At 40.0% G+C, this 1091198-nt stretch overlaps 4 protein-coding genes and 3 long non-coding RNA genes across 15 annotated transcripts in view; 2 read left to right on the top strand and 5 right to left on the bottom strand.

Annotated features, from left to right (window-relative positions):
* Positions 1-38084, bottom strand: part of LOC134533244 (ATPase family AAA domain-containing protein 2-like) — a 161634-nt gene extending 123550 nt beyond the window's left edge. Inside the window, exons 1-7 of one of the 4 annotated variants that reach the window (XM_063370653.1) lie at positions 37666-38084; positions 37366-37516; positions 19413-19593; positions 18805-19040; positions 17694-17956; positions 11321-11423; positions 7505-7642 (exon numbers count right to left, since the gene is read on the bottom strand). In XM_063370653.1, coding sequence (XP_063226723.1) covers positions 7505-7642; positions 11321-11423; positions 17694-17956; positions 18805-19040; positions 19413-19593; positions 37366-37516; positions 37666-37758 — 1165 coding nt within the window. In that variant the 5' untranslated portion in view covers positions 37759-38084. Of the gene's footprint in view, positions 1-7504; positions 7643-11320; positions 11424-17693; positions 17957-18804; positions 19041-19412; positions 19594-37365; positions 37530-37665 lie in introns of all 4 variants that reach the window. The other 3 variants (XM_063370656.1, XM_063370654.1, XM_063370657.1) reach the window with 3 other exon arrangements.
* Positions 38085-53128: 15044 nt separating this feature from the next.
* On the top strand, positions 53129-108878 carry LOC134533242 (DGAT1/2-independent enzyme synthesizing storage lipids). 3 transcript variants are annotated; one of them, XM_063370650.1, is made up of 7 exons: positions 53129-53943; positions 54111-54249; positions 59417-59511; positions 61011-61178; positions 73549-73742; positions 80878-81081; positions 81899-82488. In XM_063370650.1, exons 1-7 carry the CDS (start codon positions 53895-53897, stop codon positions 82025-82027), a joined length of 978 nt encoding a protein of 325 aa, XP_063226720.1. In that variant the 5' UTR covers positions 53129-53894; the 3' UTR covers positions 82028-82488. The 3 variants fall into 3 exon arrangements, with proteins under 3 accessions (XP_063226720.1, XP_063226722.1, XP_063226721.1); XM_063370651.1 differs by lacking the exon at positions 81899-82488 and adding an exon at positions 93705-108878 and having other exon boundaries at positions 53133-53943; XM_063370652.1 differs by lacking the exon at positions 54111-54249 and having other exon boundaries at positions 53130-53943; positions 81899-82489.
* Positions 108879-121625: 12747 nt separating this feature from the next.
* On the bottom strand, positions 121626-146817 carry LOC134533241 (BSD domain-containing protein 1-like). 2 transcript variants are annotated; one of them, XM_063370648.1, is made up of 8 exons: positions 146565-146817; positions 146227-146278; positions 141045-141161; positions 139065-139220; positions 137676-137861; positions 129126-129351; positions 125914-126129; positions 121626-122553 (listed from the first exon to the last, which is right to left on the bottom strand). In XM_063370648.1, exons 1-8 carry the CDS (start codon positions 146582-146584, stop codon positions 122465-122467), a joined length of 1062 nt encoding a protein of 353 aa, XP_063226718.1. In that variant the 5' UTR covers positions 146585-146817; the 3' UTR covers positions 121626-122464. The 2 variants fall into 2 exon arrangements, with proteins under 2 accessions (XP_063226718.1, XP_063226719.1); XM_063370649.1 differs by having other exon boundaries at positions 129216-129351; positions 146565-146808.
* Positions 146818-158494: 11677 nt separating this feature from the next.
* On the bottom strand, positions 158495-665909 carry LOC134533239 (SOX domain-containing protein dichaete-like). 3 transcript variants are annotated; one of them, XM_063370647.1, is made up of 7 exons: positions 665700-665909; positions 583294-583471; positions 573259-573550; positions 297352-298101; positions 295234-295371; positions 281049-281227; positions 158495-158702 (listed from the first exon to the last, which is right to left on the bottom strand). In XM_063370647.1, the coding sequence occupies exons 2-7, from the start codon at positions 583465-583467 to the stop codon at positions 158586-158588; spliced, it is 1650 nt and encodes a 549-aa protein (XP_063226717.1). In that variant the 5' UTR covers positions 583468-583471; positions 665700-665909; the 3' UTR covers positions 158495-158585. The 3 variants fall into 3 exon arrangements, with proteins under 3 accessions (XP_063226717.1, XP_063226715.1, XP_063226716.1); XM_063370645.1 differs by lacking the exon at positions 158495-158702 and adding an exon at positions 268426-271093; XM_063370646.1 differs by lacking the exon at positions 158495-158702 and adding an exon at positions 268426-271093 and having other exon boundaries at positions 583294-583468.
* Positions 254224-259313, top strand: LOC134533238 (uncharacterized). The gene is made up of 2 exons (XR_010075274.1): positions 254224-256155; positions 258399-259313. It is a non-coding gene; the product is annotated as an uncharacterized LOC134533238 (long non-coding RNA).
* On the bottom strand, positions 454063-471557 carry LOC134533240 (uncharacterized). The gene is made up of 2 exons (XR_010075275.1): positions 471444-471557; positions 454063-454433 (listed from the first exon to the last, which is right to left on the bottom strand). It is a non-coding gene; the product is annotated as an uncharacterized LOC134533240 (long non-coding RNA).
* A 130931-nt stretch (positions 665910-796840) lies between the features above and the next one.
* On the bottom strand, positions 796841-800218 carry LOC134533556 (uncharacterized). The gene is made up of 2 exons (XR_010075331.1): positions 799999-800218; positions 796841-797754 (listed from the first exon to the last, which is right to left on the bottom strand). It is a non-coding gene; the product is annotated as an uncharacterized LOC134533556 (long non-coding RNA).
* Between the last annotated feature and the right edge of the window lie 290980 nt (positions 800219-1091198).

Here is a 1091198-nt window from a genome sequence, read left to right as displayed (position 1 = left end):
TATAGGATATATCTATTTTTTTGAAACAAGTACATGCACAAACTCTGTCTTATTCTTTCATTCATCTCTCTAGTTTCTATTTTTTTGGGCAGGGGACGAATCATCACACAAAGAAGAGAGCGAAAACAAACCCAGCAACATATATCGCATAGTGCTCTTCTTTATATCTCTTTGGTCAAGTACCTATTCCCTGTCCTTTTTGCATGAGAAACTTTCAGAACAATGTTTCAGGAAAACATTGCATTAAAATTTGACCTTCAAATTTTACTCCCATCACACCCAAATGAGTAGTGGTGTGAAAAAATGGTGTAACCATTATTACGCGAAAAAAACGTGATAATTGGACTTAAAAACAACATAAAACGAAAATCCGTTTTTTTAACTACTAAATCTGAAAAAACAATATACATCGTAAATCAGCTATATCGGTGAACATGTTTTGACGTTGTAAAATACTATACATATATACATTCTTTTATTTTTATGAATGCACTAATTTCTTAGCATTTTTAACATTGATAAATGGTTAAATATCACGTTCACTGAGGTAACAACATAAATATTATTCCGTTCGTTCGCTTTGTTTTAGCAGAATCGCCAACATACGAGAACACACAACTCTATGAACGCGACTTAAAACTAATTTTAAAAATTTGAATATTAAGTCGATTTCCAACTAATTTTGCACGAGTTAATATACGTTTACTTTCTTCAAAAGGTAACACAATTTCATTGTAATTTTATTTTACCAGCACTTATAGATACTGGTATTTTTATTACAATTTTGGCTTGGTAACGTTGGCTACGCGTAAATACTGGCAGTCCTTTGTCACGTACACACGTTACGTTGCTGCTTCAAAACAATGCCGAAATTAAAGCCTACTGCCGAGTCCCGAGCAAAAGAATTTAAATGTGAGGGTTTATATGCTTCTAACAAGATTTTATTTTGCAAGTGGTGCAATTGTAGAGTTGACCACGAAAGGCGCGACACTGTTGTAAAACATGTCAACAGTAAACACCACGTTAAAGTTAGGTTAGGAAGTGCAGCTGGTGTCAGCAGCAAACGTTTAGCCATGATGGAAGAAGTGACTACTGTTGCCAAAAAAATGAGAGAAGACAGAAAAGTTCATCGTGAAAACTACACAGGCGTTTATCTCTGCAAATATACCACTTGAGAAATTGTTTTTAACAGAGATTTAAATGCGGATAGTGGTGAAACTATGTAAATTTATTGACTAGTCATAAAGTTAATAGTCCATTTAAAACAGTTTAAAGTGTTTCCGATAGCATTACAGTGTACATGGTTACAAATTAAAAAAGAAACATGCTTTTAAAGATTATCAAACTAAAAAGTTAAAAATAATTTTAAAATTTAATTTATGACAATAGTATATAAGCAATACTAGTATAAATGAGAAAAAAGCATGGGGCGCTTAATATACAAAAAATATGGCACAAAGCGCCTCAAGCTTTTTTCTCATTTAAGGTAGGTGTACCAAAGGTGGCCATAGTTAAGCTTTGATAATTTTTTTAAAAATGTCTTGTGCAAGATAGAATATCATCATTAAAACCATGGGGCGCTTAATCAGGGTGGCCACGGAAATGTAGAAATGAAATTCCCTGACTTTTCCAGGTTTTCCCTGACTGTGCGAAAAAAATTCCCTGACAATTTTTTTTAATTTACACAACCGTGATTGCGATTTTATAAATATATTTTAAAACGAGAAATATAGGATCTCTGTTGTTAGCAGTTTTGTTAAGATTCTTTGCATAAAAATTTCAACAGTAATAAAAACAATAAAAAAATTAATAAGACCGTGTAGTATCTAAAAGTATTAAACATTTTAAAAGTAAAAATTGTTACAACCAAGCAATGCAAATATTTAGGCCTGACAAATAAGCACAAAGATCACGGTGAAACTTCAGGTTGACACTGGGACCATCCATAGAGATTTGCAGAATTTTGCACAAATCTATTTCTGACAGTGTCTCAGTGAATGCTTTCAGAAGATCGTCAGCTGTGGCATGATTCAAAAATGCTGAGTTGAAGTACCTAGTTGAAACCTGGCAGCTTTGTTCTCTCCAAAATCTCACCACTATATCCATTTGTCCAAGTTCGGAAGTCTTATTTAGTGATTCATCAAACCCCACAACTATTTCAGTACACTGGAATATGTCTTTTCACTAATTCATTATGGAAATAAGGAGCTATGCCATGTAATATAATGTACCCAATTTTTGTTCTTTGCAGTTGCAGTTTTTTGGCAACTGATGAGTCTGGGAACATCATTTGTATCACAGTCACATCACTTGCTGCACAACGCAAAGACTTATATGATAAAACTGTTTGCATGGACCACAAAACTTCAGCCCTAGTCACCTCCTCATTAAAAACAAACGTGTTTATCCCAGACAGTGGCATTTTGCAAAGAGCTGTAGATTCCACAATTGACTGTTCACAATTTTTTTCAGGTTGCATTTTACTGATAACCCCCGACTGGTCACAAGTACAGTACCATCAGAAACAATAGTAGTAGTATACAACATGGAGGATGACTGTGAATCAGAATTACCACTGGCACTAGTAGAAGGCTTTGGCTTACAAGAAAAGTACATACCCAAGTTACAACTGCTACGTTTGGAATATTCTTCTGCTTGTCTGTGTTTTTCACCATTCATGTGACTTGTGAGTGCACGTTTTCCCATGTTACTGAGGGAGAATGTTTTCTGACACAGCGAACAACGAGCATGATTACTTCCGGTTTTAGGTCGTTCCAACCACAAACAAAATCTCTCATCTTGAAGCCAATCATCTTTGAAATTTGAAGTCTTTCTTGGAAATACCATGTTTCAGGGTCTCAAATTATTCGCAACTTACCATGAAACTGTTAACAAACTTTCCTTAAATTGTCATTCTAAACTATGAAAATTTCGTCACACTTTAAATACTGAAACACGTAATTTTACGCAATATTTTCACGTGTAAACAAACAAATCGAACGTCTGTCACGTCTGTATAAAAATATGTTAGCTAACTCTCTGAACAGCTAGCCAGCCATGTTAGACGTTTCATAATCCCCATTTACGATTCCTAAGAAGTAGCTCACTGCAGTAATAATCACTTCAAACACTACGTCTAACAAACACTACCCCTACAACTCCGTCGTAATAATTTCTGCAACACCAGCAATAGGTACTTTACGAGTGTACACAAAGGCAAATAAGCCAATATGGTGATCCCAGCCGAAACCGAAAGAAATGTTTAAATTAACCCAAACACGGCTTTTCATTTCCTTTTGATTTTCATTGCAATGTTTTAACACGTCAGTTATTAAACCTTTTTGTTTAGAAAAATCCCTACGAAATAATATGCATGATATAAGCGAAAATATGAACTGAAAATATGCTGCCAAACAAAGTAGCCATTTGATTTTGTAGATTTCTTAGAACGTGCTCAAAAACAAGTACATTTGTTGGCAAAACCGAAAGCAGAAAAAACATACACACCAAATTATTATGGTACTGGCACAGAATAAAACTGTTTATTATGTGGTACTGGTGTGCAATATTTAGCATGTAAAAAGAGATCTACGATAGTTATTCATGTTGCACGCAAGCCATTGTTTTCGTACTGTTGAGCGAGAACAGCACGTAAGAACTGGTTTACCGGTACGCATTACATTTGTTGGCAACATCGAGAGCATAAAAACCATACACACCAAATTATTATGGTACTGGTGTGCGACATTTAGCATGTAAAAAGAGATCTACGATAGTTATTCATGTTGCACGCAAGCCATTGTTTTCGTACTGTCGAACGAGAATAGCATGTAAGAACTGGTTTACGGTACACATTCTAACATAACATGGCATATTCAAAGTTAATAATGCACGGTAGAAGAGAAAATTTTCCCTGACCTCTCAGGCGATTCCCTGACTTTTCCCGATTTTCCCTGACCATTTCTAAAATCCCTGACTTTTCCCGGTTTTCCCGGTCTGTGGCCACCCTGTTAATATACAAAAAATATGGCACAAAGCGCCCCATGCTTTTAATGATGATATTCTATCTTGCACAAGACATTTTTAAAAAAATTATCAAAGCTTAACTATGGCCACCTTTGGTACACCTACCTTAAATGAGAAAAAAGCTTGAGGCGCTTTGTGCCATATTTTTTGTATATTAAGCGCCCCATGCTTTTTTCTCATTTATACTAGTATTGCTTATATACTATTGTCATAAATTTAATTTTAAAATTATTTTTAACTTTTTAGTTTGATAATCTTTAAAAGCATGTTTCTTTAGTTTTTTAAACTATATTTATTTTTAACTTTTTAGTTTGATATTCTTTAAAAGCATGTTTTTTTTAGTTTTTTAAACTATATTTATGTATAATTATCATAGGGAAATGAGTTACCGACACTACCTATTACCATCTGAGATAACTATTTGGAGTTGCAACGTCACAAAGAAATGGCAAAGTCTCTCCGAATCATTTACAGTTAGATGTATGGATATAATCTTAGAATTTACCGGGAAAAAAAAGAAGAAAAAAAAAACATTTTTTTTTTTTGACGTGGCCGGGAGTAGAACCCACGATCACTGAATCCGAAAGCTGACGTCACAGAAGTCGCGCGCCTTAGACCGCTCGGCTAACGAACGTAATGAAATTGGTGGGACATTTTACAGTGATGAGCCACTCACTCTTTAGTCGAAAGAGTTACAGACGGACAGACAAACAAACATACAGGTGAAGCTAATATAAAGCATGTAAAAATACGTATATTTTTATCCTTATTTTCTGCTGCAAATTCCTATAAAAACACAAAACACAAAACACCGAAATTGTTGATTTTGGAAACGAAAGTGGCTAAATTATAAAACCATAATTTCACACCCCTACAAATGAGTTTCACTTCAATAAGTAAATAAAATAAATATTAAAGTAAATATTAAAATCATGCAATGAGACAACATAAGTTTAAATTAATGTGGTACTTGAATACAGAGCACATATACTTTAACATTCCTTTTATGTGGTAAATAAAAGAAATGTTATTACCTTTTTACAATAGTGATCCTGCACGGTAAGCAGACTTACAAGAAGTATTAAATATTAGAGCTGTGCCAATGTGAATTAGCAAAAGCCAATTTTTCCGATAATTAGTTCAATCGGTGTTTCTGCAGATTCACAATAAGCTTGTTAATAAAATCCACCAGCACCCTACTCACTTTTCGTACTACTACATACTTTGAACTACCATAATTTCTTAGCTACTTGTGCCAGCCGTACATATAAAACTTATACATTCTATGTTTTTATAACGTTCTTGAATATAATACATCGTAAATAAGTATATCACCAGCACGGTAAAGTTAGCACAAAAACTTGCTTTATTTAGACCATGGCTACCATAAAAACAATGGAAAATACCAACTGCTTGAACTGCAAAAGAAATGTTCGTAATTTCATGACTGAGAAATTTTTTAATTAACTTATTTAAAGCTTTAAAAATTTAATAAAAAATAATTTAGGACTTTACATAATGCAAATTACTTTTACTGTTTCACGCAAAGCGACCACATGAAACGTATTTCCGTATAAATATTTGGTTCCATAAATTTTTGCAGCCGCACACATTAATATGGTATGTATTGGAATTCCCGTTCTTGAATTGTTAACATGTACAAAGTCTCACAATTTTGCACATTTTAAAATCATTTTTTTAAACTTCATTTTTTATGAGTCAGTATATTTCATAGTTACCTAATATTAAATAATCTTATTTTATGCAATTATGTATTAAATAATTAAATTTTCCGGCCTCCATTAGTAAATTCATTTTTCAATGAGCAACTAATGGGTCATCAACAAACAAATGAAAACAAGCTAAAAATAAGATTTCAAAAAAGAGAGGTTATGTTCCATTTATAAACTAAAATACATGTACATTTACATTGCATGCTTTTCTTAGAATGAGTTATTTAGGGTAATTAAGTAAAATTATAAATTTTTTAAAATCAAAATGTGTTTTTTATTCTGTATCTGTTCGGAATCTGTGAATCGGCAACAGTTATATTGGCATATCGGCAACATTTTGTGAATCAGTACAGTTCTATTGAATATTACTTGTAAGAAACTACTAAACCCCTCAGACCTTCTCACTACCGACAGGCTGTGGAAGGTGGCCCAGTTCTGTCGTCACCTGACTCCATCGCTGGAGCCATTTGCGAGCAAGGATGGAGGTCACATCATCGGGGACGTCCAACTAGACTGCATACCTGCCAACTTTGACCAGTCCAAAAGCGGGAGGTTTTATAGTGAGGGGGGGGGGGGGGGGGGGGGGAGGGAATTTTGTTTTTTTTTTTGTAAATTTTGAATTTTTTTTTTGAAGAGTAAACCAGCATAATTAGCACAAGCAATGGGCAAATTGTGTTCTAAAATAAAATACTTTAACAAACACACTGCTTTTGTCACACTATCTTCTTTCCGACTTGTCACGAAAAACGTCTAATTTCTGATTTGATGCCATAGCATTGACTGCAGATTTCTTCGTATTTATATGCTTCACAATGTCGCCCTTCCCGGCATGCGAGACAGAAAAATCACGACACAAAGAACAAAATGCAGCATGTTCACCTTTCCTCGATTACAAAATACACGGAAATACACGGAAATTCGTCACTAAATGTCTTCTTGTACACAGCAAGATACTTCACTGTAGGCTTACTTAGCGCCATTTCTATTAAATCCCTATTGCGGAGTAGGCCTACAACTAAACAACGCATACAAAATACTCATCACGCAACTGCTTCCACAAAATAATATGTTTATGAATACACCGTTGAATAAATTCGAAGACTGTACTATAATGCTACCTCTACACTTCGTCTGTGAGCACAGACGCGAACAAAGACGAATTTGTTCGGGGCCGAACAAACAATTCTCACATAGCCGGCTGACAAACCGAAGCGAATTTGGGCAGGAATGTAAACAGTGGTATCATAAACTCATTATTAATCCACTCCGTCTTTATTTCAAACCAACACCACTGAAAATACAGTTTACAATGTTGACAAAACACACCATCTTGGAAAACAAATGAAACCTTTTTATCTGGTTGGCTAATAAACACCAATTGACGAACGTGTACCAAAACATCTCCCATAATTATCGTAAAAAACTACGTTTCATTCTTAGATGTACGCTTAACCAAGCGTTTTAGCCGACAATTGTGGGCATTTAGGTTATTAAAATAACTACACGTTATGGTACGAACCGTAGTTACTATACAATTGTACGGAATAATGGTACAAACATATTAATTCTATAAATTTATTGCATTAGAAACAGAAACTTCAAGAGAAACAGAACCAAAAATCGGGAGATTTGAATGACAAATCGGGAGGGCGGGAGAAACGGTACAAAATCGGGAGTCTCCCGCCTAAAGCGGGAGGGTTGGCAGGTCTGAGACTGGCAGGCACACGTACTCGGCATGTACTCACCGACATTGGCCTGGAACCTGTCCACGATGGGTTTCGTCTTGCGCAGGTGGTACTTCTGCCTGCGCACGGACCCACCCCTGCAGGCGTCCCTCCCAAAAGTAGAGTCACTGCTGGTATCCGAGGCATCGTCATCTGTATCTACAAGAGATTGCCACATATGTTGTAACTAGGGGTGTGCGGGATCCCGACGCTTCGGTAAAAAAGTCGGGAAAATAGGCTTCCCGTAATGCCGGGCGGGAATTTTAATTTTATTACTCCCAAATTTTTCGGGAAATTTTTTAAAAATTTACAAATGTTTACTAATCATGTGAAAATGTTTTCTATCAATTCAAACTGTTTTTACAACAATATTTGTTATGGATTAGTACATTTTTGAAGGGTTTCCGTACTATTTAAACACAAAACATCTTTTAAACGTATGCCGATCGTAGCGACAGATGTGGTGTGCAGTGAATTATGATAATCGTTTACACATATCTAATTGGAATATAAAAAACGTACATGGAGTACCTTAAATATTGTATGCGTTCATAAATATATTTCTTCAATGGTACAAATTTGCAAGATACGTGAATAGTCAGTTATATAACGTTATTGCCGTCACCATCTAATACTTAACCTAAAACCACTGTGTGTCCTTAGACACAAACAGAACACATGCGCAATCCAACCTTTTCGCCAAAGATATAAGAAATACTAGACTTGCGTTACATAAAGAAGCGTAACCGTTCTCATTACTTGATAGCAGTGGCGATGTAGAGAACTGTATTGGCACTTTGAAAAATATGAAATCATGTAGTTTTACACCACTGCTCACGAGTATCTAAACATCTATGATTTTGCTTTGGGAGAAAAAAATAGTTGTTTAACTGTTTAGTTTGGCGGGCTTTGTCGGCTGACGTTACGTTATTAAGGCTTGTGCAAAGTATATGTTCCTATATTAAAACAATCAGCCTACTAATAATGGATGTAACAACCGATCAGCTTGTTACTTGTAAACCTAAAAGTGTTTGGAAATATTTTGAACGTCTGACAGACAGTAAATCCCTGGCAAAGTGTGTCTCGTGTGAAAATATTTTTGAGATGCGAGCATGGTAGCACGTCTGGCTATAAAAAAAGAATTTGAGGATGCTAAGAAATATGAAGTCGCCGCTGAAAAAAGGACAAGTGAAGCAAACAAAAGAAATAGCAGCAAAAAAAAGAAACAACTAACTTTGCAAGAAACATTTAAATGGCCATCTTCTCATATTATAATTAAAAATTTGCTTTTTTTTTTAATTTTCCCGATCCCGTCCCGTTTCCCGCGGGAATAATTTATTTTCCCGATAATTTGCTGCAGTACAAAAACCTATTCCCGCACACCCCTAGTTGTAACACATTTATTATGTAGTTTACAAGCAATACCTGAACAAGATGAGAAACCATTTTTAGCAAGTGAATAATTTTACTAAAGAAATCTTAACATAAAATACCTCTCTATTTTTTACATCCTCCAAGAGACAGGGCAAAAATATTTGAAAAGTGGAAGAACGTAGAAACAGGGAAGTGTCAATTTATTTAAGTAAAAACAATAAGCAAATATAAACCACATTAAATAAAATGCTGAGATGAGCTGCTTCGGGTTTTATACAATAACTAGACCATTATCTCACACATGAAAACAATAAATCCATCCAGTCTTGTGGTTCTTCACACTTGTGTTGACAGTTGAACATGAAATCTCCAGTTCTTGGGCAAGAGATATGCATATTGATGCATATTAAAGCATCTCAAAACGTCCACTTTTTTATGGTGAGATTTTCTTACAATATTCTTTTTTGGAATTAATATCAAGTTAACATTCAATTAATATCAGATTTTTGTTAGAATCAATTCTAGGAAAAAAACACACAGACTTTCAAACACAGTTTAAGAAACAGAAAAAGTTAAACGTGTCCATTGCAATGTTTCAGAATTCAGTGCTGCCAACTGCCTTTCCAAAACATTTCTATTGTAGTAAAACAAGTGTCTGCAAATATGCACAAAGACACAATATTTACAGGAAAATGTTATATTGTTTTATAAACTTAATTTTTTTAACAAGGGCCTAGGAATCAGCTGTTTATTTAGGTATGTCACAACCACATTTATGACTAATTTTATGCATACATTAAAGTTTTAAGGCGAGTTATGTAAAACCAAAAGATGCCATCTTTTTACAACATAATTTTTGTGCTTGCGTCACATAAGTTTTGGTTTATGGCCATATGGTTTACCGTGGCACATGGCAAAAAAAAATAGAAAATTAATGTTGTTTACAATAAGCAAACCAAGCTGCCGTAGCCACACACAATAACGAATAATAATTTAACTTCACCAAATTCACTTTTTTTTTGTGATCTTTCTAAACTTTTTTCTGAAGGTTTGATATAAAATGCAAAATGCAGGAAAAGCATTCTCATAAAGCTGGAATTACAGAAGCCCGGTGCTTCCAACCAACATTCGTCCCTTGGTCACTTTTTTTCCGTCAACGCCACGCAACTAGCCAAGCAATATACAACTTGTCTTCATCCGTCTGTGAGAACATTTTCCCCAATTAAGTATTGCCAACAATCCATGTTTTTCTCTTAGAGATTTATATAAATTTTTTTTAGCTATTTTTTTTGTCTTCCTGTACGTATTGTGTTAGCATATCCTCGGTCAAAAGATAGAGCTTGCCAAGCTTTTAATGGACAGACGGATAGAATTATTCGAGCCATCTGACTGGCTGCAGATCACTTATTCGGAGGATGGATGATAGATGGACAGAGGTGACAGACTATTGTAATTCCGGCTTAAAGTGAGAAAGTAATACCTTAATACTATACAGAAAATGACAGTGCAAATAAAAAAATTTGTTAAATGCAGGGCTTTGTAAATCCCAGGTACGCAAAAATGAGATTCTACTGCAAATATATCTAGAGAACTGAATATCAGTGAACTACTCGAATTTTTCAATATTTAAATTAGGCTAGAGTCCAGTACTTAAAAGTATACTCTACTCAAAATTGAGTTCTTGTACACCCTTAATAAAAAATAAAAAAATCTTTTTCCTCCAGTCATGTTTATGACTTTCCACGACAACATTTTGTAAAGCAGCACAATTTCCCATTTCCCGATAATTTTAAATAATTTAAGGTTTTTTTAGTAACCATAGATGCAACCATATACAGCAACCGCAATCATAAATTATTACAATGTATATCACATTAATGCAAAAAAGCCATGTGCAAAATGTCGTCATCCATTCAGCAATAGCAGGCTAACCAACTTTATAGAGTTTGACGGAACTTATGCTGTGAAGTGTTACCATGCTGCATTGTCAAAATTAGAAATATTGTGCACGGGTTATTTGGGTAAATAAAGGTTTTCTGCCACTAGGTGATAATGTGGGCATTCTGCTGTTCCAATTGACTAATTAAATTGGGAGTTTGCTATGCCTATGTATATAACATTTTGGATTTACATGACACTATTTTACTAAGGATGTAAAATAATTTATTATTTACAAAAAAACTTATTTTAAATAAAAGAATACATATTTATGTCAATCATCTCAATATAACAGCAAAAAAAAACTTGTTAAGAGTTTCTGAAATACGTTTTTAGACAAATTTCTCAGCAAATGGAAAAAACTTGGAAGCTAATTCTTATCAGACTTTGAATTTTTTGAAGCTTTAAACACCCATATTGTGAATGGAGCAAAAAATATCAGACAACATATATGTGTGTGTGTGTGTGTGTGTGTGTGTGTGTGTGTGTGTGTGTGTGCGCGCGTGCGTGCGCTATAACACTTACCCAACAACTTTCCAGAACGAGTTTTAGGCCGTTGGCTGTTGAACAACAATCTCTGAACTGGTTGTCTTGGTCGCTTGACACGTGAATACATGTCTTCATACGTCTGAGGAACACAAATTAAAAGGTGTTAATGATGTATCAAAATATTAATGGTCAAATTATGAACTACAATATGCAATACAAGTGGAAGTTTAGTTGATTCTTTTTCAATTTACATTTTAAATGGATTGGGTTTCTGTCAGCTGAGTGATGTTGGTTACAATTTAATATAGCTTAAAATAGTTTAATATAGTTTAATTTGACATGAAGAAAATCATAGATGATCAGCCTTTCTCGAATGTGACAATACAGTAAATTCCCTTTATAAAGTACTTTAGGGGACCAAAAATATGATACTACTTTATAGAGGAGTACTTTATAGAGGAGTTACCCTAAACCAAAAAAATGTCGCTTCCCGCACATGTTTACAGTTTTTTTTTTTTTTTTCATTTTCTAATTAAAACGTATGTATGTGGTCTTACACACCTTGTTTTTATCAATGATGTGATTTACTTACTTAAAAAAATAAAGTAATGCAAAATATTAGTAAAACATAGTTAATATAATTTAAATACATAGGTAACCTTAAATATACCGTATATACTCGTGTATAGCGCGCCCTTTTTTCCCCTCAAGTAAAGGAAAAAAATAAGGATGCGCGCTATACACGGGGAAAAAAATTTGGGGGGGGGGGGGGGGGGAGGCGGGGAGGAGTGGAAGTCGTTAAGTGACGGGTGACGTTTCTGGCCAGCACGCACGCACGCACGCACGCACGCACGCACGCACGCACGCACGCACGCACGCACGCACGCACGCACGCACGCACGCACGCACGCACGCACGCACGCACGCACGCACGCACGCACGCACGCACGCACGCACGCACGCACGCACGCACGCACGCACGCACGCACGCACGCACGCACGCACGCACGCACGCACGCACGCACGCACGCACGCACGCACGCACGCACGCACGCACGCACGCACGCACGCACGCACGCACGCACGCACGCACGCACGCACGCACGCACGCACGCACGCACGCACGCACGCACGCACGCACGCACGCACGCACGCACGCACGCACGCACGCACGCACGCACGCACGCACGCACGCACGCACGCACGCACGCACGCACGCACGCACGCACGCACGCACGCACGCACGCACGCACGCACGCACGCACGCACGCACGCACGCACGCACGCACGCACGCACGCACGCACGCACGCACGCACGCACGCACGCACGCACGCACGCACGCACGCACGCACGCACGCACGCACGCACGCACGCACGCACGCACGCACGCACGCACGCACGCACGCACGCACGCACGCACGCACGCACGCACGCACGCACGCACGCACGCACGCACGCACGCACGCACGCACGCACGCACGCACGCACGCACGCACGCACGCACGCACGCACGCACGCACGCACGCACGCACGCACGCACGCACGCACGCACGCACGCACGCACGCACGCACGCACGCACGCACGCACGCACGCACACACACACACACACACACACACACACACACACACACACACACACACACACACACACACACACACACACACACACACACACACACACAGAGAGAGAGAGAGAGACAGCAGAGTTTATGTATTTTCCTGACGCATCACCACACATCAATTTAAATAATCAGGTACCACTAAATGTTAGTAAAATTTATTTATGGGGAAAAAAAAAATTTCAATTTTTTTTCTTTGGAATTAGTTGCAAAAATCGTGGTGCGCGCTATACACGAGGGCGCGCTATACACGAGTAAATACGGTACATACATAGTAGGCTTACCTCTTTTTGCAGTGGAAGTAATAGCCATTCATACAGTGCATCAGAGATGTTTTTAAATGTTCATTTCATAGGCCCTACAATACAGTATTATTTCCATATCTTCCATATTTCCATATTTTCTCCACTTTGAAAACATTAATTACAAAAATTTGGGCACTGACATAAGTTACCGGTAAATAAAACTAACAAAATAATTATGTACTAATAATAAAAACTATGTTCAACTTTACAATGTACACTTAGTTAGACCTACAATGTTTGCATGAAATTCAGAATGGTAGATTGGACTTTTCGCTGTGAAATATCTTTCATTACCACACACTCAACTTTCCTGAAAAGTTCCATGTTTGCTTCTGGCACTTCAGATGTCCAAAATCCAGAGCATTGGTTGCCTCTTCCTTTGTAGGACGTTTTATCTCCTGTTCCGCATCATCCTCCAGCAGGTCTTCAGTACTACCAGCAGGAGCAGAAATGTCGTCGTTGTGTTCTTGGCAAGTCTCCAGAGCTGTGTCTACTTCAACATAGTCAGCAAATGTTGCTTCTTGCACCTGCAGATTTACTGTGACTTTAGACCATTCAAGTATATCTTCTTCTTGGCACTGGATATCAGCTTCCAGAGATGCATCTGTAGAGTTGTCAGTGCTGAAACCTGCCCTCTTGAAGCATTTTGCAATTGAAACAGGAGGGATTTTGTCCCACACCAAACAAAGTCTTTCCATGGAATTTAAAATGTTCCACTTCAATTTTGAAACATCTTTCTGGTGTTCCATCTGCCAACATAGAAACTGCACTAGTTGCCTCCTGTACAAGCGTTTTACTTGAGAAATTACACCCTGGTCTAAAGGCTGTAATTTGCTTGTGCAGTTAGGTGGAAAAAAAAACTATTGTTACATTCTGTAACTCGACACCAACTTTGTGTGCACTGCAAGAGTCCAGAAACAACAAAATCTTCCTGTTGTATGCTCCCATTCTGGCATCCAACATTTGTAACCACTCCTTAAACAACACAGCAGTCATCCATGAATTTTTATTGTTTTTATAGGTGCAAGGTGTTTTTTTAATGTTCTTAAAACATCTTGGTTTTGCATATTTACCAATAACTAAAAGCTTCAATTTTTCAGAGCCATCAGAGTTAGTGCAGAAAAGTACAGTGTATCTTTCCTTACTGCGTTTCCCTCCATGGCAGGTTTCACCTTTGTGGCTTAAAGTACTGTCTGGCAAGAGATTATAAAAAAAGCCAGCTTCGTCGGCATTGAAAATGTCCTTATCAGCATAACCTGCTGTGAGAGAATGTAAATTCTGTTTCCAATTTTCTGTCACTGTGGTATCAACTGTTGCTTCTTCGCCACATATTTTAAGTGTACTTAGATTCCACCTTGCTTTAAATCGAGTAAGCCACCCACTTGCTTGGAAATTATCCATTCCAAGCCTTAACGCCTCCATGCGTGCTTTCTCTTGCAGTACTGTGCCAGAAATTGGTATATTATTGGATCGTGCCTGAACAACCCAATCAAAAAGTTTTTGTCGAGGTCACTATCCACACATTTACTGTACCGTTGCCTCTTGTGGTGCAATTTTGCTGCATTCTCTTCTATCTTAGCTCTGTCTTTGATTATTGTAGACAGAGTTGTGGGCGCGATATTAAAGTGTTTTGCCACATCACACTTCTTCTTGCAGTTGTCAACCGCTTTTAGAATCTCGAGTTTTGTTGCAATACTAATACCGACACGTTTTTTAGTATCGGTACTCATAGTGTGACCTACAAATCTTTAGTTGCGGCGGAAAGTTTCACTTGCCATTTTATCTAGTATACATTTAACAAAACTAACAATCTATAATAGAAAGCGCGAGTTCTTTCAATGTGCAAGTGGAATTTAATTACAATTTCAAGGTATATTCCGTTTATACGTTATTGCCGTTTAGGTTACGTTACGTCGCGAACAAAACACTGTTTAGATTAGCTACAAGATGCAGCGTAGCCAACCTCGAGACGCTCGGTCACAGGCTGCAGTGTAGCCAGTAGGTACGAGTAATAAAACACGTCATCGCTGCCGTCACCATTTGCTTATTCAACAACGATAATATGCATAATATAGTACATTCAACAATATTTAAAATTTGGCCCTGTGTCTTCGTTTGATGTTGATAAATTTGATTTGGCAGTCAGTTAACACGTAAATACGTAAGTTGAGTAATGTTTCGCGTTAAAATGAAATTTAGCCGCGCGGTTTCCTGTACTGACGCTTTTTTTTTTTTTTTTTTTAGCCATGTTCATCAATAAACACACTTGTAAAGCAACGTAAGCAACGTAATATGGCGTATAGCGAAGTAAAACGAGTGAATGCAATTATTCTACGTAGAAATACTACATAGAGAAATATTACATAAACTTTTTTTGTTCACACGAATAAAAATTGTACGTATTACCGAGTAATAATGATTCGCACCAAGGAAAATTGTACGTTATATGATAATAATCCCTATGAATTATCATTGCCTTTCAAGGGACCGACGTGTTAATACTTTATACAGAATAGTACGTAAAGGAGGGGTACGTACTAAAGAGAATTTACTGTATTTTTAAAATTATCATCTCTAACCATGCAGGAATTGCAGATGATTTTATGCTAAAACAAAAAATACAGTAATCTAGGAGGTCCTTCCATAAGTGTTTATTAAATGAATTCGATAGAAAATGAGAAACCTGTTATTTGAATTGTCACAATGAAAGTTTTCTTACATCCAAATCAATGAAAAACATTTAGTGAAATAACAATGTCTGGTAAAAGAATATCATGCAATTTAAGTTTTAAAATATGTTTTAGTCAAGATTGACACCGTAACTGAACACACGTCACACAGCAGGCACATCGTAGATGAAGACTTGATGAATAAACTAAAAATGAATAAATTTCCAGTATATCCAATTGTACAGGAAAATGAAAAAAAAACTTCCATCTTGTGAAACAAAAGTATTGTTTATCCAACATTTGCTTATTCAGGTACCAAAAACTCTGTGTTATTAGACGTTCCAACACCAAAAATACTTTAGAGGTGGACAGGATCCCAAAACTCTGAATAAAAGTCTGGAAAGAGACCATTTCCAAACTTCAGGAAAGTAATTTTTCTCCTCAGGATAATATCTCAGGAAAACCAAATTTTTAACAGTAAAACCCACCGGCAAACTAATTTTTATATTATAAACACACTAGCGACCCCCCCCCCCCCCCGGCTTCGCACGGGTGCAATGCTGATACTAAATATAAATACTACAGAATGTCTTTATATACAATGTCAACAGCATAGGCACGCGCCGCCGCCCCCAGTTGCCTGTCCGCGTGGCGAAGGACTGGCGAGAGGGGCACCGCGCATTCCATGTTCACACGCTGCGGCCGGAGGCTACTTTTAACGTTGCATTAATAGTGTTAATATTTAATGGTATTTTATTTATTATGACCAAATTCACACGAATAATACTAGATATATTTGGTGCAAAAAGAAAAACAATATTTTTCTTCAGGTTGGGTTGAGGGGATTCAAAATGGGCAACCCCTGATTTTTCGAAGGCAGCGACTTTACGAATGCAATCCGTGGAACCTTGAGCGTACGTATGATTGGGGTATGGTTTATATTAGCAGTCTAAAATACATTAAAATGTTCTTTAATGTAAAGTTCAAGTATCTGCTGAAGGAATACATATACCGTATTTGCTCGCGTAAAGGCCCCGCCCGCATATACGCCCCCCCTCCTTTTTTTGTAAACATTTTTGAGAAGAAATTTAAAAACCTGTTTTTCTGTGTTTATCTGAGGGCAGGTCAGCTTGGCATGCATCAAACAGCAAGCCATGTATTGTGAGCGGTGGGAGGTGATTTTGTAAGCGGCAGTGATACAGAGACTGGTATTATAGTTTGTCCGTTCAGTAGGACCGTTGTGAGGCATGACAGAGGTAAGCAGTTAGTCCTATCTCAAACGACATAAAGATAAAGAAATCTGGACTCTCGGGCTTGTGTTGATGTGCAGTGTTGACGGAGTAGAAGAGGATATGGTGAGGGAAAGTGAAGGGGAAGGGAAGTGGGTGGAGCAGGTACCTACACTCCTTTGTCTGGTTGGCTGGCTAGCTGGCAGGAGGGAGGTTAAACCACGCCTCTGCCTCTCCCCCCTGCCGCAGCGCTGCCTCTCCTCCCTCCGGACTAGCTGCCTCTCTCTCCCTCCTGCCGGGTCGCTGCCTACCCCAACCAACCTCATTAGAACAAAGACACACGACTTGCCAGTCGTTCCGCTGTTACATAATCAAAATTTAATTGGCGTTTAAATAAGTTGTGGCGGTATTTCATTTTGCTTTTATTAAATGTTAGTTTTTCATATCTTAAAAAAAGAAAAATCTATTTTTTCCCTCCAAATTCGCGTATAGGCCCCCTCCCCTTTTTTGGAGTCGAAAATTTGGAAAAAAAGGGGGGGCCTTTACGCAAGTAAATACGGTATGCTGTACATAGACTGGACTCACATTGTCGACCACGGGCGGGGGCTCCAGCTGCTCGATGCGACGACGCTTCTTGAGGGCGGAGTCCTTGCCATCGTCCCCCTCCTCGTCCACCACCCGCACGTCGTCGCAGGGGACGGGGCAGTCCCCCTCGCCGCCCTTGTGCGGGGACGTCTCCTTGCCGGCCAGGTACATGGGGTAGCCTCGCAGCGTCTGCGTGCCCAGGATCCAGCTGGTGTTGAAGTTGTCGTACAGGAGCTTCCGCTGCCGCGTGCTGCGTCGCACCCCTGCACGTGACACACAGACTCTTATCACTTCTGCTTGCATGTACACATGCAATTTTAACCTCTTAGAATACCAACTTCCACGCTATCGATAGTGGTGCTATTGAAAATTGTGCTGCAACACTAATGCTGTCTACCTAAACTGTTTCTAACAAATTCACTCACCACCATATTCTGAAAGTTGTTTTTTTTTATGCCTACATTTTACCTTGGATCTCTTTTTTCTCATGGGTCAGTTACGAACATATGGCATGATGAGTACATGTTTAAGCAATCACGTTTATGATTGCTGGGAAACTAATGATTATTATTCAGGTGGATTAAGTGGGGAAATAGGGCTGAGTGTAGACATTTTGATGTGCCTAATCATGTATACGAGATGGCCAGAAGAAAATATAAATGTTGTTTATTTTCCTACCTGAAAGTGCTTAGTGTGATAAGGGTGCAAAATATCCAGAATCAGATGAACAAATTGTCAAATTTGGATGAAAACAGAAAATTTGGACATGCAGCCTCAATAAAATGCACATTCTAAAATGCTAGGTTAAATCTCATTCTTCTAGTGAACAAAGATTTTTCCTCGCAGTGGCTACTAAAAATATGGTTCTCTCTCACACACAAAAATGTGAGATTCTCGCAAAACCTCTAAAACCACCACGACACTACATTAAATTTATTTTAAATGGTTTCATTGTAGACATCCTTTAATTTTTTCTTTCCGTCTCCAGTCTTTCAGCGGTGTCTCAACACAATACTCGGAAAAAGTTTGTAACGTTTCCTTGTCGAAAACAACTTCTATTGCATTTCTTTGTGCTGATGTCACTAATACATCTCCGATGATGCACACTCACCTTCAGACTCGTGGTTGTTGGCGACCAGCTTCTCGATGCTGCTGTCGTGGCCGTTCATCTGCCGCACCAGCTCCTCGCCGTAGTCCCCGTCCCGGCAGCCCAGGTCTTCGTCCTGCTCCCCCATCATCCTGGTGCGCGAGCGAGTCTCGTGGCCTCGGCCGGCGGCTCGCGACGGCCCCGGCTTGTGCTCCAAGGTCAGAGAGGACCTCAGCCGACGGTTCGAGCGTCGCTGCCCTCTGCACCACACACCACCCCGTTCACGCTCACCTCCATCCAACAACTTGCACGAAGATACAAGCCCATCAGTTTACGTCAGTGTAACGGTACCGGGCACACAAACATTTACCTTCGCGAAGATGGCCACTCCTATACTATTTTATTCTAAACCTGAACTACACTACTGCACTCTTCGTAACTCAAATGCAATACAAGCCCACAGTAGTTTATAAACGATACCCTCAAGTTTACTCAAGATTCTATATAGAAGTTATTTCTTCTTTAGTTCCACTCTCCACAAAAAAAAAGTGTGCTTCAGGAACGCACACACACCATAAAACTGCATGATTTTTTTTTTTCAAGATGTACTCAATTTTTTTGTAGTTTCATACCTTTCCCTCTGTTTGACTGGTGTAAAAATATCATCATTATCGTCATCTCCATCATCGAACATGCCAATATCATCAGAGTCTTCCATCATCTCATCCTCTTCATAAACTCGACCCCGCTCGTCCAAGGACACCGACACTCGACAGCTCCGAATGTGGCGGCGACGTGGCGGGATGGCGCTCTCTGCAGGAAGTATGTTTTGTTTTCAAAACAGAGCATATCACGTACTAACTCTACTAGGCCATCGAGTTCCCTGGTTAACTGCTCTGCTCCACAATGTAATTAGACTAGAAATGCTTCTGTTACATCCCCACAATTCAATTAATAAATTGCCTTTTTTTATAAAGAAACACATCTCATCTGTATATGACAGTAAAAACCTCTAGAATATGGACTGTATATTTTTCAAGGCAAGTTAATTTAAAAGCTACTTACTAATTTTTAAGAGTATTTTTACAGTTATTAAACTTTGTAATGACTACAAAAAAAAGAACACTGAAATTAAAATGTATATCATTTATTATAAGTTGTAAAACTTAACCAATAAGTACTAAGTTCAAAGGCCTTTATTTGAAATTAAAATGACTAAAAATTAACACTGTATAACAATTCAATACAATGTTATGTTATCATATTGACAAAAATACAACTGTATTACTACAATTAACATAATAATGAGCAATTGTCAATCTGTGCAGAGCAAAGCAGTTGTGATGATAAAAACTATTTTACTATTTTAATAGCTTAACAGATTTAGTACGAATAAAAACACTTAGTTGATTAGAAATCATGCTGAATGCACATACATTATTGGGTGAACAAGTCTGCATGCACTACACACATCATGCGAAGAAAATGTGAAAATGTGCTTCAAAAGATAAGCAATACATGACGCAAGCTTTATAGGTTTAGCTGTAAAACATATTTGGAAAAAGAATAAACATTTCAGCCACATGAAAAACTGCAGTGCTACTGAACAACGCTCCTTTGAGGTGCCTCCAAGAACTTGCAAAGCAGGTGCAAACCAGTTGACATATAAGTGCGCTTTCCGCTGCAGCTTATGGGAACTTTCTCTTTAAAAGGAACAAAAAATTCTACAGGTTTAGCTAATACCTACTGCTTTTCAAACATGCCACTATATTGTTCCTCACAAGACTTTTAATTTACACACATTAGACTAAAACTAGCAATTAATAATTATCTTGGTATCTAGTAGGAATAAAATGTTTAAACATATGAGCTATATATTATGTATGCAATTACATTACACTAAAAAGTGCATAGTAAAGAGTTTAAGAGATACAAGCAGTACTTTTTAACTGTGTAATTCAATTCAGAAGCCAAACTAATAAAACAGAATAAATATGAACTACACTGAGTACTGTAATGTAACTTTTTGTTTAAATACTTTCCTTTCTAAAATAAAACTATGAATATGTAACACTAAAAGGCAACACATTATTCTGTGTGTATGTAAAGCATGCCAAGCCACAATGGGGAAATACAGTTAGCCTCTGACATTAGATCCTAGTGTTCAATGCTGATGGCAAATATGTATGCTAGATGGCAAATTAACACAAAAGGATGTCTCTATACATTGAGTCATCATCCAATGGTAAAGGAAGATGCACTAATACTGTAGCTTGAGTAATTCTTAAAGCAAGTTCTTTTGTTGAATTTGGTATTATTTGTGGCCACTTACTATACCGAAGGTAAACACGATAGTGTGCATTTGCTACATGGATACTGTTTGGAAATTATATGAAAATCTGCATTGTTTCATTGAGCCGTACTTTCAGACAAACTAAAGATATTGTTTTAAATATTATATTAATCAAATTTCATACCTAAATGTTTTACTGTAGTGGTTTTGGTTTCACTTGTGTTTTATAGTCAATATTACAACGTAGGGTACGTGGAAAACATAAAAACTGATGAACTACAAATCAACTGCATTATATTCCACCAAAAAGGGCCTTAATGATCGGGAGCAATTAAAGCTTGAGGCGACAGTAAGGAGTTGATTCCTGGGAGAGCTGCATATACAGTGCACCAAGACTGTACAAATGTACAGCAAAGTATTTTATTTTTATCTGTGACATGTACACTGACAAAGACTACTTCAAATAAAATGAACAGCGACTTCCAAGCTATAAAACCATACTATAGAGAAAATAAGCACACTTGAAAATTCTCAAAACAAAGTGATCAGCAATTAATATTATAAATATTACAATGCAATTTGTGTTTTTGGTAGACACCTTCCTGGAAATGCTTTTATTTTTAAATAAGTGTACAGGGCTACTTGGATTTCCCTTACGAGGTTGACTTATGTGCAACAACGAAAATGTACACATTAACATGCTGGCACGACACTTATTAAGACATTTTACCCCTATCTTACAATGAAATTTATCACCATAATAGATATGAGATACCCATACATACTAACTACTACATGGTGACCATACAAATTATATTACACATGGCCTGAATGATGAGAAACTTGTACCAATAACTTCACCAAAGAAAAATATTTTACCTTAAATTTTATTTCAACTTCATACAAAACTTAGACAGAATGCTCCAAACTCTAGCAACCCAAAAAAAACATCAAAAATTATTTCTTACTAACCATGAGATACTCAAAAATTAGCTTAACCTTGGGCTAGGACACGCAGATTCATTAAATGTAGCTAGCGCACAGCTCAGAAAATTGCAAACTAGTTATTTATTGCTCAATCTCATCCAGCCAAAATATTAACCATTACACTGTGACAACTCTTGTCGCAGCAGTTTGGAGAAGCTGCTAGTGCACTAATTGTTTTCAAAACACGTGAAACTAACTCTTGTGGCATGAGCCAAAATAACTAACCATGCTGAAATGACTGAAAATCACCGGCAGAATGCATATAAATTCAGAAACTTGCAATTTTTAGGGGAAAAAAGAAAGAAATTTAAGCAAAAAACTTAACATGGTATTTTGCAAAAACAAATTCAAATATAATCTAATTCAAAGTGATAAAATTAAGATCCATTTCTAGATAGCACAATAAGTAAAAAAAAAAAAAAAACACCTTCACCTCTTTTTTTTAATTTATAAGATTTATAGCTATGCAATACAATTCACTTCAGAGACTCACACAACTGTAAATATTTTCCACAGTCATTTATTGAAACAAACAGTAGTGTCACAGCATTAAGTTTTTATGTTAATTTTAGTATTACCTAAAACTTTATATATAGTTTTAGATGAAGACATAGACTGGTAGATGAAATAAAGGAAAAAATTAAGAATTCCGATAGAATAAACTGTAGCACATAGGATGGCAGACCTGTGAAAAGCGGTGTTTTTCAACTGGTGTTAGCTACACTTCCCAAATAGAAAAATTCAAACATGCCATTGCATGCACACTGAAAGGAATTGTTAAAAATTAATTTGGTTACATAAACAGGTACAAATTCAGTTAGCATGTTAGGATTATATAGTTTTTAATTGTATACCTTTTAACAATATTACAGCTTGGTAATACAGTGGACCCCCAACAATCTATCACAGAGATTACGTAACCAACTTGTCACGAACGTTATTACACCTAACATGACCTACCGCTAGTCTGAACACTATCGCATTGCGAAAATCTGGAATAGTGTTATGGTAGTAGATCAGCAATTTCAATTAAGTTACACCTAATAAATTCAAAATTTTTCTCATACACCAACTCCTATGCTATAAAAGTGACTTTTGATTAACCAGCCATGACTACCAACAGTACAGTTTAACTGCTGCAAGTAGCAACAATCTTTAAACCACTGTGTACTCTTAAATATTTTTACATTGCTTATGTTGTAAAATTATATAATTCCTCAAGTTTGTAGACATACAAATATTTTGAGCAAAATCATGCTTTTTTTTCTGTCACAAGTATGAATTTTTTAAAACTGAAGATTTCATAGAAAATTATTTTCTGCACAGAATTATTTTTAAGATACCAAAAAACTGAAACAATGAAAGAAAAATCACAGCTATGAACAGTATAAATGAATGGCACAGTCATATGAATAAAATGTTCACTATTATTTTGTGTTTACTATTAAATTTAAATTACATAATTAAGATATGATTTCAACCCTTTTCGCTCTCACAAATCTGAAATATAAAACAATAGATTAGGAGCAGATAAATGGGGTTCCACTGCAGGCCAATCCAACAAGACAGTGACATGTATGCAGTACACTCCTCTGCTAGGTACACAATAATCCAGGCTGTGGTTAAAACAGTGCATAGCTATATGTGCACAATCAGAACAACACATAAGTGCAAGATGTTTTAAAGTAAAACAGTTAACAAACATGTACAGAATCCAAAGATGAAAACTACAAAATATCTTTCCATGTTACTCAAGTAAAAATTGGTAGGTCAAATAGGAACTTAATTTTTTTTTTTTTTTTTTTAAGCACTATACATTTAACTGGTAGCCCCTTATAAAGTTTTAAAACTATTTTTTGCTAAACACTTTTTGTTACCAATAAACAAGATTCCCATTAACTCTGGAAACCATGGTGCATGAAATCTAAAACAAAATTCATGGTGAAACAAATCTTAATTAAAATAATCAAGATTAGCAAAGAATAATAAATAGGAAAGCCTTTCTAACTCTATGCATTTTCAGTTTATATTAAACGCATTAGAAATGGCAAAAGAAATACTTGAGATTGAAAATTCAGAACTGAGCATAAATAAGTACCTACATAGTTCTAAAATTTACAGACTGAAAAATAACTTTATCATGTATACAACCTTGTGGTACATATTTTCATTAAGTAAACAAGAACAACCAGTTTGGTCAGAACAGTTTTTGTAAGAACTTGCTTGAGCACTAATTACATTACGAGAATGAGTTTACTTACTACTGGTTATGAATCCACTTACTAAAAAAAGATAAATTTACTCAATGTAATCACATCTCTCTAATTACATAATCACTTTGGCTGAAAGAGTAAAGTTGAAGACTGATCGATTTTTCTTGAACGAAGTTGTTAAAAAATAGACCTGGGAATTGTTAAATGTCATTTTTAACTTAATTAAAACAACTAAAAAAAATTGAAATACACATTTATCAAGAGATAAAATATACCCTCGAAGCCTATCTCTTGTGAGCGAGCCAAAGAATTTCACTCGCCCGTGCAACTAAGACCAGCTGAGCCGTAACTTCACAACCCCACAAGTTTCTCCACACATACGTGGTTAGTAAACTCACTTAACTGCTACGACAAAAACCTACTCCTGTTAATCACTGTATCAAATCAACTTTTAAGCAGTTCTCGTAAGAGACTGATAAAAAAAGTTGGAAAAAATGTGTATCAAGGCATAGAACCTACAGTATCATTTAGTGCCAATAGGTGGGCTTTAATTGTACTATCTTGATATATGTAGTTTTTAATCTAATGGTACTCATCTTAGCCACATAATGCAGTTTTCCTATTGGGCCAAGTGGTTCTTAAAAGAGATTGCAATAGAAGAGTGGAGATGTATGTCTGACCTTATCACAGCTTAAAGCAGTTAGAAATTTTTTACAAAAAGAAATAACAAAAAAATAATTTTATAAATCAACATTAATATTTAAACACTTCTGAATATTTGATTTAAGTAGTTCGACTAATTGTCAATAGGTGCACATTTTCAATGGGATTGTGGAGTTTACTGTATTTCTGAAGAAAAAAATATATATTTTTTTTCCAATCTAACCAAATATTAGTTTCCTCTCTCAACAATCAATCTCGCAAGATAACATAAAAATATAAGAACTACAAATACCAAACTAAACCAAACTTAACATGTCAAATTTACCAAAAAATCTTTTCCTTCACAGCACACAATTTGCAGTAATCATTTCCATCAATGCTATGTGACCAACACTGTCAGCCTGTAATATAAAACCATTATATTTGATCAAACTTTGAAACATTAAAATTACTGACTGTTGATCGTGGTTAAAATCATTAAATCAATACAGTTTATTCACCTATTGTTCCTCATATGTTAGATTCAAGTTGAAAACAGATGGGTCTTTAACTTCACATGCATTTGGGATTTAAATGCAGACTAATTTTACAGGGTGATCAGACCCCACGATCTTGAATTTTTCCATAATTCTAATTTTGAACTATTCACTACAATTTTTGGCATGTCAAGGCATAAATCCATCTCCCAGATCTCATATTTTGCAACCGCATATTTACTAACAGACTCTAGTCTGCAAGTGCTGGGAGGAAATATTATTTCACGTGGGTGACTAACCTGGCATGATAATCATATAATTCACAAGTGCTCACTTCAACCAAGTAGCCAAAGCTACGTCCTATGCCATGTCAAACCAAAAGGTTTAGCACTGAAACTTTATTGCAAGTGGTATAAAAATATTTTAAACTGCAAGATGGAGAGGCCTAATCCTCCTTACAACATTACAAGAACACAGAAGTATTAGAAATTACTAATCCAGTTTAGTAACTAATATTTTGTCAATTTCCCAGTGTTCCAGATTTTCCCTGCGTGTGGGAACCCTAGTACTAACACTGCTCAATTATAAAGCAAGGAGCATTTTTCAATTCCAATTGGATTCTAAGAAACTTAATTCAAAATATTTATCTTAAATCACAGCTAGCAGGATATTGGGGAAATGTCAACCTAGTACTCATCCTAAGATTTCAGCATGCAATGTAATGGACATTTACTTTCTCTAACACAGTTTCTGCAGTTAGTGCTGTCCCTGTTTTAATGTGCACTGTTAAAAGATAGCTATATTTTTAGTACATAAAATTTTCTACTTTTATTTCATCAAAAGCTGCATCTTTTGATAGTCAATCTATAGCTCATGACAAATTTAATGATAAAAAAAAATTTTAAAATCCTGTGTACCTGTTTAGTAAATTCATAATTATCTCCCTTCATATCTGTACAATGAATGAGCAAAAAGCAATGGGAATGTTTTGATGAGAGAGTATATATTTTAGGATGGCTCTGAGAAGAGCACATCTGATATACTGTTTATTAAATAAAATTTTGTGCTTAATGCATGTTAGCAAAACTTACACTTAAAAGAGAATTAATGGCCAATTATATGGTTTTTTGGAATTAGAAAAGGAATCAATGAAAACGAGACATCATTTAGAATGAGTTAAAAATGTGTTGTTTTAAATAACCACAAATTTAATCACTCAAGGGATTTTCCTACCTGGACACACATACGGTATGCAGAGCTTCACAAGAAACCACATGATTTGAAAACTGCCCAAGATATCATATCAGTGTGGTGTCTGTTCATGAAAAGCAATTAGGAATATGCTGACTATTTCTGTTTCCATATTTTCTTTTTAAAATTTTTATTTAGGAGTGTAAATGGCTAACAAGTGTGTTTTAAGAATAATTTTTAGATATTAAACACCCAGTGAAGATTCTTTAAAGCACCTTTATCCTTATTTCTCCGCCTTCTAATGTTATGGTTACCTCTCACATTTCATAGTTATCCTACGCATGATGAGAAGACTGCACACCAGCTTACAGCCTTGCGCACTTGAAGGAGATTCCACGCTAGAAACTTATCATCCCACCTCACTAACACAGATGCATCCCTGACTAGAAGGGCCCCTTAATTGGTTGTGTCTGTGGCAAAAAAAAATTGCAATTTCGCTGCGTACTGTCAAAAGATTATCCGGAAAGATTTTAATTTTTAAATCATACTATACCGAACACATGTGCTAAACCTTTATCATTGTTAAATTCTCAAGAACTATAAATCATACAATAGTATTATTTAATATTTTAAGATTACCCCACAAACAATATATTTACATGCACAATAGCACAACAAATACCCAAATGTGTTCCTGAAAGCTGCCATGCAAAGTGGCAGCAGCATAAACTTAATTTACCCTGTGCTGCACGTGTAGCTTGTTAGTAGTCACGTGATCACGACATGGATGAAAATTGTCTCTCAATAACATACGGACATAAATATAAAGTTTTTGAATCACAACATTACCTCACAATATAAAAACATTCGCTGATAAAAAAAACCACCAAGAATACCGTAACGTGCTCCAGGGAATCAAAAAAAAAACAATCTCACTTCCTTCCCTAAACCATACCTCCCACCAGTCAACTTTAACAGTTTTGTAACAATTGATATAATTCAATTGTATTATTCAAAACATTACCCATCAATGATGGGATAACACAGCCCAAATATGAAATGCCAAGTCTTGAATGACACCTAATCTTCAAAATTATTTGAAGCTCATTCAAAGAAAAAGTAATGAAAAGAAAATATTTTTTTAATGACTAAAAAACTATTTTAGGCTTCACTAAATTTCATCAACTGGATAACTTATGTATTTTTCTAGGTATCTTCAATATTTTTTTAAACTACCAACCCCACTTAATTTTTAACACATCATAATACAAAATTTATTATGATATGAAAATGTATTTAGATTATTCTAACACCTTTAAAAAAAAAGTGTGCATAACATGTGTTCATCCATGCTGTTGTGCTGTCCAGAATATGTTAAGGTTAGTCATTGAGTTCATCTGTGCGTCGCTGTCTCGTCGAGTTGTCCAGATTGTTAAGTTCTGTGATTGGGCACAGGCCATCCTGTGTTGTGCAAGGTGGTTGTTGTCTGTATTTACTGTTCTTGTTGCAAATGTCTCATCAGCCCACTGTTTGTCTGTGCTGTATGTTTTTCTGACAAAATTCCTTCACACAAAATCCTCTGTACTGTCTAGGCCTTTGAAATCAGCTGATTTAAACTTGTTCTTAGTATTTATATATTCATCTTTGTCCATTCTTGTGGATATTCTGACAACCAGTGTAAACTATAAATGGTATATGTCAAATAAATAATTTAAACAATTCAAAGAAGATATTTTTAATGTATTAAAACACAATTTCCCTCTTCTATATAGATTTTCACAGCTACAGGTAGTAGGTTTTTCAGAATCCAGTAGGGATGTGAAAATGTATTATAAGGCTTTGAAACATTCAATTACACTTTAAAGATCTTCAATAAAGCCAACCTAACCACACCAACCATACATTACCTTTTGTTAAACTGGGAACTGTGTAACAGTTGCCTAAGATTGCCTAAACTTCGAAGAAACACAGCACACAAAGCAATGCAAAAGAAAAAGATACGACATTTAAAAAACAAAACAAAAAAGACAATTTAAAAAAAATTAGAATTGGAAAAAAAAATACCATTCAGCGAGCTTAAATTAATTAAGAAGCCGCATTTATCAAAGATTCTTTGACAAAACATCAATTTTATTTTATGTTTTGTAATGAATATAAAATATTTCTCTTTGGTTTCCTTATTAACAGTTGCTATAAATAATTTTTTTATCAGTTAAAATATAGTGATAAATATAGATTGTTGTAATTAATGTGCCATTTGATTACATTTAATGTAATACTTTAATTTTCCTTTGGCATTTAAGAAAACCAGAAATTCCTATTTTTCCTAAGAAAGGAATGACTTTTTATCAAAACCTCTAAGAGATCCTTTTTTGTCCCAAAGAGCAAAGAAAACTAAGCCTAGATCAAAGTGATTTCCAACAAAAAAATTACTTTTTTAACCTAATTCACAGGATAATATGTATTACATATTATACATATTATGTAGTAAAAATATTTATTTTTTTAAATGGTTAAAAACCAATTATTTAAAATTTTGTATATTGCATACCAGGGAATAAGAAGTATAAATATTAATTGCATTTTGCAGCGTAGCATTCCCTTACCATCCCGATAAAAACACAGTTATGTAAATATAATTACACTTTTAAGGGTAAATGTGGTAAGGTTTCCTAATATAATGCAAATAAATGCTTTTTATCCATTTCAAATGTATTTGTGTTTTAGCAATGTATTTTTATGATCATGTTTTACTTTAGTTCACGTTTTCAAGTAGTTCTAACAATTTTTTTAATTTGTAAAAAGTGCTGCGGTAAATATGTATTGTACGGATTAGCGCCAAAAAAAATCGTACAAATATGAAATAACTTTCATTATATGCTATATTACGTCCTCTTTTCAGAACCGCCTGCAGAGATAAAAATTTCCAATTACTTTTGGAGATATCGAATTTTTTAATATTCATTTTTTGGCAATTTTTTTAAAAAAAAATTTTAAAAATCCGAAAATACCTTTATTCTGTGCTCTTTAACGTCCTCTTTTCATTAAACCCGGCGAAGATCAGAAATTTCAAATACTTTAGGAGATATGGAATTTTTTAATTTTCATGTTGTGCACTGATGCGTCGTTTCAGCGGGAAGCCTACGATTCACACATCCTTCTGGACATACCCGAATACTCACGTTGGCAAGCCTTCTTTTCTTAAAATTAGCAAGAAGTAATTAAAAATACTTTAAAACATTGTAGATGGTTGGTTATATTAGGTAAGTATAGCTACATTAAAAAAACTGTAAAATCATTTTATGGTTGCTCAGCAAATAACATTTTAATATGTAGCTATCCAGCGCTAGGAAACAGTTTACATGATTTCACAGTATTTTTAATGTAGCTATCCTAACCAAACCAACCATCCACAATGTTTTGAAGTATTTATAATGTAGCTAACATAACCTAATTGACCATTAGTTTTCATGAGTTGCATATTTATTTACAAAAAAAAAAAAAAAACCGAAGATGCACGATTGGGCGTTTGCCTCTCGTCTGTTGAAAGAAGGCTCGCCAACCTGAGTATTCGGGTATGTCCAGAAGGATGAGTGAATCGTAGGCTTCCCGCGTTCACCATTGTTGCTTGTTTACAAGTATTATTATTTACTTTTTTGCGACGTAGTTGAACGACTACATCACGTAAAAAGAAACTTACGTGAGTTCCTACTGTTCATCCTTTTTCCCGGTTTGTTAGGTCAGGTCAGCTACATTATAAATACTTTAAAACTAAACAACCATTAAAATTAATTTTTATTATTTTTAATGTCCGTTCAGTTTCAAAGTATTTATACTGTAGCTGACCTGACCTAATCTACCTTTGTCCCGTTTTGTTAGGTCAGGTAAGTTACATTATAAATACTTAAAACTATACAAGTAAAATTAATTGATATTATTTTTAATTTCCGTTTATTACGAAGTATTTTTCATGTAACTAACCTTACCTAATGGAAAATTTCTGTTATTTAGGCATTCACGCACACACGGCAAAATATAAAATGGCGTCTGTTTAATGATTACATAGGGATTGTATTGCAAAATAAGAACTGCAATATCTCCAAAAGTAATTGGAATTTTTAATCTCCGCAGGCGGTTCTGAAAAGAGGACGTAAAAGAGCATATAATGAAAGTTATTTCATATTTGTACGATTTTTTTTGGCGCTAATCCGTACAATACATATTTACCGTTGCTGCTGTTTACTTTTAAAGCTTGGATGTATTACATTTTTTCCATATTTTATATCATATTTTCTATATTTCCTTTATTTACCATTGCTTGGGTACCGAGATAGTTCTAGAACATTAGGATGGTGAAACAATAGCAATAGTGTTAGAACAGTGAATTAGAGACATCCCTACAGATGATACCAATGTGTTGGAGAGTTTGAGAAGGCCCAGTTTTGTGTGTGCAGAAATCTTTCATATGTTGTAACTTGAGTTATATATTTTGTGATTGGCCTATGACTTTGCAAAGTGAAACTCAAGATTGAGAAGATTGGTGACACAAATTTCTGGTAAGAAAAGAAAGTTTTTTTGGATCACCAGTAATTATCTCAACTCTCCAAACTCTAATCTGAACTCTCTAACCCAACTTTTTGGACATTAACTGGACATCCAACTACGAGGTACATTCCAAAAGTAAGTCTGTGTCTTTTTTTTTTTTGAAAGAGCAGATGGTTCACCAGATGAAACAAACAATCGCCACAACGACGGAAGTAGCGTCAGCGGAGAAGGAATGGTGCATGTGCAGAGCGCCGGAGAAGAGAGAGTAGCAGCAGACCGGCGTGCCAGAGGTTATTCGAGTACAAATCACGATGGCTGACAGACTTGTACTGACGTGATTGCCAACGGAAGTGTAAGCTGTAATCCCTGCATTGAAAGCTGCACTCTCGGGACATCACTTCCAAAACAATGCTGAGGTGGAGCAGGCTGTGCGACAATTCCTTGCATCGCAGGGCACAGAAGTTTTACCACGGTGGTTTATTCAAACTGATTGCACGCTACGACAAATGTCTCAATGTCAGTGGCGACTATGTTGAAAAATAGTGCAAGGTGTATAATTCATGATGCCATGGTGATTTTCTTTTTGGCAATAAAGTTTCCATGTGAAAAAACATTACAAAACTGACTTCCGGAACGTCCCTCGTATGATATAACTAAGTCACTGTTTAGTCATTGCTTGGAAGTCAGCAGGAACTGACACATTTTGAGTGGTGGCTCACCAATAATATTTTAATGCGAGTTGCTGAGAATGTCATGCCTGTGATCTCGGCCATAATGTTGAACATTTTTACTGAGATTTTTTCAACTATAATATTTTACCACAGGCAGTAGTCTAAGTGGCCACACCAAGAACAATGGTTCTATCTGCCTTTGTACCGTGAGTTGCCAGTGATTGCGGGAGTTGTAATTAAGTCATTAGAACAATAACACTGAATAATCAGTAAATATTTTCGAGAAATTAACTATTTTCTTTGAAAAAGCAAAACATTTTGTGCTGAAAGTTTAGTTTTCCTCATGTAAAATTTTTGGGTGGAAAATGGCCATTATTGTGTTGTGAATTTTCATTCAGGAAATAAAATCAGTCAAACCCAGTAAGCATTTTCGAGAGAGTTTATTTTCTTCTACAACAGTCAAAAATAACATTTTATAAAACTCATCCAATATTTTGGAGTCCAGTAATATTATTTAAAGGTTTGCATGTACGAATGAGTCGGACCATTAAGCTAGCTGGAATGTCTGGACTATTACAATGTTATCACAAATCTGCTCCATTCTGCTTCTCGAGCATGGGCAGAGCAAGTACAAAGTGTAAACACCAGTTACCTGCAGTAATTTGGCTTGTTTCTTTGGTCAAACAAAATATTTAATGAAAAAATTGAAAGGTTGGGTAAATTTCTACAGTAAGTGCCTATAAAAAAAATTAAAATTCTGAGGATTGTGATATTGAGTGATTATTGTACAGAAAAATTCAAGTATTTTAAATGATATCAGCCAAACCTAACCAACTGTTCATGCAAATGTACAGAATTATAACAAACTTAACCAAACCTAATTGATTGTTCAAAACAATGAACTTATTTAAATACGTATTGCCATGCAGTTTTACGGATTCATTAAATATGAGAGGAACTCAACAATACTTTTTTCAGAATTTTATTTTAATAATTTGAAACTAAGCACCTACTCTATAAAACTACCAAAGGCTGTGCAAGCAGACTCATGTGGTCTCTGGGCTCACTGTGCTAGCGTTCCCAGCTGCAGTCGCATGGACTTCAGCTAGTCCTACAAATATTAATTTATTTTACATTCAAAACAATTTTCAATATTCATTACGTGGAAACATTTTGTTCAAACAATTTTTTAGCACTTTTTATGTATGTATATTTTCCCCTTTTTAAAGCTTTTCACATCCACAATTTCCTTTTCAATGCTCTCTCTGTCAATTTTAATAGTCAGTACTAAAAAAATACAACCTTGCAGGATACTTAAATGTCAGTAGTTATGCAACATACTTATCAGGAACAGTATATTTTATTTGAAAAGCCTCTAAACTCTACATCTAGCTAATATTAAAGTCAAAAAAGTATAAACAACAATGACAATACTGAAAATAGCAGAGAGAGTTATCATTAAATACTGCTTGTTCACTTTATCTGACATTCTATATTATCAGACTTCCCCCACAAAACAGAACACAGAGAAAGGCGCAGTTTGGGTCTGCGCCATATATTTTTCGTGAAAACGATGGAATATTTCATTTCTTTTTCGACGCTGCCATAGCTCTCGCATTCCCTCAGCACTGGACTATTTAGACGTTTTGGATTCCTTTTGGCGTAACCTTTCCTCCGACTTGCATTTTCTATGATTCTGAGCATATGAGATTAAAATTTTTATTTAAAGTTTGTAATTTTCAATTTAATACCGTTTTTCACTTATATTAGGTCGAATATTTTTTTTCTCACGTTGGTTCTTAGTATTGCTCCACAAGCTCTTCAAAAGGACGCCCGAATCAATATCCTAGCTAAATGTGTTTCCATGTGCTTATAACTTTACACAAAGCTAATTCATAACAATCACGCACATATGATGCCACAGACAAAACATTTACTGTGCGACAAACACATAAAGCTATGATGTATCCGTTGTGGGCTCAAACCACTGTAGATGCAGTATTAGTCTCTTAGTTATCAACGGTTCAAATTTGACAGTATTTCGTCAGATAAGAAAGTTCGACCGAGAATCACTATAATGAGCAAATGGACATTTTCACATAAAAAAACACATTATTCTGCAACAAGAACTCCGATTTATGAACATTAAGTTTATTTTTAATCACACCTCCACCAAAACTAATTACTTACCCTGTGTTTATAAATAATTTTTTCTTGCTGGTATGTTGTGAAACATGATTTTTGGATTCGTAATATAAAAAATTATAAAAGTTTTGCATTTTATAGGCTATTATCACACATTTAGGCTTATCTGATATTCTAACATCCATGATTAAGAGACTATTGTAATACCAAGTTACTTTCCCACAAGTGAATGTGAGACTCAAGTTTTTCTATCATGTGAAAGATGAAATTTTACTTCTTTTTTTATGGTAGAATCTATCTTGGTATATTATGGTACAATTATGGTGCATTTATGGTACAAAATGTAACAGTTATGTTATATTACAGAACACATTTGAAATAATTGCGTAAGCTGTTGAATATTTTTTAACAATGTTTTTACCATATTTTAAATGTAGCGGACCTAACATAACTAAAAAAATATTAATTCTTTTATGATTTCCTAGATCTGTGAAATTCTTAGTTTCTTCTGCTGCATATAGATTTTCGTACATAAAGACAAACATAACTTAAGTATGGTAAATATCTTACATCAATGTTTTTCTGCAAAGTAAAAATATAATTACGATAATAACATTTTGCAACATTAGAGATGTTTCTGTACTTGCCTTGAAAACAGCATTAATAAATTCCTACTAGTTTTATAGATATCACAGTTTTTATCTCACATTTCAAAACCTGTGGATTCCTGCTGCATGCAGCCGCCCTTGTTTAGCCGTGTTGGTTTGTGTGTTTGTTTTGATAATCTTTATTCAAATGCTGTGAATGGTAGATTAGGTAAGACTAACTACATTAAAAATACTTTCCAACATTGTGGGTGTTTGGTCGAGTTAGTATAGTACTACATGATTGAAAACGATACTTAAAATTAAATGTCAAAAAAATCTTTCTTAATTCAATGACATTTGGACAAACAACCAACAAACCAAATCAATAAACATTAATTTCCCTACAACTGCAATATGTCATCACATTAACTACTTCTATTATAGAACAATACCTCTGTTACAAAAGTTCTCCCAAAAAAAAAAAAAAACAGAAACCTGTATGGGTAAACAATAAACGGTGAGAGCACCATACATGCACAGGTATCGTCATATGAGTTGAAAGTGTGATTTCTCATGAATTTTTACGTATTTACTAACACTGTTTTCAGGGTAGATAGTAGTGTTAGAAATTGTATTTTCGTAATTTTATTTTAACTTTGCGGAAAAGCAGTGATGCAAGATATTTACCCTAAAGCAAAAGATTAGGTTAAGTTAAGTAAGTCAAATAAAAAATAATGTGAAATCATTGTAAAAATACACACAATTTTTTAAAATATCAGTTTAGATTTACAATCACGTATTAGACATACAAAATCTACAATATTTATAATATTTACGGTCTCAATTGTTGGCCAAGATGAGATGTGCCCTTTTTTACATTTAACAACATAAATAATTTCTCTACATTAACATTGTAAATTAAAAACAAAAATAAATAAAAAAAGCATAATGAAAATAAATTTGCTAAAAAAAAAGATAGTAAACAAACTTGAATGTTAACTAAATGTTCAAAGATATATTTGCTATGGAAAATGGTAAACAAAGCCACTAAAATTAAATAATCCTTCACAGATTAAAACAAATGTATTAAATCCACTTGCTGATATAGTTTATTCAGATACCTTACTTAGTTCAAATCAACAGCTACTTTCAACTTTTACCGAGGTACCGGTACCAATTAGCAGATGTCTGACAGAAAAAACCACCCCTTAGTCCAGTAAAATATAATTTTAAAAAAAAATTGAAACATCTAATTCTTTAATGAAAAAATGGGTAAATATGTAGTTAAGCGATATGTATTAAAAATTTTTTTTAAATTCCGAAAATACTTTTATTCTATGCTCTTTAACTTCCTCTTTTCAATAAACCCGGCGGAGATAAGAAATTCAAAATACTTTAGGAGATATCGCCGTTCTTATTTTGCAATACATGACCTGTGCAATCATTTGACCACCGCCATGCCTAATTAATTAAAATGGTCGATTAGGTCAGGTCAGTTACATTATAAATACTTTCAACTAAGTGGACATTAAAAATAATATGAATTAATTTTAATGATTGTTTAGTTTTAAAGTATTTATAATGTAACTGACCTAACCTAACAAACCGGGACAAAGGATGAACAGTAGGAACTCTTTTTTTTTTACTCATTATTTGCGCAACAATATCCAAATAACAAATAAAACATTAAAATTTGAAACGTTAAAAAATCATACTCGTAAACAAGAAACAATGGTCAACACCGCAAGAAAAAAAAATTAATACTCATAAACAAGAAACAATGTTAAACACTGCATGAATGCACAGGTATTGTGATGAAAATTAAAAAATTCCATATCTCCTAAAGTATTTGGAATTTCTTATCTCCACCAGGTTTAATGAAAAGAGAAAGTTAAAGAGCGAAGAATAAAAGTATTTTCGGAATTTTTAAATTTTTTTTTTAACAAATATTGCCCAACTACATATTTACCAAAGAATGATTGTTAGATAAGCTACATTAACAATGCCTATTTTCTTTGTTAGAATATTATTTATATTCTTAAAAAATTGTGCTTTTATTCCCACTTAAATTTTACTGTATAATTCTAGATTAGAGGCTTCTGCCAAAAAAACCTCCCAAACTTTTTGTTCTACTTACCGTTGTAGTAGGGTTTTTTTTTTTTTTTTTTTTTTTTTTTTTTTTTTTTTTTTTTTTAAAGACGAGAGACTAAGTTTGTTGCATTCCAATGATTTGCAAAATGTTTATAGGTTAAGTGGTGTATTCACTTCAGTATTTTATTAGTACTATGACTTGTGTGTATGTTTCGGTACCAAGAGTGATATTTAATTAAAGATGAAAATATTTTAGTATGTGAACAGGTGTTTTCGTGATTGAAACTATAAAAACAGGTAAATTTAGGTAACCTGTGCAGTAACATGAGTACCACCACACACATTGCATAGCAGCAAAACAAGTATCAAATATTTGCTGCAGTTATGAAGAAAAAATCAATAACTAGAAAACTATTAATCTTGAAAATTGCTATTGACAATGTAAGCCAGGCATACGTTGCTTTATGGCAGCTACCTTCTATACAATAAGAAATCTAACCTAATACTGTAAATGTTGCTGCTGCCAATGCCAGTTAGATATTAGCAATGTGTCTAACACTATCTAGGCTACAGAAATACTAATATCATGATAATATTTTTCAACTAAATTGATTTTATTAATTGAATTAATCATCTTGAATTCTGTACAAGTAGTGAAGCAAAGCAAGCCAAAACCATGAAGGGTTAAGATTTCTAAGCAGCTAGTTCATTTATGTATGCTACCTTGCTCCGAATATCTGGAGCGCATTGTGCTGTCTCCAGTATTTCGGCTATGGTCATTACTGCTAAAGACAAAACGGTTGCGCAACTCTCGACCCCAACCACTCTGCCTTGAGTAACCATCTTTTCCGGGTCTCCGTTGGTTTTCTTCAACCTGTAACCACACCCTTCAAACAGAACTCAACAACACATATTAACTTACCACGTTTGGCTACACAAAAAAGACTTTCTGCTATCACTCCAAAATTATAACTGAGCTCACGAACTTTAACGTAGTTAACAATGGGTAGGAACACAACTTACATCTATTATTTCCTGCTTAACTGACACAGAGTCTTTAACAGGCATACTTGATTGCAGATTTTGACGGAAGTCACTATTTCTTTTTTTCACCATTTTCAAAGCCTTATATTAACAAACGAACTGCAACAAATGCAATTTGTATTTCGTAACATCAATAACATTCTTGATTTCGTTCTGCAGTTCAATGGCCGTTGTGAACATACGAGACAAAGCGTAAAATCAGTCTTATATTGGCATATGAATGCTCACATCGCTTAAATTTTAAAAAATAAAATTGCAACTAATTAAAGTTCACGCTATCACAATACTCCCAGTGCGACGACGGCACATACTTCAAAAACCACAAAATTAAAAACCATCCTACCAGGATAACGACAGAAAGCCAGAATGGCGTTATGAAGTGTATTATTTTGAAAAGCTACCAACAACTGAAGCAAAAAAATAATAATTATATAAATTATTATTGTTATATATTTTACGACGCAAAACAAGGATTATATAGTAATTTCAATCTTTGCTGAAATAAAACGTAAAGAATGTCTTTCGAAACAACAAAAAAGTTAAAATTTAATAAAGAATATTATCTTCATGAAAAGTATTTAAGAATAAAGATAATGTAACGATTTACAGAACAGTACCGTCAGTAATTATTAAAGACATTAATACTAAAGTTAGATACCAATTGTAATACAAAATGAAACATATCAGAGTGGTTTCTTTATTTTTGACAAGTCTTAAATTACAATTAATTAAACATAAAATTAAAGAAAAAAAAATTACTAGTCGTATAAAACAAAATTAGACAACATAGAGATACAATTATATGTGCGTGTGTATCTTTATTACTGTTATTCAAGCTTGAGATTTAAACAGCAAAACAGAAGAAATAGAAAGGCATAAAAAAATTAAATGGCCTCTAGCGATATGCGAACAAGCTACTAGCAAAACACTCTCCCGGCATGAGCTAGCTATCTGTCAAATACTGACAAAAAACCACTTTTATTAATATAAGGATCATCCAACTATTCACTTGGCAAATGGGAGCTGTAATTATCTCAGCATCTGGCTCTAATTTAAAGTTTAGTAAATCTGAGGTTGTGAATTCAAAAAAGTAACAAAAAGGTTGCGAAGTAAATGGAAGTTTAACACTGACATCGTACCAACCATGGCCTTTAAGCCCGTGCTCCGCACCGCCAGTACCGTATCCCGTTTTCGGAGCGCGCCCCTTGCCCAGCCGGATTGAGTCAGGCGAGCGCCTCGGGCGTGACCCCAATAGACAACAAACCTCATTAACTGTCACCGCGGCCACTGGTCTTAATTAAAATGCCAGTGACTATGATCAAGTCAGAATAGGAGAAATCCCTCTAAAACAATTCACAGTGGGACAATATGTTAGTAAATTTACAGTCGCCAACTTTATGTCACAATTTAAATAATTAAATACATTAAATCATTGTTAAGCCTTAAGCACCCAATTACCAGGTGCTACATTTTAATTGGGCACCTGGAACATGTTTTAACTGGTCATAGAGTAAATTCAATTAATATAAGTTTTTTGACACCTACTCACAAAGAAGAGAAAGTTTCTCTTCCTTGCGAGGCGGCCATGTCCGGCAGTCTCAAACCACTCCGCGCCGGGAACAGACGTGTGTCCGTGGGCAGCATCCAAGTTTTCTTTCTTTGATTATTTTATTCTGTACTAAATCTTTAAATTTAAACCTCTTATTAATTCATAGCTGCCCACGTCGACTCGGCGCATATTTTACGGAACCGGGCCTATCCCGACCGTCTTCATCGTGATACCACGCTGCAGATCGTATCACTCACGTAAGTGTTTCACCGAACTTAGGAGACCGCTCATCGACACCCCCCCCCCCCTCCCCAACAACCGTTAAATGCACCCGTTAACTTTCGGCGCTGGCCGTCTCCAGCGAGCATCGACCCGCGTCCCGCGAGACTGCCGCGGTAACCATTAGTGTCGCGTAGTGTTATGTTTTCTGTGTTAATTGTGTAACGGCTAGACGTCGCCAAGTGTTGGTGAGAGTGTTTTGTAGCGGGACTAGATTAAAGGTAATTCTCACCAACTCGTGTACACTAATTTTCCGGAGTCTCCCGTCCTCCACACGGCCGAGCGGCCTTCACAGTCAAGGGAGAGCCATTCAGGGTTGATTCAAGCAGTGTACCTGGCGGGGCACGCGGGGGCAGAGTACCCACGACCCAACACCAACGGCCTAGCAGCCCACTAGCCTGGCGCCCCTCCGGACAACAAGAGCACCGCGACGCCCGTAGCGCCCGTCAGGTACCCCCCGGGCCTTTCACAGAGGTCGGGTGACGGCAACACATATAACCTTATGGTTCAGGTAAATTTTTAATATTGTCTCGGGCGCCAAGCCGATCCCCTCCTAGCACATGATGCATGCTTCCTTTCCTGCATGGTTCATTACCTGCATGCTTAGAGCGTATAGGCTTCGGCCTGAGACGCACTTAGTCTTCCCTACCCAGAACCTCCCAAATACACTTAGTAATTAGATAGGTTAGGGGGAAAAAATTAGAAAAGCAATTTTTGTGTGTACAGTTGTAAACTGTTTGTGTTGGCCTTGGTGGGTTTTAAGTCAATGGCCTATTGTTGCCCTATTACTTTTGCATCTCGTCGCTCTAAAGGCACACGCACGATGGGTAATGCTAAGGCTTCAACCTGTCTTTTAATTATATGGGAACAACAAGGTACTAATTAAAAATGATACTGCTGATGGCGATTGATTCACTTATCGAGATGCGCAACTTCATTGTCCTCATTGTCCTTCGAGACCATTATGGAATGTTACAACCTAACTTGTGTTTCATGCAAACAAATCAGCAAAAAGGAGTGACGCCGCCGTCGGTGCTCCCTCTGAGAGCACAGGCCGCTATGTGTCCTCAACACCTGAGCCAGTGCTAGTGCTACGAACACGCCCGCGCATGTGTCTAAGTGCAGCGCCTCGAATGGCGTGACGTCAGTCACGGCCAGCTAAATGTCAAAGCGCCCGGCCGGGTGTGGCAATGCGCATCAGGTATCTAGTGCACATGTAAATCAATTATCAAACAGAAACTAAAACTTTTAATAAGTATAAAAATTGTCTTTAATTAATGAATGGTTGTGTCAAATATTTCCGCTCACAAAACAGCCGGCATCGCCATCCCGCGCTCCGTCGTTTTCCCGCGGGTATTCCTACCCTCACTGGCCCGGTTACCAGGGAGAGTCATCAGTCGCCATCCAGCACTCGCCAGGGCCGGCAGCCCCGCGCACGGGGAGCATCCAACTTTCGCGCCAATATCCACGTTTAGCATCAATAGGTAATTATCTCCGAATCATCTTTCTACAGCTCCCCGGTCGGCCCTAACTGGCCGTACGAATTGTCGTGCGGTCCTTAGTTAAAGTGTGCGACCCGACTACGGGTCTTTTAACATACTACGTAATTATTGTGTTTCAAGGCAGCCCGCCGTGGTGCCTGCGCCTCACACCTTAAGATCTCCCCACGGGGAGTTGGAACTTTGCCCTTGCAGGGCGGCATTGCGCCAAACACGTAACTCAATTTACGATCGCCTCAATCCCTGTGACGTGCAACGGACTTGAACGAGAGACCATGCTGGGTCCCGTCGCGCCCGTTCCCAGTTTAAACGTGGCACACGCCACTACGAGAACCAGTCTCGCGTCACGTGACCATCAAAAGTCCAGGAGCCGAATCCATTCCGAGCCCGGGATGCGCTCATAATTATTTAGTGTTAATTGCTGTGTTAAGATTAGTGTGTGCCGTCATCATTACGTATATGCATAATTCAGTGTTATTTGTAAACTCGCGCAAACATTAGCGGATTCACATATCAAGTGTATTATGGACTATCACGTGCCAGGCACCAGTCTTGCTGCGTCATGTACCGCCGTCAACGTAACTCAGGTTAGCCTGCACCCCTCGCTGGGACATCCGTAGTGGGACACTTTTTCGTGCGTGCAGCCGGCGTTCATCGATTTATTATATGTTGTCACGTCAAAAACTTGTGACCACCTGTGAAATTATTACATCGAAAGAATATCTGTTGATGAAAGAAAATGAAAACATAGCTGTGGAACATCACACCACTCTCGTGTACCTCCCCAGGACCAACCTTGCTGAATGCTGCAACCAAGAGTTAAGAATCCAGCTAAATTTGTAAATTGAGGAAGATCACATCAAGCAGCACCTCCACAAGCCAAAAATATAGTAGTGGACTCGCCCCAGGGCCAATGATGTCACTGAAATACCTTGGCGAAGTTTGTCCATGGCTGAAACTTGCCATATATGAGACCGCTTAGAGAAGGCAAGGGTGGGCAGGTGGAGCCACACCATGATGGTACACTCCTGATATACCCTCAATACATATGTGACATGTGCGAACAGAAACCACGAGGCAAGAACCCTTTTCCACCTCTTTATGCAAAACACAGGGTGTGTGTGCTGCAGCATCCTTAATCCACAAGTGAACATAATTTTTGTGTTTGTCTGGCCCAGAAATAGGATGGGTAAAAGTGTCGTAGCCCTGAATATCACCCATGTGATGCGGGTTGCGTAGTATTTTCAGGGAGGGTTCAGGCCTCGTGGCGGGGGAAATTAACACTATCCGAGCTACAATGATTTTTCGACAGTTTGACCACAAATATTTATTGAGCCCTTCGTGTAAATTAGGTACATGGGCAATTCGTGGCACAACACCCGTCCCTCCGCGGAGTGAGGCTCGGCTGCACGTGTTTGGGGATGGGCAGGCGCCAAGTGCGGACTGCACCCCCTGATTCTTTATGCGACTGATGAACTGTCTCTGCCCCTTCTCTATGATAGTGAAAAAACCAAATAAGTTGGAACGCCATCGCCGGCGACGTGAAGTCCGTCCCGTTGCGGCACGCACGTGTCCGCCGATGCGCGAAATGTCCCATCTCAACCAAACCAAGAAAATACTTATTTACAATTAAATTAATTACAATGATGACCGATAGCGTAACGCCCGTGAACGTGAAAGTCCCGATTGCCTTGATCCAGTCTCACCAGTTCTGGCTCACGTCTCGCTGCCGCACTCGTCACGCCATGCGACCGCATTCCTCGGCCGCCAGATGACTACTCCTCGTTGCCCGGCGACCCTCGTCCCAAGACACGTCTGTCCTCTCCGGCCGCCAGACTCCGATTACCTGTCCTCCCGCGCGGCAGCCTCTCCGCCCGACCACCCCCCACCTTTGTGACACATGCAGCGCTCGGAGAGATTCCGGGTGTTGGCCTCGGCTTCGTCGTTCGGTGACAGCAATTAAAAATAATACTTGGAAAGACATATTACAATAATAAAATTACAAAAATTACTGAAAAATAATACATAAAAACAATACATGTCTTATTAAATAAAAAGTGCGTTCTTAATATAATCAAATTAAAACATCACTCTGCACGGGCAAGGGTGGTTCAGGAGTTGGCGCAGCATAACGGACTTTATGAGTAGGGGAGACACTTGGGTCGACGTCAAAGGAATGTAGAAAGGCAGATTGTAATAAAAACCTATCTTGTGATGATACCATGGGGAGGGATAATGAAGCTTACCAACACGAAATAAGACGAGAATTACGTGCAAGTTTATCTGCCATTGACGTCTCCAGCAACAAGTGGGATCAGGATCATGTCACACTCCCAACATTATCGCCATCAGCTATTCGGCTCAGAATAGTTGTTTAAAGAAGCAGTCCTGTGCAACCATTACTAGCTGCCACAGGGCTCTCATCATAGCCTTCAGGGACCCCGAGACCGAGTACCAGATTGGAGCATCGATCTGTGGAGTCTGCTGGGATTACAAGACGATGGAATGTAGCCTCTAACATCCAGTGCTGAATTTGTTGGAGCTAAGTTTTGATGGTTTTTGTGATAAAGGATAGTATGGCTGCTACATAGCTTGTTTAATTTATTTTTGAAGCTTCAGCCATGGCATGTGCCTATATTTCGAAAGAGCGAAAGTGAGCGGGGGAAGATTATTTTAAAATTACTGGGTGTTGATTTTGATTGTGAATTTTATTGAATGACTTTAAATTGTATGTCTTATGATTATTTAATTAGTGGCATTGATCCTTAGTTATCTGTGAGGGAGGTAGCTGTGCAGTGTGCAGATTTTTAATTATTTTGTGGCATTTATTTGACGTCCCAAGCTCAGTCCTTTATGCCACCTTGTTTCCACGAACAGGGATAGTGCAATGCGAGTGTAGCCGATTGCAATGCAACGAATGTCGGCCGCCGCCAAGTATCGTTTGTCGTCCGAGTGGCAATCGACCAGGATATAAATGTAACTATTATGTATTAATTTTTGAAATTATCAACTAGTAGACATTGTCTTCATTACTTTAGCACTATAATAAAATATTGATAACTCCCTGGATAATTGCAACAAGGCGGAAAGCTTGGCTTGGGGTATCCTTTGCACATGGCACGTTTCCGCGGGAATTACACTGGTAGTCACACATGGAGACCACAGCCTCCAGTTAGTTCGTCATCACCCCTCGACAGGGGTAGCTGCATTTCGTGCCACAGAGTTCTCGGCATGAATACTTATTTAGGGCCATGTGCCATTATGATAGTCATGCATATAACATAATCACTGTCTATACTTAATTGGCTTTTGTGTTAGTGTTTCAGCTTATGTTAGTTAGGGTCTTTGTGTTGTATACAGTCCAGAGAGGCTGTTATTGTATTAGTCCTATTCGTAGCATAATGTGTGACTGAAAACTGTACGTAGATACATCTTTGCATAACGATGTAGAGACATACACTCTTCCCAGCAAACAGTCGGGATGAAGAGTCAACATTGCAGTCATTCGCTGGTGGTAGCTTATGTAAGCGTAACCCTAGCCACATGCCGTGTCAAGCCCTGGTATTAGGCATAGAATTAGCCATCCATACTTTTCTCCATATACAGTCTGTAGTTGTCAATGTCAATAAAATTCACCATACCAGAAATGGCCTTATAGTGATTTTAAATGTCTTGTGTCCAACATTAAATCAGCAGGTGCACAAATTGTGTGGCATCCAAAATCCAATTATATTTTTTAATTTCATCGAAATTAACTTTAGCAGAAAACTGAAAGAATTTCGCTCAGGGATAAATGGCCAACATATCAAGCATGAGACAGGCAGACGCCGGGTAATGTTACCCACATTTCAGACAGGCATGTCATGCCAACCCCCACTCCGGCAGCTCGCAAGCCATCCGCGAGTTCTGAAAGCAATCCCCCCCCCCCAAAACACCCATGCGCCGAGCATGTTTGAGTGTGCACGAAGACAGCTTCGGCTAGCCAGCAATGGAGCCGGGGCGAGTGGCAACAAAGACAACAGAAACTGCACACTCGATCACCACGCGGCACATAAGTGGATAAGGGCCGCTCAGCCTGGAGCAAGGGGGCGCAATCTCTCCTAACTGTCTGCGCTCCCCCCACCTTGTGAAGCAGAAGATCGCGGGCATATCTATCAACACGGAGGGGCTTCGCGACAGTTGTCTCAAGCCCCTTTCTGAGGAAATTGCAACCAGTGAAAAAACCCAGTTTGTGCTGCGCATACTACTGCGTACGTGCAAGAACGAAGCAACCTGGAAGCACTGTGAGTTGTACAATAAACACGCAGTGCGCATCAATGCGCTGTTTTATGCAACAGGAGATACAGCTAACTGTTAACAGTGAAGAGTCATCAACAAACACCGTGCATGCGCTAAGGCACACAAATTTCTATATTTTCACGATGGGCTATTCCTCTGCACAATTTGCAAATACAATATAATAAGTTTGTACCACTCTCAGCTGACCTCTGGACCATGAGCCTGACGTGTCCTGGCAACAGCGTCCAGTGCTGGAGTGGCTTGAAGTGGGGTGAACACCTTCCTGGAGTGTGATGTCCTCAGTCGTCACTGTCGAACAGCTTCTGAAGGCGGGCAGTCTGCCAGGCAGAGCAGGGCTGCAGTTTTCCCTCTTGGGTGGAGCGAGGGACAAGTCCTAGAGCGTAATCCTCGAAAGGCCGCTCCAGGGGGAGGGTCTTAGAGAGTAATCCTCAAGAGGCCACTCCAGGGGAAGAAGGATGCTAGACCGTAATCTCAAGGGCTGTGCCAGCAAACGATACCAGAGCGTAATCCCAAAGGCCGCTCCGGGGAGAGAGAGAGATACATAGAGAGATATATACATAGAGATATATATATATAGAGATATATAGATATAGATATATTTAAACCAAATTACAAATTCCTGTTTGTTTTTTTGTTTTGGTTTGCCTTCATTAGTCCGAGGCGTGTTATGTCTAATACTAAAGGTTGATAGGATTGTCAGTCATTCCCACCAGGTATGGTTCTACTGACTGTAAAAAGTGTTGGGGAAATCCTTTATTAATTCATTGGGGCCATTTTTCATTGGTTCCAGTGTTCACACTTTTTTAGGTGGCGTGGGTGAACACTACATTCCTGTGTGTCAGGTGTCTTGATGAGTGGGAAAAACCGGAGGTTTCGGTGTAAATAACCCACTGATGTCATGCCGAGTTCTTGGAGGCTTGTTGAGCACCAATATTCTAGTCGTGGAGTTAAACCTGGTAATCATCTTCTAGGTGGTGCGCTGTAAACGGAGCAATGACACTGCCGGGTAAAGGTAGGGCTAAAGCCCGGATGAGGGGATTCTGGTGGGCAGGAAGTCGGAGCGCGAAGCGGCCAACTTGACGACGAAGGTACTAGTAGGGGAGGCACTGGATGTTCGCCTCTTCTAACAAAATACGCCGAGGAGTTCGCCGGGGCAGTCCGAGGAGAAGCCGAAGTGCCAGGTAGAAAGCAACGTAGAGAGGGCGAAAGGCAGTTCGCCTGGCGGTAGTCCAAATGAGGGCAGCTTAAGTGAGAAGCGGTACAAAGTAAAGCAGAAGAAGGTTCACACGTAGTGACAACGGTAGTGGTGTGTCAGGCTCGAGTACCGTGGCGAGGGCGTGGAGGGTGCCCTTCGCCTTACCACTTGCGATCTTGATGTGGGTGTGGTAGAGTAGGTGGGAGTCCAGCGTGACTCCTAAGTATTTGGCAGTAGACTGCCAAAGAATGTCAGCACCACCGAGTGAAATCTGTTGCATGTGGTCATCCTGTAGGTGACAGAAATACACAGCTTGTGTCTTGCTGGTGTTGAGCGCGATGCCAATGGATGTAAAGAAGCGACTGACGGTCCCGAAGGCGGTGCGTAGGCGATGACTGAGTTACTTATCCGTGTAGCTGCGCAGTTTGGCATTAAGTGTTTATCTTGTACCATGGTGGAAAGACGATTGTAGAGAATCTGTTCGGCAATCTTCGAGAGACATTAGAGAAGAGATATCGGTGTGTAAGAGTCCGGTAGTTCCGGGCGTTTGCCCGGTTTGGGGATTGGCACAACGCGGCAGTCTTCCACGCAGCGGGGTACACTGCGAGCACTATCATGCTGTTCAAGAGTTTCGTGAGGTACACAATCCGAGCCCGCGGAAAATGCACCAGAACAGCATTGGGAATACCATCCCGACTTGGGGCCGTCGAAGTGCGTAGGCCCGAAATGACCATCTGAACTTCGTGTGGGGTGACAAGCTTAATGTCGGGTGTAGGGGCCAATGGCGGAAGTGCAAGTGAGAGCCCGGGTTCAGCAGCATGCAGTGTATCATCCGATGATGATGAGGAGGATGATAAAAGCGGCATGGGTACAGCACGAAAGGTGGTTGCAAGGTGCTCTGCAATAGCGTCTGCCCTCTCTTCTGCAGTGATTGCAGTGTGCCCGCTTGAGGCGGCGAATGAAGGCCCAAACTGTATACACCTGCGAGCGATAGCACGAAGTCGGCGTTCTTCGAGAGCGCACCACCGCTTATACAGAGTTCAACAACGTGACCGCAAAATCTTGTAGCCAAGCTGGTGGAGCGGGTCCCGTGTGTGTTGCCAGAGTCTGCGAATGCGGTTACAAACGCCCAGTAGTGTTCGCAAATATGGCGGGAGGGGGTTGTCGTGCACTGCAGAGTCCTTCAGGGGGATGGAGGCTGCTGCTGCAGGTTTGATCACTGACACTAACTGTTCGACCCGAAGGTCCAGATCTCGGGGAGTACGGATGGAGAAGTCCAGGATTATATCGCGCGTTATGAGCTGCTGGAATTGGCGCCAGTTAGCTTGCTGGAAGTTGAACCTGGGGGGCGTAGGACGAAAAAGAAGTGGAAGGTGGATATGGCCGATAACCGGATAGTGATCCGAAGGACCAACACGCACAACGGTAACATCAGTGATCGTGAGGTTGCTGGTGGTAATGAAAAAGTCAAGAATATTCGGTAGGCGGTTGGCAGCCGCTGGATAGTATGTGGGCTCTTGCGGGGGAAATATGCACAGCGGCGTGAGACGGAGGTAGGAGTAGAAATGGGCGCCTCTCCGGTTTGTTGTGGGACAGCCCCAGTGGGGGTGTGTGGCATTAAAATCCCTCATCCAAAGAACATGCTGATCCAGGTGCCGGATGGATTCCATGTCCTCGATGGGAAACTGATGCCCAGGTGGTATGTAGGCTGCGACGATGGTGGTCGGAGTGTACACATCCTGCAGGCAGATGGCAAAAGCCTCGACGGTGTCCAGAGGAGGCAGCCGAGTGGCATGGCACCGGAGAGAGGAACGCATGAGAAGTGCGACCCCACCCCCTCGGTCAATACGGTCCTTGCGATAGATGGTGTAGCCGGGAAGTGACAGTCGATGTTGTGGGGTGAGCCATGTCTCGTTGATGTCGGGGTGACGAGTTTGTAGCAGTTCGAGAAGATCCCCCATCTTACAAGCGAGAGAGCGCATGTTCCAGGTGGCGACCATAAGCCGTGTTGCCATCAAAGAACGAATACAGCACTTCGAACAAGAACTGGAATTTTCGCCGGTGGTACAAGCACTCACAATGGGTAAAAACACAAGGAAAGTGTCTAGTAGTTGACGCAGTTCCTGCATGAAGGTAAACATGTCGGAGATCGGAGCAGTAGTCAATTGAGTAGTGTCAAGAGTAGGTATGTTGCTGGTCTGTCGAAGGTTGGCGGAAAATGTCTGCGGAGCCTCTAGACCGGAAGTCGCCGGAGGTCGTTGCACCGCAGGAGACTCAGGTGGTGGAGGTCCCTTGACCGTGGTTCGAGAATGTGATGAAGTGCGAGGGGGCAGAGGTGCCTTGCCAGGGAATGAAGCTGATGGTATGGCCAGAAAATCTGAGGTCTTAAAGATAGGAGCTTGGGAGCTCGACGCAAGTGGCGGTGCCTTAATGCTTGCCTGTTTCCAAGTTTGTCTTCGAGGGCACAACTGTGAACCACCCACATGAGGGCCCTCGCAGTTAGGACACTTAGGGGTGCAGTCCGGTGGATGAGGACAGTCCTTGCTAAGGTGGGATTCGGTACACTTCATACATTGAGGCGTCCTGTAGCAGGCCCGGGATGAGTGACCATACCGCTGACAGTTGAAGCATTGAGTAGGGCCGTTTAGGGTGTATCGCTCTGCTTTCACCAGAAAGGGGCTGATGTGGCGAATGGCGTGTAGTTCCCGTTCCTGTGTGCGGCCCTCAAGGGTTATTAAGTAGAGTGGCATGTATCCCAGTCATCGGGTGATTTTGGGGTCACCCAGTTTCCGGATCTTGGCATCGCGGAAGCCCTGGGAGGCCAGACTATCCACAATGTCTTGAGTGTCGAGTTCTTGGGGCAGCCGAGATAATGCCTTCGAATTTCGGGCCGACATCATTGGATAGGTAATGGGTTCCATCCCCTTATCAATAAGGAGCTGAAGAAGTTTTGTGTGAACTGCAGGTGTAGAGGAGTCAAATCGAATCTTGTGCCCTGCTTGGTGCACCTGAAAAGTTCCCGACTGTTGCTCCAAAGAGCGAAGGAAAACCATGGGCTTGTCGCCCAGTGACCTGCGACAGTAGATCGAGGGAATTTTCGGTGGCCGAAAAGGATGGTGCTCGGTGCGAATAGGGCCAGGATGAGAAGGGTGCTCGGTGCGAGTAGGGCCAATACGAGTAGGGTTCTCGGTGCGAATAGGGCCAAGACTACTCTGGCTTTGGTTTGGTGGTTGAGTGGTGATGTTCCTCCGGAGCTTGAGTGGGCGGGATGTGCCCTGAGAGGTGTCAGTTCTTGTAGCTGTCTGTGCGGCAGAAGCCCTGGTGTAAGAGTCATCGGAGGATGACTATCGGGGGGACGGTTTGCGCTTGGGGTTCTTGACGCGCTGAGAGCCAGTGTTGAGATCGTCACGACTGGAAGCCCAGTCGGCTGCGGAAGCTACGGTGGACATATCGCCACCATCATCAAAATCTGTGAGGATGCTGAACCGACTGCCGAACACTCGTGATGAGGGGGCACCATGTCGGGAGGAGTCATCCATCTGTTCCTCTAGGTGAGACTCAGTGACAGGGTGAAGCTGAGAGGATGCGAGCCCGCAAGAAATTGTTTCATCTAGCAGTGGACGATCACAATGGTGGGAGCGACATCTATCACTTGAGTAGGTGGCGTCTCAGGGATGAGCCGCACAGCAGATATGCCTGGGGGGCATCCCATAGAGCCTGGGGCTTTGGATGAGCAGATGCTATGTCATTGGTCAGCTCTGGAGAGCTGGTGTGTCCACTAGGGGAGAGTCCGGTCACGCGTTGCTTCCGAACATTAAGTGAAACAAGGTTCGAGTCTAGTCGGATTTATGAGTGGAGGCTTTTCTCTACTGCTAGTGCGCACTTGCGGGGGTCAAAGGTTCCGGTATTATGACTACGCCTATCAGAACCGTTGGACGATCTGCCCGACCTATCCGATTCTCTGGCCTCGGTCCTCCCCCAGCTTGGGTCCTTTCCAAACCTCAAGCAGTCCGCCCCCTTACCCGAAGAGGGTTCGGCGCTAGAAATGGTCACTAGTATACTTAAATTAATTACAAGAGCACTGTACAAACAACAGCTAAGCATAAGTCCGCAGTTGCACTGCACACTGAATCAAAAGACAATTGTCAGTAAACTGCACTGAAACAGAAAAGTAAATATTAATTTCACAACCAATAGAATTCTAAATCCCCAGATTTTTCTGGGGTAAGGATCTCTGACTGGTACAGTACAAGCCAAGCTTATATACAAGTCGGTTACATTATCATTATAGTCAATATTTACAGATTTAGCCTTTGCAGCTTGTTCTATAATATGTCACTGATTGTCCTGATCATATGCTAATTTCTGACTCTCGGGATGCTCCCAACGTGAGCGGAAGCCCGCTCCTTCCCTGAGTAATGCCACAATGAATCCCACTTATTTACATTCTGCAGCAGTCGCCATCTATTGGCGCCGGGTGCATCACCATCTTACAGGATAACTAGCTTAGGCATAGAGATTAGGTAAAAAAATACCCTGCGGTGTCGGGGCAGCCGTGTTTGTTTCAGGTATGAGCATGTAGCACTCGCACAAGGGGGCCGAGGCCAATTGCAGGACACGACAAGCCATAAGTGGGCTGGTCATACTGTCCGAGTTTTTGGGACAAGCCCATGAGGATCAGCCACGTTCGTGCAGGCATAAGTTGACTAGTTAACCCGTCACAACATTGTATTGGAGGAATAGACTGAATGCATTAGCAGTCAGTTGCACGACGATGCCCAAGACTAGTGGGCCCAGACAGGCGATTACAACACTGCTTGGACCGTCTTCACGTTCAGCCTAGAGACATACTTTAATGATGCGCATGCCCATGTCTGGTCTGTGAGCGAGCTGTTCTGCCGGACCCAGACAAGGAAGATCTGGCTTTACCATTGCCTAACACCCCATGGTCATATACAGGAAGTGTGGCAGAACATTATAGAACTATTGACAACCGAAATACGACCATTCGTGCGCAGTACAGTGGCTAAAGGGCTGGATGCCTTCCTCGCACTCGCCAGGGACGTCGAGCAGGACCTCAAGGAGTCAAGCGAAGGATGGAGGGTCGCGATGCCCTGTCAAGTCACACTGGCGATCCCGACAGTATGGCCTGAAGATGCCCTTACTGATGTGCCATACACACACCCACAACAAACCAGGAAGGCCAACCCCCCTCCCCGAACAATCTACCTCGAGAGGAGGGAGCATCGCACTTAAACCAGGGTGGCAAGGCGGTGCTGTAAGCACACTCAAGTGACCATTATAATGGCCTAGCCAACAGGCAGGATGAACACCCACTTCGCTGCCAGTACTATCCGATGTCAGAGCACCACTGGCATAGTGTATGCCCGACCAGGGAAGTTCGGAAGATGTCGAGTGGAGGCCATGCAGCACTGGGAAACTGCATCTATGGGGTGGTAATGGATCCCCCGACCTCATTCGTTTCTCCCACAGATGCACTACCCCACCCACCACCAACAAATGGTGCTAGCTCATCAAGCCCGATGATGGACAGCCATAGCACAGCCAGCGAGCGACACGGACTACCAGCTATCCCTCCCACAGCTGTGCCAGAATTTAGACCATCATAGGTGGTTTGTGGTCCGCAGCAAGCTGGATGAGATTCGTCATGGTGCTCGCATCACGCATGTAGACTTTTGTGATTGAGGAACCTTTCTTGAAAGGCACCAAGACTTAGCCCTGTAAGCAGGTGCTAGTTGACAGCTGCTGGCACAGTTCAGCTCTGATGCACTTCGTCTTGTACATCTCTGTGGCAAACGCATTGTCGCGCAGAGTGGTGCTGCAGGCTCGAGTCCTCTCTTGTACACCGCCTCGTTAGTGCTGTCATATTGTGGGGCAGTCGTCCTCCACACAGAGGGGGATGCATCTCTGACGCGAAATGCTGGGTCCAGCTCAAAGCTGGAATTAAGTGAAGCGAAAGTTTCATCAATCAGTTTATTTACCTGATTCTTCTTGTGTTCGGTCAGCATAGTGCAGGAGCGAAGGCAAAACATGTTAACCCCCATCTGGAATGAGGGCTTGACTGATGAATAATTAGGAAATGTAATGACCATAAAATGAGTAATGTTAGGAGTGATGTGATGGCTTAACCTTCATTTGATTTTTATCAGTTCCTCAGAAACTGCATGAGTTCCATCTCCTCTTCTAAAGTTGACCACGACAGCGACAGTGGGCAGTAATCGGGTTTCAGTAACAACCCTCAAATAACATTCTCTGAAGTCAGCGTCTTAACTCGAGACCCTTGGCCCTTTAATATATCACTGACAGACAGCATTTCCTACAAGTGTGGATGAGCTACCAGTTTGGTTAGTTGATAAGGGATCTGTGGCACATGATGGGTGATGATATTCCATAATGGTCTTAAATGCCAACAAAGGGCAATAAATTTGCATGTCAAACCAATATTCGGTGTTTCTATGGTTAAATGGGTAGACAGTAGTGTGCCACAAGGAAAATAAGTCTAATAGGCAAAAAAATAATTTATTTTTTAAGTCAATATCCAGGAATTGGGTGAGAACACTAAAGGTGGGTCTACACTATATAACAAAAACAAGTTATATTTGTAACATGTTATACAACAAGTTATACAACTTGTTTCATAACATGTTACATAACAAGTTAAATAATAAGTTCTATAACAAGTAATACAACTTGTTTCATAACATGTTACATGTTTTTAAATGTGTATACCAGTGTGGACAAACGGCCAACATGTTATACAACAAGTTATTTAACTTCCTTTGATCTTTACCGACACTGCATGGGAAACATATAACTTGTTTTATAACACTTATTTTGTTATAAAACATGGTGTTATATAACATTTTTCTTCACGTTTTCATAACAAGTTATATAACTTTGTTGTATAACTTGTAATATAATTTTCATTATTTTCATTTTGTAACATGTTGTATAACTTTGTAATATAACATTTTATAACTTGTTTTGTTATACAGTGTAGACCCACCTTAATAAAATCCTGTAACCATGTTACAAGCTGTAGCCTGTTCACTTATGCCATGCGATTAAAGTCCTAAACACCATTATCAAAATTTGATGCCTAGAATGGTATTTTAAAATGCAAATATAATAAATATTTTTAAAATCATGATGATGGGGTGATACGTATTTTCGTGTTTTATCGTTGTTTGTCAACCTGTGATGTTCGGACTTCAAGAGTAAAAGCGCAAACTAATGAAATTTATGTCTCATGTTTTAAAAAGTTATTTATGTAATTTTTTAATCTCAGTGTTATTTTGATTTATTTTTCCCTTTTTGTAACGGACTGTTTTTTTTTTTTAATTTTTAGTTTAAATGTGAATGAAAGATGCTAGAGGTTATGGGCCTTGTATTTACATGTATCAAAAATATTTTTGGTAAGCAAGTATGTTTGTAATTTTGTCTGAGATGATTTGACTATAATGTTAAGTATGTATAGTCAGTTCCTTTGTAAGGTTTACCTTTGTACTGGCCAGCAGTGTGTTGGTCTCTTTGTGCATGTTAATTCTTTCCATTTGATTGACACATGCTGTACTGTTTATAGTTGGCCTGTCTGAAGTGAATTGCTCCCAATGGCTGGTGTGGCTGCTGGCTCCATTGCTGATAACATTTTTGCTGCCTCTCGTTATTGCGTTCCTGTTATACCTGACAGCAGTCATTCTTTACATTTACAAGCTGCACAGGTCAGTTTTTACATTACACTAAAGCCTGGGGCACATATGTTATAGCATGCCCACAATAGTGGTGGCTTGGAAATGTTCCAAAGTTGTTTTCATACACACTTTGTTAAAAAATTATATTTCAAAAGTGGGAGTTGGTAATTACTGATGAGAGAAACACATCCAAAATGAAAAGGAAAAGAAAACCCTAAAAATAACAGGCTCAGGTATTTTTTGTTCATTGAAAACAGTCTTGGCTACCTATCAGTAACAACATGAAGTCGGCTACGTCACTGGACCTATTAAAACCTATACACGGTAAGTTTCCCATAATATAATGTGAATTTTGAAATACTCTTTTTAGGTATATAGAGGTAGGTGTGCAGTGTTGAAAAACACTCCTTTCATAATTTTATAATTTTATTTGCAGAAAATAAATCTACCACATTGTAATAATTTTGAAATTGTTTGAGTGATTTGTTAGATTTGGTCACCTGTAATTATGTATCATTAATTTCATAATGTATTAAATACCTACATTTTATTAATGTAGCTGATCTAGCCCAATAAAATTTTTATTTGCAAGTATCAGCATACGTAAAATGTAAATGTAACCTCTAAAACTAATAGGTAGTATTAAAGACCATAAAGAAATCAAACATAAAATACAAAGAAATATTAAATAACTCACTCTTTCACAACTTTCAATTGCTCGCATCATTCAAATTTCAAACAACATGCAACTGTCGTGTTTCAAATGTTCAGCATGGCGAAAATCATATCCTTCCGTGAACTTGCTAGGCCTACTGGTAAATAATTTTGCAATGACATAATACAATTATTGCTTTGCACTTTTAAGGAATGATTATAAAATATTCAGGAAGTAAACAAATGTGTTATTGAATTATTTTTCCTTTTTTCGGATGCATTGCTGTCGTCAATAATTACCTTTCAATTTTGCCAGATATTATTGTACAAGGTACTTGGAAAACTAAATACAAGAATTTTATTGAGCATTTTGATTTTTAAGGATAAAGGATCTTTAATGTAATGCATTTCTAATTACTGAAATAATACTATGTAAAAATATTTTCGTCTTTAACTTTAAATTGCACTTATTTGAAAATTTCATATTGCATAGTCCCTTAATGATACTTTTTTTTATGTCATTGAACTTACCGTGGTGTTTGCTGATTGGCTGCTCATAAATTGGTGCACAGTACACAGAACTGTTAAAAATAAATGAACTTTCCGTGTGGCATGTGCTTGTTTCTGTGTGCTGTGTTTCTGTGTGTGTTATTTGCTTTGCAGCGGCTGCTATTGTAGGTTACACTTAACTTCCGTGCGTGTGGCTGTGTGTTTGCTGTTGTGAATGTAAACCAGGCTTGATTTCAATCATGTTCTACCATTATGCAGTTGCCTTAAAAGCATGAATATTTATAAATAGGCCAGTGCATCCAATTGTACACCAGGAATATGTTTTTGGGTTCTGTCAGCATTTTGACAGTATCATTAACAATAAAATGTTAACTTATTTTCTCTTCTCCACTCCCATACTTTACCTTGGACTGACCCAGCATTTAGCTGTGTCATGTCCAAAGTGTTTCACTCATGGGTTTTACCTTAGTTACTTCATATTTAATTTATCCTTGATCAATGGAATTGCCATTTTCATCTCCACTTGAGCAGCTCTCTCTCTCTTGCTTAGTCTGTCAGTGCTTTTATCTCTCCCTTTCATTACATTCATACTGGTTTTTACTGTCTATCTTTTATCACTTATCTACAGTCGGCCTCTTTGTTTTTTTAAACATAGCGGGGGTTCATTAAACTTTAAATGAACTTTTCGAGAGCTCTGCTGGGTGTCGTATTTTCTTTATCCTTCCACCTTGCCTGAAAGCAAAGGAGAAACTGTTACATTGCTGGAAGCATAAAAATGTTGCTATCACGCTAAATTTTATGGTCATGTTTTAAACTCAAATCAGTTTTAGCAGCCTAGAACTTTTTGTAAAGTGAAACTTAAAAAAAAAAGGCTGATACTCACGCATAACGTGAGGCTTGAAGTTTTCGCTGCTTTCTAGCTGAGTTATAAAAAAAGAAAAGAAAAAACTTTTTGTGTCACAAGTGCACTAAAGACACATATACAGAACTGTCAGAGAAACCACTCTCTTAATTTTTGGGTGATGCCACTTGGCAGTCTGACTCAAGAGAGGTCCTATAACAGCTCCCTAGCGGTGAAAACTGGTGCTACAAGTACATACATGATGTGAAACATTACCCCCTTGTATCGAAGGATATTGAGTTGGGTGAATTGACACGAGATTACACATCTGCAACACTTTTGGACGTATACTAATATTGTCATCTAACTATTTTGAATGCATGTCAACATCTAGACAGAAGTAGGCCTAGGTACCATCTGTCTTTTCAATGCTAGCTTCCTAGTCTTGTTTTACACTTGTTGATACAAGATCAGATGTGGATAACCATGATCAACACAGATCCATCAATCTAAGTTATCTCAGATGAAGCAACTTGTTTCATTGACTTAGAAAGGAGAAAGCAAGTTAGGGGGAGGTGTCTAATAAAGAAATGGAAAACGTAGTCCAATTCATCTGTTCATTGAAACCTATGTAAAGCAAGTCGTAATTGATGAATAATATTCTCCATTCCCATTTATATAATTATTTATATGAGTAGCAAGTACCCGTAAACTCACTGTAAACATGCAATGCAAAAACCTCAATGGCATGATGTGTGCAATGCAAAGGATGCGATGTGGCAGAAAATTTCTGTGGGATTGTGAACAGTAAATTTTGATAATGTGGCATACAGTATTAAACTAATAAATTTAAAGGTTTCATGCCATTTCACACACAAGTAGGACAGTGATTGTTTACAACTGCAGTTTTAAAATTCTTTTTGAACGAGGAAGACATTTTAAACGTGCCTCAAATAAAAATCATTCTCTGAAATTTTTGGAATGATTACAATTTATAGTTTCCACGCATAAATTTTGTAAACAACACATGAAAAAATAACTTTAGTAACAGTGCTCTTACCAATGCACATCTTTAAAAAAAAATTGACACATTATAAATCTGTTCAGCTAGCAATGTGATTTCTAATCCAAAACTCAGTCAAATGGGCAAATTGGAAAACTAGAAATACTAAGGGAAGTCCAGAAAGCCATTTAAAACTATAATGTTTTTATTGGTACTTCAAGGTGTTATTTTGTATTCAAACGGTATGTTTTGTTGGTTTTGTTGTTTTACATCTGTTGATACATTTAGGCAGTTAGGTCTTATATTCCATTGGTCACAGTATAAAAAAATACACTTTATGAATGACTATTGTTGAATTCATACACATCCACAATATTGTGTCGTATTGTTGTTTTGTGTATGCAGGATATTGCCATGGAAATCTTACATAAATCTCCTCACTTTATTGACCTGGAATCCGCCGCACTGCCATGTTTGTGCACTGTTGCCAACTGAACAAAATTAGGCAGCTAGGATAAATTAGTGCAGCTATTATGAACAAATACATGAATGCAGACAATACGCCTAATGATACACATAAAAATTAAATGAATTTGTAGAGCTTACCTGGGAAAAACTTCTAGCAGTGGCATTTGTATTTGTTATACTTACATCATTTGTTTCATTCCGGGTGATCTACCAGTTGAAAAATTTAAATAAGTCATTACTTCCTCAAACATGACTGACATTTGTTCTGAATACTTAGTCTACTTACATGGTAAAAACCTTCAAAAGCACATAAGAGTTAAATATTTATAAAATCGCTTCTTATTAAAATTCATAGTCAAATATGATTCACTAGATCTTTGCATTTAATCTCCATAAAGGTTTATTCAAGAAACATTTCAATCTGATGAATATCCAATAATCTTGAGTAATGTATAATAAATGTTAGACTTTATAACACAAAAAAATCTGATCCAATAAACTAAACAAAAAAAAAATTACATTAACAGTTTCTTTTTAACTATACATTTTCTGAAAAATTTAAATTAATTACAAGAAAGAAACGTCAAAGTTTTCGAAATCAGCCTACCTCAGAAAATGCATTGTCTTCAATACTCTCAACTGCAAAGTATTTTACTGCGGTTTTGAAAGACACATTGTGTGTTGGTAGCCTATGTATGTGTGTGAAGTTGGCTGAATGGGAGAAAAGCTACAGAAGTATACCATTTCTTATCAGTTGCTTTCTTTGCATTGTGTTTGTCATTGTGCAACAGTTATTGGCTTTCATAAACTCACAGTAAGTTACTAGTATTGTAAGGCAGGTCATTTGTGGTGTGGTTAAAATAATAACTCACTCAGATACACATTAACAATAAAAAAAAGTAAGGTGTGTTAGTGGAGTTTTTCTAAAAGAATCCAAATATTAAATTTGTGACTATATCTACTTTTAAAGAATTTATTTTTATTAGGATATGATGCTGTGTTGTTCTGAAAAACATGAAGATGAACTCTCTTTTAAATTTATGACACAATTTGTAAAGACTTTAATACAGCATGCAAAGTACAGTAGCTTTGCATTGAAACAGATTTGTATGTTCAATACCATTATTGTGTATCTTTTAAGGAAAACAACCTCATTTTGACCCCCTTCCTTCTCCACATGCTGTGTGGATTGTCTGCTGTTGTTCTTTATCGTCACAGCACAGACACTACTCTCAAGTGCACATATCCTGTTTTTCCCACAATCCATCCCTTAATTAAAAACTTGTGTTTTACTATTAAATATTTTAATATTAGGTTTATAACTGGGCATTTCAAAGAGATGATCACTTTTGACTGTCAATGTTTTTTTTACATATGTTTTACAAACATTTGTGATAAAATGTAGATTTGATTAAAAAATGTATGGGGTTGTAGCCAATATATGAATATAACAAGGTATTAAAGCTCGATAAGACATTATTGAAGCCCTGCAAATATTTTATATATGTACATAGAAAAAAAATTGGAAGATAGCAAAGAAAAATTGAAAATATCTAAGCTAAACATACCAAAATCTTGCTGATAACTAAGTGACTAGTAACAACTGTGACTTAATTTTTATTAATTTTTCTTCATTGACATAAACATGATCATGGGGTATGAAAGGTGTATGAAAGTCATGACGGAACTAATCACTCAGACCTGTGTGCGGTGACGTGCAGGGATTGTCTGCGCCAAGCGTATGAGCACGACTTCTGGGACGGTGCGCGGAAGACAGTGGCGGCAGTCTGGGATGCTCACGGCTGGATCTGGCACGGTCAGTGGAACATGCTGTGGGGAAACTCTAGTGTATTATAGGCCTTCAAATAAATCTGTGCAGAAATTCTTCCTACTTGTTTTTTGAAGGAAATGGCACCACTTGGGTAGCCAATTAGTTATGTGCGGCTTCTTCTCACATACACATCCTATATACACTTGTGTGAATGGCCTCACCTCTATGGAGATAAACATACATAACAAGTTGGGCTGTGTTAGACTGTGTAGAAAAAAATGGATATTATTTATGTGGCTCTCCAATGGTATGTGATGATGTTCTGTAGGCCACAGTTAGGTATTAATTGAATAGGGGTACAAATATACATGGACATACACTAGGGCAAATGAAATTATAAATGACAGAACACAACACTCATAAATAAAATATATAATTATTTATTGCAAATGAAAAATGGATTCAAATTTTATTCTTATTAATTATATTTATTTAATTACTTAGTATATTCAAAACCTAACTGGTACTTGGCATCATAGATCACACATGAATTCCAATCATCAGGAGTTATGGTGCGCACATTTAAATCTTAACAAAAATCTTTATTTGGGTTCGTCGAAATTACACAGTTTTACTATATGTTTTTAGGGATCTTAGTTAAATTTTCCTCGGCTAGTAAGGTACGAAATATCGTCGGAAGAGCTCAGAGTCTCTCTATCTGTAGGACCTCTGAGTTGATGTAATAGTGTGTAAAACAGTTAAATTCGTATCAAAATATCGTTTATATCGTAGATAATGTCAAATTACTGCAAAATATCAATGTTTACATTTGTTTTTGGCGGCGATGTGACGGAAAACGGGAGTTACGTGACGATGTGCATAAGTGGAGGAAACAAATTTTTGGCACTTTTAATTACTCACGTTTTACACTCCTAGGTCATTTATCTTTTTAGATAAATCCTAAATTATGTTCTAGACTCCCTAGAATACATAATTAATCATCCTCGGTTCGGGCCATTATAGAACTCTCTCTAGCTTCTTCTTAAATTAAGCCAGTTAACTTAACTTCAAATGGCGGCCCGTGATTGGCCGAAAACCAAAATCAGTTACATTAAATACTTAATAAAACGTGAAATCCGCATGCAACAATAGCGCGGATTACAAAATTTCACGTAAAATTTAAATAAAAAAATATTAAAATAATAATTTACATTACAAAATAACGGCGTTAACTTTACCGATTACCGTCTTAAAGTTCATTTAGTCCTTAGAGGGATCCCAACAATACATAATTCAAATAGTCCAGAAAAGTCCATAGAGTCACTTTGTCATAGATACACATAAAAATAAATTACCGTTTCTGAAAATAAATAACATATTAGACATAGAGCAAACAAAATAAATAAATTATAAATAATAATTAATCTGTCAAAACAAATAACATGTTGCAGTACAATGCTGAGTCACACGCGAGCACGCTCTTGTTTTGGACATCTCGGTGCCGTTGCAGAATGACACTGTTGTGCATCCTGCCTGTGTTCTAGGATATGAAGTGAAGGGCATGGAAAATATTCCTGATGAGACACCGGCGCTGCTAGTCTACTACCACGGTGCGCTGCCCATAGACTTGTACTACTTCATAGCGAAAACTGTGATGCTCAAGAATCGCCTGATCCACACTGTTGCAGATAGATTTTTATTCAAAGTCCCAGGTTGGTTATAGCATACACATGTTGTTTTATTGCGATTGAAGCAGCACTCAGGAAATTTTTTGTTCACTCATTCATATGTTTTAAATATTTAGAGCACAAATTTCACTCTTGTTTAGAGCTTTGTACTCAACAGTAGAGCAGACCTTTATTGTTGTACTAACTATTTTTGTCCACCTGTCCAGATGTCATAGACTTAGCGTATAGGTGAGATAAAATTGAAAATGATTATTTTCACATGAGGTGTGTCCCAACACTAATTTGGTGTGTAAAATGTAAATTGTTTTACATATTTAAAAGAAAAGTTACAATTTTATTTTGCATACCATAATTACCCATGTATGGGACACATATTTTATGCAGATTTTTAGTGTAAAAAAATGTACTGCGATTCATATGCAAATTTAAGGTTTAAAAAAAATGTATTGTATTGTGTGGTGGAATATGTGCGTAAATAACTAACCAATATTGGTTTTTAATAATATAACTCCATGAGTAAGAGTAAATTTTTTAACCAAAATATCTCAGCAGTTGTGTGTGCATGTGAGTGCATGAGGCCATATTGCAGTGATGTTAGTTTTCCCTCACACTCTTCTTTGTAAATATTCCGTGAACTGGCACCCACACAATTGACGTGTCTGATCTTGACAGGTGTTCATGATGCAACTGTGCCCAATCATTATTGTTTTTAAGTGAGACTTCTCACCCTTTCAACTGAACATACCATGTCAAAACTGCAACCATCGCTGGTGTTCACAAGAGCACCTTTCATATTCCTCCAGCCTCACAGTAAACTTATGTGCTGGTTTTTATAGACGGAACTGACAAAGAGTAGCTTGCCCTCTTCCTCTTCTCTCCCTGCAGCAAAGGGATGGGTAAAAAAATAAAACACTGGTGGAAAGGGAAATAAGGTTATAAAAAATAGCAGTCTTCTCCTTTGTCTTGTTAGGAAGTGCAGAAATTGGTTGGTCATGAATAGGAGGGGTGGGTTTCACACCCTCCCACGAGGGTCAACACCAGTGTGTCAGTGTCATATTTCTTACGCACCAATAAGCTGAGAAAAGGAATACATACTTCACTTGTATCCATGGAACTCTAGTGAAGACAGATAGATATATGGTGCTAGATTTTTTGCCCAAACTTAAGGGTGGGGCCCGTAGAAAAGAGCGATACTTCTGCTGTAAATAGTTGGCTATTTGTAAGATTATTAAGTGTCATAACAAAGAAACTGTCACTAATTTTCCCTGTACCATACATTTTAATTTAGTTATTATCTGGTATCAATTCCTATTAGGAGGTTTTAACTTAAAAAAAATATTTGATACATTCTATCTTTTGAAGCACTGTATTTTCTCTATAAAGTTTTCTGGAACAGGTTTTTTCTTGCAAATTTGCCATATGAGATTGTAAAAAACATTCCACAATAGTACTTGTATTTAAAGTGAAAAATTGCAAAAAAACATGACTTAATGCATGACAGTTTAACAAATCCAAATGATTACAAAATATTTGCACCAAATGTACAGAACTGTATGTTGGTAATGCTCCATCTGTACAGTCCCAACGTACAGTTAGATCTGTACCCTTACTGCTAGGCAAGCTCACTCAGAATTTTCTCTCTTCTAAATATTTAGTGCAAATATATTTGTGATACTTTGTTTTAGTTAACTTCTGATGAGACTCAATTCTATTTTTAAATCATGCATTAAGTCCATATTTTTTCATCACTTCCATCAATATCCAGTCAAAATAAAGCGTGTAATACTGGTATGATAGCAGATGTACACTTCGTTTTTTTTAATCTAAATTCATAGATGGTGTTTAATTTGGTACTTAAATTTTAGGTTCTATATTAAGAGATAGTTTATTTTTGCTGCATAATTTATTTTTATGTGTATTCGTCAAGTGTCATCACCTGATAAATCAGTTTTTTCTGTGAATATCTTAGTGTTGCATAGTGAGGATTTTGACATAAAACTAAGTCCTCATAATTTGGTTCTATTGTACTGGAGGGCTTGCAGCTGTTTGCTTGTTTTAATTACTGAAGCAATGTCCATTGCATTACCAACACTTGCATATATTGGCCACCTGAGCTTTAATCAGCCATGATTTTTTTTTGCAGTAGAAAACTTGGCAGAAACTCGTGAATTTTTGAACGCCATAAGGAATTATCTTTCTGTGTAGCAAGATGGAAGTACGTACTTAAAAAAATACATACTCTGCCTACGAAACTGTGTCATTTTTGTCACTCTTGACTGTGGTGATTGTATTTTTTGTTCCTTCAGTTTTCAATCATGGCAAATGACCGCAATTGGAACGCTGATTTAAATATATTATAATAAATGGTTTACCACTTTAAAACCAGTAGCACCTTTGTTAGAGAGAGCCATAGTACACACATCATTGACTAATTAGTCTTCCCCATCAGCAGTAGGCATACAGTCTAGAACATTAACCCAACTTTTAGTATAAAAGCAGAAGCAAAATTTTTAATTTTAATTTTAATTTTAATTTTTATTTTAATTTTAAAGAACATATGGCAGAAGTTTTGGTGGGAGACTGCTTACAAACTAATTTTACTAACTACATGTGTGTTCTAGATGGTATTAGAACCAATGCCCACAGTGTTAGAAGTCAAGAACACTGACTTCTCTGCCACTCTACTGGCTTTAGTCAGTCAGTAGTTCTAAGTTATATTCTTTACTATTATTAACCTGTAATTATGTTTGGCATTATTTTTATTTGTTATTTTTTTTAGGTTTTCATGTTTAATTATGTTCAAGATAAACATGTTGTCATAAATTTACAGTAGTATAATTTATATGAATTTAATGTTTGATTGACAGTGTTTTATTAATTCTTAACATTCAGTGAGACAACTTAAAATAACCTGGCAACCCTGGAATTTGTTATTGCCAGGAGAGTAGCCAACCTGTTGCATGATTTAATAGACCTGATTGCCTTTAAATTGTCCTACAACCCAGGGGCGCAACAACAGGGGGGGGGGCAAGGGTATTTTGCCCCCCCTCTGAAACCTTGAAGTGGGGGCAAACGGGGCCAAAGAAAGTGCTGTGTAATCAATTTTTAGATAATAAAACTGCTTAAATAGCACCATTTTCCACCTTGAAATACAAATTTTCCCGGGGGAGAACCCCCGGACCCCCCGCTTCAATAGGGGGGATCGATGATTCTTTATAAAAAGGTATATTGCCCCCCCCCCCCCCTTTTAGAAATTTAATTGTTGCGCCCCCACTACAACCATGATACTTATGAGTAGGGTTGCCGTATTTTTTCACGGACCAAACGGGACAGTTCTGTCTTTTTTACTTTAGGTTTTAGGGATGTCGGTTTCGGGGGGGGGGGGGGGGTTATGAAAACAGTAATGTAAAAAACACTTAAAATATAGAATAGATAATCTTTGTTATTTTATTCATAATGGTACACAAACATGATATTTTTACAAAACAAAACAGTTTTCTACTTGTTGTACCACTCGTATTTTTCACTTGAGTGAACCTTTCTCAATAAGTCCTTCTTCTCTTTAATTTTTTCATAAAATTTATTGCAGCTAAGTCCGAAGTTAACTTTGCACACCATCAAACCGCGGACTGTGGACTCATGCATCAAACCCCGTTCATCACTCCAGGCACTGTTCATCATCGAAAAAACCCGCTCAACTGAGGCGGACGTTCCAGGAAGACAGAACACATACTCAACAACCATTCCAAGATTAGACATTGCGATGTTTTGTTGCTTAAAGGAAGAGAGTAGCTCCATCCATTTTTCTTTGCTTGATTTTTTACGATCATTTTCCTTTTCTTCTCTTTCCCAATCACCTACTTTAGAAGCCCAAAATTTCTTGGCAAGAACAACCTCATCAAAAAGCTCGTCAGTGTTAACCTTAGGTTTTCCGAGATTCTTGTTTATCAACTCTGCTGTTCTTTCAACGTTTTCCCATGAAATGATGTTTTCATTGATCCAGACAAAGTCTCGTGCTTCACCGAAACTGTCTTCCCACAGGTCAAGATAAGAGATACAACGACTGTAAAATTCTTTGAAGTCACTGGCAATGCGGTTGCAGTCTACATTGTCTTTCCCTTGAAATGATTTTAAGAGACATTTAGCCCCCTGGGGAACGAAGTTTGACTCTTTTCTTTCTTTTAAATTCTCCTTCAACAACTGTAATAAATGAGCAACATCAGTAGCACTGGACGTACTTTTTTCCAAGGCTGAAATTGTTTTATTAAACAATGTTAGCTGGCCATGCACAAACCAAAGAAACATTTCACCACATTCATCATCAAAAAAGTTTTTTATCAGAGCTGGACACATTTCTTGAGATAAGAAGTACTCCTTCAAACCAGGAAATATTTGTAAAATTCGTTCAATTGCAGGCATGAGGGAGAGGAATCTTGTATTACGGTGTTTTAATAATTTACGATATTCAACATCTGCAAACTCGCAGAACTCTTTGAGCTGAGTGACCCTTACTGTATAGATGTGAAAATACTTGTAAATCTTTACTACAAGGGCTTCGACTTCAATGGGAAGCACATCTACTGCAGTCTGGACTGCGTTGTGGACAATGTGAGCTCCACAACTGATACCATTTATTGTTATTGTTCATTCTTTACAAGAGTAAAAACATTGTTTTTCCCTGCCCTCTTGACTCCACCAAAGTTTGTGTTGCAATTGTTACCACAAAATCCCACTACTTTATCTTCCAGTTTATTTTCCTTGATGACTGTCATAAGATGACTTATTAATATGTCTGCAGTTTCACCAGGTACAGATTTAAATTCTAGTAGTTTGACTTGCACTCCAGATTCCTGTTTAAAATAACGCACAACTATGGGGACAAGTTTAACCTCTTTTCTGTTGGAAGCATCCATACTTAGCGCAACAAAATTTGCATTTATTAAATCATTCTTTAATTCTTCCAGCGCTAAAGGTGCTATTACATTTAATATTATAGCCTCACATTTGGTTTTTCCCAATGAAAATTTTGGTTCAAAAAATTTGGAAATCAATCTAGAGGAACATGTGTTGGAATTGAAGCTTATGTTGTGATTTGATGTATGATAGGCGAATTTCGCTTCTTTAGCAGCTATTTCATATTCAGAATCAAGAGGATTTGTATTTTTGAAAAAAGTTGATATTTTTGACAATTCAGCAAGGCTTAGTAAGCTATTTTTGTGTTTCTTTGAGTTTAAATGGTCGTTAATATCAGATTGTCCTCCATGAGCAACGGAAAAGTCAGAGCCACATTGTTCACATTTAACTCTATCATCATGTGTACATACCTTTTTTAAAAATGGAAATTTACTCTGAAGGCTTTCACTAAATTTGCAGACTCTTTTCGGCATGGTTTTGAGGTTAGATTACTCGATGAAAAACACAAAGTCACACTGTCACACAAACTGTTACATTGTTTTGCCTACTTGATGCAAGGAAAACTGTACAAATAGTTATTAAATCGATTAAGGCTATATATTTAACTCCTGTAAAACACACTGAAATGACGATGAATAGTTAATACTTAATATTAATAATAAATTAATAACTGAAATGATGATGAATAGTTAATACTTAATATTAATAATAAATTAATAACTAATACTGCACACGTGTACACGCTATTGTAGTACGTGACTGATGGACTGTTGGAGATGGCGACTACCGCGAGATTCCGTTAGTGCTCGGTACAAGTCGGGCAGTTTCGTAAGTGGTAGGTATATTTTGGCGCTGCTAGAGTGGGGAAACATATTGACAATGACAATCACGCGGGGACGGGATGCGTATTGGTTGATTCAAGGTTACGTCGACTGCAGGCTTCGCCTCCAACGGACTTCTCTGCTGCCGACTTCTGTAAATTTGTATTACTGTGTTACTTACCAAAATGTTACTGATCACACAAGAGCAGATTAATCATTCTCTGATCTAATAATTTTGCTCAATTATTTCCAAGAAACTGTGCCCTGAATCTAAACCGGGACAATTTCAACAACCGGGCGGGACACCGGGACAACCCAGTATATCCGGGACTGTCCCGGTGAAATCGGGACGTATGGCAAGTCTACTTATGAGCACAAATATTATTGTTTTATGGTGTAAAAAGATTGATATGTCTGGGTTAGTATTTGTATGAATGTATTATGTGTTTTTACTGTTGAATTAACTTTGCTCCACTACCATGAACCCAGATATTTGCCTGATAACCAAATAAATTTTCAAGTTATGTGTTCCTGAGAAGATATGTAGTGCCTAGGTTGCTGATTAGGCTTACAAGAGTTTGTCAATTGTTTTATGTATTCAGGAAACAAATTCTAAATACTTCCACCTTGAAAGCAGTCACCTATCACTTATCCAAGGTTATCCCTTCATCCTAATGGCATGATTCTGTATATATTGATCCTGTGGTACATATGCTTAAGTTTTATTCCTGAACGTAACAAAAACTTGTTATATAACATTGAAATATGTTTGTGAGTTGAATACAAACTAAAAAATTTCCACAAGACCTGACATAATTTGTTTGTATTGTGATTTTTTTTAGTTTTTGTTATATTCATGATCTTTTGACGTACTAAAATAAAACAGCAAGCTTCATGTACCATAGGATCATGCCATCAGAATTAAGGGATAAACGCAGTACTTGACACATAACAATTACCACGGTAAATAAAAGTAGAGGGAGAGTGTGTGTGCTCATTGCTTTAGTTTCGTTGGGTCTATTAAGATTCTTAATGGACAACACTCTTCCCATTTAAAAAAAAAAGTACATTCTCATCATAAAGCACATGAAATACTTGAACACTGGGGGGGGGGGGGGGGGGGGAAGGTAAAACATTTATTCTGTGCACATTATATATTTTTTTGATTGGCTCTTCATTGCATTTTCCAGAATGTACAGAGGGAGTTTAGATGAATCACTATCATTCCAGATGTCTGATAAACTGCTGATGTCAGTTTGAAGTTGCATGGGACCACCGAGTGTGATTTCCTTCCCCAGCTAATCAGCCTCAACAAGCGTGACTGTGTCATTCATGGCTGTCCAGCCCCGGCGTTACTTGATTGGTGGTTGGCCAGTTTTCATCTCGTCAGCATGGGCCTGGCTGGTCAGGGACTCTTTGATTTGCACGTTGTCAGGTTTCTGCACCGTCCACGGTGAACTAGAACATCTAGTTTGCACAGAGGAAGGTGGCCTCACATTCCAGAGGGGCTGGGTTCGAGTCCTGGTGTGACAATCCTGATTTCGGTCTCCGTGGTTTCCCGAAATCGCTGCAGACAAATGCTGGTCTGGCGTGGTTCCTCTCAGTAGACCAGTAGTAGCGAACTAGTGGCTCACACCCCGCAACATCACTTCGTACGGCCTGTTTAAAGAATCTTTCAACAAAGAAATATTATCAGATATACAGTCGTGTGCTAGCCGTCTTTATTTGCATATATCGTCGCTTAGCAAATAATGCAGCCTGACATTTTTAACGAAATTACTTCTGGGTTCTAATGCATTCTAGTGGACGTTTTGCATCCACAGATATGATTTTTACAGCAAACATCCCAGAGATACTGCCATCATACAAAAATGGAACTGCCTAAATACTCAAAGCAGACACTGCAGTAGGCTCCATGCTGAGGTAATACGAGGAGTGTAGTTGGTTACCCTTGCTTTATATAGTAAATAAAAAAGGATTCAAAATGTTGTACTTGAAAGTAAGCTGCTTTTTTGACCCTCCTGTAAAGTTTAAATGTTAATTAAGTGGTATTGATAGCTAAGCAACGATATGTAGCATAGAGTTGGCAGCAGGCAGTGTCCAAAAACCATAGTATACAAAGATATACTGGAAAATAAAAATTTCTATTTATGTAGTCTATATAACATTCAGTAATATATGTGTATATATATATATTTTTTTTTTTTGAAATACCAATTTAAAGAATTATTTTTTGTTGCTTTATCACATGCCAGAAATTTAATTTATTAGTTGCTGTACAGAACATATAAGACGAAGAATTACTGTAAAAAAGGAATATTAATTATTATGTGTCTGGCCCTCTGGTTGGATTCATAAATTAAATCTGGCCCTCGAAAAGAGCAAAGTTGGCCGTTACTGCATTAGACCACGGCTGGTTACTTTGTGGAATCCCAGAAGAGCATCACTTGTGTTTCCATGTGTTTCCTTGTTACTGGCGAGACGTTAAAATTAATAATAAAAAAAATGACACTGGTGCATGCCAGCTCAGTACCATGATAGTCATTGGTCTTGTAGGGTCTGTGCATTTGTAAATATGAGATCTTGGTTTGATAACTCCGGTCCTTATGAATCAATTAACACCTTTGCGTCATTTATTCATATGATTGATAAGCGCAATTACTCTAGCGCCGGGCAGGGTAAACCTGGCAACGTGTACTAAGAGTGAGATGCTCTATAGTTACAGAACTGTCTCAAATTCGTAATGACACTGTGCTTTTGACATCCTCATAAAAAAATTGCATCATAATGTATTTCTAAGGCTGTGCAATAAGATATCTATACCCCTCCTCTCCTCAGTCTGTACAGCACTTACAGCTTTTTTTTAAAGTAGAGCTGGGTCCAATGCTTCCACTGATTAGAGTGTGTGGCACTCAAGAGAAACTTCAGCTTGCATGAAAAATACTGAGCATCGTACTGTTGCTCGAAGACTGAAATCTAGAAGCTCATGGTTTTAAGGTTTTATTTCCCTCAACAACCTTGGCCATGCTGTTTACACATTTACAATTATATTCTTTTGTTTTAATGTATGGCTTTTTACATACGTTTGACATTCAGGTCATTAGAGATGGAGTCCTGTAGCACAAATCAAAAGTCTTGGAGACATAATTGACTTTGCCGTTTATTAAGTTACAACAGTTCAGACCCTCACCTAGCTCTACTTGTTCCAACTCTTATGTACATAAATAACACCTGAAGAATTTTTCTTGGTTTGAAAATAGTATTTGAATTTCGTAATAATGTTTCTCTAAATGATTTATGATGAAAATAAAGTTTCACAGACACCTTATTGATTTTAACTGCTTTTACTAACCTTGACTGAAAATCCACTTTAACGTCTGCTGACTACAAAAGGCATGTACATGACGAAAATACAAACTTTGCTGCATTTTTTGGTACTGAAAGTTGAAAAGTATATGTTGTCCGTAAGGAAATCCAGTGGTTGCTCGCAACTCGTGGTAAATACCAAAGGATCCCGTCCTTGGAACATTGACAAAATTATCTTATAATAGTTGTGGCCTAAATTTCTGGTTAAAAGTTCTGAACAACAAAAAATGAAGTTTAAATTATACTCGGCATAGCCCAGACTACAGCCGTAAATTGTCTCAACAACACATTACTACTTAACTTTGAGCCATTGTCCGTCTGCGACTCTCCGCACCTAGACCAGATGCTGACCAGCAATAGTCGCCCTTCTTCAAGGAGAACAAGGGTGCCTATGTGATGTCATTTATAACCAATCACAAAAATGCATAGAAAAATACCAGCCAAATCTGGCAGATGGCAAGTCATGAGTCCCTTTTCTCATGCTCAAGTTCATCTCTCTCTCTCTCTCTCTCTCTCTCTCTCTCTCTCTCTCTCTCTCTCTCTCTCTCTCTCTCTCTCTCTCTCTCTCTCTCTCCCCCCCCCCCCTCCAACACTTATATAATTGATAAAACGAACACATGAGCCAGATTGTACTAGAACCTTCTAAAAAACTCCACATAATCAAACATTAGCAAAAAGAAAAAAAATTCAAGCAAACAATACCTAAAAAATATGTGGAAGCACATATAATTTAAAACAGTAAGTAAAAATTTGTAAAAATAACTTCAAGTGACTAAACTATAGTAAATATTAAAAAAAAAAAATCATTAAATTAAGTAAATTATAAACATGAAACACATGGTCAGTACAAAAATACTTTTCAAAAGAGTAAAGAGCTGTTATTTATATCCAACCAGAAAACCTAACCAAGTACAGATAAACTACCTACTTTATCTGGACAAACTGGGACCAAAGGCAGTTCGGACAATCAAAAATGTGAATAATCTGGGTAATATGGGTAATAAGCAAAACAAAATCCTTAAGTAAGCAGACTTAATGTATATTTCGATAAAAAACTATTGTTTACAAGACATTAAAAAAAAAATATTTAAAAAAACTTTTTACACCTTTTCAAGATTCAAACCTGGATGTTCCAGAATGCAAATCCAGTGTTCTACTACGGTGCCACCTTGCTTCTTAACCTCATTTTAATTTCTTTACATGTTGACAACTTTTGCATTGAAAATGTTCTATTGTAACTTAAATTAGCTATTTGTTAAAATTTGTAAACTTTCATTTTTATCTTCCACATTTTTTTTCTTTATAAAATTAACTTTTTAAAGATATTAGGTTGTTGAAACAGCAAACCATTGCTACTTAATTTATTGTTCTAAACCCTAAAAATAAGAATTGTTTACTGTTTCATTTAAAATATTAAAAACTATTGATTTGAGTTAAAATTGGCTAGAAAAATATATACATTAAAATTTGTTATAACTATCTGCTCTAACAGAGTTAAATACATTCATAAAGTAAAAAAGTGATGTAAATCATGTTTTCCTTTCAACCATTCAGCTTTTAAATTTTCTGATGTGCCTCTTCATATACATCCGTCATTTTGTGCTGTTTTTGATATGGGTATGTTTGAATGTTCTTATATTTCCGTTAACAAGGTTTCTTTTTGTTGGTAAAACCTAGAAATCGTACTGGCATAATTTTTTTTTTTTGAAAAACTTGTATTATATACATATTCACAAATTTTTCTACTTTTTTTGGTGTGGCAAAAATTTATTTTGGAATAAAATAAACCATAGTCATAATCACTACTAGCCTCCAAATATTAAATTTTACATAATAGCTGTTAGCTCTGGTGGTTGATTAGTTAATTTGTGCTCTTGTTTCATACAGTAAAGCATAAGTGCTAGATTCCTTTGTGCTATCTCAAATTATGTGCAAACCCAAACTGCTGGAAGTTGTCAAACCGCTGTAACTTAGTCTTTTGAGCCAGGGAAATTTTTGAAGTGAAATTTCTTTGGGTGCGATGAGAGAAAAATTTCAAGGCCAAATTTTAACGCAACGTTTTCGTGAAATGTTGTTGTGAAGTGTGTTTCTGACATGAAAAGGACAGAGAATAAGTATTTGGCCAAAGAGATATAAAGAGAACACTATGCTGTGTACATTGCTGGGCTCGTTTTCATTCTTCTCTTTGTGCGATGATTCGTTCCCTGCAAAAAAATAATAGAACAGAGATAGAGATGAATGAAAGAATAAGAGAGAGTGTGTGTGCATGTGATTGTTTCAGAAATTTAGATATAGGTATCCTATACAGTTAGTGTGGATCCCTTGAATTTTATATTTGGTACCAGCGTGCTCACGTTCGTCCGTGGTCAACCAGCAGCGTAGAGAGCACTGCTGAGACAGTCTCTGCATTTACCACATAGATAGCGCTCCCTGTTATGGATTGCATGTTTCATTCAGAGATTTGGCGTGTTCCAAATAGCATAATTGTTAGAAGAAACAATAACATGCACAGTTTATCTTTATGGTGTATTTGAACAATGAGTAATATTTATTTAGAAAATGTTCTTTTTCTCTCTCTCTGCCGTTTTACCCCTATGATACAGTTAAGAGTGGAGGTTTGAAATGCCAAAGAATTATCACTTCTATCATGTGTACTGAGCTACTCAGGTTCCTTTGTTTTGTATTGCGCTAGGTAAGTCAGGGGATGAATCAAGACTTTTTTGTCTCTGTGAGTGGCCACATTAAGTCTTGCAGCATTATAAAAACGGAAGCATTTCGCAGTTCTGACTGGTGAAACACAAAATGAACAATAAGTTGTGGCAAGCTTTTACCAGGTATCTCGTGCACGTAGAGCAATACACTGAAGTAGGGATCGTTGAAACTTTTGCGAGCCTGTGTGGTCGACCTGTGACCAGCAGAGAGCAGACCGCAGGCCCGTAGACCAGAAATGGCTCTGGCCTGCGACTCTTGTTGTCCACTATGGCTCGAGTCTGACTCTGTAGCAACCATTGATAGTTTTCCCAAGATGCTCCGTTGTTTTAAGCTTTTCGATAAGCTTACAGCCCTCCCTCTTTCCCCTAGCTCCTTGTCATTGTGCAGTGTAGTTAATGTGTTTCATTTTTTCTGAGTTACTTCATCATTTGAGCCTTTTTCTGCAGATGTCTTGATTTAAATTTCCACTGAAAATTCTTTTAACCTTGTCATTCTCTTTTTAAGTATTGTGTCTTCTAGACATTTCCTGTTTTAGCTTTTGTGAGTCAACAACTCCCTGAAGTGCTTGAACGTTCTTTCAGGGTTCTCGATAATCTCAGAGGCGCTAAATGTCATACCCGGCACTATTCAAATCTGTGCAAACATACTGAAAAGCAACAACCTCTTGGCCATCGCACCGGGCGGTGTTTATGAGGCGCAGTTCGGGAACTCTTACTACCGGCTCATGTGGAAGAAAAGATTAGGATTCGCTAAAGTCGCACTTGAAGCAAAAGTGGTGAGTTAAATGCTATGAAAGAACATATCTCACTAAGTAAAGTCTGTATTTGTGCATGTATTCAGAAATACAAATTATATAATTGAGGCAGTGGTCATTACAGCTCTTCCATACTATACTTAAATAACTTTTATTCAAACACTTCTAAAAAATATTTTTTCAAGTTACAAATGGTGATGGCTGTTTTGTTTACGTACTGTGTTGAAAACTGTGTCCTAGGTATTATCCTAATATGAAATTATTTTAAATGTTACATGGATTTTTTTAATCATTTTCATAATCGTGGTTTGGGCATCTAAATGTTTCGGACTTAAAGCTGTATAGAAGTGTGTGCAATAGGGATGAACTGAAGTTAGAAAATTTTTTATTTTTTATTAAACTCTCTAATTAATATGATCTGTTCTAATACTTTTTTAACTATCTCAAAGAATACTAACATAGAATACTAACAATAATACATAGAATTTTATTATTTTTGCTAAACAATGCTGTATGCATGCTGTATTTCACTTAGAATTTGTTGTTCTCTTCTTACGAATACAATTTGGCACATTATATTAAATATTAAGTTGTATTCTTCACCTATTTAAAAAAAAAAAGGTGTATTCATTGCACGAGGAATAAGTGAATGAAGCATGACTGAATGAAATTAGGGGAAGGGAACGGGAGTACCTCGAGAAAATGCTCTGTCCCCCAGATACATTTCCCACTTGCGAAAAATCGTCTGGAATTGAACTCTGATTGCCTGATTGTGGAGTAATGCTTATTAAGTACCTAATTGGTATTTACTGAAATTTTGAAAAAAATGTAGTGATTTTGCGAATTGTAGAAATTTGCTGAGCTTGACTCTGCTGTCACTTGTGAACTATTTGTCTGACTAAAAACTGTTTTCTACAAAAGTTTCAGATAATATCAATTTATATAATTTTTGTTTAAGCTATTTTTGTCCTTGGTGGTGCTGAAGAGAAGATATTCTTGTAAAACTGAATTTTGGTGCCATTTTTTCAATATGACAACGCGAGTGGCGGTAGCTCAAGGTCGCAAACTCAGAATATTAATTAGGACATGGTTAGAATAAAATTTGTCTGTGACTTGTTTGTGAACTTACAAGAATGTAAAAATAACTTTAAACTCACCAACCACTGCACAGGTGTTTTGTCTGTAGTTGAATGTGAAAGTGTGTTTAAAGGATCAGATAATATTGAAATCCAAGTTGCGACCATAGACTGAGCTACATTTAAAAAGCATTCAAATGAAACTAGTATCCTACAAAAATAACACCTATCATTGATTAAGAAATAGATTGTAAACTTAGGTTAATATAACATTTTAGCTCATTTTTATTAAATAGTAGAGTAGCACAACCTTAACTCTAAGTTAAATTTTATAATATAACATTCCCTCACATAGCAAGACTGATGTGTTCCTAAAAATGTTTGTGTTATTGAAAATCACGTTTTCTGAAGCATTAGTCTGCATAAATAGCAAAATGTGTAGTGAATTATTCTTTACGTAATAAAAATGCTTAGAATAACACTAAACGATCAATACGTCACACCATTTATCTTTATAAGCCTTCCATTGAATACTTTGTATGACAAATACGACATCGCGTAATGGTAGATAGGTGGTTATGTACTTCAAAATTAAAATGCTTATACGCGTATCACCGCTTTGTTCATACCAATCCTGTAAGGTCATGATTTTTTTTAATTGCACCATTCATTTAACTACTTTTTCCATGTCAATCATCTGTTAATTTCTGTTCCAGTATTTAATGTCAAATATATTCCTGTTAGTACAACCAACAGTATCAGACTTACACAAACGTTTGTAGGGTCCTTAATTACGATACATATGATTGTGCATACAGTTAACTTGCTTAAAACTAAAGTGCAACCAATATAACTGTGGCCTTCATGACTTTCTGCATGCCGTAATACTTCTAGTTTTGTCACTTATATATGTCAATAAGATGCATTACGCTCTCGAGTTCCCTGCTACTGGCTAGACTGAAGTTTATCACGGCCTGGTCTGTGGCCGGGCGACAACGGTACAACCCGGCAGCATATGTAAAAACATTTGGTCCTGTACACCCAATATCCACAACTGAATTTGCCTTAGCTGATGTTTGTACAACAGCTGATAGGATAGTCAGACCTGTGCGTGCATCTCTTCCCCCCTCGTATAGCTAACTGTATGTCACGGTACTTCTGTTGTTTACCGAGTTGAAGCAGACTTCATGGCGTCATGCCCGGCTTTTTTTTTTGCCTGTGGTGATTTCATGCTAACTAAAATTTACAGAATAATGTGCTATTCAAAACTGAGGCAGTAAAATTAACATCATGCTAAATGAATTGATGCGATCTGAAGACATGCTAAGTGAGGGTTGGTGTAGAATAAAACTTTTTACAGTATTATTTATTGCTAGGTTTATATAAGCTATCTTATTTGAGGGTATAATCAATCTTTGACTTTGTGTGTATTTTTTTTTAAATTAATTTTATTTTTTATGGTTTGATGCCAAAAAATGAAGCATAACCAGTTATGTGCTAACGTATCATAACATACATGCCAAAATAGCATTTGTTTCGACTAGTAGGAGTAACTAGTAGACAGTTCCAGCAGGGATCCAGTTTTATAAACATAAGGTGACATTACAATCACAAGCCTTACATTAAAGTGGCATTCTGGTTTGACACAGTTTAGGTGGTGTGTAGACAGAAAAGTCACTTCCTTTGAAGGGCAGTGTAGAGAACTGGGAAAGTCTCAATGGGGAGTTAATGGTTGTAATGTTGCAAGTCTTCTTTTCAGGGCTTTTCGTGTGTGTTCTGCTGGATTCAGGCCCGGAAACTTGCTGGCCTTCAGTATGCTGGATAGCTTTCCATGGGAGAAAGTCATCCTCCAAAGGTGCTCTATGTGGGAGTGCTTTGTCTCCTTGAATGTGTTCTGGATCTTGTGAACCTTAAATGATTAAAATGTGCAGTTCTCATACTTTGTTTTGCATCTCTAAGCAGTAATGGTGCATCCGGTAAAGTCGTGCTGCTCATTCAACGGAATGCTTTCCCATGCCAATACCTGCCGCAGTACTGTCTAACTGGTTCTTTTCCTCATTGTTTATAGGGGTGTGTGGTGTTCCTTGTTTCGTCGTACTGTTGTGCAACAGGAATCAGTCTTGAAACTGAAAGTGGACTTGTGTGAAAATGTTTGCTCAATACTGATTTAAGATCTGGGGAAATTTTCTAACACCCCTGTGGAGGGGCCCTGCTGTTTTCAATTTTGACAGGAAATCATGCTGTGGCACTTCTGACTAAGCGGCCTCTCTGAGTCTGCACTGGAAACTAAACTCTGGCACTTAAGGCAGCTGCCAACTCGGGTGGTGCCTTAACAATTTTACTTTGCAGTGAACACCAGATATTGGTCCTGTTGACGATTTTCGACTTGGCTGACATGCTGTCTTCCACTAATGATTCTCGTTTCTGAGAACTGTCTCAAGTCCTTTAAGAACACTTTATGGCATAGTGAATGCTGTATATACTGTGAGCTCAGATACAACACTTAATTCTTACTTGTGTCTATCAGACACTTTATAAATATTTTGTTGGGTCGTTTATAGTGACCATCAATATCATGCTGGCTGCATACCTTGATAAGTTATCCAGCAGATTGCTTTACATTAACCCTTTCAGTTTTCTGATTGACTAGTTATGCCAGGTCTGTGTTTACCTGTGTTAACATTGCTGTTTCATAATAAGCAATTATGATTAGTGTTGGGTCAGTCCCAGGCCTCACATCTCGGCAAATTAACCGACACTGAAAATAGTACCACAGAAAGCTTAGCAGCCAAATCATTCCTGGTGAAATGTCAATAGACTGGGATGTAAAAAAAAAGTTTGAAAATCTTAAAAAATTGCAGTGTGCCTTCTCTTCTTTCACCTCCTTGCACTAGCCCGCCCAGATGGAAAGATTTGGCAAGTAGGATGCGTCATATGTAAACAAAAGAGTTATTTGTTCAGATGTAAGTCTGTCTTTTCACTTGGAGTCAGGGGTGATCATTTCAACTAAAATTATATGTCTCTAAATTACATATGGAGTCGGCCAAAAAAGTTAATACCTCATATGTATTACTAGATTTTGCTGGAACACAGGATGTAGCCACCTAGTGAGACCTGTGCTACTTGCTAGTTTGTTGACTTATTTGTAGTGGTAAAATGAGACATAGATAAGTAATATTGAGTAAATAAATATGCCATCTACCAGGATATACTGTATCTTTGGTGCGACTGTAAATTGTGCGATGGTTAACTCAGAACCAAGAACAACAGGAACTGAATCAAGAAATGGGAAAGAAGTTGAAGCAACACATCACTAGTTACAATCATCAATTTTATTATTTTAAAATTACAAAATATATTTCAAAGCAAAGTATTTATGAAAAATTGTCTGTTTTTTTATTTATTAAATTTTTGGCGTGCCCACTAACAGTTTTGCAACTTTTGAGGTGGGCACGAACATAGACAAACACAAATACACAAAGAAAGCTTTCCTTGCCCGTGTCAAGGCACCGCAAGCATGTCTGCACTACGCAAGGTGGGCTCCGCCCGCAAGGATAACAATCCGTGCGGGTAGCCACCACTTGTAAGTAGATGCGACATAACCCACCAGCACCGCACACATGAAGGCGCCACAACACAACGAAAGACAGAAGAGTACAAACACTTAAACAAGGATGTTACAAACAGATAAGCAAAACATTGCTCTGCTCAAAATTAATTTTTCTTGGTGTTGTGTCTATTATAGTTTGTAACGAGTCTATAAATAAGATCATTCTTGTTATAAATAGTACATAAACTAGAAAAGAGGCGAGAATTGAATTGGGAGATTCTCAATTAGGTGTTCTCAAGAATATAGCTACATTTAATTTTATAGCTATAAATATTATGAACAAAAAGATAGTCCAAATAGGCTCTACGGTCTGCTATAGGAATAAGATTGGGATGCGGAAAACCTCTTTGAATTATTAGTTGAGACAATTTGTTTTGTAAATTTTCTAGTTTCTCAATATCAGTCGACCCAAAGTCATTCCAGATAGTTGAGAACAGTATTCTAATTTAGATCAAATTAATGCCAAGTAAAGAGAAAGAATTGAATCGGAATTGGTAGCATAATGAGTGATATATTTTATAATAGCAAATGTTCTTCTTGAGATGGAATTTAAGCAGTTGAAAATTTTGAATCTAGAGACACCAAGGTCTTTTATAATGAAAGTTTTTGAGATTGTGTTATTATTCAGAATGTAATTATATTATAAACTATAGGGTTATATTTCCTAGTAAAGGATATTACCTTAGTTTTATTATCGTTGAGATTGACCAAGTTTAGAAGACACCAATTATTGATTTCATTAATGTCCCTTTGTAGAAGAGCGCAATCATTGACTGTAGATATTATTTTAGAGATTTTCAGATCGTCTGCAAAGAGTACACCACCATGGTAATGTCATTTATAAATATATTTAAGAGGAGAGGTGAGAGAGTGGCACCTTGTGGTACTCCAGAAATAGCTTGGTGTAAAGAGGATTTATGGTTATTGACAGATACGAAAAAATATCTATTATTGAGATAGCTAGAAAACCAGTTCAAGTATTTAGTACAAAAACCAAAGTCTGATAGTTTTTTTAAAGTAGCAAATGGTTTACTGTATCAAATGCTTTGGCTAGATCAAAATAACAGGCATCTGCCTGACCTCTGTTAGTAACTACATTATGGATTGGGTTAAGAAAAGTAATTAGGTTAGTAGTGGTGGACATTCCAGATCTGAAACCGTGCTGACTGGCTGATAATTTATTTTGAAGTCAAAAATTTAAAACTTTGTGTATAATTTTTTAAAATATTTTTGCTAAGCCATTAAGTAAAGATGTTGGCCTATAGTTTGACACAATCAATTTAGAGCCATTTTTGTGTATCGGAATGACCTTTGCTATTTTCCATTTGTCAGGGAAAACTTGAGAATGCAAACTGGTATTAAAGATATGATAAAGAAGAGACTAATAAGTAGGAACAGCCTTTTAAGATAAAATTAGGGATGCCATCTGGGCCGGTGGATTTGGAAGATTTGAGAGCCTTGATGCCCCATAGAATAAGGGATTTAGAAATGTAGGACATAGGAATAGAATCCGAGAACATATTTGAAGACGTAGGACATGTTTGAAGACATAGGACATGTTTACCAACAATAATTTTCATTTTATTGCATTGTGAAGCATATAACATAATTGCAAACTTTATTGGAATGTTTGTATGTATATATAATTGTTATTTTAAGTTCTTTAATTTAGCGTATTGGCTATTGATTAGGTGAAAGAGAGCTTTTTAAACATGGACATAAACAATTTTTGTCATAGATATTAGTACAGTTAAAAAAACATAACTTCTAAACATAAAATCCATACCAGCAATACTAAATGCATTTCTGTATCATGTGTTGACCTTTTTAGGTTTATCCTGACATTTCAAAGCTAAGACCCATTAGTACTACCATTAGTTCTTGGAAAAGTTTGCTAAAGCATCCAATGCATATCCAGGAATAATTGTTGTGGTTTCTTGAAATTGAGAGCTTAGGATTTCTAGTAGAAGTGTGTAAGTTGATTGTGTAGATGATGCTAGTGTTAAATTATTTTGCAAATATCTTCTTTAAAATTCAGGAATAATTATTTTGCAAATATATTCTTTAAAAATCAGGAAGCATTAAATGCAAGCAGAGAGAAAATCTAGACAAGCTACTTTTCACCTGAGGGCTTGCAAAATATTTTTAGTAAATTCTATTTCTAATGTTTGTATTTTTAGAAATTCATGTAAGGTTTTAATATTTGGGCCCTTTAAGTCTAAGCTTTAGGTACACCTTTTTCATTGGTTCTACTGCATAAGTTCTGTGTTCTTAGCATTTCTTTCTGAGGGTTTCTTATTTGGTTGGTATTGTGTTCTAACTGTATGTGATAAATTAATCTTTCAACATACCATAATTATCATTTTTTTTTCTTGTGCCTGTTTTAATGTGTGAACTTGGTAAGTTTAAACCAGCTATGATGTGTTGTCTTTAGTGTTTCTCAAGATGCTGACGATTTCGTGGATTTCAGCCAATCATCCCGGTGTTCACGCAAAACCTGCGAGAGGCATTCCGTAGCGTGTCGCTGGGCCGTCGCCTGTGGCTGAAGATCTACGCGCTCACGAAGCTGCCCATAGTGCCGATATACGGTGGCTTCCCCGTGAAGCTGTGCACGCACGTGGGGGAACCAATCCCGTACGACGGGAGCCTCACTCCAGAGCAGCTTCAGCAGAAGGTGAGCTCCCACGACTTCATCACTTACCTGCTGTTGTTCTGTACTTCACTTACCTGCTGTTGTTCTGTACTTCACTTCAAACAGTAGCATACGTGTACTTTAAATTTTTCTAGTGACAATGTGAGCTTAAAAGTCGTTACTAATATTTTAAAGAGGTAGCATGGGATAGTTTGTTTGTAAGAGTTTTACTCAAAAATTACTTCACCAATTTCAAAACTTCTTTAAATTTTCTAAAGCTACATTGTACCAGATGAACATAGGCAATGTTTTATTTTTTGAAATAATGTTTCTGTTAGATGAAGTATTTTTAACTAAAACCATAGAAAAAGACTAAATAAATAAGATAATAAATCTTCACTGCAACATCTATTGTATTTCCAATTCTGGTGTGTTAAATACCATTCGGTATCTAGACTGTTCAATGACAGTGGGCCAAGAGAATATCACGAAGAACAGCGAAATGTACTCTTTTAATCTGCAAGCCATTTAATGGAGTATCAATGAGTTGTACACTTGATGTTAATTTAGATATCTGTTTTTATAATAATTTTTTAAAAAACTTGTGTTAAAATTTTTTGTTTACTGTGTGAAGTAAGGTACTACAGCTAGTGCAAAATAATTCAATATTTAGCTTTGTCGTACTCTTCATTGGAAGACATAAAATTATATTTATTTACTTGTTAGTTATTTTCTTATCACAGGTTTAGTTACCATGTGTCAGGCATTTAAATTTCATACCAGTCTCCTCTTGTGCCTCCCAAATTACAAAATGTTGAAGTGTTTTTAGAATTTTCCCTTTTCTTCTGTTATTTTTCAGACAGCTCCAAGGATGAGCGACCAAAATTTCAAAAGGGTGTGCCACCGTTGGGTGATCAAAAATTCTATAAGTATTTTCAGAATTACTCTATGGAGTATATTTCCTAAAATGCCAATATCTATAATGTAAAATGTGGTCTAGTTGGGCGCCGTTAAAACTCTATAAAGTACTAGTGCTGTGATTGTGTATGTAGCACAACTACTAACCTATACAGAATATTAACTAAAATATGTCTTGTTATGTTGATAGTGAAAATAAATTATTCTCAAGTTGTATGTACTGGTGTAGTTTGACTCAGTGTGAATACCAAACAATAAAATGTCGTATAATTCCTTAGCAGTATGTCTCCTTCTCTTTGGTGTAAGTATTCTGACCTTAAAATCAACAAATATAAGTAAGGTGTTTAAAAGAATTAACTTCTCTATGACTGCTGATCTCAGTGTAATAAAAACTAATTATTCTTTCAAGACAATCCAAGCTAAATATTTCTGTCTATCTGGTTTACCATACACATGATATGTAAGTATGGTTATCAATCGGAAAAATAAAATATAATGAAAATTTAACTTTTTACTAGGGTCAAAATCATGGTTGTATGGGTGACAATACTCTTTTGCAACATATCCAACTGTAACATGAAAAGTGACAGAGTCAATGATTAGCAAGCAACATACAAATACCTTTGAGACAATTATTCATGTTTAAATAGGTTTTTCATTAAACAAAATTTCAATATCCGTTATACTTAAATGTCTTTCAGAACTAATTACGTTTTACGTAATTGTATCACTGAATAATAGTTTGGTTATCAGTCAATATTTTAAATATTATTGAAACACATTTTAACTGGCAAATTAGTCTTTTCTTTGTTTTTACTAGCTCAGTCTCTTTCGGTAGATCAAACTGTCTCAAGACTTCTGGACCTGGGGCTATTCTTTAAACATTCAAGACAATTAATGACTTTAACAGATTTTAACTTTGATATCGTACATATTACTGATCAATGTCAGTTAACCAGGTCCAGTATGTACAAGCTACAAGTCTTTACGTAGTTAAGTAGTATTAAGTTGTTTTTGCGAGTTTCAAATTAGGTCTTGATTGTAAACATCATAGTTTAAGATATCTTGCCATTAAAATAGGACAGGTAACTTCTCGCTGTTCTTGTTAATTCGGGGATGGGGCAAACAAACCTCGTCGCGTCGTTACAATACCAAGAGGCTGTGGAAAACCTCTCCGAACCCCTGTCTCTCCTCCGATGTTGCTGGTTAGATCTCACTCTCCTCCGATGTCGCTGGTTGGGTCTCCGTCTCGATGCACCTCCTCTCGTGCTGCTGGTACTCCAGCAGGACTGGCGTCGGTCACCTGGAGTCGTCTAGAAGGATGATGTCCTCCGGTACACCGTCTACGATGCCGTCTACCGCTGTCGAACTCCTTCCATCTCGAAGATTGATAGTCCTTTTCTTCTTTTCTTCTTAATTCGTCGTTGATCCAGTTCTATTTATGCTGTTAGTCAAAACTTATCGTCGTCGTCGATTCTTTAGTAGAGCTTCGAACATCGGTAACTACCTCTTCTTCATTGTGTAGTTCCGGTATTTATTATAAAATCATCAATTTCACGTAGATTCTAGCTATTCAGTCGTCGTACCAATGTTTTACGTGATATTCTTACATTCATTTATGACTAAATCACGGAGCTCTTTCTCTCTAATCCTTCTCCCATGATAGTAGAACAGAAACTCAAGTTCCAATTTGTTTCAAACAGTCAAAGCTTTCTCTATTGAACACTCTCCGAAATCACACTGGAAATACTAAATTCTTTAAATAAAATATATGCGCAGTCGAGCGTCCAATCACATATACTCTTTCCTCAGTAATGACCCAAAAACAATATTAAAAGGTGTAAGCTCATTTCCTATTCGTCGCCGTTTAACAAATGTTTGCAAAGACATTTCATAAAATTATTACTTAGATAAAACATGAAAATACTTAAAGAGTAACACCAAATTGACCTGACCATAGAGATACAATACTGGTAAATATAATTCATAACAGGACTAAGACAAAGTCATAGAGGTAAGAAGTAAAATAATAAACATAAAATTCATTTCTATTGAGGGCTTCTCAAATACCTCTATAGAATAGTCCCCTTCAGAAATGTGACTAACGAACTATACTCTGATATAGGTCTTAGGACCATTTCTCATCATACAAACATCTCATCTATATTCTAATTATTTGCAGAAAATTTACATTTCATATTATTGACCTTATTTACATACTTACTTGCAAACATAGAGTATTGTCACCGATATATGTCTTCAAACGGACATATGTGTAACAGTGTATACTATTCTACAGGAGTGTAATATTTCCTCAACTGCGTTATATTATAGTGTCCTATTACTTGTTTCGTTTTAATGTCAGACAGTTCGTAACAGTTACTTCTAATAATCTTCGTGATCATATATGGTCCATCGAAGAGTAGAAATAGCTTCTTAGTAACGTACTTCCAAAATTGGCTTACTGGATTCGTTCTCTTGAGTACTAAATCTCCACAATTAAAACTCATCTTGCTGGAATCTTTCTGGTATTTTCTCCGAAGATCCGCCGTGGATGTCAACTTGGCTGCGACCAACTCTTCAGTTTCCTTCTGTATCTCGACTAATTCTTTATCTTCTGCGGCCAGAGCTTCATCGTGATGTCTCGGTAGTAACGATGACGGTATTATCAATGATCTTTTTCCTGTTAACGCTTCATATGGAGTAACACTGGTAGAACTGTGTATAGTATTATTCAAAATGCATTCAATGAACGTTAATTTACTCATCCAGTTCTGCTGTGTATCGTGGCAGAATGTCCGCAACATATTACCAAGTGTGCGCATTTGTCTCTCCACAGGATTACTCTGCGGGTGTCTCACCGAAGACGTGGTGGGTACGATTTGCAGTTTTCTGAGTCCTTCTTGCCAAACTTGACTCATGAATTGTGTGGCATGATCTGAAATAATTTTCACCGGTCGACCCACTTCCGCGATAAACTGTTTAACTTTCTGGAATACTATCTTGCTGGTGGCATTGACTATGGGATACAACTTGGTGTATTTTGTAAATAAATCTACCATCACGAACACATATTTCACCCCGGCTGTTGATCTAGGTAATGGTCCCAATACATCCACTGATACCAACTGCAGTGGTCTCTCCGGAAGGATAGGTTTAAACTCACCTTCGAGATTTTGTTGGGCATGTTTCGCTTTCTGACACAAGTCGCACGATCGAGTAATGGCGGCGACTGACTTGTGCAGATTCGGAGAGTATAGCTGCCTAATCAATGACTGTGTCAGCTTCTTTGAACCAATATGCCCGCAATTCCTATGAACCTCCCAAATAATCGAGTTGATGTTTCGCTTCGGTATTACCGGCTTCCATGGCTCTTCAAATCTGGCTTTTCCCTTGCTATGATTGAACAATACTCCCTCCGACATGCAGTATCTCTCCTCTAACCTAGTTGGAACCTCTGAACCCTTCAATTTATCTATTATGACCTTGCAGAATTCATCTTCCTGTTGCAGTTGAGCTATCTGGTCAAAAACATTCTTGATTGTTGCGTTATCTTTAAGTTGTTGTGTCACAAGATTAGCTACCAAAAATTCCTGGGAGTTCTTCCTCGGTGTCAATTCATCATTCAATACATCGGGTATTCGACTTAGGTAATCGGCGACTACATTCTCTTTCCCTTTAATGTGGCATATTTCCAAGTCAAACTCTTGCATCAGCAAGCACCATCGTGTCAGCCTGCTACAAAAATTTTTGCCTGCTTTTAGACACATCAGGGCTTGATGGTCAGTCATTAGCTTTATATGTTCTCCCAGAAGCAGGTCTCGAAACTTCTGCAGAGCCCATATTATTGCTAGTGTCTCTTTCTCCGTGACCGTGTAATTTCGCTCTGCCGAATTCAATGTTCTACTCGCCATCGCTACGGTACGTTCTACTCCCTCATCGTCCATTTGCGCGAGCTTCGCCCCTAAGGCATAATCAGATGCGTCTGTGTATAGTAGAAATTCCCGACCTAACATGGGATGATAGATGACTCGTTCTTCGAGAAAGACCTTCTTGAGTTCTTCAAAAGCTTTCCGCTGTTCTGCTTCCCATTTCCACAGCTTGTCCTTCTTGAGTAGATCAAACAATGGGACTGCGATCTTGGCTATCTTGTCGCTGTAATTTCGGTAAAACCCGATAACTCCCAGGAATGTACGTAGTTGTTTAACATTCTTTGGTGTAGGGAAGTTGGAAATACTGTTCAATTTTTCAGGATCGGTATGAATTCCGGTCGGTGTCAGAATATGCCCTAGAAATGGTAACTCTTGTCGGCAAAATACGGATTTTCGCAGTTTCACTGTCATTCCTGCGTCACGTAGTTTCGTTAGGACAATGCTGATATGCTCCAGGTGTTCTTCGAATGATGACGATGTAATCAAAATGTCGTCGACATATGCTCGCGCGAATCCTTTGCACTCAGATCCTAGCGTTTCGTCCAGACAACGAGTAAACTCAGCTACCGCATTACATAAGCCGAACGGCATGACTTGGAACACATACTGCGAGTTCTTGAATAGGAATGATGTGTACTGTCTAGATCTTTCTTCTAAGGGTATTTGCCAGTACCCTGCCGACAAATCAAGTGTGGTTAGAAACTTGACACCCTGATATAATCGCAGAATATCATTCGTTGGTCTCGGACTTTCCCGATCTCGAACAGTAATTTTGTTGATCTCCCTCGCGTCAGGACATAAACGTACTGTTCCGTCTTTCTTTCGCACACAGAGTATCGCATTCGTGAATGGGCTAGGCGCTCGCTTTATTACATTCCATTCCAACATTAAGTCTAGATATTCTTCAGCCTCTTTCAAATATTTCGCCGGGATGGGATACGACTTTTTATGGAATGGTTCACCGGGTATGACCTGAATACTAGCTGTATATAATTTGTTTAACCCAGGTTTTTCGGAAAATATATTTTGAAAATTTCTTAAGACATGAAGAAGATTATTTCTACCGGTTTCATTTACCATGGTAATTCCCTTTACAGCTTCTATTAAATCAGCTCCGGTCGCCATCAAATTTATGTCACTATTAATACACGAAGTTTCCTTATGAATGATTGCAATGCATTTTTCCGAAACTTCCCAATTTTCAGTAGTTTTCGTATTTTCTGTGTCATCCATAGCAGTTACCATCCAACCTGCAAAATTCAAAATTATTTTATGGCTAGTTAGAAAGTCTACACCGAAAATTACTGGTTTGGCCAATCCTTTTACGATTAATACATTAATGTACTTGGTGCTACCTAACCCTTCTACTTCCAATAAGGTCTGACGATTAATGATGGGACTAGCCCTTGATGTAACCCCTAGAATCTTTAAACTCGGTACTGGCATTCTCGGTAATGATATTCCGGTGCTCTCTATCATGGCTACGCAGTCTTCGCTGATGCAGGATATCTCTGCGCCGCTGTCTAATAGTACAGGCACTTTAACTCCGTTTAAAGTTAACGATATCTCCGGACATAGTGCTTGTTTCGCTTGAACTTCGGTTTCTGTGGGCTCGCTGAGTAAAAATTCACGCTCGTTTTCTTTGAACATAATGGTGTGTATGCTTCGACAATTATTCTTGTCATTTGCGTCGGGATCCAATTTTATACTAGCCCCGTCTAACTTACAATTAGGGACTGACGTGCGGAGCGGGTTTTCGCCATCCCTAATTAGTTTACCGCACTGTCCTTAAATCCTCTAATTTGCTCTTGTGACAAATTAGCAAATCCATTATTTGCATTCGGTGAAATCAAAAATGTGTTATTACCTCCTTGGTTTGTATCTGAGCTTCTGGTAGATTGCATGCGCGGCCATTCCGTGTTGCTTTGCTCGTGACTTGGCGCTATAGAATATGAATTTCTTTCTCCTTGTCGCGCGTCGTGAATGGTGGTGCTAAAGCTGTTCCCTTTTTCAGACGGTACAAACGTTTGTGCATTTATGCTGTACTGACCTCCGGAATGATTATTGTAATTTGCCGATCGTTCTTTCGTTGTTCGATTTTCGCCTGAATTCTCTCTGAAATTAACTGTCCCCTCCTGACGTTTATTCTCCCACTGTGATTCATTTCCGCGTCTGTCTTGTCGCTTCTCGTTTCTACGACGATAGTACTGTGGTTTATAAAATCCGTTACCATATCGCTGACCTCGATATCTATTGTGATACCAATTACTTCCGCAGTTTTCAACGTTCAGTGTGTGAATTTGAGGTTGTTTGTGTCCGCTGTTCTGCCCTTCATTTCGGTTGCGCCAGTTATTGTATAACGGTGTCTGTTGGTTCGTGTTCTTGCGCTCGTTAGTTTCTTTGTGCGTTACCGTTTTATCGAGCTTAACGAGTCGTTCATACGTTAACAGTTGTTCCTTGAAATCTACAATATTACTGTATTGCCGTCCACTAAGTTGTAATTGATAATTGAGTGGTAATTGCGAAATTATCATGGCAATAAACTCTTCGTCTTCCATACGGCAATCAAGATAACGAGTTCTCTCGTACATATCGCTGATATGCGCCTCTAAATTTTGAAATTTACGATTTTCGAATTTTTCAGAATGCAACTGTATTCGCAAATTGCTTTGGATACGAGTATTCCAAAATTGGGATATGAAAGCTTTCTGAAACGATTCGTATGCGTGTACCGAATCTTTAGCCAACTCCCACCAATAATATGCCGTGTTTTTCAAGCAGTGGCTAACGCATTTCAATTTTTCTGCGTCTGTTAACTTAAATGTGTGGCAATATTCTCCAAACTGATTTAAGAATCTTCGAGGGTTTTCATTACTTTTCCCTGAATATGTTGGAACGTCATCCAACCATTTCTTAGAAGGGTGGTGTAGTGTAAGTACCGGATCTGCTGACATAATTGCAGTACTAATATTCGCGGGATTTCGCTCGGCTTCTATCGTTATCGATTTGTTTACCGGCGTGTCTTCCTTGTCGGTATTACATTCGCTAGTGTGGTGAGTCGTTAGTTGGGGCGAGAATGTTGCGATGTGTCTGGATTCTCTTTCTATTTCCCCTATTTTCGCCTCTACCATATCTAACCTTCCTGTTAGACGCTCGCTTAAGTGTACTACTTTATCGTCAGTGCGTTTACTGAATATTTCTACACCTTCAATACGAGTGTGTACACTGGAAAACTTCTGTTGCATCTCGTGCTGTGTTTCAGTTAAGTCATGCCTGATTTCTGCTGTTTCATCTGCAATCCTGCCTAAAGTGTTATTTAAGACTTGCACTAAATTGTCTAGTCTTTCGGCGTTTTCTCGCTCCTTTTGTTCCCTTTCTAACTTCTCCTCCTGTTCTATACGCTCCCGTTCTTGTTTCTCTCGTTCCCGTTCTAGTTTCTCCTCCTGTTCTTTACGCTCCCGTTCTTGTTTCTCCCGTTCCCGTTCTAGTTTCTCCTCCTGTTCTTTACGCTCCCGTTCTAGTTTCTCCTCCTGTTCTTTACGCTCCCGTTCTAATTTCTCCTTATTCATGAACTGGAACAGTGCATCTAGGGTAACAGTTGGTGTCGGCGGCGAATGACCCAACTCCATTTCCTGCTGTGACTCCATACCAGTAGTCTCGATGTGCTGTTCTGGTACTACTTCTCTAGGTTCTCGTTCAGGACTAGAGTCAGAAGTGTCATTGCTACCTCTCAAAAAATATGACTTCCTACCTGTGTCTGTCATCTTGACAAAATAAAATTACTGTCTGTATTTTTCAAAGTGTCTTGAGTTGTTCAAAAAAAGATCATAAAATAGTCCCTAACGTTGGCTTACACGTTGTGCGCCAAAAATTCTGAAGTGTTTTTAGAATTTTCCCTTTTCTTCTGTTATTTTTCAGACAGCTCCAAGGATGAGCGACCAAAATTTCAAAAGGGTGTGCCACCGTTGGGTGATCAAAAATTCTATAAGTATTTTCAGAATTACTCTATGGAGTATATTTCCTAAAATGCCAATATCTATAATGTAAAATGTGGTCTAGTTGGGCGCCGTTAAAACTCTATAAAGTACTAGTGCTGTGATTGTGTATGTAGCACAACTACTAACCTATACAGAATATTAACTAAAATATGTCTTGTTATGTTGATAGTGAAAATAAATTATTCTCAAGTTGTATGTACTGGTGTAGTTTGACTCAGTGTGAATACCAAACAATAAAATGTCGTATAATTCCTTAGCAGTATGTCTCCTTCTCTTTGGTGTAAGTATTCTGACCTTAAAATCAACAAATATAAGTAAGGTGTTTAAAAGAATTAACTTCTCTATGACTGCTGATCTCAGTGTAATAAAAACTAATTATTCTTTCAAGACAATCCAAGCTAAATATTTCTGTCTATCTGGTTTACCATACACATGATATGTAAGTATGGTTATCAATCGGAAAAATAAAATATAATGAAAATTTAACTTTTTACTAGGGTCAAAATCATGGTTGTATGGGTGACAATACTCTTTTGCAACATATCCAACTGTAACATGAAAAGTGACAGAGTCAATGATTAGCAAGCAACATACAAATACCTTTGAGACAATTATTCATGTTTAAATAGGTTTTTCATTAAACAAAATTTCAATATCCGTTATACTTAAATGTCTTTCAGAACTAATTACGTTTTACGTAATTGTATCACTGAATAATAGTTTGGTTATCAGTCAATATTTTAAATATTATTGAAACACATTTTAACTGGCAAATTAGTCTTTTCTTTGTTTTTACTAGCTCAGTCTCTTTCGGTAGATCAAACTGTCTCAAGACTTCTGGACCTGGGGCTATTCTTTAAACATTCAAGACAATTAATGACTTTAACAGATTTTAACTTTGATATCGTACATATTACTGATCAATGTCAGTTAACCAGGTCCAGTATGTACAAGCTACAAGTCTTTACGTAGTTAAGTAGTATTAAGTTGTTTTTGCGAGTTTCAAATTAGGTCTTGATTGTAAACATCATAGTTTAAGATATCTTGCCATTAAAATAGGACAGGTAACTTCTCGCTGTTCTTGTTAATTCGGGGATGGGGCAAACAAACCTCGTCGCGTCGTTACAATACCAAGAGGCTGTGGAAAACCTCTCCGAACCCCTGTCTCTCCTCCGATGTTGCTGGTTAGATCTCACTCTCCTCCGATGTCGCTGGTTGGGTCTCCGTCTCGATGCACCTCCTCTCGTGCTGCTGGTACTCCAGCAGGACTGGCGTCGGTCACCTGGAGTCGTCTAGAAGGATGATGTCCTCCGGTACACCGTCTACGATGCCGTCTACCGCTGTCGAACTCCTTCCATCTCGAAGATTGATAGTCCTTTTCTTCTTTTCTTCTTAATTCGTCGTTGATCCAGTTCTATTTATGCTGTTAGTCAAAACTTATCGTCGTCGTCGATTCTTTAGTAGAGCTTCGAACATCGGTAACTACCTCTTCTTCATTGTGTAGTTCCGGTATTTATTATAAAATCATCAATTTCACGTAGATTCTAGCTATTCAGTCGTCGTACCAATGTTTTACGTGATATTCTTACATTCATTTATGACTAAATCACGGAGCTCTTTCTCTCTAATCCTTCTCCCATGATAGTAGAACAGAAACTCAAGTTCCAATTTGTTTCAAACAGTCAAAGCTTTCTCTATTGAACACTCTCCGAAATCACACTGGAAATACTAAATTCTTTAAATAAAATATATGCGCAGTCGAGCGTCCAATCACATATACTCTTTCCTCAGTAATGACCCAAAAACAATATTAAAAGGTGTAAGCTCATTTCCTATTCGTCGCCGTTTAACAAATGTTTGCAAAGACATTTCATAAAATTATTACTTAGATAAAACATGAAAATACTTAAAGAGTAACACCAAATTGACCTGACCATAGAGATACAATACTGGTAAATATAATTCATAACAGGACTAAGACAAAGTCATAGAGGTAAGAAGTAAAATAATAAACATAAAATTCATTTCTATTGAGGGCTTCTCAAATACCTCTATAATGTGCAAAAGCAAAGACAGTCGTCAGGCAAATGAATCCACCTGTTTCCTCCAAAATGTCGTCTTAACATTCTTGATTGCCCTACATTTGAGCTTGCCCATTATTACAGGTGAGGTCATCTTAAATTTAGGGCAGAATTATATTTAAAGTCTTACTATATGACATAGTAGCTTTGATGCATTTAATATTAATTAGGAATCAGTATTTAAAAATTATAATTGTATTAAAATATTTAATAAAGAATTCAGTATACATCTTACATGTAAGCCTAGACCTAATAATTTCATATAACAAACAATAAACAATCATTATGTACTCAATTACTCATTAATAAAGATTTGAGTTGATATCTTACCTGTAGGTCAATATTTAATCATTTTATACAACAAAAATAAACAGTCATTATGTACTCAATTTCTCATTTATTTCAAAAACTTTCAGTTATGTATAAATTCATTAACAGAATTTGTCATGAATATAAAAAAAAACACGTTCCAATTTATTTTATTTTGACACAGAATATTTGCACACGCTGCCGTTTTGAAGGTTTGTGTTTTGTGAATAAACAAAATACCAGGCTAGGGAATTTTTTTTTTTAACAATTTTCCAAACAATTTTTTTGTACTTTCAACAAAACATTGAAATCGGTCACTCAATAAAGACACTCTGCTTTTTTGTGGTGGCAGTGATCTTTATGGAGCACTTGTATGGTTTGTCACACTGCGAAGTTACGTGCTGCTGATGGGGACTGAATAGGTCAAGGTTCTCAGCTGTATAACCTGCACCGAGAACTGTAAATAGAATTCCAGTGACACTGAAAGCTTAACAGCCAAACCTTCCTACCCCTCCCCCTCCCTTCCTTCTTGTGTGCAAACACACTAAACGTCTGGTACCGTAGGTTGAATATTTCTAACTTCCTCATAAGCCCTGTGTGACAAGTGACGAAAGTAAAGATTCATAAATCTTTAAAAATAGCCGGAAGCTGATATTATGTAATTTACCTCCTCCCCCCTTATTCTACTTTCTCATCCCTCATCCCCTCTAGCTAGCTGTCAAATGGAAAGAACGTAAACATGCCAATTTTTTTTGCCCATCTTTTCACTAGAGCCCAGGGATCATTGTTTCAACTAACAGTAGACCTGTGAAAAATAACACAGGCTCAACATACTTTTAAAATTCTTAGCTTAAAAATAAAATATATTATGGTGTTTGCTACTACTCTTTCAGCCCTACATTACTTTTAACTTAAAACAACGAATCATTTGTGTAGATCCTCTTTTAACCGACCTATGTTAACTTGAGCGTTACATTTTACACCAATTATATAACACATACATAACTTGCAATTGATTGTCGGTAAGTTGCCAATGCCATATTGGTTTTTATTATTTATTTTTAATAATTTACTTAATATATAGAAAACAGATATTTGCATTTTTCTAAATAAATTTACTATGGGTGTTTGTAAATTATTATGTTAAATATGTTTTACTAGAATTTGCTGCACCACAGGATGTAGGTTCAAGACTGCTCCAGCCATTCAATGAGATGTGAAGAAACTGTGCTACCTAGGTGCTAGGTGACTTGTTTCTAGCCAGATTATGCTAAAGTGGGGATCTTATAAATGATATTAAACAAATAAACATTCCAACTCTCAGGGCCTACTGTAACAGTTTATGGTGATGAACAAAGCTGCGACTGAAGTAAAGCTGGAGAGGCGGTGCAGTACTCTGGGTGGAGAAGGAAGTTGCGTTTGCGCAGGTGGCAGCAGCGTTGGAAGAGCTAATGGAGAAGCACCAGAGGTTCCCGGGCAGCATCTTCAGGGCACTGGTGGAGCGTGTGTACAGCGTGCCCAAACACAAAACGGCATGATCAGGGCTCACGAAGCATCGATCATGACTTAAGTATTAGCTTCCAGAAACTAAGAATCGTCTCTCTATGTTTACCAGTAAGTTGGTTACGCCTGTAAATTTTTCAATTGTTTTTTTTTTGTTGAGTTTTTATACATGTTTGATAGCAGTTTCTGAAACCAGCAATACGTGATGTAACGACTAGCTTTGTTTGGCTAGTCATAATTGATGTACTTGTTGTAGGCCTATTTTATCGCTGCAGTTAAGACTGCTAATTTGGGGTTAGGTAATAAATTACATTCTTACATGTGCATTTTTTAGTTGCAAAATATGTAAAAAAAATTGTGATAAAGGATTTAGGTATTGATTATTATAACTCTGCTGTATAAAATATTTTTCTAGAAATGGACTAGTTGAGGTTTTGGTTTTTCTAAGTCAAACTGAGATGTTTGTTTACACGTCAAGCCAAGTTTAGTCAGGTGGTAATGTAAATGGTCGAGTTGGCTCAAGTTAATGTAATACAAAGTTTGTTTGCAGAGTATTAGAAAAAAAATTATAGTTACGACAAATTGTTGGATGTAAAAAAATTTGTCTGTTGAAATCGTATGAATCCACTGTAAATACTTTTCTTCCTATAAAATGTGTAATATCAGGGTGGCTTGGCTGGTTTAAACCACAATAGTTTAAAAACACCAAATTGTTTTTTAATAATGTATTTTTAAATAGAATATCTTAATAATTTTAATGAAATATCTAATTATACTCTAGTACCTAACAACAAAATTTTGGTCATTAATGTTTCTTGTGATTTACAGGAACGAAAACTTATATACTAATCAAGATCTAATCAATTAAATTATCTGAACAAGTTGTAAATAATACCTAGTTAAATACTCCTCTAAAATTAAAAATATTAAATAGTAGTTAATTCCTATTCTTTGGGAAATCCCTGACTACCCTGGTTAAGTCCTAGTCAGATGTGGAGATATGCTGGACTTCAGTTCTTTGATGTTATAACTTTTCTGGTTTAACATGAGTGGCAGAAAGCGAGATGTTGTATGGCTTTCATTTGAACATGGTAACAAGCAAAGGAACTAACATACTAAAAAAAACCATGGTTTAGACAATTTTTATTTATTTATTTATTTATTTTTTTAATTTTTTAATTTTTTAATTTTAGTATTTGCCAATGCTGGTTCTAATTGAGGTAAATATTTTCAAAAGTGTAAATTGCACTTCCACACTCATTGTGGTAGAACCTGAACTGTTGACATATGACTCAGCCCAAAAAGTCAGTAATTTTTTTTATTTTTTTTGCTGAACTTAAACTCTTTGCATCCTCAAAAATAATCTCTCACTTAATTTTGGATTGAAAAATTTAGTAAATTTCAAAGAAAATATTTTTGTAGAATCTCTGACTTAGAAAAAAATATTCTCACATCTGGTAGCCCTGCAAACATGATACTGTTTACATAGTTGTTCTAGTGTGGAATAGCTCTCCGTTTGCTGGTAAACATTTTAAAGTTAGTGTTTTTAAGCGTAGGTTGTGATATTCTGAAAGGAATTTCAACATGTCTCAACAAGGCTTTCTAATCATAATTTTTTTGTCTCATAATTTTTTTTCTTGAATTTTCCTTAGATACAGAAGTTAATCTTTACCTTGTTATTCATATTAAAAATACTTTTAACATTAGGAAGAAAGTGTCTAGAGGCATTTTGTTAGCAGGTTTCGTCTGTATTTTGGTAAACGAAGCATTTATCAAGAACTACAATTTTTATGAATTTTCAAATTTTAGTCATGCACTGTAACTAAAAGTATTCTCACAACTATTTTACTGTACAGTGAAACCTCATTATAAAGTACCTCACTATAAAGGATTTCTCAATTTATAATACATATTTTCAGGTTCTAGCAAGATGTTTGACCTTTAGGTATTAACAGTTCAGTTCTAAGTTCTTTCATTATTTAGTACTAAAAAGGTGGGTTTAATCAAGTACTGTATATTGAGATTTCACTCTCCTGTGTGGAAATAAAAAAAAAATCACCAAAGATACATTAATTTCATTTCACACTTTTCTTTAAATAGAAGCAAATCTTAAAAGAGGACTAATTTATTATGGTTTTGCCGTATATTAATACTTCTATTGAAACATCTCTCACTGTCGCAGCAGTAAATACTACAATTTAAAATTTATCTAACCCAGGAAAAATCACTTATTATACAAGTTTTTTGAAAAAAATTTTTGAGTGAATTGCAAACAAAACATAAAAATTACATTTCTCTTTGTTGTATCTGACAAACTTGACTTGACTGTGTCAAAGCTTGAACTGAGGTTATCTCTCTCAACCCAACTTGGCTTTACTCAATCAAGATTCATCCCATTTTTATTTCTTAAAAGTTTTTGCATTTCGCCTAAAAAGTAAGAATTTTAAGTGTGGTATAGACTTAGTGGTTGCTGTACTAGAAACTAGAGAAATTTTACTAAGTTCAGATTACAAAGCTAACCAGCAAATATTTCAGCAGAGCTTTCTTAACAGACTACTACACTTTGGACACTTGTCGTGCTTTTAAATTCTTTTGATGTGATGTTTTTCAGTAAAATATGAAAAGTAATGCATTTATTTTAAAAACAGGACCTGATCTTAATATTGCATATCAGTGTTTTTTGCAAAAATGTTTGCTTTTGTAGTTTTATGGTGATCTTTGAGACATTCTCTGTATTTGGTGATCTTCATTCTCTGTTTGGTGACCTTCCTTTGCTGTGTTGATGATTGTCTGACACTGATTACAATATTGCTATAATCATTGTGGCACCACTAATGTATTCCAGTAGCCATTATAGATGTTGCAAATCATTGCAACTCGATTAATTATCCATTGTTGGTATGCACGTGTAACAAATTTACACCTGACTTGCTCCATTTTTCTGCGTGCCTAACTTTTTTATTTTTTTTTATTTTTTGCAAATATGAATATACAGGAAAGTATTTGAGTGTGATATTTACTCTAGAGCTAAATCGTTATTTTATTCACTTATGTGCAGGAAAATGTGTAATAAATGTGGGAGCACGCTATGTACTCATAAAAGTTTTTGATACCAAAATATATCCAACTTTTTTTTTTGCATCCGATCTGATGGCTGTACTAAACACAGCGACGAATCTAGGTCATGTTTGTCGCACGAAAACAAATGAGCTGTTGAAACATGCCTTGTCACCGATCAAAATATGTTAGCTGTGACAAGTGATAAGTGTTTGTTGAAAGTAGCAGCTTTGACAAGACAGCATTTCAGTGAAACACACTAAGTGAGAACTGAGATGTGTAATAATTGTGAGCACCTTGGAATACGTGGGAAAGAAGGGCTCAGATCGTGAGGGGCAAAGGGGGAGGAAACAGAGCAATAGTAAAGGCAGTGAGCTCTCATTACTTTTAAGCATTGGAAGCAGATGCCACTTAATATAATATAATATAATATAATATAATGAGTAACTAAGACTGTCTTAAGGAATATATTTTTTCGACAGTGAGAAAAAAAAGTATAGATTTTTCCCACCCTTAAATTCAGTCCATGGTGAATACGTACGGAAGTAGGCCATTGCAAAGCTTCGACTAAGCCAATCAATCAAAGCTCTTTTTAATATTGGATTTTACTTCACCTGGAAATTTGATACGTATTCATTTTATTTGAAGCTTCAGTTGTGATGCAAGGCTTTGCATGTTATGTCAAACTTGGCATTTCTTACAAAGCTTGGAAGCTTTTGCTCGTGAAAATATTTAGTTTTTTTTTTTTTGTGTTGTAGAGGTTTTGCTTGAATGAAGTTGGTTACTTAAAATAAATCAAAAGAAGGCATTCCTTTTGCTTTTATGAATGCTTGAATGCTCACTATTAATTATAATGCATAGTTATTTTATAATTTTATTAAATGATGTTATATGTACAACCCATTTGATTAATCACTTAATCAGTTTAAACATTACAAATGTTTAACAATTTTTTTTTTTTTTTACTTCAATCCTGTATTTTATAAAATAAGTGTAATACAGCGTCGCCGAGAACACTGTTCGCAATTTGATTTGACTTTGCAAATTTTTTAAACATTCAATTTGATATTCACTTTGCATCAAAAAACTAGTATTCACTCAGGCCTATACGGAAATTGCATTCAAGAATTAGGTCCTTGGCGACAGTGGTCTCAGGCATGAGGCTTTTGTGGTAGGGATTTGTAGTTAGTGGCAGTTCATTTATATGTACATATTTGTTGTATGAGGAATTTAGGCACTAATTTGGTAGCAAGTGTGTCCAATTTCCCTGTAAGCAGATGGCTATATCTTGTAGCATTTCTGTATATAAATTTACTCTATTGTATTTGGTCACAAAATTTTTCTTCTCTCCATTTTTTATTAATTAAGAATGATGTATTACTCTTATAGTGGTCAACATAAACAACTAAGGTATTTGGTTTAGTCTTGACCTTATAATCTGATTTGCTTGAAAGAATTTTACAGTAACCACATCAGTACTGATAATATCGCAAATATAATTTCAACATAGTGTATTGGAAGTGTACTGCCCCGTTAGACCAGGAATCATGGTTGATTTATTTTTAATTTTTTTACATTCCAATCATTTTGTTTTGAGAAGGAAGGTTTTTATTTTGGACTGTTAGTTAATGTTTATACTTATGTGTTAAAATGTGCGTTACCGTATGTTTTTATTTGTATACTTAAATTGAATGCATTTTAGTTTTGTGGCTAGTTATGCAAAGTTTAAAATATCTCACGTAAGTGCAGCAGTATCTCACAAAGGTGGATATGCTAAAAGTCTAGTTGAACCATATATGTGATTTGTAGAAACCTGCAAAATTTGCATATTTACTCGGCAACAATCTGGATTGAAAAGGTTTGTACAATTGAAGGACCTGAGTCATTGGATCACTAATTATTTGACATGCCTTGAAGGACTAGAAGCTAATGACGAATGCCTAAAAATACAGAATACGCGTCATGCAGATTAATTTGGAGCCAGAAAATAACGTGAATTTTACAAGTCTTTAGTGATTAGTAATCTCACCACTGATATCGCTTTTTGAGGAGACTGATCCAGTGGCTTCCGGGTATATTTCAGTACCTTTTCACACCAATAATATTACTGAAATCTAATTTTATTTATGATAATGGAAAAAAAAAAAAGGACAACATTTTACGGTTTTGGAAAACTTCATTTTTTGCATTCCAGGGTTTTTCAAGTTAAGCTCGAGTCAAGCTCCAAAGAAATTTTCACTGTAAATTTCAAACACACTTCTTAAAAAACATATGAGTTGCGGAAGATACCAATAATTTATTTTATTTTTTTGTGGGGAAATTTTTTTTTATTTTGCAGTTAAATAATTACATATTCTTGCTGATAACAATTACATGTTTGCATAAATTCAGTATGAAATTAAAATTATGGTTAGTGAATAATTACATTTATAAGAATATTCTTATAACTATGTATTTACTCAGTATCTAGCAATTATTTTAATAAAGCCAATGAAAAAAAAGTAAGGTTAAATGATGGTTTGAGTGCATATTAAATGTAGTTTATATAAAATCTTGCTAGTTTTTCTAAGGAAACAAAATTAAACATCAGTATTTAAATTCTTATAAATGTTAAGAATACTATCCATCAATTTTTGTAGGATGACTTTGAAAAACGATGCTCTGGAGTTTGGGATGACGGAAATATAAGATGATCTCAAATGTAAGAAGATTATATAATATAATATAGAGTCTCGAAAATAATGATAGTATTGATTTTAAGACAACCTCACATACAAGGCTAGATTTGTTTACTACAACAAATATATTTTTACTCAATCTTCAGTTAATTTCAATCTTAGAATACTTGTTTTTATTTTGTTTGAGGAACTTACCATGGGTTAGTTGTGTTTTTAAATAATTTGACCAAAAAAAATCCATTGCAGTTTTTGCAACCAATGAAAATTTAAAGCATGTATGTAGATAGAAAAATTTTAGGTATATTTTCTAGATGCAGTTTTTTTATTATTAACATCGAAGTATTGTAAGATTAACAGTTTTTTGCTGTATATGTAATTGAAGTAGTATTCTGCAGTGGCATTATGCAGGTAGTGATACCACCGCTGATAAACTAATCATTGTCCTTTATTAGTGTCAGTAATTATGAGCCTGCAGTTTTTTCAATAGTCAAAACAGTTTTTTTATAAGGTTAGTTGTAGCAGGCGGTCATTCCACCTTATTGCCAAGTATATTAAAAATATTTTTAAAAATTATTCATAATAAAATTGAATGTGTCTGTGGGATGTGAAAGTGCATATTTCATATAGTTCAAGCTTGACTTTTCTAAACAGAGACTTGGCCTACTGGCATGTTCATGACTTGAGGCACAGTAAAGTATTACCACTCAATTAACCTGCTGAGTGTTTGCTTGTGCACCCTAGCAGGCTGTTATTAGCAAGGTCCAACTGTGATTTAAAGTGTGGAACAAATCCTGGTACGTAGCTACGCACTCCTGCAGGCTAGACAGTGTTGCCAATCTTCCTCCTCTCCACCGCAAACAAGCCTTGCTTCCCAGGCCCACTTGGCCGTGTCCAGTTCGACTGCCTTCAGAGTGTGTGAAGAGATGGATAATCTGATGTGACTTTGTTTTATACACATTTGTTGTTGTTGTTGTTTAAGGATTACAAGTTACCATAAACTGCTTCTTTTCAAATATTAATTTGCAAGTGAGCCCCACACGCAAAAATGTGGTATTATTGATTCAGAACGAAAAGTAGACAGGAATGTGATTACTCAAATGCACACAGGAAAAGACCTAGTATTTAGATGTCTCGCCACCCAAGGTGTTGGTTTATAACTGTGATTACTCGCCTAAATGTGTTTCTTTCTTTGTCCATCAGCCAGCAGAAGCCTGTGCATACATATTAGATTTTGACTGTAAATTGTCTACGGCTGGGTTTAGCACACCATATTTGGCTATCTTGTTTTCTTGTCAATTCAAGTATTTAGGAGCTATTCCTGTAAATTCATCATGATGGTTCTCTCACATTTTATGTTTCATCTCAAATTACTCATTTATGAAATACAAATTATCCAATAGTGGTTAAAGGTCATGCAAGAGTTCATGATTATGATAATTTGCATGACCCTTAACAGCTTAAAATAGTAAATACATATATGGTGAGAGTATTTGTAACACAACAACGAAAGCATGAGTGCTACCAGAATAAAGTGACAAGAAAATCCCATTATTAATCAGAATAACAAGAAAATGAAATAACCAACTTGGCTGTGCCTTGACTAGAGCTTGTTTTCCTTGTTTGACACTTGTGTTGCATTACAGTGTGTCAAGAAACTGCATGTCTGGTCTGGTGTGATGTGTCATTTGCATCGTGTGGACAGAGTGTTTAAGGCTCTGCCTGTCAGGAGCTATGTTTGAGTGAGGCACCAACTCGGTGGAATATCTGTGTTAAAGTTCAGTAATACACCTGTCCTACTTTATATGTACCAGGATACAATTTTTAAAAAAGAACTGTCTATAAAGGCCATGTCTGCCACCATTTTAGTGTTTTTAGTTTGTGTAAACACCCACTCCTCAAAGTAACGCCCTTAATTGTAAACAGAGTGTTAATCCAAACAGTGCTAATCAAATATGTTTTTTTTTCATAAGTGTGTGTGTTAATCAAAATAATTTGTTTTCCAATCAGGGAAGTGTGCTTGCTGACAAACATGTTAATCAAGACACTACTCCTGTTAAAATCAATTTACAGTACTAAATAATGTATGAGTACCAATGAAATTAAATATTTTATTTTCGTTAAAAATTAATTAAATATTAAAGTCTATACTTAAAAAAAACATTTAAATAAATGTGTTTAGTAACATTTTGAGATAAAATAACCTAAAATTAAATTTTAAAGTTTCAGGGACCACATTGTTTACATAATAGGGATTTGGCATGACATTCATGAGAGACTCTGACATTTCAGTGTTACAAAATAATTATGTAATTAATGTAGGAGACAAATTAAAATTTTAATAAGATTGAAAAAAAATCACAAATTTAATGTTTTCTATTATTAAAAATATAATTTAACCTTTTAAGGTGATTCCCAACTCTGTCGTTTACTAAATGTGTGTGTACCATGATTTGCACTAGCGTATCCTAGTAGGCATGAGGTAAACTAGCCCAGTGGCTTATAGCTTTACTCTCCAGATCTGCTGCCGAGATGCATAGACAATATTATATAAAGCATGGGCTGAACACTTGGGTCTTTGCCGAAGATAAATAGGCACTGAAGGAAGAGAATAGCTATTAAGGAAAGAGCAAAATATTGTTTGTTGATTTGTTATGTTATTAATTCGTTGCAATGTATTTATGCTACACAAGTGCTGTTGCCATTGTGCATGCACGGAAATAAAAATTCACGTAAAAGAAAACAATGCTACTTTGAATCTATAACCGTGCTACTTACCATGCTATAATTTATTGGCGTCGTTACTTCAAAAATCGGGCATATCAAACAAGCTTTACTTCGAGGGGTGGGTTTAGTTTTATAAGTTATAATCGCCAACCAGCTGAATGTATGTTTTTATTTATGAGAACAGTTTGCAAATAATAAGTGCATTGGTTTTACAGAAAAACTTAATGTGTGAGAGATTATGTGCAATGTCTTTTGTCGCCTATCAAAGTGTGTGCATTTTTTGTTATGCTTAGTTATGTGTATGCATAGAAGCAAATGAAAGCAAAAACAAATTGGAATATATTTGTTGTTTACATGAATGTCTTAAGGCTTTGTCTCATACACCATATTGAATATTTTGTTTCCTTGTCGTTACTAGTATTTATAAAATAGTCCTATAAATTGATGTTGATAGCTCTAATATATTTTACATTTGATTGCAAATTTTGTCTCCAGGTATTAATTACCTAAATGTTATTTGTGAGCTGTAATAGATCACGTAAGGGATCTTTATTACAAATACCTTGGGTGGCTTTTTACTGCTATAAAACATCACTTAGTAAACATCTAGTGACAAAATTTATGGTGAAACATAAATTTTTATAGAGTTATTGTATAAAATTTACAGGAATACTGTATAATTATAGTAATGGCAAGAAAACAAAATAATAGCCTTAGGTTTTTGTAATATAATTTTGTTATGGCTTTTTCATTCTACTATTTTCTGTCATACTGATAAGTTTGTGTGATATAGAGTAATTAAATTAATGTTTTTTCTCCCTTACTACACCAGGTTTCAGGGGCATATACCTAGCTTAGGGGGGGGGGGGGGGGATCTGGATTAATCGCCTAGCTTCATATTTTGTTAAACAGCTGTGTTTTGCTTTGTAGCATACTTCAAATAGGTATTTAAGTTTTTTTTTAATTCGTGTTTTTTGTCTTAGATTGTACGTAAAATAGGACTTTTTATGCAACTTAAAAACATTTGGCCTTAAATTCCACTTAGTGCTGTTCTAAATTTTTGGCAGACAGTGCCACAAAAACCCACGTGGAATAAAATTGTGGCTCTGCCTTTGTGACCAGGTAATTATTGAGTTGTAGTTGCCTTACATGCTTGCTTGATTACGTCTCACTGAAACCATCTGCTAATCAGCTAAGCAGGTTTTTGTTAAGTCACTTTGTTTTCGTTTTTAATGAACATTCCAATGCTAGTCTGTGCTCGAGAGAGCCAGCAATGTTGTGCCTAAATTTGTTTTGGCAGTTTGTTTCAATCCTTAGAGAGCAACTGACTATACTTATTATAAATAAGTGGTGTTGGCATGTATGACATACATACTTATGAATGATATTATTTTTAATAACCTTCATTATAGATTATTTGGGGTTTGTTATATATTTAATGTTGAACTGTATTTGTATGGCATAATTATAAAATGTTATTACCGTACTTGGTTCATGGTATTTGAATTATATTATTATCACTAACTTGTTTGATATTTGAACACATTTTTTTTAGCAATGTTTTAATTATGCCTTATTTTATGTTCAAATCATGTTGTCTTTGTTGTGACCACACATGAACTCTCTTTGCAATCCTGGGTGTGTATACACATTATAGTAACTTCTTATGTAAAATTCATTTTTGTGCAGTTGCCAATGATTCATCAGTAATGTGTTGAGCCTAAATACTTCCTTGTTGGTTACCATTAGTTGTGTAGACATGTTTTGTTGGCTCTCATGAACTGAATCACCAAGTTTTTATGTCAGATGTGAAAAGATATAATGTAGCGGTGAATGATGGAATAGTATTGGTAACTCACGTTCATAGCATATTTTGCGTATTGGTAACTCACATTCATAGCATTTTTTGCCTGAATAAAATTAGGTAGGTATATAGCAATAGCATCCATGTATTGGCAGTCTCAAACATAAATAGTGTTCATGATAGCAAGTCCAAAACAAACAACCAGGATGAAGTATACTTAATCCCAGCTGCCACGAATCTAGACTAACCAGATATGGTAAACCTTCAAATGAATAATAGTAATTTATTGACTTTTATAATTGTAAAAAGACTCTAGATGCTGTCAAAAGTTTAAGTGGTGGTGCTACGTCACTATGGAGTTCAACAGCCCTATTTAATAAGTGACAATAAAAAAGTCACATTTTTACTTCCTAAATATTATTGTCTTTAGTTCATATTTTAATTTGGAATTCTGTACAAATATTTAAATTTTAAAATATAATTACAAATAGTTTATTATACATATTTGATTTGACTTTGAATATTTACATTCCGAAATAATGAATATTCAATTTCAGGGTGTCGACCGACCGGGAAAAACTGGAATTGTACAGGAATTATACTGCCCGAGAAAATACGGGGATTTTGCGGGAATTTATCTCCATGTCCGGGAACTTTTGACTTTTCCCCGCCCGTCAACAACATTTATATATTAATATTAAAAAGCGAAGATTTTACTGCAACACAATCGTGAATCGTGTGATTATTGCGTCTCTACAATATACTGGTGCTTTATTGTAGAGTGCTGAATGCAGACGATGGGATCAACCAACACAAGTTGCCGCGTAATCGTGTTAACCACTTGCGTAAGGCGCGTGGACTCGCCCAGTTTGTTTTGTTACTGTGGTCATTCGTTAATGGTCGTTCCCGCTCATGCTTAAATTTTTTCATCCAGTTTATTTTTACGTGTTGTATAGTGTGGTTATTGTTAAAGTTCGTCCGGATGGTAAGTAATATTAATAATGCATCTTTGTGTGTGTGCAGAAGTATTTATGATAAATCTTTTTATTAAAAAATTGTTTTCGTTTCGTGAACATCGGAAGAAAGTAGACAACATACCTGCAAAATATATCGTATTTGCCGGTGTATAATGCAAGAATTTTATGCTGATTTCAGTGGTCATGAATCAAAAATCATATTATATGCAGTGTCGTATTATTTTTGTATACAAGCGACCATTATCACGTGTGTATAAAAATTAAGCGCGTATGACAAAGTTAATTGCGCCGGCCGGCGACAGCTGCAAGCCAGTCTTGCTCTGTGTGAGTATACATCCACCCCTTGAAGTAACGCTGCTCGATTAGTGCCCATTAATTAGGGCTCTTTTTGAAGTAGCGTTCTTTTTCGTCTACAAATATTTTTAATTTACACGCCCGCATAATGGCAACGGCACTTGTATCAAACACAATGCAACATAATAAATCTCGGCACTTGTATAATTTAAATAAAATAACGAATTTAAAAAAACATTAGTTTTCACTTTTCCGTAATAGCTATTCAAATTTTTGGTGACTGTTTTCTTATGTCTAGTTAAAAGTTTTACAAGCAATAAAGGTACGTTAATATATCCGTGGAGGGTGTTTATACAGCCATGTTTATGCTACTACTTCCATCTGGCGAGAATGGTCAGAAGCTTTCGAGGTCAGTTAATCTCATGCATGCCAGGTTGCGCTAGTTGAAGTTGACAGCGCATTACGTTTCCAGAAAGAAAAAAAAACTTTTTGACGTGACAACGTCTAACAAATAGATGAACGCCGGCTGCACGCACGTAAAAGTGTCCCGTTACGCACATTCTTCCGTTACACTGTGTCCTGTTACGCTCATTGTACGATTGCGCCGCATCTATCTCTCTTCCACTTGGCTGTTTATAAAGTGAAGTGAAAAGTTATCATTCCTTTATTATTAAAATAAAAATTATTCAATTTTAATCATAAAAGTATGCAATCATTTCATCAATGTTTTGTTATGTCGTTGTCACGTTAAACTATCGTCCGTAAACCGACTTTACAGACAACCAATTTTTAAACGGGATAAATGTGGAGTATGGTACAGTAAACATACATATTTCAAAGGCGGCAAAACCAATTATTTGATTAGCGCTGTTTTGATTAGTGCTCCATTTTTCTTTGGATGGATTACCGTGTTACGTCGAGGGGCGTGTGTACTGTACTCTGTGGGACAGGAACTTGGTTGGCAAAAATGGCATTTGGCAAGTGGCATATCGCGCGCAAGGTCATGCGAGTCACATGCTTCTTTCTAAAACAGCACTGCTGCCACAATTGTTTTGGGTGCGTGTAGTTTATTTATTTATTTATTTATTTATTTATTTATTTATTTATTTTCATCCATTTGACCATACAGACATTTGTACAAATGGTATAGGACACGTCAACAAATATAAGTTAATACACAAACAGTACAAGTTAAATATACCAAAAATACAGACACGGGAAACAAAAATAATAATAACAAAACTGGTACTGGTATATATACAGCCTCTAAAGATAAAAGTTAAAAATTTGACAGTTGCCATGTGGCAAAGTTTGGCTGCAGTGCAAAGTAACCTAGAATGAGCTAAATTTTATCAACATAAAGGTAGGCCTAACTTTTCTGTGACAAATTTGCTTGAAATCCAAGTTTTTGGTAAAAATATTATTTGTAAACATTTTTTTGTACAATTTTTTTTAACATTGCTATTATCCTAATTAGTGATAGTGTAAGCTGTAAATGTACATGAACTTTTTTATTAGTGTACTGGAATGTACGGGAATTATACAGGAATTCTGTGACCCAACATGGGTAGACACCCTGAATTTGTTACGAATATTTTTGACAGAGCATACCTAGTGAGTTAGTCGAATACCGTTTACTTTTTAAATTCATTTGTGCAATATAAATAGATAAATACCCAGTTTAGATGTTTTCACAAGACCGTATAAGCAAAATCACGAACAATACTCTGCATTTTATAAAACCAAATAAGTATTCAAAGTTATTTCGCTACTGTCTCGCGAAACAAAAGCTAAAAAAATCACGTGGACTATTTTTAAAATTTTAACGTGGAAACAAACTATTATTTGTTTTCATTTCATCACACACACACCAGTAATGGCAAATAATAAGTGAATGTCAACAACCTCTGGCTAAAACACAGTGCGATTGCTATTATAATAAGTGAATGCGATAGTTGCAATAGGATGTAAATCAATAGTCACAAACAATCTACTACCACCTTATGACACAATAGTATCTTGCTGTATGTATCTAGTATCTATAATGAAAAGTACGTTGTCACTCAAAAACAAAAACATAATTAAACATAAATAAGGATCCTGGATTCCAAAGGAAACAAGCAGAAAATTGTGTTCGTAATATTGCTAAACTAAAATACAGTTTACCTAGCTGCTGTTAACAACGAAAAAAAGTGAATTGCATGGGTTTAAACATGTAAAATTTTTTATAAAAATGGATTATGCAGTTCACAAAAATTTTCTGAATAATATGTAGAGTAGCTTGATCTACGAAATAAAGCAATTGAAAACTGAAGTTAAATGTTGGTTAGGTTAGGTAAGCTGCATAAAGACATTTTCTCATAAAATTTAAATATTTTGGGAACTATAATTTTACTGTACCTAACTACCCTTTTACTTCAGGATTATTTATTTCCTAGAAGCTACTACACTACATACGTACACTACTTTTTAATTCCATACGTATTTGTTATGTGATGTGAAATATTTTTGTTAGCAAGTTTCCAAATCTAATTTTTGTTATTCAAATGTGATGTTCGTATTCGATTTAAACTAAAAAAGTAAAAGTAATATTATATACGTTCAGTCCTTATTTCTTGTACTAATGTAGAAAACTAGTGATGTAGAAAGTATAATCAAATCGTAGATGATACGCTCTGTTCCTGAAGATGTCTGCAAACACTGGACTTCCTTTTACGGACTTGATTCTTTGTTATTCTGTGATCCAGGTTACATCAATTGGTTACAATCTTTAGCACTAGTTCATCGACTTGAAGTATTCCAGACACAATTACAGCCTTAGCAGTCTATGTATAAGTTTGTAGTTCACCATGATTTGATAATAATGGAATATTGTATCATCCAGTTGTGTGCTGTCATGCAGTTACGCGTTTCATTGATATTGTTCTAGTAAAAAAATATTTTCTTTTGAGGTGAGTTTTGTGGTGAACTGCAGGCAAATATAGTTTTGTTTTTGGATGTACAATTTAAGCTGCCAGTGACTGTTGATAGATAATTTATTTCCATTATGGCCAAGTAATTTACATAGTTTTTTCAGTCACTCCAATAAATAATGGACTGAAAAATTAATTTTATTCATTGCTGACAGTTCTTAGCATAACTACATGTGTCTTTAGTTAATTTCATTGTGCTAAAAAAAAATGGCAATTTGCTATGAATGTAGTTTTTAATCTAGTAAACAGTTATTGTAGGATCACTTACTAATTCAGTATTGTGAAAAACATTCAGGTGTTCTATTGATTGTGGGTGGTCGGTATTTTAAGAGCTACCTTGAAATTGTGTTAATGTATCATGCAAAAGTTTTGTTGTAGGTAATTAATCATGTCATTTTGCATTTATATAGAACAAGAACATGTATTGATATTTTCTTTAATTAAATTTAACTTTTGTCATTTAAAGATATCATGGTAAATGTGCAATCTCATTTACAAAATTTTAGATATTAAAAATGTTATATACAGTATTGTTTATTTTAACTGTTAATTTTCATTGTGTTGTTGGGTTGACAGTGAAATAATATTATATTTGTTGGTAATTTTTTAAATGGTACTTAAAGATATTAAAATTTATATACTTGTTACTGTTTATAAAAAAATAAAGTGTTACTTTAAAAAAAATTATTTTGTAGAATTTTTTTAATATACTCTCTCATATACTTAGTGATTTGATTTTATATGAAAATCATTGTTTTCCAGTACTTTTCACTTCATGCCATTTGTTCAAAGTTTTGATTTTCATGTTTTTACATAAATCTTACAGAACAACCAACCATTTACTGGCTTTGTACTAAGTATCTCTAAAATTTTGTATCAGCTTCAATTATTTCAACATACTTCTACCTGTTTTTCATCAAAATGGTGTAGTTTTAGATGTGCTACAAACTGTGCCCCACCAATCCGGGCACACACACAGTGTGCAGAGCTTCATACGAAACCCCCCAATTTAAAAACTGCTCAAGATATCTGAGAGGTGTCTGTTTACAAAAAGCATTAAAAAAAAACTCTGAGAGCAGATATGAGTTCTATTCCGTTTTCATTTTTAAACTGTATTTTTATAACGGTGAAAAATGGTTAAAACGTGTGTTTTCAGAATAATCCAGTAGAGATTTTTGAACGCACTCAAGGAACGTTCATTACACCATTATCATTTCTCCACCATATAAGGTTATGGTTACCACTAAAATCTCTAATTTGTCCTATGCACGAAGAGAAGACTGTGTGCCAGTCCACAGCCATTGCCTAGAGGTGATACCGCGCTAGAAGCACTAGCGATTGTCGCACTTAATATTGCAAATATTTGTTTTAAGTATATACTACTATTAGAGACAAGATTATATGGCGAATAGCGATAAAACCGAAATAGACGTCAATACACTTCCAAACACTGAAATCCAAGGCGAAACACAAAATAAAAATGAAATTCACCTGAATTACCTAATTTTGTCTACTACAAAAATTTAGTGAAACTTTTGTTCAAAATCCATTTCAGAGGCTTTTAATGGAAATTTCAATAAAATTTTTATTTAATTATAAATTTATTTTAGCAGTTAGACATCTGAATTAAGCAATACCATACTGCAAATGTGACATTTTACTGTGACCAAAATAAATTAAAATAAATAGTAACGGCACTGAACTGTTGGCAAAGTCCATTTCAATGGCTTGTTATTAAAAATTAAGATATAATATTTTTTTAGTGAAATATCCTCCGAACAAAATTCTTACCAGACAGAGAATATTTTGATTCTTGTTATAACAAATGTATCAAATTTTTGTAGGCCGGTGTGAATATTTAAATTTTTGAATATCTGTAAATATTTTATCTTTTGAATATAAAATAAATAGTTTATCAGTTTTATACAATTTGATATTGAATAGTGACACTTTGAAAAAACGAATATTCAGTTGCTAACGAATACGGCTGTGCGGGATCTTGAAAGTCAGAAAAAATTTTGGGATCGCAGAAGATTTTCCCATTGGGCTGGGCTAAATTTTCCACAGGATATATGTAATGTTTTAGGTTTATTTATGTGGAGTTTATTTGCTACATCTGGCCACGTAAATTTTGAGAAGACTAATATAGTAAAGCAGGATTTAACATGTAATCTAGCTATGTGATTTGTTTAGTTCAGAAAGGGGTAGCGAAGAGAAAAAAAACTTGTATAGATCTCGTGGAAAACAGCTGGTCACATAGTCACAGCAAAGTTCCTAAAGCCTAACAACCTACGACTACGTTTTTCTAGTTGATAGTAAACAGTGAACGACGGCCGGATACAAGCCTACATCCTCACTTCTAGCGTAGTGACAGCTCAGGCAATTATCTTGTCACTCGTGGTCCCCAAAAAAAATGTCACTCGGAAGGGGGAGAAACTGTGCCTAAAATACTGGACTGAAAAAGAGAGGAACATTCTAAGCAGTTACTGTTTGCCTACACTTTAGTTAAAACAAGCCAAAAATATATAATCCATAAATGTTAATATAATGATTTATTTTTGCATAGTGAAAAGTTCCAACAAAAAAGTTTTAAATTCTTTTTGGCCCTACATCATATTTAAATATAGATTGAAACTGCTCACTGTACATTCTTTTTAAACCCACCCTCTTGAAGTTTCTTTACACACACTGCAATTGCCTTACATATTCACTTTGCTCTGTTTATTAAAAAAATTATTTTTTTAATTTTCAGATAATATTTTGATAACCATGTACAATAATTATTTATGTTTTCCTTTCAAAATTGGAATATTTTCACAAAATGCTACCTATTCTAGCAATTGTAGTTGACCAAACTTAACCAAACTTTCAATTTAGTATTATTTATCTTATTTCCCAGAAGCCACTACACTACACTACACATCAACTTATTCTTTCAATTTGAGAATAATTTTATGTTAGTATTCAATTATAACTAAAAAACTGATATCCGCACAGGCCTACTTTATTGTAAAGCATGAGTTACGCAATGCGTGTGCAAAGTTTATTTTCTGCTTCTTTTTACAGTATATTCAGACCTGCCAACTCTCACGATTTTGGTGTGAGGCTCACGATTTTAAGGTCTATCTCACGCCCTCACGCCAAAATAGTGTTTCCTCACAATTTTTCGGGGCCCCAAGATTTTGTTTGTAAAAGATACAAAACAAGTTTTACGAAAGCTTACAGTAACGAGTTTCCATCAATACTCGAGTCACGTAAAGGAAGCAATTTTGCGTTTTGTAGCATGTGCCGTGCTGATTTTTCTATCTCGCATAGTTGAAGAGGAGACATTGTGAAACATGTCGCTACAAAAAACACAACTAACACGTGAAGTGTATTGCTTCCAATAAAAAAATTAATTTTGCTGTGAATAGTGATTTAGTGTTACATGAGCAGAATGTTATTTTACATCTTTTTTAGTTGCGGCCCTGCATGATCACTACATGACAGCGCTAAATTATGTTCAACTAAATTAAATCTGCAACCTATAATTTGTTGAAATAAATTTTGAAGCAGAGACCATGTAACATATGTACAGGTATGTCACTTAAATTTAAAGATTCTCATTTGTTGTTTTTTATATCTAACCTGTATTTATGGGCCTGAAAATTTTTATCGAGGACCTCATGATTTTTTAAATTTGAATGTTGGCAGGTCTGTATATTTAAAGAAAATTTAATGAAGATAAAATATTTAGTTTTAGGGGGACAGACAATTCAGGAATCAAATCACAGCAAAAGTGTAAAAAGAATCCTACAAATTAGTAGCTGTGCTCGACCAACTTCATATGTTCATTAATTAATTATAAGCGTGCCTCTCTGGGTTACCAGAAACTAAAGTAGCCTTATTGAGGGCATGGAGAGAGAAGTGAGTTAAGCCAGCAAGATCGTAAATGCCGGGCCATCTACACTAGCAAGGTAAAGAAAGTGGGTGACAGAACCTACCTTCTAGGCACAAGTAGTGATGCTGGAGTCATTCTAAACTACAGCGACTCCGGTTTTCGAAAGGATTAATTTTTCAATTTTATTTTTTTTATACACTTGGATGTGTTAATTAAGGGTAGCAACAATTCAATCCTTACAGTTAATCTTTGATAACTAGCAAAAATATGTTCCATCAATTTTCATGCTATTTATTACATTATTTTAAACAATGTCAGCACCAGAAATAAATTTAAATAAATTTTTTCCACTGCTAATAAAGTTGTGTATGTTAGTAGTTCAAAAAACATTAAACAATTTTGAGTATTTTTATACAGTTGTGCATAATACTATTGACGTATATACAACATTCATAAAAATTAAAAGAATGCCATCCAAATACTAAATTCTTCACAATGAAATTGATTACAATATAAATTGGCACTAACTACCAGTATTTATAGTAAAACAAGAGGTGCCTGAATTTTTATTTGAGATTTTCATTTTATATGTTTAAGTATGTCCACATTTTGGTGTTGATTTGGTTTTATCAGAATTTACCATAAAATATTATTCCCAGGAGGTATTGTATCGTATTTGTAGGTACAGCAAACTTCCAATAACCAGGCACGTTCTGGACTTTGTTGGAGCTGTATAACCAAAAATGCTAGATCAATGGATGGTATATCCCTTTATCGATAAACTAAAAGTTGCAGAGCAAGTACGTCTACAAATGGTGTTTGGCTTTGAATATTGTTAACCAGGAGCATAAGGATGAACTTTACAATTCAATCACAGGCCAAAACTAAATTTGCGTGTCAGTCTAACTTACCAGGCCGTGCAGAGTGTTTCCGACTGCCAATTATGTGTAAAAGAGTTCTTAGACTCAAGTTAAAAAATTACAGGTTTTTAGCTTAAGTTGGCTCAGTTGGCTTAAATTGCTACATTCCTAAATGTGCTAGATCTTCAAGCTTTCCAGACCGTTCGATTCTGGACTATCAGAAGTCTACTATAATACATTTTTTAATGAACTGCACCAAACCTGATTATAAAAATAATTTGTCAACCACAGAGAAAAAAAATACTGTCCAACACCCCGCACAACTTGCTGCTCCCAGTTGGACCAGTCCTGGGGGCTCCTGTCCCAGAGTTTCTTGTCCCGGGGGTTCCTATTTTGGGGGCTCCTGTCCTAGGGTGTAAAATAAAAAAGGATCCCTACCATGAAAATATATATTACTAGGTTGGATGTGTGATCAGTAAATTCATAGTTTATTTCCCTGATTTGTATTTTCCAAATTCACCACTTTAATGTGTTGAGGAAAGAATGCCAACGTTTATAATTATATTGGAACTATGTCAATTCGATAGTATCGAAATCGTTCATGGGTCCTCTGTGATTATAAAGGTAGGCCCGGGGTCTCTGGTCCCTGAGTCTCCGGTCCTGGGATCTCCGGCGGGGGCTTCGGTCCTTGGTAATAGGTCCTCAGTAATAGGTCCCTGAAAAAATCCTCAATTTTGGTAATCACTGTCGATACATATTTCATAAATGCTAAAGATATGAGAAATATTGTAGTGTTAGGTACTTTATAATGAGATTCCTGTGTATATTTGTGGTTCGTTTTTACACTAAGAAGCTTAATGAAAACTGCAGTTTAGGATGTGGGTGCGTTTTACAAATCTTGGAGGAACAAAAGAGAGATGAGCAGATGCCTTATCATCCTGTGTTGTCTTGCTACGTTTTCACACCCTTGGCCGTGTAGGGGCCACGGTGGTAGTGAGCAGGAGCTACGCAGAAAGAATTTCATTTCGAAAAAAGGGAGGAGGGAACAGAACCACTTGCCCACTGTTTGCTTTCAAATTCTTTCCTTTTTTGATGGGAATTTTTTTTTATAGAATTTGTTTTGGTTTTCTGGGAAAGGGGGGAATCCCACCTTCCCCTGCATACACCACTGTGTTGAGAGGTCGAATCACTTGCCATCCGCCAGCGTTCTATATCCAGGCAAAAAACATAACCGGTGGGTTTTATCGGGGTACTCCCTTTTCTCCCACCCATTCCGTTCCATCGACGAGATGTTAACTCAATTAATTTTGTTCCTTATCGGCGTAAAAATTGGTTGAACTTGTATCACGGACTAGTGCAAATGTATTGGCAACATCAACCATACAAAATAGTTACATTGTACACTTTAGTTACTGCTGATGGAAAAACATGAGTTATTTGCAGAAACATACTAGACAACGACCTGACACTTATGTACTACAGCTTCTCAACCTTGAACGGAAACAGAAGGCTGTAACGCTAATCACGAACACAGACAGTCATCACGGGATATAAAGTGCTCACGTGCCCTCGCTGTTTGCTGTGGCAAGCTGACTGCTCTGAGTTCTACGCTCAAGCAAAAACAAACAACAGTTTTGCAAAGTGGAATAAATAAAAAAATATAATACTTTTTTTTTGCCAGAAATTTTAGGATTACATTATACAAGTATACTAATAAAGTAAAATTGGTTACACATTATATTCCAGAGTTTTGACATACATTACAATGTCATTCCTTCACTTAGGGTGGTATAAAATCAAAATGAATGAGCAAAACCGCTCAACCTGTCACATTAACACTAACCATGTTTTACATTTCTGAAAAAGAGACTAAAACAGCTAACAATACTTTTTTTTTGGCGTGACAACGTCTAATAAATCGATGAACGCTGGCTGCACGCACAAAAAATTGTCTCACTACGGATGTCCCACTATGGATGTGTCCTGTTTACGCATGCATGACATCTCTGGTATGTTGTGGACGGTACAGAGAACTCGGCCGGCACGTGTCGGCGTACTGGTTCGAGGTTATTGTTGTGCACCGCGCCATGGGAGTATATTCGCAAGGAAATGGCGTTCTTACAAGTACGTATTATTTTAATTACTAGTGTAAATCAGTATATTTAAACAGTGTTGTATGAGTATTGTTTTAGCTGTGTAACTAAATATTTATTGCTGGTATGATACTTTTCACGCTTTAGTTTGACATTGGTAATTATTTGTCATGAGTTATTATTTGATCAACTAAATCACACACCGTATTATAGTTACGAGCCCACGAGCATGTAAATATTTCGAGTCCAACAGAGAATATGCTAGTTAAAAGAAATTCAAACAAATAACGTACGTGGAATATTATTAATTTATAATATCTGAAACAATAGTTTCCAATATGGCCTCGTGGCTGTGCGGTTAGCATCGCTGACTGCCAATCCACAGGATGATGGTTCAAATCATGGCCGAAGTGAATTTTTTTTGTACTTGTAAAAATAAATACGATGCGCCCGACACTTCAAAAGTAATAAATATATTTGAATTAATGAATGCAAATAAAAGTAAATTTATTAATTAAATTGTACATTTCATTTCACTACTTCTTTGTATCCATACAAAATAGTGATAATTCAATAAAAATGATTCAATTTTATTCATAAAAGTATGCAGAGGTAGATTTTATCATACAAAAGATAGAAAAATTAAAAAAAATTCTTCCTTAAAGAATATAATATTTTTAATGCCTAAATGGTTTGGTTGCAAAAACCTATTACGGCTCAGTCTCAGGCCGAATATGATATTTCCTTTTCTTCTGGATCAATCATTTCATCAATGTTTTGTTATGACGTCACGTTAAACTATCGTCCGTAAACCAACTTTACAGACAACCAATTTTTTTTTTTTGCTGTAACTGTAAGGATTACATTTTACAATTATTATAATAAAGTAAAAATGGTTGCACACATATTCCAGAGATTTGACACACATTGCAATATCAAGAAGTAAATGATATAATATTAAACCTTAGTTCATTTCAACTTTATTGATCAACCAATGTGTTTATAAACAAACATGACAGACATCTTAGGAAATTATATGCACAATATCTCATGCACGCGCATTGTTACAGAACATGGAAAACATTTCTATGACATCACTTTGAAAGAATAAAACCAGAACAGTAGAAAATATTTCACAGTTTACACACATTTCACACTTTACATCACACACTATACAAGTATTGCTGAAAACAATACTAGTAAAAAACAGTTATTAAAAATATATACACAAAGACCTAAAAAGAAACTGAGAATAATGTAAATAATGTGTTAAATATACAAGATATCGAAAGCCTAGTTATAACAAATAAAATTAAAATACATTAAATGTTTAAATCGGCCTGTGCCATTATTTTAAAAATTTAATCATTCTAATACAAATATCAAAATATTTTCAAATATCAAATAAAAATAGCAACATTTTTGCAACGTTCTTATGACAGTTTAAAAGCCTTTTGTTATAAATACATGTATATGGTGGTGTGCAGTGGCAATGAATATTTCACAATAATGGCCATAAATACTAAATAATAATAAAAAAACCTCTAAAAAAAGACTATTTTAAAATAATGGGAAATTTTTATTGTGGTTGTAACCAGTTTTATTTGCTACTAATATTTACATTACTAATTAAATCACCACACTTAATGTCTCATTACAAATCTTTAAGTATCTGTCGAGTCCACAGTTCACACTCCTCACTGGAGCTAGGCTCAACAGTCATATCATTTTAACACTAAAGTAGTTGAAAAAATGAGCTTTGCAAGTGATGAGTTTGCACAGAAGCGAGAGAACATGTTGTTGATTGATCATTTCTTGTGAATTTTGTGTTACCATTCATACTGAATAAATGTGGTTTACACAACACAGCTTTTCTGCTCGCTCGCTCGATCGCTTTCAGCCCCTTACTACCCCTCTTGGGGAGCAACAAATTTCTGTAATCTGTTTTTTGTTTCAATATTTGATTCAATATTCTGCTCTGATGTAACATCAAGCTGATAACTCAAATATTTTTTTTTAAAAACGGGCAAACTGCTCCCAGTGGATGTCTTAAGATTTTGTTTCTGACTCAGAAAGAAAGTAGTTTTTACAGTTTTGACACAAAAAGTTTCACACTATCCGTGCACTTTATAGTTCTGATTTTTTTTGTATAATTTTTAATTGATTTCATTTGGACAGTGTAATATTTCCCCTTTGTACGAGCAACAGATATAGCTAACACAGTTCACCAAATCAATTTACTTTCAAATGTATTGAAACATGACAAAACATTAAATTAATGAGTAGTTGGCTCAAAAATTTTTGAAGCAACAAGATGTTCACCTAAAAGAAATTTGTCATAAAAATGCTATTTTTTTTATGAAAAAGACACAGAAAATCCTAAATATTTATTAGAAAACATTTTTGGTTGTAGTAAAGCTGTTACCACAGTATCGGCCAATATTTATGGTATCAGTATCAAAAGTAACAAGAGAAAATATCATGTACTGGACACTGATACCATTTGTTTTTACCTTTTGTACTCTCATAGGAAGTAATGTGTATTTGCGACCTAATTTTTTGTGTATTAACTGTTTCTGCATCTCAGTATGAGCTAAAATGATCTAACGGCAATACAATTATTTAACTAATAGGTTAATATTACCTATATATATATATATATATTGTTTCATAATCTTTGTATTATCCTTGTAGCATAAAAATAATGTACAGATATCTGCATAGAGAATCTGCAGTACAGTAGTTTAATTGGAGGCATCAGCATGCTGGTACCTACCCAGTGCTAGTAAACCTGGCTGCCAACAAATTTCATCCTTAGCAGTGTTTCTCTACACCGTGCTGTTTTCCAGATGGGAATTATTCGAAATTTTAACATTTTTGGAAGGTTCAGGAACCTAACTTGTTATGGGGTGAAGTGCTTATAAGTGGACGCTCGCCGTATCAGCGATATGCTGCCTGGTACCTTCGAAGCCTGCGAGGTAGACCACCAGTGTTGCAGTTAATGCCCGAGATATAGGCCACCCACCGTGCGCAACCAAAAGAAGTGTTCCACTATAAAAAAAAACCTCCAGTGACAGGAAATGTCGCAGTAGGAAGTCGGCCATCTTAGCTGGCTGGTCGCGAAAACATTCCAGATTGTTTGAGGTGTGGAGAACTAGAGTATATAAGGGCGTCGCCTGAGAGGCATAGGTGCAGTCTGCCTCCCAGGAGACGCCCAGTCTCCCTCTTCGTGAGTTCATCACAACGCTGCCCTGACGCCCCGACCATGAAGACCATAACGCTGCCCGTCATCGCCACCACATGACACTTGGTATGCCAGCCAGGAACTACCTCAATTCTGGACTTAGAATTTCTTCAAGGAAGGCGACTTGATGACAGAATATTTTCAGGTGATAGTCCCGCAGCCATAGCTGTAAAATCTTCAAAGTCCTGAATGGACTTTACATCTGGACGAGAGCTGTTTGGTACTTGCAAAATTATGATTCAAAATTAGTACATGCGGAATTAGCAAATTTCGTGGATGGCACATGATGACTAGTCGTTGATGTCTGGTCGTTGAGCTTGTCGGGGGTCGGTTTGGCTGTTGGTGGTGTTCATCCTGGTTCGGACTTACTTTACACGGTGGCGACAACGGTTTACGTAGCTTACGTAACCACCCTTACGGTTGTGTTTAAAAAAAACAAAAAAAAAAACACAATGCTGATATGGCCCTAACATGAAAGGGCAACATGGAAAATGACATTTTTTTTGGTGAAATTCCAATTATATACGTAGATACATATCGTGTAACGTCCAAGGTTCTGCATTCTGTTATCACTGGCGAATCTATGTGCGTATGGTATCGACATTACACCAGGTGTTACAATTAATTTTTAAGGGGCTCAATGCAACCAGCTCCTTTACTAATAACACATCTTCAGTTAAGTCTACCAGATACCAGACAACGGGACGACCCCGGACGAGTGCAGCAGAGAGTTTCTCGGGGAACCGTCAACTTGCTGCGGCACTCGCTGTGTACGCCTCTGGAGTGAGTAGCATCGGGTGGAGCTCATCCGCCCCGAACCAGCCTGTGCAACTCGTCAGGAGAGCCGCGGATAGTTACAGCTAGCCACTGATTACGAGTGGTGCTAACCCGTTCAGCCTTTCAGTTTTACGACTTTAGCGAGTGTTGGAACCTGTCTCGTAATAACTGTAAATTAATTTTTCTTTTAATAATATGATAAGACATGACAGTACAATCTTAGGCAGTTGCCTATATAGTGCATATATATCTTGTGATTTCATAAACAATATTCACAGCTTAATTATTACTAGGACAAATTATTTAAAGAATTTGTATAATTATGTAGTGAAATAATTATAATTTTTTTATACTAACTTGTAACTAATTATTGTTGTTTGTTTTGATAGTTTCATTTGGGTTTCTTGTAAATTTTCTGGCTGGATTTTGCTCCTTAATTTTTTTAGGGTGTATGATAATTTAATTACTAAGCAGATAGCTTTGAAAATTACAAACTGTTAGCACATTGTTTTGAAGAGAATGAATGAAAGAAGTACACTTGAACCAATTGAAAGAATATGCTGGAAGAGATGTGTTATCTGTTTGGGAAAACAGTTTAAGGAGGGGGCAGTTACACGAAAGTGGGAGGCAAGGGCACGATACGTGCCAGATGCCTGGTGGCTTGCACAGTCACTGATACGTGCACATCCGTTGCCACAGCTCTCCTTCCTCGGTGCTGTCATCTATCCCTGAGTGGCCTCGGAATTCCGGGCTAACAAGAGGCCACCGCGAGGAGTGGCGTGAATAAGCACTGCATTTCTGGATGCTTCGGCCCGGGATGACGTGACATGTCACAACCACTCCCGTCCGTTCGAGAACGACGCCAGCCTCTGCGGGAGTTCCGAGAGTTCCGAAAGTGCTAGTGGAGTGAAGTGCGAGTTCGACAAGGACAAGACACACCCCCCTCCCCCGTCCACATTGTGAGCAGATGCGAGTGTGACCGAGTGGCACGAGACTGTGTGCGTGGACAGTGAAGAGTGCGAACTGTGGACTGAACAGATATTTAGTGATTAATGAAGATATTTTTAAGTGTGAGTTATTTGTGAACAGACATTTAAAGTGGTGATTTAATTAATAAAGTAAATGAAACTGTAAAAAAAAGTATACGGGTATCTTACCAGCCTGTTTTCCCCACTCGTAACAGTACTTATGTTGCACAAAGTACATACCCTATTTACCAGAAAATAATTACATCTAAAACTTGTTGATTAACCATATATGAAAAATACCTTAATGGAGTGACAATCACAAATCAAACACATATAATAAAAATTATTTTTTAAAAAATTTAATAGAGGTTTTCTGGTACAACTTAATCAGTAGATGGCCTTTTTGGAAAAAAGCTGTAATTAGAAAAAAAAATTGTTTTTATGACTACTTCAAAGGCAGCGTTTCAGAAAACAAAGGTACATATAGCGGTCTACTGGGAAAATAAAAAAAGGAGGGGTAAGGGGAGCCTTTGCTAGCAGCCACACTGAAAAGAAGCAGAAGCAAGAAGAAGAAACTCAGCGATAAACTCCATTTGAAATCCCCCTCCCCTCCTTCTCGGCATACCAGTGTCCTTTTGTCATAACTGTTACCTGCTGACCCACCTTCCCCATTCCGAATTTCAGGAAGCAGTGAATGAGAGTGGACTAAAGTGGAATAAGTTACACAAATCATGACTTTTGCAACTGAGCAGAAGTTCAGAAAACAATAATTAGAAATTCAAAAAAGTAATATCAAATGCAGGTGAGCATAAAATCTTGGAATGTAAAAACGGGATTATACTAAATAGCTTTTTGAAGTTATTATGTAATATGCTAACAAGGGAAAGAATCTGGTTTTCCTTAAGCTGAATATTGCAGAGAAAAAGTAAAAATTTAAAGAATCATATTCTAAATTTGAGAATAAAAATTGAATTGAGATATTATAGGAAATGTCTCATCTAATAAATAACTTTTACCTATCACCAAATCCTTCCTTGTATAATATGAAACACAAAAAACAGATGTAATGTGTGTTGCATCTGTTTACAAGAAGAAAATTCGATGAATAAAATTAGTCACACAATTTGGAAGCTCAATTTTTTTTTTTACAGTAAACACATTTTAGCATTAAAAAATTGATGAGGGTAAAATAATTATATGATTATATCATTTCATTAACAGTAACCAAGTCATGATAGGAGTTTCAAGTTTCCCTTCTTCACAGCCACAGTAACAATCAGTGATGTTAAAAGTGAGTTACTAAATTTAAAAAAATGGTTTCTTGATACTACATTTAAAAAATAAATGTTTAATACAACTGTTAAACTCTGCAGCTGTAAAAATACGCACATATAAAACGTTAGGCCTCAATAACCAATTGATCAACAAATAAAAAGGTAACACACACAGAATGATACTAAAATAACTTAACTGTCATTTGAAAAACCCAACAAATAAACCTGTAAATAAAAATATTGTTAACATGTCCTTTAACTTTATTCTTGATAGTCAAAAATCATAACACAAGTCACCCAATATTTTTAAATGACATAGATATAGTACGTATATTACTAAAGTAGGTAAGTTACTTGCAAAATCAAAGTTTTATCTTCAAAATAATGATGTACACAAAAATTTTCTTTATATTTGAATAAATACATGATGTCTTTCTACCATGGATAAAAATACTAACTAACTAATTACTGTCACTTATATAAACATTTGAACATAATAAAAAATTCAGGTTCCAAAGTTTTAGCTATATTTGTATATTTACAACTTCATAGCTACTGAAGTTTGAATTAAAATTGTAAGAAAATTGCTTTGTGCTATCTTTTCATTTTCAAACCAATGAAACAAGTATAGCACAAGAAATGCATTAATTAAAAATAAAAGATTTAAAATATAACAGTCCTTAAATATCCAACGCTAAATAGCAATAATAATTATGTAATACAATGACAGTGTTTTACTTTAACAAAAGTCTTATCAACATGACACACAAATTGAAACCATGCAAGAAACAAACAACTGAACTCAAACAAATGATGAGACATAATGGTTCGAAACACTATAGGAAATCAGGCTTCTTTCTTGCAGTCCCTCCAACTCCTTTTAAACACTCATGTTCCAAATAATTTAGTTACTACTCATCAAAGTTACAACCAGTCATCAAATGAAGTACTGAAATCCATATGTACACGCCCGGGCAGGCCGGAAAAAGTAAAAACAGGGGTTTCGCTATGTACACTTGAAGTGAGGACTCAGCGCAGGATACGCCCGTGGTGTGAGTGTGGACAGGCTGGCAGGCGGCCCGTCACTGGGGCCTGGCCTTGCCGGCCGCCGCGGGGTCTGCCTCGCCCTCCTCCAGGTCGAACTCTCGCTCCCAGTCGTCGTCGTTGCTCTCTGCGCGCCAGGGACAGACATCACTGCATCACTGCATGTCAACACTGCATTAAGTGCTCAATTCAACCATGCATCGAAATTAACTTTTCACTAGGCCTGTATGAATATCATACATAAATACAAAAAGGCAAATAGTGGGGAAATGTTTTTTTTTTCAAGTAATATTTTTTATGAGATTGTAACTAATATGTACACAGTTTCATAAACGGCAAATATTTTCACTAATAATTATGAATACTACAAAATAACTATAAGATAAATTTTAGTTCTAATTTTTTTTTTCCAGATTGCTGAATGTCCTGGCTGTCAGAATTTCATTCATTGTACTACTGCAAACTGTGCACACGTAGAAATAAAGTATGGACTGTATTAAGAAATATTTTTTATTGTACATCTATTACACTTAACCTCAATATCAATATATAGATACACAAGGTGACAGCACCGTTTCACTACTCTTGAAAAACAATTACCGTAGATACAAATAATAAATTATTTGTGTTAATACATAAATTTTTAATATATCACACATCTGCAAACCTTAAAAAATTATGATGATTTAAGAATGAACTTGTACATTACACACAGACATAAATTGTTAATGATATCCACAACCATTTATATACTACACTAGAATCTCGTTATAGCGAGCATGGTAATAGCGAGAACACTGCTATAACGAGGTCTTTTTGAGGAATTTACGGCGTGATCGCGTGAAGCACGCTTTGGTTGTTTGTCTGCTTTATCTCCACCCCTCTCGCTTGCCACTAGACATCTTGCAGTTGACACCTGTCACATTCTTCAGCCTCGCAGTCGCCACCTAAGTGCGTGGCTTTAAAAATAGAATCCCGTCCTTTCTTTTATCAAACTTCCGTTAGTTGTCTGTTCATTAATATTATTCTATTCCTGAGAACTCAGTATAACAAATGCTGAACGTGCTGGGGATATGTGCGTGTGTAATGCAACCGCTAGGCTACAAAGAGTGCAGTCCCTTTGTTTAGTTTCTGACTACGTCGCTACAAGATAAGCCGGCTATCATCCAAACGCCCAAACTCAGGGCGTGCGTGCAACTTCACAGTCACAGCATCACTGGCTGGCTTCAAGGCCAAGGTATGCTCGACTCGAATAAACCAAGCCTTTGAATATACATATACTTGTACGCATTTCTTATTATTTAGAAAATAGACAAATTCTATTTTTTCCCGCCATTAAACATAACAATGTGGACTTTTTTAAATATAAATGCTCTTAATTAATTTTTGGGACATTTTCATTAACGAATAACAACATTGTTTATAACTATGTTAGGCCAAAAAGTCAGAGCCGTCTTTATACTTGTTGCTAATTGATCGCGTTAATAATACACAAATATTTATAAACTTGTATGGAATTATTTCAGTCGTGACACATTTACAATCACGTCACGTTATTTATTTTACTATTAGACAAAAAGTAGGGACTACTGTATTTATTTCCGAATCACTAGGAAATTTTTCTTGTAACTTTTGTATTGGTCAGTCGTTGGGGTATCTGTCCGGGAAGGGGGGTAGTGATGGTATGAGTTTAATCCCAAATTTATTATCTAAAAAAGGTTAACAGGTTTCTTTAAATGAAAAAAGTTTAGTTTTCCAGCGACTATTTTGTTTGAGGCGTACGTGCGTTGCCACACTCCTGCTTTTTTGTAAGGAATTAAATCGTCGCGCTACACTAGCGCCACCTGTTAATACATCCCGAACCAACATGGCCGCCAGCAGACAGCCCGCGTCGACAATAGATAGCAGCACAATGCTGTGTCGGCCGCGGGCCAAGTCGAGTAATCGATTGCGGGCTGAGATGCTATACTTACGTGGCGTGGTAGGGTATTCTGGTTACCGTATTTACCCATGTACCACCCGCACATTTTTTCTGAAAAACAACATTCAAAAGTCGGGGTGCGGGTCATACACGAAATTTGAGGTTTTGGACAACAATGAAGACTGAAAAAATTGGATTTATAGTACATTACCGAATGCTGGATGCATTTATTACAATGAAAATACAGCGAAACCCCTTATTTACGTTACCGTTATTTACTTTTTCCCGATATTTGCACCATTTTATTTCGGTCCCGTTTTAACCTCATATGATGCAATGCAATAAATTGCTGTTGTTTACAACGCGCGTATAAACTGCTTCCCGCAATTTACGCGGTTTATTCTGAGATTAACGCTTTCTAATTTAAATAATCGTAATACGACGTATTCTGATGTGTTTTCAAGACTTTTCAAAAGTATTAAACTTTATCCGTAACGTGTCGGGAGTCGCTGTAATCCACCTATAAAACTTAAACAGCGCCAGTTGGCATCATTCGGTATAGAGCGCGCGCACGTAGTCGAAGATCGATAGCGATAGCTCGCAAACTTCTTGCTACGCGCGCGCTCTGTTTACAACCGAGTTAACTATAACTGGCAACCCGCGCCATTTTATGCGCATCAATACAACTCACGTTTTTGCTACGGGTTTTTTTACATTGAATAAAATGGTTTTATGGCATCACTCATTATTTTTAATTATTTGGCACTACGAGTTTTATTTTTATTTGCAGGATGTTGCAACGGACTGAACAGTTGACAATTGTGGTTATTGCATACAAACATTTTAAAATTTATTTCACCAAATTTACGTCTGTTGTTTAGCAAAATTGATCTACTATTTTGACAATGAATATTACTGGGTTTTTTTTCTTAATATTTCATGCATTTGTGTTAGTAAAATTCTGTGCTGCAGTTATAAAGAGTTTTCTTTGTTGTTACAATGACAGACTCTTTTTCCCTATTTATGCAGGCACATGTAAATAGACATTACAGTGAAAAAATTTTTTTTCCAGAGAGTATGTTGAAAATTTGGGGTGCGGGTCATACATGGGGGCGGGTGGTACATGGGTAAATACGGTATTTTGACGCAATCGGTGATCACATCCGTACTTGTGGGGTATCGTTTTAAAGAGAATTCACACATCTGCACACAGAAATTAAGATTTCATTAATTTAACCTGTTATTTTCCAATTATACGGGTTTAAACACAATTTTTATGCTATTTTCGGTTTATTTTTATTTTTTGGGGGCCAAAATCTGTCCAATTCGGTTATAGCGAGGACATGGTTATAGCGAGGATCAAACCCAGAACCGTGAAACCTCGCTATAACGGGACTCTAGTGTATATCATCAGGGGGTGGGAGTCCATATGTTTGTGGTGATAACCTCGTTTGTCTCGTATATTTGTCGTGCCCACCGCCCAAGCCTGACAACTGTTGGTGGGGCATGTCACAATTTAAATTAAACAAATAAATGAATGTGTTTGTATGTGTGACGAGAGCTGACCTTTGTCGCCGGAGGAGGAGGAGGTGTGGCAGTCGCCCACGATGACCATGTCGCGCCGCTCCCTGACGCGCAGGGGGTCGTCGCACGGCTGCCCGCCCGCCAGGGGGTCGTCGGGGTCCCCGCGCAGGCGCCGCGCCGTGCACTCCTGCTCGTACTCCGCCAGCAGCCGCGTCTGCTCCTCCTCCGACAGCTCCACCTCCTTGCCCCAGTCCACCTCTGCAAGGCATCACGGCGCCGCCGTCAAGGTCACTACGCCTGCGCGACCATCATGTCACTGGGGTGCGCGGTCCTTTAGGGTAAAACACTCAAACAGTCTTCAATTAATAAATGTACTTAAGACATATAAATAATACTGTAAATTTTTTTTAACAGAAGCCATACCTTGATTATAAATAGACACACGGAAATTTCACAAATCGCGATATAACACAGCAATTTACCTTAATTCGCGACAAAACACCGAAATCGCACAGCATCGAGAAATAAAACTGATATTAATATTTTGAGTATTTTGTGCTAAGATAATAATTAGACTCTGGCTAATGAATTAGACCACCCATGCAAGACATCGCGAAAAAACAAGTAAACATGACGTTAACGGCACATCAACATTTTTCCAAGTTCCAACATGGCCGCTTTGTAGTAATGAAAGTAAATAATGATTTACAGTATTCCCGTCACGTAATCATGACAATTTGAAACGAAAGCAGTAACTGCAATCATAAACAAATTAAAAAGAGAAAAACGTACCTGAGCTTCAACACAAAGTTAATAAAAAATACCGGCGATGTTTTCAACACAATATAGCTGCCATGATTTTCAACCCACTTATTTTCTGCAAACTGTCGCCTTACAGCTGTATTTACACATTAATCTTGTAGAGAAATATAAATTTTTAATTCTTCCTTTCATGTTGAACGGTTAACAACCTCATGCTATCAACTACTTTGACTGGTATGGCAACCTACTCGTAAACATGAACACATGGCACTACGCCGATTGATAAGCAAAATCAGTGACGTTTAACTGCCGTAACTACACTTCACAGCAAATGCAACACGGCCACAGAGCAAGTGAATACGGCGTCAACGGGACAAAGAACAGCAGCAAGAAATATTACAAGAATACTATGTTGAGACATGCCGTGCCAAGGCACCGGGCGAAGCGGCACCGGGCCGTGCCGAGGCAGCGCGCTTGGCGACACCGGGCCGTGCCGAGCTGTTTCAAGCCTACAATTTTTATTTGCCAACAGTGTTGACTTTAGAATGCAGTATACGCAGTGCCACTATTATTTAGCCAAGCAAAACTTGTAGTTCATAAAACCATTCTCAAAAGTTAAACATGAAAAACCAAAACAGCGAAATAAAACCAAAATTTGATTTTTTTAAAATGAAATTTAAGGAAAAATAAAACCACTTTTACGGGACTCTAATTATAAAAGTATATTCAACAAGCACACTTCCATGGTTAAAAAACAATTCTTATAACTAATTATACTCTCTTACGGATAAAATTTTTTTTCTTAAGCACTGTTAGTGCTGTTTTCCTGAAATGTATTAGGGCTTTACTTCACGGGATGAGTGTACTGATACATACTAATTTTTCTGAATTTGGGTTAGTTGGGAGTTAAATTTTTTTCTTAAGATTTAAATTTTATTTTGGGAAGCATTTCATTTAAAATTAGTTTGGTTTTGCCGAAGTTTGAGATTATGAGGCCAGCCCACATGGCTATTACAAGTTTTGATGGTTGACAGCTAGCTTTTTTGTGTGGGAGCTGCCTGTAACCATGGAATGTTTGTATGCAAGTCAGCATTTCAGCTGTATGTGAGAAAGAGAGAGAAGACAAGTGTATGCTGAACCACAGGACTACGTGATTAGAGTGAGGCAGAGGTGGTTATAAAACTGTGCTGATTTCGGGAGATTTGGTATACGGGAGTGGCTGCAAATGAAATGACTGAAATTTAAATTTATCGTGCCATAAATTTATTTCTAACAAAAACCACTAGGAATCTGGGTGCTCTTGAACATAAAAATTGTTGGAAATGTAAATATTTAATGCCATCAAATCCATATCTTAAGGAATTTTATGCATATAGTACTAACTGCTTTTAAGAAAACAATTGTCAGTAGAGTGAAAGGTCTTAAATAATGCAAATTTTATCATCCAGCAATAACTGAGCTCCTCCTGTTTCCGGATGGACCCTGGTTGTTGACACAGGCTACCAGATTGCATTTCTGCACTATTGACATTCTTAGTTCGCTTAGAGTTGATCATTACTGACAATTTTAATTTCAGTGTTTTCTAGCAGGGTACTATACACATTTAACATTTTTAAATCTCATTAAAAACATATTAATGTTGAATAACCCGGCAAATGGCAGTGATCCCCTTAACAGGATGTCTACAAATACCTGGTACACAAAGTTCATGACTTTTTCAGGACAATTCAGTAAAATGTTCCTGCAAGTTTCCTTTATCAATGCATGATTTTTAAATAAATATAGAACCATATTTATACACAAGCAAATGTAACGACAAAATTTTCATAAATTTACATGAACGTTCCAATTTTGAATTTAGAATGCTAAAAACTTTTAAGAGTTCAGAGATGATTTCCACATCATTTAAGCGGACATTCATGAACTGTTTGAACTAGTTGTGACTATAAACTAAAGAGAGGGAAGGGAGGTGAAAAAAAAAAAAAAAAAAAAAACACCCCTCAAACTCTTTCATTGTTGTATGAACTATAAAGTACAAAATAATCTTTAAATTTAAGTACCATTTTCAACTCTGTATAAAGTAATTTTTTAATAAGTTTGAAATAAGAATCAAGTAATAAACAAAAAAATTAATTTTAATGAAGAAAAAAAAAGTGTGGGGTATTTGAGATCAGTGGTTTTAAATTTTCTATCACTGATGTCTATTATTGGTTTTTTTGCCCATATGACACTGCCCCCCTCCCTCTTCAGGTTATAGTCATGAAATTATTGTATTGTCATCGGGATTACATATACTTGCAAAGTTTTAAAACTATATGACTATTAGAAGAAGGTTAAAATCAACTTACAAGATTTGATTACATAGTTATTTAGTTAGTTTCAAGTGAAGCTAATAAAAAAAAGAGTTCACGAAATGCTGCTGGAAATTGAATCGCCGTGACTTTCAGCACCATTTCGTGACTCTTTCGCGATCAGTCGTCCAGTTTCCTTACTTTTCGGTGACCTGCGGACGCCCTGGTACCCACCGCGCCCTCCCACGGCAGTACACGCTCCTGCTGCCGGGCCGCCGGCGACGACCGTACCTTGGTCCCAGCGGAAGTTCTCGGCGGCCTGCTTCTCCCTCTCCGCCCGCCTCTCCGCGGCCTCGCGCCTGGCCTCCTCGTCCTCCAGCAGCGCGCGCCGGAACAGGTAGCGGTGCCAGAACACCGAGTGGCTCAGCTGCCGGCCAACACACCGCCATCACACCGCCTCAAAACAATACTGTCAATCGGTGCAACACGTCTTAACCTAGACATGCTCACCAGATTACAGAATCCTTCAATGTTCGACGGGAAAGAAATAACAGCAAAGGTAAGAGTGGCCGTAAAAAATCTGAAGTACATTTTGAAAATTTAAAAATCAATGCCAAAATTTTCTACTGTTGCAGACTATTTTAAATGGTGAACATATCCATCACAACTAACAGAAAACTTAAACATTTTATGTCTAGTCAACAGTGAGGTCAATAGAGACTGTAACACTCAACTGCATTAAGAGGATATGAAAGATTCCATTGTGCACGAATGACAAGAATATAAAAACAATAATATAACCTGAACAACTAGACAAACTTTATTTATTTATTTATTTTGGCTACATATTTTAATTATGGAGACCTAAATGTAAAGAAATAGTCAATACAGAGTATAGTTATATATATATAAAATAATATATTTATATATACAGTAAGTCCTCGGTTTACGTCGGGGTTACGTTCCTGAAAACCGCGACGTAAATAGAAACGACGCAAAATGAGCCATGTTTCATGCCACCGGCCGACCACGGCCCAAGGTCGGCCGGAAGCGCTGGCATACAGACGTGACAACGGGCAATTTAATCAGCAAATGACAACCGACAGCGTGGGAAACAAGTCCAACTAGTACTTCTCAGCTTTATAGAATGGTTATTAAACCAGCTGCTTTATTACCTTTATTGATTGAAATATAAAAACAGATATATAGTCATTTGGAAGACATCTTATGAAGAAAAAATCATAAATTGCAGTTGCAGTGAGCTGATACTGTAGGCCTACTACAAACGCATTTAATCACGATAAAGTTAACAACGGCACGTTTAAAACTCCGGCCAACTCAATGATATCATAGCGACTGAAGTGTAGAGCTGTAGCAAACCGTATGTATTCGTTACTGAGTAACGGGTGCGGCATCTAGTAACGAGTAATAAAACGTTACACACGAATGCATTTCGTTACTCGCATTTTTCGTATGTTTTACGCATGCGCGCACTTATTCGTTACAAAGAACGATGTTTGTTTATTAAGAAAAGTATAATTTGGAAATTCGTCGTCCAAGTTTTTTACTGTTTATTAAAGGTATTGTGTGTGTAGACAAAGTTTGAGATTGGAACAGAAACAACATAAGAAAGTATTTTTTACAAATTATAAATATGTATGTTTTTGTTTTTTATTATCGCGTATTTTCACGTTTTTTGTTCTTATCGTAAAAGAGATATTATAATAAAGCTGCTCTAATGAGATTTTATTGTTTCTTGGTTAACAAAAGCTGTTAATTATCAAATACTTTTAATTGTTTATATTCGATTTATTATTATTTACGCGACGTCTAACTGTACGCGTACGAAATACGACTCGATTCGTTGCTGTTACATAACATAGCATGTTATGCGGTATCAGAAGTAACGAGTAACGATACGAAAGTAACGAGTACTAATTGTTATAGTAACGAATACATACGGGTACACTTTTTTTAGTTACTTTTACACCTCTACTGAAGTGCCAAGGAGTTGGATGAAAAGGGGTAGGAGAAAATGCTGTGTCGTTGCGGGAAGTAGATAACACTTCTACGTGCGAGATACGTGGGTGGCCGAGCGGGCGGGCTGGTAGTATTGCATCACCGCGCGGAGAGCAGCGGAGAGCAGGAAGCGTCCCTCATGATGTATGATAAGATAAGGCGGTGAACGTGTAGCTTACGCTACATAGCATAAATTAACTACCGAAGGAAACAAAGAATTATAAACGAATTATATACGGTGTTTTGGTTAAAATAAAGATTTACGGTCATTGTAAACGACGTTATTGTGAATCGGCGACAACTTAAATTGAAACATGAGTACTCAAACATTAGCGACGTTAATCCGAAACGACGTAAATCGGTACGACGTAAATAGAGGACTTACTGTATTGCAAAAGTTTTTGTTTATAAAAAAGGGGCTCGAAACCAAAACATTAAAATAAAAAATGTTGTTTGTCCAGATTGAGGCAATCTTGAACTCTCGCCCACTGTGCGAGATCTCATCCGATCCTAATGATCTTGATGTGTTGACTCCTACCCATTTCATGATTGGGGAAACATTGTTGGCTCCACCATCTGCAAATCTGACAGACCTTTCAATGAAGAGACTGGACCGGTATCAACTTCTTCAGCAGTCTGTTCAACATTTCTGGCTGCGGTGGTCCAAGGAGTATCTAAACACCCTCCAGCAACGAGTGAAGTGGAAAACCAGGGGCACAGTCCTCAACGTAGGAGACCTTGTAGTAGTAAAGGAAGACAATCTTCCACCGCTTCAATGGCAACTTGGTCGCGTTCTGACTCTCTATCCAGGAAAGGATGGAGTTTCTAGAGTAGCTGAAATAAAAACTGCCCGTGGTTTGTTCAAGAGGCCAGTGGTGAAGCTATGTCACCTTCCTGCTCAGTGAATTGTACCGTGTCTCTGATGGGTGTATATAATGTCATTAAGGTTGTAGGCTATAGAGTTGACTGAAAATTTGTATAATTTTGGTGGGCGGTATGTTTCGTATAAACTAGTCTATAAATGATGTTAGGAGGTAATTAAACTTTGAGTTGTTGGTGACACTGACTATGGAAGAATACCGTTACCAGGCGCCATTTTCTGTCGGTTCGGTTTGTGTTTTTAGAGAGTTCGTTATGTGCGGAACTTTGGAGTAATTTCGGTGGTTGGTTGAAGATTACCGGGAACAATGGGTGTGCTGTGCACACATTAATGTTGTGGGATGTAGGACTGGTGCGGTGACGTGTGTATGGACAATTCCGTGGACTTATATCAGTCGCAATTACTTGCGTGGTCCTCCGGTGGAAGCATGGATTCAACTTTAGAACAAGAGAGCGGTACCGTTCGATGGTAAACACAAACCAAATTTGGTCCTAAAAAATTCATAAATAGAACGTGTATCAGAATATTTAAAATTGAATTGCGATTAAAATAATAATTGTATAATGTATTAATTTTTGTCATTCATTATTTCATTGTATTACTACATGTGCGACCGTCAATGTAGCGACAATGCATCCATGTTCATGAATATAAAGTAAGTTTCTCAAATCAGTAAATGCTTCATTTTTTTTTATATATAAACGAATTAAAAGTACAATACAGTAGAACCTCGTTAATCCGTGATGCGCTAATTCGGGAATTGGATAATCTGGGACGATTTGAAAGAGAAAAAAAAAAAGAGAAGTAAAAATTGTCAGTGCTTAAAATTAACGTCACGCGGGCCAGTGGCCGGCAAACACTACAAGCCATCGCGTGGGCCGCCAAACTCTGCAACGCTGTTTGTACCGACCCTTTGTGTCGCCCTCCTTTCAGCTGTCACATTTGTCACTCTTTAAACTTGAAGGGGATGTCCTGACTTCTGCTTCCCGTCTCCCTTTGTTTGTTTCCACCCGCCAACGCACGCACGGCAGGCTCCTGGCGAGTGACGTGTCTGGCTGGCATTCGTCTGTAAGGTGGGTGGGGGAGGGGGGGAGAGGGCGTGCAAGGTCAGCATGATCTTATCTTTCTCTCTTCGGCTGTTGTAAATGACCGTGAACTAATGGCTAGGCAGTGCTGTATTTTTTTAAGCCGAGACACTAATTCGAAGACGGCCGGCCCTTACCGTGAACGGCCTTAACCCAGCTGCACGCTGGTGTCTGAGAAGCTTGACAAGACCTTCCGGGCTTTTAATCGCTAGTCCGTGATTATCTCGGTCCTGACCATCACGTATTAACGAGGTTCTACTGTACCTCAATAGGATGTGTTCCAAGGAAAACGTAAACAGGCCAAGTAAATTGTAAGCATTTAAGTTATAAAAGTACTACATTTACATCAATATTTTTCCTCGAATCCCGAATCTTTTCCCTCGAATTTCGAATCTTTCGAATACTAGAGATTCGGTAGGATTCGAGGATTTGAGGATTCGACCGGCCCATCCCTAATATATATATATATCATTGTATTGACTATTTCTGTATATTCAAATCTTCATAATGAAAATATCTAGCAGAAAAAACATACCCCACCAAATTCTGTCTAGACGTTTTTATCTTCTCGTCATTCATGCAAAATGTGACCTTTCCTATCCGCTTGATTGAACGACACTTGGGAAAGAATCAGCCGGGGCCTGGTATGGAACCATCCCAGCACTGCCGTGAGCCATTTAAGGAAAGCAAGGAAAGCAAAATCAGGACGGTCGGACCGGGATCTGAACCCTAGCAGTGGTGGATCCAGAAGCTTGGAAGGGCCACGAAAGGATGACAACAGTACTGTGCATTTAACATGGATAGCTCCAAAACTAAATAAAACACACAAAAATAATAACTGAAACGTGGATTCAGTTTGCTCTGGTCACAGAGGTCAGTGATGAACGTACTATCTTTAGTCCTGGACCACTGGATCCACACGTTTCCTATCCTTAAGTTTTAACAACTTGTTTAAAATATAAATATTTTACTTTTGAATTTCAAATATAGCTGGGATTCTCTAGTTTATAACAGTTAGTTTATTACACTCAGCCTTGCCATCTGCAAATAGTGACAGCGTCAATATGGGATAGGCATAAAAACAAAGACTTATGTGGCCATATTTCACATGTAATTTTCACTATGTGCAATTCTGTAAGGTATTGATCTGGCTATCTAGCTTAGCTGCATACTAAGGTGTCTGTTAACCATCTTTATTAAGATGGATGCTACTCTAGGTACTCTTGTATGCGATTACTGTGCAGCAAAAAGTGAGTATAAAATATATATTGATATTCTCATATAGATATATAGTTTGAATAACGAAGAAAACTGAGTATTTGTAGCAATATAACCTAAAAATTAAGAACATCATTATTTATTTTTTTAATACCTACAATTACTATGCAATGCGTATTTTCTGTAGCTCTTCCTTAGCTACGTTTCAGTATCATGGTGTCCGAAGACAAAAGGCAGTTTGCAGTTCAAACATTAAAATTTTTTAAATAGTAGACACTGATTGGTGCACTGATATAGTAGAATGATTCATTACTCCTTAGAGGGGACACTGCAGTTATTTCAGAAGCGGGAATCAAAAGAATACATTATTAATCAGAGTCAAAATACAGTAAGTCCTCGGTTTACGTCGGGGTTACGTTCCTGAAAACCGCGACGTAAATAGAAACGACGCAAAATGAGCCATGTTTCATGCCACCGGCCGACCACGGCCCAAGGTCGGCCGGAAGCGCTGGCATACAGACGTGACAACGGGCAATTTTATCAGCAAATTACAACCGACAGCGTGGGAAACAAGTCCAACTAGTACTTCTCAGCTTTATAGAATGGTTATTTAACCAGCTGCTATATAACCTTTATTGATTGAAATATAAAAACAGATATATAGTCGTTTGGAAGACATCTTATGAAGAAAAAATCATAAATTGCAGTGAGCTGAAACTGTAGGCCTACTACAAACGCATTTAATCACGATAAAGTTAACAACGGCACGTTTAAAACTCCGGCCAACTCAATGATATCATAGCGACTGAAGTCAATATTTATAATTTGTAAAAAATACTTTCTTACGTTGTTTCTGTTCCAATCTCAAACTTTGTCTACACACACAATATGTACCTTTAATAAACAGTAAAAAACTTGGACGACGAATTTCCAAATTATACTTTCCTTAATAAACAAACATCGTTCTTTGTAACGAATAAGTGCGCGCATGCGTAAAACATACGAAAAATGCGAGTAACGAAATGCATTCGTGTGTAACGTTTCGTTACTCGTTACTAGATGCCGCACCCGTTACTCAGTAACGAATACATACGGTTTGCTACAGCTCTAGAACAGAAACAACGTAAGAAAGTATTTTTTACAAATTATAAATATGTATGTTTTTGTTTTTTATTATCGCGTATTTTCACGTTTTTTGTTCTTATCTTAAAAGAGATATTATAATAAAGCTGCTCTAATGAGATTTTATTGTTTCTTGGTTAACAAAAGCTGTTAATTATCAAATACTTTTAATTGTTTATATTCGATTTATTATTATTTACGCGACGTCATAAAGTACGCGTACGAAATACGACTCGATTCGTTGCTGTTACATAACATAGCATGTTATGCGGTATCAGAATTAACGAGTAACAATACGAAAGTAACGAGTACTAATTGTTATAGTAACGAATACATACGAGTACACTTTTTTTAATTACTTTTACACCTCTACTGAAGTGCCAAGGAGTTGGGCGAAAAGGGGTAGGAGAAAATGCTGTGTCGTTGCGGGAAGTAGATAACACTTCTACGTGCGAGATACGTGGGTGGCCGAGCGGGCGGGCTGGTAGTATTGCATCACCGCGCGGAGAGCAGCGGAGAGCAGGAAGCGTCCCTCATGATGTATGATAAGATAAGGCGGTGAATGTGTAGCTTACGCTACATAGCATAAATTAACTACCGAAGGAAACAAAGAATTATAAACGAATTATATACGGTGTTTTGGTTAAAATAAAGATTTACGGTCATTGTAAACTACGTTATTGTGAATCGGCGACAACTTAAATTGAAACATGAGTACTCAAACATTAGCGACGTTAATCCGAAATGACGTAAATCGGTACGACGTAAATAGAGGACTTACTGTAAATAGGTAATGTGGAAATTGCTGAAAATTCAGAAATATATTTAAAAAAATGATTAAATAGTTTTCATAACATCTGTGCACATGTTTCTGCACAGTATACAATAGAGTTGCGAGGTTGAGATTCACACACCCTTCAGCACGGCTGGCTGACACCGTAGCTGTGCAGGTTAGTGAATTCTTCTAAAACCCTTTGCTTCTCTTTTCCTTGCTACGAACTGTGTGTACTTCCACCATGCTGCAGTTAACACTGGCCTGCACATAGTACGAACCTGCTACTATCACACCAACACTACTACACACGCAAACAAACCTTTCACCAACACGAGTCAGGAGGCCACAGAGGTCGAGCGGTCAAACAATGCAGGGTAAAATTTGGAATTTTTGCAAGTGAAAAATGAAGCAAGTATTGCCGTGATGGAGCGGTTATTATTTTTTTGATGCACTCCCGTTTTCCAAGACGATTCATCAGTCACTGCTCAAATGACCTCGGAGCAGACGGCCGGCCGGCAATATGGCAAATATACTAGGGCTGGGCGATTAATCGAAAATTACGATTTCGATTCGATTCCGTAAATAATCGAAATCGTTTCTTCTTTAAAATTAAGATTCAAAAAATTCGAACTTTGTCTAGGTCATTTGCATGGTGACAATTTCCACACATTCCGTTAAATTGCACATAAACTTTGTATGTACGTAAATCCTCAATGAATATTCCATTTAGCGACGTTCTTCATATCTACGAACTTTGGTTCTGCCAAACACTCATGATTCATAAGCAATATTTACCTCCAATCCTCTAAATAACAACACTCATTTTGTTCAAAATGGGGAAAAAAAAATCTTTATTACAAACGGCCGGGAAACACATTAATTATGCAATTGAAAAGTCCACGACCCAATCGTCCAATAAGTTTCATTTCTGGGCTGTGAATATAACCTCAATCACCGAAAGCGGTAAATAAACACTACCTTAGCTTCATAGATATGATACCGACGTGCACGCAACACTTCCACAAAATGGCTGCCGAATTGTCTGCAACTTGAGCGCTAATGGTGGCAGACTTCAGTACCACGGCTTGGACATAAAAAAGTCTGATTCTTCCATCGAAGCTGTGCAGTTGTTGCACTATATCTGTGATAACCACTTTGTTTTGATTCTGGATTCCGCTTTTATACGTTTTTTTTTAAGTGAGGAAGTTTGATAGCTACACATGTGGTAGTTGTGTTCTTTTTCTTTGTCTTAACATATATGCCTTCACTGCAGTATCACAGATGCCGACGACATTAATGGAAAATGCAAGAGCGTTAGTACTGTGGAAATGAGAAATGATCCATCATGTTTATTTTATTTTGTCACGTCCAATACCGTGTTGAGTTTCTCGTGTGAAAACAATCTGTGCTGATTGTAGAAATGAGTGAAAACGTGAAAGGTGCATTTAAAGGTTGTTTACCTTATGCATTTGCTCTAGAATTAAAGAATCGAATCGAAATCGAAATTGCAATTTTTTACAGTAATTTTAATCGGAATCGAACCGAAATTAAATCTGTGGAATCGCCCAGCCCTAAAATATAGTATTTGTTACGCATGCTGAGACGAGAAGCCACACACCCTGGCTGGTGATCGCTCTCGACGTCTCGCTCACCTGGTCGGGCACCAGCCGCGTGTACTGCCCATGCAGGTCGGGGCTGACCGCCAGCAGGCGGGACAGGCGCTCTGCCCCCATCTGGTCCTCCACTATCTCCAGCCACGCCTCGAACTGCTTGCCGTGGGTCTCCGCCGGGTCCGCGAGGAACGTGTCGGGGTTCAGCACCAGCTCGCGCTGCTTCATCTGACACACGGCGCATCACGGCCACCCACAGGGACGCAACTATGCTTCTGTACCAGAAGTTGCAGCACACGCCCGACAGACAACCATCCAGTTCAAACTATCAGTAATTATAACATTTAATTAATTATAACATTACAAATTATTGAAATTATACTGAAGTGCACTTGAAAAAAATTATAGTTTGCTACAGAAGAAATTTTCTTTTGTTGTAGTACACAGTATGGAGCACCGTTAAGAAAAAAAATGGATGTCTGTAAAGTCAGTTTACGGACGATAGTTTAACGTGACATCATAACAAAACATTGATGAAATGATTGCATACTTTTATGAATAAAATTGAATCATTTTTATTGAATTATCACTATTTTGTATGGATACAAAGAAGGAGTGAAATGAAATCTACAATTTAATTGATAAATTTACTTTTATTTGCACTCATAATTCAAATATGTTTATTACTTTAACAAACAGATTATTTTAACTATAACTTTTATACATGTTTGCTTTTTAACTTCTTCCAATCTGTGTTATTCTGTTAAGGATAGGACGATGGTAGGAAAAGTAGGAAACGAATGGGAGTATTTCAAGTTTAATGTGCCTCGAAAAAGTCAAATCAAAGTCAAACTGTTCCAATCGAGTGGAAGAGAGATAGATGTGGCACAAGCGTACAATGAGCGTAACGGGACAATGTACGTAACGGGAGACTTTTTCATGCGTGGAGCTGGCGTTCTTCGATTTATTAGACGTCACATCAAAAAATTATTTTTGGTAGTATTACAGGGCATGAGTAACCATAAAACAAAGTAATCTCTAACTACACTTTGGTTATTCAGTGAACATTAAGACAGCTGAGTATTGTAAACACAGATCCATGTACCATCAGACTAACTAATCATATATCAGTAATCATTTTATTAGTCCTATGAGAATATTCAGTTGTCAAAATTTGAAATTCTGCTGAAAAAACAGACAAAAAAATGGATAACTAGTCTGGAACAGACTAACATAGTTGTAAATACGTAACAATTAGGTATAGTGTATTTTAATCCGACTAGCTTTTTTTTAGAGGATCCTCGTCATAGACGATGTATCAATTATTTTTATCAATTGAAGGTTATAAATTAAATATCACATATGGCACCCAGTCAACAAACAAACAAGGCACCTGCAATGCTACCAACAGCTCGCTCGACTAGGACCAACCTGCAGCTTGGTGAGCGACACCGGCTGAGAGTCGAATATGACGATGGCCTCCTGGTCGTCATCGTCCGGGGACGGGTTGAGCACGTTGCTGACCGTGTCGAAGAACGAGGAAACACTTTTCTTCACCGTGTTGGCGGTTGAGGTTGGCTCGTCCAGCTGTTGAACAGATACACACATTTGATGTAGGAGTGTACGCATTCTTAGGTGATGCCTAGTATTTTAAGGGGAAAGAACGAGCAGTCTGTGGTGTCTGTAAGTAGTGTATACACAACAGGCTGTTGTCTACTGTTTAAAATAAAGATGATGTGGAGTGAAATTAATTTTGACTAATAAAAAAACAAAATACAAACGAAGAAGCATGTCTTGGCAAGACCATTAAGTGCATGCTGTAACCAATTATTACAAATTCTTAACCAAATAGAGTTATTGTTGTTTGTGTAATTTTTTGAGGTGACAAAAATTGTGTGGCAATCGAAAAATAAAACTTTTAGGAATGTTCGAAGAGACCAACCACAGATGGGAATGTGATAACTGAGGTACTTGCGGGCATGCCGTAAGTCTGGGCTGCTGCTATTGTGTCTCAACAGCAAGCTGTAACTGCTATTCATGGAGGAAACATTGCCCGAGCTCTTTGAAGACATTCCTCTTGCTATTTGACATCGGTTGTGGTTTCCACATGATGGTGCAACACCTTGATTCTCCATCAACATTGCCATTCAAGAGAATTTCAACCACAGCTTGTGTAAGCAATGGACTGACTGTGGTGCTTGTTATCCCAACCTCTTCTACAGGAGTGTATGCAGAATTTGACTTCAGAGAAGGAGAGGACGGGGGATAGAAACACTTTGCCGCTGTTTGCTTTCAAATTCAAATTAATTTGTTGGTGCGAATGATTTTTTTTTTTTAGAATTTGGGGGTGGGGGTGGTTTGAACGCCCCCCAAATTGTGTACGCCTCTGGCTGCACATTATAAAAATAAGTGTGGTCACGTGTAATGACTTTTTTTCTCATTCTTAATGATGTCCTAAAGTACTTCAACTATCACATTCTGACCTATGATTACTAATTAAAATGATTATTTTTGGTCTTTTCTAACATTCTTATTTGTTTGAATATTTCATTTTATTACAAGTGGTATAATACATACGGACCTCTATACTTTTTATACAGATGCATAATGTGTTCATGAACACATGGTAAGGGCTGCAAATTTGATCCCAACACCTCACATGACTAAGCCAAGCACACAGAATACGACACGACTAAACATTTTTTCTGGTAGCAGTTGACCTACGTGTATTTACATTTAAAAAAAGTGTACACAAAATCAGATGCGGCACAATGCCACAAAACTCGCGATCAGACACAAGGAGATGACATTGAACGACTGCCCCAACTCGTTCGCAAGCAGACTGTCTGATGGCTTCAGTGTTCTGCCCATGCGCGAGCATAAAAGATTAGTCAACAAAGGCATGCCATAGTGTGTTTATAGCTGACTAGTTAAATACTATTTTTTTCAATGTTACTTTGAGTACATATTCACTTGTAAAGTATGTTATTTTGATTGATTTTTTTTCTCATTATGGACTGTATGCAAATTAATTAGTATATTTAGTGCAGAAAACATCAATTTTATAATATCCATTTTTGGGGGGAGTATCACTAAAACAATTTGATTTCAAGAATATGGGAAGAAATAACGTAATTGAAATACATTGTTAAGCTGTCGCACAGCATCGTGTGGTGTCGCGTCTTGTTTGATTCTGTGTGAGCCAGCATTTACATTCATGTCCATTGAACCAGTACCTAAGTGGTTTGCCATAATCTTCAGTGCAAGTTATTACATTACTGGACATGGTCATACCAAAATTCTGATACTTAAAACCAATAACTGAAACCTCTCACATAGTCCATTCACAGAAAAGTAAGAAAGTATAATGGCTAATGAAGATAACTACGCTGTGCAGGCGTTGTTACGTACTCGCAACTTGTCCTTGAGCACGGTAGTGGTGGTGGAGACCACACTGCTCGCTTCACACTTCACAGCCGAGGAGAACTCATCCAGGTCTCTCTTCACAAACTGATAGACCTCGCTAGACTGAAAAAAAAAATCATACAGCCAGAGTGTACTTCACACATAGTATAGCAGTTTACGGTCAACAAAACTCCAATGCAAAATACAGTATTTGAAACTCAAAACAGTAAAAGATGACAATAAGCTTTTTCTTCCCAAGTAATGGGCTTGTGCAATGGAAACGGAAGAAGGGAGCACATGTGTGTGTGTGTGTGTGTGTGTGTGTGTGTGTGTGTGTGTGTGTGTGTAAGTATACACAAGAGAGGTGCCTGGCCCCTCAAAAGAGCCTTAAAAAAAAAAAAAACTATCATCCCCACCAACAAATGAAAAGAATTTTAAAGTGGACAACAGGAATAGTGATTCTGAACCACCCTCCCCATTTTCCTAAAATGAATTTATGCATACACGTATAGTTAATAAATTTATTCTAACTTATAAACCAATTTTCCACTTTTTAATATATAAGCTAGATTAACCATCACATAATATCTACTCACAAAAGAATAAGATTTTAATTTCATGCATCCCTGAACCACCTTCATTTAAATAATCACCTTATAAAAGTATATATAAGTACTATCCTTATTATCAAAGCTGGTATCATTGTCTGATCAAGAATAATGAAACAATATCAATTTTTTTAAATACTTCAACCTAAAATTTTAATCAGGCCACGAAGACACCTAGCTAGGAGTGCATTTTGCCAAGTGATATGATATGTGTGATGCTTGTTAGTGCATACATGGTAAAGCCTCTATGCCCTTGGCTCTTGACAGGCATGCAGTTGTTCCGTCATGTAATGAGCAAAAGGGTTATTCCATGTCAAGTATTCAAAAAGTGGCTGCTTGACCATTTTATAATCAAATGATGATTTTGTTTGTTCACACCTACATGATTAGAGAGTCCAAAAAGACTAAATTAAAATTTTTATCTTTTTCCAGCCATTTTTGTTTCACAAAACATGCTGATTTCTGCATTTGTAAAGGTTTGCATTTTAACTTGTATAACTTTGAACTGATGAATCAGAGGTTGATGAAACAAAAACCAGTTTATTCAGGAAGATTCAACCTTAATTATATCCAGTACACATTTAAGGAAAATTGCATCTCTAATAGAAAAAAAATCAACCTAAAGGTTTAACTTTAAAAATGAAAAATTTTCAATTTTCAAAGGCATATCACTCCCAAAATAAATCTTTTCTCAATATTACTTTTGTGCAGATGTGTAGCAACCTTAATGCAATGTATTAACAAAAAAATTCAACCTTTAGATTAGCTTCTTTTACGAGCTATGGGCTTTCAAAATTGGAAAATTTCCAAAAAACACAATCTTGTGCACGCTTTAAATGTTTAATGAACTTGAATAATTTGAACGTTTCATGAAAACTTTATGTTCCACAGTATACGCAGGTTCTTTTATTTATTATTTTATAACACCATTTTTACTTTGGATACCATTGATAAAACACTTAAAACCTTAAGTAAAAGAATTGATAAATTATTCACAACTTAAACATCACAAAAGTGTTGATATACATGTAATACGGTTTAATATAACACTTGGATCATGTTTATCATTCTACCTTGATTTGTATTCATTAAAAAGATTTGATATTTCTTTACTTAGTTTTGGAGAAATGTTTTGTGTCCTTCCAGTAGTTACTGTAAGTTCTAAGGCACTTTAAGTTTCCTTAAAAACATTGTTCATGGACACTCAAATTGTTCTTTCCCCTTTTTCTTCAAAGCTCTCCTAGGTCTGGCAGGATGATGAAATGTTACAAGCACATCTTTTCTTATATCACTAATGTCATTCTGCCCCTGCCAGCCACCAATTATCATCATATTCACATGTGATAGAATCTCTTATATGTGTAGTGTCATTTGTACAGCTTCCTTAAGCTCTGCACCAAATGTGTGATCAGGAAGGTGGAGCGCGTACTGTGAACTAGACGTTGCTCACACTCCCATGTATCGGCCAATCGCAAGTAGTGAAGGCAACCACCACAACCCGTGATGGGCGTCACTGCACGATGCAGCTATCACAATACAGACATGTGGCCAACAAAAGTACTTTCTCAATGGTAATAAATAAACAACAGAGGATGAGTACGTACATGGATTTTATACGAAATGTCTGTTGTTGAGTTCTGAATATTTGCGTGTTACATGATCTACACCAGAATGAAAATGCACGGAATGTGATTCTAGTGGGAGGAATGCACAACTTTAGACTAGAGACTGGCCATTGCAAGCCTCTTCCCTTTTGCAATTTTGCAGAGTATTCTTATGGCAATGTTTTCAAGTAATGCAGTACATCAGCTGATTATATAAGTCAATGGTCATGGTGCTCTAGTTCTGTATTGATACTTTATTGTCTTGAAAATTTTTGAAATAGTTTCTGATATTCAATTATTATTTTTATAAAAGCCTTTTAGCTACTTTTTTTTTGCAAGGTTGACTATGTTACTATTTATGTAAATGTGATATTCATTTTTTTATTTACTTTAAATGTTGATTTTATGCCTCTATTTTTACATGTATATTTCAAAGTGCATTTGTTACATTTCCAGAACATTAGATAATTTTTTGGTAATGTAAGGACAGATATGCAAAGTTCTGGCGCTAGCCAGCAGGCAGTTCATCAGTTACAGAGACCTTCTGGGGTTTTCAGCATGTACGTATTTATTATGATGGGAACATAGAAAGCTGTAAATGGAAAGCTGTAAATTTGTCAGGGTTTTGTGCCAGCCAATCAGAAGTGAACTTTGAAATTGTATTTCTTTTTTTTTTTTTACCGAAAGACCTCAATGTGATGGTAATGTAATTTGTGTACTGATGTGCCCTTGTAAGTAAGAGGTGTGTAGTGATTGGTTGGTGAGGTTATGTGGCTGCCTCTACCCTGTGTGGCTACAGGCAGTTGCGTAGCCTCATCAGTCTTTGTTCAACAAGTTGCGCCATTCGGCAGCTCATCAAACAAATTTTACAAGTGCTTAGAGACGGACATTTTCACGTCTAGGGTCGGGGCCATGCCGCAATTAAGATATTTTGACCTTTGTCTTTTTTTCAGTTTTCAGACGTTTTAATAATATGTTAGGCCCCAGATGTGCACTGGAGGCCCAGATGGGCAGGTGGTCCACGAAGACATAGTTGATGGGAGATCTAATCATCTTGTTTGTGTTGAGATCTGTACACTTTTCACAGCAAAATGAATCCTAAGGAGTGTCCGCAGAACTATATGACACACATTTTTCATAGGTTTTAGCACCACATTTAAACGAGAAACTGACAAACTTTTGTCGAACAAATATAGGATAACCACAAACCAAACATGAGTTGCCACTTGAGGGAAAAAAATAAGTTTTTTCACACATCAGGTTGTTAATCACATACACAGCCGCCACGATCGAAAGAGAGAGCTCAAAGCTGCCGTGACCGCACAAATTGAGCGCTTACTCCGCATTACACCTAAAATGAAAATAAGATAATAAATTTTAAAAATCTAATATCTCTTTTATTTGTTCTTATGCTATGGCAAAATAATGCTTACCTGTTTAGGATATAACTAGTAAAAGCATTTTATTAAAATATTTATAAATTATTAGTTTCAAATCTTTAAAATGTTGTATTAGAGTTAAACATATAACGTGAAGTTATAATGTGCGTAAATGTAATTATGTATATAATTAAATAATTTACATATACACAGTGGCGTAGCCAGGATTTGTGTATGGGGGGTGTTAAGAAGCATGGGGCCCCCCCCCATATTAAAGCAGGCTCCGGGGGGTCCTCCCCCGGGAAAATTTTTTGAGGTGTAAAATAGTGATATTTTAGCAGTTTTCGGTACTTAAATTTAAATATTGTAATGGTAAAAATTTTATTAACATTAATATGAAATTTGTTTGGATGATGAATAAGAAATTAATTAAAGATTTGGTGCTAAAGGGGGGGGGGGGGTTTGAACCCCTAAAACCCCCCCTGGCTATGCCCCTGCATATACAACCTTAATTTCAAAACCATATTTATTATTAAACATTTGATTTCTTTCAATTAATTAATAACATTCATGATGAGAAATAAGAATTCCTTTGTTTTTTAAATACCACAAGGCTACCTTTATCCAAAATGTACAAATGGCATAGTTATTCATGCAATATATGAATTTTACAGATTACAGTGGCCTGTTAAAAACAACACACCTTTATACTGATTTTAAAATGTCATATACCAGCTTGATTAGTATGTTTTGTGCAGTAATTACACATTAAAATTATGCTTGATTCCTTAGCAAAACTATTCATTTGCAGTTTCTAGCTTAGCTATTATTTAAACAAACATAACAGTATAAACAAAAAACAAAGGTTTCAATGTATGTGATATTGTTATTTACAAATGTAGCACACGTTTCTTTCAGTTTTTGTGTTGTTTATTTACAGCAGTCTGACATTGGTACTGAAAATTCTGAGCAATGTGGCAATCTGCAATACTGAACATGTTAGCAAGACTTCTAGCTCCGAAGAAGACGTAACGAATAAAAGTCATAGTTATGAGCCTGCAAATGAACAAACACTATAAGGAGGTACATATGATAGCATGTAACCCGACGTACAAAAAGGAAGTACCTATTACGTTTGATACAAGTGAAGACTATTTCTTTTATGCATTGCGCTTCTATACTGCTAAAGAAAATCCCTGTTAAGGGTTGACACTTCAGTTTGGATGCACAGTAGGGACTCACATTATTTTTTAAAATTTTTATTTATCATTCATTACATCACAATATCCAAATAGAAAATATAGGCCTACACATTATATATGTAAAACTACAGGATCGGCAATGCCATTAAAGCACAACATGGTGATGGCCGCTTCACTGCATAGGGCTATCTAATATGACCTATAAACAAAAATATATAAGAAACCAGTAGGAATTTAGAAACACTGTTTTCAGGGTAAATACAGGAATGTCTCTAGTTTTCGAAAAAAGGTATCTTCAAAATTTTTTGATTACTGCAATGAAAAGCCGCGCTGTAAGAATATTACTTTAATTTCCTTTGAATGTAACCCGTTTATTGTGTTTAACATAAACATACCTTATCCTTCGCTGCTTTGTACCAGGAGTCCCACCATCCAGTTCCTGTATTCCTAAAAATTAAATACAGTTTAAGTGTAAAGACGCAAATAAAAACTACGCATACAGGTACACCCTCACACAATCTTTCAAAACAAATTACAATTCACATATGCAAACATATATTATTAACTATATATACCGTTATTAAATTATCTACTTTAATAATTAACTTTCTCATATTTCTGATGAAAATTGACATAAGTCTTTAAACGAAACTTGTATAAAATACATAAGTGAACCATATTAATGTTACTCATTAAACTGGGCCACGTAACTGTAACACGGGTATATACATACCTCTCCTTTTCCTCAGCCATAATTTGGCTGTTTCACTACGCTAGGTAACTTTTATCACTATAAAACCACTAAATACATAAACGATTTGCACTTTGAACGTGTTGATAAACTCCCGAGCCGTAATTTTAACTTCGGTACAAAACCCAAAAAAATAATAATAGTAAATATTATTGTTTACAATGTGCAGCTAGTCCAGCCATGGAGGTAAGAAGTTCTTAACTCCATGAGTCCAGCTATATCATTTATCATTGCAGTAGATAATAGGAAACAAGATGAAAACCTCAAAGCTGTGTTAACTCTACATAATTACACATTTAAACACATATTTCCCTATGCTCCCAACAAAGCCGTTTTTCTGTCAAATTATAACAGCTTGAAGTGGTTTGTACTAATCATATTTTAAAATTAAAAGTAAATATTTTGAAATATGCTTAAATATGGTGTTACGTGTGGCTGAAAAAAAGAAAAAGTTATGAATTCATTAATAAATGAATTCTGTGTGAAGCCATTTTTTTTTGTTCAGCTGATAGTATACCATTATTGCAGGACAAGCAAACATTAGAGGAAAGGTAGCAGTTGCATTGTGGGAACAGTTTCAATTTTCTGTATTTTGTAGCATTGGTTGTTTTTACAACTTAAATTCTAATTACACTTTTTAACCATAATCAGTGGTAAAACACAATTTACGCAATGTTTTGTGTGTACAATATGGTGTTAGAAAGGTAGAAAGTGATTTCAAAATAGCATGCTGTCTACAGACAATTTCTCATTTCATAGCTGAAAAGTTAAATTAACATTTTTATCGTGTAACATTATTATGATTCCAGATAAATAAAGCATTTCGTTGTCAATAGTGAAATTAAATTCATGTTATAAGTGTTTCACAAAATAATATGTGTTCTCTTAGTACTTATATTGTATAAGTTGACACCAACTGCGATGCTTTTCCAATCTGCATAGGTCGCTTAACACTTTGACGCCTCACCCATGTGCAACTAGAACGCGCCCCAGTGCAGTGCAGGGCAAGCGAGTGCAACACCACGAACATTTAGCTGCTATCGGTGTATTGAATGTCTTTCGAGCGTTAATCGACCAGTGTTGTTGCCGCTATCATTAATGCTGTTATAATTTTATTTAAGCAATTACTAAACAATGTTTTGCAAAGGAACTCATTACTACAATAGCACAAGTTTCCGAATCCTTCTGCTTCAGGTCCCACGGGTAGTCTGCATGGCTGGACTGAATTCATCTGACACGTAGTTTTAATAATCCCGCACCTACGTTTGGGATGTTCTCATATTATACTTGATTTTACATTTTTAGTCTGGGCATGAGTCGCGGCCCAAACTTCATTGATTAGAATCTAGTCGCCAAGACATTCCATCCTTCGTCCGCTGATTAAGCGAAATATGTTGCCACGCCTTTTCATTTAATACGACCTGAGGACTTTCGCGGCCAGGTCTTTGTTCTGCCCATGTGGTGTAGACCTAATTTATGGTCTTGTGCCATGTTAGTAAACTAAGTTTAATATGTAATAATCGCTCATGTGTGTAAGGCTTCGTTTGTATTGTAATATTGTGTTTTAGGGTTTTGTAGTTGTTTGTATAGTGTAATCATTGGGTGATGGATGCCACTCGTAATTTGTACGGTAATCTGTATTCATTATTTTGTCATGTGTAATCACCATCGCCAAATTGTCCTAATTGAACAAGCATGTACTTTTCAATTGAATGCAGAACATCGAGGGCACCTGTCCCAGTAACATTTATCCTAGGGCCAGATGACTGGTAGATAAACAGTCATCACTGAATGCATAAACCAGTACTCATAGTCACAAGCTAGTGACCATACCTAGTGAACCACATTGAGTTGAGACTCCCACAGTAAACAGACCATGTAAATAGCGCATGTACAAGGGAAGTGTGCATATTAAAGACTGCCTTACCAGAATACCGGTGTTCTAATTCCGTTACTAACTAGTTTACCTTTAGCATATCGTCCCCGATGGCTATAATAGCCAGGGATATTCCTATGGGGTAACACATGCTGCCTGCCAACCACGTGGCAACATTGCATTCCAAAAAAATTGGTTGTCTGTAAAGTCGGTTTACGGACGATAGTTTAACGTAACGTCATAACAAAACATTGATGAAATGATTGCATACTTTTATGAATAAAATTGAATCATTTTTATTTAATAATAAAAGAATAAATACTTGAAATTATACTAGTAATCAGATTTTTAAAAAGCAGGAATAATTAACCTTTATTGCCAAAATTCTTGTTGTAATAAGCAATGAAAACCACATTAACTTTTTACTACACTTTATAAACAGTCGACGAAAAAGTTCACGTGTACAATGACTTGTAATTATTTTTAAAAACTGGCATTTTAGCTATAAAGTTTAAATATAAATATGAACAAGTTTTCATATAAATAACTGTAATCAAATATCTATCATCAGTTATATTATTCACATAATTTTTTAGTCAATCGTAACATAACCTATTATTACTGCACTCTCCGTCAGATGCTACTTGTTTTAATAATAAAAGAATGAATACTTGAAATTATACTAGTATTCAGATTTTTAAAATGCAAGAAAAATTAACCTTTATTGCCGAAATTGTTATTGTAATAACCAATCAAAACCACAGATTAAAATTCGTCGAGAATATTTTACTTTTTTATGTCTTCCAGTGCTCAAAATGATATGCAATTGTGGTCCCGGGCACGAAATTTTATTTATAATTCAATAATAATAATGCCCATAGCGATAAACAAAGGAAAATATGTATTAACAAGCGCCTGGTTCCCGCGGCAGCTAATATATTGCGCGATTCATTCGGTTCGCGTCCGTCACGGTAGATGGCAGCACCATAGGGAATAATATTATTTCGTTTTTATAATACGATTTTAAAACAAATACGCATTCCAAATACACCAAACTTATTTATAATGTGTTACAATATTTTTTAAAACATTATGCAAAGGATCCCGGGTGTAATTTGAATTATTATGTGTAAACACCATTGTTCGTTAAAAACTACCATCTGCCGGGGTTTTGGGTGCGATTCCCGCGGCGAGTCTAAGGAACTGTACGTGAAAATTGGGGGTGTTTTCCGGAAGGGCACCAGGCTAGCTCTGTCGTCTAACCGTGAGTGGGTCGATCGGCCCCAGCGTGTCCCCTAGACTCGGTGGCTTGACTTGGAATTTCGTGAAACTATATGCTAATGAGGTCGGGTGCACTCCCTAGGCAGCGTAAGGGGCTGATGCCTAACTACAAACAAATAAAACACTCATTAGACTCTCGTGAAATGTGGTTACACGTATTTATTACTGAACAGGCGCTACACGATTCTACACGCGTGCTGGCCGATTGGCGCTTGGGCGGAAATTGGTACACGCAAAAACATAACACTACACTACACTCGTGATAAAAATTGACTTGCTCTCCCTACGGCAGTCCTTCGTGGGGAAGTAATAGTGGTGGTGCTTGGAGACGGCCAAGCCCGTAAGTGAATGTTAATGGTAGGCAATTACGATTCGCGTGGCGAATCGAAGCACTAAAATTGTTGAGGGTAAACTCGGTGAGGCCAGCAGGCGTTTGCGCGGCTGCATTAACGAAAGATTGTTTGACTGGAGTCGGCCAGGTCCGTAAGCGGCTGTGCTTAAGGCGGCCTTAAGACAGTAAAAGTAGCGACGGCCGGGTTAATCCCTGCACCGTAGAAAACCGACCCGGAGTCACGCGAGGAGTTGCGTTGAAAAAGGTTTTGGTGATGACTATAATAACCAGTCGTGAAGAATCAGAGAGACAAAAATTGAAGGCTCCCCTCGGTACGCGCACATCCGCTCCGGGCCGCGAGCTGATCAGAACTGCCTGAGGGGTTGGCGTGCGGAGGGGAGAAAAATTCCGCCGCGTGCCAATCTACAAGCGACAAAGAACTTTACCATTATTCGGTTTAAACTTTAATACTTGATCTCTAAACATACATGGCCCTTTCTTAATTAATTATTCATGCGTGAATTACTTTAAGAACTATTGCTTAGCTCTTTAATTACAAACATTGAAAATTAATATTTGGGGGAAAAATGTGTCAAGTTAAAGACTGTTACTAAACGCTAAAACCCACTGATTTTACGTGTGTTTTTGGATTTGTTCCAGGTATTGTTCCAGCACTTTGTGGATTTCTTAATTTGAGGCTCTGAGCCAAGACGAAAGAAAATGCGTTCATTAAAAGCATTTTCCTTAAGGGAGTTGCACTTATGTCTTACGACGCACATTCCGAAACACAATTGATTAATTCGGTTTGACTTGATCAGTGTACTGTTTGATTAATTGGTGTACTGTCGCGCGGGTGGTAATTACACTACACAATTTATGGCCCTGGGAGTACTTGTATTATGCTACGCCGCTCGTTTGATCTGGGTGGAGACTTGGCGAGGGGTGCGTTCTGCCAGCAGGAGCCAGTACTGCGGGCTGAGGCCGGGCTAATGGCCTTCGGTCGGTACGACGTCAAAACGTATTTGAAAATTCAACATTACTTTTAAATAACCGTACCGATTGTGCTGAAAATCGGTGGACGATCGTTAAATTATATAATATTAATAATTCAAACGACGAAAACATGATTGAAAAGTCAAATCGTTGGTTGTTCCAATCGAGTGGAAGAGAGATACGGCGCATGCGTACAATGAGCGTAATGGGACACATCCATAGTGGGACAATGTGCATTACAGGACACTTTTTCGTGCGTGGAGCCGGCGTTCATCGATTTATTAGATGTTATCACGTCAAAAAATTGGTTGTGCTCTAACTGTGAACTAGCATATAGACATAACAGAGATATTTTGTGAAACATGATGAATTTCTGTATAACAAGAATATGGAGTAATTAATAAATAGTAATAAGTATCAAAAGTTTTGCATGGCTATAAATATCAGTTACTTTACTGATCATATGGAACCCACAAGTAAGGATGATAGGATAAGTAAATAGTATTTGTACCTTTCTTGCCTGAGTTAGGTATTTTACTTTCAAGACATCAATTTCTAATGCAAAATCCTATATGCTAGTGTAGTAAACATGTTTAAGAAATCACATGGTATACATGGTTATATAAATCTGATCTATGAAAACTACATTAAAATACTGATTGAAAAGCATAATTTCTTAGCCATTTTAAGATCAATGATACGTTTCATGCAAGACTGAGCTAAGCTGAGAAAAATGAATTATCAAAACTAATTTTGCTATCACATGACATTAAAAGATTACATAATTCATGAAAGAAACAATTATGGGAATGTCAACTTTTGTAAGTGAAATATTCTTCCAAATAATAAGATATTCAAATGATCTACAATCCACTCAATATTAATATCATTTTTGCTTAACTAGTGATTATAATGATTAGGGATAGAAACTCCATAATTTCACATTTATGTTTGGTGTCTGGAATATGTTTGTGCAGTATTAATTTTCGATCTGTAAAACAAGACCACAATTATATATACTATCTTGCTGTCACTAGTTGTAAATTCTTAAGATATTAGCATGATATGATATAATTACACAATGATATTCGTATTGGGAATTTACCTAACATTGTTTATTTAACTAACGTCGTCTGACCGAAGGCCACCCTAAAGCCCGACCTACAACCGCCAGTATCCGACCCCGCTAACGGAACGCGCCCCTAGAAATGACCCACCCGAGTCAGGCGTGTGCCGCGGAACATAGGTATAATCAACGCCCACGACTCAATCGGCAAGACAACCCGAGTCCCGTACACTGTAAATTCAATACACATTAAAGAATACAGCACTTTTAATTAACAACCCCGTGCAAGGGAAGTGCGACTTAGGAGTGCCCGGGTCACTCACATGTGGTTTTTTAGTAAAACAGTTGTGAGTGCTCCCCTTGCGACCTTCAGCCTGATTTCAATAACGTAGTATGTGACTTAATTAAAACCGCCCCAAATTATATTTTATCATTCGCCACTGGAGCAGTCATCAAGCGACAAACAGTCTCCAGTGTGACTCTGATTATTCAAACTTATTTCATATAAACTTGTTACATCTAATTTCTAAAACATATATATATTATATAGAGTTAATTATTAAGTTTTATTGTGTGAATTTAGAGCCACTTACATTTTGTTATTTATATAATTTTTTACGAATAACGGAACTTTAGAAACTCTGGCGCGACAGGATGCTCACCCCTCCCCTCGCACCAGGGCCAGACGCCAGTACAGCGCGCCTCGCGGACCGGGACGGACGCACGTCCCACGGGGAGCCATCATCCTTTGTCTTCACTGAACTTCCTTCTGGTAACTATAGTCAAACTTCAAAACTTTTTTTAATTACTCCCCGTGTGCGCCCGGTCCTTTTACGGTGTAGGGCCTATCCCAGCCGCGTAAACATAACACTCCCCGCACAACGCATTACGCGGGCAGTGCAATATACGGCACGGGTCAACTCCCGCCATAACAGACTTTCAGTTAACTGCCGAGTGCACATGCACTGGCCACATCTAATCGAAGACTTTAATTAATTTAATAGCGAGCCGCGGTCCACACAGGTGGGCCTGCACGTCGCCGTTCACAAATTACGGGATTGGCCGACTCCAATCAAACTCTCTCCCTTAACCTTGACTGGCGTGAGGACGTAATTTTAGTGACGGCGCGTCAGAGCGCCCAGTGTATAATGATAGTGTACTTTATGTAGGGAAATCGTGTGACTGTAACTGCAAGTGTAATTGCCAACGTTAATTAAACGTCCACTCCGCACACTCCGTGCGCGACGTGTAAACGACAGTGCAAAACCGTGTACGTTATTTGTGAACCTCCCCAATCCAGTTAAGGATCAGCGTCCTATGCTGTGTAGGGCCAGTAGTGCAGCAGGCATTAGGGACCCCTAACATCACGACCACCTCCGCTGTTCCTAGTGGGCCACACAGGGGCCTTCGTACCTCACCACCCACCTCGTGGCTAACCACCGAGTTAGCTTGGCGCCCTCCCGGACACGTTTCTCCGCAAGAAAATAGCCTTCCCGCTAGGAATCCCGCCGAGTCTCGAACACGAGAACCCGGGCGACGGCCTTACTATATTGCTTAAAACACATATTAATCTGAGATAACTTATAAATTTGAAATAGGGACAAAGATAATGAACAATTGGAAGTACAAAAACACACTAGTACTACGAATTAGTTACAGCGACGCAACAATGTGGACCGAATTTTGCGAAATGGAATTTGAATTATACTCTTGGTACATTGTGAGTAAAGGAGATAAGTTGATGCCAACCATCGGTGCTCTTCTATCACACAGGGCATTATACCACATTGATGCCTGCCCTGTTTGTGAGTGGCACAAGTATGGCCCAGGGCAGTTTGATGCAATGCAGTGCAGAAAGGATAACCACCCCGAGGTCGATGTGTCGATAGCCACCCATGTGTCCATGTGTTCCTTCACTATACCATGTGGATATCAGTCCGCTAAATGTAGTTCTCAAACTCGGTTATGATTTTCTTTAAATGTTAATTATTAATTAAAATATCTCATCACTTGTCTTTCTTAATTAATCAAAATTTATTCACTGTGCGATCAGGTCTCAAAACTCACCCTTAACCATTCCCATGCTGTGCATACTTCGTGTGGGAAACACGGCCATCTGCGGTGGCAGCTGCAGGAGGCGAGCCAGTCGTTGCTTGCCCGACTCAGAGGCCGGATGCATTCCGCGCGCGTGCCACGGGGTACTCACCGCTTTGTTTGTCTGACTTAGTTGTAATAGTGTAAGTACATCCTAATCCTCTTCCATTGACCCTGTGGCCGACCTCACCTAGGTGAAGCTTTAAAGAGCTCACTGCTTAATATAAACTTTTTCTTTCGCAACCACACATTCGCAAATTTTAGCTTCACTTCTCTTGTAGTCGACGGGATGCATGCCAGCCCATCCTCGGGCAAGAAGCTGCATTTGTGAACTGTTTGACTTTCGACAGCACTGGGCTGTCCACAGATGAAACATATAGCTGCTTTCCAAACATAATGTAATTTGTATTAATTCTTTCGTGGGACTTTTGCTGTTGGCTGCGTCACCATGTGAGGAATGTAAACATGGGAGCCTTTACCCATTCTTAAAAAATCGTTATGCTTGGTATTCTATGCAACATTGTCGCTATGAATTCATATGTAAACAAACTGAACTCTATTTCTCGCGAGGCATAGCAGACGTCGTTTTACCACACACCTTCTCTGGGACTCGGTCCATATATGCTTTTAGTGTTTTTTAACATTAAGGAATTTGTATATCGTATACTAAAGTGTTCTACAGTGTAATGGTGTTCATTGTGTATTATGCCACAAACTTTATGTGTCATTTATTCTGTAGCCACGCACCACTTCAGGCGGGCCTTTACTACACCGCTTTCTTGAACTGCTAAGTTCGCGTACCGATTATCAACCGTAACACTCATGTTCTGCAAGTATGCAGGGCCGTGATCCGGCATCGAAATACACCGGGCTGAGTGCTGCGGTAGCACCATGTAAAGGGTATTTTCAGCATTAAATTAATGTTATTCTGCATCTCTTGTTCTTAATTTCGTTTTTTCTGTCACTCGCCACATGGCCAGGAACCCTCCTTGAGAACTCACCAAGCCTAAACTTCCCTAATTTCAACTTCCGAGACTGCTATATGATGACAAATGGCGCCCAACTAGTATGGCTAAATAAAGACTTTCAAAATTCAGTGGGAATATGTGAAAATTCTCAAAAATTTGTTATGTCCGAAAAATTGCACAGGGACAGGTGCAGTGTGAAAGCAGAAGCCAGCACGCCAGAATGGTATGGTATCTATCACTTTACTGTGCGAGATAAGAGCACATATAGTTTCGAGGCATCGCACAGAGATCATTTTTCATCTCCACACTGCTGAAACAGAATCCTCCCCCCCCCCCCCCCCCCCCACCCAAGCGACGAGCACAGCCGAGGACGAATGGAGACAACATTGACCGAGCCGAACTCTGCCGAACTCTGCCGAACTTAACCGAAGAACGCCTGTCAATAAACACTATGCATTTGCGTGAGCTTCCACGGGGCAAGAGGCGAGCGAGCATGGGCCCTTCAACCGAGAGTTGGGGGAGGGGGTGGTCCTTACTACCTGTTCGCGCCTTGCCATCGATGTCCCGACCCGCCACTCTGGTCAGACAGCTGCAAGGGTAAAAATGTCAAACGTCGCTCAGGTAGCCATTTAATAGACAGTTGCGCGAAGTACTCCTTGCCATGCTGAGAGAGCAGGTCGCTTGAGAAAGGTGTGGGAGCACGCTGCAGCTGTCAGCCAGACAATGGAGCTCCGCGGTGGGAGGACAGCGCGAGGTGGTCGTCATGTGCGAGGCGGCCAACTGCTGCGCCCAGCCAGGGGAGGTAGCCGTGTGTCATGAGTGCATAAATATCAAACACTGCGAATGCATCGAAGCGAGAAAAATTCCTTCACTTTAACGACAGTTTATGTGCAACCAATGTGAACTACAGCTGACACAACCCAATCACGAGCCATCAAGGCCGGTTCACCACGTAGCAGGTGGGCCGGTCTCACTACTGGAATTTGCATGACAAACCCACGAGTACCCACGAACATTCATCCGAGTGTGCCGTGACCGCTTAGTGCAGAACAATGTGCCGGGAGATCAATTCACAGAATGAGTGAGCGGACAGTTGTGCAGTACTGCGAGGACCTGATGGGCCGAAACTGGCAGGTATTATGCCAGCTGAGATGAGTTTTCAATGCGACTGGAGGCACGTTTTGACAGACGTGCTCATGTGGCTGGTAAACATGAACTGTTTTTTCAGGTGCAGGCTGAGGGAGAGAGCATAGAAACATTCATACACCAGAAGGTCAGGCTACACTGGCACCTGGTGATAAACAGGGACGTGTGTAACATCCTCCCAATCATCGTGGAACTAATCCTGCCTGAGATATGGCTGTTCCTTCAAGGCAGAGTCGGTGGGAGCCTGGAGGATTTCGTCGATGTTACAAGAAAGATAGAACAGGACCTCTGCGAGGTCAGGTCATCACGAACACCATATACTCCACAATGTACCACTTCGACCCGTGAACCACGGAATCTGGAAGACGCCATAGCGGACGTCTCCTACTGAGTCCACCGACCCGAAAGATGGAAACCCCCTCGGCAAACCTACAGGAAGGGCACGACAGGGAATGGCGCGAACAGCCCATATGGCCTGCATGCCGCGACGAGTGCCGGGAGGGCCGGCGTAAAGCCGGAGAGGAGCGGTCACTGCGAAGCCGCTATGCCCGACGGTGGAGCACCACTGGCACGCTGTCTGCCCAACCAGGGCTGTGCTGGGGACGATTCAGAAGAAGGGGCCAACTCTGCCAGGAAACCTCCAGTAGGGCATGATAGACCTACTGGCCAATACCCCCGCTCCACTCGCCCAGCAAAAGCATGCAGTCCGCCACCTGTCAGGAAGGGCAGGCACCTCATGTACCACCATTGACATCCTGCACTAGGTCGTCGGCGAGCAACGCCGAGCATCTGGTGCCACCGATGACAATGGCAGCACCTGCGGGGCCGACCAGCGGAGCATTTAGGCTGGGACGAGTGGGTGACAATGCAGGAACATTGATACGAGTGCTAGTCCAGCTCAACGAGTGGCCGGTTCACACCCTGGTGGACACCACAGCGAGTCACACCTACGTCGCAGTCCACCTGGTGCTGGAAGCGGACCTGGAGCCCGGGGAAAAATGTGTCCAGCTGGCCACCGAGGCACTGGCGGATCCAGAGGGGGAGCCATAGCGGATGGCCCTCCCCTGAACCCGAAATATATATAATTTTCTCCTAATTCCTTACCATAGTTTCTCCAAACTTACATAAGTGTTATTTTACTGCAGTGCTATAGATAACAGGACGTTTTGGAACTACAAATAAAACCAACTAAATATTTTTAAATTCTAAATGTGCGAATATGGTATTAGAAAATTTAATTTGGCCCTCCCCTGACCTTCATTCTGGATCCGCACTTGCACCGAGGGGAGTTGCTCACCAAGGTAACCATCACCATTCGTGACCAGTTTAGTCATAACATAGCCTTGGTGATAAGGGACCTGAGGGACGACCTCATCTTGGGTCTACCCTAGCTCATCCAGGAGGACGTGACCATCAACGTTCGAGCAGGTAAGCTGCATGTGGGCCATCAGGGCAGGAGGACACTGAACAGTCTGGGCCGAGTTCCCATTTCACCACCCACACACATCATCACATTGGCTGAAGGATGTTCCACCGAGCAGTACATTTCAACAATGTTCTTGTCCAGCAGCCGAGGGTGTTCGCAGCAACGGACATGCGGTGTCGCAGGTTGCACCACAGTAACTTAACACATCATCTCCATCCGACCACACAGACCCCGATTTGTGAAACCAATAGACTTTGGGCCTAGGGAACGAGACACTATCCAGAATCGGATTGCCAAGATGCTGTGGGATGAAGTAGTGGAACCGAGCGATTTCCCGTACAACTGTGTGGTGGTAATGGCCAATGATTTAAAAAAATAATAAAACTAAGTAAAAAAGACGAAAAAATGAAAATATTATAAAAACAGCTTCAGCCAGTGTGTGAACTTCTCCTTCGTTGAACAAGGATAAAGTTCTAGCAGAAGCCAGAATTTTTGAAATTTTATATTTATTTTTATTTTTTATAGTTAATTTTTATCATTCTTTTTCAAATTATTTATTTCTCTAAATTTTTTCTGTAATTTGCTGAAAATGGTTAAGGAATACATTCGTTAGTTTTTTTCCGTATGATCCCTGTTATTCCTGTCGAGAATTATGTTGATGTTCTTCAAGTGCTTCTAGTAATTTCTGAGGAATTGTTCACGGATTTTTTTTACTTAATGAGTCACACAAATTTAGTCAGAGTTAGATTTAATTTAAGAATTTCTGCTACCAAATTACCAATAAAATTTTTTTATCAGGTGGAATTCAAACAAAAAAAACCTTTACTCAGTCAAATAATATTCTTCGAGACAGCTGAGAAGCACTATCATGCAAGACGAACTTCCTTCTCCTTGATGTCTAGCGAATCCTTCCTTCTCTTGCGACCGAGAGTGAGCATCCTGTAACCCACATCAAAAAAATAAATAAATTTTACCTTAACACAGCCACATTACGACATCTGCTGGCAAGAATCGGGACTACCTGCAACAAGTGCTTTAGCATGAGATATATTAATTCTCGCAGCTGAATGAAATCAAAGACAGTTAGAGCCATGAAGTCTCGTAGCCTCGTAGACTTTGTGCCACCAACTAGAATTTTTTTGGCACAATTCTCAATTTGAATTTTTGAAAAAATAATGTCGCCAGTCATTTTTTACTGCAAGAACTTAAACTTTTTCCACCTCCTGTACACTCCCATTTAATATTTATCAGACCTGTCTCCCCAATCTTTCCCATCATAAATCTAATTTGCCAACCATCTAATGACCCAGCAAGTGCTATCGTCTTATCCCCGCCTTGGTGCACGTACGTCGCCTGTAATTCGCCTCCAAGCTATGACAAGAATTGCTATATCCTGCAAGCTATCGGGGCAGGATGTTTCTAAGACCTCGCCTGACATGAGCACTCCATGGCATGTTCTCGAGTCATTTTCACCAACGTCCAGTCATGCCTCTGGGCTCAGTAGAGCCTCGTTCCCACTGTCATCGCAGTCTCCCCCCCCCCCCCCCTTCATAAGCTTTCCTGGGAACACTGTCCAGAGCACTGATCGGCCACTAACCCCGGCCAGGGTCGGCCTGTCTCAAGGACTCACCACTAGTCTTCGAATGTATCGCCTATGCCCTCTAGCGGCAGAGTTGCGAATTATTTCCCCTGGGTGTTTGAACACCCGCTAAACGCCTGCCCCCTGGCATCTCGCGCAACAACCAGTGCCCTGTAGTTCATTTCCAGGCCACCAGAATGCTGGACTAGTCCCCTCCATGAGCCCAATGCTTTAGCAGTCGCCTTGTGTGAGTCGATCTCTCCTTGTTTCCGACACCCCTCAGTAGGTCGCGCTGACATCGGCCCTCGGTAATCTTCGGAACCTTTCGGTCTGGAAGCCAAAACCCCCTCCCCCTTTTCTTTTGATTGACGTTGTCTTTTAATTACGAGTCGCTGCCGCCCCAAAATTACTTCGCGCCGCGACTCCAGACTGACCACACCGCATCGTCGGCATCAAGACTTCACTCCGGTCGTTGTTTAATGATGTAATCAGCTAGGCAAGGGATGTGATCCCTACAACTCTAGTAATTAGTAGTTAGTCAGTCTACGTACCTCGTAGAAGTAGTCATGCTTCGTTAATCATACTTTATTATATTGTCTATTATTTTGAAACATGGAACCGTCGTCCGCGACCACCGCGGGTTCGCGAGCTCCGCACCCTGGCTGATGCTGGAAGCCATCTCCCTGTATGGTGAGTTATTGACAACTATTATTCCCCGACCATCATCGTGGCTAGAAGGCATTTTCTTCCTATTTTGCCAACTGTCTGTGAACCAGTTCTGAATATGTTTGTTTCTGATCTGTTCACAGATAGGGTCCAAGGGTCGGATGCGGACCTAGCAACACCACCCTCGAGTCCTCCTCCAGCAATCAGGACGACTAAGGCACCCTGGCGGCTCGTTAGCAGCCAAACTTCGGCCAGTAATCGTCAAACCGCCAGCCCTTCAGTTTTTTTATATCATCAGAATAACATTAAATCACGACTTTGAGAAGATCGGAACTCTTTCGGGACTTTAATCGCTTTAAGTGTGCTGGGATTGTAAAAGTAACTTAACCTGTTTATTGTTGCTGATTGTATTTTAGTTATGTTTAATGATGAAGGGTAATTTTCTAATTAGGGCTGGCTCATTCTTTTGATAATGTATTTTTAAATCCATGATAATGTAATATAATAATATATATGTCAATCAATTTATCAAGTTATTATCTGATTGTAAAAGTAATTGAAAGTTAAATAAACATAGATGTACTTATACCAATACGAAATCATTATTTTAGACTTTTGAAACTAAAAGATCCACCAGTTACACAAGTCATCAAGAGAGAGTGAAGTGTGACAAAATGATAACAGAACTTGGGTTTACTCTGTTATTACTGAAGTGTAACAACTTGTAGCCATGTAGTCTCATAGCCTAATAGACTTGAAGCCTTTTAACTCGTAGCTCCGTAGAATTGTAACCTAGTAGCATTGTAGCCTCATAGCCAGTTGAAGCCTTGTAGTCTTGTAGTCCTGTAGTCTCGTAGCTTCGTAGTCTCGTAGAATTGTGGACTCGTAGACTTGTAGACTCGTAGACTTGTAGCCAAACACTTTTTGGAAACAACGACTGTTGGAGTCAAAGAAGTTGGAGCCAAAGACTGATGGAGCCAAAGAATGTTGGAGATAAAGACTGATGGAGCCAATGACTGTTGTAGCCAAAATACATTTTAAGTCAATTACTTTGGAACCAAGGACTGTTGGACTCAAAGTCTGTTTGAGGCAATATATACCATCGTAAATTGGAGATCGTATCCTACTGAGTTAAATGTTCGTCAAAATGTACGTCCTTTTCGTTAAATGTACGTAGTCAAGTCTGTATTATCGTCTCCTACTTATGAGATCGTATCACACCAAGTTGAATTTTCCTCCAAATATGATGCCTTTTAGTCAAATGTGTGTCCTGTTTGTGTATGCGTTCATTGTGTGTGTCCAGTGCGTGTCCAATGCATATACAGTGTGTGTACTGTGTGGCCATTGCAAGTCCTGTGTGTGAACTGTGTGTCCAGTGCGTGACCTGTGTGTGTATTGTGTGTATACTGTGTGTTCAGTGTTTGTACTGTGTGTCCATTGTATGTCCTGTATGTGTACTGTCTGTGTTCTGTGTATTCATTGTGTTTACTGTGTGTCCAATGTAGGTCCAGTGTATTTATTGTTTGTTCATTGTGTGTTCTGTGTGTCTATTGCATGACCTCTGTATGTACTGTATGTTTATGTGTGTTTATTGTGTGGACTGTGTGTCCATTGCGAGTACTGTGTGTTCATTGCGTGTCCTGTATGTACACTGTGTGTAAAATGTGTCCTGAGTGTGTACTGTGTGGTAGCCAAGGCGGCCGATAATGTAGACCAGTGGTTCCCAAACTTTTTCAGCTGGCGACCCACCTTTCCCTATAGGAATACCTCCACGGTCTATCGGTCCATGGTGGAGTAAAAACCTTATATGTATCGTATCCCTTCCTTATGTTTATATAATTTACCATCAAATATTGCATACATATATGTTTTTTTAAGATACCGATTGATTATTGATAAACAATTGATGTTCTGATTTGAAAATGGTTGACAAAATGTAAGCACTTTGTAGCAAAACAGTTATTTATTTTACAATAGATATGTGTTTGCACACAATTCGACTTTTTTCGATTTTTATTATCTTTTCTGATGGTTTATTCGATGGTTTCTGATAGTTTTAGGATCGAGTCGCAACCCACCTGTAACCCTTCCACGACCCAGTAGTGGGTCGCGACCCAACGTTTGGGAACCGCTGATGTAGACAATTTGGCAGCCAATAGGCCTCATGGTGTAGACAATAAGGAAGTAAAATGCCCGATGCTGTTGAAGATAAGGCAGAAATGACGCCCGATGTATTTGACAATGGGGCAGTAAGGATGACCGATGCTGTATACGATGGGTAGAGACCTGCAAAATTCGCGGGTTCAATGACCTCCAGGATAGACTCCACTACACTCTACACACTCGGGCAAATGCCACCTGTTCATTGGCTGCTGACTTGTAAGACGTCTCGACTGAGTGTCTGTGATTCGACACTTCTTTTAGCGAGGGTCTCTAATTGGCCCTCATTAATCCAGATTAACAGTGAACCAGTGGTAGAAGCAGCACTAAGGTATAATTATTTGAATTGTAGCATATCACGAAATGAATCCGCGAATTTTGCAGGTCTCTAACGATGGGACAAACCAGAAAACTGGTGCTGTTGACGATGAGTCATACAAGACACAAGTTGCTGTTGTAGATGAGGCAAAAAAAGCCAGGTGCTAATGACGATGGGGCCGCTAAGATGCCCGATGCAGTTGTCAGTGGGGCAGATGAGATGCCGGGTAATGTTGTCGATAGGGTAGTCCAGACCTCCGATGCTGTTGACGATGGGGCAGCCAAGAAACTAGATGGTGTTGATGATGGGGAGACCAGAAGCCCAATGATATTGATGAAGGGCAGACAAGACGCCCGATTCTGTTGATGAAGAAGCAGGTCAGATGCCCGTTGCAGTTGACGATGGGGCAGCCAAGAAGTCCTACGTTGCTGACGATGGGACAGACCAAATTCACGATGCTGTAAACGATATGGTAACTAGGCCGCCCGATTCTGTTGACCATGGGGCAGCCCAGATGTCCGATATTGTTAACGATGAGGCAGCGAAATCGCCCGGAGCTGTTGACGATGGGGCAGAACTGATGTACGATGCTGTTGACGATGGGACTGCTCTGACACACGACGTGGCTTGGAAGTTATTTTATTTTCTACTGTCCAGCCGTGGAAAAACAGAAAGAAACTCTGGTCATCCATCTTGAAGTAATTAATCGTTCGAAACTTTCCTTCTTGTCTCCTTGCGAATAATAGGTAGCGTATGGCATATGTGGAAGCAAAATGTTTTTGGGCCATATTACAAATTTTACAAGGGAATATTCACAAAGTGTTATTTCATGCTGGATTGCTATAATTATGTGCTGTTTATATGTAATATGTTAAGTACTAGCTCTATTTAAAGGAAGGAATAATCCACTTTACTTCATAAAAAAAGCTTAATAAAATTAAAAAAAGTAAATAATGGACTTTCGTTTCAAGAAAGGCACTTTCAACGTTTCATGTGGTAGCTGTAATTTTTTTTTAAGAACGAGAGAGGTAAAAGTATATTGAAATGCATGAACCGATAGCATGGTGGGCAGTGAAATGACTTGAGGAAAGCGCTGAGGTGACAAGACGTGTTAGTTAGCCTCGGGCTTGGGCGACTGAGTCGCCACGGCTCCACGCGAGCGCCGAGAAACACACTTGCCGCGAGAACTCGAGCATGACGCGCCGACCGCTGTATTAGGGACCACGGGTCGCGGAGGTAGCCAGGCAGGTATTGGTTTTTTTGAGTAGAAAAAATGGATAGGGGAAAATTAAAAAAAAAAAAAAAAAATTGCAAACATTTTAAAATTTGAACACGTGTATCTAAACAAATTACATTTCTAATGACACCAACGCAATGTGATACGGACCACAGAAGTAGCCGTAGACGATGCGGCTTCTGACACAGTAACCAACTGTCTTTAAATGGTATATATTTTTTAAATGTTTGCTAACTGAGCCGTGTCCGCCGCTGGTGAGCGGAGAGGCTATCAGCACTCGCGCAGAGACGTGGGCAGCCGTGACCGCTAACACGTGACGCAGGCACCGAGCACCGAGCACCGAGCAGAGCAGAGACGCGCCGAGCGGTGTCTTTGAGGCCGCCGCATTCCTGGCGAGCCCGAGCGAGGAGTCCCTGTCGCGCCATTCCGCGCCGTCATTAGTCTCCGTCCCCCTGGTCCGTTCCTCCCGGTCCCGTTCCATAGTTCCTCGTGTTCCTCGTCCCAGCGGTTACCCGCCACTTTCCACCGAACAACACTTTCACTCGTCAACGCAAATAGCTATACCTTTGAAAATAAATTCATAATTTATGTCCAGGAGGGGTTATCGCCCACAAAGCACCCCTCCCCCCTAACCATTTCCTGGAGCTCGCGCTTGCCCCACGGACAAGACTAGTTGTTTGTTTATGACGCAGTGCCCACAGCCTTGCGGGACCACGGCTGTGGTGCCGTCACAGTGACGCCGTCCCGACATTGTTGCGACAGTTACAACCCTGCAGCCTGTCTCCCGGGTTGACACACAACAGTAGCAATGCTTCAATTGTTAAGAAAACAAGCTGAATTGATGTAAATAAAAAATACTGACTTTTAGATTTTAAGTTGCGAGAAACTTTAATCCAGGACAGCAAATTTTGTAATGTGTTTGCTTGGACAGTGATATAGTGTGCCTCACGCTTAGTTTGCATTATAAATTTCATTTTGTACATCATCGTTAATTATAAAAAGTTTAAGTATTTTTAAATTCAAGTGACTGGTTTTCGAAGAATAAATATTGACAGTATCACTACAGTTGTCATTATGAAATTAAAAAAAAATGAATCATTATTTCACACGAGAAATAATTTCTTGCAGTCAGTCGCTATTAATAACAAGGCATTACATTAAACTACATATGTGCTATGCTCAAACAGAGCCAAAATTCGTAATATTAAATAATATTAAACATCTACTAACAAAAAGGTGATATAGGCGTTTTTCAGTTACAAAAATTGTTTGTTATCAGATGATTCTCTTGATAAAATAAAACAATAAAGAGTTTTCAAAAATTATCTTTAAAATTTTTTCTTTGCAATGTACAATGTTTTAAATATAAACATATTGTGCTTTTTGGTGTGTATCTTGCAACGGAGCATATTGAAACAATGATGGAGCTAGTTGCATTAGACACAGAGAGAGTAAATGCCCATTAAAGTGAACACTTCAAAATAGGGATGAGACATGGTAAAGCGTGAGGGCTCCGCCGCCTGATACGCACGCAACCATGCAAGCAGCAGTGTTACGCCAGTTGCCCGCACGCCGGGGGAATGAAGTACTCGAACAAACTGAACGGACAATCATTCACGGAGATGAATACGATAAGTGATGAGATAGCATAAAATTGACTTTATTATTTATTATGTGCATTGAACAAAATACTTACATAATTAGGAAAATATGTGTTTGTGTTAAAATACTTTTTTTTTTTAAATACCAGTTTTGTGGTTAACATTATGTTAAGTAAATTCCTAAATCTGTAGCTTTATTGTTACCATATAAATAAAAATATAATTCCTAAACATTTGAAACAATTTTCGGTATTTTCTTTGGAAACGTAACATACAGTCAGAAATTACTTGCTTCAAAAACGGTACGCCGTAAGCAGTATAAATTGGCCGAGTCTGGCCCCTTGTATTTCTTATGGAACTACGATTTTGGTGGTGGCTTGGTGGTGTATTGCCAACCGTTATAATTCGGCCTTGTTCGTACGTTTCCGTCGCTAGATGCCTAAAAAAAATCGGGAGTTTGTCGTAGTTCGCTTCGAGCCTTGGCCGAGGACGGACGCGTCAAGCGGAGCTGCGAGATTCCAGGAACAGCCTGTTTGCTCGCACACAGGCCAGGTGGTATTCCCAGGTTTTTTCTAAGAAGTGTAAGCGTGCAAAACAACCCGGGTTGTAGCTAACCCTACAGCCTAGCCACAACCCGGCTTAATACCGGGTGCGTGGTCAGTGGGTGTTAGTGCGTTGTAGGGTGTAACTAGCGACATGACTGACCAGTTAAGTGACGAGCAGGTGATGCAGGAGTGCATCGATGTGCCCCTGCCGAGCGACGACGAACAAGAAATGTCTAGCGACGACGGCTTTACAACAGTCGTCTCAAAAAAACAAAAAACGGGAGGAAAGGACGAAAGACTGCGCCCCCCACTGACGAACCCCGCGATCGCCAGGCAGCAGGCCGAGCGACTTCGCAAGCAGCCCGTCAGAAGGGCAAACAACTCGGCCAATCAAACGGCCGCCAACACGCCCGCAGGTTCGAGCCCTGCCCCGCCAAACCCTGCCCCTCAGGCAAAGAAAATGCAGGTGAAACCACTGTATGTATTTGTTGATTCTGGCCACAGCTACCCGGCCATTAAAACAGTGCTGGATGCAGCACTGCAGGAGCGCTGGTCGTGCGTCGGTCGCGGCCATGACCAGCTCATGATTCACACTGCCACTGTGGAGGAGTACCACAGGGCAGTGCGTGCACTGGAGCAGGCCGGAGTGCAACACTCTGTGCTGCTGCAACGGGACGAGATCCCGAACAAGTTTGTGTTTTGTCGAGTGCATAGCAGCACCGACAAACAATTCATTCAGGCCGAGTTCGCCGCAATGGGTCTTTCAGTGCAGAACTTCTGGTTTCTGTACAACAGGCAGACAAGGCAGCCTATAAATAAGTTAGTCGTAGAGCTCCCTAAGGCCGTAAATCCAGAAAGGATATACGACCTGAAGTCATTCGGAGGCCTCAGCATTCGTGTTGAGGACTATCGACACCCCAAAGGCCCCCTCCAGTGTGGCAACTGTCAGAGGTTTGGCCACCCCGCAAAAGGCTGCAGAGCCTCCCCTGTGTGCCGATGGTGCAGCCAAGGGCACAAAACCGAGGTTTGCCCCCAGGGAGGTGACAGGACGAAGGCAAAGTGCGCGCGATGTGAAGGCCCGCATTGCGCCAATTACAGAGGCTGCATGGCCTACAAGAGGGAGAACTGGCGTCACCTCCCGCAACAGGAGCGGAAAGACAGAGAGCTGCAGTCCAAACGCGCAGTGCGCGAAAACAAGCGAGCAACAGCCGCGGCTCAAGTCCGCCCGCCCCCACAACAAGCCGGCCCCTCAGGCTACTGCCCCCAGCCCCCAAGGCAGTAGTGGCGAGCCCCGAGCTACCCCACCCCCCCGCAATGGCAGAGCCCTAATCAATATTCAGTGCTGAGCGATAGGCATGAACTGGAATACCCTGTCTTGGCAAACCCACCCAGACCTAGAGGCCAGCCCCTGCCCCAGAGGCCCCCGAAGAAACACCATTCGGGGCACAAAAACGGTAAAGGCCGGGCGCAAGGTCAAGTGATGGATCAGCCAGGTACTAAGGCGCCACCCAACTCCCCCCCACCCCCAGTGATTCCAAGAAAGTCGCGCCTGGGCAACAACAAGCCAGCCCGTTGCAGACTGACTCACCAACAGTAATGCCAACTGCTTCACCGCAGCTAAATCCCGCGGAGAAGCCAGCGATGGACGCGAGCGACTTTCTGAAGCTCGTAGGCCAATCGGATGCCATTACACAGGACCCTAACCTGGCACACGTCCTGGAACCAATGTGCATTTTAATGGCTATTTGGTGTAATCCGTCCAAGTCAATAGAGGACAAAATAAAAGCCACCACGGGCTTCGTGACAGCATTAGCGGCCAGCTTTAATGCTGCACACCCTTAATTTAGGTTCTGCCATTAATACTACCCCCGTAGACAGTAGATTAAGTACCATCCTTTACTGGAATGCGCGAGGAATTAGAAATAAAATAATCGAATTTACCGATCATTTAATTAAACATAATATTAGAATCGCGGCGATAAACGAAACACACTTAATTCCAACAGATCGTCTAACTATCTTAAATTACACTATTTATAGGCGCGACCGCGATACCAGAAGTGGAGGGGTTGCCCTACTAATCCACAGAAGTATACAACATAGTGAATTTCATTTACCTGAATTTAATAAATTAGAAGCTGTGGCAATTACTTTTAAAGTCAATAAACAACAAATTGTGCTTATTTCGATGTATGCACCACCGGGCAGGTCACTAACTGAAAACGAGCTGGACATCTTATATGGCTCAGCTCCCACATTCCTAGCAGTCGGTGATATTAATGCCAAACATAAAGACTAGAACTGTCGGAGCAATACAGCCAATGGCCTACTGCTGCAAAGACACGAGTCTAACAAAAATTATCAAGTACATGCTCCCTCAGAGCCCACTCACGATAGCGGAGTACTAAGGCACAACCCCGATATTTTAGATATTGCATTAAATAAGAGAGTTCAAACGGGATTCGAACTCAGAGTCTTTCACGAAATGTCGTCTGACCACTTTCCAGTACATATACTATTCGATGACGTGGACACTGACATCAGTCCTCCGAGAAAAATTAAAGACTACAAGAAAGCCGACTGGAGAGGCTTTCAGACGTATTTAGTCGATAATTTGCCTGCAGCCGATGCTGCCAACTTCAAAACAAAAGATAACATCGAATCAGCAGTCACTGAACTTACAGTTAAAATTCAAACTGCAATTAACTCGTGCATCCCAGAAAAGGTGGTTAGATTTAAGCAAGATGAACTGCCGGTGTATATTAGGGATTTAATTTCTCAGAAAAATAGATTAAGGCGCGAATATACTCGACGTAGGCAGCGCGACATTAAAGCGAGAATTAATGAATTACAGAAAATAATTTCCGATGAAATAACTCTATGGAGGAGCAGCCAATGGGAGACGAAAGTCTCTCAGCTACAGGTGCAAGATGGTAGCACCTGGAGTATGACAAAGCGATTCCTTCATAAGATAGATAAAATACCTCCGCTACAAACACGCACTGGGTTCGCTTTTACACCGACAGACAAAGCACAAGCCTTCGCGAATACCCTTGAATTAGCCTTTCAACCTAATATCGAACCCTGTGACCCGCAATTTAATGCCAGAATATACAGAGACCTTACAATTAAACTTAATCAGCCTTTAACCTCAAAACCTTACTTAACTCAATCTCAGGAAGTTAAACAGGCTATCAGGCGTATGAAACCACGTAAGGCACCGGGAAACGATGGCATTCAGGCAGTAGTCCTTAAGAAACTGCCCGATGAAATTTTGGAATACCTAGCTCAATTAATAAATGGAATACTTAAACTACAGTATTTTCCATCGCAGTGGAAAGAAGCGAATGTGATAGTTTTTCATAAATCCGGAAAAGATAAGACACAGCCCCAAAATTATAGGCCCATTAGTCTGCTGAGTACATTGTCAAAAGTAGCTGAATGCATAATTCTACAGCGACTAAATACTCACATTAAAGAAAATGACGTACTGCCGGACGAACAATTTGGTTTTCACAGCGCGCATTCAACAACGCATCAACTGGTCCGTATGACAGAACAAATAATAACTGCGTTCAATCAGAATAGCTATAATCTCGCAGCGTTTTTGGACATAGAAAAAGCCTTTGATAGAGTACTTCATGAAGGCTTAATTTATAAAGTATATAAAACTGGCTTCCCCGATTGTTATATTAAATTACTGGCCTCGTATTTAGAAAATATATCGTTTAGAGTCACGACAGAAGGAGCACAGTCCGATTTAAAAATAATTAAAGCAGGAGTCCCACAAGGCAGCATCTTGGGGCCGGTATTATTCAATATTTATATCCACGATATGCCTAAGCCCGCACACCGATCAGTTCAGTTTGGCTGCTACGCGGACGATACGGTATTGTTTAGCAGATCTAGTATTCTAGAACTCGCAGCAGACAGATTACAAACCGCGTTAAATTCAATAGAACAGTGGTGCACAAAATGGCGAATTAAGGTAAACCCTACTAAATCAGAATCTATAGTTTTTACGCGTAAACATCTCCCGCCACTTGAAGATAGACCACGACTAACACTTTTCAATGAGCAAATTCCTCACAAAAATGTGGTTAAATATTTAGGCGTACACATGGATAGGAAACTACTATGGCGCGATCACATAGAGGCGAAAAGAAAAACAGCTTTTACTAGGCTCATGACCCTCTACCCCGTCATGAGCAGACGTTTAGGTAGCTCTGTTAAAAACGGAATAATAATTTATAACGCACTAATAAAACCAATAATCACGTATGCAGCGCCGGTGTGGGCAACAGCAGCGGAATCTCACTTAATCAAGCTACAGAGAATTCAGAATAAGAGTATTCGTATTGCGACAGATGCGCCTGTGTATTGCCCCGTAAGGGCTATGCACAGAGAGCTCAAACTCGAACTTTTAAAACATTATTATTTCCGAACTGCGCAAAAATTCTATGATAAATGTGCCATAAGCAGAAACCCATATATTTCATCACTGGGCGAACAAGATCCAGAGATGCATGGAAAATATAAAATGCCAAATTCAATCTTGGCTCACAGACCTCCGTAGTGTGCTGTGGCTGGCTGAGCGATCGGCCAATCAGTCTCCCGCGAGTTGAAACTTAAATTATAGACATTAACGAATAATTTGCTTATTCAAAATGGTCCGAAGCACGCAGGTGTAGGTTCGGCTCCCGGGATTTCACTGCCTGTTGTGTTAGGGCTAACTCCCTATGTACGATGGGCATGGCCCGCCTGGCAGGCTTCACCTCCAGTGCCGGTTGTGTTTCTGAAAGACATGGGATTTTGAATTACAAGCTTGCAACAATGCCAGAATGCGAATAGGTCTTGACTTAATTCACCTGTAACTTTATACACCGACAGTTCCTCTATATTTAACTAGTAGTATAGTAGTAGATATTAGAGATTTGTAAATTAGTAATAAGTCCTAGATACTAAGTAATAGTCATCAAAGTATATATTTGTAAAATAATAATAAAAAATCTAAAAAAAAAAAAATAAAAAAAAAATTAAAAAAAAAAATATATATATTTTTAGTTCTTATTTTAGTTTTATCTTAAGCACTGCACGTCCATCCCTGAGTTGGGTGTTTGCATATTTCGTAACGAAATGCCTAGTTTGTAAGTCATTTATCTTTTTTCTGTTTTAGTTTCTTTGTTTTTTAGGTGCTGACTGGCGGCGGAGTGAGTGGTCAGTGCAACCACTCACCACCAGGGGCGCTTGCGTCCCTGGTCACTAAATCCAGTCCTGGATAAAAAGCAAAGCGGACTACGAGTCCAAGTTCCCAACCCCCGCATGGTAGACTCTTTTCTACTCTGTCCAACACTTCATCCAGACCATCCTCTGTCTCCTGTAAACTCCTACACGTAATGCATGCCAATTTGCATCCCGCATGAATGTACCCAGGGTTTTCCCTGTGTCTATGCAGGTTTTACCTGGGCCCAACCTATCTCTAGTTATAGTCTAGATTTAAGAGTGAGGGGAGTTAGTCATGGCGCCAATCGCTGCCATGGCTGGCCAATCCCCTCCTAGCACATGATGCATGCGACCCTCTCCTTGCATGGCTAATCCCAGCATGACTAGGCGTATAGGCTTCGGCCTGAGACGCACCTAGGTCCCTCCCTAACCCGGACCCCTCCAAAATACACTTAGTTTTAGTTAGGTAAAAAAAAAAAAAAAAAAAATCGCTTCGAGCCTTGGCCGAGGACGGACGCATCAAGCGGAGCTGCGAGATTCCAGGAACAGCCTGTTTACTCGCGCACAGGCCAGGTGGTATTCCCAGGTTTTTCTAAGAAGTGTAAACATGCAAAACAACCCGGGTTGTAGCTAACCCTACAGCCTAGCCACAACCCGGCTTAATCCCGGGTGCGTGGTCAGTGGGTGTTAGTGCGTTGTAGGGTGTAACTAGCGAAATGACTGACCAGTTAAGTGACGAGCAGGCGATGCAGGAGTGCATCGATGTGCCCCTGCCGAGCGACGACGAAACTGAAATGTCAAGCGACGACGGCTTTACAACAGTCGTCTCAAAAAAACAAAAAACGGGAGGAAAGGACGAAAGACTGCGCCCCCCACTGACGAACCCCGCGATCGCCAGGCAGCAGGCCGAGCGACTTCGCAAGCAGCCCGTCAGAAGGGCAAACAACTCGGCCAGTCAAACGGCCGCCAACACATCCGCAGGTTCGAGCCCTGCCCCGCCAAACCCTGCCCCTCAGGCAAAGAAAATGCAGGTGAAACCCCTGTATGTATTCGTGGATTCTGGCCACAGCTACCCGGCCATTAAAACAGTGCTGGATGCAGCACTGCAGGAGCGCTGGTCGTGCGTCGGTCGCGGCCATGACCAGCTCATGATTCACACTGCCACTGTGGAGGAGTACCACAGGGCAGTGCGTGCACTGGAGCAGGCCGGAGTGCAACACTCTGTGCTGCTGCAACGGGACGAGATCCCGAACAAGTTTGTGTTTTGTCGAGTGCATAGCAGCACCGACAAACAATTCATTCAGGCCGAGTTCACCGCAATGGGGCTTCCAGTGCAGAACTTCTGGTTTCTGTACAACAGGCAGACCAGGCAGCCTATAAATAAGTTAGTCGTAGAGCTCCCGAAGGCCGTAAATCCAGAAAGGATATACGACCTGAAGTCATTCGGAGGCCTCAGCATTCGTGTTGAGGACTATCGACACCCCAAAGGCCCCCTCCAATGTGGCAACTGTCAGAGGTTTGGCCACCCCGCAAAAGGCTGCAGAGCCTCCCCTGTGTGCCGATGGTGCAGCCAAGGGCACAAAACCGAGGTTTGCCCCCAGGGAGGTGACAGGACGAAGGCAAAGTGCGCGCGATGTGAAGGCCCGCATTGCGCCAATTACAGAGGCTGCATGGCCTACAAGAGGGAGAACTGGCGTCACCTCCCGCAACAGGAGCGGAAAGACAGAGAGCTGCAGTCCAAACGCGCAGTGCGTGAAAACAAGCGAGCAGCTGCCGCAGCTCAAGTCCGCCCGCCCCCACAACAAGTCGGCCCCTCAGGCTACTGCCCCCAGCCCCCAAGGCAGCCGTGGCGAGCCCCGAGCTACTCCGCCCCCCCGCAATGGCAGAGCCCTAATCAATATTCAGTGTTGAGCGATAGACATGAACTGGAGTACCCTGTCTTGGCAAACCCACCCAGGTCTAGAGGCCAGCCCCTGCCCCAGAGGCCCCCGAAGAAACACCATTCGGGGCACAAAAACGGTAAAGGCCGGGCGCAAGGTCAGGTGACGGATCAGCCAGGTACTAAGGCGCCACCCAACTCCACCCCTCCCCCCAGTGATTCCAAGAAAGTCGCGCCTGGGAAACAAGCCAGCCCGGTGCAGACTGACTCACCAACAGAATTGCCAACTGCTTCACCGCAGCTAAAACCCTTGGAGAATCCAGCGATGGGCGCGAGTGAATTTCTGAAGCTCGTAGGCCAATCGGATGCCATTGCACAGGACCCTAACCTTGCACACGTCCTGGAACCAATGTGCATTTTAATGGCTATTTGGTGTAATCCGTCCAAGTCAATGTCAATAGAGGACAAAATAAAAGCCACCACGGGCTTCGTGACAGCATTAGCGGCCAGCTTTAATGCTGCACACCCTTAATTTAGGTTCTGCCATTAATACTACCCCCGTAGACAGTAGATTAAGTACCATACTTTACTGGAATGCACGAGGAATTAGAAATAAAATAATCGAATTTACCGATCATTTAATTAAACATAATATTAGAATCGCGGCGATAAACGAAACACAATTAATTCCAACAGATCGTCTAATTATCTTAAATTACACTATTTATAGGCGCGACCGCGATACCAGAAGTGGAGGGGTTGCCCTACTAATCCACAGAAGTATACAACATAGTGAATTTCATTTACCTGAATTTAATAAATTAGAAGCTGTTGCAATTACTTTTAAAGTCAATAAACAACAAATAGTGCTTATTTCGATGTATGCACCACCGGGGAGGTCACTAACTGAAAACGAGCTGGACATCTTATATGGCTCAGCTCCCACATTTCTAGTAGTCGGCGATATTAATGCCAAGCATAAAGACTGGAACTGTCGGAGCAATACAGCTAATGGCCTACTGCTGCAAAGACACGAGTCTAACAAAAATTATCAAGTACATGCTCCCTCAGAGCCCACTCATGATAGCGGAGTACTAAGGCACAACCCCGATATTTTAGATATTGCATTAAATAAGAGAGTTCAAACGGGATTCGAACTCAGAGTTTTTCACGAAATGTCGTCTGACCACTTTCCAGTACATATACTATTCGATGACGTGGACACTGACATCAGTCCTCCGAGAAAAATTAAAGACTACAAGAAAGCCGACTGGAGAGGCTTTCAGACGTATTTAGTCGATAATTTGCCTGCAGCCGATGCTGCCAACTTCGAAACGAAAGATAACATCGAATCAGCAGTCACTGAACTTACAGTTAAAATTCAAACTGCAATTAACTCGTGCATCCCAGAAAAGGTGGTTAGATTTAAGCAAGATGTACTGCCGGTGTATATTAGGGATTTAATTTCTCAGAAAAATAGATTAAGGCGCGAATATACTCGACGTAGGCAGCGCGACATTAAAGCGAGAATTAATGAATTACAGAAAATAATATCTGATGAAATAACTCTATGGAGGAGCAGCCAATGGAAGACGAAAGTCTCTCAGCTACAGGTGCAAGATGGTAGCACCTGGAGTATGACAAAGCGATTCCTTCATAAGATAGATAAAATACCTCCGCTACAAACTCGCACTGGGTTCGCTTTTACACCGACAGACAAGGCACAAGCCTTCGCGAATACCCTTGAATTAGCCTTTCAACCTAATATCGAACCCTGTGACCCGCAATTTAATGCCGGAATATACAGAGACCTTACAATTAAACTTAATCAGCCTTTAACTTCAAAACCTTACTTAACTCAATCTCAGGAAGTTAAACAGACTATCAGGCGTATGAAACCACGTAAGGCACCGGGAAACGATGGCATTCAGGCAGTAGTCCTTAAGAAACTGCCCGACGAAATTTTGGAATACCTAGCTCAATTAATAAATGGAATACTTAAACTACAGTATTTTCCATTGCAGTGGAAAGAAGCGAATGTGATAGTTTTTCATAAATCCGGAAAAGATAAGACACAGCCCCAAAATTATAGGCCCATTAGTCTGCTGAGTACATTGTCAAAAGTAGCCGAATGCATAATTCTGCAGCGACTAAATGCTCACATTAAAGAAAATGACGTACTGCCGGACGAACAATTTGGTTTCCGCAGCGCGCATTCAACAACGCATCAACTGGTCCGTTTGACAGAACAAATAATAACTGCGTTCAATCAGAATAGCTATAATCTCGCAGCGTTTTTGGACATAGAAAAAGCCTTTGATAGAGTACTTCATGAAGGCTTAATTTATAAATTATATAAAACTGGCTTCCCCGATTGTTATATTAAATTACTGGCCTCGTATTTAGAAAATCGATCGTTTAGAGTCACGACAGAAGGAGCACAGTCCGATTTAAAAATAATTAAAGCAGGAGTCCCACAAGGCAGCATTTTGGGGCCGGTTTTATTCAATATTTATATCCATGATATGCCTAAGCCCGCACACCGATCAGTTCAGTTTGGCTGCTACGCGGACGATACGGTATTGTTTAGCAGATCTAGTATTCTAGAACTCGCAGCAGACAGATTGCAAACCGCGTTAAATTCAATAGAACAGTGGTGCACAAAATGGCGAATTAAGGTAAATCCTACTAAATCAGAAGCTATAGTTTTTACGCGTAAACATCTCCCGCCACTTGAAGATAGACCACGACTAACACTTTTCAATGAGCAAATTCCTCACAAAAATGTTGTTAAATATTTAGGCGTGCACATGGATAGGAAACTACTATGGCGCGATCACATAGAGGCGAAAAGAAAAACAGCTTTCACTAGGCTCATGGCCCTCTACCCCGTCATGAGCAGACGTTTAGGTAGCTCTGTTAAAAACGGAATAATAATTTATAACGCACTAATAAAACCAATAATCACGTATGCAGCGCCGGTGTGGGCAACAGCAGCGGAATCTCACTTAATCAAGCTACAGAGAATTCAGAATAAGAGTATTCGTATTGCGACAGATGCGCCTGTGTATTGCCCCGTAAGGGCTATGCACAGAGAGTTCAAACTCGAACTTTTAAAACATTATTATTTCCGAACTGCGCAAAAATTCTATGATAAATGTGCCATAAGCAGAAACCCATATATTTCATCACTGGGCGAACAAGATCCAGAGTTGCATGGAAAATATAAAATGCCAAATTCAATCTTGGCTCACAGACCTCCGTAGTGTGCTGTGGCTGGCTGAGCGATCGGCCAATCAGTCTCCCGCGAGTTGAAACTTAAATTATAGACATTAATGAATAATTAGCTAATTCAAAATGGTCCGAAGCACGCAGGTGTAGGTTCGGCTCCCGGGAGCTCACTGCCTGTGCTGTTAGGGCTGACTCCCTATGCACGATGGGCATGGCCCGCCTGGCAGGCTTCACCTCCAGTGCCGGTTGTGTTTCTGAAATACATGGGATTTTGAATTACAAGCTTGCAACAAATGCCAGAATGCGAATAGGTCTTGACTTAATTCACCTGTAACTTTATACACCGACAGTTCCTCTATATTTTACTAGTAGTATAGTAGTAGATATTAGAGATTTGTAAATTAGTAATAAGTCCTAGATACTTAGTAATAGACATCAAAAATATATATTTCTAAAATAATAATAAAAAATCTAAAAATAAATTAAAAAAATATATATTTTTAGTTCTTATTTTAGTTTTATCTTAAGCACTGCACGTCCATCCCTGAGTTGGCTGTTTGCATATTTTGTAACGAAATGCCTAGTTTGTAAGTCATTTATCTTTTTTCTGTTTTAGTTTCTTAGTTTTTTTAGGTGCTGACTGGCGGCGGAGTGAGTGGTCAGTGCAACCACTCACCACCAGGGGCGCTTGCGTCCCTGGTCACTAAATCCAGTACTGGAAAACTGGAAAAGCGGACCACGAGTCCAAGTGCCCAACCCCCGCATGGTAGACTCTTTTCTACTCTGTCCAACACTTCATCCAGACCATCCTCTGTCTCCTGTAAATTCCTACACGTAATGCATGCCAATTTGCATCCCGCATGAATGTGCCCAGGGTTTTCCCTGTGTCTATGCAGGTTTTACCTGGGCCCAACCTATCTCTAGTTATAGTCTAGATTTAAGAGTGAGGGGAGTTAGTCATGGCGCCAATCGCTGCCATGGCTGGCCAATCCCCTCCTAGCACATGATGCATGCGACCCTCTCCTTGCATGGCTAATCCCAGCATGACTAGGCGTATAGGCTTCGGCCTGAGACGCACCTAGGTCCCTCCCTAACCCGGACCCCTCCAAAATACACTTAGTTTTAGTTAGGTTAGGAAAAAAAAAATCGGGAGTTTGTCGACCATCTTCATCCACAATCCTGCCTGATGGTTCGCTAGTTGTCTAGTGTCGCCTGCGAGACGCACTACCGTCGTGGATAGTCATATTTTTAATATTTTTTTTGGTATTAGCTACTTCTACTGTAAAAAACTTTTATGTTATTTATTATGGTGGTTCCTTAAAATATTTATATAAGTAAAAAATATTTCGAAGGTGGGCGGGTTCGAGCCCATAACTTTCAGATTATAAATTAAGTGCTTTGACCACTCGGTCGGTGCTGAGCATAAACGTCAGGTTTGTGAATGACTTAGACTTTGGCCTATCTCGTGCATGTTATAAAGTCTTGAGTTTTCAGAAGTTTTAACTAGCCGCAAACTGTTTCCTATTGAGATTATAAATGTGAATCAGCCAAGAAACTTGCAGGTGTTTGAAAACCAATAAGTTTCAGGCATTGTAAATTCCAAATTCCAGCTTTGTTTCAAAAAGTAAAGATGGCTAGGGTGAAGTTACCTGAGATTAAATGGTATATATTTTGCTCGGTTTACAAGTTGGTCAAGCACATAGTATTTTCATTTCAGGCTAATTGATTTTATAACTCCATAAGCTTGAAAAAAAATTTGTATATTAATTACGCGACAGTTAAAAATTCAAACAGTTGTACCATTGGTCCGCTTCTCTACTGCCCCAAAGTTCAAGTGAAGCACGCTGAGCCACTGTGAGACCCTAACAGAAGAAGCATCGCATATCCCACCACCCAGCTAGAAGTCTCTCACGTGAGTAGCCACTGAGCAGTAGACAATTGCCCAAGCATGTATAGGACTGTGGAGTCTATTCTGGAGGAAACTACACTTGTTGTATTTTACAGTTGCTATAATTTACACTGAGGGATGACACTTTGAAATTGTCCCAACGATACATCGCTACGACACTCGTCGGCTTCTTTTATATGTACATTTCTATTGTGTTAGAATTATTAGATAGTTTTACCTAAATTTTCATGTGATATTTGCCATATTAATTTTTTTGCAAAGCTCTATTGTAAGTGGAATATGTTGACTTAAGGCTTGGTCACTAACTAAGATGACTGTTTACTGTTTTTATTATTTTTAAGTGTTTTCCTTGCATATTTATCACCATAGAAATTTTGACGGAACATGAACTTCAAGAGAGCTATTACTAGATATATTTAAGTTTTAGCTAACATTCATGCCAATGTTCATAAATGAAACATTTGCGTGAAAGTTTGCAACCCGAAAACAGTTGACGAAATATGCCAGCAAGTAACAGATGTAAAAGACCTATTGTGATAGAGTTATAGGATTAGCCGTTCTATAATAAATAGTCTAATTAATATTTTTTATTTAATTTTGTGCCATATAACAACTAAGTACTCCCGTCAGCGATGAAAAATAGTGCGCGCGAGGTTTGACGTCACTACCTCAGCAAGCGTCTATTACACTGAGCGAACAAAAGTCGTTCACGACAGGTTTGACGTATCACTTTGCTTTAGATACCTACAACTGTTTTATATATTTTTTTAATTTTTTTAAGTTAGTATAATCAATGCTAATATTGCTTGGCTTCGAACACTTTTGTACATCATTTGTTTATTGAAACCACAACGAACCATGTAATTTGCAGTGGGGAATATTGATTTAAATCATTATTTTGGACAAACACCATTGATAGTTAACACTTGTATGTCATAGAGAAAACATGAAGAACGGACAAAGAACCACGAATACACAAACACACAGAGAAGAAGCAGAAATCAGCCGATAAGACAGTAAGAGTAATCTCATTACAACTCGCGTCGACTCCGTTAGACTAACCTCGTCACAGTTCGCAGAGTTTGACGATGTCGCATGTGTCACGTGTTTTTACCACACTAGCGAAGCCAAATCAATACTGGCAGCCCTCTCGTGCTCACCTGTATTTGTTTCAAAGCGATAGTTGTGTACACGTGGCGAAGCAGCGTGATCTGCCTATTAAATAGTATTAAAATAAGCAAAGCGTAGCACACTGAACGGAAGATACACAAACAGGAATATATATGCAGTTGTCTGCAGCCTTCCGAAATAAGATCACCAGGGCTGCTTGGTAGTTTAAAGTATAACGGGTACCCAAAGAAATCCCTCATGTTAAATGCAACGTCCACAACGTCTTCAACATCAGATCCCATCGCCAAGTGCCAAGTACTCGTACTTCTTGGACGACAAATTTTGTGGTTGGAAGGATATCTCATTCCAAGTTGATTTCTTCCCTTCCTTTCCTTCTTGAATTTTATCGTCGGCACAGTCGCGCCCGTGCGACGGAGTCCGTAACATCTGCGTCAACCTCGTTTCAAGCGCCACCGGGCCGAGAGAAGGTGCTCTTTATTCATGGGTAACGGTCCTGGATATTCCACTCGGCGCGGGGATCTGATAGGCTGGTGACTCAGGCGGGAGGAGATGGCTGATGTCTGGACCATCACCGGCGCGATGTGAGTCGTCTGCGCCATTCAGGCCCGATTGAGATCTCCTCTTCGGGGAGAACTTCACTTAACTCTCTCTCTGTCCCTCCTGCACGTCCTTTTACACGCTGGTTCCTCGCCTCCTTGTTTGATCTTTTTCCTCCTTCCTCCCTGGTCCACGCCCATGCGGCCATGCCGGGAAACCACGCCCCTAAATTAATATTTGGTCCTTCGTCCTCCCCTTATCACTGGACCGCCGGGCACCCGCCCAAGTGTCCCTGGCTCCCCTCTTGTCGTCGTCCTGTTTCCGCCCGGAGATCGCCTCGGAGAGCAAACATCGCGGCGGGGAGGGGGGCGTGCGACAGCGACAAATCTCATTTGCGCGATTAAATCTCACTGCCGGCCGCATTGTGGCGCGGGCTGTTTTAATATTTAATGACCGCGCCTGCGCCGAGTGGGGGGAGGCTGCGGGGAGGCGCCGAGACAAAAGACTGGACACGTTGCGTCACTCCCCGGGCGTGGACGCGGGCTTAAGGATCAACTTCCCTTCAAGTTAATTGGTCGCCTGGGCTTTATCGCCGCTGCCACACTCTTGCAGAGCAGGCAGAAAAAAGTAGACGTTTTAAAGTGAAACTTCTTTACACCCGGTAGCGATGACGTCATCACAGGGAATGTGAAGTGAGTAGCTAACGGAATTAAAAGTAATGAATAATTTGATGTAACGGAATTTTCTATAGGGCGTGGATAAGAAGAGGAGATGGGGGTTTCGGAGGAGAAGCGAATTACGAATAAATTAGAGAGTTGAACCGCAATAAGAACTTTAGCAGGAATTTCGTAACGATATTTGTTACAAGAGTGAACCTCCATAGTGTACTTTATTTTTTTAGTTTTCATAGTTTTATTGAGTTACTGAATATTCAAGCTGTCTTGTGGCTGCGGATACGTCAGTTTTACATTGCGCACATTATTCATAAGCCTCTTAACCCTACTAGAAACTGAACTTTATGGTGTTTATAAATTTTATATCACATAACTTACATACTGCATAGCACCTCGTATAGCATATTTATGTATAATATTTACCTGAACACAGATGGCAGCACCAGCACTGCCAGAAGTGACGTTAGTGAGCTGCCGTAGAACTACATTAAACTACATTAAATGGTCTGAAATAAACATTTTTATACATCCGTCTTAGCAGTTTTGAATCTAATTGACGTTGTGGCCATGGATTCATGTTTTTTTTTACTGACTGATAACAAACAATAATGTGTTTTAATTATGCCACCGTGTTTGGAAACATAAATGTTATTTAATGACTTGGTCCTCGAAAAATTTGCCAATTAACTGACAACAGTCACTTAAGGAAGAGTGATAGGAACTTAAACATGCGATATTGGTTTCAACCTTTTTATAGAGTAACCATTTTTTATCGTTCGATATATAAACTTGGCTTTCATTAAAGCATAGTTCACAAACTAAGAGATTTGCAAAGACTAAATATAGTTTCTAATTACAAAATATAAAACTTTTAGCGCCTGCCGGCGCTATAGCCAAACTTAGTTAAACAAAAACGCAAAGAAAGTGGTAAAATAAAATACTAAAGGTAAAATAAATTAAATTGAAATCGCTAAACAAAGATCCTTATAAAAACAAAGGATAATAAAATACATTTAAAATTAACACAACAGCATTAAACAACAAAGAAAAAAATATGACAGTATATGACGATGCCACAAATTTCTTATTCTCATTAGTAGAATATAATAGTTAACCAGCTACTGGAGTCTGAGTGATGATTGGGATTGTCGATTCACCATATTGGATTACGACATCACAGATACTAAGTTGGATAACTTTGACCTTGACATTTGACACTGACCTTCAAAGTTTGTCAAAAATGGCTAAAAATGACTCAATATTTTCCAAAAACTTCCCAAATTTCGCCAAAATTTTCGCTTTTAAAGAAAAAAATCTAAAAAAAATTTGAAAATTCATAAAATTACATTTGACGAAAAAAAAACTCATAAAAAAATTAAAAAAAATCGAAATTCGAAATGCCTCAAAAGATTTTTGCCTTTGAAAAAACCAAAATTTTTCAAAGCGGCTTAAATTCCCCGTCGAATAGCCGCCCTAAGCCACCAAGTTCATGTCAGCCATCTTGTCATTTGCTGGAGACATATATTTTGAATTGAGACGTCTTCGTTTTAATTTTCGTTACGACCGCCATCATGAAAATTCGAAATTATTATCAGAAAAAATTGGGAATAATTTTAATATATATAAAAAATATAATAAAAATTATAATAAAAAACATTTTGCCATATTGCAATTATGACGTCACGTCCGCCATCTGTTGGAACTGTTGGAGGATTTGAACAATTGGAGCAGTTGGAGCCTACAGTATATTGGCGAGTTCTTATTCCTGTGACGAGATCATATCAAACCACATCGAATTATCGTCCAAACGTGCTTCCTTTATTTTAATGCGCGCCCTGTGTGTATTGCATGTTCGTTGCGTGTCCTGTGTGTGTGTACAGTGTGTTTTTACTGGGTGTATAGTGTGTGTAGTGTGTGTACTTTGCGTGTACTGTATGTTTACTGAGTGTTCATTGAGAGTGTACTCTGTGCTCATTATGTGTCCAGTGTGTGTACTGTGTGTCCAGTGTGTGTACTGTATGTCTATTGCGTGTTCTGTGTGTGTACTGAGTGTTCATCGAGTGAGTACTGTGATACAATAATGACTTGTATTATTTGCGTGTATATAAAATCTTAATCTTAATATATATAAATCTCGTGTCACAATGTTTGTCCTCAATGGACTCCTAAACCACTTAACCGATTATAATAAAATTCGCACACCATGTGCAGTTCGATCCAACTTGAGAGATAGGATAGTTTTTATTTCGATTAATGGTCTTAATAATTTATAATAAATAATAAATAATAAATAACCGATTGCCATGGGTAAACAAAAAATCATAGATCATAAACATACAAACAGTAATTGTGTGACATTTCTCTATGTCCAACACACTGTCATATAGCGCTATCCAGTTTGCTTTAACTCGCAGACAATAAAGCTCCATGTGTTTAGCCCGAGCAACGCCGGGTACTGCAGCTATATATATAAGCGAAATACCACTCACTGACTCACTCATCACGAGATCTCTAAAACTATACACCCGCTTGACTTGAAATTTAGCATAGTTACTCATTTTGTGATGTAGACGCTCACTAAGAACGGATTCTGCTGAAATCCGATCCCAAGGGGAGTTTCGGGGGCGTAATATATCAAAATTTCCAGTTTTTGGTGGGAAATAACCATGGCAACGGCTGTTGCTTTGTTGATGCTTCATTCGTCTCTATGGCAACGACTATTTCATTGTTAGTGCACTCCTCATCACCGTTGAAATTTTGCGGGTACTTTAAATATCAAAAATTGCCCTTTTTTTCAAGTATATATATTTTACAGACTTGAAACTTCACAGTAATGTTCCTTATGTTACGCAGGATGACATTTTCCGAAAATTAGATCCCATGGGTGGTTAAAACCAGGCAACAGTGGGTACTTTGTCTGCATGAGAACAGTATTTTGCATTGTTCATGCCTTCTGCGTCTCCATGGCAACGGGCATCGCGCGGCAGTGGCGTACCCACAAGGAGGGGCATGTATACTGAGCGGCGCAAGAGTGATCTGCCTGTAGACTGCCGTAACGAAGTACGGGTACATCAGTTGTACGTTGCGTTCACGAGTCGGGAAACCATCGGTGCTATTCATTTTCTCTCCGGTACATTATACAGCATTGTAATAAATTTTCACTGAATTTTTTTTATTTACCATTACGGTAATTGGGAGATGGTTTTAATTTTTTTCCATTAGTATAGCCGTGCGAAGCCGGGTCGGGCAGCTAGTTGTATATATATTTATATTGGTTTTGAAAACCGATTATTTTATTTCTCTAAATCTGATTTCTATTTAATGCCGAGTTATCGAAATACAACTTCTAACAAAAATATGTAAAAATCATCAACATTGACTGACAAAATGGAGAGTGATAATAAAGTCATACCAGCAATAACTCTAAGTTTAATCAAAAATACAATTGAAATCAGTTGGAGCCAAATGTAGATGGAGCAGTAGCAGCCCTTAGAGCAATTGGAGCACTTGGAACAATTGGAGCAGTTAGAGTTGTTGGTCAATTGGAGCAATTGAAGCACTTGGAGCAATTGGAACTGATGGGGCACTTGGAGCAATTGTAGCAGTTAGAGCTGTTGGAGCTTTGGAGCTCTTGGATCTGTTGGTCAATTGGAGCAATTGGAGCTCTTGAAGCTTTTGAAGCAATTGAAGCAGTTGGAGCTGATGGAGCGATTGGGGCATTTGGAGCTTTTGAGAACTTGGAGCTGTTGGAACAATTGTAGCATTGAAGGGTTGGAGAAATAAGAGCAGTGGGAGCTTTGGAGCACTTCGAGATGTTGTAGCAATTGTATCATTTGAGTGTTGGAGCAATTAGAGCAGTCGGAGCTTTGGAGCACTTGGAGCTGTTGAAGCCAAAGATGGATCAAAACACTTTTGGAGGCAAAAATATTTGGAGTGAATGACTGTTGGAGCCAAAGACATTTGGAGGCAAAGACATTTGGAGTCATTGCATCCTACCGCATCTTGCGACCGATCGTTTCCTACTGTTGATTCTGGATCGTTGTGTCTGTAGTCAGGTCGACTTACCTCGTGGTTCGGAGACGTCTGGTATATAGCCTGACATTGTACATGACTTGGTCTCGTGATCTAAAGACACTTGACCTTATAAACTATAGCATTGTACATGAACTGGTTCGTATGCATTAAAGCATCGAAAAAATGGACTTCAATGGTAGCCACAGCGACAACGTATTTATTTCGTTGGGCAGGTATCTTGTATAGAGTCATTTTTTGTAAAGTGAATGATTAATAAACTCCAATAAAGGTAATGGTAAACAAATTTTAAATGTATTTCAGCTTAAGTTAATCTTATCACTGGTCGAGAATCTAACCAAGGACGGATATAGATTGAACCAATCATTGTTTTAATAAGTCATTAATTGATGAATTTTGGATTTTTTTCTGAATTTCTAAGTTAAATATTACGAATTTCCAACATGGTGGCTATAGGAACCAAAGCAGCTTTTAAGATTCTTTGTCATAATTTATTGAATGAATATTTTCTACTTAAAATTACTTTTATGGATCGATCAAGGATCGAACCAAGCATTGTAATCAATTGAATCAATCAATTGATTGCTGATTTTTAAAAATGAATTTTGGAATTTTTCCCGAATTTATAGCTTAATAAATACAGATTTACAATATGGCTGCCAAGACGGCCGACAAAAAGTGGACGCTCTGGCAATAAATAATTATTGCGCTCTATCGGGTGAAAATTAAAACAATATGGCGGCAGCGCACTCTAGCAGACGAAAACAAGATGGCTGCCTCCAGCAACCGAAAACAAGATGGTGTATCCAGCAGGTGAAAACAAGATGGCAGATGGGACATAATACTAGTCTGCGATATAGCCTATATACACCTTGGCATTAGAAGTGGGAGGTCAGTCTGTCGGTGGCTTCCGTAAAGGAAGGATCTGTTGTCATTTTTATTTTGTCCTCACCGGTTCTAACTGTATACTCCATTACATAAGTGCGTTTTTAATTATTGTTTTATAAGTTAATTGTTTATAAATATAAAACAATTCCACAATTTTTTGGATAATAATTACGGATTTTTAACATTGTGGCCGTAACGTCATAATCCAAGATGGCAGAATGTTTTTTATTTAAGTTTTTATTAATTAGTTTTCAATAATTTTTATATTTTTCCTAATTTTCTAGTATGCAAATACGGATATTTAAAATAGCGGCTGTAACTATAATTGAAACGGTTACGTCATAATTAAATATGGCGGCCATGACATCCTAATGGTCAAGGTTATGACCTCGGCGGCTTAGAGCGGCTTTTCCTTGGAAAATGTAAGCCACTTCGGGTATTTTCAAGCCATTGTCATTTATAAGACTAAAACGGGAAATTTTTCCTAAAAACGGGAATTTTTTTCCTTCTAAGTAGAGAAATTTTTATTTTTCAGATTTTTTGGAATTCTTTTTAGGATTTTTTCTTAAAAATAAGAAATGTTAACAAAATTTGAAGTTCAAGGTCAAAGGTCAAGATCAAGGTTATTTAAGATGGCCACCGTAACGTCACAATCCAATATGGCGGTTGGCACCACGCACCACAGCCTGATGCATGTGCCCGGAAATTATTTTGTATACTACTATTGTGGTTGTTTGTATTCATATGTTTATTATTGGTACAAAATATAATTTATTAGGTTTAATTTAATTAGGAGATATTAATATTATTCATTAAATGTTTTTGGTCGGATGGTTTTGTATGTTAATTATTGGTACCACATATATTTTAATTAGCTTGATTAGTTTCAGACATATAATCAATTATCTTAAATCCATATTTACCCAATTTTCACCCCGTAGGGGTGGAATTCTGTAATTATACATAGTCTAGTTCTTAAGTTAGCCAAAGACCTTTCAAAAAAAAATTCATCAATATCCGTTTGGTAGTTTTCTATTGATGCTCAAACAAGCATACAACAAACAGAAAACAGACAATACAAACAGACCAAAATTAAAAAAAAAACTATATTTTTGAGTTTTAAATAATGTAATCAGCCTTTTCCAATACTTTTTCTCCTTCATTTCATTTAATGTACAATTTTTTTTTTACCTTGAACAGTTTTATTATTAGCAGAGATAACTCGGAGGCATAAGACACAATGTCAGAAAACCCACATTTTTCATGAGAGCAGATTAAAGAATCGTAAAGTGTATCTCATTTATTTACTCAATTATTTACTATCCAAAATATGTGATTATTTGACATATCCTAGAACATAGTGTTGGAGCCACTAGAAAAAACGTCACATGGTGGTCAAGTTTATGATTGAAAGTGCATTTTGCCCAAACATGGACATAGTGTCATATACCTCCTTAATGCAGATATGTATATGATCATTTATGCTTATGGTGTCTAGCATTTAAAATTTTATGTTTAGTAAATTATTATCAAATATGAAGATTGGGGGCTTTGGATGCCATTTCCTGATAAGCTATCGTTACCGAAGTCTCGCTTTGCTTTGCAGCAAGCATATTCAGGGTTGCTAGCAGAACATACCTCTCTCAGTTTCTCGGTTGATCCTCAACCCTGAAGATGCTTGCAATCTTCATCTTCAGGGTTGCTAGCAGAACATACCACTCTCAGTTTCTCGGTTGATCCTCAACCCTGAAGATGCTTGCAATCTTCATCTTCAGGGTTGCTAGCAGAACATACCACTCTCAGTTTCTCGGTTGATCCTCAACCCTGAAGATGCTTGCAATCTTCATCTTCAGGGTTGCTAGCAGAACATACCACTCTCAGTTTCTCGGTTCATCCTCAACCCTGAAGATGCTTGCAATCTTCATCTTCAGGGTTGCTAGCAGAACATACCTCTCTCAGTTTCTCGGTTGATCCTCAACCCTGAAGATGCTTGCAATCTTCATCTTCAGGGTTGCTAGCAGAACATACCACTCTCAGTTTCTCGGTTGATCCTCAACCCTGAAGATGCTTGCAATCTTCATCTTCAGGGTTGCTAGCAGAACATACCTCTCTCAGTTTCTCGGTTGATCCTCAACCCTGAAGATGCTTGCAATCTTCATCTTCAGGGTTGCTAGCAGAACATACATCTCTCAGTTTCTCGGTTGATCCTCAACCCTGAAGATGCTTGCAATCTTCATCTTCAGGGTTGCTAGCAGAACATACCACTCTCAGTTTCTCGGTTGATCCTCAACCCTGAAGATGCTTGCAACCTTCATCTTCAGGGTTGCTAGCAGAACATACCTCTCTCAGTTTCTCGGTTGATCCTCAACCCTGAAGATGCTTGCAATCTTCATCTTCAGGGTTGCTAGCAGAACATACCACTCTCAGTTTCTCGGTTGATCCTCAACCCTGAAGATGCTTGCAATCTTCATCTTCAGGGTTGCTAGCAGAACATACCACTCTCAGTTTCTCGGTTGATCCTCAACCCTGAAGATGCTTGCAATCTTCATCTTCAGGGTTGCTAGCAGAACATACCTCAGTAGTATATAATAGGGGTTCCGAGCGCAGGTATCAGGTAGTGGATTGAAGATTGTCGGTCCGCCATCTTGGATTGTGACGTCACGGCGGCAAAAATTCCTCAAAATTCCTCAAAAATGACTCAAAATGACTCAAAATTTCCCGTTTTAAGAAAAAATTTCCTGTTTTCGAGGGAAAAATTCCCGTTTCGAGGGAAAATTTCCCGATTTAGTCCTTAAAAATCCCAACGGCTAGAAATGTCCTGATAGAGGCTTAAGCATCCTTAACTCAAGCCTCAGTTAAGCCTCTATCAGGATGTGACCTTGACCCCGACGGCCATCTTGGATCCACCATCTTGGATGACGTCATTTCGTTTTCTCGAACATTCCGGCATTGTGTTATCAGCCATTTTGAATTATGACGTCACCGTTGCAATTTCCGTTACGGCCGCCATCTTTAAATTTATTATCCGATTTTAATGAAAAAAAATTAAAAATTATAAAAAAAATTAAATAATAAAATTTTTAATAAAATATTTAAAAAACAAACATTTACGACACGGAGCTCGGAGTCCTCGGTTCAAACCCGACGAGTGCAAAAAAATTAAAAATGATGACCGATCCTTCCCCCGCGGTGGCTGCAGGCATACTGACTCCCTCCACTTTTTTTTCAAAGCATATATATATCGTCAGGTAGTATGACGTCATGTCCGCCATCTTGTCCTCGTCTGCTGGAAGCCATCATCAGTGTATCGTCGGCGAGAGTGCGCTGACGTCATGTTAGTTTAATTCTTATCCGCTAGAGTACAGTAATAATTTATTATTGCTGTGACACCCGACATATTGTCATTTGGCCGCCATCTTGAAAATCCATAATTATTTAGCTAGAAATTCGGGAAAAATTCCAAAATTCATTAAATAAATCACTCATTAATTTGCATATTGATTCGATCGATTCCCGTCCTCGGTTCGATCTTGGATGATGCAAAAAAAATTAAATATAACATCAATTTAACATAATAGTAACAGGTTCGAGGAATTAAACACTGCAAGTTCTTTTACAAACATAATATTTATTACATAATTTCTATTCTACTACAGGATCATTTGAGAAAGCCAGCAATCTTATAATCATTTAGTTCCGCAGCGGTGTAAAATGACTAATTCTTAGCTCCAATCGGTTTATACTAGACAGAGTCCAGCCAGAACCTTTACAGACATAGTCCACCTCTTCTTGACAGAGTTTCTGGATACCGTTTTTAACAGTTTGCTTCACATCGTTAGAACTGTAAATTACTGCAGCCGATGTCTTGAATGCACACTTCTTCACTTTGTCATCGAACGGATATGGCTTTCCATATATACAGTCCAACCACAAGTTATATTTCAAAGGTCCGTTTGTTGCTACATCATCAGTAAGCTGATTGATTATGTCCTCTCTGATATCATCAAGAAAATTACAAATGTCTTTCGACTCACCTAACGTATTTAAATAATAATAGTCCTTCAATGTTCCACGAAATGCAGACTGCGCCAAGTAGAAGCCATTATCGTTCACTTGTAATGCTCCGAACACAGTCTTAGGTTTATTTTCCTGTTCAGACGTCATACCAATCGGTTGCTGCACATCGGTTTTCTTGCTTGTACGCTCACGAGCCTTCAACCTAAACCGAGGAGTCGAAATTTCTGCAGGTAGTTCAGCAGTAGGCACACGGACTTCACCTTTACAGTTTTTCGCATGTCGTCGCAAATTATCAATTCGAGTAAACCATTCATGACACTCATCACATCGAAACTTCATGCGAGATGGATTCTTCGTGCATTTGCTCCGCTCATGTCTTCATGCATCATGAGCAAATGCGAACGACGTATCACAGTAGCTGCAAGGATACCGTGGTGATGAAGACGATCCTTTCAGACCCGATCCAGATACAGGCGTTACAACAGTAGTACCATTTCCAGGCATTCTCTTATGCACATCGATGCATCGTTGTTGCGACGAAACCTTTACTTTCTGCCGAACAGCAGGGCCTTTGCATGCCTTCATGTGCGTTTTCATATTATCTTTTCTGGCAAACTGCTTATGACATTTCTCACAAACAAACATTTTACGATATAGGTTCTTGACACATTCGCTCCTCTCGTGTCGCCGAGCATTGCTGCTGTTTGAGAAAATCTTGCCGCAATAACAGCACCGATGTTCGCTAGTTGTCAAATCAGCATCCATTGAAGTCTCCATCGAGGTCGTATCGTCGATCGTCGTGGTTTCCTGCACATCCAGCTCAGTAGTCATTAAGCTATCTTCTGCTGGTGGTATCACATCTGTTGAAATCTCCTCCAGTGTTGACATCGACGTTGTCAACGGAATCTGCTCCTTCTCCGTCGTAGCTGTCGTCAAGGTTCCCGTAGACGATGGTACAACCTCCATCGAGTTCGTCGTTAAAGTCGGTAAAGATGCCATCGAGTTCGCAAGAACAGGTAATTACATGATTAATGCACCAGATGAAACAAACTAGGTGATCCTTACACCGACGACGTCAGTAACAAACTGAGCGTCCTGTTGTCTAGGACTCGCTTATATACATGCACCGTATGGAATAAAACGCTAGTCAAATCAAGAACCATTTACAATAATACTAGAGTCAAAACAACATTAAAATAGAAGGACCATCAACGAAAAGGCAGCACATTTGGAAGCACCGACAACGAAACGGCAGCACATTTGGAAGCACCGACAACGAAAAGACAGCACATTTGGAAGCACCGACAACGAAAAGGCAGCACATTTGGAAGCACCGAAAACGAAACGGCAGCACATTTGGAAGCACCGACAACGAAAAGGCAGCACATTTGGAAGCACCGACAACGAAAAGGCAGCACATTTGGAAGCACCGACAACGAAAAGGCAGCACATTTGAAAGCACCGACAACGAAATGGCAGCACATTTGGAAGCACCGACAACGAAAAGGCAGCACATTTGGAAGCACCGACAACGAAACGGCAGCACATTTGGAAGCACCGACAACGAAAAGGCAGCACATTTGGAAGCACCGACAACGAAACGGCAGCACATTTGGAAGCACCGACAACGAAACGGCAGCACATTTGGAAGCACCGACAACGAAACGGCAGCACATTTGGAAGCACCGACAACGAAACGGCAGCACATTTGGAAGCACCGACAACGAAACGGCAGCACATTTGGAAGCACCGACAACGAAACGGCAGCACATTTGGAAGCACCGACAACGAAAAGGCAGCACATTTGGAAGCACCGACAACGAAAAGGCAGCACATTTGGAAGCACCGACAACGAAAAGGCAGCACATTTGGAAGCACCGACAACGAAAAGGCAGCACATTTGGAAGCACCGACAACGAAACGGCAGCACATTTGGAAGCACCGGCAACGAAAAGGCAGCACATTTGGAAGCACCGACAACGAAAAGGCAGCGCATTTGGAAGCACCGACAACGAAAAGGCAGCACCATCATCAAAAAGGCCGCACATTTGTCATTGGCTCCAATATTCATTGGCTCCAATATTCATTGGCTCCATTATTCATTGATTCCATCAGTCTATTGATTCCATCAGTCTAGTGACTCCATCTGTCATTGGCTCCTACAGTCATTGGCTCCTACAGTCATTGGCTCCAACAACTGTCTTTTGTCTCACCAACTCCAAATATATATATTTGGCTAGAATTCTACGAGTCTAAGAGACTATGAGACCACATGGCTACGAGTCTAAAATGATCTAGCTGGTTACGAGTTATACATGGCTTGCGAGGCTACAGAGCTACGAAGTTTCTAGTACACAGGTTTACATGACTGCGAGGATACAGGACTACAAGTCTGCAAGAGTACTTGACTACGAAGGTACTCGTCTACATGACTCCAGTTACCGCATCTGTCTTCGACGGAATTTTCTCTTTTGCTCCAACTGCTCCATCAGCATTATGTTATAAGATTACAAGGCCTCTTGTTTACGTAGCTTCAAGTCTACAAGCCTCCAATGCATCATGACTGCGAGACTACGATCAATGAGGTTACGAGTCTACGCGATTGCGAGTCTTCTAGGTTACATGATCGCGAGGCTATAGGACTACGAAGCTTCTAGAACGCATGGTTACGAGACTGCGAGGCTACAATTCTACGAGGTCCCAAGACATCCAGGCTACGCGACTACGAGCCATGAGGTTACGAGACTACGTGACTACGAATCTTCAAGTTTACGAGACTGCGAGGCTACAGAGCTACGAAGCCTCTAGTACACAGGTTTACGTGACTGCGAGGATACAGGACTACGCGACTTCGAGCCATAAGGTTACGAGATTACGTGACTACGAATCTTCATGTTTACGAGACTGCGAGGCTACAGAGCTACGAAGCCTCTAGAAAACGAGTTTACGTGACTGCGTGGATACAGGAATACAAGTCTGCATGAGTTCTTGACTACGAAGCTACTCGTCTACAAGGCTCCAATTGACACATCTGTCTTCGATGGAATTTTCTCTTTTGCTACATCTACACCATCAGCATTATGTTATAAGATTACAAAGCTACTTGCTTACGTAGCTTCAAGTCTACGAGGCTCCAATACATCATGACTACGAGACTACGAGCCATGAGGTTACGAGACTATGCGATTGCAAGTCTTCAAGGTTACGTCATCGCGAGGCTATAGGACTACGAAGCTTCCAGAACGCATGGTTACGAGAATGCATGACTAATTATTGGCCGCATGGCTACGAAACTTTATGTCTCTAACTGACTACAATAGCACTATTCAGTGGTGAGAGTTAATTTATTTCATGCAAAGGTACTTGCTGCAAGCAGTTCCACTTTTCAACATCAGATGACGTCACGTTTTGCTTGCAGGTAAAATAATATTTATTTATTTTATGCGGGATGCGGGTTGTTCACTATCGATCGCATAAGAAGAATGGCATCGATAGTCTTCAAGGAGAAGGAAGTTCGTCCTTCCTGCTAGTGCTTCTCAGATTTCTCACGGTCCGCCATCTTGGATTGTGGCGTCACGGCTGCCATCTTAGATGGGTGTGACTTTGACCTTTGACCGAAACCGCAGGAATGATCGCAAGCACACGGATTAACCATCAAAATATATATAAGAATTATCAGGAGCACACGGAGAAAACCATCATAATATTGGCAAGAATAATCAGGAGCACACGGAGAAAAACGACACATGTTTTCTTTGATATCATAAAATTACAGAAAAAAAATATTTAGAAATAAAAAAAATTAATAAAAAAATTTAAAATAAAAACAAAAAATACATAAAATTCTGGCTTGTACTAGAACTCTATCTTTGCTCAGCAATGATAAGTTTACAAGCTAGCAGAATCTATTTATGTATTTTTTGTTTTTATTTTAAATTTTTTTATTAATTTTTTTTTATTTCTAAATATTTTTTTTTCTGTAATTTTATGATATCAAAGAAAACATGTGTCGTTTTTCTCCGTGTGCTCCTGATTATTCTTGCCAATATTATGATGGTTTTCTCCGTGTGCTCCTGATAATTCTTATATATATTTTGATGGTTAATCCGTGTGCTTGCGATCATTCCTGCGGTTTCGGTCAAAGGTCAAAGTCACACCCATCTAAGATGGCAGCCGTGACGCCACAATCCAAGATGGCGGACCGTGAGAAATCTGAGAAGCACTAGCAGGAAGGACGAACTTCCTTCTCCTTGAAGACTATCGATGCCATTCTTCTTATGCGATCGATAGTGAACAACCCGCATCCCGCATAAAATTAATAAATATTATTTTACCTGCAAGCAAAACGTGACGTCATCTGATGTTGAAAAGTGGAACTGCTTGCAGCAAGTACCTTTGCATGAAATAAATTAACTCTCACCACTGAATAGTGCTATTGTAGTCAGTTAGAGACATAAAGTTTCGTAGCCATGCGGCCAATAATTAGTCATGCATTCTCGTAACCATGCGTTCTGGAAGCTTCGTAGTCCTATAGCCTCGCGATGACGTAACCTTGAAGACTTGCAATCGCATAGTCTCGTAACCTCATGGCTCGTAGTCTCGTAGTCATGATGTATTGGAGCCTCGTAGACTTGAAGCTACGTAAGCAAGTAGCTTTGTAATCTTATAACATAATGCTGATGGTGTAGATGTAGCAAAAGAGAAAATTCCATCGAAGACAGATGTGTCAATTGGAGCCTTGTAGACGAGTAGCTTCGTAGTCAAGAACTCATGCAGACTTGTATTCCTGTATCCACGCAGTCACGTAAACTCGTTTTCTAGAGGCTTCGTAGCTCTGTAGCCTCGCAGTCTCGTAAACATGAAGATTCGTAGTCACGTAATCTCGTAACCTTATGGCTCGAAGTCGCGTAGTCCTGTATCCTCGCAGTCACGTAAACCTGTGTACTAGAGGCTTCGTAGCTCTGTAGCCTCGCAGTCTCGTAAACTTGAAGATTCGTAGTCATGTAGTCTCGTAACCTCATGGCTCGTAGTCGCGTAGCCTGGATGTCTTGGGACCTCGTAGAATTGTAGCCTCGCAGTCTCGTAACCATGCGTTCTAGAAGCTTCGTAGTCCTATAGCCTCGCGATCATGTAACCTAGAAGACTCGCAATCGCGTAGACTCGTAACCTCATTGATCGTAGTCTCGCAGTCATGATGCATTGGAGGCTTGTAGACTTGAAGCTACGTAAGCAAGAGGCCTTGTAATCTTATAACATAAAGCTGATGGAGCAGTTGGAGCAAAAGAGAAAATTCCGTCGAAGACAGATGCGGTAACTGGAGTCATGTAGACGAGTACCTTCGTAGTCAAGTACTCTTGCAGACTTGTAGTCCTGTATCCTCGCAGTCATGTAAACCTGTGTACTAGAAACTTCGTAGCTCTGTAGCCTCGCAAGCCATGTATAACTCGTAACCAGCTAGATCATTTTAGACTCGTAGCCATGTGGTCTCATAGTCTCTTAGACTCGTAGAATTCTAGCCAAATATATATATTTGGAGTTGGTGAGACAAAAGACAGTTGTTGGAGCCAATGACTGTAGGAGCCAATGACTGTAGGAGCCAATGACAGATGGAGTCACTAGACTGATGGAATCAATAGACTGATGGAATCAATGAATAATGGAGCCAATGAATATTGGAGCCAATGAATATTGGAGCCAATGACAAATGTGTGGCCTTTTTGATGATGGTGCTGCCTTTTCGTTGTCGGTGCTTCCAAATGCGCTGCCTTTTCGTTGTCGGTGCTTCCAAATGTGCTGCCTTTTCGTTGCCGGTGCTTCCAAATGTGCTGCCGTTTCGTTGTCGGTGCTTCCAAATGTGCTGCCTTTTCGTTGTCGGTGCTTCCAAATGTGCTGCCTTTTCGTTGTCGGTGCTTCCAAATGTGCTGCCTTTTCGTTGTCGGTGCTTCCAAATGTGCTGCCTTTTCGTTGTCGGTGCTTCCAAATGTGCTGCCGTTTCGTTGTCGGTGCTTCCAAATGTGCTGCCGTTTCGTTGTCGGTGCTTCCAAATGTGCTGCCGTTTCGTTGTCGGTGCTTCCAAATGTGCTGCCGTTTCGTTGTCGGTGCTTCCAAATGTGCTGCCGTTTCGTTGTCGGTGCTTCCAAATGTGCTGCCGTTTCGTTGTCGGTGCTTCCAAATGTGCTGCCTTTTCGTTGTCGGTGCTTCCAAATGTGCTGCCGTTTCGTTGTCGGTGCTTCCAAATGTGCTGCCTTTTCGTTGTCGGTGCTTCCAAATGTGCTGCCATTTCGTTGTCGGTGCTTTCAAATGTGCTGCCTTTTCGTTGTCGGTGCTTCCAAATGTGCTGTCTTTTCGTTGTCGGTGCTTCCAAATGTGCTGCCTTTTCGTTGTCGGTGCTTCCAAATGTGCTGCCGTTTCGTTTTCGGTGCTTCCAAATGTGCTGCCTTTTCGTTGTCGGTGCTTCCAAATGTGCTGTCTTTTCGTTGTCGGTGCTTCCAAATGTGCTGCCGTTTCGTTGTCGGTGCTTCCAAATGTGCTGCCTTTTCGTTGATGGTCCTTCTATTTTAATGTTGTTTTGACTCTAGTATTATTGTAAATGGTTCTTGATTTGACTAGCGTTTTATTCCATACGGTGCATGTATATAAGCGAGTCCTAGACAACAGGACGCTCAGTTTGTTACTGACGTCGTCGGTGTAAGGATCACCTAGTTTGTTTCATCTGGTGCATTAATCATGTAATTACCTGTTCTTGCGAACTCGATGGCATCTTTACCGACTTTAACGACGAACTCGATGGAGGTTGTACCATCGTCTACGGGAACCTTGACGACAGCTACGACGGAGAAGGAGCAGATTCCGTTGACAACGTCGATGTCAACACTGGAGGAGATTTCAACAGATGTGATACCACCAGCAGAAGATAGCTTAATGACTACTGAGCTGGATGTGCAGGAAACCACGACGATCGACGATACGACCTCGATGGAGACTTCAATGGATGCTGATTTGACAACTAGCGAACATCGGTGCTGTTATTGCGGCAAGATTTTCTCAAACAGCAGCAATGCTCGGCGACACGAGAGGAGCGAATGTGTCAAGAACCTATATCGTAAAATGTTTGTTTGTGAGAAATGTCATAAGCAGTTTGCCAGAAAAGATAATATGAAAACGCACATGAAGGCATGCAAAGGCCCTGCTGTTCGGCAGAAAGTAAAGGTTTCGTCGCAACAACGATGCATCGATGTGCATAAGAGAATGCCTGGAAATGGTACTACTGTTGTAACGCCTGTATCTGGATCGGGTCTGAAAGGATCGTCTTCATCACCACGGTATCCTTGCAGCTACTGTGATACGTCGTTCGCATTTGCTCATGATGCATGAAGACATGAGCGGAGCAAATGCACGAAGAATCCATCTCGCATGAAGTTTCGATGTGATGAGTGTCATGAATGGTTTACTCGAATTGATAATTTGCGACGACATGCGAAAAACTGTAAAGGTGAAGTCCGTGTGCCTACTGCTGAACTACCTGCAGAAATTTCGACTCCTCGGTTTAGGTTGAAGGCTCGTGAGCGTACAAGCAAGAAAACCGATGTGCAGCAACCGATTGGTATGACGTCTGAACAGGAAAATAAACCTAAGACTGTGTTCGGAGCATTACAAGTGAACGATAATGGCTTCTACTTGGCGCAGTCTGCATTTCGTGGAACATTGAAGGACTATTATTATTTAAATACGTTAGGTGAGTCGAAAGACATTTGTAATTTTCTTGATGATATCAGAGAGGACATAATCAATCAGCTTACTGATGATGTAGCAACAAACGGACCTTTGAAATATAACTTGTGGTTGGACTGTATATATGGAAAGCCATATCCGTTCGATGACAAAGTGAAGAAGTGTGCATTCAAGACATCGGCTGCAGTAATTTACAGTTCTAACGATGTGAAGCAAACTGTTAAAAACGGTATCCATAAACTCTGTCAAGAAGAGGTGGACTATGTCTGTAAAGGTTCTGGCTGGACTCTGTCTAGTATAAACCGATTGGAGCTAAGAATTAGTCATTTTACACCGCTGCGGAACTAAATGATTATAAGATTGCTGGCTTTCTCAAATGATCCTGTAGTAGAATAGAAATTATGTAATAAATATTATGTTTGTAAAAGAACTTGCAGTGTTTAATTCCTCGAACCTGTTACTATTATGTTAAATTGATGTTATATTTAATTTTTTTTGCATCATCCAAGATCGAACCGAGGACGGGAATCGATCGAATCAATATGCAAATTAATGAGTGATTTATTTAATGAATTTTGGAATTTTTCCCGAATTTCTAGCTAAATAATTATGGATTTTCAAGATGGCGGCCAAATGACAATATGTCGGGTGTCACAGCAATAATAAATTATTACTGTACTCTAGCGGATAAGAATTAAACTAACATGACGTCAGCGCACTCTCGCCGACGATACACTGATGATGGCTTCCAGCAGACGAGGACAAGATGGCGGACATGACGTCATACTACCTGACGATATATATATGCTTTGGAAAAAAAAGTGGAGGGAGTCAGTATGCCTGCAGCCACCGCGGGGGAAGGATCGGTCATCATTTTTAATTTTTTTGCACTCGTCGGGTTTGAACCGAGGACTCCGAGCTCCGTGTCGTAAATCTTTGTTTTTTAAATATTTTATTAAAAATTTTATTATTTAATTTTTTTTTATAATTTTTAATTTTTTTCCATTAAAATCGGATAATAAATTTAAAGATGGCGGCCGTAACGGAAATTGCAACGGTGACGTCATAATTCAAAATGGCTGATAACACAATGCCGGAATGTTCGAGAAAACGAAATGACGTCATCCAAGATGGTGGATCCAAGATGGCCGTCGGGGTCAAGGTCAAAGGTCAAGGTCACATCCTGATAGAGGCTTAACTGAGGCTTGAGTTAAGGATGCTTAAGCCTCTATCAGGACATTTCTAGCCGTTGGGATTTTTAAGGACTAAATCGGGAAATTTTCCCTCGAAACGGGAATTTTTCCCTCGAAAACAGGAAATTTTTTCTTAAAACGGGAAATTTTGAGTCATTTTGAGTCATTTTTGAGGAATTTTGAGGAATTTTTGCCGCCGTGACGTCACAATCCAAGATGGCGGACCGACAATCTTCAATCCACTACCTGATACCTGCGCTCGGAACCCCTATTATATACTACTTACCTCTCTCAGTTTCTCGGTTGATCCTCAACCCTGAAGATGCTTGCAATCTTCATCTTCAGGGTTGCTAGCAGAACATACCTCTCTCAGTTTCTCGGTTGATCCTCAACCCTGAAGATGCTTGCAATCTTCATCTTCAGGGTTGCTAGCAGAACATACCTCTCTCAGTTTCTCGGTTGATCCTCAACCCTGAAGATGCTTGCAATCTTCATCTTCAGGGTTGCTAGCAGAACATACCACTCTCAGTTTCTCGGTTGATCCTCAACCCTGAAGATGCCTGCAAGAATGCAGGGCGGCTCAGTCCCGAGAACCAAGTTAGCACATGGGCAGAGAAGCTCAGCTGATTCGACCCATCTGGCGTTAGTCTCACTGAAGGATTGCCGTGTGGGTTAGTGACAGGTCGCGAGGTTGTAGAGGTGTAAAAGTTACGAAAAAAAAGTGTACCCGTATGTATTCGTTACTATAACAATTAGTATACTCGTTATTATCGTATCGTTACGTTACTCCTTACTTCTGATACCTCATAACATGCTATTGTTATGTTAGAGCAACGAATCGAGTCGTATTGCGTACGCGTACAGTATGACGTGTCGGCGTCGCAACATTCGTAATTTGTAGAAAACATACTTATACATTAAATACCAAACTGCGTAAGGTGAATTTTTTTCACTTTTTCGTATTTTGAATTAGACCAGTGTTTAAGTCAGTCTAAATTTAATTTGATTAATAGGTAAAGTGTAGAACTACAAGTGAACTGTTGACCCATACTACGAAAAATGCGAGTAACGAAATGCACTCGTGTGTAACGTTTTGATACTCGGTACGAGATGGCGCACCCGTTACTCAGTGCCGAAACATGGGAAGCCTACGATGTACATTCTGTATTGCACAGAGCCGGATATTACGTTGGCAAGCCTTCTTTTCACAGACGAGAGAGCCAAACCCGAAGTTCCCCGAAGTTCATGCTCGCTTTTTTGTTTACATGATTTCACAGTATCTTTAATGTAGCTATCCTAACCAAATCAACCGTCCAAAATGTTTTAAAGTATTTATAATGTAGCTAACCGAACCTAATTGACCATTAGTTATCATGATTAGTATATTTATTCATTTACAATGAACAAAAAAAAAACCCTGAAGATGCACGATCGGGCGTATGGCTCTCTCGTCTGTTGAAAGAAGGCTTGCCAACGTGAGTATTCGGGTGTGTGCAATACAGAATGTACATCGTAGGCTTCCCCCGAACACACACGGTTTGCTACAGCTCTACGAGGTTGGCAGCGCCGAGAGGTGGCGTCTCCTCTTCCTCCATGTCGCCGCCATGTCTGCGAGCTGCTGGCTTCCGGGGCGCGCGGGGTCGTGGGAGAGTTCCCAGCCGCCGGACCTTGGGCTGATGCCTGGGCAGACAGCCCCCGCTCTCTGCGCGCGACCCCGCATCGGCCCGTGTCATCCGCGACACGGCCACTTCCCGGCAAGCCTTCTGGCCACAGACGAGACAGACAAACGACCGATCGTGCATTTCGGTGTTTTTGACGTGACGTCTAATAAATCGATGAACGCCTGCTGCACGCACGAAAAAGTGTCCCGTTACGCACATTGTCCCGTTACGCTGTGTCCCGTTACGCTCATTGTACGCTTGCGCCGCATCTATCTCTCTTCCACTCGATTGGATCAACTATCGATTTGACTTTTTCGAGGCACATTAAACTTGAAAAACTCCCATTGGTTTCCTACTTTTTCTATCATCGTCCTATCCTTAACAGAATAACACAGATTGGAAGAAGTTAAATATCAAACATGTATAAAAGTTATAGTTAAAATAATCTCTTCGTTAAAGTAATAAACATATTTGAATTAATGAGTGCAAATAAAAGTAAATTTATAAATTAAATTGTAGATTTCATTTCACTCCTTCTTTGTATCCAAACAAAATAGTGATAATTCAATAAAAATGATTTAATTTTATTCATAAAAGTATGCAATCATTTCATCAATGTTTTGTTATGACGTCACGTTAAACTATCGTCCGTAAACCGACTTTACAGACAAACAATTTTTTTTGTTCATTGTAAAAGGTTTGGTTAGCTACATTATAAATACTTTAAAACATTGTGGACGGTTGATTTGGTTAGATAGCTACTTTAAAGATACTGCGAAATCATGTAAACGGTTTCCTAGCCCTGGATAGCTACATATTAAAAAGTTATTTGCTAAGCAACCATAAAATGATTTTACAGTATTTTTAATGTAGCTATACTTACCAAATATAACCAACCATCCACAATGTTTTAAAGTTTTTATAATGTAGATAACCTATCCTAATCGACCGCAAAATGTAATGCCACACCGGTTTATACAATGAGAGAGAACTAAAAAGAAAAGCGAGATTGAACTTCGGGGAACTTTGGGTGTGGCTGTCTCGTCTGTGAAATGAAGCCACGTATTAAATTCACGCTGTTTTCAATGGGAGACGAGTCTGTTTGTGATAAGAGAATTTTGTAGTAGCTGATAAACAGTCTGGCCGCCAATATGTGTGCGAGGGTCGTGTGTTTGCTCCCAACATCACAACAAAACTCAAATATATGAGCGCCATTTTGGTATCCAGTACCATTAAACCGGGCGACGTAAATTCCTATGAAATAAACAGACAATTGAGAAATTATTTTTCAGAACGACGCAAAAGATACTACAGAAGCGGTAATTTCCTCAAAACAAGTTGTAACGACCATGCAATTTTTTTTAAAAGGAAAACCTAAATAGTTTAATTGCATAGCTGCGACTGATGATTAAGTGTTATAGCGTTGGGATGATTAAGAAAGGATTTGTGCTTCGGCTCGTTTGACATCATGCGGCTGCGATTAAGTGCGAAAGTCCTGCAGCCTTCACCGGTGTCGCGGCGTGACGCAGACAAGCATGACATTGTCACGTGACAAGCATGGCGGCCATTGTGCTGCACAGACCACCCGATGGCTTCGCGACACACTCGCGAATAGAGAACCGGGAATTTTCGCGGATTCGTTTGGCGCCCGGCAGAAATTCAAAGCCTTACGTTATGCTCTACCAACGTTTGCTTTTCCACTGACTGATTCATAAGTGAGAATCTGGTTGTTCTCTTCGCTCGTCACTGCCTGATTTGCTTGCTTCTCTCCTGGTTGTGCATCGTTGGCTCACGGTCGTAGAGGGGCGCGTCCGATCAACTGCGGTCCAATCATGAACACAGTGCGAGAGTATGAAGATTTACAATTCTAGATTGCAATCAAATGAATCCGCGAAACTTCTGTACCTCTACTCGAAAGTTGTCTGTTGGCGAAGGATGGTGAATGCATTTAAACAGTCCTCTCCCTTGTCAAATAATAACAATGTAACATTACCCCTCTCATGATTTAAAATAATTCTAACATGATCTGTCTTTTTTGAAGTCATCATTTACATGTGCTTAACTCACAATTCGAATTCGGAATTTCAATCATTTGAAATGAAGAAACTATTTACGTTTCTTACTTTACAGAAAATTATATATAACCGAGCCATGCGCCATTATTTTACCTGAAACAGGTTTAAATGTTAGAACCACTAAGAGTAGTAGCGTAAAGGCTACCTATAAAACAGTGGAATTGAACTCACTTAAATGCAAATTATAACATGGTCTTTGGGTTCTTTGCTCTCGATGTTTCTGTAAATGCTTCTCAATGAAAACATCAATGTTTTAGAAATTTTAACTTTAATTATTCAAGTGTTCAAAAGCAGGTTTTTATCTTTAGTAGATTTTGTACTTTTATTGAAGGCTATTTATCTTTACAGTAAATCCTTCTATTTAAAAAATTTTAAAAGTATTTTAAAAATTATTTTTTTTACGTATTATGTTTTCACGGAGTAAATATCTTGAAATTCATGCAATCAAATAAGACAACTTTTTATAATAATACAACTGTTTTGCCTATAATTTTTATTTGACTACATGCTACTCTAACTTTGAAATATTAAAGAAAAAATCAAATCAAATTACATGTGAATAATATAATGTATAAATTAAATTGATTTATAATGATAGCATAACATTATTTGTAATTCAATAAAAAAATATGTATGAATTGCGAATTAAATTTAAATGAATTATAGCTAAATTTAATATCCTCAGGATTCAATTTAGTAAATTCAAGACCATTTAGAAAAATGTGAATGACAATCTTAAAGCAAATAGCATCTTCTTGGCACTCGAACAATATCACTTCCTGCAGCATGCATGTTCTGTTATCGAGCTAGGCGTAACAAAACTAAAAAGGTGTGACTTGCCTTTTGTTTGAATGGTTTGAATGCCGGTCTGGCCAACCTGTATTGGTATCACTGTCTCTGCTTGTACGCGAGTATAGGCACGGCCGAGAACTACCACAACATCCCTGGCTGGCAAGGCGTCAGCAGGTCTTTACTGACTGACAAGACTGAACAGGTCTGTCCCTGGCTGATAAGGCGAGAGCAGGTCTATCCCTGCTTGACTATGCGTGAGCGGCCTGTGCCTGGCTTGTTGTAAGGCGTGAGCAGGTCTGTTCTGACTGGCAAGACGAGAGAAAGTCTGTCCCTGCCTGGCTAGGCGTAAGCGGCCTGTGCCTGGCTTGTAAAGTGTAAGCAGGTCTGTTCTGACCAGCAAGGGGTGAGCATAGGGAAATTTTTATTATTTGAGTGCCTACCAACAGACACTTAATAAATATTACATAAAATAATACATAATACACACATAAGATATCACAGAGACAGTCACAAAAAAGACAACACAAACACAAAATATGATAACACAAACACATGACAAAGACAAAATTGTATTAACAAAAAAAAAAAACAGAAATTTGAACATAATAAATTTAAAATTAATTCTAAATAATGAAATAACAATAATAAAATATTTACATAAAACCGTTAGTTATATTAACTGCATAAAAATTAGGAGCTCCAATGTTTTTCATTAAGATTATTGACTATAGAAATTGATCAAAACTTGTCAAACAATCATTACAATTATATGCAAAACGTTAAAATTAACATTATCACTTTTAAATTGATTCTAGGTAACAAAGTAACATCAATAAAATATGTATTACCTAGTTATTTAACTGTATAAAATTAAAACCTCAAAATATCTTCCATTCAGATTTTTAACTTTACAAACAGGTCTAAATCTTTTAAACACTCATTGAAATTATCTGTGCAACTTATGGACAGCTCATGTTTTATGTGATGTGTTCGTAAAAAAATCTGTGATGTTCTATTTAATGCAATGTAATGACTACAACTCTAATAATACTGTCATTAGACACAATGCAATAGTCTTTGTGAATGTTTTAGTATGTGCTACACGCTTTTAACGAAGGCAAAATTTTCAATACCAAACGATCAGCACATACTGTATGAATGCTGTTGAGAGCGATGCGAAGAGATTCGGTAAGGCTTGTTGTCGGCGCTCTCAGTCACCTGCCTGACGGGTCGAGACGTGTGACTGGGGGAGGAGGGGGGAGACGCCCGCGCCGGAAGCTGTCACGGCCGGCGGCTGCTTCCGGGTCGCCAGGTCGCCGCGGCCATCTTGGACTCCCCGTGCAGGGCAGTGTTGCCAGACGTAACCCGAATCCGGGTGCACGTATCCAAGACACCATGTCTTACCTGGTACCCGAGACGATCCGCTCATGCACGCAAATGTACCCTTAATAAAAAAAGATAGTCCAGAATACTGAAAAATGTTCACTTGGAATGGAAAAAAACAATTAGGGTGGAAAATAGTCTTGGCTGGCCCATGTCATAACGTACTGACAATAAACATCCCTGCCTTTTTTTTTTTTAAACAATCTCAGAGACGCTATATTCCTTACGATATCTGGAGAACCACGGTTAGTATCAAGTAAAGAGTAGTGTGGTGACTACAGGATTAGGTATATCTCTAAATAAAAAAAACAAGTATCGACTACACTATTAAAGCAAAAAACAAATTTAAGTCACGACATTTATATTAGAAGTAGTACTTACAAAAACTTTGCACCAACATTTAACCTGAAATTATTATTTTTTTACATATGGCTGTAATAGTCGCATTCTTGTTTACATAACAACCCCCCTCCCCACAAAACCCAAAGATGCATTTTAAAATCCTATGCACGAGCAACAGTAGTAGAGCTAATGTTGCATTTAAACTATAAAATGTTATGTTAACACTTTATTATGGGATTTAACAGAACAGTTTATTTGATATTTGTATTAAAAAGACTGCAATGTTTTGTTTTCATACTTTTTTTTTGTGTGAGAACCTGAATGACACTCGATCTGAGAGATTGTTCTGCCCGACAGTAGCCGAATGTGGAGGGCGAGTGTGCCGGTATTGTGTGTGCTGTGGTTGGCAGCACTGGCGTCGTGTGCAGGGTCGTCTGGAAGGGGTCCAGTGGAGCGTCGGGACTGGTACAGTGGCCGGGCCTACCCTGATTGGACGAGAACTACAAGACTGTGTGTATTAGAACTGCACTGCAGATCGTACGTTCATATGCGCTACTCACAGACCCCGTTCACAGTTACGGCCACAGTAACGTTTACAGTCTTTTAAGAGTAGAGACTGGAAAAATTCGCGGTTTAAATGACCTCTAGGATAGACTCAATGCTACTCTATGTACTGGGACAAATTGCACCTGCTCATTGGATACTGACTCGTGACACGCGTCAACTGGGATGCTTGTGATTTGATACGTCTTTTGTTGAAGGTTTTTCATTGGCTTAGAATCCTTCAGATAAACGGTGGTCCAATCGCGTACTCAGCATAAAAGTGTACGAGTTTGGAGTCTAGCCTATCGTGAAATGAAACCGCGAATTTTTCCAGTCTCTATTCATGAGTAACATCTGAGCTCTCGGTACAACGTCATTTCGTGAATGCGACGGGAGTCAAGGAAAGGATATGTTTGAAAACCACAGTGCTGCCACTGGTGGCGGATGGCGCGAATCAAAGTTTACAAAGGCAAAGTAAAACGTTAAATTATTAACTGTTTAGTGAATTTTAACAAGATGGGCTGTATTTTAATAACACTCCTTGTCGAAAACCAGGTCCCAAGCCGGGGTTTAGTATTTTTTTAAATTATTTTGCGTTTATATCGGAACCATTTAATTATAAAGTTTAAAATGACGATCTGCAAATCAAATGATTCGAAAGTCGACGTAGCGGCGTGTGCGGAAACAAACATTCGCATTCATAAATGTAGCCGAAAATACAGCTGCGTATAACTATCGTTCTCGGCATTATTTTTAATAATTCTACGTCAAATTTCTTATCCGAGTTTCGTTTTATAAGTGTCTTTGCAACATGAGGACACGTGAATTAATTTCGTTACCAAGGTTAGATGTTACACATCTATAGCATGTACTAAAAGACACGCTCACAGTTTTTATTATTATTATTTGTGGAGTTAAAAATGTTGCACAATGGGAGGGGCCCCATCGAAATTATTTTCCCCCGGGTCCTGAGTTTTTTCTGGATGGTCTATATAATTTGTATCGAAATGTCAAATATATTACGATATTAACACAATTATCTGCCAAACTGCAAAGCCTCACAATGAAGAGCCTACTGCGTGTGGGGATGGATGAAGGATTTTGTGTTCCAAGGACTGCACGAACAAGTGTCTTGTTTACCGCTACAGTAATCACTAGAGACCTGCAAAATTCGCGGATTCATTGACCTCTAGGATATACTCCACAGTCCTTTAAATACTCGCGGAAATGACACCTGTTCATTGGCTACTGACGCGTGAGACGTCTCAACTAGGCTGTCCTTAATTCGGCACTTTCTTGGTTTAGTGTTTCCCATTGGCTCACAGTTCCCCGGATAAAATGTGAGCCAATCGCAGAAGCGGTACAAAGGTACAGTTGTTTAGATGCTAGCCTATCGCGAAATGAATCCGCGAATTTTTCATGTCTCTAGAATCACACACAACCGTGATCAGCCACGTCCATAAGCGAACTTTCTGGAGTGTGAGGGTAAAAGGAAACACTTTTGTGCGTCTATTGTAAGCTTGTTACACTCACTTGTGATGCTGAAACGTAAACAAAGCGGTCTAAGACATCACTGTATGTATTTACTTTCTGAAAGAGTCGTGATTGTATTCGTCATTTTTACGATGTTTCGAGTTTCGCCGTCAGTGATGGTAACAAGACTCACATCTACTGGTAAAAAATGACGTGAGGAATATGCCCTGTGTATGGCACAAGCTGTTCGTGAATCGTCCTCTTCTGTTTCCGTTGCTCTTGAGGCACAGAAGCTGCGCGGTAAGGGTGATGCCAGGCAGCGCATCAACTACACAGTCGTCTCTATGAACCTGGTCGCCGTGCTACGTGAAGCACCGGTACTTCAAAATATGACCCTGCAATTTCATTGCACGCAATTAACGACCTAGGTACACTTTTTCTAAATATGAATCTAACCTATCGACGACAAGATTTCGAGACCAGCTCTGTTTTAAAACAACACAGCAACGTCCGAGTTTCGTGATTTATTGGTGGAGCATCTTTGAAGCACACCAATCACAGCCATTCAGTGCCCTGAATTTCCCGGCCCAAATAACATATTGGCTTCTCTTGCAAACGGTCGCCAATTACAAAATTAAAAGGAATAAACCACTGGTTAGGTAATATCTTATTGCATTCTAATAAGCAGTCACAATTTTTCGCGAAACCTTTACACTCCTAGTAATTAGAAGCGATGAAAGTTGAGATGACACCTATGGTAAGACACCGTTAGGCTTAAATTATTCCGGAAAACAAAGAGAAATCGAAATAAGAATGGCCAACCCGGGTTCGAACAGGGACCTCTGTAATGCAAATCCAGTGTCTGGCCAATGCACAAAATAAGTTTGGCTCTTCGTACCTTTTGCATGTTTAACACTTGCAAAAATATACTTTTGTGAGCAGTAAGAAAACTTTAAGACTTCACCGAAAATAATGGCCGTATTTATAACGCTATGCACCCTTTCTTGCTGCAAGAACAATAATTATTTCTTCCACAAGTACTTGTATTAATATAATTAATGGGTAGAGACCGGAAAAATTCGCGGGTTCCATTTCGCGCTAGGCTAGACTCCAAACTCGTACACCTTTATGCTGAGTCAGCGATTGGACCACCGTTTATCTGAAGGACTCTAAGCCAATGAAAAACCTTCAACAAAAGACGTATCAAATCACAAGCATCCCAGTTGACGCGTGTCACGAGTCAGTATCCAATGAGCAGGTGCAATTTCTCCAAGTACATAGAGTAGCATTGAGTCTATCCTAGAGGTCATTGAAACCGCGAATTTTTCCAGTCTCTATTAATGGGTCATAATTAGGGACCGGAAAAGTTCGCGGATTCAATGAACTCTAGGATAACCTCCATTATCCTCTGCATTTCTCAAGTAAACAAGCGTGTTCATTGGGTACTAAATTGTGAGGCGTCTCCACTGGGTAGCTTGTGATTCGACGCTTCTTTGGTCGATAGTCTCTCATTGGGCCAGGGAGCTCCAGTCAAACTGCGAGCCAATAGCAGAACCAGCAGAATTGTACACATGTTTGAATTTCAGCATATCACGAAAAGAATCCGCGAATTTTTCGGTCTCTAGTCATAATGTGTTGTGTTTCTGCATACCGCCACCAAAATGCGTTTTAAAATATGTTCTACAAACATTAAATGACTGGGAAAAAAAAGGTCATAAAAGTTCGCTCTATGAATTTACAAGTAGAAAACTAGACGTGAAAAACAAATCTTCTTGCTAATTTTTCTTCATTAATAAAATTGCATTATCAGCGTTTAGAGAAAAAATTTTTTTTTCCTGAACTCCTGTGTCGTTGAGTCATAATGAAAGTTTTACGCGATGAGCCAGAATAGGTAGTGACGAACGCTTTGCCTCGGTCAAACAAATGTGTAGCCCTGGCAAGCAAGTCGCTTGTCATTTGTTTTCGGTAATAGGAATTTTTTTTTCAAAAATGTAATTGACCTTAAACTACTTCATGACCCTGTGTGTTCTCGGGCCAGAAAAATAATCATATCAGCTTCTATGTTTGAGGGAAGCCAGTGTTTCATTGGATGTCATTGTGGTTGAGCGAGTTTCTCCAGGGCTATTTTGGTTCAGTCCCGGGCGGGTTTAAATATAGCATTTCCGTACGGCGAGTGTTCTCGTATCCGCCAGCAGCGCAGTCCAACAATTTCCTTTGTTCCCCCTTGCTCCCGTCTCTAATGACCCGTAGTCAATTAATCCAACCTAAAGTTGGTTGTTTGTTTTATCTTTTTCAGGGTTTCACTTCTCGTTAGCAAGATCGTCAGAGACTGCAAAACTAAACGGATATCGGGAAAGAATCGACCATGAATTACGGTAAGCTACCATCCACACATTTGTACTGGAACGCGATATATATATATAGTAAATTAAATAGAAATATTCATTTAAATTACAGATATTTGTAAATTTGTACATCTACATGACAAAAAACTGTATCACTACAAAAAAGTGTTGGCAGTTATGAAGTAATTAATTAAATTAAGGAAATATTAATGATTGAAATTCAAAAAACTTAAAGATTAATTAATATTCTTAATTTTTAATAAAAGTTACAAAATTGCTCGGTAGAGTTATTCATATATTTAAATGTTAATTTTATGGATACCCTTATAACAACTTCATATTAAAATACAATACTGACCAAAAGTAAAAAAAATTATAAGTTGGATGTAATTTTTTTTATTAATTTGTAAATTTATAAGCTTGTGGTCAACGGCATTTAGTAGGAGTAATTTCGTTAACGGTACGAAAGTCCCATGGATCGGAAATGTGTAACCACGGTGCTGCCATCTGTGGCGGATGGAGTGCACCAAAAATTCATAGAGACAATGACAAACTTTATAGTATTAACTGTTTAATTCATTTTAACAACATGGCCAGCATTTTAATAAAATTACTTGTCGAAAATCAGGTCAAAAGCCGGGGTTTAGTATATTTTATTTTTTCAGTGTTTTTGGATTTATCGCAGCCGTTTCATTATTTCATTATGTAGTTTAATATTTTTTTCTGGAAATCGAATGATTTGATGGTCGACGAGTTACTGCGGCAGCAAATTCTAGCGGAAACTGCCGAAATCGATATTCTTCCGAATATATCCTATAATATTTCATGGATTCGTTCCGCTCCAGACTATACTTAACTGTGACATTTAAATATCAAAACCAATAAAGTGTGTTCGTTTGTCGCTACATTAGGCACAGTCTTAACATACTTCAGACTAGATCGCACACGATTATGCTACACTGCTTAGATGTGTTTATTTCTGGTTAAAGGTAGGAACATGCTTTTATCACGAAATAATCTGATCGCTCGTAAGACTGCAATAAGGCATTCCCGTGCTAGCGACTGTTCCCTTGTAATTAGTGGCCGTCTGCAAGGGAAGCCATTGATTTTGCCCTCTTCGTCCGCGCTTTTCAGGACGCGTTCTCTTCCGCACTGGATGGCTGTGATTGGTGCTGACAGTTGACATGTACCTGAAATAACTTAGAACTCCAAACATGCGAAGGAAATCTTCCGATAATCGTAATTTACGTTCGGAAAATTCTGTCCGAGTACCTTAGGATAAACACCCAGGCAACTTCTGGAGCGGTTCCTTACTGGGCAGATTTTTTCCGTAGTTTCTCCTACTTGCACTGTGATGTATGTTCCCTGTTATCAATCAACGAGTTTTAACATCTAATAACTAAAACAAATATCTCGTACGTTCTCCAGTACGCGTAGACGTGTTTTAATTGGTGATATTTAACGTCTTTTGTAGAAGGAATGAGCAGTTTGTTTGTATTTGTGAAGTGATAGTATAAGAAGTAAAAAAAATACATTAATATTATTTATTAATAGATTATTTTAGATAGTCAAGTGTAGTAAATTAATTTTTGTGTTAATTGAGAAATATATTAGGTATATGTATTGAGATATGTGTTTAAGGTTGTCATGACATTCTTTCATTCTCTTCACTCGATTATCTGGTTATCATTTGGGAACTGACCCCTCTTGTATGATTCAGTTCAGGAATTCAAAAGCCATTGTATATTTCCTCGCCCGTCTAAACGAACTATCCGAGTGAGTTACGTGTGAAAGAGAGGGTGAATGAGCACGTGCAATGCTAAGCCCCTTTCACTCGGCGACTACGAACCGGAGTTATCATGAACACGAAATCCGAGCGTGAACCAGCCTTCAGGTGCTCGGGATGTCTAAATCAGCGCCACAGTTTCCCGGCCAGTCAAGTAATTACCGATGTCGGAATCCGGGGCTGAAGCCGGGACCCGCGATCCTAATTACCGCCGAAAATCCTCCTGGCAAAGTGGCGTGATGGCCGCCGCCCCCCCCGCGGCGGGGAAGCCGTAATGACGTCATCAATCAGACGCCGTCACACACTCTAATTTGTCCGCGCGGGCCCCTTGTGCAGGCTTGGACGCCGCCTGCCAACATTCTGGACGAGCGCTCGCCCGCTCAGACACGTCTGCCAACTGCTGGGAGCTCAGAGCCCACTGAGGGTAGTTCTGCTACACGCTACAGTCACAGACACGTGCTGTGGCATCGCTGAAGACGTCGAGTAACACAGGTGATTAAGGCCGGTCCACACGCAACGTTTTGTACACAGTTTTGACTGCGCAGGCAAAACTGTGCAAATGAAAGGTTGCAGTTTAGCCGTGTCCACACAACACAGTTTGCAGCCAAGTTTTATCCTATCAGTTGCGAGAATTCCTTACTTTGGCCAATTCTTTCCGGTATACCGACCTCAAAGAATTAATGTTCTTTTTTGCTTGATTTCATCTCTGTTAGCAGCGATGTCAACCTCTTTGTATTTTTGCACAAGTGCTTCATACGCTTGACTTTTTTGTCCCTATCGCTATATTATTTTGATTTGACCCGCCACAAACAAGGAAAGGACTTGTACAGACCAATGAACTCTGTTAGAAATTCACGTGAACACTGTCGCAAATCGTTCATCGTTGAACAGATTACACTGTTCCGGCACAAATACCGAGGGAGAACTGAGCCCCGTGTACGGAGAAGACGGAGGAAGTGTCCACACGCCACGGCAAGTCTGTGCAGGGCGACTAAACTGCGCGGACATAAATTCTCTTGGCCACAGTTTTCCTTCTCCGTGTTCCGTCTCCGCGCAGTTCATTAAACTGCGCAGTTTTCCAGTCTACACGCTACGTCTTGTCTACAACGATGTGACCTGCGCAGGTAAATCGTTGCTGAAAACGTTGCGTGTAGACCGGCCTTTACAGTTTACAGCGACATAGGTTGAACCGGAGCTGTCGCCATTTTACAATCGGTGATTTCTTCTAGACCTGTTGTTTACATGTTCTATTTTGACCAATATACTTAGTGCATTCTTGAGAGACTTTCATTGTGCACTCTAAGAAAAAAAAAAAAACGATCGAAAGATTATTTAGACCAAAAAATCGATGCGGAAGTTTAAGCTGCAAGCAGCAGAAACAAATAGTGCGACAACAGCCATATTCGTGCTAACATGTTCGTATAGATATCAGTGTTTATGTAATGTTCATTAGCGATAGGACTTTCTGCTGTATGCGAGCCAACTTCAGGTTTTCAGTAGATAAATTTTTCATGTAGTATTTTTACAAGTATAATTTATAACATGTTTCGTGCATTGGTCCAAGGGTTGTTTTGTATCATATTTGAAGATAATTATAAATGTTAATCATCGATGATTGCGTATGTGCGCCTGTGAGAATTATCTTCACGTAAAGAAAACATAACTTTTCATTTTAGTTAAGTAGGCTGAAATTATAAATGTGTGCGAGTCTTTCAGTATTCGCCAGTGATGTGTAACATCTAACCTAAGGTAACGAGTTAATTCACGTGTTCTCATGTTGCAAATAAGTAGTATTTAAATGTATCTACTGGCGCAGGAGTCGGAGTGAGGAACAGGAGCCATTGTCCACCAGCTTGGTTTGTGAAGTCACGGCCGCCATCTTGGTATCACATTTTCTCAAAATTACTCAAAAATTACTGTAAAATTATCAAAAATCCTAGCAATGTTCCTTTTTTCGATTGAAAAAAATCCAATTTTGCCTTCTGCCATCTTGAATTATGCCATTTTTAATGACGACGCCATTGCTGCAATATTCGTTATGGCCACCGTCTTGAAAATCCGTAAGAATTAAAATAAAAAATTAGGAAAAAAATTGTAAAATATTAAAAGTTATATAAAAGTAATTTTAATATAATTTTCATTTTAAAATGGGCTTACGTCATGAAGACATTGGTTCAAAACTGGTGAGGGAAAGAAATGGCTATGGGATCCTTCCTCCACAGAAGCCACCGGCTGACTGACCTCCCAACACTTATATTGAGGCCACTTGTGGCGGCCTCAGTCGTCTTGATTTTTATTATTACTTTTATGGTGCGTAAAGTTTGTTTTAAGATGAGTAAATTGTTTTATAATATTATTTATAATATTATACTAGTTAATGGTGTATGTAAATTATTTATTTGTTGTTTTGTTGTACGCTTATTATTCTTATTCGGTAGTGGCACCCGCTAGAAATAACCAGAACGATCGAGCGGAGTGAGGGGTGGCAGTAGAGGAGGGGGGTGACGTCAGCTGACGTGAGAAGGGGAGGCGGCGGCCAGCTGTTTTTGCGAGGAGTGTGTGTTGACCGCGGGCCGCGGTGCGAGAACTGGATTTGTACTTTTTGCTCGGCTGGTATGACTTGCGGGCAACGTGTTTAAAAACAGAGTGCGGCGATGGAAATTGCTGGTAGAACTATCTAGACTGAAGGACGTCACTATTTCGTTTTTCCACCCTCCCCTCCTCCGTAATAGACTTTATGGGACTTTGGTTTATTTTAAGTATAGTGTAAGAGTGTTTGTATGCAAATGTCACCAACGTACGTTAAATTTAATTATAGCAATTTAAATGGTATCACGAATTGAATTTATAGGTTCCTTTCCTTTTTTACAGTACTTAATGTTGGTCATTTTATTTCTGGTAATTCATTATATGTATCACAACTATCACAATAAGTTTTGCAGGGCTGTCGGTCAATTTAGTACGTTAATGATTCCTTTTGCGCACTGGCCAAATTTTAAGCCAGTCCATGCGCGTCTATTTAATTTAATTTTACTACACTTTCATTATCAATATGTCAGTGGAGACGCGTATACAGGACTGGCGTGGCGAGTGCGGACGTGTTCAACTACCCCGGTATAAGGGGGGTTGGCCACAATATCAAGGAATATATTATGTCAGCCAGTATGACGTCATGGCGGCCACCTTGGATCCGCCTGTTATTTTCGTCTTCTAGAGTGCGCTGCTACCATATTATTTTAATTTTTATCCGCTAGAGTGCAGTAGTATCTAATACCCTGATATCCACAATCTTATCTGCCATATTAGCCGCCATCTTGAAAATCTATAATTATTTAGCTAGAAATTCAAAAAAATCCAAAATTAATCAAAATATTACTTATTATTATACTGATAGATTAAATCGATTTCCAACCTTGATTCGATATTTGGACGATGCAAAAAAATATATTATAGGTAAAAAAACACTTATTTAATAAAACATATTGAAAATCCTAAAAGCAGCTTAAATGTTTTTCTACCAACCTCCAGTAGTCTATGCTGAGGCCTTACTTAAGGCGCTCGAGTTTAAAGTCGGGAGCCGCAGAAGGGTGTACCAACTAAATGCAGTGAGAAGTACGGTCCCTAGGCAAAAAAGAATGACCTGGATAATAATTGAAAACATCACTGCCTGTTTACTATTTAATATTCCTGCTTGGCATCGGCTTGGTACATTAAAATACAGAACCATTTACACAAATCTACCGAAGATCTAGATCTCGCATTAAAGAAAAGGACATCTAATGTAATCACATATTATAAACACTATATTACGGGTAATTTTACAAATATTTATAAAGGATAAGTTTTTCCCTAACAGGTCCGTTGATTACACTCCTGGATGACGTAATTGTCTATAAATGTTATTTAGGCACAATTCCGAATATTCTGGTCTAACCGGACTCTCGTTTCGACGTAATTATGCGAGTCTCACATCCCGCACCACAGCAACGTGATAAGTCTGGCTTGCAGTTTACGTAAATTCTCACGTAGCGTAAAAAAGAGAAGTAGAGTTTATTTCGCCCAATTACGATTCAAGAAACTAGCAAGATAATGAATTTGAGTTTATGATCAGTCAAGTCTCTCTGCTCATAGTTTTTCCTTGAAAAACCAACCCGGTGTCCGGCTGTTAATAGCGGTTGCGTCGAGGCTTACTTGTAGTTGCGCAGCATGGTGGACGATAACCCGGGCTGGGCACTGGTCGATGCGTAGGTGAATGGAACAGCCTTTTCCATTTTAGCAGCGGCGCAACACGCCTGCACCCGACGAGCCGAAGTCGACTCCACCAGCCGCCAGCACCGTCTTCACGCTCGCCAGCCGCAGACCGTCGCAGGTTAACGCGTCACCATGACGTCATAAGGCTTCGCGCGCCGCGCGGTGTTGGCTCGCGGAAACACACACAAGCGCAGCGCCGTGAATGTCCGTAATGCTTATGTTTTAATCAATCTTCAGGACGAAAATGAACCAAGTGCCAAACATATGATATAATTAATTACCAAATTAAAAGGAGGCGTGGCAAACGCCTCAATATCCCCCCCTTAAAAAAAACTAAATTAACGCCAAAAACCAAAGAAATTTAGGTAGCTTCGAGCCACTATAAGGCGAGAAAACGGGGAAGCACTCAAAACACGCCATTCAAACAAACGACCTTAACGAAAAGCAAGAAGAAAAAAGCACACAGTGAGAAAAAACACGCGAAGAAAAACACATGAGAGAGACAAAAAAAAAACAATGATTAAGACCAAACAATGCTTTGTGCCACTTTCCCGTTTACTCGTTAACAAACAGCAACATAATTCAAAAAAAAAATCTCTATTCACATGACTAAAAAGGGCAAAAACAATCATTTACTTTGATCGGGTGTGAACCTCTTAAGATGACTAATATGCGCCTTACGTGTCTCAAAACTTTTGTCCACACGCTGCAAAAGAACGGTTACTCCCCCTAAATGCCTTATCACCTTGTAAGGCCCCTGGTAAGAAAACTCTAATTTAGCGGTTTTGTGCAGCGCTTTGTTACTGATGGGAAAACTTTTGCAGAGCACCCAGTCTCCCACCTTAAAAGGATTTTCCAAGCGCCCCTTATTATATTGTTTCGCAACCTTATTCTGAGCGTTCTGGAGATTTTTTATAGCTTCTACCCATTTACCTTCTAATAAACGTGGACTACTGATCGCCCATAATTCCTCTCCTATACCCCAAACATTTAAAAGAGGGTGTGGTATTTTCCGCCCCAGAAATAATTCGGCGGGAGTGAAATGAGTGGCGTCATGTTTAGCCATGTTAAATCCTAAACTCAGCATATCCAAATTTTCATCCCACTGGCGATGGTCTTGATGATGATAAATAGTAAGTGCAATCTTGATATTTTTATTCACTCTTTCTACCAGGTTTGGGCAAGGATAATGCGGGCTGGTGTTGATGTGGCAAATTCCCCAACGAAAACACATGTTCCCAAATATTTGACTATTGAAATAGGCCGCATTGTCAGAAACCACATTCTCAGGTGCTCCAAAAATTTGCCATATTCTTTGCGTAAGAGCCTTGACAATTCTCGCCGCTTTCATGTCAGATAAAGGTAAAAAAAAATTAAATTTAGTGAAACCATCCACAATAATCAAAAGACAATTATTTCCCTCTCGAGATCGAGGCAAAGGACCAAAAATATCTATGAAAACCTTCTCCCAGGGACGCGTGGGCAGAGAAACGGAGTATTTACCCAATTTCGAATTTACGGTTTGTTTACTTAACAGGCAACTTTCACACGTGTTAACATGATTTTGCACATCTCTTTTCATATCCGCCCAATAGACTTCATCTCTCAATTTATGATATGTCTTGTCCACTCCTCCATGACCCCCAAACGCACTATCGTGATAATATTTTAGCACCATAGGCCGTAAGAGCTTAGGAATATAAAGTCTTTTCTCTTTCCCACTTTGTTGATAATATAATCTATGCTTCACTAACACGAAATTCTTATTTTTGCCCTGCAGTAAATCCCGCATTATATTTTGCCCTTCCAAATCTTGTTCTAACACCTCCTCTACTTTGTTGAATAGTTCTGGCTCCACAGTAAAACGCCCACACCTGATTACTTCACTCTCGTCTTCCAAATCCTGTTCACCGCCTTCCTCCTCAAACATCCGCGAAAGGGCATCCGCGACCACATTGTCCTTTCCCTTTACATGAATTATTTTGAACCTAAACCTAGTGAGCCTCATTACCCACCGCCCTATTTTCCCTAGTTGTCTCGGATGCGAAAACAACCAGGTCAAAGCCTGATTATCCGTGTAAAGGTCAAATTCGTCATGCTCTAGATAAGTGTCAAAACGTTCCAAAGCATACACGCAAGCAAGGGCTTCCTTTTCATATGTGCTATAACCTTTTTCATGTCTATTAAGTGTTCTTCCAGCAAACATAATGGGTTGTAGACCCTTGCCAAAATCTTGCAAGAGAACCGCGCCTAACGCGACACTCGAAGCGTCAACCTGCACTACAAATCGCCTCTGGAAATCTGGTAACGCTAACACCGGTGGGTGGGAAATGGCTTTTTTCAAACCGAGAAAAGCGGCCTCCTCTACCTCACCCCAATTAAAAATGACCCCTTTTTTTCTTAAATTATTTAAAGGGTAGCACAAATCCGCATAGTTCTCAATAAAGCGGCTAAAATAGCCCATCATGCCCAAAAATCTCATGATGCCTTTTACATTACGAGGTCTCGCGAAATTTACAATGGCCTCAATTTTGTCAGGGTCCATTACAATTTTTCCTTCCCCAACAATGAAACCCAGGAACCGAATTTTCTTTCTGGCCCAACAAACTTTTTCAGGATTGACTGTTAACCCTGCACCTCGTAATTTTTGCAAAACCCCTTCCACATGTTCCAAGTGTTCCTCGAAAGAATTAGAAAATATACAAATGTCATCCAGAAAACTAATGACATTTTTAAATTGATATTCTTTCAGAATGTAAGATAAGATACGCGATAAGCATTGTGAGCCAAAATTTACCCCGAAAGGCACTCTTTTCCATTGGTACTGTCCCCACGGGGTAACAAAAGCCGTGAACTTCTTGCTACTCTCCTCCAACATGCATTGGTGAAAAGCAGCATTAAGGTCTAACACCGTAAAATATTTCGCTTGCCCCAAATATTGCAGCACCGTTTCCACCTTGGGCAGCGGGAAACCATCTAGTTTTATGCGATCATTCAAGATTCGGTAGTCCAAGACTAAGCGATACTTCCCCGGTGTTTTTTTTTTACTAAAAAGGCGGGTGAAGCGTACTCTGAACTCGCTTCTTCTATAACATTTTGCTTAAGTAAATCATCTATGATTTCCCGAAAAACTAGCATTTTGGGAGGAGCACATTGATAGGGCACACACCTCACCGGACGTTGATCCATTAATTCAATCCGGTACGGCATCAATTCACATTTTCCCACCTTTTCCGTAATTACATCGGGATAACGAAAACAAATATCCCTGATTTCGTCCTTCTGTTTTTCTGTTAAGTGTTCCTCCACCCCCTTTAAACCTCCGCAACAAACTTCAAATTTATTCTTAGGTGCCTCAAGACTAATTTTGACTTTTTTATCAAACGCGAAGCATAACCTCCTATTCTTACAATCCACTATAGCTCCCGTGCCCTTTAAGAAATCCCATCCTAAAATCAATTCTTCGAGCAGTCCAGGCATTACCCAAAAATCACGTGTCCAGGCAAAATTTCCTATTTTAAAGTGCAAACGTACTTTCAAGGAGATTTTCCGGCTTTTCCCGTCAGCCAAATGTACCTCAAACCCTGGCTCCGTTTTTAAATTTTTTTTTAGTTCGGGATGTCTCGTTATTAACCTACTCAAAAACGCCTGCTGTACAAATGAATTGCTAGCCCCGGTATCAATTAAACCCGAGACTATCTCCTCATAAAAACTTACCCTGACACACATATTACTTCTAGCTTTCAATACCGCCAGACGATGCTTATTTTCAAAACGAAACCAGCTAACCCTTTTTTTTTGTAAACAATTGCGAGACAAATGCCCCCACTTGCCACAAAACCCACACACTCGTCTAACGTTATTCCCCTGACCTTTACTCTGCTTCTTCTCTGCGCATTTAGCGATGAGATGGCTCTCACTGCCACATGCATAGCACTTCTTTCTAATTTTATATTTATTACTTTGATCATATGCTGAAATTTCGGACTTTACACCCACCTTATCAACTTCACTGCACCTATCCACTCTCGTGACATTCAAGTCCGCTTCCCCATTTATCCCCACGCTACTTTCACCCTCTTTTAAAATGTTTGATTTTTCCTCCTCTTCGCATAAATCGGAAACCCAACACACATTATCCACCTCCACCGCCCAATTACTAATATCGAACAAGTTGGTGGGCCTCTCCACAAAGCTACACTCCCTCCTAATGTGGGGATGCAAGTTTTCTAAGACTAACCGTATCCACTCCATTTCCCTCATTTGGACATTAAGGGCCGAACCATGGTCCAAAATGTCATGTACATAACTCAAAGTTTTTTCCCCTTTTCTTTGAAAACGACGGGTTTTCTCTATTATAAGTTCCTCTCTAACTCTACAAGGACATAAATTTTCCCATAACGCCTCCTTGCAATCAACCCAGGACATATGACTCTTATAACGCGCAATGAGTATATCGTAAGCTAAGCCTGTGCAACGCGAAGCAACAGCTAAAATTAAATCGCTCTCCTTGGAAAAATAATTTGCGTTAGCTAGCTTGTCTACGGCCATGCAAAACTCTAATATATCCTCTACATTTGCTGACTGCAGTTTCGGAACGTTTTCTAGTGATCGCAAGGCAAACTTATTTTTTAGAAAATTTGTACTAAGCGAGCCACACCCACTCGCTTCTGCCTGTTCCGTTTGCCACGAAACTCTTTCTCCTTTCAAATGCGCCACAAACTTTTGTCTTAAAACATCTATGCTTTCGTCCGCACTGTGCTCGACTGACGCAGCTTTTAAATTAGTCATTATCTCCTCTTTATGTAATTTATATATCCAAGCCAATGCCATACTGGTGATATAAAAAATCAATAAGTATCTTAAACACCGAAAACTACCGCGTCTGCGACTCTGACTAGCAGAGTTGCGCAGTTTTGAGGCCTTACTTAAGGCGCTCGAGTTTAAAGTCGGGAGCCGCAGAAGGGTGTACCAACTAAATGCAGTGAGAAGTACGGTCCCTAGGCAAAAAAGAATGACCTGGATAATAATTGAAAACATCACTGCCTGTTTACTATTTAATATTCCTGCTTGGCATCGGCTTGGTACATTAAAATACAGAACCATTTACACAAATCTACCGAAGATCTAGATCTCGCATTAAAGAAAAGGACATCTAATGTAATCACATATTATAAACACTATATTACGGGTAATTTTACAAATATTTATAAAGGATAAGTTTTTCCCTAACAGGTCCGTTGATTACACTCCTGGATGACGTAATTGTCTATAAATGTTATTTAGGCACAATTCCGAATATTCTGGTCTAACCGGACTCTCGTTTCGACGTAATTATGCGAGTCTCACATCCCGCACCACAGCAACGTGATAAGTCTGGCTTGCAGTTTACGTAAATTCTCACGTAGCGTAAAAAAGAGAAGTAGAGTTTATTTCGCCCAATTACGATTCAAGAAACTAGCAAGATAATGAATTTGAGTTTATGATCAGTCAAGTCTCTCTGCTCATAGTTTTTCCTTGAAAAACCAACCCGGTGTCCGGCTGTTAATAGCGGTTGCGTCGAGGCTTACTTGTAGTTGCGCAGCATGGTGGACGATAACCCGGGCTGGGCACTGGTCGATGCGTAGGTGAATGGAACAGCCTTTTCCATTTTAGCAGCGGCGCAACACGCCTGCACCCGACGAGCCGAAGTCGACTCCACCAGCCGCCAGCACCGTCTTCACGCTCGCCAGCCGCAGACCGTCGCAGGTTAACGCGTCACCATGACGTCATAAGGCTTCGCGCGCCGCGCGGTGTTGGCTCGCGGAAACACACACAAGCGCAGCGCCGTGAATGTCCGTAATGCTTATGTTTTAATCAATCTTCAGGACGAAAATGAACCAAGTGCCAAACATATGATATAATTAATTACCAAATTAAAAGGAGGCGTGGCAAATGATGACATATTAGCCACCGTCTTTGAAATTGTGTAATTATTAATCTAGAAATTCAGACAAATATCCAAATATCATCAAACAAATTGCCCATTAATTTACTGATTGTTTCAAACGATTTAAGTCCTTAGTTCGATATTTACTCATGCAAAAAAAATAATTAAAAAATATTTAAGTAATCGTCCTCTCTATAAAAAACGACTCTATATAGAATAACTGCCTGACTGAATTAATATGATACTTGATATCACTGAAGGTATATCACAAGGAGGTCTTTTTCGATACTCGGTGAACATTCTACCTTAATAATTGCGGATTTTCAAGATGGCGGCCATAACGGTTATTGCAACGGTGACGACATCATTCAAAATGACGGGACACAAGATTGAAAAGGTTCTAGAATCCAAGATGGCAGCTTAGGTCAAGGTCAAGTTCTTGACTTGTGATAGAGTTTTTGAGGAAAATTGTCTCTCTCTGAAGAAAATTGCCCCTCACCGAAGAACTTTGGCCACTCCAGATATTTGAGGGAGAGAAAAAATGGAATATATTCTCTAAAAATGGGAATTTTTCCCTTTAGTAGGGAAATTATAATTTTTTGAAGATTTTTGGTCATTGTTTAAGAAATTTTGAGGAAACTTGATACTAAAATTGCCGCAGAGACGTCACAAACCAAGATGGCATCACTCCGACTACTGAGCCACTAAATACATTTATAATACACGTATATATAATATACAATTATAATACGAAATTTTGGCACGAAATTTAACGGAGAATCTTTAAAATCGTCCCGAGCGTGATAAATATACGCAAATTGTGTTTTCAACTACATTTCTGGAGGCGAATCACACGTAGTTTCCACACCCGCCTCTAGAATTCGCTGCTACGTCGACTATCGAATCATTCCATTTGTAAAGCGAAATTTCAAACTTTATAATTTAACGGCTCCGATAAAAGCAAAAATGACTAGAAACAAATTACTGCTTTGGACCTGATTTTCAACAAGGAATAAATATCTATTATTAAAAAAGTATACCCGTGCAATTAATTCGCATTTTATTTTGATCATAATAATATTTAAGGGTATTGTAGATTAATTAAAAAGCTGATTCTGAACTTAACAAAACTTCTATGAAAACAGTTTTAGTAGTTATAATAAATTATTATCACCCTTCCTACTATTTGACTTTATTAATAAATTACATGTTTACTCTCGCCGGGAATCGAATAGAGGGCCGAAATCAATTAAGTAAATAAAAAGTTGAATTAAACTAATTTTTATATTTTATGGAATTTTTTTGTCTAAAATTAAAGATTTCATGTTTACGGTCAACTCAGGGTCAGGGTCAAGGTTAAAGCTACCCCAAAGGCTTATTGGAGGCTTGCAGGGAATTTAAATTTTTTCCAAGAAAAATTTTTGTGTGGTTTTACGAATTCCAAATTATTTAATTTTTGAGAAAAAATACGGGAAATTTTTCCCCTTAAAACGAATTTCTTTCTCTCTCGAAATAGGGGAATTTCTAGGAATTTATAGGAATTTTCAGGAATTTTTGAGGTAATTTGATGATAAGTTGGCCGCCGTGACGTCAAAATCCAAGATGGAGGTCGGCACCTCGGCACCTTAGTCTTGAAGCCTGCCTTCGGACTGGCCGAGCTATACTATTAATACTTTGTCTTGACTGCTTGAAATTTATGTTATATTAACAAACGGCGAAGAAGGTCTTGAGGTTCGGAAATGTCTGGTATATAAGAACGTCTGACATTGTTCATGACTTGGTCTCGTGGTCTAAATACACTTGGCCTATACGTATAGCATTTTACATGAACTGGTCGCAATGTATTTCATTCATAAAAAATATAGACTTCCGTGTTAGGCATTGTGACATATTTAATTCGCCAGCAAGGTATCTTGTCTAGTGTTGTTTTTCGTAGAGTGATTTATAATAAACCCCACGAAAGGTAATGGGCATAAATATTTAAAATTTATTTTAAGCTTTAGATACTCTTATATTGTCCGATAATAATAAAACCAAAGATAGAAATCTATCGCAACAATCATTATTTTAATATGTGATTTTTTTGATGACTTTTGGAATTTTTCCAAATTTCTAGCTCAATAAATACACATTAACAAGATGACGGTCATATAGATTTATAGGAGGCTGGTATATGAGGAACTTAAGCTGCTTTTAGTAATTTGAACATGATTTATTAAATATGTATTTTTGTCTAAAATATTATTTTTTGTATTGAGCAAGTATTGAACCAAGGACTGATATTGATCGAATAAATAATTATTTTAATAAGCGAATTTTTTGATGATTTTTGGAATCCATTCCGAATATCTAGCTAAATAAATTCAGATTTCCAAGATGGCGGCCCAATGTCAAAATGGCAGATGCCACAGTAATAAATAATTACTACACTATAGCAGGTAAATATAAAACTAATATGGTTACAGCGCACTTTGGCAAACGACGAGTGTACTACGTGACACTAGCGCTCCTGGTAGCATGTATTGAAAAAATAAATATGGTGGCTCTTTTTCGAACGGGTGATTATATTTATTATTCTTTCAAATTAAAACAAAATACAAGTTCGAATTGGCGTTTTTTATTTATAGCCTATTCCTTATTTAATTCTCAGTCTGGTAATTGTCTCGATGGCTATGCGGTTAAAGGCGTACGTTTTCCAACCCAGAGGTCCGAGCTGTGATGGTTAAAATCACAGAGCTTCCAATGTATTTTGTATAAAAAATTATATTTAATATGACAAGGACCATAACAGCTCTGATAGGTAATGGAAAATCGACCTTATGTGATGCGACAGAGCGATGCTAGCGCTCTCTACGACTAAACAGCAGAAACAAAGATGTCGGTATACAATATGGCGGCCTCCAGCAGAACAGAAAAAAAACAATATGGTGGTCTAGACATCACCCAAGATGGCAGCCTCCATAAAACGAAAACAAGATGGCGAATGTAACGAAAAATGCAACTATGGCGTCATACACCTCTAAGATGGTGTGCGTAACGGAAAGTGGAACATTAGTGAGTGAGGCGCTCGATTTCAATATGCGGATACAAGATGGCTGCCGGGTCAAGGTAAAAGGTCAAGGTCAAAGGTCAAGTTCATCCAATATAGCTGCCATGACGTCAATATCCATAGTCTGAAGCACCTCAGCCTGCAGTCTTTTGCAGGAGGAACTATTATATATTACTATCGCGTGTGTTAATAACCATTTCATTCTTCTCTACTGATATACAAATTGTCATGCTCATTTTTATACCTATGTGGATGACAGACGATATGGCAGAAATTAAACATCTTGTACGGCGGGCTTAATCGCAACCTAAAGTGTACAATTATAGTGTGTGTTTATATGTATGTGCAAGAAACATTTTCTGTAGTGCCTCAACTAACGAATATATTTTTGGGGCTGCCAAAAAACTTACTTTTCAATGTTAATTTGTAAAATTTACTACACAGAAAAATTGTTAAAAACAGCTCCGAAATGAGTTTTAAAAAGTTTTTTTCAGCCAAATGTCACTGAATCACAGCATGATTCACAGTTCCAAGTTTAAATTCCACGCCTGAGGATGTGGCAGGCATGCGACAAAGATGCGTTTAAGCGACGCAACCACCGAATGTACTAACGGCTTGCGTGCGCCGAGTGCGTGTCTTTGTACGGTTCGGTTCAGTTCAGAACTGCAGGAGCCTACAGCGGCACGTTCTGGTCGCTCACCGCCCTGCCTGCTCGCTTCTCATTGGCGCGGAGCGGACCTACTGGGATCCTTGGTTCACCCGCAGAACTCCAGAGCGAGTCGAGTGTGCGCCTGCGAGTCGCACAAGCGATATGAATACTGAGAGCTGGGAAACTCACGTTATTATCTGGAAACAGACCATACTGCGAACTGTTTTACATTTCATTGAACTTTTCAGTTGGGGCACGTGTTATTTGTAGAGACCTGTAAAATTAGCGATTTCAAATTCCTAAAGGATAGACTCCATGATCCTCTATGCACTCGTGCAAATTACATCTGCTGATTTGGTTACCGACTCGTAACACCTGTTGACTGGAATGATCGTGTTTCGCTAATTCTTCTGTTAAAGGTTTTTTCATTGGCCCAGAGTCCTTCAGATAAACTGTGGCCCAATCACCGAAGCAAAATAATGTCAAAAGTATTTGGACTCTATCCTATCGCGAAATGAATCCGCGAATTTTACAGGTCTCTAGTTATTTGACACGCCCTGCAGGACCACCAGCCAATAACACGGCAGGAAACACGTGGCCCAGTCACGTGTCACCGAAGCAGAGGGCGCAACGTGGCTTCAGCCAACCATCGAATCACATCGTTTATATATATATATATATATATATATATATATATATATATATAGACCGGAAAAATTAGCGCGTTCATTTCGCGATAGGCTAGACTCCAAACTCATACACCTTCATGCAGAGTCAGCGATTGGACCACCGTTTATCTGAAGGACTCTAAGCCAATGAAAAACCTTCAACAAAACACGTATCAAATCACAAGCATCCCAGTTGACGCGTGTCACGAGTCAGTATCCAATGAGCAGGTGCAATTTGTCCCAGTACATAGAGTATCATGGAGTCTATCCTAGAGGTCATTGAAACCGCGAATTTTTCCGGTCTCTCTCTCTCTCTCTCTCTCTCTCTATATATATATATATATATATATATATATATATATATATATATATATAAACAACGTTAATTTGTAATGTCCCTGACGACATTGAACATGGATAATTTTGCGAAATGAAAATGACTTTCTTAAACCACTTTTTGCAGCGTTAGTTTATTTATGTAAAGATCAGATATTTTAATTTTTTTAATAAAATGCTACAAATATAAACATATCATATTTTGTATGAAAACTGTTAAAAATATGCAAATGATTTTTCATAAAATAAAGAGAGTAGTAATAAATAAATGCGTACATTATTTAAATTTTTTTAAGAAACGGAAAAACGTATTCGTAAAAACAAAAAATTATTATATATACGTACGCTCATTTGACATTTTGAAAGTAAGTCTTTAAAGTTTATATTTCATCACTCGCTGAGAAAATTTGTAGAATTTTAAACTGGCAGAGTTTGTAGAAGAGCCATAAACACTGGCGAACCACGCCGCGCAGGCAAAGAGCGGGACGAGGAGAAGGAAAGCGAGAGAGAGAGAGAGAGAGAGAGAGAGAGACGATGAGAACGCAGGCTATGTTTTCCCTCGGCGAGATGGCCTAATCGCGGATATCCCCCGAGCGATAAATAATATCGCCCCACAGCCGCCGAGGTCCTGTCAGCGATTACTCTTCATTTTCACTTGCTCTTTAACGCGCTTCACAACTCATTCAGGATTGCTTTTAACTCACGTAGAAAATAAATTAATTTCACTTCATTAAATGCATTATATTTTCGGGAACATTATATTTAGTCCATTTTAATAAAAAAACACATAATGATGATAATTTGGACATATAGGGCATGTCATTATTAGAGATTAATGTTTTGACCCATCATTACTGTCTATCTTACCGGTAGTTAGGCATTAACATCCGAGTTAACATCTTAATACGCTAAAACTAAAACCTATGACCGCCATGGCCCACAATGACAAACTCACAAGAAAAGAATTACTGAATAATGGGTAACTCTGTAGAACCCCGTTTTCTAAATATACTTCTACGCGACAGGATTTCAGGTGTTTATAAAGGATCCGTCAATCAACAAATTCATGTCGCAACTTATAGACACCAATATCAAGGTCAGAGCCTTTTCATCGTTTGGACTGGGCTGTACATGATACTACTATTTGTTTATTACTGGCTAATGGTTAGACCCTCGGAAATTTCTCAGATTCGTCTGGCGTCAGCGTAGAATTCAAAGTCATAGGCGTGCTCAACCTATGTTTGCTTTACCATTGGCTGATTTATTAGTGATCTTGTTAATCGGCACTACTTGATTAGCTTACTTCTCTCCTATCAGGGCATCGTTGGTTCACGGTCGAAGATAGGCATAACCACAGAACTGCGGTTAAATCATAAATTCATAAACACAGTGCAAGAGTATGAACATTTGCATTCAAACTTGCAGCCAATTCAGGTCGTGTCAAAAAACTTTGAGTGAATCACCACATTAAGCGGGGATAAAGGAATTTTTAAGTCTACTTTGGCACACTGTAAAAATTTATACAATTGTTATTAATATGAACTAGTTTTAAAATACGAGTATTAGTTCGACATGCTTCAAGCAAAACCATCTAGGACTGGAACTTATAACATGCTGCTGTGGGGCATTAAAATATGAATTATGTTCTATTATGTTTGCCGTGATTTGGAAGATCACGATTCTTGCTTGATCTGACAAACCATTAGCAGGAACTGGTAAATTTCGCGGGTAAACTGCACTTTATGACTAGGGACCGGAAAAATTCGCGTTTTCAATGACCTCTAGGATAGACTTCATGATCCTCTATGTACTTGTACAGATTACACCTGCTGATTGGCTACTAACTCGTGACACATGTTAAATGGGAAGCTTGTGATTAGATACTTCTTTTGTGGAACGTTTTCCATTGGTCCAGAGTCCTTCAGATAAACTGTGGCCCAATCACTGAAGCAGCAAGGAAGGCAAATGTGTTTGGATTATAGCCTATCGCGAAATGAACCCGCGAATTTTTCAGGTCCCTATCTATGACTGACTCCACAGACGCCTACACGCCTCTCATTGGCCGGCCCCTTGGTCGCTCGTGACTCGATTGTTCTTGTAGCAACGGTTCCTCATTGGCTCAGAGTCTTCCACTTCAACAGTGGACCAATGGCAGAAGCAGACGAAAATGAAACCGTTGGTATTTCAATCTGCAAGGAAATAAAATCATCTCTAAATATTAATTTTACTGGGAGGTTGTTAGACGCCTAAGGCAAATGTTGAAACATTATGAACATAATGAACCCTTTAATTTAATATACACGAAATTTTAGTTAAAAATTAAATTTCCTTAAATATTGTGAAAAATAAAATAAATTATTATTTATGTATATGAATTGATAAAAATATTTGACAAAAGGATGTATGTAAAAAGGGCATCCGTGACTACAAAATGTGACTACAATAGAATAATATAACACAAAAATTCAAAAATACAAAAATTTAAATCTGCCCAGAAAACTTTCGGGAATACAAACATATATTATATACATAAAATACAAAAAAAAAACCAAGTATTTAAAAAATGATAAACTTCAAATATATAAACAAATTAAAAAAACTAAAAGAAACATTTTCGAAAGGGCATAAGCACACAAATATTCCCCATTAAAAAACTTAGATTTTATAAAAAAAATTGAAAAATTTTCACAGTGTTTCGTTTACAGTTAAACTTTCTGCGATATAAGTCTTCGTTTGGTTATTATAAGCATACTTGTAAAGCGCCAAAGGTGCCATTGAAAAGTAATGAATAAAAATAATTAAGCTATGCTATTAACCGATATTTTATAAGTAAATTATCAAAATATTTTACATCAATATAAAATTAATAAACAAAAATAAAAATCAGAAATAAAAAAAAAAATCCTGATGTGGTAAAACTCTATCCTTGCTGAACAAAGAAGAAATTCATAAGAGTAGTATAGGAATGGGCATCCGGAAACTGGCGCTGGCGCGTGGTGCCGGTGCCGGTGTCCGCCATATTGGATTGTGACGTCACAGCGGCCATCTTGGATGGTTGTGACCTTGACCTTTGACCTTGACCTTGACCCCGGCGGCCATTTTGGATCCGCCATCTTGGATCCGCCATTTTGGATGACGTCATTGTGTGTTCTCGAAAATTCCGGCGATGTGTTTTCCGCCATTTTGAATTATGACGTCACCGTTGCAATTTTCGTTACGGCCGCCATCTTTAACTTTTTTATTTATTATCCGATTTCAATGAAAAAAATTTTAAAATTTATTAAAAAATCCATTTAATAAAATTTTTAATAAAAAATATTTAAAAAATATACTTTTACGACACGGAGTTCGGAGTCCTCGTTTCGAACCTGGTGAGGGCAAAAAAAAATTAAAAATGGCGACCGATCCTTCCCCCTAGGTGACTGCAGGCAGACTGACTCCCACCACTTTTTTTCAAAGCATATAGATCGTCATCTAGTATGACGTCATGACCGCCATCTTGTCTGCGATGCTGGAAGCCATCATCATTGTATCGTCGGCTAGAGTGCACCAACGCCATGTTAGTTTAATTCTTACCCGCTAGAGTGCAGTAATCATTTATTACTAAGGTGTCCGCCATCTTGTCATTTGACCGCCATCTTGAAAATACTCAATTACTTAGCTAGAAATTCGGGAAAAGTTCCAAAATTCATTAAATAAATCACTCATTAATTTACATATTTATTAGATCGAATAAGGTCCTTGGTTCGATCCCTGGCCGATACAAAACAACTTTAATTTTAAAAAATACCACTAAAGTGAAAGGTTTGAGTAAATAAAAACACCGCAAGTTCTTTTAAAAAATACTTTTATTACATACATACTACACTACTACAAGTACAAAAAAATACACAGACAAATTACTAAAGTCTTGTGGATTTCTCGACGTCTGCATCTGCCACCCACGAATTAAAGCGAGGTGGAAAGCCCCACCACTTGACGTAGGACAGTCCATTTCTTCGTTTTATAATCTTCTCCACCAAGTACATATCGGGATACAACGTAGGCTGAATCTCTTCGGCATAGAAGCCGCCATGGATAGGTTTGTGGTCCAAATCTTCGAGGTAGTAGGTCCTAGGCTCTGATTCACGAACATGTGTCACACGGAAAAGTTCGGGACTCCAGTTCGCAGTGAAACCTTTCTCGAAGATACCTTTCTGCTTGGAGATTCGCACAATGTCGCCGACGTTAGCTTTACGCTTTCGTGGATCTTTCTTCTTCGTGTTGGAAAACACTGTTTGAAGCAGGCGATTGTCCTTTACGTCCTTTGGCTTCATTTTCGTGGTAGAATGCACAGTGGAATTATACTCGCTTATTAGTTTCGGCAAGATGTCAAGCCACTTGTAATTTCCGTTAGCCGTGAACTGTCGCCACATCTTGGAACGCAAAGTTCTGTTAAACCTTTCGACAACGGAGGCTTTGACGTTACTAAATGTAGAGTAGTGTTTGATGCCATACTTCTTCATCAAAGCCTTGAAGGTCGCATTGTAGAATTCTTTCCCGAGGTCCGTTTGCAGGTGCGACGGTACACGTCCATCACGCAAAATATTGTTCATGGCCTTGGCTACTTCAGTTGCAGTCTTTGATTTGACAGGTCTAGCCCAAGCGAACTTGCTATAAACATCGATGACTGTCAACATGTACTTGAAACCTTTATTCAATCGGGAATACGGTATCATCTCAACAAGGTCCGCCTGGAATAAATCATCAATTCCACGAACTATGACTTTGCGACGAAGGTATTTCCGTCTAGCAGGAGCATGAAGTTCGCGAGCGATTCCGGTTCGACTCATTGTATGTAGCCGGCTTCCCTCAGTTCTTCAAGTATGGAGACTATTTCGTTGATGTGCGAATAGTTTCCTACGCTAAGCGAAGCATGTAGAATTCTAAGGTGATCAACTAATTCATTAGGGTCGTCCCAATATACATAGTCAAATGTCTGACCACTTTCTAGCTTTTTTAAACCTTCGCCATGTATTGTTAGTTCACTGAAGAGATTAGCGAGAATGTCGATTTTTTCATGATCTATGTCTTTATATACACCACTATCTGGATCGTTATCGCGAAAATGTGCATTGGTTAGCTCTAGCAGTTTTTTGTACTCTTGTAAGTCGTTGTGAGAATATCCTTTAGGCTCCCTGCGAAACAGCAATTCGTACAGACCCGGAGTCCCGCGCGTTTTGAACTCTGCTACGCGCACGATATTTCCTGGTAGAAAGTCTATTTCTTTAGCACCGAGGAACCATTTATTATGTTTTCTGTACACTCCGTAGGTCGTGTCATTATTCCGGCTCGTAAACGATATCAGGTATGGTCGGACCATTGCATTAACTTGATGTCCCTTTTTCGGTATTTTTTTCTTGTGCATGGACTCTGTACTTGTTAAGTCCTCTTCTTCTCGATCTGGTTCATACTTTCTCTTCTTTACAGTCGGCATTTCATCTTCAACTTCTGTCTTCACAATGAAGGCTGGTTCTTCCTTGTTTTTAAGTTCGTCGAGGCGACTAGTGATTGGTTTAAATATCTCCTCATTTTCCATCTCACGTGCAAGTCTGGTTCGTCTAGCAAGTAAATATTTTTCGCGAACAGACTGTATAGCTCGATGAAGGTCACTGGCCAGGTCCGACATTGTACTGGCTGAAAACTTATTGCAAGACCTCCTTTTATACTTTTCTATTCGTTCGCAGAAACTTCTTTCTTGTGTTTGGCCAAATCTGAATTTGTTGACAAGTGAGATAGTGATGCTTTCAGACTACTTTGAAAAGTCCTCAGATCGTCCCGTCTTTGTGCATTCGATACTTCGATCATGTCGCGAATGCGAGAATCCGAGGCTTCCACGCGCTGGTCTATGGCTACGAGGTACTCAAGTAATTCCTTTTTCACCCCGTCTATTTTTTGAGCCAGTAGCGAAATGTATTTGCGGATAACGTCGTCATGAGACTTGAGAGCAGTACGTAAGTCTCGACTGCTACGACCGAATTTCGAAATGCTATGACTCATGTTTGGCGATAAACTGATCGAAACCTCGTCTGTACCTGCCCTTATATAGAGGCCAGTCTTTGACTATAACTAGGAATCCGTGTTCTTCTTTCCAACACAAGGAGCACATGTCTTTGAATTCCTGGAATGTCATGTCGGTGTTTACGTGATCATCATAAGCGTGGCGTAAATTAAGTTCGTCCATGCGAAACAAAACTATGACATTTGCGTTGTCTCGTAGGAGATGTTTTGGAATACGACTGTACGTCTGACACAGGTAAACGCAGTCTACCTTGGCGTGTCTGCCCATGGAAAAGTACTCTTGTATTATGCCTTGTTTCTCGCACATTACATCGTCGAAAACAAACACGGAATTGACTTTTGCTGCGCTTGGAGGTACAACATCGGTATTATCGCTAAACGGAAAATACTCCAGACCATCCACAGATCGTAGAACAGTTGCTAGGCGCTGGTACTTTGGCTGTTGCAACGACTTGGAATACAAGTAGACGTTCTCGAACCGAAGACCATTTGGTTCCTCCAGTAAACTCAGTAAAACACACGTCTTGCCACAGTTTGACGGACCCGCCATTATGCATCGTACGGCAGAAGGCAACAGTAAGCCATGTCGTGATTCACGTGCACTAAATACATCGTCTTGCGTAATGCGCACGGGCAAACACACGTCTTGCTTGACGACCTGCATTGTACTAAAGTAATTGTATAAAAGAAGCGTATTTATACTTTCTGGTCAGTTGTGCGTAATGACTCGAAGAGGTAAGAACAAAAAATACGTCGGTGCAGGACTTGTGAACTCGCTCATAAACAATCTACCATTCGAGCTACACATTCCCGGCTACAGATTTTGCGGCCCCGGGACTAAACTAGCGAAAAGGTTAGCTCGAGGTGACGTGGGCATTAATTCTCTCGACGAAAAGTGCAAGCAGCACGATATCGCATATTCATTAAGCAAGGATCTGGAATATAGGCACAGAGCAGATCAGATATTGGCACAGGAAGCCGAAGATATAAGCAAATCGCCGGACGCGGGACTAGGAGAGAAAATCGCAGCGTGGGGCGTATCTAAAATCATGAAGGCAAAGACGAAATTAGGACTGGGTGCTCGACGAACCAGCTCCATCAAGTCAAAGACTAACTCACGCAAGACCAAGAAGCGCAAGACTGGCGCAGGCGTGCAAAAAGCCAAGCAAAAATTACAGACTCTCGACAAGAAGATTATAGGAGGATTTCTTCCTTTGCTTTTGCCTGCATTGGGTGCTCTCGGCGGCCTCATCGGTGCAACGAGCGGTATAGTGCGGGCAGTCAACACTTCGAAGAATGAGCGCAAGCAGTTAAAAGAAGCACAGCGACACAATGCCAACATGGAAGCCATTGCCATCGGTAAAAAAAACGGCGCAGGACTCTACTTGCAACCTCACAAGACAGGACGAGGCATGAGGAAGAAACGAATGAAAAAATCCTAAGTTCTTTGCCGAAACGTCCGCTCACCAACGTAGATTTAATAAAGTACGCACGCAAACTGAAAATACCAAATTTCCGCGGCGTGTTTATGCGAGACACTTTGCCCAGTAAGCCAAAGACACGTGAGTGCGCCATAATTAATTTAGACACGTCAGCGGGTCGAGGCACGCACTGGGTGGCCTATGTAAAGACTGGAAACATGGCCGAGTACTACGACAGTTTCGGTAATTTGAGGCCTCCGCCAGAACTGCGACAGTACCTGGGCCGGTCCACTACGTTATTTTACAATTACGAAACGGAACAGAAGCCTAATCAAACAAACTGCGGACACTTGTGTCTTCGCTTTTTAACAAACAAAAATTAGCTGACAAATAAAAAAAATTGCTACTTAAAGGTTGTGCAGTGATGATAATTTATTAGTCATGTCGATAACACTTACCCTGACAGGTCACGCATCTGAGCTGCGGGCGGTTCATTTCCCGTCTCTGGATTTAGTCGGAGAATGGTGTATCGGACTCGTAGATTTTCAAACGTATAATGCCATACCTAATATCGACGAGGAAAACTGCAAGATCTGCTTCCTGAAAAGCGATGGGACCGCTCATGAAATACAGTTACCTGTTGGCTCTTACGAAATTGACGACATTGCAAATTACATCAGGGATATGTTACCACAGGATGTAGACTTTCAACTGCGTGGAAATCCAAACACTCAAAAAAGTATTATAACATGCAGTGAAAATGTCGACTTTACGAAACCTGGCACCATAGGTACCATGCTCGGATTCGAATCAAAGGTGTATGATACAGGAAGAACGTACGAATCTACGCGCGCAGTAAACATTTTGCCTGTGAATGTCATAAGAATAAACTGTAATTTGGCAAGTGGAACGTATCTCAACGGAAGACTAAGCAACATGCTGCACGAGTTTTCGCCGATGGTCCCGCCAGGATATAAACTGGTAGAAGTACCGCAAAGTATCATTTACGTTCCAGTCGTCGTGAAGTGCGCACACGAAGTCGTCGTCCGAATCGTTGACCAGCGAGGACGATTGGTGAATTTTCAAGACGAAGAAATTACATTACGTTTGCACTTGAAGCGATGGGCATAAAGTTCGTAACACCAAACAGTTATAAAAGAAATCGTATTGCCTTGAATAAGAACAGTTCTCTACCAGACATCGGTGCATTAACACCTGACAACATAAAGTATCTTCTCAGTATTGGACAAGTGCCGAATAAATATGGAAGACGAAATCCTCAACGTGGAAGATCCGGTCATTTTTGAAGAGAGCATTACGAAAATGGAATTGCACGAGTACCAGCCTTTCCTGCTCGGACCGTACGCACTACCATCGGAAGTACGCATTGCAGTACAACACCAAGATATTTGTACTTTACCTTCGCAGTCATTTCTACGTATAAGAGGCACGCTTACAAAAGCGGATGGTACGCACCCGACAACGACATCAATATCCTGCAATGGTATTCTACACCTAATCGAGCGCATTACATATGTACTCAATGGTGTCGAGGTAGACCAGACGAGAGATGTAGGCATAACATCTGCTATGAAAAATTACCTTTCGCTCACTCCAAATGAACTGTCTGCTGCAAAGATGGCCGGTTGGGCTCTCGAGGATGAATATAAGCTTCCGGTTTATGCCGAAGGGAAGTTCGAAGTTTGTGTTCCTCTGTCCATGCTTCTTGGATTCGCTGAGGACTACAAGCATATAATCATTAATTCGAAACAAGAGCTCGTACTGCTTCTAGCCAACACGTACATTAATGCAATTGTCACCGCTGCAGAAAACCCTCAAGATGTCTCGCTAACACTACAGTATCGAGTGGATGCTGCCCCACATCCAAGTGAGCACCGTTGAACGAGTCAAGATGTTGAAGAACATAGAAAATGGCAAGAACTTCGATGTGCCATTCCGATCCTGGAGCCTGGAAACTTATCCCGGCTTGCCTCATAGTCAGCGTATCAATTGGATAGTAAAGTCCAGCTTCGCTACGGAAAAACCAAGATACATCATCGTTGGGCTTCAGACCGGAAGGCAGCTCAATGCAGGAGTAAGTCGCTCCGTATTCGATAACTGTCAAATACGCAATGTAAAAATATTTTTAAACAGCGAAAGTTATCCGTACGTTGACATGAACATGGATTTTGAAAGTGGAAGATTTCTTCTAGCATATCAAATGTACGCCAAGTTTCAGCAAGCTTACTATGGGCGGATACAGTCACCGATACTGAGTCCAGACAGTTTCAAGAACAAGGCTCCGTTAATGGTGTTTGACGTTTCCAAACAGGATGATCGAATAAATTCAAACATCATCGACTGTAGGATCGAGATAACGACTAGCGGAAATATTCCCCCAAACACCTACGCTTTTTGTCTGATACTTCACGATCGGCTTGCTTCGTACAATTGTCGAGACAAACTTGTGAAAATTCTGACTTAAATACTGTTTCGTTTGCGATAATAATTCAGTTACGATCGAGCATTGCTAGCGACAAGATGTACTGCAACCTGCAAGGTTTTCAGAGCCAAAACGGCTTTGTTCTCAAAGAAATTGCCGTCACCTCTGGAGACAAGACTCGAACCCGCAGCTTCCGACCTCCGTATCCTTGGAAACTACTAGACGAAAAAAGTAAACGCTCGAACGAATGGCTATGTAAATACTACCATGGCCTGGAGTGGGACGAAGGAAAAATTCCGTACCACCAAGTGAAAAACACACTTCAAGATTTACTAGTTCAAAACGAAACAATCTACGTTGCCGGACCTGAACAGAAGAAATGGCTGAGCAAGTTGTGTGACGACAGAGCAGCTGAAATCGTAGATATACAGACCGACTACGGCTGTCCTTCCCTGCGCAAGCTTAGTGCAATATATGACATGCAGCCACGTGACAAGTTTGAACGTGTCTGTGCCTGTACAAACTCGCAGTTAATGCAGAAATGGCACACACAGTGTTAGTAGGAGCCTGCATATATAAATGGCGTACCTACGTACATGCCTTCAGTTGACGTTCGACCTGCAAGAAGATGTTTACGTTTCATCCTGCTAACGTGTACGTGAGCGCAAGACCTAGCTTCAGCAGTGTCGAGTACAGCTACTGGGATTCCGGGTATCTACGTACATATACAGAAACCTGTGATGGAGGCGCTCAGCATTGGCGGTTTGCGCACTTTCCTGTGTCCTACGAACCGACCCAGCAGCTGGTAGATTGTTGCGAACCTGGAAACTGTGTCGTCTATCACATGAGACCACACACAATCCTTCCTGCTAGCATCGCTGAGGTAGTCACCTCGTCTTCACGTGCAACACCAAACATGGACGTGTTGCAACCTGTTGCGACCTGTGATGCTTCTACGCAGACGTCCAAACGGTGTGTGTCTCGTCGTCGCAGTTCAGGCAGTGAATCTGTCCCAATTAGCACTGAGCCAAAGCCCAGGCGTAGACGTGGTCACAGACGTCATCGACCATGTCTTGTCGGAGTTGTCAACGTCGCAGAAGATGACCAGCTGGAAACCTGTGTTCCTGATCCTGTGGCCTGCGAACCAGTTGGAACCGGAGTCAACGAACCAGTTGGAACCGGAGTCGACGTGTCAGTTCGTGCGGCATTAAAGACTGTGCTTGTGAAAATGCTTGATTCCTTAACCTAATATGTATTTGTGTAATTTTTATAAATAAATGTGTAAAACTTGAACTCGTATGCTTTTTATTTCTACAATTTTTAGGTACCTAATAAAAAAATTATTTTAAGTACAGACAATATTTTGACTCATGAGGTATACCAGTAGACCGTGGGTATATAAGCGAGGTTCGGACGACTGGACCCGCAGTTCACCTCTGGCCGCGGTGCAGTACGGACGTGCTCTCTCCAGTAAGTTTCGTGAGATTTAGTTATGTCGACCGGAATAGAATGTTTACCGACAGCAGCGGGGACCTCGATGGCAGCAACGATGATGGAGTCTGAGATCCCGATACCATTTGCAGAGGAGACCACGGCAGCGGAGAGCTCAATGGCTGAGGTGTCGACAGCTGTGGAGATCCCGATACCTGCTGCAGAGGAGACAAAGATACGTGCTGTTTCACCATCAGCTGACATGTCATCATCTGCATTCCAGACATCAATTAATGAAGAGCGTACATCGCGTCAATGCAAATATAGTGGTGCATCAATAACCTGCAGTAGGTCTCTGACAATCTCTCGAGAGACATATAAGTGCGACAAATGCGATAAGGTTTTTTCGCATTGTAACAGTCTGGACAGTCACAAGATTATGTGTATAGGAAACGAATCAAGTGATAGTATGCTTCCATACCATCAGACATCATCATTTATTGCCTTACCTGAGGCGATAGTCAACAAAAGAGCAGTAGTCAATTGCCAAAACTTGAAGGACCAGTTTTGTTTTAAATGGAGTATTTTGGCAAGATTTGTCGAGGGAAGTCATCAAAACCGTGTTGATAAGAGGTATTATGCTTTGGAGAATAAGTACAACTTCGATGGACTGTGCTATCCGACACCATTAAATCAGATAAAAGTTTTTGAGAAAAATAACTCTGAAGTCTCAGTTAATGTGTATGCGCTAAATGAGGATAATAAGGTGTGTCCGATTCGGGTAACCAAACAAGAAAGAAAAAATCATTTCGATTTGTTGTTTGTGACAAATGAAAGCGGTTCTGCACACTACTGCTACATCAAAAACTTCTCCCGACTTGTGAGACCCCAGGTTACAAAACATCAAAAGAAGATTTATATGTGTAAGATGTGCTTTAAGTATTTCGCTAATCGACCTCGAAAATCAGGACTCACAGCTATACAGTGTCTTGAACAGCACAGGATTAAATGTGGAAATAAATCTTAACCAAAACTTTAGTAATTTGTCTGTGTATTTTTTTTGTACTTGTAGTAGTGTAGTATGTATGTAATAAAAGTATTTTTTAAAAGAACTTGCGGTGTTTTTATTTACTCAAACCTTACACTTTAGTGGTATTTTTTAAAATTAAAGTTGTTTTGTATCGGCCAGGGATCGAACCAAGGACCTTATTCGATCTAATAAATATGTAAATTAATGAGTGATTTATTTAATGAATTTTGGAACTTTTCCCGAATTTCTAGCTAAGTAATTGAGGATTTTCAAGATGGCGGTCAAATGACAAGATGGCGGACACCTTAGTAATAAATGATTACTGCACTCTAGCGGGTAAGAATTAAACTAACATGGCGTTGGTGCACTCTAGCCGACGATACAATGATGATGGCTTCCAGCATCGCAGACAAGATGGCGGTCATGACGTCATACTAGATGACGATCTATATGCTTTGAAAAAAAGTGGTGGGAGTCAGTCTGCCTGCAGTCACCTAGGGGAAAGGATCGGTCGCCATTTTTAATTTTTTTTTGCCCTCACCAGGTTCGAAACGAGGACTCCGAACTCCGTGTCGTAAAAGTATATTTTTTAAATATTTTTTATTAAAAATTTTATTAAATGGATATTTTAATAAATTTTAAAATTTTTTTCATTGAAATCGGATAATAAATAAAAAAGTTAAAGATGGCGGCCGTAACGAAAATTGCAACGGTGACGTCATAATTCAAAATGGCGGAAAACACATCGCCGGAATTTTCGAGAACACACAATGACGTCATCCAAAATGGCGGATCCAAAATGGCCGCCGGGGTCAAGGTCAAGGTCAAAGGTCAAGGTCACAACCATCCAAGATGGCCGCTGTGACGTCACAATCCAATATGGCGGACACCGGCACCGGCACCACGCGCCAGCGCCAGTTTCCGGATGCCCATTCCTATACTACTCATAAGCTAACGGTAGTTATTAGGTTATTTTTTATTTTTATAATTTTTATTAGATTTATTTACTATTTATTTTATGTGGTACACTGATCTTGATTTAAGAAAACGCCCGTTAGTTTTCTTCGTGCGCACCTGCTTATTCTAGTCATTATTTTGTTGCTGTTCTTTGCTTGCTCCTGATCATTCTTAGCGAGACTTCTGATGGTTTTCTCCTTGTGCTCTTGAATATTTGTGTCGATATTCTGTTTGATTTTTTCATGTAGTCCTAGTTATTATTTTCAATATTCTGTTGATTTTTTTCCCGTGTGCTCCTGATGGTGAGACTTCAACTGATTATATACTCCGAATGTTTCTGGTTATTCCTAAGAAGACAATCACTGCATGTAATTTTTTTGTGCTGACACATGCAATTTTATTTAGATTTTCATTTAGTTAGTGAATTTCTGTTACTAAATCAACACTTAAAATATTTTTATCAGGTGTAATTCAAACAAAAAAATCCATTACTCAGTCAGATAATATGCCTTAAGACAGCTAAGAAGCACTATCATTGTAAATGAACTTCCTTCTCCTTGATGTCTAGTTGGCAGAATCCTAAAGGTATATATATATATATTTGACAGACGCAACGGATGATTGAGAGTGCGCCTTTACAGGTGGATGTATAGATCAGCGCTGGTTTTCCACAACAGCATCTTCGCAACGGTAAGTACCTGACGGCGGGGACGAACCAAACTTTCTCCCGAGGAATCCCATCAACATGCCATCCACCACTCGACACGTATCGTTGTAACTACCTTCCGTGTTATTGCGGTCGTAACTTACACAGCCCAGCGCCTGTGTCATTACAGTCGCATGGCCGGCACTGGCGATGTATAGCTGACAAGTTGACACACTGGTCTGTACTATCACGTGGCGCGCTCGGTATTTTGGCCCCAGCATCACTCAGGCGCCGTGACTTCTGAGCCTGGTTTCATTGCAACAAGTGGGGCAGGTCTTCTCGAATCGGCTGCGCGAGTTACCCGAATATGGCACTTACCAGAGCGAAACGCCAAGCATAGTGGGTTCTCCGGGCACACCCTCTCCTCACATATTCGCGCACCTCGAGAGAACGCTAACTGGCTAATAGGCTTTTGTCGATGTATCCTTACTAGAGACCGGAAAAATTCGCGGGTTCATTTCGCGGTAGGCTAGACTCCAAACTGGTACACATTTATGCTGAGTCAGTGATTGTACTACCGTTTATCTGAAGGACTCTAAGCCAATGAAAAACCTTCAAAAAAAGACGTATCAAATCATAAGCATCCCAGTTGACGCGTGTCACGAGTCAGTATCCAATGAGCAGGTGCAATTTGTCCCAGTAGGTACATAGAGTATCATGGAGTCTATCCTAGAGGTCATCGAAACGGCGAATTTTTCAGGTATCTAATCCTTACTCATTAATGCAATACCACAAATCTTCTGCAATGGCCATCTCGGTCGTTCGGCGGGGGAAAAACTTTTTTTGCAAGTTACTAAGTGTCTTTTCAAATCATTGTCTGTTGCAAACTAGTTGCGACATTTCCCACAGCTTAACATCAGGCGAGGCGTTCCTTCCACCTACGCCGGCGGACATTACCACCGTTGGCGGGAACAGCTACGTCAACTAGCGAATCATTCGATTTGCAAAGTGAAAGATTAAACAATATTAAATTAAACAGCTCTGATAAAGGCGAATATATATTTTTTTTAATAATTATCCCCGGCTGTTGACCTGAATTTTGACCAGAAATTTTATTTCGAATTCATTAATTAGTTAAAACTACAATGTTTACATTTGGCTTTGCGAACTTAGGTTCGCGCCATGCACCACAGATGCACCGCCGTCTTCCATTCCATTCACGAAAGCACTCTTACCAAATGGCGTATACCGCGAGCTAAGATGTTACACATCAAAAAACCTGTTAACGTTGTTGGCTATCTGCAAGTGTGGTGCATGTGTGACGGTCAGGACAATTATACATGTAATAGTTTTTTTTTCTCGCCCAGGTAAAAACCACGTTTTTGAAATAACGCGATGTTTTGCTGCATTGCGCTTAATTTTTTATTAATATTTTATCGACATTTCTATTCGTAATTGGCTATTTCTGTAATTTAAACACTACAGCTTTCTTGCATTTGTTGTTTTGTCACAATTATTTTCAACGGATATTCTCTAAGTGTGTAAAATTTCGTCCAAGTGTTCGTAGATATTATTACTTGCACGACATTTTAACCAATTATATTAACCTAAGTAAATATCCGTTGAAAAAATTTGTGATAAGAAAATGCAAGAAAATTATTTTATTGTATTGAAATTAAGGTCTGCTCAACAGGGGTATACAAAGTTATATTGTTTACAGTATTTCATGTTTTATTTATGATTTTTAAGTAAATACATAATAAAACCATTTTTTTTATGTTTATAAAGTGTTTTTATAAATCCTTATTTTAAAGGTTTTATGACCTTGAAGGCAAAGTTTATTTTAATCCTGGCATGTAGGTACTGAAAACATGAAATAGTGTGATATACAGTTTTGAATTAACATTCCGTAAGTAATCTTTGTTCCAAATTATTCATTATTTATTTTATCATTCGTAAGTAAATAAAAATTATTTGTTCCCTATTTTCCTTTAAACCATGAAACTCCAATTTAGTAAATAAACGGTTTACATACATTATATTATCTAAATATAGGCAAATAATATTTTTTACCCAATACCTAAAAATGTTTAAACAAAAGTTGAATGTCATATGTAATGTTAGGCCATAAAAATAAAATAAATCTGAACTGCAAGAGATTTTTAATACTATAAATTACAAAAATTCAAGGGTGGTCCTCTTTAAGATGTTGCATCTGTATGGTAAAATATCAAAATTTCCAATGTTATTAACTCATAATTAAAACTAATTCAGTGGAATGAATGAGAACAAGTTCTAGTCGTGAAATTCAGTTGCAAATTAAAAAAAGGGGGTGAGATAGGTATACAATGAAAACCTCAAGTGTTGAGTGAAAATGCTTAAAAAAAGTAAAATTATGTGTACATTGCGTGTTCATTGCGTGTATTGTGTGTCCATTGTGTGTCCAGTGTGTGTAATTGTGCGTACATTGCGTTTCCTGTGTGTGTAATTGTGTGTACACTACGTGTCCTCCGTGTGTATTGTGTGTCCATTGCGTGTCCAGTGCGTGTCCAGTGCGTGTATTGTGTGCCCATCGAATTTGCTTCCAAATGTGCTTCCTTTTTTTGAATGTTGTTTTGATTCGTGCATTATAGTAAATTGTTCTTGTTTTGAATAGTATATTATTCGAACGGTTGCGAGTATATAAGCGAGTCCCCAGACGGTGAGACTTTCAGTTTTTTACTGGCTGCGGTGGTGTAATGATCACCTATTTTGTCTCATGAGGTGCATAAGTCGCGTAATTACCTGTTGTTGTGAACTCGACGGCATATTTAAAGTCGAGTTCGATGGAAGTTGTACCATCGTCTACGGGGACCCTGATGTCATGGTCGACGATGGTGGTGCAGATCCCGTTGGCAATGTCGGCGATAAAGCTAGAGGAGACTTCAGTCGTGGTACCACCGGCAGAAGAGAGCTTAGTGACTATAGTGCTGGCTGCAGAGGAAACCTCGATGAATGACTTTTCACCGTCGATGGGGATTTCAGTGGTTGGTGATTCGAGAACAACTATCGAGCATCGATGCAGTTACTGTGACAAGATCTTCTCAAACAACAGTAATGCTCGACGCCACGAGAAGAGAGTATGTGCTAAGAATCTACCTCGTAAAAACGTTCGGCTGTAATCAATGTCGCAAGCAATTTACAAGACATTATAAGTTGAAAAGACACTTGTAGACATGCAAAGGCCCTGCTGCTCGGCAGAAAGTAAATGTTTCTCTACAACAGCGATTGATTGATGTGCTTAATAGTTCACCGGGAATTAGTACTACATCAGTTACATCATCATCATCTGGCTCGGGTCTGAAGTTTCGTCTTTATCAACTAGACATCCTTGCAGCTACTGTGATATGTGGTTCGCATTTTCCTATAATGCGCGAAGACATGAGCAGAGCATGTGTAAAGAATATTTCTCATACGAAGTTTCGCTGCGATGAGTGCCATGTTTGGTTTACACATATTGACAGTTTGCGATGGCATCATGCGAAAAAAAAAAAATGTAAAGGTGAATTCCGTGTGCCTACTGTTGAACTACCGGCAGAAATTTTGACTCCTAGATTTAGATTGAAAACTCGTATGCGTATAAGCACAAAAACAGATGTTCAGCAACCGAATGCGATGAGGCCTCGACATGAATCTAAGCATTAGACTGTGCTTGGTACATTACACATAAATTATAACGGATTCCACTTGTCGAAATATGCATTTCGCGGAATGTTGAAAGACTACTGTCATCTAAATACATTTATTGAATCAAAAGACATCTGCGCTTTTCTTGATGATATCAAGCAGAACATAATCAGCTTACAGATGAAGTAGAAACTATGGATTTTACTGGACTGTGTATATGGCAAACCATTTACATTCGAGGTCAAAATGAAGAAGCGCGCATTAAAGAGAGTGAATACTCCCATTTACAATTCCGCCAGTGTGAAGCAGTCTGTTGAACACAGTATCAAGAAACTCTGCCAGGAAGAAAAAGACTACATAGGAAAAGGATCTGGCTGGTATCTATCTTCAGTAAACCGATTGGAGCTAAGAATTAGTCAGTTCAAGCCAATGCAGAACTAAATGTTTATAAGATTGCTAACTTTAGCAAGTAAGTATTCCTGTAGAAATCTAGGATCTATGTAATAAATTATATTTATAAAAAACTTTCTTTGAACCTGTCACATTTATGTTCGATTGATGTGATATTTAATTAAATGTATAGTTTTTTCATAAACCATGGATTTAACCAAGGAAGAATATCGATCGAATAAATTAGTACAGTAATAAGTGATTATTTAAAAAAATTTTTGGAATGTTTTCCGAATATATAGTTCAAATATTATGGATTTCCAAGATGCGGCCAACTTACCGGAGGCTGGTAGACTAGAAACGTAAGCTGCTTTTAGGACTCGCCGCCATATTTGGTTAAATAAGAGTATTTTTTTAACCTAAAATTACCCTTTTTTTTGGACCGAGCAAAGATCAAACCAAGTACAGTAATCGATCGAATGAATGAATTAATTGATGCTTATTTGATGAATTTTGAAATTTTTCCGAATTTCTAGGTAAATAAATACAAATTTCCAAGATTGCGGCCAAATGTCAATATGGTGGACGCTCTGACAATAAATAATTAATGCACTATATGGAGTGAAAATTAAACTATTAAGGCGGCAGCGCAATCTACCAGACGAAAACAAGATGGCAGCAGTGGACTCTAGCAGACGAAAACCATATGGCGGCCTCCAGCAGACGAAAACAAGATGGCGGACGTGACGTCATACTAGCCGGCGAAATATATACCTTGGCATTAGTGGTGGGAGGTCTGTCTGTCGGTGGCTTCCATGGAGGAAGGATCTGTCGTCATTTGTATTTTGTTCTCGCCAGGTATTTTTCAGTTAACACAATAGTACTTGACATAAAGATATTAACTCATAATGTTTATCTACTGTCTGTAAAGGCTTGTTTTTTTACTAAAGAAATTAATTATATCTGTATGATATGCAATTGTTTTTGTTGAGTTTATCAATGGACTGGGAAATGGATTCATTTAAAATATGTTTTTTAAAAGTATTTTATTCATATATTTTTTCGCTATTTCTTATCTCCCATTAAAAATTCTAGTTGTGATACATTAAATAGCTATATTTTATCACCTGTAAAGACACTCTAAATAAGAACGTAATACTTAATTTGTGAAGATAAGATACGCGGATAGCTGAAGAAACCTCGGTTGCAGAAGAACGGGTGAAGTGTTGTAGTTTGGCATTATCTATTTTCCTCGTTAGCAAGCTCTCCGTATATAACAATAAACCATTTATAGTAAGTTCTTTTATTAATGTGAATTTCGTAACAAAACATAGCTTCCCATTTACACATTAGCCTACTTTAAGATTAATTAGTTGCCACAACCAGTAGTTGTTTAAATATCAGAAAGGGCGCGTGTTTTCGCGAAAGTTTTTCGTGACTAACTGAGAATTAAAACACTGTAGCATCATCGGTGTTTCACGATTGTTTAAGTTTCTTTCAGGTTCATGTATACTGTTGGTTCACGAATCACAGCCAATCAGTGTGGATGAAAACGTGCCCTGAATGGCCCGATCAAATGAGGCAATTGTTTCACTTGCAGACGGTTACCAATTTCAAAGAAGGAATCGCTTGCGTTGGTATACCTTATTGCAGTCTAATGAGCGTTCAAAATTTTTTGCGAAAAATATATGGCCATAAATAGGAGCCACTGCTAACTAAAAATACACTTTCATTGTCATTAAAAAAGTTAAAAAATCTTTCGTAATTATAATTTTTCCTACTATTGCTATATAAATTTATGTTACGACCCCAAATATTTAAACGCTAAGAAATATTAAGGAGCCAAACATTTCAAAGTAAATTTCAGTAGCAATATTATAATCGTTAATTTAATGTTGGATTAATTTTTTTAAGTTTATATATCACTATTTGTCTAAGATTTTTTATTCTATTGCACAATATATAAATTGAACATCAGTAGTAGATAATAGTATGTCCTGAAACAGTTCTGGGCGAGTTGTTACGAGGTGGTGTGAGCTGCCTTCAAGCCACCATCTTGGATGACCTTGAACTTTAATTCGGGCGCCATAACGTATAATCTTGACCCCACCCGCCATCTTGGGTTCAAGAAATTTCCACCATCTTGTTTGCGTCCGATGGAAGCCTTCATTTTGTTTCGTGCTAGGACGCCATCTTGTCTTGTCAGATGTAGTTCACCATTTTTTTTGCTGGTGGCCGCCATTTTGTTTTCTTCTGCTGGATGTCACCATATTATTTCTGCTGTTTGTTCCTAGAGTGCTCCAGCGTCACTATGTCTAATACACGTAAAGTAATTTCCCATTACCTACCTACCAGTGTTATGACTCTTACAACTTATTAATTTATTTTCTAAAGAAAATAAAACATTAGAAGAAATGATATTTTAACGTGACAGGTTGGATCTCTGGTATGGAAAACGTTCGCCTTTAACCACACGGCCATCGGCACATAAACAAAATTTGAGCATTTATAGCTATTTAGAACCAAACACAACTTGAGCATTCGAAGATTGTTTGAGTCTAATGCAACTGGAGATAGTTGGATCCAAATGTAACTGGAGCGGTTGGAGCAAAAGCCAATTAAAGTATTTAAAGCTAGTTGGAGCAAAATAATTCAAATGGAGAATTTGAAGATAGTTGGAGCCTAATGCATTTGTAGCATTTGAAGCTAGTTGGAATCAAAATATTGTTGAAACCTTTCGCAGTAATTGGAGCAATTGGAGCAATTAAACAGTGGGAGCAGTTGGAGCAATTGGAGTAGTTATTGCAGTATAGAAGAAATGCGATTGGTTGAGTTGGAGCAATAACAGATAGTTGGAGCAGTTGTAGAAATTAGAAAATTTGGAGCAAATGAAAAAACGTTGTTGGAATGGGAGCAGTTCGAGCAGTTTGAGCAATTAGAGCAGTTGCTGCCAAATGCAAGTGGAGTCATTGAAACCAGTTGGAGCCAAATATAATTGGAGCAGTTGTACCAACTGAAAAAGTTGAATCCAATTTGAGCTATTGAAACCAGTTTTGGTGAAATGCAAATGAAGAATTGGAGCCATGAGTTAAAACTATGTCCGAATATGGTTGGCAAATATTTATATATTTTTCTATTGTTTTGTCCCTGTGATTCGTATATATTTTTGTCAATATGTTTGTAATATAGCTTAAAGTAATCGTTAAGCACATCGGGTTGTGCCCACACTGTAGGTCTCGTGTATGGAAACACTTGGCGTATACACTTGACATTAGTCATGACTGGTTTGAAAGGCATGGCAATTAGTTGGCTCTGTAGTTGCATTAAATCGCAGCGAATACAATCTCCATGGTAGGCGTGACAGTTTGGGGACTCTTGTTTTGTATGCTTTTAATAGGTCTTTTCGTAAGAGTAAAGCATGTTGATTAATTCCGCAAAGCAGGCGTTGTGTCTCGGAAAGGTTTTGCCTTGGTTCTAGTCATTGAATTTTACTTGTTCTTATTTGAAATTTAATATTGACAAAGAAGGCATCGTGATTCTAAACTTTTGTTCCATATACTTCACTAGGCATTTCAAGTATTGACGAATATTGTATTAAAGTCCAGGGAATCTTGGTCCTGTAGTAAGCGTAAAGAAAAATTCATGGTCCAATAGTAAGCCTAAAACTTGCTGTATTGGCCTTGTGATTCGTATAATTTGTCCTACATACTTGTAATACACCTTAAAGCATTCGCTAAGAATGCTCAATTATGTTCGTGTTAAAGGCCTGTCAATTAGTAGAACCTCGTCCTTTATGGATATAATTGGTTGAAAGACATATCTCGCATTGAATAAAAAGACCTCATATGCTTACAGTTGTAACTGTAGTAGTTTTAGATTGCAGCATACTGCTGACTTAAATTTCTAGGTATAACAACAGTAACATATTTATTCAGTCGGAAAGTTATCTTGAATACAGACTATGATCATAGCAAGTATGATTAATAATCTCGTCAAAAGATAATGTTAAATAAATTAGTAGTCATTGTGGAAAGAAAAAAATAATTGTTTTTACATCGAAAAAATATCGAACCAAGGACTGTAATCGATCTAGACAGTCAATATATATATTTTTTAATTTTTTTTTAATTTTTGGATCGTCAATTACGGTTTTTCAAGACAGGCAGTCAATTTGAAATCGTTGGCTTACTGTTGAGTGTAAATCATATTTTTGCACCGAACAATAACATAACCAAAATCGTAAATCGTTTGAATGATTCAGTATATTAATAAGTAATTTTTAAAAAGTTTTTTTTTGTAAATTTCTCCGAAAAGTTGGTTGATAATTACCTAAACAAAATATTTGTTTGTGTATGGTCAAATATAGATTGTATAACGTTGACTGAACCAAATCGTTGATTCTAGGAAAATAAATAAATAAAACCAACAAAATTTGTCTCATACATTTAGCTGTAAATTTTATTTGGTGTACACAATTTGTGTTCTTACATATAACATGTAATGAATTGAGCAATATATTATACTAGCTGAAGTACCGGAGCTTCGCTGCAGCAGTCCACAGGCAGACCCTCGTGGGTACGCCACTGCCGCGCTTCTAATGAAAAAAAAAAAAATCAAACAATGAAATGCCAGTTGCATCAACAAAAAATATAAAAAAAACCATCAAAAAGAATCAAAATTTTGCAACTATCAATTTTTTTTCCCGGGATGAATAAGACCACGTGTCCTATTGCAGGACCTAAAGCAACTATATACGAGCAGAGTGGCACGAGCATGCGCGCACACAACCTGTCGCATTCCCGATGTCAGTGGGATTGTTGCAGTAAGTAAGGACATTTGTTTCGCCGAGTGAGCGAGGCGTCTGGAGGCGCAGAGACCAGCGACAACGAGGACAGCTGCCGAGGAAGAGAGAGAGAGAGAGAGAGAGAGAGAGAGAGAGAGAGAGACAAACCAAGCGAAGCGCAGTGGGAAGGACACGCGGGAAAGCCGGCCGCGGCCGAGGGTCGTGTGCGTTGCCCTGCGAGGATCGATGCTTATCGACGGAGCGGTATCCGCGGCGGCGCGCGCTCCTCAGATGTCGGCCCGCGACTCGCCGGCCTCACGACCGCGCATGCGCCGTATAAATCACCCGAGTATCCGCGCCACGATCTCCCCGGCGGATTTCTTTCCCCGCGCCGCCCCGCGCGCGGCCAAACCTATAATTAATAAATCTATATTCCCCCCCACCCTCTCCGCCGTCTAATTAAGACAACATTGAAAACATTAAGGCAATAAATATCGCGGCTTCGTGGTCGGAGCAGTGCCTGCCCGCCGCTGGCTCGAGGGGCGCTATGGGAAATACAACTTTATTTATTGTCAGGGGTGTAAATGTTAGGTCGGGGCGGAACACTTTCTCTCCGCTCGTCCTCTCCCGTCGACCGTGTTGCCTTTCCAGAGGACCTCCTCCTGGGGAGGATTCTACCTACCACCCTGCAGCCTGCCTGTCGTCCACCCGAGGTCCAGCAATGCACAGCCTGGCTGGTCGGACGTCCGCAACCCTGCTGCAGAGGGCTGCGGGCAGAATTAAACAGTTATGCTTCTACCAAAGTCTGTGAAATACTCATAACGTCTTAACACTTTCGCAGGTAGTTCCCGGTAAAAAAAATGTTGTTTTGTCGCACCGTGCAACGGGATGAGTTCGAAGTTACTTGAGTAGGTACATGCATGTTGTAAAATTATGGCACTTCACGGTGGAACCGTATGTACCTGGGATACTGAGGCTGCTGATGAAGTAGCAACGCGTTTCAGCCTAAAGACACGCTACCTACCCCACCTGGATGGGTTGCGAGTTGCCCGTCTTGCAGGCGCATGCTGCAAGACAGCTCGTCTTTACATGAGAGATGTGCAGTCGGAGTAAGATGATTTCTGAAATAGAATATTGCCAAAAACTACAGTAATCAGGAAATTACGTAGGGTATTTATAAGCATGGATGTTTTATTTCGTTTTAAACTGAAAGGTTTTCTTATTCTGGAGATGAAATTTGAGCTATTAAGGGCTGGTTTACTTATCAAAGACACTATAAATTGTTGTCTAAATCATTGCTTTTAGGTTCGATTTAATGTTGATCTCCCAGAATTTCTAAGTTGTCAGATTTATTTCCGTATTATGGACTTGGAGAAGCTTGTTATTATAATTTGTTATTTATTGTCTTTCTATCTCTGCGGCAAGGCAACATAGCATTGATGATGGTTTAATGTTGCATAACACGACACCCGAGGTGTCAAAAACACATGATATCAAATGCAGTGATTATTTACAACAGTTTTTTTAGGCGCAGTTATGTTTGAGAACACTTTAATTTATTCACTTTCATAGCTGATAAAAAAAGGTCTTACTGAACCACCTTTGCTCCCGCAATAGGTTTTAGGTACACAAATCTGAAAAAAAAACTTATTTATAAAAGCTTGCGTAAAAAGATGATTTTAAGTATTTCTTTCTTTCTGCTAATTCTGAAAATAACCACTGCAAATAACTTACTAATTAAACACCCGCGGCTTCGCTGATGCAAAGCATACAGCTACCCTCGATAGAAAGTCCTATCTTTAACTATGTTGTCGATTAGTGAGCCAGTAAATAATATGTGTATAATGTTTTGCACCAAATCCAAGTAGTTATGGAGATTTGCATCAAAATTATAAAAAAACAGTTATTTTGTATTTTTTTGCTAATACTTAGCATAGATAAATAATTCAAAACCTTGTAAAAGTGAACATTCTATATAATCTTATGCATAATTTTTAACATACCAAACTTTGTAATTGATAATAATTATAAAATAAATAATTTTGAATTTATTTTTATATGTTTATCATTGAGTGACCATCTTTAAAAAAAAGTGTTTAGTGTAGTTTGTTGTCTCGTATAATTTTATCAAAATCTGTCATTAAATAACATATAATTAACTAGTTTACAGTGCCGAAGCTTGAAATGTGAACCACTGTTATGCATTTAAATTATCTGTAATTGATTGGAGTATCAAATATAGGTCAAAATTCAATGTCAAGGAAACCTTAGCATGAAGCCTGCGCTCGAAGCTTGAAGCCAACTTAGTTAAACCCTTTCATAACCACAACTTAGAGAGTTTTCAGTTATTTATGTGTCATTTTGCTACATATAAGAACTAAGCACAATAACTTCTGTCCATTCAACAGACCAAAAAGCTGGAAAATTTTGAATCATACTAACGTTATGAGCAGAAGTTACACAAATAAAACAAAAAAAGGATCAATTGGTTGTGTATTAAAATAAAACTATTTTTAATAAAAAAAAGCTGCCTTTTTCTCAGTTGGTCAACAACATGACCTACAGCTGAAAGCTGATGGTTTAAAACTTTTTTTAAAAATTTCCTGACCGTATGGGTAATAATAAATTTCATTGTCACTAATATGGACACTGATTCACAAGTACTGCCTACTGTACGCACACTGAGTTGTAGATTGAATGCCAATTAAATTGACTACTTATTAAAAATACATATTTTTTAAGTTATTACATAGTCAATCACATGATTGGTGCGTGGATACAGGTAGCCAAGCCCAAGATAGTAACTTTAACTTTATCAAAATGAACTATAATAAGGCCAAATTATGCTTTGCAGAGTTTTAAAGTTCATTCTAACCCCCTTAGTGCGTAGCTAATGTATATTTACATTTGTGATTATAAGTTATAAAAAGTTAAGTTAACTTTTTGTTATATTTTACAAATGAAATGAAACCAATCAGACGATGGTTTTCAAACCTCAGGAGAAGGAGAAGGCCGTGCAGCTAGAGAGCGAACACGCCCGACGAATGAACGTGAGTTGCTATGGTTCGAAGGCCGGCGGGACTGACAAATTGAAAGATTAAGTACGTGCAGGTTGAGCGGACAGCGAAGCACAACAGTTTCTTGTTTCCAGAGCCACGAGTGGATACCGGTGGGTAGCAAGACACCAGGGTTACGATAAACACAACGCTGGCTCTGTTTTCACAACAGCTTACGTGGTATTCTCTTTAGACGAAACTTTCAATCGCTTCATAAAACAAAAATGTCTCAATTATTCTAAACATTAAGAATCTTAAACCTGTTCACAATTAATAAAACCCGCATTTTTTTATCTTAGAATTATCTAACTTCATACTTTTAATTAAATTTCAGTTCATGTTTGTTTTATCTATTCTGATGGTGAGTCTGACTAATGTTCAACAGAAGTATGTTTGTCCAGCGAGTGCATGAGTGGGCGTGACAAGTGGCCAAAGTGATGGACCTTGTCAAAATAATACTTTAATGGGTCACCTGTGGACGCTCAAGTCTTTCAGGTTTATTGAGACAGATCGTATATTGTTGATCACTGACACAATACTGGGATTGTCATGTTTCGTGAAATCTCCGAAAACGTTCTGATAAATCCCGGTCCAAATATCGCATTTAAATACGGAAATAAGCTTTTTGATATTTAAAGTGACGTTTTTGGTGATTTCAAAGACATTTTTCTGGAATAACAGCATATTTGCCTTAAATTATATATTTTTTATAATGAAAATTTTGTTTCATGGTATTTTAAAAAGTAAAAAAAAATGTAATAGGCTGGTTGTGAACTTAAGGAAACTTTTTTATTTATTTTTAACTTGTTGCTCGGATGTTGCAAATGTTGCTACATCGTTCGCTTCACTTAGAGCAAGGGAGACGTGGTGACATAGGAGAGAAGTCGTTACTTGTCGGAAACCATGCTGACACAGAGTGTTGGTATCGTGTTATTAGTTTGTACCCTCCAAGTAATCTATCTTTTTTCGTCACCTGCAAAGTAACCCGATGGAACGCCAGATGGAATTCATAAGAAATCTTCTGCGCTGGGCAGTTTTAAGATTGCGCATACCAAAATCTTAAGAGTTATCAGTTTACCTTTAATCATTTTCAAGCTCACGAAACTTCGCAAGTCGATAACCACTGACTCCAAGATAAGCCGTTTCGGCGAGCGCCTATATCGTGGCGTGACAGAAAAAAATTGTCACGCGTGCTTCGGGTGCTGTGTGTCCTCCACTCAAAGCCTGTCACGTGATCGCCTCCTGCCATGCCAAACAAGCATGCGTGTGGAGATGAACCCACGTAGTTGCCACGTGGGCGATATCTGCACACGGCAAGTTTCCAGACGCGCCCAGTAGCCAGGTACTCCAACTGAAACCACTTTTGAGAGCCGAATTCACTGGAAAAAACTATTTTGTGGCTGCTAGAAAATATTTCTGCAAATACGACTCTAATAAACACTTTGTAGTATCAAAAAAAAATTGTTTAGTGTACGTGTGATAACTTGATAGTGACAGCTAATTTCTATTTTCAGTTATAAATTTTTTATGAAGACTAGATAATTACTTTATTGTCGCTACAAAATACTTGGTGGGGTCTACATCAACAAAATATGAATTGGGGGCTTTTTAAAAAAAAGTTGTTTCGATGTGTAAACATCTTAGCTCTCTGTAAAGGCATTTCATGGGCGTATTTTCGTGAAAATGGAACGGAAGTCGATGAATGGAAATGTGACACAAAGATGGCGGACCCACGTTTGGCAACATAAACCTGTATATAGACACTTTCATAAAAATTAGGGTACACACCAAACGTATTGGAGTTCAAATGAAACTTTTCGATAGTGAAACTACCCTCGCATATATATGGTTAACTAAAACAGTCACAGTAAAAAGTAATCACAAGTATTAAAACAATGTAAGAAAACTGGGATTATAATAATAATAATAATACATATTCTCCCTTTCAACTGTTATTAGTCCTGATGGCGCAGTGGTATTACACGATATTGTTAAATCAAGGAACATGGCTTAAAGCTGGTCACTGGAAATACATTTTTAATAACATTATATATATATACTAGCTAAACCCGGCCACGCTTTGCTGTGGCACAGTTTAATATTAATTCATTGTTTAATTTAATATTTTTCTGTGCATGGCTGTGGAATGTAATAGAAGAAATAAAAATGTGTTTAGCTTAAATATTTTTATTGTAAAGCTAATGGAAGGACTACATTCCTTGTTTTCCCATTTTTTGCATAAACATATAGATCAGATGGTTTACCGACTCTGGAGCACCCGACATATAACTGTCCATGAGAGAAGCATTCATTTTCTAAATTCAAACCGCACACTTGCAAAGATTGTCCTTGTGCTTTATTGATGGTCATAGCGAACGCAAGGCGTATTGGAAATTGAAGTCGTTTGAACTCGAACGCCATATCTGTCGGAATAAGTGGCATTCGTGGAAGTAATACGTCTTCACCTTTATGAAGTCCAATCAAAATTGTTGCTTCAATAAGATTATCCATTAATTTTTTAACTACTAATCGTGTACCATTACATAATTTAGGCTGACAGATATTTCGAAGCAATATAATTGGCACACCAATTTTCAAATTCAAAATATGTGGTGGTAATCCTGGAACATCGAGTGAATTGAGAAATTCCGTTGGAAAGTTCACTGCTTCATTTTGGTGCACTACTGAATCAATAGATTTGTATGTCATTGTTTCACCTTCGATTCTGTTTATAATACTGTCGCGGGTTGAAATTTTGCAGGGTTGTTGAAATCAAATTTAGGGACTTTACTGACGGGACTCTGGGCTGGCTGCTCTGTTCACTCGTCAGCGCAAGTGGCGTGACCATGTAATTGGGGCACGGGGCCGGCGCGGCGCGCTGCGGGCTTGCAGAATTTTGTTTGTTTGTTTGGCCGCGCGCTGGCGCAGCCACGGGCCGCAGTTACTGGGGCGCGCTGTCGTAACAAGCCGCGCGGTGTGGCCTGCACATTGGGGTAGAGGGGGGGTAGTCTTCCCAGATGTTCTAGTTAGTTGTTTAGTAAATTTGACTTCAATAACGAGCTTTTGTTATGGTAGGCGCGGCAGGGCGCGCGAATTTAAGCGCAAGTGAGTGGTGACTCGGGGCTCACTCAGGCGGAGGCTATGCGTCTCACCTGTGGTCACGAGTTGTTAGTTCGTTCGTGATGTAGGAATTCAGGCTTTCGGGCGGAAGCTATGGTCGACGCCAGAGGCCACGAGTCGTTTAATTTAAGTTAGGTCATAATGTAGTCGTCAAGCTTTCGGGCGGAGGCTATGGCCCTCGTCAGGGGTCACGCGTCATAGTTTTTAAAATGTAATGTTCGTTCGGGATTTCAAGGGCAGGAGAGGCCCCTACGTTATTTTTTTAAAGTAATCGATCAAGAAAGGCTTTTCGGAAAATGTGAGTATGGACTTATCTTTGTTTTAATTTTAAGTATTAATTATGATTTGAGGTATTCGGAAGGACTAGGGAAGTGTTTAGTGAAGTTCTCTCATTCTCTCTCTTGTAAGGTCGTTCAATCGTTAAGGAAGTAAAGAGATTATTGTTTTAAATTGTAATCCCGCTATTTAAATGTTCTTTAAAATGATGTTGAGTATTTGACTTTAAGAATAAAATAATTTTAATTAAGTATTATGTTATTTTGCAAAATCTCCTTAGTTCAGCTCTCACCAGACATCCTGTACGGGATGACGAACCTATGATCCTAGGTACAGTAAAGTATTTTATGAAGTTAAGACTAGTTGATGCCAAGCGAGTTGTTTCTATGTAAAGAGCTACGATTCTCGCCCCCCCCCCCCCCTCTGAAGGTGGATCGTGACAGAAATGGTAGAGTTCGCCGGATAGGTTCTATTTCTGGAGAGAGAGAGGTAGATTTTTATGTTTATTATTAAGTTAGTTTCAGCTTCTGATAGCAGGTTATTAAGAGTTTACTTGAGGAGAGGATTACGGAATTTTAGTCTATAGTGGAGGAAGTCTTTGAGATTTTTTTTTTGACGTAACAGATGTTTATTTGAGTATACTTGTAAGGATAAAGTTTATAGTGATAAGTTGTTTTAAGTCGTTGAGTTTATCAGGGATTTTTACGTGAGGAGAATACGTTATAATTTAAATGATTAATAGAGATAATGCAAGTGGTTTAATTTAATTGAAATTAATTTTAAGATTGTAGGTTAAGAGAGTTAAAATTTAAAATAAAGTTTTTTTCGTAAATAGGAATTATTTTCAAGTGAAGTTTGTTTTGCTGTCGTGCGCGTAGGAGACGAGACGTACGAATTAAATCAGTCGAGGGAAGGATAAACGTTAGAAAGGAATTAAAGAGAAAACGAGAGTTTATGTAAAAGAGAGTTATAGAATTTATAGTGATGTTTTGTTTTAATTAGAAAAATGTTGAGAGTTGTTTCAGAACGACACGTCAGTGGACGTGGCAGAATGAACACGTGACGGGGAGGTGCTGAGACCTAGCGGAGAACGGAGGAACCGCAAGCGAGGGTTGGCGCACCTGATGGAATTCGGTGACGTCACGAGCACGTACAGAGACGTGGACGGCCGTGACCTTGTTTTGATCAGCTGTACGGTAACTTAGCGATAAGAAAATAGACTATTGGTTAAATAAATTTAAATTTAAGTGTGTTTTAGAAGAAGAGGAACTTTCAGTATGTAAGTAATTTATTTTAAGAAGTGTATGATGTATAGGCTAGAAGTGTTTAGTTGTAAGTTGTTTATGTTTTTGTTAGTTAAATTCTACCTCGGTTTTAAAAATATTTTTTTGGGATTTGTAAACATTATTAAGGAGGTACACTATAAAATCGATAAGCTTTGAGAAAACTGGGAAGGCTAGATTTTGTGTGTAGAGGGAATTTACTCCAAGGGAACAGAGAGACAAAATTAATGTTTTCTTTAGGGCGAGGGACCCTAAGGTGAGGTGTTGTGTCCCTGGGAAGTAGGGATTGTAGAGCAGACCCATAGGAGATGGGCTGGCTACGTGAATTAAGGGTTAGGAGAATCCTGAGAGTTGTGAGTAGTTTGGGGCAGGAGTTCCCCATGGTAGTACCGAAGTGGCTATCCTGTATGGGATAGGGTACCATTTCAATGAAGTTTGTTGGTGGGGTTAGAGCCCCCTGTGTAGTGGGCCTATAGCAGATAGGCACTACAGTGAAATTTTTGGTTATTTTGTGAGGTAAATTCCCTGGAGGTTAAGTAAGATTGGATTCAGTTAGGAAGGAGGGAAATGAGAAACATTGCTGTAGAGAGTTAGTGTACTTGCCTAATGTGAAATTGAATTTTACTAAATTAATTTAGGAGAAAGTTTTGTTCGGTAAATAAATAATAATGGAAGATAGCTAGATAATTAATTAATTTTTTTTGAGTAAGGTGTTTTAAGTAATGAAATAAAATAAGGTGAAGTAATTTATTTGAATAATTGGGGAGGAGTTTCTTTAAGAGTTTAGATAATTGTTTTTGAATTTATTGAGATATTCAACCAGTGAAGTTTGAGTATGAGAGATACAGTGAGATTTTAAGGAAATCGGTTGTTTTTAATTAGGACAAATGAGATTTTATGATTAAGAGTCAGTAAGCATAGTTAAAATTTACGACATGATATTTGTTGACAGTTTACAGTTATTAAGGAGAAAACAGAGTAATCTATTTATTTTTATTTTAATGGTTTGAAGATAAGATTATGAATTTTTTTTGGAAGTTTCTTTGGCATGTTGGAATAATTTTTTTTGATTTTTAGAATTTACAGAGAAAATTTAATTGATTTACATTAGTTTGGAAGTATGGAGGTTTAGTGTTCGATTAGCCCTAACTTGATGGTCGGATCCCAAAAGAATGCCGTAAAACCGATAGCCAATTGAGAGGAATGCGGTAGGCGCTTGTGTAGAGAGGGGTTGTGGGAAAACTCCTTGGGACTGATGGCAGATCAGGGGCCCTAAATAGTGTGTGATGCTGTAAAACCAGTGCAGAGAAAGCCTGGTATTCTTAAATTTTTGGGCACAGGTTATGTAAACCTGGGGTTCCATGGGATTTAGTCATGTTAGCTGCTGTGAGACATTAAGATTTCCAGGCTCCATAGTAAATTCAATGTAAATTTTTGTTTTCTTAAAATAATAAATTTGTTTTTAATTTTTTTTGAGATATTTGATTTGTAACAGTGAATACAGACCCCGAGGAATAAGAGTTGTCATGCTGTGAGAGGAGAAGGTGGTAGGCCTAAAAGGGTACAGGCACCACAGAGGTTATGTGCATTGCATAATTTAAATATAAGGAAACTTGAGAATTTGAAATTTTGTTGTTGGTTTGTACACCCATAAGAAGAGTATAGGCAGAATTTTTATTGTTATGAGATGTCTAATTTAATTGAAAAGAAGAAAGTTTAAAGATGCAAGGTAACATTATTATTGTAATAATTGAAAGAGATTAAGAGGTAGAGAGAAATAGGCAGTTTTTGTTTGTAAGTACTAAAGTTTACAAATAGAAATTTAGTAACTAAGAATGAATAATAAGTTAAGTCTAGTGTAAAAGTTTTTTTTAAGTTTGTTAAGTTAAGAGTCACAAGTAAATTTTTTTTAGAGAGAATGTCTTTGATAGGAAGTATTAGAAACTTATGGGAATTTTAGGGTAACATAAATAATGTAGGTAATGAATAATAAATAGATGGTAGGTCTTAAGTTAGGATTAACATTTGAAGCAGAATTTAATTAAGAAGAAGGAAAATAAATAGGCCTAATGAAAAGAACAAAAAAGGATTTTATGGTAAAGCATTTTTTTTAAGTAATAAACAATGAATAATAATGTTGTTTCAGGGTAATGTGTACTAATAATACAATTTTTTTTTTAGGACCAAAGAACAGGAATTATGTAATTTAAATTAACATGTATTTTTGAAACTGTTACAGATTCCTTAAGATGAGCTGAGCAGCAGTCCAGTTTACAAGATGACAAGAGTTCGAGAGACAAGATACAAGATCACTGAAACAAGAGCCAAGACTGAAGATTCAAGAGAAGAGAAAGCTGGCAGCCATGGACTTACAAGTGGAGATTAATAAGGTCATGTAAAGTTTTATTTTTTTTTATGGAAGACAGTAACTGGAGTTTTTTTTTGTTATAAACATTATTTACAGAACTTTTTAGGTTATAGTAATGTAATGGAACTAGTGAGTTGTGGTAGCTGTCAAAAAGAACTAATACCTTAAGTTTAATTTTTAAAGTTAATTTTCTTAATTTACAGAGGGATTAGTAGTTTTTTTTAAAACCTTATTTAGGTTGGAATTTAAATACAATAGCTTATTATAAATGTGTACGAACAGTTCAAGTTCACAGTACTGATAGGTAGGTCAGATGATCTTATTGATTTTGATGATTTGTTGTTTTGAGTTGATTTTTAAGTGTTGTGAATTAGACAATGAAATAGTTCTGAAAACTTAAATTATTTCAAGCTAAGAAATAGTAAAGTTAATTGTAACTCAAAGGACACCAGAATTTAATTTTTTTTTGAATTAGTAATGTTTGAAAATTTTATACTTTACAAGAAAGGTTATAAACAAACAGATCGGATGGAACAAGGATGCAGTAAATCACAATTTCATTTAGAATTATTGATTAGCTTTTGAGGTTATGAAGTAAAAGTAATTATAGTTTAAAAGTTTGAATAAAAAAAAATGTTTTTTTTTATTTGTTTCAAATAGAAAGTTTAAAAGTTAATTAGTCATGATCTAGGTGGGTGATGGGGTGGGAATTGGCCACTCTTTTTCCCTATAACCTCCCTAACATGGCCTTCTATTACAACTAACAGAAATAAAGAAGAAGAAAAATGAAGAATTATTAGTTAGAATGTTTCTTTCATGAAGATACCTGATGAACTTTTACTGTTTGGAAGAATAGAAGCAAGGTTAGTCAGATATTTTTACTCAGAAGAAGAAGAAGATAAAGCAGTTTTATGACTCGACAAGCCAGAGATTGGTGTTTCCCCTCTGCGCTCCTATTGACTACGTTGTTTACTCTCATGGGATAGCTGGTTCGGCACCATGGAGAGAGATTGGTGGGCATTGTGGTTGCCCCCAGAAGAAAAGAAGAGTAGAAGAGGTTATGGGTGGGTCATGTGAACTGACCTTCAACCCAGTTACTTCGTGGGGACTATTTGCTGTATAGAGAAGATCAAGACTCAAGAGGTAGGGAAAATCATTGGAGGTCATGTTTCCCTTCCTTAAGTTTTTCCTATCAAATTATTTGCCTGATTAGATTATGCTAAGGGTGGGATAATTTATGTTAGCAGTTGAATTAATTAATTTTATTTTTTTGTGTGTTTGCATCCTTGCCCATCGATTGCAGTTTAGTAGTTAGTTTTGTATTTGTCAGGCGTGATGGTAATGCCTGTTGATGATGTTTCAGAATTGTAATCTGTTCGTGATGAGGATGGCACAACTCCGAAGCAGATGTGGGGAGAAGTTGTGAGCTGCCCTGGAAGCCAGTCCAGTAGCTGTTGGAGTTGAGTGGTGTTTGCTGATGGCCAGCCCAGGGAGCTACTCTTCTCGACAACACTGACTTCGAGGAGTTGCACCAACCTTCACGAGATAAGAGTTTAATTAATTGAAACACTGTAAGGACACTTAATTTTTTTTGAAGAACGAAAGAAGTATGGTAATAAACGGAAACCGAAAAAAAAATAATAATAATAATTATCAAGAATTTGCACATTGTTTAACGAATACTGAGAAACTAAGAACAGTAATTTAATTTGTAAAGAGAGCTTCACTAACAGAACAATTTTTTTAGAATTGAGAACTCGAGCCTCTGAAGGTTCCTGTGAGAACAAACCAGATAAAAGTTTTACATTTAATTTTATGAATACTTGTTGTTTTAAAATAAATCTTATGCAGAATCTAGATGTATGTTCAGACAGCAAGGAACTAAGAAAATTATTATTTTTGTGAAATGAGGAATTTATAGTTATGGTTTAATGGAAAAAGACAATTTGTAATTTTGAGGTAGCTCGATGGGGCTCGAGCTCTGTGAGGGGAGGGTTATGTCGCGGGTTGAAATTTTGCAGGGTTGTTGAAATCAAATTTAGGGACTTTACTGACGGGACTCTGGGCTGGCTGCTCTGTTCACTCGTCAGCGCAAGTGGCGTGACCATGTAATTGGGGCACGGGGCCGGCGCGGCGCGCTGCGGGCTTGCAGAATTTTGTTTGTTTGTTTGGCCGCGCGCTGGCGCAGCCACGGGCCGCAGTTACTGGGGCGCGCTGTCGTAACAAGCCGCGCGGTGTGGCCTGCACATTGGGGTAGAGGGGGGGGTAGTCTTCCCAGATGTTCTAGTTAGTTGTTTAGTAAATTTGACTTCAATAACGAGCTTTTGTTATGGTAGGCGCGGCAGGGCGCGCGAATTTAAGCGCAAGTGAGTGGTGACTCGGGGCTCACTCAGGCGGAGGCTATGCGTCTCACCTGTGGTCACGAGTTGTTAGTTCGTTCGTGATGTAGGAATTCAGGCTTTCGGGCGGAAGCTATGGTCGACGCCAGAGGCCACGAGTCGTTTAATTTAAGTTAGGTCATAATGTAGTCGTCAAGCTTTCGGGCGGAGGCTATGGCCCTCGTCAGGGGTCACGCGTCATAGTTTTTAAAATGTAATGTTCGTTCGGGATTTCAAGGGCAGGAGAGGCCCCTACGTTATTTTTTTAAAGTAATCGATCAAGAAAGGCTTTTCGGAAAATGTGAGTATGGACTTATCTTTGTTTTAATTTTAAGTATTAATTATGATTTGAGGTATTCGGAAGGACTAGGGAAGTGTTTAGTGAAGTTCTCTCATTCTCTCTCTTGTAAGGTCGTTCAATCGTTAAGGAAGTAAAGAGATTATTGTTTTAAATTGTAATCCCGCTATTTAAATGTTCTTTAAAATGATGTTGAGTATTTGACTTTAAGAATAAAATAATTTTAATTAAGTATTATGTTATTTTGCAAAATCTCCTTAGTTCAGCTCTCACCAGACATCCTGTACGGGATGACGAACCTATGATCCTAGGTACAGTAAAGTATTTTATGAAGTTAAGACTAGTTGATGCCAAGCGAGTTGTTTCTATGTAAAGAGCTACGATTCTCTCCCCCCTCTGAAAGTGGATTGTGACAGAAATGGTGGTGGCACCGGCTAGGTGCACGTGACAATACTATTGTTCATATCGTGTACGTCAACATTTTTAGCCGCTAGAATGGCTCTTTCGCTCAACCATGCATGATTTTTGAATTTTGTTTCGATGTTTTGGAATACCTTGTCTACTAATTCCTCTTTTGAATCTACGATGTTGCATAAATCAGATGATAAGCTGATTTTTTCCTGTTTCTGGATTTGTAAGTACAGTGCCGTTACCAACTTCAATTAATTGTCTTGAAAATATGACTGCTGTTGGATCGTTCTGAAGTTTAACTCGCATATTCGTGGTTAAATGCATTTTTTTTACTGTGCTCCAAAAATTTGAATATTTTTTAATTTAAACGTATTTTTATCAATAGAGTCGAAAGAATATACTTTCAAATTAAATAAAGTTTTTTATTCTTTCTTGAAATATATATATATATATATATATATATATATATATATATATATATATACATATTTGTGTAAATTATAGTCGTAAAGGCACAATGGTCGAGTAGCCTGATGTGCTTGAACTTCGACAATATGGTACAGCATCGTCGAGCGTGGTCACAACTAAGTTGGGTGACCATGATATTTAGTTATAGAAACTATTTTTTCCGACTTTTCCGGTGGATTTTGCCAAACTTTTATTTCATATAAACACTCTTCTGTTAAGATGCAATGTTCTGTAAAAATTTCAATCCAAACCATCGTATACTTTCCGAGTTTTGCGGCCAAATACATACGGAAGCTAAATTTATATATATATATATATATATATATATATATACTGTTGAATCAGCTCAATAAGGTTTGCTTGTAGGAAGTAATTACAGATTTGTTCCAGTCGTTAAAGCAAAAACAAATATACAAAAATATACCTACTTAGTGTTATAATATGTGTTTTAAAATGTTACCAGTTAGTATTTTAGTTATTCCTTAGATGTTTAACTTGTAACGTGTACTGAAACTTAATGGTGTTTATTGTTAAATGAACTTTCACAAGATGGACAGTATTTAAATAAATATCCTCGTCAAAAATCACGTTTTAAGTCGGAATCTAGTGGACTGCAACTTTTAGTTTGAAAAATACTTAAAAGATATCGCCACGTTCGTAAATGCTTTAGAGAACCAACAAAATGTTAAATATCTTTAATGCCATGTTCGTCCCAACACAATTATCCTATTTAAAAAATATTTCTAGATCAAGAGATACAAATTTCCAACATGGCGGCCAATATGTCATCATCAGCTTACGGGAGGCTGGTAGACTAGGAACCAAAGCTGCTTTTATTGAATAAAAAATTTACGTAAAACAATACTTTTTCCATAAATCAAGTATCAAACCAAGGACAGGAACTGATCTAATCAATCAGTATATCGATTGTAAATTTTTAAAAATGAATCTTTCTATTTTGCCCGAATTTATAGCTAAATAAATTCAGATTTCTGAGATGGCAACCAAATGTCAAGATAGCAAGCATCCTTGTAATAAATAATTACTGCACTCTAGCGGGTAAAAAATTAAACTTGTATGGCGGCAGCATCCTCTAGCAGACGAAAACAATATGTTGGATCCAAGATGGCAGCCTCCAGCACACGAGAAGAAGCTGGCAAACGTGGCACACCTTGGCATTAGTGGTGGGAGGTCAGGTTGTCGGTGGCTTCTGTAGAGGAAAGAATTGTCTTAGTTTTTATTTTATCCTCACCAGGTTCTAACTGAAGACTCCATGAAGTAAGTGCGTTTTTAATTAATTTTTTTTATTAAATTTGGATTAATTAAATTATTTATTTATTTTTAATTTTTTTCGAATTTTTTAGATAATAATTACGGATTTTCATGATCGTGGCTGTGACTTCATAATCCAAGATGGCGGAATGCTTTTAAATTGAAATTTTTATTAATACATTTTTTATCAAATTTTAAAATTTTTCCAGATTTTCTATTATAAAAAATACGGATTTTCAAGATGGCGATCATAATGACAATATCAACGGTTACCCAAAAATTCAAAAAGGGGCCGTGGCATCATGATTGTCGAGGTCATGACCTCGGCGGCTTATGGCGGCTTGTAGAAGCGGACTTAATGCCGCTTTGCTGACTTTTTAAGTCACTGGCATTTTTGAGGACTGAAAACGGGACATTTTCCCTCAAAACGGGAATTTTGCGTCAAAATAGGGAAATTTCTATACTTTTTTTTATTTTGAGTCATTTTTGAGGAATTTTGAGTCAGAGATGGCTGAATCCTTACGATTGGCAAACCACAGCCACCAAAATCGTAGTCCCATAAGTAGGAACCGGAAAAATTCGCGTTTTCAATGACCTCTAGGATAGACTCCATGATCCTCTATGTACTTGTGCAGATTACACCTGCTGATTGGCTACTAACTCGTGACACGTGTTAACTGGGAAGCTTGTGATTCGATACTTCTTTTGTCAAACGTTTTCCATTGGTCCAGAGTCCTTCAGATAAACTGTGGCCCAATCACTGAAGCAGCAAGGAAGGCAAATGTATTTTGATTCTAGCCTATCGCGAAATGAACCCGCGAATTTTTCAGGTCTCTACCCATAAGAAATGCATTGCGCCCGTAGCCCCTTTTACGTATACTGGCCAAGCTTTTTTGAACCAATAGGCCTGCTGTGCGGCATTACTCAGCATGGTTTACGCTTTGAAAAGGCCTATTACCAGCACGTATAACGCATGTCTCCGAATTGCCAGGCTTACAGTATGGTTAGAATGTGACGTGCATCAAGTGGGGTTTCACACGTCATGTTTACCTTTCATTTTGTCGTCATAACTACTAGTTAAGGGCTATTAACATTATACCTCTCTTGCATTTGTTGCTCTGTTTGAAATATTTCATAATTGTTATATAATTTGGTATAAATGGCGCGCAATTTTGTGTAATTGCTATAACAGGAAAATCTGTAAAAATAATTGTGACAGAAACAACAAATACAAACTAAAAAGTGTGATAAATTTAAAGAAAATGGCCCTTAAAGATAGTATTGACGGTTAAATGAAAGAAAATCAATATTGCCTGTGCGACACAAATATTCTATAAAGTGCTTTACAAACATATTGAGCGAATTTTACCAATTGTGGGACCAAGACAACAGGCAATAAAATTATTATTCACTAATGTTATTCGATCAAAGAGTTATATAGTGACCATACTCAACATGAAAAAATCTATTTTATAACCAAGAGACACTGATCCACTTGACGTATTTAAAAGGCGTAGGCTACTCATAAAAAATTAAACCTTCGGTACTCGTAAGTTTAAATATGCATTACTAATTAACACTCTAGCATATTTTCCATTAAACTTCATTTTTTGTTTTTGTAATTTCACAATTACTTAAATTTTACTGTTCACAATTAAAAAGAGCATTAATTTCAAATAAATATTTTATTAAAGCAGTATAAGATCAAAATAAGTCCTTAGTTTTCATTTTTATGATTTCATGAAATTAAGACTTCATATTATTTTTAAAAGTAATTTTATTTAACATAACTGTAATTAGACGTCAATTTCAGGACATACTATGTATAACATGTACAAACGTTGCTTCTTTTTTTCTATAAAATGCATGAAAGTTGTTGCTTATTCTATTATCATAACCACTTCTCACATAAAATACCTTTATTTCAAGTATTTTAAAAACTCTTTAATTAGGTTCGCTGGTTTATAATGTTTATTTTTTTTAATTCGCCAGAATTACTTTTCATGGTAAAATAGCCTTTTAAAAAATTATGTTCATGAATTAAATTATCTCGTTTTTAAATTTTAAATACCTGTATGTAGTTCTTCAGTCGAGATTGAAAATCAATCGAAACGAGGCAGCGACAGCCTTAGGTACTTAATTGTTTTACCGGAAAAAATTGCGTCAAATTATTGCAGCCAATAGAAACGCCTAACGTTTGTCACCACCATTGCCGCTTTGTTAAAGTAAATGAACTTACGTTCATACGATCTTTGGTCGAGACATTCCAGTTTATTTTGGCGCAAATATAAGGATCATTTTCGAACCAAGGTCAGCAAAACTGGGTTGGAGTGGTCACAATGACGTAACTGGTTAGAACTAGTTCTCTTTTCTTGAAGACGTTAAAAAGGTCCGAATATACGTAGATACATACGAAATGCACTTTGTTGGGTGTTATAACTGGTGACGTCTATAAACTTTGTGCATACATAATTCATCACTGCGGACATTTGATCTGTTCCTGTTGACCACTGACGCCCTAGGACCTAGGTGGTCGTGATGGTTGAGGCGTGGCTGGGACACCAAGTGGTTAGGAGACTGCCGTGATCTTGGAGGTTGTGCCGTTAATTAGTAAATTCGACACGATATATTTTAAATTTTTATTATGATTTTAAACTTTTGTGTGGAAATTTTATTTGCTCTACTATAGTGTAATTTTAATTTGTTAGTCTGGTGTACTCCTCTGAGTTAAACTTTGTCTCAGTGCTCTGAAGCCCCTTTCCCATCGGCGTATCGGATATTCTGCTGGCCTAATCCCTGACTGGCAGACCGCTTACCATTTCCCCCGCCTTCAGTCACGCCTCAAGCCTGTAATATTATTTCTCTTCGTGACCCTAACTGCATAGGCAAGCCTGTAACTTGCAGGCGACCAGTTCGCAGAGACGAGCTGAGATTCGCCTTTTTCATCACGTCTTAGTGTTATATTCGCCCCTCTGCAGCCACGACGGGGCGTAGTTTCCCATCAGCGTTGCATTTTACCCCCCCTCCCCCCCTTCTCAGTTCCAAGTAAGACCAATGACCGGTCGTAACCCCCTGGGCACCGGTGACCGTTCTCAAGGTCTACCCGCAAAAACGAAGGCGCCAGAACTGACAGCAAACACTACCTAGCGACCAAGTCGCGAACTTCTCCGCTTGCCTACCCTCTAAGGCACCAGAGAGCAGCACCGCTCTCCCTTGAGTTATATGGACGCCAGGCGCGAGTCGATTCTTTTCAACTCAGCCTCCTCCGACAGAGTTCTCTACGGTCGCCCAGTGTGGCCAACTTCAAGACTCCTGCTAGATTTTTTTTTCTCCGCCCGCAGTCGGGCAAGTTCGGTATTTTTCGGCGGCCCAGACACCCCCCCTTCCACCTGTTAGCGCCGGCGGCTACTTTTAATTACGAGACGCGTCCTGCCGCGACACAGATCAACTCGCGTCGCGTATGCAGACAGACCTCCATCGAGTATCGGCGAATCGGCTAGACTTCATCCGACCGTTAACGACTATGTAGTCGCCTTGTATAAGGGATGCATTCCCTCAAGTCATTACTAGTAGTTTAGTCTGTCTGCATAGTTTAGTTATTAGCCTTCAAAATTTTTTTTCTCTTTTAATCAATTATTATGAAGAAATCATCCGCGTCCTGCCGCGCAATTCGCGAGCTCCAGATCCTGGCTGACTCCACGACTGCAGCGTGCTGGGCAACTCCCCTGTTTTAGTGAGTGATAATTCGCGACCCTCCCCCCCTTTTTCCCTTTAAATTTTTTTCTGGGCATTTTCTGCCCCATTGACTGCCTGTATACAAGTTCTAATCAGTTTTGATTTGGACTGTTGCAGACAGGGTTCGATGACGGGGAGAGATTGATTGGTCTCATCTCGTGACCACCCCCCCCTTTTCTGTTCCGTGGGTCACATTCGAAGAAACGCTTCTACTACCCGACGTGATTGTTTGAAGACCCCGGGTGGTAATGTAAATTCAACATTTCCCCCTTACCTAGCTACGAACTATCTTAACCGGATGACCAACCCACCAGCGACCAGTGTTTTTCTCAAGAAAATGTAAAACACATCGAACTAATTATCAATGTAATCATCGGATCCATCCAACTTTGGGTGTAAAACTCATAATGCAAATGTTTATATTTCAAACTAAGAATGTAAATTGGTTTAAGTAAGCGCTGGCCAGCCCCATTTTCGTTTTTCTTTTGTTAATCTTTGAAAATTGTTAAAACCTTGTGTGTGTAAAATAATGGAAATAAGATAATTCTTCAGGGCAAATAAAACAGGGAAACTATAGATCAAGTTAATCGAGTAGTTTTTATTTATTGATTTTATCGATCCACACCAACTTCCTCCTTGCTTGTTACAGGAAGTTCCTAAATTGTGTTTGTTCCCACCAGTTGTCGCCTCTGGTAAATCAATTTATTTAACGTATTTTTTTATCCAGCTTGTTTCCAAGGCTCTTTTTAATTAATTCCAAATAATTCTATTTTGAGGCACGAGGGGTGTTACAAGGTGCAAACTTCACTCTCCACGGTTCATCCAGGCCACCTTCAAGATGCCGACTCAACGTAGCGCTGAAGAAGACGCTTCTAGATCGTCACCTTAATGCTTACAGCCAAGAAGTGTCAGGTCCTCGGAAATAGCCTTATATCATGACATGAGAGCAAAACGTGGTCTTCTAAGATTAGACTAGAGCAGTTGTGTCTTTAGGGATGAAACTAGAAACTCAAACTACTGAACGTGCTTCGCATATTTCTTGTAGCCTTTACTGCTCGTAAGGATTTACAGAAGTTTTAAGAAATATTTTATTTTAAGTTTATTACTAACGCTATGCAAGCCGTGTGATGATAATCTCTGCGTATTTATTTCGTGCTAGTGATTTGCTCTTGACAGGCATGTTCTAAGAATTCAACTTCACTATGATCGTGAAATATTTTTCACTAAAAAATCCAAACTCTTTACAACTAACTAAAATTCTTGGGTATAAAACTGATTCGTTGCGTGGGTATATTAAGACTGAATCCAAAGGCAAAGTAAATAAATACAAAGTAAGTTGTGAATACAAATTTTTATTTCAATGTGTTTGATAAAGCCCAAAATCTCTGGACGGTACAAACAACGAACAACAATACACAATGCTGATTGTATTAATGAGAAGAAAGGAACGATAAATCTCGTAAACACTACATTTTTACAACTCTCTTATAGTTCTCTATTTTTCGCCCATTCTTCTTTTATAAATACATTATACAGTAAGTACATTTAACACGAACTAAGTCGGTGGAGTGCGTAACTCCATCGAATACACTTCTAGCATCTTCATAAAGTCTTCAGGACTCGTATGAAAGTCATTTATAAAATTTTATTCAAATATTGGTATCAAACTAAAAATAAACAACAGTAATGCAAACTTTACTAATATCATTGTGGAATGTGTTCCTTCGAGAAAGAAAAATAAGTACAAATATGTAAGCTCTTTTTGTCGTAATTGTATAGCCACCATAAAAAAAAACTTGTAACATGTACTTAACACCAAAAATGACAATTTTTTTTTTGTAAAATTATAAAATTAATATACATTATATAAAATATTTTCAAGGAAACGTAAACTACCAGCAATTGCCTGATATTTTATACAAGTTTCATGAATGCAAAAATTATTTTTTCTCTTTTTATGTGCAAGAAATTATTGAACTAAATAATTTGTTATTGAAAAACGTTTGTACTGATTCATTTACTGACCAAAATAAAACCAAATGCAACAGGTTTTTGTTTTTATTTTGCTGATAAAATAATGATAGTTGTATTAATATATATATATTTTAAATTAGGAAGAAATATTGTACTCTCAAAACCTGTACACTATCATTTTGTATCTCTTTTAAGGCACTATAACTTTTTTTTACTATAATAATGACAATGCAACCATGGCAACATTAGTATTGTAAATATTTTTTATCAAGTGAACATTACAATAAATTATAATGTGTAAAAATTTAACTATATTTCATAACATTTCTTTCACCTTGTTTGGTTAAAAAAATATTCTTTTTTACTACAGGAATTTGGTCATAGCTTTACAATTTATCAAAGCCTTTATTTCAGCGGTGAAGATATAACTTATTTACAAATACGTATTAACACATTTGTACATCACAGTTCGCCCTTATATTTTAGTGGAAAAAGGACAAGCAAGATATAAGGCACTTGTTCAGTCATCACAGTATTGTTTTAATTATTTAAAATAAATTGCATCTACAAATATTTGAAATTATTAAATTTACTGACAAACAAAAATTTAAATAAAAATGTATAGTGCAGAAATGTCACTGAGTTATTAAAAGTTTAATTTCTTTTACGTAGACTATTTGCCGTGAAGAGTTTTGCAGTAATGCTTTTTTCTCAATGTGCTTGATTACACACATAGTCGATATGTAATTCTGTAGTTTCACGTAAAGAGCTATTTATTATTATATACAAACAATCAAGAGATAATTGAACGTTATTGTATTGACTGTATCCGTTAAGATCACTTTCTCGTTGTTTTAAACAGTATAACGGGGTAATTTCTGGAATGCGATTATAGGAACTCTTTATTTGCAAGAGTTTTTATGACGACAAGATTGTGAATAGCACCGATAGTTATAATCCTGCTAAAAATAAAAAGCATTTTAAAGCTCAAAGTAAAGAATCTCTCGCATTAAGTGTAAATACGTCAATTTATAAAGACTTTCTTTTCGAGTATAATACATGGATGGAATTATTTTGTGAATAATTCAAAATAGGATTTTTCGTATACAATTAATATAAACAAAACAAAAAATCTCATCAAATAATTACACCGCAAAAATCTATATACGTACACTCTCGTAAAGTATAATTTGTAGTAAATACAACTAAAAAAATTCTTCCCAGATATATTTAATTACATTTTACAACAGTTAATATTAATTAAATAGATTTTTTTTCAACACAGGCACAATGAACAGGCTAGTTCTATAAGGCCACAAGTTGAGCAAAATGGGTCCGACTTAGGAAGAATTCTTTACGTCAAGTCGACGTGTTCTCTTTCCCATCGTTACCCTTGGAAGCGACAGGTTGTCTTCCAGCGGCGTAACTTCATCGTTCACTGCAGTTTTTGGAAACGCCGATCTGGAAGGTGGAAGAGGGAGGGGAGAATACAAGAAAATATAACTCAAGAATGCTTGTTCATACAGAGTCCTGCACACTGTAAACCGTGGAAAAGATATAAACTTCTTTAAAAAAAAAACAATCAATGTCGCGATAGAAATGAAAAAAACATTTGGCGAGCGTCTGTGATCAGTTTGTTTGAAGTTGCGAGCGCAGCGCTAGGGTCGAGGAGATCAGCTGCTGTAACACGTCTTGCGCACGTCGGCCAGGATGACGCTGAAGTCGTCCTCGGCCTTGACGCCGCCGCCCGGGGGCGGCTGGTGGTGGTGGTGGTGCGCCGCCTCCGGCACGGCGTACTCGAGCGGGGACGGGGCCGTGGAGCCGCCGTCGGGGCCGTACACCAGGTGGTGGTACTGCTGGGGGTGGGCGGCGTACGGGTGCGGCGCCGCCTCCACCTTGAACACCTGGTGGCCGGTCACCAGGTCGCCGCCCCCGTGCGGGTGGCTGTAGTAGCCGTGCTGCGCCAGCACCTGCTGCTGGTAGTTGTGGTTCGAGTCCAGCGCCGAGTCCTCGCCGCCGCTGCCGCCGGCCTGTCGACACACCGCCGCGGTTACTGGGGCTGCAGGGTCGCACGAGAGGTTACTGGGGCTGCAGTATCGCACGAGGAACAACCCAACAGGTTACTGGTCTGCGGTGCGTTGCAGTCTCCGGGCTGCAGTATCGCACGAGGAACAACACAATAGGTTACTGGTCTGTAGTGCATTGCAGTCTCCGGGCTGCAGTATCGAACGAGGAACCACACAATAGGTTACTGGTCTGTAGTGCATTGCAGTCTCCGGGCTGCAGTATCGCACGAGGAACCACACAATAGGTTACTGGTCTGTAGTGCATTGCAGTCTCCGGGCTGCAGTATCGAACGAGGAACCACACAATAGGTTACTGGTCTGTAGTGCATTGCAGTCTCCGGGCTGCAGTATCGCACGAGGAACAACACAATAGGTTACTGGTCTGTAGTGCATTGCAGTCTCCGGGCTGCAGTATCGAACGAGGAACCACACAATAGGTTACTGGTCTGTAGTGCATTGCAGTCTCCGGGCTGCAGTGTCGCACGAGGAACAACACAAGAGGTTACTGGTCTGTAGTGCATTGCAGTCTCCGGGCTGCAGTATCGCACGAGGAACAACACAATAGGTTACTGGTCTGTAGTGCATTGCAGTCTCCGGGCTGCAGTATCGAACGAGGAACCACACAATAGGTTACTGGTCTGTAGTGCATTGCAGTCTCCGGGCTGCAGTATCGCACGAGGAACCACACAATAGGTTACTGGTCTGTAGTGCATTGCAGTCTCCGGGCTGCAGTGTCGCACGAGGAACAACACAAGAGGTTACTGGTCTGTAGTGCATTGCAGTCTCCGGGCTGCAGTATCGCACGAGGAACAACACAATAGGTTACTGGTCTGTAGTGCATTGCAGTCTCCGGGCTGCAGTATCGCACGAGGAACCACACAATAGGTTACTGGTCTGTAGTGCATTGCAGTCTCCGGGCTGCAGTATCGCACGAGGAACCACACAATAGGTTACTGGTCTGTAGTGCATTGCAGTCTCCGGGCTGCAGTGTCGCACGAGGAACAACACAAGAGGTTACTGGTTCTCGGGTACGTTGCAGCACTGCCCACAGCATCGCTCGAGGAACAACACAACACCAGACAGCATATTCGGGATAAAAATAATTGCAGGTGATCACATATTGCTGTACACAATACAAAAGAAAAAAAAAGAGAACACTTGATAGATAAGAATGTGAATGCAATGTTAGAAATTACATTAAATTTACGGGATTTTAAACGAAGAATCAACCTCAAATGAACGAATAGTTCTTCGCAATGTCAGATGACTGTATGTTCGTAGAAACTCCGCAGAGATCAACTTCCGAGTTCTGAGTTCCGTTGCAAACAAGGCAACCGCACGTGCGAAGTAACAAAAGAAGGATTATGATGTAAGCTCAAAGAGTTTTTTTAAATGTTTTGTTAATACAATAATAATAATAATAATATATTGTTGATTCATGTTCAAAATGAGTGAACTCAAAACCCGTAAACTTATGAAGATGACTGTAAATTTACGAAGGTCCTGGATAATTTGTAATTAGCGTTACTCGTAAATTGTAGGTGAAAATTTCTGCGTGATTTATACAGTACTCGCCAGTGATGTGTGACATCTAACCTCGATAACAAGCAAATTCATGTAGGTATATTCTCATGCCGCAAATACTCTTATAATACGAAACTCTGACACGAAATTTATAGGAGAATTCTTTAAAATAATGCCGAGCTCATAATTATACGCTATGTGCGTTTTCACCAAAATTCCTGGATGAGAATCACACGTAGTTTCCGCACCCGCCGCTAGAATTCGTTACCGGAGCAGCTACGTCGAATATTGAATCATTCAATTTGTAGAGCGAAATGTTATACTATATAATGAAACGGCTCCAATAAAAGCGAAAAATACTTGATAAAAAACTAAACCTCGGTTTTCGACCATATTTTCGACAAGAAATTTCATTAAGATACTGGCCATCTTGTTAAAATGCACCCAAACAGTTAATATTATAAAGTTTCCTTTTTGGCTTTGTTAACTTTGCTTCACGCCATCTGCCACATATGGCAGCACCGTGGTTACACATATCCGTTCCATGCGACTTCCGTTCTATTAACGAAATTACTTCTACCACATGCCGTATACCGAGAGTTAAGTTGTTGCACATTCACGATTTAGGTGCAAATGTGCAGTAGGTATATTTTCAGGTTGATCGTTTTGTGTATTCATGAGGAATTCTATTTGATGGGCCAATGGTTCCGGAATCGACACTCGACCTGAAGATTTTTCGGTTGTGTTACGTAGCCCCATCACCACCACACTGCATAACGCATTGGCAAATCACCGCAGAATCACCCTTCCATGAGTACCTCAAGTGTTACGCGGCGAACGTTAACGCAACGTTACCTGTGGTAACAGCATTCAGAACTGAGCAATTAGAACCCATCGTTCTCATCACAAGCCTCATCATACAATGATATAAAACGTGATTCGGGTGTACAGTTTAACCATGAGTCTCGTCTGATCGAATAGTAACTTCATTAACTCGTTTACAGGAATTAAGGGTGTTCTTCTTAACGCAACATACTTAATTTTTCATTTAAGAGGGGAGGGATGAGAACAGAAAAAGCTTAAAAGTTTTTTATACAATAACAATTCTTTATCAGTTAAATTATAAATATGCCTTTGTTACGATGGATACCACACAAGAGATTTTCCGAGGCTACGCAATCACAAAATAATTAATTACTAACTGCCCATGACTCCGCAGGGAAAGCTATACGCAGCCACTCATTACTGTTAAATACACACTACTTTAAATTACAGAATTTTTACGAACTTCCCAACGAAGAATTCACTTGAAATAAACGAAGATTTCTTCGAAATTTCAAATAAGCGAATCTTCTTATAAACCACGCCGTATTTCGACTTCCGAGTTTTGCATGTTTCATTCTTAACAAGGTAGACAACAGAAGAGTGTTCTTGCTGTAAACTTAACCAGTTGTTAATTTTTCTGTTATGTGCCAAGAATATTCCTTTGGATTCCTGCTCAAAGTAACTTAACTCAGTGTCCGGAAATTTACAAAGATCCCTGGATAATTCACAACCAGCAGGCATTCTTCGCAAATGGAGGTGAAAAATTTTTTACGTTGCAGGCACTCCTTGAAGTTATGCACTTCGCTCGAACTAAGCCAAATATCCAGTATGAAAGTTTAAAAACGTAACGGCTCTAAACTTTGAAAACCGAGGTAGCGCATCTCGCACTTGGACGTCGAGAGGTGCGTGTTTGGCCTGATCACCAGTCCTACGGCCGGCTAATCGGGGAGCCAGCGAGCGCGAGTGGCAGTTGCTGTCGGCGCTGATTGGGGCTGCGCGGCAGAGAGACCGCCGCGGTCTAGCAGCAGCTATAATCTCGCCCAGCGCGCGAAGCAACAGGTAGCGGACCACGCCAGTTGTTCGCATGCCGTGCACACACACAACCGAGAACCTCGTGTGTTACTCACTTACTACATGAGTTGATCGATCTTACATTAGAGTACCGTGAAATATTAATTTCGCGCATTATTAATAAATCATGTTTGTGTGGAACTCTATCCAGACGATGTCAACCTCCGCTCGTAAAGTGTGAGACCAGCAGGAGTGTAACAGATCTGCGCCACTCTGCTCGGCAGTGGTGGCATTGGTAGGGACCAGAAAAAATTCGCGTTTTCAATGACCTCTAGGATAGACTCCATGATCCTCTATGTACTTGTGCAGATTACACCTGCTGATTGGCTACTAACTCGTGATACGTGTTAAGTGGGAAGCTTGTGATTCGATACTTATTTTGTCGAACGTTTTCCATTGGTCCAGAGTCCTTCGGATAAACTGTGGCCCAATCACTGAAGCATCAAGGAAGGCAAACGTATTTGGATTCTAGCCTATCGCGAAATGAACCCGCGAATTTTCCAGGTCTTTAGGCATTGGGCAAGGATTTCGAGATCTTGGTTATTACGTTACATGGCTGCGACCTGGACATGTCACTTGGACGGATCGCAACGCAACTGGATCTTGCTGGTGTAGATGCTCTAGCCTCAAGCGTACTTGGACTGCGAGTATAATTACTTCAGGGTCACAGGTTCGAGTCAAACCTCAGTTATGAATATTTGAAGTTAGCTTGGAATAAGCCCTTCCTTAGCCTAAGCCCCGTGTATTCAGCTGGTTTGTCAACATCCTCTAAAGTAAAATATTTATTACTTAAAACTTCCTAAAATTTTTTGAGAGTGTGTACATACAATTGGAAATGTTTAGTGGTGTTATTTAACGAGTAACTTATTTTGTTATTTAGCAAATCCTCGACCGAGCAAGAATGTTGGGTTGATAATCAACGAGCTTATATGAAAACTATATAGAGTTTCTTGAGTCTTGATTAATTTAAGTAAATTAGTCAATTATATAATTTTGACTCTTTAACACTTATTAAGTTTTAATGTAAGGAAAACTTAGTCCAGAGTAAAATAAAGCGGAAGTTAAACGTTTAGGAAAATTAAGTGAGTTTCTTGATGAAGCAGATGTTGCACTAGGAGCTTGTCTACGAATTCAATAAAAAAAAAATATCAAATATTTTAATTCAAAGTAATCTTATTGCAAATACAAACTAAAAAAAAGTAGTTACATTTGTACATTTTAAATGAAAAATACTTTGTACCAACGCAGCAACAACTTAATCAGATTACAACTGTCGTACAATAAGTAATTGGAAATCCATTGTTAGAATAAAGGAAACTTGTTGGTTGGCTTGTTGGCACTGCAAGTGTAACTGGCTCGTTGCTGAAGACGTTTGAATGTTTGCGTAACCACTCACGTTTGAACATGCCTGTTCACACATTCGCAGAGATAGCGAGGGATGCAACAGCCGAAGTCGTCCAGAATCACAACTCCGATTCATTAACACTCTTGAAGATATCTCTGAATGTTTCTAGGTTACAATCACATGTCTGTAGAGGGGAAAAAAATGTGTGTTCGTGCTGCACGATGTTCGACTGGAGACGTCCATCACACCACCGCGATTGTTGTGGCTTCGTTCACGTTGGAGTGTTGTGTCCGCTTCGAACAAGTTTCGGGCTAGTTATTTTGGTAGGTCTTGGTGGCGAGTGTTCTGTTTGTTAAGAACCGAGACTTCGGCTCAAAGCAATACAACAACACACGTAGTTTCCAATAACCTTAACAGAAAGCGCAAGATGTACAACCAGCCGATATAATTTTACATAGCAATCTAAGCTCCCGAGGGGACGTCAGGATAGGAATATTCGTGCTTTTATCAAGGACTTGATATAGCACAAAACTAATAACTTATTTTGGTACATCCATGTAATAAAATAATAAATACGAGTATTGGTCCTAAGTGGCGCTCGGAATTACATAATTATTTTCAACGCTAAACTCCTTGTCCATATTCCAGCCGGAACTAACGCAGCGAGAGTTGTTAATGTGCCGAGTGCGTTGGTCCTTTCAAACGCTTTTATCTAAATAAAATTAAATTATGTATATGTAATGCTTGTCAGTGTTTCTATATAGATTCTCTTATCATTTGTACTTTTCCAATGTGTGCGAAGCAACAATTTTTTTAAATTTACTTGCTATAAAAAAGATTTAATTTTTAAATTAAAAAATCAACACCTATTTATAAATTATAATTGTGGAAATTTATAATGAAGTATGTTATAAGTTTAGGATCGTTTTTTGCAACAATGTATGTATTATATTTCTATCTTTCTAAGTAATACTTAGTATAAATAATATTTCCGTGAGTATTTAAAACCTCAGATGAAAGGTTTAACTGATTCAGCCACAAGGCGGCTTCCACTTCATCGCCGTGGATAAGAAAAGACAACCACTTCATGAGGTTGTGTTCTGAATCTATTAAAATTCAAGGATAGATAGAGAGAAAGCAAAAATATATACATATCATGAAAACAAAGTGTTCGCATTGTCGTGATATGTTTTACGGAATGAGCCGTTATGTTAAATATTACAAAAAACAACCACACAAATTTTGTAAGATTTAAAAGAAAATTAAAGCAATAACATTTTGGACTGATCTGCTTCTTGCATTTACGGGCTAAATGAATCCCAGCTTCCTTTGCGAATATCTAAAAAATCAATCACAAAATATAGGGACTATTATCAATTTTCAAATTATTTTGCTTCTGTAGCGTAAATGCAACTTTTATCACCGCATTTCATCTAAAGGTTTTTCCGTTTCGTAATTGGTTGCTGCAGTTTAAAGAAATAGCCGACGCAAATATGTTCATTGTAATTAAAGACGCAGCAGTGTCTACGACCCGTTCTACAATGACACGTAAACGTAGACGGATCTCACGGAACATAGTGTCTACAAAGGCACGAAGATGGAGACGGAACCACACGGATCAGCTCGGCAATACTGAGCTCTTCCGTTTATGTTTCTTAATGTTCTAAGTATGTTAAAAATTGTTTCAAGTACAAGAAAATCTAGCTTTCTTATTATTTTTTGTGGTTTATTTTACTATGCAAGTAAATACTGTCCGGGTTGTAATCTCGAAAGATAATAAATTTTGACGTGACAACGTCTAATAAATCGATGAACGCCGGCTGCACGCACGAGAAAGTGTCTCGTTACGTACATTGTTCCGTTACGCTGTGTCCCGTTACGCTCATTGTACGCTTGCGCCGCATATATCTCTTCCACACGACTGTTTATAAAGTGAAGTTGAAAAGTTAATGTGGTTTTTATTGGTTATTACAACAACAATTTCGGCAATAAAGGTTAATTATTCTTGCATTTTAAAAATCTGATTACTAGTATAATTTCAAGTATTTATACTATTATTATTAAAATAAAAGTGATTAAATTTTATTCATAAAGTATGCAATCATTTTATCAATGTTTTATTATGACGTTGTCACGTTAAACTATCGTCCGTAAACCGACTTTACAGACAACCAATTTTTTTTTTAAATTAAATTAATATTTCGTAGCCTGAAATAAAATCTCATCGTTACGTTTCCGTAACGCGATAGTGAAATGTTCCGGGAGGCCCATTACTGTGAAATTGGCCTGTGAGTTCGAGAGGCCTCCAAGTCCCTCGATGTGTACGTGAGCCTCGCTAAAGACACGCCACACTTTGATTTGACGCCGCGCTGGGCGGCTGCGACAGCACCTGCGCACGTAAGCTGTTTGTTCACAACAGCTGTTGCGGCTTCCTGGCCAGCGCCCAGCGCCCTGCACAAACCCTTCCGGATGATCCCAGTTGTTGAAACTCCCTCCATCGCGATAAGACCCCCACCACACCTGTCTGGCCGCGACGGAGGCAGCTGGGCAGCACGTTGTTTACTCTGCTTCCCTCCCCGCCTGACCCGTGCACCACTTGAAGGTTCTCGAGAGTGTACGAGTGTCGCTGGTCAGGCAGTACAGGTACACACTTCGCGTGGGGTTGATTACAAACAGTGTGGGCGCAACACAACTCCGACGGGAGGATGCGTGGACCATTGGTACAAAGTCCGAGAACTGTCAAATTTGAGATACGTAACATGGCGCAGACTGTACCCGCTTTATTACAAGTTGTGAAGTATCAGAATGATTTTCTTCATTACATTTATAAATAAAAACCTCTTTAAAATCTTAATACAGCAAAAAACTAAAAAAAGTGCTTAAATAACATGAAATATCCACATAATATTAAATTACCTCATCATTAAAATAAAAAATAATATTATATTTCTTTAACAAAAAAAAGTTGAGGAATAAAAGACAAACAAATAGTTGAGAGAAATCAGTGATTATAGAGGAGTCGCAAACGTACAAAGGGTAAAATAAACGTGGTGCAAGGCCTTTAAATGTTATAGGCTAATAGATGCATGAGCGAAGCGTAAAGTAGTTTGACGATTCTAACGAATCGAAAAAAAAATATTTTATGCAAAACGTAACGGAAGCCTTCTGTGTTTGTACTGTCATTGTAGAGTTGTCCAGAATATCAGTTTAATCTCATCAGTGGGTCCGTCTTTTTTTTTCTTCCCCGCTGTGTTGTCTAAGGTAGGTTTTTGTCTGTACTTTTTTGTTGCATCTGTCGCATCGTTGTTCAATGTGCTCGTCTGTGCTGTGATATTTTTCCTGACGAGTTCCTTCCACGGAATTCTCTGTTCTGTCTATGAATTTTAAATTTTGATGTCGGCTGATTTTGGTTTTTTCCTGTGTGTTTGTTTATTAGTCTTTCTGTGATTTCTTAAGAATGTTTAAAAGTATTAGAAAAAAACCCAGTAACAGTTGCCTTATTGCACCTGGCGCGGGAACACAATTGTTTGAATGACACATAATTAATTAGTACTGATGAAAAGATACCGTGCAATGCTCCGCACTGCAAGACCAGACACGTTCGCAAACACCATTATGGTTCTTAAGTAAATGGTTCACTCAGAACCCAGAGGAGAGTAACCGTTGAGGACTTCGCTCGCCCTGCAGTAGAACGAACATCCACGAAGCAACAGGTTTCGAAGGCGAGACTCGCAGTACTGTTAAAAAGATTTTCACCTTAAATTTACGATTAACTCTGGTTACCAACTATCCAGGCATCTTCGCAAATCTATTGTTATATTCGTAGATTTATGGTTACAAAGTTCACTTACTTCGAAAAAGAATCCACAAGAATAATTATGGCATACGAGAAAAATATTAAAAAAACTGATTAAGACTACTGCAAAAACACAATTACTTTTTCTACGTAGGTGTTTGCCCTGTTAATATCGAGAAATAAGACTCGGAAGTAGAAATACAAAGTTGTTTTCTAAGAAGACCAAATTAACTGAAATCAGGAAGAACTGTTTCGTTTATTTCAGTTGAAATGTCTCGGTTGGAAAGTCCGCAAATGTGGTGTTATTTCCAAGAGCGAGGGTCGTCACCCCCTGAGTCTCAGTGGAGGAACTGGGGAAGAGAAACCCGAGCACACCCCCGCGCGCCGAGCACACGAGAGAGTACACACAGCTCGAACTGAGATCGCCTCGGGTCTCACAGCATGACGAACGAATGTGGCCCCCAGCTACGATGTGAAACCAAAAATAGGTTGGCGGTGGGTGAAACAGAAGAAAAAGTATTGAACCGCTTGTACTCTCAATTATACAAAAAAATGCACGAAAGAGAAATAAGGAAAAGTTTGCGAGGAGGGAATGTTTGATAAAAACAACTTGTAAATCCGATGCTTCATCTGCAAGACAGTTGACTAACAAAGCGATTAATAATGGCTTAGGTGGTGAATGTAGAGTACTTGACTTCTACTCAGTGATTCATTCATTGGTATTTAAATTAAGGTAAGGATTCACATAGTACAAGCTTGTTTGTAACACTTTCCTTCGCTACCCTCTGAAATACGACTTTGAATTATTCTTTCAATAGGAAAGATTGATTTAAAACTTTTTTTGGACAGACGCCATTGCTAGTTTACACTGTATGTCAAGAAGAAATCTAAAGAACGGACAAAACAGATGAATACACAAACACACAGAAAACAAGCTCAGGAAGCCCGCCGAGTTTGTCTGTGCTGTAGTCAATTTGTTGACCGGAACATCAGTTTAGTCTCATCAGTGGGTTGATCTGTTTGTCTGTGTTGTTCAAGGTCTTTTTTTGTCTGTACCTACTTTTGTTTTTGTAACTGTTCAATATGTACACATGTGCTGTTATACTCATTCTAATTCCTTCCACGAAATTCTCTGATCTGTCTACGAATTAAAGTTTTTACGTCAACTGATTTTGGCTTTCTTCTGTGTGTTTGTTTATTCGTCTCTTTTTTCTTCCTTGAGGGTTCTCTAACAAAAGCTTTTGAAATCCTCTGAAATAAACAAACAATGGAAAAGGCAGGACAACTGTTGTGCAGTAAGATCCAGTAACGACCTCCCGGGTGAGTTCAACGGAAGACGGAGGGAGTTCCGTGGTTACCTCGTGGTGCTGCTGGTGATGGCCGCCCCCGGCGGAGTACTTGAAGTACTTGTCAAACTCCCGGGTGTCCATCAGGCCATTGTCCGCGACTCCGTCCTCCAGCATCAGCTCCTCCTCCTCCGACTGGTTCACGTACCCGTGGTGGCTGAAGCCCACCCTGTCGTCCATCATCACTCCGCCTGCAACACAGTGGCTCAGATTCAGCGCCCCTCTCCCTCCTTTACCAACACATCTTACCACCAACTTCTTACTACTCCGACACCAAACACACAGTACTTCACCGACCTTTCACAGGCAATGCGTGATGTCGTTACTGAAGAACATTTCCACCGTTATCCTCCTTCAACATGGGACATACTGTTCGTCATCAAACCTCCGCTGACAATTTGGGGGAGTTAATATGAAACAACGTGGTTTTATATCAGTAAGCTGCATATAATCTCGTAATTTTTAAACATCATAGGTTCCCAACAGCACTCTACTTCCAAAAAGCATCAGGTAAGTTTCCCCGAGTTAGTATAAAAACCAGCGAAGATGTCAGCAGAATATAAAGAGAAGAAAATATATTCTGATCGACCAAACTTTGAATGTATAGGTTGCAGCAGTGAGCCTCTGGCTTTTGAGGCACGAGACTTACGTCTAACGTGTCCTTAAAAACAGAGAGGAATTAATAATCTTATATCTTTGCGTCCCACATGAGTGATTACAAACTTACGTCGATCTGAAAACCACGCCCACTTTGTGCGGTCCGAAGACAAAAAGACGTACCAGAGCGTTAGCAGATGCCGGAACTTGACGCGCGCAGCTAGCTATGTGCGGCAAGATTAAGTTTGGCCTGCATTTGCCAATATCTAGAGACAAGAGGAAGCATAATGCTTTTCGCAAATTGTTTTTATTTTTATTCCAACCACGAAGTTGCATGGGCGAGAGGTGAAGTTCGGATGTATTCGGAGATTTTCGGGTGTCTGGCATTGTCTCGGCGAGTGTTACGCATCGTGTGGGCAAATAAGCCGCTTACATGTTAGCGCACAGCTTTGGTGCGCGCTTCTGCCATGGTGCTAGCTGCACGGCTTGAATCAGGCAGCATAGCCGGTTGGGGAAAGAGCTCGGTAGCAGAACAGATACTCTCGCAAGAGCGGAAGGGCGACGCGGGGCCTGAGACTCTGACGTGCTCGGTCGCTTACAGCTTCTTGGGCCCGGCTCCAGGCCAGAAGTCCCGCCCACTACGCCGTATGTGGTTCCTCGCAGTAGAACCACAGGGCTTTGGGACGCACGGCCTGAGTGCCCGGCAGATGCTGATCTCCCGGTTGGGTTTCTGCAGAGAGGACTCTTCCGCCTCGCCAGACACCACTTCTCGACAACTGAGGATGTCGAGGGACGTGGACTCCCCGGCAGAGCCTGTGTTGGTCAACAACCCCTGGTACCACGAGGTGCAGGTTGTCCTTGGAGAGGCATCCTTGCACCCGTGACGTGTTACTGGTGGTTCGTGTCTCGGATACTAAGAGTGAGCAACAGCTCCGACACCTCAAGTGTCCTCTCCCCTTCTCAGTGATTAGAGTCAGGAACACTCCCAAGGTATTGACAGTGGGAGACTACAGAGACCACAGAGTAAGCTTGGGTACAAACAACGCGCGTGCTCTCAGGTGTAATTTGAGTAAAATATTCAACCACCTAATGATTTCGTGGCTACGCGCCACAGCTCCACTTAGAGACGAGGAAGAGTAAATTTTTTACTGGTAGCCGCAACCACGCTGAGCTTGAGCACACAGACGATACTTTTTTACTATAATTTCGTGGTCTTCTTCGTGTGTCTAAGAAAACAATGGTTACATCACTCGAAGTGAAGAAACGCACAAAAGTTTGAAGAGGAGTCTAGTGGTACAAAAATTTACCATTTAATGCATGGATTTATAGCGTTTCAGTGCATTTTGTGTTTGATTTTTAATTACTAGTGCATCGAAATAAGTCCTGCAGGAAAAAAAAAATATTGTTAGAGAGTCTTTCAGTATTCGCCAGAGATTTGTAAAATCTAACCTCGGTAACGAGAAAATTCATGTGTTCTGATGTTGAAAATAAAATTATAATGCGAAACTCTGACCCGGAAATTAACGAAGAATTCTTTAAAATAATCCGGAGCGTGATCAATATAAGAAAACTGAGTTTTCATCTACATTTCTTGACGCGAATCACACTTAGTTTCCGCACCCGCCACTAGAAGTCGCTGCCGGAGCAGCTACGTAGACTATTGAATCATTTCATTATCAGAGCGAAATTTTAAACTATGTAATAAACGGCTCCGATAAAGGTGAAAAATAAAACTTACAAAAAATACTAAACTGCAGCTTTGTACATGATTTTCAACAATGAATTTTATTAATATACTGCCCATACTGTGAAAATTCGTTAAAAACAGTTATTACTAAAGAGTTTCCTTTTGGCTTTGTGAACTTCGATTCGCACCATCCGCCACAGATGGCAGCGCCATGGTTACACATTTCCGTTCCGTTCACAAAATTACTCCTACCAAATACCGTGTACCGGAAGCTAAGATGTTACACATGAAACAGACTGCAACTTTACAATGAAAGCTTTTTGAAATGCGTGTATGTTTGAGTATACTATATATTCAAACAAAGAGTGTCTGCATCAGCTGGACGTGGCGACTGCTGGCCAAGCGAGGGCCAGCGATGCAGAGGAGAGCGTGGAGCTACGCCTCTGTAGGCCCGCCGGCTCTGTGCTCAGCGCCTCTGTGCAGTCGCGAATGCGCGGGCGCAGGCGGCCGCAGATGAGGCGTGCGATTGGGGGCGCCCGACCGCGCGGTGGATGGGGCAGGCACGCAATCGGCGGAACTGGTCGGTAACTCCCGAGATTCCAAATGACAGTGTTTGGAGGCGCGGCGGGTCCGCGCGCAACAAGGGCGCAAGTCCGCCCGGCGGCGTGCGGCAGCGCTCCGGGGGCGCTAAGGGCGACAGTGGCTCGCGGGAGTCAAGCCTCGTCGCCTCTATGTGCCCTGGCCCAATTGCCCGGCGTGGAATCTGCGGTTGCGATAATCACGTAGTGTGTTGTGGGATAGACCATGCGTAACAAACACTGCTAGATAAATATTAGATTTAGAAATCCTGACATATAACAGTAAATGTGGTGGCTACGCATGTATTACTAAATAAAAACATCATAAAATTACTTTTTGTCTAGCTTAAGGTCTGCGCCATGGTTGCTGAAGGGTGTTGTTTGCACTGTGGAAATAGTTTTAAAGCACTAAATATTTATTGTAGTGACTGTGTTGAACGAAAGAAAATCTTATTCATGCTTATCACCTATCAGCTGTGGTAAATGTTTCGGATGTTGTAATACGGTGAATATGACGTAGAAAGTGACCAACTACGTTACGACATAGCATTTACTGACAATTTATAACTCCACGCTACAATACGTTAGCTAAATAGTATTTACAACTTTATAAAATAATTTTAAAGTTGTTACCAACAAATGATTCATTTTCCCGCGGTAATCTTTATAAATTTTTGAGTACGTACGTTTGTAGTTGTTCGCGTGAGAACAGGAGCCTGCAGTCACTCCAACAAAGGGCTGCGTGTCGCGGCTTTGAGGACTGTTTGCGGTGCTCTGTCGGCGTGTATCGGAACTAACAAACGATTACAGCATGGTTCGTGTTATTTCGCCTCTTTGAAGACCTCCTCGAACCAAAATATTCATACTCTAGAAACAATAGTGAAAAAGCTTGTTTTGTAACATTTTTACTTTAGAAAAGGATTTTTGAGAAGAAGTTAGTAAATTAAATCGTGTATGTCAATAAAAAAGAATCTTCAGTGCTGTTTTCTATCAGACCCCAATCAATCACCTTAGCGGTTATACAGTAACGCTATTTAAATTTTTATCCTACAGTTAGATTTTTATACAATATCAAATAGTTTCATAAAAGAAATAGTAGCTACGTAAATTATATATTTTTTTGTAAGCGTTATATTTATTGTTTAAAATTTCAACTTTCATTGCAGATTCAGAATTGAATTGTATTGAACCCAGTTTGTAATTACTGTGTGACGTACTACAAACAACACTTTTATCCAAATTTAAAAAATAGTTATTTTTAACTTTTAAGACAAACAAAACACCGGTTGTAATATTCTGACCACACAGCAGGACCTGGTTGCGCAAATTGCCAGGATTATCTGATGGCGATCAAGCGAAGCTGACCCCGCCCTACCAAAATGCACGTAAGATGCAGCCTAGTGAAGAGAAAATTTCATCAACATCCTCAAAAAGAGCAAATGAAAATATTTTAGCAGAGAAAATTTCCAGACCTTGTAAACGACCAGGAGTTAGGCTAAACACCCACAGTTATTTATAACCATTTATAACTACGAGTTTTGTATGCGCAGGCAAAATTATATTCCATGGTAACAAACGTAAATCACCTTCATTTAGCAGAGTCATTATACAACACATTTATAGAATTTTTAGTGTAAGCGTTTGGAAATAAATGAAGTTGAAACAAGATAAGTAAAGCCTGGGTGGCTCTGGCAGTTGTGTCACCAGCACTTGTGATAAACTTGAATTAATCTTTAAATCTCGGAAGGCTCTTGCCGTGTGTTCTTTCATTGCTTGCTTTACCGAAACGCGCACGTGGTACTTTCGTGACGTTGCGTAACCAGGCAGAAGTTCCTTATCATTACCTCTCCATGTAATGAGGGTTTACGTAATTTATGAATGCCATAAACGTCTTCCTGTGTGACGTCTTCTGTCACGTAGGATGCAAAACTTGGGTAACGTACGTCGCAGCTACACAAATTATTTCAAGAAATGCACACGTTATGTAAAAAAAAGTTATATAGGTAGGGACCGGAAAAAATTCGCGTTTTCATTTCAATTACCTCTAGAATAGACTCCATGATCCTCTATGTACTTGTGCTGATTACACCTGCTGATTGGCTACTGACTCGTGACACGTGTTTAACTGGGAAGCTTGTGATTCGATACTTATTTTGTCGGACGTTTTCATTGGTCCAGAGTCCTTCAGATAAACTGTGGCCCGATCACTGAAGCAGCAAAAACGGCAAATGTATTTGGATTCTAGCCTATCGCGAAATGAACCCGCGAATTTTTCATGTCTCTATATATAGGTATTAATTTCCTGTCCGGCAGTCCTTCAGTCGCTGGTGCTTGTTATATTTTACCCATGCGATGAGAGTCTCGAAGGATTACAAGCCAACACTGTGCCTGCGAATTAAGAGGCCACTCCAGTGTTTCAGGGGCACTACGCAACCCGCGTTAACCTCATAAGATTCAATGCTATTTTCATTTTGCTTATTACTTATTAACTAATATAGATTTCGAAATGACGCTTGCTTGAAATAAAAGACAACGATGCTCTTATCAAAGCCCCTTTCTTCAAAAATGTGCATAAATTATGGTTCAAACCTAGACAATACACTTATGCATATTAGTAAAGATTAGTATAAAACCATAATTTATGCACGTTTTTGAAAAAAGGGGCTTTGATAAGAGCATCGTTGTCTTACATATCAAGCAAGCATCATTTCGAAATCTATATTAGTTGATTAGTTATAAGCAGAATGAAAATAGCATTGAATCTTATGAGGTTAACGTGGGTTGCGTAGTGCCCCTGAAACACTGGAGTGGCCTCTTAAGAAGGTGCGAACCACCCGCAATGCAGTCAAGAGTAGAACTACGATCCGATGAGGCAGCAACTAAAAAATAAAACGATCCATGAAGAGCTAACCACCTCAGTTTCCGTTATTGTTGCATCAGTACTGTTCTTTGATATTTGTTGGTCTTGACTGGGAATTAAACATATCGTGGCATAGGGATCAGTTTATTTGCTGAGCCACACCTGAGTAAGAATGTTGAAGCACTTTTCTTAGGACAAAGAAAACTGCCTTTCCCATATAACAGCCATTTTTATTGCACGGACAAAGACAGTACAAAATAACTGAAACCGTAACGACTGGCTATACATGAATCATGTTTATGTGTGCAATATACTGAGTGTATTACCATTTCACTTAAAATTCTGATGGACGACAGAATGTGAAGGTGCGACACATTACTGAGTGCTGTTGCAGCTGGGCGTTTCGTCGCGGTGCTACGGTGAACCAGAGAGGGGGGAGGGAGATTCAAACTGCCGGTAATTACATCTCATCCAGTCACGTGACCGCTGAACATGCAGGCGTACCGTCGTCACGCAGTTGAACTGTGACAGCGCGCGGTATTCATCTCTGCCTGCACCTTCCCGCCACTATCGTACAACGTCCACCAACGGCCAATTTCTTTTCTCCTACAGTTCTCAAGTCACAGCCTAAGTTTGGGCGCAAATATAATAGCGTAGCAACGCGACGTGTTTATCCAAAACTAGGGACTGGAAGAATTCGCGGTTTCAATGACCACTAGGATAGACTCCACGATTCTCTACGTACTCGGGAAACTATCGCCTGGTCATTGGCTACCGACTCGGGACACCATTCTTATGATTCGATTCTTCTTTTGTTGAGTGTTTGCCATTGGCTCAGAGTCCTTCAGGTAAATTGCGGTCCAATCACTGACGCAGCATTAAGCTAAACGAGTTTGGATTCCAGCCAGTCTCGAAAGGAATCCGCGCATTTTTCCGGTCTCTATCCAAAACATGTTTTAATAATGTTGTCACCAAACATTTAATATATGTTTTTAAATATTTTAATTACTTATCCTTTTACTACCTATCCTCAAACAAAACTGCCGTTTAAACTGCAAGGCTGCAATGACCTGGCAGTTATTTCTGCTGCAGTAAGTGTTTATGCTGCGTAACTTGCGAAACTTCTCTAGCAAGTAACGTTGCTTCAGTCTCCCGCAGTAAATATTGACTCTCCGGCAGTCGCGGTTCACTATTTTTTCTTCGCTGCTGATAAGCCCCTCCCCCCCCCCCCCCGCATCAGCCCGAAAGTAACTCACACGGCACTCGGCACCGCCACTGCGCAATGAACCAGCGACTTTCTCGCTCAGCCAGCTCAGTCGGCGAGTTTGGTTCGCTCACGCCAGGAATAACTATAATTTGCATCACGCGTGTGCCAACGGCCATCACTCAACATCGACGACACACGAGCCACTATAAGAATATTAACTTTTGAGTTAGCACTGATACAGAATCAATAGGAGTTACAACTGCCCCTCCCCCCTCCTCACCGTTCGACGGAACCTTTTTTCTCCAGAACTTTGAGTAGAGATATAGGGACCGAAAACTACCATTTTGGCTTCAATAGTGTTCAGGCCAGAACAATGTTGTATCATTTAATTTTCAAAATGCGTCTTCGGTAAAGCTTAGTGTATAATTTAGAGGTCTCTATAAAGTTTCTAGAAATTTTTTTTTCCTGTGAAGTCACTGTCGTTTAGTACTGACTTAGTTTAAGGAATTACTACAGCAGTAATAATACTGTCAAAAACACAGTGTATTTATCTTTGAAAATATTTTAAAGTGTGATATGTACCTTAAGGGACATAGGCCTCGCCATCCTGCAATTTAAAATATTCTGATACAGCTAGCAATAAAGCTTCTCTGGTAAATTTTCTGGGTCTACATGCACAGAACTTAGCTTTGGCCACATGTTGAAGTCAACACTTGTGAACTGGTATGATTTTAATTACATTTGTATTCTCCCGAGTAAAATAAGTTGTTTCCTCGCGGCGCTTACAGACTAGAGCCTGTTAGTAAATATGCGGTTGCAACAAGGCATATAAGGTCTGGGAAACATTAATTATTAGAGACTGGAAAAATTCGCGGTTTCAATGACCTCTAGGATAGACTGCACGATCCTCTATGTACTGGGATAAATTGCACCTGCTCATTTGATACTGACTCGTGACACGCGTCAACTGGGATGCTTGTGATTTGATACTTCTTTTGCTGAAGGTTTTTCATTGGCTTAGAGTTCTTCAGATAAACGGTGGTCCAATCGCTGACTCAGCATAAAGGTGTATGAGTTTGGAGTCTAGCCTATCGCGAAATGAACCCGCGAAATTTTCCGGTCTCTATTAATCATGCCTTGACATGCAAACAAATTAAAAAAAAAAACAGTCAAAATTAGTAGGTATTATAACAAAAATATCGAAAAACCCCAGATGGCAAGGCCTGATCCCCCTGAACGAAGAATAATTTTCGATACTAAATGTCACAAAATTGTTATTGCATATGGCGTCTTTGTGTGTACGTATCTCGCCTCATAACAACTGCACGGGTGTGTCCAGTAACACCCTTATAAGTAGGGACCGGAAAAATTCGCATTTTCAATGACATCTAGGATAGATTCCATGATCCTCTATGTACTTGTGCAGATTACACCTGCTGATTGGCTACTAACTAGTGACACGTGTTAACTTGGGAAGCTTGTGTTTCGATACTTCTTTTGTCAAACGTTTTCCATTGGTCCAGAGTCCTTCAGATAAACTGTGGCCCAATCACTGAAGCAGCAAGGAAGGCAAATGTATTTGGATTATAGCCTATTGCGAAATGAACCCGCGAATACTAGGTCTTTACTTATTAGTATCCGTGGCCTCACACACGTGACGTGGGCAGGGGCGTAGCCAGGGGAGGGGGGTTTAGGGGTTCTAACCCCCCCACCCCCCTTAGCCAGCCATTTTTTTCCTTATCTGAAAGCAGTTTAGCTAATGGCCTGGGTGTCTTACTGCTATCGCCGGCCACTGCACTGGAGGGGAAGAGTAAGCGAGCCCTACCGATTCTCCTTCCCTTCCCCTACCCCTGTCGCGAGCAGAAGCTATAAGGTTGTGACGCCGTGACGGGTCCCAAGCTTTCAAATATCTTACACCTACTGTATTTAACTAGCGCGGTAATTATAAGCAGGTGGTGACTGGGCTTCCAAAAGTGTAAGGATCGCTGTGTGTGTATAATTGAGACTACGACATGGTGCCATGTAACTCCTCAAGCTAAAGCTAATTGTTTCCAGGAATAGGCCAGTTCTGCCAAAACCCAACCATTTTTAATCCTTTTTTTTTGTATTGTCGAGCTTCGAGCATTATTTATGATTTTGAGTGGATGTGGACAAGGCACTTGGATTGATTAAAATAGCTTTAATTAATTTCTTACTTCATCACTCAAACAATTTTTTCATTAAAAAATTAATAATATTTTTACCATTACAATATTTAAAGTTAAGTACCGAAAACTGCTCAAATAGCACTATTTTACACCTTAAAATCCAAATTTTTCCGGGGGAGGACCCCCGGACCCACCGCTTTAATAGGGGGGCGGGGGGAAACCATACTTCTCAACCCCCCCCCCCCCACCACGCATACACAAACCCTGGCTACGCCACTGGACGTGGGGAGGAAGGGCGCAGGAAGACTGCAGTGTCTACGCCCCCGTCTCGCGGTGAAGCCATCGCGGAGGTTCACGTCAGCGCAGGTAGTCCCTCTCCCGCGGTGAGTTCTAGCGAGCACTGGCATTCAACTGTTCTCACCCAGCTGCGGCTTGGCGTTCGGAACACTGCCCAGTTTCATGCTAGCGCTCACCTGGTCACTTTCGCAATTCAATCAAGCGTTAATAATCTCGCTGACGAAAAAAAAACGTGTCGAGGTAGCCTGACATTCAAAAAGGTTTGTACGTATGAACCGAATACATTTACTCTGCGCACGCATCTTCCACTCGATTGGAACAACCATCGATTTGACTTTTTCGAGGCACATTAAACTTGAAACACTCCCATTCGTTTCCTACTTTTCCTATCATCGTCCTATCCTTAACAGAATAACACAGATTGGAAGAAGTTCAATAGCAAACATGTATAAAAGTTATAATTAAAATAATCTCTTCGTTAAAGTAATAAAAATATTTGAAATAATGAGTGCAAATAAAAGTAAATTTATCAATTAAATTGTTGATTTCATTGCACTCCTTCTTTGTATCCATACAAAAGTGATAATTCAATAAAAATTATTCAATTTTATTCATAAAAGTATGCAATCATTTCATCAACGTTTTGTTATGACCTTGTCACGTTAAACTATCGTCCGTAAATCGACTTTACAGGCAACCAATTTTTTATTTTAAGTTTTTATCAGGAAACGTCATTTTACTGTGTAACTTGCTATCTGAAGGAATGAAGTTGGGGCTTCAACCCAAGGGTGTAAATCCCGTGGAAGGAAGGGAACATAAATACTCATGTACAGTTACCGATATTTGTAAATTTTTACATTTACTTGAAAAACTGCGTTACTACACAATTGTGTTTGCAAAAATATTGAGTTCGGATTCTTACCCGCGCATTTGTGTTTTGTGTTGTCCCAGTGCCTCCAATAGTAGTTGAAGTTATTTGTAAACCGTTCCCTGACTAACTTTACAGTATTAACTGCGCACATAATAAGCATGGTACAACAAAAAAAAGCCCAATTATTGAATATAAAATTATCTTTTCTGTAGTTTAAAAAATTATGCAACAAATTTCGTAAGAAACACTTGGTATTATCTCGAAAAAATAACCATATCAATTTTCTGTACAAAGTTACAATATATTTCTTGAAGTATTACAAACTATTTTTTGGAAACTGGTTTACAACGGAATTTATTGTAAAAGAAGAGAATTTTTTTATCTGTGTGGCACCCCTGGACTTGAAAATCAGCTCACTCGAAATCGTAATTGTGAAACGGTTATTATATCATAGTCCAACGGCTCCTCACACACGAAGTCCTTCAGATTCTCGCATATCATTTTTCAATAATTACCACACAATTTAATAAAACGTTGTCAATCGTGAAATAGTTATTGATTGTGATGGAATGAATATAGATTATATGTGTGGTACGCAGTAATATCGGTAGAAGTAGGTCTTGTTAGAAATGGGAGCTTGCCTTATAATGGTTTCACTTGGTTGTAAAAATTTGAAGTTTTATTGTTATATCTCCGGCTCCCGTCCTCGTAAGGAGATAAAATAAATACAAGTTTTTTAGTCTAATCATAAGCTTTTAAACACCAAATTTTTCGTCAAAATCGATCCTGTAGTTTTTGCGCGATATTCGAACAAACAAACACACAAACGGACGAATATTCAATAATAATATAGACATTCAATAAAAAAAATAAATTATAACTATTTTTATTCAACTATTTTTAGCTCAATAATACAAAAATATCTATATAATGATACAAGTTTACATTGATTAACTGCGTGGTTTTTGCTATAAAAAAGTATTTGAGTCCGTTTTGTCAAAATATATATCATTATTATAATGAGAAAAACCACGAAATTATGGGAGCAAAATAATTAAGAATACTACCCCATTAAACAAATTTTTGAGCACCAAATCGGTTATCAAAGTGGTAAGCCTTCTATTTGCAGCCGTGTTGTGCCACGCCCTTACAAACAAACCTAAACATAGAACCTAGATATTGCGTGTGATTATTTTTTTATGTAATACTAGCTCATGCTCGGCATGCGTTGAAATGCCTCAATATTTTTTTTTTTTAATTTGTCTGAAGTAGGTTCATTTATACAAAGCATCTCTCTCTCTATATATATAGGTATATATATCTTTATCTCTATTTACAGATATATTTCTACCTCTCTTTTTATCGCTCTGTCTCTCTATATTTCTCTGTATGTCACTCTATAACAATGAATATATTTAAAATTTATGTTTTTACTAATTTTTTACCTGTCACAGTTGTGCGATATATATATATATATATATATATATATATATATATATATATATATATATATAAACACGCGCGTATTCGAATGCAACGTTGTGTCATAATTTCAAAGCAATCCTTGAAGAACTTTCTGAGACGAAAGATTGTGAACGAATGGACGTTAACACTGACGGGAGCCGACGCGAGGCGGCACCAACTGGAGCAGCACTTGGGCCGGTGTTGCGCGCAGCTCGCCGGCAGCCACGCACGTTCCTGTGTGTGTCCGCGGGGTCGTGACGGGTTCCTCCCGCCCGCGGGGTCACGCAGGGCTGCCACCTCCCGCGCGCCTGCTTTCCCCGCGCGGCCACCGCAAGTAATCAGCCCGGCTACCCTCCACCCCTCCACACCCCCCCACTAGCAGCGCGCAGCCGGTCGGCCGAGCCTGGCAGGGGACTGTTCCGAACTTCTCCCAAGTTCACCGATCCCTCGAGAAAACATATTTAAATAACGCTAACCTAACCTAACCTAACCAACAATTCATTTTAAGTTACCATAACCTAACCGAACGTAACCTACCATACCTAGAGACCGGAAAAATTCGCGCTTTGATGACCTCTAGGATAGACTCCACAACCTCCTACACACTCAGGCAAATGCCACCTGCTCATTGGCTATTGACTCGTGACACCTGTCAACTGGGACGCTTGCGATTCGATACTCTTTTGGTTGAAGGTTTTCCATTGGCTCAAAGTCCTTCAGATAAACTGTAAGCCAATCACAGAAGCAATATAAAGATACATTTGTTTGGATTATAGCATATCGTGAAATGAATACGCGAATTTTTCCGGTCTCTAACCATACCCTTCCGAAGAATAAAAAATCTAAGCGAGTCATTCAGTACTCGCCAGTGAATGTGTAAATATCTGCCCGCGGTAACGAACAAGTTCATGTGCTGTCGTGTTATTCACATTGCAAATAAACTTATAATTAGGAAACTAGGACACGAAATTTAAAATATAATTTTTTTAAATAATGTCAAGCGTGATAAATATACTTAGCAATAAAATAATGTTTTTTCAAGTAAAGACCAAAATTTCTATATGCGAATCACACTCTCACTTTATGCTCCCGCAGATGGAATTCGCTGCCTGAAGCGTAAATGTTGCTTGCCACCAGCACGTGCAGATGGCAGAACGAACAAATTGAAATTTAAACTAATAGACACTAAAAAATACCCTCGGCTTTGGACCTGATATTCCACTCTTTCTAGCTGAAATTTATTAAACTGTTAATACTAGAAAGTTACCGCACATACATTAGGAGTTATACTTCTATGGCATTACTAAAATATTATCCTGACACATTTAAATACACTTATTACAACACTAAGTATAGATATTTTGATTTGTTTTTGCTTAACCAACTGAAATCAGCTTGTAAACAATTACTTCAAACAAACATTAAATTTAATGAGCTGATTCTACATTATTTTTAAAATGATATTATAATTTTATTAAAAAAATCCAGTGATGAGATTTGAGCCACGTCCCTTGAAGTCAACAAGTGCGTGCTCTACCGAGCCCATTGACATATACTGCAAGGAGAATATGTATTATACTATGTATTCCAGGGTAAGTTTCATTTGGCACACCAATGCGTAGGGGCATGCAGGTTTCGCGAAAAGATTTCGGGACTAGATGAAAGTTAAAACACTGTAACATCGTCTGTGTTTCGTGATTGGGAGAGTTTCTCCCAGGTTAATATCGATTGTAACAACACCAATCGCTAGGGACCGGAAAAATTCGCGGGTTCAATGACCTGTAGGATGAACTCCATAGTTCTACGTACACTCGGTCAAATGTCACCCACTCATTGGCTGCTGTCTTGTGAGACGTCCCAACGTAGCAGCCTGTGATTCGATACAGCTTTGGTTGGGTGTTTCTCATTGGCTCAGAGTCAGCCAGGTGAGTTGTGAGCCAATAGCAGAGGCAGCACTGAGGTTTAACTATTTGTATTTTAGCCTATCGCGAAATGAACTCGCGAATTTTTCCGGTCTCTACCAATCGCAGTGATTCAGTGCGGTAGTAAACGTGTCCTGAGTGGCTCGGCCAAATAAGGCAACGACTTCTCTCGCAGACGGCCGCCAAATCACAAGGAAGAAACCACGGGTACGGGCGTACCTTGTTGCAGTCTAATTAGTATTCAGATCTTTTCGTGAAAAATGCCTGCCCCTACCAATGCGTAGAGACCTGAAAAATTCGCGGGTTCATTTGGTGTTATGCTAAAATTCAAATAATTATACCTTAGTGCTGATTCTGCCATTGGTTCACTGTTAATATGTAGGACTCTTGGCCAATTAGAGACAATCAATCAAAGAAGTATCCAATCACAAGTTACCCACTTGAGACGCCTCAAAATTCAGTACCCAATGAACGGGCGTCGTTTACCCAAGTAGGCAGAGGATCGTGTAATCCATCCTGGAGGTCATTGAACCCGCGAATGTGCAGGAGAGCAGCGGCGGTACTCACTGGAGTAGGTGTGCAGGCCCGGACTGGCGCCCGAGTACTGGCTGCTGCTGGGACTGCAAGAGGCCGGCACTCCACCAGAGTACAGGTAGGAGGGCGAGCAGGGGGCCGCCGAGTTGCTGGACGTGTACATGTGCTGGCCTGCGGGCACACACACTCTGCCTTATACTCCACAGAGACCAACACTGAGTACTTCATGCCGTGGCCCCTTTATTCAAACACGCGTGTAAACCGTCGTTACAGTTCCTGCCGCTTGTGTGCTTGAGGCTCGTCCGGCTACATCGGTGGGAAGCCTTCATTTCACAGACGAGAGAGCCACACCCGAAGTTCCCCGAAGTTCATGCTCGCTTTTTTTCCCCGTTCCATCTCATTGTAAATTGACCTAACCTAACCTAAACTAACCTAAACTAACCTAAACTAACCTAAACTAACCTTACCACTGTCAGAAAAATCCTGAAGGGCTGCCCATCCAAGGGGCAACAATTCAGACAACCTTTCAAAAACACCACTGTCAGAAAAATCCTGATGGGCTGCCCATCCAAGGGGAAACAATTCAGACAACCTTTCAAAAACACCACTGTCAGAAAAATCCTGATGGGCTGCCCATCCAAGGGGCAACAATTCAGACAACCTTTCAAAAACACCACTGTCAGAAAAATCCTGATGGGCTGCCCATCCAAGGGGCAACAATTCAGACAACCTTTTAAAAAACACTACTGTAAGAAAAATCCTGATGGGCTGCCCTTCCAAGGGGCAAGTTTTCAGGATTATTTAAACACTTAAAGAAACATGTTTTCAGAAATTGGATGGGCTGCCCTTCCAGTCACTGTACAAACAAACCATTGCCAGAAAAATCCTGAAGGGCTGCCCATCTAACGGGCAACAATTCAGCTCCCCCGTTCGCCCCCCCCCCCCCTAATTTAGCATAACTTCTAACGCTCGTACATAAGTAGGTACATGCACACTGTTTTTTATTTTGTGTAGCCTTTTTGAAATTATACATTTTTAGGTGTTACGAAAAAATGTTGAGAGTGAATTTTTACTATGCACACGCGCCATGCAACGAAGTTTTACACGATTAAAAAAAGGGCCACATAAAACTGTTACATGCAGGATCATAGAGATGGGTCTGCCAACTTCCTATCCTTTGCCTTGGTGTGTCTCGTCGGCTTAGTGAAGCTCGCGGCGGCCTGCGAACTATCGGCGCTAGTAGTGGTTAAGCCCATCATTAACATTGTGTCAAATGGAAGTTCGGTATATAATGTAATAAAACTGCTAGTTCCATCACACTCAATGTTTTAAATATTTTTCCAGATTAGTACATTCCATTCATTTGGTTGGTTGAGAAGTACCTAATCCGTAGGTGCCAATGCCTTAAAATTATTCCGGAAAGTTGCAAGTTATTGCTATGCATTTAACCCCTAAAAAGCTTCCAAATAAATAAAGAAAATATCCTAATCTGTACCCGAATTTAAAAACGCATCAAAATAGTATGTCCACTTTTATACGAAACTCCCATTTAACACAATGTTAATAATGGGTTCAACTACAACTAGAACTGTTAGTCTGCAGGCTGCCGCGAGCTCCATTAAGCGGATGGAGAATGGTGGTAAGTTGCCAGACCTATCCAAAACCCTTTCACTCGTTATCATAGCCCGATACTAAGATACTGTTCCTTCTCAGGATCAGATTGCAAGTGAGTGGGTCAACACTTCTAAAACCATGTCCAGAGCGTGGTACAATCAACATCAGAATATATATATAATTATAAATAAAAAAATTAAGACCAATAGAATATGAAAAATGATTGTATTAAGTTCTTAAGCTCTGATATAACCATACATCTTTTAGAAACCAGTATTAAATGACTTTTGACGCCTATATATATACATATATATAAAGATGAATAAATATATTATAATTTTTTTTCTGAACTGCTATTCGTTCATGTAGGGGCCTACCATAATTTTTATTTAAATAAATACCTAAATTTTGCAAGAGATATTTTAAAATGTAGGTACAAACACACACAAAATATCCATTCTTTAAAACACCTCTAATAAATAAACCTAGCACATATCCGCTGCAACTCTACGGGGGCAGGTTAGTACGGGCACTGACCGGCGGGCGCGCCCAGCAGCTGGCCGTCCTGAGACGTGGCCACGGGCGGGTAGAAGGTGCCGGTGACCACGCCGCCCTCGTAGCCGCGCCCCGCCGCCGTGCACATCATCATCACGCCGTTGCTCAGCCCCATGGTGGCCGTGAGCTGGCCCGGCGCGTGGTGGTGGTGCGGCGGGTGGTAGGGCCGCCCGAAGGGGTAGGCGATCACGCCGCGCTGCCGCTCCTCGCCTGGACAGCCCGGCTGGAAGCCCTCCTTCTCCTGCTCCAGGGGCGACATCTCGGGCGTGGGCAGCGCCGCGTTCACCTCGTCCAGCGCCGACGAGCACGACTGGGGGCGGCCCTGCGGCGCCGAGTCGCCGAGCTCGGGCGGCGGCTGCAGCAGCGGTGAGGCGCCGGGGGCGGCGCGGCCCTGCGCCAGCCCCAGCGGCTCCGGGCTGCCCGCGGGCGAGGCCTCGGGCGTGTGCATGTAGGGGCTGGCGGCGCCCTTGCCGTACAGGTAGACCTGGTGCAGCGGCGAGTAGGCGAACTGCTGCGGGAAGTGCGGCGGCGGCTGGTGCTTGCCGGGGGAGGCGGGCAGTGCGCGGCGCGGCGCGGCGGCGGCGGGGGCGGGCCCGGCGCGCTTGGCGTGCTTGCGGCGCCGGGGGCGGTACTTGTAGTTGGGGTGCTCCTGCATGTGGATGACGCGCAGGCGCTCCGCCTCCTCCACGTAGGGGCGGCGGTCCTGCGGCGTCAGGCCTCGCCACTTCTTGCCTGCAACAACCACACCCTCACAGCACCTGGTCCCGTCTGCTCTGCGCACAACACATGCTCTTTGCCATTGGTCGCTAGCAGCATACGTCTCCGCGTAGGGCCGTAGCCACACCCTCACAGCACCTTGACCCGTCTGCTCTACACACAACACGCTCTTTGTCATTAGGCCTTAAGACATCTGCAGGTACTTTCATCATGTATGAAATCAACAATGTGTTGTAGCCAGCTTACAAACATATAAATAATTGTAATTCCTGAAGCTCAAAGAAATTTTCTTTTCTACTAAGCAGAGGATATTACAACCCCAAATACTTTGATTTAATCACCAAACAAATACACAATATATTTGTCAAGAAATTTCTACGAAGATATTTTGGTGGACTGTATGAAACATGTGGAGTTTCACCATGAAAATAATTTAATTATCGTTCAGGAATCATTTGTTTTCTTTTTTTCATTTCTTTCAAGTAAAGGTCTTTTAAGCTATGTAATATATGAAAGTAAAGGCTTAAAATAATTTAATCTCAATTGTTCAGCGTAGTTCTAACTACTTGGAAATTCACTTTGTGAACAAACGGTCTTATATACATAAGGGGAGTGCCTTAACGCACACAGCAACTGACGAGACAATAATTAAAAATGACGTATTGGGTTTTTGATAACAGTCGAAAAATTAGGACCAGAAAATGTTTCGAGTCATCGCTAGCTAAGTGATTTAGCAGGCACTGAATGTTCTGCTGAGTAGTGTAGAGGAAACGGACATTCAATAGGCTTTCAGAACTATACTTTGGTGTGATTTGGATCCAAAAAGGGTTTTAAAAACATTTTCTTGCCGAAAGAAAGTGTTTAGCTTCCAAATGCACGAGGAGTCAAGTGTGAACTACAGTGTAGCATATGGTATAGAATGGGATGGAATGTAGGAAAATATTTGTCCATAGAAACAAAATGAAAATGCCACCCTCTTAGGCAAGAATTTATAAAATATGTTGGTTTGCATAAGTAGAGTGCATGCGAATAAAACTCAGACCAGTGACCAAAGATGAGGTGGATGAAGGTAATAAAATCAAAGATTATACCAAAGATTGTAAGAAGTCAAAGAAAGAGGCGCTTGTGTGTTTGTGTGAGGTGCTGAAGGGTATTTAGTACATGATTGTAAATGTAAGCAGTGCAAAATCTTAAGGCATGTCAGATCAGCGTAACTGTAACAGAATTTGAAGCGATCATGATACAGCCGCTCAGTGGCAAGGCAGCTCGACCTGTATATCACGTATCTGTATCTTATAAGCATGTCTTCAGACAGTTTATCACCCACTAGTTTTATTTATTTTTTATCAATATTTCAGTGCTAGCTCCAGTGATGATATTGTCCCCCCAGCTGGTGTTGGCTGCGCCAGCTATACTTTCATACATCACACATTAAGATGTAAGACGAGAAGATCTCAAATATGGTAGATGAAACAGGTTTTTGTTAACAGGGAAAGGAATTGGTATTTAAGTTGAAATAAAAGTAAATAAGCTCTTGAATGGTTCATGTCACTATGGCTATCTTCATATGTAGAACAGTTTCTGTATCTTCATGATCTACGCAGATATGGGATGTGCAAAAGGGAACTACTAGGAAGGTTCTGCGGCTGCACTGGTCGCGTGGCGATGATAAACAATGATCGGGAAACACCTCGCCCACACTGTCTGTATCATCACGTATCTTCCCTTTGATGTGACCACGGAATACAGACTCCTGCCGGGATCAGGCTCGATCTGATCATTGTATAATTTTTCATACATGCGCTTGATACAGATCTCTTTTCTTCACAAACCGATCATGATACAGATACGGTGATCTAGTGCAAGTGTGGACGCGACTTTAGGAAGTCAATGGCACTTGATAATTTAGAGAATTTAGAGGTCGTGCTTTCCAGTTTCTAAAACTGGGCCATCGTGCTAGTACGTGTATTGTGTATGATGAATGGGAGCCGGGGTGTTTTAAGCGTGGGAAAGTAGGACACCGTGAGAAAGATGGTGGGGTTTCATGTGCCGGAAACATGAAGGGAAAATAGCACAGGCCTTGTGTGTGGAAATCATGCTAAAAGATGAATATTTTCTCTCTGGGGCACAGCTACGCAACCATCAGTTTTCACAACCGAAACACATCTAAAAAGTCGGTACGGAAGAACACATGCTTCAAGAAAAAGCTGGAAGTTTGTAACTGGTTTTTGAGGTTAAAGCGGAAAATTGCGGAGACATTATGGTCAAGGTTAGCTTGTAGCTGCCTTGAAAAGATTTTTTGTGGACGCCTAATTTAAAAGGTTCCTGCTTGATGACAAAGTTTGCTCTAGGCTTCGATTTAATAAGCGATACTCAAGTCATTAAATTCTGTAGAATTATATGTTTTAACTTTGCGGTTGAAGAATACAAAGAAAATATCAACAAATGTTTCAGCGCATGTCTCTCAAAGGAAAGGTTATATGTGGTGGTATATAATTGTTGAGGGGGGGGGGGAAGTATACGCCGAGACTATCAGGAAAGACGAAATCAAGTGGCTGCTGGTAATACGCCCAGATAACCGCGTGGCGTGAGAAACTTATTATCTGGGGACATTATCGCATCGACGCTTTGCGCCTCTCCAGTTTTCCTGAACTGTCGCACGAGGAGAAACACTTGCGGCCTCGGCGACGCATGGTTCCTGGTGTATCGGAAGGGACAGGAGAACTTAATAATTACAGTTCAAACTTTAAACACCTGCACGGGGTTGTGCTGCTTTTGCTAGTCACGCTTTATTTTGCAGTATCTGACGGTTTCTGAGTTAGAGACAGTTCCACTCCATGTGAAAGTAAAAATCATACACAAAGAGCAGCATGGCAAGAGTACTAATAATGCACGATGGTGTATGGACAGGGGCAGCTAGGGGTGCGCGCACCACGAGCCATCAGCAGCTCCCCGGGGGTGGTCGAGACCTCGCCGCCAGAGCCACCCCCACCTGCCGCGCGCACATCCAGGGAGGAATGCCAGTTTCGGGAGGCAAACTGCTCCCTAATGAGGAAATATATGTCCGGGGATTTATGGGCGGGGCGGGCGCCCGATGGGTCCTGACGAGCGGAAATGTGGGCGAGGGAAACAAAGAGACGGCTGGAGCAGTGTGCCACGGAGGCTGTGGAGGGGGTAGGGGAGGGCGTACAGGAGAACCCGCGGGTAAGAAGGGCACCTGGAGGTCCACGGTGGTGCCGTGATCGTTCTCGAAAGTTCGACTCGTCTGACCCATTAGGGCCCGTTCTAAAATGGCGCGGCAACAAGAGACGATCACGTAGACGGGAGACGGATCTCCCGGTACATTTCACTGTCGCGTCTGCTGCTTCCACATCGCACGGGAACGCAACAAATGGCAACCAATGAGACAGAATTTCAAGGTTACAAAATATTAATTAAACCAAGAAAACTATAATACTTCCAAATCATAGCATCGTAGGAAGATATCGCATGTAAAATAAAAAATAAATGACTAAGTAATAATAGGACCCTTGATATTTTTGTACTGGTACATTTTTCAACGTATTTAGAACATAAAAATGACTACCATCGCAGCCAAATAATCGGCGTTTATTTATCACAAGGTGGAACGTCAACAGAAGAGCTCAGCATTGCCGAGCAGAACTGTACGGGTCCGTCTCCAACTGCGTGCTGTTGTAGGAACTGGCGGGAGTGGACTTGGCCTCTCTGGCTGTGGGCTGGAGAGCGGGCACCCGGGCCTAAAAACGGGCTGTAAACTGCACGGCGAGGTTTCCCCTTTAGCCTTGTAGTCGGTGCGGTGACTCAGGCAACCCCGAGGTCACCTCTGCCTGCTCTAAGGTATCCACGGCTGATAGGAAGGCGATTGTCGTATGAGGTGTCGGAACTGTTGCCGGTTCTAGTATCCGAGACATGAACCATCAAGTTCACGGAAAGGGTGTGTGATGCGATTATATAGCCTCTCCACACCAAGTGGCAACCCTCTGCCTCCACGTTGGCACCGCTGTTGGGGGAGGATTGTGGTGGCTATGTTGGGAGGGTTCCCCAACCTCTAGTCATAGCACCTCTCTAACTAAAGAGGGCCCTGCCGGGTCTAACTCTGCCGCAGTGCATCCTCAATTGCATGTATGAGACCGGAAATGGTGAAAGGGCTGAATCTGCGGGCAACAGCAGATGCGATAGAAACCTTTCCGGGGGGTTCGACGGCCGAGCCTCGGTGCATCGGTCCCAAAGGGCCCCATAGTGAATGGATTAGGCCCCATGGTAATGGAGTTCGACTGGGTATGGTGGTTGCGGTGTCGGGTGCCCGGGCCTAAAAACGGGCTGTAAACTGCACGGCGAGGTTTCCCCTTTAGCCTTGTAGTCGGTGGAGGTACTGAGGCAACCCCCAGGTGCTTCCTGCCCGGACGCCGTGATTGCCATTTTCCAGCTGGGGTTGGCGGTGTTTGTCCCAGAAGCGTGATGATCCGGTCAAACTACCAGCGAACAGTCTGCCGACGAGACCAAAAGTTGGTCGTAGTACGGGAAGAATCCATCATGTTTGAATGGTTCCCCGCTGAGGTTTTCTTATGGCCCAGGATTCTTGGTGAGGTAGGACTCGTACTTGGGAGTGGTGCCCCGAGTGCTTTAGGGGCAGGTATCAGGGTTCCCTAGCCCATTGAAGTACTGACGTTGTGAGCGACGAGGACAGCTCCGGTAACCAGCCTGGACAGCTGGCAGAGGTTGGGTAGGCCTCCACCGGACCGCGGGTTCGCTGGGTGATTGAGGAGTCCCAGTGTGAGGCGGGAGACCGGGGTAGGCGCCAGAAGTGATACTCCAGAGGGCAAGGGAGCATCCAACTTGCTGGTTAGCTGAGTGGAGTAGGGGGCCGGAGGTGGTGCATAAACTGAGATGGGTAGCCTCAGTCCCTTTGCATAGCCAAAAGCTCTAACGCTCTTCCTGGTTGCGTATGCGGCGTGATCCGCATCCACGCCCATGGGGGCCCCAGGGCGGCAGGGCCTAACGGCTAAGAGCGCTGGGTCATCAAAGAAAAGGGGGGAAACCCTAATTTGTGACTTCTGACTTCTGTTGTAGGAACTCTGTTCAGTGTAATCCGTCTACGTTTCCGTGTCACTGTAGAACGGGACTACCCATCATAGACCTACCGAATTAGGGTTATTCTCTTTGTGCCAAGCTAGACCACATGGACTTGTGCATATTCAAGTCTATGTCATGTGTTCACGAGATGCAGTCAAACTTTATACATCTCTTAAGGTCGCGCATGGTAATTAGCACTAGACATCAAGGCATGTTTTCTTTAATTTATTTCGCGAGCTCGATAGATACGGTAACACTCAACTTGGGGCAGGTATTTTTCGCAAAAAACAAATCTGAAATTTCGTTAGACTGCAAAACGGCAGTAGCTTTTTCTTTCATTGTAATTGGCGGTCGTCTGCAAGAGAAGTCATTGCCTTATTTGCCCTGGCTAGTCGGACGCATTTGCTTCAACACTGTATGGATAAGACTGAAATAAACCCAGCTAACCATGAAACACGATGCAACAAAGGTTTAACACGCAGCTAGTCTGAAATTCTTTTGTAATATTATGCGACAATTTTCGTAATAAATACTCAGAATTATCTCGAAAAAAAAGTATTTAATATATTCATAAATAACCAAAACTATGTGTTGTACAAAGTTATATTATCTTTCTTGTAGTGTTAGAAACATTTCTTGGCAACTGGTTTCTAATAAAATCGTTTGTAAAATTACAGAACTTTTTTCCCGTTTGTAGTATAGAATCATCCCAACATTCGCCCAAAGTCCTTTCGTTTAACCACTTGAAACCATGGTAAACCATGGGAAACCTAAATGGGGATAGATGAACTGGGAGTTGACCAGAGTCCCCAGATATGTAAGTCCAGAGACTTACTGCTAGAGACAGGAAAAATTCACGGTTTCATTTCGCGATAGGCTAAAATCCAAATACTTTAAACCTTTTTGCTGCTTCAATTATCAGACCACAGTTGGTCTGAAGCACTCTGAGCGAATGAATAACCTTCATTAAAGGTGGTATCGAATCACAAGCATTACGATTAACAGGTGTCACAGGTCATTAGCCAATGAGCAGATGTAATTGTCCAGAATACATTGAGGATTGTGGAGTCTATCCTAGAGGTCATTGTAACCGCGAATGTTTCCAGTCCCTACTTACTGCGGTGCCACCTCGCTCCCTCATAGGGCATGTCAAATAACCCGTATTCGAATTACATCAAATGCCTAAACATTTCCAATCCACACTATAAAAAAATATGACGCTAATTCCGCAGTTCAGTACTCAAAGGATGTTGCAGAAAATGGAAAACCCTAAGAAATGATCAATGATGAACGCTTGCCCAATAAACCGATAAAGAAGATTAAATTCTCGGCATTGCGAAAGTTAGAATAGCTGACACGTGGGCTATCAATGAAAATGTCATACTATCACAAATGTGATTACATTACTTCAGATAACAAACTCCAGTTTTGTAAATATAATTACTGCTCACTTAAGAGCATATTTAAATACTCCCGGGTCACGAAGTGCTTAGCTCAGGTTAGCTGTTAGAACACATAGCAGAGTGAAATTCTTTATCAGATGCTTCAGAGAGATTTTAGCGCTAAATAGCATTATTATTTAGGTGTGTTCTGCTTTTACTAACAGAAAAAATTACACCATCTGAATTTACACTTGGAGCTTAACACACTTAAAAAACAAACGTATCCAAAGCTTTAAATTTTCAACTTCTAGAGGGGTCAGTTTTATCTTCATTTATCTTTGGCAGCGTTCCAAAAGATTGTAGGAACACAAACAGCCGCCAGTAAAAGGTAATATACCCGGCGCTTTGGGCAGGATACTCTATTCGCAAACGAACTTTCTGGGGAAAATGCAAAATACGTGGCTTATTTCATTCATTTTCTGGTATCTAAAAAGGGGAGGTCGCTGCGAATAGCTGTTGTTGCTGTAAAGTTGAACATATTCCAATTTACCGCTCGCACCAAGCTATCAGTTGGCTGATATCATCGGTAGCTACTCGAGTAGCGCTGTTTCTGAACGGCAGCTGATAAGGCAGAGGTTTGTGGAGCAGCTTGTGCTGCGAGCATTAGCGAGACGTCCGGCCAGATACCGTTTGTTTTATTGTACATCGGTTCTGGATTCTTCATCTCCTCCAAAACTTCAATTTCCATAGCCACACTTTTATTATTTTTTGTCGCGAATGTCAGCTAGAAGGTCCCGAGCACAAAGCGCAACAGTGGCTCATGGCACATCATCCTGTGAACTGCATGCTGTCCCCACGATACTTCTGTCCGAACGCTGGCGTCTTCTCACATTTTAGCAGCGCCGTCTGAACGACTCAGCGCCAGCGGCTCTGCTCGCCGGTGACTCGCTGTAGGAGAGCGACGGGCGTCAACACCAGCACCGTGTGAACCACCCGTCAGACGTCAGACCAGTCTCCTGAGTTGTCAGGTTTGTTAACTCTGCTGTCCGAGCCGCTGGCGGAGGAAGCGTGACTTCTTCCAAGGCTGCTTGTTGTCGTCGGCCGCGAACCAACTCCTCCGACGGAGCCGGTGTCTCTCGGTGCAGTGGACACGTCAGCATCTGCTCGATTCCCTGACAGTCATCGGTGCATCGCGTCTATGTAGGAACACAGCAGCAATGTCTCTACACAGCTATCATGCCGCGCTCACGCCGCTGTGTTCTGTAGTACAGTCAGATAGACATTAACTTTCCATTCAGGAAATTCAAATATTACATAATACGAAAGTTAAAAAGATTTAAGCAAATACAAAAAAAAAAGCAAATCTTTCTGTCTACTTTAAAACAAGTATGTCAAAAATCTTTGTAACTTTAGCATTAGATTAAAAAAAAAAAGTCCTTTTTATAATATGTCTAAAATATATTATACTTCAGGTAGCTCATGCGTATCATATATGCTATTTTTTTTGTTATTTTCATATTTGTACTGATATGTTAATACAGTTTTTATTTAAATGCATTTGTGACAATTTTTGGTATGTCTAGGCTATAGCATTTATCAGGTTTACTTTGCGTGTACCTAGTTAGTAAAAATGTCTGTGGTTAAGTGTGAGACAAGGCGGTACGCCTCAACTTCGCCACTTAAAATAAGGCAATACAATAAAATAAAAATAAATAAATATGTAGAATACTTCAAACAAATATGCAGCAGCTCGCAGCCGTCGAAGGTGGAGTGGAGGGGGGTGTCGGCCGGCCTCGGAGGGCGGAATCGAACCAGCGACCTCCCGCCGCCCGCAGCCCAGCCTCGCGTGGGACCGCCCTGCTTTGATTAATCACCGCGAGGTGGCAGCAGGGCAAGCGCCCGCGAGTGATTTATCAAGGCGCGGGGAGGGTGCGCGGGCCATTGCCATCTCATCAATTCGTTCGGGACGGTTTCCGGAGGAATGAAAAATCGAGCGCGAGCGAGGAAGGATAAGGGGGGGGGGGGGGGAGAGGGCGCAGGTAGGCCGCGGCTACAGGGTCCCGGCTCGGGCCGCTACTCGCTCGCCGAGTCGAGGGCAACTCGCGCGCGAGTAGGCTGTGCGCACCGACGCCGTCAAGTAACAAAGCAAGAGACAACAGTTATTATCTTTGAAAGATTTGTGCAAAGGGAGTGCATGACTTGATGTAAGCTTGTGGACATACGCCATTGCTAAGCACATGTATGTCTGTAGAGGAAAACTACTGTTTACAACAACAATTTTTTGCTTAATTTGTGTTTTTGTCTTTTGGTTTTTTTGTAGTTTTCTTCTACAGACATACATGTGCTTAGCAATGGCGTATGTCTAAAAGCTTACATCAAGTGAAGACAACAGTTACATATTTTATGTTTAAAATCTTAGCTCTCGGTGTAAGGCACTTGGTAGAAATTACGTGCATGGAACTGAAGTCGCATGGAATGGAAACGGATAACCACAGTGCTGCCTTCTGTGGCGGATGGCACGAACTAAAGTTTAGTGAGTTATTAACGAACTAGTGAATTAAAAAAAATAATGTCGAAAATTACGTCAAAAGCCGGGGTTTAGTAATTTTTTCAAGGTTTATTTTTGCTTTTATTGGAGCTGTTTCATTATAGTATAATTTAAAACTTCGCTCTGCAAATGGAATGATTCGATATCCGACGTAACTGTCCCAACAACGAATTATAGCGGCGGGTGCGGAAACTACATGTGATTCGCGTCCAGAAAAGTATTTTAAAATAAAAATTTACGTATATTTAACACGCTAGACATTATTTTGAAGACGTTTACGTTAAATTTCGTGTTCGAGGCTTTAGTTTCGTATTATAAGTGTATTTGAAATATGAGAACACATGATTTTGGTCGTTATCAAGATTAGATGTTACACACCTCTAGCTATTACTGTAAGACTCGCTCATAATTATTTTCAGTTCATACCTAGGTGTTGACATCAGATCAGACAGAAGCATGCGGCACGAAACAGGGATACCGGATACGGAATCAACCCTGGACTAAAGTCAGTGAACATTTCGGTAAACCGCGAGACACAGAAATAAGAGCACCTCTGGCCAGGTTTCGCACTCGAGCCTCTGGAATACGAGTTAACGACCTGACGCTGTCTCACTTTACTCTGATACAGATAAAGATAATCTACGCAAGTGACCGTGCTGAAAATAAAACGATTTTTTTTTTTTTTTTTTTTTTTTAACTGTTCAGCCAATGTAGCGCGTGTGTCAGGATATTTTTCTGCAGCTCTTCCCCCCCCCTAGATTAATATCATTGAATATATATAATATATAATATACGTTATATATGTTCAATGCTAATATCGACATGAAAATTGCAACTATACACTAGGGAACATTCATTCAGCGACAGTGACACAGAACACTTTTTAAAGTCCCGTGATTGGCACCAGTTAAGGGTTCACCGGGCCTGAGCTCCCATGAGGCATGGGGACATGGGGACATGTATGTCATCACTGGGTGACATGTTTGCCGACCCGAAGGCAAGCTCAACGTCCTCCTCCCCACCCAAGGAAGGGTGGATCTGGAGTAAACATCACAGATCAGTTGTATCCAGAGCTAAACTCGCTGGACCATCAGGCTTGGAGATCATGTCCCCTCCACCCTGCTCAGCCCGTGCGACACTTGACGCCACCACGAGCTCTACAACAGGTCTTCGCAGGAGAGCCAGTTCAACACGTCACCCAGTACTAATCAGGCAGGCTCAGCCTGTCCCCCTCCCCCCCGGATCAACACAATGAAGCATAGAAACAGGTAATCTTTCGGCCAGAACACATTCGGTACTACCCTGTGACTCCAGGCCAGTGTCTGGCCAGCTATTTACAGTCTGGATTACTGGAGTCCCCAGACAGCCATGTTATCACGCTATCTTGCCTGCACAGGGGGCGCCAATGTGTTGGATTCGCAAGTAGAGCCCGCAGAAATGCGCGCCAGAGGGAGGGGGGAGGGTGATCAGAGAGTCATGCGCCTAGGTTTTAACCTACACGAGTCATCTCTGCATGTGATGCTTGTGTGTTGTATACTGCCCAGATTTTGGTATATTTGCATACAATAAGAAGAAAACTTAAAAAAAAAATGTACAGAAAGTTTTTTCACAAAACAAAGTTTTGAAGTTTGCGTTTACTAAACCAGTTTCACGGTCACGACTTTGCAAGCGCAAGCAGACCCCTCCCCCCCCCCCTTACCACTCCCAAAGGTTCCACGCTCATGACCGCAAGTGTATATATACGTGACTGGATACCGGCATGTGTCCACGTAACAGTATCTCGAACAATCCAGATCTTGTACGGACTTAGGACCAGGATAAGATAACCAGTCAGGTACTGGAAGCGTTCCTGCCGGGGTGTACCGACATGGGAAATGGAGTCGACCTTTTGCAACCACTGCGGGTGACAACCGATCCCAAATATCCCAGCCCGCACTCGACATGTTACAGTCTACCAACGGCATTCACCAACGATCTCCGTTTACTCGAAAAGCCACGCCGGTGACAGTCGAGGTAGCTGTGATATCTCCTTCGGGCGGAGAGATTGAGCACCTCGCAAGCCACTTATGCATGAGACGGTCTAGAACGTGAGCTGGCAAAGGTGTTCCACGAATACTTACTTACCGCTGCTGGTAGGTTGCGAGGCTTGAATCAAATGCTTCATAAAATATATGAACGCAATCTAATAATTGTTCAATCTGACAGTATGAACGCTCAACAGCGAGAACACAGCGAGAAAATCACGTATAATATACGTATAGGCTAGGCAGACGTTAGCGTTGCGTGGATGTAATTAATTACTTGAGTTCTGATATTAAGGGAAATCATTTATTGATAGGCTAAGAATCAAACCCTAATAACTTAGCTTCTGCCATTGGCCCACATTTTATCCGAAGGACTCTTGGCCAACTGGAAACTGCCAACAAATGATGTATGGATTCACAAGCTACCCAGGTGAAACGTCTCACATGTGAACAGCTGGTGAACGTGACTAGTCAGTTTCCCGAGAACATGGAAGACTGTGATCCTAGAAACGTCTACAGTCCTTTTTAATTACACGCGTCCTTTACTGTAAAGATGCAACATTAGTGATGTTATGTTGTTGCAGTGGTTTCCATGTCGACGCTAACTACACTGAAATTTTTTTTTTTGTAAATGGAACATAAATATTGATGTAAAATTACAGAAATTTGTAAATTTGCACATTTATTGGAAACAACTGTGCCTATCACTACAAAATAGTGTTTGCAGTAATACTAGGTTTGGATCCTTACCCGGGCGTTTATGCTTTGTGCTGTACCAGTACCTGTGCATGTTAATAAGTATTCGATCATCTTTTCATTGTTTAAAAAAAATATATGTTTGAATGAAACATCGATTAAAATACATTATTATGCGACAATTTTCGTGAGAAATGCTCAGTTTTATCTAGAAAAACGTATCTCAAATGTGCAAAAATTAAACACAATCATGCGATGTACAGAGTTACAATGTTGTTCTTGTAGTATTACAAACTATTTCTTGGCAACTGGTTTCCGAAGGAATCTTTTGTAAAAGTACAGGAATTGTTTCATGTGTACGTGCGTTGTTTAGTTTTGAAAGTTTCCCTTTGACGACACAGGTGCGTCTGAATGTGGATCAGGACTCGTGTCAGTTCGGCGTCAGCTAAACCCACTCGCAAGGAAAGGGACAGGATGTAGAACCCGCGCGGAGCATTAGAAAGCGTGTTCGACCGCCGGCCACAGCGACCCTCGGCGGGAGAAACTGCGTGAGCCGGAGTTCTGCCCCTTATCAAGATGGCCGCGCTTCTGAGGATTACGAACCACAAGTGGCGCAGCGCTCGCCACCGAACAGCTGACTAACTGCCGGCTCGCCGGACCAGCTTTGGCGTCGAGGGTCGGACTGAAGCTGGGTTTACGGTTGATTTCCTTAAGAATTATAACTTAACATCGAGCACACGATTAAGTCAAAACTACATTTTCCAGTTTATGATTGACATAGAAGTCGTTAATTCTAACCAATCACAGCACACAGTCGAAACGGAGAAGCAGGTTTGAAATAGGTTATTGCAACGTTACTGGTATTTATTTATTAATTTTATTAATATTAATAATATTACTAGAATGATGAATGGTTTAATAAAACTAAACAATCCTTAATCGTACAACTACACATACCGTAGTAGGAATAATAGCAAGGATACTCTTTATGTAATTTCTATGATAACCTATTATTTATTACCATAACATCTATAGGTATTGAACATTCCATAAAATGATTAATTAAATTATTAATAATATTAAATTGAAATTCGTGTCATGAGGGTTGATTATTCTCTGGATCAATTGCAGGAATTAAGGTTGGCACAGAAATACAAATTCAAGAGTTTATTATTAACAATTATTAAATCCTTTTGCTTTCATTCACTGTGTAGGTTGTTAGAATTATTAAAGTTATTATCATATTTGAGGGTTCTATGAAAATTATTTATTATTACCACGGCTATTAACTCAGGGTCAGCTTCGAGAAACTATTAAATCAGACCTCTGGTTTTCGAATTATACTTTCCAAACTGCAAATGTTGATATTCTATATAATTTAACTGAATTTACTCAAACACATATAATGTTTCTAATTGGATGGAAATTCATGTTCGGCCTGGAGGATTTAACATGTATAAATGTCCAGGATGATGTTTCCAATCACGTCCCTTACGACGCGAAAAACGTATTCGCTAAATACGTAACTGAACTGTCAAAGGATGTCACAATTAATACTCACAAAAACTATGTGACGTCTGGTGAATTCTTTTACATATATATAATAACACTGAAGTTAATTCTTACATGTTCAACCACTAAAATAAGTGGCGTATTGGTTACAACCATACGATGAAGACTCCTTATTTTACATTCTCCTGCTAACAATTAGAATTTAATTAATCTCCCTGACCTGAACCGGCTGCTAATTGGCTGAAGAACATATAAAACATATGGCCTTCAGACAACAACCCGCGGCAAAGAACCAGGTAAGATATAATTAAATTTAAAAGAAAAATAATTAAGTTTAAAAACCTACTTGAACCCAAAGATATTACAAAAGTATTAAAAAGTTGTGCTGAAAACAAATACAATAACAAACAATATTATAGGTTAGTGTTCGAAAATAAATATCTTCAACTGTTATTATATCGTCATACTGGAGCAATTAGTGTTTGTAAAATTTAGTCTATAGCTGTAAACATACAAATGTGGAAAATAAACATAACATAATTCATTACTCTTAAATAAAAATAAATAATAATAAACAGAATTACTGTGTGGGAAGTCTTGTTACCGCACATTATTGACAAATGGGATATCTATTTTTCGAAATGGATGATGATTACAAATGACAAATATACGAATTCTAACCCAAAATACTGCCTCGCTCGGTCCAATAATAAGACATAAACTTCCGGTTGAAAGGTTCCGGTTTGTTGTGATTGGTCGCTTCCCTTAAGTCTTAACGAAAAATATCAAATATAACCATTTCTGTTAAGTCTTAAGTCATCATATGGTTCGCACACGACCCGTCAAAATTCACACACGACAATCATAAACCATTCCACTAGTTTACATAGAGTCATATGGTAAGTACACGACTAAGTCTTAAATCTTAATTCTTAATTTTCAATCGTAAACCCACCTTAAGTCTTCAGCTCGAGGGGAGGAAAGCCCCGTGCTCCAGCGTTGCCAGACGTACGAGAAATCTCGGATGAGAACAGTGCTTACATGAACTTCAAGTAAGTTTTCACGTCATAGCGAATTATTTCAGAAACGTTAGGATTTATTGTTCTAAGAATTTCTCACTTAGGGGTGTTGAATCATATGTTTCATCTATATTGTCACCAAACTTTAGTTCATATTGACTCCTAGAAGTATTGAAAACAGGTAATTGTTAGTTAAATGTTTAAACTCACACAAAATACGCTAAGTATGTATATTTGTAGGATTCCATGCCTTGGTAATGGAAAAAACTAACATGTTTTATCCTTAAATTCCAGAATTATTTCTCCGTGAATGTGAATAAAATATAAATACACCAAACACAGTTAAATTATTTATTACTTTTAGTTTATAAGGACAGCTGTATAATTTTTATTTTAGAAAGGTAAAAAAAATTTGAAACAATATGGATATTTAAGATTTATTGTTTTATAGCCTCACACTACATAAATGACCAAGGGGGTTCGTCCCCAAGGTCCCGAGTTTAATTTATTTAATCATCCCGCCATTTTAAGTCATAACTTGCATTTAACATGGCGTGGATTCGAGCCCTGTTACTGTACTGCCTTTTACTAAAACTGCAACACAATATTTTTTTTCAACGATCAAACCTAAACTCTGTAGATACCAATACTAGAGGTTATGGGCGGTATTGTGTCCACGACTGATACCCGGTTCCGGCAGTAGGATCTCTGGCTCTGTGATGAAAATACAGACAGTGACGTACCCTTCTTAAGTATGGGGTGATTCAGAAACGGTTCAGAGCGAGTATACACTGTAATTTTTTAAATTTTATATTCGTAAGCTTAACTGAAATTATGATGTAAAATTACAGAAATTTGTACATTTATACGTTTGCATGAATGCAACTGTATCACTACAAAAAATTTTTTTGCATTACTACAAGGTTCGGATTATTGCCCGGACCCAGCTTCGCATTGCCCCAGTTCCTACATTGGATAGAGTTGTTTGAAACACGTTCCCTGAATAACTTCCCAGTGTTAACTGCGCACTTTAATAACCATAGTAAATATATAAAGTCAAATTGTGTAAATAATAGATTAATCTCCCCGTGGTTTAGAAATATTATGATTGTATTAAACATCGATCAATATCTAAAAATTTTCGGAAGCGTTTTGTTGTTTCCAAAAACGTATTTCGAACATGCAGCGATGTGGTGCAAAAATTGACGGTAGTGTTCTCGTAGTATTACAAACTATTCCTTGGGCACAGGTTTACAAAGGAATCTTTTGTAAAAGTACAAAATAATGTTTTTTTTTTGTGTGTGTAGAACACAACTATACACAGACGTGAATTTACAATTTTTTTTAGAGGGACTACTTAAATATGTTATTACACTGTGCACAAACCACACACTAACAAGAACAGAGACGAGCGGTCGGCTAGCCGGGGGCGGCACGAGACACCGGGTCTGCGAGCCGGGGGCGGCGTGTGGCCTGCACCGCCCCCGGCGGCGGTCTTCCAGCGGTCCGCTCATCCGCCGCCCACCACAAACAAAACAACATATCTGGACTTTTACAGAAGATTCCTCTGGAAGACGGTTTGCCGACAAACAGTTTGTGCTACTACAAGAACAACATTGTAGCACATGGCTACGATTGTTTTCGCATCTGTGACATGTGTTTTCCGAGATAATACTACGTAATTCTTCCGAAAATTGACAGTTAATTTTATCTTTTAAATGATGTTTAATTCAAGCAATTTTTTTTAATATTCAAACCATGTAAATGATAGTCAAATATACAATGATTTGACGTTGTTCTTGTTTTATTATGCTCATTGGTGTGCGCAGTTAATACTGGTACTGTTTATAAATAACTTTAATTATTTGAGGTACTGGGACAGCAGATTGCATAATTTCCCGGGTAAGAACCTGAACCCAGTATTACTGCGAATACTATTTTGTAGAGATAAAGTTGGTTTCATGTTAAATGCACAAATATACAAGAATATTTCTGTTTTATTTTACAAAAAAAAAAAAAAATTGGTTGTCTGTAAAGTCGGTTTACAAACGATAGTTTAACGTGACAACGTCATAACAAAACATTGATGAAATGATTGCATACTTTTATGAATAAAATTGAATCATTTTTATTGAATTATTACTATTTTGTATGGATACAAAGAAGGAGTGAAATGAAATCTACAATTTAATTGATAAATTTACTTTTATTTGAATTTTTAATTCAAATATGTTTATTACTTTAACGAAGAGATTATTTTAACTATAACTTTTATACAGTTTGCTATTTAAGTTCTTCCAATCTGTGTTATTCTGTTAAGGATAGGACGATGATAGGAAAAGTATGAAACGAATGGGAGTGTTTCAAGTTTAATGTGCCTCGAAAAAGTCAAATCGATGGTTGTTCCAATCGAGTGGAAGAGAGATAGATGCGGCGCAAGCGTACAATAAGCGTAACGGGAGAAATCATAACGGGACAATGTGCGTAACGGGACACTTTTTCGTGCGTGCAGCCGGCGTTCATCGATTTATTAGACGTTGTCACGTCAAAGAAAAAAAGAATGCAAGGACCGTCACGGGTTCGATTCCCGGCGGGTTGTTCTCGGAGTGCTGTGCTGACCTCGATGTCACAGAGCCCTTCCTCCTCGGTGGGTGTGGCAGCTGGGAGCAGGGGGGTGGTGGGGTGGAGGCGGGTTGCAGGCGTCCCCCGCGAGACGCGCTGCATATTCATATCCCGGGGAGGGGGAGGGAGCAGGAGGGAACACAATGCGTGAGGCTCGTCCAGGAACCCATGACTCACGGGGTGTTGTCGCGACACGCAGTCCCCCTTCCCCGGCCGGCCTCCTCAGCCCCTACACAGCCGAGCGCCTCGGTGACATTAGAGAGGAATGTACTCGCAGTACCCAGCACCATGCACACGCCTTGGAATGGAAGCTGTCGATTAAAAATTTTCAACAGTAGAAATCTAAAAAAAAAAAAGTTTGTTTACATCTGCGAATTTATGCAATCGTACACTGACTGTATTTGGATGATTTGTCAGTGATTTCGAATGATTCTGCAGAGAGAACTTACATCACCGATTCCCAGTGGAGTTCACTAATTTATTCACTCCCATGCACTTGTTCTGCCAGTGTTGTTTCGAAGACTTTCCAACTGTGCGTTAGGTTACGATTCTATTTCGCAAAGGGGACAGCAAAAACCGCAATACGATGGGACATATATATAAATATATATTCCAAACAGTCATCAATACAGCACCCAAGGCGGGGCTTTGTGGACTCCCACGTCGGGGTACAGCTGACTCCCAGCCGGCCGGCCGGGAAGGGAGGCCATGGGGCTGGGACAGGTCCTCCCTTCGAGGGCACCCTTCGTCCTGTCCGCGGCGGGCGGCGGGCCGAGCGACGGCTGTCGGATTTGTGTGACAAACGACGAGGTGCGACACCCTCGCGAAAACTGCCCCCCACCTGCCCGCCTCCCCGGCGGAGTCCGGGTCGCCTCGCTGCGCCGAGTCACCCGGCCGTCATTTGTCACGCCGGCTGATACGCCCGTCCCAGAGCCCGGGTCGGGGCTGCGCGTCCCGTCGGCAGCCATGTCGGCTAGGCGCGACATTCTGTCTGGTAGCAGTTGCCCTCCAGGTGCTCGTGTACAAGCCATTAGAGGCGGCACAACCGTCGCGATCAGACATCGATGACTGTTCCATCTGACGGTATGGTGGCTGTAGTGTTCTGCGCAGGCGCAAGTATATAAACAATTTGTCAACAAAAGGCATGCTTTAGTTTGTTTGTAGCTGAATGGTTGAAGACTTTCACTTGCAAAGACGGCATATTTTAATTTATTTTCCCTTAATATTGAGCTGGGTGCTGATCGATCTATTTTGAAATCCATCTTCAAAGGAGTATCGCGGCAACAATTTTATTTCAAGAATGTGGGAAGAAATAACGAAACAAAAACTCAGCGTTAAGCTATCACGAGAAGATAGTGTTAAGATGTCGCGCAGTGTCTGATCCTGTGTGCGCCCAGCCTTATAGAAGGACGAGACGATAGAGGGAGACGGGAGTACCACGAGTAGACCAACAGGCCTCGGGCAAGGTCAGACACGATGCTCACTGGGGAATAGTCCTGGTTCGACCCCCGCTGGGAACAGTTGGAGGCGAGTGGTTCGGCGACTCCGTCGCTGTGGGACTTCCACCGGGAGGAACTGTGAGTGGTTTTCCTCCGCGATCGCCGATGGCGCACATCCTTCCAGCAAATGTTTCTGACTTTAAAAAAAATAAAAGCAGAGCTGGCGAGCGTCTCAGGCATGCAGGATATGTCCTCTCCGATTGTCCACCACCCCCCTCCCCCTGCCCGGTCCCACGCCGCGGTAATCACAGAGCGATTATGTCATTCGCGCGAGCAGGCGTGCAGGCGTGGAAGGCGAAGGCCATTTAACGACGCGTTGTTATTTTTTTCTTTCCTTGTTTTTGTTGGCGTCCTCGCTTCGCGGTATGCGGCGTTAGTCGTCGGATGGTGCGTTCAAGTCTCCAGCCTTGGCACATGGGCGTTCACCGGCGCGTTCCGCCGGGGTCCGCAGTTTCCAGCCAGTCACTCGGCATGCAAATGGCCCCCGCGAGCACGCCGATGCATAACTCACAAGTAAATAAACGCCGTCGCTGAAACAGCGAATTATGCGATACGAAACCCTCTTGACTCGAGGGAGCTGTATTATAATTAGCATGGCAGATCACGGAAGACAAGAGGGACAAGCTATTAACACGCTCGCTGAAAGGGCGAACGAGACCCCTAATGCATTCCGCAACAAGGAAGTTGTCACGAGAGTTCGAAAATGTCGTAAAAAGAAGTAGGGCCTACTTGTACGAAGGAGGCGTAATTGCCTTGAGTTCAAAAGATGCAGAAAATGACTAAACACAAGCCCGTTTGTTTCGTCTAGCAAGTACACGCAGATATAAAAGTACTTCACTTAATTGGCCCGCCCAGTCAGTGGTTTGTGTGTTGGTGTAGTGGGGTAATAAATGCGACTAAGTGCGCGCTCGCTGGTATTTCTATGTCTCTAAGCACAAGGCTCTGAACTGGTGCACTGTCTTTTCGTTGTGCATAAGACTACTATGAAATTCAAGCGGTAGCAATAACATTTAATGATGAAGAAATAAAGATAAAGGTGTTACGCGTGGCCCTTGAATGCTCTCAATAATCTGCACCAGGCGTTTCATGTCTAAAAAATATTCTGAAAACATGCGTTTTTAGCCCTTTCACTCTCCTAAAAATACAATTCGAAAAGGAAAAAACGGAAACAAAACTCTTCATCCGCCGTAGTTGCATATTTAAATAATTTTTGTAAACGGACACAAATCGTATATCTTGAGCCATTTCCAAATCGCGTGATTTCTTCTGACGCTTCGCACACCGTATGTGCGCCCAGATAGACGGGGTCCCCGAAGTGCCAGAGTTAACTTGACCCACACATGTGCTCTTACAGAGGTCTGCCATATGCGAGAAGGGATGGGTTAAGGATTAGGTTTTGCGACTCGTCGACAACGAAGACACATACGACCTAAGGGGTTGGGGAAGGAAACAGCCATTGCCTGTTTGAAGGAGGCATCCCAGAATTTTGTGCGATGGAAAACAGAAATCCGTAAGGACGGATAGAGTCGTCCTGTGATTACGACAATGTAGCGTTGCAACGCCTCGCTAGATCTAGCAAACATTAATTACCTTTTTCGACAAGGTAAAACAATCATGAATATAAAAATTCACTATATCGTTGATCTTTAGTTAACCCCCGAAAACTGCATGGGAAAGGATACAAGATTAATGAGCATTTTTTTATTTGTGGTTTTAAACACTGACATTTTGCTAGTTTATTTTTTTTGGCGGTTCAAAGCAATGCTTCCATAATTGAATGCAGTCTAGCTATTTATTTTCCATGCCTGAGACACATACTTGCCATTTTCCTCCAACCACCGTGTGCTTGCCGAATTCCGCGTTTCTCTCCAAGCTCATGAGAGTTGCAACTGCGCCTGTTTTCTCCTCGTCCAGAGTTTATAGGCCTGAGAATTATTTTCCGTGCTTGAATACTTTTACTCAACGGTACAAGACATCGCTTGAGCTGGAAACGACACTGTAGCTTCTCACGGTTGCCAAAAAAAAAATATGTGTACATAGAGTAATCTGTTCGAGAGAAGCCACTGAACTTAACTCGGATTAGGTTGGTGTTCGGTAGGAAAGTTGGGTTTGATTCCCTGCACGGAGCAAGAAGATTGAACAAACGGTTTCCGATCTATTAACTTTGAAAACCATCTTCCATTAAGCTCACAGAAGAAAAAAAAAGTGGGAGAAGTGAATAATGTGCAATATCCCCCCCCCCCCCCCCCGCTAGTGATAAAGTGCTGCCAGAGACATGAAGCAGGCGCTCTCTCTGGGAGGCGTAGCTAGAAGCCTGACCTTGGGCAACCTGCGGGAAGAGCCTGCTCTGTCCCCCCTCTCCTCCTGAGGCTGATGGGGCCGTCAGGAGTCGAACACACGCCTCTCCCCGGCACAGGTTCAAGGACAGCCGCGGCGGCGGTCACAGCTCCGCGCCCCACAGCTAAGAGAGCCCGAGTCCAGATTCCGCGATTTTACATCTACTAGCCGTGCGCCCTATGGAAATTGCAATTGAAAAATAAAATAGTTTAGAAAAGCCGCTTGTCCGCCTATGGTTTCGAACAGACATAACTGAGCGATACATGAACCTGACATTGACCAACATGCTTTTCAGAAATATATTTTTTTCTTAAATTAAAAGAGAAAACCCTTGAAATGATAAATTCCTCTAATTAAGAGCATAATATTTCTCAAGATTATTTGATGCTCATTTTTGACGAAGTACCAAAAACGCTGATACAACTGACTTTTATTTATGAACAGAAGCATAAACACCAATTTCCCTGTCTCGAAAGGAAGCCGCTAAGTTTTCCTATGATAATACTTTTACACCCAAAAATGCGATTCTTCAAAGATAAGCAAGCTATTCTTGATGGCTCTCTATTTTCTCTCATTGGCTGCTGTTCCTCTCATTGGCTGCTGTTCTCAAGACAAGGCATTTTAGTCTTTAATGACCTCTGTGCTTCGACCAGTCAATTTCTTTTGTTCTGACTACCTCACGGCGTAGTAAAACAACTGGTCTCCAATGCCGTAGACGTCGCAAAAGAAACACACGGAGTTTAACTAGCTAGATGAATCACGAATTTTTTTTTATGTTCTAAACAATAATTAAAGAAAGGTAAAACTCGCAGTTTTGTTTCACGATGGCCAAATTTCAAACAGTGTTACATCTTGGCTGCATATACGATTGGCACACAGTTGAACGACAGGACTCTGATCCACCCAGAATCCCTTAAGAAAAATCAATACGGAGCAACGTAGTCAATACATATCTCTCAAGAGACCGACCAAATCACTTGGGATCTTTTTCTAAGTTTATTCACCGAGTCATCGCTACATTGATACAATGTGATTTTGAGATGACTTCGAGGATGTAAAGATTAACTTAAGATGTGCCCTTAAAAGGTACGCAAAGTGGGCAAGGTGAGCAGGTTCTAATTTTTTTGATTTACTCTTCTCTCTCGTGACTTGAGAATGACCTTAAGGGACATAGGCCTCTCCATTTTGCCATTTCAAATATTTTGATACCACTTGCAATAAAGCTTCCATGGTATTTTCTTCTTTTTTTTCTTGGTTTAACATGGCATGGGACTTAGTTTTGGCTACATGTTGAAGTCAATCGCCCGCTGGAAGTAATAAGCTGTTTCCTCGCAGTGCTTACAGAGCAGAGCCTTTTACAAAAAAAAAAAATATGGCCGTAACAAGTTACAGGAGGTCTGGGAGATATTGGTTTATGCAATGACATACCAAATATTGGATTAATAGTACGAAATTATAATTATAGCAAAAATATGAAAAAACATCCGATATGTTGGGGCTTAAATCTTCGCAGTGCAAACATCGCATATACTAAAAAAAATATCCAATTTTTATCTTAAATAAAATGATTTATTGAAGTAGGTAGCTTAATGAAATAATTCCATTAAAGTTGAAAGATTGTCGATCGGTTGAGGCGAGGAAAACTGTAAGTAGTGGAGGATACTGAACGAGTGCCGTGTCTGCTCTGCGCGGGAAGAGAGGAGCGTGTGGGGGGAGGGGGAAGGTGATGCATGGGCGACCACGCCTCCGCGCGAGCGGGCGCCCCGACAGCCGCAGACAGCGCCGTTGGGCGTCGACCCACTCCAGGGGTCACGCGCCACGCGCGTCGCCGTGACGTCACTGCCGCCCCCTCGCCTCCCCTGTTGCTGGCCTCGCTCGGGTCGTCCGGATCACATCACTCATTCGCAATCAGCTGTAACTATGTTGTTAGTCACACATCCTGGCATCTTCAAATGTACTCGGTAAAACTTATACATGTAATAGCTTACTTTAAAAATTACCTGTGACTAGGTACTTCTTTAAGATTTTTTTTGATTTAGTCCATAAATAATTTTCTGTTTCAAATATAAGTCAACTGATACATAAGTACAATAAAAATTTAGTTAGATGGTTTATTTGTTTGGAAACATTTATATACATCTTCTTTACTTCGATGGTTGACTAGATCTCTTAGCTGGCCTTGGATCATCCTGAGCCTGTTAACGCAGGGAGAAACAGTGCGAACCAATCATGAGCAACCTAGGCCAACGAATGAAAAGCATCTGACCTTGGTATTGGTAAATGAACACGTTGTTGGGGGTTTGTGTATAGGGAAAGTTAAGACTACCTGTAGTTTGTAAACAAAAACAAAAAAAAGCCCGTGGCTACGAAGGTTCCAGCTATTAAAACGTAGTTTTGTAGTTAGCTAAATGCTACGGGTGAAACAGTGACCTCACTGCTTATTCATGATTGGTCGTTCTGAGCTCAGTATACCCCCAACTGAGTGTTGGCAGGTCATACCAGGAGCGTGCAGAAGATGTGCGTGGAAGAAAGTGAACATCAACACGCATTGAAACATTTCACCAACCGGGACTGCTAAGAAAACATTTTTTCAAAAAGTGAAGATACGAAATAAAACATTAACCATTCTTGAAGGAGCATGTTGTCAGCACACCCAAATACTAATCTGGGAGTCATGAGTTCGAGTAAGATCTAGTTAGTTTGCAAACTTAGTTTTAAAATAGCCTCATAGAGAAGTTAGTACCCTATAAAAAAATAATTAAATGTACAAAATCCAAATCATGCGGATTATCTCCAATAAAAAAGACGTGTGCTGGGGAATGTTACAGCTAGTTATGTTGTACTGCGGCATTCGTTGGCGAGGTACCCTGGTAGTGTTGGCTGTGCGTATAGACAGCATAACGCACAACTGGCTCGTGATAAACGCCGCAGATAGCAGGGCGGTATAGCGATACAAGCGTAAACACTAATGTCTACCGAACACCGCTTGGTTAGTCGTTCATCAAGCGTTGAAGTCTCCAGCCAGCAAGCCTCTCCCTGGTTCAGTGACCGACTGCTCTCGCCTTCAAGCCACCAGTGCTTCATTCTCACGGGCAACGAGAACCACTCCGGCATGTTTATAGGCTATCAATTATTAATAAACAGTTTGAAACTAATGTTGAATAAATATGAGGAACAAAGGGGAAGTTGCTGAATCCAAAGACGTTTTATCTTTACGAGCTACATAAACAAAAAATGGCATAAAACAAATAATGTACGAGGCAATCATAAAAGTAATTCCGGTATGAAAAAAAAATGGCTGTGAGATGAAACGAGTGGTCCTCATTTTATTTGTGTTGTAACGTCTAACAAATTTGATAAGTAGGTAATTCACAAACATTGTGCACACAATATGACTTGCATAGTTCTCAGCTGCAAGTTTAAGTTCTGAAAATTAATACTTTTACAAAAAATTAAAACCTTTGGATACAGTGGCCAGGTGTTGTTTATAAAAAGTGCACATTTCTTCCCTGATTCCACTCGATTGAGCTGTTATGTGTCCGTTTGTATTTTAATGGCTACACGCGAACAATCTCAAATAAACAAATTTGCTTTATCGTTTGAATGATCATAAACTCAAAATATTAATTCCAAGTCAGTTACAAAACATTTTATACTGCAGCTAGCATGAAGCATATTATTAGGAACACAATTTTGACACCAATAATAGTTTTTATTGTAAGTTTATGTGTGTAAGTTTGGATTTTAAAAAAGAATTTTGAAGACTTCATGCATAAAAGGTTTATCTTTAAATTCAGTTTTATTGCCAAGTAACATATTTTAATAACATATATTTTTATTTAATTCAATATCATAAACATACAAGTTCAGTTATTAATCTGCCCTGGTATAAATCAATGGGGAAAATGGGAAATAAAACTGAGGTTGTGAAATTAATGTCGCTAGCTGTGATAAAAAAAGTTCATGTTATAGGTATATAAAGTTTAGAGTTTCATACAGCTGTTAATGCGTAGTAGATGGGCATAATACGGTGAAAACCTTACGAACATACATAGTGTGGTACGAACCACAAGAATGAATACGAGCAATCCAATTCGGTTTCGGGTAAGCCTCGTTATGTTCACGTCAGGTCCACGCGCCGTGGAAACTGGTCGACGACAGCCCGAGTGTGGAAGCAGCGCCCCAGAGCCCGCTGCCGCGGAGTAACGACTGTTCGTTAGGGCCAGCGGACCGCACGAAGAGCAGGCCAGCGCCTACCGTAACTCACAATCCACCACGGAGCTCCTCGGCTTCAATTACTGTCGGGCCCACGCGGGCCGGTTCGTCCGGGCGATCTCCGCGCGATGCAGCGGGGCCGACACTCTCTTCCTGGGCGGGCACACTGTTAGCCCCCCGCCTGCCCGGGCACACTGTTAGCCCCCCGCCTGCCCGAGCACACTGTTAGCCCCCCGCCTGCCCGGACACACTGTTAGCCCCCCGCCTGCCCGGGCACACTGTCAGCCCCCCCCCCGGCCCGGGCACACTGTTAGCCCCCCGCCTGCCCGAGCACACTGTTAGCCCCCCGCCTGCCCGGGCACACTGTTAGCCCCCCGCCTGCCCGGACACACTGTTAGCCCCCCCGCCTGCCCGGGCACACTGTCAGCCCCCCGCCTGCCCGGGCACACTGTTAGCCCCCCGCCTGCCCGAGCACACTGTTAGCCCCCCGCCTGCCCGGGCACACTGTTAGCCCCCCGCCTGCCCGGGCACACTGTCAGCCCCCCGCCTGCCCGGGCACACTGTTAGCCCCCCGCCTGCCCGGGCACACTGTTAGCCCCCCGCCTGCCCGGACACACTGTGGGCCCCCCGCCTGCCCGGGCACACTGTCAGCCCCCCGCCTGCCCGGGCACACTGTCAGCCCCCCGCCTGCCCGGGCACACTGTTAGCCCCCCGCCTGCCCGGGCACACTGTTAGCCCCCCGCCTGCCCGGACACACTGTAAGCCCCCGCCTGCCCGGGCACACTGTTAGCCCCCCGCCTGCCCGGGCACACTGTCAGCCCCCCGCCTGCCCGGGCACACTGTTAGCCCCCCGCCTTCCCGGGCACACTGTTAGCCCCCCGCCTGCCCGGGCACACTGTCAGCCCCCCGCCTGCCCGGGCCACTGTTAGCCCCTCGCCTGCCCGGGCACACTGTTAGCCCCCCGCCTGCCCGGGCACACTGTTAGCCCCCCGCCTGCCCGGGTACACTGTCAGCCCCCCGCCTGCCCGGGCACACTGTTAGCCCCCCGCCTGCCCGGGCACACTGTTAGCCCCTCGCCTGCCCGGACACACTGTTAGCCCCCCGCCTGCCCGGGCACACTGTCAGCCCCCCGCCTGCCCGGGCACACTGTTAGCCCCCCGCCTGCCCGGGCACACTGTCAGCCCCCCGCCTGCCCGGGCACACTGTTAGCCCCCCGCCTGCCCGGGCACACTGTTAGCCCCCCGCCTGCCCGGGTACACTGTCAGCCCCCCGCCTGCCCGGGCACACTGTCAGCCCCCCGCCTGCCCGGGCACACTGTTAGCCCCCCGCCTGCCCGGACACACTGTCAGCCCCCCGCCTGCCCGGGCACACTGTAGCCCCCCGCCTGCCCGGGCCCACTGTCAGCCCCTCGCCTGCCCGGGCACACTGTTAGCCCCCCGCCTGCCCGGGCACACTGTCAGCCCCCCGCCTGCCCGGGCACACTGTTAGCCCCCCGCCTGCCCGGGCACACTGTTAGCCCCCCGCCTGCCCGGACACACTGTCAGCCCCCCGCCTGCCCGGGCACACTGTTAGCCCCCCGCCTGCCCGGGCACACTGTTAGCCCCCCGCCTGCCCGGACACACTGTAAGCCCCCGCCTGCCCGGGCACACTGTTAGCCCCCCGCCTGCCCGGGCACACTGTTAGCCCCCCGCCTGGCCGGACACACTGTAAGCCCCCGCCTGCCCGGGCACACTGTTAGCCCCCCGCCTGCCCGGACACACTGTAAGCCCCCGCCTGCCGGGCACACTGTTAGCCCCCCGCCTGCCCGGGCACACTGTTAGCCCCCCGCCTGCCCGGACACACTGTAAGCCCCCGCCTGCCCGGGCACACTGTTAGCCCCCCGCCTGCCCGGGCACACTGTCAGCCCCCCGCCTGCCCGGGCACACTGTTAGCCCCCCGCCTGCCCGGACACACTGTCAGCCCCCCGCCTGCCCGGGCACACTGTTAGCCCCCCGCCTGCCAGGGCACACTGTCAGCACCCCGCCTGCCCGGGCACACTGTTAGCCCCCCGCCTGCCCGTGCACACTGTTAGCCCCCCGCCTGCCCGGACACACTGTAAGCCCCCGCCTGCCCGGGCACACTGTTAGCCCCCCGCCTGCCCGGGCACACTGTTAGCCCCCCGCCTGCCCGGGCACACTGTTAGCCCCCCGCCTGCCCGGACACACTGTAAGCCCCCCGCCTGCCCGGGCACACTGTTAGCCCCCCGCCTGCCCGGACACACTGTAAGCCCCCGCCTGCCGGGCACACTGTTAGCCCCCCGCCTGCCCGGGCACACTGTTAGCCCCCCGCCTGCCCGGACACACTGTAAGCCCCCGCCTGCCCGGGCACACTGTTAGCCCCCCGCCTGCCCGGGCACACTGTCAGCCCCCCGCCTGCCCGGGCACACTGTTAGCCCCCCGCCTGCCCGGACACACTGTCAGCCCCCCGCCTGCCCGGGCACACTGTTAGTCCCCCGCCTGCCAGGGCACACTGTCAGCACCCCGCCTGCCCGGGCACACTGTTAGCCCCCCGCCTGCCCGGGCACACTGTTAGCCCCCCGCCTGCCCGGACACACTGTAAGCCCCCGCCTGCCAGGGCACACTGTTAGCCCCCCGCCTGCCCGGGCACACTGTTAGCCCCCCGCCTGCCCGGACACACTGTAAGCCCCCGCCTGCCCGGGCACACTGTTAGCCCCCCGCCTGCCCGGACACACTGTAAGCCCCCGCCTGCCCGGGCACACTGTTAGCCCCCCGCCTGCCCGGACACACTGTTAGCCCCCCGCCTGCCCGGGCACACTGTTAGCCCCCCGCCTGCCCGGGCACACTGTTAGCCCCCCGCCTGCCCGGACACACTGTTAGCCCCCCGCCTGCCCGGGCACACTGTCAGCCCCCCGCCTGCCCGGGCACACTGTTAGCCCCCCGCCTGCCCGGGCACACTGTTAGCCCCCCGCCTGCCCGGACACACTGTAAGCCCCCGCCTGCCCGGGCACACTGTTAGCCCCCCGCCTGCCCGGGCACACTGTTAGCCCCCCGCCTGCCCGGACACACTGTAAGCCCCCGCCTGCCCGGGCACACTGTTAGCCCCCCGCCTGCCCGGACACACTGTAAGCCCCCGCCTGCCCGGGCACACTGTTAGCCCCCCGCCTGCCCGGACACACTGTTAGCCCCCCGCCTGCCCGGGTACACTGTCAGCCCCCCGCCTGCCCGGGCACACTGTTAGCCCCCGCCTGCCCGGGCACACTGTTAGCCCCCCGCCTGCCCGGACACACTGTAAGCCCCCGCCTGCCCGGGCACACTGTTAGCCCCCCGCCTGCCCGGACACACTGTAAGCCCCCGCCTGCCCGGGCACACTGTTAGCCCCCCGCCTGCCTGGACACACTGTAAGCCCCCGCCTGCCCGGGCACACTGTTAGCCCCCCGCCTGCCCGAGCACACATGCGGTGCGAGGAGCTTCAGGGAAAGAAATTGGGTGTCTGTAAAGTCTGTTTACGGACGATTGTTTAACGTGATAACGTCATAACAAAACATTGATGAAATGAATAAAATTGAATCATTTTTATTGAATTATCACTATTTTGTATGAATACAAAGAAGAAGTGAAATGAAATCTACAATTCAATTAATAAACTTACTTTTATTTGCACTCATTAATTCAAATATGTTTATTACTTTAACGAAGAAATTATTTTAACTATAACTTTTATACATGTTTGCTATTTAACTTCTTCCAATCTGTGTTATTATGTTAAGGATAGGACGATGATAGGAAAAAGTAGGAAACGAATGGGAGTGTTTCAAGTTTAATGTGCCTCAAAAAAGTAAAATCGATGGTTGTTCCAATCGAGTGCAAGAGAGATAGATGCGGCGCAAGCGTGCAATGAGCGTAACGGGACACAGTGTAACGGGAAAATGTGCGTAACGGGACACTTTTTCGTGCGTGCAGCCGGTGTTCATCGATTTATTAGACGTTGTCACGTCAAAAACAACGCGATTTCAAAACTACTCGAGATATCCGAGTGGAGTCTGCTTACATAAAGCATTTAAGAGTTCGCCGAGGGCCCAAAAGTACTTTTGATTTCGGATTAAGTTTTTAAACAGTATTTTTATAAGAGTGAAAATGGCTAAAACGCGTGTTTTCAGAGTAATTTTTAGACGTAAAACAACCTGTACAGATTCTAGAAAGCAGTTAAGGGACTTGCATTGCACATTTATCTTTATTTCTTCACCATATAATTTAACGTTAACCGCTCAAATTTCAGTTTTCCTGTGACGACGAGAAGACTGCGGGCCAGTTCAGAGCCTTGAGCTTAGAGGCTATACCGCGCTAGAAATACCAGCGAGCGTCGCGCTTATCATCCCGCCTCACTAACACACATACATACACCCCTGACGAGGCGGGCCCCCTTAACAATCGCCACCTTAAACTAACCACCAACGCTGATTCCAAATTATCCAGGGATATTCGTACATTTACGACCATCTCCGTAAATTTGCAAACACTGAGTTCACTTATAGATACTGAACGTGAAACCAAAAGAACGTTATTTGTACATTAGCCAAACACTAGAAAACTTGATAGGTCTACGTCATAACACTTATTTTGTCCACGCGCGTGTTTACCCACTTTTTAGAACGAAACAAACAAAGGGGGAGTAATAAAATATGGCGTCGTTTCTACGAATATTCTGTTATTTGAAATTATGATGAACTATTCGTTTATTTGAGTTAGATTCTTCGTTGAAAATTCAGTATATTTACTATAATTCCTAACAGTGTACTTTTTTTTTAGAGCAGCGCAAGAAGGCAGAACACGTGATTGTGCTAACATCTGAGTGGCTGAACAAGCGACTTGATTATATGCGTGAGGTGTGCATCTTAGCGCGATGTGGCATCGACATGTTAAAGTCTTTAGTAAAACAATCTCAAATGAAAAATGTGTGATGGTGAATTTTATTTCATGCTACGGTGTGCTGCGGCTTTCTTTGGCAAGGCAGCCTGGAAGTTACAGCATAATGCACAACTAGTCCCTGCACTGTACTTTTTTTTTGTAAATGGAACAGATAAGCATAATTACTGATATTTGTACATTTATAAATTTACGTTAAAAAAATCGTATTATTATAAAATAGTCTTCGCACTAATAATGGGTTCAAATTATTGAACGAGCCTTTATTGTTTTGTGTTGGCTCAGTACCTCCAATACCGTTCCCGGAATAGCTTTTCAGTATTAACTGCACAAACAATAAGCATAATGCAGCAAAATAAAGTCTAAAAGAACATTCGATTATATTTTCCACGGTTTGAACAAATTATGCTTGAATGAAACATCAATTAAAATATAAAATCATGCGCCAATTTTCGTAAGAAATTCCTACTTAGCATTATCTCGAAAATGTATTTCATATTACCGTAGCAATGTGTTGTAAAAATTTACAATGTATTTATTGTAGTAGGTATTACAAACTATTTCTTAGCAACTGGTTTCCAAGGAAATCTTTAGAATTATTTGTCTGTGTGATAAGCGTCACAGATAGCGGGGACGGTATAGCGATCGAGGCATCAGCATTACTGTCTACCCTACCCGCTTGGTTAGTCAGTCGTTCATCAGCGTTGAAGTCTCCGTCCAGTGAGACTCTGCCTGGTTCAGTGACAGGTTACTCTCGCCTCCAAGCCACTTGAAAGAACATAATTTTCTTGCGAATATGGCCCGTGGCGCGGTGCACAACAATAATCTCAAACCCCGTTGTGTTGGCCTCTACACAAGTCTGGGTGGCGTCAGGCGCAGGCGGGTCCCTACCGCCGCGACCCGCCTATCCCTGCAGCATGGCGGGGTTCCACCTGAGCCGCACGCCGCCACGTGGAGCCCGCTCAAGGGAATTAGTTCTCTGCACCGTCCGCAACCTACTAGCGTCAGAAATCGTTCCACAACAATGTTTCAAAGTCCAAATGCCCAACCCCCGCATGGTAGACTCTTTCTACTCAGACCAACTCTTCATCCAGACCATCCTCTGTCTCCTGTACTTTCCTCAATTTAATGCATGCCAACTTGCATTCCGCATGAAAGTGCCCAGGGTTTTCCCTGTGTCTATGCAGGTTTTACCTGGGCCCAACTTAACTAGTAGTTTAGACTAGAGATAAGAGTGAGGGGAGTTAGTCATGGCAACAATCGCTGCCATGGCTGGCCAATCCCCTCCTAAGCACATGATGCATGCGACCCTCTCCCTGCATGGCTAATCCCAGCATGACTAAGGCGTGATAGGCTTCGGCCTGAGACGCACTTAGGTCCCTCCCTAACCCGGACCCCTCCCAAACACACTTAGTTTTTAGTTAGGTTAGGGGAAAAAAAATCAATGTTTCACGAAAACGTTGCATAGAAATTCGGCCTTGGAATTGTACTCCCACCGCACCCACAGAAGTGTCGCTTCTCGTAGCTTCTTCCAGCGACCATCTCCCCTGCCTCGGTTGTTCCAGAGTCTGGCGTCGGCGCCGCCGGGCCACGCCTGGAGGGAGAGGGAGGGAGGGGGCGCCGCCGGCACGTGGGACTTGACCCGCCTCAACGGCCCCCTTCGGCCCCTGACGACATCCAGCGTGGCGCAACGCGCCGTGTCGTAACACACTCTCCGCTCGCGAGGTGCAGGCTTTGTTTACGACGTGCAGGCGATACCGGTGTACCGGTTCCCCTCTGGCGTGGACGTCGGTGCTAGCATCGTCCTTACCTGCTGTTCATGATGTGCACTTTACACCAGTGTTACTATATTTATATCAGCTATGCAATCATTAAAGATGGTTTATCGAAAGAAAAAAAAATTGGTTTAAGATAGTCTTAAAACATTTTTACTTCTATGTTCCATGTCAGTTGAAAAAAAAAAAATTCTACAGAACGTAGTTATTTTATGACGAATCACAGTCGCTCTGTAATGCAATAGCTGCGTTCTAACTAACCTATTCAATACCCACGCAATTTTCCTTCGCCAGACAAAGTATGCAGAGTGAGTGGAAAAAACTCAATATGTGGGTTCATCACTAAATAAATAAGTAATACGATATAGGGTCTAAAATGTCTCCTAAGGCTAGTATACGTCCTTCAACTACATTTTTATTGTAAACGATTTGAAAAGTATTTAATATTGAACACTGCGCACATAAATAATTTTTAACTAAACATATTTTCAATTTAGGAAAATGTTTAATTGAAATACTAATTACAGGACAGAAATGTGTGAAAAAACTGAACCTATGTATTCCAGACGCTCAGTTTTCCATCTATACTACTTTCTCTATTATTTACAGTAAAAATATAGTTCAGCTCCAAGTTAAATGACGTATACCAGAATTGGGAAGCACTTTATACCATAAGTCGTATATATAGATGTCTTCAAACTTCAGCCAAGTTTTTCGACGTGACAACGTCTAATAAATCGATGAACGCCGACTGCACGCACGAAAAAGTGTCCCGTTACGCACATTGTTCCGTTACGCTGTGTCCCGTTACGCTGTCGGCGAGTGCAGTGATAGTAGGTTATGTTACAATTGACTAAACAATTAGGGTGATTCATATAATTGATGATAGATATTTGATTACAGTTTATTTATATGAAAAGTTGTTCATAGTTATATTTAAACTTTATAGCTAAACGCCACTTTTTAAAATTAATTACAAGTCATCTACACGTGAACTGTTTCGTCGACTGTTTATAAAGTAAAGTGAAAAGATAATGTGGTTTTCAGTGCTTATTACAAGAACAATTTCGGCAATAAAGGTTAATTATTCTTGCATTTTAAAAATCTGATTACTAGTATAATTTCAAGTATTTATTCTTTTATTATTAAAATAAAAATGATTCAATTTTATTCATAAAAGTATGCAATCATTTCATCAATGTTTTGTTATGACGTCACGTTAAACTATCGTCCGTAAACCGACTTTACAGACAACCATTTTTTTATCGGTCGAGTATAGACTCTCACTATATAATCTCATAATATATTTTTTTCAAAAATAAAAGATGTGTATCGAAGCCTAACAAACATTCATATTATCCTGAGATCAACGGCAATTGTCGAGGAATCGACCATGGGCTTTGGCAAGTAATCATCTCGGCGCTTGGCTGTGGTGATCTCCGGAGAACATGGGAAACAGAGATCAGAATGGCCAGGCCGGAATACGAACCATTCTCTTCGGAATGCAAGTCCGAAATGTCATCACTGCACCGCCTTGTCAGACATTGTGAATTAATTTTCTTAAAACTCACCCTGCATTTCCTAGAGCTCATCGGAAATTTGTGTCTCTTTGTGCAGTACTTTAAAAACTGTTCAGTGTTTTCCCTTGTGGTTTTGAATAGATTACCGTGAATTTTTACTTCTTCGGAACTTCACTATGTTTAATTAATTATTTAGATAATAGTTATTTTGTTGTTTTTGGTTTTTTGTGCACATTTATAAATATATATAATATTATTTATCCGTTTGGATAAATTATGATGGACAAATGCTCTCTGCAACAGCTTATTTATGATTTTCCACTTGAAACGGACTAGTTTTATTTTCTAACCGATGATAGTCATATCTATTTTTCACAGGACTCACGAGTATTCTTTACTGAATAATTTATGTCGGTCCAGTTCCTTTGATAGAAACTCTAGTGCATAGTAATTTCGGTTTTATAGTATACTTTTGCGCGTTTCGCAAAAATCGCATCGTTCTAAGCAGTAATTACGGCGGACTGTACGATAATTCGCGAAGACCGTGCGACAATATCGGCTGTGTGGAATAATCTGAATGCACGGGCCACGCACACGCCATGGAGGAAAAACTCTAAATGCCGAGATTGAGACCGAGTTTTTCGAAGTAGTTTCAGACCCACCCGCTAGATAGTAGCTTTCATAATGTATTACTGAAGTAGCTACATTAAATGAAAGAAGTAATGCATTAGCAATTATTATCAAGCAAAAAAAAAAAAAAGAAGTTTAATTCACTTTATTTTGGTAGCTACATATTTTGTGGTGTGGCATACCATAAATGTCGTGTCTACCACTAATTTATAGAGAACATTGATTTTTTTATATTACAAAACAGCATTAAGTGTTTTTCGCACAGTTTAAATTTCTGTTATCAAGCAAATAACATAGTAGTCAAATTAACGTAATGAACCTAAAATCTTATTTAAACATCCCGTTCAAGATTTTTTAATTTTATTTTTTGCTGGTAGTTATGGGACCACCCTGCATGGCTTCAGTTTCCCCTGTAGGCGCCGCAACTCTATCTCCCTCCTCGCTCTATGGCGTGGTCTGGCCCGGGTCTTGGCACACTCGTGGGCGGGGTGTCACCACCCCTCCCCCTCACCCCGCGTCCGGCCCCGCCCCTCCCGCGACTAACGAGCGCGCTAATTGGTGCGAGCAAATTGATTTCCCGGCACCGCACCACGCACGCGCCAGCCCACCAATGTTGCGCTTTCGTTTTTAATGGCCTTCGTGAGTGGTGGATGCACTCGGCGCTCTTTCGCCTCAGTAGGGCCTAACTGCTGGCTACTATTTCAAATTCAATCTTTGCACTCTTACTGCTGACTTTTACTTTCATGTTGTAACAATATTATTCATTTGTCTTATTAAACTCATAATTAATTAAAACGTCTAATAAACCTTCAATAGCTTTTGTAGCTTTACTGAAGTGTCCAATAACTTATTTTAGGCCACAACTCGAACGAGTTATTAAATAAAGCTTACTTTCCAGACAATGCCCTATAACACTATCATTAACCAATCACAGACAACGACTTGAATCACAGTGACCTTCCTGAAGAGAGACGAGCCTGATTAACATTGCTATTAGTAGAAGTAGGATGTTGTGGAACAGAGTCGAGCGACACAGTGAAATAAATATCGATGCATGGGGCAAAAACCCACAAACCAAGCAAATTTAGACAAAAGTCTATAACGTTTATTGTTTGAAAAAAAAAGTAGGCGAGTCTTCCAGCTCTCGCCAGAGATGTGTAACATCTAACCTCGGCAACGAGCAAATTCATTTGTTCTTATGTTTCAAATACACTAAAAAACGAAACTCGGACAAAAATTTAACGTATTATTCTTTTAAATAATGCCGAGTGTAATAAATATGAGCAAATTGTGTTTTCAACTAAATTTAGGGACACGAAAAACACGTAGTTTCCGAAACCGCCGCTATAATTCGCTGCCGGAGCAGGTAAGTCGACTATTGAATCATTCCATTTGCAGACTGAAATTTTAAAAATATAAAGCTAAACGACTCCGATAAGAGAGAAAAAGACTTGCAGAAAATACTAAACCCAAGCTTTGGACTGTTTTTTTTTTCAGCAAGGAATTTTATTAAAAATATACTGTCCGTCATTTAAAATTTACTAAACCGCTAATACTGTAAAGCATTCCTTTGGTTTGGTGAACTTTGGTTCGTGCCATTCGCCACAGATGGCAGCACCGTGGTTACACGAAGCGACTCCCGCCAAATGCCGTGTCCTGCGGCGAGAGAAGGACAACTGCAGGATTGTTCGTGCTCGGCAGGAGCCTCGTAGCGCCCTCCCGCGTGCAGCGCGCATGCGCGGGTTACGACTGCAGGGGCTCCAACCGCGCGTCGTAAACACGCCCGGCGCTGCCAACATTCCGCGCCGGTGCAGCGCGCACTGTTCGTCCGTGATCACTCGGGCCCGCCCTCGAGGTCTGCAAGTCCACAGAGACTCCGATCCGACTGCAGAATACAATGGAACACATCCCAGAACACGAATTTCGTAGGGGTATCTTCCGTCGACATGAACTCTCAAAAGTAATTACGCTGTTATCCCTGAAGTAGGCTATATCTTCTGCACGTGGAGTTAACCGACGCATCATCCCTGAACACGGCGCTTGTCCTTTGTATGTTGCCCATTATTTCAATTGATATGCATGCCGTGAGTAAATTAGTAATTTTTTTTTTAAATAATCTGAAAGATTAAAAAAATATATATAGACTTGACATTATTATGTTTATCATAGTCATAATTTTGTAAGCGCGAGCGGGCCAGTTGGCCCCCACAGTAAGGAGCTTTTTGGTTCCATGGGGGGCCGGTTGACCCTGCCTGCCCCCCCCCCCCCCCCGGGGATCTACCCCCGTGCCTTACGCCCATCACAGGTCGGGCGTGCCTCAACTGACACGCAGGGGCACTAGTCCCAGGAGACAGAAGGTCGCAGGTTAAAACGGTGAGATTTTCGAAATTGCCACAGTAAGGGAAACACGAGCAACCTGGTCTCGTGTATGACACCCGGGTCGCGTGAGTAGTAGGGGTTAGTTGAGTGGTCCGACCACTCAACCCGCGGATGATGTGCTCAGACCTGTCGCTAGACTGAGTGCGCTGCTAGACTGGGCAGCGGTGTGTTAGCTTCAGCCTCACCGGCCACTGTCCTCGCGAAGAGCCATTCCAGTCCCGAGTTTACCTTCACTGTATTCCATTTTTTGTAAATGGAACAGAAATATTCATGGAAAATTACATACATTTGTACAAACAACTGTATCAATACAAAATAGTGTTCGCAGTATTACTGGGTTTATGCATTTATGGTCTGTGTTGTTCCAGTATCTCCAATAGTTACAGTTAATTGTAAACCGTTCTCTTTCCAGTATTATTGAGCACATTAATGATTATAATAAAACCAAATTAATTAAAATTGTTGAATATTTGACTATCTTGTGCAAGGTTTAAAAAATATGCTTGCATGATACCCCAATTATTATATAATATTATGCGAAAGTTTTTGTAAAAATTACATAGTATTATCTCAAAAAAAAAACTATTTCAATTGTGCAAAAAAATTAGAGCAATATGTTGTAAAAAGTTACAATATATTTCTTGCAGTATTATAAACTATTTTTTTGGCAACTGGTTTACAATGGAATTTTTTTGTGACAGTACAATACGGTTCAACCATTAAATGCCATTGGTTGTATTGACCAAGAGTATTTTAAAGCGCATCGAAACACAGTTATCTAACAGTAGAAGCCACATATTATCACAACTATTCCGAGCTTAGCTCGATGCCACCCGTGATTACGTGATGCGCGCTGGGACCCCTATCGGAATACAGTAACAGTAAGCGGGAGGAATCAGAAGTCACCGCGTTTCCGGCACGGGCGAATGCATACTCCGCGGCCTAAGCGCCACAAGAAAGATAACTGCCCCCGTCAAAAGTTTTCTGTTTCGCTTGGCGTTGTGTCATAGTCCTCCCGACCAATGCGACGATGGAACCGACAGTGGTGCGTCGTTTGCTAGTGACGCATGTAACCCGCCTTCCGTCCAACATGGAAGGGGGGTTGCGTCCCCGACCCACTCTGGGTAAATACAATTAAAAATATGGAATACTAAAAATATTTTAAGAGCTCAAAAAAAATCAACCTCTATTTACCCAAGGTGTCGAGCCAAAAATGGAAATGTTATCAAACAAATTATAGACGTGTTTTTGGCTAATAGAAATAAAAATGCAGAGTACAAATATGCAGAGTTTTACTGAATCATACTTCATTACGATACTTCAATACTGCGACTGACTTTTAAAGATTAAAACGGTACTTTAAAATTGAAATAATGGAGAAAAATCAGAATAGCTAAAATAAAAATTTTAATGTGGCCTGATGGTGGCCACACGCACACGCGACAAGCATGAGGCGCGATGGTGGCTCCTCGCCTGGGACAAGCTACCGCGGACGGACCGCGACCTGGCAGGGAGATAGAGGAGGGGGGGGGGGGGGACAGCCAGGACTCGAAAAAGCGTACTCCATGTTGCTTTTTTCTAACCTCACTTATTATAAGAGTATTGGGTTCGCACAGACGGAGCCCTCTGGAAGACGCTGCCCCTGCCCCCTGCCGCCACCTGCCGCCTCCTGCCGCCCCCTGCCGCCCCCTGCCACCACACCGGGGGCCATCCAGCAACAAGCCAGTTCCGCGCGAGAGTATTAAGGCAAGCCGCTCGTCAAATGGAGATTTTGTCGTAAGTCATGATTCGGATACATACGTGTGCTTGCGCCAGTGAAACTCAGTGCGCGCGACACACGTAGTAAGTTCCATGAGTTGACGAGATGACTTCTTCGAGAGTGAATTATTTGTTAATGTATGTGGGGCGCAATTCAAATATTATTTCAATACAAGAATACGGGTCCTCAAATCCAACATATTAAGGTGCGCAAATGTAACATATGTCCGAACTTAAGATTTCTTGGATGATCTATCAGATTAATCCAGAGACATATCGAGAACTTCCTCAAAAGGCTTCACCGCTATTGTGGAAACAATACACCAATCACATAAATGAAATTACCGTTTATGAGAAGTTGCTTAAAGTACGTATCACTGTTATATACAAAGTCAACGTCAATGAAGTTCGTAAACTAAGATTTCTGTAATTAAAAAAAGAGTCATCGAAACGTTTTAAAATGCGTAGTTATATGTAGTTATATACTACAATATACAAGTGTGACAACTAATAATACAAAAAAAATTCAAAGCAGTCATGACGACTGCCGACAGAAGTGAAAACCTATTCGCAATTTTTACGAAAAACTATTATCAAACAACAAATTTGTTTTATCACGTTAGTAAAATAACTCCTAAATAACTATAAAATACGCATTGCATAGTAATTGTAGGTATTAAAAAAATAAATAATAATGTTTTTAATTTTTAGGTTATATTGCTACAAAGGCTCCGTTTTCTTCGTTATTCAAACTATATATCAATATGAGAATATAAATATATTTTATACTCACTTTTTACTGCACAATAATCGTATACTTAAGATTTAAAAGCGCAATAAGTTATACTGATAGGAACATATATAGTGTTATCGTTAACACGTCACGTGACCATGTCGATGACGACTTACATGAATTTACTCCCTATCATAACCTAAACATATTTCGTAAATGCATCGGCCGGGTATTACTCATTCTCTTCTGATATCTTTGCTTAAGAACGCAATCAATTGTTAAATAATTATTATTACGTACCAATAACAACTATTAAATTAATAATGACAATTATTACGTATTAACTGAATATACTAAACACAGCGACACAACAGCGAAGAGCAGCTGACCGTATCTTTCTCGCTCGGGTACACTCGGCGGTCCCGAGTTCACCCGATCAAGCCTTTCACCTCAGAGCGTGACGGATCAGCCTAACTTACTACCTACGAAAAATATGTGTGTGCGGTGCGCCAAAAGAATTTTTCACTTCAAAAAAGAACGCAAAGTTTGTCTAAAAGTTGTATTCTGAATACCAACGCTTCGCAGTAAAGTTCGTTGAGTAGAAAGAACGGGAATATTCCATCCGTTTCGCACACAGTGAGGCAGTGAGGCAGTGACGTCAGAGGAAGCAGACGGCATGTAAGGGCGAGCAGTTCGCGGTCGTCAGCGCTAAAGAAACACGGCGGGGACGAGCTACTGGTCTCTCGGTACGCAATCAAATCACACAACAGCATCAAAATGGTATTTCACTTCGCCAAATAGACCGAACGTTCCGCTTGACACAATCCACAGTGTTAGTATTATAAAACGTTTCACTGCCACTAGAAAGATCTGTCCGGGGAATAAAAGGCTCCCGGTTGGAAGCCAACGTTGACGGATCAAGAAGAACGTCTATTTCGTCGACATATTCGTAACAATAGGCACTTGATCTCAGACTAAGTCGCATGGGCAAGATAAAGTTTTGGAAATACTGTTTCGGAAGCATTTACGCGTCTATACATCAGAAGGAGTGGCTACACATTCTACAAAGCGAGACGTAAGCAATTTCTCACTTCATCGAATAAACGTCGGCGTGTTGCGTGGTACAAATCTCACCTCAGCTGGACTCCATCTCAGTGGAACAAGGAATTGTGGAAAGATGAATCCGTTTTTCAGGTTTCATGTGGAAATATTGGTCAAAAGGTTGTTAGAAAGACGGTTGAAGCTAATGATCCATCCTGTTACAAGCACGTAGTTCTTAAACCAAGTTCTGTGATGGTGTGGGGTTTGCTTGGCAGCGAATGTGGTTGGCAATTTGCATTTTTGTGCGGGTACGATAAAGGCTTCAGACCATACACGCGCTATTGACGTTAATCTACGCCCTTCAGTGCAGCGATTGTTTGACAGAAAACGATATCTTTTTCGAACAAGATAACGCACGGCCACACACGGCGAAGATAACACAAACTGTACGTACGAAACGTGTCCCTGTTTTAAAGTGGCCAGCAGCAAGTCAAGGAGATATCTCCTGTAGAGCATATTTGGAGAATTTTTAAGAGGTAGATAGCCCGGTGTCATCCCCGCAGTATGCAATAATTACAGGATTATCTGCGGCAGGAATGGAGAAAAATTCATAGACACACTGAGCCGTTTAGTGTCGTCCATGCCTAAACGTATTACTGCGGTTATCCGCCGTAACGGTGACGTCACCTCTTGGTAATAGAACCAAAATAACATTTTTGATTTTCGTTGTGCAAGTAAATACACTTGCATCATTTATCATAGCTATCTAGTTTGCTGCAAACTAACATAAATGCTGTTACAATTTTGTATTCAACATATCAAATGTTAATAACATGTTTCTTTTACATTTACATCGTTGTGTTCTCAATGCCCTCATTTCAAGCTATTTCTTAAGCGAAAGAACTATATTAACTTTGACATCGTATATTTTGCATAACTGCAAGGGGTGGAAATAACAAGATTTGAATGTATATGATCAAATCCGTTATAATTTATTGTATAGATTCTAAACTTTATCAAAATCTTTGGCTGAAACAATTATTGATGAAACGAATTATCACCGTAAAAACAGGGGTTTAAATTTAAAAAAAATAATCAAAAATCACTTAGTATAAAATCTGTTTGAATTCATTTTAAACCATATTAAACTTTGGTGCAAAGCAAATTTTTATATACGACCACGTTATTAGTGCAAACGATGAAAAAATAGTTTCTGAAAGTCAAAAAAATTGAGTAATTACCTTAGTCGGCATAATATTTATGTAATTCGTTCTAATCTATTCAATGCTGTTGTATGCATTGAGTTAAAAACATTCATAACATTTTATATTCATGGAAAATAAGAAAATGTTTAATCGATCATTTTGTAAAATTGAAGAACATAAATATGTTATGTACTTTAAGTTATAAAATGTTCCAGAATTTTATAAAAGTTTCAAAAATATTTCCAGAAGAAATAGGTACTTCAAAATCTACCTGCGCCTATAGGCTGTGCCGAAAGCGATTTTTTTTTATTGTTGTGCCAGCTTTAGTTGTCGCGCATGGCCAGTCCAGCTCCATTGACCATGATTTCGGGCGAAATAAGAATGGTGTGGTTTTTCATACTTCTGAACGTGATAGAAATCTTAAAAATGACGAAGAGAAACTCCAAATTTCCGAACCAAAAAAAATTGCTTGAAAATAAAAATGGATGTGCACCATTTCCACACACACACACACACACACACACACACACACACACACACACATATAAGAGTTTTCTTTAAAAAAACATATAATGGGCCATATCCTACAAGGAAATTCTCAAACGAAAGAATGATATTCAATAAATGTCAAAGAAGGGCAAGAAAAAATATTTGCGTGTGCATTTGGTATGTCTATTTCATTCTTGTTCGAGCGACCAGGTAAGAAATAATTGCAAGACAACTGACTTTTCCACCGCCTGCACTAGCTTAATGCTTGCTTACTCGTGTTCTAACTACTTCCCAACCACATCTAATGTCTGAAGCAGAACGCAAGGGCGTATCGGACGCTGGCGTCAGTGGTTTGACTCGGACCAGCGTGCAGCATTTTGCAAGGTTCCCTCTGTCTGGATTGTACTCTCTCTGACTGGATTGTACTCCCTCTGTCTGGATTGTACTCCTTCTGTCGCGACACGTACTAGTCTGTGCAGCGTCTTGAGGTGTTTGTTGCGCCGCCTCCCTCGGTCCACCACAAGTCCGCAACAGCTGAGACGTGCTGCTTCCAGAACACACCAGGCTCTTTCAGCCGTTTATCACAGTAGACAATATACTTAGGTGTTTCTCAAATTAGATTTAGCTTACTACAGAATATTATTCAATTACAAGAAGATTCCTTCCAAACCTTTTCATTGAGCATACGCACATATACGTCTAATAAATGCATATATGTATACATGACTGTGGATAAGTATAAAATACCAATAATCCACATTAAAATACTTTTTTCTACTCTCAATACCGCTTACAAACAAGAAAACAAAATAAATCAACAGTGTCGTGACAGAAGATAAATTAAGTGGTGAAGTGAAGATAATGCCGTGTTGTTAATAGACTTGAAAACGATCTGCGGCACGAGGTATTACCATGATGGTTGAACAGAAGAAGACATTAGCGACGTGGTCAGCAAAACACATATGTTATTTCGCGGCAGTAGCCTATCTGCGAGGAACGGAGGGGGAAAGGGTGGGACAGGTGTGAATAATCGCTGTTCGTAAAATGAGTAATGGCGCTGGTTTAGTAGCCACGTCCACCCGTGAATGGGCGATAAAGCATGCGCGCTGTTTCTTTTCAGCGACGCCGAGAGACACGCCGGGGACGGGGCTGATGAAGACGTGGCGGGGTCGCGGGACTGCCCCCGCCTGCACCCGCCTGCACCCGCCTGCACCCGCCTGCACCGCGGGCAGCGAGGCGAACACCCTGCCCACGTGACGAGAAGCCCAAGACGTCCATCAAGCTCTGTCCCTGCCCGAACACGCTCGAATATTCACCTTCGGCCGACCTCGGGATTTGTTTTATTTTTGCGCAGGAAAAAAATTAACTCAAATATTACAAGTGGTCGGTTAGGTTAGCTACATTAAAAACACTTTAAAACACTCTGGACGGTTAGTTAGGTTAGTATAGCTTAGAGACCGGAAAAATTCCCGGATTCATTTCGCGATAGGCTAAAATTCAAACTCAGTTCTGCCTCAGCTATTGGCTCACAACTCACCTGGATAACTCTGGGCCATTGAGAAACACCCAACCAAAGCTTTATCGAATCACAGGCTGCTACGTTGGGACGGCTCACAACACAGTAGCCAATAAGTTGGTGACATTTGTCCGAGTGTACGTAGAACTATGGAGTTCATCCTGCAGGTCATTGAACCCGCGAATTTTTCCGGTCCCTAGTATAGCTACATTAAAATAGACAGGGAAATCTAAATGAACCCGAGGTTGGCCGAAGGAGAATACTCGGGCGTGTTCGGGCAGGGACAGGCCCCCCCCGCGCGACCGCCCGCGCCGGCTCTCGAACCCACGTCGTCGTCCGCGGCGACTCGTCAACAGCTCCGCCCGCCCGGCGCCGCGCAGGTTATTAACTGCCCGCCGCGGGATTTATTGCTTTATTTCACGTGTTCCCGCGAGCCCGGACGAAGAGGGAGGGGTTTAATGAAGTCCGTGCACGTCCGCTCACGTCACGCCGGTTAGCGACTAAGTGAGCGTAATTACACTCTGGGTGATTAATATGCAGGCCAATGTTTCAACTGATACCTGGGCTACGAAATCAAGGTAAACACTAACTTTTATAAACTAAATAAACTCATTTCAAGTGATCGGTTACGAATTTAAAATTGCCGCTGGCTCAGCCACTCGGTGACATTGTAATAACTAAAAATACTTGGTACATATTAAAAAAGCAATGTAATAAAAAAAACAATATTTTTGAAATTAAAAAAAAAACAATTATAAATAAATATAAGATAACATTGAAAAAGAACCCGTGCTGTCCGAGTTCTCATACCCTGGGATTTAACTTAGTAAAAATAAAACTGTTTGATTGCATGACGCAAACATTTTTTCAAAGAGAAAGTGTGTTTAAGGCCCCGCCTACACATACGGTGTACAGAGCTTCACAAGAAAAACAAATACGCGATGATTTGAAAAGCTCAAGATATCCGAGAAACATTTAAGAATGCGCTGTAGATTGATGGGTAATTCTATTTCCATTTTTTTTGTAAACTGTGTGTTTTTAGAAGAGTGCAAATGCCTAAAACAGGTGTTTTCAGATCAGATATCCGGTAGAGATTCTTGGAAACACTCAAGGGACTTGTATTACAACTTAACGTTCATTTATCCTTTATATAACGTTGTGGTTATCATTAAAATATCATAACTGCCGTATGCACAGCAAGAAGGCTACGTGGCAGTCCACATCCCTGCTGTAGAGGCGATACCACGCTAGAAGCAACAGCGAGGGTCGCACTTATCAACCCGCCTCAATAACACAAGTACAGCACTAACTATAGACGCGCTCCTTAAAGGATGAGATTACATAAAGGAGACAAGAAGGCATTTGGGAATTCTGTAAGCCAGAACGCAATAGTTAAATAATGACGTCGGTGCACAAGTTCCACCGTATTTATGGTTTTGTAAGGTCATAAGTGTATGCAATATAGTAATACTTGCCTTCCTACTGGGGGAAAAAGAGTTGGTATAGCCTAGACCTATCCGCTGTACGTCCAAGCTGCAGGCTGAGTGACCAGCGAGCGAAGGGTCACAGGGAATGTGTCCTTGCCGTATCTAGGACTGGGAGTTGTTATATGAACCGTTGCCATAGGGCCAGATGAGTGTAGGATATGAGATATCACACAACTGTTCCTACAAACGTAACTATGTTTTAGAATGTTTCGTATTGTGAACCAGACTGTTGCTGGTGCCAGCTGTGGTCAAACGAAAAAATCGATTGGGGCAGTCATCCCCCTCCCCAAAGGGCCCCAAGGAAAAAAAATATAACAGATAACAAAAAAAAAACATCTAATCCGTAGTTATGATGACTTTTCAAGACTTCACAAATACATTAAAATTGCATTTAGAGGGGCTACTTGTTTTCTTCATAACATTGGATTCATCATTTGACCGGGAGGTAATTCAGACCAAGCAAAATCTAACACCTCCCCCATTTCCTTTCCCGCAAAGTAAATTTAGTTTCCCCCACCGGCTGAAACAAGAGTTTGTCTACCGCTACGTTCCAAAACTTGTGACAGAAATGTACTGCTGTCACTGCGGGAGCACAGCTTTTGAAATTACAGTAAAATTACAGATATTTAAAAGTATAATTCACCTCAAATAAACGAAGATTCCTTCGTGATTTCAGCGTATATTTAAAACTTACTAATTCTTTTTTTTTCTGTGCAAACGGGAAAACCCACTTGTGGAAGAAATGTTTTTTCTGCACGGGTCTGCTTAGTCAGAATTTGAGTTTCTTTCTTAAATACCAAGATTGATCTTGTGGGCTGATGTTCAAAGTAAAGTGAACTTTGGAACCGTAAACTGACGAAGATAACGATAACTCGATGAATATCCCTGTATGATTTGTATCGAGCGTTGTTGGTAAATTTCAGGTGAAAGTTGGTAAGAGTGCGAGGGCCGCCTGTCCACAATGACGGGCCCACCTCCTGCCCCGAGCCTGGCGCGTGAGTCACCGCGTGGGCCTCGCCATACGCCCTCTGCTTGTGCGTACGTCACTGCTTGTGCTATGTGCACTCAGCTTTACACAAGGTTATACTCCGGCGACCACCCGTCTACGCCTAGGTGCGCCCAACGCTGGCTGAGTGACGTTAGATATTGCGTCATTTCTGAGAACCTTAGGTTAGGATAGGTTAGGTTAGTTAAGGCATCAATGAAACTAAAGTTATCAATCACTGGGTTCTTCTGACATTACAGTCAGCGTTGGGTGGACCTAGGTGCACAAGGGTGGATGCCGAATTCAAGTTTATTTCAGTTGCTATTCGAACTTTACCCAAAAAAACTGGGATACTGCTGAGTTAACCAGAGTAAACCTAGGTTTACTCCTTCCTGTATCATTAGTCGTAACGAATGTAACTGCGGCGAGTAGTTTTGTGGTTGGCGCGAAGTCATTTTTGTGGTCACAGCGACATACTTCACTAGAATGGTCAGATGTTGCAAAAACTAGCACACATATATATTCGGAGATACCCTACCGTACGTTTACACCCCTTTTCACAAAAAAAAAAAGTTTTTTAACGGTAGACATTTTGATAAAATGTTCGTTTTAGTTCATCGTTGCTAATCTGTTATTTAGGCTCGTTTCGAGAAAAAAAAAAGAGAAAAAGTAATCATCCTGAACCGCAGCATTCTGTTTACTTGTGGAAATTAGTTTGCTTTATAGTTAAAACTAGGCATTGGGCTTTGCGGAAAGAGAAACATTGCTGTATATTCGAAAGAAAACACGAAACATTTCCTACCGGTTTGAGTACCAGAGTTATTTATCAATCACAGTACCAAAAGCTTAAAAAAATGATAATAAAGACTTTTTGTACATTTTCTTATGTTGCAGTGTTCTCTTCTGAAAAAATGTACAGTGCTAACGATACCTCTGGAGTCATACTAATTCTGCAGCACATGTGTGTTTATCATAATTTGTGTACGCAAGTGTGGGTGGGGGGAATTGGGAAGGGGATATATTCCCTTACACCAAACAAAAATCCTAAAAACCATTATGTCCATCAAGTAAAGGAAAGAATTGGAAAATAAACAGCGGGCAAGATGGCTCTATGCCCCCCCCCCCCTTCTTTTTCCCCAACCTTCTAATCACAGAAAAATGATATTCTGCGTATGCTCCTGTCAGGGCCGGATTTAGGGGAGGGCAACCGGGGCGAAAGCCCCGGGGCCCCCACAAACGGAGGGCCCCCACAATAGAGACTTCGGAAAAAAAAATCTTTCAAATTCCGACAAGTAAACACTAGTAAACATCTTTTCCTTTGATATTCTTTTTTCGCTGTTTTACCTTTACCTACAGTACTTTGTACATACATGATTATATTATTGTTAAATATCAACATAAATATTCATTAACACTAAAATTTAATTTCATATAATTCTTGTCTCCGGTTATATTTATGTATGTTTTTTAAATACTAAGAGAATCTACTTGATTTCACAATAAATTATTTATTGGAAAACCCGACTGAAAAAAATTGTTCATTTTATTTGGAAAATAATTAGGGGCCAGGAGGCCTCCGCTCCTCTGTTGCCCCGAGGCCTCCAGACCTCTAAATCAGGCCCTGACTCCTGTTTGCCATCTTCGCAACGGAACAATGAACCGCAGTTTCCACGAGGATGTAGTTGTCTGGAACCACGAAGAACCCTTGGTTCATTCAAGATGCACACATCGTTGGAAAGTCCGTGAAACATTCTCTCATTTGCAACAGTACGAAAGCATCAGCAGACGTGTGCGGCTAGCAGGGAACCAGACGCCTGATCTCGTTTCCTTGTAAGAACAATTTTAAAAACAGTATTCGCATTTTTAACCCTTTTGATTCAACATTGTACATAAACTTATACAACTAATAACTAAAATTTGAACTGCATATTTTATCATTTCCAAATCTAAAAAGTTAGCTCTATTACTTCGTTGTTCACGGTTGTGTTTTTTATGTGTATCATATTATTTGTGTTTATTAATTTAACATTTTTACTCAGTTATGATTTGAATTTATACTTATTTCGGTGCACTATGAAAAAAAAAAATGATAAGAGTGAATTTTTATGATGCGCACGAACTAAGTAAAAAATGTGCACATTATGAAAATTAGAGGTTACATACAAATATAAATTATATTTGTACTTTTAAAACATATACTTTAGTGATTAGTATTGAATACTGGTCCAAATAACTAAAATATTTATTTATTTGGAATATTAGTGATACAAATTGTGTTTATAACCTTTTAAATTGTATTCATATAAGTGTTATGTTCCCATATGTATAATTTATTTTCAGTACAACTTATTACATTATTATTTGATAAATCTTTAAAATTAATCATTTAGAATGAACATTCAGAATATTTATTGATTTTCATTGTTAATCAAAATTTATCTAGAATATTTTACTAAATTAAAATATACACTTGTTTATATTAATAAATTAATACTGAGAGTTTATTAAAAAATTTAAATATTTTTTATTTATACTTTACCAACCGTATTTATAGATAATATTACTGCAGCCCTTTTATTATTTTATTTATATTGCCTATTTGCATGCTAAATGAAAATTTTAATTTTTTACTACGCCAAGTAAGTATAACTTCTAACGCGCACCCATAATTTTTTTTAATATTTATTAATCTTGCTAATTTTCGGTTATTCACTGCCAAGGTTATATATACCGTCTGACTGCTTGCTGATTGTGTGACCCACCGTCGACGGCGCGGCGCGTGGGTCGACCAGACACGAGACACCGGCCGGCGGCGGGCGCCTGGGAGGCGTTGAGTCGGCATCACCCGCGGACAATTATTGTGTCAATAACAACACAACAAAGAGAGTCTGGCGCGGTGGCGGCGCCTGTCTCTCTCCAGGAGAGAAAAACTCATGTTCATTGACTCCGTGTCAGATGCCTGAATTATCCGCGCACGAACACTTTAGATTTTTTTTTTTTGGAAGTGAACGTCAAGACAAAGACTCACAAGAGCGTGACAGAAAATGCAACGCTTGGGAGTGAGTTGCTCAAAAGCAATAAGGGAGAGGAGGGGTAAAAATTATTAGAATAGAGAGTCAAGACAACTGAAAAAATTTTTTGCTGATTTTTGTCGCTTTTTTTATTTTTGTAAATATCCATGAGGATATTTTTTAAATTTAAGTTATTCAAGAAATACTGAAATTTGTTGTTTGAATAGAAAGTGTGAAATGTCACTTACAAAGCGCTTGGCGCCGTTCCATGTTTAACTTACTGTTGTAAAAGTACAAGTTACGTTAGGTTAGGTCTTATGCATTGACAAAACAAGTTGCTTATTTTTGTATTCAGGGAAGGTGGGTTCTCGCAGACACTGCAATAACGTGTAACAGGAGCTAGCGGGAGCTGGTGGGCTGCTCAGGGCTCGGTGAAGGCGAGGCGTCCCGGCGGAGACGCCAGGGGTCAGCGGCGTCCAGGGTTGGAGACCCCGCGCCGGCGCCTGCCGAGTCACCGCGCGTCGGGCGTCGGCGTGCGTCCGCGCGGCACAAGCGCCCAACTCACACCTCCCCCGCCTCGACGGCCGCCACGCGACACACTCACAGAGTTGCCACGCGGAAACACGGCTGGCAAACTGTGCTTAGTTTTACAACAAGTTACACTTATACATTTTCCAATACACGCCCGTGAGATTTACCAATTGTATCATACAACTCCATAAATAATCACATTTAGGAAGACTTTTGTACATTAGTTTCATATATTTCATATACATTAATTTCATATACGAGCCTAAATAACAGATTAGCAACGATGAACTAAAACGAACATTTTATCAAAATGTCTACCGTTAAAAAACTTTTTTTTTTGTAAAAAGGGGTGTAAACGTACGGTAGAGTATTTCCGAACATATGTGTGCTAGTTTTTGCAACATCTGACCGTTCTAGTGAAGTATGTCGCTGTGACCACAAAATGACTTCGCGCCAACCACAAAGCTACTCGCCGCAGTTACATTCGTTACGACTAATGCTAGAGGAAGGAGTAAACCTAGGTTTACCCGGGTTAACTCAGCAGTATCCAAGTTTGTTGGGTAATAAACTTGAAATAAACTTGAATTCGGCGTCTACCCTTGTGCACCTGGGTCCACCCAACGCCGACTGGGTAATGTCAGAAGAACCAAGTGATTGATAACTAACTAACCTGTCCTAACCTAAGGTTCTCAAAAATGACGCAGTATCTAACGTCACTCAGCCAGCGTTGGGCGCACCTAGGCGTAGACGAGTGGTCGCCAGATCAGAACCTTGTATAAAGCTAAGTACACAGAGCACAAGCAATTGTAATTATACAAAAGAGAATTATTTGGGGTCTAAGTTGTCAACAGCTTAAAAATAACTTTATAAACAATTTAGTACAATAGTTAGCATGAAATAGATTTTTGAAATCCAGGTATTTGGTTTCAGTCTTTCATTGATTTTTTTCCGGCTAGCCTAAAAGAGGATTGGAAACAGAAAACCTTTTCCGCTTTGATGTTGACAATATGACAAATATTTCCTGAGTTAATGGGGAATAGTTTTGATCGCACAAAGAAAGCCATGTCTAGATAATGAAGCCGTTCACATGAAGTTATATATAAGGAAACTCATGAAGCATGAGAAAAGTCAGAGGGTCGCCAAAAAAAAAAAAAAAAAAATGTAGGATTTATTATTTTGATCTCGAGGAGCTTTTCGCAGCATTTGAAGATATTATCGATACAGGATTTATTATTTCAGACAGTGAATGTAACTTTTTCTCGTGTAACAAATGTGCGTTGACTATTTAATCTGTAATCACTTAGCACCAAAAGTTCTGATTGTCTGTTTTCATAATTAAAAACGGCTTGTTTGTGAGATTACTTTCCTGTCTATATCATGCATACATATGTAAGTGCTTAACCGATTTTGATAAATATTTTCTTGTTTCCAGCTTTAAGGTTTGCCTTTGTGCAGTTGGTCGAAATTGGTGTGCAAACAATATCACATAAAATAAACCTTCCACAATACAACCGGAAATATGCAACGCAGCTAAAACATTCACAAAAAAAAAATTCTGATTTAATTTACTATAAGAAATTTTTTTAACAGTAATTGCATATTAAAACAATTTTGATTCAATATTGTAAATAAACTTATATGATTAATAATGATAATTTAAACTGAGTGTTTATTCATTTTAAAATAGAAAAAAAAAAAAACCTTGGCTATCTTACTTCTTTGTTTACGTTTTTTTTCTGTTTCACATATTTATCTTTTTTATTTAAAAATCTTGCTAACTTATTTTTATTATATTTAATAAGCTTGCCTATTTTCGGCCATTCACTTCCAAGATTAAAACATCAAAACTCGTTCTAACTGCGTGATGCACCATATATATCCTGATCTTTTGAATTTAAATGCTTCAGATTTCCCCCCCAAGGTAGGTACGATTCGTTTGGTGTTGACGTGTGGTTTCTTAGGCGTCTGTGTTGTTTTGATGTAGTTGCTTGGTCGACACACGTTTTAGCAATGGGAAAAGTAAATTTTAACTCTGGTGATGAAAACGCACTGTCGTTCCAATATGTTGATGAAACTGTTATGCATGTTATGCGTGTATTTCATCCCAGTTTCAGTTTTTTGATAGGCTGGTGGTGCGCGATAAGATATCTAATACAAAGACGTGAAAGAAAATTGATCGTACCACTCATGGGCTGGGTGAGAATTTCAGCCGCTGTTGAACATAAAAACGTGGTATTAAATCGAGACTGCCCCTTACGATAAACTGTTACAAAAATTAGTTTCGCGCCAGCTCGTTTATTGTGTAGACATCTGACCAAAATTTTACTGCTAACATTGAATGAAAGCACACATTTTATTAAATTATTAAACGAACACAAACTTCACGCTTCAAACCTAACCAAAACAAAACCAGAAATCAGGAAATCATACATATCATGCTTCTAGATAACTGAGTGGTGCAACATATGTATGTATGTATAGGCCTATATATGTATAGTATTTTATAAAATACTTTCGAACAATAAGATGGGTGGATTGAAGTATGACATCTGTTTTATATCGTATCGTATTGTATTGCATAACGGTTTGGTATTTAAACGTTGGATCGGATGTCCTTGTGAATCGAAGACATTTCCACAAATGACTTTATCTTAAGTAATTGTGACTTTATCTGACGAACTGTTGAAAGAACTGTTTTACTAATCAGCTCACAGATACTGAACCAAATAATAATAATAATTTTGGGCCAGCTATTGGATTCTTGTTACCGACCAGAAAAGTTTATTTTAATTTTTTTTAACGTGTAAATATCTTAGATTTCGGTATACGACATCTGGTAGTAGTAATTTCGTAAAAATGAAACGGAATTCGATTAACGAAAATATCACATAAAAAGATGGAACCATGTGTAGCAAACGTGTACAAATATTATGGGGGATACTAATCGTCTTGGTGTACGAAATGAAACTTTATGAAAGTGAAACTACCATGGAATATTTTTGGTAAACTAAAATAGTCATAGTAAAAAGAAATGACAAGTTAAAAAATATATACGAAAGCTGGCATTAAAATGATTATAAAACATATATCCTTGCAATTCCCAATAGGCCTATGAGATCAGCGATAAAGCGCGCGCATGATAACCGCAACGGACGTAGTTCAAATCTCGCCACTGGTATTTTTTTAAACTTTTTTAATAACATAATAATATAATACTATTAATAATAATGTTGAATCCGCTCAATAAAGTTACGGTTTGTTTGAAGGAGTATTTATAGACTGATATAAGTCGTTTAAGCTAAATAAAATCTACACACATATACTTAGTGTTATAAATATGTTTTAATGTTTCAGGTTAATATTTTTGTAATGCCATAGAAGAATAACTTCTAACGTGTGCGGAAAACCTTAAAGTATTAACTATTTAGTGAATTTTGAGAAGATGGGCAGTATTTTCAAAAAATTCCTTGACGAAAATCTCGTCCAAAATCAGAGAGTTAAGTGTTTTTCCAGTCTTTTGTCGGAGCCGTGCTGCTATCTGCTCATGATGGTGGCTACGATGTTTACGATTCAGGCAGCGAATTATAGCGGCAGGCGCACAAGTAAGTGTGTGATTTGCGTCTCGAAATTTTGGTATGTACTTGAAGAGGAATATTTTATTAATCTATATATTTATCACTACGGCATTAATATAAAAAATTCTACTATAAATTGCATGTCTGAGTATCGTGTTGTTACAAACGCGGGAGACAAGGCTGCAACGTGAGTCAGGCACCCGGGCGCCACTGACGTCACACGCATACCTTCGGGGATTATAGCGGCCCGGCCTCGCCACACCTCCCCCTCCCCCGCGCCACTGGCGCTATTGTCCACTGCGGGCAACTGCGCGGAGAGGCGTGAATGACACGCCGCTGTTCTGGATGCTTCGAGCGTCGGGTCGACCCGGGATGACGCGACACGTCACGACCACTCCAGTCGGTTCCAGAAAGACGGCCACGGGTATAAAAGCGGCGACGCCCGTTTCCGCGGGAGTTGAGTTCCAACAGTGGAGTTACACCAGGCGAGTCGAGAGAAGTGCGAGTGTGATCGAGTGGTGCGAGACTGTGTGTGTGTGTGTGGACAGGTGCGAGGTAATGGACGAATCACTGTTGAGTCTATCTCCAGTGAACTGTGGACTAGACAGATACTTAGGGATTTGTGAACAGACACTAAGTGTGGCGATTTAAATTAGTATAATGTAAATATTAGTAGCAAATAATATTGTGTAACATTAATTTGGCTATCCTTACGAACCCGTTTTTCCTCACTCGTAACAGTATTATAAGTTAATTTGCTACATGAACTACTTGATAACACATGTATTGTTTTGTTACCGAGATTTGATGTGTGTTAATGAAAGATTAGCTACTTTTTTTTTTAAATAAATGCACAAATTCACATGTAATTTTGTGAAATTCAGAGGAAATAAGTGATCGTTTATTGGAAAAGTAATTTATGTTTGACAGTTCATGGTTTTAAATCTTATCTTCAGGGTCATCTAGTATGAGTGGTCATATCAGCAGCGAAAAGTGTTATATTATCATGTACTTATTTATCTACGTAGGTACAATCTCCGATGAAAACGTTTCGTCACAGTTGGTTTTTAAGCACACATTTTCATAACTTCAGAGCAAATAAGCTTCATGGTGTTTAAGTTCAGGCGAACTTTTTTTTATGAAGTAGTTTCTTAGCCAATTCAGAAAATATATACACATTCAACATGATATGATTAGTATCAAGCTTATCCTCTTTTCCTGAGATTACAAAACACGTAATTTTCAGTAAAGTTTGCTTTGATTGCGAAAATTCAAAATGACCGCAGTGAATAAATTCGTGAGCTCACACACTTTGAGATAGTTTAACAGATACTCCTTGGCTAAACTAATGTAGATTACACAGGATGAGTGAATTTCGTTAACTGGTTCACAAGTGTTTACAACGAGGTTGTATTCTTTCTCTTGAATCAAGCTAGATTTGCTTTCGTGCTGTTTTCAATTGCGTATTACAGATAAGTTTAAAATTATAATCTACAAGGCCAGTTTAATTACTTCTTGCTTTTTTTTGGGCCAAGGCTTCGTCCGTGATATGATAATGTTACCGAAATTTCGGCATGTTCTTTTTTAAGAAATGTCCAAAAACTGAGTTTTTGTTTTGTTTACCTGAGCTCATGAGTAGCACCCGAGAGCCCTTAGCAGTCTGTTATGGACCAGTGGTCGTACCTCCTGTCCAAGTGAGCACCTGTAAGAACAGTTACAACAAATAACACCGGTCCAAGGGGTGCTAATGATGAGCCAGGTATGGGAAACTGTCCTGTTCATTCAAACGAAGGAATTTCAACAGGTCATAAACACGGTCCCGAACACCAAACAAAAGGTACAATAAATGCTAAACTGCAGCACAAAAAAGTGAAATGACAGTTATGGAACTCATGTCTTCGTGGCAGGAAACAGATCGTGGATTTGAAACAGACAGCACTCATTCAGCACCACAAACACCTGAACCACCTACCACTTACAAAATTGAGACACCTAAGGTAGACAACACCCAGGAGCAAAACAAAGAACACCTGGACCAGCTAACCACGCCTGTGCAAGAAGATCACGCGAGGGTAGAGATAGAAGCATAAAGCGAAGATGAGATTTCGTACATTACTGAAGGCTGCCGCCACCGATCCATCATACTGCCATCCGGGCATTTAGTGTGTGCGAGACCAGAGACCGAAGTTTCTATAACTCACTTGGTGCATTGTAATTCAGGTGCACCCCATACTTTTGTTAGAATCACTTGGAACTGAAGGCTGGTGTTCTGGTACAGTATTTATATAAGGTCATTCACAGACGAGCTGTGATTGGAAGAGGGTCTGGCCAATCCGGATGAGTCGTCTGCCTGGTAGATGCAGCATCCTTGACTGTGGTTACTTTATTATTATTTTTTAACAGACTGTACTTCATCTGTTTACTGAGACTTCAACGACCGACACAACACAGAAATTTAAGGTGAATTGCGGACTAAAGGAAAGTCGTTACCGAGTCATCTTGGTTGCTCGCACCGATTGTATTTTCCGACCAATAGCCAGTCAACTCTCTTGTTGTGGTTGAGACATTAAAGGGTCCGCGAAACCACATACATTATTATTATTTGGTAAGAAACAAGGAAGTGCTAAGAGCGACAACGATGCGCGTATCAAATTGCTCGTGACCTCTATGCGTTACACTGCTGTGGAGTGTTTTCATTGGCGACCTGCTTCTGGGAAAGATCGGGTGGCAGCTCCATATCATTACGAAGCGTAACAAACTACTCCCTCCAGCTCGCTTTCATGTCACCATACTTAGCGGCAGGAATTTTTCGTGAGAAATCTGAACGTCTATTAGACTGCAATGTTATGTACCCGCGCCAGCTGTTTCTTCCTTGTGATTGGCGGATGGTCTGCCATTGAGTACTATGTGGAGTCTTTAAATTATAAATAAATTGCGTGTCATCTCTCGTTCATAGTTATATTATATATGTATCCTTATTAAAACAATTATGTGATAATGGCTATCAAAAAGCTGTGATTGATTAAAACAAAATAATTTATACACTTAATAAGTAACTGCCGTTAATTTTATCTGCAAAAAAATATATATGGCATATGTTTACATTGCACGTATGTATATATGTACACATTATTATTCACATTTGAGTCACTTATTTACCTGTTAGCTAGTTATTCCGATAGAACTGAACAGAGATAAGGTCCGTGGCGAATCGTAAACGGCAGATGATGGAGATGGTTCGGTACGAGCGGATAACACTCGTGATGGTTGTTTGCGGGACAGCGTCGGCGACAGGAAACAACGACGACGATGATGATGGTGGTGATGGTGATGGTGATGGTGGTGATGATGGTGACGCCGCCCTGGCCACGCCCGCACGCAAGGAGTCGACCCGGGGGGCGTACCCGCGGAGGCGGGCGCCGAAACCGCTAAGGGGCGCGCCTCGTCAGGGGCGTATCTGTGCTAGTGAGGCGGGATGAAGAGTGTTCCGCTCGCTGGTGCTTCTAGCGCGGTGTCGCCTCTATGCGCGCGGTCTTCTCGTCTTGCATGAGGCAGCTACGAGGTTCGAGCGGTAAGCATAACACTGTACGGCGGGGAAATGAAGATAAAAGGTGTAACGCAAGGCCCACGGGTGTTTTCAAAGACCTGTGCCGCCTAGAGACCCGGAAACTTCGCGAATTCGTCTGGCATCCAGCAGAAATGCAAAACCTTATGTTAGCTTTACTCAACGTTTGCTTTTCCATTGGCTGATTTCTCTAAGAGAGGAACTTTTGACTCACATTAATCGACACTACCTGAATCTCTTACTTCCTCCGATCTTAACTAGGGTCCAATCATGAATACATGATTGGACCCTAGTTAAATGAAGTGTGTGGCGATTTGCATTCTAACTTACGACCAAATGAATCCGCGAAATTTCAGTACATGTATTCATTAATCTGAAAACACGCATTTTGGCCAATTAAATTAACCTAGAAATACAGTTTGAAAATGAAACACGGAAGCAGAAGTACCCAACCGCCCTGAGCGCGCACGGACACCACTTGTTCTTGTGAGGGTTGGGACAGGGAATGGAAGGGGTTGGTAGGGTTGGTACCTGGGGACGCACCACAACGCCGAAATACCACAACGCCGAAATGGAAAATTGACCAGAACGCCGACAGCTAGAAAACTGCTGTGTACCACAACGCCGAATTACCACAACGTCGAAATACACTAACGCCGAAAAATGTCATTGCAGGACTGCCACAAAGGTTAGGTTAGGTTAGACTAGGTTAGGTTGGACTAGGTTGGACTAGGTTTGGTTAGGCTAGGATAGGCTAGGATAGGCTAGGTTAGGTTATATTACGCTAGGTTAGGTAAGGTAAGGTTTGGTTTGATTGTGGTATTTCGGCGTTAAGGTACATTTACAAAACACACACAAATTCATTCAGTTGTTATTTCGGCGTTGTGGTACACAGCAGTTTTCTAGCTGTCGGCGTTGTGGTCAATTTTGACATTCTGCGTTATGGTATTTCGGCGTTGTGGTGACGACTCTTGGTACCTCAGCAGCGCCCGGGCCAAGTGGGTGATGGATGAGGGGAGAGGCGGGGGCAAGCCCTCGCGCATGCGCGGCGAGGAGGCGTCTCCCCCCTCCCCCACACGTGCACAGGCACGTGGCACATAGGGCCGTGAGTCATCGCCACGTGTGTCCGCCGAGGACCTCTTCACACCCGTACCCCGATCGCACGGAAACCCGACAAACTGCAACCAATCAGGCAGCAGCTTCACGGTTCCCACAAATTTCATTTAATTGCTAAAAAAAATAGAGACCACACGGTCTGGATTTATATACATACTAAATCTAAACCAAAAAGGAATGATATAGAACACTAAGAAAATGTTTGTGCTTGAAACAAGTTTTAACGTATTTCAAACTAAAAACATCATGTCTAACACCGCAGCCAAACACTCAGCTAATACTGGTCGCACGGAGTAACGCAAACGGAAGAGCTAGCATTGCCGAGGTAATCCGTACCAGGTCCAATTTACGTTTTGTGAACCACTCTGAAGACAAGTAAGAATGCAATAGGTTCTCGCGGAATACCAAGCCTCGTTTCCCCCTCCCCCAACACACAGTTGCCAAACGAAATCACTGCTCTATTGGACAGAACCTATCAAATTCTGTGAACACTAGTAGAATGGCTACTTCACATGAGTCCGTGGTATCTTTCCTGTGTTTATTTACGGAGAAGTTTAATTTGTAGTTAAATGTAAAAATCGAGTTATTTTCTAAAGTCATTTTCTAGTGTCATTCAACCAAGTTGAAGATATTTGATATTTCCCGCTGACGCTTTTGTACTTTCTTACCTTTTGCTAAGTGATACAGGATTTAGTAATGTGTTTGAAGGCTACCTATATGGGTGTACATATTTTAAAAGAATCGGCAATTTCCCAAAAACACTTTTCAGTGTAGAGTAGGCCTGCATGTCAAACAATCAGTGAGCCAATAGTAATTTTCATTCAAATGCAGTAGCTTTTGCAGTCCAACTCACTTCTAAGTATAACGTGAATAATGCAATTCCCTATTCGCAGGGCCAGTGATGTTTCGCGAAAATTATTTGGAGACAAGCTGTGTGTTAAAACATTGTAGCGCCGCCTGTGCTTCGTGATTGGTTGAGTTTCTTTCAAGTGCACGTCTACTGTTGGCACACGTGTCACATAAATTCTGTGAGAAAGGGAACGCGCTCTGAATGGCCAAGCCAAATAAGGGCACGGCCTTCTTTTGCAAACGGCAGCCAATCATAAAACAGATATAACTGGTACAGAAATACCGTATTGAAGCCTAGTAAGTGAACTTTTATTTGTTTTGCGATGAATCACTGCTTCTATCTTTTGGTGGTAAATGCACCTTGTTTGTGTGCCATTCACATGTTCACAACTTCCTTTAATGTTTGTTAACAAAATAAAAAAATATATTTACAGTGTAAAGAATGAAAACGTAATACATCCATGGAACTAACAGCTATAGTGTTTTTCAGATAGTGTGAACAGCTTTGAATCGACAGTCATTTATGTCGACAACTGCCCAAAATAAGACATGAATACGCCACGTCACGCACCGCAACATGATGACGCCAACAACGTCCAGACTGAGACAACTCACTCAGCGAGAGTTCAAGAGTTGTTTTCAGTAACTGAGGCGCAAGAGTCCACGGCAACCCACTCAGTCATAACCACGCCCAGAAACCGTTGTCATAGGGCGGGGGCACGTGACTACTTAACGAAAGTTTCGTGTTTATTCGAATAAACACCAAATTAAATCTCCTCGCCAAATCCAACAAGCCAGATTCCACGCCAAGGTAAGCAATCGCTTATACGATCACATAGCACAGATGGAAAAATTGACGTGCTCTTTGCAAAAGAAAACATACGCTTTAATGGTTATGCATAGGGGCATGCAGATTTCGCGAAAAGATTTCGAGACTAGATGTGAGTTAAAACACTATAGCATCGTCTGTGCTTCGTGATTGGGAGTGTTCCTCCCAGGTTCATATCGATTGTAACAACACCAATCGCAGGGATTCAGTGCGGAAGTAAACGCGTCCTGAGTGGCTCGGCCAAATAAGGCAACGACTTCTCTCGCAGACGGCCGCCAATCACAAGGAAGAAACCAATGGTGCGGGTATACCTTGTTGCAGTCTAATAAGTGTTCAGATCTTTTCGCGAAAAATGCCTGCCCCTAGTTATGCAATATACAGGATATTACCAGATTACTTTAACCTACTAATTATAGCTGTGCGTGTGACTATGATGCGCACAGAAGCTCTACAAAGAGATAATAATAGGTAGGGCGTAGGGGCATGAATATTTCGTGAAAAGATCTGTTCGTCCGAGCTAACCATTGTTCCCTTGCAATTAGCGGTCGTCTGCAAGAGAAGCCATTGCCCTATTTGGTCGGGCCTTTCAGGACGTCTTTACTTCCGCAATGGATGGCTGCTATCGCTGTGATGACAATAATCACGCATCTGAAGGGGGGAAAAATCCAACCACGAAACACGGACAGTGGTAGCCTACAAAGTTTTAACACACAGTTTGTTTGTAAATCTTTTTGCGAATATAATTGATAGGTAGGGGCAGGCATTTTTCGCGAAAAGATTTGAACACATATTAGACTGCAACTAGGTATACCCGCACCTGTGGTTTCTTCTTTGTGATTGGCGGCCGTTTGCGAGAGAAGTCATTGACTAATTTGACCGAGCCAATCAGGACGCGTTAACTTCCTCATTGAATCACTGTGATTAGTGTTGTTACAATCGATATGTACCTGGGAGAAACTCGCCCAATCACGAAACACAGACGGTGCTATAGTGTTTTAACTTTCATATGGTCTCAAAATCTTTTCGCGAAATCTGCATGCCCCTATTGATAGGTAATAGATGTCATGTATAAAAACCAACAAACAAACTGGTAGGGTAAGGAAACACAGAATATGTTAGTAACTATGTTATAATAACCGAACAGCGATGTGTGCGCGCGGCCGTGATTGGCTCGTCTTCACAAGGAGGTGGGTGGAAGGAGGGACGAGTTTGGCGTATGTAGTTGGAGAGCGAACTGCGAGCAGGAGCCAAGACAAACTCGTCCGTGGATGCGAAGTGTCGTGACGTCATGGAAGTAATTGGTGCCTTTACGACTCGGACTCACACCCCATGTTATTTTATTAATTTTTTCGTTTTTTTTTGCCCATACTTAATTTATTTTATTTAAGGGATTTTTCTACAATTTCACCTACATACGTACCTTCTTTGATTTTTTTGTTTTACCACAAGTGTTTTCAAAATATATTCACCAAGTGAAATACCTATCATGGACGTTAAAATATCACGCAAGGGTAATAATTACGAACACTCGTGCGACTTATAGAAAACTTTCGAGGCAGAACAACTAAATCATGAGGGGTTAACGGGTTTAACAATTCTCGAAACAGCCCTTGAATTAAAGTCTAGACGACTTGGCGTGTGGGACCGAGGTCAGGGACACAGGGAAACGTCCGCCACGTTTCCCGCTGGCACGAAGGGTCTGACCCCCCAGTCACCTGGCCAGTCAGCCACCGACTGAAACAATTCACGGGGAACAACTAGAGGCGAGGCGACTGCGACGAGCGGGCGGGACGAATGCTCGCGCGACTTGAGCGGTTGTTGCGCGCCGCGGGGCAGACGATGGAGACAAGGAAGAGGAGGCAGGTAAAAAGCCCCCACTTGGTCCCAACAGCCGCGCCGCTAATAAGAATAAATTATGAAAAAAGGTGGCGGCGGGCGGCGGGCCCTCCATTGTGTTGCCGCGAATGAATCACAATTTAATAATCACGGGGACACAAGATCGTACTTAGCATACACGGGAATGAAACTGTTTGGGGGACGGGCGATGATTAATACGCGCGTGTGCGTGTCGCCGCCCACGGCACAGACACGCGTCCAGCGCTGACCTGGGCACAGAGCAGCGGCGTGTGCAGAGGCGCAGAGGCTGTGCCGCTGTCCCCGCTGTTCCCGCTGCAGCCGTCAGCCGAGGAACAACGAGACAAGCGCCGCGCATTCGTCGCTCAGCCAACACGGGCCGCCTAGTTGACCTTTACCTGCTTATAGTGCGTATTTAATGTAGTGCTATTTTCATTTCAAAACAACATTTTGAAAAGCAAGGGCAACCCACTACACTCCTCGTATTGCCTCAGCATGGAACACACTGCAATTAGTACCGCGGTTCCATATTTCTGCGATGGTGCTGCTATCTCTAGACTATTTGCCGTAACTAACGGCGCTTCAGGCGGCGCTGGATTTGCTATCTGTGCTTTCGGCAAGTAATTCGACTATTTAAATATGATACATTCATTTCCCGATTCAAAGGGCTTCGGCGTTATTGCAACTGCAGTACAGGTTACGTTTTAGTAGTGTTGAGAATCTTTAGAAAAATGCGTGTGATGTGCAATTGACGTATCCGCAGCCACAAGGTCTCGCCTCATCCAGTGGTTCGTGGTCGCCATAGGAGTGCAAGTAGAACAAACATGAGCCAAATACAGTTACACTACTCTCTTTCTGATCGTTACACTTTCCGTAACCCTCAGAGCGTCATAATTTATTTCGTTATCCCTTGAAGGCGCCAATAGGCTTGTTTATCCTACCATCTGTAAAGAAGCTTCTCTTTGGTAAAAACAAAATTCATATTTCAGTTAATTAACTCATTTAAATTGGTCAGCATGGCTTACTTACCCTTTAGCGTGATTGGCACGTACAATCCGTGCGCCAAGAATGTTGCGGATTCTCTCGATTTTTTTTTTTAAATACATGAGAGTACTGGTTCAAGATTTTTTTCCCCAAAAACCTTGAAAATACACCACACGTAACTGCACAGATGGTAACTGAAAACTTAAATTTACCGCGAAAAATAGACTTGGGATGCATTAGAGAAATGCAATACTCTCAGTGTGAGCAGTGATACTTTAATGAATCCTTACTATCCTTACTAATCCTTACTAATATTATAAATGCGAAAGTAACTCTGTCTGTCTGTTTGTTTGTTACCTTTTCCCGACTGAACGGCTGAACGTATTGTAATGAAATTTGGCAAGGAGATAGATTATATCCTGGGGATGGACATAGGCTATCTTTTGTCTAAAAAAATAAATTTAAAACGGGTTAAAAAAAAATATATCTTAATTTTATGTAATGTGTGTCATATATATACAAACTGTTAGTGTCATTCCTCTATGTCTGCCGAGCAATAGCTTTCAAGCCATTGCGTTACGTTTTTCTATTGTAAGGAACTAAGTAGAGAGTAAGAAAAAAATGAAGATCTTGACAGTTTGTAGTGTCGCCATATTTGTTTCAATTTTCAATACCGTTTTTGTATATTACAATTTAAATTGCAGAAAAAAATAATGTTTCATAGACACATAAATAGTGAGTGTGTGTCATTTCTCTATGTCCACGAGGTCTCGCCGCGTCAATTTTCTCCTTGGGGTGAACCCGTCCGCTTACTTAAATAAACAGCTTTTATCGTTGAATGATTTCATGATTTATATCATGAAAATCTGCTCTCATAAAAAAGTTAGTTTTATAGACATTCAATAGGTGTCTCGCTCTCTCTGAAGATCAATCTATGAATCGTTACAAATTTATTTCCTTTATTTTTTTTTAGTTTGATTTGATACAATATGATTTCACTAAAAATAAATTTCTACCCATTCCTATTTTCATTTCCACATTACGAAGTTTCACTTATTTCACGCGGAGGGACTCCACGCAATATTTTTGCATGCAATTAAAAACTATTTTTTAATGATGCTAAAGAAGTATAACTTCTCATGCGCGTACCTAAGTACACGCACCCATTTTTTTATTTAATTTCTTCTATATATATTTTTTCTCCCTACCTAGGGCACTCATTATTCTTTTAAATTTCATGTGTATGTTTTCAATGTCATTCGAGTTGTACAATTTTTTTTTGTCAAATTGGTCATTATTTGTACTTTGTTTCATTTTGGAAACATACGTATTTTAGGTATTATGACAAATAAAAAAAAATTAGTTTCACTAACATTCTTAGGTTTTTATTGTGTGGATAGTTTCAAGTTTAATATTATGTAGGTACATAAATTCTTAAACTTATAAATTTCTTCGAAATTTATTCATTCTATTTGTCAATGTTTTAATTTTTTTTACAGTACCTACTTATTTGCAAGGAGTTTGGTTTAGTGTTTATAATTTATCTGCTGAGCGTCAAGAGTCTTAGGGCTGCTGAGACCGAAGACCAGAAATATTTATCAATTATGTAATATATTGTTGAAAAATTTGAATTTAACTATTTCAGGTAGGTCGATTTTTTCTATTAATTAGAATAGTTAAATGTAATTGCCATCTTCCTTTATTTCATATTAAACATTGTGTTTGGTTGAGTGTGAGATAATTTTATTTATGTATGTTTTAATTTCATTTATTTTCTTATATATATATATATATATATATATATATATATATATATATTCTTACCTACCTACTTCTATTAAATTTCAGGTGGATGTTAACATTGTCATTCCAGTTGAATAAATTTTTTTGACAAATTAGTTGTTATTTATACTTTTTGTTTCATTTTGGACTAGGTTTTTTTTAACTTAATTCAAAGATTTAGGTGTGTACAGGGAGTGATATCTCTATTAATTTCTATACTCCTTTGGATAAGCGGAATATGGCCACCACAGTTTTACATATCAACAAATCCTACAAATGTTTTAAACATTATGACAAATAAAAAATAGTTTCACAAACATCCTTAGTTTTTTTTGGTGTGTATAATTTGAAGTTTAATATTATTTATGTACGTAAATTCTTAAACATAGAGATATTTATTAATTTATTTAGATAATTATTCATAGGTAGGTAATAAGCTTTCTATTTGTCAATATTGTTATTATGGTAGATAGGAGTACAGTAAATGACTACATTCTTTCTCTTTTCTATGCTTATATTCCTTTATATCTCTTTCGATTTGGAGTGTTTCCGAGCCATTCGGGGTCCTCAACATCACCCCCCCCCCCCATGTGTTTAAAGCCCCAAAATTTCGAAAGTTTAAAAATTTTAAAAATCTATCTCTTTCGATTTTAAGTGTTTTCGAGGCAATCAGGGTCCTCGAACCCCCCGCCCCCTTCTGGGAACAAAGCCCCAAAATTTCGACAATTTCAGGAATTTCAAATATCTATTCTTTCGAGATGGAGTGTTCCAAACCATTCGAGGTCCTGAACATCCACTTTCCGCAAAAAAGAAAGCCCCAAAATTTCGAAATATAAGAACATATATAATTGGATGTTGGCATGTATAACGTCGATAAACTCTTACACCGTTTGACCGATCGCCATGAAAGTTGGCACATCGAAGTGTTTTTATCATGGTGAAGATTTTTATACTAACCATTTTTTTTGTAACTCGCCGCTAGATGGCGCTGTAGCGCATCAACTTCTAAACCTTTCAACCGATCGCCATGGGTAAACAGAAAACCATAGGTCACAGATACACAAACAGTAATTATGTGTCATTTCTTAATATCCACCACACTGGACATATCGCTATCCATTTTGCTGTAACTCGCGGACAATATATCACCCGGTGTTCAGCCCGGGCAAAGCCGGGTACTGCAGCTAGTAAAATTATAAATGCGAAAGTAACTCTGTCTGTCTGTCTGTTTGTTACCTTTTACCGGCTGAACGGCTGAACGGATCGTAATGAAATTTGGCAAGGAGATAGATTATATCCTGGGGATGGACATAGGCTATCTTTTGTCTAAAAAAAATTTTAAACGGGTTAAAAAAATATATCTTAATTTTATGTAATGTGTGTCATAGATATACAAACTGTCAAGTGTCATTCCTCTATGTCTGCCGAGAAATAGCTTTCAAGCCATTACGTTACGTTTTGCTATTGTAAGGAAATAAGTAGAGAGTAAGAAAAAAATAAATATCTTGACAGTTTGTAGGGTTGCCATATTTGTTTCAATTTTCAATACCGTTTTTGTATATTACAATTTAAATTATTTTTTTTACAGTACCTACTTATAACTTATTTGCAACGAGTTTGGTTTAGTGTTTATAATTAATCTGCTGAGCGTCAAGAGTCTTAGGGCTACTGAGACTAAATACCAGAAATATTTATCAATTATGTAATATATTGTTGAAAAATTTGAATTTAACTATTTCAGGTAGGTCGATTTTTTCTATTAATTAGAATAGTTAAATGTAATTGCCATCTTCCTTTATTTCATATTAAACATTGTGTTTGGTTGAGTGTGAGATAATTTTATTTATGTATGTTTTAATTTCATTTATTTTCTTATATATATATATATATATATATATATATATATATATATATATATATATATAGTCTTACCTACCTACTTCTATTAAATTTCAGGTGGATGTTAACATTGTCATTCCAGTTGAATAAATTTTTTTGACAAATTAGTTGTTATTTATACTTTTTGTTTCATTTTGGACTAGGTTTTTTTTAACTTATTCAAAGATTTAGGTGTGTACAGGGAGTGATATCTCTATTAATTTCTATACTCCTTTGGATAAGCGGAATATGGCCACCACAGTTTTACATATCAACAAATCCTACAAATGTTTTAAACATTATGACAAATAAAAAATAGTTTTACAAACATCCTTAGTTTTTTTTTTTGGTGTGTATAGTTTGAAGTTTAATATTATGTATGTACGTAAATTCTTAAACATAGAGTTATTTATTAATTTATTTAGAAAATTATTCATAGGTAGGTAATAAGTTTTCCTTTATATCTCTTTCGATTTGGAGTGTTTCCGAGCCATTCGGGGTCCTCAAACTACTCTCCCCCCACAAGAAAGACCCAATAATTAAAAAAATTCCCAAAATTTCCAAAAACCTATTCTTTTTCGATTTGGAGTGTTTACGAGCCATTCGGGATCCTCAACATAACCCCCCCCCCCTCAAGGGTCAAAACCCCAAAATTTAAAAAATTTCAAATATCATTCTTTCGATTTTTATTGTTTCCCAGCCATTCAGGGTCCTCAAAATTTCGAGAATTTCAGGAATATCAAATATCATTTCTTTCGAGATGGAGTGTTCCAAACCATTCGAGGTCCTGAACATCCACTTTCCGCAAAAGTGAAAGCCCCAAAATCTCGAAATATAAGAATATATATAATTGGATTTTGGTATGTATGACGTCGATAAACTCTTACACCGTTTGACCGATCGCCATGAAAGTTGGCACATCGAAGTGTTTTTATCATGGAGAAGGTTTTTATGCTAACCATTTTTCTTGTAACTCGCCGCTAGATGGCGCTGTAGCGCATCAACTTCTAAACCTTTCAACCGATCGCCCTGGGTAAACAGAAAATCATAGGTCACAGATACACAAACAGTAATTATGTGTCATTTCTTAATGTCCAACACACTGGACATATCGCTATCCATTTTGCTGTAACTCGCGGACAATATATCACCCGGTGTTCAGCCCGGGCAAAGCCGGGTACTGCAGCTAGTTTATGAATATATGTAGATAGTTGGACGCCATCCACTATGTTTACAGTCTATCTTCAGCATCATGGATAGGGACGGAACGCAAGTAATGGTTCTAAACATACTGTACTTCATGTGGGACTCCACCCCACCACCGCAGCTCTGGGAGACAGTTTGCCTTCATCTGGAGTGCAGACCGCCGTTGCCGGCGTCAATGGTAAATCTCATCCATGCGATGTAAATATAAACCTGAATCTAAAACTTTTTTTTTTTCAGGCTATTAAATGTGTTAAAGTAAAATATTTTTGCCACGTTAAATAAACTATTAGGATGTTTCATATTGTGCTGAGTGCAGCGCATTCTACAATTTGTACATGATCGACATTGCACAACCGGCCAAGGGTGAAACAGTCGTGTGTTGTCTGCGGCGGTCGTGTGTTGCGGCGCTTACGTATAGCCTGCGACTACGGTAGCGGTTAAAACGCACACGGTAGTGTGGATAGTGTGAATGGGACAGTTGCAACGGCGTTTATGTCTCAAAACGGAAGGGGCAGTATTATTCGAAATTCTACAACTTTTATGATGCTATATAATAAAAATAAGAACAAAGGGTATAAAACAATATATTAAAAAATATCTATAAACAACCGTTTGTGAGAAGTAATTTCAAATTTGTTAACTGCAGCTCCGCGCTCCTTATTTGAAAACCTCATCAACGGTGGTTGCTCGGCATGGCTTCCTCTAAGCCTCTTCGCATCAGTAATGCTTTTTAGTCGTGTTTTAATACGCAATATAATAAAGAACAACATCGCTTTTTATTTATATACTTTCCTGTTTTTTTTTTATATTTCTTCATGTCGGAATGGGAGCAGGTTGAAACCCCCCCTCCCCCCCCAATCCGGCCGCGAGTAACTCCTTTAGCTAACTTAGTATAGTCTGAGAAGAGTAATTCTCGCTCGAAGTACTTAGCCTCATCGTAACTCTGCGCTGTGAGAAGATTCCTTCCCAGTTGCAACACTTGGTGCTGTACCAAACTGCTGAAGACTGCGGGTAACCATCGGAAAGTCAGGTCTAGTGCGCCCCCACCACCAGCCTTGGAACTGATCGCACCGTCATCACACCCGCCGCCCTGCTCAACAAGGCGGAACTGTGGAACCAGCAACTGGGACACGGGGCCGGCACGCGTGCCCCTGGCAACTGGAGCTGCTGACGACAGCCCTGCGGTGTCTCGGTGTTCGCAGCCTCCCGTCGGCCTCCCGTCGGCCTCCCGCCAGCCTCCCGCCAGCCTCCCGTCAGCCTCCCGTCTCCCGAGCGCAGGGGTGCACAAACAGCGCAGTCTGCAGCATCTGCTGCAGGCATCCCACCTCAGCTACTAACACCGCCTTTATCACCAAACATTCGAATGTTCTTCCGTCTAAAATAGCCAACCCTTCAGCTTACATATTTTCAACTCGATTCAACCGTAATATATACATGTCTAAAATATGAATATTGGATGGTATTCGATTCGACGGGTTCCGAGTTAAAATCCGGATAATGCATTGATTGGTTATTAAATGAGCTATAAGATTTGCCCGGGGCATATCTTAGCTTATAGATCACCCTCCATTTGCCCCACCAACATAAAAATCGGGCCTTTAACAAATAAAATAGTTAAAAATTCCAAATAATTTTAATTTATTAGGAAAAAAAATATTTGTGTTACATAATAACAACATTCAATCTGTCAAATGGATCCAAAGGAAAGTATCAGACGTGGCTCGGTCGAGACTGCGGGACGTACAACAGTGGACTCGGAATCACTCGGAGTCTCTAGTCGTGACTCAAGCCGCGGGGTGGGATCGAACCCTGGACCTCACCACGCGCGGACAACACACGACCGCCGAGGACAACACACGACTGTTTCACCCTTGCCTGGTTGTGCAATGTCGACCACGTAGAAATTTTATAATGCGGTGTTTTCCCATTCCTTTTACTCAGGACAATACGAAACATCCTAATATTTTATTTTACTGTGGCAAAATTTTTTCTTTACTTTAATACGTTTATTAGCCTGAAAAAAAAATAAGTTTTAGTTTCAGGTTTATATTTACATCGCATGGATGAGATTTACCATTGACGCCGGCAACGGCGGTCTGCACTCCAGATGAAGGCAAACTGTCTCCCAGAGCTGCGGTGGTGGGGTGGAGTCCCACATGGAGTAGGCCTACAGTATGTTTAGAACCATGACTTGCGTTCCCTCCCTAACCTTGGTGCTGAAGATAGACTGTAAGCATAGTGGGTGGCATCCAGCTATTTACATATATAATTTAATTAAAGTAACACTGCGCACACTAAGAGTACAGAATTTCTCTTATACATCACAAGTCTATTTTTCGCGTCAAATTTAAGTTTCCAGATACCATCTCTGCAGTAACGTATCGCGTCATTCTCAATGTTCATAAAAAAATTGGTTGTCTGTAAAGTCAGTTTAACGTGACAACGTCATAACAAAACATTGATGAAATGATTGCATACTTTTAAGAATAAAATTGAATCATTTTTATTGAATTATCATTATTTTGTATGGATACAAAGAAGTAGTGAAATGAAATCTACAATTTAATTGTTAAATTTACTTTTATTTGCACTCATTAATTCAATTATGTTTATTACTTTAACGTAAGTTATTTTAACTATAACTTTTATACATGTTTGCTATTTAACTTCTTCCAATCTGTGTTATTCTGTCGAGGATAGGACGATGATAGGAAAAGTAGGAAACGAATGGGAGTGTGTCAAGTTTAATGTGCCTCGACAAAATCAAATCTATGGTTGTTCCAATCGAGTGGAAGAGAGATAGATGCGGCGCAAGCGTAAAATGAGCGTAACGGGACAATGAGTCATCCTTTTTCGTGTGTGCAGCCGGTGTTCATCGATTTATTAGACGTTGTCACGTCAAAAAATAATGAACCAGTACACTAATGTATTTAAAAAAAAACAGTTCGGCTGTGTTGTGCACTCTAATATCGTTAAGGTTAGTTTTATAAAACTAATGCCTTGATAATGGGCTCACAAAGATAAATGTAAGGATCTTCTAATTCCGATTAAAACCATGAGCGACGTGTGTTTGTTATTTCGCGCTATTGTGTTTAGATGATTCTTTGTAGAAACGCTATCGCCGTTTCGACGAGGGCTTCAATCGCGAAAGAGGCAATCCTTAGTTGTGTACAGTCGCTGACAATAACCGGGTCTGATAAGTATGTACCTATTGTATTTTATGCTCAGGAAAGTATTGCACGATAATGTGTTACCGTTTGGAGTTAGCAGTTCATCAGAATCAGAACCCAATTATTAATTAACATTGATGCTATTATTTGAAATTCCAATCATCACAAAAATTGTTAGGTCGCGTTGCTGTTACAAGCAACAAGAGCTATGTTAGTTTTTTTCTGGCTAGTTTAATAGAACATGCAAAATCAGGTAGGCTTGGACCTTTGTTTTACTACATCAAAACAGAGAACGCTCATTTTTAACAGTGCATTTTAAGTTACTCTACCTTATGTTATTTTCTTCCTTTCAGCACCAAAATATATCAGAATAATGCAGTGTTACTAACATTCAAGGTTGGTCATCAACCAATTTAAAATTGGGCAGTAAACGATTTGTGATGTAATTAACATCTAGAACATACTTATCAGTGGTTGATCTGATCGTGACATCAAGAGCTTGGTTATCGTTCTAGATAGCGTTGAAGCGACATTGATGGGCATATTTAGAAGACGAAGTACCATGTTACATCACACATGAGGACTCAACAGACATCAGTCCACATCGTAGATACTCATCACGTTATCCTATTCGTAAACATAGCTGAAATAAAAAAAGGGTGAGCTAGTCTATCAGTACTCGCCTTGATGTGTAAAATATATCTTGGTAACGAGCAAATTCATGTGTTCTCCTGTTGCAACCACCCTTATATGAAACTCGGGCCTGAGGTACAAAATTTAACGTAGGATTCTTTGAAATAATTTCGAGAAAATTGTGTTTTCAACTGCATTTCTGCACGCTAATAACACGTAGTTTCTGCACCCGCCACTACTAGAATGCGCTGCCGGAGCAGCTACCAATCTATCGAATCATTCCATTTGTAGAGCGAAATTTTAAACTATATACTGAAACGGCTCCAATAAAAGTGATAAAGGCTTTAAAAAAATACTAAACTCCGGCTTTGGACCTGATTTTCAAGCCAGGAGGTTTATTAAAATACTGCCCATCTTGTTGATATTCATTAAACAGTTAATACTTTTAAAATTTACCTTGGGCTTTGTGGACTTTAGTTCTCGCCATCCGCCACAGATGGCAACACCGTGGTTACATATTTCCGTTCCATACGACTTTGGCGCTATTCACGAAATTACTCCCACAAAATTCCGTATTCCGAGAGCTAAGATGTTACACAGGGGAAAAAGTTTTAAATTGCATCTTTTACCAACTCATAAAAGCAACAGTTATCTAACGTCACGATTTTGGATAATCAAACTAATAATGTAAATGCAGGAAGTTCTAAAATTAATAACACGTGGATGCGCGTTTCCCAACGTATGTCATCCGGATGAAAAACATTTTACTGAAACACAATAAATACGTGCAACCCTATTCATAGCAAAGGAGCTGCTATGTGGTAAATGTTTTGCTTTTCTTACAGACGTCTGCGCAGGGCGTAGATTCAGGGGGGGGGGTAAAACACTCCCGCCCGTGGAATAAAGAAGCCCCTGAGAGGGGCAGGGGGGGGGGCCGGGGGTCCGCTTGCCCTTGCAAAACTGTGACTTTGAAACGGGGTTGATAAATGCAGACGTCAAAACTATGTTTTATGACAAACTTTCTACACGTTATAAAATTTTCTTCTTATTGCATGTATATATAGGCAAAAATATGTGCAGTATATAAAATACAAGAACCCCATCCAGATATGACTTGTGTCAATTAAAACCCGCGCGCAAAACTCCCGTGCTGCGCGGGGCCATGTGAATCCTGCAGACTGGCACCCTATGTGCAACATTAAAATGAAACCACCATCAGCCAGAATTTGGCTTCGTGAAAGTGCAAGGAAAGTGCAGTGACGCTATACTGAGAGGCAGAAACGTATCTTGAATAAAATCCAATAACTGGTAGGTATACACACAATATATTGCTAGCGGGATAAAAACTGATATTTTCAAATCATAACGTGTTATTAAGGCAGTTATGACAAAAAAGGTTGTCTCTGAGAAATAATTTGCGTTTTTTTATTACCTATAAAAGTCTGTGGACCTAGTAATAACTTAATAATTGTGTTTCAAACGAAGATACTTGTGAACTACATTTGTCAATTTAAAGATTAGGTATACTTACACTTAAAATTTTTGTATCTAATCACCGTTTTTACGATCGTTGGAAGATAATGGTAGTGTGAATATTTACTGCCTTCATGTTTGAAGTTTAAAATCCCATTTTAAATGTTCTGTCTAGAATTTAATAGCTATAATTTGGTTTCATGCTGCAGGCGAAACAGCAATTCGTCCGTCAACACAGGAAACAGCCTGCTTGAATCTAAAGCAATTGTGTTGGTGTTTTCGACCGAATATGAGGCGTTCATAACGCTAATTGAGTTAAATGCTCATGCACGATGTCATAGTGTTTCGTCAGAGCAGCCCTTGTACGAGACCAAATGATAAACTCACTAGGTGTAAAGTTCTGATGGCCAAGTAACGCCTTGGATTTAGTAAAACATGCTGTCGTATGCAATTGTCAACAGCTTTGTTGCGTCACCTTATGAAGAAAATTAAAGACATGACTCGTGTACAGACTTGGAATTCTGATACAGAAAAGGGCTTATTTATGAATTGTTAAATATGCAGTTGCAAATAGCTCTAAAGACCCGTCTACAATAGTGGGCGGTCCGAGTCATTATCCTAGCGTGAATGACGTCACATTGTCTCACGGAAAACCACTATATCTACAAATGCGATATCTGATATCCGAAGCTACTGATTTATAAAGTAGTCACCTGAGAGCAGTGAATATAGAGCGTCAAAATAATTCTGTTTCAATTTTTTTCTTCAGGTATTGTAAATTAGTACGCAGCTAAGTTTGGAATATTCACTTCGAGTAACTTGTGAAAGTTGTGTAAGTTCGATAATATTTATTTATTCGGGAAGGCAAAAGTAAGTTCTAATAAATGAATTATAAGCACGCAGTAAAAATGAAATTCGCGTATTCGGCCCGTGAAGAGCGCCGGTCGGAAACGGATATCACTGTTCCATACTTTCTATCGGTCTTCTTGGTTTCATACCACACCGTCCGTTATTTTCTGTTTACTTTTTTTTTTTCGAAAAGGGAACAGGAGACAGCTAATATCACGAGTGTTCTTTATTCTTCTTCTTGCCACCAAAGGACACAGCTTGGGGCAGAAAGAAGTTAAAGTTTGCCAGTGTATTCGAACCAGAAGAATCCGGACCATGAAGTCAGAAGAGAGTCAGTGGTCCAATCAGCGATCAGTGTCCGTCGGACAGAACTTGTAACATTTCAAATGTAAGATGGGCCTTAACGGTCCAAACAAGCAATACAGGTTTTTTTTTCCTTCAAAACACAGCGATGATGTAGCTTGGCTTCTGGGTTGTAGCCGCGTACTTGGCGAATAATTCACCGACGTTTTCGGTCGACATTGCAGTCGCCAAGTAGGTACGCGGCTACAACCCAGAAGCCAAGCTACTTCAGACAATGGCCGTGAAAGCCTGCAAACATTATCAGCGATGATTTGTAAAAAAAAAAAAAAAAAAAAAAAAAGTTTAGCTAGCAAGAAGTATAAAATCGTACACTGTAAATGTAAACATTTCTTGGTGATGTTCCTGAACATGTAATGTAAGTTATGAGCCTGCACCACAGGAATATGGAATATACTCCCCTACAGGAACATGTAGGAGAGAGAGAGAGACAGCCGCCAGCAGGCGGGGGCCTTAATGACGAACACGGCGCGGGGGCGTATCTTGCCGGCGCATCGACCACCGGGGCTCGCGGCGGCCCCCGGAATAATGAATGAGACGAGCAGTCGGCTGCGGCTGCGCGGCACTACAGACCGCCGCTGCTGCCAACCCAACATCTCTCGCGCGCGACGTCTACACTCCCGCTGTGCGGGCTTCGGCGGGAGCCGTCTCGCAGACGGGACGCGAGTCGAGGAACGGAAACGTGTGACAACCTCCGTGCTGCCATCTGTGGCGGATGGCGCGAACTTAAGTTCACAAGGCGAATAATTTTATAAAATTCCTTGTCGAATATCAGGTCCGACGCGTCTTTTGTTATGTTCGGACTCTTTTAATGGAAGGTTTGTGACAAATTTCTGAAAAAAAAATTTTATAGAACGTTATTCAGATTTATAATAAAATTTACATCATCAACTTGAGTAGCTATAATGTGTATAGAGCACGCTGACAATAGCTAATAGTTGCACATAGGAACAGACAGTGTTGTACTGGACCGGTCTGAGAGCGGCGTGTCTGAGACAGGCCTGGCTGAAGCGGTAGCCCACTGGGTTCGCATCCCAGCCAGGGCATTTGAAAGTACGCTGCGAGTTCTTAATTTATTATCATTTTATCCAACTATACATTCGACTTAAAGGCTAAGGCATTAAATTTCATCATAATTTTGCAAAAAAAAAAAATATATATATAAGTTCTTGACTAAATAACATTTGCTAGGACTCGCCTCTACATACAAAGAAAACATTTATTTTTTTTGTACTTTTACAAACGATTTTTTGAAAACACTTGCCGAGAAATAGTTAGTAATACTACACGAAAAAATTATCGTAAATTGGAATAATACGTAATTATGGTGATTTTTACAAAAATAAAAAATTGGTTTTTGGAAACAATGCTGAACATTTATGGTCTCGCCTACGTAAAGTAGGCCATTAATTTAAAGGTTTTTCAATATTTTGTACAAGCATCATATTTTTAAACTATGTAAAATATAACTGAATATTCAACTATTGGACTTTATATTGTTTTAATGTGCGTATTTATTTGCACAGTTAATACTGGAAAACTGTTCATGGAACGGTTTACAAAAAAATTTAATCAACGTAGGGTCTGAGACAACACAAAGCTAAGTGCCCTTGTAAGAATTCGAACCCAGTATAACTGCGAACCTTTTTTTTTTTTGTAGCGACACAATTGCTTTCATATAATAAGTACATATGAATGTACAAATTTACAGATATCTGTAATTGTAAATAATTATTTCAGTTTTACTTACAAAAATAATGAATGCGTGTGCTACTTGTGTTTAATCGCGACCTAACAGAGCACCAGCCACAGTAAACAAAGCGACACGAGAAAGCTTGCATTCACACTGTGTCTGCAATTCGCCGGTATTTCTGCTCTTCCAATCCCACCCTCCTTGTCCTACTCCTAATGAAATATACAGTTTCAAAACAAAAAAGCCGGCGGAAGAGGACACGCTTCCCAAGCCTTCTTTCGCTTTGTTCTTTCCTTTGTCTTATTTCTTCTCTCTCCCCACCTGCTTCTGTTGCACCGCCGAGTTCTCGAGTGGCGTGCGGCCAGCCCAGTAGTCCAGGCAACAGCGCTCGCACCTCGCCGAAACCAACCAATCCACAACCAGCATTCACCATGGCAACAACACGAGACTTGCTTTTAAGTTACAGCATTCAACAAGTACCCTTCTGTACGGCAATAGCACGCTTTTAGTATTTCAGTTTGTTTTATCTGGGGGTCAATCAACTTGTTTTGTCATTGCGATAATTTAATGGGTGGCTACCAATTTTTTTTTTTTTTTTTAAATTTCCATCGGTGGTGTTTGTCGTGTCTGAAGATGTCTGTTTAAACCTTTCATTGTATTCGTCCACTGAAATAGACAATTCATATCTAAATGATACATGGAGTTTATCTCACCTTGGATGTGTAGGTTAATGCGTACCTTCATTCTAGTGGACATCATTATTTGTTGTTTTTTTAATTTCACTTAAATATAATTATTATAAAATATTTTTACAATGATATTATAATTATAACGCAATAATATTACCACACAAAACAAAAAAAAAATAGTTCATTTACACAGAATAAAAAAAATAAAATGAATAGAGACCTGTAAATTACCGATTTCAAATCTCTAAAGGATAGACTCCATGATCCTCTATGCACTCGTGCAAATTACATCTGCTGACTGGTTACCGACTCGTAACACCTGTTGACTGGAATGATCGTGATTCGCTAATTCTTCTGTTAAAGATTTTTCATTGGCCCAGAGTCCTTCAGATAAACTGTGGCCCAATCACTGAAGCAAAATAATGTCAAAAGTATTTGGACTCTATCCTATCGCGAAATGAATCCGCGAATTTTACAGGTCTCTACTTATGAATTGTCAAAGTGTTCAACCCATTTACATATTTTCGCGTTATTGTTTACGCGTCTCGCGGAGCTAGGCGGCGCAGGGGAGAGACTGCGGACCCGGGTGCGAACACCGACAGGGGCGCACAGGTCGCAGTGTTGCCACTCCCGGAGCGAGCTGGGACGGCTGCTTCCTGCCGCACCGTTCCTGCTCCGTGTGCCGTTGAGCGGAACTGTCTAGCGACTTCGCTGTCGAAGCGACTCCGAGAATGAGAATTAAAATACACTTATAATACCAACAAAAAAAAAAAAACTCGATCACGGAATTCAACGAAGAATTATTTACGCCATGCGTGATAAAAGTACGCAAAATGTTTTCAACTACATTTCTTGAGGCGAATCACGAATAGTTTCCGCACCCACCGCTAGAATTCGCTGCCGGGAGCAGCTACTTCGACTATCGAATCATTCAATTTGCAGAGCGAAAGGTTAAACTATATAATGAAACGGTTCCGTTAAAAGCCAAAAATACTTTTAAAAATACCAAAACCCTGCTTTGGATCTGATTTTCCGACCAGTAATTTTTTTTAAATTTTGCCCATTTGGTTTAAAATTCACTGAACATTCAATACTATAAAGTTTCCCTTTCGTGTTTTTTGTTCGCGCCATCCCCCACAGATGGCAGCGCCGTGGTTGTTACACATTTCCGTCCCATGCGACTTCAGTCGCATTCACGATATTACTCCTACTAAATGCCGAATACCTGATAGTGATAGCTAAGATGTTACACATAATAAATCTATATAAATAAAAATGTAAATGTTGTTTCGTTCAAAATCTAAAATCTCCGAAGATTCAACGATTGCTTTGAAATTTTTGACACAACGTTTCATTTGAACAGCATGTTTTTATACACCTATGTCACAACTGTGGAAGTTAAAAAGATAGATTAAAAATATAGATAGGTAAAAACATAGATTTTAATATTTTCATTGCTATAGAGTGACATACGTGTATGTATAGGTATAAAGAGGAGAGATATAGAGGGCTATATATAAATACTAGCTGCAGTACCCGGCGTTGCCTGGGCTAAACACATTGAGCTTTATTGTATGCGAGTTAAAGCAAACTGGATAGCGCTATATGAAAGTGTGTTGGACATACAGAAATGTCACACAATTACTGTTTGTATGTTTATGATCTATGATTTTTTGTTTACCCATGGCGATCGTTTATTTATTATTTATTATAAATTATAAATTATTAAGACCATTAATCGAAATAAAAACTATCCTATCTCTCAAGTTGGAAAAAATTACACAGCCAATTGTCATCGAAATCGGTTGACTTGGTGAAGAGTTTACTGGAAACCAACATCAGGACACTGGATTTATATATAATTATTAAGATAGAGATATAGAGAGGTATATATATATATATATATATATGTGTGTGTGTGTAGATAGAGATGTATAGGTATAAAGAGAGATATAGAGATAGATGATTAGAAAGATAGAGAGATGCTTTGTGTATGTGTACCTACTCCAGATACATTACAAAAAAAATGATTGCGGCATTGCAACGCGTGCCGGGCATTGGCTAGTGGTTTAAATGAAATCTTGTGCATCTGTCTCGGGTCCTGGGTCCCTGGCAGTACAGCGGTGAGGAGGGGGGCGGGCACGTGATGAAGGTCGCAGGTCACTCTCGCCGGCCAGCTCGACCCGTGTCGGAGCGCCTGTGCGCGGCCGCGCGACCTCTGACCTCGCCTTCAGCCTTCACTCCGCCGCGACAGCTGCTGGCAGCCCTGCCACCATCCAGTCTTGTGCGCGATGCACCCAACTCAAGCGCACTTGGCACGCAAACCTGCAGATTCTTCACTGCGATGTAGAGTAACAGCGGAACATATAGTCTGCTTTTTACACACACACACACACACACAATTAGAAACTGGAAAATTTCGCGGGTTCAATGACCTCCAGGATAGACTCCAATATCACCTACACACTCTGGCAAATGCCAACTGTTCATTGGATGTTGACTTGTGAGTCGTCTCGACTGGGTGGCCTGTGATTCGACACTTCAATGAGTGAGGGACTCTAATTGGCCCACTGTCCTCCAGATTAACAGTAGACCAATGGCAGAAGCAGCACTAAGGTATAATTATTTGAATTTTATCATAACACGAAATGAACCAGCAAATTTTTCAGGTCTCTATATATAATGAAGTAGTATTACAGAGTTACCATTCTCTCACTCTAGACCATTTCCCTGATTTTCCCAGTCAAACCAAACCCATTTCCCCTGTCTCTTCAATCAAACTTGCAAGGAACATTCATATATATATATTCACTACAAATAATTACGAAAACACATTCCAACAACACCTGGCCTGTCAAACCGACCGTGAAATATTTCCCCACATAATGCACTTATTTAAAACTGTCATCATTTCCAGCAATGCTATGCAACAAAACGCTGCCAGTCTGCCTCTAATACAAAACCCAGAATATTGGAACAAACTTTGAAACAATATATTACTGATTCGAAAACGAGCGTCAAAACATTTAATTAATACACAATTAATTTATTGTTCGTCGAAAAAACTGGTTCTTCAACTACACACTATACGTACTCTCTGTGATGCCACACACAGAATAAATAGTAAATAGAATAAAGTAAACTGTGAACATGAAAAATAATTATAGTGTGACTGTTTAAAGGGGCGGAGAAACACACAATAGAAACAAAGATTAAGTTGAAAAATAATTGCAAGATTTTAATATCTGACAATTTAAAATATTACTCAACTTGACCAAAGACCAATACAATATTATTTCATGGAAATAAATTGATCAAACAGAAAAATAAAAAAATGAAACTTATCTAAGTTCTCTAAATACGTTGGACACAGTCTATACCAAAAGTTTATGTTTTTCACTGTAATAACTCTCACAGTTTAGGACAAATTAATTATCTCAGGGTTCTAGTTCAAAAGTTTCTGACCAATTCAAAATCGGTAGTTCAGATGACGTTACACTCAGGAATTCCAGACTGTGGATGTAAGTGCTCGTTTATATGTATGTACGTTATTATTGTATTTATGCTTTGGGGCACAAAAACACAGTTTATAATTAATAGTTTGTATATTCGGCCGCACAATGAACCAGAAGTTACTCCATCCCAGTGGTGTAATAGGGCCTAAATCGCGGTGGCGTCACTGAAATCCGTGACCAACGAATATCTTCAATATGGCCTACCTGATGCTATCTCTGGACCACACACAGACGTGCTCGTAGCAGGCGACTGCAGAGGAGCTGAGCGATAATTTGTGTCACAAATCGTCCGTTGCGATACGCGGACCGACACAACACTGTCACACGCAGTTACCTGCTGACTGACAGCTGCACCTGGCCAGGCGGTCCGAAAACATTCTTATTTCCCATGATTCACGACGCCAGGCGCTTCTTCAGAGGCGCCGGCAAGCCTCAGCCAATCACGAAGCCCCGTCCAAGAAATCAAAAAGAAAACTGAATTTGACGAATATAAATGTCAATCAAATAATAATTTTAAATATATATATATTATAGCGGGAAAGTCTCTAAAATTTCATTAAATTACGTTTAAAAACAAAACACAGTTTGTAAAAAAAACTTTTGCGACTGTCAACAAAGCACTTTTTGACGTTTGGTCGCCAGTCGACGGTGATTGAAAACGTAAACAAACCAAATATGCACAGTGTCAGTACTCTGTAATACTGTTATATTACAACACTGATTATTTTAATAAAATATATAATAGTGCTAAGACATCAACGGCAATGAAAATTTATAACCTCTTTGGTAACTAACATTTGGCCAACTTCCACGTGTTTACCTAGAGCTTTTTCTGTTTTCCAGGTTTCTCGTCTGCGGTAACCCTATATAAGGTATAGATAATATATTATATATTATATATATATCTGCCATAATTTTCGGCTTATGTTTATAAAACAGTTTCAATATATTTCACAGGGGATAAGATATGCAATATTACTCTATCCAATTATTGATCAGATAATGTTAATTGAAAGGCATATTAAGCCCGGCCACTGCCGTGAACGATAAGTCCCCGCTCTAGATGAGAAGACGGGATAGGACGTGGGTTGCCGGCGGGAGAGGACGCGATAGCGGACCATTAGCGGCGATACCAAGATGGCGGCCAGGCCTGTGACTCGGGTGTTCCGGCCGCCGCGGGCCGTCCCCGGGGGGCGGCATGCGCCCCGCCGCCCCCAGCCCGCCGCCCCCAGCAGCCGCGGCGCCGTGCAACAGCCGCACAAGCGCCGCGCCCGTCCGTGTCTTGGGCGGCTCACGCGACTTCACATTTCCCCCGCAAGTGAGACTGCAGAGGCCGAGTTGGAAGCACTGTAGCATCGTCCGTGTGATTGGTAGAGACCGGAATAATTCGCGAGTTCATTTCGCGATAGGCTACAAATCCAAATAGTTATACCTCAATGCAGCCTCTGTTATTGGCTCACAACTCACTTAGATGACTCTGGGCCAATGAGAAACACCCGACCAAAGCTTTTATCGAATCACAGGCTGCTACGTTGGGACGTCACACAAGACAGCAGCCAATGAGTGGGTGACATTTGACCGAGTGTACGTAGAACTGTGGAGTTCATCCTGCAGGTCAGTAAACCCGCGATTTTTTCCGGTCCCTACGCATCACAGACGTTCAGTGCGGAAGCAAACGCATTCAGAATGGCCCGGTCAAAAAAAAAAAAAAAAAAAAAAAGGCATTTGTTTCTCTCGTAGACGGCCGCCAGTCACAAGGAAGAAGCAGTTGGCGCGGGAACACCATATTGCAGTCTGATGAGTTAATGCATGCCTTTAGTTTTGCGTGAAGTGTATTTGCGTTGCCACTGATTTGTTGTAGCATGTAAATAACTAAGGTGTGTTTTTAAAAAAAAAAATGTTTTTGGGTATTAACTGTAGCAACTTGTATGCAATGTGACCACATGAGAAGTAAAAAAAAAAAAAAAATAGAAACTAATCAAGCGTAACGTTAATGCAATAAACTCGCCAGAAGGAATCCCACGGCCCGCTCTCTACTGCTCGCGTCCAAAGTCAGTGAAGTTCAGACTGTTCCTGTGCACTGTTAGAAATTTAACCTTATTTTTACCAAGACGCTGGTCACTAATTATCCAGGTATCCTCGTTAATTTATGTTATCTTCGTAAATTAACGGACAATTATTTCACTTGCATTGAGCACGAATCCACGAGAATAATCTCGGTATACCACAAAAACATTCAAAAACCTCGTCAAGTCAACTGTTTACCATGCTTACAGCCGAGCGTGGAACTGTGAAGTTGAAATATACGGCGTATAGTTTTTTTTTTTTTTTTTTTAAGAAGATACAGTTTTCTGAAACTACCAAGAACTCTTTCGTTTATTTCAGGTAATTTCTCCGCGAAGAAGTCCGTGAATGTAGCCTACTCTATTTTCATGCAGCGCGCGAGTCGGCGCGCCCGGCGCTTGGCCGCTTTTAGCCCGCGACCCCCCGCCGCGCGATCATGTCAATAAGGCGTCACATTCTGAACCAATTTCGACCCTCATGCTGGGAATATAATCACTCCATTCCATCGTGGCCGCGGCTCGGGGCTTGGCGGGATGTAGGGGGGGGGGGGGCACCCCCTGGGCGCGGCAACACCCGGGGTGCCTCCATGGTGCTCTGCCCTGCTCTGCCCTGCCCTGCTCTGCCCTGCTCTGCCCTGCTCTGCCCTGCTCTGCCCTGCTCTGCTCTACACTCGCCGACACGAAGCTCCAGGCATTCAGGCAGCATCATAGACTGTATGTACATCAAGTCTCCCAAAGTTATACACCGGTTGCTTTGACATCTGGACACAACGAATACACTCATTGCTTTTAAATGCCTATTTCTAGGGACACCTGTATTTCGCGAATACATTTCGTGTCTAGGTACATCGCAAAACAATGTAGTTTTTTTCTTGTAGTTATTGGCTGTGGTCGGCGAGAGGTGTTTTCCCGCATTTGACGGGGCCAATGGGAATGTGGATACCGTACTGCTGCACGCACACGATTCGCCATCGCTCTAAGAAAAAGCTACAGTGTTTTTTGACATACCTTGACACCAAATTTATTCGCGAAATACAGGTGTCCTACCTATTTCACACCTTTGACGGGTAAAAATATAAATAATAATATAGATAATAACATAGATTTTTTTATTTTTTTCATTGCTATAGAGTGACACATATATAAATATATAGATACAAATATTTAGAAAAGAGAGATATAGAGATATAAATAGTGAAATAGAGAATTATAGAATTATATATATATATATATGCTTCATATAAGTGTACCTACTTCAAACAAATTACAAAAAAAAGAAGTTTGATGCTTTGCAACACATACCGGTCATTAGCTAGTTAACTAGTAATATTATAAAATGCATAATTTTGTCTGTCTGTCCTTTCATGCAGCAACGGAGCAACTGATCGACATGATTTTTTTTGCAAACACATAGTTTATGTAATGGGGAGTGGCATAAACTATATATAATTGTGAATATAATCCATTAGGGTAGTGAAAAGAGGGTATATTAAGTTTTATAATACACAATCGTAGTAGGAAGGTCATTTCTCTTTATCTGGCAATCGGTCATATAGTAAGGTCTGGCAAATTCCTATAATTCTCCTTGGCAAAACCCATTAGTTTGGTGAAGCTCGCAACAGCTAGCGAACTGAAGGTGCTAATAACTGTTCAGTTATGAGCTTCGTCAACAGATGGCGTTGCCTTGAATTTCTAACGCGCTTTCGTTTGGTGCGTCCGTCATGTCTTCCCTAGGGTTTTACTTGCTGTCCCACAAAATGAAGCTGCATATTGGCGTCCCGGTTTTACTGAATGCGTAGCCTGCACCGAGATTTTTCAATAAAAATTTCCCGTTTATCCAATTGAGTGTCCCACAAACTTGAAACTTGGTAGTGATGTTTCTTATATTACGACGTGTTTAGCCCGGGCAATGCATGATAATTCAGCTAGTTATTTTGTATTTACGTTCTACACGGTTAACAATTTTTGTACATATTCAGTGTCAATAAACTACTCACTTACGGTTAACCATGTCGACTTATTGAGTGGCTCAACTTTCACAAAATTTAAAAAAAAAAAAATTATATACATGTCGAATACTTTTTGCATAGTTAGCTGAAAAAGTTGCATTTTAAACATTTCTGTGCAATATGGATAAGGAAAATGAAGTAAAATATAAAATTGTAACTTTTAAGATTTAAAGGCAGGAGTTTTAAAAACAGCAAAAGGAGTTGACACAGAGGAGGAAGAGTCAGACGATAATTCAGTTAAAACAATTGAAATGTAATAAAGAAGCAGTACGGAGGGTAAAGATGGGAAGATTAATTAGTGTTAGTGTTGAAAAACCTAATAGGTGTTTTGTATGTGGGCAGGTGGGAAAATTTTATAAGGAATTGTAAGAAAACAAGGACAGGTCGGGAAGTATGTGGTTTTTTTTTTTGCGGTAAAATTTGGAACACGTGAGTAGGATTTGTCCGGTTTAAAGCTATAAGCAGAATAAAGCTCGTGTTGCAAATAAAATTTATTTGCAATACCAGCGATGTGTATTCTTGTACATAGGCTTGCATGGAGTCTCTACGTCTTGTTCGCCAACTACACCTCGCTACCTTTATTGACGAGCGCCGGTGGCCACTTCGCGACCATCAATGATGCTGGTCCGCCACGTAGAAATCATGTGAACGCTTCATGTGGGCTAGGAAATAGCGAAGTGGCCGCGGGAGCTCGTGAATGAAGGCAGGGCGGCAGGAGTCCACCCCGCGCACAAAGTGCGGCCACGGCGACCCCTCGCGCCGCCGCGGGGAGCAGCCACCACGCCGCGCCGCTGGTCCGTGGGCGGCCGGGGTCTAGGGTTCCAGCCCCCGCTGCGGACCAGAGCACTCGTAAACCACCCCGACGCCTTTCAAACAACTTTCCCATCACGTGAGTTATGTTCCTCGCCTTCATGCTCACGCAATAAGAACAAAAAGATTTGCCATATTCCTTGTACGACTTCGATGCCAACTGAATGTAATTGTGCGTGTTTACTGTTTCTGATACCAAACACACAAAGAGATTTAAGTAGCCTATATAAACAATAAATTGAATATTTTTAGAAGATTATTGATCTGTTTTTAGTGTCGGCTCTCTACAAGGCGTTAAATGAGTGTTTTTAAGCGCGTGCTAATAATAATAAGAAGATACAGTGCTAATAATTAACCACGTGTCAGCCTTCATGGTCCTTGGACTGGTATCGCCTGTCCATTCACTCATAACTCTCTAATAAAGCCTAATGGTCCTAATATTTTGATTTTTTTTGTGTTTCATTTTTATTGATTAAAATAAACGATCTAACGGAGATTTCCCGACCCCATCCAAAAACAAAAAGCTAGTTTCTCAGTTGCTTCGCAGTCCACTGCGAGCTGGGAGAGTCTTCTTATAGGTCTCTGTCTCTGTCTCTGTCTCTGTCTCTGTCTCTGTCTCTCTCTGCACGCGACACCGTGCGAAGTGCAGGGCTCTCTCACTGTACCGGCGAGAGACTGCGAGCTGCAGGCGGCGCAGTCCGGCAGGTGTTACACCGGGCAAGTGTTTACTTGGGATTATTATCAGATAAGGAATCGCACGTGAAATTGATTTTCACTCAATAAAAAAACATGGTTGTAGGAGTCAAAATTCCACACGAACAACCCTCCCAAACGGTCAATACAGCGACAACTAGGTTAACCTAACATTCTTTAAGACCATCAACGAACATAACCTTTGGGCTCGAATAAAATCTATAATGAAAATCCTTAAATATTTTTTTCATGAATATCAAGACACAGAAATACAAATTAGGTGATATTTTATTAAAATATATATATTTATTGAAACGTACAAATGTATTGTTGAGACCTAGATCCTGAATCCGAGCAATTCTGAAAGGGGACCTAGATCCTGATGTCTTTTCGGGATATAAAATTAAATTTGTTTGGTTTTACGCTGTGGGGTTGGTAGTGTCAGGAATAAAACACAAACGAGGGACCGTGTTGGAGAGGTGTAAGTGGCGGAGGCTGGCGGCGTCTAGACTGCAGCCGGGGTCAGCGCCCCCCCCCCCCCCCCGGAGAGCTCGGACGTGCCTGCCTGGACGCGCGTCGCCCGCCGGGGTTGACCCAGGTCACGTCCCGGCCACAGGGTGCCCCGCAAGCTCGCACCCTGCTGTTCCCCCCGTCCCTGTCACGGCAGCTGTCTGGCTAATCACCTTATCCCACATGCGTGGAGACTGGAAAAATTCGCGGTTTCAATGACCTCTAGGATAGACTCCATGATACTCTATGTACTGGGATAAATTGCACCTGCTCATTGGATACTGACTCGTGACACGCGTCAACTGGGATGCTTGTGATTTGATACGCCTTTTGTTGAAGGTTTCTCATTGGCTTAAGAGTCCTTCAGATAAACGGTGGTACAATCACTCACTCAGCATAAAGGTGTATGAGTTTGGAGTCTCGCCTATCGCGAAATGAACCCGCGAATTTTTCAGGTCTCTGCTTATCCCACATGTGGCAATAAGAAACGCGAGTGTTTATAACTTTGTACCTCGGAGGCACAAAAACCACATTTTCACGAGTTAAAGAATCTTAAAGTGTACCTCACTATTTTCTAAACAAAATATGTGAATTTCGTTTTTTTTACACATCGCAGATCCTTAATGTTGCATGCCACTAGAAAGAAAGTCAAACGATGGTCAATTTTATAGTTAAAAGTGCATTTTGCCCGAAAGTGGACATAATGTCTTATGCCTCCGAGGTAAAGAATTTTGTCCACTGCCGTATATATATTTACAGCTCAAAAAAAATAATTTTTAGTAACGATTAAGGGAGAAATTTTTGTCATGCCAATGCCAAGTGCAAGGAGGAGAAGGACTCTATGAGCTACTCCGAGCCTTGAGAGCCAGGAAGAGCAGAGAAGTGGAGTCGGAGTGCGGGCCTGACGGGCAATCTTCACCGCCTTCTGCTTTCAACTGTTTCACTGCGAGCAAATTCTGGGACGGTCACTGCACTGTTAGTAATTACAGTTAATATAAGGACTTTACAACGAAGAATAAGCCTCAAACAAACGAAGAATTATGCGTTATTTCTTTGGGGAGAGGGGGGAGGGCTGAATTGTATCCCCTTGGAAAGGGTACCTTTCATACTTTTTGGTGTTGGTAGGGTAGCTGGGTAGAAACTGGAACGCTACCCTTTCCGAATTCTTAAAATGTTTCTGTTTTAATGCAAATATGCACTGGAAAGGTATCCCCTCGGAAAGGGTACCATTCAGGATTTTCTGTACAATGACACAGCAGAAAATAAACTGGAAAGGTACCCTCTGCCACGTTCAACCGAAATGTCGGTGATATCTTCGCCTTCGTCGCGGCTACAAACCAGAAGTCAAGCAACTCCAGGCAATGGCCGCGGAAGCCTGCGATCTTTATTGGTGATTATGGGGATTTGTTCATGTGTTACTGAGCAGAATGCATGTTATCACGTGAAGTGGCTAGCAGAGTGGCGCGGAGTGCGACAGGTGCGGGCCTGAGGTCGCCGACCCTCGGCAGCAGTGACCCAGGTCAGTGGCGGGCCGTAAAGAACCAGCACTCCGCCGCCTGCCGCGATAAACCCTCCCCCCCACTGGCGTTCCTTCGGCGCAGGGCTGCCACCGCTGCGTCGCTCGCGGACTGAACCGCGTCTTCCGCGCGTCGGGTCATCCAGACACACGCACATGTAGCTACTTTGGAAGTGCCACATCGCATTCCTCTACGATATTACAGTATTAACTACGGGTCACAATGTCCTCTATACGTATCATCCAGTAGTTTGGTCATTGTTCCCTTGTAAACATTTTACAGAACTGTTAATCTTGTTTTTGTTCCGACTCTGCTATTTGCCGACAGAATTTCCAAAACCGAGGGTTAAGGCGGACTACATATGACAAACATTTGAGTTTACGAAATCTCACGGTAATTCGTATAACTCAGTTAAAGTTGATTTAAAATACATTTTTTAAAAAAAATTCTGGATATACTTAATGTTTGTCATGGACCAACCTCGGTAACGGACAAAAAAGATGAATACGCAAACATACAAAAAATAACAAGCAAAATCATCTGATGTCAAAATGTACGTGCGTACTGCTCACAGAAATCCGTGGAAGCGAACAGACAGTTGCAACTGTATCGTTATCAGCCCGCTGCATTCGTCTGTGCTGTGGTATTTTTCCGACTGTTTCCTTCCACGGAATTCTGTGTGCCCTCTATGCATTTATGTTTTTAAATCAGCATGTCTTTTGTGTTTTTCCGTATTCGTCTTTTTTTTTGTCCGTTATTAAGATTTATGTATTACCGTATTAGGTATACTAGCCGTGTGCCCGATGGAAAAGTACTTGATCATCATTTTTGATGAATGACAATAAACGCTGATACAACTGAATTTTATTTAATAACAGAAGCCTAAGCACCAATTTCCATATTTATAATTTCAAAAAATTACAATATTCCGTGCAAACTTTCATCCCCTATCTAACCCCCTTAGTGGATCAATTTTCCAAAATAATTTCTTAGAACTCACCTACGTTATAATTATAAGGAACTTCAACGCATAATGTCATGCTTATAGACCCACCTTTTGAAGCTGTGCGCTGTCTGTTATAGTGTTAGAGTTTTATTTATTATATACAGCATAGCCAGCAATGGCGAGTGTTTGGAAAAAAAAATTGCAATTACTCTTCCCCATTGCAAGAACGTATCAGTTTAAGTGCAGCGAGAGTTCGATATTCCACTGCTGGTGTAATGTTCTGCACCGCACCGGGTGACATGGTGTCTGCCGGGGCAGCGACTGCAAGCAAGCGCACGTGGCATTGTTGTGCTGTTCGCTGGCTCGGGCCGATCTGCGACACCTTCCGCAGCGCGGAGCGGCCAATCAAACATGAGCTCTTTTCTCCGCGGCCCCGAGCAGCCAATCAGCTTCCGGTCAGATGGCGCTGGCACTACGAGATATGTACGTCATGCCTAGGGACAGGAAAAATTCGCGGGTTCAATGACCTACAGGATGATCTCCATAGTTATACGTACACTCGGTCAAATGTCACCAACTCATTGGCTGCTGTCTTGTAAGACGACCCAACGTAGCAGCCTGTGATTCGATAAAGCTTTGGTCGGGCGTTTCTCATCGGCTCAGAGTCATCCAGGTGAGTTGTGAGCCAATGGCAGAGGCAGCACTGAGGTATAACTATTTGTATTTTAGCCTATCGCGAAATGAATTCGCGAATTTTTCCGGTCTCTAGTTATACCAATTCCCTTTGGAGGAGTTAATTACACACGTATTAGGAATAATATGGGGAATAAGACCAGATCCTATACAGAGACTGGTTACAGTACGATATGCTATCAGATACAGGAGGCCACGCTCGTTATTGACAAGATACGAGATACGGAGTCAGTAGGACAGTACACAGAACAGATAAGAGAGCACTAGAGAAAGGTGCCTGGTCTCGCCGAACAGCCAACACAGCTGCACACGTGCTGCGTGACTTGGACTAAGTGAGCTTCAGGGCGGTATTCCAAGACGCTCGGATAAGGTGGATAATGAGCGCTGCTTTGTTGGGATAGGACCGTAACCTAACTCGCCAGCCGTATTCCAGAACACGGTCACAAAGACAAGTCTGGCTACTACTTCCTATCCTTTGCCGTGGCGTGTCTCGTCCGCTTAGAGAAGCTCGCGGCGGCCTGTGAACTAACGGCGCTAGTAGTAGGTGTCCCCTTCATTAACATTGTGTTAAATGGGAATTTCGTATAAAACGTGATATCATTCCTAATACCGTCTCAAATTTTAAATATTTTTTTCCCTGATTACTACTTTTTCCCCGTTCTTTTGGGTTTTTAGTTAATACCTAATATGTACCAATCAATGCCTTAACATTTTTTAACATTTGTTAAGTTGGAGTGTTGAGAAAGAATGCCTCGCTCTTGGATTGCGCCCGATTGTAATCAAGGTTTTCGTTTTTATACCTACCAAATAAAATAAAATATTTTAAAGTACAGTTTGTAAATATACTTTTTTTTATATTGTGTTAGGTAAGTAAGTGGTGTGGTGTAGTTGTTAAACGCATAGTCTGACAATCTGCCCATTCGGGTTGGATACTAACTAAAATAATGCTTTTACATTTTTAAAATTTTATTTCTTGTAATATATGAAACAACTAACTACAGATATTAAGTATATTTAAAATTTCCAATGCATAATTGGTTGAGGTTTTGAACAAAAGAAACTTTTACGAAAATTATTGCAAGTAATTATCTACTCTTCTTTTTATTTACTATCGGGGGAAAAAACATTACTTTGTTTCCATTTTCCAAGAAAGTAATATGTTTTTATAACAAATAGCTGCAGACACGTAGCCAGACGCTTTTCACAACTGTAGAGACGGTTGTAAACTGTAGGAAAATAATGTATAATAATGGCCGACTACAGGGGGTTTGAAACACCTGCCAGAGCCATGTGCTGAAGGCACGAAAGATATATGAAGGACCCTGCAGTCTCGTGTGATAGTTGCGGCACGCTGGTCCGATAAACGTGCAAGAGGACCTGCAGTCTCGTGCAATAGTTGCGGCGCGCTGGTACGATGAACGTGCAAGAGGACCTGCAGGTGTGTGCGATAGTTGCGGCACGCTGGTCCTATAAACGTGCAAGAGGACCTGCAGGCTTGTGCGATAGTTGCGGCACGCTGGTACGATAAACGTGAAAGAGGACATGCAGGCTCGTGCGATAGTTGCGGCACGCTGGTACGATGAAAGTGGCCGCACGCGTGGCAACACTGGCGCAGCGAGCGGCCCAGCGGGCGACTGCCAAATGCGACGCGGTCAGTAATGCTTCTCCCTACGGACCACTGGGCACGTGGGCACGTGGGCAGGTACTTACTCCCGGCGGAGTCAGCAAGCAAGTTTTCACGACCTTCCGAGGCATTAAACGCAGCGGTGGGTTCCACTGCAGATTAAAAACCGAAAGCCTGTTTGTTTACGATTGTCGTAAATGCACTCCGGTCTGAGTGATACAAAAACCTTGGATGTTCAAACACTGCTTTGAGTTAACTGGAGACAATGCCGTAAGTTTTTGAAAACGAAGTTAAGAATATACCTAAGCTTAAGTTGAAAGATTTCCTATTTTATTACAATAAGCGAGGCGTTTTGACTATCTTATTACTGGCCAAAAACGTGTAATTTATTACTTTAAAATATTTGCGCTTCGTTTGAAATGCTTGATGGTTTTCATAGTCACTGCACAATAAATAATACCAAGAATCAAGCGTAGAACGTGACTATCATGGTAAACACACCGCATTATCCTTCAATAATAGCTGCCAAGTACGAATAAGGAAAAAAAAACCTGCGTGCTTAAGAGTAAAGTGGCTTTCACAACAACAAGAAAATACTTCAGAAAACCTGAAAGAAAAGGCCACGTTCTAGCAAGAGTCGTGCATCCCAGGAAAGATGATCGAAGTACCAATTCCCAGGATGTATTTTTACACGACAAAACTATTGGAAATAACGATGTTACAGTTATATTTATGAAGGATTCGAGGACGTATCCAGAAATATATATATATATTTTTTTTGCAAAAAGAAGCTGTTCACGAGGACCATGCTGGTGATTCTGGTGTTTTATAAAGTCCTTCTTCTTTGGATAGAAGGTATTAAGTGAATAGTTAACTGTGCTACTTATTTACAAAATTGGTTTGTTTGACGGGATACTATTTAATGACATACTTGGATGTACATTGTTACATAACACTATAATTTCAAGTAGCTAGTAGACAGCTGCAGCCAGATTGCATTGGCCAGAGTAGTTCATTATTCAAGATAAAATTTGTAATAGTTAAAATTCAAAAACTATCAAAACTAAACAGTGATTTATAAGCTATCGCACTGAAAATTGCGACGTTAAGCCTGCGAACGACGGGACTTGCAGTACAATAGTTTTAGCACGCGGAGCAAAACTCAACAGCAGGCGGACTCAGCTCCAAATACAGCCTTTTGTCTGCGTTGTCAACTCTACAAAATTTGTCACATGCGTTACAAGAAATTAACTACATATGGCTAAGATATGTCCCATGAACGTCTACAAAATATTAAAAGTTCATATGAAATGCACTATATTTGTGTGGTAAACTTTCCATGGAATGAGTTACTTTCTATCTTCCATTTCACGTATAGAAACTTTACCACAGTCTTTTTTAATACTGTAAAAAACTTTCTGTTCAGTAATACACAACGGGATCTGTCAGAAGCTTAGTACAATATAGGCTTAGTTGTTAAAACGCCGCTGGAAGTTAATTAATGATCGCCGGACGTTTCTGTGGCTTGAGAACATGCCTACATACGATACAGAGCTCGTCGACCTTCTGTCTTCCATATTTGTCTTCCCTCCTCCGTACACGTCCGATACACAACTGACGAACTATATATCTAATAACGTGGGTTCTACAGCCACTGTACGTCTGCTACAGCAGCTCTCATCCTTAGTTTACTCTCTCTTTCCAATGAAAGATATCTGTCATTAGCACTGTCCTTGTTTTGGTCTGCTATGTTGCCAGTTATACAGTACAGAGAACAATATTTTAGACACAACTTTACAATTTAACTGAAACGTTTCGAGACGAGAAAAAAAATCTCTAAATAGCGAGCTCGTTCTAATACTTTTTTTTTTTTTTTTACTGTCACGAAGTGTCAGAAGAGAATATCAAATTAAATTCTAAATACAAAAATGTTTAATACTGCAGCAACTCACTAGAATTTCACTATAAAACTGTTATAATAGCTTCATACAGATTCAAAATAAGTCACTATAATTTCAAGTAGTAGATAGCTGCAGCTGGAATGCAACCACCACAGTTGTTGATTATTTAAGACAACATTTTATTAAATGCCAATCAGGAAATTGCAAAATTATATAAAACTGTAATTTATTGGCTATTACACCGAACACTGTGGCGTTAGATCTGCAGACGACGGGACCCCCAGAAACACAGTTCAGGCACCGAGAACCCGACCCAAAACAACAAGCCTCTACCGCACCGCCAACTCTAGCGTAAGGAATAGTTGCAGGAGTAGTAAGAAGTTACGTATGCTTAAGCAGTTTCGGCAGTTTTCTAGTAAAATCCCAGTGATTCGCAGTAGTTTTTAACAGTTTAACACATACCTGTAGTGTGGTTGTAGACATAGTTGATAGATGTCAGATGCTTTAGTTAGTTCAGTCAGTGAGTATCTACATGATATGAAGGACGTCGGAGACGAGTACATTAGCTATATATATATATATATATATATATATATATATATATATATATATATATATATATATATATATATAGTATATATATAATAAAATGTAAACGAAATATTAATATAAAATCAAAGATGTGTCTTAATTCGTACATTTACACAAAAACAACCGCACCGCTACAAAACAGTATTTGCAGTAACACTGGGTTCGGATTCTTACCCGGGCATTTTGTGCTGTCCCAGTACGCCCAATAGTTAAAGCTATTTGTAAACCGTCCCCGAAAATCCTTCCAGTATTAACTGCGCACATTAATGAGCATAACAAAAAAAAATTAATTTGTTGAATATTTTAATATCTTTTCCATGATTAAAAAAAACGCTTGAATGAAACATAAATTAAAACATAAAATTATGCGCCAATTTTCGTAAGACATACACAGTATTATCTCGAAAAAACGTATTTCATAATGCAAAAATAACGATAGCTGTGTGTTGTAAAAAGCTACATCATCACTATTTCTTTGTGTCTAATTTTCCAAAACTGTTATTCTGCGTGTGTTGCTGAGGGGAACAGGAGCACCCGGGGACACGAGGTAGAGAGAGAGAGAGACAGAGAGAGAGAGAGAGAGAGAGAAGCAGTGCTGGCCTCAGCAGGCCCCGTTGTTTCCGCGAGACTTCGCCACGGCGCGGAGGGCTCTAGGGTTTCAGTGGTGTCTGCAGGAGCTGCAGTAGCGAGCATGTAGGTTACTGACGAGGCGCGATACATCCCTCCCTTCCCCCCTCATTCCCTACAGGCCCAGATCACCGCCACTCTGCGCACACACCCTCCCGCACTGCGCAGTTCCACGGAGAGATAGCCTGCAGTTCATCCCCTGACCCAACTAAAATAGGAGGGATCCGGGTTGTACGCCTAGTCATGACGGGATCAGCCAAGCAGGGAGGGTCGTTGCAGCGTGCGCCTTGTTCGGGGATTGTGCAGCCATGGCAGTGATCGGCGCCATGATTTACTCTTCACAGGGATGAAAGCCACAACCACAACCCTTAGCGTTAGTTAAAGTACTCTGTGACCGTAAAATATAAAAATCCGGAGAATTTCGGAACTGTTGGGATGTGGTTGCCATCCCTCTGAACTGTTGGTGAATGGAGTGGGTGTCTTTTATAAACATGGAGCACACCGTAGTTGTTTAAAGACTAACGCTGGAAGTTTAATTAAAACATTGAAAGGACTTCGTTAGTAAGAATAGAAAAAAATCCAACCTTTCACTTTAATTTTCTATTTCACTTCTATTTGTACAACAGATTTAAGTTATGCACTTATTACAAATTCAAACAAACATAGGAAGTAAATATAATAAATAAAATATTTTAAAACAAACATGAATTACGTTAAGTGTAATATTATTACTTCTCCCTTTATTTCTTTATTGCACATGTAAATTCTGCCCGATTCTGTAATCTCGAAGTATGCTATCTTTTCGATTACAATTTGTTAGGTTTCCGTGCGTTGTGGAAGCAGCAGACGTGATAGTGAAATGTTCCGTGAGATCCGTCTCCGTCAACGTGATCCGTCTCTGCTTCCGTGCCATTGTAGCACGGGCCTGAGGGAGGTAGCAGGGTGATGAGCGAGGGAGATACGACCAGTGGCGTACGTATCCAAACAACTCCTCCGAAATCATGAAAACTGTATTTCTAAATCAATTACACTCCCGACAAAAGTAAAGAATTCGAACGCAAACAGTGTGAAAATTATTCCATCTCCACCCCCCCCCTCCCCCTCAGAAATTAAAACATACGTACGCTCGTGGATACGACCAACCAGCGCTATCAGGTGACTTGTGACCTCGAACCAAGCTCGCACAGCCTGACTCACGCCTATTTCTGTGAGTGCGAGAAAAAAAAAGGGGGAATTGCAGTTGTTAAAGCTTTGCAAGTTAACTGGAAAGCACTGTACACCGGCGTCGTTCGGTTTGTTGCGACTTGACGCTCGCAGGATGTAGGTCATAAATTCTCCCCTCCGCCTCCCCCCCCCCCTTCCCGGACCCACGGTCACTCCTGCTGGCATCTGGCATGGACGCGTCGGGCCGGACCGCGGACAACATATTCTTTATTGCTGATTCCGTGGCGGCGCATGCGCCTTCTTGCCGCCTCAGCACCCCCTCTCACCCCCCCTCTCTGCACCCTCTCTCACACACACACACACACACACACTCCCTCATGGAACACACTAGGAGCTCGACGGCAACAACACGACCCCGCCACGATCCACCGCCGCGGCTCAGCGGGCGAGAGTGGCCCAAGTGCCGCGCAATCACACCATTTATCATTGTAAGGGCTACGTAAACCTTATTATTAAAGAAATTATAAATATATTTATAAAACAAATAATAAAAGTAGGGACATCACCACTTATTATGACTACTATGTATAATATGGCAAAAAAAGTAATATCATTAATAATAAAATTAAAAATGACAAATCAGAACGCACTGTGAAGCTGTGTTGCCCTCTCATGGGACGGGCTCGTTTTAAATAAAAGTGTTTCCTTCAGGTGATACAAATGTGCGGGCCACGTGTATTGTGTAAAATACGAAATTATATCACAAGTAAATTAAATTTCAGTCCATTTTTATGTACTTTCCCTTACTTTTTTTGAATTCTAACATAAGTTTTATTTTATTTTTCGTTTAAGGGGGAGAGGAAGAGAACAGGAAGAATCATGGTATTAAGATAATGGGAAAATGGACCTGTTTCTTGAATGTACCTGCTTTTTGAAAGAACACACTTATGAATGGACAAACCAGAAAAAAGAAATAGTATTGGTATCCCGCATTACTGATACTTTTTTTTTCCTTAAAGTGATTACTAAAGGAGTTACGAGTACTTAAAAATTAAACTGAGAACAACCTTATTAATAAATAATCAGAAACTACTTTGCAGCCAGCAACAAACTGGCGAATAGCGTTTCTTCTAACAGATCTTTCACCTGTGAAAATACATTTGATAATTTTTTTTTTAACCCTTAATGTTGTAATGGAGGCGTCGCAACTTAATTTATTGGCGAAACTATTATTAAAAAATATTAGTAAAATAATATAAAAAAATATGTTGTCTGTAAAGTCGGTTTACGGACGGTAGTTTAACGTGACAACGTCATAACAAAACATTTATGAAATGATTGCATACTTTTATGAATAAAACTGAATAATTTTTATTGAATTATCACTATTTTGTATGGATACAAATAAGGAGTGAAATGAAATATACAATTTAATTGATAAATTTACTTTTATTTGCACTCATTAATTCAAAAATGTTTATTACTTTAACGAAGAGATTATTCTAACTATAACTTTTATACATGTTTGCTATTTAACTTCTTCCAATCTGTGTTAAGGATAGGACAATGATAGGAAAAGTAGGAAACGAATGGGAGTGTTTCAAGTTTAATGTGCCTTGAAAAGGTCAAATCGATGGTTGTTCCAATCCAGTGGAATAGATATAGATGCGGCGCAAGCGTACAATGAGCGTAACGGGACACATCGTAATGGGATAATGTGCGTAACGGGACACTTTTCCGTGCGTGCAGCCGGCGTTCATCGATTTGTTAGACGTTGTCACGTCAAAAAGGGAGTATTGCGCGGAAGACTAGGGGGAGCGAAATGCGCGCATGAGCGTCTGACGGCGCATCGGAACGGCCGGTGCGCACTGACGCGGACCCGGCCGGCGGCGGGGATGTGGGTCAGCGGCGCTGTCCACTCAGCGACGCCTCAGAGTCCGCCCCCCCCCCCCCCCCCACCCCCTCCCGGCACGCTCCCGCGCGGACAGCAATGTCCAAGCTCCCGCCCTTTGCTCGGTAGTTCATTTCTACTCTGTCCAACTCTTGTTCCGGAACCATCCATCTGTTTCCCGTAACCAACCTGCTTGATATTAAAGCATGAGAGTTTTGCATCCCGCATGTATGTGCCCAGGGTTTTTCCCCGTGTGTCTATGCAGGTTTTACCTGGGCCCAAACTTATCTAGTTTTAGCCTAGAATAGTCAGTGAGGGGAGTTAGTCATGGCGCCCATTGCTGCTAGCACATGATACATGCTACCTCTCCTGCATGGCTTAAAACCTGCATGATTAGACCGTATAGGCTTCGGCCTGAGACGCACTTAGAGTCTCTTCCTAACCCAGACCCCTCCTAAATACACTTAGTTTTTAGTTTGGTTAGGAAAAAAGAAAAAGAAAAAAACGTATGGATGCTCCAGTGTCGACAGCGCGGAACTGTCTGACACCAAATGATTAAATACATCTACTTTAACTACTGTTTAACACCTCGCTGCTAGGTTGGTAGCACGCAGCTGTCCGGTGCTGGATGCTGCAGCGCCACAGCGCAAACGAGTGAGGTGGCTATGCACTCATAAATATCCCCTCCCTGAAATCCTAACAAAAAAAATCTATCATTCCAACCAACAAAAGGAAATGATTTGAAAGCAAACAGCGGCAAAAGTGGTTCCTTCCCCCCTCCTCTCATAAAGAAATGAAATTATACGTACGCTCCTGGTGTGTGTTTGTTTGGAGTACCCACGACCCTCAACATATTGTTGTCGCAAGGACAGCAATAAGCTGGTTTGGAGGCACAATGTGACTTCCTGCAGTACATGGAACTGCTGTGAAGCTGTTGTTTAGAATGTTAGGTTCGTAGATCGTCGTGCAGCCGGTACAAGAGTTTTCGTTACCACTACCTCGTAAAAAAAAGGCCCGCTTTCAAGCCCGCTATGGACTTATCTATGGAATAACATCACTAAAAGTACCTTCAATTATGCAACGTGTCAAGTTAATTTACTGCAGAAGTTAGTGTTTTATTGACGCAAAAACCAAAAATATACGTTTATGATGATTCATTTTACGCAGATCATGTTTTTCGATAAATTTAACGTGGATTTTTAGTTATTTGTTTGTAGGCGTGGGATATGAATCGAACCACTAAACCTGGGACAGAACACTCCATGCCAGCGGTCAGGGAAGCTCTGGGGGAAAGCTTCATCGGTAGAGACCGGAAAAATTCGCGGTTTCAATTACCTCTAGGATAGACTCCATGATACTCTATGTACTGGGACAAATTTCACCTGCTGATTGGATACTGGCTCGTGACACGCGTCAACTGGGATGCTTGTGATTTGATACGTCTTTTGTTGAAGGTTTTTCATTGGCTTAGAGTCCTTCAGAAAAACGGTGGTCCAATCGCTGACTCAGCATAAAGGTGTACGAGTTTGGAGTCTAGCCTATCGCGAAATGAACCCGCGAATTTTTCCGGTCTCTATTCATCGGGGAGTAGAAGCTTGGTGCTGTCCATATTCCTCCAGCTCGTGTTACTGAATGCTGCGGTCCGCGAAGATGTCTCTCTCTCTTTCTGTCTCTCTGTCTCTCTCTGGTGGAACACGCCCTTGGAGCGACACGTCGGCGACAGAGGACCTCGCGGCCTCGCGTTCCAAGGAGTCGGCAATCCCCCCTCCCCCCACGGTGACCTTGATGACCGGCCGAAACCAGGCAGGCGACAGTCCTCTGGGGTTACACTCCCGGCTATCCCACTCCTGCGTGAGGGTGGCCGTACATGTAGGCCTACCTCATCAGACATTCACAGCTACATCTATGTATACACACACACACACACTCGGATTATTGCATTTAAATATGAAATACATCAAATATATCAGTCTGTTTGTGCCTGGTGCAGGGAACAGGTGTCAGTTCCCGAAACGTCGCAATTGTTGTGTCACTAGAAACCGTCTATGTTCGTCAGGCTACCGTCGTTGTGTCGTCCATAATACTTGTTGAGTTTCATCGTTGGTTCCGTTTGTCCGACATCAGCTGATTCAGTCTTGTTTTCTGTGAATTTTTTTATCTTCATATGTTTTATTAATTTTTTTAATTTTCGGAACTTTTTCCATGAAAAACAGTGCAAAACTGCAATGGCGTAAGTCCAAAAAAAATGCATTAAATAAAAATTCCCCATTGCACGAACCATTTAAAGAAGGTAGCCTATATATCAAAAACCTTACACAATTTGATCATTTTTACAAAGTACATTTGTACATGTTAGCGTGGCGTTTCCAAGCTAGCGCACATAGTATTGTTTACATCAGCATAAGTATATTTACTGATAATAAAACTGTTCCGGACTGTTCTGTACATCGCATGACTTCATGTGGGGGGGGGGGGGGAATTGGAAACCGTAATTTGAATTCCTGAAAACCTTTCTTTCGGAATCGCTCAAAAACAACTGAGCAGATTTCGATGAAAAAAAAAAAAAATTAGTATGGTTTTCGCGTAGTGAAACAATATACAGTATATAATTCAAAATTCCACCCTTAAGGAAGCAAAAAGCAGTTGAATTTGGTTTCTTAAAAATAATTAATCATATCACTGATGCAAACATAAAAAAATATATTGAGTATCAACAATAAACATACCAAAACTAGCAAACACTTTTTTTTTTTTAATTTTGATAAATTCCAACCCTAAATGGTGTAAAAGTTGTAAGTTTGATTTTACACCGAAAAATGCATACTCAAAAATCTAATAGAACTAGAGGTAAAAACCTAAGATTGAAGAAAACGCACATACCTTGAAATGGCCTCGAGCGAAGCCGCGGGTTGTTAGCTAGTGCACGGAACTGTCACACTGGGTAGTCGTTAGCTAATGTTGGATCCACGCTCCATCATTATTCTCTCGATATTACATGTTTCTGACGTTCAGCTGTTTTCACGATGCTGCTGCGATGCTGGACAACGATCCGCATCTATGCGTTGCAATACTCACCTAGTTACTGTAAGGTTTAGCGCATTCTCGGTAAGTGGACATTAACTCATAGCGCGGTTGCAACAAAGGTCGCAGGTTAGATTCCGACCACCTCTCCAGGTATGACTTTGTATGCGCAGAATTGGCCTCCCATGCAGTTCATAACCAACCTCAACCTTTATCTCGGAGGTTCCGTCTCTATAAACCGTGGGACGTAAAAAAAACTACGAATCCTTTACTGTGAATATTACCATAGGTCGGTTTTACAAATCCTCAGTAAAGGCGAATATGTATTTCCTCTTCATTGACATCAAGAGTAATATAGTCATCGCTACTTTATATATGTAAAAAGAAAACGAACTACAGAAAAACAAGTGAGGAATGAATAACGGACAGTTTTGACGCAGTGCTAATGATGCGGCAGTCTGACGCGAGTGGTACAGTTACTTGCTGTGAACCTCTTTGTTTGTGATTTCTTAAGTGGTGTCAAAAAGGTCGTGCAATAATTAACTAAACACAAACTTAAATTTATGTTAAATGTAACTGAATTTTTTTAAACAATAACCTTAAGCCATGGTCATTAAAATTTTTAAAGTTATTTTTTAATGTTAAATTTCTTTATTGATTGCAAGTAAGTATTTATGATGTCAGAGTGTTGACTCAAATCGACCTAGATGTTTAGTGGGTGCATGTAATAACAAATTGTTGGGCAAATAAAGCGTCAAATAACTATCCTCCAAAGCATTTACATGAGTTCAAGAAGTCGTGTTTATAAAACGTTCTTGAGTTTATGTTATGTAAAATTTTAAGATGGCTGTCTGTAGTAAAAATATATTAAATAATATTTTTCCTTGGTTTAGTAGTTTAATAAACATTTATTTTTGATGCCATACCAAATACGTAATAGGCTTAAATACGCGTACCTTGAAACATGAAGAAGTAAATATTTAGCCAGTTTAGCTCGACGTCTCGGCATTAAGCTTTTTATCAGCAAAATCTCTGCTCAAGTAAGAAGCCGCGCCAAGCGAACAAAGACAGTAACGTTTATATTACAATCTGTCCAAAAAAAAGTGTCACTTTTTAACGGGTGCTTCAGTGAACATTTGTACTTTGACAGCTGAGTGTTGTGACACAAAGAACGCATAATCATGTAGCTTCAGACTAGCTAAATGTATGTCAGTAATCAGTAATGTTAGTTTTACATGAATATTCAGCTGTTAATGTGTGAATGTTCCTTACAAAACCTGTCAAGAAAATATCAGCTTTATCTTGAACAGAGTGTACTTCTAAAGCAGACGTTACTCTATCCTATAATAATGAGAGTACCTTATCACATTGACAATAATATATGCAGTGTACAGTGTAGAACTGGATTGACGGTCGATATTGACCGAGTATTGAGGGAAATATAGAATTCCTGTTTCCAGGACATCAGTATTGGAAAGTGTGGGGGGGGGGGGGGGGGGATATTGTCAATATTATACTGTGTAGGTGCGAACGACAGTATTAAATCAATACACAGTTCAGTTCTCCTCGCGCTCCTGAGAAAGAGATATCTTCCAGTGGCCAAGTGGCTCAGGATTGAAGCTAATGTTTTCTTAACCGTTACATTATTTCTCATAATTTGTCACCTCTTATAAAAAACGGTTCTATATCACATTTAAATTATCCTGGTTTTGCAGCTTGCCAGTTGTTTTTCTTTTTACCGGGTCGTTAGGTAGGTATAAAAAAGAAAGTTAAAAACTTGACGGTTTTAAGCCGTAACCTTGACTGCAGCTAGGCGCAATTCAAGAGCGAGGCTTTCTCTCTCACCTCTTCAACATAACTAATAAATGCGAGAAAATGTTAAGGCATTTGTACATATTAGGCATTTACCAATCACCCAAACGAATGAAAAAAAAATGTAATCTGGGAACAAATCTGAAAGTAGTTATTGAAACCTTCAACATGGCTGAGGTTGATTTCTTTCAACAGTACTAAACGAAGATATGCTTCCCTCTTCTTCAACCATTCCTTCATGCAGCCTTTGTGTCTCCCTCTACGAGAAGTTCCAAAGCACCAGAATAATAGCCGCGCAACCTTCACTACGATTATCCAAATTTTGCCAGGACAAAACCCATAAGCATACTTCATAAAACTAACACTGGCTGATAGACAACGCACAGCTTAAACCGGTGGGCCTAGTAGCATGAGATTTTTCAAAGGAGTTCCTTATGTCATAACTGTAAACATGATATGCGTGTATCTTATAACGTAAGTTTAAAGACCGGAAAAATTCGCGGTTTCAATGACCTCTAGGCTAGACTCAATGTACTGATACTCTATGTACTGGGACAAATTTCACCTGCTCATTGGATACTGACTCGTGACACGCGTCAACTGGGATGCTTGTGATTTGATAGCTACGTATTTTGTTGAAGGTTTTTCATTGGCTTAAGAGTCCGTCAGATCAACGGTAGTCCAATCGCTGATTCAGCACGAAGGTGTACGAGTTTGGAGTCTAGCCTATCGCGGAATGAACCCGCGAATTTTTCCGGTCTCTACATAAGTTATGTATACAATAGACGAAATTTTCGTCGTACCTACTATCGGGGTGAACGTCAGGCGTGAAAAAAATCTGGGAAGTGAACCGGGCGAACCAACTGTGGCAACTGTCACCGTCGTGCGCTGGCACGTCAGGAGGAGGGCAGAGGGGGTTGGATGGCACTCCGGACCCCGGCACCCCGGGCCTGTAATCTGCCCGCCCGCTGTGGCCGACGGCAGAGCGCGCCGCCGCGTGGGAACCGCGCGTCTGTTATTACACGTCTGCGACCCCGCGGGGCCGCCCTGAAAACCAAGTGAGCCTTTAAACACACGTGCCACACGCACGGAGACACCGATCTGCGGCGTTTACGTCTCGGACCCGGCACTCCGGCCGGCCGCACATTCAATCAGTCCCCTCCCCCGGGCGAATAATAACTAAATGACACTCGTGACGACGATGATGACGATGATAGCCGCGATCTTCACGGGCAGCTCTCGAGGTTTAACTCGCCTGGATTGTTATCATTACAACGCGGCCTGATGACTAGCTGATCGCGTCTCAGCGCGCTGCCCAAAGACGGAGATCATTGAAAAGCTCGGCCCATTGAAACTTACTCGTAAATAGGTCCACTCTCTGAATAAACTACAACGAATTAATGGAAATTCTCTGAGAAATTTTAAAAATGCTCACGGTCGGACTATTTTGTATTAGCCAAATTTCACTGAATTAGAGCTGTTTTTACATGTTTTTCGAAATATTAAAATTTTCTTTACGGCTAGTTTCCTATAGTGAAAACTGACAGAAAAAGTCATATTAAAAAAAATTGCCTGTCTCTAAGCTTTAAATTGCTTAAGGTTATCTCCAGAGAACTGTAAACATTTTAACGGGAAAAAAAAAATTAAATTCTTAGTCAATGCGTAACTATGAAGATTATCTGTGAGATAAAATGAAGAGTGAGTCTTCGATGTAATTTTTGAGCTTATGTTTGATCCAATTTTTTTAAATACAATAATCATTTTAGTTAAATGTTCTTTACATGTTTATATTATTAAAAAGATAGACTGACATAATTTAAAAATTCTTTCTGCGCGTTTGATAGTCATTTAAACGCTTTGTTACTAATCTGAATTCATACAGGTTGAGTTTAAACGACGAATAGGTTGAATATTTGATACAATTTTCCATGGTTTATAAATCTTATGCTTGAATAAAACATTAAATAATAAATATAATAATCATGCACCGATTTTCGTAAGAAATACTCAGTATTATCTCGAAAAAAAATGTTTTCATACATGAAAAAAAAAAAACCAATAGCCATGTTTTGTACAATGTTACACTATATGTTTCATAATGTTTCAGACTATTTCTTGGCAATTTGTTTCCAAAGGAATCCTTAGTTAAAGTATTGAATTTTTTTCCCGTGTATTCTTTTTTTCACAAAAATTTATCTATCTCGTCTGATTGGCCACTATATAGATTGTAAATATCCTTCCTGAAGCTTGTGGCCTGGTTCATGACTGCGGTTTAAATGAAACGGAACACGTTTGAGAAGAAGATACACATTCGCATCCGACGTTATTCCTTCTTGTCACGCATTGACAAGAAAAAATAAAAACCACTAAAATATTTCGTGAATATGAAACTCACAAAATGTTTTTTTTTTACAGTATAAAATATAGTTGCGCGTGCAAAAATTGTGCCGTTATATGCTTCATGACAAAATAAAATAATTTAATTATGTTGCATTACGAACATAAATTAAAATTTACTATGTTTATGTATCACAGTTCCAGATGATATATTTATCACATACCGATCATGAAAAAACTAACCTGGAGCCTAAAAGGCCTTCAATACTTTTAAACACATTTACCAATCACATTAATTATTAGGCTATCTAATAAAATACGAGGATAATATTTCTGGTGAAACTACAATTATGTATCTTTAATACAGTATAATATTTATAGTAACCGACAATGATCAACTATTTACAATTAGCTTTTCGGTTTAGAAATTACTCACAACGTGGGACAAATAAAATTAGCGGAGACTTAACGAAAATGTATTTCTTTGAAATGCTTTTATATTGTCTACAGACAACAGAAATGAGGTTTCTTCTTTTGACGTGACAACGTCCGATAAATCGATGAATTCCGGCTGCACGCACGAAAAAGTGTCCCGTTACACACATTGCCCCGTTACGCTGTGTCCCGTTACGCTCATTGTACGCTTGCGCCGCATCTATCTCTCTTCCACTCGATTGGAACAACCATCCATTTGAATTTTTCGAGGCACAATAAACTTGAAACACTCCCATTCGTTTCCTACTTTTCCTATCATCGTTCTATCCTTAACAGAATAACACAGATTGGAAGAAGTTAAATAGCAAACATGTATAAAAGTTATAGTTAAAATAATCTGTTCGTTAAAGTAATAAACATATTTGAATTAATGAGTGCAAATAATAGTAAATTGATCAATTAAATTGTATATTTCATTTCACTCCTTCTTTGCATCCATACAAAATAGTGATAATTCAATAAAAATGATTTAATTTTATTCATAAAAGTATGCAATAATTTCATCAATGTTTGGTTATGACGTTGTCACGTTAAACTATCGTCCGTAAACCGACTTTACAGACAACCAATTTTTTTTATTATGCTCATGTGTTCTATGTCGACCATAAACGGAAGTGCTGTTGGCGCAGTATATTTTGAGACCGTACATCTCGATGATGTAGTGTTTCAGAGGCGTCGCTGGGGATTCAGTTCTCTCCAGTAACCCTAAAAGGGAGTTGTATAACTAAATGATAGACTGGCCAAACTTTAGATAGCAAGCGCCAGTTACAAAAAAAATAAGAGAGGGTCAATAAGTTTCTGTATGGTCAGTTTGGTATCAACAACAAAATAACATCTCCCTTTTATATCTCATTATATAGGTACTATTTTTATTTGTAATATGCAAATGGTATAAAAAACTAAGCATTATTCAAGTAAATACACTTCCCTCATTCACGTAGAATAGGAACATTAAATTCTGGTGTACAATTGTACCACGGATAGCTGTTAAGCGATTTTTCAAGTTCATCAAACATCAATACAGTTTTAAAGGGGAATATAAAAAAATAATTAGAATACAATTATATTTAAAAAAGTTGAAATAATGTAAAAATAGGCAAAGAAAAAATATGATGGAGTATTTCAGTACTCGCCCAGTGATGTGTAAACATCTAACCTCGGTAACGACCCACTCACGTGTTCCCATGGTGCAAATACACTTACAATACGAAACTCGGACACGAAATTAAACGCTGAATACTTTAAAATAATGGACGAGCGAGATAAAATACAAACGCAAATTGTGTTTTCTACTGCATTTCTGCACGCGAATCACACGTAGCTTCCGCACCCGCCGCTAGAATGCGCCGTCGGAGCAGATGCGTCGTCTATCGAATCATTCGATTCATAGAGCGGAAATTTAAACTATATAATGAAAACGGCTCCGATATAAGCGAGAAAGACTTGCTTTGGACCTAAATTTTCGACAAAATAATTTTTAATAAAGTACTGCTCATGCAGTTAAACAGTTAGCGCTATAAAGTTTCTCTTGAGGGTGTGTGAACACCGCCGCAGTGACGGAGGGCGAGCCGTGCCGGACCACGGAGCGCGGAGGGGGGAGGATGCCGGACCAGCGGGCGGCCGGGGCTGAATGGAGCCGAGGCCCGCCCACGCCGGGCTCCATTCACGCGGAGATGCGCCCGCGCCGTGTAATTTCCGCGCGACCCCGGCACGACACCTCCCCCCTCCACGGCGAGCGAGCGCACGTGGTTATTACCCGAGCTCGGCCCTCCGTCAATCGGCCGCAATTATCCCCGGCGGGCCACGCCCCCCGCGCGGCCCCCCGCCCCTCCCGGGACCCCGCCCACAGCCCGTCGACACTCTCCCCGCTGCACGTGGCTGCAGCGAGCCGCTACCGGCGTGCGCGCCAAGACACGTCTCTGCCTGTCGTACACGCTCCATACACAACCAACCTCAAAACATCCTCAAAGTTTTTTTCCCCATGAAACATATATTTGACGTTTACATTGATCAAATCTGTTCCACAGTCACGCTTTTGAAAGTCCCCTCAGAGATGGGCTTCTTACTTCCGGGGCTCGAGGGTAGCTGGAACGTCGGCCTGCAGGGAATGTTTCATGTCTCGTCATAAACGACACCTATATCGCGAGCACTCGGCGAGGTTCGAGCGAGGTATTAATTATTACCTAAACCCGCGTGCGACGTGCCACGATTTACAAGTAACGTCAACGGTGTCACTATCAGCTAGTAACATGTATGCTTAGTAGTTTATGTGAAAACATAAACATAACCCGAAAAAATTAGTCAGAACCTTTAACTTCATTCGGTCATAAAAAACAAAATATAGGGTGCGAAAATGCACATGTCCAATTAACTCTAGGATACAGTCTTCAGTCCTCCACGTCCTCGGATAAATGTTCCCCGCTGACTGACCGCCGACTCGTGTGACGGCCCATACCTGTATATGCATGCTGTAACCATAAAACTGTAAAATATACAGAAAGTTTTCTATAAAGCAGTGTTTTGACGTTGACGTTTATAAACCCTGTTTCACAGCCACAATTTTGGAACCGCGAGCGGGCCCCCTCGGTGAGGAGCTTCTTCATCCCAGGGGAGTCTCCCCCCTCCTTGCAGCCGATGATTATCATCATCACCATCAATAACCTCAGCGTCATAATGCACAATTAAATTGTAATGATATTTAAGGATCCCACTGAGCTGTGTCGAAGTGTAGGCTGAGCCGCACGCCACACCGACACCCAAGGCAGAGTGGTCGTTAGGGCGGGAACACGGACGAAGCACCCCCCACCACCGCAGCTCGCGACAATGACGTCACGCGGCGAACGTGCTGGCGCGCGGGTTCAGAAGGGCGGTAGGGGGTGGGGCGAGGCAAGACACGGCTCTCGAGTGTGGCCCACCAGACTCGACCACAAGCCGTCCGCGCGGAGTGCAGTCGGCCGAACGTCTCAACACAAATGTGAAACCATCAAAACACTCGCCAATATCAACGTCGTTGGACTGTAAAAAATATACTTTTTAAAAGGCTTCAATGGTACAGGTAAATATCGCTGGGCCATTACTGCTGAAGGATAACCTTGTAACCACGTTTATCTTCGAGCTGCTTCTTTGAATACTGTAAAGTCATTGAATAACCCTCGACCAAAGAGTTTAAGTCTCGCGGACAACAGAAGTCAGCAATCCATGGACAGGTGACCATTTGCCCGAGAGTGTAGATACGATTGAGGTGTACATACTTTGGCGTCTTTTGGTTTTCGTGACCATCAAATTCAGATGCCGTAGTTTTTTTGTTTTGGTGACAATGGACATGTTAGAAGTCGACATCCTCTCTTTTCTTGGTTTATTTGGACCATTAATTACTGTTAGAAATACGTCTAACGTGCCCAAAAATCGTGAACTGGTTTTCGAGGATCTAGGGGTGAAGGCCTAATAGGTAGAGACCTGTAAAATTCGCGGATTCATTTCGCGATAGGATAGAGTCCAAATACTTTTGACAATATTTAGCTTCAGTGATTGGGCCACAGTTTATCTGAAGGATTCTGGGCCAATGGAAAATCTTTAACAGAAGAATTAGCGAATCACGATAATTCCAGTCAACAGGTGTTACGAGTCGGTAAGCAATCAGCAGATGTAATTTGCACGAGTGCGTAGAGGATCATGGAGTATATCCTTTAGGGATTTGAAATCGCGAATTTTACAGGTCTATACTACTAGGTAACACAGCGCCAGGCAGAGACACCAGACATGACGGCGTCGGCGCACCTGCCGTCCTCCGCAGACACTGGACGCGCGGGCGACCACCGGGTGTCTCAGAGGCGTGGCGGCGAGAATGCGCCAGCGAAGCTCATTTCTTTGTGAGCGGCGATGGAGGAAGTGGGGCGCCGGGAGTTCAGTTTCAGCTGCCCAAGGAAAAACTTGGAAACTGGAAAGCCGGATTGCAGATGTGAGACTCAACGGGACTGGCTACCTGACACTCCTGCATTTTATATATTCCTCGGACGTGTTTGAAGAGCAATTCGACGACTTGCGTGAAAACAATCAATTCCTGCAAAAAACAGTACCAATGGTCTAAGTAGCTACCATCCAGCCACTGTTGTTGTTCGACAGTGTTTGCACGTAACTTCACATGGTTGTCAGTGGTCGTAAACAAAGCTCATGTTTCGCTTTGCAAGTGGCAGTTGGGAAATCGGTACCACTGGTACTTTTTTTTTAAGCAGGGCCGTAGCTAGAGGGTCCGGACCCTACCCTCCCAGCATTTAAAACAATAGTTAACACAGAATAACACAATTGTACCAACCTAGTTAAATAATGTTTTTGAGATATTCTTTGAAAAAGTTTATTTTAATCCTTAATGGGTAGAGACCGGAAAAATTCGCGGGTTCATTTCGCGATAGGCTAGACTCCAAACTCGTACACCTTTATGCTGAGTCAGCGATTGGACCACCGTTTATCTGAAGGACTCTAAGCCAATGAAAAACCTTCAACAAAAGACGTATCAAATCACAAGCATCCCAGTTGACGCGTGTCACGAGTCAGTATCCAATGAGCAGGTGCAATTTGTCCCAGTACATAGAGTATCATGGAGTCTATCCTAGAGGTCTTTGAAACCGCGAATTTTTCCGGTCTCTATTAATGGGCTACGATAACGCATATCATCCCCGTTATAACCCGACATGCTACAAACACACAAAAGCGGCACGAATTGTTATTCCATAGAATATATAGTCTATATTTAATTCCGGTGAGCACACATGTTTTTGTTATCATTTTTTTTCATACAAACTTGACATGAGTGTTTCGTGTAGTTAATAACATTAATACATATGTATTTATGACTTCGTTTAACGAATTATTCAAATAATTGACCTAAGAACGAAGTATTAAAACAATTAAATAAAGACAAAATATATAATGTACTTTTCCTTTTTTCAAGCCAAATCATTTCTTAAATTTCTGTGTGTAAACACTGGAGTTTTAAAATTTTACTATTCCACGGGATTTTATTGTGACAATCAATTTTCTTTAAAAATTCAATTATATAGAAACCTTACTCATAAAATCACAAAATTCTGGCCATGACCTTGTTTTGAGAACAGTTATATGTGAGATAAGTTAGATGACGCAGATATATAATATCATATTTATTTAATACTTAATTTTGATTCAGGGGAAGACCTGTAACTACCCGGATTAACTTTACTTAATCAGTCTATACGCACACATGTTTAGAGGGTAGCTTAAATTGTACAATATATCATGAAATAACAGTATCCCACAATCTCGAAGTAATAGATACATCCACATATACTAGCTAATGCCCGGCATGCATTACAATACATCATTCAATTTTTTTTGTAAATTGTTTGAAGTAGGTACACATACACAAAGCATCTCTTCATCCCTCTATTTCTCTATATATCATTCTCTCTCCATCTCTCTATATATCTATATAATTGTAACTATCCCTCTATCTCTCTATTTTTCTATATCTCTATATATATACATATCTGTATCTCAATATATTCCTTTTTAGCTTTCTCCTCTTACGTCTATATACCTATAGCTCTATCTATATATCTAATTATTGATCTATATATTTCATTACCTATCTCTATATATCTTTATTTATCTCTATATCTCATTTACTAAGCCTTTATCTATCTCTATATCTACCTCTATCTCTAGGCCTTTCTTTTATTTTATCTCTCGCTCTAATTTTATATTTCTCTATATCCCTCTATCTGTGTAGTTCTCTCTATATATCACATCGATCCCTACATCGCATTATCTATCCCTACATCTCATTCACAATGCCTCTATCTATCTTTATGTCTACCTATATCTCTAGGCCTATATATTATTTTATCTCTCGCTATCTGATTTGTCTAGTTTTATGTCTTTATATCCCTCTATTTGTGTCTATCATTCTATCTCGCTATATATCTTTGATATTTAATTCAATTAAATTCTGTCATGCGTGAGCACTCATACCCCGAAAACACAAGAACTGCCGCTAAACTGTACGAAATATAAATATTTGTTGAAATGATTCATGCGCCACCTATTGCAGAATGGTCGTACTAATTCAGATACCTTCGCGGGCATGCTCACAAAGGTTTAATCGCAGTCGGACGAATCGTATACGGTACGAACAAACAAACATTCATTTTTAGATGTATAGATTAGCCTTTATACAGCTACGATTTAATTTGCTATCCATTTGCTTACCTGTTGACTACAACTTCAGAACAGACAACCACTCCATAGACTAATATATCCATGGATACGACTTGCGCGCCACCTATTGTACGTTATCTCACCTAGACCAGTAGCGGATCCAGAGGGGGGGCTAAGGGGCTCAAGCCCCCCCCCCCCCCCCAAAAGCATCTGGGTCCACTATTGTTTTAGTGTTTGCCTTGATAAAGCCTAGCCTCAGCTGGGTCAAGCCCCTCCCAAACCAAAATTCTGGATCCCCCACTGACCTAGACCTAGTTACCTTCCTCGTGTTTCAACTGTTGAGTGTGCAAAATTTCATAGAGATCGAATGAACGGTGCGTTAACAATGAAATAGCGAAATATTATCAAGAAAAATACAATTCTGTTTTAAGTATTGGCTTTGTCGAAATCTCTCGTACACAGTGATCTTTCAAAATTCATCACAATCGGATGAATGGTTTAGGAACGCATAAGGCACAAACAAACAAACAAACTTTCATATATAGTTACATCAGCACTGATTCAATGTTATCCTCTGTCCTGACAGGTACCTCTTCTGAACAACATTTTAGACAGTCACTTCGAGATGGTGGGATGTATGATATTTCGTGATATATTGTACCATTTAAGTTACCCTCAAACCATTCGTGTGTTTCTTCACTTCGAGTGATTGGACCATTGTTATTTAGTCCCGCCCTAGATGACCACGAACTAACGGTAATCATTAAATTCCTGGATGTGTTACAGCAGCCAGGGACCAGTTATCCCTTCCTCGAGTCGAAGCGTCTAACCTGGTGGTCAAATATGTTCGTCGAATAACAGTCTCTAGCGTGGCCCAGCTAATTCTTACGAGAGATACAAACTTGAAGCTTAATTTACTCACTCATTTTTGTTCCTTTGTATGTAATAAAAACCATTGTTCGTACCCTATTGTGAAAACCATAATTTAAAAATTACTAAGGACCGCTTTACCACTATCAAAAGGTAGAAAACTATTTGAAAAAATATCACAAAATACCCCAAGAAAATAATGTCCAACAGATAGTTAATGCACAAATGTAACCAAAGCATAGAGTACATCTGAAATTTATAGCCCTCACGTTTAATTTGATCACTACTTACATTTACTTTTTAAGTTCAGAGTAAGACAGTAAACCTCACATTTTTAGTTTAGATGGGAGATGCTAATTATGAAAAAAAAAAAAATCCAAAACACTTTAAACACACAAAACAAAATCCAATCACGTGGCCCGTAATTCGTAAATTCTACTGCGCGTGTGTTGTTTGCTGCCAAGTAGGAAACAAATGAACATTAAAATAGCCATGTTTATCTATTATTTGCGCACTATCAATTTTTATGAAGGAGTATTTTTTTAAGGATTATTGCAGACATGTAATGACTTTAAGGGCACTTATTCAATTAAAGACAGATTGATGACTTTTTAATGATATTAAGGAGGCGTACGAACCCTGAAAACTATTCAAAACAGTATAAACGATATCATAAATTATATAAAATATATAAGTATTTGTTGCCACTAAAATGACATGGCGTGGGCTCGAGTTGACAGGCGCTGACAGCTGATGAATGAGTCGTGCTCATGAGCGCGCGTCTGCGCAAGAGGGCGGAAGTGCGGCGGGCAGAGAGCACGATGACGTGTGTGCGTCCCGTCGCGCCAGTGTTTTGTTGCGTCGCCGTTAATAACAGCGTGTTGGCGTGGGTGTGTGTGCGTGGGTGCTCGATCAGCGGGGGGAGGAGGGGGCAGGAAGGGTGGCGGCAAGACACGCCCTCGGGATTGGGGACGACAGACCCAGCGGAACCACCCCTCCACCCCCCACCACCCCCCTCCAGGGTAGGCGGAGAGGGGACTCAGAGTCTCGTGCGCTACCACGGAGCAGACAGACAATACCTCAACCGACACTCGGGGAGAATGAGTTCGAACCCTGGCTTGGTGCAGCAACCATCGATTATCAAACTACTAGCCTATCATAGACATGTTTGTCACTACGGTGTTCTTATTACGATCAGCCATTTAATTGCAACTTCCACCACTACGCTGTAACATTTTTTATTTTTTTTAAGTGAAACTTCTTTGGGCGCGATGGGAGTAAAATTTCATTCAAAGCAGAATTTTATTGCAACGTTTTCGTGAAATATTGTTGTGAAACTAAGGATGCGGAGGGGACGCACCACAACGCCGAAATACCACAACGCCGAACGTACAATAACGCCGAAAACCATAACGCCGAATGTCAAATTGACTACAACGCCGACAGCTAGAAAACTGCTGTGTACCACAACGCCGAATTACCACAACGCCGAAATACATTAACCCCGAAAAATGTCATTGCAAGATAGCCACAAAGGTTATGTTAGGTAAGGTTAGCACACACATCCAATCAGTTGTTTTTCATTTTGCTCCTGTGGCCCCCCCTCCCCGCAGGAACATTTTTCGGCGTTACTGTATTTCGGCGTTGTGGTACACAGCAGTTTTCTAGCTATCGGCGTTGCGGTCAATTTGGCATTCGGTGTTATGGTATTCGGCGTTATTGTACGTTCAGCGTTGTGGTAACGACCCATTTTTTTTTTTAATTTACGTGCCAATTTACGTGCATGAACGTGAGAACGTGGCCAGCAGTTTCTTGACATAAAAGTCGTGAATGTGCCCGTGGTGGTAGCCCTGCTCGTATTGGTCACAGCGGAACTGGCCCGAACGCAGTGACGGAAGAAGAGGACCTCAACTCACCCTCCCCCCTCCCTGCTGCGGAAGGTAATCTCTTATTCCCGGCGACAGTCGCACCAACCACCGGCACGCGCGCCAGGGCAGGAAACCATCCAATAGGAAATTTCCCCGGCGCGTGACCGCCGCCCGTGCCTGCCGCAGCGCGTAGCTGCCCAATAGACGTGCATGTTAACGCTTCTGGATGTTCCCCAAGAGTTTTACTTCGACCAAGGAGGCTTTAAGATACAAAACGTTTCCTCTGGCCATACAGGTTGTCATTTGCAATCGGTTTAAAACTGGATATGTGTTGAAGTTTAATTTTGTACTTTTTAAAAAAAAAGTAAGAAGTAGCATAAATATTTTAAAAAAAGGTTAGTATTCACTGTACGTACAAACCATTAAACAAAACACCTTTACTTTTCGGATAAAGATAATTCTCAAAATACTTTAGCTTACCGTTGTTTTTTATAATAATAACTTTTGGCGCCTCCCTTCACGGCACATAAAGTGTCATCTAATCCAGGCACATTAGAAACAAGTGCATTTAGTTTAAGTTAGTTTAGGGAAAAAAAGATACAGATAATCACGGACACATGCTCAGAGTTCGCAACAAATTAAAAGCCTTCCAACCAGAATCTTTTCTAAAAACAACTAAAATTAAATTATTATTGCAAAAACGTTTATGTAAATACCTACTTATATCTTCAAAAAAGTTCTTAGTGTATTATTATATCACCTTATTTATGACTTACAAAAATGTCCTCGTACTGCTAATGTAGCACTTTCATTGGAATGACGTACTTTCATCCGTGGCTATTCCCAATCCACTGTCTCCCACTCCTAGTCAACCAAAAATAAAAAAACGCATCGATCTGGAGGAGAAATTCTCTGCTTCCTTTCTGTTCACAGAATTTGATACTTTCGTCGCTCTCTCTTTCACACCATCAGCTTATTTAACACAAAAACGAAAGATAAAATTTACATATTACGAATTATTCATGAATTCATTTCGTGATAAGTTAAGATTCAAGTTCTTATAACTACGATCTACTTCTGCTACTAGCCAACATGACATCGTCAGCGAAAGAAGAATCAAATCTCAGGCTACCTAGCTGATACGTCTCGTATGGTAACAGACAATAAAATAAACAAGCGATATTTGCTCAAGTACATGCTATAAGTCGGGTACAGTATCTAGTAATGACAGAAAATAACTTAATTTCAAACAGGCGACGTTTTGATGTAACTACTTTACACACTAGTAGAGACCAGTAAAAATATAGTTTTACTTAGCGATAACATAAAATCCACCCAATATTACCTTTCAACTTGGTTTGCGATCGGCCCAGATTAAATTTAACATGGATGAAACCCTCAACAAAGGAAGTATCCAGTCACGTGTGATCTAGTACATACGTCTCCCAAGTGAGCAGCCAATGAGCGATGGCACAGTGCCCCGAGTGTGTACGGGAATGTGGGGTCTATCAGCGAACCCACAAGGCCACAAACCCAGTCTGCAGTCCGTGGATACAAGCAACCAAGTGCTCAGGAGCGTACTCTAAATCTCATTTCGTATTTGGGGGGGGGGGGGGGGGAGGAAGTTGGGAATAATAGATATTGATATATTATTAAGGATTTCGGAGCGAGGATGAGGGTATATATAAACAACTCCCCCCCCCCCCCCCCCCGCCAAATCGAGCCTCCTGCGTTCGCTCCCGCAAATTGTTATGTTCCCAATTATTTTAACGCCACGATTGCAACGTACACTGCAATTTTTTTCCCTGTAAATAGAGCAGAAATATTCATGTAGGTATAAATTACTGATATTGTACACTTAAAAATAGCGTTCGGATGCTTACCCGAGCATTTAAAATATTTGTGTTGCCCCGGTACCTCCAGTAGTTTAAAGTTATTAGCAAACAGATCCCTGAATAGCTTTCCAGTATTAACTGCGCACATTAATAGGCATAGTTACATAAAAAAAGGCCCAATTGTTGAATATTCGATTATCTTTTCCATGGTTTGGAACAATCAAGCCTGGAATGGAACGTCGATTACAATATAACACGATGCATGAATGCTCTAGCGCAGAAGCGCAGGGACGTGTCTGCAGGGCTGGCGAGGCGGGAGGAAGGGCGGCGCCCCGGGCGCAGCGGACTGGAAAATGACTGCGGGGCGCGCCCCCGGGATCCGGGACCCCGAGGCTAGCGACCCTCGCCCGCCCGGGTCCAGCTACCCTGGGCTTACAGCGGCGTCCCTGCGCCACCAGCACTCCACCTCCCACTGCACTTCTCACCTCTTCGAAACTCATTACTAGTGGCATGCATATTTCACGATATTATTCCGAGACTAGCTGAAAGTTCAAACACTGTAGCATCGTCTGTGTTTCGTGATTGGGTGTGCTTGTTTCAGGTACATGTCGATTGTTACTAAACCAATCATTGTAATTCAGTGCGGAATCAAACGCGTTCTGAGTGGGGTCGGTCAGGTTTGGCAACTACTTCTCTCGCAGACGGCCGCCAATCACCAGGAAGAAACAGCTGGTGCGGGTATAACTTGTTGCAGTCTAATATGCGTTCAGATTTTTTTTTGCGAAAAATGCCTGCCCCTACTCATTACCAAATTATTTTTAATTTTTAAAGAGTAGTTACAATTTTTTTTTAAAGTGAAAACTTCTATGGTAAGGTTTGGATAGGGAGTAAATTCATGTAAGTCGTCATCGACATGGTCACGTGATGTGTTAACGATAACACTATATCTGTTCCTATTAGTATAACTTATTGCGCTTTTAAATCTTAAGTACTATACGATTACTGTGCAGTAAAAAAGTGAGTGTAAAATATATTAATATTCTCATATAGATATATGGTTTGAATAACGAAGAAAACGGAGTCTGTGTAGCGATATAACCTAAAAATTAAGAACATCATTATTTTTTAATACCTAAAATTACTATACAATGCGTATTTTATAGTAATTTAGGAGATATTTTACAAACGTGATAAAACAAATTTGTTATGTATTAAAGTACGTTTAGATTGCTTGTATGATTGGCTAAAAATTTATTTGAAGGTTTTCGAGCCAATGAAATACCTTCAACCAAAAACACATCACACTGCAAGCATCCCAGATGACAGGTCTCATTTGTCAATAGCCACTGAGCAGGTGAAATTTGTCTGAGTATTGTGGAGTCTATGCTAGAGGTCATTGAAGGCGCGAAATTTTCCAGCCTATTAATACGGTAGCATAGCAATGGCTATTTTGCTGTATCTTTTTGAAACAGGCTTAACTCGGATTTCCTTTACGCAACCAAGCCGTTTTCGTATTGACTTTCAATCGACTGGAATGGGTTACACGGCCTCTCCCTTGTTCATGACCGTCTCAGAGCCGTCCAGGGTCAAGAGGACTGCGGAACGATCATCGCAGTTATGCTGAGATGATCATAGCTGAGGCCATAGCTGAGGACCGGTAAGAACAAGCGGTTTCGATGGCACTCGGGAAAGACTTCACAGTCCTCTGTACACTCGGGCAATAGTAAATAACGACAGCTATTAACGTTCGCAGGCTTTCACGGCCATTGTCTGAAGTAGCTTGGCTTCTGGGCTGTAGCCGCGCGTCCTCGGCGAATAATTCACCGACGTTTCGGTCGAAGCAGGCAACTGCTTCCTGATGATAGCGACTGCAAATGTCAACCGAAACGTCGGTGAATTATTCTCCGAGGACGCGCGAGTACAACTTAGAAGACAAGCCACTTCAATAACGTCAGCTCACTGGCTGCTGACTTGCGAGTCGCCTCAGCTGGTTTCGCCCGTTACCCGATGTTTCTTCGGGTCAGACGAACAGCGAGCCAACAGCTTGAAAGGTACAGAAAGGTGTTTGGATTGTGGGCCGCCGCGAAGTGAAGTCCGGTGTGTGGGCCCAGCAGAGGGGTCTGCGCCGGTGGGAAGCCTTCTTTTCAAAGACGAGAGAGCCAAAACCGAAGTTCCCCGAAGTTCATGCTTTTTTTCCATTCCTTTAATGTAGCTATCCTAATGTTCACAATGTTTTAAAGTATTTATAATGTAGCTAACCTAACCTAATTGACCATTAGTAGAGTCCCGGAAATTCCGAGGATTCCTCTGGCCTCAGGATAGAATTCAAAGTTATAGGTGTGCTCGATCCATGTTTACTTTCCCATTGGTTGATTTCTTAGAGAGAACATTTTTATCCTTGTTATTTGGCACTACCTGATTCGCTTACTTCTCTCCTAGCTGGTCATCGTTGGCTCACGGTCGTAGAGGGGCGTGTCCAGATAACTGCGGTCCAATCATGAACACAGTGCGACAGTGTGGAGGTTTGCATTCTAGCATGCGACTAATTGAATGCGCGAAAATTCCGTGGCTCTAACCATTAGTATCCTTTTATCAACACCGCCATATTTATTTACAATGAACAAAAAAAAAAAACCCCGAAGATGCACGATTGGTAGGGACCGGAAAAATTCGCGTTTTCAATGACCTCTAGGATAGACCCCATGATCCTCTATGTACTTGTGCAGATTACACCTGCTGATTGGCTACTAACTAGTGACACGTGTTAACTTGGGAAGCTTGTGATTCGATACTTCTTTTTTCGAAAGTTTTTCCATTGGTCCAGAGTCCTTCAGATAAACTGTGGCCCAATCACTGAAGCAGCAAGGAAGGCAAATGTATTTGGATTCTAGCCTATCGCGAAATGAACCCGCGAATTTTTCAGGTCTCTAACGATTGTTAGAGAACTGAAAAATTCGCGGATTCATTTCGTGATATGCTACAATTCAAATAATTATACCTTAGTGCTGCTTCTATCACTGGTTCAATGTTTATCTGGGGTAATGAGGGCCAATTAGAGACCCTCACGTCGAATCACAGATACTCAGTTGAGACGACTCACAAGTCAGCAGCCAATGAACAGGTGGCATTTGCCCGAGTGTGTAGAGTATAGTGAAGTCTATCCTGGAGGTCATTGAACCCGCGAATTTTTCAGGTCTCTAACGATTGGGCGCTTGGCTCTTGGCTTCCCATGCGCCGGCGGGTGGGCGAGCCAGACGGGCCGGGCCACAGGGGCCACAGGGGCAGAGTGGTAACGAAGTGGCACAGGCCGGTGTGACGACACAGGCGCGAGGCCACTCGTTCCACATTAGCCGCTGGGAGAGCGGGGTGAGCGGGGGGGGGAGGGGACAGCCCGGGCGTTACATATTCATGAGTGCCCGGCAGGGCGCGGTCCTCCCACAACAACCAAATATTGTCGGACAAGTGTTCGAGGCGGCCGCGGGGGAGCCAACACGCCCGCCACGCATCTTTACGATGACGACAACAGTTTATGGGCTCGCGCCTCCAGAGCACCGGTCCACCGTTTTTTTATTTATATTTATGCAAATGAAACAGAAAAAAATATTCATGTTAACTTTGTAATTTTTATTCATTTACATGGAAAACAACTGTATCAATACAAAATAGTATTCGAAGAAATACTGAAGTTCGACCGGGAGTTCTTACCCGGGAATTTATGCTTTGTGTTGTCCCAGTACCTCCAACAGTTTAGGTTATTTCGTAAACACTTCCCTGAATTACTTTCCAGTACTAACTGCGCACATTAATTCAGCAAAATTAAAACAAAATAAAGTCAAACTGTTGACTACTCGGTTATGTTTTCCAAGGTTTAAAGAAATGATGCTTCAATTAAACGTTAGTTAAAAATACATTTTGTCCCCATTTTCGTAAGAAATATTCAGTATTATCTCTGAAACAGTATTTCATATATGCAAAAATAATCATAGTCACGTGTTGTAAGTACTTAGTTACAATATCTTTCTTGTAGTAATACAAACTATTGGTTGGCAACTAGTCTCCAAAGGAATCTTTTGTAAAAGTATAGATTTTTTCCCCCCTGTGTTTGTGGTAGTGGGTTGAATGAACGGATTTGCTATGCTTTAACGTCTCGTGAACATCGAGGTCTTTGGAGACGGAGGAGGGTTTGTTCGATGGGACGGAGCAGCGACGGAACGCAATGGGCGGGAAAATGGGAGTAAACCGAGAAAACCCTTAGGCTCACGGCTGCATCCGCCACGTCTGCCACTTGCTTGGAGTCTGGCATGACTCTCGCCTGGGATCGAACCTGGATCGCCTTTGAGGGAGAAGAGCGATCAACCACTCAAGACAACGTGACATCTGGAGGTGAGGTTGGGCGAGCTGTCATTACTTAGAAATACCTACGTCCTTAGAAACACCCAAGAAAGAATTTTCTAAGAGTTCTAAGTTATGTGGTTCTAGCTTGTGATCGTTCTAATATGTGTTTATAACTTGTGATACTCTTAGTTGTGAATTGATATTACATTTCTAAGTTTTACCTACATTTTTAAGTTATGAAAGTTCTATTAACTTATATGATAGTTCTAATGCATGTTTCTAAGTTTTGATCGCACAAAATTATGTAAGTTCCACTTCATGTTTAAATTGAGAATTATAAGTTATGAATGTTCTTAGCTTTCACTATGAAATTTATGTTTCCTTCCGGAGATTGTAGCGACTCCGAAACACAGGCTGTAGAGACCTATCATCCTTAGCACGAAGTAGATGTTCCAAATAGAAAACGAAAAGCATTTGCATTAGCATGCTAATCACACAAAGAATTGCTATAAGTGATGAAAATGTGAAATGCTAAGTAAATATGTTTTTAATGCAGAGGTACAAATTATTTATCAAATGGTCATGTTTAAGTGTAAATCAGAGCTGAAAAAACTGGTACGGATGTATAATCAAGCGTAAACATTTAATTATCCGACATATTTGAAAATGTTTTGTATTTATTAATAGATTTTTACATACATCATACATAAAAAACATGATAATGTAACGTTTTGATACAAACCATAACAAAACTGTTCTTGAAGAACGCGCCAAATTGTATTCGCGAGCATTGTCTGTGTTTCGTGATTAGCTGGGTTTTGTTCAGGTGTTTGTCTACTGTCAGCACACCAATCACAGAAATACATTGTCTGTGTTTCGTGATTAGCTGGGTTTTGTTCAGGTGTTTGTCTACTGTCAGCACACCAATCACAGAAATACATCGCGGAAGCGACGTGTCCTGAATGGCCCGGCCAAACAGGGAAATTGCTTCTCTTGCAGACGACCGCCAATCACAAGGAAAAAATCGCTATCGCGGGCGTGACTTGTAGTCTAACGAGTGATCATAATTTTTTTCCCCGAAAAAAATACATGACCCTACCTATAATAGTAGAAAATTGGATAAAAACGTAATTGAAGTCTATTTTGATATCGAATGATTCCGTGAAGTCTTCCTGCATTCAGCTATAAAGAACACTTGACTGCACAGTTGTCCTCTCAGGGAGGGAATAAGAACTCGAATGATTTCATATCTAATTGTTAGGGGCAGGCAGTTTTCGCGAAAAGATCTGTACGCCTATTAGACTGAAACAAGATATACCCGCAACTGTGGTTTCTTCCTTGTGATTGGCGTCCGACTGCGAGAGAAGTCGTTGCCTTATTTGACCGAGCCATTCAGAACGCATTTGCTTCTGCACTGAATTACTGTGATCGGTGTTGTTACAATCGACATGTATCTGGGAGAAACTCACCCAATCACGAAAAACAGACGATGCTACAGTGTTTTAACTTACAGCTAGTCTCAAAATATTTTCGCGAAATCTGCAGCCACTACTAATTGTTATGATATCTCACATGCCACAAATTTATTTGGTGACTTTTACAGGGCGAGTCTGAATTCTACCGACAATCTTAGGCTGCTGGTCCATCACGAAAAAATAATTTGAAAACATACATACACGACTTATGTTCTAAAGTTCTTCCCAAAGCTGGTTTACGTCTTTGAAGATGAAGCTGAACATCATTGTTATTGTAAAAAATAGAGAAAGTATTGATGAGTGAACAAAGTGCATCTGAATTATGTTTTTTTGAATGATTTTGTCGCTGAGGCAATATTATTTCATTGAAATAATTAGAGACCGGAAAAATACGCGGGTTCATTTCGCGATAGGCTGTACTCCAAACTCGTACACCTTTATGCTGAGTCAGCGATTGGACCACCGTTTATCTGAAGGACTCTAAGCCAATGAACAACCTTCAACAAAAGATGTATCAAATCACAAGCATCCCAGTTGACGCGTGTCACGAGACAGTATCCAATGAGCAGGTGCAATATGTCCCAGTACATAGAGTATCATGGAGTCTATTCTAGAGGTATTGAAACCGCGAATTTTTCCGGTCTCTAGAAATAATTGAGGGTAGTTAAAAGTCACAAATGTGAAAAATTAAAGTTGTTACTCTCTATTATCTCAATGCGACAGCGACAAAAGCACGCGGCGGTTGTATAAATTAATTAAATAAAACTTAATCCAGATGGCCAGTGTTCAATCTTAAATACTTACATTATTATTTACAATAAAATTGTTGTTCAGCTACAACTTCAAAGACATCCAATCAGTCTTGGGAAACACTCAAGTCGTACATGTTTTCAACATATTTTGTCGCGATGAACCTGCAGCTAAAGTTTGTGGGTCGAAATCAGACTCAGACTGTACAGCTGTCATTTTGTATCACTAGAGTTTTATAACTGCGGCAGGACTACAAGCAGAATAGTAGTTATATATACAAATAAACAGCATCGGCTGATGTCAACACAAGATCGTGCGTATGTCTTTGGTTCCCATAAAATTGTCAGTCAATTGTTTATGCACGGAAGCAGGTAAGCTCGCATCGGCCCAATTGCCAAGCGCCTCGAATAATTAGTGCTGGCCTGCAGCCTCACACGGCACTACATTTTCCAGAATAGACTCCACGATCCTTTACGTACTCGGGAAAACGTCGCCTGTTCATTGGCCGCTGACCTGTGAGGTGTCTCAACCGGGTCACTTGTGATTCGATACTTCTTTCATTGACGTCATCTAACTGACCAAAGATTCCTCCAGAAAAAAAAACAGTGAATAAATAGCAGAATAAACACAAAAGTATAAAAAAATTTGAACTAGGTGAATCACGAAATGAATTGGAAACTTAACAAATGGCAACCAATGAGATTGCAGTTCAAGGCCAAGAAATACTAATTGTGTATATATATATATATATATATATATATATATATATATATAATGCTTTAAATAATAGTATGGGGGAAATTAAATGAATAAACGTGAAATAATAATAGAACACTAGGTATTTTTGTACTTGATGCAAAATTTCTAACTTAATTAGAACAAAAACATTCTATTGGTAGAGACCGGAAAAACTCGCGGAGATTCCTTTCGAGACAGGCTGGAATCCAAACTCGTTTAGCTTAATGCTGCGTCAGTGATTGGACCGCAATTTACCTGAAGGACTCTGAGCCAACGGCAAACACTCAACAAAAAAAAAAAAAGTATCGAATCATAAGAATCGCAGTAAAACAGGTGTCCCGAGTCGGTAGGCAATGACCAGGTGATAGTTGCCCGAGTACATAGAGAATCGTGGAGTCTATCCTAGTGGTCATTGAAACCGCGAATTTTTCCAGTCCCTATATATTGGTTGCACGAAGTGAAGTGGACGGAAGAGCTACTCTCCGCGCCGTGCAGAGTGCAGGAACTCTGTGGCCGTGTGATCCGGGCCACTGCAGGACGGGCCTGCGATGGCGCAGACACGGGGATATCGGCGCCGCCACTGTCGAGACTCCAGCGCCGCGCGATAGCCGCATTGTCATGCAAAATCATCCCCTGGCCGGACGTTCACTTCCGTTGCAGGAGAAAATGACGCACTTCACGACTATTCGCTTTCTCGCTCGGACGTCCTGGAGCGATGTTCGATAAACGACACGCCTTCAACTTGGCGCTTACCAATGAATAGAGACTGGAAAAATTCGCGGTTTCAATGTCCTCTAGGATAGACTCCACGATCCTCTATGTACTGGGATAAATTGCACCTGCTCATTGGATACTGACTCGTGACGCGTCAACTGGGATGCTTGTGATTTGATACGTCTTTTGTTGAGGGTTTTTAATTGGCTTAGAGTCCTTCAGATAAACGGTGGTACAATCACTCACTCAGCATAAAGGTGTACGAGTTTGGAGTCTAGCCTACCGCGAAATGAATCCATGAATTTTTCCGGTCTCTACCAATGAAACACTCATACAGGACCGATTCCACAAAATTTATACTCTACGCCTACGAGGTTTACGAAGTAATAACCTTACATCAAATTTGAACTAATCTCCTTAGAAATTCTCACATTCACTGGCGTTTCGCACTTCATCCCAGTGTTGATTCCATGACTCGAATAATTTCTGGAACGTTTTTCGGGAGGCCTTCAGCTGCTCCGTTGTGGCTCGCGCAATGTCGGTTTCAAAACGTTTTCCTTTTAGCCCGAACCATTTTTCGGGTCTCTATTCCTCAAACAAAACTAAATGTTGTCCTAAATCCATTATTTATTAGAGATAGGTACGGAAATTTCATTTAAATGCAAATCAGAATACACACTCTCGCACTGTGGTCATGATTGGAGCGCAGTTATTTGGACACGCCCCTCTAAGATTGCAAGCCGACGATGCCCAGCTACACTATAAAATAAAATGTAAATTTACACATTCGGTGTTAGTGTATTTTTATATTTATCGACGCGCAATTCGGAACAACACAAAGTTTGTGTACTTTTACACATTTTTTGTTTACAGTTACCAGTAAGTCGTGTAATTTTACACCAAATGTAGGTTTATATAGTAAAATTCAACATTGATGTAAATATACACAGTTTGCGTGTAAATTAATTCTGATATTTTTACACCCACAATATCCTTGTAAAAGTACATTAACATGAAGAAAATAACACTTGGTGTTTTATTAATAATGCACAGACATGGTGTGTGTAATTTTATACAAGCAGTAAGTATTTCATAACACTATTAACCAGTGTTATTTTACCCACTTGTCTCTCAGTGTGCCTAAATTAAAAAAAAAGATATTTTTAACCTTCAGAGTAGATTTTTTTACACTTTAATATGGGTAACTAATGAAAACTCATTGCGTGTGATTTTATACGTAGTGTAGCCAAGACTATACAATTTACTACAAATCATGACTTAAAAAAGTTCGACTGTGCGTCTTTTTACACAAATGTAGGTGTGAAAATAACACTTGGTTGTTACGTATAAAATTAGTAAAATATGTTTACACAGACCTTCAGAAAGAAAAAAAAAACATTTTTGCAATGTAGTTGTTACTTTAAATGTTTGATCATGTAAAATCATTCACTAGTCCCTGCAAAAATTATTATCCATTATTGCAGGAAATTAAAATGAACCTAGTGAACAGTTACTTTAACATAGGGTGTAGTAACGGGAACTAAAGCAAGTGACGCTAGCAGCTCTGGTAGCTGATTCAATAAATTAAATTACTGCGAAAGTGATTAAAAGAAGCATTCTATGATGCCCCTGTAATAGCAGTGGCTTCTGAGGAACCTACCTATAATTTAAAATATATATATATTATTTGTTTATATGCCTTATTTCATTCCATTAATCCTAACTGATTATGTAGCCAAGTGGAGACGGAACGCGACACCAGTGTCTGCAGCCGTGGTTCGCGCGCACGCCAAGGTAGTGGGGAGTTTACAAAGCGCTCCAGAGACACCTAGTAGCCAACTGCAGAACCTTCCACGATGTTATACGAAGTGCAAAATATATTTATAATTTTATTTGATGAATGACAGAAACACAATAGGGCAGCGCAATTTTACACAGACAAAAAGTTTGTGTTTATGCACTTCATAATTACATAGACAATGTAACATTTAAATTAGTAAAACTACTCATCAAAAATATGTAAAATCACGCATACAATATATATGTAATTTCTAATGGTAAACAGTCAAATTACCTGCCAGTGATGTGTAAAATTACACCTACTTTGTTGGTGTTGTTTTGCAACAAAACTGTGTCTTCATACATACATATGTAGGGTAAAATACATGAACATTTTTTGGTAAAAGAACAGCTGCATCACTGGAGATACAGCTACCCACTGTATCGAAGTAAAATTATACTTTTGTTTACAGTGTAGGAGAGAAGTAAGCGTCAGGTGGTTCCAAGTAACAAGGATAAAAATGTCCTTGCAATGGAAAAGCAAACATGTGTTGAGGACACCTATGACCTAGAATTCAATCCGGAGGCCAGACGAATTCGTAAAATTTCCAGGTATCTATCTGTCCATGATGCGCGACAGACACGGTAAACTCGACCTCACGCTGACGGATATGGAAGCCAACTGACAGGTTTCAACTTATACAAACTTGACACTGACTATCTCAATGGATCACGCTACCGGGTTTACTACTTCAAACAGATGTAGCGTGACCAATTGCTGCTAAAAACATTCCTTCGTCGTATTTTTGAACACATCTCGTATCTATGGATGATAAAACTTCAGATATTCTGTAAGTCACTATCTTTATTTTTTAAGTTTCGAATTTTTTTTCCTTGTACAAGTGAATCAAGCCTCAATCGTTCCAGCATATTTACAAGCTCATTATGATTACAGATGTGCAAATTTTGCATTATTATTTGAAGAAAGATTGTAAATATTTGTACAATGAATGCCCTGTGTCTTTGCATCCAGGTTATTTGACAGGTCTTGTAGGACTATAAGCCCATGAAAAACACATTAAGATAATATTACGAAATCATGTACGACCTGGAACGAAAGTGAAATGTAACACCCGAGGTTGCCTGAATTTAGCAAACGTTTGTGGATCCTAGCCTGGTACAGCATATAACGCGAATTTTGTAGTTAGTTCGTTTTGGCGAAACAAAAAATTGTTAAAAGCTCTCTTATGAACATAGATGCTTCTCTTTTCAACAAACAAGTAATTTTTAAGTAAGTCTTATCCAACTTATGTCTACAAAATCCCTCTACTTTTTATTTCATGAAGACAAAGGAAAAATTTATAGTATTAACTGCTTAACAAATTTCAACAAGACGGGCAGTATTTTAATAAAATTCCTTGTCGAAAATCAGATTAAAAGCAGTGGTTTAGTATTTTTTGAAGTCTTTGAGTCATTTCATTTATAGTAGGGACAGGCATTTTTCCCGAAAAGATCTGTACGCCTATTAGACTGAAACAAGGTGTACCCGCACCTGTGGTTTCTTCCTTGTGATTGGCGTCCGTCTGCGAGAGAAGTCGTTGCCTTATTTGACCGAGCCATTCAGAACGCATTTGCTTCCGCACTGAATTAATGTGATTGGTGTTGTTGCAATCGACATTTATCTGGGAGAAACTCACCCAATCACGAAAAACAGACGATGCTACAGTGTTTTAACTTACAGCTAGTCTCGAAATCTTTTCGCAAAATCTGCATGCCCCTATATATACTTATAGTCGACACATTAAAACGTTAAAGTAGCCGAAATTTATTATTATTAATAGAGACCGGAAAAAATTCGCGAATTAATTTCGCGATAGGCTAAAATACAAATCGTTGTACCTCAGTGCTGCCTCTGCTATTGGTTCACAACTCACCTAGATGACTTTGGGCCAATGAGAAACACCCAACCAAAGCTTTATCGAATCACAGGCTGCTACGCTGGAACGTCTCACAAGACAGCAGCCAATGAGTGGGTGGCATTTGACCGAGTGTACGTAGAGCTATGGAGTTCATCCTACAGGTCTTCGAACTCGCGAATTTTTCCGGTCCCTAGTTATTGAGCTTGTATATTCTAAAATGTAATTAATTCAAGACAGTTTCTATTCACACGGCGTGTGGCTCGCCACGCCTTGTTGAAGAATGCTATTTCACAGACGACTCAAACACGGCGAATACAAAATCGCGAGCCTGATATCCCGGCATGTTCTGGCCGTGCAGTGCCCGCTCCACCTGCTGCGAGGTCAGGCCTCTGACCCGTGACCTCTCGGCCTTGTCCGCCGGGGACCCCCCCTCAGCACTGACCTGCTGCTGGTCGGTGGTCACCCCCTCGCTGTCCACTCGCTCGACCACTTCGTGCCACTTCGTGTCGCGTGTGCGGGGTCCTCACATATTTTCAACGGTACAATGACTAAACCGTGATCTGTTTTTCACGAATGGAACATAAATAGTGAAGTAAAATTACAGATATCTGTACATTTGTACATTTACATGAAATCAACTATATCACTACATAATACTGGGTTCGTTATTCTTAGACGGGCTTTGTGTTGTTTCAGTAACTCCAATATTTTAAGTTCTTTGTAAACCGTCTCCTGAATAGCTTCCCAGTACTAACAGCGCACATATTAAGCATGACACAACAAAATATTTTTTTTGATTAATAGATTATCTTTCCCGTGGTTTTATAAAAAATATGCTTAAATTAATCATAACTATATAATATAAACGTATGCACCAATTTTTGTAATAAATACTCAGAATTTTCTCGAAAAAAGCATTTCATATATGCAAAAATAACTTTAGCCATGTGTTGTACAAAGATACAATATATTTCTTATAATATTAAAAACATTTTCTTGGAAACTGGTTTCCAAAGGGATCTTTTTCAAAAGTACATAATTTTTTTTCCTGTGCAGAGACAAAACAAATTTGCGTTTTCATTTAGCGATAAGCTAATATTGCAAACAAATTCACCTTTATTTTGTTCTGAGATAAGCTCCTAATTGACCGACCAATGAGCAGGCGGCATTCTCTCGAGTGTGAGCAGGACTGCGGATTCCACCTTAGAGGTCGCTGAACCCACTCATTCCTCCAGGCTGGACCAAGAATGACTGACAGCCAATAAACGACACAGGAATCACACTACCTAATAAAGAAGTCTGTGCAGCCCGGTGTACAATAGTGAAACAGCTGACTACTGAACGGCGCAGCTGACGGATTCGTGACAAAATCTGTACATCTGGCCACTGCAACTGGCCCCACGTTGCAGCGGAGCTATCTACGCTGACAACAAGCCCTCAACACACAAACACAGAAGAAAACATTTCTGTACTTTTACAAAAGATTCCTTTGGAAACCAGTTGCAATACAAGCTGCAAGAAATATATTGTTATTTTTAACAACACATGGCTATGGTTATTTTTGCATGTATGAATTAATATTTTCGAGATAAAAATTAGTATTTCTTACGAAAATTGGCTCACCGTTTTATATTTTTAATTGATGTTTCATTGAAGCAGAATGTTTTTAAACCATGGGGAAGATTATCTAATAGTCAACAATTTGTTTTTAATTTTTTTTATTATGCTTGTTAATGAGCGCAGTTAATACTGGGAAGCTATTCAGGGAACGGTTTACAAATAATTGTAACTATTGGAGTTATTGGGACAATACAAAGCATAAATTCCCGGGTAAGAATCCGAACCTAGTATTACTGCGAACACTTTTATGGAGCGATACAGTCGTTTTCTTGTAAATATACAAGTTTACAAACATCTGTAATTTTACATGAATATTTCTGTTCCAATAACATAGACAATTTGTAGCGCATGTGCCGAACCACGGGAGGCCCAGCTGAAACCCTCGCCAAGCCAGACATTCCGACTGGAGAAGCACACACCGGACCAGGGCAGCCATCCTGCTGCCTGCAGTCCCACCGGACATGCCTGCATGCAGCATCGTGGAGTCCACCTGAAGGCCAAGTAATGACGTTAATGCAGCGGCTCCCTGCATCTGTGTTTGTATTTTGTATGGCCGACAACAGCGATCTCGCTGCCGACTAGAAGTCAGCGTAGTCTAGAAATGAATAGAGACTACTCACGCCAAAAAATTAAAAACAAAATATCAGCGAAACATTGCGTCTAGCCGTGGCAAATTTGTTAGCGGACACGCATGGTCTTGTTTGCATCAGCTGATTTTAGCTATCTATGCGTGGAAACCTGCAAAATACACGTTATATTTGAAGACGTGCCATAATGCACAAAAATACACACTTGAATGACGTTCCCATTGGCTCACGGGTAGTCTGAATCGTCCTGAAGGACAAGAGACGAACAACAATATTACAAGATTCATGCAACGCAGTCATACATGTATAATCCGCACGAGGAAGCAGCAGCCTAGGGCTTATTTATGAGCACGTGAGGGGATTTTTTTGGACATAAAGTTATTGCTAGTTTGCACCGTATTTCATAGGGAAAAAAAATCCGAAAAAACGAGCAAAGAAAAACGATTACACAAACAAACAGAAACAAGTTAAAATCAGCTAATGTTAAATGTAAAGACAGCACAGAGTATTCCGTGGAATGAATCTGTCAGAACAACAACACAGTATGGAGGAACACGTTGGCCTTACAACGACGAAGCAGTTGCAACAAATACAGTAAATACAAACAACAACTTTGCGCAACAGGGACAACACAGCGACGCACATGCGAACTGGCGTGTGTTCAAAATAATGATTTCAATCAATTTTACTCAATGCAAGAATCATTACAAGAACGCAATGGTAAGAAGGTTACACCAGGACTTGGCTGGAAAATCACACGCCAATGATGGCCGTCGTTCACAGAAGTCAGAAATCGTTCTCCGTCCAAGTTTAACTCTGTGACTCCACTCTTAAAAAATTACAGTAAATTTTTCGGACTTTAACAACGTGTTCTTCGCAAAATTGTATACAACTGAACCGTGCTATAAACTAACACCGTACTTGGAATTCCGAGTCACAACCCGTAGAAGAAACAAGAGGGTATTTTGGCCGGACTTGATGTAAGCTTTTGGACATACGGTATTGCTAAGCAAATCCAACAAAATACTCAAAGCCACAGAAACCGAGAAACCGGAAGAACCCTATTCATTCCGTATGTTCCAGGGCTTTCAGAAAAAATAAGACGCCTGGGAAACAAATATGGACTTAAAACAGTATTCCGTTCTAAATCTACTATTAATAGTATTGTTACCAAGGTGAAACCAGCCACAGAAAAATTACAAACCCTCAACTGTGTGAATCGGATCCCCTGTGAATGTGGCCACATGTACGTAGGTGAGACTGGCAGAGCTCTATCCACCCGAATCAAAGAACACAAAAACAACTGCAAGAAGGGTGAAACCCTAAAATCCAGACTTGCTGAACATACATGGGAAAATAGAAAGCTTAGCGTGGGGGAAGTCCAAAATCTTACATCAAGTCATGCACTCCCATTGCACAAATCTTTCAAAGATAATATTTTGGCCGGAGTCCTAACAGGTTTTTTTGAACGTTTTGCTGGTATACCGAGATCATTTTTCGTTGGGATACGTGTTCGAAGTAAACGAACTCGGCACGCGTGGATTTCCGAAGCCGACGGTCAGTTCCCGAAGATCCCCGGATGAATGGTACCCGGCGCTCCTGGACGAGGTGGAGGTCGGGGACTCGGCAGGACGAGGTTGAGGCTCGGCAGGACGCGGCAGGACTCGGCAGGACGCGGCAGGACGAGGCGGGGCGGTCACTCACCGGCCGGCAGGTCCGTCGCCGCGGCCTCCATGCTGGCAGACTGGCGCGCGCGGCTCCGAGCTCGCCCGCGGAGCACGCTGCTTCCCACAGCCGCGGCGACAGCGCTCTTCTCACGGAAACCACCCGCGCCAGGGGGAGGGGGCGACCATTGTTGTCGGCGTTGTTCCCCTCCGCACCTCCTCCCGGGGCCCGCGGCGAGCCGTAATTAGGGTTGTTGTTCGCCCGATAGCGCGCCGAGGCGCAATTAAAATGCAAGGGAGACCACGGCTGAGAACTCGGCGAAGAGGTGAGAGAATCAGCTTCGGTGTGGGGGGAGGGGGAAGTGAAACTGCGGAAGTTGCGTACTTGAGGTCACGAGGAAGGGAGGAAAGGAGGGGAAGGGGTAGAGTGAGAGCTGGTGAATGGAGCTCCGAAGTGGTGCAGATCTAATCGATCTCCAAATGTTTTTTTTTTTAACTACTATGTTCTCACAGTTTTGTTGGCTATTCGTGATCTGAAGACGCGCGAAGAACACGATAATCAATTGTTTTAAATGCAAGGCCCTTCTGCAATCAATAGAGACCGGAAAAATTCACGGGTTCATTTCGCGGTAGGCTAGACTCCAAACTCGTACACCATTATGCTGAGTCAGCGATTGGACCACCGTTTAACTGAATGACTCTAAGCCAATGAAAAACCTTAAACTAAAGACGTATCAAATTACAAGCATCCCAGGTAACGCGTGTCACGAGTCAGTATCCAATGAACAGGTGAAATTTATCCCAGTACATAGAGGATCGTGGAGTCTATCCTAGAGGTTATTGAAACCGCGAATTTTTCCAGTCTCTAACAATCAATGGCTTCAGTTGCGCTGCGGTGGTTGTGACTGTACGCAGCATAGCAAGAGATGTCGTCAAACATGGGCGAAAATCTATAGGATGCCCAGGAAGGGTCTGCGGGATAAAGTTTGTCATTCGCATTTCACAGTTACGATTTTGCAAATAAAAGCGCCCCCCCCCCCCCCCATCAGAGAGGGGATACTTGATTACAGCCCCCCTTGCTATTTTCATGGGGTCTACGCCCATGACGTCGATAATGATTGTAAACTCAATGCAAAGTTGAAGCTCGCAGTCCGGACGCCACCTGTGCTAATCTGTCATTCACTAATATTGCCATCAAAATAAACTGACTGAATATAATACGTACACAATTATTTTTTTTCAGTTGAGCATAATAAAATCATGTTCCAAAAAGGAGGCGGCGTTAATGTGCCACAAATGTGACTCGCTGGAACATAATGAAGCAAATTTTAAGAAGCCACAAGTAATACAAAATAATTATTGCAAATAAAGAAACAGAAGTATGATCTGTACAATGTCACGATTTGGAAATTATTTTTGTCTAAATAAATTTAAATTTCTTCGTGAGATTTTTTTAGTGGCTGTTGGAAATCACACTAAAAATACGTTTTGGAAACATCCCGTTTTCACACAAAGAAAGAGAAAAAGTGTTATATGATTATTCAGTCAAATTACACACACAGCAATTGGTCGGTGTTAACTTTAGTTCAGACACTGAATTGTAGAATATTGTAATGTTCGTGATACAAGGTGGATTCTCGGTGTTTCGAAGCATAATAATTATACGTGTGGCCAAATTCTTTAGTAAAATATAGGGTGTTGCGAGACACCGGGTCTTGATAGTCATTCAAGAACATAACAGTTGAGAGAAGAGTTGTGCGGCATTGACTGAAAGGTAGGCAATAATTCGCACTGCTCCTTTAGTGTAGACTACACCTTCCTGCTTCGTCTCTGTTGAATCTCTGTTTCCTAACCTAACTAAAACGAAGTGTATTTGTTTGGGACGGGTCTGGGTTAGGAAATGCTCTAATTGCGTTACCAGGCAGAGCCCTATAACCGTAATCACGCTGGGTTTCAGCCATGCCAAAAAGACAGCATGCGTCGTGTGCTTTGATCCAGGACTGGCCAGCCATGGCAGCAATTTAAGACATGGCTAACACCTCTATCTCAGATACTAGTAGTAAAGTTGGGCCCAGGTAAAATATGCATAGAAACTGAGCTCATTTATGCAGGATTAATTATTGCAAGCATTAAGCAGGGTGGGTTCAGTACATGACAAGCAGGAAGAAAGTTCCATCAGCCGTGCTGGGGTCGGGAGCTCGGGTCTTGTGGCCCTCATTGGTGTTGGTGTGAGTCCGGGTTGGTACCACTGGCACGAGCGCCCCTGGCGGCGGGCGACGTCATTTGTCAACTTGCAGACGCAAGTTAACACGTCTGCTTGGAACTATGGAAAGCAAGACGGCATTGAGCGCATATTGTTGATACCTAATAATAGTTAGAAAAGTTACGTTAATTAATCATGAACTGGCGCATAGGTTCCCATTTCATATGGGACAGAGGGGCAGGTCGCCTGTCACCATTGAAGGGTGTCGACACTTAGCGAACTAGCGCATTGGGTCTCACTCCTCTAGTAAAGACTCCTCCCTCGTCTACACACTCGAGCGAATATCCCATGTTCACCGACCAATCATCTGAGAGATGCGTCATTTTGGGGTGCCCGCCCGTGATTCGAGTCGTCTGGAGTTTAGGGAGTCTGGAGTTTAGGGAGTCTGGAGTTCAGCGAGGAAAACGTCAAATTGTATCGCGAAATGACACCCTGCACTTTCCCGGCCTCTGCTGCAAAACCATCAACACGAACCGCGGGTTAAGACTTTCGTGCAGCCGTGGCTTATTATTAGAGACAGGAAAAATTCGCGGATTCAATTCACGATATCCTAGAATCCAAACAACTGTACCTTTATATTGCTTCTGCCATTGGCTTACAGTTTATCTGAAGAAGGACTTTGAGCCAATGGAAAACCTTCAACCAAAAAAAAGGAATCGAATCGCAAGCGTCCCAGTTGACACGTGTCACGAGTCAGTAGCCAATGAGCAGGTGGCATTTGCCTGAGTGCGTTGGAGATTGTGGAGTCTATCCTAGAGGTCTTCGAAAGGCCAAGTCTTCGGGCAGGCGGCGATGTGTTCCTGAAGGAAGCCAGTGGCTCGGGATGACGACACGCGGGCTGCGTGATGACCTCGGTCCTGCCTCGCGCAGTGGTTACATCGGGCAGGAAGCACTGCGACGGGGGCCCGCTCCCACGACGACACACGCGGGGCCAGCAGGGGTCGCGGCGCGCGGGGGTTCCCAGGACGGCGACCATGGGAACGGCTCGGCGACAGGCCGTCCCGCGGGGTGAACGCTCGCTTCTGCAGCTGGACTGGCAATCTGCCTGACCTGCAGCCGACCAGGTTGCCCCGGGATATTCCGACAAAAACCTTGCCGAGCTTTAACTTTTCGACGGAAGGACGGATGAAATAACCTCCGAAATGTTACAAAGGTACCAATTGCTGGCAATCCTTCACTACCTTAAAATGTTTTTTAAAGTTTGTTAATTCGTTTAGCTGCTTCCATTAAATGATATTAACCTATGTTTGAACACAAGCTTAAGCAGGATGTTTGATAAAAAAAAATTATTTCGTGTCATGACTTGGAAGTGCTTAACTTTAATTATTTTCAAACCTATACACGATCAATTCTCGCCACTAATCAATCCTCCTAGTCAGTTGGCAGCATGAAACTGGGACAGTTGCCTGGTAGTGGGGATCACTGTAAATCGCCCTGCTCGTTGCGGGACGGACGGACGCCACAGAACCTGCGGGAGTGTAGCGGGCATCCGACCACTCGGATACCGCCACCACGCTCCACATGTCAGACAGTTTCCCGCGAATCATTTTAAAATTACTCAAGGACAGTTTTTTTTTTTTAGTTTTCGATTATTTCACTGAACAATAAGAAGGTCTCGGGAAATAGGTTCGAATGGAACCAACACCTCCCCCAAGTTGGTATTATTCCTTAGAGATGACAACTCCTTAAGGCCCTACCAGAGTCGTAGTACATATTAAAAATAGAGCTGTTAAAACTACTGAGAATCATTTCAATAGTTTTCCAATGAAATCACACTGATTCGCAGTAGTTTTAACAACTTCAATTTAAAATGAAAGAGAGTGACCTTAAATGAATCTATAAATCTAAAAATGTCCAAGAGAACATTTAATATTTATTTTCTATTTGTAGGTTTCACTGAAGTCTTCTCAGGGCCACTCGCCTCCCCAGAATGGGACCCGGGTTCCATCACCGACCCGGCCACGAAGTTATTTACTGCAAATGGAAAACGTGACAGGCGTTGCTCTGAGCCGCTGTTTCTCACCCAACTCACCCCACCCCAAGCCTGCTGGATCGACAGGTTGTGCTTGTACCTCTGGGATGGTAGCCCAACCCTGCGAGTGTAGGCATGTTTCCTTCCATGCAGGCTCTTACTTAAGAGACCCGGACATTTTGCGGATTCGCCTGGCCTCAGGATAGGCGTATTCTAACCGATGTTTGCTTTCCCAATGGTTGATTTCTCAGCGAGAACAATTTTACTCTTGTTAATTGGCACTACCTGATACGCTTACTTCTCTCCTGGCTGGACATCGTTGGCTCGCGATCGTAGAGGGGCGTGTCCGATCAACTGCGGTCCAATCACGAACACAGTGCTGAGTTGCGACTAAATGAATGCGCGAACTTTTTCGTATCCCTACATGCACTCATCAGTAGGGACACCTGTATTTCGCGAATACATTTCGTGTCAAGGTATTTCACAAAATACTGTAGCTTTTCTCCTGTGGTTATTGGCTAAGGTCAGGGAGAGGTGTCGTCCCGCTCTTGACGGGGCCAATGAGAATGTAGTCACCGTACTGCTGCACCCTCACAATTTGCCACGACTCTTAGAAAAAGCTACAGTGTTTTGTGAAATACCTTGACATGAAATGAAATCGCGAAATACAGGTGTCCCTACTCATCAGGTAAACCTATAATTATTTCGCATATTCCCAAGTTGCAAGCAACATGGACAGTACTTTCTCGTACATCGGTATTCAAGTGAACATGGCGAGCCCCGCTGGCCGACACGATAGTCAGGTCTGCTCGACTGGGCCACGCCGCTTCTCCCAGTTGGTTGCTAACTCAGGAGCCGGAGGAATCAGCGGGTTCATTCCGCGGTAGACTTTCACCCTTTTTGCTGCTTCAGTGGAAAACCCTCCACAAAAGAAGTGTCAAGAGAATCCCTTTTAGCGGGTGAAACGAGTCAGTTGCCAATGGGTAGGGGTAATTTGACCGCGTACATAGATATTCGTTGAGTATAACCTAGAGATGATTGAAACCGAGGATTTTGCTCACTCACGTTAAACTATGAGTTAGTTAAGAAGTTAAGGTTTTGCAACGGAACTTTGGACCGGTCACGAAAAATGGAAGTCGTCGCGCTTCTGCGACTAGAAGACGACGCACTGAGCCCGAAGCCGACCACAGAAGGACCTGCCCCGGCGGGTGAAGAGAGCCGCACACTCGCCGCCGACAAGCACCAGAGCACGGCAGGACGTCTCGCCCACGCGGAGGGTAGCGGGATCATAAGAGGTGCAATCAAGCTTGGAAAAAACATAAGAAAAATAATTCCGCACGTCAATCAAATGGTGCAATACTTTCTTCCTACTCTTAAACAGGCATTTACATATTCCACACGTCACGGAGCGCTGCCTAGTGCCAGCCCTCCAGCGGCGGAGGTTTGTGAACAATAATTGTGGACACAAAAGGAAATTGTCCACGAGATGTAATGGCTTTAATTCCATGAGAGGGCAGATTAAGTAAATCATTCTTTTAAAAAGCTAAGAACTAAATATGGCCAAACTTTTCATTGAGATATATAGTACTTAGAGACGTTTAAACGTTACGATGAGGATGAAGATGGTTTCAATGTACTAGAAAGTTTCTTAATTAACACATAGTTAGGGACACCTGTATTTCGCGATGTCATTTCATGTCAAGGTATTTCACAAAACACTGTAGCTTTTTCTTAGAGTCATGGTAAATTGTGAGGGTGCAACAGTACGGTGACCACATTCTCATTGGCCCCGTCAAGAGCGGGACGACACCTCTCCCTGACCTTAGTCAATAACCACAGGAGAAAAGCTACAGTATTTTGTGAAATACCTTGAACACAAAATGTATTCGCGAAATACAGGTGTCCCTACACATAGTATAACGTGAGTGGGCAAAATCCTCGGTTTCAATTATCTCTAGGTTATACTCAACGATTATCTACATATGTACGCGGTCAAATAACCCCATACCCATTGGCAACTGACTCGTTTCACCCGCTAAAAGGGATTCTCTTGACACTTCTTTTGTTGATGGTTTTCCACTGAAGCAGCAAAAAGGTGAACGTCTACCGCGGAATGAACCCGCTAATCTCTAGTGGTCGGTGAGTCAGGGACCGCGGCCAGCGGCGACAGGAAACGTCGTCTCCGTGGAAAACCAGGGAATGTGAGCGGGGGGGAGGGGGGTTAGTCTCGCTGGTCGCGCGCGGTGATTGGCCGGCGGCGGGCTGGCACGCGCGGCTGGTCGCGTGCCACGACGAGCGCGTGCGTGCGAGGGAGACGGAGAGAGAGGCAGTCCGCGGTCCAGCGCCCGCCGCGTCACGTGCTGTCCCCCCTCCCCCCTACTCCTGCTCGCCGCGGCACGCAGCCGCCTAGCGGCATCTGAGGCCTGCATCCTGCATCCTGCGTGTCGTCTCCGCGCCAGTGACTCATCTCCGGTCCTGTACCGCTAGCTGCCCGCCGTGAATACCTAACACGCCGCGTGGTTCGGTGACTACCCTCCACCAGGCTTCTTTGTTCCTTGAGGGCGTATGTCCCGTTCATGTACTTGCGTTCCTCAAAGTTCAATATGCCCACATCTTTGGGTGGTTCGACTTTCACAAAACACATGTAAGTATGTGTGTGTATATATGTATATATACATACATACTTTCTGCAGAATTAGCTGGCAAAGTTTCATTTTTTGAAGTGTTTATGCAAAATGGATAAGGAGAATGAAAATTAATATAAAACTGGAACTTTTTTTTTAGGTTTAAAGTCAATTTGTCTGGCTACTATGTGATGTGGTTTAATTTTTCAGAAAAAAATATATATTAAAATTTAGGTAGCTCTTCAAAATCCTTTAGAATATTTGTGATTTAAAAAGGTTTGATTATATTAAATGATTTAAAAAAATAATAATTTTGAAGTATACCACACAGTAGCCATAATCACGACATTTAAACCCAAAAATTTTCAGTTATTTGTTCCGTTTGGTTTTACTTATTCAAACTGCACAAAAATGTAAAAATATCCAATTTTTAACTACCTAATTATGAAAAATGTTCGGCTACTCAAAAAGACTACAAGTGTAACCATGTTAAACGTAAAAATAAAAAAAATGACCTGTAACAGGACATACCCCTTTAAAACATTTTATAGAATGTCTACATGTTTACTGTAGCCGACCCTTAAAATTGCATACACATTAGAAGGCCCCATTATTATTAATTTAATGGAAACATCTAAAATGCGGGCTTCTGTGTGCGAATATTGTGGTCCATAACCACCAAAGCTAAGTCATGAAGTGACACGGACCTGCTATGCCAATGCTTTTTTGCATGTAGCGCCCCTGCTATAATAATAAACTGGACTGGCGGAACCCTGATTGGTTAGAGAGGTCGGATTGTATCGTGGATAAAATATAAAAAATGTATTTTTTTTTCCATGAAGAGACACAGCAAGCATATTGAAGAGAGTTTGCCTAAAAAAAATTTTCATGGACAGGAAATTACAATATTTCACGAGTTAATATATAGAATTTAATTCAAACAAATGTATATCCTCGTTCCACTTGTGCCTCAGTTGCATAGTTACAAAAATTGTAAGATTGAATCATGTAGGAACAAAATGGTGACCTAAATAAATATATAGGTATATATAATACAATTTGCAGTATGAAACAAAACAAAAATATACAAAAATAAACTGACGGATGATATTAACTGTAAATGATCGTGCCAGTTCATTACGGCATTAAAAATATTAGACAGAAAAGTAAAAAAAAAAAAAGTAAGAACATATAATTAATAATTGCACGATCCAAAGTCTGTTTCTTGAAAATTAAACCTACATAGATGGTCAGTTGTTTACACTATTACAGATGAAATAATTAGGGACCCACCCCCCCCCCCGTTCCAAATTCCTACAGATTTGCGCCCCTGGGTTTGGTGACGTTTTGCGAATTGCGTGCTTTATAAACGGTTGTTGTTAAGTGTTGCGCTATTGTGGCTTTGCGTTGCTTATAAACTCGGCCACACTCTTTTATTTCGTTACGCTCCAGTGACGTCACTGGCTCGACTCATACCGGTTGAAAAGAAGTTGCGCCAATTGAGGTTTTCGTAGAATGCATTAGGGTGAGGAGGGGGGGAGAGAGACAGTTCGTTACCACAACGCCGAAATACCATAACGCCGGATGTCAAAATTGACCACAACGCCGACAGCTAGAAAACTGCTGTGTACCACAACGCCGAAATAACAACTGAATGAATGAATTTGTGTGTGTTTCTTAAACGTATCTTAACGCCGAAATACCACAATAAAACCTAACCTTACCTAATCTAACCTAGTCTAACCTAACATAGGCTAAGCTAACCTAGTCTAACCTAACCTAGTCTAACCTAACCTAACCTTTGTGGCAGTCCTGCAATGACATTTTTCGGCGTTGTGGTAATTCGGCGTTGTGGTACACAGCAGTTTTCTAGCTGTCGGCGTTGTGGTCAATTTGGCATTTCGGCGTCGAGGTGCGACCCCGAGAGGAGCCACCCAGCCCTTGGCAGGACCGGGGGGGGGGGGGGGAGGCTCGTGAACGGGACACCCACAGAGCTCAGTGGGAAACGTAGCGGTACGCGCCGCGGCGGTTCGCACGGCAGTCTGCGGATACACGGCCGCAGCGGCCAGGACGTGGTTCTCATGCTCGCTGTGGGAACATCCAGTCTCTCGGAGGGGAGTGGGGCGACCCCTGGCCACCCCTCCACCCGGGGGTAACCGAGCGTGCCTCTGGGAACCCGGCGCGCGCAGATACCTATCTCCCACGCCACTGTTCATCAGCCGGCCCCGACTCCAGCGGCCTCGCTAATGGCGGTCCCGGCCCGCGCCTGGCGTCGCGTCGCCCCCAATTAGCCGCGGCGTCGCGGGGGTGATTAGCAACACCGAGCCCTTCTTCCCGCTCCAGCAGCGCTGACTGACCCCCTGGCGCCCGCTGTCCACCTCGCCTCAAGCACCGGCGGACACCACACTTTAAAATGGCGTAAAAATGAAAAAAAAAATGCAAAAAAAAAAAAAAAAGAAGACGAACAAGAATACGAATACTTAAGAGACCGGAAAAATTCGCGGGTTCAATGACCTTCAGGATAGACTCCAATATCATCTACACACTCGGGCAAATGCCAACTGTTTATTGGCTGCTGACTTGTGAGTCGTCTCGACTGGGTGGCCTGTGGTTCGACACTTCTATGAGTGGAGGGTCTCTAATTGGCCCTCAGTCCTCCAGATTAACAGTGGACCAATGGCAGAAGCAGCACTAAGGTATAATTATTTGAATTTTTGCATAACACGAAATGAAACCGCGAATTTTTCAGGTCTCTACGAATACTTCAAGAACGATTTTTATTATGATAATAAGCGTGGAATATTATATAGTACACCAAAACGTTTTTTTTAAATAAGCTTTAAAAAAAACTTTACCTTTTCATGTTATGGTCCACCACTTATTCCAGTTTCACGATGTCTTTGTTAATTTGACACGTATTAAAAGACGTTGAGCCGAATGTAAATATATATATATATATATAATCAGAGACCACAACTTATTTTGAGTGAGTGTTGGTAGGTTCAATGAAGGTATCTGAGGAGTGGTATCTGACAGGAGTGGCAGACATTGACAAAAAGAAAACTGTTTCTCAAGCCTGCAATAAAACATTGAGGCAAACACGAAAAAAAAAAGAAAAAAAAAATGTTTAACTCAATCACTGACTAGAAAATCGCTCTACTGTCTGGAAACGATAATAAACGTTAGACACTGCCAATTACTATCCAATCGACAGCACTCGGTTGTTGATAGCGGCCTTGGTATCGCAGCAGCTGTACCGGAGGACTTTCGCAGGCTGTCAGAGGTGTCTCACTCACCGCAGGGGACACGGAAATCTCCAGGACTGATCTAGTGACAGTATTGACGGCCGTAGGCGCTGAATACAGATTGTCTGGCCTACTTGCGAAATGCCGTGGACCTACATATGGTGAACCTGCTACTAGAGTGAGACACAATCGCGCGGAACTCGTATTCTGGCACAGCTATCTTAATTTAAGTTTTCAGGTTCTTTCACAAATTCCTCTAGGGAATCGCTAGTGTGTTCCCTTAGAAAAAAAAAAGGATGACCTATCCCTTTACCAATTAACCATTATATATATATATATATATATATATATATATATATATATAGCAATATTGCGTGTCTGTTATAAAGAAAAAGCCAAGCGAAAACAATCAGGCATGTGATATGTTTCCATAAGGTGACTGCAGAGCTACTGGCAAATCATTCGTGAACACTATATATTACATATATATAAATTGAACATAAATATTCATGTAAATGACAGATGTTTGAATATTTATAAGTTTACGTGGAGACGATTTTATCATTACAAAAAAAAGTGTTCGCAGTAGTGCTGGGTTCGGATTCTTACCCGGGCATTTATGCTCTGTGTTGTCCCAGTATACCACCAATAGTGTTACAGTTATTTTGTATACCGTTCCCTGAACTGTGTTCGCAGGTGTCTGTCCACTTCCGCCGACTCCGCTTTCGACAAGACGTACAGTAAAAAAAATGTATTCCGCAGGTGAGAAACGTGGCGGACGTGTCCGCGAGCGGTTTATTTTTGTCCCTACTATAATCAGTCATCTGTTCACAGTCCAGAAGTCCACGAGACGTTGCACGCTGCTGACATTGCCGAAGCCCTAACACCCTCTCGATCAACAAGAGGGAGCTATCCCTAGCAGTTTTGTTTCTCTTAAAGCTCTGGAATGTTATAAAAAAACGAACTAAAAGTTTCTCCCACCCTACCCTGTTAGGGCGCATATGTGGGAGGGGAACGTGAGAATGCCGGTTGTAAAATCGGAATAATCTGCTGACTTGTAAGATCTACCCTTAAGGGCGTATGTCCCGTTCCAGGTCATGATTTTAGATTTATATTAATCACTGATCAACTTTTAGACATTTTCAATCGTTTAACTTTCATGAAATGAAAAATATATATAGTTGCATACTTTTCGCATAATTAGCTGCCAAAGTTACATATTTAACCTTTTTGGGTTGTACAAATAAGGAGAATTTAATTTATTGCAGAACTGAAACTTTTTAGGTTTAACTGCAATGCCACTGGCTACTTCAAGAAATGGTTTGAATTTCTTTCTGAAAATATTAATTAATTTTACCTGGCCTTTCAAAATTCTCAAATTTGTTACGATTTTGAGAGCCAAGAAACATGAAATGAGTTTTTGTGATATAAATGCAAACTATATCATGAAGTAACCAGTGGCATTGCAGTTATACCTAAAAAGTTTCAGTTCTGCAATAAATTAAATTATCCTTATTTGTACAGCCCGAAAACGTTAAAAATGTAACTTTGGCAGCTAATTATGCGAAAAGGTATGAGCTGTACCTATAGGTATATATTTCATTTCGTGAAAGTTAAACGATTGAAAAAGTCTAAAAGTTGATCAGTGATTAATATAAACATAAAATCATGACCTGAAATGGGAGGCACCTCCTTAAGGTCGCTTATTCGGGAGGACAGGTGGAGGGTGCCGACCCTAGGTTGACGTGTGAGAAGAGACGGCGCGCGTGCAAGAGAGAGAGAGAGAGAGAGCGGGGGAATTAGCGACGAGCTTGTTTCTCACAGCTGACGAGGGGGCGGTCCTCTGCCCGGGCTGCGGGGGGGGGGGGGGGGGGGGGGCAGGGCAGAGGCCGCGCTGTCACGCGACGCACGCACGCGCTCCCCGCCGGGAGCCACCGCGCACTTGCTGCGCCATAGACTCGCGGGCGCGTAGACCTACACCGGCTCTCGTCCCCTGCAAGTAGGTACTATCGGCATTCGCCGTCAAAAATATATGTCTGCTCTTTGAAATTTGCCAGGAAATAGTTTGTAGTACCACGAGAAAGATACTGTAACTTTATACTACACATATATAAAATACGTTTTTCGAGAGATAATACTAAGTATTTCCTACGCAAATTGGCAAAAAGAGATAATCAAACATTCAGTCATTGTACTCTAGTTTGTTTTATTATACTTATTAATGTGCGCAGTTAATACTGCAAAAACTATTTAAGAAACGGTTTGAAAATATCTTTAACTATTGGAGGTACATGCACACCACGAAGCATAAATGCCCGGGTAAGAATCCTAACCCATTATTACTCCAAACACTATTTTGTAGTGATTCAGTTGTTTACAAATTTACAAATATTTGTAATTCAATTTACATGATTCAACTACAAAAAAAATTATAGTGTTCACTAATGTTTTGCCAGTAGCTCTACCACAGTCACCTTATGAAACCCAATCACACGCCTGTTTGTTTCGCTTGGACTTTTTTTTTTTTAACAAACACGCGATTCTGATAAAAATTTTCAATTATTAGTTGCTATTTGAAGCAGTGTTATATGGTATATTTCACTGGGTCATACAAAGTGCCATCGTGTTTTATTATTTCACCCTTCTGCCAATATGTTCACAGTTCATAATTTTACAGCTCTATCAGCAAATAATTGGTTCATTGTAGGGACCAAATATATGTCACTGCGCAACATGCGTGCGTAGTTGAAGTATCCATTAGTCTATGGATGTCCCTGTGGTAGGCACAAGCACTTGTTGAACCAATTACACGAGATGGAAAAAATGGACAGCTCCGTACCAGCAACACATGAATGAGTTCGGAAAATAACCCACCAGCAATCGGTTTTGCTACAATAATCTTTTTGAAAAAAAATTTGTTAAATTGTACATTTTACTGTCTGATGAGGATGACAATTTTTTTTTTTATAAATTAAATTTAAGTTTAACGCACCAAGAGTCTGTTACTGTCACTGACTTTTGGACATTGGTAGATAAATAAAATCGCTTACAGAAAATAATGTGAAGTCCATGTTCATAATTTTTTGTATAGTAGGTATATTTAAATAAATTTGTATTTATTTTTTATCTCGATAGTTATAAGTCTAGATGTGGCGAAAACGTCAGATATACACGCAATCGTGATTGCGTTCTCAGGTTTTTGCTGTAAATTTGTTTGGTTGACATGAAGCACAGGAACAAAAATCTGTCGTTAGATGTCATGTCCAGTGTCATAGAATTTTTTTTTTAAGCTTTGTTTATTTATTACAAAGAATTTAAGCTCTTAGTAAAATTAACAGTTTATAAAAAATTAACTAAGCACTATACAAGAATACAGGTAGATATCGGTATATTTAGATGCTTAAAAAACTCTGTTTAGTATCGTATATTATATTTAACCAAATTCCAACCTTCAGTGTTATTGTTAAGTAAAATCTCACTTTTTTTTAGGGACTTGTTACTAAAGACTATTTATCTCTTTCGAAACGATAATCGAAGCATGTACGCGGAGTTGTAGACTTAAGTGTGAAGCCCGTAAATAACTCCTGTTTTACTGCGAGCATGTGTTCATACAAGATCAGTCTGATAGGTATACAGATATTTACTTATAAGAGTTTTACTTTGTTTCGGAACATCATACGCCCCTGGATCGTTAGTGATTTTGTGAGACTGCTATTCAAGTGTGTTTGGTTGTTCAGTATCGGCGAAGCTATTGCAGAGTCAGTGTATGCCTGCGAGCAGTTGTGCACAACTTGGCGCACGAGGAGACAAAAGTCGGCTCGTCCTTGCAGCTGACGTCACAGCACGAGTGCTGCGGAGACTACCCCCACCCCTCCACCCACGCATGACCATACACCACCCCGGCTGCTCGGCGGTTATTGGTTTCTGCCGTGGAGCGCGGGCGTACAGCACCGCGCAAGAACACGGAAGCCAGACTGGCGCTGGACTCAACAGTCTTACGTACATCTGGCTCGAATGAGAGCAACCGCTAACTACCTTTTCACACAATTAATTCAATGCTACTGTAGATAAGGTGACAAATTCCCCCCCCCCCAAAAAAAAAAGTAAAAAAAAAAATTGGTTGTCTGTAAAGTCGGTTTATGGACGATAGTTTAACGTGACAACGTCATAAAAAAAATTGATGAAATGATTACATACTTTTATGAATAAAATTGAATCATTTTGATTTTAGTAATAAAAGAATAAATACTTGAAATTATACTAGTAATCAGATTTTTGAAATGCAAGAATAATTAACCTTAATTGCCGAAATTGTTGTTGTAATAAGCAATGAAAACCACATTAACTTATCACTTCACTTTATAAACAGTCGAGTGGAAGATAGATAGATGCGGCGCAAGCGTACAATGAGCATAACGGGACAATGTGCGTAACGGGACAATGTGCGTAACGGGACACAGCGTAACGGAACAATGTGCGTAATGGGACACTTTTTCGTGCGTGCAGCCGGCGTTCATCGATTTATTAGACGTCACGTCAAAAAAAAAATTGTGAGAGAGCCTTTCAAGTACTCGCCAGTGATGTGTGAACCTCTAAACTCGGTAACGAGCAAAGCTCATGTGTTCTCACGTAGCAAATACACTTATAATACAAAATTGGGACACGACATTTAACGTCAAATTCTTTAAAATAATGCAAAAATTCGTAGGGGAGGACGGGGCAAGTTGACGAGTGGGGCAAGATGACGAATGACTTATTTCCACGTCATGGCACTAGATAGCACCACCTAACAGACACTACTAGCGCTCCACACTGGTGGGCACTAAAGAATCGCACAGTGAAGCCGCTGCCACCATTTAGTTGTTTGTTAGATGATGTTCGTACATTTGGTCTGACGTATTGTAATTTTCAAGAACTTCGAAGTAATATCTCATGGACAAACAGGTAAGATATTTGGATATTCAATGCCACACATTATTACCTTAGACTATATACTTTTCTTAACCACTATATATTGTTAACCTTTTATTTTTTTTCCTAGCGAAAAAATCCAATACTAATAACATTGCTGATCGGGGCAAGTTGACTGGGGCAAGATGACGACTCGTCATCTTGCCCCAAGTGCTTTATACGGTTTTTGTGGTATCCACATACAACTCTTTTATAACTTTTGTTTGATTTTCTGAGCTTTATAATCTCATAAGCAAAATGCAAGTGTCATCACAAGCTCACCCATGAAAGCGATTCTGGTTCAGAGGAGAGCTCAGAGGATAGAACAAGAACGTTTGAAGCAACAAAGACAAGAGTCTAGAGAAGCCAAAAAAGGAACTGTTACTAAGAAACTGAAGCTCGATTCTCGAGAAAAATCCAAGAAGCTCCAACTTTCGACAGGCATGACTTCAGCTCAAATATCCGAAGTGCAGTGTCCAGTGTGTGATGAGATTTATGTCAATCCTCCATCAGAAGACTGGATCGAGTGTTGCAAATGCCACACTGGTGGCACGAGGACTGCTCGAACTTTGAAGGAGGAAAATTTGTGTGCGATTATTGTTTATAAAACACCAACTCTGAATTAGTTATGTAAGTTAACTATTAATTGTAATTTTCAACAAACAAAGCCTTTAATAACATGCCTTATATGTAAAAACGCATGTAACAATGTTAAATTAGTTAGTTTACAGTAGTTTGCATTCTAAGAATAAATATGTTTAAACTTGTGTCAAAAATGTCATCTTACCCCGTAGTCAAAGTCATCTTGCCCCGGTAACGGGGCAAGATGGCACATTTGCATTATATTTTTAAAAGGGCAGAATTTTTGAGATAATATAGAAATATAGATTTTTTTCATGTAGTTACACCACGACAAAAGACTATACCAATAGTGTCTGGAAAGAAGGAAATCGTATTTCCAAAATTAAAATTATAAAAAATGGTGAACTCTTAACATCGCCAACTTGCCCCGTCCTCCCCTACGTTCTTTTTTTGCAATGGGGAGGACTGATTAAAAAAAAAATTGTAACCATGTGCCAGTGTTGTTTTTCGTTGTTCATCATAGAGTAACCACAAGAAAAAAATGAACACACAAACACACACACACACACAAAACAAACAAATTCAGTCGATGTCAAATGCTGGAATGCATACCTGTAGACAGCACAGAAAATTCCGTGAAGGCAAGTCGGAAAAAATGTCACTGCACTTACGAACACAGTGGACTGATATAAACGAGACAGTTGTAACAAGAGCAGAAAATACAGATAAAAAAAGACACAGAGACAAACAGATAAGCCCGACGATGATACAAACACCGATAATATGGACAACCCAACGACAACACTGCAACGCAATAATTCTTTCCAAGGAAATTATCTAAGGTGTCTATGCATTCATACATTTATTTACATCGGCTGATTTTTGCTTGTTTTTCTGTGCGTGTTTTTATCTTTCTTGTTAATTCTTGTGGTTTCTCTATGGCATACAGTGAAAACCAGGGTTTGCGTATGTCCATGAAAAAAAAAATGGAGGTGGCCACGTCTGCATGATAATACGGTGAGTGTGAGAAGTTGTTTATTTTTCTTCAGCTAATTGTTTCGCCATATTTGTTAAACGACCAAAAAAATCGGCTGAAGTGGAATGTTCGGATTGTGGAAACAGTTCGAAATTACTTTTTTTTATGAAAGCGAATTTTTTTTTCACTAAGGAGAATCTAATTCATACTTATTAACGAACAGCTGACGTTATCAAGCACCCGTTTCCGCAATGTTTCGGGCGGAACAATATGGCGATGGCGAGGGTAAAATGCAACTTCAACTAGGTACGACCCAGAATTACATTTATTGACAATTCCAAACTCCGTGCATAAAAATGTTTCAAATGAAGCTTTGGTAAGCCGGACGCAGTGCGTCGCCCGGGACGCAAGACTGGCGGTCGCTGCGCTCTTGGCCGGCGCTGTACTCCTTGGCCAGGGAGGAAGCTGTCCGCCGCTCGACATATGCAGGGCTCGCGGAGAGCACACCTGTTGCCTCGCCTCCCCTCCCTCCTGCCCCCCTCCTCTTCCCGCCTTTCATCGGCGGAGCGCAACTGCGCCGTCTTGTGCGTGACCTCCCCCCCCCCCCCAAGGGTTCACTAGCCACGCCTCATTGGCCGAGTGCGTGTAGGCGGGCAGGCTGTGTTACACTGACCGGCGGTGCACACGACGTAGGCAGAGACAAGATTCCGTGGTTTTATTTTTTAGTCGAATTTCGTTTTTAAAACAATGGATGAAGGTGTTATTGTTTTTTTATTCTTATAAAAGATGCTTCGTGATACTTATTCCATCGCAATAATGATAAAGTTTATGTGCTGGATCCGTACGATGAATTAATTTGTAATAAATTACTCCAAGCAGATACATTCAGAAAAGTAAAAAATAATTTAGCAATCATTTGTGATTTAAAAGTGATTCGGTAAGAGATTCACAACAAAACAAATTTAAAATAATTGCACTTTGCATTTGCACATGCACTTTGGTTCAATTTTTTTGTCCGGAAATAAGGAAATTCCTTGAATTTCAAATATTAAAAGACTACTTTATTATGAATTGAATTTTGTTTTTGATTAAATGGTACTTAATTCCATATTAAAACCTGCAATCTGATACTATATGGTGTACTAACTGGCATTTCGGTGTTATGCTGTGTTATTTCGGTTTTATCGCAATTCACCATAGGTATAACGTCCTTATTTATAGGGAGCAGCTACGTCGACTATCGAATCATTCCATTTTCAGACCCAAATTTTAAATTATAGGTAATAAAACAGCTGCCATAAAAATTAAAAAAAAAAAAAACTTGAAAAAAAAACCCCCGATTTTGGACCTGATTTTCGACAAGGAATTTTACTAAAACACTGCCCATCTTGTTGAAATTCATTAATACTCTAAAGTTTCCTCCTGACTTTGTGAACTTTGGTGTGCGCCATCCGCCACAGATGGCAGCACCGTGGTTACACATTTCCGTTCCATGCGACTTCCGTTCCATTCACGAAACTACTCGTACTAAATTCCGTATACCGAGATCTAAGATGTCACAAGTAACAAACGCGGAGATGCAATAGCACTCACTGTCCACTCTGTACTAGTGCTATACTTACTCTGTGACACTGATACTCGCGCTCCGAGTTCAACCGCAGTTCACTCCTGCTATTTAGCGGCGTGAACTAAAAAAATAATACTATTTTAGCTATTTGATACATAGAGTTTAATTACACGATTTAAGAGTTTACATAGGTCACTCACGTAACCTAACAACCTGTCACTTTTTGAGAGCAGCACACAGTAACGATAATGTGGGCGTAATGTCATGAGTAGAGACCGGAAAAATTCGCGGGTTCAACGACCTCCAGGATAGACTCCACTATACTTAACACACTCGGGCAAATGTCAACTGCTCATTGGCTGTTGACTTGTGAGTCGTCTCGACTGGGCGGCCTGTGATTCGACACTTCTACGAGTGAGGATCTCTAATTGGCCTTCATTACTCCAGATTAACAGTGAACCAATGACAGAAGCAGCACTCAGGTATAATTATTTGAATTGAAGCATTTCACGAAATTAATCCGCGAATTTTTCAGGTCTCTAGTCATGAACTGCAAAGCACTAGTTAGGATTCTCAACCCAAACAAAACTATCCGTCTCCAAGAAAAGATTTTTCTTGAAAAAAAAAAAAACCGACGAATTGGTTTATTAAAGTGCATGTACGAATATTTTCTTAAACTGGAAATCGGCTGATACGCAGACGTGCTGTTATTAAAGGAGAGGGTACTGGCGAACTGACAACGTGGGCGGGCATCACATCAGCACAAGGCTGAAGGTGGCGGGACGGCCTAGCGACTCATAACAACCCGTGCTCATACTCACTCGCTCATTAGATGAAGAGCTGAGCAGGCGCCAGGGCTACTGGCCACAGTCGGCCCGACCTCTACGGGGCCTACACCAGGATAGAGGAGCGTTTAACAAGTTTCAATCATGTAGTTTATCATACAAACATTTCTTTTCAACGCACATAATTGTTTCACCGGCGCAATTTCTGTATCTGATTGGAAGGGCAAAAATTATTTACTTTGATATAGTTTTGGGTTTGTATTATTACGGATAAAATAACTAGACCATTCAATTAATTTTTTTTGGCACTAATTGAACAAGCATTCTGTTAGTTCATTATTTTTGAAGTGAAAACTTCGATGGGAAGGTTTGGATAGGGAGTAAATTCATGTACGTAAGTCGTCATCGACATGGTCACGTCTTATAACAAATTTGTTGTGTGATAATATTTTTTCGTAAAAATTGCGAAAGGTTTTCGCTTCTGTCGGCAGTCCTCATGACTGCTTTGAAATTTTTTCATCCTTCTTTTCCTTACACTCTTGGAATGAAACTGTGAACATAACTGCGAAACAGTGAAATGTTTGTGAAAAAAAAAAAAAAAAAAACTAGTAAATTAACAGCTCCGTCGTGAATTTATTGAAAATTATTTGAACAGTATTTTTTTTTCTCGTGCGTGATTGCACTGGTTTGCAGTAGTCTGAGCGGTTCCAAGTGCAGAGTGCTGTTACGGGGTTGTAATCAACCAGACCTCGTAACTCGAGGATTCGTTCCCCCGGGGGCAGCGGGGGCAGCGGGGGTGGCTGGGGGTGGCAGGGGGTGGCCACCCCTCCAGACACCTGTCCGCGCCTCTCCGCCTTCATTAGGGCGCAGTCACGGGGGTGATGTGTGGCCCGCCCTTGTGAACCGCCCCTAATGAACCCGCCCCCCGCCCCAGGAGCGGACAAACAAACCCAGCTCGTTAGGGACACTATTATGATGAATGGACGAACTGGATTCTAACGTCCAGTTGAAAACAAACGAGAGAATGAAATGGAGCAGCGACAGTAGGTATAAATTAGGGGGAGGGGGGATGGGAACACCAAGACAAATCACATCGGATCGCGGCAACGTCAGCCACGTTTACCACTTACGGAAAAAAATTCCATAATTCGACTCTTCCGAGAACTGAACCCCGGAATAATTGGTGTCATACTACCGTTGCCCTATTCAATCGTTATATTCACTTACTAAACCTGAAAGGAGTTGTAAAAATAACTGCACCGATGATTGTTTGTCGCTTGCGGAATGTCACGTGCTCCTAAGCCCTAGTCAAGGTTCTCATCCCAAAAACTAAAGTCCTTACCCAATCAATATTTTCTTGATATAATATTTAATGATTTTTCTAGTTAAGTGTTCGTTTGTATGAATATTTTTGAAAATTAATGGAGTCGACAAAGTGATAATTTATTTTTTTATTTTAATATATGATTCTGAAGTACAACATTTTTTATTTCATTAAGAGCAAAATATAATTGTTTTCCTAAAACATGTTTCTAATAGTGTTAAAAGAGTTGATTTTTTTTAACTTTCATCCAGTCAAATGATCTATGGAAAACGGTTCAAAATTATTTTTCCCCCACTTATCAAGAATTTACATAATAAGAAGTGATTTATTTAACGAGACATATTTGGTTCGGGTAGCCTGCAAAATCTGCGCTAAGAAAAATTGTTTGATTATTGGAACTTAAATATTTTGCCCAAAGAAACATTAAAGTAACCTCAGCGGTAAGCTTAAAATGCTCTCTTATCTTCATAAAACAATACTGTCATAAAAACACTTTGAGCTGCCACCGAAGATAGTTAATAATGAAGTACCCTTTGTTCGCGAATACAGGCCTGATAGCGGCCTGTAGCAGTCAATCTATTTATGGTTTTGACAAGAATTTTTTAAAGTCCGAGTAACGACAAAAATTTGTGATTTTTTTTGGAAGTTTCACAAAAAGGGTTTACCTTAGCAATTTTTATATTATTTAATGTTTAAAAGAAAATTAAATTTCTTAAAATCATCATTCCGACATCTTTTCTGAGGTACAAATAGTAAGTGCAGAATAGCTTCTTAAACGTTGATATTTTTTCTCAATTTTGTAAATAAAACTTTAACTCCTTCCTCTTAGTGAATAATACACATTAATCTTTAAAGTTTGTCTGGAATCTTTACTCTCAGAATGTTACTCAACTTTCCATGTTCAATCCACCCGTTTCCCTTCTTCCCATCACAGTCCCTTCACCCCTCTTCTGCCCCCCCCCCCCGCAAAGTTAACGCATTCATAGTTCTCGGTTGACGATCGTAGCTATAGAAAACTCTACGCGACCCCATAACAGCCGATGTGTTTCATTGTACAGCTGGAACACAATGCACTTCATTCTGATTATTTTACTAACAAAGAAGAGGTTTTTTGGAGTAAGATTTGAATGAATAGATATTATGTTGATAGTAAGCAACTAAATAGAATGGCTAATATATATTTTGTAACCTGATTCAATAAATTATCTAGGTAATATATTAACACAATGAATAATAATTAATGACATATTTATGATAATAATACTATATAATATTAATTTAAAAAATTGACAAACTTGTTTCACTAACATAAACATAATAACCTTATATAATTCAAATTGTAAAAATTTAATATTCATACGCAAATCTCAAAGCAATTTATACAGTCTTGAAACACATACAAAGTACATTTTTCGAAGACTTTCGGAACGCCCATCGATCGGGTTCAGCAACCATCGGAGGTGAAAAACCAGCTGTCATCCTCAAGTGGTTTGTTCATCTCTGTGCTTCGTTGCACAGCAGCGCCACACTCCACGCCACTGCAGTGCTTGCACATGCCGGGGCATTCCAAGCCTGCTTCGCCACAAGAGCAGGCTCCAAGAGCGATACACACTCTTGAGAATAGTTTAAGGTGCTGCATCTTTTTATCACGTCAACAGGCTTTAGATCTTCTGTACTATAACCCAGGCTCCGGGCTTATGTCGTTGACCAACGAACTACAGAGTTGCCGGCAGCACTGGTGAGGAGTGGTAGTGTGCAGCACCGCTCATAGGTGGCAGTCGTGAGAGATGTATTTTATCTGTTGAACATTGTTTTTTTTTCAAGCAGGTTAAATCGCAAAAAGTCCAAGGATGGTAATGATTTCATGCCGCCTGCGCCTGTGTGTAATGATTACAGCATTAGTTCACGAGTTACAGCTATGCCATCGTGACTGCTGAGTGGAGCCATGAATGTTTCAGTGACTGCCTTCGTTTCACGAGAGTTGTTTACAATGTTCAACAATTCAATCTAGCCTTGACCAAAGATGACCGATGTGGTATCACATCCACAAAATTCATGGATGAACAGAATACTACCTGGGCCGAACTTAATGATCCAGTTAAGAAGAACATATCGCCACAAAAAAAAAACACACACACACTCTCTCTCTCTCTCTCTCTCTCTCTCTCCCTCTCCCTCCCATGGATAAGAAAGAACAAGTTGCGGAATGACTTCTCTAATCCAGTCATCAGCACTAGCAGATCGGTATTCTCGCCAACTTTGACCACATTTTTCAGTTCCTTGGCCTTCGAAATGGCATTGTTGCCAATAAATAAGTTAATATACTCTTCAGCCTGCTTGCCTTCAATGTCACACTCTTCAAAATCTGTTTTTAGACCATTTGTTTTATAATTGGCCAAAAGTATTTACTTAGTAACTTGGTTGAACATATTTGTCTCAAATATGAAAGGTATCCCATCAAATACAACCACAGACTGTGATCCATTATGTCTCTTAATAAATTAAAATCATCTCTTAGCTGTGGTAGGAAATGAAGTATTGCGAGGCCAAATAACTTTATGTAGGAAGTATTTTCCATTTACAACAACAAAATATTTTTTCCTTATCATTTCATTGCAGTCTTCAGCGAAGATTTGTACCTTGTATGACTTCTTCTGAGAAAAAAAAAGGTAATCTGGTATGGTGCAAGTTCGTATGTGAAAAACATTTTCAAGTCGTCATCAGACTGCTTTGAAAAAGACAATCTTTGGAAAAATGTTATTGCATCAACATCAGTTACTTTGAGATCCTACTTTAATACTGGTGCCAACAGATGCTAAGGTGACCACCTTGCCTTTACTCTTAAAGGTCATATTCTTAAAATACGATGTGCGACCACTGTCGTAACCCTTTGCATGCAACCTTTTTATGCCTAAATGACAGTTAACATCTGCTCTTCCAACTATACCACTGCTTAATGACATTATAGCATCAATGTCTGGAAAGGAAATGGGACAGTCTGACTGAGTCACATTTCTATCGACACGAGAACTCCGCTTGATATTTCATAGATTTATGTATAGCATTGAGACGTTCAATCGGGAACAATTGTTTTACATTTTAAGTGCCAATATAAAGTAAAATAATAAATAGAGCTCATTTGAGTTATTTTATCATGTTGAGAGGCACTTACTATTTGTAACGCAAAAGATTTCAAATGAAAACCGAAGGAAATATAATTCTCTTTTAAATATTATATCACAGAAAAATTCACTAAGTCAATCAGTTTTGAGGAAAATCGAAAAACAAAAACGAAAAAATAATAAACTTTTGTGGTTTTTCAACTACGAAACGTTTTCTCGTGGTCAAAATGTTGGATAGCTGTTTTTACGTAGGCATTAATATACATAAAAAAATATTCCAGCCCACTTTTATTTTTTACTGACTGGACTTATAACGTGTAATTTAGTCAGTGCAAACTGCAATTAAAAAAAAATGTTATCTTTATACAATGTTTAATTATACTACACGTATACCTGCGCAGCCATTTGGATGAAAATTTAATATTTTTTTTTTACTTACGTTATAGCTAACTTAATTTGATTTATCTTGAACTATGAAACATGTCTACAAGAAGAATGATAAAGTGGTTTTTGTAGCTCACCAATCATTCTGATTACTGAATTTAAATTAATACTGTAGATATAAACTTTATTCTATGATTAATGAAACGTGCGATATACCATTAAATATACCACTTAAAGGGGTTTAGGCCTCGCAATCTCGAAATTTCAAATATTTCGATACCGCTTGCAATAAAACTTCCGTGCTACATTTTTTTGAGACAACATAGCATAAAACTTAGCTTTGACTACTTGCTGACGTCAACACTTGTGAACTGATGTGGTTATCATGGTGTTTTAGTCACCCGCGTGAAATGATAAGATATTTCCTAGTGGCGTTCACAGACCACGTTCACAGGCCTGTTACTAAATACGTGGTTGCAACAAGTTATAGGGGGTCTGGGAAATTTGATTTATATCATAACAAGCCAAAACATTGGGATACATACTCGTAGTTAAAAATTAGAATTGCAGGAAAGAGATGGAAAAATCCAATATGATGGGGTTTAATTTAAATATAATATAATTTACAACAGGATAAACAGCTAGTGCTATTTGAAATTCACAAGGATTTAAAGTGACAGTACTACTATCCTGCTTAAAAATACAAAATTGTGTTGAACTGGTATATTTTCATTGCTTGTACGTAAAGAACTGAAACATATCAAGGATATTTTTGATAGACTACACTATATATACGACAGCTGTTTTTTTTCCACTTCCGATGGGCTATATAAAAAAAGACATACATAATATAATATAATATACATAATATAATAATTTTATCACTAAAAGTTCAGCAGGGTCTTATTATTTTTCTACATAATCGCCAGAACGATCGAGACATTTGTCATATCGTAACACAAGCTTCTCGATGCCTTCTTCTAAGAAGTTAACCGCCAGTGAATAGAGATATAGGGCCAGCGCCTAGATCTCCCTCTCCCTCACGACGCTGCTGTGAGGCGGGTGGACTAATCGCGCGGCGCATTCTGCCCCACTATTCGCAAATTTTGAGATAAGTCTTGACACGGGAGACATTTTATAACGTTTGTAATCCTTCCGTGAACTAAAATTTTAATTACAAATACCACATATATGTTCAAATTATACTCAGCGTTTACATGCAAAACTAATGTAAAGTTTAATACAACTGAGGCACTAAGTGCAAAAAGAATTTAAGTAACACACAGAATAACTAGCACATTAGGTTCCTTTGGCACTGAGCGCCTTCATTAAACAAAACACTCGTAAAACTATCTTAGAACTACACAAAAGAATTCTTATTAAAAATAATAAGGCACAACTAAAAATAATATGCACCTTAGTTGAAATCCTACACTTCTTTGAGACATTATCACATATGCACACACATCTGTACACTGCAATCACGCAGAGCTGCTCATGTGTAGCGTCACAGGCGCTCTCTCCTTCAGACAAGGCACACTCTGTGCTGGAGTTATGACTCAAACACGAGAAACTAATAGTGATTTTTGAAATTAATCTGAAACATTAGGAACTATGTAGTTAATAGTTTACGCCATTCGTAAAAGATCTGAAAAGACTACACAATTGTGTGAGTTAACTATTGTGAACAATAACTAAAGATTACGCTTAGGATATTAATAAAAAATTCTTAAGCGTGAATGTGTTGTTCTGGGCCATTAGGTACTTTATATTAAGTTTCAAGCGGTTAAACTGGATGACTCCTTTGAGTGGCTGAAAATTCACAAAATTGAAATATATACATATATCGCATACTTTTCAAATTTTTTTGTGTAGTATTGATATGGAGAATGAAATAAAATTTAAAACTGTAACCTTTTAGGTTTGAAGTCAATTTTAATGGCTTAATTTATTTTTAAAAATATTTAAAATTACCCAGCCATTTATATACTCAGAATTTTTATGATTTTAAAAGGTTAAATCAGATAAAAAAAATCTGAAAGCATTTTAAACCACGCCAAGCAGTTGTCTATTCTATTAGTTTCTCCTTATCCATACTACACAAAAAATTAAAAAAAAATTCAAATTTGCCAGTTATTATTATGCAAAGAGTGCGCGCGCACACAAGCACACACACACTCTCTCTCTCTCTTTCTCTCTCCCTCTCTCTATATATAAATATAATTTTTCAATTTTTTTGATGTTTGGCCTCTCAAAACATCTACAAGTTTGACCGCGTTAAACGTAAAAAAAAATAATTACCTGGAACGGTACATGCCCCCATAAATTCCAAATTTCACCACAAAAATAGGGTTCGATGTTTTACGCCATTGTCCTATTTCTTGCATTATTATCTATGCTCTGCAGAAAGCAGGCTTCTGTGCACGCAGTACCAGACCGCACGGCACCAGACCGGTGGAAGCCGTACAGCCTGTGGGAAGACAGAGAAGGACTCCCTACCTCCGAGGCCCGCGCGGCGACCCCCCACGGCCCTGCCTCGCCGACGTCACTTACCTGCAACAAAAGAAGGGAGGGAACAGGCATGAGCGGCCGCTGATTGGCGCACAATGACGTCAGTGTGCGCGCGCACAGCGGCGGGCTCTGTGCGCGCGCACGCACGCCCTGTTCGGCGGACCGTGACAACTCGTGAGAAGGCGGAACAGGCAACAAAATGATACATAGGTAAGGGGGAGACGGTCGGCATCATGGACTCTGTGTTGGTGTAAGCGGCGCAGCTGAGCCCAACATCGCACGGCTTGTTTGTAAATACAGCTGTCAACAGAATGTGTCACGGCGGATGGCAGTCGGGGCGTTGTGGAGGTTATAACATCGTATAGCTAGGGACCGGAAAAATTCGCGGGTTCAATGACCTGCAGGATGAACTCCATAGTTCTACGTACACTCGGTCAAATGTCACCCACTCATTGGCTGCTGTATTGTGAGACGTCCGAACGTAGCAGCCTGTGCTTCGATAAAGCTTTGGTTGCGTGTTTCTCATTGGCCCAGAGTCATCCAGGTGAGTTGTGAGCCAATAGCAGAGGCAGAACTGAGGTATGACTATTTGTATTTTAGCCTATCGCGAAATGAATTCGCGAATTTTTCCGGTCTCTACGTATAGCTAGGGCCATGTACTTTACGTGAAAAATATTTACACACCAGCTGTGTGTTGAAACTCTGTTGCATTGTCTGTGTTTCGTGGTTGGCTGGGTTTGTTTCCGGCACGTGTCAACTAGCTATCCATAGGGACAGGCATTTTTTCGCGAAAAAAAAATCTGAACGCATATTAGACTGCAACAAGTTATACCCGCACCAGCTGTTTCTTCCTGGTGATTGGCGGCCGTCTGCGAGAGAAGTAGTTGCCAAACCTGACCAACCCACTCAAGACGCGTTTGATTCCGCACTGAATTACAATGATTGGTTTAGTAACAATCGACATGTGTCTGAAACAAGCTCACCCAATCACGAAACACAGACGATGCTACATTGTTTTAACTTTCAGCTAGTCTCGGAATAATATCGCGAAATATGCATGCCACTAGCTACCCAGTAAACGCGTGCTGTATGGCCCGGCCAAATAGAGGAATGGCTTCTCTTTCAGACAACCGCCAATTACAAAGAAGCAATCGCTACCGTGGATGTACCATATTGCAACCTAATTAGCGATGTGATTTGTTTGTGAAAAATACATGCCCTTGCGTTTAGCTATAGTCACGAGAGTTTCTCGGATTAGTTCGGAAGTAAAGTAGAATAGAAGCACATGTCTGATTTATTTTAATAACTGGACCACGATGCTCTTAGCACGCCCCGGACCAACAAGAACCAGTAATAAATATTTACCGGAAAAACCCACGGTTCAATGACCTCTAGGATAGACTCCACGATCCTCTATGTACTCGGGCAAATTCCTTCTCATTGGTTACCAACACTAGACACCTGTTAACTGGGATGCTTGTGATTCGATACTTCTTTTTTTGAGGGCTTTTCATTGGCTCAAAGTCCTTCAGGTAAACTGTGGTCCATTCACTGAAACAGCTAGAAGGTATACGAGTTTGGATTATAGCCTATCGTGAATTCAATCTGCGAATTTTTCCTGTGTCTAGGTATATGTACTTAAATTTTAGCTATCACGAAAATAATTTGTGAATTTTTCCACAGTATCTAGTAAAAAACAATAATAACATTTTCTGACCCAATCATATGTCACCCAATCAAAAATATGAAAATCCTCTGAGCCTGGTCTCGTCGCATGTGTATGACCATGCATTTTTCGCGAAAAGATTTAGAGACAAACTGTGTGTTAAAACACTGTAGCACCATTTGTGTTTCGTGATCGGTTGAGTTTCTTTTAGTTACCAATCCACTGTCGGCACACGAATGACAGCAAGTGTGTGCGGAAACAAATACGTCCTGAATTGCCTGGACAAATAAGACAATGGCTTCTCTTGCGAACGGCTGCCAACTACAAAAAAAACCTTATTGCAGTATAATAAACGTTATTTTTTTTTTGCATTATATACCTGCCCCTAAACATGAGCATAATGAAGTTAGTAGCTTGATAATAATAGAACAGTAGATTCTAACTAGAGCGAAGAAAATATACGATATAAGCGTGGTTGTACGTATAGAACTGTGTATGCCTACAAGAGTTTCCAAACAATATGGTTTGCTTTAGATTAGGCTACTAAATTACTTGGCGTTAATTAACTTAACGTAAACATGCTTCCTCTGGAGTGACATTTTGAAACAAAGCCACATGGCCCTATACAGTTTCGTTGGCAAGTATCAAGCAATGTTGGCATCGTGCGCAGAGTATAGGTATAACTATAGACCGGAAAAATTCGCGGGTTCATTTCGCGATAGGCTAGACTCCAAACTCGTACACCTTTATGCTGAGTCAGCGAATGGACCACCGTTTATCTGAAGGACTCTAAGCCAGGGGTCGGCAACCTTTTGAGTCGGAAGAGCCAAAAATTACAATTTACAAAATTTGAAAGTTTTTAAAGAGCCACAAAACATTGTCTTGCCAACAATAAATAGTACTTGCATAAATAAAGTTTTTTGATAAAAAAAACTAATCTATTTATTCATAAGAAACATTTATTCATATATAAGTAGTGTTTTTTCACAACAAATTAGATAATATATATGGTCTTATTAGATAATTACTTATTATATTAGTAAAAAATAAAACAATTAAACACTTACTAACAGCACAGCCCGTAATTACTAGTAAAACGAAAACCTCGGGCGGATGGATAGCTTTAAAATGATAATTTAACTGCTTGATGACATATTGTTTAGTAAAATATAACAAGCGTTGAAAAAAAAAAACCAGGCTTACTACTAGTTTGTAATAAAAAAGTATTTTCTGTATAAATGACCTGGTGATGCAGTATTTCTGGTACGGAACTAAAGAGCCGCAGCTTCACATCCAAAGAGCCGAATGTGGCTCGCGAGCCGCAGGTTGCCGACCCGTGCTCTAAGCCAATGAAAAACCTTCAACAAAAGACGTATCAAATCACAAGCATCCCAGTTGACGCGTGTCACGAGTCAGTATCCAATAGGCAGGCGCAAATTGTCCCAGTACATATAGTATCATGGAGTCTATCCTAGAGGTCATTGAAACCGCGAATTTTTCCGGTCTCTATATATAACCATCCTTAATGCATGGTTACCTCATCTGCCTCTGAGCCGTTGTCCAGACTCACACACACATTGAAGTCTTGACGTGGAAATAGAACCCGGAAATTCTCGTTCAACGAAGTTGCTTTGTCTTCTACCAACTGCCGAGTGTTCAGCATGTACATGAACAGCTTTGAAATACTAGCACAATTAGCTGCACTAGATTTTATTCATTAAATGATGATCACGAGCAGTTGCTGACCATCATAAATAAAATATGTTTCACTGTAAATCTGACATAAAATAGAGAAGTCATTGCTACATAAGTGAAAATGACTGCTTACCTACCTAATAAGTGGAAGACAGTCAATAATTGTACGTATTTATTGATTTAACAGACTTAGGTAGAGCATTTTCAATAAATTTCTATAAAATGTTTTTGAAAATGATTTCATTATTTCAGATGAACAGTTTACAATCTTTGCTGGATTTTTTAGAGCTCTCATATATTTCAACAACAGAGATACTATAAAATTGTGCACAGGAAAAAAATTCTGCACTTTTACTAAAGATTCCTTTAGAAACTAGTTGACAACAAATAGCCTGTAATAATACAAGAAATATATTGTAACTTTGTACAACAAATGACTATGGTTATTTTTACATGCATGAAAAACGTTTTTCGAGGAAAAACTGATTATTTCTTCCGAAATTTGGCGCATAATTTTATACTTTAATTGACGTTTCATTCAATCATATGTATTGTTTTTAAACCATGGAAAAGATAATTAAATATTCTATTATTAGATTTAATTTAGTTTTACCCTGCTCATTAATGTACGCAGTTAATACTGGAAAGCTATTCAGGGAACGGTTTACAAATATCTTTGACTATTGGAGGTATTGAGACAACACAATGCATATATACCCGGTTAAGTACCCGAATCCAGTATTACTACGAACACTATTTTGTAGCGATAAAGTTGTTTTATGTAAATGTACAAAGTTACAAATATCTGTAATTTTACATGAATATTTCTGTTCCATTTACAAGACATACATATTTATAGTGTGAGGAACCATTGGTCTGGAGTGATCTTTGAGATCTTTGGGAAACAGCAATCAGGATATTAGTCAAGTTTTTGAACCCGAGTACGGTGTCTTACTACTCGCTATATAAGCTCACAGCTGTAAAATAAACCGTCATTATCACGTAACCACCTATTTCGGAGAACATAATTTTGAAAAAAAAATAAGTAAATATCAAGTAAATTTACGGACATTTCAACGAAGATCGAACCTGAAATAAACGAAGCGTTTGTTATTTCAGACACCTGAATCTTTGTAGAATCTACAGCGTAAAATTTCAGCTGAAAATTTTAAATAGCATATTAACAGTAATATTTTTTTAACCATAATTATGTAAGACTAACGCATGACCTCGCACGACGTAATTTAAGTATGAACGTCTGTTCCGTTTTGGCGTCAATGGTACGCTATAAAGACGAGACGGTGCGTGATGAGTGACTTTTCCTTCCACTTTGTATCGCCTTTTTCTTCCACTTTGTATCGCCTTTTTCTTCCACTTTGTATCGCCTTTTTCTTCCACTTTGTATCGCCTTTTTCTTCCACTTTGTATCGCCTTTTCCTTCCACTTTGTATCGCCTTTTTCTTCCACTTTGTATCGCCTTTTCCTTCCACTTTGTATCGCCTTTTCCTTCCACTTTGTATCGCCTTTTCCTTCCACTTTGTATCGCCTTTTTCTTCCACTTTGTATCGCCTTTTTCTTCCACTTTGTATCGCCTTTTCCTTCCACTTTGTATCGCCTTTTCCTTCCACTTTGTATCGCCTTTTCCTTCCACTTTGTATCGCCTTTTCCTTCCACTTTGTATCGCCTTTTCCTTCCACTTTGTATCGCCTTTTTCTTCCACTTTGTATCGCCTACAGGAAATTCACACACTAGAATCCCACTGACCTTGGATTAATACGATGAAAATGCTTAACATAATGAAGGTTCATCCCAAGTTATATGTTAAGTAACAAGCGTGGAATAATTTACGAGCAGCAAAATAATACTTTTATTTGAGTATCCTATAATATTGAAGGTCCTGTTTTCTTGATATTTTTGTGCTAAGAAGTGAGGCAAATTTCTCCATAATATAGGTACTTTAAAACAGCGACACGGTGTGCTCTTTCGATAAGATCAGATATTCCACCACACGATAGTTATCACTAGCCAACAGTGGAAATGTAACAAGAACAAAGTGAGTTGTTCTGTACTAAATTGACCAAGCTGATCACGAAAACGACCATGAAAATCCGCTATTAGCTCTAGTTTTCGATATATGAAGGGTGGGGGATGTCAATTAATGAAGCATCTCCATTTGAGCCTTCTCAATATTGCCATCGAAACTCCGCGGATGGTAGACAACATGACGTCATCCCCTGGGTGCATTGTTTAGTGTTGTCTATTTTTAGCCTGAGAGGGGAGGGGGGAAATAGGAGGGGAAGAGCGTGTGACAGGTGACCTTCATGCGTTGAGGCGCCGATTCAGTCCAGTTTCTGTTCGTACTGGTTCCGTTCTTTCCATGCACGGAAAAGACGTGATAAAACAGTGCCATAATAGTGATTCATTTCAGTTTAATACGTGTGTGTGATGCAAAATGTTTCGAAAATGTGTAAACTCGGCTTATAGTTTTTGCAATGTTTGTGGACAGGTACCGTTAAAATCACAAAAGCGTACAGTAACGCCCATGATTAAGAAGGCCTACAGTCTGTACTTTGGTTGTGGAATCGGAGACCAGAACCAGCCCTGGGCCCCTCATATATGTTGCAGTTATTGTGTCGCTGGACTTAGTTCCTGGTTGAAGCATAAAAGATCATCAATGGGCTTTGTTATCCCCATGATCTGGAGGGAGCCATCAAACCACGTAAATGATAGTTATTTTTGTATGACAACTCCAGTCACGTGTGGTATTTTAAAGAAGGAAAGGTTAGCCCTGACATATCCTAACATACCGTCGGCTATGCAACCTGTACCTCACGTAGTCGGACTGCCTTTTCTAATCCCACCCGAGTTTTATACAGTAAGTGACGACAGCGGTAGTGATTCTGGTGCTATTTCCACACATTAAAAAACACAGTTATTCGAAAGATCATGATTTTTGGAGCAACAAGGAGTCAACACAGCAACATAAAGTCACATAATGTGAGTCGAATGAGCTGGTAAGAGATGCACAATTACCTAAATGTAAAGCCGAACTGTTGGCGTCTAGACTGCAGCAGTGGAATCGTCTTTACCAAACGTTCTGTGACCGCCATACTCCCTTCCCTCAGTTTTTCAATAGTGGAAATAATTTAGTATTTTGTAGTAACATAGACGATCTCATGGCAGCTATGAAAATTGACGACAAAATTGATGAATGGAAACTGTTCATCGATTCATCAAAGTTAATTCTAAAAGCTGTCCTTCTGCATAATGCAAATTAGTTTCCATCTGAAACGTATGAGAACCAGAAGCAACTGTTATGCACAGTAAACTATGACAAGTTTAAGTGGCAAACTTCCGGTGATTTGAAAGTCATTTGCCAAATAACTTGGCCAGCAATAAGGTTATACCAAATTATATTTATTTTTGTGTTTAAGGGACAGCCGTGAAAGGGCACGTCACTACAGACATAAGGATTGGCCTGTGCGTCAATCACTTAAACCTGGAACACACAATGTTTTATATGAACCATTCGTCGAATCAAGCAAAATTATACTTTATGCTCTTCATGTAAAATTGGGCATTATTAAAAACTTCGTAAAATTTATGGATAAGATTGGGAAAACATTTTTGTATTTGTCTATGAAATTTCCACGTCTCAGTGAAGCCAAAATAAAAGAGGGGGGGGGGGGGGCGGTTCATTGGTCCATATATACGCAAACTGTTTAAAGATGAAAATTTTAATAAGATTTTCAATGGTGATTAGAAGTTGGCTTGGGATTCCTTTGTTCAAATGTCTAAAAACTCACTTGGAGTTCATAAGGCATAAAACTATAGGGATCTTGTGGAAAATCTTCTGCAGCGCTACAATAGATTGGGGTGTAACATGAATTTAAAGTTACACTACTTACATTCACACTTGGACTTCTTCCCCGAAAACTGTGGTCCTATTAGCGACGAACATGGCGAACGCTTTCACAGAGAAATTTCGGAAAGTGGAGTAAATAAATGTAGTGGATTACGCTGGACGCTCATCAGGAATCACCAGCAACCATTAGTGACCTTCCTTCGAGGGAGAATCGCAAGGTAAATACATGCATAGGTTTTTACGGGCCATTCGAAAAGCTTCAATAACTGAAAAAAAAGAGAGCTAAACTTGTATTTTCATTATCATTTCCGTGTTTAGCATCTTTGAAAACATAAAGATGAACTGGTTTCATCAATGATATAGAAAAAAAAAAGGTTGAATTTTGTTGGCTAGTGATTAAGGACTTGTCAGTCACATTACTCGCGTGGTCAAATGACGAGAGACATTTAAGTTGACAAACATTTTCAGTCTAGATCACTAAGCAGGGAAGATAAAGAGTAGCAGCTGAATGCTATATTTAAAGCTCCTATTTTCTTTGGAAATCAGCAAACTGTGCGGTATTTATCGAAAACCTAACATTCAAAAGTCGAAAGAAAATGTTGGCTGCCTTGATGTTTTTTAATCTCTCATTGCTGGGAAAATTCGACATAAATGTTTCAGATTATCTATTTTAAAATACGGAACAACCAAACACTATGTTAACGTGGTTCATCTTTTGTTAAAAAAAAAAAAAACTTAAAAACTGAATAGCCGCAAAATATTAGTGTTGAAAATCATAACTTCAGTTTCAAGTCCCAAAAATACACACGAGCACACGACTTCACATGTGCCCATGGCCGCCATGCTTATTTCATTGCTTCCAAGATAATTCAACATTGTAAATTTTTTTTCCAAAGTATAATAGTTTTAAATTATACTCAATACGACACTCCATTAACAGACCATTCAAAGAATTGTGAACTAATTTCTGTAAAATTACTTTTTTATTCGAGTCATTATGTTTAGGAAATTTCTGTGTTTTCTTCTTATTTAAAAATTTATTTTTGATGTTGGCATTTCTCAACCGCACAGTATTCCGCCCGCACGGTTGCGCCCCCTGATCTGGAATGTCCCCAGGTTCCCGGCCCGCGTCGTCGCTGGTCCACGGGGCGACTTCCGGCGAGGGAGGCAGGACCTCTGGTTGGACGCCCAGAGGCCGTTCCGCCCCGGCGTCGTGACGTCACATCCTCCCCCCCCCCTCGCACCATCTCCGCCGCGCCACGGCTCCTTGGCGACGGCTGGGAACGAATCGCAATTAATTGCCTCCTCCCCCTCCCTTCCAAACCAGGACTCCCGCCTGTGACCAGTGACGGCGAAAAAACACGTTTTCCGGCCAGGAAATTCGCGTTTCGTGGCCTTTGCAGCCGCCTTCCTTTGAAGGAAAAAAAATTACATTTCCATTGAATTCTAATCTACCGCCTCTCCTGTAGTTACTGCTAAGATTTTTTAAAAATTATTTTGGTATCACGTGCATGGTATATCTTGCCAATATGGCATTTCACTTAATACGGAACCAGTGTATCTTATTGTACACGTCAAAGGATCTAGAATATTAACATTTTCTTTTCCAGACCAATTTTACCTGCTCGGAATTCGCTGTATATGAACCAGACGTGTTGACGTGTATTTTAGATATATCAAGCTATATAAAGAGAAAGAGACGACTACTTCGCGGATTAATTTCACCCTAGGCTAGATTCGACAGATCTGTAACCAATGAATATGCACTTTATAATGTCACTAGCCATTTTACGCCCTTTACGCTGGGTTGCACGTGTTTCCAACGTTTTCTCCTTGTTTGTTACTGGCTAAAAGTAGAGGGCTTGTCAGGAGAGCTGTAGTCCAGTCTTTCGAGTACATCTTGTAGATGTGTATGTGCTTCAAATCTACTTTGCAAAAAAACGAGTAATCGAAATTTGCTAGCCTTTATGTATATATATTATAAAAATGCATATTATATATTATTTTATATAGTTTTATTATATTTAGGCCTAATATGTATTATAAACATACATATGAATCTAAATAAAGTTATTCACCAAACACATGTTTGGATGAACCAACTTAAACTAAACAAACACTGATATATCTTCTTTTTTTAATTTACGTGTCATAACTGAACTTACTCAAAACAACTTTTTTAGAAGTGCAAGATGAGAACTTTGTTATAATGTTTTTAAGCATTCAGATACATATTTAATTGAATAAAATAAATGCGTGAAATAATTATTCAGAAAAACCTCGCTTCTGACCCGCAAGTTTATATTCCTGTCTGTCCACATCCAGAAATAATTCAAATTATGGAATCAACACTGTGATAGCGCGCATCGCCTGCCAAAGAAGAGTATTTTGAAGGAGATGATTTCAAAATTGATGAAAGTTTCTGCATTGCTTATAATAAAATTATTCATCGGATGTTAGATCACACCTATTATTGATAGGAATATACAAACTTTGCTTTGTTATTCGGGGATAGTCATAAATGGTTAAAGCTTGTCTTTTTTAATGATCCTCTGACACACCCTAAATTATATATAATGTAAAACGCATTGCAAATCATCCGATCGAAAAATGTCAAGACTGTGAGAGAAACGTGAAATGCGGCCGCAGCCAATAGAAACAAGACCTCGTCTTGATTATGCACAGGTTTTCTGCGTCTTAACCCCACACCAGAAAAACAACGTGAATTTACAGGTCTCTTGTGTTTTGGTAACGTGGACAGTTGAACTTGAACTTACTCTGTGCATGTCTACAGTGTTTGTTTATAATTGGCTGATGACCAGCCCAACTAGTCCGCGATTCTCTTGAGAATACCTGCGCAGTATTGCCAACCAGGGTAGAAACAGGTGTTCACTAGTTCCTCGGGCCGCAATAGAAATCTGCAGAGTTAAGGCCCTTGCCTACCTTGGCGCACATATGGTGTGCAGAGATACAGAAGAAAGCACGCAAATTGAAAACTGCTCAAGATATCCGAGTGGAGTTGTTTACAAAAAGCATTTAAGAATGCGCTGAGGCTGAATGGGTAGTTCTGTTTTCGTACTTCGTTTCGAAACTGTATTTTTAGGAGGGTTGAAAAGGACTGTTTTCATAATAATGCTTGGATATGAAACGCCTATTACAAATTCCTGAAATAACTTCACATTACACAGTTATCTAATATATCTCTGCGATTTCATGTTATGGTCCATACTTAAATCTAATGGTCTGCGCTGCACGCCTGTGTTTGTTTCGGCCTGTGAGGTTGTCCCGTCCACACGACCCTGGGCCGACCAGCCGCCTGCTGACTATTTCTGGCAGGACGGCGGAGCTGGCGGGTCTTGGCCCACTACAGGTGGTGCGGCGGGGAGGGGTGGGGGAGAGGGGGGAGGTGAAAGCAGCAGGCGGGTGAGTTATGAGCGTGCGAAACAGCGCGCGAGGAATCCCGCCCCTCTGCCAGCGAAAGTCGCCGACGAGCGTCTTGTCTGGCCGGTGGCGCAGCGTCGCGACAAGAGATTTGAAGTCCGGTCAACACCGAGGCCATTAAAGATGTGCCACGAAGTGCGCTGGTCAGGGAAACGGGGAGTACCACGAGAAAACCCTGATGCACGCCACGGTCCGCACAAAGTTTCCCACTTGCGAGTAATCCTGGTCCCCTGTCGCCTCAGGAAACGAACCAGGGATAAATTTACGATCACTCAAATACTATTGGGCCAATCTTCAATTTTTGCACTGATAGAAATCTGCAGAGCTAAGGCCCCTGCCTACCTTGGCGCACATATGGTGTGCAGAGATACAGAAGAAAGCACTCAAATTGAAAACTGCTCAAGATATCCGAGTGGAGTTGTTTACAAAAAGCATTTAAGAATGCGCTGAGGCTGAATGGGTAGTTCTTTTTTCGTATTTCGTTTCTAAACTGTATTTTTAGGAGGGTTGAAAAGGGCGTTTTCAGAATAATGCTTGGATATGAAATGCCTATTACAAATACCTGAAATATCTTTGCATTACACAGTTTTCTAATATATCTCTGGGAATGGTTGTCATATCCACGACGAGAAGCCCGCACGTTGTAAGTTATTATGACTTCGTGTCAACATACTCATCATAAGTAAAGACCCAATAATTTCACTGTATGTTTGACTATCAGGGTGGACTTCCCACAAATAGAAAACCGTTAGTTGGCAGCCGCTTGTGTTAGAAATCATCTCCATCTTCCACTAACCCAGATAGGATTCGCAAGACCGAGTTCTATATGATTATCAATGGTTCGAATTTCAAGCACGCGCCACTTCAACGACGATGCAAAAACGCACATAGTTTGTAAGGCAGCCTGGTCGTGAAATATTCGCGAAATGGTAATGATTTATTACCCCTGGCTCAGGAGGTTATATTTCAGTTTTCCAGAGATGGTTGGAAAATAGTGCAAATTATTTAAAGGAGTTGGGTAATTTCAAGATTTAAATGACTTGTTACAGTAATAATTGTGTGCTGACTTTGAGAAGTTCCAAAAAAATTACATGTGATTCGCTAAGTTCTTTCGTTCATGACTTTGTACTGGCTTAAAGCTCACTAGGGGTGTCATACAGCCCCAGGCCCAATTAGACATATCATGTAATTAAAAGTGTTTGGAGTTAATCCTGTGGCCGGAGCAATCATAGCACTTTTCCTGCACATCTATAGATATTTAACATCATTATTTCGCTAAAAGCATTTCGTGCTAAGATATTTTTCAAAACAATTGTTGCGTTTTCTTTCTGTTAAGTTAGTAGGATAGAATTAAACACAAACAAATTTTTCTTGGTGTATTTTATTAGTGCACAGTAGCCAAGTCCTAATTGTTCTGGTCAAGTGCGGAAAAGCACATCTCAATATTCACCGACCGTAGTCAGTAATAACACAAACTGTGCAGAACACTAAAACAGTGTGTCGAAGCATAAGAAGCAATAATAGTTTCCGTCTAAATACAAGCTTGTATAAACCATTTCTTATGACAGATATATTATTAGTAGGGACCGGAAAAATTCGCGGGTTCAATGACCTGCAGGATGAACTCCACAGTTCTACGTACACTCGGTCAAATGTTACCCACTCATTGGCTGCTGTCGTGTGAGACGTCCCAGCGTAGCAGCCTGTAATTCGATAAAGCTTTGGTTGGGTTTTTCTCATTGGCCCAGCGTCATCCAGGTTGAGTTGTGAGCCAATAGCAGAGGCAGCACTGAGGTATAACTATTTGTATTTTAGCCTATCGCGAAATGAATTCGCGAATTTTTCCGGTCTCTAATTATTAGGATCCACCACTGTGGAGACTGCTCTCTCGCTAAGAGGCTCTGGGCCTGGGACATGAATACAGCCAGTCAGTTCTGTTCAGAGAACAGCTGCTTGTGAATTTGACTTGCCAGATCTGATGGCCACTGCTTCCTAGTGAGGGCTGGATCACCACCGACACGCACTCCCTAGGCCCACAGGGAAATGGATAACGCAAATTTCATCACGTCCCGTATTTAGTTAATAGCTACAGTGAGAGGCTACACAGTCCAGCATCATTGTCACCCATTGGCTCTTAACCCATTACGGTAACCTGTGGTTGACTCAGAGGACTCCCCATCCAAAGAGTATCACATGGCGCATAACCAGGTCCGTCACAACTCTGGGACCTCTCAGCCAACCCAACCTCTACTAGATGTCCCGGCTAGTGCCGGAGCTGTGTCGCCGCTCACTGAGTCCTCCTCAGGTCGAGCTCCGAGCGATCAGAGCCACCGACTGCCAGTGCGAGTCCTCAGCATGCGGTCCTGGCCAGTGTAGGACACCTCAGCTGACAGACGTCAGGGCCCCGATGTGGGGTTCGACATGCTCCAAAATTTCGCGGATTCGTCTGGCCTCAGGGTATAGTTCAAAGTCACAGGTGTGTTCAACCTATGTTTGCTTTCCCGTTCATTAAATTCTTAGCAAGAACATTTTTATCTTTGTGAATTCGCTTATCTGCTTATTTGTTGATTCGCTTACTTCCGTCCCAGCTGGGCGTCAGCAACTTATGGTCGTAAAGGGGCGTCTGTGAATAATCATGACCAAAATGCGAGAGTGTGAAGGTATGCAATATAACTTTCCACTAAATAAATGCGCGGAATTTCCGTATCTTCAATCGTGGATTCAAAACAATGCATTAACATTATGTTTCGTTTGCGAAACGGAGACCAGAAAGAAATTGGTTTTGCTAAAAGGAAAAAAAAAAGTTTTGACAACATACGCGACATTGAGAGGGCCCAGACGCAGCAGCTGAAAGAGATTCCGAAAAAGCTTCCAGAAATGCTCACAGTCATGGAATAAGCGCGCGTCGCGAGCCACGGAGAGTATTTTGAAGGAGATTAGTTCAATTGTGCTAATCCCCGAGGTTGGTACACAATTGTGATGTAAGCTTATTCCTTTGTTCGTAATAGAATTATTCACCGTATTTTTGACCATACCACGGTTACAGACGAGAAACGTTTTCCCGGTGAATGATTATCTCGGGACGCAGAATTGCACAAACGTTTGGTCAGTGAGGTGGTGGGTTGGCGAGCAATGAGGAGGTCCGTGGTTCGACACGCCCAGGGGAGGGGCCGGGGAGGGGAGACCGGGGGGGGGGGGGCTATGCACGTCGCGCGCCTCTCTGAATAATGCATCCAGCGGCGACCACACGCGCCCGGCCATGGCGTCGCGACGCCAGCCGTCGGTCCCCCGGGAGGACTTGCCCAGCCGAGCGCTGCACCACAACCTGCGCACCCCCACACGTCTGAGACGCTTCTGCAGCTACACCAACACACAGGGAGAGGACACCAGAACAGTTCAGTAAATGGTTTGCAAGGTAGGAGTAATCAAACATCGGTAACGGTAACAGAATTATCCACCTATCTTCATATTACTACAAACAATAGTTTAATACTGTTCCACGCTCTGCCGGAACAGTTTTGTAGTACAGAAAACCCAAACTAATACACATTATTGGGTACGCATAAATACTTTTTTTTAGGGGGGGAGGGGATAGAACGCAGCCAAATTGGATTATCTGTTTGGAATGTCTTTGCGTATCAACCACCGTTGTAAAGGCTAACGAATAATGTATTAGTCAAATAATGTATCTCAATAATTTAACTTCTTTATAATGTTTTGTTGGCTCAGTTTCCAGTAACTATAAAAGTAAAATAAATAGCTGCACAGATAAAGACGAAATTGCATTTGTTACTTATGTATTTGAATTTAAAAGATCCACCAGATCCAAAGAGACACTCGCGTGACACCAGTGTCGAGAGAGGAGTGTAACAGTTTGGAAGCGGCTTGATAACCGTTCAGCGCGGTGCCTAGCGAGCCCGGGCCGCGCCTCGCTATTGGGCGGAGAGCGGTCGGACCCGAGCAGGCGCGATCTCATTGGCCCGCGGGTAACGGGGTCGGCCGGACGGCTCGTTAGCATCACAATGGCGCGCGGCGTCTTGGCGCGCGGCCAGGCGCCCGGGCCGTTTTTAATTGATGTATTAGGGACGGTTTCGATAGTGGGTGGAATACCCGTAGTCCGTGCCCCTTCCGCATTTCTTCTCTCCCCGAGATTCCCGCTGCGTCCTCCAAGTTCGGAGCCAATTCAGTGCGACCTCGAGTCGACAAGACGCCAGGAACCAAGTCCAGACTACTCAGTTTAAGGGGCCCACCTCGTCAGAGGTGTATGTGTGTTAGTGAGGCGGGATGATAAGCGCGACGCTCGCTGGTGCTTCCAGCACGGTATAGCCTCTAAGCGCAAGTCTCTGAACTGGCGCGCATTCGTCTCGTCGTCACAGGATAACTTTGAAATTTGAGCGGTGACCGTAACATTATATGGCTGAGAAATGAAGATAAAGGTGTTATGCAAGCCCCTTAAGTGCTTTCAAGAATCTGTACTGATTGTTTTATGCCTAAAAATTACTCTGAAAACACGCGTTTTAGGCATTTTAACGCTTCTAAAAATACAGTTTAAAAACTTAATCCGAAATTAAAAGTACTTTTCGGTCCTCAGCGAACTCTTAAATGCTATTCGTAAATAGGCCCCACTCGGATATCTTGAGTAGTTTTGAAATCGCGTTGTTTTTCCTGAAGCTCTGCACACCGTATGTGTGCCCAGGTAGGCGGGCCCCTTAAGTGCTTAGGTGAATACTAATTTGGCTTTTTTTTTTTTCGTTCAGACCACGGACGTTTAGGCTTGTGTTGCCGTCGTCCAGGAGCGTAGGCAGATGGAGATCCGATAGAAAAAAAAATTGGAAAGAATTTGAAAACAAACAGCGGGATAAATGGTTCTCCCCGTACCCACTAACCAAGATTTTTTTTTTTGCGCTCCTGCAGTGAGACGGCGGATTACGCACTTCATTGCTTCGTGTTACACTCCATCTCAATGTTTTACCCACACAAATAAGTGTCTCATAACGTTTATGCTGTTGAGACATTTAACTGACCAAAATAACATAGAACTGCGCTTCTCCAAATGCAAGCACTGTATTTCATACTAACTTATGCTTAGGGACTGCAAAAATTCACGGTTTCAATGACCTCTAGGACAAACTCTCTGATCCTCTGTGTATTTGGGAAAATTACACCTGCTCATTAGCAGAGACACCTGTTAACTGGAATGCCTGTGATTCGATACTTCCTTCGTTGAAGGTTATTCATTGGCTCAGAGTCCTTCAAACCAACTGTGGTACAATAACTGAAGCAGCAAAAAGTTGAACGCCCATCGCAAAATGAAAACGCGTAATTTTTCCGTTTCTACTTATACTGCGTTTATAAGTACTCTGATTAGATTTATTTTTGTTAAACATGAAACATGGGAATAAGGTTTTAAATTAAATCATCGATCCAATCTAACTAATTTTTAAATGGCAGATACATCCATACATAGCCTGGGAACACAACCCAGAATCTTTCGCACCGTATCTCACTGTACAGGCCACTACACTTCACTGAAAAGCTAAATATGACTTCACGTTTATAAATGATTTTTCATACATTTTCAGCACTTACAACTGAGTAACTGAAAGTTTGGCATCGATTATTGTGGTAGAAACAATTCGAAGCTAACGTAGTTGGTATACATATGAAGCATTTTCAGGTGTATCAATCGAAAGACGAAATCATGGATTCGGCAGTTTTTAGGCAATGACAATATAGATAGTATTGTAAAAATTGAACATTTGGATCCGTTAAAATGATACGCACTATTTTATGGTCTCAGAAAATATTTTAAAATACGGCGAATAATATTGATGAAGGTAAATTTATTTAATCAAGCGATTAATAACTTTTTAGAAAGCATTAATTTATGTTCCGATTCATCCATATTTAATAATAAACTGTTGAAATTTAAAAAAAAACTATTGTAACAAATTACTAACCGATCTTTGAAACACACCCGAGCCCAAAAATTAAGCATATCATAGCAACACGTTCATTATGACTCTTTTGTTTAGTAACCGGAGATCGGGCAACTAAAATGAATATTGGGAGACGATCCGGTGCTATACTGCAGTTGACGTAACAAAAAAAAAACTCCCACAGAAGCGAAGTGGCGAGATTGTTGCTTTGATGTTGGCAATAATGGACATTTAAACTTTTGGAGTGCGTAAACCAGCTGTTTATTAAACCTGACAAATGCCGAAGTTTGCGGTCATCTCTAGGATAGACTTTGCACAATTCTATAAGCATGACCACGGGCAGACGTGGTTGGTGGTTTGAGAGAAGTCTTAAAATACTTCACTGGCTCAGAATCCTCCAAGGAGACTGATGGAAAGTTTTAGGAGGAAATCATATGTAAACTTACTTTAACTTATGCCTATTGAGAGAGGAAACCGCAAATTGCTTCGATCCTTAGAAGGATACTTCCTCAGACGACGTAGCCAGTAGAGCGGCCACTTAAGGGACCCGCCTCGTGCACGACGAGAAGACTGCACGCCAGTTCACAGCCTTGCGCTTAGAGGCGATACCACGCCTGAAACACCAGCGAGCGTCGCGCTTATCATCCCACCTCACCAACGCAACACAGATTTGTTGGGAGGCAGCCTTATTACTAAAATTTGAATTTTTTTTTTCCGCAGGAGAACGTTAACTTACAAAAACTTCAATAATTCCTACTAAAAATGTAGCAGGGATGTTATCTAAGAAGTCATATAATTAGGGGCAGGCATTTTTCGCGAATAAATATGAACGTCTGTTAGATTGCAACAAGTTACACCCGCATCAGCGGTTACTTCTTTGTGATTGGCGGCCGTCTGCGAGAGAAGTCGTTCCCTTGTTTGACCGAGCCACTCAGGACGCGTTTGCTTCCCCACTGACTTATTATGATTGGTGTAGTAACAATCAACATGCGCCTGAAAGCAATTCACCCAACCACGAAACACAGATGATGCTACAGTGTTTTAACTTATAACTAATCTCGGAATCTTTTCGCGAAATATGCATGGTTAGAGACTTGCAAAATTCGCGGATTCATTCGGTGATGGGCTAGAATTCAAACACATATAACTCTTAGATAATTTTGATAATGGCTTACTGTTCATCTGGACGAATCTCAACCAGTTATAAACCCTCAACCAAAGAAGGATCGAATCACAGACAAACCAGCTGAGACGACTTACAAGTCGGCAGCCAATGAACTTGCGTTATTTTCCCGAGTGTACAGGGGTATGTGCAGTCTATCCTGAAGGCCATCGAAACCGCGAATTTTGCAGGTCTCTATGCATGGCCCTACATATAATGTATCAATAAGGTAAATTTTAAGGTAAATTTTTCCTAGTGTATTTACACATAATATTAATTATATATATATATCTTAATATATATAAATCTCGTGTCACAATGTTTGTCCTCAATGGACTCCTAAACCACTTAGCCGATTATAATAAAATTCGCACACCATGTGCAGTTCGATCCAACTTGAGAGATAGGATAGTTTTTATTTCGATAAATGGTCTTAATAATTTATAATTAATAATAAATAATAAATAGCTGATCGCTATGGGTAAACAAAAAATCATAGATCATAAACATACAAACAGTAATTGTGTGACATTTCTCTATGTCCAACACACTGTCATATAGCGCTATCCAGTTTGCTTTAACTCGCAGACAATAAAGCTCCATGTGTTTAACCCGAGCAACGCCGGGTACTGCAGCTAGTATATATATATATATATATATATATATATATATATATATATATATATATATATATATATATATATGGTGAGGTAGTGTGACGCCGGCGACTGAAGGTAGTGCCTCCCGCCTGCCGGATGATGCAAGGACACGTGACCGCACTGCCGCATGGCCAATCCGGCCTCGTTAAGGAGACGCCGTGGAGAGACACGTAGCCGCCTAATTGCCAGCACCGACCCCTCTCCCTTTCACCCCCGCGCCAAGCTCTTTATCCATTCCACGGCCGGCCCGTGACGTCAGCAACTTTCACCGGCCGCGACACCAGCAGTCGCGGTCCCGACCACATCCGCGGGTTCTTTCCTCCTCGCGGCGAATATCAGCGACAAGCTCGCGTCAGATTTGAACAGATCTCCTTCAAAATACTCTCCTCGGCTAGCGACGCGCACTCGTCCCATTGTTGATTCCTCAGCCTCTCGACCTAGCCGTGCGCTCACCAGTAACAGGCTGCGATTGGAAATGGCGAATCTATTTCCTGGTTCTAAGAACCCATGTTGCGCACTGGTATTGATGAATTTTTGAGGTGAGAACCTACGTTACATGTTGATTCCATGACTGGAAGCATTTCTGGAAGTTTTTTGTTCGGAAGCACCTTCAGATGCTCAGTCGTGGTCCTCTCGATGTGAATGGTGTCTAAATGTTTTCCTTTCAACACGACCAATTTTTCTGGTCTCCGCCTCGCCAACAAAGCTTAATCTTAAAGCGTTCTTTTGAAATCCATGGTTAGAGGTACAGAAATTTCGCGCATTCATTTAGTCGCAAGCTAGAATGCAAACCTTCTCGTTCTCCCACTGTGTTCATGATTGGACCATGGTTATTTGGACACGCCCCTCTACGACCGTGAGCCAACGATGTCCAGCTAGGAGAGAAGTGAGCGAATCAGGCAGTGCTAATTAACTAGGATAAAAATGTTCTCGCGAAGACCTCAATCAATGGGGAATCAAACATGTGATGAGTACACCTATGATTTTTGATTCTACCTTGAAGCCAGATGAAACCGCGAAACTTGCGGGTTTCCATCCTGGATGCGAGACAGACTCTGTAAACACGGCCTCACTCTTCCGGTTCTGGAAGCCGACTGACCAGTCAGAACTTGTTCAAACTTGACACGGCTACCTCAGCGGATTAGGCAATAGGGCTTATTACTTCAATTAGATGAATGTCAGCACTTGAAGCTATAAAAATTCATTCAACCTTATTTATCTTATCGCACCTCGTAGGTACTTATTAAACTTTAAACCTACACTGTTAGAAGTTACTCTAAATTTACGGTCATTTCAAAAGAAGGTTGCATTTTTCCCCCTTCAAATAAACATAGATCTGTTATTGATGTTTGATAACTGTACCTTAGTCAAAAATACGCTGAATTCCTATTACACAGTTAAGTGTTTCGTTCAATTGAAATAGGATTTTTTTTGACGTGACAACGTCTAATAAATCGATGAACGCCGGCTGCAGCACGAAAAAGGATGACTCATTGTCCCGTTACGCACATTGTCCCATTACGCTTTGTCCCGTTACGCTCATTGTACGCTTGCGCCGCATCTAGCTCTCTTCCACTCGATTGGAACAACAATCGATTTGACTTTTTCGAGACACATTAAACTTGAAACACTCCCATTCGTTTCCTACTTTTGCTATCATCGTCCTATCCTTAACAGAATAACACAGATTGGAAGAAGTTAAATAGCAAACATGTATAAAAGTTATAGATAAAATAATCTCTTCGCTAAAGTAATAAACATATTTGAATAAATGAGCGAAAATAAAAGTAAATTTATCAATTAAATTGTAGATTTCATTTCACTCCTTCTTTGTATCCATACAAAATAGTGATAATTCAATAAAAATGATTCAATTTTGCTCATAAAAGTATGCAATCATTTCATCAATGTTTTGTTATGACGTCACGTTAAACTATCGTCCGTAAACCGACTTTACAGACAACCAATTTTTTTTTTTGCTGTACCCTACACATGCCAAGCTTGTGTTACGGTTTGTTGGTATGGAATGGTCTAGTACAGTCCCAAACCAAGCGCTCGAAGGCGAACAGTCCGCCAGGAGGGGAACGACCACGGCTCGGACGACATGTCTGCGAGGCGGCTGCGAATCTGTTAGCGCGCCCGGCCGCTGGACCGCGCTGTGATGGATGTTCCGAGGAAAAGTGGCCGCATCCGGCGCGGACCTCGATCTGTTTGTCGACCGAGTTAGTTAATTAGCGCGTATGCTAATTGCCGGCAATGCGAGACGCGTCTAATAGCCGCGCGGAGGTAAAAAAAAAAAGAAAGACACAAGTGGTCGGAGTCTAGGACGCCGCTCCTATCTTTTTTTTCTTTTTCTTTTTTTTCCGTTCCCGGGAAGTGGCTCGGGCTGCAACACGGAAGTAGCGGGAGTAATTTCCCTTGAAATCTGATAAACGTCCCGGTCTGGCCCCGGCGAGGCAGCACCTGGAGATGCAATCATATTTCCCCGAGTGGCGGCCGCCCTGCTGGCTGGTGGGATTAGCGCGCCCAGATGCTGCCAACTGCAGGTGTGGCGCGAGCTAACTCCCCGCCGGGGCACCAACTGTCGTCCCGGCTACAACCAAAACTGTTCAGCTGGGAAGAACGTCATAGCTAGAGACCGGAAAAATTCGCGGGTTCATTTCGCGATAGGCTAGACTCCAAACTCGTACACCTTTATGCTGAGTCAGCGATTGGACCACCGTTTATCTGAAGGACTCTAAGCCAATGAAAAACCTTCAGCAAAAGACGTATCAAATCACAAGCATCCCAGTTGACGCGTGTCACGAGTCAGTATCCAATGAGCAGGTGCAATTTGTCCCAGTACATAGAGTATCATGGAGTCTATCCTAGAGGTCTTTGAAACCGCGAATTTTTCCGGTCTCTAGTCATAGCACATCGAAGTTTTCCTTTGTTAAAAACACACTCACACTATCTTCTTTTTTTTCCCCATGAAATGGCGAGTGACGTCACCTTATAATGTTAGATTCAATGACAGCCAATTTCATCACTTTTTTCCTTCAAATTTTATAATCTTCTGTTTATGTTTGTGGATGCAGATTAGTTCCAAATCAATCAGAATTTTTTTTTCTTTTCCATACAGAATACCCACAACCATAGTTATACACTATTGTAAAATATTTCAGAGTTTGCGGGAAAAGTTAAAAAAAAAAAAAAAAAAAACTACCATACAAAATTTATGTTTACTATGGTTCCTTTAAGTAACCAATTCATGTAAAGTAAATAGTGTACATAATTTCGCACATACTGGCTTACATATAGCCCACGCAAGCTATTAAAATATATTTTTATTCGTCCATTTAAAGAAAACCAATTTTAAAAAAAATTATTTAATTTAAACAAAATGGTATAAAAGCCAATTTGAAACTGCAAGGAAACATATATTAATACCATTCCTACTATAAATTATAGTGACATTGGAGCACTTATGAAGTACTAACATAGGTTCTTGTTTCAGGACATTATTATTTTGTGTACGCTGACTAACTCAAACACTATATTTCATCAATAATCTAAAAAAAAATATATTCAGTAGTCGGTTACGTGAAATTGAGTATTTTTAAAACTGAGATCTATTTTCACTACAAAGGTTGAAACTTCATTTTGAGGTACCCAAAACTCTTTAACTGGTTTCAGTGGCAATTGCAATTACAAAAATACCCCAAGAAGTTAAAGTACTTTTTTATAATATTTTACATGACAAAGCAGCAACTACCAAAATATATAAGTTGAAACTCGAGTAGTTTCGTGCGGATATTTTCTATAAAATGTTTAATGGCTTAACTAACAATTAAGTGACTTTACAATTCTCATACTGAGAAAAGTACTTGTCTATATGCACTAAACGCTGATAAAGACACTTCAAATATAGCTGCAGTGCCATCCACCACGATATTCCTTTCAGACTCTTCAGCCCCTGCGACCACAAAAGTGGGCGTGTTGCACAGGGAGGATGATATTTATGGCCGGAACTGTACGCAGACCATTGTAGGCCTACTTCCGGTACATGGCGCTACTGCGCGTTTGAATGTCTGAATGCCAGACACAAAATAAGATTGAGCGTAGGGGAATGAAATGACGGCAACGAAATACACTTATAAAAATCCAGACTAAAAATAACTTAAAAATTAGCAGACTCTGTATACGGTTAAAGACCCGTCTACAATAGTCCGAACCTGTGCGTGGTCCGTATCCTTATCCGAATGTGAGTGACGTCACATTGTCTCACCGAAAACTGCCCTGTCCACAATTGCGAGGTCCGATGTCCGAATGTATTGATTTCTAAAGTTGCTACCAGAGCGCAGTAAACGTGCCAAACAAAATGTTTTTGTTTATTGTTTTGATGCTTTGTAGTTTGAGATTGAACTTTTGAAAGTTGTGGTAGTTCAATTTTATATATTTATTCAGTAAGCCAAAGTGGCAAATGCAAATGCTAAAAAATGAAATATCACAGCAATCGAACAGCACTAATTTAAATGTCGTCTTGCTCTTCTTGAATTACAACACCTTCCATTTCCTTCAATAACAAAAACAAACACCACGTTTTCAAACGGGAACCGCAAATTCAAATATCGCGAGTGTTCTGTTCTTTTTCTGTGACCGAAGTACACAGGTTGGGACAAGAAGTTCAAATTGACGAATGTCTTCGGACCAGGTAGGTTCGGACCTTCGCCCACTTGACGCATGACGACAGAGGGTCACGTGGACCAATCAGCGACGAGTGTCCTTCGGACACAGTTTAGGACATTGCTATTGTAGACGGGCCTTTAAGGACACAGAAGTTGTGATAAAATTGCCACTGTCAACCAACAAATCCTTTAAAAAAAGAGTTGCAATATTAGTTGTGTAAAAAATTTTTTTTCCTTGGTAAACTTTATAATTCTTTCCTGGATTGTTATAGTTAATCTGCGGGTGATAAAGAAATATATCTTAGTGGGATACGCTTCAATAATCTATTTCCCAGAAATAAGACTTAGCCTTCATATGTAAAGGTATTTAAGGCTGAGCAGAGCTTGGCTACGAACGGAAAGGCTCGCACCAATATATTAAGGAATTTCAAGACTGCTGGTTGTGAACATCGACAATTCATTCAATACGCGAGCTGCAAGAAATTTGAACCGTGTCCTCTTACGGCTCGGCTCAGTAAAAAAAAATAGAGCGTTTTTAGTTGGCTCTAGATTAGTTATTCACAAAATAATCATAAACACATACCTGACTTACAAACAAGCAAAATATAATTTTTAGCATACATCTGAAGACCAAATTTGTAAAATAAAAGTAGCATATGATGATGTTAGTAATAATGAAACGTCGTTGGGAACTGCACCAACGCTAAGTAACGACACGAGGGTTCAATAACCCCGACATTTGACTGATGTTTGCGCGCCGGGTAGTAGTCGCCGCGGGCGAGCGCTTCCCGGACGGGCCGTAGGTTAATGACGCAGAGTAAATGGCGCGGCGCGGCGCGAATGGCGGAGGTTACGGTCACGAACCATGCTGCTCTGCCAGCAACTTACTTCCTCCCCCCCCCCCTCTTCGCCTTCTCTCACACCTAAACCACCAGGCCTCCGCCCTTCGACACTCAAACTGTCGACTTTCCTTCCACGAGACGTCCCTCGGTGACTGCAGAGTCGAACACTAGGTACGGCCTAGCCACACTCTGGCGGGGGACCATTTATTATAGGTAGAGACCGGAAAAATTCGCGGGTTCAATGACCTCCAGGATAGACTCCAATATCCTCTACACACTCTGGAAAATGCCAACTGTTCATTGGCTGTTGACTTGTGAGTCGTCTCGACTGGGTGGCCTGTGATTCGACACTTCTACGAGTGAGGGTCTCTAATTGGCCCTCAGTCCTCCAGATAAACAGTGAACCAATGGCAGAAGCAGCACTAAGGTATAATTATTTGAATTTTAGCATAACAAGAAATGAACCCGCGAAATTTTCAGGTCTCTAATTATAGGCGCGAGGATTTCACTGTATCATCTCGCAGTAAAGTAGACTTGATTTTCTGCTGTTTTATCTGTTAGCAGGATAGAATCCACATTCCTGTGCGTTCTCTCTCCCTCTCTCTCACTCTCTCTACACACACACACACACACATGCTTTTCTATTGGCTGGTTTCTTACTGCGGAACCTCTCCTCTTGAGTGAGTCCACGTGATTCGGCCGCTCTAATGCTAGCTGTGCAAGAGTTCGAGACTGGCTGAAAGTAAAAACACTTCACCATGATCTGTGCTTGGTGAGTTTGGGTGGAGTGTACTTCAGGTGCGCGTGTACTGCTAGAACACCAATCAATCACAGTAATTCAGTGCGGAAGAAACTGCGCCCTGAATGGCCCGGCCAAATAAGGCAACGGCTTCTCTTGCAGACGGCCGCCAATCACAAGGAAGAAACCGCTGGCGCAGACATACTATAATGCAGTCCATGGACGTCGATCCCGGGGACCAATCACCAAACCTATTCAAAGGAATAATTTTTTGCAATTTACCCTGTGACCAAAATAATCAGAGAAATTTCTAAATTTCTAGTAAATGCTATTATCTTTTCGCCGTTAAGTCGACTGCCCCGCTGGGCTCCAGAGTTGTGCTCATACTCGAGGAAGTTTTAACTGCTCACTGGGTGAAGCTTGTTGTAATGTCGGAATTTGCACAGCCAGAGTGGAAATCTCATCGCTGAAGCAGATTGCAAGCTCTCAAGGCTAGTGTTTATTAACATTTCTTTGCTTTCCAGGTTCAGCCGCATCGCGGTGGCAGCGAGGGCCGACGTACACCGCGCATCGCGCATAGCCGCGGTCTGGAACCAACTGAGACAGGGGTTTTGTTCAGGTAGCCAATCAAGAGACACCTCATCATATAGGTAGAGACGGGAAAAATTCGCGGGTTCATTTGGTGTTATGCTAAAATTAAAATAACTATACCTTAGTGCTGCTTCTGTTATTGGTTCACTGTTAATCTGGAGGACTCAGGCCAATTAGATACCCTCACTCATAGAAGTGTCGAATCACAGGCCATCCAGTCGAGACGACTCACAAGTCAGCAGCCAATGAACAGTTGGCATTTGCCCGAGTGTGTAGAGGATATTGGAGTCTATCCTTGAGGTCATTGAACCCGCGAATTTTTCGGGTCTCTACCTATAGGTAGAGACAGGAAAAATTCGCGTACTGAATTCGCGATAGGCTAGAATATAAACTCGTATACCTTCATGGAGCTTCGTGATTTGAAGTTTACCTGAAGGACTCCGAGCCAATGAAAAACCCTCAATAAAAGAAGTATCGAATCACAAGCATCCCAGAAAACAGGTGCAATCGTGTTAGTAGCCAATGAGCAGGAATTTGCCCGAGTACATAGAGGATCGTGGAATATATCTCAGAGGACATTGAAACCGCAAATGTTTCCGTTACGTACCTATAGGCTCTGGTCTTGTTTATCAGTAGGAACCGGAAAAATCCCGTTTTACATTACCTTAGGATAGACTCCATGCAGTCATTTTCATACTTGGGCAAATGTCACGTGTTCATTGGCTGCCGAATGGCGAGACGTCTCAACTTGTAGACTTCATTAGTTGAGGGCACCTCATTGGCCATTCCTAATACTATGTGAGATATACATATCTGAATTTAACCCTATCACGAAATGAATCCGCGAATTTTTATGGTCCTTATTTGTCAGTGACTTCAGATACGTGTGAAAATAGCGAAAAGCCAATCACTCAAGGAGAAGAAATCCACACACATTTGAAGGGCAGTCACCGTTGCTGCCAATGAAAGCTTTTGTGTTTCTCAAAAGGTTGTGACTTCTATAATTCTGTACGTTTTACCATCCTTCTCATTATACCTCATTGTGTTCAAAAATAAGTAATTTTAAGTCAGTGCCGAATAAATTTGATGTACCTCAAGTTATCAAGAACGTACTGATTGCTGAACTAAACCACGTGAACAGGAAAATGGAATTTCCGCCTAGCCACAGGCGCTTATGCTGCATATCGTCAGAGACCAGATAAATTCCAATATTCATTTCGTGGAAGGGAAAAATTCAAATACGTTTACTCTAAGCTGCTACCGCTGCTTGGACACAGTTTATTGGTAAGGCCAAGAAGAAACACTCAAATAAAGAAGTATCTAATCACAAGCTACCCAGTTGAGACGTCTAAACATTCGGCATATGGCATAGGTAGGGACTGGAAAAATTCGCGGTTTCAATGACCACTAGGATAGACTCCACGATTCTCTATGTACTCGGGCAACTATCACCTGGTCATTGGCTACCGACTCGGGACACCTGTTTACTGCGATTCTTATGATTCGATACTTCTTTTGTTGAGTGTTTGTCATTGGCACAGAGTCCTTCAGGTAAATTGCGGTCCAATAACTGATGCAGCATTAAGCTAAAAGAGTTTGGATTCCAGCCGCGAATTATTCCGGTCTCTAGGCATAGGCCAATGGCATTTGCCCTAGTATACATAACGCTCTGGAATCTATCCTAGAGGTAGCTGAAAACACCAATTTTTCCGGTCGGTACATATAAAACACGTTAAGTACACGACTAATTCTTAATTGTTAATACACAGTTTCCAATTGTAACTCCAGCCCCACCCTAGAACATTGACGATACAGAGCGCCCGCAGTGCGAGCTGGACCCGTTCGCCAGCCTCCTCTCTGCACGAGCGCGTAGATTGTTCCTTTTCTGCAACGACGCGCCGGCACACTTGCATAATTACGTTAACGACATTCCTGAACCCGCCCCGAGTTCGCGCAACCCGTTCACCGGCGCGGCAACTCGCTCGCCTGCGCCCGTTCCACGCTCCGTTTACAGAACAGCCAGGAAACCGCTTTGTGCATAGCAGATCACCTCCGGGCGAGCTAGCATGTGTTCGAGAAATAATCAAACTCGCGGACTTTCAAACGAATACTTAATGTAACTGAAATAAACTGTCGCAGTTCCGGGCAGCTGTGTAAACTACGCAATAGTTCTGTGTTCCGCTGTAAACAGCCCAAAACACACACAAAAAATTGGTTGTCTGTAAAGTCGGTTTACGGACGATAGTTTAACGTGACAACGTCATAACAAAACATTGATGAAATGATTGCATACTTTTATGAATAAAATTGAATCACTGTTATTGAATTATCACTATTTTGTATGGATACAAAGAAGGAGTGAAATGAAATCTACAATTTAATTGGTAACTTTACTTTTATTTGCACTCATTAATACAAATATTTTTATTACTTTAACGAACAGATTATTTTAACTATAACTTTTATACATGTTCTTCGAATCTGTGTTATTCTGTTAAGGATAGGACGATGATAGGAAAACTAGGAAACGAATGGGAGTGTTTCAAGTTTAATGTGCCTCGAAAAAGTCAAATCGATGGTTGTTCCAATCGAGTGGAAGAGAGATAGATGCGGCGCAAGCGTACAATGAGAGTAACGGGACAATGTGCGTAACGGGACACTTCGTGCGTGCAACCGGCGTTCATCGATTTATTAGACGTTGTCACGTCAAAAAAAAAGTTATACTGTAGAAGTAACCAGCTTTTGAAGATTTGTTAGTAGGCTACTCCAGTACGACTGTTGCGTGCTTACTTTTAAAGTAAGTAATCTCAGCACTTGTAAGTTTACAAAGTTATAACTTAGGTCCCCTGAGATTCCTGGAGCATCTTTAACAAGCGTTCTTCATCAGTTTAAGGTAAACATGTTCTTAAGACTTATCAAGTATTTTCTTAAATGTTTCTAGAAAAACGCGCAGGAATTAAACCATTTATTTTCCTTTATCTAGCTTCCTATGCATTATAATATTCTTGGAAAATTTCGTTTACTCGGTGCGTAGACAGTTGTGTCTGCGAGTGTTTAGAAACCAAGCTCACAGACTACCAAATAATTCACCGACCAAGACGAGGTATTTTGACTGTATGTCCGATGTTAATTGTCGGCAGATCCGCAGTTTTTGACTCTTCCTCAAACAATAAACAGAAAATAAATTTAACACAGCCAAAAATATATATAAAAACATTGCATGTTTATTTAGTAGATTTTCACAAGTTAAATTTTTTTTCCACACATTAATATTTACAGCATTTACATTTTGTTTTGAACGAAAATATTGAGAGTCAGGAAGTTTCAATCACTGAAGTTAACTAATATTTTACACTAGTTTATCCCTACCTTCTTCCCTCCATATTGCTCAGCGTTCTTTTCCAAGACACAAACATCTAGCATCACCTTTATAATTTAAAAGTTAAGAAACAATTTCCCTCGGACATTTTGTTTATGGGGAAAAAAAAGAATCAGCAGTTTCCCAAAGGAGGCCGTAGTGTATGAAGTACGTGTTCCGGCCGAGACAGAGACGGGTTGCGTGTCTCGTCCCGAGACGGCGGGGAGACTCCAGGGGGCGCGGGTAATCATGGGAGCTGGCCCGACGACATGCCAGGTCACCGCGCACGGCACGTCACACATGTCCGCCTGCGGGGAGACTCCAGGGGGCGCGGGTAATCATGGGAGCTGGCCCGACGACATGCCAGGTCACCGCGCACGGCACGTCACACATGTCCGCCTGCGGGGAGACTCCAGGGGGCGCGGGTAATCATGGGAGCTGGCCCGACGACATGCCAGGTCACCGCGCACGGCACGTCACACATGTCCGCCTGCGGGGAGACTCAAGGGAGCGCGGGTAATCATGGGAGCTGGCCCGACGACATGCCAGGTCACCGCGCACGGCACGTCACACATGTCCGCCTGCGGGGAGACTCCAGGGGGCGCGGGTAATCATGGGAGCTGGCCCGACGACATGCCAGGTCACCGCGCACGGCACGTCACACATGTCCGCCTGCGTGGAGACTCCAGGGGGCGCGGGTAATCATGGGAGCTGGCCCGACGACATGCCAGGTCACCGCGCACGGCACGTCACACATGTCCGCCTGCGTGGAGACTCCAGGGGGCGCGGGTAATCATGGGAGCTGGCCCGACGACATGCCAGGTCACCGCGCACGGCACGTCACACATGTCCGCCTGCGGGGAGACTCCAGGGGGCGCGGGTAATCATGGGAGCTGGCCCGACGACATGCCAGGTCACCGCGCACGGCACGTCACACATGTCCGCCTGCGTGGAGCACTACAGGGGGCGCGGGTAATCATGGGAGCTGGCCCGACGACATGCCAGGTCACCGCGCACGGCACGTCACACATGTCCGCCTGCGGGGAGACTCCAGGGGGCGCGGGTAATCATGGGAGCTGGCCCGACGACATGCCAGGTCACCGCGCACGGCACGTCACACATGTCCGCCTGCGTGGAGCACTACAGGGGGCGCGGGTAATCATGGGAGCTGGCCCGACGACATGCCAGGTCACCGCGCACGGCACGTCACACATGTCCGCCTGCGGGGAGCACTACAGGGGGCGCGGGTAATCATGGGAGCTGGCCTGACGACATGCCAGGTCACCGCGCACGGCACGTCACACATGTCCGCCTGCGTGGAGACTCCAGGGGGCGCGGGTAATCATGGGAGCTGGCCCGACGACATGCCAGGTCACCGCGCACGGCACGTCACACATGTCCGCCTGCGGGGAGCACTACAGGGGGCGCGGGTAATCATGGGAGCTGGCCCGACGACATGCCAGGTCACCGCGCACGGCACGTCACACATGTCCGCCTGCGTGGAGACTCCAGGGGGCGCGGGTAATCATGGGAGCTGGCCCGACGACATGCCAGGTCACCGCGCACGGCACGTCACACATGTCCGCCTGCGGGGAGCACTACAGGGGGCGCGGGTAATCATGGGAGCTGGCCCGACGACATGCCAGGTCACCGCGCACGGCACGTCACACATGTCCGCCTGCGTGGAGACTCCAGGGGGCGCGGGTAATCATGGGAGCTGGCCCGACGACATGCCAGGTCACCGCGCACGGCACGTCACACATGTCCGCCTGCGTGGAGACTCCAGGGGGCGCGGGTAATCATGGGAGCTGGCCCGACGACATGCCAGGTCACCGCGCACGGCACGTCACACATGTCCGCCTGCGGGGAGACTCCAGGGGGCGCGGGTAATCATGGGAGCTGGCCCGACGACATGCCAGGTCACCGCGCACGGCACGTCACACATGTCCGACTGCGTGGAGACTCCAGGGGGCGCGGGTAATCATGGGAGCTGGCCCGACGACATGCCAGGTCACCGCGCACGGCACGTCACACATGTCCGCCTGCGTGGAGACTCCAGGGGGCGCGGGTAATCATGGGAGCTGGCCCGACGACATGCCAGGTCACCGCGCACGGCACGTCACACATGTCCGCCTGCGGGGAGCACTACAGGGGGCGCGGGTAATCATGGGAGCTGGCCCGACGACATGCCAGGTCACCGCGCACGGCACGTCACACATGTCCGCCTGCGTGGAGACTCCAGGGGGCGCGGGTAATCATGGGAGCTGGCCCGACGACATTCCAGGTCACCGCGCACGGCACGTCACACATGTCCGCCTGCGTGGAGACTCCAGGGGGCGCGGGTAATCATGGGAGCTGGCCCGACAACATGCCAGGTCACCGCGCACGGCACGTCACACATGTCCGCCTGCGGGGAGACTCCAGGGGGCGCGGGTTATCATGGGAGCTGGCCCGACGACATGCCAGGTCACCGCGCACGGCACGTCACACATGTCCGACTGCGTGGAGACTCCAGGGGGCGCGGGTAATTATGGGAGCTGGCCCGACGACATGCCAGGTCACCGCGCACGGCACGTCACACATGTCCGCCTGCGGGGAGACTCCAGGGGGCGCGGGTAATCATGGGAGCTGGCCCGACGACATGCCAGGTCACCGCGCACGGCACGTCACACATGTCCGCCTGCGGGGAGACTCCAGGGGGCGCGGGTAATCATGGGAGCTGGCCCGACGACATGCCAGGTCACCGCGCACGGCACGTCACACATGTCCGCCTGCGGGGAGACTCCAGGGGGCGCGGGTAATCATGGGAGCTGGCCCGACGACATGCCAGGTCACCGCGCACGGCACGTCACACATGTCCGCCTGCGTGGAGCACTACAGGGGGCGCGGGTAATCATGGGAGCTGGCCCGACGACATGCCAGGTCACCGCGCACGGCACGTCACACATGTCCGCCTGCGTGGAGACTCCAGGGGGCGCGGGTAATCATGGGAGCTGGCCCGACGACATGCCAGGTCACCGCGCACGGCACGTCACACATGTCCGCCTGCGGGGAGCACTACAGGGGGCGCGGGTAATCATGGGAGCTGGCCCGACGACATGCCAGGTCACCGCGCACGGCACGTCACACATGTCCGCCTGCGGGGAGACTCCAGGGGGCGCGGGTAATCATGGGAGCTGGCCCGACGACATGCCAGGTCACCGCGCACGGCACGTCACACATGTCCGCCTGCGGGGAGCACTCCAGGGGGCGCGGGTAATCATGGGAGCTGGCCCGACGACATGCCAGGTCACCGCGCACGGCACGTCACACATGTCCGCCTGCGGGGAGCACTCCAGGGGGCGCGGGTAATCATGGGAGCTGGCCCGACGACATGCCAGGTCACCGCGCACGGCACGTCACACATGTCCGCCTGCGGGGAGACTCCAGGGGGCGCGGGTAATCATGGGAGCTGGCCCGACGACATGCCAGGTCACCGCGCACGGCACGTCACACATGTCCGACTGCGTGGAGACTCCAGGGGGCGCGGGTAATCATGGGAGCTGGCCCGACGACATGCCAGGTCACCGCGCACGGCACGTCACACATGTCCGCCTGCGGGGAGATTCCAGGGGGCGCGGGTAATCATGGGAGCTGGCCCGACGACATGCCAGGTCACCGCGCACGGCACGTCACACATGTCCGCCTGCGGGGAGACTCCAGGGGGCGCGGGTAATCATGGGAGCTGGCCCGACGACATGCCAGGTCACCGCGCACGGCACGTCACACATGTCCGCCTGCGGGGAGACTCCAGGGGGCGCGGGTAATCATGGGAGCTGGCCCGACGACATGCCAGGTCACCGCGCACGGCACGTCACACATGTCCGCCTGCGGGGAGACTCCAGGGGGCGCGGGTAATCATGGGAGCTGGCCCGACGACATGCCAGGTCACCGCGCACGGCACGTCACACATGTCCGCCTGCGGGGAGACTCCAGAAGGCGCGGGTAATCATGGGAGCTGGCCCGACGACATGCCAGGTCACCGCGCACGGCACGTCACACATGTCCGCCTGCGGGGAGACTCCAGGGGGCGCGGGTAATCATGGGAGCTGGCCCGACGACATGCCAGGTCACCGCGCACGGCACGTCACACATGTCCGCCTGCGGGGAGATTCCAGGGGGCGCGGGTAATCATGGGAGCTGGCCCGACGACATGCCAGGTCACCGCGCACGGCACGTCACACATGTCCGCCTGCGGGGAGACTCCAGGGGGCGCGGGTAATCATGGGAGCTGGCCCGACGACATGCCAGGTCACCGCGCACGGCACGTCACACATGTCCGCCTGCGGGGAGACTCCAGGGGGCGCGGGTAATCATGGGAGCTGGCCCGACGACATGCCAGGTCACCGCGCACGGCACGTCACACATGTCCGCCTGCGGGGAGACTCCAGGGGGCGCGGATAATCATGGGAGCTGGCCCGACGACATGCCAGGTCACCGCGCACGGCACGTCACACATGTCCGCCTGCGGGGAGACTCCAGGGGGCGCGGGTAATCATGGGAGCTGGCCCGACGACATGCCAGGTCACCGCGCACGGCACGTCACACATGTCCGCCTGCGGGGAGACTCCAGGGGGCGCGGGTAATCATGGGAGCTGGCCCGACGACATGCCAGGTCACCGCGCACGGCACGTCACACATGTCCGCCTGCGGGGAGATTCCAGGGGGCGCGGGTAATCATGGGAGCTGGCCCGACGACATGCCAGGTCACCGCGCACGGCACGTCACACATGTCCGCCTGCGGGGAGACTCCAGGGGGCGCGGGTAATCATGGGAGCTGGCCCGACGACATGCCAGGTCACCGCGCACGGCACGTCACACATGTCCGCCTGCGGGGAGACTCCAGGGGGCGCGGGTAATCATGGGAGCTGGCCCGACGACATGCCAGGTCACCGCGCACGGCACGTCACACATGTCCGCCTGCGGGGAGACTCCAGGGGGCGCGGGTAATCATGGGAGCTGGCCCGACGACATGCCAGGTCACCGCGCACGGCACGTCACACATGTCCGCTTGCGGGGAAACACTACAGGGGCTCCCGTCAGCACAGGAGGACTAGCAAGCAGAGCTTCCAATTGGAACATGTAGTTGTAACGACACAGTAAAACGAGATTGAAAAAAAGAAAAATATATGGGTTGTCTGTAAATTCGGTTTACGGACGATAATTTTACGTGATGACGTCATATCAAATATTTAAATTGCTGCTTTAAAAAGCCCGCCTTAACCTGTTTGATATTATAGAATATTTTCTCTCACTGTGGTTGGCTGGTTATTGCACGCTCGGCTCAGGCGGAACGTGACAATGAGTCATGATTTTTCGTGCGTGCAACCGGCGTTCATCGATTTATAAGACGTTATCACGTCAAAAATATAGGGGGGGGGGAAACACGCGAGAGAGTCTTTCAGTACCCGCCAGAGATGTGTAAAATAGAACCTCGGTAACGAGCAGATTAACGTGTTCTCGTGTTTCAAATACGAAACTCGGATACGAAATTTAACGTAGAGTTCTTTAAAATAATACCGAGCATGATAATTATATATACGCAAATACTGTTTTCAACTACAATTCTTGACGCGGAACACACGTAGTTTCCGCACCCGCCGCCAGAATTCGTTGCCGGAGCAGCTACGTCGACTATCGAATCATTCAATTTGCAGACTGAAATTTTAACCTATGTAACTAAACGTCTCAAAAAAAAAAGCGGAAAAGACTTTAAAAAAAATTACCAAACCCCGGCTTTTGACCTGATTTTCAACAAGGAGTTTTATTAAAACATTGCTCATCTTGTTCAAATTCAATAAGCAGATAATACTATAATGTTTCCCTTTGGCTTTGTTAACTGTGGTTCGAGACATCCGCCACAGATTGCAGAACCTTGGTTACAAATTTCCGTTCCATGCTTCTTCCGTTCATTTCGCGAAATTTACTCCTACCAAATGCCGCATACCGATAGCTGAGTTGTTACACATAAAAAAATAATTATCAGTTTGGCAAGGAGCGAAGGAGGTTGGCAGTGCCGACAGAGCAGTGGATGAGCACGACAATCTGGAGGAACGTGATGGCTCGCAACGACACTCACACACTCACACACACAGTGCACGAGTCAGTCTGTCGCGCAGTGATACAGAGACGAGCGCCGACAAGCCTGGGAGGGGGATGCACCACAACGCCGAAATACCACAACGCCGAAATGCCAAATTGACCATAACGCCGACAGCTGGAAAACTGCTGTGTACCACAACGCCGAATTACCACAACGCCGAAATACGTCATTGCAGGACTGCCACAAAGGTTAGGTTAGTTTAGACTAGGTTAGGTTAGACTAGGTTAGGTTAGACTAGGTTAGGTTAGGCTAGGTTAGGTTAGGCTAGGATAGGCTACGTTAAGTTAGGTTAGGTTATATTACGCTAGGTTAGGTTAGGTTAGGTAAGGTTAGGTTTGATTGTGGTATTTCGGCGTTAAGGTACATTTAAGAAACACACACAAATTCATTCAGTTGTTATTTCGGCGTTGTGGGTCACAGCAGTTTTCTAGCTGTCGGCGTTGTGGTCAATTTTGACATTCGGCGTTATGGTATTTCGGCGTTGTGGTAACGACCCGCCTGGGAAATGTTCCCGTGAAGGTCCGTCGGGAAGGAGGTTTGGGCACAATTCCCAGTCCAGGGAACCAGTGGAGCCCGGTTTAGTTTCCAAATATACATATTTGTTAATGTGCGAGTTTACCCATTAGGTACAAGTCCATCACTAAGAAACTCCATTGGAAACCTTAAAAGTGGCACGACACGCGCAGATAAACTTCACAGGTATGGCCATGATGGCGTTTAGTACACACGCACACACACATGTTAAGGTTTTGGGTTTTAAAAATTGTATTTTAAGTAATAAATTATTTTGCCCCCGGGCTCTTAGTTTCTCTTCTAGCTTGTGGCTAGTTCTAGTTGCGCTGGTGTTTCACCTTTCCCCTTTTACCAGTTTCTATCAAGCTTCAATTAGCTTCTACCAGCTTCTTCCAGAGTCTTCAAGACCATTCTTCTCATGCTGGTGGGCGCTGTTACGGAGTTTGAAGTACTTCCACAATAAAGATTTATTTTAATAATTAGTTGTAACGTATGTTTGATTAGGATGTTTGCTTTATTTATACAGATTGTTAAACCCAAAAAATTAGACCAATCTAGCTACACCTATTTTTTTTGACGTGACAACTTCTAATAAATCGATGAACGCCGGCTGCACGCACGAAAAAGTGTCCCGTAACGCACTTTTTCCCATTACGCTGTGTCCCGTTACGCTCATTTACGCTTGCGCCGCATCTATCTCTCTTCCACTCGATTGGAAAAACAATCGATTTGACTTTTTCGAGGCACATTAAACTTGAAACACTCCCATTCGTTTCCTACTTTTCCTATCATCGTCCTATCCTTAACAGAATAACACTGATTGGAAGAAGTTAAATAGCAAACATGTATAAAAGTTATAGTTAAAATAATATCTTCGTTAACATAATAAACATATTAATGAGTGCAAATAAAAGTACATTTATCAATTAAATTGTAGATTTAATTTCACTCCTTCTTTGTATCCATTTAAAATAGTGATAATTCAATAAAAATGATTCAATTTTATTCATAAAAGTATGCAATCATTTCATCAATGTTTTGTTATGACGTTGTCACGTTAAACTTTCGTCCGTAAACCGACTTGACAGACAACCAATATTTAATAATCTTGAGACCTTGGGCAGTTGCCAGAACAAGGAAAACACCTGTTGCAACTGGCAGATGGCAGACACGAGATGAATCGCGATGGTTAACAACAAGCGCATGCACGTGTCCAGCTCACGACACTCTAAAAAAAAATTTGTACTTTTACAAGGGAATTTCTTGGAAACCCTGTTGCCAAGGATATTTGTTGCAAAACTACAAGGCAGAGCCTTGCAAAATCGCACATCGTACAAAGCTCTGCCTTGTAGTTTTACAAGAAATATCCTTGGCAGCAGGGTTTCCAAGGATTTTTCTTGTAAAATATACAAAAATTTCTTTCAGTGGACGGACAGAGCAGCGAACGAAGCTGCTGCCACGGCGCCGGCGAACAAGCAGTGTTCACTGGCCTGCGCCTCGTTGGCGCCTCGTTGGCGGGGGTTCCTTCTTCAGGAGCCCCGCGCACTGCCAACTTCCGGACAACCACCAAGGTCCACTGTCAATACATTTCAGTCATTATTATTAACATCTTTCGCTGCTTCCAAATTTATTTTACAACCCCTCAAGGCTTATAATTCATTTCCATATATTCGGTGCCAAGTTTTAAATAAATATCGAAACAATAAATGTTGATACTTCTATATTATACAGCTACTAACACTCGTTTTTTTTTTAGAATAATTTATATTTTTATTATATTACTACTCTTCATGACGATAGTTCTGTTTCGTAGTTCAAATTCGCATGACAGTTAAGTAGAATTAAATTTTGCCAGACTGTGACGTACTTGGGCGGCATGAAATACATTAAAACAAATTCGTTAGTATTCATACAGCTATATAAGTGTGCCGTTTTTTTTTTAAATTTCAAACAGCAAACAGAGCGCTGACCGGCGTGGCTTGAGCGGCGGACCTCGAGCAATAGGGACGGCAAGAGCCTGGCTGGCCTGCTCAGGGACACACCTGCCACGTGCCCACGTGTGCAGGGAACACCACCACGTGCCCACGTGTGCAGGGAACACCGCCACGTGCCCACGTGTGCAGGGAACACCGCCACGTGCCCACGTGTGCAGGGAACACCGCCACGTGCCCACGTGTGCAGGGAACACCGCCAAGTGTCCACGTGTGCAGGGAACACCGCCACGTGCCCACGTGTGCAGGGAACACCGCCACGTGCCCACGTGTGCAGGGAACACCGCCACGTGCCCACGTGTGCAGGGAACAGCGCCACGTGTCCACGTGTGCAGGGAACACCTCCACGTGTCCACGTGTGCAGGGAGCACCGCCACGTGTCCACGTGTGCAGGGAGCACCGCCACGTGTCCACGTGTGCAGGGAACACCGCCACGTGTCCACGTGTGCAGGGAACACCGCCACGTGTCCACGTGTGCAGGGAACACCGCCACGTGCCCACGTGTGCAGGGAACACCGCCACGTGCCCACGTGTGCAGGGAACACCGCCACGTGTCCACGTGTGCAGGGAACACCGCCACGTGCCCACGTGTGCAGGGAACACCGCCACGTGCCCACGTGTGCAGGGAACACCGCCACGTGCCCACGTGTGCAGGGAACACCGCCACGTGTCCACGTGTGCAGGGAACACCGCCACGTGCCCACGTGTGCAGGGAACACCGCCACGTGCCCACGTGTGCAGGGAACACCGCCACGTGTCCACGTGTGCAGGGAACACCGCCACGTGCCCACGTGTGCAGGGAACACCGCCACGTGCCCACGTGTGCAGGGAACACCGCCACGTGCCCACGTGTGCAGGGAACACCGCCACGTGCCCACGTGTGCAGGGAACACCGCCACGTGCCCACGTGTGCAGGGAACACCGCCACGTGTCCACGTGTGCAGGGAACACCGCCACGTGCCCACGTGTGCAGGGAACACCGCCACGTGCCCACGTGTGCAGGGAACACCGCCACGTGTCCACGTGTGCAGGGAACACCGCCACGTGCCCACGTGTGCAGGGAACACCGCCACGTGCCCACGTGTGCAGGGAACACCGCCACGTGTCCACGTGTGCAGGGAACACCGCCACGTGCCCACGTGTGCAGGGAACACCGCCACGTGTCCACGTGTGCAGGGAACACCGCCACGTGCCCACGTGTGCAGGGAACACCGCCACGTGCCCACGTGTGCAGGGAACACCGCCACGTGCCCACGTGTGCAGGGAACACCGCCACGTGCCCACGTGTGCAGGGAACACCGCCACGTGCCCACGTGTGCAGGGAACACCGCCACGTGTCCACGTGTGCAGGGAACACCGCCACGTGCCCACGTGTGCAGGGAACACCGCCACGAGTCCACGTGTGCAGGGAACACCGCCACGTGCCCACGTGTGCAGGGAACACCGCCACGTGCCCACGTGTGCAGGGAACACCGCCACGTGCCCACGTGTGCAGGGAACACCGCCACGTGTCCACGTGTGCAGGGAACACCGCCACGTGCCCACGTGTGCAGGGAACACCGCCACGTGCCCACGTGTGCAGGGAACACCGCCACGTGTCCACGTGTGCAGGGAACACCGCCACGTGCCCACGTGTGCAGGGAACACCGCCACGTGCCCACGTGTGCAGGGAACACCGCCACGTGTCCACGTGTGCAGGGAACACCGCCACGTGCCCACGTGTGCAGGGAACACCGCCACGTGTCCACGTGTGCAGGGAACACCGCCACGTGTCCACGTGTGCAGGGAACACCACCACGTGCCCACGTGTGCAGGGAACACCGCCACGTGCCCACGTGTGCAGGGAACACCGCCACGTGTCCACGTGTGCAGGGAACACCGCCACGTGCCCACGTGTGCAGGGAACACCGCCACGTGTCCACGTGTGCAGGGAACACCGCCACGTTACCACGTGTGCAGGGAACACCGCCACGTGCCCACGTGTGCAGGGAACACCGCCACGTGTCCACGTGTGCAGGGAACACCGCCACGTGCCCACGTGTGCAGGGAACACCGCCACGTGCCCACGTGTGCAGGGAACACCGCCACGTGTCCACGTGTGCAGGGAACACCGCCACGTGCCCACGTGTGCAGGGAACACCGCCACGTGTCCACGTGTGCAGGGAACACCACCACGTGCCCACGTGTGCAGGGAACACCGCCACGTGCCCACGTGTGCAGGGAACACCGCCACGTGCCCTCGTGTGCAGGGAACACCGCCACGTGCCCACGTGTGCAGGGAACACCGCCATGTGCCCACGTGTGCAGGGAACACCGCCACGTGTCCACGTGTGCAGGGAACACCGCCACGTGCCCACGTGTGCAGGGAACACCGCCACGTGCCCACGTGTGCAGGGAACACCACCACGTGCCCACGTGTGCAGGGAACACCGCCACGTGCCCACGTGTGCAGGGAACACCGCCACGTGTCCACGTGTGCAGGGAACACCGCCACGTGTCCACGTGTGCAGGGAACACCGCCACGTGTCCACGTGTGCAGGGAACACCGCCACGTGTCCACGTGTGCAGGGAACACCACCACGTGCCCACGTGTGCAGGGAACACCGCCACGTGCCCACGTGTGCAGGGAACACCGCCACGTGCCCTCGTGTGCAGGGAACACCACCACGTGCCCACGTGTGCAGGGAACACCGCCACGTGCCCACGTGTGCAGGGAACACCGCCACGTGTCCACGTGTGCAGGGAACACCGCCACGTGCCCACGTGTGCAGGGAACACCGCCACGTGCCCACGTGTGCAGGGAACACCACCACGTGCCCACGTGTGCAGGGAACACCGCCACGTGCCCACGTGTACAGGGAACACCGCCACGTGTCCACGTGTGCAGGGAACACCGCCACGTGTCCTCGTGTGCAGGGAACACCGCCACGTGCCCTCGTGTGCAGGGAACACCGCCACGTGTCCACGTGTGCAGGGAACACCGCCACGTGTCCACGTGTGCAGGGAACACCGCCACGTGTCCACGTGTGCAGGGAACACCACCACGTGTCCTCGTGTGCAGGGAACACCGCCACGTGTCCTCGTGTGCAGGGAACACCGCCACGTGCCCACGTGTGCAGGGAACACCGCCACGTGCCCTCGTGTGCAGGGAACACCGCCACGTGTCCACGTGTGCAGGGAACACCACCACGTGTCCTCGTGTGCAGGGAACACCACCACGTGTCCTCGTGTGCAGGGAACACCGACACGAGTCCACGTGTGCAGGGAACCCCACCACGTGTCCACGTGTGCAGGGAACACCACCACGTGTCCTCGTGTGCAGGGAACACCGCCACGTGTCCACGTGTGCAGGGAACACCGCCACGTGCCCACGTGTGCAGGGAACACCGCCACGTGCCCACGTGTGCAGGGAACACCGCCACGTGCCCACGTGTGCAGGGAACACCGCCACGTGCCCTCGTGTGCAGGGAACACCGCCACGTGTCCACGTGTGCAGGGAACACCACCACGTGCCCACGTGTGCAGGGAACACCGCCACGTGTCCACGTGTGCAGGGAACACCACCACGTGTCCTCGTGTGCAGGGAACAGCGCCACGTGTCCTCGTGTGCAGGGAAAACCGCCACGTGTCCACGTGTGCAGGGAACACCACCACGTGTCCTCGTGTGCAGGGAACACCACCACGTGTCCTCGTGTGCAGGGAACACCGACACGAGTCCACGTGTGCAGGGAACACCACCACGTGTCCTCGTGTGCAGGGAACACCACCACGTGTCCTCGTGTGCAGGGAACACCGCCACGTGTCCACGTGTGCAGGGAACACCACCACGTGTCCTCGTGTGCAGGGAACACCGCCACGTGTCCACGTGTGCAGGGAACACTACCACGTGTCCTCGTGTGCAGGGAACAGCGCCACGTGTCCTCGTGTGCAGGGAACAGCGCCACGTGTCCACGTGTGCAGGGAACACCACCACGTGTCCTCGTGTGCAGGGAACAGCGCCACGTGTCCTCGTGTGCAGGGAACACCGACACGAGTCCACGTGTGCAGGGAACACCACCACGTGTCCTCGTGTGCAGAGACACACCTGCCACGTGCCCACGTGTGCAGGGAACACCACCACGTGCCCACGTGTGCAGGAAACACCGCCACGTGTCCACGTGTGCAGGGAACACCACCACGTGTCCACGTGTGCAGGGAACACCACCATGTGTCCACGTGTGCAGGGAACACCACCACGTGCCCACGTGTGCAAGGAACACCGCTACGTGTCCACGTGTGCAGGGAACACCACCACGTGCCCACGTGTGCAGGGAACACCACCACGTGTCCACGTGTGCAGGGAACACCACCATGTGTCCACGTGTGCAGGGAACACCACCACGTGCCCACGTGTGCAGGGAACACCGCCACGTGTCCACGTGTGCAGGGAACACCACCACGTGTCCTCGTGTGCAGGGACACACCTGCCACGTGCCCACGTGTGCAGGGAACACCGCCACGTGTCCATGTGTGCAGGGAACACCACCACGTGTCCTCGTGTGCAGGGACACACCTGCCACGTGCCCACGTGTGCAGGGAACACCGCCACGTGTCCACGTGTGCAGGGAACACCACCACGTGTCCTCGTGTGCAGGGACACACCTGCCACGTGCCCACGTGTGCAGGGAACACCACTACGTGCCCACGTGTGCAGGGAACACCGCCACGTGTCCACGTGTGCAGGGAACACCACCACGTGTCCTCGTGTGCAGGGACACACCTGCCACGTGCCCTCGTGTGCAGGGACACACCTGCCACGTGCCCACGTGTGCAGGGAACACCACCACGTGCCCACGTGTGCAGGGAACACCGCCACGTGTCCATGTGTGCAGGGAACACCACCACGTGTCCTCGTGTGCAGGGACACACCTGCCACGTGCCCTCGTGTGCAGGGACACACCTGCCACGTGCCCACGTGTGCAGGGAACACCACCACGTGCCCACGTGTGCAGGGAACACCGCCACGTGCCCACGTGTGCAGGGAACACCGCCACGTGTCCACGTGTGCAGGGAACACCACCACGTGTCCTCGTGTGCAGGGACACACCTGCACGTGCCCACGTGTGCAGGGAACAGCGCCACGTGTCCACGTGTGCAGGGAACACCGCCACGTGCCCTCGTGTGCAGGGAACACCGCCATGTGCCCTCGTGTGCAGGGAACATGGCGCGCATAGCGCGTGCAGTGGACAAGGTGAAGCACGAAAAAAATTATTAAAACACGGTAGTTTCCATAACACGCAGAGTTGGTGAACTACTTTTCCTTGCGTGCTGCCAACCTGACAAAGACGTGGACACCGGGCAAAACACACGTTCAAATAACTCCAGTAGGTCTACATTCAAATACACGTGCAAATAAGAGTGAAGAAGCAGTTCAGGGTATATAATAAATAAACTCAATAAATATACGTGTTTGCACCAGCTACATAGTGTGGATAAAAGTCACGTCATTTCAAATTATATATTTGATTAACACACACAGAGAAACAATTTCTGTACTTTTATAAAAGATTTCTTTGGAAACCAAGTGCCAAGAAATAGTATGAAACACTTCAAGAAAGATATCGTAATTTTGTACAACACATGGCTATGATTATTTTGTACATATATAATAAGTTTTTCGAGATGATACTGAGTATTTATTACAAAAATTTGCACATAATTTCATATTTTAATTGATGTTCCATTCAAGCGTTGTTTTTTTTTAAACCATAGAAAATTTAATCAAATATTCAACAATTAGACTTTGCTTATTAATGTGCGCAGTTAAAACTGGGAAGCTATTCAGGGAACGGTTCACAAATAAAATGAACGGTTTGAAATACCGAAACAACACAAAGAAATAAAAGCCCGGGTAAGAATCCTAACATAACAAACACTATTTTGCACTGATGAATTTGTTTTCGTGTAAATGTACAGATTTCTCGAATATCTGTATATTTTTTCGAAGCAGAAGACGCATAAAGTTATTTTCTAGAAAAAATGACGAAGCGAGGGTTTCTCAGGATTTAATTTTTTTTTTTTAACCAAGCCAGCTTATCCCATGGGTACTTCCCCGCATGGCAGGCTGCGGTCGGGAGATCCCAGGGGCGATAGCGGCACCTGGGCGTAATCCGCGAGCAGCTGTGGAGCCCCTGCCTGGGCGCGGGACAGGGGTCCGCCCTGGGCGGGTTTCCAATCATGTGGAAGAATACCCAGCCTCCCTGCTTACCGAACAAGAAATCTTCTTAAAGGCGTCACAATGCAAATATTCCTTCCGTCCTACCTTCCACGGGGCTCAACATAATATAAACGTTAAAAGTGTTAATATAGTGTTTGTGTGTGTGTATAGCCTTTTCTTTCTTACGTAAAAAAATATCCGGCAAGAGAAATAACGAGTCTCAGGTATAGGCGCGCTGATCTCAGTGATATGAGAAATCGGGAAGCTGTCCTGGGAATAATCAGCAGACTAAACGACATTATAGACGGTCACGTGGTCTGCGGTAATAGTAATCGTGTGCATTGCACATTAGAACTATCTGTATGAATTTTTTTGTTCCTAAAATATTGTGTAATTTTTATCGGGCGATAACACAGGTTTGTCGCAGACCATCCGAAGAGGAAACACGCTGAGACGTTGTTTACAGCCACCTGTTTATTTTTATTTCTTACTCTGCGATACTTTTAATATAGTCACGCATATAAGTAAACTAAATCAGTCAAAGAAAAGTAGTTACGCACAAGCGTTACCAAGCTACTACGTAGAGTTGAATACGTTGCACTAAAATGCGTTCATGTAACAATCCACGAAATTTTAAAATTTACAGTTTGGATATTTTTGACAATAAAACTATCCCTCGTGTGAGTTCACAATGTTAACGAAATGTTTGGCAAGCATGAGACAGTCAAGTGGAGGTACTCTCACGGTACATGACGTCATGAAACAAGGATAACAGTGCAATGTAAAGCTGGAAAACAATTCTTTAAGTAATGAGGTTCTCCAAGTTCTCAGCCGATGAGTTTGGTTGACTAGAAATCAGAAGAAAATATTATAAAATAATTCAACTAGTACTACAGTAAAAAAATTATGTCTCTATAGCTTAAAAAAAACATTGATAATTTATTTTTCTTATTTAACGATTATTACTGTGGGAAAATTGAGACACATTATAAAAAAATAATTATAAATGCACAAATATCATCACAAGTTCAAAAATTCCATCCTGCAGTGTGACGTGTTATTTAATTAAAAAAAAAAAGAGATTAAAATCGAAAAGTTTGAGATACCTTAGACCAAAAAAAACTTTGATAGTGTGACATGATTGAAAAGTTATGAGTCGAGATTTGTTTGCTGGAGGAAACTGGCAGCCACACTCGGCCTGTTCCTCCGGCGCTGACGCCACGTGTGTGTTTGACGGTGTGACAGGGCCGAAGGTGCTCGGAGTTCCCCGAGCGAGCGGGCGAGGGCGACACCGGCGGCGGATGTGCGCAGTCACGGCGGGGTCGCCGTCGACCCCCGCCCCGCCCCGCCGCTGCCCTAGTTACCCCCCTTCCCACCCTCTCCCTTCTACCCAGGAGCGCGCGCACAGAGCAGGTCCGCGCGCAGAAGCGCAGTGCCGGCGCATACAGGCGTGCTGCTCTCCATGTTTCCCACGACATGCGACGCTATCTGTGGGATGGACCTATAACTACTAGCACACACACACACACACACACACACACACACACACACACACACACACACACACACATATATATATATATATATATATATATCGGTAGACCGGAAAAATTCGCGGGTAAATGCCAACTGTTCATTGGCTGCTGACTTGTGAGTCGTCTCGACTGGGTGGCCTGTGATTCGACATTTCTGTGGGCGAGGGTCTCTAATTGGCCCTCGGTCCTCCAGATTAACAGTGAACCAATGGCAGAAGCAGCACTAAGGTATAATTATTTGAATTTTAGCTAACACGAAATGAACCCGCGAATTTTTCAGGTCTCTATATATCGGACATTAATTTAACTACTTGGCGACTAATTGCTTGGCAAAACCGAGATTTAAACGGTGCGAGAAACACGTACTGATGTTTTGGGATTAAATAAAAAAAAATCATGTTCTATATAAATTAGCAGGAGACGCAAAAATTTTCTGGTATGCCACACCACCAAATACGTGGCCACAAAAATAAAGTGTCACTGGTTGTGTTTGCCTGACAGTAGCTTATGCATTACTTCTCACAATCGATGTAGCTACGTTAGTAATATGTACGTGCCTGTGGTCTCCCTCGTACAGCGTAGGGACGCTAAACCCTTTCATTAGAGTCTAGAACATTTAGTGGGTGCACCACGTGGCAATATGACTGGACTACAGAACTCTTGAAACGCGTGTACTCTATAGGTAAAGTACTTTGCCGTATTTTTTTTGTAAATGGAACAGAAATATTTACGTAAAATTAGAGATACTAGTAAATTTGCATGAAAACAACTGCATCGCTACAAAATAGAGTTTGCAGTAATACTGGGATCATATTATTAACTGACATTTATGCTTTTGTGTTGTCCCAGTACCTCCAATAGATAATTTTATTGGTAAACCGTTACTTGAATAGTTTTCCAGTATTAACTAAGCACACCAGAAAGCATAATAAAACAATATACAAGCCTAATTATTAAATTTTCGATTATCTTTTCTATGCTTTTAAAAAAAATATGCTTTAATGAAATATCAATTAATACATAAAACTATACGCTAATTTTTGTTAGTAAATAATCAGCGATATCTCGCAAATCTTATTTAATATATGATAAAATATCCATAGCCATGTGTTGTACAAAGTTACGTTATTTTTCTTGCAGTATTGCAAACTATTTCTTGACACCTGGTTTCCCAATAAATCTTTTGAAAAAAAAAATTGTTCTGTGTCCACACCAAGATCTGCGAACTTGGTGTCTGACAATTGGCTCTCTCAAGATGCTTCATTATGGAAATATCATTTAGGTCTAGCCTGAAGCGAAACCAATCCTTGAAATAATTGTGACTCTGACTACAATATTAGTGTCATGCATTTTACGCTAGATAATCTGATCGCTCGTAAGACTGCAATAATGCATGCCCGTACCAGCGATTGTTCCCTTGTACGGCCGCACTGAATGACTACTATTGGTGTGCTGACAGACATACCTGAAATAAACCCAGCCAGCCACGAAACGCAGACAAATGATATAAATTTTTAACAAAAAGCTGGCATGGAAATCCTTTCACGAAAAATACGTTGTCCTACTTTTATCCTATCATCAAAGGCACGAGTATTTCATGGAAGGTAATACAACTGCTGTACTTCAGAGAATGTACTTCAGTGCTCTTGGCACGCCCTGGACGATATGAGTCCGTAACAAACGAGAATACGTAGTGTTTACACAACTGTGTCAAATACGCCATAGGATGTGACTGTGGAATCGGCCAATAGACACACTAAAAATAAGTGTGGTTGTAAATAGTTGAGTCTAGCCTGCAGCGAAACGAATCCATGAAACCATTGTGGCTGTACATGAAATTGCGCGGAATGTTCTGCTGGCAGACTGGCCTCCAAACATTTGAGCTTTTTTTTTCTTCCCGTGCGAGTGGACCATCGTTCATTTTACTCGTCCTATACAAGAAGATAGTGGAGAAAAAAACTCGCTGTTTCAACGACCTCTAGGATGGACTGCAGTCCTCTATATGTACACATAAATGTCCTCTGGTGACTGACTGCGCATTTAAGATTTGTCTTAACTAGTTTGCCCTTGATTCGAGATCTCTTTTGTTGAGGTTCTCTCATTGACTCAATGACATACGTATTAAGTGCGAGCCGATCACAGAAATGGCCCGAAGGTAAATTTTGATGTTATATAGCCTATCACAAGCAGAATATGCGTATTTATGCCTATCCACACCCAGAACAGCTCAAGACAATGGTATTGTCGAGTGAGTAAGTAGACTCCACTTGGTACACGTCACAGAGTTAAATGTAATCCAAATCACACGGCAGCAAAAAAGAGTTATTGCACCACTAGATGGCAGGGTTCTAATTTTTTTTTAGCTTATTAACACTGTCGCTTGATCCTCTGCAGCTGCTCACAATCTTTAACTTAATTAATTACTGTACAGATTAAAAGGTTTGAACGCATACAAAGCCTTACCTGGGACTCGAACCCAGACCCCTGCCGCAACCAACTGGACTACGGTGCTACGGAGTCAGATCCTCTGACGTGTTACACACCACTCGCTGCCGTGTTAAAAAGACCAGGAAATCAAACTAAATTGTGCGCGGAAAAGCACTTATATAAGGTACGTACATGAAATGTATGCTCATTCCGATTTATGCATAAGGATGCGTCATTTACCGATGCAGCTTCAACAAAGAGAAACTTCAATTTCAAGACCACATTAAGCCGTGAAAGAGTATCCGAAATCTTTCCACGCCTTACGACATGGTTTATCAACAAATAAATAATTTTCGCCAGTTACAAAATTTTCTAACTCTATTTTCAGGTAATTTCTTATTATTACACGTTGAAGTTCGCCATTCGACAGTAACAGATAAGCATCAAAGTGTGTGGACAACAGCAGTTTAGACTCTAATGCGTATGAATGTTTTCAACTCAGGCTTTCGCGATGAAACTGAAGCTGTCATTTTTTGGTCGGATTTGTGACTCAAATTGTTAGTCACTTTTGAGAATATATAGCGTACCTATATATATATATATATATATATATATATATTAGTACATTAAGATTTTTAACTATTTGTTATAACAAACTAGATATACAACTATCGTACCTATATATTTTTAACTGGTTATTGTTCAAAGATTATATTTTTATATTCATTTTCGTTGGAGAAATTGTTTTATTTTCTAGATATTTTTAATCGAATGATGAGATTTATAACTTTTTTTTTTTAGCTGTCTATATTTGAATTACAGGCGTTCAGCACTTACTTGTCCAAATGGGAAAACGCAGGAAGTGATATATGAACAGACGACGAAAACTAAGTCAGTTCACTGGGTATTAAAGTAGTCTCGGAACACACGGACGCACCTCTGCTTTGCTCTGGTGATTGGTCCACAGTTCTGGCTTACCCTTGGCGATCACGGAGCAGTAAAAAACAAGCAGAAGAAGTACAGTTGGAGAACTCAGTTGCCAGCCATACCACTTGTATAACTACAAGGCAGAGCTTCGCACCACATCAAATGGCACGAAGTAGTAGACTTGTGATTTTTCAAGTGATGTCTTTGGCAGCTGAGTTTCAAAGCATTTTCCTTGTTAAAGTACATCAATTTTTTAATGAACTGAAGATATATCTTTTTTTCCTTGCTATCGGCCAGTATTCCCGCTAAATGCGCTCGAATATGTACATGATAGTAATGTCTAGAGACCGGAAAAATTCGCGGGTTCAATGACCTCCAGGATAGACTCCAATATCCTCTACACACTCTGGCAAATGCCAACTGTTCATTGGCTGTTGACTTGTGAGTCGTCTCGACTGGGTGGCCTGTGATTCGACACTTCTATTAATGAGGGTCTCTAATTGGCCCTCAGTCCTCCAGATTAACAGTGAACCAATGGCAGAAGCAGTACTAAGGTATAATTATTTGAATTTTAGCATAACACGAAATGAACCCGCGAGTTTTTCAGGTCTCTAGTAATGTCTAGTCTGGAGTGAGGAAATACGAGAAATGATCGTAGCTATACTCATAATAATTAAAGTTTTAGACCCCAGATTCTGGGGTAAAATTTAGAAGCATATTTGATTTCAGTATTGAACATGGAACCAGTGAGTATATTTGACCAAATGGCTCGTTGTCTAGACGACAACTTCTCACTCGAAAGGGGCCGCAGTGAATCCACAGGACGACGATCCTCTTGATTCGACCAATCACATACGCGGCAAAGGGTTGAAGTTCTTTGAAGTACCTACAGTTTCACACGAAAATTTTTCACCCAAACTCGAGGTCCCTGATATTAAAATTCAGCCCACGAACGTAAGCCTTTTAATGCGAAAAATGTGGAGGACGTCACACTCCATCTTGTCAGATCATGTATATTTTAATTTTGGAAATGTTCCCCGTTATACATTTTTGTTTTACACATATAAGTAATATAAATTTACGAAAAAAAAAATATTTCTGTTTGTAACTATATTATTTTTGTTAATAATTAGTACCACCTCAACTGTTCAAACTCAAAAGTAAAACAAAAAAATTCTTGAAAGATGTTGATGCTGAATTTTGCTGTTAGTTCAAGGACAAAATTAAGAACCATATTTTCAAGTACAAAATTAAAAAAAAAAAAACTTTGTTGGACCATGTAACAAAAGCACAAAGTATGAATCTAAAAATAATGGGTTTCATAATCGTTCAACCCTTCAAAAGACTGACAGGCCAACTTTCCAAGCGCCAGGAAAAACCCGAATGTGTTGTAAACATGAGAAGAATGTATTTTGAGGTCGAGGGAAAAGCCAAGTGGTATATGAAGTAATGCTACACATTAAAAAAAAAATTCTTTACTTTCACAAAAGATTCCTTTGAAAACCAGTTGTCAAAAAATAGTTGGCAATACTACAAGCAAGATATTGTAATTTTGTACAACATGTGGCTATTTTTATTTTTGCATACTTCAAACACGTTTTTCGAGATAATACCTACTGAGTATTTCTGACAAAAATTGGCACGTAATTTATTATTTTAATTTATGTTTCATTCAAGCTTATTTTTTTAAAACCGTGAAAAAAAAAGAATATTCAACAATTTTACTTTATTTTGTTGTATCATGCTTATTATGTGAGCAGTTAATACTGGAAAGCTATTCTGGAAATGGTTTACAAAGAACTAAAATAATTGGAGGTACTGGGACAATACAAAGCATAAATTCCTGAGCAAGAATCCTAAGTATTACTGCGAACACTATTTTGAAGTGACACAGTTGTTTTCATGTAAATGTTCAAATCTACAAATAGCTGTTATTTTACATTAATATTTTTTGTTCCATTTACAAATTTAAAAAAGTGAGCGAAGCTTTCAGTATTCGTCAGTGATGAGTAAACATCTAAACTCGGTAATGAGCAAATTCATGTGCTCTCATGTTGCAAATTAACTTATATTACGAAATTCGGATAGCAAATTTAACGTAGAATTCTTTAAAACAATGTCAAATAAGATAAATATAAAAAAATTATTAATTTTAAGGGAAAACGGTAAATATTTTTCACCTTTTTAAAACTTTTCTATAGGTAATTCTATTTAACAATATGGTACTATCGGTTTTGAGGTAACCTTTCTTTAGGCTCTTTGAGGGTTAAATTTTAATATGCACCAGAAACGCAATGAAATAAGCGCGCTTTACACAACGGAAATATGACAAGTTGAAAATCTAATGCGCATGCTTGCAGAACCTGCTATAGCCACGAGTCGAAGTCATCAAGATGATTGACCCAGGGGGGGGGGGGATGTTCATAGTTTATTGTTGTGCCAAAGTAAACTTTATGGTTAAGAAACTATCCTGGAATACATTTTGTAAACTTAAATAGTCATAACAAAATATAATAAAAAATTAAAAAATACCTATAATCAATTAGCCAGGAATATTATATTGGACGAACTTCACGTCAAAGATATTATTTCATATTTTGTTGGTTCTCCAAAGCACTACGAACATGGCGCTATATTTAAAGTATTTTTCAAACTAAAAGTTGTGGTCCAATTTATCACGGATTGGGATTTGATTTTTGACAAGGAATTATAAATAAAATACTGTCCATCATGTTTAAATTCATTAAAAAATTAACACTTTAAATTTTCCGTACTAAAATATTTACCTGAAATATTTTTTTAAAAACACTTATTATAACAATGATTATATGTTTGTGAATTTGGTTTTTGCCTAAACGACTGAAATAGGCCTGTAAATACTTCTTAAAATTAAACATTGAACTAATTGAGTTGATTCAACATTATTATTATATAATATATATTGTTTTTAAATTATATGTTATTAAAAAATAAAATAAAAATCTCCTTTAGACGAGGTTTGATACAGTGCACTGATGCTTTCGAAGCGCATATCTTACCTTCATGCCACCAAGACCATAGGTAAACAATAATGAGAATATGTATTATAATTAGGGACTGGAACAATTTGCGGTTTCGATGACCTCTAGGATGGATTCCACGATCCTATATATACTAGGGGAAAATTACGCTTGCTCATTAATTACTGACTCATGACGCCTGCTAGCTGGGCTGCTTTTGATTCGCTAAAGCTTTAGTTGAGGGTTCTTGATTAGCTTAAGAGTCCTTCAGATAAACTGTCGCCCAAATCACTGAGGCAGCAAAAAGGTAAACGTGTTAGGATTCTAGTCTGACGCGAAAATAATTCGCGAATTTTTCCGAGTCTCTAATTAAAATGATTGTAAAGCCAGTTATTTTTTAAGTCATACGACTATTTTTGTTTGCCAAATATGTTCCAGGGTAGTTCCACTATCATAGGTTTGGTGTGTTCCCCGATGTTCACCGGAGTGACGATACACGGGTGTCTTATCAATAGAGACCTGTAAAATTCGCGATTTCAAATCCCTAAAGTATAGACTCCATGATCCTCTATGCACTCGTGCAAATTACATCTGCTGATTGGTTACCGACTCGTAACACCTGTTGACTGGAATGATCGTGATTCGCTCATTCTTCTGTTAAAGATTTTTCATTGGCCCAGAGTGCTTCAGATAAACTGTGGCCAAATCATTGAAGCAAAATAATGTCAGAAGTATTTGGACTCTATCCTATCGCGAAATGAATCCGCGAATTTTACAGGTCTCTACTTATCGAGGTCTGTCTGTGAGACTTGTGCGCAGACGCAGCGCCGCGCTGTTTGCGGTGTAGGCGAGCGCGGCTTGCGGATATGTGCACTATCATCGCACTTAAGGAACGGATCACATTCCCGGCCCACGAGCCGCCCGTCCTTCTCTTCCGAGGGGGGGGGGGGTCCGTGTGCCCGTCTACACTGGAGGAAACTGTCTCGTGGCCATCCCAAACATACCTCTGTCATCGCACACACCCGCCGAACACTCATCTTAGCTCTCCCGGCACGCGGCGTTTCGTACGAGTTTTTTGACGTGACAACGTCTAATAACTCGATGAACGCCTACTGCACGCACGAAAAAGTGTCCCGTAACGCACATTGTCCCGTTACGCTCATTGTACGCTTGCGCCGCATCTATCTCTCTTCCACTCGATTGGAACAACCATCGATTTGACTTTTTTCGAGGCACATTAAACTTGAAACACTCCCATTCGTTTCCTACTTTTCATATCATCGTCCTATCCTTAACAGAATAACACAGATTGGAAGACGTTAAATAGCAAACATGTATAAAAGTTATAGTTAAAATAATCACTTCGTTAAAGTAATAAACATATTTGAATTAATGAGTGCAAATAAAAGTAAATTTATCAATTAAATTGTAGATTTCATTTCAATTCCATCCTTCTTTGTATATACAAAATAGTGATAATTCAATAAAAATGATTTAATTTTATTCATAAAAGTATGCAATAATTTCATCAATGTTTTGTTATGACGTCACGTTAAACTATCGTCCGTAAACCAACTTTACAGACAACTAATTTTTTTTTTTCGTGACTGGGACGGAAGTCACACGGAACGGATGGCGCAATTCGAAGTTTACAAAGCCAAATGAAAACTTAAACTGTTTCATGAATTTTAACAAGATAACCATTTACAAGTTCTCCGCTAAACACGTTTCTTTTTCAGTCGAATAGCCGTGCACGTATTACTTTAACGGTATTTACAATATGTTATCGAAAACAATCAGCAGGTGATTTATTACGAGAAAACCACACGAAAACATACTTAAAAACTTTACCTTAAAGTGAATAATGGTGGCCAACCTCTTTCTGCGTGTCATTTTATATCGTTACGCCACGCTCATTTTAAATAAAGTAGCAGAATGATAGGCTCCTGCCAACAATTTTTTTCACAGGTGTAAGATCTCTTTTGTATGAAGCATTATTCGACGATTTTGTCACCTATCAGCAAGAAGTTTAAGATATTTATTTTTCTTTAAATTTGTAGCATGATTTTACTTTCAATAGCGCTAGCTCTTATAATAATTATGTACTTAAGTGGAGTATTGAATTTCTTTTTTTTTTCTGTATGAATTTTCCTGGTTGGCGTTTCATTGTTATTCGGAATTTCAAAATCACATTATTCCATAATGTCTTACAAAATGAAAAAGTTAATAGCTTCTAAAAATATCTTGTAAGATAATTGTATTTATATAATAATATTGAAAGTTGAGAATTTTTAAACAAACAGCAAATCTGAGTAATAAGTGTGTCATGAAATTATTTAAGAAAGAAGGTAAAGTATTTTCATGTGTAAATTATCGTAAAATGGTTTTTATGTGATGAATGAATGTGCAAAGCTTTCTACAGATAGTTTAATAAAAAATTAAATGCTTAAAAAATCTTCTTGACACGGAAAGATTTGCAATGAAACGGCCTGTGCCCGATATACTGGTCATATAAAATTAAGACCAAAGTTCTCATTAAAAAATATAGCTTGTACACATACGGTGTAGCAAATCTATCCTACTTCTAAATATATAAATTCTATCTGTTGTACCAAAGTTTATACATACTAGCGATAGTAACTAATAAATTTGTGTGTTTTAGCGAAAGAATTATGTTCAGGCTAGATTAATGTATGCAATATGCACTTCTCATGATCTGACATGTTTTTGTTGCCTAGTTGTCTGTATTATAAGTATTTTTCTTACTTCACTTGACCAATCATTTTTAGTTGCTACAGTACGTTACGTTATATATTTGCGTAACAACACCTTAGAAACGCCACAATTGGTTTTAACTAAACACCAATTAAATTAAAAAAGAAGGTTATATAAAGCATAATGCATTTTACACCATTGTTGTTTTTTTACGGATTGATGTTCATAACACAATATTCCTTTTAATTTTGGGCTACTGGCAAAGTCAATTCGTTATGAATGTAAGCTGAGGTCTCCTCTAACCCTACAACATTCTTTCCTTCCTCAGCACTAAAATTAAGTTAAATTAAGAAAAAACAGAAATAAGAAAATTAAGAAAAAACAGAATATTAACATCTTACTTACCAATTGGAAAGTAAACAGTAATAAATAGCATCACAACGGGCACATAGCGAATTAAACTTAAGCTGGCGGTCTAGTAAGAGTTAGGCTATCGCACTCAGAAAGCTACGGAAACAAAGTGATCTGCATGTGTAGATCCACCAAGAGTCCAGTGACTGTCTCGCTGACCGAATCAGTTTGGTCTTCGTGGGGATGGTATGTTCCTCGTCGGTGTTTCCGGTTCAAGCGACATTACATAGTTTTGTTTGTGGTTCGTGCCCCTGACGAATGTGGGCGATAGGCAATGTGCAACGCACTTGTGCTTAACATTGTTATCTAAACACACGGTTCGAATGTAATTTTCGTTGAATAACGTCAGGCGAGAAGACATTTTTGTTTTATTATCTTATTGAAACGCTCTTTTTATTCTTGTAACAATATACATACAAATATTAATCGCTAGTAAACATTGTCTGCTTTAAGGTCGAAAATAAAAGCAACGCACATTACAAACAATAGAATAGATTTTGAAATCTACATAATATAGCATTTCATGCGTATAAATATCACAATATTTGCCCTAACTGGTTGCAGTTGGAGCAACGTAAAACAGGCAACGTTCAAATTGATTTGTGTGCAATTATTGCCATAAATGATAGCTAGAAATCGATTACAAAACGAGATTGTGGTCTAATAGGTATTTAAATAAAATGTTTCCTCTTTACCCATAATTACCGAAATTAATCAATAAAATTTCTCCTTAACATAGATACATATAATTTTTTTTTATTTAGTTTCAAATGACTTGGATACACCTGTTCAAAATTAAAGCTCATTTGCATCCAAAATCTCATATGTCAAGCAGAAATGTTCCTTGCCAAAAAAGGCAATAGATACTTACTACTCACTGTTGATTCCTTGTCAGAACACAGGCATAGCTTATCAGATAATTGCTTGTTATAAACCGTTTGTGATAGATATTAAAATATGTACGACGCGACCATTTGTTTTAGTAATCCCAGAAATGGATTATCCACCTGAAACAATAAATTATTTTGTGAAAATTTTTAAATACGTAATAAAGTACACAAATACAGTTAGCGGTAATGCAAACATGAATTACTTGAACATAAGGACACGGAAAGTATATGGCTTTTATTGAGAAGCTAGACTACTCTTAAAAATAATAGTTATAAGAATCAGCCTTTCCGATGTATATGAAATAATAATTGCTACACACCACCATCAGTTCTCGTAAACGAACAACAAATGAGATAAGAGAGTGGCATACGTTTTTCACGTACCGTTTCACTTCAAGGCTGGGCTTATCAGCTTTGTGCTTCTTTATGGTGTGGACCATTAGTTGAAGCGCTCTAAATCTCATTAGATAATGAAAAACATATTATTTTTAATTTGCTTAGTTACACGCGGCTGACTTTAACAAGTAGGTGTATTGTGTCAGAAAAGGCAGCGAATGAATAAATGACTCAAATTTATAGTAGGTGTATAACTAGAGACCGGAAAAATTCGCGGTTTCAATGACCTCCAGGATAGACTCCAATATCCTCTACACACTATGGCAAATGCCAACTGTTCATTGGCTGTTGACTTGTGAGCCGTCTCGACTGGGTGGCCTGTGATTCGACACTTCTATGAGTGAGGGTCTCTAATTGGCCCTCAGTCCTCCAGATTAACAGTGAACCAGTGGCAGAAGCAGCACTAAGGTATAATTATTTACATTTTAGCATAACCCGAAATGAACCCGCGAATTTTTCAGGTCTCTATGTATAACTTAAGAGACTAGATTCCTGGCAGAATATACAGAATGTCCATAAAAGAATGCCCCAGTTTCAATGGTTTACTATAAAAGTATACCTTAGACTTTTTAAAACAAATGATACATCAAATTGAAGTTAAACTAAGTTTTTTTACGAAATTTTAGTATGTGCACCTTTGGTTATACGACACACATCCAACCTTAAGTCCAATTATTCACACACTTTGGTTGACAAGTCCGGAGTAATGGAAGCAATAGCCTGTTAAATTCTGTGTCTCAACTGTGGCAAAATCATTAGATAGCGGCGGAACGTAGACACGATCTTTTAAAAAAGCCCCAAATGGAAAAAAAATCAACATCCTGTAGAGACACTTTCGGGTCGTCCCGTACTTTTTCCTTTGCAAACACATCCGTTTGTTTCGAACTGCCTACACCATCGGCGGATGTTTTTGCCACACGGGGGACCACAATTTAAGCCTTTAAACGAAACGCACTTTGAACTGAAATTACGGATTCACTCTTAGCAAATTGCAGAACACAAAACGCTTTACGCTCAGGAGTCGCCATTTTTGCGTACGTGGCGCTTCAAGCGAGAAACCAACAAAGCAGTAAGTACTCGAGCAAGCGCTTATCTTAAACTGTTTCAGTTACTCTTTAATTGTGACCTTGAACCAACGCACTACAACGCTTACTGTAGATGCTATTAAAACTTATAACTAGAGACCGGAAAAATTCGCGATTTCAATGACCTGTAGGATATACTCCATGATCCTATACGCACGCGGGAAAATTACATCTGCTCATTGGCTACTGACTCGTGTCGCCCGTTAACTGGAACGCTAGTGATTCGATACTTCTTTTGTTAAAGGTTTTTCATTGGCCGAGTATCATTCAGATAAACTGTGGCCCAATCACTGATGCGGTAAAAAGGCAAACGTTTTTGGATTCTAAACTATCACGAAATGAATCCGCGAATTTTTCAGGTCTCTACTTATAACTGGGAGATTCTAAAACACGATATGCCTCTAACTGCACTCTAACCAACTAATGTCAATACTACCACGAACTCAACTGAACTGCAACCCTCCAACAAACCAAACGAAACAGCGGCTGGCGAAAGCAGATCGCAGCTGCGCGCAGAGGCCAGCAGGGGACGCTTCAATGCTTCCTTGAAAGAGGAAGGGAATTTCACGGCGGGCGGTTTCGATTTTCGTCAGAGCTTGCTTCCGGGCGCCAAATCAGGCTGCCAGTTGCCAGAAGGCATGGTTCGACTGGAATCAGTAGCCCGCTCCTGAACAAACAATAGCGCGTGTTCGCCACGCGCTCGAGAAGTGAATCTACACAGATAAGAATGTCGGGGAATTTTTAGGATACTCTAAGATATGAATTACGTGTGATCGTAGTTACAATATAACTTTATTCACTAGGGTCTGTCCATGTCTTCAGTAGCATCTAAGAACGAATTAATGTAATGGCTTTCTGACAGCTAAAAAATGATACAAAACGCTACTGGAAATGTCTACACAAGTAGTCACAATTTTAATACTCAGAGTTAGAGTTGCGAATTACGAGTTTTGAAAGTATACAGAAGTATGCAAAAGTATTCAGAAGTAAGTAAAAGTGTGAATGAGTATGCAAATTATGCAAACGTATGAGAAAGTATGTAAAAGCTTACAAAGTATTGTGAAGTATACATAATCATGCGCTACTGCTGCAATCTGTAAGTGACTGTTAAGATCTTTAAATTAAACACTTTTTTTTTAACCCCACGCAAAAGATCAATATTTGTTACATACGTCACACACGCTAACTCCGTTACGTATTGTTCCGTTACCCTGTGAATATGATATTATTCTACCGGCTGTCGAAGCAGTCTCACTTCAAAAAGCAGCCCAAGTCACCGCGAGTCTGCCAGTAACACCAAAGAGAGTGCAGTTGTTACACGAATTGGAAACTTCCGAGATGAAGGAATCGAGACAGTTGGTTGTTTTTGACTGCGAAGCAGACTGTTTCTGACGAGCTTTTTTTTAAATCTTCAAACTTGAAATAAGGCTACAAATTAATTTTGTTAATGTGGAAGTCATCAAATAATTAGCATGTGACATTGTCTAAAATGTGTTATCTTCCCATGCGAACCACAGGTCAATTAGCTAAATATAGTTGGGGATAGTGGGAGCCCATAAAGACTTTGAAATGTTTGAAAATAAAATTGCTACTAAAAACTGGTATTTTTTTTTAATGAAATCTTTTAGATTTATAAACTAAATTTGAAAATCACCAAAAGAGTGTTTTTAATAAAGTTTTTGAAGCGTTGCAAGGGAAAAAGAAAGCATTAACTATGTTATCTGAAACTACGCGACAGCTGTGAGCTCTGTGGCAATGGAAATGCGCGCTTCAAAGCCGCCTGGGTAGGTGTTTGCTGAGTGTAGAGGCGAAGATGCGCTCGGCGAAGGCTTGCAGATCGCCCTTGTAGCCATCCAAGTGTCACGTGGGACTATCAGGGTCACTTGATGCTCGCCTTGCTCATCCTCAATGTTGGGTTATTGCTTTTCCTCGGCTGCATTATTCATCCAGGACACAATTTGCAAATTGCACAGCTTTTTATTACTTGTAGCGAATTTCCAAGTTAATTATGGTTATGCCAGATGTTTAGTAGATATTTTTTCAAAGTCAGGAAAACAATTTCTACTTAAATGTTTTTTTCTGAAATTTTTCGTCGTGGTAAATTTTTGGTGGTCATTTTCTAGATTCTCTCAGTTGGGGTGTCCCTGCAAATCTACTTACATAGTTCCATCCAGATAATATTTATCCATAGAAATGTGATGTTTGCAAATCCAGAAGCTACGCTGTGGAGACGGGGAGACATCCCTCCATCACCTCTCATAACCTAAGTCCTAAATATCTATTATTCACATCAACAAAGCTGGCGAAGTGGTTCTGTACGCCTCCCCTCCCCCGCTCCTGTGCGAGAGGGCGGGTTTCAGGAGGCTGGGATTCGAACCGGCGACCTCCAGAGCCCGGGCGCCGTAAGCCACGCCGCGCGGCCCGCGAGGAGGCCCAGCCCCCCCCCCCCTCCACCCGGGGGCAGGGCAGGTGACCCCGGCACCGCCGACCCCAATATCCGGCCAGGGGTGTCCACGCCCCGCGGTTCGCCGCGTTGACACCCCCGAGCCAGCAACTCCAGCGAGCCGCCAGACAATCTTGTGATTCGACCGCGCTTCTTGCGTGAGCGGGAAAGGTTTGTCAGGCTGTGTCACGCAACTTGTTTCGATATTTGACACTTCTCAAAACTATTACCAAAATGTCCGAGTACCCTTCTGGCACTGTCGTTCTGTCTTGTGGTTGTCAGAGATCGCTAACAAACACCCTGCGCTGCTTTGCAAGTGACACTAGATAACTGTCAGATTTCAGACAAGTTACGTGACATAGACTATGTAATGATTTCATGTCCAGGATAAGCATTTTCTTATTTAAAAAAAAACTTTTCGAAAATATCAGTTTCAATTGATTCAGCACCCACGCGAATACACTTTAGCTGTCATTTACACAGAATGGCACATATGTAGGGCCTGTAGAGGAGTAAAACCAAGGTTTGTCATTCGTCAAGCGCAATGAAATTCTAGGGTGACAGCTTGACGCTCTGCAAGAGCCAGTTAAGAGCCATGCGTGTGTGTGTGTGGAGGTTATAACAAGGGACTCCGTCCTTATCGCCACCTTGCTTGCGGGCCACAAGCACGGACAACAGCTACAAGGACTGGGGGCCTTACAGACGCCACGCCGCACGCAAGTCAACTGATTGGCACAGCAGTTTGATCACGTTAAACCCACGGCACGTAAGTGGTTTCTGCTCTCACACCAAAAGTGATAAAGGATTGACAAATGTCCGCAAAGTCGAATATTAAGAACTACCTTAAAATATATTTGCTTTTTTTTAGTATTTATTGCTGTAAAATAAAAAATGTACTTAAAATAACTATAAACTAATATACACATGTGTTGTTGTATATTAAAAAAACATTTTTCAGTATGTCTCCCATCTTCAAGGCGGAAACATTTTTAGTAATTGAGTACACACTGTGTGAGATTCTTGCCTGTCTCAGGACTTATAAGTAGAGACCCGAAAATTTCGCGGATTATTCTGTCCTCAGGATAGAATTCAAAGTTATAGGTGTGCTCGACCCACAGTTACTTTCCCATTGGTTGATTTCTTAGCGAGAACATTTTAATCCTTCTTATTTGGCACCACCTGATTCGCTTACTTCTCTCCTAGCTGGGCATCATTGGCTCACGGTCGTAGACGGGCGTGTTCAAACAGCTGCGGGCCAATCACGAACACAGTGCGAGAGTGTGAAGGTTTGCATTCTAGCTTGCGACTAAATGAATCCGCGAAATTTCCGGGTCTCTACTTATAAGTGCTGCGTGATCAGATCTCAACTATGAGATAAAAAATGAAGAAGAAGTAGAAGTGTGGTTATGAAGCCCAGATACACTCGTAGTGTGAGCTGTGTGCTTGGTTGGCGGAGAGCTACACTGTACAACCTTTTTTTTGTACGTTTACAAGGATAGTCCTTGGAAACTCAGTTGCCAGCAATTCGCTCATAAAATTGCAAGATAGAACTTTGTACCATTCGAAATTTTAGAAAACTGCCTTGCAGTTTTACAAGTGAAATCGTTGGCAACTGAGTTTCCAAGGATTTTGCTAGTAAAAAAAAAATCACAAAATTCTTTATTACAGTGTACCTCTGAACCTGTGAGGCCAGTTTCTGGTTTTAATTTATTTGGCCGGTAACATATCTATATGAAGAAATGTTCTGAAACAGGAGCCGACAGAAAGACAAAGTATTGGCGCTTTCCATCGGTAAAAATAAATAATAATAATTCTATTAAGTTATGAAGCCCGATTATGATTACCTGTTTGGCAGTTACAGATATGAGTCAGGGTATTTGGTAACAGAGATTGTTAAAGAAAACACAAAATGCCATGCATCTATACGTGTAGTATAACACCTGGGCAGAATGCCGTGGATGAATGATAATGGCGAGAAAGCGCGGGGGTGGCAACAACTAGGATTGTGCGGTCAGGGTCGGGGGTTCGACCCCAGCAGGTCGTCACGAACACCGGGTAGTGGCGCGAGGTGTCTCGGCGGTGAGACAACAGAGCACCGGGTCTCGTGATGGCGTATCCCCGGGGCTGAGCGAGTCGACACCAGGCAAGTGCTGCGAGCGCGGCCGGTTGTTTCGCCGGCATTTCCGAATTGTGCTGCTCAGTGTCCAAGTCTCTCACGACTTCGCCGTGGACAAGAGACCAACCTCAAATTAAAAAATAATAATAAAATTGGCTTTTTGTAAAGTCGGTTTACGAACGATAGTTTAACGTGACAACGTCATTACCAAACATTGATGAAATGATTGCATACTTTTATGAATAAAATTGAATAATTTTTATTGAATTATAACTATTTTGTATGGATACCTACAAAGGAGTGAAATGAAATCTACAATTTAATTGATAAATTTACTTTTATTTTCACTCATTAATTCAAATATATTTATTATTTTAACGAAGAGATTATTTTAACAATAACTTTTATACATTTTTGCTATTTAATTTCTTCCAATCTGTGTTATTCTGTTAAGGGTAGGACGATGATAGGAAAATTAGGAAACGAATGGGAGTGTTTCATGTTTAATGTGCCTCGAAAAAGTCAAATCGATGGTTGTTCCAATCGAGTGGAAGAGAGATAGATGCGGTGCAAGCGTACAATGAGAATAACGGGACACAGCGTAACGGGACAATGTGCGTAACGGGACACTTTTTCGTGCGTGCAGCCGGCGTTCATCGATTTATTAGACGTTGTCACGTCAAAAAAATAATAAAAAAAATGACTTATGCGTGCTTGGCGGCCATGCGCATGAGAAGAGACACGTGACAGGCTGGTTGTAGTTGTACGTCAGCTCACTGACGGCGCTGCCAGGTGTGTTTACGGTAAATAACTTGACAGTAAAATAAATTAGCGATCAAATGGTTTTAAATAAAATGCTAGAACAGTACAATTACAGGTTATATGTAGGATATGTGTTTTAAAAAAATTATATTAGCTTGAAAATACGGTTTTAGTAGTGTTAAGAGGCTTAATAAATGAGAGATTCACGTGTCCGTCACCACAAAGGGTGAAAGTAGTAAAAACATGGCGCCAAACAAGCACTCACTATCCGGTTGTCACACTTCCCGTAATTCATTAAGGATTCAAGTTTTTTGTGTTACGTTCTGAGTTAAGGCTTGGTTCACACGCCATAATGATTTGTTAGTCATTACTTCTATTTAAGAGCTATGTATACAATTTTAACTCGATACCTCTTTTGCATTAGTTGTTTTGTCATAAATATTTACAAGCGATATTCGCTTAGTGCAATATCATGTGTGTAAGACGGCGCGCATGTGATAATAATTACGAAGACTTGGGCGTTTTATTACACCCATTATATTACACTAAGTGAATATCTCTTGAAGCTATTTGTGGCAGAATAAGAAATGCAAGAGAGGTACCGAGTTAAAATCTTATAAATGGTGCTTAAATTAAAGAAGAAGCGAAAAATATGTAATTGAGTCTTTCAGTTCTCTCCAGCAATGGCAGTGATGCATAACAGGTACCCTCGGTAACGAGAATATTCATTTGTTATATTGCATATACACTTACAATACGAAACTTGGACATGAAATTTGACGTATAAATCTTTAAAATAATGCCAAGCGTGATAAATGCAAGCAAATTGTATTTTCAACTACATTTCTGCACGCGAATCCCACGTAGTTTCCGCACCCGCCGCTAGAATCCGTTGCCGGAGCAGCTACGTCGACTATCGAATCATTCGATAGCAGAACGAAATTTTAAACTGTACAAACGGAACGACTCCAATAAAACTGAAACAGTATTCAAAAAATAAAATACTTAACTCCGGATTCGGGCATGATTTGCGACGAGGAATTTTATTAAAATATTGCCTATCTTGTAAAATTAATTTAAAAGTTTCCCATTGTATCTTGCGAGCTTTTGTTCGCGTCATCCGCCACAGATGGCAGCACCGTGGTCGTTACGCATATCCGTCGCATCCACGAGATCACACCGGAGCTGAGATGTAACAGAAGTCCACCTGGCAGCCGCGTCGCAGCAGAGGGCAGCGCGGGTCAGAGGTCAGAGGTCGAGGCACGCGGCGATAAGGCCACACCTGGGGAAGGGGTGAGAGGCCCGAGCCGACGGTGACTGGTGATCGTCTGCGAGAGGAGCCATTGCTTTATTTGACCACATTCAGGACGCGTTTGATTCCTCACTGAACTGCTGTGTTTGATCGGTTTCCTGAAAGTAGACATACACCTGAAAGTAGACATACACCTGAAAGAAACTCACCCAGTCACAATACACAGACGATCGTGCAGTTTTTATAACTCTCAGCTAGTCTTCAAATATTTTGGCGAAAAATGCATGGTCCTAACACATAGTAGATTAAATAAGTACACAGAAACAAATAAGTGCCAAGCCCCGGGAAATCCAGTTGATATATATCTCAAGTGAGCAGTTAAAACGCATGTGTCATTTCCTCCCTGTGGAGTCCTTTCAAGATGTCCTTGAACCCGCGAGATTTTTCATTCCCTGCTGAAAGCTAGAAACCTTTTGGACAATTTTTTGGCATGCGACAAGCTCTGTTAATGTTTGGCACAATTTGTTTCATTATTGGCAGTGGCTGGTGATATGTGGTTTTCTGTACTTGATTTGGCCAATGATGATGCGGTTACTGTGCTTGATAACATCCGTGATGCGCCTTAACAAGTAGAAAGAAGCTCTTTTGTTTTAGTAAATATCGCCCTCCTTTCGCAAGGTACAGGTGTTTCTACTCATAAGTACATATAGTTAGAAAAAGAAAAAAAAGTCGTCGCTCAAAGTGCACCATCAAGCTGAATAAACTCGGGTATATCGTCTGTCCTACCACTAGTGTGTTCAGAAATCGTCACCACGCGTGGACTCGCAGAAACAACTCAGTCATTTGTCTCATTTAATGACAGTAGCAAGTTAAGGATATTTAAGTATAACAAGTAAATTTTGCTGGCGCACAGGAATATTCAAGCTCGAGGGACTTACAGGAACGAGAACGTTTTATAGAACTGAAAGGTAAAGAACAAAACATCACGTGACCATCGCTCACAACGCTCGCTGTGGGAGCGCGCAAGTGAAGTTCCCCTTTCCTGCTGGACCAGTCTGCCTCTGTACAGTCTGTGTACGTAACTTGGCGGGAATACAGTATGTCCATAAACGACTGTCCCTGTTATAAGTATAGTATCAACTGTAAAAGTTGTAGAGTTTTGGTTCAAGGCCAAAATTAAATAGTAACTCAAACAGTTTTATATAATTGAATGCGCGAGCAATGCTTTGTTGTTTTCTCACTTGCAGTGCCACGTACGCAAAATGGCGACTCCTGAGAGTAAAGCGTTTTGAGTTCTGCAATTTACTAAGAGAGAATTTATAATTTCAGCCCTTCCCATTGTAATCTTTTTGTACGAGAGTGCTTGAACGTTGAAGTCCCTGACCGTTGGATTGGTCGTAATGGTCGAGACGACACAGCTTTTTTTTAGCTGGCCTCCACGTTCACCTGCGATTTATTTTTTCCTTTGGGGCTTTGTAAAAGATCGTGTTTACGTTCCGCCGCTACCTATCTATTTTCCAGAGTTGAGTCACAGAATCGAAGAGGATAGTGTGTGAAAAATCGGACTTTAAGTTGGCTATGTGCCTTATAGCTAAATGTACACCTTTTCGATATTTGTAAGAAAAACTAGGCCAGTTTACCTTCAGTTTGATGTATGATTTGTTGTAAATAGTCTAATTTAAACTGATGTAATACCACATTGAAACTGAGGCATTTTTATGTACATCTTGTATTACCAGTTTTTAAAAGTATAACCAGCGGTCTTCTGCCACTGTTGTTCTGTCATGTGTTTGTCAGTGTTCGTAAACAATCACCAAAGTACATTGACGTAGCTGTGTTCATAAAGTTGGGGGGGGGGGGGACAAATAATGATTTTGATGTCATGTAAACCCATTCCCCTCTTACTAAGACGGGGGGTCCGGGGGTCCTCCACCGGAAAATTTTGATTTTGAAAGTGCAAAATAACGCTTTTTAAGCAGTTTTTGTATCTAACTATTGGATACATCGATGTTAAAATTATTATTGTTTCCTTAAGATAAAATTTCTTGAGTGAAGAAATTACAAATAAAGTTGGGCAGAATAATATTATAAAATAAAAATATCACGGTCTAGAAAGTTGGGGGGGGACAGCCCCTCCACCCAAAAAGTTCAGGGGGACACGTCCCCCTTGTCCCCCCCCCCCACCGTTCCTACGCCCCTGCCAAAGTGACAGCTATGTTCCAACCTTTTGGCCGGCATCCTCCACCAGTATATGCGCCCTTTAAGGGTAGAATGTTCCAGAGCATGTAATATTAAGACAGAGCTGTCAAGAGATTACTCCCCCCTTTGACCAGGAAGGTGTTAGAGTCTCAGCTTGACTGAAGTCACCACCTTTATTAACGGGTAAAATGTGATAGTGCCTACATTTCAGGACTGTCGTATTTGAGACTCAATGTTGCATGCTGCAGACTGTACGCGCGGCTGGGCCGCGCCGTCAGCGCGCGTCAGTGTTGCCAAAACAGCGCGCCGAGCGTGGCTTGCTGCCGGCCACCGCTGGAGGCGCTAGTGTCGCCCGTCTGCTCCACTGCAGCGACAACTGCACTGCCATCGTGTTACATCCGGGTCCAAGAAGTGTTACCATTCCGCCCGTTACCTTTATGTATAGAGACATGCAAAATTCGCGGATTCATTTCGCGATAGGCTAGCATCAAAACAACTATACCTTCATACCGCTTCTGCAATTGGCCCACATTTTATCCGGGGAACTGTGAGCCAATGGGAAACACTAAACCAAGAAAGTGCCGAATTACAGACAGCCTAGTTGAGACGTCTCACACATCAGTAGCCAATGAACAGGTGTCATTTCCGCGAGAATTTAAAGGACTGTGGAGTCTATCCTAGAGGTAAATGAATCCGCGAAGTTTGCAGGTCTCTATTTATGTATAATTAAATACCTGAAAAATTCACGTTACTATTTGGGGCGAGGCTGGTATTCATGACATTATACACGTGAAATGCGTTCTCACTGTACCTTAGGTAGGTTTACCAGCCCCCAAAGGACAAGAGACCAATAAGAACGTTACCAAAATTCAAACGACCCAATCACATGCAATACGGCCGGAAGGTAAAATATGGCAGTGGCCAACGGACTATGACATCCACGTATTTTTGTGTACAAGTGTGTGGAACTACTCCTGGTATCAGAATACTTATAACGCAAATTTTTCATGTATTTGTATATAATGTATAAATTTTAGGTTAAACTAACGTTAAAAATACCCACAAGACCTTATCAGATGCTGTTATTGAGTTAAGCATACTTTAGCGAATAGCACGCTGTGTGTGTTGCTAGTACATCGCTGTAAATGGCTTAAGCAGGGGTGGGGGGAGTTAAATGAATGATATACAGGAGTATGGGGAGTATGGAAGTAGTTCCAAATGTGTCAAGTCATTGGTTCACTCGTCGGTAGTGCGGTGTAAAGACATAGTTGTGCTGGATGTAGTTGGTGTTGTGCGCACATGGTACGTCTGAAGTGCGGCTGTATCGGAGTGGTATGAGACGTCTCCGGGCACAGAGACACAGTTTCATCCGCAAAGAGCACACTCTCCCTTCAAATCCTGCAGGATCGCAGCCAAGGGAAGGTGGGGCTAGTTTATCCGGATACATTTCCGTCCACTACACATATTATGCTTTTCAATTCGCGCTTCTAATACTTTATTTTTGTCATTAGGGTTGTTTGTCCTAGATTTTACTTTATATAACCTCTTTTTAGGCTGCCAATTTTTTTAAAAAAAAAATATTGGTCCAATACAAAAGTAAATGCTGTTTTAAATTTAGTTTGACAATGACAATAAAACTTCGTCACTCTAACCTGGCGAAGGAAGTTCTGGCCAGGATAGTGCTGTCTTGTGCACATACTGCAGCGCCTGTAGAACGACACAGCACAGCTGTTTAAATACACTTATATGATGTTGCAGAAACGCGACAACTTTTAAGTAAGGTAATGTTGCCGTTTTGAAATGGAAATGGAAATTCATGTGCTTCATGGGTATGCTTATTCCACGATAAAGGGAGTAATTTTCAGTAAAAAAAAAATGTTCACTTAGGCCTACTAGACTCCAATACGGTTATTTCTGTGCCAGTTATTTCTGTTTTGTGATTGACGGCCGTTTACAAGAGAAGCCATTACATTGCGGTGATTCGTGTCCCGAGAGTGGACCTGCGCCTGAAAGAAACTCAACCAACCACGAAACACAGGCGATGCTACAGTGTTTTAACTATCGGAAAGTCACGAAAATACACGCCTCTGCCAATCACCAACGCAAGGCATGGAGGCTAACTAACTACCGCGCCATTGAATGCATACGCGAGATCTTGTACTTTTATTCATTACTGAATGGTGTTCAAAAGAAAATTTTTACCATATTCGAGAAAAAAAGTTAACCCTGGCGTCCACGACAAAGGACGGAAGTGCACGGATTCATGCTGAAAATCACAACATTAGAGTTCTTAAACTTAAGTAGGTTTATTTTTTAAACGTGGCCTTGCGAGTCGCGATCATGCCCCTTCTCCTGAAACATGAATTACAACCTTCAGCAGCTTTGCAAGCGCGTCAGCTGAATTGTACTACAACTAAACCACAAGTGGTAGGCACACTAGACACATCGTTTGGGAATTTTTGAAATCCCTTTGAAAGAATGGCACGGCGTCAAATGATGCTGGACAATCCATGCGTAGGACTATCAATGAATTAGCTACAAATAACAATACCGTTATTAAGTTATTTTCCGTAACACCGCAAAGCATCAAAATGTATCAGAAAAACTGTGCAGTTAACTGAAGTCAACTTACGATCGATTAGAATCTGTCACTTCCATAGACAAGTTGATACTTAGGTTGAAACTGTGGTTAAAATCAAACCGATTAAATACTATTACCAGCTAATTTAGTAATTTCTCGGTACAAAGTACTGAAAATTCAGTGAACCCAAGTTTCTGATGTAATGTTTGTAAATTACCTAATTCAGATGTTAAAAAAGCATGTATCTGCAATGTAACAACACGAAGGAATAGATAAAGTATGTGCATATACAGCACAGACGTCTGTAAAACTCATATTTCAGTGGCGCGTCTGTCAAGTATACTAGAACACAATCACAGTGGTATCTCAGTAGTAGAATTGTTTAATGTTTAGCTGATCATAAATACAACCACAAAATTATCCTGGATTAAAATAAAATAAAGTCATAAAGTCAGATAAAACTGGATATTTATTTTATAGAGTTAGTTATGGCTGAATAAAATGGTTTATAATATAGTCGCTATCGCCTCTTTCTTTAGCTTCAGCCAGGTTACGCGTGATGTTATTATGTACAATATATATTAATTTTCGTTTGTTGGCTTTTTATTTTTCAAGACGTATCTGAAAGGTTATTGATGTAATCTTAAAGTTCATTAATATATATATATATGTGTATATATATATGTATATATACATATATATATATATATATATATATATATATATATATATATATATATATATATGGCGAATCCTGTCCCCAAAAAATAAACCGATTTTTCACTAATAATGCGTAGATATTTAACATATATAATTATATACACGTTCATTATCTGTAGGGACTGGAAAAAATCGCGGTTTCAATGACCACTAGGATAGACTCCACGATTCTCTATGTACTCGGGTAATTATCATCTGGTCATTGGCTACCGACTCGGGACACATGTTTACTGCGATTATTATGATTCGATACTTCTTTTGTTGAGTGTTTGTCATTGGCTCAGAGTCCTTCAGGTAAATTGCGGTCCAATCACTGACGCAGCATTAAGCTAAATGAGTTTGGATACCATCCTGTCTCGAAAGGAATCCGCGAATTTTTCCGATCTCTAATTATCTGGTATTAGTAGGGGCATACAGTTGACACGAAACAAAATCTGAACGCCTATTAGACTGAAACAAGATATACCCGCAATAGTGGCTTCTTCCTTGTGATTGGCGGCCATCTGCGAGAGAAGTCGTTGCCTTGCTTGACCGAGCCAATCAGGACGCGTGTGCTTCCGCACTTAATTACTCAGTTTTTCTGCAAACATTATTATCTAGTGATTTGTAGTTCATTTCATGTAAATGTAGAAACTTTATTATATCTGTGTTTTTTTCACGAATATTTCGGTTCCTTTTAGAAAAATAAAAATCTTGGCGTCCGCTATCTTGTCAGCCGTCTTGGTCGCCATCTTGAAATTCTGTACATTTTTAGCTAGAAATTCTATAAAGATTTCAAAAATTATTTTTAAAATAACCTGTTTAAAAAAATTGGTTGTCTGTAAAGTCGGTTTACGGACGATAGTTTAACGTGACAACGTCATAACAAAACATTGATGAAATGATTGCATACTTTTATGAATAAAATTGAATAATTTTTATTGAATTATCACTATTTTGTATGGATACCAACAAAGGAGTGAAATGAAATCTACAATTTAATTGATGAATTTACTTTTATTTGCACTCATTAATTCAAATATGTTTATTACTTTAACGAAGAGATTATTTTAACTATAACTTTTATAATTTAACTTCTTCCAATCTGTGTTATTCTGTTAAGAATAGGACGATGATAGGAAAAGTAGGAAACGAATGGGAGTGTTTGAAGTTTAATGTGCCTCGAAAAAGTCAAATCGATGGTTGTTCCAATCGAGTGGAAGAGAGATAGATGCGGCGCAAGCGTACAATGAGCGTAACGGGACACAGCTTAACGGGACAATGTGCGTAACGGGATCCTCGGAGTCATCATGTCTCTGCCCGTCATATTTTGAGCGTATGCGAGAATAGTCTAGAATAATAGCCTGAAGATAATAGCCTGAAGACAGCGTTTATTGCGCGTTGAGGAGCCCCATAACGTATACAAAGATTTTTTTTTTTTTTCGTACGATCACACACTACGGTAACATTTTAACCGCTTGTTTTACCAACCTGGATTCCTAGAGACCGGAAAAATTCGCGGATTCATTTCGTGATAGGCTGAAATTCAAACATGTGTACGATTCTACTGGTTCTGCTATTGGCTCGCAGTTTAACTGGAGCTCTCTGGGCCAATGAGAGACTATCGACCAAAGGAGCGTCGAATCACAAGCTACCCAGTGGAGACGCCTCACAATTTAGTACCCAATGAACACGCGTGTTTACTTGAGAAATGCAGAGGATAATGGAGGCTATCCTAGAAGTCATTTAATCCGCGAATTTTTCCGGTCCCTATGGATTCCTTACTAGATGCATCGCAGTTCAGCGTTCTTAACACTTTCTCTAATTCTTTATTTTTTTTTTATTTTCACTAATTTCTAGGGACCGGAAAAATTCGTGGTTTCATTTCGCGATAGGCAAGTATCCAAATTCATTTAACTTTTTGCTGCTTCAGTTTTGACCAGAGTTGGTCTGAAAGACTCTGAGCGAATGAATAACCTTCAATAAAGTAGTACCGCATCAAAGACATTCCAGTTAACAGGTGTCACAAGTCATTAGTAGAGACCGGAAAAATTCGCGGGTGCATTTCGTGTTATGCTAAAATTAAAATAATTATGCCTTAGTGCTGCTTCTGTCATTTGTTCACTGTTAATCTGGAGGACTGAGGGCCAATTAGAGACCCTCACTCATAGAAGTGTCGAATCACAGGCCACCCAGTCGAGACGACTCACAAGTCAGCAGCCAATGAACAGTTGGCATTTACCCGAGCGTGTAGAGGATATTGGTGTCTATCCTGGAGGTCATTGAACCCGCGAATTTTCCGGGTCTCTAGTCATTAGCCAATGAGCAGGTGTAATTTCCCGAATACATAGAGGATCATGGAGTCTAACCTAGAGGTCATTGTAACTGCGAATTTTTTTCCAGCCCCTACTCATTTCCTTACAGGGAGTTATTTGTGCTGTATAGTATAGGTATTGAAAATTTGACAGATCGGATTTTGGTTTGTTCTCCACGTGTTGTTCATTTATTTAGGCTTTCCTATGGCATGCAATCTAAACTAGCAATGACGTATGCTCAAGCAATCATTTCTTAAGTCAGCTGATTAGGTTAATTACTTAAATATTAAAGTATTTTGTACCTATTTATACATTCATATCTTTAACGCGTTTATTTTGGAAGTAATGCAAATCAAGACTATAAAAGAAAGTAAATGTTTTGTATTATTGCACGTTGAACGTAAAAAAAAAAAAAAATAGTGGTTTCCAAAAAAAACCGCTTTGCTAGTTTAAAAAAAGTAAAATGTACGCCAAATAAGTGTAATTGCTAACATATTAATAGTAATTAGTTATTTACATAAGGCCCACGTCCCAAGACTATCGAGGATACGACTGGAGGGGGGGAAAAAACTGCAGAACGTGTGTATCCTAACTGTAGATCTGGTTAGTGTTGGTGTTAGTGGATGTTTGTTTGCGTATATTTTGACAGCAGCAGAAATCCCGTTCAGTGGCGGTTTCGCAAAGGAGCACAGAATAAAAAAGGGTCCGGGGAGTGAAGCAGGGGGAGGCGGTTATCTTTGTTGTCGCGCGGTCGTCGCCGGTCGCGCGGTTGCACAAGAGGAGTCGTCCGCGTGACGCGCTGTCTGTGCCGCGCGAGCACACCTCTGCTCCTTGCACCCTGGCCGACACAGCTGGACTCGACAGATGGCCCGGGAGATTACACACGTCCGTCGAAACCCTACCAAGCTTTTAATTTCGACGGTCGACCGGATTAAATTAAAACCTCAAAACAGTATGAAAAGGCGTAGCATTTATTTTCAAAAGTTCTTTTTTTTTTTTTTCAGTTTGTTTATTTGTAAGGATACGGAAATTTCGGGCATTCATTTAGCCGCAAGCTAGAATGCAAACCTTTACACTCTCGCTTTGTGTTCATGATTGCTAGAGACTGGAAAAATTCGCGGGTTCATTTCGCGATAGGCTAGACTCCAAACTCGTACACCTTTATGCTGAGTCAGCGATTGGACCATCGTTTATCTGAAGGACTCTAAGCCAATTAAAAACCTTCAACAAAAGACGTATCAAATCACAAGCATCCCAGTTGACTCGTGTTACGAGCCAGTATCCAATGAGCAGGTGCAATTTGTCCCAGTACATAAAGTATCATGGAGTCTATCCTATAGGTCACTGAAACCGCGAATTTTTCCTGTCTCAAATGATTGGACCGCAGTTATTTGGACACGCCCCTATACCACCGTGAGCCGCTGATGCCCGGCGAATCATGTAGTGCCAGTTAACAAGGCTAAACAATGTTCTAGCTAAGAAATAAACCAATGGGAAAGAAAAATCTGTTTTAAAACACCTATTATTTTGAATTCTTCCTTGAGGCCATACGAATACGCGAATTTTCCGGGTCTCTTTTTATTTATTTAGCTACTTCCATATTATGTCTAAACTTGTGTTTAAAGACGCTTCAAGGTTTGATATTTGAATAAAAAATCGACCGAGCCCCAACCTAATGTACTTAAAAATGCTCTCGACTATTTTAATTCCATCAAGTCTTTACCAAGACCACTTAAACAAGTCGTTTTGAATATAAAATTATTTAATTTGAAATAAAAAGTAAAAATAAAATAATATTCAAAAAAACTAAAAATACGATTTCTATGTTGTACTAACTATAAAGTAAAAAAAAAATCTTTAAATTTAAGTAATTTGTTCAAAAGTGAAAGAGTGATCGACCACACTGTATTGCGTAATTCTTTATTAAGCTTAAAATAAAAATCAAGTAAAAAAACGATCAATATTAATGAAAAAAGAGCGGGGTGCTCTCTTTCATTTTCATAGTGACTGTGTCCTAAAGAATAGACATTTGTGGTAGGAAATGTAAGACAACTGATATCAAGCACCCTCGCTTTTTTTAATTAAAATTTATGGTTTTTGTTTCTTTTACTTGATTCTAATTTTAAGCATATTAAAAAAAATACTTATACTGATGTTGTGGTTCATTCTTTTCGCTTTCGAACAAATTACTTAAAATTTAAAGATTATTTATTTTTATTTTTTAAGTTCATTAAAAATAGAAAAATAGTGTTTTACTTAGTATTTTAAAATGTACCTTTATTTAGTGTAACTGATTCTTTCCTAGCGGCATCTGGGTAAAATGTCAGTTAAGAATGGGGTAGGGGGTCCGAGAAGTCTTAAGTGTCCCTACGTGTTATCTTTGAAAGATTTGTGCAATGGGAGTGGCCTGACTTGATGTAAGCTTTTGGACATACGCTTTTTGCTTTTGGCTTTTGGCTTAGCAATGGCGTATGTCCAAAAGCTTACATCAAGTTGTCCCTACGTGGTGGTGGTGGTGATGGGTGGTCTGGGAATATTAGCGAGTATCCACAAGGCCCTGTGACTGGCCCTAGCCGCTCCAGAGCCGCGGCCAGCCAGGGTGAACAACTCCTCCACGGCTGGGTGTCGCGCGCGGCGCGTGACCTCCCGCTATCGGTCGCCGCACCTGCGTCTCTGTGTGGCCTGACCCCTTTGAGGCGAGTGCTCTGGGAGGGAGCAGGGGGCGGCGGCTCCGTGTTTGCGGTCCGAAGTGCGCGCCTCGTCGGGGCTGATGACCGTCTGCCGTCTCTCGCCGCCACAACTTACCAACCGAAATTCTTAACGACAACTTCCAGATCTTTTCAACCGTGACTTTTTGTGTCCCCATTCCTCGGCCACTCTTTTTTGGTCACATTGGATGGAATGGCACAGTATCCGCAAGCTCTCAAAATTACTCATTTGGGGGTACAAACGGTTCAAGTGGAGTCATACCAGGGGACTCTTGTCGTTGTTCAGTGTTACAGGTGTCAGAAGTTCGGCCATACTTCACATACTTGTAATGAACTTCCAGTTGTGTGCAATGCGCTGGTCAACATTCTGCGGAAAATTGCACTAAAGCAGCTGATGAACGCTCTTGTTGCTTCCATTGTCTGGGAGTGCATCCAGCCAACTATTCCCTCTGTCCGGCACGATCTTAAAAGGCTAGCTACCAAGATAGCGGAGAAAGAAAAGCGGCAGCAAGTTCAAATTCGCAAGCAAGATTCTGAAACCATACGCACTCCCGCCAAAGAATCGCTGCCAGCCACAGGTAACAAAACTTATGCTACTGCTGTTGTCAGTGGGGCCGCTGTTCCTAGTTCTACAGGTGATACAGAAACTACTTCTCCCACTACAGTCTCCAATCTTGTCACAGATTTGCAGGATATTGTTTTAATGCTCAAACAGCTCAACATCTGTACTTGTTTAACAGTCATAAAGGATGCTATACGACAGCTAGCTGCAGTCAAATAAGGCTTTCCAAATTTTGTGAAATGTTATTGAATGCTTGTCAGTCATTGTTTATGAACATCACAAACTATGCTGTTTCCACTTAAGTCAGTGATGACTAATGAAGAAAGCCAAAAATAACCTTCTAGTTTCGAATGCCAGATCCCTACTGCCTAGGTTAGTAGAGTTTCTCCCTTACATTACCTATCACCAACCTAAACTAATCTTTGTCATAGAGGCATAGCTGTCTCCTAAACAGTGTTCAATTACTGGACATGTAACTAACCGGACTGACAGAATCGGAAAAAGTAGAACACCTCAGCTTCATGAGCGTTTAGCATTTTTTTTCATATTTATGTTCTGCCCATACTATTGTATGCAATAGCCAAGTGGACACGTGTTTTACGCTCAGTTTGGACAGATACAAGGACTAACTATCGTCAGGCGTTGAGACATATTCTGTGGAAGCCATTATATACTCCAACGGGAACCTTACTAGAAGATACACGCTACACGCTCTATAGGACTCCATTTTCAAGCATGCCAGGAAAATGTTTTGGAAAGCTTTGAGACAAAATAATCCTCTAATTTGTGACCTGTCCCAAGATAAGTGTCTTAAACCCCGAAAACAACGGACAATATTAGCTAACAAGGAACTTTATCCCCCATAAGAAATTATACTTTCTCAATGTTGTAGGAAAGTTTGACGTTTATTTTATGACTGCACTATTTATGCCATTAAAATTAACCTTCATAAATAAGGTTTTTTTAATAAACTTAATTAAATTTAATAATTTTTTCACATATTTATGCATTATGCTTAATTTCAATATGTGAACAATTGTCTATTGTTGTTATGTATTCAGTTATCACAGATGTGACGTACACACAGATATAAAGGGAACAGAAACATTCTTCCACATCCCATAGATAGGATAAGAAAAATGCTCTAGAATGTCAGTTTTTTTTTTTAATTTTTCAGAATAGGTGTGTAATTTACTTTCTTATTTTTAACAGTCTCTCGTTTTCTTATGTGTCACATGAAGGAACCGATATGGCTGCAGCATGTAATGGTTCACAATGTATTTAGGGTAGCCTCACATGCTAGATGCCTTTTTATGTATATTTCTGTGTCAATAAACTACCTACTTACTTACTTTAAAATGCTTGAATGAAACATCAGTTAAAATATAAAATTATTCAATAATTCTCGTAAGAAATATTCAGTATTATCTCGAGAAACGTATTCTATATATGCAAAAATAACTAGAGACCTGAAAAATTCGCGGGTTAATTTCGTGTTACGCTAAAAATCAAATAATTATAACTTAGTACTGCTTCTGCCATTGGTTTACTGTTGATCTGGAGGACTGAGGGCCAATTAGAGACCCTCACTCATAGAAGTGTCGAATCACAGGCCACCCAGTCGAGACGACTCACAAGTCAGCAGCCAATAAACAGTTGGCATTTGCCCAAGTGTGTAGAGGATATTGGAGTCTATCCTAGAGGTCATTGAAACCGCGAATTTTTCCGGTCCCTAAAAATAACCATAGCCATGAGTTGTAAAAAGTTACAATATCGTTCTTCAAGTATTAAAAATTATTTCTTGGCAACTGGCTTCCAAAGGTTTTCTTTCTTGTAAAAGCACAAACATTTTTTTCTGCGTAGGAAACGGAAAGTCTTGCGAATTGACTTTGCAACAGGAAAAACTGCTCGCAGGTCTGATCTGCTACTTGTGCATCGGCGCAGTCTGGCGAGGGCAGGCCCTGTTGGGGCAACAGGCGCTCCGCTGATGGGAGCGGCGCGCGTCCAGACACGCCTGCGCAGATACGGCACGCGCTTTACGCAACCAGAGGGCCGTGCCGCCCGCCTGCCTGAGAGAAGCCTAGCATGTCCATCAAGCTCTGTCCCTGCCCGAACACGCCCGAATATTCACCTCCGGCCAACCTCGGCATTTGTTTCATTTTTGCGCAGGAAAAATGAATTCAAATATAAATATGTATTGGTCGGTTAGGTTAGCTACATTAAAACACTTTAAAACACTACGGACGGTTAGTTAGGTTAGTACAGCTAGCTGCATTAAAATAAACAGAGAAATATAAATATATATAAATGAACTGGAGGTTGGCCGAAGGTGAATATTCGGGCGTGTTCGGGCAGGGACAGAACTTGATGTACATCTCAGGCTTCCCCCTGCCCGATGCGACCCTCGGAGCACTGCCAGACAAGCATCGCGACCACTCGCGAGCAAGGTGTGGTGCCCCAATTATCCGGCTTCATTCCTTACAAACAGGGGTTTTTCTACTAAACCCCAGTCCTCACGAACTTAAAAAATAACACATTTGATGTCAGTCTCAGTATGTACTGAAAGCATATACAGTTTTGGATTAAACGTACGTACGTACGTAACTTTCGTCTTGAAACTCTTTATTTTTAACTAGCTAAGAACTAGAGTCGTCACTCGCTGCAATTTAAGAGTACTGCTAAAATCTTAACATTCAACATATACCAATTTTTACTAAATAAACAGACACAGTAAATTGTCTGGTACATTAAATTATTTTTTCATAACAAAAACCGTTTAAGAATGATTATCTTTTTTTAAGTGGTCGTGGATAGGCATTTTAAATTTTTAATATAGATTAAGAATATGTTTTTAAATTTTCTGTTAAAGTATTTCAAAAATATATTTTGCCTTAATGGAATCACATATACCTCCTTTCCATTTAATAAGATAAGACAATTTAAAAAAATTTAAACGCATATTTTTCATTGTAACTAAATTTATACCATCGTTGCTTAGAATAGTACAATAATTTCACCTTATTATAAATACCTCACATTAATTAATAATATATATGATGCAATCGCATCTTTATTTGAAATGTTGAGTACAGATATAAAATTTTATACCAAACGTTCTAGTTGATTCTTAATTTGCTGAATATTACTTAAACAAACTTATACCCTCCTCTTTTTCCACACGGAAGCCAAAGTAAATATTCAGAACTAAGTAAATATGGCGATATCCGCAAACCAAACCAAAAAAACCAAACACATCTTTTTTTTACCACAGATGGGAACTCCAGAATAAATAAAATAAAAATATATTTATATATTTATCCTGCCAAAATTGTTTTTATGGATTCCATAACTTTATTATTTTTTATACTTATATTATCAACCACTGTTACAACTTAAGAGGTGATATTTTGGAGAACGTTGAATAAGAGAAGGTAGCTTAAGCTTTTTTTTATTTATCATTTCCAAAATCTAAAATTAAGTTTGATTTCTTCAGACGATAATATTTTTTACATGTTAAAACCATATTTACAATATTTTACCTTTAAAAAAGTATGGCTTCAACAAGGTATTAAAAAATTGGTAGATTTCGCATGTTTATAAATCATACCAAATAACTTACATCCCGCTTGGTTAGCTTCAGAGATACGCTTTTTTAAATAGGTAAGAAAACCACCTTTTTGCCCCTTTTGTGCATGAATATAGAAATATGTTAAAGGTTAAAAATCATACTTTTCTACTATATGTTAGCTCATTTTAATTTGCTAGGATGTATTATTTATTAGTATATAATTAAAAAATATTAATTATATTCAAACCATATTTACCTCTTTTACACCCCTTAGGGGTTGACTTTCTCAAACTAGTAAAAATGTGTTTGGTAGTTTTTGAATATTTACTATTGGTACCGAATATAATTTATTACGCTTAATTAAATTCGGAGACATAATTATTGATCATAAAAACAAACCTCATTTTCACCCCTTGGTGGTTAAAATACGCCTAATATCAAAATTGTGGTTGGTACTTTTCATATGTTGATTATTGGTAACTTACCCATTACCTTTTTTTATGCTTGATTAGTTTCGAAGATATAATTAATTATCTTATAAACATATTTACCATTTTTCATCGCCTTAGAAGTGAAATTCTATAATTATACAGACCACATTTTAAGTTAGCCAAATACCTTTCCATTAAAAAAAATCATCAAAATGCGTATGATGTAGGTGTACTAAAAATAAAGGGTTTTAAGACGAAGGCTACGTACGAACAGTTTGTTTCATACTTTCAGTAAATGCTAGGACAGACATAGAAATTTTCCTGTAAGTTCATAAAAAACAATGAACTAATGACTCTTTCAAAAGAGAAAAATGGAAACAATTTCATATGGAAATATTATAAATTTATAATAAAAAATCGTGTGCAAAAATGCGAAATATATTAGAAACTAATTTTTTTTTTAAATAACACTCCCTTAAGGACACTGCCTACCCGGACACACATAACTTAAAAAAAAAAAAAAAATACCAGCGGTTAAAAACCGCTCTAGATATCAGAGTAATGTCTGACTAGGAAAAGCCTTAAAGAACACGGCGAGAGCGGATTAGTTGTTCGTTTTTCCGCATTTAGATTTAAAAACAATATTTTTAGAAAAATAAAAATTGTAAAAAGAACGCGTGATTCCGGAACAATTATCAGGCAAGAAACCCCCGGCACATATATTTTTGAAAGCATTCGATGGACTTGCATCACACCTTTATCTTAATTTCTCCGCCATCTAATGTCATGTCATGTAATGTCACATCTCGCATTTGTCCCGTGCACGGCGAACAGACAGCGCGCCAATCCCCAGCCTTGCTCTTAGAGGCAATACCGCGCTGGAAGCACCAGCGAGCGTCGCACTTAACCATCCCGCCTCACCGAATAATCAAGGGAAACAATGAATAGCGCGGGCATGCCTTATTATATTATATTTTCCGCGAAATATACTCATGAATTCATGTACCCATGAATAATGGATAATTCTTAACCAGGACTCTTCGTAAATGAAAGGCGAAATTTTTTGAAGAGCGCACATTGCCGCCGGCAGAATCGTGTCGGTGACGTGTGCTGGCGGAGCCGTGCCCACGCTCGTAATTGGCTACTTGAGACCCGCGAGCCGCCAATAAAACACGCTGTACTGGTGGCGCGAGCGGCACTAAACCCGCCCCTCGGCCCATCCGCGCACCGCGGCGCCGGTGGCGGTCCTCGGCGGACATTCCGCCCAGCGCACCCTCCCGTCACCGGAGCGCGTAGAACAGAACTACTCATGAACCAAACACCCCTCTCCTCCGCCATGAACTACACGAGGGCCACGTAACTGCCTACGCATGATAATGTTATCATAGTTACCACGTGGAGAGGCTTGTCAAAAAAAAAATCATGTGTACCTACTTAAAATAAACTCTGCTCAAAATCCAAACACTAAACCAGAAGCGCGAATCATTTTCATGTAACACTGCTAGTTGATAGAGAATGGAAAAATTCGCGGTTTAAATGTCCTCTAGGATAGACTCCACGATCCTCATGTACTGGGATAAATTGCACCTGCTCATTGGATACTGACTCGTGACACGCGTTACTTGGGATGCTTGTGATTTGATACTTCTTTTTGTTGAAGGTTTTTTATTGGCTTAGAGTCCTTCAGATAAACGGTGGTCCAATCGCTGACTCAGCATAAAGGTAAACGGGTTTGAGTCTAGCCTATCGCGAAATGAACCCGCGAATGTTTCCGGTCTCTACTAGTTGATGCTCCGGTGCTTCGCTGCGACAGTCCACAGGCAGAACACTATCGCACGGCCCCTCCTCGTGGGTACGCCACTGCAGCGCCTCTAATGGGAAAAATAATAATGATAAATGCAATGCCCATTGCTATAGAACGCAGAAGCCACAAAAAATGCAATAGTGAAATTTCATCAAAATAAATTCTGATGCAACGGGTGGTTTTCTTGAAATCTCGTGTAGACAGTGACGTTTCTCGTGCTTCGAAGGTCATGTGCGAAAATTTCGTCGATACCGGAGTAAAACCGTATATTTGTATAAGAAACAAAAAAATTGATTTTTTTTACCTTATATATGTAACTTATATAAAAAAATAATAATGTACCACCCTTCTGATAAATGATGACAGTTACGCCATTTGAACTGTTCTTGTCCTTGCTCTGGCGGGACGCAGGGTAAAATTACACGATTATGGTTGCGCAGTCAGACATAAATAAAAATCATTTGAACCAAAAAAATGGCCACTCGTTAAACGTAGCTGCTGGAGGTTAAATGTATGAATAATTTAACATAATACTTACTAATTTAAGGATTACGTTTCTGGCGAAAATAACGGACGGACTCATATTTAAAAGATTTAAACCTTCTCGTGCGCTCCAAAGGCCGAGACAATTCCCTGATGTGGCGGGCGATAACGCTCCTGGCCCCAAAATCGAATCAAAAAACAAAACCTTGCCTACCCCTCGGAGGTCGGACACGTCAGTACAGCTCCGTGGCAGTACTGATACTCTCCTGTTCTCTCCCCGCCCCTTGTCCTCGGAGGAGGCGTGTCCAGTGACCCGGAGCTCTCCCGCTCCGCCAACCAGCACTCATCAAATATCCTGAGCCCCGCCCTCCAGCCAAATGTCATATTTGTGGGCAGAGTTTTATTGTCATCTCTTTTAAATTTTGTATCTTCTACGTCCATAAACTGGTACATGAAATTCTTAAATCAGGATTGTTATTTGTATAATATTTCGGAAAATAGTTTTATATGTAACATAGGAGTATCCTGGAGATGCAGAAGGGAGGAGGGACTGTCTGGGACCACTAGCTCCGGCCTGGCTGGCCCTACAGCCCTACAGGGTGTCCCTCCACAGTGGATACTGTTCCCGCCGCTGCCTCCTCAGAAGGGTGCCGTTCGACCCAGCTGTACTGCAGGGTTTTAAATACTGAACATTTAAAATGAATCGTTCAATTTAAACATTTACGATTAATACACTCACATCTTAAATTTATTTATAATAAAACGTAAATTTAGTGAACTGGGCGTAATCCACAAATTATGAGATTCTAAAATAACTTGGCTCACGAGGTTCAACAGCATCAAAACGGTAAATCATATTGCAGCAGGCATATCAACTCTGAAGATGTCTGCCGTAGGACATAAATACATCCAAGAGGGTTACCTCCCCCCCCCCCTTTCTCAGTTTTTCTTTGGTAACCCAGCGCTCTTAGCCGTTAGGCACTTCCGCCCTGGGGCCACCATGTGCGCGGAAACGGATACGCCGTTTACGCAAACGGGAGAGAGCCGTAAGAGCTCCGGCTATGACGGGAGGCTGAGGGAACCTGTACCATCACTGTCCCCACCAGACACCTCCCAGCCCACTCCGCTGGCCTGACCGCTGACTCTGTCCTTGGCCCTTGTGCCTCACCCCGATCCACCACATCACTCTAGGACCCGCGAGGCTAGTGCACACTACCACTTGAATGCTGCCGATCCTCCAAAGCCAAGACAGTTTATTAGAAAACGGCTACGAAAGCCTGCAATCCGCTTTATTTGTATATGACTGGTCTGCGAAACGGGCGATTCCATGTCAATTCACCAAATGGATTCAGTTCGACCCTATTCGGTTTTTGTTTAAACTTTGGCAAAACGGCTTCCAGATGTCTTACAGGAAAAAATTCGGAAGTCAACTGTAAAAAATCTACCAGATCCAGCTTTTCAAATAATAGGCCTACGTTACTGCTTTCTGCACAGGAAGCTAATATAGAATGCCAAAATTCAGCACCTTTTCTTACTTAAGTACACAGATTTAGGACATCGAATATGGAATAATTAACATAAATCACTTCTGTTTTACCCACAGCCACCAAAACACTGGTCTCCGGTGCCGAAATCAGCATTTAAGTTAGGCCATTAAAATTTCGCACAGATTCCTTTAAGACATCTGAAAAAAGCATCTTGACAAAATATAAACCAAATCGAAGAGGGTCAAACTGGAGTCATTTTCAAAATTTTGGAAGTTCAGGTGGAATGACTCAAAACTTAGCTGACCTTAGAAGTAGGTAGTTAAACATAGCCTAAGTTACAGCAGCACCAAAGTTCCGGGTTCAAATATTAAGCTTTTGTAGCATTTGTAAGAATGGAGATGTTTTGATTAAATAAAAATGTCTGCTTACTGAATAATAAATTTGTAGTGTTTGAGCAGTTTTTATGTAATTATTACACTAAAAGAGAATTATTCTTATCTTAAAAGTACGCCTTACTCGTAATAATTTCTTTTTAATCCTCCCACTACGACGCAAAATACAAGTGTTTGTTTACAGCTACATTCATGAAGTTGTTTACGCTATGTCACTATCCCACGCTAATTCACCAAGTGGAGCCATGTAGTTATCAGGAGAGTGTGTACCTACCTCGCAGCACCTCTTATCGTGGTTGCTTACATCGTGGACGCTATCAGAGTCAACCACGTGTAATCACGTGAACACGCCAGTGATTTTAACAGCGGAATTAACGGTGACATGAGTGTTTTTGTGGAGATGATCACTGTAGGAATGGAATCAAATTTCCGCACAAGATCTGCACGACATTTGCATCTCGTAAAAATGTTGCGTGCCCAGATATCTCTCAAAACACTGTGTGTTTTCAAAACGTAAAATGCCATTTTCCCCAAAATATAACGTAGTTATTGAAACCTGCAAAATTATAGTCTTAAGAAAATGCGAACATTTGTTTGCAAAAGTATATTTCTGTAATTTTTTTACGTAGGATTTTTTACATTGCAACAAAGTGCACAGATCACATTAAGTAAGCTTGCTGTCTACAAGAGCATCGCGTTTTTAGGTTAGGATAATTTAAATCTATGCGAGGTGCTAATTGAGCGAATTATATTGCAGAGGCAATAAAATTATTTAAAATATATATTTTAGAGTATCTTTCGGTGCTCTAATATCTTAATCTATATATCGGGGAACGAGATATCGTGAAAATTGTTGTGCGTAACAGGTGGCTTCACAAGTGGGAAGCTGGCGCACTGTGAAAAATTTAACCTTAAATTTACGAAGAACGCTGTTATCCAAGGATATTCGTAAGATACCGTTATCTTCAAAAATTTGCTGGTAGGTACTAAGTTCGCATAGGCTACTTTGAGCACGAATCCACAAGAATAATATTGGTGTATCAGGAAAACTTTAAAAACTTGTAAAGACTACTAACATGAACACTCTTATGTCTTCCACGTTTGCGTTTACCCTGTTTACAAGGAAAAACCGATCTCCAAATTTTAAACACTGCGTAGTTTGTACGAAGATCAGGTTATCTGAAATTACGAAGTTCTCTTCGTTTTTTGGGAGAATTTTTCGTGGAAATGTTTGTCAATTTACTGCGATTCCTAACAGTGTGGAAGTGGTGGTACAGGGCACGCCTTGTCACACAGAGAAAAAATGTGTTCAACAAAAACAAAGAATTGTTTGTATATGGCGAAACAAATAATTGCTGTAACAAAATTCATTTTGTACCTAACAGAATATACACTTGAGGAAAGGAATTTTTTTTGGGTCAACAAAATCTTTTTTTACTACAAAATATTTGTTTGAATCAACTGAAGACATTAGTTTCGACATATATAAACAAATATTTTGTTCAGGAAAAATAAACTTTCTCTCGGTGAAGAAATTACATTCAATATTGAGACCTTCCAAATAAACTAAGCCGAACGTAAATCTGTAATAAAGAAGTCAACTCACTGAAGGCATCCACTTGAGCCTGCTGTGGCTGTGAAACAGAGTTTATAAACGTAAACGTCTAAACCGTGTTTTATGGAAAACGTTCTGTATATTTTAAAGTTTTCTGCTTATTGCATGCAGATAGGCTAAAATATGGGCAGTATACAACATACAATGTTGGTTAAAACCCACCCACCAAACTCCCCCTCCCCCAGCGAATTTCCGCTGGAAACACCCCCCCCCCCCTTGCAAATCCTATACATTTGAGTCCCTGAAATAAAGTGATCTGTATTTTGCACAGCTCCAAGATAGCCATTGTGGGTTCATTTTTCATGAACAAGTAAAATCCAGCCTGTAATTTTAAGAATATATGGGTATGTGAATTGACGAAGTGCCCTGAATAATTTGTAGCCAGAGTCGTTCTTGACTGTAAGGTTGAAATGCTCGACGGCGCAGCACGCAGTCGTGCGTCGACAGTGATAGCGATGACTGAGATAGCTGCCAAGGCCACGCGCTCTTCACTGATAGTGATAGGTACTCCACTTGGCGACAATTATCAGATAACAGCGGCGCATGACGTAACGCGCCTCGCACGTGTTTCCGCCACTGACGCCAAGGCGTCCGAGATAAAAGGCCGTGCCGTTAAAGGTTTTCACCTGGAACTAACCATGAACACTAGATACAGATCATCCAGGGAGCTTCGTAAACACACGCATAATTAGGGGAACTGAGTCTACTTACTGTGCACATAAACCCACTTTATTCGTTTTACGTCATGACTAGAGACCTGCAAAATTCGCGGAATCATTTCGTGATATGCTACAATTCAAATAATTATACCTTAGCGCTGCTTCTGCAATTGGTTCACTGTTAATCTGGAGTAATGAGAGCCAATTAGAGACCCTCGCTCAAAGAAGTGTCGAATCACAGACACTCGGTCGAGACGACTCACAAGTCAGCAGCCAATGAATAGGTGGCATTTGCCCGAGTGTGTAGAGTGTAATAGAGTCTATCCTGGACGTCACTGAATCCGCGAATTTTGCAGTTCTCTAGTCATTACATTTTCAAAGGTCTATTTCTAAAATCTGAACTCGATACCACCATCGCCTTGGTTGTTTTGACACAAATATGTTCAACAGAAATTCAGTGATTGTAATATAATGGGTGAATAAAGACGCGGAAAGTGGTGATAATTACAAACACTACCGCGCCTTTTTACACATATGATACTAAAAGTAGCTGTTGAGAAAATTTATAACAGAACCACAAATGTGAGGGAGGTATCGAGTTGAAATTTTATAAAACACAAGAAATGACAAGAATAATATAAAAAGTCAATATGGCGTCTGTAATTGACCCTGAAGTCTACAGTGAAAAAAAAATTCTTCGTTCCACGTTTTTATTTGCTCTGGGTGCAACAAAACCCAGCACGTGTACATTCACTCGTACACACCGTACATTCTACGAACATCCAGTTATCTGGGACTACGTAAACTGAGGTCCGTGACTATTTCAGCTGATTCGGCTGCAGTTAGCAATACAATAGGCTGTATCGAGTATGCGCGCTTACATGCAAATAAAGTGGAAGGGTTATGACGTCACCGAAAATGGCACTCGCACAGCCGTGTTTGTTTGACAAGTTGGATGAATAGAGTTTTTTTATAAATTATTTTGCCTAAAGGACGTTTATTAAAATAAGCAGGATGTTGGATGCGAACGTCCAATCAAAATCGTTCTAGCGAAAACGGAAATTACATCGGTTTGTATCTCAACTATTAAGGAAGCGAACAGCACATGAACGATTAAACCTGTTAAAAAAGTTAAATAATTAAATTAATGTTAATATGACTGTCGTATGCGAAAACATTTTATGCGTAAAATGAAATTATGTTTGTAGCCTATAACTTAAAACAAATCTCTGAAAATTGATTTTATTAAGAAAATTTTATTGTGAATTAAATTTTTTTCATGTTCAAAAAATTAAAAATGCACAAATATAAAAACAAGCAAAAAATTTCGTCCAGCACTGTGATATATTATTTAATTTCAAAATTGAGAAAAATAGAAAAGTTAAAAAAAGTTCAGACCAAAAATAAACTTTGATAATGTAACATATTTGAAGTTATCAGTAGTATATAATAGTTCCTTCAGCGGCCAGGTTCAGCGTATTAGTAGAGACCTGAAAAATTCGCGGGTTCAATGACCTCCAGGATAGACTCTAATATCCTCTACACACTCTGGAAAATGCCAACTGTTCATTGGCTGTTGACTTGTGAGTCGTCTCGACTGGGTGGCCTGTGATTCGACACTTCTATGGGTGAGGGTGTCTAATTGGCCCACAGTCCTCCAGATTAACAGTGAACCAATGGCAGAAGCAGCACTAAGGTATAATTATTTGAATTTTCGCATAACACGAAATGAACCCGTGAATTTTTCAGGTCTCTACGTTTTAGGATATACTACTGTTATCTGTTCCATTATATTTGATGGAGAAAATTGGAAACAATTTTCCGTCCAATAAAACTCCTCTAACTCTTTTGTCAAAAATATTGGAGACAAATATTTGGCAGTGTCAGAGAACCTTACATAAATGAAAAAATTAAAATTTTTTTTTTTTTTTTACAGTAAATTTGAGGATATTAGAGTCGCGGAGTGAAAGACCTGCCCAACAAACACAATCCCAGGTAACATTTCTCTCAAACATTACGTTTAGCCTATGCAAACATTCGCTTATTGACTTCATTTATTAATGAAAGTACATAAACATAGACTACATACATACGTACATTTATAGCTAATTGTCATATTGCGCCTTTTTGTTTTTGGTTCGTTTTACATTTCCTTTCCTTGAAATGCGGAAACGCTCGTAGAAGAAATAACACAATTTTCAAAACACTGTGAGAAGAAAAACTCGCGATAAAAAACCTGCTAGAAACAAATTAAAGTTCTAGAACTGTGTCTCACAATTAAAGCGATTTTTCCCCAAAAAAGTTGTAGACACAAATATTAGTTAATTTCCTGAACTAAAAAAAAAAAAAAAAAGAGTTTTCCTAGTTTTTTTTATGTAAAGCATTGTGTGTCTATCGTTACGTGTTTTGTAAGGATGTTAGTCAAATGATGAGATTTGTATGTCTGCGTTTAAGATGAATTTTGAACAATGTGGCTCAGAAAAAATATTTATTAACTATCATGTAGGCTATATGTACATTGGTATAAATTAAAATGCATTTATTACATTACTTTCTTTAAAACAACAGTGCAAAGAAAAACTCATCCTAAATTTGCTACGTATGAAATTTTGAAACAGTTTTGTTTTTAAGATTATATCCGATCATGCTTTGTAGGTATGTGTAATTTTGTGCCTAGTCTCTGCAATGTGATGAGGTATAAGATAAAACTACTAAACGTGACATTTATTTTGCAGAAGTTTTCCGAAATTATCTGATTTTTTTAAAAAAAAAGTATCATTGTTTGGGGTTTGTTTTAAAGTTTTCTATATTTTCAAACTACTGTAACACAAACAAATATACCTCAAAACAAGATTTATGAATACAAGATGTAAGCGTTCACTCACATTACTTTTCCAAACACACATCTTCTAATGAAATAGGGAGAGTTGGCTAAAACGGGGTACTTAGTGTTTATATGCTCATTAAGTGGTTGGTAATTATACCTGAGTATCCATTATTTGCAAGGAAACACTATATATATCCCTACTGATATTGTGCATATGAAGAGTCGGATCCAAGCAATGTGAAATAAAACATTAATATTTTTCTTTCATGTTGCTAAGTACCCTGTTTTATCATACCGGTCGGATAAAACGGGGTACATCAATGTCGAACACATTAGTGCAGGTATTTCGATACAAATTGAGACATATTTAATAAAAAGCTTTGACAACATTATTACATATGATTTATGACTTGCATGTATATTACAGTTTACTATGATACATTAACAAATAGCACAATAAGGAAGTCAAATGTCATCATTATCAGTTTCTGAGGATCTCATTTTTCAAAATGCCTGAAATCACAGACTCTCTGAGTATCAGTGCAAGTTATAATTACAACACATTTATACCAAAAACAATATTCTATCGCTGGCAATAATCACAAGTGTAAGGACCAACATCATCACTGTCTATACCTGCACACTGTTCGTGTGCCCATTCATCGCACATAACACACTTAATCCACCCTTCTTCTGATTTGGAGTTTGAATACAAGTCATAGCAGAAGAGACATGCTGCATTTGTTTCCTCTTCATCAGATGTTTCAGAGTTGTCCTGAGTCATTACGGATATTTTACTGCATTTTTTATTACTGTGGGCTTTGCGAGTTGTAGACTCATTAACATGTGACCTGTCTCTAGATGAATTCAGTTTTCTTTTTACTGTTTTGGGATTAGCAATAGAACTATGCGCAGATGTCTTACTTTGTGCAGCAATTAGGCCTAGTTCATTATTATAAGGGGAGCTTGTGAGGATCACAGTTTTGCCACGTCTCCTGTTATTTTTGGTTTCAACCTTCCTCTGAGCTATAGGTATGGGTTTAATGTCTTTCGATGACACAGCAAATGCCGATGTGGCTGTTGATGTGGATGCTTCGGAATCCAAAAGACACTGCGAAAATGGCCCATGAGATTCACGTTGGCTAGATGCAGGTTCAGGTGTGCTGGCCATAGGTTCAGATTCAGCCATGGTAGGTTGGACCAATGGTTGGTGGATGCTTGAAATGGCCAAACTTTGCTGACGAGACATTTCCTCTAGAGGCCTTTCAGTGGTTTCAGCAGGTTGAAACATCCAGCCCAAGCCTAAAAATTAATAATTCACACATTATGATGCTTCTTATTTTAAAAAGTCAACATTCAGCAAAATAATAGACATTTTATTTAGTTTTTTTTCCCAATAAATATATTAAAAAATGATACATATTTATTTTTTACACTTCTTAGAATGCAATAATTTTAAAGTGCTTGCCTTTCTTAGTAGCATCCTCAAGCGATAAAACAGTTCTGGCTTTTTTCACTCTCGCTTTAAGAAGTTGATTGTGGGACGCCAAACATTTTAGAAGCCTTAAGGTATCCCATTCTGGCAGCCAAAACCTCAGCAACTGCATTTTTCATTGCATCTTGAGACCAAGACTCTTTGTTGGTTTGGCGAACATAAGGCATGATGATTCACTGACTAAATAAAATACTGTACATTAATTTGTGCCCGAAACCAAATAAATAATGGTTTGGAACTTATGGGTAACAATATCAAATGATCATTGTACTTAAAGCTAGAGTTAAGAAACGGTTTGATAAAACAGGGTATAGTCGGATAAAACAGGGTACTACTCTGTTTTAACCGACCACGCAGTACCCTGTTTTGTCAGACTACGCCTTGCTACAAAATAAATTCATTTCTAAGGAAAGATGAGAAACGTACAAGTTAGTACACACACATATTTGTAGTGCATACTACACTCATTTCTATGCCCACTCACCTGTATAGTTTGACGGTTTCATTCATCTGCAGTTATCATACAAACAAAAGCCAAAAATTACATCACATCAGTCAGAAAACACACTTTTCTCAATAGACAACGCTTGACGCTGCCGACTGCCGCGCTATTTGTTGCCGGCTAGCGGTACTCGTACGAGTAATTAACTGACACGATCATAGGTAGATGGCAGCACGGTATAGTGGAAATAACAGCGGTACCCCGTTTTACCAGACCACCCGGTTTTGTCCAACTCTCCCCTATGTAATATCGATTAACCTTCAAAAGAGTCACTGCTGCTGTTAATTCAAGTCACGTGGTGAAATATGCAAGGCAAATAAAGCTTAAGGCAGTCGATATATGCTGAGTCTGTTTGATTAAATGTTCCTTACAATTGCTTAGTCCGACTTTTGGCATAACACCGCATTGATGACAGCTTCTCAACTTAAACTGTTCTTGTCTCTTACCTAATGTACTTGACCAATAACTAAGTATACCATAGTTTTGATATTTTATGCCATCTAAAATACATAGTACGAAAATCATAACTTTTTTTTACTAAATTTATCATCATAAATGTTCGAAACGTTTAGTTGAAATCTTCGCTAAAACCCTCGGAAAGTACTCAGATTATCAAGTATAGCTACAGGAATGTTATTTTGAAGGTACGGGAAAGCAACAAAGTACAATGCGAAAATTTGTGTCACCTTTAATTTATTACAGTATTACTCTAGATTATTTTTAAGTACTAATTTCCAAAACTTTTTGAGGCAAATTTATATTTTTACGATGTATAATGTGGGGAGAACTGGGTTCGTAAGGGATAAAAAACCCAATTAAATGTTATTACATTTTTATTGATTACTAATGTTTACATCACTAATAAATAATCTTACTTAAAAGAGCCTAATCACCAATTACTCGCAATTAAAAATATTTTTTCTCAAGTCACTAAATGTCTGCCAAGTTCCACAGTTCGCACTCCTCACTACAACAGTGGTTCGCCCCTTACCACGCGCCTGTCCACAAATACACACAGTCTCTCACCATCTTCGTCGATGTCACACTTCCCTTCGCTCGCAGGACTCGCTCGGAACTTCGCGGTTCCCGTCGCGGGACTCACGTGGAACCCCCCCCCCCCCCCCTTCCCTTAACCGGGAATTCTGTAACCAGAACTCTCGCAGAGGCCAACGTCGCTGCTGAAGTAGTCTGTGGCGCCCTTCTCGAACCGACGAGAGCGGCTGTGACGAGTCGCGTCATCCCGGACCGATCCGACGTCCGAAACATCCAGAATAGCGTCGCTTATTCACGCGGTTGCCCGCGGAATTCCCAACAGCGCCGAGGCATCGATAAGCGCGGGGAGCAGAGGGAGAAAGAGGGGTAGCGACGACCCTTGTAATCCGGCCAGGCACGCGTGGTATGCATTGCGTCAGGGAAGCCAGCCAGCTCCGAACCTGGCGCGTGTCACGGTCCTGTTCTGAGTTCGTAACAATATTAGAACTAAGAAATTATTTGAAATAAATGTATTTCACCTGTTTCGGGATCATCAGATCAATAAGTAACAAAAGTAACAAATTTTTGTTGATTTTTTTAACATTCTTTTAATAGCTTCACTTGTAGCTATCTATGTAATCAAATTTTGACATCGATTTTAACCTAGCCTACTTCTAATTTTCGTATCGTGGAATGCTGGATTTCAGTTGTCTTAAATTGTATATCACTAATGAATATTCGTTAGGCTAGAGTCACTATGAAAATGAAAAAGAGAGCAACGTACGTTTTCATTAAAATTAATTTTTTTAAGTGAAACTTCTTTGTTGATGAGGCTGCCATTTTCCAGCGTTTTCAAAATTGCAATAGCATGAGGAGAATAGTCAGGTACGTGGTGGGGGCACCGGTAGAGGAGGAGAGTGCGTCAGCGGCGACGCCACTCCAACGCATGCACTAGCGGTCGAATGGGAAAACGGGACGGCAGAGAAGGGGGGGGGGATAGGTGCTATACCTATGCTAGTTGTAGCGGCCGGAAGGGGAGACGGCAGGGGAGAGGCAGAAATGACACAGCAGTGATGCTACGTAATTCTCTTAACACTGCTTATGTTTGTCTACTCTTCAGTTTTTTTATAGTTATTTAAGATCGTACCCGCAGTCTTACTATTCTCTATTGTCTCTTGTTAAATTAAAATATACTAATAATTTATCTATCTTTATATCTAATAATGAAGAAGTTACACTTCTGTCGCTCGTGGACTTCACGCGCATATTTTTTTTTATTTATTACTTGATTCTTATATTTAGCTTGTTAATAAAATTACGTTTATACAGAGTACGTTAATACAGAGATGTAGTCGCTGTTGAACAAAAAACCTAAATTTAAAGATTATTTTTGTCTTACTTTTTAGTTAATACAACAATAAATACTTTTTTTTAGTTGTTTAAAACATAATTTTATTTTAAAAATTAACTAAGTAGATACATGTTTCTGACGAGTGTTTATTTGGAGTTGCACATCCGCCCGGGCGTGTTTGCGGTGCGACACGCGGCCTCGAAGCACTGCAGCCGGCGCGGTCCGGCACGGGACTCGAACCAGCGACCCGCCGGCGGCAGACGGGCGCCCACGAGCCAGCTGCCTGCCCGCGGCCTCGCGCTGGCTAATTCCGGCGATCCGCAGTCGCGGCATGCGCCTCTTTTAACTCCGCTTCATGACAGCCCTCTCTGCGACGTCTCAAATCCGTCCATGCGTATTCACGGGCCGTCGCCAGCGCCTTCCCCTCCCCCCTCCAGCGGCGCAGGCACAACCCCCCACCCCCCCGTCGTTTCCGTTCCGCTGCGTGCGCCAAACACAACCCCCACCCCTCTCTACCCATCATGCCCCTCGAACCGTTACAAGTCTCCCCGCCATGCCACGGGGGAGGAACAATGGGCAGGGATACTGAGTTATGTGCACGACACACACGCGCTTCTTGAATTCGTATACGTTTTAGTCATTATCCCCCCTCCCCTGCCGCGGTGCCTCGTGGTGCCGGGTGGAAGGGGGAGCAGGTGCTTTTATTAATAAAGGAGGGGCGCCGGTGCGGGTGCGTGGCGCCAACAATGGATCCCGCGGCTGTGCGTCGACGTGCGTCCATTCACGGCCCAGTACCCCCTCCCATCAGCTGACGACGATCCGACAGCTCTGGACACGTGGCTTCGTCTGTGCGACGCTCGCTGGTGCTTCTAGCGCGGTGTCGCCTCTGGACTGGCGCGCAGTCTTCTCGTCGTGCACTGGACAACCATGAGACCATCACATCACACGGCGGAGAAATGTAGTAGGCAAATGCATAGGCCTAGTGCGAGTTCTTTATTTGCTTTCAGAAATATCTACATCCTAAACATTTTGACGTGACAACGTCTAATAAATCGATGAACGCCGGCTGCACGCACGAAAAAAGTGTCCCGTTACAAACATTGTCCCGGTACGCTGTGTCCCGTTACGCCCATTGTACGCTTGCGCCGCATCTATATCTCTTCCACTCGATTGGAACAACCATCCATTTGACTTTTTCGAGGCACATTAAACTTGAAACACTCCCATTCGTTTCCTACTTTTCCTATCATCGTCCTATCCTTAACAGAATAACACAGATTGGAAGAAGTTAAATAGCAAACATGTATAAACGTTATAGTTAAAATAATCTGTTCCTTAAAGTAATAAACATATTTGAATTAATGAGTGCAATAAAAGTAAATTTATCAATTAAATTGTAGATTTCATTTCACTCCTTCTTTGAATCCATACAAAATAGTGATAATTCAATAAAAATTATTCAATTTTATTCATAAAAGTATGCAATCATTTCATCAATGTTTTGTTATGACGTTGTCACGTTAAACTATCGTCCATAAACCGACTTTTCAGACAACTAATTTTTTCTGAACACACGCGTTTTAGGCATATTCACTCCCTTAAAAACACATTTTAGAAACGAAATACGGAAACAGAATTACTCGTTCGCCCTCAGCGTATATTAAACGCCACCTCGCCGACACACATACGCCTCTAAGCCAGAAGGGCTATATTGGAGGTATCCAGTGTCGCTGTCAACGGGTGGCAACTCAAACATCCCGAATTGTAGGTACCCATGTCGTGTTTAAGATAGTCACGATAGATAGCGCTACTATAGCTAGCTTGTTCTTTTGTAAATTCGTAGAGATCGTTTATATTTATAATTATATAATAATTAAAAATTTAATGGTAGAATTAAATGTGTAAATGAAATAATAAATAGGAATTAAAAAATATATATTATTTAATATAATTCTTTGGTAAATGTGTTGTTTATGGTAATGTGATACCACCTGATCGCGTCTTTAATAACTAAAGAAAATGGCATTAGCAGGGATCCTGTACATAGTTACGCTCATCACTAACAATGATCGCGTAACACTGTAGGCTACATAATATTCATTGCTCTTTGCTAACCTGTTCCTCCTAGCATTGCTGCCGAGTCCGTGGCGCAATGACAATATTGTGACCACAACTTGGTGTTGGGTTAGCCAATTATTTCCTGCATATCATCGGTGAGTAAGTAGGTATCTTAAATGTATTATTCTCTGTGTTAGTTGATTTGTATAATTCTGTGTGAATGATTATGTGATCGATCATTACCTTCCCATATACTTACATTATTACCATTATGTGATTGAATGATTAATGTTGTTATCACCTTTATATGCAATGAAATATGAAATACATATTTTATTGTTCAATATATCTTCACACGATCAATTCTATGTGGCTTTGTCACGATCAAGAGTTGCAAGTCAAGTGAAAGTGTATATAGAATCAATTAACATCAAGGAAGATGATCGAATCACCAAAGACAATTAATGCGCTTACAATATATTAAAATATATGAAAAGAATTAGAATTTGTAATAAATATTTCGAGTATATTAAATTTAAGTGTTTGTTATATTCATTTTTTTTTTCAACGGGTGTCTTAGGTGCCTTACAGGTAACTAAAATTCCGCAAGGAATTAAATATTTAATTCAGTTTTAATGAAAGTTTTTTTTGAAGTTACACTTCTTTGGGCGCGTTATGGAAAAATGAAGAGAGTGGATTTTTATGATGCGCACGCAGCATGAAACGAATAATTAATAAAATGCAAAATGACTACATGCAAATTTAAAAAATATGTGTTTTCAAATAAATTTTAGTAAATAAAATAGAACGCTGATCCATATAATTAAAAAAACATTTATTAATTGTGAATATTAGTGATATAAATTGGGTTTATAATTTTTTAAAGTATATTTTCAATTGTATTTATATACGCAAGGTTATGTTCCCGTAAGTATTTATTTTCATTACAAATTATAAGTCATTACATTATTATTTAAATTCAGTGTGTTTGTTGATTTCCATTAATAATTAAAATTAGACTCGATTATTTAACTAAATTTAATAATTTATTTTATACACAGATTTATACTGAGTATTTAATTATTTTTGTTCTTTCGGGTGCGTGGTCGCCGGTCGCCATGGCTTCACGGCTCTGCGGAGGGGAAGCCTTCTTTTCACAGACGAGAGAGCCAAACTCCCGATCGTGCATCTTCGGTTTTTTTTTGTTCATTGCTGACTGGCGGCGGAGTGAGTGGTCAGTGTAACCACTCACCACCAGGGGCGCTTGCGTCCCTGGTCACTAAATCCAGTGCTGGAAAATTAGTAAAGCGGACCACGAGTCCAAGTGCCCAACCCCCGCATGGTAGACTGTTTTCTACTCTGTCCAACACTTCATCCTGACCATCCTCTGTCTCCTGTAAATTCCTACACGTAATGCATGCCAATTTGCATCCCGCATGAATGTGCCCAGGGTTTTCCCTGTGTCTATGCAGGTTTTACCTGGGCCCAACCTATCTCTAGTTATAGTCTAGATTTAAGAGTGAGGGGAGTTAGTCATGGCGCCAATCGCTGCCATGGCTGGCCAATCCCCTCCTAGCACATGATGCATGCGACCCTCTCCCTGCATGGCTAATCCCAGCATGACTAGGCGTATAGGCTTCGGCCTGAGACGCACCTAGGTCCCTCCCTAACCCGGACCCCTCCAAAATACACTTAGTTTTAGTTAGGTTAGGAAAAAAAAAAATCGTAAAAGGTTAGGTTAGCTATATTATAAATACTTTAAAACATTGTGGACGGTTGATTTGGTTAGGATAGCTACATTAAATATACTGTGAAATCATGTAAACGGTTTCCCAGCCCAGGATAGCTACATATTAAAAAGTTATTTGCTAAGCAACCATAAAATGATTTTACAGTATTTTCAATGTAGCTATACTTACCAAATATAACCAACCTTCCACAATGTTTTAAAGTATTTATAATGTAGCTAACCTATCCTAATCGACAGCAAAATTTAATGCCACACCGGTTTATACAATGAGATAGAACGGGAAAAAAAGGCGAGCATGAACTTCGGGCAACTTCGGGTGTGGCTCTCTCGTCTGTGAAATACAGGCTTCCCCTCTGCGCAGTGTCGTGTGCGGCCAAAGTGTTAGGGGGAGGGATGTGGGGGGGGGGGGGGGGTGTTTGCGCCGCAGGTGTGCCAACGTTTCGTCCGCCGAGACGGGCGTGCTCGTGGCTCAGTGCTGCCACCACGAGGAGACGCCATCCCACACTCGCCACAACACGCGCGCGCTTCTCTGCTAGTAACGCACCTGGGATGGACGAAGGGTTCCTCTTATTTCCTGATAACGGCAATCTTCCAGGAAACTCCTCAGGATTCCTTTTCCCGGGTTCTCACTTCCGTCGCGAACAGGGTGCGTTTATACTTATTTCACAGATAATTAGCATATTTCATGCATTTTTGTTTATATAAAAATTATAAGAAAAATTATCTTTACTCATTAATTGAAATCGAGATATTAATGTAAAACTGTTAACAATACAAAACTAATTTAACATTATAATTAGGAAATATGATAGCTGCTAATAACCACAAAAAAGCCATAAATGTGAAAATCTTACACAAAATTCTTGCAAGATAACTGAGTGATACTTAATCTATTTTTGTTGTGAATATTTTGTGGGGTCTATATTGACAAAAATGCAAGGAAGAAAGGGTGTTTTTACTCTAGACTTAACATGTTTCCGAAGGTTTGGTTAAGCTTAAATTAATCGAGTAGCCTACCTTTGAGTTCATGTTAGATAGTAAGTAACTTTAACATAGGCCTAAACCCTGGATAATTTGTAAGCTTCGAAATTAATAAGTGATTTTATTTAATAATGTAAACATAACGTTTCGGTAGGTCACAAAAAGAGTTGTAAGTTTAAGTTTTCTCTCAATATATTTATAAATGTAACATTTCAAGGTAGCACATTTACATTGTTTTTGAAAGCAAACGTGTAAAAACTGAAGTATTACACAGACCAACGGGAAAATGTTTTTTGTGCCTAGGATTTGAACTTATTTTAGCTTTATTTAGGGCGCTGAATCTAAATATGAAATAATTTTTTTATATCAGCTCTACGTTTTGAGATAAGTGTGAAAAAAGAAGTAAAACCACCAGCTTGACTCAACAATGAAAGAAATATATAGCACCATAGCTTTGGTCTTGGAGAATATAAGATATCGTTGTAAACGGTCACCCGTTTACAAGTTTATTTCACTACTTCATGTTTATTGTAAATTAATTATTATTTTTTAATATGCATTTGTATTATAAGTTGTACCAGCAACCAAACTAATAAGGATAGCTAAGGCAAGCCAGTATGTTTAGTCATTGGAAATTGCCGCAGTTTAATAATTTATTGTATTCATTAATTATTCTTTGGACGCCTATTCCTTTCTCTGCAAGCTTTACATGAGTTAAACACAGGTTTAAATACAGTACATTTGATTTTTACTACCACTGCTTAGTATTCTTCCTCTTAGTTGCGAGCTCGCTGGTTGCTACAACAAGCCTGGGAAGTGGAAGAGGGAGATGAAAAAGAAAAATATAATAGAGCGAATTCCACGACGCCATGTTCGATAGAAGACGTTTCCCTTGCGATGTGTCACCAAAAACCTGGTGCCCGCAATGGAAACAAGAAGTTCGTGTCAACCACGATAGTTAAATACTACAGTGATAGCAGAGTATTCAGATAGGAAAATTCTGAGTTCATCTACTTCAGAATACAGGGTAAACGCCTTGCCACGACATACGAGGCGTTTCGTGAGTGCTTCCAGCATCGCGACTTCTACATCTGATTCCTGTCATCTCGTGGTGAGAACTTTCCTTGTACCACGTTTTCAGGACCATTTTGTATCACCGATCCAGTCACTGAATCGTAGCCTACGGCAGTCGTAGTTTATTAGAACTCTCTTACAGCATCCCTTTCTACAAGTTCCTGCGACCATACACCGATCTACTCAGAAGTCCTGAGTGGCCGAAGAACATGATCTACCACAAAGAGAGCTAGTACCGGTAGTTTTAACCATTGAGAATTTAGTAATGACAGTGTAGTATCAAAACTTGGCCCGAGTTCATTTATATCTGGCTATCTGTATTTGGTATGTTACTTCTAAGCTGGTGCAACGTTAGGGTATCTGAACATAATTTTCTATTCAGACTTGTTCAGATCATGAGTATTCATTTCAAGTGTTGTACCTACCTATGTGCTGAAAATTAAGTATCAATAATATATAGTAATATTCTTATATTGATTTGGTACTTATTTGATATTATTAGTTTTGGTATTAACCATACACGAATACAGCCACCACCATAATTTGCCAGCCAGTTAATATGCTTTACCCTTAACATACACTACACCGTAATATCATATTTGAGAAAACATTAATCTGTAATTACTCAAATATAAGTAACTGTGACGTGTTAGCTGTGTCAAACGCAGTTGTAGTAGCTAGGCACACACACACGCCACATCGTGAACATCAATGGGTGATTTGTGTGGACTTAGAAATGGTAAACTTTTTCCTCGTACAGCAAAGTGCCCACACCAAATATCCTTGTTTCTTGTGCCTCTGGGATAGCAGAGACAAAACACAACACAGGGTTAGACAAGAGTGGCCTAAGAGAGAATACATGGTCGTTGAAAAAAAAAAGTTATTAACGAACCCATAGTTGAACGAGAGAAAACCATCTTTCCTCCAGTGCGAATCAAGCTAGGCCTTATGAAGCAGTTTGTAAAGGCTCTTGATAAGGACGGATCATGCTTTGAAGTTATAGGGGGGAAAATACCTCACTTGAGCAAGGATAAAATTAAAGCAGGATTATTTAAAGGCCCAGAAATAAGAAAATTTTTAAGGACCAAGCCTTCGTAAATTCCATGAATGAGTCAGCGAAAATCCTGGACTTCATTTGTTGCAGTTGTCGGAAATTATCTGTGCCCACGAAAAGCAGAAAACCATGTCGAACTGGTAAACGATATGCTTTAATTTTTTAAATCCCTTGAGTGCAACCAAAGAGGAAGGGGGGTTGCGTCCTCGACACACCCTGGGTTATTACAAATAAAAAAAAAGGAATACCTAAAATACGTAAACAGCTCCAGAAAATCTACCCAAGTGGTCGAGCCAAAAATAGAACTATATTCAGACAAAATAAAGGCTAGTCTTTGGCAAAAAAAAAAAAAATAATGTAAACGCAGAGTACAAATAAGCAGAGTTTTACTAAATCCAACTTCATCTCAAAACTCCATATAATATTGTAGATATTGTAGATATACGTTTATTGCAGTTACTTGCTTCTAATATAACAATATTATTGCCGAGGTATAAAGATAATAGAAACTCATTGAGCATTATAAGTCAGCACTGATTACAATATGAATAGGCCTACCTAGTGATAGTATATGAATAAAAAAAGACAAAACCATATATATATATATATATATATAAATTACAAAAGTTTATGAGTCCTACTGGGGCCGGATTTAAGTGTTTGCACACGCAAGTACGCGGTTTCTCGTCTTCCTGGTTATAAACGAACAGCTGATTGCCACGACCTTCAATGACAATGCAGTCAAAAGCGGCGGATATTGCCACAATATACGCCGGGGGGGGGGGGGGGACACTCAAACTATTTAGTTCCGTGGACAAAAGGAAAGAACAAAAACAAAGTTTAAATTTTAATTAATCTTGACGTTAAGTCATACAAAATTGCGGCACCACTTCACGTTACTCAACGTAATAAAAGGGACCGTAGACTCGTTTATTTTCAGCATATCAAACAAGTATGTCTAATAAGCACATGCCAAATGTAATAGTGCTTCATAGATGGGAGCTCGTATACTTCTTACGAAAATTCGTTTTTGTTCCAAATCCAGAAAACAAATACTACGAGTCGCCTATTTGGTTCCTTTTTGGGTGCACTATTTGGGCGACAGCAGTGAGGAGCGAGGTGAAAGATTTCATCAAGATATTAAAATAATGGAGGACCGCTATCAAGGAAGATGTGATAGGCCTACGCACATGATGGCATATTTTTGGTGGAGTTTAAAAAGGGACTATTCCAAGACATATTCAAGAAGTTCACGAAAAAGAAGCTTCCAACGTGTTGAGTGACTAGTTGGTTCCATCGATGACTTGGCACTATCTTTGTATAGGCTATATTATAATATTAGTATACCTATACTAATAATATTTGTATAATATGATGATATTTGTATAATTTAATAATATTTCTGTAATTTAATGATAAGGATTTCATGTTTAATTTTTAGATTTGATTCACGGTTTTAATCTAAAATAACGTAAAACGTACATTTCACTAAAACGTTATATCTTATAAATTTGACCTTTTAGGCAAGAACTAATGCCATATTTGAATTCAGGGCACCAGATTCATATGAAATCAGCTCTAAATACCCCGGTATCAAAACTATTGTTGGCGTGAATTGTAAATTTATGAATTCAAACTCACACTTTTTACCTTGGTTGAATAAAGACGTAAGGAAATCATTGAATGGCTAACTTTCTGCTTGAGTTATTTTGTTCAAGATTTATATTTAATGGGTGACGTTAGTTTTTGAGGGCAAAAATAATAATAATCTGTTTATACCTATAAGTGGTTTTGTGCTTTGTGTACCTTAGCTTTGTGTTCTGGAACTAATTCTTTGTGATATTGCTTAATCCAGAATTGTTATTTATTCCTTATGTAATACCCTAAATATTTCTACCATTAATTCGTAATACTACAATATTTTTTTTGTTGTCATTTTTAACATGGCATCCCACGGTAAACCAAGAGCTGTGAAATAGGTACTATGCGGGGTTTAAATTGTAATCTTTTATACAAGTTCCGTGCGAGAAAAGCGATGGTGATGTACCACGAAACTGGACACCACTCGCCAGTACCCGGGTTCGAATTTCTATCCGCGAAAAAAACCTGATTATGGTTTCACTTACTGCTTCCAGAAAACAACCGCTTAGGCAAATCCTGGTTTGTTTTCCTTGCCGTACGTCACGGCCGACTCCTTTATCAGTTTGTGCGCACTGTGCCTGCACTGGCAAAAATCAGTTTGGTCACAGTCGAGTAATACACCTGACCAAATACTTAACATAAAGTTCTTTAAACGTTCACAATACCATTTTTTTAGTAGTCAGGGATTAAAAAATGGCACTGTCAGAATCAAAAGAGTTTTTCATCACTTGGAATTTTTGTGCAAGCATGTGATCAACAGTTTACTGCGAACATATGTCATAAAACCACTACACTTTACTGTCCCAACCAGTAGCTAAGGGGCTCAAGCCCCCTCCAAAAGCATCTGGGTCCACTATTGTTTTAGTGTTTGCCTTGATAAAGCCTAGCCTCAGCTGGGTCAAGCCCCTCCCAAACCAAAATCCTGGATCCGCCACTGGTCCCAACCTATCCAAAACAAACCTAGATAATCGTATCATCCTTGAAAGTGAACTGAGTGGTGTAAAACTTTTTTTTTGTGATGTATATTTTTGTTTAGATCAGAGTATTTGCAGTGTAGGTGGGATGTATCCCCCAATAAAACAGAAAATAAAAAATGTCGGTGCAGAAGGGGTAATCCTGGCGCGCGTACCGGAATGCTGGTACGCGCGCCGACAGAGCCCCGAGGCGGACCGGCCTGACGGGACAGCTCCGGCTTTCGCGCGCCCGTTCCCGTCAGTTGTTCGACTTCCCTCCACGCCCCGCCTCCCTCGGCGGCGATTGGCCGCGCGCGCGGTGCCCGGCTCCTCCCACAGCCTCCCTCCCCCGGCGCCGGTTCGCACGCGTCACTTGGCAACAAGCTCCTCTCCCCTCCTTGTCAACAGCGCGGTTCACGTGTCCTCCTCAGTTGTTCTGTGGACAGGGCCCGCCAGTCGACTGCTCCCGCATTCCAGCACTGGCCGTAACAGTGGTGATGCATCGAACTAGGTGCTCAAGCGATGGCTAGGGGCAGGCATTTTTCGCGAATAAATATGAACGCCTATTAGACTGCAACAAAGTATACGCGCACCAGCGACTTCTTCCTTGTGATTGGCGGCCGTCTGCGGGAGAAGTCGTTGCCTTGTTTGACCGAGCCACTCAGGACGCGTTTACTTCCGCACTGAATCACTTTGATTGGTGTTGTAAAATCGTCATGTACCTGAAAGGAAGACAACCAATCACGAAACACAGACGATGTTACAGTGTTTTAACTTTCAGCTAATCGAGGAATCTTTTCGCGAAATATGCATGGCCCTAGCGATGGCTAAGCCCTGGGGGAAAAACAATTCAATTCTTTTACTAAAGATTCTTTTGGAAACCATTTGTCTAGAAATATATTGTATCTTTGTACAACACGTGGCTATAGTTATTTTTGCATACATGAAATATTTTTTTCGAGATAATACCTTTGAATATATATACTGTATAGAAGTCGCCAGCCCAGGTTAAAATTTCTAATACGGTTTTGAGGTAGTTCGTTAATTCACCGCCGCAATCGCCACCATCTCTAGGGCATCGACATGTGGTGGTCCCTAGCGGACAAGTGTCGAACTCTTCAAACACCCCTTCCCCCTCTTGTTGAACGACGTTGAGCTGCAGTGAATGATGGATGAGGGGTGCGGGGAATGACAGCGGGCGACAGCGCTGCGCTCTAACGTGTAAATAACAACTAAGACGATACAGGCCGTTACGGCAGCGCACTGCAGCGGTGAAGTTCCCAAGCTGCTCATCATACGCTTCTGAAAGACGTAGAGTAAATCCTATCCACTCGCGACTTCTATACAGTATATATATTCAAAGATAATACTGAGTATTTCTTACGAAAATTACCGCATAAGCTTTTTTTAACCGCAGGAAAGTAAATGAATATTCAACAATTTGACCTTATTTTGTTTTATTATTCTCACTGACGTGCGCAGTTAATACTGGAAAGCTATTAAGGTAACGGTTTACAAATAACTTTAACCACTGGTGGTACCTACTGGGAAAGTACAAAATCGTAAACGAAATTCCGAAATTTCCTTCTCATATATTCCTACATTTTCGCCCCTGGTGTAAATAAACAAACCTCAAGTTCCAGCCACATTTTACGTCATTCAGTCCTGAAGGGACTTTTCTCCCGAGGGCAGCAGCCAATGAACAGATTGTTAAGTTTGGAGATGGCACAGCGCCGTCAATACTGACCTGTTCATACTGGAAGTCCACAGGCGAGTGTAATACGCACGTCGCTCAGAAAATGCAAACTTCTTTCGCTATGTTCCTGCACTGCAATTATTTCTTTTTGTAAATGGAATAGAAAAATTAATGTAAAATTACAGATATTTCTAAATTTGTGCACTTACATGAAAACAACTGTACCTATAACTACAACATAGTGTTGCGTTATGTCTCAGTACCTCCAAAGTTGTTTGTAAATCGTTCCTTGAATAGTTTTCCAGTGTTAACTGCGCACATAATAAGCACGATACACCAAAGTCTGGTCAAATTGTTGAATATTCGATGCTATTTTCCATGGTAAAAAAAATATATATATTTAAATGAAACATCAAGTAAAATATAATTTTATGCGCCTATTTTCGCAATAAATACTCAGTATTATCTCGAAAAATTTGTTAGCCTATATAGTAGTATTACAAACTATTTCTTGGCAACTGGTTTCCAAATGAACCTTTTGTAAAAGTAGGCCTATAGAAAACGTGTTTTCTGTGTGTAGTCTATCTGAAGAAAGTCGTGGTCACTGTTCACTGCTGACTCTGGAGAGGAGTGGCTTGGATCGGCCAGAGCTGCAGGCCCGACCTCAGGCACTGTTTGCCACCCGAGAACATCGAGTGTAGGCCTAAGTAGGCCTACCCCAGCTGACCTTACGCCCAGGAATTATTGCTCAATGTTTTTCTTGACTCAAGAAACAACACATGAAACTGAATGTCCTGAAATGTATTCGGTTGGTATCGTATTGGTAGAGACCGGAAAAATTCGCGGATTCCTATCGAGACAGGCTGGAATCCAAACTCGTTTAGCTTAATGCTGCGTCAGTGATTGGACCACAATTTACCTGAAGGGCTCTGAGCCAATGGCAAACACTCAACAAAAGAAGTATCGAATCATAAGAATCGCAGTAAATAGGTATCCCGAGTCGGTAGCCAATGACCAGGTGATAGTTGCCCGAGTAGATAGAGAATCGTGGAGTCTATCCTAGCGGGCATTGAAACCGTGAATTTTTCCAGTCCCTACGTATTGGACAGGTTGTGTTCGCTGTTGTTGACGGGCACCACTGTAAGAGGGCGATTCCAAAAATTGTTCTAATTGGACGACGCAATTCCGATGGTGTATTTCAACAGCGCGAAGTACGGGCGAGTCGTTTGACCCAGGACTCGCATTCCAGAAGGGCTGGGGTCTTCGTCCAGCCACACTGACTTGGGCTTGAGCATGGTTGCCCTGGTCTGTGTAGCTGCGTGCTGACGCGCTTTAGAAGTAAAACTTGAAAGCTGGTCTCACACACCAAGTTGTTTCATTATCATTTCATTGTCATTACAATTAATCACGAGATCTTGCCTGCAGATATACATATTCCGATAGTTCCCTCGCATTGGTCGTTGATTCACAAATTTCTCTATCATTAGGTGATAACATAACTTAATTTCAGAGCTATAAAAATTCACGCAAGATTTTATGATTATACTTAGTTAGGTACTTGAGCAGATTTTTACAGCTAATAGATGAAATTTATAAAACAAAAATATCTGCTCAGAAAATTTGTGACTCAAAGATACATGTATGGTAGATATCGGGGAAAAAAATATTTACAGCAAAAATATCTGAAATGAAGGTACGTAACGACAAAAAAATAATAAATAACATGGTTTTAAAGATGGAACCTTTAACCCCCTGGAACAATAAAACCATAACTATAAATTACCCAGCAACATCACCGACCCGGGTGCAGCGTGCAGCGGGGAGCGGGGTGCTCGATGTCTGCCGTGCGACTCGAGGGCGAGGGTGCGTGTGTCGAGGTGTCAAGGCCACCGCCACCGGACGTGAGGCGGCGGGAATCCTTAATCGCCCCCTCCCTCCCCCCTAAGGCCCGCAACCTCAGCGCAGTGGCGGGCAAGGATCGTTTACAAAGCGCGCTAGTCATAACACATTGAACCAGCGAAGGTATTACTGGCCAAAACAAGAACGATAGTACAGTCTTACGCCCTTCCTGATTCACATACAATCATAGTAAATGAGCCTCAAAGGATTCAAGCTAGTTTATAGTTGCTTGTAAAGAAACAAAGAGGGTTCCATGCAAATAGCTTTATATTTTATAATAACAGGTCATAACACATGCTGCATCACATAGAGCACATCTGCACAGCAGACACAAAGCAAATCGTATGAACAATTTAAATCTTAGCCCTGGATATTACGAAATAAGGAGGGGAAATATCTCAGTCGAGGCGGATCTCTAAAGCATTTTCGGCACGCCGTTGATGTCTTCCCTTGGCGACCCCGGTGCCGGCTCAACATCACCGAGTCTATGCAAAAACAACATTTCCGCCCCGGGCTTTTTTTGATTACTCATTTTTTATCTCGCAAACAAAATAAATTGTTAATAATTTGATTTTAAAAAAATGTTATTTTCTTCTTAACTGTGTGAAAGTTTAACAACTGCAAGCAGGGCCTATGCATCATCGTGCACTTCTATGCACATGGACGCGTTTGCTTCGACACTGACTGGCTGGGACTGGTGTGCTGACGGAAATGCGCCTGAAATAAACCCAGCCAACCACGAAACACAGACATTGCTAAAAAGATTTAACACGCAGCTGGCCTGGACATCGTTTGGAGGAAAATACATGGCCCTAGTGAAGCAGGGATAATTGCCCTAAATTTCTTCAATTATTTGGCGTACGTGCGCTTCTAATTTTTTGCCGATGAGACGTGCATTTACAAAAATTACGTAGATTTGTGCTTACACTACATGCTGTGTATCTGAAAGGCTGGCAGCAGTTGAATTTATTTTGGAACAAAGACCGCGAATATAGTATAAACGATTTGTAGGCTTTTCATGCAAAACGGCTATGAACTCCTAAGAGTTCTAAATATAAATATAAGTAAATGAAAGATAAAACCTTGCCCTCTCCCGAGGGTTTTACATACAGGCTTTCAAATATCATGCGCATCGGTGGACACCGTAAAAGTTCGCGTATTCATCGGGTTTTATGCTAAAATTTGCAGTCCTACGTGTACCTACTCTACCCTAGTATGCTTTCCTATTGGCTGATCCATAACTAAATGTAGACACTCCCCTTTCCCTTGAGCCAGTGGATGTGATCAGGTCGCTCTACTGCTACTCGGAAGTTGTTATTGCGGAGTGTCGAAATCTCACTCATTAAATAAATGGAAAGGTAAAAAAATGATTTCAATCTGCTTTGTGACTAAAGGAATCCGTGATATATCCGGGTGTCTACGCATAGGCAGATTACTCGGATCTTACGGCCGGTATTCTCACGTTCCCCGCCCACATGTGCGCCCTAATAGGGTAGAGTGGGAGTAGCGTTCCAGTTAGCTTTTTTTTATAACATTACAGAGATTTAAGAGAAACATAACTGTTAGTGATCACTCCCTGTTGTTTGATCGGGAGGGTATTAGAGCTTCGGCACTGACCAGCGGCTGGGACCACCAACCCAGCATAGTCACCGCCACAGCCCCGTACCTCGCTCAGCTGACCAGACAGTTGGCTGGGTCCTGAGCTACGCATAAGCAGGGGGGTGGGGGAATCTGTAAAATTCCCACGGGGTTACGTTTAGCTCTTTCGTCTCACAGTTATGGCTCTGCAAGTGCAAGCTAGCCCGCGCACATGCGTGGTCTCGCGGCTGTCATGACAGCGCGGTCCAGCTCTCCGGGGCTGGCAGAACACCAGCTGTCGTGATTGGCCGGCCGGGGCGGGGCCAGCCCGCCGCGGGAGAGGGGTGGGGGAGGCGTCCCGACGCCCTGCAGACGCCGGCGCGCAAGATGGCGGCCTCCAGAGCCCTGAGGCGTCGCGCTTGACTGGTTCCCAACCCGAGCTTACGGACTGAAACTAAAAACTGTTTCCCGCGCCTCAAGATGAATCACACAGTTTTGCCTTTTCTCGCTCTGGGCTCGAATAGCCAGCGAACCGCACGTGGAACTGCAAAAACCGCGGGTCATTTGATTCGCTGGCGTCTGATGGAGTGAAGTCGCTGCGGTCAAGTTGAACATCCAAGTTTAGAATTTACCGCTCGCACCCAGCTATTAGTTGGCTGATATCATCGGTAGCTACTCGAGGAGCGCTGTTTCTAAACGGCAGCTGATAAGGCAGAGGATTGTCGAGCAGCTTGTGCTGTGTGCATTAGCGAGACGTCCGGCCAGATACTGTTTGTTTTATTGTACATCGTTTCTGAATTAGTAATATCCTCCGAAATTTCAATTTCCAAAGCCACATTTTTTTCTTCTTCGCGGATTTCAGTTAGAAGGTTCCGAGCACAAAGCGCAGCAGTGGCTCATAGCACATCATCCTGTGAACTGCACGCTGTCCCCACGATACTTCTGTCCGAACGCTGGCGTCTTCTCACATTTGAGCAGCGCCGTCTGAACGACTCAGCGCTAGCGGCTCTGCTCGCCGGTGACTCGCTGTAGGAGAGCGACGGGGGTCAACACCAGCACCGTGTGAACCACCCTTTGCCGCGAATGATTTACCTATGTTTCACTGTATGTAGTAATTAGGGGCAATTTTATTTGCAAAACAAAAATGTTTTCACTCTTTAGACAGCAATAAGTAGAGACCGGAAAAATTCGCGAGTTCATTTAGCGAAAGGCTAGATTCCAAACTCGTACACCTTTATGCTGAGTCAGCGATTGGACCACCGTTTATCTGAATGACTCTAAGCCAATGAAAAACCTTCAACAAAAGAAGTATCAAATCACAAGCATCCCAGGTAACGCGTGTCACGAGTCAGTATCCAATGAGCAGGTGCAATTTGTCCCAGTACATAGAGGATCGTGGAGTCTATCCTAGGGGTCATTGAAACCGCAAATTTTTCCGGTCTCTAGCAATAAGTAGGAGCATGCAGATTTCGCGAAAAGATTTCGAGTCTAGCTGAAAGTTAAAACACTGTAGCATCGTTTGTGTTTCGTGATTGGGCGAGTTTCTCCCAGATACACATCGATTGTAACACCAATCATAGCGATTCAACGTGAAAGCAAATGCGTTCTGAATGGCTCGGTCAAATAAGGCAACGACTTCTCTCGCAGACGGCCGCCAATCACAAGGAAGAAACTACAGGTGCGGGTATACCTTGTTTCAGTCTAATGGGCGTTCAGATCTTTTCGCTAAAAATGCCTGCCCCTAGCAATAAGGTATGCCTGCATTAGTAATTGTTCCCTTGTAACTGGCGGCCGTCTGTAAGAGAAGCTTTTGCCCTATTTGGCTGGGCCATTCTGGAAGCGTTTACTGTGTGGCTATGATTGGTGTACCTACTGACAGTAGACATGCAGGCCTGCCTGAAATAAACCCAACCAATAAAAACAGACCGTGCTACAATGTTTTAACACACAGCTGGTCTGGAAATCTTTTCTGCGAGAAATGCATGACCCTACTTATCGCATTATAAGTCAAGTACATAAGGTTCGAATTGGTGGCCTCTGAATTAGGTTGGGTTTTATATTGCAATAGAGTTGGTAATTAGTGTAAAAATTACCACACGCATTTATTTTTCTTACAGTCTCACAAATTCACGTGTCTGAAGCATGAATAGGATACGCATTCACCAGCCTTACATAACGGTGGCCTTAAGAATGCTGTTAAACGCTGTACACTAAACATGAAGTATGTCTCAAGCATTTTAAAAAAAGTCCACGTAACCAGAACTGGTTACAACACTGTAATTTATTTTGTAAATGGAACATAAATATTTATGTAAAATTACCGTTAGTTTTAAATTTGTACATTTACACAAAAAATACTACTGTATTATAGTGTTCGTATTAATACTGTATTCGGATTCTTACCTATGCATTTATACATTTTTTCCCCCAGTAGGCTACCTCCAATAGTTAAAGTTATTTGTAAACAATTCCCTAAACAGCGTTCCTGTATTAAACTGCGCAATAAATAAGCATAAAAACAAAATAAAGTCCAATTATTTCATTTTCGATTACCTTTTTCATGGTTTAAAAAAATATATTCTTGAATGAAACATCACATAAAATATTAAATTATGCCCCAATTTTCTAAACAAAAATGTGTTGTACAAAGTTCCAATATCTATTTCATGGTAGGTTTCCAAAGGAATCTTTTGTAAAAGTACAGAAATTTTTCTTCTTTGAAGTTATCACAGGGTCTTCTTAATGTAAGGGAATCTCCGAAAAGTGGAAGGTAGGTACCACTGAGTAAGCTTACTCCGAACACAAAGTTCATCTTGGATGGTTAAAAAAAAAAACCTTGGAAAACTTGTGAGGTTCACAGCAACACACTCTCCTCTCTTACACGAGCGTGTTTATCGTGTTTATCGTGTTTACCGTGTTTACCGTGTTTACCGTGTTTACATCGAACAAAGAGCCCGGGAGTTGGAATCTCGCGCAGATTGTAAGAATATCAGATTATCTGGGAATTCGAAGAAACCCTCCTTTATAATTAACGTCTGCGAGCTGGGGTGTTTCAAATCGAATCGAGCTAAAGTTGTAGAGTCCTAAGCTAAAACTCACGAGTTAGAGTCGAGTGAATTGTATTTTCCGAATATTCATTAACATTTAGTAGGAACTTAAAAAAATTGAACCATCGAATGTGTCGACTTAAACGTAAATTGGCCTATAATGGGTTAAACGTCTCAAGACAGGAAAATAATAGATAAACATGTTTGTAAAATAGTATTTTCCGAATAGATATTGTGAATTAAAAAAAAATTCAAATGTCCTGGGCCTAAAGGAATGTTAATAAATGCATAAAATGTATTTGATTAAAGAATTTCATTATGTTGTTGTCACCGGTAGTTACTGAAAAAGTATTATTGTTTATGGCATGAGATGAAAGAAATTTCGAATGTTCGAATGTATTTATTTATATATAGTAGATTATGTTACGTTATAAGTTCAAGTAAGTAATAAGGATTTTATACTGAAGTAATAAAACAGAGCCGTAATTTGGTTAAGTAAGGTACAAAACAAAAAAGAAAGGTAGCTCAAATATAGAGTTTTCAAAAGGCGACAAGATCTAGTATACCTACTATAGGTATAGGGCTTAGATAGTTATGAAGTTAAGACCGTGATTTGGGATATATTTTTTTACAAAATTCCTATACTTACTACGTATTTAGTTTTTTGTTCAACATTGTTTCTGACTTAAGACTGAACCCTCAATGTCTTATATTCCTTTTTTTCTCGCTTTGTTTAGTGTTGCTTTTAGAGTCTGAGGTTGATATTCGCTTCTTTTAGAATCGTTTGCACTAAGAATTTCATATTTTAGCGCTGGTGAAATAAAAGTATTAGTTTTTTTTATTGAAATTTTATAAAAAAAGGATTGGAAAAAAAGGTGCGTAACCTTGAATTTTTCTTGATAGATTCGGAAACATGGGTACTACTGAACTGCCACTGTCTTCTACAAAAATCTGCACTTGATGAGAAAAGTATATATATATATATACTATATATATATACTATATATATATATATATATATATATAGGACCTATATATTTGGTGAAGCATAACAATAAAATTAAAATATTTCCACTACTCTAAATCTTAACTTCACATAATTACTTCACGGAATTCATGGTTTGTCAAAAAAAATGCCTAGATACTATCCTCATTTTGTTTTACCATTTTCTTTTTACATGCTTTATATTAGCTTCACCTGTATGTTTGTCTGTCCGTCTGTAACTCTTTCGACTAAGAGTGAGTGACTCATCACTATAAAATGTCCCAACCATTTCATTACGTTCGTTAGCCGAGCGGTCTAAGGCGCGCGACTACTGTGATGTCAGCTTTCGGATTCAACGATCGTGGGTTCTACTCCCGGCCACGCCGAAAAAAAAGATTTTTTTTTCCGGTTAATGCTAAGATTATATCCATACATTAACTGTAAATGATTCGGAGAGACTTTACTATTTCTTTGTGACGTTGCAACTCCAAATAGTTATCTCAGATGGTAATAGGTAGTGTCGGTAACTCATTTCCCTATGAAAATTATACATAAATATAGTTTAAAAAACTAAAAAAAACATGCTTTTAAAGAATATCAAACTAAAAAGTTAAAAATAAATATAGTTAAAAAACTAAAGAAACATGCTTTTAAAGATTATCAAACTAAAAAGTTAAAAATAATTTTTGAAATTTAATTTATGACAATAGTATATAAGCAATACAAGTAGGCCCCTATAAATGAGAAAAAAGCTTGAGGCGCTTTGTGCCATATTTTTTGTATATTAAGCGCCCCATGCTTTTTTCTCATTTATACTAGTATTGCTTATATACTATTGTCATAAATTAAATTTTAAAATTATTTTTAACTTTTTAGTTTGATAATCTTTAAAAGCATGTTTCTTTAGTTTTTTAAACTATATTTATTTCTCCTGCTGTTAGTTTCCGAAACACAGTGTTTTTATGCACAATGTAGGCCTATAACTTTTTAATGGCATCTACTAAAGTATTCCATGTGATCATATCTTCTCCCCTCTTCGCTTCGCCTCGCTCGCAGTGGGCGTATACGCATTTGACTACATGGAACTAATACCCGCGTCTATTCTCCTCGCCATGCTTTACGCTAGTGGGCACGTACCATTATTCGCCACAATTAGAAAACTTGTAGCGTAACTATAGATATTAAATAATTTATAATTGTTTTTGTGTGCGTGTAGGCCTACATTCATGCATTGCAGAATAACGACGTTGTAAACAGGACACAAACGAAGGTAAGTGGAAGAATGAAGAATGTGTTCCTAGGGACTTAACAAGGTTTTGAAGGTCTTTTTTTTTGACACATCACCATGAGTTCGTATTCAAAATCAGTGAAATCATTTCCCGTAGATTTGCTAGGAGCTATGGATAATTCGTTACCGGTACTTTTCATAAGTTAACGGTAAAATTGACTAGAAACAAAGCAATTGACGGGCCTACAGATCTATGTTAAAATCAATAGATATAATGAATATACCTCGAAGGGTACGAAGTTTGGTTAGTTAACAAGTGTGTTTAACTTACATCGTTAGAGATATTGAGATTACAAGTTTATTAGTTGTTTATTGAAATGTGTTTTTTTCAGTTATTCGCTTAAAGATTTTTTTAAATAAGCAGTCAAATGAATATATAGTTTATCAAAACAAAAATTGTGATTTTTCATTTTCTCGAAAAAATTATTGTATGTACTTAACGCCTACACTACGAGGCCGATAGTAAAGCGTTTCTTCAGCAGTGATAATATATTTAGGTCAACATATTGTGCATGTTTGTGAAACTATTAAAGATACCAAAGATTATAAACACAGCCCCTGTATCTATCCAGCGAATAGTAGACGCAAGAAAGCAAACGTAACCAACCTGCTTCCTGTATACTTTGGCTTCCAGACGACGTTATTCTTCTTGTGAACGGTATATAGATCATGAGCTGGGTACACACCGAACTCCATTCAATGTAAAAAAAAAAAAATAGTTTCTCCTTTTTGCAAGGAAAAATCCGTGGAAATCTAGTTGCCAACGATATCAGTTGGTAAAACTGCAAGATAAGCTCTGCTTTGAGGTTTTACAAGTAATATCGTTGGCAACCGTGTTCCCAAGGACTATACTTAAAACATGACCGAAAAAAAATGTTTTTAAAGTGTAGAGCGGGCGTGACACTCGCGGCCAGTCTGCCATCACACGCTTCCGTAATTTGGTTACAAAGAGAAGTAAAAAATTGGTTGTCTGTAAAGTCGGTTTACGGACGATAGTTTAACGTGACATCGTCATAACAAAACATTGATGAAATGATTGCATATTTTTATTAATAAAATTGAATCATTTTTATTGAATTATCACTATTTTGTATGGATACAAAGAAGGAGTGAAATTATATCTACAATTTAATTTATTAATTTACTTTTATTTGCACTCATTTATTCAAATATGTTTATTACTTTAACGAAGAGATTATTTTAACTATAACTTTTATACATGTTTGCTATTTAACTTCTTCTAATCTGTGTTATGCTGTTAAGGATAGGACGATGATAGGAAAAGTAAGAAACGAATGGGAGTGTTTCAAGTTTAATGTGTCTCGACAAAGTAAAATCGATGGTTGTTCCAATCGAGTGGAAGAGAGATAGATGCGGCGTAAGCGAACAATGAGCGTAACGGGACACAGCGTAACGGGACAATGTGCGTAACGGGACACTTTTTCGTGCGTGCAGCCGGCGTTCATCGATTTATTAGACGTTGTCACGTCAAAAAAACCTGACGACCGCGCTGCATTCACGACTCTGCGACGCCCGTTCAGCGGGCTGGTCAGAAGCGTCAGCGCACGGATCCATATCGGAACAGTTTCTCCTCCGCACCATGCGCACCAGTCACCATTCGCTTCACGAACTACGACAAGAATCCGCTGTCATGTTATCCGTCAGTAGTTTTAAAAGTTCGTAGTTGAGAGCCGTCTGGTCGGGGTGTATGTGTCGGCGAGGCGGGATGATAGGCGCGACGCTCGCTGGTGCTTCTAGCGCGGTGTCGCCTCTGGACTGGCGCGCAGTCTTCTCGTCGTCACAGGATAACTGTGAAACATGAGCGGTGACCGTAACATTATATGGCCGAGAAATGAAGATGAAGGTGTAAAACCAGTCTCTTAAGCGCTTTCAAGAATCTTTACTGGTTTTTTACGCCTAAAAATTAATCTGAAAACACGCGTTTTATGCATTTTAACTCTTCTAAAAATACAGTTTAAAAATTTAATCCGGAATCATAAGCATTTTTCAGCTGTCAGCGAACTCTTAAATGCTTTTCGTAAGCAGACCCCACTCGGGTAGCTTGAGTAGTTTGGAAATCGCGTTGTTTATCCTGGAGCTCTGCGCACCGCGTGTGTGCCCGGGTGGGCGGGGGCCCTGAACAGGGAGTATTTTCTTATCCGAGGACAGTAGCCTACTTAAACATTTTCCACACCACTGTTAGGAAATATTGCTCGCCCGTATGAATCTAAACAAAATCACTTTCCCTGTTACAAATTTTGCTCACGTAAAGCTCAATAATTTTTCGTATTAAAAATTTTCAATCAGTTAACCTACACTAACATAATACACATTTTACACGTGTTGTATTAAAATATTCAGTATACATCCTAAAATATTGCACAAATAACTAAGAAAGAGGTTTATCAACATATAATGGTGTTTATTTACACCTGCAGTAACAAGAGTTGATGACTGAACCAAAGATGACACAGAAGTAGGAGCAGCTATAACAGCTGGAAGACAAGACTAAAAAGGAATTTATTATGAAAGAGACTGTTTAACTGCTAGGATGATAAAAAAATTAAATGGAAGAAAATAATTTTCATCAGAAAATTAAAAAAAATAACTTTCCGTTTTATAAATTGACTTCTCTAGATTTTGCCATTCATTTTTTTTGCTACGAAATTCGAGCACACCAGAGCTTACAAAGACAAAAACTTAGCTAAAGAAAACAAAACTAGGAACAATCCGTCGTGAATCAGCTCTTGCACATTCAGCAAAACAAATGCGGCGAAGTTTACTTTCACGCACGGAAAAAAATACATAGAGAGAAAAAAAAATTGGCTCTAAGAAAAAACAGCTAACCTTGATAAAGACATAACAAACAGCTAAGTTAAAAAAGATAAAAATACATACTCAAATATTTAAGTTATTTGTGGAGACATGTAATCGCTACTTGACAATAAATCGGAGTAAGAAATTTTTTGCACCCTGGGAAACAATGTAATGATTTATAATTTGTCCCATATATTAGTTTATCAAAGGTTAGTAGAACAGTTGACTAGTGAGGAAGACGGGGGAAAAGGGATGCATCGCAGCCTCTTTCGACCCCAATTAGATCTAAAAGTGCAACAGATTCAACAGACACATACATCCATTTTTACACGATATTTAACCCACTAAATATTATCTAATAGCAAAAAATTTAATTAAAGTTATATGTAAACCGATACAAAAATTTCAAGTATTAAATGCGCACATAATAGGTATGATACAACAAAATAAGGTCAAACTGTTGAATATTCGATTTTAATTTCCAAAAGATAAAAAAAAAATTGAATGAAATATCAATTCAAATATAAAATATGCATTAATTTTATTAAGAAGTAATCATTATTATCTGGAAAAACGTATTTCATATATGCAAAAAAAAAAAACCAAAGCACGTGTTGTACAAAGTTGCCTACACACACTCCATGAAAGCAACTGGTTCCTAGACAAAGTGAAAATGATATTTTTTTCTCCTGCGCGAAGCAAGCGAGAACTTGCAGAGCCCGCAGGTGGACGACGCCAGCACGAGACAGCGCTCTGCCGGCACGAGACAGCGCATTGCCGGCACGAGACAGCGCCCTGCCGGCACGAGACAGCGCCCTGCCGGCACGAGACAGCGCTCTGCCGGCACGAGACAGCGCATTGCCGGCACGAGACAGCGCCCTGCCGGCACGAGACAGCGCTCTGCCGGCACGAGACAGCGCATTGCCGGCAAGAGACAGCGCCCTGCCGGCACCAGACAGCGCTCTGCCGGCACGAGACAGCGCATTGCCGGCAAGAGACAGCGCCCTGCCGGCACGAGACAGCGCTCTGCCGGCACGAGACAGCGCTCTGCCGGCACGAGACAGCGCCCTGCCGGCACGAGACAGCGCTCTGCCGGCACGAGACAGCGCTCTGCCGGCACGAGACAGCGCATTGCCGGCAAGAGACAGCGCCCTGCCGGCACGAGACAGCGCTCTGCCGGCACGAGACAGCGCTCTGCCGGCACGAGACAGCGCCCTGCCGGCACGAGACAGCGCTCTGCCGGCACGAGACAGCGCATTGCCGGCAAGAGACAGCGCCCTGCCGGCACGAGACAGCGCTCTGCCGGCACGAGACAGCGCTCTGCCGGCACGAGACAGCGCCCTGCCGGCACGAGACAGCGCTCTGCCGGCACGAGACAGCGCATTGCCGGCACGAGACAGCGCCCTGCCGGCAAGAGACAGCGCCCTGCCGGCAGGAGACAGCGCTCTGCCGGCACGAGACAGCTCTCTGCCGGCACGAGACAGCGCCCTGCCGGCACGAGACAGCGCCCTGCCGGCACGAGACAGCGCTCTGCCGGCAAGAGACAGCGCCCTGCCGGCAGGAGACAGCGCTCTGCCGGCACGAGACAGCGCCCTGCCGGCACGAGACAGCGCCCTGCCGGCACGAGACAGCGCCCTGCCGGCACGAGACAGCGCTCTGCCGGCACGAGACAGCGCTCTGCCGGCACGAGACAGCGCTCTGCCGGCACGAGACAGCGCATTGCCGGCACGAGACAGCGCCCTGCCGGCACGAGACAGCGCTCTGCCGGCACGAGACAGCGCCCTGCCGGCACGAGACAGCGCTCTGCCGGCACGAGACAGCGCTCTGCCGGCACGAGACAGCGCTCTGCCGGCACGAGACAGCGCCCTGCCGGCACGAGACAGCGCTCTGCCGGCACGAGACAGCGCTCTGCCGGCACGAGACAGCGCCCTGCCGGCACGAGACAGCGCTCTGCCGGCACGAGACAGCGCCCTGCCGGCACGAGACAGCGCTTGCCGGCACGAGACAGCGCCCTGCCGGCACGAGACAGCGCTCTGCCGGCACGAGACAGCGCCCTGCCGGCACGAGACAGCGCTCTGCCGGCACGAGACAGCGCTCTGCCGGCACGAGACAGCGCCCTGCCGGCACGAGACAGCGCTCTGCCGGCACGAGACAGCGCCCTGCCGGCACGAGACAGCGCTCTGCCGGCACGAGACAGCGCCCTGCCGGCACGAGACAGCGCTCTGCCGGCACGAGACAGCGCTCTGCCGGCACGAGACAGCGCCCTGCCGGCACGAGACAGCGCCCTGCCGGCACGAGACAGCGCTCTGCCGGCACGAGACAGCGCCCTGCCGGCACGAGACAGCGCTCTGCCGGCACGAGACAGCGCCCTGCCGGCACGAGACAGCGCTCTGCCGGCACGAGACAGCGCCCTGCCGGCACGAGACAGCGCCCTGCCGGCACGAGACAGCGCCCTGCCGGCACGAGACAGCGCTCTGCCGGCACGAGACAGCGCCCTGCCGGCACGAGACAGCGCCCTGCCGGCACGAGACAGCGCCCTGCCGGCACGAGACAGCGCTCTGCCGGCACGAGACAGCGCCCTGCCGGCACGAGACGGCGCCCTGCCGGCACGAGACAGCGCTCTGCCGGCACGAGACGGCGCTCTGCCGGCACAGACAGCGCCCTGCCGGCAGAAGTGGGAAGCGCGTGGAGGACTGTGCCGTCCTGATGAACAGCGGCCGCGCTGCTGGGGGGAAAGTCTCCCCCGCCCCCCCATCCATTTCTCCGGACCTGATCTGTGCTCGCGATCTGCAGGTTCTCGCAAGCTCCTTTCTCCTCTCCTCGCAGCCCGGCCCTCCCCCTGCTCGCTCTCTCATTTCCCGAACCAGACTGCTGCTTGCAGACACACCACGTTTACGTGGTTTTGTGAAATCATAATTTACATTCATTAATCAGTCGTACACTTAGAAAAAGTTTTAAGTTGAATACTACATACGAACGGTTAATCAAAAATGCGTTCAGTGCATGCTAGGACTGACATAAAATTGTATTATGAGTTCATTAAAAATAATTATATAAAAACGTGTTTATTAGAAAAAAACTTTTACAAACATTAAAAATATTGTCATATAACGAAGTTTTTTCAAAGCATGGGCAAAACCACGAAATAATTTCGGACATTACCGCGTCAAGTGAGCGAGCATCACACGTGCTTCGCGAGTCTAGTTTGCTACATCTGTGAACTGCTCGCGGTGTTCTTCAGTGGAATGCCCCTGTTGGTGACTGTTCGCAGCCAGAGACATCTTTTATTCTTGTGTTTCGCATACGCGAACGCTATTGGCAGCCGTGGTGGTAGCATTAACATTGAAGCTATATGTATGTACCTTAAAAATTCTCTGTTTTTATAGTCGTTCAAACGCTGCATTCCCAAATGCACTGCCTGAATTTTATCTCGTCTACAATGAAAACGTTAAAGTTGAAGGTCTCTCGTTTTTGCACCGAGATACTTCTCAGCACAAGCAAGTGAAACTGTGGCGGTGACTTTGGAGGTAGTGACAGGGTTGGCAACGCTGTGTCACAGCCAGTGGCGTAGCCAGGATTCGTGTATAGGGGGTTTTAAGAAGCATGGCACCCCCCCCCCCCCCCGTATTAAAGCGGGGGGTCCGGGTAGTCCTCCCCCGGGGAAATTTGGATTTTAAGGTGTAAAATAGTGCTATTTTAGCAGTTTCCGGTTCTTAAATATAAATATTGTAATGGTAACAATCTTATTAATTTTAATATAAAATTTTTTTTGAGTGATGAATAAGAAATTAATTAAAGATTTGGAGCTAGGGGGGTGGGTGGTTTAAACCCATAAACCCCCCCCCCCCTCCTCCTGGCTACGCCCTAGGTCACAGCGCTGTGAATCTGGAATGCCGCCCGTCGCAATGCTGTCAGGCCGAGCTGAGACAGTTGCGCACACAGCAGCAGCTACTCACTACTGAAGCTACTCACCGAGCATCTTGCTGAGGTCGGCGTTGTGCAGGTCCGGGTTCTCGTCGGCCAGCTTCTTGCGCTCCACCTTGGCCCACACCATGAAGGCGTTCATGGGCCGCCGGATGCGCTGCTCCTTGGCAGCCTTCTGCTGCTGCTGCTGCGTCTGCTGCTGCGTCTTCGCCAGGCCCGGCTCCGCCGCCAGCTGCTGCTGCTGCTGCTGCTGGTGCTGCTGGTGCTGGTGCTGGTGGTGGTGGTGGTAGCCCTGCCACTGGCAGGCGCCGCCCAGCACGCTCGGCACCATCTGCGCCACCTGGACAACCCCCCTGCGCTGTAGCCGCGCCATAGTGCCATCATGCCATAGTGCCATAGTCCCGTGCGTCCCTGTAGCCGCGCCATAGTGCCATCATGCCATAGTGCCATAGTCCCGTGCGTCACTGTAGCCGCGCCATAGTGCCATCATGCCATAGTGCCATAGTCCCGTGCGTCCCTGTAGCCGCGCCATAGTGCCATCATGCCATAGTGCCATAGTCCCGTGCGTCCCTGTAGCCGCGCCATAGTGCCATCATGCCATAGTGCCATAGTCCCGTGCGTCCCTGTAGCCGCGCCATAGTGCCATCATGCCATAGTGCCATAGTACCGTGCGTCCCTGTAGCCGCGCCATAGTGCCATCATGCCATAGTGCCATAGTCCCGTGCGTCCCTGTAGCCGCGCCATAGTGCCATCATGCCATAGTGCCATAGTCCCGTGCGTCCCTGTAGCCGCGCCATAGTGCCATCATGCCATAGTGCCATAGTCCCGTGCGTCCCTGTAGCGGCGCCATAGTGCCATCATGCCATAGTGCCATAGTCCCGTGCGTCCCTGTAGCCGCGCCATAGTGCCATCATGCCATAGTGCCATAGTCCCGTGCGTCCCTGTAGCCGCGCCATAGTGCCATCATGCCATAGTGCCATAGTCCCGTGCGTCCCTGTAGCCGCGCCATAGTGCCATCATGCCATAGAGCCATAGTTCCGTGCGTCCCTGTAGCCGCGCCATAGTGCCATCATGCCATAGTGCCATAGTCCCGTGCGTCCCTGTAGCCGCGCCATAGTGCCATCATGCCATAGTGCCATAGTCCCGTGCGTCCCTGTAGCGGCGCCATAGTGCCATCATGCCATAGTGCCATAGTCCCGTGCGTCCCTGTAGCCGCGCCATAGTGCCATCATGCCAGAGTGCCATAGTCCCGTGCGTCCCTGTAGCCGCGCCATAGTGCCATCATGCCATAGTGCCATAGTCCCGTGCGTCCCTGTAGCGGCGCCATAGTGCCATCATGCCATAGTGCCATAGTCCCGTGCGTCCCTGTAGCCGCGCCATAGTGCCATCATGCCATAGTGCCATAGTCCCGTGCGTCCCTGTAGCGGCGCCATAGTGCCATCATGCCATAGTGCCATAGTCCCGTGCGTCCCTGTAGCCGCGCCATAGTGCCATCATGCCATAGTGCCATAGTCCCGTGCGTCCCTGTAGCCGCGCCATAGTGCCATCATGCCACAGTGCCATAGTCCCGTGCGTCCCTGTAGCGGCGCCATAGTGCCTTCATGCCACAGTGCCATAGTCCCGTGCGTCCCTGTAGCCGCGCCATAGTGCCATCATGCCACAGTGCCATAGTCCCGTGCGTCCCTGTAGCCGCGCCATAGTGCCATCATGCCATAGTGCCATAATCCCGTGCGTCCCTGTAGCGGCGCCATAGTGCCATCATGCCATAGTGCCATAGTCCCGTGCGTCCCTGTAGCCGCGCCATAGTGCCATCATGCCATAGTGCCATAGTCCCGTGCGTCCCTGTAGCCGCGCCATAGTGCCATCATGCCATAGTGCCATAGTCCCGTGCGTCCCTGTAGCCGCGCCATAGTGCCATCATGCCATAGTGCCATAGTCCCGTGCGTCCCTGTAGCCGCACCATAGTGCCATCATGCCATAGTGCCATAGTCCCGTGCGTCCCTGTAGCCGCGCCATAGTGCCATCATGCCATAGTGCCATAGTCCCGTGCGTCCCTGTAGCGGCGCCATAGTGCCATAGTCCCGTGCGTCCCTGTAGCGGCGCCATAGTGCCATCATGCCATAGTGCCATAGTCCCGTGCGTCCCTGTAGCCGCGCCATGGTGCCATCATGCCATAGTGCCATAGTCCCGTGCGTCCCTGTAGCCGCGCCATAGTGCCATCATGCCATAGTGCCATTGTCCCGTGCGTCCCTGTAGCCGCGCCATAGTGCCATCATGCCATAGTGCCATAGTCCCGTGCGTCCCTGTAGCCGCGCCATAGTGCCATCATGCCATAGTGCCATTGTCCCGTGCGTCCCTGTAGCCGCGCCATAGTGCCATCATGCCATAGTGCCATAGTCCCGTGCGTCCCTGTAGCGGCGCCATAGTGCCATCATGCCATAGTGCCATAGTCCCGTGCGTCCCTGTAGCCGCGCCATAGTGCCATCATGCCATAGTGCCATAGTCCCGTGCGTCCCTGTACCGGCGCACCATAGACCTGCTCAGGCTTGCCTTTACGCACTGTCACACCACGAGCCAGTACCGTCGTACAACACACCATTACTAGAGACCTGCAAATTTCGCGGGTTAAATGACCTCCAGGATAGACTCTACCGCACTCCACACACTCGGGCAAATGCCACCTGTTCATTGGTTGCTGACTTGTGAGTCGTCTAGACTGGGCGGCCTGTGCTTCAACACTTCTTCGAGCGAGGGTCTCTAATTATCCCTTATTAATCCAGATTAACAGCGAACCAGTGGTAGAAGCAGCGCTAATGTATAATATTATTTGAATAATTGTCGCATATCACGATATGAATCCGCGAATTTTGCAGGTCTCTAACCATTATATCTCGATCCTAAATTATTACACCTTGATCACGTACTGCCACACCATGCCCGATTGCTGCCGAAACTACGACCCCGTAACTGTCATACAATGTCACCGTATACTGAAATCTTGCGTGTTTTAACTGTCACACCACGGCGCAGTTCTGTCCCACATCGGCCCTATGCTTACACGCCATGACAATATACCGTTAAAAAAATACCCCTTAATTATTATTCTTTGGCCCTGTACTACCACATAGAGGTCCATTGTTCCTGAACCAAGTCATTATTCTGCTAAAGCATTATTATTTGCTCACTATGGCTCAGTGTTGCTACTCCGTGGTCCGTTGTTTACTTGAACCATTGCCAGTGTTGCTACACCATAGACATGTACTACCTCACCATGACCCGCTACTGCCACGATGTATATCTTCTTGGTGCTACTTCCACAGCCCTGTATCGCCACATCCTAGCTATCTGCTGCCTACCATGACGTGATGTATCGCAGCACAACGCCGCCGTATCACGACTGGATCCTGCAATGTGGAGCAGTGTTGCCACACCACGCCTCCGAGACTCGCCAAGTTCATGGATTCATCATAGCGAAGTGTAACCAAATCCAAATATTTCAGCATCTTGGCACAGCATCAAAAATGCCTTAAATGTTGCCAAACAGCCAAATAATTTGCATTTACTATTTGAATAGTGACCATACAGTATTCGCACTTTTTTTTTACATATCACTACTAAGTATTATCACATTACAGTTCAGTGTTCAATGGCCGATAACCAAGTTAATCGCAAAACACAATGCTAAAATTCGCAGAACAATTAGCCAGTTAGTCCAATCGTGCATACCACTAGATAAGCTAGTCACTTGGCAAACCTCCAGTTGTGTTAGAGCCTGTCTACGTCCATAGAGAGTTAAAAAAATGTATCGACTGTCGATTACTTAATTTCGAGAATCGCCACCCAAGTGTTACTGAATAGTGGCTCACGGTTGATTTCAAACCCAACATTGACCATCTTCAACATTGTTAAGTCGTTGAATAACAGAGACTAAATCCCCCTTACAACTGTTGTTAGTGGCCTCTCACATTTATCCACTTCATGAGTCTGACCCCTTAGTCGGCGATCAACTTGGAGACATTTAAAAAAGAAAAACTGGCATACCCTTCATTCCGCGAGGTACTGGAAGTGAAAATACAAATAAGCAGACCAAAATGATACCTCCATCCAAACATAGGCGTAAATACAAGGTTGGGGGGGGGGGGGGGGGTTGCATAGGGCCGCCCTTATGGAATCAAAAAGCCCCTTGCTGAGGGGGCCTGCCTGAGCTTGCAAAATGTAACAGTGAATGATAAACCTAATTCCGTTAGGGCCCTCTCCCCTTTCCCTGCAAATCCTACAGATTTTCTCCCCTGCCTTCATATTTATTTAATTTAAATACTGAATACTATTAAAATTATACCACCATATTTTAAAATTACAATTGTGAGTACTAAAATGGTATCTCCGTAATTTTTTAAAATTCAATTACAAAATACTGTAACCAATAAGCGAAAAACGATTTCTTATTTATGGAAAAAAAATGGCACATAACAACTAACGAAAAGTTACTAAATTTAAAGTAATATGGTGAATATATGGGACACAAACAGTATTTGCACACTAGAAAGGTTTTTCTTCCGGGCTGTACGCCATACCCAAAACGATAGTAAACATCGTCACACAACTGCTGCAGAAATATCATCACTACAGCTTCGTTGCCATACATTTTGAGAAAACTACTTCTCCGAGATCTTAGATACGTAACTGGCAAAAACTTTGAAATAAAAAATGTGATAGAGAATAAACTGTCACATGAAATAGTACCAGTTCCTCCTTTGTTTACAAGTTAATTCTGTAGAAGCTAAACCTGCAAACGCAATTAGCTAAGTGTTGCTGTATATGTTCAAGACCTTCCGTTCCCGCCGAGAATGTACTCGAGCTAATGATATCAAATTAATAATTATTACAGTCACTTATGCTATACACCTAATATAATTATTCTATATTAACCGTTTGGCATTTTCATTGCGAAAGACATAATAACTATTACAGTAGGTGTACAAATGTAATTTATAAAACTCAGTGACGAAACAGAAAAATAATGCAACGTTAAAGTGGGGAAAGAACCACAACATTTTCTATACAGAATTTTAGGCCAGGCAAGAAACATTTTTCATTGTAATACTACAGTACTGTTATACTCACTGACAATGTGATCTCCAGATGCTATGAACAACAACCCAGTACTATTCAAAAGCTCCTAACAATCAGCTGACGCACGAACTAAGAGTAGGCCTACGAATCAGGCAACATTTAGCAAGCGTTAGTATTCACGACACTGTTAGAAATTACAGCAAATTAGCCGACGTTTCAACGAAATAAACGAACAGTTCTTCACAAATTAAGATAACTGGATCTTCATAGAATCTACGCCGTTCTTCAACTCTCTAATTCTATTTTTCGGTGGTATAAACAAAGTAAACGCACACGTGGAAGAAATAAGTGTGTTTTTGCATTAGTCTTAGGCAGTTCTTGAATGATTTTTTTCTTCACCCAGGGTATTATGGTGAATTCACGTTCAAATAAAGTACTCTATGCACCCGTAAATTTACGAAGATAGTGACAAATTTACTAAGAATCCTGGATAATTTGTAACAAGCGTTCTTCGTAAATTTAAGCTGACTATTTTCAACAGTGTAGTTGATGTGAATAGAGACCGCATAGATGACGGGAAGCCTAGTGATTATACAGGCAGGCATGTGCTATCGTTTTATCGTCGGCTTGCGTTTTTTTAGTAGAGCGTCGAAACCAATGATGCGAACAGTGAAGATAGTGTTTCTTTACATACAGTCCTCTAATAAAAATCAGTTTTGCTTAAACTGTTACATTTTTGACTTGATAGGGTCTTTATGTTTTACGTACAAGTAAAGAAAATTCAAGCACTATTTACGCCGAAACTCACACAAGCAAAGAGTAATTAGTTGACCACGACTGTGGGCCAACTGTGTTCGCCATGACACGTGTTTTTCGTTAAAATGAGTAGAGGCCTGAAAAATTCACGTTATTTTTTTTTGGCGTCAGTCTAGATTGCAAAAATGTTTTTAAATTTTAATGAGCCCAATCATTGGATAACGGGTTACTTAAACGCCGTGAAGTACCAGGAGCCAATGGCGAATGCCTGAATAAACAGCTGACCAAACCAAGCCGTGACATGGACTTCATTTTGCACGTATTTGCCGAGTATAACATGGTACCTGGAGACGGCACACCACCCGGGTGTCACAGGCCTGTCCAGACTCCAGACCAGTGCTCAGAGCCTGAGGGTCGCGCATATCGCACGCGGCCTGTCTAGGGACACGTGTAGTGCCAATACCATTTGGTTTCGAGCAGGAGTTCTTTCGAAACCGATACTTTTATAATCGAAACTTTTTAATCAATACTTCTACCAATATTAGTTATTTGTGGCAGGTATCCTATCGAATAATAATAATAGATAACCTATCCAAATTAATATTTTCTTTTCAATATTTTAAGTGAAATGAGATTGGACTTATCCAGTATTTGTTTCCATGGGCTAGTTTCATTCATTTCCGTTGCCTTTAAGTTTATTTACTATTAGCTAGTGCCCGGAATGTGTTGCAATTCCTCTTTAATTATTTTTGTAATGTTTTTTTAAGTTTGTACACATATACAAAGCATTACTCTATATCTATATTTATATTTATATAACTCTACATCTATATGTATCTTAATATATCTATATCTCTTTCTATTCTCTCTACAAATCACTCCATCTGTCTCAATCTATCTCTATCTCTCACTGTATATCTATATATCTCTATGTATATCTCACTATATATTTCACTATATATCAATATTGCTCTATATCTACATATATGTCGGTCTATGCTTATAAAATAGCTGTATAATATAGCGGTTTATATCTCTGATCTTTTGTTTTTATCTGCCTACAAGTATATAACTCCTATATGTATATATTGATATCCTTATATTTCTTTTAATCCATACATCTATACATAAACTTACTCTCTTTATATCTCTCTATTTCTATGACTGTTCTGTACATCTATATATATATATCACTATATTTCTCTATCACTCTCTCTATCTATCTCTATAGATACCTCTATATCTCACTCCATCACTCTCTGCCTATCTCTCCCCATCTATATATCTTCCTATATTTATCTTTCTATATATATATATATATATATATATATATACATATATATGTCGACTCGCACGTCACCATTATTATTCGGACCATAGAAAATAGGAACTGACATAAAGTACTTACTGTTAATCATCCGATACTAATTGCTAGAGACCTGTAAAATTCGCGATTTCAAATCCCTAAAGTATAGACTCCAAGATCCTCTATGCACTTGTGCAAATCACATCTGCTGATTGGTTACCGACTCGTAACACCTGTTGACTGGAATTATGTTGATTCGCTAATTCTTCTGTTAAAGATTTTTCATTGGCCTAGATTCCTTCAGATAAACTGTGGCCCAATCACTGAAGCAAAATAATGTCAAAAGTATTTGGACTCTATCCTATCGCGAAATGAATCCGCGAATTTTACAGGTCTCTACTAATTGCGCGCCACCTTAGTTTCTACTTTACAGGTTGGTTTTATTGAAATTTCACCTAAACAGTGACCTTTCTCTGTTTTAAACATGGAGGTAGTTGGTGTTTACAATCCTTGCCATGTTAATACCTTAAGTCAAAATGAGAACTACCTCTATCCTACAATTTCCTTCTGCACAGCAAAACAATTTTCAGCTATGATGAAGTTTAACTCTAATTTCTCGCAGAGGTTTGGTATTATGTTTGTTCAGCAATATTCATTTAATGAAAGCATCTTTACGATTCTTCCTGGCGAGTTCCTTTCAAACTATTAAACACATTTATTGCATATTAGCCTTAATATAGCTACGATTTGTTTTGCTACACAATAGCTAACCAGATGACTTCAAATTCAGAACAGACAACCACTCCATAGACCAATTAATACCTCCAAAGTTTCAAAGGTCAAGCGTGCAAAATTTCATAGAGATCAAATGAACGGTAAGTTATCGATGCAATAGCGAAATTATATCAAGAAAAATTAAGTTCTGCTTTAAGGATTGGTTTTTATCAGAATCTCACATTTACAGTGACCTTCCCCGTGTTTCGAAGGTCAAGTGTGCAAAGTTTCAACTCAATCGTATTATGATGCGCGATCGCATAGAAGACGAATACACACACACACAAACACATTCATTTTTGCAAAGCTTTTATTAGCTTGACCTGTCTGTATGAATGAATGGACTATGTAATAAAATCTTTCCATTCAATTTTTACCCACTTTTCGACGTCCGAATGTATTGAAATTTTGCATACATATAAAGAACCTCTGAAAATACAATATTTTGATAACGTAAGACCTTACAGTTAAGGAGGAGTTGGAGAGGGAGGGGTCAGGGGGTCAAAAAACATAACTTCGAGCTATGGGTGTATCCATGTATCCATGAGGTCGGGGCATGAGGGTATTTACCCCGTGGTCGACTGTGCCCCTAGGAGAGTGGGAGGGGTTAAAAGACCCAAAATTTTGAATATTTTAAAAATCAATGTTTTTTTTAAATTTGGAGTGTTTCCGATATAAAAGATCGGGCCATGGTGGAAAATGTGCCCGGGAAGGGGGTGGTAAGGCCCTTATATTTCGAAAATTTAAAAAATATCCTTTTTGATTTAGAGTGTTTCCGAGTTCTGGTTATGGTGAAAAATGTGAATTTTTTTTTATAAGTGGTACATAAATATTGTTGTAAACTTACAGATATTTGTTAATCCGTACGTTTACGTGAAAAAAACGTATCACTATAAAAATAGTTCACTATAATACTGGATTCGGATTCTTACCCGGGCATTTATGCTTTGTGTTGTACCTCCAATAGTTGATGTGTAAACCGTTCCCTGAAAAGCTTTCCAGTATTAACTTAATAATGTGCGCAGGCTTTCACGGCCATTGTCTAACTAGGTACTAACTAGCTAACTAGGTACTAACTAGGTAACTGCTCCCTGATGATGGCGACTGCAATGTCGACCGAAACGTCGGTGAATTATCCGCGAAGGACACGGCTACAACCCAGAAGCCAAGCTACTTCATATTATATATTCTTGGTTGAATAAATCAATTAAAACATTGAATGATTGAATGTGATGTGTAAAGCGACAGAATAGCGGTGTTGTAGAGTAAACTCCCGATTATCCGCGCATGCTACGAAAAAATACAGCACATATGTAAAACTGTATTTTATTACAAGTGAGCAAATTTTAACTCTACTGACGAGTGTATTGTGTGCAGTATACAGTAAAACCGCCACAGGCCTTCTCGGAACTCACGCAGTGTCTAATGAAGTCTCTGAGTACGTACAGTCCTGTATCCTTGTTACGAAGCAAGTATACCGAGCACTTTTATGTTTACATCACTGAAATGTATTGTATGTTAATTATTCAGTAAAATACTATAATTTTAGCATCATTTAAAAATTTTTACTGTTAAATGTAACTTTTACTATACGTACATAATTTTTTAGATTTTTAAGTTGAAATTAATGTTTCCTTTTTTGTTTCCCATTTTCGGCTCTTTTACGGATTATCCGCGATTTTCACTATCTGCGATGGCCCTGCCACTTAATTTCACAGATAATCGGGAGTGTACTGTATTACCTTTGAATATATATACTGTATAGAAGTCGCCAGCCCAGGTTAAAATTTCTAATACGGTTTTGAGGTAGTTGGTTGATTCACCACCGCAATCGCCACCATCTCTAGGGCATCGACTTGTGGTGGTCCCTAGTGGACAAGTGTCGAACTCTTCAAACACCCCTTCCCCCTCCCGTTGAACGAACTTGAGCTGCAGTGAATGATTGGTGGGGGGTGCGGGGAATGACAGCGGGCGACAGTGCTGCGCTCTAACGTGTAAATAACAACTAAGACGATACAGGGCGTTACGGCAGCGCACTGCAGCGGTGAAGTTCCCAAGCTGCTCATCATACGCTTCTGATAAACGTAGAGTAAATCCTATCCGCTCGCGACTTCTATACAGTGTATATATTCAAAGGTATTACAAAGGTGCTGGCAACTGCTGGCGGGGGTTACCTGCGTCATGCCGGGGTCGTCGCCGTGGTAGGGCGAGCCGTACAGCTGGTGCAGGGAGTGGTGGTGGCCGAGGTGGGCCATGCCGGGCGAGTGGGTGGGCGACAGGTGGCCGGCGGCGCTGCTGTAGTTGGCCGGCGACTGCTGGAGGTCCATGGGCTTGTAGTCCTCCATCATGCTGCTGCCGACACACCCGACAACCGCGTCACTGCCTCTGCCCGCTCAACGGCAACACATCAACTCGTACTCATGTACGTATGTCGTGTCTAACCTACTGGTTCACAACAGGGCCATATTGGTTCCTGTTGTTTCTATACCATAGCCAGTTTCAAAGGTTTATTTTGAAACGTCTGAAGAGATATTACATTAAGAAATTTACAACACCGTGACATAGTTATTACTATATTACCAATTTAATTATAAAAAAAAAATACTGAACGCCAATGACTCCTCACGGGAAACCGTTTGTAGCAGACGGTTACTTTTAACTTGAGGCGTGTCACTAAGTTATATCCTATCTTTTAACGAAGCCAAATTTCTAAACTCAAACTATATAGAATTTGCCTTGGCCTAAAAACAGTTGGAACCAAGATTGCGTCTTTCGGGTCCTATCTGCCCCGCTCGGGCGAAGCGCATCGCGCGGACTGTGTGAGCACAAGGCTCACATCAGTTGCTGATGCAGACAGCACAGTCAGTGACCAGTGCGTCGCGGAACTGACACTGTCATCATTGCCGGTAGCGAGCCGCCCGGTCCACCTGCCTGTCTGTGCCTGTCTGTGCCTCTCTGTGTCTCTCTGTGTCTGTCTGTGGCATAGAACCAGGGGCTCGCGAAGAGTCCCTGCCCGCGGAATGTTTGTGTGTATGAGTACACGTTTTGTGGTCTGTTTTAGGTTAAAAAAAAATGGTTCTGGTGTCTGTGGTAGGAGGTGGTCGCGTGGCCTTTCGGCTGTGGTGGAGCGGTGTGGTGACTGTGGTGGAGTGGAGTGTGATGTTATCCCGAGACCCGCCAGCCCGACAAGGCGCGCTCGGACGCAACCCCCGCGCAGTCATTGCTGACTGACAGGGGTGTCATTCAGCAATAGAGGACCCAGGAGCCGAGCACCCGAGGCCCGCGAGGAGACCCCTAACTTCCTGATTTGTTCCTGTAATAACGTTTTGGCTTTTTTTGTATTTTAAACTGACTTTGATAAATTTTTGCTGTGAAGCAATGATGAATGAATTAAATTCGATTTAATTTCGCGGCAGTTGAGTATTTTTTTTACGGTAATCTCGTGTGTTGTCCAGCCCTAAGTTTAGTTTAAAAAAAAGGGGGGGGGGGTGAAGGGGTGATTCAGATTTGAGCTGGGCCGAGGCGACACGGAGGCCAATCACCGCGCGGCACGGCGTGGGGGGGGGGGGGGGGGGGGGGGGACTGCCGCGCGGGTCGCCGCGGACAGCACGTGCAGGTGTCGGCCGCTGCAGGCATTGTGCGCGCCCCGGCCATTCAGCAGCGACCACGCTCGCACTTCCACTTCTCTTGTTGTGAATGCAACCGAATTGTTCATGTATAATCACTAGAGACCGGAAGGGCTCGCGGTAGGCTAGACTCCAAGCTCGTACACCTTTATGCTGAGTCAGCGATTGGAACACCGTTTATCTGAAGGACTCTAAGCCAATCAAAAACCTTCAACAAAAAACGTATCAAATCACAAGCATCCCAGTTGACGCGTGTCACGATTCAGTATCCAATGAGCAGGTGCAATGTGTCCCAGTACATAGAGTATCATGGAGTCTATCCTAGAGGTCATTGAAACCGAGAATTTTTCCGGTCTCTAATAATCGCATATATTTGTAAATAATGCACATTTACATAAAAAATAGCTGTATCGCTACAAAATAGTGTTCGCGGTAATACTTATTGTAGTTAGGATTCTTGCTCAGGAATTTATGCTTTGTGTTGTCCCAGTAGGTACCTCCAATTATTTTAAGTTATTTGTAAACCATTCCCTGGATAGCTTTTCAGTATTAACAGCGCACATAACAAGCATGATACAACAAAATAAACTTAAACTGTTGAATATTCAATTATCTCTTGCGTGGTTTAAGAAATATTCTTGAATGAAACATAATTAATTTATAAAATTATTTGCCAATTTTCGTAAGAATTATGCAGTAGGTATTATTTCGAAAAATGTATTTCGTATATCCAAAAATAACAATGGTCATGAATTGTACAAAGTTACAATATCTTACTTGTAGCACCTATTACAAAATATTTCTTGGCAACTGGCTCCCAAAGGAATCTTTTGTAAAAGTACAGAAAATTTTTTTCTGTGCAGAGGGCAACGATAATTGCAACGATCAGGAGTGGAGCATTCGATGACGGAGAGAACAACCACATCTATTGCATGTTTGCACTATAGCACACTTTCATATTAGCTCAATTTTGTTAATGTGCACTAGCTTACATGTGCAGTTGCACATTCACATACTTGTCCACTATCTTACGCCTTGTCAACTCTCTATCTGTGAAGGTTCCCTTCAAGCTTTCTTGGTGACCGCCGCGACATGAGGCAGTGATCTCGGGACATCACATGAATAAATTATCTACGATAACTGTAACGGTATCACAACTCGGATTCTTCCGTATGCGAGTCAAGTGTATTACCACTGCACTGCAGTTTCCTACAAGATTAATATTCTAATCAAAAGGAGCAAAAATTCTGAAGTATATGTATTTGCAGAAATAAATAAATATAGCTGATTTTCATGCCCCCAAACACTAATTTAAAAACTGGTTTGGCGTTGAAAATTGCGTTAAGGTCTATTTTTTTTAAGTTAACTGGTATATAAAAAGTAAAATTAAAAGTTCTGAAAAAACCCTCGACGGATGAAAACGTTGTATTCGAAAAAAAAAAATATTAAATAAAATTTTTGAAAATCCCCGAATAAAAGGAAGTAAGTAACAAAAGATAAAAAAAAATTTAAAGTGTTGATTTGTCGCGAAGTCTGCCATAGAGAACTAATTATGACTTTTCTTTGTGCTTACTACCTTTGTGTACTTATTTTTTTCTCGTAGAGATAGACACAGCAATATTATCAAATATGGTTACTAAAAGTATTCACCTACTATTAATATAATGACAAATCCAAGAAAATCCGTCGGGGCTGCCATTGACATAACTGTTCCCAATTTATAATAAAGTATATTAGTACAGAAAAGCTATTATGTGTCTCGTAGAGATGCAGCAATTAAGTCAATAAAAGACTACATTTATTTACGTACCCAATGTAATTCCAATTAGTCACAAACCCCGTAAAACAGCCAAAATTTTATTTCGGGGCAGGGAATGGCAGCCCCGACGGATATTCTTGGATTTGTCATTATATGTATTAATAGTAGGTGAATACTTTTAGTACCCATATTTGATAAAATTGCTGTGTCTATCTCTACGAGAAAAAAACAAGTACATAAAGGTACTAAGCACGAAGAAAATTCATAATTAGTTCTCTATATGACAGACTTCGCAACAAATCAACCCTTTAAATTAAAAAATATAAGTATATATTTCATTACTTACTTGCTCTTAGTAGGTGTTAACTGCAACGGTTGTATATTTTTGTGTAAGAATAAATAATTCTAGGAACAAGGAAATAACAATTAATAATAGAGCTGTACCGTTTCAAAAATTTTTTGCCGATATGCCGATACAACAGTTGCCGATTCATCGATTCCGAACCGATACAAGAGGAAAAAAACATTTTGTTAAATTTTTTTTCATAATTTGACTAGATTACCTAAACTAACTCATTCTAAGAAAATCATGCAATGCAAATGCACATGTATTTTAGTTTATAAAAAGGAACATAACCTCTCTTTTTTAACTAGAATTTTTTTAGCTTGTTTTCCTTTGTTCACGACCGTTAGTTGCTTATTTAACCTTGAATTTACAAATGTAATGGTTCCCGACTATGTTCTTCTGCTCTATCATCAGACACTCAGCAGTTCATATAAGAAGCAAAAAAGAAAAAAAAATGTTTATTAAAGCGTCCTCTTACGAGTTAACACTATAACATCTATTTAAGAACCATCGCCGATGAATCACAAAACCGTTTACAGAAAACCGTATCTAAATCGGCCAAACCGTTTAGGAGATAAATATGAACATTTTTTGTTTTTTGTACATACAAACAACCTCTCGCCCTAAAAACCTACACCGTCTCCGCTCTGTCGTGGGTGAAAACAACAGAGCTTAAATGAGTTTGAATGTGGCGATAGTAAACAATGATGTGACATGTCTGTAGTTGTTCCCGTTGCACGCAGAAGGAGACTGACTTGCAGATGTTTCCAAAGCATATTATATATTCTCTATTTATTCCATCTTTACCTGTTCCCATTTTAGGGTAAACTAGTGGTTATTAGCTTCCTGTTGTTATCTTAGTTGAAATATATGTTATTGGGCCTTTTTATCTCAATATATAGTTCGCTGGGGCTTGTTACTACTTGTATCTTACAGTATCCTGTATATATTAATTTATTTTACTATATTTACGTAAACATATTTATTTCTTCCAATAAGTAGATTAAATATGTTAATAGTTAAATTTGTGTCATTGGGCCTACTGTTCTTAATATATACTTCTCTGGGGATTGTTGCTGTTTGTATCTCACAGTATCCTGTCTAAATTGTTTTATTTTACTGTATTTATGTAGCATTATTGTTTCTTCTAATAGGTAGGGTAAGTATATTATTAACTAAAATATACTCGTGTTCCAACCCGCAGCGGCGAGAGACCCCACCCCCTCCACTCCCCTCGCCGTCTCAGGCGGCACATAAACCGCGCCGCGCAGGTAAGCCCTCGCGACGGCGATTACCGCCCAGCGCGCCGGCGATATAAATTAGCACCGACGCGCGCCGCGGCACGGCCCATTAGCCGCTACACGTGTTCCTGCTTTACTGCCGGCGATAGCGCCGTCCGCCGCCGGAGATAGCGACGCCTCCTGTCCCGCCTTCCCCTCGCCCAGTCCCCTCGCCCTCCCTCGCCCAGTCCCCTCGCCCTCCCTCGCCCTCCCTCGCCCTGCCGGCCCGCCGGAGATGTCGAGCCTCTCCCGTCTTCATGTCCGCCACCGCCATCTCGTGTGCGCGTCTTTCATTTTCATTATCTATCTATTTCTCTGGTCACAACCACGTAGTTAGTAGAGACCTGCAAAATTCGCGGATTCATTCGGTGATAGGCTAGAATTCAAACACATATACCTCTTAGATAATTTTACTGTTCATCTGGACGAATCTCAACCAGTTATAAACCCTCAACCAAAGAAGGATCGAATCACAGACAAACCAGCTGAGACTACTTACAAGTCGGCAGCCAATGAACTTGCGTTATTTGCCCGAGTGTACAGGGGTATGTGCAGTCTATCCTGAAGGCCATCGAATCCGCGAATTCTGCAGGTCTCTAGTAATAAGGTTATTATTGTTAATTCATGTTTAAAAGTTAGGGAACTCAGCCTCAGTAAACTTACGCAGATAACCGTAACCCAGGATAAATTGTAACCTGCATTGTTTGTAAATTTAAGGAGAAAGTTTTTAACAGCGTGGGAAGGTTCCTCGCCACAGACAGTGATACATTTATTCAGCAACGCACCTGATCACATACAGCCCATTCAAGCAATAAGAGTGCCCAGCATGACCCACAAACAGTTCCCTGACTCTTCCCTGACTTCTCCCGCCTGTTTGTAAGTTTTTACTGACTAAAACAGGAGACTGTTACATAGAAAATAACTCATATAGATGTATACACTTATTTCCTAGCATTGCCATGGTCACAGAGAACTGAGGATTCTTCAATTTCGTAACAAACTGTTTTCACGAAATCTGGAAACTGAACACCAAGTGACGTTTCTCACATAATACTCAGAGGCACCATGACAGATGAAATTAAACCTCACTTCCCCCCCCCCCCCACCCCCCAAAAAAAAAAACTCTGATCGAAAATACTCGGCACTTGTGCATTCATTGCAAGAACTGTACCAAAATAAAAAATGCACGACGAAGTTGATCGACCAATTATAAGTATAGGGGCATGCATATTTCGCAAAAATACCGAGTCTAGCTGAAAGTTAAAACACTGTAGCATTATCTGAGTTTCGTGGTTGGGTGAGTTTATTTCAGTTTCACGTCGATTGTTACAAAACCAATAATAGTTGTTGAGTGCGGAAGCAAATGCGTTCTGAGTGGCTCGGTGAAATAAGGCAACGACTTGTTTCGCAGGCAGCCGCCAATCACAAGGATAAAACCGCTGGTGCGGGTATATATTGTTGCAGTCTAACAATTGTTCAGATTTATTCGTGAAAAATGCCTGCCCATACTAATATGTTTTAGTCTAACTATTTTATTTAAATTACATGATTTAGCATATATTTCCGACTGTTACCTGTGTTTTCCAAAGATTCAAAATGCTTTAAAAATGTCATATTTCCTTCTTCTTACCCTACTGATGCTGATCACCCTCTTGTCTGAATACTTATTCAATGAACCGATAAAACATAGCTATATCACTGCCTTTTAATTGGGAATGAAGGAACGTGTTGAAATACAATTATATGTACACCATGTTAGCTCGGAAGAATAGTTCAGAAAAGTAGTTCCTCGACCTCACGTCTTATAACTATTCCCTACTTAATATTGTGGTCGCTTAAATAACAACTTACTCATTTTCATAGATATTAGAATTTGATTTAAGTGAGCAACATTTAAGCATAGATTCGCAAACGTGGGACTAGATTGGAGGGGCGGTACTTACTCTCCCTGTACGGGTTCCGCTTAGGCTTGCAAAATAATACGCGTGAAACGGGGTTGTAAAAAAAATAACGTCTAAACTATGTTTTATGGAGAGCTTTCGGTATATTTTTGAAGTTTTCTGGATTTTGCATGAAATGTAGGCTAAAACATGAGCAGTGTACAAAAAACAAGCTGCCTATTCAGAGATGACTTGTGTAGGTTAACCCCACTATTAGCATAATTCTCGGGCCATGCAGACCCCCCTTCCTACCCCCGTACCGTGCGGATTTCTGCACATAAACCGACCAATCCGTATCTCTAGTAAAGTGTCACGACTGGAGGTTAGGGGCGGCATTACGCTCCGAGCTTATGGCTTTCGCGTATTGCCCAGGGCTACCGGCAACGGCAGTCGGGGACTGCTTCATTGAGCAGCTGTTCCCAGCTGCATGCGGGGCGACTAAAATGCTGCCCCTTGGAAGGGCAGGCCTTCAGGATTTTTCTGACAGTAGTGTTTTTGAAAGGTTGTCTGAATTGTTGCCCCTTGGATGGGCAGCCCTTCAGGTATTTCTGACAGTGGTTAGTTTGTAAAGTGACCTAACCTAACCTAACATAACATAACCTACCCTAACCTAAACTAAACTAACCACTGTCAGATAAATCCTGATGGGCTGCCCTTCCAAGGGGCAACAATTCAGCTCCCCCGGGCCTGCAAGTCACCAGGCTCCGCGTGCGGAAGGATACCGAGAGCAGATCCGACGCAGTGCTCCGTGCTGGCAGCGACCTCGGAGCGGACGGTACGAGCGCCGGCTGACCTCTGCGTGCAGGTATAATGGCACCTCTGACCCCGGCAGGGGGTCACCGGCGGGGTCGCGGGATGCTCGCGATAAGGGAAGCCTGGGATTCATTGACCCCCGATCAATCCCGAACACACCCGAAGCTCACCGCTCACGCGTGCAACTTCATCCTCGGAATCCACAGTAGCAACTGGAGTGGTCTATATTAGTATCCAAGCCCTAGACACTAAGTAATAGCCTTAAATAAACAGTCATAAAATTATGAAAACCAAACAAAACGTACAAATATTATGCAAAGTGCTCGCACGCCACGGCTGTGAGTTGTGCATATTATTGAAACTAATCAATTGAGTGTCTAGTTTGAAATTTAGTATACTTAAGTATAGTTAAGTGGAGTGAGTGCCCAGTGCAGCCACTCACCACCATGGTGCGAGCGCCTCTGGTCATAAATCCAGCGATGGATTCAAAATACGAGAGCGGACCACGCAACCCCCGCATGGTAGACTCTTTTCTGATCAGTCTAACTCTTCCTACACACCATCCTCCTATATCCTGTACACTCCTACGCTATTAACGTATGCCCTTGCATCCCGAATGTCTAGAGACCTGCAAAATTCGAGGTTTCGATGGCCTTCAGGATAGATTGCACATACCCCTGCACACTCTGCAAATAACGCAAGTTCATTGGCTGCCGACTTGAAAGTCGTCTCAGCTGGTTTGTCTGTGATTCGATCCTTCTTTGGTTGAGGGTTTATAATTGGTTGAGATTCGTCCAGATGAACAGTAAGCCAATAGCAAAATTATCTAAGAGGTATATGTGTTTGAATTCTAGCCTATCACCGAATGAATCCGCGAATTTTGCAGGTCTCTACGCATGTCTGTACCAAAAATTTTCCCTGTGTCTATGCTGGTTTTACCTGGGCCCAACTCAGCGTAGTTAGTCATGGCGCCAATCGCCGCCACGGCTGGCCAATCCCCTGCTAGCACACGATGCATGCGACCCTCTCCCCTACATGACCAGGCGCATAGGCTTCGTCCTGAGACGCACCTAGGTCCCTCCCTAACCCGGACCCTTCTGTTCATGTAGCACACCCAACATAACCTAACTACTAGTTGAACAACAGCAACAAAAATAATCCCTTGATGCACGAGCAAGTTATTATTCAGGTACCTGACCCGGGGTCGGTGAACAGTAGGTTTCTCTCGCGATAAGCGCTGTGGGCGTGGCCTGCCGGCCAGCTGTGAGCTGCGCACGCCTGCGGCATATCGGCAACAGCCATCTCGCCATTTTTTAATATTTACCAACATCTTGCAACACGGCGCTGTTTCACATTTTATAGCTCAGCGTGGCGCAGAGATTATACACCGTTTACGCAGATAGAACTCGTTCGACCAGTATTATTATTTTCTAGCCTATAAATCACCGTATGGAAAAGTCATTTATTGGTTCATTACGGTAAGGGGGGGACTAGGGGTGATTTATCTCACCCCCCCCCCCTATTCCGGAATGGGAAAACGTTTGCAAAACATCAGGGAAGGCAATATGTTGTTCTGGGTGACGCAAAGAGCGCTGTAACCACAGCTGCAGCTGTCGCCTGAGTCTACAACTGTGAATCTCATTATTTGAAGTACGCATGTTCATGTTTTAAATTTATTTCCATTATTTTTCATTTCACTCTCTCCCCTCCCCATTAACAACCACGAAAAAAATTCCTGTACGCGCCCCTGAGAGTCAAACCCAATTTACTGTTGTTCTTTAGTCCAACGAGTTGGTACTATGAAACATATTAGTAGTTTTTTTAAATTTAAAGTAGCGTTTCTGAAAAGATCTTGAGATCTTATCTCTTTCGACATTACAAAACATTTTTTATGTGGAAACATATTTTAATACTAGTTGCAGGTATCTACGAATACGTTATAGGTAACAACACAACATTTATTTATGTTGCGTGTCCGTTGTGCAATGAACCTCATACCGAATTCTCATCTAGAACACATTCCCTGACATTTTACCAATGATATAGGGACTACCTATGGTGGACAATTTTACAGCAAAATATCCAACAGCACAACTCGTTTGAACCTTGCGTGAACAGCAGATGTGCTGCAGCTGGAGTGTTGTGATGGGGAGGGGGTGGGGGCAGTACAGTCACTGACCGGGCGACCCTCCGGGAAGCATGCGCCGCGCTCAGGGACTTACAAGCAAAGGCGTCAGGGATCGAACACCCAAATTGTCTTTTGACGTGAACACCTCTTTAAAATTGCTTCCATAGTATGCGGCAATTCAAAAAAACGAATGATAACAAAATGGGGGATACAGTTTGGTGTCGTAGCTACGTAGGTACATATCTATCATCTCCACCCAAAATTTAATTACACCACTGGATAGCTAATGGATCAAAGAATTCGTTAGGCCTACTCTAGTGAGAACTGTGACGCATCGCGCGTGGTGGAGGGGGAAGCGCCGCCATTTTGAGGTCATTTTGCTGCGTTTAGAGATTTCCATTTAGTATAACTTTTTTTTTGGGGGGGGGAGGGGGGGGGGGTGTACGTGACCCAAGAGTTTTGCACGTGGGGTTAACCGACACGTTATGGCTGAATGAGGTGCTTGTATGCTGTACACTGCCCATATTTTGGCCTACATGCAGGCAATAAGCAGTAAACTTTTAAATATACGGTAAGTCTTTCATAAGACGTAGTTTCTACATCAAAGACGCTTCACAGCGGGGCCCCTCAGTGAGGCGTTCCCCTCCCAAGCCCGTGCTCTGTGCCATGCATTCTCGATGGAAACTTGCTTTGAAGAGGTAAAAATTAGTTGTCTGTAAAGTCGGTTTACGGACGATAGTTTAACGTGACATCGTCATAACAAAACAAAGATGAAATAATTGCTTACTTTTATGAATAAAATTGAATCATATTTATTGAATTATCACTATTTTGTATGGATACAAAGAATGAGTGAAATGAAATCTACAATTTAATTGATAAATTTACTTTTATTTGCACTCATTAATTCAAATATGTTTATTACTTTAACGAAGAGATTATTTTAACTATAAATTTTATACATGTTTGCTATTTAACTTCTTCCAATCTGTGTTATTCTGTTAAGGATAGGACGATGATAAGAAAAGTAAGAAACGAATGGGAGTGTTTGAAGTTTAATGTGCCTCGAAATGTCAAATCGATGGTTGTTCCAATCGAGTGGAAGAGAGATAGATGCGGCGCAAGCGTACAATAAGCGTAACGGGACACAGCGTAACGGGACACTTTTTCGTGCGTGCAGCCGGCGTTCATCGATTTATTAGACGTTGTCACGTCAAAAAACAATTGTTGACTTCTACTAGAAAGCAGGGTGTTGGATCGTCACGACCTTGAAACTTCCGCCAAGGTGGTGTGGTCACCGGTGGTGTCAGCGGGAAATCAACATGGCGGCGCGTCTAGGTCGAGTGCATAGTGTGTTGGTGGCAGGGAGTCGTGAAGAGATCTGATGCTGTGCAACTTTCAAACAATGCAGTGGCCTGCGAACGGAGAACAGGGAAACCGAGAGAGCTGTGAATTAAACATGGTTTAAGAATAAATCACGTTTAATCTGGTTTAAATAAAATCATCCATCCAACTTACGCAATGTTAATTATCTTTTAGAAAGTCGTCACTTTAGGTAACTTGTACAGTAGCAGTTGGCAGCCGAATGTTTGCAGGACGGCTAGTATCCCGCTGACGAGAGACTGGAGTGGTGACCCTTCAAGACATTTGGGGACAAATAGTAGCTTAACTTCTTAGTTAACAGTTCGAACTTCGCCTAATCTATGCCATGCGTCCTTTGGTGAATAAATATCGCGAGCAGTGTAAATTTGTTATTTTCTTGGCGGAATATCAGACATGATGGAGGCCATCTTGGTTTCTTGACTGCAATGAAAGGAAGCGGGCTTTTCGTAATTCATACAACGGAAATAATTTACTTAATTTTTTTTTAAATTATGGTAGGCCTACGTTATTATCATGACTTCAAATTATTCCTTTAAAATAATAATTAAAAAGAAATAACATCTATATCTAAATAATCCTACATAACTGGTAATTTGATTATTCATAAATAAATATGTAATGCTCTGGTGTCTCCGACCACTAAATAAATTTTGAATATTTAACGACTCCTACATAGGAATTTTATTCGTATTAAAAATATATATGTACTTCCATGTTTGTTAATGTACACACAAACAGCTAGTAAGAGAATGTAAACATAAGAACGAGCAATAGTTTCAAGTGAATGATAAATTGAATAATTTTGACCACAGCTGCCATAATTCCTGACGATACCATCCACGGTGCTAGTTGTGGCTAGCCTCGCTGACGCCTGTCAGGTAGGCAGTTGGTGATGCTCCTGCATCACTACTGTGCTCTTTATGGAAAGTTTTCCCGTTAGCAAGTTGACTGCTTGCGTGTAAGCCCCTGATGTGCTGTATAGCGATGGGGTTGTTGATATCGTTAACTTATACGACATGGAACCTCGGACATGTTTCATCATATGAATACTTAGATTATGATAGTTGGTTTGATTAACATGGCATAAATAACAAATCTCATTTTATTACAATTAAATAATTTTAAGACTAAGGGGCTCGCCTAGACTGGGGTGTATTTGTATTAGTAAGACGGGGTGACATGTGTGACGCTTGCTGTTGCTCCTAGCGTAAGCCTCTAAGCACAAGGCCTTGGACTAGCTCAAAGTCTTCTCGTCGTGCAACCATGAGATCTGAGTGGTGACCTTAACTTTATATGCCAAAGTAATAAAGATAAATTTGTAATAACTATCCATTGAGTGCTTTCAAGTATCTGTACAGGATGTTCATGTCTGAAAGCTATTATGAGAGCTTTCTTTTTAACCAATTTTTACTCTAATAAAAATTATATAATAAAAACGAAACAATGAAACAAAGCTACTCGTCCACTCTCGGCGAATTATTGAATGATATTAATAGTATACGAATGTATGTCCGGGCACAGGGTTAAGGGTGAGGAGCTTAGTTTACAGGGTTTTTTGTGTGGCGGCTTCTACTGCCTTGGAACCTACATCTCCGATGTCACGGCGGCCATCTTGGATGACCTTGAACTTTGAAAATGACCTTGACCTTTGACCTTTACATTTGATCTTGACATTGGTGGCAATTTTGGATACGCCATTTTGGATCCGCCATCTTTAAATCGAGCGCCCCACTCACTCTTTATGAAATTTTCGTCACGGCCACCATATCGATTTTTTTCTGTTCCGCTGGAAGCCGCCATCTTGGATATCGTCGACTTTGTTTCTGTTATTTGTTCCTAGAGAGCGCCCGCGTTGCTCTTGATTTTTTTTCTGTTCCACTGGAGGACGCCATCTTGGATACCACCGACTTTGTTTTTGCTGTTTTTTCACTCTGTTTCATCACATAAGGTCGATGTTCCATTACCTACCAGAGCTATTATGGTCCTTATCGACATATTCAAATTATTATTTTTATGCAAAATACATTAACAGTGCTGTGATTCGAACCATTGCTGCTGTGATCTTTAGGTTGAAAAACATACGCTTTAAACCGCACGACCATCGAGACATTTACCAGACTGATAATTAAATAAGGTTTATATAAAAATAACATGCATATTCAGACTTGTAATTTTTTTAAATTTGAAGCAATAATAGCATCACCTGTTGGAGACAGAACTGCCATCTTGTACTAAGACGTAACTGTTGCAATTATCGATACGGCCGCCATCTTGAAAATCCGTAATTTCAATGCTAGAAATTCCAAAAAAATTCCGAAAAAAATATTTAAAAAATCGCTTACTTCAAATGTTTAGTTATTTAAACGATTTCGGTCCTTGGTTCGATTTCCGACGAGAGTAAACCAGTAATTTATTAATATATTTAAAACATTTCACACATACACATGTGTGTTTCATGCTTTTAATGACGTATTTGTGACATGTTTTGACGAAATCATCAATCGGTTTCCTTAAGAACGAAGCAATTAAACACTTAAACACACACCAAAATATAAAATGTTCAATGTCCTTACTTAAAAGTTCGAGTTCTAAAAAGTCCGTGAGATTTCAGTGTGACGATCAATTTTCATTTGAAAATCCACACGTATACCTAAAGGTCCCTCTGAAGGCCCTCCACGGAACACCGGCCCCAGAGCAGCGCATGCGCGGTGGAGAGGTAGGCAGAGCGGGGTCGCCCGCGGCGGCCATGCGCCGTCATCAGTCAGCTAGCTGCCCGCGCCAATCAGCCGCCTCAATTAGGCGGCAGTTCCGCACCTCATCCGTCTGCCCGGCCTGCCCCCCGCCTGACCGCCGTCATTACGCCGCCCACCGCGGCTAGGGTTGCTCGGAGGGGGGGGGGGGCAGGGGGCAGGGACGGGCTGGAATTAAATGAAAACATCTCGCCCCACAGCGTCACTTATCATCCGCCCCGCTCACGTGACGGCAAAACTATTACGTGCCTGCCTGCTAGTATTTCGTGGAGAATCACCCTGCCGAAGAATTTTTGAGTTCCAAAAAAAAAATAAAAGTTTCTTTAGAGTGGTTAATTAGTAAGAGCCATTTCTCTGGTAAATGATAAAATATTTTTTTCGGACACTTCAAACCTACAAAATATTTATAACTACTATACCTCATTAACAACAATCTTGTTCTACTTTGTTCACTTGGTCAGATAGCTACATAACATTGCGTCATACGTTTAACACAATTTTTTTGCTAATAATAATATTTAAGAATAAGATTTGTGCATAGTTATTTAAAGTGATACTTTATTTAAATTGTTCAGAACATTCGACATAAGAAACTTATTTTCAAATTTTATCCCTTTTGACGTTTAATCAAAAATTAAAACATGCAGTAAACCAGATATGTCCCTCCCAAATCTCGATGCTCCACCCAAAAAGGAGGCAAAAAGTGATTACGTGAACTGGGATGAAAAGTATATCAAAATTCCCTACTTTCTTGTTATATTCCAGCATGAGAGGCAGTTGTTTTTAACACGCTCTACAACTGTTACCTCGGAGCAACAGAAAAATCATGTTTATCCTTGGCTAGCGCTTAGCGAATCTCTGCCAGGAAATGGTTCACATCTTCCACGTGACTGCACAGCCGCTACAGCCCTGAGAGCTGTGAGAGGCCGGGCAGAGCCATCACGTGACCGCGTGGTCCCTGTGCGAGGCTAGAGGTCCCTGTGCGAGGCTAGAGGTCCACGTGACTGCACAGCCGCTACAGCCCTGAGAGCTGAAAGAGGCCGGGCAGAGCCATCACGTGACCGCGTGCTCCCCGTGCGAGGCTAGAGGTCCCTGAGCGAGGGATTTTTTTCCAATAAAAATTGCTAATTTTGGCTAATTTTGAGGTATTTTGGGTAAATTTTGGCAAATTTTGACAAGTTTTGAGGGTCAAATTCAAGGTCAAGGTCAAAGGTCAATGTCACACTCATCCAAGATGGCCGCCGTGACGTCACAATCCAAGATGGCGGACCGACAATCACAATCCACACAATTCACAGCCTGAAGCCTGGCGCAGAAGGAACTATTACACACTAGGTACTAGTGGCAACGTTGGGCGATATGAGATCTGTTCCCGTCATAAACAGACTGACATAAACGTCATTGTAATAAAAAAAGTGAGCGATTCTTTCAGACCTTGCCAATGAAGTGTAACTTCTAACGTAGGTAACGAGCAAATTCATGAGTACTCGTGTTGCAACTAAACATATATTACAAAACTCGGACACGAAATTGAAAACAGAATTCTTTGAAATAATGCTGAGCATGATGAGCATACGCGAATTACGTTTTAAACTAAATTTCTTGTCGCGAATCACACGTATTTTCCACACCCGCCTCTAGAATTCGCTGCAGGGCGAAATTTTAAACTATATAATGAAACGGCTCGGACAAAAGCGGAAAAAAGTTTAAAAAATTCGAAACCCCGGATTTGGACCTGTTTTTCAACAAGGAATGTTATTAAAAAAAAAACTGCTCAAATTGTTAAATTCATTTAAATGTTAATACTAACATTTTGTCTGTGTGAACTTTTGTTTTGCGCCATCGGCCACAGATGGCAGCACTGTGGTTACACTTTTTCGTCCTTGACTTCCATAACGGAATTAATCCTGCCAAAAGCCAGTACACGGAGCGCTGAGAAAGAAGAATGTGTGGCAACAGAAACGGAGAAAGGGAGGGCGTGGGATAGTTCTCATTCAGCCTTCACGAGAGCACACGGCCCCAGCTCGTGGCCACCCCTGGGACTCTAGAGAGGGGGGGGGGGGTGGTTGGGAGGGGAGAGAGGGGTTGGCCAATAGCCCCGCCCCTCACAGTCCAGATCGTGCGCGCCTCGTAATTAATTACCGGCAACAAATCAGCGCCGGCCATCCTTATCAGCGCGGCGACCGCCTCGCTGGACGCTTTATATTTTAATAAGACAGCCCGCGGCAAAACTTCCTGGGGGGGAGGGGGGTTAGAGCAGTTTTTCATTGCGGCCGCGACCACACGGGGAACCTGTGCCGGCGTCACGAGTGCGAGGGGGGGGGGGGGAATTTGAATGAATGCAGTCAGCTGGAAAAGAGGTTGTATCCCCCCTCCCCACATCAGAAATCAAATTCTGCGTGTACGCTTTTTCTGCCAAGCTACTGACATGCAAATAGTCACCAACGCACGATACCCATTGCAGGTTGATACTAGTTTGAAGTGAGTTACAATTTTAAAGAAACAAAACTACTTATAATTAAGTCCAGCATTTGGAATTATTAAGTCAGGTTAATGTTTTTTAGGTTTATCTGAGACTGATTCGATAATTATTGGAATAATCTTACAGGGGACAATAAATAGTACACGTAGCCGATCAATATCGACCCCAGGAATCCCGCCGGCGATGAACGTCAAACCAGGTTGTTGACTTAGAACCTCCTTGAACCAGACTGAGCTGTGTGTTCGCCTTGGCCCGTTGAAGTCTCCTGGAACATGGAGCTGACACCGTATTACTGATATTCTACTTTTGTAGTACCACTTTGTTTGGTAAGTACTTAGGTCCATATTTTTTTTTTAGCGAGTAAACAGCTGACTTCCATGACGCCGTTGGATACAGCACCAACTGCGATCCCCAATAAATTCATTCAATGCGCATTTATTTTAGATTGAACACATCCGTTAGTAGATTGTTGGTGTGTAGGTACTAATAACGGTCGAAACGAAAAAAGGTTTCTTTTTTAAAAGTAATGAACATGCAGTTTTAATTACGTAATTGTTGTTTCAGTTCATTAACAGTAAATTAATAATACTAGATAATATTCGCATCAGTACAGGTTTTTCACTGTTTATCAGTATTGCATTATGTGCTGGAATGCTAGCGGATAACTAAACAAGTTCTCTCCTAAACATACAAACTGTCTGGATACATATCGCTATCTCAGCTGATTTAAAAAGCACCAAAAAAATGATTCTAAACGCATACATACAACTACTATATCTCAACTATTAGCACTCAACCAGGTTTCATTTTATTGCCATTTCTGTTATTTGAGGGTTATCTCTGTTAACGTTTGCTGTCTTACATTTGCTGTTCTGATGCAATTTATTTTTCAACGGATATTTACTAAGAGTAGCGAACTGGCGCAAGTCAAAATTATACTTACTTGCGCATCGTGTTTTAGCTCGTAAATAATGTTTAGTGCATATTTGGTAAGCAAACTTGTCGTAAGAAAAAGAAATGAAAGAAATGTGTAGTGATAATATTAGGAGAATAGTCGTTAAAGAAATATTATAAGGAAAAATAATTTAGGGCACTACCCCTAAAAAAGACAGTGTTAGACTGACAAACTCACTAATTATAATACTTTATCTCTTTCCTGATAGTCTAATACTATGAAATGACGCGGCTCGCACAAGAACGTATTGTTACGAACGTGAGCAAGGCCGCGTCACGCGCAGGTGCACGCCGTAACATTAGATGTGCCATGCACACCTGGGTCGCCGCTTCCCCTCCCTCCAGCCCCCCGGCGCTGTTAGTTTGACATCCGAAACCTGACATCTGCGAAGTTACGCGAGCCGCCGACACGTGTTTTCGAGAGATGTCGGCCGTCGGGTCGGCGCGGAATGACGCGACTGGCCCCAGCCGCTCTCGTGAGTTCTGGAATTGCGCCGGGGCCTACATATATGCCCGAGGACGTCAGGGCAGGGAGTCAGTGGAGTTCAGAGAGAGTGAAGTCGGAAGTTTTCCCGCGGCGGAGTTTCCGGGCGATAGAGTGGCGAAGTCCCTGGACGAAGGTTCCAGGGCGAAGAGTTCAGTTCCGGGCGATAGTGTCGCGGGTGCGGCGGAGTTCCGAGCGAAGCTCCGAGCGAGGCGTCCAGTGGGATCTCGGCGAAGGGAGCTGCGACGGCGGCGGCGGAGTGCGGCGACGGAGTCCTGCGACGGAGGTCCACGAGGGGTGCTGCGGCGAGAGTTGCGCCAGAGGTGCGGTCCAGCGAGATGTGCGGATTGTGAGAAGCAAGTAACTGGAGGAAGCAACATTCTTTTTTTAAGTACAATTGATTAATTGACATTTTTAGATTATTAGCTAGTAATGTAAATAGTGGCAATAAATAAAACTGTGTGTGATAAAAGTCTTTAAATGGGCTATCCTTTACGAACCCGCAGTAAATCGTAACAGTATTTACGACGAGCAGTGCTCGCAACTAAAGAGCATGCAGGCGGGTGGGGGGTTGTGAAAGGAGGGGGAGGGGAGGGTAATGACGCGCGGGGCTGGGTTCCCACGCAGCCCGCCGGAAGTCACGTAATGACCGGAGGCGAGGATCACACCTGAGTGACGGCGTCAACGCCGCCATCTTGTCGTATCACAGTCCATCACACGTCTCATTACACTCTCTGAAGTCCGTACTGCACTTAAGCAACCTTTCAGACACGGATCACTAGTGAAACGTTTACGCAAATTTACATAAAGGCAAATGATTTTTTTTTGCTGCATTTGCTACAGTTTAAAAAAAGTGTTCAATTGATTATTAAAAGGTGATCAAATTAAAAATTACTCTAATGATCCCGTGATTCATTAGCAGGGTCATTAAGATAAGCTAAAAAAAAAGGAAAGTAGTTAATATAATAATAGTTTGTGAAAAGGTTTTAAAGGATGCAGACAATATAACTTTAAGCTGCGGTACACTTGCACATGCACGAATGTATAAATTCTGAACCCAGCACTCACTCCGGGCCCCACTCTTTTTACCAAGTTTCCGCACAACCAAGGCAACTTGCTTGCTCAGATGGGGCCTAACCTGCATATTTATACCAAAACAGAAAGAAAAATAACCAAATCCAAACAACTTTAAAGGGTGGCAGGACATCAACAAGATAAAGTATATTTGTTTGTTTTAAAGATGCTGGACTTTGGTTATTTTCCTTTCTGGTAGTAGGCCTATTTTTAATTGGCAGGCTAGGTCTCATCTGGACAAGCAAGTTTACAGTATGGGTGTTTAACCTTGGTAAATAGAGTGGTGCTCGGAGTGAGTATTTGGTTGAAATGAGACCGGCCTAATTCCCTATAACACGAAGTAAAAATATACCAACAGATATGGCATTTTTACCAAACCATAGCAATGAACGAACTTCTACACTTTAGATAGTATTTTCACTTGAATAAAAAAAATAAAGTACGCCAACATCGGGTGAGATTTTGTTGCCAAATACGTTTTTTATAATGACGTATTTACAGTGAGGTTGAACTATTACGTCATCATGAAATAATATGTGCCCCTCCCGGGAATACAGGATGAAACATGTTAATCAATACCAGACTAAAACCACTACATTGCAAAATTATTCGTTGTCAAAATTATAATATTTATTAAACTTCCGATCGGAAACGAATGTTTTCCTCAGTTTCTCCGAGAACTGTCTTTGTATCAGAAACACCGCTGCGAAAAAGGGATTTCGTTATTGGAAGCATTTCATTTGAATAACTGATAGAATTACTGATAGCTTCTTGTAAAAGTAGGAACGTTTTGTTTTTGTAGGAACGTTTTATTTTAACTTTATCATTTGTGGTATTGGCGGTGTTTAGTTAAAATTCTACACGTAGTACGTCTTGTCAACGAAAATAACCGATAAATGTTAGTGGCAACGTGTGTTTACCAGAGCGAAACTGAGCGAGAAAGTTATCAGCGCCTTATCTACTGGACATGCGCCATAGAGCAACAACTATGTGTAGGCTACTCGTGTTCCAACCAACAACGACACTGAGATAACACACTTCACGAGACGTGGTCTCTATGCATGTTAGTAAATGTTTTTGTGTTCTATTTATTTGACCTGTGCGTCTCGTGATAGTGACGTAATCATAGATGGAAACATGAATACAAATCAAGGATATTGGAAAGGAATTTGACTGTGGTGTAAGTAAGAAACCATTCCATTCAGCATTTGCTAAAGAGTTGACAGGAAATATTAGGAAAGTGAGCTCAGGATAGGTGTACTAGTGTTCTAACTGGCGGGTCTTAACAGTCGTGAGTCTGGTTATTTCCTACGGCACCAGTTCTGTCGGTGCGTGTCAATCTATATAAATAAAAATGTAAATATTCGTTCGTTCCAAATCTTAAATCTCAGAAAGTTATTCACCGATTGCTTTGAAATTTTTACACTACGTTGCATTATAATATGTGCGTGTTTTTGTATACCTATATCACACATGTGACAGGTAAAAAATATAAATAAAAATATACATAGGTAAAAACATAGATTTTTAATATTTTCATTGATATAGAGTCACATATGTAGAAATCGTGACATATATAGATATATAGGTATACAGGAGAGAGATATAGAGGAAGATATAGAGAGATATATAGAGGTATACGTAGAGAGATATATATATAATAGAGAATTAGCGAGAGATAGTGAGATGATTTGTATATGTGTACCTACTTCGAACATATTACAAAAAAACATTTGATGGAGGCATTGCAATGCATGCCGGGCATTAGCTTCGAGTAACAGGCTTGTGGACTGGCTTACACAACTGTTTCGGAAAAATTCTAGTAAAATCATCATAACACTTAGTTACAAAATAAAATATTTTAATAATATACAGAACTTTCCGCAAATGTTTATTGTTTTGTCTTTAGGAAGAGGTTTTGTAAAAGAAAGCTTATTTACTGCGTTGAAGCCACTGCACTGTGTACAAAAAAAAAATACTATAATATTTTCTTTTCATGTGGTCTGAATTTGAACTTGGAAAAAAAAAAAAGAGGAACCACTAACCCAAACCAATAACCTACAGCGATCAAGTGTGTGTGAGGGGAAGTGGTTACAATTAGAACTGCTAGTCGCAATTATTAGAAGTTCAATGTAATTTAGTAGAAGTTTACGTGTTTTCGTCTAAGTATTCAGGGTTTGCATCGCATTTTAATACTGTTACGAACGTGAGCAAGGCCGCGACACGTGCATCTGCAGAGCTGGCTGACATCATGTGGCCGTGCAACATGAGACGTTCCACGCGCACCCGGGTCGCCACTTTCCCTCCCTCTAGCCTTCAGCTGCCCGCGCGGCGCTGTTAGCTTGACATCCGAAACCTGCCAGCTGCGGAGTTACGTGAGCCGCCAACACGTGTTTCGAGAGATTTCTGCCGTCGGGTCGGCGCGAAATGACGCGACTGGCCCCAGCCGCGCTCGTGATTTCTGGAAGGCGCCTGGGCTGATATATAAGACGAGGACGCCGGCCTCAGTCAGTGAGAGTTCAGGCGGGAAATTTCCCGCGGCGGAGTTTCCGGGGCGATAGTGCCGCGGGTGCGACAGAGTGGCGAAGTCCTTGGACGAAGGTTACAGGACAGGAGTTCAGTGGAGTCAGGAGTTTTCCCGCGGCGGAGTTTCCGGGCGATAAAGCGGCGAAGTCCCTGGACGAAGGTTCCAGGGCGAAGAGTTCAGTTCCGGTTGATAGTGTCGCGGGCGCGGCGGAGTTCCGGGGCGAAGTTCCGAGCGAGGCGTCGAGCGGATCCTCGGCGAAGGCAAGTGTCGTCGGCGGCGGAGTGCGGCGACGGAGTCCCGCGGCGGAGACCCACGAGGGGTGCTGCGGCGAGAGGGACAGGGACAGGGACAGTTTCCTTGTTATCGTTCCCCATTGTTCGCGGCGGGACTTATCGACGCCGAAATGTGGGTGAAGGATGGCGCATCTGTTTAATCGCAGCGGACGAATATTGTTATCGCGTCCTTCGACCCCAAGGACAGTTGCACCTCTCGAAGCGAATGAGTTATAAAATGGAAGCCGGATTTAAAAAAAAAACAGACCACTCTGTCGATGGTTCTGTGAATTCCTACTTTTCGTCACTTTCGTATGGGCGATAAGTGGAACAATGCTAACCGGTGCTAGCACGCTGATAAGCATACACTGAAACAATGTGGGTTAACATTCCAAAACATTTAATACTTTACTAACCACATATAAAGTAAATATGACATTTTTCACACACATGAAGCATATTCACTTCGCGATGAACGTTTCCCTATATTAATGTAGATTGTAGAAGACGGTCAATGTATTCAGGGGAACAGCCCGTATCCAATATGTAGCTTGTTAACGTCCATTGCACGTAGCTTTTTTTTTAGTTCGTGTAGGTTCTGGCGGGTTTTAATAACTGAATAAAATATTTTATTTCTTGTAAAACTTTTACTGAAGAATTTCAAACTTTCTTTGAGGCCCACTTGCACAGCCGTGACTTGCGTAAAAAAAACGGCATTTCTTCATTTAATTAAACTGCGAAGTCTTTGCTTCAGTATTCCTTACCTGACTACAAGCCAGCCTTACAGGAGCCAATATTATTTTGTTGTATCTCAATTGTAGGCCACGTTGAGTCAGTGAGGCATTGCTTGTAAAGGGTTTATCATATTCTGGTATTTCATCGTTGGTGCCTTTGCAACATATGTTTTCTTAGAAGTACTTAAAAATGTTACATATTTATCTTACGTTTGATGTGTTAAAAACGGTTTGCACTTAAATGAGTTTGCAAGTGGTTCGAAACCTATCCGTGCTTGACTGTGTGACTTTATATCTTAAAATGTTATTTTTTGTTTAAGTTGATCTACAAACGAAGGCAGACCTTTCGATTGTTGGATAAACCTTATTATTAATTGTAGGCCTACTAAATTTATTTGGTTTTAAGCTGTGTGGTGAGTATTGCCAGAGTCATTTGTGGCCTACATATTTCAGAGAAAAAATAATTATAAATCATGTTTAACATGGAAGTGAAATCTCTGTTTACTTCTGCACTCCTTGCCACAGCCTGCAGAGCAGATAGATAGGTTAGTTTCTTGGCTCGAACATTCGAACAACCACGGGACGTTTGACGGAGTTAACATTCGTGCTGCAATGTAAACAACACACAATCTGCGGCCGCTCGGATGAAGTGGTTCGCCACAACATGCCAGCGGTCACACGCCTCAGCCTGGTCATCATCCACCACAGTATAACTTGGGAAGTGACAATCCATCACTTGTAATTCCAACTATTTGTTAAACATTTTCTAAAGTAGTAATCGCAACGTAGCAAACAAAGATGGCGGCAGGCCTTGGCTTGCGCTCCCGGAGTGCTGGACTCGAACCAGCTGGGAGCGGCGACGCTCAGGCCTGAGAGGAGAGACACTCAGAGACACTCAGAGACACTCAGAGACACGTGATTGGTCCTCCGCTCAGCGAGGAGCCAGCTTGCAACACCTCACAGCATTGCAACTGCACACTACAACCTAGACTCTAATTAATAATGTTCGCAGGCTTTCACGGCCATTGTCTGAAGTAGCTTGGCTTCTGGGTTGTAGCCGCGTCCTTGGCGAATAATTCACCGATGTTTCGGTCGCCATCATCAGGGAGCAGTTACCTACTGTAGGTAACTTCTCCCTGATGATGGCGACTGAAATGTCGACCGAAACGTCGGTGAATTATTCGCCAAGGACGCGGCTACAACCCAGAAGCCGAGCTACTTCTTACTTCGACACTAATTATAATATTTATTTATATTTTGTTTGCTGTGAATAGATTTTGAACGCACGTAAATTGCATTTTCAATATTATTTTTTGAGGAAATGATTAAAAAAATTAACGATCTATCAAATCCAACATGAAATAAACAACGAAAGTACACGAAACAACTTTCAACACATGTATTTGCAATGGGTTTTCTGTTCATTTAAACTTTTTGAACACAGTAATAATAAAAACCTCTTCTTTTAACTAAGTTGTACATTACACCATTTTCCTTCGTCGCTTGAAAATAAATATAAGGTTTTCATCTGCCGTCTTTGACGTGATATGCAGAAGGTTGCCAAGAGGTGCGCGCAGGGACGCGGAAGGATCGAAGAAGGTGGGATAGTGGGGGGCGGGGGTGGGGACTGTAAAGGAGCTAACGCGACAAGGACGGCTCGTCTCGCGGCGCGCATGCGCGGAACACGAGCTCGCTGAGTCGGCGGGGGATACCCCGCGACACCTGCGGCCGGCCGCCGTCATATGGCAACACTGCATCCAGCGTCTATCAGCTCGTTACAAGGGCAAGGTGGCAACACTGTACCTAGCGTCTATAGGTTCTTTACAAGGGCAAGTTGGCAACACTGCACCCAGCATCTGTCGGTTCGTCACAAGTACTACATGGCAACACTGCACCCAGCATCTATCAGCTCATCACAAGGGATATATGGCAACACTGCACCCTTCATCTATCAAATCATTACAATGGCTATATGGCAACACTGCACTCAAGGTCTATCTATTTTGTTACAAGGAAAAGTTGGTAACACTGCACCCAACAGCTATCAGTTCATCACAAGGGCAAGTTGGCAACACTACACCCACCGTCTTCCATCGGCTCGTCCACTGGAAGAGAGCATGCCTGTCGGGAAAGTTTTATTGAAGCAATGGGTAATAATTCGTTGGTCCGTAAAAACTCTGATGCCGATAAGTGATTTGCAGTCTCTATCCACTACCCTCCTTTCCTCCCCAATCCTACAATAAATATTGTTGGTGGTACATTTTATTCGTGTTAATTACTATCCACGTTGTTTCTGTTATGTTTAACACCACCAGTACAAGCATTCACCGCACTGACCATTTTATTAACTGGCTGGTGCAGACGCGAATCTAACGTGTTTCGTTCTCACTGAACTGTCACAAGTAGCAAACGTGACGGACGTTTCCTCAAGACCCCGTTTCTACCTCTCATATATTCTGTCGGTGCTCCAAGGTCGTTTCAGCACCCATCAACTTCTCTGGCCGTTAACTTTCATTCGTCGTAACACCAGCGTCACACATGCAACCATCATACTCACTACGTCATTAACTTGCAGTGATAAACATTAACTAGTGTGTGTCTCCGAGTGGCTTATTGCACGGTGATTTTTTTTTAGTATAGCAACATGTAATAAAAATTATCATTAGTCGTTGGGAGGACACCTTATATTTGTTGCACTTGGTTGTAAAAAAAATGTGGTTCTGTTGTTATATCTCCGGCTCCCGTCCTCGTAGCGAGATAAAATATTCACCAGTTTTTAAAAGTTCAAACTTAGGCTTTTATACACGAAAAAAAAAGTTTCATCAAAATCGGTCTAGTAGTTTTTGCGCGGTAATTGAACAAACAGACAAATATTCAATAATAATATAGACATTCAGTACCAAAAAAAATGCAGTAATAAATTATTTTAATCCAAACTATTTTAATCTCAATAATACAAAAAAATTACTATCTAATAATACCAAATTTTTACTGAATAACTGCATGAATTTTGCTGAAAAGTTAGAGTTTTGTATGATATTTTATTCCTCGGACCAACACACTCTATGGTTGAAACTTTACAATGAAGACATTCCACCATTTCTCCCCTCCTGTTCCTATCTCTCTCTCCCCCCACCCCCCTTCTGAGGGGCAAGTCTGCACATGGACACGTGTGTACCGCTCCGGAACAATACAGACGCCTTACTTGTTGAACCTGACGCTCGGCGCTTGTTTTGGTTACGTCACCTGCTCCCCTCCCTCTTTCTCCTCCACGCAGGGGAACCCAAGGTGACTACAGGAACGATAACGATCTGACATGGGCTACAACTACTGGTACCATGCAGTACCTACCACGGCCATTATTACGGAAAACGAGTTCCTCTCGCACGCGCAGTTTTTGGCGTTTTTTAACTTGTGAAATGCTCTATGTCGTATTTAGCGCGGATTCATGCATTTCCATTAATTTTTCTTATATAATGTCGCAAACCTAACTCATCTAGGCGTGTAAAAACGTACCTGAAAAGATTAAAAATAAGACACGATCTTTTATTAGAATTTTTATTTTTGAAACAGACCTAACCTAACCTACAGTTAACTTTTACAGCGACAAAAAAAAATTCTAAAAATACAACACAGAAGGTTCACATGCAGCGGCATTTCGGCGCAGCCCAAGGGCGCCTGTGTATTTAGCGTGACTTAACTGTGTGGATGCGGGTGCATTTTGTGTGACTGTGTTTACTAAGCTTTGCCACGCTTCTTTATGTCTAGCTTTCCCGCAATTCCAAGAACCATTCAATCGCTCCCTTTTATACGCCTTTTTTATTTAGGAAGAATAAACTGTTGGGAATATGCAACCTGCAAAAAAAAATGTTGAATTCGTGTACAAATTAAAAATGCAATAAAAGAAAATATAAGTGAAATTTTTATTTTATTTTTCAATCTCAACTGTATTCAGTATCTCAAGGCTGGGAGTAGGCAGCTCCAAGTGCGATTGTGTTCACCACGTTGCGTGTAACTAGGCGTCAACGCTGCTACACAGTCCAGAAAGACGTACACTGCAATGCAGAAAAGGTTGTACCTACGTTACGGGGCCCACCTAGTCACGGGTGTGTTTGTGTCGGTGAGGCGGTATGATAAGTGCGCCGCTCGCTGGTGCTTCTAGCGCGGCATCGCCTCTAAGCGCAGGACTGTTGAACGGCATGAGATTTGAGCGGTAACCAAAACATTAGACGGCGGAGGAATAAATATGCAAGTCTCTTGAGTAATTCAAGAATCTCTACCAGGAATTTTAATGTCTAAAAATTATACTGAAAACACACGTTTTAGCCCTTTTCACTTATAGATTAAAATCTAAATACGTAAACATTACTTCTCTTCCGTCCTCAGCGTATTCGCAATTGCTTTTCGTAAACATCTAGCTCTCAAATATCTTGAGCAACTTTTGAATTGCTTGCGTTATTCTGAGGTTCCGCATCACGCATGTGTTCCCAGGTACTCGGGGTCCTTAAGAGTGTTCTGTAGGGCTCAAAGTTAGTTCGAGCACCAAACTTACAAAATGGCCGGAGTCCCGAGCGAAACTTACCAATAGTGGTCAGTAAACAGGGAAAATGTGTAATTCCGTGGTGTTACCCGTTTTACCAGGTTACATTAAGAAAAAGCCTTACCAACTGTGGTTTTATTTTCTATTAGAAAGCTTTATCTTAGTGCGCGGCTGCACGGAACGCCGAACTTCTACAGGCGAACAGGTTTAAGTGAACATGATTACTAACGCGAAAGTGTACGCTTTCAAGGCAGTTGGAATACAGCATGTTAAACTCCAAAAACGATTGTCTACTGTCATAGCATGAATGTGTTTTGGAGACTATTTATTTGAGCAGGTGTGCAGAGAATTTCCGTCAGCATCAATTTTAGAACAAATGAAAAATAAAACAAAAAAAAAATGATTTTTTTGTTGCAGTCGGTAAAATATTACACGAAATTGTGCCAGGAACATTATCCATCTTGCGTTATTCGCAAAGGATTGTTTATACTCTCAAAACTCAACAGCCAATCAGAGGCTTATGTAGAAGAGATTTCGTTCTGATCTACTTTGCCAGCCTGTTTAGGTTGAATGAGAAATACCCTCGAACGAAGTATGTTTAGACAGTGTGTAACCACATGCAAAATTTGAACATGTTCACCTGAAGCAGTTCGGAGTTCCGTGTAAGCGCGCCCTGAGATAGCGCAGTTTTACTATTATCCAGTTGTGATTATAAGCACCGCGCTGGTTAGTGTGTGTAGAATGAAGCGGATTGAATCTCCATTAAAAGGGCTTAACGGCCCGTCGACAGAGGCATCCATGTCGGGATGAATGGGAAGGGGGGGGGGGGGGGACCAGAACACTCTCATAGAGACCACACTGTTAGAAATTACAGAAAATCTGCGGACTTTTCAACAAATAACTGAATATTCGTAAAAACTAAGCCGTATTTCGACTTCCGATTTGTATGTGTCGTTATAAACAAAGGTAAACACACACACTGAAAAATTAAGAGTGTTCTTACTGTAGCATTAACCAGGTTTTTTTTAATGATTTGTTAATATACCAAGAAAATTATTTTAGATTATGTTAAAAATAAGCGGTGGACTCAAGAATCCGTAAATTTACGAAGATCACTGGACCATTTGTAACCAGCGTTCTTAGTAATTTTAAGGTGAAAATTTTCTAACAGTGCACCGCCTTACGGCAACAACAGGTTCACGTCCGCACCGGTCTGTTGATCAAATGATCGGCGGGTTATATGCTTATACGTAGGGCTTATGGACCTGAAATAACACAGTGAAAATCGTGAATTATGGCCATTACAAACGTAAAGAAACAAAATAAAAATTCATAAAGAATTTTAAAGCAGTTTATCCTGCGCCTCTTACTTAAATTAAGCACTTGAGTATACTTGCAAATAATGGACCTGAAAATGGGTTTGAAACAATTTTTTTTAAAAGATGAAAATGCATACACTGATAAATAACATATTTTTTTTGTGTATAAGCTTTATATTACAGGTAGCGTATCTTAAATTATATGTATATTATTTGTCATGGTTGATTTTTGACACCATGCTACAGGTACGTTAAATTAAAAAAAAAATTATTTTCAGACAACTATCTTCAAGCCTTCTCGCCTGGCCCGAGAGAGAGAGAGAGAGAGAGAGAGAGAGAGAGAGAGAGAGAGAGAGAGAGAGAGAGAGAGAGTTTGCTAGTTGTTATCTAAAGCAGCCGATAGAGGCGCTCCTCACGCCGAGACCACACACTCGTCACGAAAGACCTAAGATGTACTCTGTCCCTGCCCGAACACGCCCGAATATTCACCTTCGGCCAGCCTCGGGATTTGTTTTATTTTTACGCAGAAAAAATGAATTCAAATATTAAAAGTGGTCGGTTAGGTTAGCTACATTAAAACACTTTAAAACACTATGGACGGTTAGTTAGGTTAGTATAGCTACATTAAAATAAAAAGAGAAATATAAATATATATAAATAAACCCGAGGTTGGCCGAAGGTGAATATTCGGGCGTGTTCGGGCAGGGACAGAACTTGATGTACATCTAAGGCTTCCCCACTCGTCACAGCGGCGGGCGCACGGAGCCCGCAGTTTGCCTTGCAGGGACGCCGTGGTCCAAGGCCAGACCACAGCGGGCATACAATCCCGTGGATACCTCATTTATGCTCATAAACTTGCGTCAGGCCGGCAGGCAACCAGTCCCGCGAAATACACCACAGGGTACACATAAGCACGATCAAGGTGGAGAAAATATACAGTTACAAACCTTTCACAGGAGCACTCGTGTGAACTGGTAATGAATGACAAGTGAAATTTTATATGTTTACAAATCGAATTTACTTGCAAGCTACCGAACAAAAAAACTGTGGTTTTATGAAAATCGAAGCTTGTCGTGAATAATCTGTATTATGTAACTTCTTAAATTTAACATTTTTCAAAAGAAGTTTTAATGACCTAGGTATATTTATACCACTGTCGGTTTGTCAACAGTGTTAATAAACAACGTCCTGTGGTTGGCATAGTTTGTAAACAAATTCATGAGGTTATTTTGAGTTAGCTGGAGGCTGTGTATCACTGATACTAAGGAAGGCATATTTGTATTGTCCTTTCTTTTTTTAAGGGGGGGGGGGGGGATGTGGTTAAAAAAATTTACTTTTAATGGAAAGAGGCAGAATGAAATAGTTTTTTTTCATGTAATTTGAAGTGCTAGTCAATACTATTTGCTATTGATTTAATCTGAGTTTTCATGATTTCGTATAAGAAAAAACTTTCAAAGATTTTATTGACTTATATGAAGCGATTTCCTCGGTCTCTGATCGTTATCATTTATGAAGCTAACATTTAAGATAAATTACCAAAACCAATGGTATCCATTTAGGTAACAGGTTGGCTTGAATAAAAATTGTTTATATACATATATATATATTCCCATTTTCCGGGGAGAATCAATGCTTGCTCTTTGCTGATTTGTCAACGCGCGCTTCCCGAACCCTCGCGGGCCGGCATGTTCTGCTGCGAAAGGACGGAGCCCGACGGTAAACGGCGGCGGCCCCACGCGGCGAGGGTAACGTATACGGTGCTTCATCGCAGTCTGGAGTCGTCGGTGAAGAGCTGCCCATCCCAGCGAAGGGGCGACTGAATTGTTGCCCCTTGGATGGGCAGTCCTTCAGGATTTTCTGACAGTGGTTAGTTTAGGTTAGGTTAGGTCACTTTACGAACTAACCACTGTCAGAAAAATCCTGAAGGGCTGCCCTTCCAAGGGGAAACAATTCAGCTCCCCCCCCCCCCAGCGAAAAACCACAACCCCCCCCCCCCCCCCCCCCGGTCCGTGTTCCGGGCTACTCGACCGGAGCGGGGACTCCGTGGACAGCAACTTCAACGAGGATCGCAGTAGCAAAATGTTATTCCGGGCAAAGCCCTGCCTAGCCTCACCACTACTTCCTCCTCCTAGAGCTGAACCTGTGATGGTGTACTAGGAGCACTGCTTCGATCTCTTTACTTCACAAGCATCTTTCATCATTGGGAAGTCTCGGCCTTAGTTGTTCCAGTCTGCCTCTTGTGAGAACCATTGTGTGGGCCTTTACCAAGAATAACATATCCGTTCTGAATCACCGCCATGCCAGCAGCCAGAATAAACCCTTGTCTTGGTTTTATAGAAACCCAATTTCCATTTGCGTGCACGCAATGAAAAACGGCGGTGGATGATATTCCGCGCGGAATCTCTCGCATGCCATCTGTGCCGGGACGGTCGCACCAGCAACGGCAACTGCCGGCACAGACAGGCGCTGCGTCAGCCGCCGCTAAGCCAAACACGGGGGGAAGCGCAGAGTGGACGGAAAACTGCACGGACTGACGGAGAAGCGGCCGCGGCGCTCGGACGGACGTCTTGTCCGTGCAGGGCAGGCGGAGGCTCGTTCTACACACGTAGTTTCTTTCAAGTTACACTTCTTTAGGCGCGTTATGGAAAAATTGGCTGTCTGTAAAGTCGGTTTACGGACGATAGTTTAACGTGACAACGTCATAACAAAACATTGATGAAATGATTGCATACTTTTATGAATAAAATGGAATCATTATTATTTTAATAATAAAAGAATAAATACTTGAAATTATACTAGTAATCAGATTTTTAAAATACAAGAATAATTAACCTTTATTGCCGAAATTGTTGTTGTAATAAGCAATTGAAACCACATTAACTTATCACTTCACTTTATAAATATTAGACGAAACAGTTCACGTGTAGATGACTTGTAATTAAATTTAAAAACTGGCGTTTAGCTATAAAGTTTAAATATAATTATGGACATGTTTTCATGTAAATAAACTGTAATCAAATATCATCAATTATATAAATCACCATAATTTTTTAGTCAATTGTAACATAACCTATTATTACTGCACTCGCCGATAGCGTAACGGAACAATGAGCGTAACGGAACACAGCGTAACGGAACAATGAGTGTAACGGGACACAGCGTAACGGAACATTGAGCGTAACGGGATACTTTTTGTGCGTGCAGCCGGCGTTCATCGATTTATTAGACGTTGTCACGTCAAAAAAAATGACGAGAGAGAATTTTTACGATACCCGCGCAGCACACTAAATATTAACGGGATGGAAAAAAATACCATATACAAATAAATATATGTGCTTTTAATACAAATACTTTAGTGATTGATATTGAATACGGGTCCAAATAATCAAAAACATTTATTTATTTTGAATAGTAAATATATGAATGGTGTTTATAGAATTTTTCAAGTGTATTTATATGAAAGAGGTTATGTTCCCGTAATTTATTTGGCTTATAAAATTTAAGTTATTACATTTTATTTAATAAACAAAATTAATAATTTAGAATAATATTTAAACATATTCATTGATTTTATTTATTAATTAAAATTCATCTCTATTATTTTACTAAACTATGTATGTGTGTATATATATATATTACATGTGTATAACTATATATGAACAAAACGTTCGTGTAAAAATTGCTAATTTTTTTACGCGTATTACTTAATAATTGGAAAGTATTTTTGCTTATTGGTCGTAAAACGTTACTTCCCCATATCGAGAGGCTGTTTTGCAGGATTAAGCTGGAAATGCACAGGAACAAATTCCATGAACCCATTTCATCTAAACGCAAATGAATAGAAAATCACATTATTTAAATATATTTTATAATTAATACAATTTTACTCAGTTAATGATTGTGTGAGTTTAATAAATATTTTACGTGAAGTTAAAATTAAAAAAAAAATATTAATGTACGGAAAATATTAACGTACATTCAACATGCAAATACCTGTGCGATTCACTGAGTAAAAACACACCAACAGCTATGACAAATTTACCATGTTAGAGCACTTTATTTTGTCTTATTATTTAAACTAAGCTTTTATATAATGAGCATAACTGGGTAAACTAACACTAACTTCAAGGACAATGTTGTGGACGTCCAACCCACATGTTGCAGACCGTAAGCTGAACAATAAAACCTAGGCCTATTATGATTTTAATCCTCTTTATCCTTTCCATGGTTAAAAACAAATATGCCCCAGTACAACATGACACATCAAATTAAGGACTCATTTTCGTAATAAATACTCAGTATTATCTCTAAACTCGTGGAAAAATAACCGCAGTCATGTGTTGTACAAAGCTACAATGTCTTTCTAGCGGTATCACAAACTATTTCTTGGTACCTGGTTTCCGAAGGTATCGTTCGTAAATGGAAAGAAAACAATTTTTTTTTTCCTGTGTAGAAAGCAGAATCACCAGCCGCTGGAAACATTAGTTTCTGTGTACGGCCGCGCGAGTGCGCTGAATGTCCTCGGTCGACTGGAGACCAGGGTGTCCACAAGGAAAAAAATATTTCGTACCAATTTAGGCGAGAAAAAAGTACTAGATTTGAAAAAAAAAGTACTTAATTATAATTTGTTATGGTTTTAACAATTTAGGAAGTTATTATGACATTGCAACGCTCTAACCTAAATATCACACCACACACACATATATTCCATAGTATTTAAAAATAATTACGCTTAATAATAAAACATATTGGAGTTACTGTAATATTTATATATTAAAGAAAAAAGTACTGGATCAGCGTAAATGTACTAGACCAATAAGAACTAACTGTGGACACCCTGAGTGGAGACGGGCGAGTGGGCCGTGTCACGTGTTAGCTCGACGACCTCGAGGCTCGGATTCGCGCGACAAGGCTTATCGCGTGGTTATCTGGTCGCGCGCTCGGACTACTTGGCGCTCCCTTGCGAGACGCGCTGTGCGGATAGCGATCAAATAAACAAAATTGGTTGTCTGTAAAGTCGGTTTATGGACTATAGTTTAACGTGACAACGTCACAACAAAACATTTGATGTAATGATTGCATACTTTTATGAATAAAATTGAATCATTTTTATTGAATTATCACTATTTTGTATGGATACAAAGAATGAGTGAAATGAAATCTACAATTTAATTGATAAATTTACTTTTATTTGCACTCATTAATTCAAATATGTTTATTACTTTAACGAACAGATTATTTTAACTATAACTTTTACACATGTTTGCTATTTAACTTCTTCCAATCTGTGTTATTCTGTTAAGGATAGGACGATGATAGGAAAAGTAGGAAACGAATGGGAGTGTTTGAAGTTTAATGTGCCTCGAAATGTCAAATCGATGGTTGTTCCAATCGAGTGGAAGAGAGATAGATGCGGCGCAAGCGTACGATGAGCGTAACGGGACAAAGCTTGACGGGATAATGTGCGTAACGGGACAACGAGACATCCTTTTTCGTGCGTGCAGCCGGCGTTCATCGATTTATTAGACGTCAAGTCAAAAAAATGCCTATAGCATTCGCACTCGAACAGCTCTAACAACTTCCCAATCAAATGGTTGGGGGGGGGGGGGGGGAAGTAATCCCTTGACAGTTCTGTCTCAGTTTACTTGCCCTGGGAGTGTTAACTGTTATGTAAGCCGACTCCTAATCTACCTCAAAAGGGCGCATATTTGGGAGGATTGGTGGAGGATGCCGACCTTCGGGTTGGAACACAGTTCGTCGCCAACTATAGGCGGATTCAAACTTCGCCGAGAAAATAGTTCAAGTGACGCTTTTCCCTGTTTTGCTATTAACTACTTCATCATACTAACAACCATTATTGGTTCTCTGGTGGGTTGTCTCCAGTTCCAATTCACAACTACAATTGTCAAATATTTTCCTCCCGCATTGCTTCAACCATGGAGTTAGGAACTGTCACGAGACAGCTTGACGTAGTTAAAATACATTTTCTTTTGGCCTCGTCATTGCCATATTGTTTCGCCCAAAATATTGCGGAAATGGAGATTGCATTTCCGCATCTGCTGAAGGTTAACAAGTATGAATTAGAATCGTCATCGTTAGGGGCTCACCTACATGAATTTTTGATATAATTATATTTTTGAACTGTTCATTCCGATTTTCGGCATGACAAGGCATAAATCATATCTCCCAGACCTTATATACATTGTTGCAACCACATTTTTACTAACAGGCTCTAGACTGTAAGCGCCACGAGGAAACAACTTATTTTTCTCGGCCGAATACAAATGTAATTCAAATCATACCAGTTCACAAGTGTTGACTTCAACAAGTTGCCAAAGGTAAGTCGCATGCCATGTAAAAAAAAAGGACCATCACTAGACCTAAGTTGCAAGCGGTATCAAAATATTTGAAATTGCAAGCTGGCGTGCCCCAATCCAATCCTACTTAAATAAAGCACAGTCGTTATAACTTTCCCCGCAGCACACACACGACGCTTCAGACAATGTTATGGGCATCAAACTCACGTGTTGCTGACCGTGTGATGAACTGCTTCACCTCGTACCTGGCCCACGAAAGGGCCGGGTGTGTTTAACTTTAGAGATACTATTCTTATTGCTTGAGTTTACAAGTCTATTGTTAGTAGAATTCGCATGAAAGCTTAGGTACAAGTAATGCCATACGCAAGGATCACGCTTACAATTTACAGTCTTTAGATTCCATGTGAATTGCAAGATTTGAAAGAAAGAAAAAATTGTTGCATGAATGATCGGGAGACCGCTGGGCACGTGCAGCGTTGCCGGCGACACGCGCCGAGGACGCGGCAACACCGCGGTGCGCAGCGCCGTCAGCGGAGCCGGCCGCAACTACGTCACGCCGACTCTGCGCGCGCGGCGATATTCGAGCCCGAGCTTCCGGGAGCCGCCGCCAGGGCGCAGGAACTAGGGCAAGCCAGCGCTGCGTGTTTACGTTCCTCGCTAGCGCGCGCGGTGCGTGTCTCGAGGTTCACACATATACATATGTACATACGGAACAGTAATATCTAGAGACCGGAAAAATTCGCCGATTCATTCGGCGATAGGCTAGAATTCCAATACATATACCTCTTAGATGATTTTGCTATTGGCTTACTGTTCATCTGGACGCATCTCAACCAGTTATAAACCCTCAACCAAAGAAGGATCGAATCACAGACGAACCAGCCGAGACGACTCACAATTTGGCAGCCAATGAACTTGCGTTATTTGCCCGAGTGTACAGGGGAATGTGTAGTCTATCCTGAAGGCCATCGAAACCGCGAATTTTTCCGGTCTCTAGTAATATCCATGTAAACTACAGGTATTTGTAATTCGGGCATTTATTTATGCTTTGTGTTGTCCCAGTACCTCCAATTGTTAGAGTTACCGTTCCCCGGAATAGCTTACACTGCGCACATTAAACAGCAAGATACAGCAAAATAAAAGTCAAAATTGTTGAATATTCGATATATTTTACACGGTTTAGCAAAATATAAAATTATGCGCTAATTTTCGTCAGAAATACTCAGTATTATCTCGAAAATATGTATTTTATATTAAAAAAATAACGGCAGGCATGTGTCGTACGAAGTTACAATATCTTTATTTTAGTATTATCAACTATTCCAAATGGATCTTTGGCAAAAGTACAGAAAAATTTTGATCTGAGTAGTCAGGCTGTTGTGGGAATAGGTACAGGACTTGAGAATTACCTACCAACATGTGAAACAAACAAACAGGGATGGGGATAACTTTTTAAAACTGATCCAAGAAGAAGAAGAAGAAGAAGAAGATAGTAAGCAAAGCTGCTGATGTGCCAGCACGCTCTTCCAGCGCGAATTAAGGATTTCCAATTAATATACCTTTCAAATGTTTAATGTGTGAATTTATTTTTTGTTGCCTTTTAGTAAAATGTACAAGATATCTCACAGAAAGAAATTTTTATTGGGCTGTGATTTCGATTCCCCCCCCCCCCTAGTGTTTGGTCTAGGATATTGTTGAGCCGGAAAAGAGCGCTTGCACGAACGACAAATGAATGCATTGTTGCTACGGCGTGGGACACAGCTGAGGGCAGAGTTCAAGTCAGTGGAAAATTGTATGGTGAAGAGCGTTAATCCCTCGTTGTCAGAAACTTTCCGGGAAGTTATTCCACGGGCCTCCTTGTAAAACTGCAAGGCAGAGCTTTGTAAAATTACAAATGGTACAAAGCTCCGCCTTGAAATTTTACAAGTGATATCGTTGGCCATTGAATTTCCAAAAACTATCCTTGTTAAAGTAAAAAAATATGTTTTTACACTGAATTAGCAAATACCTAAATATAGGCTCACCTATTACACGGTATATATTTGCCAAATATAACCTATATCTATATTTGAAATATATATTCTTATAAAACTCTGACGAAATTCGTTTCCTGGCCAATTAACCATCGTGTGTTGCGTTTCAATAGAACGACCATTTGTTTTGCAAGAAATTCTCTCCCCCACCGTTTCCATAATGCAGAGGTATGGTGCGATATTTCTATGTTTGAATTCCGTAGTAAGTCACTAACATGAGTTGAGTGTTTATGTCGTCTGGATATTGTGCTACAGCCCGGTTTTCACGCCTTTCAAGCTTCATTCAGGAGGGTGGGGGGAAAAAACCATTCTAATACGTACATAGTTTAACATGTTTTAAAGTTTGATATTTTAAACAAAAGTATGTAATTAATATCGTACGACACATCGAAAATATATTTGAGTACACATTAAGGGGAAGTTACAGTTTAATGTTTTATAAGTGCTTAGCGTACATGATCGTCAAAATAATAATAATTTTTATAAGAGAAATTTTCTAAAAAACAATTAGAGCCTTCTAGCCTGCGGTTCATGGTGAATCGCTCGGCTTGCTGACGGAATGACGGACAGACGGACAGATGACACACGAATGGGTGACGGACAGAAGGGATGGCTGACGGACGCAAGGACGCAACGTATCACTGGAGTCAGTTTTATGGAAACATTTTTTAATTACTGTATTTCATAGAACTGACTGTTTAAAGATGGGAGTTATAATGTATACTTATTAATAGGGCCATGTAGTTTTCGCGAAAAGATTTATAAACAAGCTTTGTGTTAAAACACTGTAGCATCGTCTGTGTTCCGTAATTGGTTGTGTTTCTTTCCGTTGCATGTTTACTGTCGGTCCACACATCACAGTCGTTAATTGCGGAAGCCAACACGTCCTGACTGGCCCGGCCAAACAGGGCGATGGCTTCTCTCGCAGACGGCAGCCAATTGCAAGGAAACAATCGCTAACGCGAACATAACTTTTTGCAGTCTAACGAGTGATCAGATTTATTCGCGAAAAACAAATGCCCCTACTTATTAACCATTATCGGGCGTGGAAGAAACTATTTTCCCAAAGCTTTAGGTACTGAAAACTGGCGATAGTGAAGTAGAAAGTGACTTTAACTACATCACAACTCTATGTCATTAAATTGAATACATTTTATAGAATTGTTTAGCAACAACAATAACTCATGTTTGCAGACAGTATGTTAGTGGCCATAAATGGCAACTTTTTTTTAGCTTCATTAATTGCCTCACAAAAGCTATTTAATGAACAATAATTTTGTTGTACAGCAAGGCGCAAGACCAGCAGCCTCGCAGAATTCATTCAGGAAATATGGCTATTAGCACGATCATTGCGCAGATTCATTGTGTAACACAGTAGACTTTAAGTATTCACGTGGTTCGCGTCGATAGTTGGAGAACAGTGCTCTGACACGCCCTGAACGACACTAAGCCAGTTGTGAACTGCGCACTCACGTGTAACCTGCCAAAAGATGTGTCCTCGACCAATGGGCATTCTCAAAACGCCTGATTACACAGTGTGCCCATAAAACATTGCTCCAGTTATAAATTTTCATAGTAACAACTGTAAGAGTTTTAGAGTGTTGGTTCAAGGTCACAATTAAACAGTAACTCAAACAGTTTTAGATAAGCGCATGCGCGAATACTGCTTTGTTAGCTCGCTTGCAGCGCGAAAGAATAGTTCTTTCCCCAATTAGTATAAGATGAACCTGTAAACTTTATCTGACATCATCCCCATTGGAATCTCTTTGTACCAGAGTGGTTGAACGTCGAAGTCCCTGACCGTTGGATTGGTCGTAATGGTGACAGAGCTCTTTTTCGCTGGCCTCCACGTTCACCTGACATAACGCCATGCGATGTTTTCCTTTGGGTCTTTATAAAAGATTGCGTCTACGTTCCGCCGCTACCTAATGATTTGCCAGCGGACTTGTTAACCAAAGTGAGGGAAGAATTTGACTTTAGCTTGGATGTGTGCCGCATAACTAAAGGTGCACACATTGAGCAGTTTTAAGAAAAATTAGGTTAGTTTATCTCAAATTTGATGCATAATATGTTGTAAATATGCTAAATTAAACTATTATATTGAAACTGGGACAATGTTTTATGGAAAATCTGTATAGAGGCAGGTCTAACCTGGAGTGAAATCATTGCGCACTGTAATCTTGTTTCAAGCTATAGCTAGAGCCATGTATTTTTCGCTAAATATTTGAGACCAGCTGTGTGTTAAAACACTTTAGCATTTTCTACGTTCCGTGATTGGTTTTCTTTCAGTCGATTGTCTAACGGACAGTGCACGAACTACAGCATTTCAGTGCGGAAGACAAACTTGTTCAGACGGGGCCAAATAGGGTAATGGTTTCTCATTTGCATACGGCCGCCAATTACAAGGGAACAATCGCCGGCACGGGCATGCCTTATTGCAGTCTTACGAGTGATCAGATATACTTTGCGGAAAACACGTGCCCCTAATGATGACATGTAACCTGCCAAGAGACGTGTACCCTTTTAACGACCACGAGCATACATGTGACATCAAAGGTAAGCAAGCGCAAAATAAAATGATGTTTTAAGTTGAACTTCATCGTGAATAGGTTTGGCTCCTTAACACACCCAGCTATGGTAAAAAAATTGGTTGTCTGTAAAGTCGGTTTACGGACGATAGTATATGTAACGTGACGTCATAACAAAACATTGATGAAATGATTGCATACTTTTATGAATAAAATTGAATCATTTTTATTTTAATAATAAAAGAATAAATACTTGAAATTATACTAGTAATCAGATTTTTAAAATGCAAGAATAATTAACCTTTATTGCCGAAATTGTTGTTGTAATAAGCAATGAACACCACATTAGCTTTTCACTTCACTTTATGAACAGTCGAGTGGAAGAGAGATAGATGCGGCGCAAGCGTACAATGAGCATAACGGGACACCGCATAACGGGACACTTTTTCGTGCGTGCAGCCGGCGTTCATCGATTTATTAGACGTCACGTCAAAAAGAAAATCGTGCCATAAGTTCCACACCACTGATACACACGTGGTATGTCACGTAGCGCCGGTCCGATAAATACCGTCCGAAATGGGTGTCACGCTGAAAAGGTTACGACGGTACATACATGCCGTAGGAACTAAGAACGTCACCGAAGGTAGGAGTTGTGTTCGTGATCACGTAGGTATCGTGTCGGGACGAGCCGTGTGCCGCAGCGGGGGGCAGCGGGGGGCGGCGGGGGGCGGCGCGGCTCGCGAGGACCTGGCCGCCGGCCATGGACCGCCGCCAGCAGTCGCCCGCCGCCCGGGGGCGGCTCAGCTGTCCCCGGGGGCGGGCGGTCCCTGCACCTCTGCCACACTTGCCAACAAACTGTGCGCAACACCACAACATATCTACTGTAACTATCTACAACACGTGGCTACGTTAATTTTTTTGCATACATGATATAGCCTACGTTCCTCGAGATAATACTTAGTAATTCTTAAGAAAACAATTTGAATTGATTTTGTTGTGTCATGCTTATTAATGTGCACAGTCAATACTGGAAAGCTATTCAGGGAACGGTTTACAAATAACTTCTAACTACTGGAGATACTGGGATAACACAAAGAATAAATGACCGGGTAAGAATCCAAACAAAAGATTAATGCGAAAACTATTTTTGATAGTGAAACAGTTGTTTTCTTGTACATGTACAAATGTACTAATATCTGTGATTTTACATGAATACTTCTGCTCGGTTTACAAAAACCAAATTACTGTGGAAGTTGTGATGTGACTTCTCATACTAGTGTCAGTGTTACCACCCAAGTACGAATTAAACACTTGCGAAGCAACACGTGATGCTGGTTCACGAACAATGTTAAATGAAGGATGCGTAGAGCAGTGATGCTCAACAGGTGACATGTACTCAGTTTTATTTATGTTATCTGCATACCTGTACCTACCTCGCAGGCATAAGACACCATGTCCACTTTTAGGCAAAATGTACTTTTAAACATGATCTTGATCACTGTTTGACAGTCTTCCTAGTGGCATACAACACTAAGATTTATGTGTCAAAATTTCAAATTTTTTAGGTAGGAAATAGTTGAGTAAATAAGTGAGGCACTCTATAAAATGCGTTAAACTTCTCTCAAAAAAAAGTTTTTCACACTCCGAGGTACACATACTAAAACAAAATTTTTTTCTCCATCGCACGCCACTATTTTATGTACGAAACAAATAAGACACGTAAAAGTTGTAAACATGTATTATTAACAAATACGTGACTCACACAGATTAGGTTCAAAAATAAGAAAGAAGTAGCCATCACTGACTTAGATCGTTTGGTACTACTTTGGAAATGTGAGACAAGTAACGCGACTCAGACTGTTTATACTGAGTTCGATAGAGAGCGAACCCAGTTCCCAATGTTTGCAACAGGAGAATGTGAGATAGCAGCTTGTGCAGCTTGCAGTAATACAGGTTGTCCGTCAAAGATCGTCCCAGTTTCAGTGGTATATTATAACAGTTTAATCTAGACTATTTACAACAGATCATAGATCATTGAAAGTAAACTAACCTATTTTTTTCTTACAAAAGTCAAATATGTGCACCTTTAGTTATACGGCACACATCCAACCTAAAGTCAAATTATTCCCACAGTTTGGTTAACAGGTTCGCTGGAAAATCATTATAGTAGACACAATCTTTTATAAAGACCCAAAGGAAAAAAAACCGCATGGTGTTATGTCAGGTGAACGTGGAGGCCAGTTAAAAAGAGCTGTGTCGTCTCGACCATTACGACTAGTCCAACGGTCAGGAACTTCGACGTTCAACCACTCTGGTACAAAGAGATTCCAATGGGGATGATGTCAGATAAAGTTTACAGGTTCATCCTATACTAATTGGGGAAAGAACTATTCTTTCGCGCTGCAAGCGAGCTAACAAAGCAGTATTCGCGCATGCGCTTATCTAAAACTGTTTGAGTTACTGTTTAATTGTGACCTCGGACCAACACTCTAAAACTCTTACAGTTGTTACTATGAAAATTTATAACTGGAGCAATGTTTTATGGGCACACTGTGTAATCAGGCGTTTTGAGAATGCCCATTGGTCGAGGACACATCTTTTGGCAGGTTACACGTGAGTGCGCAGTTCACAACTGGCTTAGTGTCGTCCAGGGCGTGTCAGAGCACTGTTCTCCAACTATCGACGCGAACCACGTGAATACTTAAAGTCTACTGTGTTACACAATGAATCTGCGCAATGATCGTGCTAATAGCCATATTTCCGTTTATAGTTGTTACTATTAAATTTTATAACTGGCAACCGTGTACGTAGTAGGAGGCCGTACAGCGGCGGGGCGTTATGGAGGTCGTGGGTTCGAGTCCCGCTCCACGCATGTCTTATCCCAGTGGACTGAGTCTCTAGAAGCAGGGGCCGCCAAGTACACCATTAGGGCCTCCAGGCATTATCCTGTTGTTTGTCGTGTATTGGGTGCCAGGAGTTTCGGAGTCCGCTTTGGTCACCTGACCCTATGCTCTGTGCATAACCATTCAACAGCAAAATATGTATTTCATTTAATTGTTTACTATGATTCGACCTCTACTGTAGCCCTTTCGAGGCAGCAGTTCATCCACCACCGCCAGTTCACTTCTTACGAGATGCAGATTGGCCGAGGAACACCAGAGTTGTCAGTGATTGTTTAAAACAATTAATCTCATACGTGTTGAAATAAGCCTGCATTGACTGTACGTTTGTGTATATATATTTTTTTTCGGTTGGATAGCTTGTTAGTTAAAAACAATATATTAAAATCTGCAAAAAAAACCTAAATTAAGATATTACTTAAACATGAAATATCTTCCAATCAAAGTCTGAAAAGTGAACCCTCCCTCTTGCTCCGCCAATGAGTGGCGTCACCGAAAGTCGGCGGGGAACCACTACGGAGTGGACTCCACAACGACGTCACCGTGTCGGAGGCGAACACAGAACTTCGGCAGATCGGAGGGTAGGATATCGAGGACATTGGAGTTGGACGAGGAGTGAAACGGCGAGACGCAACATCGACGGAATGCAACAGTTGAGAAAACGGGAGTGCTGCGAGAAAACCCACCGGCTCACTATATAGCAAACAACACGTTCCTCCTTTGAGAAAAAAATAATCGCATATGCGCCCGTCAGAAATCGAATTCTTTCCCTTGGTCCATATTTGAGAATCGATTTCGAGAAGGCAAAAAAAAAATTGTCACATCACGAAGTTATATCCCGACGTTATGGTGAGTAGTGAAAGACGTTGTTTGTAGAAGAAAAAAAAACTAAACTAGTTTAATCGCAGGCTAACAAAGTAATTAATAAAACACACAGTTACAGCAAAGTAATATCTCAAGGCTGGCATGGGAATGATCGATTCATCGTCGAGGCAGTCTTTTTGGCAAGATTACGTGTGCTTCGATTTATTGCTGAGACTAGATATCGGTCCACGAAATAGCAGTGGTACGTACGAACCGCAAAAGCGAACAGGACTTAATCAACGTTTAGATCTTAAGCTGGGTTTATGGACTTCGCAAGAAGCGCATACAACGCAAGAAAACCACGGAGCACGCAACTCCTAAGACATCACCAACATTACAACTTGAAATGTCAAAACTGAATGAAAATAAAATATATCAAGGTATTCTTGCGGCAAACTAGTACATCAATAAAACTTCTGAAATTCTGAAAATTTATATTTTATTTTAAAGTTTTATTGGTTTCCGTGTTTGAAAGTTTAACATAACAAATTCATCTTAAAAATATTTTTCAATACTTTTTTACTTCACACATAGAGGCGGAAACTAAGTCGAAACGTGAGGAAAGTAATTTACGAATGGGTTTTCTGAAATGTGGTGATTCAGCATTACGCTTCTCGTGTTTATTATCTTTCTTATATGTGGTTTATGAACCCGGCCTAAGACATACAGAATCCAGAATATTTTTAAAAGTATATTTAGCTTGAGCACAGATTTATAATTTCATTTCACGGCTCTGCATACATTAATTGGACTTAAATCTGGAAAGCTGAAGTCACTGTCCGTGGACTGGTGAAATTGTTGCGGTAGTTGCAGTTTTCCGTGGGTAATTACCACTTTATGTTCTCTCGACGGTTACAGGCGCACATCTCCTGATGGTTATCGGCGTGCGTCAAAGTAAAACACCTTGGGAATATATTATTTGCACCCCGCGATGAATTTGCACCAAGGATCAACCTAGAAATAATAGCAAACAATCTTATGAAAATAAAAAAAAGCAGGAACTGTAGCATTATTACTCTTTGAGCTTGGTCTCTATGGAAAATATATTTGCTAACTTGGCTCTAATTACACGTATTCATTTCTCGTTATTTTCATGTCATTTAAGAGTCGGTACATGTAACCAGTTACTTAAAATGTACATACATGTGGCCGCAACAAAACATTATAATATAATTATTTCTTACAAATATTTTGTAATTGAAAATAGTTCAGTGTTTACTTAATAAGCATTCTTGTGGTCTATATAATTTTTTTGTCACAGGTTAGTATTTTGCAGCGTAAATACCTACATATAAAATATTTGTGCCATCTCTAAACCGTATTTTTTCAGGATAACTATTAAATTCATAACGGAGAGAGCTAGAACTTTAAAGCATTTTCCTTTTACTTTAAGGGTCTAACTAAAGTACTGACCAGTTGCATAAGTAATTTGTGCTGATCTGAATAAATGTTAGTCTGTTTTTAAATAATATTGGCTTGGGCGAGTCAAATAAAGTAATGGCTAGGTATATGCAGAGGTTGTATATTTGTGAGCTGGCCAAATTTACTAACGTGTCAGACAAGACGGAAAGACAATTTTTTCTTCTTCTTTGGCTAAAGTGATTTGTTGATGCTATTTTAAATTGTCAAAACCAGCACAAAGATATTGCACGCATGCCAAATGAGGTAGAGACCTACAAATCTACATTTTATCAAAATTTACGTCTGCATAATGAAACAAAGTTGATTTGTCACGACAAGTTAATGTTCAAATGACTAAGAGTACAACTACAAATGCGTTCATGTGTGAGGACCAGGCATGAAGTAAGTACATGTGATTTAAAACAAATAGTAAAATCTGCACAATATGTTATAAGTCATGATTATAGTATGTGCAATGTCTACGTCTGCTTTTCCTTCGTCATCAAAACAATATTCCTTTGATGCGTCCTGGTTGATTTTGTGTCGACATTAAACGCGTGGAAAATAGTTTTTTGAAGTGTATGCAGACGATGAATAAACGACTTCGGACAATGCGTGTAATAAATCTTGGGCACACACGCAATATTAGTTATTCAATTTTATTATAATTGCTAGTACTTTAGAGCTTTTCCCTGTAAATACATCATGATACCGCTCTTGAATCATCCTTAATTTTCTCAAAAGATATTACATGGGATTATCTGATAGTAGTAAAATTTCAAGGAAGTTTTCAAAATTATGGTTAATTACGTGAAATTTTAGAGCTATAAAAATGTAAGGAAATATCTAGTTAAAAAATCTGAGACCCAACAAAAAATGCACGAGAGTTATAGTTGCAAACTTACAGGAAACTCCCTCGGTAGTAATTCCAGAAAATGACATAACTAACTGAGCGTGTGAGACCGTGACTGAAGGGGGTGGTTACAATAAAAACCTTGCTGATAATATTTCGTGCTTTTGCACATGGTCTTGAATTAATTCATATTACCACCAAAGGTATTTGCTTATAAAAGTTTTGTTCTATTAAATATGTCCGGATTTAATGGTTTTTATGAACTAAAAGTGAAATTTTTATGGAATTCGTAGCATGTAAGATACTTAAAGCATGAAATCATGTGACAAACAGTTTAAGATTAATCGTTCGTATGCAGCCTTCAACTTCAAAACTATTTTTAGTATATTATTCATAAATTAATGAGAAAAAAGCTTTTCCCAAAACACTGAAAATCTTATTTGAGAGTTTCAAACCTCATAATACATTATTATTAGAGCTGCTAGAAAATAATTACACACCAAACAATGATAACTTCTCAAGGGAATCAAAATAGCAAATTATATTTGATTCTGAACATCAACTAAATTGTGTAGTCTACTATGGCCTAAGGAAGCAAAATGTTGAAAATGAAACTTGAGAACATAGTTATGAGCCAAAAACTGCTGAAAGCAAGAAGTGTTTCGGTTGGTACTCCCGAGCATGAAAGAAGGGGAGTTTCGCTGGTCGCAGGCGACGGGGCAAGTGTGGCGAGCCTCATTAGGGCGCGCGGGGAGGGAAAGTGCTGGAGGCGCCGCTGTTTGCGTGCGCACGCACGCGCAAGTAGAGCACGACAGCGTAGGGCGTTCCTTTTTCTCGCGTCAAACCACTTGGTCTCCAAGATGCGCATCGTCGCTACTCGAGACGGTGACAACGCGACAGAAAAATGCGTGGAAAATAACGGTGCCTCCTCCGGTTACTTACTCGAGATCATTTCACGACTGTCGCAGGTTTCTTCGGGTGTTCTAGAAATTTGTTTAGTTGAAAATTATCTAGACGGTAGGAGTTCAATTTTTGGGATTAGAACATTGTTTCGCACCTACTTCAAAGGCGTAAAAGTCGTAGAAAGTTTGTAATTTTTTTTTGTGGTTTACCGGCAGCCAAAGTTTTGTCTGTTTTAAGACCCGTCTACAACAGTCGGCATCTGTGGGCAGTCGTGTCCTTATCCTAATGAGAATTACGTCACATTGTCGCACTGCAAATTTCCCTGTCTACAATTGCAATGTCCGATGTCCGGATCTACTGATTTATAGAGTAGCCACCAGAGAGCCAAAATAATTGTTATAATTTTTTAATTATTCATTCGGTAAGGCAAAAGTAAAATCACTGATTAATGTCTCTGTCTTAATGGTTTCCTACCACAATGTCCGTTATTTTCTTGTTTTATCTTTTTGAAACGGCAACCGGAAACATCGAATAACACGAGTGTTCTTCTTCTATGGTACCGAATGACACGGATTGGGCCAAAAAGTTCAAGTTGCTGATTGTAATTGGACCAGGGATATTCGGACACCGCCCATGACGCCAGAAGGCCACTATTTGGGATATTGCAATTGTATAAGGGCCTTAATTCTGACACACTGAAGAATAATCTGACTCTGGACATTCTTCGCGGTCACGCCGTACCAGGAATTTTTTTTTCTGTAACTTGAGATTTTACACTTCGTCGACGAGGCCATTATAAACTGACAAATTAAACGAGCACACTGCAGGGAAAATGGGGGATAAATCTGTCACGGCAGCTACCAGGAGCCATAGCAGTTTCCCCCTGGAGTTGTTTAGGAAACCGCGTGAAAACCCAATCAGCGTGGCTGAGCTAAGAGATGATCCCGGGTCTTTCAGATCGATCCACCACGCTCCGCGGGTGTCCGTAATTGTGTGTGCATAATGTTTGTTAAAAAATATTGCACAAATACTGTCATATTAAATTATTGTATTAAACGTATTGGAAATATTATTGACTTTTCTTGCGTATGTATATATATATATATGTATACATATATACACACACATATATATGTATAAGTATATGTACACACATATATATATATTGTTTGGCGCTAAGAAAATTTGGTGGTTACCTATAATTTCCCCGAGAGTCACATTAAAAGGCATTAGCACAGTATGTGCCTCAGAAATTCTCTAACTTTTCCTCCACAAAGGTGCATTTATAAAAGTATTCTTCCCTGAAAATTTCGGCTTGGACAAGGGGAGACCAACTCAGAATATTTTCAACGAAACATTAAAAAAATAAAAATAAAAGTGCGCGTGTAACTCAGTATATGTAATAGAAGTGAAATTGCTTTGGAAATTAAATCCTCGACTAGTAACTATGTCGTAAGGGGGTAAAACGGCAGAGAGAGAGAGAGAGAGAGGGGGGGGGATAAGAATATTTTCTAAATAAATGAATTAACAATATTATTACACACTTCAAAATAAACTCAAACCCCGTTGTTAGCCCTCCATAGATATTAGGATTAGTGATGGGCCGAATAAATATTTTCTCGAATCTGAACCTTGAATTCGAATCCCAGAGACTGACTACCTTGAATATACCCCTCGAATCAGAATCTATGTGTCAAGAGTCCAAAATAATATAATGTACAAAAAAAAATTAAAAAAAATTAACAATGGTGTTGAAACTTTCTAATATTTAATTGGTTCTTTCAAAAACTAAGTTTCCTGGATCAAAACACATATTGTAATTTTATAATTACATGTTAAAAGTACAATATTTTGGGGAATGGTAACAGTATGGGTAAAAAGAAAAAAAATTGACCTAGTAAACTTCAGAGGTTTATCAGTGTTCATTTATTTCCTACAAAAATTTTCTTAGAGTCTTTTTTTCCACAAATATCGAATCATACGGATACTTAGAATTCAGAGGTACTGTATTTGAGGTTTTCATTGGCCCATCCCTGATTAAGATTTATTGTCGCGTGGGATATCGTGGATAAGACTGAACGATCTACCCCCAATGATGACGTCGTAAAAGGTGTCTGTCACGAAACAAAGAATCACTCCCTCCGCCCACCGAGTTTGTGCCTTGTGAGAGGGGGGGGGGGGGGGGGGGAGGTCCCGCCCATTACCCGCTCGCTGCGCGCTTCCGGCGGCATGGCGCGCACCGCCGCGCACCGCCCGTTCCGTTACCTGCGCGCGCTAATTGAAAGTAACAGTCGCTCAGCCGAGTGCGTCATCGGCTTTATGAATGCAAATACATTTACATCACGCATTCACTTTCCCGCGCGCGGCAGTCCTCCCGTCACTCAAGGTCTCGGCGCTCCGACCAACCAAGTGCTCGTTCCGCCGAGACATCGACCGTGATGAGATTTTTGTTAAAGTACTTGGAATCAGAAGTTGTGGCTTACAACACGTACGTTGAGACCCAGAAATCGTATTTAAGTTGGCTGTACACATCTAAACACGCTTGACCCGAATATACTACTTGCAGACGTTAAAGACGTAAAAATTATAAGAACACAAGTTTATTTACAAATACACATTTCTTCCCTTGCTGCCTGTAACAAATATTATTATATTAATAATCGTAATACCTAAAATGTTTAGCAAAATTATGGCTTTGATGGATAAATTAGACCTAAGTTTGTAGGTAAAAAAAAAATTGTTTGAATCAATCCTCACGACACAGCCATGAAGGTGCTCTTTGCTGCAAAAATTTTAAAATCTTATTATTTTTCAATATTAAAAATAAAAACATATTAATACATGAAAATCAGCCTGGTGCTACATGAATCTGTGTTCGTCTAGTGTTTTACATCACAATTTTCTGCTGTCAAAGACTCATAAATTTTCTTGGAGCGCATGACAATAAAGTCTCACATTATCTGGAACAGAGTGTACCTAATTATTTATACGCCAATATGTATTTATAAGTTATAATCTGGGTTGTATTAAAATGTTCGTTAACGGAAATTGTTTTTTTAGGATATCGAGACAGTATTGCAGGTTTGCGTGTAAATGAATAGTTTCGAGTTCCATTGTTAACACGGCAGAGTTGTAACACACGCTCCACAGCTCGTGGTAAGTTCTGGTTGCGAGTGGTGTGAGGATGCCGGCTTCACTGCAGTGGAGCCCGGGCACACACTGGCACCTCGCGGGACGGGAGCTGGCGCCGTGGCTCAGCTCGGGCCACAAGGGCCACAGTGGCCGGGCCACGCCCCTCGCCCCGGGCCACGGCGGCCACAGCGGCCTGGCCCCTCGCCCCTCGCCCCCGGCCTAGACGCAGCCCGCACAGCCGCGGCGATAAGCCCAGGGCAAATACAGTCAACTGACACATCTACCTCACATACACTCATACTTACATACTTGCTAACAGTATGGGATTTTTTTTTATTAAGGGATTGGCCAGTCAAATTCTCAAACCCTCAGATACCATGAAATATTCAGTATTCGAAAGATTCGATATTCGAGGAAAATTATTGGAGGAAATGAAGTGAATTAAAAAAAAAAATACTCTGACAAGTCTAAAGGTTTACTAGGTATATTATATTAGTGTTCACCAATAAATTGTACATTGTATATGTTTTTATATTTAAAAAATGGACTATTTCGGGATATAAGTAAGTGAAACAATCAATTAAAAGGTTGAATGTTTTAGCATCTAATTAAAATCATTCATTTCTTGTACATTATTTTACTTTTGACCTTTGATGCCTATATTCGGAGTCGATGAAATTTGGATTTCACTAGTTTTTTGTAAAAAAAACAGTATAGTGGAAGTGCGCAGGAGCGTACGTTGAATTTCAATTTGCCTTTTGTGGGTGGGGGGTGATACTTCTTTGACCACTTTTTGCGTCAAGTTTATTTCCTTTTGTTGGTAAGAATGATAGATTTTTATAGTTTTTTTTTAGGATCTCGAATGTACCGACTGTCACCGAAAAGCAGTGAAAACATAATTATTAAATACTGAAAACTCGAAGTGTTGATTTAAAAGAGGTAAAATACGACAAAAGAGCTAAGAGAGAATTAATATATCAAATAAGCCTTTTGAGCATATACTAACTGCTTTCAGAATAAGTTAAAATTTTGTAGATATTTTAATATTATTTTCTAACAAGAAAGAATCTAAAAGATCAATGGTTGGCAAGACAAAACAAGAAAAAAATTATCCATAAGAACATGAAAATTTACTATAAGTTATTATCACAAAGCAAAAAAAAATATAAATAAATATTGTACTGAACTGTCTTTTAATTTTGAAACTTGCATCGCAAAAATATTGTATTATTTAATTTTTTTTAAAATCGTATTGGTATAACAAATTCATTGTGCCTAACTTTGTTTTATCTAGCTTTCTTATGTCCAACTTCCTTATGCAAAACTTCATTTTGTTTTTGTTAGTTGTGTCTAATTTAGATTACTCTCACTGTGTTCTGCTTTAATAGCAATGCTTCTAAAGCTTTGATACCTAACGCAGTTTCCCCTTAAATGTTATAGCTCTACTATCCCCAATTGTGATTCTGTTAACTTCAATTACCTTAACGCAGTTTTGGCAAATCTACATTTTTCCTAACATTTAGGCAGATTGCCATGAGAGTAACTGCAACTATAACAAATTGAAAGTGCTTGTTTCAATAACAAGGCAGTCTCTTTCATTTCAATGACTTGTAATCGATTACTAAAGAGCAGGTACTGAAAGTAACAGCTTCAGTGTTCTCATGCTACACTTTCGGCCAATTTCCCTTACTGCCCTTTTTCCTGTCCCATTCAATATTTCTCTCTCTGCATCATCAGTCTGCTGGGAAGACAACACTTATCTCCCTGCATCATCAGTCTGTGGCAAGACAACATTTCCCTCACTGTATAATCTCTCTGTGTGGCAAGACATTTCCCTCCCTGCATGATCTCTCTCTGTGTGGCAACACAACATTTCCCTCCATGCATCATCTCTCTGTGTGGCAACACAACAATTCCCTACCTGCATCATTAGTCTGTGTGGCAACACAACATTTCCCTCCCTGCATGATCTCTCTCTGTGTGGCAACACAACATTTCCCTCCATGCATCATCTCTCTGTGTGGCAACACAACAATTCCCTACCTGCATCATTAGTCTGTGTGGCAACACAACATTTCCCTCCGTGCATCATCTCTCTCTATGTGGCAACACAACATTTCCCTCCGTGCATCATCTCTCTGTGTGGTAAGACAACAGATATATTACTTAATACCGTTGGAAAAGTTACAATTCTTTTACGTATCTTAACACTGTCAGTCTGAAAAATAAAACGAATATACTTGTTTGATCAATTTTTTTATATATTTGCTTGTGCTCTAATAAACACACCTATGTATCCTTTATGTTTATTAAATGTTAGTGACAGCGTTTGATGGTTGGCGAAATTGTGATTAAATAACATACCAATTCTGACATTACACAGTAAATGTTTATGTACATGGAACTTACATTATCATGTAAAAGTACGATATTTGTAAATTTGTATATTTACATAAAACAACTGTATCACCACTACTTATTACTACTGGGTGGGGATTCTTACCCGGAAATTTATGCTTTGTGTTGTCCCAGTACCTCAAAATGTTAAAGTTATTTGTAAAAGTTCCCTGAATAGCTTTATAGTATTAACTGCAAACATTAAAAAGCATGACCAAAAATAATGGCCACTTGTTAAATATTTGTTCATATTTTCAATGGTTTAAAAAAATATGTTTGTATCAAACATCAAATATTTTTTTAATATTTCGTAATCGCGTCTGTATATATTCAGTATTGTATTTAAATAATGCCAAAATAACCAAAGCCATATGTGGTAAAAAATTACAGTAGTTTTCTTGTAGTATTACAAATTATTTCTTGGCAACTGGTTTCCAATGGAATCTTTTGTTAAAGTAAGAAAAAAAATCTGTGTAAGATACATTAAAGTATAAAAAATTATTGTTACTGTTTATGACACTTTCTTTTTTAAATTCCCTGAGGTTTTTTCCTGTTGCCCAGCCTTGTCCTGTCTGGGGGGTAACCCTTAGTTTCTAACGGTGCAGGATTATTGTTTGATGAGTTTGTGCTTCTTTGAACTCGGGCCGACAGCGCGTAACGCACGTGACGTCAGAGCAGGAGCCAGCCTCGGTGTGCGGCCCAGATCTCTCTCATCACTAGAGACCTGCAAAATTCGCGAATTCAGTGACCTCCAGGATAGACTCTACTACACTCTACACACTCTGGCAAATGCCACCTGTTCATTGGCTGCTGACTTGTGAGTCGTCTCGACTGGGTGGCCTGTGATTCGACACTTCTATGAGTGAGGGTCTCTAATTGGCCCTCATTACTCCAGATTAACAGTGGACCAATGGCAGAAGCAGAGCTAAGGTATAATTATTTGAATTGTAGCATATCACGAATTGAATCCGCGAATTTTGCAGGTCTCTACTCATCACACAGGAGTCCGCTGGCGCCCACTTATGCTGGGAGTGTGTGGTTCGCACGCCGTTCAATCACACGCTTAACAACAAGCCAACGTAACTTCCAAACTTATTCGGTTTTGACATTTTCATGCGGACAAAGAAAAAAACAATGCACTCGAAAAATACAGAATTTTAAGTAGGCACTTTACACTGCCAACAAAATTATCATTCTTGACATTTTAGAAAAGATATCGCGAGATAAAATGCTTGATTATTAACATTTATGTAGTTGAAGGCGCCGTAGATATGATAACACCAAACTTATCTCAAGTACCTACCGCAATTCTGATCGGCGTTCTTTAATATTTCGTAAGAACGGCATGGAATTTAATAAGGTATTTGTAGTTTGGCCTCTGAAACCTGAGCTAAAAAAAAATGAGTATCACATTACATTTTTTCTTTGATTTTAATTAAAAATCTTGTCAACAATATATATTATTTAGTATATTTTATAAACATCTTCTGTAAAAATCATAGAAGCCCTTTTAATTACAATGCAAAACAATGTTTCTAATATTCCAAAACAATATTTTTATATATTTTACTTATAAAAAAAGTAAACAGAAATGCAAGCACGCAATCACAATTTATGAAGTTTAAAACCAGTAAAATGCTTATGCACAATACTACACACCCTGGTAATTATTATACATTGCTTTAGGTAATATCTTACTCATTAGCCTAATCACTAACTAGTGTATTTATAGTAGGTGAAATAAACCCTTTTAATTTTGGTACTCTTCGCGTTAACTTACTGAATATTTTTTTTGTATTTGGGTTAGTATAGTAAAATATCAGTGTTCATGCAAAACAACTATTGTATTCTGCTCTCATATTACCGTAAAACAACAACTGCACTGTTATTTAAAACAATTGTGAAAGAACAAATAAATTCATAGTAAGAGTAACGTTTTACAGTGTACCGAGTACTAGCTTGACTAATCCACAGAGTAACGTAAGTCTTTATGCAAGGTTTTACTTTGGCTCAGAGTCCTAGAAGGTTTATCAAATTATCTCTGAGGCCCAATTTAAGAGGTTGAATTCTCACATAAGCGCATTTGAAGCCAGAACGTCTCTAAAGGGGTTCTTTAAATAATTCCCGTCTCCAACGTTCTCATTGACCAATACTAATGTCAGAGGCTTTTCACACTTTTGACTGAGTTGCACATGATTGGATCACACTGCTTCTTCCTCATTGCCGTCCAGGGTCCTACTTCATAAATTTAAATAAATTAAAAATAATAATAAATTGAAATAAATTTTACACGTCACATGATATTTCCCGACAGATTTAACACGCTACATATATGATACTAAGGGTTGTATCCCACATGCCAAAGGATCTACGACAGTTATTATTTTTTTAATATACTGTCATGCTTCTAAATAAATGCCAGGGAAATTCTCGTAGCTCTATAAATAACAATATTGCTATATTGAACATGTTAGATACAACAGCACTTTATTTGGAACTGCGAGTTATTTAACATCGTCTGAAATGAAATAAAAAGTTGAAAGTAAACAAGTGAAATAAAACCAATTAAACTTATGAATGTACTCAATGAACTATAAGGCACACAACTGGTAGAGAAAGGAAAATTCAGCGGGTTAAATGAATCACAGACTGGTTGATGTTGCTTTGTTTTCTCGGACAGCAAACTTTTTTTTCATTGACTGCTGTCCGTGGGAGAAGACATTGTCTTGAATGACCTGAATATGTTTCAGCCATTTACAGCTTATGCTTGTCAAAACACTGTGAGCTTGTTTTTACTGCCTTGATGAGTATTAATTTTCTTTACAGAACGCAGCATTATTCATTCAAATGATGGACGTTGGAAGTACACCAAATGCATTTTGTTGGCTTGGTCACTAGCATGACGAGCCACCCTGGCCGATTCTGTTCATTAAAGAATGAAATGTCGCAAAAATTAAATTGGTTGGTTGAAGTTTATCACGTAGTCAAATTGTTCAGCGTAATACAACTTTAAATACGGTTCTTTGATCAGTATGTTTGTGTCTGATGAGGGGAACAGATGTCAGCTGCCGAAACGCCACAACTGTTTGTCTAAGGAAGCCCATTGCGTTTGTCTGCGATGTGGTAGTGTGTCCAGAATATTTGTTTAGTTTCATCGCTGGTTTTTTCTGTGCGTCGCTGTGTTGTCGTGTTGCCCAGGTTATCTGTTTTGTTTCATCGTTGGGTTTGTCTATTTGTCGCTTTCCAAGGTTGTTGATTGTCTGTATTTTATGTTGTTGTAACTGTCTCGTCAGCCCAATTTTTGTTTGTGCTGTGATAATTTTTTGTCTGACTAATTACTTCCGCGGAATTCTCTCTGTGATGTCCGTGTGTTTTAACATTTGACATCGGCTGTTTTCTGTGTGTTTGTGTATTCATATTTCTTGTTCATTCTTGTGGTTACTATATGGCATACAGTTAAAAAAGAAATGGCATATGTCCATGAAAATAAATAAAAAAAACACCTCCAGATAGATTTTTGTATGGATTACCCCAGGGCGTAAAAAAATCACGCGTAGCCCAATATTGAAGACGTCGCATAAACGTAAAAGCGTTCGGAAATTTTCCAAGTTTCCGAACGCGAGAAGAGATTAGAACTATCTTCGGTCTCATCCAGCTCGTTCGAAAGAAGTCCAAGCCACTAAGACCCCGGCGGTATCGAACCACAACCCCCGGCCGAGACGTCTCACAAGTCAGCTGCAGATGGGGACCGGCCGACCGCGATGACGACTGTGGAAGCTCTCGTGGAAGACAGCTCGCCCTTACTGTTAACAATCTTCACCTTCAGTTCACGAAGAACGTTGCTTACGAATTATCCCGGGAAACTTCGTCAATTCACAGGTATTAAGTGCACTTATTTTGAACATGAATCTACAACAATAATAACCTTGGTAAATGATCAAAACATTCAACAATTTGTTAGTACTTCTGCAAAAATCTCATATTTCTTTTCACGCGTGTTTTTAATTAAAAAAAAAAATACTAGGAAGCCGAATTTCAGTGTGTTTCTACGAATACCCGGTTATGAGAAATTACTAGTAACTTTTCATTTATTTGAAGTGGATTCTTCGTTGAAAAGTGCGTAAATTTACTTCAGGGACTGGTCCATCTCTCCCATAGTTTTGGGATAGATGGACCAGACACATTTAGGGATAGACGGACCACTTATTTTAGCGGTGTGCATGGTATACTCGTATTTGTGTAGTGTTAACAGGGTATTTTGAAGGAAGAGTAGCCTAAATGAAATAAAATAACAGGGACTGCTGTACGGAGCCTGCGTGAGGCCGGCTTCTGTCCAGGCCGGTGGTCCAGGCCGCGCGCACTCGTGGTGGATGCTGGAAGAGCCACCGCTCTTCCTCTGTTGCTGACAAGGGGAGGGGGGCTATGTCACGTCCTCCACTCTTCGCTCCCGCGGTGAAGACAGTGATGTCAAGGTGCACTCGACATTAGAGTAGGGTCCATAGTCATACTCCTACACTCGAGCATACTGTATTTTTTTTTGTAAATGGAACAAAAATATTCATGTAATATTACTAGGGACTGAAGAAAACAATTCGCGTCTTCGATGGCCTTCAGGATAGACAACACAGTGTCCTCGGTACGCTCGGGCAAATAACGCCAGTTCATTGGCTGCTGGCTTGTGGGTCGTCTCAACTGGTTTGCTGTGGTTCGGTGCTTTTTTGGTTAAGGGTTCCTCATTGGCCCGAGGTCGTCTAGAGAAACACTGAGCCAGTAGATATATGTATCTGAACATAAACTCATTTCATCTTCTCTTCGGATCAAATATTATATGGTTTGATTTGTTCAGTTGTTTTATTTTTTATCTTTTGCTACTAGTCCTACAGAGCGTGTCTTAAATCTGTGATCCCAACACAAGAGCGTTTCCAGTTGATAAAAATTATAATTCTTGACTCTCCCAAAACAATAACGCAAAATTTGCAGGTCTTTAATTTGTACACCCGAGAGTTAAAAGCTTTCTGTTAGCTCGAAGTATATTTGGATATATTATAATAACTCTCTCGCCCAAAGGGAAGATAATCGTGGATGCTTGAAGGACAAACTGATGGTAAAACATACTGTGCGATTGTTACCTCAGGTCTTTTACTACCCTGCTCAGCCTACATTTTGGTTCCTACCATTTCGGTGTGATCGACTAACGGTCATGCGAGTACAGGCCAGAAAACACACACTTATTCAAAAACAATCAAGAAACTTTTTTTTATTGGCTAATGTGACATTTTACCTACTGTTCGTACAACATATGATTATATTCTATGGATTTTGTAATTGTTTTGCTAGATTATTGTATCCCAGTGCTTCTCAAATATTTCAGATACAATGCTAATGTCTAGCCGATTGACCGTCGAGGTTCTCGGGTTCAATGACCTCCAGTATGGACTGCACAGTGCTCTGCACAATCGCCTGCTCATCACTATAGACCGGAAACATTCGCGGATTATTTTCGCGTTAGACTAGAATCCAAATACGTTTAACCTTTTTGTTGCTTCAGTGATTGGGCCACAGTTTATCTGAAGAACCCTCAACTAAAGCTTTAGCGAATCAAAAGCAGCCCAGCTAACAGGTGTCATGAGTCAGTAACTAATGAATGAGCAAGCGTAATTTTCCTCAGTTTATATAGGATCGTGGAGTCCATCATAGATCGAAACCGCAATTTTTTCCAGTCCCTACGCATCACCTACTTACTTGTGAGAAGTTTTAACTTGGTTTTCCGTGATTGGATAATTCAATGGTTGGCGGTTTCTCATTGGCCCAGAGTTATCCATATAGACTGTGAACCAATAGCAGAAGCACCGCAAGGGCATATGTAGTTGAAATTTACGAATCCGTAAAATTTTGATGTCTCCAATTTAACCTAAGGGAATTAATAATTCGTGGATTAACCACGTAATAAGTAAAAATAAAAAAAAAATCCTTCCAGTTGCCTAAGCAATTGAGCCACTGTTAATTTAGAGCAGAGTGAGATACTGAAAAACCTTTAACCCAAGAACTGTTGAACAACGGGCAAACCAGTTAAGACAAATCAGTTAAGCAAATGAGTAGGCGATATTTGCCGGAGTATGAAAAGGACAGTGAAAGTCACCGGACACGATAATTTTTATGAAGTCTAATGTATAGGGACATGCATATTTCGCGAAAAGATTCCGCGACTAGCTGAAAGTTAAAACTCTGTACCATCATTTGTGTTTCGTGGTTGGGTGAGTTTATTTCAGTTACACGTCGATTGTTACAACACCAATAACTAGAGACCTGCAAAATTCGCGGTTTCGATGGCCTTCAGGATAGACTGCACATTCTCCTGTACTTTGGGCAAATAACGCAAGTTCATTGGTTGTTGACTTGTAAGTCGTCTCAGCTGGTTTGTCTGTGATTCGATCCTTCTTTGCTTGAGGGTTTATAATTGGTTGAGATTCGTCAAGATGAACAGTAAGCCAATAGCAAAATTATCTCAGAGGTATATGTGTTTCAATTCTAGCCTATCACCGAATTAATCCGCGAATTTTGCAGGTCTCTACTAATGTATTTGCAATGCATGATTATATAGATTACAGTCTTTATCCCTATAATAAATCTGATGGATTTGTAGATCCCTAGTCATTAATACTGGAAAAGTCGAAAGGCGCATGGTAATATGTAGAGACCCGTGAAATTCGCGGGTTCAATGACCTCCCTGATAGACTCCAATATCCTCTACACACTCGGGCAAATGCCAACTGTTCATTGGCTGCTGACTTGTGAGTCGTCTCGACTGGGTGGCCTGTGATTCGACACTTCTATGAGTGAGGGTCTCTAATTGGCCCTCAGTCCTCCAGATTAACAGTGAACCAATGACAGAAGAAACACTAAGGTATAATTATTTGAATTTTAGCATAACACGAAATGAACCCGCGAATTTCACGGGTCTCTAGTAATATGGACTATGACACAGCGCGGCAGAACACATGGCATAATAAAATGTAAATAACGGAGAATGTGTTCCGCTAACCAAGAGACAGCCATACGGGCAAGAGCTCCATTTGCGCTAAAATATTTTAGGGCAAAACCGAATGTCACGAATAAAAAGGTGTTCCCTACGCAAAAAAACTGATTTTAATTGACTTTTTTAAATTGTAGACTTATTATATGTAGATAAGATAGGGTATGCCACATTGTCTACTAGGTACTTAACTACACAAATGTTTAAAAAGTATACAAATAAAAAATAAAACCAAATGTTAATTACCTACCTTACCTAAATAAAAACAATAAACAAGAATATGAAAACTATTTTCAAAGACAACACTACGATAATAATTATATAAACGATTTACTAGCAAGTAAAATGAACCATTTTCGTTAACATTTAACAAGCTAAACATGATTCGATGTGATATAAAATGTTTCTTGGGCATACGCAAATGCTGTGGCTAAATTGGAAAAAAGAAAATTATATATAGGTATATATCAATATTCCCCACTGCAATACTCATTCAAACACCATTCTGTGTAGTAGAAATAAAAAAAATTCTGAGACAAAAATATTGACATGTTATTACAGACTCTTAAAAGATTCATGCAATAAAAAAATTTAGAATGTACCTAATACAATAATCACGTTTTTTTAATATGTTTATAAAGCACGGAGACTCGTGAGACTAGCTTTAACGGCACGAAAGCACACTTAGTGAAAATGGAAGCACAGACTTCACGCAAAGAACGTGGTGAGTATGCGCTGGCCCGGATAATTCGCTGAGTTATTTGCTGACTTCCGAAACTCAGACACCAGGACTTATTTTTTTTTTTACTTCTGTGGCAAAATTATGTTTATTTAACACTGTTTGGTGGGAAATGTGACAATAAACAACCAGTAAAAAAAATGTCAAAACAGTTTAATGACTCCTTACTATAAACCCTACCACATTGAGTTGTAGTCTACCAAAACACCGTTCTTCAAATACATGAGCGTTTCTTCTTCACTGAGGTTGGACATTTATTAATTCAAAAGATCCCTAAAATATCTCCAGCCAATTTTCCCTTTCTAGAGTATGTCTAGGACAGAGGAGTTTCTCCGCATAGGCATAGAAAAACAAACGGCGAAATTATATGATCACATACCTGCGAAATTCACACTATTTTCTAATGTCAGGTAAGAGCTCAATAAACTTTTACAAAACTAAGAGCTGCATAGCTTTTATATTGACTGCTGTCAATGCTGCATCTATTCTGCTAGCACAATATTCTGCCGTGTTAAATGACCTGGATTTTTGTAGCTTAATTTAATGTTACGTTTGACTGCAAAACACTCATTTGTTTTATGCGAAGTTTCCGACTAGGCGATAGTTGTTTTGAGTCTCCCTTAGGTGGTCTAAACCAAAAGCAAACCAACAGCAACTACAAGGTCGTTTTGAGTAACAGGCAGTTCAAGACAAAGACCTGTGCTCTCGAGGACAGCTGAGAGCGAACAAATGAACTTTTTAGATAACGATTCGCCATTCAGCCTGTTGGTGATCGACCCAGTGAAATTCTTGGAGTTAGAGTAATATATTTCCTACAAATTGGCCATCAGCTTGTGGTTGTAAAACCGTTAGAAATAATTATTTATCTCATGGAAGGACCCGCAGAATGGTCGTTATTTCCTAGATCTCAGGCTAGACTCCTCAAAAGTGTGCACAATCAGGCAGACGCTATGTGTGTTTATTGGTTGCCTCCTGATTGTACTTTTATCTTCTGCTCACGCGTGATAAGCTCAGCTGAGTTCGAGGTGTTTTGTCACTGGCTTCCAGTTATTCCGGGCGTATTCGATTACCTCGTGTTTCAATTACAGCGGTATTCAAGCACACAAACATTTGCAAACTAGACTAGTTTTATACATTATCTTTTTCCCGAAGTTTAAGCATGAGCTATTTTCTTAGCTTAGTTTTTTTTAGTGATCACATCTATGTTTTACAATTTTAGGTTTATTTTTTATTTGTAAAAGAAATATATGTAAACGGTGGTTACATGTAAAAATAAGACAATTTATAAATAAAAACAGGGCACGTGTAAATCTGTACAACGAAATATGAAATTAAAAACAGGTAGCACTATCTTTGCGGGAAATACAGCAACTGCCTCAACAACACTCTTTAAATATGAAGGAACGTGAGCTCGGTGGTAGCAAATAAAATAAAATTCAAGGCATTCGCAGCTGACTGTATAGGATATATATATATATATATATATATATATATATATATATAGAACCGAAAGAGACATGTGAACGAAAGAATAAGTCAGAGAATTTGCGCATGTGCTTGTTTCAGAATATATATATATATATATATATATATATATATATATATATTCTGAAACAAGCACATGCGCAAATTCTTTGACTTATTCTTTCGTTCACATGTCTCTTTCGGTTCTTTTTTTTTTTTTAGCGGGGGACGAATCATCGCAAAAAGAGGAGAATGAAAACAAGATCAGCAACGTTTATAGCAGAGTGCTCTCTTTATATCGCTTTGGTCAAGAAACTATTTACTATCTGTACTATTCGCATCAGAAAGTTTCACAATGGTGTATCACGTTAAAATTTGGCCTTGAAATTTAACTCTGATCGCGCCCAAAGCAGTTTCGCTTCAACAACATTAAATGGCACATGTCTATTAATCAATGGGCAGTGGTAAGTACAAAGGCTGCCCCGGGACGACTGAGCGCTGTGAGTGGCAGCCGGACAACATGGCGGCCACCATGGCGGACTGGGCGCGGGCGACGGCTGCGGCGCCGTGAGTTACAGCCCGCAGTATTTGCATACCCGGCGTGGAGGCGCGGGCTCGCCTTGGCTGCAGTCGTAAACAACTTAGTGTTATCAGGCACGAGGCGAAGGCGGATTCCCACGGCGCGATGCGTGCACGACTCGCTACTTTACCTCACCGGGTCGCCGCTACCCGTAGCCGTCGCTACCCGAGACATATACACTCATGGCCTAGAAGCCCATGCTCATCTGACTCCCTCGGTTCAGAATCCCACGAGGGGCATACCCGAGAAGGAGAAGGATTGATCTTTTACGTGTCCAAATTCGGAGAACCAAATGTTGGGCTTGGGCTCCGAGAACCGGGAAACAGATGCGCCATTTCCAATCGCGGCATGGGTCTGACAACTGAACAGCTACGTCGAGGGGTTGAGGAGACTCATCACAACTTGCGGCCCCACCGAACCAGCTGTCCATACCGCCGTATACCCCAGGTCACCCACGGGGGTTCCAGGCAGTACCGACACGGGCCCACACAAATCACATCCCTGGGACCCCTCGGTCACCCAGTTGCTCGTGATCCAGCCGAGGACATCTACTTCTACTAGCTGTGCAGGCTAGTAGCTCACCACTTCCACTCGTCATCAGAGCAGGGACTCCTCTGAGTGTGCTCCGAGCTCGGGAGCTACCACTGCCACCACGAGTACATCTCCAACTCTGAACCAGGGCCACTACAGGAAACCTCAGCAGAGATCTTTCACAGTAAGGGATCAGTCCCGTGGTACCCTTCATATTCATGGCAGGGGAAAGCATGGGACCTCCCCGACATGACCTTGGAAGTCCTCGGATTGCCCCCCGCCCGAAGGTTAAAGCCTTGCCAGAGCGCGGGTAGTCCAAGCAACCACCCTTCGCTATTCTATGCGCATCATGGGTTCTTCACTGTGAGCCCGATGCCTTCAGACACCACCTAGGGTTTGAGGGGTCCCAAACCCCCCCCCCCCCATAGGTTTAAGAATCGTCCATGAGCGTAGCCGCCCATCCTCGTCCTACTAGCCTATCAGAATACTCGTTTCCGACACACCGAGGAAGTCAGAGGAGTGAGCACCCCCCGGCATTGCCAATATCTGTTATGTCAACACTGGCGCCACGAGAAGGCTATGGGTTTCCGTGAACGAGAGAGGCTATATGTTCGCATCGCACGCCCGTTATGGAGTCCTGCCGAGAGCATCACTCAGATACTAGGGCCGGCTACAGCTACGACACGTCACAGGTCAGCAATCATTCCCCGTAGGGAGCCAGGCTCCTCAGCCAGCCGCTACCTGAGACAGTCGCTACCCCAGACAGTTGCTACCCGAGACTGTCGCTACCGGAGACAGTCGCTACCCGAGACAAGTTATCCCGGGCAAAACCCGACCTAGCCTCACTACCTCCTCCTCCTATATATGAACCCGTTAGGGTATACTAGGAGTACTACTTTATCTTCAGTTCTATCCAGGAATACCTCGACTTGGAATATGCACTGTGTAGAAATTGGCCTTAGATGTTCCATCCAATCTGCCATGTGTATGGTGCAACATACCATTCGTTGGGCTATTACCAAGAATAACTTATCCATTCTGTTCACCGCCGTGCCTGCAGCCAGATTAAAGCTGTCATTTGTTAGATTAAAACCATCGCCATTGTGTCCACACTATTTAAAACGACGAGGGATGTTAAAAACTTTATCGAACATTCCACGTGAAATCTCTCGCGTGTCCACCATGCCAGTACGGTTGCCTGTACCTGACATAGCAACAAGCGAGGACACTGATTTCACTTCCAGTGATTTTTCTTTCCTCTGCCATCTCGTCTTATCCTATAAAACCATCCATAGTCCATCTGCTGTCGACCGCAGCCTCGTTTCTTCTCCTGATTTATTTTTCCTTCCTTCCGTTCTTTTGCCTTTTTCCTTGTCAATCCAGTAAAATTTGTCCTAATCGGTAAAAAAAAAAATTCTCTGCCAGTGACGGAGTCGTTTGATAAAACATATCTTTGCTACATGCTTGTTTTAATTGTTTTATGTTCAACAGGTATGAGCTACAGTCTTTTCACTGTCTTATAGCCCTGGAACGGCTTGGAGTGGTCAAACACTAATCGTTGATAGGTCTTTTCAGCCTGTTTCTTTACTTCCTTACCCGAGACAGTCGCTACCCGAGACAGTCGCTACCCGAGACAGTCGCTACCCGAGGCGGCGCTCTCACTATGCAGCAGCGCCACACTGTTTTTTTTGTTGATGGGACAGAAATATTCTTTTAAAATTAAATATATTTGTGAATGTGTACATTTACATAAAAACAACCGTATCATTACAAAATAATGTTACCAATAATACTGGCTTCGGATTGTTATCCATGCATTTATGCTTTGTGTTGGCTCAGTATCTCAATATTTAAATGTTATTTGTAAACCGTTTAAAGGTTCCCTGAATATGTTCCCAGTATTATCTGCGCATCTTAATAAGCAAAATAAAATAAAGTCCAATTGTTAAATATTATATTATCTTTTCCATGCTTATTTTTAAAAAAAATGCTTGAATGTAACTTTAATTACAATATGAAATTATGTACCAATGTCAGTAAGAAATACTCAGTATTATCTCGCAAAACGTATTTCATATAGATATGCAAAAATAACCATAGTCGTGTGTTGTACACAGTTACAGCATCTTTCTTGTGGTAATACGAGCTATTTATTTTTAGTTCCTGAGTCCCCATGACTTTCCACCTCCTCCTCCGGGATTCAAGCCCATGAGTAGCAGCCACGCCGATATCCATGGACATGTAGCTGTTAAAAAATACCGAACATCGATGCTATTTATCGATAACTGAAATAATAATGTAACGATTGTCATAATCACAAAATTCGAAATTTGGATAACAGTACTGATTTCGACTTCGCGAATAACCACATTTAAAATTTTACATAATAAGTAGGCTAACACAAGTTTCGGTAGTATGATTAATAATGCCATCTCTGCAAACATCGTAAAAAACTGAAACCATCACGATATGTCTAAATCATTTCACATAATTTCTCCATATCCATTTACGATATTTAAAAAAAAAACATATCACTTAATACAGAGCCAAATAAGCAGTCTTCGCCACTGTTGGGCCAGTTCTCGCAAGTAATTAGCTATTACTGTTGGACTACAGAATACCTGGATATTCATAGGTAAAGTTCCAAAACCCAAAGACGAGTATTTAATATACGGAAACGCTGAAACTGCTTTCATTGTTATTATTGCACACACGTACAAATCGCATCCAATTTATTATTATTATTCCCTCCTCCCACCTTTAAGACCTATTTCAAATTGAGAAGTCTCGGTTTAAGCCCAATGCACACCACAGCGCCTATTAAATTTTCAAACAACTTCTAAAATAATTTAATTCCACGTTTACTATCACAATGCCCTCTTACTTAATCCATATGGACGAAACAATTTGAGGGTCTCATATCTCGACTGACTGAAAGTCAAACGATTTTACCTGTGGCCTGTTTCTGTGATTTGTCCACAGTTTGTGTAGAGGGAGGGCTATGAACCAATTAAAACTCTCAACGAAAGAAGTATAGAATCACAAGCAAGCCAGTTAGGACATCTCTCAGGTGAGCCATGAAAGAGCAGAGGTGGTTTTCCCGAGTATGTGGGCAGCTGTAGAGTCAAGCCCAAATGTGATTTATGCACCCTGGGTATTTTTTTTGTTTCCGTAATTAGGACTGCAACCCCCCCCCCCCCCCCCCGGAAGTAGATGGCTGTCAGTCGTAGCGGTCCAGGAGGTCAGAGGCCACACAGAAAAAACAAAACATTTCTGTAATTTAGAAAAAAATTCTTTTGGAAAGCAGTTGCCAATAATAGTTTTGTTTTACTACTAAAAAAACTAGTGTAACTTTGTACAACACACTATGGTTATTTTTTGCATATATGAAATACTTTTCTCGATTCAATACCTACTGGTTAATTTATTACGAAAATTGGCGCAAAATTTTATATTTTGGTTCATGTTTCATTAAAGAATTTTTTTTTGAAACCATGGAAAATATAATTGAATATTCAACCATTTGACTTTATTTTGCTGTAAGATGCTATTAATGTGCGCAGATAATACTGGGAAACCATTCAGGGAACGGTTTAGAAATAACTATAACTACCAGGAGGTCATGGGGCTAAGCAAAGTGTAAATGCCCGGGTAAGAATCCGATCCCGGTTTATCTGTGAACACTATTTTGAAGTGATACAGTTTTTTTATGTGAATGCACAAACTTACAAATTTCACATGACTGCATCTGTTCCGTTATAAATAGGGGCAGGAAATGTTCGCGAAAAAATCTGAACGCCTACTAGACTGCAATAGGGTATACCCACACCAGCGGCTTCTTCCTTGTGATTGGCGGCCGTCTGCGAAAGAAGTCGTTGCCTTGTTTGCACGAGCCACTAAGGACGAGTTTGCTTCCACACTGAATTAGTGTGATTGGTGGTTGTAACAATCGACATGCACCTCAAAGTAACTCACCCAATCACGAAACACAGACGATGCTACAGTGTTTTAACTTCCAGCTACTCTCTGGATCTTTTCGCGAAATTATCATGGCCCTAGTTGTAAACGGTGCGTCTCGCGGCGACCTGTGCGCAGGAATCCTGTCATCGAGCAGAGGCGAAAACGTGGCGTGCAGACAAAATGGCAGAACTGGACAGCGATGCGGGCGGAAGACATAACTCATACACGCCAGCGCCCAGGTGCGAACACTGCCGGTGGCTGAGCCTAACCAATGTGGGAGCCTCCACGGAGCGGAGTGGCCAATCAGGAGCGAGGTCGTCTCTGCAGGCCCGCGCAGCCAATGGACGACGCAGAACGCCTACGTGAAAACATCCGCCAAGCCATTCTGGATGAGTTGTTTTAGTTTCGAGGTTCTTTTTTTTTTTTTTTTGAAAATTTTCCAGTAAATACTCTGGTTTTTTTTTTTTTTGCCAAGCCGAAGCATTTTGCGAGATATTTTCAACGAAACACTCAAATAGCGCTTTTTTTATATACAAACAGAACGAAATAAACATGCATTTTTGTATTTCTTTACCACGTAATGACTCATTTCTTTTGTTTAGAGCTCCCCAAAGTCTGTAACACCATACATGCGCGCAAATTTACAGTTATATAACTACTCTTTGACTTCAAGGATTTTTCTTATATTGCAATATAATTTTAACGAAAATTTTTAGAGTGGTATTAAAAGTTCTAATAGAGTACCTATTACTATTAAACACTATTACGTGCACATGCTACAACATGATAAGATTGTACTTTTATACTAATGCATATAAAATGGAAAAAAAAAATTAGTAATTGAAAAATAAATTGGGTTTTATTTTTCGAGAACATTTCCTAAACTGAAAATATTCTCTACCCATCATCATCTGTAATTCATTCTGTGGTTAGGTGAAGAAGGCTTGGGGAGTAGAAGGGTAGAAATATAAATTGTGACATTCTTTTCTATAGGCGTGATAAAATCTGAAACATTAATGCTCAAGTGTAGCAACGCATCCGTACGTCCATTTTGATGCCCACATTGAGTTGGTCAAGTAGCTTGAGGCGTCATTCTGTCGATTTTTTTTTGCGAGGCCATTCTAATGCTTATCAAGCTCACTATAATTCAACTCAAATTTAAACATTGATAATTTTTTCCTTAATAGCAGTTAGGGCTGTCAGATAACCTACCACTGCAGGCCTGCAAGTATCCTAGTTTCCATACGTCCAGCTTGGTACAAAAAAACTATAATCAAGCAAGCTTGTGAATGCAAATTTGTTATTATCAACAAAGTTATTAATCTTGAAACAATTTTTAACCAAGGTTGATTTGGAGTCAGATTTTGAGAAAACCTCTGTGGACAGCTCAAACATGTCCTGATAAAGTTAGCAGAGAACTGGAAAAACGTTCGACTTGACAGATTGTTGAAACTGTAGTGTTTGAAAAATGGAATATAATGGTGAGATAAGACCGCGTAGGTAAGCATGGCCCTAGCATCGAGGGGGTTATTTGCCAAGAAAACTGTCAAACAGGTGTCATGGCGGATGCAGTTAAGGTTTAGAACCTAGTATCTTTTTCAAGGTCAGAGTTGCAATGATGTTAGTGTTACATTTTACGTGACAGGACATTAAAATAATAATATACTGCGTGAAATTACAACTTTGCATTACATATTTCAAACAAAAGTGCAACTCTACGGGAAAATAATTTGAAAACAATAAACTTTTCATTGCTGATGATTTGATAAATCGTAAGCAAAAGCAGAAGGCAAGGTTCGGTGTATATAATAATCATTATTTTGTGATTTGAAGTGGCTGGCCGGTGAAAACCATTATTATTATTTTTTAACATGAGCATCACAGTGAGATTTGGCGTGACCTAGACATACTGATGTTTCCAGTGAAATAATTTCACATGATGAAGGATGTATGAAAATCATTTAGTGTAGCAGATTCAATTGAGATGTGGTAGAAGGGTACAAAGGAAGAATTCGTATATGGCCTTCCAAAAGAATTCATTTTAAAAGTAAAGAAACATATTTTTCCATCACCTGCAACCATTCTACTGATGCCTGACGATGGCAACAAATTGAAGCTCCCAAACCATCGCAACTATTTAGTCATGTTAAGCCTACTTTTTTTACATGTGCTTTTCTCATTTGTGTAGAATTTTTTTTTTTTTTTCACTGCTGTTTCGTCTGTACTGTTTGTTGTGAAGAGATTTGTTTTGCTTGCTGTCAATGATTGTCTCCTCATTTGTACATTTCATTTCTCGTTCAATTGTCTTCCATGTTGATTTGTTTCTATACTTTAACTTGTCTAGATAAATTAATAGAGACCGGAAAAATTCGTGAATTCATTTCACGATAGGCTAAAATACAAATAGTTATACCTCAGTGCTGCCTCTGCTATTGGCTCACAACTCACCTGGATGACGCTGGGCCAATGAGAAACACCCAACCAAAGCTTTATCGAATCACAGGCTGCTACGTTGGGACGTCTCACAAGACAGCAGCCAATTAGTGGGTGATATTTGACGGAGTGTACGTAGAACTATAGAGTTCATCCTGGAGGTCACTGAACCCGCGAATTTTTCCGGTCCCTATAAATTAACTAAGCTTTTTGTTTGTGTTTAGTTCAAAAACATTTTCCGATTTTATTTTGATTGATTGACAAATGCTTTGAAACGACGTATGTCAATAACTTTTCATTAAGTTAATATGTAGCTATTGACACCTCAATAGTGAAATTTTAATGTAAACCATACACTATGAATTGGATGGTCAGGGATATGTGTTGTTTGGTAACCTCCATTTAAATTATTTCCTTACTAATTCATCTAGCAATGGTAAGATGCTGAGGCCCTTCAAATAAGGCGTCAAATCTTACTGTTGAAGCAAACTATTACTAGGTATTACTATTACTTAGGTATGAAAAGAAGTTATGTGAATTTAAATAGTTAAATAATTTACATTTTATGCTTTTGAATGAAGGAAAGTCAACTTAGATACGTAATTAACTTCACATATTTGCAGCTTGTAACAATCGCAGGGTTAAGGCTACCTCAAACACGAGCATATCACCATCACTTCTGTCATTGCACCGGATTTAAAATACTGAGTGCCAGTATAAACATTTCAGACTCAATATGCTGGGATAAAATCATGTCAGATGGTCAATGAATAACGTATATTTTTGGTTATCAGTCAATGGCTCAATGGCAATGTTTCAAGAATATAGGCCCGCATGCACGTGCAGTATAGCTATTTCTAATAACTGCAAGTTTATGCAGTTTACACACATTATGCGGTTTACATACATTATGCAGTTAACATCAAAAGGTTTCTCAGTTATGTTTTCGGTAGGTAAGTTTAAAATTAACTTTTATTAAAATTTTAGTTTCTATTTATTTTTATTTACACAAAAGTCCCAACATATAACATTTTTAACACAGTTTGAAAATTTTTTTTTTGTGCTTTTAATCAAACTGTTCTATCTTCTGAACATTCAATCCTACAACTTCAGTGCCGGTCCAAAATTATATTCTACATTTTTATTATAGCATGGAAATAATAATGAGTAAATAACTTAACTATTGGACTAACTATTCACAACAACGTGAATAAAATTAAATTAAATATTAGCGTTATGAAAGTTTGTAATATGTCAGTAATCATCGAAACTTAAAAAATACTTTATTGTAGCATTACTAATCCAAAGAAAAAAAAGAGTTTATTTTTCTGGTTGAATGAAGAAACTGGCAAACGCTAATTTTTCTTACATTTCTCGAATTACAAAAAAATAAATCATTTTAAGTATCAAATTAAATAACGCGAAATTATTTAATGCCATAAACAAGGATTACGAAATTTTCTGTTATCTTTTGTGAACACGTCAATGCAATGTGCGAAAGAGGCACTTTGTTTTAATACATAAATTTAAACACAGCAAATATTTATGTAATATTATAATTTATTAATTTATACTAACTTACAATTTGTGGTTCCTAAGACGTGATATAGATCACTGCAATAAAAATAATCGTAGCGAGCTGACCAGTCAATGGTGAGGGTTGGATTGACGTGAGATGTAGACACAAATTATTAACGACACAGGGATATTTCGGAGTTGATCTGATAATCCATGTGCAAGACACGATTTAATCTTTGATTAAGTGAATGAGCAACCTACTATATAAGAAGATGTACGATGACTACTTTTATTAATTTATCTAGTTTACTTTTAGGCCCCGGTAGCAGGCATATAAATCTAACTTGAAGTTAATCGATGACGCACGTACAAAAGATAAAGGCACACAATCTTTATTGAAGAAAAGAAACGTTGAGTCTGAATCATTATCTATGTTATAAATTTAAGTTTGTGTTCGGACTAACTATAATGGGAACGAAAAATAAAATGAGATAATTTGATTCGCAACAAAACAAAAGAACAAGTTTCAAAATAGAACAGTCCCCCAGTTGAATGTTGGTCCTACATGCTAAGTATTAAAATACACGAATTTTTACAATAATAGTATAAGTTATTAAGGAAATTGGTATCCTCTTCAAATGCAACGCAGCAGTAAGCAATGCCAATACAAATAACTAACGTAATATGAGAGAACGGCTGTGTCCTAAGCAACATTCTTGTTGACAAGATGGTCACGTGATCAGGTTCTTGTGTTATATTTTTTGTCAAATCCATAGCTTAAAAAAATTAGCCTACATTTTACGTTTGATTCTGTCATAGTTTAGACCATTTTTATTGATGTCACGGCAATAAACGAAATTTGTCACTTTAATATGAGTAGAGACCGGAAAAATTCGCGGTTTCAATGACCTCTAGGATAGACTCCATGATACTCTATGTACAGGTACAAATTTCACCTGCTCATTGGATTCTGACTCGTGACACGCGTCAACTGGGATGCTTGTGATTTGATACATCTTTTGTTGAAGGTTTTTCATTGGCCTAGAGTCCTTCAGATAAACGGTGGTCCAATCACTGACTCAGCATAAAAGTGTACGAGTTTGGAGTCTAGTCTATCGCGAAATGAATCCGCGAATTTTTCCGGTCTCTAAATATGAGTTAACATATTTAATATGATAACTCAAAGCAAAGTATTTTATTTATTCGAAATGCAAGCTGTTTCAGAATGATTTATTCAATTTTGCAATGTGTTACACTGACATTGGCATTGAAGCTTGTGGTGTATTTTAAAAACCAGCAGTATGTTGAAACCGCCGGTGCCACCGCAGAATGCTCTGAGTGATGGGAGGTACATTGCCGACGGGAATCACGAGCAGTTTGTGACTGACTCACACTGCTTGAGACGGAGTAGTAGGCGCTGTGAAGTCGCCATCTCACCGCGCACTGACCACGCTGCTAGCAGTGCCAGCTATCGCGGCATCCGGGCAAGTGTTTTATGGAAATAAACTTTGTAGTATTATATGAACGTTCAAATTTAACCTCAGATCATATCCCTTTTATTTCAATGCTATCAGCTGGTGAAAAAGGACAAAACACATAAAAGCATGTCCTAAAAAAATGAAATAACTGTTTTAATATCCGTATGTCGCTTCAGAAAGAAAATACTGCGTCCAAACAATCCAAATAATGCGCCTCGTTCCTAGGCCGAATTCTCATCGGTACGCTAAAGATAATTAATGTTAGATACTATGTGTGTGTATATTTTATTGATATAAAATTTCGCAATAGCTCCAATACACGCAATATAGTTATTTTATATAACCAAATTAAACATCGTGTGTTCGCAAGTAAAGATCCTTAAAAATAAAAAAAATTGAAATCAAAACATGCTCAACTAAAAAAAAATTGTTGGAGTCAAAAAGCATAATTTTAAAGATAATATACACTTAATACCGACAAAATTTAACGTATATACCTATATTTCTTGTGGACACCGTGTATATTAATATTATTTACAAGAATTAGAATTGTCAAATGTCTATCGCCGCTGTGAATCGATAATATAAACATTTTTTCAATTACAGGCATTAAAAAATATCATGAAAAATATTTTGAAATTATTTCTTTTGAGATAGTACGAAACTTAAAATAACATTTCTACGCCAAATCAAAAGTATTAGTTTTTTACTACAGTGATTAATATATGAGATTATCATTTTCATTTTTTTTTTTAAGAATTTTAAAGAGTGTTCTTAGAGAACAAACGTTACAAGCTGAAATTGAAACACTGCTAGTTGAAACACGTGAACTGCTGTCACTCACGAAGGGACACAGCACGAGTACGGACAGGCACCAGGATTAAATGACGTCACTCTGCAATCGTGGAATTTCTGTGGGTTACCTTGAGGATGCAAGTGTGTCTGTCCCCCCCTCTACAGCCACGGTTCGCTGGCCAAGCGAGGGGATATAATCGTAATTATAACTCCGTGGCTGCGCGCGGGGCGGCCGAGCAGCGCAAGTTGTGCGGCAGGTTGGCACTCCTGCTCGCACACCAGGGACTGCTTCTTGTGGCGCCAGCACGCGAAGACACCTCGCCGCGAACAACACTCGCGAACATCTTTCAAAGGTGTTTCTGGTGTTGCCTATGACTAGAGACCTACAAAATTCGCGGATTCATTGACATATCATTGATAGACTCCACAGTCCTTTAAATATTCGCGGAAATGACACCTGTTCATTGGCTACTGACGCGTGAGACGTCTCAACTAGGCTGTTCGTAATTCGGCACTTTCTTGGTTTAGTGTTTCCCATTGGCTCACAGTTCCCCGGATAAAATGTGGGCCAATCGCAGAAGCGGTACGAAGGTATGGTTGTTTTGATGCTAGCATATCGCGAAAAAAATCCGCGAATTTTGCATGTCTCTACCTACCAGGCATTTTTCGCGAATAAATCTTAACGTCTATTAGACTGCAACAAGGTATACCCGCAACAGTGGTTTCTCCCTTGTGATTGGCGGCCGTCTACCGAGAGAAGTCCTTGCCTTATTTGACCTAGCCACTCAGGACGCGTTTGTTTTCACACTGAGTTACTGTGATTGGTGTTGTAACAATCGACATTCGCCTGAAAGGAATTCACCCAATCACGAAACACAGACGATGCTACAGTGTTTTAACTTATAACTGATCTCGGAATATTTTCGCGAAATATGCATGGCCCTACTTATGAGTAGAGACCGTAAAAATTCGCGGGTTCAATAACCTCCAGGATAGACTCCAATATCCTCTACACACTCGGGAAAATGCCAAATTTTCATTGGCTGGTGAATTGCGGGTCGTCTCGACTGGGTGGCCTGTGATTCGATACTTCTATGAGTGAGGGTCTCTAATTGGCCCTCAGTCCTCCAGATTAACAGTGAACCAAAGACAGAAGCAGCACTAAGGTATAATTATTTGAATTTTAGCATGAAACGAAATGAACCCGCGAATTTTTCAGGTCTCTACCTATGAGGCAAACCATGTAACTGGAGATGTCTACAATTTATCAAAGGATCAGTCCACTTTCATCACAGTAATTTTTTTAAAGTGGTAAATGGAAAATAAGTATTCAAACAAAATTACAGATACTTGTAAATTTTTACGTTTACATGAAAAACAACTAGGTCACTACAAAATAGTGTTAGCAGTAATACTAGGTTCGGATTCTTACCCGGGCATTTATGCTTTGTGTTAAAGTTATTTGTAACTTCCCAGTATTACCTGCGCACACAGTAAAGTCAAAATATTTGAACATTCGATTAACTTTTTTTATGGTTCAAAAAATTATAATTGAAAAAAAAATCACTGAAAATATAAAATTACGCGCCAAATGTCGAAAGAAATACTCAGTATTATCAGGGGGGAAAAATCATGTATGCAAAAATAACTATAGCCATGTGTCATGCAAATAAACAATATTATTCTCATAGTATTACAAAATATTTCTTGCCAACTGGTTTACAAAGGAATCTTTTGTTTAAGTACAGAAAATTATTTTCTTTCTACCTACATTTATTATTACCAGCATGGCCGCGTTTACCTACCGTTATTTACGCATTTAGTTCTAGGTGAGTTTGAGGCATCATTAATAAACCATAAAATTTGAAGTTGTTAGAAATTAAATATTACCCAAAGAGAATTAATGACCAAAACTTTCTTTAACAAATTTACTTAGGACAAAAATGTTCTTCGGTCACGAACTGCCAGATATGAAAGTAGCATGTTGCGCAAGCGACTGTAAATTGCAAATACAGTAAGTTCCAAGCCCTACAGCCATTAAAAACATTCTCAGTACGATTTTGACATTCATTACTGAACGGCTCTTGGTGTTCAAATGAGTTGGCAACGAAGCGTCGATACGCCTTGTCTAGACTTGCTTAGTGAAGGAACATTCGTCTGGCCACTGACTTGAGCCAGTTTGTTTACGAGCTGACGCTTCAAGGAACCTCGCCGGCAACCCTCTTCCAAAACATCGCTAGTCCAGGATTAACTGAACTTGCCGTGGCAGACACAAGGGGGTATATATTCTACCCCCCCTCCCCCCTCAACAAGCTATACAAAATTTATGAGATTGCAACGAATGGTTTTTGTGTGACGCAAAGTGAGCTTCTGCAACACCCGGAACTACACACTGCATAGGACGTGACGCATTTAATAGTACAAACACCTTGTTTTCACGTATGATTTATAAATACACAAATTCTACTTGTCTATTTTTTTAAAAGACTATTAGAAAACAAATTAAATAAACGTCAAAATAACTGAAATTGCCTCACCACTTGTGTTCATGCATCAGTAACGATAAACTTCTAGTTTACCAGGGGTTATCATTTTAATTGTACAAACTTAATGACGAAATAAAAATAAATAAATACTACCTATTTCAGTGGTTATCAACTTTCATTTTACAAAACTGATAACTGAAACTTTAAGTAAAGGGACATATTTTCCAAATTTGATACGAAATTGATTAGCAAGTAATTGAGATACGAAGTTAAATACAATAAGGTTATAAATATTTGTCTCATGTGTTGTGCGAACAACAAAACAACTGTAAAGTAATAACTTGCTCAGACTAACATTGATAACACAGTGAAAAAAATTTTTTTGTTCTCCACAATATATTCTACCAAAATAGATCCTATCGGATATTCTGTGGTAACATTAAAACAATTTTGTAGCATTAAAAACCAAACACTTATTAGTAACAGCAAAATTTATCTTTAGCTAAGATACCACTTCGCAGACACTACAAAAATATCTCATTATGAATACCAAATAATACTTGATGGAATCTATCATAAAACTGTTATGTAGGGGAGAACGTAAATATAAACATTCAAAACATAACTTGAAGATAAGTGACTTGCTGGAAAAAAAAAAGTAAGTGCAGTTGCTTGCCATTACATTGGTTCGCTGTTAATCAAAAAGCATTTCTTACAATAAAAAAGAGTTTGTAGTTTAAATTTGTTAACATTAAAATCGCATTAATTTCTGCTAACCAAACCATAAATTATCATGTTTAAGTGTTTGGTACAAATAAGCCAATATTTTGTTTGGCATTTTTAGCACTAAGTTACAGATTAGAAATTAATTGAAAATTCCAGGATGACATGCATTAACTATTAAATTTTTTTATAATAAGTTCCTTTATATTAGTTTTATTTTCAGATGATAGTTTGTTATTATAAGTAAGTTATTACTATATTTTTTCTTATTAAGAAAACATTAAGTCCTAAGCATAACTTAAAACATTAGATTCCCACGATGCATGATCATGCCTCGTGACAAGAATGTCAGCTAATTGTTTTCCACACACTTTATTTAACCATGGGTCTATCCACAACAAAAATTACCCGATCGTATGAACTACAACAAAATACTTATTTTTTCTGAAGTGCAATACAAGTATAATTGCACGCGTGGTTATCACATTATCGCAATTCTAATTGTGGGTATGTCAAAACAAAAAATTAAACCATATGTTTAACATTAAAATTACTTAGGCCTAATTGATAAAATAAGGTTAACGTTTAATATTTGTATGCATTAAACGAGTTATTTAGGGTATTTCTTGATGAAAAAAAATATAATCTAATCGAAATTTCCATTTCAGCGAAAAACCAAAATCCGATTCATTAAAATGTTTACATTAGATAACTTTTTATTTTTGGCAAGTTTGAACAAACATGCTATTAATTTCACTTACAAAGTTGTGGAAATACTTACTGGCGGGTATGAACTTATTTTAGCCGTACGCTACAAAACAAATATAAGGGCCCTACTAGTCTATCGCTGATGAACACATCAAGTTAATTGGTATGTCATGTGGTAAACAAATAAGAGCGCGAGCCTACATAAAAGCGAACTGAAAGTGAAGCGAGGTGCGGGACTGTCAGGGATGCGCGCTGATAAGCGACGAGCAGTGATTACGGAAAAGGCGCGGGCAAACATTTGACGAGAGCAACTCGAGAGGCTCAAGTTCTTAGGCCTCGCCTCCTCGGTTCTGGAAGTTCGCGGGCCGGGTCACGTGTGCCTCGGCTGTCACGCCCCACTCCCGCCTGTCCCCGTCAGTCCCCATCAGTCCCCGTCAGTCCCCGTCAGTCCCCGCCTGTCCCCGTCAGTCCCCGTCAGTCCCCGTCAGTCCCCGTCAGTCCCCGTCAGTCCCCGTCAGTCCCCGCCTGTCCCCGTCAGTCCCCGTCAGTCCCCGCCTGTCCCCGTCAGTCCCCGTCAGTCCCCGTCAGTCCCCGTCAGTCCCCGTCAGTTGTCCGCGCGACATGGCATAGCGCACGCCTACACCTTCACGTGCTTCAAGTCACGGCCTCGCCAGCCCTGTTCAATTATCGAGTTTTCAAGTGATTGTCTTTCAGGAAAATCCATGACTTGATGTAAGCTTTTGGACATACGCCATTGCTAAGCACTTTTTCTGTAGAAGAAAACTAGAAAAGACCGAAAAGACAAAAACACAAATTAAGCAAAAAAATTGATGTTGTCAACAGGATATAAACACCACATAATATTATTACATAACAGGAATATGGTCAACAAACAAGGAAAATCCATATCTTACTATAAGCAATGCATTTCATTTTTTTTGCAAATATTTTGTTGTCAGATAGGTGCTACATGTTGTATCTGCTATTTTTAACAAGTAGGGAAAACGTTCGTGATTTAACATTTTGTCTGCGTCGTGGCGCTCCTCATTATATTCTTCTACGTCCCAGCTGCTAATTATTCGAATATAAATTTGGGATCAACAATAGGTCCACCACGGCGGTTGAAGCCTGCAGCCACCAGAAGGAACTGCTACTACACACGCGGCAACAGCAGGTGTCTTTTGGACCCGAATTTGTACATTTAATTGTATAAAGCCTGGTCATTGGTTTGCCGAGTTATTAAACAAAACAAAACAAAAAATAATAACCATGTAAAACTTTATGAGGAATAATCTACCTTTATAACCTACTTCTATTTTTTTTTTTTTTTTACTTAAGTGTTGGTGTAAATAATAGTGACAATTTGTTAATACTCGGGTTGTCAACCATTCTCGCATTTCCAAAATCTCCTGCTCAGCACTCAAACTGGGAGATAGCAATCTCTATATTCCAAAATATTAAACAATAAAGACACGCTCATCACTGACACACTGACTGACTCTGTAACGCTGTGTGCATTTTGTTTTCATGCGCTCACAGCGTAACATTTGTATTGTTCTTTGCCAACTTCCCCCCCCCCCCCCCCCTCAACAATACTGTCGAGTCCGTGGCGCAAAGGTAATATTTTGAAAGATGTTTTAAATTTTAACACTGTTTTGAAGATTGCTGAATTTCTGGGAGAGACTTCTTGGCTTACATGGGGGCATAGCGTCATTTTTTGAGAAGGCCGATAGTTTCAAAAATTTCAGTGACAAAATAGCGAGCCGTGGCTTAGTTTTCCACGTTTTGGCCGCTGACATAAATCAGTGGTAAATGTAGATATAATAAATATTTCATGTAATTTAAATTAAAGTGTTTGTTATATTCATAATTTTTCAACGGACGTCTCAGGCGCCTTACAATTCCCTAGTTTTCATTCGTAATAATTTATACTTCGTTGGATCGTTCTCAGAGCTGCCAACAGGAATGTCTCTGGCTAACTAACGCGCTTTATTGACGTCGTGCTAAACTATTGCTTCAAGGTTATACATTCCCGCATGATCAGCGCACGTGAGGCCGTGTCTGATTGATTTGTATTTTGAATCTTTGTTTATACAAATGATCGCACGACTACAGAATTCGTCTGCGCGCGAGATCCTCATGGATTACTTTTTGCTGTCAAAAACAGCTGGCAAGTAAAAAAACCGCAAGGGTTTGTTCAAATTTAAAGTTTCAACAAATTAGAATTGTTAGTAAAAGTTGCAATTTGTGTGCTTCACATTTAAAACACTACGCCGTATTCAAACTCGGACATTGAAAGTGCTATGCGATGTTGTACAATAAAAACTGCAAAAGCAACTTAATATTAGACACTTCTTTGACAGTTCAAATAGAAGAACCAGTTGTTTGTTAGTTCACATCATTTGTATACGCGTTACCCCTATAAAATTCTCTTTGTGCACGTCACACAAGTTTGTCAACATGTTAGCTGAGCTAAAGTAAATGCTCAGCGGGGAAAAAATGAAGTTATTATTTAAGAAATGTGACCTGTAGTCATTATAACTTTCATATCTTTAAACTGCGCTCTAAAGAGCAGTGCATAATGCAACAAATGACCGAAACGTTCCAGCTTAGAAATTTTGAAACACGATAAGCAAAATGCCAAATGCCGGAGCCAAGTGAATTCTAGAATAATTCCATTTTTGTCTCATGTAACGGAAGCGTATGAAGCTGTTAAGAAAACACCGAACTAATTTTGTAAAATAAACTTTGTTCCTCTCACAACAAAACCTTTCGACACGAAATTATTGAATTATTTTCCAATTAGCATGAAAATCCCTGATCTAAGCGCGTGAAAACTAACTCAAAATCTGCTCGATACACACACACAGTCAATTGGGTAGCAATCACAAGCAGACAGAAAACTAGTCCTTATAAACGAATTCTGAAAAAAAAATCTTTTCGCTGACAACACATTTAATAATTTTGTAGTAATTTAAAGCTGTTTGTTGGAAAAAGTATTATTGTTGTCAGCTACAAATGGTTTTGTCAACACCGCAATTTATGCTATTGTCACCAATATATATTTGGAAAAGTGAGAAATTCTAAAAAATTTCGATGCTCGCATAACTATTTACATCACGTAGGTACTTATTAGAGCCAGATTTGGCGTCTAATAACGTTAATGTTTGTCAAGTTCGAACGAGAAAGGACGTCGCACCAAATAAGCATTGCAGTCGCAGCGATGCTAATACAGTGGACACGTCAACTGTATGTCACTTTAAGAAGGCCTTCTAAAAATAATAAACTAAACATGAACAAGACAGTGTTGATTATTCTCGTCATCGTGGTTTTAATACAAAAATTGCAATATTTTATTTTGTCTGGGCCTTAAAATTCTGCGATATCACATTGATCATAGCTTAATATTTTTAAATGGAATAGTTTAATGATTATTAAAAGGGAATAGCTAGGATGAAAACATTTTGTTCAAGAGTTTTAAGTCTAGCTTTGAAATGCGATTTAAGTTACGAAGCGTTACTAAATGTATAGTTATATGGAAATGACTGCTTTAAGTAAGTTATTGATAAAGATAATATCAAAATTCTAGGATCAAAATTGTTACGAATTTATATTCTGTTAGCCAATAATTAAATTACGATATTTTCAATCCTAAGTCCATGGCGTAGGCCTAATTTTAAAAACAATTACCTATACACAGGTCAACTTTAAACAGTTAAGTAGTAAATATTTTATACAATGACTGTGTATTTTATCACTACTTTCTACGCATATAGGCTGCATACTTGTAGGCATGCTAACTTTATTTGAGGCTGTCATCAGATGACATTAACTGTTAAAATAATGATCATTTTGATGCATTTTGTATACTAATTAAATGCGCATATTCAAATGTAACATGCATTTTGAAGATAATGCTGGTGCGATGCCATCTACAACACAGGCCTGTAATGTGTGTCATTGTCGCTGTTCAGATAAAAAAAAAATATCTCACAAATTATTTTTATCCAACATACACATCTTTCGTTTAGCTAAAACAAAAATAACTTAATTCGCATAACAAAAGTCGTCATAAATAATTTGATGGCTAAATGATATCAGTTTGTAAATCCCTGTTTTTTTTTGTAATATTCTAGCGAAATTACGATTTCGTACATTACTCCATCGTGTGTAGTTATACTTTGTAACATATTTGCAAAAATCATCGCTAAATACAACCTTTAAAATTACAAACACATTAATCAAAGTAAGGCCTGATAAACTGAAACTGTACTCCAAACCACAAAGTTACAATTTCATGTTTTGTAAGCAGCAGCGCGTATTTGAAAAAAAAAAAATACAACTAATTTTCTATCTTAGGCTATTTAATTTAAATATGTATCGAGATGCAAAAAAATATCTGCATGGCACTACGCTAGGAGCTTGTTAGTAATGTGCAGTCTTTAGAAGATAAGTATACAGTAGATGTAAGCGTGTCTATTTTTTACTGTTCTGTTTGTACACGCAAGTATACTTCGTCGAGGGAAGAACGCAACAAGACTCTTAGTTTCACATTATAGCATGCAACTCAATATCGCTCTGCTCACTGGAGATTAAGGTTAACTCTTATTTCCGTAGACTCGAGTGTTATAAAGTGGGATATCCGTTTACCTACACAAATGACCAATTGCAAATGCTCATAATGGTTTAGCCTAATCGTAAATGCAAACAGTCTCCACGCGTTCAAAGTTGAAATGATTCGAGTCCCTGTCAGTACCTTGAAGTTATTCCTATATAAGATCAAAGTTTATTCGACACGACCTGATGTAGTTTTCAGCTATGTAACCTTGTAAAATTGCATATAAATGAATAATACTCATTGAATGACATTGTCTCAAGCTAATATTTATTTGGTAATACAATATTAGTTTCAACATCTTCAGAAGGTTTAGGTACGACAAATCATTTTTTTCCAAACTATTGTGCATCTTTCGGCTTCATGTTGAACTTACACAAACTAACAATACAACGTTAAAAATACAGACAAATTTATATCTGATGTACCTCCTAAATGAAACAAAAAAAATTATCACGTATCAATCAATTAAAAAAGATAACTTTTTCTAAGCTTGTATTGGTGTTCAACTAAGTATATGCTGGCACGATTTTTCATATGAGCTGTTAACGGATTTTTTTCTTCATATAATTAGGAATGTACCATACATGAATATGAAAAAAATATACAGATAATATTACAGACAAAACCGGGAAGAAATAAAAAAAATGCGAAATAAAGGGTTTATTTTAGTTCTTTTCGGAAAGGGCCTACTGGCAGTACTAAAAAATAAAAAAATTTTAAAAAATTGTAAAGCCTGTATTTTATATTTAAAAAAAAGTATTTTTTTCTTGACCAACAATACGAAACCGCTGTTGTAACTTAATATCCTCTTGACTGATTGTGTACGCGCAATGTTTAGATGTCCAGCTACCAGGTGAAGCTTTGATTCGGAAACCTAAATCACAGCGAGCACTATATAATCTCTTATTTCAACAGGCTCTCTTGATTGTATGAGAAATAATTAATTCAGTTACTTCAACAATGCAGCAAAAGGTAATAACAATTGCGAAAGATAACAAAATCGCCAATACGTCTAAAATGACAGAAAACAAATTCTATAAACATAGGTTATCTTCGGTAATGGAGAGATCATAAAAGTATCTGTAAAATTGTGTATGAAATATCTGGTGGGCGACCGAATCCAAAAGATTGAAAACATCTACGGCACACCTACAATGAGCATGTTCTCGTGGTAATAACAGCGGAATGCTGTATGAAAGTAGCCTGTTAAAAATAAAAAATAACGTGCAGTCAAAGTGAGTGAAATTAAAAAAAAATTACTGTATATTTTACTGTAACTCATATTTTATTTTATTTTTTTTAAGATAACTAACTCGCGTTCAAATCTGTAAGGTCAAATGGAAATAGACTAAATAACAATATGTCACCTAGAGTAAAGTAATTCGTAATCACTCGACACTCCGACACGAACTGTTCCGTTTCTTGGTTAACGATTTTATTTTCGAACTAAATTTAAATTTTGTGGAAATTGATAATCACGAAACGTCTATTTTTTTTTTTTTTTTTTTTTTTTTTGCTAAACCTATGTGAAATATAAATTTTCAGCACCATTCGAACTTTATGGCTTCCTAGGTTATTTTTTTTAATATTTGTCATGTCAACATACGTACTTTGAAATACTTCTATAAAAAATTTAAAAAAAATTCCATCTCAATAGGCCTATAGATATTTTATACGTACCTAAAGAATATTTTGTGGCGATAACGAAATAATAAAATAGGGCCTATTCACTAATCACAATATTTTGTATTTTAGACACTTACAAAATGATGTTGTAATAACAAGTTATTTGGCGCCGCGAATACTGGGTGTGTGCGGAAGGCGGAGAGACTCACGTGTACGCCGCCACGAAGGGGTTGTCCAGTTCGCCGCAAGGGTCCGCCAGCGTGGCTGCTGCACCGCACTTACTGCTGCGCTCCCCCCATCACACGCGCGCGTCTCCCGCCGCAGACACTGCACAGCTGCGCGCGCACCGAGCCACCGAGCCAACCCTGCACCTGGCGCAGCCGGCGAGCCACTGGCCGGGCCGCGCCGGCGCGCCGCTCGCCTCCGCGGCGTGGTTGCGCCGGCCGCCGCCAGGCACCGCAGCGGTCGCGCACTCGCCCCGCCCCTCACCCTCCTTCATTCCCCCTTCTTCCAACGGCCGTCGCGTCGCGGGCCCGGGCGGCGGAGATTCTGGTACGCGCGCACAAAACAACGGTACGATCCGGACACCACACTTCACCGTCCATTTATTTTATTACATTCGTATTGCCAATTTAAAATCTGCTGACTCTTATTCAGAGCACTAATTTCCTTTCACTGCCTGGGGAGAGTAAAAAAATCGCGTTAGACGTACATATGTCACTAGGGCCACTTATGTAACTGCGTAATCCAACCGGCAGGAAGCTGAATTTGGGAAAAACACACAAAAACATTGCCAGTTCCGGAAAAAAGGAACGAAAATAAGGTTTCGTTCCGCTAGCCTTAACCATTCTCCGAACTGCAAAGTGTGAATATGCTTCATTCAGTTCCGTCTAACAGCATGACAGACGTTCAATACACGGTGCTTTCGACAAATGGGTAGTGCCTCTCTTTGCGTAACAAACAAAAGTACAAATTTCATGATAGAAACATTTCGTGTCAAGCTGATGTAAGATATAGCAAAATGTTAAACAAATACCTACCTATGTAGGCTATATTGATGTTTATACTAAACAATACAATTTGACTAAAAATGATTTTTTTGAACGTATGCCATTGCAGTTTTGCACTGTTTATCATTGAAAAAAATTCAAGAATGCAAAATAAGAAATAAAAATGAAAACATAAACCCACAGAGAACAAGCCTAAATTATCCGATGTCTAACAGATGGAAACTAAACATGTAATATGGACAACTGAACGACGACAGCAAGACGAATACTTATCAGACAGCACAAGGATTCCGTGGAGGGAAGTTAGTCATGAAAAAAAATAATAGCACAGACGAACACAGTGGCCTAGCAACGACGAGACAGTTTCAACAACGCATCAAACATACATACATGTGCGTACACAAAGATGAAAATAAACAGATATGTTGACAGAAATGGCAAAACTGCAATGGCACGTGGCTAAATTTTTTTATTAAATCAAAATTCCCCCTTGCACGAATCATTTAATGAACATAGGACAAAACATTATCTTATCTTTGAAAGATTTGTGCAATGGGAGTGCATGACTTGATGTAAGCTTTTGGACATACGCCATTGCTTAGCACATGTATGTCTGTAGAAGAAAACTACAAAAAACCGAAAAGACAAAAACACAAACTAGGCAAAAAATTGCTGTTGTCAACAGGATATAAACACCACATAATATTACATAACGGTTGTGCTGAATTTTTTTGGGTTCAATATTTGTGTGCTGTCATCATTTGTGGTTTTTTTTTTTTGTTCTCTTAGTCCATTTTTCTTTGTTTTTCTTTGTTTGGTGACCATATTCCTGTTATGGAATATTATGTGGTGTTTATATCCTACTGACAACAGCAATATTTTACTTAATTTGTGTTTTGTCTTTTGGGTTTTTTGTAGTTTTGAATTTTCACTTCTGTATTTTACTTTGTCTGTGGCAATACCGAACCACTAAACGAGTCCAGAAATTTTATTGTCGCCTTGTTTTGTCTGCACAGATGTAAGCGTTCAGGAAATTACAGGGAAATAATTTTTCCAACAATATTTCGGAATAAAATTTGGACAAATATCTTCACGTCACTTGTCAACACGCATAAAGTTGGTGAAATAAAAATTAAATTATCACGCAATAGCCCATAACCTTTCGCTGGAAAATATACTTGTAGTAAACTTCCAAATATTTTACTTCTTAAAGTAGGGGGGATGACAGTTGGATAAGTCTTTACCTAACTCCATGTTATTCGTATTATATTTTTGAGAGCCTACTCTCAAATATTGCACGTTAATGTTTCGAGTTAACTTGGACGTAATGAACAGGTTCGTTGTATGCCAATGTTAAATTATTTTTCAGTACCTTAAAGTAGCTACTATCATGAAGGAATCTATGTCTAGTGAACTGAGAGTTCGGAGTAGAAATATAGACTGGAGGTGTTGGTACATTCAATTAAGTATATAAATGTTTTCAAAATCACGCAGACATATTCTTCAATTGTGTGGTTGAGTTAAACATCTTTACAGGATGAGATGTGATCATAGAAAATATAGAAATTAATGGGGATTATACCCTGCCATCTTGGATCGATATATAATTTAGTTTATGAATGCTTTACATAAAATATTGGAGTCAGAGTCTTAAAACACACACACACATATATAGTTTTACTTATGTTGTCATCGCCAGGTATTAATTGGCATGTAAGTATCGGGAGGAAGAAACTAAACTACTTAAGTCAGGCGACAGCAATTTACACTGACTCACTATATGTTGAAATCAACGTTTGTCCAAGGTCAGGTACTTTAATTATTCGCGTTGTAAAAATGTGAAAATAAATCTTCACTGCAATATGCTGTTTATATTAAATGTAATAAAAGTCCAGATATGAGGCATAACAAAAAAAAACATAATGGCGTTGAATTTTCCATTCACTAAAATTTGTAAATTACGCATATATAAACTTAGCAAGTTAATAAAAATAAACTCTAGTAATAATAAACTCTAGTAGTTGCTAAGGCAACTGTATGCTGTATAATTACCTAAATAAATTTGATTTTGAAAATATGTAATAAATATTCGAATAACATTGTTTCTGGGAACAATTAATCTGTATACCATATCCAATTGTATTTTAACGTAAGAATTAAAATACATTAAAAAGTTGAATATCTTAGTGATTTAGAATCGTGCAATTACCTACATTTATTTATTATTTTAGGGTACATGCATTAAAAAGATTTGATACAAACGGGATACGGGTTAAGGAACATTATCCCCGCTCAGAAGTTGTTCCGTGCAACGTATCCAATTGTATTTTAAGGTAAAAAATTGGTTGTCTGTAAAGTCGGTTTACGGACGACAGTTTAACGTGACGTCATAACATAACATTGATGAAATGATTGATCCAGAAGAAAATGAAATATCCAATTCGGCCTGAGACTGAGCCGTAATAGGTTTTTGCAACCAAACTATTTAGGCATTAAAAATATGTTATTCTTTGAGGAAGTAATTTTTTTTTTAATTTTTCTATCTTTTGTATGATAAAATCTACCTCTGCATACTTTTATAAATAAAACTGAATCATTTTTATTGAATTATCACTATTTTGTATGGATACAAAGAAGGAGTGAAATGAAATCTACAATTTAATTGATACATTAACTTTTATTTTCACTCATTAATTCAAATATGTTTATTACTTTTGTAGTGTCGCGTGCGCCGTATTTATTTTTACAAGTACAACAATGAAGGTATCGTGGTGGCGAGGTCAGCGATGGCCACGAGGCCATATTGGAAATAATACTTAGTTTCAGATGTTGTATATATATTTATAAAACATTTGTTTTGTGTTGTGGAAGTTTTAAAAACTTATATAGACCGCCATGTTTATTTCTTATAGTGGTAGGGAAATTTAAAATATATTGTCGGCTGCTAGTCGGCCGCCATGTTTATACTAACTTCAAGATCGTCGAGAATGTTTTACGCTTTTTCGCAATTACACATTTAACGACGAAGTTTGTTTGTCGTGAAATTAAACGTAGAATTTAATAAAAATGCCCTTGCAGTTAATAAAATAAGTATTAGTAAGTTTAAGAAAGAATTTCGGCTTTAATCTCCAACCCAGACGCTTGTGGTGCGCTAGGGCCGAGATTAAAATTCGTCGAGAATGTTTTACGTTTTTATGTCTTCCAGTACTCAAAATGATATGCATTTGTGGCCCCGGGCACGAAATTTTATTTATAATTCATTGATAATAACGCCCCTCACGATAAACAAAGGAAAATATGTATTAACGAGTGCCTGGTTATCGCGGAAGCGATAGTTATCGCGATTTGTTCGGTTCGCGTCCGTCACCGTAAATGGTAGCACCGTAGGGGAAAAATATTATTTCTTTTTTATAATACGATTTTATAACAAATACGCATCCCAAATACACCAAACTTATTTATAATGTGTTAAATTTTTTTTTAAAACATTGTGCAAAAGTTCCCGGGTGTAATTTGAATTATTATGTGTAACTGTAAAACACCATTGTTCGTACAAAAAAAAATTTAACACTTTTTCGTGCGTGCAGCCGGCGTTCATCGATTTATTAGACGTTTTCACGTCAAAAAAAGGTACAATGTTTAAACCGGATTCCCCTCCCCCCCAACCCCTCAAACTTCTTCACGTAATCCTTTCTTCTGCGGACTTGCGGGACTGTTTGCTGTGCTCGGCGAATGTTTTCATGTTTCGCAAGCCGAAATGAGACATGTTTGAAATACTTGGCGCTGGGCGCGTGTGTGTGTCGTGCCGGACTCGGCAAACAAACACGCGGCTGTTGCGTCACGCGCGCTCGGATGGCCGCTTCGCGCGAGGCAATCGGGCCGGCGCTTATCGCGCAGTGCAGCCAGTTCTGCGAGGCGAGGCGCGCGGCGAGAACAACCAGGCCTGTCGCTTCTTGCAACCTGTGCGCTTCACAACTGAGTTCTATCAATTACGTTATATTTACATTACAAATCAATTATTCTATTAAAAATTGTCCGATCACTAAAGACCTGAATAATTCGCGGGTTCCTTTCGTGTTATGTTAAAATTCAAATAATTATACCTTAGTGCTGCTTCTGTCATTGGTTCACTGTTAATCTGGAGGACTGGAGCCAATTAGAGACCCTCACTCATAGAAGTGTCGAATCACAGGCCACCCAGTCGAGACGACTCACAAGTCAGCAGCCAATGAACAGTTGGCATTTGCCCGAGTGTGTAGAGGATATTGGAGTCTATCCTGGAGGTCATTGAACCCGCGAATGTTTCCGGCCTCTACCGATCACCAATCACTAGCACTTAAAAATGTTTACTCGTAAGCCACTCAATGTCTGCCAAGTTCCACAGTTCGCACTCCTCACTGGAGCTAGGCTCGACAGTGGTTCGCCCCATTACCTCGCGCCTGTCCACACACACAGCCTCCCGCCACTCGGTCGCACTCTCTCGATCCAGTCGCTCCGCGTCGCGCCACTCTCAGGGGGGTCTCTCCCTCTCTTCGCCGATGTCGCACTTCACTTCACTCGCGGAACTCTCCGCGGAGGCCGGCGACCCTGCTTAAATTACCTGTGGGGCCCTTCTCGAACCGACGAGAGCGGCGGTGACGAGTCGCGTCATCCCGGACCGACCCAACGCCCGAAAAGTCCAGAAAGGCGGTGTTTATTCGTGCCACTCCGCGCGGTGGCCTCGGGAAAACCTGCAGAATCCCAAGGCCGCTAAAAGGGCCATTGACATTGGTCTGTGACGTGGTGTTGTCTTGCGAGGGGTGTAGAAGGGGAGGACGGGGTTAGCGACGACCCTTGTAATCCAGCCAGGCACGCGTGTCATGCCCTTACATCAGTGGACGGCGCGTGACGTCAGTGGCCGTGCGGGGCCGCCAGCCAGCTCCGAACCTGGTGCGCGTCGCGGTCCTGTCTGTTTTCTTAACATCCAGTTTCCTTCAACTACACAGAGAAAAATGTTTGTTCGATGCATACAAATAATTATTTGTATACGCTGAATTTTTTTTTTTTTTGTAAATTGAACATATAATAACCACAGATATTTGTAAATTTTACATTTATATAAAAATAAACTATCACTACAATATAATATTCGCAGTAATACCGGGCTTTGTGTAGTCCAAGTACCTCCAATAGTTAAAGTTATTTGTAAACTTTTTCCTGTAAAGCTTTATAGTATTAACTGAACACACTAATAAGCATAATAAAACAAAATGAAGCCAATTGGTTGAATATTTGATTATATTTTGCATGGCATAAAAAATTTATGCTGGATGTAATTTCGATTAAAATATAAAATAGTACGCCAATTTTCGTGAGAAGTAGGTACTCAGTATTATTTCGAAAAACGCATTTATTACATGCAAATAAAACGATAGCCATACAGTGCCATGAACTATTTCTTGGCAACTGGTTACCAAAGGAATCGTTTGTAAAAGTAAAGAATTACTTTTTTTCCCCGTGAAACGTAGTTTGTTTTAACTAATTATATTGTTTGCTTAACTAAATTGTACATCTGACAAAAAAAAATTTTGTACCTAACAAAATATACAGTTGAGTTGACGAGAAAATTTTGTTGGGTACACAAAATCCTTTTAATACATATTTGTTTGAATCAACTGTATGTTTTTATTTAGAAATGTACTAACAACTAAATTGCTCAGGCTAACCAACAGTTCTCTCGGTGTACGATATAAAATCCGCCAAAAGTCCCTTTACCTTGCTTCAAGGTGGACGCCGCAATTTATTTTTTTTTACTGAGATTAGTCAGTGGCATTTGTGAATTGGCGTTTGTACGTGTTGTTCACGATAACGTCATTTTGATGTGCAAACATTTTATCTCTCAGTGTACGGCATTTGGTAGGAGTAATTTTGTGAATCGAACGGAAGTCGATTGGAACGGAAATGTGTCACTACGGTGCTGCCATCCGTGGAAGACTCGGAAATCTCGAAAGGACAGCGGACCCACGTAATTCAAGCGTATATATTGCTTTTGTGAACACCTCATTGTACACCGCGCATAAGTAATAAAAATATAAACTTTATAATAGTACTAGCCTACTAACCTTTAATATTTTATGTTATAATTTATAGTCATAAAAATAAATAACTTAAATATTGTGTTAGAATACTGGCATTACAAACCTTGTTTGACTTTGAAATTTAGAGATAACGCAGTGTATGTCACACAGTAGAGACATAACAAATTGATAGCTTACATTTATTTTATGCCATGTTTAATTAAAAAATCGTGATGTAATTTTTACTGTTAAAAATTAAATATTCACTCAGCTCAATAAGGTAAAGGTTTGTTTGTAGGAAGTATTTACGGACAGAATTCTGTCGTTTAGTACAAAAAAAAACATATACATACATATTTAGTGTAATAATATGTGATTTAAAATTTTGTTTTACTGTATCTATTGGACTGCAACTTTTAATTTGAAAATTACTTAAAAGATATCACTACGTTTGTAATGATTTAGGGGAACAACTTAATTTTAAATATCTTTGACGTCATATTTGTTCCAAAACAATTTTTACGGCTACGTAGTTTTAAAGTTGCGATTATATATTGCTATCATAATTCAAGTTTACAAAATTTATTCCAGAATCGTTTCACTACTATAAAGTTTACTTTGGCACACCAATATGCTAAGTAAATTCCCCGATGTTCACAAAAGTTAATATATACGGTTGTATGTTGCCACACGTGAGTCCACCATCTTATCGACTTCAGCTCGTGGCTACGGCAATTTCTGCATGCATGCGCATTGGACTTTCAATCAGTGAAATTTCCGATGTGTAGTGCGCGCTTATTTCATTTCATTGCTGGTGCATACTAACATTTGCCCATCAACGCGCCTAAAGACGTATAACGTGAAAAACGCAGACAATCATAATTTCGGTCTCAGGGGTAAATGTGTCATGTTCAGTGTTGAGGCATTTACTTGCGACGCTTTCGGTACTGCTCCTGTTGTTCGAGTGGCCCTGTCTCGTTGTGCCGCTTACCAACGACAGGCCGGAGACGGAAGGAGGAAATGACAACATTGAGGAGCCACGGATGTCACGGAATAGCCTTGCAAACAGTTCCAGCATATCCTCATAGAGGGCACTGTCGTAGCTGGGTAGCTGCTGTCAATCAAGCAGGATTAGCTACCGCCACTGTGTCTGGCTAGAGCGGTTGGGATTGGGTTAGGTCGTTATGAAGAGCAAAACAGGAATTGGGGGAGGGGGGAGCGATCTCGTCCTGTGATGTAGCTGGGATGGGTAAAGCACAAGGAGTGTGTATGCGCGTCCGCTATTTTTGATTGTCAGTTGCTAGCGCGTGCAGTACATGCTCACGCGCATCACTAAATCTGTCAAACTCAACTCGCCATAAATCAAAAACCATTTTCAAACGACGTCCAAATTTGTCAGTATAATTGTGAACTGTATTGCCAACAATAATAACCGTTAATCTTCCTAATGTAAATCATCTACACGCATCTGTAAGCGCGCAGGGACAGTGGCTTGCGGTCAGCGCTCAGTGACTTAGCCGGGTGAAACAGTGATTAAAAAACTGGCTTGCATTCCAGAGACCTCGTATTCGAATCTCAAATCAGACATCCTTACTTCATTCTTTTATAATTTTATTTTGTCGTTTTATGAAATCACCCCATGTAAATGCTGGTGTTGGCTTCTTAATATAGACCATGACCGATACATTCCCCTAATATTCCCGATTTTTGATCTGCGACATCTGAGCTCTCGGTATACTACATCATTTGATAGGAGTAATTTCGTGAATTGAACAGAACTTTGTAACCACGGTGCTGCCATCTGTAACGAATAGCTCGAACCAAAGTTCACAAATCCAAAAGGAAACGTTATAGTATTAAATATTAAATTAATTTTAACAAGATGAGCAGTATTTTAATAAAATTCCTTATCGAAAATCTGGTCCAAAGCCGGGTTTTAGTATTTTTTTTCGAGTCTTTTTCACTTTTGTTGGAGTTGTTTCATTATATATTTTAACCTTTCGCTCTGTAAATCAAATGATTCGATAGCTGACGTAGCTGCTTCCGGCAGCGAATTATAGTGGCGGGTGCAGGAACTACGTGTGATTCGCCTCAATAAATGCAGTTTAAAACATATTTTCCTATATTTATTACGCTCGGCATTATTTTAAAGAGCTCTACGTTAAATTTCATATCCGAGTTTCGTTTCATATGTTTATTTGCAACATGAGAACACACGAATTTGCTCGTTACCGAGGTTAGATGTTCACACATCACTGACGAGTACTGAAAGACTCGCTTATATTTCCCCCTCTATTTCTATTAATTGTAGTGGTTAACTCGTCACCCCATCAGTGATATCTTTTTCAATTTTGAGGGTTCGCAGCGAAATAGCTGGTCTCTAACTGTGACGTATTCAATTGTCAAAGGGAAAATAAACAAAAATTTAAAAAAAAAATGTATTACAATGGGTTTGCACACATATATATCATGAATGAACTGAATTGAAAAAAAAAATATATATATTTATACAATCTTTAGCTGCAAAAACCACTTACGTCAAATTAAACAAATTAAAAACGCTTAATTATTTTTATGTTCTGTTCAATTACAGCCATTGGCCTTGAAACACCGCCCCAACACTGTGCTGAGTTGATGGAAATAGTACTATAGCCAAATTACGTTTGAGCAGGGCGTATTCTGCGGCCGCGATTAAGAGGCATACCCTCACGTGACTACTAAATAAGGTTTATTTTACTAGCCTGATTATATTTGCTAGTTTTCGAACGAAAGTTAAATGCGATAATACCTACATGGATTTGAGATCTTCGTGAACAAATTATAATTATTTTTGCAAAATGCAAGACCGCGTAATCTCACACGAGAGTTTAATTTTCGCACAGGGCTGCAGGATATTTGACACGATTGCCTGGGTGACTGTCAACAAACGCAAACGCAAACGCAAAATTGGTTGTAGTACTAGGCACTCCAAACACCGAGGCATTTTTCGCAAATGGAAAACATGGTGGGAGTTTCCATTGTTCGGTGTTTCTTCTTTAAGTAGTTACTCCCTTTTCTACAATCATTAATTTTGTTGAAGTTTCGATATTATTTCATCATACCTCGCTGTCTCTTATGACAACGATGTTGACATGATTATAGGTAGAGACTGGAAAAATTCGCAGGTCATTTCGCGATAGGCTAAAATTCAAACACGTATATCTTTAAGCTGCCTTCGCTATAGGTTCACTATTTATCTGGACGAATCTGGGCCAATGAGAAACGTTCAAAAAAAGAAGCATTGAATCACAGGCAAACCGGTTGAGACGTCGCACAATTCTTGAGCCAATGAATTAGCGTTATTGGCCCGAGTATACAGAGGGCTCTGTATTCTACCAGGAAGTTCATGGAAACCAAAAAATTTTTCCAGCCGCTAATTATAAGTATGGGCATGTATTTGTAGATATGTGTTAAAATTTTGTATCATCGTCTGTGTTTCGTGATTAGTTGAGTTTCTCTCAAGTACCTGTCTACCTGTCTACTTTCAGGACAATATTCGTAGACCCCTGATTGGTTTTGGCCAAAGGTGGAAATATCTCATTTTCAGACGGCCACCAATCACGACGAAGAAACTGTTGCCGCTGGTTTACTTTGTTGCAGTTTAACGAGTGCTCTGATTGTTTCGCGAAAAATACATGCCCCTTATTAGAAGCCATTATTTACTCGTAGGTAATGGGGAAAAATTCGCGGATTCATTGCGTGATATGCTAAAATTCAAATATCTTCCACTGTGCTGGATCTGTTATTGGTTAACCGTAAATGTGGGAAAATGTTAGCCAATTAGAGACCCTCGGATCACAAGTCACCCAGTAGAGACTCCTCACGAGTCAGCAGCCAATGAACAGGCGACGTTTGTCCGAGTGTGCAAAGGATCATGGATGCCACTAAAAGACGGATATTGCAACTTTGTACGACACATGGCTATAGTTGTTTTTTTTCTCTCGCATAAATGAAACACGTTTTTCGTAATAATACTGAGAATTTCTTACGAAAATTAAATAAGATATTGTATATTCAATCATTTGAATTTATTTTGTTTTATTATGATTATTAACTGGCACCGTTAATACTGGAAACGGGAACTGTTTAAAAATAACTTTAACTATTGCCGGTACCGGTCAACACAAAGAGCAAATGCCCTGGTTGAAAATCCGAACCCAGAATTACTACGAACATTATTTTGTAGTGATAGAGTTGTTTTAATATAAATGTATAAAATACAAATATATATTATTATACACGAATATTTATGTTCCATTTACAAAATGAAATTACAGTGTATGATTGGTGTGCTGACAATAGACATGTTTCTTGAGAAGATCTCAGCCAACCGCGATACACAGAAATGGCTACACACTTTCAATACACAACTGTGGTTAGGAAATACTTTCGTGAAAAGTAAATGTTTTGGCTGTTGGCTTTCCAAACGTTGATCTCGGAACAGTGCAGATAACCGCGGCGGACTGAGCTGGCAGTGATAGCCACGTGCTGCGACCGGATGCTAGCTAGGGCTGCTAGTGACGAGGCGACATTGCTCGCCGGACCAGCTAGCCAAACTGGTAAACGAAGAATTACAGTCACAAATCATCCAGTTATATTAATAATTTTCGCAGGCTTTCACGGCCATTGTCTGAAGTAGCTTGGCTTCTGGGTTGTAGCCGTGTCCTAGGCGAATAATTCACATGTTTCGGTCGACATTGCAGTCGCCTTTATCAGGGAGATGTTACCTACTGTAGGTAACAGCTCCCTGATGATGGCGACTACAAGGTCGACCGAAACGTCGGTGAATTATTCGCCTAGGACACGGCTACAACCCAGAAGCCAAGCTACTTCATCTAGTTATCTACCTAAGATCATGGGTACCAACGAAAAAGTGCGGGCAATATGTTCACTTACTTTAACAACAATCCAAAGAACAATATTGGAATATTAATGAAAACATTCAAAAACTTGTTGAGTCTACAGCAAAAAACACTCATCTCTTTTCCACGTGTGTTCAACTTGTTTGCAATGAAACACGAAAGTTGTAATCCGGAGTCCAGCATAGTTTGCACGAAGATTCAGTTACCTGAAATTACGGAGAAATCTTCGTTTATTCGTGGAACAATCTTCGTTGAAAACGTACGTAAGTTTGCTGTGTTTTCTAACAGTACGAAGGATCGTCACTCTGCCTGTTCAGTGAGTGGAACTTCGAGAGGCGTGTCTTACATTTCATGGTGCAGAGATACATTTGGTGAGATTTTATAGACATGGGCCATTTTAGATATGCCAAAAAAAGGTTAAAAAACCGCAGTGTTAGCTACTGTTAGACTGGTGTTATATGTTTTGGGCACATTTTAATGTTTTGTTTCTTAGAACTTGTTGTATTCCACGGTAGAATTCTCTGCAATTGTGCACGCCCATGATTTCTTACAAAATACTTACGCCCCTTTGCCAAAATGACACTTGGAAACCAGAACGTTCGTCAGTCACGCCTGGTTTAGCCATGTTTGAGAGAGAGTCATAGATCACGATGAAGCAAGTGCATTTTTTTGTCAAGATAGGTGCTTTTTTTTGCTGATATAATTATCTTGAATTTTAATACTATTGTGAGAGTTTATGAAACCGGCGTTGTGACATGAATTTCCGACAGAAATATGAATGTCTTTAATATCGGGTTGGGTGTCACTTCGGCTGACGATTTTACACTGCTTAAAGCTCGTAAACTATGAAAGCTACAGAATTTAAGTAAATATACCTTTGTAGAGCAGACTTTTTTCGTGGTCGTTACGTATGACTCATCCGATTAACATAACATTTGCAGTGATGACGTAATGAGCGTTGGTGGGGAGCGTCGAATTGAAGTCAGTGAGAGCAGTGACAGCAAGTGTAACAGACCGAATAGCGTGATTTGAACTTTAAGTCGCTAGTGAGTGAACACTTAGTGGTGCTAGTTCAGTGAAATAATTATAAAGCTACTAACTTTGATTTTGGAGCCATCGATCGCAAAATGCCTAAGCGAAAAAAGGGTTATGTTGAAGAAAAGAAATAAAACAAGCGAAATCGGCCGAGCAGAAGGAATTAAAAATGCAGAAAAGTGACGTGGGTATCGAATTAGACAAAAAGTAGCCGAGTGGGGCAACACATAATCTAACTTCCACACCGAGGGGAACTGAAAGTTTTCTAACGAGAAATTGTATATAGGCTAGTACATAGGTAGTGAACGAAGTAAACGGGGAAGCAGTATTTTCACTACTTGAATAGGCAGATTATCTATACCTACAGCACTGTTTTTTATGCGGTAAACAGCTTTATGGATATATTTAGACGTTACTTTTTTGAAATAAAACTTTAATTCATAATGCTTAGAATCACTGTGGATATCTGACATTGTAGATATCATGCTTAGTTTCAGCGTCTGCAGGAGCTATACCTATTCTTCAAGAATTGCAAGTTCAAGTTGCCAGCTTTAACATCGATCGAGTGTTGAGTTTCTTTTCCCCGTACCCCTAGCCTTCGTAGATTTCTCCAGAGCTCAGCAGAAGAGAACATGAGAGAGCTAAGTGAAAGTGCGTGAGTGAACTTCGCTTTGCGCACCTCTTGTGTACACCTATTTCTTAGTAAACGGTATGATTCGAAGTGTTCATCAGCTAAGTCACTATTATTAATTGATCTTCTGTCTTGTCTGTGCACGGCATCTCTGCGCGCCATGAGCGCCAGTACAGCCTGGGTCATCCAGGGGGAAGGAGGGCGAGTCACTCGCCGCTTCTTGAGAGGAGCTGTTCATTAAGGAACTCGTCTAAGGTATTGCAGGAAAACTTTACTTCATCGTCAGAGTAGAATATAGACTATATATTTCTTCCCAGGGAAGCTGCTGCCCAGCTGCGACTAAAGCAGCTTTCTCGATATTCTTTAAGTCTCTATACGTATCTAATAATTTCAGCTGTAAATTAAGGAATACGAATAGAAAATACCACGCAAATACTCGGTATTATCTCAAAAAAGTTTATCATGAATGCAAAAATTACCATTACCAAAATATTTATGTAATATTATAATTTTTTTTTAACTGGTTTCTAAAGGAATATTTTGTGTGTGCTATCCTGTAAACAAAGTAACGGACTGATAAGCCAGTAAAGCAAGAACCAAAATATTAAGTCGTAAAATTGTGTAAATTATTAATTCAGGTGAGGCGGTGATCAAGATGACAAATAATATTTGATAAACATGCTATTAAACCTATCTTTATTGTCAGCTCAAGAAATATTATCACAGGAAAGGTTACTTAGACAAGAATTATTTGCAACTAACTATTACTTCAGTATTTTCATACTTTTCAAACATTTTTACAGCAGTATGCGGGTAGAAATTTATAGTTTAATTTTGTGATGTTACCATTTGTATGTCATTGCTATTTTCCAATCAAGCATGCAACTATGAATCAACATTTTTTCAGTGGGAGCTCTGACCAAAAAAGTTGCGAAGAACATTAAAATGACCAGATTATTTCGACCTTACGGCCGGCATCCTCCCGTTCCCCTCCCACATGTGCGCCCTAATAGGGTAGGGTGGGAGTAGCATTACAGATCCTTTTTAATACATTCCAGAGGTTTTTAAAGGAACAGAACTGTAAAGGATCGCTCCCTGTTGTTGATCGGGAGGGAATGAGAGCTTCAGCAACAACCAGCGGCTGGGGCCAATGAGAGTCACGTCTCTGAGCCTGAGATCCCGACCGGCAAAACGCCGGCCTATCAGTGTGAAACTGGAGATGACGTGACTCGGCCGCCGGCCCTAACCAGGGACGGTCGTAGCCCGCGGGAGAAACACACTCGCTCTCTGGAGCCGTCACGCGCGGGGGAGCCCTGGCACGCGACACTCGCTTTCCTCGCAGCCTGGGGTGTGCACTCCAGCACTCTCCTCCCTGCACTATGCACACCTTCACATGTACCTTGTACCTTAGAGACTCGCTTTCCTCGCGGCCTGGGCTGTGCACTCCAGCACTCTCCTCCCTGCACTGTGCACACCTTCACATGTACCTTGTACCTTGGAGACTCGCTTTCCTCGCGGCCTGGGCTGTGCACTCCAGCACTCTCCTCCCTGCACTGTGCACACCTTCACATGTACCTTGTACCTTGGAGACTCGCTTTCCTCGCGGCCTGGGGTGTGCACTCCAGCACTCTCCTCCCTGCACTGTGCACACCTTCACATGTACCTAGTACCTTGGAGACTCGCTTTCCTCGCAGCCTGGGGTGTGCACTCCAGCACTCTCCTCCCTGCACTGTCCACACCTTCACATGTACCTTGTACCTTAGAGACTCGCTTTCCTCGCGGCCTGGGCTGTGCACTCCAGCACTCTCCTCCCTGCACTGTGCACACCTTAACATGTACCTTGTACCTTGGAGACTCGCTTTCCTCGTGGCCTGGGGTGTGCACTCCAGCACTCTCCTCCCTGCACTATGCACACCTTCACATGTACCTTGTACCTTAGAGACTCGCTTTCCTCGCGGCCTGGGCTGTGCACTCCAGCACTCTCCTCCCTGCACTGTGCACACCTTCACATGTACCTTGTACCTTGGAGACTCGCTTTCCTCGCGGCCTGGGCTGTGCACTCCAGCACTCTCCTCCCTGCACTGTGCACACCTTCACATGTACCTTGTACCTTGGAGACTCGCTTTCCTCGCGGCCTGGGGTGTGCACTCCAGCACTCTCCTCCCTGCACTGTGCACACCTTCACATGTACCTAGTACCTTGGAGACTCGCTTTCCTCGCGGCCTGGGCTGTGCACTCCAGCACTCTCCTCCCTGCACTGTGCACACCTTCACATGTACCTTGTACCTTGGAGACTCGCTTTCCTCGCGGCCTGGGCTGTGCACTCCAGCACACTCCTCCCTGCACTGTGCACACCTTCACATGTACCTTGTACCTTGGAGACTCGCTTTCCTCGCGGCCTGGGCTGTGCACTCCAGCACTCTCCTCCCTGCACTGTGCACACCTTCACATGTACCTTGTACCTTGGAGACTCGCTTTCCTCGCGGCCTGGGTTGTGCACTCCAGCACTCTCCTCCCTGCACTATGCACACCTTCACATGGATGTACCTTGTACCTTGGAGATTCGCTTTACTCGCGTACTGGGGTGAACACTCCAACCATCTCCTCCCTGCACTGTGCACACCTTCACATGTACCTTGTACCTTGGAGACTCGCTTTCCTCGCAGCCTGGGGTGTGCACTCCAGCACTCTCCTCCCTGCACTGTGCACACCTTCACATGTACCTAGTACCTTGGAGACTCGCTTTCCTCGCAGCCTGGGGTGTGCACTCCAGGACTCTCCTCCCTGCACTCTGCACACCTTCACATGTACCTTGTACCTTGGAGACTCGCTTTCCTCGCGGCCTGGGCTGTGCACTCCAGCACTCTCCTCCCTGCACTGTGCACACCTTCACATGGCTGTACCTTGTACCTTGGAGCCTCGCTTTCCTCGCGGCCTGGGCTGTGCACTCCAGCACTCTCCTCCCTGCACTGTGCACACCTTCACATGTACCTTGTACCTTGGAGACTCGCTTTCCTCGCGGCCTGGGCTGTGCACTCCAGCACACTCCTCTCTGCACTGTGCACACCTTCACATGTACCTTGTACCTTGGAGACTCGCTTTCCTCGCGGCCTGGGCTGTGCACTCCAGCACTCTCCTCCCTGCATTGTGCACACCTTCACATGTACCTTGTACCTTGGAGACTCGCTTTCCTCGCGGCCTGGGCTGTGCACTCCAGCACTCTCCTCCCTGCACTGTGCACACCTTCACATGGCTGTACCTTGTACCTTGGAGACTCGCTTTCCTCGCGGCCTGGGCTGTGCACTCCAGCACTCTCCTCCCTGCACTGTGCACACCTTCACATGTACCTTGTACCTTGGAGACTCGCTTTCCTCGCGGCCTGGGCTGTGCACTCCAGCACACTCCTCTCTGCACTGTGCACACCTTCACATGTACCTTGTACCTTGGAGACTCGCTTTCCTCGTGGCCTGGGCTGTGCACTCCAGCACTCTCCTCTCTGCACTGTGCACACCTTCACATGTACCTTGTACCTTGGAGACTCGCTTTCCTCGCGGCCTGGGGTGAACACTCCAGCACTCTCCTCCCTGCACTGTGCACACCTTCACATGTTCCTTGTACCTTGGAGACTCGCTTTCCTTGCGGCCTGGGGTGTGCACTCCAGCACTCTCCTCCCTGCACTGTGCACACCTTCACATGTACCTTGTACCTTGGAGACTCGCTTTCCTCGCGGCCTGGGGTGTGCACTCCAGCACTCTCCTCCCTGCACTGTGCACACCTTCACTTGGCTGTACCTTGTACCTTGGAGACTCGCTTTCCTCGCGGCCTGGGGTGTGCACTCCAGCACTCTCCTCCCTGCACTGTGCACACCTTCACATGGCTGTACCTTGTACCTTGGAGACTCGCTTTCCTCGCGGCCTGGGGTGTGCACTCCAGCACTCTCCTCCCTGCACTGTGCACACCTTCACATGGCTGTACCTTGTACCTTGGAGACTCGCTTTCCTTGCGGCCTGGGGTGTGCACTCCAGCACACTCCTCCCTGCACTGTGCACACCTTCACATGGCTGTACCTTGTACCTTGGAGACTCGCTTTCCTCGCGGCCTGGGGTGTGCATTCCAGCACTCTCCTCCCTGCACTGTGCACACCTTCACATGGCTGTACCTTGTACCTTGGAGACTTGCTTTCCTCGTGGCCTGGGGTGTGCACTCCAGCACTCTCCTCCCTGCACTGTGCACACCTTCACATGGCTGTACCTTGTACCTTGGAGACTCGCTTTCCTCGCGGCCTGGGGTGTGCACTCCAGCACTCTCCTCCCTGCACTGTGCACACCTTCACATGGCTGTACCTTGTACCTTGGAGACTCGCTTTCCTCGCGGCCTGGGGTTTACACTCCAGGTAATCCTTTTCACAGACTAGAGAGCCAAACGCCCAATCGTGCATCTTTTTTTTTTAGGTTCATTGTAAATAAATATGGCGGTGTTCATAAAAGGATACTAATGGTCAATTAGATTAGGTCAGCTACATTATAAATACTTAAAAACATTGTGGACGTTTGATTTGGTTAGGATATCTACATAAAAGATACTGAGAAAAAAAAGCATGTACTTCGGGGAACTTCGGGTTTTGGCTTTCTCGTCTGTGAAAAGTTGGCTTCCCGTACACTCCAGCACCTGCACCCAGCACTGATCTCTCCTCCCTGAACTGTGCACACCTTCGCATGGATGTACCTTGGAGTCTCGCTTGTGCCACTGCCCATTTCACAAAGCTCTCTGCATTGCAGTTTTACAACTGATACCATCGGGCAACTGAGCTTACAAAGATTTCCCTTGGAAGCTATACTTCTTCAGGCGCGATGTGAAGAAAATTGCTGAGAGTGAATTTTTACGATGCGCGCTCACCATTCAAACGAAACTTCCGTAGGATGAAAGAAGAGTTACGTACAAATACAAGTAATATATATATTTTTAATCTAATATTTTAGTAATTGATATTGAATACTGGTCCATATCATAAAAATACATTTACTTATTGTGAATATTAGTTGTGTTAAGTTTGTAAACATTTTCAAGAGTATTATCAAATGTATTTATATACGTGAGGTTATGTTCCTGTACGTATGACGATGTCAGGTTGCTTGCAAGCTTCCATTGTTGCTGCCAGGGAGTGTCTGTGTCTCCTGGCCGATTTCATGGATGTGTTTGTGAGTTTATGTTTCCGTATGTATTACTAATTTGCAATATAAACAATAAATTATTTCATTATTATATTATAAAAATTTAAAGCAAGTAAATAGAATAAACATTAAGCATATTAATTTATTTTGAATTTAATTAAAATTTACTTAGATTATTTTATCAAATGAAATAATCAATTTTATATACGTGTTGATATTAATCCTTTTACTATTTTATTTAAATTAATTATTAGCATTAAAAGTACCTACAAGTAATTTTCTTTTTCACTTCGCCAAGTAAGTACCTATAATATCTGACGTGTGTACGTAAGAACACGCTTTTTTTTTTTTTTTTTTTTTTTACAGTTTGGCCATGCCGTCATGTTTTACTTTGTGCTTTGTTTCCCCGAATCACGAGAGTCCGCACAATCAACCCGCGGGCCAATCCCACTCCAAGCTGGGAGCAACTCAGGCACACAATCAAGTCTTCCTGGAATGCTGATTGCATTTTTTTTTGCGAAAATAGTTTCAGATCAGCTGTGTGCCAAAAAAAACTTTGAAGCATTGTTTGTGTTATCGATAGAGACTGGAAATTTCGCGATTTCGATGACCTCTAAGTAGAGACAGGAAAAATTTGCGGGTTCATTTCGCGATAGGCTAGAATCCAAGTGCGTGTAACTTATTGCCACTTCAGTGATTGGAACACAGTTTGCTTGAAGGACTGTGAGCCAATGAATGGCCCTCAACGTAAGAAGTATCGAATCATAAGCATCCCAGTTAGCAGGTGTCACGAGTCAGTAGCCAATGAGCTGGTGTAATATTCCCGCGTACATAGAGGACCGTGGAGTTCATCCTAGAGGTCATTCAAACCGCGAATTTTTCCAGTCCCTACCTCTAAGATAAACTCCTCAACCCCCTACATACTCAGACAAATGCCTCCTCCTCATTGGACACTGACTCGTGACACCTGTCAACTGGGAAGCTTGCGATTCGATACTTTTATGGTTGAAAGTTTTTCATTGGCTCAAAGTCCTTCAGATAAACTGTGAGTCAATCACAGAAGCAATATAAAGATACAGTTGTTTGGATTATAGCATATCATGAAATGAAACCGCAAATTTTTCCGGTCGCTAGTTATCGGCTGGGTTTATTTCAGGTACGTGTCGAATGTCAGGGCACCAATCCAGCCAATCAGTGCGAAAGCAAACGCTCCCTGAATGGTCCGGCCAAACAGGGCAATGGCTCCTCCTGCAGACGGTCACCTATCAGAAGGAAGAAACTCATTGTAGTCCAATAGGCGTTCAGATTTTTTTCTCGAAAAAATACATGGCTTCTGCTGATTTGTTTTGATGAGTTTGGCTTGCGCAATGAATAACCCCGTGTTCGATGAGAGCTAAAGCATGACTTTAATTAAAAATAATAAAAATCCTAGAATAAGCTACACAATGTACCACGAAGATTTATGCTTTTAGTAAGAAGTTTTAACATTTTCATATTGAAATTGTTAAGCCAATCGAATTTGAAGTAATACCAATTTGTACAGGACACCTAGGAAAAAAAAGGTATCTACTTACTTATGAAACGAGTAAGTTATTTATAGTTAACTATTAATCTGTAAGTATATGCCAATTTTTGTGATTTTGAGAGAAATTTAAATAGCAGAATACATGAAAAACCTTTCAATTTGCTCCAAAAATTTGGTCATATATTAGTTTTGTGAGTGGCGTGATCCACAAGCTGTTATTTGAGAGTTACATACACTTTCACGTCAACACGCATTCCCTTGCAACTAACTTCACGCGAACCTTGTCTGTTGTGACCATGCATCGATCACAACAACAAAAAAAGACTTTTTTTAAAAAATAAAATTATTATTTTCTATAGTTATTTTACAAATTGTTATTTCATTTTGGTATGAAAAAAAAACTGACATATTTGATTGCTTCCAGTTAACAATTTTCACCGACCTTTAATTTAGTAGGTATTAGTAATGGTTTGTTTCATATTCGCAAAGTTTGTGTATGAATACTTGTTTTCAATTATGCCATCATATTTGGTTCTGACAAAAAAATCTGCAGTTAAATTTACCAAGTTCACTCATTCAGTCAACAAAATCGTTCACACCTGAAATTTGAAAATAAAAAACGAAAATATATATATAAAATATTAATTTGTGGTTTGCGATTAGCTGGGCAGTTGTACAAGTTGCTCTGTGTGATTTCCCCCACAAGAATGATGGTAATGCTGGCTGGTAGGGATTGTGTTCCTCGGCTGAATGTGTACTAGGTGTTGCCGGGAGACTGAAGTGCGTGGCAGGGGGTCGTTACCACAACGCCGAAATACCACAACGCCAAACGTACAATAACTCCGAATACCATAACGCCGAATGCCAAACTGACCGCAACGCCGACAGCTAGAAAACTGCTGTGTACCAAAACGCTGAAATACAGTAACGCAGAAAAATGCTGAAAATGAAAAACAACTGAAGGAATTTGTGTGCCTAACCTAACCTAGGCTAGCCTAACGTAGCCTAACCTAACCTAACCTTACCTAACGTACCCTTCGTGGCAGTCTTGCAATGACATTTTTCGGCGTTAATGTATTTCGACGTTGTGGTAATTCGGCGTTGTGGTACACAGCAGTTTTCTAGCTGTCGGCGTTGTGGTCAATTTGGCATTCGGCGTTATGGTATTCGACGTTATTGTACGTTCGGCGTTGTGGTATTTCGACGTTGTGGTAACGACCCTGGTAATGCTGGCTGGTAGGGATTGTGTTCCTCAGCTAGTTGTGAACTAGGTGTTGCCGGGAGACTGAAGCAGGCAGAGTGGTGTCACGTGGGGAGGCGAGACCGCGCGCTGCAGGTAGGCGGGTGTAGGCGGGTGTAGGCGGGGGAGGCTCCACGGAGCCCGGAGATGTGGGTCCGGGGTTCCGCCAGTCCGTCAGCCGCAGCCTCACGCCTCGGTGCACCTCCCCCCCCCCCCCCACCAGGTCCCTCGCTCGTAGACTCGTTTTCAACCGCCTGTGCACGTCACACCGGATAATCACTACACATGAAACAGACAGTGACTAAATTTAAACATTTTTCCCCCCTCCTAAAATCCGTAGTAATAACATTATACTTATAAAAGAAAATCTTTGACCTAGTTTTGAGGAAATATTTATTTTTGACTCAATTTTTGGCAAAAGGAATTTCTTTTCGAGACAGCATATTTTTTTGGGTTCAAAGAAAAATATTTTGGTCTTTGGTTCTCACTGTTTGAGCAAATATTTCTAAAGAAAAAAAAATCTCGTGGATGCTGTAGCTGCAGCTAACTTATTCTGTAGTCGTTGACAACTATGCAAATTAATTTGGTTGTCAGTATTAAAAAAAAAAAAATTGTGGTTATTCAGCACGAGGCAAAATGATTTGTGGCGATAATAAACTAATATTATTACCGTCTCGTCACTTAGACAGTGTAAGTCAAAGCAGCAGCAGTTATAAGAATTATATGAATTTTTATAATTTCTTAAATAATGTTTTAAAATGTGTAAATTTGTTTTTTATTTGATTATAATAATTAGACCATTTTCCCTAAGAATTTTCAAATATTATGTCACTAAGATTAATCAATACACATTTTGATAGAATGATTAGTTAAGGTCCTTTTCTGTGGTTTTGAAAAATCAATTTTTTTTTTGCTCAGTTCACCCATGAAAGATGAATTAGAAATATTTTTTTTTTGGGAAAATTTTCCGAGCGCTATAATCCCATCGTCACATGAATTCATAAAATGGCATTGGTTTGTGTTGTTGTATTTTTAACCTAGCTTTTAATTTTCAGTCTGTTACTTCTCAGTTTGTTTGTGTTTGTTAGGACTTTTGTTGCTCCCTAGTTACTTCATATTTTCTTCTGTGGTTTAGTTCTAATGTCTTTTGTTATTCCTAGTTTTTTCACAATACTCACTCGAATTAGTCAATTGAAATTAAAATGTTAGTCTAGCGTACGTTGACTGGCACTCATCAAATAAGTGTTTGTTGCGTCAAACGTACTTATCTGACACTGAAACTCTATCTCAGTAATCCGCTGTAAGCCTACAAACTTATCTGTCAAATTTGCAGGATTTTGTAAATGAAAAATAAATGACAAGTTATACTACAAGCACTTGTATGTATTTCTTTTGCGACCAGATTTTTTTTTTTTAACACCCAAACCTAGCTTAATCAGACAATATACTAAAAGCAACAGCACAGTCGAATCACATTCAGGTCATTTCAAAAACTAAAATTTCTCCTTGAGAGTAGAACAGCCAATGAAGAGACGGCTTCGACCCTAGTGAATAGAGTGCCATCATTTCTAGGTTAATGTTCGGGTGTATATTTATCTCAAGTCTCCCGTCTAAAGTATGGTGCACGGATGTAAAGAGCCATCTTAATGAGTGGGAGAGTTACTGCGAATTTCAAATAAAAGGCAATTAAAATAAAACAGTTGCGGGACAAGTACATTATATTTTGTTCAATATATAGACCCTCCAAATAATATTAATAGGGACAGCCAAATAATTTTGTAGTATCAAAAATTTCCTTTGGTTGTGATAATGGTCACAAAATTTTTTATTTATTTTGTCATCAACATTGTTTATTGGCTAAAGTAATTTTTGCCGGCCATAAAGATATTTTTTTCCAGAGTGATGCATTTACATTTCAACTCATTTGTAGGACTTTCCCACGCGATGCAGCAAATCCTCATCTGCCGCCGCGCGGCGCGGGCTGCACACACTGCGCAGGCGCGTCTCGCTCGGGAAGAGTAACTAATGAGTCGTAAACTGCGGTTTATGCAGCAGAGACGCAAACCCGCCTCTCTGTCAGTTATTGCTGTTCGTTCCGGTGTTTTCTCTTAACCACGCCTTCAAGAATCACCCTATAGCTTATACGGTTTCTTGTAAACGTCTCCCTCAATACTTATGGGCTTTGCAAGCCTATAAACGTCAAGGCTATAAATTAACATATTCCTCGCGATTCCATACCAGTGTTTGCCTCCTTACAAATCAAGCTGGATTTCATTCCGCAATAAACCAAATAAGCTACATACAATGATCACTTTTTTAACTTTCATATGTATAATATTGAAAAGTATATCAATTATTTAGATTTAAAAAATGTATTGGTTTTCATTTGTTGTAATCTTTTTTCTAACTAAGACTGAGTTCTCGTAATACAGCTTCCTTTCTTTTTTGTCGATTGAGCTACCAAATATGTTTTCTTTTCGTTGATTGTACTTCCAGTTGTGCTACATTTTCGTTGATTGTGCTTACAATTCGCTTCCTTTTTTATTAGTCTTCTTTCTCTTTGATTGTGTTTCCAAATGTGCTTCATTTTCGTTGGTTATGCTTCCAATTGTGCTTCCTTTTCGTTGATCGTACTTAAAATTGTGTTTCCTTTTCGTTCACCGTGCTTGCAATTGTGCTTCCTTTTCGTGGGTTGTGCTGCCTTTTTTGTTGATAGTGATTCCAATTTTTCCTTCCTTTTTGTTGACAATGCTTCCTCTTTGTTGAATGTGCTTCCGATTGTGCTTCCTTTTTGATTGTGCTTCCGATTGTGCTTCCACATGTGCTTCCTTTTCATTGATTGTAGATCATTAAGTCTGTACTCCGGACTTGATTGGTCTCGAGGTTCGGAGATGTCTGGTCTAAACGCCTGACAGTGGACATTGCTTGTTTATAATAGTTTTTCCAGTATCATCGAAAAATACCTTTTGATTCGGTAATACTTGATCTACACGTCTAACATTGTACACGACTTGGTTGTAAGATATTCCAAGTATTGTCAAATTAGACCACCATCCTAGGCATAGCGAAAACGTATTTATTTCGACGGACAGTTATCTTCTTAGATTTTTTTTCGTAGAGAGAATAATTAATGAACTCCACAAAAGGTAATGTAAAATAGAATTTAAAATTTATTTTAAGTTTTAGTTACTCTTATCACTGACTGTGAATCGAACCAAGGACGGGAATAAACTTATACAATCATTATTTTAATGATTAATGTTTTGATGATTTTTGCAATTTTCCCCGAATTTATAGGTTAATTATTACCAATTTTCAAGAATTGGTCAATATGTCATCATTGGCTTACTCGAGACTGGTAGTACAGGAATTTAAGTCTTTTTTTACTTTTTACCATATTTATTGAAATAAATATTTTTTTTTATCTAGAATAACATTTTTTTTGGATTGAGCAAGAGTCGAACCAAGCAATAAAATCAATCTAATCAATCGATTAATTTACTGCCGATTTTTTGATGATTTTTGAAATGTTTTCCCAATTTATAGCTAATAGTTACGAATTTCCAAGTTGGCGTGTAATATGGCGGACACCATTAAAATAAATTATTACTGCACTCTTGCGGGTAAAAATTAAACTAACATGGCGGTAGTGTACTCTAGAAGATGAAAAACAATATGGCAGCTTTGAGTAGACGAATAAAAGATAGTTGATGTGACGTCATAATAGCAGGCGATATATGTATAAATTGGCATAAGTGGTGAGAGGTCAGTCTGTCGGTGGTTTCCGTGGAGGAAGGATCGGTCGTCATTTTTATTTTGGCCTCACCAGGTTCGAACTGAAAACTTCATGACGAAAGTATTTTTTAAAAATATTTGATCAACATTTGTTAAATTCACTTTTTATAGTTTTAATTTTTTTAATTTTCTGTTAATAATTACGGGTTTTCAATATGGCAGACGGGATGACCTAATCCAATATGGAGGATAACTTTTATTAAAATATTTATTATTTTTTTAGAAATTTAAAAACTGTCCCAATTTCCTAGCATAAAAAATAAAGATTTTAAAGATGGTGGTCGTCACGTTATAATCAAATATGGTGGAATGTTTTTTATTAAAATATTATTTAATTACTTTTACAATTAATTTTAATTTTTTTTAGATTTACAATAAGGCGGCCGTAACAAAAAGTGCATTGTTCCAGAATCCAACACGGCGGGTGTGACGTAAGCAAGACTTTTTCTAATTTAAATTGAATTTTAATTAAGTTTAAAAATTTTTATTATAAATTTACACGTTTACTCTAGCCGGGAATCGAGCCGAGGACCAAAAACGGTTGAGAAATAAATATTTGAAGTAAGCTATTTTTTATATATATTATTTTATTTTTTTTGAGTTTTTTTGGTCATAAATTAAAGAATTTCATGTTTACTGTCAAGTTCAAGGTCGAGGTCAAAGCTACCCACTAGAGGCTTATTAGAGGCTTGTTGATATTGACTTTAAGCCTCTTTGCGGAATTTCGGTTCTTTCTAAGGCAAAGGTCTTTTGAGGTTTTTCAAATTACGAATTATTGAATTTTTGAGGAGTAAAACGGGAAGTTTTCACTGAAAACGGGAATGTTTTCTTTTTTCAAATTTTTTTAGAATTTTTTTTTTCCGAAATTATTTTCAAAAACTGGAATTTTTGACAGATTTTGGCAAATTTTGGGCAAATTTTCAAGGTCGAGGTCAAAGGTCAAGGACTTCCAAGATGGCCGCTGTGTCGTCACAATCTTCAATCCTCAGCCTGAAGCCTGTCCCCGAATCGGCTATTGTGTACTACTTTAATAGGAGCAAACCCGTTTTACTTATGGATGTTGGACATTATTTGATTCATGATAAATAGAAGCAAGTACATATGTTTCGCGAAAATATTTCAAGAATATAGCTGAGAGTTGAAAACACTGTAACATCGTCTGTGTTTCGTAAATTAGTTTTTTTTTCAGGTACATGTCTACTGTTGGTACACGAGTCACAGCCATTCAGTGTGAAAGCAACGCGTCCCGTATGGCCCGGTCAGATAATTGCTGATTAAGCAGACCGTCACCAATCACAAGGAAGAAACATTTGCAGTCTAATAGACGTTCAGAATTTTTTCGCGAAAAATACACAGTACTAATGATAAAACATAAGAACATTAAAGTACGCAGCTAAGAATTATAATCGGTAGAATATATTTATCTTTCTTTGCAACAATGTGTGCTGTAATATTTTCGGCGTTGTTAAACTAAATTTTTAAACTGTTCAAGTGTTGAATTTTGTTCTTGTTTGAATAAATAATTAAGAAGGTAAATAAAATCTTTAAGTTTCATCTGAGCAGTAGGTTTGTCAGAAAGCGGGTGTATCATAATATATAGACACAGCGGTATTGTTAAAAACGTAAGACTATAAATTAAACATTAAGTGAATGTTATTTTCCGTCAGAATTAGTACCTTAATTATTTGATCTGAGGAATCAGTCAAGGCACACCATTGTTTTTATTTTCACCTTGAAGAGTTGAAAATTATTATCCAGATAATTCTTGTAATAGTTTTCTTTTATTTTGCTTCATAACACTAAATGATGCATAAGTAACTCTTGGTAGTAATCACATGTTTATCAGCGTCCTTCTGTAAATTTTAACGAAATTATAAAAGTGTTAAAATGTACTCCACATAGAACAACACGTATGAAAGCAACAACTTTCAGGAAATGCTATTTTATGACTATGTATTGCAAAAGATAAAAAATACAAATAATGAAATACTGATGCAGTTTTTTTCTTAAATGTCAACATGCCTTTGAAAAATAGATTAATGAACTGGAAATAAATATTTTTTACCAAAATAATAAAGAACTGAAAGTTTGCAGGAAAAATAAAGTAAAATTTCACAAGTGTGTAAACATTGGTCCAACGATGCTATAAGAGTATAAAAAACATATGTGACACATATCTAGCAAATAATTGAATGATTCCACGGGTTTTTACACTCCCTACTAGTAAAAAAAAACATTTACAAGTTTATTTTGCAGAAGGATGCGCTCTCAAATAAGCTACAGATACAGAGTCGGGACAGTCTCGTGAATGATAAAGTTTGTTATCGTCATTGTTTTCTTGTCTGATTACCTCGACAAGAACTATTGTAAATGTGACAGTGCACTCTACAGAACTGTATATGATATGCGAGGGTGTTTACATGCAATAACACAGTATTTCAAAAAATACTTTTATTGACATACTACACGAGCAACCAAATACAAATTCTGATATTTAATTAATTATATCTGATTAGTCGTGTGTTCTGGACCTCACAATATCGTCCACACGGCATTCTTTGTCGAACAACTGTGAACGAAAACAATTATGATATGAATAATGTGATATTCCTTAAAAGTACTACCGCACACACTCAGTAACAATTCATAAAACATACGACTGTGGGGTTTCAATTCCAAGAGGGAATTTTACTCAATTGCATACGCTAGTATAAATTATACCTTGTCTTTTTTTCAGCATGTACAATAAAATATTAATGACAACTATCAAATAACTATCAGTTATAATTAACAAAAAAAGGGGCGTTGTCTGTAAAGTCGGTTTACGGAAGATAATTTTACGTGATAACGTCATAAGAAAACATTGATGAAAAATTGCATACTTAAAAATTTTGAAATATTATTTACAGTTTTTGCAAAATTTAATTTAAATAATTTGTTTGAATATAATCACGAACAATCAGTTAAAAAAACCCGCCTTAACCTGTTTGAGATTATAGAAGATTTTCTCGCATGGTGGTTGGCCGGTTCTTGCACGCTCGGATAAAGCGGAACGTGACAATTTTTCGTGCGTGCAGCCGGCGTTCGTCGATTTATAAGACGTTATCACGTTAAAAAATATTACCTATTTTTACAAGTACGCTTTAAACACAGTTCAAAAACATTCTCGAGATAACTTGTTTTTGGATTGCTGAGCACCGTCTCTGTTTCTTAGCGTGCTTGCTGGTGTGAACACCGCCGCGCCGGGGTGGACGGTGACCACCACTGCTCCGAGGCCACTCGCCAGCTACAGCCAGGCTCAGCCCGGGACGAGCCGTGGTCTCTCCTCTGAGCCGGCAGTGCAGTGCCCGACCTGCGCGTGGCCTCGCCGTCATCGCCGCAGCTACCTGCTCGCCAGCCGAGCGAGTTGACGGACTGCTTGCAGTCACGTGGCGGGCTACGCTCACTCGCCGAGCGAGTGCTGCTCCCCCCGTCTCGTGGTTCGCCTCGCCACAACCTTGCTCGCACTTGAGTTTGCCCGTTTACTTAAAATTTGACTCGCCGAGCGAGTGTTCGCTCGTCGACCCTCGACTCGCACCCAAGACCCTGGGCCGGGTGACGGTCGTGCCAACACTTCGGCTGTGGTTGCTGGTGACGTCATGCGTCGGTCGGTGGGTCGTTTGTTCAGTCTCGCAGTGGCTGCGGTGTCTCTTGGCGCTTCGGGACCCGTCTCTCCCGTCTCTGCCAAAACTAGGGCGTACTCACCCTCCCAGGGTAACCACAATATCATTTTGCTCTGCTCGCCGAAGCAGTGCAGAATGCATAAGCGGAGGGCGATACCGAACGAGAATATCCCTCCTTCACCTCGCTCGAGCTCCGCGGGTCGTCTACCCAGCAGGCGAAGGACGAGCTGCCCTCGCAGTACGGAGCACAGCGGGTTGCGTCAAATCAGGGATATCGTACGTCATGGTGCAACGTAATCATACTAATTTAAAATTACTGTTAAATTGTAACGAATGGATATTTTTTTCCATAAAATAAAACATAATCTACAGTATTCTGTGGCAAAAGAAACGACTAAGAGATTCATTACCTCCAACTCATTACAATAATTTTCAATATAAAAATACTTATAAGATTTTAAAAATAACAAAAATTACATACGATTGGTCGATATAGAAAAAAAAACAAAAGAAAGTCTAAGAGAAAAGCATAAATCTGAGGTTAAATTGAAGCATGAAAGTAACATTAACAAATAGTAGAGATAAAAAACTTTAAAAGGTTAATTAAACTACTGCAGTCACTTGGCTTGAGGAATGTGTTTGGTGTGATGCAGATGCACGAAGTCCGCTGTGGTGTTATCGAACAGTTCGACTCTGACATCTGTGTTCCAACCCGAAGGTCGGCATCCTCCACCACTCCTCCTAAACATGCGCGCTTTCAGGGTAGATTGGGAGTCCGTTTTGATATTTTCTAGAACAAGTAAACTGAGACAGAGATGTCAAGGGATTACTCCTTCCTTCGATCAGAAAGGTGTTAGAGCCTCAGCCATGACCAGGCTAGGGCAACCCACACAGAGAGAAAGGTTTGTTTGAATCAAACAAATATTTGTTTAAATATATGTATGGCGAAAAAAATATTTACATGGTGGAACAAAATATTTTGTTAGCTTAACCAAACTCGGTGAGTAACAAAAATTATTTGTTACACCTAACCAAATACTGTATTTCGGCGTTGTGGTACACATAAGTTTTCTAGCTGTCGGCGTTGCGGTCAATTTGGCATTCGGCGTTATGGTATTCGGCGTCACTGTACGTTCGGCGCTGTGGTATGTCGGCGTTGTGGTAACGACCCGACTCTACCAGCCTTGAACAAGTGGCAGGCCGGTGCCTTGGTCCCGCGGAGCAGAAGGGTCATGCGCCGTGCAGGGGTCGCGGCAGTGTGTCGCCGCGCTCGGCCGAGTCCGCCGCGGACTATTTGCGCCCGCGCCGTTCTTCCCCGCGCTCCGCCCCAGTTGCACTTCGCCTCGCACGGTTCTGGTGACGTTCCTCAACACGCGAATAAGCTATGCTGCTCTCCTACAGTCTATTAGGAAATTTTCAAATGAAAAGAAACTCGTAACAGACTTATTTGTGTTGTATATTTCCTATACAATTGTGGAATATAGGTTAATAACTTTCATTAAACGTTCAGCAGTGTTGCAAAAACCTTTCTTACATCGGAGGAACGATGCAGATCAAATTTCCTAATCACTGGATTATTTTTCAAAACAATCTTGCAAAACCTAAATGAATCAAAACCCTACGAAAATTTTTTTTAAAATATATATTTTATTGTCTTTACGGAACGATATTTATATACATCGTAATTTTCCTTATTATTTATAACACATGATTATTTTTATAATGTTTACCAAATGAATTTACATTAAATATTTTTCTTAGTAAAATCAAGACTAAACCAACGTACCATTTATTTTAATCAAGTTGGCCAACGGTATTCAAGTATTTGTAAATATATATTTTTTTTTGCCATATAAAACGTTTTGAGACTACACCAAAATGTTCTGAACAAATTACAATATGTGTCCATACCCTGGTGGAAGTATTTATCTTTAAATCTGTATATAGTGATTATCACTATCCTGTGTATACACTAGTCAAAATTTTATACAACTAACCATTACCACAAGGGGTGTAAAAAAATGTGTGTCTTTCAGTACTTGCCAGAGATGTGTTAATATCTAACACCGATAATGTGCAAAATCACGTGTTCTCATGTTGCAAATAAACATATAACATGAAACTCGAATAGGACATTTAACGTAGAATAATTAAAAAAAAGAACAATTATGCCAAACATGTTATTTTCTTTCACTGTACAAAAGTTTATCGAAAATCAAACATCACGTTCATAATAAAAACAACATCGTACACTTCTATGAACATAATTAATGCGTTTTTAAAAGTTTTCGGAACACTTCACTTCCAACATGGCCGTCGAAAACGCAAGAAATTTGGAAGTTATACAATACTTGTATTGCGTTATTGCGCCTTGCATATTACATAAACCGAAGCTATAAAATGGGGTTGCTCAATGTTTTGAGTCTTGCGTTTCTTGCGTTAATGTGATTCTTGCGAAGTTTATAAACTCGGCTTAGATAAGCTGCATGGCAATGTGTTGCACTGTTCAGTGCAGAGCGGGACAAATATACAAATATAATGTTTTCAAGTAGGCCTCAGAAAATTTCTGGACTCGAATGACAAGCGTACTTTCTGCAACCGCCGCTAGAATGCGCTGCCTGAATCGCAAACGTAGATTGCTAACATCACGCGCAGATAGCAACACGAAACATCGAAACATTTTACCAGCAGACGGAAATTTTTAACTATGAGAATTGGCTCCGATAAAAGAGAAAACAATTTTTGAACTAATACGAAACCCCGGATTTGAACCTGATTTCCGACAGTGAATATTATCAAAATACTGTTCATCTTTTTAAAATGCATTAAACACAACGCCTAATTTCTACAATACATTCTACTATAGCCTTTGGTATAAATAGAGACCTGCAAAATTCGCGGATTCATTCGGTGATAGGCTAGAATGCAAACACATATAGCTCTTAGATAATTTTGCTATTGGCTTACTGTTCATCTGGAAGAATCTCAACCAGTTATAAACCCTCAACAAAAGAAGGATCGAATCACAGACAAACCAGCTGAAACGACTTACAAGTCGGCAGCCAATGAACTTGCGTTATTTGCCCGAGTGTACAGGGGTATGTGCAGTCTATCCTGAAGGCCATCGAAACCCGCGAATTTTGCAGGTCTGTAGCAATCAGTTATAGGGGCAGTTATGTATCGCGGAAAAATCTGATCGCTTATTATAGGTATGTACTGCAATATGTGCTAGCGAGTGTTCCCTTGCGATTGGTGGCAGTCTGCAAGAGAAGTCATTGTCATACTTGGCCGGGCCATACATCAGAATGGCCGTGATTTGTGCGCCGTCAGTAGATAGGAACTCAACCAGTTACATAACACAGACGATGACACAATGTTTTAACACACAGCTGGTCTCGAAATCTTTTCGTGAAAAATACATGGCCCCAGCAAACACCTTCTCTCTGTTCACAGATGCAAAAACTACGCAAAAGCCTGTCCTGTCACGATTATTAGAGACCTGTAAAATTCGCGGATTCATTTCGCGATAGGATAGAGTCCAATTACTTTTGACATTATTTTGCTTCAGTAATTGGGCCACAGATTATCTGAAGGACTCTGGGCCAATGAAAAATCTTTGACAGAAGAATTAGCGAATCACGATCATTCCAGTCAACAGGTGTTACGAGTCGGTAACCAATCAGCAGATGTAATTTACACGAGTGCATAGAGGATCATGGAGTCTATCCTTTAGGGATTTGAAATCGCGAATTTTACAGGTCTCTAACGATTATGCTTAGAGACGCCCACATATTCACCATCCAACAAGGCGAAGCGAATTATCGAGCGAAGCCTGGTCTGTCCTGAGGCCGCCGCTAATCGGACGGTATACGTGTTGCTGGCTTCATGCGCGCTCCAACAAGAAAAAAAGGTCGTGTTAATTATGCGCATACTTTCTGTGTCGAAGTTCATAGGGTTCGACGTTTCCTGTGCTCACATGTGACACCGCGGTTAAATAAAGCCACACGAAGAGGCCCACTATCGCAGGTCGTGGGCTAGTATCGATACCCGGAACAATGCTTTTACAACTCAGTGATATAATTTTCACTAAAACATTCCATGAAATAAGCTTCTCATGTCTACCAAATCATTCGCCATTATTGAGAGGGGTTTTGGTTTAAGAAATTGAATCAAAATTCTGCAGGAATCACTTTTTAAAATAACTGCAAACCACTCAAAATCTGTTCACTTCTGTCACTCAACTAATTAATAGTATTTCACGGTTAATTTATCAAGAAGATGAAACAAATTTACAGTAAAATTTACCTGAGTTGTAGTAGTTTCAACTGTTACACGATAAGAGATTTCTCTTTGTGAAGGTATAATATTTTTTTTTTTTTAGTCTTCAAACATTATAAATGGACTGTCACTGCATTATTGATGATTAAATAAAATTGTATAAGTCTGTCGTTAAAAGGCACGAGATTTTTCTACAGATTGGAAAACTTCCCGTTTGCCACTTAAACATTTTATGATTTCTGAATTTATAAAACGAAACTATAAGTGCCAATTGAAAAAGAGAATGTGTACGGATTACTAAGTTTGACTTTAAACGATTTTCATTAAATGACACATGTAGCTACTATCTTTGTATATATAATAAAATTAGTATATAATAATGATATTTGTATAATATAATGATATTTGTAAAATATAATAATATTTTGGTAATTTAATAATAAGAATTTAATGTTTAGTTTTTAGATTTTATTCACGGATTTAATCTAAAATAACGTAAAACGTACATTTCACTAAAACGATATATCTTAGAAATTTGACCTCCTAGGCAAAAACTAATACCATGTTTGAATTCAGGGCACCAGATTCATAAAATCCGCTCCAAATACCTTGGTACCAAAACTATTGTTTGCCTGCGTAATCATTGTAGTGTCATATTTCTTAGGTATTTTACAACTTGTGATTACTTTTTACTATGACTATTTTAGAATACCAAATATATTTCAGGGTAGTTCCACTATCATCAAATGTATTTCATTTGACACACCAATAAGTTTAGTACGTCCCCTTATATGTACGAAAGTGACTAGGCTATATACGAGTTGTGTTGCTAAATGTGAGGCCGCCATCTTATGACACATTTACGTTCATTGACTTCCATGCTATTTTCACGAAATGACTCCTATCAAATTCAATGTACTGAGAGCTCAGATGTTTACACATAAAATTTTTTTTTTGACGTGACAACGTCTAATAAATCGATGAACCCCGGCTGCACGCACAAAAAAGTGTCCCGTTACGCACATTGTCCCGTTTCGCTTGTCCCGTTACGCTCATTTTATATTGCTCTTTACTAACCTGAACCTCCTAGCATTGCGACCGAGTCCGTGGCGTAATTCTGTTTTCATGAATTTCAATGTAACATTTTCATTGCTCTTGGCTAACCCGTTCCTCCTAGCATTGCTGCAGAGTCCATGGCGCAAATATAGCATTTTTGACTGCATCTTGGTGTTGGGTAAGCCATCTTCCTTCACATCATCCTTGAAACACTCCCATTCGTTTCCTACTTTTCATATCATCATCCTATCCTTAACAGAATAACACAGATTGGAAGAAGTTAAATAGCAAACATGTATAAAAGTTATAATTAAAATAATCTCTTCGTTAAAGTAATAAACATATTTGAATTAATGAGTGCAAATAAAAGTAAATTTATCAATTAAATTGTAGATTTCATTTCACTCCTTTGTATCCATACAAAATAGTGATAATTCAATCAAAATCATTCAATTTTATTCATAAAAAGTATGCAATCATTTCATCAATGTTTTGTTATGACGTTGTCAGGTTAAACTATCTTCCGTAAACCGACTTTACAGACAACCAATTTTTTTAGTTTTACTCATTTACATATCTCAAATTTGCAAAATTCTCTTTTCGCTAATCCGGACAGTGTCTTGTCCACTAGTCCGGATAAACGGCACATTTAACACGTGTCTTCCTTGGCTTGTTTGGTCGTGTTAAAGCCAGATATTTATTTACAGGATCTATAATCACTACCACACTGACATTATAACTACCTCAGTCAAGCCATGATAGTATAATACGTAGGGGCATGTTTTGTTTTCCTTGAAAAATTTCGAGACTAGCTAGTAGTTAAAACAACTGTAGCATCATCTGTGTTTCGTGATTGGTTAAGTTTCTTTCCGTTACATATGAACTGTTGTATAGGCGTACCCAGGATTTTTTTTTCTGGGGGTGTCGATCCAGATTTTTAAGAAAATTTCCTCAAATGGCCAAAATGATTATTTTCTGTTCCAAATATTTTATTCTACTATGTGACCTATAACAAGAATAAAAAACATTACTTATTACTTAAAAAAAATCCAAACCAAAAAATTAAAAATTCCGATATCCGAGAACTTGGGGAAAAGGTGTGATATTTTAGTTAGGTTAGTTTTTAGAAGCAAAGCGGTCCGTGACTAACATAGCTGGTAAAAACACGTAGTTGAATAAAAAACATTAAACTGGAATAAAACTTAACCTAGTAGGAAAATCATCTTCAAATATTGATTTTATTTTAATGAATATATTTATTTCTCAAGTAAATATACCGAACAGCCACAAATTTAATTTTTAAAACCTGGGCTTTTATATAGGTTTGTAGTTTTTACGAAATGTTTCTCTTAATTCACGTAAGTAAGTTTATATTACAATATTTAATACATACACAACACTAATAAAAATAGATATAAGAATTAAAGTAGGTACTATACTACTGTTGCCAAAATAATTAATTGATTAACCTAACGGACCTAAGTAGGCACTTTACAGACTTATTCCAAATAAGTTTATGTTGGCAAGCCAAAACAATTGAGTGCCTGAGAAAGCGAAGGGGTTAAGCCACTATAACAAAGTTTTGATAAAAATTAAGTTTGAACTCGAACTTCTTTATCTTCAACTGTGTATAAACTGACAAGGGGATATGCGACAAATCCAAATAGTTCCACATATCACTTACAGATAGCAGCACTGACACGAACTGTACAAAGATCGATATTGAAGATCATGTGGGTATAGCCTCTTCTCTTTCGCAGGCACTCGATTGAAGTAAAAGTGTGACCAACTGGCAGTTTAAGTGCAGTATACTAGAATTTAGAAATAATAAGTTTGAACCTAACCTCTCTTTCATGCGCCGCTATTTAGAAAGATTTTTAGAGGATGTGAGCCAAAGATAGGCTCTGGATTGTACTATCATACAAATATGAATTAATATGTTAAATATGTATGTTTTAATATGTAGTAACGATCGTAGGCCATAATCTTTAACCTGACGCTCGTATAAGTTAAAAAATGTGTGCGCTCCATTTCAACGACCTAGCGATGACTGATCTACAGGATATAAACACTTACGCATTGAGCTGAGGCCACTGAGCTTTGACTCACACAACTTCACACCGCATTGCACTCATGTGGTCCGTTTCATCTAAGGCGGTAAAATCAAGTTTCAGTTTTTCAAATGTTTGTTACCGTAGTTTAAAACTATGCATCCCACAAAAATCTAACGTTATTCTTCAGGTTATACGTACAGTATTTAAATGAATGCACCTGACTTCATATAACGACCAAAAAACTGTTTTTTCCTCCATATTTTAACAGTTTCATTGAGTTATTTTTTTACCAAATTAAGTCGCAGTGTTGCAGTCACTACTGCTACCCAAAAACCAATAAATTCTTTTAAGCGACACTTAAATATAATCTAAGTTGAGTTGTACCGATTAGTAGAGACCCGGAAAATTCGCGGGTTCATTTTGTGTTATGCTAAAATTCAAATAATTATACCTAAGTGCTGCTTCTGTCATTGGTTCACTGTTAATCTGGAGGACTAAGGGCCAATTAGAGACCCTCACTCATAGAAGTGTCGAACCACAGGCCACCCAGTCGAGACGACTCACAAGTCAGCAGCCAATGAACAGTTGTCATTTGCCCGAGTGTGTAGAGTATATTGGAGTCTATCCTGGAGGTCATTGAACCCGCGAATTTTCCGGGTCTCTACCGATTAGTTCACAGACCAATCACCACGATTCGAGAACTGAGACTGACCAGTCACGAAACAACCACTGCGATTCGACTTTGTTTACGTTTCCTTACCATTTGGGTTGCAAAGTACGTTTTATAGCTCGTTGTTCGGCGCGAAACTTCAGGCAATGAGCTTCAAATGACATGAGCGTTCACAATTTTCTTGACATTATTTGGGGGAGGGGGGATTTAATCCCCCAAAACACCTCCCCCCACTCCGGTTACGCCAATTAACTGTTGGTACCTGACATGGATCACAGCCATTCAGTGCGGAAGCAAACGCGTCCTGAATGACCAGGTCTCATGGGACAACGGCTTCTCTGGCAGAAGGTCAACATTTACAAGGAAGAAACAGCTGGAGCCGATATAATATATTGTAGTACAATGATCAATAACAATTTTTCAGGAAAAATACGTGGCTTTAATAATACGTAGAGAAAGCAAAAATTCCCGGATACATTTCGCAGTAGGCTAAAATTCAAATACATACACGCTGCTTGAACTGTTTTCGCTATTGGCCGACTGTTTACCTGAAGGGCTCTGGGCCAGTTAGAAACCCTCAACCCGAAGAAGTATCCAATCACAGGCAAGCCAGTTGGGACGGCTTGACAAGTCAACAACCAACGAACTGGCGTATTTGCCCGAGCATACAGAAGACTGGCAGTACTGCGAGCCGTGGCTAGGTACTCGTGAACAGGCACGGCGGGGCCTAGTGCCTGAAACACTGCAGAGGAAGGGAGGCGCAGGGCTCTGACCAGGCGCTCGTTGGCTCGACGGCCGTTGCTGCCTTCGGCCACCGGAAGTTGCGCCTTCCTCCTCAACCCTTCTCGCCACCACTCCCCCCCCCCCCCCCCCCGAGGGGGCCGCGCCCCTCTGCGCTTCCGGCCAAAGCTCGGTCACGCAGTCAAGGTCAGCGACTGCTCGGCTGCAGGTAGGCGCGTAGCGCTTCTGTCCGGGCGAGGCTCAGGGCCTTTCTCAGATTGTAACCGGACACCTCTCCTGCGTGTGTTGTTCTGTCCCCAACAATGTTCATCACTTACCAACACACTGCCATACCTATCATCTGTTGAATACTCTTGTTGCAGAACAGCACATTCAAAGAGGTATCTTAAATGAAAAGAATTGAAGAAAAATGGCGTGTGAGACCGGATCTTAAAGGGTACAAATAGCGAGGGGGATGATAAGTGCGACGCTCGCTGGTGCTTATGGCGCGGTGTCGCCTCTAAGCACACGGCTGTGGACTGGGGCGCGTTTTCACGTCGCGTCGTTCATGGGAAAACTGTGAGATTTGAGCGGGTAGCAGTGACGTCATATGGCGGGGAAATGAAAATAAATGTGTAATGCAAGTCCCTTGAGTGCTTTGAAGAATCTGTACGAATGTTTCGTGCCTAACAATTTTGCTCAGAACACGTGTTTTAGCCATTTTCACACTTCTAAAAATACAGTTTAAAAACGAACTATGGAAACCGAACTATTCATTCGCCATCGCCAGATACGCCAGCGTATCTCGAATGCTTTTCGCAAACATGCACCACTCTGATATCTTGAGAAATTTTTAAATCGCCTGAATTTTTCTAAAGCTCTAAAACCCGAATGGATGCTCTCAACGCCAAGGGACAAGGAACATGCATGATTAGTCACCTGTATTTCGCACCAATTCGCGCCACATTCTTAACATAAGATTACACGCCGTTTGTCCTAAAATTTTCTGTCATAAAAGTGAAATTTTTTATCGTTCTTATATTCTTAGATGCTTTCAATCACTATCCATATGTAGAATGCACTTCAAAGTTTGTTTACGAAATCTTTCGCCAATCACTTGACACCTTTTTTACGACTGTTAGTCGTTTTGAAAAATGAAAAAATGTATCGCATCGCTTCGAGTCTGGGAAGGTTGTGAAATTACGTCCTGCAGTCGATCTCCCGCCTGTGGCTTGTCATTAGGATTTGAGAACAACATAATGAGGGCCGCAGGCCGGAGGACCTTTCGTCACTTAGGCCCTCTCAGACGACTCGCCTCCCAACATGGCGGAACGAGTTCGATTCTCCGCTGAGTCACCTCAGGATTCATTGGGTGGCAAATTATACTTGACGCAAGTGTACAACTGAGCACTTTATATGGCCTGGTCGACTCGGGGGGTAATAAAACAGGAAGAAAACTAGTTTACTGAGTTACGTGCAACGGAACAAAAGTTTTGAGTTTGGTGTCGGCCACACAGAGAAGAAGTCTGTATTCATACAAAACGATTTCTCTGGAAAACGGTTGCCAACAAAGAGTTTGTAATACTGCAAGAAAAATATTGTAATTATGTACAACACATTGCTTTGGTTTTTTAAAATTTTATTTAATAAGTTTTGGAGATATTACTGAGTATTTCTTATAAAAATTGGCGAATAATTTTATATTTTAACTAGCTGAAATACCAGGCGTTTCCCGGATTGAACACAGCGTAAAGAGTAATTGTTAATAAAAGCATATAAACCGTAATTGTTAGGGACTAGACAAATTTGCTGTTTCAATGACCTCTAGGATAGATTCCATGATCCTCTATGTATTCGGGAAAATTACATCTGCTCATTGGCTACTGACTTGTTACACCTGTTAATTATAATGCTGTGATTCAGTACTTACTTCGTTGAGGTTATTCATTGATTCAGACTCATTCATACCAACTGTGGTCCAATAACTAAAGCAGCAAAATTTTTAACGCATTTGGATTCTAGCCAATCGCGAAATGAATCCTCGAATTTTTCTGCTTCCTAGTAATTGATATATTAATTTTAACGTCAATTGTGCAAAATTTCATCAAAAGTAGTCCAAATTCTGATCCAAGGGGTAGAACAGGGATTATGTTGGATTGGGGGGGGGGGGGGGGGGGGAGGAAGTACCTAATCTACCAAAATCTCATGTATTCAATTAACGTTTTGTTAAAATCTGAAATGGAAAGTATTGTTCTTATTCTTAACAATAGTACAAAATTTCATTTAGATGGACCAAAATAATGTTTAAAGGGGTAAAACGGCAGAGAGAGAGAGAGAGAGAGAGAGAGAGAGAGAGAGAGAGAGAGAGAGAGAGAAGACAATTGGCCAAAAAAAAGACAGTGCGGGGATTTTTGGCTTTCATTTCTTTTCCCAGTATTTAAGAATCATATTTTTTTGTTTTATTAGGAATTTGATACAAATTAAAAATAAATTAATAGACTTGAATTAACAAAATAATTACTCATTATTGATCAATCAATAATGATTAATTAACAATAAATATTACTCACTGTTGAAATACATCATGAAGACAAATTGTGCGTGTTACTGTTTCTTCAAACAATTCTGCCACGTGAAACATGTGAAATCTCTGAACAAAATATTAAATTCATTGCAGAAAGCGCTAACCATGTGGGAAATGCAGGGAGTGTCTCAACGGCACTCGCTACGCTGCTGGTTGAACAAGGAGGAACGCAAGAGCGCTGGTACCAAATATAAAATTCAAGGCGTTCTCAGCTGACTGTAAAGGATACCTATATCTGTTTTCTGAAACAAGCGTACGTGCACATTCTCTGTCTTATTCTTTCGTTCATCTCTCTCTCACTTTTATATTATTTTTGACGTGACAACGTCTAATAAATCGATGAACGCCGGCTGCACGCACGAAAAAGTGTCCCACTACGGATGTTCCACTACGAATGTGTCCTATTTGCTCATTGTACGCATGCGTGGCATCTCTCTTCATGCTCATTGTAGGGCCTACGCATGCGTGGCATCTCTCTTCCACTCGATTGGAACGACCATCGATTTGACTTTTCAATCATATTTTCGTCGTTTGAATTATTAATATTATGTAATTTAACGATTGTCCACTGATTTTCAGCACAATCGGTACAGTTATTTAAAAGTAATGTTGAATATTCAAATACGTTTTGAACAAAAAATGGTGTTTTACAGTTACACATAATAATTCAAATTACAACCGGGATCTTTTGCACAATGTTTTAAAAAATATTGTAACACATTATAAATAAGTTTGGTGTATTTGGGATGCGTATTTTTTTTATAAAATCGAGTTATAAAAACGAAATAATATTATTCCCCTACCGTGAACAAAATTTTTATAAAGGTATATGTAACATCTGAAACTAGTATTTATCGAATATGGCCTCGTGGGTGAGCGATCAGCGACGCTGTCTTCTAATTGTAAGGCTGTCGGTTCGAATCCCGGCAGGTGCGAAATTTATTTTGTACTTGTAAAAATAAATACGGCGCACGTAACATTTCAAAAGTAATAAATATATTTTAATAATGAATGCAAATAAAAGTAAATTTATTAATTAAATTGTACATTTCATTTCACTCCTTTGTATCCATACAAAATAGTGATAATTCAATAAAAATGATTCAATTTTATTCATAAAAGTATGCAGAGGTAGATTTTATCATACAAAAGATAGAAAAATTTAAAAAAAATTCTTCCTCAAAGAATATAATATTTTTAATGCCTAAATGGTTTGGTTGCAAAAACCTATTATGGCTCAGTCTCAGGCCGAATATGATATTTCCTTTTCTTCTGGATCAATCATTTCATCAATGTTTTGTTATGACGTTGTCACGTTAAACTATCGTCCGTAAACCGACTTTACAGACAACCAATTTTTTTTTTTTTGGCGGGGGGAGGAATCAGGAGGAGAACGAAAGCTATCCCAACAGCGTGTATAGCATTGTGCTCTCCTTATATCTCTGTGGCCAAGTACTTTTCTCAGTACTTTTCGCGTCACAAACGTCCTACAATGTTTCACGAAAACGTTTCATTAAAATTCTACCTAGAAAATTTACTCTCATCGCGCCCAAAGAAGTTTCACTTCAAAAAGTAATCGAATCGCGGATTGTTCAGTTGAGACATCATTCAGGTGAGTCCATCCTAGATGGTGATGCACCCACAAATGTTACCAGTCCCTACCGACGAGACTACGAGGTATCCGACTGAGTAGTATGTAAATGGGGCTCCGAGATCAGGCGCCAGGCGGTGGTGCCGGTGCCGGTGTCCGCCATCTTGGATTTGTGACGTCACGGCGGCAAAAATTCCTCAAAATTCCTCAAAAATGCCTCAAAATGACTCAAAATTTCCCGTTTCAAGAAAAAATTTCCCGTTTTCGAGGGAAAAATTCCCGTTTCGAGGGAAAATTTCCCGTTTTATTCCTTAAAAATCCCAGCGGCTAGAAATGTCCTTAAAGAGGCTTAAGCATCCTTAACTCAAGCCTCAGTTAAGCCTCTATCAGGACTTGACCTTGACCTTTGACCTTGACCCCGGCGGCCATTTTGGATCCGCCATTTTGGATCCGCCATCTTGGATCCTCCATTTTGGATCCGCCATGTACAATAAGCGTAACGGGACACTGTGTAACGGGACACAGCGTAACGGGGCAAGTAGGTCACGGTCGCCAATTTAAAATCCGCCATCTTTAAATCGAGCGCCCCACTCATTATGATGAAATTTTCGTCTCTGTCATCATATTGATTTTTTCTGTTCTGCTGGAGGCCGCCATCTTGAATACCGTCGACTTTGTTACTGTTGTTTGTTCCTAGATAGCGCCAGCGTCACTCTGTCTCATCACATAAGGTCGATGTTTCATTACCTACCAGAGCTATTATGGTCCTTATCGACATATCAAATTAATTTTTTTATGCAAAATACATTGGAAGCGCTGTGATTCGAACCAGCGAAGCTCTGATCGCTAGGTTGGAATACATACGCCTTTAACCGCTCGGCTATCGATACATTTACCAGACTGAGAATTAAATAAGGTATATAAAAAAAATAACATGCATATTCGGACTTGAATTTTTTTTAATTTAAAGTAATAATAGCAATTCCTGTTCGAGACAGAACCGCCATCTTGTATTAAGTCGTAACCGTTGCAATTTCCGTTACGGTCGCCATCTTTAAAATCCGCAATTTTAATGCTAGAGATTCGGGAATAATTCCAAAATTCATTAAATAAATTTGTAATCTATATTCTGATTATATCGATTCCCGTCCTTGGTTCGATCCCTGACCGATACCAAACAACTTTAATTTAAAAAATACTAAAAAAGTGTTAGGTTTGAGAAAATAAAAACACCGCAAGTTCTTTTAAAAAAACTTTTATTACATACATACTACACTACTACAAGTAAAAAAAAAATACACAGACAAATTACTAAAGTCTTGTGGATTTCTCGATTGAAACAGTCTTCTTACTATACGGATTAAGTCCTTTACATGACTTTAAATGTCTATTCAGTTTATCAGGTCGACATATAATTTTCACACAAAGCCGAATTATCGACTTCATTAAAAGGACAGTGATATATTTCGTGTCGTTGTGCACTCTGAATATTTGCTAATGTTTTGTTACAAAATATACAGCTTGATTCCGATGAATGTACAGCCAGTCTATCACAATTCCTGAGGTGCCGTTTTAATCTTCCATATTGTACAAACTTGCTTAAACATCTGTTGCACTGATATTTAATGCGTTCAGAGTTATTACTACAATTGTGTATTACATAATCACGTAATTTCAAGTTTTTGATCTTCTCGCAGTACGTGCAGCCGGATGATGGAACTCCGTTGGATGCACCTTCCTTCATCAATGCCACTGGAACTGTTGACAACCATTGTAACACTGCTGACATGTTGACTTCTGAAGCCGTTGAGGTCTGCTCTGCAGAAGATGTTGCACACGTCGAAATCTCCCGCTGTGCTGAGAGAGCAGGTGTAGCTGTAGACATCGTTGTCATCGGGCTCTGCACTGATGATGGTAGACCTTCGATCCAGGTTGGTGTTGATACTGGTAATGATGCCATCGAGTTCTCAAGAATAGATAGATACTGGTCCATTATGTTATACAAGTCTAACTATCCGAGCCGTTCATCACCGCAGCCAGAGACGGACTGAAGTCCATATCACCTGGGGTCTCACTTATATAGTCTCATTAGCCGGTACAACACATGAGTCAAATCAATAACCATGTTCATTATACGTCTCGGAGCATTTTTTATAATGACGATGTAAGCTATCGAGACGTGAAATTAGTTTATTGCACTTTTTGCACTGAAACAGTATTCTTTGAGCATTATTCTGACAGCTGCTTCTTTCATGTCTGCGCGCATTTGAAGTGAAAGTAAATGATGCGTCACAATATTTGCATTGATGCGATGTATGCTCTTCATTACTTGATGTCTGGAATGCTGATGATGAAACGTCAGCTGATGGTGGAACTGCACGTATCGTTGTCTCCTCTGCAGCAGGTATCGGGATCTCCGACTCCATCATCTTTGCTGCCATCGAGGTCCCCGCTGCTGTCGGTAAACATTCTATTCCGGTCGACATAACTAAACCTCACGAAACTTAATGGAGAGAGCACGTCCGTACTGCACCGCGACCAGAGGTGAACTGCGGGTCCAGTCGTCTGAACCTCGCTTATATACCCGTGGTCTACTGGTATACCTCATGAGTCAAAATAATGTCTGTATTTAAAAATTTTTTTTTCCTATTAGGTACCTAAAAATTGTAGAAATAAAAAGCATACGAGTTCAAGTTTTACACATTTATTTATAAAAATTACACAAATACATATTAGGTTAAGGAATCAAGCATTTTCACAAGCACAGTCTTTAATGCCGCACGAACTGACACGTCGACTCCGGTTCCAACTGGTTCGTTGACTCCGGTTCCAACTGGTTCGCAGGCCACAGGATCAGGAACACAGGTTTCCAGCTGGTCATCTTCTGCGACGTTGACAACTCCGACAAGACATGGTCGATGACGTCTGTGACCACGTCTACGCCTTGGCTTTGGCTCAGTGCTAGTTGGGACAGATTCACTGCCTGAACTGCGATGACGAGACGCACACCGTTTGGACGTCTGCGTAGATGCATCACAGTCCGCAACAGGTTGCAACACGTCCATGTTTGGTGTTGCACATGCAGACGAGGCGACTACCTCTGCGATGCTAGCAGGAAGGATTGTGTGTGGTCTCATGTGATAGACGGCACAGTTTCCAGGTTCGCAACAAGCTACCAGCTGCTGAGTCGGTTCGTAGGACACAGGAAAGTGAGAAAACCGCCAATGCTGAGCACCTCCATCACAGGTTTCTGTATATGTACGTAGATATCCGGAATCCCAGTAGCTGTACTCGACACTGCTGAAGCTAGGTCTTGCGCTCACGTACACGTTAGCAGGATGAAACGTAAACATCTTCTTGCAGGTCGAACGTCAACTGAAGGCACGTACGTAGGTACGCCATTTATATATGCAGGCTCCTACTAACATTGTGCGTGCCATTTCTGCATTAACTGCGAGTTTGTACAGGCACAGACACGTTCAAACTTGTCACGTGGCTGCATGTCATATATTGCACTAAGCTTGCGCAGGGAAGGACAGCCGTAGTCGGTCTGTATATCTACGATTTCAGCTGCTCTGTCGTCACACAACTTGCTCAGCCATTTCTTCTGTTCAGGTCCGGCGACGTAGATTATACCACGCGGATTTTGCAGTAGTAAATCTTGAAGTGTGTTATTCACTTGATGGTACGGAATTTTTCCTTCGTCCCACTCTAGTCCGTGATAGTATTTGCATAGCCATTCATTCGACCGTTTACTTTTTTCGTCTAGTAGTTTCCAAGGATACGGAGGTCGGAAAGTGCGTGTTTGAGTCTTGTCTCCGGAGGTGACGCTAATTTCCTTGAGCACGAACCCATTTTGGCTCTGGAAACCTTGCAGGTTGCAGTACATCTTGTCGCTAGCAATGCTCGGTCGTAACTAAATTACTATCGGAAACGAAACAGTATTTATGTCAGAATTTTCACAAGTTTGTCTCGACAATTGTACGAAGCAAGCCGATCGTGAAGTATCAGACAAAAAGCGTAGGTGTTTGGGGGAATATTTCCGCTAGTCGTTATCTCGATCCTACAGTCGATGATGTTTGAATTTATTCGATCATCCTGTTTGGAAACGTCAAACACCATTAACGGAGCCTTGTTCTTGAAACTGTCGGGACACAGTATCGGTGACTGTCTCCGCCCATAGTAAGCTTGCTGAAACTTGGCATACATTTGATATGCGAGAAGAAATCTTCCACTTTCAAAGTCCATGTTCATATCAACGTACGGATAACTTTCGCTGTTTAAAAATATTTTTACATTACGTATTTGACAGTTATCGAATACGGAGCGACTTACTCCTGCATTGAGCTGTCTTCCGGTCTGAAGCCCGACGATGATGTATCTTGGTTTTTCCGTAGCGAAGCTGGACTTTACTATCCAATTGATACGCTGACTATGAGGCAAGCCGGGATAAGTTTCCAGGCTCCAGGATCGGAATGGCACATCGAAGTTCTTGCCATTTTCTATGTTCTTCAACATCTTGACTCGTTCAACGGTGCTCACTTGGATGTGGGGCAGCATCCACTCGATAGACTGTAGTGTTAGCGAGACATCTTGAGGGTTTTCTGCAGCGGCGACAATTGCATTAATGTGCTAGAAGTAGTACGAGCTCTTGTTTCGAATTAATGATTATATGCTTGTAGTCCTCCGCGAATCCGAGAAGCATGGACAGAGGAACACAAACTTCGAACTTCCCTTCGGCATAAACCGGAAGCTTATATTCATCCTCGAGAGCCCAACCGGCCAGCTTTGCAGCAGACAGTTCATTTGGAGTGAGCGAAAGGTAATTTTTGATAGCAGATGTTATGTCTACATCTCTCGTCTGGTCTACCTCGACGCCATTGAGTACATACGTAATGCGCTCGATTAGGTGTAGAATACCATTGCAGGATATTGACGTCGTTGTCGGATGCGTACCATCCGCTTTTGTAAGTGTGCCTCTTATACGTAGAAATGACTGCGAAGGTAAAGTACAAATATCTTGGTGATGTACTGCAATGCGTACTTCTGATGGTAGTGCGTACGGTCCGAGCAGGAAAGGCTGGTACTCGTGCAATTCCATTTTCGTAATGCTGTCATCAAAAATGACCGGATCTTCCACGTTGAGGATTTCGTCTTCCATATTTATTCGGCACTTGTCCAATACTGAGAAGATACTTTATGTTGTCAGGTGTTAATGCACCGATGTCTGGTAGAGAACTGTTCTTATTCACGGCAATACGATTTCTTTTATAATTGTTCGGTGTTACGAACTTTATGCCCATCGCTTCAAGTGCAGACGTAATGTAATTTCTTCGTCTTGAAAATTCACCAATCGTCCTCGCTGGTCAACGATTCGGACGACGACTTCGTGTGCGCACTTCACGACGACTGGAACGTAAATGATACTTTGCGGTACTTCTTCCAGTTTATATCCTGGCGGGACCATCGGCGAAAACTCGTGCAGCATGTTGCTTAGTCTTCCGTTGAGATACGTTCCACTTGCCAAATTACAGTTTATTCTTATGACATTCACAGGTAAAATGTTTACTGCGCGCGTAGATTCGTACGTTCTTCCTGTACCATACACCTTTGATTCGAATCCGAGCATCGTACCTATGGTCCCAGGTTTCGTAAAGTCGACATTTTCACTGCATGTTAGAATGCTTTTTTGAGTGTTTGGATTTCCACGCAGTTGAAAGTCTGCATCCTGTGGTAACATATCCCTGATGTAATTTGCAATGTCATCTATTTCGTAAGAGCCAACAGGTAACCGTATTTCATGAGCGGTCCCATCGCTTTTCAGGAAGCAGATCTTGCAGTTTTCCTCGTCGATATTAGGTATGGCATTATACGTTTGAAAATCTACGAGTCCGATACACCATTCTCCGTCTAAATCCAGAGGCGGGAAATGAACCGCCCGCAGCTCAGATGCGTGACCTGTCAAGGTAAGTGTTATCGACATGACTAATAAATTATCGTCACTGCACAACCTTTAAGTAGCAATTTTTATTGGTCAGCTAATTTTTGTTTGTTAAAAAGCGAAGACACAAGTGTCCGCAGTTTGTTTGATTAGGCCTCTGTTCCGTTTCGTAATTGTAAAACAACGTAGTGGTCCGACCCAGGTACTGTCGCAGTTCGGGCGGAGGCCGTAAATTTCCAAAACTATCGTAGTACTCGGCCATGTTTCCAGTCTTTACATAGGCCACCCAGTGCGTGCCGCGACCCGCCGACGTGTCTAAATTAATGATGGCACGTTCGTGCGTTTTTGGCTTGCTGGGCAAAGTGTCTCGCATAAACACGCCGCGGAAATTTGGTATTTGAAGTTTGCGTGCGTACTTTATTAAATCTATATTGGTGAGCGGTCGTTTCGGTAGGGAACTTAGGATTTTTTCATTCGTTTCTTTTTCATGCCTCGACCTGATTTGTGCGGCCGTAAGTACAGTCCTGCGCCGTTTTTTTTACCGATGGCAATGGCTTCCATGCTGGCATTATGTCGCTGTGCTTCTTTTAACTGCTTGCGTTCATTCTTCGAAGTGTTGACTGCCCGCACTATACCGCTCGTTGCACCGATGAGGCCGCCGAGAACACCCAATGCAGGCAAAAGCAAAGGAAGAAATCCTCCTATAATCTTCTTGTCGAGAGTCTGTAATTTTTGCTTGGCTTTTTGCACGCCTGCACCAGTCTTGCGTTTGGTCTTGCGCGAGTTAGTCTTTGACTTGATGGAGCCGGCTCGACGAGCGCCCAGTCCTAATTTCGTCTTTGCCTTCATGATTTTGGAAACGCCCCACGCTGCGATTTTTTCTCCAAGTCCCGCGTTCGACGATTTACTTATATCTTCGGCTTCCTGTGCCAATATCTCGTCGGCACGGTGCCTAGATTCCAGATCCTTGCTTAATGAATATGCGATATCGTGCTGCTTGCACTTTTCGTCCAGAGAATTAATTCCCACGTCACCGCGAGCTAACCTTTTCGCTAGTTTAGTCCCGGGCCCGCAGAATCTGTAGCCGGGAATGTGTAGCTCGAATGGTAGATTGTTTATCAGCGAGTTTACGAGTCCCGCACCGATGTGTTTTTTGTTCTTACCTCTTCGAGTCATTACGCACAACTGACCAGAAAGTATAAATACGCTTATTTTATACAATTACTTTAGTACAATGCAGGTCGTCAAGCAAGACGTGTGTTTGCCCGTGCGCATTACGCAAGACGATGTATTTAGTGCTCGTGAATCACGACATGGCTTACTGTTGCCTTCTGCCGTACGATGCATAATGGCGGGTCCGTCCAACTGTGGCAAGACGTGTGTTTTACTGAGTTTACTGGAGGAGCCAAACGGTCTTCGGTTCGAGAACGTTTACTTGTATTCCAAGTCGTTGCAACAGCCAAAGTACCAGCGCCTAGCAACTGTTCTACAATCTGTGGATGGTCTGGAGTATTTTCCGTTTAGCGATAATACCGATGTTGTACCTCCAAACGAAGCAAAGCCTAATTCCGTGTTTGTGTTCGACGATGTAATGTGCGAGAAACAAGGCATAATACAAGAGTACTTTTCCATGGGCAGACACGCCAAGGTAGACTGCGTTTACCTGTGTCAGACGTACGGTCGTATTCCAAAACATCTCCTACGAGACAACGCGAATGTCATAGTTTTGTTTCGCATGGACGAACTTAATTTACGCCACGCTTATGACGATCACGTAAACACCGACATGACATTCCAGGAATTCAAAGACATGTGCTCCTTGTGTTGGAAAGAAGAACACGGATTCCTAGTCATCGTAAAGGACTGGCCGCTATATAAGGGCAGGTACAGACAGGGTTTCGATCAGTTTATCGTCAAACATGAATCATAGCATTTCGAAATTTGGACGCAGCAGTCGAGACTTACGTACTGCTCTCAAGTCTCATGACGGCGATATCCGCAAATACATTTCGCTACTGGCTCAAAAAGTAGACAGTGTGAAAAAGGAATTACTTGAGTACCTCGTAGCCATAGACCAGCGCGTGGAAGCTTCGGATTCTCGCATTCGCGACATGATCGAAGTATCGAATGCACAAAGACGTGACTATCTGAGGACTTTTCAAAGTAGTCTGAAAGCATCACTATCTCACTTGTCGACAAATTCAGATTCAGCCAAACACAAGAAAGAAGTTTCTGCGAACGAATAAAAAAGTATATAAGGAGGTCTTGCAATAAGTTTTCAGCCAGTACAATGTCGGACCTGGCCAGTGACCTTCATCGAGCTATACAGTCTGTTCGCGAAAAATATCTATTTGCTAGACGAACCAGACTTGCACGTGAGATGGAAAATGAGGAGATATTTAAACCAATCACTAGTCGCCTCGACGAACTTAAAAACAAGGAAGAACCAGCCTTCATTGTGAAGACAGAAGTTGAAGATGAAATGCCAACTGTAAAGAAGAGAAAGTATGAACCGGATCGAGAAGAGGACTTAACAAGTACAGAGTCCATGCACAAGAAAAAAATACCGAAAAAGGGACATCAAGTTAATGCAATGGTCCGACCATACCTGATATCGTTTACGAGCCGGAATAATGACACGACCTACGGAGTGTACAGAAAACATAATAAGTGGTTCCTCGGTGCTAAAGAAATAGACTTTCTACCAGGAAACATCGTGCGCGTAGCAGAGTTCAAAACGCGCGGGACTCCGGGTCTGTACGAATTGCTGTTTCGCAGGGAGCCTAAAGGATATTCTCACAAAGACTTACAAGAGTACAAAAAACTGCTAGAGCTAACCAATGCACATTTTCGCGATAACGATCCAGTTAGTGGTGTATATAAAGACGTAGATCATGAAAAAATGGACATTCTCGCTAATCTCTTCAGTGAACTAACAATACATGGCGAAGGTTTAAAAAAGCTAGAAAGTGGTCAGATATTTGACTATGTATATTGGGACGACCCTAATGAATTAGTTGATCGCCTTAGAATTCTACATGCTTCGCTTAGTGTAGGAAACTATTCGCACATCAACGAAATAGTCTCCATACTTGAAGAGCTGAGGGAAGCCGGCTACATACAATGAGTCGAACCGGAATCGCTCGCGAACTTCATGCTCCTGCTAGACGGAAATACCTTCGTCGCAAAGTCATAGTTCGTGGAATTGACGATTTATTCCAGGCAGACCTTGTTGAGATGATACCGTATTCCCGATTGAATAAAGGTTTCAAGTACATGTTGACAGTCATCGATGTTTATAGCAAGTTCGCTTGGGCGAGACCTGTAAAATCAAAGACTGCAACTGAAGTAGCCAAGGCCATGAACAATATTTTGCGTGATGGACGTGTACCGTCGCACCTGCAAACGGACCTCGGGAAAGAATTCTACAATGCAACCTTCAAGGCTTTGATGAAGAAGTATGGCATCAAACACTACTCTACATTTAGTAACGTAAAAGCCTCCGTTGTCGAAAGGTTTAACAGAACTTTGCGTTCCAAGATGTGGCGGCAGTTCACGGCTAACGGAAATTACAAGTGGCTTGACATCTTGCCGAAACTAATAAGCGAGTATAATTCCACGGTGCATTCTACCACGAAAATGAAGCCAAAGGACGTAACGGACAATCGCCTGCTTCAAACAGTGTTTTCCAACACGAAGAAGAAAGATCCACGAAAGTGTAAAGCTAACGTCGGTGACATTGTGCGAATCTCCAAGCAGAAAGGTATCTTCGAGAAAGGTTTCACTGCGAACTGGAGTCCCGAACTTTTCCGTGTGACACATGTTCGTGAATCAGAGCCTAGGACCTACTACCTCGAAGATTTGGACCACAAACCTATCCATGGCGGCTTCTATGCCGAAGAGATTCAGCCAACGTTGTATCCCGATACGTACTTGGTGGAGAAGATTATAAAACGAATAAATGGACTGTCCTACGTCAAGTGGTGGGGCTTTCCACCTCGCTTTAATACGTGGGTGGCAGATGCAGACGTCGAGAAATCCACAAAACTTTAGTAATTTGTCTGTGTATTTTTTTGTACTTGTAGTAGTGTAGTATGTAATAAATTTTTTTTAAAAGAACTTGTGGTGTTTTTATTTTCTCAAACCTAACACTTTTTTAGTATTTTTTAAATTAAAGTTGTTTGGTATCGGTCAGGGATCGAACCAAGGACGGGAATCGATATAATCAGAATATAGATTACAAATTTATTTAATGAATTTTGGAATTATTCCCGAATCTCTAGCATTAAAATTGCGGATTTTAAAGATGGCGACCGTAACGGAAATTGCAACGGTTACGACTTAATACAAGATGGCGGTTCTGTCTCGAACAGGAATTGCTATTATTACTTTAAATTAAAAAAATTCAAGTCCGAATATGCATGTTATTTTTTTTATATACCTTATTTAATTCTCAGTCTGGTAAATGTATCGATAGCCGAGCGGTTAAAGGCGTATGTATTCCAACCTAGCGATCAGAGCTTCGCTGGTTCGAATCACAGCGCTTCCAATGTATTTTGCATAAAAAAATTAATTTGATATGTCGATAAGGACCATAATAGCTCTGGTAGGTAATGAAACATCGACCTTATGTGATGAGACAGAGTGACGCTGGCGCTATCTAGGAACAAACAACAGTAAAAAAGTCGACGGTATTCAAGATGGCGGCCTCCAGCAGAACAGAAAAAATCAATATGATGACAGAGACGAAAATTTCATCATAATGAGTGGGGCGCTCGATTTAAAGATGGCGGATTTTAAATTGGTGACCGTGACCTACTTGCCCCGTTACGCTGTGTCCCGTTACGCAGTGTCCCGTTACGCTTATTGTACATGGCGGATCCAAAATGGAGGATCCAAGATGGCGGATCCAAAATGGCCGCCGGGGTCAAGGTCAAAGGTCAAGGTCAAGTCCTGATAGAGGCTTAACTGAGGCTTGAGTTAAGGATGCTTAAGCCTCTTTAAGGACATTTCTAGCCGCTGGGATTTTTAAGGAATAAAACGGGAAATTTTCCCTCGAAACGGGAATTTTTCCCTCGAAACGGGAAATTTTTTCTTGAAACGGGAAATTTTGAGTCATTTTGAGGCATTTTTGAGGAATTTTGAGGAATTTTTGCCGCCGTGACGTCACAAATCCAAGATGGCGGACACCGGCACCGGCACCACCGCCTGGCGCCTGATCTCGGAGCCCCATTTACATACTACTCGACTGCCTGGCACGAAAGTGTGCTGTAGGATGTTCGAAACGTGGAAGAACGGTTAGTACATGAACTGCTGTACGTAAATACTATCCGTTTTCGCACGCAAAAAAAAAAAAAAAAAAAAAAAAACTAAGATCAACGCACGTGCCTTGGGCGATTCTGTACGCATTCAATTTGAAAGTTTCAGGTAACAGCTGTGTTGCAATGCTCATTTTTATCAAGTAATTACATAATGTCAAATGTCTTTGAAGTAGGCATTCCGCATAGTATAATATGCACCATGTGTAATTTTACAAATCTCTACCTTGTAGTTTTACAGGTGATATATTTGGCAACTGAGTTCCCAAGGACTTTCCTATAAAGGTACCAAAATGTTTTTCAGTGTGGAGTCACCACTCAAAATCTCATAGGGGCAGGCATCACAACGTAATGACCGCACGTCTGCTCACTGCCTTGCATATATAGAGGCGACTGGTTGCTTGATTCGTGCACAGATAGAGTCCTTGCAGCTTCCTCATGCCTGTAAAAATTACAATAAAAATTACAATAAAAATTACGCAAAGAAGCCGAACCTCTTGTACCAAATGTGTTCTCTCTGCTCAATACGCAGGTTCAGGCGGGAATTTTCCTTGGAACCTTTCAAGAGGCCAATTTTTGTCCGAGAGCCAAGTAGGTTGTTGGAAGGTTTAGAATTCTGCTCGCATTTTTTTTTTGAAAGTTTTGGTTTTAGGTCATGTGCTCAATTTCTGTGCAAGGTTTATTAATCGATTTAAGTAATTTGAGAAGACTGCATTTTGTTGCTTATAGCAATAAAAAAGGGTCGTTCGAGCTATATGGGTTTTATTAAAAACCATTAAGTTGTTCATTTTACGTCTTTATATGAAAATTATCGTAAACATTCATGCTTAATGCAAAACGAAAAACACATTACCATGGTAAATAAACTTAACAACCTGCATGAAACAATACTGCATAAGCCAAGGGTCGTATAGGTAATAGATAGGGGCAGGCATTTTTCGCTAAAAGATCTGAACGGCTATTAGACTTCAACAAGGTATACGCGCGCCAGCGGTTTCTTACTTGCGATTGGCGGCCGTCTGCGAGAGAAGTCGTTGCCTTATTTGACCGAGCCACTCAGGACGCGTTTGCTTCCGCACTGGATCACTGTGATTGGAGTTGTAAAAATCGTCATTGTACCTGAAAGAACCTCACCCAATCACGAAACACTGACGATGTTACAGTGTGTTAACTTTCAGCTCGTCTCGGAATCTTTTCGCGAAATATGCATGGCCCTAGTAATAGGTAGAGCCATTATTTATTGCGAAAACTTCTGAACGCCTAATGGACTGCAATAAAGTATGCCTGGGCCAGCGGTTTCTTCCTTGTAATTGGTGACCGTCTGCAGGAGCCGGGCCATTCATGACACTTTTGCTTCTGCACTGAATGATTGTTATTCGTGTACCAACAGTGAAAGAAGCCCAATCAATCACAAAACACAGATATACTACAGTGTTATAACTCTCAACAAGAATCTAAATCTTTCCGCGAAAAATACATGCCCTAGTAATAGGTTATTTGTTATTCTACATAAACTCCCATAGATTGTTACATACAAGCTTGGGGCACAGTATATTTGAGAACTTTTATCGGAGCCCGTACGAAAATTTCCCACATGGCACCACAGAATAATAATACCTACTCTTGCAGAAGATAAATTATGTGACAGCTTCTTCGATAGTAGTTTGGGAGTCAATTTACAGACCAGTTTTGAAACATTCCAGAGCCGATAGATGAAGCCAGAACTGTATAAGGGATCACTCCCCAGTTTTGATTAGAAAGAAGTTAGAGCTTCAACTATGGCAGCTATGTTCCAACCTTTGGTCGGCAACCTCAACCACTCCTCCAAAATGTGCGCCCTTTAAGGGTAGATTGGGAGTCGGCTTACAGATTCAATTTTTTACATTCCAGAGCAAGTAATATTGCGTCAGGGTTGTCAAGGGATTACTTCCCCCTTTTGATCAGGAAGGTGTTAGAGCTTCAGCCATGACCAGGCTAGGGCAACCCAGCATAGTAGAGACAGAAAAAAAATCGCGGGTTCATTTCGCGATAGGCTAGACTCCAAACTAGTACACCTTTATGCTGAGTACGCGATTGGACCACCGTTTATCTGAAGGACTCTAAGCCAATCAAATACCTTCAACAAAAGACGTATCAAATCACAAGCATCCCAATTGACGCGTGTCACGAGTCAGTATCCAATGAGCAGGTGCAATTTGTCCCAGTACATAGAGTATCATGGAGTCTATCCTAGAGGTCATTGAAACCGCGAATTTTTCCGGTCTCTACTGCATAGTCATTACCTTGGCCCCCTGCCTCACTCAGTTAATCAGACAGTTGGCTGTGACTATGACATTGTTTACCGGCCCGAAGGCCAGCTCACCCGCCACCTCCCCTCCTATGTCTGCGCCCTTTAAGGGTAGAATAGAAGTCGTCTTACAGTTCTTATTTAATCCAGAGCCCAACATCAGAATTATACTATGACAGTGAGAGAAACTCAACCAAACACGAAACCGTGTTCTGAATATTAGCTCCAGTCTGGAGATCTTTTCGCGAATGATAATCCATGCTCCCCGCTGCGGTAAGACCTCGCGATGGCCGGCCCCGCTCCTGGGCCGTGGTTGGGGGAAGGTGGTGCCGGCCAGCAGCGTGTGCGCGTGTGGCAGTGTCGCTGCCGGCCGCGCGGGCACGTGTTCCGTGACGCGACGGCACGCCTCGGCACGCGACTTCCTGCTGGCCGGGTCGCGCGGATGCTACCACGGCTGCTGCCTCGCTGCCACTTCGGGCCCCCAGCTGACTGACTGCTTAGAGGTAGCTAGGGGCAAGTATTTCCTAGACTACGTGGGTGTTAACACACTTGGCACCGGCAGCTATTTCAAATAACATGTGCGGATTTGGTACACACCAGTATAAACCCTTGAGGGCCGGTATATAACCCCCCCCCCCCCCAAGTTGGGGTGGCACCGCGTGGCTCCCACTTCAGCGTGGCTCTGAAGAGTTGGGGAAGTGATATTTCGAGAAGCTTAGGGAACCCATCTCAGCATCGGCACCACCACAACTCCTAAACCCATTCAGTAACTAACAGAAACTCTCTGGCTAAGCCCCTCCATAAAGCACGAGGACGCATATATGAATCTACCACATCTCTGGTATTCTCAGAACACCCGTGATCCGGCCGAGGACCTATCCAGACTCTGCTAGTTGCCCAGGCTAGTGTCAAAGCAGATACGCTGCTCAGCCGTTCGCCCGATTCGGAGTGGGGACTCCTGAGGCTTGCTCGTAAGCGTCGAGCGACCACCTTGAACCAGTGTCTTACCGCGTCACACGACCTGGGCACCTTGAGGAAACATCTCCCATTACAACTGGCCGTCCCTCACTACTTTTCAGACTTTTCATGATGCAGTGGGTTCCTCCAACCTGTCAACCCGTGAGCTAAAGGGGTAACTGCCGTAGTCCGCACCACAGGGTCATGTCAGGAACTCGAGACCCGAAAGACCAGTCCCTCAGATATCCCACTGTCTCCGGTACCCCGGAGTTTACATGTTTTTCAGCCCGGTCACGATATTTTCCAGAACTTATGTCTCACCCAGAACCGGTCTTTGCCATTATGCCATTAATCCTTGGCTTTTGGGACCCAGGTCCTGAGGACCTGTCAGTGTTAGTCCCACGATAACGCTTCCGAATCTTCTGCTATTTCCAGCAGAGAGGGCTTTTCCACTTCACCAGATACCACTTTCTAACATCTGATGATGTCGACGGACGGGGTCTCCCCGGCAGATACCACATTAGTAAACACCCTTGGTACCACGAGGAGACAGTGGGTTGCCATTCAGGACGTGTATGTTGTGATTCGTGTGTCAACAAGTAGATATTTGTTTGAGAAAAACTCAACCGCTCACGAAACGCTGCCAGAACACTATTTGTAGAGAACCGAAAGTTTTACGAATTCATTTATTTGTAAGGGAGATTAGAAAAATGTATACTTTTGCACTGCTTTGATGATTGAATTGCAATTGTTTGGACGCTGCCCTCTACGACTGTGGAAAAACCATCAACCAGCCAGTAGTAGAGCGGCCGAATCACATTGACCCACTCCAAAGATGGGGAGTTTCTACAATAAGAAATCAGCCAACGGGAAAGCACGCGTGTGTATAATATACATGGGAAACTAGAACACGAATTATTAGCTTGACGACAAATGAATCCATGACATTTCAGTGTCTCTAACTATTTTTAGAGACTGGAAAAATTCGCGGGTTCAATGCCCCTTAACAATGGACTCCAAAGCTCTATGCATATTCGGGCAGACTTTTAATGTTCATTGACTGCGGTCTTGGGAGACTTTCCAACGTAGTAGCCCGTGATTCGATACAGCTTTGTTCGAGTGTTTCTCATCGGCCCAGAGTTTTCCAAATGAGTCATAAGTAGAGACCTGTAAAATTCGCGGATTCATTTCGCGATAGGCTAGAGTCCAAATAATTTTGACATTATTATTCTTCAGTGATTGGGCCACAGTTTATATGAAGGACTCTGGGCCAATGAAAAATCTTTAACAGAAGAATTAGCGAATCACGATCATTCCAGTCAACAGGTGTTACGAGTCGGTAACCAATCAGCAGATGTAATTTGCACGAGTGCGTAGAGGATCATGGAGTCTATCCTTTAGGTATTTGAAATCGCGAATTTTACAGGTCTCTAGTCATAAGCTAACTGCAGAGGCAGCACTGATGTATAACTTTTGGAAATTTAAACTATTGCGAAATAAAGCCAGTATATTTGCAGGTGTGTAACTACTGCTGAGCTTGGCGTGATGCCCCATTGGCCGAGGTTCCGCGCGGGTAGCATCTCCACCTGGGACCACGTGGTCCTCACAGCTGCTCGTCGCACGCACGGCGGCGGGTTTCCCTTTCCGCGCCGCCTCCTGGACCACGCGACACGCTCTCCTCCCAGTGGCGTGCGCAGCGGAGATCTCACCGACCCTCCCACGACTTGTAAACAAGCAGTCTCCGTAGCTATTGGCTAACGTGTCGTCCGACGACTCTGCGAGAACAAACTCCCTGCCAAACAAGTAGCGGATTACGGGCAGATCAGATAAGAATCCTCTAAAAAGCAATCAGCCAATGTAATAGAGGTATTTCCCAAGCGTGCGAAGAACTGTGCAGTCCATCCAGGAGGTCATTCAAACAGTGTCCCTAGAGTCTAGCCGCTAGAGAGAATACAGTGCCATCAAGTCTAACCTGGAGATCTTTGTACCGGCAACATTTCCGTGTCTCCCACAGAACTGCAAAATTCATGTTATTTTCCGATCTCAGTTTGTGCTCCAACATGTGTGAATATTTCAGTCGATGAACGTAATGTTTTCAGGTAACAGCTGCCACAGTTTTACATGCGTTCCAGGTCACATAGGAATTGGCCGGAATTGTTTTGAATTGTTATCCTTCGATTTTTATTGCCGACCGGAAAATTTCGTGGATTCTTTCCGCTAAAGGCTAAATTACAAATACTTAAAACTTTGTGTTTTTTTGTGCTATTGGCTAACAGGTCGTCTGACGGCTCTGGGCCAATGAAAATCTTTCTACTAAAGAAGTAGCGAACTACGGGAAAATCTGATGAGGTTCCTCTCAAGTTAATAGCCAATGAACAAGTAGTTTTTGAGCGCGTGGGTGACTGCGCAGTCTATCCTGGAGTACAATTAAACAACGAATTTCTTAAGTTCCTAATTTTTTAGCCTTCCTGGTCGTGTGAATTTCCTCGTGATGAAATGACGAGTGTTTAGAATGACACGTAATTTTCATGATTCTGGCAATGGCTAGGTTCTACGAATTGGTTCTACGAATTGGACGAAAACAGTGCCATTCGTGTAAAACCTAACGTTTCACTCGTGATTTGCTGGCTGCTGGTGACTAGGGAAACATAAATATGGCTGCGTAATTTTGGAAATTCGCGATTGTTTTAAGTTCTGTTAAAAGTCGTTCTTTAAATCATTCTTATTTAGTAAAATATTTTTTGGACATACGCCATTGCAGTTTTTCACTACTTCTGATAGAATAAAAACTCTAGAATGCAAAATAAGAAATAAAAATGTAAACATTAACCCCCCTCCAGAGAACCAACCTAAATCAGCTGATGTCGTGATGTCGAACAGATGAACTCAACGATGAAACTAAACAGGTATCACAAACAATACAAATACCACAGCACAGACGAACACATTCAGACTTAAACTTAAAACTTTAAAATAAAAATATTTTTATAGCTGCAATTTCTTATTTTGTATTCTGAGTTTTTCCATGGCAAACAGTGAAAAACTACAATGACATATGTCCAAAAAATGGTTTTACATCGGTTAAAATTGTTGTACACTATCTTGCGATTGAATGAAAGATAATTTCAAACACGGTTTGTAACTGAGTCAACAACGAACCCACATAACGGAATGGGAGTATCGTTCGTATTCTAAAAAAATATTTTAATTGGCTTATCGTGAAAACAATGAAAAACCAACGGACAGCACTGTCTATAATGTTCATACAACTATGCGTTACAATCTACATGAATCTAAATCTGCAAAATTTATTCCGCTTTTTAATAGATAGGGGCTGTTAAAATTCGTGGTTTCAATTACCTTCAGATTAGATTTTACAATCCTAGCTGTACATATGTAGGTAGATGATCATTGACTGTTTACTTGAGAGATGTATTGACTTGGTTGCCCGTGATACTAAAACTATTTAGTCATGAGTTTACTCACTGGCTCAAAAAGGGAAGACAGGTAAACATTCTATAGAAATTAAATTTCATCATTATTGATTTACTGTTTTCGAAGATATGAGAAAGTAAAGTTTAAAAAAAATATATTTTTTTCCTGATGAGGATAATATTATCTAAAAGTAACCAAATAATAGTTTATAGGCGAGGAGGGGGGGGGGGGGAGGAGAGAGAGCGTTTCAGGAATGAGTGATTTGCCGCCACACGCGTTAGAAGATAAAATTTTAAATATAGAGAATTAGGAAATTCCTAGGGTACACAAATAACTGAAAAATTTGTAAGTATAATCATGTGCTGAAAATAGTTCTATAATTCAATATTGTGACTATCTTCTATGAATCGATCATTTTTGAAGAGAGAAAACTCTTTGTCGTTTCCAGATTAGCAAAATTGTGATTCTTCAGAGTAGCTTCAATAATGCTTGCATGAGAGTGAAGAGTGGGGCCCTCAATATTGACCCTTCTCTTTACCTCTGACAGTTGCACTTCTCTTACGCTCTGAGTCATCGCCCCCACTCACCCTACCGGATGTAACGAAAGGTCACTTAAAAATTTTTGAAGTGGTTTGTATCGTACTCGAACAAATATGTTAGCAGTAGGCCCGACCCGGCATCACACCAATCAATATCACTAGACTTTGAGCTACGGTAAAACGAGGAAACATGATATTTACATAAATGTAAATGCAAACAGTAGCAATTTCCTGTCACGCTGGTTACTTACGCCACGTTTTCCTACTTCGGGTTGTGTTTACAAGTGAGTTTAATATACCAGAGGCATTGCCAACCAAAATACTCGAACTTCACCGGACAAGTTTGATTCGTGTATTTTCGGCGATGTTTGTATTGACTCCCGAATCTACAAGAAACACACCAAGTTCGGTATTTGAATACATATATCATATCCATTTTCAACATATCGCAACAGATTTCCGTAGATTTTCTTTCAATTTTCTGTAAAATTACTTAAAACGTCTAGAAACTATAGTAAAGAATTTTAGGATAAGGCTAAGTATATCGTCTGTTCATGGTTGACTTCATAAGTAGTCTCAAGTGGATTCCGTATGAATATATTTTTCTTTTTCTCTCACGTTTGGTATTAGTTCAGAGACTTACGGGAGTACCAAACAAACTAAAAATTAAGTAATCTGCATATTACACCGAAAACTGTCATGTCCTACAATATTTATAATCGAATGCAGCCTTGCGTGTCTTGCAAAGGAGCAGACTTTTTTAAGAGCCTCAAACCAGTTAACATTTGTAAGGGTGTAACATCATGGGTACGCTACAATCCTTCTCTAGTTGCCAACGTATTAAAGTGTTCGCTTACCTAAATGAGTTCACTGAAAAAACAAAGTTTTGTGGAAATATTGAAACTAACAAATATTTTTTTAGGTAACAACAAAATAATTCTGTACTCTCCACGAAGTAGCGTAATTCTGCCGTCCTAAATAAACGGTTTTCTGAGGCTACAAAATTATAATTTTTTTCACCAAAACATTTTTTGTAGTGTCCACAAAACAGTTTATTTTATTCTGTGTAACCTCACACCAATAACAATTTCAAATTTAGTTATTCGTTTAGTAAAACAGATTTGTCACGTTGGAGTCAGAAGTGGAAAGACACTGATAATATCTCGTGAGTTATTGATGAATAAGAAAAAACATATATATTTTTTAATCACCGAGGAATTTGGAATCTCTGGGTTATTAGGGTAGTTGTCACGTGTTCCTCCATCTTTTGTTAACACAGACATTGGAGCGTCACAACCCCAGGATTGAAGGTCATTTAACTAGTTCGCGTTTCTCAGGGCCGTTTGCCTGATAACATGATGCCAACGTTAAAAAAAGCAGCTCTATAATATTAGAAGACAAAGGACGACTCGTCATGGAAATGAGTCTGTCCCGCGGCAGTACCGTAAACACATAACGGAAGTAGTTTACAGCCTCAGCTGCCAACGTGACGCAGTGATTTACAGCAGCCAGGACGGCAACCTCGCGGACTCGGATCAAGGCTTTACGCGCTCACATACAGGTGCTCGTCGTAAAAACAGCGCCTGGTGGCAGTTGCGGGCATTAGGTTACTGAGCTGATGTGCCGTTAAAGGCACATTTGTGGCTCATGCCTTCGCAAATTATTTATGCTTTACACATTGAGATGGAACGGTTATAGTTGCCAAGAAACGTTAGGCGAATACTACCTACCTTACAACGTTTAAAAGAGAAGATGAGGCAGCGCTTTTTACCTGCAAAAAAAATGGTATTATATATTATTTTAAAACTACTTCTCTTAACTTACGACTATAGAAACAGATATAACCGGAGTGATGTGATGACATATCTAGTTACTAGGCTTCATAATAATTTTACTGCGACCAGCAACAGCGATGCAAGTGTCGAAATTGTGAACCATAACATCTCTATAATGGCAACCGTTACTTTAATATGGTGCGATATTAAAATTTATAAAATATATCAGTGGCAAACATTTCACAACGAAAGTGTTGCAGATGAATTAACAATTAAAGTTTGCACTTTTGGACTTAGGGGTGGGGCTAGTTGGGCCACTGGATTTTATGGATCAAAATAATACGAAAAAAATCATATCTTTTATTCAAAGCTCAAGACACCATTTCTCTTGCGAATGCTTTTGAGTGAAGTTGTGACTAGAAACGTTAGAAAATTTAACTTAATATCTTTAACGTCTTTCATGTGCAAACAATTTATCAATTGTGAGGTAAGTATTTTCTGTGAATAAATGGCGTTGATGTAGTTTCCGATGTTCTTTCTTTAAAAGCGGACGGGGAAAATACATTAGGTACTGCAACCTGTGTATGTTATGTTTGTTTCACGGCCTGCAAAGGCAACTTCACCGTTCTATATGTCAACTAACGGCATTTGTTGCTTGGTTTCGGAACTATTAGACGTTTACAACTTTATTTTACGTGGGGATGTTTGAACCATTTTTGGCAGGGCTATTTGGATCACACTTAACTATTAATTTTTTTGTATTACCTGTATGTTATAAAGAAATTAAATTACAAAATTGTAATACAATATCTAATTACAATTTTAATACCGTTTAAATGTAAAAAGTAAATAAATATTACAAAATAAACATAATTCAATTTGATGTGAATTAATTTTAATCGTGAATTGATTAATTGCAATATTGTTTAAGGTTAATGAAAATATGCAGTTTTTAAATTCTGGTGACATATTCTTAAATAATTACTGCTAAAGCCTACAGACCAAATTATTTTTTGTTATTTTATGGAGGTAGATCGATACTATTTCTTTTTTCAGATGGTGAGGAATTATAAGAGTAAGAATGCTTACTTGCAGTGTCTGAAGAAAGCATGCATTAAGCACAAATCAGTGTTCTAAATGGCCCTTTTAGGTACGATAGCTGCAGCATCGCACTTCAGTGTTCCATACACTACTCTGCAGAGTAGATTCCATGAAGCTCATCTTCAAAGATATTTCATGAATGATGTTAACCATGCACAAATACTCTAGAAAAGAAGGGGCACCGGCCATCCCACAATATTTTCACCAGAGAAAGAAACTGATCTCATGATTGGACTGAAAAGTCTTTCTAGCAGTGGTTTTTCCCAATCATCTTTCAGTGTGAGAAGAGCAGTGTCCCATTTTGCAAAACTGACGAGCGTCAGTACGCCATGCAGTGATGAAATAACAATGGCAGGAAAAAAATTGGGTTTTGTCTTCATGGCCCGACATAGAAGTTACAGTTCCTTGAGTAAACCAGTTTTTTTTTTTCGAAAGCTCGGGCTATGGGTTTAAAGAAAGATCTTGTTGATAATATCTATGACTAGAGACCTGCAAAATTCGCGGTTTCGATGGCCTTCAGGATAGACTGCACATACCCCTGTACACTTGTGCAAATAACGGAAGTTCATTGGCTGCCGACTTGTAAGTCGTCTCAGCTGGTTTGTCTGTGATTCGATCTTTCTTTGGTTGAGGGTTTATAAATGGTTGAGATTCGTCCAGATGAACAGTAAGCTAATAGGAAAATTATCTAAGAGGTATATGAGGGTTTTTATTAGGCATATTGGCTTTGGAGGCTACGGAACATCAAAGTGGTTGCGTGGAAAAATTTCACACACCGATTGCAGCAGGCGACTACAGAAACACACGTGACAAAGTGACGGAGCGAAGCGGTGTTGGAGCTCGCCGTTGCTGCAGGCATGTGCAGCGGCCTGTCGGGCGTGGCTGTGTGTTTCCCTGGTATCACACGAGCTCGGCTGGGGAGTGCAGAGTGCAGCACCGCCCACCGGAGCGGGGGTCGCGCTCCGGGGTCGGGAGCCATCCAGAGCGTGGTGGACTGCTTGCCGCACCGCCGCGCGCGCAAACTGCCGCCGCGTCGGCAGCTCGCGACTGTCTCCGTGCGACCGACTTCGTGCCTTGTCGCGTCCTGCCCGCGGACTGTGTTTCCCTGAGAGGTCAAACACCCGCCCCTTTTTTTAAACTGACGCGTACACGCACGAGACCATAGTTTGAGAAGTAGAGTTCAACGAAAATGGGAAAGATTAAAAAAAAAAAAACTTATAAAATATAAGACTCTATAAGTAGACCCCTGAAAAATTCGCGGGTTCATTTCGTGCTATGCTAAAATTTAAATAATAATACCTTAGTGCTGCTTCTGTCATTGGTTCTCTGTTAATCTGGAGGACTGAGGGCCAATTAGAGACCCTCACTCATAGACGTGTCGAATCACAGGCCACCCAGTCGAGACGGCTCACAAGTCAACAGCCAATGAACAGTTGGCATTTGCCAGAGTGTGTAGAGGATAATGGAGTCTATCCTGGAGGTCATTGAACCCGCGAATTTTTCCGGTCTCTATATATAAGTATATACTATGAGCCTGAATTCGACTGACACAAAAAAAAAGTGTTTTAGAATATTCATGCGACTTAAGGTCTAAAGTGCTGCCCTTAATTGTTAAACGTCTTTTAATTTTTGGCTAAATCAAATATTTGAATTTTTAATATTTATATGTGTGTATTTTTACAATAACTGATACCCACGTCTGTCATTATATTCTTCTACTTGCATGCTGCCAACAACTATTAAGGCTTAAACTTTTGAGGAAATTTCTCTTGTAAATGTTTACCAGTTCGACGACCATGCACGCTGAGCACTCGTAAATTATAAAACAAACCATAAAATATTTAATTAAAACATATTTTTCAAGCTATCGTGAATCATTATTAAAAAATTTTGTACCTCAGACAATTATTTTTTAAAAATATAAAACTTAAAACGTGTTCATAAGCAAGTTAAAAACATAATACGGAAGCAGCTCACCTAATTAAAAAACTATTTAAAAAAAATATAAGTCCTTTCAGACAATTCTGAAGTTATAATTATTTCATCAGTCCATCCATCCTGGGAAGGTTTTGACGGACGCACGGATGGAATTTTTCGGGCCATCTGATTGGCTGTATGTCACGTGGTTGACGGACGAACGGGTGACGGACAAATGAGACGGGTCATTGTGAGTCCAGGCTTACACGTTAAAAACTTGTGACCTTGTGAAAACACAGATTACCCCATTTTTTTCTTCGCACATAGGACGTTGTTGATAGCAGTTAGGAATGAGTGGGATACACTGGTTACTCCCTATAAGCATACCTCCAAAACCCCATCAATAACTAGTCATGACATTTTTGCGAAATATATTTCGATACTAGTAGTGTAGTAATACACTAACCTCGTGTGTGTTTCGTGGTTGGTTCAATTTTTCTCAGGTTGGTACATGTGTATTGTTCGCACGAATCACAGACTTTGAGGAAGGAAACCTGACCTGAGTACCCCGGACCAATAAGGCAATGGATTCGCTTGTAAACGCCCACCAATCACAAAGAAGAAATTACTGACCCAGAAATAACGTATTGCAGTCTAGTAAGCGAACAGATTGTTTCGCGAAAAATCGCCACCTGTACAAATAAAGCAAAATTTTCTCTTGCGCAGGCATGCAGGTTGCAGTCTAACCAGCATAATGTTTATTTTTTTCTTTTTTTCGCGAAAAATACCTTCCCTACTTAATACCCCAATTGCATAGAATGGCCGTTTTAAAATACTGATTCATTCAACTTCCTGTAATTTTAGTGTCTGCTCGGAATGTACAGAATTTTTTTTTCTTTCTACACACGGTTATGATTGGCCGATTGCATCCAACATCCAAGATATTTCAGAACCTGTAATATACGCAACATATTTGATGGAAACTTAAGTCATCCAACTTGTCAAAACAAACATTGTTGTGTTAGTGTCGTTTTCGGTTGTTATGGTGTGAAGTGACTCCCCCCTAACTTGCTTGGATGTGTCCCTTGTTGTGTCGCTAGTTGCTGCTTTAGCGAGGCCGAAGCCTGTGGCGTAGGCCACCCGCCGTTGACCCAAGAAAAAAGGTGTCAGAGTGATGAAAAAAGGCTCCAATATCAACAACGGATATGATATTCGTAGTAGAATGTTCTAAGCTGTCTCGATTGCTGCTCAAGACGAGGACATAAGGGCCTGATCTCGACGGCCTAGTGCAGGCGCCCGCCAGAAGATCTTTCCAATGCCGCCTCGGTGCTCAGACTCGACATATGACGTCATGCTGCCTACTGTCGCTGGAACTTAGGGAACTGGCATGACTGTCACAAACTAAGCTAAGTATTTTGATAGAATATTTCACTGAGTACTACAGCTGATATAAAATATTCATAAGTGATCGCTGCAAAATGAGTTGGAAATTATAATTTAGAGCCCGTTAAGGTCTTTTACTTTTGTGGCCAGGCATCAAGACCAGGAGTTTACGCATATGGCATTACGTATGGACTTTGACGACGTATGCACACCAAATAGTGGTTGGTGTCCTAGAGCTGGTCGGTGGTTCAACCCTGGATTGGACTTTGATAATTTTTAGGAGAATCTACGGCGTTACGTAAATATACGTACGTTACGTAACTGAAGTTAAGTTTGCGGCGTATCATGAAAGTCACTAAGATGGAATAGACTTAGCACACAAGGGAACTAATGTAAATTAGGTCCTTTTATGTCCTTTCTGCCCCCTCTATGCCCCTGTTCCTTTATGTCCCTTCTGCACCCTATTTGTCCCTGTCCATTTCTGTCCCTCCTGGCCCTGTATGTCCCTCCTGCCTCCTATGGTCAGGTCCCTGCACCCCCCACGAGCTGCCTGCCGCCTGGACAGCGCCTGGCTGCCTCCTGCACAGCGTCAGACAGGTCTCCGCCAGCTGAGACCAAGGAGTAGGACACAAGTAAACACATGTCAAACACCATTTCTTAATTTTTTGACGTGACAACGTCTAATAAATCGTTGAACGCCGGCTGCACGCACGAAAAGTATCCTGTTACGCTCATTGTTCCGTTACTCTGTGTCCCGTTACGCTCATTGTTCAGTTACGCTGTGTTCCGTTACGCTGTCGGCGAGTGCAGTAATAATAGGTTATGTTACAATTGACTAAAAAATTATGGTGATTCATATAATTGATGATAGATATTTGATTACAGTTTATTTATATGAAAACTTGTTCATAATTATATTTAAACTTTATAGCTAAACGCCAGTTTTTAAAATTAATTACAAGTCATCTACGCGTGAACTGTTTCGTCGACTGTTTAGAAAGTGAAGTGTAGAAAGTTAATGTGGTTTTCATTGCTTATTACAACAACAGTTTCGGCAATAAACGTTTATTATTCTTGCATTTTAAAAATCTGATTACTATTATAATTTGAAGTATTTATTCTTTTATTATTAAAATAAAAATGATTCAATTTTATACATAAAATTATGCAGTCATTTAATCAATGTTTTGTTAAGACGTTTACACGTTAAACTATCGTCCGTAAACCGACTTTACAGACCACCAATTTTTTTTCTCTGAAATAGGTTCCTGACGATTATGACACTACCAACCACACAGCATAAAACCAAAGAAATTTAATCTTATCTCGAATGACATCAGTATCTAGGGCTCTTTCAGAATTGCTCGGTTTCATGATCTAGGAGTCAATTATATGATTTAATAAAGAGGCGTTAAAAAAACATTGTCCATCTGGTATTTCCGTGTTGATATTTGAAAATAAATAAAGGATTTTTATTTTACTTTATTAAAGGCTAAAGGTTATTTTCGTTGATTGTCTTAGATAATGCTAGGATAACTGTTGACCTATAATTGTTTTACAATTAATAACCATCTTTGGTTCCTAAAATGGCAATAATCTACATAAATGCCCATATAATGCAATACACACAAATTGTCTTTATTTAAAATGGTGCCTATAAATACCACAAATTCGCAACTAGAAATATAGACTCAGTGTCTCAAAGAACCAACTGTTACAGTGGCGGTTTTTCAAGGAGGCATGATGGCACGTGACTTCACCTCCAGAAGTCAATCCTGGCTCCGCCCCTGAACTGTTACATTCAAAAACACACTGGCGCTCAAAAATAACATAAATGTTGGTATTTAAACACAATCGTTTACCAAGATCTCCCAATTCCTTTACATTTGAGGTGCTACACATTATTTAATACTTATGCATTTAATATATTATTTATAATACATCAGACAGGCCTGTGCAAAAAAAAAACTATCATTTGACGAGCGCGATTTGAATATAACAAGAACTCCAAACCTGAAAACTCCAGCCTGAAGGTGTATCCTTTGTATATTCGCACTGTTATTTAAAAACACTTGTAGGATGGCTTACTCAACACTAAAATGTTTTACGAGTAAAAATATTAATATTAAGAAGATCAAATTTCAGTTTGTTCTCAAATTTAAAATGTACCTTAATATTTTCCCTAGTGTATGATTAGCCTAGAGGTAGCTGAAATTGACGAGTTTGTGAATATATAAAGTTCTACATTTCCTTTTGTATACGAGTATATTTAAATATCGAAATTCATGGTTTTGTGTTGTTTCCTTGCAATTAGTTTGACAGAAAATGTTTTACCAATTTTTTAAATTGCAAAATGAGGAGATCAAAACGTACCGTTTGATTAATGGTTTGCGACAGCAATTTCGCGACACTTGAAGGGTGAAGGGAAGTGGATATATATATTTTTTTGTTGCTAAAATTTAACGTCAAGAAGCTCAAGTGTAAACACAGATGTTTTAAGGTTAATATTTTGCCCAAATAGTCCATGCATATTTCAGTCATGTCACGTCCTTCGCGGTCGTATTAAGTTTTAACAGTCTGGACTGTCACAAAAATAGGTATTTGGAATCTACCCATTGTGGACGTGAATAACAACCAGAACCATCTTTACGCCTGAATTTAGAATGACTTTTCGAATAAGGTTAAATTCCAATCATTTACTTTCCGCGAAGTCAAGAAATAGCATCAATATATCATTTGACCACAGCTACATAGAACAGTTTAACTAGTTTAATTAATCAAAATATGTTTGGATATACATATAAAAAACCCTTTTTTTGAGAATAAAGTGCTGGTCAGCTTACACCGGGCTTGGCAATAAATTGGTACAGATACATAACTTCTAACCGCAAAGTCATAGGTTGGAGCTCCAATTAGGGTAAGAACAAATTCATTATTAATGTTATAAGATTTCTCTCTTTAACCGTTTGGAGATAAGTAGGAACGCTAATTCCATTTATATTAATATTATATATCTATTTTATTTTTAGTTTGACTTCTAGGAACCAAACTGGAGAGCAACATTAGCTGAAGAGCAGGTAAAACGGCCGGTGAAATGGGGGCAGTTAGCCAGCAATAAAGCCTGAAAGAACGGGGCAGGCTTCTCGTGGCGGCCTAAAGACGCTGTTATTGCCTATAAAGGAGCGGTGATTGGCGGGCGGGCGAGGCCCGTCACGGCTGGTTGGTCGGCTCATGTAAAACACGGTGTTGCGCCGCACGCGCCCCCTGGTCCGCTCTGATTGAGACGGCCTGCCCCCTCCTGGACCCATCAGGGTAAGCTGGGTAGCCCGCCGCGGGCTGACCACGCCCCTGCCCTCATCACGGGCCAATTACAGCCCCCCGCGCCACGGTGCTGCGTGGACCCTTGTCCGGGCGGGGAAGCCCCCTGCCTCACCCCTGTGCAGCCGTGCGTCAAATAACATTTTCCTTCCTCACACTCTAATAGATACTCATTTTCAAAATGAGTCAGTACACTGTCTTTTTTTTTTTTTTTTTTTTGGTAATTGAACAGTAATATTCACTTAAAATAAAAGTTATTTCTAGAATTTGTACATTCCCAAGAAAACAACTGTATCACTACAAAATAGTGTTCGCAGTAATACTGTGTTAGGATTCTTACCCGGGCATTTACGTTTTGTGTTGTCCCAGTACCTCCAATTATTAAAGTTATTTGTAATTCCAATTATTGAATATAAATGATCTTTTTAGTGTTTAAAAAAATATGCTTGAATTAAACAACTATTAAAAAAAATTATAAAACAAATTTTGTAAGCAATACTGAGTATTATCTCTAAAAAAAAATTACCTTAGTCATGTGTTGTACAAATTAACAAAAATATTTCTTGTAGCATATAAACTGTTTCTTGGCAACTGGCTTCCAAAGATTTTTTTTGTAAAATAACAGAATTTTTTTAAGTTACACTATTTTCAAGCGATTTATGGAAAAATTACGAGGTTGAATTTTTACGATGCGCACGCACCCATGCAACGATGGCGGAACCAAGTGTACGAACATTAACCCATATAGGTATAGTCACTTTCTTAAAACAGTTAGGGGACACACCAAAAGTACTGGTGTGCCAAATGAAACTGTTTGACTGTGAAACTATACCCTGGAATATGTCAGGTTAAACTAAAATACTCATGGTAAAGATTAATCTCAAGTTTGAAAACCTAAGGATACTTGTATTACAACATCGTCCTTACAGCCTGCTGCGAGGGTTCGTGTCGTGGCGCAGAGGCCGCAGGGATGGGAGAAGCCCAAGATGTCCATCAAGTTCTGTCCCTGCCCGAACACGCCCGAATATTCACCTTCGGCCAACCTCGGGATTTGTTTTATTTTTGCGCAGGAAAAAATGAATTCAAATAGCGTATTAAAAGTGGTCGGTTAGGTTAGCTACATTAAAACACTTTAAAACACTATGGACGGTCAGTTTGGTTAGTATAGTAGCTACATTAAAATAAACAGGGAAATATAAATATATATAAATGAACTGGAGGTTGGCCGAAGGTGAATGTTCGGGCGTGTTCGGGCAGGGACAGAGCTTGGTGCACATCTCAGGCCTCCCCAGCGAGGGGCGATGTAGGTCCTCCAGTAAGGAGGGGGTGGTTCCGGCAGGTCGCACCGGACAGGGCGTCGACGTGCAAGCCGGGGAACAGCAGTGACAGCGCGACAAGGCGCCTCTCTCTCCGCGACACGACAGTCGCGCTAAGCGGCGCGCGAACACTTTCCACGCGGGGACAAAAGGGCGCTTTCCCTCGGAGCGACACCTGTCGCGTGCGCCTCGCGCGGGCGCGTCGCTAATTACAACCACTCGCCTCCACGAGAGCGCGTCGCAGCTCGTCGCCCGTACACGAGCATTGCCTTTTGTGTCCCGCAGGAATTGTGTCTCCAGGCACACGCTACAACTCATCTGTAGAGACCGGAAAATCTCGCTGGTTCATTTCGCGATAGGCTAAAACACAAAAAGTTATACCTCAGTGCCGCCTCTGCTATTGGCTCGCAACTCATCTGGATGACTCTGGGCCAATGAGAAACACCCGACCAAAGCTTTATCGAATCACAGGCTGCTACGTTGGGACGTCTCACAAGACAGCAGCCAATGAGCGGGTGATAGTTGACCGAGTGTACGTAGAACTGTGGAGTTCATCCTAGAGGTCATTGAACCCGCGAATTTTTCCGGTCCCTACTCATCTGCTATTCGCAAAAAGACAGCCAAACATTCAATATTAAAAATTTGGCCTGACTCCTTCACGTCGTTCTGGTCACTCACTAGAAAATAAATTTCAAATAAGTATTCTGCACAGTTGGAAAATTCCTACATATTTACTTCTTAAGTCTCATATTCAAAATAAGAATCTGCTAACAAAGTGTCGAACGCCAGACTTAAGGAGCCCGCCTCGTCAGGGGTGTATGTGTGTTAGTGAGGCGGGATGATAAGCGCAACGCTCGCTGGTGCTTCTAGCGCGGTATAGCCTCTAAGCGCAAGGCTCTGAACTGGCGCGCAGTCTTCTCGTCGTCACAGGATAACTGTGAAATTTGAGCTGTGACCGTAACATTATATGGCGGAGAAATGATGATAAAGGGGTAATGCAATTCCCTTAAGTAATTTCAAGAATCTGTACCGATTGTTTTACGCCTAAAAAATACTCTCAAAACATGCGTTTTAGCCATTTTAACTATTTTAAAAATACAGTTTAAAAATTTAATCCGAAATGAAAAGTACTTTTCGGCCCTCAGCGAGCTCTTAAATGCTTTTCGTAAACAGACCCCACTCGGATATCTTGAGTGTTTTTAAAATCGCGTTGTTTTTCCTGAAGCTCTGCGCACCGTGTGTGTGCCCGGGTAGGCGGAGCCCTTAAAGGCTCGTTCTCAAACGCCGAGTTGGTTCTATCATTTTCAAGTCATTTCAGCTAACCAAGGAATTCTCATGTGAACGTGTTAAGGATGATTGGATGACAAAAATGCTGCAATAGGATTGCTTCAGCCTCTCGTTTTAGCTTTGATTAAAATACGATTTCTTGACCATATACGCACTTGCAGTATTGCACTGTTTGTCATGGGAAAATGCATAAATGCAAAATAATCAATAGAAATGAAAACATTAACCCGCAGAGAACAAGCCTAAATCAGTTGCTGGCAAACAGATAGATCCAACGATGAACCCAAACAAGTATTGTGGACCACACAACGACGACAGCACAGTCGAACACATTCGAACTTGAATACCAGACAAGCACAAGAATTCTGGGAATGGAATTTTAGTCATGAAACAAGAAATCGTCGTTGTGGTGTCCACAATACCTGTTTAGGTTCACTATTGGGGTTATCTTTTTTTTACATTAGTTGATTTAGGCTTGTTTTTCTGTGGGTTCTATGTTTTCGTTTTTATTTCTAATTTTGAATTTATGAATTTTCCCCATGACAAACAGTGCAAAACTGAAATGGCGTATGTCCAAGAAATTGTGTTAAATCATCATTCCCCATTGCACGTAGAGACCGGAAAAATTCGCGGGTTCAATGACCTCCAGGATAGACTCCAATATCCTCTACACACTCTGGCAAATGCCAACTCTTCATTGGCTGCTGACTTGTGAGTCGTCTCGACTGGGTGGCCTGTGATTCGACACTTCTATGAGTGAGGGTCTCTAATTGGCCCTCAGTCCTCCAGATTAACAGTGAACCAATGACAGAAGCAGCACTAACGTATAATTATTTGAATTTTAGCATGACACGAAATGAACCCGCGAATTTTTCAGGTCTCTAGCATGAGTCATTTAAAGAACGTACCTCGTAGTAACTCTAATTCAAACGCCTACGGTCGCGACGAAATGGCGTAATCATTCCCCACGGCCAGCAGGCCACGCCAGGCGCAGGAGGCGAGTACCGACAGGGATGCAACCTGCCCTCCATACACATTCCTGTACGTTTACAAACGATTTATTTGGAAACCAAATGCCTAAGAAATATTTTGAAATAGGTACTTCAAGAAAGACATTGTTACTTTGTACGGCTCATATTTGTGCATGTATGGAATATGTTTTTCATGATAATACTGAGTATTTCTTAACGAAAATTGGCGCGAAATATTGTATTTTAATTGATGTTTCAATCAAGCAAAGTTTTTCAAACCATTGTAAAGATAATCGAAAATTCAACTAATGGACTTTTTTTTGATCGTATTTATTATGTGCGCAGTTAGTAATGCAAAACTATTCAGGGAAAGGTTAAAAAATAACTCTAACTATTGGAGGCAATGTGACAACACCACCCATAAATGCCAGGGTAAGAATCCAAACCCAATATGACTACGAATGCTATTTTGTAATGATAAATTTGTTTCATACAAATGTACAAATTTACAAATATCTGTAATTTTACATGAATTTTACATGAATCTGCAATTTGACATTACTATTGCAATTTTTCAAAATTCAGTTTGGCATGTAATAAATTTACACAGGGAGTTTTTGAGCATGTAAACTGGTAATTCATTCCTATAGCTCTCTTGTTATTATTGCGTCACAAATTTTCTCACATGATGTTTACTAATCGTTATTTTCGCCTGTGAAAGGTAACGTAAATTATCATTATTGTGAAAAGATAAAAATAAAGGCCATATTTGTTGCTAAAATTGTAGACCGAATACAAAATCAAGAAACCTAACGTTTCAAAGCTACAGCCTGGTCGAGCGCACGAGTTCTAAAGGCGCGGGGGCGCTAAGGGTGATATTGGCTCGCGCGTGACGCGCTTCTTCGCCCCTACGCACCGGGCACAGAACTGGCGTGCAGTGGGACTCCAAGCTGCGACCCTTTCCCTGTACCTCTTACAATGCTGTGTGCTGAATTTCCCATACCTGACGATGCCCGCGAAAACACACGTTTTAGCCTTTTCCACTGACAAAATAATGAGAAGCCTAAGATGTACATCAAGGTCTGTCCCTGCCCGAACACGCCCGAATATTCACCTTCGGCCAACCTCGGGATTTGTTTTATTTTTGCGCAGGAAAAATGAATTCAAATATTAAAAGTGGTCGGTTAGGTTAGCTACATTAAAACACTTTAAAACACTATGGAAGGTTAGTTAGGTTAGTATAGCTACATTAAAATAAACAGAGAAATATAAATATATATAATAATAAACCCGAGGTTGGCCGAAAGTGAATATTCGGGCGTGTTCGGGCAGGGACAGAGCTTGATGTAGGCTACATCTTAGGCTTCCCAAAAATAATACACGTTATAGAAGACACCGTGGAACGGAACTTGCATGGAAAACATTGCTATTCGCGAACAGAAACTTTTGTTGAATCTGGAGTGGTTCATAAGTGGCGCGTCGACACCCGGAGCTGTGCGCGACGTTGAATAGAAGAAATGGGGAGTTAAATGGCGTAGCGGGCAGGGCGGCAGACAGCCGTCAGCAGGTCTCCGCGCGCGGGGTTTCTCCAGGGGCCGTGCGAACCGCGCCGCGCATAATGGCCGTGGGACCCTCCTGCCACCAGGAACTGGGTTAGCCGCCGCCCCTCGCGCAACAGCCCCTGTGGGTCCCTCACACCTGCAGCTGGGACCGCCAGCCCAGCTTGCGTGGAACACCTGAGCGGGGAAGCCATCTTTTCACAGACGAGAGAGCCGAACGCCCGATCGTGCATCTTCGGTTTTTTTTGTTCATTGTAAATCTATACTAATATTATAAAGCTGAAGAGATTTTTGTTTGTTTGTTTGTTTGTTTGTTTTAACGCGCTAATCTCAGGAACCACTGGTCCGATTTGAAAAATTCTTTCAGTGTTGGATAGTACATTTATCGAGGAAGGCTATAGGCTATATTATATTAAAAATAACATTAGGGATCCTTACTAAAAGTCCAATTTAGAATCAAAAGCGTTGGAAGGGGTTAGATACAACATGCAGTACACGTACGAAGTGTGTGTTGACAATGTCGCAGGCGGTAGAAGTTTATTAAGCGAAATACCACTCACTGACTCACTCATCACGAGATCTCTAAAACTATACACTCGATTGACTTGAAATTTAGCATAGTTACTCATTTTGTGATGTAGACGCTCACTAAGAACGGATTCTGCGGAAATACCATCCCAAGGAGAGTTTCTGGGGTGTAATATATCAAAATTTCCAGTTTTTGGTAGGAAATCACCATGGCAACGGCTGTTGCTTTGTTGATACTTCATTCGTCTCTATGGCAACGACTATTTCATTACTAGTGCAGTCCTCATCACCGTTGAAATTTTGCGGGTACTTTAAATATAAAAATTTCCCTTTTTTTCAAGTATATATATTTTACAGACTTTAAACTTCACAGTAATGTTCCTTATGCTACGCAGGATGACATTTTACGAAAATTAGATCCCATGGGTGGTTAAAACCAGGCAACAGTGGGTACTGTGCCTGCATGAGAACAGGATTTTGCATTGTTCATTCCTTCTGCGTCTCCATGGCAACGGGCATCGCACGGCAGTGGCGTACCCACAAGGAGGGGCAAGTATAATGAGCGGCGCAAGAGTGATCTGCCTGTAGACTGCCGTAGCGAAGTACGGGTACATCAGTTGTACGTTGCGTGCACGAGTCGGGAAACCATCGGTGCTATTCATTTTCTCTCCGGTACATTATACAGCATTGTAATAAATTTTCACTGATTTTGTTTTATTTACTATTACTGTAAATGGGAGATGTGGCTTAATTTTTTCCATTAATATAGCCGTGCGAAGCCGGGTCGGGCAGCTAGTGTGTTGATAAAATGATACTAATGGTCAATTAGTAGAGACAGGAAATCTTCGCAGGTTCAGTGACCTCCAGGATGAACTCCATAGTTCTACGTACACTCGGTAAAATATCACCCACTCATTGGCTGCTGTCTTGTGAGACGTCCCAACGTAGCAGCCTGTGATTCGATAAAGCTTTGTTCGGGTGTTTCTCATTAGCCCAGAGTTATCCAGGTGAGTTGTGAGCCAATAGCAGAGGCGGCACTGAGGTATAACTGTTTGTATTTTAGCCTATCAAGAAATGAATTCGCGAATTTTTCCGGTCTCTATAAATTATGTTAGGTTAGCTACATTATAAATACTTTAAAACATTGTGGACGTTTGATTTGGTTAGGATAGCTACATTAAAGGAACGGAATAAAAGCGAGCATGAACTTCAGGGAACTTCGAGTTTTGGCTCTCTCGTCTGTGAAAAGAAGGCTTCCCCATCTGCGCGAGTCAACTCGTGAGTGCGACGGTGCTGCCTGCCATCTGTGGTGGTCGGCGCGAACCCAAGTTCACAAAGACAAAGGGAAACTTTATAGTATCAACCGTTTCGTTATATTCAACCAAATTGACAGTATTTTAATAAAATTCCTTGTCAGAAATCAGTTACGAATCCGGGGTTTAGTATTTTTCCAAGTATTTTTTTTTATCAGAGCCCGTTTCATTTTATAATTTAGGAATTAAAAAGTATATTATGTACATTGCATGTCAAACAAAATAAATTGTGTGGTCAAAAAGTCGCACTGTTGTTTACTTAGAAATATTTTTAAACATTGTATGTTTATATCAGTGAAATACAGCTTGCTCAATAGACATCTGTTTTTAAAAGAAAATTCTGGTCGAATTTTTACCATTGGACGAACTCTACTAATTATTAAAATTCCTATAGATTCAGAGAAGTATGCGTACCTCGCGACAACTGAACTGCATTTCTGGCGGGTCGGCACCTGGAGTTAGAATTGCTGATTTTTAAAATTAAAATTGGGTGCTAAACCGTTAGTAAAAAGTAGATTTACGGACGTTTCAACAAAGAATTCGCCACTGCGAGACTTCTACAGCGCGCCGACTTCAGTTACGAACGTGAAGAATGATGCAGGTAGGCTGACGGAAAACATTTTTTTTTCCGGTTCATCGCAAACGCATTGAATAACGCTTTTAGTTTATAAAACAATCAAACAGCTTACAAACGATAGGCTTTGTATCCAAGCTATGGCGATTAAGCAAAAAAATATTCACAAAAAGACATATTGAAACTATACAAACCGTTGGTGGCATGTAACTATCTTCTGATTGGTCGGGGTTCTCAGACAGCCGCTGCGTCGTCTCAGAAATCTGCCACTTCCTCGACCTCATCCCCACTGCTTCGCAGCATTATTTTTTAGAAACATTGTATACAAAATAACTGAAACAAAACTCACGGCAGTCAAACCAGGAGGTTAGGGGTCGCAGTGAGTGACCTGGGACTCCTTCACGGGCCTCGGGGTTCGATGCCAAGTCTCGGCACTCGGCCCCCTAGGCGCGCACGGGGCGATGATGAAAGCCCTGTCTGTCTGTCGTGACGACTGCTTGGGGTTGCTTCGTTAAGCAATGAACTCTGAGCCAGTCTTGACCTAATATGTCGTCGCTGGCCCGAGCCGACTGCGTCCACGCCGTTTCCTCCCTGGTGCGTCAGGATGTCTCTGGTTCAGAGAACAGATACCTGTCGGTGCCTGCTTCAATGATTTCAGCTGGAGAGTTATTAAAAATACGAGGATATTGTTCATTGCGCGTCTTTTCTTTTCTAATTTTTTTTCTTGGTATTTCACATAATTTTATTTCAATAATATTTGATCACAATTTACCATTATTTTGCGAATTATATTTTCAGAAACGATGTTATAAAATACTGATAGTTTAATTATATAAATACTATCTGCATTAGTGATTAGTATGTCAGGCTGGTTCCTATTCCCTGCCCTTAGATGGGATTTTCATAACTTGTCTCTCGGGTCAGGACTGGACGTTTGTCTCCCTTTCACTTCGTCTCGCGGAAGACAATGGCCAACCACCGAGGAATCATCCTGCCTTGGCAAGCATAGGCTTTGAATATATATACTGTATAGAAGTCGCGAGCGGATAGGATTTACTCTACGTTTTTCAGAAGCGTATGATGAGCAGCTTGGGAACTTCACCGCTGCAGTGCGCTGCCGTAACGCCCTGTATCGTCTTAGGTTGTTATTTACACGTTAGAGCGCAGCACTGTCGCCCGCTGTCATTCCCCGCACCCCCCACCAATCATTCACTGCAGCTCAAGGTCGTTCAACGTGAGGGGGGAAGAGGTGTTTGAAGAGTTCGACACTTGTCCGCTAGGGACCACCACAAGTCGATGCCCTAGAGATGGTGGCGATTGCGGCGGTGAATTAACCAACTACCTCAAAACCGTATTAGAAATTTTAACCTGGGCTGGCGACTTCTTTACAGTATATATATTCAAAGGCATAGGTGACGTCCCCCGGTAATGGGTAAAACCACTCATCATCATCAGTAGGCCTACCACCCAATACCATCCTCATGCACCCTTTGTGGGGTTAAAACTACGCCACCTTAATACTTGGTTCAAATGTTGGCTACAGCTGGTAACACACGTTCATATTTCATTTTGCTCGGATTCACAATTTGTTTTTCTGAACGTACTGACGTGGAGTTCAAAGGAAGTGACGAGGCACTGTACACCGTACATTGTGCACTATACACTGTGTACTATGCATCGTACACTGTGCACTGTACACTGTGCACTATACACTGTGCACTGTACACTGTGCATTGTACAATGTACACTGTACACTGAGCATTGTACACTCTACACCGTACACTGTGCACTGTCCACTGTACACAGCAGGAACCAGCAGACTCCATGCTGCTGTCTGACGAGAGGTTAATTTTCTTGGCATTATTTATCTTGCAGTCGGCGTTTTGTACGTCAAATGACATCAAAATGATCGGACTGCCAAGGACTCTAACACATATATTGGACCACATGCGAGCCGGGCATGTCATATTAAGAATAAGCCAGTGAAAGTAACCTTATAATTAGCTATCCGACAGTCACGTCGAGTAGTGAGGGCAACCGAATGGTTCGTTAAATGCCACCGTTTCTGTGTCGTCAAATATGAACAAGGATTATGGATTTCAGATCATTGGTCAGGATTTGGGCATCTCTCTTAAAAATATTGCCAAAACCCAAATTACTATCGTAATGTTTATATGATTAGACGGAGAGCTCAACCAACCAAAAACAGAGCTCCCACTTATTATACAACATCTCGAGCCAATGTCAAGAAGCATGCCGTAAACCAATAAATTTTCATTAAGCTCACTCTAGAGAACTAAACAAATCTACACGAAATCGTTAACATGAATATGTTAATCACGATATTGACCAAAAAGTCGCAGAACACATATTAGACTTTGACGCGACAAAGTACTACCAATTTCATCAAATACAGAATGTGATTGCGTAATCTTATGAAAATTCTTAACATGACTAAATAGTTTCATCTGTTGAGAGTGCAATATACAAACTTCCTGCCACCAAACAAGATGAATTTCGTTGGAATGTACGTACAGCAATCACTTCAGCTGGTCCACCTAAACCGAATCTGCCGCCTGATGAACTCAAGGCCATCAAAACTCTGAAATCCGACCATACAATTGTAATCCTCCCAGCCGATAAGGGTCGTGCTACAGTCATACTTGACAAACCAGACTATGAGCAAAAAATTACTGATTTGATCACCACAGATCAATATACAAAACTGGTAAAAGACCCCACAGCCAGCATTGAAAGAAAAGTGTACCAAACTCTAAAAAAACATCAGAATCATATCCCAGAAAAAACTAGATCAGAACTGACACCACACAGCAGTAAAGCACCCCACATTTACGGTCTTCCAAAGATTCATAAAACCGACATGCCTCTGCGCCCGATCATCAGTTGTTGTAATTCCCCATGCCAGAAACTATCAAAATATCTCCTGAAAATTGTTGAGCCACTAGCAGGACAGACAGATACATTTGTCAAAGATTCTAATCATTTTATTTCCATAGTCAAAACACTGAAAATAGAAAACAACGATACCCTGGTGAGTTTTGATGTCCAAAGCCTCTTCACTAATGTGCCAGTAGCCGAAACACTCAGCATTGTCAAGGGCAAATTGGAAGCTGATCCAACCCTAAAGGACAGAACTATAATACCAATCCCATCCATCATGGAAATGATTACCCTCTGTGTCACCACAACATATTTCCAGTTCAAGGATATTTTCTACAAACAGACCGATGGCATGGCAATGGGCTCTTCTCTTTCACCATTTATGGCCAATATATTTATGGAAAACTTTGAGCAAGAAGCACTTAGCAAAAGTAATAGCCCTCCTAAAATCTGGCTCCGTTATGTGGATGATACCTTCACTGTCTGGCAACATGGACCTGAAACTTTGGAGGAATTTGTGAACCACCTCAACTCTCTGAGGCCATCAATAAAATTCACATATGAAAAAGAAACCAAAGGTAGCATTCCTTTCCTGGATGTACTAGTCAGCAGAAAAAACAACAGCCTGGAAACAAAAGTATACAGGAAACCTACGCACACAGGCCAATACCTTAATTTTGCATCCAACCATCCCAAAACAACAAAAACTGGCATAATTCACACACTAACCAACCGAGCTGAGATTATTTGTTCTGATGAGAAATCTATTGCGGTTGAACACAATCATATAAAAAAAGAACTCATAGCCAATGGTTACCCTGTCAACACCATCAAACAGCATTTGAAATCCAACAAAACACTCAAATCCACAGAAACTGAGAAACCTGCAGGAACCCTAGTTATTCCATATGTTCAAGGGCTTTCAGAAAAAATAAGACGCCTAGGAAATAAATATGGACTTCAAACAGCATTCCGTTCTAAATCTACTATTAAAAGTATTGTTACCAAGGTGAAACCAGCCACAGAAAAATTACAAACTCACAACTGTGTGTATCAAATCCCCTGTGAATGTGGCCACATGTACATAGGTGAAACTGGCAGAGCTCTATCCACCCGAATCAAAGAACACAAAAACAACTGCAAGAAGGGTGAAACCCTAAAATCCAGACTTGCTGAACATACATGGGAAAATAGCCACAAAATTCTCTGGGAAGACTCCACACCACTCATACAGGAATATTTAAATTATTAAATATAAATATAAATTAAACTTAGCAATGGCGTATGTCCAAAAACTTACATCAAGTCATGCACTCCCATTGCACAAATCTTTTAAAGATAACATGACTAAATATTATGATGATAAAATATTTTTTTCCGGTAATTCACCCCAGTTTTAATGCCTGTAGGTATAAATTTTAGGTTTATTTAATTTTTAAAGTGAAATTAAAATTGTATTTCTTACATTGAAGATTTTAAATTTTTATTTGAAGTTCTGGTTGGAACTTGTTGTTTAACTTCACCGATTTTAAGCAAAATAATAATCATATATTTATATAACAAGAATATATCAAAGCTGACATGAATGTTTGTTTAAGATGCGTGTTTCAATATGTGGCACAATAATAAGTGGCAGACTCCAGACGGGACTTAAAGCGGAACTGGGAGAGCCCAAGGTTCAGTGACCTGCAAGCCCTACTTTACGCATATCTGGAAACCCTATCTCTGTCCTGGTTGGCTGCTTCTTTTGTGAGAAGTCATTTTTACGCTCGCCTGATTCGTACATCATACGGGCCGGGCTTTTAAAACCACACACGCTTACTTGGGCCAACATTTCATTCTAGCGTGACTAACTTCGGTCCGGTACAGTTGGGAAACCAAAGCTACATGTTCTTCTAAATCGTACCTTTCCACGCAAAGACTTTATGAATAATTCTATCTTCCTTAACATATATACCGAGCACTCTTTAATTTTGTACAAATGCTATAACTTAAATACTCTACACAGATAAAGGACCCGCCTAATAGGGCACACATACATAGTGTGTGCAGGGCTTCAGAAAGAACACGCGAATTTAAATTTGCTCAAGATATCAGATTGGAGTCTGTTTATGAAAAGCATATAAGAAAAATACCAAGGACGGATGAAAAATTCTTTTTAGGTATTTAATTTTTAAACTGTAGGGGCTAAAGCGCGTGAGTAGTGTATGACAGTCGGTCCGGCTACTGGAGCCTGAGCGAGGAGCTGGAGCCGATGTCGACCATATTGGATTTGGACGTCATGGCGGTCATCTTGGGTGACCTTGAACTTGGACCTCGAACTTTCAAATTTATCCAAAACTTGCCCAAACAACTACTCAATATTTGCCAAAATTCACCAAAAATTCTATAAATAATAAATTTATTTTTAAATTTTATATACATGCAAGTAAAACAAGTGATTATTGTATGTAGCCAGCTTCCCTCAGTTATTTAAGTATATGGAGGCTACTTCGTTGATGTGCGAGTAGTTTCCTCCACGAACCGATGCCACCAACAGTCTCAGACGATCGACCAATAAGTTAGGATCTCCCCATGACTTGTAATCATCTCTTCTGCTGCTGCTTCCATCTTCCATGCATGTGTATTTTTTTTAAGATCTTTGAATTCTTCCGTTTTAACACCAGCCTCAAAGTCACCATCGTCATTGTCTCATTTACCATCATAAGCTTGATCAAATTAATTTAGTTTAATACGTCGTTTCCATCGTTTTTGACTCAGTGCATCATCACAATATTCTGTCTTGCGAGCTTCAAATTCTTCTGAATTGTTCTCATTTTCTGAACAGCTGTTGTTGCTTGTCACGGTTTCCAATAATATTATTTAATCCTTCAGATAATACTGTGGGAAGATAAAATCCTTCACGACTTATCGAAGGGAAACTTTGTCATCATTTTCTTCCTGTAGTACGGTGTCTTGTTTCCGTTTCCCTGATGCTGGAATCTCATTACATTCCAACGCAGTCGATGCAGATGTCCAAGTGGGATGATTTGTGCCAACGCCACATACGTTCTGTCCAAGGGAAGCCTAAGATGTACATCAAGTTCTGTCCCTGCCCGAACACGCCCGAATATTCACCTTTGGCCAACCTCGGGTTTATTTATATATATTTATATTTCTCTGTTTATTTTAATGTAGCTATACTAACCTAACTAACCGTCCATAGTGTTTTAAATTGTTTCAATGTAGCTAACCTAACCGACCACTTTTAATATTTGAATTCATTTTTCCTGCGCAAAAATAAAACAAATCCTGAGGTTGGCCGAAGGTGAATATTCGGGCGTGTTCGGGCAGGGACAGAACTTGACGTACATCTTAGGCTTCTCTCTGTCCAAACACTGAGCGGAACCTTGTCCACGCAGGGCCGCTTGGCAACAGCGCGCAGGGGCTGGTTGCAGCTCCAGCGAGCCGTGGTCCCCACAGGCAGGAGAGCGGGCCAGAGTCCAGGAAGCGATGTCACAGCCCCGTGCCCCCGGCGCGCCGTCCCGCCTCCCCGATGGTATCGTGGCCTCGGCGCTCGCAATTAGCCAGTACAGCGCCGTGCAGCGGCGTACAGCGCCGGCCAAGCCGCAGCCGTGTTCCTCCGGCTGCCGGGGGTCCACCATCTTAGCCGCCATCAGTGACCGTTACATTTAGCCTTGAGCTCCAACATTTGTCAAGAATTTGCCAAAACTGACCCGAAATTTGCCAGAATGGTCCAGAATCTCCAGTTTTCAGGAAAAACAATTTCCGCCAAAAAGATTTTAAAAATGTAAAAAAAAAATTAAATAATTTCTTTTTCGAGGGAAAAGTATCGCAAAGAATTCAAAAATTAAAAATTGTAAACATTTCAAAGCAAATTTGCATTTGTAATAACTAAATATCCCAAAGCTGCTTAAATTACCCAAATAATAATTCAAGCCGCTCATTTAATGATCTTGATTGTGAAATTCCCGCCATATTGTATTCCACCATTTTGTTTTCTAGAATTTTCTGCCATTGTGAATTATAACGTCACGTCCAGTATCTTGGATTCTGATATTTTGAATTATGACATCACATATGCCACATTGAAAATCTGTAATTATAAATCAAGATTCAGGGGAAAAAACATAAAAAAATATTATATTCATATGTTGTTTGATTCAATCGATACCTGTCGTCGGTTTGATCCTTTATAGCACTAAAAATACTAAAAGCCCAATAATATAATTTGTTCATAATTTAAATAAAATCACTACAATTTAATATTTCCCATTTAAAGTCTAGGCATTTACTTGCAATAAATAAACAAACACCTATACAAACATTATTAGTTAATGAAATTCTACTTGACTGTATGAACAATTGTAAAAGTTAACAATCTAATTAGCATTTAATTCTGCACTGGAATGGACTGACTAATTCTCAGCATTCTTTTTATTGATGAACGACTCTAACTAGCTTCAATGTCTTCAACTGGTTCCAATGGCTCCAAATAGCTGGTTTAGACAGGTGAATGCAGGTTACACAAGTCACTATTGGTTGTTGCACGCACTTTTTAGTTCATGTTTCTACAGCGATGGATAATATTCAGTGTTTTGCGAACCAAGTAGAAGTCTTAAGAGTCAGTAACACTACCCAGGTAAACTCCGAAGCGTGGCTGTATGGCTGGCTGGGTGGCGGGACTGGAATGTGACGGGGGTAGGGGGTGGTGGGGACCTAGTTTGCAGACTTGCTTCTTCTGTTTCTTTCTCTCCAGTAAAATTAGACTAAAAAAAGACAGTGCTGACGAATAATTGGAGGAAAGCTGGAAACTGTTTTAATGTATTCAGCATACCTCTAGTATGATCACATTAGGTTTGCCCCAATTTCCGAGTGAAGCTTCATCCGCCATTTTGAAAAAACTGAATATTTTTGTTTGTTTTTGAGGTTTTTCTCAAATTTCTCCAAAACGAAGCGACCAATCAAAAAGTATGTAAAGATGTTAAATTTAGATAGTTGAATTTCGCTTCAAATGAATACCATATATACGAAAAGGGGTATTGCGTTTTCTTTAGAAGACAATTTGAAAATTACTCATTTATTTAGATTTGTGGGAAATTCCAAATCTATCGGTTTTGCACGTTCAACATCTCTGAAGTGGCTCATAATTAAACAAAAAAAAATGGGGAACATCATTTATAGGAAATTTATTTCAATATTTAGCAAAACCTAATTATTTTAATAATTTTTTACATTAACAGGTGTATGAGATTTTACATGTTGAGGTGTGAATGATTTTGGTTTTTTCCCACTTATAGATAATTCAGTAGAATGATTGCATTTATTCATCGTAAATATGTAGGTTAAAATCAAGTATATGAAACATTTGATTTTATTAGATATTCATTAAGTTATGAATTAGGAAACCATTTACATGTACAAGTAAGAGGTATTACAGACAGTACTCTGGCAAAGTTAATCTCTTCAATGCCGGCTGCTATTGAGATATTAGACCAAATTGAAACATTCTGTGGAGTGTCTGAGCAGCATGTTGATGCCAGGGCATGACGTATATTAAGAGACGACATTGATGTACAGAAATTGCTGGACTGGTTTACCTCTCATGATCCATTCCCAGTTAAGGAAGAAGTAATGTCCATAAGTACTGGACTGACAGGAGAAGAGAAGATTAACTGCCACCTAGTTATGAAGCCGGAAATTCCAGAATTTCGAGGATGATTGGCAGTAATTTTGGTATTGACAAGTTTCAGCGAAAACAAAGAGTGATGCCCCTACGATGTGTTAATTCTGCTGTGAAAATTCACAAGGAAGAAGTTACAGTCAACCCTGATACGATTTTCCGCAGAATTTCATTTCATAAAAAATCAAATGAACAACTGAAACAATACTTTCAATTTGAGCTGGCTCCGTATTAGTTGTCCTTTTTGACGAAGTTGGTATGCGTAAAACACGCAAATCAGCATTCTACGACCTATTTACTCCTGAAAAGGATTCAATTGATATGAGTAACTCTGCTTACGTCATAGATGGAGGCTACCTCTTACACCGTGTGTTGTGGCAGGCCCGAGAACCCTTTTCGTCAATATTAAATAAATATGTCGAGTATGTTAAACATTACTTTGGACAAGGTGCAACCATTGTTTTCGATGGATATCCAGATGAAACAAGTGCGAAGGTTATAAAATCTGCGGAACGACTTCGAAGAGGCAATAAGCTGGCAGCAGCAAATGTTATGTTTGATGAGACAATGTCGGTGACAATGCCACAAGAATTATTTCTATCAAATGAACATAACAAGAACCGTCTTATCTCCATGTTGACTGAGAATTTTAAAGCAGAGCAGTTTGTTGTAAAGCAGGCGAAGGAGGATGCTGACACTAATTGTGACCAGTGCAATTGTCATCGCCCAGCATGCTGATTGTGTGGTTATTGTGGGGGAAGACACTGACCTGTTGGTGATTTTGACTGCATTAGACTCCCCCAACATATATTTATTGAAGCCAGGAAAGGGTCAACATAGCAATGCACTTTACAGTCCACGTAATTTCAATTCATCCGAACCTGCTAAGGATAATATCCCATTCCTTCATGCATTCAGTGGTTGCGACAATACATCAGCTTTTTTCAGAAAAGGAAAACTGAAATTCGTTAAGGTGCTGGAGAAAGAGAGTCAGTTGCAAGAAGCTGTAAGGGTGTTTAACGAAGCCAAAACTACTGCACATGAGGTTGATGTGGCAGGACTGAAATTCATTGCGGTAATATACTCTGGATGTAGTGATATACCACTAGATGAAATACGCTACGAGATGTTTCAGAAATCGTTACAAAGAAATGAATTTAACCCCGCTTCTTTGCCTCCAACTCCAGCAGCTGCTCGCCAGTATTCCTTGAGAACATTTTTGCAAGTGCAAATGTGGAGTAACAACCACACCGATCCACTGCTATTGGGCTGGAAGACATCCAAACATGGTCTAGTCCCTGTTACAACAAATAGAGATGCAGCACCCGAAGAGCTCCTCAAAACTGTGTCTTGCAGGTGTGCCGAAGGCTGTAATGGAGTCTGCTCTTGCCGAAAAAGTAATTTGAAATGTACAACGATCTGCAAGAATTGCAAAGGCCTATCGTGCGCCAATTCCCCAGTAGACGACATTGTTCAACCAAACTTCGTCTGCAACGAAGAGCATATAGACCTCCAAGAAGACAAGTGTTTATCAGACTATGAGAATGAGATCTTAGAGCAGCCACCTGAATTACCTTGTTGTAAAAGAAAGAAAACATAAGTGTGTGTTTTATGTACTTAAAAAGTGATTTGTTAGCTCACATGTTATGTACTGTTTTGTTTGTAAAAATTGTTTGTTATAACTGTACAATATAAATGATAATGAAATGTCTCTTTATTATCATAGATGCACTGCTGAATGATTTGATTTAAGATGAGAAGGGAGATTGGTAAATCTACAGAGTTAGAGGCACCATGTATTACAAATACCTGTCTGATGTGATATTATTTTGAAAATATGTAAACATATCATTTGTGTTTTGTTTAAATCACATGTGTGGTTATGTAAGTAATAATATGTCATATATTCTCAGTGTCGAGTTAACTGGCCAGTCTTTAAATCATTATCATATGTGTTTAATGTATTCTCTGTGTTATAAATATTTAATTTTGAATCGTTATTATTTCAAGAGAAACTGTTTAATTCTCCACGAATGCACAGTGCTAATTTATATTAACAAGTTTCTGATAATGTTGTCATGAGACTGATAAAGCCATAGTACATTATATTAAATATATTTTAAAGAACCAGCTTCCAGCTTTTTGTTTTATTATAATGTTATATTTGATAATCACTATGTTGTATTTATTTATAAAGTTACTGGTAAAACATTTTAATGCTGTTATTAATCCCTGTGTTTCTATATTTTCGGTAGTATGTATGTTACGAGTATCCAATAAATCCATCATGTATGATAATTTTTAAGTGCTAAAACTTTCAATGGATTGTATGTATCGTGTGTAAACTAATAAGTATGTATATTATTCCTTAAATTTTAGTAACGATAAAACTTTTTCGATTGTCAAAATTATTTCGGATTAGGAAACATTTATTTTATTTTTTACCTTTGACGACACCAAGCCTTCCATTGATTTTGATTACCTTATATTCATTGATTAATTTTTATTTATTAAGACACAAAACCATTTCTTATTCTCAATACAACAGATGAAGTAAAATAAAAGTTTATATCACTTAAGTGGTTTAGCATGTGTGATCATTTTTAAAGTGTTTTTAATCCTATGTTGTATAAAGTTTGCGTTTCCTACTAAATAAAATTAGATGGTAAATGTTATGTTTGACCAAATAAATATCAGCTTATCAAAAATAATCTACTCGAAAAGAAAGATTTCTCAAAACATAACCTTTTTTTTGAGATGGTGGCTCAAATTATTAATTTATATATACAAATGTATGTGTACTAAATAAAACTAAGTGTTCGTAAAAAGCATAATAAAATGTTCTTCAACTTTTATTTCATTACTTTTTAGGTTAGGATGGGCTATTATAGATATATTGCTAGTAATAAAACTAAAAAATTAAATATTTAGAAAATACTTTTTAAAAGGTGGTTTTCAAAAAGTGTTAATTAAGTTACAAAATAACCCATTTCAATGTATTTTGTACTCTTTCGAATAGTAATTTAATAAGCTACATTTATCTTCGGAACAATTTTTTTGATTGGAAAATTCGTTTTCGGATAATTTGAGAAAAATCAGAAAAAAATGGAAAAATCTACAGTTTTTTCAACATGGCGGCCAACGCTCCACTCGTAAATCGGGGCAAACTTAGAATACTCTTACTACGAATGAACTTCGTCGATTAAAACAGATTCCAGCTTTCCTCTAATTATTCGTCACCAAAACCTTTATTTTACTGGCCTCATTATGAATGACAGTTGTCCTGCCGGGAGCTCGGGGCAGGGGCTGGACACAGCGTGAGACATTGATGAAGGGATTTATATACCGAGAGAGATGTCGCAACGCTAACACATTTGACTCGCATTTAGGGAGACTCGGGTTCGATTCTCAGTCTAGCTATCCTGCTTTAGGTTTTCCATGGTTTTCATAAATTACTCTAGACAAATGTTGGGTTGATTCCTTAGCACAAGCTGTGGCCGATTATTTCTCCAAACCCCGTTCTTGATTAGAGTTGTGCGTAACCATCTATAATCACCTCACCGTCAACGAGACGACGTAAAGCCTACTCATAAAAATTGCTCTTATTTTATGATTTGCTAAACGTTAAATCTAAACTGACAGAACTTAAAATTTTCATAAATTGCTAGTCCTTTTTTTATTTTATGATGGAATATTATGTTTATTTATTTAAAAATTCCATAATATGTGACTCTAAAAATTAGTGATGTACACAATTTTTTGTCTATAAGCAATGTTATTTTCTTATGATATTGATTTTATTTTTAATAATTTTCATTGTAGCTTACATGGCGCTATGTAAATCAGCGTTCTTTGAGTTTAGTGTGGTATGTGTTGTTATTAATAAACGTCTGAATAACTTCGTCGTTGAGGTATGTGTTCTTTAATAATAAAGCAGTGTGTGCAAAAGAAAACCTTGATAGATTGTAAGACTATATTGATTTTTAAGTAGCAATGCTTTATTATAGTAAGTGTTTTTTGAGATTTTGAAAACCAGCTTTTAACCCAGTTCACGCCATGAGCTTATGCACCTTATCTAACCGAAAAGATCTCTGGGAGAATTCTAAAAACTTCTAGCCCTCATTAGCTTACTTGAAAACATTTTTTAAATTTTATTTATTTACAGCTTTACGCCAATAAACTTTACTTCATTGACTGCCTTTTTTTACGTTCACCTTCGTAATTTAATTTTATCATTAATTATTTTATAAAGAATTATTTGGATAAAGAGTACGGACTAAGAATACCATATTAAAAAAAGAGGGTAGGAATTGGCTATCTAAGTAGCCTATACATAAAAACATGTTAACACATTCGCAAAAATTTTATTTTCTGTATTGATATAAAGTACTTTAAATAATGTAATAACCACTTTAAATTAATTTAGCCTAACAATAAAAAACAAGTCAGCATATCCATTTTCATATAAATTCCCAAAAAATCTGCCAAACATTACGTAGGTACCCTAATTTGACAGTAAACAAATCTTCAAGTCATAATATAGTTAATTAATAGATCAAATATTTAAACTGTACACAGTAAAACAAAGACATATCATTGTTAGAATAACCACATCTTATAGTAAAGTTGGCAAATTCGTAAATCCTTTGTAATAGTTAGATACTAGGAGTAAGAAATGTGTATGGCACAACCAAAATAAACGGGAAAAGATCTTATAAATGTAGGAGTCATAAAAAGCAATGTCACAAACAAAACACAAATAAAATATGTCCAATACGAGTACTGTTAGTTTTCAGCATAATAAACGTTCTCGTAGACGAAAATAACAAATTTTCTGTTATATAAAACAGGTAATTTTGAGTACCATAACCAAATCTATACTAATATTATAAAGAGGAAAGATTTGTTTGTTTGTATTGAGTAGGCTCCGAAACTACTGGACCGATTTGAAAAATTATTTTTCCATTAGAAGCCGACATTATCCCTGATAAACATAAGCTACTTTTTACCGCGTTATTTATTAACCACATTATTTAAGCAACATATTTTAATTTTTCTATCCCTGATGGACATAGGCTACTTTTTACCGCGTTATTTATTAACCACATTATTTAAGCAACATATTTTAATTTTTCTATCCCTGATGGACATAGGCTACTTTTTACCGCGTTATTTATTAACCACATTATTTAAGCAACATATTTTAATTTTTCTATCCCTGATGGACATAGGCTACTTTTTACCGCGTTATTTATTAACCACATTATTTAAGCAACATATTTTAATTTTTCTATCCCTGATGGACATAGGCTACTTTTTACCGCGTTATTTATTAACCACATTATTTAAGCAACATATTTTAATTTTTCTATCCCTGATGGACATAGGCTACTTTTTACCGCGTTATTTATTAACCACATTATTTAAGCAACATATTTTAATTTTTCTATCCCTGATGGACATAGGCTACTTTTTACCGCGTTATTTATTAACCACATTATTTAAGCAACATATTTTAATTTTTCTATCCCTGATGGACATAGGCTACTTTTTACCGCGTTATTTATTAATCACATTATTTAAGCAACATATTTTAATTTTTCTTTGTTTGTAATTCAGTAACTAGCAACTGTTCGTCGTCGTCGTGTCTCTCTTGACGCTCGCGTTCCCACCACCGCCTGCCTCTGCGCCCGCGCCCCGCCCACACCCCGCTCGGCCAGCTAGGCAGCAGTGTTTGACCTAAGCGTCACTGCGGTGCGGGAGGGGAGTCAATGTCACAAAATAAAGTGCCGCGCGGCTCACTCACGCGGTCGGTCGGGTCCCTACGCAACGGTTGTGTGCGATTTCGTATATTTTTCCTTGAAAATATTTTGAATTTTTTTATAATTTTTAATTACCACTTCATATACAGGCTAATTAATGTTCAACACTTCGTCTGTTTTTGTTGTATAAGTGCGCATACATGACACAATTTATTTAAATATAAAAGATAGACAGAGATAGAGTGTTATATATATATATAGAGTTAGATAGAGAGAGACAGAGATAAGTTGCGATAGAGCGAGGTATAGAGAATGAAAAGGGTTAGATAAAGAGATATATAGATGTATATAGCTATATAGAGATTTATATATAGAAGAGATAGAGATAGTGTGAGGTATATATGTATATATGTAGATATAAAGAGATAAATAGCGATAGAGAGATACATAGATATATAAAGATGTAGATAGAGATAAATATATGTTTAGAGAGATGGATAGATGATTTGTATATGTGTAACTACTTAAAACATATTACAAAACAAAACTGATTGAGGCATTGCAATGCATGCCGAGCATTAGCTAGATAATGGAATCTTTTCAATATAGTAATCTCTTATTTTTAAGCTTTTTTCTATAGTGCTTTATAGAGTCTAGATTACATACAGATTATATACAGGTAAATAATTATACACTGGCAGAACAACGTGTGTCGGGATCTGAAAGTGATATAAATTATTTTGCACACTTGACATTCAAATTAAGAAGACAATTGCTAACTACATCTGATTTTTAAAAAGGTCCCCTTCACCCTGTGTTCAGCCCGGGCAACGCCGGGTACCGCAGCTAGTAATTAATATCTTAATAGACAAATAAATTGGTCGCTTTGCTTCCAGCACTGGGCAAAGGTTAAATTAAAAGTATTAAGCTATGTCAATTTTACAAGTATATAAGACACAATGAGAAAACAAATGCTATTCTACATCAGTTAACCGCAACAATACAACTACTAATAATAATTTATTCCTAGTGCATATTAACAATAACTGACATTAAAAAAACTGAAATGCGTTTGTATGGCTATACACACAAGTCGTTGTTCATATAATGCATTAAAAAGATATGCAGAATACAGTTGTGTATGATGAGCACATTTTATTTATTATTATTTTTAATTAAAGCAAGCTAATTTCATATTTAAAATGCAATGAAACAAAATCACGTGGCTTCTACAAATACATTTGATTTTCATTATTTTTTTCTTGCAGTTTTGGCCAAACGATTTCTCTGTGCTTCCTCGATACTCTTGGGATTCCTAATTGGCATTGAGCGTGGAAAGCGGGGATCAACAATCTCGGGGAGAAGGCATTCCATGTAAAATGTACAAAGTTTTTTCTTTAATTTCGTTCTCCCAGAAATTGTCATCACATTCTACGGGAATGGTGTGCAGCCCGAGAGGAGTCCAAATGGAAAAAAAATACAATAATCTTTTTTTGTGATCTGAATTTGTCCTTGAACTTGATAGTAATAGTTATGTTATTGGTTCATACTGTAATTTCCTTCAAAAAATTTCACAGCTTTAAATTTTCCCGCCATTATGGCATCGGTAGGGTGCGCAGACATTATACCATACGGACACTTCACTTCTACTATTCCTGAACTGTTGTCCAGTAATTCGTCGGTTGTGACTCCTAGGAACGGAATATGAGCATGTACAAAAAGTCCATTCTGACTTATTTTCAGCCCGGTTTCATTTTCTACCTCCCTGAGTGCACGTTCTTCGTTAACCTTCCCATGCTGTATAGGAGGTGTATTGGGTGAATGGCCATACAACATTTGTTTCACTAGACGCTCACAACTTGTGTGACAACTAATAGATAATACAGTCTCCATCTGCAATTACTTTAGCATATATGCATCCGTACATGACCATACTAGAAAGGAACCCCTCGGCGATAATTGCTGCCTCCATGCTACTAGAGCTCTGGTCAGAATTCCAGTTTTTGAAACAGGTATGTTCCTTTGGTGTTTCACTTCGCACCTCTGCACGGTGACAGAATGAGCAATAATTATTTTTGACACCTATAAATATTACTTTTTTGGTGTAAAACCCCACGAAAGCTGCCTGAAAAATCAAACGAAGAAAAATAGTTAGGTTTATTTTTAGCAGAATGCCCTGTACTTGATAATAATAATTAGGATTTATGAAACATAATGTTATCTCGAATGGTAATCAAAGTATCTTCAAAAATGAAACTATAAGTATACTTGTAGACTGTTAAGTACATAAGAAAACCATAAAACGAATGATATAACTCTTATGTGAATATTTATAGATATATGTGAAAGAATTTCCTGAAACTTTAATACGAATATATTTTTTAAATTAAAAAATATCAAATGCATAAGAATACTGAAACAAAACATATTATTTGCATATTATATTTCATTGATACGAGACCATAAACATTTTAACATGTAGTCTGAGGCAAGAGCATATGAGTGCTGAGCATTGAGTTGGTAATTGTAGTGCTCAATTAAATATTTTATTATAGCAACAATGTATGTATTCGTTTCATCATATACAAACGCATATTTAGTACGCTTAATGTGTGCATTTCACACCGGTATCCAATTACTTACATTATGTTTTTATTAGATGTAAAGTTTCAACAATGAACTTTGCAGAAAAATATATCTTTAGTTGGTACCGCAACAACCATACTACTTATAGCTTTATCATAACTTTAATACATAGATTCAATAATAACTTCGTAGTTTTGTCATAATACTCTAGAGTGAAGATGTTTGGGTATGTTTTGATATCTAAGGTCTTGAAAACCCATAAGGTAGTGGAGGGTAAGTTTGCGCATTTAGTGGAATATTTGGCATAAATATTTACCAATACGCATTTGAAGAAAATTAATAATACAGGATGATAGAATAATTATTCGAGAATGTCCTGGAGAGCCCAAGTAATTGTACACCAGGAGATTCTCTTTTAATGAGCAAAATGGTAAACGTCGGCATTTGCGCACACTTACCCTCTGTGGGAGGGTAAGTGTGCGCAGCATGTCGGGTAAGTGTGCGCATAATTCTTATCAGTTGTACATTGTATACATTATATTTCTGTACCCACTGTATTCACTTTTACACATAAAATCGTACTGGACGAACATTTATACATTTATACATAAATGTAAAATATTATTTTGATAATTAAAACATTTAGAATTTCTTTTTATACAACCAATTAATCTGATGCTACTATTCCCTACACACACTACTCGCACCCAGTCAAAATCATCACATATTCTTTAAACAATAATCACAATAAAAAAACTCCGCACCCTTCATAAGATGAGCAAAGTTCATGCCACCATACACTACACTCACAACATTGCACCCAGTCCTCATCATTGCATGATTCATCACATCCAGGGCAGATATAGTCTTGTGAAGGAGACTGCTGATCGGACGCACTTCTCGTATTGAATGTTAGTTTGCGTTTGGTTGTAAGTAACTTCGATGTTTCACATTTCTCTTCTTTGTTGTTTTTCAACAACGAGTGTTTGACTTGATTAGCTTTCTTTCAGCTCTTGATTTCGTTTTTTCAATTTTTTTTTTCTTTTCTTCCTCTTCTTTAAGTTTTTTTTTTTTTTCTAAGAGGAAATTTTTGTAAGGTGTTGCAGTTAAAATCTCAGATTTCTACCCAATTCTTTTCCTTTTGGTTTGCTTTTGAGCTTTGGGCAAGGGATAAATCGCTGGGACTGAGACAGTTGGTCCTGACGAAGTATCAGCAATTGGAATGATTTCTATTTGTGACACACGTTTGTGTTTTCTTGCGTCTTTGTTTCTTCTCCTGTTATTTTATCCTCCAATTCTTCAACTTCTACAACTGGAAAAAATAATAATATGAACCTATGATTCCAATACAGGAATTATGTAATAGCAAAATACTAATAATAAACTAATTGAATGTATTTTTCGGGAACGAGAGGCAAAGTGTACGCAGGCGGGTAAGTGTGCGCATTAACAATGTTGGTGCGCACACTTGCACGCCTGCAACACTAGTTCATAAAAGTCCCTCTAGATGGCATAAGAAGGAACATTTTAACAAGTGAGCTACAGCAAACGTAAGCTACGCCTGCCAGTTTTTACGCGACAACTGCGAGAACATGATTGAATTATTTTCAAAGGCTTAAGACCTTATATTAACATACCAATGTATTACATTATATACGGTGACAACTAGTATATTACCTGTACAAATCGCAGAATTCGATTAGGAATCTTCGCTGTTCATTCTTCTTGCTTCTTTCCCAACTCGCTACAATACTAGCATGTCAGTTGCTGCACCAGTGTTACCAGTTACTGAAAAACATCACTGCGCACACTTTCCCGCCTGCGCACACTTACCCTCCACTACCTTATAGGTGAAATGAGGTGTTAATAAAGCAGCTCCAAAATGAAGGGGGAAAAATGTATGCGAAAATCTCCAAGAAAACACGCCAATCAGCGGCGTCGTCTGAAATACACTGAAGTCGAGACTAAAATACTGAAATGAGAATGTAAAGACGTAATTTGATATATCTTACCATTCCTGAAAGAGAGTTGTAGGTAGTGCGATATGAACGTTTGGGCCAACTACCGTCAACAACCACCGTCAACAGTGGAATTCCATTTTCATCAACATGTCCTCTTTTGATGGCTTCTTGTATTTCTAGCTTGGCAGCTTCTGCCATCTCGTGATGCGCAGTCTTTTCCCAACCAAAGTACTAATAGTCATTTAAGAGGAAAATATTGCAAATGAAATTGGAATTAGTTTTTATTTTTTATTATTATAAAAAGTGGTACATTTCTCCGCTAATTATTATTTGTTAATGATTTTATAAATAATTCAGAATACTTACAGTCATGTAAAAAAAAGTACTAATAGTCATTTAAGAGGAAAATATTGCAAATGAAATTGGAATTAGTGTTTTTATTATTTATTACTATTTTTTATTATGAAGCATACAGGTACTGTATTATAAAAAGTGGTACATTTCTCCGCTAATTATTATTTGTTAATGATCTAATAAATCTCCTCTCCCCAAATTCACCCCTTTCCCAAATTTGCTTTATAACTCCGCCTAGTAATTAGAATGTACAAAATCTTTCGCATCACGGAGTCAAGTGGTCAGCACGCTGATCTGAAACTAAAGGGGTGGTGCTTTTTATTACAAGTGGTATTTTAGCGTACTATGATGAAAGTATCTTTACGCTAGTTCGACACCTTGAAAACTTGTAAGTGTACCAAGACACTGGCACATCTAACACCAATGATTTAGCCCTTTACTGCTACCTGGAAAGACATCTAACCTCCCTCCGCTTCAAAGCTGACAGCTATTATTGTCCTGTCTCTGTGCCCTCTTCCTCTTTCCCCCGCCCCCTCCGCCCATCCACCCTGTCGGACCAACGCTCAGGAATGCGGACGGAGAGTAGCCCACGAACATTAGCATGATACTTGTGGTGGTGTTGAACTTTACTCCTTCCATCATTACGACTTAACAAAAAAAAATTAAGAGTTCCAGTTAAGTAATTCACTATTTAAAATTCACTGAATTTGCTCTTTGTTTGGCAAAATTTGTCTACCAGTTGCAGAAGTGCAAAATTATTGTACTCAAAATTGTCGATTTAAGGGAACTTTATTAATTTTTTTAAAGCACAATTTAAAAAATATACATATTTTTTCAAAATGGAAGCGTTTATTGGACATGCATGCACACACACACAAAAAATTATACAATTTCAGGTAGCTTCGTTTTTCTGTTATTATGGAAGTTACATCACCTCTCGCATAACTTCTTCTCCAGGGGTATTACTGACTCTTAACCTGTCCACCAATATGGTTGGATCTTTTCACGAGGTATAATCAATCTCTTCCGCTGCTGTCAGTTTCCTTACACGTTTATTATTATATTCTGTAGGGTGTTTTGTTTTAAGACCAGCTACATTGTAATTGAAATCGTAATTCCAGTGAATGCAAGAGAACAAAACTTTAATATGGTTAGCCGTGTATTTTGAATATATGTTATTATGTTTAAGTAATTGAGTGTCTCTTTTTGTATATGATAAAGATTCTAGTGGTAAATAGAATAATATATGGACCTATGTTCATTGACATTTTTCCGCCTATAAATGTTCGAAATGTGTAAAACTAAATACACACTATCGTTCTATCACTCTGTAAGCTTACTCTGAAAATTACGATTTGCAGGGTAAGTGATAACTTGAACACACTTTTATAGGGAGACAACTTACCCAAGATGCACTACTCTACAACCATGTGTAACAACAGAGTAACTAGTGAAAGGGTAACATAAATATGCACACAACTAATCAGGCAAGTTGGTAAAACATACAATAATCAGTAAGAAATTAGAACTCATTTTATTTGAATGCAATCCAAACAACGTGAAAAATCTATAAGCATGTAATAAAATCAATAAAATAATATGAAAATAATAATACTTGAAAATACTCCAACTTCCTTAATAAAAATCGGGATAAGATACCTGAATTAGCGTGGCCGTTAATCGGTGTGCACATGTACCAAAAGTTTGTAAAATTTATAATAATAATCTCAGGGTTAAATTTTAATGCTGCTATAGTCGGTAGATTCATGAGATACTACACTCAAGGCCACTAGACCTGAGTGTGCAGTGTGCTGAACATTGTCGATTATTCCGTGGAAACAAATCACTAGTGCCATTACAATTAATATTACTTTAGTTATTGCACTTAAATGGGTCAAAATGTCCAGATTACAACTCGATATTACGCCGTTAATATATTATACAGCGATGGCGTCACTTGGATTACAATTATTAAAGCCTAAAATGGCGTACCTTTTGATGCTGAATAAATCGTCGTAATTGTAACTATTTTATTACCATCAATTTTGGACACGGAATAGTACAGACATATGTACCTCAGATGTATGGATCCTTGATATATACAACTCAATAATAAAGATATGCTTCACATTGCTTCAACTACAATAACACTCCACCATTATTACTGGACTCACACACTAACCAAACCAGCTTCGGCCCCAGCCAAATCTTAATCTCTTTAAAAACAAAAAACTTACAAATATTTACGTTGCCGCCAAGTAAACAAACAATAGTAACCATGGCAACTAGAATCAAAGAAATCAAAATAAACAACTTTGACACCTGATAATACTCTGTACCCTTACAACACACACATTCATGCATACAAACATACATATGTACACTGGCAAAAGCAATACCACGAGAGTTTGTGTACATTTAATAATAAAACTTTCTCTAAAATACACCAATAACACATTAGAGGCAATAGTTTGATATCCCTCTTGTGTTGGCCTTTTCGTTTAAAATCACATATATTTCTTGTTACTTGCCTGCTCTTTCTTTACTATCAAGCATGACTTCATTGTAAGAATTCATTTTCAGTTTATAAACTTACTGAAAACGACATCACACCTATTGCAAACAATATCAACCTCACATTGCAGACTCAATAAACAGCTTCTAAAAAATAATGAAAGACTTCACAATACACAAAAGTAACATTAGTTCGTTAAAAAGCAAAAAATAAATAAATTAACCTTTTTTACACGAATTTATTGTAGTTAGGAACTTAGTATTTAATATGTAATAATTAATTGTTTTATAATTTTGAAGTAGGTGCTTAGTATAACATTAAAAAAAAGAGCGCTTGTAACGAAATACACGTGATAGAAGTAAAACATAAATATCAAAATATATAAGAATGAAAGTTCTCATGATCGAGAAAATAGAGTGCCTTGTATGAGAGTTTATGTGTTAAATAAATTGAGAAACGAAAATCAAGAAAACACAAAATATAGTGTGCCGAAACATAGGCCCAGATTGTTTGTTTATATTTACGTTTGCAAACATTTAATTTAACATTGTGAATCATTAAAAAACAGTATCGAGTGTCAATATTATTTGATTATAAACAGAAAACATCTATCAATGTGAATGCTCTCTATGACTGTGGACCGAGTCATTTGCAACAATACATTTAAAAACTTATTTTTTTATTACAACATTTAATAACACGTATTTTTCCTTGGTTAAGTTTTATTTTGAAAAACATTTAATATTTCGGTTATTGTTGTAATTGTGTGTAATTGTTTTGGACTTAAAGCTTAAATCTTACGATTCGTACGGGCCAATAGGAATGCGCCATATGGACGTTTTTGAACAGGCTGGCAACGATCGAAAGAATGTTGGGGACTTTTTGAAGACCGAAGGACGCTCGAAGTAAAAGCCAATATAGTTTGTTAAATAAATATAACAATTGAAAGTAAATAGGATTGTGTGTATTTATGACACAAGTAGATGTGCAAAGCTACGTGTGTAGAAAATGTTTTAGGGAAATATATATAATTTATTTAATTATTGTGGATAGAAATTGCGATTGTCGCCGATACCGTAAGTTACGCCATCGTGGCGCTTGTTAATTTCCCTAATTGTCACCGCTACCCAAAACACACATCTGATTTTTATGACCCTATAGACAAATGAACCCTAAGGAACTTAATAGAAATTCGTGACATAATTTTTATAAACATAATTTTTTTTATTTATTATAAACTTCATTATCTCGTCTAACCCCAGGTGTCTTGTTTTTAAAGTTATCTGCTCACCCTGAACTAACTAGCCGGCGCATTATAAATAGACTAAGCAGTTAAAATAAAACTTTCAAGTGGTGAAAATATTTGGTGACATAAAATCTATCAGGACAAACAAACTTTTGGTTTATGTGTGTGCCCTACATACCTCCGGAAATTACGAATTTAAGGATGATCTGTTAAGCTAATCTATCACTGCCACAGCTTTTTATTCTGAAATCCAAACTGCCTGTATTTGTACTAAAGTTGTATTTATTTATGTGGGATATTTGTCTAACAGTGAGGGATAAAGTTATTAAAAATATTTTGCAGTTTTCCAAACAACATAACTACATAGTGTGTTTTTATTTGTCTACTGCCATTATTGTCCCATGTTTTTATGTGGTTTAAAATTGATTGTCACCAATACCTCATTTGAAAGTAATAATAAAATGATATAGTCCAATAACAAGATAAAAGTAGAGAGTGACGACCATACTGTGGGGCCATCGAGTGTAAGACGAGATTGTTTGTTATTTGTCTATTTGTGTTTTTGATACCTATATTTATACAACATGTCACGACCAACTACGTCTACCTACAGTCTGCGAAATAGGGCAGAAGCCAATGTTGAGGAGGCTAATGAAAGAGAATCGAGGAGCACAGATAGTGACACATTGACTGCGTCATCAGGAGGCAGGTGTTCACCTGAGGGAGTAATGGATTACCTAAGCACATCTCCGGCAAGGGCAGGTGAAGGGCTGGAGCGGCCCATGGCTCCTACACAAGCACCCTCTTCTAGCAACTTGTCACAATCAGCTGTTCTCCCCATCCTTGATTCAAGTAGCCTACCTAAACCAGTGTCTGTCAGCATACCCTTGGACAGTAGAGCAACAGATGCTGCAGTACCAGTTCCCCGGTGTGCTGCTGTACACAACACCACCATAAGCCAGTACACACAACCAGATCTTTTAAGTCGATTAGATCAAATGATGCTGAACCTTACATTGAACATGAACACCATACAAGCCAACATTGAGGCCAAATTTGACACTGTACAGACCAGTATGGATGCCAAATTTGACACTGTACAGACCAGCATGGATGCTAAATTTGACACTGTACAGACCAGCATGGATGCCAAATTGGACACTCTACACACAAGCCTGATATCTGACTTCAGTACTCTGGAAGACAGATTAGAGACCCAGTTCCAGGAACAACAAGTCACACTAGAAAGGTTATCAGATCATGTCACCCAAGTGCAGACTAATGTCAACGGGTTGGAGTCTCGCACTACTGCCTTGTTAGAAACTGCAGCCCAGGAACGACAGGAACTCCAGGAACGGTGTGCGAATGGTCGTGCAGTATTAAAGGCTGAAGCCTTGAGATTGTCTGCCCGACTTGAACATGTGGAAGAGACGACTGCTACTCTGCACAGCAGGTTAGATGCCATCGGCAGTGAGGTCGAGCAAGCTGCAGCAAGGGCAGCAGAGGCCAATGCATCTGTTCTCCACCAATGGGTAGAATGCCACCAACAGAGAATGGAGACCCAGGTGCAGATGCTGGAACGGCAACTGCAAGAGCTGGGATCTGCCCACAACACCAATCCAGCGACCAACAACAACAGTCCCATCGAGGAGCCCAGAAGACAGGAAGTAGCACCAAGCACACCTGTAGCTACCCGGCAGACTCTGGATGCACCAGTTAGTATGGCAAGCTTGGATCCTGCGGCCTTGATGCACCATTCAGCACGCCATTGGTCGGAGGCAATGCCATCCTTCTCTGGCAAAGCGACAGAAAATCCTGTAAGATTTCTGAAAAAATTTGAGGAATATGCCAGAACATTCAGCCTGACAAACCAAGAAAATTTGAGGTGTCTCAGCACAGCACTGAAGAGCCATGCTTTTTACTGGTGGGAGATGAAGAGCAACTCCACCAGCTCCTACAGCCAGTTTCGTGAGCAATTTCTGCAGCAATATTGGAATCTTAGGATTCAGGGGAATCTCCGCGCACAACTGCATACGGAATGCTATGACCCAAAGCGTAGTGTGACGCTGGAAGCCCATGTGTCAAACATGTTTGAGAGAACATGCTATCTGGACCTAGCCATGACAGATGAGGAGTTCATCGCTACAGTGACCATGCAGTTACCCCTAGCCTACCAACTCCAACTGAGCGGCCGCACCTATCGGGATGTCACCGACTTCCGCGAGCAGCTCCTGCTCTTGGATAAGCTACAGAAGCTCAACCGCTCGCAATCCAGACAGGAGGAACCTGGTAAAAGCTCGTCTTACCAGAAGCACCAGCCGGTGCAAAACTACTGACAGTCACGAGAGAGCAAGCAGAATGACAACCGACCAGCTGCTGTAAACATGATGCAGTGGACAAGAGAGGAAGAGCCTTCACGCTAGAAGCGACCGTACAAGAGAAGTTTCCAGTACAACAGCAACTGGCAACCTAAGAATGCGACACCGTACAGGCAGAAAACCTGGTGGTCCAATAAGAAATATCAAAGCGATAATGAGGAGAGCCGCACGCACCGAGACGAAGATAGGCGCAGCGACCGACGCCGATCACTGTCACCGGAAAAATGGCCTACCAGGGAGTCTACTTTCAACCGACGCAGGAATCACTCTGACGACGAGTATGATTCCAAGAGGTACAGAAGATCGTCTGAGATGCAGCGCAGCAACAGACAAGTAGACAACCGACCGCCACATCACCAACAAGTCCCTACAGCTCCAGTGAATGCCTGCAGCACAAGCTCATCTAGCAGCACTCCAGGGGGCAAGCAAAATACAGCCTCATTCCAGTCATCACTTCCACCTCCATTTACTGCACAACAGCTGAGCTACTTTGCCCGCAATGAACCTCTGAACCCTGCGGCAGAGTCATTCCAGACAACACCCGCCAACACAGCTAATGGTGGAGAGTGGGTAAACAACCACACTGTTGCACCCATAAGACAGGGGCGACAGACAACTGGGAACCTGTTAAACTAGAGAGGGTTACGGTTGATAGTCCCCGCACCATGACCCCATTTGACGGCAGAGGGGAAAACCAAGGAGTGAAAGAGTGGTACACTCCAGTGTATACTTGTATTGGGAACAGAGAATACAGCAGCCAACTACCTCAGTCGACTGGAAGAAATTGATGTAACCAGTGCAACTGCCAGGAACAAAACAAGAAAATTTCTTGTGGCTCCTGCTGCTGCAGCTGTTATCCAGCAGAATCCTAAGCTGAAACACCTACTGAAAGACCTGCATGTAAGGCAGAGTGAAGACGAATACTGCCAAGGCATTTGTAAACAGCTGACTGAGAAGCCTAAAGAACATAGGATTCACCAGCATTTTTATGTGTCTGGTAATGGTACTTTGTTTGCACACTCTCGCAAACGCAGTATATACGATGACAACTGGAAACCAGTGTTGCCAGCCAAACTGAGAATTCAGTTAATATGGGAAATACACCTAGCCCTAGGGCATGTTGGAGGACGTAAGCTGTATGAAGCTATCAGCCGACAACTGTATTGGCCCAACATGCCTCGGAATGTTACGCAAGTTTCGTCATCCTGTGATCTGTGCCAAAAGGCAAAACATGCACAAGAGAACCTACATGGACAGCTGCAACCAATCATACCAGAGTGGCCACTACAGCTGGTGTCATTGGATTTATTTGGGCCACTGCCTGTGTCGAAGGGAGGGGTCAGACATGTTTTTGTCATCCTCGATGTGTTTTCCAAGTACACACGAATATATCCAATCGTAAATGCAACTGCTAAGACAGTGCTGAATAAACTGAAACAGTACACAGAAGAGATTGGAAAACCTAAAGTAGTTTTGTCCGACCGAGCCACTCAGTTCATGAGTGATGTGTGGCAGCAAGGTGTCCGCAAACTAGGCGCCACTCCCACCACTATCTCTACCCGACACCCTCAGAGCAATCCAGTAGAGAGGCAAATGAAATCTCTAGGGAATTTGCTCCGAATGTACTGTCACCAGGCACAGCAGTCCTGGCGCGACAGACTGCCTTATGTGGAATGTGTTCTAAATAACACTGTACATAGCTCAACAGGTTTTACCCCCAAAGAAATCCTCTGCCGGGATCGAACGGTGACTATCAATCCTAACTATTTACCCAGATACGACGAGTTACCAGAAGAGGACAACCTACCTACATGCGAAGAAGTGAGACAGCTGGTACATGCAAAACTAGTGTCCGAAGCAGTGATTAGACAGAGAAAGAAGCCCGCATCAAAACGCAAATGTTTCAAGGTCAACGATCTAGTGCTGAAGCAGACCGCACCGATAAGTAGAAAGTGGGAATTCATAACGAAGAAGCTGTGTTTACTATACACAGGGCCCTACATCGTTACCGAAGTAGTAAATGAAAACTGCTATACTTTGGCAGACAGAACAACTAATCAAGCTATCGGCAGGTATAACATTACGCAGCTACGCGAGTACAAGGAACCAGTCGCTGGTCAGTTTTAATATCGCCAGGAAGTTTAAGAGTATCCCTACGAAGGCTATAGAAGAGTGTAGTCAGCTTGAAGAAATTTAATTTAATTAATATTTTTGTCTCATGTTTGGAGACGTAGCATATGCTACTTGTGTGTATGAATGTTTATCCTGGAGTACGATGCGCCGAGGAGTCGCGCAGAAGTGTGCCTGACACTATGTGTGAGTCGACTGAAGGTAAATACCAGTCGATTTTTTTCTGCGGTTGAGTGAAGCTGAATTCCACTACCGTCGGAATATTTAAAAAAATGCAGTGTCATTAAACATGTAGCCAGAGAGCTATTACTGCATATGTTTTGTCAAACCGAGTGTTTGATATGTAGTGTCAGAGACCGAAGCGAAACTAGTCGGAAGTACCCAGCAATGAACCTACACGCTCTATGTATCCTTGCTATTTGTCTAACACTAAATGTGCTAACAGCTGATTCGTCCTCGAGCCTACAAGGAATACCCCCACGCATATCCTATTGGTAAAACTGTTTGACCTGCGATTTCCTGCGAGAATGCCTTTATGTGTTATGCGCTGAAGCCTGTAAGTGTAAAAAAAAATCAAGCACACTTGGTTAAGAAGCACTGCTAGAGACATGCAATGGTTCAGGGACGTAGCCAGGGGAGGGGTCCGGGGGGTCCGGACCCCCCCCCCCTTCCCGGTTCACGAGAAAGAAGCTAAACCCGAAGAAAATACAGAAGATTTGCTTAGGTTACCTACAGAGATAGTGTTTGTGAAGGATTATTGATGTCCATACTGGGCTCCGGTAGTCTCTATCTTCCCATTTTTTACTCAACTTTCCTCGATCTCGGATTTCAAAGAGGGCAGTATTTGGTTCCGACATAATCTATTTTTGATATCAGTTCACGCACTTCTACGGGCAAATTTCCTCAGTCAGTCGCAATCACACGTCTAACATGGACAAGTTCGTGACGCGGACGAAAAGAAAAAGAGTAGCTGACTCTCCTCAGGTAAGTTTGATGTTATAAGATATTATTTTATTTGTTAAACCTATGCACATATTATAAATCCGAAAGTGTGTTTGTGGGTTTATTGGTTTGTTTGTCCGTCTTTCATGCTTCAACAGAGTGAACCGAGTGACTTTATTTTTGATATGCAGACAGTTTAGTAAAATTTTAAATTGATAACGAACACCTGTGCACTAAAGTTAGAGGTTGGGAAATTTCACTTATTTCTGTGTCTAATGTATTTTCTCTCGTTTGATCAATGGTTGCTATCTTTGCTAAAAGCCATTTTAGTCATGACGCGGTTGAATGTGATTTTATTGTTTGTTTGTTTTTGGTCTGTTTATTGGCTTTGATATTCTTATGGCATGGAAGACACTGTGGCCCAATCGTAGAAGAATAAAAAATACAAGTGTTTGAAACTTAGTTAATGACGACCAAATTATTAAAGGAAAAAAAAAAGTGGTTATCATTTCAGTTTTTAGAAATTATTTTCCCACTATGACGAATAAAATTAGTGCTTAGCACGCGGGATGAGTATCTCACACTGTTGAATCTAAACACACTTTTCTGTGTATTGGTTGTAAATGGTTTAATACGTGTAGAAAAGTCTTTCAAGAATTAAGGTTTTGTATACCGTTATACAAAAATGTGTACAATTCCTACTTAAACTTTACTGCAATCATTGTTATAAATTATGTTACATTAGCACTTTTCTTACTTTAGGTTAGGCCTTGAATAAATGTGTTTCTTTTCTCATAGTAAATTATTGTAGCCCCTTCTCTTTAAACAGAGTAAACAGAGGACAGAATGAAAAGGACTTTGCATGTTTTTAAAGTCATAATTTATAGAAAGTAATTCTTCATCCATATGCTCTACTTCAACGAAACTTTGTAACATATGGTTTCTGGGCTTTTAAGAGTGAGAAAAAAATTAATGGTTTTATCCTCTTACCCTCCCCAATAAATGAATAAATAAAATAGGTGCTTCCGGTGCCCATTTACACTAACACGATCGTGATAGTATTTAAATAATCTCACCGAAAAACTCAGTTGTATGCAAAAGTGCTTTGTTTTATTGACAGAGAAACAGCGGCGGAAGGATATATAGTAGATGCACTGCTTTCCAAGAAATGTCCAAAACTGTATTTTAATATGCTGAGTAACTATTATTTTAAGAAATATCTATGTTTAAATATTAGGTTTAGGGCTACATAAGGTCTTACAAAATTTTTTGGTCATTTATAAATTTTTAAAAATCTAAGAAATGTATAATTAAGATTTTTTCACAAAAAATATTAAAAATTTTGATGGACAATTTCAGTCTAATGAAAACGAAGAACAATCCCGGAACATTGCCAGCTGTCATCTCGACCCACCACTTCCTGGACCTGGACCAAGCAAGATTGTCGAGTCTCAACAAGATAGGACCTACATTACACAAGATGCAAATCAACATTATTCCTGCAGTTCCTCTCACACACCTCTTGGACAAGGAGAAAGCAACACCAACAGAGATCCATCGATGCAAGTAAGTTTATCTAAAGTTGATATAGGAGTCATTTCTGAAGATATCTTTCACTCTTCTGCACCAGTAATCAAAATCACTGTAGAAAATTTACACAATGTATTAAAGGAACTTTTTGTCCCAGAATTATCATTCAAGTTTCCTTCGACTCAGTTCAAAAATAAATATCTGAAATTCCAGCACAGTTGGCTTCAAAGATGGGGATGGCTAGCATATTCTAAGGTAAAAGATGGAGCGTATTGTAAATACTGTGTTCTTTTTGCATCAGACTGTGTAGGGAATGATGACTTTTCTGTACGAAATGCCTCATTAGTAGGCCAACCTTTTAGAAAATGGAAGGATGCATTGGAAAAGTTTCAGAATCATTCAAAGACTAATTACCACATGTTAGCAACAGTTTCTGCCGAAAACTTTCTTAAGGTGATGTCAGGGAAACTTCAGGATGTGGCAACTATTTTAAGCAGTAAGAGGATGAAAGAGCGAGAAGAGAATAGGGCTGCTATACTACCTATTATTGAAACAATAATTTTTTGTGGTGAAAATGAGCTACCTCTTCGAGGGGATGATGACAGTGGTCCTATCACTCTTGAAAAGCCCGAAAAAAAAAGATGGAAAGTTTAGGGCTCTAATTAGATACCGAGCAAGTATTGATGAAAAACTGAAGAATCATATGCTTCATGGCTCCAGAAATTCGTCCTACTTCAGCCCAGAAATTCAAAATGAAATAATAGGTATTTGTGGCCAGCTTATTCAAGAAAGATTAGCAAAAAATATCAACAATGCTGAATGTTTCTCCATTATTGGGGATGAAACACTGGATGTGTCGGGTCAAGAGCAGTTCTCACTGTGTATCAGATATGTAATGACTGAGGGCCAGCCATCTCTCAGGGAAGATTTTGTAACTTTTTTTCCACTGACAGATCTATCTGCAGAAAATGTGACTACAAAAATTTTGGAGTCATGCCATGGTTTAGGTATTGACCTAGACAAATTAATTGGTCAAGGATATGATGGAGCTTCCACAATGAGTGGTTGTAAAACAGGTGTTCAAACAAGAATCCTCCAACTCTATCCAAAAGCAATGTATGTCCATTGCTCAAGTCATCGCCTGAATTTAGTACACTCTGAATCGCTTAATGTACCATTGATCTCAAACAGCCTTGGAGTTTTAAAAGAAGTAACCAAGTTCTTTAGGCACAATGCTCAAGCAGGAAACCTTTTAAAAGATAAAATTGCCAAGATTCTGCCAGAATCAAAGAAATATAGATTGTTGGCAGTCTGTGAAACAAGATTTGTTGAGCGTCAAATCTCTATTAACACATTTGTTGAGCTTTTTCCTGCAATAGTTCCAAGTCTTCAAGATCTCTCAGAACTGGACCAGTCATTTTCAAGTACCGCTTCAACTCTTCTATCTGCTATGGAGAAAGGAAGCTTCTTAGTGTCAGTGCTAGTTTGTGAATATCTTTTCAGTCTGACATTACCACTTTCAACATACCTCCAAAATCCTCAACATGAACTATCTTCAGCAGTTAAGTTCAGTGAAGACATTGTACAGGTTCTCAAAGACCTCCGCACAGGTGAACAAGATAAAAGTGAATTTCACAAGATCTTCCAGAAATCATTAGCTATCGCTGAAACCGTTTTAGAGTCTCAGATTGATATTCCAAGACAGGCAAAAAAACAAACTAATAGGGACAATATTCCACATGATTCACCCGAAGAGTACTATAGAAGATCAGTCTTCATTCCTGCTGTAGATTCACTCATTGTGAATCTACACCAGAGATTTAGTCAAAACAAAGTGTTCTTGTCTGCCATTGAGATGCTGCTTCCAAAAAACTGTAAACTGGAACATACAACTGAAATTATGGAAAGACTGAAAGTTTATTATGAACACAGAATTTCACAAAGTGCATTTGAAGCAGAGTATATTCTGTGGTGTAAAAAATGGAGTTCAAGTGAGAGAGATCTCTCACCATCTCAGATTATGTCAATTTTAGATGCACGCGACAAAAACTTTTATCCAACTATTCATTATTTACTGTGTGTTTTGGCATCTTTGCCGGTCTCTACCTGCGAAGCAGAGAGATCATTTTCATCACTAAAAAGAATTAAAACTTACTTAAGGAATAAGATGTCAAAAGAGAGATTAACTGGCTTATCATTGATGTCTATACATTATCCTGTACCATTTAAAGCAGATGATGTGTTAAATGTTATGGCACGTAAAGGAAATAGAAGGCTGTTACTGTAAATATTTGTTTTTAATACAACTTGCATGTGTGATTAATGTTTTTAAGGACCTTAATGTGTTCTTATGTATTTATTACTTGTCTGTACTTGATACAAGAATGAAGAACAATATATTTAAACATTAAAAATATTTAATCAAATTAAAGAGTTATTTGTTTATTTAAGTAATTTTTATCTCATTAATTATCAATTAATCTTAATGTGATACTCTAAATTTTAAAATGTTATTATAAAGAGCCAGGCGACATACAAATTAATTGGACCCCCTCCTTCGCAAAATCCTGGCTACGGCCCTGAATGGTTAGTAATGGAAGGAGAAGACATACCTGTGTTTTGTAAAATCCAGCACAGTAAGTGCAAATTTTAACACCACTAGCACACCCACTGATGTTTCTGAATATTTATCTACGTGTAGCACACGCACACAGATGTTTGTGATAACTATCTACGCGTAGAAGCGATCGTTGGAGGATGTGGATTTCTCTGGAAAGCTGAAACATATGTGTGACAAGACAAGCACTTGTGTCGCGATGGTATTATGCTGCAACGCCAATTGCAAGTAGCCATCTACTCCTTATATCAAGAAATTCTACCACACCATAATAGCAGATTGCTATGAGAAGTGGCCTTCAAACCACCGAGGGCGTAACTGCAAATTGAAATTTACTTGAAGACAACGCACGATTCCGAAGCGGAACGGCGGAGTTATGAATCGTCATTTTAATCAGCTGTAAAGTGAAAGGAAGATGAAGCATACAGTATGAAATGTATACTCCAGAAATGTAAATAGAAACAAGTTTTTTTTCTCGTGTCGCCTGCGCGCAACAGCTGTCTGCGTGGCCGTGAAAAAGAGACGATAATAAAAGAATAAAAAAATCGTTCGTCTGGAGCGAGAAAGAGGCTCAGAAAATAAACATGAAAAAAAAATGGAAAAGAGAGCAGCAAAATAAGTATGTACGTTATTGCTCTTCCATAGACTGTAAGAAAAGGTACATGTAAATAACTTTGTAAATATTATATTGTTGATATGTAATAGTATTTTCAATACTCAAGTTAGCATGTTAAAAGTCATAATTAAACAAGTATATGAATAATAGGTACATTGTAATATATACATATGTATGTATATATGATTGTAAGTTATCATTATGAAGATTTAACTAATTGTTTATATTGTTGTAAAAAACAATATATGCTGTTTTTAATATTGATATATGAAAAATACAACTACTGATTTTAAGTTGTAAGACACATTGTTGAAATACAAACATGTATAAAGTTAAAAAAAATTATAATAATATTTTAATAATTGTAAAACTTAAGAATATTTGTTAATGCAAAAGGCAGTTAGTTAACTTAAAAGGTCATCCCACGTCAAGCAAAGAAGAGAGTAGCAGGCTAGATTGCAATTTAGCGATAGCAAATGGCACACAGCGAACTTATTTAGAATATAAGCTGGAACTTCCACAGTTTCCGGGTGCGAAAGCTAAGAATTAAGAGTGATTAGATTGATGAGAGTGTAAGTGATTGTGTGAGACTGTCGACGACTTCCACATCCTCATCCCGTATAGTGAGTCGCAGCCGCCAACCACCAAGTTGGACTGCAACCTGCTGTCCGTGGGCCGGAACACTGCAGTGGAGTGGTGTTGCCCTCCGCCTAGCAGCCCAGCACACCTCTTGGGCGCTGTCCGGGAACAGCGCGATGCCAAGCAGAGTGGTTCGTGCGACGGCACGATGCCGCCATCCATCGCTAGCGTCCCCTCTGCTAGCAGTAGGTGGTGGTCAGCTGAAGACCGCCACCTGGTGATCCACAGGAATGCAGCCCTCCAGTCTCGCCGCCGTCCGGTCGGTGATGCGCCGAGTCCTGCACAGCACCCCTATTGTTGTAGAGTGCAGCCCATTCCAGTCAGGGCTACATTGTTTCCCTTTCGTCGTTCAACTCACCTGAGTGCCAGTGATTTGCACTTATGTCCCATCCTCTTGTTGCTGAAACGACCAGAACTTCTAGAACGTCTAGACCTTCCAACTATAACGGAAGAAAAATATGCAGGAAAACGCGGAAGACCCGAACGCAGGTCTAGTGCTACGAACAATCTCACCGCGAGTGATAAAAAACATACAGTCTGGCGAAGACTGGCGCGCTTTCTTATCGCCAGTAAAAAAAAAAAAAAAAAAAAGAGAGAAAAATAAGGAGGCAACGATTCTAATTGTAGCAACGCGCAAAGAAAACACAAAATATAGTGTGCCGAAACATAGGCCCAGATTGTTTGTTTATATTTACGTTTGCAAACATTTAATTTAGCATTGTGAATCATTACAAAACAGTATCGAGTGTCAATATTATTTGATTATAAACAGAAAACATCTATCAATGTGAATGCTCTCTATGACTGTGGACCGAGTCATTTGCAACAATACATTTAAAAACTTATTTTTTTATTACAACATTTAATAACACGTATTTTTCCTTGGTTAAGTTTTATTTTGAAAAACATTTAATATTTCGGTTATTGTTGTAATTGTGTGTAATTGTTTTGGACTTAAAGCTTAAATCTTACGATTCGTACGGGCCAATAGGAATGCGCCATATGGACGTTTTTGAACGGGCTGGCAACGATCGAAAGAATGTTGGGGACTTTTTGAAGACCGAAGGACGCTCGAAGTTAAAGCCAATATAGTTTGTTAAATAAATATAACAATTGAAAGTAAATAGGATTGTGTGTATTTATGACACAAGTAGATGTGCAAAGCTACGTGTGTAGAAAATGTTTTAGGGAAATATATATAATTTATTTAATTATTGTGGATAGAAATTGCGATTGTCGCCGATACCGTAAGTTACGCCATTGTGGCGCTTGTTAATTTCCCTAATTGTCACCGCTACCCAAAACACACATCTGATTTTTATGACCCTATAGACAAATGAACCCTAAGGAACTTAATAGAAATTCGTGACATAATTTTTATAAACATAATTTTTTTTATTCATTACAAACTTCATTATCTCGTCTAACCCCAGGTGTCTTGTTTTTAAAGTTATCTGCTCACCCTGAACTAACTAGCCGGCGCATTATAAATAGACTAAGCAGTTAAAATAAAACTTTCAAGTGGTGAAAATATTTGGTGACATAAAATCTATCAGGACAAACAAACTTTTAGTTTATGTGTGTGCCCTACATACCTCCGGAAATTACGAATTTAAGGATGATCTGTTAAGCTAATCTATCACTGCCACAGTTTTTTATTCTGAAATCCAAACTGCCTGTATTTGTACTAAAGTTGTATTTATTTATGTGGGATATTTGTCTAACAGTGAGGGATAAAGTTATTAAAAATATTTTGCAGTTTTCCAAACAACATAACTACATAGTGTGTTTTTATTTGTCTACTGCCATTATTGTCCCATGTTTTTATGTGGTTTAAAATTGATTGTCACCAATACCTCATTTGAAAGTAATAATAAAATTATATAGTCCAATAACAAAGTAAAAGTAGAATAGATTTACTATGATATGTGAAAGTTAACAAATTAAGAAGTTGAACGCCGTGCTAATCGATTTAGTCAAATCTGTGAGCGGTTGTCTAATGAATCAGAGGAAGAATGTGCTCGTCTTGTAAATGCTTTATATAGTTTCTGAAACTATTAAGCTGATTTTAATGGCGTTGGAAGAGCAGGTGTTACTTTTCACTATGGGATGTGCAGGCACTGGCAAGTCATACTTATTAAAATTACTAGTGGAACACATCACACGTTGTTATGATGCAACTATCTAAGTATCACTCAAACCCAAACTTGTGGGAAATACATCCTTAACTGGGGTCGCTGCTCGACATATATTTGGCAAGACTCTGCATTCCGTATTTTTACTTCCTACCGAAAAGGCAACACAATGACATATCAACGTTTGACGGGACATAAACTTCATCAAGACAGAAGCAAATGCTGCCATACAGACTGGCCAGTCATGGATGACATTTCAATGCTCTCTTGCGAGAATTCGAGAGTTATCCATTTACGTCTACAGGGATTTAAAAACAACGAGAAAATATTTTGTGGAGTTAACATCTTACTCTTTGGTGACATTATTCAACTGCCTCCTGTCAAAGGTCACTGGTGATTTTGCAAACATTGCGGTTTGCAGCAGAAATTAATTTGTGGCATCAGTTTTAATTTTGCTCCAACGAAACGATAGTGAACTCATTTATATGTTTAATAATTTGCGAGTTGGTAACTTAACTACCAATCAGATGCAATTGCTCTGTGAACGTAGCAGAATGTCCTTAACAGTGGAGTTTGCGAACGGAGTTGCAGTTCAAATCCATCCCACTGTAAAAAAATGTGGATGTTTACAACGATAACATGACAGCAGAAAATGTGAAAAAACTTAGAATTTGCACCATAAACGTTGTAGATGAATCTCGTGAAATAGCCACTTATGCAAAGACGCCACCAAACATTGTCGTTCTAAAATACGTCTATAACTGCGGATGTTTATTATCAACGCTGAAGTTAGCTGAAGAATCCTGGGTCATGCTAAGGTGCTATTTATCGGTCTCTGACGGGCTTGTAAATTGAGAAAAATTAAAGTGGCCTGCTCTTCGGAGAGAACAAATCGAAGAAGGCGAATTACTTGAATGGTCTTAATAAAAATTTGAAGATGATTCGATTGGAAGCAGAATGAAAGATTAAGATTACTTGGTTGCGATAACTCTTGTTAATGCAACTTTTCAGGAGATCGGTCGATACTGAGGCGCCGAGAGCCAAATATTACATTTTATTCTACTTTGGGAAGTTACGGTGCACATGTTACAGGGCACTACACTTCATAAACTGTTATAGACCTAGGAAACAATAATTTTTTTAAGGCTAGGTGCATGTAGCTCTCAGTCGTGTAAAACCTTGGAAGAAATAGCATTGTCTGAATTAAAATCAAATAAATAATTGAGTAGGCCTCTCGACGAAAGAGCATTGTCAGAAATGATACGATTGCAAAGTCTAGCTTCGACCTTTAATTGACATTATATACTAACAAATTATCCTTTTTACTAATAATACATATTAAAATTGTATAATTCATCTCAATAATTCAATTCACCATTTTTATGATGTTATTTTCTGCAAACGTTTTCTGAGATGTTTCTGCTTAGTTTTATAGTAAGGTACCTATAGTATTGACATTATATCCATAATAATTCAATCTTTACATTCGTGCTGTTTGCCGTTAACTTTTGTAGTCCAAGTCCAGTCCATCTTCGCAAGTCCTTGACCATAGTTAGGTACCTATTTTATTATGGAACTGTCATAAACATAACAATACCTCAATCACTATCGATATCATATTTGATTTTAAGGAGTTCCCTGATGTATCTTCGAATTACAAGTTCAATAACAATGAAATTAATATGTGACCACCCTGGAGCTATATTGAACCCAACGAATAATGAATCATTCAAATCCGGTCATAAATAAAGATGTTATACCCGACCATACATAATATATATACATACATATTGTTACGATTTACCGCGGGTTCGTAAAGAATAGCCCAAATAAAGATTTTATTACACTACACAGTTTTATTGATGGCCACTAATTATGTCACTTACAATTAATCTTCTAAAATGGCAAATAATCAATTGCAATTTAAAAAAATGTTGTTGCTTCCCCCAGTCACTCGTTTCTCACAATCCACACACCTCGCTAGGCCGCACCTCTGGCGCAACTCTCGCCACAGCAGCCCTCGTGGACATCCGCCGCGGGGCTCCGTTGCCACACTCCGCCGCCACTTGTCTTCGCCGAGGATCCACTCGACGTTTCGCTCGGAACTACGCTCGGGACTCCGCCGCACCCGCAGCACTATCGCCCCGGAACTCCGCCGCGGGAGAACTCCCAACTGAACTCTGAACTGACTCTCCTTTCGAGACCGCCGTCCTCGTTTTATCTATCAGCCGCAATTTCCGGAACTCACGAGCGCGGCCGGGGCTAGTCGCGTCATTCCGCGCCGACACAAAAGCAGAAATCTCTCGAAACACGTATCGGCGGCTCGCGTAACTTCGCAGCTGTCAGGTGTCATTTACATGTCAAAGGCAGGGCGCCGCGCGGTGAGTGGAGGGAAGGAGGGGGGGGGGAAGCGACAATCCTTGTAATCTTCGAGGCGCGTGCGGCGCATATCATGTTGTGGTAGCCGTCAGCCAGCTCTGCACCTGCACGTGTCCCGGCCTTGCTCACGTTCGTAACAATATATATACATACACAGACGAATTGAGAACCTTATTTTTTTTTTGCAGTCCGTTAAAAATAACAAAACATTTTGAAAAACCAAAACTTTTTCAGTCTTTGGGCCTTGGGTTGCTAAATTTGACAGTTGACATTATAGACGAAGGTAATTTTTACTAACCGTTAAGTGCAGAAACAACACAGCCCCTTGACTTATGTTGCGTCTGCAATAAATTATTGTTTTCAAGGCCTTATAAAGCTCTGATGTATCATTTGTTTTAAACTGTGCGCCCACATGTACAAAAAAGGAATTCTTGGTAAACTCAAAACAGCCAAAACAGTGACCGATGTTGTTTCTGAAATAAACTATTCCACTAGATTCTACAGTAAGTAGAACTAACCAGAAACGGTCAAAATATCTGGCGCATCTGTGAATATAGTTTTCTGAGAAGAACAGAATGTTAATATATATATATATATATATATATATATATATATATATATATATATATAGGGTAAATCCACGAGAGATGGACCACCGGGTGAGATGGACCGGTGGCATATTTCACGAACCTGCTAATAGAAAGCGCCATGGTTGGTAGGAATGTGTCGTGGCAACTGTATTGCGCGTGCTGTGTTGTTTTAGTTCCTTTAGTATGAGTAAATTGAGAAGATATTAAAGAAAATAGAAAACAGGTAGGTCAAAAATTTTGTTAATGTGAACGCAGTTGTGTCGTAGAGACAGTATTTTGCAATATTTTTTAACCATCATTCCTTACAACATGTAAACAAGCTAAACGTATCTTTGTAGTGTTCTGTAGCTACGCTGGGCACAACAGGGACGTAATGGCGGCCCGGTCCATCTCTCCCTAACGATCGGTATAGATGGACCAAAATAATGTGGGAGAGATGGACCATCGTGGGAGAGATGGACCATCGTTTTAAATGGGCGTACGTATTATTAATGAGTAGGCTGTAGATTTGAAATGTCGTTTCTACAAAAAAATTAGTCACAAAACATATAAAGTAATTTGTAGGTTAATTTCCAAATTTTTATGGTAAATTCTTCTCTCCGTTAAGCTTACTTTAAATACAAAAATACAATATAGGCTGTATGCGGTAAAGTGAGCACCTTTGAGGCCATAGTTACTTTTATCATTCGATCAAATTACTATCTTTCGGCCACTTTTAAATAGGATATAAATAATCGCAACTACATTCCTTCCTATTGCATTTTTAAAGGGAAGAATAAGAAACAGGAGTTCAGTGATGGCATGCCTCCGGGTTCCATGATTGCAATGAACGTGAAATCTGCTTACATAACCTCTGAATTATTTTTCTACTGGTTGAAACATCACTTTTTGCAAAGAAAGCCTGCTGGAAAAGTACTGTTGATTCTTGACGGATACTCCTCCCATTGCAGCAGTGTGGAAATGCTTGAATTCGCTGATGAAAATTATATAATTTTGCTTAGCCTTCCTAGTCACACGACCCAATTTCTTGCAGCCACTTGACAGAAGGTTTTTTAAATCTTTGAAGTTTAACTACAACAAAGAATGTAATGTGTTCATGAGGAACAACCCATTGCGGCAGATTACGAGACTGCAATTTGGCAAGTTGCTAGGATATGCTTGGTCCAAATCAGCGACTGTAAATATGCAGTTTCCGGCTTCAAGGCATGTGGAATTATTCCGCTAAACATGTCTGCAATACCAGACTACGTTTACCTGACACCTAGCGAAGATTCAACAATCATCACCCCTGACACAAGAGGTTCTAGTGAAACGTCACTTTCTGAAGCTACTGAAACGAATTTAGTTCAACTACACTCTCCAGACATTGGTTTGACATCAAACCAAGAAGCAACCATAGTCACCGATAGGTCTACCCCTCCACTCGAATCTGCTCTGCCTACAAGACATTTCGAACATCCTATCAGTGATGAATGCCTGGCGACTCCTGGAACTTCGTCAGGGCCCACCAGTGTCTCCGGAGTCAAAGAGGTCGACAACCCCACGCCAACAAAAATTTTGAATAACATTTCACCTATTCCAATCTTAACAAAAAACTACAGCCCGTGGTAAGAGTGCAAGTGTTTCGAAAGTACTAAATTCTAAGGATAATGTACAACGTATTACCCAAGGAAAACATGACAAACTGAAGAAAATAAAAGAACAAGAAAGAAAAAGACGGAGAGAAGAAGCTATTCTAACTAGGACTGTTAGGCCTACAAAACATAAAAAACCAAACACCAAATGATTTTCTCAGCCAATTTTGTATGATAAGTGATGATGGAGACTGGGACGAAGATGAATGTCTTGGGTTTATGAGGACTAAAATACTACAAAAAGTACAGTAGACTGGATTAAAGCACAGTGTGTTCCCGTTGGTTGTATGAGAACTGCACAAAGTACGAAAATAAATGCGATGTATGTGGAAAAAAAGAACTAAAATCTGTACGAGTTTTAAAAAACTACATCTGAAAGATGAAAGACCTTGTAAATCATGTTAATGTATAGACACTGTAGACTTGTACGTGAGAAACGATTTTTGTTTAATTGAGTGCTTAAATCTGAATTTAAAGTTAGTCATAACTGATAAAATAGCTTTCTCAATGCTGGTCCATCTCTCCCATATAGGCTGGTCCATCTAACCCTAGGTATATGGTATAGATGGACCAGTACTGCAAATTTTTCAAAAATTTTCTTCACTTTGTTAACGTAAATTTTCTACATATACCTTTGCTTTTCATATACATAGTTCACCAGAATATCATAGTGAAATTTACTTCACCAATATCTTGACAAATAACAAAATTATAAGAGTTTCAAAAAAGGTGGTCCATCTCTCCTGGATTTACCCTATATATATAACATTATATGCTTCTAGTGACAAAACTAGTGTAATACCAAAATTTCTGAACTACGTGTAATATAGATTATAAGTGAAACCCATGTATTTATAAGTATAGAATCGTTACCGTTCGAGAGTGGAAGGGAAAAGTGTAATGAGAAAAAATGCAATGTCCTGAACTTCTTGAAAAAGAAACATTTTCTCATGAAAGTAAACATGAAAAGAAGCCTAATGAATTAATATGAATTATTAATACTAAATTGTAACAGATTTACAATATCGACTGTCTGTTTGAATAGTAAACAACGAGACTGAGCTACTGTTCCAGATCATGGCCTAGTTGGTCTCGCACGTATACACGGCACCTGTAGCACTCGCAGAGCCCACGTCTGCGGATGTCGTGTTTCCCTGGCGCTGCAAGCACCACCGCGGGTGCGTGGAACGGGAAGCCTAAGATGTCCATCAAGTTCTGTCCCTGCCCGAACACGCCCGAATATTCACCTTCGGCCGACCTCGGGATTTGTTTTATTTTTGGGCAGGAAAAATGAATTCAAATATTAAAAGCGGTCGGTTAGGTTAGCTACATTAAAACACTATGGACGGTTGGTTAGGTTGGTATAGCTACATTAAAATAAACAGAGAAATATAAATAAATATAAATAAACCCGAGGTTGGCCTAAGGTGAATATTCGGGCGTGTTCGGGCAGGGACAGAACTTGATGTACATCTTAGGCTTCCTGCGTGGAACGTGCTCACCGCCTCGTCAGGGGTGTATCTGTGTTAGTGAGGCGGGGTGATAAGCGCGATGCTCGCTGGTATTTCTAGCGCAGTATAGCCTCTAAGCGCAAGTCTCTGAACTGGCCCGCAGTCTTCTCGTCGTCACAGGAAAACTGTGAAATTTGAGCGGCGACCGTAACATTATATGGCTGAGAAATGATGACAAAAGGGTAACGCAAGTCCCTTAAGTGCTTTCAAGTATCTGTTCTGGTTGTTTTACTCCTAAAAATTACTCTGAAAACACGCGTTTTAGCCATTTTAACTCTTCTAAAAATACAGTTTAAAAATTTAATCCGAAATCAAAAGTACTTTTCGGCCCTCAGCGAACTCTTAAACGCCTTTCGTAAGCAGACCCAACTCGGATATCTTGAGTGGTTTTAAAATCGCGTTGTTTTTCCTGAAGCTCTGCGCACCGCATGTGTGCCCGGGTAGGCGCGGGGCTTAATGAGGCAGCCGAGCGGGCAGAGGCGACGGGGGTAATTATGATTGGTGGGGCCGGCGCGCATTCCTGCCTGCGATTGGCCGCCGCGGGCTGCCCCGTCGCTCTCGCTTAATGGAACTGGGCCTGGGGTTCGCATCAATTATTGTCACTGACGGCGAGGGAAATCAACTGCAACCTCGTGAAACTGCAATCAACCGAGCGCGACAATTATTACATTCAACACGTACAGAACAAGTCATTATTCTAACGACCAACAACTTCATAGTGGTGGAATTTCATTATTATAATAATAATATACAGTTACCAACGTTTTTAGCTGTTTCAAATTTCATCGACATTTAATTATTTTTTTATTTCAATGAAATCAGTTTTGCGGTCGTTGTAGAGTTTAGTTTCGTTATATAATTTTGACATTCCAACAAAAATACTTTCTATATTATTTACAATGAAATCGTTTCAACTCCAGCTTCAAGCAGTTCAGAATGTAAGTTGTACTTATTTTCTTAAAAGTATATATATATATATATATATATATATATATATATATATATATATATATAGTCGATGATGAACCTGCAGCCAAAGTTTGTCAGTCGTATTCTCACTCGTTCTGCAGAGCTTACCTAAACGCACGCATTTCAGTAACTTGCCAAAGAGATGGATTGAAAAACCTCGTACTTAAAGGATAGGTACTCACTATTCCAACTTGATTGTGTGCGAAATAACCTAACGACTCATCGACAGCTAATTTATTAAAGTTGATCAGTCACAACTCCAAATAACGGGTATGTCGAGGATGGAGCATTTGGATGGAGCAATTTCTGGAAACCTTAAATAGAGACACGGAAATTTAGCGGATTCATCTGGATTCAGGGTATAAATAAAAATCGTAGCTGTACTCAACCCATGTTTGCTTTCCCATTGGTTGATATCGTAGAGACAACATTTTTATCCTTGTTAATTGGCACTAACCTGATTCGCTCACTTCTCTCCTAGCTGGACATCGTTGGCTCACGGTCGCAGAGGGGCGTGTCCAGATAACTGCGGTCCAATCACGAACACAGTGCGAGAGTGTTGATGTTAGTATTCTAACTTGCAACTAAATGTATGTGTGAAATGTTTCGTATCTATAACCATAAATAACCGATATCAGAATAACTGGACATGGTTTTGAACCTGCGTTCTGGAACGCGTGTCGAGTGTCTTACAGCTGCTTCATCTAATTCAATAGCTTCACATAATATTTCATCTAAACATGAACATGCAAGGATTCTTGCCTTGCTGACCTCTGTGATACATGGTTCTCTTTCAACATGTCTATGTGCATGAGCGCACTTTGCAGTAGTGAGTGAGGTTAATAAACCACGACAGCAGCCTCGATTACACTGGGATTGACTAAAACATTTTACACCGATATTGGTATTCTCTGCACGCTCCTAAAACTGCCTTGTGAGTCTCCAATATGAAACCCTTTGTTTTTCCCAGTGTCTTCCATCAGTTTGTTTGTGCATGATGATGACGGGAAAAGATGTCAGTTCCCGAAACGTCACAACTGTTTGTCTTAGGAAGACCATTGTGTTCGTCTGTGCATTCGTTGTGTTGTCCAGAGTGTCTGTTTCGTAGCTTTTTACAACTGTCTCGTTGTCAGCCCACTGTTTATCTGTGCTGTGATATTTTTACAGACTATTTTACTTCCACGGAATTCTCTCTGCGCTGTCTATATGTTTGACATTTGACATCAGCTGGTGGTCTGTGTTTGTGTATTCATTTTTCTTGTTCATTCTTGTAATTTCTCTGTGACATACAGTTAAAACCAGAAATGGCGTATTGCTATGAAATTTTTTTTAAATAATTACAACCCAAACTCGTAAAATAAAAACTATCCAAGACTATGTTTCAAAACCCATGCTTTACTAAAAACTTTTTTTTTCTTCTAAATAACATTGATATTCTGATATTTACACTCGCGGATCCAAAACCCTGTGTAATTTTAATATAGTAGTTATAATACAGTATTTAAGAAATTAAATTAAAACGTTGCAGTCTTCCATTAAATAAAAACAATCTGTATTTTATACTTAATGAAAAATATACGCACTTTTGATATAGGAAATTTTAAAATGTAAATATTACTACGAATAATAAATCTATACGAAAACTTTATGTGATTAAATTATTATTGCATCTTTTAAATTTCTGCATTGCTCAGTTTTGATTAGATCTACTATTTAATATTCTTTCCATATTTGGCATTTTTATTGGGACAAAGTGCTATGAAACTTATGAAATATATGATTAAGGTAAACAATTTTCTACGTGAGTATTCTGAGCGACGTGGTTGTGTGTAATTTAATGGACTAATATGCTGTTGAATTTGGTAGCATAAAGCAGTTGAATGTGCGTACCTCTTACGCGGCCTGGACCTTATGCTTCACACAGCAGCACCACATAGTTATGCCAGGTAGTTGAACACCTGCCATGAAAAGAAATCATGTTTAATGAACCAGCCGCACTCCTCCCTTCAGGGCATCTGAAAAGCGTAAACATCTTCTCGTTATTTGGTTTCTCATTTCTCATTAGAGACAGAAGAAACAAAACAAAAAAAAGGAAATAAAAACGTCAGCATTAATTGAGTTTTATTTTCTTCCTAATGCGTCGTTACTGCAGGTGTGTCTGTTGGCCGTTTCGTCGAAATCTACTAAGGGAGCATCTTTACAAGTACTTAGGTATTAATTGCCCGAGTTATTTTTCACGCGAACTCTCTCGCATGCACACGACCTCTCTCCCATGCACACGGCCTCTCTCCCATGCACACGACCTCTCTCCCATGCACACAACCTCTCTCCCAGACACACGACCTCTCTCCCATGCACACGACCTCTCTCCCATGCACACGACCTCCCTCCCATCCACATGACCTCTCTCCCATGCACACGACCTCTCTCCCAGACACACGACCTCTCTCCCAGACACACGACCTCTCTCCCATGCACACGACCTCTCTCCCATGCACACGACCTCCCTCCCATCCACACGACCTCTCTCCCATGCACACGACCTCTCTCCCATGCACACTGCCTCTCTCCCATGCACACGACCTCTCTCCCATGCACACAACCTCTCTCCCAGACACACGACCTCTCTCCCAGACACACGACCTCTCTCCCAGACACACGACCTCTCTCCCATGCACACGACCTCTCTCCCATGCACACGACCTCTCTCCCATGCACACGACCTCTCTCCCATGCACACGACCTCTCTCCCATGCACACGACCTCTCTCCCATGCACACGACCTCTCTCCCATGCACACGACCTCTCTCCCATGCACACGACCTCTCTCCAATGCACACGACCTCTCTCCCATGCACACGACCTCTCTCCCATCCACACGACCTCCCTCCCATCCACACGACCTCCCTCCCATCCACACGACCTCTCTCCCATGCACACGACCTCTCTCCCATGCACACTGCCTCTCTCCCATGCACACGACCTCTCTCCCATGCACACTGCCTCTCTCCCATGCACACTGCCTCTCTCCCATGCACACGACCTCTCTCCCATGCACACAATCTTTCTCCCATGCACACGACCTCTCTCCCATGCACACGACCTCTCTCCTATACACACGACCGTCCTATGTGCTGATGCGGATCGGCAGGTTTAAAAACCCGGCGGTAACATCTCGTGCAAGCGATCTGCTGTTACGGTAACAGTTAATTTCTCAGTCGTGTATCCAGCATCTCTAGTGAAGGTCCTTCAAGTTGTCCCACTAGTGACCCCACTTTGGTGGAGACGGGTAATGGTGCAGCAAGGGGCTAGGCGGCAGTAACCTCCTCTATGGCTTATTTTCTCACAGAAATAATGCAACTAATTACGCAGCTCAAAATGACAGATAAATGGTTTAATTTATGGCCACTAATTAGAGAGAAGCTTTCTCTTCAAACACATATAAGAACACGATTATAAGAAATGGTATTGTTATTCTCTATCTACATTTCACAATTGGCACTGTATACATAAAATTTTAAGAATTTGAAGATCAATAAGTTTCGCCTAGTAGCTTCAAAATGAATTTTAAAGAATTGTATATATATATATTTTAAAATGCCCCATCCCCCAACCCTGAATCTCCAAAAACAGGCCTATCATAAATACATTCTTATAGCTTATTTCGGCCCCCGAGGCTGCGCCCATGGATGTGAGTGGTGCGCGCTCTCAGCAGCAGCGGCCATCAGACTCGTGCATCGAGTGCCGCGTCCCCTCCACGCGCGAGGCGCCGAGGCTCTGGGTTGGGGACGCACCACAACGCCGAAATGCCAAATTGTCCAAAACACCGACAGCTAGAAAACTGTTGTGTACCACAACGCCACTATTACCACAACGTCGAAATACACTGACGCCGAAAAATGTCATTGCAGGACTGCCACAAAGGTTAGGTTAGACTAGGTTAGATTAGACTAGGTAAGGTTAGACTAGGTTAGGTTATATTACGCTAGGTTAGATTAGGTAAGGTTAGGTTTGATTGTGGTATTTCGGCGTTAAGGTACATTTAAGAAACACACACAAATTAATTCAGTTGTTATTTCGGCGTTGTGGTACACAGAAGTTTTCTATCTGTCGTCGTTGTGGTCAATTTTGACATTCGGCGTTAAGGTATTTCGACGTTGTGGTACCGACCCCTCTGAGTTTGATCCATGGGAACTCATCTTCTAATGTTACCAGCATTCTCCCGCGAGATGGTGCGCGATGCTTACATGCCCACGTGCCATATCTCTCAGCCCGCGGCCCTGCCCAGAGTCGACGTCTCTGAGCACTGTGTCACGCCACTTGTATGCTCAGTTCTGAGCACTGGGTACTCGCCAGCAGGTAAGCCTTGGGAGTAACATGGAGTGCTCATATTTATACCCGCCACTTTGTCAGCATGCATTATTTATTATCTTTGATAACACTGCTTTCAATGGAACTTAAGGGGCTTAAATTAAAAGACAAATGATTGTGTTGAAGGGAGTTACGATGTTCTTAATGAATGTTTTTCATGTACAATATCTTATTTTATAAGTAATAAGCTTCCAAGATATTTCCCACTGTAAAAAAACAACTAATTTAGCCTTTTATAATTTCACCCTTTTGGCGGTAAAATTAATAGGTACATTTCTATAAAATTTTAACCTTATGTTTATTATTTGTACCAGTTTATTACTTCCGGTTTAATTTTCTTTTGAGAATTTTTTTTATATTATAAAACCAATCATAACCATTTTACCCCCTCAAGGTTTAATTATTCAGTTTTTGTGTTAATCCAGCATATACGGTAAGTCTGTTCAAATTTCATTCAGATTGATTCAGTAGTGACGACTTTATAAAGAACTAGACATCCAAAATTTCACGTTAAAATTTGTACGATTAAACGCAGGCATGAAAAATGCTTTATTTTTGGTATCTATTTAAATTTAATATTCTATAATTGAAATTTTTATAACAACAAACCACCTATCAGCTATTTGGCCCGTTATAAAATTCAATAAAGTGGGTATAAAGTATTCAGATATATATATTCGTACATACAAGTAACATTTCCAATATTTTTTATAAGCCAGACCTGACACCACAATGTTAATTAATTTTACACTAACAGATGGATTCCTAAACTCTTCGTGCCTATTTGTGCTACGGAATGGCATGTTTTTTAAACAATCAAGCATTTTCTATTAAAAGTTCTAACGTCACACATTTGTGAATTTTTATCTAATATGTCTAAAGAATGTTAAAAGAAAATAAAGCTGTTATGCTTTTTAGCTCATGAATAATTATAATTTATTTCTGGAGTTGTGCTTAAACCGTCTACCGATACCTAGTAACATGCCTGTGACCATTTAGCCTCCACGATGAACCATTCCCGCTTGGGAAAAACGGTAATAAAATAAGCCCGCATGTAAACTTGCGTATATACAGAGTAAATAATATGTGTACTTTTTACAAGAAATATCCTTGGAAACTCAGTTGCCAACGATATCACTTGTAAAACTGCAAGGCTTAGCTTTATACCATTTGCAAATGGTAAAAGCTCTGCTTTGCAGTTTTACAAGCATCATCGTTGGAAACTGTGTTTCCGAGGATTTTCCTTCTAAAAAGTCCAAACATTTTTTTTTCAATGTACCACACCAAAAAGTGTGTACCGGCATAAAAAATATCTCGACAGTTCCTGCTACTGAAACGTGCGTGCTTGAAATTCCAACACACCGACACGCAATGTTGTTGTGATGTTGAACAAAGCTGTTGTGAAGAGGGTTTTGTGATAACGCAGTGGTTGTGACAATCGATGAGCTCTTAACAATGGAGCAGTGGTAACACGAATTTGCTGCAAAAACGGCTTGCGCGCTCTAATTACAAATCAGTCATCGCCCAAAATTAAAGAATATGGACAACAAATTAAATTTAAAACCATTTATAACGAGTATTTTACAGAATGATAACTTCCAATGTTAACTATGTTAACACCATCGTCGAATCATCTCTACTTGCGAAAATAGAAAACTGTTATTAAGATGGACAGAAAATAAATTTTAGACCTGGACGCTAACTGACATCATTTCATCCTGATGCGTCTTAGCCGCGAATTCGTAAGCGCAGTAATGAGTAGTTTCAATAATGCTAGTGAACAGCAAGAACATCATCGGAAGCCACATCTTCTTCTGAAATCCAGGATGAGACCTTTAGAGTTGGATGGGTATGTTGAAGCAATAGGTATTTGTTTTTTAAAAGCAAAGTTGAGTTGCATAAGATACACTCGTCTCGTAGCTATCATATTTGTCACGTGACTTGCTATGTTAGGACCAAAACATTTGTGGCCATGGGCGTAGATCCCTTGGGGGGGGGGGGGGCAGGCAGGTGGGCCCGGTGGTGTTTAACCCCCCTCCCCCCCCAAGAAATTTCTCAGTCTCTACGTGTCGCTGCTGTGTAAGCTAATTTACGAAAAAAAAATGTCGTTGTTTGAGTTTTCAGCCTGTTTTTCGAAGACCCCTTTTTGGTGACCTGTGGCGGTCCTAAACGTTTACTTTTTAGAGGCCATAATATTTGTGATAACCCTCTCCGAGGGTCTGGAGTATTGGGATAGTCCTCTACACAAAACATAACACTTCGAAACATTGTTTTTGAGACAGCCAGTAATTTAAATATCGACGATGGTTTTGATAATTGACTAAATTGATAAAAATACAACTAAATAAAGAGAACATTAAATTTGATATTTGGCGTTATTAACATTCGGATAAGTGACATTTACGTTACGTAAGCTAATTATAGACCTGAAAAATTCGTGTTCTTATTATTCGAAAGATTCTGGAATGCATACCATCGTACACACGAACTGCATCGTCGGCGGACCATCGGTAGTTCTGGCACGCCCCGAAGGACAAGAAACAAGCGACAGCATTAACAAAATCCAAATGACCCAATCACAAGCTATCTAGCCGGAAGGTAGACGTAGCAGCAGCCAGCAGACAATAGACACCCGCTTATTTGTGTGCAGCAGTGTTGAGTTCATTACAGAACCAGAAAGTCGTGCGAAAATTTCAGGTCTCTATATATAATGAATAGATACTACAACTGACTGACAGACACACTACATGACAGCTGCTAAAGTAATAACAGGGATCCTGCTGATCACGTGGTCTGGGCGGCTGCCTTGTACCTGTAACTGATTTCCTTTAATAACGTCTGCAAGGTACAAAAACACGCACCTTGGTGTTTTATCAGAAATCGCCTGAACCCGGAATACAAGAAGTAGTCGAAGCCTCTGGCCACGAAAAGCTTCAAAATGAAAAATCCGCGAGCTGTTTCCCGCAAGACACGCTAATTGCTTCTTTGCAACTTGTATACTTCACGATATTTAATTTCATTAATTTGTGCACTCGGGCAGTAGACTGTGAACTTGCAAGCTAGGTCTAGCGTGGACGAGATGTAAATGGATCCTTTCTTAGTTTTGAGTGTACATTGCACAAGCGCACAAATGTTTTATTATTTAATTAGGTTAAATTTAATTCATGTACTAACATTACTTAGAACATGTTTTTTTTTCTTCCGTGGAAAAAAATTGTAGTTTCAAGGGCCTTTTGGGTAAACTCTACAGTCCTGTACATTATCAGGGAAATGTCCCGTGCTCATTGGTTGCACACGTGAGAAATGTCTTATCATTCTTAACAAACGTGATTCGATTTATCTTTTGTTTACAGTTCCTTATTGGTTTGGAAACCTCCACGCAACCTTAGGCAATATACAGACGCATGCGAAAGGTAAATACGTTTGAAAATTATTTAATTTGGCACAAAATTAAACGGCGCAGATTTCCAGAGGCTATGCCCATTTGGGGTACCATCAGGGATTATGTACATAGTTATAAACTTCGACATATTATATAAAGACGTTATCACGCACGAATATTTCCCAGATTTTCTGGGTAGCAAAGTATCCTTGAAGCGCATAGGGCTACTTCATCATAGGACTACAGCGCTCATGGCACGTAATGTGCAGCATGGTGAAGGATGAAGCCTTGAAGTCGACCAATGGGCACTTAAAAAAGGCTTCATTATGAACAGAACAGCTGTATTTAGCCCGGAGCTAACGGTGGCTCCACATGTTGGTGATTAATGACCGCTTCTGTTTTTTTCATTCTCCCTTGCTGCTGTCATTCCATCCTTGTAGTTCAGATTATTGCTTACGTTCGATGTTTCAAAGAGTTTTATCGTCTCAGAGACGCAAATCTGTAGGATTCACTAAGGTCTTTGAATATATTGTCACGTGCACCTAGCCGGTGCCACCGCCATTTCAGTCACGATCCACCTTCAGAGGGGGGGGGGGGCGAGAATCGTAGCTCTTTACATAGAAACAACTCGCTTGGCATCAACTAGTCTTAACTTCATAAAATACTTTACTGTACCTAGGATCATAGGTTCGTCATCCCGTACAGGATGTCTGGTGAGAGCTGAACTAAGGAGATTTTGCAAAATAACATAATACTTAATTAAAATTATTTTATTCTTAAAGTCAAATACTCAACATCATTTTAAAGAACATTTAAATAGCAGGATTACAATTTAAAACAATAATCTCTTTACTTCCTTAACGATTGAACGACCTTACAAGAGAGAGAATGAGAGAACTTCACTAAACACTTCCCTAGTCCTTCCGAATACCTCAAATCATAATTAATACTTAAAATTAAAACAAAGATAAGTCCATACTCACATTTTCCGAAAAGCCTTTCTTGATCGATTACTTTAAAAAAATAACGTAGGGGCCTCTCCTGCCCTTGAAATCCCGAACGAACATTACATTTTAAAAACTATGACGCGTGACCCCTGACGAGGGCCATAGCCTCCGCCCGAAAGCTTGACGACTACATTATGACCTAACTTAAATTAAACGACTCGTGGCCTCTGGCGTCGACCATAGCTTCCGCCCGAAAGCTTGAATTCCTACATCACGAACGAACTAACAACTCGTGACCACAGGTGAGACGCATAGCCTCCGCCTGAGTGAGCCTGAATTCCTACATCACGAACGAACTAACAACTCGTGACCACAGGTGAGACGCATAGCCTCCGCCTGAGTGAGCCTGAATTCCTACATCACGAACGAACTAACAACTCGTGGCCACAGGTGAGACGCATAGCCTCCGCCTGAGTGAGCCCCGAGTCACCACTCACTTGCGCTTAAATTCGCGCGCCCTGCCGCGCCTACCATAACAAAAGCTCGTTATTGAAGTCAAATTTACTAAACAACTAACTAGAACATCTGGGAAGACTACCCCCCCTCTACCCCAATGTGCAGGCCACACCGCGCGGCTTGTTACGACAGCGCGCCCCAGTAACTGCGGCCCGTGGCTGCGCCAGCGCGCGGCCAAACAAACAAACAAAATTCTGCAAGCCCGCAGCGCGCCGCGCCGGCCCCGTGCCCCAATTACATGGTCACGCCACTTGCGCTGACGAGTGAACAGAGCAGCCAGCCCAGAGTCCCGTCAGTAAAGTCCCTAAATTTGATTTCAACAACCCTGCAAAATTTCAACCCGCGACATAACCCTCCCCTCACAGAGCTCGAGCCCCATCGAGCTACCTCAAAATTACAAATTGTCTTTTTCCATTAAACCATAACTATAAATTCCTCATTTCACAAAAATAATAATTTTCTTAGTTCCTTGCTGTCTGAACATACATCTAGATTCTGCATAAGATTTATTTTAAAACAACAAGTATTCATAAAATTAAATGTAAAACTTTTATCTGGTTTGTTCTCACAGGAACCTTCAGAGGCTCGAGTTCTCAATTCTAAAATAAATTGTTCTGTTAGTGAAGCTCTCTTTACAAATTAAATTACTGTTCTTAGTTTCTCAGTATTCGTTAAACAATGTGCAAATTCTTGATAATTATTATTATTTTTTTTTCAGTTTCCGTTTATTACCATACTTCTTTCGTTCTTCAAAAAAAATTAAGTGTCCTTACAGTGTTTCAATTAATTAAACTCTTATCTCGTGAAGGTTGGTGCAACTCCTCGAAGTCAGTGTTGTCGAGAAGAGTAGCTCCCTGGGCTGGCCATCAGCAAACACCACTCAACTCCAACAGCTACTGGACTGGCTTCCAGGGCAGCTCACAACTTCTCCCCACATCTGCTTCGGAGTTGTGCCATCCTCATCACGAACAGATTACAATTCTGAAACATCATCAACAGGCATTACCATCACGCCTGACAAATACAAAACTAACTACTAAACTGCAATCGATGGGCAAGGATGCAAACACACAAAAAAATAAAATTAATTAATTCAACTGCTAACATAAAGTATCCCACCCTTAGCATAATCTAATCAGGCAAATAATTTGATAGGAAAAACTTAAGGAAGGGAAACATGACCTCCAATGATTTTCCCTAACTCTTGAGTCTTGATCTTCTCTATACAGCAAATAGTCCCCACGAAGTAACTGGGTTGAAGGTCAGTTCACATGACCCACCCATAACCTCTTCTACTCTTCTTTTCTTCTGGGGGCAACCACAATGCCCACCAATCTCTCTCCATGGTGCCGAACCAGCTATCCCATGAGAGTAAACAACGTAGTCAATAGAAGCGCAGAGGGGAAACACCAATCTCTGGCTTGTCGAGTCATAAAACTGCTTTATCTTCTTCTTCTTCTGAGTAAAAATATCTGACTAACCTTGCTTCTATTCTTCCAAACAGTAAAAGTTCATCAGGTATCTTCATGAAAGAAACATTCTAACTAATAATTCTTCATTTTTCTTCTTCTTTATTTCTGTTAGTTGTAATAGAAGGCCATGTTAGGGAGGTTATAGGGAAAAAGAGTGGCCAATTCCCACCCCATCACCCACCTAGATCATGACTAATTAACTTTTAAACTTTCTATTTCAAACAAATAAAAAAAAACATTTTTTTTTATTCAAACTTTTAAACTATAATTACTTTTACTTCATAACCTCAAAAGCTAATCAATAATTCTAAATGAAATTGTGATTTACTGCATCCTTGTTCCATCCGATCTGTTTGTTTATAACCTTTCTTGTAAAGTATAAAATTTTCAAACATTACTAATTCAAAAAAAAAATTAAATTCTGGTGTCCTTTGAGTTACAATTAACTTTACTATTTCTTAGCTTGAAATAATTTAAGTTTTCAGAACTATTTCATTGTCTAATTCACAACACCTAAAAATCAACTCAAAACAACAAATCATCAAAATCAATAAGATCATCTGACCTACCTATCAGTACTGTGAACTTGAACTGTTCGTACACATTTATAATAAGCTATTGTATTTAAATTCCAACCTAAATAAGGTTTAAAAAAAACTACTAATCCCTCTGTAAATTAAGAAAATTAACTTTAAAAATTAAACTTAAGGTATTAGTTCTTTTTGACAGCTACCACAACTCACTAGTTCCATTACATTACTATAACCTAAAAAGTTCTGTAAATAATGTTTATAACAAAAAAAAACTCCAGTTACTGTCTTCCATAAAAAAAATAAAACTTTACATGACCTTATTAATCTCCACTTGTAAGTCCATGGCTGCCAGCTTTCTCTTCTCTTGAATCTTCAGTCTTGGCTCTTGTTTCAGTGATCTTGTATCTTGTCTCTCGAACTCTTGTCATCTTGTAAACTGGACTGCTGCTCAGCTCATCTTAAGGAATCTGTAACAGTTTCAAAAATACATGTTAATTTAAATTACATAATTCCTGTTCTTTGGTCCTAAAAAAAAAATTGTATTATTAGTACACATTACCCTGAAACAACATTATTATTCATTGTTTATTACTTAAAAAAAATGCTTTACCATAAAATCCTTTTTTGTTCTTTTCATTAGGCCTATTTATTTTCCTTCTTCTTAATTAAATTCTGCTTCAAATGTTAATCCTAACTTAAGACCTACCATCTATTTATTATTCATTACCTACATTATTTATGTTACCCTAAAATTCCCATAAGTTTCTAATACTTCCTATCAAAGACATTCTCTCTAAAAAAAAAATTTACTTGTGACTCTTAACTTAACAAACTTAAAAAAAACTTTTACACTAGACTTAACTTATTATTCATTCTTAGTTACTAAATTTCTATTTGTAAACTTTAGTACTTACAAACAAAAACTGCCTATTTCTCTCTACCTCTTAATCTCTTTCAATTATTACAATAATAATGTTACCTTGCATCTTTAAACTTTCTTCTTTTCAATTAAATTAGACATCTCATAACAATAAAAATTCTGCCTATACTCTTCTTATGGGTGTACAACCCAACAACAAAATTTCAAATTCTCAAGTTTCCTTATATTTAAATTATGCAATGCACATAACCTCTGTGGTGCCTGTACCCTTTTAGGCCTACCACCTTCTCCTCTCACAGCATGACAACTCTTATTCCTCGGGGTCTGTATTCACTGTTACAAATCAAATATCTCAAAAAAATTAAAAACAAATTTATTATTTTAAGAAAACAAAAATTTACATTGAATTTACTATGGAGCCTGGAAATCTTAATGTCTCACAGCAGCTAACATGACTAAATCCCATGGAACCCCAGGTTTACATAACCTGTGCCCAAAAATTTAAGCATACCAGGCTTTCTCTGCACTGGTTTTACAGCATCACACACTATTTAGGGCCCCTGATCTGCCATCAGTCCCAAGGAGTTTTCCCACAACCCCTCTCTACACAAGCGCCTACCGCATTCCTCTCAATTGGCTATCGGTTTTACGGCATTCTTTTGGGATCCGACCATCAAGTTAGGGCTAATCGAACACTAAACCTCCATACTTCCAAACTAATGTAAATCAATTAAATTTTCTCTGTAAATTCTAAAAATCAAAAAAAATTATTCCAACATGCCAAAGAAACTTCCAAAAAAAATTCATAATCTTATCTTCAAACCATTAAAATAAAAATAAATAGATTACTCTGTTTTCTCCTTAATAACTGTAAACTGTCAACAAATATCATGTCGTAAATTTTAACTATGCTTACTGACTCTTAATCATAAAATCTCATTTGTCCTAATTAATAAACAACCGATTTCCTTAAAATCTCACTGTATCTCTCACACTCAAACTTCACTGGCTGAATATCTCAATAAATTCAAAAACAATTATCTAAACTCTTAAAGAAACTCCTCCCCAATTATTCAAATTACTTCACCTTATTTTATTTCATTACTTAAAACACCTTACTCAAAAAAAATTAATTAATTATCTAGCTATCTTCCATTATTATTTATTTACCGAACAAAACTTTCTCCTAAATTAATTTAGTAAAATTCAATTTCACATTAGGCAAGTACACTAACTCTCTACAGCAATGTTTCTCATTTCCCTCCTTCCTAACTGAATCCAATCTTACTTAACCTCCAGGGAATTTACCTCACAAAATAACCAAAAATTTCACTGTAGTGCCTATCTGCTATAGGCCCACTACACAGCAAGGGATTCTAACCCCACCAACAAACTTCATTGAAATGGTACCCTATCCCATACAGGATAGCCACTTCGGTACTACCATGGGGAACTCCTGCCCCAAACTACTCACAACTCTCAGGATTCTCCTGACCCTTAATTCACGTAGATAGCCCATCTCCTATGGGTCTGTTCTACAATCCCTACTTCCCAGGGACACAACACCTCACCTTAGGGTCCCTCGCCCTAAAGAAAACATTAATTTTGTCTCTCTGTTCCCTTGGAGTAAATTCCCTCTACACACAAAAACTATCCTTCCCACTTTTCTCAATGCTTATCGATTTTATAGTGTACCTCCTTAATAATGTTTACAAATCCCAAAAAAATATTTTTAAAACCGAGGTAGAATTTAACTAACAAAAACATAAACAACTTACAACGAAACACTTCTAGCCTATACATCATACACTTCTTAAATTAAATTACTTACATACTGAAAGTTCCTCTTCTCCTAAAACACACTTAAATTTAAATTTATTTAACCAATAGTCTATTTTCTTATCGCTAAGTTACCGTACAGCTGATCAAAACAAGGTCACGGCCTGTCCACGTCTCCGTATGAGCCCGTGACGTCACCGAATTCCATCAGGTGCGCCAACCCTCGCTTGCGGTTCCTCCGTTCTCCGCTAGGTCTCAGCACCTCCCCGTCACGTGTTCACTCTGCCACGTCCACTGACGTGTCGTTCTGAAACAACTCTCAACATTTTTCTAATTAAAACAAAACATCACTATAAATTCTATAACTCTCTTTTACATAAACTCTCGTTTTCTCTTTAATTCCTTTCTAACGTTTATCCTTCCCTCGACTGATTTAATTCGTACGTCTCGTCTCCTACGCGCACGAAAACAAAACAAACTTCTCTTGAAAATAATTCCTATTTACGACAAAAAACTTTATTTTAAATTATAATTCTCTTAACCTACAATCTTAAAATGAACTTCAATTAAATTAAACCACTTGCATTATCTCTAATAAGCATTTAACTTATAACGTATTCTCCTCACGTAATAATCCCCGATATAAATCTACAATAAATTCAACGACTTAAAACAACTTATCACTATAAACTTTATCCTTACAAGTATCCTCAAATAAACATCTGTTACGTCAAAAAAAAAATCTCAAAGACTTCCTCCACTATAGACTAAAATTCCGTAATCCTCTCCTCAAGTAAACTCTTAGTAACCTGCTATCAGAAGCTGAAACTAACTTAATAATAAACATAAAAATCTACCTCTCTCTCTCTCCAGAAATAGAACCTACCCGGCGCCTCCACCATTTCTGTCACGTGCACCTAGCCGGTGCCACCGCCATTTCAGTCACGATCCACCTTCAGAGGGGGGGGGGGGCGAGAATCGTAGCTCTTTACATAGAAACAACTCGCTTGGCATCAACTAGTCTTAACTTCATAAAATACTTTACTGTACCTAGGATCATAGGTTCGTCATCCCGTACAGGATGTCTGGTGAGAGCTGAACTAAGGAGATTTTGCAAAATAACATAATACTTAATTAAAATTATTTTATTCTTAAAGTCAAATACTCAACATCATTTTAAAGAACATTTAAATAGCAGGATTACAATTTAAAACAATAATCTCTTTACTTCCTTAACGATTGAACGACCTTACAAGAGAGAGAATGAGAGAACTTCACTAAACACTTCCCTAGTCCTTCCGAATACCTCAAATCATAATTAATACTTAAAATTAAAACAAAGATAAGTCCATACTCACATTTTCCGAAAAGCCTTTCTTGATCGATTACTTTAAAAAAATAACGTAGGGGCCTCTCCTGCCCTTGAAATCCCGAACGAACATTACATTTTAAAAACTATGACGCGTGACCCCTGACGAGGGCCATAGCCTCCGCCCGAAAGCTTGACGACTACATTATGACCTAACTTAAATTAAACGACTCGTGGCCTCTGGCGTCGACCATAGCTTCCGCCCGAAAGCTTGAATTCCTACATCACGAACGAACTAACAACTCGTGACCACAGGTGAGACGCATAGCCTCCGCCTGAGTGAGCCTGAATTCCTACATCACGAACGAACTAACAACTCGTGGCCACAGGTGAGACGCATAGCCTCCGCCTGAGTGAGCCCCGAGTCACCACTCACTTGCGCTTAAATTCGCGCGCCCTGCCGCGCCTACCATAACAAAAGCTCGTTATTGAAGTCAAATTTACTAAACAACTAACTAGAACATCTGGGAAGACTACCCCCCCTCTACCCCAATGTGCAGGCCACACCGCGCGGCTTGTTACGACAGCGCGCCCCAGTAACTGCGGCCCGTGGCTGCGCCAGCGCGCGGCCAAACAAACAAACAAAATTCTGCAAGCCCGCAGCGCGCCGCGCCGGCCCCGTGCCCCAATTACATGGTCACGCCACTTGCGCTGACGAGTGAACAGAGCAGCCAGCCCAGAGTCCCGTCAGTAAAGTCCCTAAATTTGATTTCAACAACCCTGCAAAATTTCAACCCGCGACAATATATACTGTATAGAAGTCGCGAGTGGATAGGATTTACTCTACGTTTTTCAGAAGCGTATGATGAGCAGCTTGGGAACTTCACCGCTGCAGTGCGCTGCCGTAACGCCCTGTATCGTCTTAGTTGTTATTTACACGTTAGAGCGCAGCCCCGTCGCCCGCTGTCATTCCCCGCACCCCCCATCAATCATTCACTGCAGCTCAAGGTCGTTCAACTGGAGGGGGAAGGGGTGTTTGAAGAGTTCGACACTTGTCCGCTAGGGACCACCACAAGTCGATGCCCTAGAGATGGTGGCGATTGCGGCGGTGAATTAACCAACTACCTCAAAACCGTATTAGAAATTTTAACCTGGGCTGGCGACTTCTATACAGTATATATATTCAAAGCTAAGGTGGCCTGCGGGGAAGAAGGGGGGGGGGGGGGTGGAAGAGGCCCTAGTGTTTTGCGCGTGGGTGTAGCCGACACAGGTCATCTCTGGATAGGGTTCTATTATGTAGGATAATGCTCGTATTTTAGTCAAAATATTAATACAATGAGAGAAAACTTTAAAATATACAGAAAGATTTCCATAAAAAAATAGTTTCGACTTTTACGTTTATCATGTTCGCAGGCTTTCACGGCCATTGTCTGAAGTAGCTCGGCTTCTGGGTTGTAGCCGCGTCCTTGGCGAATAATTCACCGACGTTCCGGTCGAAAATGGTGGGATAACTTGTAAGAACCTCAGTGGGTAACTGCTCCCTGGCGATGGCGACTGCAATGTCGATCGAAACGTCGGTGAATTATTCGCCAAGGACGCTGCTACAACCCAGAAGGCAATCTACCTTTTTTACGTTTATTAGTTCAGTTTCACAGCTAAGACTCTGCAAGTGCAAGCGGGCCCTTCCAGTGAGGTCCGTGGCGACTGTGGAGGTGTGCTCGGTACAATAACGCCGAAAACCATAACGCCGAAATCTCAAATTGACCACAACGCCGACAGCTATAAAACTGCTGTGTGCCACAACGCCGAATTACCACAAAGCCGAAATACATTAACCCCGAAAAATGTCATGGCAGGACTGCCACAAAGGTTAGGTTAGGTAAGGTTAGCATACAAATTCATTCAGTTGTTTTTAATTTTGCTCCTGTGGCTCCCCCTCCCCGCAGCAACATTTTTCGGCGTTACTGTATTTCGGCGTTGTGGTACACAGCAGTTTTCTAGCTGTCGGCGTTTCGGTCAATTTGGCATTCGGCGTTGTGGTATTCGGCGTTATCGTACGCTCGGCGTTGTGGTAACAACCCTCCTCGCCCCGCGGCGGAGAGGTGTTGGCACACCTGGAGGGACGGTCTGGTGCCACGTTGCCACATTCCCGCGCGGGCCGCGGGGGTAGGAGGCCATTTGCATCATAACGGCGCGGCGTGATGCAATCGCGTGTGAAACAGGAAGCAGTTGACCCACGGCGGCCGAGGGAGTTTCACTTCCGGCGCTCGGCCGACTTGCCCCCCCCCCTTCTCCCCCACCCCACTTAGGGGCGGGCGGTTTTCTGCTCGAACGGCTACCCTCACGTGACCCAGCCCCGAGCTGCCCCGCGGTTAAGTGCGCTGTTTGGAAACCAGCGCTTTGTTCCTTGTGCCTGAGCGATCTGTATCCTTCCGCGGCGCGATGAGGGGCTGATCGTGCCGGAGCGTGGTTTGGACCCCCCCCCCCCCCCCCCCTTCTCAAGACACAACATTTCCCCGAGTCATCAGGGGGGGGGGGGGTCTGTGAGTGACTGGGACGTCTCGCACGAGATGAGTCCGCGATAGTTGACTGCCACAAGTCCCGTTTTCTACACGCTGGTAGTATACGCTGAACGAGAACCAAATAAATCAAAGAAAACAACTTTTCAGTTTTAAAGGAAATGCTCCTGGCTACCACGTGACATTACCCCACCTTCTATCGTATATATTTGTGCATATTATTTTTTGAAGAAAATTTTTAAAAGGGTTTGAGTTCAGACAGCAGCGTTCACGTCTACTGTCAAAGTAGTGGCGTTAATTTTTTTTTTAAATTGTCACCACCATTGGGCAAGGTGAATTTCTAGAAGATTCCGTGTCGACCACAAAACGTCATATTTTTTTCAAAGTAAATAAAAGAATCGCCTGCTATTCCCAAAGAAAAGACTCGTAAATATCACTTAAATTATGCAAACTAGTAGAAAAATATGGATGAACAACAGAAAGGACGGGCTTAATATGAGTTTGGACTCAAAAAAAAAATAAAACAATTTAAACGTGCCTTAAAATGGCAAATCGGATAAAAAATAAAATGTCTAGCTTTGTTTAAAATATTTCTTCAGAAATGTTAATATTTTATTTCATCAAGTAATTATTACTACAAGTTTTAAGTTTCATTGTAATCCTGGGTTTAAATTTCAGTGATTAATGCAGTATCTTGAACCTATTTCATAGAAATGACATTTAGGTCTGACGTAGAAATTAAATGTTTATCAAGTGATACCATATTTCCGTCAGAACGTTCACTCATTTGTGTAATAGGTGTATTATACGGTAAATAAGTTAACACCTATTTTGAACAAAATGTTTTTTTATTTAATTGGGTGAATTTTTATTTTCCAAACTAGGTCTACATCAAGGCAATAATGATCATTAAAGTTACGTGTAAAAAATAACAGATCAAATTGCAAATAATTTATTGTTGGGGTGTGTAGTGAAAATTATTCGTCACAATAGCAGATACCTTAATGTATTATTATCGAAAACTCTCAAAATTAATTTGCCACAAACAGTCACCTGCTAGCGATTCTGTTGGCTTGGTGTGATGGCCTTATTAATTCTTATGTTCCTAATACAGATTATGTATATGTAATCATTTACCATCTGCTAGTCACATTGAAATATTTTTAATAAAATATTTTATAATTGTTTTGTTTGAATACTCAATATTAAATTTAATATATGTAATGAAATTCCAGCTGATAGTAATCTTCAGAAAAAATAAATAAAGCTTTCATTTACTTATACATTAAATACAGCTTAAACCCGCAAAAAAGCTTTTCATTCATAGATGAAACTAACTAAATAAATACTCCAAATATACAATATGCATTGGTATACTTGTTCAGTGTGTTACTATAATGAGTTTGACTCTCGCACCAAGAGCACTCTTCGACCATTCTTGAGATCAAGGCAGGAGTCTCCCATATTGATATACAGAATGTCCATGAAAGTATGTCCCAGTTTCAATGGTATATTGTAACCGTATAATTTAGACTATTTACAACAAATCATACATCAAATTGAAGATTTACTAACCTATAGTTTTTCTTACAAATGTTCAATATGTGCACCTTCAGTTATACGGCACACATCCAACCTAAAGTCCAATTATTCCCACACTTTGGTTAAGAAGTCCGCTGGCAAATCATTAAGTAGCGTCGAAACGTTGAAATTAATTTTTTTATAAAGACCCAAAGGAAAAAAAAAACACCGCATGGCGTTGTGTCAGGTGAACGTGGAGGCCAGCGAAAAAGAGCTGCGTCGTCTCGACCATTACGACCAATCCAACGGTCAGGGTCTTCGACATTCAAGAGATTGCAATGAGTAGGGGCTCCATCGAGTTGCCAAATAAAGATTGCAGGTCCAATCTCTACTGATCGCCATTTTGCATATGTGGCTCTGTAAGCGAGTAAACAACAAGGCAGTACTCGCGCATGTGATCTAAGGCTGTTAGTGTTACTCTTTAATTGTGGCCTTGAACCAACACACTACAACGATTACAGTTGTTGCTATTAAAATTTATAGCTGGGAAATTCTGTTATGGAAGTACTGTATCACGATGTCTGGAAGCGGCAGCCAAGTGAAGACATGCTGTCTCAGGATGCGAGCCGCTGGGAAACTGACGGCCCTCTCCTTGTGGCATCCCTCGCGGCTGCGAGATCAAGATTCCGCGCATCGACTTTCACGGTGTAACAGTTTTACGAAATGCGAGAGCTCTGTTTTTTTTCCTCCCCCCTTTACGAAACCTCCTTTTTAGACTTACAAATGAAGTGGTTCCGAATGGGTTGCGTCGATGGGAAGTTAAGGCGAGTGTGTGTACTTGCAGTGCAGAAACTTGGGATGTTAGTGGGACCAGCGAGCGAGAACAATGCCTGACTCCTACTGCGGTGCTCCCGGAGAAAGGCACTCTCCCTCTTGTGGGCTGCTGAGCTGCGGGGCTAGAGCGGTGATCACGCGAGAAGGATGGCATCAAACAAACACAACATGCTAGTTACAAATTATTTTATTTTAATAAAGATGGTGCCAAAAATATCAATTTTCTTAAATATTTGATTTTAAATATAATTCGTCGTAACTATTACAAAAAATAGAGATTTTGATATTTATCGTCTTTCATCCAGTGGCTAAGCGAACAAGGGTTTTGCAAAAATTTCAAACGTCCGAAATGTGATAAGATTGGCTTGTGCTTGATTCCCCACAGAGCAAGAAATTTTCGCCATATGCTTCCGTCCAACAATGTTAAATTAGGAAGATAAAAATTAGTCTGTTCTATAGGTGGTTCTTGATATGGGTGATTTCAATTTTATTATTTAAGAGCAACAAATAAACGTTAAGGTTATTTTCTTTAGTTTTAAAAATTCTAACGTGAATTTAAAACAAGTAGGTATATTTACAAAAAAAAAATGGAATTGTTGAATGGAAATTCACATTTAAAAGCACTATTTGAACGAAGTGAATTGCTCTATCAAGTAGTTCAGCCTCACAACAGATTGTTATAATATGTAGGCCTATTAAATGTGTGCTGAAACAAAATCAAAAACTGGTTTTAAACTGTCAATAGCCTGGAAACCTTACATTAAAGTCATGCTTAACCAAAATTCACCAAAGCTTGGTTTTATATTGATTTTGTAGGTGTAATTTTAAAAACGTTTGGTGCTTAAATTATGAAACTAAGCTAATATTACTCTATAGTATGTTCCAGTTATTTTAACTCTCTCAGTAAACGTTGATAATCATCCCTGTACACATACACAAAATTTGACTGAATATAGCCAGCCGTACACATGTTCCAGTCGACGATGTGTTTGCACAAAAAGGTAAATATTTAACGACATATTGATGAAAACGTTCCATTAAAAAATACATGAAATAGTTTTAGAATTTTGTGAAAAATTAAAAAAAAACCAAAGCTACTTTTGCAAATGCGTTATAGGTGTAATTTTAAATTTATAAGCTAAAAAAAACCCACAAAATATGCTCAATTTACTACAACACAGTTCGTATAACTTTACACTACGTCAGTTAGGGTTACATCAAGTGCCGTGTTAAAATACATATACACACTTTGGTTTAAAAAGCACCAACATTTGAAGATTTTCGGCTTCCACCAAAAGCCGTGTGAAATTACAAAATTTGGTTTTATGTAGTTTGCTGCTAGCCTAAACGTATAAACGGCTTTAATTTGTATTTATTTACTGACACAGTCTATTTTGTCACTGCTGACGCATTGCCTGTTTAATTTAATGTTGCCAGTTGTTTGGTGTCGTGTCTGCTTCAAAACGATGATACGAACTACGTTCTGTTTGAGTGATGTTTGTATGGTAATTCTGCATTGCATTAAGTTGAATTCGATTTTTAGTAGTTGTATAAGATTATAGTTTAAATAATTTGTGAACATTTCATTAAATAAATCACGTTGAGCTAAGCTCTAATATTCAGGCCAATTATCTAAAATGGCCAGTGATTTTTCGCAAAAATATTTTTAGACAAGCTGCGTGCTTCGTGATTGGTTGAGTTTCTTTCAGGTGCACGCCCACTGTCAGCATACGAGACACAGTAAATCTGTGTGGAAGGAAACGCGCTCTGAATGGTCAGGCCAAATAAGGCAAAGGCTTCTTTTGCAAACGGCCACCAATCACAAAGTAGAAATTACTGACGCAGAAAAATCTTACATCAGTCTCGAGAAAAACCACTTCCTCTATTTAGAAATGATACAAATAAAGCCAACTCTTGGTTTCTAGAAATCCTAAAAAAAATATTAAGAGCGCAATTTTAAGAAAAACTTAGTAAAAAAGAAAAAAAAATTGAACACATGCAATTATTTTTTTTATTTTTTACAAAGTTACTACCTACGAATGGCTCACTTTTAAAGTATACGTTACACCCTCTTCACGCTGTTGACAATTTTTTTAAACTCACGTAGCAGCCAAACATAACTTATGACCTAATCTAATTGCTCATTAGACTGCTAGCGATTGTTTTCTTTAATTAGTGACTGTCTACAAAAGAAGCCTTTACCTTATTGGGCGGGCTATTAAAGACGCGTTTGCTGGCTATGAGTGATGTGACGACAGTAGACATGCACCTGAGATGAACTAGCCAACCATGAAACAGACTATGCTACAAAGTTTTCAACACACAGCTGGTCTGGATGTCTTTTCGCGAAAAATGCATGGCACTCAGGTAAAATTTCTTGCATTACAGGATGTCCACAAAATAATTTACCAGTTTCAATGGTATGCTTTAACAGTTTAATTAAGACCATTAAAAGAAAAATAATACATCAAATTTAGGGTAAACTAACCTAGTTTTTATTACAAATGTTCAATATGTGCACCTTTAGTAATACGGCACACATTCAACCTTAAGTCCAATTCTTCCCACACTTTGGTTATCAAGTCCTGAGTAATGGAAGCAATAACCTCTTAAACTCTGTGTCGCAACTCTAGCAAACCATTAGGTAGCGGCGGGATATAATCTTTTAAGAAGACCCAAAAGAAAAAAAAATATTGCGTGGCGTTATGTCAGGTGAACGTGGAGGCCAGCGAAAAAGAGCTGTGTCGTCTCGACCATTACGACCAATCCAACGGTCAGGGAAATCGACGTTCAACCACTCTCCTGCAAAGAGATTCCAATGGGGAGGGGCTCCATCCTGTTGCCAAATAAAGATTACAGGTTCACCCTCTGCTAATCGCCATTTTGCGCAGGTGGCGCTGCAAGCGAGTAAACAACAAGGCAGTACTCGCGCATGGGCTTATCTGAAGCAGTTTGAGTTACTCTTTAATTGTGACCTTGAGCCAAAACTCTTCAACGCTTACAGTTGATACCATTTAAATTTATAACTGGGGCATTACTTCATGGACACATTGTATTGTCTTACTGCCACTTAGTTTCTGTCTACACACCATCAGTTTAGACATCTGCCACCACTCATGCTTGAAGTGCATAACTACATGTTTTCTTCACTCGAGCCAAACACGTCATCGATATAGGCTTAATAGACGGCAAAACGATATTTCTGTGCCAGTAATTACAGCTTTGTAATTGGTGACGGTTTGCAAGCGAAGCCATGGCTTTATTTTGCCAGGCCATTCGGAACGTGTTTGCTTCCGCACAGATTTGCTGCGATTCGTATGCCGGCAGTGGGCGTGCACCTGAAAGAAACTCAACCAATCACGAAACACGAACGATGCTCCAGAGTTTTAACACAAAGCTAGTCCCAAAATGTTTTCGCGAAAAGTCACTGACCGTAGTTAAGGAGACATCAAACGAACAAACCTTTATTTTTTTTTGACGTGACAACGTCTAATAAATCGATGAACGCCGGCTGCACGCACGAAAAAGTGTCCCATTACGCACACTGTTACGTTACGCTGTGTCCCGTTACTCTCATTGTTCCGTTACGCTGTGTTCCATTACGCTCATTGTACGCTTGCGCCGCATCTACAGAAGTGAAAACTTAATACTTTGTTTATAAATGTGTATAATGAAATAAACTCTACGTCAAATGTACGTAAGAAAATGAATCTGATTACTTGTATAATTTCAAGTATTTATTCTTTTATTATTAAAAAAAATTGGTTGTCTGTAAAGTCAAAATGATTTAATTTTATTCATAAAAGTATGCAATCATTTCATCAATGTTTTGTTATGACGTTGTCACGTTAAACTATCGTCCGTAAACCGACTTTACAGACAACAATTTTTTGTATTTTTTAATAATAAGATTATGTGGGAAAGTATCAAAGGCTTTGCTCATGTTGAAATAAATATAATATTTTATTTATATCTGGATTTATACTGGTACACACACACACGTATATAAAGCGTGTGTTAAAGACGATGTTCCTGAATGAAAACTATGTGGTTTTACAGAAATAATATTTTAGGAATAAAATTCATGTGCTTATAAATATTTTTTCGTCAAAAACTGCTCAAATACTACAAAACAAAGGTTTCGGACTAAAATTTAACCGTCAATAATACTTCAAGAAAATATATTCCAATAAATAGTTGAACACACAACCACTCACTGATACTTAATTAAAATATTTTTGTACAAAAGCAAAAAAAAATATGTTTTAAATGTTTGTTTGAGCTTTATTTATAACATGTTGGAATGATAATGCTACAGTTTCTAAAAACTAAAACGCTACAAAACTACAAAAAATATTTCTGCAAAACTCCGATCCCCCGGAGAAACCCCCGGAATGGCCACCGCATGGGGAGCCCAAGAAAAGAAACGGGCTCTCCATTTGGAAGCCACCTGGAAGGTTTTTTTCTGTTCCACCCACCGTTTCTTTGGTAGCCTGACTTGTTACAAGGGACTGTATTCCTACCAGAGAAAATGCCACCGTTTTGTCTGGGCAATCCGCCTTGGAGGAGCCGGGGCGCGAACCCGGGTCCTACAAGTCACAAGGCAGGCGCTCTACCCCAGAACCAGAGTGGTAGAGCGGATACTTGCAGTCTTCTTAACACTGGCATGATGTTACTCCACGAGTTTACTGTAGTTTCGAGTGTCATTAACACGTGCAGTACGTGCAGTAACATCTAACCTCGGTAACGAACAAAATTTATGTGTTCTTATGTTGTTCGTTCAGCATGAATTATGTAATTTAATAACAGTGAAATATAATTTGTATAACTAGTCTGACAATTTTTTAGTTACTTTCCTGTAAACAATCCCGCTGTACAATAATTATATAGAAATATAGATTAGTAAAAACATAAGAGTTTGCACTGTCGATGGTAAAGTTATTTTGAAATTAATGTTAGATATTAAAAGAGTGTGTTTAGTTAGAATATGCGTTTGCTTAGAAGCATTAAGTTATTGTATAAACATTTTATTTAATTGGTTTTAAAGCCACATAAAAGTTTTTTTATATTACTTTTAGCTTTCTTTTTTTTTTACCGTGCTTAACTTGCGCAGCTTATACTGGAAAGCTATTTAAACCACTGTTTGCAAATAACTAAATATTGAAGGTACTGGGGCAACACGAAGCATAAATGGTAACACTATTTTGCAGTATACAGTTATATTTTCATGTAAATGTACAAATTAAAAAATATGTAAGTTTACATTAATATTTCTGTTCCATTTACAACAGCAAACAGAATAAGTAAACGAAAAAACGGCTATACAGAGAGGCACAGGTGAACCCAGCGATGTGAAGAAATAGTGATGACAGCACAGACAAACACCGTAAGCAACAGTTGAGTGAAAAAACAGATATTTTGAAAAGTTTGACGGTGGAAATTTTATTTAATGATTTATACTGAATTTGTTGATATTCACATAGACACTGACTATCTTTAAACGGATTTGTGTTTAGTTTGTTTTATGTGTAATTTGTTTACACTTCTGTTAACAAGGCACAGGTATTAGTGCAAAGAAGCTTATTCAAAAGAGGAACCTGTTTCTGTAACAATAAGTGTCAAGAGCGTAGTAAAAAAGGGAGGAAAGTAGGGTTGCCATATTTATTTAGACAAAGAATTTTATTTTACAAAAATTTCAATGGCAGGAATTTCAAAAAGTACTTAAGGGATCGTCAACTAACCTAAACATGTATTTTCAAGCATTATCTTTGTAAAAGAGTTTCCGGAGGAGGGACTGGCTTCTGCCCTCCCCTTCCACAAATACTGTCTACACCCATGGTAAATGCGTAAACAAAATCACATGTAGTTACACGTCAAAAGACGTGAATAAAAATTTTGGAGACCGTAATATTTTAAAGTTGTACTTATAATTTTATATGTCAAAAATTTTTCAAGACATGTGATGGTAGCATACATGGAGTACAATAATCTGAAACTATGTATTTGTACTGTTATGCAATAATCGTACACTCACGCCTGTAACATAAGGAATCACTACAAGGCAATCTGATGATGAGAAAAGATACACTATCGAAGTTTATGGACCGAGTCGTAAGACACTATATTCGTATTCCAGAGTACATATGTTTAAATCCCGACTGGTAATTGTCATATAATTTAGACGTGAAACGTCTAAAAAATCACAGCGAAACCTATGGGTACCAGAAAAAGTCTGACGAAAAGGTGTGTATCATCTTGCTTTAACATTTTTATAACTATATAGGCTTCGGCCTGAGACGCACTTAAGTCTTCCTTACCTAGACCTCCCAAATACTCTTAATTTTTAATTAGGTTCGGAAAAAATTTCTGTTCAGTGTAGCTCACGACTCAGATGTGATAGCGCGGTGATTCGTGTGATTGTGTATAGAGAACTGACAACACTGGGCAATACAGATTGTACGTTCACCAAAAAACATTAATTTTTATATTATTCCTTCGGTATCTTATTTATCATATCACAGGACAATGTTAAACATAATTTTCGTTGTAAGCTACCATTTAGTGTATGTTTTGAATTAAAATTTTTAGTACGTAGTCAGTGTCTCTTTTTTATTGTTTTTATTTTAAACCATTACACTAAAAGCGACTCGCTAACATAGAAGTTTCACTTGAAACCAACAGTCGTGAGTCTCAATACAGCCCCACAGATTTTTTATGATTATGAATTTGGTCTTTTAGTTTTCTCTTTAAATATTTCTATAATTAAGGGAGGTAATTTATGTTGATGATTGTAGCGCAGTGATCCTGACATGTCCTTGATTATTCTGAGCCTTCTAGCCTCGTGAGACTTGGATCCTAGAACTAATCGTGGCCCTAAAGGTAAATCATCATATTTATAGCCATTTATCTATGAACATAAAAATCTAGATGTTCGTTTGTACAATACCTATAGCTGATTTCACAAATTCTTCACCGATTGCTTTGAAATTTTGACACAACGTTGTACTCGTATATGCGCATGTTTTTATATGACAAAAAAATTATTAAAATTAATAAAAAATAGTGCGTCTAACTAAGTAGACTTGATAGAAGTGCAACGTTTTTGGCAATTCAAACCTTGGCTCGTAAGTGCTCTTTTTATATTTCTTTGGCGTCAGAAATTTTTCAAAACTATGTTTTACGAAAACTTTGTATTAAAATTTGGACTTTAAATTGTGCGCTCAAAGAAGTTTTACTTCAAATATTGTGAAATTAAACACATTAGAAACGTGTGATTTCTATTTTATTTTTTTTTCCATTCAAGCAGTTTGAGCTACAGGAACGCGTGGCCGGTACAGCTGTATTGTATATCTGTATAAATAAAATTATAAACGTACGTTCGTTAGTTCAAAATCATAAAACTCCGAACGTTCTTCAAAGAGTGCCTTAAAATTTTGATGCAACATTACATTCGAATACGCGCGTATTTTTATATACCTATACCACACATGTGACAATAAAAAAAGATAGATAAAAATTATTGATAGTTAAAAAAAGTTTATTTATTAAATATGAATCTTTGTGTGATTATCTTCTGTTTAGTAAAGATAAAGATACACCAATCCCTCACTTAGCACGACTAATTCGTTCCAAAAAATGTTCGTGTTAATCGAAATCGCGTATTCTGAAGCATTAGTCCCCATAAATATAAGGCTAAATTATTTAATGTGTTCCAAGATGTGTAGGGAAGTAATCTTTACATAATATAAATGCGTAGAATAATACTTGAAAATGCATATGTCATATCATTTATCTTTTTAAGCCTACCACCGAATACGTTAGATAAAGAAAACATGGCACAGTGTAACGGGAGATAAGTGGTAACATATTTACCGTCAGTCAGCAGGTTGGCTTGCCCGCCCAGGCGTGACCTTCAACATGCGCGCGCGTCTGTCTGCCTGCTGTTGCAAGCAGCTGGATCCTTTGTTATTACGTTTAAAACTTAACAAAATTAAAACACTTTTATGAAATTAAGAACCGGTTTTATATAACTTTAAAACACACAGCCATATGTAAACATTTAATTTGTTATGCACACCTCTTATAAAAGCGGCTATGTAAACAAATCAGTTAACAGATAAACAGATTTAGATTTTCCCTAGAGCACAAACATAACATTAAAATACGGGTACACTCCCTATTTAACGCGGTTGTCGGGGGACATAACTTTTACCCGCGTTGTTGCATAACCGCGATGTTTCGATGTGACCAAGGTCAAAAGGCATAAAACACCGCCAGTGTTCTAATAGGTCGGCAAGCACGCACAGTATAGACGGCCCGCCTTTGTGCGGACTTTGCATCCGCAGTTTCCACTAAACACGGGTGAAAAAATAAAAATAATAAATTTTAAAGATAAATATTAAATTTTGAATTGTTTTTATTTTTCCGCGTGCCGCGCACAGTTTGTCGCACGGCCTACGAGCGCGCCACACGCCGCCATACACATGTGCGGCACACAAGCTGCTGCTGCCAGTCTCGTGGTGTTAGCCACAGTATCTGCTTCGTCAGTGTCCGTAAAAAAGTAAGTGCAGTGTGTGCGGTTACACACGATTCTGTGGTCAAAGTCTTCTAAAAAGAAAGGCCGTAGTGATACTTCAAACCGAATATGAATCGCAAAGTACCGAGTTTGATTGACAAAATAAAAATTCTAGATTTACTTACAGATAGCTTGTCTTTTGTAGAAGCAGGCCGCAGATACAGGAAAAAAACGATTCTAGCATTCGTACAATAAAAAATAAAGAATCGTCTATCGTGTCAAGTGGTTAAACTTTATTATCCATGCTTACAGTAAATTATAAATGGTCACATGTGGGAAACAAAAATTGCGCCAATTTAATTTTAGCGCAATCAGTGACGCCGTATTAAAAAGTCTGTTAAACTTTGTCTTTACTTATTTCACCAAACGCTGTGTCGAGTTGCTGAGTGTGTGTGGCTCGGATCGGCAAGTGTTATATTCCCCAGCCTCTGTTTAAAGGTCGGGAGACCGCTACACATAAACATTTCCGGGACTTGTTTACTACCTCACGGCAAAAGTGGTACAGTATGGTTCACGTAAATATTGGACCACTGGGAATTCCTGGGCAAAGATTAAAAAAGATTAAAAATACGCTAGCCGATTTACTTTACTATTTAATGTTAAAATATTATACCAAAGTAAAAAGATGAACTTGTATAATACAATGAATTACCCAATAATATTACGTCTGTAGGTTTAAGTTGTAACAAAACATTTATATACAGATGTCCAGTAAAGTACCAATTAAGATTCTGGAGTGGAATTTTAAACACCGGACTACCTGATTTTGCCTTGTACGCAGCGACGCTGCTCAGTCAAGTGACTCATGCTCTGCCTGTGTGCTGCGTGAACACATTCCCTCCCCCACTCCCCCTCAGTCTGTTTCTGCCCGCTCTAATCTCTACCTCTCTCCATGTTCTCCCTACCCAGCGCTTGCCGACAACCAAGCCTATCCAACATCAATCCCCAGCCGAGTCACGCTGGATAATGTCGCTGGACGGTGGGCTTTATCAGGTCCCCGTTCCGATGCTTCATTTGTGAGATAAAGCGACGTTAAGAACTAGTCTTTCAGAAAATATCACTGGGCTGGATTGGACCATAATTTGAAAACCCTACAAGATAGAGGAATAATGTACGGAGATATCTTGTTTAGAATTTTACTGCGGACATTTTCTACGCCTAGGCTTTTTTCTGCCCGATGCTTAGTTTGTTAGTTACAACGCAAAATTATCCTAATCGGCTGTCAACCATTTATTCCATTATTATTATTCATTTCTGACTGGGGGACATGGTTTGACCCGCGATATACCCGATTCTGCGATCAATCGGGGCGCGATATACCGGGAGTTTACTGTATGTACAATATGTACATATACAAAACATAAAAGTTAGTTAAATATTTTCTGGGGTGAAATTAACACTATCATCTTGCTTTTTTTTAAAAAAAACGTGTCCAATTTCATCTGCTTTGGTTTCTGTACGGTACGGCCTGGTCTGCAGCCGGGCATCAACGGTAGGGCCTGGTCTGCGGCCGGGCATCAACAGTACGGCCCGGTGTTTGTTTATCTGCGTGCGCATCTCTTTCCCCTCTCATTCCAAACCACTCTTCCCCCCTCGAATTCCATACCTGACGTCGCGTCGTTTCCGAGATTTTTTTTAGCCTGTGGCGATTTCGTGCTAACTGAAATTTACAGACGTGCTATTCGAGACTAGGGCAGTAAAATTTACATCGTGCTAACTGAATTCGCATTAAGTGAAGACGTGCTATGCGAGGGATTGGTGTATAGGTATAAATATATGTACATATAGAGATAGAGATATAAATAGAGATGTAGAGAGATAGAGAGAGGGAGATATTCAGATATATAGAGATATAAAAATATAGAGCGAGTGATATATATATACAGGTGTAGAGATATATAGAGAGGTGGGGTGAGTTAAATATAGAAATATAGATACATAGAGAGATTGAGTGATATGGAGTGATTTTGATGGAGATATATAGATATATTAAGAGAGGGATAGATATAAAAAGAGATAAAGAGATATAGAGAAATGTTTATAACGAGAAATATAGTGAGATTTATAGAGGGTCAAATATAAAGGGATAGAGAGATAGAATCCTTTGTATACATGTAACTTCAATGTAAGGAGTAAAAATTGCGTGCTTTATATTTTCTTTCTTTTCCACTTAACCAGACTCATCCACAGCAACGTGTGGCCGGTACATATAGTATAAAATTAAAATATTAAACTCGATTTACATGGATATTTTTAGGACAAGTTATTTGATAGCTAGAGGTGTGAAAATAACGCGTATTCATTTGTTTGCAAACAAAAACGTAAACCTTCCTAATCTCACTGTGCTCGTGATTGGACCGCAGTTATTCGGACACGCTGCTCTGCGAACGTGAGGCGCTGATGCCCGGCTGGGAGAGGAGTGAGCGAACCCGGAGGACGAAAAAGTTCTCGTTACGGAATCACCAAATTGAGAAGCAAATATTGATAGTGAAATGTCCGGGACTTAATTTAAAGCTGTGACCACTTTAAAGTGACATCGCAGGTGTTGTATCAGCGAGCTAGACGGGCAGTTGCACAGGAAAAAAAAATTCTGTAGTTTTACAAAAGATTCCTTTAGAAACCAGTTGCGAAAAAATAGTTCGTTAGACAGCAAGAAAGATAGCCTATTATAAATTTTTACAACAAAAAGCTTTGGTTATTTTTGCATATATGAAATACGATTTTCGAGATAATACTGAGTATTTCTTACGAAAATTGTTGAATAATATTATATTTTAATCTATATTTTATTTAAAATAAATTTTCTTATAGCTTGGAACTCTTAAGTCGAGAAGGTTCGAAGTCTTCAGTTTCCTACTCCAATTCTTTGTCGAGTCTCCCATTACAATCCCTGGAAACACATTGCGCAATTGCGCAGAGAGTCACACTTGACTAAGAATTGGAAGAGTTTGGCAAGATTAACTGGAAAAATGGGAGTTCAAAGGGTTAAACCATGGAAAAGATAATTGAAAAGTCAGCCATTTGTCTATCTTGTTTTATTATGTGCGCAGTTGATGCTGGAAAGCTGTTCAGGGAACGGTTTACGAATAACTTCAACTATTGGCGGTACTGGGACACCACAAATCATAAATGCCCGGGTAATAATCCGAAACCAGTATTACAGCGCACTCTATTTTGTAGTGATGCTGTTGTTTTAGTGTAAGTGTACATATGAACATAAATCTGTAATTTTACATGAATGTTTCTGTTCCATTTACAAATAAATATTAGCGTGTGAGCCTTCTCGCGGGAGCACATCCGTGGCCACCGCCCGCCGCGTGAATGTTAGCGCGCGGGCCTTCTCGCGGGAGCACAGCCGTGGCCGCCGCCCGCTGCGAGAATATTAGCGTGCGGGCCTTCTCGCGGGAGCACAGCAGTGGCCGCCGCCCGCTGCGAGAATATTAGCGTGCGGGCCTTCTTGCGGGAGCACAGCCGTGACTGCCGCCCGCTGCGTGAATGTTAGCGTACGGGCCTTCTCATGGGAGCACAGCCGTGACGGCCGCCCGCTGTGTGACTGTTAGCGTGCGGGCCTTCCCGCGGGAGCACAGCGTAGCCGCCGCCCGCTGTGTGAATGTTAGCGCGTGGGCTTCCCGCGGGAGCACAGCAGTGGCCGCCGCTCGCTGCGTGAACGTTAGCGCGCGGGCCTTCTCGCGGGAGCACAGCGTAGCCACCGCCCGCTGTGTGAATGTTAGCGCATGGGCCTTCTCGCGGGAGCACAGCGTAGCCGCCGCCCGCTTCGTGAATGTTAGCGCGCGGGCCTTCCCGCGGGAGCACAGCAGTGGCCGCCGCCCGCTGCGTGAATGTTAATTGAACAGGAATCACGAGTGGGGCGTGCGGCACGTGTTGCAGGCCGCATCTCGCCCGAGGATATGAAAGCTGTTTGTTTACCCGCGTCGCAGGAAGTGCATCATTTCCTATTCAAATGCCGCCGAGGATGTTGGGATGCCGTCTCGCGGCTCCGACGCCGGAGTTACTTTTACACTCGGCGGTGCAGCGCCATCTTGTGATCTGGGCCGTGTTTCGCCAACACAGCCTCGCACTTCGCTTGCATTACAAATTTACCTGTTCCCTAAGAGACTTCTTCACACTAAACTTTATTTCCCCGTTTATACATAAACAATCGGCTAGAGGCGCATGAAGACATCACTTTGTTTTCGGTGAGAAACATTCCGAAATTAAGTCACCACTAACAGGAGTGTGGCAGAATTTTAATTCGTGAATATGATTCACAGGCCATGTTAGCTACATAACCTACATTCACCATTCATGAAAGATGGAAAATCCACCAAAATTTATTCACATGAACTGTTGAAAGAAACACAAACTGGTGACGATGGTTATCCGTTGTACAGACGACGAAAACTAGATGATGGAGGACACACAACAATTGACAAAATCAATTACATTGAAATCGAAATTGATAACCAAAGGAGTGTGCCTTATTCTCCTATACTTTCGAAATCATTCAATGCGCATATCAATGTAGAATCCTGCAATTCAGTTAAATCGATAAAATACATAAGTAAACACGCAATTAAAGGCAGTGATATGGCAGTTTTCAAACTTGTGAATCCCAATGCACCTGTCAGTGCACTCAAACAATTTCAAATGGGATGTTATATCAGCAATAATGAAGCTTTTTGTTGAATGTTTGGATCTGATATTCATGAACGCTTTCCTGCTTTTATGCATCTAAGTGTTCACTTGGAAAACGGTCAACGAGTCTACTTCACGAAATAGAACTCACTTCAGAGAGCTGCAGATCCACCAAACCGAACATTAAACACTTTCCAATTGTGAGCAAAAGACTAATTAGCAAAAAAAAACTTGCTATAGCACAAAGTCCCACAGTATTAGAATTGGAATCAATCAACGAAGTAATTTTGTAGAATAAAACGAGGCGCTAAACATTCTTTGATAGCTGGAATATTTTGTACTGGCACATTCGGACTAGCATTTACGGTTCATAAGAATATTGTTGAACGCTGTTGTTTACGAATGCTGCTTCACTTGATCAAAAGATCAGCATCATTTCAATCAATCAAAGCCATCGATGGTCAAGAGTGTCGGACATACAAAGAATCATGTTTCAAACTTGGTCTGCTTTAAAATGTTCAGCATTGAAACAACTCATTGGCAGAAGCATCTGAAACATGTCATGGTCACTGAATATGCACTAAGTTCACCATAACTTTGACAACCTGTGCGCTTTCTGATCCGAAATATCTATTAGGAAAAAAAGAAAGAAAAAAAGAGAGTTTGAGCGAAGACGTACTTCTCCAAGCACGCAGAGATTACCCCAGCCTGGATGTACAGTATTCAGAAGACCTTTTCAATGAAGTAATGAAATCACTCGAAGATATGTGTGTATCGATTAACAAAATAAAAAAATAACATCAATCAGCTGGTCTAGTTTTACCGAAAAGATACACAAATATGTTGTCGATATAGACTTAATGCGAGAAAAACAATACGATGTCGATGTGCTACAGCTTTATGTTGAGGTTCAGAAAAGACCTTTAACAATCGATCAACGACTCGCATACATCTCAGTAATTGAGTATGTATAGGGCGGAAATGTTGGACTCCTTTTTCTTGATGCACCAAGAGGCACCGGAAAAAAAAGTCTACTCAATTTGATACTAGCAGAAATTCGAAGGAAGCATGAGACTGCTCTGGCCATGGCCACAATGGGGATTGCAGCAATGATACTCTATGGAGGACACACGGCACATTCAGCTCTCAATCTGCCACTGAATTTAATTTTGTAACATTGGAAAAACACCTGGAATGGCGACTGTATTGAAAACATGCCAACTCATTGTTTGGAATGAATGTAACATGGCCCATAAGAAAGGACTTGAGGAACTTGATCATACTCTGCGAGATTTCCGAAACTATCAACGTCCAATGGGTGGAGCTGTGATACTGCTCACCGGTGATTTCCGTCAAACTTTGGCCATCATTCCAAGATGGGCAATTGCCTGAATAATGCGACTCTCTGGAGAAACGTGAAGAAAATTATAATGTCGACCAATGTACATGTCCATTTACTTAGAGATGATTCTTCACGAACATTTGCCAAGCAACTTTTGGATATGGGCGACGTCAAGCTACCGTTTGATCCTACAAAAAGGGGATTTCGTTTCCACCAAACTTCTGTCAACTTCAGTCATCAATAGAAGATATTGAAAATAATGTTTTCCCGAACATCACCAACAACTTCAGAAATCATGATTGGCTTTGCCAGCGTGCTATCTTAGCTACAAAGAATGATGACGTCAATCGAATCAATATTAGGATTCAACTGAAAATCCCTGTTGCAGTTACAGAGTACAAACCCATTGACACAGTTATAGAAGAGGATCAAGCTGTTAATTATCCAGTCGAATTACGCAATTCATTGGAGCTACCTGGAATCCCGCCGCACAAACTAACTTAGATAATTGGCTCATCAGTTCTGCTCCTTCGGAATCTGAAAACGCCACAGTTATGCAACGGAACCAGACTTTACGTGAAAGAACTGATGAAAAATGTTATTTAAGCAACAGTAATTAACAGCAAATGTAAAGGAGAAGATGTGCTGATTCCGCACATTCCAATGATTCTCACTGATTAGCCCTTCACGTTGAAATGTCTAAAATTAAAACCTCTATACATCTCTACACCAAAACAGAAAACCAAAATTATTGTTCATCAACTTGCGTCATGCTAGGTGTTAGTATTAGTTTAAATTATTTTTAATTAGTTCCATTACATAAAAAAAATAGTCCAAAAATTTTGTTCATTCAAGTGAATTATTGTTAAAAAATGTTCATAGCTTATATCAATAAATATAATGAAAGCTTATTACTATAAATTATATTTCATTTTTTTATAATTTTTATAACGCATTAAAGATTCTAGGTAAAATATAAATTATTCATTTTTAGATATAAGGAAATAAAATAAATTTACACAGGCAGGACGTCTGCCGGGTTCTGCTGGTAAATTAACAAAGTCAAATTTGAAAAATTACTCGATAAATAATATTGTTATGGCATAACAACTGTAGAAACTAAGCTAGCGTGTTTAGACACGTGTTACTCCCCGTTTACCATATGTATATTAAAATCAGACGATGTTACCGCGTGGTTGACTGTGGATGTGGACTTGGCCCGTTCTTCGTCCCCGCTGCTCGCGCCAGACGGCAGCAGACCCGGAGCTGGGAGCACGTTCCAACCTGCCCGACTCTTAAAGTCCCCGCGCGTACTTTATGGCACTCGGGGCTCGCTGGCTGCCCGCGCTGCAGGCGGGGACGCCATCTTGCATCGCCGCGCGTCGCCGCTTTACGACCTCGCTGGACGCCGAGTGATGCTGGCTTCTCCCGCGGGCAGCGACCCGCGACCCCCTGACTGGCAACACTGTACTGGCAACACGGGCAAGCGAGAAGTGTGCTTTTCATATGTTAAATGGTCAATTATTCATAATGAGATCTGGTGTCAAATACAATAACCTAACTTATTTTTTAGGAAATTTGAAGCGCCGGGGGTTTAGTTTCCCCTCCTCCCCCTTCCAATTAAATTGTATATTACTAGAGACCGGAAAAATTCGCGGATTCATTTCGTGATAGGCTGAATTTCAAACATGTGTACAATTCTGCTAGTTCTGCTATTGGCTCGCAGTTTCACTGGAGCTCTCTGGGCCAATGAGAGACTATCGACCAAAGAAGCGTCGAATCACAAGCTACCCAGTGGAGACGCCTCACAATTTAGTACCCAATGAACACGCGTGTTTACTTGAGAAATGCAGAGGATAATGGAGGCTATCCTAGAGGTCATTGAATCCGCGAATTTTTCCGGTCCCTAAGTATGACATATCAAAGGGCACAGGCAAGTTCCCTCGAACAAAGCGACTGCAGTCAATAAATTATGTGACTGAATAAAGAGATTTTAATACTCGGCTTCAACACTAAGTTTCTCTAATAGCATTTTCATATTATTAATTTCTTTTGAGGATAGTTTATACTAATTTTTAATCATAAAAAAAACTGTGTATAGAGTTTGGCTGGAAAAAAAAAAGTCGCCAAATTTGATATTTGCTACAAGCTATACAGCCTGAGTCTGAATTCGGACGACAATCTTCGGCAGGAGGTTCATCACGACAAAATAATTTGAAAACCTTTAATACAACTTATGTTCTAAAGTGCTTCACAAGGTTAGTATACGTCTTTCAAGTTGAAGCTGAACTTCATTGAAATTTTAAGTAATAAAGTATTTAAGATGTAGCCCTGAGCGTCTGGTTAAGTTTAATTAAACGAAGTTCGACAACTACCGTGAATTTGTAGCTGTATTAATTTAGTTAAAATAAACACCTTTATTGGGAGAAAAACCTTTATCCCCCCCCCCAATTTTTTTGCGACATGTTAGTCACCAAATTATTTAATATAATAATTTTTCTACAAACAAAATAATTTCGCGGTGTTTTAGAACTTCATTTAACTAAACATATTCCAAATACTCAGTTTTGTCTCAAATACTTTGTTATTTACAGAAATATTGTTGCTCATCTCCAACATACAAACCTTGGGAAGCACTTAACACCATAAGTCGTATTAAAGGTTTACAAATTATTATGGTACTGCCGTTTGTGAAATATTGTTTCAAGATTCAAGAAAGTATATATTCTGCGTTAACAAAGACAAGAGGAAAATCTTAATACGAACATATCTTATAAATTCAGACGAAGATAAATTTGCATAAATTCCGTGCATTCATCACGCTTGATAATTTTTTTTTCATTAACATTAATCAAATATGTTTGAGAAAAATAAAAGGTACAATAAAAAAAAAACAGAATTTTTGCTAGTGGTAATTTTTGTTCAATTTAAAGAAATTGTCCGAAATATTTCCCTGCGATGCACAGTTTTTACGTGAACAAATAATAAAAAAGCACAGAAAACTAGGCTGGCCACTTTTTCCTAATACCTATGGTAGTAAAAAGAGCAAAGTTATATGAATAGATATGTAAAAATAATTGATTTTCTGAAAAGTCGGTTTACGGACGATAGTTTAACGTGATAACGTCATAACAAAACATTGATGAAATGATTGCATAATTTTATGAATAAAATTGAATCATTTTTATTGAATTATCACTATCTTGTATGGATACAAAGAAGGAGTGAAATGAAATCTACAATTTAATTGATAAATTTACTTTTATTTGCACTCATTAATTCAAATATGTTAATTACTTTAACGAAGAGATTATTTTAACTACAACTTTTATACATGTTTGCTATTTAACTTCTTCCAATCTGTGTTATTCTGTTAAGGATAGGACGATGATAGGAAAAGTAGGAAACGAATGGGAGTGTTTCAAGTTTAATGTGCCTCGAAAAAGTCAAATCGATGGTTGTTCCAATCGAGTGGAATAGAGATAGATGCGGCGCAAGCGTACAATGAGCGTAACGGGACACAGCGTAACGGGAAAATGTGCGTAACGGGACACTTTTTCGTACGTGGAGCTGGCGTTCATCGATTTATTAGACGTCATGTCAAAAAAAAGTGTTAAACCAGAAGCTGTAATTCTTCGCCACGCCTGTGTCTTGCTTCTTCCTAGCGGGTGGTTTGTAGTCGCAGCCGGTAGTGCTAGTCGGACCGCAGAGCGCCTGTGCTAGGCCCGGTAGCCGCGGCGCGCACTCGCTGGCATGTAGTCGCCGCCGTGGTCCAGTCGGTCCTTGCCGTACGTCACAGCCTGTCCCTGTGTCCCTGAGTCCCTGTGTCCCTGTGGCGGCGTCTGACTCCATCCCCATCCGGGACTTACACAGCCTGTGTCCGAGATACACGCGTGTCTGACTATGGGTATCAGTGTTGGTCGTGGGGCGGAACCTACGTGAACGGAGCACTTCACCGGGAAATTTGAAAGAAAAAGTATATTTTTAAACAAATTTTTATGTAAGCCAACCTTTAAACTAAGTAAATAGGTACCATTGTTTCGGTAATTTTTTTAAGGGATAGTTTTATAAATGATAACATTGCAAATTCTGATGATATCGTTTCATTGGTGTTAATAACATCTCTGAAATGTTTTCTTAGACAAAATCATGATCACAGAGTTGCAATCTAAAGAAAAGGGTATTGATTAGCCGTTTTAATTTAACGAAAAGGACAATGTTTTTTTTAACAGCTTTCCATTAAGAGTTTTTCAGAAAGCAAAAAAAAAAAAAAAACTAGGTAAACTAAATAAAATTTTTAAGGGTCGGCTTGGTGCCCTTTAGACGCGGGGCCCTTTAGGCACAGGACCCTTTAGGCGCGTGTTCCTTTAGGCAAGGGGCCTTTTAGGCACGGGACTCTTGAAGCGATGGGCTCTTTAGGCGTTTGATGGTCCTTTTGGCGCGTGGCTCTTTATGCGCGGGCCCCTTTAGACACGAAACCATTTAACCGCTAAGCTCTTTAGACGTTGGGTCCCTTTGGCGTGGGGGCTTTTGGGATTGCAGGCTATTTTGGTGTGGGGCTCTTTAGGTGCGCGGCCCTTTTAGCGCGGAGCCCCTTAGGTGCGAGGCTCTTTAGGTGCGGACTCTATAGGCGCGGGCCCTTTAGGCCCGTCCCTGGAGCCGCCCTGGGTGGGTGTACATGCGAGACAAGAAGAAGAAGCAGGGATGTCAATATGCATAGATTCGAAACTATTCTGTTTACCTATAGAGTATTTGAAATGTGTACAAGGAGATTCACTGTATTCCTGATACGATAGAGACGTTTAAAAATGGCGTTATTTTTACGTGGCCAGGCTAAACAAGCGACACATGCGAATAAAAAAGTAGACACTTGTATACAAGCAAGCGAATATGTTTTGTTTACTGGTCTCTAAGACATTTTACTTTCGGTTCAAGTTTTATATTTTGGATAGTAAGAATTTCTGTATTATTTGTCAAACTACGGATGACCTCAGGATAATAACGCAAATTCGGCAAATCTTATGTTATACCATTACTGCGATCGTGAGTGCGGTTCGCAACACACCATACGTACGGCTGGCTGTGAATTAAGCCTATATGGCATTCCTCATGAAGGTATGAAGTGGATCTCCTTGTAAACGGCATGGACATTAGAGATTAACAGAAACATTGCAGAGATTTTTGCCTCATTCGCATATCCTGCAACTAGCCTAGGCAATCATATTCGACGTGTATCTCATATATAGCCTGTAAAACAAACCGTTAGTGCTGTTATATTTTCCTCTTCAGTCACATGATAAGGCAAAAATTTCTAGCTCACTATTTTATTGCAAACTTTCCTCTTTTTTAATACTGAATCCTTGCGATTGATTGAACTCGAAAACAATTTATTTTTCCTGCAATGCAGGGAATTGGCTTCAGGTCATTATCTCACGCCAACCACTTACCACGCTAGTGTTTTTTATTGGAGCAACCTCTTTTCTTTCAGACGAGAAACGTGCTGGAGTGAATTAACACGTTTTCACACGCCGTAACAGTGAAGGAAGATCAGTGTGCAAGATCTTCCTCAAATGGCGGATCTGAGCTCTTTGCTATAATTAGAATATAATTTTTTTAAGAAAAGGAAAGGGCGTAATAATGTTTTGCTGGTCTCATTTTACACGATGTTGCAAATAAGCCTTTCAAACTCTCATTCACTGTGCCTTTTTACCAAGTTGATTTCTCTTAATGATGATGGTTGGAATGTTAATGTTCCAAGAATAAAAGTACGCTGTATTACTTACTAAAGAATGATAACCAGTTGTAAATGCTAGTGGAAAATGCTAGTTATGAATTTTAAGTGAAGGAAGAATGTAAGTAATATTTAGTGTTGTTAACAGATAAAAGTATCAAATGCAGTTTTAAAATAAAAATAAAAAATTTATTTATGAATCAATACGCAAGCTAAAAATAGTAATGTGAGCTCAAATTTGCTTTCCTAACAACAATTTAATTTATAATAAATGATACATAACTTATTACATAAAATATTTCAAACAGTTATATTTAAAACATTCTTGCAAACTATTTGGAACATGCGTTAATTTTTTCTTTACTCTAGCAATAGTTTGGTGAAAAGGGTTGTAAAAATGTAGTCTAATGCTTGTTAAAACCTTAGTTAAATTATGTCTGCCAAAACTAGTAATGACAGTGGGGGTTTTCATCAACAGTTATTGGCTGTTAGTTACACAGAAAAAACGCTGGGGACAATATTTAAGACAGACCACATGGTAGAGTTTTAATTTGTTTATGTTGTTAGTAAGCAAAAATTACTCTCGTTTGTTATTTTTGTAATTACTTCAGCATTTAGTTTTAAATTTATGTATATGCTACTTATACTGTTTCCTGAATGTAAGACTAAATTTTTATGTTTGCACATATTAGTACTATAGAGATTACAGAAATGTTGAAACCATAATTCGTGTGTTGGTTTTGAGGTATTTTAATGACCAACAGCACCTATTCAGGTCAAACGTTTTTATAAACAAGCGTTAAGTTACATATGTGCAGCATAATGGCAATTGTACGATTACAAACATTGATACACGAAATCTTAAATACAATGGAGCAGGTCACTGTACAATACTTAAGATTTACAATTGTTTCCACAGTTAACGTTCAGCACGAAGTATGGAGAGTTATAAATAAGTGACGATAAACTCGTAAAGATTTGTGTTTGCCAGGTCTTATAAAAAACTTTGACCTAATGATCTTATATGAATTATTTACTTTTAAAGCTTTATGTGATTCTTAATATATTCATTGCATTCTTCCATATTTTATCTTTGTATTTTTAAGGTTGAATTAAAGATTATAACTTATAAGATATGATTTACCATAGTTATTGTATCTCAATATCAGCTATATGTAACGTAATAATTAGCATGTGGTATGATTTTAGGTCTGATAAAGCTAAACGAAAATAATATTAAAGTCAAATTAAAGCCAGTTATTAACCTTTTGACAAGTCATTTTGTCCTATTAGTCAAAACAATTTTTTTATATCACAGGTTTCATAATCAAAAAATCTTTTCAATTATTTTTGTTTAAATAATCTCTGTTTAGTTATATGTAAGTATTTACTATGTTTTTTTTTTAATTTCAACCCATCATTTTTTTTCTGCTATAGGCAATATAATTCAAGTTTTATCGTGTCTGTGCTTATCTGGCCTTTAACTTGTATATATACTTGAAAGGCAAACCAGTTCATACTTCACTCACCACAGTTGATTAGTTACCTGCCGCGAAACCAGCGCTGACATAAACCACTAGGTGTGTGTGTTGCAGGGGAACTGCGGTATGGTTATCTCCGACCAAGGAGATAAGTGGGCGAAGAACGACGAGGATCGGACCATCCCGGGCTGGCGCATCGAGACTGTGTTGTGTGCGCGGCGGACGTGTGAGTAGTGCGAGGCGGTGTGTTGGGACAGAGGTGTGAGTAGTGCGAGGTGGTGTGTTGGGACAGAGGTGTGAGTAGTGCGAGGCGGTGTGTTGGGACAGAGGTGTGAGTAGTGCGAGGTGGTGTGTTGGGGCAGAGGTGTGAGTAGTGCGAGGCGGTGTGTTGGGGCAGAGGTGTGAGTAGTGCGAGGCGGTGTGTTGGGACAGAGGTGTGAGTAGTGCGAGGCGGTGTGTTGGGACAGAGGTGTGAGTAGTGCGAGGCGGTGTGTTGGGACAAAGGTGTGAGTAGTGCGAGGCGGTGTGTTGGGACAGAGGTGTGAGTAGTGCGTGGCGGTGTGTTGGGACAGAGGTGTGAGTAGTGCGAGGCGGTGTGTTGGGACAGAGGTGTGAGTAGTGCGAGGTGGTGTGTTGGGACAGAGGTGTGAGTAGTGCGAGGCGGTGTGTTGGGACAGAGGTGTGAGTAGTGGGAGGCGGTGTGTTGGGACAGAGGTGTGAGTAGTGAGAGGCGGTGTGTTGGGACAGAGGTGTGAGTAGTGCGAGGCGGTGTGTTGGGACAGAGGTGTGAGTAGTGCGAGGCGGTGTGTTGGGGCAGAGGTGTGAGTAGTGCGAGGCGGTGTGTTGGGACAGAGGTGTGAGTAGTGCGAGGCGGTGTGTTGGGACAGAGGTGTGAGTAGTGCGAGGCGGTGTGTTGGGACAGAGGTGTGAGTAGTGCGAGGCGGTGTGTTTGGGGCAGAGGTACGAGTAGTGCGAGGCGGTGTGTTGGGACAGAGGTGTGAGTAGTGCGAGGCGGTGTGTTGGGACAGAGGTGTGAGTAGTGCGAGGCAGTGTGTTGGGACAGAGGTGTGAGTAGTGCGAGGCGGTGTGTTGGGACAGAGGTGTGAGTAGTGCGAGGCGGTGTGTTGGGACAGAGGTGTGAGTAGTGCGAGGCGGTGTGTTGGGACAGAGGTGTGAGTAGTGCGAAGCGGTGTGTTGGGACAGAGGTGTGAGTAGTGCGAGGCGGTGTGTTGGGACAGAGGTGTGAGTAGTGCGAGGCTGTGTGTTGGGACATAGGTGTGAGTAGTGCGAGGCGGTGTGTTGGGGCAGAGGTGTGAGTAGTGCGAGGCGGTGTGTTGGGACAGAGGTGTGAGTAGTGCGAAGCGGTGTGTTGGGACAGAGGTGTGAGTAGTGCGAGGCGGTGTGTTGGGACAGAGGTGTGAGTAGTGCGAGGCGGTGTGTTGGGGCAGAGGTGTGCAGTAAGTGACGAGCAGTAGAGAGAGCAACCTTCCAGCCGAGCTCCAGTGGGGAGAATGAATAGTGTACTTGTAAATGAGATCTTAATTTGTGGACTGACTTTCAAAATTATTTTAATTTAATTAATTGTGTAAATACAAGCTGATAAATAGGGTCTGGAAAAATTCGCGGATTCCTTTCGAGACAGGCTGGAATCCAAACTCGTTTAGCTTAATGATGCGTCAGTGATTGGACCGCAATTTATCTGAAAGACTATGAGCCAATGGCAAACATCAACAAAAGAAGAATCGAAACATAAGAATCGCAGTAAACAGGTGTCCAGAGTCGGTAGCCAATGACCAAGGTGATAGTTGCCCGAGTACATAGAAAATTGTGGAGTCTCTCCTAGTGGTCATTGAAACCGCGATTTTTTTCCAGTCCCTACTGATAAATAAAACTGCAATTAATTAGCTTATCATCTCCGGAAAAACCTGTTTTCCCCACTCGAAACAATATTAACTTACTAGCCGTGTCCTATATGAAGGTTTGGGAGAGACAACTTACACTAACAATACGTTTATGTTGCAGGTGTGGCATTTTAACACTCGTAAACACTAATTTTTGTGTCTTGGAATACAGTCATAATTATTACCACATACATGTTTTAATAGCACTGCCTTTGTATTTTTTCAAAGCCTAAAAGGTGTGTTTTCAACTTATGGAATAGGTAGGTTATTGCATTATATAATTTTTTTCGTCTGCATTTGCAAACTGATTCTCTCAACATTATTCAATGCATATGTAAAACATTAATAACTTGCAAATTAGGAATTATTATTTAGCGACATTCTAGACTGGCAATTTTTATCTTATTTTTTCTAACCCTCGTCTTTAAATCACGAGTTATTTGACACAAGTCATTTGACTCGAGTTACTTGTAAGTTGTAACCATATTAAAAGATTAAAAAAACTTAAAAAAACGCTGACCTAATCATGCACTACCCGAAGAATAGATGAAATGTGATAGCAGCCAAGGAAAACATGACTCAAATTTATTATATACACGTTATAGGAGCACTAACCGACAACAGAAAATAACACGATTTTTTGAGATTTTGTGGGTTGATGACACAAGAAAGAACAGTGGGGCACTTTAGAGAAAAAAATTAAGTTTATAATTTTATAAGAATAGTTCTGTGATAACCTTATTATATCGTTTATCGAAATCTGTGTTAAAGTATCTTATACTTTTATTTACATTCAATTGTGAGTAATTTAAGACTTCTTCGAATTGTGCACAATTTAATATATATATATATATATATATATATATATATATATATATATATATATATATATATATATATATATGACTTTCTTTAGTGACCATAGTTTCAAAACATATGTATACATATTGTATACATATGTATACATAAACGTGCATATTAGCTTAAATGTGTGACGGTATTTTCGACGGTTGTCGCATAGATATTGGAATGTCTGCCGTTAATTTTACTCTTGGTTCGGTTTACTAAACCTCACCAAGGTAAAATACGACGGAAGACTCCGCGACCTTAGGTTCAATGGCACTGCATAGTTGTATTCAAACAAATAACGAGTAGAGAGGAAATATGACGACTGGGAAAACTACAGAACAAAAGTTGATAACCTGTTAAGTATTTATATTAAAATTAAATTAAATAAAAGGTTAGGAAACTGAAACATAAAATACACATTGATTTCAGGTCAGCCATAACAAAACATATTTATTTTAACAAGATAAGAGTATTAGTTGAGTGTTCTTACATTCAACACAAAAAGGGGGCCCCTTACAAGACAAAAAAAATATTACTTATAACATCGTACATTTTCATTTATTAAAGGAAATTCAACAAAAATACATTAATTATTAAAAAAAAATAATATTCTTCAATTAAATGTTGATTTAGATGCCAAATGGGGTAGTTCGATGAAATTGGAGATATGGGTGGCCGAAACAGGTTAACTACCCATGCTGCATGCTTAGAAGATTTAGTCGTCGAAAACTTTCCTGGGATTTTCGTTGATGGCTCCCATCGCCGTAGAACCACGGGACTAGCCCTGGGGTGCCCAGATGTTATGGGGCCAAGATAATGGATCACGCCTCAGGCATGGGGCAGTGAGAAGTCGCCAACACCCGGGCCGCTAAACAAGTTTATAACAACAAAAAATAAAACTATCCCATAAATAATTATAAAACCATTATTCCCGGGGGAAAGGCAGTAAAACTCACCTAATGCGGTAGTAAACACACAACTTTCGAAATGGATGTCGAAGGATACTTGAAGAGCACAAAAATTTATATGTTTACATCGTGGCTGACAAAAGTACAAAGGAAAGAACTACCTTGTCTTTTCCAAGAGGAGGATGACCATAGATATGACAATAGGTAGAGAATAAAATCTTAACATTGGTTACACTTTTCTGCACTTAACTAAAATAACTCAATAATTAAATATTAACCACAATATTTATATTAACAAAAAGAAAAATTAATTTATGATGTTTAAAGTCTTTTCAAGTCCATATGTCTTTCTTTTAAATACACAAAGCTCAACAAACATAAATATATAATTTAAAAAAATGGTTTAAATACAAAAATAATTCCTTACATATTGATACTTCAAAGTCATAATAAATTTTAATACTTTAAATACTCAAAAGGTAAAAACAACTAGGTATTGCAAAGCAATATAAAAAAATGTAGCCTCCCAGTTTGCATTTAAAATTAACAAAAAATATAAACAATGGGCGCATGCCCACGCAACAAGTGCACAACGGCACAAATGTAGATTATAATTTGGGTTCTTTGTTTGTGCCAGACTGCAATGTCAAATAATAAACTGGCTTGGCAGACAGGTTCTGACGAGATACACTTGGCTTATTAAGTGAACTGCAAACAAATTTTCCCTTGTAAAATTAATTTTTACTACAAATTCGAATATTACTCTTCGTTTTCTCCCGTGTACTTCAATGAAAATCCATGATCAAAGTAGTGAACTCACTGGAAAATTTGTACAAATCACGGAAGGGTATGAGAATTTTATTAATTGAAATCAAGAGTTGAATCAAAAATCAATTGGGGAAATTTTAACATATATACACTCATAATAAACTGATTTGGAGTAGCTTACACTGTTTCAGATACCGAGAGTGGAAAGTACATGTTGCGGGTCTTTCTCAAAAAAAAATCTTATTTAACTTATTACTCTCATGTGACAGACTAGGGTAGACCCTCCCTGATTTGAATTTTGGTTCTTTATACCACAAGGTGTTCCAGCCACCTGTTAAATCTACTTATAGTGTGCTTGACATTCACACTACAATTAGTGTTTAACAATTTCAAACTCTAAAATAAAATACTTTCACCGGCTGTAGCTGAAGGTTTTTCAATGTAATTCACCTTTTCTTCCAACAATCCTCTGACCCATGGACAATAATTCTGGATTGCTGGCAAAGAGACAGAAACTAGTCTGAATGTGATATGGACCAACTTTACAAAAATGATCGTTTAAATATGACTTCATTTTTACCAGCCAATCAGTGTTCAAACTAGCTGAGTTAGTTGCACGATGTGCACGCGTGTCTTTTGAAACTAAATATGGGCTTATTATTACTTTTTTAAAATTAATATACTGATATGTGTGTGTTTGTGCTTATTAAAAATGTTATGTCACGTAACCCCTCCCCACATTTCGATCATACAGCCACCGAGTTGGTGTACTACCTCGTGACCAGCGCTAACGAGCTATTTTACGAAATGGTGAATTTTTCATACACGTTCAAGACGGGTCGTTACCACAACGCCGAAACACCATAACGCCGAATGTCAAAATTGACTACAACGCCGACAGCTAGAAAACTGCTGTGTACCACAACGCCGAAATAACAACTGAATGAATTTGTGTGTGTTTCTTAAATGTACCTTAACGCCGAAATACCACAATCAAACCTAACCTAACTTAACCTAACCTAGCCTAGCCTAGCCTAACCAAACCTATCCTAGCCTAGCCTAATCTAACCTAACCTAGTCTAACCTAACCTAACCTTTGTGGCAGTCCTGCAATGACATTTTCCGGCTTTAGTGTATTTCGGCGTTGTGGTACACAGCTGTTTTCTAGCTGTCGGCGTTATGGTCAATTTGGCCTTTCGGCGTTGTGGTATTTCGGCGTTGTGGTGCGTCCCCGTTCAAGGACAACCCAACAGGTTATCCTTATCTCGGATTCATTCCGTTTTCCCAAAACGATTGCAGGGAAATTGCTCGGGGTGGTTCCGTGCCGTGTTCACCCTCGGTGTTGTTTGTTTGTTTGTCACGTGTCGCCGGCTGCGGACGACCAGCAACAGCGCCGCAGGGCAGCGGCGATAACGGGTGTTGTTGACCGCAGCCTTCTCCCGCGCCATTGTCCCAGCCTCCGCGGCTCTTATCGTGTTTACCTCCGGCGCGCACTGATCGGCGGAGCTGCGGGGCGGTTTACCTGCCGGCCGGCTTGTTTACGACTCCCTCCACCTCCCCGCTGGACCACCCCTCCCCCCCTCACCGACCTAACTCCTGAAACTGCTCATTGTTAATGAGGAGAGACCTGCCAAACACGAGTTACTATTTGACGACGAACTCCTCAATAGGTGGCCCACGGGCAAAGTTCCTGCTGGCCCGCCGTGAAAATGATGAAGTGAGGACAATAGTTCAAGAAAATTACATAAATGTGAATTGCTTCAACTCTTTACTTACTGTAGTACTTTGGACCTGCTTGGAGTACAATGTGTTTGCTTTAAATAAGTATTTGAATTAATTTTTTTTTAACTAACGAGGAAGCATAATGGTAAATCACGCTTGCACTTAGCGTAACATTGTGAGCTACGCTCAAGACAGTTCAGTGGCGCAGTAGTTGAAGCCGGATATCTGTATATACGTAATTTCTTAACACAAATTTAAAAGAGTTTAAAAGCTAATGCTGAATTTCAGGTTAGCGCATTGATTAATTTGATTAGCAGGGACGTTTTGCGAATCACAGTAAATAATTTGCCGCGCATGAAAAGTCTTCTGCTCTCACTGGACTGTGTGGAGGTGAGTGGGCCGCATGCCCAGTACGGAGTGTCACACTAGCGGAACTGCCAGACCAGCGCCGAGCAGGCCCAGGTACAGCAGACATCAGCGGCAGAAACGAGCGTCCACCCCACAAAGCAAGGAAGATAAACAGTCGCAACGCAATGCTATAACTTGAGCTCTTTTTTTCTTTGGAAATCAGCGAATTGTGCGGCATTTATCGGCAAGCTACAAACCTAAATGTCCTTAAATTTCGGAGAAAATATTAGCTACATTGATTGATTGATTGGTTGATTTTTGTTATTTGTTGCTGGAAATATTCACTATAAATGTTTAAGACTGCATTTTTTTCCAATACAGAACAACGAAAACACCAGTTTAAATTGCTTTACCTTTTGTTTCAAAACTTAAAAAAACTAGATGGACGCAAAGTATGAGTGGTGAAAGTTTATAACTTCAGTTTCAATCGCAAAATAAATATACACGACCACACGCCTGCAAATGTGCACATGACAACCATGATTATTTCATTGCTGCCAAGATACATCAACAACGTCAAAAAATTATTACAAACTGAAAATATTTTGAAATTATACCGAAAACGCCCTTCCGTTTATACACCATTCCATAAATTGTGCAACGAATAATGTTTGTAAAATTACTTTTTTTGACGTGACAACGTCTAATAAATCGATGAACTCCGGCTACATGCACGAACAAGTTTCCCGTTACAAACATTGTCCCGTTACGCTAATTGTACGCTTGCGTCGCATTTATCTCTATTCCACTCGATTAGAACAACCATCGATTTGACTTTTTTGAGGCACATTAAACTTGAAACACTCCCATTCGTTTCCTACTTTTCCTATCATCGTCCTATCCTTAATAGAATAACACAGATTGGAAGAAGTTAAATAACAAACATGTATAAAAGTTATAGTTAAATTAATCTCTTTGTTAAAGTAATAAACATATTTGAATTAATGAGTGCAAATAAAAGTAAATTTATCAATTTAATTGTAGATTTCATTTCACTCCTTCTTTGTGTCCATACAAAATAGTGATAATTCAATAAAAATGATTCAATTTTATTCATAAAAGTATGTAATCATTTCACCAATGTTTTGTTATGACGTTGTCACGTTAAACTATCGTCCGGAAACCGACTTTACAGACAACCAATTTTTTAATAAAAGTTATTACGTTTATGAAATTTCAATGTTTACTTTATATTTGAAAACTTAATTTTGGATGTTAGCATTTCTGAAGCGCGCAGGTATTTAGTGGCCACATTCCGCCTGTTCAGTTGCGGCCCCTGGACTGCCCAGTCTGTTTCCCTGGCGGGTGTCAGGGAAGACTTCATTCCACAGGCGAGAGAGCCACGTCCGAAGTTCCCCGAAGTTCATGCTAGCTTTTTTTTCCGTTCTATCTCATTGTATAAACCGGTGTGGCATTAAATTTTGCGGTCGATTAGGATAGGTTAGCTACATTATAAATACTTTAAAACATTGTGGATGGTTGGTTATATTAGGTAAGTATAGCTACATTAAAAATATTTACAATGAACAAAAAAAAACCGAAGATGCCCGATCGGGCGTTTGGCTCTCTCGTCTGTGAAAAAAGGCTTCCCGGGTGTCACGACCAGGCTCACGTGCAGCCACCAGCCAGCCCCTGAAGTTCCACTGGCCCGCCTCAACTGTTTCCCTCGCCAATCTGAAACACACTCAGCATGGCAAATTAAACTACGCGACAACGCAACAACGCAAGACGCAAAATATCCTGCAAACACAATATAGAGTGCGGGTTTATAATCTACGCAAGGCGGACATTACAACTTTATTACGTTTTTGGTTTGCGTTTCCGACTGCCATATTTCAAGAGAAATGTTCTGAAAACTTTCAAACACGCAGACGTAATGTGCATAGAAGTTTACGATGTCCATTTCATTATTCACAAAATTTTTACAACAGTTTAACTTTCGCTCAGTGAAAGAAAAAATATATATTTATAAAAAAAATTATTGTTAATTTATTATATTTTCACGATAAAAATGAATTATCAAAAGAAGGCAGGGGAAGAAATTTGTTTTCTACAGTTTTACAATTTTTAATTTGTGAGGTGTGGGACGTGTTGCGACTTCCGTGCTTTAAGCGACCTAGAATTTCTTGCGTTGGATGCGTGTTAGGTAGAGACATGCAAAATTCGCGGATTCATTTCGCGATAGGCTAGCATCAAAACAACCATACCTTCGTACCGCTTCTGCGATTGGCCCACATTTTATCCGGGGAACTGTGAGCCAATGGGAAACACAAAACCAAGAAAGTGCCGAATGACGGACAGCCTAATTGAGACGTCTCACGCGTCAGTAGCCAATGAACAGGTGTCATTTCCGCGAGTATTTAAAGGACTGTGGCGTCTATCCTAGAGGTCAATGAATCCGCGAATTTTGCAGGTCTCTAGTGTTAGGTTATGGCGACGCTGCGTCCCTAACGTAAAAAAAATGCTATTAATGAATAATTTTAGTCCCAATTAAATTCTTCCTTATATTGTACACGATACTAAGACTTACTAAGAGATTACTGCAGTTTTATTACGTATATTGAAACTGACGATTACTTCTCTCGAAGGCTATTTTAGTTGACCAAATTTATTCCAGGGTAGTTTTACTATCATAAAGTCTCATTTGGCACACCATGACGCTAGTTAAGTCAATAAATGCGTACGGACCGGAAAAATTCGCGGTTTCAATGGCCTTCAGGATAGATTGCACATACCCCTGTACACTGGGCAAATAACGCAACTTGTAAGTCGTCTCAGCTGGTTTGTCTGTGATTCGATCCTTCTTTGGTTGAGGGTTTATAATTGGTTGAGATGCGTCAAGATGAACAGTAAGCCAATAGCAAAATTATCTAAGAGGTACGTGTGTTTGAATTCTAGCCTATCACCGAATGAATCCGCGAATTTTGCAGGTCTCTACCTAATGCGTTGTCCGGCCTGGCGCGCCAGGCGTGCAGTTGGCTGAGTGCGGCAGCGCAGCGGTCCACGTGTGTCGGATGGCGGTCTGCCTTGTCGTGTGTGCAGTTTCGTGGGGCAGTGGTCAGCAGCATGTTGGTCGACAACCCAGATCTGAGCTCCGAGTCAGATCCGGATTGCAAGCTACAAGTATTACTATTATTACTCCATCAAAAAATGCTACACGAAGAAAAAATATTTCTGTACTTTTACAAAATATTCCTACATAAACCATTTGCTAGGAAATTGTTTGTAATACTGCAAGAAAGATATTGTAACTTTAACCACCCACGGTTATGGTAATTTTTTGCATATATGAAATACTTATTTCGAGATAATACTGAGTATATCTTAACGAAAATTGGCGCAAATTTCATATTAATATTATATTGATGTTTCATTTTAAGCAAAATTTTTTAAACCATGGAAAAGATGGAGAATATTCAATCAACTTATTTGACTTTATTTTGTTTTATTGTGTTTATTAATGTGCGCATTCAATACAGGAAAGCAATTCAAGGAATGGTTTACAAATAACTTCTAACTACTGGAGGTACTGGGGCAACACGAAGCATAAATACCAGGGTAAAACCCGAACCTCAGTAACACTGTGAGTAGTATATAATAGCCGGAGCTGCGCCTGGCTTCTGGCTGTGGATGGTGCGGATTGTGATTGTCGGTCCGCCATCTTGGATTGTGACGTCACGTCGGCCATCTTGGACGAGCGTAACGGGACACAGCGTAACGGGACACGGTGTAACGGGACATAACGTAACGGGACAAGTAGATCACGGCGGCCATTTTGGATCCGCCATCTTGGATCCGCCATCTTGGATGACGTCATTTCGTTTTCTCGAACTTTCCACCATTTGGTTTTCCGCCATCTTGGATTATGACGTCACCGTTGCAATTTCCGTTACGGCCGCCATCTTTAACTTTTTTATTTATTATCCGATTTTAATTAAATTTTTTTTAAATTTATAAAAAAAATTAAATTAATAAAATTTTAATAAAATATTTATAAATATTGAACTTTTTAGACACGGAGTTCGGAGTCCTCGGTTCGAACCCGACGAGGTCAAAAAATTAAAAATTGCGACCGATCCTTCCCCCTGTGGTGGCTGCTGACAGACTGCCCCCCACCACTTTTTTCAAAGCATATATATCGACAGTGAGTATGACGTCATGTCCGCCATCTTGTCTTCGATGTTGGAAACCATCATCATTGTATCGGCGGCGAGAGTGCGCTGACGCCTAGTTAGTTTGATTCTTACCCGCTAGAGTGCAGTAATCATTTATTACTGTGACACCTGCCATCTTGAAATTTGGCCGCCATCTTGAAAATCCGTAATTTTAATGCTAGAGATTCGGGAAAAAGTTCAAAATCCATTAAATAAATTTGTAATCTATATACTGATTGATTAGATCGACTAAGGTCCTTGGTTTGATCCCTGGCCGATACAAAACAACTTTAATTTAAAAAAATACTAAAAAAGTGACAGGATTGAGAAAATAAAAAACACCGCAAGTACTTTTAAAAACTTTTATTACATAAATTCAATACACTACTACAAGTACAAAAAATAATACACAGACATAGAACTAAAGTCTTGTGGATTTCTCGATGTCTGCATCTGCCACCCACGAATTAAAGCGAGGTGGAAAGCCCCACCACTTGACGTAGGACAGTCCGTTTCTTCGTTTTATAATCTTCTCCACCAAGTACATATCAGGATACAACGTAGGCTGAATCTCTTCGGCATAGAAGCCGCCACGGATAGGTTTGTGGTCCAAATCTTCGAGGTAGTAGGTCCTAGGCTCTGATTCACGAACATGTGTCACACGGAAAAGTTCGGGACTCCAGTTCGCAGTGAAACCTTTCTCGAAGATACCTTTCTGCTTGGAGATTCGCACAATGTCACCGACGTTAGCTTTACGCTTTCGTGGATCTTTCTTCTTCATGTTGGAAAACACTGTTCGAAGCAGGCGATTGTCCCTTACATCCTTTGGCTTCATTTTCGTGGTAGAATGCACCGCGGAATTATACTCGTTTATTAGTTTCGGCAAGATGTCAAGCCACTTGTAATTTCCGTTAGCCGTGAACTGCCGCCACATCTTGGAACGCAAAGTTCTGTTAAACCTTACGACAACGGAGGCTTTGACGTTACTAAATGTAGAGTAGTGTTTGATGCCATACTTCTTCATCAAAGCCTTGAAGGTTGCATTGTAGAATTCTTTCCCGAGGTCCGTTTGCAGGTGCGACGGTACACGTCCATCACGCAAAATATTGTTCATGGCCTTGGCTACTTCAGTTGCAGTCTTTGATTTGACAGGTCTAGCCCAAGCGAACTTGCTATAAACATCGATGACTGTCAACATGTACTTGAAACCTTTATTCATTCGGGAATACGGTATCATCTCAACAAGGTCCGCCTGGAATAAATCATCAATTCCACGAACTATGACTTTGCGACGAAGGTATTTTCGTCTAGCAGGAGCATGAAGTTCGTGAGCGATTCCGGTTCGACTCATTGTATGTAGCCGGCTTCCCTCAGTTCTTCAAGTATGGAGACTATTTCGTTGATGTGCGAATAGTTTCCTACGCTAAGCGAAGCATGTAGAATTCTAAGGCGATCAACTAATTCATTAGGATCGTCCCAATATACATAGTCAAATATCTGACCACTTTCTAGCTTTTTTAAACCTTCGCCATGTATTGTTAGTTCACTGAAGAGATTAGCGAGAATGTCGATTTTTTCATGATCTACGTCTTTATATACACCACTATCTGGATCGTTATCGCGAAAATGTGCATTGGTTAGCTCTAGCAGTTTTTTGTACTCTTGTAAGTCTTTGTGAGAATATCCTTTAGGCTCCCTGCGAAACAGCAATTCGTACAGACCAGGAGTCCCGCGCGTTTTGAACTCATATACGCGAACGATATTTCCTGGTAGAAAGTCTATTTCTTTAGCACCGAGGAACCACTTATTATGTTTTCTGTACACTCCGTAGGTCGTGTCATTATTCCGACTCGTAAACGATATCAGGTATGGTCGGACCATTGCATTCACTTGATGTCCCTTTTTCGGTATTTTTTTCTTGTGCATGGTCTCTGTACTTGTTAAGTCTTCTTCTTCTCGATCTGGTTCATACTTTCTCTTCTTTACAGATGGCATTTCATCTTCAACTTCTGTCTTCACAATGATAGCTGGTTCTTCCATGTTTTTAAGTTCGTCGAGGCGACTAGTGATTGGTTTAAATATCTCCTCATTTTCCATCTCACGTGCAAGTCTGGTTCGTCTAGCAAGTAAATATTTTTCACGAACAGACTGTATAGCTCGATGAAGGTCACTGGCCAGGTCTGACATTGTACTGGCTGAAAACGTATTGCAAGTCCTCTTTATATACTTTTTTATTCATTCGCAGAAACTTCTTTCTTGTGTGTGGCAAAATCTTAATTAGTTGACAAGTGAGATAGTGATGCTTTCAGACTACTTTGAAAAGTCCTCAAATCGTCACGTCTTTGTGCATTCGATACTTCGATCATGTCGCGAATGCGAGAATCCGAGGCTTCCACACGCAGGTCGATGGCAACGAGATACTCTATTATTTCGTTTTTCACACTTTCTACTTTTTGAGACAGTAGTATAATGTATTTGCGGATATCAGAGTCGGGGCATACAGTATGTCTGCTGCTACGACCGAATTTCGAAATGCTATGACTCATGTTTGACGATAAACTGATCGAAACCTCGTCTGTACCTGCCCTTATATAGAGGCCAGTCCTTTACGATGACTATGAATCCGTGCTCGTCTTTCCAACACAAGGAACACATGTCTTTGAATTCCTGAAACGACATGTCGGTGTTTACGTGGTCGTCGTAGGCGTGACGTAAATTAAGTTCGTCCATGCGAAAAAGCACTATAACATTTCCATTATCTCGTAGGAGATGTTTGGGTATTCTACTGTACGTCTGACACAGGTATACGCAGTCTACCTTGACGTGCCTGCCCATGGAAAAGTACTCTTGTATAATACCCTGCTTCTCGCACATTACATCGTCGAACACAAACACGGAATTAGGCTTTGCTTCGTCGGTAGACACCACATCGATATTATCGCTAAACGGAAAATACTCCAGTCCTTCCACCGAGCGTAGAACAGTTGCTAGGCGCTGGTACTTTGGCTGTTGCAACGACTTGGAATACAAGTAAACGTTCTCGAACCGAAGACCGTTTGGCTCCTCCAGTAAACTCAGTAGAACGCACGTCTTGCCACAGTTTGACGGTCCCGCCATTATGCATCGTACAGCAGAAGGCAACAGTAAGCCATGTCGCGATTCGCGACCGCTAGTTTCATCGTTTTGCGTAATGCGCACGGGCAAACAAACATCTTGCTTGACGACCTGCATTGTACTAAATAAATTGTATATAATCAAACACATTTATACTTTCTGGTCAGTTGCGCGTAATGACTCGAAGAGGTAAGAATAAAAAACACAGCGGTGCAGGACTCGTGAACTCGCTGATAAACAATCTGCCATTCGAGCTACACATTCCCGGATACAGATTTTGCGGCCCCGGCACCAAACTAGCGAAAAGGTTAGCTCGCGGTGACGTGGGCATTAATTCTCTCGACGAAAAGTGCAAGCAGCACGATATTGCGTATTCCCTCAGCAAGGATCTAGAATCCAGGCACCAGGCCGACGAGATATTGGCACAGGAAGCTGAATATATTAGTAAATCGTCGCACGCGGGTCTAGGAGAAAAAATCGCGGCCTGGGGCGTATCTAAAATCATGAAGGCAAAGACCAAATTAGGACTGGGTGCTCGTCGAGCCAGCTCCATCAAGTCAAAGACTAACTCACGCAAGACCAAACGCAAGACTGGAGCAGGCATACAAAAAGCCAAGCAAAAATTACAGACTCTCGACAAGAAGATTATAGGAGGATTTCTTCCTTTGCTTTTGCCTGCATTGGGTGCTCTCGGCGGCCTCATCGGTGCAACGAGCGGTATAGTGCGGGCAGTCAACACTTCGAAGAATGAGCGAAAGCAGTTAAAAGAAGCACGTAGACATAATGCAAGCATGGAAGCCATTGCCATCGGTAAAAAAAACGGCGCAGGACTGTACTTACGTCCTCACAAATCAGGCCGAGGCATGAAAAAGAAACGAAAATCCTAAGTTCTCTGCCGAAACGACCGCTCACCAACGTAGATTTAATAAAGTACGCACGCAAATTGAAAATACCAAATTTCTGCGGCGTGTTTATGCGAGACACTTTACCCAGCAAACCAAAAACCAACGAACGCGCCATAATTAATTTAGACACGACTGCAGGTCGCGGCACGCACTGGGTAGCGTATATAAAGTCTGGAAAAAAAGCTACTTACTACGACAGTTTCGGTAATTTGAGACCTCCGCCTGAACTTAGGCGGTACCTGGGCCGGACCACTACACTGTTCTACAATTACGAAACGGAACAGAGGCCTAATCAAACAAACTGCGGACACTTGTGTCTTCGCTTTTTAACTAAAAAAATAATTTAGCTGACAAATAAAAATTGCTACTTAAAGGTTGTGCAGTGATGATAATTTATTAGTCATGTCGATAACACTTACCTTGACAGGTCACGCATCTGAGCTGCGGGCGGTTCATTTCCCGCCTCTGGATTTAGACGGAGAATGGTGTATCGGACTCGTAGATTTTCAAACGTATAATGCCATACCGAATATCGACGAAGAAAACTGCAAGATCTGCTTCCTGAAAAGCGATGGGACCGCTCATGAAATACAGTTACCTGTTGGATCTTACGAAATTGACGACATTACAAATTACATCAGGGATATGTTACCACAGGATGTAGACTTTCAACTGCGTGGAAATCCAAACACTCAAAAAAGCATTCTAACATGCAGTGAAATTGTCGACTTTACGAAACCTGGGTCCATAGGTTCGATGTTAGGATTCGAATCAAAGGTGTATGATGCAGGAAGAACGTACGAATCTACGCGCGCAGTAAACATTTTGCCTGTGAATGTCATAAGAATAAACTGTAATTTGGCAAGTGGAACGTATCTCAACGGAAGACTAAGCAACATGCTGCACGAATTTTCGCCGATGGTCCCGTCAGGATATAAACTGGTCGAAGTACCGCAAAGTATCATTTACGTTCCAGTCGTCGTGAAGTGTACACACGAAGTCGTCGTCAGAATCGTTGACCAGCGAGGACGATTGGTGAATTTTCAAGACGAAGAAATTACATTACGGCTGCACTTGAAGCGATGGGCATAAAGTTCGTAACACCGAACAGTTATAAAAGAAGTCGTATTGACGTGAATAAGAACAGTTCTCTACCAGACATCGGTGCATTAACACCTGACAACATAAAGTATCTTCTTAGTATTGGACAAGTGCCGAATAAATATGGAAGACGAAATCCTCAACGTGGAAGATCCGGTAATTTTTGATGACAGCATTACGAAAATGGAATTGCACGAGTACCAGCCTTTCCTGCTCGGACCGTACGCACTTCCATCGGAAGTACGCATTGCTGTACAGCACCAAGATATTTGTACTTTACCTTCACAGTCATTTCTACGTATAAGAGGCATGCTTACAAAGGCGGATGGTACGCATCCGACAACGACGTCAATATCCTGCAATGGTATTCTTCACCTCATCGAGCGCATTACTTATGTACTCAATGGCGTCGAGGTAGACCAGACAAGAGATGTAGGCATAACATCTGCTATGAAAAATTACCTTTCGCTCACGCCAAATGAACTGACTGCTGCAAAGATGGCCGGTTGGGCTCTCGAGGATGAATATAAGCTTCCAATTTATGCCGAAGGAAAGTTCGAAGTTTGTGTTCCTCTGTCCATGCTTCTTGGATTCGCTGAGGACTACAGGCATATAATCATTAATTCGAAACAAGAGCTCGTACTGCTTCTAGCCAACACGCACATTAATGCAATTGTCGTCGCTGCAGAAAACCCTCAAGATGTCTCGCTAACACTACAGTCTATCGAGTGGATGCTGCCCCACATCCAAGTGAGCACCGTTGAACGAGTCAAGATGTTGAAGAACATAGAAAATGGCAAGAACTTCGATGTGCCATTCCGATCCTGGAGCCTGGAAACTTATCCTGGCTTGCCTCATAGTCAGCATATCAATTGGATAGTAAAGTCCAGCTTCGCTACGGAAAAACCAAGATACATCATCGTCGGGCTTCAGACCGGAAGACAGCTCAATGCAGGAGTAAGTCGTTCCTTATTCGATAACTGTCAATTACGTAATGTAAAAATATTTTTAAACAGCGAAAGTTATCCGTACGTTGATATGAACATGGACTTTGAAAGTGGAAGATTTCTTCTCGCATATCAAATGTATGCCAAGTTTCAGCAAGCTTACTATGGACGGAGACAGTCACCGATACTGAGTCCCGACAGTTTCAAGAACAAGGCTCCGTTAATGGTGTTTGACGTTTCCAAACAGGATGATAGATTAAATTCAAACATCATCGACTGTAGGATCGAGATAACGACTAGCGGAAATATTCCACCAAACACCTATGCTTTTTGTCTGATACTTCACGATCGGCTTGCATCGTACAATTGTCGAGACAAACTTGTGAAAATTCTGACTTAAATACTGTTTCGTTTGCGATAATAATTCAGTTACGATCGAGCATTGCTAGCGACAAGATGTACTGCAACCTGCAAGGTTTTCAGAGCCAAAACGGCTTTGTTCTCAAAGAAATTGCAGTCACCTCTGGAGACAAGACTCGAACCCGCAGCTTCCGACCTCCGTATCCTTGGAAACTACTAGACGAAAAAAGTAAACGCTCGAACGAATGGCTATGCAAATATTATCACGGACTAGAGTGGGACGAAGGAAAAATCCCATACCACCAAGTGAAAAACACACTTCAAGATTTACTAGTTCAAAACGAAACAATATACGTTGCCGGACCTGAACAGAAAAAATGGCTACGAGATCTATGTGACGACGGAACAGTTGAAATTGTAGACTTACAGACCGACTATGGCTGTCCTTCCCTGCGCAAGCTTAGTGCAATATACGACGTGCAGCTACGTGACAAGTTTGAATGTGTCTGTGCCTGTACAAACTCGCAGTTAATGCAGAAATGGCACACACAGTGTTAGTAGGAGCCTGCATATATAAATGACGTACCTACGTACATGCCTTCAGTTGACGTTCAACCTGCAAGAAGATGTTTACGTTTCATCCTGCTAACGTGTACGTGAGCGCAAGACCTAGCTTCAGCAGTGTCGAGTACAGCTACTGGGATTCCGGGTATCTACGTACATATACAGAAACCTGTGATGGAGATGCTCAGCATTGGCGGTTTGCTCACTTTCCTGTGTCCTACGAACCGACTCAGCAGCTATTAGATTGTTGCGAACCTGGAAACTGTGCCGTCTATCACATGAGACCGCACACAATCCTTCCTGCTAGCATCGCTGAGGTAGTTGCCTCGTCTGCACGTGTAACAACAAACATGAGCGTGTTGCAACCTTTTGCTACCTGTGATGCTTCTACGCAGACTTCCAAACGGCGTGCGTCACGTCGTCGAAGTTCAGGCAGTGAATCTGTCCCAACAAGCACTGCAGTAGAGCCAAGGCGCAGACGTGGTCACAGACATCATCGACCAAGTCTCGCTCGAGATGACGACATCGCAGAAGATGACCAGCTGGAAACCTGTGTTCCTGATCCCGTGACCTGCGAACCAGTTGGAACCGGAGTCGAAGAGGCAGTTCGTGCGGCATTAAAGACTTTGCTTGCGAAAATGCTTAATTCCTTAACCTAACATGCATTTGTGTAATTTTTTTATAAATAAATGTGTAAAACCTGAACTTGTGTTTGTTTTTTATTTCTACAATTTTTAGCTACCTAATAAAAATTAATTTTAATTACAGACAATATTTTGACTAATGTAGTATTCCAGTAGACCGCGGGTATATAAGCGAAGTTCAGACGAGTGGACCCTCAATATACCTCTGGCCGCGGTGCAGTACGGACCTGCTCTCTTCAGTCAATTTCGTGAGATTTAGTTACTGCTCCAATGTCGACCGGGATAGACTGTTTACCGTCAGCAGCGGGGACCTCGATGACAGCAATGATGATGGAGTCGGAGATTCCGATACCGGATGCAGAGGAGACCACGACAGCGGAGAGCTCAGTGGCTGCGGTGTCGACAGTCGCGGAGATCCCGATACCGACTGCAGAGGAGACTTCAATTAATGAAGAGCGTACTTCGCATCAGTGCAAATACTGTGGCGCATCATTTACTAGCACTTCAAGCGCTCGCAGACATGAAAGAAGCAGTTGTCCGAATAATTTACTGAAACCAATACAATTTCAGTGCAATAAGTGTAATAAACTAATTTCACGCCTCGACAGCTTACATCGTCATTATATAAAATGCTCCGAGACAGTTAAGTGCAAGTATAATGAACATGGTTATTGTTTTGACTCATGTGTTGTACCAGCTGATGAGAACATATAAGTGAGACCCTGGTGATATGAACTTTAGTCCGTCTCTGGCTGCGGTGATGAACGCATCGGGTAGTTAGACTTGAATAATAGACCAAAAACTAGCTGTTCTTGAGACCTCGATGGCGTCTTTACCAGTATCAACACCGACCTGGATCGAAGGTCTACCATCATCAGTGCAGACCACGATGACTACGTCGTCTACAGCTACACCTGCTCTCTCAGCACAGCAGGAGATTTCGTCGCGTGCAACATCTTCTGCAGAGCAGACCTCAAAGGCTTCCGAAGTTAACATGACAGCAGTGTTACAATGGTTGTCAACAGTTCCAGTGTCATTGATAAAGGAAGGAGCATCCAACGGTGTTCCATCGCCCAACTGTACGTACTGTGAGAAGATCAAAAACTTGAAATTACGTGATTATGTAATACACAATTGTAATAATAACTCTGAACGTATTAAATATCAGTGCAACAGGTGTTTAAGCAAGTTTATACACTATGGAAGATTAAAACGACACCTCAGGAATTGTAATAGACTGGCTGTACATTCATCAGAATCAAGCTGTATATTTTGTAACAAAACATTTACAACTATTCGAAGTGCTAAACAACATGAAATATATCACTGTCCTTTTAATGAAGTCGATAATTCGGTTTTGTGTGAAAATTGTAGTGTACCAATATGTCGACCTGATAGACTGAATAGACATTTACGAACATGTAAAGGACTTAGTCCATACAATAGGAAGACTGTTTGAATCGAGAAATCCACAAGACTTTAGTTCTATGTCTGTGTATTATTTTTTGTGCTTGTAGTAGTGTATTGAATTTATGTAATAAAAGTTTTTAAAAGTAGGTACTTGCGGTGTTTTTTATTTTCTCAATCCTGTCACTTTTTTAGTATTTTTTTAAATTAAAGTTGTTTTGTATCGGCCAGGGATCAAACCAAGGACCTTAGTCGATCTAATCAATCAGTATATAGATTACAAATTTATTTAATGGATTTTGAACTTTTTCCCGAATCTCTAGCATTAAAATTACGGATTTTCAAGATGGCGGCCAAATTTCAAGATGGTGGGTGTCACAGTAATAAATGATTACTGCACTCTAGCGGGTAAGAATCAAACTAACTAGGCGTCAGCGCACTCTCGCCGCCGATACAATGATGATGGTTTCCAACATCGAAGACAAGATGGCGGACATGACGTCATACTCACTGTCGATATATATGCTTTGAAAAAAGTGGTGGGGGGCAGTCTGTCAGCAGCCACCACAGGGGGAAGGATCGGTCGCAATTTTTAATTTTTTGACCTCGTCGGGTTCGAACCGAGGACTCCGAACTCCGTGTCTAAAAAGTTCAATATTTATAAATATTTTATTAAAATTTTATTAATTTATTTTTTTTTATAAATTTAAAAAAAATTTCATTAAAATCGGATAATAAATAAAAAAGTTAAAGATGGCGGCCGTAACGGAAATTGCAACGGTGACGTCATAATCTAAGATGGCGGAAAACAAAATGGTGGAAAGTTCGAGAAAACGAAATGACGTCATCCAAGATGGCGGATCCAAGATGGCGGATCCAAAATGGCCGCCGTGATCTACTTGTCCCGTTACGTTATGTCCCGTTACACCGTGTCCCGTTACGCTCGTCCAAGATGGCCGACGTGACGTCACAATCCAAGATGGCGGACCGACAATCACAATCCGCACCATCCACAGCCAGAAGCCAGGCGCAGCTCCGGCTATTATATACTACTACTGTGAACACTTTTTTTTTGCATTGATATGGTTGTTTTCGTGCAAATGTAAAATTTACAAATATCTGTAATGTTACATTAATATTTACCTTACATTAAAAAAAAAATTAAGTTGTAGTACCGCTTTTCACTGTGAGGTTAATACATTCTTATTCTATAAATTTTTCTTCAAAATATTCCCTTTTCCCAGAAAACAAACGCAGTCAAATAACACCAACGAGGTGATCCCTCACAGACAGTCACAGAGATTAGGCTGCCCTGCCTGCGACCCCCGCAAGTCAATGTGCTATCAGTCCAGTAGTACACACCGCATCAGCCCCTCCGTGCTCTGCACATCTTTTTGTCAATTTAGCAAATACATTCTTAGAAAACTAATTATTAGAGACCGGAAAAATTCGCGAGTTCATTTCGCGATAGACTAGACTCCAAACTCGTACACCTTTATGCTGAGTCAGTGATTGGACCACCGTTTATCTGAAGGACTCTAAGCCAATGAAAAACCTTCAACAAAAGAAGTATCAAATCAAAAGCATCCCAAGTAACGCGTGTTACGAGTCAGTATCCAATGAGCAGGTGCAATTTATCCCGGTACATAGAGTATCGTGGAGTCTATCCTAGAGGTTATTGAAACCGCGAATTTTTCCAGTCTCTACTAATTATCAAAATAAATTCTTGTTAATTTACGAATGGAACACCGTACAAAATAACGTTTTAACTATAGGTACCAGCAAATACGCTATTGCAGTCTCCCAAATTATGAAAAGAAAAAAAAAATGCAATTACTGGATAATTTTTGTAAGTCCCAATTAAATGCTTATATTGTACAGTAGACTAAGACCCATTAAGAGAGTAATGCAGTTTTATTACGTATTTTGAAACTGACGATTACTTCTCTCTCAGGATATTTTAGTTGACCAAATTTATTCCAGGGTAGTTTTATTATCATAAAGTCTCATTTGCCATAACATTACGCTAGTTAAGCCCCCTAATGTTTACAGGGGAGGCTATATAACCTATGTGTTTATATTGCTACACGTGTCTCCGCCATATTAAAGAATTGGGCTCGTGGGTATGTCAGATCAATAGAACACGTTATAATACGGTTTTGGTTTAGACTTCTGGTATGATAACTTTTGTACTTAGAGTTGGCCCCTTAAAAGAGTGCTGAAATATACCTAACCTACACGAGAGAAGATGCGCTGACAGAAAATAGGTGTGAAAACTTACAAGGAAATTGATATCATGTGGGGCTGGCTTAAACACTGTTCAATGGTTTGTGTACGTATATAACAATCGAGTCAAACATGGAGTGAAAATAACCTGTGAAAACTTAAGTACTGATTCTTAGGGAATTTTAAAATTCGCGTTGTATTTTGTGTAGTTAAAAATCTCCTGCAAATACCTGTGCATTTAAATGAAATTAATTATTGGATCACAATTTATTTGAAACGCCTTGTGGTTTCATAGGAAAATAACCAACTCTTACCAAACATGTGATCAAATCATGTGCACTCATGACAGAAGGCAAAATAAGTCTGTAGATAATGAACCAATGGCTGATAAATGAACTTTACCGCAACCAACGAAGAAAGGGCTTAGTGATTTCACTTTTTGCAAGTTGATTTGAAATTCTCTCATTTACTACAAGGTTTTTCTGAGCAATAGAGTTTAGTTTAAATTCTATTTTTTTTTACTTGCTAGATAATATAATATGTTCCCTATTACGAACTGAGTGGTTAACTACCATTCTTTTTCACGCACACGTGAACTAATTCTATACTATCGTTCACCCCTAATGACGTGGAAGTCATAGTGCCAACAATATTACAAGATTAAACATTCGAAACTAATCAAAGAGATAAACAGGTAAACCTGATAAAAAAATCATAAAAATATGCCTTTACAGCACTACTAAATATAAATATGCATGGTTGACATATAGTGAAAGTGGACTGCATTACAGCGTATTATTCAAAGATATACATGAAATTAAACAGTTATGACTAGAGACCGGAAAAATTCGCAGATTCATTTCGCGATAGGATAAAATTCAAACACATATACCTCTAAGTTGCTTCACCTATAGGCTGAGTGTTTATCCGGACGACTCCGGGCCAATTAGGAACTAATCAAAGAGATAAACAGGTAAACCTGATAAAAAAATCATGACAAATATGCCTTTACAGCACTACTAAGTCATAGTTCGTGGAATTGATGATTTATTCCAGGCGGACCTTGTTGAGATGATACCGTATTCCCGATTGAATAAAGGTTTCAAGTACATGTTGACAGTCATCGATGTTTATAGCAAGTTCGCTTGGGCTATACCTGTCAAATCAAAGACTGCAACTGACGTAGCCAAGGCCATGAACAATATTTTGCGTGATGGACGTGTACCGTCGCACCTGCAAACGGACCTCGGGAAGGATTCTACAATGCAACCTTCAAGGCTTTGATGAAGAGGTATGGAATCAAACACTACTCTTCATTTAGTAACGTCAAGGCCTCCGTTGTCGAAAGGTTTAACAGAACTTTGCGTTCCAAGATGTGGCGACAGTTCACGGCTAACGGAAATTACAAGTGGCTTGACATCTTGCCGGAACTAATAAGCGAGTATAATTACACGGTGCATTCTACCACGAAAATGAAGCCAAATGACGTAACGGACAATCGCCTGCTTCAAACAGTGTTTTCCAACACGGAGAAGAAAGATCCACGAAAGCGTAAAGCTAACGTCGGTGACATTGTGCGAATCTCCAAGCAGAAAGGTATCTTCGAGAAAGGTTTCACTGCGAACTGGAGTCCCGAACTTTTCCGTGTGACACATGTTCGTAAATCAGAGCCTAGGACCTACTACCTCGAAGATTTGGACCACAAACCTATCCATGACGGCTTCTATGCCGAAGAGATTCAGCCTACGTTGTATCCCGATACGTACTTGGTGGAGAAGATTATAAACGGAGAAAAGGACAGTCCTACGTCAAGTGGTGGGGCTTTCCACCTCGCTTTAATTCGTGGGTGGCTGATAAGAAATCGAGGAATCCACAAGACTTTAGTTATTTGTCTGTGTATTTTTTTTGTACTTGTAGTAGTGTAGTATGTATGTAATAAAAGTTTTTTTAACAGAACTTGCGGTGTTTTTATTTTCTCAAACCTGTCACTTAAGTGGTACTTTTTTAAAATATTAAAGTTTTTTTTATCGGCCAGGGATCGAACCAAGGACCTTAGTCGATCCAATCAACCATTATATAGATTACAAATTTATTTAATGAATTTTGAACTTTTTCCCGCATCTCTAGCATTAAAATTACGGATTTCCAATATTGTGGTCTTGATGTCTGATAGGATGATGGTAGTAGAGGATTTAGAGTCTCTTTACGAATGTTGAACATGGTTTATTGAAATTATTATTATTTTTTTACATAAAATTAAACATTATTGCATCGATCGGGTATCGAACCGAGGACATGAATCCATCGAATAAATATGTAAATTAATGAGTGATTTATTTAATGAATTTTGGAACTTTTCCCGAATTTCTAGCTCAATAATTACGGATTTTCAAGATGGCGGCCAAATATCAAGATGGCGGGCACCTTAGTAATTAATGATTACTGCACTCTAGCGGGTAATAATTAAACTAACATGGCGTCAGCGCACTCTAGCCGACGATACAATGATGATGGCTTCCAGCATCGAAGACAAGATGGCGGACATGACGTCATACTAGGTGACGATATATATGCTTTGAAAAAAAGTGGTGGGAGTCAGTCTGCCTGCAACAACCATTGAGGAAGTAGCCAGTCGCCATTTTTAATTTTTTTTTGCACTCGTCGGGTTCGAACCGAGCACTCCGAACTCCGTGTGGTAAATGTTTGTTTTTTAAAAAATGTTATTAAATTTTACTATATGAATTTTTTTATAAATTTTAATTTTTTTTAATAAAAATCGGATAATAAATAAAGATTTTAAAGATGGCGACCGTAACGGAAACTGCGACGGTGGCGTCATATTTCAAAATGGCGGATAACACAATGCCGGAATGTTCGAGAAAACAAAATGACGTCATCCAAGATGGCGGATCCTAAATGGCCGCCGTGATCTACTTGTCCCGTTACAATGTGTCCCGTTACGCGGTGTCCCGTTACACTCCTCCAAGATGGCGGCCGTGACGTCACAATGTAAACAATCTTCAATCCACACCCAGGACCCAGTGCCCGGAGCCCCTTTCCTATACTACTATTAAACATTGGCTTATTTTGGTTTCTTCTCGCTTGTCATGTCTGTGTTTCTCGTTTCTTTTTCTCAATACGGAATGTCCAACGAACTATAATTAATTGAAATGTTGCTTAAAAAGTGTTATTCAACAATAAATAAGAAACTAAGATGAGAGGGAAAATTATCTCTACACCCGAAACAAGTTGTAAATACATTTTCAGCTGCAGGAGCTCCCAACGAAGCAAAGTTATTCAAGTCTCTGACGTACAAAACGTGACCTGACCCATGTAGTCAGGTGACTCATGCCAGTTCACGGTGACGTCACCTATTTGAATATCTAAGAAGAGAAAGGTGTTTGGAGAGGTTTGTATTGCTGTGGCCAGGACCTGGTTTTCAGAAGTGAATTGAAATAGGGTTTTTTTCCTCATCTAAATTCTAGGAATAAATTACTTAATGTTAATTTCAAATAATCACAGTAACTACATTCTAGTTACCAACAAGCAGTAAGTGTAAAGGGTTTACTGTTCAAGGTGTCTTCAATAATTACGTGTTCATTCGACCAAATAAAAACAATAATTTCATTCTAGGGATTTTCTTTAAAGAATCCCAAATTTCACGAAAGTCAATGCAAGCTCCTTTTGATTACCACTGATTAGTACAAAATTCTCTGCCAGAACCAAAAGCCTGTAATTTTACTATAAAAATCTTTTGACTGGCATATGTTTTGATATTAAAAACGTATATACGTTAGGTATTTGTAGGTAATATACATTTAACATCCACGATTGGCCAACGGCGATTCTACAAGACATAAAGTTGGTTTTCTTTAAGTAATTTAAGCAAATGTTCGCAGACCTTTTGACTTACACTGGTCTACGAGGGACCACGAATAATGTTTTTGTCTTCTTAAAAATCAAACTGTAATTCTGCGTTGTTCAAAACCATCTCAGCGGCATTTCATTCATATGTGGTTTACAAGAATTTATCTTTAGAGAAATCACGTAAAACAAAATTTAAAAAATGGGTGCGTGGCCATCACGCGCGATATGAAAGAGACTTCACACTTCAATAACCACTTGAACAATAAAACAAAAAATTCAATAATGATTAAACTAAACAATAAAGCACACTATAACATATTAAACACATTCACGTTTGTTGTTAAAAATTTTTACCTTCAATTTACGAAGAACCCTGTTACAAATTATCAAGGAACTTTGAAAGCTAACGACTTTCTTCGTGAATTTCCAGACACTGAGTTCACTTACTTTTAAACATGAGTCAAAAAGAACATTCTTGGTATGTTAACAAAACATTCCAAAAAAAATTGGTTGTCTGTAAAGACGGTTTACGGACGATAGTTTAACGTGACAACGTCATAACAAAACATTGATGAAATGATTGCATAGTTTTATGAATAAAATTGAATCATTTTTATTGAATTATCACTATTTCGTATGGATACAAAGAAGGAGTGAAATGAAATCTACAATTTAATTGATAAATTTACTTTTATTTGAACTCATTAATTCAAATATGTTTATTACTTTAACGAAGAGATTATTTTAACTATAACTTTTATACAATTTTTCTATTTAACTTCTTCCAATCTGTGTTATTCTGTTAAGGATAGGACGATGATAGGAAAAGTAGGAAACGAATGGGAGTGTTTGAAGTTTAATGTGCCTCGAAAAAGTCAAATCGATGGTTGTTCCAATCGAGTGGAAGAGAGATAGATGCGGCGCAAGCGTACAATGAGCGTAACGGGACAAAGCGTAACGGGACAATGTGCGTAACGGGACAATGAGACATCCTTTTTCGTGCGTGCAACCGGCGTTCATAGATTTATTAGACGTTGTCACGTCAAAATTGGTTAAGTCTACAGTAAGAAAAATCTTATTTTGTACACGTGTGTGTGTTTTTACCTTGGTTTATAATGAAAAATATAACTTGGAAGTCGTAATACGGCGTAGTTACTACGAACAGTCAGATATTTGGAATTACGATGAACTCTTGGTTTATTTGAGTTGAATTGTCCGTAGAAGAGTCGGGGGATCGCCTGTAATTTCTGACGGTGTACATGAAAGTGCAGCTGGGATACGCCCCAGAGTTTGCAGCGGACTGTGTGCCCAGGGAGCGGCGGACAGCAGGACGAGTGGTCAGTACAGGAGTTTAATATTTTTAAAAAAATTTTTTGGCACCATGATTGCTGGATCGGGACCACTGTGATGCGGCTGGGCTCTCATTGGAGCAAGATCTCTGTCGCTAGCTGGCGACAGAGAAGTAACGAGACGTTCAGAGTCTCTGTGGTTTGGACGGAAGTGGTACCGGGTCTCGCGTGAAAGAAGCGCAGTACCCTGGACTGGATCATTTCACCAGCTGCTTGGATGGTTCGTAGGAAAGGCGAGAGGACACCACCTTTGTGTGCCTTCGTCTCACATTTCTGTGTTCATGCTTTGGTATCCTGCATTCCAGTAGCTGTATGACACTGCTGAAATCATATTTTATATTCATATAAGCATTGGCAACATGAATCTTAGGCCTACACGTATTATTACAGGCCAGAGAACTTGTAAAGTTCCTTTTAATATTGTAATTAATTTAAAATACGACAGTTATTGAAAGATATCCATTCCTCAAACGTCACTTTAAAAGAAACACATAATAATGTAAGAACACTGACATAAACATGATGTTGTTTAAAAGGACTGTTGACAGAAAAATAGTTTGCAGAAAGATATGTACAGCACTGGTACTACTTTCAAGGAACGTAAAAAAATTTTGACAAATTACACGACATAGACTATAAAAGTATATTTCATAGCATTCATTTGTATACAGAAACTTTCACAAGCTTAGAAAATCTACGTTTACTCTTCACCGTTCGTACAGTCGTGTAAGTGTTTTTAGCTATAGCAGCTAATAGAGTAAGCGAGTACATTTACGTTAAAACTTAATTGTAAACATGTTTCTGTGCACCGTACATTCACTGAAGTTTTATGCAGATGGCAATCGTAGTCTGACTGCAGATCTACTATTTCAGTGCCCTCCCGATACTAATAACTTACCCATCTCACTGCCATCAGGTGCTTCACGTTCAGACTTCCGCCTGTTCGCTGTTTCGGCCTCAGGCCTCCACACGGGGTTTTATGTAGATAATTAAATAAAACAATTGCACATATTTGACAGTTTGAGCTATCAAATTTGGCAAGTACTTTACCACATTCAATAGACAACCGTGGTTTAAATTGTTGATTCTAGCAACCCCATTATTATGAAAAATCATAAACAAATGTCTGAGCAATGTACACTAAACGTAAGATTCCACCTCAATCTAAGGTAAAACCGATGGAGAAACGACAAAATTCCATAATACCAAAATCTTAACCCAGTGTGAAACTGGAAGCCATAAATTGTAAGCTCTTCACCACAATTGAAGGTGCGTCGCAAAATTTTTTACTGTCGGGGATTTGAATATTTAATTTTTTTTTTCAATATTTTCTTAAGTTACAGCTTTAAGCTGGCGAAATTAATACATTCTAGCTAATTGGTAAGGGGTTTGTAATTTGTTTAAATAAGTGAATAAGGGAGCTTCACGTGTGGTTGTTTATGTTTTATATATACAAAAATTAATTAATTAAATTTGTTACACCCACAGTACAGTTAGAGCTAGCACATTTAGCAAGAAAATCGGTTTGTCCAACTGCCGTAAGAGTGAAAATTTTGATCTTTCTAGCTGCTCAATATCTGTAGAAAAATATATAATTTAGAATACCTTATTTTAGTCAGCAGGTTTGTACGGTTTTACTTAAGAACCGGATTGATTAACATTTACCAACCAAACATCCATGTATGATCTGGTATTCATTCCCCGAACCTCTAAACTACAGTTGACTTAAGCTGCACCATAGAGGCAAGGGAACAAGCTCTCATTATTAACGCAAACAAGTAGAATCCATTAGCAACATAAGAGAAGCGTGTCTTGCATTGTTATTGTATCTCCAGGTGCAAGAACGTGTTTGCCGTTCGGAAAAATGAAACATTTAGATTGAAGATTCTTATTTAATTGCGGTGACACAGAAACAAGTTTCTCCCATGTCGTACGCGTGATACAGGCCTTCACAGTGGTGTCTAGCATTGGGCAGACCAACACAAAGTCGATGAAGAGGCTTGAATCTATGCCGAATGAGGCAAGTCCCGTTTTAAAAATCATAAATGATTACAAAACTACTTTTAAAAAATGTGAATGGGTTTTAAAATAACACTTAAGAGACTTGAAGGTATGTTTAGAAAAAACTTACAATTAAGGTGTTGTATTTAGTCCACAGTTCCCGCAGTGATATCTTAACAACTCTCTTGATGAATATACGAGGCGTGTTTATTTAAAGTAAGTACCGTCTTTAAATTAAAAAAAAAACAAGTAGACTTCTTAACGATATTATTTTTTACATAAAAGCCTGTAACTTAATCTACTTTTCTACATAAATTCCACTAATATTAAGGCACTTATCGTATCATACAACCAGATTTAAAATCCTATCCTCATAGAATTCTGCCGCCTGATTTAACGACCACTGCAGTAACTGCAGGAAACTCATCAGGTGACGACGAAATCGTAAAACGTCTATTTTTTCTTTCACTTTTCTGCCAAATTTCCGGAACATAAATCTTCAGAAGGTCGAACACTTCGTTTCGTATCATGACCACTCGTGCAGCTGTAGCGATTTGAAATGCGCGCGTCATCGCGGGCCTCCGGCACTTCGCTCCCCTCATCCTTCTCCCTCCTTTTCCCCCCCTCCTAGTGTTTTTTCAATTTGTACTCGTTTCCCCCACCCTTTCAATATGCGCATGCGCGCGCTGCGGCGCGAGTTTATAAAATATGCTGCAGACATGATGAGGGCCTTCTTCTACTGGTAGCCTTTGTGAGGCTTGGTTGTCAGCAGTAGCTGACCAGTTGTTAATTTCACTAGCATGTAGTCCGAGAGCTTCGACTTAGTCTTCGTGCGTGTGCGACCTCAGGGTAGAAATGTAAGTTGAATCGAGTCGTCAGTGAGGCGGTGGCCCTCACCCTAATGTAGAATCAGTATTGTTTAAATTTGTTCTGTCTAAATTCCTTTTCGGCCGCCACCATCAAAAATTGTTTGGATTTCTGCTTTAAATTTAAATTTAACTTAACTTGCGTTTTTCTGTTTGTAACAGTCTACCCCTGAGACGTCGTCACACGTATTTGTTTGGTAATGCTTTTTAAAGAATAATGTAACTTCTTTCTTTCGTGTACCTGCACTTTGCAGTAGTTTTGTAAATGTAACTTTTTTTGTAATATAACTTCGGACAAGGAAATTATGTCCCTTTTTGACGATCGTTTATTGGATCGTTCACTGTGTAGCCGGCTTACCCATTCAAATTATAATTGTCAACTAACTCGTTTTGTCAGAAATGTTAACGTAATATTAATTTGAATTAATATTGAATTGAATAAAATGTCTGTGTACCTGAAACCTTTAACCTTGATTACCCAACTGCTCCAATCACGTAATCCGCAGTCCTAGCCAGGCTCTGGTCTTCCTTCAATCCCTAATAGGCCCCCACCTATTACACAGCAATCTTTAAAAGCTCTAAACCCATTTCCTTTAAACCACTGATCTGTGGATGAATTTCTGCCGCTTCCACACTTAAGTACTAAAAAAAATGAATTAGCGCTATTTCACAGTCGGCGGGGTTGTCAACTGGAAGCCTAAGATTACATCAAGTTCTGTCCCTGCCCGAACACGCCCGAATATTCACCTTCGGCCAACCTCGAGTTTATTTATATATATTTATATTTCTCTGTTTTTTTTAATGTAGCTTTACTAACCTAACTAACCATCCATAGTGTTTTAAAGTGTTTTAATGTAGCTTACCTAACCGACCACTTTTAATATTTGAATTCATTTTTCCTGTGCAAAAATAAAACAAATCCCGAGGTTGGCCGCAGGTGAATATTCGGGCGTGTTCGGGCAGGGACAGAACTTGATGGACATCTTAGGCTTCTCGGTTGTCAACCGGCGCAGGCATTTTAAATACTCGCAAACAAACGTAAACACGGTCGAATGTTTCCGTAATAACGTCTGTGGCTCGCCAGCAGATGTGGGCGCGCAGCCCGCGTGCGTCGAATGTCAACCGTAGCGCTGCAGCGGCCGAATTTCAAAAACTGTAAATATTTAAAACATACCCCTAATACATTAAAAAATTACGCCTTTAAGATTTGATTTCGAAAACTTGATATGTTTTATTATCTTGTAGGTTTGACATAATTCGATAAAAAAAAAGTTTTTACTGAATAATTTTCTAATGAAGTTGTATTTTGTCATTAAGTTTTTAAAGCAATTTGTAGCAGATGGTAGAGAAGTAAACCTGGACAACGTATCTTGAATTTCACAACCTTGATATATAATTTTCACGTTGATTCAGCAGCTAACCAGTGATTGTACACGCGAAAAGGACACAGTTTGTCCCAGCTGTCCCAGCTGGGGACAGCTGGCATTCCAGCCGAACACCGCACCGACTGCATTCACCGCACCAGGTGCTGCAGGGAGGGCAGTATGGTCTGCAGCAGATAAGGAGAGGTGCCTCGCCAACGAAAGATGGGCTGAAGCAACTCCAAGCAAGAGGAGATATTGATGAGGTACCTTGAAAGTAATCTTGTTAAAGGTATCTCAACAATGTCTTCTTTGTTGTAAACATGGTAAATTATGCGTCCCGAAGAACCTCACCTCATAGGACTTCTTATAAGGTAATGTGAAAATGTGTATACTAGGCAAGACATACGAAAGATAGAGACTAGGCATATTACAATGTTACGAATAGCGCATAATGCACAAACGCCAGAAAAGTCGGCAGGAGCACATTACAAGTTTCGTCTGCAGGCGACGAGATCTGACGTAAAGACTGGTGACATCTAGGTCTTATTTGGATGACACACGAGAGCTCATGTTCTCCGCGTTCATTTCTAAAATGGCGACTGCACATCTGGTCTTTTATCTGCATTTAGTCGGCTCGCATGCCAACACAGAGGTAAGTACTGCATTAAGTGGCTCATATTCCCCTTTGATTTTTCTCTTTTGTTTCCTCTGGAGGTAGCTAAAGAGTTACATAGGACATCTAGAGGTTTTCTAGTTTAAGTTTTTGAGTAAACCGTGTTACGGTGTGTAATTCCTGGACAGCCAGGTCTGATTAATATGTAAATACTTTTTCCGTACGAATACAGCATATTCTGCGTGTATAGTAATAGCACAAAAATCCCCTTTTATCCCCTTACTAAAATGTTTACATAACGGAGAACGCACCAGCAATGTAAAATAAATTATTTTGTTTGAAATCTGATAGTGGTCTACATGCTGATTGCAAAATCTGAAACACTAATTCATTGAATGACAGTCTCTCTCGAAAATTACTAGTACTTTTCCTATCTTGTCACAAGATTTCTGTGTCATCTCAATGATCAATAGCATTTCGGTTTTCACACAAGCGTATTTGGCATCTGTTACATGACGAGGTTAGCGGCATTAACTGATGGGTAGGCAGTATACGGTTCATACTTGCATCGCGGGCTGCCTACCTGCCAACGCGTTAGGGAACTGCATTGAAATGACGTCAAGCCTATGGTGCGGCCCGTCAGTGGTGTGTGTTAGTGAGGCGGGATGATAAGCGCGGCGCTCGCTGGTATTTCTAGCGCAGTATAGCCTCTAAGCGCAAGGCTCTGAACTGGCCCGCAGTCTTCTCTTCGTCACAGGAAAACTGTGAAATTTGAGCGGTGACAGTAACATTATATGGCCGAGAAATGAAGATAAAGGCGTAATGCAAGTCCCTTAGCGCTTTCAAGAATCTGTACCGGTTGTTGTACTCCTAAAAATTACTCTGAAAACATGCGTTTTAGCCATTTTAACTCTTCTAAAAAGCAGTTTTAAAACTTAATCCGAAATGAAAAGTACTTTTCGGGCCTCAGCGAACTCTTAAATGCTTTACATAAACATACCCCACTCGGATATCTTGAGTAGTTTTGAAATCGCGTTGTTTTTCCTGAAGCTCTGCACACCGTGTGTGTGCCCGGGAAGTCCTTTTACCGTCAAGCTATGTTCAACTACCCCTCTCCTTTCCAAGCGCACGCATTGTTGGTCGCACCCTCCAGGAGCTTAGCGGTCCTCAGCAGATAGCATCACCAGCTACTAACCCTCCCCCCCCTTTTATCCTCCACTCTCCACTCAGCCCGGCGCAAGCGCTCTAGCGACAAACTGCATTCACAATGCCGCTATGCACCGCCGAGAGTAAGTTATAGGTTCACTTGCCCCCGATCAGACTCGAACCCATCCGACGCTCCCAGCTCGCTCATGCCACTTCGGGGCAGGAATTTATTTTTGTGAGAATTAATACATTTAATAGATTTTAAGGTATTTTAAATGTTAATCTAACCCAGCGAAAATTCATTTTAGTAACGATCACCTAGAAAAGCAAAACCCTATCCTCTCTAAGGAAGAAACGAATTTTCGCGATAATTTTAACACCTTAACAAGGAAGTACTGTGTATGCAAATGATCTAATATAACTAAACTAATATTTTAATGATCACAAAAAATTATGAAGAAAACATGAACACTATTCGGGCGTCCGTCCCAACACAAAACACTTAAAATAGCTTGGAAAGAAAAGAGCACGTGAAGCTCAGTACACGTGACAAAAAAGAAACTTCTTTGGCAATTCAAACTTTCTCTAGTAAGTAAATGCAAGTAGTAAAATGGCAGAGAGAGAGAGAGAGAGAGAGAGAGAGAGAGAGAGAGAGAGGGAAAAGTCAATTTTCTAAATAAATATGAATAGTAAAATATTACTTCAAAATAACTGTTCAAGATATCAAAATTATTGATTAATCAGTGATGCTTAATTAATAAAAGCAATCAATATTCCACGTACGGGAATTGTATGAATTTTTTTTTAAACTAGAATATTCTTTGTTAGACTTAACATATTTACACGCTCGTGGACTCATAATTATAATATGGTGTGTGATTTAGTTAATTAAATAATAAATCGTTACAAATAATTACACTGTCAAGCTAAAACGTGAAAACCAATATAACAGAAAAATTATTTATTTACCCAGCTAAAACAATACTCACATAAAACTGTTTCACAATAGTGATATACCGAAGTAGGTAATTAAATTAGTAATACATACATGAAAGTATAATATTTTCTTGCGAATATGGCCCGTGGCGCGGTGCATAACAATAAGCTCAAACCCCGTTGTGTTGCACCTCAGCCCAAATACTCCCTACATTCGGGTGGCGTCAGGCGCAGGCGACCCGCCTATCCCTGCAGCATGTCAGGGTTCAACCTGAGCCGCACGCCGCCACGTGGAGCCCGCGGCCCGCCAGTTCTCTGCACCGTCCGCAACCGTTTGGCGTCAGAAATTGTTAAACAAGAAGGTTTCACGAAAATGTTGCCTTGAAATTTTACTACCATCGCGTCCAAAGAAGTTTCACTTCAAAACTATGAGCGAGTGTTTCAGGATTCGCCAGTGATTTTTAAATAATCACCCTCGGTTACGAGCACATTAATGTGTTCTCATGTTGTTCATGTTACAAATAAATTTATAATACGTTATAAATAAGATGAAATAATATTTAACGTAGAATTCTTAATGATAATACAGAGCATCATAAATATAGGTACTTATAAATAACTTTATTCGCTATTCAAGCAAACAAATATCTGGACGCGAATAACACGCGTACGTTTTGCGCCCGCCACTCCAATTCGGTGCCTGAATCGTACAAGTTGCTTGCCACCATTACGAGCAGATAGCAGCACGAAACAACAGTAAATTTTAAACTATTATAAAAGACTATTATAATACCCTAAACTATATAACATAATTATATTTTAATGTTATTAAACAGTTAAAGAAAAGTCTAGTGGAGAAATTTGAACCACGTCCATGAAGGTCATGAAGAGTGTGCTCTACAGCTGTGCCACTAAGTCTGTAGAGAATTAAGGAGAATATGTATTATAATCATTGCCTTGCCATTTTATTCCTTTTTTTAAACGTAAAATTACTTTTTACCAACATTATTTTAGTTTATCCGATTATATTTCAGGGTGATATTACCATCGTGAAGTCACTTTTGGCCCACCGATATGTTTGGTTTGTCCCTAGGTATTCACGAAAGTGAATAAGTACGGGTTTATGGGTCCGCCATCTTGATGACACATTTCAGTTCACTGACTTCCGTTCCATCATCACGAAATCACTCCTACTGAAAGCCGTGTACCGAGAGCAGAGATGGTCACGCATCAGAACTTGGCCTGGCGGTGCGCCTCGCCTCGCCGCCTCGCGCCTAGCGCTCCGCCCCACCGCGCGCGGCTTAGAGGCGATACCACGCTAGAAGCACCAGCGAGCGTCGCACTTAACATCCCGCCTCACAGGCACGGCTAGGCGGACACCTTAAGTGAAGTGATCGTGACCTAGGTAAGTGGAACTATGCAAAAATGGTTGTCAGTAACGTCGATTTACGGACGATAGTTTAACGTGATAACGTCATAACAAAACATTGATGAAATGATTGCACACTATTATGAATAAAATTGAATCATTTTTATTGAATTATCACTATTTCGTATGGATACAAAGAAGGAGTGAAATGATTTATTAGACTTTGTCACGTCAAAAACCCTGCAGGGTTATCAAACGGGTTAATACTTTCCATTTCCTCAAGTCACGACTGCACAAGTTGTAACTCTTCTACACCTTCACTGTTTTAAATAAAATTCGGCGAATGCTAATATAGGAGCAGCACTGAAAAATATTATGTAACGAGTCTTTCAGTACTCGCCATAGATGTGTAGCTAACATATAACATCGGTGACGAACAAATTCATGTGTTCTCATGTTGTAATTACTCTTATAATACGAAACTCGAACACGAAATTGAACATAAGGAGTTCTTTAATAATCGCGAACTGAAAACTGAGTTCAACTACATTTCTGGACACGAATCGCACGTAGTTCCCGCACCCGCCGCTTTAATTCCTGACCGGGAGCAGCTACGTCGGCTATCGAGTCATTCGATTTGCAGAGCGAAAGGTTAAACTATATTATAACTTATTGAAGCACTGCCCATCTTGTTAAATTTGATCAAACAGTTAATACTTGTTATAAAGTTTCCCTTTGGCTTTGTGAACATTAATACGCGCCAACCGCACCGTGGTTACATATTTACGTTCCATGCGACTTCCGTTCCATTCACGAAATTACTCCCGCCAAATGCCTTATACCGAGAGCTAACATTTTACACATCACGAATTACCGAGATTCTGTACGAAAGTATAAATACATGTTAAGCTGGACTCACAAAAAATATCCGTCCAGTTAGTCCGTTTCCCATCGTCCGTCAATCACAAGACCTCAAGCCAATCAGAAGGTCCGTTCCTCGAAAGATTCCCAAGCTTGCTGATATAATTATGACCTGAATTTTTTTTAGAAAGGTATGGTTGGTATTGGAGTTTATTTATTTGTTTAGCTGCTTCCATTTAATGATTTAACTTACTTTTGAACACACTGATGTTTTGTACAAAAAATTTACTGAGACAAAGATATGTACTTAATTGCGTATAACGAAAAAAAATTGAGTTCGATAATTCACAAGTGCTTAAATGTTCATTTTCAGCAACCTAAAATATCTGCGCCAGATATGTTTTTAAACTTATCAAGCCTTCGGAAAAGTATTTGATGGACGCGCCGGTCATTTTGAATCGCACAGTTTGTTGACGGACGGACACGACGCATCATTTGGAGTCCATGACTGACGTACCGGTACATGAACAAGAAGTAAACAATCACGCTCTGCCTGCTCGGAAGCACCGGGATCTGTTGCATAACGCGAAAGCGGGAAAACGGGAAGGGCGTGCTGCTAATCGAGTCCGGCAGATCTCTCCTGTAATGCTGAAGGCACGAGTTCTGAAGGCTGGTCGGAGCTTCAGGGCCGGCCCCAGATGACTCGAGTGCGCACGAGCTCCGAGAATACTGCCGCGTAGGAACACGTTCGCTGACTACAGCGCGCGTCATGCTTGGATTGCAATGTGCATTCTAACGGGCATTTACTCTCTCTTTCCAAAGCACACAATATGCTATTAGCTCTGTCCTTGTTTCAGTGTAAAAATTTCATTCCATTGCAGCCCCCTCCCGAAACACTATCATGGTTGTTTGGCTGATTTTGATTAACTCTGCTGATTAGTACGTGTGATGTATTCGTCTATCACGCAACTTCAAAACTAACTTCTCGCCAAAAAAAATTAAATATTATGGAATCATGACAAAAATATAAGCACACACGCAGTCTGTAGGCATATACTAAACATGACCTTCACTAAATAATCAGTCTCTTAAAAAAAAAAAAAAAAAAACAAATATGCCGTAAGAACAACTGGAATCGTTTTTTGAAGTTAGGCGCGTTATAAAAAAAAATGATGAGAGTGAAATTTTAAGATGCGCGCGCATCACTGTAACACAAAATTAACAGGTTGAAGCTGCCCGCTAAACCGTTCATTAAGTCTCGAAAAAAAAACTAACAACAAAATAGAAATAGAACCTCTATTAGTCGCGCATGTTGGCACGCTCGTCTCCTCTGATCACTGTTTTCATATTTATAATATTTATCCGCATGTTTCTAGTTTCTACATTCACAACACGTGATTTAGTTTCATACAAGTGCGAATTATAAATGTGCTAATAAATTATATTCAGTAGTGATTTAAATTGAATATTTTGATTAATTTTGTTTACTATTCGTAAATATTAGTAAAAAAAATTGTGCTTATATACTTTTTAAAGTACTCCAATATAATTGAGGTTAACTATTCGTATGTATTATATATTACATAAATTAAAATATAATTATTTAATATAATAATAGTAAATAGTATTAAATTATTAATGTTAAAATTTATTATTGGATATTTAATATTTACAAAAAAGAAATAAATTAAAAAAAACATTGTATAAAAATTTGTAATAAAAATTAAAATAGAAAATCAATTTAAAACATTAATTTTTAATATTTATAATTAAATTGAATAAATAAAAAATATTTATAAAAATTAATGAACAAATTCAATGAAAACGTTTTGATAAAAATGAAAAGTGAATATTAAATTAAGAAAATAATAAATATTTAAAATATGAATAAACTGAAATTAATTTTTTGAATTTTTTATTAAATTTATTTATTTTCTTTTAAAATATTATATAATCAATAATAAATATTTAAAATTAAGAATCAAATAATATTTAGTACAAATTATGTCATATTTATTTATTATTCTCTAAATTATAGAATTTATTTAATTTTTCAAATTTAAACTGAACTTTATTGACTGTTTTGACTATCCTTTTCCAGCCCTTTTATTATTTTATTGTAATTAATTATTTGAATGCAATTAAAAACTATTTTTTAATGATGCCAAAGTAGTATAACTTCTCACGCGCATACATAAGTACACGCACCTTTTTTTTTTGCGATGAAAACAACCCGGTACTGGTAGAAACCAATGACACACAACTACAAAAAAATGGCAAACGTAGAATAGGGTCTATATCATAGACTCCGTATGACAATAGACCACAGAGCATAGCCAAGGAGGTAGTGGTGTTGCCATGTTATAAAAACTTACTCTACTGCTAAATTGCTGATCTTAGTGGAAACTAAATATTACTGGCGAGGCACACAGGTACAGGCACCAAGTCGCCCAATCTGACAACCCTGTGCGGGATGGCATCGCAGTCTCGAGAGGTCGACGTCGGTGCCGCGCGACTATCGATACCTCGCGCCGGGGTAAGCGCGCGGACGCCACCTCGCGAGACCTGGGGGGAAGCTGTATCGGTGCATCGCGCCGGGTAATAACACGGCTGGCCGCGGGGCGACCGGCAAATTGCCGACAGCGCTGTGGCCCGTGCCAATCGAGCCATCGATAATTGCCCGCTAATTGCGACCCGGACCGATAGCCGCGTCCTCCCCCGGACGACAATTACAACGGGCCGCGCGCTGGGGCTGGACCGGGTTAACTTCTCAGGGCCTCTGCTATCGCCTGACATGCCGCACGGGCTGGTTCCTCGCAGGGCTATCTCCGGAGCTCACTAGACTACAGTTTCATATCAGCGGGCTGGCCTAGCGACTTTCCTTCTGCTTCGCTACTCAAGCCACACATGAGTACACGAGTACACTCCACTTGCCCTAAAGGTCGAATGACTTCTAGGGCAACTGACTTTTAGGTCAAATGACTTTTAGGTCAAATGACTGAAGGATTATTTTAAATTTTAGGTCAAGTGACATTTAGGATATATGAATTTTAGGTCAAATGACGCGCACCGCCAAACATTACTTCACGAAAAATTGTGGATCAAGACTAGCCAAAGAATTATATGGTGGTACATGATACTTAACTTGTTAATGATTAATTACCGTGGCTAGAAGTGTCATCCTTTTTCGACCAGGCTAATGAACATGGACGTAGATGCAAAAAGAGGGGGGTTTATACGGGGGCCCATTCCCCCTCACTGAGGGGCCCACTTTATCTTGCAAAATAGTGTCCGTGAAACGGGTCTGATAAACGTAAACGTCAAAATTATGTTTTATGTTTTTTTTAAATCTATTTTCCCCATACTGTTATGTATATTTTATCGTGTATTGTAATCTCGTGTGCCACGGTATCCTTTTAATATTATTCATTTCATATACTGCAAGAAGAGACAATGAACCAGCAGGAATTTCAGCGTCTGGAATTTCAGCTGTGTGTAAGTGTAGTGTTAATTTATTTATTTACTCTCTATGTGATTGTATTTCTTGGCTTACGCCATCTGTACTCTGTTCCGCTAAATAAAATAATTTATAAAACCAAATCTATGTTTTATGGAAAACTTTATGTGCATTTCAAAGTTTTCAGCTTATTGCATGCACATAGGCCAACATATGTGCAGTATGTAATAGACAAGCACCCTGTCCAGAGATGATCTGTGTCGGGCCGCGCGGGCTTTCTGGGAATTCCCACGGCCCCCTCTCCCCACCGAACGAAGCAAACCGATTTGCGCCCCTGAAAATAAACTCAGATCCGCGATAGTTATGCAACCAGAATCGACGTTTCAGAAAAAAAATGGTTGTCTGTTAAGTTGGTTTACGGACGATAGTTTAACGTGACAAAGTCATAACAAAACATTGATGAAATTATTGCATACTTTTATGAATAAAATTTAATCATTTTTATTGAATTATCACTATTTTGTATGGATACAAAGAAGGAGTGAAATGAAATTTACTTTTATTTGCACTCATTAATTCAAATATGTTTATTACTTTAACGAAGAGATCATTTTAACTATAACTTTTATACATGTTTGCTATTTAACTTCTTCCAATCTGTGTTATTCTGTTAAGGATAGGACGATGATAGGAAAAGTAGGAAACGAATGGGAGTGTTTGAAGTTTAATGTGCCTCGAAAAAGTAAAATCGAAGGTTGTTCGAATCGAGTGGAAGAGAGATAGATGCGGCGCAAGCGTACAATGAGCGTAACGGGACACAGCGTAACGGAACACTTTTTCGTGCGTGCAGCCGGCGTTCATTGATTTATTAGACGTTGTCACGTCAAAAAGAAACCTGCTGGCAAATCGTATAAGAGAAACCAATGCCAACGCATTGGTGACTGTTGGGTGTTTGTGTCAACAGCGGTATTTTGTGTAAATAACTTATCCAACAAATATGACGTTGATCAATAAACCGGGGATATTGTGTATTGCGGCGAGTGAAGCCAGGGGGGAGTGCTGGGGAAAGCAAGTGTTGATCAGCCACTGAGAAGCGACGTCCAGACACCTGATCTCATAGCGCCTGGACGGGCCTTTAAGTCCTAGCGGTGGGGTGCTTCGTATCATAATGAACTAACGAGCAGCCAATTTAACTTATATGGAGCAGGGGGCGACGACTGACGATATGTTAGATTTAATAATAGAAATTGAAATTGTATTTATAAAAAAAAAGTTGTTTCTGTCAATAAAATGCATTTCACACGAATATTTGAAGGCATGAGAGTAGGTATATAATTTTTGAAAACACTAAACGCTTACGAGAACTTGATACTTAAAACTACATTTTTATTAATTCTAAATAACGTCACATTAGTAAATCATATAAACCCGTATACAGTCACTTTGACAAATATTAGGAGACATACCAAACGTATTGTTGTAACAAATGAAACTTTTTGATAGTCACAGATTGGAAGATCAGTGCCCTGGGTAAACATACCTCCCACTTTCATCAAGTACCATCCGGGCACAGGATATTAATAACATGACATGTGTTCATTTAAAATTCGCCATACATTTTTTGAAATAAATTATAGTTGCATCAGTTAGCATTACTTAAATACAATTGTTAATTTTGTTACGAACATGCTGGGAGCTCGACTGTGAGGCGGGCCAGTGGACCTACTAGAGGTCATCTCGCCCGTAGTCCCCCGGGTGAAGTGCGGCCCATTGACGCAGCGCATACCTCGGCGAATTAGCGGCCTCCTTCCCCCCGCTCCCTCCTTCCACGGCGCCTGGTCATCGACCCTGCTCTGCGGGCTCCCAGAGGTCGCCGCGTGGACTGGCGTGAATATAACGCCACTGTTCTGGGAGCTTCGGGCGTCGGGACGGACCATGATGATGCGACACGTCGAATGGGTGCGAGAACATTCCAGAAGAGGGGCCGAGGAGTATGAAAGTGGCGATGCCATCCTCCAAGTGTAGTGAGGAGGGTGAGTGACCCCTTGACGAGCGATAACCGGGTGATAAGCTACGGGCTTCATGTATGGAGACTGGTGCATCGGAACCGTGTCGCTGCGTGGAAAAGTGAGTCGTGCGAGGCAGTGTGTTGGGACAGCGGCGCGAGGTAAGAGGCCAGCAGTAGAGAGCCACTGTCGAGCCGAGCTGCAGTGGGGAGAACTGTAAACTGTGAACTGAACGTAGGAATGATTGATTTGTGAATATAAATTTTTAACGGTTGTAGTTTATCTAATAGTGTAAACGTAATAATTATTTTTTTTAAATTAATTTATGGCTATCCTTTCCGAACCTGTTTTCCCACTCGTAACAATATCATAACAAGTGTTCATTTAAAATCCTCTACTAGTTAAATTTAAATCTTTGTCACATCAGATAGCATTAATTAAAAAAAATTATTAATTTTTTTCCTATGTCACAAGATAAAGTAAATATATTTTAAATAATTTCTTGTAAAGTAATTCATAATACGTCTTACGTACGCGTTGCGTGTACTAAGCGCAGGAGGATGTTAATAAGGGGGGAGGGGAGGCCTTGCAGGACCTCCTTGGGCGGGGTAGGAGGTACACGTTCACAACGCTTCCTGTCCACAAGTGTTCATCAAGGGAAAAAAAGGAAAAATTCTTTGAGTGTGTACAAATGCAAGGTTATGTTTTTTTTAAAGCTATATTTTGTTTGCGAGTAATGTTGTCAGTGAACGTAAGCTTTCAGTGTAATTAAAATACGAATGGCCAAGTTAGTTATTATTGCTATGACGTAGCAGTAGTGTTAAAAGTTAAAATAACTGTAGCCACAAATAAATATAAATGCTAACATAGCAAATATACGATTTGAAATAAATATTCACAATAATATTTAATTTATTTAAACAATGAAAAGCCGTTAAGTACTGATTAAAAAATTATTTGACTTACGTCATTGTAAGTTTCGATTGTATGTCATAGATAGGGACACCTGTGTTTCGCGAATACATTTCGTGTCAAGGTATTTTATAAAACACTGTAGATTTTTCTTGTAATTATTAGCTGTGGTCGGTGAAGGCTGTTTTCCCGCACTTGACAGGGCCAATGAGGACGTAGTTACCGTACTGCTGCAAGCCCGCAATTCGCCAAACCTCTAAGAAAAAAGCTACAGTTATTTGTGAACTGACACGAGATGTATTCGCGAAAAACAGGTGTCCTTAGTAATAGAGGAAACCCGAAGAACGGACATAGAAGGATAAATACACAATTACACATAAAACAAGTCTAAAAAAGCCCATGTCAAATGTTAAGTTCAAATATAACACGCGGAGAATTCCGTGACTGGATTAGTCATAACAATTATTTCACAGCACCAAAGAACACAGTGGACTGACATCGAAGAGGCAGTTGCAGCAAAACCAGTAAATATTGCAGAGACAAACAAATTTAGGCAGAGGAACCCAGGTACTACAGTGACCAGATAGTGTGGACGGCACGATGACATGGAACAGGGTGTCGAGACTACAGGACGACAGCACAGTAGCGCAGGCACGAGCAGGTAGTGTCTCTGGTCGCCGCCGGGCGGGCGTGGCGCTAGTCGTCCCCCGGGGTGAGGCAGGGGCGAGCCGGCCCCTCCCCCCTCCCAGGCGGATATGCAAATGCAGCCGGACGGGCCGAGACAGCACCACGTGGTTGCCCCGTGCGCGCGGGCTAAGTATACGCTTGTGAGCCGCGCACCTGCGACGCCCCGGCCGCCGGCTTTGTTCGTGCGTCACCTCCCCCCCCCCTCCCCGTCCCTGCACGGAGATGTCGCCGTACCCGCAGCATCCCTTCCCCTTCCCTTCCCCCGCCACCGGACCACTTCCGGTGCGTGGGGCGCTTTCCTTCGTCCGGACCATCCTCTGTCTCCCGTGTTCCTCTGCACCACACCCCGCTCTCTCTGTCTCTCTCTGTCTCCCCCACATGCGTGACTTTGGCCTAACACGCACCTAGGCCCCTCCCTAACCCGGACACACACCTAGTCTTAGTTCGGCGCTCTCTGTGCTGCGCTCTGGGAAACATTACAGCTGAAACACCGACAATATCAGTCCTTCACGGAACATTGCATTTCTGTGTGTTGGAAGGCACCTCTTACCCGTGATATCATATTGTTACGCTGTTACTCATAATCTAAAACACTTACGACTCCCTGGTAACCGGTTTCTATGAGTAGAGAAGTTACCGAAGTGGGAAATTCCTTGCATTAATGTGTGACCAGTTGAAACAAGAGTAAAAATGTATTACGTATGATTTTAAATTCTTAGATAATAAGCAAAGATCAGTGTTTATTAATAGTGTACAGGTGGACTAACCTAATCAATCAGCTAAACTTACAAAGGAATTGGTACTGTTAGCCAACGCTTGTATAATAAAATTACAATTAAAATTTACATTTACACAGCCACATACCGGTTAACGCAGCACTCCATAATATAACAGGAGTGTCTGGTCCAAACATTGTAACACTGACGACAAATCGGGCTAGCTGGTACCGGAACTACGACAATAACGTACAAACAATAGTACGTTAGATTTGTGCAGGAACACCGGAGATTAAGGGCGCGGTTACACGGGAGTCTGAACTACTTCAGGTGAACATGTTCAGCTGTTGAGTGCGGTTACACACAGTCTGAACATGTTTCGTTCGAGGCCATTTCTCATTTAACTTAAACAGGTTGGCAAAGTAGTTCAGATCGACATATATTCTACATTAGCCTCTGATTGGCTGGTTAGAATATAAACAGTCTTTTGCAGAAATTCTAGATGGAAAGTGTTTCTGGCACAAGTTCGAGTAATATTTTACCGAATGCAACAAAAAAACCAACAGATAATTATACATATTTTTTAATTTATCCTGACCTTAATTTTCTTAAAACTGAGATAGGTACTCTCGCTCAAAAAATAATAAAAAATAAGTTTAAAAATTTTACTGTGCATGTTTGAATTCCCGATTTGTAAAAAAATATTGAGCAATATGTAAACACATTTCATTTCTGCTGATAATGCTGTATAAACAAGTGAGAAAATCCCGCGTTTTCTGGATGCAATTAAAAAATAGAGATCAACAACACAGTCATTCGTTGACAGTAGACAATCGGTTTGAGAGCTAAACACACTTTTCAGCAACTACCGTGTAACCGCACACTTTCGCGTTTGTAAACGTGTTTACTTAAACATGTTCACCTGAAGTAGTTCAGGGTCCCGTGTAACCGCGCCCTTAGTAAAGCCAACCTACAAATTGAATATCAGTCAAGTATTTTCTTGCAGTTAGTACGAGTCACTGGTTCACACACAATGTAGAGATTCTTCTTTAAAATATGTTTCTACTAAATATCGTAGTTCGTAACCGAAATTGACAGTCTTTCTTTTCTTGAATAACAATTTCAACTGTAAATTGTGTTCGGGTGTATAAAGGTCCTTATTGAGTCAATCAACCTACGAGATCGTCGAAGTAATAAAATATTTGCATATACAATCATAATGATTATCATAGAATTCATACACGATATATACCCGGCTTATATATATATATATTTATATTTGAAATTCATAGACAAATAATCACTATTTTTTGTGTGAATTTACATCAGCCATCTATCTCTGTCGATAGCTCAGTCTAGACACATCTTTTCCTAACAGTGTTATAAAGTATATTGTATCGATGTCTATTCGCTGCTGACAAATCACATAGTCTATTATAAATTTACATTATATCGAAAATAGTTTAATGTCCTCAATATTATACATTTAACATTACAAGTAACAATATAAAAAATTATATTTTAATTTGCATCTCTGTGAGTTGTTTTCAGCCGAAAATACGAATGAATGTAATAAAATATGACAATTATGAAATTATACTATTTAATTATGATATTTTTTATTGTTTTCATGATAAACTGAAAAATATTTTAGTGCGAGAAATGAATAGGATTTTACTTTACCAAATCCATGAAAATAAATATTTCAAAGAGACTATTATGTCAAACCATAGAAAAATTGGGACAAAAACTGCAAAGTATTTCGATAGATAATTAATAGACACTACCTCGTCGATCGTCACCAGAGAGAGAAACCCTTGTCAGGACCAAACCCTCGTACCCGGGTGATCGGAGGATGTTAGCCCTGCTAGGAGCAGAACCCCGGACAAGCACAAATCCTCCGTTCGAGACACCAGGGCTTATCGAGATACAAACAGAAGAGGGACATTTTCATGAATTCAACCACTTTCGTGGAGGAGGAGAGTCCATGGACCATGCCTGTAGTTTATGAGGTTTGATTACAAATTGTTCTCTGACTACAGATAATATCTCCTTGTTTCATTTATTTTTTCTACTTCAGAAGGGAGGCATCTGCCTCCTTTCCGAATGCGCTCTGGACTCATGGCAATAGTAGCCAGAGATACTACCAGAATTTACCCTTTAGGGTGCCGGCAACAACTGAGCGGAGAAAGAAGCAACGGAAAAGTTCTATGTTAGTCTTAAAGCACCACAGTTACCAATTTTTTTTACTAGTAAACAGAATGGCCAGTTCAAAAATATAGTTTTATAATATTTCCGGAAGTGTTGTACGGTACTAACTGTCTCTATATTGACAATCTGTAAGGGTTGTGGATACTGCAGTTTGGTTCCTGCAACCATACATGTTTTTTTTTTTCTGTACAGGAAAGATGAGCCCTCAATCAATTTTGTAACGACTAAGACCGAAGGACAATTCCCTCACTATACGTTCAGATGATTCATCACAGGAAGTACTTAGCTCTTAGGTGATGAGTACTCGAAATAGCACCTACCATTAATGTCCAAGCACACTCTGACAACTCTTAGAGACGCAGATACCTGTTCATGACTGAGAGGAGGTCGATTGCAGAAGGTACATATGGTGCTGTCCTCTTCAGTGGAAGTCCATGGCCCATGAATACAGTCCTTTGGTTAAGAGAAGCATAAGAGTTTCTGGCGTCTGCCCAATCAATAGACGGATAATAGGATGGGTGCAAATAAACTCCACTCTCTCTCAAACATTTTAGAATTTGGTTAACATTCAAATCGTGCACTTAGAGAAAACCTATGACAAAATGTTTTTATTTTCCTGGCTTGTTTAGTAACTATTATATCTTTTGCTGCCAATAGCTAAGTCTATTTCAGAAAATGGCGATTAAAATCTAGAAAAAGTCAAGCTATGTAAACAAATTTTATAGAGATACGCATTTACAACAGCCTATTCCTAGTTCAGTAATCACAATTCTAAGGAAAATTAAAATATAGAATCCCATAACTTGCAACATAATGTGCACATGGTGCCTACATTTCCCTACCTACACTTATTTATGGGTATAATTCGGTTCATCCTGATCATCTTAGGTGTCAATTTAAAAAAAGACAATTTACAGCCGCAAAGGTTGGCAGGAGTCCGTACCGAAAGTATCGTTCTGGTCAATAGGCACTCCAACTGAGACTGTTTTGCACTCTCCATCAAGCATACACTATTTAGCCTAAATGCTTTCAAAAAACGAATCAAGGACAAATGTCATGCTCCTGTAAATGGCATTCAAAGATTGCCATTGTATTAATATTAGGGTTTATAATTTTGATATTTATAATGTATGTTAACATACGAGTTTTTAGGTCTGCAGTCTTTTACACGTTTCTTATACGATACTGTTAATATCTTGTTTATTTGATTGAAATTTGTTTCATTTTTTTTACTTAAAAAAGGCTCTATAAATACTGTTTTTTTACTATGCTAGGTGTACTGTGGAAAAAAACTCAAAAAATGAATAATTATTCGTTATATTAGTAATTGCTACCAATAAGCATAGTTTAGAAAATATTTTTAACGGTTCCTTTTCCGTGATATAACGCAGAAGGAAAAATTCTGCACGGTAAACCTTTGCGTTGGATCTCCAGTCAAAGTTATGGGTGTTAGTTGCTTATCAGATACTGTTCAGCTGGCTGGCAGGAGAGTGTAGTGGTTTGAAGGCGGGCAGCAGCAAAGAAGGACGATGGAAACAGATAACGTCAGACTGCTTCTCACGTGGGCCAGTGCCCGGGAGAAGCAATGTGACCGACCAAGTCCCGCCAAGCTGTTTGGCGCGCTTCATACGGAGACGCCGAAATACCACAACGCCGAACGTACAATAACGCCGAAATGCATAACGCCAAATAACAAATTGACTACAATGCCGACAGCTAGAAAACTGCTGTGTACCACAACGCCGAATTACCACAACGCCGAAAAATGTCATTGCAGGACTACCACAAAGGTTAGGTTAGGTAAGGTTAGGTTAGGTTAGGCTAGGTTAGGCAAGCCTAGGTTAGATTAGGTTGTGGTACCCGCGTTAAGATACCACACACAAATTCATTCAATTGTTTTTCATTTTTCGGCGTTACAGTATTTCGGCGTTGTGGTACACAGCAGTTTTCTAGCTGTCGGCGTTGCGATCAATTTGGCATTCGGCGTTATGGTATTCGGCTTTATTGTACGTTCGGCGTTGTGGTATTTCGGCGTTGTGGTAACGACCCGTTTCATACTACCCCCATTTCCCCAGGGCGCTAAAATCAAAATGGCAGATATTTCCTTGAACATTTCCAGTGTAAAGAATACAAAACAAAAATGTTTGATACAGATAAACTGAATTATTTGTATTAAAAGATACATACCTACATGTATATCGTCAAATATTTTAAAAAACTGATATTACTCGCGTACTAACCATCTGGCGATGTATTCAAAATGAAATGACAGCAAATAAATCTATTTATTTTCCATCTAAGTTAGACCACAAACATATTGGAAATAGTGTAGTGGAATTAATACGTGGTGGCCATAAAAGGTGTGTCCGGAAAGGTTTTGATTTGTTTGGCTTTAAAAAAAGGGGGGGGGGGGGGTTGGGGGCGCCAAGTTGAGTTCTTTCCCCGAGTGGAAACTAGTCTAGTTCCGTCCTTGCCAGAAACAAGTGAGTGATAGGATCTAGTACTACACTAATGTCAAGGAAGTCAACACATGCAAGGCTATGAATTAGCATTATTGTTCGTGAAAGTATTTTTTAAGCCGCTACAACGTAATTAAATTTCACACGACATAAGATTAAGGTATTTTTTTCTTGGTAACTGTAATAGTTTGGTGTCTTGGAATTTCCCATGTTGAACTGATTTAAAAAAAAAATAGCCTACCAGTTTAAGTCATTCACTTTGGCGATTATTTAAAACAATTTCATGTACATACACTATTTCTGGATTTGAATAAATGTCACAGGAAAACCTCAAAAATGGGCAAACAACGATTATAAGACAACAAAGGAAAACGAACCAAAATAGGCTGGTCTGGAATGTTAAATGCCTAGAGAGTACACAGAATTCCGATGAAATAATTTAGTCAGAAATAAAAATAACAGCACATATGAACACCGTGAGCTGACAACGAGGAGACATTTGCATCCAGAACAGTCAAACAACAACCTTGGAAAACACAGTGACAAATATATTCGAACCCAACTATAATAGTTTACTACACAACTGTTCTGGACAACACAACGACGAGAGCACAGGCGAAAACAGTTGACTTCCTTCGACCAGACAGTTACAACGTTTCGGGAACTGACATCTGCTGCCGTGATGTTATTTTGTGTGTTCTCCAAGGTTGTTGTTCGTCTATTTTTTTTGGAATTGTCTCTTCGTCAGTCTGCGCTGTCTACATACTGAACATCTTACATCAGCTGATTTTGTCTTGTTCTCCTTCGGTTTATGTATTCATCTTTTTTGTCCATTCTCGAGGTTTCTTATGTCATTCAGCTTAATCCAGCAATGGCGTACATCCACAAGATTGTTTTAAATAAGTCTTCCCTATTGCAAGAATCATTAAAAAAAATTGGTTGTCTGTAAAGTCGGTTTACGGACGATAGTTTAACGTTGCAACGTCATAACAAAACATTGATGAAATTATTGCATACTTTTATGAATAAAATGGAATATTTTTTTTGAATTATCACTATTTTGTATGGATAAAAAGGAGGAGTGAAATGAAATATGCAATTTAATTGATAAATTTACTTTTATTTGCACTTATTAATTCAAATATGTTTATTACTTTAACGAAGAGATTATTTTAACTATAACTTTTATACATGTTTGCTATTTAACTTCGTCCAATCTGTGTTATTCTGTTAAGGATAGGACGATGAGGAAAAGTAGGAAACGAATGGGAGTGTTTCAAGTTTAATGTGCCTCGAACAAGTCAAATCGATGGTTGTTCCAATCGAGTGGAAGAGAGATAGATGCTGCGCAAGCGTACAATGAGCGTGACGGGACACAGAGTAACGGGACAATGTGCGTAACGGGACACTTTTTCGTGCGTGCAGCCGGTGTTCATCGATTTATTAGACGTCACGTCAAAAAAACCACATACTTTGGCACAGACACAACCGCAGTAATGTGTTAGTTTCCTTTATATAATTATGAATCCAGGGGGTTTATTCTAAGTTTCTCGGAAAAGAGTTCCCGATCGTGATTCCACGATTATCGGAAGCTTTCTACAATATGGTATTCTAAGTTACTTTCATCAACTCGGAACCTTTCGATTCTCGGAAGCCAACTATCGGTATGTTTCGAGTATACAATTGCTGTCGAAAAGCCTTTGCCGATCGGGAATTAGCAGCCAGTTGAAATCATGGCGGATGCACGATTTATGTGTACACAAATAGTTATACATGGTCGAAAATAGTACATTTTTGGGCGTGATCTATATTTACGATATTTTACGTAGGAGTCAATTGTGTTTAATATTTTGTAAAAGGAAATTTTTTCCCAGTAGCATTGAATATGTATGTTTTTGGGGTCCTATTCAAGTAGTTGACCTAACAGTCACGAGAGGGCAGCAGGGCTTGCGGGTGTGCGAGGCAGTAGCGCGCGCTGCGGGCGAATTGGACTACTACAACACTTAATCGGAATTAAGTTTCACGTCCATTACCGTTTCCCAAGTGGTAACAGTAATTACTGAAGATATTTGTACATTTAATATGTATAAAATATTGATCCATAATACATGTACAAATATCTTCAGTAATTACTGTTACCACTCAGGAAACGGTAATGGATGCGAAACTTAATTCCGATAAAGTGTTGCAGTAGTCCTACCGGCCGCTGCGCGCTACTGCCTCACACTTCCGCAATCCCTGCCATCTAGTAACTGTTAGGCCAACTACTAGAATACGCCCCAAAGTCACGAAAGTATTTCTTCATATGGAAGCTACTTCTAACCATATACATATCACAATGCCGTTTTATAGAATGATTTGATATGACGTATATAAGTAAAAGAAATGCATTCCGTTTTTTTAGTTTTGCCTTCTTTCTGATGAGTCCTTACCATGGTTACCGCTTTAAGTTACAATAATTACGTAATGTAAGTAGTGGGAATGTAAAGACGTTCTTTCTATAGTAACAATATTATAACGAAGATTTTATGCAAGTAAATTGAAAAATAACCCATTTTCCAAAATACATATTCATAATTTATTCGCCTGTTTCAGATATCAAAAGTTTCAACAATAACTCAGCGTGTGTATTTTGTTGCAGTATTGAAATTCGATGAAAATTTTCTCCGCAAGAATTCGGGGTGCTCCTCCATAAAATAAATCAACATTTTAATTTGCCTCTCACTCACACGAGATCGCCGAGCAGCCATTATTTCAATAATACAATGACCGACCACGTGCTCAAAACGACAACATTTCACACCAAATATCCCGTAAAATTAATTTAAGAAATAAACATGTTTTCGCTTGCTCGAGCACTTTTAAAATTACTTAAGATTTTTATAAATACTTTCATCAACATTGAAACATCTGGAAAGTATATTGTCTTATAAACTCTGTGTTTTTATTTATAAATTTGTTCGAAATATGAAGTGTTTTTTTTTTGTTATGTTGCAGTTTTCAAATCTCATCTTCGCTGCCAGAAACATTGTCGAGGGGGAAATCGTAACCCGAACTTTGCCGAGATAGTTAGGCCTCGTAACGATACCGCGTTTAGAATAGCAATTTCAGTACCTTTCGATTACGATCGTTCGGAACCGTGTGTTGCCGATCGGCCAAAGAGCTATATGTCGGAATCGATATCGAAATGTTCCGATAGAAAACGCTGGAAACTTAGAATAAACCCCCAGACCCGACTTCAAAGTATCAAGCTGTTTTCGTATTACTTACTCTGGTGCCGCAAGCAGGCGTTGATCTGAGCCGCAGGAAACTATTGTTATATCGTGTGGAGCCTAGGCTGTGGCGCTTGTTGCAAGGTCTCATGGCAGTGCATTATATCCTTAACCCTTGTGTCTTATATCCTTAACCTTCGTGTCCTTAACCAGGGCCTTCGAAAAGTGCGAAGGGAGCGGGGGCTTGGTTGAGTTTCAAAAGTTTTTTTTATTGTGTTCTTGTGATTACCCAGCTAGTAAGACAAAAACCTCACAAGTAATGCAATTATTTCCAGAACACATTATTTTCAAATCATGTGTAGATTTATGGCCGCGGCTACTGTTAGTTATTAGATGATTTTTTAATTAATGGGTTAGAAAAATTGTCTGTTAACCATTTCAGTCCCATTTAGTAAATTACAAAGATAAATATAATTATAAATATTTTTTGTAACTAAAATATTTTATTTTTGTTGGTAATAATAATACGTTAAAATTATTATATTGAGGTCAAATGATAATTAATAAAAGTAAAATAAAAAGTATTTATTCGACAGCCATAAAGTGTGATGTCTACTAGTATGTAGGTCCACCGTACACTCCGTGTATCGTGGATGTATGGAGTAACAGGCGATTTGCCTAAAGTCATTTCGCCTAAAGGGTTTTGCCTAACGTCGAATTGCCTAACGGCAATTTGCCTAAAGGTGATTTGCCTAACGGCGTTTTCCCTAACGGAGTTCTGCCTGACGGCGATTTGCCTAACGGCGTTTTGCCTAACTCCGATTTTCCAAACGGCGTTTTGCCTAAAATTAGGCAAAACGCCTTTAGGCAAAAGACACATGACCGATATATGTTGTCCACTTGAGTGGACGAGTAGACCGGAGAGGCGGGTAGGTGCCCGGGCTGTGGGGCCCGTGACGCGGAAGTGTTCGCCGGAGTGGAAGGAGGCGCGAGCGAGCGGGAAGGCGGCTGTCCTTGACTCGCCGCGCCGGCTGCGCCGCCCACGGGCAGCCCAGGGGTCGCCGTCAGCCGTCAGCCGTCAAGCCGTCAGGCCCGGACACGGCCGCCGCCGAACGTTTCAATACCTCGGGCCTCGCGCGCGCCCCTTGATTGATCTCCGCTCGCACCTCGCCCCGGGTCCCTGACGGCGACACGAGGGCCCCAGCCCGCTCCGGGCCCTCCCCTCCCCGAACCACTCGGTAATTGACGCCCGTCATTTGTCACGCGCGCGGCCTTCAACCCACGTCGCGGGGATGGATGGACGAGGGATCCTCCCGGCGAGCCGGCGGCCAGCCGTGGACCGTGGACTGTGGACCGTGGACCGTGGACTGTGGACCGTGGACTGTGAACCGTGCGTGCCGCGGCCAGGCCGGACCAACAAGGTTCCAGTCATTCTCCACACATGGCTTCACTAGTTCCCAATAATAACGTTTCACATTGTTTTTACAACCCATTAATTATTTATTACATAATTTTCATATTTTTTTAGTATTCTTCAAAAAATAGGTAATATTTAATGAATTTTTAAATCGGCAAAAAAAATCTCTAATGTTGGTTAAATTGTCTACATTATTTCCACGTAATTCATTCCTTCGCTTTTGAACATATTACTGAAATTAGTATACATACAACATTGAAAGAACTTTTTTTTTTAGTTTTTTTTTTATAATTTTCAATTTTTTTATTTTTAATTTTTTTTTACTTTTTAGTTCATAAGTATTTAATATTTTTTTATAAATTCCTTAAATACACCACAGAATCAATTTGTATCATCATAAGCATGTATATAACTATAAATTACAAAGAGCATGCTGATAATCATAGAATAATGATTCCTCAATGGAAAACATAATTAGGTATTTTATGATAATACTGAAAATCAATATTATATAAATTTTTTGACGTGTTTCTTCAAAAGAGTGACCCAGGTAACAATTTTGTTGAGAAAAAGAACATTTTGTTTAAAAGGTCAGGACTATTCCCTGAGAGAGAAGCGAAAAATATGGGGGAGGGGGGGGGGTTTGAGGGGTTGACCCACTGACGTCCCACTTCATAATTCTCCTCGAAATGCAACACAAAATAAATTTACAGAGTCCCGAAAATTTAGACAAATCGAGGGCAAGTGACAACCCCTCGAGAGAGGTAGGGGCAGTCGAAACTCTGGGAACATTTTGCACCATGCTCTTGGATCTAAACGATCCTAATGTAAAAGGAATCTATTTTTGAAATTTTCTAAGTTTTGGTGGTTGATCTCCTGGGGAAGTGAGAAGCAAGGCAGCCTACCCCCGGGAAAATTTCCCAACATGACCTGGCCTCAAGGATTTAAAAAAGCATGGTTATTGCCCATAGCACGAAAGTAGTGGGGTTTTTCCTCCCTATGCCCATTTCTCTTCTCTGCTAGGGTCACGTCATGAAATGTTTATTTTTTCATCGGGATTACATTTCTTTGCAAAATTTCAAATCTATACTAAAATTAGAAGTAGGTTAAAATTGACTTACAAGATTTTATTGCATAGTTATAAGTGAAGCTAATAAGAGCGTGTTAAAAAGAACTTTAACTGACATTTTGCAATGATTGTCAACTTAATATTCAAGTAACCTGCATTTATAATTTATAAAAACAGTGTAACATGATTATTTTCTTTGCTACTCTAAAATATGCTAGTAGTATAGGAATGACGGACCGGGGACAGGGTTCAGGGTGTGGAGCCGGAGCCGGGGTCCGCCATATTGGATTGTGTTGACACGGCGGCCATCTATGACGTCACGGCGGCCATCTTGGACGAGCGTAACGGGACACAGCGTAACGGGACACAACGTAACGGGACAAGTAGATCATGGTGGCCATCTTGGATCCGCCATTTTGGATGACGTCATTGTTTTCTAGAAAATTCCGGCAATGTGTTGTCCGCCATATTGGATGATGACGTCACCGTTGCAATTATCGTTATGTTCGCCATCTTTAAATTGAGACGCCATCTTAGAAATCCGCAATTTTTATGTTAGAAAATCGGGATGAATTCCAAAATGCATCAAAAAATTAACTTATTCGAATTCTGATTGATTATATCGATCACCGTCCTCGGTTCGAACCCGGTGAGTGCAAAAAAAAAAACTAAAAACGGCGACGGATCCTTCCCCCGCGGTGGCTGCTGGCATACTGACTCCCACCACTTTTTTTCAAAGCATATATCGTCAGGTAGTATGACGTCATGACCGCCATCTTGTCTTCGTCCGCTGGAGATCACCATCTTGTTTTCGTCCTCTAGAGTGTGCTGATACCATGTTAGTATAATTATCTGGTCACCACACCTTTGACCTTGACCTTGAACTTTTACCTTGACATTGAAATTTGACCTTGACCTAGAACTTTGACCTTGAAATTTGACCTTGACCTTAAAAATTTGACCTTGACCTTGAAATATGACTTTGTACTTGAAATTTGACTTTGTCCTTGTCGACCATCATGGATCCGACATTTTATGTTCAGTACATGCTACCAGGAGCCACCACCTGCCGGAGTACGCCATCTTGTGTGTGTGTACTTGTATTATAAAATACATTACCATCTGGATAATTTTATTCTAACCCGCTACAGTGCAGAAATCATTTATTACGGAGGTGCCCCCCGACATCTTGAAATTCGGCCGCCATCTTGAAATCATGTAATAATGTAGCTAGAAAAGCGGCAAAAAATCCAAAATTCATTAAATAAATCACTCATTAACTTACATATTGATTCTATCGATTCCTGTCCTCGGTTCGATACCCGATCGATGCAATAATGTTTAATTTTATGTAAAAAATAATTATTTCAATAAACCATGCTCAACATTCGTAAAGAGACTTTAAATCATCTACTACCATCATCCTATAAGACATCAAGACCACCATATTGGAAAAACGTAACTGTAATGCTAGAGATTCGGGAAAAAGTTCAAAATTCATTAAATAAATTTGTAATCCATATAATGATTGATTGGATCGACTAAGGTCCTTTGTTCGATCCCTGACCGATACAAAACAACTTTAATTTAAAAAAAATACTAAAAAAGTGTTAGGTTTGAGAAATTAAAAACACCACAAGTTCTTTTAAAAAAAATTATTACATAAATTCAATACACTACTACAAGTACAAAAAAACACTGACAAATTACCAAAGCCTTTTGGATTCCTCGATTCAAACAGTCTTCTTATTGTACGTACTAAGCCTTTTACATGACTTTAAATGTCTATCCGATCCGTTCATCACCACAGCCAGAGACGGACTGAAGTTCATAACACTTATATAGTCTCATTATCCGGTACAACACATGAGTCAAATCAATAACCATGTTCATTATACATCTCGGAGCATTTTTTATAATGACGATGTAAGCTATCGATACGTGAAATTAGTTTATTGCACTTATTGCACTGAAATTGTATTCTTTGAACATTATTAGAACAACCGCTTCTTTCATGTCTGCGAGCAATTGAGGTGATAGTAAATGATGCACCACAGTATTTGCACTGATGCGAAGTACGCTCTTCATTAATTGAAGTATTTCAATGCTGATGAACCTTCAGCTGATGGTGGAACAGCACATATCAAAGTCTCCTCCAGTGTTGTCAGAGGCGTTGCCAACGGGATCTGCTCCAACATCGTCGGCGCCGACGTCATGGTTCCCGTAGTCGATGGTACATCCTCCATCGAGTACGACGTTAAAGTCGGTAAAGATGCCATCGAAGTCTCAAGAACAGGCAATTACACGACTTATGCACCAGAAGAAACAAACTAGGTGATCCGTACACCGTCGACGGCAGTAACAAACTGAGCGTCCTGCTGTCTAGGAACGTTTATATACATTAACCGGTATGAATAATACGCTAGTCAAATCTGAACAATTTACTAAAATACTAGAGTCAAAACAACATTAAAAAAATAGAAGCACCATCAACAAAAAAGGAAGCACATTTGGAAGAACCTTCAAAAAAGTAAAAACAATAGGAAGCACCGACTACGAAAAGGCAGCACATTTGGAAGCACCGACAACGAAAAGGCAGCACATTTGGAAGCACGTACAACAAAAAGGCAGCATATTTGGAAACACTGACTACGAAAAGGCAGCACATTTGGAAGCACCGACAACGAAAAGGCAGCACATTTGGAAGCACCGACAACGAAATGGCAGCACATTTGGAAGCACCGACTACGAAAAGGCAGCACATTTGGAAGCACCGACAACGAAAAGGCAGCACATTTGGAAGCACCGACAACGGAAAGCCAGCACATTTGGAAGCACCGACTACGAAAAGGCAGCACATTTGGAAGCACCGACAACGAAAAGGCAGCACATTTGGAAGCACCGACAACGGAAAGCCAGCACATTTGAAAGCACCGACAACGAAAAGGCAGCACATTTGGAAGCTCCATCAACAAAAAAAAAAAAGGCAAAAAGGAAGCACAAGTTACGAGATCTAAGTCTTAGTTAGAAATCAGAATACAAGAAATAAAAACAATAAATTCTTATAATTTAATTTATTTATTTTATTGCTTTACATTATACAAATGCAAGTAAAACAAGCCATGATTGTATGTAGCCAGCATTCCTCAGTTCCTTGAGTATTAAGGATATTTCTTTGATGCACGAATAGTTTCCTGCACAAAGCGAACCATGTAGAAGTCTTAGCCTGTCAACCAATATGTTTGGATCTTTCCATGATGTGTAATCATTCTCTTCTACCACCATCTTCCTTGCACCTTTATAATAAATATTATGATCTCTGGTGTCTTCCGTTTTACCACCAACCTCAGGGTAACTTTCATGTTTGAGACGGTGATCATCACAAGCTTGATCAGATTTATTTATTATATCACGTCGTTTCCACCGTTTCGGTCTCAGGACACCGCCACATTCTTCGATCTTGGCAGCTTTAGGTGCTTCATAATAGTCGATGTCTTTGTCAACAGCCTCAGAGTCACTGTAACAATCACCGTAGAAGGAATCGTCTTCACCCAATTTACCGTAATAATTCGATGTTGATGATGTTGAAGTGTCTTCATCGTCTTCATGCTTCCTTTTTAGGAGTCCATCATTTTTACAAAGTAGGAAAGATCTACTTGAATTCGGCTGGAATATATTCTCACTTTTCACGTTAAGGATTCTTCCATTGTCTTCATTCTTCCGTAAATCATCAACCTCCTTCAATTTAAGTTCTTTGTCGAGATCGGAAGAGCCAAGAAAATTATTGTCGTAGTACAGATCACTCTTCCTTAGTCTAGTAGATTCATCGTTGTCCTCTAGCTTGTACGCAGGCTTTGCGTTACAAGTTCTGCCATGTCTTTTTAGGCTCTCTCTCTGCGTAAACGACTTGCTACATCGAACACAACTTATCATATTGCACAGTGGATTTTTAACACAGTCATTCTTCTCGTGTTGTCGTTTATTCTTTCTCAAGATAAACTCTTTACTGCAAAACTTACACCTATGTTCTTTCGATACAGCGTCAGATCCCAAATCGGAATTCATATTAGTTACTGAGACTAATGCCAGATACCAATTGAGTGTTTTAAATTAGATCCATTACTTAAATAGATTTTTTTTCATATTTCATCAGCGAGAATTAATATATCTCATGCAAAAGTACTTTATGCATGTAGTTCTGCTTTTCAACAACAGATGTCGCCACATGTTGCTTGCAGGTAAATAATATTTAGTTCTTTTATGCGGGATGCGGGATGCTCACTAACGATCGCAAAAGAAGGATGGCTTCGCTAGACTCCAAGGAAAAGGAAGTTCGTATTGCATGTTGGTGCTCCACAGATGTCTCATGGCGTAATATTAATTTGACTGAGTAATGATATTTTTTAATTCCACCTGATAAAAATATTGCAAGTTTTGATTTAGTAGCAGAAATTATCGAATTAAATGTAACTCCAAATAAAATGACATGTCTCATTAGACAAAAAAAAATCCATGCAGAGAGTGGTTTCTCAGAATAGTCAGAAACACTTGAAGAAACCACAGGAATGATTGCAAGAACACGGGAAAAACCATCAAAATATTGACAAGAATAATCAGGAGCACACGGAGAAAACCATCATAATATTGGCAAGAATAATCAGGAGCACACGGATAAAACCATCATAATATTGACCAGATTATTCAGAAGTACTCGGAGAAAACCACCACATGTGTTCTTTGATATCATAAAATTACAGGAAAAAATATTTAAAAATAAAAATAAATTAATAAAAAAATAAAAAAAATAAAAAAAATGCATAAATTTCTGGTTTGTACAAGAACTATATCTTTGCTCAACAATGATAAGTTTACAAGCTAGCAGAAACTGTTTATGCATTTTTTATTTTTTTTATTTTTTTATTAATTTATTTTATTTTTAAATTTTTTTTCCTGTAATTTTATGATATCAAAGAACACATGTGGTGGTTTTCTCCGAGTACTTCTGATTAATCTGGTCAATATTATGATGGTTTTCTCCGTGTGCTCCTGATTATTCTTGCCAATATTATGATGGTTTTCTCCGTGTGCTCCTGATTATTCTTGTCAGTATTTTGATGGTTTTTCCCGTGTTCTTGCAATCATTCCTGTGGTTTCTTCAAGTGTTTCTGACTATTCTGAGAAACCACTCTCTGCATGGATTTTTTTTTGTCTAATGAGACATGTCATTTTATTTGGAGTTACATTTAATTCGATAATTTCTGCTACTAAATCAAAACTTGCAATATTTTTATCAGGTGGAATTAAAAAATATCATTACTCAGTCAAATTAATATTACGCCATGAGACATCTGTGGAGCACCAACATGCAAGACGAACTTCCTTTTCCTTGGAGTCTAGCGAAGCCATCCTTCTTTTGTGATCGTTAGTGAGCATCCCGCATCCCGCATAAAAGAACTAAATATTATTTACCTGCAAGCAACATGTGGCGACATCTGTTGTTGAAAAACAGAACTACATGCATAAAGTACTTTTGCATGAGATATATTAATTTTCGCTGATGAAATATGAAAAAAATTCTATTTAAGTAATGGATCTAATTTAAAACACTCAATTGGTATCTGGCATTAGTCTCAGTAACTAATATGAATTCCGATTTGGGATCTGACGCTGTATCGAAAGAACATAGGTGTAAGTTTTGCAGTAAAGAGTTTATCTTGAGAAAGAATAAACGACAACACGAGAAGAATGACTGTGTTAAAAATCCACTGCGCAATATGATAAGTTGTGTTCGATGTAGCAAGTCGTTTACGCGGAGAGAGAGCCTAAAAAGACATGGCAGAACTTGTAACGCAAAGCCTGCGTACAAGCTAGAGGACAACGATGAATCTACTAGCCTAAGGAAGAGTGATCTGCATTACGACAATAATTTTCTTGGTTCTTCCGATCTCGACAAAGAACTTAAATTGAAGGAGGTTGATGATTTACGGAAGAATGAAGACAATGGAAGAATCCTTAACGTGAAAAGTGAGAATATATTCCAGCCGAATTCAAGTAGATCTTTCCTACTTTGTAAAAATGATGGACTCCTAAAAAGGAAGCATGAAGACGATGAAGACACTTCAACATCATCAACATCGAATTATTACGGTAAATTGGGTGAAGACGATTCCTTCTACGGTGATTGTTACAGTGACTCTGAGGCTGTTGACAAAGACATCGACTATGATGAAGCACCTAAAGCTGCCAAGATCGAAGAATGTGGCGGTGTCCTGAGACCGAAACGGTGGAAACGACGTGATATAATAAATAAATCTGATCAAGCTTGTGATGATCACCGTCTCAAACATGAAAGTTACCCTGAGGTTGGTGGTAAAACGGAAGACACCAGAGATCATAATATTTATTATAAAGGTGCAAGGAAGATGGTGGTAGAAGAGAATGATTACACATCATGGAAAGATCCATAAAAGAACTTGTGGTGTTTTTATTTTCTCAAACCTAACACTTTTTTAGTATTTTTTTAAAATTAAAGTTGTTTTGTATCGGTCAGGGATCGAACCAAGGACCTTAGTCGATCCAATCAATCATTATATGGATTACAAATATATTTAATGAATTTTGAATTTTTTCCCGAATCTCTAGCATTACAATTACGAATTTCCAATATAGTGGTCTTTATGTCTGATAGGATGATGGTAGTAGATGATTTAAAGTCTCTTTACGAATGTTGAGCATGGTTTATTGAAATAATTATTTTTTACATAAAATTAAACATTATTGCATCGAAAGGGTATCGAACCGAGGACAGGAATCGATAGAATCAATATGTATGTTAATGAGTGATTTATTTAATGAATTTTGGATTTTTTCCCGCTTTTATAGCTACATTATTACATGATTTCAAGATGGCGGCCGAATTTCAAGATGGCGGGGGGCATTTCAGTAATAAATGATTACTGCTCTGTAGCAGGTTAGAATAAAATTATCCAAATGGAAATGTACTCTATAATACAAGTACACACACACAAGATGGCGTACTCCGGCAGGTGGTGGCTCCTGGTAGCATGTACTGAACATAAAATGTCGGATCCATGATGGTCGACAAGGACAAAGTCAAATTTCAAGGACAAAGTCAAATTTCAAGGTCAAAGTCAAATTTCAAGGTTAAGGTCAAATTTCAAGGTCAAGGTCAAATTTCAATGTCAAGGTCAAATGGCAAGGTTTAATTTCAAGGTCAATATCAATTTTCAAGGTCAAGGTCAAATTTCAATGTCAAGGTCAAAGTTCAAGGTCAAGGTCAAAGGTGTGGTGACCAGATAATTATACTAACATGGTATCAGCACACTCTAGAGGACGAAAACAAGATGGTGATCTCCAGCGGTCGAAGACAAGATGGCGGTTATGACGTCATACTACATGACAATATATATGCTTTGAAAAAAGTGGTGGGAGTCAGTATGCCAGCAGCCACCGCGGGGGAAGGATCGGTCGCCGTTTTTAGTTTTTTTTTGCACTTACCGAGTTCGAACCGAGGACGGTGATCGATATAATCAATTAGAATTCGAATAAGTTAATTTTTTGATGAATTTTGGAATTCATCCCGATTTTCTAACATAAAAATTGCGGATTTCCAATATGGCGTTTCAATTTCAAGATGGCGACCATAACGATGATTGCAACGGTGACGTCATCATCCAATATGGCGGACAACACAATGCCGGAATTTTCTAGAACACAATGACTTCATCCAAAATGGCGGATCCAAGATGGCCGCCGTGATATATTTGTCCCGTTACGCTGTGTCCCGTTACGCTCGTCCAAGATGGCCGCCGTGACGTCAGAGATGGCCGCCGTGACGACACAATCCAATATGGCAGACCCCGGCTCCGGCTCCACATCCTGAACCCTGTCCCCGGTCCGTCATTCCTATACTACTTATGCTGTAATATTTGTTTCATTTCATAACAGCTAGCCAACACTTTCATATATACATATACATGCACATATATATAAAAACACACACACTAAAATTTGCATGGTGAAAATACGAATATTGCTTTTGGATTGATGAGATCACAATATTGGAAACAGCTATCTGCAATATTTGATGGACAACTAAATTCCCTTTTTTCCCTAAGTGTTTGTCCTTTTGTCTGATTGTCTGCTTGTATGTTTCTCTGTTTGTTCCACCATCACTCGAAAACTACATTGTATTTTGTAAACATAAACACTAGTTTATATATTATAACCAAATTCCATCATGTGAAATTTTCCGCAATAATTTGCACATACAGGGATGTCCTACAATAGTCCTACGGCAGTAAATCCTGCAGAAAAATACAGTAATTCATTTTCAAAGAAACAATCCAGAGTTTTTCGGTCGTGAAATGCAAGAATTCTGGTACAGGATTGAATTCCAAAATAAAAGTAGGCCCTTATTTACATATTATAATTTGGCGTGTTGAAGAACAAGACTTCTTGCATCTACTGTCATAGAGACAAACTAGAAAGTTGTATCGTGGTTAGTAAATCTTGAAAGTAACGAATTAGGTGGGATCGTTAAAAACTGTCCAACTTGTTATAAAGAATGCAACAACAGTTACTGTCGATTTGGCTTTCCTAGGCCGATGAAGAAAAGGATAGCATGTCTGGGCGCTGATGAAATAACAACGGCTTTTTTTGTTTTTAAATGGTCAGTGGAAGAAACGATAGTGAATATTGCAATCCAGCGCCATTATACCTTTGGAAGGATAATATGGTCACTCAGTCTAGTGGAAATGTCACTGCTGTTTCAAATAATGTGGCTAAATATGCAAGTAAGTGTGAACTTCATGATACTTAAGAGGTCGTCAGGGAAGCTGTCTTGAAAGCCAAGACGAGTGGTGTTCCAACCTGCAATCAAGTACTTGCACTGTCGATGGCAATTCGGTCACAACGGCTAGTTGGTGCTCCCTAATGCGCGTATATAGTAGCCATTTACCGTTAAAAATGATCTCTCGCTAATTAGTTTTATTTGTTAATAATTGTAAACTAAATAAAAGGTATAAAATGCTTTCTTTTGAAAGTGATGAAACTTCACTTTGTAATAACAATTTGGATCACTATGCTCAGAGATCAGATAATTTGGAATGTTTGAGTGTAGCCGATTTCCATTTAAGATATGAAACTATTTCTGGAATCGTTTGTAAGATGGCGGTGTTTAGCTTATTGAAAATTTGGATACGGAAACAGCTAACCTTATCAGGCTTAAAGACAACACTCTTAGGCGAGTAAGAAATAAACCAGCTGTTCTTCTTACTTGATACTACACGCTATTACTAGTCTGTCATGTCTCATCTGAAATGAAATGAACTTTTGTTGGGAGAACGAGACGGCCCAAGCTTGTTTTTTTGAGACGACAGCTTGAATTGCAGCCTTTATTGCCAAATTCTGATGCTGTGGAGATCGCATATGCTGAATAAATCATTGAAGCTGCTGTAGCACCAGCGATGCTTCAAATGCTGGTTGTATTCAAGAACCAGGTGTTGCTTTAAAATAGTGGCCTTCGCGCAGATGAATAATTCATAATATATAACATCTGGATTGTGATGAGGTTTTTGAAGATGCACCCGGAATGCTGAACGACGTATATTTCAGTTTAATACACAGTCTGAACACACAACAAAAACAAATAATGAAGAAAGTGTCAAAAGTGATTGAGAATCATCTAACGCAGATTCAGGTCAAATGCTACTTTTGGTGCCTGGAGACGCTGGAAGCGGGAAATAGTTTGTACTAAAATTATTGGTCGAACACATTCAACGGTGCTATCCGTCTAGTGTCGATACATTGACCACGCCCACCTTTATTGATTCATAAGTCACATCTTTGACTGATGTTGCTGTTCGCCAAGCACACGGCCAAACTCTACATTCAATATTTCAATTGCCAATTGAAAAAGGTCGCGCTGTGATTGGTATGTCCGGTGAAAGTTAAGAACTAGCGCGTCGACAATGGCGCAAAATTCATTGGGTCTTAATCAACGAAATATCAGTGATGTCACATTAGAATCTAAGGATTATTTAGCTACGTATGCAAGCGAACAGTATTGAAAAATGTATAGGTGGTGTAAGTGTATTACATGTTAGGGTGATATAATGCAGTTACCACCTGTTAAAGCGCACTGGTGTTTCATGCAGCCACTGTGGTGCGCAGCTAAAATTAATTTATGGCACTAATTTTCTTTTTTGTAAACTGTCCGCGAATATGAGACAGAGAGATGATCTGGGTTTCATAGAATATTGAAGAAAAAAATCGAGATGTGGTGATATGACTGCCAATAAAATGCAACTTCTGTGAGAAAGACGAAGATAATTTAATGATGGCGCTGCAGTTGGAACATTTCCGACTTTAAGACAAGTCGATGATTATAATCAAAAAAAAATACGAATGTTCTGAGTAATACACTGTGAATGTACACCATTATTTCAATTGATGAATCCCCCGAAGACGCTACTTATGAAAATACGCCATCAAGTAATGTATTTCTAGCTGATATCAACAATTGTGGTGGTCTATCACATGTGGTAAAGTTGGCTGAAGAAATCTCCAGTAATGCTGCTTCCAAATATATCTGCTAGTGATGGAGCCATGGGTTTAGTAAAGAAATGGAATTTCAATGGCCAGCGCTAAGAAGGGCCCAGCTCACAAATGGGGACATGCCGGATGCAGTGTTGGTTCAATTTGATGACGTCACCAGGGCCGGGAGACCGTTCAGGGACACGCGCCAACCATTTTCAATTATTGTTCCCCTGGTTTGTCCAGCTTTATGTCAACAGTTTAATTGATACTAATGGGGATATGAAGTATTAAGTTTTTACTACTGTGTAACTCAAAGTTCTGGTCGATACATTTTGATTTCAATCAGGTTTCTGTTTTCGTATTAGAAAAACTTTCAATGATTTTTTTGCCTCATATACCTAGTGATGCGAGTTCGCCGATTTTGAAGGCAAGTATTTATTTAACTGACCCATTTATATAATTCATCATCAGGAAAGAACATCAAGATATTTAAGCAAAATCAACATTAGAATTTAAGGTCCGGATCGGTTTAAAAACATTGTTTTAAAGAGTTTTTTTTTCATAATTTTCCGGGGGAGGCTCTCTTAATCCCTTTAATCTCTGGCGGGGCTATTCCATACCCTATGCCTCTTCCAATAAGGCCCCTTTCCAAAATATATAGGTACCGCAGAAAAAAAAAGTGGTCCAGAGTCTCGCAATGTGAAAAGCCACCTCTGGATGACAAAATAGGAAATAACGTAAAAGACGGAGACAGTCATGTTCCGATTGCGCCTGTCAGTGCAAAGTTTCAAGGGGTTAAGTGATACGGGGATATTGAACGTCGAATGGTTCCACTTATCCTGAGCTGGGCTGCAACGGTACGTAAGTTGCAGGGTAATTACACTGACCGAGGCTGTCATAGACCTTGGCCAGAAACGTTTTTGCTAAATGTCAAGTAAACGTGGTTCTGAGTCGTTTGTCAAAGCTGGATTTGTGTGATTTAAGACCTAACAAACTGTTAAAAAAACCACACGACGACAAGTCACTTTGCTGAGATGCAAATATTAACAGCTCTGCGCTAAATGAGCTGAGTGACCACTAGTGCCATGTTCTCCTATCGAGCCTTCTAGCTGTCGCTCCGTGTTGGAATGTGTTCTCTTTTTTATAACGATTGAAATAATCGCGAGCGATCTGCTGTCATCCGTTCAGGAGTTCCAGTCTTCAGCTCGGGAGGTTCCATAGAGTCTTAATAAAATATACATGAGACCACCTCGGAGGCATAACCCATCAAATAAGAACAGAATCGTTCAGATCTGTTGGCTCAATAAAACGTTATGCGTGAACATCTACGAAAACTACACACTCATATACGGGTAGATACAATAAATATGTAATAAATGTGGCATTGTTAATCTTAATTAAAAATAAATAAATATTTGAATAAAACGTTTGTTGAAATTTAACTCCTGAATTAGAAAGTCTTATTAAGGAAACAGATATGATCATATCCACTAAAGAAGGAGGTTTGATTTTTCCTATACATATTTTACTCAGGAAAAAAATTAACAAGCTTTTTTATGTAAGCCCAGGATAATGAATGTTTGAAAGTTGGTTTTCTCTGAAGTTCAAGCATGTCTCTGAACCCACTCACAAGAAAGATAAAAAAAATCGAATGGTTTTTTTTACATTAAGTACAAAGATATAAGTGTTTCGAAAAATTTTCAAAGTTTAAAATCTTTTCGGTTAAAATGGAAATGATTTCAGATCCACTGAAACTTTAAATATCCAAGTTTCAAAGTTCATAAAAAAGAAAGAATTGTAGGTTTTACCTTTTTAAACTTTATCCAAGTTATTATATATAACTTCAAATACACTCAAACGGCAGATAATGAATTGTCACATGTAATCTATAACACAATTATATGTGCCTCTATAACACCACTTTTAAATTTCCAAACCGAAATGGTTATGCTATGAACGAAACCTTAAATAGAACTACTATCATTTTATTGTGTCTGTTAAGATTTTTTTTTTTTTTTTGATTTTTGGAATGATTGTTAGTCGATCAATTTGTATCTACTATCCTTAAAGCTTATTTTAGAAATAAATATACCACTTGCAACTTTTAAAATATGTGTTCTGTGACTATAAATGTAGGTATTTTCAAACACGCGCGTATTTCTTTCGTATAAAATAACTCTTGAAATATTTTAGAGCTGTTGTTATGCGGCAAAAAATAGAAGTAATAAAATTTTAATAAGGTGAAACAGATAATGTTTTGAGCTGTTGGTGTGTTTCGAAGACACGATCTAATTTGAAGAGCGGTGTGAGCGGCGCGTGGGGAGAAAATGGTATGCAGATGGCGGGTAAAGGCTGCGAGGGCAGGTAAATCATCCTAATGGTGGGTGAAACCACACGTTGCACTCGCCTGTCCGTGATGCGGGCACCGAGCAGGCGAGAGCTCTGAATAATACAAACACGAGCGTCGCGGCGTCTCGCGGCGGACCTCAGAGTCTCTGTCATTACAAGAGGGCGTGCGTGCGCCCAGCCGGCTCTATAGCCCATCCCACGCTCCTTGTGCAGCGCTGTCGCCGGTCACCCGCCGCGGAGCACCAACTGTTCGGACAAAACCTTATAAGCAATTCTGTTGTGTTCCATCGAAAGCATCATGCGATAATTTTTTGACGTGACAACGTCTAATAAATCGATGAACGCCGGCTGCGCGCACGAAAAAGTGTCCCGTTACGCACATTGTTCCGTTACGCTGGTCCCGTTACGCTCATTTTTCCGTTACGCTGTGTCCCGTTACGCTCATTGTACGCTTGCGCCGCACCGACAGAAGTGAAAACTTAAAACTTCGTTTATAAATGTGTAATAAGAAATAATTTCTACGTCAAATGTACGTAAGAAAATGAATCTGATTACTGTATAATTTCAAGTATTTATTCTTTTATTATTAAAAAAGTAGCATCGGTCGGCGAGTGCAGTAATAATAAGTTATGTTAGATATTTGATTACACTTTATTTATATGAAAACTTATTCATAATTATATTTAAACTTTATAGCTATAAGCCAGTTTTTAAAATTAATTACAAGTCATCTACACGTGAACTGTTTCGTCGACTGTTTATAAAGTGAAGTGAAAAGTTAATATGGTTTTCATTGCTTATTACAACAACAATTTCGGCAATAAAGGATAATTGATCTTGCATTTTAAAAATCTGATTACTAGTATAATTTCAAGTATTTATTCTTTTATTATTAAAATAAAAATGATTCAATTTTATTCATAACTTATGCAATCATTTAATCAATTCAATGTTTTGTTATGACGTTGTCACGTTAAACTATCGTCCGTAAACCGACTTTACAGACAACCATTATTTTTACTTCTAAGAACACACTATTGGAATATGCCATCATGGTTTCAAAAAATGTTTAATTTAATTTAATATAATATGTGCGAGTAAAGCACAATATTAAATGTAATGCTACACGTTGTTTCTCCTGTAAAATAATTAAGTGTTTAGAATTGAACTTTTCTCTAATGACTACAACTGTAATAATATTATCGGTACATCCTAATATATGAGCTTAGAAATATGAAAAAGAAGAAAAAGTGAGGGAGGTTTTCGGTACGATGTGTGAACATTCTACCTCGGTAACGAACAAAATTCATATGCTCTCATGTGGCAAGTAAACTTATATAATACGATACTCGAACACGAAATGTAATTTAGAATTCTTCAAAATAGTACTGAACGTGAATAATATACGAGTATTGTGTTATCAACTACATTTCTTGACGGGAACCACACGTGGTTTTCAGCACCCGGCGATATAATCCAAAGCCGGAGCAGCTATGTCGACTATCGAATTATTCGATATTCAGGCAGAAATTTTAATCTGAATAACGTAACATCTCCGATAAAAGCCCAAATTCTTAAAAAAATATATTTAACCCCGGTTTTGTACCTTATTTCGACAAGGAATTTGATTAAAATGCTAACCATCTTGTTAAAATTAATAAAATAAATTTAATACTGTAACGTTTTCCTTTGTGTCCGTGAACTTTGGTGCGTGCTATCCGCCACAGATGGTTACATTTCCCGTTCCATGCGGCTTCCGTACCGAGAGCTCAGTCAAACAAATAGTCGAATTAAAAACAAATCAAAACCTATTCTGATTAACGGTGGTATACAAAATAGTATTTGTAGTTTTAACAAGACGTGGAGTATCGAACTGGCAGTTGACTCTGTAGTGAAGACCAAGCCTGAGACGGACTACAGACGTGACGCAATCAGCCCTCGCCGCTGTGGTAGATCTGGCCGCGACGAGCCCGAACACGGGGTGGAGGGGGCGGAGGGGGAACTCAGATCAGATGCTGATGCGGACAACACAGTCAGCGACGGGACGCACCACAACGCCGAAATACCACAACGCCGAACGTACAATAACGCCGAAAACCATAACGCCGAATGCCAAATTGACTACAACGCCGACAGCTAGAAAACTGCTGTGTACCACAAACGTTCGGCGTTGTGGTATTTCGACGTTGTGGTAACGACCCGTCAGCGACCAGTGCGTCACAGAACTGACACTGTCGTCATTGCCGGTGGCGAGCCACCCGGTCCGCCTGCCTGTCTGTGCCTGTCTGTGCCTCTCTGTGCCTCTCTGTGCCTTATTGTGCCTGTCTGTGCCTGTCTGTGGCACCGATACAGGGGCTCGCTAATAGGTACCCAGGCCGCGGAGTGCCGCCCATTACTTCTTTGTTTGTACTTAGTTTTTACGGTTTGGCGATTTTGTGGTAATGTACCGGTCCGAGGGGGCGTGCCCGACCAGCACCGCGAGGTGGCCAATGAGCGCAGCCGTTACGGCGACCAGTGCAGTGCAGGCGGCCGCGACAGCTGATTGGTCGGATCGCGCGCCTCGCAAGTGGCAAACGTGGCGAACGTTGCTGCGAGCTGATTCTGTCTTCCTCCGCTGCTGCATCCCGTCACGTGGTACGTTCTACTTTCTCCGGTCTCTTTGTCACCTGCAACATCATTCATTCAGTTCATTCACTCTGCAAAACGCAGTAATTAAAACAGTCATCAATTAATTGCTGTCTTTGAAAAAAAAATTGTAACTTCAAGAACTTGGTGTTTAAACAGTGTGCTATATTTGCTAGCTGTCCTAATTGATTTGCGAGGTTTTATGCCACGTACCATCCAAAAAGCTTGTAAACCCAAACGACGAACAGTAATACTATAATTTACATACGGTAAAATAAGGTGGACGCCTTTATTTTTTAATGTTTATTTATAATTGTATTTTTTTTAATTGGTAATATAATATACATTATTTTTCCCGCCAAAATATTAATTGTTTTACACCCAAAATTTGCTTTATTCCAAAATTTTTATAAGAAATATACGTAGGAAGCAAAATATATATATGTATATATATATATATATATAGAGAGAGAGAGAGAGAGAGAGAGAGAGAGCGAGTTTTTCAGTACATATAACTCGGCCAAGATAACAATGTATCTCGAAAGAATGCGGTCGCGCGCGAGAGAGACAGAGTAAGTAGCTGACCTGGCCAATCGGTGACGAGCAGCAGGTGACGAGCCGGCTATCGCCAAGTACAGTCAGCGATGCGTGACAAGTGAACACGTCAGTTCATCCGGCGTGGTTAACGTGTGAGTTCGCGAATTGGAATGTAAGGTTGCTGCTTGCGTTATCAACTATCGAGTGGAATATATGCATTAATAACGTTATACAATAATGGCATCATCTAGGATAACGCGTCCGACTATTCATAGTCAAGCACGTGAAATTATAGGAAATGTTATTTCATATTTTGATGCAGAGAAGCTTGCTGGAAAACACGCACATCCCATCGAAAATGCTACAAAACGAGCTGCAGCTGCGACTGGAAAATCTGTGGGAACAATATGCAAAATACGTAAGGAAATGAGCATAGCAAAACTAACAGATACACGAGTATGTACACCGGGCAAACAACGGAAGACAAGAAAAAATTGTTCTGGATGATTTTTATTTGTGTGTTGTTGTGCTTCCTTTTTTGATTGTGCTTCCAAAATGTGCTGCCTTTTTGATGATGGCGCTTCCAAATGTGCTTCCTTTTTTGATTGTGCTTCCAAATGTGTTTTCAACTAACTCCAGTAAATGATGTTACCAAGAGTTGGACCTATTATAGCTACTGAAGGTATTTGGATCCATTTGGAGCTAGTTTTAGTCACATGTGTGGCCACTGTGTGTATTCAGTGAGTGCAGTGCATGTCCATGTGAATACATATTTATGTATGTAAGAGAACTCGGCTTCTTTTAATTGGTTAATATTATGTGATCATAGTTTCGAGAGTATATAAGGCGCGATGTAAATAGCAATCCATCAGTTTGTTTCTGGGCTTTAAATAGCGGAGACTCATTGGGATAGCCTTCCCAGGTTATTTTTTCTCCTGCAATGGGCCAAACATTTAGTGGTAGATGACTAGCAGTGAATCATTCTACTACACAGGAAATGAAGTCGAAGTCATCGCACCCGTCATCAACTATACTGTCACCAGAATCATCACGTGCTGGAAAATATGAGTGTATGAAGAATTCCTCAGATATAATACTTCTGTGTGACAGATGTGGAAAGTTTTTGGCGGGGCGAGAAAATTTTAACTTCCATATTGTGAAGTGTAACGGGAAAACTAAATGCAAATCCGAAATTTTGTGTAGATATTGTAAGCAGAAGTTTGCAAGCAGCAGTAGTGCTCGGCGACATGAAGAACATCATTGTCTTGTGAATCCTACCTCCAAGTCGCATCAGTGTTATAGATGTGGAAAGTTGTTTTCACGAAGTGATAGTTTGAATGTGCACATGAGTCGCTGCAACATATAATTTCATACTTATGAAAGCATCCAGCCCAGCACAAACTACTATGAGACTGGCCTCCAGTTTACAAGATCTCGTTGGCTTCCAGATGATGATGATGTGATTTATAAGTGAAGCATTTGGAAATGATTGTTCATTAACGGTGTGTAATAGATATTCACCTAAAAGAGATTTAACTTGGCGATATACCACATGAAGTAATGTCCGATTGCAAGAACCTGATAAGAACATTTTCTTTCATGATATGTTTTCGCAGCTGAATCCTGAATCATCGAATATTATCGGCCGTAATTGAAAGTGTAAGAACTTGAGCATGCTACCATGTACCTACCTGTATCGGTGATTATAGTAAAATATAGCTGTGTGCCAAATTCCAGCATTTGTTGTTAATTCTAGATCCTTCTCTTTTCATTTACTTCTCCTTTTTCTGACATTACATTGTAGATGTTGCTTCAATATTGTTACTCAATAATCGAATGAGTGCTAATGCCATTAACTTGTATGTATGTAGCTTAGCGGCAATGCTTATGCCAAATACATGTTCCATCGTTCGGGAAAACTTGTGAACTGCTTTTAAAAGGTTTAAAGTAATGTTTAGCCTGTATGGTTTAACTTCTCGATTCGTGCAAGTTTTGTAAATACTTATACATATGACTTTATATATTGTTGTTATGTAGATCTACTAACATGTTGAGGAATATGAAAAATGAGAATGATGGATGATTAATTTTTTTTTTTGACTTTACGTTCGTATTATGTGGGTAAGGAGACGTGGTATTACTAGTACTTATAATATGAATTGGTGGCATAGTAGTTGTTATTTAAGTAAGAAATTTTATTAGGAATCTCTACAGCATAATAATTACAAGTATTTACATCGTGAAAAAGGAAAATTAAAATGGGCAATATGTATCAGGTATTTCTTTTTGCTGACCTTACATTTCATACACTTAAGGTGTATAAGGGAAAAGGCTGATATAAATGCGATGGACATAGATATTATGGCGTAGACTGTGATATTATATGTTGACTTTGCAGTTCTTTTGATCTTAGACGATATTTATGAGTTTTATGCCTGGGTTTCTGAATGATCGATCGGAAAGTAATTAAAATTGGAAACATACCTCTTATAATTTACTTTCTGGTTGATATAGTTGGTATTTGAGTAAAGTTTGGTGTGATTTATGTATGTATGCTACGATCCCTCCTCATATTTGTTTTAATATACTACGATACCTCCTCCTCATATTTGTATTCGTATGTAATGACTTAGCTTGTGTGTACCCTCCTCATATTTGTATTCATACGCAATGACTCGACCAGAATGTCAGATCGGACTTTGTACATATCTTAAGTATTATATTTAGTTGGTTTTTAAGATCTTGTATGGATTTATCCTGTGGTTAAGTCGAGATATGCTGTGAATTTTTGTATGGCAGGATGTGACTGGTTATGTCTATAAGTGGTATTTGACTCAAAATTCTTTACTGCAAGAAACATTCAAAGAATGAAAGAAAAAAAAAACATAATTAAATGTTTAATTTAAAGAGTTTGTAAGCTGATGAAAGTTGGGTACTGCGAGGCTGAGGAATAGAAATGTATGTTATGGTTTGTAGATTTAAAAACTGTCTTTTGACTGATGTTCATGTTGGATTGTTGGGTGGACCTAGTACATATTTAATATGTAGTAAATGTTTATTTATGGTAAATATTTATGGAATTATATTAAGTAGTATGATAATGATGGACTGATAGTATTAAATTTGGCTGCTTTGGAACAATGGCTAGAGTATAGTTATGCATGATTACGACTGACTGATAAAATGGTATGGAATGCTACATAACATTATCAAAGTATTATGTTAGTAGGTTATGTTGGAATGGTAACTTTACGAAAAAAAAAATACAGTGGATAATATTACACAAACATGCTGGTGTAAGACTGTGATTTGGAATAGTATTAATGATTTATGGTTCTGCGTAGATATAGTGGCTGGGAGTTTTGAAATTACATGAGGCGTGCAAAGTCCTATACAGATGTTAATATTTAAGAGGATATGATGCATGTTAATAATAATAGATCATGGCAGCTGGAGGAGATGTATTTTAGTTGTGTTTACCATACAAAGAAATAATCTCGTGATTACATTGGTTAGGTTATGAATCTGCTTTTTCTAGATTGTTTCAAGAATTCTAGGATAGTTGAATGATATGGAGTAGAAGAGAGAGAGAGAGACCCTATGTAAGCTGAGTCCTAAGTAAACATGTTGATGATGTGAAGAGTGGTGTCGTAGTGGGGGTAGGGGTTGGCTTTATATGTAGGGATGTGGATGGAATTAGTAGCTTAGTTGTCATCCTGACTCCGAAGAGTGAACATCACTTGGGAGCTCTCTTTCTTGTTTAACTACAAAGGCATTTGGGGAGAGTATGGATCCTACCGCGAGTTCTTCGAAATCCTGCATGGAGCCATCACCACCAATAAAGCATCGGTGTCCGCACTGCCATATGATGTTCTCAACAAGTTTTAATATGAGACGTCATGAGAAGAGTAATTGTGCGAAGAATCCATCTCGCACTATTGTTTTCTGTAATGAATGTCAGAAGACATTTACTCACTGCGAAGAATTGAAAAAAACACATGAAGAAATATGTAAAGGAAGAGTTATGTGGTCACTAGTGATGATATCTCCGCAACCGCGTTGCATTGATGTGTCAAATAGTTTAAGTGTTGCGTCGTCGAACACATCTGCTCAAGTCTTGGAAGGCACATCAAATATACATCGTTGCAGCTACTGCGACATGATGTTTGCATTAGCTCATCATGCGCGAAAGCACGAGAGAAGTATTTGTGTCAGGAATCCCTCACATGTGAAGTTTCAATGCGATAGGTGCAATCAATGGTTTACTCGCAGAGATAATTTGAAAAGACATATGAAGATTTGTAAAAGTGTAGTTCGCTTGCCTGTAGAACAGAATGTGAACGTTACGATTCCTCAATTTAAACTAGAGGTACCCATGTGCACAGGCTCCAGCATTAAAGGAGATCAGCAGCAACAACCACCCGCATCGCCATCTGGACATAAATATAACACTATGCTTGGTCAGTTACAGACAAATGATAATGGATTTTACTTGGCACAATCTGCATTTGGAGGAGTTCTGAAAGACTATTATTATCTAAATACTTTTATTGAGGCCAAAGATATTTGCACTTTTCTGAGTGATATTGAGCAGAATATAATACAACAGATTATGGATGATACAGCATCGCATGGGCCTTTAAAATATAACTTATGGTTGGATTGTCTATATGGTAAACCGCCACCGCATGAGAATCAAGTGAGCAAGCGTGCTTTCAAGACATCGGCTGCTGCAATTTACGATTCTGACGAAGTAGATCGGTCAGTTAAACAGAGTATAGAAGAACTCTACATGGAAGAAGAATATATGGGTAAAGGATCCGGTTGGGCGCTGAATTCGGTGAACCGTCTGGAGCTGAGAATTAGTCATTTTGACGCAGTATAGATGTATATATCTTTGTGTAGAACTATGTATAATAAAATTTGTAAATAAAATAAATGTTTCATGTATACTATGATTTTTTTTATTTCCCTTAATTTATCCTGCTTAATTTATGGTGACAACTATAAAAATAAGGATGCATGCATGACCATAACATTTGCTATTAAGATTAATGATATATATATATGGATACTTAAATATTGTTTACATGAGATACTGAGTTACAATATAAAGAAAATGTAATCGCAAAGGAATGCATGTAAAGAAAAAATAAGCGAAACTTAAAACACTCAAAGAAAACATAAGTGTAAAGGAAAGTCCTCAAAGAAATTGTAGTCGCAAATCAAAGCCCCTCATAGAAATTGTAAGCGCAAATGAAAGCCCTCAAAGAAATTGTAGTCGCAAATGAAAGCCCTCAAAGAAATTGTAAGCGCAAATGAAAGCCCTCAAAGAAAATGTAAGCGCAAATGAAAGCCCTCAAAGAAATTGTAAGCGCAAATGAAAGCCCTCAAGGAAAATGTAAGCGCAAATGAAAGCCCTCAAAGAAATTGTAGGCGCCAATGAAAGCCCTCAAAGAAATTGTAAGCGCAAATGAAAGCCCTCAAAGAAATTGTAAGCGCAAATGAAAGCCCTCAAGGAAAATGTAAGCGCAAATGAAAGCCCTCAAAGAAATTGTAGGCGCCAATGAAAGCCCTCAAGGAAAATGTAAGCGCAAATGAAAGCCCTCAAAGAAATTGTAGGCGCCAATGAAAGCCCTCAAGGAAAATGTAAGCGCAAATGAAAGCCCTCAAAGAAATTGTAGGCGCCAATGAAAGCCCTCAAGGAAAATGTAAGCGCAAATGAAAGCCCTCAAAGAAATTGTAAGCGCAAATGAAAGCCCTCAAGGAAAATGTAAGCGCAAATGAAAGCCCTCAAAGAAATTGTAAGCGCAAATGAAAGCCCTCAAGGAAAATGTAAGCGCAAATGAAAGCCCTCAAAGAAATTGTAAGCGCAAATGAAAGCCCTCAAGGAAAATGTAAGCGCAAATGAAAGCCCTCAAAGAAATTGTAGGCGCCAATGAAAGCCCTCAAAGAAAATGTAAGCGCAAATGAAAGCCCTCAAAGAAATTGTAAGCGCAAATGAAAGCCCTCAAGGAAAATGTAAGCGCAAATGAAAGCCCTCAAAGAAATTGTAGGCGCCAATGAAAGCCCTCAAGGAAAATGTAAGCGCAAATGAAAGCCCTCAAAGAAATTGTAGGCGCCAATGAAAGCCCTCAAGGAAAATGTAAGCGCAAATGAAAGCCCTCAAAGAAATTGTAGGCGCCAATGAAAGCCCTCAAGGAAAATGTAAGCGCAAATGAAAGCCCTCAAAGAAATTGTAGGCGCCAATGAAAGCCCTCAAGGAAAATGTAAGCGCAAATGAAAGCCCTCAAAGAAATTGTAAGCGCAAATGAAAGCCCTCAAGGAAAATGTAAGCGCAAATGAAAGCCCTCAAAGAAATTGTAGGCGCCAATGAAAGCCCTCAAGGAAAATGTAAGCGCAAATGAAAGCCCTCAAAGAAATTGTAGGCGCCAATGAAAGCCCTCAAGGAAAATGTAAGCGCAAATGAAAGCCCTCAAAGAAATTGTAGGCGCCAATGAAAGCCCTCAAGGAAAATGTAAGCGCAAATGAAAGCCCTCAAAGAAATTGTAGGCGCCAATGAAAGCCCTCAAGGAAAATGTAAGCGCAAATGAAAGCCCTCAAAGAAATTGTAGGCGCCAATGAAAGCCCTCAAGGAAAATGTAAGCGCAAATGAAAGCCCTCAAAGAAATTGTAGGCGCCAATGAAAGCCCTCAAGGAAAATGTAAGCGCAAATGAAAGCCCTCAAAGAAATTGTAGGCGCCAATGAAAGCCCTCAAGGAAAATGTAAGCGCAAATGAAAGCCCTCAAAGAAATTGTAGGCGCCAATGAAAGCCCTCAAGGAAAATGTAAGCGCAAATGAAAGCCCTCAAAGAAATTGTAGGCGCCAATGAAAGCCCTCAAGGAAAATGTAAGCGCAAATGAAAGCCCTCAAAGAAATTGTAGGCGCCAATGAAAGCCCTCAAGGAAAATGTAAGCGCAAATGAAAGCCCTCAAAGAAATTGTAGGCGCCAATGAAAGCCCTCAAGGAAAATGTAAGCGCAAATGAAAGCCCTCAAAGAAATTGTAGGCGCCAATGAAAGCCCTCAAGGAAAATGTAAGCGCAAATGAAAGCCCTCAAAGAAATTGTAGGCGCCAATGAAAGCCCTCAAGGAAAATGTAAGCGCAAATGAAAGCCCTCAAAGAAATTGTAAGCGCAAATGAAAGCCCTCAAGGAAAATGTAAGCGCAAATGAAAGCCCTCAAAGAAATTGTAGGCGCCAATGAAAGCCCTCAAGGAAAATGTAAGCGCAAATGAAAGCCCTCAAAGAAATTGTAGGCGCCAATGAAAGCCCTCAAGGAAAATGTAAGCGCAAATGAAAGCCCTCAAAGAAATTGTAAGCGCAAATGAAAGCCCTCAAGGAAAATGTAAGCGCAAATGAAAGCCCTCAAAGAAATTGTAGGCGCCAATGAAAGCCCTCAAGGAAAATGTAAGCGCAAATGAAAGCCCTCAAAGAAATTGTAGGCGCCAATGAAAGCCCTCAAGGAAAATGTAAGCGCAAATGAAAGCCCTCAAAGAAATTGTAGGCGCCAATGAAAGCCCTCAAGGAAAATGTAAGCGCAAATGAAAGCCCTCAAAGAAATTGTAAGCGCAAATGAAAGCCCTCAAGGAAAATGTAAGCGCAAATGAAAGCCCTCAAAGAAATTGTAGGCGCCAATGAAAGCCCTCAAGGAAAATGTAAGCGCAAATGAAAGCCCTCAAAGAAATTGTAGGCGCCAATGAAAGCCCTCAAGGAAAATGTAAGCGCAAATGAAAGCCCTCAAAGAAATTGTAGGCGCCAATGAAAGCCCTCAAGGAAAATGTAAGCGCAAATGAAAGCCCTCAAAGAAATCGTAAGCGCAAATGAAAGCCCTCAAGGAAAATGTAAGCGCAAATGAAAGCCCTCAAAGAAATTGTAGGCGCCAATGAAAGCCCTCAAGGAAAATGTAAGCGCAAATGAAAGCCCTCAAAGAAATTGTAAGCGCAAATGAAAGCCCTCAAGGAAAATGTAAGCGCAAATTAAAGCCCTCAAAGAAATTGTAGGCGCCAATGAAAGCCCTCAAGGAAAATGTAAGCGCAAATGAAAGCCCTCAAAGAAATTGTAGGCGCCAATGAAAGCCCTCAAGGAAAATGTAAGCGCAAATGAAAGCCCTCAAAGAAATTGTAGGCGCCAATGAAAGCCCTCAAGGAAAATGTAAGCGCAAATGAAAGCCCTCAAAGAAATTGTAGGCGCCAATGAAAGCCCTCAAGGAAAATGTAAGCGCAAATGAAAGCCCTCAAAGAAATTGTAGGCGCCAATGAAAGCCCTCAAGGAAAATGTAAGCGCAAATGAAAGCCCTCAAAGAAATTGTAAGCGCAAATGAAAGCCCTCAAGGAAAATTTAAGCGCAAATGAAAGCCCTCAAAGAAATTGTAGGCGCCAATGAAAGCCCTCAAGGAAAATGTAAGCGCAAATGAAAGCCCTCAAAGAAATTGTAGGCGCCAATGAAAGCCCTCAAGGAAAATGTAAGCGCAAATGAAAGCCCTCAAAGAAATTGTAGGCGCCAATGAAAGCCCTCAAGGAAAATGTAAGCGCAAATGAAAGCCCTCAAAGAAATTGTAGGCGCCAATGAAAGCCCTCAAGGAAAATGTAAGCGCAAATGAAAGCCCTCAATGAAATTGTAGGCGCCAATGAAAGCCCTCAAGGAAAATGTAAGCGCAAATGAAAGCCCTCAAAGAAATTGTAGGCGCCAATGAAAGCCCTCAAAGAAATTGTAGTCGCAATTGAAATCATGTTAAGAAAATGTAAGCTGTGTAAGTCAGTTTGAGTAGAGTGCTACAGTGCACAAGTCTGCAGTATGACTTTGATGTAAGTTTCGTGATAAGTTTAATGGTAATACTAGGAATATATATTTTTTATCTTAGTATTTGGGATGATCACGTGATGCTCATTACGAATAATTAATCTACATACTCTAGCAGAGGATGAAAGATAGTATGATTATATAATCAAGTATGAGGGGTGCATACATGAGATGATAATACAATATGTTGGTGGTCAGGATTAAAGTTGGTGATAACAAAATCTAAGATGTCGGCGGTGTGGATATGTTATAAGTCAAATGTGATGATATAGTCCAAGATGGCGGTAAGTTCAGGGTGTCGGCAGTAATGTGAAATGCGATGTCTAAGATGCCATAGGTTAAGATAGTGTTGGCGACAAGAAGGCGAACATAAATGCTATAATCCAATATAGTGGAAAGTTCAAGGTGAGGGACATATTTGAGATGTTATAGGTCAAGACAGTACTACATTCCAGCAGGGGCAGAATTAAACTAATATATAACACCCTCTGGCAGTTAATGTGTGTACCAAGTGATACAAGCGCTCCTAGTAGTGAATACTGAACACAAGATGGCGGCTGCACTTGGCTAGACATTAGCGCTCCTGGTAGCGAATATTGAAAACAAGATTGTTGCTGTACTCCGTTATACACTAGCGCTCCTGGTAGCGAATATTGAAAACAAGATGGCCGCTGCACACTCTGATAGACACTAGCGCTCCTGGTAGCGAATACGGAAAACAAGATGGCGGCCGCACTCTGCTAGACACTAGTGCTCCTGGTAGCGAGTATTGAAACAATAATAATAAAAAATATATATGTCGTATAATTCTCGAAAAGATGATGATGCTATTATTACTTTCAATAAAAATATTACAAGTCCGAATATGTGTGTTAATGTTTTATATATATACCTTATTTAATTCTTAGATCGGTAATTGTCTTGATAGCCGAGCGGTTAAAGGCGTATGTTTTCCAACCTAAAGGTCAGAGCTGTGTGAAAGATGGTTCGAATCTCAGCTGTACCGAATGTATTTTGTATAAAAACAATATTTTTAATATATTGATTAGGACCATAATAACATTGGTATGTAATGAAATATCGACCTTATGTGTCTGAATAGAGCGATGGTGATGCTCTCTAGGAACAAACATCAGAAACAAAGATGGGGAAATCCAAGATGGTGGAACATAATGTAAAATCAAGATGGCGGGCCCCAGCACAGAAGAAAAAAATTCAAGATGGCGATAGTAACAACATCCAAGATGGTGATTGCATAATGGTAAAATCCTAAATCCGAAGCCTCAAGTCATAGGTCTTTTCGGTGGTGTTGTAATCCAAAATGGCGGTGATGATGTCATCCAATATGGTGGTCAGATATGTAATACTATATGATTGCATAATAATAATAATGGAATGATAGAGCATGCGAAAATTGAATCCAAAATGGCGGTCGGAAATGATGGTGAGCGGATATGACATAATCCAAGATGGGGGTGCGGTGATGTCATCTATGGGTGGGTAAGTAAGGGGGGATACCAACCCTTTATCCGGTTATGGGAGGCTAGGTAAGGGGGATACCAAGCCTCTATGGGGAGATTGGTGGCTAGTTAGAATTTTGGGGGAATGGGGAATTTTTGTAGGGAAATTTAGTAGGAAAATGGGAAATTTTGAGGAAAATGTGAGGGAAAAACGGGAAATATTGAAGAAAATTGGCGGAAAATCGGGGAATTTCCCGGAAATCGGTGATGTCAGGGGTCATAGGTCATAACAGTGACGTCAGGGGTCAAAGGTCACTGCTCCTAGCTCCTATGCCTGCAGCCTCTGTGCCCGGACCTACATAACCTAACTACTCCGACCATATACAAATGTTGACAGAAGAAGCCATTAACAGCATTTGTGAAAACGACTGGACGGCAGCTGTGTCACATGTTAAACGAGAAGAAGAGGAGTACTGGAAAAACGACCACTGCATTGAAGAGGAAATGGAAAAATTTATAATACGTCTAAACGGTGACAGTGAAAGTGAAAGCGATGTTTGTGAAGATACTGACAGTTCCAGTGATGACAGTGGTGGAAGATCCTCGGATGGTGTACTTTCAGGCTTCGAGTGTCTGAACTAGGCAGTTGTAAGTACAAGTGTATTAATTAAACATCTTTGTTGTGCTATGAGTGCGTTAGATGTAAATGGTAGGCCAGATGCCCTTCCATTTGTATTTATATGTTCAACAAACAGCAATTGTCTACTTGTTATGTTTGTGGACCAGTTGCTGTTTGCATGTAACCTGAAGGTACCTATATTCTAATTCTGCGGATGTGTATGCTATAACAAACGTATTTCACTTGAATATGTAGGAAATAGGTGGAACGAAACGTGAAATCAGCTAATATAGTGGCTGTGTTATTGACGTAGGTCCACAACAGTTTTCACTGAGTGTACCGCTCCCGCCTGTAGTGTGTTACTCAGGGAGGGGACTGGAGGAGGTGTCACGACACTTCCCCTCACGGGATACATTGTTAGCTTGGGTGCGTTATACCAGTGATGTGTAAATATCTAATTCCTTGGTAACGAACAAATCCATGTGTTCTCATGTTGTAAATAAACTTATTATACGAAACACGCTCACCAAATTTAACATAGAATTCTTTAAAATAATTCCGAGCGTGATTATTATATGAAAAGTATTCATTTTAGAGAAAATGGTAAAAGATTTACCCTTTTTTAAAACCTAACTATAATTCTGTTTAACAAGCTGGTACTATTGATTTATCAGGGCTGTCCGAACAGGAGCAGCACCGAACGCGTCGCATGTGAATGCCTCAACGCTGAACAGGCGAGATTTCCCCCGAGACCGGAATCGTCATTCCATGCGTTTTTGAGGTTATACTTCTTTAGGCGAGTTGAGGGTGAAATTTTAGTATGCATCAGAAATGCAATGAAACGAGCGCGCATCACGCAACGGAAATTTGACAGTTGAAGGTCCAATGAGCAGGCATGCAGACTCTGCTATAGCCACGAGCCTAAGTCGTCAAAATGGCGGACCCACGTGTGGCAACATGCACCAGTGCATGTTCACGAACATCGGGGGATGAACTAAGCGTATTGGTTTGCCAATGTAGATTTTAAAAGTAAAAATATCCTCGAATACATTTTGTAGACTTAAATGGTCATAACAAGATATAATAGCAACTTTAAAAATTCCTACAATTTATTAGGCATGAAAATTGTGTTGAGACGAACATGGTGTCAAAGATAGTTTAACAGTTTTCGTTGTTATTATAATATAAAGTTATTAAAAAAGTTTTTAAAAAATCTCATTTACCAAATTTTAACCATTTCCCTTGATATCAACAACTGCCCGTAATACCACGGCACCATTAGAACTATTGGGAGGCGATAGGGAGACGTTTTTAAAACTTGGGATTGCTTTGTACTCTTACTATTTAAGTGTACCAAATATATTCCAGGGTAGTTTCATTACCATAAAGTATCATTTGGCACACCAATACGTTTGGCATGTACCCTTATATTTACAAAACTGACTATCTATAAGTTCATGTTACTACGCGTGGGTAAGCCATCTGTATGTGTAGTTCCTAATTCCAGTACTCCTCCTGTAGAGAGATTATTGTGCCTTACGTCGCCAACTTTTCACTGATGCGAAGGTTGTCAATTTCTACCGGTAGATTCACAACACGGACTAACTTTTGGTTTGATAGTTCTCTCTATCTTCACCTGGATGGCTTCACCCGATGACGCCAGCAGCTGTGAATATCCCCCGTCTCTTGTAACACTTTGTCCGCGCGCATATTTCTAGACGTATATTTCACAAAGACACAGTTAAAATAACAGTCAAGTTGTAGTGCTTCAATGGTATCTTCAGTTACATGTAGCCTAATACATTTTCTAGCCATTGGTGAATGTCAATGGCACGTGTTCGAGACGTACAAGTTACGCGTAGCGTATTTTCCCGCGTGACAGACTGTCTCGTCGCGCACCGCCCCATTCGACAGCGAGGAGCTCCGCCGGAACCCGCTCCTGGCACGAGGTGACCGCCTCGGCTGCTCGCGCCTGACTCAGCTATTGGTAGAGACCTCAAAAATTCGCGGGTTCATTTCGTGTTATGCTAAAATTCAAATAATTATACCTTAGTGCTGCTTCTGTCATTGGTTCACTGTTAAACTGGAGGACTGAGGGCCAATTAGAGACCATCACTCATAGAAGTGTCGAATCACAGGCCACCCAGACGAGACGACTCACAAGTCAGCAGCCAATTAACAGTTGGCATTTGCCCGAGTGCGTAGAGGATATTGGAGTCTATCCTGGAGGTCATTGAACCCGCGAATTTTTCCTGTCTCTAGCTATTGGGTAACTTAAGTAAAACATATCGTACAGTGTACGTGCGTCGCTTAAAATACCAAACAGGCGTTTTTCCCGGTTATTCTTCGCTATCCAGCCCAATGGCTTTGTACACTTAATAGTCGAGGGGTGACCTTCTCCTAAGCCAAGTATGCATATATCCTGACACCCGGCTACCCTGCTCTCTCCTTGTGAGTGAAGAAAATGAGATGAACTCTTTCGAGTTAACATTAATCGATGAAAGTCAAACTTAAATATGTGGCCTTTGGTATTGAGATTACCCGCATTTGTGTCAACCGCCAGACATGTTTTAATTGAAGTTGTAAAATCCTAGGTGCCTTAAATTTAAGGTGGTGTTTATCCTGTCGGAAAGTTGCGCAAGTAAAGTTCGGTAGTGGCAAACAGAATGTCCTTCTAACGCCCGTTCTGCAGTGGCGCGGGAAGGGAGTCTGATCTCCCGAACATGCACTATACTGTCGCGTCTGCTGCTTCCACAGATCACGGAAACTTTACAAATAGCAACCAAATGTTACAAAACATTAACTTAATTAAAAATATTTCATGCTTCAAGATCACAGCACGGGCTTTGAATTACAGTGGCGGGTGCGGAAACCACGTCTGATTCCCGTCAAGAAATGTTGTTGAAAACACAATATTCGAATATTATTCACGCTCAGAATTATTTTGAAGTATTCTAAATTACATTTCATGTTCGAGTATCGTAATTTATAAGTTTACTTGCAACACGAGAACACATGAATTTTGCTCGTTACTGAGGCAGAATGTTGACACATGGTACTGAAAAACTCCCTCAAATTATATATATATATATATATATATATATATATATATATATATATATATATATATTTCAAAGTTCATAAATTAGGATATACTGATAATATTATCACAGTTGTAGTCATTATAATAAAGTTCAATGCTATTCGCTAATAGTAATAAAAGAACACTAGATATTCTTGTACTTGAAACCATTATAAACATGGCTACCACTACAACCAAATACTCGACTTCTATTGGTCGCACGGAGCAACGTAAACGAAAGAGCCATCCATGTGCCATCCGCCTGTGTTTAGATGATTCTTCTCTGTTTTCGTGCCATCGTACAAGGGGCCTAATTTTAAACCACAAAGTCACAATGTGACTTGCGTCTCGAATTGTTGCGCTGCTTATAGTCATTGCCGCGAATGACCAGAGGTGGAAGTTTCACGTCACTGGTTACATTTTGTTTCAGCATAGGTAGGTAGGTATGTGAAAAATAAATACTTTTCAGTCATTATTTAAGTTATGATATTTCGTAGTGAGGCTGATCTGTAATGCAAGTGGATACGTTTTTATGCTGAATACGAAAATTGCAATACGTTTATTAAATATGACTTCAAGATAAAAAAAATATATTAAAACATATTTTAAGAATAAAGATTTTAAAGTTTCTCTTTAGTAACTAGTGACGGAATGTAAACTATGAGTGGTATAATGGAGAATATATACTAAGTGTTATTATTTATTGGGCAATACTTGAAAAAATATTCTAGTTCAATAAAATATAACCAATAAATATTAAAAATCTTAAATTTTAAAATATATAAAAAAGCTGTAGAAATACTTTATTTTGCCTCCTCATCAGTTAAATAAAAAAATCTGTTTTAAATTTCCATTTAATTTAAATAAAGATTAACAATACCATATTTCTATCTCTTTTTAGTTGTAGTGCAACACTAGGATTAGCTATTGTTTTGGGCAAAAGATGCTATATTGCAAATCTTAAAACATCATCCTCTGAAGAACATCTCACGATTTATTTGTATACAAATATCATGCTCGTCTCTAATTATGAGTAATAATTTAAACAAGTTACTAACTATTTACTATTAATAAAGCTTATAAACCAAAATTATACTGCGAATAATTTTCTTAATCTTATAGAAAAAGTGTTCCAAAGAAAACATTGATGTTTTTAATGGTTGTTTCGCGAAAAAAACAACACAAATAGTGGACTGTGAGGTACTGAGTTAAATACAGAATTGTAAAGTCTACCAATTGATGCGTTTGGAAGATTCTTTAGTTTATTTCTTTGAAGATACTATTAAGAATGTATTAGATGTATTATCTATCTGTTATTGTTATTCCAATAGTAGAAAATCAAAAAGAAATCAAATTAAAAATCAAAGTGTTTCCCATGCAAAGTAATATTAACTTTTAATGACGACTACTGTATACAAAAGCCGATTCTTGTGGTGCAAGTTAAAGAAGCAACCAATTTTGGTGGGTAATTGGAGAACTTTGAGAACAAAAAAAGGATATCAAGCCTAATTACTGACTGAACCGTTATCGTTTAGCAAAGACGTTAGCAAGTCCAATAATAAATTTGTCTCTTAATGTGTTTGCGATCATCGAGAGTTGGTTCACAGCCAGTTGGTTATGAATAATTCTTCAAAGTTTTTTTTCCATCGGTGAAGTCTTAATACGTGTCTTTCAAATGCCTTCCTTTCACTCTACAAGTTTTAAATTACTGCACTACATCACAGACAATTCACCGCAAAGCAGTTAAAATTTCCCAGATTTAGTCAGTGCAATTACACAAATTATAGCAATATTTTAATTAATCTTAACTATTAGTAACTTATACAAATGCTACAGTGGTACTCAGTGATGAGAACATAGTCAAGTGAAGAATTGAACTGGTAGAGATATGTTCTCCTTCAGATCATGGAGTTCCATGGAGTGGGCTTCAGAACGCTGGGGACGATGAGGTGTTACGAGCTGCTGAAAGAGCAGAGACGGGAAGAATTGTGAAAGGGGTGGAGAGGGGGAAAGAGGAACTCACCGGAGCACGGCAAGGGAGTCGAACCCAGATATGATCGCTCAGCCAGTCTTCAGGCAAGAGTGCGAGTCCTAACTGGCCCGCCAGCCGGGTGACACAAGTGGGAAGCCTACGGTTCACGCCGAGTATTCGACATGCCCGAACATTACAGAATACTTGCCTTCGGGTGTCTTCGGAATTATTTTTTTTTTTTAGGTGAAAAAACGTCCGTTTTAAATTCCGTAAATGTCAATGCTAACTTCTCCAATGCTACCAATGAGAAAATCTAGTCAATGTGAGTGTTACATATACTGGAAAGTTATGTATGAATGAAAAAAGAAATAAAACACCATTTATGTTTGTTCTTCTGAAATAATAAATTTTTAATTATTAAGGTGAGTCATTTTTATAAAAGGGAAAATAATAACAAAAACAAATATTTTTGACAAGGCTTTTCTGACATTGTGATCTAATAGTTCACCATTTTAACAAATGATTAGGTCAGGTTTATGTATTACAAATCTGTGATACAGAGAATGAAAATGGTCAGTTGGGTTAGGTTGTGTGGACAGTGGGTTATGATAGGTTAGGTCCATTTAATATTCTTTAAAATTGGGATGATTGGTTAGGATAGGTTAGCTGCATAGCTAAACAAAAATAATTCCGAAGTCACCCGAAGGCAGGTATTCGGCAATGTTCGGGCATGTCGAATACTCGGCGTGGATCGTAGGCTTCCCGGCACAAGTAGTGGGAAACACCCGGGGAGAGAGTAGAGCGAGTGTGTTTTGTTTCCGCGGAAGAGCGGGGGTGGAGGAGGGGGAGGGGGGGAAGTCTTCTCGCCGGGACGTCGGCGGCTCCCCCAGCGCTCAGCGCGGCGGAGGCCGGTCACGTGATTCCTGAGAACACGGCGTGACGCGTTTACGAACAAACCCCCGCGCGCTCCGTCGAACTCGTTGCCTCTGCGCTTCCCCAAACTGGCCGGAGCAGCATCAATCCTGGTGCCCCGCGCCCCGCTTGCTGGTCGGGAATGCCAACGACCCTGTTAGCTCCAGGCGTGTCGAGCCTTTGCCCCAAACACACATGTACCTGTTCCAAGTACTACTGATACGTTTCTCGACGTGATGCCCAATTACAATTTCAGGTGAACCAATTTAGGCGCGTGACTGCAATACGATTGGCTAGTAAGTCACTCATTGGTAGAGACCTGCAAAATTCGCGGATTCATTCGGTGATAGGCTAGAATTCAAACACATATACCTCTTAGATGATTTTGCTATTGGCTTACTGATCATCTGGAAGAATCTCAACCAGTTATAAACCCTCAACCAAAGAAGGATCGAATCACTGACAAACCAGCTGAGGCGAATTTCAAGTCGGCAGCCAAAGAAATTGCGTTATTTGCCCGAGTGTACAGGGGTATGTGCAGTCTATTCTGAAGGCCATCGAAACCGCGAATTTCGCAGGTCTCTACTCATTGGTTAGCCGATGGGCATTGATAATGAATAGTTTTAACTAAAAATAATTTAATGGAAACGTTATGCAGCAGATTCCAATCCGTAACAAAATGAACGAGTCTTTTTTATTTATAAACCTACAAGTTGGCACGACTGTCAACTAACTGACGTTGTTTGAACCAAGAACTAAAGTTAGGTTGGTATTTTAAAGTGTAGAAATTTTAAGTTGATTGCAAGGGTTACGAAAACGTTTTAACGACAGGAATAATTTTTCGACATCTAATTACTTGAATATTCTGCAATATGAGAGAATTATTATTACGTGGACAATAAACAAAGCGCACGTTTTATTTGGTTTTGGTGATGTATGATATCTGAAATGTAGTCAGTTTTAAAGAGGAAAACCTTTATAGGACGTCTGAGCGGAAGAAAGCTAGAGTCTATGACAAAATAAAGTAAGAAATTAAAAACTATGAATAAATAAAGTTATTTTTGAATTATTATAAGCCGTGTTCATCATCATTTTCTTTCACACATGGAAAAATTAAACAATATTTAAAGAACAATTCAAAGAAGGGGACATTATTTGTCATATCGCTTCCAGAAGTGATGGGGGTGGTAGCTCGCAAGGAATACCAATTGTGTTAAAATACACCAATCGTAAGGGCAGTATGAATAAAAAGAAGTGAAAACGTATAGTTTTGCGTTGCATGATTTTTCAGGATACCACAAAAATTATCACTAGAAGTGATCAAGAAATTATCATCCAAGTGTCTTTGAAACGAGAAAGAAATATGTTTTATGTTGTGGGATAAGCAAAGTTCATTGATATGGTTAAAAAAAAAATAGAAAAGTTTTGCTACTAAACTCTAATGCCAATGTAACATACACGCAGTCACCTTGTACACTCTTACTTAATATGACTCAAAATGAGACTCCAGAATAAGCGAGCAGTGGATTCCAGTTGTTAAGGAAAACATGAGCAGGCCCTAGCCGCAAGGAAATCCACCAACCACCGACATTGTCCAAGAATCATTAATTCGAATAAAATATGGGAATAGTCAATTTCTGCATCTGGAACGGATCGAACTATAAACTAACTGCTGTAGCAAAAGTGTAACTTAAAATTCAATAAGCGCTCGACAAAATGCATATCCTGAAGTGTGGATGAATAGTCAGAAAGACTTCAAATTGCAATCTCGTCCACGTCCTATGTTGTGAATAAAATTAATTTTAAGTTAGTGATTAGTCTGAGGCTTCTCAAAATTTCATTAACGGGAAAGGTAGACCGACACCTGACAATGTGTTAGCAAATTATGTAGAAGATAATACAAGTTATACATATGGAAACCAGTGAGACACATAAAGTTAGAGTCCCAGTAGTGTGACCCTATTTCCAAGAAAAATATTGACTGAGTCTTTTTTTAGAACTAATTTTAATATGTTTACTTTTATGTAAAAAAATTGAGAATGTTGGTATTAATGCCACATTTATTACCTCGCTATGCTTATTATGCTTCTAAATACGCAAGGCAAGTTAGTAGTATATAAATGGTCATACTGAGACTCGAATTGAAGTGTGGTGCGTTGTGCAAGTGTCCACCATCTTAGATTGTGATGTCACTGCAGCCATCTTGGACTCAAAATTCCTTAGAAATCCTAAAAATTTCCCTATTTCCATATTTCCCGATTTTAGGAAAAAATTACCGTTTTATTCCTCAAAAATTCAAAAATTCAAAATTCGGAATGCCTCAAAAGACTTTTTCCTTTGATAGAACCCAAATTCATAAATATGGCTTGAATTTCCCATTGACAAGTCTCCCTAAGCCACCGAGGCCATAACCTTGACCATGAACGTAAACGTAAAATTGAAATTTTGACCAAAAATTTCGAAAAACTTCCAAAAAAAAATAAAAAAAAGTTTAATTTTCGTTACTCCCGATATCTGAGATTCTAGAACGTTACACTTTTCGTTACACCCGCCATCTTGAAAATCAGTAAATATTATCCGATTTTAACGCAAAACATTTAAAATTAATAAAACATTTAGTTATTAAAATCTTAATAAAATGAAATTCCGTCATTTTCAAAATCGTCGATTATATTGAAATTCATATTTTTCAATGCTAGAAATTAGGTAAAAAATGTTTTGATTAATAAAAAAATTAATATGATGAAATTTTATAAAACATGTGCAGGCGTCATGGATTCGAATACGAGGTCATTCGATTAAAAATGGTGACGGATCCTTCCTCCAGGGCAGCCACCGACAGGTTGACCTCCCAACACTAATGCCAAGACTGATATTAAACCAGCCAGTATAATGTCATGGCAGCCATCTTGGGTCCGACATCTTGTTGACATCTGGTGGAGGTCGCTATCTCATTTTCGTTGCTAAAGGGTGCTGTGGCCATATAAGTTTGATTTTTATCCACTATAGTGCAGGAGTCATTTATTACCGCGGAGTCAACCATCTTGGCAGCCATCTTGGCAGCCATATTGATTTTCTTTAATTCTTAAGCTAGAAATTTGGAAAAAAATTCCAAAAATCATTTTAAAAATCACTTATTAAATTAATGATTAATTCGGTCAGCTCATTTCAATCATTGATTGATGCAATATAAATCAATTAATCAAAAATTACCATTAGAATGACAGGTCCGAGAAATAAAACATTAAAGTATAAACAAAATTAATTATTGCATAATTTCTACTCTACTACAAGAACAAAAAATAAACAAAGTACTAACGTTTCACGATTTCTACTGTATTCTTAGAAGGCGAAGCGAGTCCTTTACATGACTTGACATGTGTTTTAATAGGATTTCCACATGTAAGTCGATTAACCAGACACATCCAGTAGGTGGCCAGCCATATCCAGTTGGTAGCCAGACGCATGCAGTAGGTGGTCAAACACATCCCGTCAGTAGCCAAGAGGTTATTTTTCGTCGATACTCGGCAAACATTTTAAACAGTTCATGTACAAAATCATGCGCATATGCAAAGCGTCTCCGAACCAAGAGTTATTATTAGAGACCGGAAAAATTCGCGGGTTCAACGACCTCCAGGATAGACTCCACTATAATCTACACACTCGGGCAAATGCCAACTGTTCATTGGCTGTTGACTTGTGAGTCTCGACTGGGCCGACTGTGATTAGACACTTCTACGAGTGAGGATATCTAATTGGCCCTCAGTTCTCCAGATTAACAGTGAACCAACGGCAGAAGCAGCATTCAGGTATAATTATTTTAAGTGTAGCATTTCACGAAATGAATCCGCGAATTCTTCAGGTCTCTAGTTATTATTCGCTGCTATGGGATCAACATTTTAAAGAGGTCTGTTCAATGCCAGACGTATATACCAGTCGTCTCCGAAACCACGAGTCTAATCGTGTCCTGAGTACAGACTTAACGATGCTCATTCATTGTCAAAAAAAGAACATTTGACGAGAAGAACACACATTTGTATGAAATTTCAACTTGTTAGGATACAATATCATTAGAGGGATACGAGATCTCATCAGTAGGATACGATCGGTCGCAAGATGCGGTAGGATTCAATGCCTCCAACAGCTTTAAATGGGCCAATGCTCCAAGTTCTCCCATAACACCAAATGCTCTAATGCTCCAAGTGCTCCAACTGCTTCAGTGCTCCAATACACTATAAGCTCCAACAGTTCTAAAGCTCCAATTGCTCAAAGTGCTTCAAGTGCTCCAATGCTCCAACAGCTCCAAGTAAAACAATTCATTATTTTACATAGCCAGCTTCCCGCAGTTCTTTTAGTATTGTTACGACCTGTGTAGAGAGAACTGGGTTCGTAACGGATAACCCAATTAATTTTTTTTTCAGTTTTATTAATTATTAATATTTACATTAATAATAAATCATTTGTACGATCATCAATCACCGGCACTTAAAAATGTCTAAGTCTTTCTATACCAAAATATATTGTGCAAAACTAAGTAAAGTCTTTAATCGTATGTTTGGTTAAATAATTGTGTAATAATGTGTTTTCTTTATTTTACTTGATTCCTATCTGATATTCACAGTTCCTAGTCTGATAATTAATATAATTATTCTAGCGTGCGTGCGGCCCAGAACATCTGAGGACATCACATACCTGTTATTGCTCAAACTCGTATGGCTAGAAGCCGCCTGCCTCTGTTAGAAGATTAATTATCGCCGGTAGCAGGAAGGATACCAGAAGCAACTTTGAGCTGCCAGAGTCTCGTTCGTCATGGGAATTAACCAAAAAAAATTGCTCCACCAACTAAGAACAGCCATTCACCACCACCCACCGAATCAAGAAAAAAAAACTGTTAATATTTCACTCCTTCCCGTTTCCAGGCTTGTAATTATTGCAGTTATTACAATAGTTCACCAACTAATTGCATTGTTTCATAAAAGTGTCTTAAAGCAAAGTTTTATCGCATCACACGCCGAGCCAAAACTGTAATATTAATTACGTGTTGTACGCTTGGTATTAATAACTAATTTATCTTAGGTCCTATCGCCTTTAATTTTTTTTAAATTCAAGTTATAAGGCTAAAATTTAAACCAATATACTAACTTGTGTGTCTATGTTTCTTTTTAAATAGTGTACCATCATAGGGTAATAGCAGTACCAATGTAACTAAAATATAGATTGAAAGTAAGCAAGTCAACCATACAGTTGAGTAAGCGAAATTTGGTAATTTCGTTATGTAATTTGTTATTAATACCTTTATGCTTGAGAATATAATTTCAGTTTAGCATGTTTGGAATATTAATTGAGATGTCAAGTCAGTTATTATTAAAAGAGAAAAATAAAACTTAGTCGTATTTCGTTATTCTCTAGAGTAAGTGCTAGTACATTTTTCTTTATGAAAAAATCTCGAGAAAAATTCTCAAGTACTTTTGACTACAAAACACTAATATAAATAAATACTTACATTTTCATCAGCACATAATTTAAAATCATTACTTTAAAAAATCCTACCTCAATAATTCATTACAAAACTTTTTCAGTTCTAAATTTTTTCAGTATTTACAAGCGCTTTTTAAGTACAGAAAATCGATAACTTGTAAATGTGACAGCGAGGCTCAAGACCCACATTCTCATAGGCGTGTGAGGTGGTGCCTGGCCTAACGTGAGGTTAGTTCAACAGGAGGCTCTGTCTGTGTCGTGGACGCCGAACTGAATTTGGCTGTCGCAGTGCATCGGAATCGACGACGTTTGCATCCACGAGAAAAACCTCGAGATGACGAAGCTAGAGATCATTCTCGCTGCAGAAGCATTTTACCCCCTCTTTAAATGTTAGATAGTTATTTTTATTTCAGTTTCAGCGTAAATTATAATAATATGACAGTTGCAGTGCTTCCATAAGAAGAAGGTGGTATTATTAAACATGCAACGCTTTGTACTCGGCAACACTGACTCAGGAGCGTCACTCTTTGCTTGCTGCTTGCTTTCAAATTATTTCCTTTTGTTGGTGGCAGTGATAGATGTATTTAGGATTTCTTGGGGCTTAGGTGGGGGGGGGGGGTCTTTATTCCCTCATCCTCTTACCCCTGATTTCACCCCTTAACACAGTCAGTGACCATCGGGTAACACGCGATAAATAAAAGATGTTCCCGGATGAATTTTTATCGGTTGCCTAATAAAAAAAAGAAAGCGTTCGTTTACTTATGTACGCGCGTTAGACGTTCTACTTACTTGGCATAGTAAATACTAATTTTAATGTTATATGTAAATAATTAATGGAATAAAGATAATACAAGTTCTGAAGTGGTATTATAAATACGGTTGCTAAAGTATAAATTTAATCAAATCAAAAAATAATAAATGCTGAGTATTTATTAATACAAACAAGTATAAAAAATTAATTATTGAATATTTAATAGAGGTAAATTTAATTTATACAGAAATTTAATAAATACGATGAATAATGATTAAAATTTACTAATTTTAACTGTTTATTCAATAATAATGTCATAATGTATAATGCAAATAAATTATACCTACCACAGCATAACCTCACAAACACTCCCGTGAAAACGGCCAGGAGAATACTAAACCTTCCACATACACTCCCTGCCAGCGGCAACGGAAGCTTACAAACAATCTGACATCGTTATCCATACGGGAAAAAAACCTGAAAAATTTTATAAACACAATTTCTGTATTTAATATCAATCACTAAAGATAAGTCAGTTTTAAAAATCTTTGAATGAAGCCTTATTTTCATCCAATGAAAATTTCGTTGCATGGTTTGCACGCACCGTAAAAATTCACTCACATCATTTTTTCACTACGCGCCTAAACAAGTACACCACTTAAAAAAATTAGGCCACAAAATGTAAAGAAAATATCTGTGGCGACCATGAGCCACATGCGAGATCTTCGTCTCGAAAACGAGCATCGTAAGTGTTCCAAGGATGGTCTCACGTGAGACTTGACAGTTCTAATCCAGCTCGCGTTTACTAGAGGTGGAGGGTTTCGAAATTCGGGCCCCTGGGTGATGATAAACAAGTCGTGTCGGTAGGCAACTGCCCATGCAACTGTGTTGAGCAGGTTGCTGCGTGGTCAGGCGGCCTGTGTTAGTGTACTTGCTTAGTGCATAGTGCCTGCCCAGTTCAACTTGTAAGGATTCAACCTGTCCGCAGCGAGAGAAACACATGACTTAAACATAGCCTGACTTACGCGTAGCGCAACTGATAGTGTATTAGAACCAGTTCTTTCATGTTTTGCAATCTCATCGACTGAAATAAATTACTAACTAAAGATTTCAACATGTTAATATTTAGTTGAATGCACCACTATTTATTTAATTTGAGAAAGTCGCTAAATTATGTTAAACTTTGAGCACCTATTGTTAGAACCGTTCTATTTAGGCGTATAATATTAACTTATATAAATTAACTGAAACATGTATTTCCTTAAACTCTGATATGGATAAATTGCTGTAACTTTTGTTTAAAACCAGATAAAAATATTAATAGAACTCCCATCGTGGTAATGTTCAAATACTAAAAGACAATAATTATTGTGTTTAGCATCGTAATGAAAATGTTGCAATTAAAAAAAGAAATTTAATATTTGTTGAATTTTTTTTAAATTTAAAATTGTAAATACATACGTACTAGTTTAAATTAATGTTATTTTCCGGAAAAAATTCTACTCATTACTTTACAAGTATATAAAATTTTATCGGCATAGGAATGGAGCCAGATTAATAAGCTATTATTTATTGGAGTAATTAAGTTCTACATTAATAATAATACCTGTCTCATTATTGAAGCATCGCTGGCCTCCAGGAGACGTGGGAAGCGATCGGGCACACGAATCCACACTCGGGCTGGCCTTGCCACGAAGTAATAATAGTAATGATAGCCGAAGGCGCGATGCCGTCACAGGTGGGGGTAGCGCCAGACGTCCCCCGCCGATAAGGCAGCAGGGAAGTGGGGGGAGGGGGGAGGGGCTGGTCTCCTGGGAAGAGAACTCACTCCGGATGTTCCGCGCGCGCCGGGTCCGGCGACCACACATGTAGGGTCCCGGGGGAGGGGGAGGGTGTCAGTTTTCCCAGGCAACCCCGCGCGCCAGGTAATTGCCGGCTTTGCTGGACCACGTGGCCACGCCCCCTACCCCCACTCCCCCTTGGGGTCGCGCCGCGGTCAGGGTAATAAATACAATTACACCCCCGCCACCCCCTCGCAACACCACCATGCTTTTATCTCCATCCCCCCCCCCCCCCTGGAGGTTTAGTGTGCCGGCTTCACACACTACCTTGCATTTACGCATTTTTGCTGAAGACACAATTTTATGAAGGATGTATTCTTTTTAATGGGGCTATAGAGGTAAACATGTAGGCATTTCACAACTGGAAAAAAAATTCCTAAAATTGTTTCAAGCGAGTGAACACGACGTGACTGTTCGAATAGAAACTTTATTAATGTAAACTCGTGTGGCTTTTTGCTTATAAAATAATTGTTAATATTTTGAACAGAATAAAAAGTGGAACTTAGGTATATTTCTCTTGAACAAAAAAAATGAGTGAAAACGACATATCCTGACTTGATTGGTGAAGTCTAGTATTAGTCAGTTTGCCACACCAGTCGCCTGAGAGCCGTGCCAATGTCGAGGTCACAATAGACAGCGAGGGGTGGCGAGATAAGTATCTGAGTGTGTTGAGGCAAGATCCACCTGAACCGAACACTCACTGTAAGAAAAACTCTATTTATCGAGGTTTCAATAAAGTGAAACTTGCATGTCCACATGGAGCTTAACCTGCATTTTTTATTTGTAAACAGGAGACTCTTAAGAGAGGAAGAACATTCACAACAAGATAAAGGTTGCTTAAATTTAATTATTATATTTCTTTACTTTTAGCAAAAATATGCATATCAAAACTATAATTGACTTCACAAATATAGTTTTATCTCTGTCTATTTTAAAATTACAGATGTGTTTTTATTACACATAAGTGAAAATTTTATTAGACGAGAAAGGTAAGAAGATTAAATGCTCTAATGTTATTTTCCCAGATGAATAATAGAAGGATGTGCAGCAATGAAAGAGAAAAATATTTATTTTTATAGTTTATAGAGTAACATTAGTTTACCCATACTATGGGTGAATTCGTGCTTGGATGAATGATGTTAGGAAGTATCTTCTATACTAGTGCAAAAAAATTCTGTACACAGAACAATTGAAAACTACTTGTGCCTGAATTGTACTAAAGGTTTGTTTGGTACTTAAGAAATAGTAGTGATGTATTCGTGCTTTGATGAAGCCAACCAGTGCATGCTCGTATTTATTCAGTCAGGTCCCGTTCTGCTTATAAAAATGAAAACTTGAACCAAGTTTCTTGCCAAAGACAGGTTGCACATTTATGGAATGGGGATGGCTTTCATCTCAGAGAGACAGGACTGATATTTACCCAGCCGGAGAATGCCAGAGGTGGTATGAACTGGGTAGCGAGGCATTGACGTATAAATTGTGAAGTAAAAAAAATTGGTTGTCTTTAAAGTCGGTTTACGGACGATAGTTTAACGTGACAACGTCATAACAAAACATTGATGAAATGATTGCATATTTTTATGAATAATATTGAATCATTTTTATTGAATTATCACTATTTTGTATAGATACAAAGGAGTGAAATGAAATCTACAATTTAATTGATAAATTTACTTTTATTTGCACTCATTAATTCAAATATGTTTATTACTTTAACGAAGAGATTATTTTAACTATAAATTTTATACATGTTTGCTATTTAACTTCTTCCAATCTGTGTTATTCTGTTAAGGATAGGACGATGATAGGAAAAGTAGGAAACGAATGGGAGTGTTTCAAGGATGATGTGAAGGAAAATGGCTTACCCAACACCAAGATGCAGTCAAAAATAATACATTTGTGCCACGGACTCTGCAGAAATGCTAGGAGGAACGGGTTAGCAAAGAGCAATGAAAATGTTACGTTGAAATGCATGAAAACAGAATTACGCCACTGACTCAGTCGCAATGCTAGGAGGTTCAGGTTAGCAAAGTGGACTCTGGTGAGAGGAGTAGAACTTGCACTGTTAGAAGTTACAGTAAAATTACGGACGTTTCGACATAGAATTCACCTCAAATAAACGAAGAAGATTTATTCGCAATTTCAGATAACTGGTTCTTCGTATAAACAACGCCGTATTGACTTCCGTTTTTTGTTGTTGTTATAAACAGGGTTAACTGACACGTGGGAGAAATAGGTGTGTTTCTGCAGTAGTCTTAGCAGTTTTTGAATGATTCACTTACAAGGCAATATTATTTTTGTGAACTGAGCACCCGACGACGATAAATTTACGATGATCCCTCGATGATTTGAAACCAGGTTTCTTCAATAATGTAAGGTGAAAATATTTTTTTTCTGTGTGGCCACTGAACCAATGTATCAACTGTACAAATCCTTTTACGGGTTCTAAATTCGCAAATAAGAGCTGCTAGTATAGTTGCTTCCCGTGTCCTTGTTTAGTAGTGACGTAGCGCGGAGGCAGTGTTGGCCGGCGAGGTGTTCACTTTGGACTGCAGCCAGTTGCTTCTCGCGGAACATCCCTTGAAGGACCCTTGAGACTAGAGGATCCTTCGAATATGTGTGACATATTAGCTCTCTGCATACAACGTTTGGTAGGAGTAATTCCGTGAATGGAACGGAAGTATGTAGCATGGAACGGAGATGCGTAACCGCGGTGCTGCCATCTGTGGCGGATGGCGCGAACCGAAGCTCAATGGGCAGTATTTTCTTTTTTTAAATAAAATTCCTTGTCGAATATCAGGTCCAAATCCGGGGCTTATTATTTTATCAAGTCTTTTTCTCTTTTATCGGAATGCACAGGAAACGACTCGTTAGTCGACGTAGCTGCTCCGGAAGCGAATTCTAGCGGCGGGTGCTGAAACGCCGTGTGATTCGCCTCAATAAATGTAGTTGAAAACACAATTTGCGCATATTTATCACGCTCGGCATTATTTTAAAGAATTCAAGGTCAAAATTCGTGTTCGAGTTTCGTAATACCTATGTGTATATGCAAAATGAGAACTCATGAATTTGCTCGTTACCGAGGTTAGATGTTATACATCTCTGGCGAGAGCTGAAGACTCGCTCAATGCCTTCCGAATAGTTATGAGAATCCTAAGAAGCCTTTTTTTTTTTTTGTGAACCGACGATTTGCCTGCGCCCTTCAATGCACCCGAGTGGCCTCTGAATGTTTTACGGTGCGATCTTGTAGTAAACAATGTAACGCTAGTGTTTTGCATAGTCAGCACGCTGCCGTCTACACAGTTTCATGTTTATTGATATATGTCAAAAGATAATAAAAAAATTGGTTGTCTTTAAAGTTGGTTTACGGACGATAGTTTAACATGACGTCATAAAAAACATTGATGAAATGATTGCATACTTAATGAATAAAATTGTATCATTTTTATTTTAATAATAAAAGAATAAATACTTGAAATTATACTAGTATTCAGATTTTTAAAATGCAAGAAAAATAAACCTTTATTGCCGAAATTGTTGTTGTAATAAGCAATGAAAACCACATTAACTTTTCACTTCACTTTATAAACAGTCGAGTGGAAGAGAGATAGATGCGGCGCAAGCGTACAATGAGCGTAACGGAAACACAGCGTAACGGAACAATGTGCGTAACAGGACACAGCGTAACGGAACAATATGCGTAACGGGACACTTTTTCGTGCGTGCAGCTGGCGTTCATCAATTTATTAGACGTTGTCACGTCAAAAAGTTAACAATTTACAATTGTCTAAATAATAGTGTGTGAAAAATTTAATGAATGCAAGAAAATTACATCCGAAAAGTGTACATTTGTTTTGTGTGGCAAAACTCTGTTCTGCCATGGGCATTGTCATTGTATTTTACTTGGATGTATTGCATACTAAGTGTGGACAAAAATCTCCTTGTGGTTCATAGACGTTTGGCCTATATGCTTGACATTGGACATTAATTGGCTGAAAGGCATATCTAGTTTCGAAAACGAAGCTCTCATATGCTTGATATGTAAGCTTGTCGTTGGTATTGTAGAAGTCTTAGTGAATTAATGTATTACATCCTACTTGATAGGCATAATTAATTAATTCAGCCAGACAGCTGCCTTTGTATATAGTCATTGACCGTAGTGAATATTATTAAAGTGCTCGTCTAAACACAATTTTAAAATTATTTCTAAAATATAACATTTGCGTTGTTGGCTCTAATTCTATCCCTAGGATTCCGACTTATTACTATGAAGTCCCTAACGTAATTTTTACATACATTTAAAATTATAGACTAATATTTCTGACTTTTAAAAAATATTTATTACATAATTAATTTTGGCTGTTGATAGGTTAAAATTGTGAAATAAGACTTATTTGGCGTAAGCGCGTTTTTTTTATTAAACATTTGTAATAATATATAAAGAATTTGTTACTTAATATTTCGATATTTTAGGTAAAACGAAATTGAAGTATCCAATTTCGCCTTAAATGTCAAATATAAGCTGAGATCAATATCGAGACCTAGGGGCTGGTGTCTTAAGTTGCTTTATGAACATTTCAAGCTACCGACAGTTTTGGAAACAAAAACGTAAAATTTTCCCTCAAAATGGGCATTTTTCCTTCGAAAATGTGAAATTATAAATAGTTTTGAGAAATTTTTAGTCCATTTGAAAGGTCAAGATCACCAAAATGACTGCTGCCTGTACCCGACTCGAGATGATAGTTTCATAGGCACGCCCGAACATGGCCGAATACTAACGAATGGCAAGTCGGCAAAGCCAGCAAGCCACCAAGCCGCAGTCCCATAAGGAATACATTGTGCCCGTAGCCCCTATCATGTACTACTCAAGAACCACGATGATCGAGTCACCATGTCACTAGCTCCCAACAAGGTGATCAGGGTTCGATACCCAGAGAGGTCAAACCACGGGCATTCCGGTTTCCCCCACCATACCATCGCTCCTCATTGCCTCTAATGACCCCAACGTTGACCTACGTTAATTATCATGCTGCAGGTTTAAACATTTACTACCTGAGTGGGCAACGAGTGGCATGTCTCCAGCCACGTCCACAGATGGGAGGTAATAGTACTTTGAATGGCAGGGTGTGGTTTTAGCTTCCCTCCAGCATCGAGTTCATTACGTTCGAATGATGGATTTATGAGTGCGGGAAAAGGAGGTACCTGAAAAAAAAGGCTCAAGACAACGCCGTCACACTACTCACTTTCAGCAAAATCCATATTCAGGCCCACTGAGAACTGAACCCGAATTAACTATTACACACTACTGATAGATAGAGACCGGAAAAATTCGCGGATTAATTTCACGATATTTATATTGCTTCTGTGATTGGCTTACAGTTTATCTGTAGGACCTTTAGTCAATGGGAAACCTTCAACCAAAAAAGTATCGAATCGCAAGCGTCCCAGTTGACAAATGTCACGAGTCAATAGCCAATGAGCAAGTGGCATTTGCCTGAGTATGTAGAGGGTTGTGGAGTCTATCCTAGAGGTCATCGAAAGCGCGAATATTTTCCAGTCTCTACTGACAGATCAGTTAAAACATTCCTCTTACACTTATTTCAGTCTCTTCTCGCCCACTCGTTGCTGGCGGGCGAAATACCGTGTGTCGCCTGAAGGCAAATAAATCACTGTTTTCTTACGTTCAGAATTCTGCAAGGTAAATTATTTATCAACTCATGCCCGAGACAGGATGATTATCGTTCGGTATTCCCCCGGAGGGGGATGGAGGGAAGCAGGCTGGATTCTTTATGCAGAATGTTTATGCATAAGGAGGAGTTTAAATCTGTTATGCAAGAGTCTTTAGGAAAAGGAAAAAATAACTTTGAAGCATGTTTTAAACGCTGGTAACGTTAAGCATTGGCGGTTGCTTTGTAAAAATCTGTTAGTGTGCAGGAGCGCTGCGCGGCCGCCGGCTTCCCGCGGCAAGCCTCGCTATTGGCCAGCCGGCAAGTGGCTGCACGACCAGGCGAAGCCTTCTGTTCACAGACGAGAGAGACAAACGTCCAATCGTGCATCTTCGGTTTTTTTTTTGTTTACTGTAAAAGGTTAGGTTAGCTACATTATAAATACTTTAAAACATTGTGGACAGTTGATTTGGTTAGGCTAGCTACATTAAAGATACTGTGAAATCATGTAAACGGTTTCCTAGCCCTGGATAGCTACACATAAAAAAGTTATTTGCTAAGCAACCATAAAATGATTTTACAGTATTTTTAACATAGCTATACTTACCTAATATAACCAACCATCCACAATGTTTTAAAGTATTTATAATGTAGCTAACCTATCCTAATCGACCGCAAAATTTAATGCCACACCTGTTTATACAATGAGATAAAACGGAAAGAAAAAAAACCGAGCATGAACTTCGGGGAACTTCAGGCGTTGCTCTCTCGTCTGTGAAATGAAGGCTTCCCGTACGACCAGCACGTCAAGTAGCCCTCCCCCCCTCCCCCCTCCTGGCTGCTCCGGAGTTGCTCGTGCCCGCGGCTCACACGCCAGAGGGCGTCAGAGGCTTGGCATTCCCCGCTATGACGGGCCGGCTTACGATCCCCGTCGACGAAACGTGGCGGACGTTTCCCGCGAGGCCACGTGTTTTAACCTTTCTCATTTACTCACTAACGCATTCTGTTGCCACCCAACTCAATTTCTTCCGTCATCAACTGCCCCGATGTGGACGAGACGCCTATATCCGCACATTTTCAGTCATATAATATTATTTACTGATGTATTTTTTTTGACGACAGCTTGTTTGCCGTGTCTTGTGCGCGTCTTTAAAATTTATATTATTTGTGTTGCGAGACGAACATCTGCTCTGCAATGTCGAACGTCTGTGGCGGATCACCGGGTCGACGCACCAGGCCGCTCTGAGCCAGCCCCCGAGAGAACCGCTTGCAAATGAACTCTCCCGTCGAGCGCTGTGCCCGCCGCTCTTCGGACGCCGCTCCTGTGTAAGTCAGGCGAACAACTGAGAAATAATAATGAAAAAAACTACCTTCGGTCGACACTTAATTTCATTTTTGCTAAAATGTTTTATTTTAGATCTTTAGTGGTATTATACTGTGTGTAGAATTTTTTAAAAAATATTTTTCATGCTCTAAAATTATTTATTGAAATTATTGTTTTAATATTTTAATTTTTAAAAAAGTTAGAAATGCATATTAACAGCCTATTATTATTATTATTTCAAAATTTCTGACTCCTCATTTGACCGGCCCTGAACCTCCCTGGGTCCACCGCCGGGCGCGAGTCCCGGTGCAATGGAGCCCCGTGTGACGAGCGCGACGCCGCGGAGACGCCGGACCCGGGCGGCAGAGCGCCGCGACGCCCGGCTACCCGCGCCGTCACGTGCCCCGCCTGGCGACGGGCGCTGCAGCCGCGATGAGGCAGGGCGCGACCTCGCGCCGCACTCGCCGCCATCACCCGAGCTGCAGTGCCCCCGGCGACACACAGTTCCTGAGCGCCATCCCCATTATACTCCATCCGACTAGACACACGGATCACCAAGGCCGCTCGGAACAATCCACACAAATTACCGACTCTTAAAAAAAAAAATTCGTAAACTGAAATTTAAACACCGTGCAGACAAAATTAATTGAAGCAACGATAAACTATAAACGTCCCGAACACTTACTATTACGGACAGCTGGTTCGTCACTGTGCTGCTAGTATATATCCTTCAAGACACGTCAACGGCACTTGTGATCGAAATAAAGCTGAGTGGGTGTACTGTAAATGTCTCCCCACTTTGACAATAAAAGTGGATAATTTATAAGTCACTTCTATGTGCTAGTACACTATTTTCATTGTGATGAAAAGGGTTGTCTCTACAAATACATCGTTAGAAATTGAGTATTAGTTTTTAATTGTCATTTCTAGGTAATTTTTGACGTCACAACGTCTAATAAATCGATGAACGTCGGCTGCACGCACTAAAAAGTGTCCCGTTACGCACATTGTACCGTTTTGCTGTGTCCCGTTAGGCTCATTTTATATTGCTCTTTGCTAACCTGAACCTCCTAGCATTGCGACCGAGTCCGTGGCGTAATTCTGTTTTCATGCATTTCAATGTAACATTTTGATTGCTCTTTGATAACCCGTTCCTCTTAACATATATTATTTTTGACTGCATTTTGGTGTTGGGTAAGCCATTTTCCTTCACATCATCCTTGAAACAATCCCATACTTTTCCTATCATCGTCCTATCCTTAACAAAATAACACAGATTGGAAGAAATTAAATAGCAACATGTATAAAAGTTATAGTTAAAATAATCTTTTCGCTAAAGTAATAAACATATTTGAATTAATCAGTGCAAATAAAAGTAATTTTATCATTTAAATTGGAGATTTTATTTCACTCCTTCTTTGTATCCATACAAATTAGTGATAATTCAATAAAAATGATTCAATTTTATTCATTAAAGTATGCAATAATTTCATCAATGTTTTATGACGTTGTCACGTTAAACTATCGTCCGTAAACCGACTTTACAGACAACCAATTTTTTAAAGATTATTTACAGAGGTTTTGAGATATAGCAGCATTGAAAATAATTTTCAGTTGGCATAACACGAAGTTTAGGAATTGTTTTGTTAACGCGTGATATGAGATTACAACTGCGTGAAGTATCTGGTGGGAAGGCGTGTGTTCAAAGGCCTTGCAGTTAGACCCTGTGGGACCCCACATTGTAATTTTTTTTTGTAAATGGAACAAAAATAGTTTTAAAATTTGTAATTTACATTAAAACAACAGTGTTTACAGCAATACTGGATTCGGATTCTTACCAAAAGATTAATGCTTTGTGTTGTCCCAGTACTTCCAATAGTAATAGTTATTTGTAAACAGTAGTATATAAAAGTATTTCCGGCGGCTGGTGCCGGTGAGTGGATGTGAATGATTTAAATGACGGACTGCCATTTGACGTCGGTCAGCCATGTTGAATGACCTTGGCATTTTACCTTGATCTTAAACTTTGACCTTAAAATATTGCCAAAACTTAACAAATATTACTTAAATGTTGTCAAAAATCGTATAAATCCGCAAAACTTTCCGGTTTTTAGGAGAAAAAAAAAATTCACCAACAATCCAAAAACAATTATGAAAATTAAAAAATCCCATTTTTTAGGGAAGTAAAAACCTGTTCAAATTTAAAAATTTGATATTCAAAATGCCTCAAAATATTAAAAAAAAAAAACTGAAATTTCCCTTCGTCAAGACTCCAATAAGCCTCTGTAGGGGAGCTTTGAACTCGACCTTTACCTCGGCCATCATATTGGATGATTTCACGACCGCCATCTTGAAAATCATTAATAATTATATCAGAAATATCGGGGAAAAAATTAAAATTTATAGAAAAATTATTAAATACAATTGTATTAAAATTTTAATTAAAAACTCACGTCATGGAGTCCGGATTATTCGATTAGTACCCGCTGAGGGCAAACAAATGCTGGATACTTCCTCCACGGAGACTTATAGCAGACTGAGCTCCCACCACTAATGCCAAGATAGATACCACGCCAGCCAGTATGACGTCACGTCCAACCTCTAGGATACACCATCTTGTGTTCGTCTGCTGGAGGCCGCCATCTTGGATTATGATATAACATCCGCAATCATGTTTTGGTCTGCTGGAGGCCACTAACTTGGATTATGACATAAAGCCACCATATTGGTTTTGTCTTCTGGAGGCCGCCATATTGGATTATGAGATCATAGCCATCTTTATTTTCAGTATTTGCTACTAAGAGTGCTAGAATGATGTAGTACACTCGTTGTCTGCTAGAGAGTGCTGCCGCCATCTTGTTTTCAGTACTGAATACAAGGAGCACTACTGTCACGTAGTCACACGTCGTCTGCCAGAGTGCGCTTCTGCCATATTGGTTTAATTTTACCCACTGGAGTGCAGTAGTATTTACTGCCAAGGCGCCCGCCATATTATCAGCCTTATTGGCCGGTGATAACATATTAACCACCAATTTGGAAATTCGCAGAAATTAACCTAAAAATTAGGTTAAATTTCTAAAAAGCATCAAAAAAATCACGTATTAATGTAATAATTTATTTGATTAATTTTTTTTACTTGGTTCGTTCTTTTGTCGATCCCAAAAGTAATTTTTGCTCTTAAAATTTATTTATTAATCATCCTCACTACAATCAAGGACTCCTACCGGCTGAATAAATATGTCACCCTACATTATTACTCCTGCAATGGAGGCTGTATTCGGTCAAATTTTTTGACTCTAATGTCTTAAGTTTTCAAAATATTGTATTGTCAGAGGTTCTTTATACGTATGCAAAATTAAAACACATTTGTAAGTCGAAAAGTGGGTAAAAATTGATTGGAAATATTTTATTACATATTCCATTCATACATACATACATACATACATACATACAGGTCAAGCTAATAGAAGCGTGGTAAAATTATTCAAAAATTTTCATAAGAATACTCAGTATTATCTCGAAAAACCGTATTTCGTAAATGCAGAAAAAACCATAGCATTGTGTTGTCTAGTTAAATTATCTTTCACCTAGTATTACAAACTATTTCGTGGCAATTGATTTCCAAAAGACTCTTTTGTAGAAGTACAGAATTTTTTTTTCTTCTGCGCACTGAGCTGCGAGATCTCCTCGCGTGTTCGCTGGGTGGTTCAGTATCGGCGAGGAATGTCCCCGCTGACAGGTCCGAACCCAGGACCCTCAAAGAGAGAGGCTTTCCTGTTCCCTGCACTGTAGTTACATAGCTACTGGCTGCTGTAACGACGAATACATTTTGTACATATCTGGTGACAAATATCATAATCTTTTTTTATATATTTAGAAATTTGAAGTTCTGGAGGTTTATTTCTCCCCATAAATCTGCATGTTTTAAAAATGTTTCTCTTAGAGAACATGAAGTTATTTTAGTTGTAATGTTGGTATTTTATGTGTTAAACAGATATTCATATATTCATATTAGGCAACCTGCCATCTACCGGCCTGACGCGGCAACAGCGCCAGGTTTTAACGCAGAACTGTGAGAGCCGTGTTGTACTAGTCTCTGGCGTGTCTGCCGCAGTGGCGGGCACGGGATGCGCTGGGAGCAGATCCGCAGACCTGGGTGGCTATCGACCGGAGGGGGAAAAAGACGAATGCCGGGGAGGGGAAAAAAAAAAAAAGAAATGCGGTCTTTAGTCCGGGGCCGAATCATTTCTCCTCTGCCGAACGTCTCTTTATCATTTCTCTTCAGAACCGGACGGAAAAAGACAGGAATCTGTCACTCAAGAGGGCGGCGTTGCGCGTGCAAGACGGGTCCAAAGCCCTGGAGCAGCGCCTCGGTAGACCGGTCACGAACAGCATCGACCCAGGTTACGCTATGGGTTGCCAAGCCTTCGTCGTGGAACCTCGGCATGTGGTGACAAAATACGTCGGAACGTCGGCATGTGGAGACAATACGTCGGAACCTCGCTGAAACGAATAACGTAGATCAAATTACGTCACTACTTAAGTAAAAACTAGTTTCTTGAACATGCTTATATATTGTAAGAAAGGTTTGTTTGTAAGGGGCCAAATAAATAAATAAATAAATACGGTTGATGCAAGCAAATATTTTGTTGTAGAAAAGATTTTCTTGAACAGAAAAAATATTTCTTAGGGGTACAAAATCTGTTTTGTTACGTATAAGATTCGGTCTGGCCAACCAAATATATTGTTCCGTCACGTAAATATCATATTAAGGCTATAAAAACAAATATTTTTTCTCTATGTAAGTTAAAAAAAAGGTTCACCAATTTTATCTCCTTTAAAAATTATAAGTTCCGCCCACATTTTACCGCCACTGGAAGATAAATTTCCCCGCCAACCCATGTTTACCTCCGCTTGACCTAGCGGGAAATGAGATAAGTTGGTAGCACTGGACTTCCGTTCAAACGACTACCTGTGGACGACTTCATCAGTCGGAAAACCTTCATTACAAAGACGAGAGAGCCACACCCGAAGTTCTCCGAAGTTCATGCTCGCTTTTTTTTTCCGTACCACAACAGGTGTATTTATTTGGGGGAAACCGTTTACATGATTTCACAGTATCTTTAATGTAGCTATCCTAACCAAATCAACCGTCCACAATGTTTTAATGTATTCATAATGTAGCTAACCTAACCTAATTGACCATTAGTTATCATGAGTTGTATATTTATTTACAATGAACAAAAAAAAAACCGAAGATGCACGATCGGGCATTTGGCTCTCTCGTCTGTGAAAAGAAGGCTTCCCTCATCAGTCTCTCGCCAGTCGAAGGGTGTCGAGGACTCTCACCGAGCTCACGTCTGGACAGGCATCTCATTGCGAGACTGCAAGTCGACCTGGGCCGCGCCAGTTCTGCATAAAATTAAAAAAAAAAGGATATTTGCTGTTCGTCCATTCCTTTCCAACCTATGCTTCCCTGGCTCTGGAAATTATTGAGCCCTTTACAATACCGCTCAAAATATACACACTATAAATGCTGATTGGGAACATCGATTAGTAACCCAAGAATGCTTGTACTCTGAAACTTAAAATTGGCCATTTCGAAACCTTATTCCAATATTAAAAGCATATCAACTCAATTGAGATTTACATATCACTGATCTTTCCTCGTGAAGCTTATGTTCTTTCCACCTATCTCGTGAGGCTAAGATACAATTTATTCTTCGTGTAATGTTTTCCAAAACTGACAGCACACTTTTCTTGTGAGTTTGGAGGAATTCAAGGACCCAATTCTGTATGAAAAACTTCGAAATGAAGTGTACAATCACTGCCCCGATGTCAGTAAAAATTATTATTGATAAAAGTGTTCATATATTTTTTAACAAGTTATTTACACAGTTACATTAACAAAACTCTTAAATCTATTTCAAATAATGTTAATTATTGATGTGTAACATCTTAGCTCTCGGAATAAGCCATTTGGTAGGAGTGATTTCTTGAAGACGGCGGAAGTAATGTGACGGACATGTGTAACCTCGGTGCTGCCATTTACGCCGGATAGCGCAAACCAAAGTTCACAAAGACAAAGGGAAACTTTATAGTATTACTGTTTAATGCATTCTAACAAGATGGACAGTATTTTTTAAAGTTCCTTGCAAATCAAGTTCAACGCCGGGGTTTAGTAGTTTTTCAAGTCTTTTTTCGCTTTTATCGAAGCTGTTTCATTACACAGTTTAACATTTCTCTCTGCGAAAAGAATGACTCGATAGTCCATGTAGCTCCTACAGCAGCGCATGCGACCGGTGATTCCGGAAAGTACGTGAGATTCGTGTCCAGAAATGTAGTTGAAAACACATTTTGCGAATATTTATCACATTCGGCATTATTTTTAAAAATTCTGTCCTAATATCGTGTCCACGTTTCATATTATACTATAAGCGTAATTGTAACATGATAAAACGTGAATTTTGTCGTTGCCGATGGTAGATGTGACACATCACTAGTGAGTAGCTCAAAATTATTAAATTGATAGCCTATGTTCTTTCTAGTCTTGATAACTTTTTAAAACAAGCTTGAATGGAGGAACTTTGAGTAGTCATGCGTGAATACTTTTAACTCCACGTGTATTGGAAGATATTTATCTAGGCCTACACAACGCAGGTGGGTTTCAAACACATGGTCCTTACCACATGAGTGACTGGCACTTGGTGTGTGATAACTACTTTCTCCTCTATCTTGCTGTTTCATGTGATATTGATGTTTTTTTAGTTATTGTATCCTGGCCTTAGACTGTTTAATACATAATTAATAAATTTAATTTACTCTGTTGTGCCTGGTATCAAAACGTGAACATAAATCAATGAATTATATTAATGCGTGATTTTTTGATGATTTTTGGAATTCTTTCCAAATTTTTAGTTTAATTATTACTATTTTCCAATATGGCGGCAATTATGTCATCAGTATCGTACTGGAGGGTGGTAGACTAGGAATCTAATTCTCTCTCATGATTTTTCACCAAAATTTTTAATAAGTGATTTTTATCTAAAATTAACTTTTTTTTTGTATTGTCCAGGGATACCACCAAGGACAGAAATACATTATATAATTATTTTAATAAGCTATATTTTATGATTTTTGGTATGTTTCCCGAATAAAGGTCAATAATTACAGATTTTCATGATAGTGGCCAAGCTGGTCAACAAGATGGCGAACGCTACTGCTCTCTAGCGGGCAAAAATTAAACTAATATAGCGTTGCGCGCTCTATCAGACGAAAACAATATCTTGGATCCAAGATGGTGGCCTTCAGAAGATGGAAAAAGATGGCGTCATTCTGGCTGATGTAATATCTGACTTCACATTAGTGGTGGAAGGTCATTCTGCCGGAGGCTTCCGTGGAGGTAGGATCCGTCGCCTTTTCAATCGAATAACCTGACCGGGTTCTAACCGAAGACTCCGTGGCATAAATATGTTATTTTATTGTTTGGTTTTATTATATGGTTTTTAAATTTACTGTTTTTAATATGGCGGCCGTGACGTCACTATTAAAAATGGCGGGAGGTTCAATAATCTAAAATGGCGAATGTGATTTAGCCATATTTTTATCAAAATTTTATTTATATTGTTATTTAGTTGTTTTTTTTTAATTTTTCTATTTATAAATTACATGTTTACTCTCGCTGAACCGTGGACCGAGATGGATTAAGTAACTACACATTTGAAGCAAACAATAATTTTTATATATTTTTGGAATTTTGTCGGAATTTTTTTAGCAAAAAATTAAATAAATTCAGGTTTACGGTGAAGGTGGCTTAGGGCGGCTTGCCGATGGGTAATTTAAGCAGCTTTAAAGACATTTGGTTGTTTCGAAGGCAAAAATTATTGATCCATTTCGAATATCAAAATTTTTTTTTTTTTTTTTTTGAGGAATAAAACGGGAAACGTTCCCTAAAAATATTAATTTTGTGGAATTTTGAGACATTTTTGAAGAATTTTCAATAAAATTTACACCCAAATGGCCGCCGTGAGGTAAGAGATCGGTCATTGAACCCATACTCACCATCCTCACCCTTATACCCTGTGTACGGATGCCCTACGAGTATTACAGGTTTGTATAAATATATTATCTTAAATAATCCGTCAGCCCACCTGACACTTGCATTTTTTTAGAATTTATGTATTCTCCGTTTCATAAAAATTCAGTTACATGTCAGTTACAGTTACATGTCAACATTTAAAATCAGTTCTTCAGAAAAATTATCGTGACAAGTGATGAACTGTCCGTACAGAAAGAGCGAGCTATAGGCCGGTATTACACAATGTTGTTGACCTGAAGCCTGTTTGTACTCCGTTATTTCTACTAGATACAGTTTTTTATTGTTTGACTTTGATACATTTACTTAGTGCATTCTTGAGAGAAATGCATTGCACACTTCAAGAAAAGGGAATGAAAGAATAACCGCAGCAACAAAAACGCATAGGTCTACTGTGACACCAGCCTGAGTTGATCATTTAGCAAACTTGAGTTTTGCTTTGAAAAAAAATAGAACCATGACGTTTTCTAGCCCATATGCCGTGTAAGTAAAGAAAAAAACTTTTTTTTTTACCAAATTTTGTTGAAACATATGGACATGATTTACAGGATGTCCATAAAAGAATGTTTCAGTTCAAAAGGTATATTATAACAGTTTAATTTAGACTATTTACAACAAATCTTACATCAGGAAAAGGTAAATTGACCTTGTTTTTCCTACAATTGTTCAAAATGTGTACCTTTAGTTATACGGCACACATCTAACCATAAGTCCAGTTCTTCCCACACTTTGGTTAACAAGTCCGGGGTAATGGAAGCAATAGCCTCTTCCTTTCTGTGTCTCAACTCTGGCAAATCATTAGGTAGCGGTGGAACGTAGACACGATGTTTTATAAGGCCCCAAAGGAGAAAAAAATTGCATTATTCGCGTTATGTAAGGTGAACGTGGATGCCAGCGGAAAAGAACTCTTGTATCGACCATTACCACCAATCCAACGGCCAGGAACTTCGACGGTCAACCACTCTGGTACAAAGAGATTCCAATGGGGAGGGGCTCCGTCATGTTGTCAAATAATGTTCATACATTCACCCTCTACTAATTGCAGAAACAGCCATTCTTTCAACACGGCGCTGCAAGCGGGAGAACAACTAAGCAGCACTCACGAATGCGCTTATCTGAAACTATTTGTGACCTTGAATCTCTACTATGCTTACAGTTTATTTTATTAAAATTTATAACTGGGACATTATTTATGGACATAACAGTATTTTTTGCAAGTTGAACGTTTAGTGACTGAAGTCCCATAGAACGATTCATACTATTTTTTCAAATTTTTACAAAAAGAGGTTTAAAACATAATTTTTTAGATTAGGCATTATTCTATGCCTACAAAAAAGTCAACTTTAATTTATACTTTTATAATCATGAACGATTTTCTAGATATTACATTAATGAATGGTATTTTTTAGTACCTCGGCTGGGCACAGAAAATTGTAGGTGGCATGGTATCGTGAAATCTGAAAATAATATCGAACAATTTGTGGTTTAATGACCTTAATTTTAACAGATGATTTATTTCCGAGCTAAATAACAAAATCATAATTTACTTACAGTTAGTTTGATGATCTTAAACTGAATAGTTCCAATTTTTTTTTATATTGTCTACCTGTCTCAATGTATATTTGAGAACTAACATAGCAATATCAAAAATCAACCAAACAATTATTTTTAACTTGCTTATTGTACTTTTTCAGTTAATGTTTTTAAAACCAAATAAATTTACTAAAAATCTTATTTAAAACATTATAATAGTTTAATTTTTAAAATAAGTATTTTGTTATTACAGATATTATGTAAATGCCGCAAGAAAAAAAATACTATTCAGGTTTAAAATAAACATAATTGATGATTTGGAGTGATATTTATGAAACATTAATTTTAATAAATACACTTATTTCAGTTGTGGCATGAGATAATGGTTTAAACCAATGTTACAAAACATTTTAAACAAAATCGTGATTAAAATAAAAATAGGCGGTAACTATTAGTGACACCAGATTATTTATTAATGCCAAAAATAAATATATGTATTTTAAACAATTATTGTATTTTTTATTTATTAATTATTTTTAATTTTATTTTTTGGTTTTTCAATTATTACTGTAATTTTTTTTTATTTTTTGTCTGGACAGTATTGAAACAAAGTTTTTCATTTTGGTGCAAAACGTATAAAGTTTTGTTGGTTACAAACTGTTAAAAAATACACTCATTGTTACGTAAAAGAATTAATTCATGGCGCAGTCAATGATTCAGTCTAAGGCAACTGAAACACCAGCAAACATAATTTACTGATCAGTTATGATTGTCGCGAAAGGAGCCGGTAGCAAGGAGAGTGTTTCGGACCTTGGAAGATCCCGCCTCACGTGACGTAGTTTCCGTTTCTGGAGTGTGCCTTTCCCCTCCCCTTAGGCATGCTTCTCCTTCTCACCCTTCCTGGGGCGATTCCGTTCCCCTCCGCGCATGCGTACAAGGTAAAAAGAAAGCCATAATTGGATGGTGTTATGAACAAATGAGTTAACCAACAAAAGGAAAAAAAAAGATATTGAAATAATTGTGTAGGTAAAATGACACTTTTAATTGAGCTAAATTTTTTTAACCGACATTCCTTGCTATTATGCCATCTTACGACCAATCATTCAACGCACTGCCACAGTACCGGTTATTGTGTGTTCAACTTTGAGCTCAATTTACTCAGTTGAAAATGTTTGTGGGTTGAACCATTTTTACATAACCCCGTCCAATTATGGATATCAGTATGTGATTTTACACCTTCGACTAGCTCTTGACTGAACATGATCTCGGGTTAAAAGACTACGGTCGCCCGAATGTTACCTGGTGTCTGGGAAGCACTTAGTTGTAAGTAGCGATCGGTTACGTTTAAGTTGTCGTTTCAGCAGACCTTTTAAATTCGAATGCCGTAGATTTCTGCACGTTTTAAATTCTGGTTGGTATGGCTAATAACGGCAATCTTGGTCAGAAAGTATGTTTTGTAGATTAATGTTATTTTGGTAGAATTTTCTGAGTTCTGAATGTGGTATGGCTAGAGACCTGCCAAAATTCGCGGATTCAATGACCTACAGGATAGACTCTACTACACTCTACACACTCGGGCAAATGCCACCTGTTCATTGGCTGTTGACTTGTGAGTCGTCTCGACTGGGTGGCCTGTGATTCGACACTTCTTTGAGCGAGGGTCTCTAATTGGCCCTCATTACTCCAGATTAACAGTGAACCAGTGGTAGAAGCAGCGCTAAGGTATAATTATTTGAATTGTAGCATATCACGAAATGAATCCGCGAATTTTGCAGGTCTCTAGGTATGGCTTTTAATCTATAATCTACCTGTTTCCTTATTTGCTAAACCGAATGTACGGACTGTCTGTGTTGTTATATGTAATTCTTATTGCGGCGTGTGGATATAATTAATGTTTCTGGAGCTTAGATAATGTGGCATGTAAGCATTAGAGACGCGCTCAGGTAGATTCGAACTGGGTCAGGTTCGCCAGGGCTGTGACCCCCTGAGTACTAGCGGAACTCGGGCAAACGTGGGCCGAGGTCGGAAGCGTGTCATGCACGCTGAACAGTTTGTGCGACGAAGTTATAATTTTCTTAATCTAGCGCTCGCGTTTACTGTTACTCTGCAGAAGTTAATGATATCGACTAACGATTGACTTCTAAAGCATGCAAGAATATATTGTTTGTTTTGCCTTGTTGCTCCTTGCGAGGTCTGGATCGTCGCAAAAACTGGCCGGTGTACAAGCGAATGGGTACAGTCATCTAAAACTCTGACCTAGAAGTAGCTCTTCGTTTCTTGTTACTTCAGGGTTTGGTTATTTACTTTTAAACAGAAATTATTTGAATGAGATGTATGATTCTCCAATAAGGAATGGCAATTTCCGTGTATTTTGTATTTTAATGATAACGATAAGGATCTTAGGGGACAATGAATGGTACTTCACGTTAATTACATCAACAAATTGTAATGAGGGAATATTATGTTTTGCATCAAAAAGGTTGTAGTCAATGTTGATAATCCGAAGATCTCCTGTGGATCCATTTTAGCCTAATGGAGTCGGCTTAGTATTTTAATGTAACTTAAACTTGTGTAACTTGTCTTGAGTTGGTTAAATATTTCTGTCAAATATGTTAGGCAATAGTAGTATATAAATGTATTTGCGGCTACTTGAGTCAGAGTGTTGTTGTGGTGGTGGTGGTGGTGGTATCCGCTGCCTTGGAAACTACATCTTTGATGACGTCATGACATGCATCTTGAATGACGACCTTGACCTTCAAAATTCGCCAAAAATCACTCTAAATTTGACATAATGTTCTATAAATGCGCCAGAATATTTTCAGTGTTTTGAAAAACATTAAGCCAAATAATCTAAAAATTATAAAATAAAAAATTCCATTTAAAGGGGGGAAAACCAGCAAAAATTAAAAAAATTTGAAAATCGAAAAACCTCAAAAGAAAAAAACCAACAAATCCCAAAAACTGTTTAAATTCCCCACGGGCAAGCCGCCCTAAGCCGTCGAGGTCATGTCCCTCGACCATTAAGATTTACAGCGCCCATCATGAATTATGATGTATCTGTGGGAGAACCCTCCAGAAGCATGCAGTACTTTCCCCTCTCCAGGAGTCGGGAGTGGGCCTGACTCCATTGGTGGTAACAGGAATGGCCTCCATGGAGAAGGCATTTCTCTTTTGAGGTTTCGGAACTGTTGCCAGTTCTAGAATCCGAGACATCACCCAACATACCCCACAGAATGGGTGCTTGGATGCGAATATATAGCCTCTCTGCTCCAAATGGCAATCCTCTGCCTCTTCATGGCACCGATGGGTGGTTGTAAAACCAGCTAAAGAGGACTCTGCCGGGAGTAACTCCACCTCAGGTATCCTCAACTACCTGGCTGAGACCAGAGATGGTGAATGGGCAGAATCTGCGGGCAACAGCAGATTGCGGTTGAAACCTCTCTGGGGGGGTTCGACCATCGAGCCCTGGTGGTGTGGCTCAAAAATGCCAGTCTTTGTTTAAAGACATTGCCTAATGGAATGGCGTCTGTCTGCCATGGTGGGTTTTGGGGCACAACCGGGCCATGCGGCTGTAAATCCGTGTAGCTCACGGATTGGTGGAGACACCCATGGAGGGGGTCGCGCAGTCCCGCGATTCTCTCCTGAGGCAATCCAGTGGCCCGAACCTACACCGGTTAGTCGTTGGTGATGAGTTGCAACCGGGCTGGAAGCTGTAGATCTCCAGAGGTCACAGGCAGATCGGTAGAGAGACCGAGGTATGCTCTCCCCGAGGTCCTCTCGTAGCTGACCATCACGTGAGACAGCAACACCGGAATCTGTGGTAGTACGGGGGGGTCCCTCTCATTGGTGAAGGACCCCCGTCGAGGTTTCCTCTACGGCCCTGGACCACGATTGGTGTCGGCTTCGTACTTGGCAGTGGTGCCCTTGTCGCTTAGGGCAAGCTTGGAGTTGGGGTTCCCTGGCGTCGCGAAAAGCCGACTCAGTGAGCGGCGAAACAGCTCCGGTTACTAGCTTGGAAAGCCGGGAGAGGTTGGATAGGCCTCGACCGGACCACGGGTATTCTCGGTGATTTGAGGAGTTCCAGGATGAGGTGGGAGATCGGCATGCGGCGCCAGTAGTGCTGATAAAGTCCAAGGGCTAAGGACACAGCCAACTGTCTGGTTAGCCCATTTCTGATTGCGTGTACGGCGTGATCCGTTACCTACGCCCTTGAGGGCCCGGGGGCTTGAAAGCGCCGGTTATCAAAGAAAAAATTCCCTGTTTGGTTGGTATAAAATAAGTAAGTAAATAAAAATGTATAAGGACACAGAAAACCCGGAGGGCTCAAGCTATGAAGAGTCCAAGAGCTACATTCTTTCTTTCTTTATTTCTTCTCCAGGAGAGGGTGAAGGGGTGGTGAGGTCAGGTATCAAGTCACGTGATTCCCCCTCCACGGCCGTGCCTTATTAATGCCTGAAGTCGCTGTGCCTGACGGATAGGCTACCAGAAGTCCCTCGCTGTCCTGTTGATGGTGTCACGTCCGGGGGCTAACTCAAAAAATATATGGTTACAACTGGAATTACGTTGCGGGCGGAAAACCAAGCCAAAACAGGACACTTGACATTGTTTTTTTTGTTTAACTAATTTAGTGATATCGTCTGTTTAGTGCCTGATGAAACTAATTATAAGCACCTTTTTTTCCCTTCAAATGAACATCATTCAACCGATCTGTTAGTTTTGAATTTGAAAATAGCTGTTCGGAAATTTAATTGCTGCAAAAAAACTGTTGCTGTGAATAAAGCGTGATTTTGGGGATTTGGAAACGTATTTTTCAGCGTATTTTGAGTAAATTGTCAAACTGTTTACATTATACGTTTCAAAATAGATGTTAAGTTGTATTTACTTATAATCTGTGCGTCTTTAGAATTAACTAGAATTTGAATAAAAAATAAGTGGAGCAAACTTTCGTGGGCTTTGAAATTATAAAACGTGCAGTGAAATTAGAGTTTTTATTTTATTTATTTAATTTTGTAGCCTTATCCTGCTGAGGACACTTATATATTAGAAAGCGTTTCCTTTTTAAAACCACAGATAGAATACGGGCAATATTTAACTGATGACTTTCGATTATTATATCCATGGTTCATTTAATTTTCTATTTATTATATATTAGTCTAAACTAAATTATTTAAACGGGAATTTTCATTAAAATACTATTTTTAGTTATGTCAGTTCCTTTAAATAACCAATATTTCATATAGTAATTTGCAGCACACTTTAAGTTTCCTGTTAGGTCTCTAAATAATGAATATCAGAGAATTCACCTAGAATAGCACAAACGTTATTGCAACGGTTTGCAGGCATATAGTTCGTGTCACGTAATTTGCCACAAGTTCAACTTTTATTTCAAGTGGTACCAGTGATACCCATTAAACAACTATCTGTTGCGAAGCATCACATGTTCGTTGTTTACAAACGTTTTCAACCACATGACCTTAATTACTGTTGACAAAGCAACAGAGTCGAAATAATACGTAAACGTTTGGGAAATGTGAATTTGAGATTAGTTACGTGACACATGCCATGTTCACCTTGGCCTTCTCACTTTTATTTCATTGCACAAGTGGGATGTCCTGAAGTTCACTGGGTGCTCGACACACAGCCGCTGACGTATGGGAATATGAGGGGGACGCACCACAACGCCGAAATACCACAACGCCGAACGTACAATAACGCCGAAATGCCAAATTGACCACAACGCCGACAGCTAGAAAACTGCTGTGTACCACAACGCCGAAATACACTAACGCTGAAAAATGTCATTGCAGGACTGCCACAAAGGTTAGGTTAGGTTAGACTAGATTAGGTTAGGTTAGGTTAGATTAGGTTTGATTGTGGTATTTCGGCGTTAAGGTACATTTAAGAAACACACACAATTTCATTCAGTTATTTCGGCATTGTGGTAATTCGGTGTTGTGGTACACAGCAGTTTTCTAGCTGTCGGCGTTGTGGTCAATTTTGACATTCGGCGTTATGGTATTTCGGCGTTGTGGTAACGACCCGAATATGAGTAGCAGCAGCACTGTTCTTCAGCCGTTCATCATTCCAGGCCAGACGTGTTTTCGCTGGTTCGCCTCGCGACTTCTAGGAGCGATGGAAACGAGGGCGTAGCCAGCTTCTGTGACAGAGGGGGACCGGGTTAATGAAGCTATAACATGAATACATATTTGATATGCCGGTATGCCTGTTTGAGAGAAGTGGTATTGAATAAACTCCTCCGCCAACCCCCCCCCTCCCCCCCCCCCCCCCCCAACATACACCCCGGGAACCGCATTTTCAGAAAAGCGGCCAATCCGTTGTTCCTCCTCCAGAAAATTTTTCAAAAAAATGAAGCTTTAATATGCCCTTCAAGGTGGTTTATTTTTAAAACGTGAAATATTTATACAAAACCTGACACTTATGAACGGTAATTCTTTCCTCTAAGAACTACTGCTTGTGGTTGTGTCCAAATGAGAGTTCAAAGATAAGGATATTTAGTATTAAATTTTTTTTCATATTCGATGGCCGTAAATAGAGACGCACCTATATTCGTTATTTTAAGCTGGTTAGTAAGATTCTGTAGAAACGGACTTGGCCCCTCCCTGCCCCTCCCTGACCACTCTCTTGGAGTGCAACATGAAAAGGTTGAAGGCAAAAGTGAGGGTGAAGTGCGATCTTAGCGTCGCACGGGGTTTGCACAGAGGCAGGACCTCTGAGATTGCTGCTTGTTAATACACTCTATAGTGTTTGGTAACCTCGAAGAAGCATGCATTTAAGTTGTGAACTATTGATGATCAGTAACTTACAATTCTCTCGTCAAGGAGGTTATGTGATGGCACTGTACCCAGCGTGTCTGTAATACCTCATCGCTATACCATCGATCCTGTCACGTAGTAAATAAACTACTAAACACCCTTAAGAAGGAGAAGAAGCATGGCAAAAGTTTTGCAAAATGGTTTCAGTGTATTTGCCTTTTTGTGGCCCTAGTTGTTTTGTTGGTTTCTATGTCAAAACTAAAATAAGAAATATATTGTCAAATAATATGTTTACAAAAATACTTTTAAATGGATTACGATAAATTACGTTGTGTTTTAAGTCCCTGCTAAAGTAAAGATTTTTATTTTTGAAATATTTTGTTACGTCTTCAAAAATTAATAAATATGTTTTTTTTTTAAATGGACCGCCCACAGCTCCGAATGATGACATGTTAGTGTTATAGACATGACTGATTATTTCTAAATAATGTGTAGGAATTTTGTATTTATTTAGTCAAATAAGGATGGCACAAATGACCGTAACTTTTTTGGTAAGGCTACTTTTCGGTTTCGTAATTTTTTACAGTGTAGTCCCCCACAGGTATCCACATAGTTATGGAAGAGGTAATGAATTACTAAACCTCTAGTAGTACTCGGCATTTTTTCCAGACTTGATTTATGCCACCCAGTGCGTACCAGATATTGCCGAAGTGTCTAAATTCATGATGGCATACTCGCGAGAGTTTATATTTGCAGATGAATTGCATCGCATGAACCAACCTCGGAAATGTGCTATTTTCAGTTTGCGAGCACATTTTACTAAATCTGTTTGGTGTTCAAGCATTTTGACAGGGAACCTAAGATTTCTTTTTACTAATTTATTTCTCATACCTAGACCTACTTTATTGAGGTATTAAATTACGTCCTGTGTTTTTTTTTTACCCACGGCAATATCCTTCCATGTTGGCATTGTTTCTTCATGTTTCCTCTAAATGTTTGCGCTCATTCTTTCAAGTGTTGACTGCCCGCACTTTACCGCTCGTAGCACGGATGCAGCCGTCGAGGGCACCCAATGCAGGTAAAATCAAAGGTGGCAATCCACCAGTTATCTTCTTATTGTGATTTTGTGATTTTTTTTTTAATCTTTCATAAGACTGCACCAGTCTTGCGCGAGTAAGCCTTGGATCGGCGGGTCCCAGATAAATTTTGGCGAGTACCCATTGCAAATTTAGTCTTGGCCTTAATGACGTTCAGTACACCTCTCGCGGGATATTTTCTCATATTCCTGCGTCTGGCGAACTACTTATAAGTGCGACGCTCATTGCTGCTTCTAGCGCGGTATAGCCTCTAAGCGCAAGGCTCTGAACTGGCGCGCAGTTTTCTCGTCGTGCATTGAACAACTATGGAATTTTAGCGCTAACCATAACATTATATGGCGGGAAAATGAAGATAAAGGGGTAATGCAAGGCTCTTGGGTGGTTTAAAGAAACTTCACCGGGCGTTTCATGTTTAAAATTTATTCTGAAAACATGCATTTTACCCCTAAATACGGAAACAGAACCACCCACATCCGCCCTTTTAGCGCACTATCAAATGCTTTTCGTAAACACACCCACTCGGATATCTTGAGCATGTTTCAAACCATGTTGTTTCTTCTGAAGCTCTGCGCACTGTAATTGTACCCTTGTAATCGGGCCCCTTTAGATAGTAGTATTTCCCATAAGAAAAACTTAAATAGGCTAACAGGTGTGGAGTTTCTATGAGTTGTTGTTATTTATGGACATTTTTTCCTAATGAATGTAGGTGTTATAATTACAGATTTTTTGGTTTAAATTACTTGTGAACATACTAATTTATTTTACGTAAAAATAAAGCGTATAGGCCTACCTACTAAAAAAATAATCAAACTAATGTTCTAAGCTATGTATCTATCAAATGTTATTAGAGCAATTACATAAACAAATAAAATGTTTTAATGAATATTTGCGTAAAGCACAATTTGTATAATCCAGTAATCTGTTAATTTAAAAAAATCTAAAATCTTTACAGTGTCGAGGTTTGACCCACCGCGCGCTCTATCGCCGCGATACCGAGTCCACAGGAAATTATAGTCACGGATTTATGTTGTTACACATGTGTCTGTAATCTTGATGATTTCGGCTCGTGGGTATAGCAGAAAAATAGAACACGTTCTAACACGGTTTTGGCTAATACTTCGGGTATGAAAAGATTTGTACCCAGAGCAAGACCCTTTAAAAGGCTGCTGAAATGTTACCTAAACGGGAGCAGGTGCTCTAACAGAAAATTGATACGAAACCTGCTAACGAAATTAGTATCGTGTGGGGGTGGCTTAAAAACATTTTGGGACTTGTGTGGTGCCATGGTTTCCAGTAATAATTCATTGCATTTTTCACAGAAGTATGATAACTTGAGTAGGTATTTAAGTGTTAATAGCATGGGTATTTGAGTTAAGTTGCCAGGGATTATTAATTTACGTCGTACTCTCCGAAAGCACGAGCAGTGAACAGAGTGCATGAGAAATGCCATTCCACGTATAACGTTCCGCCAAGTGACGTGTTGAAATAAGTGCCCACATAGTCTCGCCGGTCCAGAATTCACCGGAGCGAGTGATATAAATAGCGCCTCTTGGCCCACTCTTGCGCGCACCTGTGCCCGTGCTGTCACCGTAGTTCCTCAAACTTCCCCTGCAGGGCGCTCCGGCCGCGGAGAGACCAATGTTCCATTATTAGTCTCATCGGTCATGTTGATGCCGGCCATAATTCATGCTCGCGCTGTCTCGCTCTCCCGCGGGCCCCGATGGACAGCGTCATTGGGGGGGGGGGGGGGGGGGGGGGGGGGTGAGAGGGACCGGGGGCTGACTCCACACGCGTCAACCGGGGAAACGGGCGGCCGGCAGCGACAATCCGGCCGTCGCTGTTCAACAGAGCCGACTACCAGCGGCGGACACGCTGCTATTGTTGAGCTACTGTGCTATTAGTGCACCGAAGTCTCCATTATCCAGTAGCCTATTTGTCTTTCTGATTAACACGTTCACGACGTGCTTATTAGTTGAAATACAGGCTGACGTAAATGCGTATGTTACAACCAGAAGAATATTATTCTTCATTGATTTTAGAAGAATTTTTTTTTTTAAATTTATTACTAGGCATAAACATCTATATGGTTTTTCTTTCTAACAATTTTATAAATTTATTTGAGTTCGTTGGAAAAATAACTGTAAAACAGAAATATTCAAAATTAAAGTTTTATGTATTTAAACATTATCTAAACTCAATAAGAAATTATAAACAGTTGCAAATCCTTAAAATTGCATTATTAGTTTATTACAATTGTTAAATTAGTGACTATCTCGTCTATACATCCAATTTTATTTATATTTTTAAATATGAAGTAATTCGCCACGTAAAACGTTTTAATATCCAGGCTATTCCTTTATTTTGTAGCTAGCTGACGTGTAGATACTGGTTGTTGGGTTTACTTTTAATCGTTTTTAAGATAATTTTTATCCCCATAGCTGCATGGTGCGTTAGTTTTTTTAATAATTTCGAGACTATAAAAATAACATGCCTAGACGAATATGAAGTAATATAAAAACTACAAAAATTAAACATTAAATTAAAAGTTGCATTAAAACGATTGAGGTTTAAACATTCCTAACTGGAAAAGTAAATAAATAAATTTAGTGTTTGTTCAAGTCAAATTATAGAAATAATAATTGAATTACTAACAGTAGTTACTTGGGGTGTACTGTGTATTACATGCTACAGAATGTTTTATGATAATAATAAATAAAAAAGTTTCATAGAAGAAATTGGAGTAGTACTTTGGTTTATGTGAAGGTAACACATTGCAGACATAAATTTTGTTTCCCTAAATACCTTCTTTATATTTGTCTAAGTGTTAATAACACCATCCGTAAGTTATTGTGGAAAAAATTTGCTAATCAGACAACATTCCGGTTTAAAAATTTATTATATACCACAAATTATTACTTAAGATAACGATTTTCGTGGTACTTAACTATTGTTGAGCTTATTTTTCATTAAGTAAATAAAACATAATTTTGTAAAGACAGTCAAAAATTGGGAGATAATTGTTGCGAAGTGTAACAACAGAAAAGAAGCTGTAAGGCTCGGCCTCATACTCCATTTTCATTTTTAAATATTAATTACTTGTAATTTCTATTAATTTATGTAAATTCATTTCAAAACTCTCCGTTGCATTTGTTGTTCGGTCACAAGTCTTGTGTTTGCTCAAAGTTAGTCACGCAAACGATCATAATTATGATAACTTGCGTGCCTTTTTTTACCGCTATTAAATAATATTTATAAAATATATTTAAAGATAGTTTGGCCCTAAACATAAAAATTTTCAAGAAAAACGGTGACGTAATAGAAAATGACAAGGATATAAAATAACCAAGAAGGCAATTGAGACGGAGCCTAAGTGAGAGTGTCTTTCCCTCGACACACTGTAAACATTTATTTATTTATTTTTGTTAATATTACAGATATTTGTAATTTTTTTACATTTACACGAAAACAATTTTATCTTACCCGGGAATTTATGCATGGCGTTGTCCCAGTATACTAACGATAGCCAAAGTTATTTGTAAAACCGTTCCCTGAATAGATTTCCAGTATCAACTGCGTATATAAATAAGCACGATAAAACATAATATAAGTCAAATTGCTGAATATTCGATTATCTTTTACATGGTTTATATATATATATATATGCTTGAATGAAACATCAATTTAAATATAAAAACGAAAAACGTATATGTGATATTTGCAAAAATAGCTATAGCCATGATGTGTAGTTGTGCTACGTTACAATATCTTTGTTGTTGTATTTACTACACGCTATTTTTTTTGGCCACTGGTTCCCAAAGGAATCTTATGTTACTGTGGAGAAAAGGTCCCCCCCCCCCCCCCCCCCCTTGTGTAGGATCAGGTCGGCGGCTGAAAGAGTAAGGTCCGGGGGTCCTCCACGGCCCGCTCCTAATGGACCTGCCATCAGTCGCGGGGGCTATCTGATAGCTCCGGCCTGCCAGGGCCGGGGCGACACGTCGGTACCCCCTCCCCTCCCCACCCCCTCACGGCGGGGGGGGGTGCCCCCCCCCCCCCGGGGGGCTATCGCCCATCGAGGCCTCCCTCGCGAGGTCGTGTACGCGCCTTGTAGCGCGCGACCCGGTGTCACGCCCCGCCATCTTGGGCCGTGGCCACACAGGGTACACTGGAAGCCCGTCCTCAACTTCACGTGGTACAAGTTGGCTTTACGATCTTTATGGCCCATGCATTTGAAACTAATTGAATGCTTTTTTGTCCCGTGAAGTTCACCATTAGAATCTTCACTTCTATAGTACGGTTCCCCATCATATGCTCTGAATCTATTTACTATGTCATTAAATAATTGTTGCTAGCAGATTTAATGTTTTATTGGAGCAGATGCGGTAAAAAAATAAAATCCAAAATGAATTTACTTATTTCCTGATGTGACTTCCAATCATTCTGCACGAGGGCGTTGAGATTCTTAAAAAGTGTGTGTGAGAACTTTATTGTTTTAACGAGTCGTTATGATGTTACGTAAGCTACATTTTTAATACAGTGAAATCGTAAAATGAGGTTATGTTAGCTAAGAATACGGTAAAATAATCTGAAATGTTCGTTAGTTTAGATAAACTACATATTATGTACAGTAAAATAGAGCCATTGATTATAATCTTACGTAAGTATTAAATGTAACTAATGTAGCTGACCTAACCTAACCAAACTTCCAAACATATCTTATAGGTTTTTTTTTAAGATAGCTAATCTTACTTAATGAAACGTTTATACAACCTAACAGATTCAACATAAAGTTTCAAAGTACATTTTCGCTTGTAAGAACCAAATATTTAAATTTTATAACATAAATATACTTAAGTAAACCATTTAAATCAATTAATTTAGATGTTTTAGTAATATGTTTGTAATATATTTTACCGAATAAATCATATCTTGTAAGTATATTTTGGACATACATACCCATGAAATTATAAATGCTAAGAGAGTGACTTTTCTCGCTATGCCAAATAGCCGTTTGCGATAGTTAACTTGTCTGTAGATAAAACGGCAGGATGATAACTGGAAAGTGACCTGTATACTCATTAAACAACATGGTGCTGAACCACCAACTGTAAAATGACCTGACTTCTCTACACCATCTAGGTTAACTGTAAAATTAACTGACTTCTCTACCATCACATAGGTATTGATTTTCTGCTGGACCAATAAATGTAAAACGACTGGACATCTCTACCAGCAAATAGGTATTGATGACTGCTGGACCAATAACTGGAGACTGACCTAACCACTTGACCAACAACAATGTGTTAATGACTGATGCAGAACCACTAAATGGAGAGTGATCTGACCACTTCACCAACAACACGTTATTGATTTCTGCTGAACCACTAACTGAAAAATCACCTGACACCTTTACCACCACGTAGGTATTGATGACTGCGAAACCACTAACTGGAGAGTTTCGTGAACACTCGACCAAAAACAAGGTCTTGATGACTGCTGAATCTCTAACTGTAAAATGACTACATCTCTACCACCACATAGGTACTAATGACTGCTGGACCACAAACTGGAGAGTGACCTGACCACTCGACCAACAATAAATTGTGAATGACTGCTTAACCAATAACTGTAGAATGACCTGACCTCTCTACCAACACTTAGGTTTTTATGACTGATGAACCACTAACTGTAAAATTACCTGATATCTCTACCATTACATAGGTATTTATGAATGATGTACCACTAACTGGAGAGTTAAATTGACCACTTGGCAAACAACAGGGTGTTTATTTACGGTGGGCCAGTAACATTAAAATGACCTTATGTCTCTGCCCTCACAAGGGTGTTGATTACTGCTGGACCAATAACTGGAGAATGACCTGAACATTCACCAATGACATGGTGTTGATCAACGTTGGACCACTATATGGAGAATGGCCTGGCCCCTTGAACAACATCAAAGTGCTGATGAACGCTTAACCAGTAACTATTTAACGACCTAATGTCTCTACCACCTCATAGGTATGATGACTGCTGGACCAATAACTGGAGAATGACCTGACCACTTCATCAACATCGAGGTGTAAATGAACGCTAGACCACTAACTGTAAAATTACCTAACGTCTCTACCGCCACATAGGTGTTGATGAATGCTGGACTACTAACTGAAGAGTGACCTGATTACTTGACCACTAAGTGCGGTTGACCCTTTGACCATTAACTGGATAATTTTATGATCATTCACCTACCTACTCGATGTTGATTACAGCTCAATTGGCCACCAAAAAAGTGTTTATGACTAATACTCCTCTAACTACAGAATGATCTGATCACTCAACCATTAACTGTCTATGACCACTGAACCACTAATTGAAGAAGAATTAAATTTTAGTCCACACTTAAATTATCTTTTCTGGAGTACTACACTCCTTTATAACATTGTGCCGAGCCTTATGACGTAATTAAAATCGAATATTTAATCATTTCTAACACAATTCTTAAAAATACATTAAGAGGAAAGATATGAACAGATGAATGCTATATTAGATACATACCCATTTATGCAGCGAAAATTTTTAATCGTGTATTTATAATTGAATATTTGTTCAAAACTAAACGCAAACAATTTCGCAGGGCAGCAACAACCCATGGCCCTCACATTCGATTACGGGCCCTGGACCCAGGATCGGAGACCACATCCCCCCCCCCCCCCCCCCAATTTTACAGTCACGTGCGACATTATAATTGCATGGTTAATCATTTCTTACCTAAACTCTTTTTAGAATGTTATTTAACTTGAAAATTAAGGTTGTAATTATGGTTACTATTTTATATGTCTAAACTAAGCTTTATTTATAAAATTAATTTACTTTAAAATAACCACAGCGAGTTTGTATATTTATTTCACACACTGAGATAAAAATGAAAATAGTCACAGAAAAATAAAATGAGGCTGGGCCCGCGCCCTGGACCCAGAGGTCTAACCAGCCCCACCCTCGTGGGGGCCCTGCAACAACTACTTATATAATTAAGAAATCAATTAAATTATTTACTATAATTTTAACAAAAAACATATTTAAATATTCAAACGGCAGTTACATTTTTATATTTTGTAATAGTTTGAAGCCAGGTTGCTATCCGTGCTCTTGAAGTCGGTGGTGTGCTGGCAATCTGTTCGGGTGTGTGTGTATGTGTTGAGGCGCGCGTGATATCAGGGGGTCGTTACCACAACGCCGAAATACCACAAAGCCGAAATACCACAACGCCGAAATACCACAACGCCGAAATACCACAACGCCGAAATACCACAACGCCGAAATACCACAACGCCGAAATACCACAACGCCGAAATACCACAACGCCGAAATACCACAACGCCGAACGTACAATAACGCCGAATACCATAACGCCAAATGCCAAATTGACCGCAACGCCGACAGCTAGAAAACTGCTGTGTACCACAACGCCGAAATACAGTAATGCCGAAAAATGTTGCTGTGGGGTGGGGGGCACAGGAGCAAAATGAAAAACAACTGAATGAATATGGGTGTGTTTCATAAATGTATCTTGACGCCGAAATACCACAACCTAACCTAACCTAGGCTATCCTAACCTAGCCTAACCTAACCTAACCTAACCTAACCTTATCTAACCTAACCTTTGTGGCAGTCCTGCAATGACAATTTTCGGCGTTAATGTATTTCGGCCTTGTAGTATTTTGGCATTGTGGTACACATCAGTTTTCTAGCTGTCGGCGTTGTGGTCAATTTGGCATTCGGCGTTGTGGAATGTTCGGCGTTGCGGTGCGCCCCGACACCAGGGGAGGAGGCGGAGGAGGAAGGCCGGACCACCCGCGAGCGGCCGCGCCGATGGCAGGCGGCGATACCGCGGCGCGCCGCCATTGGCCGCGGTGGCGCAGGTGGCGACTCCCCCCGAGGTCGAGCTGACCCGCCCGGCTCGGCGCCCGCAGCGCTCGCGGTCCGCACTTGGACATTGCACGTGTCTCGGTGACGGTTTGTTGGTTTGTCTGCACGTCTGTGACAATGGTGCCTCAGCCTCTCGCTGTAGCTCTTACCCAAACCCCTCCGGAGACGCACCACAACGCCGAAATACCACAACGCCGCAATGCCAAATTGACCACAACGCCGACAGCTAGAAAACTGCTTTGTACTACAACGCCGAAATACCACAACGCCGCAATGCCAAATTGACCACAACGCCGACAGCTAGAAAACTGCTTTGTACTACAACGCCGAAATACCACAACGCCGCAATGCCAAATTGACCACAACGCCGACAGCTAGAAAACTGCTTTGTACTACAACGCCGAAATACCACAACGCCGCAATGCCAAATTGACCACAACGCCGACAGCTAGAAAACTGCTTTGTACTACAACGCCGAAATACCACAACGCCGCAATGCCAAATTGACCACAACGCCGACAGCTAGAAAACTGCTTTGTACTACAACGCCGAATTACCACAACACCGAAATACACTAACGCCGAAAAATGTCATTGCAGGACTGCCACAAAGGTTAGGTTTGGTTAGACAAGGTTAGTTTTGACTAGGTTAGGTTAGACTAGGTTAGGTTAGGCTAGGCTAGGATAGGCTAGGTTTTGTTAGGTTATATTACTCTAGGTTAGGTGAGGTAAGGTTAGGTTTGATTGTGGTATTTCGTACATTTAAGAAACACACACAAATTCATTCAGTTGTTATTTCGGCGTTGTGGTACACAGCAGTTTTCTAGTTTTCGGCGTTGTGGTAAATTTTGACATTCGGCGTTATGGTATTTCGGCGTTGTGGTAACGACTCAACACCTCCGTGGCGCGATTAAATGGCGTAGCCACTTCCCTGCGGCTCTCGTCCCGGAGGTGATCCAGTCCTAATTGCAGATCTTGCCATAAAACGAGCAGCTTTGTCCGCCTTTCTGTCTGAAGTTAGCTTAGCGCGAAGATGGTGAGGTATACAGCCGCTTGCCTCTTTAAGAACTTTTTTTTTGTGGATTTCACCTTAGTTCTTTTTATTTTTAATTTTTTTTTTTAATTTTAGCGATTTCGTACAACCTTTTTTTTTTTCCATAGTCTCAATGGCAACGACTGCCGCATTGCTAATGATGCTTTCTTCGTCTCCCGGCAACAGCCCTTGCATTGTTGATGCGGTCTCCGTCTCCTGACAATGAATATTGCATTGTTTATACCTCATTCACTTTCAGATCATAATCCAGTCTTTCTGTTATCATATTTGCCATCATACTGACAGTGTATTAATCTTTAAAAAAAAGTTAAGCTTTCAAAAACTGTTTTAATCCCAAATGGCGTATTGGGTTTATAAATATTCCCGGTTATCTTTGTTATAACGATTTTTTTTTGTTTCATAATTTGAATCTTTTTAATTTGCTTTTAATTATTATTTTTTTAATTTGAGGCGCGACAGTGGCGTACCAACTAGGAGGGGCTGTACAGTGAACAGTGTAGGAAAAAATATAAAAAACCAATTTACCTATGAATATATATTTTATTATATCGATTTCAGTCCTTGGTTCGATCCATAGTCGATGTAAAAAATAAGTCAGTCATACTTTAAAGCATGAATTTACAATTTATTTACATTAAATCAAATCTATTTATTATTTTACTATAATTGTCTAGGTTTCAGGTGCAAAAAATAGAGCAAACCTTTTACAAATATTATTTATTACGTACACGTTAAAGTTATCAATCTAATAAGAATTTAGTTCTGCATTGGCTTGAACTAATTCTCATCTCCAATCGGTTTACCGAAGACAGCTACCAGCCAGATCCTTTCTCCAAACAGCCTTTTTCTTTCCGAAAGAGTTTCTTAATGCTATGTTTAACGGACTGCTTCACTTCGTCGAATTTGTGACCACGAGGTCCGCTGTTGCCATGGCGACAAAGCAGCGCTGCACGGTTATGTCTTGATGAGCGAAAGGACACGCAGGGCCACGAAGAAGGGGGGGGGGGGGAGGGGTAAATGCCCAGGGGCCCGTTAGCCTAAAGGGTCCGGCTGGGAAGTAGAACTGTTAGTCCAAGCAATCAGTCCATTTAATCAACAGCTGAGCTTCGTAGCAGACGTCTTTGTTTATATAATCTATGTTTGCTTTAGTTCTAGGTTTGAGTCATAGAAAAGGGAGAGATATAGTTTGTGTTTATTGTGAAATAGATTTATTCCTCTGAAATGGCTTCCTGGTCGAAAGATTTTCTTGCTAATTTTATAGAGTTGTGGCATGAAGATGAATGTTTGTGGAACATCAAAAGTAAAGATTACCATAACAACATTAAAAAGAATACCTAACCACAAGACTGATCGTGTGTGGGGAAAGCTTCAGTTTAGTCCAAACTGTCAGTTCGGACTGTTCAGTCCGAACTGAGCGCATGGACTGATCGTGTGTGCAGATAGCCTCAGTTCATTCCAAACTGTAAGTTCCGACTGAACAGTCCGAACTGATGGTTTGGACTGACGTGTGTGGGGGCCTTTAGACGCACAATGTATAGCGCGGAAAACCATTGAGCGTGCATTAAGTGCAGTGGGCGAATGGTTTAATGTCGAAATTTTATGTTTATAAATAAATTAAAAACAATTTTTGGTTACTACATTTTTTTCTCTAAAATAATTTGCCTTCAAGATATGATGTGAAATTAAAACCATCTTCGTAATGGGTGGGGATATAACTTTTGACTTATTATTCCATCATTGGTCGGCTGTAACAACGCGACAAGTACTAATTGTTACGAAAACGTCCTTCTTTCATTGTGAATTCTCGTAGTTGTGGTTGTGAGGTTCGACTATGAAACAATACAAGCACAGATCGGGGGCTCAAAAGCGCAAGGAACGAGGAAAGAAATTAGAGGTTATTAAAAGAGGAAGTATAACCTTGTTTGATGTTGGTGTCAAAGTGAATTCGCAGTCACAGCTGTAAACTCCAGATTGTGCTGAAAAAGAGGAATTTGTTTCTAACACAAGATGGTCTGCTCGAGTAGACAGTGTTAAATCATTTGCTAAACATTTGCCCCGTATCAAGAATGAACTAAATAAATGCAAAGATATGCATTTGTCAGTTGAATGAAAAACGGAACTTATGGGAATTTCACAATATCTCAAGTCCTTTAAATGTATGGCTACAGCTTGGTTGGAAATACTCGTAGCAATTGACTTCAGAAACAAAGTTCAACAAGCCCGAGATGCGACTCTCGCTGCAGAAGTCGCAAATATCAGAAGTTTGGTTGAAGAACAAAAGCAGCTTCGTGATCAATGGAAGGGTCTGCTAGCCAAATCACAGCTAGTAGCCGAGGCTATGGCTATTGATCTTCAGACCGATACTGATTTCAAGGAGAGAAGAATGAAGAAAAGCAAATATTTCTATGATGAAACCAAATAAGACGGGTCAATGTCTGTAATGAATGACAAAGAGACACTTGAAGAACGGGAATTCAGTGTGAATGTTTTTTTGCAAATCTATTGACTCTGTTGTAAGTGGACTGACTGAACAATTGACTGTCACCAGAGAAGTTATCAGTATGTTTAAATGTTTGTGGCACTACCTGGATATGAATGACAATGACATTGAAAATATCTGTATGACGTTGTGTGAAAAATCTTATGAGGAAATAAACATCGAGATATCTGATAAATCAAAACATCTAAAATCAATAATTCAGGTTTCGAATATAGGTCCAAGCCAGTTAGTAGTATATAATAGGGCATCCGGGGACAGGCTTCAGGCTGTGGATTGAAGATTGTCGGTCAGCCATATTGGATTGTGTCGTCACGGCGGCCATCTTGGATAAGCGTAACGGGACACAGCGTAACGGGACAAGTAGATCACGGCGGCCATCTTGGATCCGCCATTTTGGATGACGTAATTGTGTTCTAGAATATTCCTGCGATGTGTTTTCCACCATTTTGAATTATGACGTCACCGTTTCAGTTTCCGTTACGGCCGCCATCTTTAAAATCTTTATTTATTATCCGATTTTAATGAATTTTTTTTAAAAATTATAAAAAATTAATTTAATAAAATTTTAACAAATTTTTTATAAAAAATATACATTAACGACACAGAGTTCGGAGTCCTCGGTTCGAACCCGACGAGTGCAAAAAAATAAAAATGGCAACCGATCCAACCCTCACAGTGGCTGCTGGCATACTGACCCCCACCACATGTTTCATAGCATATATATCATCCGGCAGTATGACGTCATGTACGCCATCTTTAAATTTGGACGCCATCTTGAAAATCTTTATTTATTATCCGATTTTAATGAAAAAATTCCAAAATTCATCAAAAAATTAACTTATTTGAATTCTGTTTGATTATATCGATGTACGTCCTTGGTTCGATTCCCAGCGAGAGTAAATAGTCGATCCTTTCTCCATGAAAGCTACCTAGACTGATCTACCACCAACAATACCAAGGTATATATCGTCAACTGGTATGATGTCATGTCCGACATCTTGTCTTCATCCGCTGGAGACCACCATCTTGTTTTCGTCTGCTACAGTGTGCCGATACCATGTTAGTATAATTATCTGGTCACCATACTTTTGTCCTCAACTGTTGACATTAAACATTGACCTTGGCATTTGACCTTGTCCTTGAAATTTACCTTGACCTTGAACTTTGACCTTGACCTTGAAATTTGACATTGACCTTGAAATATGACCTTGACATTGAAATTTGACTTTGTCCTAGAAATTCGACTTTGTCCTTGTCGACCATCATGGATTCAACATTTTATGTTCAGTAGGGGAGAGTTGGACAAAACCGGGTGGTCTGATAAAACGGGGTACCGCTGTTATTTCCACTATACCGTGCTGCCATCTACCTCTGCTCGTGTCAGTTAATTACTAGTACGAGTACCGCTAGCCAGCAACAAATAGCGCGGCAGTCGGCAGCGTCAAGCGTTGTCTATTGAGAAAAGTGTGTTTTCTGACTGATGTGATGTAATTTTTGGCTTTTGTTTGCATGATAACTGCAGATGAATGAAACCGTCAAACTATACAGGTGAGTGGGCATAGAAATGAGTGTAGTATGCACTACAAATACGTGTGTGTACTAACTTGTACGTTTCTCATCGTTCCTTAGAAATGAATTTATTTTGTAGCAAGGCGTAGTCTGACAAAACAGGGTACTGCGTGGTCGGTTAAAACAGGGTAGTACCCTGTTTTATCCGACTATACCCGGTTTTATCAAACCGTTTCTTAACTATAGCTTTAAGTAAAATGATCATTTGATATTGTTACCCATAAGTTCCAAACAATTATTTATTTGGTTTCGGGCACAAATTAATGTACAGTATTTTATTTAGACAGTGAATCATCATGCCTTATGTTCGCCAAACCAACAGACAGTCTTGGTTTCAAGATGCTATGAAAAATGCAGTTGCTGAGGTTTTGGCTCCCAAAATGGGACCTTAAGGCTTCTAAAATGTTTGGCGTCCCACAATCAACTTCTTAAAGCGAGAGTGAAAAAAGCCAGAATTGGTTTATCGCTTGAGGATGCTACTAAGAAAGGCAAGCACTTTAAAATTATTGCATTCTGAGAAGTGTAAAAAATAAATATGTATCAGTTTTTAATATATTTATTGGGAAAAAAACTAAATAAAATCTCTATTATTTTGCTGAATGATGACTTTTTAAAATAAGAAGCATCATAATGTGTGAATTATTATGCTTTAGGCTTGGGCTGGATGTTCCAACCTGCTGAAACCACTGAATGGCCTTTAGAGGAAGCAAAGTTTGGCCATTTCAAGCATCCACCAACAATTGGTACAACCTACCATGGCTGAATCTGAACCTATGGTCAGCACATCTGAACCTGCATCTAGCCAACGTGAATCTCATGGGCCATTTTCGCAGTGTCTTTTGGATTCCGAAGCATCCACATCAACAGCCACATCGGCATTAAACCCATACCTATAGCTCAGAGGAAGGTTGAAACCAAAAATAACAGGAGACGTGGCAAAACTGTGATCCTCACGAGCTCCCCTTATAAAAATGAACTAGGCCTAATTGCTGCACAAAGTAAGACATCTGCGCATAGTTTTACTGCTAATCCCAAAACAGTAAAAAGAAAACTGAATTCATCTAGAGACAGGTCACATGTTAATGAGTCTATAACTCGCAAAGACTACAGTAATAAAAAATGCAGTAAAATATCCGTAATGACTCAGGAAAACTCTGAAACATCTGATGAAGAGGAAACAAATGCAGCATGTCTCTTCTGCTATGACTTGTATTCAAACTCCAAATCAGAAGAAGGGTGGATTAAGTGTGTTATGTGCGATGAATGGGCACACGAACAGTGTGCAGGTATAGACAGTGATGATGTTGGTCCTTACACTTGTGATTATTTCCAGCGATAGAATATTGTTTTTGCTATAAATGTGTTGTATAACTTGCACTGATACTCAGACAGTCTGTGATTTCAGGCATTTTGAAAAATGAGATCCTCACAAACTGATAACGATGACATTTGACTTCCTTATTGTGCTATTTGTTAATGTATCATAGTAAACTGTAATATACATGCAAGTCATAAATCATATGAAATTACGTTGTCAACACATTTGTATTAAATATGTCTCAATTTGTATCTAAATACCTGCACCAATATGTTCGACATTGATGTACCCCGTTTTATCCGACCGGTATGATAAAACAGGGTACTTAGCAACATGAAAGAAAAATATTAATGTTTTTTTTTCACATTGCTTGGATCCGACTCTTCATATGCACAATATCAGTAGGGATATATATAGTGTTTACTTGCAAATAATGGATACTCAGGTATAAATACCAGCCACTTAATGAGCATATAAACACTAAGTACCCCGTTTTAGCCAACTCTCCCCTACATGCTACCAGGAGCTACCACCTGCTGGAGTACACCATCTTGTGTGTGTACTCGTATTATAGAGTACATTTCCATCTGGATAATTTTATTCTAACCCGCTACAGTGCAGTAATCATTTATTACCGAGGTGCCCCCGCCATCTTGAAATTCGGCCGCCATCTTGAAATCATGTAATAATGTAGCTAGAAAAGCGGGGAAAAAATCCAAAATTCATTAAATAAATTGGCAATAAATATACTGATTGAATCGATCCGCTCCAGTCCTTCGTTCAATCCCTGGACGATACAAAACAACTTTAATTTTAAAAAAGTATCAGAAAAGTGTAAGGTTCGAGAAATAAAACACCACAAAGTCTTTTACAAACATAATATATATTACACAATTTCTATACTACTACAGAATCACTTGCGAAAGCCAGCAATCTTATAAACATTTAGCCCTGCATAGACGTGCCGACTACTTCTTAGCTCCAACAGCTCCAAATGGCTCCAACAGCTCCAAATGGCTCCAAATGCTCCAAACGGCCTCCAAATGGCTCCAACAGCTCCAACAGCCTCCAAATGCTTAACACAGCTCCAAATGTCTCCAGCAGCTCCAAATGCTCCAAATGCTTGACAGCTCCAAATGCTTCAAAAACCTCCAAATGCTCCAAATGACTCCAAAAGGCTCCAAATGCTTCAAAAGGCTCCAAATGCTCCAACAGCCTCCAAATGCTTAACACAGCTCCAAATGGCTCCAAATGCTCCAAACGGCCTCCAAATGCTTGACAGCTCCAAATGCTTCAAAAGGCTCCAAATGCTCCAACAGCCTCCAAATGCTTAAGACAGCTCCAAATGCTCCAAATAGCTCCAACAGCTCCAAGTGCTCCAAAAGGCTCCAAATGCTACAACAGCCTCCAAATGCTCCAAAGGCTCCAAATTCTCCAAATGGCTCCAACAGCTCCAAAAGGCTCCAAATGCTTCAAAAGGCTCCAATTGCTCCAAGAGCTCCATCTTCAATTGGTTCCAACTGATTCCAATTACTTTTCTTATCGAACTTGGCATGATTACTAACATGTCTTTATTAGTATACATTTTGACTGGCAGTGGAAACGTATTTTGCACCTTTAAGTTATAAGTTTTATTTAGAAATCAGATTTCGATAAATGGTAGATATTATTTTGAAAGAAAATATATTAATTTATCTTCAAGTTTATACACATACATTTAATTTAAGCCATTATTGTATGTAGCCAGCTTCCCTCAGTTCTTTGAGTATGAAGGATATTTCTTTAATGTTCGAATAGTTTCCTGCACAAAGCGATCCATGTAGTAGTCGTAGCCTGTCAACCAATATGTTAGGATCTTCCCATGAGGTATAATCAATCTCTTCTGCTGCGTTCATCATCCTTGCATGTTTATAATAAATATTATTATCTCTGGTGTCTATCGTTTCAACACCAACCACGAGGTCACTTTCGTCATCTTGCCAGTGATTATCACAAGCTTGATCAGGATAATTTATTTTATTACGACGTATCCATCGTTTTGATCTCAAGCCACCATCACAGTCTTCGCTCTTGCATGCTTTTGGTGCTTCAGCACAGTACTCAATCATGTCAGCCTTAGATGTGTCAGCACAGTCTTCGTTCATGCCAGCTTCTAATGTGTCACCACAGTCTTCAATCATGTCAGCATCACAAACTTGATCAGGATAATTTATTTTATTACGTCGTTTCCATCGTTTTGGTCTCAGACCGCCATCACAGTCTTCGATCTTGCCTGCTTTAGGTGCTTCAGTACAGTACTCAATCATGTCAGCCTCAGATGTGTCACCACAATCTTCAATCATGCCCGCTTCAGATGATTCATCAAAGTCTTCGACCTTGTAAGCTTCAGGTGGTTCTCCATCTTTCACATTTTCATGGAGACGACTAGATATTGAAGTAAATATATTTTCATTTCTAATGTGGTTACAACTTCCTTCGTTTGTTTTAAATTTTAAATTACTATCTTGATCTAGATCAGTAATTTTAGCATTAGCTTTTTCGCCTTCGTTCCTCTTCCGCGATGTTGTAGCCCAGTCTTCGTTATCTTTATTCATCTTAATTGTACAGGTCTTGTAATGTCTATCCAAGTAATATCTTCTACCAAAGTATTTCTGACACTGACTGCAATGAAATGGTTTTTGATAAGGACCCAAATTACACTCTCTTCTTTCATGTCGTTTAGCATTCTTTCTCAAGGTAAACACCTTGCTACAGTATCTACAGTGATGACGTTTCGATACAGCAACTAATCCCGAATCAGGATTCATATTAGTTACTGAGACTAATGCCAGACGCAAACTAAGAGTTTTAAATTAGATATATTACTTAAATAGATTTTTTTAATTATTTCATCAGCGAGAATTAATTTATCTCATTCAAAGGTACTTGTTGCAAGTAGTTCTGCTTTTCAACAACAGATGTCGCTACATGTTACTTGCAGGTAAATAATATTTAGTTCTTTTATGCGGGATGCGGGATGCTCACTAACGATCGCAAAAGAAGGATGGCTTCGCTAGACTCCAAGGAGAAGGAAGTTCGTCCATCCTGTTAGTGCTTCTTAGATTTCTCAGAGATTATTATTTGACTGAGTAATGATATTTTTTTAATTTCCACCTGATAAAAATATTACAAGTGTTGATTAAGTAGCAGAAATTCACTAATTACATGTAACCTTGAAAAAAAATGACATGCCTCATTAAGTAAAAAAAAATCCTTCATGCAGAGATCAATTTCTCATCTGTAACCAGAAGCACTCGGAGAAAACCATCAGATGTCTAGTCAGGAATAATTAGAAGCACCCAGAGAAAACCATCAAAATATTGTCAAGAATAATCATGAGCACACGGAGAAAACCACCATAATATTGTCAAGAATAATCGGAAGCACCCGGAGAAAACTACCATAATATTGACAAGAATAATCAGGAGCACACGGAGAAATCCACCATAATATTGTCTGCGTACAGGTCGGGTTAGCACTATGCTGCATCTGTGGGCTGCGTGGTTTTGAAAATCCACATTCCCGTCACCTATTGTTAGGGACTGGAAAAATTCGCGTGTTAAGTTACCTATATGTTGGACTTCTCAGTCACCTACATACACGAGAAAATGTTACATGTTCGTTGGCTGGTGAATTATGAGGCGTCTCAACTAGGTAGCCTGTGATTCGAAACATCTTTGTTTAAATGTGTTTCTCGTTGGCTCAGAGGCCTCAAGGTAAACCATGAGCCAATAATAGAAGCAGTGCAATGGTGTAGGGATTTGGATTTTAGCCTATCACGAAATTAATCCTCGAGTTTTTCTAGTCTCTACCAATTGTTTACTATGGGAGATGTCTGCTTGGCTCACATGTCAGGGGAAGGGCATTGGTGTACTGTGTATCTCGATATGTGGTAGCGACGTGCCTGCGATTGTGACTTAGGCCCGAGTACTCCGGAGTGTCTTGGAGGATGAGCATTTCAGACTTAGGTGACCATGCTTTCATGGTGGCCATACATTTTGTCGTTAAAAGCTAAGAGCACTGAGAGCTGATCTACAAGGTAACACGTCCTTCTTGAGTTGCCTTAGTAAGCCCTGCATTAGAACTGACGAAGGGCTGCCTCTAATTGCCGATGGTTGTTCGGTTAAATATTCTAAGAAATTTGAGAGAGTCCAGAGAGCTCCAAATGTTATCAAGTTAAAGTTTTTTTTTGTCCTACTGCTGAATTACAAAATCTAACATATGAATATATACTAATATCTAATAAACTACCTAGTTTCTAAATATGAAATTATAGGGTCACTGCGCAAAGTCCCATGGTCGCACTGCTTTGTTCGAAGAATCGACTGGCAACTTGATATTCTGCCAATGTCACCCTCATGCCTCGTATTCACCAACATATAGCATTCTGCATGCATGTGTACGTCCGTAAACATATGTGTGGGAACAGTTTGACTGATGCAGGCAGCGGCATGCTTTTCACCCGTAACGTGTGTGTTGTACATGGACATGTTGGACGTGGTTATTATCACGTGTGTTTGCGCAGCACATTTGGCAATTCAATCACAAAGGATGACTGAGTTTGGTTTCGGTCCGTATAGGCTATTCCTTCAACGACGAATAATGTAAAGGAGGCAATTGGTGCAGCGTGTGTCTCCAATGAGTGACTCCAGCACTTTCCACGTAATGTTTTTTTTTTTCCTTGGGCTTAACATCTTGTGAACAGAGAGGTTATTAATTCAACAACCCAGAGAAAGATAACTGGAGGAAGGAATCAACTCTGGCCTATGACAAGAAACAATGCTATTATTTGTATGCTGTGATTTCAGGAATAAGTACTGATGTCAGGACGTTCCGACCAAGGCTCGAACCTGGAATCTCTGGAATGCGAGCCCAGTTTCTTGCCACTGTGACAGATTGCTCCATCCAACGTAACCCATTTGCCGAAGGAACTCGAAAGGCATGCAACTACATTGCGGCCATAAACTACCTCACTTTCAGTGGACAGTAATGAAAAGTTGAATCACAGCAAACACACGAAGTACAGCTGCGTGCGTTTTCGGTGCCGGGTGGAAAAAAATTTACTCCTATACACCTGTTGTCTGTCTTTAGTTGCCTGTACGCAGAGATGGCAGATGTGCGTATACCATGCAGAACATACAGTTCGCATACAGATGAACTTCTCCCTCCTGACGTAAGTACGAGGACTTAGCAATGCTGATGTTATCGAATAAGAGATAAAGTATCGACTAGTTACACTGATATGCATTACTTTGGGAGGTTTCATCAGAACAAGGCCCTGAACTAACAAGCATATGGTGATGTTTTAAAGCGGAGTAAGATAGCTTTATTCAGTCCCTATTTGTTAAATAAAATCTTGGAAAAATACATAAAGCTTTGCATCCCGTTGTAAGTGCCTTTAAATTTGACATTAAGTTTTATATGATTGCACTTGTTTTCAATTTTTGTTAACATTCTTAAATGGCTCTTGTTGAAGGTTTATATCTAAACCACTAGAATTAGCGGACACTTGAGATAGGAACTCAGAGTAATTGAAAGGTAGTTTCCATTAATTTATTAAAATTTGATAATATAAAAAAACATTGACATAGCACGGGAAAATAATCAACAACAATTTTAGGTGAAATCTGAGCTTGCCTCCTAAGGCCAGGGTGTCTGGACCCCTGCAAACAAAAGTTTTGACTACCCAAACTAATACAAATAATATTTCTGATACATCACAGACACACTTGGATCATTTTGGTCCCCATACAATACACATTGAAATGATAACCAAAAACATTAAAAGATAGAACTCGCCGTTATTATGGCGAAGCTCTAAATAAAATTGCGTTATGAAAGACAAAGTTACTTTAATTTATTAAAAATATTATCTTGAATCGCTATGTTTACTGTCTCCAGTTCATATTTTTTACTTTATAAAATCCTAATTCCAAATGGAGTTCACCAACCACCGCCGAGTGACGTCGCTCATTTCTCAGAAACTACTCGCCTTGTGTTGCGCGGTGTATCCGGGCGAGTCGCAGTGTCGAGTCGCCCAGGGACGAACACTCGTTGACTCGCTCACACGCCCACCGCCCGTCTCTGCGGAGCGGAGCTCAGCTGGCTGTTCACTCGCTCTGTGTTACTGGATCCGAACCACCAACCCCCCGCGGTCCTGGCGATCCTCCTTGAAGTTGTGCCCAGGTATCAGCAAGTAGTCACTCGTTGGTGGTGGACTCCAACCCGGGTCTCTGGACCATCTTGTTCCTCCCTGCTTTGAGGTAGCGTTTCGGTCCACTCGCTTTGTAGTCACACATTCGCCCAGCGAGTGGCGAGTCGTAGCTGGTGAACTCGAATCCGTTACCAGCACTTTGGCGACGATGGTAGCTTCGGCGTTACTCGCTGTCGGGCCCCCAACTCGCCCTGCGAGTAGCCACTTGGTGGAGGACTCCCAAGACGTGACACACGGGCGAGTAGCTCAACACCCCATACTGCCGTCGTCCGCCATGTTTCTCCGTCGTGTCAAACAACGCCCGGTCGGGCCTGTTTTAGGAGTTGGTGAAGGGAGTAGACATGGGGCAGCAGATCGATGCCTGCTTCATAGATTTTGAGAAGGACTTCGACAAGGTGCCTCATGAGATGTTGATGAAGAAGGTCGATGGGGTAGTAAGGGACAGAATGGTGGTGGACTGGATTGGCGATTTCTTAAGGAACAGGAAACACAGAATACATGTGGAAGACGTGATGTCTTCTGAGGATGGAAGTGTCATGTCAGGTTTGCAGCAGGGCAGTGTCTTTGGATCGTTGCTTTTCACCGTCACGGTGAAGGACTTAGTGGGCATCTGAGATTCTGTGCAGACAACTTTTTTTGTGTATGGGTATGCTGAGGAGGGAGGGTTGCAGAAGGATGTAAATAGGATGGAAGAGTGGGTGGAGAGGAACAGAATGAGAATAAATGTCGGCGTCGGGCAGGTCTCGGCAGACTTCTGGCGTCGTCAAGCGTCGAAGCGAGCCTCCTCGCCTGCTCGGCGGTCTTAAATACTAGTTGGCCCAACAATCGACAAGCTGACAACATTCCAATACCGCCCAGGAAACTGGGCACTGAACCCGGGTCTGCTTCAAGCTCGTGGGATGTTTTACCGGCAACTCGCTGCTGACTCGGGTGGAGACGTAACGGGCTGATGTAAAGTTAAATGGATATCAAATTTTAAATATGAGAAAAACCGTTTATTTCAATTTTTATCACGTGTTGTACGTGCTGATTCTTGGCAAAATGAACTGGACATCATGACGTGGTAATAATAGTGACTGGCGTGCAACCTTCAAGGACTCTCATTCAACAGTCTGATTTTTTTTGTTAATTTATGTAATATGTACTGTGTCTAGTACCGCAATGGCAGAATCCAAACAACACTGATATGCTTTTCTCCAATCTACCATCGTAATATTCGTAATATCAGCTAAACAAAAAAATACAAAGAGGTCCTGCCGGCAATAAAGTACCTAGTTTTCTAATAACAGATTTGATGACTATTTATTGCATACATACATACATAGAAGGCTAGCATTTAGACATATTTATCAAAAAACAGGCCCTGTTTGGTGATGTAAGAGACTTGTGTCTTTTTTTTAAGCGTTGCGAAATCGCTTTCATGTTTGTCAAGTTTTCCATGTTGTATCCGCCGCCGATTCATCATATTGCCATCCGGGGCAGTAAGCGTGGGCGAGGCCAGAAACCGAAGTTTCTATAACTCGCTAAGTGCATATTAATTCAGGTGCCCCCCACACTGGTGACGAATCATTTGAATCGACGGCGGGGGTGCGTGTCTTGTGGGATAGGTTTGGCACACGGGCCTGTGTGTGCGCTGGTAGGTTGTGTAATGCTATATAAGTTACGTGTACCTAATTCGGCGGGGGAGTGAAGCTCCCCACTAGTTAGATCGGCTAACTGGCGTTATGTAGTGTCGTGTTGGTGTGCATTAGAGGCTTGTCGGTGTGCTGTAATTTCAAGTGACCTAGTTAAACTCGGGTGTGGCGTGTAGTGTAAAGCTGTGCGAACCGCTCCTACTAACCCCTGGGAACACATAACATGCAAGGGTAGTTAGCTCATTAGTGCATGTAACAGGTAGTTCAGGCCGACACTCGCGCAGGCATATAATCGTGTGGTCGTGTTGGTGATATGGTAAAAGAAATTACATGGATTAGTAAACCTCTGGCCGCCTTAAGGACCGAACTATTGCGTTCCGACATAGCTCGGTCAAAGTTAGGCTAAGCCAGTACTGCTGTAGCGTGTACGAGTATTCATGTACTCCACGGCAAGAAGTACCTCGACGACAGGTCCACTGGAAGGCGGTTCCTCCGAGGTCGGGCCGCGCGCCGCTCCTTCTGCGGCGGTAATTACTCAACTGTTTCCGGGAACAGCGTCTAGACGCGCGCGCGCCGTCGCTCGCCTGTCGCCTGCAGATGAGCCCCCCTTCCCCCTTCCCCCTCGGGGCAGGGCTGCCAAAACCCCCGCGCGACACTCCCCCGTCGCCGAGCCCGGGCTGCCAACTGCTGCCGCGTTCAGAGCTGCACTTGAGAACCTTTCATAACGTTCATAAACATACAAAAACATGGTTTCTTTCCTACATTTGCTCAGAAAAACGTCACAAAATTAGCCAGTGTACCATATTTGTATTGTAACTTAACCATACTGACACCACTTTAATTCATGGCCTATGTATTTCTATCTCATTATTCCGATTAATTTATTTATTATATTTTTAATTATTCATTTCTTTATTTCTAGAAGACCAACACTCGCCTGCATGCCCTTACGTTGTTCTACATTTGAACCGACCAAAGTCCCCGCCAACGGGGACACGCCTTTGATGTCCTCTTACATTTAAAATAAAGTATTGTGTGAAAGTGATATAGTAGGTAATGTTTTCTAAATGGTTGCGATGCGAATGCAGCATAAATAAATAGAACGCTCAGAAATAAACACGTTTCAGTGTAAATATCCAAGCAGCTCCACAACTATCCCCAGTCTACGATAGAAGATACTAAAAGAAGTTTTATTTTATGATGGAGTTTGTAGTAGGTCCAGTTAGCAGAGAGTTCTAACCGTAAAAGTTTATAAAATTCAACTTCCACGAGTATGACAGCCACGACTAGCAAATCAGAATTAGTACAGTCTACTAGAACCGAAAACTTCATACAAAAACTTAGCTATTGTTTTATTTTTGTAGTTTAAGTAATGTCTAATCATATATGTAAATTAATTTTCCCTTGATTCAAGTTGAGTTTGTTAACGTTTCACAGCTTTGCTGGTTTGTGATTGGTTCTTCCAAGGTATTCGAGGGTTTACGAAGGTAATTTGGACAGTTTTGTAGGACTTAAGCATAAAGGTATTTAATTTTTTTTCTATTTACAGTCCATATCTCGGAGGAGCAGACGACTGTACTAGATGCAAAGGAAAGCGCTGTTGATGCGTGTGGGTGCTAAGGGCGACCTTGGCTCGAACACCACACGCATCTTCGGCTCTACGCACAAGCCACAGAACTGGTCTTTTCGCAAATATCGTGTTTTCACGGGACTTTTAATTTCCTGTTGGAATATTAACGAAGGTTTCCAGACGTCCTTAACACTGCTTTCTATTCTGCGTGACAAATTTTTCGTAGCAAAAAATGCCCGTAAAATTATTTGTTGTAGTTTTTTTTTCAATAGCCCAAAAAAATTACTTGTAAATAACTAACCTAAAAACCGAAATTAACATATGCAAATGCAGGGGTGCAACAACAGGGGGGCAAGTGTATTTTGCCCCCCTCTGAAACCTTGAAGTGGGGGTAAAAGGGGGCAAAGAAAGTGCTGTGTAATCAATTTTTAGATAATAAAGCTGCTTAAATACCACCATTTTCCACCTTGAAATACAAATTTTCCCGGGGGAGAACCCCCGAACCCCTCGCTTCAATAGGGGGGATCGATGATTCTTTATAAAAAGGTATATTGCCCTCCCTTTGGAAATTTAGTTGTTGCGCCCCTGTGCGAATGGGATGGTTCTTAAATGTTATACTAAATTAGGAATAAATATAAAACCCTTCAGCGTTTTTTTTAAAGGGCGCATTGTAAGTTGACGATTAATGGACATGAACTTCCGAGAGGTGTTATTTTGTTCTCGTTGCGCGGCTTTATGGCCGTTTGCCATGCAGTATACCTGTGGCGCTTGTGCCTGCATGGTCGTCGGAGGGAGGCGGATATCGTGTTCAGAGCACGCGCCACGGGAGGAAGAAAAAAATCATCAAGGGGCTAGACCCTCGGAGTGCATCACTATGGCCGACACCTCGCCTGCCCAAAAAGACGCCAGGAAACCGCCCCTCCCCTGCAGCATCGCCCCCCTTCCTCGCACGACGAGCGTGGATGACGGTACCGCTCGTGACTCGTGGCGTGTTTTCCCTTTCACTCCCCTCCCCCCTCCTCGCTTGCCCGGGCGCTACTGGCCACGTGACCTGCGACTACGTGTCAGGGGTCCCCCACTCCCCCCTCCACTCTCCCCGCGGTGTTGCCAGCGGCGCCGACAGCCCGGTCGCTGTTTGTTGTTCTCAAACATTCAATAAACAAGTAAAAAAAAAAAAAAAACGGGTGCTCCGTGATTAGCAATGGTGCCCCAATATCATTTAAAAAGCGAACATAGCTAGGAATTATGATAAGGGGGGAAGGAGACAATGTGACCGGATGGTTTTGCGTGGATTCGACTAAGAAAATATTTAAAAAGTGGTAGCCTTTTAATTGGCTATTATAAGAATTTTAATGACTTTTTAGAAGGTTTCTTTAAAGATATTATCTCATGAAGTACCAAAGTTTTAGAAATTACCCAAATATATATGGGAGCAGTTGCAGTGACATCACACAAATATTGAGGTTACGTTTCCTGAACGTCCAAAAATACACGTTTTAGTGATTGGTAAAGTGTACATTGTGGTTTTAATTCTAATTAGTTTTGGTAAAAAAAAACTATTACAAATATTTTAAGACGGAAGTATCTGCATATTATATATTATTCATTAGTCCAGTTCGTGACTTCGACTCTTGGCTAGCAGTAGTATGGAAATGTATGTTCGAGCGCAAGCTTCGCCAGGAGAAGCCGAGAGCCAGTTGCCGTCTTGAAGTCTGACTTCTCAGCGGCCATCTTGGAAAACATTGACCTTGACCCTGACCCCAGCGGCCATCTTGGAAGAACTTGGAAAGATCGCCATATAGGATTCTTGAACTTTCTGTCATGGTTTATTTTTTACTTGCTGGAGGAAGGACACATCGCAATTCGAATGACTTCACCAGGTTCAAACTAAGGACAACATGTAGGTCATCGTGGATCCACCATTTTGTTTTGGTCTTCTAAAGTTTGCTGCCATCACCTTGGTTTATTTTTTACTCGCTAGAGTGCAGAAGTGCCAATCGCCAGATCTTCAGCTGTTGTAGCATCCTACATTTTGTCGACCATTGGCTGCCATTTTGAAAATTTCTAATTATTCACCTAAAAAAACAGGGAAAAAAATCGAAAAAACAATTTTTAAAAATTACTTAATATATATTTTGCTCCATTAGATAGATTCCAATCCTGGGATTGATCCTCAGTCGATAAAAAAATGTTTTATTGAATTTAAAACATTTACTTAAATATTTATTACCACCATTTAATATGTTACCTTAAAAGTCAAAGTGCCTGGTTAAAGAAATAAAATAACACGTTCAACAACTAAAATTAATGACGTAAATTCTACAATACTACAAAGTAAACCTCAGAGACTTTAATGGCGTGGTTTCGCCAGCATGAAAGACATCGACAGGAGTGATTCCATTGTTTGAGGACTGTGCAGTGTCTTCGGCAACGTTATTGATCACAGCAGCCTCAGTGGAAACAATTAGCAATGTATAGGGACCGGAAAAATTCTCGGGTTCAATGACCTCCAGGATGAACTCCATAGTTCTACGTACACTCGGTCAAATGCCATCCACTCATTGGCTGCTGTCTTGTGAGACGTTCCAGCGTAGCAGCCTGTGATTCGATAAAGCTTTGGTCTGGTGTTTCTCATTGGCCCAAAGTCATCAAGATGAGTTGTGAGCCAATAGCAGAGGCAGAACTGAGGTATAACTATTTGTATTTTAGCCTATCAGTAGTAGTATACAATAGCCGGACCGGAAACAGGCGCCAAGCGCGTGGTGGTGGTGTCGGAGTCCGCCATCTTGGATTGTGACGTCACGGCGGCAAAATTTGCCCAAAATTCCTCAAAAATCACCAAAATTTCCATTTCTGTGGAAAAAAGGTCCGCCAAAAATTCTCAAAAAATTCCACAAATTAAAAATTTCTCTTTTCGAGGGAAAAATTTCCCGTTTCGAGGGAAAAATTCCCGTTTTTATTCCTTAAAAATCCCAGCGGCTGAAAATTCCTAAAACTGGCTTAAGCATCCTTAACTCAAGCCAACGTTAAGCCATTTATAGGATGATGACGTCACCGTTGCAATTTTCGTTATGTCCGTCATCTTGAAAATCCGCAATTTTTATGTTAGAAGATCGGGGAAATTTTTTAAAAATCATTAAAAAAAAATTATTTAATTGAATAAATAATAAAAATCTTAAAAACCACTGTTGCAGTTATCGTTACGGTCGCCATCTTGGATTATATAAATGTTGCATATTTCGTTACACCCGCCATCTTGGTTGAGTACTATACCATCGTTACACTTTATGTTACGACCACCATATTGGATCCTATTAATGTTGCAATTATCGTTATGGTCGCCATCTTAATATTTAGATGCCATCTTGAAAATCCGTAATTTTAATGCTAGAGATTCGGGAAAAAAATTAAAAATCATTAAAAACATTAATCAACCTAATTAAATAATAAAAAAATCCTTAAAACCAACATTGCACTTTTCGTGACGACCGCCATCTTGAAATCACCCGCTGGAGATCATCATCTTGTTTTCGTCCACTAGAGTGTGCTGATACCATGTTAGTATAAGTATCTAGTAACCACACCTTTGACCTTGACCTTGAACTTTGACCTTGACCTTTAACTTTGACCTTGAGCTTGAACTTTGACATTGACCTTGAAATTTGACCTTGACCTTGAAATTTGACCTTGACCTTGAACTTTGACCTTGACATTTGACCTTGGAATTTGACCTTGGCCTTGAACATTGACCTTGACCTTGAAATTTGACCTTGACCTTGAAATTTGACTTTGTCCTTGAAATTTGACTTTGTCCTTGTCGACCATCATGGATCCGACATTTTATGTTCAGTACATGCTACCAGGAGCTACCACCTGCCGGAGTACACCATCTTGTGTGTGTACTTGTATTATGGAGTACATTTCCATCTGGATATCTTTATTCTAACCCGCTACAGTGCAGTAATCATTTATTACCGAGGTGCCCCCCGCCATCTTGAAATTCGACCGCCATCTTGAAATCATGTAATAATGTAGCTAGAAAAGCGGTAAAAAATCCAAAATTCATTAAATAAATCACTCATTAACTTACATATTAATTCGATCCGCTCCAGTCCTTGGTTCGATCCCTGAATGATACAAAACATTTAATTTTATATAAAAAATTATAATTTCAATAAACCATGTTTAAAATTCTTAAAGAGACTTTAAATCCTCTACTACCATTATCCTATCAGACATCAAGACCACCATATTGGAAATTCGTAATTGTAATGCTAGAGATTCGGGAAAAAGTTCACAATTCATTAAATAAATTTGTAATCTATATACTGATTGATTAGATAGACTGAGGTCCTTGGTTCGATCCCTGACCGATACAAATCAACTTTAATTTTAAAAAAGTACCAGAAAGTACGAGAAATAAAACACCTCAAAGTCTTTTACAAACATAATATTTATTACACAATTTCTATCCTACTACAGAATCACTTGCGAAAGCCAGCAATCTTATAAACATTTAGCCCTGAATAGACATGCAACGACTACTTCTTATCTCCAAATGGCTCCAAGTGCTCCAAACGGTCTTCAAATGGCTCCAACAGCTCCAACAACCTCCAAATGCTTGACAGCTCCAAATGGCTCCAAATGCTTCAAAGGCTCCAAATGCTCCAACAGCTCCAAAAAAAGGCTCCAAATGCTCCAATAGCCTCCAAATGCTTAACACATCTCCAAATGGCTCCAAATGCTCCAAAAAGGCTCCAAATGGCTCCAACTGCCTCCAAATGCTTAAAACAGCTCCAAATGGCTCCAAATGCTCCAAACGGCTCCAAATGCTCCAAATGTCTCCAAATGGCACAAATGCTCCAAATGTCTCCAACAGCTCCAAATGCTCCAACAGCTCCAAAAAAGGCTCCAAATGCTCCAACAGCCTCCAAATGCTTAACACAGCTCCAAATGGCTCCAAATGCTCCAAACGACCTCTAAATGCTCCAAATGTCTTCAAATGGCACAAATGCTCCAAATGTCTCCAACAGCTCCAAATGCTCCAACAGCTCCAAAAAAGGCTCCAAATGCTCCAACAGCCTCCGAATGCTTAACACAGCTCCAAATGGCTCCAAATGCTCCAAACGGCCTCCAAATGTCTCCAACAGCTCCAAATGCTTAACACAGCTCCAACAGCCTCCAAATGCTTAACACAGCTCCAAATGGCTCCAAATGTTCCAATAGCCTCCAAATGCTTAACACAGCTCCAAATGGCTCCAAATGCTTGACAGCTCCAAATGGCTCCAAATGCTCCAAACGGCTCCAAATGCTCCAAATGTCTCCAAATGGCTACAACAGCCTCCAAATGCTTAACACAGCTCCAAATGGCTCCAAATGCTCCAAACGACCTCCAAATGCTTGACAGCTCCAAATGCTCCAAATGGCTCCAAATGCTCCAAATGGCTCCAACAGCTCCAAAAGGCTCCAAATGCTTCAAAAGGCTCCAATTGTTCCAAGAGCTCCATCTTCAATTGGTTCCAACTGATTCCAATTACTTTTCTTATCGAACTTGGCATGATTACTAACATGTCTTTATTAGTATACATTTTGACTGGCAGTGGTAACGTATTTTGCACCTTTAAGTTATAAGTTTTATTTAGAAATCAGATTTCGATAAATGGTAGATACCATTTGGAAAGAAAATATATTAATTTATCCTCAAGTTTATGCACATACATTTAATTTAAGCCATTATTGTATGTAGCCAGCTTCCCTCAGTTCTTTGAGTATGAAGGATATTTCTTTAATGTTCGAATAGTTTCCTGCACAAAGCGATCCATGTAGTAGTCGTCGCCTGTCAACCAATATGTTAGGATCTTCCCATGAGGTATAATCAATCTCTTCTGCTGCGTTCATCCTTGCATGTTTATAATAAATATTATTATCTCTGGTGTCTTTCGTTTTAACACCATCCTCAATGTCACTTTCGTCATCGTGCCAGTGATTATCACAAGTTTGATCAGGATAATTTATTTTATTACGACGTTTCCATCGTTTTGGCCTCAAACCACCATCACAGTTTTCGCTCTTGCATGCTTTTGGTGCTTCAGCACAGTACTCAATCATGTCAGCCTTAGATGTGTCAGCACAGTCTTCGTTCATGCCAGCTTCTGATGTGTCACCACAGTCTTCAATCATGTCAGCACCACAAACTTGATCAGGATAATTTATTTTATTACGTCGTTTCCATCGTTTTGGTCTCAGACCGCCATCACAGTCTTCGATCTTGCCTGCTTTAGGTGCTTCAGTACAGTACTCAATCATGTCAGCCTCAGATGTGTCACCACAATCTTCAATCATGCCCGCTTCAGATGATTCATCAAAGTCTTCGACCTTGTAAGCTTCAGATGGTTCTCCATCTTTCTCATTTTCATGGAGACGACTAGATATTGGAGTAAATATATTTTCATTTCTAATGTGGTTACAACTTCCTTCGTTTGTTTTAAATTTTAAATTATTATCTTGATCTAGATCAGTAATTTTAGCATTAGCTTTTTCGCCTTCGTTCCTCTTCCGTGATGTTGTAGCCCAGTCTTCGTTATCTTTATTCATCTTAATTGTACAGGTCTTGTAATGTCTATCCAAGTAATATCTTCTACCAATGGATTTCTGACACTGACTGCAATGAAATGGTTTTTGACAAGGACCCAAATTACACTCGCTTCTCTCATGTCGTTTAGCATTCTTTCTCAAGGTAAACACCTTGCTACAGTATCTACAGTGATGACGTATCGATACAGCAACTAATCCCGAATCAGGATTCATATTAGTTACTGAGACTAATGCCAGATGCAAACTAAGAGTTTTAAATTAGATATATTACTTAAATAGATTTTTTTAATTATTTCATCAGCGAGAATTAATTTATCTCATTCAAAGGTAGGCCTACTTGTTGCAAGTAGTTCTGCTTTTCAACACACGGAGAAATCCACCATAATACTGTCAAAAATAAACTGGAGCACACGGAGAAAACCGCCATAATATTGACAAGAATAATCGGAAGCACACGGAGAAAACCGCCACATGTTTTCTTTGATATCATAAAATTTTCAGGAAAAAATAATAATAAATAAAAATAAATTAATAAAAAATTTTAAAAAATTAAATAAAAAATACATAAACAGATTCTGCTAACTTGTGAACTTCTCATTGTTGAACAAAGATATATTTCTAGTACAAGACAGAATTTTATGTATTTTTTTATTTTATTTTTTAAAATTTTTTATTAATTTTTTTTTATTTATTATTATTTTTTCCTGAAAATTTTATGATATCAAAGAAAAGTTGTGGCGGTTTTCTCCGTGTGCTTCCGATTATTCTTGTCAATATTATGACGGTTTTCTCCGTGTGCTCCAGTTTATTTTTGACAGTATTATGGTGGATTTCTCCGTGTGCTCCTGATTATTCTTGACAATATTTTAATGGTTTTCTATGGGTGCTTCTGATTATTCCTGACTAGACATCTGATGGTTTTCTCCGAGTGCTTCTGGTTACTGATGAGGAATTTATCTCTGCATGAAGGATTTTTTTACTTAATGAAGCATGTCATTTTTTATTCAAGGTTGCATATAATTAGTGAACTTCTGCTACTTAATCATCACTTGTAATATTTTTATCAAGTGGAAATTTAAAAAATATATATATCATTACTCAGTCAAATTATCTCTGAGAAATCTAAGAAGCACTAACAGGATGGACGAACTTCCTTCTCCTTGGAGTCTAGCGAAGCCATCGTTCTATTGCGATCGTTAGTGAGCATCCCGCATCCCGCATAAAAGAACTAAATATTATTTACCTGCAAGTAACATGTAGCGACATCTGTTGTTGAAAAGCAGAACTACTTGCAACAAGTACCTTTGAATGAGATAAATTAATTCTCGCTGATGAAATAATTAAAAAAATCTATTTAAGTAATATATCTAATTTAAAACTCTTAGTTTGCATCTGGCATTAGTCTCAGTAACTAATATGAATATTGATTCGGGATTAGTTGCTGTATCGAAACGTCATCACTGTAGATACTGTAGCAAGGTGTTTACCTTGAGAAAGAATGCTAAACGACATGAGAGAAGCGAGTGTAATTTGGGTCCTTGTCAAAAACCATTTCATTGCAGTCAGTGTCAGAAATCCATTGGTAGAAGATATTACTTGGATAGACATTACAAGACCTGTACAATTAAGATGAATAAAGATAACGAAGACTAGGCTACAACATCACGGAAGAGGAACGAAGGCGAAAAAGCTAATGCTAAAATTACTGATCTAGATCAAGATAATAATTTAAAATTTAAAACAAACGAAGGAAGTTGTAACCACATTAGAAATGAAAATATATTTACTCCAATATCTAGTCGTCTCCATGAAAATGAGAAAGATGGAGAACCATCTGAAGCTTACAAGGTCGAAGACTATGATGAATCATCTGAAGCGGGCATGATTGAAGATTGTGGTGACACATCTGAGGCTGGCATGATTGAGTACTGTACTGAAGCACCTAAAGCAGGCAAGATCGAAGACTGTGATGGCGGTCTGAGACCAAAACGATGGAAACGACGTAATAAAATAAATTATCCTGATCAAGTTTGTGGTGCTGACATGATTGAAGACTGTGGTGACACATCAGAAGCTGGCATGAACGAAGACTGTGCTGACACATCTAAGGCTGACATGATTGTGTACTGTGCTGAAGCACCAAAAGCATGCAAGAGCGAAAACTGTGATGGTGGTTTGAGGCCAAAACGATGGAAACGTCGTAATAAAATAAAATATCCTGATCAAACTTGTGATAATCACTGGCACGATGACGAAAGTGACATTGAGGATGGTGTTAAAACGAAAGACACCGGAGATAATAATATTTATTATAAACATGCAAGGATGAACGCAGCAGATGAGATTGATTATACCTCATGGGAAGATCCTAACATATTGGTTGACAGGCGACGACTACTACATGGATCGCTTTGTGCAGGAAACTATTCGAACATTAAAGAAATATCCTTCATACTCAAAGAACTGAGGGAAGCTGGCTACATACAATAATGGCTTAAATTAAATGTATGTGCATAAACTTGAGGATAAATTAATATATTTTCTTTCCAAATGGTATCTACCATTTATCGAAATCTGATTTCTAAATAAAACTTATAACTTAAAGGTGCAAAATACGTTACCACTGCCAGTCAAAATGTATACTAATAAAGACATGTTAGTAATCATGCCAAGTTCGATAAGAAAAGTAATTGGAATCAGTTGGAACCAATTGAAGATGGAGCTCTTGGAACAATTGGAGCCTTTTGAAGCATTTGGAGCCTTTTGGAGCTGTTGGAGCCATTTGGAGCATTTGGAGCCATTTGGAGCTGTGTTAAGCATTTGGAGGCTGTTGGAGCCATTTGGAGACATTTGGAGCATTTGGAGCCGTTTGGAGCATTTGGAGCCATTTGGAGCTGTCAAGCATTTGGAGCCATTTGGAGCTGTGTTAAGCATTTGGAGGCTATTGGAACATTTGGAGCCATTTGGAGCTGTGTTAAGCATTTGGAGGCTGTTGGAGCATTTGGAGCCTTTTTTGGAGCTGTGTTAAGCATTTGGAGCTTTTGGAGACATTTGGAGGCCGTTTGGAGCATTTGGAGCCATTTGGAGCTGTGTTAAGCATTCGGAGGCTGTTGGAGCATTTGGAGCCTTTTTTGGAGCTGTTGGAGCATTTGGAGCATTTGGAGGTCGTTTGGAGCATTTTGAGCCATTTGGAGCTGTGTTAAGCATTTGGAGGCTGTTGGAGCATTTGGAGCCTTTTTTGGAGCTGTTGGAGCATTTGGAGCTGTTGGAGACATTTGGAGCATTTGTGCCATTTGGAGACATTTGGAGCATTTGGAGCCGTTTGGAGCATTTGGAGCCATTTGGAGCTGTTTTAAGCATTAGGAGGCAGTTGGAGCCATTTGGAGCCTTTTTGGAGCATTTGGAGCCATTTGGAGATGTGTTAAGCATTTGGAGGCTATTGGAGCATTTGGAGCCTTTTTTTGGAGCTGTTGGAGCATTTGGAGCCTTTGAAGCATTTGGAGCCATTTGGAGCTGTCAAGCATTTGGAGGTTGTTGGAGCTGTTGGAGCCATTTGAAGACCGTTTGGAGCACTTGGAGCCATTTGGAGATAAGAAGTAGTCGTTGCATGTCTATTCAGGGCTAAATGTTTATAAGATTGCTGGCTTTCGCAAGTGATTCTGTAGTAGGATAGAAATTGTGTAATAAATATTATGTTTGTAAAAGACTTTGAGGTGTTTTATTTCTCGTACTTTCTGGTACTTTTTTAAAATTAAAGTTGATTTGTATCGGTCAGGGATCGAACCAAGGACCTCAGTCTATCTAATCAATCAGTATATAGATTACAAATTTATTTAATGAATTGTGAACTTTTTCCCGAATCTCTAGCATTACAATTACGAATTTCCAATATGGTGGTCTTGATGTCTGATAGGATAATGGTAGTAGAGGATTTAAAGTCTCTTTAAGAATTTTAAACATGGTTTATTGAAATTATAATTTTTTATATAAAATTAAATGTTTTGTATCATTCAGGGATCGAACCAAGGACTGGAGCGGATCGAATTAATATGTAAGTTAATGAGTGATTTATTTAATGAATTTTGGATTTTTTACCGCTTTTCTAGCTACATTATTACATGATTTCAAGATGGCGGTCGAATTTCAAGATGGCGGGGGGCACCTCGGTAATAAATGATTACTGCACTGTAGCGGGTTAGAATAAAGATATCCAGATGGAAATGTACTCCATAATACAAGTACACACACAAGATGGTGTACTCCGGCAGGTGGTAGCTCCTGGTAGCATGTACTGAACATAAAATGTCGGATCCATGATGGTCGACAAGGACAAAGTCAAATTTCAAGGACAAAGTCAAATTTCAAGGTCAATGTCAAAGTTCAAGGTCAAGGTCAATGTTCAAGGCCAAGGTCAAATTCCAAGGTCAAATGTCAAGGTCAAAGTTCAAGGTCAAGGTCAAATTTCAAGGTCAAGGTCAAATTTCAAGGTCAATGTCAAAGTTCAAGCTCAAGGTCAAAGTTAAAGGTCAAGGTCAAAGTTCAAGGTCAAGGTCAAAGGTGTGGTTACTAGATACTTATACTAACATGGTATCAGCACACTCTAGTGGACGAAAACAAGATGATGATCTCCAGCGGGTGATTTCAAGATGGCGGTCGTCACGAAAAGTGCAATGTTGGTTTTAAGGATTTTTTTTATTATTTAATTAGGTTGATTAATGTTTTTAATGTTTTTAAATTTTTTCCCGAATCTCTAGCATTAAAATTACGGATTTTCAAGATGGCGTCTAAATTTTAAGATGGCGACCATAACGATAATTGCAACATTAATAGGATCCAATATGGTGGTCGTAACATAAAGTGTAACGATGGTATAGTATTCAACCAAGATGGCGGGTGTAACGAAATATGCAACATTTATATAATCCAAGATGGCGACCGTAACGATAACTGCAACAGTGGTTTTTAAGATTTTTATTATTTATTCGATTAAATAATTTTTTTTTAATGATTTTTAAAAAATTTCCCCGATTTTCTAACATAAAAATTGCGGATTTTCAAGATGATGGACGTAACGAAAATTGCAACGGTGACGTCATCATCCTATAAATGGCTTAACGTTGGCTTGAGTTAAGGATGCTTAAGCCAGTTTTAGGAATTTTCAGCCGCTGGGATTTTTAAGGAATAAAAACGGGAATTTTTCCCTCGGAACGGGAAATTTTTCCCTCGAAAAGAGAAATTTTTAATTTGTGGAATTTTTTGAGAATTTTTGGCGGAACTTTTTTCCACAGAAATGGAAATTTTGGTGATTTTTGAGGAATTTTGGGCAAATTTTGCCACCGTGACGTCACAATCCAAGATGGCGGACTCCGACACCACCACCACGCGCCTGGCGCCTGTTTTCGGTCCGGCTATTGTATACTACTCCTATCGCGAATTGAATTCGCGAATTTTTCCGGTCTCTATCATTGTAGGTTCATCCGACGCCCCAGTGTGGGTGCTGTGGAAAGTATTTTACTAAAGCAATCAATGCTTGCAGACATGATATGAGCAGATATAAGAGAAGTGTACTAAGAACACTGTTTTAGTGCGAAAAGTGTACTAAACAATTTGGACATCATAATAACCTAGCTCGAAATGATAAAATCTACACTGTTACGGCAAACAAGTACCTGTTTTTAAATTATATGCCCGAAATGTTATGCCCGTATACCATGCTAGACGTCATGAAGATTGGAACTGTCCATTGAACAAGTCTTTAAGTTTGTCACAATGCGACCGATGTGGCTTATTGTATCGACTACTTGGCAGACCAATTTCAAAAACTTTAAAACTACATATACGTATATATTGCATTGGTTGTGACTTACAGTTCACCTTTGTTTGTGAAAGAGTGAGGACAGACACTCCTGAAAATTATTAAACTGTGTTAATCCTTACTAGTACTTGATAGCTCCAGAATATTAACGACGAAGATCTGAATAATATCTGGACCATAGGCAATTGAATGATCTTCGGCGCAGCCTGACCTATCGCGTACAGTAAACGTAATTTCATCTTCATCATCAACAGAGATTCTGTTGTTAGCGATGCCGACGATCATGGATATCTAGCATGTAGCAGCTGCAACATTTCCTACCATCTCAATAGTACTGGAGACTTCAACAGATACAGTTTCATCAGCAGCAGTAACATCAATAACTAAGTAAGTAACAAATCTTGGTGTTCCATCGCACAACTGTGCCTGCTGTGACAACATCAAAATACCTGAAAGTTGGTGACTGGGTAATACACTATTATAATAATAACTCTTAAAATTTTAAATATGAGTGCAACAGGTGATGTAACCAGTTTATACACTACAGAAACTTGAAAAGACACATCAAAAATTGTATAGGACTTGTTGCACATTCAATATAATCAAATGTACATATATTCTGTTACAAGACGTTTGTGCACGTAGTCAGTGCAAGGCATTAAGAAATCATTATCACTGTCCTTTTAATGGAATAGATAAAACTCAAATAGATGACATGTATAGTGACAGACTGTCATGTAAAACTGCCCTGGAAAAATATGCGAAGTCACTTAAAACTTTAGGAGATACCAAAGGAATTTGGAAATGCTAAGGACTTAAATAATTTTCTTGCTTGTACTTGTAGTAGTATAAAATTTATATAATAATTATATTTGTTAAAATGTGTTGTTTTATTTCTTAAACCTTGGAATTTTTACTTTTAAAGTAAAATTTTAAATTTAAATGACTTTAAATAAAGCTTTTATAGCTACTATAGCCCTTCTTTCATTAACAAAGGATCAAACTGAGGATGGGAATCGATCGAATCCTTCATTATATAAATATGTAGTTATTAAAATATTTTTAAGAATTTTTCCGAACTTTAAGGTTAATAATTACACATTTTCAATATGGTGGTCAATGGCCAACAATATGGCGGATGCTACGACAGCTGACGATCTTTTCATTGACAATTGACACTACTACACTCTAGCGAGTAAAATTAAACTATGATGATGACAGTGAACTCTAGCAGATGAAAACAAAATGGTGGATCCAAGATGACCACCACGATGCCATACTGGTTGGTTTAATATACATCCTTGGCAGTCACCATTGTGGAAGTACCTATTCATTGCAATTTTAAAAAAAATGACCTTACCATGTTCAGACCGAGGACTCCAGGGTCCATTATTTAAGGGAATTTATTATTAAAAATTTCTTTAAAATTGTAAGAAAATATTTTTATATTATCATTTTTAAGAATTATTTGGATAGTATGAAATGAATTTTAAGTTGGCATATGTGACATATTTCAAAATTGTGAAATTCAATATGGGGGATTTAAGATGGTGGATGGTTCTAGAACACAATATGGCGAAATTCAATATGGTAGAATTCAATATGGCGGCATTCAATATAGCGGACTTCAAAAATGTGGAATCCTAGGTGGCGGAATCCAAGCTAGTGGATGGTCCTAGAAAACAATATGACGGAATACAATATGGAGGAACTCAAAATTGTGGAATCAAAAATGGCGAAATTTAAGATGGCTGAAGGTTCTAGAATCTAAGATGATGATCTGGTCTAGGTCATTTAAGATGGCCGGTTGGGTCAAGGTCAAAATTATCCAAGATGGCCACTGTGATGTCAGAATCCAAGATGGCGGCCGGTCCCTTTCGGCACCTCCTAGCCAAGCGAAGTTTTTACTCCGCGCTCGCTCTCAGCATCCCAAGGCCACCACTCCCATCGGGAGCCCTACTATACTCATGCCATGTAACTTTGCTCAAATTTTACAGTCCTCGAAAGTAGTTCTAGTGGGGCTCATTTCCCAACCGTCAGTTGCAAAGCATCACATGTTGTTTGTTTACAAGCTCGGACAACCAAATTGAGTTGTTTGCCAGCACTGTTGACAGAACCTCAATGGCAGAAGAAACCTCAGACGACTGGTACTACTTTTCAGAAAACATCAAATTTGAGACACTGCAGAGAGTCAGCCGACGGCACACCTAGGATTCTCCAGCATTGGTGAGTTTTACCGGCCCACTTACGCGGACATGGGCCAAACCAGCGTTTGAGCTTAAAAAACGGGAGGTCACGAATTTCTCAGTAACAGTGTCACATACGCCTCACCGGGTCTTGTAGGCTGCCAACACATACACTGCGTCACGCTTTCATTCCTTAGAATTGATTCGGGTTGAAACCAAGGTTCTTAGACTCACGGCCGGAAGAATCGGGAGTCCACCAGTGCCAATTCACGCTTTCAAATTCTGATTCAAATCGCATTTCTATTTTCATCCAATTTAACCCTGGAATGACGCATGACGTCATTGCTACGTCATAACCGCGGCCACCTTGTTTGAGTGCTGCGTTTTCTTCAAAAAAAGGTTCGTTTGAGACATTTTATTAAAAAACCTATTCATTTTTAAATTATAATATCTGTATTACTCTAACGGCAATTTTCCGTGTTCCGAAAACGTTCTAGTCATTTTTGAGAAATGAGTTTAAGACAAATTTGGTCACATAAAGAGAAATGCCAACGGAAAATTTGTAGGACTAAATTAATGTGTTGTTAATTGAAAACAAAAGTTCAATTTCCGTAAAATAATAACCAATCCTAAAAATCCCAACTTGTTAGAAAATAAATATTTATTTAAAAAATTGATACTATAATAGTTCAAGAATTTGATTAGTGCTTGAAATATCTTTCAATAATATATATTTTTTTTGATTAGTCTAATGTTTAAAATCCATTCACATTCGTCATCAAAACAGAAAAAAAAATACTATTTTATTTAAACTATTAATACGAAACTTTCCAATTTATTTGTTTGGAATAATAAAGTCTTTGTTGAATTTACTCGACGAATTGTTGTACAAAACTGTCCCTTCTCTTCCTAACATAGAATCATTATTTTCTAAACCTAATATATATATATTTTTTATTTCTGGATAAACCAATGTATGGTCTATTAGGTTAAGAAGTTATTGTGAAATTAGATTAATTGTAGGTATTTGCTTATAAATCATGCAAATGTGCAAACCTTTACACAATTAAAATTTTTGAAATTTTCAAATGTTTTAACTGATTCAGGTCAACTATAAAAGTGACAGAAAATTGAAAACAAGATTTCTGACGAGAAATATAACACTCTTCGATTGGTGTACTGGAGTTGCGTAAGTATTAATGGAATAAATTAGAGTACAGTACAGTACAGCACAGCACAGTAAAGTAGAGCACAGTACAGTGCAGCACGGTACGGTACAGTACAGTACAGTACAGCACAGTACAGTACAGTACAGCACAGTACAGTACAGCACAGTACAGTACAGCACAGTACAGTAAAGCACAGCACAGTACAGTAGAGCACAGTACAGTAGAGCGAGGTACAGTACAGTACAGCACAGTACAGTACAGCACAGTACAGCACAGCACAGTACAGCACAGTACAGTACAGTACAGTACAGTACAGTACAGTACAGCACAGCACATCACAGTACAGCACAGTACAGTGCAGCACGGTACAGTCAGCACAGTACACCACAGCACAGTACAGCACAGTACAACACAGTACAGTACAACACAGTACAGTACAGCACAGTACAGCACAGCACAGTACAGTACAGTTGCCACTGCCACGGCCCGCTGGGAGAGGTGACGAGGTGACGTCTGGAGGCCCGCCGTGAGTCCTGGCGGCCGGGAAGTTCACGCTCCACTGCCGGCGTGAAGACAGGAGGTCTCATCGTTGATTCAGCAGAACAGCCGCACTTCCATTTCCATTTCGCGCGTGCTGTTTTGAACTCGTATTCAGACACGTGAATCCTGATGCTGATACATACAAAAGTTGACTGATTTTACCAAAATCATTAATAAGGAAGGTTAAGACTTAAAAACTGTAAATAACAATACACATATTTTGATTTAACTAACTTTAATTTCAAGGCCTGCGTGTTAGTCGGTTCGATAGTACCATATCCTTTTTCTTTAAAAATATTCATTTGGAGATTCTTTAAAAGAGTACGGCGGCTAGGGGTTCAGTCATTGCAATGCGTGTTTATTTACAAATACTATAAAGCGGTTAGATTCACATCATTATTAGTAGTGAGAGGAAAATTTTTCAGAAGAATAAAATACAAACCGTTATATTTTTCACTTTGTTCTGAGATTGGTCCAGATCTAATATGGACGATTTGAGCCAATGATTAACTCTCGTACAAATAAGTATCTTATCACGGGAAACGAAACTAAGACTTCTCTTAAATGAACAATGAGCAATAGTTTTTTCTCTTTTTTATGTATAGGAGTGTGGAGTCCAACCTATAGGTCGCTGAACCCAGGAATTCTTCTAGTTCTTTAGGCCTTACAAACACTGTCTCGTTGGTGACCTAGTTGGGACTCGTATTATGTCGTTTTGTTCGTGGTCCTCTTCATGAGCTCCTTAGAGCTATTAAGTGAATACTTTCTCAGCTACATTGTTTTTTTTATAAAATTTACAAAAAATTAAAGTAAAATATTTTAATTAAGCTTGTGAGTTGAAAAAAAAACACAAGAATTGGTTGTTGACCCCTGTAAACCAATATTATTTCGTTTTTGGCCTTGTATAACTGTAACTTCAACTGAAGTCGCATATAGGTAAAACATTCAGTACCTTCCTACCGGAACATGCTCATGAATAAACAGTGTATTCTGTGGTGATTCTTTAATGTGGTAGCCTATGTGCTCACGGGGCAGGACTGTTAAGTCAACACCACGCACAGTGCAGCGGTTACATGCTTGGGCCTATAGGTTCGTTCCAGACAATAGGCCAAATTAACGACCAAATTTTCCAAAACTTATTATTTATGCCTTGTCGAGACAATAATTCGGTGAGAAATTTCTAAACTGTACTATAACAAAAAGTGACTAACTATAAGATGGCTAGATATGTCCCCCCCCCCCCCCACAATCGCAGTGAAACAGAATGAATGGTTAGTAGAGCCTCCCTGCAGTTACATCTTAGCCCAGCAAGGAAGACACACGCGAAGCATGGCGTGAACATTCGCGCAGCAACGGGAGCCTGAGAACATGGCGACTACCAGTTTACTGGAGCTATGCCCACGACCTACTAACACTGTTTACTAATCATGGATAACTATAAAGCTGGTTTGTTGATGTAATAAGTGTTCCTGCCGCCGCCGATTCATCATATTGCAATCCAGGGCAGTAAGCGTGGGCGAGGCCAGAAACTGAAGTTTCTATAACTCGCTAAGTACATAGTAATTCAGGTGCACCCCACACTGGTGAAGAATCATTTGAATCGACGGCGGGGGTGCGTGTCTTGTTGGATAGGTTTTGGCACACGGGCCTGTGTGTGCGCTGGTAGGTTGTGTAATGCTATAAAAGATACGTGTACCTAATTCGGCGGGGGAGTGAAGCTCCCCACCGGTTAGATCGGCTAACTAGCGTCATGTATTGTCGTGTTGGTGTGCATTAAAGGCTTGTCTGTGTGCTGTAATTTCAAGTGACCTAGTTAAACTCGGGTGTGGCGTGTAGTGTAAAGCTGTGCGAACCACTCCTACTAACCCCTGGGAACACATAACATGCAAGGGTAGTTAGCCCTTTAGTGCATGTAACAGGTAGTTCTGGCCGACACTCGCGCAGGCATGTAATCGTGTGGTCGTGTTGGTGAAACGGTAAAATAAATTACCATAGATTAGTAAACCTCTGGCCACCTTAAGGACCGAACTATTGCGTTCCGACATAGTTCGGTCAAAGTTAGGCTAAGCCAGTATTGCTGTAGACTGTTCCTGCACCACAAGGAACACTCATAAATAGAGGTAATTAGTTCACGCCATCCGCCACAGATGGCAGCACCATGGTTTCACGTTTCCTTTCCATGTGACTTCCGTTCACATCCATGAAATTACTCCTACCAAATGCCGTATACCGAGATCTAAGATGTTACGCAGTAGTATGTAAATGACGGTCCTGAAACAGGCTTCAGGATGTGGTGCCTGTGGTGCCGACCGCCATCTTGGATTGTGACGTCACGGCGGCCATTTTTTACTCAAAATTCCTCAAAATTCCTCAAAAATGACTCAAAATGACACAAAAATTCCCGTTTTAAGACAAAAATTCCCGTTTTCGAAGGAAAAATTCCCGTTTCGAGGGGAAAATTCCCGTTTTAGTCCTCAAAAATTCCAGCAGTTAGAAATGTCCATATGTAGGCTTAAGCATCCATGTCTACAGCCTCAGATAAGCCTCTGACGTCATCATGGATTATGACGTCACCGTTGCAATTTTCGTTACGCCCGCCATCTTGAAAATCCGCAATTTTTATGTTAGAAAATCGGGAAAATTTTTAAAAATCATTAAAAAGATTATTTAATCGAATAAATAATAAAAATCTTAAAAACCACTGTTGCAGTTTTCTATACAATCGCCATCTTGGATTATATAAATTTTGCATATTTCGTTACACCCACCATCTTGGTTGAGTACCATGTCATTCTTACACTTTATGTTACGACCACCATATTGGATCCTATTAATGTTGCAATTATCATTATGGTCACCATTTTGAAATTTAGACGCCATCTTGAAATTTAGACGCCATCTTGGAAATCCGTAATTTTTATGTTAAAAAATCGGGAAAAATTCCAAAATTCATCAAAAAATTAACTTAATAGAATTCTGATTGATGCAAAAAAATTAAATATAACATCAATTTAACATAATAAAGACAGGTTCGAGGAATTAAACACTGCAAGTTCTTTTAAAAAACATAATATTTATTACATAATTTCTATTCTACTACAGGAACACTTACGAAATCTAGCAATCTTATAAGCAATCATTTAGTTCCGCATCGGTGTGAAATGACTAATTCTAAGCTCCAAGCGGTTTATACTAGACAGAGACCAACCAGAACCTTTACTGACATAGTTCTCCTCTTCTTGACAAAGTTTCTGGATACAGTTTTTAGCAGTTTGCTTCACATCGTCAGAACTGTAAATTACTGCAGCCAATGTCTTGAATGCACATTTCTTCAATTTGTCATCTAACGGATATGGCTTTCCATATATACAGTCCAACCACAAGTAATATTTCAAAGGTCCGTTTGTTGCTACGTCATCAGTAAGCTGATTGATTATGTCCTGTCTTATATCATCAAGAAAATTACAAATGTCCTTCGTCTCACCTAACGTATTTAAATAATAGTAGTCTTTCAACGTTCCACGAAATGCAGACTGCGCCAAGTAGAAGCCATTATCGTTTACTTGTAATGCCCCGAACACAGTCTTAGGTTTAGTTCCATGTTCAGACGTCATAGCAGTCGGTTGCTGCGCATCTGTTTTTTTGGTTGTACGCTTCCGTATCTCCAATCTAAAGCGAGGAGTCGAAATGTCGGCAAGTAGTTCAGCAGTAGGCGCACGGACTTCACCTTTACATTTTTTCGCATGTCGGCGCAAATTATCAATTCGACTAAACCATTTAAGGCACTCATCACAGCGAAACTTCATGCGAGAAGGATTCTTCGTACATCTACTCCTCTCATGTCTTCGTGCATCATGGGAAAATGCGAACGACGTATCACAGTAGCTGCAAGGATGCCTAGTTGAAGACAAACCCGAACTAGTTGGCGATGTAACGGTGGTTGTACCATTTCCAGGCATACTCTTATGCACATCGATGCATCGTTGTTGCACCGATACCTTTACTTTCTGCCGCTCTGCAGGACCTTTACATGTCTCCAAGTGTTGCTTCCAATTTGCATTTCTTGTAAATTGCTTGCGACACTTAATACAGCCAAACATTTTACGATAAGGGTTCTTAGCACATTCTCTCTTCTCATGTCGACGAGCATTGCTGATGTTTGAGAAAATCTTGTCACAGTAACGACATCGGTGTTCATTAGTTGTTGAGGATTCGTCATCCATTGAAGTCTCCAAAGAGGGCGAAACAGCGTTCGTTGAGGTTTCCTGTACAGACAGCACTACCGGTATTAAAGTCTCTTCTGCTGGTGGTATCATGTCTGTCGAAGTCTCCTCCAGTATCGTCGTCGCTGACGTCATGGTTCCCGTAGACGATGGTACAACGTCCATCGAGTTCGTCCTTAAAGACGGTAAAGATGCCATCGAGTTCTCAAGAACAGGTATTTGACACGACTTATGCACCAGATGAATCAAACTAGGTGATCCTTACACCGTCGACGACAGTAAAAAACTGAGCGACCTGCTGTCTAGGACTCGCTTAAATACATGCACCGGATGGAATAATACGCTAGTCAAATCAAGAATCATTTACTATAATACTAGAATCAAAAAACATTAAAAATAGAAGCACCGACAACGAAAAGACAGCACCGTCAACGAAAAGGCAGCTCATTTGGAAGCACCGTCAACGAAAAGGCAGCTAATTTGGAAGCACCGACAACGAAAAGTTAGCACCGCCAACGAAAAGGCAGCTCATTTGGAAGCACCGACAACGTAAAGCAGCACCGACAACGAAAAGGCAGCTCCGCCAACAAAAAGGCAGCTCATTTGGAAGCATCGACAACTAAAAGGCAGCGCTGCCATCGAAAACGTAACTCATTTGAAAGCACCGACAGCGAAAAGGTAGCACCGCCATCGAAAAGGCAGGTCATTTATCATTGACTCCAATATGCATTGGTTCAAATATTTATTGGCTCCGATATTCATTGACTCCAATATTCATTGGCTCCAATAGTCATCGACTCCAATATTCATTGGCTCCATCAGTTATTGACAACATCAGTCTTTTGGTTCCAAAAGTCTTTTTAAGAGGCTCCAACAGTCTTTTGGCTCCAACAGTCTGTTGGCTCCTATAGTCATTGGCTCCAATAGTCTTTGGCTCCAATATTTATTGGCTCCAATTGTGGCCATAGGTGGCATGGCCACTTGATTTTATATTTATTTTAATTAATTTTGAATTATGGCTGTGACGTAATTTTAGTTTTAGTATTTGCCCTTTTCCTTTTTTTTATAAGTATTGGTCTTTTATAAGTTTTGTTAATCTTATTTTTAAATATGTTTTTATATTATGTTTTTTTAAATGGTTTAGTTTCTTGATATTTAATTATATCGTTTTGGACTTTGAATCATAATACGGTGTACGACGCTTCCCCCCCCCCCCCCCCCGTGAACATTCAAATGGACTGTTCCAAGGCAATAAGGTGGTGGGGGAAATACGTCAAGAGGGACGGAATGAGCTGTATGAGGGAGTCGTCAGCTGATCGGCGTGGTGGACGTGTATGCGCTTCGGGCGTGACGAGCGCGGGTGATGGCTCGTGGTATTGGGCCGGCGGGGACTCGTGAATATTTTTTAACATAAATCAGCTGACGTATATTGAACTTCGGGAAATACTTAGATTGTGGCGGGTGCTGCCAAGAGGATGAAGAGTCCACGCTACATTTTTCGTTAATGAAGCATTTAGCATGTGTGCTAAAGTACAGCCGGCTAAACTCCGGGCCAGGAGGTCCGGGGTGGGATGCGACGTACAACGTTCAATCCAAGTAAGTGATTCCGGCTCCGAACTTTTGCCCCTGTAACCCCGGGGCGTTGATATAAACTTTGCCCACCATAACAGTGAACAATTTAAAAATAACTTTTGCCAAAAGACCCTAATTCCCACGTCGAGTGTATGTTGCGTCCTCGTACTCATTTTTACCGAACCTACCATCAAGCTTGCCATGAAGCGTCGTAAAATAAAATCACCCGGGTGTAATCAAGATGTTTTAGAGAGACATTAATTTTCACTAACTTTTATTTGAATAGTATTGTAATTTATTATTTATACATATATATATTTTTAGAACGGTTTTTGTATCAATGTCTGAATTTATTTATGCATTTATTGCAGTATTTATTATTTATTGGTATATATTAAAACGTGGCTATATTAAAAGCCTCTGTAACTTTATAGGGCAAATGGTTTTAGATATAATTGTAATTTTTTTTGATATTTGGTCGTAAATTAAATTCCTTACCATGCTCATGCGCAAATGGTCTCATTAAAGTTTTTGACATTTCAAGTAATTACGTTCTTTTCATTTTAAATACTATTAATCTGTTCTCTTCCTTTTCTAAAAACTTTTTGAATAATTTATTTATGAATTTTGGGGCACTCGTTTATCGGAGCAGCGTGCAAAATAATAATTTAAAAAAGATAAACAAGATTGGAGTGTTGAAGGCTGTTCCCAGACGGGTGTCTAACTTGTGGTGGTGTGACACCGGGAGTGTCAACCGCGACACAATATTCATTGGCTTCAATATTAATGAGCTCCAAAATCAATTGACTCCAATTGCTCCAAATTCTCCAACAGGCTCCAAAAGCCTCCATCAGTCTTTTGGCTCCAACAGTCTTTTGGCTCCTATAGTCATTGTCTCCAATAGTCATTGGCTACAATATTCGTTGGCTCCAATATTCATTGGCTCCAATTATCATTGGCACCAATAGTCATCGGCTCCAATATTCATTGGCTCCAATATTCATTGGCTCCATCAGTCATTGACACCAACAGTCATTGACACCAACAGTATTTTGGTTCCAAAAGCCTTTTGGCTCTAAATATATTTGCCTAGAATTCTTCGAGTCTAAGAGACTATGAGGCCACATGGCTACGAGTCTATAATGATCTAGCTGGTTACGAGTTATACATGGCTTGCGAGGCTACAGAGCTACGAAGCTTCTAGTACACAAGTTTACGTGACTGCGAAGATACAGGACTACAAGTCTGCATGGGTACTTAACTACGAAGCTACTCATCTTCAAGGCTCCAGTTGTCGCATCTGTCTTCGAAGGAATTTTCTCTTTTGCTCCAACTGCTCCATCAGCATTATGTTATAAGATTACAAGGCTGCTTGCGTACGTAGCTTCAAGTCTACGAGACTACGAGCCATGAGGTTACGAGTCTATGCGATTGCGAGTCTTCAAGGTTACGTGATCGCGAAACTATAGGTCTACGAAGCTTCAAGTCTACGAGGCTACTTGGATACGTAGCTTCAATTCTAGGAGGTCCCAATACATCATGTCTACGCGACTACGAGCCAAGTGGATACGAGACTACGTGACTACGAATCTTCAAGTTTACGAGACTGCGAGGCTACAGAGCTACGAAGCCTATAGAAAACAAGTTTACTTGACTGCGAGGATAGAGGTCTACAAGTCTGCATGAGTTCTTGACTACGAAGCTACTCGTCTACAAGGCTCCAATTGACGCATCTGTCTTCGTCGGAATTTTCTCTTTTGCTCCAACTGCACCACCAGCATTATGTTATAAGATTACAAGGCTACTTGCTTAGGTAGCTTCAAGTCTGCGAGACTCCAATGCATCATGACTACGAGACTACGAACCATGAGGTTACGAGACTATGCGATTACAAGTCTTCAAGGTTACGTGATCGCGAGGCTAAAGGACTACGAAGCTTCCAGAACGCATGGTTACGAGACTGCATGACTAATTGGCCGCGTGGCTACGATTCTTCATGTCTCTGACTACATTAGCACTATTCAGTGGTGAGAGTTAATTTATCTTATGCAAAGGTACTTGCTGCAAGTAGTTCCGCTTTTCAACATCAGATGACGTCACGTGTTGCTTGCAGGTAAATAATATTTATTTCTTTTATGCAGGATGCTGGATGCTCACTATCGATCGCATAAGAAGGATGGCTTCGATAGTCTCCAAGGAAAAGGAAGTTCGTCCTTCCTGCTAGTGCTTCTCAGATTTCTCATGCTCCGCCATCTTGGATTGCGACGTCACGGCGGCCATCTTGGATGAGTGTGAACTTGAACTTTGACCGAAACCGCAGGAATCATCGCATGCACACGGATTAACCATCAAAATATTAACAAGAATAATCGGGAGCACACGGAGAAAACCACCATTATATTGACAAATATAATCAGAAGCACACAGAGAAAAACGACACAAGTTTTCTTTGATATCATAAAATTCCAGAAAAAAAATATTTAAAAATAAAAATTAATTTTAAAAAAAATAAAAATAAAATAAAAAAATTACATAAAATTCTGACTTGTACTAGAACTCTATCTTTGTTCAACAATGAGAACAAGCCATGTATAACTCGTAACCAGCTAGATCATTATAGACTAGTAGCCATGTGGCCTCATAGTCTCTTAGACTCGAAGAATTCTAGGCAAATATATTTGGAGCCAAAAGACTTTTGGAACCAAAATACTGTTGGTGTCAATGACTGTTGGTGTCAATGACTGATGGAGCCAATGAATATTGGAGCCAATGAATATTGGAGCCGATGACTATTGGAGCCAATGAATATTGGAGCCAGTGAATATTGGAGCCAACGAATATTGTAGCCAATGACTATTGGAGCCAATGACTATAGGAGCCAAAAGACTGTTGGAGCCAAAAGACTGATGGAGACTTTTGGAGCCTGTTGGAGCATTTGGAGCAATTGGAGTCAATTGATTTTGGAGCTCATTAATATTGAAGCCAATGAATATTGGAGCTAATGAATATTGGAGCCAATGAATATTGGAGTCAATGAATATTGGAGCCAAAGACTATTGGAGCCAATGACTATAGGAGCCCACAGACTGTTGGAGCCAAAAGACTGATGGAGCCTCTTAAAAAGACTTTTGGAACCAAAAGACTGATGTTGTCAATAACTGATGGAGCCAATGAATATTGGAGTCGATGACTATTGGAGCCAATGAATATTGGAGTCAATGAATATCGGAGCCAATGAATATTGGAGCCAATGTATATTGGAGTCAATGATAAATGACCTGCCTTTTCGATGGCGGTGCTACCTTTTCGTTGTCGGTGCTTCCAAATGAGTTACCTTTTCGATGGCAGCGCTGCCTTTTAGTTGTCGATGCTTCCAAATGAGCTGCCTTTTTGTTGGCGGAGCTGCCTTTTCGTTGTCGGTGCTGCTTTACGTTGTCGGTGCTTCCAAATGAGCTGCCTTTTCGTTGGCGGTGCTGTCTTTTCGTTGTCGGTGCTTCTATTTTTAATGTTGTTTTGACTCTAGTATTATAGTAAATGATTCTTGATTTGACTAGCGTATTATTCCATCCGGTGCATGTATTTAAGCGAGTCCTAAACAGCAGGTCGCTCAGTTTTTTACTGTCGTCAACGGTGTAAGAATCACCTAGTTTGATTCATCTGGGGCATAAGTCGTGTCAAATACCTGTTCTTGAGAACTTGATGGCATCTTTACCGTCTTTAACGACGAACTCGATGGAGGTTGTACCATCGTCTACGGGAACCTTTACGCCAGCGAAGACGATACTGGAGGAGAGTTCGACATACATGATACCATCAGCAGAAGAGACTTTAATACCGGTAGTGCTGTCTGTACAGGAAACCTCAACGAACGCTGTTTCGCCCTCTTTGGAGACTTCAATGGATGACGAATCCTCAACAACTAATGAACACCGATGTCGTTACTGTGACAAGATTTTCTCAAACATCAGCAATGCTCGTCGACATGAGAAGAGAGAATGTGCTAAGAACCCTTATCGTAAAATGTTTGGCTGTATTAAGTGTCGCAAGCAATTTACAAGAAATGCAAATTGGAAGCAACACTTGGAGACATGTAAAGGTCCTGCAGAGCGGCAGAAAGTAAAGGTATCGGTGCAACAACGATGCATCGATGTGCATAAGAGTATTCCTGGAAATGGTACAACCACCGTTACATCGCCAACTGGTTCGGGTTTGTCTTCAACTAGGCATCCTTGCAGCTACTGTGATACGTCGTTCGCATTTTCCCATGATGCACGAAGACATGAGAGGAGTAGATGTACGAAGAATCCTTCTCGCATGAATTTTCGCTGTGATGAGTGCCTTAAATGGTTTAGTCGAATTGATAATTTGCGCCGACATGCGAAAAAATGTAAAGGTGAAGTCCGTGCGCCTACTGCTGAACTACTTGCCGACATTTCAACTCCTCGCTTTAGATTGGAGATACGGAAGCGTACAACCAAAAAAACAGATGCGCAGCAACCGACTGCTATGACGTCTGAACATGGAACTAAACCTAAGACTGTGTTCGGGGCATTACAAGTAAACGATAATGGCTTCTACTTGGCGCAGTCTGCATTTCGTGGAACGTTGAAAGACTACTATTATTTAAATACGTTAGGTGAGACGAAGGACATTTGTAATTTTCTTGATGATATCAGACAGGACATAATCAATCAGCTTACTGATGACGTAGCAACAAACGGACCTTTGAAATATTACTTGTAGTTGGACTGTATATATGGAAAGCCATATCCGTTAGATGACAAATTGAAGAAATGTGCATTCAAGACATCGGCTGCAGTAATTTACAGTTCTGACGATGTGAAGCAAACTGCTAAAAACGGTATCCAGAAACTTTGTCAAGAAGAGGAGAACTATGTCAGTAAAGGTTCTGGTTGGTCTCTGTCTAGTATAAACCGCTTGGAGCTAAGAATTAGTCATTTCACACCGATGCGGAACTAAATGATTGCTTATAAGATTGCTAGATTTCGTAAGTGTTCCTGTAGTAGAATAGAAATTATGTAATAAATATTATGTTTGTAAAAGAACTTGCAGTGTTTAATTCCTCGAACATGTCACTATTATTTTAAATTGATGTTATATTTAATTTTTTTGCATCATCTAAGATCGTACCAAGAACCTTAGTCGATATAATTTATCAGTATATTGATTGGAAATTTATTTAATGAATTCTGAACTTTTACCTGAATTTGTAGGATAATTTTTACGAATTTACAAGATGGTGGTCTTGATGGCTTATAGTAGAGGATTAAAAGTCTCTTTAAGAATTTTGAAAATGGTTTATTGAAATTATTATTTTTACATACAATTTAACATTATTACATTGTTCGAGTATCGAACCAAGGACTGTAACTGATCGAATCATTCTGTAAAATGATTGCCGATTTTTTTGGTGAATTTTGGAATTTTTGCCGAATTTCTAGCTAAATAATTACTCGATTCCAAGATGGCGGCCAAATGACAATATGGCGGGTGACACATCAATAATAAATGTTTACTGCACTCTAGCGGGTGAGAATTCAACTAACATGGCGTCAGCGCACTCTAGCAGACGAAAACAAGATGGTTGCCTCCAGCGGACAAAGACAAGATGGCGGACATGACGTCATACCAGCTGATGGTAAATACCTTGTTATTGGTGGTGGTAGGTCACTCTGAAGGTGGCTTCTGTGGAGGAAGGATCTGATTTTTTTTTGATTTTTTGCCCTCATCGGTTTCGAACCAAGGACAGGAATCGATATAATCAATCAGAATGCTATTAAGTTAATTTTTTGATGAATTTTGGAATTTTTCCCAATTTTTTAACATAAAAATTACGGATTTCCAAGATGGCGTCTAAATTTCAAGATAGCGTCTCAATTTCAAGATGGCGTCTAAATTTCAAGATGGCGACCAAACGATAATTGCAACATTAATAGGATCCGATATGGTGGTCGTAATGTAAAGTGTAAGAATGACATGGTACTCAACCAAGATGGTGGGTGTAACGAAATATGCAACATTTATATAATTTAAGATGGCGACCGTAACGAAAACTGCAACAGTGGTTTTTAAGATTTTTATTATTTATTCGATTAAATAATCTTTTTAATGATTTTTAAAAAATTTCCTGATTTTCTAACATAAAAATTGCGGATTTTCAAGATGGCGGGCGTAACGAAAATTGAAACGGTGACGTCATAATCCATGATGACGTCAGAGGCTTATCTGAGGCTGTAGACATGGATGCTTAAGCCTACATATGGACATTTCTAACTGCTGGAATTTTTGAGGACTAAAACGGGAAATTTCCCCTCGAAACGGGAATTTTTCCTTTGAAAACGGGAATTTTTGTCTTAAAACGGGAATTTTTGAGTCATTTTGAGTCATTTTTGAGGAATTTTGGGGAATTTTGAGTAAAAAATGGCCGCCGTGACGTCACAATCCAAGATGGCGGTCGGCACCACAGGCACCACAGCGTGAAGCCGGTTTCAGGACCGTCATTTACATACTACTTTACGCATACATAGTTTTTTTTTTCCACGGTGTCATGTTGCTGGTAGCTACCTGAAGCCGGTAGCTGCTACCTTGCGAACCTAGCACACGACCGTTACGCCTGTTCCGTAACCCTGCCTCGTTCTCCCCGCGGCGCGGTCCTCTGGCGGCGAGAACCGAAGACACGTGCGGAGACGCTGTACGAGTTCCAGCCGCTAGGCCCGAGACGCCAGATCAACCTTACATTCCCACCAAAGAAAATTGGTTGTCTGTAAAGTCGGTTTACGGACGATAGTTTAACGTGACAACTTCATAGCAAAACATTGATGAAATGATTGCATACTTTTATGAATAAAATTGAATAATTTTTATTGAATTATCACTATTTTGTATGGATACAAAGAAGGAGTGAAATTAAATCTACAATTTAATTGATAAATGTACTTTTATTTGCACTCGTTTATAGTAATATGTTTATTACTTTAACGAAGAGATTATTTTAACTATAACTTTTATACATGTTTGCTATTTAACTTCTTCCAATCTGTGTTATTCTGTTAAGGATAGGACGATGATAGGAAAAGTAGGAAACGAATGGGAGTGTTTCAAGTTTAATGTGCCTCGAAAAAGACAAATCGATGGTTGTTCCAATCGAGTGGAAGAGAGATAGATGCGGCGCAAGCGTACAGTGAGCATAACAGGACATGGCGTAACGGGACAATGTGCGTAACGGAATAATGTGCATAACGGGACACTTTTTCGTGCGTGCAGCTGGCGTTCATCGATTTATTAGACGTCACGTCAAAAATAAAAGGAAATAAACAGAAGGAAACAGCTGGCCATGTATATCAATACTGATCCTGCTGTCATGGTTTATTTATATATGATTATCGATCATTCAGTATACATAAATCTTTTTTTTAATTACAGCCTTAACATTAATGCAAATAATGATTTTTAATTGTATTGTGTAACAATATTCGCGTTTCCCCGGATATTAACTTACATATAAGTTTTGGAGGACAAGGCTCCTTCTGTGTTTATTGTATCTTTGTAAAATATTTTGCAAAACCAATTGTCTCAAAACACAAATTTTCAATTCAAACCATTATATTAATTAAATGTTTAGACGGGAAACATACTTGGATACGATTACTGTCTTTGCACCTTGATGTCCAAAATTTTCTCCAGGGACAATACCTCCGGATTTATTCGTGATATTGTGATCCTCAGTGATGAAATTAACTAGGTTTGGTAGATCACTTGGTTTCAAGTGATATCCCCTCCCCTCTTCTTCCTTATTGCTGGAAGTGAAATCCCGTGTCAGCCCTCGTACAGTAGGCGCAGTGTATCTAGAAGCCTGAGTGACCGTTACGGCCAGAGCAAGCAGGCGTTTGGAGGGGGTAACCTTGTGACTGCGCATGCGCAGAGCGCTGGGGTTAGTCTTATACTATCGGACCAGAAAATATAAACTTTTTTTCTGTAGTTCCTGTGCAGGATTCAGCCAGATTGGAATGCCCGATTTTTGTTTGCGCTTAAGAGTCATCTGAATTCGCTACACGACGTGCTTTTGGTGTTGGTTGTCTGTGTTGCCATGCAAGAAGTTAATGTTATTAGTAGAGACCTGTAAAATTCGCGATTTCAAATCCCTAAAGGATAGACTCCATGATCCTCTATGCACTCGTGCAAATTACATCTGCTGATTGGTTACCGACTCGTAACACCTGTTGACTGGAATGATCGTGATTCGCTAATTGTTCTGTTAAAGATTTTTCATTGGCCCAGAGACCTTCAGATAAAATGTGGCCCAATCACTGAGGTAAAATAATGTCAAAAGTATTTGGACTCTATCCTGTCGCGAAATGAATCCGCGAATTTTACAAGTCTCTAGTTATTAGTTACAATATAGACTCGATGGTTGCCTCCCCACCTTGTTCCCTCCCTCCTTTGTCGCACCCCCCACTACTGTAAATCTGTTGCGTGTCCCAAACTTCTAGATATCCTGCGCCTAGTGTTTGAGGCGGGCCGGGCTTCCCGCCGGGCTGTGTTACAGGAAATGAGTCCAACTGTCCCTCGAGCCACAGGTCGATCAAGTATGCGCAGGAGGCAGTGCGCACGTCACCAGAATGCATGATGGCTTGGTGGGGGGAGAACCCACCCGTGGAGGGGGTAGAGGAGGGGGAGAACCAAGGGGTGGCTTCCCGGTAGCTACTCTCAAACAACCAATCGGAAACACTCGAGGTTGAACTGTCCACTCTATGCCAGTCCTAAAAGTTACCTATTTGGTCCAAGCTTGCGAGGGTTCTAAGCTGTGTTATGGTTAGAGACCGGAAAAAATTCGCGGATTCATTTCCCGGTAGGCTAAAATTCAAATACATATACTTCTAAGCTGCTTCACCCATTGGCCGAGTGTTTATCTGGACGACTCCGGGCCAATGAGGAACCCTCGAGCAAAGAAGCACCGAATCACAAGCAAACCAGTTGAGACGACCCGCAAGTCAGGAGCCAATGAACTGGCTTTATTTGCCCGAGTATACAGAAAACTGTGAAGTCAATCCTGAAGGTCATCGATACCGCGAATTTTTTCCCGTCCCTTGTTATGATCTTCACAAGTTACGAATTTTATAGTTTACGATGTTTCTCGACTGTGATTTTAAAAGTTTTAATGGTTTCGACTTTTCGGTCTGTTTTTGTCCGATTACGGGATCAGATGCCTGTTCACGAAACGTCAAAACTGTTTTGTGATTTTCGTCGGTGCTGTCGTCGTTGTATTTCGCATAATACCCGTTTATGACTATCGTTGTGTTCGTATGTTTGCTGTGTTTTTCTGTCTGCATTTAATGTTCTTGTAAAACTATAGCATGGACGTTCTTTTAATGATTCATGCGGTTGGTAAGATTGATTTAAAACATTTTTTATGAAGAAAAAAAAACGCCATTGCTAGTTTTTGCTGTGTGCCAGAGAAAAATCACAAGATTGTACCAGAAACATTAATACACAGACACGAAAAAAAATCAGCCGATGTCAGTGTTAAATTCAATTCCAGCACAGAGAATACTGTTGAAGGAATAAGTCGCGATATAACAGCACATTCGAACACAATGAGCTAAGAACGACGAGAAGGTGCCATTTTCCGGCTAATTACTAACACGGAATTCTCTGGGTTGTCAATGAGTTTAACAATTGGCATCCGCTGATTTTGACTTTTTTTCCGTTTATTTGTGAATTCATCCTTCTTGTGGTAAAAACCAGTATTGGCGAATGTCCAGAAAAAAATGTTTTAAATACAGCACGAGCGTCGCGCACAGAATAATCACTATGTTTTCCTTTAGAACCCAGTACAGTCCTGCGTGACTTTTTCCGTAACAGTTGTTCGGGATCCCACACTCAAAACTACTGGACTGAATCACATCCCTCCTTTCCTTGTTTTTCTCTAATCAGGGAGACCCATTCCCGACGAGGCCATACCTGGATTTTCCGCGAGCGGGAGCCAATCAGATGTTGCCGTCAGCCGGCACGTGTTGTCGGAGCCAACCAGTTTACTCGCGAGTGCATTCCATTGGAGCTTCAGTGACCAGCTCTACCTCACATGTCGTCCATTCAGTTGGTTCTGAATGTTCAGGACAAAATTTGATTCTGGTTTTTTTTTTCACAGAAATCAGTGTTTACTCCGATCACAAAATAATAAAATAAAACAAAGGCATATTAAGCAGGAGTCGCTAATTATGGGGAGATGTAGACGATTAGCGCAGGCTTACAGGTAAGAGACCTAAGAGACCTGTTTTCGGTGCTAGGCTAGTCTCTACAAATTTGTGCATAATTATGTCTATGTCATGTTTTCATTGCCTACTGCCCCATTTTACCGTTTTTTATTAATGGATAGTGTTGCTTGTGTCTGATGAAGCGTGTGTAAGAGACGCGACGGGTTCCCGGCGGACACTTGGCAGCGCCGCGGGCGGCTTATGGGCACGACCGCACGACGCCTTGCATGCCGACGAGCTCCCCCCCCCCCCCCGGCCGCTACACAGAAGCGCGACCACCAGGGATATCCCTCCCTGCCGGGCGCTGGCTGGGAGCATGTGTCGCGCCGACTCACTCAGTGTTCCTCAAAACACCGCAACCCTCTCTTCCTTGTCACGCCCAACCCAGCCCTCACATACACTGTGTCGCTAAGAAATAGTGCTCGCAGTAATACCGTGTTCGGATTCTCACCCGGCCGTTCAGGCTTTGTGTTGTCCGAGTACCAACAGTAGGTAAACCGCGCCCGCAATAGCTTCCCAGTATTAACTGAGCACGAAGTCAAATTATTAAATATTCGTTTTTTTTTTCTACAGCTTAAAATAATTATGCACAATTGAAAAATCCAACTAAAATATAAAACTATGTGCTAATTTTCGTAAGAAATGTTGAGTATCATCTCGAAAAACTTAAATTCATATATGCGAAAATAAACATGGGCATGTGTTGAACAAAGTTACAATATCTTTCTTGTGGAAGGTCTTAAAAACTGTTTCTTGGCCATTGGTTTCCAAATAAATGTTTTGTAAAAGCTTTGAATATATATACTGTATAGAAGTCGCGAGTAGATAGGATTTGCTCTACGTTTTTCAGGAGCGTATGATGAGCAGCTTGGGAACTTCACCGCTGCAGGGCGCTGCCGTAACGCCCTGTATCGTCTTAGTTGTTATTTACACGTTAGAGCGCAGCACTGTCGCCCGCTGTCATTTCCCCGCACCCCTCACCCAACATTCACTGCAGCTCAAGGTCGTTCAACGGGAGTTTGTGCGTCACAAATCTGCAGGGATGAGAGGTGGGGTAGAGGGTGGGTGGAGGACAACGCATGTTTGAGGGAGGGTGGGGAAGGGGTGTTGAAGAGTTCGACACTTGTCCGCTAGGGACCACCACAAGTCGATGCCCTAGAGATGGTGGCGATTGCGGCGGTGAATTAACCAACTACCTCAAACCGTATTAGATATTTTAACCTGGGCTGGCGACTTCTATACAGTATATATATTCAAAGGTAAAAGCAAGGAGGATGTTTTTCTGAGTGGCGACACCACACGGCTCGTAGGGGCTGGATGTGCCCCGGCCACTACCGCTTGTCCTCTGAGGAACTGATGCCTCCAGAGATGTGCTCCAGGTGTGTTCCAGCCAGGGGACGTGGTTGCGGCCAGGGGCTGGAGCGACTGGAGCCACTATTCTCGTCAGCAGAACCACACACCGCCAGCAAATACAGGAAATCTAGTATAAGGAAAACAAAAGGGATAACACTCGCCCCAGTAAGGCCTTGGACAAGAGGCGTCCGAGAAAATATTTACCTATTGGTAGGGACCGGAAAAATTCGCGGGTTCAATGACCTGTAGGATGAACTCCATAGTTCTACGTACACTCGGTCAAATGCCACCCGCTCATTGGCTGCTGTCTTGTGAAACGTCCCAACGTAGCAGCCTGTGATTCGATACAGCTTTGGTTGGGTGTTTCTCATTGGCTCAGAGTCATCCAGGCAAGCTGTAAGCTAATAGCAGAGGCAGCACTGAGGTATAACTATTTGTATTTTAGCCTATCGCGAAATGAATTCGCGAATTTTTCCGGTCTCTACCTATCGGTCATGCTAAACCATTGGTTCAGTAACGTATGGGTAAGTGGCTCTCACTAGAGAACTCCAATATTCGCATTGTTTTATTTTACCTGCATAAATTTCATATACTTGTATTTTCAATGCATTGCTACTAGGAGTATTAGTAGGGACCGGAAAAATTCGCGGGTTCAATGACCTGCAGGATGAACTCCACAGTTCTACGTACACTCGGTCAAATGTCACCCACTCATTGGCTTCTGTCTTGTGAGACGTCCCAACGTAGCAGCCTGTGATTCGATAAAGCTTTGGTAGGGCGTTTCTCATTGGCCCAGAGTCATCCAGGTTAGTTGTGAGCCAATAGCAGAGGCAGCACTGAGGTATAACTATTTGTATATTAGCCTATCGCGAAATGAATTCGCGAATTTTTCCGGTCTCTAAGTATTAGTGTACACATCTACTGCTGTAGAGCACTGCCGCCATCTTTGTTTTGAGTACATGCTACTAGGAGCTCTAGCGTTACACACATTCTTCAACAGAGTGTGCTGCCGCCATATTGGTTTATTTTTACCCGATAGAGTGAAGTAGTATTTATTACTATGGCATCCGCCACTTTTGTTCATGATGGTGGTCATTTTAAAATCAGTAATTACTAACCTAAATATTTGAAAAAATTATAAAAATTCATCAATAAATCACCTAATAATACATTGTTGCACTCGAATAACTCGATTAGATCCTTGGTAGATACAAAAACAGTTTATTCTAGATTATAAATACACATTTCATTAAATATGAGGAAAAATTATTAAAGTGGTTTAAATTCCTCATCTACCAACCACCAGTAACCCGCCGATGAAATAATATCTGCCATTTTGAAAAATCTGTAATTATTAACCTAAAAATTAAGGGAAAAAATAAATCAACACAAATTTACTCATTAATGTATTGGAGGATTCGATCGATTTAGCCCTTACTTCGATTTTTGGTGACAGATCAGAGTTTTTAAAAATTAAAATTATTTTTTTTATTAATTTTTTCATTAGTTTTCGTTGGGTTTATTAATCAAGCTCCTAACGAAAAATTACTCTTTAAAAGACAATACCCCGACTAAATAAATATGGTATTACTATGCCTAACATGAAAAACTATATTCGGCGCACCTTATGATTACTATATTTCCAACTAAAGCATATAAGCTCTATACGGTTTTAATGGCTCCATCTGCATTTGGCTCCAAATGATTTCATTTGCTTTGCTTTCGAAACTGTTTCAGTTTGCTGGAATAGCTTTATTCTTACTCTCCATTTTGTTAGTCATTGGTGACGATATTTACAGCTGTATGTTAGAAGTTGTAACCGAGAACTCAGGCTTAGTGAGAAATCATATAACGAGAAATAAAACTATTATTTTTAAAATTGTAAATATAATTTATTTTTGACATGAATACACATGCAGGTAATACAAGTCATTATTTTATGTAGCCCATAATACTTATACTGCATTTTGCGAAGCAAGTAGATGTCTTAACTTGTCTACTAAGAAGTAAGGATCTTATGAAGTGTAATAAATCTATTCTGCTGCTGTCATCTTCCATGTATGTTTATTATTAATACTAGTTAGTTGTGCGGAGCCTAATCGCCCGTGGAAAAGTGATGAATGTAACTAACACTTTATTAAAATATACAAGAAATATTTATTAAACATTCTATTCACTTTGGTTTGTATCCAGGACTGGATTTGAAGCCAGGGACGCGAACGCCCTTGGTGTGAGTGACCACTTAGCTGCCAGACAGCACCTTAAACTAGAAAAGAAGAAGATAAGTACAACTTATTATAAATATTTTTTCCCTAATCCAACAAAAAACTAAGTGTATTTGGGAGGGGTCCAGGTTAGGGAGGGGACTAAGTGCTGGGTTTAAGCCATGCTGGAAGGGTAACATGCATCATGTGCTAGGAGGGGATTGGCCAGCCATGGCTGCTATTGGTGCCATGACTCACTTCTTAACTCTAGACTAAAATCTAGGTAACTTGGGCCCAGGTAAAACCTGCAAAGACACAGGGTAAACTCTGGGCACTTTACATGCGGGATGTAAAATTTCATGCATTATTCTTTGCCGTTTTACCCCTTACGAGTCGAGGTTTGAATTGCAAAATAATTATCACTTCTATCACATGTACTGAGTTGCGTGCGCTCTTTATATATATAAATAATTTGCTGACTAGGTATGCGTATAAATATAATTTCTTAAGGAACTTGGGTTGCTGAGAATTTGCGGCATGAGTCCAAGCGATACAACAACTTCCGCAATAATTTTCCTTTAAAAAGAACGAAGGAAAAAAGGAGCAGGGAAAAAACGTTCTTTGAATCTGGTGTGTCTAATGCGTGCCAGAAATCGTTGCAATTCCGTCCCAGGCGACCTTCGTAGCTGAGGCCGTCACGAATTCATGACGAAATGTAATCTTGGGAAAACCGAGATTATCGCGCCGTTCCCAAGTATATAAATTTAAGTATTTTTGATCTCTTAAAAACTCGTATTTTGTCTTGGCATTTAAGTTTAAAACTTTATCATTAAAAATATCAATGAAGCTGAATCAATACAGCTATTTTAAAACTTAAAACTATCATAAATTTTTCTTACGCATTCCGAAGATGAAACGATAACGGATGTACACTTTGCATTAGTAGGCTAAAAAAAAAAATTGTTGAAGCAGAAATAACTAAAGAAAAGTTATGATTAATGTGCTATGTTAAATAATAATTTCCATAATTTTCCTGAGGAATTTTTGATTTTTTTACTTCTCTGAAGACTAAATTCGTGTGTTAAATATATTGACACTGCTTGCAACAAATCATCCGTGTTTTTTTTTTGGAGGGGGGGGGGGGGAATTGGGGTGGGGGGCGTTTTATGTGGCATATAACTTAGCTTTGGCTACTTGTTGAAGTCGAAACTTGTGAACTGGTGTGAATGTCATGACAGTTGTAGTCGCCCGCGGGAAATGAGAAGTTGTTTCCTCGCGGCGCATATATAGACTAGAGCCTGTTGGTAAATAGGTGGTCGCCACAAGGTATAGAAGGTCTGGGAGATACGATTTATGCTAATATTGTAGCTTTGAAAGCATGAGTTTTTCCCAAATTTCTTTGTCGAACAAAATTCTTTCAACATGGAAGTCATTTTTTGTATAAACTACAAAGTCGTAATATTTTCTACTGCAGACGCCAAGTTGACCTTCAAACTAGTAAAAAAAAAAAAAGTTGGTTTACTTTAGAAGCAAATCTCCAAGTTAAAGATTGAAATTAACATGTTGACATACGTTTTTAAACAGAGAAATTATAGTCTTTCAAGCACTTTGACTGCTACGATACACATAATATTACTTTAGTAAAAGAGATGTCTATATAAATTTATAAGTTCAAATTTAATTTACAAATAAACATAAACTATGTGTTTGATAACCCAAATTCTTAAAGAAATAATCGTATTGCTTTTGCGATCAAAATATGATCATAGCTTTGAAGCTACAACAATTTTTTGCGGAGTGCTTACTTCCAGAGATAGCAGATCCATTAATTAAACGAAGAGTAAAGGCGCGAGAGCCTAACTTTGTAAAAGAAGCTCAAGAATCACGAAAGAAAACATAAAACAGATTACTTCAGTTATGGTTTCCTAAATGTTATGCATTTGTTCTTCTGTTTTTGACACAGTCCTAATATAAGTGTTGATAATATTATGATATTATGCCTTGACATGCCAACGATTGGGATAAGTAGTTCAAAATTGGAATTATAGGCAAAATACGGAAAAATCCAAGATGGCGGGACCTAATCCCCCTTAACAAACGAGAACAAATTGAAAAAAAAAAAAAAAAAACAATAAGGACGCAGCGCAGAGTGGACGCTGCAGAGAAAGAGCTGAATGGCGTCCGCGTGGCCGTGACGTCTAAGCTGGGCCGGGGGGGGGGGGGGGGGGAGACCGGTCGTGACGCGCAAGAACACAGGGGGAGGGGGAGAGGGGGGGTTCCCGCACAGGTCGGCCACTCCCACGCATTATCGGAGGAGCGCGCGGGTAAACAACAGCCGGACCATCGACCGGCTGGATCTACACGGGAAATTAAATATTTCCTTCGCTCGGGGAAAGGTTTCACGGTGCTCGGGAAGTACTGCGGAAGGGGGGAGGGGGTTGAGGAACCACCCACGCCTGCCAACCCCACCGCTCGTGCTCCACGGAGTCGCATAATGCCGCGCTCATTAGCCGCGGCCTGGCCCTCCACGGGTGGCCGGGCGACAACCACATTGCAAATAGCAATAACAATCTACAATAATTCACAGGGATGGGAGTCCACTCCCGAACAGTTCCCAGCTTCTACGAAGTTTGCCGATCGCTCGGGGAAAAAAAAAAATTGCCATAGAGTTAGGAATTTTCAGGAGACGGCATGCCTCGTCTTCGCCATGTTGTTCCACCCTAAACCTTGCGTAAATGGTCATATTATGGTTAGTAAGTTTAAATTAAAATATCCGTCATTAAAAAACAAGCACTTTCATAAATAAAAAATAATTTAAAATGTTTTTTTTTTTTTTTTTTTTTTTTTTCCACAATGGAAACACTTCAGTCAGTGTTTTTGAGGTCTAACCGATATGGGACAAATTACTTGTAGGAAAATAAACGGTTCACACGCTTACCGTGTGATCATGCGGACGAAGCCACCTCCTGCCTATGGCAAGGATTTATATATTTTAAGGTCATAGAGTATTTTAAATAACGCAAACCTAACCAAATCAACATTTCTTTTTATTTACGATAGTATAATCTAACCTACCTTCCCGGAAAAATAACAATTATTATTAATTACTATCATTATTAATTGAGGGTTTTGAAAATGGGGTTGAAAATTTAAAAAAAAATCATATAGGCCGTACCTTTTACAATATTAAAAACATTCCTTTTTTATTGTAAAACCCAAAAATAATAGATATGTTTAAGTTTCGTCCTAAATAAATTTTTACATGACCAACCATTAGGTACTGCAAGGGGTGGAAAATAACAGGGTTTGAAGACGAAAAAATTCATAACGCCCTTAAAATGCACACTATTAAATCGTTCGATTTGTTCGTAAAGCGTATAAGTATTTCCTAAAACTTTATGTTGAAATAATTTTCCATGCGAACAACCATAATCTATAGGGGTGGATAAAACAAGGGTTGGAAGTCAAAATAATTATCGCTCCCTTAGTAAGGGCACAATCGAAACCGTTCAATTGTTTGTAAAACTTATAATTTTTATCTAAAACTTTTGTCGGAAACAATTTTTGATAATGCAAACAATTATTGAAAGAGGTTGAATAAACCTGGGGTTGGAATGAAAAAATATATAATAACTTGTGTACCCGGTACACTATTGAATCCATTCTTATTTTTGTTTAACTGTCTAAATATCAACTAAAATTATTCTTAAAATAATTTATGTTTACCCAACCATTACCGCAAGGGGTGGGAATAACAAATTTTGTAAGTAAAACATAAACTTTATTTTTTTTAAAATAGATATACTACTATCACATCCGTTATAATTTATTGCATGAATCCCAAACTTCAACTAAATCTTTAGCTGAAACAATTTTTGATGAACCGAATTATTACCCACAAACATGTGTTGAAATTAAATAAAAATCAAAACTTTCTTAGTATTAAATTCGATTTAATTTATTTTAAAACATATTAATATTATCTTAAACCTTGGTGCCCAGCAAATTTTCATACGACCACATTATTAGTGCAAAGGATGAAAAATAGTTTTTGAAGGTCAAAAAATAAAATAATTACCTTAGTTGGTATACAATATGAAATACTTTCTTAGCTATTCAATGCTGCGTTCTAAACTATTGAATGCTGGATACATTGAGTTAAAATTATTCGTAATATTTTCGCTGAATGGAAAATGGGCAAATATTTTATCTATAATTTTGTAATATTGGAGAACATAAAAATGCTATCTACATTAAGTTCTTAAAATATTCCAGAAGTTTATAGAGGTTCCGAAAATATTTTCAGAATAAATATGTACTTCGAAATCTACCAACGCCTGTGCGCTGTGCCGAAAGGGATTTTTTTATAAATAACCCAGTTACATTCAAGCGAGTTTCATTACAAAATTGCAATGGATTTGTGTTTCTAAGAAATATTATATGCATCCAATATCCAGATACTTGTTAGTCCCGATGGAATACAAATTTTTAAAATTTCTTCTGGTAAATGGATTGCTTCAATGTTATTGGAAACCGTATGATTTTTATGTTACTATTTCACCAGGTATCACATGATGTAATAATATGTAGTTTTTTTAATCAATTTAAATATGAAAGAATAGCTAATGCTTTTATTAGCAAGGATATGTTAGCACATAGTGTTAATAAAAAATGCGTTTAAGTATAAATTTGCGTTGATATGTTCTGAAGAAATAAATATTTTGTTATGTTAATATCATCTGAGAGTTTATATTACATAAATATAATAAAAATGCTTTATATGTAGTTAATTGTGGTGTCTAATTAAATAGCATCGTTTATTTGTAACAGTTAAAGATATCAAAGTAATCTCTGGGCCACTAACTAAAATAAGTGTGAGAATTTTAAGTCAATATCGGCATTTATACAGAAAGACCAATATGTTTTTAACGTTATAATTGGTTGGAGTATCTAACTTTCAAGTAGCAAAACTATTTAATTTGGGACTACAATTTTATTTATTCTTATTGATGAAACTACCATTTGTGGGTTTCGGAGGAATGAAACTCGCAACACAGACACGAACCACCTGTTTCTACCAAACGAATAGCAACTTCTCGGTTCGGTACTTAAATCAATATGGTTTAATCACTATGTTCATGTTAAGTTATATATTTTAGAAAAAAATTCAAAAACAGATGTATAAAATTGTTGTGCGTATAGTAATTTAAAGATTCTTCGAGAGAATCTTGTTCGTCCAAATACTGCATTATGAGATGCGGAAGTTACGGGTATACATACAGGCCATTTTCGACGGCTGTGAAGTCAGTCAGAGACGCTGAACTAACACAAGTATTACAGAGAACCAATCACGATACGACCGCGGCACAGCTGGCCTCGGGGCACACAGAGAAAAACAAAGACGATGCAACAGACCGATTGGACATAATTGGCCATTAAGGCCTCTTGAAGAGGAGAATAAGAAAGTGGTTATCGATGCCCGAGCCAGTCTGTTGCGGTGAAATTTCATTAAACGCACCATGCAGCCAGAACCACGGCGGTCGCCCGCACGAAGTACGGGACATGCTTAGCCCTTGCCATCATTGTGATTTATAGAGACCGGAAAAATTCGCGGATACTTTCGAGACAGGCTGGAATCCAAACTCGTTTAGCTTAATGCTGCGTCAGTGATTGGACCGCAATTTACCTGAAGGACTCTGAGCCAATGGCAAACACTCAACAAAAGAAGTATCGAATTATAAGAATCGCAGTAAACAAGTGTCCCGAGTCGGTAGCCAATGACCAGGTGATAGTTGCCCGAGTACATAGAGAATCATGGAGTCTATCCTAGTGGTCATTGAAACCGCGAATTTTTCCAGTCCCTAGCTGATTTAATACAATTTTCTGGACATACGCCATTGCAGATTTGCACTGTTTGTCATGGACAAAACTCAAGAATGCAAAATAAGACACGAAAATGAAAACATTAACACAGAGAGAGCAAGCCTAAATCATCTGATGTCAAACAGATGTACTCAAAGATGAAACTAAACAGCTAATATGAACAACACGATGGCGACAGCACACAAGAATTCCTTGGAAGGAATTTAGTCATGAAAAGATAAAAGCACAGGTGAACACAGTGGGATAACAAAGATGAGACAAGTTCCAACAAGAACAGTAAATTAAAATCCTTCAACCCATCATTAGAAGTACGTATTGCTATTATTTTGTTCAAAAGCATACCTAAACACTAGAGCAACAGTTTATTGACAAATGGCAATATTTTCAGTCATTAGTAATTACGCTGACAAATAGAGTGCGCTATAGTTTAAATTATTTTTCTATATTATTACTGATGCGATGATTCAAAATTAGCTATAATCTCTGCTCAGCTAAAAACATTTATTTACTTTACGCCCATGATAGACATTAAGCTTAATTAATACCTCATAGCTCTATAGCTGTATTGAATAGAACCTCCACTCAGCTTAATGAGGCTATTAAAATTTCAGTTTGTAAGATTATAGGCCTACTGATTGACGAAATAAGTCATTGAATAATCATCAACGTTATTCCTCAGTTCAATGACATAAACCTTGAACTTTAAGTTAACATTATCATTTTAGAGTACTTATTGAATTCCATTGCGGATAAGAAATTCTTATAGAGACTAAGCAAGATTATAGTTATAAAAATAATATTTATCCCTCTACAAAGTATATGTCATCAAAAATTATTATAATATGTGATATGAATAGTAGTTAAAATGTAACTTGAATTTTTATGAAATACGTTTAGTCTAAGAACCCAACCAACACCGACCTTTACCCATCTGTTTAACAAATGAAAAGTATTTTTATTAATAATAATACATAAATTAACATACCGCGAATAGGTTGCCTAACAAAATCAGGTTGGTGTAGTTTTATTTTAAACATCTTCATTCGTTTGTTTACCTAAAGAATTCCAAACTATGTAGTAAAGAGTACGAAGCATAAGGAACAAGAAAAAGTGGCCTATCTTTTTCTAGTCTCAACAACAGGGTTGCCAGGTCTGAACATGTCCGTTGATACTATATCTTCACACTCATGTGTTTTAATATATACAAATATACAGAAAATTTTACTGGGAACACGGTGATATAAGTTGCCTAAGTAAAATCGGTCACGTTTTCCGGGCTTCAAAATTTGAAATTTCGAACGTGCGAACCGCGCACGACAGAGAAAAATTACATTTGCTATTCGATGCGACTGAAAAGGACACAGCGTAGGAGCATATGAGTAACTGACTACACTTGCAAATAAATATACAATAATAAAATATAAATATATATTGTTAATACTATATACATATAAGTAATCTATAACTAATACATACTTATAATTCGAATTTTATCTATTTTATAATGGAAACAGAGTACAAAATAATAATAATAATAAATATTTTAAGAAAAAGATGGAAAACAAACAACACAAAATTTAAGTATGAAAACATTTTATCATACAACTCAGATTCCATTGTTTAAATACAAAAGTTTATTCAAGATCACTTTCATCAGAAACTGCAAGATAATTCTCAAGTTCTGAACTCTCGTCATCGTTATCGCTGTTTGTCAGTTGCAATACTATACCCTCAACCTTGCAGGGTGTTTGGTCCCCAACGAACCGATTTGGTTTCAAATTGTCATCATGAACCAACCGCAATTATCAGGACGTAGTTTCACACAGTCAGGATCAACTGCACTAAGCCACTTAGAATATTTACGTATGTTGTGCGTAAATTTTTTTTTCAGCGATTGACAACAATTTTGGATACTATTAGTCGAAGCTTTTAATCTTGCTCATGAATTTCACTATCTTCCTTAGCCTTTTATTTCTAGCGATATCTCGCGTCATTTACACTGGTGTAGTTATTTATTCCACACACATACAAAGGAGCAGTAAACTTCTGAACAAAGTAAATTTTGTCCATGAAAATATCGGCTTCATCTGTTAACGAAGCAAATTATTTTTTTGACGTGACAACGTCTAATAAATCGATGAACGCCGGCTGCACGCACGAAAAAGTGTCCCGTTACGCACATTGTTCCGTTACGCTGTGTCCCGTTACGCTCATTGTTCCGTTACGCTAATTGTTCCGTTACGCTGTGTCCCGTTACGCTCATTTTACGCTTGCGCCGCACCGACAGAAGTTAAAACTTAAAACTTTGTTTATAAATGTATGATGTGAAATAATTTCTACGTCAAATGTACGTAAGAAAATGAATCTGATTACTATTATAATTTCAAGTATTTATTCTTTTATTATTAAAAAAAGTAGCATCTGTCGGCGAGTGCAGTAATAATAGGTTATCTTACAATTGACTAAAAAATTATGGTGTTTCATATAATTGATGATAGATATTTGATTATAGTTTATTTATATGAAAACTTGTTCATAATTATATTTAAACTTTATAGCTAAACGCCAGTTTTTAAAATTAATTACAAGTCATCTACACGTGAACTGTTTCGTCGACTGTTTATAAAGTGAAGTGAAAAGTTAATGTGGTTTTCATTGCTTATTACAACAATTTCGGCAATAAAGGTTAATTATTCTTGCATTTTAAAAATATGATTACTAGTATAATTTCAAGTATTTATTCTTTTATTATTAAAATAAAAATAATTAAATTTTATTTATAAAATTATGCAATCATTTCATCAATGTTTTGTTATGACGTTGTCACGTTAAACTATCGTCCGTAAACCTACTTTACAGACAACCAATTTTTTTTTCCTTTTCACTCTCCTAAAAATACAGTTGAAAAACGAAATACGGAAACAGAACCACCCACATCCGCCCTCAGCGCACTATCAAATGCTCTTCGTAAACACAGCCCACTCGGATATCTCGAGCAGGTTTCAAACCATGTGGTTTCTTTTGAAGCTCTACACACTGTGTGTATGCTCGTGTAGGCGGGTACCTTAATTCTGCTCCACGACACTATTTATTGTAAGAAAACAAAGCCCATATAACTAATTTATGGAATAAGTAATAAATATTTAAAAATCTTTAATCCTCTTTACGAATATGATTTAAAGAGATTTTTACACAGATTGTACTTATTTTACTTTAAATTTGTTTAGTTAATAGATCACTTCATTATTTAAAACAATCTGTAAGGTATATGAAATGGAATGAATATGCAAATACATAAAACACTTTTTTTAATGTTAGAATAATTACTGAGTAAATGTAATATAATTTAAGATGTGGTTAGTTAAATTTTGATATCGATAATAAATACATTTAATTAATAAAATGGTACGAAGTTACTTGTAACGAAGCCAAATTCATATTCCTAGTACACTTCCAAACGCTTTTTTTTAGTAACTTTCTCTATTTTATTTTCAGGGAACTAGGAATTGTTACCTTTATCTCGTCGTAAGAATAGACTGCATGCCATGAAACACTGAAAAAACAGTTCCGTGTATATATTCGCCAAAGTAGACCCAACAAATATATTGTGTTAGCCTCAAATATCTTATCTTAAAGTCTACTAAGTGGACTATGAGTGACCAACATATTTTGCTGGCACTAACAAATGGTACTGTAAATTTCCACATAATTTTTTGTAAATAAAAAATATTTCCTGGGGTCTACAATGAAAAAAATAAATATTTTGTGGCACTTACAAGACTTTTTTAAGTAAATGAAATATTTTCTGGTAAGGCAATCCTAACCTTACAGTCTAAGCATACAGTTTGCCTAACTACCATTCGCCATCACCATTTAACAGATTCTCTTCATTTCTATGGCTCTGTTCCCACTGTTAGAAGGTATTAATTCTGCTGTGGCGTCTCTTTTGTATGTCAGTCAGTCTGAACCAAACTCCCAGCTCGTAAATGGAATGAAAACTAAAATTGAAACTATAGATGAAAGACGCTAATCTTAATACATACATAGTAATAATGCATAAAACTGTCCTTTTTAAAGTTTAACATCACATGCATAAATTTCACGAAGGAAAAAACAATACTTACCTATATCTAATCATGTTGGAAAACGTTTGTTTAAGATCCTAAAATTAAAATAGCTTTTCATTAGTTTTGCCTTCTTTGAAAAAGTTGACAACGTTAAAACGTTGCTATGCATCTATGGGACCCTTGATGCGCTAGGCCAAGACGCATTTACTCCGTTTATCTACAGTTTCACAAAAATAAATTTAATGAATTTGAAAATTTTCATAAGGCTTACTACAAAATGTAATTAATTCTGTTTCTTTTGTGCGGCCTGACTATGCACACATTGAGTTAAAATGACAGTTACAAACAGCAAGGACAAAATAGACGTAACTCCTGAACGATGATGGTTGATTATTGTCTTCTACGCGTAAGTATATTTTTTGCGGAAGATTTTACAATAACACGGCCAACACAAGCTAGTGTCAACCGCGGCGCATAAGTTAGTTTACAGTCGGTACTGTACAAGATACACACATTAGTTAAAATTAATCAATGTAAACGTGCAATTTAAGGCGATATAACTTATTTTACCGTTTTAGCAACGAAATATCAAACACCTAGCCACATAAAAATGTGAAGAAAAAAAAATTTTATAAATATGAAAATTGTTCCAAGTAGTTTTTTATTTGTGATATTATAAAGTTTTTTTTTAATACCTATGCACGTTGTAAATCCTGCGATGCTCAAGAAAACAATATATACGGATGAATCACGCTGGCCCACCATCTTTTCGAGATTTCTGAGACTTACAAAGATAGCAGCACTGTGTTTAAACATTTAAGTTCCAATCGTCTTCGTTCCATTCAAAGGAACTTTCTCTTACAAAATGCCGTATACTGAGAGCTACGCTGTTTCACATCAAAAAATATACCGAGATAAAACCTCAACGTCAGGAGCGATGTATTTTAAGACATTTAGAGACACTTTCGCAATTTTTTGGTCCAAAGCTATTTCTCAGAATACCGAAGTTCTTTCTCAATGTCACGGTGAATTATGTGTGTACTGTAGTTTTCTAGCCGCATTATCACGGGCCCGGTCAATTTAAGTAAACCTTATATCACCCATAGTGGCCAAAAATAAATAAATAAGTTCAAAGCTTTACAGAGTGTCTTAGAACTAAGAATCAGTCGAATTTTCTCACGAAATACAGATGTCTCTAGACACCAATCTTTTTTTCGAAAAATTATTCGTGCCAAGATACATATAACTGAAAACAATACAGCACTGAGACTAAGTTATTCCAGACGAATCACAGATACTCTTCAGTTCAGCAGCCCCGTTTCTATTGGTCCAGTCGAACGTAGAATGAGCTACAGCCACTGATATAAAACTCTAAAATATATTTATACCCAAAAATTTATGTCGCAAAAGATTCGTCACAAATTTATGTGTAATTTCGCATCTACATTCACCAAGACGTACTTGCTCTGTTTATTGACTGTTTCACAAAAATGTTTTTGTGAATTTTAAAATGTTCATTGGGCTTGCTACTCTGTCATGTAGTCTGAATAGGCATACCTTAAGTTGAAATAACAATTCGAGATTGGTATACCCACCGTTACGAACAGCAAGGACAAAATAGACGAAAATTTAGATCTTGTCCTGAAGGAAAAATGTTATCAAACGTAATAGAGTAAAATTTCAATGTCATGTTTCGTAAATATGTTAATGCAGCCGGTGTATTTTAATTCTTAGTTAGTAAATTTTGATATGCCTGAATTTGTAAATTTACCACAACGACCAGTTAATGTAACTGCAACATTTAGTAAGTTTACACGAAAAATTAACGTGTAAAATTGTACAACTTGCAATATTTTTATTTTTATTTTGATGCTTATACTTAGTATTTAATGAACAATGTAAACTTTAGAATAATTTCAAATTTGATCGCATTTAAATGATAAAATTAACACTTCTAGCGATATCAGTTAACTTTCGGAGTACGACTCAACACCTGCTGGTTGACAGTCACATACCACTAAAATAACAATTTGTCGAATTAGTGCTGAATAATCCATAACAAAATTTAACTTAAATGAAATTATTAACATGCATATGCAGGTTTACAACTGCAAACTGCAATGTTTACTCTGCAGAAATAATGCTTTTTTTAAATGAAGTTTTATGTACAACTACAGTTTACTGATAAAAAATAAAGCTCCATTATCACCTCATAACTCCCCCTCCCCCACAGACCTGATTTCAGGCAGCTAGCGCTTTGGGCAGATAATCTTTTGGCCCCCACCCCTTTTACAGTTCCCACTACACATCATAAAATTTTGCAAATTCAAGCTTTTAATATCAGTTTTAAAACACCACATTATCCAATTAAATATTAGGGGTTTTTCAAGGACATGGGCTTTTTATTACTTTTACTTATTTAAATTTAATAAGTGGTTGTTGCAGTTTCATACGGCTGTTATAACTACTGAAATAAACATGAGTTACAGTATAATGTATATTGTTAAATGAGTTTAAAATCTATTTATAAAGTATCTGGTTTAAGGCCCTATATTTTAAAGTGCACTGCGTTAGTGGGTATAAACTAACATTTCCCCCTGACGTGTTTTTTTTTTTTTTAATCTATCCATAACCGCACATAAAAAAACTTATTTTTACAGCCCCTCATTTTTTTTGTTCTTATATTTTTTCCGCACATCAAACTGGAGCTCTGGGCAAATGCCCGGGTGGGCAGCCCCTCCCCCAAGCATCAAGCCCAAATTTATTCGCCACACACACTTTTATTTTGCGGATTCATCTGGCAGCAGAGCAGACTTGCAGCACACATACCTCTGTTTCAGTTTATGATTGGACTACAGAGCTCTTAGACATGCCGTTGCAACTAGGGACTGGACTGCTTCAGCGACCTCTAGGAGAGATTCCAAGACCCTCCGTGTACTCGTGGAAGATCGCGCCTGCTCACCGACTCCTGTTAACCGGGATGCTTGTGATTCGATACTTCTCTCTGTTCAGGTTTGAACGGTGGTCCAATCACCGAAAGATCACGAAGGCGGGTGAGTTTGGAGTCCAGCCCACCGCGGACCGAATCGGCGCATCTCCGCGGTCTCTGGTCTGTAACGGGTCAGCAGACGCGGCCTCGTCGCCCACCGGCGAGCTGAGGGCTGAGGGCTGAGGGCTGAGGGCTGAGGGCTATGTCGCGGGCGAATGGAGAAGCCTCAGATGTACATCCAGTTCTGTCCCTGCCCGAACACGCCCGAATATTCACCTTCGGCCAACCTCGGGATTTGCTTTATTTTTGCGCAGGAAAAATTAATTCAAATATTAAAAGTGGTCGGTTAGGTTTGCTACATTAAAACACTGTGGACGGTTAGTTAGGTTAGTATAGCTACATTAAAATAAACAGAGAAATATAAATATATATATAAACCCGAGGTTGGCCGAAGGGGAATATTGAATATTCGGGCGTGTTCGGGCAAGGACAGAACTTGATGTACATCTTAGGCTTCCCGGGTGAATGGGGGTGCGTGAACGCGCACGCGCGCGGTGACAGGCAGGTGGCGCTGCGGCGGAGCTCACCGGAGATGAGAGGGAGTGGTCCGGAGCGGGCCAGTGTGTGGGAGTCTGTCCCGAGAGAGAGAGAGAGAGAGAGAGAGAGAGAGAGAGAGAGAGAGGGGGGGGGGGCGCGCGTGACGCGGGCCGGGGCAGCGGGCGCGATGCTATCACTCATAATAATCCCTATTGCCTTTCAGAAAATTGGCTGTAAAAACTGCAGCCAGCTCCGAGCCCCGAGGTACAGTCGCAGGCACGCGCCGATGGGACACCCCTGCCGCCCGGGGGTACCGTCGCCGGCGATGAGAGTGGAGCCCTCGCCGACTGCAGCGCCGCGCGACGGGAGGACGGGCGGTGGATCCTGACACTGCGGGAGACCGCCAGAAGGTTGGCGGACTGTCCGGCAGAGATCGCGCCTGTAATGAACGAGCAGATCATCGCACGAGTGTCTCCGTAAAACACTAATAGCATGACAACTTCCAAAGACAAGTGTTTATTGCAAACAAGGTAAACAAGCCCGTCGAAGATTTTTATGGACTTAACAATTTTTTTTTTAAATAAAAATCTCTAGCTTTCGTGGCCATTGGTTGAAATTTCTTATTTTGTGAGCTTTGCCATAAAAAGTGAGTATCTCACCAACGTTTCTGTCAAAATTGCAGTGGCCATCTTTATAATAACGGTCTCCTACAGAGATTCGTGGCAATCCTCTTGCCTTTGAATACTTTCCCCTGAGATGTTTTTTTCCTGACTAGCTGCAGCAGTGAGCCAGTCAGAGACTTCTTTCCTTCTGGTTGGATGATTGGTTTAGAATATCGGTAAAGGGCTTCTGTGACGAAGTCACGCTTAAGTGTTTTGGATAGTACTTTTGTTCGTTTAAATGGAATTAATTGGTGTGCTGTTACTAGACTGTCCCACGCACAGAAAGTGTATTGTTTTTATTATAAATAACTTTTTTTAATTATTATTATTATTATTTGTTGACATTTTTATGTTTTTCTCTATTGTTGTGTATTTGGACATATCTACGGCTAACATACTCTATGGCGTAGCCCAAGTGACTTTGAACCTCAATTAGCAAGACCCCTCTAGGGAGCAATTGACTGAAACGGCAAATTGAACTTTTTATACGTAATTTGCATAACAGAAGTTTCATTGTTGAAAAATCTAGTTTTAAATTTAAGACATTTTAGCATATTAATTTGTATTGTTAAGTGTCTGTATTTTGTTTTGATGTGGTAATTAAGTCAACGAATTTTGTGTCTCGGCCAATGAGAGGCCATGTTACTTAAGATAAGCGTCATTACTGAAATTAAGAAAAAAGTCTTGGAATAACGACGGCGTTGACTAGACAGCCTGGGTTTCAATCCCCTTAAAAATCAGAAATATCTACGAGCGAATTAGATCATCCTATTACTAGGATGTTTTCAATCGTCGTTTGAAACATAATTACATGTTGTTTAAATAGGGCACGTCCTATATGACGTGTAATTAGGAGTGAATTACCGTGAGTAAATATGACTCAAGATGCTATTTTGAAAGAAACGTATTTCTGCATTAACGTATTTTAATATTGCCCACGGACATATAAACATTGAGTTTTGTGCTGAACACATTAAGGTCCTAATGAGATAAACATTTGTTAAAGCCAATTACAAATTCTGATCTACACTTTAAATAGTTCTAACCCAGAGGTTAAATGAGACGGAGCTCTCATGATGCTCTACCACATCTATACACTGAATTCAGCCGCGGTACACTGAATTAAATTAAATTACGAAGATAATAAACATTATTTTTTTCACACTAAAATTCGATTCAAGATTGAGAGCAACAGACATGATTAATTTGAACTGTATGAACTTTTGTTGTGTTTTATCATGTGTGCAACATACCTCCTGTTATTTAGGAAAACATAATAGTATACCACAGGTCCAACCAATAGTTATCTATATTTTGTCTGATTAAAGCTTATTTGTTTAATCCTATGTTACCCTGTTATTATTTTACTGTGTATATGTTTGTTTTCTTAATGACCTTAATTTACATGTTGTCAATCTCATGCCAACTCTAGACTTGAAGTGTGAAATTATTTCCTTTTTCTCTTATGTACCACACTACACTAGTCCTATCCTAGTAACGAAGCTAAGTTGTACATAAGGGTGGCGCCCATATACAAATTTAAAATAACCAAAGAGTCTATACTCGACAGTGTATTAATAATCAGAGTAATTAATATCCAGAGAGAACTATCAGTATTTGTATTTATTATTTATAATAATATTATTTCTGACAACAGTTTAGTGCAGATAATAGTTCATGAACTACACACGAAAATAGTTCATTGGATTTTTTATTGTGGTTTGTAGTAAGTTTATATATATATTACTATTATGTGTTTCGCTAACTTATCAATTATAAGTAGTTATATACTGCAGTACCCGGCGTTGCCCGGGCTGGAAACAGGGTGAAGAGGACCTTTTTCTAAATCAGATGTAGTTAGTAAATGTATTCTTACTTTGAATGTCAAGTGTGCAAAATAATTTATATCACTTTCAGATCCCGACAGACGTTCTGCCAGTGTATAGTTATTTACCTGTATATATATCTAAAAATTGGTGGTCTGCATGTAGTCTAGACTCTATATAGCACTATAGAAAAAAGCTTAAAAATAAGAGATTACTAATATTGAAAAGATTCCATTATCTAGCTAATGTTCGGCATGCATTGCAATGCCTCATTCAGTTTTGTTTTGTAATAGAATGTTTGAAGTAGTTACACATATACAAATCATCTATCCATCTCTCTAAACATATATTTATCTCTATTTACATCTATATAGGCTATGTATCTCTCTATCTTTATTTATCTCTTTATATCTACATATTTACATATATACCTCACACTATCTCTATATCTTATATATATAAATCTCTATATAGCTCTATACTTCTATATATCTCTTTATCTAACCCATTTCATTCTCTATGCCTCGCTCCATCTCAACTTATCTCTCTGTCTCTCTCTCTATCTCACTCAATATATATCACTCTATCTCTGACTCTCTTTTATATTTAAATAAATTGTGTCATGCGTGCCCACTTATACAACAAAAACAGATGAAGTGCCGCTATATAATATGAGATAAACACATTTTTTGAAACGATTTGTGCTCCAACTATTGCAAAATAGTTATACCATCTCAGAAACCTTCACGGGCATGCACATAAAAACTCACCAAAATTTCATCGCAATTGGATGAATGGTATAGGAACGCATACGGCACAATTAAAGGAAAATTAAAGACATGACAATCGCATCAAACTATGATGCGTTTAAAATTCAAGGCAACTAACTCTATTTATTGACGAAGTTAAGAACAAAACTGTTATGAGCGCCTTTATTTTGCTAGCCGCTGCGAGCTCCACTAAGCGGGCTGGTCTCACCAAGGAGAAAAATATGAATTTGCCAGACCTTACTATTTGTATGATCGTGTGGCAGACATAGAGGAATGACACTAACTAACTATTTGTATGTCTATGACTTATGATTTTTTTTCGTTATAAAATTAAAATATCACTATTTCACTCCCTTAGGGACGGAATTTCATATTAATATGTGGTCTATGTGTTAATCCAGGTAATGAGCTCGCTGTAGGCGGGGAAGGTTGATCAAGTGTTAATTGATCAGCTATCGACCGGGGTTTAAAATATAAAATTCTATTTAAAATTAGGGGTTGGTTATAGAAGGGTGAAAATTTAGGGTTGTATGTATTTTTTAATGCCACATTATAAAAAAATAAAAAAACTTTTGTCCAAAAATAAAATAAAAAAATGTTAGGGGTGTACAACCCTTATCACTTAGGGGTATGAAAAATAGATAGTAGCCGATTTTCAGACCTACTGAATATGCATACAAAATTTCATTAAAATCGATCAAGCCATTTCGGAGGAGTATGATAACTAACACTGTGACACGAGAATTTTATATATAAGATATTACTATTATGTGTTTCGCTAACTTATCAATTATAAGTAGTTATATATTGTCCCAACTGTTCTTGGCGTTTTAAATTCGGAGTCTTTATTTTGTTGAAAACATTTGGTGCTTTACAGAAGCGTTAATATTTCCACAACTATCCATTAAAATTGTTTGGATCGGAAAATATTTATTTTTTTGCTTCTATACTGTGTGTAAATCCAGATTTAACTAACTTTAAGCTGTTTAGTTCAAAACAATTTTAATTTAAACAATTATTAGTTACTTTCTGTAGTCTGATTTTCGATTGCACTTTTTGCTTTGTTCGCATAGGCTGCACCTTTTACAACTACTGTACCCAAGTAGTAGTGGGTGTAGAGCTAAAGTACAGGAAGTATACATATTACCACCCTAACACGTGGAGGCTACTTAGTCAATGAATTATTTTTGTTGAAATGTGTAAAATGACTGTTATTTACTTTTTCATTTATTTTATATAAAAAATTTCAATTAAAAATTTAAAATACATATGTTTAACTTTATACTAAATGATGTTCATATATAGCTAAAAATTTGCTGCAATGTCTAATATTGTTCTGTCACTTTGTTTTTTTTTTTCATTTTAATTAGGTATAACATTATAAATTTAATTAAAACATAAATTATTAATTTACAAACTACGATATTTATTTACGTAAATAACCTTTTATGTACATTTCAAAAAAATACTATCTATTGTAGCCATTACCATAAAGCGATTTCCGGAAATTTTTTGTATAGTTTTTCGTTTCATGGTCCATAGACCCCAAAACCATTGTCAACTCAAATAACTGTCGTAATTTTTCTCAAATCACTTCCTAATTACATATAAAATAAGCAGTGGAAAATCTCGGTCGAGTTCGTTCATGGGCAATATCCGACCAAAGGGGTAGAAATTAGGAAGATTAAAAAAAAAAATTAAAAAAATCGTTCTAACTCCTGTAGTATTGGAAAATATCGCATTCTTTGAAACATTTTATAACTCACTAGCTGCAGTACCCAGCGTTGCCCGGGCTGAACACGGGGGGAAGGGGAACTGTTTAGAGATCAGATGTAGTTAGTAATTGTCTTCTTAATTTGAATGTCAAGTGTGCAAAATAATTTATATCACTTTCAGATCCCGACAGACGTTGTTCTGCCAGTTTATTGTTATTTACCTGGTCTGTAGGCTATGTAATCTAGACTCTATAAAGCAATATAGAAAAAAAAACTGAAAAATAAGGGATTACTAATATTGAAAAGATTCCATTATCTAGCAAATGCTCGGCATGCATTGCAATGCCTCATTCAGTTTTGTTTTGTAATATGTTTGAAGTAGTTACACATATACAAATAATCTATCCATGTCTCTAAATATATATTTATCTCTATCTACATCTATAGTCCTATATATATATGTATCTCTCTATCTGTATTTATCTGTTTATATCTACATATATACCTCACACTATCTCTATGTATTCTATATGAGGGTACTGATTGCTTCATTGTTAAGATCACACGGCGTTTTTTACTTGTATGGGAAAATTAAGAATGATAAGGCATCTAGTGCGTGGCAACAATGTTAATAGGCAATAGGAAATAAACTTCTAGCGCCTGCGGCATTGTCAACACATACTTCGTACGTGTACTGCATGTTGTATCTAACCCCCTACAACGCATTTGATTCTAAATGGGACATTTAGTAAGGATCCCTAATGTTATTGATAATATAATATAGCCTATAGCTTTCCTCGATAAATATAATATCCAATACTGAAATAATTTTTCAAATCGTACCAGTGGTTCCTGAGATTAGCGCTTTCAAACAAACAAACAAACAAACTCTTCAGCTTTGTTATATTTGTATAGATGGGAGTAATGCCAAAATCGTTTGTCTGAATAAGTTTTTGATACGACCAACCATAACTGAGGGGGGTTGAAAAAACAAGGATTGGCGGACAAAAACAAATCATATCTCTGTTAGTAAGCATAACATTGAATTTGTACGAATTATGTATTAACTTAATCTTATAATTTTTATCTTAAACTTTTGTCTCAAAACATTTTTGATAAGAAGAAACATTGCTCTAAGGAGTTGAACAAATATAGGGCCTGAAATTTAAAAAATTCGTAATTTACTTACTAAGTGCACTGTTAAATCCATTATGTTTTATCGTAAAACCTTAAATTATTATCTACAACTTTCGTCAAAAATAATTTTTTATACGACAAACCATTAATAAAAGGGGTAGAATAAACAATGATTGGAGGACAAAAAGTATCATAACTCCATTTGAAGGCACAACATAGAATTCGTACAGATTGTGTTTTCATCTTATAATTATTATCTAAAACTTTTGGCCAAAACAATTTTTGATAATACAAACCATTACTGCAAGGGGTGGAAATAACAAGAGTAAAAAACCAAAAGTCATTACTTTTTCAAATACGTTTACTTTCATTTCCATTATAACTTATTGTAAAAATCTTAAACGTTATCTAAAACCTTTGGCCTGGACAATTTTTGATGAAACTATCTATTACTGTAAAAACAGCGGTTGAAATTTAAAATAATAAACTTTTTTAATATTGAATTCGTCTGTATTTATTAATAACTAACTTAATATTACCTTAACCCTTTTTCCAAAAATATTCATACGACCACGTATGAAAAATACTGTTTGAAGATCAAAAATAATTGCTAACTACCTTACTAGGTATATTATGAAATTCGTTAAGAAATACAATGCTCGATACATAAAGTTAAATACTTTCAAAATATATTCGCTGCATGGAATATGAGAAAAAGTTAAATCGATCTTTTTTGAATATTGACAAACACATAGGATGTTTTGTCGGCTACATTAAGTTCCTGAAAATTTTATGAAAAGTTTATGGAAGTTTCCAAATTATTTTTAAAAAAAAGTAATTATAAATCTACCTACTCCTGTAGGCTGTGCCGGAAGGGATTTTTATTATGAAGCCGAGTAATAAAATTCGCATTTTTCCACACACCCACACTTTCTGCACCATTCACAACACCTCCCAAACAGGCGTAGAATATTAAGTACCCATGTGCAGAAGTTATCAATCACAAACAGTTAACAAGAATCAGGCTAACATGATGTGGCAGAAGGTAAGCAGTACTAGAAAGTTAGAAGACTGAGTACTCTTCGATGGTAAACTTCTTACTCCCTCAATCCGGCGCAATCAGGCGCATAAGCAACAAGTTCTCGAGAATTTTTTTTTTCAGGCGCTCATGATGTGGCAGCAAGCAAATGGTATCAAATCACAGGATTCTACCTTTTGCGACCATCTCACTCTTTACTCACCGCATTGCAGGGGAAAATAAATGGCTAAGGTAGTCGTGATGTAAACAACTAGGTTGAATTAGATAAATATAATGAGCTGTTTAGGTATCAAAAAATCAACAGCAAAAATATGTTCGAGCTCATAATAAGCAAAACAGACCAGATTCACAGCATATTGTTAAAATAAAAAAAAGGAGCGCTCAAGTTAATAATACTATGAGATGTCAGACTATAAACAGCAAAACTCTCACACTTTACTTTCCACATCAACAATAATTGAGAAACAACAAAAATAGGGTATGTTTGGAGAGTGGCTGCTTTTGTACACACACCCCTAGCAAAGAGTTATGTTAGCGTAATCCTCAGAAAACCCCATAGTATGATTACAAGTTGTAACATTAACACATTCAACAGGTACTAAATGCACTAACTCTTGAGAAATAATACTGGTATCAGACCATGTTCTGTCCACCGGAGATGCACATCTTCATCAGATTAGTGTAAAAATTATCATGGTTCAGAATAAGTAATTTATTACACCATAATCAACCAATATAAAATAATCTGAAATATATGCAGCAAAATCTAGGAATATAGCGTGAGCTTTTATAATAAACTTTTATAAACACTAGTTGCTCATTTATATTCTCATTTACAAACCAACATGCATTAAGAAATCCAAAGTGAATTGAAAAACCACTAAATAAACTGTGTTGGCCCACAGCAAAGCAAAGTTAAATTTATTATATATAAATTTATATAAATAGGTAAAATTAATATAATTTTCTTACATCTATGTTTTGGGGCTTCCTCAGCCTAAGCTATTTTGATAGGCTTTGTTTATCGGGTAAGTTTTCATCAAATAAAATTATGTATATGTATGTATGATAGTTTTTGCTACAGTTTCATACAAACATCCTGTGTTTATATTATGTGCAAAATAACATTCACGTATAATCTTTGTAAAAAATCATTTAAGTTATAAAAATAACTAAATTAGGATATTATAGCAAATTTTTGTTTAAAGAAAATTAGGATCACATTCATGAAAAAATTGGAGCTTTATTTTACGGTAAGTAATTTATGGTAGGTAATAATAACATGCAAAACTATGCAAAGTGGCCTTGGAGACTGTAAGAATTATTTGTTAGTTATTTGTTGTGGACTAAATCTAGCAGCCTTTTGACCATTGTCTCGCGGGTCTCTTTATTGACAGTTTGGCGGCTGACAAAAAAAAAAATTGGGACACTAAACCGCGAAAAGCTCTGCCCATCGTTCACAGCCACTGGCTCAACTGACTCCATTTCAACATCAGAATCATCAGAGAGCATGTCCACGTCCATTACCATACTATTTTCTTCATTCCCCGTCGCTTCTCGCGAGGTAGACGGCTGAGGCTCGCTCCAGCGCAGATTTCGCGCCTCGTTCGGGGGCTCGCTTTGCCCCTGGCTCATTTCTCATGGCTACTTTTTGCCTCATTCGATACCTACAACACTTCTATGCATTTTTAATACCTTCTACTCGGGCGATTTCACTTGTTTTCTTCCTTTTCTCCAACATAACTTTTTTTCGCTTAGCCTTTTTGCGATTAATGGCTCCAAAACCAAAGTTAGTAACTATATAGTTATTCTACTGAAATAGCACCACCCAGAGTTCATTCACTAGTGACTTAAAGTTCAAATCACGCAATTCGGTCTATCACTATTGCTGTCACAGCTCTCACTGACTTCAATTCGACGCTCCCCAACAACGCTCATTACGTCATCACTGCAGATGTTAACCGGGCGAGTCTTACGTAACGACCACGAACAAAGTCTGCTCTACTAAGATATAATATTTACTTCAACTCTGTAGCTTTCATAGTTTACGAGTTTTAAGCGATGTCGAATACTCAGCCGAAGTGACTCCCAACCCGAGATTTCAGACATTCATATTCCTGTCGAAAATTCTTGTCAAAAAGAATATTCGAATTTTTTTAATGTTCTTTGTCCACCCCCACCCCCCTTTTCTAAATTTCTACTGGATTCTGAATAACTCAATATTGGGGAGATAAATAATGTCTAGGGAAATGGTAAGGTAAAAACATTAAAAACGAGAAATATATCGGAAAAGAAAATAGTAATTATAATCGTTGTAACATTGGACTCAGAAATATCATTTTCAGACTGATCTCTATTTGTACGTAAAAGCCCTACTCTCCATAATGCCACTCCTATGCAGTGCTGATTGTGTTGACGAGTACAATTTTCATTATTTAGCTACGTTTTTATACGGCTATGCACTGTATAATAATAGGATATAGAAAAAATGAATACGTACTCACATTACAAGCTTATTTGCTACACTTGTGTTGTCTATTACCTAGTTTTTATATACCTAATTTTATAGTAGGCACAGACGCGATTGCATGAATGTGGCAGATCCTTTATGCTGGCCATATAAATGCATGGTTTTAATCTTGTATGGTTTAATTTTCATGCATCTAAATGTTAATATACCATAAAAACATGAAACTGTCTTGGTTAAGTAAATAGTTCTCGGACATGAGCAATTTTCTTTTCGGGTTCTAGGCCTAATTACATTTCATCTTCAACGAAGTGTTTTCGTGATGGGATATAGTGTTCTGGGTGATGTGGATGTAAAAGTACTTTGGAACGGTAATCTTATTTAAAAATTTAACGCCGCAACCAACTTTTGTGTTATTTACGGCGATGAAGTGCTAACGGCACACACGAATAGCTCCGAGAATTGGACTTAGCGATCGTCACTGCGAACATAAATTGTCATTGTTTAAAACTTGGAGATTTTTGGAAAGGTTTGAAATGCTCTTCCAGGCGTAAAACATGAACTCTTACAATGGGGATCGGAACAATATTATTATTAACGAAAAAATATATATATTTAACGCTTCCTTGCGGCCATAAGCAGCATTATAGTAGACAGCGAAGCGACCTCTTTGTGTTCTTCCAGTTCCTCCCTCTCCTCGTGTGTCACGTGACACGGTGACGTCAGAGGGCGGGTACCTCAAGTCGCCCATTGGTCCTTGACTAGACACGTGTTGACGACCACAGACGCTAAGAAGTAACAGTGCTTTCACACCGTTATTCCAAGTCAGTTGCAATCTAAGACTGGGAATCGAACCTCACATGTTTCCGGCGCCCATCGCCACAGACTCGTCAGCGCGCGCCGTGTTATCACTTCCCCCGTGGTCCGTCAACAAGAGTGAACACTTGATTTGAATATAAGAGTGCGTCGTCCTTCTCTCTTCCCCGGGCAGCGTCGACAGAACAAAGCCCCGGTGAGTCACCCCCGTGACCCCAGCCCTCCCCCCTCCCCCTCTCGTCCTCCCACCAGTCCGACGTGCCGAGATAATAGTATTCACTTTGAGTACTTGCACACACCACTTAAAGCTTTTCAATCACTATAATCCCGAACCCTTCATTACGAGGCGCTCGTTTGTTATTAACGCACATCTTATGCCAAGCCGTACGATATTATGTTTCTATTTACTTATCGCGGTCGCGTTTTTTTTCTTCTTCTTTATTTCCCCCGGTTTCTTTTCCTCGGAATATTCAATTACCTTTCTTTTCTTTTTCTTCCTCTGCGTCTCGCAACCCGCCTCGCTCTTTGGTGTTCTAATCATCGCCCGCCCTGCCCTGCACTTAGGGCTGTTCAGTTCCGGGAAAGGGCCGGGACACCCTGGGTGGCGATCCCGCCTCGCCCCGATGCAGCGGCGCCCTTCGCGAGCCGTGATTGGTCGCCTGATTGGTAGCGCAGTTACGCGCGAGAGAACTGAATAAAGTCAAAACAAACTGAGCAGCTAAGGCCAACTGCTCAGCTTAACCTAATATTCACCCCCCCCCCCCCAACCCCTTTTCCCCCTTTAAATTTAAACTTAAAGGGATGGCTGGACAACACCACGAGTTTAAAGTAGAGTCAACACTCGAAATTAAATTTAAATATTACAGGCCAATTGCATTCATCACAGCTTCGCAGCTTATTCAGAAAACAATTTTATAAAAAGCCAAAACAAAACTTTTATAGGTGAAAACAGGAGGTTATGGGTCGCAGAAAGCGACCTGGGACTCATAAAGGGCCTAGGGGTTCGATGCCAAGTCGCGGAATTCGGGCCCCTAGGCCCACACTGGCGATGATGAAATCCCCTTGTCAGTCAGACGAGAGTCTGCTGGGGGGTTGCTTCACTAAGCACATATTCTGAGCAGAACTGGGGCTTCGCTAAACACGCGCCGGGACACGTGCGTGTGCTTCAGTGTCTCGATGCACGCAACTAGCGAGTGTGATGTGCTTGTCTAACACACTGTATTTTTCTCTTTTTAAATGGAAGAGAAAGATTCATTTTCGTAAATATCACTACAAAATAGTTTTCGCAGTCATACTGGGTTCGGATTCTTACCCGGGCATTTATGTTTTGTGTTGTCCCAGTACCTCCACTAGTTAAAGTTATTTGTAAACCGTTCCTTGAATAGCTTTACAGTATTAACCGCGCACATTAATAAGCACAATAAATCAAAATAATTTAAAACTATTGAATATTTTATTATATTTTCCATGGTTTGAAAAATTTATGGAAGAATGAAACATCATTTAAAATATAAAATTAGGCACCAATTTTCGTAAGGAATAATTAGTATTATCTCAACAAAACGTATTTCATAGCCATGTGTTACAATATCTCGCTTTTAGTATTACGAGCTATTTCTTGGCAACTGGTTTCCAAAAGAGTCTTTTGTAAATGTACACAAAATATTTTTCTGCGAAACACACATAGATAGTGAAGTGTACAGCATGATTTTGTTTACTTATTTGATGTTCGGCTTCATGTCTCATCAACAGCGAGGTACAGGTAGGCTACCCACACTCGCAGAATATGGCCAGCGTGTTTTCAATTTTAATTTAGCTCAGGTAACTATACTTTCATGGGTAAATTAAGGACGCAACCAAGACTATACTGTATTAGATATTTCACGCAGTCACGAATTTGCAACCAAAATTATGGCTATTTAGTCCTGTTTATAATCGGGTCGTACAATGAACACAATACAAGGATACTGGGAAAGGAATCGGCCAAGGCGTATTTTAGGGAAACAACACGAGGTTTTCTGGATTGCACTGTTAAAAATTTTCACCATCAATTTTCGAAGAATTCTGGTTACAAAATATCCAGGGATCTTCGTAAATTTACGGCTATTTTCGTAAATTTCCGGACACTGAGTTCACTTACTTTGGACATGAATCGTAACGAATATTCTTCGTATAGGTACTAACAAAACATTCAAAAACTGGTTAAGTCTCTAGCCAGAAAACTCTTCTGTTGTCCATGTGTGTGTTTGTTTACCTTTGTTCAGAACGAAACACCCAAATAGGAAGTCGAAATAAAGCGTAGTTTTTACCAAGATTAAGTTTTTATGAAATTACGAAGAACTCGTCGTTTGAGTTGAATTCGTCGTTGAAAAGTCCGTACATTTAGGTACAGTAAATTCTTCCAGAGTGGTTTAAGAAAATAATGGTAAAACGCAAGTCCTGATTGCCGATTCGGATACCTACGAGTCCTCTCGATGGCAAAGTCATACCACTTGTACGGTACGTCTAATTCCCGTACCGTAGGCGGTACTCTCTTTAGGAATATCCTCACTTTTACTATAGGAGTCCCTGATTTGTGTCGTTCGAAAGTTATGTTTTTGACCGTAACCTTTCCTTGTTGGCAAACCTTCTTCCCCCAAGCAGTAAGGAGTGTAATCTAACATCTAGGTAGATCGTTGGGGTTTGTGATAGCCGGACCGTCTAACCCATGTGGAGAGAGTTACGTATTCGAACACAATCGCAGGAATATGTCAGTTTATGATCATCGAATTGGTACGCAGGTTGTTCGGAACCCAATTTAATTTCGAAGGCTCGTCTTAAGTGGGCATTTCCCTAAATTATTTAACTTATATAGACTATTGCATTTTTCATTAATTTCAATTAATTAAATAACATAACTTTAGTTTATAGTTTATAGATTGTTTTATCAGTTAATTAAGTATTTATTTAAGGGTTTTGAGAGCCTTGGAGGCGAATTTATATTTCAATTCTGACATGAACAGAGCATGAAATCATTTTTTACATTTTCTTAAATCAACATTTTGTTTGTAGTATGTGTCGAGAAACCTTTTCATTATATCATTCGTAAATAAAAAGCAATTTGGTTTTCCCAAAACACTGAAAAACTCAGGTTTTTATAGTTTTGAGAAAACCAAAATTTTATTCTTATTGAAGGATATCCTTAAAATAAAGATACCATAAAATCAAAACATAAACGGTTAGTTAAAAACTCTAAACCATACGATTAAAAGGAAATTATTATTAATGCCAGAGTTGAAACATAAATCTATATTTAAGTTTCTACAAGCCATAATATATTTTATTAAATCTTTACCGCCATTTATTTAAATACTATTAACCACAGTTAAATCAAAAATTTATTTTAAATTATGAGCTTACCATGAAGTCATAGAAGCAAAATAATTTATGACACTACCGCCTGATGTGAGTAGCTGTGCAACGTAAAAGCTTAACGTAATGCTTATCTGCTATCTTCTGTTTCAAATACTAGCTGCTGTGTATGGTTCTTCACTTAATTAGATAGTTGTTAAATTGATTATACAAATATTAAATAGTTTCACTTTTTATGTGTTACATTTTAGTAAACAAAAAATTGTGTTTCTTAAACAAAATTTTTTTAACGAGACCAAAATTTACTCTAGTAGCGTGTGTTAATATATACACAAATTCTTATCTTTAGTTACAACAATATAAGTATCGAATTAAGCACATTGATGTGTGTTAAAATAAAATAAAATCTAAGTGCTACATTTGTCAACTTAAGTGAAATAAGTTTATTACAGATTATTTTCAATCTTTGTTGAAAGTTCTGAATTTAGAAAAGAAATTATAATTTTTATTTTATTTTAATTGAATGCCTTGATGTATGTTGTTGGTAGAAATATTCTAAGAGAAAGCTACAATATCCCACTAAAAAAAATATTAACTATATTCACATTCATTGAGTTTACAACACTAAAATCTATATTCAAATGAAATCAAGGCATTATTGATTAGGAAATTAAAATTTTTCTCAAAAAAAAATTGCTTGATAGTTATGTTAGCAGCTTTTTGTTATTTATATTTGCTTTAACATCATCAGTTTTACCGTGTCCTTGTTTTAATCTATGCCTCGTGGAATACTTGTATAAGTAAAAGATGAGTAACTGTGGAATTTATCGCCACCTATTTATCAGATAAAATAATTATTTATGATAATTGTAAGATATTGGGCAAAAATGAAATGATTTTGATATTTTAGATGGAAATTGCATTTTGGTGGGTTAGAGTAGGCCTAATGATTTAAATTTTACATTTAAACTTGTTATTCCTATTTTGCCTCTGACGAGTACATTTGCTGCCTTTTTGAGAAATAGTACTGACTTGGAATGTAAGATTTTAAGAACGCTAATGTTTCTTTATTTATTTAAACATTTATCACCGATTCTAATACAAAATTTTTGTAATAAATAAAACAAAGGCAAAATCGATGTAATAAATTCTTCCATTAAATTTTTTGAGCTTCATGTTTTTATTTTGAATTACTGTGACTCTGAAATATCATACGATAAACACAAACAACTTTGAATGTAAATAATGCCAATACAATAAACGCGACTTTGTTGTAAGCTGTAAAATAGGGCCTACTGTAGTGTTATTGTTAGTTTTTGTGAGATATAGTACTGCGTGAATAAATAATGCGTCGTAATTATTTGCAAGATATTTACTGGCATGCATTAATTTGCTATGATGATACATCTATGTCGCTCAACTGATGGTTATATTATTTCAAATGTATGATAGTGTTTTCAATTATAACAACACTGTAAGCCTACCTATGTCTTAGTGATAAGTTTATTTCTTTGGGAAGTTTTTATTTACTAAGCCATCTAGATACGTTATTGGTATCTACCTAGTGGTAACATAATATTTTCAGGCTGTGTTTTATTTTATGTAAGTCTAGGAGAATTCATCGTTCGAAAAGACGTATAATGTCATTATTTACTGATATTACAATACGAAATTGCGTAAAGTTAAAGCATATTATTACCTAGCTAGGCCCATATTTTTATTTTCGCCTAAGTTAATAGAGAATTTTAGATTACTATTATTGTACTCATTGAGTTCATACTTACGTGTATAATATATAAAACCTCTCAATGTGAAAAATAAAAAGTGTATATATAAAACCCCTCAATGTGAAAAATAAAAATAAAAAGTGTTAATGATGATAATTTATCTTGTGATCAATTGATTATTATAATAATTGACAAATTTTCCTTGACTATGTTAAAAGTGTTTTATAATAATACAAAATAAATAATTCTATAAAAAAGGTATTTCTCTAAGTTTTCTTATTTTCCTGATAATTCCATCTCAAGGAAGCTTCATTGTTAAGACATAAAGGAATTTTTTAGCTAGTGAATTACAATTATTGTTCAATAATGCTCCTAAGTTATAATCGTAAAATAGATATTCCTAGAAAATAATGGATAATAGGTACGTATATTGTTTGTGTATGATTTATACTATTGAATAACACACTGAGGTATTTCTGCTGATGTTGGTCCTTTAACATGGTGTCTGCTGCAACTTCATCACAGTATTGGCACATTCACAGTTTAAAACAATTTATTGGACATATGCCATTACTAGAGACCTGCAAAATTCGCGGTTTCGATGGCCTTCAGGATAGACTGCACATACCCCTGTACACTCGGGCAAATAACGCAAGTTCATTGGCTGCCTACTTGTAAGTCGTCTCAGCTGGTTTGTCTGTGATTCGATCCTTCTTTGGTTGAGGGTTTATAACTGGTTGAGATTCGTCCAGATGAACAGTAAGCAAATAGCAAAATTATCTACGAGGTATATGTGTTTGAATTATAGCTTCTCACCGAATGAATCCGCGAATTTTGCAGGTCTCTAGCCATTACAGTTTTGCAATGTTTGTCATGGAAAAATTCAAGAACGTAAGTTAGCAAATTAAAATGAAGACATAAACCCACAGAGAACACGATTAAATCAACTATGTCAAACATAAACCCAACAATGTACCTAAACAGGTATTGCGTTCAACACAACAAAGACAGCACAGACAAAAACATTCAAACTTAAATATCAGACATCACAAGAATTCCGCGGAAAGAATTTTCCCTTGAAAAAAATAATAACAGCGCAGACAAACAGTGCAAAACTGCATTGGCGTATGTCCAAGAAATTTATTGTATTGATTAAAATTCCTCATTGCAGGAATCATTTAAATAACGTACAGTCACAATTGTCATTTTAATAACTCCCGCCATTCGAGAAAACTTGCATTTTCCCGTGCAAGTTGGGACTTTTATCCTCGGATTGAAACAACAACAAGAACATCAACATAACCCCTTATTTTATCCAACAAAATTAGTATGATTTGGAAACTTCGGGCGCAATGTATTTCTTATGGGACTGTGTCTTGCTGGCTTACTCAGTTGTGGCTTACCAATCTTCACGGTCATGTTCTGACGTGTCCACCGCTCGTTGACTATGATCCGGACATCGGCGGCCATCTTGGATGACGCTACATCCGCCATCTTTAACTCCACAAGTTTTGAAAATCTTTAAAAAATTCGCCTATGAAAATAATTAATGATTAGATTAGATTAATTTCTGTCCTTGGTTCGATCCGTGACTGATGGTAAAAAGTTAATTTCAGGTAAAAAATATTTTTTCAATAAAATATGAAAAAATCCTAAAAAAAATGCTTAAATTCCTCATCCAAGAGCCATCAGTAAACTACTGATATCATCTTGGCCACCATCTTTTAAAGTCGTAATTATTAACTTAGAAAATCGGAAAAAATTCTAAGGGTCAACAAAAATATAATTTGTTAAAAAAAATGATTAATTCGATCGATATCCGTCCTTGTTACGATCCTTAATTGATGAAAATTTTAAATTACTGAAAACAGTTACAGTATCAAGAAATAAACAAAAAAATTACATATAATAATTTATTATTTAATTTCTACAAGAACAAAAAAAAAACAAGGAAAATTACTAGCATTTCTAAAATTTTGCAAACTTCTTAGAAGGCGAAGCAAGTCCTTAGCATGCCTCGACATGTGCTTTCAGGGCAGATCTACATGACAGATAATTAACTAAGCACATCCGATCAGGCACGATCAGTTGTTGACTAGACACACAAAGTTGGTAGCAAGGCACGCCCAGCCATAGTAGCCAGGCACATCTATTCAGTGGCCAGGAAGTGGAAAGGCACATTCAGTTGGTAGCTAGGCATGTCTTTGCAGTATCCAGGCACATAACCGGCGACCAGGTTTATTCAGTTTGTGGCCGACATGCCCAGTTATCAGCTAGACATGTCCAGTCAGCGACCAGGCACGACCAGTTGTCGGCTAGATACCTACTTTCCGCCAATCTCATTGTGCAAAGGTTCCAAGCAGAAAACACTGACATTACACCACATTTTATCCTACCTTAATTCATTAAAATACTTCTAAAGATATTTATTATTTATGCTTGCTTTTTATTATTTATGCTATAAATTAAATATGTAAATATTGAGACTTATCGTACGGAAGATTATCTTGAGTATTGCAACCAAACATAGAAAACTCGGTGAAAACTAAATATCTCTAAAAAAAATAAACGCACATCGTTGAGCGGGAAAAAAGTTGGTCTAGTTGTTGTAGTCTCAAAAACTTCCGAAAGGTTACAGCACTCTACAGTCGTGGCGGATACTGGATCCCATTCCGCCCCCAATTTCCCTATCAAATAAATGAAACATATTTTCAATATATAAATTTGTTTTTGTGTCTATGGGTAGGCACGTTGTTGTGATGGTTGTAGAACATACGAACGTTGTCTTTCACAACATTGGTTTCTGTTTGCATTACTTAGAACATCCGCATCACCGGAGCTGCAATAACCTGATCGTTAAACACAGTGATGTTGAAGCTTTAGAGTTCCGCTTGGTAGGGCATTTCAGCGTGAACTCAGATTAGATGGGGAGACCGAACATCAAACTGTGTCAGCTGAATACAAGAACAGCTCTTCGAAGCAGGGGAGTCGGGAGTGGGTGTCGGTGCACACCAGAAAAGAGTTCGTTCAAGAGGAAGGAGGAAGGAGGAAGGAAGACTGTCCCATGTAATGGCATGCACACATTTATTTGTCTCCTTTAAACTCCCCTTCCTTCCCCCAGGGATCACACCGCCTCCCCGTCCAACAAGAGTGCCCGTGGCCGTTGCCACGCCCTTCAACACCCCCCCTCCCCCTTCCTATCCCCGCCCTGGGTCGCCGGTTTCCTCGTGCATAATTTGTACCAGCGCACGCCCACCATCTCCAGTCGGGCCTCGGAGGGAGAGAGCTCTGGCGGTCGCTCCTAGAGTCACCCATGATGACGAGCATGCCATTGTGGCTCCGTGGAGTACCACGCACGTAGGCGGCCACTTCTCACCCGGCAGTCCATCGAGAAGCTGGCCCTTGTGGGCACCCCTTACTTGGAACTGTCCTCGATCCCCAGTCTTCTGTCCCACGCAGACAGCGGTGCAGTGCCGAAGATAGGCTGAGCTTCGATTGGTTACTAGAGCAGTTAAAGATTTTCAAATGTGACAGTAATTTCTGCCAACATCGTGTGATATGTCGAGGGAAAAGGACAAGTTGTTTATCTAGTCAATTTTTCTCTCCAGGCGTTTTTGACTGTAAGTTGATCTAAACCTTTTTGTTTTATTCATATGTTCGAAAAGCTTTGCTCTGTCCAATTCTTCCCGAATAAATGTCTGAGGGGCGCCTTCTTCCTGATCCTTTAGTGCCCTTCAGTGTCTTCCTCACCTTCTGGTGAGTGTACACAGCTACAGATTTATCGTTTGTAACCGCTCTCTAGCCTTGTACCTTCATGCCTCCACCCCCTCCACCCTCCATGGACGCAGGAGACGAATACGCCGTATCAGCGCTTACAGGATTGTGGATAGACACATTGGCTACGAAGAGAGGCTAGGGAAACACATCCCAGAAAAAACACCACATTTCCATCCTCCACTCCCCTGATGAACCAGACACTTGACTCAGGAGCTAGAGGGTACTGGACTTCCGTATACCCAGACCTACCACGTGGCTTTGGAACTTCTCAGTCACGCAGATATTTGTAATCTGGTGGGAGTCTATCCAATCCCTTATAGCTCGGACACAACGGCCCAAGACCTCGGAAGTACGAACCATATGAAGAGATTTCAGTGATTGTCTGATGTTGTCCCTTCTTCCTCACCATATAATCTTTTCCGACAACAGGATGCCTCGAGACCTCTCGGCAGAGCCTTCTTTGGTGAACACCACAGGCAGAGGGTTGACAGGGGTCATCACACTCCCTTACCGTGGGCTTGTTGGTGCCTTCCTCAAATACCAGGGCCAGACTCCCTCCCGGGACCCGAAGGCGATGGCACATGCTGGGGGAGGACTGTCGGAGGATCCCGTGACCGCGCCACGGGGTCACGGAGGAGTCGCGTGCCAGCGCAGAGCCTTCTTTGGTGAACACCACAGGCAGAGGGTTGACAGGGGTCATCACACTCCCTTACCGTGGGCTTGTTGGTGCCTTCCTCAAATACCAGGGCCAGACTCCCTCCCGGGACCCGAAGGCGATGGCACATGCTGGGGGAGGACTGTCGGAGGATCCCGTGACCGCGCCACGGGGTCACGGAGGAGTCGCGTGCCAGCGCAGAGCCTTCTTTGGTGAACACCACAGGCAGAGGGTTGACAGGGGTCATCACACTCCCTTACCGTGGGCTTGTTGGTGCCTTCCTCAAATACCAGGGCCAGACTCCCTCCCGGGACCCGAAGGCGATGGCACATGCTGGGGGAGGACTGTCGGAGGATCCCGTGACCGCGCCACGGGGTCACGGAGGAGTCGCGTGCCAGCGCAGAGCCGCCGCCACCCACGGCGGTATGGCGGTGCTCATTAGCATGTGGACCGATAGAGTCATCCCCCCCACCATCCCGCCGAGGGATGTAATGACGGGCCAATCAGGGCGCGTGGCCTCGGCGGGCGTGGAGACGTTGACCCCTGACCCCGGCGCGCCCAGCCGACGCTGCGCTGGCGGGGCTCCGGCGGTCACCAGGCGAGAGGACCGTCCTTCCCCAGCCTGATCCTCAATGTGGGGACACGGGGCCGTCGGGAGAAGTCACTCGGCCTCTACTTATGGTAAAACTATTCAAATCCCACAGTTTAAAAAAATCGATAGCCTAAAAATTACCGAAGCGATAAATGTTTATGTGATATGGAAATAATTTAAAAACTTCTGAGGTTCCCAATGAACTTTATTAGCATTATAATTGTATTAAGCATGAAAATATTTCGGAACTCAGCTGGGCCCACTTTGGTTCTCGGACCCCTTCCCCTCTCGTCGGACATGCGAAGATACTACAGGAAAATGGACGGATATTTGCAATATTTCGTGGATAGCCTACAGTTCACAGGGATGAAAGCCACAACCAAAACCTGAACAGTTCCGACGTTTACCGGAGTAGAAGGTTAGGTTAGGTTCGGCCAGTGTAATTAATAGTACTTTTTTCCGGGAGGATAGGTTAGGTTAGGTTATCATAAATGAAATGAAAGGTTGGTTAGGTTAACGTTATTTAAAATACCCTATGACCGTAAAAAAATATATAAATCCTTGCATTATGTTTTTTTCACAAGCGATTGTCAAACTTCAGAGAGCTTTGGAACTTTTCGGTAATGGCTCTTATCCCTGTGAACTGTAGACTTCCCACATACCGTGACCTATTGTTCCCTGATTTCCCTGAGTTGTTTATTGCTTATCCGGGAACTCATGACGTCTTTGCCAACGAGAAGTACCTAACACAAAACTTGAGAAGTAAATATTCTATATATTTGTTTAAAAATTATCACAGGTAGTTTAATTTGACTTTTCATTAATGTTTTATATTGCGTATAGCCTAAGTTAGCTGACAACCAGACCGATGGAGACGTATACTTACAGTATGAATGAGGGAAAATGCAGATGGTATTGGCCGTAGCTAGCATGTGCCTGTAGTGCTGCAGGGAAACCTCGGTACACCGGAACCAGAATGGCCGGAAAGGGATTCGAACCCGCTTTCTCCAGTATGCCATTAGCTCCCTCCCTCTCTTTTCTATGGCCATTAGAGCGCGCGGAGACGTTCCACCAAAGAGAGCTAGTGCTTTCTTCCTGGCCTCTTCGAAACAAGGAGAAAACCTTTTTGTATTCTAGGGGAAATCTGAGACATGAAACGTACCGATGGAATAATTCTGCCAACGTTTCTTATACATTCCATGGCATGATACACTATTTTTACTTTCAGTGTTTGTGTAAAGATATGTACAGTATATAAGTCGCTAGTTGGGTTTTCGATCCCAGCAGTTACTTGGATAAAGTTTCCAAATATACGCAAAGGTAACACTCTACAATTTTATAGGCGATATCTGTTATTTTTTTAGTGGCAATGAAGGAGCGATTAATTTATTTCCTGCACAACAGAATGCCTATCATCGTTTGAGTTCCACTTCACTATGCACGCACGAACGTCTCTTATAAAACAAAACACCAGTTTTTTACGCGCGATTGTTAGAACAGTTGGTATAGTTCAATGATAAGTTCGATATTAATAAAGTTTGAATGTTTGAAAAAACCTTAACCTCCTAACCAGAGCGTACACTAATAAGTGACCATAGTCAAATAGAGTCCCTGTTATACATATTCCGAGTGGAATTCAGTATAAGTCGCTGGTTTGTACACGGATCATCAAGTACACTTGGCACACCTTGGTTGTGGTCTTGAAAGTGGTTGTCCCAGTGGAGTTGGTTCCATTGGTTGGTAGTGGTGGTTGTTCTAGTGTTGAAACTAGTGGTGTTGGTTGTTCTGGTGTTGGTACTGGTGGTGGGGGCTGTCCCGGTGTAAGTTATCCCCCTGGTAGTGACTACCCAGGTGGTGGACCTGGTATAGATGCCGGTGGTGGTGGTGGTGGTGGTAGTGGTGATGGTAGTAGTAGTAGTTGTGGTAGTCACTCTGGTGGTGACTGTCCAGGTGGTGGTCAAGGCGGCAATTTTCGTATAATTTTATATCAAAACGTGCTGGTTTGTTTTCAGGATAACTACGGTCATGGAAAACCTAGAAAGCTTGAAAATGTCAGGGAATTCCATGTACTCTGGAAAAGTCATGGAAAATTCAGGGAAATCAAAAATTCTTCTGGAAATAATATACGTCCTTATGAAACAACGCACTTTCTCCCACACTGTTAAAATATAAATTTTTCAATTATTTTACTAAAGCATGTTTGTTTTCTCCCGCAATTTTTTAACTTCGTCCCGTCACAAACACGGCAGACCAGAAGGCATTTAACAAACTACAATAGACCTCAACGTGTGTTCCGCAATTTCGACTAATAGATAGGCACTGATATTGCTGAGAGGTACATTGGGACTGATACTTTAGCGATTTTGACTAATCTATGCGCACAATAGACGGAAATTTTTTTGCAACTTTCATGGCGCGCTATGATTATAGCCTAGCTATAATCAGAAATAGTTCAAGCATTGCAAGTAATGAACCAACAAAAATAGAAGAGGCTCAGAAGAATGCCCAACTATTTGAAGATTGACTCTCTTCAATTACTAAACAACAGCCTTAAAATGTTGTGAATGATGATTTTGTTTACCTACTTATGGCAAGTATATATTTTTACTGTTGTATGGGGTCGTGTGTATAGACTAGTTATCAGCATTTTGAAATGTAAGAAATACTGTACATTCTACGAACATTTTATATCTTTCCTAATTTATACTTGAAAAATAGCAACTGGTTTTAGATTAGTAAGTGCGTTTTGAATTTAATATTTTTTATAATTGTGTGTTTATTCAATTGTGGACATACAAATGTGAATATTAAAAATACATGTTTTGGTACATTTTGACTGTTAATTTATTTATTTATTTTACTTGAAGTATAGGTGCATACAGTTAAAACTCTCATTAAAAAGAGTACTCTCATTTAAAAGTATACTGAAGCTAACTAATGCTCAGAGATTAACTTTTTGAAAAGACATCTCTTATACAAATTATTAGCTAGTCATGATGCAAATATTTTGGAACAAAATTGCCGTTTATGAACTTTCCAAATAAGTTACCAAGTACGATTACAAGCATATGAAATGGTCTGGAAATTTTTCCATATAGACTTAAAAAACTGGAAAAGTCAGGTAAGTTCATATTCAAAAATATGTATTAACTCAAAATTTTAAAAGAGAACTAATTTCTCTGGTATGGTAGATATGCCATGCCTGTTGTATTTTTTTATTGGTATATAAATATTCACAGAGCTACATGCATGTGTAAATTTACAACAACGACGCGTTAATTTCACTGCATCATTTAGTAAATCACGCTAACAATGTTTATGTAAATTTTAACTACTTCCAAAATTATATAAGTTTTGGGAAGATGATTACTAAAAGCTATTATTAATTTTATCGCTCGTTTAATGATCAAATATACACCGTCATCTTCTGAATCAACTATCTGAGTATCGAAACCACGACCTGTTTATGGGCAGTGAAGCATTTAACCCCTCGAACATTGTGTGTACTAATAAACTACGAAGTAATGGGAATACTAAAGGGGATTATGTAAGTTAATTAGGCGTTGTTTATATGGATTTTAAAATCCAACATATTCTTGCAGTTCATTGGTGGTTGTAAATTTACTCTGAAAAATATTGTGCACTTTTAAGTGACGTATGTGTGTATGTACAACTAGAGTCTACAGGGAAAAAACATGTAACCTAGATTAGAGTCACCCTTTTTGTAATCCTACTTATGTATATTATAAATGTCAAATTTTGGATGTTTGGATGTTTAGATGTTTGAATTGCTAGCTTATAGCCTGAATTATCACATTTGTTACATATCATTATGAAATTCTATACCTAAGGAATTGAAAAAAATGTGGTAAATATTTTTTATAATAGAAAATCATAGGAGGTAAGTCATATACATACAAACAGATTAGTCCGACCTTACGGCCGGTATTCTCACGTCCCCCTCCCCCATATGAGCACTATCAGGGTAGGTTGGGATAAATTTCCAGTTAATTTTTTTTTTTTACATTCCAGAGCATAATTTAAACAGAACTGTTAGGGATCACTCCCTGTTGTTTGATCGGGAGGGTATTAGTGCTTCGGCAATGACCAGCGGCTGGGACCACCAACCCAGCATAGTCACCGCGTCAAACAGTGAGTGTGTGTCGTTTCTCTACGTCCGACACACGGTCATTTAATAAGGTCTGGCGAATTCCTATTTCTCTCCTAGGCGAGACCCGCCGCTTAGTGAAGCTCGCGTTGGCTGGCGAATTGGGAAGCTTATGATGTACATTCTATATTGCACAGACCCGAATACTCACGTTGACAAGCCTTCTTTTCACAGACGAGAGAGCCAAACCCGAAGTTCTCCGAAGTTCATGCTCGCTTTTTTTTTTGTTCTATCTCATTGTATAAACCGGTGTGGCATTAAATTTTGCTGTCGATTAGGATAGGTTAGCTACATTATAAATACTTTAAAACACTGTGGAAGGTTGGTTATATTTGGTAAGTATAGCTACATTAAAAATACTGTAAAATCATTTTATGGTTGCTTAGCAAATAACTTTTCAATATGTAGCTATCCAGGGCTAGGAAACCGTTTACATGATTTCACAGTATCTTTAATGTAGCTATCCTAACCAAATCAACCGTCCACAATGTTTTTAAGTATTTATAAAGTAGCTAACCTAACCTAATTGACCATTAGTTATCATGTGTTGTATATTTATTAACAATGAACAAAAAAAAACCGAAGATGCACGATCGTGCGTTTGTCTCTCTCGTCTGTGAAAAGAAGGCTTGCCAACGTGAGTATTCGGGTCTGTGCAATATAGAATGTACATCATAGGCTTCCCTAGCGAACTGATTGCGCTAGCAATAGTTTAGTTTTGAACTCCGTCAATATATGGCGTTGCCTTGTATTTGAAACGCGCTGTCGTTTGGTGCGTCCGTCACGTCTTGCCCAGGCGCTACCTGCCTTGCCACAAACTGGAGCCGGAGGCTGGCGTCTTGGTTATGCTGATGCGTGGCCTTGATGCACCGATAGTGTGCAACGGTACGGGCTGCGCACCACAGAGCTGGGAGCAGCAGCTGACGGAGAGAACGTGTCTATTCCCCACGACTCAATAATCCCCAATAATTAGAGACCGGAAAAATTCGCGAATTCATTTCGCGATAGGCTAAAATACAAATAGTTATACCTCAGTGCTGCCTCTGCTATTGGCTCACAACTCACCTGGATCACTCTGGGCCAATGAGAAACACCCAACCAAAGCTTTATCGAATCACAGGATGCTACGTTGGAACGTCTCACAAGACAGCAGCCAATGAGTGGGTGGCATTTTACCGGGTGTACGTAGAACCTTTGAATATATATACCGTATAGAAGTCGCGAGTGGATAGGATTTACTCTACGTTTTTCAGAAGCGTATGATGAGCAGCTTGGGAACTTCGCCGCTGCAGTGCGCTGCCGTAACGCCCTGTATCGTCTTAGTTGATATTTACACGTTAGAGCGCAGCACTGTCGCCCGCTGTCATTCCCCGCACACCCCCCCCCCCACCTATCATTTACTGCAGCTCAAGGTCGTTCAACTGGAGGGGGAAGGGGTGTTTGAAGAGTTAGACACTTGTCCGCTAGGGACCACCACAAGTCGATGCCCTAGAGATGGTGGCGATTGCGGCGGTGAATTAACCAACTACCTCAAAACCGTATTAGAAATTTTAACCTGGGCTGGCGACTTCTATACAGTATATATATTCAAAGGTAGAACTATGGAGTTCATCCTGCAGGTCATTGAACCCGCAAATTTTTCCGGTCCCTACCAATAATTTGCCATTACGATTTAAGAGGCTGCCATTCTCGCTATAGTTAGCATTTACAATGACAATTAGTAAGTCCCAGGGCCGAACTTGGAAATTAGCATGAATTCATTTAATCTGATCTAACGATCATCTAACGAATTACACAAAGAAAAGTTTGGGTGTTCAAGTGAATGTGCTAACGTTGCAACGGTAAAAACTTATACTTACTTGCCTACTGGCGGAAAAATATAATGTTGTCTCCTAAAACACATTGCATTAAATTCTGAGTGTCAAGAAATAATATAACTTCTGCGACTCTACCGTGTCAGTAAGCCAAAACTGCAGTACAAATTAGACTCATTTACATTTTTTTTATGATTAATTTTCTCTCTTCATTCATTCCCCTCTGATCAAATTCTGAAATCTACGCAGATGAAGTCGCGGGCAAAAGCATGATACTTAATCTATCCTAAAAATCAAATAGAGGCTTACGCATAACGACTTTATCAAATATAATTCTTAAACGGGGTTTTATGAATTAAATCATTTATGAACCTGATAATTTATTGTGTTATTTTCTTTAGTAAAAATTTCGGGATGATTCACATACTTTTCTTAAAATGGTAAAATATCCACTATATCCTGAAATTGCGCAAGCGAAGCCACGTGTTATTTATTCAAAGATGTATCCTAAATTCGAGTACCTATTTGAACCGAAGCGAATATAACCTTTTCCTTTTCCAGAAATATTAGTGAAATATTACACAAACTATACTTGTTTTCAAAAATTACACTTATGAAATGTTAAATGAATTAATCTTTGTGCTGCTGTATAATATTGCAGTGTAGGAAACTAGAAGTTTCAAAACTATTATTATTTTCCTGTTTTTTTTTTCAAATTTTATTATTATTTTTTATTTAGCTACCTATACACTCTGTTAACAGGGCCACCTTAAAGTTTAGGTGGGTCCACCCATACGCATATTCACTATTAGGTAAGTGTAGTAAACATACAAAAATAAATAGCTTTATACGTCCATTTTTAATATCTTAATCTGTATAGATGGTGCTTAATCGATGAATTGCCAGGAAAATAATTTTTATATTTGAAAACCGCCTGGGCTGAGGTAGTTTGTGTGGCTCATGTCTAATAGACATAGTCCCTTAAACTGCAAGGATTTTAATACTTTTTAGTTGATCAAATTAAATTTATCTACTTCTGTTTTAATTTGCGGATTACTGATTACAGTTTTCTTAAAAGAAAATGCTTATATTTGCTCATATATTTTCCTGTACGTTATAGTGCTCAAAGTTTGATTTATTAAGAAGAGATGCAACGCAGTTATCCATAATTTTACTGTAAATTTTACAATTATAATTACATTATATATTATTTTACGATATTTTATATGTACTGTCAAAATAACATGAACTGTGAATAGAAGATAAAAGATTTTTTTTTAAAGTTCAAATAAAATAATTTTTCTAACTACTGCTAGCAGTAAACCAATTTTTTTTAGCATTTGTCACTTAGTCCTAATGTTTTAACTTAGTATAGATTATAAATTATTAGCTTTCGTAATATTTGTATCAGAACTATTACTTTTGCTCAGGACTTAGATTCAACGATTTACTATCTGGATATAGAATAGCAAATCAATTTTACTTTTTACTTAAAGTTTTATCCCTTTTTCTCGGGTTATTTAATAAAGAAAAAATAATCAATTTAACTACATGTTTTTTTTTTGTTTTTCATGTATTAATATTCAAACAATTTACTTCAAATTGATCTATTAATTACACGACAACTTAAATTATACTAATATTTAGCGCGCATTATTCTAAATTCCTTGAATAGGGAACGAATCAAAAATATTTTTTTCTACAAGAGCATTTTCCATTAGTTTAAATTAAAAGGTTTTTAAAATGATTTTCGTAATGGGAAAGATTGACTTAAAATATTATTTTGGACACACGCTATTGCTGGTTTATGCTGTATATCACACAGAAAAACTGTTGAATGTCCAAATAAAATGAATACACAGACACACAGAAAACAAGTCGAAACTAGCCGAGGTCAATTGTATAGTGTACGGAAAGCACATTGAATTCCGTGAAATATTTCAGTAAGAACAATATCTCAGCACAGACGAACACAATGCGCTGGAAACAACGAGGCAGTTGAAGAGAAAAAGAGTAAATACAGACAAGAAAATTGGTTGTCTGTAAAGTCGGTTTTCGGACGATAGTTTAACGTGACAACGTCATAACAAAACATTAATGAAATGATTGCATACTTTTATGAAGAAAATTGAATCATTTTTATTGAATTATCACTATTTTGTATGGTTACAAAGAAGGAGTGAAATGAAATATACAATTTAATTGATAAATTTACTTTTATTTGCACTCATTTATTCAAATATGTTTATTACTTTAACGAACAGATTATTTTAACTATAATGTTTATACATGTTTGCTATTTAACTTCTTCCAATCTGTGTTATTCTGTTAAGGATAGGACGATGATAGGAAAAATAGGAAACGAATGGGAGTGTTTCAAGTTTAATGTGCCTCGAAAAAGTCAAATCGATGGTTGTTCCAATCGAGTGGAAGAGAGATAGATGTTGCGTAAGCGTACAATGAGCGTAACGGGACACAGCGTAACGGGACAATGTGCGTAACGGGACACTTTTTCGTGCGTGCGGCCGGCGTTCGTCGATTTATTAGACGTTGTCACGTCAAAAACAACATCGGGCACGCAGTGACAGAGGAACCCAAAGATGATATTAAACATATAGTCTGGACAGCATAACAACATAGTACAGCGGCGCACAGGCGAAACCAGCGATGAAATTGAAGACAGCACAGACTACACAGTAAGACTAAACGGTTGCAACTGTCTCGCCGTAGCCAACCCACTGGTTCGTCTGAGCTGTGCTATTGTTCTCACTAATTCCTCTGTACAATCTATACTTTTAGCATTTCACTGTACGATAACAGTAGTTTTCGTTCAGATTTTGTTTATTTATTTTTGTCAAATTAATTGTTATATTTTAAGGTTTTATTATTGTAATGTCAGAATTATATTATATTGTTGAATAAGTGTCTATATAAGCTACAGCCACGAACAATAGAAACTCTGATTTATATTTCGTCAACAATAGACATTACATCATTTACAGCACTTAATTTAGAATCTATCATGAACTGGATTTATTTGACATTGTTTTATGTTAATTTGGTATTTAACTGTAATTTATTGTTAGTTTATTTATTTTTCTCACTTACCTGTATCTTGCTGCGTACATGTGTACGAAGGCCTCCTGTTATGTTTTTACAGCAGCCAATCAGCAATCTGATTTTAAAGCTAACAATAAGACTTTTGTACAACAGGGAGAAATTAGAGAATAGAAGAAAGAAATGTCTGAGGCGTCCTTCGTAAGGCTTTGCCCAATGCCGACGTGTAGAAATTTTTATATTATTTAACATATTTATTACATGTGGTGCTAAGAAATAGTGCATCAGATTCTACACGATACCGGGGCGTGCCGTGAGTAAATGTGGCAGGAAATATCTACGTGGTACTTAATTATTTCCATAATTAGAGGGAAGCCTAAGCCATCGACATTATAGCCACGCTTATATTAGTAATGCTACATAACGATTCAGTAACTTCGTTGGAAATTTTGTTTGAATTACGAGCTGTGCTACATGTCAAGGTAACAGTAATTAATTCCATTATAGCATTTGCTAATTAACATTTTTCGAGGACATATTTAAGCTGGAATAATAGACCAGTGGTCTGCGTGTCAAGCTATCATTGCTCTCACTGAATTATCTAGCCGTGGTACATTTTAAGAGTTCATTTTTAATAGAACTGCATAAAACTAAAGTAGTAAACATTTAAAACTGAGTAAATCATTTCCGGACCTTTTTCAATTGAATGCAAGCAACGAACTTTTGAATAATCTATCTCACCATAAATCCCGTCAGTTTGATCCAGTTATACATCACCAGGTCTGCCCTAATCACACCAAATAATATCTATAGTTTTGTTTTATTTTAACTTCCGTCAATACTAAGTCAATTGCATCTATGAGTGTGTTCTTGTGTATGTTTAGTATTAGTACAGTGTAAGGGTATATGTATGTGTAATTTCAGTGTTAATACTATATTAAATGTGTTTTGTGTCCTGTGCCCCAAACCATTAATATCTTTTTATTACAGCTTTACATATTTATCTTATACATTTTCACAACCTCCACATATTATACAATATTCTCATTTTTTCTCAGTTTTATTTGAGTTTATTCCAAACTTTTGTCAGTTGCATCCATCTTCTGGAAGTTATCTCCTGGGTATCTTAATGTTATCACAATACGACACCATCAGTAAGTCTGTATTGATACAAAAGAAGAAAAAGGCGCCCAATTATAATAATAACATATACATAGTTTCCAGAGAGAATAACAGTACAGAAGACAAGTGAAAACAGCAACGTGTAGTACTGTACATACACAAGCTGTGTTACCTCTACATCACATAGCCTGATTTTGGCTTGTTTTCTGTGTGTTAGTGTATTCATTTTCTTTGTCCGCACTCTTCAGGTTTTCTCTGTGATACAGAGAGTAACCCAACAATTACGTTTTGCCAAAATAAATGTTTTAAATAAAATATAAAGGTGTAAAGTAATTTTATTTTATACCTGATTTAATAAAATGTATTCATTTAGAGTCAGATCCTGAGGTCGAATGTTATTAAGAATAAACAAATATTAGCTTGGCATAATTTTTGTTGAAATAAATAATGAAGGCCACAACCAGCATTAAATAACAATTATTCACATGTTTTTTTTAGGGGGGGGGGGGGGGGGGAATTAAGTAATCTAATATACTTTATTTCAACATGTTGTTTGTTTGGTAATAGATTGACTTGAAACAGTCTCTACTCTACACTTTTCATGGTATTTTTGTCATGGTGATTTCTAACAAATATTTATTACGAATTTTCTTGAAAACCTATTTAATTGTGTGGGAGTTAAACTAGTTGATATATCTTACCTTCCAATAGGAAACATGTATTTGCTATGTCTTCACAAAAAGTTAATAATACGAGATCCATGATGTTAACGCCAGTATGACTAAGACGTAAATAAATACATATCAAGATTTGGCGTTAAAAAAAATTAGCCTACGTGTGTATATGTAGATATTTGGTTATCAAAATAGTTTTCGTTATTTAAAAGATTACTGCATATGAACAGCAAATTTTATTAATTTAAATTTTATATCTTTGCACAAAACTGTTGTTTTTTGATGATACTACAGCTTTGAAATACCTACACTGTAAAACGTGCGTTCGTTATTTTATCATTGTCATTATCTCCATCATTTTAAAATCAAAGATTTTTTTTAATCTCAGGATTGTTGCTGCTAAACGTATTCCAGCAATCTGTACATTTTAAATATCATTGCGGCATTGAATGTAGTCAAAAAATGCTCAAAATTAAATTTAGCTTGTATTATAAGTACATGTGTCAACATAAAACATGTTGAATGTCTGTTTACACCATCAAGTCGATTCTTATTGAATTCGAGGACATAATTATTTGAATCCAATTCAAAGATTCAATTCAATTAAAACTGAAAATCGTTGTTAAATGAAAAAAAAATTCGTACACTTTTCAAGCAGGCTTGAAATATAACAGTTTATTAAAAAAAATCTTCTTTCAGAAGTTGATTTTTCTTAAACTTAATTCTTTGAAATTAAAACTGTGATAAAAACCACTCCTTTACAGTTTAAATGTATTTAATTTCCACATTTGTTTTACCAATTACGGCTAAAACAAAATTCACAAAATTATTTATATCGTTTCCGGGACATACTAGATGCCACTGAAGTAATAGGCTACAGCGATTATAAATCCTTCTTCAAGGAGGTTTCTATGACGCATCTCATCCTTAGATTGCAGTGTGCATTTAAATGGGCATTTACTCTCTCTTTCCAATGTACGACATCTGCCGTTAACGAAGTCCTTGTTTTGGTTTGGTCTGTTGCGATACGCACTCCATAGAGCGCAAAAGTTTCAGACACAACTTTGAAGTGTACTGAAAATTGGTTTTAATGTATAGGGAAAAATAATGGTTACAAAGGTAAAATTTAGAATGAGAATTGCGGGAAATATATCGTGGGCTTAGTGGAAAAAGTCGGTAAGTCCAATTTCTGGAAAAAGACTGTTAGTTCACTTACCAAGTTTTGCTTGCCTAGAATAGCGTTGTAATGGACTTGCCGAAATAAAGCTATAGAAGAAAACGTCCACAATAATTCATTATTAGACTTCCAAACGTTTTATTGGCGAAGTTAACTCATTTTCACAAAAAAGTGGACTTACCAACTTTTTCCACTAAGCCCACGATATATTCCTGATTTATTTCATCAGGAGCATCTGATAATTCTCAATTTTTATATGTTTCAAGCCGTTCAATGAAGGAAAAAAAATCTGTACTTTTACAAAAGATTCCTTTGGAAACCATCTTTTTCATAGTTTGTAATACTTCAAGAAAAATATTGTCTCTTTGTACAATACATAGCAGCGGTTATTTTTTCATATATCAAATAAGTTTTTTGAGATAATACTGAGAATTTCAAAAGTAAATTCAAAAATATAATTGGACTTTATTTATATATTATGCTAATTATTGTGCGCAGTTAATACCTTAAAGCTATTCAGGGAACGGTTTACAAATAACTTTAACAATTTGAGGTACTTACTGGGACAACACAAAACATAAATGCCCTTGGAATTAAAGCGGACCCAGTATTACTGCAAACACTATTTTGTAGTGATAGTTGTTTTCATGTCAATGTACAAATTTACAAATATCTGTAATTTTACATGATTATTCCTGTTCCATTTAAAAAAATTAATTAACAGGGTTCTCCTCTGCGAGAAGATAAGCTAATTGTTTAATAACTTTAGGTGTTTGCGGAAAACCCTTTCATCTTCTAGATGTTGCCACCCTTCACTAAAGTTATTTCGTTTTCAGTTATAAGACAACCTAAAACATTTAATGTCCTCGTATAAGCTAGATATTGTGTATGCAGTGGTATAAAAAAATCAAAAATAATTTATTAAATTATTAACTTACCTGCATGTTCACGCGCTCCTTGAACAACGTTTCTCGATTCTTTAGGGGATGTGATACAACTGAGATGTATCCCAAATTGTCATACTCCCATTTTTGTATATCTTCAGGAGCAAGAAGTCAGTCAGTTCGCTTCCTGACGTAAGTATGGGGCATGATATGAAGAAAGAGAAGCGAACAATTAATGATGAAGTTTAAAAAAATTATTTCACATCAGTAATGTTTTGGTTTGCATAAGTACTAAGTAAGGAACAAACAAAAAATGGGGGAAGATACCACTTTTCAATGATGCCACTTTTCCCCACATACTGGGGGAAGACGCCACATGTATTTATTTTTCGCACATACCCTCGGCTGGGAATTGCCAAACTGTTTTTGCCCGCCCGAAAAAATGTCGCTACTTTCCTTGCAAACAATTTAGTAAATAAAAGGAAATTGATTTTTACTTGCCTTAATAAATCACGTTTAATTAAAATAAAAAAAACTATCTATGGTCAAATTAGGAAACAGTTCAGTTATATGCGGTTCAGCATCTTTCCAGATGACAACGTGAATTTTTCAGGTCAATATTAATGATAAACATCCAGCCGTCCAAAAACATTTTGCAGTATTTTTTTAATGTAAATCACCTTACATAACCTATAGTTCGCACGATTTTAAAGTATCTTCGATGTGGCTGATCTCCCTCCACACTATTTCACAGTATGTTTGATGTAGCTTGACGTCGTACTGCGCTGGACAGTAGCTGAAGCCCGGGTCGCAGTTCCGGAGTAGGTACACCCTGTGTCAGACTGATGTGGTCAATGACCGCTCTGTGTTGTGAGTACCTACAGTTTTGTGTCTAGACTTTATACAAGAGGGAAGAACTGGGTGTTCTGTAAAAAGTGTGCTTATTTTTTCAGCGCATACATTAACAGACTGGCCCGGCCGCCAAAATTGCAAGTGATACTTCTTTGGGTGCGATGGGAGAAAAATTTCATAGCCGAATTATAAAGCAACGTTTTCGCGAAACATTGTTGTGAAACTTTTCTGACGTGTTTTTTGACACGATGCCAAATATATTATTACACACACATTGTATATAGGCCTAACCATGCTATATACCTACTTTGCTGGGCTAGTTACTAACAACAAAAAATATTAAAAAAATATTATTTATAAGGAAAATATCTTTGTTGCAGAGATACAGATTGTAACAGGAATAGGTTTAGTAGAGTGACGCCTGGAAAACGAAACTGGTTTCAACAATGAAACATTTAGCCCAAAGTACGATAAATACTTAAAAGGATGCATTAGGGTTCCTCGTATTTGTGAATACTCAAGAATTTACTCATTAAAATGAAATTCTCCTAATATTTATTCACCTTTAAATATTTTTATGATAAAAATAAAAACTAAACAAAAATATTTTAACTATTTAATTTTATATTTTATTATCTACATTTATTAAATATAAATAATATAATGTTCATAATAAATAATTATAAATATCATTTATTTATTTGTAAAAAAATAAGATAGGAATAATTATAAAATTCTAATAATTATTTAAATAATAAAAAATTCCAAGTACTGGATTCTACAGTTGACATTGCTCTAGATCAAGACGGCAATTATTTCAAATATTTCCTCAAATCAAATCTCTACCACTTTTTTCAGAACTTTAAAAATAACTTAGAGCATAGGAAACAAAGCCTAACGTAACATAACCTATTACTTCGGTAAACTTCGCAACTTCCATCCCTGTGAACTGTCGACTATCCTATTGAGTTCTATAGTATTTAAAGTATTTTTCTCATACATGTATGTAATAATTGTCTCTTTTTAAAACATAATTATAAATGATGAGCTCAATACTATTTTATAATATATAATGCTTTTTTCTTATATAAACCCTATTTTTTTTTAATTATTACATTCTAAAATGTAAATCATAAACATTTATGTATTACATTACATTTACTATTATTTTTATATGTATAATTGCCTTCATTACATTATAAGCACTCCTACTATCTATCGGCAAGTATGTTATTAGTATTGTGTATGGCAATCCTGTACTTAGTAGAGATTACAGAAAATGCGTATTTCGGCTAACAGAGTTGCCATGTTGGTTTCACTTAACGAGATGGAGCATAAGGTCTGTTTCTGGGCGAGGAGATAAAGCCATATGGATAGTTATATCGATGTATTAATAAGTTATAGTTATTCAACGATATTAACTAGACAACTATCATCCAAAAAATAATACAAAATATATACTGTAGTAATATATAATAGGGCATATTGGCCGAGGCTCAAGGTTAATGTGCAGAGGTGCCGACCACCATCTTAGATGTTGACGTCACGGCGGCCATCTTGGACTCGAAATTCCTTAAAAATGACTCAGAATACCTCATAATTCCTAGAAATTACCCTATTTCGAGGAAAAATTCCCGTTATGAGGGAAATTTCCAGTTTCAATCCTCATAAATTAAACATTTGGATTTCGAAATACATACCTCAAAACACTTTTGCCTTAGAAAGAACAAAAATTTCTAAAAATAGCTTAGGAGTTTTAAAAGTAAGCCACTCCTAAGCCGTCAAGGCCAAGACCTTGACCCTGAATATAAAATTATAATTTATTCATTAATTTTTGACCAAAAATTCCGGGGAAAAAAATAAAAAACGTTGGTAGTCTGTAAAGTCGGTTTACGGACGATAGTTTAACGTGACGTCATAACAAAACATTGTTGAAATGATTGCATACTTTAACGAATAAATTTGAATAATTTTTATTGAATTATCACTATTTTGTATGGATACAAAGAAGGGGTGAAATGAAATCTACAATTTAATTGATAAATATACATTTATTTGCACTCATTATGTAATTCAAATATATTTATTACTTTAACGAAGAGATTATTTTAACTATAACTTTTGTACATGTTTGCTATTTAACTTCTTCCAATCTGTGTTATTCTGTTAAGGATAGGACGATGATAGGAAAAGTAGGAAACGAATGGGAGTGTTTCAAGTTTAATGTGCCTCGAAAAAGTCAAGTGGATGGTTGTTCCAATCGAGTGAAAGAGAGATAGATGCGGCGCAAGCGTACAATGAGCGTAACGGGACACAGCGTAACGGGACAATGCGCGTAACGGGACACTTTTTCGTGCGTGCAGCCGGCGTTCATCAATTTATTAGACGTTTTCACGTCAAAATGTGACGCTACTAAGACTCTTTTCGTCCACAGCTGCATCTAGAGCCTCACAGCGCTCTTCCTCCATGCCGCTAGTGCTGCTATCTTTCGGTAGTGTCAGAACTACTAGCACCTATGGCATCTTTCCCCCGTTACCTATGTGTAGGGACACCTGTATTTCGCGAATACATTTCGTGTCTAGGTACATCGCAAAACCCCGTAGTTTTTTTCTTGTAGTTATTGGCTGTGGTCGGCGAGAGGTGTTTTCCCGCACTTGACGGGGCCAATGGGAATGTGGATACTGTACTGCTGCACGCACACGATTCACCATTACTCTAAGAAAAAGCTACAGTGTTTTGTGTCATACCTTGACACGAAATGTATTCGCGAAATACAGGTGTCCCTACCTATGTGTTCATCGTTTACTTTTTTGTTCTATTGTTGTATTACCTACATGTACTTTGAGGTACGTTTAAAAGTAATTCTACCTATTGTACCCGTTACCATGGTGCGACTTTCGGAAATATGTTATATAGTTATTTATTTCATGGTCCTTAGACCCCTAAACCTTTGAAAACCCAAAAGTTTGTATAAATATAAATATAAATAAATATATTTATTTTGGACACAATAACTATCGCCATTTTTCGCAAATCACTACCAAACTGAAATATAAAATCAACTAGTTTAAAATGTCGGTCGAGTGCGTTAGTGGACAATATCCGACCAAAGGGGTGAAATGATGAAGTTTTTTTAAAAAACAGAAAAATTGCGGTACTCCCATATATGGGAAATATCACATCCGTCTGAACGCATTCTGATAACAAAATCTTTTATCTTAATGAGTTATTGATAAGACCAAACATAATTGCAAGGGGTTGAAAAAACAATGGATAAAATACAAAAAAAAAATCACAACTCCCTTCGTAGGCACATCTAATTCGTACAAAAGTTTTATTAATCTCATAACTTTTATCTAAAACTTTTGTCTTAAACAATTTTTATAATACAAACAAATATTTAAAGGGGTTGAATAAACCTGGGATTGAAATGAGAAAATAAATAAAAACTTTCCTATGGAGTACACTAGGTATCGAATTCATTCTTATTTTTGTTTAACTGTCTAAATATTGACTTAAACTATTGTTAAATAAATTTTTTATCTAACCAACCATTAGGTACTACACGGGGTGGAAATGAGAAGGTTTGAAAAAAAAAATATTTTTTTTAAAATTAGATATGCTATCATACCCGTTATAATTTACTGTATGAAACTTAAACATCACCTTAAACTTTGGCTGCAACAATTTTTGATGACACGAATTATTACCGTAAAAACATGGGCTGAAACTTAAACAATTCAATACTTTCTTAGTATCTAATTTGATTGAATTTATTTTAAACCAACTTAATATCATCTCAAACCTTGGTGCCAAGTAAATTTTTATACGACCACATTATTAGTGCAAGGGATGTAAGGAAAATTGCAATGTTGAAGTCATAACTCAAAATGTTGGAAAGTTCTAGAAAACAAAATGGCGCATGTAAAATTCAAAATAGTGGAATCCAAGATGGTGGATGGAGTCAAGTTCAAGGTCTACTGACAAGGTCAAGATCTTTCAAAATGGCTGCTGTGACATCACAATCCAAGATGGTGGACATCGGCAACAGGCACTTTCTCCTACTCCTGTCCCAGGAGAAACCAATATACCTATAATACTTACTAATTGATATCTATCCTTAGCAGTTATTTTGAAATGATTAATAATTTTGTTAATTCATATTTATGAAGATGATTGTCTTCTTTCTCTCTTTTTTCTCTCTCTGTAGTTTTACCCCTAACGATATACTTACAAGTCGAGGCTTCAATTGCCAAAGATATTTTACTTTTATTATATGTACTGAGTTACCCACGGATATTTTTTATTTATCTTATATCTTATTGATATAATATTTTTAATTGCATAGCTCACTCCATTGGATTGATTATTTTATAGATACTTTATACCTACATGTATCCTTTAATTTTACCTGAAATAAAATTAATTACTTTTATTAGGAAATAATTTAAATGTTTTCGTATAGGCCTAGGTATTGAAAAAAACCTTGACAATAGTACAACTATTCTTTAATACTTTATGTTATCGCTTTGTAAATCTAATGATTCTATAGTCGACTTAGCTGCTCCGGCAGCGAATTATAGTGATGGATTCGGAACTACGTGTGTTTCGCGACCAGAAATGTAGTTGAAAACACAATTTAAGTATATTATATCACGCTCGATGTTATTTTAAAGACTTGTTCGTTAAATTTGGTGTCAGAGTTTCGTATTGTAAGTTTATTTGCAACATGAGAACACATGAGTTAGCTCGTTACCGAGTTTAGATGTTTATACATCACTGACGAATACTGAAAGACACGCACACATTCTTTTTTCTGTAAGCATAGGTAATTCTTACGTTTTCGCTTAGTGTTTGGAGCCTCAGAGGAATAATATCTACTTTAAATAATTGGTTGTCTGTAAAGTCGGGTTATGGACGATAGTTTAACGTGACGTCATAACAAAACATTGATGAAATGACTGCATACTTTTATGAATAAAATTTAATCATTTTTATTGAATTATCACTATTTTGTATGGATACAAAGAAGGAGTGAAATGAAATCTACAATTTAATTGATAAATTTACTTTTATTTGCACTCATCAATTCTAATATGTTTATTACTTTAACGAAGAGATTATTTTAACTATAACTTTTATACATGTTTGCTATTTAACTTCGTCCAATCTGTGTTATTCTGTTAAGGATAGGACGATGAGGAAAAGTAGGAAACGAATGGGAGTGTTTCAAGTTTAATGTGCCTCGAACAAGTCAAATCGATGGTTGTTCCAATCGAGTGGAAGAGAGATAGATGCTGCGCAAGCGTACAATGAGCGTGACGGGACACAGAGTAACGGGACAATGTGCGTAACGGGACACTTTTTCGTGCGTGCAGCCGGCGTTCATCGATTTATTAGACGTTGTCAAGTCAAAAATCTCATCTAAAGTAATGATTACTTCGATGATTCATTTCGCTCCTGGTTAGACTCAGATGGCATATAAACTACATATTATCTAAGCTCCCTTAACGTGTTCGTCGGCTGATGCCAACAGAGGCTTTTTATACTTTGGACTGGGTTGTACACGATTCATTACTAGCCCAAAGTCGTTCAGGGCGTGTCAAGAGAATCGTCGACCAGCCGTAAGCGTAAAGCAGGTGTAGGGTTGTTTGTGTCTGCAGTCGTCTGCGAGCGCCCAACTGTCTGCAACTTCGTGTGTGGGGATCTGAAACTCATCGCACAGCGAATGTTCAAGGAGTAGCGCTACGTTTATGAACTTAACAAGAAGCGCAAGAACACAACGACGCAGCACGCAACAAAACTCAAGAAAACTACGGTGGTTTACAACATTCGCAGTCTCAAGTCATTACCAAACCCACAACATAAAACTGCTAAACTATAAAAAGAATATTATCCGTCGGGCATCTTTTTATAATTTCCCCACCCCTTCAAAACGTGTGACCATACTAAGGCTATGATTTATAAGCGTAATTTGTTTTAACTATGGATTGGGTTGATAAGCGTAAACGTAATGCGTGTGATAAAAATAAAATTGTAAAATTTTGACACGCATGACGTATACATATTTAAAAGTTTTCGGAACACTTCACTTCAAATATAGAAGGCGGAAACGCAATAAGTTGAAGTTGGGCAATGCTTGCGTCTTGCACATATTTTAAACTGATATATTAAAACGTTGTTATTTAACTTTTGAGGTAGTAATTGTGTTTCTCGCTTTCTCGCTTTCTTGCGTAGTCCGAAGTCGCCGCGGCCAGGGGGCGGTGACGTCGCTGGACCAGTCCCCAGGACCCTCCCTCCGCGCGACGTGATTGGTCCGGCCGCGCGGCCAGCAGACTGCCCACCTTGTCACCCGCGAGTGAGACGTCACCTCATTAACATAGCGCATCAGTCGGCGGCCGCATCTTGGTCGATCTTCCTGTCGCCGCAGCGCGGCGGGTAATCAGCACAGCAGAGCTCTCTGTTGGCTGGCGGTGGAACTATCTATTCTCTACGCACAGTCTCGGCGACTCAGCAGATTAATTCTGTGGTGCTAAGGCAGAACCCAATATGTCAAAAATCTTGATTTTTCAGGAGGCGAGTTTTAATCTTTGCAGCATTGCTGTAATTAAGGTGTAACTTCAATGTGCACCATATTTAATTAGATGAGTAACAAAAGGGTTTTATATTGTTGAAAATATACTTAGATCATTCTGAAATATACTAGACAAAGGGAACAATTACTGTTAGTTTGACATATCGTCCTCTGCCTTCTTTTGTTTGACAAAAATACTGACTTATTGCTTAAATTTGTGTGATGGTTGTGACATGCAGGTTTCTTCCTTCTTTTAACTTCCTTGATTATACCTACAACCGAATGAGCCTGCGCTTTTACTAGGATCTTTCAGTGACTGATTGTGTAAGTCTATAAAGTAAGTTTATAGTAGGCTTAGGCTACACTAATCCTTGAAGACAGGGGCGTAGCCAGGGGGGGGTTTTAGGGGTTCGAACCCCCCCCCCTTAGCTCCAAATCTTTAATTAATTTCTTATTCATCACTCAAACAAATTTCATATTAAAATTAATAAAATTTTTACCATTACAATATTTAAATTTAAGTACCGAAAACTGCTAAAATAGCACTATTATACACCTTAAAATCCAAATTTTCCTGGGGGAGGACCCCCGGACCCCCCGCTTTAATACGGGGGGGGGGGGGGCCATGCTTCTTAACACCCCCCATACGCAAATCCTGGCTACGCCACTGCTTGAAGATATAATATATAAAAATTAATTTAATAAAATTTAGGTAAAAAGCATTTATTTACTGAAAAACCACATGAAAGAAAATCACTCAAGTACTTCAATATCATTGTCTATTAACACAGGTACTTTGACACTAACTTCTAGATTTACATAACCAATTGTAATACTCAGTGGTAATTATAGGAAAAGTAAGAAAAAGGGAACATCACTAGTCTTCTTCAATTTAACTGTCCACTACAACAGTTACTTTGCCACTCATTTCCAGATTTACAAGGCAAATTGTGACATTCAGCGGTAATATTAGAAACATGAAAATAAAGTAAACAAATTACTCGTCTTCTTCTTCACTATGATTGTCCATTACCTCAGGTACTCTGCCACTCGTTTCTATATTCATGTAAAATTGGTGACACTCGGTGTGAATCAGAGGAAGGAGGCTTAGTAGATCCTTCTTCTTGAGGGAATTGATGGGCAGTGGACCATTGTAGCATTTCGTTAACAACGACGTTGGTTTCTTGCCCCTCTTCTATCGCCGCAAGTCGAGCACTCGAAATTTTTCTTCATCAAGTGAGGTTTTGAACAATATTAGAACGAAAGTCTTTTCGTACCTGATCTATTTCATTTCAAGCCAACTTACTTTTCTGCCTTCTGTGTCATTAGTCCTACGTGTCAAGTGTTCTTGAACAATTTTTGAAAATGACATAAAGTCCTCTTGGTTCATTTCATGCACTTGAAATGGCTTTTTGCCCCTTACAGTTCGAACAAACTGAAACCAGTCCCGGGGTACCATGATAGGTATTTCAGCATTCCTTTTTGTTCTTTCAATGCGGGCATGATCTACGTCACATTCAAGGTGTGTGTCCCGACATAAAAAACTTTTGATCAACACAATCAACATGGTTACTCTTGCTGACAAACAACATAAACATGCAGGCCATGTTAATATTTCTGTTTTGCCCCCCACATGTATCTGAGTAAGTTACCACATGGTTCACATTTTCGGGCAAGCTTTCAAGTTTCTTTAATACACAGGACGCGATGTCTTCAGAACCCCTGTTTCCAATAGCTTCATGCCACATGTAGCATTGTGTGGTACCTCCACCTGTAGTGCAGTCCCGGATTGTCAGGTTGTAAGTCGAAAGGAGGCGTTTGTAGAAAGAAACATTGGCTGTAAGTGAAGGTGTGTCCAAGACCTGCTGTAAGTCGAATACAAAGACTCTCATGGTTGTGTCTTCATTTGCTTTGCTTTTGTCGATATCCTTCGATTTGTAGCCTAAGTCAGCCATGTCCTTATGTTTGTTATGCTCCTGAATCAATCCTATCTTTACATTTTGGTCATTGGTTTGCTTGATTTTCAATATGTACAAGTCACATGTCTTACATGTATCAACATGTGGTTGTTTAAATGCATAACCTGTTGATTTAAACACTTCCCTGAACAATTCGTATGATCCAGCATTTTTATTTTCCACCTTGTATTCACTATACAAAAAGTTCATGCTTAAATGTCTTTGTAGGTACTTATTATTTGAGTCTCTTTTTGAATAATGACTTTCATATTTGAGATACCTCTCTATGTGCTCCAACATAGCTTTCCGCTCTTCGATCTTATTGTTTGTGGGCTCAAACCGACCTCTTTTATCCTCAAGAGAAACATCCGGAACAGGAGAACCTTTTAATTTTTACACCAAATAATCTACTTTGAACGATTTCAGTCCATAAACAGATGGGTAAATTTTTTTGCAGACAATTTCTCTACTTGTATCTACTTTCAAGGAATATTGAGCAGTGATTTGTCGGTTGTGCTTAATACCTGTTTTACTTCGATCTTTCCTTTCGCCGCTTTTTTTGGAGATTGATATACCTCCTGCCAAAATCTGGTTTTGTCCTTGTTTTGAACACTTATAAAAATTTTCGTAGAAAGCCTTTTGCTTTCCTTCATTTATTTTCACATAGCATTTTTTACGGCAACAGTTACCAGCTAGCTGGAATTATTTCTTCGGAATGACTTTGCTTTCTCTTGTCTTTGCCTCCTGTCCATGATCACGCAGCTCCTTCTGTTGTTTCCGCGTATTAATCCTTCGTTTCGTCCGTGAACCAGTGCGTTGTTCTTCAATGATATTTGCTGTATTGTCTACATTGTCTGTTCTCTTTTGTGTTGTTCTGTCACCTACCTCCATTTCTACAACGTCAGGAATGCTGTCTTCCGGTAATGTAATGTAGCTGTCAACAGCCACCGAACTTCTCTGAAAAAAAAACAACAAAAAAACAGTTAGTTCTTATATACTGAATAAACAGTTTAGTGGTAACAAAGAATAATTAGTTGGCATCCACAATATTCTAATATTTTGATGAGATGGACTTAACACTACAATATAGTTTTGTCCCTTGCTAACAGGTTTTATATAAATAATCATAACTTGCATAAAACGTACTTACCCAAACTCATTTTGAGGAGCCTGGCACTCCTACTACTACCATCCATATTACACTGTTATGGGAAAACTGCTTCAAAATAAAGAGCTGACAAGAAAGACAACCAAGCTAGGGAAGACATCTGCGCGAAGTGGAGACGAGATAAGTCAGGATAATGATTGGCTGAGAAACAGCAAAATCCCAATAACTCTGACATATCGGATTTCACATAAACACGCTTGTTGCGAAAGGATGCCAGAGTCCAATATGTCAAACATGTTGGGTTTTACCAACGATCAAATACAAATAAATTAACATATTGGAATTATTTTTTACTTTAAAAACCGTTAAAGATTTTTTTTTAATGTCTGGTTTTTCCATCGTAAAATTCACCACATGATGTACATATTGGCATTAAAACCTAAAAATCGAATATTTGTGACATATTGGGTTCTGCCTTAGCACCACAGAATTGATGATTTAACCAGCTGGATAGATTGAGTCCACTGAAGGCTCATTCAGCAAAGAACGTGAAACCGGTCGAGTTCAGGAATATGAATAACTTTCGGGACTTTTATGTCTAGGTTTGGCCAGTGTCACAAATTCGGGTGTAAAAATCTATTTCGTTAAGCAAGTTACGATTGCAATGGAATATTCCAGTTTTGTAGAATATTTGTGTCTGTGTGAGAGAAAGTGGCTGAAATTGTAGTTGATACAATCCATGGTACGTCATAAATTGCAATGGTCTTCCTGGATAGTTTCGCATATTGCGTTTATAACATTTAACGGTCCACACACAGGTCGAAACAGATGCTGGAGCTTGTGTGAGCAGTGGGGAAGAAACTAAAGTAACACTAAGTATTCCATCATCCTTGTATGTTTACGTGGGATAAGTAGTTATACAGCAAAAGCAACGCACTAAACGAAAGAGAAACGTTTGTGTGTTTTTGGATTGTTTATAAAAACAAGGAATGTTTCATTTTGCAACAAGACTGAGGGGTTGGCTATTCCAGTTGAACTGGTGTGTGTTTCAACCTACTACTTTGTCATTTTTGCAGGGCCGCATACAGACATTTGCCCGGGGCAGAGTTCAAGTTTTTGCCCCCCCCCCCCCCTCTCCCCCCCAACCCACCCTTCCAATAAAAAAATATAGTTTTTGTACTCCACCGGCCCAAATTGGTCATTTACACGCTATTCACCTGAAACTGAAGAAGAGAAACCTGGGGCCTGGACTCTATCTCTCTCTGTACGAATATACCGCCAGACATGTAGGCCTATGTAGTTAGTTTAGGAAAAAAAAATGTATTGGAATGATTAAAAAGTTTTTCAAAAATTATTATTACTATCTTTAGTATTGAAAAAAATCTTTTAAAATTAAACAATTATATTGAAATTATCGTTTGATAGCTCTTAAAATTAGCCTAAATTATACCATAACATAGTGCTTCTATTTACCAACATTTTACTTTGTCAGAACTTTAAGTTAAACATTAACTAATTAACTTTTCATCCAGCCGCCAATTATTAACGAGTTATTATCGTGGTTACAGCCGTACCCAGTCTCCCCTAAAAGCAAAGAAACGGATCGTAAAGCAACAAAAGAATCGGTGACTAAAAATATATTAAACATTCAAAACCGTGTATCGCAAATAGTGTGCGAAAATAAGCATCAGTGTGCCATCTAGAGCTGGAACAGGATAAATCTACAAACCATCTCTCTGATACTTCGATACACTTTATTTCTTGAACGATGGACACCAAGAGCCGAGAAGATCACGGTCAAACATAGAAGGTTCTTTCAAAAATGTAAGCAAAAAAATAAAAGATCTTATTTCCATGGCCAACAACTATTTATTACGTAGCAAATTTCGGTCAAAAATATTTCTACCTTTATGAAACCCATAACCAAACAAGCCGGTTCTATGCATTATATGAAACACACAATACACAAAACACAAATAAAAGTAAGTAATAGTAGGCCCTGTCACATTGTCAAATTTTAGCTTCCAACACCTTCCAATATGTTGGTTCCAATATCTTTGAGGGTTGTGACGTCACGTTAAACGTCACTATCGCAGCCATGTTTATTTGAGAGATTGAGTTTCCTTCAAATATTTTACGTATAGGACTGGTTCTAAAATATGTTGGATGTTGGATGGGATCAGCCAATCAGAGTTATCTAAAATAAAGCGGCCGCTTTTGTTTCCGTTTCCGAAGTGTAATAGTTTAAATATCAGCAATGGCGAATACTACATGGGAAAGAAATGCAGTAATTGAACTAATACTATTTTATTTCCTACTGGAATAATTGTTATTGTATATTTTCCTCCAATTGAATCTGTATGTACGGAAGTGCAGGTTAATATATTTGACTAAAAAAAGTTACTGTAGTTTTGGAATATTATGGTCCTTAAAACAGAAAACAAATTCAAAATAAAACAAAATTGCCAATTTCTAAACACATCAAAAATTAACCCTTTCACTTTAAAGTATAGGAACAATTTTGATGAAATACAAGCAGTAGCGGCCGGTGATGTTAAATTATGGGTGTTCACACACTCATACATACACACATGCTAACACATATGCACTCATAAAGAAAAAAAAAGACCTCCTACCTTACTGCGTTCTTGAAGCCTGTTTTGGTGTCAGATTATCTGTGTTGGTGCGGCACCATAGCAGTTACTGCTTATCTTGGAGTCGTGAAAGATAATTATATTTCGTTTATTATACAAACTCATATCTGTAATTGTAGCCCGAATTAATACAACAAATCTTATTGAGCAGACTAGTTGTTTTTTAAGAGATTTTAAATTGTAATTCAAATGGTAGATCGCTGATCAAGCCTCACATAAATAATAAAAAATTATGTTTGATGTTCTTGATTTTTCAAATTTGTGGCTGGGCTTAAGCTTATCAAAGTGTTGCGCCTGAAAGCAATGTGAAGCTAAAAAATATGATTTTACAAACTTTAATGCTACAAAGGTATTGCACCATTATTTATTTGTAAAAGAAAATCCATTCTTCTGGTTTTCAGCTGAGCAAACTTGTTGATGACTCTATGATTAAAGTCATGCATGCTATTTATTAGTCTTTTTTTTCTATTGACAACATTGCTAAAGCAGTAAGTCTTTCTTCTGACATAGTGTTCCTAAATTTTTAATTGTTAACTTTTCCTTGTAGTAAGTTTTCTGTTCGCTAAAATTGTTTGTACGGAATTCATTATGGCGATTTTTAAAAATTGTAGGGTAAAGGCACTAAAGAGTACGCACTTAAGTTGTTTTTAATTGTAAACTTAAGATATTAAGTATTACACAAAAAGTGACTATAATAAATGAAACACTATTTCTTATAGTTTACGAAACACATATTAGACAAGCAGTTATGAAATCCTTTGCAACTGAAAAACATAAGTTTTGCATAAATTGAAATTGCGAACTCTTAGAGGACTGGTGTCCTAAGAGTGCGCACAGTGTCCTCCAAGAGTACGCATCAGCACCCATCATATGAAAGTGTCCAGACCCTTCATAGCTTGAGCAATCTTCGTGCCACCACTGTTTACATTTGCCGCACTGTACCCAATCCTCTAAAATCGGTTCTTGATAGCGTTCATCGCAACCTGGACAAAAAACATTGTCATCAATTTCTTCTTCAACTGCATGTAGGCCTACCGCTGAAGTTGATGGTACAGCGGGATTGTCGAACTGTACTGCCTTCTTTACTTGTTTTCTTGTTTGAATTTTCTTAGCCGTCTTGCTTATCAGAAGAGAGTTTTTAAATGGTGATGAAGACATTATTTTAGACTTATTACCTGCCACTTTTCGTTTCCTTGAAATTACACACTTTAGTAGTGGTGTTATCATTGAGGGTGGAACTCGCTGTAGTTACGCAACGGAATCGTGTTCTGCCAGATCATCAGTTTGAGTGAGGGGTTCATCAGTTTCAAGACTTATTGAATTTTCTGGTGAGTTTGGGTCTTCTTCAGTAACGTCCAGTTGCTCTTGAGGATGGTCTGTCACTTCAGCAGGTGCAAAGTCTTCATCAGAGAAGTTATCGGGATTGAAAGGATGTATACCTGTTGATCTAAAAGCATTTATTGCCTTTTCCATCGATGCTACCCTCGTGTAAGCACATTTGAAAATTTTTGCAATGTCATGCTGGGTGATTGCCCTCCCTGGATGAATCACCAACCACTTTTCTGCTTCTTGAGCAAAGGCTTTCTTTAAAGGCCCAAATAAACCGACGTCTAGTGGCTGCAGTCTGTGGCTAGCATGTGGTGGTAGTGATAGCAGTTTTATGATGTGTTCTCTGCAGAAATTTACGGCTTCAATACTGCAGTGTGATACGTGGTTATCCAATATCAGTAGCACTGGATCTTTCTCTGTTGACTTCACGAAATCATATAAATGTTTCAGCCACTCTAAAAAAAGTTCCGTGTTCATGTACTACCCATTATCATAAATCATAGGCATTGTTCCTTCTGGTGCATTTGTGTAAAGTTCAGGTTTCATACTCTTCCTGGCAAAGATCATGGCTGGAGGAACAAACGTACCAGTGGAGCTCATGCAGCACACGACAGTAACTGTTTGGCCTCTTTCAGCTGAAGAAACTTTACAAACTACCTTTTTCCCTTTAGGAGAAATTACTTTTGGAATGTGATTGGGTACAGTGGAAATACCAGACTCGTTCATATTGAATTTTCGATGAGCCGGAAAATTATTCTTAGCACAAACACTGGCCAAGTTAACAAAAAATCTCCTGCACTGAACCCTGTTAAATACAATGCCTCTCCCTATACTACATTTCTCCGGAGTACGTAGTGCCAAACCTTGTCTTTTGCAGAAGGCACAAACCCAAATTTTACCAGCCTGTTTTATTGTTTTATAAAACCTGTGATCAATGTTATTTTTTTCCGCGAATTAAAACGCTAAAATCATGAGCTGTTTCCTACCAATACCATAAAATCTCTTGTATAGTTCTCTTATGTGATCAGCTAGCTCTTTCTCAATCTCTGGAGTAAAAACTGGTTAGTGACGCCCAAGAGAAGTTGGCACCGTCACCTGAAACAAACATAATTGAATAATCGGTTAGTTGCCGTTCTATGGTGCGAGAAGTCCTAGGTAGGTTCGAATCCTAGCTCGAGCATGGATGTTTTGATGTCCCTTCACCTTACTTCACCCTCACCCGCTCCTAAGATCTCGTTGTTAAAGGACAGTAAACCTTATCTCACCGATAAATGAATAAATCTTAGCAGTGCTGCTGTTCACAAGATGTTTATGCTTTTTTTAAATTAAACGTTTTTAAATATAAAAAATTAAAGTAGGTAGCCCTAAATAGTTGATAGTTTTCTCACTCTGGCATTAAAACTACTAAGTCGTAAAATAATGTAAAACTCGGTGAAATAGTTATTATTCATCTGTTTGCAACATTTATTACCCTTTCACACCAATGATCCTCCGACAAAAATTAAATGATGCATGAAATTATCATGTGTCTAAAAAATAAGTGTACATAATGCTTACTGCTTTAAGTCTTTTCCTAAGTGTTGACTCATTCACGCCCAGAGATGCAGCGACTTTCCTCTTGTTCTCTCCAGCTTCTATTCGTCTCTTAGCATCATCAATTAATTCTTCAGTAAAAATCAATTTCCTGTCTGATTTTCTAGTATACTGTTTGGAGGTCATTTTTGTCAGTGAAATTAATTCTACAACAAGAATCAGTTGAATTGTAAAAGTCATATTTTGCCATGCAGAAACGGCCTCCAAGAGTACGCAGTAGACAATTCGGCCTCTAAGAGAACGCATTGCTGCGCACTCATAGAGGCACCCACACAAGTGCAAAGTTTGTACAACAGATAACAGCAGCCTTCACTTTGGCCGCTCGTTACCACGTTATCGTAAACAATAGACTCTAAGCTTCGGATTACCATAATATGATTCGCGGTACCTCGTTGATGTATTACTTACAAAGACTATTATACTCTTATTCATATTTACATCAGGAGAAAGCAAATGTTATTCTTACCTCTTACATACGAAATAAACCGATTCTACAAATTTTCTTAGCGCAGTAAAGCACACACACACAAGCTTCAAGGAGCCACCTATCGACTTCTCTCGCCAGTGCTACCAACTTCAATATATTTATACTGCGCGCTCTTAGGGACTGCGCACTCTTACCTGCCTTTACCCTACATGTTTGCTATACGCGCCAAATAACGCAGTTACATTTTCACAGTTAAAGTCTTACAACAAAGGGAAACTTTATAACATATACCTCAGAAAAATGTTGTCCTGCGTAAGGCACAGAAAAATATTTTACAAACGCACAGTCCCACTAATTATTTAAAAATATTTACGCTCGCATTGAAACACACGCAAATACTTGTTTCTACTGGACGTAAAAACTGAAACGGAAAGTTTGTTTGGTTAGGGGTGATAGTATTGGAGTGGACAGTACTGGCATCTACCGGGCTGATTCATAAGTTATGACTTACTTCTCTGATCAGTGCTGCTGTGCGTGCTGAAATTTGGAACTACATCAGGACACCAGGACAATCACGAGCACACCAGAGTCGTGCACTCGTCCAATGATAAATGTCCCGTAGGAGGTGACGTAATTCCTTCGTGCGCATGCGCAAAAGGACCGAGGCAGGCATGCAGGCAGCGCGTTTCGTGCACAAATCCATTGTGAACATTACAGCGTTGCCGTATCGCCGCAATCGAAAAAGTGAAAACAGATGTCCGTGACAGATGCAAACAAAGCGACGAGTGTAACTCTGGTAGCTGCCACTGGTAAAAGTAGATAAAAAGGAACATTTAACTCTACAAAATAAATAAATGTTCTGTAGAAAACTGGGTGTGCACGTGCACTTGTGCTCTTTAATACCGGCCGCTACTGAATACAAGTGAAAGTGTCCATACAACAACAGCTAGTTGGGTGAGAAAATAAGCGGGAATGAGAAGGGATATGCCTACTTGCAGATTTACATTTAATTATATGTTTTATTCTTACTAAACATACCTTTAAATATTGTTTTTTAAGAGCACTATAAATTGCACCACAAATTTCAGGTACAAATTTTGAGATGGTGTTGTGTGGAATACTTGTAGAGAACATAAGGGACTTAAATGATTCCCCTGTCGCCAAAAATCTTAATGTAACTGCCAGCCTCTGCTTTGCTGGTATAGACTGGCGCAAATGAGTATCCTTCTTTGCAATGCGAGACTCCACAATTGAAAGAAGAAGATCAAAACTTTCAGAATCCATTCTTAAATAGTTCTGAAATGTGTCAGCATCTTCGTATCGAAGTTCATGACAAAAATGGGTAAAACACCTTTTGTTTGCCGGGAAAGTATCCACTGTCTCGTCCACCATCTGCGTTTCCTTTTCTTAGATTTCTCTTCTAGTTTACTGACGTTACAATTGCAATTACAGCTACAACTTTTGAAACACTTTGATGCTCTTAATGCAGGCATTGCAAACACCTGGAAAACATAAATTTTAAACTGTGTATGATCACAATATACCTAAATTTGAATATAACCTACTTAAAACAGACCGTGTTCCTTGACCCAAAATTTGTTTTTGATTCTAAATACTGTCATTTACAGTTCTCTACAGAATGTTTGGTAAAACGAGCTCACTCAAAGAAAATTGATAGTGTGAAATGACTTCAAATATATTTTACAGTGCTCATCAAATAATATTGAATACAATATATTTGAAGACGTATTTAATCCAAAATCACCCTTCAAATTTTGTTGTCCAATATATTGGAGACAATATATTTGACAGTGTGACAGGGCCTTAATCGGTATCCATGAGATTGCCTACTTCAAGACAATTCTCCATGTGTCAACTCTCCTAGTCCTAGTACCGAGATAACTTGAAACAGAGAAGTTGAAACAGGTGTGAAGTTGAGGATAGTAGTAGCTTGCAAATGTTCCGCCAACATTTCCACAAAGTTTCTCAAAAACGACTCAAAAATCCTTTTAGAGGGAAAATTTCCCATTTCGAGGAAATTTCAAATTTATTTACTCAAAAAATTCAGAGGTGCTAACTATAATCAGAGTTAATTTTCCTCGTAGAGCTTCATTTTTCTCAGAGAGGCTTAAATTCCTTGAAATGGCAAAAACACAAGCCTTTGTTGCATGACCTTTCTATTGATTGTCAAGTTGAAAATCTTTAAATTTTGAACAAAAAATTTCGGAAACATTTTTATTTCCAATATTTAACTACTTAATAAATTTCGATCTTCGATTCGATTCCCGATGGGTGCACTTGTAAAGAAAATGAGTGCAGGTCCTTACTCATTGATGTCCTAAAAACGATATCTCAACACTACTACTAAGGCATATATTACTTCCACTTGATAATGTGATGGCAGCCATATTGGATCCGCCATGCTGTTTTCGTCTGCTAGTGTGTGCACCTGTCATACGTATTCATTTTTTTACCCACTAAAGTATACTAACGTCAATCACCAAAAGATTCAACTATCGTAGAGTCCACCATCTTATCTACCATCTTAGCCACCATGTTGAAGATCTGTAATTACGTACCTAAAAATACTGAAAATATTCCACAAATCATTTAAAATAATCTATTAATTAAAGATTGGTTCGAATGTTTCCCATCATTTGTTCGATTCTTTTTCGATGTATAAATTTAATTTAGGCTCAAAATCTTTTATTTAATTAAAATGTCGCCTCAACTTGATATTTTACGATAAAATATTCTAGATACCAGGACAAGGGATAAAAATAACACATTCCTAAAAAATTTTTATTACATAAATTATATTTTACTATACTTTTACTTAATCATGCAAAATTATACTGACAATATACAAATACGAGGTATGGCTATTAAATAACCGGACTGAAGTCATAACACTTTTTATTCGGCACCAATTACAGCAGACGTTTTTTCACCTTCAATGTACTCCCCTTGGCGATCCTTACACCGCTCCAGACGAAATTTCCATTGTTCAAAGCAGTGCTGGAAGTACTCTTTTGTGAGCTGGTTGAGAACCTCCGACGCTTTTACTTTAACCGCTTCCACACTTTCAAATCTTGTTCCCTTCACCATCGACTTGCCCTTGGGAAATAGAATAATGTCACAGGGGGTAAGGTCGGGCGAGTACGGTGGATGTTCCAACACCGTGATGCCTGAAGTGAGTACTTACAGTCAGGCTCCCGACTCAGTTTACCTAACGCCCCGGCACATCTCCAGGCTCAGTAGAGCTCATTTCCTACTGCTACTGCAAATTTCCACCTCCCGCCCCCCTCCTTCTATTACACGAATCTCAACCAGAGCATTGACCGGTGATTAACCCCGGCGAGCGACGGCCTTTTTCAAGGACTGGCCACTGGTGTTCCAATGTACCGCCTCTGACCTCTAGTGGCGGAGTTGTCAACTACTTCCCCTGGGTGTTCGAGTTCTTGCTATATGCTACTGCTCTCTAGCGACCCACAAAACAAACATTCTCCTGTCGTTCTCTTCCGAGCCACCAGAGTGCTCCACCAGTCTCCTCCATAAGCCCCTTTTACTTTTGAAGTAATCTTGTTCAAGACGCGCGAGTCGATTTCGTCTCTGGTTCGGCCACTCCCCAGTAGATAGCACTGCTATAAGGCACCAACAGCACCGTCGGATTCTCGAAGTCGGTCTTTTTGTACCCCTCCCTCGAACATCTTTGGAACCTTTCAGCCTTGAAGCCTAGGTGTCTCCTCCTTCTTTCAATTCGAAGCGCAGAATTTAATTAAACAACACAGGTACCATACCAGGGACATCTTGGCGCGACTTTCGACTGATGCATCATTCTCGGCAAGCTCTCTGCATGATTCGACTTCACTACTTCAACTAAGATGTAGTCGCCTCATCAAGGAATGTTTTCCCAAATCTCGTTTTAAGTTACCTTTTCGTAATAAGTCAGTCAGTCTTTACAGTTCATAGTTTGTTAATTTTTTTAAATTATGAGTACTTCCACGTCCACCGCGCTAGTTTCGCGCCGAGTTTCGTGGGCATTTTGGTAAGACACCATCTGATTTCAAGAAGCAACACCCTGTTTTGGTGAGTAGTCAATATCCATTTTCTTCCCCGATAATTCCCCTTTTTTGTGGGCATTTGTGCCTATTTACCGCTGTCTGTGGAACAAAACTGATTCATTTGGATTTGGCTTGTTCGCAGACAGGGTCCAAGAACCGGAGCCGAGATTGTGGCCAAATGGTCTTCCTGGTACCATAAGCACTCCAGACCCATAGGCTATGGACTTTAAACTTCTAAATTCTCCACGACGACTCAGAGCCCCCTTTTTGTTCTGTAACACCAACAGCGGGCCATTTACACAAGAATTATGATGTATTCAAGTCGAGCAAATATGCGAAATTTAAATAATGCCACTTTTTTGTAATTACTCATGTAACAAACAAGAGTGCCAGTGTGAAAACTCTATATGTTATCACATTGTATTACATTTTATTTTTATTTATATCTTGATGCATTTGTGTAATAATTTTCGGGCCAACCCTATTTAAAATTTAACCCTGTTATAAACTTAGCTCATTCTGATTATTATTATAATGTGAAATTATTATTATTCAGTTAACCACCTAATTCAATTCTTCAGTGATCAAAATGATGTTTCTTTCCTTTTGTATCAATTCAGACATATGAAGTAAACTAAATCGAAGCATGCCTATAGACGAAAATGCATTTTTTATTTATTAATATAAAAGTTACCGATCCACTCAATAATTCTGGGGAGCCATTCACAGTAGGCGCACATGGACAAATATTTGGTCTTCTCACTTTCTTGGAACTGTCTTTCTTTGGTGTTAACACCACCATTCATTGTACTGGCTTTTAAAGGGCTCGATAACAACATCCATAGCTTTTCCGAGACTTGTTCTCGGATGGCCCATTTTCCCCATAATCTGTAGCTCCTAGGAGGCTCACGAATGGGCAGGTCATGAGTAGTTGAAATTTGATGATCCGTTTCTGTGGTACATAGCAGCGGGTCTGCCGTAGCGAACATGTCCTGCTGCTCACATAGTATGAGATTGATGGCGGTATGATACTGTGATAGCACGTTGTGCCGAAACTGTTCTAGAGAAAGTACTTCTTCAAGTAGTTCGGGAGTCAGCCATGGCATATACCGTCAGCCGCTTATGCGATCCCAAATGAATGCGAGCTGATTTCACCCCGACAACCAAGTGACGTTCTGCCAACCATGGTTTACCTAGTATGATCTCCTCATGCAAGCTCTCCACTACAAGGGCAGTCACTATTGTTGTCAGATCCCGAAGGCTTACCTCCAGGTCTGTGAAGCTCAGCGACACACATGGTTGATTGGTGGCCAGACCCATCTCAGCCTGGTGAGATTCTGTGCACCAGGTGATATGATGCTTGTGTTCACGAACACATGGCTGGCACCTGTATCGACCAATGCAGCAGAAGGTCTACCATTCACCTCGACAGGAATGCGGAGTCACGACAGCTGTCCCAGGATAAGCATTGGGCCACCTGGGTCCTCCATGGTGGGAACAGCAGGTGCAGGGGACAGGTTGCCTAATTTCATGCCCCGTGCGAACTGTTTCCCGGTGGTGACATTGCTAGTGGGTGTTTCTGCAGTGAGGAAAGTGAGCATTCACGGTTCCAGTGATAGGTTCCCATGGGACATTCCCACTGACACTGTGGTGGTCGATTGGTGTTCCTTGGTCACAGTTAGTTTCGCATTTCCGGTAATGTTTGATTCACATGCGTGTCCACCAGAACCACAAAGGCACGTTGCCAGCTGGGTGGGTGGATCGAGTCACGGTGCCAGTCCTGTTATCTCTCTTCTAATGCCTGATAATTAAAGCCTGTGTGGGCCGCGGGTCGTTATTAAATATATTATAAGTCTTTACGTCATTGTTGCCGGTGCTTGTGCACTCGGCGATTATCCCAAAGTCTTTGGTGGCGGGAGTCAGCCCGTGTCATATGCTGCACTGCCCTGTGTAATGCTTTGTGCAGGGAGTTTAAGTTTAAGCGGCTGGGTTAGGCCCTACACCGTAAAAATGACCGGGTACGCACTGGGAGTTTAAGCACAAAAAGGTTTTGGAGAATGACTATAATTACCAGTAATAAATTTCGGTGAAGACAAAAGATGAGGACTCCCCATGGGACGCAGGTCCGTCCCTGTCCGCGAGTCGCTCGGTACTGGCGTTTGCCCTTGGCGTGAGGGGAGGCCTCAGCGTCCCCTCGCGCCAAAGTTTCTAAAGTTCCGTTATTCGGAAATTATTAAATTAACAAGAGATTGAAAGTGGCTCTAAATTCATACATTAAATAATAAAAATTAACCTAATACACAGATACTCTCTAGGAATTGGATTTAATAAGTTGACATTAATTAAGTTTGAATAATGTGAATCACACTGGAGACTGTTCGTCACTTGTTGACTGCTCCAGTGGCGAGTTAAACACACAAAAAATGGGGAGGTCATAATTACGTCACACACTACTCTAATTAATTTAGGCTGAAGGCCGCAAGGGGAGCACTCACAAATGTACTAACATAAATTCACACGTGAGTGACCCGGGCACTCCTACATCGCACTTTCCTTGAATGGGGTTTTTAATTAAAAGTGATGTTACCATTAAATTATGTTTAATTTATAATGCACTGGGATCGCGGTGGCTGGTTAATTAGGGCATGGTCTCTGATTATAACTGTTGTGCAGGTGCTCGCCTGTCTCGGGTGGGCCATGGCTAGGGCCTAGGTGTGGGTTTCGTTAGCGGGGTCGAATACTGGCAGTTGCATGTTGGGCTTTGGGGTGGCCTTCGGTCGGACGACGTCAAGGTTAAAGTAATCAGAAACAGGGGAAGAGTGAAAGTTTTGAGTGCCAGCTTGTGTAGATGGAGAAGTATTGACATGCATCAGCTCACAACAAAACATGAGTGGAAGGATTGTCAGGGGTAGGGGCGACCAGTGTGGTTAAGGGCTTTGGAATTTTGCAGAATAATAAAATGGACGCGAGTTTAGTTACAAGCCCCTAGAAAGCCTTGATATAGACAACATGGTATAAACCTGACAAACATGCATACATACATAATTAAATAGTTATTAACCTGATTCTCTTTAGTCGATAAGGCATTTTTAACCAAGGGCCCCGGAATATGCTGTGCGTACAGAACGTGTCTGAATCTACAACTGTAAGTAACAAAACCACCAACATCCGACGTGACACCATGTTACTCATTTATTTGCCATTATTCAACATAAATTTACGTTGACAATCTAAACACTGACTTAAAACTAGTTTCAATGTGTGTTTGAAAAATAATTGTGATTAAGGTTAAGAATTAATATAACTAAAACAATATACATAGAAGCCAAATTTTTTTAAAAATCTTTTTTGTATAAAAAATGGGGGGGGGGGGGGTGCATCATCATGACCTCTAGCAACGGGGCCCACAGAATGATGTAGGGGGCCTGATCCAAGCTCACCTAGATGTCCAGGCTAGTAACCGAAGCTGTAATGCCGCTCACTACATTGGCTCATCATCGGGCTAGGGAACACTTAGAGTCTGCTCTAAGCGATCGGAGCACCACCATGTGCAAACCTACCCATTTATATCATGGGCTGACAGAGGAAACCTCAGCAGATATGTCCATTCGCACAAGGATCAACCCACTCTCCAACTTGGTTGTGTCTAGGCTAACTATAAGTGCCATTGCCATACATTCACTGAAGAACCTCGAAATTGCCTCGGTCTCTCCCCCAGCCACCCCTAGCCAAAGCCCAGGAGGTGTTTAGGACTGGGTACGCCTGTCCCCACATACAGTGTACTAGATTCCATTCCATAAGCCATTGGGTACCTCACATGGTCCTGGCCTTTGGGATTTACCACCAAGGCTCTGTAGTCGAATCCCCAGAAATGTTTCAGTGGTATCTCTGTTGCCAGCAGATTCAGCCCTTAAACCATTTCTGGTACTCTGAAGACAAACTGAGGATGCTTGAGGTAAGGGTGTTTCGGCAGAACCCTCTTTAGCTGATCTTTTGATCACCCATCGGTACCACAAGGAGGCAGAGGATATCCATTAGTGTGCAGAGGTTATGAATTCGCATCCATGCAGCCATTCCATCAACATGTTGGATCATGTCTTGGATAACTAGAGCTGGCAATGGCTCTGACACCTCAGGCGACAGTCACCTGACTGTAGGCAGCCAGGCATGCCTTTAAGTTGACATTGTACCTTTTGGAGCAGTAAAGCTCGGTCCCCACCCCACCAGTACTATTTCCTACTGGCTAAACACACCCTCCAATGCAATAGTATTAATATGCAAATAACTTATAAGTGTTGTGTGTGTTTGTCCATAATACTTATTTTAATTTCTTAAGTTAATCATACTCTTAATTGTGTTTCCTAAGGTCAAAATAGCAAATAGTCACAGCAAGCGACGTATTAATTCCATTTGATTCACTTTTTTGATAACTATTTATTTACATTTATAATTTAACTATCACTTTTTTAGGCTTTTTGTCAATTGTTTTTTATTCACAGAATTCAATAAAGAAAATTGCTGTATGTTTAGTTTGTAAGTTGAATGTTTACATATCTACAACTTCTTTTGTGAGTTTGGAGCGAGGCGGTGCGGTTCCTCCCTCCTTACCCCGGCAGTCTTAAACAGACTACAGTCCGAGGCAGATGCATCATCCCGCAGATAACCATCACAATTTTTTTCATTGACCACAGTACTTCTGATAATCATAACTTTTCAACTTTTTTTTTTGCTTATTCCCCCGCGCATCCCTGGACCATTAATGGTGCAGGGCATAACCTGGCCATCATTTGCTTCACCCGACATGTGACCCTCCCACTGTGTGATTTCGAACTTATGACACTTGCCGAATCCAGATCAAAACTTTGCTTAAATCGGACGAGCGGATGTCTGCTGGCTTTTCAAGTAGGGTAATATTGTTTCAGGCAACTTATATACCCTCGGCGCCCACTGCATAAGCCGAGCTACATGTTTTATTGGCCCTCGTTTATTAGTAAAGACTGCTGCTGACATCGTAACTCCGTGGGCAGTAAAGCCCGGTCCCCACCCCGCCAGCACCAGCCCCTGCTGGCGGAACGCACCCTCACACCCCTCCTCCGCGCAGTCACCATCACTAGTCAGTCTTCGCCCGTGTGCGACCAAAGACGGAAGTGTAACCCTGTGAGACTCCGGGAGACGTGAGACCGCGAGACGTGAGACGTGAATAGTGAGATATGTGAGTGTTTTCCGCACGCGTACTCCGTACCGCCGGCGAGCCTAGTGAGCTGCACAGGGGCTGACGACCCACACTCACCGTGGCCTAGCTGCAAGCAAGCCTGGCACCCATCTGGACCGAACAGTATACCAGCCGACTTCCCTACTAGGCTCACCCGCTAACACAGCCTCCGTTACCGGGACTACGGCATTTGGCGTCCCTGTGTGTGGCAAAAATCAAGAAAATTTCTGTGTTCTACAGCAACTTTTCAACATCCAAGCTGAGTGGTATGCGGGAAACGGCCATTTCGTGCGCGCGACGTGATTAGGGTCTGACAGGCCGGCGCGACCAGCGCAGCGAACAAAGAGCATCCCTCCCCACCCACGCAACTTTCCAGCGGAGCGAAGGACGCTGCTGGCCTGCGTCACGGCCCAACACCTGTCGTAGCTATCTCCCTTCTCTTTGTGCAGTTATCTGGGCAGCTATCGCCCTCCCTTTTGTGCGATCGTCCGGGCAGCTATCGCCCTCCCTTTTGTGCGATCGTCCGGGCAGCTATCGCCCTCCCTTTTGTGCGATTGTCCGGGCAGCGGCCCACACTCCTTCCTCGACGCTGCGCGCGCAGACAACTACAGCACGACCCAACCTCCCACTTCCCCCCCCCCCCACCAGAGTTATCACTCTCCTCTTTGTGCGGTCGTCCGGGCAAGGGGCCACCATGCCTCCCCTCGTTTCAGAGTGCGCGAGCACGACCATGTAACAAACAACTACGATCAAAACCAACACCAGACACCACTCCATTAGTTTTGATTCTTAAAGATTCCAATGTTAAAAGTAATTTTAACTTTTTATTAAACATTTTCGACTGACCATCACCTCAGATCTGATAGTAACACCAACACAATGTTACCCCACACAATGACCATCTTCTGTGCGAAATTCTCCTTGCCAAAAAACATGGATCTACTGACGGGAACATTACCATGGCACAACACGTGCCTGTGTGCACCGGACATGGGAAAAGTCCCAACCAAATGTAAGACCGTGGCCAACGCATGGGACATACGAGGGAATCCCATCTGGAGAGGGGAGACAGAGGTGAAGCCACCACTTCCTTGGCAACCAACCCAAGGAAACCCAAACACTGGTAACCCCTCCACCGGGACACCACCTGTCGACACGAAACCAACCGTATGTAAAAACTGCGCTCAGTGCGGCTCCGAACAGACACCCGTGCAACAGTACTCACCACTGGTCGAACTGAGCCCACCATGGGTAGCAGCACCACATGTGGAGATGAGTGCCGGAAGGACCACACTACCGGAGTTCAGCAGACTATCACACGAAGACACAAGGACCTTCCTGCGACAGTGCAACGTACGCTTGGCACGAGCGAGGGTACCGGTTGACGAGTGGGCGCAACGGACGAGCGAACAGCTAAGAGGCGCTGCACAGCAGTGGTGGAGCCTTTGGGGCCAGTTCGACATGCCATGGCCCGAGTTCGTGGACCGGCTCACACGGCGGTTTAACACCGGCCAAGCGATAGTACTCTGCATGTCCCAATTCTATGGGGAACAGCAGTGGGATGGGGAGCAAGTGGAGCTGTTCATCGCCCACAAAGTACAGTTGTTCCGGCAGATCGCTCCAAACACGGATCTGACATCTGCGCTCCCGACCATCACCACACTGCTACGTGACGAGCTCCAGCCTTTTCTCCTTAACAGCCAACACCTCTCAGTAGAAGACTACGTGCAGCAGGCAGTAGCCACGGAGAAGAACTTGCAGAAAATCTGGCGGCGAGGTGCACCAGCCCCAGAGCGGGCAAACAGCAGCCACTTCACAACACAGTGCAGCCGGCCGACAAACCAACCAGTCAGGACAACCGAGTGGCAAACCCCGCCCAGATGACAGCGGGCCATTGAGGGCGCGACAGCTCCACCAATGGCACTCAACACACATGGCTACCGTGAACACTCGCAGCTACGTGAATATGACCGGCCACCACAGTGCCAACGAGGCTGTTCCAGCGGAACATACCACAGGCATCATGAGTGCCCCCTCCCTCCATCACAATGCCAGCACCCGACGACAACCTCATCGGGAAACAGGCCACCGGGGGCGCGAAACTGAGGAGCCCGCCCCCCACAAGACCACCATCCGCACCACCAGCCATGCCGGCACCACCTACCACAGACCCAGCACCATTAACATCATCGGCACCACCTGCCACAACACTCTCCCGGGCACCAACTTCCCCACCACTGGGGGCACCACTGGCTACTGGGAGCACAACTGGCCCCAGGCCAACCCTGGGCCAGCTGTTCCAACTGCAAGACCACCTGCTGCGCATACCGATGGAGGTGAATGGCCGGCCGGCCGCAGTGCTGGTGGACACAGGCGCCAGCCATGTGTTCATCACCCCGAGCCTCGTACCACCAGGGGCGCTCCGGCTTCACCATGCGGAGCTGCGCCTAGCGACCACCACACGACCAGGGGTGACGGTGGGCCAGGCGTAGATTGAGGTAAGTCTTCGGGACCTTACTACCACAGTGACTGCCCTTGTTGTGGAAGATTGACATGAGGCCCTTGTCCTGGGACAACCATGGCTAGCAGCACATGATGCTGTAGTGGAGCTAAAGTCGGCCCGCGTCCACGTGGGAATACCGAAACGGTTCACAGTGTATGGCATAGGCTTCACACCTGAACCAACTAGTGAGCCGCTGACTCTGAGACAGTTACACCATGATGTCCCCCTACAATATCAAGCCGCCATCGAACAGGTACTCTGCGAGAGGCAGGGTGTGTTCGCCACGGCCAGCCCACTCCGACGCACCACAGTAGCGGAACACCAGATCCCCACCACCCATGATCGACCTATCCACCAGCCACCTAGGGGGTATGGCTTCAGGGAGCAGCGTGCCATCCGGGAGCAGGTGTCAGAGATTCTGCAAGATGGCGTCATCGAGCCATCCAGTAGTCACTACAATTCCTGTGTGGTGTTGGCCTCCAAGAAGGATAGCTCATTACGGTTTTGCGTCGACTTAAGGCCCCCTGAACGCCATCACCGTCAGTACTCCCCCCCTCAGATCAGTGTCGAGGCTGCCTTAGCTGGGCTAGGATGGGCCAAGGTGTTCAGCACCCTTGACCTAAAGGCCGGCTACTGGCAGGTGCCCATACCGCACGGGGACAGGGAAAAGACGGCCTTCACCATCCCGGATGGGCGGCTCTTCCAGTTTAGAGCCATGCCTTTCAGCCTTAAGTGCGCGCCTGCAACATTCCAGGAAATGATGACACGAGTGCTGGAGGGCTATTTGGGGCAGTTTGCGATGGCCTACCTGGACGACGTCTTTGTGTTTTCTGAGACATGGGAAGACCATGTCCAACACCTAGCATTTGTCCTGGAGCGGCTTGCCACTCACCACTTAACGGTAGCCCCGCTCAAATTACACATCGGTGCTTCAGAAGTCGAGTTCCTGGGACACGTCGTGGACGCAGCGGGCAACCGCCCACAGCCCAGCCACCTGCGGGAAATCTCAGAGGCCGAGGTTCCCCGGACCCGCAAGCAATTGCAGCGGTTCATCGGCCTCGTCAACTGGCTGAGGAGTTATGTGCCGAACTTCTCTCACGTCATTGCCCCCCTGACTGACCTCCTGTCCCCACAACACCGCTACCGGTGGGATGCAATTGCTCGGAAAGCATTCAGCCAGGTCAAAATAGTGTTCACACAATGCCATACTCTGGCACGGGTCGACCCAGAGCATCATTGGTACTTGCAGACCGACGCCAGTAACCTGGGGGTAGGGGCCGTGCTGTTCCACCTGGACCAGCATGGGGGACGGCAAGTTATAGATTATGCCAGAGCGAAGTTCGGCTCGGCAGAACGTTGTTATCATAGTAACGAGCAGGAGTGCCTGGCTGTCCTGTGGCCGATGAAGAAGTACCACCCACACTTGGAAGGGAAGTCCTTCACACTTCGCACAGACAACCAGTGCCTAACCTGGTTGCATACAATACAGGAAAGGAAGGGAAAACTGATACGGTGGGTGTTGTTCCTACAATCCTTCGATTTCAACGTCGAACACGTCCCCGGAGCAGACAACCAGCTGCCCGACCTGCTGTCCCGTGAGCCAGACGAGCGCAATGAGCTGATCGAACCAGAAGAGTGGGAATACATGTTGCCCCCCAACAGCCGAGACAGGCTACCTCACCCAGATGTGACTTGCACTCGGATCACAGCCGACACACTGGAAGAGGGCGATCCTCCGTGTACCTCGAACGACGTCCACCGACGGGTACTAGAGGCACAAGAAGTCTCACCAGAAGCTGCCCGTCGATGCCAGCAGGTGACCGAAGGAGATCAGGAGACCTGGAGTACCCAGGACGGGACATTGATGAACCGATCACCCGGGGAACATGTAGAGTGGAAAACATATGTACCACACGAGGCACGGGAGGCTGTGCTACATTTCCACCATGACCATGACTTGGCCGGCCACCCAGGTACTGACTAAACACGATGGGCAGTGGGTCAGTTCTACCACTGGCCCGGAGTCACCCACGATGTACGAGATTACGTGCCTGAGTGTGAGATATGCCAGTCGCGGAAGGCTCGAAGACGAGATGGGGAGGAACAACAGCATCCCTGTGAGCCCACCACAGCATTCCAAACACTAGCGCTCGATGTGATGGGCCCCTACCCACGAACTACTAGAGGACACCGCTTCATCCTTGTAGTAACCGACCTCTTTACACGCTGGACGGAGGCCTACCCATGTCGGAACGTGCGGGCGGCCACAATCACCAAGATCTTGAGCACAGAGTTCCTGCCACGCTGGGGCTACCCACAGTCGGTTCTCACGGACAATGCGAGTCAGTTCCTGGGCCGGTGTTGGATAGCCTGGTGTGGAGAGCAACAAATCCGACACCACACTACATCTGCCTACCACCCGCGGGCCAACCCCACAGAACGCAGGAACCTGGAGCTGAAAGTGCAACTCCGCATCCATTTGGGCCAGGACCATGCCCAGTGGGACCAATACCTCACAGATGCACTCTTTTGTGTCCGGCGCCGGACGAACGCCGCCACCGGTATGACACCCGCCGAAATGGTTTAGGGGCGCAACCTGCCACTACCCGGGGAGTGGACCACTCATGGGGTTCCGCACACAGCGGAAGATTTGGAGGAACGGGCCCAGCGTCGCAACCTCGCAAACGAGGGCGCATGCCAGAGGCAATGGGCATATGCGCAGGAGATCACACCTATAACAAATCAACCTCCTCCTGGGGTGCGGGCCAGGGATCAAGTCTATGTCCGGGTCCACCCGTTGTCAGCTGCCCCTCGCAATTACTGCGTGGGGTTAGCCCCGCGATGGGGCGGGCCCTACAAGGTTCAGAAACGGCTCGGCCAGACGACATACCAGGTATGCCTAGGCGGGCACCGAGTGAAGAAAATACACCGGGATGACCTACGACTCGCCCCACTCCCAGGAGACAGGCTCCTGGGGACACCGACTCCCAACTGCCCATCCAGAGACACGAGGTCACAGGGGGAACCGGATGAACCGCAAACACCCTCCGCTGGGAGGAATAGCGAACTACCCAAAGTACAAACCCCGTGCCGACCGCAGCCTCAACAAGAAAACCTGGGGCATTTCAGCATCACAGATGTCTCAGCAGAGGAATCTGAGCCCGAAGCTGATGGCACGCCGCCCACCCTACCAGTCGCGACTGAGCCGGAGGAGCTAGACCCAGAAACACTGGAGTCGCCCACTCGCGGTGCCTGGGGCCACCTTGCGCCCCTAGAAGGAGCCACCTTCACAATGTATGTGAGCGACCTGGATAAAGAACCACCCATCGGACCACACCAACAGTCACCACACCCCCCCCCCCTTCATGGAGGACTATGCAGAAGACAGGCCCACAACACCCGGACCAAGAGGCCAAAACCCGAACTGCCCATGGCCCGGTGGCAAAACAGGGAGTCCCCAGTGCTATCAGGCGGCTGAAACCAACAATACAGACATGTCACCAGGTATCCCTGAGCGGGAGAGGGTGCCCTACCATTCACTGTCAGTCCAAATCGGCCCAGAGAGAGAAACAATTGCATCACTGGACCCACAGATGGACCCTTCGGTAGGAAGCCCAGCGCAGGAAAGAAGTCCATGCCATCTGCAACAAACGCGGGGATAACCCGAATATGGGGTAATCACCGTAAATACCAATGACAGCCCACAACCTCTGGGGAGTCGGGCAGGAGACGGTCGACCTGACCACCCCCGCCGAGTACGACGGCCACCCAGGTACCTGGAGGCATACCACATGGGAAACATCCCAAGGGCCCTCGTCTGGAGATGCCGCCCCCAGGTACACCACGAGCGACACAGGAGGAAGCAGAGCGCAGACCCTACCAGCGGCGGCTCTCACAGGCGCATCCCACCTGGACCTGCTGCCAGCAGTGAGGGTGCAAACACGCCGCGGGGGCCCTAGCGCGGGGTAAAACCGGGGGGGGGGGGGGCTTTTGACATTGTACCTCTGTGGGCAGTAAAGCCCGGTCCCCACCCCGCCAGCACCAGCCCCCGCTGGCGGAACGCACCCTCACACCCCTCCTCCGTGCAGTCACCATCACTAGTCAGTCTTCGCCCGCGCGCGACCAAGGACGGAAGTATAACCCTGTGAGACTCCGGGAGATGTGAGACCGCGAGACGTGAGACGTGAATAGTGAGATATGTGAGTGTTTTCCGTACGCGAACTCCGTACCGCCGGCGAGTCTAGTGAGCTGCACAGGGGCTGACGAACCACACCCACCGTGGCCTAGCTGCATGCTAGCCTGGCACCCATCCGGACCGAACAGTATACCAGCCGACTTTCCTACTAAGCTCACCTGCTAACACAGCCTCCGTTACAGGGACGATGGCACTGCGAGGACTTATTATAGTGTACAATTATTGATAAGTTGTATTACATGTTTCTATTTTCAAGTGCTATTGTATTTTGTCCACACAAACTGTAAATCTGCAAACAAAGTCATGTTTGATTAAAACTATATCCTTTCTCAAGACATTCCAAGTTTATTTCTCCAGTTTAATGAAAGAGTACTAAGCACCAGTATACTGGGCTGAACAGGAAGTGTGTAGTAGTACTGCAGCTAAAGACTTCAAAACGTAGGTGCAGCCTATGAGTTTATTGATCCACACCGGGGGCCGACGACCCACACCACATCAGTGGTTAGATACCAGAGCTAGTCTGGCGTCCTCCCGTACAGAAAATTATATAACTTCACTCTAGCCTCACCCTGGGTCGTATTCTCGTGAATGAGGGTGATGGTAAATTTAAACACTACCTTCATCATAAATGGTTAGAAATAATATGAATGCACCTGCATTGCTACCACACTAATAACCTTAATACTCTGGAACGAAGGAAGTCACTGTCTTAAAAACATAGAATTAACAAAAGAGATTCAAGAATGAGCGCGGGAAGATCCGAGTCAGCAGACTGTCCTGGTGCGCAGCTAACAGGTGCTACTTTGACCTCCCAATCCATGAATGGAGCATGCCAGTCTTTTCTCACAAATCGGTAGCAATGCAAATTGCCGTCCGCCGTGGTCTTGTGTTCGAGGTCGGGCGCAGGTACTAGCAGGGTGGCTGGCTTTCTTAGAGATTTCATTTCCGGGAGGGCGCCAGACTAGTTTGGTGTCTAACCGTGTGATGGTCGTGGGTTCGTTGCCCCAGTGTAGACCGCTAGAACCGTCGGCGGTGATGGAATTTGTTTCCTGATTAGGTTGGGTTGTTTAGATTAATTTACATACACTGTTCTGGTTGTTCTACCGGTCGCACGTCGCGCACGGGAGGTGCGGGGTGGACGTTTAATTGTTCACGATTTACACTGGTTCATTACATTGGGCGCACTCGGCGGTACATGACTGCCAATGAGGCGTCGGAACAAGTAGAAGTTTTGATTACACTATTATTACAATTACACTTGACAAAACGGCACTCTGTGGTGCTTTTACGTACACTATTACACTGCACACGTTATCTGAGAGGGACACCTGCGTGCCTCTACGTGTGTTTACTTATTAAATCCTCACGCCAGTTGCATTTGAGGGAGGGCGTTCGATTATCATCGGCTAATCTCGTAATCGGTAACTTGCGACGCGCGGGCCCACCTGTGTGGACCGCGGCTCGCTACCAAATTAAAAACATGTTTAAGCTTGAATGTAGCCTGAGCCTTTGCACTGGGCGATTAACTAAAGTTCTGGGGTGGCGGGAGACGGCCCGTACCGTATACTGCACGGCCCCACGTAATGCTTTGTGTGGGGCGTGTTAAATTGACGCGGCTGGGATAGGCCCTACACCGGAAAAGGACCGGGCGCACAGGGGAAGTATTTAAAAAAAGGTTTTGGTTGTGACTATAATTACCAGATGGACGTTCGGTGAAACAAAGAGATGCTGGCTCCCCGTGGGACGTGCGTCCGTCCCGGTCCGCGAGTCACGCTGTACTGGCATCTGGCCCTGGCGCGAGGGGAGGGGTGAGATCCCTGTCGCGCCAGAGTTTCTTGAGTTCCGTTATTCGTAAAAAGCTATTTAATTAACTAAATTTAAGTGGCTCTAAATTCATACAATTAAACTAAATGATTAATTTAATATCTATATTATGTTTTAGAATTAACATTTAATAAGTTTGTCTAAAATAAATTTGAATATTAGAGTCAAGTTGGAGACTGTCTGTTTCTTGATAAATACTCCAGTGGCGATTGATAATGCTAATTTGGGGCGGTTTGCATTACATCACACGTTTCACTATTGAAGTTAGGCTGAAGGCCACGAGGGTTGCACTCACAGCTGTTTAAGTAGAAAGCTACATGTGAGTGACCCGGGCACTCCTACATCGCACTCTATTAATTAGGGGCTTTTGTTTGTTTCTGATTACTTTATTATTGTGTGGGGAATTTTGTAGGCACAGGGAGTGCGTTGCATGTGTAATTAAAATGGTTCGCTATTCTCTACCTTGGGCTGCGGTCCGCTCACTTGACTCAGGTGGTCCATGGCTAGGGGTGCTTTCCTGTTAGCGGAGCCGAGTACTGGTGGGTGCAGGTCGGGCTTTGGGGTGGCCTTCGGCCGTACGATGTCAAACGCCCCCCCCCCCCCTCGAGAAGCTCGACCTTGCGCCGCGTGTGGTTCCGCCACGTGAGGGCGCACCTAGCCTCGGCAGCAGCACCGCTTCAGCGGTGTCCGTGTATGCCGCAGCTGGTAGGCTCTGCGTCCTGGGCACAGGTCGTCCCACGTAGGACACCCAGGTGCTGGCCTGTTGACGTCGTCCCTCAGCGTCTGGTACGGCGTGGATGGGTACAGCCTCCTCTCCCGTTCCGGTGTACCGGGCGGGTTTGGAGTAGAGGCCTCCTCGTCATCATCGTCCAGTTCCGTCACCATGGGGTGGTGTCGGCGTGGTCGTTCTGCGGTTGTGCCCTAAGCACCTCTCCGGACTCGTTCTCGGGGGGTGACAGTTGTTCCGAGTGTGGCTGCGGTGTCTCTCAGCGTGTGGCGGTGCGGTGGTGGCCAGGGTGCCGGCCGGCAGGGACGGCGGCGACCAAGGTCAGGTGGCTCTCGGCAGGCGGGCAGCAAGCGCGGGTGGCGCTCGGCACGGCCCAGCTCAGCCTTGCCGACATGCGGGCGTTTCGCGGCCCGTCGTGCCAGACGGATGACAGGTGTCATCGTCTGAGTGACGGTCGTGCAGTGGTGGGGCGGTCGGGCGCACAGGTGCCGGGGCGTCGATCTGCATTGCGTCAGGCTGATGCAGGGAGCTCAAGCGACCCGGTAGCCGCGGTGACATCACGGTGTTGTGGCGCGGTGGCTTTGGGGGCCAGAGTGCTCGTCGCCTCGGCGGCTGCTGTGGCAGGCGGGCCGAGGGGTGGCGTCGTGGCACCTGTGGCGGCTTGAGTGCGCGTCGCCTCGGCGGCTGCTGTGGCAGGCCGGCCAAGGGGTGGCGTCGTGGCGCCTGTGGCGGCTTGAGTGTGCGTCGCCTCGGCGGCTATTGTGGCAGGCCGGCCGAGGGGCGGCGTCGTGGCGCCTGTGGCGGCTTGAGTGCGCGTCGCCTCGGCGGCTGCTGTGGCAGGCCGGCCGAGGGTTGGCGTCGTGGCGCCTCTGGAGCACAGAGTGCACGTCGCCTCGGTGGCTGCTGTGGCAGGCCGGCCGGGGGGTGGTGTCGTGGCGCCTGTGGCGGCTTGAGTGCGCGTCGCCTCGGCGGCTGCTGTGGCTTGCTGGCCGAGGGGCGGCATTGTGGCGCCTGTGGCGGCTTGAGTGCGTGTCGCCTCGGCGGCTGCTGTGGCAGGTCGGCCGAGGGGCAGCGTCGTGGCACCTGTGGCGGCTTGAGTGCGCGTCGCCACGGCGGCTGCTGTTTCAGGCCAGCCGAGGGTTGGCGTCGTGGCGCCTCTGGAGCACAGAGTGCGCGTCACCTCGGCGGCTGCTGTGGCAGGCCGGGCGAGGGGTGGCATCATGGCGCCTCTGGAGCACAGAGTGCGCATCGCCTGGGCGGCTGCTGTGGCAGGCCGGCCGAGGGTTGGCGTCGTGGCGCCTCTGGAACACAGAGTGCGCGTCGCCTCGGCGGCTGCTGTGGCAGGCCGGCCGAGGGGTGGCATCGTGGCGCCTCGGGCATTCCTGATGTTGCCTCAGGTGGTGCCGAAGACGGCGTCAGCGTCGTGCGCGTCTGTTTTGTTCTGGCGTGTTGTATCGACTGAGCCTCGAAGCAAAGCAGGAACCGCGGGGCGAATCCTGACGGCGGGACCTCGCACAGGCGTGGCCCTGGGCGTTGCGTTGTCCAGCGTCCCTTTTGAGACCTTGTACTCATGTGACAGTGAGGACGGCTGCATGACGTTGAAGCTAGGCGGTGGCGACG

This window comes from Bacillus rossius, chromosome 6 (assembly GCF_032445375.1).
Source record: "Bacillus rossius redtenbacheri isolate Brsri chromosome 6, Brsri_v3, whole genome shotgun sequence".
Taxonomy (NCBI): domain Eukaryota; kingdom Metazoa; phylum Arthropoda; class Insecta; order Phasmatodea; family Bacillidae; genus Bacillus; species Bacillus rossius.
Note: the sequence above shows the minus strand (reverse complement) of the source record. Positions and strands in the feature narration are given on the sequence as shown.

Bases quoted from the DNA above. Each gene is read 5' to 3' on its own strand.
- LOC134533239 (XM_063370645.1), bottom strand. From the start codon at position 583,467: ATGATGGAGGACTACAAGCCCATGGACCTCCAGCAGTCGCCGGCCAAC. The intron at 298,102-573,258 runs GTGAGTAGCTTC...TGGTTGTTGCAG, and splicing joins CGACCTCAGCAAGATGCTCG to GCAAGAAGTGGCGAGGCCTG. The intron at 281,228-295,233 runs GTGAGTACCGCC...ACTGTGTTGCAG, and splicing joins GGGCCTGCACACCTACTCCA to GCGGAGTGATGATGGACGAC.
- LOC134533241 (XM_063370648.1), bottom strand. From the start codon at position 146,584: ATGGCTGAGGAAAAGGAGAG. The intron at 137,862-139,064 runs GTTGGTCCTAGT...GCCGTGTGTCAG, and splicing joins TGTCGCTCACCAAGCTGCAG to ATGAAGCAGCGCGAGCTGGT. The intron at 129,352-137,675 runs GTGAGCGAGACG...GTTGGCCGGCAG, and splicing joins CGCGGCTGGTGCCCGACCAG to CTGAGCCACTCGGTGTTCTG.
- LOC134533242 (XM_063370650.1), top strand. From the start codon at position 53,895: ATGCTAGAGGTTATGGGCCTTGTATTTACATGTATCAAAAATATTTTT. The intron at 54,250-59,416 runs GTCAGTTTTTAC...GGTGACGTGCAG, and splicing joins TACATTTACAAGCTGCACAG to GGATTGTCTGCGCCAAGCGT. The intron at 59,512-61,010 runs GTCAGTGGAACA...CCTGTGTTCTAG, and splicing joins TCACGGCTGGATCTGGCACG to GATATGAAGTGAAGGGCATG.